This window comes from Meriones unguiculatus, chromosome 1 (assembly GCF_030254825.1).
Source record: "Meriones unguiculatus strain TT.TT164.6M chromosome 1, Bangor_MerUng_6.1, whole genome shotgun sequence".
Taxonomy (NCBI): domain Eukaryota; kingdom Metazoa; phylum Chordata; class Mammalia; order Rodentia; family Muridae; genus Meriones; species Meriones unguiculatus.
Genome location: NC_083349.1, coordinates 38834721 through 39896879, shown reverse-complemented (window position 1 = coordinate 39896879; position 1062159 = coordinate 38834721). Strand labels below are relative to the sequence as shown.

The 1062159-nt window shown below is 40.6% G+C and overlaps 7 protein-coding genes, 4 long non-coding RNA genes and 1 pseudogene across 37 annotated transcripts; 6 read left to right on the top strand and 6 right to left on the bottom strand.

Annotated features, from left to right (window-relative positions):
* The first annotated feature begins 23492 nt into the window (after positions 1-23492).
* On the top strand, positions 23493-95076 carry Smc5 (structural maintenance of chromosomes 5). Of its 3 annotated transcripts, none has more exons than XM_021662211.2 (25): positions 23493-23774; positions 27836-27977; positions 32278-32330; positions 33918-34080; positions 35925-36059; positions 37028-37168; positions 39132-39293; positions 41879-41950; positions 52690-52945; positions 55452-55606; positions 59446-59559; positions 63770-63864; positions 65443-65575; positions 66031-66204; positions 66299-66468; positions 71383-71506; positions 71907-72029; positions 84324-84449; positions 86972-87016; positions 87459-87554; positions 88038-88142; positions 88345-88464; positions 91209-91388; positions 91471-91566; positions 92546-95076. In XM_021662211.2, exons 1-25 carry the CDS (start codon positions 23590-23592, stop codon positions 92687-92689), a joined length of 3309 nt encoding a protein of 1102 aa, XP_021517886.1. In that variant the 5' UTR covers positions 23493-23589; the 3' UTR covers positions 92690-95076. The 3 variants fall into 3 exon arrangements, with proteins under 3 accessions (XP_021517886.1, XP_021517885.1, XP_021517888.1); XM_021662210.2 differs by having other exon boundaries at positions 86972-87019; XM_021662213.2 differs by lacking the exon at positions 86972-87016.
* A 30048-nt stretch (positions 95077-125124) lies between these two features.
* Positions 125125-150672, bottom strand: Klf9 (KLF transcription factor 9). The gene is made up of 2 exons (XM_021662214.2): positions 149243-150672; positions 125125-128565 (listed from the first exon to the last, which is right to left on the bottom strand). Exons 1-2 carry the CDS (start codon positions 149745-149747, stop codon positions 128336-128338), a joined length of 735 nt encoding a protein of 244 aa, XP_021517889.1. The 5' UTR covers positions 149748-150672; the 3' UTR covers positions 125125-128335.
* A 67500-nt stretch (positions 150673-218172) lies between these two features.
* On the top strand, positions 218173-236312 carry LOC132655237 (uncharacterized). 3 transcript variants are annotated; one of them, XR_009592969.1, is made up of 3 exons: positions 218173-218275; positions 231397-231503; positions 236181-236312. It is a non-coding gene; the product is annotated as an uncharacterized LOC132655237 (long non-coding RNA). The 3 variants fall into 3 exon arrangements; XR_009592971.1 differs by having other exon boundaries at positions 234771-236312; XR_009592970.1 differs by lacking the exons at positions 218173-218275; positions 231397-231503 and adding an exon at positions 231515-234920.
* A 50377-nt stretch (positions 236313-286689) lies between these two features.
* Positions 286690-826548, bottom strand: Trpm3 (transient receptor potential cation channel subfamily M member 3). 19 transcript variants are annotated; one of them, XM_060387502.1, is made up of 28 exons: positions 826107-826544; positions 562388-562467; positions 560952-561156; positions 549292-549505; positions 543696-543820; positions 530666-530837; positions 512191-512265; positions 488502-488676; positions 464757-464880; positions 410880-410952; positions 380842-380942; positions 379512-379646; positions 376230-376280; positions 368302-368337; positions 368013-368153; positions 365722-365751; positions 364505-364794; positions 363641-363869; positions 360994-361161; positions 355959-356099; positions 349656-349784; positions 344880-345131; positions 338114-338324; positions 300911-301061; positions 300599-300798; positions 296696-296828; positions 291081-292435; positions 286690-290485 (listed from the first exon to the last, which is right to left on the bottom strand). In XM_060387502.1, the coding sequence occupies exons 1-28, from the start codon at positions 826281-826283 to the stop codon at positions 290463-290465; spliced, it is 5196 nt and encodes a 1731-aa protein (XP_060243485.1). In that variant the 5' UTR covers positions 826284-826544; the 3' UTR covers positions 286690-290462. The 19 variants fall into 19 exon arrangements, with proteins under 19 accessions (XP_060243485.1, XP_060243531.1, XP_060243442.1 ...); XM_060387548.1 differs by having other exon boundaries at positions 292152-292435; XM_060387459.1 differs by having other exon boundaries at positions 286690-292435.
* Positions 377688-450111, top strand: LOC132655241 (uncharacterized). Of its 2 annotated transcripts, none has more exons than XR_009592981.1 (4): positions 377688-377934; positions 378738-378887; positions 380602-380808; positions 449903-450111. It is a non-coding gene; the product is annotated as an uncharacterized LOC132655241 (long non-coding RNA). The 2 variants fall into 2 exon arrangements; XR_009592980.1 differs by lacking the exon at positions 449903-450111 and adding an exon at positions 411005-411432.
* Positions 415656-416210, bottom strand: LOC110565326 (large ribosomal subunit protein eL29-like). Its single transcript, XM_060366273.1, has one exon. The coding sequence runs from the start codon at positions 416208-416210 to the stop codon at positions 415752-415754; it is 459 nt and encodes a 152-aa protein (XP_060222256.1). The 3' UTR covers positions 415656-415751.
* On the top strand, positions 581063-617624 carry LOC132647009 (uncharacterized). 2 transcript variants are annotated; one of them, XR_009585314.1, is made up of 4 exons: positions 581063-581193; positions 595601-595841; positions 597135-597218; positions 614977-617624. It is a non-coding gene; the product is annotated as an uncharacterized LOC132647009 (long non-coding RNA). The 2 variants fall into 2 exon arrangements; XR_009585322.1 differs by lacking the exon at positions 597135-597218.
* On the top strand, positions 826473-882609 carry LOC132655238 (uncharacterized). 3 transcript variants are annotated; one of them, XR_009592972.1, is made up of 4 exons: positions 826478-826587; positions 869709-869865; positions 876507-876602; positions 878808-882609. It is a non-coding gene; the product is annotated as an uncharacterized LOC132655238 (long non-coding RNA). The 3 variants fall into 3 exon arrangements; XR_009592974.1 differs by lacking the exon at positions 869709-869865 and having other exon boundaries at positions 826473-826587; positions 876502-876602; XR_009592973.1 differs by lacking the exon at positions 869709-869865 and having other exon boundaries at positions 826476-826587.
* Positions 882610-936434: 53825 nt separating this feature from the next.
* LOC132646986 (splicing factor YJU2-like) lies at positions 936435-937376 on the bottom strand. Its single transcript, XM_060366222.1, has one exon. It carries the CDS (start codon positions 937374-937376, stop codon positions 936435-936437), a length of 942 nt encoding a protein of 313 aa, XP_060222205.1.
* A 202-nt stretch (positions 937377-937578) lies between these two features.
* Positions 937579-938193, top strand: LOC132656919 (splicing factor YJU2-like; the record flags this gene model as incomplete). The annotated part of the gene is made up of 1 exon (XM_060393014.1): positions 937579-938193. A coding segment is annotated over one exon (615 nt), but the record flags the coding sequence as incomplete, so codon positions are not given.
* A 5016-nt stretch (positions 938194-943209) lies between these two features.
* On the bottom strand, positions 943210-944151 carry LOC110559313 (splicing factor YJU2-like). The gene has a single exon (XM_060366197.1). The coding sequence runs from the start codon at positions 944149-944151 to the stop codon at positions 943210-943212; it is 942 nt and encodes a 313-aa protein (XP_060222180.1).
* A 77689-nt stretch (positions 944152-1021840) lies between these two features.
* On the bottom strand, positions 1021841-1022294 carry LOC110559314 (ubiquitin-conjugating enzyme E2 D3-like; annotated as a pseudogene).
* Between the last annotated feature and the right edge of the window lie 39865 nt (positions 1022295-1062159).

Below are 1062159 nucleotides of genomic sequence, written 5' to 3'. Positions count from 1 at the left end.
TGAGTGACTCACCTTCCTTCATTTGTGCTCCTTTGTGGGTTTCCACTGTTCCATGCTTCACTTCCCTTTCCAAATGGCCCCTGACATGCCTTTTGACTATATTCAGTGTGGATGAAAACGTAGGCAGATGGTAGGCACAGCGGGGTTTCCCCCGGTTTAGAAATGCCCAAGGGGAAGGCACACTAGTTACTAGGTGCTACTTAACAATTTAATCCTCAAATTTAATCCCCAAATCTAGTTTCTGCATTTATACCAATTCTCAGCAGCACCTAAACAGCCAAACTCTTGAAATAGAAACAGCTTTCTACGCAGATTGCCTTCCCTCTTACAATTCACCATCTGCAGGAGAGGTTATTTATGTAGAAAAAGGAGGGATAGCACAGATACGAAGAAAACAGTACCTCTGTTGCAGGGTCTGGCTTATATGGAAGAACAGAGCTCAGAGATGGTTTCTTAAGATAGCTATGCTCTGAGCATCTTACCAAGCACGAAGGTTACAAAGATTAGTGAAGAAAACAAGATGTAAGACAGCCAGCACAATTTCAAGAAATATGATGTAGTCATATACTCAGAGTCCACAGGAAAGTCTGGGGGTGGGATGAGGCTCTGACAGTAGAGATCCATGGTGCAGTATTCCAGAGGCCTGGGTGCTTTCTTGCCTTACTGTTGGGGGGATAAAACATAGGCTCCTTGATGTCTCATCCCCATGTTTCCCCATACAATCAAAACTGGAGAAAATAAGTTTTCATAACTAATATAGTTTCTAATACTACTGGATTTCTGGTATGTGGATCTCAGTAAAGATGTAGCACAGCTGAGAAATTAGGTACCCTTCTCCAGGATTTCAGTTGCTCCATTCAAATTCTGGTTCTGCTGTTAACAAACTATATCTGACAACAAGTCATTTTTACCCTCTGTTTGGTTCCTTTTTCTACTTTGCAAAATGAGATGAAGTAGTTGCTATGAAGAATAACTGAGAATCATAGATGGTAAGACATGGTAACACATGCCTGCTTTCCCAGCACTTGGGAAGCTGAGGGAAGGAGAATCAGAAATTCAAAGTCATCCTTGGTTCTATAAGGAATTTAAGGCCAGCCCATGCTATATAAAACTTGGTCTCAAAACAAAGTAAAGCCAACAAAATACCCAACAACAACAAAATAATAGATACAAGAACTTAGATACATTTAGTTTCTGACACAAAAGTCTTCCCAGTTTAAATGATAAGAAATAAGTAAAAGTCCAGATAAATCTGTTATTTTTGTGTCTCTTTCTGTATAGAGGAAATGTGAGTTTATAGTGCCATCTTAAGGATAAAGCAGCCATATAATCTTGTCGTGTTACAATCTTTTTCTTTAACCAGCAACTAGGCAAGGTCTTCTCTTTGTCCCCACACCAGTCACTGACTGTGGTTCTCCTGAACTGTACATGAATTCCGCAAAAGGCTTACACTAAATTAGATTTCTTTACAGATCCATCTTCTCAAAAAAAAGTCACCTGATTAAATTTCATAAAATATTTTTGGATTAACTAAATGTTCAAGAAAAGCACTTAGTTTAGTACAAATGTGCACATGGGTTCTGAATACCAGAAGAGGTATAAAAGGTACTCTTGGAGGTCTATAATAATCTCATTGTCCTTTTTATGTGGATATTGCTTTTTTAATTATTTATTTATTACTTTATTTATTTATTCACTTTACATCCTGATCATAGGCCCCTCCCTCCTCTCCTCACAGTCCCACCTTCCCTCTCTCTTCTCCCATTCCCCCTCCCCTTTTCCTCAGAAAAGGGGAGCGCCCCCCCCCCACTCCAACCCACTGTGACTCATCAAGTCACATCAGGACTGAGTGAGTCCTCTTCCCCTGTGGTCTGGTGAGGCAGCCCCACTGGTGGGGGTGGCTCAGAAATCAGGCAATAGAGTCTATGTCAGAAACAGCCCCTGCTTCCCTTACTAGGACACCCACACGAAGCCTGAGCCTATGTCTGCCTGGGCCCAGTCTATGCAAGGTCTTTTATTTCTGGCTATTATTGTCCCTAATTTAGTCCATCTTCTAACACTTTACAAATTATTATGCTGCATTGTGAATTGTTGCTTGTTGTAAAATATGAAATGGATTAAAACCCAAGCAAAAGTCTCCTAAAAACAGTTTTTAAATAAGGCAAGAGGGCCAGTTAGATGGCTCATCAGATAAAGATGTTCGCCACTAAGCCTGATGGACTGAGTTTGAGTCCCAAAACCCACCTGGTGGAAGGAGAGAACAACTCCTGAAACGTGTCCTGACATCCACGTGAGTATGCCCATGTGTGCATGTACAGAAAAGCATACACAGTAAATAAATAAATAAATAAATGTACATAAAACATTTTTAGGAAAATATGTCAAGAATAGATGAGGGGTGGAAATGAGGCAGAATAAGGAAAGGAATATCAGAGCTTGTTTTACAATGTGGATATATTGACATCTAAATATGTTGCTTGTTTAAAATGTTAAATTAAAAATGTGGTAAGAAACAAATGCTGGGAGAATGCTGAGATGTTTCAGTAGTTAAGACCACTTGCTATTCTTCCAGAGGACTCGAGTTCTGTTCCCAGGACCCATGTCAAGTGACTCACAACCATATGGAACACCACCTCCAAGGGATCTGATACCGTCTTCTGCCTCCACATACACCTGTATATATGTGTCATATGCATACACAGACAGACACCTGAGAGCCTCTTTGCTGTGGCCTAGTTTTCATTTTACCAGAAAAGGCAATGCAAGCCGCCAAGGGAGAGAGGCAATTAAGAAGTCCTGCCCATCACCCTGAGTGAGGTATCCCAGAAGCAAAAAGACACACACGGTATATACTCACTTTTAAGTGGATACTAGACCTATAATATAGGATAAACATACTAAAATCTGTACACCTACAGAAGAAGGCAGTAAGATGATCAATCCTCACTTAGAAAGACAAATGGGATGGACATTGGAAGTAGGAGAAAACAAGTAACAGGACAGGAGCCTACCACAGAGGGCCTCTGAAAGACGCTACCTAGCAGTGTATCAAAGCAGATGCTGAGATTCATAACTAAACCTTGGGCAGAGTGCAGGGAATCATGTGAAAGAAGAGGGAGTTAGTAAGATCTGGAGAGGACAGGAGCACCACAAGGACCAAATATAGCTGGGCACAGGGGTCTTTTTTGAGACTGATTCTCCAACCAAGGACCATGCATATATATAACCTAGAACCCCTGCTCAGATGTAGCCCATGGTAGCTTAGCATCCAAGTGGGTTCCCTAATAAGGGGAACAGGAACTGTCTCTGACATGAACTCAGTGGCAGGCTCTTTGACCTCCTCTCTCTCCACCCCCCAAGGGAAGAGCAGCCTTACTAGGCCACAGAGAAGGACATTGCAGCCAGTCCTGATGAGACCTGATAAACTAGGATAAGATAGAAGGGGAGGAGGACCTCCCCTATCAGTGGACTTAGAGGGGGCCAGGGAGGAAAAGAAGGGAGGATGGATTGGGAGGGAGGGAGGGAGGGGACTATAGCTGGGATGCAAAGTGAATAAACTGTAATTAATATAAAAAAATAAAAATTAAAAAAGAAGTCCTGCTCATGACAATTACCAATATGGTAAGATATACATAAAGGATCTTGGATTCAAGATGGTGGTGGCCAGAGAGCCACCAAAAGAGCTGAGCATCCACTCTGAGTAGCATGAGAGACCCAGGGAGGCTTTGAGGGGAGACAAGTCTTTGAGCAGAGACAGGAACACCCAGTATCTTTGGAAGCACTTAGAAAAAAAAAAAAAAGGCAGGCCTTATGGGAAGGTGCTTTTAAAAAGTGATCTCATGAATCTCGGTGGGGGGAGGGAATGGGAGAGTGGAGCCACCCACAGTGAAGAAGCAAAACTAGAGAGGCAGTCACTGCTGCTGCAGCTCACATTGCTCTTCCTGCTTGGGAGAGGACAGCTAAGGCCGAGGTGCTGCCTGCATGCCCAGTGGTGCCAGCTGTGTGGAGTTCACGTGAATCCTGCAACAGAATATCTGAGATGAGTCTCAGCCTAGATGAGTCTAGTATTTATGGTGCTTCAGAAACTGAAAACCTTGAGCCAGACCAATGACACACTGCAATAAGTATTTTCATGTAAAGCTCTTTGGGGGAATATATATATATATATATATTATATATAATTATATATATATGTGTGTATATATATATATTTGGGGCTGGTGATATGGCTCAGAAGGAGAAGGTGCTTGCAGCCAATTCTGATGACCTGGATTCAATCCCATAGTAGAATAAGAAAATCAACTTCTGCAATAATAAATGACAACAACTGCTGGCAAGGAAGTGGGGAAAGAGAAGACCGATGTACGGTCTTCTAGTGGAGATTTAAACTGATGACACCTCTATGGAAATAACTGTGGAGGCTTCTCAAAAACATAATGCAGCCCTGCCATAAGATCAAGCCATCCCACTCTTGAGTATACAGCTCAAGGGAGCAAAGTCAGAACTACCTTATCATAAAGACACACACCACACTATTCACAAGAGCCAAGGTATGGGATGGACATTTGTTGTCATTTATTGTCTTTATGACAGCCATTCTGACTAGAGTGACATAGACTCTTCAGGTAGTTTTCATTTTCCTACTGACTAAAGATGTTGAACACTCTCTTAAAATATTTATTGACCATTTTTATTTCTTCTTTGAGAATTATTTGTTCAATATATGCCCATTTCTTGTTTGATGGTTTGGGTTTTCAAGTGTTCTTGTTTTGTTTTGAGTGTTTGACTTTGTTTTGGGTGTTTGAGTTCTTTATCAATTCTAGATAATAACTACCAGTCAGCAGTAGAGTGTAGAAAGCTTTCCTCCCTCTCCGTAAACTATCCCTTGACTCTGCTGATTGTTTCTTTTACAGTGCAGAAAACTTCTTACTGCAGTTCCGTTTATCAGTTCTTGGACTTATTTCCTAGCTAGTAGAGTCCTTTTCAGAAACCCTTGATGATGTTTATATCTTAAAGTGTTTTCCTTAGCAGTTTCAGGATTTTAGGTATTGCCTGAAGTTTTTGCTGCATTTTGAATTGAAGTTTATACACAGTAAGAGGTAGAGATTAGTAGATAGCTAGTTTACTTTGCAGCATTTGTTGAAAAAGCTATCTTTTCTCCAACGTTATGTTTTTTATATATCTTTGTCAAAAACTCGCTGGCTGTAGCTGTGTAGGTTTACTTCCGTTCTATTCCATTGATCACTGGGTCTGTTTTAGTGCTGTGCTATGTTTGTTTTCTTGGCTCTGTAGTACAATTTAAAATCAGGTTCGTTTCACCTCCAGAGCTGCCTTTTTGGTTTAACGTTGTTTTAACTATTTTGGTCTTTTGTGTCTCCACATGAATTTTAGTGCTGCTTGTTGTTGTCGTCTGGTATTTATTTTTTTCTAGTTCTGTGAAAGATCTTGTTGGAATTTTGATGTGGATTGTGTTTAATTTGTAGTTCATTTTTTAGTAATAAACCATTCCACAATATTCTGATAATCTCTGAGGAGTTGAGACTTTTCCATCTTTTAGCATCTTCTTCAAATTTTTCTTCAATGTCTTCAATTGTTTCCTGGGTATTTTATTATTTTTTTAAGCCATTTTGAATGTTTTTCTTTTCCTGATTTCTTTCGTGTGTGTGTGTGTGTGTGTGTGTGTGTGTGTTCTCTATACCATCACTTGTGTGGTTTTTATATCTTGCTACACTTTGTAGAAAGTGTTTAGCAGTCCTAAGGGCTTTCTGAAGAATTCCATCTGGGTAAGTGTACATCACATCATCTGTAAATAGAAATGATTTGAATTCTTCCTTTCTTAGTTATATCCCTTTATTTCTTTCTCTTTTCTTATTGCTCTAGCTAAGACTTGAAGTATTATCATAAATGAGAGTGAAAAAAGTAGAAAAATTTGTTCAGACTTAGCACAAATGTTCTCAGTTCTTTTCCTTTTAATGGATATATGCTTGCTATGGATGAATTTTATTTTATGCTCAGATAGGTTTCTAATATTCCTGTTTTTTTTTCAAGACTTTTACTTTAAGGGTATGTTGAACTTGGTTGATTTTTTTTTCTGTGTATATTTAGATAATTGGATACTTTCTGTCCTTAAGTCTATTTATGTAGAAGACTAACTTACATTTAATGATTTGCAGTTTTTGAACCAATCTTCCATCCCTGGAATTAAATCAACTTGGTCATGGTATATGACTGATTAATTTGTTCTGGAATTTGGTAAATCTTTTAATTTTTGTAGTGATTTTTTTTTCCTTTTTTCTCCCCCTTCCTCTCTTGTTTACTGTTATTCTAGTGTAGTTTATTCTTTCCTGTGACCTGCCTCGTAAATGGACTTTTCTCTTTCTACTGAAAGATACCTTCACTTGTTTTGCCTAGAGCAAGCTTAGTGATCATAAATTCATTTATTATTATGGAAACTTTTTTCCTTCAATTATAATGGATAGCTTTGCTGGTCTTCATGAGTATGTACCTTTCAGATCTTGAACCACATCTGTCCAGGTTCTCCTGTCCTTGAAAGTTTCAGTTGAATAATCTGTTTTTATGATGGTTTGACTTCATGATTCTCTCTGCCACTTTCAATATATTTTCTATGCTTTGAATATTTTGTGTTTAATTATGACATAATAAAGAGAGGTTCTTTTCTGATCTTGGGCTTCCTAAATTCCTTTTGTGTCTTATTAGCAACCTTTCCCATAAATCTTGCAAACTGGCTGCTATGGTTCCTTTTTAAAATGTTTTATTACTTTATTTTAAATGTATAGGTGTTTTGTTTGTATTTATATCTGTGTATGAACAATTAGTTCCCTCAGAGGCCAGAAGAGGGCATTAGTGCCTATGGAACTGGAGTTATAGATAGTTATGTGCCACCATATGGGTGCTGGGAATTGAACTCTGGTCCTCTGGAAGAGCCACGAGTGCTTTTAACCACTCACCTATCTCTCTAGTATCTTCTATGAGTTTTTGGAAATATTTTCTATACCTTTAGAAGGAGGTTTTTTTTATCCTCCTTCTATATACCTATAACTCATAGTCTTTACATAGTGTCACATATATCTTAAAATTCCAATTATTAGTTTATTTTTGCTTTCTTTGATTGTTCAAGTTCCTCTGCCTTCCTCTCCTTGACCATTCTATTGCCAAGATTTTCCACCAAGCTTTTTACTTGACTTATGTTTTTCATTTCCAGGATATGAGATTTAGTTTTCTTCAGTATTTCTTCAGTATTTGTATTCTTCTGGCATTACTTTTCTTATTTCAGTCATCTGTTTTATCTCTGATCATATTTATATTCTTGCAGGTATCTGCCTGAGATTTCACCTATGTAGTTCAAAAAATAATCCTTCACACTAGAAGTTCAAGTGCCTCATATAAGTGCTACATTAATCCAAGTAGGATATTAACTGAGAGGGCAACCACAAGTGTTTGGTATTGTCATTATGCAACTGTCATTGTAGAGAACTAATATCAGCCCTGGGGCCTGAAAAGATGGCTCAGCAGATAAGAGACTTACTGTTCTTCCAGAGAACCTGGGTTAGCTCCCTAGCACCAACATCAGACAGCTCACTACTGCATGTAATTCCATCTCCAAGAAGATTCAGTTTCTCTAGCTTCTTCCAGCACCTGCACTCAAATACACATACCCACACAGAGACACATCATTAAAAATAATAAAAATAAATGTTTTTAGGTTAACAGCTTTAATAAAAATTCAAAATTTATAAAATAAAAATAACAGTGACCCCTTAGACTACAAAAACTATTAGAAAGTAAACAACCAAAGATAATGAGTATACCCATATTTCAGTTAATAAGATTGTGCATGACAGGGAAAATAAGATTGGTAAGAAATAAGTATTAAATTGACTGTGAAAGGGTAAGGTCTGTATGGGTAAGAATTAAGTATTAGATTGCTATTTAATTATAGGATTGGTGAGGATAAGGACTAGGTTAGAGACTGATTTTGAAGAAAGAAAATCAAGAGGGGCAAAGTAGCTAAAAGGGGAAAGCTAAAATATCGTTGGAGCTACGGATTTTAAGAATTGTTATGCTATGGAAGGTTATATAAGAAGAAAAGGAGGAGGGGATAAAGAAAAGAGAAAGCTCTTTTCCATTTCCCACCATTTACCTGCAAATTTCATGATTTCCTTGTTTTTTATTGCTGAGTAGTATTCCATTATATACATGTACCATACTTTCTGTATCCATTCCTCAGTTGGGGGCATCTTCGTTGTTTCCAGCCTCTGGCTATTACAAATAAAGCTGCCACAAACATGGTTGAGTAAATATCCTTATTGTATACTTGAGCCTCTTTTGGATATATGCTTAGAAGTGGTATGGATGGATCTTGAGGAAGAGCTATTCCTAATTGTCTGAGAAAGCACAAGATTGATTTCCAGAGTGGTTGTATAAGTTCATATTCCCACCAGCAGTGGAGGAGGGTTCCCCTTTCTCCACAACCTCTCCAGCATGTGCTGTCATTTGAGTTTTTTAACTTAGCCATTCTGATGGGTGTAAGGTGAAATCTCAGGGCCGTTTGTATTTGCATTTCCCTGATGACTAAGGACGATGAGCATTTCTTTTAAGTGTTTCTCTGCCATTCGATATTCCTCTATCGAGAATTCTCTGTTTAGTTCTGTTTCCCATTTTTTAATTGGATTACTTAATTTGTTGGTTTTTAAATTCTTTAGTTCTTTATATACACTGGATATTAGCCCTCTGAACTGGAAAAGATCATCCTGAGTGAGCTATCCCAGAAGCAAAAAGACACACACAGTATATACTCACTCATATAGACATATATTATAGGATAAACCTACTAAAATCTGTACACCTAAAGAAACTAATCAAGAGGGAGAACTCTGGCTAAAATGCTCAATCCCCATGCAGAAAGGCAAAGAGGATGGACATCAGAGGAAGGAGAAAACAGGGAACAAGTTAGGAGCCTGCCACAGAGGGCCTCTGAAAGGCTCTGCCCTGCAGACTATCAAAGCAGATGCTGAGACTTACTGCCAACCTTTGAGGAGATTGCAGGGAATCTTATGAAAGAAGTAGGAGTTAGTAAGACCTGGAGGGGACAGGAGCTCCACAAGGAGAGCAACAGATCCAAAAAATCTGGGCACATGGGTCTTCCCTGAGACTGATAGCCCAACCAAGTAGCATTCATGGAGATAACCCAGAACCCCTGCACAGATGTAGCCGATTACAGTTCAGTCTCCTAGTGGGTTCCATAGTAATGGGAACAGGGACTGTCACTGACATGAGCTAATTGGCCTGCTCTTCCATCACATCCCCCTGAGGGGGGAGCAGCTTTAGCAGGCCACAGAGGAAGACAATGAAGCCACTCCTGATGAGACCTAACAGACTAGGATCAGAAGGAAAGAAAAGAAGACCTCCCCTACCAATAGACTTGGGGAGGGGCATGCGTGGAGAAGGAGGAGGAAGGGAGTAATTGGGAGGGGAGGACAGAGGGAACTACAGGGGGGATACAAAGTGAGTAAAGTGTAATTAATAAAATTTTTAAAAAAGTAAAAAATAAATAAATAAAAGATACATATATATGACCAGAGGGGGGAAAAAAGAAAAGAGAAAGAAGAACAGAGGTCAGAAAGAGAAGAAGGTATATGAGACGTGATTGGAGAGTAAAGGGTGCCTTCTAATAAACTGGGTAGAGAAAAATACACAAAAATCCTACAGCCTAACTGAGCAACATAAAAACAGAAGCAAAATCATCATAACACATATGTGAGAGTAGAAGATAAATTATAGAAAATGAAAGACAAAAAAATTCTTATGGAATGAATTGCTGTCACAGCTGTGCTAAATTGACAGGTGAAATTCCAAGATAACACTAGTTCTAGTAGATTCCATGTATTGGTGTATGGCTGAGGAAAGGACTGCAGCCATTGATTTCTGGAGCCTCAGTGTTCTGAGGAAAATCTCTTGTTTATAAGTATTTTATTGAGAATTTTTATTTCTATGTTTATCAGAAAACTTGGTTTATACTTTCTCCCCTACTTATACCCTTGTCTGAATTTGGTATCAAGATAATACTGAATTTGGTATCAAGAAAGGAAGGTTCCTTCCTTCCTTTCTTCCTTCCTTCCTTCCTTCCTTCCTTCCTTCCTTCCTTCCTTCCTTCCTTTCTTCCTTTCTTTTTTCTTTCTATTGTGGGATGGGCTTCTTTTTTAATTTATTTATTTTTAAATTAATTACAGTTTATTCATTTTGTATCCCAGCTGTATGTAGCCCTCTTCCTCGTCCCCTCCCAAGCCCAACTTCTTTCGTTCCTCTCCTCCCATGCCACTCCCCAAGTCCACTGATAAGGGAGGTCCTCCTCCTCCTCCTCTTCCTTCTGATCCTAGCCTATCAGGTCTCATCAGGGCTGGCTGCATTGACTTCCTCTGTGGCCTTGTAAGGCGGCTCCCTCCTCAGGGGAAGGTAATCAAAGAGCCAGCCACTGAGTTCATGTCAGAGACAGTCCCTGTTCCTATTACTATCGAACCCACTTGAACACTGACCTGCCATGGGCTACATCTGTGCAGGGGTTCTGGTCCTTGGTTGGAGTATCAGTCTCAGAAAGCACCCCTTTACCCAGATTTTTTTATTCTGTTGCTCTCCTTATGGAACTCCTGTCCCTTCAGGTCTTTCTATCTCCCCCTTCTTTCATACAATTCCCTGCACTCCACCCAAAGTTTGGCTATGAGTCTCAGCATCTGCTTTGATACGCTGCTGGGTAGTCTTTCAGAGGCCCTCTGTGGTAGGCTCCTGTCCTGTTCCCTGTTTTCTCCCTCTCCCTATGTCTGTCCCATTTGCCTTTCTGAGTGAGGTTTGTTCATCGTACCCAGGGTCCTCCTTCTAGCTTACCTTCTTTAGGTATACAGATTATGTTTATCCAATAATATATGTCTAATATCCACTTACAATTGAATATGTACCATGTGTGTCTCTCTGCTTCTTGGATACCTCACTCAGGATAGATCCCACCATTTGCCTGAAAATTTCATGATTTCCTTGTTTTTAATTGCCGAGTAGTATTCCATTGTGTAAATGTACCACAATTTCTGTATCCATTCCTCAGTTGAGGGACATCTGGGTTGTTTCCAGATTCTGGCTATTACGAATTAAGCTGCTATGAACATGGTTGAGCAAATGCCCTCGTTGTATACGTGAACATATTTTGGATATATGCCTAGGAGTGATATAGCTGGATCTTGAGATACCACTATTCCTAATTATCTGAGAAAGCACCAGACTGATTTCCAAAGTGGTTGTACAAGTTCACATTCCCACCAGCAATGGAGGCATGTTTCCCCTTCCTCCACAACCTCTCCAGCATGTGTTTTCACTTGAGTTTTGATCATAGCCATTCTAATGGGTGTAAGGTGAAACCTCAGGGCCATTTGTATTTGCATTTCTCTGATGACTAAGGACATTGAGCATTTCCTTTAAGTGTTTCCCTGCCATTCAATATTTCTCTATTCAGAATTCTCTATTTAGCTCTGTATCCCATTTTTTAATTGTATTACTTGAATCTTTGCTTTGTAACTTCTTGAGTTCTTTATATATCCTGGATTTTAGCCATCTGTCAGATATAGGGTTGGTGAAGATCCTTTCCCAGTCTGTAAGCTGTCATTTTGTTCTGACAACAATGTTTTTTGCTTTACAGAAGGTTTTCAGTTTCATGAGGTCCCATTTATTGATTGTTGCTCTTAGAGCCTGTGCTGTTGGTGTTCTGTTCAGGAAGTTGTCTCCTGTGCCAATGAGTTCAAGGCTCTTCCCCACTTTTTCTTCTAACAGATTTAGTGTGTCTGGTTTTATGTTGAGGTCTTTGATCCACTAGAACTTCAGTTTTGTGCAGAGTGATAAACATGGATCTATTTGCATTTTTCTACATGTAGACATCCAGTTGGACCAGCACCATTTGTTGAAGATGCTGTCTTTTTTCCATTGAATGGTTTTGGCTTCTTCGTCAAAAATCAAGTATGCGTAGGTTGTGGATTTATTTCTTGGTCTTCTATTTGATTCCATTGATCTACCACTCTGTTTCTATGCCAGTATCATGCAGTTTTTAATACTATTGCTCTATAGTACAACTTGAGATCAGGGCTGGAGATACCTCCAGAAGATCTACTGTTGTACAGGATTGTTTTTGCAATTCTGGGCTTTTTGTTTTTCCATATGAAATTAAGAATTGTTCTTTCAAGTTCTATAAAAATTGTGTTAGTATTTTGATGGCAATTGTATTGACTCTGTAGATTGCTTTTGGCAGGATGTCCATTTTTACTATGTTAATCCTACTGATCCATAAGCATGGGAGATCTTTTCATCTTCTGATATCTTCTTGAATTTCTTTCTTCAGAGAATTGAAGTTTTTTCCAAACAGGTCTTTCATTTGCTTGGTTAGAGTTACACCAAGGTACTTTATTGTATTAGTGGCTATTGTGAAGAGTGTAGTTTCCTTAATTTCTTTCTCAGCCCGTTTGTCTTTCGCACACAGGAGGGCTACTGATTTTTTTTTTTTTTTTAGTTAATTTTGTATCCAGCCACTTTGCTGAAGGTGTTTATCAGCTGAAGGAGTTCTTTGGTTGAATATTTGGGGTCACTCATGTATACTATCATATCATCTGCAAATAGTGATACTTTGACTTCTTCCTTTCCAATTTGTATCCCCTTGATCTCCATTAGTTGTCTTATTGTTCTAGCTAGGACTTCAAGTACTATGTTGAAGAGATACAGAGAGAGTGGGCAGCCTCACCTTGTCCTTGATTTCAGAGGGATTGATTTAAGTTTCTCTCCATTTAGTTTAATTTTGGCTATAGGCTTGCTGTAGATTGTCTTTACTATGTTTAGGTATGTGCCATGTATCCCTGATCTCTCCAAGACTTTAAACATGAATGGAATTTGGATTTTGTCAAATGCTTTTCAGCATTTAAGATGATCATGTTGGTTTTTCTCCTTCAGTTTGTTTATATGGTGGATTACATTGCTCGATTTCCATATGTTGAACCATCCTTGCATGCTTGGAATGAAGCCTACTTGGTCATGGTGGTGGTATCTTTTATGTGTTCTTGGATTCGGTTTGCAAGTAATTTTTGTGTCAATGTTCATAAGAGAGATAGATCTGAAATTCTCTTTTTTATTGGGTCTTTGTGTGGTTTAGGTATGAAGGTGACTGTGGCTTCATAGAATGAGTTTGGTAATGTTCTTTCTGTTTCTATTTTGTGGAATAGTTTGAAGAGAATTGGAGTTAGTTTTTCTTTGAAGTTCTGGTAGAATTCCACACTGAAACCATCTGGCCCTGGGCTTTTTTTTGGAAGGGAGACTTTTAATGACTGTTTCTATTTCCTTGGGGGTTACAGGACTATTTAATCTATTTACCTGATCTTGATTTAATTTTGGTAAATGAAATCTATCAAGAAAATTGTCTATTTCATTTAGATTTCCAAATTTTGTGGCATATAGGCTTTTGTAGTAAGATCTAATGATTATTCGGATTTCCTCAGTGTCTGCCATTATGCCTCCCTTTTCATTTCTGATTTTCCTGATTTGGATCATTTCTCTCTGCCTTTTAGTTAGTTTGGCTAAGGGTTTGCCTATCTTGTTGATTTTCTTAAAGAACCAGCTTTTGTTCTCATTGATTCTTTGAATTGTTTTGTTTTCTAATTCATTGATTTCAGCTCTGAGTTAGATTACTCCTCTTGAATGTGTCTGCTTCTTTTTTTTCTATGGCTTTTAGATGTGCCATTAAGTTGCTTGTATGAGATGTCTCAAACTTCTTTCTAGAGGCACTTAGTACTATGAACTTTCCTATTAGCACTGCCTTTATTGTGTCCCATAAGTTTGGGTAGGTTGTGACTTCATTTACAATGAATTTTAGGAAGTCTCTAATTTCTTTTTTTCATTTCTTCCCTGACACAGCTGTCAGTGAGTAGAAAGTTGTTTAGTTTCCATGTGTATGTAAGTTTGTTATTTCTGTTGTCGTTCAGATCTAGTTTTAGGCCATGGTAGTCTGATAGGATTCAAGGGATTATTTTGATCTTCTTGTACCTGTTGAGGCTGTTTTGTGCCCAAATATATGGTCAATTTTTGAGAAGGTTAAATGAGGTGTTACAAAGAAGGTATACTCAATTTTGAGTTCGGGTGAAAAGTTCTGTAGACATCTATTAGGTCCATTTGATTTAGGACCTCTGTAAGTGCCATTATTTCCTTATTTAGCTTCTGTCTAGATGATCTGTCCCTTGGTGAGAGTGGAGTGTTGAAGACTCCTACTATTAAGGCATTGGGATTGATGTGTGATTTCAGCTTTAATAATGTTTCATTTACAGATGCAGGTGCTCTTGTATTTGTGGCATAGATGTTCAGGATTATAATGTCCTCCTGGTGGATTTTTTCTTTGATGAGAATGAAATGTCCCTCCTCATCTTTTTTGATTAATTTTGGTGGAAATTTTATTTTATTGGATATTAAGATTGCTATCCCAACTTGTTTTCTGGGTCCATTTGCTTGAAAAACATTTTTCCAGCCCTTTCTCTGAGGTAGTGTTTATTTTAGTTGCAGAGGTGTGTTTCTTGGATCCAGCATAATGTTGGATCTTTTTCTGAAACCATTCTGTTTGTCTGTGTCTTTTGAGAGTTGACAGATAATAGTGACCAATGAATGTTAGTTCTTTTTATTGTAGAGTTGGTGGTGTTACTGTGTGTCTATTCTTGTTTTAATTTTTTGTTGTTGTTGTTGTGAAGTTATCAATATCCTGTGTTTTCTTGGATGTAGTTGATTTCATTGGATTGGAGTTTTCCTTCCAGTATCTTGTGTAGGGCTGAGTTTCTGTGGAGATATTGTTTAAGTTTAGTTTTGTCACTGAAAATATTCTGTTCTCCATCTATGTTGATTGAAAGCTTTGCTGGGTATAGTAGTCTGGGTTGGTATCTGTGGTCTCTTAGAGTCTGCATGGCATCTGCTCAGGCCCTTCTGGCTTTCATAATTTCTGTTAAGAAGTCTGGTGTGATTTTCATAGGTCTACCTTTATATGTTACTTGGCCTTTTTTCCCTTCCTGCTTTTAATATTTTTGTTGTTATTGTTCTGTTGATTTAGTGTTTTGACTATTATGTGACATGAGTTTCTTTTCTGGTCTAGTCTATTTGGTGTTCTGTAGGCCTCTTATATGTTAATAGACATCTCTTTCTTTAAGTTGGGAAATTTTTCTTCTATGATTTTCTTGAAAATATTTTCTGGACCTTGGAGCCTGGAATCTTCTTTTTTGTTTATTCCTATTATTCTTAGATTTCATCTTTTCATAGCGTCCTTGATTTCTTGGATGTTTTGTGTTTGGAACTTTTCCAATTTTTTTTGAGAGATGTATCAATTTCTTTAATTTTATCTTTAGCACCTGAGATTCTCTCTTCCTTCTCTTGTATTCTGTTGGTGATGCTCATCTTTGTAGTTCCTGATTTTTCTCTAAGTTCTCCAGCTCCAGTGTTTTCTCTGTTTGTGTTTTCTTAATTGATTCTATTCTGTTTTCATGTCTTGCACCATTTCCTTCATCTGTTTAAATGTAGATTCCTGTCTTTCCATGATGGCCTCTATTTTTTTTTTTACTCATTTCCTCTTTATGTACCTCTATTTGTGTGGCTATATTTACCTGTATTACTTGGAGAGTTTTGTTCATTTCCTCTTTATGTGCCTCTTTGTGTGGCTATTTCTTTGATATTTTTGTTCATTACCTCTTTCCGTGCCTCTAATAATTTGATAAACATAGCTTTAAAATCATTTTCCTGTGTTTCTGATAAATTAAAATATCCATTGATTTGGGGGAGTTGCTGGTGAAGCCATGATGTCCTGATTTTTGTTGGATGTGTTTTTACTCCGACCTCTAGCCATCCTCTTATCTGTAACCTTCGCTGTTTGTTTCTGGAGTCTGTACTTCAGACTGGGTCAATCTGTCTCTGGTGTCTGGAATATTCTTTGGGAAGATGAGAGAGGTCTACCAGTTCGAGAGTGGATGTTGGCGTTTCAGCTGTAGCTAAGAGAGGAAGAAGTGTGCCTTGAGGAACAGAGTGCTAGGGAGTTTAGATTCCTGGAAGGGTGGAGTGTAAGTGCAGGAGCGGGTGCTGATGTAGTTTGCAGATGCAATGCGCATGCACAGGTGACCTGACTACCTCAGTGCCTACAGGCCTTCATAATGTCCTCCTGCTATTCAGATCTGCCTGGGATTCAGGAATTTTTGCCTGGATTCCACTGGTAGACTCAAAGAACAGGGGCTTCAATGTTGAGAATGCTGTCCCAAGGATCCCTATGTTGCCCACAGTGGGGGTGTGGGTGGGAGGGATCAGATGTCTGGCTGCTAGCATAGAGGGACCCTGGATCTGGGGCTCTGCACACACTCACACACCCTCACTCACTCACATACCTAATCAGATAGCACAGGGGTTCCCCCTGTTCTCTACTCTCAGATTTGGGCCCGCAGTGGCAAATGAGATTGTAGGAGATCCCTCAGCTCAGTGGTGTCCACTATTTGGTCACTGGGCAGGGAGACCTGTACTTGGGGCAGCCGCCTCTGCTGTCTCAGTCACAGAGCAAGGAGGCTCCTGCTTCGGGCAACTGCCGCCCTGCTGCAGCCGCAGACCTGGGATGCCCATACTGCTATGGCCTCCGCCATCTAGGTCATGGAGCACTGAGGCTTGTGCTTGGGGCAACCACTGCTGCCTCTGCTTAGCAGGGAGGACCATGCTTGGGGTAAGGGGAAGTGCAGGGGAGTTGAATATTTGCCACTCTCAGTCCTGAGAGATGTCCACAGGTGACCAGGATCCAAACTGTCCCAGCTCACAAGTTGTCCCAGCTCACAAGTTGTCCCCTCTCACCCAGGAAGCCTCAGTGTCAATACTCTGGCTTCAACTGACCCTCCACTCACCAATTTTGGAGTTTCAGATCCTGTTCCCCTCAGATATGGTGTGCGCTGGTCACCGCCATCTTGGACTCTCCCAATACTGGTTTCTTATGCTGAGTTTCAAAATGTTCCTTCCATTTATACTGTAGAGTAATTTTAATCCTGCACCTGCAACATATCTGCTCCATCAAGGAATCATATACAAAAACATAGGTCTGTATGATCCTGCTGGAATGCAGACATGCCAGACACCTTTACACCTTTAATCCCTCTGGCTAGAATATAGACATGCCCTTAGCACACACCTTTAACCCCAAACAATGAAGGTAAAGTTAGTTTATAGAAGGAAACACCCATGTTAGAAAGTGATATCGAATTGAGAGGCAGTGCAGTTGGCAGTTCAGATCATCAATGGCTTATTGTCTCAGGAAAGACATTAACACTGTGATCTTAACTCCTAGGATAATGTGTGTGTGTGCACGTGCGCTTTCATTAAAAAATAAGCATTTAAAGACCATCAAATTAATTTTTAAAATTAAATAGAAGCTGGGGTATGAAATATTATATTAAATGACTGCATTTTAATCTGTGTCATTGCAAATTAGTCAAAAAGCTTCTAAAAGTAAAAATGTGAGAGTTATGTAAGGTTGATTTAAAATTGCATAAAATGAATTATGTTTCCCTTCTGGACAGAGATAATAAGTCTAGAGTACTTATAGGAATGACCTTAGTTGTCACATAACTCTACAAATCCTACGTGGCTTCTGCTTCCACCACTTCCACTTAGGTAAGTACCCTTCCTAAATATCCTTTTCACATCTTATAAAAACTAACATTCCTGTTTCCTTATTATATTTAGGTAATTTCAATGCAGTGGAGTTGAGTTTGTGGAGTTCAGAGGTAGTGTTACTGGGACAGTTGTACAGAGACAAGCTGCAAAGAGAGAACAACCTAGACACAAATGAAGACAGAATCAACCAGAGAATGAAAAGGAGCCAAAAGTCTAGAACATATTGCCAAAGTTAGTATGAGGTCAAGCAGAGCAATGCAGTCGGAAGCCTAGAGAAGCCAGTGTGAATCACCTTGGAGGAGTTTTGAGCCAGAACAGCTGAGTTGAACCAGCCAGCTAGAGTACAGAAACAGCTAGAAAGGGTGAGCGTATTCAGCAGTAAGCCTCTGAGATGACAATTATATCTCATGAATAAAAGATACACTTACATTCTACTTTATAAGAAATATTGGTAATAATCTCTTCTTCAAAGGTTTGGTAGAGTGTGGGAGTGTTATTGTCTAATCATGGCCTTTTGTTCATTGGAGGACTCTACTACTACTTCAGTACCATTGCTTTTTATAGATGTGTTTAAGCTGCTTATATCTCTTGCTTTAATTTTAGTAGGCAATATGTGTCTAGGAAGATCTTATAGATCTTCCAGGTATTTTTCAAATATAACTTTACAAAGTACTGCTTAAAGACTATTGGCTATCACTAGTATCTCTTCCAATGCTTTCTTTCATCTTTAAATTATTAGTTTGGGCCTTCCCCCTCTGTATTAATTACATTTCTATTGATGTGGGAAAAAATACCATTAGTTTATTTGGGCTTATGGTTCCAAAAGGTTAAGGACCATGATGGCAGAGAGGAAGCAGTGGGCAGCAGGCATGCTGGCTGGAGTCTTGCATATTGAACAGCAAACACAAAACATGGAAAGCAAACTAGAAACAGCTTTAGTCTTTAAGCTTTCAAAGATTGCCCCCTGTGCCAAATTTGATCCAGGCCACACTTTTGAAGCCTACCCAAATAGAGCTACCAACTGGGGATATGTTCAAATGCCTAACACTATTGGGGACATTTATTATTCAAATTGTCACAACCTCTTTCTTTTGTTGGGAGGATCTTTTAATCTTGTTAATCTTGTCCAAGAATAAATTCTGTGTTAACAGTCATATTTTAGTGTGTGCTTTTTATCCTCCACTCTTTTGTTCATTTCTGCCGTTCTGAACTATTTATTGCTGCCTATTGTTTTGGAGTTGCTTTGGTTTATTGTCTTTCCAAGATTGCAAGGTTATTTTTTTATTTAAAGCACATTTTAATGTAACCTTTTATAGCTATGAACTTTCCTTTTGATCTGCTTTTACTATATTCTGAAGGTTTATTTGTCATTTGAATCTAGAAAATTTTTATTTCATACATGATTTTTTTTTCAATAACCCACTGGTCATTCAAGGGTAAATTGTTCAGTCTCTAAGTATTTGTTTGGTTTCTCTTGCTAGTGTTTTCAACTGTGATATGATAAGATATGAGAAATTGTTTGTATTCATTTGTATTTTGAATATTTACTTTGTATTATAATCTATTTTAGAGTAACCTCAAGGGCTGCTAAAAAGAATTTGCATTCTGTAGCTTTAATGTCTTGTAGATATTACGTCCATTTGATCTATGGTGCAGCTCAACTCTACAGTTTCTTTATTGATTCTTTAGTCTGGGTGATCTACTTTTTGACTAGGGTATCATATAAAAGTCACCCACTATTATTAAATAAGGACTTGTGTTTCTTATTAATTAATTTTACATCTCAAGCACAGCTTCCCCTCCCTCTTCTCCTCCTGTCCCTCTCTCTCACCTCACATCCCTGCCATTCTCCTGTCCTCACTTTCTCCTCAGAGGAGGCTCAGAAAAAAGAAGGCTTACCACGGCTATCAACCCATTTTGGCATATCAGGCTATAGTAGGAATAAGCACATCTTCTATTGTAGCTAGGCAAAGCATCCCAGTTAGTAAAAAGGGACCCAAAGGTGGGCAAAAGCTCCTGCTTCCACTGTTAGGTGTCCTCATGCACCACTGTTTCATATACACTGGGGGACTAGGTTTACTGCATGTATGCTCTCTGGTGGTTCACTCTCTGTGGCCTCCTAATTATCCTGGTTAGTTGGTTCTGTATGTTTTCTTGTGGTATCCTTGACCTCTCAGGCTTCTTTAATCCTTTGTCCTCCTCTTTCATAGAATTCCCCAAGCTCTCCCTAATGTCTGCCTGTGGGTCTCTGGATCTATTTCCATCAGTTGCTGTGTGAAGCCTCTCAGATTACAGTTCTGCTAGGTGTCTGTCTGGAAGTATAGCAGAATATCATTAATAGTATCAGGGGTAGGCTGTCTCTCATGACATGGATCTCAAGCTGGGCCAGTCATTGGATGGTCATTTCCTCAATTTCTGCTTCATCTTTACTCTTGCATAGCTTGTTGGCAGGACAAATTGTAGCTCTAAGGTTTTGTGGCTGGGTTGGTGTCCCAGTCCCTCTACTGGAAGTCTTTTTCTGGTTCTAGAATATGGCTGTTTCAGGCTCCATATCCCCCACTGCTAGCTATAGTCACCCTCATAGATTCGTGGGGGTTTCCATTGTCCTAGGTTTCTAGCTCATTCCAGAGATGTCCCCCCAGACTGATTCTAGTTCTCTCTCCCTCCAACCTCCCTCTACTTAATCCCCCATGCTCCCCTCACCACCCACTCCCCTACCCAGGTCCCTCCCTCTCTTCATGCCTAATGTCTATTCTATTTCCCTGTCTCTGTGAGATTTAAGTGTTCTCTCTTGGGCCTTACTTGCTACTTAGCTTCTTTGGATCAATGACTTGTCGCATGGTTATCCTGTACTTTATGGCTATTATCCACTTATAAGTGAGTACATACCATGTTTATCTTTCTGGGTCTGGATAACCTCAATCAGGATGATCTTTTCTAGTTCCATCCATTTTCTTAGGAATTTCATGATGTCATTGTTTTTAATAGCTGAGTAATTTTTTGAACCATGTAATTTTAGCATTTTTGTTTTTGTTTTTTTTTATCCATTCTTCAGTTGAAGGACATCTAGGTTGTTTCCAGTTTCTGGCCATTACGAATAAAGCTGCTATGAATAGAGTTGAACAAGTTGTTTTATGGTATAGTGAAGCATATTTAGGTATATGCCTAGGAGTGGTATATCTGGGTCTTGGCAGTGGACCTATTTCCAATTTTCTGAGAAACTGCCAAATTGATTTACAAAGTGATTGTACAAGTTTGTACTCCCACCAGCAATGGAGGAATGTTCCCCTTGTTCCACATCCTCTCCAGCATGTGTTGTCACTTGAGCTCTTGATCTTAGCCATTCTGAGGGGTGAAAGGTGGAATCTCATATTTACTTTGATTTGCATTGCCCTGGTAATTAAAGGTGTTGAACATTTCCTTAAGTGATTCTCAGCCATTAGAGATTTCTCTATTGAGAATTCCCTGTTTAGATCTGCACCCTATTTTTTAATTGGGTCATTTGGTTTGTTGATGTCTAGGTTTTTGAGTTCTTTATATATTTTGGATATCAACCTTCAGTTGTATGTAGAGTAGGTGAAGATCTTTTTCCATTCTGCAGGCTGCTGTTTTGTCCTTATGATGATTCCCTTTGCCTTACAGAAGCTTTTCAGTTTCATGAGGTACCTTTTATTAATTGTTGATCTTAGTGCCTGAGATGTTGGTGTGCTGTTTAGAAAGTTGTCTTCTATGCTCCACCTCTTCACCTATGGTTGACTTTATTTAGCTCTTCCATTAAAGGTGCGTGCTAGGGATGAGTCACACCACAAGTATTTGTTTACAGTAAACAGAAAGCTCTAGGATCAAAGGCTGAACCATACCACAATTAAAAATGTTTTTGTTTTTTCTAGTTCACAATCTCAGGGTTTACAATGGGATCAAATATCCTGTAACATACCTCCTACCCTTTCTCTTTAAAATCCTCAAGAGTCTTCCCTAACCTCTCTTCTCTCTGCTTTCCTGGAGAGACAGCCTTGGCAGGGTCTAAAAGGGAATAAACTTTTCCTTTCCCACCACAGACTGGTCATTTCGGTGGTTTCTTAACTGCATCCTCATATACAGTGTCAATCATGACTAGTTGATTAAAATCCATGATGCAGTTGTATTTCTGGATTCATCCAAGTTTGGGGATTTATTTTCACCTTTCAAGTTTAGAGACATAATTTTAATAGCACTCTAAAAGTCTGATCCTGGCATGAAAAGGTAAAGCTGGTCTTAACTCCCACCCTTGCTGCCTATCTTCTATATCCACAGAGTAGATTGCCTCATAAGTAATTATTTCTTCAGATTTGACTCTCTTCTTCCTTCCCCTTCCACTCTTCCTCCTTCTCCTGGATAGAATTTGTGATCCTCCAGGCCAAGTACCCTGAGTACTTACAGCAGGCATATGCCACCATGCTTGACAACCTTTAAGCTCATGAAGCCACCTTTCAACAAGCATATACCAGCTATGTGCAGAAGAACAAACAACATGGTGTCCTGAGTACTGGGTCTTTTCATTTCTTCCTGTCACTTTAACATTTTACAAATTGTTCCTTAATCTACACCCACCCACACACACACACACACAAATCTAGTACCCATGAGAAGTATACACACTTTCTACAACACTTATATTTTCTTTGGTTATAACTTTTAGTGAGCAGATTCCATTTGTATAAGAGGAAGAAGCAGGAGCCTGCAAAAAGGAGAGGTTTTTGTTGTTGTTCTGTTTTGTTGTTTTAGTCTAGCTGTCAAGAAAGGACTCTACAGCAACAAATTCCTAAATGGCCTTCCCACTTCTATATTTGACACCCTTTAATCAATTTTCCATACAGCAAGCAGAATGACTGAAAACTTTACCTAGATCACAGCCCTCTCCTACTTAAAACCATCCAATGGTTTCCCCACCACCTGAACTCCCCATTATCCTATTCTCTGTCTGGCCTTTTGGTTGGGTGAATGGTGTTTATGGACCTTACCATCATCTTTGAAAGGGCTCAGGAGACGATTATGAGCACAGTGTGGTAGAGCCACTCCTATCTTGCTTATTCTGGTTCAAGGATTTCTAGAAACCACTAGGGAGTTTAAGCAGGGGATTAAGGAATTAAGGAACCCCACAGGAAGAGGCCAACTGGTGGCCTGCACTGGAAACCCAGCATTAAGGAAGAAGAAGCAATACCTGCTCAAGACCAGCCTAGACCGTATAGTGAGTGGTAGGCCATCCAGAGTTATAGAGAGTGCGTCTAAAAAAAAGTTGGGGGAAGGATGTGTGTGTGTGTGTGTGTGTGTGTGTGTGTAAGTGTGAGTGGCCAGGTAACCAATAAATAAGTGCAATCTTCCCAAATTTGAGATCTCCAGAGGGCTACTAAGTGCCATGCTTTAAACAACAAGCACAGGGCCAACGGGGTCTTTTGGAGAAGGGGAATTGATTTGAGCACCAGGGAAAGAAACCGCAATGTAGAACCAGAGACTGGTTTGGCCCTGGGTTCCAGGGAGGAACAGTCGCAAACTCGCAGGTGGCCCAAGCACGGGAAGCGAAGGGGCAGGTTTAAAAATAGTAAGTGCAATTGATATATTGCTCTGAAGAAATTCCTGAAACGTACGGAAATTGGTCCTCGAGTCATACATAGCCTCTTGCAGTCGCAACTCTCAGATAAGGATCTTGGGCCTCCTAGGCCACGGTCAGCTGTAGGCGAGGAGGGGCGGAGCCTCGGCTTGGCCGGGGAGAACCGCGCAGGCGCCGTGCGGCCGCGGGGCGGGGTCAGGCGGGGGTCAGTTAGCGCGGGAGCTCGGCGCGGTGGCTCCTGGGCTGCAGCTGGTCGGGAACGGAAGCCGCTGCGGGACTCCGAGGAAGCCGGGATGGCGACTCCAAGCGGGAAGGCTGCCATCCCGAACCCCCAGGCTTCCAAGAGGGCTCTCCCGAGGGATGCGCCCTCCGAGGTCCCAAGCAAGAGAAAGAACTCGAACCCGACGTCGACGCTGCCACGGCCTTCCGAGCCCTTCGTGGAGGGCTCAATCGTCCGCATCGCCATGGAGAACTTCCTGTGAGTGGCTGCAGGCCGTGCCTGGGCGGGAGCTTGCAGGCCCAAGGCCGTGGGGTGTACCCGGCGGTGGGGAACTCCTGCCAGCCTTCCCCTACCTAGGCCTTGGAGACTGGCCGTTTTGGCTACAGTAGACTTGTCGCCTGATCTATTTATTTATTTATTTTTAGTCCACCCGCCAGTGGTTTTGGAAGGCGTCGGATGCGGTCAGTGGGTATACTAAGGGGACAGCTTTCTAGTATAGCTGGACGTTGCGATCTCCGTGGTACTTGTGCACTTCACAAAACTCAGGAGGCAACAGTTACAGCGGACTGGCAGATTTTGAAAGTGTGTACATTTTCCGAGTGGGCAGATGAGACGGTTGGTAATGGTTGTTGATCGGAGGTTAGAGTGTACCAAAGAATCGTGTTCCCAGTTTTTGTACCTCCTTGTAGACTCTTGACCCTTCAAATTCCCCTTCCTGCCCCCACCCCAACTATATGAGTCGATTCTAAGTGTTACCAAAAATATCGTCTGTTTGGCGTCCTAGAGTTATTCTTTCGAGACATTTTTTAAATGTTAGGTTTGAATAAGAGTTACAGAAATGTAGTAACAATTTCATTTTTTTTTCAAGCACTTCTGTAGCAGGGATACATCTGTTTTTATTGACACATCGTTCTGTTTCTTTCGATAGAAGCTCAAAGCTGTTTTGTTTTTGTTTTGTTTTGTTTTGTTTTTGCCCAGATTCTATTAGATTCTATTAGCCAAATTGCTATTTGAATCCAGGTCAGGTAAGGTGAATGTACTCAAGTGAGATATCCGCTGTAACGTATCTGCACAGGGTTTTATGGGAGGCACAAAGGCTGAAAAGGCCAATTTCATCCAGAAATTACCAGAGCTTTGTGAAGAAAATACTAAAATCTGAAAAGAAGATGATTGCCTGAAAGGCAGTTTGTAATGTTTAGTGAGTGATCTAACATAGGATGTAAGAACACTTGTGGATACAGGTTGGAAGCCGTTGGCTCGCCTTGCTGTCACTGTGCTGAGAAACTCTGGCTTCCTCCTGCAGGCAGTAAGAAACTTGGAGGAAAAAGGTACTTGACAAGGTCTGCATCCATTGTAAGGCATGAGAGTAGAGGAGCATGCTAGGTCTTTCCAAGTCTCCCTGTCCTCTAACTGGTCCGGTCTTATTTAAGAGAGAGTAGTGTGGGGAGAATAAATAATGAATGCAGTTGAGCGTCTGTGTCTCGAACTTCCCTGTGGGATATCTAAGAGAAATGTCTTCTAGGTGGGTTTATAAAGAGCTGGAACACACTGGAAAGTGTGACTGAGTCACAGGCTTTCAAGTCATATGTGTAGGTGATTGTTGATGTTGCAGAAGTCATTGAAATTACGCAAAAGGAAATTTAAATTGGAGGAATAAAACGTGTTTATTCTAAGAGTGAGAGAAGATGAGCTCAGATCCAGTTGTGCAGGAAGGTAAGATGAGATTCATGGGAGACTGTTGTCAGAGAAGCGTAGTTAAAATAGTATTAAAGTATCTGCTTCTGTGAACTTGTAATGAGACTGAAGCCTCCTTCATTTAGCAATATGGAAAATGTTGTCCCTTTGATAAAGCAAACTTTGTAGACCAAGGAAGAAGAGAAAGAAAAGCTTGGACAAAAGAGCGAAAAGAAAAAGTAGTTGGGAAATGCAGAGTTGGGTATGTTTTTATTATTTTAATAATAAGACTTTAGATTTGGGGAATATATTTGGGTTTTCTAGAGGAACAGAATTTACAGAATGCATCTATAGCCATGTATAGAAAGGGCATTTATTAGAGGGGGTTACATGCTTTGGTCCAGCTAGTCCAACAATGGCTGTCTACCATAATGCCTCCTAGAATCCAGTATTCAGTCCATGAGGCTGATGTCTCAGCTGCTTTCAGAATCCCAGAGAAATAAGCTCTAATGCCAATGAAGGAATGGACTTGCCAGTGAGAGTGAGAGCAAGCAGGTAAAGAGAACAAGCTTCCTTCTGTGTTGTTTGTGTAGGCTACCAGCAGAGTGTGGCCCAGATTAAAGGTGGATCTTCCCACTTAAAATAGTTAGGAAAAAAATCCCTCATGGTGTATCCAGCTGCTGTCGTTTAATTAATTCCAGATGTAGTCAAGTTAACAATCAAGAATAGCCATTACAGAGTGAGGCCGAGAGACATAACAAGGAAAGAGGGAGGTTTAGAGAATATAAATGGCCTACAACTAGAACAGGAGTGTGCTCTGAGGGAACTAGGACAATTGGAATTGAGAGTAGAGAGAGAGTTCTGAGAGTTCTAGGTAAAGGAAGCACAAATTAGTCAAATATATAAATATATATAGATAGATATCTATATATTGTATATGTATAAGAAATATATAATAGATAAATTTAAATTCTGAACAGGAATAGAAAAAGAAGATAGAGAAAAGTTGAAACAAGAGCTAAGTTACAAAAGATCTCTTCCCCTCTTTTTTAATTGTGCTTGTGTGTGTCTGTGTATATGCCACAATGTGCAAATACCTTTGGAGGCCAGAAGGAAGCATCATGCTCCTTGGAGCTCCAGGTACAGGTGAACTGTCCGTGTTGGTGCTGGAAACCAAACCTGGGGCCTCTGGAAAAGGATGAAGTTCTCATAATGGTGGAACCATCTCTCAGCCTCACCTCTTTTTGTTTTGTTTTGTTTTTTAAATAAGTGATACTGGATTTTGATGTGTATCCCTATAGTTCTTTATCACACATATATTTTTGTTACCACCTGGATTTTTTAAAGTTTTAAGCGTTAAAGATGGTGTGCTTTGCTAAATTATATATTTAACATGTTAGTAGCACTCTGGCATTTATTCTTGCTATCTGAGTATTCTTAGTATCTGAGCACTAAAGACCTAGAGAAGGAACATTATTAAGGATTCCAATAAGGATTTGGAAAGGCAAAGCTAAAGAAATGTCTGAGTCATAGTTTTCTTCGTATCTTGCCAAAACTGCCCCAATAAATAGTGAGAGTTAAACATAGATTAAAAATAGTGAAATGAATCTTAAATGTAGTAGAAAATCAATTAAAGTAGGAGTTCAAAGCTGCATCAGATTTAGAAGCAAATATATAAGACTTATGAGTGCTGATATAAATTAAATATGCTTAGTTCATTTAACTGTGGACTAACTGTTCAGGGCATTAGAGCATACTAGACGCCATGGGGTGTGTGAGGATTACAGATCTCTATGGTTGTACATCCTTCTCTTCTCCCAGAGGAACAGGGATTCTTGGAACATAGCCTGTTAGGGATTCTTGTGATCTAGCAGCATAATACAAGAAGTGAAAGCCCTTTTTTTAATTTTTTAATTAATAATAAAATGAAGCTATTAACTTGATAATTATTTCCTCATTTGAAGAAAAATTGATAGTTTGCCTTAAATATTAAAATATGAGAAGTAACTACTGTTCTAATTTTAGAAAGTGTAATTCTAAGACATTAGGGAAAAAGCCATGGCTTCTTGTATAAATTTGTTTTTAAATTATTTTACAATAATTGAGGTAAAAATAAATGCGGTAGCTTTGATATAGTCTCCCAGAAGATGATAAGTTGTTTTAAACTTTGGTTATTTGTTTGTTGATAAGATTTCATGATGTAGCCCTGATTGGCCCCAAACTCACAGGTTTGTTTTAACCAGGTTTTGAAAACCCTTCCTCCAGGATGCTAGAACTGAAGACTATACTCAGCCCGGTGTGATTTATCAGCAGCTACCATGCATTTTACATATGCATCATTGTGCATATGTATATCCATTGATAGAGGTTTCCCGTTATAAGTTGATAATTAAAATTTAAAGGGCTAAGGATAAAGCTGGGTGATAAAGCACTTACTTTGCATGCAAAAGGCCCAAAGTTGACTCCTCAGTACCTCCTTCCCCTAAAATATATGAATAACATTACATTAATAACATTAGCTGGCTTTTAAATGAATTTTAAAAAGGTTGTGGGCAGTGATGATACAAAGAAACAAAAAGATGCATTTACAAAGAAAAGGTTTTTCTCTTATTTCTATTTAATGATTTTACCTCTTTATAATTCAGAACATATGATATCTGTGAAGTGTCTCCTGGGCCCCATCTGAATATGATTATTGGAGCTAATGGAACAGGGAAGTCAAGCATAGTGTGTGCCATTTGCCTTGGACTAGCAGGCAAACCTGCTTTTATGGGACGTGCAGATAAGGTGAGTCAACATAATTACTTTTTTGTTTGTTTGTTTGTTTGTTTGTTTTGGTTTTTTTCAAGATAGGGTTTCTCTTTGTAGTAGGCCTGGCTGTCCTGGAACTCACTGTATAGTCCAGGCTGGCCTCAAAATCAGAGATCTGCTTGCCTCTGCCTCCCGAGTACTGGGATGAAAGGCATGTACCTCCATTCCTGGCTTACATTAATTACATAATTTAAGAAAATTCAGAACCATTTGTTTTCAGAAACAAGTTGATGTCTATATTTTAGGTTCTTTTTGTTGTTGTTGTTGTCAAGACCCTTGAAATTCTTTTTTTTTCTATAATTTATTTAATTTTATTTTATGTGCATTAGTGTGAAGGTGTCAGATCATCTGGAATTGGTGTTAACAGACAGTTGTGAGTTGCTATGTAGGTGCTGGGATTTGAATCCAGTTCCTTTGGAAGAGCAGGCAGTGCTCTTTTCCACTGAGCCATCTCTCCAGCCCACATTTTAGGTTCTTAAGTGTCCTGAATGTGTTTTCTTTTACCTAGAGCTTCTCGAAGGACATTAATAACCTCAGGAGAAAGTTCATTTAACTGTGGACTGTTCAGGGAGTTAGAGCATACTGCACGCCGGGGTGTGTGTCCATAGATCTCTGTGGTTATACAGTATATTAGACAAAGTAACGATAACAAAGAAAGATCATTCACCAAAAAAGAATTTCCAAATAAGCTTGATTCCTTAATAGGAAATTTGTCAGGACTGTTGGATACCAGGTTTTATAAAACTTTGTTGAATTTCTGTAAATAACAGTGAACAAAATGATGCAGTTAAAGGAGTTAATAGTACTGCCTTTTTTTTTTTTTAATTTCTAAGAGCTTTTGTCTGTGTCTGTGTGGTCTGGAAAAGGCTGTCTCATCCTCTGGAGCTGGAGTTACAGTTGTGATCCATCATCATGGATGCTGGAAACCAAACTCTGCTAGTACCAAGTGCTTTTAACCACTGAGTCATCTCACCAGTCCCAGATATTGTTAATAATAGCAGTACAAATATGTTACGTAGGAGTAAATTAACAAAGATGTAATAATTATATACAAAAATTATAAAACTGTTTTAAGATTTATTTGTTTGTTTTATATACATGAGTGCTCTATCTGAATGTACATCAGATCCCAGATGGTTGTAAGCCACCATGTAGTTGCCAAAAATTGAACTCAGGACCTCTGGAAGAATAGATAATGCTCTTAACCACTGATCCATCTCTCCAGCCCCACGCTTATATTTAAAAGAAAAGTTTGTGGGCAAGTGAGATAATTCAGTAGGTGAAAGCACTTGCTACCAAGCTGACAACTGTGTTCTGTCCCTGAAACCCAGCATTTGGGAGGAGAGAGAGAACTGATACCCACATGGGACATGACAGGTGTTCTCCCTGCAAATAAATATAACAAATAAATAAATAAAGAGTATTTTGTTAAAGCTTAAAATTAATTACTGTGAACATTGCAGAATTAGTCAAGTGATATTACCAACTTTTGAGCTGGTCCCAAATATGTAATGTAGTGCTACAAAACTGAACCAAATACTCTCTGAAATTATAGATTATCATATTCAAAATGCATATTTTAGAAACAAGCTATCCCAGAGACATTTGTGGCTAGAAAAGATATTTTGCTCTGTTAATAAATTAGCCTGTGACCTTGAGCATGGGTCTGGACATCAGACTTTGATTTCCAGGAAAAAGGGATTGAAGTACTTAATTTGCAAAGATCAGCTCAGGTTTTTATGAATATTAATTTGTACTTTGTCAAGTCGTCGTGAGTTCAGTCTCTCTGCACTGGGCTCTTGGATTGTATTCTCAGTTCTGTACAGTTAGGATGGGTTTTGCTGTAGTGGTTTTTACCAGCTTTGTGGATTTTATTTTTTGAAAAACACATTTCTTCTTGTACTGCTTGGAATATTAAGGGAGGCATTGGAATGCAGTGTTTCCTAATACAGATTGTTGGCCTTCTGTATCTAATACTTAAGTGATATCCAAATTGTCAGCAAGAATACTTTAATATATTTTAATATATTGTTAAACAACTATATTATATGTTATATTAAAATTTATATTATATTATGTTATGTTATATTATATTAATTATATTATATAAAGAACAAGAGCTGAAGCATTAAGACACGTGCTGCTCTTCCAGAGGACCTGTGTTCTGTTTCCAGCACCTATACAGTACTGACAATAGTACAGAGCAGTTAAGAGCAATATATAATACAATATATTTTAGTATATTTCTGTTTAAATGTTAGCATAAAAATTTACTATAAGCATAATTTAAGTCATCTGTGTGGGTACTTTATAATAAATACAAACTGCTTTCTCCCCCCCCCCCCCATTTTAATTGTTGCAAGACAGTACACAATTTACTCCTTCAGAGATTCATTTTCTTTTTTTTTTTTTTTTTTTTACGGTTACACTTTTATTGGTAGTTACTGTGAGGGGGAGGCCTCAGCCTATTTAATTAAGGCCCTGTTGCATTTAAAAACACTATTCAAGATTTCCCAGCCATTTGAAGGTTTGAGACAATGCAGGAGTGGCATTCACATCAGAGTTAATGCTGGGAAAACAAACGAAACAGCTAAGAAAGTAGTGTGAGCATTTGCTAGGGTTGAGATGGTGTCTTCTCTCTTCTTATCTTGAGAACCCAACTCTTGGCTGCAGATTTCCTCCTGAGTTATTCTACTCATGGAGATTCATTTTCTTTGTCTGTCAGTAAACAATGTTACGTGACCTTGCCAGCCAAGGCTGAATAACCTGTGTGTGACAGAGTTGTGATTTGAACCTATAGTAAAGACTAAAGATCGTACTCTCAGATTATAAGAACAGGCCCCACTCCCATCTTTCTGATTTATAATTTCATCATCTGTATAATTGGTTTAATGTACACTTAAGGGTTGCCAAGTGAATTTGGAAACTTCTCAGTTATTTGTCTTAGCAACATGTAATAAATGGTAGTTGTTTACGGTTATCACAAATCATTAACATGATTAAAAATTACTGCAAGGCCTTGTTTCTTTTTATATTTTGTGTTATTAATATGTGTGTATGTATGTATTTATGTACCTATGGAGGCTACAAGAGGGTGTCAGATTTCCTCAGAGCTAGATTTACAGATGGTTGTAAAACAGAACACAGATCCTCTGGAGGAGGAGCAAGTGTTCTTAACTCTCCAGCTCTTGTTTTTTATTTATATATTATGTAATGTTTTGATGGTTACTACATTCTGATTCGATTTTTTGTTTTGTTTTTTGAGACAGGGTATGTAGCCTTGGCTGTCCTGGACTTGCTTTGTAGGCCAGGCTGCCCTCAAACTCACAGAGATCCTCCTGCCTCTGCGTGTGCCACTGCACCTCTCCATTTATATTTTATAGTTCTTTAAAAGATAAAGTTTATGATGCTGTACCTACCTTGTGTTGTTGCTGCTTTTTCCTTTTTTTAATGTTTTTGTAAAATTCTTGATAATATCATATAATATATTTGATCATACTCATTTTCCCTTCCCAACTTGATTTGTATTTTGAGCCTGGTTCTCATGTAGCACTGGCTGGCTAGGACTGATATGTCTTTGTGGGTGACCTTGAACTTCTGATATTCCTGGCTCTTGTAAGTGCTAAGGGGTAGAACCATAACATTATTTTAGTATTCATTACTTATGGCGCTTTAACTTCAGATAGAGTTTTTAGTCCTTCAATCTGTTTTATGTTTAAGCTCATAGTCATCAGAACTAGTTCAGATGCTTATTTTACCATGTTAATTATAATTTTATTAATAATTTTTAAACAGTACTTGATGGCAAGTCTGTCTTAGAAATAGGATAGGCAGTATTAGAATGGTTGTTTATAATCTATGCACCTCTTTGGGGTTCTGCAACAGCAGCAGTTGATATAGTGCCTTGTGGTTGTAGTATGGGACTTGTTCTCTGTGGGCTTCTTCCTCTTCTGAAAGTACATATGACATAAGCTCTGGAGCCATATGATCCAGGTTTGAATCCCTTTTCTTCCCTTTACTGCTTTGTAAGCAGCTTTGTTAAGAGTCTTAACTGCCTGGCACTGAAGTGATACATGATGTAACTATTATGATATATGGAGTGCAAGAAGAGAGGAAGGACCTGGCCTATACCTTTTAGAAAGTGGAGGGCATGGGCATTCACGTGGTTGCCAAAAAAAAAATCTTGAGTTGGCAAACAGTAATGACTCTTCTAGATCTCTTATTGTTAACCTGTAAATACTGTTGACACAGCTTACTTATTCTTTTTACACTGTAGGTTGGGTTTTTCGTGAAGAGAGGATGTTCCAAAGGTTTGGTTGAAATCGAACTGTAAGTGTTAAAGCTTCTAAAACTACCCTTTTGGTCTAATTTCTCAGCTTGTAGCTATGCTTTCTTAATGGCTTTGGAAAAGAATATTAATGTCTTATTGTGGCAAATATACTTTTTAATGTGCCTTTTAAAACAAATTTAAAATTCTTTATTTTGAAAAGTTCTCAAGAAATTGTAGTTTAATGGGAGTAATAAGACAAAAGTATACACTAAGAAGTTGTAGTCGGTTCTGATGGTACACTTCATAATTCCAGCACTTGGAGAAGGTAGAGACATGAAAGAAAGGAATTGAATACTATTCTGGAGAATCAGGAGTTGAAGGTCATTCTCCACTAGATACCAAGTTCAAGGCCAGCCTGGACTACTTGGGAATCCTATCTTAAACAAACAAACACACATTCCACAGAGGGAGAGAGAAATCGTAATCTTTCACAATTCAAGTATCTGTTTCCTTTTGCCAGTTCTGAAATACTTGGGTTGGAGTATAGCACAGTGGTAGAGAGTGTACCAGCTATATGTAACGTCTTGGCTTTGATGGCGTGTGGAGAAAATGGGCAACAGAGGGGCAGTGTGAAGCAAGAACTTCTGAAAGCAAAATAGGAGTAAATCCCCTTCTTTCCGAGCCTGTATTTCTTAACGGTCTTCAATAGGCATGTGTCATCGCTCTCTCTGGATTCAGAGTGGAGTACGTGGTGAACAGTACATGAGTCACCCTTTTAGGTAGAGAGTTTCAACTGGGGAAATTTGTATTATGTGGAAGTCAGTTTTCATCCATGCCTTTAATGTACTAATCCATTTTGAATTACAGTCCAAGTATGTGATTGAAGAATACTGTAATGATTAAAGGATAAATAAACTTCGTGTGTTTGAGGATTAGTATTGGCATTTGTTTTAATTTCAACAATGTAGGTGATTTTGAATGTTAACCAAATAGTAAATGACATGGCCAGTTGTAGGATGATAACAAACAAAAAGCCAAGGTTTCCAGCTTGGGAAGTATCCAGATATATCCGGGCACAGGAGTCTTTTCTGAGACTGATTCTCCAACCAAGGACCATATGTGGTTATAACCTAGAATCCCTGCTCAGATGTAGCACATGGCAGCTCAGTATCCAAGTGGGTTTTCTAGTAAGGGGAACAGGGACTGTCTCTGACATGAACTCATTGGCTGGCTCTTTGACCCCCCCTCTCCCTACCCCTCAAGGGAGAAACAGTCTTGCTAGGCCACTGGAAGGACATTGCAGCCAGACCTGATGAGACCTGATAAGCTCAGGTCAGATGGAAGGGGAGGAGGACCTCCCCTATCAGTGGACTTAGAGAAGGGTAGGGAGGAGATGAGGAAGGGAGGGTGGAATTGGGAGGAAATGAGGGAAGGGGCTACAGCTGGGATACAAAGTAAATAAACTAATAGAAAAAAATAAAAATTTAATTAAAAAATAAAATCTTTACATGCACCCTAAAAAAAAGAATATAAATTATAGTACTGTTTCTTAGACTTTGGGTATAAGAAAAGTGATAGAAATGATATTCTTAAATCGGTGTGTGTTTTGAAAATTAAAAAAAGCTCTTCAATTGTTCTTTAATTAGGTTCAGAACTTCTGGAAATCTTATAATCACCCGTGAGATTGATGTGATAAAAAATCAGTCCTTTTGGTTCATCAACAAAAAGCCTGTAACCCAGAAAATAGTGGAAGAACAAGTTGCAGCCTTAAACATCCAAGTGGGCAATCTGTGCCAGTTCCTGCCTCAGGTCTGAGAAGATATAAGGGGATATGGGAAAATTTTGCATTTTCAGCTTTATGCCATAGAAAACATAAATATCATTCAAGAGATACTGTAATGGATTTGTTTCAAAACAGTACTCAATATTTGTCACTTAGGTTATTAATTTTTGGTTAATAAGTATGAAGTTATTACCCTTTACATTGAACATAGCACTCTTAGCACTTATGGGCATTGTGACACATTTCTGTAATAGTATTACTCAGTACGTCAGCCTGGGCTACATAGAGAGTTCCAGGCCTCCTGGACCTCAGGCATTCATATGTTGTGTTAATAATTCAGTTTAGTAAAGTAAAATTACAAAATGTTTTTTAAAAAACATTTTTATGTGTATCTGTGTGGTATGCATATATATTTGAGTGCACGTGTGTACACATATTTTTAGAGGCCAGTGGTTAATATTATATGTCTTTTGCACTCACTGTCAACTTTATTTACTGAGACATTGTCAGAACCAGGATTTCAGCAGTTTGGCAAGAAGATTCCCCATCTGTGCCGGAACAGTGGGATTACAGGCAGGTGGCCATGCTGACTTAGCTTTTCTGTGGTTATTAGACATCCAGATTTTTGTCCTCACCCTTGAAAGCGCTTTATCAGTTAAGCCATGTCCCAAGCCCATAAGAAAGGTACTTTAAGTACAGAGTACTTTCAAACTTTATTTGCAAACTTTGACATTGTTCAAAGAACAACTTATTAAAAATATTTTTATTTTTATTAATTCTTTGAGAACATCATACAATGTGTTTTGATCATATTTCCCCCATTTCTTGCCCTTAACTTCTCTAAAATTCACCTACTTCCACCCCTCCATCTACTCCCAATTTTGTGTCTTTTGTGATTTTTTTTTTCCTTGTAAAAATCTTTGGACTCCAATTTGTGCTGTCCATATACTCTTCAGTGTGGGCCATCTACTTAATTGTGTATCATGGGCCTTACTCTTAAAACTAATTCTCCCTCCCCCAGAAGCCAGCAACTTAACTGTTCATAGCTCCTCAATTGAGGTCAGGGCTCATGAACCACTTCCACTTAGAATGTTAAACTGGCTTGGTTGATCTTGTTCAGGAAGCCATAGGTGCCATGCATTCCTGAGTGTGGTGACCCTGAGGAGCCACTGTTAATGAACAACCTTTTATGGTTGTTTTGTTTTTCAAGACTGTCTGTACACCAGGCTGGCTTTGAACTCAGAAGTCCACCTGCCCCTGCCTCCTGAGTGTTGGGATTAAAGGCATGGACCACCATGCCCAGCTTATTTAATGAAGAACTTTTAATCAGTGCATTTGTATGATACAATGGTTAGAATAAACTTCTTTTACATGTAGATGTGCTTTCTAAAGTCTAGTAATGTTTTTATTTGTCCATTTATAATAAAATATCCTGGTCTGAAGAGATGGCTCAGCTGTTCAAAGCACTTGCTGGTCTTCCAAAGGACCTAAATTTGATTCCCAGCACCTACATGCAACAGTTTACAACTACCTAAACTCTAGCCCTAGTGGGTCTGATGCCTTTTTCCTGATTCCTTGGGCATTGCACTCATATGCACAAACCCACACATACATACACACATACAAAGGTGATATAAAACATTTCTTAGAGATGTTTTTCAACTGTCCTAATAATCTACATTTAAAGTTACTGTCTTTTAAGTTGATTTTAATGTTGCTTAGTGACTACTCTATAGCTTATTTCCTCACAGACATACTGATCTCATTTATATTGCAAAACAGTTTTTAAATGAGACTTATCTTGGCAAATTTAATACATTTTACAATATTTATGAATGATAGTTACTAATACTTAATGTTGGTACTATAGGATAAAGTTGGGGAATTTGCTAAACTCAGCAAAATTGAACTCCTTGAAGCTACTGAGAAGTCAATTGGTCCTCCAGAGATGCACAGATACCACTGTGAACTGAAAAACTTCAGAGAGAAGGAGAAGCAGCTAGAGGTATTTAGAAATAGACAATTCATTTCTGTTGTCATTTAATGATTCTGTGTCTCAAAATGTGCAAGAATGGCCGGGCAGTGGTGGTGCATGCCTTTAGTCCCAGCACTTGGGAGGCAGAGGGAGATGGGTCTCTGAGTTTGAGGCCAGCCTGGTCTACAGAGTGAGTTCCAGCTCTGCCAGGGCTAAACAGAGTCCTTAAGGCCTGAGCACTCATGATACACTAACCCTTAAACTCCTTTACATTTATATGCCATTTTTACAGCTTTTATCAAGACTTCACCTGGGCAAGTAGGGAGGAAATCTAAAAGGAATCTATCATGAGTCATATAGGTGTCTATAAAGCTTCAGTTTGGGAGACTTCAGATTGTAGGTGCTTAGCTGGTAGTAACATCCATGCACATACTTCAGAATCAGTAAATTTCAAAAGTAAACGCTTTCAGCATTAAGTGTTTCAAGTAAAGAATTCTTAGCATGCATTAAGTAAATCGCTTATTTTATCTTTAGGCGAAGCTCCAGGCTTGGAGGTGTTGAAAGGCTTCCTCACAGTTACATGACTAATGTATTTTAGAGCCTTGAACCATAACTTCTCTGCATCAGTGTTACTCTCACCTGATTTTTGTTGATGTTGTTTATAGACAGGATCCTCTGTAGCCCAGGCCAGCCTTTAACTCTTGTATGTAGCTGGGATGACCTCGAACATCTGATTCCCTTGCGTCTACCTACTTTGCACTGAAGTTAGAGCTATGTATCACTAGTCTGATTTTAAGCAGTGCCGGGGATCAAATCCAGAACTTCATGCCTACTAGGCAAGCATTCTCCCTAGCCTCATTTTTACATAGTTCTGAAGAAATCTTACAGAATCCTTTCTTGTAAAATTTTGCTTATATTGTGTTTCATTGTTAAAAGCTTTATCTTTCTTTGTTTTTTTCCCCCCCTTTAAACTAATTGTCAGCAATTACTTATTTTAGACCTCTTGCAAGGAGAAAACTGAATACCTAGAGAAAATGATTCAGAGAAATGAAAGGTACAAACAAGATGTGGAACGATTCTATGAAAGAAAGCGACATTTAGATTTAATTGAGATGCTTGAGGCAAAAAGACCATGGGTGGTAAGTGTTAATTTTCTGAGGTAAAAATAAGTATCTTTAGCTGTCTTAGAGGTTGTTTTTATTGCTGTGATAAACACTGTAGCCAAAAGGAACTTGAGGAGAAGGCTTACTCCAGGTTATAATCGGTCCATTTTGAAGGGATGTCAGGGCAAGAACTCTAGGCAGGAACTAACAGACAGCAACTGAATCAGAGGCCATGAAGGAATACTACTTAATGCTGTGTTTTTCATGTCTTTCTCAGCCTGCTTGCTTATGTCCCCAGAACTTTCTGCCCCAGGGATGACATCAACCACAATGGGCTGGGCCCTGCCACAGCAATCATAATTTTAAAAAACTATATACCAGTCTGATGGAGGCATTTTCTCAATTGAAAATCCTTCTCAGATAATGCCAGCTTGTGTGAAATTGACCAAAAAATCAAAACAAAACAAATACAATGACTTGAGTACTTACAAAGTATGTAGCCTCTCATTTTATATTCACGTTAGATATTATTTTTAAAGTTTTACATTACATGTTATGCATAAGTAGTTTTCTTTTTTTTTTTACTTGATATATGCTAATTACCACATAGCAAATAGTTGACTGAGTCACCAATGTTAATTCTTCTGGTTTTAGTCCTTAACAGTTCTTTGATCTTTCCCCTTTATATTAATGATATAAGGTGTTCGTTCACATTAAAAATTAAATTTTTAGGGTTAGGGCTATCGTTCAGTGTCACTGAAAATATTTTTGTGTGTGCCTAAGAATTTAATTGAGGTATGCTACATGTAGCTGCAGTATCCTAACTGGATTTTCATACTTGGAAATTTTCCTAACTCTGCTGTATTTTTTTCTGTTTTAAAATATGCATATTTATTACCTGTGACCAATTTGAATAAATAGTGTTTTCTTTCTACATTATTTAATGGGTATAAACATTACTTTTTATATGTTTGTTCCATGTTTCTAGTAGAAATAAGTATTAGTTTGAAAATAATGTATGACTATGTATTTTGGCACTCTTACTTTCTCCAGCCAGGTTTTGAAGTTTCATTATTCTTAATTTTTTTTTTTATTTCTATACCTTTTATTGCATTTTTTCCATGTTTAATATTATTTTGTTATTCTCTCTTTTGAAGTCTTAATTCCTTTTTTAAGAGATTGATTTTAATCTTTAATTTTTTTAAGTTTACAATTTGTCTAGTTTTTTTTTACTTTTGCTTTATTTCATTCATATTTTCAAAAGATTTTCTAGTTTTATATGGAAGGTGGGTATGAGGAAGACAGAAGAAGACATTTAGTCTTGTTAAGCTGGAGTGGATTTTGAACTGCCCATGACATGAACTGAGTTTTCTGAGCAGGAAGAACTCTTAACTGCTGAGCCATCACTCCAGCATTCTCTACCCCCACTGACTCTTACAACTATTTCAGCATTCTGTTTTCTTGGTATTCAGCTAATTCCTGTGAAAATGACAGTTGTTTAAAAATGTAGACAGCTTGTGGGAGGTTGTTCTCTCTTTTCACCAGGTGGGTCCCAGGAATTGAACTCATGTCAAGTCATTAGGCTTGTTAGCAGGTGCCTTTGCCTGCTATGCCATCTCTTCGGCCCAGACATTATTTTTTATCATGCTAGTAGCTACAAATTTCTTTTTATTTTACTTTGATCCATGTTCTTTACCTTTCAAAATTAACATCCTTTTGTCTGATTACTTGTTCCTTAATCTTGTCTTTATTGATAAAAGAAACTCCCAGCCGGGCAGTGGTAGCACACGCCTTTAGTCTCAGCACTTGGTAGGCACAGGCAGGTAGATCTCTGTGTTCGAGGACAGCCAGGGCTACACACAGAAACCCTGCCTCGAGGGGAAAGAAAAGGAAGGGAGGGAGGGAGGAAGGAAGGGAAATTTTTTGCTTACACTTTCGCTTTAGGGTGTTACTTTAAATACTTAATGTATTAACTTCTGTTTCTTGGATTATTTTCAAGGAATATGAGAATGTACGTCAGGAATACGAAGGTGTGAAACTAGTTCGTGACCGAGTGAAAGAAGAAGTCAGAAAACTTAAAGAAGGGCAAATTCCTATGACACGACGAATTGAGGAAATTGAAAGGCAGCGTCGTACTTTGGAAGTTCGAATCAAAGAAAAGGTACTTTTGTTGTTCAGTTAAACATAGGAAAAATACTTCTTATGTCTTTGGAAGTATTTTCTAGGGTTTACTTGCAGCTTTTATTCTTCAAGTTCTTTAGGAATCAATTTAGGATTTTCAAGAACTTGTTAAAATTGGAGAGAAATCATTCCAAATGATTATTGCTGGGGATATTGGCTCAGCACTTAGGACTTTGAGGCAAGAACATCATTGTGACTGAGGCTAGCATAGGCTACAGAATGAATGAGTTGTAGCCTCTAGAGAAGGTGTTTGTTTTAGCTACAAACTGATAAATCATATTTCTTAGAAACACTGAAGGTGTGTGTGCATGCGTATATATGTGTGGGTGTATGTTCTTTATCGTTTATAACTTTAAATTGCTTATGGTGTTGATTTTTAGTTTTCCAGGGATACAGAGGGGTCAGAGGTGTTTTAGAGCTTCTGTTGCTGTGATATAACACCACAACCAAAAGAAACTTGAGGCAGAAAGGGTTTCACATCACAGATTACATCCATTACTGAGAGAAGTCAGGGCAGAACCTAGTTGGAGGACCTGAAGCAGAAGCCATGGAGAAGTGCTGCTTACTGGCTGGCTCTGCCTGCTTCTCAAACAACGCAGGGCCTGCCCGATGGGAGCACAGGGCCTGGTCTCCGCGAGCTTGGCCCGCCGACATCAGTCATTAATCAGGAAAGTGTGCTACAGACTTGTCTACAGGTATATGGGTGGAAGCATTTTCTCAGTTGAGGTTCCTCTTCCCAAGTAACTCCAGCTTGTATCAAGTTGGCAAAAAAAAAAAGCCAGCACAAAGGCTATTTTGAAAATGATTAAATGTCTCCTTGTAGAATATGGTATTTTTCTCCTGGCTGTGGGGCACTGTGTTTCAGTGGATACCTAAAACTGAACATAATACCAAACCCTATGTATTTTGAATAGCTTTGTGCAACATGCTTAGGACAAAAATTCCTTAGTGATTCTGGAATTCACAGTTTTTGCATAGTTTACCAGCTGATCATCCATAGTGTGGAAATCCAAACTGAGGGTTTTTGGCCAAAAAGTTTTGAATTTTGAAAGAGTATAGATTCTGCATTTTCAGATTTGGGATAGTCAACCTGTATTTATTTCCCTCTTATGTGGACATACACATATAGTATATGGTTGCATTTTCTTCAAGAAAAAAAATGTGTGTGTATGTATCCCCTTTGGCATGTCTGAATTGCCAGCATGACCCCTTTTTTGCTTTAGGATCATTACTAAGTAAATACGGCTTATCTGAATAAACACAGTGCAGCCCCTTAGCAGTCTACCTGAAAACTGAGAACTGCTGAATAATAAGCCTACTTATGGACATGCTGTATACAGTATTGATGTTAGGGACAGGGCAGTGGGGCAGCTTGAGACTTCATAATGGTAAAAAGTGACACACAAAAACTACAAATAGTTTTTTCCTGGAATTTCATATTTAGCATTTTTGAACTGTAGTTGACTACAGGTAGGCTTGACAATGCAAAACCACTGTAATACAATATAAGCAGATCCAGAATTTTGAATGGCATTTTGGAGATTCAAATAAATGAAGTGAAGCCAGAGTATTAACATCGACTCAAGTACATCTGATGTATATTAGATAACTTAAATAATTGACCATTCAGAATTTTAAAGCAGAAGATTACAGATTCAGGTTTTTTTTGTTTTGTTTTTGTTTTAGCAGGTCTTAACTTATGGTTAAGGATAATTAAGTCTCAAAGCTTCACATATTTAATAGTTGACAGTCATGTTAATAGTAATTGGTGATAAATAAGTTGTAAATTTGTAGTTGCTTTGTGGCACTTGAAGTTACTGTTAAATTACTTCAAATTTTTTATTTTTTTATGGAGTAGAAAACAGTGTCTACAATATATTAAAGAGTCATATATAAAACACTTGTTTTGCTTCTCTGTTTCTAAAAGAAGTCCGTTAAGGCAGTCTCAGAAAAATTCTGAGCCTATGTAGAAATGTACATGGGCTAAGATGTTTTATAAGAGGTGCCTATGGCTTCTGATGGTGGCACATTGTATCAGTCTGTGCATGTATATTTTAAAATTATTAGTCCTCTAAGTCATGTGACAGAAATAGTTAATTGTGTTCACCATTTCTCTTCCTCTCCTTCTTTTCAGCAGAAACCCTTCTAACACTCTGAGGTTTTTTTCCCCTCACATTCCAGAGAGGCCCTGTAATGTTACAGATAGAGACCATTGCCTCTGAGTTTAATTCATGTCTGTATTATAAATGCTCTTGCTGTTGCTTAGAAGTTGTCTGGTCTTATTTTCTTCATATTGTCAAATTGTTTTCATAGTCAGACAAAATACCAGGAAAACACGTAGAAACAAATATTTGCTCATATATTACTATTCTTTTTAGTATTAATAGGAATTACCAATAGGTTTTCTATACCATTAGTAATTTTTGTGGAAATTATGAATTTGATTTGAATGAAAATGTGAGAATGTATTATGGGTTGATTCACATAGTATTGGGGTGGATGGGACCATATAATGTATTCACTTGAGTTTTTAATTAACCTTTCTCCTCTGGTTCAATCTTGCAGGCAATTGATATTAAGGAAGCATCTCAGAAATGCAAACAAAGGCAAGACTGTATTGAGCGGAAGGATAGACATGTAAGATTCCCTACCGAAAGTTGATTACCTTAATTACTTGTTGCAAATGGGGCCAAATGGTTATTGTAATTGTTTGGAAACTATCCACAATCCTCTGTGAGGGAAACTAACTTTGTTAAGTGTGTTAGCTGCACAAAAGATATTGGGGGAATTCCTTGGTTACTTATGTGGCCACATCACAGATGTGCTATGTTTTTTTTTTTTATTTTGGTTTAAAAACTATAATTCTTATTTGCTTTTTTAGTTTTTAATCAGAACAGGGTTTCACTTTGTAGCCCTTACTGTCCTGGAACTCACTCTGTAGACCAGGCTGGCCACAAATTCAGAGAGATCCACCTGCCTCTGCCTCCCATGTCCAGGGATTAAAGGTATGCACCACCACTTCTGGCTTAAAAAGTTGTAATTTTTAGTGTTGTCATTCAGTTAAGACTTTTTTGGAGGTTCTTACCATTTTAATTCCATAGTTAGGATATTTCCTTAGGGAGTAGTAGGCAGTTTGAAGCCGGGGTTTTTGCTGTGCTCCAACTTCTGAAGTACATAACCGAGTTTGTGGGAGTGTAATGGTGGTAGTTTCCCACACCAATCAGAATGTTACTATATTGCTCTAAGGTCACTAAATATAGCCTTGTGACTAGAATGATGCTTTATTTAAGATTACATTTGTTTGTTTATGTGCATGTACCACAGCACATGTGTAGAGGTCAGAAGAAATCTTGGGAGAGTTGATTGTCTCCTACTATATAGATTGTTAAAGTTGTCATCTTTACCCACTGAGCTCTTGGTAGCCCTTGAATTCTGGTTTTCAATCCAGTCTACTAGTCTAGTGTCTTTTGATTTGTGGAATTGATACTATTAGATTCAGTTTTTATTGGAAGATCTATATGTCTTTTTGTTGATTCTGTGTGTTGGGTATTTTCCTTTTTCTTGTTTACCTACATGCTATTCTGTTGTGTCTTATTCTTTTCTGTAGCATTGTGGGTATGTTATCTTTCTCTTTATAGTCTGAAGTGTCATCTCTGAAGCAGTTTACTCATAAATTTCTTTAGCCTTTTGTTCTGGGAAGCCTGTCTTTTTCCTTAAACTATGACAGGTAGTTTAGATGTGGGTTGGCTTATGTTGTCTTTCAGAATTAGAAGTGCATTGTTCCAAACCTCCCAGTTTGTTGGAAAATAATGCCGTTTTCCTAGTTGGCCTTCCACTCTGTGATAGGTGTTTTAGCTTTCAGTACACTTTGATCTGTATAATTAGTGTTTTAATTATAATATGACCAGAAAATGTTGTCTGGTCTTAATCTGTTCTGTGTTCTAAATGGTATTTTATACTTGGATCAGTATCTTTATCTAGATTTGGGAAATTTTCTCTTATGATTTGTTGAAAATGTTTTCTATGCTTTTGGCATGAAATTATTCTTGTACCGTCATGATTTGGTCTTTGTTCAAAATACCCCATAGCTCTTGAATGTTCTGTTTGTACCTTCTGTCTGTTTTAAATTCCTCGATTGTCGGACTGGAGAGATGGCTCAAGAGGTTAAGAGCACTGGCTGTTCTTCCAAAGGTCCTGAGTTTCAATTTCTAGCAACCACATGGTGGCTCACAACCATCTATAATGAGATCTGGTGCCCTCTTCTGGCCTGCAGGCACAACACTATATAAATAATAAATACATTAAAAAAAATTCCTCGATTGTCTGAATGTTCCAGTTTCTTCAACCCTGTGTTCAAGTCTTGATTTCTGTCCTTCCCTTGATCTATTATGTTGGTAAGGGGTTTTGTGAAACTTTTTATTCAACTTTATGAATTTCCTTTTTTTATATTTTTCACATTGATTTATTTGTTTATATGTTTATTTGCTTATTTTCCATATGCGCGCATGTGTATGTATATGTATGCATGTAGGAATGTATGTGTATTATATGCCATGATATGTGTGTAGAGATCGTAGAACAACTTGTAGGAGTCAGTTCATCCTTTATTGGGATCAAATTCACGTCTTCACGATTGCTGGCATGCACTTTTATTTACTGAGCTATCTCACCTTAGAAGAGGATCTTAATAAGAATCTTGGACATGATAAGTCTCTTTCTTGAACTTCATATGTACGTAGTAAAGGATAATCATGAACTTTGGATTCTCCTGTCTGGTGTTGGGATTATAGACATGAACCACTGTTAAAGGAACTTTTATTTTATTCTCCTGGTTCATTTGTTGTCTCAGAGGCTTACTTCCTCCTTCTGCTAACCTAGGCCTGATCCTAGAAGCTTCTAGTCTCCGTACAGTCTAACCTAGGCTTAGAATGCTTTCAGCCTCTGAGGCTTATTGCTTAATTATAAGTCCACCTTTTCGTGTTCTTTCTGAGCTCTAGGCTGGATGGTTCAACTCAGTTGTTCTGGCTCAAACTCTTCTCCCAATTAACTTATTCAGTCTGGCTTTTCGCTCGGCTTTTTAATTGCTCTGCTTGACGTCAAACGAACACCAGTAATCTCTAATCTTCTGGCTCCTTTTCATTCTCTGGCTCATTTGGTCTTCACCTGGGTCTAGCTTGTTCTCTCTCCCAACCTCTCTGTAAAACTCTCCTTGTAAAACTGCCACCCCTCTCTTCTCTGGCTTGGCCCTTAAGTAGTTTCCTTTTCCTCTCTTCTGGTGAGAGTGGGCATACTCTATTCCGTCAAAAGGGTGAATTTTCTTTTTTTCTGTCACTCAGACATGGTGCTTCCTTCTATAAACCAACTTTACCTTCATTATTTGGGACTAAAGGTGTGTAACACCACACCTGGACCTAAGTTTTTCTTTACCTAAAACTTGCTCTATACCAAGCTGGCCTCGAGCTCAGATCTGCTTGCCTCTTGTCTCCTGGATTGAAGGTGTATTTGTATTTCAGCTGGATCACACAGACCTAGAAGGTCTTTGGATATGATCTTTTACCAGAGCAGCCATGTTCTGAATTAAAATTCTTCTACAAAACACCACAATGGGTTTATGTAGTGATTAGGATAGAATACAGGACTTCATGCATGGCAGTCACCGTACCAACTTAGAGCTGCATCCCCTGCCTCCTTCATGTCTTCAGTTTTCAGATTTATCTGGTTCTGTCTGAGGCCCACCCTGAGTCCATCCTGCTCAGAATTCATGAGTTTCTTAGTTCTGCTTAGAACTGGAAAGTTTGGGGCTATTTGTTTCTACAGTATTCTTTTATCTCCTTACCTTCTGAAATACCATATTACATGTTTGATATATCACAGGTCTCTCCAGGTACATTCATTCTTTCTTTCTGTCCTCCTTCCTTCCTTCCTTCCTTCCTTCCTTCCTTCCTTCCTTCCTTCCTTCCTAGTTTGTCTCTCTTTTTCTTTTTTTGTTCTCAAAATGCATAATCTCAGTTGACTTTGTGCAGTTTGCTTATTCTTAGGCTTTTTAGATCTACTTTTGAGTCCTTCTGACAAACCTCATTTTGAATACAACATTTTCAATTCCAGAATTTCTAACTGGCTGATTTTGTATTGTTTGTTTTTTAGTGTTTCCATCTATTGATATTGCCTCTTCAGTAAAACTGTTACTGTTTCTTTTAAATACAATTTTCTTAAGTGTTAAAATATATGTTTTAAATAAAGTCTTTAGTCTTCTCTAAGTCCCATTTGTGGTCTAATTTGAGTATTTTTCTGTTTTTTTTTTTTTTGTTTGTTTTCCTGTGTGAGTGCCTGTGTTTTATTTCATAGACTTTAACCATTTTGGGGTTATTGTCAAAAGTACACAATTTAAATAACAAAATATAGCAAATTTAAAAATCAGTTGTCTTCTTTTCATGAAGGTGAATGTTCTTACTCATTGATAATTAGTGCCTGCTTGTTTGTAATACTAAGGCTTCTTAGTCATCCCAAGCAAATGTTCTACCATTGAGCTATGTCTCCAGCCTTGATAATGATGCTGATGATTGTCTAGTCACTTCTAGTCCAGTCACTTCTAGTCATTTGACTGACTTTTAAGTCAATGTCAGATTAGTTTTCTCACAACTGGACAGACTTCTTTACATGCCTAGAATCATTCTGTGTGCCAGCCATTTGAGAGTGGGTGTGTTGTGCTCTGCCCTCAGCACTGAGTCCAGTAAAATTCTGTTTGTTGATTTCAGTCATTTTAAAAAATAAATGTTGCCTAGATTTTAATAAACTTCCAGTCATTTCACTGCAAATGTGCATATCTGTTCCAGGTTTTACTTCCTGTTTTTATAAACCTTAAGGTAAAGCAGGTGAGAGCTCAGGTATCCTAGGATATGCAGTTCTGTTTATGTAAATGTTACTGTGGGCTCCAGGAGCTTCTGGAGGCCTACTTGAACAGCTCCAGTCCCAGTTTCTAAGACTTTTGCTTTGTTTATGTTTGCTACAAATGTTATTCTTATCCGTCTTCAAGCATCTGTGATAGTCAATAAGTTCTGCTGATTGCTTTTAACAAATGTGTTCAGGAACAAAGTTGTTTTGCACTGGGTAAGCTGTGAGTTAGATTGTGGAAAGACAAGCCTTATGAAACTGTTCTCTAGGAAACTGCCAGACAGGGTGGATAATGACAATTTCTCAAAAATTGCTGAGCTGATTGCTTTCACTATTACTGTGAGTTATTATAAAAATTATGACAGAAGTGGGGAAACAAGATAGGTTTGGGAATTCAGCTTGTTTAGAATTTTACAAGAGATTATCACTTTTACCAACATTCAGCCAGAATTTGGATTGGCTAGTAAACACTTCCCAGTGTGCTGCAAACATTTGATTAAAAAAGTTAATTTTGACAGTTTTTGTCATTATTCATTGATTTTTTTTTTTTTAATAGAGAAGAAGGTTGTAGGGCTTCTTATTTCACTATTCCTGATGAAATCTGAATCTTTTCTATATCTACAGAAAAGTGTTGCTTGGATTTTGATAAGAATTGTGTTAAACCTTGGGGGGAAATTGAAATTTTTAGTTTTGAGTCTTCCTTTCTAGAACACGGTATGTGTCAATTTATTTCGATTTTTTGTTTTTTTCTGTCAGCATTGCCTGTTTTGGGCATACATTTCATCTGTGTTTTGTTAGAGTTAAACCTTAATCTGTCTATTCCCTCTCTTTCTCTCCTTTCCACCTAGATTCTGTAGAGTTTTTAAAAATACTATGTCACATGTAAATAGAGATATCCTTGAGTTTTGGGTTTTGGTTTTTTTTTTTTTCTTTTCTGATTTATTTGTGTTTCCTTTTCTTGCCTTACTGCATTGGTTAGTATTTCTAGCACTGTTGAGTAAAAGTGATGAACATAGATTGTCTCATTTATGATCTTAAAAAGCATTGGATTTCCACCATTAAATATGTATGTTGTGGGCTTTTATACATAGAAATGAACTTTATCAGATTCAGGAAGTTTCTATACAAATTGCTCTCTTTCTGAAAATTTTTATTTTGAATGAAGCTAATTTTATAAAATACCCTTCTATCTCTTTTAATATGTTTGTATTATTTTCTTATTTAGACTACTAATATTTATATTTGTTAGATTTATATTAGTTTTTGGATAGCAAATCAACCTTACTTCCCTAACATGAACTCCACTTGATTGTAGTGTATAAATGTGCATTTTTCTTTTCATTGTGAATAAATTCTGCTTGCTAACATTTTCTTGGTGGATTTTTTTACTCTGTACATGAGGGCTGTGTTCCTCTGTAGTCTTCTTTTTTCACTATGTCTGTTTGGAGGTTTAGATAATAACTAGCTTCTTAATGTGAATTGGGAAGTGACTTTGAAAGAATGTATAAGGGGTTAGTGTTCATTTGGTCCTAGAGGTGTTTTTTTTTTTTTTTAATGTTAATGTATTTATTTATGTGGGAGCTGGGTAGAACACTCATGTGTGAAACAAATTGAAAGGACAGTTTGTGGGAGTCAGTTCTTTCCTCCCTCTATGGATTCCAGGAATCAAGTGAATTCAGGTTATCAGGCATGGTGGCAGGTACTATTACCGACTGAACCATCTTGCAGGCTCTCTAGAAATTTATTTTAGAAGTATTTAAAATTGTGAGGTCAGTTTCATGAACATGGCTTTTAGGTTGTTCAAATAGTATATTCATATTCTTATAAATTTTGGTAATTTGTGTTTAGAAAGCAAATCAGTTTGCTTTATTCAAATTGTCAGATTTATGTATGTATAGTTCTTGTATCCTTCAGTATATAGAAGCTGTAGTGAGATCATGGGTTACTTCATGGGCAAGTTGTGCTTGCTCCAATTTTTCCTCCTGCTTCTCTCTTTATTAAGTGTCTTGCCAGAAGTTTGTTTAATTTCACTGGTTTCCTCCCTCCTCACTTAGTTTTGTGGCTTTTCTTTGCTTTCTTATTTTTCTTTCCTGCTGGTTGTGGTTTTATTTTGCTCTTTTTCAAGATTTTTGAGCTATTTGTGAATACTCTTGGTGCTCTACATTCTTTCCGTAACTGAGCTCTGCCCTACACATTCTATGTTATAGTTTTTATTTTGTTCAGCTTAGTTCTTAAATTCAGTTTATTGGATTTTCTGTTTTTCTTAGGATTATAATTTATTCAATCTATTTGCCATTTAACAAACTTTTAAAATAGTTTGTAGCTTGAGACTGTTAACTAATCTGTATATTCTTGTATATCTTTGCACACATGTGAGTGCTGGCATACATGTGCCACAGTGTACATGTAGAGGTCAGAAACATCGGGAGTCAGCCCTCACCTTTTATCTTCTTTGAGACAAGGTCTCTTTTGTGGTTGGTCATTGTGTATGCTAAGCTAGCTAGCCCATGAAATTTTGAGGGTTCTCATGCCTCTGCCTCTGTAGGAGCACTGGGATTACAGAAATCAGATTTCACATGCAGAATCTGGGCTTCTGAAGTAGTTAGATTTCTATTGCTGTGATAAAGATTGATAAAGACCATGACCAAAAGCAACTTGCAGGATAAAAGGTTTATTTCACTTTATAACTCTCAGTCACAGTACATCACTGAAGCAGGTCAGGGTGCAGGATTCAAGACAAGAACCTGGAGACCGGGACTGAATCAAAACCCATGAGGAACTCTGCTTATTGTCCTGTTCCTCGTGGTTTTCTCAGCTTGCTTTTTTGTAAATCCCAGGAAAGCACTGCCCCCACTGGACTGTGCCCTCCCACATCAATCATTACTTAAGAAAATTACCTCATGTCAATTTTCTCAGCTGAGGTTTTTATTCCCAGATAACTAGTTTGTGTCAGGATGACAAAAACTAATCAGCACAGGATCTGAACTCGGGTCCTCACACCTTTTTACCCTTTGAACCATCTCCCAGCCCTTTATATAACTTCTGTATGGCTATATGCTTTCTTTTCTCTTGGGAAAATCCCTAAAAATGCATTTATCTTAGATTACTTGTTTTCTCAGACATTTGTTATCTTATTGTAATGGTAATTGATAAAAGTTGGCTTGCAATAGTTTGGGATTAGTTCCAAAAGTCTTTCATCATAAATAATTTGAAAAACTTTTCTGAAGTAGTCTTAGATGGGATAGAGTTGTGTATTTATAGGAACTGTTTTTACATTTGCAAGATGAAAACTACGGATGTGGATGTGATGAGTTTAAAGTAAGACAACAGGAAGTAGTACTCTGATTTTAAACTGTTCTCTTAATGGAGTGTGGGGTGAGGACATGAGCTGACAATAGAAAGACTGCAGTAAGACTTGAGATGAGGGGGAATTAGCATAAGAATTCAAACATGTAATGATAAAACTTTTGACTACCGTTTTTGTGATTATAAATTTAAAATGAGACCAATTTTTCAGGATGCCTTACATTCTTTCGGTTGCTTAGGTATAGCAGAAATATAGTCAGAAATAAGCTTATTCGCTTCCAGTGTAGCATGCGTTAGAGGTCAGTGGGGCTCAGCAAGGGAATGAATGAGTGACAGGCTATGGAACTTAGCTGGCTAAAGAAATAAATTAGATGGTGGATTAAGATGATAGTAGTTTCCGGACCCCATGGATTTGAGGAATAGGTAGAGTAGGAAAACCGGGCTGAATATAGTGGAAAGAAGGAAATACTTATCAAAGAATAGGTTTGCAGAACACAGTTTCAGAAACTAGTTTTTGGTGATTTACATTATTTACAATATAAGGAAAATATCTTTGAAGGTAAAGAAGTAAGGAAACACAGAAACCAAAAAGATAGACTTTCTGTGTTTAGGTTGATGTCACATGATCACAGGCTTAAAGAAGACAGTGATTCAGGTGCCAGAACCACCTGAATCAGAGCCATCAGTCTGGAAGTAGTGAGGGAGAACATTGAGTGAGGGAAGTAGTAGTTAATTCACAGCAGGATGATGAGTAGCAAAGTCTGATCCCATAGTATTAAAAGAAACTACAGTAGAGCACAATTAAAGGAGGAAGGAGGGTAATTGCCATGAGAGGACCTTTGCTCTTGGCCCTAACCTAAAACAAATGTTTCTGGCCAGTCATTCCTGGAGAGAGGTTAGAAGAGAAGTATCTTCCAGAAATAACCAAGATTTAGCTAGAATAAGAAAGTACATTCAGAGAGATTGAGCACCACGATGGTAGGATCTAATAAAACCTAGAGATATGAGGTTTAAACATTGCTGTGTGCTCAAGCTCAGTGTCAGTACTAGTCATGGTGGGACTGATGTGATTATTGAGGGCATTGACAGTCTGCTGATTGAGGGTTGCAAATGTGTTACAGTTGAGAAAACGTAGCAAAAAAAATAAGGAGTTTTTGAGATGCGTTTCTGTTTTTTAAGGTCCATATTAAAGACTATCTTTGGCAAACTTTTTTTTTTCCATTCCAGTGTTTTGGGTTTTCTTCTCTCCTTTTTTTAATAGCATATTTCTGGGAGTACAAAATACATTTATGTTCAGTTTCTTGTCTCTTTTGTGGACTTGGACTTTGACTTTTTGATGTACTCAGTGATACCTTGTTCTTATGCTCAGACATGCTCACTATTCTCCTGAATGATCTGGACTTTGTGGGTTTCATGGATGAATACTGTGACTTCTTGTCTATTTCTTTAATTTTTGGTGTGCATGTGTATATGTAAAAATATCTGTTACTTTATGTCTCTGTTTGAGATAGAAGACAGGATTTGGCATATGCTTAATTTCTTTTTTTTTTTTTTTAATATTTTTATTTATTTAACTTTTATTTTATGTGCATTAGTGTGAAGGTGTCAGACCCCTTAGGATTACAGACAGTTGTGAGCTGCCATGTGGGTGCTGGGAATTGAACCCGGGTCCTTTGGAAGAGCAGGCAGCACTCTTAACCACTGAGCCATCTCTCCAGCCCCAATGCTTAATTTCTTTATTACACCAAATTTAAATTTTCAGAAAGAAATTTCTAACAAGAGAGAATAACATGCAGTGCTTCCATAGTAAATTACAAAGCATGATACTGGTGTTAAATTTTTATTTTGCAAGAATAGATTCAGAAGGTAGTGAAAACGCTGTAAGCAAAGCTTACACAATTCCATTTAATACAAATGTTTTATAAATAAGATACAAGTAGGCATTGAAGAAATATAAAGTTTAAAGACATTCTGTTATACATTATTTTTATTCATTCTAAATCTCTTTCTATAAACTTATAATGGCGAAGGGGAAGAAGTAAAGTGACTTAGAAATAAAACTAGTTAACAGTTTATGCAATGTACTACCTTTATCTTTTTTATTCCATTTTGTATTTTGATTTTTCGAGACAGGGTTTCTCTGTGTAGCTGTGGCTGTCCTGGACTTGCTTTGTAGACCAGGCTGGCCTTGGTGAACTCACAGCAGTCTGTCTGCCTCTGCATCCCTGAGTGCTAGGATTTTGCCCAGTGACTATCTTTTTCTGTTTCAGTGCAACATTCTAGTTATGAAAGCAAATTAAATGCAAAAGTATACATTTGTATATATCTTTTTTTTAGACTTTAAAAAATGTTTATGGGTGTTTACCTTCATGTAGGTTGTATACCTTATGTGTTCCTAATGCTCTGACAGACTGGAGGAGGGTGCTGGATCCTCTGAAACTGAAGTTATAGCTGGTTGTGAGCTACCATGTGGGTGCTAGGAATCAAACCCAGGTCCTTTGAAAAAGAGTCCTTTAACCGCTGGACCATTTCGCCAATTCCAGTTCCTCATTTGTGTTATGTCTTAAGGAAAATGGTATTTTTTATAAACTCTGATTTTAATTAAATTCTATTGAGAACAGGTGACCACCTAGTATATCTGAATTTTTTTTAAATAATTTGTTCTGATTATAGAACAAAAAGTTTAAATATAAAGACTAATGATTAAAACTTCATTGTTAGCTTCAGGTATTGGTAGAAAATGGTTTTGTTGAAAGAAAATTGTTTTGGTTTAAAATTAAGAAATTAGAATTAGTATCATTTGTGTGGCACATTCTATGAATGTTTAGGCATCTGACTTTATATATTTTTATTCACCAAACATTTTAATAAGTACAAACCATATGTAAAGTTGCTGTTGATACTTTTGATATACTCAGGCACAAATATAATTACTGATAATCGGCTGGGTCGTAATCTGCTGATATACCTTTAAACAAAGGACTGCTTATAAGGGTGTATGCCTGTGTGCATCCAGAAGGTGTGGTGACTTAGCCTCAGGTCTTCTGTGTGCTAGACAAGTCAGCTTTTCCAATGAGCACCACACCCTCACCCTAGGCAATTTAAAACTATGTTTTTACAAAAACCAAATAGACTAGAAGAAAATAGTTTTGGGTAATAATCTACTTTTACTTTGTTAGATTAAGGAACTTCAGCAGGCCTTAACAGTCAAACAGAATGAAGAGCATGACCGGCAGAAGAGAATAAGTAACACCCGCAAGATGATAGAAGATTTGCAAAATGAGCTCAGGACTGCAGAAAACTGTGAGAACCTTCAGCCTCAAATTGATGCAATCACAAATGATCTGAGGCGAGTTCAAGAGGAAAAGGCATTATGTGAAGGCGAGATCATTGATAAACAGAGAGAAAAGGACATGCTGGAGAAGCAGAAACGGAGTAAGTTTCCTGGGGGCAAAGAATAGTTCATAAAATACAGACTTGCTTATTTCCCCTAATTTTTACCCCCTCCTGATTTCTCTTTGATCTATTTTTTTCTGCTTATCTGAGTGCATACAGGAAGAATAGTACTCCCCTTCCCCCAGGTCTACTCTTTTTTTTTTAATATTGTTTAATTAAATTTTAATTTTTTTACATTAATTACATTTTATTCACTTTGCATCCCAGCTGTATCACCCTCTCTCATTCCTTCCCAATCCCACCTTCCCTCTCTCATCTCCTTCCATGCCCTTCTCCAAGTCCACGGATAGGGGAGGACCTCCTACCCTTCCATCTGATCCTTGCTTATCAGGTCTCATCAGAACTGGCTGCAGTGTCCTCCCTTTGTGTCCTGGCAAGGCTGCTCCTCCCTCAGGGACGGGTGGTCAAAGAGCCAGCCACTGAGTTCATGTCAGAGACAGTTCCTGTTCCCCTTACTAGGGTACCCACTTGGACACTAAGCTGCCATGGACTACATCTGAGCAGGAGTTCTAGGTTACATTCATGTATGGGCCTTCTTTGGAGAATGAGTCTCAGAAAAGACCCCTGTGCCCAGATATTTTGGTTCTGTTGCTCTCCTTGTGGAGCTCCTGTCCTCTCCAGGTCTTACTCCTCCTTCTTTCATATGATTCCCTGCATTCTGCCCAAAGTTTGGCTGTGAGTCTCAGCATCTGCTTTGATACACTGCTAGGTAGAGTCTTTCAGAGGCCCTCTGTGCTAGGCTTCTGTCCTGTTGCCTGTTTTCTCCTACTTCCAATATCCTTCCCCTTTGTCTTTCTGAGTAGGGATTGATCCTCTTACCCCGGGTCCTCCTCCTTGTTTAGCTTCTGTAGGTATAGAGATTTTAGTATGTTTTTCCTATCTTATCGCCCAGACCTACTCTTAACTCTTAGCAGTTTATTGTGACACTCCTGCTTCTATTCATCACATCGTATTTGAGTGTTGCTTAATTAATTTTACATACCTTTGTTTTCTGAGTGTAGATTTTAGCTCAAAATGGCCTCTCTCTCTCTCTCTCTCTCTCTCTCTCTCTCTCTCTGTGTGTGTGTGTGTGTGTGTGTGTCTTACTCTTTGAGGTATGATCTTTGTGTAATCCTGGCTGTTCTGGAACTGGCTCTGTAGAGCAGGCTGGCCTCAAACTTACTGAGATCCACATGCCTCTGCTTCCCCAGTGCTGGGATTACAGGCTGTGCCACCAGTCTCCTTTTTATTGTAATTTTCATATTAGTAATGCTGACACTTGCTGTTGAATAGTTGTCAGTGTTAAATGTACGTTTTGTATGCTTAGGTACAAATACAGTACTCTACCCTTACTTTTTACATTCAAGCCTGTCTTAACTATCTCTGTTTTCTGTTTTCAAAGCTAAAGTTTTATTGAGGACAGTAATTGTACTTTCTTAGCAATTAGGCTTCTAAACTTACTTATAGCTGAGTATAAGTGAGTTACCTTTTATCGATTATATTTTTAAAGGTTTAATTTTCCTTTTTTAGAAAACATCATTTGTTGTAGCATATCTTTAAACTAAAAACAAGTTATTAATTGTATATGTGGGCATACATTTGCTACTAGGGATACATGGAGGTCAGAAGACAATCTTTTTTAATTAGTTTTCTCTTCTTATCACTGTGTGATTTGTGGGTAAAATTGAGTTCATCAGGCTTCCATAACAAGCACTTTCGTCCACTGAGCTATCTCACCAGCCCAGTTTTTCCTTAAATTTGGAAAAAGAAAAACCCAGCTATTTTTTTTTTGTATTGTTTTTTTAATTCTTCATCTTGTGTGTCCTGCTCTTGTCTAACCAGGCTGTTTCCACTGCCTTCTCTATGGTCCTCATCTGAGATTTGTCTCATACCTCTCCTGCACTGAATAAATCTATTCCTGAATTCCATTATTTCCTCCCTACCCCCTTATCTTTATTTTTCTTATGTTTGTAGAAACTTTCTAAGATGATAGTGAAAATTCAATGTTTTTGTATTACTCGAGAACATTTTAAATTTAATATCTGCCTTTCTTGATTTTGTTAATGTTCCACATTAAAGGTAATTACTCTCAAAAGAACAAAAACTCTCATGGCCCTTGCCACTGTCTTCTGATAGAAAAACTGATTTTATCTTTCTGGTTTTTGAGCAAGCTTTCTTTATGTAGCTTTGACTATCTTGGATTTGCTTTGTAGACCAGGCTAGCCTTGAAATCACGGAGAACCACCTGTCTCTGCTTCCATGAGTGCTGGAATTACAGACGTGTGCCACTGAGACCAGCTTGTTTTATCCTTTTTTTTTTCCAGATGACTCTCCTTTTCAATAATTTTTCACACTTTTTATCTTATGTGCTAAGTAATTTTAAAAAGATGTTAAAAGATTTCTCCTTAATGGTAGTTAAAACCTCTAGATTTAAGATATTCTGAATTGTTTACAAGTTAGTATACTAATGTTTTCAGAGAAATAATACATTTCCTTCCTATTTTAGGTGTAAGTGATCATATAATACGTTTTGACAATCTTATGAATCAGAAAGAAGATAAATTGAGACAGAGGTACCGGGATACATATGATGCGGTCTTGTGGCTGAGAAATAACAGAGACAGGTTCAAGCAAAGAGTCTGTGAACCCATAATGCTCACAGTAAGAAATTTTATTCATTTTTGTATCAACTGTTAGTTTTATTATTAAAGTCATTGTAGTTTTTTGTTGTTGTAAGAATTCTTATTCTTGTGAAAACCCTGGTTTTTCATCATTAAATGTGAAATCATTGTAGAGCTGAGTCCTTACATAAGCTTTTTAAAGTGCACTTGAACCGTAATGGTATATAAACCTATGTTTTGTTTTGTTTTGTTTTGTTTTGTTTTGTTTTGTTTTGTTTTTTCCTAGAGAGAGATTTAAACTCAGGGGACTAGAGCGATGGTTCTGTCTATAATGTATTTGCATGCAAACATGAAAACCCTAGTTTAATTACCAAAACTAAGTCAGAGGAGTAGGGGGGAGAAGGTAGAAGTGACATGCCTGTAATGCCGGCACTGAGGAGACAGACAGTAAAATCTCTGTTCAGCTCCAGACAGTCTCTCAAAACCAGATAAATTGGAGTGAGATTGAGGGGAACACCCTATATCAACCTATGGCATCCGCAAGTATGTACACACACAGGCACATACACCCTATTGAAAGAGTGAAGCTAGGAATTTTCTAACCTAGAATTGTGCATAAAATAAGCTTGTTTAACTAGGTTTTAGATTATAGAGTTAGACTAAAAACTGCTTAAGAGGTGGAAACTGATATAAAGAATGTTGATAAGGGATGCTTAATAAGATAAGCAAGAAAATCATCTCTTGTAAAAGAGCATTCTGAGGATTTTGTGAATGAAGCAAGTAATTGGTATTATATAATAAGTGATAGTTTTGATGACTGTGGGTCATCAGGAATAGAAAAGCTGTAGCTATTTAGTGAAGTTTGGTCATAATAATAGAATAATTTATCACATTATCAAGTGATGAGTTTAGCTTTGTAAAGGCATATAAGAGTAAGAACACATTTTTTTTAATAGTGATATACTATATGTAGATACATAAAATTAGAACTTCCCCCAAATAACTAGGACTCTAACTACTTTGTTAAGAATAGTATAGCTTTAACTCTTGTCATATCTTAATATCAGTAAAACTAATATTTGTAATACTCTTTTTTTCATGGTTATATGTGCCTCTAATATCAGTTCTTAAGAGGCTAAGGCAGAAGGAGTGAGAGTTTGATGCTAGCTTCGGCTACAAGTTAAGTTCCATTCTAGCCTGAGTTACATAGTAAAACCCTGTCCTCTAAAACCAAACAGAAACAACAGCAAGGGATATTTTTCTAAAATTAAGAGAATTTATATTGACATTGTTTTGGTCGGATAGGGACTGAAAAAATCATTGCTATAAGTTATAATGCATGTGTAGTTATTTACGCATTTTTTAAACCGACCTCAGTAATAGTTTATAACTTAATCAGATTTGCTGTCTGACTGTGTAACTGTAGCTCATCACCAGGTCACATCGCTAGCAGCAATATATTTACAGTTTTAACTATAGCTGAGTATTTCAGATAAGAATATGTACTCTACCTTCGGGTAATGACATTTCACCTTTTTTCTCCATCTATATCTATATGTAACCCTTCAAGTCTACTTGAAAATGAGCCTACTGTGGCAAGTTAAGAGTATATACATAGAAAGTGTCATATCTTGTCAGTATCCCATTTCCATGATTTGTTTCTAGCGACTCCAATCTAAAATTGGAGAAATATGGGAAAGCTTTATAGACATTATTCTTATTCTCATAGTAATATTTGCAATAACAGTTATCCTTATATTAGCATAATTCATGTGCATAAAGAATTTATAATGATACTGATAGGTGAGATAAATCACTTCTTATTCTCACAGTAGAATACAGTTTAACAATTAAATGCTGTTGTGGGGTTTGGGGTGACAGTTCATTTGGTATAATGCTTACGAAGAACTGAATTTGATCCCCCAAAACCCCTGTGAAAAACCAACCAGTGATGGCGTGCTTATAATCCTAGCACTAGAGAGGTGAACGTGGATGGATCTCTGCTAGCCAGCCTAGTCTCCTTGGTGAGTACAGCTAACAGGAGATCTTGCCTCAAAAAACAAGGTGGATGGCATCTAAGGAACAATGATAATTGTATTCTGACCTCCACTTAGACACATATATGTGAATCTGCACACATGTATACACACAAATACATACTTTAGGACTAATAAGAAATTAATATTTATGACCTGTTAATGAATTATAAAACACATTGACTAGGGTCTATAAAAAGTTTTCATTTAAAAACATGTGAAACAGGAAACTATACTAACCAGACATCTGAAAAGTGGTCTGCTGTACACGCCCTTCTGTATCTTACTGCTTTCTGAAGGTGCAACTGTAAAACTCCTTTAAAAACTTAGACAAGCACTATTGCCACTGAGTACCAGAAAGAAAGGCTACTAAGAAACAGGAAGCTGAAGAATTAATACATTGTATAAATTTTACTTGAGGATATATATTATACCTGGAAGACAAAGATAAATCATTCAGGCTTAGCGTAGCACATATTTACTAGTGACCAAAATGACTATTTGTAAGGTTGCAGAGAACTGAATGGCCATGTAATGAACTGTTTACATAAGATGAGAGCTTTTGGTTCTCAAATGGAAAGATATTTCTAAACACTCCAGAAAAAAACATGAGAACTAAGGCTGATGCTGGCTCATCCATAGCAATTACTATTGTTCATTTTAGAAGTTGAAGTGAGCATCAGATTACGTTTTCCTTCACTTGCACTTTTTACCGTAAAGTAATTGAGGAGGAAAAAATGTGAAATGACAGACACCAGATGTTTATAGAGTGTATGCTTGCATAATCCTGTTTTACAGAGTTTGTTGTCTGTCTGCGTTCCCCTTTTTTTATACTTGATGTTTTCTGGAGAATAGGATTGGACAATGTTTATATAACAAGCCTGCTTTTTTTTAATTTTACCATACTCTTTTTTTTTTTTTTTTTAAGCAGTATTGGAAATTGAATCTAGAACCTATTGTATAGTAGACAAGTGCTCTTTCACTGAGCTGTATCCCGAGACCAGAGCCCTAGTTAAAAATAGCTTCATGATAGAGCATCCTGTATTTCGTCTTGCTCTCCTGTGAAGTCTAGACAGCACTTTCTAGTGTCTGTTAATGAGAACTATTATGGTGTTTTGCTTTTCATTTTGTTTATTTGTCTGTAATAAAGACTTAGTATTCTTGAGACAGTTCTCTGATATTGTGTTAATATCTCCCATAGAACTGGGCCGTTGTGCAGTCTGATTAGTAAATATTTATTAAACATGTTTATAAAAGTTGTGTGTGGTGGTACATGCCTGTTATACCTGTACCTGTGAGGTTGATGATGGAGGTTCATAAGTTTGAGGCAAGCGGCACAAGCCACACAGTAAATTATAGGTAGAATTTCATAGAAGAAAAAACCGGAAAACTTCAAATAAATACATTTATCAACATAAATATATGTAAACCTTTGACTGTGAGGTTCTGATAGCTGATTCGATAACAAGTTTTTTCCATGTGTTTAGTGAAGGTTTTATTATAGTTATTTTATCATCTATTGCCAGGTAGCATAGTAAGTTTCTGTCAAGATAAAGGGGAAAAAAATACTAAGTTTGGAGAAAGATGAGAAATGTTTGTATTTGTAGGCAGCAGTCTCCAACTTTCTAATTAATTTCTCCAAATTAACCAGAAGGAAATCAGAACTATTTTGAAGATAATTTAAAGCTCATTATGTAGCATTGTGTGATTGTTCTGAATAAGAAATGAAATGTTTGTTCATTATCTAGCAGTAAATTTAATCTAATTAGATAAATCGAAGATACCTGTGCATACACTTAATCAGTGGACTTCAGGAAGACTAATGTTTTCTCTTTCTTTTTAGATTAATATGAAAGATAATAAAAATGCAAAATATGTTGAAAATCATATTTCATCAAATGACTTAAGAGCCTTTGTGTTTGAAAGTCAAGAAGATATGGAGATTTTCCTCAGAGAGGCAAGTACTAACCAGTAATACATTCTGATTGACAAAGCACATTCTGATTTTCTTCTTTATGGGTTTGTAATCTCTTTGTGTATATTCTGAAAATATAACACCTTCCTTATTATCAGCATACTTACTTATGTGTTTGTTTTGTTTTAGTTTGGGTTTTTTTAGGGATGGCTTTTTGTTTTGTTTTGTTTTGTTTTGTTTTTGAGAGCACGTTTCTTCCTCACCTAGAACTCACCATTTAGGGCAGGCTGGCAGGCCAGCAAAGTCCAAGAGGTCTGCCTGTCTCCACATCCCAACCCTGGGATCACTGGAGTGTGCCTCCTGTCGTCATCATGCCCCTCCCCATCCCAACGTATGTTTTACATATCTTTTGTTAAATCTTTCCTTTATGGTTATCTTAGCGTTTCTATTGCTATGAAGAGACACCATGACTATGGCAGCTCCTACAAAGGCAAACATTTAATTGGGGCTGGCTTACAGTTCACAGGTTTAGTCCATTATTGTCATTGCAGGAAGCATGGCAGCACACAGGCAGATAAGGTGCTGAAAATATAGCTGAGTGTTCTAAATCTGGATTGGCAGACAGCAGGAAGAGAATGATATTGGGCCTGGCTTAAGCATTTGAATCCCCAAAGCCCACTCCCAGTGATACACTTTCTCCAAAAAGTCTATACCTATTCCAGCAGGCCTTACCTTCTGATGCTACTCCCTAAGCATTCAAATATATGAGCCTATGGGCCCTCCAGTCTTTTTCAGACCAACACATGGTCTTTTGCTATTGAGAATGGATTTCAAAATTCTTTTTGAATTGTTTATACATATGATTCAGTGAGAGGATGTTGTGTTTTGTTGGTTTTTTTAAGTAGTTTCTTCTGTGAACTTAGACAGGCCTTGAACTTCAAAGATCCTCATACTTCAGCCTTTCTCAAGTATTGGAACTACAGGCATGCATCACTGAACCCTTCCAACTTTTGTTTCTAGTATATTTCAAATCTAAGCTCATGAGTGGTTTTATTTTAATTTTTGTTTTTAAAATATACAATATATTTTAATCATTTTAAGATTAAAACATATCTAAAGCTCATACTGTGTATAAGAGAAAGATTGCAATACTCATTTGGGGGGGATCTGGGTTATCTCGATCAGGATAATTGCTTCAAGCTCCATCCATTTGCCTTCAAGTTTCATAATTTTTCTAAACAGTTGAATAATATTCCATTGTATATAAGATACCACAATTTCATTATCCATTCATCAGTTGATACACATGTTGACTTTCAAATTTCTGGCTATTGAAAATATAGAATAACCATGAACTTTATTGAGCAAGTATCTGTAGTAATAGATAGAGCTCAAGAGTATTTTAGCTGGATCTTGCAGTAGATCAATTTTCAGTTTTCTGAGGAACCTTCACACTAATTTCCGTAGTGGCTGTATCAATTTGTACTCCCACTAGTAATGAATTATGTGTTCCTCTTTCCCCACATCTTTGCCAGCATGTGCTGTTGTATCAGTCAGGGTTAGCTAAAGATCAGAACTGGGATGAACATATATGCATATGAAAGGGATTTATTAAAGTGGCTTGTAGTCAAGTAGTTCAGTAGTATCTGTCTCCTGATGGAAAAGCCAAGGACCCAATAGTTGTTCAGTCCATCAGACTAGATGTCTCAGCAATCCCAGTGCTAAAGTCCCAGGAGATCCTTTAATGCTGTCTGTTGGAATACCAAAGAAGTTGGTTCTAACACCAGCAAAGGAAAGGCTCCGGATCTATGTACTTGCCAGTGAGAGTAAGGGCAAGCAGACAGGAAACACTTCTTTCTTCTCTGTCCTTTTATATGGGCTGCCACTAGGCGGTGTGGCCCAGAGTTAGGGCGGCTCTTCTGACCTCAAATGATCCAACCAAGAAAAGTTCCTTTCAGGTATATGCAGGTGCTTGGGGTTTAGTTGCTTCCAAATATAGTCAAGTTGACAACCAAGATTAGCCATCACAGCTGTCATTTGTTTTGTTTTGTTTCTTTTAAACTTGGACATTCTGGCTGGGGTAAAACGAAATAACAGAGTAATGTTAATGTGCATTTCCCAGATGGCTAAGAGTGTTGAACATTTCTTTAAGGGTTTCTAGATTACTTGTCTCATCTTTTGGGAACTCTGCTTAATTTGTGGCTCCTTTTTTTTTTTTTTTTTTAATTGGGTTGTTTTCTTAATGTTTCACTATCACTAGACTATTTCAACCTAACACCTCTCAGTAATCAAATAGAGATTATTATTATTTATTATAGCTCAGGCCTTAGCTTATGCTATTTCCCAACTAGCTCATATAACTTAATTAACCTGTTTATTCTACTCCATGTCTGCCCCTTGGCTGGTTACCTCTCCTTAGTACCAGCACTTGTTTCTTCCTCCATGTCTGGCTGGTGAAGCTCCCACTCCTGATTCTTTCCCACAGTTGCTATCTCTCCGGATTTCCTGTCTATCGTCTCCTGCTTTTCTATAGGCCATTCCATTCTTTATTAAACGAATCAGAAGGTGATAAATGTGTTTGTAAAACATTGAGACATGTCATGCTTCATATAAATAACAATGCTAAAGTCATAAGTTGGACCCTTCTCTACTCTCTGTGGGTAGAGGAATCAGTATTTGAATAATACAAGGATAACCTTTACACAGTGCACAGGGGTTATCCCAACATATGCTAGACATTAACCCTCTTCCATGAGAATCAAATTTTACTTTGTATAAATTTTTTATCTAGTATTTTTATTAATTTGTTTACTGTGGCCACTAAGGTCGGCCATATGTTAATTCAGTATGGTTATCATTTTCTTGAACAAGCTTAAAATTTGTGTATGCTAAATCTAACATTTAGCATTTGTGTTCTGATGAAGTCAGTTTCTCTTGCCTGCTTTTTCTCTTAGCTGTGGTAACATTTAATTTTCATACATACGAATTTTTATTGTTCACTAGAATTATAGTCCATACCCTAGGATCAGTTAACTTCTGAGAAGACTGGATAGCAGCAAACTTTAGACTCAAACTTCAAACTGTTGGCAGCTGAAGTAAGCGCGCGTGTTTGTGTGATGCATGGGAAGCCAGTCAACATCTGGTGTCATGTTCTCCCCATCTACATTAATTTCTACAATAGAGTCTCTTACTTAACATTGAGCTTACTGATTGACTAGGCTAGCAGGGTAATAAGTTCTAGGGATCATCCTGTCTCTATCCTTACCTATTGCTTTGGTTATAGATAGATGCTGCATTTCCCAGCCTTTATGTGGGTTTTAGGTTTATGAACTTATGACAGGTACTTTATAAACTGAGCCATCTCTCTACCCCTTCTGATTTAGTGTGTCCCCCCCCAGCCCCCAAGGCTTCTGATGCTTTCTCATGGTTCACTGGAATATTTCCATGCACGTATAGTTGAAGGACCAGCCAAAGTTGGAACAGGTTTGAGTGTTCTCCGGTTCCTATTTGGCAGCATCCTGCTAAGAATTTACCCTTTCATTTACACAGCCATTCTAGCCACCCCAAATGCCACCCTCTAATTTCTTCAAGCCACAGACTACATCTTCCTACCTAAGTTTTTATTCCTGTACCTCTCCTGCTAAGTTAGCGAATGCTTTCAAGTCACAAGTCACATAAACTCAGATCTTACTTAGTCCCACCCATCCAGTTTGTTTTCCCACTATTCTAAAAATGATTCTTGGAAATTTTGCCTGGAGTTTTATAATCATTATTTGCCAATAGGTAAACCCCATACAAGATAATCTATTAATGAAAGTGTAACTCTGCCATCTATGCCATCTATATATTTTGAAGCCAATTCTGTTTCATCCTGTTTCATCTGAAAATTTAGTACATATTTCTGAAAGAAATGGACTCTTGGATGTGTATAGGGAGGGGCACACACCTGTAATCCCAACCCTTGAGAGGCTGAGGCAGAAGATACAAGTGTGAGGCCAACCTGGGGTACGTAGTGAGTTCTTGTCAGGATAAGTAAGACCTTGTCTAGAGCAGTAAAACTGAAAGCAAAAAAGCCCTTAAAGTAGAAAAGCTCATATTGAATTTAGGGTAGGTAAATGTTAAGGGAGTGGGAGGAGATAATCCTTTGCTTAAATTTCTGTACACCCCAGCGATGCCAGGTGGAATATGGTGACTTTAAAAATAATTTTAATTAAACACATGGTAACTAATACTGTCTTTTTCCTGTGTTCAGGTTCGTGACAATAAGAAATTAAGAGTAAATGCTGTTATTGCTCCCAAGATTTCATATGCAGACAAAGCACCTTCAAGATCTCTGAATGAGTTAAAGTAAGTTGATAGGATTATTAGAAATAATCTGAACACTGAATAATCTTAAGCGACTTTTAATTTTCTTTCACACAATATATTTGTTATAAGCTGTATTGTCTGTCTTAGGAGCTCTGCTGAAGTCTAAAACTGGGAAAAGTTGAAGCTTAGGAATGTGCCAAGTAGCATCATTCATGTTTTATAAAGGTGATGTTTCAAATTAGTGGAACAGTATTGGATTGGTTAAAGAAAGAAGTCTTTTACTAAAGGTAAAAGGGATGTTAGCCTTTGGAAATAGGAAGTATTAAATCATATTCTAAACTAAAAATAATTTCCGTAAAGGGCTAAATGTAGAGAAATTCAACTTTCTACAATTTTATGTAAATATCTGGTTTCTAGATATAACTAGACATTCTTAATATAAAAATAAAAGGAACAGAAAAAGATAGTTCATAAAAAATAGTTTGTAATTGTAAAAGGCTTAAGCTTAACAGCAAGGGGGAAATAGCATAAGTGATTTTAAATTGTAATAATCATTTTCCTCTAACATTGCTAAAGTGTGTGTTAGCTACCTACCTTCCTTCCTTCTATCCTTCCTCCCTCCCTTCCTTCCTTCCTTTGTTTCTTCCCTTTTTTTGTGGGGGGATTGTTTTGAGTCAGGGTCTTACTGTGTACCTCTGTCTTGTAACTTACTATGTAGAACATGCTGGCCTTTAACTTAAAAGAGATCTGCCTGCCTCTGCCTCCCCAGTGCTGAGATTAAAGACATGTTCCACCACCCAGCTTTAATTACTTTTTTATTGCTGTGAAAAAAAAACACCATGACAAAGGCAAGTTGTAAAAGTAAGAGTTTTCATAGGGCCTTGCTCTACAGTTTCAGAGAATTAATAGGGTCCATGATAATGACCTATAATAGAGTCATGGAGGAGAGCATGTCACTGGAATAATTTCTGAGTGTTTACATTGACCCACCTGCATAGGGCACAGAGAGAAACTAGGCCTAGTATGGACTTTGAAACCTCAAAACCCACCCCAGTGACACTTCCTCCAGGACAGCAATTCCTCCTAATCCTTCCTAAACCATTCCACCAAGAGGGGACCAAGTAGTCATAGTCAAACATGAGCCTGTGGAGGCCATTCTCATTCAAACCACCACACTATATGTTTTACTTACTGCTTGTCAACAGGTTGTATGTCTGTTCACATGTGTACACGTGTGTGGAAAACAGTCTGAGGTGGTGTCATTTCTCAAACATGCATCTTCAACCTTTTTTTTTTTTTTTTTTTTTTGGTGTGGTGATGGTGGTGTGGGGGAAGGACAAACTCTCATACTAGCCTGGAATTTGCCAAGTAGGGTAGACTTATGTTGCTTGAGGCCTTAGTGATCCATTGTCTTCGTCTCCCCATTGGGATAATAAGCCAGTGCCACCTTGCCTAGAGTTTTTGTATGGGTTTTGAACCCCAGTCCACTGCACCCACATTTCTTTGTTGTACTTGAAGGCAAACATTTCATCTTCTGGGCCATCTCTTTAGCCAAGTAATCAAGTTTTTAAGGTAGTGTTTGAAAAAGAAAAACCAAATTGTTGCTTTTCTTTTCAGACAGTATGGATTCTTTTCATACTTACGAGAGTTATTTGACGCACCTGATCCTGTGATGAGTTACCTTTGCTGCCAGTATCATATTCATGAAGTTCCCGTGGGAACTGAGAGGACCCGAGAAAGAATTGAACGGGTAAGAAAGTAAACATGTAGACACTCTGTATTTTATCAGTAGCAGTATGACCTAAAACTGTGACTATTAACTATGGTTTTATAACAGATACTAATAATTAATTAAATTAATAAATACTTTTCTTTTTAGAGGAATTGAATAAAGTTAAAACTTAGAATGCTCAGATGCTCTTAGCTGATTCTGCCCTTCTTACAGGTAGTTGGGAGAGATGGTAGAGTGCCATGAAAGTGCAGCCGTTTTTGCTACTTAGTTAGCGTTCTCTTCACTCTCCTCCTTTATGTTGTTTCCAAAACATTTACCTGAGATACATTAACCACATTTTAGAGATGTTGGATGGTTGTATTAAGCCAGGCATAGTGATCTTCTAGAATTCTCCTGGTTTATTTCTTAATTCATTAGTACTTTAAAACTTATGTTTTTATTAGATGTTCATGAATTCTTGCTTTACATTATAGGTAATACAAGAAACTCGATTAAAACAAATTTATACAGCAGAAGAAAAGTATGTGTTAAAAACTTCTTTCTATTCAAATAAAGTTATTTCTAGTAATACATCCCTGAAAGTAGCCCAGTTCCTTACTGTCACTGTGGATCTAGAGCAAAGAAGACACTTAGAAGAGCAGCTAAAGGTTGGTTCTCTTGATATAGTTACTAAAACGTCAACTGGGATTTTAGTACTTTAGAACTTTATAAGTTTTGTTAATAATACTGAATATCCCATAGGAAATTAATAGAAAATTGGAAGCCGTGGAATCAGGATTAGTGACCTTGCGTGATATGAACAGGCATCTTGAGCTCAAAGACAATGATCTAAGGCTGAAGAAGAAGGAGCTTCTTGAAAGAAAAACCAGGAAAAGACAACTGGAACAGAAAATCAGCTCCAAGCTGGGAAGGTATCTTAGAGCTTTGGGTTTTGGGTATCAATGTTGAAATTACAGTTGTGATACAAGGGGCAAAGGGCAGACTGACGTGTTCTCTTTCCAGTCCTTTGACCCACTTAATGCCTGTGAGTATAAGTGTTGAGAATACGGTTAGAAATTGTATTGGTATAGGAAAATGGCAGTTGTAGGTTCTTTCCTAGGGTCTGTGACCTCTCTAGTTGTCAGTAATTGACTAGGCTTATAACACTAGGCATGAAACACCTCTGTAAGGTATTTAAACAGGCCTTAAGTCCAGTTAGACAGCTAATGGTTGCCACAATATAAAAGTGCTACTGGAGGATATTTTGCCGAGCTGGTAAACATGACAGCATAGACTGGGGCTATTTCACAAAGCCCTACCCATAAATAAAGAACTACAAGCAGTCAGTGGCTACTGAGTGAGGGGAATCAATTTTCACTAGGAAAAAGCTTTCTTGTAGGTTATCTAATCTCAATGGTAAGCCCTAAATACATGTACATATGAGAAACACTAAAAGGACTCACAAAGAGAGAGAAAAAAAAGAGAGAGATCATGACTTTGAAAAGGGTAGAACATAGGATAGTTGGAGGCTGGTGAGGAAATGATGTGTACATAGTAGTCATACTAATTAAAAAATTAAGATGAACAGAAATGGGAAAGTTAAAAAATATTTTTTAAAGAAAACAATAAAATACATTAGGAAAATTTTCTTTGTTTTTAAGCTTTTTTAAAGCAAATAGCTTCTTTCCTAGATTTTCTTTTTCAATTTTTAACCTTGTTTATCATTTTCAACCCTTTACTTTAATCTTATCCTCAATCGTTGACAACCACCTAAATTTTACTGTGTGACTATGATGACTCCTTTGTTGGACCTTGTTTAAATTTTTCATATTAATGATTGCAAGAAAATGAATTTTTGTCCATTGCCAGCCCTTTATTCTTATTTCTGCCTGTTTTCACTTTGTGCTTTAGTGGTAATGGCCTGGAGCAATTTTCAGACTCTCCATTCATTTTCAAAAGTTTTGGATGAGTTGGTTGCTTGGTTTTTGCCAGCTTGCCCCTTACACTTCCTAGGACTGCCTTTGATAATTATTCAGAATGGTGTTTTCCTCTCCAGCAGCTCTTCCTGCTGGAATTGTGGTTCTTACTTATTACTGCTTCTGTCTTCTCTATCTCCTCAGAGACACCGTGGTTTAGTGGAAAGACCACAGACTTTTGTGTTGGCTTACTTACCCTACCTCTTAATATCTATAATACTATAATACTACTTAACTTTTCAGACCTTTGTTTCTTAATCTTTACAGTTATTTAAATGATAATTTTAGGACTCTTATATGTCCATTTCTGGGGGCGGGTAGCTTGTTTAGCTCAGGCTGGCTTCACATTTGCTATGAGGCTGAGAATGACCTTAAACTTGTAATTTTCCTGTCTCTGCCTCACAAGTGCTGGGATTATGTACAACCACTCCTGACTAGTGCTGCTAAGGGATTGAATCTCAGCCTTTGTGCTTGTTAGACAGGCACTCATCAACTGAGCTACATTCCCAACCTATTATATTTTTTAATATTAGTTACAGTTTATTAACTTTGTATCCCAACTGTAGCCCACTCCCTCATTCCCTCCCAATCCCACCCTCCCTTCCTCATCTCCTCCCTACCCCTTTCCAAGTCCACAGATAGAGGAGGTCCTCCTCCCCTTCATCTGACCCTAGCTGATCAGGTTTCTTCAGGAGTGGCTACAATGTCCTCCTCTGTGGCCTAGCAAGGCTGCGACTCCTGGGCAGGGGGAGGGGGGTAAAAAGAACCAGCCATTGAATTCATGTCAGAAATAGTCCCTGTTCCCCTTACTAGGGTGCCCATTTGGATACTGAATTACCATGGGCAATCCATACATGGTCCTTGGTTGGAGAGTCAGTCTCATAAAAGACCCCTATGCCCAGATATATTAGATCCTTGTGGAGTTCCTGTCCTCTCCAGGTCATACTAACTCACCTTTCATATGATTCACTGCACTCTTCGGAAGGTTTGGTTATGAGTCTCAGCATCTGCTTTGACACAATGCTAGGTAGAGTCTTTCAGAGGCCCACTGTGGTAAGCTCCTGTCCTGTTACTTGTTTTCTCCTACTTCCAATGTCCATCCCATTTGTCTTTCTAAGAGAGGATTGATCTTCTTGCCCTGGGTCCTCTTTCTTGTTAATCTTCTTTAGGTGTACAGATTTTATTGTTATCCTATCTTATAGGTCTAGTACCCACTTCAAAGTGAGTATATACTGTGTGTGTCTTCCTGCTTTTGGGATACCTCACTAAGGATGATCTTTTCTACTTTCTGCCCTCTACCTACAAATTTCATGATTTCCTTGTTTTTAATTGCTGAGTAGTATTCCATTGTGTAAAAGTACTACAATTTCTGTATCCATTCCTCTGTTGATGGACATCTCGGTTGTTTCCAGGTTCTGGCTATTACGAATAAAACTGCTACAAACATGATTGAGCAAATGTCCTTGTTGTGTACTTGAGCATCTTTTGGATATATGCCTAGGAGTGGTATAGCTGGATCTTGAGGAAGCACCAGATTGATTTCCAAAGTGGTTGTACAAGTTTGCATTCCCACCAGCAATGGAAGAGGGTTCCCCTTTCTCCATAACCTCTCCAGCATGTGTCATTCTTTGAGTTTTTGAACTTAGCCATTCTGATGGGTGTAAGGTGAAATCTCAGAGTCGTTTTGATTTGCATCTCTCCGATGCCTAAGGATGTTGAACATCTCTTTAAGTGTGTCTCTGCCATTCTATATTCCTCTACAGAGAATTCTCTGTTTAGCTCCGTACCCCATTTTTTTAATTGGATTACTTGATTTGTTGCTTTTTAACTTCTTTAGTTCTTCATATATTCTGGATATCAGCCCTCTGTCAGATACAGGGTTGGTGAAGATCCTTTCCCAGGCAGTAGGCTGTCATTTTGTTCTGACAACAGTGTCTTTTGCTTTACAGAAGCTTTTCAGTTTCATGAGGCCCATTTATTGATTGTTGATCTTTGAGCCTGTGCTGTTGGTGTTCTGTTCAGGAAGTTGTCTCTTGTGCCAATGAGTTCAAGGCTCTTCCCCACTTTTTCTTCTAACAGATTTAGTGTATCTGGTTTTATGTTAAGATCTTTGATCCACTAGGACTTCAGTTTTGTGCAGAGTGATAGATATGGATCTATTTTCATTTTTCTGCATGTAGACATCCAGTTGGACCAGCACCATTTGTTGAAGATGCTGTCTTTTTTTCCATTGAATGGCTTTGGCTTCTTTGTAAAAAATCACGTATTCATAGGTGTGTGGGTTTATTTCTGGGTCTTCTGTTTGGTTCTATTGATCCATCTTTCTGTTTCTATGCCAGTACCATGCAGTTTTTATTACTGTTGCTCTGTAGTAGAGCTTGAGTTCAGGGATGGAGATACCTCCAGATGATCTGTTGTTGTACGGGATCATTTTGGAAATTCTGGGGTTTTTGTTTCTCCATATGAAGTTGAGAATTTTTCTTTCAAGGTCTGTAAAGAATTGTCTTGGTGTTTTGATGGGAATTGCATTGAATCTGTAGGTTGCTTTTGGCAGAATGGCCATTTTCACTATGTTAATCCTACCAATCCATAAGCACGGGAGATCTTTCCATCTTCTGATATCTTCTTCAATTTCTTTCTTCAAAGACTTGAAGTTTATTTTTTTACAAACAGATCTTTCACTTGCTTGATTAGAGTCACACCAAGGTATTTTATGTTATTAGTGGCTATTGTGAAGGGTGTTTCCCTGATTTCTTTCTCGGCCCTTTTGTCTTTGGTATACAGGAGGGCTTCTGATTTTTGTGAGTTAATTTTGTACCCAGCCACTTTGCTGAAGGTGTTTATCAGCTGAAGGAGCTCTCTGGTTGAATTTTTGGGGTCGCTCATGTATACTATAGTATACATATACATATAGTATACTATACTATAGTGACACTTTGACCTCTTCCTTTCCAATTTGTATCCCCTTGATCTCCTTTAGTTGTCTTACTGCTTTAGCTAGGACTTCAAGTACTATGTTGAAGAGATATGGAGAGTGGGCCTTGTCCCTGACTTCAGTGGGATTGATTTAAGTTTCTCTCCATTTAGTTTGATGTTGGGTATAAGTTTGCTGTATATTGCCATTATGTATGTATGTATGTATATATACATATATATATATATACACACACATAATGAACCTGTTTTAATAAAATGTAACACATTTTGTTACATTATGTTTATATATTGTATATATACTGTGTTTAGGTATGTGTCTTGTATCCCTGATCTCACCAAGACTTTAAACATGAATGTGTGTTGGATTTTGTCAAATGCTTTTTCAGCATCTAAGGAGATGATCATGTTGTTTTTCTCCTTCAGTTTGTTTATATGGTGGCATTCCCAACCCTGTGTTGATTTTTTTTTTCTGTTTTTTACCTATCGATCAGCTCTACCTGCTTAAGGATTATATTTTATGAACAATGTCAGTATCAGTTTAAATAAAATATATTCTAAGCCAGGTATTATGCTGTGTGTGTGTTTTTCTCCCAAGTTCAGTGGGAGGAAGTTTTCTCATCTGCAATTCGCAGATGAAGAAGCTAAACCTCGAAGGCGTAGCTTATCCAGTTCTCCTTCTTGACGAATAACAAAGGAGAAATTCAAGCTCTCTTTCTGGCTCCATTTTCTACATCAGAGCCGTTACTGTGCTGGTCATGTTGCTGCAGGATATGTATCAATCCTGAGTGATTGCATTTAGAGATGCTTAATCTAGGAGTTAGCTTCTGATTGCTCTTACTATGTAACCCAGAAGACTTCAGGGGACTGAAGGCTTTGGGCTCAGTCCTGTGTTTAGCTCTGATCTCTCCATCCTTATATGTGTCTGCCATATAGTATAAGACTGATGGAACAGGATACTTGTAATCTGGAAGAGGAAGAACGAAAAGCAAGCACCAAAATCAAAGAAATAAATGTTCAGAAAGCAAAACTTGTTACTGAATTAACGGGCCTTGTAAAGGTAAGGGTTTTTTTTTCTTAATTTTTGACTTTTTTTTAAAAATACTTGCTAAATTCTAAAATTTTATTAATTTTGAGGACTTTATGAGATTATCACTTTAAAGTATTTTTCTGTTTTGGTAATATAAGCAAGAGATTTTTTGTGATTAGTTTAGGTTTTAATGCTTACAGAGAATTTTAAAAATTAACTCATTCAGTTATTTTCTTTCAGATGACTTAAATATATAGGAATTACTTTTTTAAAGTAGTTTTATGTGAACTGTTTGAAGATGTTAGTCACAGTAGGAAGATGTTAATTTTTCATGGTTCATAACTTCATTTTGAAAAAAAACTGTTAGTTTCCATAGTTGTAAGACTTAGACAACATAAAAGCCAAATGTTTATGGATTGTTTGCTCCTAGATTTGCACTTCTTTGCATATACAAAAAGTTGATTTGATTCTTCAAAATACTACTGTGATTTCTGAGAAGAACAAGTTAGAAGCAGATTACATGGCATCATCTTCACAGTTGCGTGTCACAGAGGTAAGATACTTTTCTTTTCGTTTTTTTATTTCAGGGTTCAACCTCAAGCCAGTTTGAAAGTATACACCAAATACTATCATTTGCAGTGTACAGTTTTATACTACATAATTTAAAACAAGAGGTCAGCAAGTTAGCTCATTGGGGAAAAACGCTTTCAACATAATAGCTATGACCAGAGTTTAATCTCCAGAACCCAAGAAAAGGTAGAAGGAGAAACCTGACTATGCAGAGTTAGTGTGCCATACCTTTGCCCTCGGACACAATAATAATCGTTATTAATAAAATGTAACACATTTTGTTATTGAGAAAGCAATACTTGAAGTGTGTAAGGGTGGATGGCGTAATCGTGACAGTTTAACCTTACCATTAATATTTCAGTGGTGCTAAAATTGTCCAGGGGAAAGAAAGGGGAAATAACACATAAACTTAATTCTAAAGATGTAGCTTCAAGGTGATGGTAACAGTCATTTTTTATTTTTATATTCGTTTTTATTGTTGCTTAGGTTTTTTTACCTCCAGATTACTTTCTCAAAAATAGAAGAACTCTTAGTATTCTAAACATCCATGAATGACCTATATAGTAACAGACTTATCTTTAAGAAACCCCTATTTATGTCTTAAAGTCGTGTTTGATGTTAACCACATACAGGTAGTACCAAATTGAACAATTTATAAGGAATATCATAGTAGACTGCTTTTTCTTACTACACTGCCTTTAAATGCAAGGATCCTGGGCCTTCTGTACTTTTGATCGTTTTCTACAAACCCTGGTTTTCTATGCCCCTTCATGTTTAGTAATTCACTAGAACAGCTCAGAACTCTTAAACAATACCAATTTTTCATAAGAGACATACAGAGCAAGGTCTGAGAGGGTCCTAACCAGAGTCTCTGTGCCTTTTTCATAAGGAATTGTAGTATATCACTCTCCTAATGATTCTTGGTGCTTAATAGCCAGGAAGCTCCCCCAAGCTGCAGGAGTTCCATTGAGTTTCTATTACATGAGCATGATTGCAGCATTAGTCATGTGGCTGCACCCAGTCTCCAAACCTCCTGTCTAACTTTGGGAAGTTGTGTTCTGATGTCATTTGATTCAAAACTTTCTAACCATATGACTGGTCTTTCTGACATTGCCCTCTAACATCCTGACTTCACCCCTGTTAAAATAAACTCAGGTGTGATCCAGGGAATTCTTGACTAAAAAATAACCTTTTGGCACTCGTTTTCAAAGATTAATCCACCTGAGAACTCCAGAATACACGGGAACAACATAACCCAGAACTTCAAAAATAGCTTGATGTTGCCAAGAACCTCAAAACAAATTGCCAGCGGGTTTTGTTCTCTGAAGAGAGGAGGCCCCATTAACCATGGAAAGCACAGGAGCCCAATATCAAAAGAGCTGAACCTGAGAGAGACTGTCACACACTAGGCAACAGTGTAATAGTACTGGCATTGTCCAGATTTAAGACTCCTTAGAAAAACAAAACTTACTGAAAAGAGAACTATTATACATGTACTGTGTGGTCGCAAGTCTAACATATAGCTAAATTCTCCAAAAAGGTAAGAAAGACAGGAATAAAATACATATATTTGCTGATTATTGTTTAGATATTATTATTGTTATTACATGAGTTGATGCTTTCAGGCAGGAAAATAAGGAGTGTTTCACTATTATTCATCATGAGGAGCCAATAGATATCCTTTCTCCCAAGAAGCTGTAAGGAGGTATAAATATCATGTATTTATACAAAGATCATGATATACAAAGAAAAGGTGTGAAGAGCAGGGGCAGTGGAACTCAAGAGTAGACGTTGTTTACAAATACATGAGCTAAAATTACTGTTGTAAAACACAGGTGGAATTAAGGGCAGGCAGAGGCATGGCTGCAGTCTCAGCACTTGGGAGATTGAGGTAGGAGCATCATTTGAGCATAAGAGTTTGAGGCCAGCGTAGGTAACATGGGCACCGTCTCAGAGACATTGCCAGAACCAATCAGATTATTAAATTTAAGTGTCCATAATATCTTCTTTAAGTAAATTCTAACATCTACAGAATATGAAACATTCACATAAATGAAAGACTTTTTAGAAAGAGCAAACATATCGTGGCTACAGTTATCTTTGTTTGTTTGTTTATTCATTGATTGCAGTTTATTCCTTTTGTATCCCAGCTGTAGTCCCCTCCCTCATCTCCTCCCAGTCCTCTAATAGAGGAGGTCCTCCTCCTCTTCTATCTGACCCTAGCCTATCCCGTGTCTCCTTGGAGCTGGCTGCATCTTCTTCCTCTGTGGCCTGGCAAGGCTTTACTCCCCAGGAAGAGGTGATCAAAGAGCATTGGGCTTCCACTGTTTACAGCCCTGTAGATTTACTAACAGTTATTCACTTACACAGTTGAGTTTATGATCATAAGCTAATTACGTAAATTCAGGAAATCTGTTAAATGAATGGGGAAGTCTTTATCTTATTAGGAAGTTACTGGCATCCTATATATGTTACTAATTGAAAAATACAAGGGGCAATGGACATAGTGCTTCTACTTTGCAGAAAAGAGTCAGGAGTGTGGTAAAGTCCCATGGGGACAGGCCAGCACTGTTCTATTTATTCGCAGGGTAGGAGATGAGCTTAATTGTTTTAGTTGGGGGGATTGAGAGATGGCTCAGAGGATAAGAGTACTAGCTGTTCTTCTAAGGGTCCTGAGTTCAAGTCCCAGCAACTGCATGGTGGCTTATAGCCATCTATAATGAGATCTGGTGTCCTCTCCTGGTATGTATGCACTTGTGCAAACAGAATAATGTATAATAAATAAATCTTTTAAAAAATTAATTTTAGTTGTTAGGATTATTTTTCCTACTTTAGAATAACCTACAGACAAAATTAATTTTTTTCTAAGACAAAAGCAAAATTAAATAAATATTTCTAACTTTGAATTTGCAACACAGCTTTACAGAAAAAAAATAATTACAAAAAAATTATTCTGAACACAAAAATAATTCCAAAGAGAATCTTAACCTGTTTTATGTAATTAAGCTGTTAATATCTGTGATGTTCTTCTTGTAAAAGTGAGAAATAAATGATGCCATTAGGAGTTTTGGCCTAAAAGAAAACAGCTTCAATATAAAATTAAAATGATAATTAATAAAGACTTTGCAATTTTTGAATTGGAAATAACCAGAACAACTTCACCATATATTTTCTATAAATGGGGTTGGGGGTTGGGGGTGTACAGACAGCCCAGCATATTTGTACATGCCTTTAGTGCCCACACTCAGCAGTCTGGGCCAAGAGGGTAAGTTTGAGGACACCTGTACTACCATATAGTTGAAAGAAAAAAAAATCATACACCCCTCCCCCCCCCAAAGCAAACCAAACATTTCCTTATTCCATATGCATGGTTTCTAAGTACTGTTTTGTATTAAAATGGCTTATTGGAGAAAATAGTTAATTCCAAATCTAGAAAACGAAATGAATGTGTAAATAATATGATTGATGATTTTATCATGCATGAAAGCAAAAACACACAATCTCAGATTGGTCTATGAACCTAAATGAAGACTCTTTAAGTGGCCAAAGATTATGGGAGAGGAAGTTGAACATATCAGAATGTCTAAATTGGCAAATTTAAAATGATTCTCTAAAAAATCATATTTAGAAAACATAATTATTTTGAATAATTCTAGAGAATTGATTGTTCATCCCACATTTTGTTTTAAATTGTGGGGTTGGAGTGAGAGAATGTCTTGCTTTTTTTTTTTTCTTGACTGGCCTTAAACTCACTATGTAGACCAGGCTGTTCTCAAACTCATAGAGACTAACCTGGCTGTGTCTCCCACTTGGGGTGACTAAAGGGACTCCCATTATTATTTGTATATGTGCATACATCTCTTGACTATAAGAGGGTGTTGGCTCCCTAGGAGTAGAGTTACAGATTTGTGGTCTTCTGCCAGAACAGTAGATGCTCTTAACTGCTGAGTCCTCTCTCCAGCCCCATCATTGTACATTTCTTATGTGAATTGCTGATTATCAAGGATATAGAAATAAATAGGATCTTTATAGAAGTATTTTAGCTGATAAATGAAGAGATTATAGTATTAGAGATGTGTGTCCTGATGACATGTTACCACTTACAGAATGACTCTGGGAAATAATTACATTTCTATCTGTATAAACCGATATGTAGAAGAGGGTATTGTGATCTAAGAACTATTGGCATTTTGAATTGGGTAATCCTTTCTGTCAGAGACTTACACTATGCCTTAGCAGCATGACTGACAGGTCTACCTAACACTAACATGTGAGCGTGTGTGTGTGCGCACGCGTGCACACACACTAGTAGTGGCAATCAAAATTTCTAAAGAAATTGCTACATACATCCTAGGGAGCAATACTATCACTAATACAGAACCTCCAGTTTACATTTATTGATTCATTGATTGATTGAGGCAGGGTCTCATTGTGTGGGCAAGGCTGACCTCAGACTTACAGAACATGCTGGGATCAACCGGAAACATCGCCAACTGTGGCAAGAACTGGGTTTTGTAGGTGCTCAGTGGGTAAGGTGCTTGCTGTGCAAGCATGAGAATCTGAGTTCATGTCCTCAGCACCCATGTAAAATGTAAAGCAACATGTCTGTAACCCCAGTGTTGAGTGACAGGTGGGCCACCGAATAAACACTGTTGCAGTTTAAAGGATCCCTTACCTGAAGAAGTTTCCCATTTCTGAGATTCAGATTTTGGATGGGATCAAAAGCAAAACACTAGCATTATGTTTCATGTACACATCAAACACATAACCCAAGGATAAGTTGTTACTTGTCTGCTGCAACTGTGTTTTGACTTTGGCTTACCATGGATGAAATAAGGAATTTTCCACTCGTTGTATTACAACTGTTCCTGATTAAGAACTCGGATTTTCAGATGGGGATGCTTCAGCAGTATAATATAGTATAACCAGATTTCATTATTTAAGCATAGATAGGTTGATAGTTAATTTTGTCTACTAAAAAGTCAGTGTAGGCCTAAAGTTTTTCAAATATCAAATTCGATATGAAAATTTCAGGTTAGCATTTAAGAAAAATACTAAATGATTTTCATATTTTCAATTGTGTGTTCCGTCTTCTGTCTAAGGCATAATTAGTATTCAGTTAGATAGGATCTGGGAATTTAGGCATACTCATAATTCCTTCACTGAAAAAAATAAATGCATTAATTTATAGTCTTTGTTTTACTAATGGCATTGTACTTAGAACTGAAATTTAATTGTGTTCATATAGGAAGTAGTTTTCATTTTTTTTTTGAATCTTATTTAATGAGCTGTTAACTAGAACAAAAACATCAATGAATAATTCTTTCTTCCACAAGAGGGCCTTCTAAGAAAAGTTTTTCCTTGTTTCGTATTAAGGTGTTTCTTTCCATACAACATTCATGACAATTCAACTTTCCATAGAAAGGATTCCAGAGATATTTCTTAAGACACATACTTAAAATAAATTTTTTTCTGAACCATTACTTAAAGGTGTTAATAAATTTTGGCATTATTTTGTGTCAAACAGATAAATTATTTCCTATAAATAATGTGGTTTTCAGTGATCAGGCGCTCCTTTCTTTACTACCATGGAGCTTATACTGTCTTTGGCCACTTCCCATTTCTTTTGTTATTTTTGAATAAATTTTTTTTTAGAATTTTACACATGAATGTACTGTGTTTACATCTTTTCTTACTCTATCTTCAACTCCTTTAGTGTTCTCCTAATTCCCTTTCTACTTCTTCACCTCTTTTTTTTATAACTGTATGTTACATATAGAACCACATGTGTGGGAGGCGGTGCAGACAACCTATTGAGTCCATTTAGTGATGTTCTTTTGTACATATATTTAGGACTGACCTCTTGAGATTGGACAGCCTATATGAGGTCTCACCCTTCAGCAGCCAGCCACTCATTGCCTATATTTGTTCAAGTAGGTATGGGGCCTTCAAGGCCCATCCTCTTTGGCGTGCCCACTGATGTGGTCATTATGCAGGTTTTGTATAAGCAACTGATTTTTTGAGATTTTATGGTTATCGTATCCTCACGTCTCAGAATCTTGCAGTAGGTATCCCAATTCCCTGGTTCTAAAAATATTTCCACTGTACCTTCCATGATGTTTCCTAAGCCTTATATATAGAGGTTGTATTATAGACTAATTGGGTCTGTGTGCTCCTGTTTCACTTATTCTCTACATTTTGACAAATTCGAGATCTCTGTAGAAGCCTCTAGCTGCTGCAAAAAGAATCTTCTTTGATGAAGGATAAGAGCTACACTAGAATAGAGTCATAAGTTATGTTGGCTTGGGAAAATGACTAGTTTCTCCTCTGGAGTCTATAACATCTGCAGCTATGGGTAGTTGACTAAGCTTACAGTACCAGCCATGAGTACCCTCATACTGAGCAAGCCGTAAGTCCAGTCAGATGGCTGTTACTATCCCTGGGATCTAAAATGCCGTATTCACACCCTTGTGGTTATCTTGGCCAGCTCATCACTGTGTGCCTCTTGGTTAGCAGCTGGGTAAAACTTTTGAGCACTTCTCTCCCTGGGCAGCATGCATAGCTCCTTCCCACACTATGAGAGCTCCTTCAGAGAGGAAGCTTTTTTTTTTTAATTAATTACACTTTATTCATTTTGTATCCCCCCATAAGCCCCTCCCTCCTCCCCTCCCGATCCCATCCTCCCTCCCCTTTCTGCATGCATGCCACTCCCCAAGTCCACTGATAGGGGAGGTTCTCCTCTCCTTTCTGATCTTAGTCTATCAGTTCACATCAAAGGTGGCTGCATTGTCCTCTACTGTGGCCTGGTAAGGCTGCTCCCCTCTCAGGGGGAGGTGATCAAAGAGCAGGCCAATCAGATTATGTTAGAGACAGTCCTTCTTCACATTACTATGTAACCCACTTGGACACTGAACTGCCATGGGCTACATCTGTACAGGGGTTCTAGGTTATCTCCATGAATAGTCCTTGGTTGGAGTATGAGTCTCTGGGAAGTTCCCTGTGTTCAAATTTTCTTGTTCTGTTGCTCTCCTTGTGGAGACCCTGTCCCAGAGAGGAAGCTTTAAGAATTCTTCCAAGTCCTGTGTCCAGAGTGTATGGTATCTTCATAGTGTCTTACCATAAGTTTTGGGAGGCAGCCAAAGACAACAACAATCACCCATCTTGTATTGAGGATCTTTTGTACATCCCCCTTCTAGGGAGATTCCCTTGCCTGTACTAGGATATTTGTTAGAGATTCTAACCCCTAATGACCCCTGGGAGGAACATTATAACCCCATGTGACATCATTCCACATAAAGTAAACACACAGCTTATATATGTATTAAGTTTATAAAATAATGTTTCACGACAGTTTTTTTAAACATTGGTTTATAAGCCAGGCAGTGCTGGCACATAATCCCAGAACTCAGGAGGCAGAGGCAGGTGAATTTCTGAGTTAAGGCCAGCCTGGTCTACTGAATGAGTTCCAGGACAGCCGGGGCTACACAGAATGGATGAGTGGGTGGGTGAATGGGTGGATGGATGGGTAGATAGATAGATTTGTATGTATGTGAGTGTGTGGGTGTATACATGAATACTATGTTTGTGCCTGGTGCCATCAGAGGGCATGGGATCCCATGGAACTGGTGTTACAAATGCCTGTGAACCTCTGTAAGAACAGCAAATGTTCGTAACCGATGAGACATTTCAAATCTAAGTTTTTAATCTGGGATCCCTAAATAAGAGAGAATGTACAGTGCTTGTCTTTCCAGGTCTGATTTTCCTCAGTTAAGACAGTATCTTCCAGATTCATTCATCATCTACATGTTTCATCTTTCTTCATGGCTGAATAGAATTTGTTATTCATTCACTGATGATTATCTCAGCTGCTTCCAATTTCTAGATATTGTGAATATGTAGGTGGTAAACTGACAAAATATCTCTTTAGTATCAAGTCCTTTGGACATATGCCAAGAAGTGGCATAGCTGGGTCATATGTGGATCTGTTTTTAGCTTAAGATTTCTCTACAATGAATTTCATAATCAGCAATGAGAATTGGTGAGTGAGAGTTCTTCGTTCTCCACATTCTTGTTTTGTTTTGTTTTGTTTTGTTTTGTTTTGTTTGACTCAGGGCTTCTCTGTGAAACAGCTATGGCTGCCCTGGACTCGCTTGGTAGACCAGCCTTAGGCCAGGCTGGCCTCAAACTCAAAGAAATCCACCCACCTCTGCCTCCCAAGTGCTGGGATTAATGGCGTGTGCCACTGCGACTGGCTTTCCCCACATTCTTAACGGAATTTGTTGTCAGTTACTTTCTTGATCTTGACCTTCTAACTGGGCTAAGATGAAATCTCAAATGATTTTAATTTTTATTTATCTGAATGCTTAGGATGTTGAACCCATTTTAAATTTCTTTTCAAAATTCTCTTTTCAGATCCATACCTAGTTTTTCCTTTGCTTACTTTCTTTATGTGGTTTCTGAGTTCTGGATATGTTCTGAATGTTAGGAACCACTGTCTGATTCCTAAGGCTTCACCTGGTCAGTAATTCATCTAGCCATGCTTGATTGGCCTGTAGGAGGGACTGTGGTTGTTTCTAGAGTGATAATTTGCCTTGATTTATTAAAGTGTTTATTTCAATTAGTTTTAAAATTATAATATCTACAAAACGTAAGTTCTGGGATTTTTACTTGGCTTTAGCAAGAAACTTAACGTCTACAATTGGAGTTATTTAGATAAGTTTTTTTATGTAGTATCTATCCTCAGAAGATGAAAAGTCAATGAAATCATTCTAATTCAACTTGACTTTCATCTTTATAATCTCTGTATTAAATGCATTCTTAGTTAGCAGCTCCCTTGTGTATCCACAATTAGTTATAAATACATTTGCATATATACATTTGTGTTCATATGCATAACTATGTGCTTCCTCAAAGAAATGTATAAGTTCAAAATAGTGACAATGAAAGCGTGTTATAAAAGTAAAGAGAAGAAATGAATGGGGGCTTTGTCACAAGGTAATGTCACTAACAAATACATATAGAGAGGCTTTTCTGAGATAATTTTGTTAGACATTCCACCAAACAGAAGGAAACTATCAAGTGAGGTTCTTCCCCTTTTCAGTTTAGAGCTTCAGATAATCAGCTCAGTGATACTTCTTTCCTGTAATATCCTAATAATCCATTTTAGCAAAGTCCAGAGCAACAGGAAACAGGAATAGTGGTTGTTAGGAAGGTTTGGTTTCCCCAGCTGTCCCTTCTTTTACATTGCTTAAGTACAATCATCCTTAGATAGTGAAGGAGGACAACTGGGAATCTTCACTACTGCTTTCATTCCTCTCAGGCTAAAGGAATTTATTCAAGGAGACCATGGTGCTAAAAAGTTAGATAAAGGCTTGCTTTTATTTTGGTTCAATACAGAATATAACCTTTTACTTTTTGTACAGTTATCTTTCTTTCATTTGTTTGTTGTCAGACTTGTAAACATAAGTGACCCAAAGACCTTGTTAATGATAGAGCTCTCCATGTCCCTCAGAGATATTAGCCGAATAAACTTGAGGTATGACTAAGGTATCAAATCCCTCCTTATATGCGGGATTTTTTTTTTATAAGATTAGTTTGATGTTTCATACAAAGAGAGATAAATGGTGTAAAGTTTCTCACTGCCTCTCATCTAAAAAGTAGTACATTTCCTGAGACTGTAATGGGTACTAAACTGACTAATTTGTAGAATAATTGTTTTGATAATAACTTGGTCAAGAAGTGCATTAAGGAGCTTAGGTGCCTTCCTATCACACATGAAACTTGAACGCCTGGTGCTTGTCCACCTCGGTAATGCTAAATATTTATAGCCTTCTGGATTCCTTTCTTCTAGCTAGATACTTACTTACTAAGTGCATCTTTGAGGCTTCTGTGCATATATATTCATAATCATCTATCCTTAAATTTTCCTTTGTAACTAACTGGCTCTTAGTAATTTTTCCCCATTGAAACTGTTCAGTTGTCACAGCTTTTGCTACCACTCTGACCTTTCTCCATTCAATTTCCTACTTAAATACTCTGTCCACACTGCTGCCACTGAAAAGTGTTTATAATAACAAAAGGAACATATGCTGTATAGGGCATGCATAGTACCTTATGATCAGCACTTGTGAGTTAGAAGCAAAAGATGAGTTCAGCACTAGCCTTTATACATAGTAAGTTCGAGGTGAGCCTGGACTGTAGCAAACCCTTTTTCCATGGTAAGGGCTTCTTCCCCCACCTCCTTTGATTTTTATTTATTCAGTTTGTTTGTCTGTCTGTTTTTGTGATTATGTTATAATTACAACATTGTTTCGTTTCCTTCTAAATTATATACTATGACCCTTCCTCACTCTCCTTCAAATTAAAGGCCTTTTTTTATTCAGTTGTTTCTGCATGTATATGTGTATTTGCAAATATAACCTATTGAGTCCATAGAGTGTTACTTGTATGTTTTCAAGAATAATCATTTGGTACTGGAGAACCAAATTTATGTGCTTTTCCCTGGGGAGAGCCACCTTTTCTGCTCCCAGCCTCACTCAGTTTTGTGTGGTTTTTGTGCAGGGCTGAGGCCTCATGGACTTGAACTCATGTTTGGCAGTCATGTTGGTGAGACTTCACAGGCGGAGCTTCTGATATTACTAGGAGACACACCTCACCGCAGAGTGTAGAGGGGTTCTTACAGGCAGACACGGATATGAATTGTGATAGTCTCTGCGTGTGTGTAAATTTGAATGGTTTTTTAATTAGTCTTTTAAAAATAATTTTATCTGGCTGGGTGGCAGTGTTGCGCATTTGTAATCCCGGCATTCAGGAGTCAGAGGTGGGCAGATCTCTTGAGTTTGAGGCCAGCCTGGTCTATAGAGCAAATTTCAGGGCAGTCGAAGCTACAGAGAAACCCTGTCTCAAAAATTAATTAATTAGATTAGATTAGATTGGATTATCATTTTAAATATATGTATTTAGGGGCCGGGGTATATGCACATGAAGTCCAGAGGATCCCCTAGACCTGGAGTTACAGGCATTTGTGAGCCATCTCTTCAGCCCCCTTTCAGCCTATTACTGTATACCATTGTCAGAAAGAAGATACTAGCTGTAGGCATGGGGCTATGCATCTGATACCCCTTACTTGGGAAACAGAAGGATCAGGAGTTCAAGGCCAGTCTTGGCAACATAACAAGTTTGATGTCAGCCTGGACTACATAAGACCCTGCTTTAACAGCACTACCATCACAGAATGGGGGGTGGAGGGAATGGGGCAATGTTGGTAGAAAGTTCTTATGGAATGCATATAATTTACTGTTGTTCATTCAAATGCAGATTTTTCTATTCCACTATCTGGTTTCAATCCAGACATTGCATTGTAAGCATCACCTGTCTCAAGTTTGTGTAAACATGTTACCATTTGTTCTCTGTATTGCCAATAAAAACAACCAGCCAGTGATGAGAGATGGAAAGAATGGGGTGGGACATCCTGGTCCGGAGGGGAGGAGAGAGAAGGAGTGGGAGGAGAGGACCAGGGAAACTTCAGGAGAAATCAACCAGACCTAAGTTATAACTAAAAAGCCAGTATAATGTGGGAAATCTGTGGGAGGAAGCTGCGCAGGCTTGGAGCTTTAGGATGGAGTAATTATTGCCCAGCATTGTGCACTAGGTTAATTAAATAAATCCTAGTCTCTGTGTGGTGATTTGTTATACAGCTGGTTTAGGAATAAACACTGTTTAACTAAAAGATAAATCAGTAAGGGCAAGGAAAGAAAAGTTTGATGAGAAGCACCTGACACACACAAGCCCTCAGCAGTGTTCGCCTTTCTGGTGTGATGACGCTTCTGTGGGGCTGTACATATTCACCTCCCAGTACTTAATACAGATCATAACATTGGCATCTCATAGATCTTACTAATCATAGATCTCATAGATCTGCCAAGTCCATGAATAAATGATAAATAGATAAGACACATTTGAAAAGTTATCAAAACTAATTTTAAAATTTACATTTGGATGCTATATTTTATGTGAAGCCTATGTATGATAATGAAATTAAACATTCAGAAAAAGGTAAACTTTAGAATTCTTGTAAAGAAATAATGGCTCTGATATTTTTAAGTTTAATTTAAAATTTTACCTTTATAATAAAAGGCTAATGCACTTTAATAATAAAAATTCATGGTTCAGATGATATGGTTATCATAGTCAGAATCCAGCAATTTATTAGATATGTGATTGTTTTATACAATAAGTCTCTGATTTGGTAGTAACATTTTGAAATATTTTTTAACAGCAACAGTTCGTTGAATTGGATGACAATAGACTGAGATTGTTACAGAAGTGCAAGGAACTTATGAAGAGAGCTAGGCAAGTATGTAACCTGAGTGCAGACCAAGCCGTTCCCCAAGAATTTCAGACAGTAAGTATAAAAATATATAATGCTGCATTTGACACAGTATTTTTAAGTTTAAGATACCCTACTCTAAGCATAGGAACAGAGCATGAAAACACTAAGTTTTATTTAAAAATACGCCTTTCTCCATTTTTATACTGATTATCATATACATAAAGTAACTTTGGTTAACCTTCAGATTTAGTTGCCAGTCTTTGCTTAGCATTGAAATTCTTAAAATATGGGAAATATCTTAAAATGACAACATAATAAACACTTTTACAATTATAGTCTTTCCCTCTTGACCATCTCTGAGAGGTATAATTGGGAGTATGCGATACTCAAGGAAACTAGTAAGTAATGTGTACTTGACAAACAATAAAAGGCGTCATACTTAGAAAAACAAAGGCAAGTGTTTTTCTAGGTGTTCTGGTGTTTAATCAGGGTTTATCAGTGGCTGGATATTCAGAGCTGATAATCATCTTTCAGTAACATGCTGATACATCAGAATCCAACTAAGCAATGCTCCCTTTCAGTTCACACTCCACCATTCATTCTGTCCCCTGTGTTCTAGGCTTTATCTGACATTGAAGCCATTCCTGCATACTATTCAAAGTAATAGCAAAAGAGTTACAAATGCATTCTTAAATGGTAGTATTTGAATACTTTTTTTAAATCTTAAATATATCAGTTCTCATAGATGATGAAATGTCCACTGAGCATTGAAAGAGACTAGTGTAGATTTAGTTGTCAAATCCTGGGTTTTATTTTATGTTACCAGACACAGAAAACTGGAATGTGGATTTGATTGGGTACAGAATAAGAATGCAACAGAAATTCATACAACTAATTGAGAAGTGTGTTTCTAAAGAAAATTGTAGAATGCATGTAAAATGTTTGGTTTTAATAAAATATTGATGTGGTATCTATATTATAAGTTACAGGGTTTTTTTTTTTGTGTGCTGGACATGGTTAGCAGTTGCCTGTAGCCAGCACTTGGGAGGCGACTGTAGGATGATCCCAAGTTCAGGGTCAACCTGGGCTACATATAGAACTAAACTGTTTCCACCCTGCCTTCCCAGAAGTTATGCTCTTTTGAAAGAATAAAGTAAAAAAATAATACATTTATTGAAATATATTGATTGGCTGCTATGACCAAATATTTATTAGGAGAGACATGTTTTTATCCTCAATGAAACTTTAATCTGGAGGATGGACCAAACAACATCGAAATAAGTAGATAATAAAGTCAGGCTAAGAAAAAATAAAGGTGAAGGGTAAAGTATCAAGGATATCCACTTAGGGATGGTTCCTTTGAGATGTTACTATTTTAGATAAGTCTTAGATGAAGAGAAGAAATCATTCAAGTAGAGGTGTAAAACAAAATATCTGCTCATACAAAGTTGCTGAGGTGCAGATGTATTTGGCAGGTGATAGAATAGAAGGGATCTTGGTGGGATTAAAAATTACATCCCAGCCTGGCGATGTTGACACATGCCTTTAGTCCCAGAACTCAGGAGGCATAGGCAGACAGAATTCTAAGTCCTGTCTAGGACAGCCAGGGCTATACAGAGAAATGCTTGTTTCAAAAACAAAATCAAATTACATTCCAAGCAGAGAGGAAGACATGGGCCAAATTAATATGGCTTTATTAATTACATGAAGTTTGGATTTTTCCCCCCCTTTAGTGTTAGAGATTAGGCAAGTACTCCAGCACAAATCTGTATTCCCGGCTCTGGCCCTTTAAGATAGAATCCACTAGAGGATTTTAAACACGAGAATGATGTTATTAAATTCAGTTTATAGATGAATATTCTTAACTGTTCTATGAAGAATAAGACCTATAAGAAAAGAAGGAAGGAAACCACCTTAAGGGTTATTAATTTGCCCATGGAAGAAATTAATGTAGTGTAGCACAAAGGGATGGGGGAAGAAGGGAACTTTACTTCAGGGGTGGATTTGAGAGATGTAAGAGAGAACTCCCAAATGTTTGCCTGAACAAACTGTGAAGCTGGATGAGAAGTTGATTTGCTTATAGTGCTGGGAAAGGTGGATGAGATTATGTTTTACTATCATAAACTTAGTATGCCTCTTAGTGTCTGGTGAAGATAACAAGTACGTGTTGGAACATAAGCTCACAGCTAAACAGACAAGTCAGAGATGTACATAACGAATACCTGGAGGCCTTCACAGAAATTGGACTGTGTTCCAATGGGTTAAAAAGATACAAATCAAAGTTACCTGATTAACATATATATGTAACACATCAGAACCTTTTTAGGGCTTTAGATTTATTACATACCTTTTACTGTAAGGGCTCCACAGGTTGTACTAGGCAAAAAAGTGTACTGTATACCTCTCCTTGTAGGAAAGTGTCTATCCTAATGAGTCTCTGTGGCTTAGATTCAGAAGATAGTCTTGATGAAATTCTGTCTCAGTAATTGAATTCTAAGGATGCTTTTGTAGGTCTTCATAAGTACAGTATAAAGTTCTAACTTCTTGCTCTCTTTCAATGCCCCACATATTCTGGACCCATTCTACCAATTCAGCAAGTACCCACCATTCCAAATGGACACAACTCCTCACCCCCCATGGTAATCAGTACTCATTCTTTTCTCCAAATTGTTATCTCCTTTTTGCATTGCTTTGTCCCTAGCCACTGCTTCAAGACCCAGAGATAAATTATAGGCCTTTGAACTCTTTTAATTCTCATGTAGCATGAACTGACACTTCATTATTTTTAAATTCCAAAGTCTATGTAATATGTACTGCTTATTTTAGACTCAGCACCAGTACATTGCCTTAAGGTACTGTCCAACATGTATACATTTTGTTTTCTTTTAAAGTGTAAGCTTTTTAAAGGCAAAATGCCCTGTTTAAGATGTAAGCTTTTTAAAGGCAAAATGCCCTTTATATTGCTGTGTGCTAGCATGCTATTAATCAGATAGTAGATACGTAGCAAATTACTTTCTTTTAGCTATTCTGATAAACTTTTCACTATTCCGTTTTTAATGTTACTTTTTTTTCCTCTTATAGGCTTTTCAAGACCTTCCAAACACACTGGATGAAATTGATGCACTGTTAACTGAGGAAAGATCAAGAGCTTCTTGCTTCACAGGACTAAATCCTACAGTATGCTTCTTTTTCTGTTTCTGTCCTTCAGCTCTCACACTGCCACCTTCCCCAGTGCACACTCGCCCATGTGTGTGTGCGCGCGCGCGCGCGCGCGCACACACACACACACACACGCATACACAGTTCTCTCCAGTACTTGCCTCCCACACTGTACTAGAGCTCTGGGTAATAATAAGCTAGACAGCAGGAACAATGCCTTAAATGCCAGATTCTGAATCTATTAGAATTTTAAATAGAGTTTTCCTAAGGAACACAGTGTTCTGTGCCTTTTCTTTATAAAAAGAATAGTTGAGTTAACTTAAAATACAGCAGTGTGTATTATTTTTTTCAAGGATTAAAAAGTAGCACTTTCACTACGTAATAGCATTAATTAATTGCATACAGACAATGCAGTGCAGTTGGCATTTTGAGCTAATAGTTGGTGCAATTTTTTATATAATTTTATCCTTTGATAAGTTTGTCTTAATTTTCTTTGACCAGGTAGTTGAGGAGTACACAAAAAGAGAAGTAGAAATTCAGCAGTTAACTGAAGAACTGAAGGGAAAGAAAGTTGAGCTAGATGAATACAGGGAGAACATTTCACAGGTAATTTTTATTCCTTTCTTACATGTTTGCCATTAATGGGATAAGCATATAAATTATACAAAATAAATTTTGCACTCCTGAGAGAAAAAGTATTTTTATGATCAAATTGACTCTATTATGAAATGTGTTCTGTATAAAGTTTTATATTAAAATGAATAGTACTGCCTTCAGTTTGTGGTTTTGTTTTGTCTCTTATTTGTAGGTGAAAGAAAGGTGGCTAAACCCTTTAAAGGAGCTAGTGGAAAAAATCAATGAGAAATTTAGCCACTTTTTTAGTTCCATGCAGTGTGCTGGTGAAGTTGATCTTCATACAGAAAATGAGGTAAATGCATTTGGGATATATTTTATGGCCAGTAATTTTAATTACATGTAAAGGGTACATGTAAATTTGCTTACTTTAGAATTCTACATGAAATTTTGTTTACTGAAAAATTGTGAAAAGGAAGGAAAAGACCACCTATGGGTTTCCACCATCAGGTTTATGTGGTTTGGGAGTGAGGGTGAGGCTAAGTGGCTGGTGTTTCTATCTCTGCTGGATTGAATGAGTACTGTATAAATCCACTTCTCAACATAAGAGCCATAAGCAAATTAACAGCCACAACTAAAAGATAGTTCATGTCAGTGAGGTTGAGTTTGGTGTGTGTGTGCTCAGTAGTGTTGGTGGTGTTTTCTAATTTTTTGAAGCAGGGTCTCTATAGCCTAGACTGCCCTAGAACTTGTGATATTGTCAAAGATAACATTGAACTCTGCTGATGCTCTTGCCTCTTTCTCCCAACTAAGATTAAAATGCCGTCCACAACTATGTTGTTTCTTTAAGTTTATCACAGATATAGGAAATATGCTAATTTCTTGATCGCTGTTATTTTGGATAGACCAAATTATCCATTGAAATTGTGTAAAAGAAGAGCTGGAAGTAGAGTGAAATGATTGTGTGTGCTCAGCTGCATGAGCCCCTGGGTTCAGTTCCCAGCACTCTAAGCAGGTGAGGGAGGGAAAAAGAACTGACTGGATTTCTGTGAAAATAATTGAGAAAATGGAATAAACGGGGTAGGAGTGTGCGTGACAAAAGGCTGGCAATCTTTTGATCTTAGTTAAAACTTTTTGCACTGAGGTCATTTTTGTATTCTCATTTGCATGTGTCAAAATGTTTCTAAGATGAAATTCGTTTTAAATAAAAGTCATTAGTAAGAATATTTTTATGAGGCAGAAGCAGGTATATCCTTGTGAGTTTGAGGCCAGCCTTGTCTACAATGTGAGTCCAGGACAACCAAGGCTACACAGAGAAACCCTGTCCAAAATAAAAAAAAATAAAAGAATTTTCATATCTTAAAATTTTATATCTTTGAGTTTTAGCAAGTGTGTAAATTTTCATTTTGTTACATTTACAGCACCTTTTTCTCCTTTGAGGAGTTTTGTCTCACAGCTCCCCTCTGCTTCATGTGAAGCACATGTGTGAAATAACACTTCATTAAGTCCTAGGTTTAAGGATAGATCTTTTCATAGCATTTTACCACACAGTTCTTATCTTACTGTAACAATGTACTGTAAGAAATGTATGTACAATGCTTAACTTCCAATATGCTCCCTTTGTGCCAGGCACTAAAGTTTATCTTGTTTAATCTCTTTTTAAGTTCCTACTTCATAGGATAGTTTTTTTAATCTACCCTACTTAAAAAACAAACTGAAAAGTATGATAATTTTACTGAAGGTCACATTGCTATCAAGTGGCAAAGAATCAAACTTTTTATCTAATCCCAGACAGAGTCTACACTCTTAGATAAATTTGATTGCTGGGATCATCAACTGCTCAAAGTAACAACATGATCTTTATCAGGGTTTTGACTGTGTGGAGTATAACTGTGATCCAGTAAGCAAGGCGAGGTCCCTGTCTCAAAACCCCCGTCCTTTACATCTGTCTCCTGCTGCTCCTCCGAACTTGTACTGTTCTTCTCCACAGTTTTCAGTGCACTGCTGTAGAAAAGCTCCTCCTGCCTTTCAGTCTGTTCTTGTGGAGCTTTCCCTTTGTCTCCTTTCTGTTTCACCCTCCTTAGTAGAGGGCCTAGAGCTGATTTCTTTAACCCAAGCCTTCAATAAGATTGAAGGAGATAGGATGAAGCCAAAAAAAAAAAAAAAAAAGAGAGAGAGAGAATGTCAACAACAATGAAGAAATGCAGTTTACAAGTAACCCTTTGGAAGTTAAAACTATTACAAATTATTACAGTTCTGTCACTTGTTTACCTGGGGATTCTGAAGGGGAAGGTGAACAGATTAAAAGTACTATGTGTTAATATTTTTTAAGGCCTACTTGAATCCTTTTGTATTTATGCTTGAGGCGGCTTATGGTTTGTGAAAGGAAGTTCTTGCTTTTGACATTCTTAGAAAGAATGTGGACTTGACTCACCATTGAGGTGGCATCCCGTGAAACTGCCCATTCCACTGACATTCTGAACTGTTTCATCCATAAGTAATTACCACACCTTTTTAATAATTAACTGATGATACCCAAATTAAAATAATAAATAAAGCACTTTTTGTTGCTCTTAGACCTCTGCTATGAATACATACTATATACATATCATTTCAAAGATTGAAAAAAATTATAATATTCATTGATGATTTTTATTGTATTATTGTGATGTTAAAATGATATTTTAAATATATTGGATTAAATATACCATTGAAGTTGATTTTACCTGTGACTGTTGAATTGCCTGTTTCTTGTACTATGTCTCTCTTGATTACACACTATCTTAGACCATTTAACTAGTAATGTTAGATACTTTACTTTTAAGGTAAATCTAAATCTGAATGACCTGGAGTGGCTAAGATAAGTAAATAAACCTTAAGAATGATCTCAGATTTGGCGAAAAGTTATAGAACACCAAATACACTCCTTTTTATATAGTAAAGTTTACATTTGTTTGTATATACACACATGGAGGCACTTGGGGGATAGTAAAATTTTTAAGTAGTACTTTAAGTTGTTTTCTTTTTATGATTGATTTGTTATATCTGATAAATTTTCAAATATTAAATGAAATTTTTTTAACATTTTATGTTTTACAGGAAGATTATGATAAATATGGAATCCGAATTAGAGTAAAATTTCGCAGTAGTACTCAGCTACATGAATTAACTCCTCATCATCAAAGTGGAGGTGAAAGAAGTGTTTCTACCATGTTGTACTTGATGGCACTTCAGGAGCTTAACCGATGTCCATTCAGAGTAGTTGACGAGATTAATCAGGTATAGTGGTTCTTCTTGGGAAACATACTACATCCTCTAATATATACAAATGTGATGATTATTATTATTATTATGGTTTTAGGGTATGGACCCAATCAATGAGCGAAGAGTGTTTGAAATGGTTGTGAACACTGCCTGTAAAGAGAATACATCCCAGTACTTCTTCATCACACCAAAGGTGAGTAATGGGTAGGCTCACAGAAGCCATGTGCAGATTTGGGATGAGATGTAAATATGAGCAGGAATACTCCCCAAAAAAGAAGCTAAAGAGATTATATAGTGCCAGGCGTGCTGATACACACCTATAATACTAGCGCTTGGAGAGGCAGAGGCAGGCAGATCTCTGTGAGTTTGAGGCCAGCCTGATCTACAAATTAGGTCCAGGACAGCCAAAAAAAGGGGGAGGCGGTGGTTATAGTAATGTTTATATTCATAGAAGGGACAAGTTCCAGTGACATACTTAGTCAGAAACATCATCTAAGCAAGCGGGGAAGGAAGCATGTCATTAGACCTCCTACCTGCTTTTGATAGTCATTCTCCTTCTAGAAAAAGTTCCTCCTTTTTTCTAAGAGCCAACTAGGAATGCAAATCCCCAGACTCTAGCCCTCTCTGTCATGTCACACACCGCTTCTGTCTTTATCCCCCACTGCCACTACCCTAGCCCTAACTACCCAATGTTTTGTACTGACAGATAAGCTTTTGTAATAATATAGTTATTTTCATAGAGAATTTTCCATAATCTAGAACTTTTGCAATGGGAAATATTTTTTTTGTTAAATCTAGTGCTGTGTGGGTAAGTTACCAAGTAAATATACTCAGATGTGTTTGCTAATAATCAGACTTTCCTTCTTCAACTAAATATTCCTAAGTATCTCAAACTACAGTCTGTCACAGTGCTTAGCCATCGACGTTTGAGGGGTGTTTTTGATAGAAATGAAAGTGGATACTACTGTATAGTCCTTGTTGACTTGTGAATACAGAGGATTCCCAGGCAGCTGGACTATTCCAGGGCAGTTATTAGGCCAGACTTCAGATAGGCTTATGCAGGGAGCTCTCATAGTCTGGCAAGGTGATGTATTAGTATGTGTCCAAGCCTGGAAAACTGTCTTTCAAAGTATATACTTTAATTATGTGGCAATTTGTTTTTATCGTTACAGCTTCTACAAAATCTTCCTTATTCTGAAAAGATGACAGTATTGTTTGTCTACAATGGTCCTCATATGCTGGAACCAAACCGATGGAATTTAAAGGCTTTTCAAAGGCGACGTCGAAGAATTACCTTCACTCATCCTTCTCAGTGAAAGAAAAGGAAGGGGACTTCAGAGGTTTTTCGTTTTTAAACTGTTTATACGTGTGGCTCAAGTGAATAAAACTTAGCAGATTTATTGAAAGAGAAAGATTGGTTATTTTTGGAAAACTGCTTTTAAAAACAAATAGGTTGATGAAGTGGAGACCACAGTGACTCTCGAACATTTTTAAGTCTTCAGTTTGGGTTGAACTTGGTCGTGAATCCTCTGTGAGAACTAGATTGTTGTGTGTAGTTGTATGCTGCCCCCACAGCTGTGGTGGTGCATCTAACCAGCACTTAGGAAGTGGAGACGGGAAGAACACGAGGTTGGCAGGTCCAGAGTGCTACGGAGTGGGATCGTATGTCCTAACAAAAAAGTTGTTTCCTGTTGCCGAGCAGAGGTATGAAAGCGTGGAGATTTCATTCACATTCTATCGTGCCTGAGTGTTGATTGCAGAACTTTCTTTTAGAGCTTAAAGGCAACACAAAATTAGAAATCCCACTTTAATTCCAGTATTATATTTAGTTTTTAAAAACCAATATGGGAATGTCTATTTAATATATTAGTGGTTTATGGCAAATTCACTTATTTCTTTGTGTTAAAAAGATGGACCTTATTTTCACAGAAAACACGTTTATAGGCATTTAAAGTTTTAGGCAACATGATTCTATAATTTTCTTGGTATTTCAAGAATTGGGGGAAATGCATATAGGGCTTAAAAATGGCAGCAGGACTTTGAGAGGTCACGAGGTAAAGAGGATACAATGGCAGAATGAAATCAGGTGACAGTAGTTCAAAGGATACCATTGTAAAGTTTTATGGCGGGGTTTCTTGTTCTGTTTTGGGTTTTTTGTTTTTGTTTTTTTAATTTGAAGTCAAATATATTTTACATTTTAAATTTCTAAAAGCATTTTTTATAATTTTAGTAAGATTTTTCTTAAGATTTCATATACGAGTTTTTACACTTTGTATTTGAAATTTCTCAGTGCTATGTAACGAGTGATGGCAAAGTATTGATTTGTTTAAAATCATAATATTTTTAGAATTTGTAGGTCCTTCCTTACAGTATTGGTCACACTCAGTATTTTAGAAAATTCTCATTTAAATTCTTTTCTTCCAGCTTGAAAACAAAACTATTTTTTCTGAGCATGCTAATAACAGTGCCAAATAAACTCTGTTCTTTTAAAAACTAAATCCTACAAGAAAATAGAAATGTCTTTGGAGAATGGACTGGAGCATATCTTTGCTGGTACTGACAAAATTATTTTCTTGGCTTGCTAGCCTGAGTAAAGTTCAGGTTTTTTATATTATTGCAATAGCCAATGAGACTTACATTCTTATTGGCTTAAAAATAATGGAACATGAGTTTATGTCATCTCACTTAGACATTTTCTCTTTTAATAGTTGTATTTGTTTTTTAAACTTGTAAGAGAGCTCTCACCTCTTAAACTAAGTCTCATACATGTAGTACAAAGATATTTTTAATAACATTTTTAACAGCATGAACAAGTCAAAAAATTTTTGAAACTTGGAAGCATATTAGTGAAGGGTATTACTAAACATTTGTGTTGTTGCTTGGTTTTCTGATATAATATCTTCACTAATGTGTGCTTGATATAGTTTGGTTTTATCATACCAGTGTAAAAACACAAACAAAACATACTTAAAACTCACAGTAGCAATTCTATTTCAGTTTACATATGTCAAAAATGATTCCATATCATGCTTATAAGCCTTCAGTGAGCAAAATTAATGTTCTGTTTTATATTGAACTTTGGGCTGGGAAGGATAAATTATGTATCATTTATCACTTTAAAAATAGTCAAACATAGTGTGATGTCATGTTTTCTGCAACTGTTGATTTTTTTAATTATATTCAAATTGTAAAAATTCCAAGTAAAAGTTTGATTTGATAAATAAAATATTTAAAACCTGAGGTTGCAAATATTTTTAATGACTAAATCTTTACATTGATTTGCCTAAGGATGGTCTCTGTTAGGTCTCTCATTCAAAAAAAAAAAAGGTTTTGTTTTCTGTAATATTTATTTATTTTATGTGAATAGTTGTTTTGCCTGCATGTATGTCTATATACCACATGTGTGCCTGGGGCTTACTAAGACCAAAAGAGATCATCAGATCCCCTGGGACTGGAGTAAAAGACAGTTGTAAGCTGCTATCCAGGTGTAGGGAATAGAAACTGGGTCCTCTGGAAGAGCGGCCAGTAGTCTTAACACTGAGCCTTCTCTCTCCAGCCCCGAAGCTGCTTTCCAGGAGCCTGGGACATAACCATGTAGCATGTGAGGGGCATCGTCTCCTTCTGATGTGTGTAAATGTAATTGATTAAAGCTATGTTGTAAATGTTACATTGTTGGCAATAAATGCATATTTTTCCATTGGTATAGGTTATTTAAGATGAGAGTTTTTTAATAATTTAAATTTTCTTAAAAAGTCATTTTTAATGAGGGAGGAGGCTACAACTGGGATACAAAGTAAATAACCTGTGATTAATATTAAAAAAATAAAAATTATTTTAAAAAAGAAAGAGAATAGGCAAATAAAATATAGCTAAATAAAATGTAATAAGATTAAAACAAAAAAGTCATTTTTGTTATCAATGTTACAAAAATTTTTTTGATAATGTTTAAGTGTCTGCTATTTATGAGGCAGTGTTTAAAAACCTATTTGTGTTTCAAAAGATAAAAATCAAGTCTTTTGTCCATTTGCAGTGGAATTAGAATCAAATAACACTAAATATAGGAAAAGCTTGAGAGCATCCAAAGAAGCCATGCTAAAAGGCAAGTATAACTTTGCGTTGCGACGGTGACTTCCCTGAGAACATGCGAAATTGCCAGTGTTCTTTCACTGTTTCTTACACTGACTCCTCAGAAGCACACACGCTTTACCACTCGCATAGAAATTACTCAGCTGTTTCTACACCAGCGAGATGAGGACGTCAGACTCAGGCCTGGGAAGGAACCTCGCATCATAGTTGGTACTTTATTGATCTTTACTTCTTTCCTTAGTTTAAATCTTTAGAGCTATGAAGTACTGTTTCTGAATTGAAAGCAAACTTAGCAGAGAGGTTTTTCCGTGTTATTAGTAGTGTGAGTTGGTCACAGGATGCAGGTAGTGATGGGCTTTGCATTATAGACACAAGTATTTTGTATACTGTGTTACTTTCATGAACTTGGAGTGTGAGTGAGATAACCTAACCTATTTAGACTAGTTTGCCTCATTATTTAATAGTCAGCTGTATATTTTAGGAAGGCACAATACTGATAGAATGCATATACTTACATATGCTTGGGAAATTTGATTGTTCACAATTTGAGCTTCTTTTTATTCCTAGTGGAACAATTGAACATGATTCTTTTTCATTTCTATCCTCCTTCCTTTATTAGGACAAGTTACATAGTGTAAATTTTACCATTTTAGAGTATACAGTTCAGTGGCATAAAATACACCTACAGTGTTGTGCAATCATCATCTCTATCCATTACCCATTCACTGTAATCTTAACATGACATATATCTATTCAGACTGGCTTTCCATTTCCCTCTTTAACCCAGCCAGTGGCAAACTCTTCTGTTGTCATTTGTTTAATGTTTAATGTAGCATGCAAAGTAACTGCTTTCATTTTGGCATTTTCATACACACACATACACACATATGGTGATATAAAGCAAGTCACACATATGTGTGTAGGTATATATTGTTGCTATCCATTCTCCTCTCTTGGCTGTTCTTCATCCCCCATTTCCTTCTTTCTCAGTGTCCTTTTCAGCTTTCAAGTCATGGGTTCTCCATTACCATCTTTTCCCCTTCCTCCTTTAAGACCTCATATTCCCCTTCCTAGTTTCATGACCTATATGTCCACTCATAAACATTTATGTTCAGCACATGAGAGGAGACATGAAGTATTTGTCTTTCTGCTTAGTTTGCCTAGTGGGTGGCCTTTAAGGTTTCGAAAGCCCAGGCCAAGCCCAGTGTCTCAGTTCTGGAGTGTCTTGTGTGTCTGTCTCCTTCACTCTCCCACCCAGTCCCCTGGCTGCTGCCTGTGCATCAGGAAGTAAAGATCTAGCTACTATTCCAGCAGCGTACCTGTCGGCTTCCTGCCTTTCGAAAAGTACATTTATTAAGTAGATTGTTGTTTGTTCTTTTCTTCCTGTCTCTGGAAGGAGTTTGTGCTCAACATGATGAATTTCTTCTCATTTCTTTTTTGGTTGTCTTTTCCTCTCATGAAATAAATGTATACCTTATTGTGGTCTTAGGATTGAAACTTTCTTCTTACTCTGTGTATGGTTTCTCCTTCAAGAATTTACTTCAGTGCTGGCTTCCTCGTCTTGAGTTGTCTTAGTTTGTCTTTGTCTTAAAATATCTTTATTTCTCTGTCAATTTTTAAAGGTAACCTTTGCTGAATATCGCTGTCTTGGTTGTTTTACTTTCAGGAGTTGAAGTGTATCCTTCCATGCTTTCTTTTCTCTCAGGGTTGTTGATTACACTGGTGGTGTTCTGATACTTGTCTTTACAGGACAGGTGCATTGGCACATCTTGTAAGCTTTTGATGTTTTCTTGTTTTGTGGTGTTTTAACTTTTTAAAATATTTTATACCTGTTTCATATGTTTGCGTGTAGATGTGTGCATGTTGTGTGTCGGGAGTGCATGTTTGCAGGACTTCACTTATGTGTTTAGGGAGAGAGTGTGTGTGTACATGCCTGTGCAAGTGCGTATGTACTGCAGGCCAGAATTCAGCCTCATGTGTTATTACTCAAGATTCATCCACCTTGTTTTTTGAGATAAGATTTCTTAGTGGGACCTAGAACTCACTGATTAAGCTAGGTCTAGTGGCCAGCCAGACCCAGGAATCTGCTTGTCTCTACCTCTCCCTGGGATTGTGAGCATACCTGGCTTTTTATATAGGTGCTAGGGATCAAACTCAGGTCCTTATGATTGTGTAGCAAACACTTTACTGACTGAGCTATCTTGCCCAACCCTGCTTTGCAGTTTTGACAGCTTGACTTTTATGTCATAAAGACTTTGATATCTGGTCATATGTGTTACTATTTAGGCAGCCTGCTTCTGGGTTGCCTAGTAACCTATGGTGTCATCATGTGTCGCCCTTAAACGCACCTGGTAGGTGCAGTTCGACTGCGCAGGAGCTATAAATGGACGACCCCTGCCTCTCACCTCTCTCTCTTGCACTCTTGTTCTTTCTTTCTCCTACTCTTCCTCCTTCTCTGTCGGGGCACCCGCTCACCTCCCCCCTCTCTCTCTCTCCCTCTCGCTATCTCCAGCCAATAAACCTCTTTCATACAGTATCTGTTGTGCACATCATCATTTCAATATGTATGTGGGGTTTATCTTTGTTTTCTATTGTTCTGACAAAACCCCATGACCAAGGCAACTTATAAATGAAAGCATCTTAATTGGGCTTATGGTTTCAGAGGTCTAGAGTCCATGGGGGCAAAGCAAAAGCATGGCAACAGGAGCATGTGAAAACTCACATCTACAAGCAGGAGATAGAGAGCCCACTAGGTTTCTTTCCCAGTGCCATACTTCCTCTAAGACCACACTTCCCAACCCTTCTCAAACAGTTCCACCACCAACTAGGGAACAATTACTTAAATATGTGAGCCTGTGGGATTAAGTTTCATTAGCCATTGCCTGTTCCCTATAGGCTTGTAGCCATATTATAATCATAATGTAAATGCATCAGTACAACTTCAAAATTCCTTGTAATTTTTTACAGATTCTACACTGTTTAAAAATCAAAGATCTCTTTCGAAACTAAAAACAGTCTTTTACATGTAACCCCTGTGAAATAAAAAAAGCAAATCATATACTTGTAACATACAATTACAAGGAATACATATTATCATTCCAAAGGAAAAGGTTCCAGACATAAGGAGAAAATGCTGGGCCAAAACAAGATGGAAATACAGCAGGGCAAACTCCAAAATTCTATAACTTGTATCTGATGACAAAGGGTTTAGATGCCTTCACCCTTCCAGCCTTGCTGACTGCAGCACACTTACCTCTCCTAGGCTTGTTTCAATCCACGGTATCTCCTCGGCAGACATCCACTCCTCTGTTACCTCTAATATCTCGGAGTCTCCAAAGCAATCTCAGCTTCGCCTTGACAGCTTCACAAAGGTCTCTCAGAACTTACATACAGGGAATCCTACCTCTCCTTTCCCCCCACAGCACAAACACACAGCTAGCCTCAGCCATTCGGCTTAACCTTAGAGGAAATATTCATCAATCCTTTGTGTATCTGAAAGATTCTAAAGTCAGAACCACGTGGACAATGCCACATTCAGCTGCCTGCTTGGGATGGTGCAAGTTTAATGCTTAGCTGGCTGTGGTCTTGCCTCTCTTTACTCCAATGCAGATCAGACTTCTTGCCTCTTACAAGACAAGCTTTGGTACCAACATTAAATTTCCTGATACTTTTTATCTCTTCAAACTGTCTTTTTGTTTTGTTTTGTTTTTTTTGCTACATGTGCTCTTTTTTCATTGTAGACTTGCATCAGAGTGAACACTAATAACCATGTCACAGAGTCAATATTAGGCTGTCCGAAATTGCCTTAGGCAAATTATTAGGACAAAGGCAAAAGATGGCTATATTCATTGCCAGACTATCAAAAGATTTTTTTCTAGCCCAGTTGCTAATAGTTTTCTCCTCTGAAACCTTAAGCTGAGTTCCCCACAGTCTGAATAGCTCACAGCACTATCTTCCAAGCTCCTTCTAGGATGGCCTATTAAGCTTTGTTTATAGCACTCCACTGCTTTTATAGCCCACATTCCTCCAAAAAGAAAAAGAAAGAAAGAAAGAAAGAAACTTGGTCAGATCTGCTGCCGCATTGTCTTAGTTACTTTTCTATGGCTGAAACAGCATGACCAAGACAACTGATAAAAGAAAGTGTTGATTGGTCAGAATGTTAGAGTCTATGATAACAGCAAGGGCACAGTGGCAGAAACAGCTGAGAGGTCACGTCTGGACCCACAAGCAGGAGGCAGAAAGCACACTGGGAATGGCACCAGTCTTTCAAAACCTCAAAGCCCAGGGTACACCTAGTGACACCAGTAACACTCCCCAAACAGTTCCCCCACCTGACAACCAAGTGTTGGGGGGAGGGTGTATTCTTCAAATCACCACAGAATTCTTTTTTTAATTAAATTTTTATGTTTTTATATTAATTACAGCTTATTCACTTTGTATCCCAGCTGTAGCTCCCTCCCTCACTCCCTCCAAATCTTATCCTCCCTCTCTTCATTGACTCCCATTCCCCTCTCCAAGTCCACTGATAGGAGAGGTCCTCCTCCCTTTCCATCTGACCCTAGCTTATCAGGTCTCATCAGAACTGGCTGCACTGTCCTTTACTGTGGCCTGGCAAGGCTGCTTCCCCCACAGGGGCGGGTGGGGTCGGGTCAAAGAGCCCATCACTGAGTTCATGTCAGAGACAGTCCCTGTTCCCCTTACTAGGAAACCCACTTGGATACTGAGCTGCCATGGATTACATCTGAGCAGGGGTTCTAGGTTATATCCATGAATAGTCCTTGGTTGTAGTATCAGGCTCAGAAAAGACCCCTGTGCCCAGATATATTTCACCACAGAATTGTACAGATGACAATTTTTTTCTCTAGATTTAACATGTTTTCTACTAATTCTCATTTTTGTGATGTGGATGTTAATGGTTGTGTGTGCCTGTGTATATATGTGCAGAGGCCATAGATTAACCCCATTTGCAGACCTCTCACTCGCTCCACCGTTTTTTGTTTTGTTTTGTTTTGAGAGGGTCTCAGATCTGGGTAAACTCCAGGGTCTCTTATTCAAAGAGAAGAATAAGTATGTAGGGTAATCTTCCACCATCCCCAAGGAATAACATCACTATATGGCTTACCGTGTTCTCAGAAAAAAAGAAGACTTGGTAGATAGCCCTTTTGTGCCCTTAAACATTAATTCTTTACTTTTTTCCCCTATTAAGTCCCTATATAAAGTAGCACTAGAGCCCTCTACTGTCCTTCTGCCCGGGTTTGTTTTTCTTCAAAGCATTCGTTACCACTTGTATTTTTATTATATTTATGCCTTGGTTTGTTGGTTGTCCTGGTTTGGTTTGTTGTCTTTTCTAGAAGACTATGAAAGTTCTCTGAAGAAAATTACCTTCAGTGTGTTGGTTGCTGCCTCCCTGGAGCCCAAAGCAAAACAAAATGCTTACTGTACAATAAGCACCAATTATGAAGCATAAAGGGATGGTCTTTCTAGCAGGGTGTGGTATTGCCCACCTGTCTTACCTTACCATTCCTTCAAGGACTGAGCATTGTCAAATCTGAGGCTATTTTGAGCTACATAGTGAGTTCTCAGCCAGCCAAAGTTACAGACAAGACCATGTCTCAAAAATGCTCTCTCAGTACTGTTGATTTAACATGGGTCACTTGATTCTTATATATACTCCAGTTTGAGGAATAAAGTTTTATATGCCCATGGTTCCATTGCAGCATCTAGCAGGTGCTGCAAAGCCTATTATGTGATCTATCTAAAACTGAACACTGCTGGAACAGTGCCTGAACTTGGGTATTTACACTGAGCTTTTGGAAAAGAAGAATTAGAACATATCTAAAGGTAACCACAGTGTGTTACAGGAAATTGGAAAGTGTTGATAATGCTTAACAGTGGACAAGAAACTGACAAAAGAGATCTTGATTTGGGGTATGCTGCAATTCTGATTCTTTATCCTTTGTCATGACCTGATTACATTCTGCATGACCAGGTGTAATGATTCACAGGTAGGATTCAGTCTGTCTGTCTGTCTGTCGTGCAATACTGTGAATTAAACATTGGGCCTAGCATGTTTCTGCTACTGAGCTCTTCATTCTATCCCCCATTTTTACTTTTGTTTATTTTTTTGAACAGGGCTTTTCTGTATAGCCCTGGCTGTCTGGGCTTTGTGGGCAGGCTGGCCTGGGGCTCAGAGATCCGCCTTCCTCTGCCACACCAAGTGCTGGGAGCACAGCTGTGTGTTGTGCGCTGCGCCATACCCAGCTTTCTGTTTTTCTGTTTTTTGTTTGTTTAATTGATACAGGATTACACAAGGTTGCGCAGACTGGCCTTGAGCTCTCTCTGTAGCCAAAGAGGGCCTTGAATCTTCAGTCCTCCTGCCTTGTCCTTACAACTAGCATTATGGGCCATCCAGTACCACCAGGCATGGCAAGATAGCAATATGCAAGTGGGTATGATACAGCCAGAAACCCTTAGACCTCTGTATCTGACCATAGGACTTTTGAGCAGCAAGCTTTGAAAGCCACCCCCAGTGATGAAAAGAGAATTGCCCTTGCAATTCTTAAGCCTTGTCCATGAAGAATAGGAGTAGACAGTCTATCTTTTAATACGTATTTTTAATATCTCATTTCTCAGTGAAAACCCTTTTCTCAAATTCATCAAGTTCATTATGAGCCATTAGTTTAATTTAAGAAAAATTGAACACTCTGACCTTTGTGCTAGCAGTGATGATGTTAATTTAATCAGTGAATGGTAGCACTTGTGACAGATACTATTGTAGTCTTAGCATTGTGTTTAGAGCACTTAGGTATGAACCATCAATAGAGCCAACTGACTCTTCTTGTAATTTACCCCAGCATGTAATTTCTGCTTATTCGAGAATAATTAAAGAGAACAGTAAATAAAACAGTGGCTAAAGGCCACTAGCAAAAATCATGTAGGAAGGCAAGTTAGGTTATTGGGGCTCAATAGTGTATGATACAGGGCTGGAGAGACAGCTCTGGGGTTAAGAACACTTGCTGTCCTTGGAGATCTGGGTTCAGTTCTCAGGGCATCCGTGGAGGTTCACACAACCTGTAATTCCAGTTCTAGGGATCCAGTGCTCCTAACCTCTGTAGGCACTTGCATGCATGTGGTGCACATATATCCATCCTTTCAGGCCTACATATACACAGTATAAGATTCAGGATTTCATTTTGGTTTTGGTTTTGGATGTATGGGTGTTGAGTCCAGGGTGACCTCAGACTTTAGTATGTAGCCGGGGTGTTCTTGAACTCCTAATTTCCTTTCTCTCCCAAGTACAGGAAGATTGAATTCAGGAAGAATCCTTTGACCAGGAGAGTTGGTGGACAGTGGGCAGAGTAGATAAGAAAGACAGTGAGAAGAGGAGATTAAGTACACCAAGATGCTTGCTGTATCAAAAATAAAAAGTGGTGGGGCCAAAGTGAATAAACTGTAATTAATAAAAATTAAAAAATAAATTACACAAAAAAGTGGTGGGGAAATGTAAGCGCTGTCTGCGTGTAATATATATAAAATAATCAATTATGGTTTATCATTTGCTTAATGGTCTTTTAACATCTCATTTAATTTTCATAGAGGCTTTGAAGTAGTTTTTTTTCCAGCAAGGCTTAGAAAGATTATATTGACTTGTGTGAAGTTGAAACTGGTAAATGGTAATGAAACCCAGAGAATAACAGTGTCCTGGAAAGAGTAAGGGACTGCAACTCAGGAAGATGGCAAGCTCACAGTGAAAGATACATACATTATTGGTGGCTGTGATATTGATACCTGTCTATTGTAGGCAGCATGATTTGAGTGTCCCTGTCAAGTTGTCAAAGCCTCTTATAGGAAATCATACTGTGTATATTCACTTGTGTATTTCTAGACGTGTAAAAATGCCAAATTTTATATTATTTCAAAGAGCTATAGATCGAGGACTAATTAACTTGTTGCATACATCTACTTAAGAAAATATAGTTGCTAAAAGGGGGGTGCTCTTTATAGCCTGATAATTGGTTATGATTACATATCTGTGATCAAATGTCCACATGGTTAGTAAAAAGAGTGTTTTGATACTGTTTCTCACACACTTAGAACAGGGTTTTCTTCATAGAAACTTAACAGTGGTTGTCTTTGGGAGAAGTAATCAGGTAAAGGAAGAACAGGGAGGAAAATTCAGGTGTGTGTGTGAGAGAGTGTGTGTGTGTTACCTGCATGTGTGTATGTGTTCCGTGTGCATGCCTGGTGCCTATAGATGTCAGAAGAGGGTGTTTGGACCTGCAATTACAGGCAATTGTGCGCTGCCGTATGGTGCTGGGCAGCAAACCCAGGCCCTCTAGGAACATTACACTGCTCTTACCCACTGAGACATTTCTCCAGCCCTATTTTTTATATTTATTTATTTACTTATTTTTAGGCAAGGACTCAGTGTGTTACCCAGACTAGGTTCTCCAACCTCAAATATTTTTTTTAGAGAAGAGCATGATTTTTGGAGCCAGAATTGATTCTCTTGTTTAACTACGGATGTGACCATGGGCTAGGACCTTTGCTCGTGTGAGCACACCTCTGTCACTAAGCTGCATACATCCCTGCTGTAGTTTGGATCTAGAATATACTTAGAGACCCATGTATGAAAGGTATGGTGTCCCTACCTGTAACCCTGTTGGAAAGGAATGGAACTCCAAGGAGGTGGGCCTGGTGGGAGGAAGGTAGGTCACTCAGTGCATACCATTTAGGAGTGTTTTAAGACTCTAGGCTCTTTTTCTTAATGCTTATCAGCCATCCTTAAAAGAAACACTCTTCTCTGCTATGCCTTGCATAAGCGGAAAAGCAACAAATCAACCAGTCATGAAGCGAAACCTCTAAAACTATGAGCCAAGATAAACTTTCTTATAAATTGATTTATCTTAGATATTTGCTGCTGTGGTAGAGAAGCAAGGAAACCTCCAACGCAATTGTGTGTGTGTTTGTATGACTGTATTACAGATAGAACATAGGTAATGTGTACCTGCAAACCCAGCCTTAAGGGGGCTGAAGTAAGTTTGAAGCAACACCAGCCTGAATTACATAGCAATACCTTGTCTCCAAAAAAAGTGGAAGGAAAAAACTTCTTATAAAACCAGCAGTTAATGACACAGTTTCTGTAAAGCTTTTTAATTCTGCCTGCTCTTTTAAAAAGTCTTTTTGGCAGCTGGGTGCATTGACACACACCTCCAGCACTCAGGAGGCAGACCAGGTGGCTCTCTGTGAGTTCGAGGCTAGCATGGTCTACAGAGTGAGTTCTAGGACAGCCAAGGCTACACAGAGAAACCCTGTCTCAAAAAAAAAAAAAAAAACAAAAAACAACAAAACAAACAAAAAAACCAAAATAAAGTCCTTTTGGCTTTAAAGCATTTTAAACTTACTACAAAATTAATAATTAATTATAAGGTACATATAGTGACTTACTCATAAAGAATAAAGCGGAAGTACTTATATGTGTACATATTGTTCAATAAGAATATCCTAATTTTCTGTTCAGTTACAGTAAACATGTCTATTACAGATACACCCTTCCTGGCTAATATATCCACTATGAGGGGGGACGGGAACAACGCTTACTAATTTAAATGCCACAGCAGTGACTTTGTGCTAAAACAAAATAGGTTATCTTACATATGCAGTTCCCTGGTATTTTTTTATTTCGAGTTAGATTATCGTGTGACAGTACATCATCCCACTGATTTCCAGTGACTGTCGGAGATTTTTACTGTGCTTCACTGATTATGAGGACAAATACAAGTTTTACCCAGAACGTTCAGAAAGATATGAGCCATAATTCTTTTTTTGGTCATGTTAAGTTTATCATTGAAAATTTTATAACATAAATATAAAATCAAGTATTTTCTAACAGTGCTTTCACATAAGCTTTAAACCATAATCACTTCTGTCCACAGCCCTGCCCTTTGCATCCTTCCAGGAAAAGAATGATAAGACAGATCATCCCTGTTTACACAAGAACTATCTCTCTTGTTGACATGATTGAAGACCAGCCTGAAAGGTCATGATGTAGTTACCTCAGTTGCAAGCATAACTGAGCACCAGTTGAAAGGACCCATTGGCATAGTGATATAAAAGTCTCAAGCATTGGAGGAGGAATTAGCCCACAGCTGGAGGACTGTGGGCTGCAGAGCTTGTGAAGAGGGGTGGGGGCTGAGTCATGGGACCTAGAGCAAGGTCTCTGCTTATAAAGCTGTCCAGATTGACCTAAACTATTCACACCTGCGATATTAAACCTGAGGGAAAGAGAAAAAATATTTGAAAAAATTTGACTGTACTGAATATATACAGAATTTTTCTTTTCATTCCCCAAGTAGAGATAGATGTGATGGTTAACATTGATTGTCAACATGAATGTATCTAGACTCATCTAGAAGGCAAACTTCTGGGCCCACCTTGTGAGAAGTTATCTGGATTGGTTAATTGAGGTGGGGAGATTCACTTCAACGATAGGTTGAGGCAGGTATTTGATAGTATTTGAGGCAGGTCTCTTCTGTATGTAGTCCTGGCTCTACTGTCCTGGGCCACACTATGTAGACCTGGCTGGCTTCAAACTCCGTCCCTCCTGCCTCTGCCTCCTGAGTACTGGGATTAAAAGCTTGCACCACAATGCCTGGCTTGGAGTTTTAAACTAAAGGAAAGCACTGTCCAGTATTGCTCTTCCCAGTTGAAGCTGCAATGTGACCACCTGCCTCCTGCCCCTGCTGCCATGACTTCACCAGATTGGAATGTGTGCCCGTGAACTATAAGCCAGATAACTCTTTCCTTATGTTGCTTTTGTCAGGAAATCTAATCACAGCCATAAGAAAAGGAACTAATACAGGACAGACTTATTTGGGTCTCGATTTAACAGGAATTTAAGTCCCATCATGGTGGGAAAGCCATGGTACACCATGGTAAGAGAATATTACATGTGCTGATACTCATCACATCCTGAAGCAGAGAAGGCCTGGGCTGTAAGGCTGGCTATAACTCTCAAGGCCTACCACCTATCACTTCCTCTAGCAAGGTTCTGCTTCCCCCACACACACATACACACACAACATTTCTGCAACCTCCCAAAGTAGCTCTGCCAGCTGGCTACCAAAGTGTTCAAACAGATGAGTCTGTGTAGGACATTTCACATCCAAATTATGAAACCCCACTCCTGCTCCCAAAGGCATATTGTACTCAGTCCAACTTTAAAAGCCCCATCACCGCTTTAAAGCCCACTGTCTCTTCTGAGACTCAGGGAATCCTCTTAACTGTGAGCCCTTGTAAAATGAAAAAGCAAACTTAATATCAACACATAATAGCACAACGCGAATTTTTTTTTTTTTAATTAGGGCTTGTTCTGGCCTGTATCATGCAGTCAGTGTTAGAGATAGTCCCATACACCATTGAGAAGAATTTGTATTCCCTACCTTTTGGTGGAAGGCTTTGTAGATACCTGTTAAAAGCCCAATTGGTATGGAATAATTTAGTTCTGAGGTTTCTTCGCTGCTTTTTAATAGAGAAAACCTATTTAGCTAGGAGATAGGAGTGTTGAAAATCTCCCATTATTGACACGTCTGGACCTGTGTGGTCTTTAATACCTTTTAGCATTTGTTTTATGACATTGGGGGCTCTGTGATTCAGTGCATACATATTTATACTAATTATACTCTCTTGGTGACTTGTTTCTGTTAGTGTGTGGTGGCTTTTACTTTTTCTGACTTAACTTGAAACTTACTTTACTGCCATAACTTATTGCTTGAGGCTCCTGCTTGGTAGTTCAGTGTACCACCTTTGCCTCTCAGCTTTTAGGTCACTTTCCTAGGTGGATACAGCGGACAGTGGGTTGTGGTTGTTTTTCTTTGGTTTGGTTTGCTTTTGATTTATTTAAGATTTATTTATTATTAATATTATGTGTGCCTGCGTACCGGAAGACGGCACCAGATCTCACTATAGATGGTTGAGCTCCTGTTTCTTGTGTTGTTTTGTTGTTGTCATTTGTTCAATTGTTGGGGTGTGTTCTTGTTTGCTTTCTATTGCTGTGAAAAATACCATGACCAAAAACAACTTAGGGAGGAAAGGGTTTATTTGGCTTCCATGTCCAGCTCACAGTTGTTGAGGAAAGTCAAAGAGGAACTTAAATAAGTCCAGAGAGGCAGGAATTGTGGAGGAACTCTCCTTACTGACTTCCTCTCCACATGGGGATCAGTTTGCTTTCTAATACCGCTCAGGACCACCTGCACAGAAGTGGCAGCCCACAGTTGGCTGGGCCCTTCCACATCCATTATTGATCAAGAAAATGTGCCACAGACTTGCCTTAGGCCAGTCTGATGGAGATATGTTTTCACTTGAGGTTCCCTTTTCCCACATAACCCTAGCTTGTGTCAAATTAACAGCAACAACAAAAATCTAACCAGCCAGGAGTGTATGCATTCTCTGGTTTGTAAGTTTTCTCCCCGTTTATACTGCTTTTGCTTGTTTTACGTGAACGTTCCTGGTGGGCTCTTCGATGGAATTTATGTTCAGCGATAAGGTGACTGCAGTAACAGCCATGATGGTTTGACAGAAGTCTCAGTGTCAGCTGCAAGGAAATTCTTCTCTGCTCTTGTCTCCTATAAGATTTTGAAACAGAAGTAGCTGGGCCCTGGTTAGGGGGATGTGTATTTTAAGTAATGGGGTAAAAGTGGGTCAAAGAGGCGTTCTGGAAGCATGTGGGTTAGGGGGATCAAAAACACAGTAGAGAGGAGAAAGTGGCTGCCAGGAAAATACAACTTATTTTTTATCTTAAAATACAAAAATGTACATACTAAAAAGAATTAACTTTAAAAATAGCAAAAAATTAAACTGTGTGTGTGTGAGAAAGAGAGAGTGAATGATTGAATGAGTGTATTTAAAGATAAAAATCTAAGCTGGGTGTGGTGGTGCACGCTTGTAATCCCAGCACTCCAGGAGTCAGAGGCAGGTGGATCTCTGTGAGTTTGAGGCCAGCCTGGTCTATGAAGTCCAGGACAGCCAGGGCTATTACACAGAGAAACCCTGTCTCGAAAAAAGTTTTAAAAAATAAATAAATAGATAAATAAATAAACTGAAGTTGATATGTTCAAGAGATTAAAATAAGTATGTTCTCAGTCAGCATTTCTGATTGCAGAAAAGCCAGCTCCCCAGGTTTACTTAGCTCTGGACACTGCAACAAGTTCTGTCACAAACTAAGTTGAGTTTTGCTCTTCCTGCTGTGGCTGGGAAGAATTCGTTATTCCACTTCCACAATCTCCACGTTCTTTGTATCTTGGATCTGTTGTTTTCATCAGCTGTCATTCCCCAATCTGTTTAGATACTTCCTGTGGCTCCAAAACTCTCCTGTCCATGTGTATGCAAGTTTCTCAACTTTGGGGTCCCTTATCCATTCTCAGGCTGTGACAGTGGATTGCAAAAACCTTCACTGAGTGTGGACTGGTTGAGTTTGGCCCCTGCGGTATTGAGATCTCTTGTAATGTGGTTGTTCCTGGGATAGTCAGACCTCTTCTCAGGAGATTCTCTTTGTCTCCTTGATTTTTCAGAGGAAGTGCATGCACTGTTCAGGAGGAACAAGGTAGTTACAGAGTTGCAGCGATGTTTCTCTGGTTGGCTCGTGGTGGGAGAAACCAGCTTGAACCCTAGGATCCTTTACCCCTTGCCTTCATGCTGTTGTCTGTGATCAAAGGCTGCAGGGTACCTGGGATGGCCATGTCAGTGGGTGTCTCTGCATGGCTATTCTGTTTTAGTTTTGACCCACACTCATTCTGTCTCATCAGAGAACACTGGTTAACAAGTGTTGATTCTGTCTTCTATACCTAATATTTTGCTTTTAGTAGCTTTCATTCTTTTGCCAGTTATATGCAAGATTTCCCTTGTTGTTACATTTGATCTTAGTAATGCATAGATTATTTCTGCTTTGTTACTTTTATCTTATTTCTTTTTGTTGTTGTTTGTTTGTTTCTAGACAACAGTTTCTCTGTGTAGCCCTGGGACTCACTGTGTAGTCCAGGCTGTCCTCTAACTCAGGGGTCCACCTACGTCTCCTCCTCAGTGCTAGGATTAAAGGCATGCACCACCACTGCCTGGCATCTGTTGTCATTTCTAATATGGTCTTCATTTCATAATCTCTTTTCTTTAGCTTAAGTTTACTCTTTTTTTTTTTTTTTTTTGGTTGATTGGTTGGTTAGTTGGTTGAGCATTTTCCATTGCTATCATCTCCTTTATTTTCATTCTATAACTTTATAGTTAAGTATTTATACTTACAGTTTTTATAGTATTTATACTTATAGCTAAGTATATGAAATGCTTCTACAGTAATTTTTCTTTCAAACTTCCCCTTTCTGCTGATACTTGATGGTTTCTTTCCTGATTTGGGTTTTTTGGTTGGTTGGTTGGCTGATTGGGGAGAGTTGTTTGTCTTTGTTTAGTATGGGTTCTTTTTCTTTTTTAATATACCTTGACTTAAATTTTTCCATATAATATATTTTTATCCTATTATTTTCTATCCCGAACTCCATCCATATTCTTCCTACCCACACATACACAAATAAATGTAAATTTTAGAGAGTTAATAATTACAAGATAGTAACAGCAGAACGCCAAACCCAGCATGGGCTTGCTCATGGGTTCCGTGTGATGCCTTGCTTGCACACCCACATCATCAATGCTTGAAAGTGAAGAGAGAAATTTGGTGTAACCCAGAGGCAGAATGTTTGTCTGTCTGTCGGTTTGTTTGTTTCTCTTTCTGTCCCTGGCTGTCCTGGAACTCCATCTGTAGACCAGGCTGGCCATGAACTCACAGAGGTCTGCCTGCCTCTATGTCACAAGTGCTGAGATTAAAGGCCTGGCCAGTTTGTCTTTTTTTTTTTTTTTTTTTATGCCAGTTCCTAGAATTGGCATGATTATTTCATTGTAGAATAAGCAAAAAAAAAAGGGGGGGGGCGTCCTCTTGAAAATATCTTTGCAATTCTGAGCAACTCACGTATCGCCTTTACAGATCAAGAAGGACTATTTCAGTGCTGACAGCTCTTTCCTGTTGGGAAAGCAAAGGCTTGTCTAATAATTCTTGACCTATGTAAGCCAGGAGAGCTTGATAGATTGGCTGGTCCTACAGAGGATTTTGTTCCACTTGGTTTTGTCCCTTTTTGTGATATGTAAAAACAAACTTATTTTCTATAAGATTGAATTGAGTTTATATACCTAAGTACCTAAGCTTGAAGTTTTTGGAACTCAAGAGTGTCTCCATGGAGGGACTCTTCTCTACCCTCCAGCCCCCACCTTCACATATAGTCTCCAAATGGGCAACATCTCATAGAGAGCCAATTCAACCATGTAGTACCATATTTATCGAGTTTAATGTAAGATATAGTGTAAGGAGTCCATAGATGCTAGCGTGTCACAAAGGGCAGGTGAGCCACTGAAAGAATGAAGGCTTGCGTGGTCTGAAATTGTGATACACAATTCCCATAGTCATTCTGTGCTAGTCTTTCCCATTCTGGCCCCAGTTCCCAGTGGGTGGGAACTTTTCAGAAGCTAGATGTTAAGGAATTTAAAGCAAGAGTACGATAGCAAATTTGAGACATGAGAAATAACAAATTATTATTTTTTTTTACTGGGCTTTGTATTGTCTGCTAGAAGCATAAAAAATTGTGTGTATAGCCAATGAATAATGACAAATGGTCAATAAAAAGTTGTAAGAGAGGCACTGAGTGACTCTAAAGTGGCACTGTTTGTATAGATATGCCCTTTCTCCTTACTGTGCATTTTTCCCCTTAAGAAGTGTCATAGCCAGAAAAAAACTACCTCTTACAGCACTGCCCATTTGCACAGAGGGCTCCTGTTTTCACCACTATCTTGTTATAAAGTTATCACATCTCTTCTTCACAAGAGCAACCTTCATATTTACATACTCTTTTCAAGAACTTTTCCACAAACTGCATAATTTCCTAATACAATATACAGCAGACAGCCTTTTTTTTTTTTTAACCTCTAGTTTTGTGTACTTTTTATCTTTACATTGGGCCATTGGTTCTGTTCTTCTGTCTCCTGACTGTTGGCTTTTATGTTTGTTTCTAAGATTCATTATTCTTCCTCTCTTCTCCAATGTTATATCCATCAGTGAGTAACAAAGAAAAGCAAATTTGGTATAGCATAGTCTGATACTCTGAAGCCATACTCTGAAGCTTTATTTGCTTGCTCTTCTGGGGCAGAGCCTGTCCTGGACCAGTCATACTAAATCTGTGTTTCTACTTCTGCAGAATGGGTATATTATTGACTTGTGCCTTGTTGAGTTGTTGGAAGGGGGATTAAGTGATTAATGTCCAGTCCACAAAGAGACCAGCTCCCTTCCCACCCTTCTTACCAAGGAGTCTCAAAATCTTTTTACATCTGTTAACCCCAGCATTAGTTGAAGTGCCAGGCCTCACCCTCAGCAAGGCATATGTGTGTGTACACACATGTATCATCACAGCCCCGTTATTCTTGACATTAGACTTGTTTCACATACAGAGGCAGTCTCACTCAGGATCACAGTGAACCCAGCTGCTGTGTGCTTGGAGCCTGAGCCCTAGAGAATTGACGCCCCCTTGGCTTTCTGGAAGACCTCCACATCCTTCTCTTGGATGCCTCACACCCTCTCCTTCTTTTTATAAGATATATTGATCTTATCACTCCATGTTTTCTAAACAAAATATATATGAATAAAAGTTGGATACTTATATTTAAAGCCTGTTAGGAGCAAACCATTTCCTGTGGTTTTTTTTTTTTTTTTTATTACTTTGAGCCACATTCTAGCAGTGACCTTGCCTGTAAATACACTGACTTCTTAGCATCTTTGAAGTTTCTGCCATTTTACTTATTTACATTTTTTTCATTTTTTTAAGTCATATTTACCCCCATTAGCCTCTCTTTCCCTCTCATACTCCCTCATCCCCTTACCTCCTCAGTCTACTTTCATGTCTGTCTGTTTTGTTTTGTTGGTGTTTTTGTTTTGTTATGTTTTTTTTGTTACCCATTGATTGTGGTTAGTTATAGGAACAAGGGTAAAGAGTCATTTACAGGGTCTTGAGCAAATTACCAGCTAATGAAATAGCTCTTCGTCCCAGCAATAGTAGCTGCCTGTAGATCTTCAGGGAGAGGTGGAGCCTTGTGAGTCCTTCACCCTCCAGAAATGTTGGTGCAGATAATCAAGGCCGCCGACAGCTCCAGAGTGCGGTGGACAAGTCATGCCTAGAAGATGGTGCTCCAGAGTGCCACAATGCTTCCTCCTGGCTCTCACCTTCTTCTGGCTTCTGCCCCTGTAATGTTCCTTGAGCTGTGGAGAGGTTATTTATTCTCAGCACTTTGACTCTCTGTGAGATTTCTTGTCATATCAAATCCATCCTTTTCCTTTCCTGCCTTTTTCGCACTTCTTACAGGCTTGCTTTGATTTGTTATGCAGCACTACGTGGGCCAGAAGCTTGATCCCAAGTGTCATGGTATTAACAGGTGATAGAGGTAATCACTGGAGTGTGGCCCTCACAAGGGATGGATGCCAGTCTCTTGGGAGTTCTAGTTCTTCTAGAACTACGTTAATGCTTATGAGAGCTGCTTGCTGTAAGCAGACTGGCCTCTTGGGAGTCTCTGCTGTATCCTCTCGGGAATCTCTATTGCGTCCCTCCTGCTCTGCCCCTTCTCCCCTCTTGCACCAGAAGCTAGTTCAGCCTGGCATTATCTGTTGAGACTTCCAAAACTGGGTTAACCACATATAGCCCTCTCCCCCACTCCTTTCCTTCTTCCCTTTCTTTTGAATGTTTTGAGACAAGTCTCACACTGTGATCTAGGCTTGTCCCAACTTTGTGGCAATCCCCCTGCCTCAGCACAGACACTGAATGAGAAATCTCCCTGAAGATGCCTCACATCCCAGTGCTCACACAAGTTTTGGTCTTTTCAGGAATATGATGTAAATATTTATCTTACTTGAAATTTGAGGTTTTTTTCTTTTTAAATACAACATCAAAGCTCTTTGAATATAAAAAAAAATGTCACCTAAGAGTAAACATCTCTCTGTAAGAAACTAATTAATTCATTAACTTAGCAGGGATTAAGGTGGACACTTTTATGCTTCTTAGTCAAGACATGGTGGTACATGTCTATTGTCCAGAGAGAGGGAGGCAGGAGGAGCAGGTGTTCAGTGTTATCTACTGTGTGGTAAGTTCAAGACCAGCCTGGTTAGCCAGGCACATGTGGTGGGACACGCCTTTAATTCCAGCACTCAGGGAGGCAGAGGCAGGCAGATCTTAGACCCCCCCCAAAAAAAAAAACCAAAACAACAACAAAAACAAAAACAGCCTGGGCTGCATGAGACCGTGCCTCAAAAACGAACACAAAGCTTTTCTGCTTTGCAAATTTCTCTGGAATAAACAGATATCAATTATGTGAATTAATTGTAGAAAATAATGATTTTTAAAAGCAATTGCTCTTAGGCTATGTACTTAAAGACAGAAATTTTTCAAATGATGAAACTATTGCTTAAGCAGCAGAATAAGTCTAAATAATTTATAACTCAGATATATCCAGAGGAACTTAAAAGCCTGGCAGGGGTTCAGATCTGCGGTTCATTCAGATTACTACCTGTCCTCATCTCACACTCACGCCTGGAAAAATGGTTAAAAACTGACTATTGATCAATAAAACATCATGATCCAGTTTGGTCTGTAATAAATTAACTAGAGACCACAGCCTAAAAAAAATCATGAGAGATTTGAAGTAATCGTTTCAGTCCTTTGTTACTTTTACATTTTCTCACCACCTGTAGAAACAGTAAGTGTGTGGTAGAATCCTTGGTTGGGAAGTCACAAAGGCCTAGCTTTAATGAAAGCAGAAACAGGAAGTGGGGGGCCGGAGAGAAGTGTGCTGATGAGGGCTGCCACACAGCGTGAGGATGGAGTCTGACCCCCAGAAGCCACAGAAAAACCCAGGCGTCATGCTGCAGGCCTGTGATCTCATTTCTGGGAAAGTAAACACGGAGGGATCAAAGGGTGCTGTTTAGCCAGGTTCGACTAACTCCCAGAGTGGATGACCTTAAGGGTTGGGTTCTAGTCCCCACACGCACGGAGGTATGCATGTTCCCTCCCATGCACAAACCCAGAAGTCTGGGGCACAGCTGCACAGAGACCTCACGCCACATCTCCAGGCTCATCCCTGGCCTTCAGTATGGTGCCCTTTGCTTCCTCCTGTCAAGGGAGCCAGTTCATGGAGCCAGGAAAGATAACTTTGCAGTTTTGGACTTGACCCATTCACTTAGATAAGGTAGAAAACAGAAACAGTTGTCTTTCCAATTGAGGAGAAGACTAGATGTTTGGGTGTCCGAAAGGAAGGAGTGTAGGCATACAACCCTAACATGAGCCACAGTCTAGAACTAAGAACCTAGTGGAATGAAGAGGGAACAAGTGGCTAGAACTATATAATCCGGCAGCTACTGGAGCCCGAAAGAATGAGTAGCCAAGTGCTTGTTCTGACGTTTTTATTCTTATATTTCAGATCTGTTTTATGTTTATAAGTGTTGCCTACATGTATGTAGGTGGTCCATCATAGGGGCGCTGAGAACCAAACCTGGGTACTCTGCAAGGTCAACAAGTACGTTTAACCACAGGTCCTTCTCTCCAGCCCCAACCCCCAGATACTTTTTAAAAAAATGGATTGCTTTGGGGTTGGAGAAATGGCTTGGTAGTTAGGAGCACTGGCTGTTCTTCCAGGAAATTAGGGTTCAGTTCACAACTGTTGTGAACTGAAGGAGATCCGACAACCTCTCCCAGACATACTTGGAGGGAAAACACCAATGCACATAAAATGAAAATAAATAATTTAAAAATAATAAAATGGATCTGTTGCTGTCCTTATGGAGCTCCTGTCCTCTCCAGGTCTTACTATCTCCCACTTCTTTCATAAGATTCCCTGCACTCTTCCCAAAGTTTGGCCATGAGTCTCAGCATCTACCTTGATACCCTGCACGGCAGCCTTTCAGAGGCCTTCTGTGGTAGGTGCCTGTCCTGTTCCCTGTTTTATCCCTCCTCCGATGTCCATCCTCTTTGCCTTTCTGAATGGGGATTGAACATCTTAGCCAGAGTCCTCCTTCCTGATTAGTTTCCTTAGGTGTACATATTTTAGTATGTTTATCCTGTATTATATGTCTAATATCCACTTATGAGTGAGCATATACCATGTGTGTCTTTCTCCTTCTGGGATACCTCACTCAGGATGATCTTTTCCAGTTCCACCATTTACCTGCAAATTTCATGATTTCCTTGTTTTTTATTGCTGAGTAATATTCCATTGTGTAGATGTACCACAATTTCTGTATCCATTCCTCTACTGAGGGACATATCAGATGTTTCCAACTTCTGGCTATTACAAATAAAGCTGCTACAAAGTCTGGGCACAGGGGTCTTTTCTGAAACTGATACTCCAGCCAAGGACCACTCATGGAGATGGCCTGGAACCCCTGCCATGGTTCCAGGGAGTTCAGTGTCCAAGTGGCTTCCATAGTAATGGGGACAGGGACTTTCTCTGACATGAACTGATTGGCCTGCTCTTTGACCACCTCCCCCTGAGGGGGCAGCAGCCTTACCAGGCCACAGAAGAAGACAATGCAGCCACTCCTGATGGGACCTAATAGACTAGGGTCAGAGGGAAGGGGAGGAGGACATCCCTTATCAGTAGACTGGGAGAGGGACACAGGTGGGGAAGACAGACGGTGGGATTGGGAGGGGAGGAGGGAGGGAGGTACAGGGGGGATACAAAGTGAATAAACTGTAATTAATAAAAATAAAATTAATTAAATAATAAAAATAATAAAATGGATTGCTTTAGTCATTCTACAGTGTTTACTATACCCATTTTAAAGCATCTTGTGTTCTATTTTTTTAGGATGCCCAAAGCTGATTACCTAGGACTAACACAGAAACAGAGAGAGTGTCTGTTTCTATTATGTCTGCATTAAAGAAAACCGCTGCCCGTTGCTGGGTTGAGAGCGGGAGGCTTTGAAACAGTGGGTTGTGCATCAGTGCCAAGCTCAGCTCAGTCGGAGAAATGAGTCATTTCACTTGCAGTGTCCTCAGCTTCCGTGAGAATTCCAGCAAGGTTTAGCTGGAATCTTGGACAGTGGAAACGTGACATCATGAACATTAAGTGCATCCAGGGGCATGAGAACTGCTGGAGAAACTGTAAACAACTTAGCATCCCCTCTCTGGAGAGACCCCTGTCTGTTTTAGAACTGTTCTGGTTTGTCAAATGTGTATTTAATCATGCAAAACATTAGAGAGTATGCCTGGCCTAAGCAAAAGTGTAAGACCTATGGACACACTGAAGAAAGAATCTAGCAGAAATGAGGCTCCAAAACCAAAGAGCCTGAATGGATTGGAAATGGCTGGACTGGGCTGGGGTGCAGTGTAGTGGCAGGGTGCCTTCCTTGTCTGTGTAAGGCCCTGAGTTTGATCCCCAGTTCTGTAAAATGAATAAAGCCTAATTAGCTTTCCTATTGTCTCATTGCTTTAGTGATACATCTTTTGTCTTAGCAAATAGATCCTAAAGGCAAAGTATATTCAGAAAGAAGGGGTTGTGTGGCTAGAGAGATGTTTTGTGGTGAAGCATGCACACGGCTCTTCAAAAGAGACCCAACTCTAATTCCCAGCACCCACATCACTGTCAGGCAGCTCACAATTTGCTTGTAAGGACTCCAACTCCAGGGGATTAAGACCCAATGCCCTCTTGGTTTCCAAGGGCACCAGTACTCTCATGTGAGCATAAATATAATAAAATTAAATTAAATTAAAAAATAAGACTGAAGGAGTGGGGAAGGAGGAAAAAAAGGGAGAGAGAGAAAAGAAATGGGGCCGGAGTCTTGCTGCTTTGGGAAAACAGAAAAGCTGTTAAGACTGGATGGTTCACTGCTAGTAAATGTGCAGCTGGAAGACCCTAAGGTTTTCCCTCGAATTAACAGACAGCAAGCCTGCTTGCTCTCATGCCGGGTAAATGGGATTGTTAAGAGGTAGCCTCGGAAGAAAACCCGCATGATGTCTTCAGAGAAACGTGCACTTTCTGCCTGAGACGGCCTGAGAACATCACTTAGAATAAGCAGATGAGTTTGATGTGGCCTTTTCTCATCAATCAAACATTTAGGGAAGGACCACTTGGGCTTATGCCTTTTATAGCCTGTTCTCTGAGTTAACGGCATTTAATGAGGCTGAGGACTTAACTCTGAGATTACCTGCCTTGCCCACATAAAGCCCTGGGTTCCGTGCCCAGCACTGCACAAATTGGGCACACGTGTGGAATCCCAGCACTCCGGAGGTGGAGGCAGGACATCCTTCCCTACATAGAAAGCTCAAAGTCAACCTGGGACACAGGAATCTCTGACTCAAAAAGGATACCCCACCTACCTACTGAAATGGGGTGAAAATGGTCACATGTCTCAAACACATAGATACCTCCTTAAAGTTAGTATCTTCTAGGATGTTTAAATATCAGGTAACAAGGGGTCAGTGTCCAACAGAAGCATTCTCAGGTACTGCTGACAAATATGCATTTGAATTCACAATAAAAATGAGTTTGAATTTTTTTTTACCTTTTTCTTTTTTTAATTTTAATTTTTATTTCACGTGCACTGGTATTTTGCCTGCATACATGTTTGTTTGAGGGTGTCAGATTCCCTGGAGCAGTAGTTACAGATAGTTGTGAGCTGTCATGTGGGTGATGGAAATTGAACCCGGGTGGTCTGGAAGAGCAGCCATTGCTCTTAACAGCTGAGTCACCTCTCCACCCCCACCCCCTTTTCAACTTCTTATTGGTTCTTTGTTTAGTGTCATGCAACCCAGTTCTACTTATCTCCACACCCCCTCATATCTTCCCATTACTCTTGCAATCGCATTCTCCCCCCACCAAAAAAAAGAAAATGCATAAAAAATATTTAATGGAAGCTGTAGTGTGTCTGTGTCCCACAGTATACTTCTCTGTTGTCATTCTTCATTTGCAAATGTTCATTGCAATGAGTCATTGGTCTGGTTTGAGGCCTCTGGCTTCTGTGACACCCACCATCAATGCTGGATCCTCATGGGCACTCCTCCTGGTTTTGCTGTTGTTGTCCTATGTCATGGAGAGCCTGCTTTGGATCAGCTTTGGATCAGCAGGACCTGCCATTTCATGCATTCCAACAGTTCACAGATAATGTAGATTTGGGGATGGGTTGGCTCACCAGTCCTTTCCATCCCGTGACCTGTCTGGTCCCCCAACCCCAGCCCCGCCCACATCCAGAGCTAGTGCTATTGTACTGCCAAAGAAATGTGGAGGGCACGCTCTTTCAAGTGCTGCAGCCGGAGAATGGTGGGGCTACTTCTGCACAGCCCTTGGAAATCCACGTGGTCCCCAGCGGCTGCCCACACCAGGGATGTCCCCATGATCTCCAGTGGTAATATGAGCCACAGACTTCGACACTGACCTCTGCCACTGCATAGCCACACACCCCAGGCATGGCTCTCAGCAGCAGCCAAGGCTGGGACTTCACCATGGCCTCAGATGGCAGGGCTGGCCACTCCTAACAAGCTATTCCTCTCCATCCTCCTTCACCTCCACAGTTCCATCTCTCTTTATAATGCTCAAACCATTCTCCTTCTCTTTCTCATCTGCTCACCACACACTTGCACATTATTGTGGTTCCCTCTGCACGTGGGCCACACAGCTGGCTGGCCTCTGGGTGACCTCTGCCGTGTGTAGTGTAGTGTGTAGTTGTGGCATGAGGGCTGCTAGGTGTCTGCACCCCACCCGTGTGTCCCATTTTAATTTAAACCACCAAAAATCTAAATAATAATAATAAGAAGAAGAATAAAAAAATACAGAGACTTGGAATGTAGCTGTTGGTAAAATGCTTAGCATGCAGAAAATCCTGGGTTTCATCCTTCAAAACCCTTATAAACTGTGTGTGGTGCAAGCCTGTAATCCCAGCAGTGGAGAGGTAGAGACAGAAGGATCCTAAATTCAAAGTCCTAAGCTATATATCTCTCCTAGTTTGGGGTCAACCTAGCTACCTGGGACCTTGCCTAATAAAAAAGAAAAAGAAAAAAACACCACACTGGGACTAGTTGTACAGGCCTGAAACCAAGAAATTGAGGCAGGGGAATTGTATGTTCAAGCCTAGCCTGGTGTACAGAGGGAATGGAAAGCCAGCCTGAGTAACTCAGTAAGACCTTGGCTCAAAAGGAAGAAGAGCTCTAGGGATAGAGCACAATGATAGAGCACGTGTCTAGCATGCATGAGGTTCTAGGTTTGATCCCCAATACATTCTCTACAAAAGAAGATATAATAGCCAAGAGCTGGGCTTGAGGTTGTAAACTTTTCCTGTAAAGTCGCTGTGGACTCTCTAGTCCCTGTCATAACCACTCACCTGCCTTATATATAAATGCACATGAATAGCTGCATTGCAATAACATTTTATTATGAACACTTCCATTTGAATTGCATCTATTCTTCATGCGCTTGGGATACAATTCTCTTTTATACTTTCAACCATTTAAAGAGATAAAAAACATTCTCAGCTTACTGACAGCACAAAAACTAACCAAGGGCCATAATTTGGCAAACATCAAACCTCCTCTTCCAGGTCGTTCTCATAAACAAAGCTAATGTGAGGACAGTGGACTCAAAAGGATTTTAACTCTTACTTAATCAAGGGCCACGTACACTCTGAGAGAAGAGAGGTGCAGAAGCTGAAACCATCGCACCTTCTTGGTGCAACCCTAGACGCTTACACAGCCTACTTTCCGCAGGCAAGTTAAAGGATATTAGATTTGAACGTGTCTCTTCTTAAGAGGACACAGAGCCTAGGAAAAAAATCATTAGACCCAGCTAAGAACAGGAGATGGGTTAATGTTTGTAAACTTTAAACGTGGCGTCTTGACCTAGGAAGGTTACGGTGGCGGAGGGCGGGAGCAGGAAAGACTGAACTCAGCTCCCGCTCCTGAGAGGAAACACAAGAAGCAAAGCGCTTCACTGCCAAGGTCAAAAGAGGCTACCTGAACTAGAGACTGATGAGACGGCTTAAGAATTCACAGCTCTCCTAGCAGCCAGACACCACCCTGTGTCCAGGTGGGAACCCGTGGGTGAGCTGCCCCTGGTGGGTGGGGCAGGCAGTCCACGAATAAACAGAAGACCTCACTTACGGGCATACAGCAGGTGCTCATATAAAGCAAGGGGCTTGGGCTGCTGTCCTGAGACGATGGTGTTTGATTTCTGGGCATTTCTTTTCTTCCCCCTTTATAGACAAAATCTACATTCTCGCTAGAAGTTTGAGCATAGACCTGGAGACATGACTTGGTAGTAGAGCCCTTAGCTACTATGACAGAGGTCCCGGCCTTTTCCCAGCGCTGGGAAATAATGTTGGGTATGGAGGTTCATGCCCGTAACACCAAGTACTTGTGTGGTGGAGGAAAGAGAATCAGAAGGTCAAGGTCATCTTCAGCTACACAGCAAGGGCTACACAGCAAGACCTTGTCTGTAAAGAAATGAATTCATACTCCTGCCCTGTCAATCCTTCGAAGCTTTATTTTTCTAAACATGGCTCTTAAATTGGGCCTGCGCCGCACGTATTTTTTTTAAATAGTACATATATCGTGAACGTAGGTAATGGTTAATCTTTACTGTCAGCTTGAGTTGGAATCACTTAAACAACCTCTGTCTAAGAGGGCATTTCTAGAGAGGTTTAACTGAAGGGTGAATATTTACCTTGATATGGGTAGCACCATTCGGTGGGCTGGGCCCCCAGACTGAGTAAAAAGGGGAAGGCATTCATCCTCTGGCTCCTCGTACCCCTACCCCCACAGCTAGAGCTGTGTTTGCCACTACACCCCTTCTGCCATGACTCACTATGCCCTGTAACTGTGAGCCAAAAGCAAACCTTTACCGTCTCAGTTAATTGCCTAAGCAAATTATGTTTCCTTATTGCGTAGTACGTAGCTTTGAAAGCATGGAGAATTGTTAAATGCTTATAAAGCCTCACTTTATGTCACTTGTCAGATTCTCCCCGGTATGTACCTGCTCATGCGTCCTTGTGGATTATACACTGAACATATTAATCCTAATGCTTCGTAATGGAGCCCATAATTTTATGAGCTAACTAAAAATAGTTCATTTTAAAATGTTTCTGCTTACTATTAGAATTGAAACGTGGGCCAGTGAGCAGACACATGGTTCGTTGGGAGACAGTGCCATGCCTGGTGGAACAATGCTTTTAAAGAGCACATGCCTTTTTAAAACGTAATTTTTAAAAAGATAGATTTTAAGTCTATTCATGTTTCATCCACCAGAATTTTCTTCCTGGAAAAATCAATGAACTTTTATTAAAGCCTTCAAAATTATTAGCATATTATAACTATAGCTATGTATTCTTCATTCACATTAGGCAGTTTCTTGCCGTTGGTTGTCATTTGGCTTATCACAGTGTAGCTTTGAAGGTCTCTTCAAAGCTCTATTTCTTGGATTTGTATTTAAGTCCCATTTTCCCTGCATCTTTCTTAGTTTTTATTAATTTTATGGCTTCTTGAATTGACTAAATTTTTTCACATTCTTGAAGTATAACAAAGTCTATGAGTATCTTAGTTACTTTTCATTTTATTTAACTTGTTTTTTTAAAGATTGTTTTTTTATTATGTATACAGTGGTCTGCCTACATGTGTGTCTGCATGCCAACAGTGGTCATCAGATCTCATTATAGATGGTTGTGAGTCACCATGTGTTTGCTGAGAATTGAACCTGGGTCTTCTGGAAGAGCAGCCAGTGCTCTTAACCTCTGAGCCATCTCTCCAACCCTCCCCCCACAACACTTTAATTTTTTAATTTAATTTTTTTATTTTATTTTATGTGCATTAGTGTGAAGGTGACAGATCCCTTGGAATTGGTATTACAGACAGTTGAGCTGTCATGTGGATGCTGGGAATTGAACCCAGGTCCTTTGGAAGAGGACACGGCACTCTTAACCACTGAGCCATCTCTCCAGCCCCCTAGTTACTTTTCTATGTACAAACACACAAAACACCATGACCAAGGAGATTTATAGGAAAAAAAAATGTTTAATTTGGTGCTCATAGTTTCTGAGGGTTGTAGTCTGTGACCATCATGGCAGGGAGCTTGGCAGTAGGCAGGAAGACATGGTGCTGGAGCAGCAGCTGAAAGTGTACAAGTTGATCCACAGGCAGGAGGCAGACAGAGAACTGGAAATGGCACGGGCTTTTGAAACCTCAAAGCCACACAGTGACACACTTCCTCCCACAACGCCACACCTCTTCATGCTTCTCAAACAATTCCAGGGGATCAAGTATTCAAATACATGAGCCTATTGGTCCATTCCCATTCAAACCACCACAATGAGACTTTAAAAGTTTCCTTTATTTATGGTATATGTTGAATATTTTTTCCTATTTTTATAGCTTTAAACTTTACACAGTGATTTTTCTTTGACCTTTTTTCTTTCTATCCTACCTTCCTTTTCTCTCTCTCTCTCTCTCTCTCTCTCTCTTTCTCTCTCTTGACAGGTCTCACTGTGTAGCCCATCTGTCTGTTCTGGAACTCATTCTGTAGACCAGGAAGGCCTTGAACTCAGAGGTCTCCCTGCCTGTGTTTTCCAAGTGCTAGGATTAAATGTGTGCGCCACCACTGTGCAGTAAACCTGGAATGTCGTCTTTCACCACTTAGGAGGCTGAGGTGAAGAGACTGCTGAGTGTGAGGCTAACCTGAGCTGTTGTGATTTCCAGGTCAGCATGAGCTATTTTATGAAACACATTCACATTACTTTTTTTTGGGGGGGGGGAGAGGGGAGTATATTTTTATCAATTCTTCCTGCTTTGTTTAGCATTTTGCCATTTATTTTGAAAGGAAGTTATTAGATACCGGTATGTCTTCAGGTAATATATGCTGATATAAAATCATCTCCTCTGTGACCCTGGTTATCTCTACCTTAAATTCTATTGGTTTTATCTGTTTTGAGCTGTATTAGTGACTGAACTCTTTTCTTTGGCCTTTGCTCTTTGTGCTAAGAAAACAAACACACGCACACTCACCCCCACACAAACATGCACATACAGGTATGCATACTTCTGAGTAGGCATACACAAGCATGCACGTGCACAAACACTCAGTTTGGTTTTGCTCAAGTTGAGGACCTCCCTTGTAATAATGAGATTTAAATGACATGTGGATTCTACTTTCTCCCTTTGTCCCTTCTGTGTCCCTTTGTCTTTTTGCTGTGTAGTGATCAAAGCCCTTTTTTTCTTTTTTGCAAAATATGCAAGAATTGACTCCATTTCTTTGTGTCCCTCCTACTTGCTCCTCCCTTTGCCCAACCAGATTTGGGTTCCTGGCATTTGAATGAAATGGCTCTGCCAGGTACCAGTGAACTCAGATTCCTCAGCATGGTGGAGGCTCTTCAGCACTAGCGTTATTTCAATACGCGAACACTATTTCACAGAAAGGATTCTCCCCCCAGCACCCTTACTCTGCTACCCTGAAGTTTTCCGGCTCTTGTTTGCCTTGCTCCCTGAGTCCTTATATAGTTCTCGTTGCCCATGCTGGCCTGAATTTACAGAGATCCTGCCTGGGATTAAAGGTGTGCACCAACACGCCTGGCCCGTCAGTCTTTTGTTTGTTTTCCACTCCTCTCGTACCCTTCAGCTCTAGGCTCTACCAAGTGTTCTGTTTCACAGCCCAGGATGCTCCTCTAGTTAACTTCTTTACTGTCACCTATGACAATCACCACCAACTCTCGTCCAGACCCTCGTCTGAATTCTAGGTACCTCTGACTGTGCTGCAAGCATTCCTACACGAGACTGCAGCGTGCCTTGCCCCTGCCACCACCCGCTTCGTCTCTTCCCCACATCTAGTGTCTGGGTAAATGTCTACCCATTGTTTGGGCAACAAACCTGAGGTCATTATCTGGTTTCTCCTTGCCCTCTCACATCCTGATCCAAATGGTACCTAGACATATTTCTTCCAACTAGCCATGTCTCTCCTCCTCTACTGCTAGTGACTTGACAGCCTCCTTGCTGTCACTCAGCTTCCAGTCCTGCGCCTCTGCTCTCCATACAGCACACCCAGAAAAAGCTTGCTGAAATCCATTTCAGACTTTAACACTCTGCCTTTGGGTCTTAATAAACAGCAGCTATATGATTACACAAATCATTCACACAGCACACACGCGCGCCGCACGCACACACGCACGCACGTACGCATGCGTGTACGCACGCAGTTTGGTGTTATCGGTTTGCCATGACTTTACTGCTTGGCTTTGGAAACCCATTTCTGTGCCCTTAACCAATCACAGGAGGAGCTCGGTCCAGGCCTTTGACATTCTCTGATCTGTCCCTAGCACTTTTGTGAGTTACCACAAAATCTAAATATCCCCCCTCCAACATAATACAGTGGTTTCAAGCGGCTTCCATTCCATGTACCCCACTGAGGTCTGTGAAGGGTATATACACAAATTTGTCCAAATGTGGTGCATGCTGAAAGGCACAGTGCTTGATCACCCCTGCACTTACGGGATTCTGCGAAAATACATTAATAAGGCAACTTCCCTTGGAGGGAAATGTTCCCGTATGGAAGAACATAATGGCTGGAACAATTTAATCTTAATCATTTATTATTTTTATTTGGACAACATATATACATATGTACAAAATACCTACGGTCAGAATCCTCTTTTATAATTTCATTTGATTTACAAAAAACGGGACAGCAAAATAACTTAGGTCACTAATACTGTACAAAAATAAAACTGATTAAACAGTTGTAAAGATCAGTATCTTACAGTGTTACAGACCATTCATCTGCTGTGAAAGAACATCTAACCTACCCAGAGTGATGAGTACTGTGCTAAATCTATCTGCAAACTGACAAACTAACTGGTTTCTGTAATTGTAACTACCAAATATAATTCTCAAAAGAAGCGTGACGTGGAGCTTAAAGCCAGGGTGTCATTCCACAATGGTGAAGGGCTTTCTTCTTCCCTAACCAAGGAGAGGAGAGATCTTAATTCTAAAACTAGTATATTTTCCATGAATGACAACTACTTACAGTATTAGATAAAACGGCTTCTCTTTCTTTTTTAAACACCTGCAATAGTCTTCCAAAAAATTCAGTTTGGTTAAAAAAGTAAACAAAAATTACTATCCTGCATTTGGATTTTTATAAGTTAAATCCATGGTCTTTTTAATATAAAAAGTAATTGTTTCATAGTTTTTAGTGTTCAATGAACTCTAGTAGTCCTATTTGAACCATATCTCCATGTAGTAAATCTAATTAGAATGCTGGTTCCTGTTTTGTGACATGGTAAAACAGGACTTATCACAAAGAATAAAAAGCCTTGAGTTTATACGTTACGTTACTATAACATATAAGAGAATATCAAATGTGTGTCTGTCAACAACCTGAAAAGGCAAGTAGCAACTCTTCCGGGAAGTAAATTGTGCATTTTTTTTTTTTAAAACAAGTTGCTGCATTTATATCCATCTAAGTGTTTGACAAAAGCCACATACAGATTTACTCCTGAAACAATAAAGATTGTCTTTCACTGACTTGACTTGGTTTTCCTTCATTTCTTTCTGTGAGGGAAAGCTGAGTTTATACAAGTTAGCAAGTTGCTAGGCAACGCCAAACTCCTCACTCACTAAAAGGCAGCGCGCAGAGGACCCTATGCATAGCCTTCCCATGAGCTCAGGAAGAAATAGGCAAGCCTAACCTATTTCATATGGAAGAACAGATGTCCTTAAAACTTATTTTGGACACAGAAATTAAAATTTGGTTTAAAATAAGCGTTTCAAAATCTGAAACAGAGGTAGAAAGTGTTCTTTATTTTTCCTGACATGTTTTCTCGTGAGAAAACACTTTCCTTTTTAGCTCATGGACTGCTCCCAGTCCCTAATGTTAAAAGCAGTTCTGATAGAACTACTGATACGACTACATTGGTTAAACAGAAAACACTGTGCTAGCGATGGCTGTTGTGTTGGAAGTCAGAGTCAGCTGTGCCCACTGGAGGAGCACCTGCTGCCGAGATGGAAGTGAGCATGTGCTGGGTGAAATGCGGAGCTTGTTGCAGGTGGGAACCCCGAGTTTACACACCATGTGCAGCACATGGAGAAACTAGGGGGCACCGTAGCTCCCTGTTTTAAATATCAGATAAAATCATCAGAAAGTGGTATTTCTGAAGGAAAAAATGTAAACATTTCCCCATGATCACTGCTGACTCCCCTCAATTGAGGTTTTTTTTTTTGTTTGTTTGTTTTTTAAACTATGAAAACTGAGTTTGCTTTTCTGGCCGTGTAAAAGCCAAAATTAAGTTTTCAGTAAATGGCATAGGATGGGTATAGTGGTTCAGGCCATTGTATAGACACCTGGATACGAGCTAAGTAGTGGTAGAGCTACTGATGCAGACAGTTGGTGACACGACGCTGTTCACCTGTGTTTCTCTGATCTGTGGTCACCAGAGAGGCCTGTTCTGTGGAGTCGCCTCTGAAATCACTGTGGTGTCTTCCCTAGATACTTAACTACTTACAGGGGCAAACTTTTTTTTTTTCGTATTTCAGCTCCCTTTCCTTTGATAAAACTCTTGCACCTCATAGTGGGAGTCTCGTAGGAACACAAGAAAAAGACCAAGACCCCTCCAACACCCCAAATGGGCATGTCCAGGCCTGGTGATGGCTCTACACCCATTTATCAGCTAACGCTGGACAGAGCTGAGTGCCTGCTCTGCGTCTTGGTGCCTCGAGTGTAACGCGATGGCATTATCTGAAAGGATGGGGAAAATTCAAACAGATTCATGACGTGAAAAATCGTTTGCTCATTTTTGTTTCTTTAAAACACTACCCCCCTCCTCCCCCTCCTCCTCAGCATGTTTTAGACCTTCTGCCCTCACATCTCTGCCATGGGTTCTCAGGGAAACGTGTATACTGTAAAAATAAGCAGAATATAACGTGGTGCCAAACACAACGTCGGCTTCTACCCTCAAAAGCGTGTATTTACCGTATTCACCCTTGGTTATTAGAAAATAAAAAAAAAAAAAGTGCAGTTTATGTTCAGATAGTACGATTCATACAAAGCAAGGTTTGAAAGTTCCGGACTTATCGTGACCTCTCGAAGGTCTGTCTTGATTAGTGTAAATTCTGACTCTGCTTATCGATTTGACTGTAAGTAACTTTTTGTTGCTGCTGTTTTCAAGTCTTTAGATGACAGATCATGCTGGAGTGGGTGTGCTCTTGCTTGCATAAAAGACAGCTGTGCTATGGAGGGCTGGTTTTTTTTTTTTTCTTTTTGTTTTCTTTTTTTAAATTTCAAACGTTAACATGATTCAAGAGAGTGGTTCTGCTAAACAAACTGAAGCACACTGGTCGTTACATTAAAAGAGAGGAAAACAATTCTGAGAGTCAGCAAGCATCGAGGATCCAGAGTCACTGTGGGGGGCCAGGGGTCAACTCACCCAGTCAGACGTATGTACACCACTGCGAATCTTCAAACTCCTATCCCCAGTCTTGGCCTTGCCCCCCTCCCCCCCACCCCCCAAAACAAAGGAGAAAATACCAAAAGCATCTGCCTGCCCCTCCGACAGTCAGAGACGGTTCCAAGTTGCCTCTGCGAGGAAACCATATGTTGACTTTGATCTTAGGCTACCATGTGCTTTTTGGAAACAGTACAGGGAGAGTATCAGAATATTGACCAAAGAGCAGTGACCTCCTGGGGTCAGCGCGCCTCTGCTGGGGCGTGTTTTCCATGTGTCCGTCTGTTTCCTGGGAGCTCTGTCCTTCTGGGACCATCTCTGCCTGGCTGCCATGGCAAACACCTCACAAGGGGCTGGCAAGAGCCTTTTTTGATCGCTTGATCATGCTGGGGTGGAACTCGGTGTGACGCCGGGCATGCTTGGTGAGGTGGTCACTCCTCATGAACCTCTTCTCACACAGCGGGCAGCGGAACTGCTTTTCACCAGTGTGGGTCCGGTAGTGGCGGGTCAGCTCATCCGAGCGGGAGAACTTTTTAAGGCAGTCTGGCCACGTGCAGGGAAAGGGCCGTTCACCTAAGAGAAGGGAATCAAGACAGAACACCGTTGAAAGGCATGTCAAAAGCATTCTGAGAGCCATCTGTGAGTGACAATCCCCACGACACAAAGGATAACCCCCTCATTGTGAGTTTTATGGACTCTGCTATATTTCTCAGCTCCCCCAAATTCTCAGTTGAAGTCCTAACCCTGCACACATCACAGAATGTGGCTGTAGAGTTGTCCCCCTATCCATGGGGTCCACTCATATCTGAATTCAACCCATCATGGATGAAAAAATATTTGAAAAGGAAAACATGTGCTGACTTTTTGTATTAGGTATTGTAAGCAATGTAGGCAACGTTCATTCCATGCAAACACTTGAATTTTTTAAAAATCATGACTACATGCACGTGCACACGGCATGTGTGCTTTGACACTCACATGGAGGTCAGAGGACAAGTCTGTGGAGTCAGGCCTCTTCTTCCACATTGACAGGGGCTCTGAGATTGAACTCAGGTCGCCAGACTCCCATGGCAAGGGCTACCTGTTCAACCATCTCACCACCCTATATGCTCACAATTTCTGCTCAGGACTTTCCACCTGACAATCCCGGCATGGAAAGGGGCTTGGTTCCCACACCGAGTCCTTAAAGAGGTAATGGGGATTAACTGAAGCCACTGGGTGGTGGACCTTCATCCCATGACTGGGCGTCCTTGTGAAAGAGGAACAGGGCAGGGGCATGAGACCACAGTAAGAAACGGCCACTATGCTGAGACCTCAGTGAGCATCCAGACTCCAAAAACTACTGTTGACCCAGCTAGAGCTTGTCTGTAGTCCCTCTGGCAGCTCCGGCGAACTAAGCAATGAGGAAATTGCCGAGACTGTCCTAAGCAGTATACACAGTGATCACTCAGAAGGTGGTCTTTCTTCTTCTTCTTCTTCTTCTTCTTCTTCTTCTTCTTCTTCTTCTCCTCTAATTTTACCCTATACAATTGTTGGTTTCATGAGATCTTCAGATCTTGCCAAAGGCCAAGCCCCTTGCTACATTTCCTAGCATTGTAAAGATGAAAGCAGAGGCCCAAGAGGCCACGCTCCCTCCCACAACAGCCATTTCCCTTAGACCTCCCCAGGACTGTAGCTACTTGGCATCTACCAGCAAAAGTCTGGCGACAGGAAGCCACTACCTGGGGAGGCAGCCTGGCAGTGCTTACGGATAAGCTGCACAGACTTCCGTTGCTGTGAATTGTGTGTCCTCCTGCAAAGCCACCTTCCAAGTCAGCTTGACTCGGGACTCAGCTATTACTGCTTACACTAGCCATCTCCTCCCCAGATGACACAAACCCAAAAGCTCCACGTTCCTCCCATTAAATTTGGCACATGTAGGGAATAGGGCTACCCAGCCACTATTCCACACATGGGGGCTATCGTACAGATGAGAAAATGGGAGTCTTGGAGGGTTAGGTTACTTACTGGGGAACATACAATTAAAAGAGCAGAGTCGTGAGCTCACTGTCTGATGTCAAGCCCCGGGATCCTAGCTGCTCTAGTGGGTCTTGAGGCCTTGGCACCCTTTCCACATGGCTCCTAGTTCTGACTGCTCTCCTTGGTTGAAGTCACACCATAATGCTGAGTCCCACTTGGAAGACATAGCATTAAAAGGTACCCATACACACACACACCAAGATGCCAGCAAGGGGGGTGGGATTATGTTATCATCCCAGAAGGACACATCCAGACACAAAAGCTGACTGCTCTGGGTAAGACAAGGAACCCCTCCCCCCAACTGTTCTTGCAAGTACCTGTCATTACCATGCTCTGGGACCACCTGCCTACCCCTTCACACTCTTCCAAGCACAGCCCAAACCAGCTGCGTCAGGTACACACGGGACACACAAAATGTTTCCACAAAATTCTCCAGACATGCCTTTCGTAGGTGTGAAGAGTGACCATTTTCTCACTTCTGTCCCAGGCTTGCTGGAAGCTGGAAAGGCACTGCAGAGGCTGGGAGCTGTCCAGCGGGATGCATCTGAGTCATTGGAAAGTCACCCTCTCTCCCTCCTTCACCTGCACCAATGAGATGCACAAATAATGGAGCCAGGCCAGCTGACTGTCCAGCCCTGGCAGGAATCAATACCTGTGGTGTTCTTTGTTCCATGCAGAGTCCAGATCTAACACTGCACAGCCTACTCATTCTTGGGGGGAACTCAACTGTGCCAAGCAGGGCTACGTGCAAACTTAGGGCTAAATCCTTATAGAGGGAATGTCGGAGCTAGCCACAGGATGAGAGCGGAGAACCAGGAGTGACACTGCACAGAGGGTTCCCGAGGACAGCCAGGAAGAAAAGGCAGCCAGCAAGCTTGCACAGAACAATCCAGCAAAGTCAGGGGCTGAAAAGTATTCCTCCTGCTGAACAAAAAGCATCTCACCCACTTCAACAGGTCTCTGAAATCCAGATGGTAATAACTGTCTATGACTGAGCTTCTTATGGCAAGGGAATATTCTATGTCACTTTTGTATTACTTATTATGCCCAGCATTTAGCGAATGCTCAGTACCAGTGGGGGATGGGCTCCAAGACCCCGACCCCCACATAGATACCATAATTTAAAGACTTCCAAGTCTCTTAAATAAAATTGTATATTTTATATTCTCATATTTCATAAGCTCGTTTTATATACTCTAAATGACCCCTAGGCTACTTATTTAAACAGCTGCTATATTTCATTGTTTAGGAACTAATGACAAGGAAAAAAGTCAATACATGTTTAGTAGAAACACATTTTTCTTGAATATTTTTTTATCTACACTTGATTGAATCAACTGACGTGGAACCCGCAGACACAGGGCCAGGTGTGTCACGGTGTGAGTGTGGTTGCGTGTGTGTGTTTTAACACCACTAATATTGATTAAAACCTTCTCAGAAGTTAGCTCACGGGAGCAGACTTCAAGACTATTCTAGAATTAGGTTGCGGCAGTCCTCTCTAACCCCAAAAATGTATCTGTAGGGAAACGTTTTTCTAAACAATGGAATATTAAAAATGTATTAAGGGAGAATAAAAATCAAGCTGGGCCTGGGATCCTGGAACCCAGGAGACTGAGGCGGAATAATGAGTTCACGGCAGCCTGGGCTACACAGTGTTAACCTTGCCTTTAAAAAATCATACACACATACACATACACACATTATATTATATATAAAAAGTGGGAAAAGATGACAGAATCCATAGAATAAACTGCAAGCAAAAGACAAAACTCTTGTTTTCTTACCCTTGGACCTCTATCCAAGGGTATCTATCTACTCCACGGTGCTCAGGAAAATGGTGAGAAGGCCTAAAATAAAGCTTTTGTCTTCCCAGAGTGAGGTGGCTTGGCAGTGTACCATATGGTCTGGCTTCCGCACTGGCACATGTACTTATTATGTAAGTCAACCGAGTCAGGATTCAGGGAAAAATGGACCCAAGGGCCACTCTGTAGACAGAGCTGCCAAGGAGAAAGGGGGCTTCTCTCATTGACAAGACGGCTTCACCAAAATATCGCAGTGGAAAGTGTCACAAAGGCTGGGTCAGATGAAGGGCACAGAAACACTCTTCGTGTTTACACTCTCATACAGAGCTTTTCAAGGGCACTTAGGGTTCATTTTCATGGGACTCCCTTCCAATCTAATTTATGGCTAGTCACCATTTGTTCCCATTGCTCCTAATCCAGGGGCTGTCGCTAGGGAGCTTCCTCATCCCTGAATGTTTTAGAGAAGAGAGAGAGGCTAGCGTCCAGTCTGTAAGTAGTTAACAAAGCAAGGTGCTGCTGTAAACACCAAGTTTGAATTTTTAAAAAATGTATAGTGTTCTGATTGCATGTATGCCTGTGTGCCAGTAGAGGGCACCAGACCACCATTGATGGTTGTGACCCACCATGTGGTTACTGGGAACTGAACTCAGGACCTCTTAGCCTGAAACCTTTGCACAGAAACCTGCTACTGTTTGCTCCTCTTCACCCCGGTGAGAATGTGCACACGACCTATTATGAGATGCATGATGATATGTGAATGGCAAACACAACGTGTCATTGACAAAATGCTACAAGATTCGCACCTAAGAAGGTGTAAAACAGAAGGCAAGCATGGTGGGCACACCTCTAACCCTGACTCTCAGGAGGCTGAGGCGGGTTTTCTATGAGATATACAAATACCCCATCTCAAAGAAAACAAAACAAAACCGAGAAGGAGGGGGAGACTGGAAAATCATGCAGAGAGGAGCATGAGGCTGAAGGGAACAGAGATCTTACTGAGAGAAGGGAAGACAGGTGGAGGAACTGTGACCTGCCATGTCACAATTCCACTCTGAGAGGAAACTAAGTCAGGCTCACACTTTCAGCACAGCGCAAGGTCAAAGGGCAACGGCCTACCTTCTTCATGGCACTGATGTCAAGGCAAGCATCAGTCAGTGAATCTTCTAACCCGACTGCAGTGTTTTAATGAGAGTTACCATTCTTGTGGGGGAAAAGCAAGATTGTGCTAAAGTTTTGTTTCTGGCCTTCTCTGGAAAACACACCCAGAGGCAATAACACAATAAACCCTGCCTTTCTGGAGCAGAGCTGCTAACAGCCTGAGTTTCTGAATTCTTATTATTTACATCGCACTCCCGCCTCTAGCAGCAGAAGCTAAGCACCTCTTTCTGACAGACTCTCAGAGTAGAAAATAAACTTGACCAAAAAAGCTACTGAACCTGGCACAGCATGAGTAACAGACGTGCTCTGTGGAGACAACCAGGTCTCTAAGAATGCTCCCAGTCAGGAGAGAGGCTGAGCCGTGCCTTCCAGCTATGGTCATGATGGCCAGCATTGTTTCTGAGAAGGAATTTCCTGGCTGCTAGCAAGTCAGTCCTAATGGACTGAATCTCAAATGCTCAGAAGCTCCTGTGTACAAGGCTTGGTCCCCAGCTGATGATGCAAATGAGAGGTGGCTGGTTGGATAGGAAATGGAGCCTCGCAGGAAAGAAAGCTAGGTCGTCTATGGCGCGTCCCTGGAGGGCATATTTGGATCCTGGCCTCTCTTCCCTCCCAGTTTCTCAGCTACCATGAGGTGAACATCCTCCATTATCCCACCCACACTTCAACCATGATGCAATGCCTCACAGGCTCAAAGAAAGAAACCCAGGCAAGAAACCATGGGCTGAAACCAAGGTAAACTTCCTCTTGATAAAAATCCTCTTGAAATTGACATATCTCTGGTATTTTGTCACAGTGATGGAAAGTGAACTAGCACAGTTATGGCAAATGTAGCTGGTTCTTATAGGGAAAGTCCTGAACGGGAGCTGAGACCCTATATGTGAGAAAAGAGAAGAACGCTTGGAAGTACCAAGCCTGCCTGTTAGATCCTCCCATGCAGGATCCCCTGAGTTCTCTGAGTCAAGGCCCACTGAGGTCTGAACCCAGAGTCAGAGAAGCCTTTGCCTTCAATCCTTCCTTCTTTCTCCCTGGCCTTTCTCACTTTCCTTCCTCAGCCAGAGAGGGCTCAAAGGAGGTCCAATTGTAATTGTGCCACATCATGGCTGCAAATCCAGAATCAAATGCTCTCATTGCTTCTGGCCAAGCAAAAAAGGCTTCTGTTTAAGAACAGAGCTCTACAGGTGTCAATCAAGAATCACACAGAAGCTGTGGAACACCTTTAATCCCAGCACTGGAGAAGGCAAGGCAAAGGCAGGAGGAGCACTGTGAGTTCAAGGCCAGCCTGATCTACAGGGTCCAGAACAGCCAAGGCTACACAGAGAAACCCTAACCCTGTCTTAGGGAGGGTTGGAAGGAAGAATCATAGCTTCCTGCAAGTATCTAAAATCAAGCAAGGCTCCTTCTTCAGGAAAAACAGGGCTTTTCTAACAGGAAAAAAAAAAACAAAAACACTAAAAAAGTCTATAGGAAAAAAACGATAATTTGGCATTAGAAAATGTTATTGCTTGTGCACTTACAGATGAATACCTCGAGAGATGCAAAACACTTCATAAAAATTAATATTCATCCCTAATAAAAGCTTTCAGGAAATCAGAAAGATAATTGTTCAGCAAGTTTAAATACAAATCTGAAACCTTCCTCCAGCAAGGTCAGCAGTAAATTAAAAGTCCAAAGCCTTCAGGAACACTTCCCCTGTCATTACATTGGGTCTCTCTCTGTTCAGGAAACTGGGGTGGATGCAGTTAGGTGAGGAAACAAGAGTGACTGTGGTCTGATTTGCAGATGATACACCTGATTGTAAAAAGTCAAGATGAATGGGCGGTTGTAGTAGAATTCCCATAGAAATTACAAGAGCAGTAGCCATGGCTTTGTTATGATCTGGTTGGGACAGACCTAAAAATGAGAGCTCAGGACCTTCACAAATTAACCAGAAGAATCAAAGAAAACACACGGTGTCGGGAATAACACGGCTTGGTGCAAACCCATCCATGACATTCACACACACTCTGTAAGGATTTCTTTTTCTTAAACTTGACGAGTTTCTGAAGTTCATTTGGAAGAATGAGTGTATGTCTGGCTTGCCAGGAAAACTCTGCAGAATGAGTATTTGCAAGGCTATTTATTGAAATGTGTTCTTAAAGCTACAATAATTAAGATTGTGAGCCACCAGCTCAGCAACAGAGCAGAACTGAAAACATACCCAAGAAACTACTGGGACTGAGTTCACGGTAAACCTAAGACGTGTCTGGGATTTTGAAGTGAAGTATTTCAAATCAGTGGCTATATATATACATTTTTTTCATCATTACAGCAATATGAGACAAAAAGTTAAATAAGCAACCCTACTTTACACTCTTTACTTAAATGAATTGTAAGTGGGCTTTCAAGGTATGAACTAAAGAAAATACAGATGAATGTTTTTGAATCATAGTGGGATACAGGAAGCAAAATTTAAGAACTTTTTTTCTCGGTTTTTTATTTTTGAGACAGGATCTCTCTCAGAGTAGTCTAGTCTGGCCTCAAATTCACCATCCCTCTCCTCAGAGTCTGCATGCAATATATATGTATGAAACTTTATACACATCGTAAAACTTTATGAAACTTAAGAACTTGGGCAACAAATTCATGCAATTATAGCATATAATAAATATTAAAAATCTATAATACAATTAGACACTTGCAAATCAAATAGCAGGGAGCTGGCAGGTTGGCCTACAACCAGGAAAAAAAGTGCTTCCTATGCAAGACTAGTCACCTGAGTTTGATCTCTAGAACTCAGTAAAAAAAAAAAAGACAGATACAACAGTGCACATCTGTGCCCCCAGCTTTCCCAGAAAGATGGCAGGAAAGACAAAAGAACCCCTCAGAGGCTGGAGGACCAGCCTGTCCACAGGCATGTAAAAGCATGCAGCATGCAGGAACAATGAAGGACTCTACCCCCAACATGTTGAAAGAAAAAAAACAACTCCTAAAAAATATCCTCTGACCCCCACGCACACACATACCACACACCACACTGAGAAAAGCTGGATAAGGGAGAGATGGTCTTCCCCATGGAAGAACAGAGCCAAACGGTCAACCCTGAAAACATACATACAAGTAACATTATACAGACTGCACATAGTATATACAGTTTACACATGTATATACATGTATATACATAATTTATACAGACACACACACACACACAACTAGTGATAAAAAAAAAAAGAGGTCATGAATTTGAAAAAAATAAGGATATGGGGGTTGAAGGGAGGAAAGGGAAGAAGAATTGTTTTAATTACAACATAATATCAAAAATCTTAATTAATAAATTTAAAAATATTAACAGTAGCCTAATGGCTGGGCATGTAGATCAGTAGCATACACAGCCTGACCTACAAATTGAGTCCAGGGCAGCCAGGACTGTTACACTGAGAAACCCTGTCTCAAAAAAACAAAACAAAACAAAAACACGCCCCACCCCCCCAAAAAAAAATCAAAAGAGGAAATGGAGAAAAGCTGTGGGTGTGTCTCACTTGGTACCTGCTGGCCTAACACGTGAAGCCTAGGGTTTGACCTCCAGAACCACATAAACCAGGCATGGTGGTCCGGGCTTGTCCTTGAAGCTCTTAGGAGATGGAGGCAGGAAGGTCAGAAGTCCAGGCTCACCTTGATAGTGAGATCTAGAGAGCTTGAGGTCAGCAGAAGCAGAAGAGGAGCAGGCACCCCCATTCTCCAGAGCTCTCATGCACAGATTGCGATAAATACATAGATAGAATGCTATCTAATATTTAAGAGATAGGTTTGGTGACACCAGTGCCCCCTAGAAGTTATTTAGCAGGCTAGAACAGGGTGCTTACAAATCCAAAGCCAGTCTGGTTTACAAAGTTCAAGGCCTAACTGAGCTTTGTGAAGACTTTGCTTCAAAAGCCAACAAATGTTTTTGTGTAAATATACAAATTTACTGAAAACACTGATGCATTCCAGCTTAAATTAATCCACAGATTATCAAAGAGTATTCCAAGGCTGGTTGTGGTGGCACAGGCCTATAAATCAGCATTTGTGTAGCTGGGACTCAAGTACGGAGAGTGTAGGCCAGTCTAGGCCACATAGATGGATCCTAGAGTCTAAGGACAGTCTATACTATGAACTCCATGACAACCAGGGTTATGAGACGAGCCCCTGTCTTGAAACCAATGTGCTCTGTGGGAGCAGAGATGTGTACTTTCTATGGAGAAACTAGTGGGTACTCTAGGTGTCTAAGACACAAAAAAAGAGGAAGTCACTGTTTCCTACTCCAACTCATTAGAAAGTGAAAACCTTTCAGGAGATACTTCTGTCTTCTCACTCTTCCCACGCCTCCTCTCTCCTCCTTTTTCCATTTACCACCTAGAAACGGCCCTAACAAGAATAGGCGAGAGAAAAGGCACCCCTCCTCCTGAGTGGTGTTACGCCCCGAATGAGCAGAGCCGTCCAACCACTGCCATCCTAGCTAGGCAGAGGGCCAGCCCAAGAACATGGCCTCAAGCGTGGTGCTGGATGTGGCTGGATCCCACGTGGACCTGCCCACATCCCTGGCTGTCTCTGCCACCTTCCTTCCACCCACCTTCCATCCACCTCCTGCTCTGCAGGAGGCAGGACAAGCAGAGCTGCCTCCATTCTCCAGCGTTCTCACATGCAAGCTCAACATTAGACGGTCTGTGAACTTTCCAGACTGATTCTTTCCTTCTATACACATCGTTTCCGTGAACACTGGACTCCAATATCAAGACAGGACAAGTCTTCCTGCTCACCAGAAGCCATACCCAAAAGATGTTCTGAATGAGCAAGGAGGATGCCTGGCAGCCTCTGAGTGAATAATCCTGTCCCCACAGCTCCCCACCCGCTCCACCTCTCTCCTGCAGCTTTTGCGGTTTCGCTCCTTTTCCATTTGGCTCTGTTGCTTTGATGTGTGCTGTTACTGCCCAGTCTCTGTGGGTATCTGTGGGAAGGAAATCAAGAGGAAGTGGGTGTGTCCCAGGCCATACTTCCCGCCAGCCATTTGGTATCTGCCTGCTACTTGCCGCTTGCAGGACCTTCACACACTCAATAGATCTGTGGGAAACACACAGACCTAGTGATACTGAGGAAAAATGGCAGACAAAACTAGTGGGCCCTCAGGTGCTCAGCAAAGTAGGAACTGTGTCTTGTGGCCTCGTCTCAGAAATTCTAACACTATTTTGGAGCAAAATATAAACCCCAAACAGATTTTTTTTTTTGAACACACGAAAGGTTTGCCTCTTGGTACACTAGAAGGCATTGTTTAGGTCAGCAACAGAATTTAGAGTGGAAAGCTGCTACCATGCAGCTTCTAACTGGTCAGGTTTCGGAAGCAGCCAGCTTAAGGGGCAGATGATTTGTCCAAGGACACTGCACAATGGTGCAGAACCACTGTGTGAGGAAAGAGCCAAGGCTTGAACTGAAAGCCGAGAGAACCTCTCACGGTGTGTGGGGGCGGCGCTGGTGAAGGTCTTCCCGGACCTTCTTTCCATATGCATTGCCTGGGGGGGCTGGGGGAGGGACTGTGTTCATTGTTAAGGAAGTTTATTGGACCCTCCCACCCCACCCCCCAACAGCTTTCAGTTTCTAAGTAACACCTTTTATAAATGTAGTGTACCAAATCAGGAGCTGCAGCGTACATCGCAAATTCCAACAGAGGCAGCTGAGGCAGAGTTCAAGGTCATCCTTGGTAGCCTAATAAATTTAAGACTAGCCTGAGCTACATAAAGCCTTGCCTCAATAAGCAAAACTCTATGCCCCTTAAGCTGGATTTGCCAGCCCTTCCAAGACCTTGGAGTACACGTGACCCCTGACCTCCGACGGCTCTGCTCATTCATCTCTGTGAAAAGTGCAGAAGCAACAGGCCTCAGCAGAGACTACTTGGAATTTTGATCTTTTCCTGGGCACAATGCCAGCCAGCACCTCGGAGGAAGCCCTATGGTCCATAGTGGGCTGGGCTGTTGAGTTATGAGGTATACACAGACCTTTTCTACCCACTTATTTTCTTTTTTCTTTGCTTTGCTTTTTACTTTTTTTTTCTTTTTTTTCTTTTTTTTTCTTTTTTTCCTTTCTGTGTAGTCCTGGCTGTTCTATCCTCCCTTTGTAGATAGACTAGGCTGGCCTCGAACTCACAGAGATCCACCTGCCTCTGAGTGCTGGGATTAAAGGCAGGCACCACCACCACCACTACCACCTGGCTTAACCTACTATGGGCTTGTGAGATCTGAACCGGGTCCACAGAACAGTATCCGCACAGATGCTAAAGGTCTCTAGGGAGCGCCAGATAGACCAGGAAATGCTCGAGAAAGCCTGCCATCGCCCAGCCTCAACAGATCCCAGATGAAGCTTATGGAAGCCCAGGCGAGGCAGGCCCCGCTTGAATGGCACCTGAGGGGCGGCACTGCTGTGGCCAAGTGGGTCATGCCTCTATGTAGACCTGGTTTTCCTCCCTTCCAACTGGATAGGTGCCACTGGAGGATGACAGTGTCCCAGTACGCAGGGCCTCACTCTTCAGCATAGGGTGTTAGTGAAGACGAGGCACATAGCCAGTGGAGACCACCAGGCTGCAGGAAGTCTTGCCGCGTGGGTGACCCTTCGTGATGCCAGAGCAGCAGATGAGCTTGCTATTTCATATCAGATATCACACAGGGAAAGGCAGACCAAGGACCCCAAGTTAGAGTAACTGCTGCTTTGAGTGTCACCCAAGAAAGACAATACAGTTCAATGCATTAATAAGCCATTTCTGTAATTCCAGCAACTAGGGGAGGCTGAGGCAGGGGATCACCTTGAGTTTGAGGCTGGTGTGGGCTAGAGAACATTGCCTTTTAAAAAAATGCACTGATCCTAAATTAGACAAGTGATTAAGAACCCCTACACTGCCAAGACAGAGCTTTCCTCCGGGGAGGGTGTACCTATTAGCTATGTCCACACTACTGGCTAGCTAGGCTGTGCTAGCTAAGGCCTAAAAGTGACAGATGGAACTACACCATCACTTGACCCCAGCTTCCCCTCTGGGGACCCTCCTCACATTGCTGGTATCAGGGCACGGCTAGGGTGACAGTCTTGCCCTACATAGGTCTCCATGAAAAAGCTTGAAACACTCATTCCTGCAGTAGAATGAGCTACAGATTCTGCTGGCGTAGTGTTCATCACTGGAAACTATGAAGGCCTGAGCGCTCCAAACATGAAGCAGCCCCACTGTCATGGCCTCACGGGATCTGGCCTGCTGGCCCAGGCTGACCTTGGATGCTCTCAGAAGTCATCCTTCCGCCTAACCCTTCCCAAGTGATCAGAGTAGAGGCCTGCGCTTCGTCGTGCCCAGCTTCATTCCGCCATTGTCTTTGAAGCTCTAATGCTATAAAGGTACGATGGAATTATGGCAGCCCGGGAATTTAAGTCACGTTGATGTGCTTTGTTTAAGCTCTATTTTCTGTTTCTTCTATTTATTGTGGTGTTTCTGCTGAGTACTGTGCACATTGAAAGGATTTTGGAATCTCAAGAGGAACCACTACATAAATGGCTTGTCTTTACACAGACCTTATTATCAAATAGCGCCTTGGATAATAAATGTTCACCTAGGCGTGATTCCATTTCCTTTCTCCGAGCACTGAAATGGACAGTCTGGGGTGAAGATCGTGTGAAAACAACCCCCTTAAGGTCACACCGTTACAGATAAGCTTGTCCCGTGTGAACCTTTCGTCTTGGTTCCCAGATCATCTTCCTCAGGAGGGCCTATGGGTGTCTGAGTACTTGTAAAACATATGCTGAAATCATCTGTTCTCTGCAAAGTCCTTTCTGCCCATTCACTTATGACCTATCTTTTCTGCTAAGCTCCAGAGAGCAGAGAAAATAAATGCTGCTCTTTGGTGCATGCTGCTTACAAAGCCTAAGAGGACATAGGTGTTCTATTTGCCTTGTCTGGCCTGTATTTCCTCTGTGGGTAAGAAACAGTGCACCTTGCTTCCCCCTGGAACCTGGCCTTCCTCTAAGTCCACGTAGTTCAGGAGCTGAGCCCACACCTTCAGAGGCCACTTTCTGAGCCACCTTCAGAGGCTTGAATTCAATGAGGCCCAGTCCTGCCGAAGTTACTGTTTTCATAAGTGACACACAATTTAAACTCAGCCATGGCTTACAGCCTGGGTCATTTGTCGGAATCATTAGGAATGGGAAGTAGCCTTTCTGTGGGGCTTTGCTGAATTGGCAGGAAGTGAGTCTGGTGTTGCTTGGCAGCCATTTTAGGACCATTCAGAGACAGCCTGCTCATGAATGAAGCCAGAGCCCGCAACAGGGTGGCAAAGCTATACAGGGAAGGGACAATGAATGCCTGCCTCCAGCAACACATGAACCTGGAAGTCAACTTTTTAATTCATTTTTTAAAGTTTTGCTAAGTAGCCTGGGTTGGCCTCTCACTGGTGGCAATCATTTAATGCCTAAGCCTATCAAGTGTTGGGATTATAGGTGTGAGACACCACACCCAGCTTGGAGTGCTGTTTTCTATTAAGCAAGTCCAAGTCTGGACTTACTTGTTTGCAACCTACTTATGGATCAAAACCCCAGACCGTGCCAGGTGCAGTGGCCCTGGTTTATAATCTCAGCACTCTGGAAGCTGAGGCAGCAAGAGCAGGAGTTTGAAGGCAACCTGGATGGCATAGTTTCAGGTTGTCCTGAGATACAAGCCAGACCCTGGTGCAAAAAAGGAAAGGTAAACAAAACAAAAGCAAATTGAAACAATAATGACAAATTAGGCTTTTTCTCCAGTTGGAAGGAAACAGTTCTGGGTGACATTGTTAGAGTTATTTCTGTTGGCTTTCCTAACCAAGTCTCATGAAAACCATCTTTACATCAGAGCTGGGACACAAAGAAGACAGGCCAAGATGCTGGCTTTAAGGCCAAACCCAAAAATGCTGTAAGAATAAACACAGAATCTCTTCTTACTGGGAAAAAGCCCTTCAACAGCCCTCACATACAACTCTCAGACCTAGAAACAGTAGAAATATTCCAGCATAACCTTGGAATAGATTAAGTAGCTAGTAACAAGAAAAATCAGCACATTTCTATCTCATGGGATTGATGTTTAAATGTGACATATGTAAGCCACTTGGCTCTGGCCCTGCCACATACTATATGTTCAATAAGACAGCACTCACAAAGTCACATTAGCCGTCAGCATTTAACACCCTTTCACTTGTAACAGGTGCTCAGTATCATCTAATAACCCTGGGTCCACTGAGAATTTTAAACAAACATTTAAGACTCTCACAGGCTTCTGGGATATATGGACAGAGTATTCATTTTTAACTGTTAACATGTGAAATCTTTTAAATGCCTCATTTGAAAATTGGCCTCATAACTTCATGAATATATAAATTATGGAACTCCATTTTACAGGAGAGAAACCTGAGGTTCAGGGAGATGAAAGCTTTGCCTGAGTCCTTGTGATGAGTGAGTGGGTTTACGAGCAAGCAGAGTATGCTAAATAAAGGTCCACGCTCCCATCATGGTAGCCCGGCCTCCATGTTGATGATAAAGGCTCTTCTGAAAGCCCCTTACTTTCTAGCCCCTCAGAGCGCACTAGTCTGACGGGCCAGGGCCTCTTCACTAACTGCAATCTTAGCAGAGCTGGCTCCCAGAAAGGGCAGATGGCTCCCACCTTTCACCCATTTTTTCTGAGCAACAACGACCCATAATTCTTTTTATTCTAAACTGTCTGGAGAAATGGCTCAGTGGTTAGGGGTACTCACCGCTCCTCCCGAGGACCTTAGTTTGGTTCCCAGCACCCACATCAAGTTGCTCACAGCATCTGTGTGACTCCCTCTCCAAGGAATTGGATACACGTGGCCTCTGTCTGTACCTGTACTCCTGTGCACATAGCCGCAGATACACATGTTCTATCATCGCCAGTTAGCTTTTGGACCTTTGTCCCTGCCTACCCAGTGGCTCCCACTGGTCAGAGACTCCCAGAGGCATTCACCCACCTCCACAAAGAGGGAGGTTCCAAAACCTATCTAAACTTCACTAAAGACAAAACACTGCACTGCCTGCATTTCAAAACCGGGCTATTAATTTCCTATGGTATAAGCTCCCATGGTTTTAACCTACTTAAACACTGTCTTCACTTTTTCAAAGGACATAGTGTGGTCAGTCAGGGATGAATTCCACTCTCCTGTTCATGATCGTGGTCATTCTCAATCTCATTTCAAAAATAACTGCAGGGGCCTGAGGATATAGTGCTTTGGTCTCCTGCCTATCACACAGAAGGTACAGGTTCCATCCCAACTGCAGAAAATACATTCATTCACTCAGAGACCACAGGTCTGGGCTTGGTTGATGAGCCTGGAGACCTTTGGATTCCAGGTCCTGATTCTCACCACAGGCGTTCAGTATACCTGGGAGAAGTTGGTAGCTACAACTGAGAAAAAAAGTGAGCTTGAAGGCACACCTTACTTACAAACGTGTATGTTTAGGTATAAGTGAAAATGAATGTCCAGAAAGACCCCAGAAATGAAAAAACTCTTCCCTTCCTAGCAGGGGACTCCATTCTCCTCAATATTAATGTTAGTCCAAGACTTGCTAAGGAAGCTGCTTGAAGCCAAGACAAGACAAACACTAACTCTTGATCTTAATGTACCAAACCGGTATTAAATTTCCAGGAGCCTTCCAGGAAGGGAGAGCAAGGACACTCCCTGAGCTCTGCCTGGGGCTGCTTCAGGAAGTGGAGTTGGCTGGTAACAAAGGGGCAGAGGCCGGGCCTCTCCACCAAGCCCTTTTACCTGACTAATGCCCCTAAGCAGCATTTTAGGCACAGATTTAAAACAACAATAAAAATAAAACCTTGTTAATCACAGAGTTAAAACCTCAGGATCTCACAGTGGAGGGAGAACTGAGCACTCATAGAAGCTGGAAGCCACAGGCTTTCACATTTTCTAGCAAAAACTGCAGGCACTAGAAGATTCCAGAAGCTCAGAGTCACATGCTAGCGAAGGCAAGAAAGCTTTTGTGTCCAGGCAGTGGGCCTTCAAATCTCCCAAGTTCCTCCAAATGCTTCTGCAGAACAAGCCCATCTCAGAGGGTGGGTGGGCATAGGCTCTTTTATAGACAAAATGATGGATGAGATGACCTTTCAAGGTCATTTCCAACCTTCAAGTTCATTCTTTTTAGACCAAAAAATACTGCCGCCAAGTACTCTGAGTTAGGCCTAGGCCTGTGACTAACTTCCAACAAAAAGTGGGGCGGACTCGGAGCCAGGATTACCCAAGACCACTGCTGGGAGGATCTCTCTTTCCCTTTTTAACATCAGTGAGGTTTTTTTTTCTCTCTCTCTCTCTCTCTCCTCCTTTTTGCCTTTCCTTTTTGCGTGTGTTGCATAGAAACAGAAAGTGCCTTTGTACCAATTACTAGGCATTAATTTACGCTCCTCCGTGGGCGCTGCACTTGCTGAAAAAACACTATGGGAAGGGTGGGAGGGTGATGTGGGGGAGGTTTCTAGCTGTAAGCTTTTCCCCAACCCTGAGAATAGATAAGGCAAGAGAGAGAAAATAAAAACCAGCCTAAGAAACACAACAAGCCTGGGTGGGTTTTTTTTTTTCCAATACCAACAATGCTAATGATCGGAAGGCATCCAGAAACCAAGCTGATGAGTTGGAAACCAGGCTCCAAGCAGAGCTAGCCCTGTGGTTTTAGGGGCTGCTGAAAGAGGGCTCAGAAATAATCTGCCCGCTTTTCCTCTCAATGAGCTTATTAAGGGAAGATCGTTGTCAGCCACTTTCCCAGTATGGCCTAGGATGTTTCTCCCTGGGAAGTTCACTTTGGGAGTTTCCCACAGACACTGCAGAATGACTGCTTCTTGGGATAAGCATCAACAACTGAGAAGGGAATGGAGTCCAAGAGTCCACGCCCCTTCTGTCGTGGCATTGTGTCTGAAGGCAATGGGGTGCTACCATCCAGAGAGCTCTGCTTCCTCTGGTGCCTCCCTCCTCCAACCCTCAGCCCACTCGCACTCCACTGGGAGGGAAACCAGGGAAACAACCACCACGTGCTTTGTAATTGTACCCCATTTGCATTTCATGCTGTGAAGCAGGGATCCTTGCCAGCTTCAGAAGCTCCCAAGGCCACCCTGCTTTTTTCAGTGCTGGGGCAGAGAAATGGTCCAACTCAGAGATGAAGGCGTCCTCACTCCTTCATTCAACTGGTCCTTCTCTTCAAGACTAGGAACAAACAAGAGCCACCAGCGTGGGCCTCCATGTCTAGGGGAGATTCCAACTAACAACCGAAGGCCACTTTGCCCTGGACCTAAGAAAAGAGCACCTTGACTGGAAATCACAAGCAAACCATCAAGAACCTAAGAAACGCAGGAAACCTCCTCCTCTCTCTTTCTCTGTGTAGCCCTGGCTGTCCTAGACTGGATTTGTAGAGCAGACTGGCCTCAAACTCACAGAGATCCAGCCTGCCTCCGCCTCCCAGTGTGCTGGGATTAGAGGCGTGCGCCACCATGCTCATCTTGGAAACCATCTTCTCAATGGGAAGCCAGAAGTGGCCCTGGGCTGGCTTCTGTACTCACTTGAAAGTGGATCTAGACATTCTCACTGGGTAGGTTAACATTATCCCCAAGTGGGAAAAAAAACTTTTTTTTTTTTTTGATAAATGAAAACAATCTTAGGTATGAAGGATGATCCGTGGCCTTCTAAAGGGGTGCAATCCATAAGTAGCTCTATAATCCATTCTCCCTATGTTAAGACACCATAGGGTATACGGGTATTTGTAGAAAAAATATAATCACAAGTCTCCTTAGGGGACATACAATGGGAGAAAGTGGAGAAACAATTCCACAGGCAAGTCCCTCCCTCCCCACTCAGTCGGGTTTAGCTGTAAACACTTTTAGGAAGGATGCAGTTTATGACATACTATCCCATTAGCACTGTGGGAAGCTGCGTGGAAAGAAAAGGGCAAGGAGCACACCTCCTTAACCACCAGGACACTGGCTTCCTTGTACTCCTAAAAAGAGAAAAGAGTGATAAAACGACCAGGTGGCAACAATACAGCCACTAAGGCCTCACAGTCTAGAGCTTGAAGTCACAGTCAGAGCTGGCTCTAGCCCTGATATCCAGACTGCCCTTTTGTTTGGGTGCTAAGAACAGAACCCAGGTCCTTGGGCATGCTAAGCACATCTTTTGCCACTGAGTACCTCTAGTCCCTTTAAGTGACTTCACATCACACTTATTGTTTGAGACCATGTCTCACTATATAACCTTGGCTGGCCGTAGCTTGCTACCTAGACCAGGCTGGCCTCGAACTCCCAGAGATCCATCCACCTGCTAGAATTAAAGGCATGTGCTACCACATCTGGTCATATCACATTTCTAATAACATTAGACTCTTCTTGACCAAACCAGTGACTCCGAAGCTACAGAGAATAGTTAAAGAGCTTTGGGTGCCTGGAAGCTAACTTTTTCACCTGAGCGAGAATTGACCAGGATGGACATTCTGAGGGGAACCAAAGACTCTATTCCGATACTGGAGGAAGGCTTTGCTATGGATGCTCTGCCCTACAGTCTGAGTGCCCAAAGAAAAAGCGTAAAGCTGGTGTACGTGTGTGTCTGTAACCTCAACATTTGGGAAGTGGGGGGAAAGGAGCAGGAGCATCTCAAATTCAAGTTCAGCTTAGCTATATAACAAGACACTGATCTCCAAAAACCAAAAATAAATAAAGGAGGTCCACCCGATACAAAACAGTTCAAACCAATTGTTGCTAGGCAAGAATCCGGGCCCATTATTCGTCAGATCTTCTGATTTTTCCAGAGAAGCTAGAAGTCTGGATTTATGCCAGATTCCTGATTTTTAGATGCTGGTAACTAATGAAATTTTTATAAACTCTGTGCTGTCCACAGCAAACAAATCTGCAAAGCAAATTCTGCAGCAGGAGTCCAGTTTGCAAACCCCAAATCACAAAGACCAGCTGGAAGGTCTCAGGAAAGAGACAGGTAAAACTGGAGCCTAGTTCAGCCTCTTCCACCGTGTCCTTCCTCAGGACATCATGGAAGGAGCTCCACTTTTTAAATAATAATAGTAAAAAAAGATTCTGAAATGATTCAACTTCTAAAGCTGCTTGGCTGTGGAAGCAGAGCTGTACAAGACTCTATAAGGAAGTGAGCAAGCAGGAGGGATTCTCCAGGGAATGTGTGGAGCCGAGCTGAACATGGGGGTGTGGCAGGCATTTCAGCTCTTAGGTTTTCACGGAATGCAGCCGATCCATGGCTGTCTCCAAGCACCTTCTGGATTTAAGAACCAGCTGAAAAAAAGAGAAAACTCAGGAAGCTGCCCCACCCAACCATGATCTAACCTGAAGCTGAGAAGCCAAGTGCCTGAAACTCAACTGAGCGTGTGCCTCCTCACCAGTACACTTTGGGCAATATCTGTGGAGGCTGGCTGGGGTTTTGTTTGTTTGTTTGTCCACACTGGCAGGACTGAGAGTCCTTCCCCCTATCCCCATCCCCCCAAACATAAATAAGACACCTACGATCACCACACCACTAGAGCCAAAAGAACGACTGCAGCATTTAAAACGGGAAGAACATCTATTTCATTTCCTTTTCCACTCTGATCTGTGTGAAAGGTTCTCCTGAAACAGCTGAGCTGACGTGCCTTATGGAGAATTAAAGAGCAGCACGCATGCACGCACACATGAGCAGCCATTTCTATAAAATGCCCGAGAAAAGCACTCAGCCGAAATGGCCCAGAATTTCTGGGTGTCTACTGCTGAGCCACAGAGGCACTGCGGGCCTTTTCACTTGCACCACTGGGCAAGCCCTCCTGAAGGAGAAAATGCCTTTGCTCAAGGTGGCAGTGGGTGTCCATGGGAGCCACTGAACTTTGGGAACATGGCTGACACGGCCAGGCCCGCCCAACAGCTGTGGTGAGTAACACGCTGAGTTAATGTACCACTGTTCACCTCCCAGAGCCCTGCTAAAGGTCACGCCCCCCGCTGAGGGTACAGGCCTAACTGCCTTACAGGTGCAAACTCTCAAAGGTGCTGTTTCATATGGAAACCTAGATGTGAACCCCGGACAGCAAATGGTTTTTCATTATCACTCGGAAATTTAGATTTATTCTGGTGCTGGCAGCCACCTCCAAGAGGTTCGCTTTCCAAAGGAAATAAATCGGAGAGGTGGTTACATAGTCTTAGGCAAGCAGAACCGAAAATTCCAACAAGAATTTGAAACCGATGGCTCAGGATCTCTTCTACAAAATATCAAACCCCTGACGCCAAAAACCTCAACACCTTTGCACACAAAGCCGACAACCTCATAAGCATGATGTCTCAGGATACCTGATAATTAGAGCAGTTACAACCGACCCTTCCCTAGCTGACCAGACAGGGCTCGTCCGTATGTGAAGGCTTTCCAACTTTTCCTGCTTGTGTTTAACTAGAACCACCAGGGCCAGCTGACCCAGGTCCCACTAAGTCCCTAAAGCCCATTCCTCACAGCAAGCGTCCTCACAACCACGATGATGTGTGTTCTTTCGCCTACAGCTAGCCTAAGCGCCCAACATTCATCCCCGAGACCTTGAACTCCAGCAAGGACCACACCTCTCTACTTAGGCTTCAGGCGTGCGACCAAATAAGTCACATGGGAACAGATCAGCACTGAATCACGCTCCTTAGGAAAGCTAACTAGTCAAGAAGTTAACCCACCAACCATCCCCTCATCAGTCTCCCCCTGCAGCCTCAAGCAGTTTTATTTTAAACCTCTCAGGGGACTCTTGGCCAAATTTAAAGCCACCTTGGCAAGCCCTGAAAAGTAGCAGCCATCCAGCTAAACGAGTCCTTAGTCATCCCTGAAAGGATTCACGCCGAGTGAGGCTTCCCCTCCCGTGCCGCGACCCCTCCTCGGCAACCCCACCAGGGAACGGAATAAAAGCTGCGCCATCTAACTGCCCGCCGCCGGCGTCTCCCTTAGGTGGGGCGGCCCCGCAGCGGCGGGGTGCGGAGTCCCGGGGGCGGGGCGGGCAGGGGAGGGGCGGGCCCGCTCCAGGTCGAGCCACTCAAGCCACTCGCTCAGCCCTGCAGTTTGGGGCTCCGGGTGGCTCCCCTAAAGGTTGGGGCCAAGTAAGGAGAGAGTGCGAGAGTTAAACAGCATCTTCTCCAAAACGTTCGCAGCCTCTAGGCCGAGTGCGGTGTCCTGGGCGCCCAGGAACGCTGACCGGACAAAGGTTAGCTAAGCCCGGAGCGGGGAGAGAAAGGCGACGCCGCTAACCTGTATGCACTCTGTAATGGGCTTTAAGATGGGAGGATTTTCCATAGACTTTCCCACAGCCACTGTAGGGGCACTTGTGCCTCTTTTCGGAGGCGTGTTTCCCCTTCGAAGCCACTCCAGAGTGGAGGAGGGAGAGCGGGCTGGGCGCGCTGCCAGAATCCTGTCTCTCCTCCGGGCTGTGGGAAGGACTCGACCCAGATTCGGTGGTCACGTCGCTGTCGGATCCCATATCCTCATCGGGACTCTCCAGACTGTCGCTGCACACCGAGGGGGTCTGGATGGGTCGGTACTTGTTCAGGTCCAACAAGCTCTTGGCGATGGTGACCAGCGTGCAATAATCCTTCCAGGTGTCCCCCGGGTCACCGTGTTCCTTGGTCACCTCGCGCTCAGGGAGTCGCAGCCGCTCGGCGTCCGGAGCGTCCCCATGCTCCGGCACCGCGGCGCGGTTGGAGATGGAAACCAGACACTGGGCAGCCACGAAGTCCATGTAGGCGGCCGCGGACATGGTGCGGGCGACGGCAGCCCGAGCGGTGCGACCAAACTTGACGGTGGCTGCGGAGGTTCGGCTCGCCCTGCCCTGGTCTCGGACGACGAGCGCGGTGCGGCGCGGCCGAGGGGGCGGGGGCGCGGGAGCTTGCGACTCGCGGGAGCGCCGAGGCGACCTCAGCCCCTCATCTTTACGTAACCGGCAGCGCCTCCGCACGCAGCAGCCGCGGCCGGCTCCGCCGCTGTCGCCGCCGCCCTGCCCGGCGCCCCGCGCGATCCCCCGACGGGCGCGCCCTCCTCCTTAGCCGGCTCCTTGGAGAGATGCCACACGTGGCGGTCGCAAGTTTATTCGACTGCAAACCCGTCCGAGTCGCGGGGAGAGGCAAACTGCGAGCCAGGCGCACGCCCTGGACCGCCTCGGCCGCCGGATGGATGCCCCGGGTGATCAGCCGAGCACGCGGACGCCGGGGGCGGGGGCCGAGCGGGGCGCCGCGCCTAGGAGACACTTCTTCCCGCGTCCGCCGACGGACGCCGAGCCCCGGGTCCTGCCGCGCCGCGCCGCTCCGGCATTCTCCGGCTCAGTAACAATTTCGCAGAATCCCATCACGTCACAATCCAGGCCCCCTCCAATTGGCCAGTGGGGAGGGTGATTCAACTCTGTTTACTTTCTCCCCCTGCCAGTCAGAAGGGCCCTTCGGTGGAGAGGTGCGCCTAGAACTACGGCGCGCGGCCAATCCGACCGTTTCGTTCCGCCGCCGCGTGCTGCCCCTCCAGCCCCGAGCGCTGACATTTAAAAGGGAAACGAGTCCGAGCCGGGCGACCGGCGGCTGCGCATCTCCGCGGATGCCTCCCAGACCGCGCGCGCGCCCACGCCTCCCGGCCCACGAGCCAGCTGGCGTGGCTTGGGGACGCATCTCCCCTAGGCAATTACACCCGTCCCTAGGGACGGAACAGAACTTCAGTTTTGGGTTCCCTGCCCTCAAACAGTTAAGTGGCTTCCTGCAAACGCTACAGTCCCAGCAACCAGCCTTCCAATCAAAAGTAAGTTGGTTGATGTCACTGGCATTGGCTCAGCCAATCAGAAGGGCGTTCCGAAAGCCAGCTCTCGACACTTGTAAACCTGCGGAGTTGTAGTGAAGCCGGACAGATCTTTACATATTGTGTTGCTGATGGAAACCCTGAAATAGGCAGATGGGAGGACCAAGCGATTAATAAGTGCAGCGTGAATCTATAATTTTAAACAAACCCTCAATATGGCAGGCCACTTTGTCCAAGGACAAACGCGGATGAGGCAGGATCCATTCGATCTTGTTTGGAATGCAGCGCTTTAAAAGTGTTTAAAAGTTCTCCCCACCACACACACACACACACACACACACACACACACACACACACACACACACACACACTAACTGAGAAATCCATCTAAACATTCACAGCTAGCAAAAGATCTGGCTCAATATTCAGTGGCCCTTGCACAGAAGCGCCACCATCTTGGTATTTTGCTATACCTCAAGGTTCCTACCCTTTGGAATCATTTATTCTCTAAATTAACTGTCTTAACCCATAAACCGCTTAACTTTTAAAAATCCTTTTCTTCTCCGGGACTCCTCCCAATTCCTGCAGGGCACATTTCCTTCTCATTGCTTTACAAAAGTGGAGGACAAGTCTTGTCTATCTTATCAGGTAGATAATGTCGGAACTCAATAGAAACCACCGGGTCCCTGACTCGGCGTTAGAAGAACCACCACCACCCCGGTGAAATATTAACTGTGTTAAACAGATTCTTAAGAACTGGAACCAGCCAGACATCCTTAACAACTGAATCTTGTGGCATTACTTAGTCAACAATTAGTGTGGGTTTGGGAGTCTGATTAACTCAGTGTGCTGCTCCCTGTGATGAATGCTGGAATTGTTTTCCATTTTGATAATTGAGCAAAAAATCTAGGGCCACTATCCTGAGCAGGGGCATACTGTCAGTACTGTTGATTAAAAAAAATCCATCCACTTCTGAGTATGAAAGGCTCTCTGTGAGATATATGTACTTCACAAGATGTTCCCTGACCCCCTACTAGTGATTAACCTTTTAAGGTTTTAGATGCTTCCAGCAGGTTCTTTGCGATCTCAGAAGGACCCTTCCAGTTTGAAGGTTAGGGTGAATTATCTTGACTTTTAAAGTTGTACAGGAAACACACCACACAAGGTCATTTTCTGGGGAACAGAGCATGTAGACAGTAGGTGCTGACCCATAGAGAATTACCAGCACCATCACATCAGTATCCAGCCTCATGAGATCGCCAGAGGACTTCCTCTGTGCCAGGCCCAGGCCCAAAGACCTATGAGCACCCTTAAAACAACCGTGTGAGGTAAGTATAAGAATAGCATAGTATGTAACAGAGAAGCCATCTTGGAAACAACAGAGAAGCCATCTTGGAAATTTTGCATTCTAATAACCTTAATTTCAGGAAAGAATTCACTGGCCCTGATGGTGCACACCTCAAGTCCCAGAACTTAGGAGGCTGAGGCTGAAGGATGGAGCATCTGAGGAGGCCAGCCTGGGGGTAGCCCAGGCTACAGAGTGAGATCCTGTCTCTAGAAAAATAAAAAAAAAAAAAAAGAGGAAGGGAAGAAGAAAAAAAAAAAAAGGGAAGGATTGATTCTGCTCAGATCTTTTCTTTCTAGAATAAAGTCTGTCCCTAGGATACATGATTCTATAGAAGTTTCACCTTTGCCTGTGTCCCTAGGGCACAGCACAGATAACCAGATGATCAAGGCCTACACAGCTTCCCAGACTGGCCTTAGTTGCACTCATGAAGAAGTCTCCACAGGTCTAGGTCTGAGTGGCTACCAAAAACTTTAAGATTCACATCAGCATTATTCTGGGACTGTATCTTTCCTTAGAGATTATGATTCTGAATTTGAAAACAGTAACCTCAGGGTTTTTTTTTTTAAACTTTAAGTTCCCTTCCTACTGCCTTCTTTTTACTGCCCTTTAATTTCACATGGTTTGGACTGCGTTCCCTAACACCCTAGATCCAGTTATGAAGATTCAGATTTCATTCGTTTGAATTTCTCTTACAGATTTGCAAACAATCGCTACTTGATTTAGAGAATCGTTTCAAATTCGGCAATTCTAGCATCTCATGTACCACGCTCCCCTTCCTCGACCATTCTGAGGTGTTTATGTTTTTGCCAAGGAGCTGGGCATGAGGGAATACAGAAATACAAAGGGTTCTGTCTGTCCTTTATTAGGCTACACGTTAAAAATCATACATGTGTCTGATATCACAAAAATGCAATTCTGTATATAAGATTTAGAGATGGCTTTCAAGGAACCAACTGAGCTCACAGCTTTGAAATGGCCAGATTTGCTCAAACTGTAGTCAATGCTTTTGTGTTATCTCAAAGGTTGTCTGCTCGTAGCAAATTCATAATGTCTCTTTTCATTATCAACTTGAGTAATCTATACAACTTTAAAACTGTATCTGTATACGTATATATATGTGTGTGTGTGTGTTGCAAAACAGTTCTCACTAAAGACACCTGCTAGTGTAACTCACCTTTTCTCTTAAGATTGTCTAATTATTTTCAATTTTGTGTGTGTGTGCACAGATGAGTGCACAAGTTCTTGATATCACAAGAACTGATAATTCTTACATCACCATTTTTTTCTTTGTATTTTTCGACAATATTTTCCTTGCTGTGTTGGAATGTACTATAATAGTTCTATGATTGAAACCAGCTTATGCTACTTAGCCAGCATGTGGTTGTCTCAATTACATTTTGGCAAAATATCCCGTTAATATTATGCCACATAAATATAAGGTCAGCTTTCCCAAGTTAGTCTTTATACATTTCTACTACAAATGGCACCCACAAGAGAATTCAGGGATTGTAACTGTGTCTAGTTTATATTGTTTCCCTTTCCACATTCTCCCTAAGCCTCTGCTTTACTATTCAAGTTCTTTTGGCTGTGTATGAGCCTGTGGCCAGAAATGAGCCTTGTGTACAACGCTTCCTAATATAATTATCATTATGTGATCTAGTACAAGGTTGTACCTGAAGGCTATAGGCCTCTTGGGCCTAAAATGAGATCTGTGACCTCACACCACCTCTGAGCCATTTCCATATCTGGATTGATAGGATTAGATTAACTCAGTCCCATAGTCTCTTTCAGACTCTAGGGATGCAGGTGTCTTTAAAAATTCCTGGAGGGTAGGGTGGGCTGTGGAGTGGCACACCTGTAGTCCCAGTACTAAGGAGATAAGAGGAAGGGAGATTATAGGGTACCTGAGACTGTCTCAAACAAAAATGGCGGTGGGATTACTAAAATAAGGTTTGCCTTCTCAGAACACTACCTTATCTGCCTTGAAGGTTTGGGAACCTTAAAGCCCCTATTTAACGAAAATCTTTTCTTTTCAATGTTATTCTTAATAAAAAAAAAAAAAAACAAAAAAAAAAAACAGGGTCTAGCCTAGCTTCCAACTCTAGATTTTTCTCCACCTCCCAAGAGCTAGAGTTAACATACCCTAATCTCACCTCCACCCCCTTCTTACACTGGTAGGAAGTTGCCTGGAAGCTTGGAATCTGTTCTTTTTTCCTACGTAAGCCCCAGTAAGGTATTTCCAGGCTAATACTGCTGACTTCTGGGCCCCTCCCCTGGAGACATATTTAGAATGAGCCCAAAGGAGGGCTTCCCCATCTTGTTGGGTGGGGCCGATCACCTGGCACTTTGTTTTAACACGCAGATGGCCAAATATCGTCCCTGCTCTAGGCCCGAAGTTCAGCCTGAAGTCACATGCTGTAGATACAGGTTTCTGCCGATTCTGGCTTTCCTGTCTTTTCCTGCTGAGAGGCGTGGACCGTGCCTGGACAAAGTTGCCAGCCTCCCGGCGGGAAGGAGCAGGAACAGATGGCCCGCTGGGGGTAGGGGATCACGTGTCAGACCTCACATTGGGCTGGAACCACACCTCTCCCTTTCCGGGCCTGGGCTCCGCAGCTTTAGCAGTTCCACCCAAAGTACATACTGAGCCTTACTGGGGAAAGCTGAAAGCAGAAAGAGGGGAGGTGGTGGGCTTAGGAAGAAGGGGGACTGAAGGGGTGGGCTCTCTTATCTAGTGATGTCCCTGGATTTGAAACACAATCCGATAAAGGCGGATCTGGCGAAAAGACTGTGGCCAGGTTGAGTTAACACCCAGTGTCTGGAGGGGGCGGGGAGCTCCGGCAAGCGCGAAAACTTACACGACGCCCTACTTTACTCTCGCTCTACTAAGCAGCCTGCTGCAAAACTTCAGGCCTCTCCACTGCGGAGCGGAAAGGCCATCCGTTCATGCATATGCAGGAGGATAAGTTTAGCCCGCGGCCCCCTGTGCTCAGAGCAGCCCCGTGTGGCGCTCGGGGGCGGGTGCTGGGCTTCGGCCGCAGAGTGGCGGGGGTTTCAGCCACTTGCGCGCCGAGCGTCTGAGGCTGGCATCGCCCTTTTAAAAAGTCTTCCGCAGGCGGCCGCCGCCGCCGCAGCAGCCGGAGGAGGCAGGTTCATCTGAGGACAGTCCCAGTTCTCAGAAATCCCTTCCCTACTGGAACATCAAGCTCCCTTTGCTGCAGTTGAACAAACTGCCCTAGATTGGGGGGACGAGGAACCCGCCCCAAACTCGTGCAAGAAGCTCCGGGCGCCTGCGCCCACGTGAGCTAACCTTGAAATTAGCCCCCACACCTGAGCTGGAGGTGGAGCGACTGGGGAGGGTTGGTGGCCCCTGGGGCGCTACCACTGGCGCGAACCGCCCTGTTTCGTAACTCTAGCGAGAATTTTTTTTTTTTAATCTCTGGGGTACCAGTGCGAGGTGTGCTGAGAAGGCAGGCCACTTCCCACCCCCACATCCTCAAAGATCAGGAAAACCTGCCCTGCGGTCCCCCTGGGAACACTGCAGAGTAGGGTGTCGCGATGACATCAGCTTCTAAACATAGTCTGCACCGCACCCCAACTCTGGGCTCTGCGAGCGAGGCGCGGGGGTGGGGAGGAGGGGGGGGTGGCTGGTGCTGCTGTCCCCGGGCGGGGCGGGGCGGGCTGGCCGGCCAGGCTGTGCGGGTGGAGATGACTTTGCAGGAATCGTGCTCTGGGCGACTGCAGGCGCGTCTTTCCCGCGATGACCCCGCCACGCGGCTGAAAAACATTAATGTCGTTCCATGTCCCTCCCAACCCACAAAAGCTACGCGCGCGCACCCAGGCAGCCTTTCGACCCGGTGTGCCTTTCAATTATAAGCTAACCCATGCCCAGGTGCCCGGGGTCGGTCCGGTGCTGGCGCCGCTCGACTCTGGTTCTGCCTCGGGGCTAAAGCCTGCGCTGGGGTCGGCGCGGCCCTCTGGGTGAGTCAGAAGGGCTGTGTTTCCTGTGGTTGTTGTGGAACAGTTTGTCCTTTTTACCCCCCCCCCCCACCGGTCTCCACCCCCTTGGTAAATATAGCGCTCACGTTTCATCATCTCTTTGTCCAACGAGCGCCAGACACCCCGGCCCGCGGCCCACGCCGCCTCCCTCCTCCTCCAGGCTCGGTTACCTCGCATAACCCCGCGCACTGGCGGCGGCAGCAGCCGCCCCTCAACCCCGGCGCCTCCTACCTCAGGACACTCATGCCCTCCCTCTTCGCCTCCCCTGCTTCACCAAGTACCCCCCCACCCCGAGATCCTGGTCCCACCCATTCTCTCAGAGGTCCCCAGGATGTTGGGAGGTAGACACCCCGCACCCTGGCCGGTTGCTTGGGTCCTCCACCCCCTCTCGTCGCCAAGTCCCACCATGTCAGGGATGGTGCCAAGTTCCCCTCCCGAGCGAGCGCAGGTGACAGGCGGCTGAGACAGCTCTGATTCACCGACAGTTGCTTGTACTTTGGGGTGGGTGGTTGGCGAACTGTCTTCCTCCCACCGCCTGCCACCCCTACCCCAGTAGAGACGTGGGCTGCAGGGTCGGGAAGACGAGGTGAGTGGATGACAGGCAAAAAAGTGTGTGCTTGTTCTTCACTCTCCCTCCCACTCCTTGTTTCATTTCCACACATCCAGCCGCCCACCGGGACCGGAGGCGGCTGGTGTTCTCTGAACACTGGGAACTGGCTCTCTCCGTGGTCTCCTGTTTACTTCCCTCCTCCTCCTCCCTCCCTCCCCTCGCCCATCACCCCGGCTGCCTCCCTCCTGTCCAGAGCAGCTGGGAAACCTGCCGCAAAACATTGCAGTCATGGGACTTTCCTGCGCCCATGTGCCCTGTTTCTACCCTGTCCTGTCCTGCCCTGTGACCGCTTGGGGCGCGTCTTCGTCCCGGAAAGGAAGGAGCTTGTGGCTCCTAATCCAGCAGAGCGTCGGCTCTCTCCTCCGCTCTCGTCTCCTCTGCCCGCCCCGCCCCCATACCTTCTTGCAAATGCAGGACCTGTCAGCCTTTTTGGCCGGAATACTGGGTCACCCCAATGAGTGGCCACCTGTCTGGGGAGAGACAGTTAAACAGCAGACAGGTCCTAAGAACCCTGCACCCAGGAGAGGCAAGAAAGCTGGCTTCTTTCCCACCACAGACTGTCCTGTTTAACCCAGCTGCCCCAACTTTGCCTAGTGGCTCCCGAAATCTATTCCCAGGGACGAAGCTGGAGAGAGGCAGATCCTTCTCCTTTAAGCCTGCTTCCCTTCAAGGAAGAATTCAGCTTTTCCTTACAGTTAACTGAAGGAACAAAGGGCCCAAGGAGGACAAGAGGCTCCGGCTCTGTATGCTGCCTGCCTGAGGTTCACCCCATTAAAAAAAACAAAAACAAAAACAAAAACAAAACAACCACCTCTTCACCACCCTCTACTCACTGCCATGGTTACCACCGCCCTGTCCTTGAGCAGCACTGGTTGCACAGAGGCAGAAACAAACAAGGGCATTTTAAGTGTTCTTTTAAATATCCAAAACACTGCATTGGCCTTTGGGAAGCAGAGAAATGGAAATAAAAGGTCTGACTGTTTTTCTGCTTCCTTCCGACTCGACTCCAGGACTCTGAATAAATCCTTTACCCTGGGTGGCCTCGTAGCCCCCAATGAGACGATGAAATTCATGAGGCCTCCAGATTCAGAACCTGTTGTCAGCATTAGCCGGGTTCACTAAGCTAGCCTGTCTCTTCCTGCCCCGCGAGCTTTGGACCTTGCCCCTCTGCCTCGCCAGCCCCACCTCGCCTTGCGGATGTCTTCAGCTGACTTTCACTCCCCTTCATGCTCTGAGAGTCCCACACAGTTGACTCACAGCCCTCCACCCCCACACCACCGCTGTCAACGCTGCTAGTGATTCTAGCAGTAGTAGGTGAATGGCCCATCTGAGACTCTAGTCCCTGAAATACGCCGCTGTTATGAGGGTCTTGCAACAGCAGGTACCACTGAAATCTCTGAGCTCCTGTCCTGCCCCCTCCTTCCTGACCAACACTTTCTCTTTTAGTTCATTTGCTCCAGTAACCACATTTGAGCAATTCTTCCACTCGGTTTTGGCCTCCAATCTCCTCTTTCGCTGTTCAGTCTCACCCTTACATCCTGCCTCACCATGACACCACGGTCTGTATGCATGAACCCCCTCACCTGGTTCTTGGGACCTCTTCGCAAAACCCAGTTTCTCTCCAACTCACCATGCTGGACTAAAATAACAAAGCTCACTGTTTGCCACGTTAAATTTATGATCATAAGTCACTAGTGGGCTCTCAACACTGTCCTTTTGAATATCCCCAGGGACTTTCCTTTCCCACACTCTGAAATAAGTGAATTGCACCTCTGTCCTCAGACACCCTCTTTCTTACACACACACACACACACACACACACACACACACACTCTGAGGGGGAAAACAAACAAACCCTGCCGCTTATTTCACTGAGAAAATAAAGGCAATTTGACAAAACCCTTCACCTTCTACCACTGCACCCTCCACGCTCTCTGTCTTTCAGCTCAGGTGCTACCCACACTCCTGTCCCTTGGACACCCATCCATACTTCACACACAGCATCAGGGAGCCTCCCCACTGTCTGTTGCTGAGGGTAGGATATTGTTTAAATGGTCCCAAGGCTTCACAGGTTGAAATTTAATCCCTATTGTGAGACTGTAAAAGAATAGGCCCGGATAGGTAAATTGGTAGAGCGTGAGAGTATCAGTTTATCTGGGAGTCCAGGGTTCATGTCCCTGCCCAGTGTTGCCTTGTGTTTTGTGCTTGCTCTACAAGCAAGATGACAAGAGGTTAGATCCCCAGAAGCCATGTAAATGCTTCTCTACCTACCCCTTCTGCTAAGATCCCAGCAACAAACCAAGCCAGGCTTCTGCCTGGGTTTGCTCTGAGTAACCATGAGTGTTCTGGGTGGGCTTCCTTACAGGGCAGACTGAGTGGATGCTTACTGGGATGTAGAGCCTCTCCCCCTCCAGGAAAGCCTTTACCCAGCAGGGGTGGGGACTTCTCTGCAGCCCTACAGACTGATCTTCCTTCCGCAGGTTTTCTCAGGCCTGTATACTCTGCTGCCTCCCTGAGATCAAGACAGAGTTGCATACAAGAGATGGTAGGGAGTGCTAGATACTCAAATGATGGCCCTCCAGTTCTTCCCATCTCTCCATGTCAGGGTGTAAACAGTCAGCAAGCACAACTATAAGAATCCTTTGGCAAAGGAGTACAGCTAAGCTCCCCAAGAGGAAGGTTGTTTGGCTCAGAGGACAGTCATTGGCATATTCCAGTATCCTTCTCTCTTGCCAGGTGATGTGCCATGCCTTCAGGACTAGCTTTACCTTCCTAGGCCTTGTATCTCCAGAACCATGAGCCAAACTCTAACTTTCTTCATAAAGCAGCCTCCTTATTTTGTTTCAGTAATTGTGGTTTGAGTAGGAATGGCCTTCATAGACTCATGTGTTTGAATGGTTGGCCCGTGGGAGTGGCAACATTAAGAGGTGTGGCCCTACTGAGTAGGTGTGGCCTTGTTGGAGGAAGTGTGCACTTTGGGACAGGACTTTGAGGTCTCATATGCTCAAGCTACACCCAGCGTGGCTTACAGTAACTTTCACTGCCTGTGGATGGATCAAGATGTAGAACTCTCGACTACTTCTCCAGCACCATGTCTGCCTGTGTGCTGCCATGTTTCCCACCAAGCCAATAATGAACTAAACCTCTGAAACTATCAGCCAGCCCCAGTTAAATGTTTTCCTTCCTAAGAGTTGCCAGGGTGCTGGTGTCTCTTCACAGCCACAGAAACCCAAAGACAGTAATCAAAAACAGATGAATAAAACAGCTTTTAACATTTTCATTTTTATTGTGTGAATGTATAATGTGTGTGAATAAATATGGAGTCATGAGCACTTATGGGTGTGTGTGTGTGTGTGTGTGTGTGTGTGAATGATGTCTTTCCTGAGTAGGCTTTAGAGGCAAGTATTTATACCAAAGCCATCTATTAATAACTTCTGAACTTAGCCCCCACTCCTGCTCATCATCAGAGTCATTCATTTTAGCACAAAAATGTGTTCACTTGTAATAAGGTAACTTCATAAAACACACAGACTCTTAAAGCCGATAGAAAGTCTATTTGGCTACCAGGAACTTGCCCAGATTGTGTAGCTACCAGCTTACTGTTCTTGGCTTTTTATGCATACAAATCAGATTGTGGTTGACCCACTTTAATTAGTAAGAATGGTTAACAATAAGCAGAGCTACAGAAGACAAAAGGCAAGGTCAGTACACTTAAGGACTTTCCCAGAACTGAGGACTACTAGGGATTAGGTCATTGTTCTTGTTTTTGGTAAAGTCTTCATGTTGGGCTTTTAGGACAAAATGGTGCCTTGGTACCTCAGACATGGCATCAGTTGTGCTAAGGTCTGGAGTCCTGTAGCTTACTCTCCTGTCTCTATACATGGGTATACATGTGCATGAGTGTTTTTCAAGGACCCCATACTCCTCTGTAAACTTTACTAACTGTTTTTCCCAGACCTTACATGCCCCAGGTTGGTGACACTCATGTCCTGCACTCAACTCCTATTCTCTCTCCATCTGAAACCAGTCATGCTGTCACCTGTGTCACTAGAAATGGACGACTCTTGTTGAGGTCACAAGTGACTTTCATCCTGAAAAATCTCCAGAGGTTATCTCTCTCCATGGACTCCTCCACAGCAAGGAAGACAAGGAGCAGGCAGTGAAGAATCACAAAAAGGGCAGACTCAAGATATTCCAGAAGCCAAAGCAAAGAGAGGCCAGTTCCTCAGCGGTTCCCCTCAACGACCTCCATTTGTCTCCCTTCTTTAAAAGTTTATTTATAAGGCACTGGAGAGATGACTCTGCAGTTAAGAGCACTTGCTACTCTTCCAGAGGATCCTTGAGTCCCAGTACCACATGGTGACTCACAACTGTCTATAAATTTAGTTCCAGGGGATCTAACACCCTCTTCTGGCCTCTGTGACTGCTAATGTGGCACACAGACATATGTGCAGCAAAACACCCATACACATAAGATAAAATTGAAAACAACAACGACGAAAAGGTCAGGCATGCTTTTAATCCTGGCATTCGGGGGCAGAAGCAGGTGGATCTCTTGGAGCTGGAGTCTACATAGTCTAGTCTACATAGCAAGTTACAGGCCAGCCAGGGTTGTATAGTAAGATCAAAGAAAGAAAGAAAGAAAGAAAGAAAGAAAGAAAGAAAGAAAGAAAGAAAGAAAGAAAGAAAGAAAGACAGAAAGAAAGAAAGGAAGAAAGAAAGGAAAGAAAGAGGAAAAAATGGACGTGGTGGTGCATGCCTTTAATCACAGTGCTCAGGGAGACAGATGCAGGTGGATCTCTATGAGTTCGGGGCCAGCCTGGTCTACAAAGTGAGTCCAGCACAGCCAAAGCTACACAGAAAACCCCTGTCTGGAAAAAAGAAAAGGAAAGAAAAAAAGAAAGACAAGAAGGAAGGAAGGTAGGAAGGAAGGAAGGAAGGAAGGAAGGAAGGAAGGAAGGAAGGAAGGAAAGAAGAATTATTGCATGAACATCACAGTGTCTGTGGAGGTAAGAGGACAACTTTTGGTAGTCAGTTCCCTCCTTCCACTTTCTGAATTTCAGGAATCAAACTCAGTTTATCAGGCTTGTGCGGTAAATGCTTTTACACGCTTGGTCATTTCTCTAGCCCTCTTCTAACTCTCTCAGAGCTGAGTGACTCCAGAGGTCTGCCCTCATCTTCCCTACTCATTTGGTGACTTTTATGTGCTTAAGACTTCAGACCTTCTGTGTGGTGGTTCCCATGTTATTTGGTGGCTTGGGTCAAAAGCTGATGTGACAGATGTTTATTTGGAGGGACTCTCACTGTGAGGCTCTGACTGATGTAGAACTCTTGGTAATCTTCCTGTCTCTACCTCTGGTGTGCTGGGATTACATGTGTGCAGCATCATGCCTGGCTATCCCAACTTTATGCCCCACAGAAACTTCTATGAGTCAAGTTCCCCTCACATCTCCACAACCCCACAGCTCTCATCACCTCCTACTGCTGCCACCTTCGTCTCTTGTTGCAGTCACAGCACCGATTCCCAGTGGGTGTCCTCACCTCCACCTGGCCCTGGTTTCTCTTCTCACACAACTCCTAGAGACTCTTTAAAACACAGCAGGTTACAGGACCCACAGAACCCCTGCTGCAGTCTGCGTAGTGGGAACAAGCCCCTACAGGGTAGGGTGTGGACTAGCTTCCTGTACTTTCGGAGCCTCTCTCCACTCCAACCATCTACTCACCTTCTTCTCATGGAAGCTACTCAACTGCTCTCCAGCCTGAGAAAGCTTCACAAAGGTGCATTCCTTTATCCTGGAACCCCCTTCTCCCAGATCCTACGTGGCTCCTCTCTCCCCAAGGCCTCTCCTACTCCTTGTTCTTTTTGGTATCCATTCATTTATTCATTCATTATTTTATTTGTTTAAGACAGGGTCTCAGATTGGCCTCTACGGGGCCAAGGTTAGCCCTGACCTCCTGATTTCCCTTTTCACCTCCCAAATGCTGTGATTATAGAAGTGCAAACAATACCTAGCTTTTCCTTACCCTTTTCAAGCCTCTGCTCAAATGGCCCTTCCAAGAGAAAGCTACCCTGGCCGGTTTATCATTGCAAATGCCGCTGCCTGCTATTGCTCCTGGCTCTGTTTTACATTTTCTTTTCCAAAGAAAACATTTGTTGTCTTTTTTTTTTTTTTTTTGACTCCTTGGCTTTGTTTTCTCGTTTCATATTAATTGTTAATTCTGGGTCTCTCCCTTGCTGAAATACAAGCTATTTTGTTCATTGACATATTCTTCATCCCTACAACAATGCTTGAAAGATAATACATTCTTAGCAAATTTTGCCAAATGCCAAATACAGGATAAAGCCCTGCAACATTTGAACTTTTATATTTTCCCTGCACAACGAAAATATGCACTGTGTGATTTAGACACTCCATGTTTATTGATGGGGAAATTAAGGTCCAACCCAAGGTCACACAGTGGCAAAGCTGGGATTTGCTCCCAGGATCCTGCATCCAGAGAACTTGTTTTTGAGCACTCTGTTATCCTGCCTCTGCCTGTGAATAAGAAAACAAAACAACAGCAACAACAACAACAAAAAAAAACTGTAAACAAGCTCTTTCTGCTGTGGCTGCCATCAGCTGCAGAAACACACAATGGCATTTCCAGATGTCATCTGTATGTGTTGGGGGTCAGGGTGTGTCACAGGGACTACTTCTCCTAATCCAGACACAAATGCTGAAGAAACAGTGGTGCAGAGTGAGGACATGGCTGCATGCTTGTCTTGGCTGGAGTATCTGATCCTCATGAAGATGCTGAGCAGATTTGTGTAAAGACATCTTATTGTAGTGGGAAAAGCTCCTGATCCAAAGGGTCCACTGACTTAGCATGATCATCGCATGTCTCTCTCATCTTTACACTCTATTCTAGCATCAATATCACCTGCTGGTATATTCTCTTCCTCTCTCTCTCTCTCTCTCTCTCTCTCTCTCTTTTTCTCTCTGTCTCTCTCCCTCTACACTCTGCTTCACTGTGTCATTTTCCTCCTGGTCCACTTCTTTACACTGCAGGAAATGCCAGCCAGGGACAGTGGTATAATGTGCCTTCTTGTTTGTGCTCAACATAATAAAGAGGAAGACACTCATGGCTTACTCAAGTCTTTCCTTCAGCTTGACTGAGCTAAATTAAGTTACTTCTATGGACCTGTAATGGAGGCTAGGGGGTACATGCTGAAGATAACCTTGGCTTTCTAGAGATTCAGCAGCTCTTTCTAGAAGGTTTTGGAAAATGTATTTTAAAAAGTTAATGAGTAGCAAAGTGACAAGCCTTTCTTTGGCTGGGAATTGTAAAGCAAGGAAAAATACATTGCCTGGTATACTCAAGACTGTTTTGCTGGCCCGTTGAGAAGCTCTGAAGAGTTAGGTCACATTGGCTCACACCTGTCACCCCAGTAACTGGGAAGTAGAAGCAGGAGGATTGCCAGTTCAAGACTAGCCTGGGCTGTAACCCAAAACTCTTTTTAATTTTTTAAAAAGAAAGAAAGACAAACAGAAGAAAGAGAGAAAGGGAGGAAAGAAAAGAAAAAAGAAACAGGAAGAAAAAAGGAAGAAAGGGGTAGGTAGCAAGGGAAGAGCGTGGGAGAGTGGAAGGGTGGGAGAAAGGGAGGAAGGAATAAAGGAAAGGAGGAAAAGATGGGACACTAGACCTTGTTATGGATTAAATTCTTTAGGATTTAGAAGTAGATTTTCTTTGCTGGGGACTATAGTCACAATGGAGGAGGTGTGGCATTTGGGCTATTGTTGGGAAGGAAGGATGAAACAGGAGCTGGACAGGCAGCTGGTGTTTCCTCTGCAGGGGCCTCTGCCTGCTTTATCCACCCCTCTTATGCTGGTCTTCAGAAAGACTTGAGTCAAAGTTTCTCACTGACTACGGAGTTCACTGTTTTGGCTAGACTTGCCAGTTAGCCCCTAGGATCCCTATGTCTCCTCATCTCCCAACCCCATCCCCCAACACTGGGGTTACAGATACATACCACCACACCAGGTTTACGGCTTTTTACGTGGATGCTGAGGATTTAAACTCAGGTCCTCATACCTATGCAGCCAGTATTCTTCTGTTTGAGCTATTGTCCATCCCCACAGCTGAACTGTGTCTGTTCTGAGCTAGGTCTATTCTGAGCTAAGTTGAACAGGCTGGCTTTGACTTTGCAATATAGCCAGTGCAGACCTTGAACTCTCAACCTTTCTGTCTTCAGCTTTCTGAGTAATTTGAGATCACAACCCCGCCTACCAGGCCTTGCTCCTTTTCAGTTTTAACTCTTTAATTCTTTTTGCTTGTAGTTTTAAAGTGTTATTTATTATTGACATGTATACACGATGGGCACAGTTGGGTGTCAAGGATAGAGTGGAGATCAGCAGGCAAGTGTCTTTATCCACTGGGCCTTCTTGCTGTCCCTTTTTTGAGACAGTTTCCTTATGGCTGGCCTTAGATTGTGACAATCTACCTACTTTACCTTGCCCAGTACTGGTTAAGGTGTACGCAGCAGGCCCTTTTTCTTTTCAGTCTTCCTATGAGAAATTCTATTCCATGAAGCCATTTGTGTGTTCTTTCTGAAGACGTTCAATACACCGAGTAAACAGGCTCTGAAGCCAAGCCAGTTGGCCCTTATCAGTCCGGTTCTACTACACACTGTTTCTTTGAAGTTAGATAAATTATATAATTTCTTTTAGAATGTCATGGTCTGGAAAGGTTGTTATTGTTTATTTTGAGAAAGGGCCTCACATAGTCCAGGTTAGCCTACAATTGGCTAGCTATATACCTGACGATGACCTTGAACTTCATATCTTCCTGCCTCCACCCCGAGTGCTGGGATTCCTGGCATACATCACCACACTGGGTTTATTTTTTTTTTTGTCTATTTTTTTAAAAGACATATTCTCGCTATGTAGCCGAGGCTGGTCTTCTTGGCAGTTCCCCTATTTGAGCATGACTGGGATTGTGGTCATGTGTCACTACATGGCGTTCTTAAAATTTCATTTAAGGGGTTAAAAATGAGGCTGGCTGGTGGTGGCATAGTCCTTCAATCCCAGCACTCAAGAGACAGAGGCAGGTGGGTCTCTGAGAGTTTGAGGCCAGCCTAGTCTATATATGTTCCAGAATAGCCAGGGAAACACTGTCACAAGACAAAAACAAAAACAAAAACAACCAAAAAACCAGCAAACAAACAAACAAACAAACAACAACGTAAAAATAGCACCTCTTCACAGAACTGATGCAAGTACAACATGCTATAAAGGACATTCGGCAGAGAACCTGGAGCTGAGTAAGTGCCTGTGGAATGCTGCTTTTAAGGCTAAAGTCTGGCATTTCCAGATAGCCAACTGAGCCTGGTCTATTATGATGACTTTTTCTCAGCAGGGTGGCATCTCTGAACCTTACAGGAGATGCTCCTCTAAGGAGCCTCACATAGGCCTCAGGGAAGATTTCAGGGGGAACCCTTTCCTGATAAGAAAACCTGCTTAGCAAACATATGGGAATTCCTGGAACTATGCCACCCTATGTAAGGAGATCTTAGTTTTCAGCAATGACCTTCAATTATATTTGGAGATTTTTTTCCCCCACCCATAGGATAATTAAGTAATGTATTCTCCTTCTTGTGATAGGACCATGCTACTACATGTAAATGAGATATTGTAACAGTACATGTAAATCAAGTATCCCTAGTACTTCTAGCCCCAGCGAATGAAACACATTCATTCTCCAAACCCCACATACTGCCCAAGGTTTATAAGTCCCTGATTTCACATGAGATAAATATGCTAGGTGCTGCATGTTATGATACCATCATCTCCCCATCATGACCACGTGAGCGTCCTCATTTATTCTGGGGAAGGGAGGGTTTCCCTCCTTCCTGGAGATTTGCTGCTGAATTCCTGGCGCTTGGATGCCTGGAGCCTCCTGTTGGTGTGCTATGTGCTGCATTCAGTTTCCTCCATTCACTTGCGCGCAAAACTGCCTCAGGAGCCATTGACATGTCCTGACGGGCTTGTGTATCACCAGACCTGCCTCCTGGCTGCTGGGCCTGGGCCTCGCTTACAAGCCCACTAGGCATGGGTTTTGACCCAAATCCCTGCCATTAACACAAGGGTGTAGCCAAAGGGCTGTGACACTTTATCATTATAATTTTCTGGGACTCCTGAATTTCCACTGCCTCTGACACTTACGATTTCATTCTAAAAGAGCTAACTAACTGTAACACTCCTTGGTGTTAGTATTTTGGAACACAATCTGCTCCTGTGTTACCCAGCAACCTATGATGTCATCATGTGTCCGCCAGCCAGGTGGCCACACCTGGAAGGCATGGTTACCTTGCCCCTTAAAGGGCTAACCCCGACACTTGGTCTCTCTCTTACACTCTCTTTCTTTCTCTCTCTTACACCCTCTCTCTCTCTCTGTCTCTTTCTCTTTCTCTCCCTCTCTTGAGGCACCTTTTCCCTTTTCTCTTTCTCTCCCCATGTCCTGCTCCCTCCTCCCTCCTAATAAACTTCTTGCAGAGAATATCGGTTGTCACCAGCCTCATGCTGTTTAATAAATAATAACACTTGGGAAACTCTTTCTGGCCTCTCCCTATAGCGCTCTAGCTGTTCCTGAGAGAGGGGGTCTTTCTGTTCTTCATCTCAAGCTCACAACTGTGTCCCAGACTCCCTCCAAATGGAGAATGGCAAGTACCACCTCGGTGTTTGCTGTAGAAAGAACCTGGAGCTTCTCTGCAAGTAGCTCCTCTGCAACTGATCCCATGAAAGGAGAAAAGCCAGTATTTGGGAGCACAGTTCAAATCCCTTCTTACAATGATCCTTTTCTAGAATGGGAAACAGGGGGACTTATCCACCATCACTACATTCTCTTTGATGAGTCTCTTCCAGTAATATCAACCCCTCCATTTCTGGGCTCCTCAACTTTGGAGAAGGCTCTGGGGCAGAGAGTAATCAGGAATTAGCTGGAAATTTGCACTTCGCAGAAATGTTCCGTATAGCCGAAGTTAGAGGTAGGTCATGTAGAACATAGGAAACGCCCATTGCAAGGGTTCAGTCTTCGTCAGCCATTGTTATTCGATTAGATGACTCACCCCCATACACCTCATGCTGCCTGATAGAGAGGCTCACCTGGGGAGCTTATTAAAATGAAGATTTTGGTTCTGTAGGTTTGGGGTGGGCCAGAGTGCTACATTTTAATGAGCTCCCGTGTGGTGGTAATACTAATAGCAAAGATTTTCCCTAATTGGTGTACATTTATCAAGCACCTCCTCTAAGCTACTGTATTAGTGAGTACAGGCATTTTGTTAGGGAGGCTGAATGTTAGTCTCCTCCAAAAGTCCACATCTGGATCCTTGGCCTTTGAATACATGACCTTATATAACAAAAGGAAGTTTTCAGGTGTGGCTCAGTCGAGGACCTTGGGATGGGACAGTTATGTTAGCTTAACAGAGGAGGCATGGCACAAGCATCTTATGAGAAGGAGGGAGGAGTATGGAGGGATGGTTCTAGCTCTGAAGATGGAGAAAAGAACACAGGCAGCTTCCAGAAAAGCCTGAAAATTAAGGTGATGTTTTCCTCAAGAGCCTCTGAAGGAATGCAGCGCTACAGATAGGATTTAGACTGCTGATTTTCAAAGGTGATGCATTTTGATAATTTTTTTTTAAACCACTCAAGTTGTGGTACATTGTCTCAGTGGCCGCGGGGACTAATATAAATGAGAATAAAGTGAGGCCTAGATCAGTCAGGATAGGATAGGTGACAAAGCTATGGTAACATATAATTCCCTACGCTAGTTGCTTAAATAAAGAATGATTTGTTTGTTGTTCAGAACACATTTAAAACAAAGATTGGATGGTGTGCCTGACAATCCAGGGCCCTGGCTGATGGAGGAGCCACCATATGGAACCCTGAAGGCAGAACTTCCACTCACATTTCATATGTTATCATTTGCCCATAAGGAAGAGAAAGCACGATTCATCCACATGTCCAGAAGGCAGAGAGATGGAAATAGTTGCTGGGCCTATATCTAGTACAGCTGAGTAAGCTCCTGGTATATATTCATCTACATATAAGAACAAAATAAACTATACACTCTGGATAAACTATAAAAATAAATTTTCCGTGTGATACATGTCTGTAATCTCAACACTAAGGCTGAGGCAGGAGCATTACCGGTTCCAGCCTCAAACAAAACAAAACAACTTACATATCTCTCTAAAACAAAACTCTAGGTGAACTAGAAAAACAAGCAAACAAACAAAAACAAGTACCTCAACTGCTCAGGGCCCTGGAGGGCAAGCAGAGCAGGCAAAGGGAGCTGTTTTGGAGAATGGAATGACGATAGAGGCTCACATAGGTAGCGAGAAAAAAGGATGTTGATTAAAGGCACACACCTTCACTTTTAAGTCCAATACATGCTGAAGTCTAAGGTAGCATAGCTGGTGACAGAAGCATTAATCCATTGATTGTGGTGATTAGTCATTGCTATCATGTAGCATATATAATCTACATTTGTTAATCAAATATTTAAAAATTTAAGGATTCAGGGTGTAGCTTTGTGTAGCATGTGAGTGTCTGGACTTTATCTCTAATATCACAGAAATCAATTAAAAATGTAAAAATTAAAAAAGAGGTAACTTCTCGCTTACAACAGCTTCAAGAGTGAGCAAAGATCCTTACGATGGTTATTCCTCAACTTGACCTGAGCTGGGGTCATTTGGGAAGAGGCAATCTCAATGGAAGGAAACGTCTCCATCAGATTGTCCCTGTGAGGAAGTCTGTGGAGCATTTTCTTGACTGAAGACAGATATAGGCGGGCTCAGCCCACTCTGGGCAGTGGAACAACTGGGCAGATGATACAGTGTTCTAAAGGAAAGCAGCCTGAAGGAGGAGCAAGCGGCTAAAGCCCCCTTTCTCTGTGGTCCAGGCTTCCGTTCCTGACGAACTCCGAGGCTCCTGTCCTAAGTCCTAAGTCCCTGCTCTGACTTGCTTCAGTAGTAATGAGTGATCTGGGAGTTGTAAGAAAAAAAAAATAAACCCTTTTCTCCACAAGTTGTTTTTGATTGCAGCAATAGAAAGCAAACAGGAACATTACCAATCTGTGCTATTTAAAGTGGCTAAAATGCAAACAGGGTGTGTGTGTACACAAATGATCTTGTTTTTCCCTCTCTCTTTCTTTCGCTATCCCCCACCCTCCCTGTTTGAGGCAAAGTTTTACTCTGTGGCTTATGCTAACCGTGAACCCACTCCTCCTGCCTCTGCCTCTCAGGTTCTGGGATTACATGTCCAAGGTACCACACCTGGACTTAATGTCTTGAGAGTCAAAGGACAAAGTTTGGGGCTGATGAAAAGCTAGAAGAAATTTCAGATGAGAGAGAGCTAGAGAGGACGAAGTAGGCTATGGTGAGTCATTACTTAAAATGCCCAGAATGGATTTTAAACTCAGAATGTGGAGAGAGAATCACAGCCCCACTACCACCAGAAAAGACAGTCATTGATAGAGGTTGGCCAGATGTTGGATACTGGGCCTCAGGCTTCTAAAGCAGCTATTATTTGTATAAATGAAAAGAAAGAATCTACTTATGATGAGTGGATAAGAAACCCCAGCAAAGAAATAACTCAAATGGAAGTTTTAGAATTTGAAAACATACATAAAGGGCCTGTAAGACCTGGGGTCTCACAGCTCAGGAGTTCAAGATCGCGCTCTTCCCAGAAACTCTCCAAGACCACGACTCAAAAGCAAGAGGTTTATTAACCATTGCGCAATGGGGTCACTCCTGCTGGTCAGCAAAGAGTGGCACCGGGAGACAAAGGCCTTTCGGTTTTCAAAAGAAAAATTTCGGGAAATTTGAAGTTGCAGTCTTGGCAATTTAGGATTGGATGAGGAAGCTATAAAGTAAGATAATTGGTTAGTCTTAGGTGTTCAAGCTTGGCCAGTCCTGCCAAGTGTGGATGCAGCTGCAATTGAAGGTGGGGGTGGTTAGCTTGAAGATTAGGGGCTGCGGACTTTTGGCTGGAGGTCAAAAGCTACTCAGAAGAAGTCTGGGTTTGTTGCTAAGAAACACTATCTCAGAGACAAGGGTCTGCTCCTTCTTTTTGCTAAGTGAAGGTTATTGCTTGCTTGCTTTTTATATCTGTCCTCACAGATAGGGTCACATTCCTCCATTCTCTGGAAAGGTACTAAGAGGCTTTAGCTTAACCTGAACCTAAAACTCAAAACTATAGGCTTTAGAAGACAAACAGGTTACAAAGTTAGTCTAACCCTTTCAGGCTTAGAAATGTGTCTCAGTTGTAGAGTAGTTTGATAGCAGGCACAAGGCTCTGGGCTCAATTCCCAGCACCACATGGAAATAAAGATGGAAAAACAGAAAGGAAGGGAGGGAGGAGAGGAAGAAGAGGGGAAGAGGAATGAAGTTATTGTATAGGCTTAACATCAGATGGTAATGATTAACGGAGAGTCAGTAAACTTGATGATAAATCAATTGGAATTATGCACTCAGAGGAGCAGAGAGAAATAAAAATGCTGAAAGAAAAACTAAACAATACAAAGAGCAAGTCTTGGGGACTTGGTGGACAGCATCAGAAAACCTAACACATGTGCTATGTAGCATAAAAAGAGAGAGGGAGTGAGACAGGTGGTGTATTTGAAGACATATGCCAACCTTTTTACCCACTGTCAACTTCAGGTAAGAAATATTAACACAATGTAATATTGTTTATACATTTTATTACATTTATTTATTCATTTATTCATTGATGGGCACTCGTACTGTGACATTTATATGGAGATCAGAGGACAATTTGGATGAATCAGATCTCTTCTTCAACAATGTGAGCCCCGGATAGAGGACTCAGGCTGTTAGACTTGGCAGCAAATGCCCTTACCCACTGAGCAATCTCTCCAGCCCTATATATTTGTTTTGTTTTGAGACAGGATCTTGCTTTGTACCTTAGGCTGGCCTCCTGCCTTGGCCTTTCAAGTACTTAGATGACAACTGTGTAATAGCACACCTGGCTCAGCACTAGATATTTTCAGAGTGGCAGGAGAGGGAAAGAGAGTGGGAAATCATATAGTTCTTATTACAGTAAGAATATTATTGTTATAATTATTGTTATAATTTTCTGAGGTCCAAAGGACCAAATCTATAATTAGCTAGGCAAGCTCTCTGCCACTAAGCTACATCTACAGTCCATTAATATTCAATTTTATCATTAGTTATTAAGCAATCACTCTGCCTCTCAACTCCATCTTTAACCCTTAGTTATTGCTGTTAATCTCTTATTTTACTGAATTTATGAGTTAATCCTTTTGTAGGTATATACAAACACATACAACATTATATATATATATATGATATATCTATATTATATATATGACTTGGCACTATCTGTGGTTTCAAGCAACTCCTGGGAGTCTTGGAACACATCCCCTGAAGTTAAGAGAAGAATGATATAGTAAGACATACACTGACAGACACGAAAAAAAAAAACCCTCAGTGAAAGTTAAGCAGGATTATTACAAGGAAAATAATAAGTATGCAGATCACAGGCAAACTCTGGAAATGTGAAGATAAATGGAGGATTTTAAAGCTATCGGAAGAGTAACTAACTGCAGGAACAGAATCTGAGTACCACAGATTTCCCATCAGAAGCGACGATGGCATCTTACAGGAGTAAAAAAAAGAAAAAAATCCTGTCAGCCAGAGTTCTGTGTCTACTGTGTCTACTCTTCAGGGATGAAGGCAAAATAAAATACTTCCATGTTAAAGGAAAATGAGAATCTGCCACCAGCAGATCCATATAAGAAGTTTTTGAGGATGGAAAGTGAATTCTGATTATAATGGGGAAAGTTCTTGTTTCATTTGGCTTTTTATTTGTTTCTTTCCATGTTTTTGTTTTTAAGATACAGTCTCACTTTCTAGCCAAGGCTGGCCTGGAACCTGCTGTATAGCTCAGGCTGGGCTAGAACAATTGGCAATCTTCCTAATCTCAGGAGAGCTGGTGGGATCATAGCCATTGTGCCTTGGAGAAATGGGCTCTTTCAGAAATTGTGCACAGCCTTGGCAATGATAAATATGTGAGTACATTCAAATGGCTTTTAAAGCATTTTATTAAGAGGCTGGGTGGTGGTGGTGCACACCTTTAATCACAGCAGTGGGAGGGAAAAGGCAAGCTGATTGGATCTCTGAGTTAGGAGTCAGCCTGCTCTACAAAGCAATTTCTAGGACTGCCAGGGCTACAGAGAGAAACGCTCTGTTGAAAAACAAACAAACAAACAAACAAAAGAAATAATAAATACACATTGAATGTTCAAGTCCAAGATTATAGCCTTATAGGGTTTCTCATAATATAAGTGCACTCTACACAGCAATCTAGTGTGAGGGATAGTGTAAACGCATAACATTACTAGTTTTATTTACTAAGTTTTCTGAGCAGATACATTTGATGCACAGATGGCTGCCATGAAATATTTTCCCAAAGATGTTACAGTATGGTGAAGGAAGATGAAGTTTAGATCAGCACAATTCAGCTCTTTTTTTTCTTGGGAGGCTTCATCCTGGAGATTATACTAATGCTAGGCTGCGAAGGGCCATGAGAAGAGGAGAAAAAGACATCTTGTAAGTGGCCAGCAGCAGGAGGGAGGCTGCAAGAGCAGACAGTGCCACATGCATTGAATGCATGCAGGAGTTAGGCTTCCCTTCTGAGAGTGGTAGGGATTATGAATCTGCCAAAAAGGACCTTGTTTTGGTCCATGTGTTGCTATAGCAAAATGCCACAATTTGGGTGTCTGTTTTGTTTTGTTGTTTGTTTTTTGAGACAGGGTTTCTCTTGCTGTCCTGGAATCACTCTGTAGACCAGGCTGTTCTCCAACTCATAGAGAGTTCAGCCTTTTAACTGGGACTCACCAAGGTCTTGTCTCTTGAATATTATCACATTGATACAATGTGAGAACTTTGAGGACAAGTGGTCTACAGCAGGCCTCATGGGAGAACATTGCTGTGGAAAAAGATGGAGGGTAAACTGAGGCAGACAGAGCCAGGAAGTCAGAAGGAAATTTCAAGGTAATTATAAAAATCTTGATTAAAGATACAAAAGCCTGGAACTGGAGAGATGGATTAGTCGTTAACAGTACTTGCTGCTCTTCCAGAAGGCCCAGGTTCAATTCCCAGCACCTACAAGGCAGCTCACAACTGTCTGTAGCTCCAATTCCAGAAGATCTGACACCTTCACAGACATACATGCAGGCCAAACACTAATGCACATAAAATAAAAATAAATAAATCTGAGAGAAAGGGAGAGAGGGAGAGAGAGGGAAGAGAGGAAGAAAGAGACAGAGAGACAGAAAGACAGAGACAAAGAGAGACAAAAGCCTCAACAGGGCCAGGGCATTGGAACAGGGGTGAGACTGTGGTCAAGAAGCAGCAATAAGGGGCTCAGGAAAGGTGAGAATAGTGAGAAAAATCTATACAAAGCTGAGGCTCCTGATTCAGGCTGTTATCAGCTAAGACAAAGGAAAGGCAATGGGAGGAATGGAGGATACAGCCATAGAAGAGATCGTTGCTTAAAGTGCAGAAGGGAACAAGATGCAAGGGCCAGAGAAGGAGAAGGAAGGCCACATTGTCTTTTGATGTGGAAAGAGGAAACTGAGCCTGTCTAGAAATGGGAGAAGTCTGGAGATGGTGAAGATCAAGAGAGGCTCGGAATTCACTGCAGGTGGTGTTTGCTTTCTCTATCAAACAGGAGGAGGTGGTTAGTGCAGTGTGTGTGTGTGTGTGTGTGTGTGTGTGTGTGTGTCAGAGGCACTAAGATGGCGGCAAGTGTTTGCAGCACTACCTCACTGATGTGCCCTGTGCTCAGGATCTGGCAGGTTCTGTTTACGGAAACAGTGAGTTGGCTCTATGACAGTCATGGGGGCTGGATTCAGAACACCAAAACCAACATCTAGATGTTCAAGTCTCACACGTGAAGTGGCGAAATATTTGCATATGACCTTTGCATGTGACTTTAAATCCCCTATAGATTACTCATAATACCAAATACCATGTAAATCTGTGCAAATAGTCATAAAACTGTATTGTTTAAGGAATTAATAATACAAAAAGTGTGTGTATGTACATAACCCCCAACACATACTTTCTTCTTGATCCATAATCGGATTTGTAGATACAGAGGACTATATCTTTTTTTCAGAGGACTATATCTTTTATTATTATTATTATTATTATTATTTTGTCTTTTGAGACAGGGTTTGTGTGTGTGTGTGTGTGTGTGTGTATAGCCTTGGCTGTCCTGGACTGGCTTTTGTGAATCAGGCTGGCCTCGAACTCACAGAGATCTGCCTGCCTCTGCCTCCCTGAGTTCTTGGATTAAAGGTGTGTGCTACCTTGCCCTGCTCAGGAGACTGTATCTTTAAGCCCGAGAGTTGTTTAGCTGTATCAGCTGTCTTTCTGAGAAAGAAAACTTAAAAATTAATTTAAAGCCAGGTGTGGTGGCTCACGCCTTTAATTCAGCACTCAGGGGAGGCAGAGGCAGTTCCAGGCCAGTCTGGTCTACAAAGCCAGTCCAGGACAGTCAAGAGAAATGTCTCTCAAAACAAAAACAAACAAAACTATTTTGTGTAGTGTGTGTGTATACGGGCACAAATGTGGTATAAGAGGGGTCCTTGGCACTATGAGCGGTGTCGATCCTGGACAGGCAGTCCTTGGTTGTATAAGAAAGCAAGCTGAGCAGGCCAGGAGAAGCAAGACAGCAAGTATTATTCCTCCATGGTCCCTGCTTCTGTTTTGCTTGAGGTCCTTCCCTCAATAATAGACATGCAAGTCAAATTAAATCCTTCCCTCTCCAAGCTGGTCATGGTATTTGACACAGCAACAATAGAAAACAAACTAGGACACTGTTTGCAAAAGAAAGCTTGCTTGTTCTTCAATTAGCATCCAAAGTCATGAGGTCATAATAGCATTTTCATACAAATTTTGTGTTGTACCTCCCCTCCATGCTTCTCCCGAATGCCCCTGCCCTCCCACTCCTGGGCCCTTCCCACTCATCCTTTCTCCTCCTCATCCTGTTCCACTTCTTTCCCGATTGTAGAGGAATTCACAACATGGCTGCCCTGGCAAGAGTTCACATCCAAAGATCTTCTAGGTCTGTGTGATGGAATACTGATACGCCTTTAATCCCAGGAGACAAGAAGCAAGCAGATCTTAGTTCAAGGCCAGCCTGCTATGGAGCAAGTTTCAGGAAAAGAAAAGCTTAAATCCAGGTGTGGTACATGCCTTAAATCCCAGCACTCAGGAGACAGAGGCATGCACATCTCCGAATTCTGTTCAGGCTGTTCGGTTGAGTCAGTGAGTTGATAGGCAATTCAGTAAAGTTGAGTTCATGGCAGCTCAGCTTGTGGAATTCAGAGGCAGTTTACCAGGAGAGGTCAAAGAGAGAACAAACTAGACACAGATGAAGACAGAATGAGCTAGAGAATGAGAAGGAGCCAGAAGATTAGAACAGATTGCTAAAGTTTGAGGTCAAGCAGAGCAGTTCAATGAGAAACTGAAGGAAGCTAGAGTGAGTCAGTTAGCTTGGAGAGGAGCCATAGCAGCTGACGTGAACCATTCAGCCAGAGTTCAGAAAACTAGAAATGAGTTTACAGAGCAGTAAGTCTCCGAGGCTGAAAACATTCTAGGCCTAGGTTAGATTGTACAGAGGCTAGAAGCTTGCAGGACCAAGCTTAGGTTAGCAGATGGAGGCAGTCAGCCTCAGAGACGACAATTAAATCAGGCGAATAAAAGTTACTTTTACACCCATTCCACCCTTAAAACCCTTTTCCCTTCTTGTGTTTACCTTTAATCCTGCTCAAGATATTTGATGTATATCTAAGGCTGTATACATACCCTCCCAAGTGTACAGAGATGGTTACTATTATAATGGTACTATTGCCTTACCTTTGTAACAATAATAAATCTTGAAAGTTACTACATGAAGGTCAATTGCATATTGATCTTTGATATATAGTTTGTCCAGGTTTAGGAGCTGCATTAGAATCCCAATAGAAATGTACATGATCTTATTTAACAAATTCTTTCTTCCTCATGAGGCTACACTGAATATCTTAGAATTTCAAGGACTATCATAAAACAGCAACAACAACAAACCTTTCACACTGGGACAATATACCTCTAAGATGAAAGTCCTGGAAACCCATCTGTTGAGTTAAAGCGAACATACAGTGGTATTGTTTTGAGACAAACTGTATGGAATCCAAATTGGCTTCAAACTGGCAGTCCTCCTGCCTCAGCTTCTGGTGTGCTGGTATTGCTGGCATACCACTATGCACAGAACACAACTGAAATTTTAGTAGGTGTTAAATTGTCTTTCTTATGGTTTGTATAGTTTATATTGTTTTTACATTTTAAGATGCCATTTTCCTTTTTTGGAGGGCATATGAATTGTGCAAACTAATGGTTTCACTGTGATATGCTTTGATCACATTGCTCATCATTGCCCTTCCTATCCCGTCTCCTTTTAAGTTGGTTTCAGTGAGTATATTAAAATTGTGTTTGACTTTTGCTAGCCCGATTGATTAAAAAATATGATGTTTTGGGGGTGCTTTTAGTTGACATCTTTTCACTGTGGGGAGGTTGAGGAATATGTTTGAAAGCTCTTGTTATTTCCTCTTTAATCCATTTCCCATTTTCCTTAGAGCGCATTGACTTTTGCTTTCTAGAGTCTTTCTGTATCATCATAATAGTCCTTTGTGACAGGTATCATACATTTTTTAAAACAAATTTAACTTTGTTTTTTGTATTCTACACAAAAAGAAGTTGTTTTTTCTTTTCTTTTTTTCTTTTTTAATCTTTGTTATAGGCTCTGGAGGCAGCTCAGTGGTTAAGGCACTTGTTGCTCTTGTGGAGGACCCAGGCTTGTTTCTTAGCATGTACATGCTAGTTCAGTCATCTGTAATCCCTTTGTATGAGATCTGACACTGTGTCCCAATCTCTCCAAGCAACAGTCATGCATGTGGCACATAGGCATACATGCAGGCAAAATACCCATACACATAAAATAAACAAAAATAAAATAATTTTTATAAAAAACATTTGTTACAATATTTATATTTACTCGTCTATTGTACTTCTAGATGTTCTTTTGTAATTATAATGCCTTCCGCATGCAGGTGAAAACTTGAGTGATGCTCTTTAGTCCCTTTGACTTCATCCATTTATTTAAAACTTTTTTTTTTTTTGGTATAATGTGTAAGATGTGAACCTTTCTTATTTTTCTCTAGTCTATCTGTGGTTGTTCCCGTGTTTAATTTTACTTTTCTTGTGTATGATTTCATGAGCTCTGAGCTCTGGGTGGGAACAGCAATTTGTTGTTGTTTTGTTTTTGGAGATAAGGTTTCTCTGTGTAGCCTTGGTTGTCCTGGACTCAACTTGTAGACCAAGGCTGGCCTCGAATTCACAGAGATCTGCCTGCCTCTTGCCTTCCTGGGTGCTAGGAACAGCTTTTCTTTTCTGATCTTTTATGTCTGTTTTTTTTTTTTTTGTTGTTGTTGTTGTTATTGCTGTTGTTGTTTTTCTTTCCTTGTTGACTTTGTTATAACTCTAGTAAAATGTTGACTGGTGGAGACACAGTGAGCATTGTAGCTTATTTTCTACCTATCTATAAGCAAACAGGTAAATGTCTGACTGCCTATGTAGGTTTTCCTTGTCTGTCTGTCTATCATCTATCTCATCTATCTATCATCTGTCTATCAGATGGAAAGGTATCCTGGGGCCCAGAAGCCTAGGAACCACACAGCCCTGAGAGGAAGCCTCCTCTGCAGAGGTGGTGTCCTCCCAAGGGAGGATACACCCAGCTGAGCTGAGGGGCTCAGGAACCGCAGCCCCACTCCACTTCTCTTTATTGCTTCTTGGCTTTTTCTGATGCGAGAGTCACACCAGGCAACAAATCTCATAAAAGAGATTTAGTGGAGGGACAAACTTAGGGGTGGCTGCCTCTGCTCCCAGGAGAAGACAGCAGGAAAACAAGCAGGTATTGCATTTGTATAGTTTGTTTGTTTGTTTGTTTGTTTAAGTGGGGTGAAGCTTTCCAGGATGAAGATTTCCAGGGTGTGGACTGGTAGTATTTCAAGCCCTGAGCTTGAGGGAGACTGGTGGATTTTATTGTTTAAGGATTGGTTGGGTTTTTGTGAGTAGTTTGGGGATTAGTGGGTTATTTTGCTAAGGGATTGGGAGCATTATTATCATTATTATTATTATTTTAAGTCAGGGTTTCTTTGTATAGCCTTGGTTGCCCTGGACTTGCTTTGTACACTAGGCTGACCTCAAATTTACAGAGATCTGCCTGCCTCCCTGAGTGATGGGATTACAGGCATATGCCCACCTCGACTTTCAGGATTGGTGGCTTTTTTGTTCAGACTTTTCATCTAAAATTACCATAATTTGGGAAGGATCCTATTTAGGAGCTGGAGATGACCTTCGAGACAGTTACAGAAGTTGGAAATGCCATTAGCACAGTTTGAGAGGTGTGGGGGAGGGGCCTAGCTGCCAGAATTCCTCAGGCAGGGGCTTGGCCACTTTCCTGCCTTGAGGATTTATAAAGTTTACAAACTATGCAAAGCTTACAAACGGTACAAAGTATACAACGTTTTCAAAGGGAGTTCACAGCAGGGAAGGTTTTCTCTGCTGCTGTAGTCAGTATGAATAGCTAACTATCTATCTATCTATCTATCTATCTATCTATCTATCTATCTATCTATCATGTGTATGTGCTTGCTCATGTATATATGAGTTCATTCTCTCCTTCCTCTAGCCAGTGAGTACCAGGGATCAGCCTCAGGTCATCAGGCTTTGTGGCAAGGACCTTGGCTATGTGTTTTCAGAATGTTATCCACAATGTTTTTATCCTTTTTTCCCCCTCCAATCTGCACCATTCTTCAGAATAAGTGTTGCCTAGGAAACCATAAATAGTAAGTATGAGCTTAGCTGTGGTTTTTATAGATGCCCTCTATCAATCATATTGAGAACGTTCTCTCCTATTATTAGCTTGTTGAGAATGTTTGTCATTAATTTTGATAAATGCTTTTCCCCTTATCTCTGGAGCTCATCTTGCTTGACCTGTGTCCTGTCAATGTGTTGTTTATTTATTTATTTGTTTGTTTTCTGAGACAAGGTCTTGCTATATAGTTTAAGTTGGCCTGAAATTTACTATTTGGCCATTTTGATGGTTTGAATAGGAATGGTCTCCATAGACTCATGTGTTTGAATGCTTGGCCCATAGGAAGTGGCACTGTTAGGAGGCATGGCCTTGTTGGAGCAGGTATGAATGGGATTGTTGGAGGAAGTGTGTCACTGTGGCGGGTGGGCCTTGAGATCTCCTATGATCAAGCTATGCCCAGTGTGGCACACAGACTCCTGCTGTGTGCCTTGATCCTGCTGATCAAGATTAAAAAACCTCTCAGCTCCTTCTCCAGCGCCATGTCTGCCTGGATGTTGCCAGCTTCCCACCATGCTGATAATGGACTAAACCTCTACAACTGTAAGCCAGCCCCAATTCAATGTTTTCCTTTATAAGAGTTGCCTTGGTTGTGGTATCTCTTCAGATCAATAGAACCATAACTAAGACAGCCATGTTGTCCTTCAGCTCAACATTTTCTTACACTGGCTCCTGAGTGATGAGATTATAGGTGTGTATTGCTGCATTCAGTGGTCTTGAACTCAAAAAAATCTACCTGTTTTTGCCTTCCAAGTGCTGGGGCTAAAGGTATGTGCCATTATACTCAGCAGTGTTTATTTTTTTTTAAAACTATTAGTTTGTTTGAGGAAGAAAGCCCAACTGTCATTCCCAAGACCTTAGAAATTTAAGAATTGACCTAACTAGGAGAGCAGGGAATGAAGAAACAACAGATGTCCATAGAAAAGGTGGGATGGAGTAGGCTGTGGAGATGCACCAGCAGCAGCCAGGAGACTCGGTTTTGTTGCATACAGCATGGACAAGGAGGAACCAGGTTAGCTTTCCTCAGTAGGCAGTTTCTGTAGGGCAGCAGCCCCAGGCTGCCATCATCCAGGAGGACAAAGCTGTGGCTAATGGCTTCTGCACACACTGGTTATAGCTAAAGGTCCTCTGAGCCTGACTTGGAGAAGGCTTTGCTGTTCTCATGGGTATGAGGTACTGGGGTCCTTGACATGGCTGTGCTCATGTCAACAACACACATCCACTTAGAACTTCATTTATTCTCCACAGGTCATGATTTATTATCCTTCCAATGTATTTATTGATTCCATTTGCCACTTCTTTGTTAATGCATTTTATATTTTGTTCATAAGAGATTGGTCTGTAATTTTCTTTGCTTGTCCTTGCCACATATTGACTTGAAAAAAAAAACCAATTGAATTATATACTTAATTCCCATTCTGGACTTTATGCTATACTTTGTTCCATTGGAATATGTCTTTCCTATCTTACAGCAGCTGCACTGTTGGGTATTGGAAATCAGGTTGTTTCCAGGCTCTGCTATTCCATCAAGGCTCAGGAGACAAGATGCAGCATATCAGTTTTGCTATGTCTCTTCCCATTGCACAATCAGATCCATAGGATGTATCCTTCCAAGCTGAGTAGCTGGGTCAGTGGGGAAACACAATTTTAAGGAGCAAACTGTTTTGTCAGCCATCGTCTCATCAGGAAAATAGAAATGGTACTAATTGCTTTAATCAGGGGACTTAATTTAAGGAATAATTGCTATTGTTGGAAGAGCTGAAGGAGCAAAATGGGAAGGTAAAATAAGCGTGAGGGCAATGACTTCGGGAAACTGCTATTAACCCAGTGACTACAGGGGTGCAGAGGATGTGGTTTTATGAAAGCCCTGAAAGCACTCAGTGTTGTTCCTGTTGAAGACAGTGCCTGCTGCTGGGACCAGTGACAATGTACGCTTCATGGTGTGTGTCATGCTGCATACGGACGTTATGATCAACCATGGACTGCACACATGCCAGGGGCCCAAAGATTATAACAAAGATGAAAATCCTCTCAGGCTTGGCGCCTCTCTAAGCATAAGAACAAGGCTATAGGACAATGACTTTCTCCCTGCAGTGGTTCCAGTGTAAGCACATATACGGGGTGGCAAGTGCTATCAAAGAATACTATGTAGCAGTTGACCATAGAAGTGAATGAGGCTGCTGGTGGTTTTTGTATTATACGGTAGCCTAGTCATTACCATAGAGCCGGCTTTTATTATAAAGATGCTTACTGTTGGGGCTGGAGAGATGGCCCAGCAGGTAATAGCATTTGACTCTCTAAAAGAGGACCGGGTTTGGTTCCCAGCACCACCTGGCACCCATCCATAACTCCAATTCTAGGGGATCTAATGTCCTCTTATGGCCTCTGTGGGTACCAGGCATACACAAAATACACAGACGTACATGCAGGCAAAACATTCATACACACAAAATAATTTTGAAAAAATGTTTACTAGACCTGGCCATGGTAATAATTATAGGCTATGGTCTGTAATCCAAGCACTGTAGAAGGTGGCAGGGATATCATGACTTTAATTTTAGATTGTGTACTGGATACACAGTCAACTTGGATCAAAGGTCTTCTTATCCCAGATTGGGCCCCAGTGACAGCCCAAAGAAATTATTCCACCCCAGTCCTGCTTGGTAAACCATTAGGTTTATCTGACTTACTTATAGGAGCATTGGGACCTCAGTAGCTAGTCACTGAAAAGTCCTACCTAGTGTGGGTGATGACTCCCTATAGCTCTGGAATGGGGGTCCCCTTCAGTTAACCTTCTCCTCTCTACATACTCTAGCACCAAGGCAGAATCACTTCCAGCTGGGAGGGAGGCTGAGGAGTCAGTGAGTAGAATCTCAGGTGAGGGTGATAACCCTCTCCAATCTCTCCTTTTAACAGGGAATGCCGTAGGGTATTTGCTCATGCTGTAAACCCCCAGAGACAGTATACTGGGAAACCCTGTTTCTAGCTGTGGTGTGGCTCAGCCCTAGCACACACCTTTAACCCAAGAGCTTTCTGGAAACAGGATTAAGCAAAGTCAACCATAGGTCAAGAGGTGGAGCAAGCAACCAGTTGACAGGGAGTGAACAAATTAAAAAAAACAGAAACAAAAACATAGTGAGTGAGAGGAAGTCTGGAGAAAAGACAACACAGGAAGTAGAAAGGAGGAACATAGGAACATTCAGTTGAAGGGTTTTTAAGACATCTCGGAGAAGGGACTTTTTCTTCTGGGACATAGATTGAGTAGAAAGGTCAGGTGGGTGCTTTCTCTGACTCTCTGAGCTTGTAAGCTTTCACCCCAGCATCTGGCTGCTGAGCTTAATTGGTAAAATCAAACGTTTGGGATTTTGTTTAAAAACAACAAGGGAATATGAGCAGCTTGTCATATTGAGAAGCTCTTGGGACCAGTCATTGCTGCTGTGAACACACCATTGTCCTCACAAAAATAGTGTTCTACCTCACAGTTATACATACAGGAACTGTATTAACCAAATCAAAAAAACTATTTGCTGTAAACCAGTTTGGTGCAGCAATGGCTTCATAAATTTTGAGTTTACTGTCTCCTGATCATGTAACCGTCTCTTTTGCTTGATTTAACCTTGTTTTTTGTTTTGTTTTGTTGGTTTGTTTGTTCACTATAGCCTTAGGAACAATAGGCTGTGCTATATGTGTGTCCCATATGGTCTACGTATGTAGTAGGCCATACTGTCTAGGTTTATGTCAGAACATTGTATGATGTTTGCACAAAGACAAAAATCAGCTAAAGAGACCTGAGACTCTTTCTCTCTTGAGAAAAACTGCAGAAGTCTGGTTAGAATTCCTGCAGGATGTTGGAACCAGAGTCACCGGCTGTTGCAGCTGTTCAGTCTGTGAAAGGATGATCTGCCGTTGTGGGAAGCTTTCATCGACAGCTGTAGCAGCCGAGAAATAAAATGACTTCTTCCTTTCTGCCCTCTGGTCAGCTCTGTCAGTGACTCCTACCCAATGAGCATAACCAGAAGCAAAGAGCAAAGAAGCCTGTGAAGGGGCTTTGCAGGGTCTAGCTTCCCAAGATGCAGAGAGAACTGCCGGCCCCATGGGCATTCTTGGGCAGTCACCCAGGGCCCCACCTCTACCAGAGCCCTGTGCTTGCCTTCATGTTCCTTTGTCGCTGCCTTGGAATTTTAATTTAATTTAAAAAACAGAGTCTCACACTTTTGTTTTTCACTCACCCTGCAAATTATGTGGCTGGTCTCACAGACCGGAGCACGGAGGGGCATGAATGAAACAGACAGCCGAGAGGAAAATGCCAGAGCTGCCGTATGCCAAATTGCTATCCTCAAAGTTTATAACAACTTGAATGTCTTCGCAATGTAGAGAGTTGCCTGGGAAACCATAAATGCATTTTGGTGCTGATAGACATGTTTCTAAAATTTTCCCCACACTGTGTGTAATAGCTCTGGAAGCAGCGGTGGAGCCGTCAACAAACTGGCTCTTAGGTCTTCAGCTTAGCGATGCGGGTTATAAGGCTTTTTCATGTGTCATTTCCCGGTCTCACTCCTTTAGGAAGAGACTTGGCTGGGAATCTGCCGCTTCTCAGGAAATCCGTACACCGTTGCCTTGCTTTTGTATGTCTGACGGTATTTAAGGTCATCGTATTTATCTGTCAGTGTCCCTCCTTCTCTAGCATAGGGGGTGGTGAACACAGTGGGTCAGACCCTCACTGGCACTTGGAGTCTGTGAAGGCCAGCAGGTGCTAATTCCAGCACATCTCCTGGAAGAAGATGGCCCTTCTTTGGCTCCAAGTTATCCGGCAAGAGCAAGGGAAGGGAAGAAGGCCTTCACAATCTTGGTAGAGTGGGTAAGCTATTGCAGGGCCCAGGGTGTAGTCATCTCAGAGAAGGGAGTGGGGAGGTGGCCAGGAGAGGAAGTAGAGGAAGCTTAGAAGGAAACCTCCAGCCGCCGCTTCAGTTCTTTAAGTAAACCAAGAAACACTCACTATGAGATATGCAACTTTCAGATACAGCGGCCAGTTAATTAAAATGTGCTTCTTCTCATCTCTTTCTTTGAATTAAATCGCAGAGTCTATAGGTAGCTTTCTGTAATTCCTTGTAAAAGAAGACATTCATTTTTTTAATCCCTGCTATCTGCCAGTATGTGTCTGGCTAGAGTTGGGCATGCTAGTTTCAGCTCCTGGATAGAATGGTAAACAGGTCAGGAACAACCCTGGCTTTCTCAGACCTATAGCCTGAAAAGGGAGGAAACTAACCAGGAGCAATATGGCATGATTAGTCTTGTGGCAGGAGAGCAGAAGGGTGCTTGAAGAAAACTTAACACCTTGTTAAAACATCAGGGAGAGACTGGGAGTCCAGCCAAGCAGAAGGGGAAGATGCCAGGAGGGTGGCCATTCCAGGGAAAGGGAGCACCCAGGACAAGGGTTCCTGAGGTGACAGCTTGCTTTGCACGTAAAACCTGAAGGAAATATAGTGTAGAGAGCTAACCGTGGAGCTGAAAAAGCAGCACAGGTTAGCTTGTAAAGGATCTGCTTGCCTGCTACACCCAAACCTTAGGCTGTTCTCTAATACAGCAAGGGAAAAAAAAGGAAAAGCAAAAAGCTGAACTCAGCTCAAGAGAGTTCTTTGAATACCTATGACCTTTCCTTAAGCTCCGTGACTCAGGCAAATGATTCAGGTCTTCAGTCTCAGGAAAGAGACATAAGGTAACCATGGTCATTTGTGCTGTGATCCCAATACTCAGGAAGCTTAGACACAAAAATAGGGAATTCTAAGCCAGACCGGAACATGCCTCAAAAAATGTAGTGAGAGAAGTTTTTAGACAGGCATACAGACATGCCTTCTGAATCAGTTCAGTTTGAGGTCTCTGTGGGTTGATGAAGTGGAGTTGTTTAGTAGATGGGTGTTAATTATTAGCCACGAACCTTAAATTACTTCAGGGAGTTTAGCAAGCTAGTTACTTTGCAGATCTGAAAGGAATCAAGCACAAATTCTTTTGTTTTGCTTCAGGGGATACTGAACATGGCTTGGATCATCTTCCCCATCAAATTCCCACACCCATCTAAAATCCATGGCTCCCCCCAGCTGCAGGGAAAAATCGCCTATCTTTAGCATTTGTCTCATTGCTTTCCTAGATGTCTGTTTCCCCAGTTTAAAAATTAGAGTAGGTTAGCTTATGAGCTTGAGGCAGGATTTGAGCGGAATTCATCTTTAGGTTCCCCATGCTTTATAGGAGTCCCTAAACACAATAGACCCATCTTTACTGAATGGCTTTAATTTGTATCTTAAAATTCATCTGCTGAGTCTGAAGGAAATTAAAACAACTACACATTTTAGGAATAGCTAGTATTTTGTTGCATAAACAAAATATGTAAACAATAAAACCATTTTTTTGTTGTTGTTGTTTTTTTGAGACGGGATTTCTCTGTGTAGTCCTGACTGTTCTGGACTCACACTGTAGCCCAGACTGGCCTAGAATTTGATATATAGATTGGATTGTCCACAAAAATCACATACATCTGCCTGCCTCTGCCATCCAAGTGTTGGGCATGTCAGGCTTTGCAAATAAATTTTAATAATAAATAGCAACTTGAAAGTTGAGGACAGGTTTTTTTTGTATTTTTTTTTGTTTGTTTTAAATAAACTGTAACATTAAAACTTTGTACTTTCCCCCCCTTTCAACTTTTCAACCTTTTGGTGACTTTTATACTCACACTGAACTAAAAATAAAATCAGAGCAGAGGAAAAATACCTCTAGGTCAGCATAAAAGCTAAATATGTGAGTGCTTTGAAATGCATGGAGCTGTGGCTGTAGCTCAATGACACAGTGCTTGCTCTGCACAGACAAGGTTCAGTCCCCACTGCCACCAAACAAGCAGATAAATAAGCCATAATCTCATTACTCAGAGATTATGCATGGCATTTAGAAAATTAAAACAGAAGAGAGGAGGTAGAGGGAGAAAGGAGGACAGTAGAGGGGAGACAAAGAAAGAGTAATATATGGAGGGAGACAGCATGTTTCGTGGAAAAGGAACAAAACACTAGGCTAGGCATGAGAGGGGGTGTGTCTGTAGTCTTAGCTACTCTATAGGCTGATGAAAGATGTCTTGAGCCAAGTGGTTGAAAACCATCCTGTGTGACAAAGGAAGACCTTCCCTCGGTAAAGTTTGTTGCCTCTCAGCCCTTTCATTTGGCATACATGCTCATGACATAAAATGTTTGGTGTTTAATCAAACATGGTTCACAATTTGTATTGTTCCATATAATATATCCAACAGTGAGCTGTTTGTTGAGGAAATTTGTGGTGAGGGTTACTTTGTTGTTCTGTTTTGTTTTTAGATTTTTTCTTATTTTTATTTTATGTGTATGAATGGTTTGCCTGCATGTATGTCTGTGTGTCATGTGCATATGATAACTTGTGGGGGCTAGAAGAGGGTGTCAGACCCCTTGGGACTACAGTTACAAGCAGTTGTGAGCTGCAGTGTGGGTGTTGGGAATGGTCCTCTGGAAGAGCAGCCAGTGCTCCTAACCACTGAACCATCTCTCCAGCCCCAACAGGTGAGATTTTCACTTGAAACTTCAGTGAAGACATATACTTCGTGTTCACTAACTCAGTGAATAGTCAAGCGGAAAGATTACCATGTCAAAATAAACACATGACGGGGGGAAAAGGGGAAAGGAAACTGCAAAATTCAAGGGCTGTTACAGTGAAAAGTTGCCAATGTGTACAAGAAAATATAAAAGAAAGCTGAATGAGGCAAGATGGCTCCGTGGATGGGAGAGTGAACAAATGGATAATTAATAGAGCCTTCTGTCAGTGGGGAACCTTGTTCTATGAGAAAAGACCAAGAGTCAAGGAAGCATGTCATGATGGAAGAGTTGATGGAATACCAAAAGTGAAGGCAACTTCTGAGAATACCGGTATGAGAGCATTCCAGCTGCACTGCCAGGGCTACTGAGCAGATTGGCTCCTCTGAGACCTCATCCTCCTGCTTTGTTAGGAGGAAATCCCCCTGTCTAAGGCTACACATAGTTCTGTCTCTCCATCACTAAGCTCCAGTGCTTTACAAGACAACCTTAATTTTCACAATTCAGTTTCATTATCAGGTCAGGTATGTGTTCAGTTTGGAGACTATGAGGGTCACAGAAGACTCTGAAGGGTATACTTATGGCTTTGTGCAGCTTTTCTAGAGCAACAACAAAAATGTTTGAGGGGAAGACTAAACTCTCATGTTTTCCAGAGTTCCATAATGAGGGGCTCTGAGGCCAACCTCCCTGGTTACAAAGAAGGAAGTCAGAAATTGAAGAGTGTGAGCAAATAACTAGTGAACATTCTTACTCTGTCCCTTTTTGTTGTATTTTACCTCATTCATTCATGATGATTCCTACCTATTGTTTACCATAGTACCTGGGCAATCAGAAGAGTAAACTTCTAAGAGTCTAAAGACTTGACCCAAAGGATAGAATAATTTCTTTAAAGACCCGTGTTAATGTTATAAACTTGTATAAATTTAAGACTGTTGATATATATAGATATACACATTTTATGTAAAAATAATTTTATCTCCCCAAATGATGAATCATTTTGTCACTCCAGGAAGTCTTGCTGAACATGGTATATGTGAATATGGTGGACGTGGTGTCTTTCAAGGTAGTCTCATCTCCATTATTGCCACATTCCCACATACTCATAATTTGAAGCACACGCCTTGACAAATCAGCCCATGGACTTTGTTTTGACATTTTAAGTATGCATCTTCTTGCTATCAGCTCTGAATTTTTTTTTTTTTTTTTTCCAAGAAAGGGATCATTAAGCAATAGGTCACCCTGTGAAGGGTGGTAGCTTGCCACTAGCATTTCCTTTGGCCAGTCACATAATTAGAAACAAAGAATGCCGAATGTTGCAGCCTGCAAACCACAAACTCTAAACAAATATCAAGTGCATCCTTGCCGGTTCCACAGATACTAAATTTTTCCACATAGATCTCTGCATCTCAAGACCTAGGACAAGAATTAGCATAAGATTCCTATCAGGGTTGCACTGTAAGTTATGCCCCAATTACTATCTTTGCTCCAAGGTACCATTGATATACAAAATAAAGAGTGAGAAAATAAAATACAGATAGTCATGCTTAAAAACAGGATAAGCATTTGTCATTCAAAGGTGGAGCAGAAAAACAAGGAGTGAGTAGAACTGAAACAGCTGGCCCTCTGAGCCCAATAATCAGACAAAAATCAGTCAAGAAATAAGCTCTTGCTTGAAACTGAACCTAAAGGACTGCAGGCAAGGCAAGGGATCAAAGTTAGATTCATTGCTTAAAGCCAGGGTCTGGGGAAGCATCATTTCCTCTCTATATCTTTGGAAGGTGGATCAGGAAAAAAAATTAAACTGGCCACTGCCTAGCCATAGGCGGAGAAATAAGGCAGATAAAAGCAGATAAACTCTCTTGGCTAGTATATAAATCAAACTACTTATAGCAATAATGTAGCTGTTATACTAGGATATCTGCCATGAACTGTAAACTATAAAATCTAATTGTAGTTTGGAAGTCCTGCAGGTCTGGGTTGAAGACTGATGACCAGAACATTTTTAGACGAGGAATATTGATGAAAAACTATAAGCTCACATAGGATGTGCTTGAAACCAAAAGTTTGAGGAAAACAAAAACTAACAACAATGAAGAGATTAATCAGAAAACAGCTTAAAATAAGAATATTTAAAATACTCAAAAGGCTGCAATAACTCATACCAATAATTCTAAAACCCAAATGGCTGAGGCAAGAAAATAACTGAAAGTTTGAGACCAGCCTGGGCTACATAGGATCAGATCCTGTTTCAAAACTATAAATTGATTAATTAATTAAAGAGGTACAAGGTCTGCAAGTAAAATAGTGGCATGGCTGTTATAAGTGCAACTGACCACATTTCATTGGATTTAAGGCCCAATCAAATGAAGGGAATTCATATCAGATACTATAAGCCTGGTCAAAAGCTGGAAAAATTATAAGCCGTAATGGGAATGCTCATGTTGTTGCCTTGTTAAATGGACATGCTGTACTAGCCAAATTGCCTTTTAAATTTATACCCATATATTAGCGTTGCCATCAGCTTTGGTTAGAGACCCTGCTTTTTACAGCGGTTGGTGGTTACTTCAAAGTCTTATAATTGGCCAAAATGCTGAGAATGAGTGATTGCTGAATGTTCAGTCCTAAATGGGACATCTATATCACTCCCTCCAAGACTAAGAGAACATCATGGAAGAGGGGCAGAAAGAATGTAAGAGTTGGAAAAAGAGGTAGAATGTTAAGGACTGCTTTTCTCCTGGGCAGCTGTGACTCCCTGCAAAAGACCTGAATGATCAATTGGACCAGTTGACATTCCATCAAATGGGAGAATGGTCTCACACGCCCCACCTTTGCTGGAGATCTTTAGACAGTTAATGGCTGATGGGAGAGGAAGAAACATTTTCTCAGTACACAGCCCATGGTAATTTGCCCATGTAACAGGAACTAGCCCACTCCCCAGGCTCCTACAAGTTACCCCAATGAAGTCACCTGTTTATGAAACAAACAAACTAACAAACAAAAATCAGCCATGAAAGTAGAAGTGGGACTAGTTGAGAAGAGGAAGTATAACATGGAGAATAGGAAGGGAACAAGAGAGGGTAGTGGGAATTGATTATTTTTAAATACATTGTAGATGTATAAAATGATTTCATGAAACCCGTTGTATATGTAATTAACATATACTGATGAAAACCCTGAAAATACCAAAAAGGAGAATGGAAATATTGACTTGATAAAATAAATTATGATATAGAAGAAGACATTAAGTTCTAACAAGTATGAAACTTGCATTAAAATTACTGTATATGGGTAGAGACAGATGCTGGGACTTGCAGCCAAGCATGGGGCGGAGTGCCAGGGGTCCGGTGGAAGTGTTCGGAGAAAGATGGAAGGATCTGGAGAGAACAAGAACCTCACAAGAAGACCAACAGAGACAACTAACCCAATTCCATGGGGGCTTACAGAGACTAAGACATCAACTAACATTCATGGTCTGGACCTAGGCCCCTTGCACGTATGTGGTCGATGGGTTGCTTGGTCTTCATATGGGGCACCTGAAGGGGGGCTTGTTTCTATTGCCTGCTTTTGGATCACTTCCCCCTGGCAGGGCTGCCTTGCCTACCATTATGGGATGAGGATATGTTCAATCCTGCTGTGACGATGTGCTGGGGAAGGTTGATACAGAGAGGCGGAGCTCCCCTTTTCTTGGGGGGAAAGGGAGAGGGGAAGGGGAAACAGGGGAAACAGGAGAAGAGAGGGGGGGCACCCTTAGGATTTAAAGTAAATAACTGAAATAAGAATAAATAAATTAGTAAATTCCTGCATACACCTCATTTATTAGCTATCAAGAAAAATAAAAAATAAATCAACTAAGTGTTACAATGAGAGGGCAATTAAAAATGGTGAGGGAAATCTAAAGAGAATATAATCAGGATGTCAAGGGCAGCAAAGCACCAAATGGGCTGTGAAGAAACTCCATGACACTGATGTGGCCTGATGAGGATGGAGAGAAGGTGTATATTGAACTGGCTCCTGATTATGATGCTTTGAATGTTACTAACAAAATTGGAATCGAAACAAAATTCAGCTGGCTAATTCTAACCACGCCCTTTTTTTTAACCACTAGAAAGAGAGACGAGGGTTGCTGGGGCTGTGGCACTAGTGGTGATAGGGCACTAGCTGCTCTTTCAGAGGATCTGGACGTGACTTCAGCTTGATTCTCAGCACCCACGTGGCAGCCGGCAGTCATTCGTAACTTGAGTTCCTGACGACCTAACGCCCCTTTCTGGCTTCCATAACCACTCTATGAGTGTGTTGCTCAGACATACATATAGGCAACGTTTCCCGACACACACACACATACACACGCATGCAAATCCACAAAAAGCTATACATATAAGATAATAAAATAATTTTAAAGAGGGAGTGATTTCTATTGTACAAACTATTTACAGAACAGCAAGAGGCAGAAAGCAATTCATTTCACTGTCAAGAAAAAAATCCATTGAACACAGTCAGAAATGACATGCTGTTCTGCCACGTTACTGTGAGATGTGAGTCTTAAGTCCAGCACCAAAAATGGAAAAACATTATAGAAAAGTGTGGCTGTTTAGAGGCAGTGATGTTAGGGGCCGCTTCAGAGGCAGGCTACCAACAATCAGAAAAAAAGAGAAAGAGAACAGGATCATTCTAATGGATTGACAGAAAACACTAGTTAGAACTTAAAATACATTTGTGATAAAAGCCAAATTAGGAAGAGAATATTTTTTTATTATTATTACTTTACTTCATTTACATTGGTGTTCTGCCTCCATGTATGTCTGTGTGAGGGTGTCAGATCCCCTAGAACTGGAATTACAGAAAGTTGGAAACTGCTGTGTGGGTGCTGGGGTTTGAACTTGGGTCCTTTTGAAGACCAGCCAGTGCCCTTAACTGCTGAGGAATCCCTCCAGCCCCGAGAAGATATTTTTTATATTAATATACAACTTCCAAGAAATTGTAAGAAGTTTGACATTCAATGATAAAATTCTCAGAAGCTTTCCCTTTAGACAAAAACAAGCTAAATCACTCCTTAATTACATTTGGTCCCAATTATAGAAGTCCTAGTGTCACGGTTACTTTTCTGTCACTGTGATATAACAGCATGAAAGAAAGAATTAATTTTGGCTTATGGTTCTGGAAGAGTAAGAGTTTATCTCAGTGGGGAGGCATGGTAACGAGCAGCAGGCCTGATGTCAGGAACAGGAGGCTGGGAGTTCAGATCTTCAAATGCAAGCACAGAGAAGGAACTGGGGTGAGGCCTTGAAATCTAAAAACCTACCCCCAGAGATTTATTTCTTTCAGCAAAGCTTGACTACCTAAACCTCCCCCAAGAGAATCACCAACTGGAACTGAGTGTTCAAATGCGTGAGTTTATGGGGAACATTCTCGTTGAAGCCACTACACCTAGCCAATGCAATAAGATAAGAAAAAGAAACAAAGATGGAGGACTGAGAAAGAAGAGACAAGTATCATAATTATAGATGACAGTATATTATAAATAAAAAAACCTCAGGCATACAAACAATTTGAAGTGGGCTCAGGGGGTACTTGCTTCCAAGCTTGACAAACTAAGTTCAATTCCCAGGACACTCTTGGTGGAAAGAAAGAACCAGCTCTCTCACGTTGTCCTCAGACGTTACACATATGCCGTGTCAAACATATCGCCTTACATGTACACACAATAAATAAAGAGATAGAATAACTGTCTTGAAACAATTAGAACCAATGATAGCTCAGAATCTTAACAGATATACTTTCAGCAGATTTACGGAAATAAAGCCTTTGCTGTCAACCATTAGCAGTCCATTTTGGAGCCAGGTGTGGTGGAACATGTCTTTATTTCCAGCACTTGAGAAGCCAAAGAAGAGACTTGCTAAGAGTTCTAGGCCAGTCTGGGCCACATCTTGTGTACCAGGCCATTCAGAAATGTATACCAAGACCCTGCGTCAGGAAACACAGATAAAAGTTGTACTGTATTTAAGTTTAAAATAGGTACAAAAATTTCTGGAGGTTTTTTTTTTTTTAATTCAAGAGAAAGATGAAGGAAGAACTGAGCAAAAGAAGACCTAAGCTAATGTCACAGATGGGATGAATTGATATCTTTAAGATGCAAAGTAATTGAAAACAATCTATAATTTAAGCTATTCCAACTAAAATCTGTGAGATAGCTTTCCCAGATTTCCACCTATTATGTGGTTAGGGCTTAGGGTGAGCTACAAAAAAAATTATGAGCAATGATTGGAACATGGAGGTAAAGCAGGAACAATTTTGGGGTTCTGGAGTTCAGTAGTGTATAAGGCTGGGCTCTGCCACAACAAATTCAGTAATAATTGTATCAACTGTGTGGTCCCTCTGTGATGAAGGGTGCTGGCTTGCCCTCAGAATCATACCTGCATTCAATAAATTGGGGTAATGACAAACTGGCATAGGTTTACCCTTGTGAGGTTTTTGATTATTTCATTATTTCTGTTATCTCTCATTCCTCTTCTTTCTTTGTTACTCTTGCTAATTTCATATCTGACACCAGGAATAGTTCAGACTTTACATAAAACACTTTATCATCACAATTATGTAAAATTCTAAATTCTCTAAGAAGCCCTTTGATTTCAACCATTCAAGATAGTGCTATGTGTCTGGTCAATGTCCAATGAGCATCATCCAAAACAGGCATTTCATAGCAATTGACAGACTGGTCCACAAGTTTATTTGGAAGATGAAGAGACCAAGAATCAGCTAATAGAATTTTGAAGAAAAATGAAGCAGAAAAGGAGAGGATGAAGAGTCTTATTGTGACAGATACCAAGACTTAGTCAGCTATTTAGTCAAAGATGGTATAATGCCAGTAGATTATAAAGCAGGAAGACTAATTGAACACAATTAGGTCCAAACAAATGCAGAGATACGATGTGTAAAGAAAGGTGTATTATAAACCAATAGGGAAATTGATGGACCATTCAGTAAATGGGGAGGGGGTAACTGGGTATCTACTAGAAAAAAAGTAATTTATAAAACAAATCTTTTCATATATACAAAACTGTGTTTTTGAAAACCCAAGTTCTAAGTAAGAAAAAGTACTATCTAAAATGAATTATAGGAACATATCACTGAGGATAAAAAAGAATTTATATACAAACCAACAAAATTGCAACTATAAATGAAAACCTGACATACTTGACTAGATTATAAAAAAGAACAAAACTCCTAAATGATGAAAAGACACCAAAACAGGAATTAAAATACAAAGTACACTTTGAGAGAATACTTTTTGTTATATATGATCCACAAAGGCTTGACATCCAGAAGATGTAAAGAACTGCAAAGAACTGAGAAACAATCTACTAACAAACAAGAAAAGAAAGGAAGAAAAATAGGGAATATATATATATATATATATATATAAAAGGCAACTCACAGGGAAAAATAAATATAGGTGCTATTCTAACAAATAATCAGAAATAAAATTAAAGGTGTTAATGCATACCTATCAGATTATTGAGAAACAAAATGTGGATGTGGAGGGTACAAAGGAGGAAAATTTGCACATTGCTTGACTGCTGGCTAGTTTATGTCAACATGGAAGAGGGTAAAAGTCATCAGAGAGGGTTTGGGTGTGGTGGCACACGCTTTTGATCCCAGCACTTGGAAGGCAGAAACAGGCAGATCTCTGAAATTTTAAGGCCAGCCTGGACTACAGCGAGTTTCAGGACAGCCAGGGCTACCCAGGGAAACTCTGTCTGAAAAAACAAAACAAAACAAAAAGTCATCAGAAAGGAGGGAACCTCAATTGAGAAAATGCCTCCGTAAGATCCGGCTGTAGGCAAAACTGTAGTGCAGTTTTTTAAATTACTGATTGGTGGGGGAGGGCTCAAATCACTGTGAGCGCTGCCATCTCTGGGCTGGAGGTCACAGATTCTAGAAAGCAGGCTGAGCAAGCCATCAGGAGCAAGCCAGTAAGCAGCAACCCTCCATGCCATCTTCACCAACTCCTGCCTCCACCTTCCTGCTTTGCTTAGGTTCCTGTCCTGATGTCCTTCAATGATGGGCAGTGGTGAGGAAGTGTAAGCCAAGTAAACCCTTTCCTCTCCAAGTTGCTTTGATTATGGAGTTTCATCACAGTAATAGTAATCCTCACTGAGATAGCTGGTAGGCACACACTGGGAGAGCCATGATATGAATAAGTTGGTACCATCTGTGGAGGCTGAAGGTGTATGTGTTTCTTCACAGGTCATTACATCTTAGAGAAACTTGTCATTGGAGCCTTGAAATGGCAAATAAATAAATAAGTAAATAAATAAAACCAAATGTTTGTCAAAAAAAAAAGGAGGGAAAAATAAATTGAAGGCTTTTCATCTAAGAGAAAAATATAGAAGCATGAAAGAAATGAATTGTAGGGAGAGATGGCTCAGAGGTTAGGAGCACTGACTAATCTTCCCTGAGGCCCTGAGTTCAATTCCCACCAACCACACGGTGGCTCACAACCATCTATAATGAGAACTAATGCCCTTTTCTGGTGTGCAGGTGTACAGGCCAGACAGAACATTGTATACATAATAAAGAAACAAATCTTTAAAAAAAAGAAGAAGAAGAAGAAGAAGAAGAAGAAGAAGAAGAAGAAGAAGAAGAAGAAGAAGAAATGAATTGTATCTACAAGTAGAATAAGGACAAACTAAAATATCAGAATAAAAAATTAAAAAATAAGTTTCATGATATATTATCTTTTAATCAAGTTAGAAAATTAACTACAAATAATGATAGTTACTGATTATGGACACATATATATATGTATCAAAAATTAAAAAAAAAACAACTTAAAGCTAAACACAGATTTCATGGTTGTGGTTACTTCTTAGGAACCCAGAGAAGGGCCCACAAAAGGTTCAAGTGTAGATGTATCATTTAGAATAAAGATCCAAACCTAGATTGGTGCAACGCTTAGATTTAATTAGGGATGTTTCTTTAAATAACGGCTCCTGCAGAAGCTCACATCTGGTCAATATGTAGAGAATTAGTGTCACTGGAATGTTCATCCACCAAAGGGAAATCTGTATCACTGCCCCACTCCCTAAGTCGGGAGGTTATGGACCATTGCAGAAGAGGGGTAGAAAGATTGTAAGAGCCAGAGGTTGGGGAGCAAACAGTGTCTTCAGGTCATGTATGATGGGTGGACTCATGAACTTATGGAGGCTCTGGCTGCCTGAATACTTTCAAGTCAATTAATAGTCTAGTACGGAGAGGAGAGGGGTCCACCTGCCTACTCTCATAGCCGAGGAGCTATTGACATCTGGGGAGAGAGTTATTTTTCTTTAATGGTGTGTCCCCTACCAGGTTGACCACTCCTCAGTTCATGGCCCCACACCCAGGAATATATACAGCACAAATTGGACTTACTGGTTATTTAAAGGAAAAGAAATGATAAAGTTGAAGTGGTGAGGAGGTAGAGATGGGAGAAAGTCTTGGAGGAATGGGAATGAACAGGATCAAAATATATGAAATTCTTTTGTTTGCTAGCTGTCCTAGACTCGCTTTATAGACCAGGCTAGCCCTGACTGACCCGACTTTCTGTTCCGGTGCAGCCCACAGATTGTTTTATTTACTTTCTCATTGCTGTGATAAAATACTCTGACAAAAAGCAACCCAAGAGAGAAAGAGTTTATTTTGACTCACAGTTCCAGAAAGATATATATAGTCCGTCATATCGAGGGAGGCACGGCAGCCAGGGCAAGGAAGCTGGTTTCTCACATTTTGTGTTCCCTCAGGAAGCAGCAAGCAGGAAGTGGAGTCAGGCCATAAAGCCTCGAGATCTGCTCTATTTCTCCTAGACTACTACCTCCTGCAAGTTCCAAACCTTCCTAGACAGCATCACCAGCTGAAAACCAAGTGTTCAAACACATAAGCCTATGGGGGACATTCCACATTTAAGCCACAGTGTAAGCATAAACTTTCTCTCTCTCATTCCACTGCCTCAACGCAGAACAGTCTGGAACTGAAAAGTGTTCTTGCCTTAACCATCTGTACAAAGAAAGTATGTATCTTACAGGCCTTCTTCTCCCCCTTTTTTTTTTTTTTAATTAGTTATTGAGGTAGAGCATATGCCCCATGGTACACATATGGATGTCACAGGACAACTTCTCTTCTTCTCCCATTATGCAGATTCTAGAGATGGCACTCAGGCTGTGAGGTTTGTGCAGGAAGGAGTTTACCCTCTCGGTTCTCTGGCCCACCACTTCTTGTTTTTCCCATTTGCTTCCCTTTAGTTTATGCTCTGGGATTATTGTCCATCCTGTGGGTCTGTTTCTCTCTGTCTCTGGTCTGTTGCCATGCTCCCTTTTCTGCTGTCTCTATCTTTCTTTTGTATTTCTGCCAACTTGTCCGCTCTGTGGTTTGCCACACATTCATGGTTCATGCCTTTGAGGATCAGTGAGAGCATCCCCTCCTGTAGGCTATCAGGAGTCCATAGAGAATTTCTGAGGATTGTGCGGATATAGAGTTTGAAGAACATAGATTGCAAAACAGCCTTAGCATTACAGAATCTGAAATCCCAGATGATGGTAGCTATTTAAATCCCATATATCTTTAGTGGAATATTATTTTAGGCTTGTTTTGTTTTGTTGTTTGAGACAGTGTCTTTCCAGATTGGGTTTAAACTTACTATGTGGAATAGAGTGGCCTCTAGCTTGAGGTTTTCTTGCTCCTACTGTCAGAGGGCAACTGAGTACCATCACCACACCTGGCTTATTTCAGTCACTCTGAAACTTCTGGTCCTATCTATAGCATTCTCACCAAGATCTGGCCTATGGACTCAAAGGATAAAGTCCTTGGAATATTCTTCAGTGTTTTTTTAACCAACTCTTCACTTTCCAGTCCCTGGCACCCAGAGTGTTGGCCATTCAAGGGAATTAGCGCTTTCCCTATGGGAGTCTTCTCCTTATCAGAAAAATCTATGCTGCATTTTGGATTTGGTTGAAACTAAGAGATCCAAGGACATGGGGAGTTCTGGGGAGTTGTGTGTTGGTGTTAGGCTAATTTCAATTAATTATAAATTGAATTAGCTACACTGAAGGAGGCCACTCATCCTGCCCAAGTTCAATAAACAGGGGTTTAAGACTTCAGAGCCCTTGTACTTCACATGACCATGCTGGATGTCAATGGGGATTGTACACTTAAGGGGAAGGACCACGGGTGAACGGGTGAGTTATTTTAGAAAGACAGCTGTATTTTCCCACCACACTTTCATCATTTCAGTGTTTTATGTGTCTCAGTTGCCTAAGATGGGGGGGGGGCAAGCTTTATCATGGTCGCGTTGTGGATGGAGAGATGGGCATTAATTGACTTTCACCTTATAAAGCTGAGTCATTCAGGGTCACAGGTCTCCTTTAACAGCTTATTCTACAGGACAGCAGCACCTTGTGGCCTTTGAGTTAAAGATCTCTGGGTGGTTCTGCTGATGAAGGCAGTCTGCTGGTGACCTTGAATGACTCCACAGTCTTCTGAGTGCTTGCGTTCTTGCTTTAACTCTGAAGAGCAAACCCATACTTCTGGTTATATCCCGCTTGCTTGCTTTCTTTTCTTTTCTTTTTTTTTTTAAAAACTGGCAGTGATGAATCACCAGTGAGTCAGAAACAAGGGATTCCACCTTATGTAGAAGCATAGGATCTCTAGGTTAGAAAGCTGGGGGAGGTAGCTCATGCCTGTGATGCCAGCACTCCGGAGGCTGAGACAGGATGTTTGAGAATTTGCAACTAGTCTGACCTACATATGAGTTAGAGGTCAGCCTGGGCTATATAGTGAGAGGCTGCTTCAAAAGGTCAAAAGAGGGAACCAAGCCAAATAAACAAAATGATGTCTCAAAAGCCAGCTGGCTTACTTTTGCTTCAGAGAGGAATTAGTGAAGGAATTAAAAGAATAGAGATTCTAGAGCCCCACCCTGGACTTATAGGAATGAAAAACACCAAAACAAAAACAGGAGTCTGTGTTTTAAGAGTCCCTTTGTGTGCCCCATGTAGGTCTAGAAGCTATGGCTTAGGTAGAATTGTTACAAGTTCAAGAGAGGGAATGTTCACTGCGGCTGATGAGGGGGTCAGAGGTACATTGTAAATTAATGGGTGATGGACTCAGGAATATAACTTCCTTTAAAGCAGTGAGCAGATGGGAAATGTGCTGTTTCGAAGCCCTGTACCTTGTATTGATCAGTGAGCCTTAAATTGGGAATGGAAGCTAGAAAGAACCCTGAGAAGAGGGGAAGAGGGAAGCTCTGTGTCAACCAGCTGTGTGATTCTGAGCTAGCCATCTCCCCACATCTGGGTCTCAGTTTACTCATCTGTAAGGTGACAAGGTAGACTTTCTTTTTGATACAGGGTCTCACTATATAGCTGTGGCTTGCCTGGAACTCACTGTGTAGCCTGGGCTGGCCTCAAACTCAGAGCTCCTGCCTCTGCTGGGATTAAAGGTGTGTGCCAACAAGCCCAGCACAAGGTAGATTTTATCTCTTGAGTTACATTTATGTAATTTTAATGCAAACATGGTATACTCAGACAGGCTGTTTATTTATTGTTCATTTATTTTGCTTCTTTCTTTCTTTCTTTCTTTCTTTCTTTCTTTCTTTCTCTCTCTCTCCCTCTCTCTCTCTTTCTTTTTTAAATAATGCTTTGTAAAACCTAGTGTTTTTCCTGCTGAATCTGTTTTCAGTCTTAGGCCACCTCCAGAAGCGAGGATCCTATGCCTATTCTCCAAGTCGGTGTAGTTGCCCAGGAAACTCAAACCATCCCACAATGATTCTGTTTTACCTCAGCTTGGAAAAGAGGTCCAGGAGTGAAAAATATCCTCCAAAAAGACAAGGTCCTGGGAAGGGCGTGTAGAAGTCTGGAATGAAAAAGGTTTTGGAAGAAAAGGTAGTTTGGTTTGGTCTGGAGAGAATTAAGTGTCGCACTAGGACGATCCTGCTCGGGGTGAGGGAAATCCTATCTGTTGCTTGCCATTTCCAAAGGTGACCAAGAAAGCTCCAGCCACTGGCAGGGACTAAATGTTTTGCAGTTATTGTGCTCACCTTGCTCCTGGGTCACAGCAGGAAGAGTGTGCAGTGTTTAATGTTACTGGCACCAGCACTTGCTGGTCAGGTCCAAGCCTGGCCAGTGGGAAGAGAGAGAGGGCCTGAAACAGCAGTCCTATGGCCAGGGAAGACCAAGTGCTCAGGTCACTGACAGAGATCCAGCAGACAACAGTCGAAGTAGGAGAGCCCATAGTTCAGAGTCAAGCAATGGGCTTTCATTTATTTTCCTATATCCTTTGGCTGGAGTCAGAGTCAAGGGGTGGAGGAGGGGGGGGCATACTTATCCAGCACCTCTCAATGAGAAGCTAAGCAGACATTAGGAACTCAGAAAAACTCAAGGTTTCAGTTTTTTTTCTTTAATGTTGGTAGTCTAACAGGGCAAGTCTCCCTAAGAATAGACTTGGGAGCAGGGTATGGTAGCACAGGCCTTTAATCCCAGCACTCAGGAGGCAGAGGCTGGTGGATCTCTAGTGAGTTTAAGGCCAGCCTGTTTTACTAAGTGAGCCCCAAGAGAAACCCTATCTGGCCCTTGGGCTGGGGGTGCATATAGACACAACAACAACAACAAAAACAAAACCGAAAACAACAATGCAAAACAAAACAAAAAGAGCTGGAGAGAGAGGACTAGAGTTTGGTTCCCATCACCCATGCCAGACATTTTAAACCATCTATATTCCAGCTCCAGGGGATCTGACATCCTCTTTTGGCCTTCATCAGTACCTTCAAGTAAACACACACACACACACACACACACACACACACACACGTGTTAAAAACAAAACAAAGCCTCAATTCAATATATTCATTCTACTGAGGACAATATAACAAGGAAGAGAGCCTACAACAAGGAAGAAAGACAAAGGAGAGATTCTTTGGAGAAGGCTTAGTTTGGAATTTGAACTAGAATTTGCCAGAAGGAAAAGGGAGTAAGCAAGCATCCTGGGCAGAGGAGATGAAATTAGAAAAGATAAAGAAGTGTGCTGAAGACAAAGACAGTGACTATGCAGTGTATCTGAGAGACAGAAAGCACATGGAACTGTCCCTAGGACTAATGAGAGATGCTCTCCTAACATGGGAAGTTCTAGACCTTGCTGAGGAGTATATGGGTACAGCAGGGTAATAAAAGAGGCTCCTGTGAAGTAGTCACATTCAAAGTTGAGCCTGAAAGTACAGTAGAGGGCACAGGGGCAGAGGGTAAGAACAGAACCGTGGCAAATATTGGGAAATCTGAGAAGGAAAGCCTCAGCAGATATAGCGGGGCCATGTTTTCTATAGGCCAGAAAGGATCTGATGGCTGTCTGAAGGCAGGCGCTACAAGGACTGTTCTTATTTTTCTGGTCTGAGTAAGATCCATGTATCAACACCCCTCACCTGGTTTCTCTTGCTCAGTAGGACTCACCTAGCAAGTTTTCCAAGTCATATGTTATGGTTTGAAGGTGAAATATCTTTCATAAGGTCATGTGTTTTAAATCCCTGGTTACCACCCGGTGGCACTGTGTTGGAATGGTGCTTTTGTACGATGCATAAAGACTGTCCTTGCATATTCAAGGGCAAGATCTGATTACATGGGTTTTGGCTTTGTCATGTTTCTAAAGCATCTCCAGTCTCAATGTTTTGTTCTCCACCACCTTCTGATTGGTTTTAATAAAAAGCTGATGGTCAGTAAGCTGAGGCAAGATTAGGAGGCCCGACTTCCCGGTGGAGAGGGATGTGGTCCCAGGTGGGGACCAGAGAAAGAGAGAGGAATTGCCTTCAGAATACAGACGAATAAGGAAGTGACAGGGTGAGACTAAAATGGCAGGTAATGCCACGTGGTAGGAAATAGGCCAGGCCATTGTTAGAAGAGCTGAGTATCTGCCCAGCTACAGTGTGTGAAGCTTTTAATAAATATAAAGGTCTCCAAGTCATTATTCTAGCAAAGACAGGCATAGAAAGTCCTTACTTTTACAGCACTGTTTTGAGAGGTCCTTATGAATACTTCAGAATAAAATTCTTAGCCAGGCTGTGGTGGTACATGCCTTTAATCTCAGCATGTGGGAGATAGAGGCAGTTGAATCTCATTTGAGGCCAAACTGGTCTACAGAATGAGTTCCAGGACAGCCAAGGTTACACAGAAAAATCCTGTCTTGAACAAACAAACAAACAAGACAAAAGAATAATAGTTTTTAAATTTTCTTTAGGAATTGTACATTATTTAAAGTCTGGCCATCAAGCTTGTAGGAAATAAGTGTGTATATACAATTGTTCAGCATTGCTCATATGCTGAAAAATGAACAAAACAGAATAGAATAGACAGCTCAGGGACCGATCATAAAGCAAACATCCATATAGCAAGCATGAGGAAGGCCTCATGTCCCCTTGCTGGCATTTCTGCCCTGTTCTAATCCTCCCCTAGCCCTACAAGAACAACTATCCAAATGAAAGTATTTTAAAAGTTTTTCAGGACCAAAGAGATGGTTCAATGGGTAAAACTACTTTCTGCCTCATCTAACAAGATAAGTTCAGTCTCCTCTGGGGGAAAGAAAGAACTGACTGGCATGAGTTGTCCTTTGACTCCACTCACAAGTATGTTCCCATGTTCAATCTCTGTGTGTGTGTGTGTCTCCAGCACCCAACAATGTAAATAAGCAAATAAATGTAAAAAAAAAATCTTAAATAATTTAAAAGTGACTATGAAAGAAAAACAAAGCTTGTATTTTCCCCCCTCCCATTTCAGATATATCCTCTCCACTTTCCTAGACCACTTATGCAACTGGGAACCATATTGTATATGGTTCAACATACCCAATAGTTATCTATTTTTCCTTAGGTGTATGTGTAAGTGTGTACCATATTCAGGTACTCTCAGAGGTTAGAGGGCATTAGATTCCTGGAGCTAGAATTACAGCTATGCGCCACCCAACGAAGATTCTGGGAACTGAATTCAGCTCAAGAGCAGCACACACTCTAAACCGCTGAGTCATCTCTCCAGCCCCTCCATGTACACAGCTTAAAACTGTGATGGGACTGTGTGAGTTAAGCCTTGGCCATTCATTAATTAAGCACCTCTGGGTGACTTTCCCTAGCTTACTCTCCATCTTCAGTGAAGCCTTTGTTTTTTATATAAACAGGAAAAAGTCTTCCTGGAACCATTGAAAGGGCAGGCAGAAAGAGGAAAGGCCTCAATTGTTGAGTCTGGTCACTTCAAATTGACTTATGTGAGATCTAGGCATCTTTAACTGGCTTAAAAATCTGTTTGGTGATTCTTCTTTCCGAAGCTACTTCATTTAAATCTGTGGTTAGATTTGCTGGCTTTGGGACCTTCCGATACTTATCGAGGAAGGGAGTTCTGTAGAGAAAAGATTTGTTTAGATGAGTGAATTTATGACACTGATGAGCCACACAGGGGAGGTTGGCTGGCAGATGGAGCAAGGTGTGAGGAAGTCTTTGGAAAGAGCCAGAGCATTGGCAAAAAGGCAGTAGCCACTGGCTTCTGCCCTTCCTGCAGGCGGCTAGGCCTACCCTCCCCAAGTTCACCGTGAGGTTTACGAGGGCCACTGTGTTTGTGCTGCACTTGACATTTCGACAAATTGCTTGGTTGTTGTTTTTATTAGTTTTATTCCAGCTGTTGCTCAGGGGATTTTCTGGCAGCCAGGTCCTCCAGGCCAGCTTGGAATCTCTCATTAACTGACTCAAATCATGAAAAGGAGACATCAAGCCTGCTTTGGTCTCTTTCCTGTTTTGAACTAGATAAATCCCAGGCAAGGCACCATAAGAAAAGCAGTAATGAGGTTCGCACCTCCAGTTCCCAGTGTAGAACTAGCCTGGCCAGGTGTTAAGTGCAGGGGGAAGGTGTGAGCTCAGAGGAACCAGGTCTGAAGAGGAAAGTGACCCTGAGACCACCGTTCCTCCCGGGCCCTATGTGGGAGGAGGCTCCTCAGCAGTTCCACCAGAGCCCTGGAGTTAATAGCTTCTCACTGACCCAAATAAATTCACAGGTATCAGTGACTCCCTGTGTTTTCACTTCACACCAACTCCAGAGATATGGTTAGCTTGAAAGAAGCTTGACCTAAAGTCTCAGTGAGATTTTTTTTCTAGGAAGCTATTGGATTCACTCCACTTTACAGAGAGAACATGAAAGTAACTTGAGGAAATCTAGAAGAAGGCTTCCATCAACAGGGAATAACTGATGTGTTTTACTGTTACGGTAAAGCATGTTTTCATTTTTATTATTAAAAGGCCACAGCAAAGGCAGTATTAGCAGAACAAAGGACTCACTGCCTGCCATTGAGCATTTCTTAGTAGCAAAGTTTTAAAATCAACTGTTGTATCAACTCTTGTATACTTAGTTCCATATTTTTCATACAAGATATCATTGGGCTCAGTCTCTCTGTCTCTGTCTCTCTCCCTCTCTCTCAAAATGGATCTAAATCTAAGTGTAAAGTTATTTAAAAACATGGCTCTAGGCCTTACTCTGCACCCTTCAGACTTTGGGTCTATCCTCTCAGTCTGAAAGGAATTAAGGTAAATAAAATCGGTGTTCTAAAGTCTTATTTGTTTAATAGGGGAACTGAATCATAACTGGAAATCAGAAAACAGCATGTTTGCTAGGTTCAGAAAGACTGTCTTACACCACAGCCTTAGTGTAGGGTGTGGCTGTGGGGGTAATAGAAGATGATGGGGGAGAAGCCGCAAATTAAAGGTTTTTTTGTTTTTATTTTATGTTTGCTCAGGGAAGACAGTGAAAAGGGAGGCAGAAAGACTGTAAGAGCCTAAGGCTGGGCGGATGGGCCAAAACTGTTTTCTGTACAGAATGGGATGGCTGCACTAAGGAACTCGCAGTAGCTGTGGTTGCCAGATCAAGTCAGTCAACACTTCAGCAGGGAAGGGGGAGGTCCCCAGGAGCTGCCCCCTCGACCCAAGGAGTCTTGGAGGAATGGGGTGTGATATAGATACCCTATTTGTAGCTGAGCGCTCCACAGACACTTATTCTCTGAACTTGGTCAGTTGCGAGTTTCTGCAGGAAGGGCAGAAGCCAGTGGCTACTGCCTTTTTGCCAATGCTCTGGCTCTTTCCAAAGACTTCCTCACACCTTGCTCCATCTGCCAGCCAACCTCCCCTGTGTGGCTCATCAGTGTCATAAATTCACTCATCTAAACAAATCTTTTCTCTACAGAACTCCCTTCCTCGATAAGTATCGGAAGGTCCCAAAGCCAGCAAATCTAACCACAGATTTAAATGAAGTAGCTTCGGAAAGAAGAATCACCAAACAGATTTTTAAGCAAAAAGCTTCTTTGATGGAGTCTGAGAGTTGCACCAATCTACAGATTTAGCAATAACGTCACAAATGTTACAGGTGTAGTCAACCAGTTTTTGGTTGGATTTGAGGACCACTCCACTGAATGGAAAGCATGCTCTGTACCGTAAATCTGACCAAGAACCCACCTTTGGTGAGCTCCTAAGCCCAGAGTTCAAACTAATACTATTCTTTTGCTAATGAAAATAACATCGTATGGTCCTCTGAATTTTATACTTGTTTTTAATTTTTAAAATGCTTTTAAATGCTTCTTAGTTAGCATACAAAATAATAGGTCTATTAAGACTTTTTAAAAACTCACTTTTATTTATGTGTGTACATGTCTCTGTAAATGGGGGCCTACAGGAGAAGGTGTTGGATTTTCCAGGGTTGGAATCGAAGTTACAGGCTGTTATGAACCACTTAGTATAGATACTGGGAAGTAAACTGCTGTTCTCCAAAAGAGCACAAAGTTCTCTTTACCATTAAGACATCCAGACCTTATTAAAACATTTTTATAAATATATATCATTGTACTTTGCTCATACTCACTCTCTCCTCCTTTGCTTTCTGATCATCTAGGAGCTAGAAAGATGACTCAGTGGTTAAGAGCACTGGCTGTTCTCCCAGAGGACCCAGGTTTGATAATCCAGCACACATATAGTGGATCACAACCATTTATAACCCCAGTCTCAGAGGTTAGATGTCCTTTTCAGATCTCTTCAGATGTATGGGCACCAGGCACATACATGCAGACAAAATACCCACACACATAAAATCAAAAGTAACAATAAAATTTAAAAAGAGGTGTATGCAAGCCAATTATAAAATAAGCAAACAAAACATGGGACACTTGGGGAGATGAGAATACTGAGTATTTGCTAACATTAAAGAATAATAATTATTGTTATTTTTAACATTATAGTAGTATTGTAGGCACATATGGACCCTGTACCTGCCACAGAACAACAATGAGCCTATCAGGACTCTGATATATATTTGTCACATGAATAGGGAGGGGGAAAAAGCAAAAAACAAACAAATAACAACAAAAACCTAAAAGTTGATACACAGAAAACTGATTCTCAGAAGTATAGTCATTGTGCTAAGCCTGACCATATGGCTCATGGGTCTTGTAATTAGTTTGTAGAAGGAATGTGGATGAGTTTGGCATTGCAGGTGAGTGAAGATCTACTCACCTGCTGTTAGGAAAACATAATGGAGCACTTTGGTGGGCATCTGGAAGACCAGAATGCCAGTGGAGATGCAGATAGGAGATCGCAGAAGAAAAATGCAAGGATTCTATCAAAAGCCAGTCTAAAAGCCATTCACATTAAATTCTGGCCAGGAATCTGCCTACATCCTACCCATGTCCTAGAAACTTGATTCAAAAGAAATGGACTAGCCGTTTGGAGGAAATCTCAAGATAACACAGTGTTCAGGCTGTGTCATCACAGATTTACCCATATGAGCAAAAGAAAAAGAAAGAACTGATAAACGTCCAGGTAGGTGAAGAAAACAGCAAGGGTGCTTTTAGAGTTAAGGGCAAGGCGAAGGCAGAGAAAGTGTCTGTTAGAGAGATAATTGCAATTAAATAGAAGACACACTCGGGGACAATAAGGACAGGCCTTGAGGGCAAGATCCCACCACAGAGAGCTGCTAAGTGTAATTCAAATTCATTTGAAAGGAGAGTTCCTGAAAAGATAGAGCCTTGAGATAGACTGATGGAATGTGTCCACCTAGGTGAGTGATTCCCCAAGTTAATTCCTGAAAGGATACCCAGACCCTAAAGCTGTGGCCCAACGGGTCAAGGTTACAGCTCTACTGACCTGGCTTCATCCATGTGTTGATGATTCTGTAGGGAATGCAGGATTCAAGGATGAGGGGTTCTAGCTATGTGTGGTGATGCACACTCAGGGAAGCAGAGGCAGGTGGATCTCTGTGAGTTGGAGGCCAGCCTGGTCTACAGAGTGAATTCCAGGACAGCCAAAGGTACACACAGAGAAACCTTGTCTCAGAAAACCAGAATAAATAAATAAATAAATAAATGAAATAAGAAAGCAAGCAAGCAGTTTTAGGGGAGCAAGCTAGTAAGCCACATTCCACCATGGCCTCTGGGTTAGCTTTTGCCTCTAGATTCCTGCCCTGTTTGACTCTCTGTCCCGGCTCTCAATGATGGAGTATGATGTGGAAATATAAGCCAAATATACCTTTCCCCTTCACCTTGCTTTTGGTCATTAGTGGGTTGTTTTATTTTTTGTTGTTTTGTTTTGTTTGTTTTTAGAGACATGTTTCTCTGTGTTGCCTTGGCTATCCTGTATTCCCTTTGTAGACCAGGCTGGCCTCAAACTCACAGAGCTCAGCGTGCCTTCTAAGTGCCTGGCAGTCATAGTGTTTTATCACAGCAATAGAAATCTAATTAAGTCAGGTATTATATGTTGGAAGTATAACATGTTTTCTGATTTTATGGGAGCTCCCAGTTAGGAGTCTGTCTTGAGTCTCAGAATAAACTTTGGACTTTTGAGTGGTTGAGACTGTTAAACTATGGGAACCTTTAGATAAGGTCTAAATGCAATAATTATTATAAAGTAGGCGTGGTTCATGGGTCAAATGTTATGGTTTAAAGTGATATGCTGTCTGAGAAGGGGAAATAGAAGAGACATCCTGGATGGCTGGTGGGGAGGGACTGGTGGGGGAGGTGGGTGGGAGTTAGGAACAGGAAGGAATAGGTTGGAGGAGGATGGAGGACAACTGGAATTGGGGGAAGAGCATCTCTGGGATGAGCTAGAACCCTAGGGCAATGGAAATTCTCAGGAATCTATGTAGGTGACCCCAGCTAAGACTCCCAGCAATGGCGGATATGAAGGCTTAACTGGACATCTTTTATAACCAGGCAAGACTTCCAATGGAATTATTGGGACACCAACACAGCCACAAAACCTTCGACCTACAGTTTGTCCTGCCTGCAAAATGTGCAAGGTAAAGATGGAGCAGACATTGAGGGAACGGCCAACCAATGACTGGTCCAGTTTGAGACCCATGCCATGAGAGACAGCCCACCCTTGACCCTGTTAATGGTTTTCTGCTACACTTGTAGACAGAAGGCTACCATGATCACCATCAAAGAGGCTTCACTCAGCTGCTGGTGGAAACATTCTGAGGCCCCTAGCCAGACATTAGATGGAGATTGGGGAATCCTGCAGAAGAGAGCCAGGAGGGATTGTAGGAATCATAGGAATCAAGGACACTACAAGAAAACCTACAGAATCAAGGAACCTGGGCCCATAGGGCCTCACAGAGACTGAACCACCAACCAAAGAGCATGTACGGGAGAAACATAGGCCCTCTGCACATATGTAACAGTTGTGCAGGTTGGTTTTCATGTGGGACTCCTAACAGTGGGAGCAAGGGCTGTCTCTGATTCTTTTGTCTGCCTTTGGGACCTGTTGGTGAATATTAATATTTACTATTGATTTATTTTTTAGTCAAGCAGCGGTTATTCCTAAACCAGCTGTGTAACCAAATCACCACACAGACACTAGGATTTATTTAATTAACCTAGAGCACAATGCTGGGCAATAGTTACTCCATCCTAAACCTCCAAGCCCACATAGTTTCCTACCATTCAGATTTTACCCATTATACTTGCTTTTAATCATATCGTAGGTCCAGTTCATCTCTCCTCATGGTTCCAAGTCCTTCCTGCCAACCTCTGTTCTCCTCCCTTCGCTTCCTTCTCCTGATTCCTTCTCCCCTTCCAGACCAGGATGTCCCACCCTGTTCTCCCCATTTGCACAGCAATGACTGGTTGTTTTCTTGACAACACAGAGAACGAACGGTGGCATGTTTACACGAACTTGAGACAGGTGATGCTGAGAATAATCATCACAATGCAATGTCCAGACTGAAACCATATAGTGGGGTAGAGAAATCAGCATTTGAATGAATAAGCATGTTCCACAAGAATATTTACCAACAGAACCCTTTCCCCCATTGGGCTGCCTTGTCTACGCTCAATAGGAAAAGATGTGCAACTTAATATACCAAGGCTGGTTGATGTTATGGGAAGCCTCCCCTTTTCTGAAAAGAAAAGGAGTAGGAGTGGATGGTGGGAGAAGTGGGGGGTAGGGGAGATAAGACTTGGGAGGAGAAGCGAAAAGAAACTGTGGTCAAGATGTAAAGTTAATTAATTAATTATTTAAAAAGAAAGTGATGTCTTGGAGTGTTGAGCAGATAAAGCATAAATTTATTTATTTGTTTTTGAGACAGCCCTGGAACCTGCTGTGTAGACCAGGCTGACCTCAAACTCACAGTAATCTATCTGCATCTCCTTCCTGAGTAATGGGATTAAAGGCATGTGTCACCACTGCTGGCTCAAAAGTGAACTTGTGATGGTTAATTTTTGTCACTTTGATTAGATTAAGTCACACCTTAATTTGTTGTTTTTTTTTTAATAACTTTTATCTGACTGTTTCGATTGTCGTTTTGGAGGTTTATTGCTTCCTTCTGCCAACCTAGGCCTAGTCCTGGAAGCTTCTAGCTTCCATAAAATCTAACCTAGGCTTAGAATGTCTTCAGCCCCTAAGACTTACTGCTTAATAAGTTCACCCTTTCTTGTTCTTCAAGAGCTCTTAGCTGGCTGGTTCAATTCAGCTGTTTCAGCTCAGACTTCTCTCCCTGCTGACTTACTCGATCAGGTTTCTTTCTCAGTTCCTGAATTGCTCTGCTTGGTCTCAAACTATCTCCAGCAATCTGCTCTAAGCTTGTAGCTCCTTCTAATTCTCTGACTCCGGTGGGTCTTCACCTGTGTCTAACCTTTCTCTGTTTATGAAACAGAGAGGAGGCAGTTTTACTGGGACAGAAATAGAGACAGGTTGAAGAGAGAGAACACATGGCCCATGGCTTCTTCCAGAGCAGAAGGCCCTGCTGAGAGCATCACACAGAAGCCCAAGTAATGCACACTTTCGAAGTGAGTGTTCTTCTTTTCTGCTGTATTCCATTGTTGAGAAGGGAGTCGTTCAATATACCTTGATGATCAACTCATATCCCTTTTTCCAGAACTTTACTTCTATCAGCACAAAAATCTCACATATTGGGACCTCCCTGTAACCAGACTTTTGGCTACTTTATTGGGTTCTTTTTTTTTTTTTTTTTTCCCTTTTGGTTTTTTGAGACAGAATTTCTCTATGTAGCCTTGGCTGTCCTGGACTGGCTTTGTAGACCTGGCTGACCTCGAACTCACAGAGATTCACCTGTCTCTGCATCCCTGAATGTTGGGATTACAGGTATGAGCCATGGTGCCAGGTTTCTATTGGGTTCTTTTTCCTACCTCCCTACACCACCCCTATCCCTTCCAATCCCCCAACATTAGGTAGAAGAGAAAGAAAGTTAGAGGGGAATGGGGGCATCAATATTGTTAGTCTACTTTCTGCTGATTAAGGGCATGGAGTTCCTTGGGGAGAATTAGATCTTTATTTTCAGAGTGTCTCCAACTAGCAACCAACAAACCAACAAACAGCAACAGGAGCAGGAACAGCAGGGGGAGCAGCAGCCACCAACTCTCTTGGGGCTTTGTCATTATATACCCTCTGAAGAGTCCCTAGAATTCCAAAAGTAAACTGTCTTCATCTGGCAAAATCATGTCCCTCATAGAGCATGAGACAAATCATAGTTAGCTGCTGTGAAAAATCAGAAGCAGCCCCATATCTCACACCTGGGATTAAAACAAAAGCTTATTTCCATAACATTTCTGTGTTATGGAAACCAAAAATTCCCACTATCCCTCCCCTCAGGCCTGGGCAGACCAGCTTGATTGGTTGTTCTCAATCCAGTATATCTTCAAAGGGAGGTCCACAAGGATGTAAGAGACGAGGTCACTTGAGATCTCTTACCATAACCACATCTCAATATTCAGTTCTCTTAATTCATTTTTTGTTTGTTTGTTTCTTTATTTGAGAAAGGGTTTCTCAGTGTAGCCCTGGATATCCTGGAACTAGCTATGTACACCAAGCTGGCCTGGAACTCACAAAGATATGTCTGCCTCTGCCTTTTGAATACTGGGATTAAAGGCTTCAGCATAACACCCATCTTTATTTATTTTTTCTTCATTCTTAAAAAGTAAGGCCTTAGGCTATTTGTGGTTTGTCTATTAGAACAGATACTTCAGTTTTATTTTTAATCCATGCATACACATGTATGTACACACATGTTCATAAGTTGAGTGTGGGCACATGTGAGCCATCTTCCAAGCCCAAAGTCTCATTTTTTTGGATATGATGAACCATGTTGAAATTAACTGAATAATATGCAACCCACTTTAGAAATAGAACTTTTTAGGGGAAGAAAGACTAGTGGAATTTATTATATACGTGCATTTTCCTAGCTTGTCATTATTTCAAAGCATGTGTCAATGTTGGTGTATTAGTTTTCTTTGTTCTGATTTCTAGAATTCTTGGCCATAACAAAAGATCTTCCGACAAAGAAAAGCTTAGAACCAGATGGATTCACTGCTGAATTCTGTCAAGTGGTACTGGAAGATTTTCTACTGGCCTTTAATTTGTTCCATAAAATAGAAAGATACAGAACACTGACAATTTCATTCTGTGATGCCAGTATTATCTTGGTACCAAAACCAGGAAAAGATAACAACAACAACAAAAAAACAAAAAACAATTTCTTTGATGAACATAGATGCAGAAATTAGCAGCAAAATACTTAGCACCCAAATTCAGGAACACATTAAGGCTATCCTATATCATGACCAACTGAGCTTCATCCCAGAGACAGAAGGTTGGTTCAACAAATGCAAATCAATATAATACATCATGTAAATAGCTAAAGTACAATGAGCTCCAAAAGAAATACGTAGGAAAAGTATTTCATAAAAGAATTCTTGGCCAGATTTATAATTTAGTTCTCTTTTGAAAAATATTACTGTTGTTGGCTCTAAATACAAAAGTACTACACTTCATTTTATATTTCTTGGATTCTAGAAAAGTAAAGAGAATATAAAAGGGTGATGCCTGAAAACTTTTGCCTACTTCTGTTTTTATCTTTTATGCTTTGTGTTTGACATTACACTGCTTGCATCATAATACACTATTGAATCCTGCTTCTTCCTGTTGCTATTATGAGCATTTCCCATCTTAGTACAATTTGGCTATTGTTGTATTTTATTTATTCCCAAATTCAAGTAATAATTATGTATGAAAGCAACAATGTCTATATAAGTTTCTTCTACTAAAACTAGAAAAAGCAGCCTCAGAACCAGGGAAAATTGGAAGGTGAAGACAAAAGCGAAGTCCTGGGTTCTAGTGGTTGAACATGAGACAGGTGAATCCTGAAGGCAAGGGTAGCAACATAGGGGCTGCAGTCCAGGTGAAGAGTCAACAGTTCTTGCTTTTTCTAACGAATAAAACAGAAGCAGGCAAGATAAAAGAGAGGCCAGCTCAGAGACAATTTTAGTGGTCCAGGTAAGAGATCACAGACCTGGGCAAAGAGAAAACTGGGGGAGCTAAAGAGGGGGGGCTTTAGACTCATGTTGGGATAACATTTTTACCTCGGTGATGGTTTGGATATGGGGCACAAGGGAGAAGGAAAACTGAAGAGTGATTTTTGAAGTGCCTGGGGCCGGTAGTGATGCCATTTCCTGGGGAAGGAAAAATGGCAGAGGCTTTGGGTTTTGGTCATCCGTTGACACGCCTATGTGATTATTTTTCCTGTGCTAGTGAAGTGGGACTGGGGAAGTCGGTCTTGGATTTCACTCCAAGATGACATCTGAAGGGTGTGTGTAACAAGAGAGAGCAGACAAAGGCATTGTAGGCATTTTCTAGGGCATGGTGAGCATCATGCTGGTCTAGAGCTGTAAGCTCAGAGACAGAGAGATGAAGAAGTGAGCAGTTGGTGATTGAGCAGATGCTGAGCCCACAGTGAGGATCAGAGAAAGTAAGATGGCAGGATTGGAGGGTATGTTCTGATCCCCTTGGAAACCACAGGGTACACAGCAAAAGCTTAGTGTGTATTTGTGAATTAGCTGGGTGATTGTTGGGATCTGGGTTAGTCTAAGAAATAAGGGATTGTCACCTTTCTCTAGTACTGTTTCTTGATATGAGCAGTCTTTTTTTTTTTTTTTTCTTTTCCCATTGTGGGTGTGTATGTGCATTTGAATGTGGATGACAGTGACATTGGATCCCCTGAAGCTGAAATGGCTGGCAAGGGGGGCTATAAGGTGCCTGACGTGGGTGCTGGGAACTGAGAGTAGCAGTGCTTTTGCCAGGGCACAATGGCACATGCTTGTCATCCCAGTACTCAGGGAGGCAGAGGCAGGTGGCTCTCTGTGAGTTGCAGGCCAGCTGGGTCCACAGAGCGAGTCTAGGACAGCCAAGGCTACAGAGAGAAACCCTGTCTCAAACAAACAAACAAACAAACAAACAAACAAACAAACAAAACAGTTGTGCTCTTAATGCCTGCCTCTGAGCCATCTCTCCAGTCCCTGTTCTCTAACATTTGATCCTCCTGAATTCACCTACCTAGTGCTTGAATTACAAGGTACGCACTGCCCCACTTGCCTGAGTCATCTTTCAATATTTCCACCCCATTTTCTCCACTTTCTTCCTTCTGGGAGTCAGAACTTGCGAGCTTCTCCAAGTCTAGTTGCTGGTGGAGAATACACAGGTAGTTAGTGAGGACAATTCCTGGAGTCACACTAGGCTCTCGGGAAGCTAGATGGATTGTGAGTTGATCTAGATATTTCATTCATTAGGTTTATTCATTTATTCATTTATCTATTCAACAAAACCTTGCTGTGCACCTACTATGTGCCTATGCTCACTTTCTTTTTTTTTTTTTAAGATTTATTTATTATGTATACAATGTGTGTTTGTACACTTCCACGCCAGAAGAGGACACCTGATTTCATTTTTGATGGTTGTGAGCCACCATGTGATTGCTGGGAATTGAACTCATGATCCCTGGAAGTGCTCTCAACCTCTGAGCCATCTCTCCAGCACCCCCTCCCTTTTTTTAAAAATATGCTCAGGTTCTTGATGTTGTCACATATCAAGATGAATGGATGAGTAAATGTCCAGAAAAGTTTTGCTCATTAAGCTGCTACAAATAGCACCTGAGTCTCTGGACATGAACTTTTTGGCTCTCTGCCCTTCATATACAGTTATATTGAGATAAAAGGAAAGAAAAAAACCTTTATTCTTTTGCCTGCTGTGTTGTTTTAAAATTTTATAAAAATGTACAATGCTCTGAAGAGGCCCAGGCAGAAATAAATCTTTCTGTGGTATCTAAAAATGGACAGCCTCATCTCTCTAGAAGCCATTGAGGGTCAGCAGTCATGCCCCACAAAGGCAGCAGGCACTGTTTCCCTGCTAACACTGTTAAGGCCACTGCAAGTTTTTTTTTTTGTTTTTTTTTTTTTTTTTTTTTTTTTTTTTTTTTTAAGTTTGGTTATACTTAACACCAACCCTTCAGGATCTGTGTATCATGGTTTTCCATGAGAGACGGGAAATTTTGGTGAACTGTGTCAGCCATTTATTTTACTTTCCTATACTCTCCTCCCCACCCTCCCCACTCCAGGCAATGTATACAGTCAGGCTGAGGCAACAGGCTTGCAGGTGGCAATGGTGCCAATCTTTTCCTCTTTAGCATTCAGCAAGTTGGGGGTGGATATTAGTGAGCAGTGCATTAACTGGTATATGTGGTACATAGTAGATGCTCAACCAATTCTTGTTTGACTAATGGATTTTTTTTCCTTCCTTCCTTCCTTCCTTCCTTCCTTCCTTCCTTCTTTCCTTCCTTCCTTTCTTTTTCTTTTGGTTTCTCTGAGACATGGTTTTTATGTGTAGCCTTGGCAATTTTGGACTCGTTTTTGTACAGCAGGCTGGCCTTGAACTCAAAGAGATCCGCCGGTCTCTGCCTCCCAAGTGCTGAAATCAAAGGTGTGTGCCACCATGCCAGGCAACTGATGGATTCTTTTAAACCCCATTAAAGCTGAGATTGTCGTTCAGCACCTGCTATAGGCCTTCTACCTTGTGGGTACCCAATGAAGATTTATGTTGGATGAATGCATGATATTCATCCTCAATATTCCTGGGGAAGGCTGAGCCTGCAAATCCTTCTAGGGTTGACTCCTTTGATCTCTCTAAGGATAAAAAATTATCCCTCCCTTCCCCACTCACACTCAAAAAAGCACAGATCTGAGACAAGATGTGTGTGTTTTCTTACTCATCACACAGGTTGTCCAGCATAGCTCAGTTAGGCGTCCTGTAACACATGTTAGTGCCAATACCCTCTAACTGGAGATAATGACAGATCCCACAGGTTGGGGCTCTTACAAGACAGATTCCCGTACTTTAGATACACTTTGCAAGTAGTAAGTTGCCTCTTATACTTTTGGCAAACTTGAAATTAGGGTTCTTCTCTGGGCTTGATTAATTTGCTAGGGTAGCTCACAGAACTTAGGAAAACATACATACTGGCTTTATATTAATAATATGTCTCTAAGAATAAAGAAAGCTACAAAAAAAAAAAAAGATATGGAGATCTGGAAGGAGGGGCATAAAGCTCCCATGCCTTATATAGGGCGCTGTCAGCCAGGATGCCATCTACACGCCCATCGAAGCCTTTTGTTGAAGGACAGAGTTTATGGAACCTGATTCCTCTACCCTTGTCCTCTCCCTAGAGGTCAGTGGCTAGGGCTGAAAGTTGAGCACATACAACCTGTGTGACACTTTGTTGGACCCTGTGAGAAGCCCAATAATTGGCCAGTCAAACATCCTTCCCAGGTATTTGACCTCTCTGGCAAAGATCTCAGCTGCAGACTCTAGAGAAACTGCTCCAAAGAATGGGACAGGTCAAACGATAGGCTTCTGACAAATGTTCTAGTTTATAGAACAATCTGTTCATGTCATCAAATATTTACCAGGTTGCTTCAGGAAGAGGAGGGACATGCAAGAATTAGGTTGCTTCTCTTACCTTGCCTATTCCAGGGAAGAATGATAAGTATTGATTGGCTGTATTGACACCCATTGCAGTGTTTGCAAAACAGTGAACTGAAACGGGGGCTCAGGCTGGCCATGCTTAGGGAGGCTGTCTGATATTTGCCACAGCTGCAAGTTAGGAAGATGGGACCTGAGGCTCTTCAGTTGTGCTTAATAAATATTTACCCCAGCTATGTGTGTTCTTTATATCCATTTCCTACTCATGGGAACTTTTTCTCTACCTCTTAAGTCAGTCTGATGGCTTGGTCTAATGGAACATAGCAGTTTACAAAGTCAGCTTTGTGTAATATTCCCTTTACTGTCTACTTGGGGGTGTAGGCATGGGGATAATCACATTTGCAATGATCTTTAGGCTGGAAAGAACAGTCCAAATGGACAGCTGTGCTCTGTCCCAGCTGTAGTTGGACATTCTTGAAGGAGAAAGCAAAGCGACTGTAGGACTCTGGTGTACATATGAGGTTACTATTGTTATTATCAATAATTAAAAGTACCCACTGATGCTGGGTGTGGCAGCCTTTGATCCCAGCTTTGGGGAAGTAAGAAGCAAGTGGATCTCTGTGTGTTCAAGGCCAGCCTGGTCTTCATAGTGGGTTCTAGGACAATCAGGGTTACATAAACAGACTCTGTGTCACACACAAGAAGTACTCACTGATAAATGTTAATCCCAACATAGGTATTGTGATTGTAAGGTAGAAAGGAAAGAATATGCAATTTGACTGGTTGTGCCTCTAGTAAAAGGCAGGAGGATTCAAAGGAGATTCCAGAAGTCTTGCTTTTTGGTTGAAAAAAGATCTAAGGAATGAGTTTATAGTGATATCAAGATGGTGGATACACACTGGAGGTGCTGCAAGAGATGGTGTTCAAACACATTTGTATGTTATCATGATAATAATGATTCATTATTTAAATCCAGGGTAAGTGATTTGTTTGATATAGATGGCAGCAATAGTAAATTCACCAGACTGCATCTTCCTTTTTTTTTTTTCAGATAGACTTTCATCATTTTTTTTTTCCAGTTTTTTTGAGACAGTGTTTTTCTGTGAAGCTCTGGCTATCCTGGACTTCACTCTGTAGACCAGGCTGACCTGCAACTCGCCAATATCCACCTGACTCTGCCTCCCCCAAGTGCTGGGATTAAAGTTATGTGCCACCACCATCTGTCTGCTATTAGTATTATTGTTGTTGTTGTTATTATTATTATTACTGTGATGGTGGTGTTGGGAATCTAACCAAGGGCCTAACATATGCCAGGCAGGGATTTCATCACTGAGCTACAGCCCAGTCCCTAGGTCACTTCTCAGTTAAGTTTTCTAGTCAAGAATATCAGCTAACCAATGTCAAGTCTAGGTGTGTTAATAACTAGAACTTCAGCAAGGAGGATCATGGGAAGCTAGTTATAGAGTCCTCCACGCTCATTTTAGCCAGGTGTTTCCCAATTTGAGACTTGTTAATGTGGCAACACCAAGTTGACTTAAGCTCTTTTTGCTCTCTTCACTCACCACTGAGCAAATGGGCCAAAGGTGAATACCCAGTAAGCCATGGAAGAAAGGAGGGACAGGGGTTATTCTTGCCTTGGAAGCCACTGTTTTAACCATTAATGAGCGGTGAGTGGAGGTTATTATTCAGAAGTTCTTTATTCTTTCTTCTCTCAATGCTTTTGGATTTAAGGTTCTAGATCACCAGTTCTTAACTGTGGTTTTTGACCCCTTTTTAGGACATGAATCATCCTTTCACAAGGGTCTTATGTCAGATGTCCTGCATATCAGATATCCTACATAGCCGACATTATGATTCATAGTAGTAGCAAAATTATAGCTATGAGGTAGCAACAAAAATAATTGTATGGTTGAGGGCCACCACAGCTACAGAACTGCAATAAAGAGTGGTAGCCTTAGGAAGGTTGAGAGCTACTACTGCAGATGTATTTTGATGCATTGTCCTTGGTGATATAGACAGCTGAGGTGCCACTGCCTTCAAGAATGTACATGGATAATCCCAGCTATGGAGAAAGTCAAGGCAGGAGGATTGCAAGTTCAAGGTTGGCTAGGGCAATTTACTAGGAGTTCTATCTCAACATAAAGAAAAAATGAAAATAACAATTGGGTTCTCCGGTAGAACATTTACCCTAGTACATGGCAATCGAGGCTTCGGATCCAATCCCCTATATAGCAAAAGAGAGAGAGAAGAAGAGAGAGAGAGAGAGAGAGAGAGAGAGAGAGAGAGAGAGAGAGAGACAAAGATGAAACTTCACAAACATCTTCCTAGGAGACATTAGCATTGCCAGTTGCAGGGATACTGATAGTTCAGGTGAGCAGGTCTAGCCCTCATTGAAAAAGAATTCAGTGGTGCCTGTTTGCCCATGTTATTAGATGTGAATTCAGTGGTGCCTGTTTAGCCAGGGTGTTAGATATAAATTCAGTGGTGATCTGTTTAGCTATAGTGTTAGATGTGAATTCGGTGATGTGCTGTTTGGCCCAGAGTGGTAGGAGGGCCAGGAAGGCTCTTTTTCCCTGCTGCATCCACACAACCTGCCTTGGAGGAGAACTCCGTTGGACTGCTCTTAAATCCTCAGGTTTTCCAGACTATTCCACAGCCTCTTGGAGATCAGCTCGGGAGAATTTGCCTGGAAACACATGCTGGTTGCCTTCTGTGCTAGATACTGACTTTTTGGTATTTCCTGCTGGAAGCGCTGCTTGGGTGGAGATCCCTTTGGAAGCGCCAGGGTTTTCCTGTTTGTGCAGTTGCTTTCCAAGGACCTTAAATAAACTCTGTTGTTATGTCTCCAGAATAGTAACAGCTCCACAGTTTTTTATTAAGCACCTAGTAGGGGCCTGGCATTTTTCTAGGCGCTGAATATCATAGTGACCTCTGTAGCTCCTGCTCTCAAAGGGCTCCCTTGGTGTGCTCCAGGACTGAGATTAGTAAACAGGCATTTGCTTCACCTGCTAAATGCTGTGCAGGACAAAGAACAGAGTTGGGGATGGGAGGAAGGGTGAATGCAACCTCAGAAGTGTCAGGGCTTGAGGATCGGTGCAGAGTGCTGTGAGACACTTGCTGAAGACAACTCGGCTACATGCTAAATACAAGAATGGGGTTTTGTAACAACTTTTCTTGATGGCATGCAAGTAGGATATTCTAGTTCATTTTCAAAAGCCCCTTTGTCCCACAAGCCACTTTGCAACGGCTTAATCACCTGCACAGTTTCCATCTTCACGGCAAGTGAATGCAAAGTAATGAGCTATAAAATAAATTATGACGGCACCAGCGCCACACCCAATAGCTTGCTTGGAGGAAGCTCATATCTGGGTGAGAGGCAAGGAGAGATGGAACAAGGCAAGAAAAGTAAGGTGCTTCTCCCTGCAAGTTAGGTCCTTCATTATTTCATTTGAAATCATTTGGACATATCATATGGACAACAGTTCTTATATAGGCTTATATAGGTGACTAAACATCCCAGTGCCACTTGATAGGAATGACTTGTGTTTTATTTTGTCTTTTCTGACTTGTCAAGACTAACTTCCTGCCAGAATCAAAACTAGACGGCGGTAAAAGGACTTTCTACAAAGGCTTTTGTATGTTTATCTAGTTGGGGTTTCTTATGATTATTCTTGGATACAGTGTGTGTGTGTGTGTGTGTACATGTGTGTGTGTGCTTGTGTATAGGTGCACATGTATGTGTTTGCGAGTGTAGAGATCAGAGGTCAACATCAGCTTGGGCATATTTCCTCAGTGGCCAGCTACCTTGCGTATTGAGAAACGGTCTCTCACTGGGACATGGCATTCATCAGTGAGGCTAGACTGGCTGGCCAGTGAGCCCTAGGGATCTTACCACTATCTTTGCCTCCCTGATGTTGGAATCACTAGTGTCCCCCACCATATCTGGCTTCTTATGTGGGTGCTGGGGGTCTTCATAGCTCAGGCACTCTGCTGCCTGAGCTATTCCCCTAACTAACCCATTGGATTTATTTTTGATTTCTGATCAGGTAACAAAAATACATTGTTGCTCCTTTTCAAAAATGACTTTATTGCCAGGTCTGATGGTGTTCGCCTGTGATTCTGAATTTGGGAGGCTAAAATAAAGAGGGTTACTAGAAGTCTGAGGTCAGCAAGGGTAATAGACTGTGAAACCCTGTTCCCAACAATCACTTTATTAAGTTATAATTTATATACAATCAATTATACTCATTGGAACCATACAGGTCTACGAATCTCAACAACTGTAAATGTAACGACCTCTATAGTAGAGTCTCAAAAGCTGTCATTGCCCCGGCCTTCTTACACCTTCTTTGCAGGTGCCTTATTCCTGGCTGTAAGCACCTACTGTCCTGCTTTCTGCTGCTAAAGATTAATTTTCCCTCATCTAGAAGTTCTACTATATGGCCTCATCTCATGAGCAGGTTTCTTCTTCTTCTTCTTCTTCTTCTTCTTCTTCTTCTTCTTCTTCTTCTTCTTCTTCTTCTTCTTCTTCTTCTTCTTTTCTTCTTCTCCTTCTTCTCCTTCTTCTTCTTCTTCTTCTTCTTCTTCTTCTTCTTCTTCTTCTTCTTCTTCTTCTTCTTCTTCTTCCTTTTCTTCTTCTTCTTCTTTTACTACTACTACTTCTTCTTCTTCAGAATTATATATTTGAGATCACCTTTTTTCTGGTTTGCTTTTCTGTTGCTGTGATAAAACCACTCCTACCAAAAGTAACGTAGGGGAAGAAAGGATTTATTCAGCTTACACTTCCAGGTCACAGTCCAGTGCTAAGGAAAGTCAGGGCAGGGGACTGGAGCAGAAACCACAGAGAAGTGTTGCTCACTGGCTCGCTCACTGGCTCACACTAAGCTAGATTTCTTCTACAGCCTACATCCTCCTGCCTAGAAATGGTGCTATCCACAATGGGCGTGATTCTCCCCCCATTCAATCATCAGTCAAGACAATCTCAGTCAAGACTGAGACCGTTCCTCAGTTCAGATTCCCTCTTCTCAGGTGACTCTAGGTCATGCCAAGTAGACAATAAAAACTAACTAGTACAGTCCTTTTAGGTGCAGTTTATTTGATTTTAATTTAAATCACTGATTTTTCTCAGGTAGCAAGTAATTACTAAATTGCTCAGAAAAACAAGCAGTTGAAGGAGGTCCCTCTGGCTCAAGAATTCTACCATGTTGCCCAGGAAAGGGAGGCCTGATAACTATATCAGGTTAGCACAGATGTAACTTAAGAAAAGAAGAGCATGCACATTCATTTCTGAGCTCTGGGAGCCTGGGAAGACAGGCAGACGAAGCCGCTGTGAGTGAAAGAAGGTATTACAGAGGATGACAGCCCTATTTGCTCAGTTCTGTTATGAGCTCAGCAAAATGCGACAGTTCTGAGAAATATAAATATATATCGCTCTATTTATATGTGTGTTTGTCTCAGGAGACTTGGCAGGGAGTGGTGGGAAGGGTTTCCTGAAGACAGAGTGGGCAGAGCTAACTGGGCAAAGTGAAGCCTGTCCAAGGCCTGTTGAAGACTAGTGATAAACACGTATGGCAGGAAGTAATACTGATTGAACCCTTAAGTACTTTTCCAGGTCCCTTACTTGGCTCCTTACATGCACAGTTTAATTTAACATGCTGTGTAACAGCTGCTTCTTTAGCATCCTTTTGCAGGCTTCCTGTATGTCATGGTCTCTGCAGCTGAGCTCCCTGCAGCCTGCATAGGTGTCTGATGGAGCACAGTCTTCAGGCTACTGCATCAGGCATTCTGCATCGTAGGACAGGAAAAAAAAATGTTTGGGACTTTACCTGTTACAAATGGATCCAGGGAAGCAAATGCTGTCTGCTCCCTGGCAGGGGACTCAACCTATCTTCTGCCAGCCTCTCCGGGAGGCTCTGTTTGATTCTCCACCTTGAATTACCCCTTTCCCTTTCTTGTCCCTCCCTCCAGTTTTTTTATCCAGCTTTCCTTGGGGATATGCCCTGTCCTTTTAAGTTGCCTTCCTGTGTCCTCACCTTAGAATTTGCTTCTGGATAAAACCCTGTTAGCAGAGTCCTTTTACAGAGGAGGAGGACACACACACACACCATTCTAATTCCTGCCCATCTTAGTCTGAGCTGAATTTCTTCGGCTGATTTTTCCTGACCCTTTTCCAGAGCCTAGGTCAAGTGTCTGTCTTATTTTCTCAGAGTCACCCACAGTTTTGTTTCACGGTACAGAGTTTGAAGTGATTCACATGATGCTAACAATAGTGCTCTCCAAACCAGATCGCTGGCTCCAGGATGATGTGATGGCCCATGCCTGCTTTGCCCTTAGCTGTATCTCCAGCAACTTGCCATGACTTCATGAACATAGTACGTGCTCAGGAAATATTTACCAGTTGAACAAATGATTTGAGGTTCCTTCTGTTTCCTCACAGGAGCTCACTCACCTGCAGGGTAGTTTTTAGCCTCTGTAAGAACTGTGCCAGGAATACATTACATGTAGCCCCCACGAGTGACATGAGTCTGTCACCCACTGCCATTCTGCAGGGTGGATAAAGAAGAACCATATTCAGGCCAAGATGATGGAACTGCTCCAAAGGACCAAAGTTTAGTACCAACCATAAAATTGAATCTAGAAGCAGAAGAAATTTAGGGGAAATCTGAACATTTAAATTACATTCTGAACTCACTCACATTCTGAGTTGAGTCTTCGATGTCGCTACTTTCCCACCAAAGGGCACTCACTTAGTCCCACGTTCTCATTGGGAGTCGTTAAGTGTCTATGCAGCCTTCCTGCCATGCTAATTTCCCACTTATAGAAGGTTTACAGACTGCATCTGAAGAGCCTGTGGAGAAGAGTACTTCGGATGTTTGTAAGAATATTGAAATACAGCCTGACCATGAGGCTTCCCAGGAACACCTGCTCTCCACAGGAGGATATTTTTTCTCTGATCAACATGGATGACTCTTCCTACCTGACAGCTACATATAAGTCAAAAAATGTGTTCATAGTCAGCAGCTCTCTGCTCCTGTTCAATGCTGTCTCTGGCAATCTTTCATCTGTCAGGATGCAGGGCCTGAAGGATCTTGGCACATGCAGGCGTTGGGTGCTTAGCAGCAAAGTAAATATTGGCATGCTGTATGGGTGAGGTGGATATAAGTAAGTCATGACATCCTTGGGGGAAGTTTGTCTCTAGCTCTGTCACTTTTTATTTTACTTTTGTTTATTGATGGGCTGATAAGAAATCAATGACTTCGTATATTTTGAGAGAAATCAAAACAAAAGCTCTTTGCAAATGTGAAACTCGGAAGTGTCTGAAGGTTAGTGGCCTGGCTAGTTTTACCTCACATGACACAAGCTAGCTTCGTTTGGGGAGAAGGACTCTCAGTTAAGAAATGCCTCCATTAATTGGTGGTGGTTGATTTTGGAGGGCCCATCCTGTTGTGAGTGGTGCCATTCCTGGGCAGGTGATCCTGGGGTATATAAGAAAGCAGGCTGATGTCAGGTGGTGGTGGCACAGGCCTTTAATCTCAGTGCCCAGGAGGCAGAAGCCCACTGATAATTGAATTTGAGGCCAGCCTGGAAGTTCCAAGACACCCAGGGTGACAGAAAGAAACCCTATCTTAAAAAAAGAGAAAAGAGGAAGAGGAAGAAGAAGAAGAAGAAAAGGAAGAAGAAGAAGAAGAAGAAGAAGAAGAAGAAGAAGAAGAAGAAGAAGAAGAAGAAGAGGAAGAAGAAGAAGAAGAAGAAGAAGAAGAAGAAGAAGAAGAAGAAGAAGAAGAAGAAGAAGAAGAAGAAGAAGAAGAAGAAGAGCAGCACTTCTCCATGGCCCATGGCTTCTGCTTCAGATCCTTACTTCCAAGTTTTTGCCTTGAGTTCCTGCCCTGACTGACCTCATTATGGACTATAAGCTATATATTGAGATAAACCCTTTCCTCCAAAGTTGCTTTGGTTATGGTGTTTATCACAATAATCTTGATAATGAAAGGGATACACCTGTTCCCAGAAATCCTGATTGTTGGTTTGTTAATGAGCTTATCTCTTCTGACTTTAGACTTCATATGCCTGGTCATCAGTATTTGCTTGGAGATGTCAATCAAACCAGTGCCTTTGCATGTGTAGCTCTTAGGGTCTGGGTGTTACAGTCATCCAGTTGTGAGGTGGTTGTTTTCTGGTCTTTCATCCCCTATGTGAAGGGCATCTTTACTAACTTTGTTCTCCTAGGATGAGTCTTTTTTTTTTTTTTTCCTACATGAATTTGAGTGCTAACATCTATTTAACAAAACATGACTGGGTTCTCTAGGGTTCCTGCTCATTCCCTGTTTCCACTTTGAAGACAGAGTCAACACTTCACTGCAAACCACTTGCCCACTTGTGACCTCTTGCCACCTCGGAAAGCATCCCAGCAATGAAGGCTTTGTCGAAATGTTCACAAGGGAGAAAAGTTGAGGGTTTCTACTGAACACCATGAAACCAAACTTAAGCCCCCACTAAAAGAGTCCATTAACACCAAGAGTCCTGGTTCCTCCAAGCATTCCCTAGCTACTGGATGCAGCCTCCTCCTCCCTGAATTTCTCCATTTAGCATTTTAGTCCCCCACCCCTCTTCATTATCTTGCTTTATTGATGTTTTAGTTTGTGTTCACTAAGGTATCTCTCGAGATCAATCCCTTTTAGAAGGGAAAGGCATGCTGTTCAGTGGTGGCACACACCTTTAGTCCCCTGCACTCCAGAAGGGGCAGGCAGGGCCAGCCTGATCTACAGGCAGGGCCATGCAGAAACCTGCTTCAAAAAAAAGACCATCAAGAAATTACACATTTATTCTCTTGCTAGAGACTTGGAGTAAAATATAAGGGCAGAATTTATGCCTTAAGCACTTTTTTAAAAAAATAAAGTTTGATTATATAGCTCTGCGTGAGCTTGTCTGGTACTTGTTATATAGCCCAGGCTGGTCCCAGACTCAAAGCAATTGTCCTTCTTCTGAGTATTGGAATAACACAGTTACCACTACTCCTAGCTTGCATTTGCATTTTCTTGCTTAAGGCTCTTCCACATCCTTTTAGCTTCTGCCTTGGTCAGCAACCATTTCCTCCTGGCTCGAGCACTCTGCTTCCTTCTCCTCCTCCTCCTCTCAAGCCCACAGCACATAGCCTTACATTTCAGCTGCCTGTTCAGGCTGTCTCTCAGACCTAATTTTGGTCATTTATGAGGGTGAGTGGTAGTGGGATACCATCTTTCTTTAAAGATCAGGGCCAGTGCAGCTACTTCTGTAGGATCATTCAGGGTCTCCCCGCTCTCCCAGACTCAGCATTGATTTCACTGGCTCAGGATACTTCAGTGAGTTCTTCAGCATAGACATAATTCATTCTCTGTTGTTCTTCATAAGCCTTAATGCATCTACTCTGGGGGGACTTCATCTTTTGGCTTTGCACTGCTGTGGGATGTGGGCTCTAAGACTTCCGGGTGGGTTATCTGTACTGCCAGACTGTAGTCGTTACTGAGGCTATTCACGTTTTTGTTTTTGTTTTTGTTTTTGTTTTTTTTTTTTTGGTTTTCCTGCATTACTTGGCTTGTGGGGTGGGGGAGGGTGTTGGAGTTCTTTAATCCCTTGCTGTTATATGTGCTTGATTTATTTTGGACATACGTGGGAGCAGGGCTATCATGAGCTTTTCTAGGAAAGAAGCTATTGCAGGAAAAGGGGTTAAGGGGTGGTAACTGCTCCTGTTTTTCTTCTCAAATGATGACCGACTGTGCTTAAAAGATCTGACAATTTACGGTGCTCTTTTAATCCCAGCACCGGGAAGCAGAGGCAGGCAGATCTCTGTGAGTTGGAGACCAGCCTGCCTTGTCTACACAGTGATTCCACTACATCCAGGGCCACACACAGAGAAACCCTGTCTTGAAAACAAACAAACAAACAAATAAAAACAACCAACCAAACAACAACAACAGCAGCAACAAAAAGATCTGGCACCTTTCTGTCAGCCAAGACCCTTGAGTAAAAACCCAAAAGGGACATATAGTAAGATCAGAAAATAAGCAACACTGAATCCATTGGGATTCAAAAGTTGTTTCTGTAGCATCATGGCTACACAGATAGACTAGATGTTCCTCAAGGGCTGTACCTGCAGATAACCCACTCCAGCACCTCATGGGCATTTGGAAAGTTCTGGTGGATGAAGAGCTGGGGTATGATGAGATATGAGGCTGGAGAGTAGAACTTAGTATCAGAACGACAACTTGTGATTTCAGTCTGAATGCCCAAAGGAAACAGATAACACGACTGCAGTAGCATTCTGAGATTCTTGTAGGATCTTCAAGTCTTGGTTTCTTCATCTACGACACCGATACTATCACCACCTACCACACAGGATTCTTGTGCGAATTAAATGAGAGAAGACATTTAAAGCTTTTACCATATAATAAGCAGTCATCAACAGACTTCATGATCTCAGATTTTCCTTCCAACAGATGTGTGTGGGTTGTTGTGGCCTCTTGCTGTCTCCTCAGAGAACTCCTTTCCTTCATGGACTCCCTCTGAGATCTCTATCACTTGTCTCCAAAGTTATTTAGCTCAATTTACCTCTTAGGTCCTGCTTTTATTGCTCTATGCATATACTCTGGCCTTTCTCAGAAATTTCCTCTGGAACAGGCTGTAGCGGGCAGCAGTCCTTGGCAGAAGACTTCCTCTGGAAAGATAGTGTGTTTGAGACAGTTTCTTTGCTGCCAGTATTGTAAACAGGGTCCTTAGAGAGATGGGGAGAGCCGGGTAAGTGAGGAGATGTTATCTCTATAGAAAGAAAAGATTTAGATGTCTCAGTGACTGGTTCCAAGGAAGCCCTACCTGGGCTTTGCCTCTAATGGCCTGGGATCGGCTTCTCTCTTGAACTCTAGGTGACAACCACAGTAGAAGGGAAGTCTATAAAATTATCTTTACTGACTCACCACTTGGGTAGCCATCCGGGACTTGGTGGAGAAGCCTTAAGGTTTGTTATTTGTGGGGGTGCTGGGTGTTAGAAAACTTTGAAATAGGGTCTTGCTACGTAGCTGTGGTGGTTTGAATGAGAAATGCCCCCCCCCCCATAGCCTTAGACATTTGAACACATCAGTCATCTCCAGAGGATGGTGCTCTTTGGTGAGGTTTAGGAGGTGTGGCCTTGAAGGATATATGTCACTGTAGGCAGGCCTTGAGGGTTGAAATATCCATGCCATTTCTAGTTTGATCTCTCTGATGCTGGTGGTTTAAGAGGTGAACTCACATCTTTTTTGCCCTAAGTGCCGTGCTTGCTGCTTGCTTGCTGCTTGCTGTTTGCTGCTTGCTGCTTGCTGCATGCTTCCTCACCAAGAGGGAGCCATACACTCAAATAAACTCTTCTTAGGATAGTCTTGGTCTTGGTCACTTTTTTTTTTTTTTAATTTGTTTGTTATTTCTCACAGTAACAAACAAGTAACTAATACCGTAGCCCTGGCTAGACTGGAAGTCACCATGTAGCCTTGTTTGAATCTCGAACTCGTGATTTTCTTTCCTTAGCCTTGGAAGCGTTGGGAGTACTGGTGTGGGCCACCACCTCCAGAAAGGCTTGTGAGTCTTTATTGGTTTTCTGCCCCAGTGAGTACTTGCTTACAGATGGGCACACTGTCTGTGACTGAGTCCCAGATGCCATCTTCCCCCCACCTCCCTGTGGTGTGGCAGTAGTGTGATATGGTGGTGTGGTCCAGGCCCCAGAGGTGCTTTGCGACTTAACTTCTCCTGTCTCGGAAGTAGCTCTGGTCCTGAAGCGAGAAAGGGTGTTTACATTCTGCAAGTACAATCTTAAGAATGCCTTGTCTCAGGGCAGCTCTGGCTCAGCCCGGCTCCCTGGCACGCCAAGCACCATTTTTGTCTCTGGATTGGGCTGCCTCTGCCATAGAAATCAGTCCTGGACACATGAGAAACTAGGCTGAGCATAACAAGAAGGCCCACTTTAAGGAATCATTTGATTCCTGCCTCGGGGACTGCCTGGATCAGCTACCCCGTGTCTGATGCTTCTCCACGACAAGGCTCAGCTGCCCTGGAGCCTAGAGCCTGCCACAAAGCGTGGCAGCGGGTGAGGCTGTTCAACAGCCACTCACTAAGTCAATAAACTGAAAATATGTGGGTGAGAGAACAGTTTAGAGGACACAGTAGTGGATGTTTTTAACACCTAAGACGCAGCTTTCGCTGACCCACACTTAACATTCATAATAACAACGGTTACTGTTTACTTGATGAGGCACAAAGTCTGAGGAACTTGCCTGATGTCCCAGGGACAGTAAATCAGGATGCAAAGCCACCCTGCACAGAAAACCCTTTGTTCTTCTCCCTGCTGCTCTCTCTTTTTCCTGCAATGGGGCAGGGCCGAGTTACCTTGAAAGGAGGCATGGAGAGGCCCAGCCCACAACCCCTGCTCGGAGGTGTGGTCATTTTGTGTCGCCCCTTCCCTTTGCCACAAGGCATGAATTCAACCGGGAAGATTCCTGGGAGCTGTACTTCAGAACTCCCACCTGAGTTCGGGACCTTGCCACAGCTCCGTCTGTTGCCCTCTCCTCCTAGCCACCCCTCCCGGACATGTGGCCACACAGCGCTCCTCTTCCGTTCCTATCAGTCCTTCTAGTTTAGCGGCCGGGTTTCCATTTTGCTAAGAGAAATCTTGTTTCAGGTACTATTTTATGAACAGGCCCTTGCACAGAATCTGCACAATATACGTTGACTTATTCGCTAAATTCTAGACAAAAGATGAAAAAGCTCTGGATCCAGGAGATGGAAAAGCTGGGGGCGGGTGCAGTGTGGGGCCGGGGTAATGATCTCGACTGTTTCCTTTGCTCTTCTGTCCTCTGTCCCTGCCCCCGCCGCCTCTCAGCGCAGGCGCCGTCTCCGTAACATATTCAGTCTTACCGCTGTCATCCGAGCACAGAAACATCCACACAGACTGAAAAGCTCTGATCGATGCCAAAGCAGAAGTATGCACACAGGGGCCTGTTTCCTTGGAAGTGCTTCGGTTGTGATTAAGCTCCAAAGACAAATATGCTAACAACTCCCTTGACCCGCCAGCGAGAAACAGCAGGACTGAACTGCACAGCACTCCAGAAAGGCATCTCTAGAGCGCACCCGTGTGTCCCCACTTCTGCGGTCACTGTCCGCAGATGGCCACTGAGCCCCGCACGTTCAAACGAGGGGTTGGGCTGGGGGATGGCGGCGGCGGTGCCTGCTGCTGCCGGGCTGCGGCTGAGATCATTCTGTTGATCTTGCTTTACACAGCGCAGCCCGGCACAGGCTGAGTACAGAATGTTCCCTTCTGTGAACCGAGCTTGAACTCTTCCAGCCCACTTTGTTTGAGGAACCACACAGACACAGAGGAAAAAGACAGGGCAGATAACTCCCAAATCATTGAAATCATGGTGTTCTTAGGGATTTGGGCTTAGGCCATTTGCTTTGCGTTGCCTGAAGTGAAGAAAAAAAAAAGATTATTTTATTTTTTGCTTTCCCAGAAGAGTGAACCGTCTATAATGTCCTTCCACTCAGACAGGACTTGGCACCGATTTTGAAAATTAACAATTCTGTCACTGTCTCTCCAATTTCTTTTTCTCCTGTTAGGCGTTTCAGGAAACAACAACGATGAAAGTTGGTTCCCAATAAAGAAGGGACGAGGTCCTTGGTGCTCGTGACTTTTCCCTGGGTTGTCGACCCTGTCACAGTATTATAAACCCTGTCCTCGGACTTGTTTCTATGGCTGGAGGGGTGTATAGGCATGTGTGGGGAAATGCTAGGAAGGCTTTGGGCCGGTGGCCTCTACACAAAATGGCGACGAGGAGAGCTTAGGAAGGTGGCTCGCGCGGTCCTCTGCAGAGCTACCTTCACCCTGACTCAGGGTTGAGTGGGCAGTCTGAGGGTACAAATGGTTTGTGGGCCGTAGGATGATCTCAGCGTGAGACTACTGCGGGTTAGACAGTGAGGTTCAGTGTAGTGGCTTTCCAACTCATTTATCATCATCATAACAGTAACAGTAATAATAACAGTAACTGTGAGGAGATGAGGTTCTGCTACCTAAGCTGTTTAAGCTCCCAGACTCACATAGTCCTCCCATCTCACCCCCATAGGCAGCTGCGATTATAGGAATCATAGCTGCATAGTGGCATTCTAGGCTCCTGCCGCTGATAATAATAATGATAATAGTAGTAATTCTTATTATTTTTATTGTTTATTGAGACAGGGTCTTACTAGGTAGCCCAGGCTAGTCCTTTGTTCTGAGATTCTCCTGCCTCAGCTTCCTGGGTGTGAAGATTACAGGCATGTATCACTGTACATGGCCACAATAATTATTATTTTAAATAGTGGTATATTCCTTTCTTTGCACTTGCATTTACAAAAAAAAAAAAAAAAAAAAAAAAAAAAGGCAATTCACGCAGCTTTGTGTGCCATCTGGGTTTAAATTTTCCTTTTCCTTTGAGAGCTTGTATTATAGTGAGGGAATCACGTCCTAGACTCATTGGTAAAAGGGCCATAGATTTTGTCATATATACTGGCTGAATTATTTTTTATTATCTTGCTGCTGTACCAGTGACACGAATTCTTCTCTTGAATTCAGAGTTCTGTCACCTGCTGGTTTGGGGCTTCTATAGTCTGGCTTTTGTTCGTGGTTGGGAAGGACAGTTTATCATTTTATATATCTACCTACCTACCTACCTACCTACCTACCTACCTACCTACCAATCTGTGTGTGTCTGAATCATCTAGCTGGCTCTTGGTTTGTTTGTTTGTTTTGATACAGGATTTTGTTGTGTAACTTTGGCTGTCCCGGAACTGGATGTGTAGACCAGGCTGGCCGTGGACTCACAGAAATTGACTGGTTGTGCCTCTGGAGTGCTGGGAATAAAGGTGGGTGCTCTACTTATTTATTTACTTATTGACACAAGATTTTACCACATATGTAGCCCAGGCTTGTCTCTGACTTGAGATCCCACTGCTTCAGGCTTGAATTGCTGAGATTACAGGTGTTTGCAATCACACACCACCATCAGGGACAGTTCTCCATGAATATCCTTGCTTCTGAGATGGCTCCAGTTCCAAGAGATTCTCTGATAATATATTTTTTTGAAAAGTCAAATGTCGCAATGCTATCAGAATACTGGCTCAATAGTTTATTTTATAATCTTCTATTGAACACCGGCAATATCTAAATTAGTGACGAGGGTTTAAGAATTGCAAGAGGAGCAAGGCATGTCCACTGTCTTCAAAGACTTTATTGTCCAGTGGGGGAAGCAGAAACACACATGCTATAGAATACGCACTCAAGCACCTATACAGCTGAGGGCACTGACAAACCTTCAGCAGTGATAAACGGTGCTGGTAGAGAATGTCAGGAACCAGCTGAAGGTTCCCATTTGAGCAAGCTGAGGCAAGAGCTCATGATGAAAGGGAGAAATTATGAGAACAGGTGATATTTGTGGAGAAAAGAATTGCATGGATCAATGGATCATCCAGGAAGTGGTAAGTAGCTCTCGTTCTGAATGGTGGTGTGTGTAGAAAGAAGTTTTAAAAAAAGATTTCATATAGATCAGGAATATGCATTTCTCCATCTTGTGCCTTTACTAACTTTTCCTTCTACGTTAGTACCCCGCCCCCACCCCGACTCCCTAACAGTGTTCCAGGCAGTCATGATGAATCAGTTGAGACTGGCACTGGAGGTGACTCATTGTCACTCCTGGCTTGAGTCTGCTTTCTCACGCTTTGTTGTTGTTGTTTTCCTTCTCCTTCTGCCAAGGTCCCATGAGCCTTAGGCTGGCCTTGAACTCCATAAGCAGCTGGAGATGATCTTGAACTCCTAATCACTGTGCTTCCAACTCCCAACAGCTGAGATTGCAGGCATGCAGCACCACATCTGGTTTATGCTTTGCTTCCACTTGAACCCAGGGCTTTATGCCTGCCAGGCATGCACACATAATTCTCTTCCTTCGTTCCTTTCTCCCCCCATGCACTCTCCCCGCCCCCAACAAGATCTCACTGTGTGGCCCTGGCTGGCATGGAACTTGATATGTAGACCAGGTTGGCTTTGTATTCATGGAGGCCCACTTGCTTCAGCTTCCCAGTGCTTGGCTTAAAGGCTTGTGCCACCATACTTGGAATCATCTTATTTGATGGTCTTGAAGAACTTTTGAGTCAATGACATAACTCAGCATGTGGCTTTGTGAGGTAGCCCACGTTTCTGGGAAAGGTGAAAGCCTGAAACAAGACAATGTCAACCATGCAGACCAGGGATGTGTGGGGCACATTGGACCAATCAGGTAATAAGGTAGTTGGCAATGCAGAGCCAGAAAAAAAGACTTGGCTATGGGAAGGTCTTCTCACTAAAGACACTGAGTTAATGTCTGTCAGCCTGGGTGCTGCTTTTTGTTATTTAGGCACATAGTCTCACTTGTAGCCCAGTTTGGCCTCTAGCTTGAAACCTTCTTGCTTCAGGCTCCAGAATGCTGAGTTTACCAGCATTTGCCACCAACCTGGCCAACAAGGAGATTTTGACAAGAATATCCTTACTTCTGAGATGGTTTCTGTTCCAAGAGAGTCTCTATGATAATACTGTTTTTGAAAGGTCACATGTCAGCACACCATCAGCATATTGGGACCAATACAAGGAACACAGGATGAGGACTTTGACCTTTCCTTTTATGAGGAACAGATGATGTACTTAGCTTTACAAAGCAGGCTGAATTGAAGGGGTCCACGGACTTCCCCAGCGGAAACTTCACTTGTGATTTAAAGATATAGACCCGGAGTTAAGAGTTACAGCAACTCAGATATGGCCACATAGAGAAACCAAGAAAGAGTTGAGTCATAAATCCTGGGAGGGGAGCCATGTACAAGAAGGAACAGAAAGGCAATGTTTGACTTTGAGGGGTGCTGGTATTCAATAAACACCCAAGGAAGAGAAGCAAAGAAAGAGTCTATTTCCTCCTTTAAAACGTTTTTATATTTTATTTTATGTATATGTGTGTTTTGTCTGTCTGTATGTTTGTGTACTATATGGAAACCGAACCCTGGACCTCCAGAAGATCAGGAGACAGGGTCTTAACAGCTAAGCCATCTCTCCAGCTTCTTCCTCCTCATTCCTGTAGCTCAAACTGAGTTTGAACTCACTATGTAGCCAAAAATGACCTTGTGCTACTGACTGCTGATCCTTTTGCTTCTCCCTGAGATTACAGGCTTTTTACCACCATACTTGGCAATAATCCAATTTTATCAGTATGGGCTTTCACATTGGTCCTCCATCTTGTCTGATTATTATTATTATTATTATTATTATTATTTTAAATACAGACCAGTGCCTAACTTGGATGGGACCTGTGTCTGAGAAGTCAAGGAAATTGTTTTCTTCTACACATCCATGAAGGTTACACTTGTCAGCCTCGTGTCAGTTGGCCATGAATCAGTGAGAAGTGTTTTATATACATATCCAGGACACATGCACACCAGTACTTGTGTACTGAAAACAAGAGGTTTTGTGAAACAAGAGCTACCTGATTCTTCTGCAATAATGATATTTTCTATTTTATTTCAGTAAACAAAGAAAATGCTAATTGGGTTCCACTAAGTTGCTATCACAACCACTGATGTTTTTCAAAACTGCAGCTTGAAAAAGACTGCATTAAAGGGCTGTTTTCTGACAGTCCACTCTCCCTCTGGTGGTTGGAATTGTTCTGAAGAGACCAGAAGGCTGCAGTGTGAGCTTAACTTGAAGTACAGTGTGGGAGAGTTTATCCCACTGCCTAGATCTCTCTCTAGCGAGGAAGCACTTTTGGCTTTCGGAAGGAATCTGTCTGGACCCAATTAGCAGGGCTGCTAGTGATGCGCCTAGATATAAATGATAGTAATAATACAGGTTGCTCCATATGATAAGGCTCAAGAAATTCTAGGTGTTGGAACAGATGGGATTTTCCAACTGGAGTCACTCGACCTAGAAAGCCTATGCAAACATCTCCAGATCTGAAAAACTCTTAAATCTGCAACACATCTGGTCCTTAGCCTTCCAGGTAAGGCCACTCAACCTGGAGTGGGTATTTATTGAGTCTGGCACATCATATACATTATTAGCACAATCTTTATTAACAAGCTCTAGGGGACAGTTTAATTATTACCTTCTTTTTACAGATGAAAAATACCAAAAGTAGGAGAGAAAACTCACCCATGATTGCTCAACCAGTAAATGCTAAACTCAAAGCCAGTGAGCTGGTCAGGTGGTTTACAGAATGAAGGCACTCAATTGACATTCCTGGGAAGGTGTTTTCAGCAGTCACATGGGTGAGGTGTCTGGACCTTGGTTCACTTGGGACCCCAGCCCATCCCCATCTCTGTGCCTCTCTGCAAGCCTTGGACTTATCCCGTGGAACTCTTCCCAGCTCCTGCCAGGAGAACCTCCTTCAGTTTATAAGTTTCTTGGGTGCAAACAAACATCTGACATGTGTTTAAGAAGAGTAAAAGAAAAAAAAAATACTGGGAATGCACCAGTGAATGGGCCTTTGGGTTGGAAGAGGCTCTCTGACATTATAGCGTCCAGGCCTTGGTCACTTGACAGCTTTCACCTGGCAACAGCTTTCGAATCAATTCCCATCACCATTGTCTGTCCAGCCACACTCAGGGGCTCTTGAGCATCTGTCTTCTGTACAGTTGCTGCTGACACAGCAGCCTTGTTGCGGCTTCCATCCTTCCTCCTCACTTCAGGGCCTTCAGGATTCAGGTTTAGCTCATCAGATCACAGTTGCCCTGCCTCTCCCTTATCTGTCCCACTGTTCTCCTACATGAAGCTCTGCCTGGCCAGTTTTCTCTTCGTGTCTGAATAAGTGGTTCCTGTCTGATCTCAGTTCAGTGCTCATATTGTGTACCCACCTGGAATACATTTCTTCCTTCTCCCTCTCTATCCCTGCCCAATCCTAAAGTCAAAGGTCATGCTTGACCTTCCTGCTATGCTCTCCCAATAAGTCTTTTTTAGTTTCACATCTTTTTATAGATACATTGTCCATTTAGAAACAGTACCAAATGATGTGTTGTTCTAAATGCTTCACGTTTTAGGCCCTCAAATACATCCATCTCTCCTTCCGTTCATTCATTTGAAATGATTTTTTTTTTCAAATTGTCTGTTAAGTTTCAGACACAGGGAATTCAATGAAAAGAAGACTAAGATTTGGTCTTTTATTTTTTAATTAAGTTTAATTTTGTTTTATGTGCATTGGTGTGAGGGTGTCAGAGCCATTGGAACTAGAGTTGCAGACAGTTGTGAGCTGCCATGTGGGTTCTGGGAACTGAACCTGGGTCCTCTGAAAGAACAGCCAGTGCTTTTAGCCGCTGAGCCATCTCTCTAGTCCCAAGATTTGGTCTTATAACTCCAGAATTCACAGAGAACTCTGTGGCAGTTTGAATAATGAACCTTCTGCTACTGTCTTGGGTATTTGAATGCTTGGTGCTCACTTAGTGATGCCGACTGGGGAAGCTTAGGAGGTCTATTATTGGGGGTGGGATTTGAGAGTGCCACTTCTAATCATATTCTCTGCTTCATGCTTGCAGTTCCAGATGTGAGCTCACAGATGCCTGCTCTTGCCACCGTGTCTACCACTTGCTGCCATGTAGCTGCCATGATGGACTCTTATGCCTCTAGAACCAAATAAGCCCAAATTAAACCTTTTCTTCTATAAGTTGTCTAGGCCATAGTGTTTTATAACAGTAATAGAGAAGTAATTAAAATGAGGGCCAACATAGTCAATGAGTAGAAAGCTGTTTTTGACACCTGGTTTCCATTGACCATCTAGGAAAATGCGCCATTACTATTTTTGTTTTCCATGGCACTAGTGATCAACTACAGTGCTTTGGATAGCAAGTGAAATACTGCTGAGCTATATTCCAAGCACTCTTGTTTTCATTTGGAAACCCCTTTCTCTAGGTCTTAGTTCTTGTGTCATGACCAGAGTTGGCTTCTATCTATAAGAGAAATAGCCGGTGAGAAGGCTGTCATTGTCTGGCCACAGCTTCTGGTTGGAAGCTGAGGGTTTAATTGCAACCAGACCAATGGGAAACATCCCTGAGTTCTAGCTAGATCTACCTGTAACTGCTGAGCTGGTAGCTGTAATGGAACTTTCAGGCATGCTCTCCTACCATCAACTACCTGCAGAAGGCTTGTCTGAAGATGGAGCAGCACCAAGCAAATTAGAGTTGAGGAACAGACAGCAATGGATGCTCTGTAATGCCTTTGAAGATTGACATCCAGCCAGTACTGTATCTTGTAGGCCATCAATTCTCTTTGGCTGAGGTCGATTTTGCTGAGCTTCTTTAGCTCATAACTCAAGAATTCTAACTATCAGAGGTCTCCTTCATGATCTACACTGTGCTCACGTTTAACTGCAAGTGAATAATAGCTCAAAGCACGAATGTCTCTGACATCTGCCCTGAAACAGGGCCCCTGATCTAATTGGCCTAGATAGATTTCTCGTCTAGCCCTTGCTGCATTGGAAGTCAAGATTAAAATGAGTCGATGCCTTTCTGTGGTTCTGGGTACTGATGATGTCTGTCTATTCCTGCTTGGAAATCTGTCCACGGTACTTTACCTGGTACTGTCACCCTGAAGTGTTATCAGCAGGACCTGGTTCTTCCCAGCTGGCTGTCTCAGCCTATTGGTACATGACGCTTGCTTCACATCTGAAAGGAGATGGGGTCCTTATATTGGGCATGTTTTATAGTAATAAGCTTATGAGCCTATAGAGGACTTATAAACCACAGTGCTGAGGCCGTGATTAGCTGACAACAGGGAAAGGAAAAGTGTCACCTTCATTTTAATAATGCTTCTGTGTGAGTGATGGCCCCAAGTGTGTGTTTTGTCCTTTGATAAGTTCTTATACATGCATCAGTCCATCAATCATTTTCACATATTTAATACACATCAACTAGAGACCCAAACCTTTTATTAACATTGCATATCTCTAAGCCCATAGTACCTTAATAAATACTTTCAGTGATTAATAAGGCATTGCAGCTTTGAAGTCACTTTGAGACAAAAATCAAACAGAGAAAGAATCCTTGGCTACCAGTATGGGACTCATCTTTACCTCGGATTCAAAAATGGACCAAGTATTTCTCAGCATTTTTTTTTTCCTCTAGCATTTAGTCTTGGATTATTGGAATATTGTCAGTACTAGAAGTCAGAGGCTGGGGAACATTTTAGAAATGCTTTTTATCAAAATAGGGTACACCTTCAGCAAAATCATTGCCACACTTTAAATGACTTCAGGCTGTTCATGTCTTCCTGTGCCTGCAGTTAGTACCTTGTTCAGGCCGCAGACAGAGAGGTATCCTTCCTGCTCAACTCTTTCTGCCTGGGGAATCTTCGGAGAGTTCCATGTCCTTGCTGACCCTTTGTAAGATAATCAGGTATGACCTTAGTAGAGTGACTTTAGCATCCTACTAAATCCTACTAAACAGCATCCTGTGGCTGATGACCTGTTGGGGGTGGACTGACCCTTCCACAGGGGTCACCTAAAGCCATCCTGCATAGCAGATATTTACGATTCATAACAGTAGCAAAATTACAATTATGAAGTAGCAATGAATATAACCTTATGGTTGGGGGTCACCACAACACGAGGAACTACATTAAGGAACTACATCACAGCAGTGGGAAGGCTGAGAACCACTGTGCTAAGCAGAACTATAAGCAGCCCTCCTTAGGGCCCCTCACCTGCATGAAGAGACCACTGGGTAACAGGCCCTCTTCCAGAGGAGGGTGTTGTAATTCCAACCTGTTTGGAATAAGATCTTCTGTTCCTACTGCCTCTCACCAGTAAAGCTTTTTGCCAAATGAATAGTTTCTAATGTTGCTAAAATTTATCATTATTATTATTATTATTATTATTATTATTATTGGAGGGGTTGGACTCGGAGGAGTAGATACACATGGATTTATATGCAGAATCTCTCAGTTTAAAGCACATGGAGTTCAAAGTGAGGGGCACACAATTTTAACTTCTTGGGAAGTAGAATGAGAAGGATTAGGAGTTCAAGGCCAGCCTGGCCTATCTGAGACCTCCCAAAACCATAGAAATGGAAGCATATATGAGCATTAGAGCCATGAACCATGTTTGGTGAGTTCCAAAGCTTGTGGAGAGACTTTCCTTCAGTAAATCTTCCCATGTCTCCATCTTTTCTCACTGTTTTGATGCATGGCTTGTCTTTTTTGGCTGCTTTGTTTTTGAAAACTAGAAACCATGTTAGCCTATTCTGATGGAGTTAAATGCTGGTGGGAGGGTGGGCTAGGAAAACCCTCTAAGCTGGGAATTTTGTGGGCTATGTTTTGTGTTTTTGAGTCTGGCAAAACCTTTACTCACCTGATGGTCCTATGGTCTGTCTTGGGGGATGAAAGTATATGAGATATTCAAATATTGACAAAATTCTTGTACACAGCATCTCTGATAAGGTATAGCAAGGATGCCAAGGCACATGGGAGGCAGGAGGATCCCCAACAGTAGTCTGGTACCAAGACCCAGGCTGGTTCTCACAGAAACTCTCAGAAGCTGCTGGAGTCTGCAGGGCCAGTGGAGATATTTTCTATATGGACTCCCCATTCTTATGACTTTAGGCCCCAAATGGTAGAACAAATACCACAGGAAATGGAGAAGATGCCATTGTTTGGACACCCGTCTCCTTAACAAAGTCCAGAAGTGATAAGGGGAACTGCTGAAACACACAGGATGCTAAATTGATTTATGCTGAAAACTACTGCTCCAGAAGTTTGTTTTCCCACAGTTTCTTGGAAAGAATCCTTAGTTCTTCCCCCTCCACGTTGCACAAGACATTTTATAATGTCCTTTATGATGGGGGATAGAATCCCACGAACAAAACACCAAAGGAAGTCAAAAGGTTACAAGAGCGATTTCTTCAGATTTATGACACCATCGCATCTTGGTTTCTGGAAGTAAATCGAAAACAGAAAAGAGAACTGTATCGAAATCAACAATGTACAGCCCCACCTAACTGGGTGCATTTTGTGGATTTTTTTTTTTAATACAGTTCATCTGTGTCTTGATAGAGCTCATCACCCCTAGAGTGAAGCAAAGTTGGAATGCACAACTGGCCACTGCGTTGTAGTTTCCCTTGGCTTTCCCACTTCATGCTGGGAGTTAATCTAAACGTTCGAGTAGGAGAGGGATGTCAGTGTCTTCAATTCTTCCCTCAAACTACAAACAAGCACACCTGTGATCCCAGCACTTGGAAGCAGAAGCAGGATGATCTCTGTGGCTTTGAGGCCAGCCTGGCTTATAAAGTGAGTCCAGGACAACCACGGCTACACAGAGAAACCCTGTCTCGAAAAACAAAACAAAACAAAAGTTAGAAGGCTGTGTTCAGGTCCCAATGATGATGGTCAAATGGTGGCTATAAGAACACTTTGCTACTTTTTTTTTCCCTATCTACAGAATCCCAGTTTGGACACTTAACTCTCCCAAAAGTGACTTAGATGAGGGTACCTGGACTAGACTCAGTAGTGAGTATATGATCTACCCAGGCCCAATCAGGTAGAAGTGGGGAGAGGGGGGACATGGCCCACATGGGAAGAAGGATTACTTTCTCTTTTTCCACTACCTCAGGAGCTAGCCTTTCAGCATAGGGCTCGGGGTCAGGAGGAGTCAGGTATGCTTCTCATTGTACCCACAATGTTCTCCCAGTGTGTATTAGGGAAGGCTTCACATTGTTATACCCAGTTCGCAAGCCCCCAAAAGATCTACAGGAATTGACTCTGTTGCAAAACACATGAGGGTCTTTTTATTGTAAATTACAAGCTGCAGCTTGGGCCCACAACACCCACCGCCGAAGCGGTGGGAGCTGAGCGCGCTGCGTCCAGGTTAGTTGGGTGATATATAGATTCTGGTCCCTCCCAGCATGCCCAAAGCAGGGGCAATTCCTGCCTGGCAAGCATCTATTGGTCAAAATGCTACATTTTGAATTGATTGGCTATAGGAAGGTCCTCAGACCATAATGACCTGGTGTCCCTCCCTAAGGGGACAGGCCAGCTTCCTAGCAACTGTTATCTCTAGTGGGTGGGGAAAGAATGCAGTAAGGTGGTCCTTCCCCTCAGGGCATTACTGGACTTCTCCACCCACCTACTTCAGGTCTTAATAATAGCTGCTAATTTATCTTTTGGCCTCTCAACATCTGTGCACAGGGAACTTGCCTATCTTCTCCAGGTTGCTGAGTAGAGCTGATTAGCCACATCACAGCACTAGTTGGTTCTGTGACTCTGTCTTTGGCCATGGGAACTTCTGCTTGTCCCTAGTGCTATACATGACATGGCTACCATCAGCAAATGGCTAATGAGGCAGAAGAGGAAGAAACTACTTGCACCAGCCAAGATATTTTAAATGCAAGGGGCTGGTGATGCAATACAAGCTACCTAAGTAATAAAAACATACAGGCACTGGCTATGGCTGTAGGTTATTGGCAAGACATATACTTAGACTGTAACGGGCCTTGAGTTTAGCCTCCAGCACTGGGATGGAAGAGATATGTAAGGAAATAAGAAGTAACTTGGGTATGTGACTCAGTCTAGAGGCTCTAAAGATGTCATCAGGGCCTTGTTTAGTCACTTCTTGGGCTCCCTATCCTCCACATTGCTTTCACACTCACATTTCACCTGAGGGCAATACCTCCAGACATAATCTTTCTCTGTGCTGGAGATCAATAGGAACGAGAGGGTCTCTTCCCATCCTCAGACTCTAAGGCTACACAAGTCTCATGGCCCTTCACTGGCTCTGGTGTAGTCACGTGCTCATTACTGGCCCAGCAGTAGGGCAAGGTAGAATGGCCAGGCAGAGGCTAAAGAACGCAAATGGAGACTGGATACAAGACTTTAAGGAAAAACCTCTGCTCTGTATCCCAGGATGTCCATGGATGAGTGCTAGCTCTCCCTCTCTGTACTTGGGAGTTTCTGTGAGTGTGCAGATTTTTTAACGTATTTGTCTTTTTGTTTCTATTGTGAAAAGAACAGAGAATTTGGCATCAGGAAGCTGAGATCACAGTGGCAGTGCTTAAGGCTCCAGCTCCACACTTACATGGACAAGAATAGATTTGCATAGGAGAACCTGATGTTGCTCTGAGCTTCACAGAGCTTTCCTACTGGAAGTGACCTTTGAAAATGGGAAGGGCTTATCACAAATGGATTGCCACTCTTACTGTGATTACTAATACAGTACCTTTATCTGAATCACTCCCACTCTGTTGCAAGGCTTGTTTTTTGTTTTGAAGACAAGAAGCTTTAAGGTGCCATTAACAACTAGGACAATCTAAGCTGGGCTGCTGGGAGCCTAGATACCATCTTGAGCTCTACTTCTACGTCTTGACAGTGCAATTCCCAGGAAACAATACAATACCTGTGGCAAGAGGATAACATCTTTATGCCATAAAAAACCCACCTTCCCCTGTAGGCATGCTCAGGTATATTGCATGGTGGATTTCTTTTTTACAGTAGACACACCTTTCACAGGAAGGGCCACTGGAGCTGGTGCTATAAAGCTTCCAATATGCAATGCTGTACCCTGTTATCATAACTTTAGGGAGGAATCATGGAGTGAGTTGAGTTCTTACAGCCTTCCTTTCCATTTTTCTGGCAAAATTCATCCTACCCTAAGGAGACATTCATCACTGTCCCCTTTTCTGAGCCTTTTTACTTCAGGCTGCCAAATATAGCAGTGTAGATTCTTTCTAGTTAACTACCCAGCAGGGAGTGATCCTGATTCTGCTGGCCTTTTCCTGTGCTCACCTGCATTGCATTCCAACGAAAGGTGTTGAACCCTTTCTCTTTAGTTGTGTTGATGAGTGCTCTCCCAGAAGGTGGCCTGTCCTTTAAAATACGAAGAACTGGTCGGTTGGCCATAGTTGGCAATGTCAGAGTTCTCTGAAAGGCTGGTGTGTGTGTGTGTGTGTGTGTGTGTGTGTGTGTGTGTGTGTGTGTGTTTATGTTGGGGGTAGGGAGACACATGACAGTGACGTGAACAATGAAGCAGGCTTACCTAGTTTAACCACCCCTATTGCCAGCTATAGGACCTCTGGAAAAAAAAAAGGATTTGAACCAGATGTAACCAGCTCTGAGGATCCAGGGACTGTGTTAACCTGTATGTTGCTAAGGCAGACTGTTTTCCTGTTCTTGAAAGATGCTCTTGCTCTTTGGGGACAGAGGACAATTAGGCAGAGGCAAATGCCATGTTGCTATATTGCCTGTAGCAATTTTCCTCTTTCACTTCTTGGGATCTTTGGGGTCCTTAGAGATGTCTGGCTCTAACAGAAAAATTTTACAACAGTCTTAGCCAGGCTTATCTTGCCATCATGACATCAGGGATGGCTTGGTTGAATCTGGTGTCACTCTAAAGCACAATCTGTTTGTCTCTTTTTCTGTCTCTGTCTCTAGCTCCTTCTTCCTTTCTTTTCCTCCAGGGCCACGTTGAACCCAGAGCTGCCTGTATGGCATATTTTACCTCTGAGTCACATCCCCATCCATCTCTTTTCTTTTTAATTAGTTATTTGTTTTTTGTGGGGTGGTGGTGGTGGTGGTTTGCCTCCATGTTTGTCTGCGTACCGCTTGCATGCAGTTCTCCCAGAGGCCAGAAGAGGGTGTCCGGTTACCTGTAACTGTAGTTACAGATGGTTGTAAGCAGCCATGTGAGTGCTGAGAATTGTACCTGGACCCTCTGGAAAAGCATCCAGTCCTCTTAACGGAAGAGCTATTTCTCCAGTACCCCTCTCTTCTTTATACATGCAAAAAAAAAAAAATAGTTTGCTGCACTGGATGTACATTTCCTGTACGCTATTCTTGCTCTCACTTCCTCCAAGTTAGTTAGCTTTCATGTTGGGTTCCCAATAAGATTTACTCTCTTCTTCCCTCACCTCATATTCTTGGAGCTCACCTAGCAGAAGGCACTAGAAGACCATCTCACTAGACAGCAGTGAGATGGGGCAAAGCTGCTTTGTCTCTTTATAGGGGGGTGAGGGGTGCTGATGGGTGGGTGTGCCGGTCTGTGTCCTCCACAGCCATTTCCAGAAGAGAAGGACTCCTTTTGTTCCCAGAGTGCCCCTTGTCTCCCACCCCTCCGTGCACAGAGAGGCTAGCAAATGCTTCTCACCATCACTAGCCTCAGGTGCCTCATTACCTCCTTGGCTGTCTTAGGCTCATCCATACCCTATGTCATGTCGTCCCCTCATTCAATCCTGTCTACTTCTGTCCTCTGGAGCGTATTTCTTGTCCAACAATATGTGACAGAGCAAGCCTCCTCCTCTGCTCTTCTCAAAGAGTTCCTAGAGTGGGGGCAGGATGTCATCAAGACTGGCACTCAAGGAAATTCCCATGGCCTCTTTACAAGTCATACATATTGCTTCTTTGCCCTCTCCATTCTCCCTGTCTCCAGATGCTGTTCCCCACCTTTTTCCTTCTCCCTTTTCGACAATTCCTTGACACAACTATTATCCTGGTCTACTTTCCTTTGCAACCAGCTCATTTGAAACATCAGTCATAAAAGAAACCTTCCTAAAACACAGCATGAATTCACAGGCACTCTCAACTCAGCAGAGGAAGATACCAAGTCATCTCTGTTTGGACCTCTGGGTGAACTCTCCATTCCTCATCATAATTTGATATCTGGGAGTCAGAACCCCCAGATGCGTTGAAGGCTCACCTGATATCTAGATCACTGTTGGGTCCCATCAGTTCCAGAACCCTGGCTGGAAACAACAGTTAGGGAGAGAAGTCAGGGTATTGCCCAGCTGGGTGTCTGCAGAGTGGTATAAGTAGTTAATTTTTGATAGTTTTGGTCAAAATACATAGAAGAAACAACTGAAAAATTTTGGCTCATAGTTTAGGAGGGCTTGTGTTGATCACTTGGCATCATGGTTCTGTGCCTGCAGTGAGGCAGAACAGCATGGCAGTGGAGCCAGAGAATGGAGAAGAGGAAACTGTTCATCTCATGGAAGATGAGAAGCGGGTGTCAGAGACAAAGACAGAGATAAAGACAAAGAAGGGGAAAGGAAGACAGGGACCAGCTATTACCTTCAAAGGAACTGACAGTGAGCCTATGAAGCCATTTCACATTTCAGCTATTGTTGGGCATTCTTTGGACATTCTTCTGGAGACTGTGGACTCTATGTTCCTACAATAGCTACTGTCCCCTTCTAGACCTACCAATGCCAGTCTTCTCTCCTGCTGTTGGCTCTGGCTGTCATTATGGAAATAGTTCCGTCCTATTTAACTTTTCACCCCTCTGTGATGGTACCACCTTCTTCTTGTTGGTCGTGCCTGGGCCCCAGTTACTGCTTTTGATAAAGACTTGTAGACTTTCCTGTCCTTGGAACCTAGGATATCAAAGCTCTCCTTGCTTTCTCTGCCTTCCAGTTTACTGTAGCTTTGCCTGGTAAGACTACAGATTAAATCCTTTCTGATTTAATACACATCTCTTTTCTACTTAAGGACAGAAACCCAAGGAGGAAAATGGAGTGTGTTCCTTCACTGCCTGCCTGATCTCCCAGTCTTTCTCTTTTGCTAGAGGAGCAGGAGGAGAGAGGAAAGAACACGCCTGTATTTTCTAAGCAGACACTGGAGTGCTGATGGCTTTCTTAACCACTAATATCTGTTGCTCACACTGAGGCTGCATCAAAGCTGCCAGGGGCCAAGAGCTGATCCCTCTAGGATGGGGAGGATGATGCCGGAGTAGCAAGCCACCTGGGATTTGAGTAAATGCTGACAACAGAAGCTTACTCTCTTTAAACTCTGTCCACTGCAGGTCAATAAAGGTTCTGCTCACTCTCACTTGGACTCAAGCTCAAAGGACAGAGTCTGCGTCTGGGGAACTCATTCCCAGAAGACCTTGCAACATCATTATGACCAAATATTGCACTTTCTTGGCTAGGGCTAACTAATAACATGGTCTCACCCACACAGAAGGTAGCACAATCTCACTATGTGCCCAGAATGTGGCCACTTTGTGCTTTGGAAATATTTAGGGATAGTACCAATGATTCAATCATTACTACTGTGTGTATGTATGTGTGTATTGTGATGTGTATGTATTGTGTGTATTGTGATGTGTATGTATTGTGATGTATATGTATATATGTGCATGTATTGTGATGGGAGTGTATCTGTGTATATTGTAATGTGTGTATGTGTGTTTTTGCATTGAGATGTGTATGTGTATTATTGTGTGTATGTATTCTTCAGAGGGTTCGGCCTGCTCTTTTTTTGAGTGAGGTTCTGGATGACCTCTGTCCCGTTCCTTCACATTATTGAAGTCTACTTCCTGCCATCTTGTTATTGAACCTCCTCTCCTTGTAGGCCACCCTTGGATGACAACTAACAACAGCCAAAGCCTAGCCACTTTTTAAACAAGAGCATCTTGGTTAGGGTTTCTATTCTCTGTGATAAAACAGCATTGCCAAAAGCGATTTGATGAGGAAAGGGCTTATTTCAGCTTACAACATTCACAGCATGCTTGATCACTAAGGGAAATCAAGGGAGGACCCTGGAGACATGATCTGGAACAGAGGACATGTAGGAATGCTGCTCAGCCTGCTTTGTTATACACCCTGGGACTACCTGCCCATGGTTGGTGTCACCTACAGTGGACTGGGACCTCTCACCTCAATCATTGAGACAATAGCCCCAGACTTGCCTACAGGCCAATCTTCGTAAGACATTTTCTCAGTCAAGATTCCTCTTCCCAGGGTCAAGTTGATAAAACACACACACACACCACACACACACACACACGAGAAAGGGAACATTTTTGTGGTAAAATATATTTAACATAAGCTTGATCCTTTGGTCATCGAAGAGTGCACTTGAAGGGCACAGTTCAGTTGAATCGTGTGTGTTCACAGTTTTCCAGCTAGCACTACGCTCTAGTTTCTGAACATCCCCCATGGAGCACTGACCCTCCCTCCTGCCCTGCCTCCACTCTCCCTGGCAACCCTTATTCTGTGTTTTCTCTCTCTCCCTGGATCTGCCCATTTTGGATATTTTCTATTGGTAGGATCATATAGTGTGTGGTCTCTTGTGTCTCTGAGCCCAGATTCTGTGTGAATTGTCATTGTGCCCCACAGGCAGCCCACTTGGTGTCATTCTAAAGGATGATAGTGCAGGAACTACCCCCACCCTCACCCCTACAGCCCTTTTCTCCACCTGCTCTTGCTCCTGTGTTGGAGGTTGGTCTGATGCTTGTATTTTGGTGCTAACTACTGGCCCTCAGATCTGGTTACTGCCTGGATACACCCATCCTTGTTGTGTAAACATGACTGAGACGTTATACCTGATTGGTTGATTAAAAAGCATAAAACCTGGGTAGGACAGAATGGGGTAGGCGTGGCTCAGGTTCCTGAGCTTTGGGGAACAGGAGAATCACGAGAAACAGACAGAAGGACCCCCATGATGGGTTAGCATGGAGAAGGAATCAGGAAGAAGGACTCCAATAATGGTGTGGAAAGACCCAGGTGAAGAATACAAGCGTTTATAACATTATGGATGGAAGGTAGCCCAGATATGGATGGTTAAGAGGGATGGCATTGGATGTGGGCTAGAAGGTGGATGGTGAAGCTATTGAGACAGTGTAGGTGAAATATCTGCTCAGCTAAGGTAAATGAGGCAATTATAAAATTTGTAAATGTGTCTTATTGTTTGTAAAACAATGCCACTGCAATAATTATAGGGCTAATAATAAATAACATTATTTAGCCCGATACCATTTTATTAACAACACTCCTGACTTCATTTCTCCCTATTCACAAGCTCAGCATCCTGCTGCCAAAGCAGCAGCAGACTTCCCGCTTTCCCTCTTTCTGTTCTTGAGTTTCCTCAGAGGCCTCACTGGAGTCCCTTCCCTGACTCTGGTGAGTATGGGTCACCAGTGGGTGTGGGAGATGGGGAAAAAGACAGACTGTTGCCAGGGGCCACATTCATAGGAAGGAGACCCTGTACTTCCTTGGGCTAGTGTCTCCAGCTATGAATCCCCCTAAGTTCTTATGTAGCTTAGGTGGTAGCCAGTACAGTGGAACCATAGCTAACAATGTGAGGGTACTGTGAATCTACACCTTCATTCCCTTGGCCTGTGTTCATTGCATTAGAAGTTCTTTTAAAAAGCTGAGAATGACCTGAAGGCCCACCCGCTCTCTGCAGCCCTCATATACTTAACAAAGGAAACCAGCAGAGCCAGGCACAGGAATCTTTGCCAGGCCTGAGGAATGCTCCCCTTTTCCTGATCACTGAGTATGGTGTTAGGAATGTGCAAAAGAAGACTGGAAAGGCTCAGCCATCTCTGGGGATGCCTGCTGGGCTCTTGCTGAGATTGGAGATCTTGAAGAGATGGATATTGAATTGTCTGCTAGGGGTTATTTCAGGATGCCCTAAGTACATTTTGTTGATTCCATGTTTGTGTGGAGGAATGAGAAAAGAGAGCAGCTTGGGGGGATGTGCAAGGCTTGGTGGGGAAAGAAGATGAATTAGAAACACAGACAAAAGGATGAATCAGTGTGTGGGGGCGAGGTTGGGGGGTTAGATTTAGGAACCCCAAACCTTGGCTAGAAAGCGGGTTCTCAAGTGTTTTAAGGGGAGAACCCTGTCGAACAGCCCCACTGCGTCTGTAACTGCATCCTCCCTCCCCCGAGTACATAGCAGGCCAGTCCTTCTGCGCATGCCTGGAGAGGTCCACATCGTCTTCCACGGTAATGTTACTGAGATGGGAGGTGCTGTGTTGGCCTGGCTTTGGCTTTAAGTTGCTGATTAGGCCTTGGGATTATTCCAAGCCCTGGAGGGATGCCCAGAAGGAGAGAGTCACCGCAACATCTGCCGTGGAGGCTGACCTTTCTCACAGAGGCCCAGAGCCACCCTTGTACCAGAAGTTCCCCTGGGCCGTGTGGGAAGAGGACATGTCCCCCTGTTAAGGACTCAATTGGCAGGCTTCTGTTTGGGGATCTTCGGACTTCGGTACTCTAAAAACGAGGACAGAGGCTACAGGCTCAGGCAGCAGGCCGATCCCAACTCCTGTGTTTCTCCACCACCTGTGATCCAGCTGTACTGACCTGGTGTTTCCACTTTCTTTCTGTGTTCTTTCCTGTTGGGGAGCACCTCATCTAGACTTTGCCGGGAGGAGGCTGGATTCAAACATTCTCCCCGAGTCTACCCACAGCTATTGCTCCGACTTTGCTAAAAGCCCTATTCTTTCTTTCTATTCATCTACTTAAAAGCCATCAATGGAATAGGCGCTGGGGACCACTCAGCTCAGAGAGCTCACGTAGCATGAGTGAATTCTATCCCCAGCATTGCAAAACAGAATGAAACAAACCATCTGTGGCTCCTATTGTCTATGGACTAGTTAGTGCAAACACAGCCTCTCCAGAAGGTACAAAATCACAAACTCTCCCTTACTTCTCTGAGGACAGGCTTAGGCACTGGGGAGAAGGGGAGGGCAGTGTGGCAGGGACATCCTTTTTTTGCTGTTTGCTGCACGACGTAGATTCTGTCTCTTGGGTGAACCTGCCTCTGGGTATCTTTTATATATGGAGTTTTCTTTTCTCATCAGGTCCTGTTGTATAAGACTATCGTCTGACCAAATTGCCACATCTTTATCAGCTCAGCTGTGCAGGCTCGGAAAAGATCGTCACAGCTGGGCTTATTGACAGCTGACCTTCCTTCATTTGCACACACTCACACCTTCTAACCAGTCCTATGCAATTCTGCCCTAATAGCAATTGGCCTCTGGGAGGACTAGGGGAGGGGATTCCATCTAGACAGCCACCAGCTTGGTGTAGACCGCCTAGGGTGGTGCTTATAGGCAACCTGCCCTCCTCCCAGTCACCTGTCACCCATTACTCTATAAGTAAGCCTGATACATTGACTGGTTCACACCTCTGTCGCACACTCTCCTCTTTTTTGTTGGGACCTTTGGAGGAAGGGGTTGGTGCTGCTTACGACTTCCCAAGGAAACAATTTTAGTAATTGTCTCTCTAGCAACATCTGCATGAGTGATCACAAAGCATCATGGTCAGTGAAGTAGACTCAAAAGTGGCAGGAGAGCAGATTGTAGTGAGATAATCCCATTTGGGGGATTTAACTAAAGTTCCCCCCTTATTTCTCTTTTATACATAGCTATTACTTGCCTCCTTCCTTTCTTTTCTTTCTCTTCCTTCCTCCCTCCCTCCCTCCCTCTCTCTTCTCCACACTAACCTTTTTCTTTCTGGAGACAAGGTTTCACTGTGTGGTCTAGGGTGACCTTGAACATAGCAATCCTTCCTTTTCCTAACTCCCCAACCTTTTCAGTGCTGGGTCTACAGGACTGTGCCGCCATGCTTGGCTGTTGCTTTGATTATATGGAGAATAAATGACTCAGCAAGAGTTTGAACAGACTTTTGAAATTGCTGACAGAGATGGTAATTTATGTGTGTGTAAGTGTTTGAGTATGTGTGTGAATAAGTTAAGTGTGTGTGTGTGTGTGTGTGTGAAAGAGAATTTTTTAAATAAATTTATTCATTTTACACCCCCTTACCCCCTCTACTCCAGGTTCCACCTTCTCTCTTCTCTCTCTTTTCCTCAGAAAAGGGGAGTCCCCAACTAGCCATCAAGTCACATCAGGACTTACTACATCTTCTCTTATTGAGGCCAGGCAAGGCAGTCTAGCCAGGGAAAGTGAATCAAAAGCAGGCAAATGGGCCTATGTCAGATACGACTCACACTCCCCTTGTTGCTAGGGGACCCTTATGAAGACCAACCTGCCCTTCAGTTACATATGTGTTGTGGGCCTAGGTATAATCCATGCATGCTCTTTGATTGGTGCTTCAGTCTCTGTAAGCCTGCATGGGCCTAGGTTAGTTGACATTGTTGGTCTTCTTGAGAAGTTCTTGTCCCCTCTGGAACTCTCTATCCTCACCCCCCCCCACAAGACTCCCGTAGGCCCACCTAATGCTTGGCTCTGAGTCTCAGCATTTGTTTTTTCCCATAGCTGGGTGGAGCTTCTCTTAGGATAGGCATGCTAGACTCCTGTCAGGGGTCAGCTATCTCCTATGGGGTAGGTCCCAGGTTGGACCAGTCATTGGTTGGTCATTCCCCTTCTCTGCTCCAACTTTATCCCTGCATACCCTGTAGGCAGGGTAGATTTTGGGTCAAATGTTTTGTGTGTAGGTTGGTCTCCCCCTCCCTCCGCTGGGAATCCTGCCTGGCTAGGAGGTAGCCTCTCCAGTCCCCATGTCCCCTGCAGCTAAGAGTCTCAATTAGAGTTACACCCATATCCTCCCAGGAGCCAACTCTGTCTTAGATCTTCATCTCAGAGATGTCCTCCCCCTCATTTCCCTTGGAGAAAGAGAATTTTTAGAAACAGAACTGTGGAGTTTCAAAAGCATGTCTCCTAAGGGAACTCTGGCAGATAGCACTTATCAATAAAGAAAACAATAACAATAAAAACCACAAGAAACACGGAAAAGCTGTCCTAAAGGGAACCTGTAGTACGTTCTTTTGCCTGGCATGTTTCTAGGCCATGTATGGGTGAAGAGTATTGGAGGCCCAGGTGGGTTTCAGAAACTGAGGTAGAGGGACCCAACATTGGTATGAATGAGGAGCAGTGAGACTAGGTGTGAGAAGAGTTGGAAAAACATGGACAAGACCATCACAGAGGTGTTGATGAGATGTTGTCTTGATCCCTTCCCATGACACTAAGGACCTGAGTGAGTCTCCTAGGATCTGTTTTTGTCAGTGAGCAGAAGAGTGGCTGTATTAGATCCTTCTCACTGCTCTGATAAAACAGCCTACAGAAAGAAACTTAAGGGGGGCGGGGTTTACAGTTTGAGGGGAGACAGCCCGTTATAGCAGTGGGAGCATGAGGCTCACATCTGAGCGGATCTACAAGCACACAGAGATGGATGCTGGTGATTCAGCTGGTCTCCACGTGCAAGGACAGTTGCCCACACAGCTTTCTTCTACTGTGTGTGCTATACTTACAAGCTGGAGCTCTTAGTCATTGCCTGGGACGCACACTGAGGGTTTTCTTAGGAAGTATACCATTCATTGCAAGATGCTGTCTGGAATACAGGCCAAAGACCTTGCTACTGTCCATCATGAAGGAGCTGCTGTATTTGGAGAAGACTCAGCACTGAGAATCAGACATGTTGGTGGGGTAGCTCTTGTAGACCTCATAGCTATGACATTAGTATGCATAACCTAGTCATCCCTCTTGTGTTGCTTTAAAGAACAAATAAACACACACACACACACACAAAATCTTCAATCTCTAAAGTAGGGTGACTGAACTAAACAACTCAGTCTTTTTCTTTTTTCTTTTTGGATACACCTGTGTTTTATAGGAACTCTGCCTCCTTTCTTTCTCTTAACTCCCATCTATAATCCCACAGTATAACTTCTTCATAAAACTTGCCCCCCTGTGGTCTGCGAATTTCACTCCTCAAATTCATGACAGAAGAACCTTGAGCCACTGACTCGGTGAAAGTGTTATGTGCTCATGAACTTCTATGAGTTAAAGCCCATGTGAGGCTACAAAGACTGTACTCTCAAAGACCTCCACGTTTTCTACATCACTCATGAGATGCCACGGAGTTCATTTCTTTTTCTCATCACGAGAGCACAGCAAAAGACGTCTATCGATTATCCAGCAGGCTGGCCTTCCCAGACCCGAATCTGCCAGCTCCCTGAACTTGGCCTTCCCAGGCCCTAAGCTCAGAGAAAGGCATTTTTGTTGCTTATGAGCGTGGGAAGTCTATGGCACTAAAACTGCTGTCAAAGGATTAGATTACAACAACTTGAAGATCTTAAGTTTTGATTCAGAAATTGGGCAACATTTCATTCCATAAAACTGAACCAGTGTTGCAATAGCCAGAGCAGAAGTCGTTGGTTTTTCAGACAGAAAAGGATTGACAATTGCAGAAACAGAACCCAAAGTGATGGGTTATTCCAAAGCTATTTTCCTTCTAGGGCAGGAACAGGGAAACTGGACAGTAGCAAAGTAATACTTGGTTAACACTAGGATATTTTAGGTTCCTTCTTTTGTGTGAAGATGAAAGCCCAGGGAATTTTGCTATCATGAAGACAGAGATTATACTGTTTGGGACATTTGGATTCTACCTTTCTAATCCTGATTGCTCACCAGTTCAGATAAAACTTAGTTTTAGCTTGGTTTCATGGGACTTTAACATGAATGATTCCATTTTGATTTTGTCTATTAGGGCTTTAGTGTAGACCTCCTCCTCCTCCTCCTCCTCCTCCTCCTCCTCCTCCTCCTCCTCCTCCTCCTCCTCCTCCTCCTTCTCTATACCTCTCTTTTCTGTTAGATACAGTTAATGTCCTTTAACTTTTAGTGTTTGGCCCTGAATTTTAAACCTAAGTTTTCATTTCATACATGCTAAATATGTATCATCTCACTAAGCTATACTCTTACCCATCCCCAAAGTTGTTCTGTTGGTTCTTCCTTTTTCTCCTTCCTTCTCTTCATTTAGAGGTGTGTGTGTGTGTGTGTTGTGTGTGTGTGTGTAACATGGATGTGTGTGTGGTTTGTGTCATGTGCCTGTGATTTGCTGTGGGGGCGGTATAGTGTGTGTATATGGTATGTGTGTGTGTGGCATGTACATGCTGAAGCTGGTGGAAGACTTTGGAGTTCCTGTTCCATTGCTTCTCAGCCTTACTCCTCCAAGACACAGTCTCAGTGAACTAGCCCCATAGCCAACAGACCCCAGTGATCCTCCTGTCTCCACCCTGACCCCCACCAGTGCTAGGGTCACAGGTGCATGCAGCTCCATCAGCTTTAATGAAGGTGCTGGGCACTCAAGCTCAGATCCTTAACATCCACACAGCAAAGCTTTCTCACCCGGTGAGTTATCTCCCTTAGCCCCTGACGCACACCTCAAATCTCTAAGAGGAAGTACGGATCAACACTCCGTGAATATATGATGGTTGCTGTTAGCTACTCCTATGGACTCTAAGATGTCAGAGTTGATAAGAATTAATATGTTGCTAGTACTCTACAGAGCCCGTGTCTGCCAAATAGGTTTGTCATTCCTTATTACAGTTCTGCAGAATAGATAAGTGTTACATCTCTTAGAGGAAAGAGACGAGCCTCATAGAGCGGAGTTATTTTCTGATGTCCACTCAGGCAGCAGATGGGCAGAGTGGGCTGTAGCTGATTTTACTTTTGAAGTTACCCATTCTCAGTGAGGCTCTTTGCTACTGTGGGGTGTGGATCCGAGAACTTGAAATCAAGCCAGAAGCCAAGTAGAGCCTCTCTCAAAGTGACACTCCCTTCTATATTTAGAGTTTCTTGGAGAGGCACTGTCATCTTGGCCCCCATTTTCCTGGGCAAGAAGCAGGCACCATGGATGGATATACCTGCTACTTGCTACTTGAGGATCTGTCATTGTTTCTTTGCATGATGGAGAAATTATTACTGCCCTTAAATAAACCTTGTCTTTTCTAACAGTGAGAATTATACCCCCCCACCCGGGTTTTCAGGAAATTCAGGTCCAAAATTTCCATCTTGCTTGACTGTGCCATTTCTCCCTCTGTTCTATTACTTTTTTATCACATGCACAAATTTTACCTTTTTTCCCCCCAGATCTGCCCCCTCCCTTCCTCTCTCTGAAACAGGGTCTCATTAAGCATTCTAGGTCAGAAACTATAAGGATCTAACCTCAGCCTCCCCAGTACTACAATTACAGGTAAGGTTTTTTATTTTTATTTTTTTGTTTGTTTGTTTGTTTTGTTTTTCAAGACAGGGTTTCTCTTTGTGTAGCCTTGGCTATCCTGGAACTCTCTCTGTAGACCAGGCTGGCCTCAAATCCAGAGATATGTGTGCTTCTTCCTCTCACGTGCTGGGATTAAAGGCATGCACTAGCACTACCCAGTTCAGATAGTACTTCTTAAAACAACAACAACAACAAAACCCAAACACTGCCACAATGATTCCATCTGGTCTTATTTCCTAATCTTGTTGGAAAATCCATGAATGGATTATAGCTAAAAGTAGTTCTATTTAGGTAGAGTGTAAGGAGCCATTTATAGAAATATGTTATATATTTTTTCATTTCATTTAATTTCTTTTTTTTTCTTTCTTTTTGAGACAGGGTTTCTCTGTGTAGCCTTGGCTGTCTTGGACTCACTTTGTAGACCAGGCTGCCCTCAAAGTAATAGCAATCTGCCTGCCTCTACCTCCCAGAGTGTTGGGGATTACAGTTCTGTGCCACCACTCCTGGCAATTTATTACTTTTTAACTAATTAAATTAAGCCAATATTTATATAGTGTTTTGGGTTTCCAAAGTCCTTGTCTCAGCATGCTCTTCTACAGTTTAGTCAATTGCCCTCTTGGAATACAGGCACAGACATTACTAATTGCTGTTTGCATTGGACTATGATGCGTAAACCCAAACTCCAATATTGTAGGTGACTTAGTTTTAATTTCTTGAGTGGTGAATGGAGGACTTTAGAAATAGATCTGAGTATCACCAGACAGGAGGCACACATGAGTAGGGTGGCAAATCTTTGGCCTCTGATTCTTCCACACCTTTGCCTTCTCTGCCTAGTATATGCATCACATCCAGAAGGTAGCAGGAACAGCCTGAAATTAGTCTATTCTCTCTCTCCTCTCCCTCATTCTCCCCATTATTGCCTTTCTATCTCTATTCCCCTCTCTATCTTCATTCCCTTTCTCTATCATCTCTCTCCATCTTTGTCATCCTCGTCTCCATCATCCCTTTCTCCATCATCCCCATTTTCATCACCATCTCTACCATCTCCATCACCCCCCATCTCCACCATCCCATCTCCATCATCCCATCTCCATCATCCCCATTTCCATCTCTATATCTTACCTCTTTCAGTGGTTCTGGGGATTGAATCCAGAACCTTGCTCATGCCCAGCAAGTGTCTCACTACTGTGCCATGCCCCATGCCACCTAGCCTCTCCTTTCCGGTGGAATCCAGCCAGAGTCAGAGCCCTTAGTACCGTGTCTAGACACACACCCTCCAATGAGAAAATAAAAGATAGTCCAAGACCACCCATTCTGTTTAGAATTTCATCAAGGTACACAATTCTCCAGCTGCATGACTGAATGCTGGATCAGAAACCAAAGATCCCTGAACATGGTGGGTCTTTTGTGGAGCATGTGCCTGGCAATTTTAAAAGCAAATAGGTCAAATGGGGATAATCTTCATTCTCAAGATTCATTTGACTTTGGATGAAACTAATTTTAAATCAGCCATTACTAATGGATACCAAATATAGACCATCCAAAACACCTAGTGCACATATTACAGCTTTACCCAAATCTGATTCCTTTATCTACAGCACTCCTCAGATGATGTTTTAAGTCCTGTCCTCACCTGACACCTTTGGCAGCTTCCAGTGCTGCTTTAGGTTCAAGGTCGTAAGACCAGCCACTGAGGTGGAGTAGTAGGTCCACACAGTTGCTGGGGAAAGAGAAATGCTGCTTTGTTTTTAGCTCTAGAGAATGGCTGGGGCAGCATCCAGCTTGGTGTCTTTGGGTGCACTATAATCTCAGAGTTTTGGGTTAAAAACAAAAAACAAAAAACAAAACCTTCCTTTCTCTGAAGCTTTGCCATTTCTATGCCTTGCAGTAAAAATTAAGAGCAATTAAAATCAATGTCCTGCTCTCTGAATGGTATTGTTTTTCATAGTCTACATCCTTTGATGTCTGGTCACAGATAATACAAGCTGGTCCACTGTCCCTTTCAATCTGAGTCTGCGAGACCACCCAGCTCAGGACTTTTCCTCTAAGGGCTATTTGTTATTTAAGGCTGGAGTCCTATTCTTTTGATCCCTTTCTTTAATAAAGAATAACTAGTGTGTGTGTGTGTGTGTGTGTGTGTGTGTGTGTATGATGTGAGAATGTGTGAATGTGTGTGTATGGATGGTACGTGTGTGTGTGCACGCGCAGAGCCAAGGGGAGGATCTCTCTACCTTATGCCCTGAGACAATATCTCACTGAACCAGTAGCTCACTTTTCTGCTAGATGGGCTGACAGTAAACTTCTAGGACCTGCCTATCTTTGTCAGGCAACATTGGTGTCCCAGGTTTCTGCAGCCATGCCCAGCTTTTACTCAGGTGTTGGGATGGGTCCCCATGTTTGTCCAGCCAGTGTTCTTCTCCACTGAGTCATCTCCTTGGCTTCTCAATCTTTCTCCTTAATTTCATATGAATCAGCTAAAACTGGTCAAAGGATAAAGGACTATTTGGCTGTTGATTTGACAGTCACGTTTTGAGTTGCTCTCACTTTCAAGTATAAGGGATCCTGAGTCTTGCATGATGCAGCCACAAATGGGACTAAATTATGCTAAGCAAAAAATAAATTCTCGTACTGAGAATTTCCCAGGAGTTTTGATATTTTTGACTCTTACTCCCTAAATATGGAAAAGATTGAGACACTGAGAAGCAGGGAGCTATTCTGCCTTTTTTAGACCTTTGAATAAGCTATTTCGCCCTATTCAATGCTATATTAGCAATGTACTAAAACTCCCTCCCTATTGAAAAGTCACTGTTCCCTGAGTGATGAGTTTCTGGAAATGTTCTTTCAGCTTCCATTTTTATATAAGTAGTGAAGCTCTTGAATTATAATTAATATTTTCTAGTGGTCTGAGTGTTATTCATTTATGGAAATGATAGAAATAGATATTTCATTGATTTTCCTCACTATGTAGCTAGCTAGCTGACTTGGAACTTTTGGCCCTCTTGCCTCAGCATAGCAAGAGTTGAGAGTAAAGGCTTGTGCCACCATGCCTGGCTGAAATCCTGTTGTAACCCTCTCCTTAGTCCTCATTTAATGCAGGTTCCTGGTGTTCAAAGTCAACATGGCTGTTGGTGGAAAATACTTACAAACAAAGGTTAGGGAGGGAATTTTGTCCTCCTGTATGGTCAGGAAGGGTGCATCTTAAGAATAATAAGTATTTGTAGATGCAGTCAGGAACTTCAGCTGGTGGCATTTCCTCTAAGGATATGGTGGTAGCAGGAAGCAAGAGGTGATCTGAGCTAGCTGGCTCAGCAGCAATGGAAACAAATGCCTTGTTCAGTGGAGGCACTGCTCACTGGGGCTTCTAGGAATTCGGTAGCTGTGGTATTGAACTAGGCCACTTGGTAATCTTTCAGCCGTTCCACAGCTTCCCTGCGGAGCACATAACGTGTTTCTCTGTCCCTTGTGGTACACACAAAACTGATTGAATCAGATGTTTGGTCAGTCCTGTCCCCTTCCTTGACTTCTCTGTCCCACTCCATCCCTTTTCTCTTTTCTGAGAACTCAGCTCTGGCACTGTGCACAAGGCCCAAAGGTCTTTTCCTTAGGGTTGTGAACAGCCATTGATAATTCATTGTTGAGATCCATTAACTCATTACCAACACACAATGATAATGTTCTAGTTTTACCACTTCAGCTTGACTCTCAAAAATTCAGAAGTGAAGAGAACTTTCTCCTACAAACTATTTGATCATCTTGACACACAGTTGTTTTAGAAAATAAAAACAGATGCTTTCTTCCTTCTGTTCTTTAACTTTTATGATAGTATTCTGTCTTCAGCATTTTACAAGTTAATGGTGGCTGCTTTCTCTTTTGTTTTATGAGATAGGCTCTCATCATGTAGCTGTAGCTAGCCTGGAACTTGTGTCGATCAGGCTGGTTTCAAACTCACAGACATTGGCCTGCGTCTTCAACCTGAGTGCTGGAGTGGTAGGCATGAATTACTGTGCTTGGCTTATACTGGCATTTTGTGCGTGTGTGTTCTCATGTGAACTCACATGCACATGAGGCCAAAGACTGATACCAATGTCTTCTTATGCACTCTACTGGAGACAGAATCTCTCACCTGTACATAGAACACACAGGTTTGGTTAAGCTGGATCCCCAGTTTGCTACAGGAATCACTTGTCTCTGCTTCTTATGCACTAAGATTATAGGGGTGGGCACCCCATCTACCTGGCATTTAGGGGCATGCTGGGGATCTGAACTCTGGTCTTCATGCTTTCACAGCAAGCATTTTACCTACTGAGCCATCTCCCTAGGCCATGTTGGTGTTTTAAACAAACCTCTATAAACATATAAGTAGTGACATCCTACACTCTTGGTCTTTATTGATGACCCAACCATTCCATCTTCAAAGTAACATCTTGGTTGCTTAGATCATCCTCACAAGCTTGTACTACTCTGCTTTTCGGTCTGATAAGATGTGCTATGCTTATTTGTTCATTTTTGGCTTCAGACCTAGAACCAGTTATCTATCCAAGTAGATACACTCCATGTAGTAGAAAACCATCCTTGGATGTCATCACCTGGGTGCCTGAGGGGCTCACTGATCCGGGTTGGTCATTATTTTAGAGCATAGAGCTGGAAGATTTTATCTCCAGTTTTAGGGATTAAACCTGGGGCCTCAGGTTGCTAAGTCTGTTCTCTACACACTACATGCTACCCAGCTACGAACTTGCCATGTACCCTACTATCAAACTACACCTCTAGCCCCTGCATTTTTACTTATATTATTTCTCTCTCTGTTTTCTTTTTCTCAAACTGCAGTCCTCTTTCCTAAGCCTCCTACAAACTAGAATGCCAGGTGTGAGGCATCATACATGACTAATTTATATTAAATAAAGCAGAATGAACATAAATTTATTAGAGAAAAGCTAGAAAAGAACTCCTTGAGTGGGAGAGGCTCCAAGGGAGGAAGACTCCTATTTTACTTTTTTTTTTTTTTAATAAACTTTTTATTGATTCTTTTGAGTTTCACATCATGTACCCCAGATGATGTAGATTTTGGGGTGGACCAACTCAAAGCCCTGTATCTGGGCCTGAGTTGCAGCTGAGCTGGTCAATGTGCCAGCTCTCCCTCATCCTAACCACCAGGGTGAGCTCGCCAGCACTGCTCCAAGTAACTCATGTAATGCTGCCATTGGCAGGAATCAGGATCTTCTCTTCTGCTCTCATCTCCCCATTCTCACATCCACCCTCTTCCCTTGCAAACTCCCCTCCAAAAAGAAAGAAAGAAAGAAAGAAAGAAAGAAAGAAAGAAAGAAAGAAAGAAAAAAAAAAAGAATAGAAAATATCTCATTGTGGAAGCTGTAGTGTGTCATAGTGTGTCCCATATCTTCACTTGCAAATGTTTACTGCAATGAGTCATTGTTCTGGTTTAAGGCCTCTGGTTTCCGTGACACCATCAATCCTCACCGGGACTCTTCCTGGTTATCCTGTTGTTTGCCCTGTGTCATGGAGATCCTGCAGCTTTGGGTTAGCAGGACCGGCCCTTTCACAGGCCTACCAGTTCACAGATGATGCCGATTTTGGGGTGGACCAACTCAAAGCCTTGTATCTGGGCTCGCCCTGCACCACCAGGGCGAGCTCTCCAGCACTGTTCCAGCTAGTTCATCTGATGTTGCTGCTGGGGTCATCTCTCTGCTCTCATGTCCTCAGGCCATCTCCTCCACACCTCCTGAGCCAGTTCCACTGTGCTGCCCAGTCCAGGCACGAGGTCTTCTCTCCCATGTGCTGCAGCTGGAGAGGGGCTGGGCCAGCTCTCCCACTCTCACAACTTTGGGGCTGACTCCCTTGTGCCTTCATGATCAGGGCCAGATCGACTGTGTTGCTCAGGCAAGACACAAGGCCTATTCTCTAGAGTGCTATAGTCAGTGAGGGGAAGGGATAGCGCTCCTGCTCTCATGTCTTCAGGGCCAGCTCTCCCGACTACTGCAGATGGCAAGGGGTGAGGGAGCGGAGGGCATCATCTCAGTGCCAAGGCCACCTTATGGCAGCAGATGAGTGTCTGCCCTCATTCCCTCAGACTGGCTCACTAATGTCCCTGCCACCAGGGCCAGCTCCACTGTGCTGCCCAGGCAAAGCACAGGACCCTCTCCAGAGTGCTGCTGGCAGGTGCCCAGTCCAAGGACTTCCCCATGATCTCTAGTGGTAACATGAGCCATGGACATTGATACCAACCCCTGCAGCTACATAGCCACAGACCCAGACATGGTGGTCCTCACTGGCAGTATGGGCTGGGACTTCACCACAGCCACAGGTGACAGGGCTGGGTACTCACAACAAACTGTTCCTCTCTACATTTGCATCTCCAGTTCCATCTCTCTTCTTAATGCTCAAACTGTTCCATTTCTCTCTATCTCCCATCTGTCCACCACATTGTAGTGGCTCCTGCTTCAGGCAGGCCACAAAGCTGGCAGGCCTCTGGGCAACCTTCTCTGTCAGTACTGCTGCATGGCATGGCATGGCAGCTAGTGCGCATCTAGGTGTCTACAGCCAGCCTGTGTGGCATGGCAGCAGACTGGTCTATGTCTGTCTTTCTCCTCCAGCTCTGCCTTCTGAGGTGGTAAGTGTGGCTCTGTATGTTTATAGCCCACCTGTGTGGTCTCTCAGAGGGCAGGTCTGTGGGCGTCTTCCTATTTTACTTTTTAAAGCTAAAACATATCGCTGGGCATGTTGTCTTATACCTGTAACCCCAGTAACATGGGAATCTGAGGCAGAAGGATTGTTGTAAGTTCAAGGCCAGCCTGGACTATAGAGTAAGAACTCTATCTCAAACGAAAGGAAAACAAAGACATCTCATATATTTAAATGGAAACTTTGAATTTTCAGTGACTTGATTCTATAATATACAAATTACTCCTAAAATAACAAGTCACAACTAGTAATAATCAAGTGCTGTGGAAGTTTGAGTGGCAATGGCCCCCCATTGACTCATGTATTTGAATGCTTGGTCTACAGTTGGTGGAACTCTTTGGGAAGGATTAGGAGATATAATCTTGTTGGAGGAGGTCCATCATTGAGAGCTGGCGTTTAGGTTTCAAAAGGCCACGCTATTCCCAGTTAGTTTTTTTCTCTCTGCCTTACGGTTATGCCCTTAAGATCTGACCTCTCACTTACTTGTCCTAGCTGCCATTTTCTCTGTTGTGGTTGTCATGAGCTCACCCTCTAACACTGTAAGCACCAAATAAACCTTTTCTCCTATAAGTCCCCTGATGGTTACAATGTCTCTTCACAGCAATAAAATTTTTTATCAAATAGGCATGTTTGCAGTTATAGATTGTGATAAAAGTAATGTGGAATAGTTCATCTTTCTATGATTAGGCCACTAACTGGACATTTTGTTTGGTTTATCTCCTGTGTCTTGGTTCTGATTTTTGTTTTTTTGTTTTTTTTTTGTATTAAATTAACGTTGGGGTAGTCATGTAAAATATTAAGTATCTCAATAATTAGATCAATAAAGCAAACCATAGTCAAAGAATTAAGTCATTCCCCTGCTCCCTATTCCTAAATATCCCTCTATCCATAGCTAAGTTTTCAAAAAGTTATGGCTTACTGTTCCATTTAAAAACTTAAGTTTCCATTTCTATCTCTGCCTGTCTTAGAGAGTAGATATATAGCTCCCCTCTCACATCTCTAAAATGATATATTGTATTTTTTTTTTCTTTTCTTAAAACAGACTCTTACTATGTATCTCTATCTGGGCTGGAACTTGCTATGTAGCCCAGGTTGGTCTTAAGCTTGCAGAGGCCTGTCTATCTGTATCTCCTGAGTTCTGGGATAAAAGATGTATGCCATCACACCTGGCCCAATGTTACATTCTCCCCCCTTCTCTCTGTCTTTCTCTCTTTCAGCTGTCCTGGACTTACTTTGTAGCCCAGGCTAGCCTTGAATACACAGAGATCCTCCTGCCATTTCCTCCTGAGTGCTGGGTTTACAGGCCTGCACTACTGCTCCCAGTCAGTGTTACATTCTTATATATGCATATTTTTAGTTGTATGCATGTGCTAGTCAGACCTTAACAATCATTAGGACCATACGACAGGAAAAACCAAGGCACCAGCAGATGAATCAATCTGTTGGCAGAAGTCTCAATTGAATAATCACTTTGAAATGCAGTTTGTCAAAATTTAGATAGGATAAAGCATTTATTTCTTTCAGGACAGGGCCTTGCTATGTAGCCCAGGCTGGTTTTACTCATATTGCCTTGCTGCTTCAGCCTTCTGAATGATGAGATTACAGGTATGTGCCACCGAATGCAGCTGGAGGAATTTTCATTGTTAAAGCTATACAGGACCATGATCGTTGAAAATAGGAAAAAAAAAAAAAACCTTAAAATTTTGTCAAAAGGAGAATAAATAAATTAAAATTTGGTACATTTAAGTGACAGAATATGATGCAATTAAAATGTATGAATTAGGTTAATATATAATAGCATATCTTTTTAAAAGCTGAATTTAAAATAAGAAACAGGGACTAGAACAACTGTAACATATCACTTGTGTAATATAATATGGGTTGTTGGATTGCATACTTGGTAATGACAATATGGAAGCATGAACAGGATGGCTACACAGCATGGGTCTAAGGACTCATATGAAGGGAACAGAATGGCACTTTTTAATTGTTTTTTTTTTTTACCTTTTAAAAAACCTTGCACCCATCTCATCAAGCATGGCTCCTAGAATACACATAACTAGAGAAAAGAGTAAATGAAGAAAGATGAACACACAGACACAGACAATCTGAGATTGGGTGGTTTGAGCTGTTGGATGGAGAAACTGCAACACCCTGGAAACTCAGCACGTTTGTAATGTACAGAGAGGGAAGGCCATTGCATATAGCTGAACAAGGTGGGCTAACCCAGACAGATCAAAGAGGCAAAGTTATTATGTACAGTTGAACAAACAGTAATGTTTAGCTAATCTTGGTAGGAATGGCCTCTGTAAAGGAGCAACAAACATGGGGTTAAAGGGAAAGCTATGGAAGGTTTTGCCACTCACCATGGCTGAGCCATTGGTCACAGACACGGCTGTGTCCATGTTAAACTATTTATATTTGCTCAGGGCTTCACTCCCTCCCTACATGTACTATTTTGTTTTTGAGACTTTCTACCCAAATACTGTACTTACATAATTTCTTCCCTTCCTCTCTCTGCCTAAACTCCTTCTTTGTCCCTCCAACTCCTTTATAATTTCATGACCTCTTCTTTAATTATTATTCTTACACACACACACGAAGATATAAATATTATGTGCTGAGTCCATTTAATATTGCTCATATGTATGTGTTTGTTGTTAACCACTTGTCCTGGAGAAGACTGATTCTCTCGCTTTTGAAAGCCAAATGTTGCCCATAGTGGGGAGTGGGGAGATCTTCCCATCCAGGTTGTGATGTCAACTGGTGTTTCCACTGTGTAGGTCTTGTTGGAGCAAACATACTGTTGAGATTTCATGGGTGCAGCTTCCTATCATATATAGAAGACATTGTACTGAAGCAGGTATCCTGGTTCTGTGGCACTTACAATCCTTCAGTTTCCTCTTCCACAATGTTTGCTGAGTCTTAAGTGCAGGAATTGTGATATAGACGTATCAACATTGGCTGGGTGCTCTATAGTCGTCTGTCCCCTGCGTTTTGACTAGTTGTGGATTTCTATGATCTCTGCCTATTTTTTTTTTTTTTTAAATACGTCTTCGATGAATGAGAAGAGCTACACTTACCTGTAAATGCAAGGAAAGACATTTATAATGCAGTTGGGAATTACACAAGTGTAGAAATGTATCAGGTTCTACTCTATAGTCTATGACTTCATTAGCAACAGGTAGTGGGTACCCGGCATGAATTCCTTCCTATTGAGTGGGCCTTAATCCCAATTAGATGGCTGCTGGTTGCTCCTAAGATGTAAGTGCCACTATTGCACCTTTGAGGACATGGCGTTCTGGTCATTGTTGGGGTTTGTAGTGTTTACAGCCAGGTGGGATTACTGATTCGCTGTTTCTGTTTGCTTCTTGGCAGCTTGCGTAACACCTGTGTTTACTGTGAAAGCAAGTCCTCAGCAGTGAAACCCCCAGGTGAGTTCGGGATCAATTTCTCCAAATCCTGTGTCTGAAGTGTGTGCTGCCTTCAACATCAGGGTCTCCCCTTCAGGTCTTGGGAGGTATCAAGGGCAATGGCAAAAGCCTGTATTGTTTTGGGAGTCTCTTGGACTCCTCTGACTGACAACTTGAAGGGAGGTTCCCCTTGTCTGGTACTGGGGTTTTTATTAGGTAGTCTATGGTTCTTGTGTGGTGAAATGAGAAGTGAGATTTGGGGATATAGGATACAAACTGTGAGCACAGACATGGTTTGTTAAATGTTTGGGAACTTGTGTGTGTGTGTGTGTGTGTGTGTATACATACACATATTCTTTAAATGTGGAAGCATTTAAATATGGGGAGTTTTCACATTTAAAAAAAATGTAGATTTCTGGGTTCTCTTGGAAGTCAGAAGCTTTGGCCAGCCTTTAGCCAGCAGTTGTAGGTGCTGCCCCCTTCAGGTGAGCTGAGTGCTTCTCATGGCCCCTGACTGATGGCTTGATAGTGTGTTTCTTGCTCATTGGTGCCACCAGCCTGACTTGAACGTGCGTGGCCGATGCCCTCCTGAGGGAGGTGGCTAATAAAAAGCTCTGTGTGAACAGCTTTTCCTCCCCAAACATTTCAGTCATGTTTCTCCACCTGGGCTCAAAATGAGTTTTGGAGTGCCTGAGAGTCAGGGCTGCGATGTCCCTGATGTGTTTTTTCTGGTATTTTTAAAATGGGAGTTGGGCTGTATGAGTCAGTTAAAATTACTATTCAAAATTCCTTAGTTCTTGCTGTGTTGGTAGCAAGAATGTGGTGTTGAGGCTTGTTATTGGTCCTATGTAGATCTAGGAGATGGCTGAGGAGGAGATGCAGAGTGTTTAAGAGAGCCAAACTAATTTTCACAATTCTCAATGCAAACCACACTCCATTATTTATAACATCCACAGCAACAATTCCCCAAGAACCAACTCTAATTAAGAATTTCTGCTCATTATCTAGTTTGGAAATAGATCAGGATGAGTCCCGGATCCCATCCATGCCTACAGCATGAAATGTGTGGCTAAGAGGATGAAGACACCAGTCAGTTCACGCCAAAAGGTGAAGAAATAGACCCCCAACGGCAGGTCCAAGTGAGACATTCAACCAGGGGACTCTTGTCTGCAAGGCAACACTTAGGGGGACCCATTTGCTGTCGTGGGCCAAAGGTGATTCAAGTGAGTCAGTGCCAGCTGAAAGTCTCAGACACAACAGCTGCTGCTGAAAGCTGGGGCACAAGTAGGATACATGCTTCCATAGCTGGAATTCTCCACAAGGTAGCTGCATGAATGATGCCAACCAAGGAATGCTAGGCCAGGATATCCCAAGGGATATCCTTCACCATTAAATGTTTGCACAGTTTACTTTCAGTTTTCACTTCCTAATCTCCCCGATACTCCATCAATGGGCATAATTTCTTTCCAGGCACTGTCCCTTAAAAAAGATAACCTCATGTCATTCTCATAAGTGTGTTTGGGAGAAGAGCTGAAAAAAAGCCTTTTGGGACTGGAGGTGTAAATCAGTTGGAAGGGAGCTTCTTTAGCATGCAGATGTCCTAGAATCAACCCCCATCGCCATACAAATCCAGGTGTGGGGGCATGTACCTGTAATCTATATGCTTCAGAGGTAGGTGTGGGAAGACTAAGAGCTTAAGGCCATATTTGGCTACATAGTTATATTGAAGTCAGCCCGGAATGAATAAAACTCTGTGTCAAAAGGAAAAAAAGGAAAATAAAAGGCTTGTTTGTCTGTACCAGGCTCGTTCTTTTTTGCATGTTAGTGCCCAAGGTCAACCAGAATTTGAGCTCTTTTGACCACACACTCATTGATGTATCGTATCAGTAGTGTTCTGAGTATCATCATGTGATACCCTGTGGGGAGAGGCTACTGGAAATTCTTTCAGTGTGTCTGTGAACTTAGAAACGCTCTCAGAGCAAGCCTTTCACTCTCAGTCTCTCGTGACTGTGCAGGGATTTTTTTCCAGAGGCTGCATAACACGTGGCGGAAACAGGCTGCAGAACTAGACATGAGGATCCAGCTGTCTTCTGTTATGCCGAACACCACAGAGGTTTGAGAATACAGAGTACAATGGTATTCTTGCTAATTTTTGTTTGTTTGGTTTTGAGCTCTTTGGGAGTTCTCTATAATCAAAGAGAGAAAAAACAAACAAACAAAACAAAACAAAACAAAACAAAACACCATGGGACCAAATACTGGAAAACCACTGTTTTGTAGCACAGCTAGCAGCTCTCTTAGCCATTCTTATCCAGGTGTGTCCTGAATGTCTTTGTCAATGGCTGGTGTGCTGGCTAGATTGATGTCAACACACTAAAGTCATCTGAGAGGAGGAAACATTGATTAAAAGATGCCTCTATAAAAGTGAGCTGTGGGCCAACCTGTAGAGCATTTTCTTAATTAATAATTGATGAGAAAGAGCCCAGCCCATTGTGGGTGGTGCTAGTCCTTTGCTGGTGATCCTGGGTTATAAGAAAGCAGGCTGAACAAGCCACAAGGAGCAAACCAGAAAGCAGAATCCCTTCATGGCCTCTGCATCAGCAACTGCCTCCGGGTTCCTGTCCTGGACTCCTTTAATGATGGACTATAATGTGAAAGCCAAATACGCTCTTTCCTTTCCAACTTGCTTTTTGGTCGTCATGTTTCATTTAAGCAATAGACACCCTAACTAAGACAAGTTGGTACCGGGAGTTGGGTATTGTTGTGACAGACCTGACCATGTTGTTGTGGAAGGACTTTGGAACTTTGTGTAAGAAAAATTGAGTATTCAATGCTTGGTGAGCTATACTGTGGGAACTTGGAAAATAAGAATGTTGAAGGACATGTAGAAGATGGAAGCCTGGCTTGTGAAATTTCAGAGGGAAGTTTAAGGACTCTAACAGGGCCATTTGTTATTTTAAATTAAGGTTCTGTGGTTCTAGTTAGAGCTGGAGAATCAGCTATGATTAACAAGATAGCAGAACAACTAAAGTGAAACCTTTGATTTTCTGGAATAGTTGTTGGTTGGCTGGAGCTGAGAAGTAAGTAGTGATTAAGAAGGTACCAGCACCACTGGGGTGAAACCTGGGAAATGTTTCCTGAGGTCTGCACACAGAAGCTGTGTTCCAGTGGTGGCCAAAGTTGTACCTCATATGCTGGCAGCTGACTTGGTAGTTTAAGAGTCAGCCAGGTGGTACTGGTTTTGAAGGTATGAAGGGGTCATGGAAAGCAGCTGAGTCTTGGCACTGTGAGAGATCATTGTTAAAGATGCAGCTTTAGCAGCTGTTGAAGGTCCAGGACTGAAAGGGCAATGCAGAGAAATTGATACCATGAAGAAAGGCTATGAGAGGCTATTGGTGAAAATGCAGCCTAGTTGCCACTGAGAAGACCCCAGCATTTTGGAGATGCCAGTGGGACCATCAAGAACAGCAGTGGAGTGGAGCCAGCCTTAGCCTAGAAGACAAGCTGTGTGTATGGTAAAGGATGGAGCTAGAGAAGTGACCCAAGACCGTTGGAGGAGTCTAGAAGATGGTGAGTGAATCTCAGAGATTGAACATTGAGTTATTTATACTGTTGGAGTTAGCTTTTGTTTTGTTCACATTGTGACTGTGTTCCAGTTCTTTCTTTTTCTTTTTTGACATAGGGCTTCTCTGCGTAGACCAGGTTGGCCTTGAATTCACAGATATCCATCTGCCTCCTGCTTCCCAAGTGCTGGATTAAAGGTGTCTTCTTCCTTTTTGAAGTAGCAATGTACTTAATTCATAGGAGCCTGCAATTGACTTACAAAACTTTAAAAACTTTAAAAGACTTTAAAAAAAAAAGGAGAAACTTTCAAGTTTTACAGATAATTTGAATTTTAGAAGAGACTGGGCATTTAAAAAGAAATAATTTTTATTGTTTGAATTTGTAGCACTGTGGGACTTTTTAAGTTTGCAAAATGTTTTATATTGTGATGTCCTTATTAATGTGTGATATTGGGGATGAACAAGAAAGGAAAAGTCGAGGCTTAAAAGTGATGTGTTTGTATGTCAAGTTGTGTTGGCTAGATAGGCATCAACTTGACATACACTACAGTCATCTGAGAGGAAGAAACCTTGACTGAGAAAATTTCTCCGTAAGCTTGAGCTGTAGGTCAGCCTGTAAAGCATTTTCTTAATTAGGGATTGATGGGGAAGGGTCCAGCTCATTGTGGGTGGTGCCATCCCTGGCTGGTGCTCCTGGGTTCTATTAAAGCAGGCCGAGCAAAGCTATCTAGAGCAAGCCAGTAAGCAGCACCCCTCCATGGTCTCTGCCTCACCCCCTACCTCCAAGTTCCTTCAGTGAGTCACTACAATGTGGAACTAGAAGTCAAATAAATCCTTTCCTCTTCGACTTGTTTTTTGGTCATGGTGTTTCACGACAGCAATAAAAACCCTAATTAAGGCAGCTGGTGAAAAAGCACTCAGTGGCGTAGGGGAGTGGGGGTGGGGGGAGATCTTCCAGGGAAGAATGTAGCACCAACAGCCTCCAGCTGAAGGGAGGGCAACAGGAGGAGAATGCAGGAGAGCCTAGGAACAAGACTTTATATCCGCTTTGACCTGTAAATATTATGACGTAGAGGCAAGGGTAAAGATATGGTTTAGAAAAGGATAGCAAAACCACTTAGCAGCTCATGGCCTGGGCAAATCACTCACCCTTCCTGGGCTTGACTTTCCTTGACTGTGAAGTGAGAAGGTTGGAGTAACTCACATTTCAAAGTAACACTGCATTAAATAACAGATATAATTCTTGTAGCAGCACTTAAAGATAAAATGATAGGTAAAACAGCAGTCTGTAAATTCTTAGTCTGAATTAGGCAGATTTAGCTTTGTCTCCTATCATAATGCAACTCTACATGACCGGGGGTTTATTTGCTTATTGAGGGAAGCTCTTATGATGTTCTCAGGCTGGTGTTAAGTTACTGGGCTCAAGTGATCTTTTGAATTATCTTCTTGAGGATTGGCATTACAGGTATATGACACTGCAAGTGGCTCCATCTTTGAAGTTTTATCTTCCCTGTAGTGCTTTGCACATTTTAGGTGGGTGCTCAACCATTAGGCTACATCCACAACCATACTCAAGGTAGGGTGTGTGTGTGTGTGTGTGTGTGAGAGAGAGAGAGAGAGAGAGAGAGAGAGAGAGAGAGAGAGACACTTAATGAAGCATTGGCTGTCCTGGAAGTTGCTATATAGACCAGGCTGGCCTTGAACTCACAGAGATCATCTACCTCAGCCTCTCGGGTGCTAGGATTAATAGCATGCACCACAGTGCTTGGGCTCCTAATGAAATTTGCTATGCTTCCTTAAGTCAGAGTATTGCTTAGGAAGAAAAAGTCATGGCTGACAGGAGAGCTGAGGAGCCCGTGAAAGTCGATGGTTTGATCAGGCTTTTTTTTTTTTAGCTCAAAATCTTTAGAAGTCTAAATTGTTTGGTTCCAAACTGGTACCCTCACAGAACTGAAGGGAGACAGTTTCAGAAGGAGAGTCAAGGGTCATCAGACTTTTTGACTGCAGAAGTGAGTTTACATCTCAATTCTGCCATCTGACACTGTTCCCAAGCAAGAGATAGCATTCCGTTAAAAGGAGACACTAATGTCTACCTCAGAGGGCTGTTGTAGCTATTTAATGAGAAGGCACATGCTGAACTGGCTGGCTCAGACCCAGACTTTAGGAAACACAGGCTATCTTTCCTCTAGTTGAGAAAGTAGACAATCAAAAGACACATGAACAGAGTTGATGAGAGGGAAAGGCGAGGTTCTAGCACTCACAAGCCAAATAGGAGGGAAAGTGGATTGTGATTCTGTAGCCTGAACCTTAAGAGGCCTGGAGAAGCCATTTTGGTAGCCTGTTTCTTCCTGTCTGCCATATGGAATATATCTGCTCCCCCGAGTCTGACTTCCTGGGAGACATGATGAATGAGCTGCAGTCAGGAAAGCTTCGTCCCCCATTTATCTTCTCTTGGCTTGTTCAGAGGAGCCCTTGCTTTCCAACAGGTGAGTTGGTTTAGATGGATTGTGTGTTGTCAAAACAGTAAGTAATGGGATGTTGTGGTCATTCTTTTGTGATGTAGAAGCAGGAAACATTTACACATTTCAAGTTAGATTAACAGCAAGCTCAGGAAATGGACATTTATGGTTCCTGATCCTCCCTTCCCTGCCTGTCATACTTGTTTTTAAATTTCCACCCTAAAGTACCTTATTCGAGTTTTAAAATCTATGTTCTTCGTACAAAGGTACTTGGAGAAAATACACAATACAATTAAGCATTGTTTTGCCTAAATAAATATAGTGGGAAGAGATCTGTGATGATGCTGTTTGATTCTGCCTTTTCAATTACTATGATGAAATACCATAGCCAAGTCAACTTAGAGAAGAAAGAGTTTATTTTTGGTTTACAGTTCCAAAGGGATAAGAGACAGTCACCATTTCAGCAGGGAAGTGTGGAGGCTGGCAGGCATGGCAGCAGGGGCCCCTGAGAGCTTTCACCTTGAAAAGCGATCAGGAAGCAGACAGGGCAAACCACAAATGGCAAGAGCCTTTAAACTCTTAAAGCCTACCTCCAGTGACGTACTTCCTGTGATAAAGCCACACCTCCTTCTAAGCCTGCCAAAAAAGCACCTACTATTGGGGACCAAGTATTCAAATGCCCGAGAACATGGGGGACATCTCATTCAAAGTACCACACGTTCCCTGCTTATTCTATGAAATGAGCTCCATTTGAAGCTTTGGCAGAGAGTTAGAGAACTCAAACCCAAATGTACTTGGAGAGGCAGAGTGGTGGAAAAGCATAGGCTTGCCACTCTAGAGAATTGGGTTAGAATTTGAGTTCTTTTGTGTGTGTGTGTGTGTGTGTGTGTTTAGTTCAGGTGTTCCTTAATCACTCTCCATTTTATATATTGAGGCAGGGTCCCTCACAGAACCTGACATTCACTGTTTTGGTTAGTCTGGCTAGCCAGTTTGTGCTGAGGATCCCTGGTTATTGGGATTATAGGCAGGCTGCCATATCCATCTGGCTTTTATGTCAGTTCAGGAATCTGAACTCTGATCTTTAGATCTTTATGCTTGCAGGGGGCAAATGCTTTACATACTAGGTGAGTGATCACAACACTTTTGAGGCTTCAACTTTTCCTCAAGTTGGAGTTGATAGAAGCTGCCTGGTGAGAACTTCTTGGAATATTAGGTATGATGTATGTATAGTATCTTCCAATTACAGATGCCTAATGAATGCTAGCTCCCATGAGGGCAGTGATGTCTGTGCACAAAATCCAGTGTGCCTGGCTTACTTAGAGCCCTCTCATCCTCTTGAATTGCTTCAGAGTAATGATTTACATTCTGCAGTATGCATGTTTTGAGGAAAATTAACTTTATAACACATATAGACATAAGATTCATAAATAGCTTTATGAAGAAAGTTCTCAGCTATAAAAACACCTGAACCAATATATATCATGTAAACATGAGATCGTTGCAGGAGCCAGATGAGGGAGTGTCTAGGAGGATCCAACAGAGATCAAGTTGAGCTTGTATTTTTCTCTGTGTAGAGGACCAGCAATAATTTTGGAAGGTGGAAACTTCTTGAAAAGGACAGGTGTAGCTGTCACCTACAGAGATACTCTTGGAAAGGCACATTGCCTTAAGGTACAAGCCTGGCTTCTCTTCTCAGGGCTCATGAGCTGCTGTATAAGGCAGGCCATCTCTTCTTCATATTTCAGTAGTAATTTCTAGTTTCTACTTTGAATTTTTCTATTTTTATTGGGAGTAGATTTTTTTTTTTAGAGGAGACTACAAAAAGCCTTAAGCATAAAGGGAAAGTTAAGAATGCATATTCATAAAAGGATACAGCATTTGAAAAGAGGAGCCACAGAGAAGAGAGATACTGACAACTCTTATAGCTGACAGAGGGCTTCTGCCTGAGGATGTGAAAATGTCCCCTAAAAGCCCAGGCATGAGAGAAACAGGCAGTTGAAATGCAGGAGAAATTCAAATGACCAAAAACAATAGACAATATGCTAATTAGCAATCAGAAAAATAAACTAACACACAATGAACCGTCATTATGCATTTTCTACAAAGGCTAACACTAAGTAGACTGACAATAACTGACAACATAGAGCAGAGCAAAATTTCAGACACAGTGGGAGGGGAGATGATTTGGTTACGTATTCTGGAAGTGTATGTAATCCACTAAAATTGAAGCTATGCTTATCAGACTAATCAGAGACTCAAATCAGGAGTGTAGATTCAACAGAATATTCATTACTATTTTTAATAGTCCTGATCTGGAAACAGTCCATATGCCTAAGTAAATAGGAATTTAATTCCATGCTGCCCTGAGCTTCCATGACAATGAGCATACTGTAGTTACTCTGAGCATCATTGGTGCTATTTATATAGGAAGCATTAGCAGAAAAGCTTAGTATTATTCTAATTACCTAAAAGAAAGGCGGTTTTAACTTTAGGTTTTAAAAGATGAACATTTAAGCAGTAAAATCATGAAGGAAGGTGGCAATTATCATAAAAACCACTGTATGCTAGAGCTGTATTGTACAATCGGGACAGCTGATGATGGTGTGAAAATCTACCTTGGTTAACAGTTTAAAATCAGCAATAGGAGGAATGACAGAAACTAACAAAGTCTACACATTTGGGGGCTTCCTACTCCCTAGACGGAGGCATTAAGCATGCCCCGAGAGGCACAGTACTGTTCTAGTTAGTGGACAGAAGAAGATAGTTACTAGGGACTGCTATATTTGTGTCTTTTTAGATGCTGGAAATCATTGGGCTTATTAGCAGAAAGTTTAGGTGTATAGACTTCCTGATATGAGTTATATATCACAATTTTCTGGTTCTTCAAAGAACCATGCACATGCAATAAGACAAGGGAAAAAAAAATATCAGGAAAGGGAGAATCACCAGACCTACTCTGTGTGCTTGCTTGCTCTGTAGCACGAGTCTTTGCTGGGAGAGAAGCTAAGCATTTCTATCAGTGAAGTGCCATTCCCGGGGTGAGCTGAGTGTTGAGAGGGGTCTGTAAACTGGGGAAGATACGGGAAGTGCATGCATACATGAGAGTTTCTGTACTCAGCCTTTTTTGAATACTGCAGCCAGTTCAGGGTACCCAGACAAAAGGGGGAGGATCCCAAGATGGGCCAGACTCTTAGGACTGTTTAGGGGTAGTCTTCAAGAGTGATACTGTGTGATAACAGAAAGCAATGGCAATGACAAGCAGATCTGACCTGCTTATCTCATATAGATGTGAGAGTAAGACTGACCTTTCCGATTGGATAGCTCTGAGAGGGAGTTTTAGAATGACTGACAGGATCAGAAGCTTCTCCATACTAAAATAGTCCTTCTGAATGAAGTTCACTGAGAAATTAGTCATGTGACTCTAAATATCACCTCCAAGTTTTCATATGAATTATAAAGGTAAAATACATCTTTTCATTGTAGAAACCTGGTGGTGGCCACATTAAGCATGTGGCCAAGGGCAGCATCATTTCTAATGGGAACAGTTAACTTGGTGACCTCCTGGGGTGACACCAAAGTGTGGAAGCTATTTGTAAAGTATTCATATTGAACAAACCTACTTTCCACTGTCTTTCCTCTTTCCTTCCTTCCATTATTTCTTTCTTCCTCTTTTTTTTTTTTCTTTGTGGCACTAGGCTTTGAACACAAGGTTTTGTGTATGCTACCCTCGTACTCTGCCACTGCATAATAGCCCCATCCTTATCAAATATGTCAAACCTGAGTGTGATCTAACCTGAGTATGATCTGTATGTCCAACTAGGGGACATGACCGAGACACTGTGAAACAACCATGTAGGTTCGGAATGTGGGACAGTCAATGAGACAGTTGGCCTGCAATATTTGAATACTCAACTTTATGAGAATGAAGTGCGTACTGTGGGGGCAGCTGTGGTCTAAAAGGCTAAAGAGCTGCAACAATCAAATGTGCTGGCTTAGAAAATAAGAAATAATCACAAAAGTGAATGTGGAGACGATTTTGCAATCTGGCTTGGACTCGATGTTAGATGACATCGGGATTGTGTTGTTTCCTTATGTATGACAACACTCCAGCAATCACAGACGAGCACTTGCATCATTTGTGGGGGAGACAGATGTTAAAGTCTACAGAAGTGAAGCATTTTGATTAATGTGGCTTCGGAAAGAAATTTATATAGAGATGGAAGAAGCAAACAACAAAATGTCGACAATTGTTGTAAATATGGAAGGTGTGTAGATGTTTACTTCCTTCTTTCTGTGATTATGTATGTTCAACAATTTCACAATTAGAAATAGAGGAGTTGGAGAGATGGCTCAGAGGCTAAGAGCACTGGATGCTCTTCCAGACAACCTGGGTTTGATTCCTAGTACCCACAGTTCAGTTCACAACTGTGTGTAACTCCAGTTCCAGGGGATCTTACATGCTCTTCTCTATTCCATGAGCGCCATGTGCAAATATGGTACATAGACATACATGCAGGCAAAATAACCATATAATAGAAATAAATAAATAAAAATAGAGGTGCAGGGTGACTTTGAGGAGCCAAAGAATTTCCTGGAAAAGCCAAGAGATGTGAATGTGCATCTGGACCAGCAGCTTGTGATCTGAAAACTAGCACATTAATTCTCTTCACCGAGAACACCCATTGTGATGGAGAGCAATGTGTCAGCCTCGCAGAGCTGTGATAGGCAGGGCTGCTTGCTTTCATATGGGTGGCATTCCTATTAGCAGACAGTCTCTTCAGACAGTGGAGCAGGAGACATATTTCCAGACAATCGCTGGGGGCGGGAGAGGGTGACTAGCAGGCTCCCATTTGCAGGCACAGTCCACCCTTGCAGCCAGTGTTTTCCAGGAGACCTGAAAGGGGCAGAATCTTCCCACTGTCTGTGTCAGGCATGGCTTGACGTGCTTAATTCAGGACCTGACTGTCTCGACTTTGGTGTGTTTGCTTGTGGCTGTGGAGAGCGATGAGCATGTGCCTGCTGCTTGAGATACCACTGCAGACATCCGTCCTCTGTAGCTTTTCTGCAGACAGAGGCTCCTGGTGACTGCTTTCCATCTGGAAGCCTGTGTGGGGTCCTGTTGGGTATTAACCTGGGTTCCCCAGATCCTCCTCCTAGGGGCAGTGGATGATTCTTAGTTATTCTTTGATCCTCTTTAAATAGCTGTACAGACCTTACCTCTCCCTAAACCCCTAAATATTCCCAGCTTTCCACACATCTCAGTAAATGATTATAAAGCAAGAAATGCAGGATTTATGAGCCTAGTGCAACCTGTAAGCCCCTGTAGTGGACAGAGAAATTGAGAGAATGGTTTAGGAAAGAGATCAGACTGGTTTTTGGAATTTTTTGAAGTGTCTATATAACATGATAGAGCTGACCTGCTTTTCGTCCACTGCAGACTGAGCTAATGGCCCAGTAAAATTGGCTGAATAAAATGGAACCACCAGGAGCTTCCATCATTAGCATAGACGCCCAGGGAGCAGAGTTCAGTCTGCTTGAAAGCCTACAACAGGAAACTGAGAAACAGCTCCTCTAGTCTCTAGAAGCCAGTGACACAAGATCCACCAGTTGTCTGTTTTTTGCCTGGGCTAGACATGAACTCTGAGGAAAAGAAATTATTGAGAGTATCTATAGGGTTAGCCATTGTGCCTCATGTCTGTGATCTCAGCACTGAAGAGAAAGCGAGGCAGGACGATTTACTGTAAGGTTGGGGCCAGCCAGAGTTAAAGAGTGAGACCCTTGACTCAAAAACAATGAAAAAGAAAGCAAAAAGAAAAGCAAAAAACAGTAGTGTGTGTGTGTGAACACTCATGTTTGTGTCTGTGTGTGTTAACATACTGCACCCCTCTATCCACTCTTCTTCCTACCTAGCCCAGATACTTCCTGTTTAGCAAAATGTGTCCCTTGGTAGAACTGACACAAGGACAGCAGAGATCAGTTATCTTTGTGAAATAGGGAGAACACGATATGGATTAGGGCATGGCTGTGTTCACGAAATGAGCCAGGTAAGCCAGGTGTGGTGGTGTGCACCTTTAATTCTAGCAGAGGCAGGCAGATCTCTGTGAGTGTGAGGTCAGCCTGGAGGGAATTCCAGGACAACCAGGGCTATGTAGAAACACCCTGTTCCCAAAAAACAAAACAAACCCACCAACCAACCAACCAACCAACCAACCAACCAACCAACCAACCAAACCACCTACCCAACCAAGCAACCAACCAACCAAGCAACCAACCAAATATATATATGCAAGGTAAGACAGACCAGAGTTTTAAAAATAAACTTGAGTTTGAGTGTATGAGGGTGTAAGCACAGATAATCATAATCAAGAACAATGTAATTGAGAGCATGTTGGGAAGGCTCTAAGCCTCCAGGTGCTGTAGTGAAGGACCTGTTCGCTCCCTAGGCTGCCTCTCCTATGAGGTGAGATGGCTGTGGGTCGTGTGGCTTGATGCTCTTAATATATCCAATCTCTCTAGCTTGCTGTCACTGTTCATGAGTACCTGACAACATGGGGGCCTTCCATTGAGACCCCCCCACCCCCATAGCTTTCTCCCATGACCATCTGAGCTTTCAGGACATGCCTGAAATGCCCCCTAGGGAGAGCTGTTGCATTTTTCACATTGTCTGCTGCTGTAAGATTAGAGGCTCAGGGAGAACTTATTCAGACACATCACACAGGGTAGAATACCTTGGTGACCAAAGCATTCTTGGCCTTAGTCCCTACATACATTTCAGCTCAGATCAAACTTCAAGCGAAATTTTATCATGTATTTTTTACTTCAGTCTGTGTCATCTTGTCACTGTTTGGGTCAAGGGCCACCATCATTTATTCGTTTATTCAACTTATCACTTATTTGACTTTGTTTCATAGTTTATTTGCATGCTCACTCATTTATTGGAAAAAAGTGTATTGGCTTACACCGACAATGCACAATTGCACTCTATATTTCTAGGATCACACTTGAGACTTAAGATCTTGGAGTCGTCTTTAGTTTTTTCCATTTTACTGGTTAGTGTCTCCTCTCACTGTTATGTCCACCCAGAAAATTCTTCCGTATGTAGCACATTCTGCAGCCCCTTTATCTCCTTAGTGAATCCTATCTATTTCCCACATTGACTTTTCCTGTCGTTTGCCCTTTTAAGACCTCTTTAGCTCTAGGCTAGATCAGATTTTCTGCACTGGTCTCTTTACTTAATCCACACTGGTGTGTGCTCCAGTTCTGCAGGGTCCCACACTGCTTTCCAGACTCCACAGCATCTTCAGGCTGTTATGACTTTTAAAAAAGCAGGTTATGCCCTCTGTCTGTCTGTCTGTCTGTCTGTCTATTTATTTATTTTGTAGAGGCCTCCCCCTACCTTGACATTCCTCCCATTCTTCACAATTGAGATATTTGAGTTCAAATCTTACTCTTTCTGAGAAACCCTCCCAGTTTCCTCCAACTGGTCTCTGTATCCACTTAAATGTACATATTAAGAACATACTCTACACTCAAGGGAAATTTGTTTATATAGTTTATTTATGGTGCTTAGCAGGGTCTGTTAATGCTGCTCAGTGGGAAATTCGCCAAGGGCCTTCATTCATTCAGTGACAGGCCCTCAGCTGGTTCCTAAGAACATGCCAAGGCTTTCCAAGAACTGGTTGGAGAGGGATGGGAGACAAATAGAGAAATGTAGCAGTAGGATAGAGGATAGAAGGCTGGGAGGCTTAAAGGCTCCTGGTTCGTACCCAGCTGCTGCTTTGAGAAATCATCATGATGTTCTCTTATGGTTCTGAAGACCGTACTTTCAAATATGTCTTAACCTGAAACCAAGATGGCAGCCGGCCTGATTCTTTCTAAGGACTCTTGGGGATGAATCTAGAGCTCATTCATTCCAGCTTCCAGAGGTCTCCTGCATTCCTTGGCTTCAGTCCCTATCCTCCAGTTTACTTCTGTTGTCTCTCACCTGCTGATTCTCACCCTTCTCTTTCCAAGCAGATCTACCTGAATAATCCTGGTCATTTCCCCATCTCAGAATACTTATCCTGGCAAAATAAGCTAATAGCCACAGGTTCTGGGGATCAGGACATGGGAACCTTTGGGAAACTTTGGGAACATTGTTCAGTGGATGACAGAAATATTTACTTTAAGGATACTGATATGATTTTAGAGCCTAAATGTGAGTTTATAGCTCCATTTCAGAAAGAATCCAGAATCTTTTTCGGTTCCTACATCTGCTCCTGCCTTCGTGACTATATTCTTCTCTCTTGTTCTTGGCAGACTGATTCCCTCCGCAGCTTAGCCAACATGCAGGAATGTAACTACTGACAACCCATGGGTAGGAGCTGCACTTTTATTATCCAGCTTGCCCCTTTGTACCATCTCTAGTTCACATTCCCAAGAAAAGAACCAATCAACACTTTTATTACTACCGCTGTTGTTATCAGTATTGTCCTTTGATCTCATGAGGTAACCCTAACCAGCCTTGAACAATCCTCCTGCCTCTCCTTCCTGAGTGCTGGGATCATAGGTGTGCACCATTGCTAGCTGACTGGTACTCCTAGATCATCAGTCTTATCAATCCAATAATGCAGCCAAAGGTATAGCTTTAGCCAGAGGATAGAGATATTCTCCACAGCACAAATACTACCGGAGAGCAGGCATTCGAGGCACAGGCTATTGGGCATGTGCTTGAGCATAGTCTCTACAGAGAGATACTTAGCTCACCAGGAAGTTGAGAGAGACAGTCCTATTTCAGATAGAGGGTAGTGGCACTTAGTATTTGTCACACACTAGTCACTCAAGGGACATTTATTGAGTTGTGAAATTCCTTTCACTTTTGCCTGGAAGGGAGACTTTCCACAGGTGGAGCCTCTCTCCTCTACCAGCTACACTGTCACATTCCACAAGCTGTGTGTAGGATTCTTTAGCCACTTTCTTCCTGTCACAGGATAAAGTCTAGACTCTAGCCTGGCACTGATGGATCACATGATGAATCTTCTCTCTTTTAGCTGGGGCAGAGAACAATAATGCCAACATCACAGAAGTGTAGAAAGAATTGAGTAAATTGAAGGGACCACCGTACTCGACAGTGCCTCTCAGTGGTGAGGCAGTTGTGATTCAGGCACTTGTCTTAAGTTTTTCTCATGGAAGAGACTTGTTTTATCTGGGACTCTAGTCTTGGGACTGCCTGACTCTAGCCTGTCATCTTTATTCCTACTTATTTCTTTAGGTTATGTCAAGGCGAGGGGCTTTGTTCTTTGCTCTTAATTCTAAAGACTTTTTAGTCTTGTTCTACGCAGAGTCTTCAGAGTTGGTTATGTAGTCCAATTTTCTACCCAAATGTGGGAAACCGTCCACACACTGTCTTCCCGGGGGCCATTAGCTTCTACTTGAGCGCTTTGAATGCTGATGAGCCATACTTAGGCTTCTTGTTCCCATTTTTTTTTTCAACAGCTCTAATTAAATAATGAAAACATGCAATTATCTTTTTAGTCATGACTGTCTTGCCTTTTTAATAAAAATTTCAGTTCTTTCACAGGAACAAAGTAGCTGCTCGAAAGGCATTGATTATATTTATGCCTTAAATTATAATTTCGTGACATTAGTAGTTAAACCACTGCTCCCATTTTCTTCTTACTATACCATTTGTTGCAGGAGATGGCTTGCATCCGAAGGCTCTTGCTTGTTGGATGATATCTACAGTGGACTTTGATACAAATGTCATAAAGAAAACCCTCCTGACTGAGGTTGGTGTTTTTTTGTTTTGTCACCCAACTTTGCTCAGGTCACTTTTTTCCCTCTCTCTCTTTCTTTCTGAGGCACAGTCTCTCTGTGTAGCTCTGGCTGTGCAAGAACTGGCTATATGAATCAGGCTGGCTTCGGAATTAGAGTCCCATCTACCTCTGTTTTCAAAGATTAAAAGTGTGTGCTCCTATACCCAGTTTCAGGTCACTTTTGATTCTTCCTACACATTTAAATTTTCCAAAGGGAAAGCTATATTATAAAACTTTTACTACTTTCTGAGGTATCTCTCAAGTCTTTTTGTAACTTATGTGTAAATATATCCATAGCTGTACAGAAATTGAGATCAGACGATGTATTTTCTCTTTATTAATTTTTTATGTGGAAAAAAATTGATTAAACTTGGGAATAAACACAGAGCCTTGTACATCCCAGTCAAAGGCTCTACCATGTATCCAGCATCTATTATAATTATTATTACTATTCTTACCATCATCACTATGGTGGTTTTTATATTTATTTATTGAATTTATTTATTCATATTAGGCGTTACTGTATGGCCCTGGCTCCTAGGAACACCCTATAGACCCAGATAGTCTTGAACTCATAGAGGTTTACCTACTTCTGCCTTCTGAGTGCCGGGACAAACTCATGCGCTCCCATGCCTGGCAACATTAAATAGGTTCTGACAGTTGCCCAAGCTGGCCTCACATTTGTGGTAATCCTTCTGCCTTAGCCTCCCAAGTGCTGGGATTACTGGTATGAGTCATGATACTGGAATTTATTTTTAGTTTTAAAACAGGATCTTACTAAATCACTTAGGTTGACCTCGCACTCACTGTGTAGTTCCTTTAAAGTTTATTAGTTTTTAAAATTGTTTTTATGTATGGTATGTGTGAAAATATGGGCCATTACATGCCTTGGCACCTGTGTGGAGGCATACTTTCAGGGATTGGTTCTCTTCTTTTGCCTGTATATGGGTTCTGGGAATTGAACTGAGTTTGTCACGCTTGTGTGGAAAGTCTACTGAGTCATCTCAATGTCCTGTATTTTATTTATTTATTTATTTATTTTTTTCAAGACAGGGTTTCTGTATGTAGTCTTGGCCGTTTTGGACTCACTTTGTAGACCAGGCTGGCCTCAAACTCATAGAGATTCACTTATCTCTGCCTCCCTGAGTGCTGGGATTACAGACGTGCGATACTGTGCCTGGCTTGTATTGTCTTTTAAAAAGACAATATAATGATGTATTTTCATGTGAAGACATATAAATTTAAAAGTTTTAATAACTGCATAGTTGGAATAACTGATTTAACTTCTTTTTTCTTTTGGTAAACACAAATGTTGTTTTGGATTGATTCTTGAGTTCTGATTCTTCCATCTTAAAAAACATGAGAAAGACCAAGGACCTCTACAAACCTATGCACAAATTTACTCAACATTATAGTTTGATTTTGTTCTTCCCCCAAACCCACATGTGGATATCCTAGCCCTGAGTACTTCAGATGTAACCTTATTAGGGGAAAAAAAAGGTCATTGTAGGTGGAATTAGTTAAGGCTCAGGGTGGTGGTAGTGGTGATGGTTGTGGTGGCAGCTAATTAATAGGCTTTGTATTTTTATTAAAAAGGAGAAACTTCAGGACAATGCATAGGGAAAACATCAGGTGACATGGAGGCAGAGTCCAGGGTGATGCTTGTACAAGCCAAGGAATGCCAGATAGTGCAAGCAAACACCACAAAGAAGGCAAGAGTATGGGGAAAGAGCCTCTCTCAGATCCTTAGCAGGGAACAAACTGATTGGCATCTTTACTTTGAACTCAAAATCTTCAGAAATTTGAGGCAATAAATTTCTATTGTTTAAATTTCTCAGTTTATGTTACTTTGCTAAGAAAGTTCTAGAAAGTATATAACTTAAAAAAGTGAGTACTTCATATTTGAGACAGAGAATATTAGAGCAATATTCTGATTTCAAGTGACATCCTTCCTAGGGTAACTAGGTGCCTGCTAGACTTTATCCCAGCAATATATTGAAAGAGTCTGACCCAGTACAGCCCATGGCTTTAATGAAATGACTTGAGTGGTGTGCTGAACATTTGAGTAAAGGTCAAATAACTAGTTATTTAGAAAGGGAAGAAAATAATCAGTAAAAATTCCAGTTATAAACATGTTGTTATCAAAGACTTTCCTTATATGGTAGACCAGGTTCTCCGACTTTCAGTGAAGTGAGATAACATGAACAAAAAGCAATGGTAATTATCTCTACAGAATTTATTCTTTTTACCTGCATCAGAATCTCACTCCAGGAAGACCCATGCTCCATCTGTCTTTGAGATTTTCTAGGGTACTTTTTTTGAATGTCATGTGTGTTACAGTAGCTATCCAAGTTCAAGAGCATAACAAATAGTTCTTAGGAAATGGTGTCAACCATTCTATTACAAAGGATTTGAGTAGGCATAGACCATTCATCACCAGGAGAACATTTCTTCCCCTGGGTCACAGAGCATTTACACCTCTAAATCTTAGACTTATACTTTTCATGCTTTATTCTTTGGGCAACTAAGTGATAATGATATGATCTCACTTTCATGACAGCTGTAGTTAAAGCCTCACAGGAACAGGGACTCAGCTTACTTTATTCATCTTGGTGTCTTTTGGGCATAGATTTCTTTTCAAGAAAGGACTAACCAGGGTCAAAGTACGCACTTGTAGTTTTAGCTAACTAGAAGGCTGAAGCAGGAGGATTGCTCAAGTCCTGGAGTTTTTTGCTGGTCTTTGTAACAAAGTGAGACCCCATCGGTCTGATCAATTGATTGATTAATTGATCAAATAAATAAATAAATAAATGTGTATATGCTTTTTTTCTTTATATAATTTTAAAAGTTAAAACATTTATAAAGGAAAGGGTTATTATTTGTTCTTCTTAATGGGATCTAAAACCATAGTTGTAAAGCCAATCTAATGAAAAAAATCCAGGATATACTTTAAATGGGATAATGAAGTCATACTTGCTATACATTTTTAGCACAAGGAAAAGCTTTTAATCTTTTTTCCCCAAACAAACTGCTACCCCAAATCTTCTCTATTTAGACATTCTAGACATTGCCTTTTTACATCTTTTAGTACTGAAGTTCCAGTGTGGATGGGGCCCTCCAGGAAATTTCAACAAGTGAAGGAAATAAGAGATGAAAGACAGTAGGGGACTGTGGTGTATTGGAGAGTCTGGACTTCTAGTGAAGTGAAATGGTATACCATGGTTCAGTTGTGTAGAAACATGGTAAGTCTCATATGGCTAGATTTTCATTTTTCTTAGAAGGTACCAGAAATATAGTTAGATGTGATATCTGTCAAATTGAAAGTGTTTAAAAAAAAAAAAAAAAAGCCAACAAATGGACCTATAATATCCGTTATTTGCTGATAAACACACCCATAATTAAAGAGTTTGTGACATCTACTTTTCCAAAATGAGAACTCATGGAGCCTTGGGCGGTGATTTCCTTGGAACCTCCAGGGATTTTAGTCAGAGAATGGTGGAGAGCAGATAGAGACACATAAATGCACAAGGAAGGCTGGGTCATGGTTTAAACTATTTGTATTTGTTTTTTTTATTGCAAAACATTTGTTACAGAAATTCCAGAAAGTTCTTTGCCTGTAGTATCTGCCAACTTCTGCTTCAAATTATATATCTAAACAGACAAGCTCAAAGTGCATTGTGAACCCAGTAAGAGACCTTTAAAAAAGAACAATTCCTCTAGATTTATATATATATATATGTATATATATATATTCATAGTGTCAGTAGATATGCAAACCTCTGTCTATCCATACATGAAAGAAGGAAAAAGATGTATATATATATATATATATATATATATATATTTTTAGTAAACCCAATTTCAAAATCATTGTATTTATAGGAATTCATTTAAAAATGGTATCTGAATAATTCCCCCCATTATAAACTATGGTTAGAGCATTTACAAGTGAGAGTCTAAGTGCTAGATTATGAAATGGCTATCAGGAGAGTTTACTGACTACACTGTCTTACACAGTGGTAGCAGCAATAAAAACTCAGGTCAGATGCTCCAGTGACAGGAAACAGATAGGTCTTTACATGCTACGACATCCTTCCCCTGAGTTTCCCTCACACTGGTCCTGTGTTTGGATCCAGAAAGAAATGCTAATCAACGTGCACGGAAGCCATCCAGGAGTCACCCCTAGTCGGGCAAGCTGCTTCTCTCCACTTGTTCTCGAGTGTGTTTGATGTATTTGCTTACTGTGTGAGAATCATGAACCTGGCCCTGCTTGGCTCCAAATCAGAGGCCCACAAACATGGTCACTGGGAATACTGCTGGCAGACATATGTGTGTGGCTAGCACAGGAGTTGAAAACCCGAATTTGAATATTTCTGTGAGATGTGTATATTCTCATGCCTAACAAATCCTGCTTGCATTGTCTTTCCCAAGCCCATTCCTTTGCGTTCCAGATCTGGGTCTTGGGTTGAGTGTACAATCCCTTCACAGAGAGACAGTCGACTGGTTCTGAGGATGCGTGGGAAGCTAGTGAAGATGTAGAGAGCCTTTCAGGATTCAGACAGGCAATTCAGAATTGGGTGTGACAAGGTCCACACCAGCCACATTAGGAACTTGGGTGGAGGAGGAGAAGTCAAATGGACAATCAGACCTGGGTCAAATTCAGAACACCATGTAGTTGATGTTTGGGGTTACAGTGTGGGGCTCCACAAGGATATGAGGTAATAGGTGAGTCTGTTAGTCTCTCTCACACACACAGGGAAAAAATAAAGAGCTAGCTTTGGACTAAGAAAAAAAGAAAGGGGACAAAAAAAATGCTGTGTCCACAGGCCCAAGACTGATCTCACCCTGTGCCTCACATTCTTCAGCAATCTGCCTCCCCCAGGGCCTTGAGTCGTGGCTGGCATTGAAGGTCTCAGAGTCTATGGGCATCTACATAGATGTCTTTCCTGTCACTTTCCAGTCCCCAACACCATGGGGGGATCACGTGCTGCCAGCAGAAGGTGACCAGTTATTCTTTTGATTAATCTGGATGGTCTGGTCACCTATATCTCCTCTCAAATGACACACAGAAATCAGTACATCTTGATTGTATTAGGAATGATCAGTGCAAGGAGGCCATAAGGGCAAAGGCAATACCTCTGAAATCTGAAAAAGAAATGACAAAGTTGTTCTTTAGTCAGAACCAACTCCTTTATGGACTCTAATCTGAGGGACAGGATGCTTGGCTTGCAGATACAGGACACAGGACAAAACTGGTGGAGAGAAAAGGTTTCCCTGCTCACTTTGGGAGCATTTTGACTGTGCAAATTGGATCCATTCCTTTCTAGATGTTGAATGGCTTCTATCAACTGAAAGGCAACTTCTTTAAAGAACAAACTTTTCAAAGTCATCTGGTGCTTCATCAAACATCACCTCACTCCCACCTCTAGGCCTGGCTCACCCACAGGGTGTGAAGGCCACAGGACAAGAAAGGAGGTCTCATCTATTACCGTGGGATCATTTGTTCACAGTGATCTGTGGGTTTCTGATCAAAGGCCCTGTCACTGTGGACCTTTGACGTTCATCTCTGGTTTAGCAATTTGCACCCAGGACACCCTAAAGAATCCAAGATGTGTCTTTCATGCCCCCACACCTTGACCTTGGGACTCCACAGTGGTGCTGGCTTGCCATCTCTGGGTCCCCAAGCTATTGCAACTTGCAGTTGATACTTTATTTCATATTATTTGTTCAGAGCTTTAAGAAATTGAAAAAGAAAAGGAACCCTCAATTATTTGTTTTCAATTGTTGAAAACTGAAAGTCGTTCCCACTTTAAGAAGCCCAACAGTTTGAGTGAGTTGCTATCTGGATTAAGCACTGAAGCAAGACAGGGCTAAAATGTTAAGTGCCTTTAAAAAGTCAAAAGAAATGCATAAAGCACAGCGTGCAGTGTGCTGACACAAAGTTAAGACTGGGTGTGGAGAAGGATTACTTGAGTCAAGTCACATTGTTATTGTAAAAAATTAGTGAGTTGAATGCAATATATAGGCCAAATATACAGCCATCTAAACATTAGTGTCACTTTATCTAGAACAGACAATGCTACTAAATGAACGTATTTATAAAATACTGTACACTGCTTCCACATGGGATCAGCAGACGTAAACAGACAGCTAATTCAACTGGAGTTTAAAATATTTATATTCATTTGTTAGTCTTTTGCATAACATGCCAGCTTGTCCATCACAGAACCACACCTTGCTCTCACAGCTCGTGGGGCCTGGAGGAGGATACACACATCAGCTTATACAAATATGTTACAGTGGTCTGAGGAATGTGAACAACATAATAAAGACCAGGAACAAAACTGCCCATCACCGGAGGAGGCTGCTAAATAACATGGAAATGGGAGCATAATTAATCCTTGACACATGTGCTTCTTTATTGAATGTTACAGATTTATAAATGATTATAAAGCTGCCCTGTAACGTTCATTAATACAACCACATGCTACAACTATGCTGGGTTAGACACAGGTTACAGATAGGTTTACATGTGTTTTTATAATACATCATTGCCCAACATGTCACATGGCATAGCCTATAGATATAGCATGATGGATAACTGGATAATAGTATCTTTAAAGAAACCAAACAGCCCAAACATCCAGGGAGGTTAGACTGTACAGATGCAGAAAGAGAAAGAAACGTACTATCCAGTGATCTACCATAATCTTATCTATAGTAACCAGATTTTAAAATACATTTGTAACATTCAGAAGAAACACATTTTGTGTTTTCACAAGTACACCCCCCCTTTTTCATTATTCTGGTATATGTATATATACATAGATATTTTTTTTAAAGGGGGAATTATCAAAGTGCTAAATAGTAACTGGTCCTGGAAGCTTCAACTTTAAAGAAACACCCAGTTCTATAAAGTGCCACGTTCTGACTGCCCTCCTTCTGGCTTGCAGAAACACACACTGGCCATGACAATCATCCTCTTGCTTTCTAGCATTCCATTCAAATCTATCAGTTTCTAACTGTAAATATAAAATATGGCAGTCAATCAGGAAACCTTCATGGCCATTTTCAGACAACATCCTTAATTTTCTTTCCCGAAAAGAACAAGCACGCAATTTAGAACAAATCATTATACATCATAGTATGTAAAAATTGGCACCTATGAAGCCAATGATTGAATAAGCTATCTCTTCCTTGAGCCCTCAATGACTTCATTATGTATGGTCTACAATAACAGGCTGAGCAGCTGTTTAATTCACAGAGGCAGGTGATTAAGGTCCCCTCTATCAGGGACATGGTGGAACAAATGAGCTGAACACAAGCTGTCTGCGCAAGGCCACAGAATCCACGCCACACTGGTACGCAGAGAACCCAGAAATGGAAGGAGATGGGACTGAAAATAACACACACGCATGTGCACGGGGAGGAGATGGCTATGACACCTACACAGTTTGTGTCTGAAGTTGTTTATGTTTGGCTTATAGATTTCACACACTTCATCAAAGATGTTAGCACTTAATTTTCATGCAGAACAAAAGCTCAGGACTGTTAAATATTTCCTTCCCTGGGTCATGTTCTTTCTCTCAGGTGATCATAGCAAACAGAAACACTTAGGCTTGTTCTTTCCCTCCCTTGCTACCAAGGAGGTCCCAAACCAGGCCCTGGAGTGCTTGGAACCCTGCTCACATTTGATAGTGTCACATTTGATAGTGTCATCTTGGATTTCGTTATGGATTCCCTCAGAGAGTATCTGCCTTTGAGAATGCTTGCTACTCAAAACCATGAAAATGTTAGGGCATGAGGACCTTTAGCTAACCATATCTAATGTAAGGAGAAGTGAGACCTTGGTTCAAATGCTAGAGCTGAGAGTCCACCTTCCTGAGAACCACAGAGAAGTGTGTAGTGCCTGTTCCAGCTTGACTGATGATGAACACAATCTCTTTTCTCACCAGTTACTGGGGAACAAGAGGCATCATGAGTCCCTTAAAGTTACCTTGAAGCTTCACATGGATGTGAATTTGGGACCTGGGAGGGCTCAGAGTTTCCATCAGGTTCTCACGGGGATTCATGGCTCAAGAAAGCTTAGAGACAAATGATTTGTTTTCAGGTTCAAAGCATGTCTGTTGGGAGGGAGACAACCAATAAGGAAATGTCTCCAGCACAGTTATCAATGAAGAGGTATACCAAGGATGAAAAAGGATTCTTTATGGGTGTGAGCTTGCCACTCTTTTCAGCTGAAAAGATTTTTTTCTTAAAAAAAAAAAAATTTAAAGGCTAGGGGTTTTGTGGTGGATTGGCCTGATTTCACTCAATGACACACACATTGGTGTTTACAGCTACACTGAAAAAAACCAAGCAGTGCCTGGGACCAGGAACATTCAATTATGTTTCTGTATTCTCCCTCCCCCCACTTTTTTCTTTTATCTCTGGGGATAGAACACAGGGCTATAAGGATGCAAGGCAAGTGCTGTGACACTGAGCTCCAGTCTTAGCTTTTTTTTTATTCTTTCTCTCTTTGTTTTCCTTCCTTCCTTCCTTCCTTCCTTCCTTCCTTCCTTCCTTCCTTCCTTCCTTCCTTCCTTCCTTCCTTCCATTTTATTTTTTCTTTTTGCAACAGGGCCTTATGTACTCCAGGTTGGCCTTGAACTTGGTATGTAGCAGAGGCTGACACTGAATTCCTCATCTTCCTCCCTCTTCTTTCCAAGGGCTGGAATCACAGGTGTGTATCACCACTATTCCTGACTCCAAGTCATTTTTTTTTTCTTAAAGACTTTATTATTTTAAAATGTTCAATGAGCCAAATAGGAATCCAAAGTTTTTGTGGTCAAGATTTCTTTATCCCATGTCAAATCCAGGTTCTAATCTAGAAACTTTTGCCTCCATTCTAGACTGTATAATACAAACTGGCTTAGAATCACACCTCTGTTCAGATTGCATTTGGTGGTAATAGGTTTGTGTCAGAGAAACCAGGGTGAAGAAGTTGTCACGACAATGGGTGCTTCCAAACATGGGGAGGCAGAAGATAGGGGGAAGCCATTTTGACAGTTCTTGTTCAATATAAGGGTAGATAAAGATGACAGAGACCTTTTTTTTTGACAATTATAATTCCAACAGTGGGTCCAATAGTGTAATGAACTTTTTCCAGCAAAAGTTCTTGTATATTAAAAAAATAATCTTGGTTATAACCTTCAGGTGACAGGAAGTCAAAGCCTCTTAAGAAATTTCTCTGTATCTGTACATATACTTTATATAAACATGAGTCTGTGTATGTGGATGTATGTGTAAGCAGCATAAACTATAGAATTCTGTAAATGGCATATTCGCTTTCTATTTCGGCCTACTGTATCTTTTTTATAGCTCTGTAAATAAGAAACATATTCATGATCTGACTGCAACTAATGGCTTTGGGTTGATGTCAAGTCCCTAGTTGAGTCTAAGGTCATTATGGTTTTTGAACTTCCTTAAAAAGTACTTTGGAACATTTCCATAAAAAAGATACCAGCCCTTGAAAAACTCTGATTAAATTTATGCTGAGCCCAGATTAGATGGCTAAACTCTAGGTATGAAAATATCCACATATAACCGTGTGTTCAAATACAAAATGGTCATGTGATGAGTGGTGTGGACATTTGGCAGTTACAACTTGAAGGTGTTCGGAGAACATAGTGGAGGCATGCAAATGATGAAGGCCACACAGCAGCATCACGCACTATGGATGGCGAGGCTAGGACAACATCCCACTGGCAACTTAAAGTCAGAGCTTCCCACTTTTTCCTTAAAGTTTCAATATTACAAATTTGATGAGTGAATTCACGGATGACAGGTGAGATACAAAACAACTTAAAAATATAAAATTATCTAATTACATTCATCCTGAGCTTACTTGGCTATACTTGATTGCTCATGGTATATTATAAATCATATGACTTTTGCTTTCAACATCAATTCTTCTTTCATTTTGATTGCAAGGCCAAAAAAAAAAAAAAGGCATTTTCTGTTCCCTTATTTTCTTCTAAAGAGATAAACAGTGTGGCACCAGAAGTGAATATAGAAGAGACAGGTGAACTGTATATATGACTGTTACCTTGTTTTTCTTTATAATGACCAATTACAGAAGTGTTGGCATGAGAAGGATGTGGGACGTTAGGTAGAACTGCTTGCTGCCGGCTTATACTGAATAAAAAGGATGTTCTTCATCAGTCACCAGTGATGGAACCAATGTGAAAAGAAAACAGAATTGAAGTTTAGAATATCTCATCTTGTATGCTGGCTACTTTTATTTCATTTTGCAATTTAGCCCTGTCTGCTCAATTCTTGATAACAGGGCAGAAATCCCAAGATGCCTGCTGGCATGGAGAGTGCTTGAGCCCATTTGCTCCCCAGAGCTCATGGCTTTCTGTGGTGCCTGGCGACACACATTCATTTCCAACCCCTTTCTGTTGTCTTTACCCCTCCCTTCCCAACAAGTGCGAACATGCCTTAACCCCCTGTGTTTGGCACTGGGCCAGATGGCATGCTTGCTTGATCTGTGGCCCAGAGGTTACCTTCAAGTTAATGTCTCCCAAGGCATTGTTTTTGCTCAGCTAAGAATAAAGCAGGTATAACTCGAGGAGGGGGGGACAAGGTGGACATTGGGGAGAATGTTAGTGCTGGGTTCCCAAGCCTCCTGCAACACATGGTAAGATGGTTTAGTTGTGCTTGCTTTCAAAGCTGTGAAAAGCCGATGTTCTAGACAGTCTTCTCATGGATAGACTGTCCCCCCGGCCCTCTGGCTTGGAGGACTTACTTCTCTGGAAGGGATTTCGTAGGCTTGCAGTGTTCCTCTGTCTATCAAGCTTGTCACTGATGGAGAAGCTCTTCCTGGTATGTGCATATGGCACGCTTGGCTCCTCTGCCGAGTAGCTGTTGGCGCGCTCTATCTTGGGAACTGTGATGTTGTTGGATAGGGTTCTGTCTGCGTTTTCAGCCTCCTGAGAGGATACTGGATTGGCAGCTCTCCGGCCTCTAGCCTCATTTTCCTCACTGTCAGAGCTAGGATGGCTCAGCTCCGCTTCTCGCTCAGGGTGGCAGCAAGATAAGTCCTCTACCTTGTCTCCGAGACCTCCATGGAAGGTGGCTCTGTCAGCTATTGCTTGGGGGGCATTGACGCATCTTGTGTCGATACAGTCTGTAATACTTGTGTATTCTGCTGTTTTCACAGGCACCCCAAAGTTGGCGTAGTAACTCCTTGAAGGAGAAAACATAAAGCTATGGGATTTTACAATGGGGGCCTCTTCCAGAAGAAAGGGCGTGGTGGCTAGGTAGCGGCTACTTTTGGAACGCTCAATGGTGTGGTATGTTGGAGGGTCTGTGTCCCAGGGGTTTTGGCATTCTGGGAGGTGGGTATAGTCTGAGGAAAAAGATCTAGTGTCCATAGACGTGATGTCTTCAAAGTCAATGCTCCTGCTTGGAGGTCGGTCTGTAGGTGCAAGTGTTGCATAGGCACTGCTTGAAGGAGCTGTGGAAGGTGCTAGGGCTGAAAAGCTCGGCTCGCCCAGCCCGAGGATGTTCATGGAATTATCCAGAGGGTCTACATCACAGTGGAGCTCATCCATGGCAGAGACATAGATGTCTATGCATGATGATGGTCTTCTCGAGTCAGGAACAATGGCCAAAGTATTTGCAGGGGCTGCAGGAGCTTTGGGTTCTTTTGCTACCGAGTGGGAGCTAGTTGCTCGGTGTAAGCTCAGGGACCTCTCTTTGAAAATGTTTTCCAACTTTTCTATACCACCTTTGTCTTTCACATTGACTGAATAGAAAGAATGGCTTCGCATACGGGGCATTAAGGTTGGAGAAGTTGGGGATATGGTCTCCTCACCTGCAGGGTCTATACTCTCTTGAAGTTTGAAGGTGTTCCCCTCCTGGCTGTTGAAGCTGCTCTGGCGGACGATGTAGGCTGCATCTGTGCAGTCTGAGGAGGTCCTTGAGCGGATCTTGTTAGACTCTGCCCGCTCCAGACCTGTGAGGCGCTCCAGGGCCGTGGCCATGCGCCCAATGAGATCCTCCAGCTGTGCTAGCCGGATGTCCACAGTCTGGAGTGAAGCCTTCATGGAGTGTTCTCTCTCATTAACTTCCTCCAGCCTCATGGACATGTTCTCCACCCTGTAGGAGAAACAAAGAATAAGAGTCACTTGCGTTGGGTTCTTCTGCTGGGAAAGTTAGAGGTTAAGGCTAGAAGATGGCAAAGGAGTTCCAGTTCCCCAAGAGAGAATCAAAAGGGTTACAGGTAAAGGGAAATGCTGAAGGGGAGAGAGGGGTTATGGGTAAGGGGAGGGGCCAAAGGGGAAAGAATGACATTTCTACTGTTATGGAGGATAACCGGATCTGAATACTTTTGTGTGGGAAAACACTTTGGAAATGATACAATCCATTGGTTTTCTTTAGTTTTAGTAGTCACTTTTAAAAGAAGCCTCTCTGTGTTGCAGGCTACACTTTATCTCTCAGTGATACTCCTACCTCAGCCTCCCGAAGAGCTGGGACCACAGGCAAGCTCTACTGTGCCTGCCTTAATTCAGAGGTTTTTAGCTTTCCATCCAGCATATCCCAGGTGCTGATTCCTAATAGTATTTGAGTGCTAGCAGAGCAATAAAGAAAAGAATAGTTATTCTCCTGCTGTTCTTTGTGGAGGCAGTGGATAGAGGGCTGATATCTGAAAGGGATAATGGTGCTGTTTTGGCATGATTACACATGATCACTGGTCCAAGGGCTCAGAAATATCTGTGTGCCATAGCCTGGATGCAAGGCGCCCTCTGTCTATCACCCTCCAGGCCTAGGGTTCCACATTATAGAGAAATGGAGCAAGTAAGAGTCAGAAAGGTTGAGGCTTAATGAGGGAGGTCAGCTGGACATAGACAGGGAATCCAACAAGAATGAGAGGAAGCTGGGATGCAGAAGGACGAAGCTCTTCAAGTACATTAGGAAAGGTCTGATGGGGGCCGTAAGAACAAAACAACACAGACTTTAAAAAATAGAACTAGAGCTGGAAGCCAGCTGCAAAGGGGCTGTAAAAAGGATGCACACACACACACACACACACACACATACACACACAAAAAAAAAAACAAAAAACAAAAACCAAAAACCAAAAACCTCTGGCTGTCCTGAACTTGCTTTATAGACCAGGCTGACCTTGAACTCACAAAGATCTGCCTGCCTCTGCCTCCTGAGTCCTGAGATTAAAGGCATGCCATACCATCCCCAGCTCAAGAACTATTTTTAAACAATTCTCACCACTTCACTGTATTCCTAGGTGGTTGTTAGGTTAAATGTTATTAAAAAAAAATAAAACAGTAAGGGCCAGTGTTAATCAATCTTCATCCATCATTCTGGGTGTGATTAACCATCTAACCACTCAACAGCCTAATGATGAGGGCATAGACCTAACTGCAAGGAGCTTAATGTAGAAGCTAAAATATAAAAAGGACCTACGGTCAATTTTACTTTACGTTTGTTCTATAAGTAGACAGCTTCCTTTACATTTACTTATTTTTTTCCCTTGAAGAGTTTGGGAGCAGTGACATGGCTCACCTGGCAAAGGCCATCAAGCCTGATGATCTGTATTTGACCTCTGGGATGTACATGGTAGAAGAGAGAACCTACACCTGCAAGTTGCCCTTTGACCTCCACATATGCATGGACAGACACAGCCCACCGAGAATTTCCAGTCATGATTGTGGTCACTTAAGTGATGGTCAAATAGCTTAAGCAAGAAACTGCAGACACAGATGATAAGAATTTATGACTCACTAGGAATCCCCAAGGAGAGAGACATATACAGTGAAACAAAGAAAGAAGGTCACTGTGGAAGTCATGATGTTATATGGAAGGAAACCTGTCTTTAGCTTTCTGTCCCTTACATCTCCAGATAGAGAGTGGCTCATTTCAGATTAACTCAGAGGTGATGACAACAGGGTACAGAGAAGAGGAGAGGCGGCGCATGCCCCTGAAAAGGAAATAAGCTCTTAGTGCTTCTGATTTCCAATCTCTGCAGTCGAGTTGTGTAACACAAAGGGAGGGTTATATAATATTCTCTCTGTTGTATGGACTGCGCGCACAGTCAACGGTGAAATGCAACTATCAGCATTTCTGCCAATATCTCTACATATAGACACACCTGTGTGCAGATCTCTGTTCTTAGCTCTCTCTATCTCTGTTAAGAGCCTGTGAATAAAGCAGGGAACACACCTGTCACACCACACTCAGAAAGAGGCAGCCAGTACGGATGCCCTGGTCTCTTGGTGGTTTCCAAATGCATCCTGGGGCATTTCTGTTGTGCTGCGTACCATTCCATTGTTGGAAGATACTAACTTTTTGTTTTCTTAGACAAGCAAAGAACCCAACAATAACCACAGCAAAACTCCTAAAACAAACAGTAGCCACAGAAGCAGAATGAGGCCTGGGTTTGCAGCCTTGGGCTTGCTCAGGAGGCCATTGCTGGTTCTTTCCAGCCAGTCTTCCTACTGTCTATGCACAAGGTGAGCAGGGTTTTTCTCTGTTCTGCATTCCTGGTACCTTCTTACTCATACTCTGAAGAGCCACCTTGGCAGGTCAGGGGAGGGAGGAGCCTTGGTGGGGTTTTCTGACATAGAGGGAGAGAGTCTCATTCCTTCCTGGGCTTTTCCAGAAGGAGTTGTTGATGTGGTCACAGAATATTCATGTGTGCTGACATCTGGCCCTCGTCACCCTAGTTCTTCAGAGAGGCACAGCCTTCTTGGCATCTTACTACGCCTCTCCCTTCTTACATTTCTTGCCTCCAAGGCCTGTGGTTTTTCTGAATTCAAAAAGCATCTCAAAGGCCCATCGACATATGCTGAAGAAATGTGTCTCATCCATGGTAATATTCCTACATGGCACAATTTCCTGGAAGCACATGTCTGCATGTCCATTCATAAACAGCTTTCTAAGGCTTCCAAATATGAGCGCAAGCTTCAGAATTTCAGCTCCTTCCGCTGTTTGCCAGAGAATTACTTTATAGCATATCATAAATCTCTCTATTTTGTAGTGGCAGATGTGTATAAAATCTGTGCACAGCTTTAAACCTTATTAATATTGGCTTGATACCTATGGATACGACCACCCATTGGCATATGTGATTATACCTATGTATATAGCCTGCATTCTTTAAAAAAAAGAGCAAGAGACAAAAACTGCATTTTTGTGATTTCTGCACAGTTAAAAAGGAATCTTTGATGTGGGCACACAAAGTGTTATTTGATGAAAATCAGAAGTGAGTTTCTCAAATCTTTGTAGGCCTACCACACTGACGGCAATCATCAATCTTTTATGTCTTCTATACTGTTTACAGTTTGCTCTTTCTGTCTTTAGGGTATAAACAGTCGAAGTGTGGTTACACCAGTTCTTTGTGGCACCCTCTGAGTGTTCTTATGGATGGTACTTCCAAATGCTGGGTGTGAATATTCCAGCTTGGAGGGATGGTTTTTATTAGTCTATAGTAATGTAAGAGACGCAAGAAAATGTAGGACCATTTGCCTAGACCTAGAGCTGTTAGATATCAAAGATTCTGACCTCTGTGTGTGTGTGTGTGTCTGTTTGTTTGTCTGTCTGTCTCTCTTGCTGTGTGTGTATATGTGTTACCTTTTTTTTTTTTTTTTTGAGGCAGGGTCTTTCTGTGAACCTGGAGCTTGCATTTTTTTTTCTTTTTTAATTCAGCAATCCCCAGCAATCCTACTGTCTCTACCCATGACAAAACCATGGTTACTGGTGCTCAATAGGACATGCCTGCCTTGTGATGTGGGTGCTGCCACTAGAGCCCAGATGCTTATGTCTGTGGAGGAGATTTTTCTTATAGGTCACTTGGCTCTCAAAGCCATTTGATAAGTGATAAAAAAATCTGGGTAGAAATTTTTTTTTGTATTAAGTTCTTTGTTTTTAACCTTGTTTTATTAAAAAAAAAAACAAAAATAATTCTTTGAAAAATTCCAATCATTATTCTCGCTGACTGACAGAACCCTTGCTTATTTAAAAGACATGAAACACTCACATAAGCCAAAGAGGGTGATATGCTTAATGGTCTGTGAACTTGTTGAAGAGACTGAGTTGGGGCTGAGTCTCCCTTCTTTATGTTTAGAGACATTACAGTTTCTTGTCCAAGCCAGATCTGTCCTAGACTCATCCATGTTCAAGGCCAGCTTGGAGCTTTCACTGCCTCCTAGAAAGGCCCAGAATCTCTAAGCCTGGGACTTTGATCAGCTGACTGAACAGGAAATGTTCTGTTCTTTCAGAAGGTCCATGTTTTCTTGGGCAGTAAAGGTAAGTATAACAGGTAAGATGTGAGGACAATTCAGCTGTTACCATGGGCTGTGGCAGAAAGCATCTGTGTGAGGCGGGGCCCAGGGAACACACCTTTCTGACGTCACCCGTATCCTCTCATCATTGGATGAGTTGAAGCGATCATCCTTCTCGCGGAAATATTCTTCTATGCATTGCTCTTCAAAATCGTGCACTTTCTTGAGCTCATCATCAGTTATGAAGAGTTCTGTGGGGGGAGAAAAAGTGGGCAGGGGAGCCATGAGACAGAGCAGGGACCGCAGCGGCATCTGGTCTGTGGCCTAATGATGGTTTTAAAGAAATCCAGGCTGGGGAAAGTCTCCCAGATTCTATTGTGAGTTCCAGACGGAATCCAAATCTAATTAGGCTGCCTGAATCACCAGCTCCTTCCTGAGTTGCAGAGTCATGTGGTCTCTGGAGCCCACCTGGGTATACCTGGCTACTGCAGGAGCCTGGCTTAATTAAGGAATCGGCAGGACAGGAGGAAAGCAAGAGAAAGGAGGCAACTGGGAAGCATGGGTGTTTCTTAAAGGCTCCAAATTTCCAGAGCTGTGTAATGTGACATGCTAATGTTATTGATAATCCCTGTTTAGCCCCATTCTCTTCCTTTCCTCCTCCCTTCCTCTCCCCACTTCAGAGTCAGGAAAGCCAAAGACACTCATTTTTAAGTCACCCCTGAAATTATTAGCAACGACAAGACTCAGTTTTGACCAAGAAAGAAACAAACAAAAAATTGTACTGCAGGGAGGGGTGGTTTGTTGGGAAGAGATTTTGCTTACAATGTGGGGGGAGGGGGGACGGAAGAGAAAGTGAGAAAGACACACTCTTTCTATACTTCCTTTTCTTTTCCTAACTTGAACATAAACAATTGATGATAGGAGGTTCAGCAGCTTTTCTGTGACCTTGAAAACAAATTTACAGAAAAGGAATAGCTGAGCTGGACTAGAAGTCTGGGTCTTTGACCTCAGTGAGCCATGCTGAGTTCTGTACCATCACCTCTCTTTCTGTTATGTAAGAAAAAGAAGCCTCCTTTATTTGTGCTATTGTTCTCCTGGTTTTCTGCTAATAGAGGGGAGGGAACTGTCGCCATCAGCGCTACAGCAACAGAAGTCTGGTGGAACTGTGAGCCTTTGAATGGTTTCGGGAACAGGGTTAGGGCAAGAGAGTTGTTTTGGAAATTTCCCAGATGAGGAAGTCTTTCTCATCCTGGCACCTTGAGATGCCACAAGGATTGGCTCAAGTGTTACGAGGTCTGAGGCTTGGCATCTTGGGGCTTTTTTTTTTTTTTTTTCTTTAGATCACTCTTGCTTGCCCAGAAACATCAGTCAGAACTGCTGGAGGCTGTAAGAACATGACTGTGAAAGCCTCTGAGAATATAGAACACACCGGAAGTCAGGCTGCCCTTCTCAAATATGGCAGGCTCCGGAGGGGAGAGACAGCCATGCCAGGCAGAGATGCCTGAGATGTGGTGTGAAATTACACAGAGCCTTTGAACTTTAGGGTCAAGAGAGAGAGAGAGGTCACATATAGACCCCCTCCCGGATGCCAAAGATTCATGCCTCTCCCTTCTGCTAGGCATGTTTCTAAGATCCAAAGGAGTAGACCCAATAATTACAAGGGCCTCATTAGACTTCTTTGAGATTTCTGAGTGTCTGTGTATGTCTATGTGTGTGTGCGTGTACTTGCCTGCATGTATGTGTGTGCACGCATGTGCTGTGTGTATATGGATGTTTTATACACACTGCTGCTGACTCTGTGCCTAACATTTACATGCATGCTTTGCATTCGGATTCGGGGCCTCATGCTTGTATGAAAGCACTTTACTGACTGAGCCAAATCCCTAGACCTAGCCTGCTTTTTTTTTTTTTAACTCTTAAAAAAAATCTATTACCATGTCAGATTTTACCATATATATCTCTATGTTTAACTGTTTCTGAGGCTCAGCAAGAACTTGGCAATGCTCTGGGATCTTTAATGACAGCAAGAGACCGATGGCGAGAACTTCATTCTTCCCTGATGGGTAGATACATGCTCTTCACTCTTCTCATCCTGCCATGTTTTCAAGATCTTCCCTGTGAAGGATGTCTCTGAGAAGTTTGTCACCTGTTCCTCCTTGCCACTTGTCCAGAGAACTGATGATGGATCAAATACTACTCTGACTGAAAATAAGAAAACAATGTATACAGCTGGGCATGGTGGCACATGCCTTTAATCCCAGCACTTGGGAGGCAGAGGCAGTGAATTACTAGGATGGTGCCAGCCTGGTCTATGTAATGAGTTTCAGGTCATCTAGGGCTACCAAGTGAGACCTTGTCTCAAAAACAAAACACAACAAAACTAAATCATGTAGATGAGGTTGGCAGGGCTTCTCAGTACTCTTAGCCCCATGAAAGGGTCTCTGAAGTAGCAATAGGTCTCTGGACTGCTGTGGTGTGAACACAAAATATCCCCCCTCAGGCTTCTCAGAGGGTGGTGCTCTTTTAGGACATATTAGGTCTGTCTGGGTCATTGTGGATGAGTCTTGAAGGTTTATAGCCTGGCTACACTGCTGATTTAGTTTTTGTTTTGTTTTGTTTTTCTGCTTTTCGATGCCCCAGTGTATGGGTTGCTGCCTGCTCCTCATCTTCTACTGCTATGGAGAGCCATCACTGCCAGGCCGTAACAAGCTGCATCTCACTAAACTATGAAGTAGGAAAAGTATCTCTCCTTTAAGTTTCTGTTGTCAAGCATTTGATCAGAATGGTGATTTAAACAAACAAAACAAACAAACAAACAAAAACAACTCACACAGCCCTCTATCCTGTACTGTATTTCTAGTCATCTTGTACTCCCTAGATAACCAAAGTTTTCTACCACAAACGCTCATGCTTTATTGAAATTGACTTGGAGTCCTGAGTTTCCCATCACTGCAACATTCTTGCAGTGCTGCAATCAGGGCAGCATTCCTTGCCCAGGATTTGACCATGCCGCCCTGATTTGAAGACAAAATATCAGGGTACCCTGTTTGCCCAAGATTGTGTTTCAGAAGGGAATAGTAACAAAATTGCCAGGTTTTTCCAACTGTCTTACTTGAATGTCTAGAAAGAAGTTGGGCATTGCTTAGTCAGGGAGATCACTAAGAGCTTCAGGTTTAGAGAAAAAGCTGACTAAGCAACTCTGGTTTTAAGCCATGGGTGTATTGGTGTCCCACGGACCAAAGGTAAATTCCTGGGCCACCATCCCATAGGCTCTCATTTGTGGATTTAATGTAGATTTAGACTTGACACGTTTGGAAAAAGCGCAGTAGTCTATTAGTCTCTGCATTTCCAGTGGCTCTGGAGAGTTTATGCCCAGGGGGCATTTAGGAGCCTGCAGAAGCCGTTGGTACTTAATGTGCAGAGAAGGATATGTAAGGTCTCCTGCCGTGAGTCACACATTCCTACACAGTGAGGAACTGTCCCAGCCCAATGCCAGCAAAGCTTCCCTTCAGAAACACCAGGCTAGAAGGTGGGCGGTGGGTGGTGGAGAGGCTGTTGTTCTGTGCTTTGAAAACAAGGCTCATTTTCCTCAGAAATCATATAGGAACAGTGCTGAAAGCTTAGAAAACATTTAAGATCTGGAATAGTGATAGTCCCAGAAAAGAGCGTGGGAGAATAAATCTCAGGTCACACTGTTTAAAAATTATATCTAATAGAGCACTTGGTGCATACTAATGTGGGTGATTTACTGTGAGACCCTTGGAAGAAGGGTATGAAGGTGGCCTACTAGCACTGTTGGAGAATGGTTTCTCTCTTGCTAAGAAGTGGCTAAGAATTCTGGCTTCAGCTCCTGCTAAACTGTATCTTCCTTCTATCGTGTATCTCACTCATCAGGCTGGTCCCTGTCCCACCCCCCTAAGTATGCATGAGACAGGAGAACCAAGGAGGGCATGTATCCTTTCTGACAGCCTATGGCAGTTGCTGGGGAACTTCCGGCTGCAGGTGCCGGCTTGCAGCTCACTCAGTCCGTAGTCCCTTTCATCAGGGTCACTCTCGTGCTTCCTCCACCGGCAGCACACGTGCTGGAATATCATCGTCATGTGACTGAAGATGATGAGCGGTGGGGGCAGAACCGGCCTCTCGTGGAAAGTCATGATGAGCTGGTACCTCTGAAATTTCCATACTTGGTTGGATATTGACTTGACCTCAAAAAATGTATTGCTGAAACAGACCAGAGAGTCACATGACAAGCAAGCATTGCTTTTTGAAGTATCAGTTCTCTCCACCTACTGCCCATCCATCCACCTGTATGCCTGAAGAAGTAGCCACTCACTTGAAGACAGCAATAAGGAGGTTGACCAGAAGGATGTTGGCTACCAAGAGGTAGCAGGCCATGATGGCTGGCACAATCCATGCTCCTGTCTTGCAAGGGGGCAGCTGGATTGTCTTGCCATCCTCTCGGGTCTCATTCTGTCCACAGGGAGCTAGAGGAATTGACACAGGTAAGAAATGAGAAACCATAGCCATTTGATTTAAATTAAAAAGGAAAAAAAAAGGATAGCAAGAGACACTTAAATGAGGGGTTTAAATGGAAGAGAAATACAGCCATCTCAAACACCAAAAAGTTTCAAAAAAGCCAACATAAGAAAATGAGAGCTTCATGAATATTCAAAGGGCCACCACTTTTGAGGAGATGCAGTTCTACCTGTGTCCCCAATCTGTCATCAGATTGAAAGAGGTATCTAGAGCCACCTGCCTGGTCCCTCAGTCACTTCGCCCTGGCAGTAGTGAGGGGGCATTTGGTGTTCCTAAAATGCTTGGTGAGGGCTTTTGGAAGAGCCAGGGCCAGAGATCTACCTCCTGGTAAGTTACTTTCAAAATGTGCTGTAGAGGGCTCCAGCGGACAGCTTGGAGCCCGCATGGCAGAGTATTGATTGGACATTAACACAAGGGCAACTGGTAATTGCTGTGAGAAACAAACCCACAGCCTTGGCCAATGATTTGCTATCTCAGTACAGGAGGAACAGTGCAGGGCAGCACCTTGGGAAACAGGGAGAGCTTGCCACTTGCTGTCCCTGATAGATGAGGAGGATGTTGGGGAATGGGATCATAGGGAGGAACCACAGAGCCCGCAACTACTTGTTTATGAAAAAACACACCAACCACACATTTTCATCCCAAAGATGTGCATTTCAGGGCCAAGACATAAAGCCTAACTCTGGAGACTAAATGGCAAAGGCAGGGGTGTTCAGAGAAATGTGGGAGTGGGAAGGAGGGAGGAAGGTGATATGTTGGATTGGGTGAGCAGAAGTAATGTGCTGATGAGGCCAGCTTGGGGATTTCAGGTAATAATGGATGATGCTTTCTAGCCCTGCACAGTGTGGCTTATAGAACCTGTCTTTGTTACTGTTCTACTGCTGTGAAGAGACAGTGACCAAGGCAACTTAAGAAAAGAAAGCTTTTAATTGGGGGCTTGCTACAGTTTCAGAGGGTTAGTCCATAACCATGGCACAGAGCATAGCAACAGGCAGGCAAGTAGGCATAGTGCTGGAGTAGTAGCTGAGAGCTCTTATCTGATTCAAAGGCAGCATGGCAGAGAGAGGAGTTAGACCGGGGCTGGTATGGGCTTTTGAAACCTTAAAGCCCAGCCCCAACTGACACACCTCCTCCAACAAGGCCATACCTTCTCTAAAACGGCCACACCTCCTAATCCTTTCTAAGCAGTTCTACCAACCGGAAACCAAACATTCAATTATATGAGCCTATAGGAGCCATTCTCATTCAAACCACCCGTAGCTTGTAGGTAGGTAGATGTTATTTGTAGGTAGATACTACCAGTAGGTGAGATAGCCTTTCCTTTCCAGCTGTTTTACATTGGCCTTTGAACAGGTTAACTTTATGTCCATTAGCAGTGGGTTAAGAATACCTCAAGAGGCCCCAGCAGCTCCCATAAGCTGCTGCTGAGAAGGTACAGTCTTGGTACTGATATCGACTGGGTAGTACTGACCACCCAAGACAACCTTGTAAGATGGTCTCGGAAAGAAATTCACTGATAGATGAAGCCCCAACTCTGCACTTGGCTCTCCAGGGCTGTCTCTTCTCACTTCTCCCTAAGGGCTCAACCTAGACCAAGTTTCTTATAGTTCCTAGAAGTCCAGTCTCCCTTCTGCTTCCTGATTCTGAGTCACATTGTTTCTGTTGCTTCTGGAAGACCTGTTGATAACTTAGTCCCAATCCCCAGCTTCACCCAGGGTGTATCTCTTCTCTTTCTTGCAGGCCCAACAGTCTGCTCTCTACCCCTCTAGCCGGGAATTGGCTGCTCAAGTCCTTAGGCTCCTAACACTCCTGCTGTTTGTCTTGGGGCTCTCACACTGCTGTCGTTGCCTAATACTTGTCGGTACCATACCTGAGATTCCAATGGGGCATTGTTCAAAGTTACCCTCCTCTTGGCTCAGCACATGCACATAACATGTTTATTTGCATCTCCAAACATCAGAGTTTGTTGACCGAGTAAAGAAATCTCTTGAGCATCTGTGCTAGTCCTGCTAGCTTGGTTCAGTCAGGCAGTATATGTGTTTGGGTAAGCTGAGGAACATTATCTAGAGCAGTGGTCTCAACCTTCCTCATGCTGCGACCCTTTAATACAGTTCCTCATGTTGTGGTGACCCCCAACTATAAAATTATTTCGCTGCTACTTCATAACTGTAATTTTGCTACTATTATGAATCGTAATGTAAATATCTGATATGCAGGATATCTGATATGTGACTCCCAAAGGGGTCATGAACCACAGGCTGAGAATAGCTGATCTCGATTCTAGACCAACAAGTGCAGCATAAACGAGTTAGATGTTCCTTGTGACAGTGATAATAATAATAAAAGTGAATCATTAAGAGGTAGCCTTTACTTTGTAATATCAGCGAAGTCACTCTGAGTGTTACAGGCAGCAGTCAGTGCAAAGCATTGCTCCGTGAGGGCTTCTAATGACACTCTTGTTCTAGGTATTTGTCGGCACCAGAAAGTGCAATAACTCACACACAGAGATGTCAACCACTAATGGAGATGAAGAGGGTGCCTTCCAGACCTGACAAGCAGCAGCTATTAGGAAGGAGGCTAAGTTATTTCAATGTTCCTATGATACCAGCACGTTGCTGGGAAAGTCCCCAGGGATATGCACCAAGCCAGACATGACACGAATGGAGGTTTAGGAGTGTGGGGCTGGATGCTATCTCTGTGTGCCTCCCTTTCTTACTCTTCTCACTTGGGTCCTTTTTCTCCCAATACTTTAGCAGACATGAATTAGTCAGTACCAGTGCTCTATCCAGTGACATGCTGTCATCTCCATCTTTGTCAATGGCAGTTAGCAGAGTCCCTGCAGTAGGCATTTGCAGATTCTAGCTCCCCCATTATCTATTGACCTTTCCTTGGATAAGAACATCCTGCTTTCCCACTGTGGACTCACTTTGCTCCTCCCAACCCCCATTTCCAAAGGGGTGGGGGTGGGGAGTAAGACTGTTAAGTAGAAGGGGCCTGGCTGAGAGGGGCATCAGGAGACTGGAAATGGATGACCAACTAAGACATGCAGGAATCCAGCCTCTCTAGTTACCTGAACCTTACAAGCCTGTTTCTCCAAAGTCAGTTTTAATTGGGTCGTTATCACCTGTAATGAAGTCTCCTGACTGTAGGTCGGAATGGTGGTACATAAATATCATCCCAGCACCAGAGAGGCGGAGATGGCAGGAAGCTTGTGTGTTTGAGCCTCACATATATAGTAAAACCTGAGTGGGAAGTAAAGGCAGAGGGGGACTGCCAGCTGTTATAATTACCTTCCCATCCATAGTCAGTAAAACAAGATGTTCATATTTAGAGCCTTGGAATATCATAGAAAGATTAGAAAGTGGTACCCAGTGAGTGACACAGCATCTGACCCGATGCTGAGGCTAAATCAGTGTCTAGGTTTCAGGAGCCAAAGCAGAGATCCCGCTGCCCTCCTTCCTCAAAGCAGGAAACAACTTAAAGGGTCTATTCTGATAAAGCTGAGCTTCTGTCCAACTGTGGCCTCAGAAACAGACAATATGGATTATTACAAAAACCAATGGGGTAGACACAAGTCTGAAGAACTGGCTAGATACTTAGACATAGCCAGCAAAGAAGTTGAGTTCTAGAACATGGGGCAGGTGTGGGCACAGAAGGGAAATTTGGCTGTACCTATTGCATCTGCGCAGACACGGCCAGATTTGAAGGGATCCCCATGCGTTGTCTATGTGGGTCACATTGACACGTCACTTGGAAGAAACTGGAAGCGCCCAGTCTGCTAATGATGCATTCATAGACAGAAACGGACAATTGGCCTTTGGAACACACACTGAGGGGCTAGGCACAATGGGCCAGAGTAGGTGGGGGATGAAAAATGCTCCTCTCGTACATTGTGCAACAGCGTTCCACTGGTTGGAACTGCCCCCCTCTACTCTCACCAGCCTTTATGGTAACAGAGAGTACTTGCCAAGCATAAATAGGTCCTTGGGTTCAATTCTCAGCCCTGAAATAGGAAGAACCTAATGCGAATTAAAGATTCAACAGAATCTTTCCTAGAACATAAGCTCTGAGCCTGGAGTTTTTGTGTTTCTTGTTCACCAAACTGAAGATCACAGCCTCCTGAGCACTACCTGAAACATGCAGATGCTAAACAGGGAGATGGTGTTACTCTCTGCACGGTGACAGTCTTCATCTGGATACAGTGCCGTGCATTTCTCTACGTGCCACATTGATGCTTACTACTGGGTCAGGCTCTGCGTGTTCTGTTTACTTCCAGGCCTCACCAAGTACTACCATAATCTGCTAGAATAGAACGCTCTCATGATAGAAAAAAAAAAAAAAAAAAAAACAAAAAAAAAAACGGGGAAAAATAGGATTTTTCCTCCCAAAGTCTTTGTCCAGAACAATAGAAGATCTTACTCTATCTGCTGTCGTATAACTCTCCAAAGCAAACCAGTCCTCCCACCCATCCAGTACTCATGACAGACCTTGCTAATTATTCTGGATATTCTTTCCCATTCAGATAAGATGTTACATTGGAATCCCTATCTAGATAAAGCTCTTGACCGTGTGGTCAATGAGCTATAATTAACATAAGGCATGGGACCATTCTTAGCTCTTTGTATCTCCTGTCTTGCTTAAGGCTCCTCCCCCCACCCCCAAGATCACAAGGTTTAGCAGACGTTCGACCTATATTCCAGCTGCTCAGGAACCCAAAGTGCCAGAATCAGACACCCTTCCTATTCTAGGTATTTGTGATGTGTGACATGGACTTCTTCCCATACATCATAGGCCCTGATGACTTAACCCTGCCCTGTGAATTAAAAGGGGCATCTTTAAAAGTGGGCAATTCTTCAGAAAAAAAAATTTAGTAAATTTATTATTATTATTATGATTACTTGTTATTCATAATTTATTCACTTTGTATATGGGCTGTAGCCCCCTTCCTCATCTCATCCCAGTCCCATCCTCCCTCCCTCCTTTCCCCCTATGTTCCTCCCCTAGTTCACTGTTAGAGGAGGACCTCCTCCCCTACTATCTGACCCTAGCCTATCAGGTCTCATCAGGACTGTCTGGATCCTCTTTCTCTGTAGCCTATTAGGGCCACCTCACCAGGGGGAGTTGATCAAAGAGCAGACAACTGAGTTCATGACAGTGACTGCCTCTGCTCCCTTACTAGGTAACCTACATGAAGACTGAGCTGTGAATCAACCAAGGACGTAGACCCCCTGTTCAGATGTAGCCCAAGGGCAGCTCAGCCTTCATTTCTTTTTCTATCTGAGCCCCTCAGAAATGCAGACAGCAGACCTGAAACGAGCATCTATAAAAGGGATGGTCTGTGCTAGCTTTGCTGGCCACTTTACATTGGTCTTTCTCCCAGCGTTGTAAGAAACACAGCTGGTCACAGCAGTATTCAGGAGGTGGAGCAGGATTTGGAGTTCATGGCCAGGCTTGGTTATGTAATGCATCTCGAAAACCAGAAAGAAAAACAAACTAACAAACAAAGAAATATCCTTGCTTTATAGTTGAGGAGTGGAATGATTTTTACAAGGTTACTTGCCTAGCAAAAGATAATGCCACAGTCATTTTTTTGTTTTGAAAACATGCTAAGTTCCTGCTGGATGCAGGAATTGGTCCTGGGGATGTAATTATGAATGCAGAAGAAATGAGTATAACCTCCCTTTGACCTCTGACCTGTGGGTACACTCCACTCTTTCCCATGTGGCCTTGCCAATGTACTCACCCTAATGACCAACAACTGCATGCTTAAATGCAAGGTCTTGAGTGCAAGGTACGATCTTGATAGCACTTTGACATGATAGAGGGTCAGAGAGCTTCAAGACCTTCGTCCATGTCTCAGAAGAATTTGGGAAGAACAATGAAGGATTACTCTACTAGTTTTCCTGAAGAGCTGGAATGCTGTAGACACAGCTCGTGTAGCTGGTCTAAGGGTTAACTCAGAGAACTGCCTTTTGCTCTTTTTCATAGCATTATAGTCTTCTGGATATAACAACTGGAGATGCCCCTCTTTGTACGGCTACCTCTTTCTATAGGCCATAGACTATGTTACACCTAGGTGGAAATTGTCTCTGTGGAAGCATGGGACGTTCTCTATTGCATACATGGAATGACAGTGTCCCATATAGTCTAGGACAGGAGTGACAAAGGTAAGTGTAAACAAGGTCAGAATGAATTCTTTACAAAGGCACCATCAACTAGTTTCTTTTCCTAGTCCCTAACCTGAACTACTAGAGAGGTACTGATCGCTCATGACATGGCACAAAGGCAGCCATTGGAAATTAGCAGCATGAAAGCCTGGAGAGATGGCTCAGCCATTAAAGGCTAGGCTCAGAACCAAAGAAATAAGAAATGCCTGCATCCGTGAACAAAGAGAGTTCGGCTGTTGATTTCCCCCAGAGGTGCCACCTCCACAGATCAGGGAGTCCGTGGTGATTTTAGGGCATGAGAACAGAACATTGGCTAGCATTGAGTCAGATGGTAAGAAAATGACCTTTTCAAAACTCATTCAATCCTCCCTGACTTCATCAGGAAGACACTGTCAGTTTGAGGATAGTGTTTACTTAACTCCCCCTCACTAGCCCCCTCTTTCCAGTAAAGTCGAGACAGACCTAAGTATCCACCAAGAATTTCCTAACAGTATGCTGTTTTCCTTCTGTTTCTTTTATGATTATCTTCTATTTACATCAAATCATAGTCATTTTCAACTTACAGCCATGATTTTTTTTAAAGTAAATTGAGTTTTAAAAAGTGATTCAGTTGAAAAATTACATGGAACAGAATAGAGGTTACAAAACAGAGACTATGGCTGATTAAATGTTGAGAAATACTAAATTAGATGATGTCCAAACTTCATCTGTTCCTAACATTGTATTACTCCATGGTTCCAAGAAAAGCTGTAAGGTCCTTTAGCCTGCTCCACCTGGGTACCAGTGACACAGTCTTAACTCTTTAGGGACCTCCTAGTGTATAGTCATACACTATAAGCATATAAGCTTATATGCTTATAGATATATGGTATATAAGGGTATGCTTATACCTTATATAGGGCATGAGCATAGTTTTAGCTTTGAGATGTTCATAAATCTATTCTAATCTAATGACTTAGAAACCTAGGTATGTGGTGAGTATATTGACAGGTGTTCTGGGTGGCGTTGGGGAGGGAAAAGAGAATTCAATTCTTTCTATCACACCTGTGCTATGTTTTGGATAGTCTACATACAAGTTGTCCTTTATTTGCTGTTTTGGGAGAGAGCTTCAAAAGTCCAACATTGGTAGTTCATTGTTTTGTTTTAGGAATTCCTAGCAGCATAGTTGTGTCCCAGTTTCTTTAGGGAAGGCTGAAGATGCACAGGAGGCTGTTATTCAACCAGTGAGTTAGGGCTTATAGTTAGTTATATATGTGTCTATATATATACATATAGCAGGTTGATTGTCTTAACAGCCCAATTTCCTCCTTTTCTTTTATCCATGCTTCTTTGCCATGTGACTGTGGAATTCCCATTGTATGTGTGGAGTCTGTTTCCTTGTCCTTTGATTCTGAATTTGTTCATATTAGTCACTTTGTTGAATGGGGTATCTGTCAATGCAACCTACCTAGAACTTCAAGAAAGCTCTTGTGTATCTCTGTTTCCACTTTTCTTCCCAAACCATCACCATGAAAGGCATGCTTATACTGGCCAGTCAGAGGCCAAGACACATGCACATGGAACCTCAGCTCCTATACACTTCTATTTTCTGAGTAGCTGCTATTTTGGACCAGCTGATGGTTGATCCCTTGGAAACCAAGGCAACAAACAAACAAAACATTTAGTTAGTGCACAGGCTTAAAAACACACTAAGTGCCATGGGTTAAAGCATGGAGTTTGGGATGCTTTGCTTTCTAGCACAATTGAGTCTATAGATATTTTGTCCTACTCATTGTGGGAAGAGGTAGCCACTTAAAAAGAAGACAAAATCCTTTCTTTACTTTTTCTCTTGTGAGGAAGAGAGATTGAATTTCCTCTCCTTTTACCCCCAGCTGTAGAAAACCAGCAATGTACCTACAACATACCTAGGTTTGGGAATGCTGAATTTCCTCTCCTTTTACCCCCAGCTGTAGAAAACCAGCAATGTACCTACAACATACCTAGGTTTGGGAATGCTGCTTTCTAAGTCATTATATTAGAATAGTGCATTGATTTCTAAATAGCTCAAAGCTAAAACTGTGCAAATAGCAAGAGACTATAAGCCAGGATGGCCCTAAAGAGTTAAAGACTGTGTCACTGCTATTGAGGTGGGGTAGGCTTAAGAAACTTCCACCTCTAATTTAGGTCACAACTGATTGGAACACATCCTATCATTTCCCAGTGACCAATGACTAACCAGACTTGGTCTTCAGAACTTAATCTTCAGTGAAGAGATTTTAGCTAGACAATGGCTGATACTTAATTAAAAAGACAGGTAGAACCAGGCTGTATTATTCCTGTAAGAGTGAAGCAAGATAACTGAAAGGAAGAGAGGAGGAGGAAATGGATGAAAGGGAGAGCCAGGGAGGATGAGACACATGACATGGAGAGAACAGCAGATGCTGACTCTCCAGAACCACTTCCAGTTTCATTATCAGCCCACTCCATGCTGCATTCCAAGTCTCCAAATGCCTCTGGGGGGCAGGGTGTCCACTCTTGGGCTCACACTCTATTGTCCTTTAACTTAGGCTGAGTGGTTTTGTTTTCTGGCAACCAACGGTTTTTCTTTGTGTCGTTAGTGTCTTAGAGAGAAAGTGCTTCAGGTTGGTAGTTTGTCAGAGCAGAAACATTTTCAGAGTGCTTCGAGCTCTGGTTTGTAGGTCCAGAAATGAGATGGGAGAAGGGGTTTTTAGAGGTTGAAAAGATATAAGTAAATATTGCTTATCTCACAGTTCCACTGAGGGCTCACTTTGGCAACACACACACACACACACACACACACACACTCCCTTTTGTTATGTGCCTAAACAAAATAGAATCAGATGAGCATTTTCTTCTGCAAATCAAACCAACAACAGAGAACAAGTGTAACAGTTAGTTTTAATTGTGAACATGATTGGATGGAGAAGTGGCTATAGTAAAGCTCACAATTGGGGATGTCTGTTGAGAGTGCACTTCGAGTGCAGAAGTTCTGACTCAGTGAGTGTATGAATCTCTTATGGTTCATGATGTGATGACATTTGGGGGCTATATTCTGCTCTGGCCCCTTGGAGTATTCTTCCTTTGGTTTCCACCTTTCATGAGGTGAAACAGCTCCCCCCCCCCTCCCATATTCCTCCAACCAGGATGTTCTGCTCAAAAGTATGGGCCAGTGACCATGGGAAGTGATCCCTCTGAAACCGCATACTAAAATAACCTCTTCTTCCATTAAGGTGCTTCTGTTGGGTATTTTGGTCAGAGTCACACAAGAGTAACGAGTATAAGTAAATATCCATGGTTTTCTTGGTGTGTTTCTGGATTTGTGTGTAACTTTTTGAATTTCTGATCATCCTGCCTCTACTTCTCAAGTACTGGGGTTACAACTGTGTGCTACAACACACATTTATATTCCACTGTAATTTTATTTTATTTGAGATAGGGACTTCCCATGTAGCCCTGGCTGGCCTTCAACATACTATGTAGACCAGGCTGGCCTCAGATTCCTCAAGTTATCACTTGACTTCACGCTCTGAGGGCAGGAGATAGTATCTCTCCTATTATAAGTGCAAGAGAAAAGAGTATTCTCTCTGCCTGGCCATGGTGAGCTTCCCCTGAAGGGCTATACAGGCTTAGTTTGCATGCCACATGTGGGGGAAACATGTGTGTTGCTCTGTCTTTAAACTGGGATTGTATGCTTTTTCAGAAACCCATACATCTCCAGTGAGTCTGTGTTCATCAAGACATCTGAAGAGAACTGAGCCAGGACCCTCTTCAAGACGGGCTGTCCTATAGTAAAGAAACAAGTAATAGAACATCAGGGTTGCACGTGCCTGGAGGGCTCAGTGCAGGAGCCAGATGGCCCATCTTTGCCTGGATGCACCTTAGGGGACGTAAGACTATAACAGCACCACAGAAATGATCCATGGCTCCCATGGACTCTCATCAGACTGCGCTTGAGGGCTATCACATTCATGGAAGAAATCAATATGGTCTCTAACATTCAGTGCATGTACATAAGCAAACACGGGTTCCTGCTGACATTATGGACACATTCCCTGGTAAGTGACAATGCAGGAAAGCCACATATCCTCATGGCTCCTACTCCCAGTTCCCACCCTTTGGCATACTTCCCTCTCTGTGTTTCTTACTCCATTTTGGGACTCCAGAAACCAAACTCAGTGCCCTTAGATCTTCACCATTGTTTCTGCTTACCACTAAAGCTGTTCATCTTCCGACTAAAGATACTTCAGCAGTACAGAATGCAGATAGTATGCACTTCCCATTATCTAATTCATGTTTTGCTTTGAACCCAAACAGCTGTTGCAGGCTCAGACGCCAGTGCCCAGCACTTGCTGTGGTGTTGGTAATAGACATCCAAATGTAGGCTGAATATCAACGCCACTATTGTTATAATAAAATAGGTAACAGGAAACCTTTATATACTGGACTAACATTGATATATGTCATTAAAATAAGCATTTTACTCTTCCTAGTTTCATCTGTTAAGATAATAAGCCCAAATGTCTGTTAAGTGCAGTTGTAAGAAAAAGGGAAATGGAGGACATTTTGCTGATTATCCTAGCTGATCTATTCACACCAACTTCCCCATCCTACATTCTAAGTTTTGATAATTATCTGTCACTGGCCTATCTAATTAAATCATTTCTTGAAGTTACTACCTACAACATGCTATCTTGGTTAGGTTCAGGAGGAGACCTCAATCAGCCATTGTCAGCTGTGTATCTTTGGGTCCACTCATAGGTCAGAGCTGCAGTTTCTCCATCTTTAAGCCTGAGGTAATGATGCTATCAATGACATTATTGATAATGATGTTGATACATGCCCGGCTTCCGTGGCCATCCATCTAAAGTATTTATAGAGCTTCTGTAGGAGTCAGGATGGAAATATACCAGTGAATAAAACATCAAAGGCCTTTGTTGTTCTATCATCTACACTGGGGTGTCAATGGTTGTGCTGAGGGCCAGAGGTCAGGGGAGTGTATGAAAAAGGAGCAAGAGCATAATGAATGAGCATGAGTGGTGCATAAGGAGGTGGTTGGTACTGGAGCAGGAAGGCTCCAGAGTGGGTACAGGTGGCCAAGAGACCACACTGGGAGAGCATGATGGAAACAGACTGGTTTTGGATGGGGTTGTTGGCTGAGAGGTGCTGAGGAAAGGCTGCTCCACACAGCAGGCACTGCTTAGCAAAGGCTCTGAGGTGGAAGCCTGCCTGCTGTGTGCTGTGAGCTCAGAAAGGTCCCTGTGCCCAAAGCCATGCTGGGAGAGCAGCTGGAGAAGAGGGGAGAGTGAGGGCAGGGAACATCACGTGGGGCCTTTGGAGAGACCTCAGAGAAACAGGTTCTGAGGTGACAGGCACGGAGACAAAACATTCTGTATTGTAATCCTGGGTTTAATTTAAGTAACTGACTAATTTTCCTTCATCTACTCGTGCTTCTGCCTGATGGTTTTACAGCCCTAGGTAAGCCATCTTTTCAGGATGTTTGTTTTTTTTCTGGTGGTTTCCTATGCCCTTAATGAAATAGTGGGCACCTCTGCAATCAGCAGGGAGCAATGATGGCATTCATGTTTTGGTCCTTTAGAGTCTGCAGTATCACTCATAAAGAGGAAATCTAATGACAGGTGGCAGCTGGGCACGGTGGCAAGTGCCTGTGACCCCAGCAATTTGTAGAAGGGTTTCAAGTTCAAGGGCAGTCTTGGCTAGACACTGAGTTTGAAGGCAGCCTGGGTCACATAGCCAGACACTGTCTCAAAACAAAACCTAAATATCAAATGGAAGACAGGAGCAGGGCTCAGCTCACACAGCTGTCTCTCAGTCCCACCCACACAGCAATCCCCACCTTTTGGCCAAGCAGCAAATGCTGATTTCTAATCTGATTTGAGCAGAAGTAACGTTTACGGATAGATGAAAACCTCACAGCATGAGAGAGAATAAGGTTCTTGTTGATGGCATCCAGGCCCAGGACTAGCTTTTCTCTCTGTAGATATATTCCACTGTGATGCTGCTCAGCGCACACTCTTCAGTGCACCTGCTGTGCCAAAGAACAATAAGCCGAGGTAGAGGCGGACCCTTTCACTCCTTAAGTGCCTTAACCTTTGCTGAAGCAGGAAGACCAATGTGAAGCTGGAGCCAGCGGGAGGCCTGAAAATTCTCTAGCTGGTTTGACTCATCTTATGACATACAGGAGACTTAAATTCCTATTTGACTTCTTCACAAAGATAGGGGTGCTTTAATTTAAAGTATAAAAAGTGAAAGAGACGGCTTACAGGAATTAAGTATTAATATATTCAACTCAGTTGATTACATTTGGTAAGAACACTGGAAAATGAGATAGCTCCATTCTGCCATTGTGGAGTCAGCCCCGCTTATGAAGTGGTAGCATGTGAGAGCTGATGTGCTCTTTAAAACCCTGGCCGACACAGTTTTAACAAGCTTCTGCAGCTCCCCTCTCAACAATACCGGATGAACAGCATTTCCTTTGGCCAAGTTAGTCTGAATAGAACTGTGGGAAAAATCCCAAAACTGAACTACAAGCAGTGTAAAAACTGGCCAGTTTTTAGATTCTGCACAGAAAGGAAACAAGTTGGCCTTTTTGTGCTGCCTTCCTTTGCCTCTTCCTAGGACAAAGGCTGTTTGCTGCGTTCTCATAGAACAGGATTTGGGGAGTGAGAGCTTATACAACTGTTTAGAAAAAGGAGGGTGGTGAATGCTCAGGTTCCGTGCTATATTCTACAAACATATACAATACAAGCACACACAAGAGGAGACTGGAGAGAGACGCAAAGGAAGGAGAGCTAAGATGAGTCACGTTCACTGACAGGATGGAGAGGAACCTCACGTGTGCAAGACTGCAGTTAGAACTCTGTGTAAGACGGGATTCCATGAGAGGTGACATAGAACCAGCGTCCTGTGAAGTGAATGTGGAAACTGTCTGGGCTGTGATGGGACTGTCTGGCTAGCACAGGTGCGAGGCCCATAGACAGTTCTCCAGAACTTTTCAAGAAGCTGGGTTGATACGGGGCTGACCGAATCTGTTTCTGATTCACACACAGAAAGCCCCTGGGATGTTCTAGCAAGTATTTGTGTTTACAGACACCCTGCAGAAGGCCAGGCAGGCTCTAGGTCAGGTACTCTTCCAATCCGTTGCCTCATTTGATCAACACAGCAACTGACACAGTTCTACAAAGGTACCAAGGTCAGATCAGGAAGACAGAGTGGACTAAATCTAGCAAGGAACACATTGGAAGTTCTTACCCATTCACTCAATAAAACAAAAAGTTGAGCTTAATCAATACTAACTAATTACCTGTTTTGTCCCAGGACTTGTCTTGCATATTTTGTAAATTTCAACTAAGAAATAAGAAGAAGCACATGAGGCATTTATGCACTATTATTGTGCCAGTTTTAGGGATGAATAAACTGAGGCAAAGTACCTTGTCCACTGATACACAGCTAAAAGGCCTGAACTCAGACCTAAGGTTCTATCATCTTAACAAACAAACAAAAATGAATCAAACAACACTACCACAACAGAGCCTCAATCTGTAGCCCAGGCTGGCCATGAACTTGACATCCCCTTGCCTCAGTCTCCTTACTGTTGGGATTACACGCATGTGCCATCATGCTAGGCTCTATCGCTTTGACATTTTAGCTCTCACACTGTGCTAGTAAGGAATTTTTTTTTTTTTTTTTTTTTTTTTTTTTGAAGATGGAAGTTTTGCTATGTAGCCCTGACTAACCTGAAACTCACTATGTTGACCAGACTGGCCTTGAACTCAAAAGAATTTACCTGCTTCTGTCTCCCAAGTGCCGGGATTAAAGGTGTGTGCTATTGTGGCTGGTCACCGTGGGATCTCGAGTGTCATTTTAAGGGAGGGTGGGCCGATGTGTTGCTGTCTGCACGTCTAATTTTCTTGTGCTCCATCCTTATCTTGGGTCAGTGGCTGTCAAATAGTGATGTTTGCAAATGATCCTCTTTCCATTTGTAAACTTTTAGGATGAATCCAACTATAATTTTTTTTTCAGCTAGCATACTTACTTTCAGACCATAAATATGTAAAACAATACATTTGACAAATGGAAAGTTGGTCACCAATTATCTAATGAAGGAAACTGAAATGCCAAGTCTTCATTTCCTGTGTTTGTCCAGCAGTTCCTTGAGAAATGGACCAGACTGCTTTTACTCAGCAGGGACATGCTACACAAGTGCAGATTTTGAAGTGTTTTTATCGTGTTAGATAAGGCCATTTCATACACAGACTTGAAGACTCTAAGTAAACCTCTTCAGGTGTTGATCCTGAGAGCTGTCTCCGATTCAGGGGAACAGAGACCTCTTTCTTTCACTGGGTGGTACAGATGGTGCAATGGTAGGCATGCTTCCTGGGCATAGCTGTTTGCAGGCACCTTGACTGACAGCTTTACTCAGCAGGCTGGGTTTGCAGTAGGGACTCAGCTGAGATGAGGTTAAAGACCAGCTACAATAAGGCTTATGTAAGCAATGAACAAAGCACAGATCTTGTTTTGCTATCTGTCATGAAGAACAGTCTATTACTTTATGTTAGTAGGTGATGGAAGGGACCAGCTCCATCCATGGTTGTCATGGATATGCACTGTTCCAACTGCTCCCAGATTATAATAGAACCAGTGATGCTGAGTGTAGGAAAGTCAAACAGTGGGAGTCTATGTATCAGCATCTGAGACGAAGTAAGATGCTCACAATCATGTCGATGGCTTCAGAATCCAGAAAGTGGATTTGCCTGTAGATTTTCCCTACTGCTGGCACTTATGTAAGATCAGATGCACAGAGAAGTATCAGTAAGATCTTCGTTGCTGTGCACTTTCATTTAATTAATTTATATATAGATCATATATAAAATTATACACACGTACACAGCCAGCCTTGTTTAGGCTTGTCTTCTGCCTCCATGAACTGACTCAGAGCATGGACTTGTGAGCAAGGGACACGGAACTTAATTGTTCTATTTTGAGAGTTAAAGAAACACACTGCAGAATCTTTCTGTTCTTGTGTGCGTTTGGTGGTCTGAACTACTTTTGGCTTAAAATTGGAGCTACTTTGGATTCTAGGATTCTGTGTTTGTATAGAACTTGCTATGTAGTCTGTAGCTAAGCTAATTTCAGATGTTGTGTGCATGTCAAAATAATGGAGCTGTACTTAAAAAAAATCTGTAATTCAGAATTTTGGCTCACTTAGATTTACCTGACAGAATTAGTAAATTAGTTTTATGTCACATTATTAAATGATATTTTTTAAATGTGTATTCTCTAGAGAGCAACATTCAGCTAATTTTTCCTCTCACAGAGAGCATCTTGGTATAAATCAAATTAATTGGATATCTGGGCATTATGACACGACCCTTACAGAAAGCAGAGACAACCACAGAATATCCACTGGCTGACCACAAACCATTCAAGAATAGGTAAAAGACAGAAAATTTCAAATGCGGTATTCATTTTCAAGTATTTCCATATTGGAAGCACTATTGTAGTTTTTATAGTCTACCATTCAATTGTTTATAATCTCTTTTGTTTTATTCCATTTTCTTTCAACCCTCTCATGCATTTCCTTGCTCCCTTTTGCTCACGTTATGAGATAAACTTCCCCTTCTGCCAGAATATTATCAGCCACTCTGAGCTGACGAGTAAATGTGTCTCCCTTCTGTGAGCTCCACCAGGCTGAAAGTGGGAAAAACCTCTCCTACCCAGACTGTATATCCATAGAGAAAACTTGTCTCAGTCTGAATCCTGACACACACCGAAACATATAAGGGATAGACAATCCAAGATCCAGGCCCCAGGGAAACCCCATCACTGCCATTTATAAGTTGTCCTGTGGCAGGACACATAAGCTCCCTGGGACTCTTTCCTCAACTGTCTGTGGGTCTTAGCTTTAAGTACAGCGTCTGGCACCTAGCGAATACCCAATAAATAATGGCTTTTCCTATGAGAGGCTTTAGAGCAGTGGTTCTCCACTTTCCTAATGCTGTGACCCTTTAATATAGTTCCTCAACTTGTGGTGACCCCCAACCATAAAACCATTGCTACTTCATAACTGTAATTTTGCTACTGCTATGAACTGTAATGTAAATATCTGATAGCAGGATATCTGATATGTGACCCCTGTGGTGGCTACAAAGCATAGGTTGAGAACCCTTGGTCTAAGAGCAAGGAGACTCTTATCCCAGACGTTGACCCAGCTCTGTCTTTCAGATAGCTGTGTATCTTCGTTAAATTACTGATTAGGCAAATATGAGCCACTGGAATTTTCTGACATAGGTCATTAGTGAGTAATGAAATTAGCCATTTCCCCATTTCCTTGGGTAGACAGTAATATTCTCTGTGCTTCAGCTTCTTAACTCATTAAAAATAGGTTCAATAATCCTATCTCACAGTCTCCTCACGGGGATTAAATGGGTTAGCATCTGTAAGTGTGGGGGCAGTGCTTGCTTGGTCACTAGAGAGTGCTATTATACCTGGTGAGATGGCCCAGTCGGTAAAAACGGTGCTGTCACACCTGATGATCTGAGCTCCAGTCCTGGCATCCACATGGTAGAAGCAGAGAAGCAAATGACAGGAGTCTTTCTCTGAATTCCACATGTGCACCATGACATGTATATGCATGTATGTACGTACATACACATACACACCTTTTCATCATACGGTATGTATGAGTGTGTGGCTGGGAATTGATCCTAGGGCCTCCTGTAAGCTAAGAAAGCACTCTGGCACTGAGTTATATATATTCTCAGCTCTGGAAAGTGATAATGTTATTAATATTAGTGATAACATTTGCTGTTATTTTTGTTGCCCTTAGATATAACTTATACTACTCAACTCACACTTTTATCACGAATCACCTCTGCAAGAGCAACAAGTACTCTTAACTACTGAGACATCTCTCCAGTTCTGTATTTATGTTTTATTTTGTTTTGTTTTCTTTCATGTAGCCAAGACTGGTATCAAACTTACTTTGTAGCTAAGGGTAGCATTGGATGTCTTGTGGCCATCTCCTGAGTGCTGGGATTATCATTTTGGGCCACCATGCCTAGCTTCATACTAGTGATATATATGTATGTATGTATGTATGTATGTATGTATGTACTTAGTGGGCACAGGCTAAGCAAGTACTCTACCCTTGAGATGCATCCTCAGCCCTTCACCAATGATGTTATCTTTACTGAAAATGCACCATTCTACAAAATATAATTTCCATATCAGAATTCTTACATGCTAAAGTGACTGAGAACCCACCTGAAGATAGTAAGTGGATAAATCCTTAAAATAACATCATTCTGGACATCAAACAAGCTTGATTAATTGTTCTTAACCTTGTCAGACCTGACATGTCTCTTTCATAATAACTAGTTCCTAGGGCCTCCTTTATGCTTCTAAAATGAAGTTTCTACATAGTATATTTTACTTGCATACATAACCATGGGTAATCAATATAATACCTTTTTATATAAATGAATAAAAAGAACAAAGTAACAAGCATCTGAACTTATAAACGCTCAGGTGTAAGTATTCTAGAATCTGCTGTGAGGCAGCTGTGCTTCCATCATAGAGAGGATTTCCAGGAATGGGACAGACAGAAATGTACACTGATGTAAGGCCCAAATACAGTGAATGCTTTGTCATGAGAAACTTGATTTTCCATGGTGGCAAACCACCCTAGAGAAAATTCCACAGCAAACAAAATGCCATCTCCCTCAATTTTCATGGTGGTTTCATGACTGGAAAAGAAAATACATGACTACATGACTTATTAAGAACATGCAAAGTATTGTATGAATATATTTAAATGTAAGATGTAGTGAAGTCCAGATAATTATAACCAGGTGTTTCATCCACATGAATATTTTCTGGGATACTAAAAATCTGTAGACAGAAAACAAGGCTTGACTGTTAGGTCTTATCCCTCTAAGGACTGGCAAGAAATAAAACCACACCATGACTTCTAAGACAAAATTTCCCAAATATAGAGGTGATGCCGCCTCAGTCAAGGCCATCAAGGGCAAAGTTGACAGGGAGATACTAGGCTAGGTTCATATGGCCTGCTCATTAGGACAAAGCTGAACTACAAGTCAAGTTTGCCATCTACTAATCTACAGGATTGTTGGGTCATCAGACATCCTGGGAACCTTTGCATCAGTACTATAGTGGAGGTCAAATCATGCAATTCATATCACTCACTCACACATGCACACATACACAGGTTCTCAAGTCATTCTCAAGTCACCAACTCTATCACCCTCATCAATGTCTATATCAACTCCATTCTTAACCAGGACCATTCCTAGGTTTTACGTTGAACAGAGGAATGAGTTCAAATCCCTCTGCTGCTAGAAGAGCTCATGCAACTTAGCCCTTGTCTGCCTTTCCAGTTTTATTTGGACATTTTCTCTTTACCCATTATGCTCCCACCTTGTTGGTCTGTTATCAAGTTCCCAGCAGGACTCACTCTCTTTCCTGCCTCAGGACCTTTGCACAAATAACTTTACCCACCTAGGTTCTTCTCCTGACAGACTTCTGTACATTCTGCATAGTGTGGCTTAGTAGCAAGCCACTTCCTCAGAGAGCCTTCCCTGAGACCCTAATGTATCTCCTTGGTAGCGATTTCATAGCACTCCATTTTTCTTAATCACAGACTTACCACAGCTCAAGCTTATGTTTCTTTCTTTCTTTTTTTTTATCATATATATATATATATGTATATATATATGGATGTTTTGCTGGCATGAGTACCTATGCATGTGTGCTAGATGCCCACAGAGGCCATTAGAGGGTGACAAATCCCCTGGAACAGGACTTACAGACAGTTGTAAGCTACCATGTGGGTGCTGGGAATTGAACCTAGGTCTTCTTGAAGAGCAGCCAGTGTTCTTAACCAGTGAGCCATCTCTCTAGCCCAAGCTTGTGTTTTATCTATGTGTTTCTAGGTTTATTATCTGATACCTCCACTTGGCTGCGAGCCTGAGGAGAAGGAGGCAGTGGCTTCATCAGCTTCATGTATTACCAGCACAGAACACAGAAATACTGGATCCATGAATGGATGAGTAATTGGGTCAGCTGCCCAGAATGACATTCAGACTGTCTGGAAAACAGACACATGGCAGAAAACTATTTTTTTTTTTTTTTTTTTTGTGATGAGTAGCATTATAATGCATTGCTTCTAACTTGTCTTTGAGAGAGAAGCCTGGTATTTGAATCAGCATGTTTTGGCTTACTTGTTTTCAGCTAAGAACACATGGAGTAGAAGCATCTCACTGTTTGGATGAGTCAAGGCTCCCGCATCTGTCTGGAGCTGGCTTCCCTGATGGAAGAAACAGCAGCTTTGCAAAGTTTGGCTTTGTAGGAACCAAGCCTACAAATGCCCCCTTCACCCTTCCAATGTCTTCACCATCATACCATTCCTACATAGCTTGGTCTTTTGTTTTGTTCTTTTCTTAGACTTTTGCCCTTGGGTATATAACGTCACAGCCCCGCACACCACTAGCACTGTTGCTTACTATTGTTTTTCATCAAATGAATACATGTTGACATCAATATAGGTTTTGGTTTAATGAAAAATGGTAATATGCAGCCAGGTGTGGTGGTGCACACCTGTAATCCCAGCACTTGGGGAGGCAGAGGCAGGTGGATCTTTTTGAGTTGGAAGCCAGCCTGCTCTACAAAGTGAGTCCAGGACATCCAAGGCTACACAGAGAAACCCTGTCTTAAAAAAAAAAAAAGCAACAACAAAAATTGGTAATATGCATTGACTTCTTGGTTTGTGAGCTCATCATAGTCACTTGGCAAGAAATGCTCTCATACTTGTCAGCATTGCTGAGAGGGAGACCCAAATACAGTTCACTAACATGCTAAAGGTCTGGTTCTGTCATGTGACTGTCCCTGCCACACCAAAGCAAACTGTTTATAGCCTGGTTATCCACCCACCCTGTACCTGCCATGAATATACACTGCCATGCCTTCCAATGATAAACTTTTCTGTACCGTCTGTCCCCTAAGTGTGTGACATCCAGCGTAGTACTGCTTGCATCCTGGGCCACACTTTACAGTTGCCTCTTCCCAACAGTACCTATCTGCTGCCCACCTCTCTCCCACCGCTGTGAACTGCTTCCTTTGCAAATACTCCATTCTTGTCAGCATTACCAAGACATTCACTTTTTAGTAGTGGATGCTATTTTATATCCTCAGGCAGACAGCTTAGACAGTGCTAATAATAATAATGACAATATATATATATATTCATGTTAGAGTCTCTAAGTCATCCATGATGAAGGTTTCTGAGTATATCTGAAGTGTCACTATTTTGGAGCCATAGCTACCTTCCAGGAAGCCAAAGGATGACCTTTTATCTATGACTGGGGAGGCCACTGGCTTCTGGGAGAATCTCCACCTTCTTGACAGTTGTCATTATGACACTGTACACTTTCAGAATGACTAAAGAGCTGTTGTGATTCTTACATCACCAGTGTTGAGCATGGTACTTAGCAAGTAATTACTAAGCAAATGAATGAATGATAGGACCCAGGACTCTAGGAAGGTTCAGTGCAAAGAGAAGAGGCCTGGAATTAGACAGAATAGCCTTCTGCTATCCAGTAGACAGTGAGAACACAGACTCCAGCTTTAGGCCTAGGCTCCAGTTCAGCCTCTGCTGTGTGCCTTGGCAAATTCTTTATTCTTTTTTGTATCCATCAACCTTACTTAGGATGAGGGAGTTGCAGTATGTCACAGGCTTGTCCTGGTGCCAACTACTGCATTAGGGACTCCACAGATGCTAATTGACTTTCCCTTTCCTTAGTCCTGCCAGAAGAAGCCGACAGAGCCCATGACCCTGCCTTTGTCACACACTTAATAGAGAACACAAAAACGTAGATATTTTGTACAATATAACTTGAGTATAACTGCTGTCCGCTTGGCAAAAGGCGGCCACACTTTTGAAACTTGATAGGGTTTATAATCTTAAATCTGTTGAAAAGAATCCAGTCTTTCAGTGCTTGCCCTGCTAGGTAGAGGCGTCCCCTGCCCTGTGTATTCAATTAGTTACTGCATAATAGAACTGCATGCATCATAGAGCGTTCCTTCTGTAGGTGAACATTATGTTCCTCAGGTGGCACGAGTGACTTTGAAGTACTTGTCAGCAACTGGCCTTCCAGCACAGTGCTGTAACCATTCAGCTCACAGTGGCATTTTACTTCTGAAGCCGTCGTTCAGAATATTAAAAAGGGCATGCGGCAGCCTCCCTTCTTTGCTTCAGGAACTGTGCTTTTGGGAGGCTGAGCCCCCCATGGTCTACTCGGGCAAGTCGCTGGCCTCTGTCTAAGAACTGATTTGCTTTGCAGGCATTGATTAGTAACTATAACACTGAGTCCCTTCGAGTTGCTGTGGTCCTTCCTCTAAGTTTTATCCCACACAGGGCCATGTGTTGACAGAGCTGGGTAATTCCAGCAGGATTTCTGAGGTCATTCTACCACCTTCTCTACCAGCGCATCACGGTGCTTTCTGACCATGCGTGCAAGATGACTGAGGTCTCTCACTAAGTTGGGAAGAGAAACATTAAACTTAACCCTTGCTGGGTAAGGGTGAGTGGCCACATTGTCCCTTGTTGAGGATCAGTGAGCTGGATTTGAAGTTTGGGAAGTTGTTGTTGTCGTCATCATCATTATCATCTTGTCACTATCATCATTTATTTGTCAGTGTTAGGTACTGAACCCACAGCTTTGAACATACTAGAGAGTGTCTTATTATCCCGGAGCCTGGGAGAATTTACTGTGCTCATAAGAAAGCCTCTTTGGGTCTATTTCAGCTTCTTGTGGCTGTCCCAAGACTTTCTTGACCTCTAAGGTTTTGGTGGGATACATGTCTGAGTATTTGTAGGCTGGCAAAGGATGAACTAAGAAAAAAAAAAAAAGCAAAACATGAGGAGGGGGAAGAGAGAAAAGAAAGGAGGGGGTGAGAGATGGAGAGGAGAGGGATAGACAGATGCAAGTATCAGCTACTCTTTCTCCTTGTATACTTCTGTAGGGCCAAAAGAGAGGTGGTACAGTGTGGGAGGGGAACACAGGCTAAACTGGCAATGCTGATCTATGGAAGAACTGGGGGCCTAGGGCTTTGAGCTTCAAGTAATCCTGATTCTTAAAACAGGCATTAGCAATATACTGCAGGCAGCATAAAGATGGTTTTTTGGAGAAAGCGGGCTATCTGCCAAGGTGCTTGGCAAACCTGTCATGTAGGCACAGTCCTTTTACCACCGCCGGGCCTGGGCCCTGCTCCCTGCCCTGCAGTCACACAGTTGCCTCATGCTGCCCTCTGGCTGCTCAAAGCCTGCTTCACCCAGGCTGAGCCATCTGCTGCAGCATTTCCTGTCCTGCTTCCAGCTCTCCTTCTCTGAAAGCTGATTTCAGCTATTTGGGGAGTTAAGATTAAACATGCAAATACTTTACACTAAGGGGAGATGAGTCTGCAGGTTTAAGCTGGTTAGGGGATCCTGGCTCTTTGAAGGGAAGCTTGTTATTCTTTGGTTAGGGGAGATTTGGAACAAAGAGTGTTTTGCCTGCCTTCTCTGATTTCCCTGAAGTGAGCGTGCAAGTATTTTCTAGCCATGGTCTCTCTGTTCTCACTCTCTCTCTCTCCCCCGCTTTCTCTCCTCTCTCTCTTTCTCCCTGTCTTTTTTTTCTCTCTTTCTTTGTCTCTCTCTCTCTCACACACACCCATATTGGGCTTCTCTAAGTTAGAGCTCTCAGAGGCTCCAGAGAAGATGAACTGTGAAAAACTCAAATTTCTTAGCTTGATATGTAATGTGTTTCCTACCAGTCTGTCTCCCTAACTTCTCCATTCATTCCCCTAAGAACTAGTAAAAAAAAAAAATGGACACAGCCTCTGGCCGCAGCTTCTTTGCTAAAAACTCATATGTGGGACTTGCCTGGGGATTAGCTCAGGAGACCTCCTGTCCTTGCTCTTGCCAGCCCCATCTGCTCGCACCTGGCATGCTTTGTCATCTGTCTCTGAGTTTGGACATGGTAGTCCTCTCTTATGAATGGTTCATCTGTCTGATAAAACTTCTAATACCATTCAGAATGCTAACTCTGACTGCCCCGTGCTCTCTAACCCTCTGCTTTGCTGTGGCTCCCCGAGCTACTGCTAAATTAAACTGTACTCCTCTTTCTTTTGAGTGAAGTCCTTATAAGTTACCTCTTTGGAAATAAATCACACCAATTTGTAATGTCCTGCTGATGTGCCAGTCTTCCACTAACTGTCCTCCAGAGGCAATGAAGTAAAGCTTTCCCCTAACTTCTGGCACAGAGCCTGACACGCAGAAGTGTTCCGTGTCATCGAATGGACCCACTCAAGCTGGGGCTAGCAGGATGTTCCCTGCATCCTCTCCTGTAGTAGATGGAGAGATTTATTGTCCACATCAAAGGACCTTGGAAATGTATGTCCAGTGTACTACAGCCCAGATCAAGAAAGAGTGATCCACCAGAACCAAGGATGCCACTAAGACAAAGACTCCAAATTCTATATTTGTCCCGAAACTCCTGGGGTCTTCTTCTAAACAGAACTCATCCCGAACCATGGGCCAGATATTCTAGAGAACAAACATTTGGTCAAAAGCCAAGCAAGTTTCAATTAAACATCCCTTGGTAGATGTGGCCTAAAATCTAACTGCAGGAACTGCAGGAAGCTGTTTGCTTCAGGGAACATTGTCTTCCTTCCTTCCTTCCTTCCTTCCTTCCTTCCTTCCTTCCTTCCCTCCCTCCCTCCCTCCCTCCCTCCCTCCCTCCCTCCCTCCCTCCCTCCTTTCCTCCCACCCTCCACGGGAACTTCAGGACAAACAATTAGTATAGGTGCTTTGCTGGAATTATCTGCTAATTGTTAACCCGTGTGCAGACCAGCATGTTTGTTGGCTGCTGTTAATACAGATCGGCTAAAAATCAAAATGGGTGTCCTTGGCTCAGCTTTCAGGGAGGCTCAACCATCTGCCTTACTGTGTTCGGTCAGAATACTGTGCGTCTGGAAAGGCTGTGGTTACAGGATGTACAGCGATTACCCCCAGTGTGGCATGGCTCAGAGCAAGGGTACTCTGCAGGGCCCGCTCTATCCTGCTGCTGGACTCACACAGCCCTCTCTCTCTTCCTTTCTCAGTGCTCTCACAAAAAAATGGCCTCCCTCCCTCCCTTCTTTTCTTTTTTTCCCCTTCACTTTATAGATGTAGGAACAACAAATCCCTGTGTATATATTAGAATGATGGCTTTTTCAGGGATACATTTCTTGAACTTGGCTATAATTTTCTGAAAAAACATACTTAGGCTAGGTTTCGTGATGCGATCAACTCTTGGATTCTCTCTCACGGTATGTTTCTGCCCTTAACTCTTCACCCCATGTGGACATGTTGCGAGTCCTTGTTCACTCCTGTTAATTTAGCCCCAGTTTACAGATCCTTTATGAGCATCCGGTTCCCTTCCATTTTTATGACCGACCTTCCTGGCCCTCCGGCTTCTCCAGCTCCACGTGTTTGTTCACTGAAATCCTCTTGTTTGTTGGATTATTTAATGCAGTCACCAGCATTGCTTTTCTCTGCGTCTTGCTTCAGGGTGTTTAATCGTGCACTGGAGACTTTCTGAGATGCTATTTTGTGCCAGACACAACTTGAGCTGCTGAAGCTACAACAGTGAACAGGTAGATGTGGTTTTGCTCCCATGGAGTTGGCATACTAAAGGAAGCTTTTTGTTCTAGGGCTGAGCTGTCCAATACGGCACCCACTAGTGATGTACAGCTACTTGAGTTCAAATTCCCACTTAATTGAAATGAGATAAAACAGAAATTCTAGTTCTTCAATCACACTGGCTGCATTTTAAGTACTCAGAAGCCACAGGAGACCAGCAGCCATGGTACCAGATAGCACAGTTCCATCACAAATGGTTCTACTGCAGAGGAGGGTTGTAGAAGAATGTTCTAGAACCACTGTCATCCTGATAATCTATAAAATCCTTGTAGTTATACAGAGAAATGGGTTAGAAAGACGGGGCTATAGATCATAATTCCACACATGCAGTTTCCCTTAGAAGCATAGATTATGCCCAGTATTCGGAAACCTGTACACTTCTTTTTATTGGGAACACAGTTTTAAATTACAAGATGGCTAAATTGGCATGGTGGGATAAAAACGCCGTTTTAAAATTACAAGATGGCTGAATTAATGTGGTGGGTTGAGATTTTGAGATATAGTTGGCTCACTGTTGCCAAAGGCTCTGCATTAACGGCCAAGGAAGGAAAAAAAAAAAAAACAAAAAAAAAAAAACATTGCACCAAATATGTTATTCCCTAAACCAGATGAAATGACTAATTCCTTAGCACATACACTACAGTGTAATGTATTGGATATTTGCAATTTGGAGATGAAATAAAGTATACAGAATGATGACGGTAAGTTAAGCATGACACTGCAGCATTTTATATGAGGGACCTGGCTGGGTTGGCATACGCCTTTAATCCTAGCAGAGACAGGCAGATCTCTGTGAGTTTGAGGCTAGCCTGGTCTACAAAGCTAGCCAAGGATACACAATGAAACCCTAGTTTGAAAAACCAAAAAATTAAGCAAATGGATAAACAAACAAACAAAATAGGGTGATGCTTAGGGAGTCTTATGGAAAAGTAGGAGGAAAGAAAAAAGGACCTGGAGGTGACAGGAACTCCACAAGAAGACCAACAGAGCCAACTAACTATGGCCCAGAGGGGCTTGCTGAGACTGAAGTGTCAACCAAGGACCATGCATGAGCTGGACCTAAGACTTCCTACAAAGATGTAGCAGATGGTCAGCTTAGGCTTCATGTGGGTTCTCTAGTAAGTGAGGTGGTGACTGCATTGAACAAGGACTCAGTTGCCAGCTTTTTGATCACTTCCCCCTGGCAGGACTGCCTTGCCACAGGGAAAGAGGACATGCTCAGTCCTGATGCAGCTTGAGCTGGTGTGGATAATGGAAGGAGCTCTCCTTTTCTGAGGAACAGGTGAGGGAGGAGGAGGAAGGAAAGGTGGTACTGGGAGTGGATGGGGCTACAGCCAAGATGCAAAGTGAATAAAAAAGAAATTAATAAAAAGAAAATAAATAAAAATCATATAAGCAACCTGAACATCTATGGATCTTGGCAGCCACTGGATGAGGTGGGATCCTGAAGATAATCCCCTGTGGATACTGGGACAAGTCCATCACTTTTCCATCCTGTCCTGTGAGCACGTGTCGGCTTTGTTCTCACCATTTCATGGATAGGAAAGTTATCATCCAGAACCTCGACTTAGCCTGTGTGTTTTCCTGGCTGTTCTCTTACAAATTCCCAGAGACCTGAGACTGTAGAGGGGTCACCGAAAAGATGATTTGGGAAGTATATTCAAATGTCCTGGCTGAAGCAGGGCTACAGAACTGTGAGCATTGGGAGCCTGCACACACATGTGAGCATGGGTGAGAATGAATGCCAGTCCACCTGTGTGCTGTGGGACCGAGCTGCATGATCCTGGGAGTTCTGTCACAAGCAGAAGGGCTTCTGGGAAAGAGAATTTCCAGGGACTTTATTCTTTGCAGTGTGGACTAGAAGAACCACACTGACATTCAGCAGGAAGCACTGGTAAATTAGCTCTGTGTCCTGCCCCACCCATCCTAATCCATACTCCATGGGTTCAGGTAACGTCTCCTCCCAGTTTAAAGAGGATAAATTCAAAATAGAAATAAGTGAAACATTTATATAAGGTAAGGTAAACCTACCTAAGGTAAACATTGCCTTTCTAGAAGCATCTGATTTTTGTCTTCTGAAAGCCAGATCCACCCCATAAGTAGTGTGGTTTCCTTCTACACACATAAACCCAGGTAACAACTGATGTTCTCTGCTGGTCCATTTTATTGGAAGCAGTAGAATAACATATTCCTAGGAAGTAAGCACATCTCATGTTTTTGGAGAAAACTTGAGCAGTGAGGAAACTGATTCCATCCTGGAGTCCAACTGACCGCACTAGGAAGGAAACCGATAATACTTACCCAGCTGGTTGGAATCAGTCTGTGTGGCTCATCTGGCCTGCCATCTGTTCTTATAAATAAAGTTTTATTGACACATAATTCATATTCACTGGTTTACTTATTGTCTAGGACCACTTTGGGGATACAATGACAACACTTCACACTATGACAGAAACCATATTGTCCTGAAACAACTAGATGTTGATCTAATCATTTCTGGAAAAATTTTGCTCACACTGGTTTACAAATTCCTTAAAGACAGGACCATGTCTGAATATTTTCTTACTTCCTGTCGAGCCTCGTGGGTACAAAGCAAGAGTTTATGCAAATAAAAGCCTAAGACTGGATAGAGGTGTCTTCTAAGCGTTAAGCCTGACTTCCTGAAGAGATTCCTGGGAGCATCATGCCTTGAGTTACAGATACTGATCTCAGCTATTAAAGAAGGTACAATCATGTTTCTATCAGCCATGATGCTATGGTTTTTCTTTTCTTTTTGGGCCAGGGTCTCACTCCTTCCTCAGTCTCCCCAGCTGCTGGGATTTTATGTCTGTGCCACCACACACAGCTTTATAATGCTAGAACTTGTGTGTGATTCGACCTTCCAAAGTCATGTACAGGAGGCTTGGTATGTTGTGTGGTATTGAGACAGAAAGACTTTTAAGAGCTGAGGTCTGAGTGAAGGTGATTAGGTTATGGCAACATCCCCTAAAGGGATTAGTTGCAGTCATGCAGAGTGGGTTCACTCTCTCAAGAGTGGAGTTTTATAAAACAGGGTGCGCCTGGCTCTTTGCTAGTCTATTATTTCTTGCGTTGCCATGTGATTTCTTCCTCACGCGTTCCCACCATGATGACAGCATTCATCATGAAGCCCTCACCAGAGCCCAGAAGATGCCAGTGTCAAGCTGCTATTTCATGAAGCTGCAGAACTGAGCCCTCCCTCCCTTTCTCTTCCCTTTTTCTTTTCTTTTCCTTTCTTTCTCTTTTAGAGGGATCTTAACAAACTTGTGAGCCTCCTGTTTGAAGCTTCAAGAGCTTCGATAACAGGTGAGATAACCAGGCCTAGCTAAATCTCTTTTATTGTAAAGTGCCTAGTCTTGAGGATTTTGTTATACCGATACAAAGCTAAGAAGTAGGTAACGGGAGAGATGATTGTCACATTGTAAATGTGGGTGGCTGCATCAGCCATCTGCTGTGTATGTAATCCAGGATGCTCATGGTTTCCTACCCTGCTGGAAAGGTTTCTTCAGTATGAATGATGTTGGGTTTTAGCTGAGGAGACTTAGAGTCTGAGGTCCTGTCTCAGGCTGGTTTCTTCCAGAAGCTTCCCCGAGGAAAGCATTCAAATGAAATGACTTCTTTACTAAACAGAATGTACATGGTAGGAGCAGAACAAAGGGGCATAAAGGCCAAAAGAAGGTGGGGACAGGTTAAGCCTGAGCTCACACCTGATCCCACTGGGATCCCCAGAGAGTGTGGGCTGTGCCCCTCATTCAGGAAGGTATTCTGCAGCTTCAAGGCAGGAGTTCGGGGGCTTCAACATGAATCAAAATAACTAAGCTTTTATATTTCCTGCACCTAACAGCTAGAAGCAAGGTTCAGGATTCCCTGGCACACCCAGCTTCTCAGGTCACCTTAGATTCTCTGGGTGATGAAGAGAGTACAAGGATCCCAGGGCAGTTATATGAATGTGGTAGGTGAGCCCAGCCTTAAAGACCACAGAAACACAGGGTTGGGTGCAAAACCTGGAAATAGGAATAAGAGGGACCTGGGCAGTAAACTAATGGTATCTGCCACCTTGCCAACTGGATGCCTATGTTTAGTAATGTGGGGTGAGTTATATGTTAAGTTAATTGTGTATGAGAGTGCATGCATGTGTGCCTGGTGTGTGTGTGTGTGTGTGTGTGTGTGTGTGTGTACATGGGCTCTCATGGTATAGCCCAGGCTGACCTCAAACTCAAACTTCTCCATCCTCCATCTCCTCCATGCTGGCATTACAGGCTTACATTACCATGCCTGACTTATCCTTGCCATTTCTGTGATGTAGATAGTTTATTTTATAGAAGAATCATCCTCTTCCTTTTCTTCACCTTGTTGTTTTTCCTTCAAAAGTAAAATAACTTACCTGGGAATATAAAAATATAGGTTTTTGTTGTTGTTGTCAGGGAATTTGGCTCTATCCACAATAGCCAGGGGATGGAAACAACCAATGTATTTTTCATCTGATGAATGGATAATGATAATGGGGTACATTTACACAATGGAATTTCACTCAGCTGTACAGAAAAATGAAATCACAAAATTTGCAGGCAAATAGATGGAATAGGAAGACATTATACTGGGTGAGGTACCTAAGACTCAGAAAGACAAATGCTGCATGTTGTCTCTTATTTGTAATTTCTAACTTTGAGCCTTTAGATGTGATGGAGTAACTGCATAATTCAGGAAAGGGATGAAGGAGGGTTCTGGGGAAAGAAGGAATTTTGGAGAGAGGAATAGTAGGACACAGGTGCTATGAAGGGAGGAATGGGAAAAACAGGAGTGACATTTACTGGAAAGGGGGGAAGGAAAGGTAATATAGAGAGGAAGGGAGAAGGGAAAATGAAAGAAAATCAAAAGTCTCTCAGAATATGTGATTATTTTTTTTTCTGTCACATATTTAGGGGGACATAAATCTGACATGTTCTTTGTAGAAGGGTATTCCCTTTATTTGTCTCAAGTCTATTACTTTCATACTTCAAAAAAATTCTTAGCCAAAAAACAGACTCAGATTTGGAATCCCAAATTATGGTATGAATCTCTAGGTCCTGATATACTGAGAGGTTCACTTGGGAAACTTGGACACTCTTGGCATATTCTTCCATCTCTCCAGTGTGAAGAGTTCACGCCCCGCTCTATCCTCAAACTGCACACTTTGCATCACTTGGGGTTGTCCTATTCTCCATGCAAGTGTTTCTAGGGTTGGATTCGCAGAGTTTACCTTTCCTAGCCTGCAACCTATTGGAGCTGAGCAAAGTATGGAGAATTGGTGTTCTTTTATAATGACTAATTTTATCTCAAAGCATTCTTAGTAAACTTACCTCACTTACTCGCGTCTGTTCTGTTGACACACACATAACCTGTTTCTGCAGGCCTTTACTGCCAGTTTGGTTTTCATCACTGCTGCTGATTTGGGAGTCTTCTCTTACCCTAATGGGCTCACCCTTTTTAAGATAATTTCTTGTACTTGTTAAAGAGGACAAGAGAAAAATATAACTTGTAAGGAAACATGCTGACTTGTCTCTATTGAAAGGGACAAATACTTCTTAAATTGCTTTTCCCTACCAATAAATTAGCAATTAGGTGACAAAAGAGTCCCCACAGCCAGATGGGAACTCAGTGTTTCTTTTTCAGTTACAGGTTTTGGGGATTTAGTATAGAGAATTATGAGAAAGTTCTGATAATTTAAGATGTTTTGCACCCACAAAAGCTCTTTTTCTTCAGGGCTACCTAGGACTCACTTCGAAGAATCACAGCATTGTGGATAATATATAGACTTTGGAGTCATGCTAACTAGGATGTATGTATAGAAAGCAGTTCTGTTAAAGGTATTATAGTAACCAGCCTTTGAACCCAGGTCTCTGCAAATGGCTGGAGAATTCTTCATCTCAGGGGAGGCTGGAACCATAGCACAGAAATAAAAATTCTTGGCAAAAAGTCACTAGTGAGTTTCTAAAGGAGTCTCGTTCTTTGCCACTGTTGGGGTTCTGTTCTTCACATCTCACTTCTGTCCCTTTTCTCCCTACCTGTGTTCTCTGCTTGTGCTCATCCATCGTGGCTTTCACAGGAAGAGACATTCTTGATTCTAAAATTTGCATTTCCATTTCAGCCCCCTTTAGTTAAATTAATCAGTCTCTATCTATGTATATGTGTGTATGCCTGCCTGTAGGTTATGGGCAGCACATGCATGCAGGTACCTGTGGAGCCAGGAAAGACTGTCATATTCCCTGGAACTGGAGCAATAGGAGTGTGTAGGCTGCCCGATATGGGCGCTGGTGACTGAATTTGGGCCTTCTGCAAGAACAGCAAATGCTAATCATGGAGCCATCTCCTCAGTCCCCTTGTTGTGCAGCAAGGCTTTCCTGGGTACTCACAGGCTCTATAAACTCAATCCAACCCCAGTGGACATGAGCCCTGGGTATATTTCTCCCTCCAAGTTTCTTATCTCAGTAAGTAATTTTTTTATACTTTAGACCAAGCCAGCAATCTCAGGGCAAGCTCCAGTTCCCCCATTTTGAATCCCCACCCTCTTCTTTTATACCCTCTGAACCATGTGATTTTGGCCCAGGTCTTAATGATTTTACCTTTCTCCAGTCTCATGCGCCCCATCTTTCTCATTGCTACTTCATTAGGGATGTTCTTTCATCTCTCACTTCCCATCTCACTCCTTATCCACAATCTCTCTCTCTCCTTTTTCCTCTCCCTCTCCTTCCAAAACCATCTGTCCTGCTTCCTGTCTCCTACCTCTCACTCTACAGTGAGCCATACTGGATCATTTTCTGTGCCTGGAGCTTGCCACTCTAGGTCTCAGTTTGGAAAGCTATTCTTTCTTCACACCCCCTGTTCCCATCTGCCTAGCACACATCTGCTTATATTTCAGGGCTCTGCTCAGCCTGGTTCTTCTCTGCAAGGCCTCATCTGTTACACCATGCTCCTATTATATGTGGAACCAACCGACTTTCTCTGAGTGTCACCTCCATACATCAGCTGTCAATGGCAGTTTGCCCTTCCTGAATTGTAAGCTCCTCGAAGGCAGTACCTCTTCCATATTTGTCTAAAGACTTTGGTTTTTAGCTTATAGGCAGAAAACACACACACACACACACACACACACACACACACACACCCTTTGAGTGAAGAATAGACTCTAAATAGAGTCCAACCTGCAAGCAAATTACAGTGGCTATCATGACAGTGGAATGCATACAGGTCACAGGAGTGGCCTAGCGTAGACAGCTCTGTCCTCTGTAAATCTCAAGCCCAAGTTCGTATTAGTAAATAAGTCATGTGGGTATTCTTTGTAGTGTTAGCTGACTTTTTCAGGGACAGCCCAGCGTTGGCTAGCTTCCTTCGCAGTTTGTGACAACAAAACCTAATGAAACAATTCCCTTTTTCCCCAAAGCTGGCACTGGCCCCAGCTTTTCATTCCCAGAGTACTCTTCCTGGTTGGGCAGCATGCCGGAAGCTCTAGCTGTTAGGCATCAGTGTGCTCTGAAGCCATTAGAGGTCGGTCTGGAATACCAAACAGAAGCCCAGACCCAAGTTCTGAGAACTGGAGTGAAATCACTGAGACACACCCCATTCACCATCCTCTTTGCTCCCAGTGCTCTACGCTTCCCCATGGCAAATATATTTCAGACATTTGAGCTGTTCTACTACCATACCCAAGTCAAGGAACAATTTATTGGAGAAAAGTAATTCAATACAGTACTTGAAGTCGCTATACACATACTCGACCGATGTTTAAGTCAAAGCTGTGGAGACAACCTGGATACCAAAGAGCAGGGGATTATTAGCTAAGAGCAAAATGTTGCATTTAATCAATCAATCAAAAACAAAACACCTTCTCCCCCTCCTTCAGAGTACCTGTTAATTTCAGACAAAAAAGCCCCAGCCAGTAAGAAAAAAAAAAAAAAGACCCATGTACTAAGAAGATTGGATAGTTAATTCAGAGTGAAAATGGCTAAGTAATATTAAGTTGTCATGGTAGAAAGTAAATCCTGGACATTCTGCTTTCACAGTACTATCTAAACTTGTAAAAATACCCAGAGAGGCAGAAAGGAGGACTAAATTTAGACCCGTATTTAATGCATTCAAGAGCATGATTCATTTCTCTCCTGCCTCGGTACAGCCTGGGGAATCTGAATATACACCGGGATGCCCTGTAAGGAAGAAGCCTCATCTAGCAAGAGGCTGGAGCTGTCAGATACCCTGTCTCCTCTGCTAATAAAGGGGTACTTCCAAGCACCCTACCTACCACCCCAGGTTTCTGAGCTGATGAAAAGTCACCCATTTTTAAAATTCCATTCTAGCCTTGACACAGATACTGCTGGGAATTTCTTTACTCTGTTGTTCTGCTCTTTAGGAGGGTTTTACACCCAAACAGTTCTGGGGTCCTGGCTAGCCCCCTGAGGCCATGCTGTACGGGTCACCCTAATGAGACCTCCAGTAGAATGTTGTAATTGGTATTTGTGTGTTTAATAGAGCACAAAGGATGAATTATTGTGTGGCATTGGGTATTGAACCCAGAACTTCCCATGTATGAGGCAAATGCTCTATCACTGGGCTACAGCCACAGGCCAATATTGGAATATTTAATACCCTGCACTCTAAGTCATTCTGGTAGCCATTAGCTGGGGCTTAGCAAAGCAGTATATAACATGAGTATTCAATATCAACTACAGGTTACCTGGAAAAAACAACAGTGAAAAACCCAAACCAAGCAAAGTATCATAAGTAGCATGGATATTGAAGGTCAATTACAGGTTATCTGTAAAACAACAACAACAACAACAACAAAACAACAAACAACAACACAAATCAAAACCAAGCAAAGCAAATCCCAAATATCAACTGACCAACTAACCAGCCAACAACAGCAAATTCAGTTCCCACAAATCCAATCGGCATGAGGTCCAACCTCCAGGCTGCTGCCCCTTCTTCATTTCCATCATCATCTACTTCCAATCACATTCTTGCACTCCTCTGCTTCCAAATCTGAAGCAAAACCCTATCCTCTTTAAGCTGGTCTATCATTTGTGTTAGTCCAATATAGAATAGAAGGAAATGTACTTGTTATTTTGTGATTTTTAAAATATTCTATTTTCTTGTCTTTTTAGTTTTAAGCACATTTGGAAAGTAACCTTGCAAGTATCATCCTACAGTTTTTGGCTTTATAGGTAATTTCTGTCTAATTAACAGGATACTAGATAAAATATATACCAAAATAGCTACTGTTAGGTAATACCGCCTTTCAGAAGAAAGGGCATTATAGTTGCTCTCCATTCTGAGGTGTGACATTGATGTGAATAACCCATTCTGAGGGCCCCATTGCATATTCACATTGATCAGCCCCAGTTAAGAAGGCGATAATTTCCCCCAGCATGAAATGGGTCCAGCAACTTAGAAGTCAAAACCAGAGTTAGCTATGGAGCATGTGCATCAACTTAGGAATGAACCATCTGACGTGTGTGTGAATGAGCAGCACTTGGAAAGGGCCACATGGGGTCCACCCATAGCATGGGCTTGGGAGACCCTGGGCAGGGCCTTGGGTCCAGTTGGACATGAGATCCAGTCAGCCTGAATACATGCTTCACACACCAACCTGGACAAGGCACAGAGAAAAGGCCACACACTGTAGGGCAGCGCCAACAACTTGTACCTTTCTCAAACAGTTTGCTTGGTACTGTTTTCTTGGGCAATTCCGAAGAGCCAAGTGCAAGCAGGCATCCGATCCTCACAGGGACCACCCAGTGCCATAGTACAGGCACTGAGTCATTAATAGGACAGTGATGTCCAGTGACCTTGGCCAGGTGCTATTTGAGATTTGGGGACAACAATCTAAATCCATTTGAGAAAGGACGAATACTCTTTAGCACTCTAGACAGAAAACTGGCTGATTTAGCTTAGAACAGAGTCTGCCATTGCAGCCAACTCCAGAACATCACAGAGGAAGAGGGCGGGGCTTCAGGAAGGTCATATCCATCTAAGGCGAGGTCAGTTTTATTTTGGGGTTTTGGGTCGAGATTTATCCTCACACACATAGAGCACCAGAGATCTAATTCACAGAGCAGGGAATTTGTAAGTCACACAAAACTCTAGTCTGTCTTGCTGGGGTCAGGTGGTAGGTGGTGGGTTAGGGAGATTTCAAGTTCTAAACTATAATCAGCCCTTCTTGTAAAACAGCAAATACTAAATCCTCATGTTCAGCAGATGGTGGTGTTTGTTGCACTAGGCTGGGCTCATAGTACAACATCAATAAATGGCCACTTGTAGAGGGACAGACAGAATCCCATTGGTAAAACACATCCATTATCCCCTTCTCCCTCCCCTTTTCTCCCTCCCCCTTTCTCCCTCTCCCCTTTCTCCCACACTACAGTGTCCAAATGCCCAGGGGGTCTTTGTCTCATTCTAGGGGGGGGGAGGGACAATATGAAAAGGTAAGATAATGTAACAAAGTAGAAAAGCAATTTTCAGTGTGTGTGTGTGTGTGTGTGTGTGGTGGTGTGGTGGATGGGATAGCATGCTTAGTCTCTGAGGAGAATCATCACAGCGAGCTTTTAAAATGTTATTTTGCCCGTAGGGACCATTTGAAAGGATGCTCTCTACAGGAAATTCCCTTTCCTGGGAAACTGCCTTCTGAAGGCTGCACATCGTCAGCCAAAGATATTATAACCAGGGGATGGAACTAAAATTCTTCCTCCATGAGTTGGCTAAGTCTCATGGAACAAATATTTGTTCCAATTAGGTGTTCCAAAAATGTCTTGCTTGCCTCAGATAACATGTTTTGAGAAAGATAATGTATTTGTTCAAAATCCATCACAGAGGGGAAAGTGACAAGTTGCTGTGTTCTGTTGCCAGGATACACACGCTCTTCATAGGCCCACGGACTCCAAGCTCAGGTGTCCTTTGTCCTTGTGTTCCCAGCCCCATCCTATGTGGAGTGCAGAGGGAGAGTGGGACGCTGACTAGACCGCTGCTCCCACTCTTAATAAGCTATGTGGTTATGTGACCCTTAACTGTGTTCATAGTTCAGGGCTCAGATGACTATCTTGTCAGCAAAAAAAAAAAAAAAAAAAAAAAAAAAAAAAAAAGTCTGAAAAATGTTAATTCTATGGTGTTGGAGGGTAGTTATTTCCAGAGCTAAACTCCTCAGGGAAAATGAGAAAGAATTGCTCCTGGGATTCAGCTCCACAGTGAAACATGCCTCTTTCCTGATGCTCTCTTCCCGAGTCATTTCCCAATGTCTGGTTGTACCCTGACATTTGGTCCAAATAAAATCCTGGAACAGACTCCTGGACTATACTATCCTTCAACTCCACACACAAAAGGAGTTGTTTATTGCAGAGACTCTGCATCTAGTAGGCTGACTGTACTGGGGGCTGCTGGCTCTTGGTCCACACTAAGTCATTTTATGATATAGATATGCCTCCACCCCCGGCCCCTGGCATTTGCAGCAAATAACTCAGTCTACGACCTACGGGCATTTTCCATACTTTCTGGTAATGAATTCTGGCTTCATCTGGGTCTCAAAAGCACATAGCTTAAGACAATGAGAAAGGCTGTTGGGGAATAGTTTCTAGTATGAGGAAAATACCATACAGATGTTTGCCCTTAATCTTGAATTCTAATGATGAAATTGAGAATTGTTTATTTGTTCTAAAGTCAAACCCAAGGAATTTATTTTCTAAAGTCTAGCAAGATGAGGACTAGGGTAGGAGTGGGTAGTTTTGACATAATTTATTCCCAGAAATGAAATATGAAAAAACATGGCCTTAAGATTTTGAGTTATACACAAAATTATGTCATTTAAAATGGTCCGTTTTTGTATCAAATTTGGTATACGAGATGTCCATTTGTGCCACAGGAAGGATATACCTGAAGATGCACTTTAGAGCTACTTGGCTAAAATAGTATATTAACCTCTAGTGACTGTTTCCACCAAGAAAGCAAGCTAGGAATCAGTCCTCTATCTTGAGCCATTTATTGAGGACAAACAAATGGACTTGAAAAAGACGTGACTCAATTGAAGTTAAAATACCTGACTTTGGTGTATGAGAATCATAAACTTGCTTACGGTCTATCTGGTCTGCAAACACTTCCCCATAAATCATCCAGTATGGCATGTAGAAGATATTCTTGGCCAGTTTCCAAGATGGCTCCTCATTGGGAAAGAGGATGGCTTGCCTGGCGACTCCAAAGCTCATCAGCACCACCAGCATAATGATGACAAAATACATCATGTCTATCATCTGGAAGGGTGGAGAAGGAGAAATCAAAGAAAAGCCATGTGATTGAGCATGCTGACATTGAAGGGATTCTCCGAGGCCATTTAAGAATGCCAAAGGAGGGAGTTGTGCTGGGCTCAGAAAACAGGTGGACTGCTGCAGCTGATTCATGCTGAATACTGATGTCAGTTACTAATTTTCTTTACAAGTGCACACATAATGGAGCCATTTTTATGGCTGTCTATGAAATATATTTACATTAAGGCACAGGAGTGTCATTCCGCAGAATTCAGCTTCTCCACAGGAATCCAGCACCATTAAAAAAAAAAAAAAAAAACAACTGTTCTTAGAGAAGGCAAGTCTCTGGTTTCTTCCTTTTTAGAAAAATGAGAATTGGGATAGCTGGACTATTTTAAGAACTAGTACAGAGTGGTATATTCCTGCTCTCAGTTCGGAAAGGCTATCATGCCACTGCAAGGCTCAAGAAAATAAGAGCTTATAGATAGACCTAGGAGAGGGCAAATGGGAGGCCATCCCATCCTTGATTCTCGGCCACAGGGCAGGCTCTCACAGAATCATGCACTTTCTATATTCCCCCTGTAGCATATTATTATAAAGGTTATATTCACAGGTCTTTAGAACATGTAGCTTCATGACATGATAAATTTCTTCCTTGGCGTGCTTCTAAACTGCTCCTGATTGAATCCTATCTTAATGTTTCTCCCCTGCCCCTGCCCCCACCCCCATTTTTTTTCTCCATGCCCTTGTTTGTTTCAGTGCTATGTTATTAGAGGTCTGATTTTTTTTACCTGTCACATTGCTTTCTTTTCATCACTGAAGACTGGTGAGTTTGCAATAAGTGATTATTCTAACTGGCTCCAAAACCCACAGCTTTCTTTAAGAGACAGCTCCCACATACAAAGGTGTGTGTGTGTTGTCCAAGCTAAGCTAGTTGTGGGACCTCATCCCATGGCAGCCATACTGAGGCAGGCATGTGACACAAGATGGGGCCACCAGAATATTCAGACCATTTTGTTTCTGTGTTTTAGAGACAGGGATCTTCAAGGTATCTTAGAACTCACACTGTAGATGAGGCAGACCCGGAACTTTATGGTACCCTTGCTTCAGCCTCCAGAGTGCTGAGACTGTAGCCTGCTCTACCATTTATTTGAAATGGAAGTAGAAATAGAAGTTCCCTTTCTTTCTTTGTAATGTTCATTCTTCATAATAATTTAGCCTGTTGGAGGCTGAGTTCTCCTACCAGTGAGTAAAGCAGATATATTAGAAAAAGAGAGCTAGCCCTAGCAATGGTTGGACCCTGTCCTGAGGTAGTCTTTATGGATAGTTCCACCTTGTCCTTTTATAAGTCAGTATATCCTTCCCACACATAAGCTGCAGAGATTGGTTTTCACTCCTTGCAGCAAAGTGTCTGAATCCAAAGACTTCCTCCTCTCACTATTGTAGGATAAGGAGTGCCTATTCGCAGAGAATGGTAGATGCTAGTTACTAGTGATAAGGAAGGTTCCAGATTGCCTTATTATTGTTACTGTTACTGTGCTGGATACAGAACCCAGGGCCTACCTGGTATATTCTAAGTACATGCTGTGCTATGGACCTATTCCCATCTCTAGCTTAAAAGAGAGTATTCCATGGTACTGGTCCAGTCACGTAAACATCATGTTCTTCCTGGGTTCCTTAGGACACAGGGCCCTCAGTGTGTTTTAGATCAGCTAATCAGGTTTCAAGACAGCTTCAAAATACATCTCCCAACATTTGCATGGCCTTGAAGCGAGAGAGTAGTTTCTCCCATTAAGAGGTGGATAGGACAAGACTAGGTGTACTCGTGAGACTAAGGAGCTAGCCATCCAGTAAATACAGAAATCACACCAATTAAATTAAAAATTTCAGCATTAAAAAAAAAGTTGATCCTAATTCCTATCCACAGGGTCAAACAGTAAAAGGAAAAATAAAACCTTCCCAAATGCTGAGCTTTCTCTATTTCAAAGTCTTCACTGTCATACAAATATCAGGATCTGAGCACCATTAATAAGAAGAGAAGCGGGCTCCTTTTGCTTTCAAAGTTAAATTATCCATTGAGTTCAATGTTAAGATTCAGCCCCAGTCTTACGAATACCTTTCAGGATGTTCAACAAAGAACAACATCTATGGTGGTGATGAAGTACTTGCTCTTAGGTGCCAGACAGCCTGGATTTTGATCTTGACTGGTAGCAGAAATAGCTACACCAAAAAAAAAAAAAAAAAAAAAAAAAAAGTTTTCCCTGACCATTAAAAAAGCAAAAGAAAGTTAGGTAAGTGGCCTGGGGCGAGTTGCTTAATCTTGTTGTTAAATGTTGTAAGTGGGATGAAAACAGTCACACGATTACCTTTGACTACATGTGATAGCTATGCTGTAAATTCTCATAAATGCTGGTGTGTTGTTGTTGGAAGGGCAGGATGTGGAGTCACGAGTTTGAACCTTGTCCCTGTCTCTCCCAGAGTCTGTTTAATTGCTGTATGAGAGTTCTAAGATCTATCCCATGGGGCTTAACAGTGAGGACTGAGATGTTTTCCACATGGTACCTGGAACAGTAATGGATAGCTCCTCTCGTGGCTCCTATTCGATGTTACATAAGGGAGTTAGCACAAGGTTTAGAGAGTTCCCTTGAGAAATGAAATAGGAAGGAACAGAGTGAGGATTTCAAGTGATCAGGATTCACAGCGAAGACACAGGACTTCTGTGCTGCCAGGCACTTGAAGCCTAGGTTCCTTCCACAGTGCAAACACAGAAAACCATTTCAGAATGTGCACCTGGCCTTCCTTTGTCTGATCGCCAGACATCAAGGCACATTGGGCTATCCGGGTGCAGAGCGCTAAAGAGGGATCCATTAAAGCTGAGGACTTTGTACATAACACATCTGGGGAGACTCTTCAGCTTCCAGCTTGCAGCCCATCTGGCTCACTGATAAACTCTAAAGGCGTCTTTTATCTACCTTCTGGATCGATGACTCAATTATTGAACTAATTATCTTAAAAGCATCTTGTAAGAACTCAAAGTCCCCACATTTCCTAATTTCCTACTTATTCCTGACTGATAAATGAAGTCATTCATAAGTTAAAAAGTAGAGAAAATGCATCACAGCCCTCCTGCTCATTCTTTAGTAAGGTTTCATTCTAGTCAAAATGGGGTAATTATGCCATTATTAAAATGATAGACATGGAAATTAAGATAATCTCACTGCATTAATGTGTCTTTAGGTGTTTCAAATATTTAAATGCCACCAAGACTTTTAAAAATAATTGACTAGGTTTGGGTCTTTGAATAGTTTATCTTAAAATAAGGTAACCATAAAAAAACCCCTATCATAATAATAATCTCCTGATGCGGTTCTTGACAGAAGACAGTTTCCTGTTTCAAGGGACATTACTTTTGGTAATGTTTGGAGACATCTTTGTTGTCCTAATAATTCTCTGTGTGTGTGTGTGTGTGTATGTGTGTGAGAGAGAGAGAGAAAGAGAGAGAGAAAGAGAGAGAATGAGAATGCTGTGTGAAATATCTTGCAATATACATGACAGGGAGAGATGTTCTTCAACAAAGAACCATGTAGTCCCAACTGGATGTGGTGTTCATGCTTGTAGTCCTAGTACTTAGGAGGCAAAGACAGGAGGATGGTGAAGTCCAGGTCAAATTGGGTTACATAGTGAGATGCTCTTTAAAAAAAAAAAAATTAAAAAAGGAGTGTCAAGGTGGAAAAAAATTGGCCTGATTTTCCAGCTGTTATAGTTTGATATTTTTTCCCTCATTTTACTTGGAAATGCATTTAAAAATCTCATAAAATCCTGTTCTCTCCAGAAAATTTATAAACATGTTTTCCAATGTAAGTGGGTAGCAGGGATCCATGTATCCCTTTCCTCAAGCCTGTTCCACAGAGTTGGCCTTTAGACATGCGAATTTTCACCCAAGCCGGGTGCAGTGGTACATGCCTGTAATCCCAGCACTCTGGGAGGCAGAAGCAGATGTATCTCTGTGAATTTGAGGCCAGCCTGGTCTACAAAGTGAGTCCAGGACAGAAAAGGCTATACAGAGAAACCCTGTCTTGAAAAGCAAATCAAAACAAAACAAACAAAAATAATTTTCACCCAAATCTCAAATCCATTGTTAAATGAAGTCATAAAGGCAGAATAAACAAATGATAGGCATATTTCCACCTTCTCAAACAATATCAAGTTGAGCTGAGTTCAGTTTGGGTAACTTAAGCTCCAGAATCCAACTTTCTGTTCTCTATAATGTGTCTGCTGCTATTTACCCTAAACAGTGTTGGTGTGATAATTCCAAGCTTGTGTCTGAAATGGCTGGTTATAGAGAAGAATAGTGTTTATAAACTTTTCTTTCTTTCTTGTCCTTCAGAAAACAATGTAAACATAACAACAACAGACATAATTTATCAACCAACTGACTAAGAGGCAGCTATTGTTTCAGCACGTGCCATTTCTGATTATCACCACTCTACAAAGCACATTTATTGTTCATTATTGCCTTAGAAGGCAGTGAACTGAATATCAAAGAGTAAAGAAAATTCATTTTTAATTTAAATTTTCTCTTTTTGCATGGATTTGTTGGTGGGTTTTTTTGTTTGTTTTTGTTTTAAATAGGAAGCCATTTTGGTTACTTAAGATACATTTCAGGAGCAACAGAACCAGAAAATTTGAACACAGGGGTATTCCCAGAGACTCATACTCCAACCAAGTACCATGCATGGAGATAACCTAGAACCTCTGCACAGATGTAGCCATGGCAGTTTAGTGTCCAAGCAGGTTCCATAGTAATGGGAAGAGGGACTGCCTCTGACATGAACTGATTGGTCTGCTCTTTGATCACCTCCCCCTGAGGGGGGGAGCAGCCTTACCAGGCCACAGAGGATGACAATGCAGCCACTCCTGATGTGATCTGATATACTAAGATCAGAAGGAAGGAGAAGAGGATCTCCCCTATCAGTGGACTTGGGGAGGGGCATGCGTGAAGAAGGGGGAAGAAGGGTGGGATCAGGAGGGGAGGAGGAAGGAGGGACTTATGGGGGGATACAAACTGAATAAAGCATAATTAATAAAATAAAATTTAAAAAAGATGCATTTCAGTAAAATTCATACACAAATGTTTAATAAATACTGAATTAGCAACGATGACTAAGGTAAAACTTGAAAGACAATAAAAAGGGGCATCTATAATGCCACTTGCTGGTTTCAACAGCTCAGACAGAACTAGAGATTCTTATGAAGTGTTTTTCCAGATAGGGTGGGTATGCTCTGCTTTTCCCATGTCAGGGATATACTTAGAGAAGCAGGCACCAGGCTGTGTTCCCTAGAGTGTCTAGGGAAGGAGCTCATATACTCAGCTCCCTCATCCTCTTGCCACCAGCCTCACACGGTGTTAGTCACCTTAGACCCAGTCTTTATGGGAATTTCCAGAATACAGTCAAGAATGTTGAAACCCTCTTCTATTTGTATGGGATTCTTTCCTTTTCTTTCTTTCTTTCTTTCTTTCTTTCTTTCTTTCTTTCTTTCTTTCTTTCTTTCTTTCTCTCTTTCTCTCTTTCTCTCTTTCTTTCCTTTCTTTCCTTCCTTCCTTCTTCTAGAATTAAAGGAGCAGATGCCATGCTTAGGAACCAGGTTTAGCAGATAGTTTTTCCTAGTATTCACAAAGCTCCTGGACTCAGACTCTACCTCCCTATCTCAGCTCAACTCAAATCCCCCATTGTGGATGGCATAAACACTTTTTAATAGCTTATTTTATCTTCAAGTTTTCTTTCTTTCTTTCTTTCTTTCTTTTTTTTTTTTTTTTTGACAAGCTTTTGCTATGTAGTCCTGGATGGCTTGGAATCTGGCATCCTCAGCTTCCCGAGCATTGGGAATTCTAAGTGATGCAACTACATCCAGCTTAGAATATGGTCCTAAGAACACATCTTTTATGAGTCCTCAACTCTGTTAACATTTTTAGTGTAGACGAAGTTCTCCTCCAAGCCTGGCTACCATGAACACTCTGCGTGAACCTATCCTGACCTGTGATCCATCTGTACTTCATAGCTGTCTCCTTAAAGACCTTTTCACCCTGCATGCAAAGAACTTCCCTTCCTTTCCCCATGTCCCAGCCTCAAGAAACATCTTTGCTCAACTCTTTTTTTTTCCCCCCTTTTTGAGACAGGGTTTCTTTGTGTAGCCTTGGCTGTCCTGGCACTAGCTCTGTAGATAAGGCTGGCCTCAAACTCAGAGACCTACATGCTTCTGGCTCCTGACTCCTGAGTGCTGGGATCAAAGGCGTGAGCAATCAATGCTTAGCTTTAGTTAAAACTCTTAAGCCAGTGCCTGGCACAAAGCAGGTGATATTTCCATATGCTTCAGTTAGTAAATAGGTTGATGATTAAATCTTTAGTTTTTAGGTAGCACTATAGGAAATTAAAAAAAAAAGTGAAACACCTTTGGGGCTATCTTGTGCAGACCCCAACAGCAAATCCAAATGAATCCTATTTCTCTTATCACAGATATTCCTCTGAGAATGTGTAACTTGGAACCAATGGCCTTGCTTACCATTTTCCCAATCATCATTACATATGGGCCCAGGTACTTGTTCACGCCGAAGATGTCTAGTAAACGGATATACCAATATATGATGTTCACACAATAGATGACCCTCCCGTCACTCCTGAAGGGCTGGTCTTGAAGACGAAGGATCATTCCCACCGAGAAGAGAAGGATGGCGATGAGGTCTGTGACGTTCCAGTACTCCTGCAGCCATACTTTCACTTTCTGCAGCAGCTTGCCAGGCTCTGACATCAGGATCTACAAAGCAGCAGAGAGGTCTTAGGTCCTATATATTCAGCTCAGTTGGAAAGTGCTCATTCTGTTAGCTGACATAAGGGGTTATTTAGACCTGTGTCTAGTGAATACCAGTATGCTAGGAATGTACAATTGAGCTAAGCTTAGGTAATCCAGATGTGCATAGTCTAGGAGCAGATGTAAACAATAGGTTTGATCCTTGGGATTGTCTGTCAGTTCTGAGGCACTGCAGGCTTTTGCTATAACATTATATATTCCCAGCATACTGCAGAGTTTCAAAATCTTCATCTCAGTAAACAGCTCCTTAGTTCTGAGTGACATGGGCCACTCCTACAGGATCCCTCCATTCCTCTCAGCATCAGTAAGTCTTACCACCTGCAAGTACAACCCCATTAATGACTTCTCACCACCTCCATGGTTGCCACTGAATTCCAAGTCCCATCAGATCAGGCACGTGGTTGTACCCATCTCCTAATGGCATCCCTGCTGTCATTATGGCCACCAGCCTACCACTATCTGAGCAACACACAGTGAGTACTTTAAAGGCATAAACCATGATGCGGTTGGTGATTACACAGTTGTATGTGTAAGCAAAGACTCATTAAGCCACGTCCTTTCATTACAGGTAAATTATTCCTCATTTCTGACAGAAAGATGGAGAGAAAGAGAAAGGAGAGAGGGGGGGTGGACAAGAAGATCATGGTAAGCACAGCCTCAAACTATCTCATGGCTCCCATTATACGCAGACAAAAAGTCAAATTCCTTACCATGGCCCACTTCACATCATACCTCATTCTCCAAGTTCTACCTGTGGCTGCACTGTCCTGCTCTGAAACATAACGGGTCCAGCCTATACTCAGTATATTTGCGCTTAATTCCTTCCACTGGGCATTTTCTTTCAAGCATTTGATCCTCTTTTTCTTTTTTTTTTTTGGGGGGGGGTAAGGGGCAGGTTCTGTGTATCCCAGGCTGTTCTGGAATCACTTTGTAGACCAGGCTGGCCTTGAAATCACAGAGATATGCCTGCCTCTGTCTCCCTGAGCGCTGAGAGAACAAGTATGTGCTACCTCACCTGACTATGTTTGGCTGCTCTTATCCTTAAACTCTTTATTCAGATGTCCCCTTCCTAGGAAGGGCTCTGTTGACCACTAGCTGCAGTAGTCTCCATGTCTCTAAAACGCAGATACTTGGTCCCCATCACTAAATTCCTACTTCAGCAGGTGTGGGGTTAGGCCAGAGGAATCACTTATATGCTCCCAGGTCATACTGGTGACCACAGAGTGAGACACATTGTTCTACCCATGAGCCGTCCCTGCAACCGGTGCTGTCCTGTAGCCTTTGCACCCTCTGGTTACAGCTTAACTAGGTATAAAATCTGTGCATGTGCTTGGGAGAGGACAAGTAGGGAGGAGGGGTCATGCCTTTAGAGATTTTCTACCCCTTTGTTCACATGTTGCTAAAACTGCTAATGTGTGGAGACACACACACACACACACACACACAGATAGAGAAAGGAAGAAGAAGAAGAAGAAGAAGAAGAAGAAGAAGAAGAAGAAGAAAGAAAGAAAGAAAGAAAGAAAGAAAGAAAGAAAGAAAGAAAGAAAGATGGGACTAAATTAAATGGTTGAGTCCCCCCTCTGCCCTATCACTGCTAAGCTAGCTGTTAGCACAGGCCTGGTATCCTGGGAACTAGTAGACCAGTGGTTCTTAACCATTCTTTAATACAGTGCCTCATGTTGTGGTGAGCCCCAACCTTAAAATTATTTTTGCTGCTACTTCATAATTATAATGTTGCTATGGTTATGAATCATAATACAAACATCTGTATTTTCTGATGGTCTTAGGTGAACCCTGTGAAAGGGTTATTCAGTGCCCAAAGGGGTCTTGACCCATAGGTTGAGGACTACTGCAGTAGAGCATAATGGAGAAGTGGAAAAGGAAGCGGTTTTCAGATAACCTAACTGGTTTCAGACCTAGCTCACTTCTCTAGCTGTGGCATACCAAACAATTGCTCAATCCTGTTTCCCAGACCTGTAAACCAGGGATGGATGTGATCATGGCTGTCACTGATCTCACAGACTTGTGGAAGAACTGTGTGAGGTAATGTCTACTAAGGCTTGCTGTAAACAGTTCCATAGTATTAAGGGATTGCTGTGGCTGGCTCTGGTGACTACGTGCAGAAGTATGTGGTGAAGAGAACGGAAGGGCAGCACATGAAACCACAGCCTCTCTTGTGTTTGCTTGGGAGGCACGGAAGCACGCGAACTTTTCCATGCTTCCAGGATGTCATGTCTGAGTTCCCCAGGGCCTGCGTACCAACCACAAGGAGGCAGGAAGGCTGGCGCTTGTAGGAGTCGTCATCTACTCCATAGTTGAGCCTCTCCTTACAGAGTTCAAGGTAGGGACATGGACCCCCGGCGAGGTGACCCTACCGGTTGCAGAGGAAAAGGTCAGGCGCAAAAATGGCCATAACCTCGCTTCCCACATCTTCCTCAGAGGCAAGTGCTCTTCAGCTGACCCAGTCCTGACCCAGGATCGGAAGCCCCACCCTGCCTGCCACGACACGCAGCTTCGTAAGAAATGGATAGCTGGGCCTGGAGGTTGCTGGCAGCCCGCCCACTTGGCAGCTACTCCAGAACAGTCCGAGGAGTACAGGCTGCTCCCTGTCTTCTTCCAGCCTAGTCCTGGACAGCCTCCAGTCTCCACACTCCAGTCTTTTCCTCCTCTGCTTGTGGTGGGGAAGGAATATGTGGCTGGGTATTAAGTCTCCCGAATGCCAGCTGGCACCGCACAGCGGCAGGGCCCCTAGCAGGAGCAGACTCAGTTCTCAGAGCTACACAAAATCCCAGGCATATTTATTACTGTTTTTCAGTTTACAAGGCCGCTGCACTGCTCAAGAAACGGAAGGCACTATGAATGGCAGAACACAGTGTAGGTAGTCAGATGCAGCAGCACAAGGCATCTTAGTCGCTTAGTGATTTCATCTGGTGTCTGATCAGATGGGACTTGCATACCTCTCCCAAGCTCTGAGGATGGGGAAATGCCCATTAGAATGAAAATAGCACCCAAATAGCCCCAGAGGAAGGTACTGAATTTGATGTGTGTGTGTATTAACTCTCAATGCAATCAAATATTATACATACTGTATCTTTCTTCTTTGGAAAACACTCCAGAGATGAAATTCAGTAGGGAAAAAATCTTTGAATCTGTTTGGGAGGTGAAGGTGGGTTTGTAGGTTTTAGCAGTCCTTCCTGCCCACCCATTATAACACAGAAACCAGGATTGTTCTGAAGTTCCCAGAAAGGCATCGACTTGACAGGATCCTGTCCTACTGAAAAGGCTTTGCCCACTCACTGCAGTTTCAGGGAACAGTCATCACCTTGCAAGCCTGTCTTCCCTGAGGTTTTCTCTGGTGAGGTGGGAGTTTGTGGCGAGCACTGAAAAGGACTGCTGCGCCCCCTTGTGGACTGTTCTTGACCACATAGAGTTTAGAAGCCGCTGGGGTTAGCTTTTCTTTTCTTTAGCCCCCCTCACGCTTTCAAACGGTGCACTGTTGTTGACAAATTTTATCACTCAGGGGTTATTGTTGGTAGGGCACATTCTATGGGTTGAACATATGTAGAATGATACGAATCCATCACTAGAGTAGCACACAAAATATTTTTGTTTCCATAGAAACTCTGAGCTTCAGTTTCCATCTTTCCAATGCCCTATCCCCAGCAACCACCAATTTTCTTAGCATCTACATAGGGTTTTCCAGAACTTCATATAGCTGAAATCATACGGAGTGGATCCTGTTCAGAATTGTTTCTCTTCACAACACACTGCTAAGTTTCCCATAGCCTCCTGTCCGTACTTCAAACATATCACATAGGGGTGACATTTCAGTGGCCCTGTTAGGTTTATATGGAGGTAGGTGAGGCGAGACTATTACATCCTCAACCTAAAATGCCAAAACTGAGTGTCCATCTTCCCTGGTGCTCCCTAGAGGTGGAAGGCTGGAGAACACTCAGCATGTGTGTGAAAGAACTCAGGAAGGAATTAACTCACGAATAAACTGAATAAAGGAACACGTGCAGAGAAGTTGTTTTTCTCTGTCTACCATGTACATTTTGGGCATTGAACACAGGTCATTGGGATTGACGGCAAGCTGTCGGAACACATTTGAAGAGGCGATACTAGATTGGTGGACAATGTCCAAGGAGACCCCAAGTAAAGGGCTGAAATGGGAGTTAGGAATAACAAATTAAAAAAAGTCATCTTCAAAGGGATGAGAAGACGGAAGTGTAAATGATATTGAAGGCCACTGGAGGATGTCTTGGGGCAAAAGGCTTGTGAGCAGAAAATAGATTCAATGGCCCTAGGAAACTTCTCTGGGTTTGACAAAGAAGAAAGCAGCTTCCCTCGGCAGATTTACAGAGCACAGTTTGAGGCTTAATTTGGCCCCCAACCATCCTTCTCGGCTCTCCATCCTCAGATATGAGGAGCCACCATTTCCCTCTTGCTTTCATTTATAAAGTTAGTTACCTCTCTCATCTTCTCTATTCCCAGAGTGAAAATGTAGGAGATGACAATCCATTCCTGAGTGGAAGGCCAGCGCTCCATCTTCACCAGCACGATGTAATTGAAGAGCATCAGGTATCCGATATATGCCAGCTGCAAGGAGATAAAATAATGGTTTCCTAGCTGCAGAGGCCTTGGGAGCTGGGCCCTAGACAAGACCACTGCATGATAGCACAGAGCAAGCTCACTAAGCAGGTCAGGGAGTCCATGACAAATCCACTATAGGGTTTTAAATATCAAAGACCATTTATTGGTTTTCTGTGTGCATTCCAATGGAGGTGTGAGGAGAATTCACGGAAGTTCTTTCTCTCCATCAACCATGTGGGTCCTGAGGATCAAACTCCGATCACTGGGCTTGATGACTATTACCTCTACCTGCTGAGCTATCTCTGCCCCATACATGTTTTTAAAAGACCATAATAGTTAAAATAATTAAATATGCAATGTTTGACCCTTATAGATCTCTCTGGGGCCCTAGTACATTGCTTGTCCTTTGTGTACTATGTATGAATTTGTGTGTCAATCACCATTTTTGTATGTTTGTGTGTGTGTGTGTTTGTTCATGTGTAGATGTGTGTGTGTGTGTTCTGGCTTAGAAAAGAACCTGGCCTCACAGGGCTATTCTTGCTTAGGTACAGACCTGGCTTTCCATTCTAGGGTGACAATTATTTAAAAATATTATTTATTTAAAACAAATTTAAAAATATAAATATTCTCATTTTTTTCCTGAGAGATGCCACATAAATTAATGCTTACCAGAAGGAAAGGAAGACACATGTAGTACTTATAAGTTGGCAAAACTATAGTGTAAGTAGCCTAGATTTAATCTCAAGGGCCCACTTCTGCCCTCTCCTGAGTTTATGTTTCTCTGGTGTTTTTGACCAACAGTGGTCAGCTTCTTAGGGAGTATTTTGCCCATTTTTCACTGTATTGTCATCCTACCCTGGCTGGGTTGGAATATTTGAGTTTGCTTTCTGCTTCTTTGAAACAAGACAAGAAAAAAAATAAAGCCACTTACAGGAAAGCCCGGGGGGTGTGGCCAGCTGTGTACCAGAATGGGCTAATCCTCCTGAGGCCCCAGCATCTGGAGTTTGAACCCTGCTATGAGTGGCTGAAATGGTAGATGTTTTGGGAACACTGCTCAGGGCCCAGGCTTGGAGTCTATCACTGAAAAAATTCAGTGATGTCAATGCGGGAAGAAGAGAATTGGTGGTGCTCTTGCATAAGAAAATTTACCCCAAGGGGAATGGCGGATGAGCAAAACCTTCTGCGGGCAATGCTTCACATTGAGCAAGGCCCTGCCTAGCCTCAGGGGCTGTGAGCAGGAACCCAGAGCGAGCTGATTCCAATTTGCATTCTTTCGGGGTCATGTGGCAAAGAACAGGACAGCATGTGGGCAAGAGGACTGAGGATTTGAGAAGCTGAAGACATTGGGTGACTTTGGGCTATAAAACAACTTAAATGGCAGAAGCCACTGCCTGGCTAGGAAATAAGAGATGTGGGACCAGACATCGTCTTATCTACCTCCCAATGGGCTTCTTCTTTCAATTTTTATAAACTAAATATGTGAATTAAAGGTACCCCGACACCCCCATTACATTGATGACATATGTCCAGGCACAGCTGTGACACAGAATTTCCTTTCTGACCTCTCTCTTTCTCTTTCTCTCTCATCTATCTAACTTTACCCCTCTTTCCCTTTTTTTGGTGTTGGAGGTTGAAGCCAAGACCTGTGCAAGGCAGGCAGACATTCCGCCTCCGAGAGCTGCTTCCCAGCCCTCCCTTCCTCTAAAGGGGGAAGCTGTGACAGAGGTAAACAGCATCACATCTGGAACAATCAGACTGTGACAGAGGGGGAGCGCTGCAGCTGCTGCAGGTTAGTTGAGCTCCTCCTTCGCCAGAGTCATTTGAGTTTTACGCCCCCCACGACTACAGTTACCCTAGTCCATGCCTAGGTTCCCACAGCTCCCTGCTTCAGAATCAGTCAGTGAGTCGTTCTTGAAGAATTGGTTCCAAGTGTGGCTTGGTTCACATAGGTTCAGGTTACAACCAAGAACACATGGACGTCTGCTCTGCACTCCTTGTATACAGAGCTACGAAACACAGAGGCAAGAAGTCAGTGGGTAAAACTGACTAACACACTCTACTCCCCTTTGCCTGGAATTGCTTCTTTCTTCCTGGCCAAGGCCGTCCTTTCATTGAATGAAATTCTATTTCTTCAAGGTGAAGTGAATCTTGTTAAGTGCCCTGTTTGTTTTTTGTTGTTGTTGTTGTTATTTGTTTTAACATTTTTTGAAGTTTAGTGCAAACTATTGCAAGGTATTTTTTTCCTTTTGTCACATGTTGCATGAACATGGGTCTTCAAAACTTTTGCATCTAAGAAACTTAACTAATTTTACTAACAGATTCCATTCTTTGAACTCGGGTCTAGCGCATGTCTAGGAAGTAAGGTAGGCAGAGAAACGTGAGTTTCAGGTCATGCAGGACACCTTGTGTAAGTCAACTGACCTGCTAGGGCCTCTGGGAAAGACCTGTCACTGTAACACACAGTTCACATCATGTCCTCTGAGCTGCGGTGTTTTTGCACCCTGAACTCGAATCTTTTCCAATTCCCAACTGAGAAAGTGTCTCTGCAGAGACAGGGGCTGTGAGCCAATTGGATCTCTGTTTTTTTCAATCCTGGAACTGAAGAGGACCCACCTGTTCCTCTGGGAAGATGAGATGAGGACCAGAGGTCACAGGGGAGTAAGGTAGGGGGCTCCCTTTGGACAGAGTGTCAGAGGATGAAGAAGGGAAACTTCTGGAAATCTGAGAGAGAAATATTCTTACAGAGAACACAGGCCACAGCAAATGCAACCACCAATTTGATGAGTTTTATTGTTAAGCATTTGTTGGGGTCTCAAAAACGTGGCCGTCTCATTTCCACTCATTTCCTTGAGGTCTCGGTTTTGTCAGCATGTGAACACACATTTCTGGAATTGTTTGAACACAAGTGGGAGACTGAGTGTGATGGATTTACTGAGGCTAACCCAGTCAGTTACGAGAGAGAGCTGGCCACCTAACCCCCACTGTCAAAGATGGCTCCTGCGGTGATCTGAATGAGCATGACCCCTGTAAGTTCATATGTTAGAGTGCTTGTTCTCCTCTTAGTGGCTATCTGAGGTTTCAAAAGACTCACATAATTTTGAGTTAGCTTTTTCCGTCTCCTACTTGAAGATGTGAGCTTTCTCTGCTGTTCTGCCATTATGCCTTCACCATTATTATAAACCCTGGCCCTTTGAAACCATAAGCCTAATTAAATGGAAATTAATTAGGACAACTAATAAAATAAGTTCCAAAGCATGCTGCAAATGATGTTTGAAGCAGTGTTTCTGTAATCATCAGAGACACTGGGGTGTTTTGCTAAACAACTTCCCCACTTCTTTCTTATCATGGGCATTAAATAAAATGGGCTAAAGTTCACTACTCTCTGTCCTGAGTCAGGGCTTCTTATCCCTGGCTACTCCTAACAATGACCTGGGAAGCTCTAATGCAGTACCCAGAGGATGACGTTAAAGCCCTGAGAGTGCAGGCCAGGGTGAGCAAGTTTTTAAAGTGTTCCAACAGGTGGACATGACACGAGCCTGTAATCCCAGCCCGTGAGATGCTGAGGCAAAAAGATCAGGAGTTTGAGCAAAACCTGGGTGAGACCCTGGCTTAAACCAAAACCCAAAGTGCAGAGGGTGATTTCAACAATCTTGATATGGAGGTGCCAACGCTGAGAGGCACTGGCCAGGGTACTTGTGATGAAAAAGCATTTGGAGCTGAAAGTTGCCTGAGTTGCGTCAATGGGGACCAAGAGAACTCAGATGATGGGAATGCTGACCACCAGTGAAGAAGGGAAGGCAGGTGATACAGAAGGCTGAGGTCAGTGTTCATCCAAAAGATAGTTAATTCTTTTTGCAGTTCTGTACATCAGTTTCTTTTATGCTTTAGACCAGGAATCTGCTAACATTTGCAAAAGGCCGTAGGATGAATCTTTAAGGTTGTGTAGTTCAAGAGGTATTTATAGTGTTCACAATTAACTTTTTGGTTGTGGCCAGGTGTAGTAAACACTGACATTTAAGTTTCATATTTCACAAACTATTCTTTTTTTTTCCAAGTACCAAACCAAACAACCAAAAACAGGCTGGGGCTGTAGCTCAGCAGTACACACTTGCCTAGCACACTTAAAGCACTGTACTTGATGCACAGCACCACAGAATAGATGAAATAAAAATGCAAAAGTGAGCTTTAGCTTGTGGACCATAAGAGCAGAGTCTTCTTTGTGGCTATAGTTTTCGCATCCCATTTTGGTCGTGACAACTGAATCAGAAGACTGCTGGAAGGAGAGGGGCTGATGCAGGCATAAAATGGAGGTACAGATGTTGTATTGATGAAGCCATTGTCGGCCTCAGGGGGAGATTATTTGGGAAACATCTGGAATCTTGCTCTCACACAGTAGCTGCTCAGTAAGTGATGCCTGTATTGGTGGGTGGACAGATGACTCTGGCATTGATTATCTCTCTGAAATGTGACTAACACTAGTTACTCCCACATTGTGTTTACTGGTCCAGACACTACTGTAAGTATTTTATATACTTCAACACATTAATCTTCAGAAAGTAGGCAGTATTGTCATTCCTATCATATAGAAGGGATGAATGGAATGGGAAAGTAACTTGTTTGGGGTTGCACAGCACAGAGGGACAGGGGTGGCCCTATGTGCAGCCTGTCTCTTTCCAGACTGCATGCAGTCACAGCTCTGATGTTTTCAACAGGGCAATCTTGAGAGAGTGCTGTTAAAAAAAAAAAAAAAAGGAAACTGATTTTTTTAATGTATGTTATTCTAAGGTGGACATTATTTCATAATGTCAATACATTGGAAATTTTATTTTATGAAAATGAATATAAATGTAATATGCGCTTTTCTATTCTCTCAGACACCATGAAGATCATCCTTTAAAGCAGTGGCTTTTAGCCAGCAGTCATTTCTATCTTACAAGTGCCTAGAAACATTTTGGCTGTCATCTTTTAAAGGACAGAGTGTTCTAGTGGTATCTGGTGGGCACAGAGCAGGATGCTGCTGCACGACGAAGAATTATCCTAGCTGAACTACCACCAGTGCTGAGGCTGCAAAGCACTGCTTTAAAGCCAGTGCTAAATATTAACATGCAGGACTGCACAGGAAGCAACTCATATGGTCATCTGAGACCTCTTCTCCCCAAACCTAGATTACCCTGTTGTTGACCTGAATGGCTGCTTTTGGCAGCTGGTTGTGAGGGAGTCTAAAAATAAAGACGCATTGTCCTTTAGTTGGTGTCTCTCCACCAGGCTGGACAGAATCAGAGGGGGTTAGGCCAACAGCTCACTTAAAGCTTCAGCGGTTGGTTCTCAACTGACGGGTCATGACCCCTGAGGGGGTGTCAAATGACCCTTTCACAGAGGGTCACCTCAGATCATGGGAAATATCAGATATTTACATGACAGTTCATATCACTAGCAAGATTACAGTTATGAAGCAGCAACAACAATACTTTTATGGTTGGGGTCACAGCATTAGGAAGGTCGAGAACCGCTGGAAATGTTGAAAAGGAGAAAGGAAACCCAGCCATGTCCATTGCTACTATCTCAGATGCCATTTCAGGGACAGCCCATGGCTCTGCTGGGAGGAAGTGTATGTGGGGTGTGATTTTTGGAGAATGCTTGCCACCCTGGTGGTTTTCTTGCTTTGAGCTGCTTGCAGTTTAATTGTGTCTGAGCAAGAAAATGTGACTGATGTCATTACCAGGTGGGAAACTGTTACTTAAAGACTCTGTCTGTCCCTAGAGGTGCCACATCTGCACTTTGCTTCAACCTGACCCACAAGTGGTCCCCCGAAGCCCAGGATGGTCACCTGTAATGGGCCACTCGGTGCTAGTCCTCATCCGTGTGGCAACAAAAGAGTGTTCTGAAGAAGGGCATTTGTTTTCCTGTTGACCTAAACTCATACACAGCTCACCTGTGTTTCTATTACTCCTCACTCCCTGTCAGCTCCTTTAGCTTCTGCGGCAAGGAGAAAGGCAGCCCGTGGAAGCTGCCCAGCAAAGTCTACGAATGTTGTGTAGCTACTGGAAACACAAGGTCACAGCTTCCATTCCTGCACGCGTGCCACAGAATGCCGCTCAGTGAAGACCACGCAGGTGCCTGAGAGAGGAGCACCCGTTCCTGTGGTTAGTCATTCGGAAAGGGGGTAGGAAAAATGCTTACAGTGTAGAACCAGAACTTCACGATGGGTGCATTGTAGAACTCATAGATTTTTCGGCCCACAGGTATTAGCCGGTGCCTGCTTTGGACTTCTTCTTCATCTTTCTTTCTGGATGACTCCCCGTTGTTTCGCCCCAGCATTGCCTATAGTGGGAGAAAACAGAGACCATCATGGTTAAGCTCTGTAGGCATTTTTCAGAGGGACGCTCATGACACTTGAGAGCTCACAGAACAGAACCCAAGAATGTAAACTGCATGCTCCAGAGATTTAAAGGCATGCCTGTTCTATGTGTGAGTTTGCACTATCTTAGTGTAAGCTGTGTATTTCTTCTGCTGAGGACAGAAGGCTTGGGGGATATTTTTTGAGCTTTTTTTTTATAAGATCCTCTTTTATGGACCCTCTGAATGAGGTAGGCAGGAGGATGTACTTTGAGTTCTGAAACGGGTAATAAGCAGTGTTTGGGAAGGCTAAGCTACAGGAATCTGTTCCTGTTCTGTTAGCTTCTTCCCATACATGTATGAGATGTACTAGATCAGATTCAAATTCTGTCTACGCCTGTGCTAGTGACTCTCCAGTCAGAGGGAAGATTGGTCAGAGCCCATCACATACATATCCAAAGCTCAGGAGTGTTCAAGTAATAAGTCATCTGAAGTGCCTGGAATTTAGCTAGGCTAAATATATCACTACCCATATCAAAGTGCGGGCAATGATCCCTCCATTTTAAACCCTTGAGACTGGAGTTATTGCCCTTATCAGTTTTATAGCAACTCCTGGGCAAAGCGCCTTCCTCTGCAGCCAGGTGGGCTAGGAGAAGGGTTTGAGGCAGGCCTGATCTGAACTGGTCCTTAGCTCCAAGCTGCTGGAGGTCTCCATAAATGTGGATTCCCTTTCTGTACAGCACAAGAGTAGCAGTATGAGTAATGAAGATCAAATATTGCAAGAACAGCAGAATCTGAGAACAGGAAGATATACCCTGTCTGGGCAGCACACAATAGGATGTCGCAGAGAGTCTAATGGTTCCAGCTTCTAGGCTTTGGATGACTCAGATGGGAAAATGAGTTCTGAGTTGAATACTCAGAAGCTGTGCATTCTCAGGCAAGTTGGTTTAGCCCCCTCCCCCCGAGACCTACTTTCTTTAGCCGTAAATTGGGTTATTGTCCTTGGGGCCTATGTACTAATATCTGGCACTTAATAAGATGCTCAGTAACTACTAGACAGTCTTCAACTTAACTGGGACCTTCCTGGATACTCTTGCTTGAAGGGCCCCTCATCTAAAAAGTGTACATGCCATGAGAGTCTATGAAGGGACAAAGTACGGGCTTTAATTCTTCAATATTGTTATTAGACAAAGCTAGTTTTACAGTGTGAGGAAACTGGATTCTTCTTTTGTGTCTTTCTTTTATGTGTGAGTGTGGTAAACTTGTGATGATGTACATATGTGTACACACATGCCTGCAGGGACCAGAGGAGAATATTAAGTGTGCTTCTCTATCACTTTATTCCACTCTGTCCACTCTAGTCTCTTGATACAGGATCTCTCATAGAACCTGGAGTTGGTCTGGTGGACCAGTAAACTCTAGTGAGCCTCCTGTCTCTGTCTTTACCTCCCGGCACTGGGTTTCAGGCACATGCGGTCATAGCTTTTTATGTAGGTCTAGGGTTTGAACTATGGTCCTCAAGCCTTCACAGCACTTTCTCTTACTTGATGAGCTGCTGTATTCCAACCCCACCCCTGCTACATCCTGAGACTCCAAATATATGTGAGACTAGGATAAGACATTCTAACTGCTCAGAACTGACAAGGATTTGGGATAAGACATAGTACTTGGCACATGTGTTTCAAATTAAGAGATTTAATTATAGCAATGATTGCAATTTGCAATGATGTTAAGGACAGAGATAACTGCGCCATGATTTAGTTTTCTGGCTACCTGACACAACACATACAAATATTAGTTACAGTTATTTCAATGGTTTCCTTATAGCCAGTCCATTCAACTGTATGACACACACAAATGACTTATGTTTATCCAGCAGTAATTCTGGAGAGGCGAGCTCTGTTTGTTCCTATATTCTGGTGAGAAAGGTGCCTTGAGCTAATGGGTAGGAAGATTTCACTTTATGGTGATGGTATGTATCTATTTTCATCAGTGAATTGAATCAATAGTCTTAAGGGTTATGCACAGAAGAGTCCTAACAATGCTGGTCACTGGCCTCAAGAGACCCCAACTGTATGAGATATTTGTCCTATAATTTATGTAACAACTACTCTCTTCCTGTTCTGCTTATTTCTACGCCCAATAATTCAATGGAATTTGGGGACACGATAGAATGAAAGTAAAGATAATTTAAGGATTTTCAGATATCCTACGGCGTGGTATCTTGAGGGACAATGGCTTTCCTAGCAAATTTATAGGTAGTCCTGGACCTCTGCACATGCTGGAACTGTCTTAGGCTTAAGTGCAGGCTGGCACACTTACTTGGCTATAAAGGTAAAATAAACGCATTGCACCCTGCTTTTCCCTCTACCACTCACATTTGTTCTGAGTGGGATATACTTGCAAAGTCTTGTCTTTCACAGGCTTACAGTCTTTTATCAGCCCTAGCCTTCCCAGCCTAATTTGCTGATTTTGTTGATTTCTTTTCCCTGTGGTCAAACATTTCCTTTGACCTTGCTTAAAGCAGAATTTAGCAGGGCCATTTATGTAGGCGAGAAACATTAAAAATAGAAAAAAAATACTTTCTAGGAGAAAAAGAGGTTGGAACAGGGTCATACTTATGATCACTCAGTATAGATTTGAGATTCTGCCAGCTGGACACAGGTGTCAAAGTGGAGAAAGAGCCCCTGATGCAAATTAAGCTGCTAAGGATGATGAGCAGGGTACACAGGCTTCATTTTGGAAGCAACCAAGGGTGTCCTGTTCTCAGAAAGGATGCATTCATTTTGCTAGAAGCTCAAACAGCAGCTCCATGAAGGGAATGGGCTTGTCAATGAGCTCCTTTTTCCAGTCCTGTCTAGGGTGAGATGTTTACCAGAGAAGCAACAGGAGAAAGAATTTGCCACAAGGGTGAAAAAAGGCTCTCTTTGAGGACAGGGCTGCCCCACAGAAAGCCTGCAGCCCACAAGTCCCCACCTTCCTCTTCTCTGTGAGCTGTCTGCTCATCTTTGTACTGCCTACTCAAGTTCTCAGTGCTAGGATCTACACCCTGGCAAGCCCGCTGTGCTCTGAGACTAGGGAGACATCTTTGATAGTGGCTTCCTGAAGGATCAAAGGCCCTAAAGCTCTTAGGAGACAAAGGATGCTCCTTTCTCTATACCCAGCCAAAAAGTACCCCTCAGTTTCTGGCTGTCCTCCCAGGATTTGTGCCTGAGAGGGACCATACTTGATCTGGAACAGCTGGCATCCCGTGGAAAGCTCTCTGCTCTGTGGAAAACTAAATCCACTAAGCAGGACCACCTGAGAATAGAAAATAGTTCTCTCTCTCTCTCTCTCTCTCTCTCTCTCTCTCTCTCTCTCTCTCCAGTTAGCGGGTGTTACATACATATAACAATAGCTATTGGAGCACGTATGTCTCAATCCTAATCCCATCTTGCAACTAAGCAGCTGTGTAAATGTGGGCAATTTAAACTCTGAGTCCCTTTCATCTAATCTGTGAGGTAGAACAATGTCTACCCGATGGGCACGATGTGCTCCCATGAGTGAGGGCGGACAGAGTGTGCGTCACTGTTTCAACAGCATAAGCAAGCGTTTATTAGTATTTAGTTGTTAGTCTAAGTAGTCCGCATGCATGTGCCTAAGCAGTTTACTCTTTAAACCATGTAGCCACCTGCAAGCAGACAAGCCTATACTCCCACTCCTGAAGGGATGGAATTGTGTTCAAGTTCACAAAGCAAGTAGGTGAAAGGGCAGGATTCTGACTCCAAAGCACATTCTCTTTACCTCTCTGCTGAAACAGCCAGCAAGAATCCAGCATCAACACTAACCATGATTAAAATATCATTTCTTATCTGAGGAGTTCAGAGGTCAAAATTATGGCATGAAATTCAATGGCTGCTGTTGCTGGGCAGGCCACGGCAGGTGCCTACATAGATTTTTTACAATGATCTGGGAGCTGAAACAAAAATTGGCTTTGCATCTTGTAAGTGAAGGCTCATATCTAGCATCAGATCCCTAGGAAGGGGCTTCTGGAAAGAGGCACTGTGCATACGGAAGATAAACACGTCCCTTGGTGGTCCCAGTGAGGAGACTCATGCAAAGTCTCTTTGTCACCTGAACCAAACCAATTTTCATCTTCTCCTCTTACAGCTCCTTCTGGGTCATCACTCCTTTAGCCAGTGGCAATGAGGGAGGCTGAAGCACTTCAGAACTGTCCTTATAGAGTTGCTGTTTGATGCAGCTCTCCCAAGCTATGAAGCCCTATTTGTCCCTTTAATAGCACAGGCTATTTTTAGCCTTTGGGCACAAGCCAGTGGCAGTCATGTCACTTGGGTGGGGGCTGTGGGAAGTAGTTCTGCGCACAGCTGTCTTGTTCTCTCGGCAGAACAAAGCATCCGTGTTCTATAATTGTACTGGGAAGCTAATAAAAGCTTTCCATACAAACCTCAAAATTCAGTTAGTGCTGGGTTTGTGACTTTGACCCCAACGAATGCTTCCAGCTCAGCAAAACTGGCTGCTCACAGCTCACGGCTTCCCTTTCATTCTTGTGTGTTAAGATTGCCAATCATACCATCATGTTTATAAACAGATGCTTGCCTGGAAAATTGAGGGTGTCTGGCTTTGAATTTCATTGATTTATTTTGCAGTACCATTGCCAGAAGGACTTTACATACAGTTGGGTCCTAGAGCTGAGCTGTCTGTGCACAAAGAGAAAACTTTTATGATATTGTAGTCTCAACACTTCCATGATTAGACCTGGCAGGAAGCTGGAGAAGCCTTATCTACTCTCAAGCATTATTGAACCCTGGCAACATCAATGGATGTCTGGATTGGGGGATTCTCCCAATCCAGGGAGAAAAACTGCATAGTGTTTTCTTACTGTTAGTTCCATGTCCTCCTCATCCTTTTCCTTTGTGGGTTTCTCTGGCTCCTCTGGCTCCTTCTCTTGGAGATGAATTTCTTGGGCCTGAGTCATATAGGGCATGTCGTCTTTGTTCTTGAACTCCAAGCTGAGAATTGAAGGAGGAAGTAGAATTCCCAGAATTACCTAAAGTAATAATAATGATAATAATAATAATCACATTTAAAGGATTAAGATTAGGGTGGTAGCTTAGAATCAGAGAGGCTGGGATGTGGCATAAGTGTGTGTGTTTGTGCACACACACACGTACAGGTGTTGTGTTTACTCTACAGGGATGTGCATATTTGGAAATCCAAACACATAAAGAAGAATTTTTTTGGCCCTTCTAGGAAATACTTATTTTGTTCAAATACTTCTTAACCTATTAATTCTCATTTTCCTGGGGAAAACTGAGGAAAGAAAGATCATCCAAGGTGGAAAAACATAAGAGTTACATTTAGTCATTAGACAGCACTTGGCTTTGTAAAATCATTTCATGTACATGTACTGGGATTTATTTGTGACTGTATCAAGTAGAGTGGCTATGTCAGCTGATGGTCTCTGTAAAGAAATGCTTTCTAAATTGACTTTGAAGGCACGTGTAGAAAAATCATTTTACATACTGTAGAACATTCTGCTGGCATTAGCTAGTGTACAACAGATCCCTCTCCCCAGAGATCTCTGTATTTATCAGGAATAGCCGGTTTTCGTGCACAGAAGCCCCAAGAAGACCAGCATTACATTGCTCTCATGTGTAAACACTGTATGTGAATCTCAGTGTCAGGATGCTCAATTTATAGATCTTTCTCATGGCAGAGCTTTCTCCATTATCCACATGCTCCACCTTCTCTGGATTCTAAAATGGTCCCAGTGTATGAGGCTCCTGAAGATAAGCCTCCTTGAAGACACTGAACCTGAACTGAACCTGAAGGGTCAGTGAGAATGATGCTCTTACTGGGACTACCAGATCTTGAAATACTCCTAGGGACTTCCGTCCAGTCAGGAAAAAAGGGCCAGCAATGATTCTGCACTGTAGGTTTCGTGGAGTACTCAAATGGCATGCTGGCTATCTTTACAGGGTACAAAGCCCTGTTCTTAGAGCTGAGACCTGGCTTGGTCCTCCACCTGAGGCCAGGCTTGGTAACTACTAGCAGCATGACTCTGGAATGTAGCACATGACACACTTCATAGAAACCTTTTTGTGACTTTGGGCTAAGAGCCCCCAAGAAAGGTGGAGTAGGACAGACAGTGCTGGCCCAGTAAGAATGCAGCCAAAGATGGGAGGATGCAAAATTGTGGGATAAGGATGTCTAGAGAGCTTATGCACATTGTGTCCAACATGGTCATGACATCATATTATATACTAGCCATTTCTTAAGAGAGTGTATTTTAGCCAATGTTACCACAAGCAAAAAATAAAAATAAAAAAAAAAAATAAAAAAAAGGTAACTAACGGTAACATGATGAATATGACAATTTACTTAGCTCTGGTAATTATTTCACTGTGTATGCTAAAGCATCGTATTTTTATTATAAATACGTATAATTAAAAACTGGCATAAAACCAAAACATAACAAACACCCTTCCATTCTCTTGATCACTTATATCTATTCCCCCCCCCCTTTAATCCTTTCACTTTAATGTTTACCTGAAAATCATAAAAAAGGATTAGAAGAAGCGAAAATTGGGCTGAGTGTATAATTCAAAGGTAGAAAGCTTGCCTGGCAGGTGTGGAGCCCTGAGATCCTGCTCTAAAACTACAAAGGAGGCAAAAGCTGCCATCCATCTTCCTGTTCTTAAGAACAAGCGCCTCACATGGTCTCTTCAATATTCCAGGAAACTACTACATACACTTGATTACATGCATTCCTCTTGTTTCTCCTTAATTTATACACCTATAGCTACATACACAACATTTTAAAATGGGCTTAGGTTGTTCAAACAGGCCTGTGACTTGTGTTTACTCATTTGAGAATCTATCAGGCACTAGGAATGTAGCTCACTGTCCTATATGAGGTTCTGGGTTTGATTTCCCAATTTCCCAACATTTTTTAAAATGAGTAATGTCTTGATAAACAAATCTATCTCAAATTTAGTTCAGTTAAAAATTTTCAAGGTCATACTATCAGAGCCCATGCCTCTGTGATATGACATAATGCAAGGATAGCCTGGGTGGGACCTGGGTGGGAGGGTATTCAGCCTCACAGGGCAAGAATGGTGGCTTAGGTGAGACTCCTGTGGTAGCATGGCTATGTCAGAGCTTACGATACCCCCTACGGGACTTGTGTACACTCTGCATTTTGCGATGTGAGAGAAGATTCTGTTTGGGTAGAACTCGAGATCTACATTCAAGAGTCCCCATCCAAGGCATGCTCAAGATGGAGGCAAAATAACCAACCAATGACTAGAGTGTATGTAGCTGGCCTTGCTAAATGTGATAGTCCTCAAGTTCAAATTCTTGACCCTAAATGAAAATCACATCTCTAAGGAGAATCTAAGGAACAGTGGTAGGTCAGCACCACCTTCCAACGTAAGACAACCCCCAGACCCACCACAAATCTGACTTGGAAAACTACAACCAACCCTTGGACTCTATGTCAACAGATCGCTTTTGGGCATGCTGACCTTGAGGCCTGAGTTCTTGCGCATGCGGAGCCGTCCCATCCACATGTCTGTAAGCAACATTTGGCTGCACGTGTGTGCAATGAAGTCACGGTGCTTGGCAGCCACAGCCAGCTGCAGGCACGTGGCATTGCTCCAGTTCTTCAGCTCATACGTCAGCAGTTTCATGGCCAGCTGCTCATCCTGCTTGTAGGACTGGTCCAGGAGCTCCACAGCCAGCTGGCCAAAGTCCCTGAAAGACAGTACGCAGGAGACTCTTTCAGGCCAAATTGGAGACTGCCATGAACAAAGATGGGCCCCCCTGTTCAGTTGTAAAAGGTAGCTTGCTGTGTGGAGTAGCTCTCTCATGTAAGGTCTAGTGCGCTCATAAACCCACCCAGCCAACATCCTTTAAGCATTCTCTATGTGCCAGCTACCATGTCTATAACTGAAGATGTAAGTCAAAGCTTGACTACTGAGCTCAAGGCCCCCAAGTCAGGGCATGTGAAGGTAGAGGCAGAATAATCAACCAATTATTAGAGTTTAGTGTGTCTTCTTCAGTATGACAGGCCTCAAGTTCAAATCTAGTTCTTGCCAACCAGGTATGATCAGCCATGTTGCCTAAATTCTCTGAGATGATTTCCTAAGTTGGGTAGGAAATACATGATGATATGACCTGTTGCTTGAGGGCACTCTAGAGGATGAGTGATAATTGGTGTAATCTCTTTGTACCTCCGTGCAGCATTATGAATAATAAGGACAAATTACTCATGCTCACCCTCTGTGTGCTCTAGTGGGGTGGTCTTTTGCCCCCATAAAGTTTTATGAAGACCAGAACTTCTGGCATTTCCTTCTTCCCCCTCCCTCCTCATGTGATGGCTGGCCAACCTGGAGTTGTGGTTCAGCTCCTGGGAAATGTCATCAACCATGTCATTCTCAGAGGCCTCATGAGCCATGGCTTTGCAGAGCTTGCAGGCCACCAGGGCTTTGGCCATGGCCTCCTCTCCATGCTGCCAGAAGAACAGGGCCATCTTCTGCCTCTTCATGAGGACAGCCCACACCATTAACTCATGGAAGGGGAACGGGAAATGGTTAATCTCAGGGTCATCCAGGTCAATGTCCACCTCTTCTTCACGCTTCTTGGTTGTCTTTCTTCCTCTCCTCAAGGGAATATCATCCTGCAATTTTAAAGAAACAAACACAGGCTGAGTTGAAAGTGAATCAGATTAATTCATTACATATTTTATGTATTCCTTCCATTGGCTCAGTCCTAGAATCACACTGAAATGAACCAGACCAGCTATTATCCTAAAGAGACTCACAAGCTCCTTCAGGACTAATTTAAAAATAAGACTTAGTAAATGCATACTCAGCTATCAACATGTCAGTTTATGCTTTACTTAAATACAAAACAAAACAAAACAAAACAGAACAAAAAAAAGCACTTTCTAAGTGGGCACACTGGTGAATACCTAAGATCCCAGCAACACCTTGGAGTCAGAAACAGGAGGGTGGTGGGTTCAAGGCCAGGATGCGCTACATAATGAGAGTCTGTCTCAAAACTTCCGAAAGTATTTTCAAAGGCCATTTTCATTCTTTGTTCATTTCTTCTTCCACAGGTGTGGCTGTCTATACCCCATGGTGGACAGCATCGCCTTGTTTGTTTGTTTATTTATTTATTTATTTTCTGACAAAGCAAGGATAGCCTATGCATGTGTTTTCACATAACAACAATAAACAATGAACCAAAGATGGGAACACAACCGCTCAAGCGCCTGCATCCCTATTAAAAGCATCTGTGACATTCTTTGGATCTGTTGCCATTGTATATATCTATAATTGATTTTGCCTGTGAAGTTTATATACTCAATTTTCAAGTAGGTATTTACAATATGATTTATATATATATTTTCTAACCCAATGCTAACATAAATTCAGTGTGGAATTTTAAGAGCTACTGTGAGCTGCCATCATGGCACTTGGAAAATCTTTATTTCCATATTTTAGAATCATGCACTAAGCCTTACTATTAAAATGAACTCATATATCTTTTAAATATGTGAGAAAGAGAATAATCGACACTAATAATTTGAGCAAACACTAACCTCCATTCCCAGAAGTTTCAAGGCTTTGGGCTGTTTAAAAAAATGTTGTGAACAAAGTTAGATCTTTCTTTCATTGAGGTAAGAAACGAATTCTACTATATTGCAAATAAATAATATAAGAACTCTATTGTACCGTAAAGCATTAATTTTATGTCGCTGAGTAAACACAATAAAAGGAACATGTTTTTAGAATTCTAGGAGAATTGGGGATGTTGTGATTTTTGTGAACCACAGAGAATTAGAAGACTGAAGAGATATAATTGAAGGTTTATCATGACTCTTGTGGACCAAAGTTTCTCTCCCTTTCCTATAACCACCCTGCTTGATTGTCACCTCCAGGATAGCCAGCAGTTGAATGAATATTATGGTCTGAATGTTTTCCTTCCCATCCCCATCAAATGATGAAATTCTAATTGACAAGTGTTGGTATTGCAGTGGGTATTTGGGGGAGAGTGTTATGTCCTTATGGAAGACACCTCCTGAAATAAATTTGTGTCCTTATCAAAAAGACTAGTGGGAGATTGTTTGCTTTTTCCCATGTGAAGACACAGCCAGAAAGTGCCAAATATGAAGCAGAAAACAGGCCCTCTACCTACATTTAGTCTGTTGGTATCTTGTGCTTGAACTTAGAGCTGTGAGAGATACATTGATTTTGTTTAATATGCCCCTTCGTTTATGCTATTTTATTACAGCAGCCTGAGCAGAGAAGACAGATGAGAAATGAAACATTCAACAGATCAAACAAGATATTTCTCAAACCTCTGGAAAACCTCTACTATCTGGAGACTTGGGGTATCATTCAAAATGTTCGTTTAGATGCCTCCTCTAGCTGCCCTCCGGTGCAGCACAGTACAGCAAGAATGTGAGTGCCAGAGCAGGTGTTGATGGTGGCGGAAATGGCTCTGTGGCATGGAGAACATCATCGCACAGCGACACCCTGGCCAGGCTGGGAACGTGTAGAACAGGCACGGCTGAAGGCCACCGAGAAGGCCTCTTGGGAATTACAGAGCTTGCTTTGTAATTAAGAAGGGGAGAACAGAAATCGCAGCCCATTGCCGGGACCTGTGCTCCTAAGTGCAGCACAGCAGTAGGGGTCATTCTGGAAGCTACTGAGGAAGCTAGTAAGAATCGTGAGCTGACAGTTCCTGCAAATTTGATTCGATTATGTAAGTTGAAATAGCTTGAAGCTGGTCTCCCTGCTTTTCTCTTCTGGCCTCTAAAGTGAGCGCAAGTTCAAGTTTTTGTCTTCATTCAAACTTTTTGTCCCCATTTTTGGTTTGCTAACGGCTCCATAAGATACTTTCATTAGTAAAAAACTTCGTTAAAAATAAGTTAGAAGAACGAAAACAAAATTACATGGACTAAAGGGAAAAATCATAAAACCCAAGCACTAAGGAACTCATACACACTTTTTAAAAGAGAGAAAAAAGAATTATTGTGCGGCAGAGACGGAAGCGCTTGGGGTGTTGTTACAGGGTCCCGAGAGCCCTCAGCCCCATTTAGGGAGTACAACCCAAATTATGACTGTAGAAATGACAACACGCCTTTGAGATCCCACCCCATTCAGGAAAGCACCAGTGGCCCAAGGCTGCGGGGACCTCCGCTTGACTGTAACAAAGCTTGGCTGCTGCCATTTGATCCTACTACTAGCTAGGCACAAACGGACCAGCCAAACAACACAACAAACCCAAAACAGCTTCACTTAGGAATGTCCTCAAGATGTCATCATTGGTAAATTGTCATGTCCTAGGCGTGCATAATTACCATCCCATGGGATATTAGAGGAAGCTGTCCCTGCCTGGACCACTTTGGCCAGACTGACCCAATGATGCCTGTGGAGAATTGTGGATTTTTTTTTTTCTGGAATTGAATTGCAGGCATAAAAAGCAAAACAAACAAGCAAACAAACAAAAAACCCAAACCAAACTCCCCAAAACCCAAAAATGGAAGATCATTTTTATTTGAAGGAAAGACGAGCAGAGAGAGTATGGTTATTTAGACGCAACACTTAGACAGGCGTGTTTTTTTTTTTTTTTTTTTTTTGTTTTTTTTTTTTTTTAGGACGACCAAGGTAGGACTGTAATTTCACGGAAAACAATATTTTGGCCAGTATTTTAAAATTCAGTAATGAATTTCGATATTTTGGATGGAAAAAGAGGGGAGGTGAAGGTTCTGTTTTTTCGACTTGTTTCGTTTTTCAACTCGTTTGCCCCTTGGAGTCAGGAGTCCGTTCCTCAACCCTCCCCTCCCTAGTCCTCCCCAAACAGCCTAAGAACATGCTAGAAGCTCACCCTTTTGGGCCCGAAGAGATTGTGGTAGAGGGTCCGGAAGCGCTTGCGCGTGTAGTTGCAGCGGTAAGCCCCGCCCATCAGGTACTCGATCACCAGGCCAATGTCTATGAGGCTGATTCTGTAGTCCGGGGGCAGGTTTCCCTGTTAGGGAGGAAGGGCACAACAAACCCAAAAAAGATGGTGTGGTTTACTAGGAGTTCATTGGCAAGTGTTCGGTAACTATTTTAGAGTAAAAATTATATTGAAAACAGAAACAAGAATGTATTATTATGCTGGTTAATTAATTCACCTTAAAATAGATCCAACCGAAACCTGGATACTCTCGCTTGGAAAGAAGACATAAGTTAAATAAGAAGATGCGGTAATCGCCGGCAATAACAGAAAATCAAATTATTTATTCAAGTCTTCAGCTGGGGAGAAAAAAACACCAGTGTAGCAGAGAGAAACACAGTCTAGGCAAGGCAAGGGCTATCACTCCCAGCGGCTAGACGCAGGCTCCCCTGAGCTCCTGAGCCCTCTCTGTCTCTGACCCAGGCCTGCTTCTTGCAGGCCCTTAGTTTTCTCCCCACTCACAAAAGGAAGACTCCTCTCAGAAAGAGTGTCGCCACCAGGGTGAGGACCACTTAGACCTAAGTCTACCTGAACCCATTACCTCTGTTAGCTGGTCACATGCTCTGCGCTGGCTCTGCCCCTCCTTAAAGAACAGATTGCTAGGACAGGATTTCACAGTGTCAGAATGGAGCTGCAGTCATGTTCCTTGTGCTTAAGGTGTGCGTGTGTGTGTAACAGAAGAAGAAATTTTAACATTGGAATAAAAGCTTTCACAAAATTAAGGTGATTTTGTCACCTTAAGTTTCAAAACAGCTTAGTATTGTTGGGAGAAGGACACAGTACTAGGATGGAAGCCAGGACTTTGTGCATGTTAGGTAAAGTGTTTAATCAATCAACTGATCAATTAATTAATTAACTAATTTTTTTTTGAGACAAGGTTTCGCTGTATAGCCTTGGCTCTCTTCGAAGTAGATCTGTAGACCAGGCTGGCCTGGAATTCACAAGATCCATCTGTCTCTGCCACCAAGGCACGGGCCACCACCGCCTGGCTAGAAAAGCATTTTAACATTGAGGCACATCTCTAGTCAAGGCAGCATTTCTTAAGGACCCAGAAGTAAAGTATGGTGAATCTTTCATCTATCTGTCTGTCTGTCTATCTTTGTCTTTGTTGTTGTTTGTTAGTTTTTTGTTTTTTTTTGTTTTTTTTTTTTTTTTTGAGTGCTCATTCCAAGGGTAGAATACAGGGACTTATTCTTACAGATGGTTCAGAAAAGGACTCCGAGCCCAAGGAAACTGCTCTGTTAAGTCAAGGAAGAAGGAATATACAGTGAATTCCAAAGGACATGGAAGACTGGCAGCTCTTGCTAGCTGGCCTAATTTCAGATGCATGACAGCATCTTCTGCCAGTATCACACACGCTGTGGAGAATTTGGTCACCATGAGGAGGTTTGGGCTGCATCCTGCCTACTTGAGTGCTTGGGCCCAGTGTGCCTCATTACTTCCTCTGTGTGAATTCTGATGCAAGCTTGAGTTTGTGGAGCCTCCTCTCTACTACCGAAGGCTTAGGAGGCAATGGCAGTCTATGTAGGGACCTCCAGAATGTGATGTGAGAGTCTCTGTCGGTAGGAAATTCATTTAATTGGTTAAAGCTGGTTTCAATGTAGCCCTGTCATTAAACTGACAGTTTTAGACTTCCCTGAATATTTCTTTTTATATTTCCCATGCTTTTTATAATGCATAGGATGTGGTTGGGTCTTGGAATTTTTGCTGTTGAAAATATGTATCAGTGAAACTGATGAAATAAATTAATGTGTTTGGCATCTAGCCTGGGACTGGACTTTTCGTGTTTTATATTTTAAGATTTTATTTATTTAAAATGTTGTATCCGTATGTACACCTACATGCCAAAAGACAGCAGTAGGAAGTATAGATGGTTGTAAGCCACCATGTGGTTGCTGGGAATTGAACTCAGGACCTCTGGAAGAACAGTCAGAGCTCTTAACCACTGAGCCATCTCTCCAGCCCCCTTGTGTTATATTCTTAGTAACAGAATTAAGTAGCTACACCCTGGTTGGGATAGCCCCAGTACACCAGAAAACATGGCCTGGACCACATGGGGCATTGCATCTGGAATTCAGTGGCGGTTCTTGCTGTGAAGGCATGGAGGGACAGCTGGTCTGAGCATAGGACTTCGCTGTTGCTCTTCACATCTCCTTGCTGTCCAGCTCTGTCCACTTGGTTCTGCAGGTCCCTTTGCTAGCACTCCAAGTCCAGGTTGGGATCTAAAGTGAGGTGGTTCTTTATTCTGAAATTCGTTAGCTTAGTTGTCCTTCAAGAAAGTGTCTTTGCCTTCTTCTCTCCTTTCTTATGAATGCACTCTTTAATGCTTATGCACATTACTGTGAGAAAATCAGGTGTGAGCATAAGTTTGAATTTTACACATAACACACCAGTAGTGTCTTAAGGCCAATACTGAGTGGTATTGTTTATGAATTTGAAGGGTCTTTAAAATATAAGGACTGTCAGAAAGGTGGTAATGGTAAAACTCAAAGAAATATAAATTTAGCGGCAGATATTTTAAACATATACTTTTCTTCATAAGGGGCAATTATTGATTCATACTTCCAAGGAAGGGGGTATACTTTGCCATGTCAGAAGACATTACCTGACATTAAGTTCGAAACAGAAGAAACTTTTTTTTTTTTAATCTTTTAAGCTTTGGGTTCTATAGGGCTGAGGAAATGGCTTGCATTCTGTTTGAGAGCAAGGGAACAATGCCTGCCTACCAGAAGCCTCTGACTCTTCCTCAGCTCCCTGTTTCGGTGAGCTAATGCAAAGAGATCAAAGTAGATGGAAAGACTGGAGGAGAAGCTGTCAGATGTTCTTGTTTGTAATGTCATGAAGAGGGAACATTTACTTTACTGAGTTTGAAGTCTGCCTACAAGGCTGATGGCATTTGTTTATATCTCCATGTTTCTTGCTAGAAGAATGAAAACCTTTTAGGAAAGGACAAATAGATTTCATAAATAAAACTCAGATGTAATTTTAGGCCTCTTGAGGTAACTGTGTCCTGGGTAGACTCTAAAGGGAATGGCAGCCTTGAGGCTGATGATCTTGACTTGCTGTGGTTTGAACATATCAATGATCTAGCATCTGTATTGCTTATCCTAGGACACAATTGTTGGACAGAAGGGGAGTTTGCAGGTATTTATGTCAATATTAGCTCAACCCTATGTGAGCCTGTATCCTTTTCTGTATCCCACTTTATGCTCTAAAAATCAGGTGGCATGGACCATTGTGACACAGGTCTCACCTGCCTCTGTAAGTCCAACTGTTAACCAGCATCCTTATCTGCTTTTATTATCTACTGCCACCCAGTGGGCAGAGACCCATGTGCAAAGTGTTCAGTGTTGATGTCCCCTGTTGTTTGGTGTGTGGGGCTTGGGGTGGTCAAGGGAAGGACCTGCGTTTTCACCTCACTTGCTCTGAAGAAGACTGAGAGAGTGAGTAGCACCTTGCATGCGCAACAAGTAGAGACGACAGCCTTCTGGAGGAGTCTTCCTTTGCTTTGGATCTTTTCAAATTAGAAGTCAAAAAACGATACCAGAGTCATTCTTATTCTGTCTGCTGTTCCTAGTACTGTCCCACCCTGTGGGTCAGGACTTTGGTAATGGGCAAAACTTCAACAATGATTTCCCATTTCATGCCTTAACAATACAGGGTAGGTCCCAAGACTCAAATGATTTAATAGAGAGGGTTGGGAAGCAGGTTGACAACTTGAAAATGCTGTCTTCATGCTATGAACGATTACTCAAAGGGAAGATTTAAGTCATGCCATGCTTAAAGGTGTCCTAGAGAGCAGTTCAAACTCACAGGTTGCATCTGCTCTTCAGACGAGCTGTCTAGGTGTTAGCTCATGGTATGGCTGTCAGCTCAACTGCTCATAACAAGCCTTGAGAACAAGACTTGGGGGACAGGCTTGGTAAGGGGAAACAATCACTAGGAAGGACTCAGTCTGGGGAGCGCTCAGGGGAAGAAAGGGGTTACCCATGGTTTGGTAGACTAGCAAAGTAAAAAACCAGACAATTGATTATTTTAAGAATAAGAATGCTCCTACAAATTTGCATGAATTTAGCATATGGGCTTATGAAAATCTCCTTTCCTTACCCAAAGTTTCAGAGACCCTTCTTTCCTTCCTTCCTTCCTTCCTTCCTTCCTTCCTTCCTTCCTTCCTTCCTCCTTTCCTTCTTCATTATCTCCCTCCCTCCCTCCCTTCTTCCCTCCCTCCCTGCCTTTCTCTCTCCTTTCCCCTTTCTCTAGTTCTACGACTCTTGACTCTTTCATATTCAGCAAAACTAGGTCTTAGTTCCCATATAAATGAACTTCAAATCATTTTCATTATACCACAGCCTCTGTATAGCACTCAAATCACCCTCCTCTGGTGGTGAAGGATAGCACAGATAATCTAAAGTATTAGTACATTTCATCGAAGAAAGAGAAACTACTGTTTAAAACATCCCGGAGCCACAGATTGAGCAGACAGCTACTAAAACAGCAGGTTATATTTTACAGAAGTGCAGACAGACTTGAGCTGCTAGTTTAATAGGAAAGCATGAGTAGAGTCAATGGATTTATGCATGAAACTGCTTCATAGAATTGGTTCGGTTTATATCAGTTCGAACTTCTGGTGGATGAGGAGTGTAATAGCACTTCTTTATCACATTGCTTCTAGATTGTTTTCTGGATACAAAATCATTTGAGATCTTGAGATTAGCTTGGAAGGATTTCTCCTCATTCTTTTTGTTGGTTCCAAAGAACAGCTGGACTTGTGGATAATCTTCTGGTTGGCTAATCTGGTGGTCTGATTATTATGAAGTGTATCCTTGGGTGTGTGAGCATCATTTGCATTTAATTTAGAGACATCTCACCAAATACTATGTTTAAGGATCACAACTGTGTTTCTAATTCATGAACATGTCTTTGTGTCTGTATGTATGTATATGCACACACATATGTTGTTTAGATTATGACTACTGGTTGAAGCTTCCTACTACATATGTATATATAATATATTATATACACACATATATGTAAGGAAGGAGGCACTTATTATTATATTCTTTAATTTTGAAAATTAAATGTCCTAGAATATTCTCTGCATTTTTAACCTAGATTTTGAATCCCCTGAGTAACTACTTGGCCTAAATTAGAAAAAGTCATAGTCCTATGGGAACATAGAAGAAATTTGTGCCCAGCTGTTAATTTCTCTCCCTTTCCCCTCATTGAGAAACACAAAAGAAAGAGCCTAATTGTTAGCTCGTTTCATCTATGAACATAAACTGTTGACATGTTTGGTTCCTTTGAGGGTGAAAAGGCTAGCTCTCTCTTGGCTTTAATGGCCAGACATTCCCCTCATCAGCGTCTTCATTCTCTGTTTCTACTTTTTCCAGGAGAAGGAACTAAACACAGCCTTTGTCTTTGCCTTTATCTGACTAGCAGCCTCCTCACTGAGCAAAAGGGGAAACTGTTTTCTAGACCAGTTCAGGGCCATTCTGAGTGAGGTTTAAAGTCATTTCCTCTGGTTCCTAAATCAGAGAGTGAATGAACACTAATAGAACTATCTTCTTGCTCTATTATTCCTGTCACTCTTAAAGATCTGTTCCTAACAAATATCCTTTCTCCCATGTTCTCACCATCCTTTCCTTTCTTACCAATCTACACTGTTTTTAAGGTACATTAGCAGCTAAAAAGCTTTAGAAAGGGAAGGAAGTACGCTAAGGATACACTGCATGTCTTCTAATAGGACTTGTGATATGAGCAAACATAAGAGGCACAGACTTTCAGCTAGAGAGCAGTCTTGCAAAGTGGAATTCTATGGAGAAGAGAAGCTAATATGAGCGATCCTGATTATTTAACTCAAGAAACCCTAACTCCCCAAATCCCCTTGAAAATCAGGCAAGACCTAACTGCTGGGAGAGGGAGCAGGTAAAGTAGATGAGGGTCTTGTTCCAAGGCTTGGGCTGCCTGGTGACTGGGACTTGGAATCAAAGCATACACATCTGATCAGAAAGCCTCACATTCTAGCCGGACACAGACTAGTCTGAGGTGAGGAGATGGTATCATACTTATTATTTCAGAAATTCTCAAAATAATTTTTGAACACAGGAATCAAAAGCCTATCAAATAATATGTTGAGGATGTGGGACCCTAATCATCTGAGATTAGTTTCCAGAAAAAATTAAACCAGGATAAAAGGGAGAATGTATGAAAGAAATGGGTTTGTTGAAGGTACGGATACTAGCAGCTCAGAGTGGGCCAGACTGAGGAAAGCTGGGATCTCAGGAAAGTGGTGAGTCGGGGCTGCATAGGATCTGCTTCCCTTGATTTTAAGAGATACAGGCTTTGCTTACAATGTGGGACAATCCTCCATGATAGTTGTATGAAGATGGAAGAAAGGTTTGTAGCAGCAAGAAAACAAAACGAAACAACAAAAAACCAAAACAGTGTTTGTAGGGGAATGTTGATTTTGTTTTTGTTCTTATAGCCTTTACTCATTCTTAACAAAGGTCCAGAAGGTCAAAATAGTCCAATTATAAGCAGCTTTCAGGGCCTCTGACGCTTTGAAGAAAAATATTAAAAGTTTCTTACTAAGGGTCAATTCTAGTCGAGATTTCCTATGAGGCGATAGACTGACTTGCCTGGTACTTTTGTTTCTTGGTTGAGGGCTAGTTCAGCACAGGACTTTCTCTGAGGCCCTGATATATGCAGAAGGAACTTATTTCTTTGTATAAAGCCAGAAACATGCTTGGCAAGGCCAGAAATAACCTAGGTCCAGGTCACTGGGAGAATTGAGGCTTGCAATCCTGGGAAAATACCCTCCTTCTAGTTCTTGAAGGGCTGTGGTGATCAGCCACGGTTGCCGAGTCTGTGGTGCACTTGAAACATCCCGTGTTCCCTTTGGGTAACGTTGCTTGATTAGCTTTTCGCTGACTCTGTCCCACTGTGTGACAGTTCTGTACTGGCTCTGTCTCATTTCCCCCTCCTGAACACTGTGTATAGGTTGTTGTACTTAATAAGCTGGCTAGGCATATAACATAATGTGGGTAAGACCTCGTGATCCTAACTTGCCTAACTGCTTTGTCTCCTGATCCTCATAGTCCTTCCCCCCAGGAACCTGCCACTGAAGAACAACCTGCTGATCAAGGTTTAAGTATGTCCTTGGGTTCTGGCATAGTACCACAGCGTTCCTATACTGTGGGGAAAGTCTACAATTTCTGCTTTGTTCCTTGGAGTTAAAGGTTCTGAAGCCAAGCTACCCTAACAGGGTGGGGGGAAGACCGCTTGGGGCAAAGGAACAAGCATATGCTGAGTTTCAACATAACCTTCCAATGTTCAATTTTAAATGAGAATATTATGCAGCAATAACAAGGAATTGTAATTCTGCCTCAGACAGTCTTTGTGAAGAGTAGATCAATAGGTATATAGAAAGCCTATGTAATGCTGCGTGTCTCATTGCTAGTGAGCCCTGGTCATTGCCTATTTTCCTTGATAAAGGCTGTGTGGTGATGTTAGCCTGTTACAAATCACTGAATATAGTCATTACCTCCTTACCCTTCAGCCTCCTTTATAAACTGAATGACTCGAGTGTACCTATATGTACATGTATATATAAATCAGTTGAATAGATGGGTATAAAACATATTTTGGAAAAATAAAGTGTTGAGAGAGTGGAATGTATAGATGATTTTTCTCAGCTATTCTAACTACACTTCATTTGAAGGTAGATAGGATGTTGTCAGGAGCTAGCAGGAAGGTACATATTGTGGCAAGGTACCATGGAGATTAATTTCCCGAGCAGTAAGGAACAATTGGAAAGATATAGGCAATGGCATAAATCCACGTTGGCATGGGGGAAAGCCTAGAATCTGCTATATAGAAAAGCGTTACATTCAACAAAAGCATCTAAAACCATGGCAACCGGAGGAAGGGCCACAGCAGCATTGTTAGCAGAGGTGTCTGAGCTACAAAGCAGATCACATACACCGCTCTGCCACGAAGGGAGCCAGCAGGGACATGGAGATGGGGCAGCTCATGCATAACAGATACTCTCTATCACAGGAAGCACTCAGGACAGGGCCTCCGACCTGTGGTCTAGAGGATTCTTACCTTTTTGACATCCCTGACCAAGTGGTACAATGTATTTGAGGGCCCATGTCTCTGAAAACGATAAAGAACAATCAAACAGTTTTTGCTAGTCAGGGGCTCCAGGTGGCGAGATAAGAGGGGGCTGGAAGGAAGGGTTCTGGCTGGTGGAGGGCAGCTCTTGTGCTGGGCCTTGTTCTAGCTGCTCAGTTGTATACACCACTTTGAAACCAAGACTGGCTGGGTTTTGGGTCACATGCTCTCCAGGGCAATGTGCTTGAAGGTCTAGGTTCAAATTTTGTAAGGCCGATTGTCAACTAATAGATATATGGGCCAAATGGTGCGGAAAGAACTAATTTTACAGCAGGAGAAAGCAGAGGGGGTTGTCATAGAAATGTCTCAGTTTTCTTCGGTTTTTCCAAGTTGTCATTGAAAACCTGTCTCCAAAAAGCACTGGCCAACTGTCTTTGCAAAAGGCCAGAAAGTAAATAATGAAAGCTTATGGACTATGCCATCTTTACTTAATCTATTTAGCTGTTATTATTGTATGGAAGCAGCTATAGATTATACATAAACAAGTGATCTTGGCCATGTCTCAATAAAATTTTATTTCCTGGTCCCAGAAAATTAAATTCCATATAATATTTTTTTAGGAGAGGGCTTTACTGTTAAACCCCAGCTGGCCTATAAAAAAAAAAATCTTACATCTCTCATCCAGCCTTCTGAGTTTCTGGGATTACATGCAGCTGCTACTATATTTGGCCAGATTTTGTAAATTTGAATATGTCATGGAATTTTGCGTTCCTTTGATAGTTTCAGCCATTACATATAAAAGAGAGTCATCCTTAGCTCCCAGGCTGTACAAGAATCGTGGGCTGCCATTATATTTTGGTGCTGGTTCTCTGACATCCGACTTAAGGAAAAGTCATAAGCTCATTGGGGAAAAAGGTCAGGAAAGGGTATGTATCTATTGAGGCCAAGAATAAAGTAAATGATTTGTTGTTCTGTAAACTTTCAGGCGCGGAGATGCTAAGCAACTTACAGAATACCCAATGAAATTTGAATTTCAGATGCGCAATGATGCCCCATGCGATGCTGGGAATATACAGTCAGCCCTCCACATTCGTGAGGTCCGTGTCTGTGGAGTCCACCAAATGTATCGAAAATATTTTGGGGGAACTGTGTCTGTGTTGGACATGTACAGGTATTTTTCTTATCATCATTCCTTTCTGGCTATTGATTACGTATATGGTGTTTACTTTGCACATGGCACTGTATGTCAGAGCGCAAAGTCTCTGGTTTAGCTACTTCATTATTTAGCTTCATTATTAGCTTCCAGGGAGAGGCTACTTAAAAAAAAATAGGATGATATGTATAGGTTCTATGAAAATTCGATGTCATTTGGATGAGGACTTTGAGCATCTGAAGTTTTTTTTTTCTTTCTTCTGTGTAACTCTTAGGATGAACTCCACAAATAAATGAAGGACAACCCTACCTATGTAACAACCATTGCTCATCTGAAACACAGATTTGTTGGTGTGCTGCAGTTTTTGGCTAAATCTGGCAGCATGATTAGAGGATCTAGAACAGTGATAATGTTCTGGGGCTGGTGTTCCTGGTCCCAAACCTGGGTGTGCATATAGCCACCACAGAGCTCACTGTGATTTGGTGGTCGCCTCTCTAAAATGTGGATCACGATATGACCTCATCTGATAGGTCTACTTGACAAGTAAGTAATGCAATACTTCTTTATAAAGCTATTTAAAAAGTACGTAGCATCCAGTAAGTGCAGATATCATTATTGATGGCATTTACTGTTTCATAATTCTTCTCAACATAGCACTTCAGGTGACTACTACCTGACTAACTGTTGATGGGAATGAGGAAACCTGTTGGCTTAAAGTCCAGGAATAGGATTCTTTCTTTCTTTCTTTCTTTCTAATTTCTCTCTCTCTCTCTCTCTCCCCCCTCTCTTTCTTTCCTAGGCTTTGGAATGAACCTTTCCATGTCCATAAGTCTCTAACTGACATCTAAGTCATGGTTCCCAGGTGTATTTATTCCTTACTGTAAATCTCAGTGTGTTGAGGCAATACAAGTCTGCAGGGAAAACAGAACCCTGGATCCACTCTGCCAGCCGACTTTCCTCCTACAGTGGGGTTGAGATGAAACAGGCTGGTATTATCTACCTCTCGTTGGGAGCAGTCCATAGCTCTATCCCATTGCACCCAGGGTGCAGGGACAGACACTGTGGCCAGTGAGTGGAGAGCCTCTGAGAAGAGGCTTACATTAGGTACTGGGGTCTTTTTATAGTTGTTGTTCAGAGATTTAGGATCTTCAGTAAACTACCTAGCCTCTCTCTGTCTGTGGTTTATACTTTTGTGACTACAAAATTCATGCTACGCTTCATGTTAGTACAGCATTGTGGAGAGGGGCAGTGATTAGGTTACAAAGGTACATTCTTTGTAAGCAGAACTGAGGTCCAGACAGAAGAGGGTTCACACTTTTGTACCTCCAACCTTTCTGCCCTAACAGCGCAGTGTTGGTCCCTTCCAGTGGACACAGGCTGGAAAAAGGAAATGGCTCTCACTAGATAATGAACCTACTGGCACCTTGATCTTGGACTTCCCGCCGCCAGAACTGTGAGAAAGAAATACATGTTCTTCATAAATTACCCAGCCTCAGGTATTCTGTTGTAGCAGCACAAATAGACTAAGACCGCCTCAGTTTTCTCATCTGTGAAATGGTAAAAAACAATATCAGTTCTTTACACTTAGTTGACTTTTTTAGTGAATGCTGCTGCCAAGGATAACCACCACCATGAAATGTTTTTGGATGACTCCAGGGTATTTTATACTATCACGGGGGTAAAAAAAAAAAAGAACTTCCTAGCTCTGAGGATGACACAATGATACAGGATACTTAATCAGCCTCATTTGACGGCTGGTCCTCTGCTAAATTTGTCTTCCCCCCACCACCAAGGCTTACCGAGTACTTGTGTTCTGACAAGAGAGTTGGTTTGTGGTTGTGATAGCGTCTGAGAACAGTGCCCTCTGGTGACCACTACACCTTTTGCCGAAAATGCTGACAACTGAGCAGTTAAAACAAGGGAAGTCTTGGTGACTTGGTGTCTTGTTGTCCAGCCAGGTGTACGGGAGTGCATGTGAGGAATGATACATGCATTACAGGAGAGACAGGAAGAGAATCACAGGCACCGCGGGGGTGGGGGTGGGGGTGGGGCGCAAGGCAGGAGGTGGTAAACAGACAGAAGAGACACAGACACTGAAAGGCATCTTAGCTTGGCCCTACCGTATTGTACAGCTCCTCTAGTCTGGAGATGGTGAGAAAACGGTGCATGCTTACTCCATTCTCTATGAGTAATTTCACAAAATCCACTCTGTCCAGGACTAGGGCGTCCAGCATGGCTTGCTCCAGGGACCCTACCTGTAATTGGAGATATTCAGTTAGTCCGCCCGTATCAGAGAAGTGCTGTTCCTTGGTGCTTTAAACAGCTTAACGATGTCTGCGAACCTCCAGAGACGCCACAGAGAGCCAGCACCCCCACCTCAGGTCTACCCCTGGTCCTGTAGGTCATGTCTTGGGAAACAGAAGTCAAGGCCTGCAGGTCTAGAAGCCGCTTTCTCCCCTGAATCTCTTTCTTGTTCTGGAGGCCCAGGACTCCAGGTTTCCCTCGGGACGGATGCTCTGGCTAGTTCCCTGCAAACGTCTGTAGAGGTAGGGCGGGACCACTCCCTGCCAACATTTTCTTCTTTCTAAGGCTCTGATGAGAGCCCTGGCTGACTCGAGGATAGGAACTCAGGTAAACAGAGCTGAGGGCCCAGTAGGCGGGGACAGGAGTGTAGGTGGGTAGAGGACACCCCCGAGGCAGGCTGGTGCCATGTACTTTAAGAACAACATATTTTCTGGTGGGAGCACTCGCCGAGATTTGTATCCCTTTCACATTTTTTTCATTTCCTTTTAAAATCCAGATTCCTTGACAAGTATGCCCCCAACTAGCAGTCTCTGAACTCTCTGAAGACAGGTGCTCAGTGGTGGCCGGAGCTCCTGGGGATAGAAGGTTCAGAGAGTCTTAACTTCCAAGCAGCTGTGGCGTGCGTACATCACCACATTTCCCAAGCTTTTTTTTTTTTTTTTTCAGCTAAGTGACGGAAAAAAAAAAAAAAAAGCCATGGACAGCTATAAATAGCTGGTTGACCTGTGTTCGGCCACCAGGACCAGACGGTACCTGCTGCACACAGAGGCCTGGCTCTGTCGCAAACCAGCATGCACGTGCCACCTTTTGGTGGCAGCAGCTTCCTGCTGGCCCAAAAGACAACCAGAAGCATACGAATCCTCGCCTTCATTTATTTTAACTTTGTTTTTATCCGTGTCTTTAAAGAGAGAATAAGAAGAGGATTCGCGTCCAAAAATTGCTCAGAGAAGAGCCAGGGAGCATTTGGTGTTGCGCTTATTTACATCTTCCACTAGGTGGCAGCATGTTACCAAACACGAGAGCTGTCTCCCAGGCCACATGCTGTGCCATGCAAAAGGAGATCTCTCCCCTACCACCTTCAAAGACTCCATAAATTCCACGGGCTTCACAAAGGTAAGGACACATGTGTGTACATATATACTCTACCGGCCACTGTTGCCCATAAATAAAGATCTGGCTGCGAGCGATGTCAACTCTGTTCCAGGCTAAAGCTAAGCTCAGTTGGTCTGGTGCAGATGCATTGGCTCCTGTATAAAAGAGGGCAAGAGAAACAGTAGTTAGTCATGCCTCGAAGACTCTGTCCATCACTCGTCTATCAACCCCCTTCCTCAAGAGCAAGCGAAGGAGATGTGCGACTCCATTCCACTACTGACATTTTGAGGGAGGAGCCTTCTTTGCCAGTGTTTTACTGTGCACTGTAGATTAATTAATTTTAAAACAAACCAGGTTCTGAAGAAACTTTGCTGCCTCTGTCGACCTGGGGCTGTCTGCTGAGTGACAAGTTCCTTGAGAGCTTTGGGTTGCGCTCACCTTCACAGGCCCGCTTTGGTGTCCACAGGTTGATGTAAACCCATCAATGTGTAAGCCACATTCTTGGAGTAAATTGATTACTGTTTGAAATAATGCCTGTTAATTTTACTTATGCAGAGAATTTCCCATTAAGAAAACCACTTATCTTCTCAGATAACAACAGGGATTGCAAACTCATGCCAGGGTGACTGAAATATATGGAAATGTATGTTACTAACTCGGAGAAGGAAAAAAAAAAAAGCAAGCAAAGGTTCACTGGAATCCTAGTCAGAAAGTGGCATTTCTTAACTGCTTATTATTTCCCTCTATTAAAAGCCTAAGGTTTTGTTTTAATTGACACAGTAAGTGCATGTTTATGGGTTAATGGTGTGACATTTAGGCACACGCACACTGTGTATACAGAAAGGATTAGAATCACTCGCACGGAGAGCATTTGTATGTGGATGCTGAGAACATTCAATTCCTTCTATTATCAATTTTCAAGAATATAGTCAGTTGTAAACCCCAGTTTTCCTCCAGTGTGACAGCTCAGTCAATGGCATCCCTCTTAACAGGATGTACCCTGGACACATTAAACGCCCCTCTCTACCTATTTCTTTCCTCCCACCACCCATCTCTCTGATGCCGTGAAATCAATGTTTAGTTTCCAAGTCTAAGGGGAACTTTCAGTGTTTGCCTTTCTGTGGTAGATTTTTTTTTTAAATTTGTTTGCTTTTGTACTTAGCTCACTGTCCTCCATTTTCATCTGTGTTGCTGCAAATGGCATGTTCCTCATTCTTTTCTGGCGATTAGTATTGCATTCTGAATAAATACCCTGTATTTTCTTTAGCCATTCATCTGGTGACGGACATCTGAATTGAGTCCATAGCCCGAGTCTTGTGATGGTGCTGACAAGAGTATGGATGCCCCTTTGCTGTACGGATTTCATTTCCCTTTGGCATGTACCTGGTCACAGGATAGCTACGTCACACAGCTATCCCATCTGGTCTTAGTTTTCTGAGGAAACAAACCTCAGTGCTCTTTTCTCTAAACATGCTTTTGTAAGGTTTCTTTATTTTGTTTTATATGTGTGAGTGTTTTGCCTATGTGTATGTATAATACCGTGTGCAGGCCTCCTGACTGTCAGAAGAGGGTGCCAGATCCTTCAGAACTGAAGTTATAGTGCTCTGAACTGCTGGACAATCTTTCATCATCATCCCAGGCCTTTCTTCCTTTCTTCCTTCCTTTCTTTCTTTTTCTTTCTTTCTTTCTTTCTTTCTTTCTTTCTTTCTTTCTTTCTTCCTTCCTTCTTTTTAAAATATAGTTATATAAATTTAATTTTTAGCTTCAGAGAGAGAGAGAGGGAAAAGAAGAGGGAGGGAGAGAAAGAGGGAAGTAAAAGGAGAGGGAGAGAGGGAGAAGAGGGAGCGACTTTACTTTTTAAAAGCTGGTCTGCTGGCTGCTGCTTACACACTGTAATGGTTTAGTCTTTCCCGTCATCAGTTATATGTCACCAATTCATATGCTACCCAAGTCAATAGTAACACAGGCCTGAACAAGAGCCCATGGAGGAAAGAGTGATTGAGGTCAAGGTGAGCTATGGGCTTGAATGTAATTAGGTAAGTGTCAAATAAAAACACGAAGCCAGTGAATTTTGTCTCTTCAAAAATTGAAAATACATCACTCAAGCACCGTCCTGGGTGACAGTTTGGATTGGTACAAGTGATGAACCATCCTGGCTGGCTCAGGACTGTGACAGTTTGAGCATGAAATTCCTTCATTCAGGGAGATGCCTCAGTCCCGAGTAAGACTGGATGGCAGCTCACACTGCCCTTAATTGGCTGTACACTGGAATTTCCTGCAGAAGTTCAATAAATTATAGTCTTGCCTCATGCATCTTTAGAGATCCTGGTTAATCTGGTCCTAGGGACTGCATGTTCTTAGAGCTCCCAGGTGATTTATCTGGGAAGAAATATAGTGTCGATAATATACCCACATTAATCTGCTCACTTTTTACTCATGTATTTTCGCATTCAAACATACTGATTTCATGCCTTCTTACATGGCAGACACTATGCCAGTATGGGTGCCAAGTTAAGAAAGACCAAATCCTTTGTTTTCAGATCTCACAGTCTGGAAAGGAGAAGGCTCTAGTTTAATAGATAAGTCATGTGATTTACCTGCTGAACATGTATTTATGGAATAAGTTTCCAGAAATGATTTGGATATTGTACAGCTAATGGTGATCGTCAAAGCTGCGGTCACCCTCTGAATGGAGGTTACGGTGTCCTATTTATGGTGGGTCAGCACTCAGAAAGCAAGCAAACCAGTACCCAGTGACCTTTCAGAGTGTGTATTTGGGTTATAGAGGACCAGTGCCACTCCCAGTGTATTTGTGGCCTGTATATGTATATAAACGATTATGTCAGCACCGCTCTAGCCTTGCAACCTTGCTTGCTACCATGACAATATTGTGCCAACTAGCTGGAGCAATCCATTGGCAGGCTATCCGAAATAATGAGGGCTGGAACTAATGTCTATGAGTAGCCTTGAAGGCACAAGTATTTGAGTTCTTTGGGCTCTCTGGTTGACTCCGCATGAAATCAGATAGTTAGAAAATGTCTTGAGGAACTGAAGTAGGCATAGATTCCATGTGGGCCCTGACTTGAGCTCAGGTCACCCATCTACTTCCAGGGCTGATGGGTGTGGGGCCTTAGTATTTTTTGAGGAAAGCTTTTGTAAGCATGGATACAGTGTGAGGATGATAGTGACAAGGGGAGTGATAGAGGTATAAGGATGAGTAGGCAGGAGGCACGTAAAGTTATCCAGAAGGAGAAAGGATCAACCACACTGCACTAACGTGGCTACAAATACATAGAAGCATAAAGTCAAAACAGTGGTTATTTTGTCTTTCTGCGTGAGGCTGGTGAGGTTGTAAATGCAGAAGTTATGAGCACGTGGAGTTTTGAGGGACAGTGTGTGTAGGAGATTAGAGATTCAGCTCGCTTCATCTACCGCTGTACTTAAGAGTTCAGAGCAGTGCGTGGTATGTAAAAGGCAAGTCTTCGTCTCTTAGTGTTAAGAGACAGTGCCATAAAGTGGCAGCTTCCAAAGAATCTACATTAATTTTTGACACGCTGGAGGCCTGAAAATCCAAGATCAGACTCCCTGCAGGTTTGGTGTCTGGTGAGGGCCCACCTGTGTCCCCAGAACTGGAATAGTCAAAGAGAAGACACATGAGAGCAGCAGCGCCAGCAACCGAGGCTGCCTAAGAGAACTGCACATGGGCTACTTCAAAGTGAAACGGGAAATTGCCTGATTTAAAAACGACAGAAAAAAAATTATGTGGTAGAGTTGTGAAGATTCACAGGAAGAACAAGCATTTCTTGGTGACGGGGTTCACGAAAGCTTGTGTTACTATAGACATCACAGCTCTGGTGTGTGCCAAGTCTTTCCTCCTTCGCTTTCCTCACCTATTCACACAGGGTTAGCATCATCTTCCATCACAATGGGGATGAGCGTAGTTGAGGAAGATACATTTCTGTACATATGCAGCCTATAGTCTTTGTGCGATGTGATGATGATGATGATGATGGCGTGTGTGTGTGTGTGTGTACGTGTGCGTGTGCCTGTCTTTTTGTGTCTGTCATAGTGGGGGTGCAAATGGAGGCTGGAGGAATAGCCTTGAGTGTCAGTCCCTACTTTCCACCTTGTTTGAGACACGGTCTCTTGTCTTCGGCCAAATACACCAAGCTAGCTGGCCTATGCGTTTCTAGGTTGTTGGAATTGCAGCTGCACATGCTACTTACTACCTCTGGCTTTACATGCATTCAAGGGACCTGAGCTCGAGCCCTCACGCCCGCGCAGCAGGTTCTTTCTCCCTCTAGTTGTCTTCCTAGCCCAGTCAGGTAGTTTTGAGGGCCCACCTCCACATAAGTGCTATTACAGAATACTGTCATAGTTATTCAGCTTTGTTAGTTGTGCATATTAAACTTGACATTGGTATGCATGTATGTTTAGAAAAAGCCTACAATGTATATGGGCTTGGTTCCATCTGCGGTTTCAGGCATGTGCTGGAGTCTGGCAATGCATCCTCATAGATGAAGGGCTGCTACTGTATTCAAAGTTCAACTTTTTTCCCCCCCCAAAAAACATTTTTTTTTTCTTTTACAAAGAATATCATTCTTTTGTTAATGCGTTTTGCTCTTTTGTTATTTTTCCTTAGACTATCTCTGTGTGCGGTCTATGCTAATCCGTTTTTATTATTTATCATTTAATGAGCTGGGTTATAATGGACCCAGGGTAACATTCCAAGCTAGTTATTATTCACAACTGGAAGGCTTTCTCCTAAGCCACGGCAAAACCAAACTCCCTTTTGCAAGCATGGCTTATCCACACAATCCTGCAGGCCGCCCACCTCCTCTATTTCTATGCTCTGAGCTGGGGTCGGGAGGAGCTTGCCACTTCCGCATCACACTAGTTCTTGCACATGCTGCTGCAGACAAAAGTGAGAATTCTGCATCCTGGGTGCTCCTCACATCTAGGAGTAAGATTCTGGGGGATATTCTGGAGGATCACTGCTGTTAGATTTTCCATCATTCTCTGCCCTGTTCTCCATCATGGCTCCTGTACATGGAGATATTTTAGAGTATATTTCTTAGTTTCACCAAAATGTAACTGCTTGTTTTTCCTCCTGCCCTTTGGTCAGTTAATTTTGGTAGCATTGTAGGAGAGGAAGGGAAGGATGATGAGTTTATATGGCCACTTCTGTGTTGGAAATTGGAAGATTATATAGATGAGACAGCTTTTTTTTAAACCAGGGGTCTTCACAGAGTAGCATAGCTCTATCTGAAGGATGAAGATGGATGGGCAGGAAGATGCTTATCCAAAGACAGGGGGTTCATTTGAGAGATTACTGTATTCAACCAAATCAAGAAATCTAAGAGGGGGAGGGGCAACCAAAACTAAGGCTATATTAAAAAAACTACAGGGAAACCTCCTGTTTTTATAAGCCTGTAAAACTATGTACATCTATCCATCCATCCATCCATCCATATATGTGTGTGTGTGTGTGTATACATATCTGAAGGCCTCCCTACAGTTTTTCTTCATTTATTATTTATTTATTTACAGCCTGATCCCAGCCTCCTCCCTCCTCTCTTCCCAGGCCCACCCTCATGTCCCCATACTGTTTCTCCACTCTCCTCTCAGAGAAGGGGCGGTCCTTAAGGGGTACCAACCCATCCAGGCACCTGAAGTCACAGGAGGACTAAACACATCCTCTCCCACGGAAGCCGCTTATGGGAAAGGAACCCAGAGGTAGGCAACAGAATCAGAGACAGCCCCTCCTCCCACTGTTAGGAGACCCACATGATGACTAAGCCGCACATCTGCTATATATGTATAGGGGGCGTAGGTCCAGCCCATGCATGTTCTTTGGTTGATGGCTCAGTCTCTATGAGCCCCCATGGGCCCAGGGTAGTTTACTCTGTAGGTCTTCTTGTGGTGTCCTTGACACCTCCAGCTCTCTCAATCCTTTCTCTCACTCTTCCATAAAACTCCCAGAGCTCAGCCTATTGTTTGGCTATGGGTCTCTGTTTCCATCAGCTGTTAGATGAAACCTGTCAGAAGACCTAGGCCTCTGTATGCAAGCATAGCAGAGTATCATTAATAGTGTCAGAAGTTGGCTCTCTCCAATGGAGTGAGTCTCAATTTGGGCCAGTCATTGGTTTTCAGTCCCCCAGTCCCTGCTCCGTCTTTATCCCTATACTTCTTGCAGGCAACACAAATTTTGAGTTGCAGATTTTATGGGTGAGTTAGTGTCCCCCTCCTTCCACCAGCAGTCCCATTTGGCTATAGGAGGTGGCAACTTCTAAAAATGCAATAAAAAAAAGTGTATGAACAGAGGTATCCTTCGTGAATGGACAATGCTCCTACAAGAAGCCATGGGTTAATGAAAATCTCAGTGCCAGGATACGTCCCTACCACTGTTGGCCAGGGAGGCTCCAGAGGCCCCTGAAGCAACACAGTCTACTGTCATTGCTCCTGATTGCCCACCACAGCTTCATGGTAAGAACCTATTGCTGAAGACGGATAGTGTACACTTGATCACAAGTCACAGAGGAATAAAGCTGGAGGTGAGCTGGAAGCTTCTTCCCTAGTGGACAGCCCTCATAGTGCCAAGTGGTGCTATTTGAGGCTGCCGAAGAGTCATCAACAGTCTAACCCAGCAGTGTATCCTGTGAGCTCCAAGGATGACATGTCAGGCAAGGTGTGTCTTCTAGCATAATAGTGGCAAGACTCTTATACTGATAACCAATTGCTTTTTGATTAGATTTAAGGCCTGCTCCACATGAAGAAATGCATGCTGGCTTCTGTAGATCAAGATGCTATGTAATCAAGATGCTATGGCTGGGGAGGCCCTAGGCCCTAGGTGGAAACCTATTACTACTGTTTTGCTAAATGGCTGTGTTATCAAGCTGCCTTCAAAACCATATTATATTTATACACATGGGTCAGTGTTGTTCCCAGTCTTTATCAAATAAGGTTCTTACTATAGTAGGTGGCAGTTAATGTAGAAACCAATAACTGGTTGAATTACCAACAAAACAAGATGCTTGCATATTTGACCCTAAATAGGATATCTATCCACCCCCCTTTAAGACCCATGGAACATTTAAGAAGAGGAGGATGAAAACTGTGTCAGAGAATGGTGAAATGTCAAGCAAAAGGATATCTTTGTGTCATGAACTCACTACACCTGTGGCTATCTGCAAAGAACAAGCTTGAACCTGTTGACATTTCATCACGAATGGTGGAGGGTCTCATTGGGTCACATACCTTCCCAAAGACTGTTTATGGACAGTTAATAGTTGTTAGGGGAGGGTTGTCATTTTCTTCAGTGGTGTAGCCACTGATATGTTGCCCTTGCTCCAGAAAATAACTTCCCCCAAAACATTTTGGCAAGAAACTAATTCAACACAATGGGCTACAGACGAAAAGAAGACACAAAAGTAAGAGAGGACTTGTTGAGAAGAAGTGATCTAGGGAGAGTGGGAAAACATCAGAGATGGGAGTGAGGAAATGAAAAGGACTAAAATTCATTGTATGAATGCATAAAACTGTCAACCAAAAAAAAAAACCTGACACAGTATTGAGGGGTGAAAATAACCAAAAATTTAGTATATGAATGTATGAAATTTCAAAAAATAATATCTGAAGGCCTAGAGATGCGAAGATGCGAGACAAATAATGGATCCTCTTTGAGAGTGATGACACACAAAAATGTTAGGTGTCTCGTTTGGTATAGACTGTCTTAATATAATCCTACCTGATGAGCTGCGATGGGGATGGGCATGATGTCCTGATGATGTGTCATCCATAATAGCACAACTCTGATATTGAGGATGAAGCACACATTCTCACATAATGTTGAGGAAGACTTTTTTTTTCTTGTTGAGGGCATTGGACCCGTCCTTGCCTTATGTAAAGAATTGTATTTGGATTAAATATGCTTTCTAGCCAGTTGTGGTGGTGAATGCCTTTAATACCAGCCTTTGTGAGGCAGAGGCAGAGGCAGAGGCAGAGGCAGAGGCAGAGGCAGAGGCAGAGGCAGATGGATCTCTGTGGGTTCAAGGCAATCTTGCTCTATATATCAAGATCCAGGATACTCAGGACTACATAGAGCCACTGTCTCATTAACATCTATCTATCTATCTATCTATCTATCTATCTATCTATCTATCTATCTATCTATCTCCTGATTCTATAGCTGGTGCAATCAGATTGATGGAGTTCTCTTTGCATTAAGGAAGCTTCTCTTTGAAGAAGATTGAGATCATTACAGAAAGCCACAACTGATTCAAATGCAGATAAGATAACCACTGACTGTGTGGTACTCAACCCCAGGAGGTACACCTACCGCACAGCTCCTATACCTAAGGCTCAGGGAACAGCCATGGGAGAGGTGGTAGGAAGATTGTAAGAGCCAAAGAAGCAAGAATCTTGTTGTGAGACTGTGTCTTCTAGATATGACAGGGAAGCCACATCCATAAAATTTCAACTCAACACCAACTAACATGTCAATATAGATGGGGGAAAATCACATAGGGCCAAAACCCTAAGTAAAGAGCTTCAAGAAATTAATGACTGCTGAGAGGTGGAGAATTAAAGTCTTCCCAGGGATGAGCCTCTAACTGCTTCTCCAGTACCCAGTGGGCAGTCCTAAAACCATCCACATACAGCCAGGCTATATATATATATATATATGAATTAGAGGCCATGAATTTTGGAATTGGAGAGAACAATGGAAGGGGAAGTGATGTAACTATTTTTTAAAAAGATAATTATATTTATATATTTATTTATTACAATTTATTCACTTTGTATCCTCGCTGCAGCATCCTCCATTGTCTCCTCCTAGTCCCACTTCCTGTCCATCTTCTCCCTCTATGCCCTTTCTCTAGTCCCCTGATAGGGGAGGACTTCCTCTCCTCCTATCTGACTCTAGCTTATCAGGTCTCATCAAGGTTGGCTGCATTATTTTCCTCTGTGGCCTGTCAAGGATGCACCCCCCAGGGAGAGGCGATCAAAAAGATGGCCACTGAGTTCATGTTGGAGACAGCCCTTGTACCCCTTACTAGGGACCCAACCTGGAAACTGAGCAGTCTGTGGGCTTCCTCTGAACAGGGGGTCTAGATCCTCTCTATGCATATTCTCCTTAGTTGGAGTATTGATCTCTGCAGGCGCTGCTGGTCGCAGGTATTTTGGCTCTGTTCTTTAGAGTTCCTGTCTCCTCCAGGTCTTTCTCTCTCCCTCTTCTTCCATAAGGATTCTGGCTCTCTGCCTAAAGTTTGGCTATGAGTCTCAGTATCATCTTTGCTACCTGGTGGGTAGTCTTTCAGAGGTCCTTTGTGGAAGACTCCTGTTCTGTTCCCTGTCTTCTCCTACTTCTGATGTCTATCCTGTTTGCCCTTCTGAACGAGGATTAAGGATCTTCCCTAGTGTCCTCCTTGTTGTTTAGCTTCTTTAGGGCTATAGATTTTAGTATGTTTATCCTATATTATATGGCTAATATCTTCTTATAAGTGAGTATATATAATTTGTGTCTTTCTGAGTCTAGGTTACTTCACTCAGGATGATCTTTTCTAGTTCCCACCATTTGCCTGCAAATTTCATGATTTCCTTGTTTTTAATTGCTGAGTTATATTCAATTGTGTAAATGTACCACAATTTCTGTATTTGTTCCTCAACTGAGGGACATCTAGGTTGTTTCCAGATTCTGAGTATTATGAATAGAGCTGCCATGAACATGGTTGAGCAAATGTCCTTATTGAATGGTGGAGCATCTTTTGGGTAAATGCCTAAGAGCCAGATCTTGAGGTAGCACTATTCCTAATTTTCTGAGGAAGCACCAGATTGTTTTCCAAAGTGGTTTTACTGTATTTTAACTTAAAAAAATGCTTCTTATCGTTTCATCTAGCACCCTTTTAATTTTGTTTATAAATGCAATGCAATAGGGTCTCAATTAACGCAAATCCACCTGTCCTTTATTAAAAGACAACAGATTCCTTAATCTGTGTATATCACTGCGTGGGAGGAAACTAGCTAGAAGGCCCTATCACATAACTTAGGTTGCTAGGATATACCTTCAGTCTTCTCCCCAAGTGGAAATTGCTACTCCGGATCTTCCCTCAAGAATGTGGCTGCTACATGGAGAAAGACTGAATTCAGTGATGGAAACACACACACACACACACACACACACACACACACACACACACAAACACACATGCACACACATGCACACACACAAAGTAGATGGGGTTTGTATGCAATTTATTGTCCTCTATTTTATTGTTCTGAATGATTAACTATCTTCTCTTAGCCAAAAATAACCTTAAGTAAATCTCAGGAGAAGGCTAAAAAGGATCAGGAAAGACCAATTTAGTTTTAGCTGAACAAGTCCCATTTTTATATGTGAGAGTCAAAACAAAGCTCTCTGAAGGAAGATAGGGCAACTTCCTTGGATTATAGGAAATAGGGAAGATAATACCTAATATGTATTTTATGTTTAGCTTGAACCCAGCACAATTTCTGAGAATCCATTGGACAACAACCCTCAGGTGCTGTCTCTCTGCTTTACAGGTGAGAGAATACAGGCAGAGAAACTTGTCCATGATGAAATAGCCAGGGAATGTCAGAACCGAGATTCAAACACAGGCAGCCTGCTTTTGAAGTTGCCCCTACCATCAATTAGTTTTAGAGATAGTGTTTCACTGTGTAGCCCAAACTGGCCTCAAATTTGAGAGCCCCTTGCCTCCTTCTCCCAAGTATAGGGTTATAGCCAGTATTACTACAATGGCTTCCTATTGAAATTCTTTATTTTCCTGCCTGTGCCACTGGGACATGGAACAGAGGAACCATCAGGGATGAGACCTGGATTTCTAGCTAGTTTCATTTACTCAAAAAATCTTTCTGAGCACTAGTCCTCTACCAGCCTTTACTGTAGACACTGGGGAAATAGGATAAACCAAAGTCTCTGGCCTCAATAGAGAGAACCCCCAATATTTACATATAAATTTCTTTATTTTCCTTTGGGTTTTATTAAAGAGTTTCCTGTTTGGATAGAGTCCTTTGAAGGACTACTTAATACACGGAGACACTTTCTGAATTGACTTTAAATGAACCCAGCATTCACATCCTTTGAAACAGAAAATACTGGTTCTAAATTGTTTCCACCCATCCCTGCCAGCCTCGTTCATTTCAGTCATTCTATCTTGATTGCCATCTCTTCCCAATCATCATAAATACAGTCCTCAATTTAAATTATCATGCAGTAAATATGAGTACACACAAACCAGCAATTTAGGTGATATTTTATAAAATGATTCCTTTAAAAGTATTCATCCTTCTCCCTAGATAGGAATTTGCATATAGATATAAAAAGATATAGGTTAAGTGATGTAGTTTATAAGTACATTTTAAGAGATTATTTACTAGGTAAAGTAATTTATACCCTAGTGGGCAAAATGAATCTTCTTTGTATTTTGTTATATATGCTGTTTATTTTTTGTGCCAAATTTCTGTATTAATCAGGGTTTAAATTGTACATTTTCCTCAAATTGAAACTGTTTTGAAAAATAAATCACATTTTCACTTTCTAATTCTTCAGGATACTGATGTAAAATAGGCTTGGATTTGTAAGCAACCTTCTACATGCATTTTGAACCATAGCATTACCTTTCAAATGTCTCCACTATACATTTTTCCTGAGCCTACAGGTCTTTTATGTTTGAGCTTTTAAAATATATTATTTATATTTTATGATCTCTGTACAGTAATTTAAAACTGTTTTAAATTTCTCTGAAGAGTTCACAGAATTAGAAACCCTGCCTTATGTATACTGATGTCCCAAGAATTATACCATTATTTTTGATATTAGAGATGACACTCTGGCCTCTCAGAGAACTGGGATCCTAGTAGGATTGGTACTTCTTGCCTCAGTTTTGGTTCCTGACATATCAGTCAAGTAGCAATTACACTTTTGGGCTGTAACTTCCTTGGCTCAGGGCAATGAGCACTGAGATGATTTATTATTGATGGTGCTTGGAAAAGTGTCTTAGCTCTTCAATACGTACTTCTTTATATATAAAACAAAGCAAATAGTATCTGTCTTAAAACATAGTTTTGAAAATTAAACTGGCTGATAAATGGAAGATGATGATTTGTTAAAGCATTATACCCTATAGGATATAAAAAGCAAGAACCATCTATTTTCTGCACCCAAGAAATGCATCTCACCAGCAAAGACAGACAGTATCTTAGAATGAGGGATGGAAAAAGGTATTCTAGGTAAGTAGTCTTAGGAAACAAACAGTTATTCTAACACTTGAAAAAACCCCAACAGACTTTAAACCAAAGCTAGAAAAAAGATAAAGAGGGGCACTTTATAGAGTAGAGGACAAGAGAGAGAGAGAGAGAGAGAGAGAGAGAGAGAGAGAAGAGAAGACTATATAGTAGAGTATAGTAGATACTATATATATAGTATCTAATATATATAAAGGTATATATATATATATATGTATATATATATATATATATGTATGTATATATATATACCTTGAGCCCAGAGCAAGGAATGAGGCAGGAGTCTCTGAGACAGTGAGTCATCATCAAATCACAATAAGCCACCCCAAAAGACTATTTTAATTATACAGACAGACTTTACCTGCATAAAAAAAAGAAAGGAAAATCAGCTGGGCATGGTGGCACATGCCTATAATCCCAGCACTCTGGGAGGCAGAGGCAGGTGGATCTCTGTGAGTTCAAGGCCAGCCTGGACTACAATGTGAGTCCAGGATAGCAAGGCTACAAAGAACCCCTGTCTCAAAAAGGGGGTGGGGGAGAAATTCCATTTCAGCTCCCTCAAAGCCAAGCATAGGGGATAGAAATACCACTTGAAAAAGCCATCTCAGTGCTTATTGCAACGTGACCACCAGAGTAAATCTCTCCCTACTTTAAGTTTCAGTCTTTATATGTTTACTCTCAAAACAGCTGTACAAAATAGCTGTACAAAAAGAAAAGTTAGCTATGATAATACAAAAGCTTCAGAGACAAGAGACAAAGGAACAGGAAGTGCTTAATTGAGAACCTATGGCACCTAATGAAATTAAGGATCAAGATAGACAGCCCATTGAACCTATGGTGCCACCTCTTAATGAAATTGAGAAAAGGCGACCACCCTCATTGGATTTCCCAGCTCCCCAGGTACAAATGCCAGAAAATAGTGCAAATTTCATAAAATGAACAACTAGTCTAGAATCTTGTTAAAATAAAAGATCTTAAACATTTTAAAGAATTAATAGTAACTTATGTTACTGTCTAATAGTTACATAATAATTAATAATAGTAACTTATGTTACCCTATGTGAGACAGATTTTAAATATTTGGGATATCCAAACAGGATTATTCCCCCAAGACTGAAAAGATTTAGTAGTAGCTATACTGGAAGCTGGTTCTCAATTACAATGGCTGACATGGTGGCGAGAAGAAGCTGAAATCATGGAAAATAGTAATAGGTCTAAAGGTGTTACTATCATGATAGAACAATTGTTAGGTAAAGGTCAATTTACTTATTTAAGAGAGCAGATGCAATTTGATGAGTCTATTAATATACAATGTACTTTAGTAGCTTTAAAAGCCTGGGATAGGATGGAGAAGCAAGAAAAATGTCTATGTCATTTATAAAGATTATGCAAAGCCCCAGAGAGACTTTTACTGACTTCTTACATAGATGATCGATAATATAGAATATCTAATTGGAACATTAACCCAAGTAAATCAAAGTGAAAATTAAATTAAAGACAAATTAAATGTGTGGGACTGGAAGGTCAAATAGGATTAAATACTTACGTGGCAGATATAGTCATGTATCTTCCCCTATGGGGAAGAGATCTATTGCAATAACAGGGGCTCAGGTTAATATTCCTTCAGTCTCAGACAATGGATACCTATTTTAACTGACACTGTATATTGACATCTTATGTAATATGGCTAGATTGTTTCTGTGTTTAAATGGGTGTGAAGCCCAGCTCACTGGCATGGAGCCAGACATAGGATAAAAATGCCTAAATGTCTAGTTTATGTGTAGATTCATAATGATCTAATTGTACCCTGATAAAATTGTACCTTTATTGATTGGCTGAAATTGGTACCTTTATTATTAGCTGAAAGATTAGCTGAAATTATACCTTTAAATTGTACTTTTATTATTAGCTGAAAGACACTGGATTGTAGCAAACATTGCTGAATTAGATCAACCTGTACAGTTTAAAGATGTTTTAACATCAGAATACAAGTCAGGGAATGTGTTACTGATGAGGAAGAGGTTTCGTCTATATTTCCACAGGTGATGAAAGACTATGGATTCCATAAAAATTAATAAAGATCCAGTCTGAGTAAGAGAAGTTTCCACATGAAAGGCATGACTCAAGGATGGAGGAGACACAGACAGCAATACAGATGTCACAGAAAGCTGATGCCCACTACACAGAGACAACTCAACAAACCAGCTGAAGAAGGATTGTTTATCAGAGAGGCAGACTGAATATCTTGATGCTGAAATGGACATTTGCTAAAGGATAGCTGATCAGGACCACAGTTATAAAGGATCATCTCATTAACGAATATCCATGAGGCTATTCAGGCTGTTAAGTTTATGGGATAGGTAACTGTTTCTGTTGTAACAGTTAAACTGTGTATGATTTTTAGCTTAAACAGGAAGGGGAAAATGTAGAGTAGGGTACCATAGAAAGAGAATAGAGAAGACAATACAGTAGAGTAGGGTACACTAGAGAGAAAAAGTAGAGAAAAAATCAAAGAGAGAAAGAGAGAGAAGAGAAGACAATACCATAGAGTCAGGTACAGTAGAGAGAGAGTAGTGAAGACAATACAGTGTTGTAGAGACTTCAGTAGAGAAGACAGTACAGTAGAGTTGAGCCCAGTACAGTACAATTAGTTCAGTACAGTGGAATTGAGTTGATCTGTCAGTTGAGATTGAGTACAGTGGAGTTCATTGAGTGTAGTTCTGTTCATGGAGTTCAGAGGCAGTTTTTCCAAGCAGGACAATTCAGTCAGAAGCCAAGAGCAGCCAGTTTGAATCAGTCAGCTTGGAGAGGAGTTTGAGCCAGAACAGTTGAGATGAACCAGCCAGCCAGAGTTCAGAAAGAACTAGAAAGAGTGAGCTTTTTTAGCAGTGAGCCTCAAAGATGACAAGGGTATCTGGTGAATAAAAGTACATTTACAGCATATCATAACAATTAATGAAAAAATCCATTAAAAGAATATTACTATTTAAACATGTATACAATGGACATAGGCATATCCTAAGAGGGAAATTATGAATAAGATTCTGATTGCTTAGAAAATAAGGCCAGTAATTGACAAATGGGATTTCATAGAATTAAAAGATAGTTAACATAGAAAAAGGAACTGATGATCAAGTGAAAGGTCATCCCACAGAATGGGAGAAAAAAAAAATCTCTGCCAACTATATATACACCTGATAGAAGATCAGTATGTAAGGTATATGAAGAACTCAAAAAACTGAATATCAAAGAAACAATTTCAGAAATGGATCACTGAGAACTGAATAGAGTTCCCAAGGGAGGAAATACAGATGGCTAATCACATTTAAAGTGTTCAACATTAATCACGACATTAATCAACATAATCAATACTAATCACAAGGGAAATATAAATTTAAACCACTCTGAGATTCCGCCACACCCTTCTCGGAATTGCTACCATCTGGCGAACAAATGATAAGAAATGCTGGTGAGGATGTGGGGAAAGAAATCCCTATCCACTATTGGGAGTGTCCATTGGTGCAGTCAGCGTGGAAAACAATGTGGTCTCTTTGCTCTCATTAACACAGCAGCTATGGTTTCCTGCACAGGAGTTGCATAAGACTAATCCACTCAGTTTTCAAGCATGGTTGGGAGAGGGACTCAAGAGATTCTCCTCCTAGCTAAAGAGCAATTGATAAGTACTTTTGGGGAGGAGGAGCTGTTTTTCTTTTTTATCCCTCCTCTACCTGGGTTTTTCTTTTTTTTTTCCCCTTTTTTCTTAAATTTTTCATCAATTACACTTTATTCATTCTGCATCCCCCCATAAGCCCCTCCCTCCTCCCCTCCCAATCCCACCCTCCCTCCTCCCTCTGCTTGCATGCCACTCCCCAAGTTCACTAATAGGGGAGGTTCTCCTCTCCTTTCTGATCTTAGTCTGTCAGTTCACATCAAAAGTGGCTGTATTGTCCTCTACTATGGCCTGGTAAGGCTGCTCCCCCCCAGAGGGAGGTGATCAAAGAGCAGGCCAATCAGATTATGTCAGAGGCAGTCCCTCTTCACATTACTATGTAACCCAATTGGACTCTGAACTGCCCTGGGCTACATCTGTGCAGGGGTTCTGGGTTATCTCCATGAATAGTCCTTGGTTGGAGTATGAGTCTCTTGGAAGTTCCATGTGTTCAAATTTTCTTGTTCTGTTGCTCTCCTTGTGGAGACCCTGTCCTCTCCAGCTCTTACTATTTCCTAGTTCTTACCTAAAATTCCGTTCACCTGCCCAACAGTTGCCCATCCGGCTCAGCATCTGCTTTGATAGTCTGAAGGGCAGAGGCTTTCAGAGGCCCTCTGTGGTAGGTTCCTAGGTTGTTTCCTGTTTTCTTCTTCTTCTGATGTCCATCCTCTTTGCCTTTCCGGATGGGGATTGGACATTTTAGTTAGGGTCCTCTCTCTTGCTTAGTTTCTTTAGATGCACAGGTTTTAGTGGGTTTGTCCTATGTTGTATGTCTATATGAGTGAGTATATACCATGTGTGTCTTTTTGCTTCTGGGACAACTCACTCAGGATGATCCTTTCCAGATACCACCATTTACCTGCAAATTTCATGATTTCCTTATTTTCATTGCTGAGTAATATTCCATTGTGTAGATGTACCACAATTTCTGCATCCATTCTTCAGTTGAGGGGCATCTGGGTTGTTTCCAGCTTCTGGCTATTACAAATAAAGCTGCTACAAACATGGTTGAGCAAATGTCCTTTTTGTGTACTTGAGCCTCTTTTGGATATATGCCCAGTAGTGGTATGGCTGGATCTTGAGGAAGCACTATTCCTAGTTGTCTGAGAAAGCGCCAGATTGATTTCCAGAGTGGTTGTACAAGTTTAAATTCCCACCAGCAGTGGAGAAGGGTTCCCCTTTCTCCACAACCTCTCCAGCATGTGTTGTCACTTGAGTTTTTGATCTTGGCCATTCTCATGGGTGTAAGGTGAAATCTCAGGGTTGTTTTGATTTGCATTTCCCTAATGGCTAGTGAGGTTGAGCATTTCTTTAAGTGCTTCTCTGCCATTCGGTATTCCTCTACAGAGAATCTCTGTTCCCCATTTTTTAAGTGGATTACTTGGTTTGCTGCTTTTCAGCTTCTTTAGTTCTTTATATATACTGGATATGAGTCCTCTGTCAGATAAAGGGTTGGTGAAGATTCTTTCCCAATCTGTAGGTTTTGTTTTGATGACTGTGTCCTTTGCTTTACAGAAGCTTTTCAGTTTCATGAGGTCCCATTTATTGGTTGTTGCTCTTACAGCCTGTGCTGTTGGTGTTCTGTTCAGGAAGTTTTCCCCTGTACCAATGAGTTCTAGGGTATTTCCCACTTTTTTTTTCAAGCCGATTTAATGTGTCTGGTTTTATGTTGAGGTCTTTGATCCACTTGGACTTCAGTTTTGTGCAGGGTGACAAGTATGGATCTATTTTCATTTTTCTACATGTAGACATCCAGTTAGACCAGCACCATTTGTTGAAGATGCTATCTTTTTTCCATTGTATGGTTTTGGCGTCTTTGTCAAAGATCAGGTGTCCATAAGTGTGTGGGTTTATTTCTGGGTCCTCTGTTCGGTTCCATTGATCCACCATTCTGTTTCTATGCCAGCCACATGATAATCTCCCTAGATGCTGAAAAAGCCTTTGACAAAATCCAACATCCATTCATGTTCAAAGTATTGGAGAGATCAGGGATACAAGGCACATATCTAAACATAGTAAAGGCGATATACAGCAAGCCTATAGCCAACATCAAACTGAACGGAGAGAAACTTAAAGCAATCCCACTGAAATCAGGGACAAGACAAGGCTGCCCACTCTCTCCATATCTCTTCAACATAGTGCTGGAAGTCCTTGCTAGAGCAATAAGACAGTTGAAGGAGATCAAGGGGATACAAATTGGAAAGGAAGAAGTCAAATTATCACTATTTGCAGATGATATGATAGTATACGCGAGTGACCCCAAAAACTCTACCAGGGAACTCCTACAGCTGATAAACACCTTCAGCAAAGTGGCAGGATACAAAATTAACTCAAAAAAATCAGTAGCCCTCCTGTATACAAAAGACAAAAGGGCTGAGAAAGAAATTAAGGAAACAACACCCTTCACAATAGCCACAAATGACATAAGGTACCTCGGAGTAACCCTAACCAAGGAAGTCAAAGACTTGTATGAAAAAAATTTCAAATCTCTGAAGAAAGAATTAGAAGAAGATATGAGAAGATGGAAAGATCTCCCATGCTCATGGCTTGGTAGGATTAACATAGTAAAAATGGCCATCTTACCAAAAGCAATCTACAGATTCAATGCAGTGCCCATCAAATTACCAACACAATTCTTTACAGACCTGGAAAGGAAAATTCTCAACTTCATATGGAATAACAAGAAACCCAGAATTGCTAAAACAATCCTCTACAATAAAAGATCTTCCGGAGGTATCTCCATCCCTGATCTTAAGTTGTACTATAGAGCAACAGTTTTAAAAACTGCATGGGTTGTTTTTCTTAAGGGTTCTGGCTGCTGCTAAGTTGTTCATGCTCTCAGGGGTACCCATGTGAAGGCAGGCAGTACTAATTGGACTCTGTGGATTGTTTAAAGAGACAAGGACATGAAGTTAGGAGGGGGAAATGTTGGGGAGATATTGGAAGGTGAGGAGGAGTTTGGGTTGTGTATGGTAAAGATATACTAATATATGAAATTGTCAAATAAAACATTCTAAGAAAGCATTATGCAAAGATTTTTTACTGTCATATGTATTGTTGATAATCACTATTACCAACTTAATAATCATAATTTAATAAACATGCCAGTCGATAATGCTATTGCATCGAGAACATTCCTGGTTGGACCATTATTCCAGTATCTTTTATGGTCAATGTGAATGACTGGCTGCCATAGACTTTCCACAAAATGGTACTGCACAATAAAAGAGAATACTAAGTTCAGAGGGTTCTCAAATTTCATAGGGCTTATGCATGTCAGAATTGCCAGTTTGTATCAGGGGTGAGTCTCTGAGAGTGCATGGGTGTCAATCAAATCTACATTTTGGCTTTCTCTTCAGCTTCTTTTCCTGTGTGAGCTGAAGTTTATCCAGGTTAAGATGAACACCAGAGGAGGCCAAGTTGTTATGGTGCAAGAGTCTGAATGCAGATGGGGATGCTATGGCTAGTTTATAAGATGACATTGTTTTGGGGAATGTAATTTTAAGAAGACTGGGTTGCTCAGGTTATGGACACTGGGAATCCTCCATTTGAGCCACAGCCATCCCTATTTGGAAGGTTTCTCTAGCACCCTCAAGGCTTCCTGGTATAAGAAGACATGCAGCTTTGGTGTTCTCTGGTGATATCTGGTTGCAAGCTCCTGATGGACTGTCATGGCTGGAACCTAGCTTTTGAGGAACTGCAGGTTCCTTCTCTCACTACTGTGTGTTTCTTGGCTTCTCTATCACCTGGCCCTTTTCATTTCCTTATTACTGGGGCCAGGGATGACAAGAGGTAATTAAGCTTTGGTTTGATTTTCCTCTTATTGATTGTTTTTCAGTGGAACGTCTACTCACTTTGAAGAAGTTTTCCTACTTTTCATTTTGATATAACTGAAGTTATATAATAACCTTACAAAGTCAGGTATTTAAATGTGTACTCAGTCTCTTTAGTGATATGTATGCCAAGGATTTTTCGAACAAACAGTGCTTTTATGTCCTTAGTCCCAACAATATATGCAAGTAAAAAGGATGAATGGACTTATAGATGGTTTATGATTAATGATATTGTAAAGCTCTGTGTGTTTCTTTTTCTAAAATTCAGTTAAATGAATATGTTCTTTTTGCTGTACTTTTTCTGCAGCACAAAAAATCCAATCCTTCAACAGCCTCCTACTTGCTAACAGAGAACCATGGAAAAGTATTTCTGTAGTATGTACAACAGAGAAACATATAATTGATATGAGATTGAGAGTAGAATCACAATTTTTATTCTTGGGCCGATTATTTATGATATGTCAAAAAGGAATTTGTTTTTACAGCTGTATGAATACATTTTCTGCTATTACCAGCAAGGTACTATAGAAACCTATGGCCCACGGTTCAGGGATATTTTTCTGGAATTATTGCATTGATTCTGCCCTTTTTTTTCTCTTACTCATTCTGTCTCTTCCTTTGAGTGCAATGGCTTTGTTTTTGCTAAAGTTACACATTACGAAGCTGAACCATTGATTCCTCTAAGAGTTGCTATGAAAATCTCTAGTTCATTGTCTCAGGAAACCATGGTCTCACATCCAATATCCATTTGCTTATTTAGTTCCCTGTCTCCAGCCTCTTTTCAAAACTGTATCTCAGCCTGCTTTTAGCATCTGGTTCTCTATACCAGAAAATCTGTTTTGGCTTCTTTAGAGAATAAGTCTTTTTCTTTTCATTTGCAGAGGGTATTGGGGAGTGGAGGGAAGACATAGCATTCTGGCTACATCTTAAAAAAAGATTTAACAAAAATTTTCATCCCAAGTCTTCCCTTTAAATTTCTGGATGTCCCAAATTCTAAGACTTTTGGGCACCAAAAAGTGTAAATCAGCTTGATGGTAGCTTTGAATTTAGTTGGTTTTTTTTTTTTCAGTCTGCTATTTTTCATTTTTTCCCATCTGTTCTCATCTTCTAGGTATAGAAATGGTTTACCTCATCTAATTGGTTACAACATAGTCACATGGTTCTAAAATTTCTACAAAAGAAACTGAGGTATTTAGCTTCCAAGAATGTGGAAAGTGAATGCTCAGTACAGAACACACAAAATGCAGCTTTTTCACCTACCAAGACCTCACACTCTTGTTTTCGATGCATTAATTAGCAAGTCATGGTAGATCCTTGGCTTAGTGGCCACATTTGTCAGTCTCTCTGTGTTTTGTCATATACTAAGAAAACCGCAGTTGTCATTAATTTTCTAAAGACATAAAAATGGAGGCACTATATAATATCTGTTATAAGATATTATAGAGGATGCAGAGCAAGTGTGAGTGACCTGCAGCATCTAGATTCATGTCCAGATTCTACCAACCTCTGCCCGTGTGACCCTAGCTAAAAGTTTAGTTTCTTTGGGCCCCAGTGTCCCTGATGGCTCTTGCTTTATAGTAATATTATCAAGATTAAGTTAGTTAATCCTCAGAAGTGTGGCAAATTATGTATTAGATACAGTTGTTATATGCTAGTTTTATTGCTACTGATATGGGCAAAGGGAGACAAGAACTAGGCTTGAGGGTTATGTCAACCAGGCTCAAGAACTATGGCCTTCTCTGGGTGCTCACTGCATTTAACTGTGTTATGCCAGAGAGTTGGCTATGCACTCAAGGACAGCTACCTGTGCATTCCTAGAGGCCACGAGTCTAAGAATTTAGTTAGAGTTTTCATTATATCCCACTGTATATGTGAAGGTAGATGGTTTCATGGGCACATCTCCACCAGTTTCAGTTTATTGACTCTGAAAGATACATGTTTTATCAGATCCCCACTCCTTTCCTGGTTCCTGAAAATGCTCTCCCAATTCTAAGAACCTTCCATCATTATGTGTGTAGATCTGACATAACTTCTTCTCATATGCCAAAGCCCTAGTTCCTAAGTTTGATGCACTCAGCAGCCAAGCCATCATCTTCTTCCCTTGGAAAGAGTGCTTTTGCTTCTGTAAGTCTGTTTTGGTAAGAGGCCTCTTGTCTGTCCTTGTGTATTTTGTGATGAGGACAGGAACTTCTGGGACAACCAAGGAAAGTGATATCATCATTATTTTTATTATTAGTACAAACAACACATTTTAAAATTGTGTTGTTGCCAGTCCACATGATCATATAACTGAGACTAGGCAGTGTTTCATTGTTCTCAACTAAGTCAAGAAGGAAAAGGCATGAGTCTTTAGCCTTGCTGGGAAGTCACAGACAGGAGTTCTTCACTAATGGAGAGAGAAGTGGCAGATTTGCAGTGAATTAAACTTCCAGATCTGAGCACCTGAGTTGTGTTCCTGTTTCAAGTCAGAAGCTTTTATGTTGTGGTAGTTTGAATGAGAATGGTCCCCATAGGCTCATATATTTGAATGTGTGATTTGCTGTTGGTGGAACTGTTTGAGAAGGATTAGGAGGCATGGCCTTGTTGGAGGACGTTTGTTACTATGGGTGGCCTTTGAGGTTGAAAAAGCCCATACCATTCTCAGTTATCTCTCTGTGGTTGTTTGAATAGGTATGACCCCCATAGATTCATGTGTTAGAATGCTTGGCTATAGGGAGTGATGGTATTAGAAGGTCAGTAAGGGGTGGCCTTACTGGAGGAGCTGTGGTTTTTGTTAGAGGAAGTATGTCATTGTGGAGGTGGGGTTTTGAAGTTTTAGATGTTCAAGCTTTGCCCAGTGTGATACACACATCCAGCCCCCTCTTTGCTGCCTGTGGATCAAGATGTAGAACTCTCAGCTCCTTCTCCAGCACCATGTTTTCCTGGGTACTGCCATGCTTCCACCATGATAATAATGGCTGAAACCTCTGAAACTGTAAGCAAGCCCCAAATTATATGTTTTCTTTTATAAGAATTGCCTTGGTCATGGTATCTCTTCACAGCAATGGGAACCCTAGTTAAGACACATGCTTTCTCTGCCTCATGCATGTGGATCAGATATGAACTATTAGAGACTGCTCCAGTGCTATGCCTACGACATGCCTCCTGCCATGATGGTCATGTGTTTTACTACCCTCTGGAACCATGATCTCCCTCAATAAACATTTTTTTTTTCTATAAGTTGCCTTGGTCATGGGGTTTCTTCATAGTAATAGGAGAGTAACCAAGACAGACATGTTACAAAGTGAAAGGATGTTTAATTTCTGAGGAAAAAAAGTAACAGGGTCCTCTACATTTAGACCCTGTATTTAGAAATGGCCACATGGTGCTAAAGAAAGAGTAATGGACCTAGGTTTATTCTGGCCCTGATTCTCCTTACTCCTCCAAACACAAGCTGAGGCATAGAGCAGTGGAACCTGGAACAAAGTAGAAACGAGGGAGAAACCATGCTGTTTGGAAGGAGAAGGGTTTATTTCATTCTTAGAGGGAGGCAAGCAATGTGAGCAGGAGTGTGGGCATCTCACACCTGAGAGATGCTGTGGTGCTGGGAAGTCAACATGGAGGGGCCACAGGGAGTCCTGGGTAAAGGACCTGTGAATGTCTACCATGGAGTCACTGTTCAGTTTGACGTTGTTTCCATTATTGACAAGTAAACCTCTTTTCTATTCATGGCTGTTTCTAGGAAACTCTACAGTAAGTTTAATTTTCTTGTTTTAATTTTGAAATTATAAGGGCCAAGTTCTATGTTTTGACTTCTCTGACAAAGCAAAGAAATAACAGGTGAAATTAAGGACTAGAAGGCAGGAGTGAGCAAGAGAGTGGAAACTAGTATTTCAGGAGTTTGCAGCCTCCTGAGGAGTATGTCATATTTGTCATTCAGTAGATCATTGATTTGAGAGGACAGAGTCCTCCCCAATGACCTTTATAGGTAAGGTCACCCTAGATTATACTTGGGCTGTTAACGTGACTTTTGCTAGTTGGCTGATATGAGAAATAACTTCAATTAATAAGTAGTATTTATTGAATTCCTCCTGTTTGTCAGCAACTTTGCTGGATGGAGAGAGAGAGAGAGAGAGAGAGAGAGAGAGAGAGAGAGAGAGAGAACCTGTTTTCAAATGGAAACAACTATGTGTTAAATGTGAACCATGAAGGAAGGCAGTGAGTCAGCCTCAGCGAGCATCCTGAGCAGCCTCCTCAGGTGTCCTTTGCATCAACCACTATAAGAAAGGTGACATGAGGTCAGCAAATGTGTATTTTGTTCTGCCTATTTGGTAGAAATTGTGTAGATATGTATACATGGTATGTGCACACAAATATGGCCACTCATTTTCAGTTTGTCATTTCATTTTGTCTCTACTTCTTTTCTTCCTTTTCTTCCTTTTCCTCTTCCTCCTCCTCCTCCACTTCCTTTTCTTCTTCTTCTTCTTCAACTTCTCTTCTTCTTCTTCTTCTTCTTCTTCTTCTTCTTCTTCTTCTTCTTCTTCTTCTTCTTCTTCTTCTTCTTCCAGACCACCATGTATAAAAGAGATCTTTCCAGGTACTGGGTTAAGGGCTTTGTTCTCATTATCAATTAAGATAGTCATCATGGCAACAAAAGGGTTGCCATTATTATCTCAGCTTCATAGAGGAGGCAACTGGGGCTCAATGAGGTCAAACAATTTTCTAGTCAGGGAAAAAGAATGCTTTGAATGTGGCCACCAGTCTTGCTGTTATAATGTGTTACAGCCTTTGCCTATGTGGCCTCTCTGCAGTAAGTGTCCTATGGAGAGGGTGGGAATGAGGCTAGAGGTGGGAGGAGTAAGGGAAGAACACTTGGGATGCTTTGACCTTTTAGGATCATTTTTTCCCTAAAAAATGAATAGTAGGCTTTGGCCTCAGAGAAAAAAGTTGGTAAAAATATAATTTCCTTCAATATATTTGAAATGATCAAGGACAGACTATTAAAACTGAAGAATGTAACATTGATAATAATAAATACACATAATAAGTAATTAGTAGCATAATTAGCTATATCTGCTGTGACCTTCTGAATATATTTGTATAAATGCTTGAACTCTGGTTAGTATTAATTTGACCTAGTTTCTGGTTTTGTCTGCTGAATGAAACATTATCTTTTGGAACACACCATGAATTGGCAATGAATACATAATATAATCATAGTACATTTATTCTATGATACAGAGTTTTGGATATTTGCATTTGAGGAAGTTTGATACCTTTTGACCCTTAGAACTTCTAAGACAAATGTGGAGATGTGCAGGTTTAAAAAGTCATTTTGGACTTACTTTCTTCACCCTTTTATGTCTACAGAACCTCCATTTCATATCTTGCTCAGACTTGGGGGCTGGCAAGATGGCTCAGTAGGCAAAGGTACATGATGCCAAGCCTGGTGACTTGAGCTCAAACTCTGGGACAGGAGCCTACCACAGAGGGCCTCTGAAAGACTCTACCTAGCAGTGTATCAAAGCAGATACTAAGACTTATAACCAAACCTTTGGCAGAGTACAGGGAATCATATGAAAGAAGGGGAAGTCGATATGACCTGGAAAGACAGAAGCTCCACAAGGACAAAATACATCTGGGCACAGGGGTCTTTTATGAGACTGTTTCTCCAACCAAGGACCATGTATGGATATAACCTAGAACCTCTGCTCGGATGTAGCCCATGGTAGCTCAGTATCCAAGTGGGTACCCTAATAAGGGGAACAATGACTATTTCTGACATGAACTCAATGGCGGGTTCTTTGACCTTCCCCACCCCAGAGGGAGGAGCAGCCCTGCTCGACCACAGAGGAGGACATTGCAGCCAGTCCTGATGATACCTGATAAATCAGGGTCAGATGAAAGGGGAGGAAGTCCTCCCCTATCAGTAGACTTGGAAAGGGACAGGGAGGAGATGAGGGAGGGAGGGCGGGATTGGGAGGGAATGAGAGAGTGAAAGACAGCTGGGATGCAAAGTTAATAAACTATAACTAATATTAAAAAAAATTAAAAAAAGAAATGTGACTTCTAGAAAATTCAAGTCACATGCAAACTGATTTAAAAACAAAAAGAAGAGAACTGACTTCTCAAAATTGTCTCCTGACCTTCACATGTGCCCCCTTCTCCAAATAAATGTCATAAGTCTGGCCATGGATAAGCTTCACCATCTCCCATCTCATAGTTCCAGAATTTCTTTGACTCTCTTGTTGTAGGGATAAATTCAAAGGTAGGTATTTATCAAAATTAAGCAAGTTCCCATTCAGTTTGAAACTTCTCTGTTGTAATTACCAAGAAAGGTGGATGTTTCTGGTTGGCATTTTCCCAGCTGGTTGGGTGTTATCCTGTCACTGATGTTGGTTTCTCTGCCTGACTCATGGATAACCTAGCATCTCAGGGAGCTCAAGGTCAGACCTTGATGACATCCACTGAGCCCTACCTCTCCTTTTGTCTCAATTGTGCTTTTCCTTATGGCCCGGTGACTCTACAAACCCATCCATCTATTTCTGCTTTAGCTGGTTTAAATGGTGTTTCTTTACTTAGGTAATTTCTAATTGTATCAAGAGTTCACTGATTACAGTTAAACAAAGCAGGTTTCAGCTTATACTTATGATACTTTTATATTAGGTGATTATGTGGAGATTCTTTTTTCTCTTATTAAAATGACTTTTTATCTGGTGCCTGCAATGCAGATAGGCCTACTGTATTTGTGGTTTCTCACTGTATGAGTGGTTAGAAGAGGGCACCAAGCCTGTGTTCAGACCATCACTCTCAAGGTGAAGGGAATGTGACATCACTTCTTGTCAAAAGTATCCATGTCACCATTTGAAGTCATCCTAGGCTTCCTGGATGTCAGTAGCATTCTTTCTTCACTGCATTCATTTGAAAATGCTTTATAGGAAAGACATCTATGTAAGATGTGGGAAAATTCACCTCTATTATTCACTTTATTATTTACCTACACACTGCTTTTTTTTTACATTTTTTTAATTTTATTTTTCTCATTAGTTACATTTTGTTAATTCTGTATCCCAGCTGTATCCCTCATTCCCTCCCCAGTCCCACCCTCCCTCCCTCATCTCCTCCCTGCTCCTTTCCAAGTCCACTGATAGGGGAGGACCTCCTCCCCTTTCATATGACTCCGTTTTGTCAGGTATTTTCAGGACTGGCTGCAAAGACCTCCTCTGTGGCCTAACAGTACTGCTCCTCCCTTGTGGGGTGGGGAGGTCAAAGAGCCAGTCATTGAGTTCCTGTTAGAAATAGTCCTTGTTCCCCTCACAATGGGAAACCAATTGATTACTGAGCTATCATGGGTCACATCCAAGCAGAGGTTCTAGGTCCTACACACTGCTTAAGTGTGTATCAGAGGACTGAAATTCACTAATACAATTTCAAATACTAGAAAACTAAATTAAACAGCTCAAAAACAAGGGAAGCAATGGCATATTTTCCCCATGGCCACTTGGTTTCCCATGTGCTTTCCTTCTTTCCCCAGTGGATTTATGGAGCAGTGGTTTATTTCCTGGCCTTCTTCCAGTCTAACTACTGGTTTTCTCAGGAACCCTAAGAATAAAAATTGGACTTTACAAATAACCCTTGTGCATTACATAATTGAAAATTAAATATAACTGTGAAAATTAAGTGTTAAGCTTGTTACTTGCCTTGGCTAAACACATATGAGGAGTATAATAAACTTAAGAATTTAAAATGGATGTAATTATCTATATATGCTTCATCATCAAAGAAGTCAGCCAAAAACATTCTAGATTCCCTTTCCAAATTAAGTAGGTCCGTGTTGGGGAGCATTTAGAAGTCTTTGCAAAATAGAGTTGACACACTATAATCTTTTAATGGCACAAATTCCCGTTAGCATAACTGCTGCATAAATAATGTTCATTACAGTGATTAGAAATGTTACTTTCTTAGAGCAATCAGAATTTTCTTTCATCTCTTTTATAGCAGTACTTTTTAAGCTGCAGGTTTATGACCCATGAAATCAATTTAGTAGGGTAAATCAGCATCCAGGAAAGTAGATTAAAAGAGAAAGTATTCAATTTCATCGCATATTGTCCATTTAAATATTATCCCAGGTAGCTTAATTTTAATTTTTCAAAGTGCAATATGCATAACTATGTGATTATGACATCAACTGTATTTCATTTTGTAAAACATCATCCTAAAAAAGCTGGAAAACAGGAATTCTACAGTATGATAAATGAATGCTATGGCTGACCTGAAGATGGTGCATAATTTCTATTCTCATAAATTGCTAAAGACAAGTGTTTTAATTAAATGGTCATGGTCACTTTGTGATCCCTTCCCTATTTGCTATAAATTTTGCTCATGGGAATTTGTTATTGCTAATGGAATGGGGATATCTTGGATGCATACATGAGCTCTCAGGTTTGGGCTGAACCTTTTGCTAGCTAGCTTCTTGGGCACATGCTGACTGGCTTTCATGCCTCAGTGTTCTTATTTATAAATGAGCCTCACAACGAATTGGCATCTAAGTATTATGCAGAATCTATGAACAAATGCACTAAAATCTCTTCACAGTGTTGGGCACATAGACTTCAATGAACATTGTTTATTGATACTATTCCTTTCCTCATTATCTTTATATTAGAATAGAAAATATTAGAGAGTCTTGTATCGAGTTTTACCTTTGTCTATGATGAAAGAAACCTAAAGCCCAGAGCGTGTCTTGTGATTCAGCCTATGCATGGCCCTCAAGGTCCTTATATTTGTAGTTGCAATGAAATATCTTATAGAAACATTCAACCTGGGATACACCACCCACCAGGAGGAACTGAGATCTCCTGAAATGTGAACAGGAGTCTGGTGAATGCATATGGACACTCAGGGAGTGGGCAGGGAAAACTGTCAATCATGTTTGTCTAAGGGTCTCATGTAGTATGGTGAGAAGTCAGATATGTTAGACCTGAATTGAGACTTAATAATTAGTGTTGCATTGTTTAGCAGGTTATTCCATCCCTTGTAGCTTTTCTTACTCCTCTGGCAAAGGGAGATTAAATCAGTTCCGGCATCAAATAGTTGTTGCCGTGATTAATGTTTACCATATTCATTAAGAGCTTGGCACAGTCCCTGTCACAAATAAGTCCTCAAGAAAATAGCAATAGTGAAAGAAGAGTAATGGACTAGAAACAAAGAATGATGTAACTGGATTATGGAATACCAAATCTATCACTGGATCACTGAGTAATACATTCCTCTTTTCATACAACAAAACCTGAATGCTGCGTGAACTGGGCTTCAGTACAGTGCTTTGAAGGTGAATGAATAAGACAGATTTTCTGTGCTCATCGACTTTATACTCTATGGAGGCCATGGCCAGGCAATGAGAAGCCAGGTGATCAGGGCTGCTGCAGACGATTTTGGGACTAAGAAGGAACACATATGTTTGTAGCTGAGAACCATACTCAAAACCGTTTATGCTTTGTTTGTCTTAAACTTCTAGTCTGATTTTTAGAACAGAACAGGCCGAACTTTCCTCTGTTCATTTTAATTTTTAAAAGTTTTTTCAAGTGTAGTTCGCATATCAAGGCATACTAATGAGAAGATTTAATTTATAGAACCTGAAAGAAACTGGCCTTTACTGGGATATGGCTCCTAGGATGAGGGCAGGTAGTGAAACGTCTATGAAGGACTGGGGCTAGACGGTAGGATTAATATCCACCTTATCAATTAAAATCCAATAACCCAAGTATTACTGTGTCTTCCATGATAAACAGAGAGCTGAACTCTAAGGTAAAGATAATTTATAACAAGGATTATAGACAAAGTTTTATTTCTTTCTGCTTTCCTCTCAATGATATTTGATTTTTAATTTTAATGCATATGCACACATGTAGGTGCGCACGCACACACAGAACTACATTTACACCTATACTCCCATAGATGACTTTGAAGGTGATAATAGTTATTAAACAACTTCAGATAACTTAGATATTTTACATATTACATTAACATCTTTCATCTACATTTTTGTCACTCAGTGGACATGAGTTATATTGTATTCAAAACTTAGAAAATTGAATGACATGCAAAACGTCAGCATTAGAAGGCTTCAATAGTGGTAACAGTGTCTTACAGGGATGGTCACTGGCTCAGTTAACTAGATGCGACACAAAATCATTTGGGGTTATATCCATTACTAGGAGACATAAAGTGTCTGTGCTAATCTCTTAAAAGTACTTTTTGTATTCCATGGACAGGGAAACTTTTACCTTTGAGTAATGCTGTCAGAATAGCTAAATCAATGTCCTGGTGGCCTTCTGATCCCATTCGAAATACTGTGATCTGCAATTTGAGAAAAGGAGATGGTTAACAATGCATTTTTTTTCCTCCACAGAGAAATCAGAATCAATGAAACCACTTCTGAGCAGTGACTGTTTTACTATCTTTGAAGGAGGTTCTTAACCACAGGGCAAGCACACGTGAACATGAGAAGGTTAGACCCTGCAATTCATTAAGAGAGAGATGTGTCAATAGTTTCCAAGTGGGGATCATCTTAGATGACTGCATTGATTGTGGTTATCAAGCAAGACTTTCAGGAGTCACAAAATATGTAAGTTATAACACAGACCATGAGTGGAAAACCCATGAAGATAGCTGGCCACTATGCTATGTAGAAAATGGTCCACTGCCTATGCACATGCCTACGCTCACTCCTTAGCAAGCAATAGACATTTGTGCTGGTTGGTTTTTGTCAACTTGACACAGCCTAGGCATATCTGGGAAGAAGGAATCTTCACTGAGAAAATGCCTCCATAAGATTGTCGTAGGCAAGTCTGTAGGGACTTTTTCTGATTAATGGGTTGATGTTGGAAGGCCCAACCACCATGGGCAGAACCACCCCTGGGCAGGTGGTCCTGGAGTAGATAATAAAGTAAATTTGTGGAACTAGAGAGACAGCTCTGTGATTAAAAGTGCTGGCTGCCTTTCCAGAGGATCCAGCATCCATTCCCAGCACCCACATGGAAGCTTACAACTGTCTGTAACTCTAGTTCTGGGGATCTGACAACCTCTTCTGGCCTCTGCAGGCTTCAGTATGCATGTGTTGCACAGAAATGCATGCATGCAAAACACCCATATTAATAAACTAAAATAACAATAAACAAAAAAGAAAAAGGAACTAGGCCTAGAAAGCCAGGGTGAGCAAGCCAGCACGCCTCTGTGGTCTTTGTTTCAGTTTCTGCCTCCACCTTCTTGCTCTGAGTTCCTGCCTTTCCTGTACTCAGTGATGGGGAATGATCTTGGGGTTGGAACCCGAAATGAACCCTTTTCATGCCAAGTTGCCTTGGTCATGGCATTTTATCATAGCAACAAGAACTTTAACTAAAGATACCTCTCAGGGTTTTGACATTGGGACACGTATCACTGTGCAGCCTTCTCAATGACTTTGAATATCCTTTAGAATAATCTAGCAGCAAATCCAGATGGTAAGAAATAGACAGTAGGCAGTAAAGGGACAGTTTTTCCTTGGCAATGTGGAAACACAGTCTCCGAGGAAGAATAACAGGAAGGAGAGAGAAGAAATATCACTGAGGAAGTAATTCTTCCCTGAGACTTAACTGTTGACAAGAGAAAGAGAAAGAGAGAGCTTGGAGAGTCATTTTAGAGGAGATGTTTTTGCTAACAATTGATGGTGCTACCATGAACTGGCGATTGGGAATAAGTTTTACTTTTATGGCACTACAGAACTCCCCTCATAACCTTAAAATTTGCTGACATTAAAAGAAAACCCCAAGAAATGTTATTTATATGCACTCACTATGACCACCAAAGGTCCATGTTTATGTTTCTGGGAGGAATCCTTTACAGGCAGATAGGAAACACTGGCGTCCATATTGATGTGCAGCACAGGAATTGTTTCTTTTTTGTGCTCTGAGAAGTGAATCTCTTTAGATGCCTTGCCTTTTCACCTTGTAGAATGCTGGCTGCAGAGAGAAAGCTTCCAAGTTTTAAAGGCAAAGACAAGCAGCATCAGCATGTGGCTTGGGCAACATTTTAGGGATAGAATTCAAGTGGAAAAGGAAGAAAGGGCAAAAGGATACATGCCCCAGAAAAAGAGTATGACTTATTAGTGAATAACTCAGAAAAAGTTGCCTCAGCCATACTCCAGCTGGTTGTTGGAGACAACAGAGATTCGTGCTTAAAAATCATTGGCTTCTAGCAGTGATAAACTGAAAGATGGTTTTGGAGCAAAAGTCTGCACGAGGAGCTCAGTGGAGGATTTTTATAACGGAGCAAGGCTTAATCTATTTTAAGGAAACCTCTTCATAAAGAGTCAGGAAATCTTTGCTGAAGAACAGGAAAGATTGCTAACTGATGCATATCCTTAGTTAACTGGCCAGAAAGTACAACACAGAAACTTGCCAGTGTTCACTCAGTAAATTTACAGTTAGTTTGTAATTTCAGTAGAAATCTCAAAAGTGTTTTTGCTTTGATGCTTTGATTCTAATAATCACACGGAATTGTCATAGGATGATTCACCAAACAATAGAATTTAAAAATGGTGTGGTGTTGGCATTGGGAACAATGACCTGCCAACATTCCTGCACACACATGCGCATTTGAAGCTAGGCAAAAGGGGCCCTGAAAGTCAGTGGGAAAGAATTCATTTATTTTCTGTCTCTTCTCCCCTTTCTGTCTCATCTTTTGACTTTCTTTCCTTCCCTTCCCCCATCTTTCTTTCCCTTCCCTCTTTTCTTTAACAAAACAGTGGTCTTATTATGTTGCTTGTCTTAAAGTTACAATCTATGGCCTCAGCTTCCCTGATACCCAGAACTGTGGGTAGGAACTGCCTTGAGCAATAAGTCATGCTGGGACACTGCCTTTCCATTAAAAAAAATCTGAATTCTTTTTCTACCTCACAAATCATACACACACACACACACACACACACACACACACACACACACACACGGATTCAATATGTAAAAGTGTATTAGAACTGATATAAAAATACAGGAGATATCATAATAGGTAGATATTTTTCTTTCTTATGTAATGGAATTCTTAGATTTGTTCCCAAATATCATATAGAAGTACAGATCATATACATGCATACATTTTCTATTACATGTGCTTTAAAAATAGTTTTTTAAAAATATATGTCACATTTTAAAATTTTATTTTTGAGAGTGTATTTTAATTACAACATTTTTCCCTTCCATTTCTTCCTTCCAAGCCATCCCGGATATCTTTACCCTGTCTCCTTCAAATTCCTGGCCTCTTTTTTTTTTCCCACTAATTGTTACTGCAAAGATGTAAATGTATATGCATATATATTCCAAAATATTCTCTCCAAATAAGACCAAGAGCTACACCCATAACATCTCACCAACATGACTGCCCAAACATGACTTAAAAACAGTTATGTTAAAGCTGCTGATCCTCATTGCTATATGCTTTGATTAGGCAATCCTGGTTAATTTTTGTGCCTGGAGTCTACAAAAATACATCCTCATTATGGAATGTGTCACTTCAGTTAGGCATATTTTTGTCTGAATGTGCTACATAATAACTCTCCTTCATGTTCCCCATCTGTGGTTTGATTGATTGTCTTACCTAACCTCTTATGTTGAAACTTAAGGTCAGTGTGATGTGGGGCAGTTCTGCAGTGTTAGGTCTTGGTTTATGATTGCTATAAATTAGTATCCTTATAAGAAAGAACTGCCTCATTCTTTCTACTATGTGAAGACGCAGCAAGAAGGTGCCACTTAGGATCCAGAAAGTGGCCTCTACATCTTTGGCACTTTAATTTTGGACTTCCTAGCACCCAGAACTGTAGGAAGTAAATTTCCATTATCTATAAGATACCTAGATTGTAGTAGACTGGGTGAACTATGACAGAGATCTTCCTAATTAAAAAAAGTCCTGGTTTAGGGGAAGCCTTTTCTATGTGTCAGGAAGAGTGATATGTATGTTCAAATACATTATCTTCAACCCCTCATTTTATGTAATAAAATAAATGTGTGCCTGTACAAAAAGATGAATATATAAAATACACAATCAACAAATCATTGCCATGAGTGTTTGGATGAAATGGAGAATTAAATAAGGCTCAGTTATCATGGCTAGAACTTCTAAATAGCTCTTCAAAACTCACCATAGAGCCATTTAATGAAGCAGAAGATAGCCTTGCCCCCCAAAATGATAAAAGCACATTTCATTGTTGGTGGAATATAGCCGAGCATGGATTTTGGCCCTAGGAATGTGCGACTGTCATAAAGCCTCATGTGGGCAGGGGACACCTGGCACATAAACTTTCATTTTGTCACTAAAGCATTCAGATCCATTGTGTGACTTTGGGGATAGTGTGCACATTCTGGGAGAGAGGAAAGGCCCCAAAGGGTGCTTAACTGTAATGGCGATACTTAATTTCTACAAAGAAAAAGCCACATTAGTCCCCCCAAAGGTTATCTGGTTTGCCACAGTGAGTTACTGTTGCACTCTCCTGTTTTACACGCCCATCTCTTCTGTCTATAAGGTGGGATAATAACAGAGCTTGTCTATTTTCACTTATACAGGAAGTAAACTGTGTAGGATTTTCTGGCAAACAATTCTAAGTTTTGTCACTGGGGTGGAGAGGATGGGCAGCATCATCGATTGTTAAAAGACCAGTTGCCTCAGACATCTTCTACTTGACTAAACAGAGACAAAGTAACTTGGTTCAGGTCACAGGAAAGTTACAAGGAGAACTCTGACAGAAATCCACTAGCAGAAAGAAGAAACAAAGGGAGGGAAGAACACAGCATCACTCCCTGACTCATTTGTACCAGCTTATATCTGGAGGTCAGAGCCTGGGATGACTCTGAGGCGGAGGATGTGAACAGGAAGGCCTTCTCTTTTGTTTTGAGTTTGAGATGTTCTTCCAGAGGCTTGTGTGCTAAAGGCTTGACTCTCTGGCATTTTTAAAAATTTTTTATTTTATATTATTTTTTTTTTTTTTGTGGTGTGCTGGGAACATTTTTTATAGATCTTGCCCCCAGTTTATTTGTAAAAACAGCATAGCATAGGACACTGGTCATCTGTAAATAGTGTATAGGTGGGTGTGTCACACCAGTCCATCTTTACATTGGCAGAAGCCTTTCCTATGGGGCCTTTGGAGGGGCCTGGGCACCTTTGGGAGCCTGAGCCTTGGCTTTAGCTGGAGCTGCAGCCACTGCCTTGGTTTGAACCTTGGGGTTTGGTTGGCAGAGCCTAAGACCCTTGGCCATGTAGCTTTGAATCTGCTTCCCAAGCTTGGGGTGAGCAATGAAAGCCAGATGGTTGAGTTTGTGGTTGGGGTCCTTTGACATCTTGGGCTTAAGGGCAACAAGCTTCACAAGGGCGGTGATGGCCTCTGCTCGTGCACTCATTGCCTTTGCGTTGTTTGCCTGCATCTTCTTCAGGCCTTTCTTGTTGTGCTTCTTGGCAAAGCGCATGTTCCTCAGGAACTTGGTGTTCACCCTCTTAAGTGATCCATGACTTTGTGACCAGGGTTTCTTGATGCCATTTCTGTGCCATTTGCAGGACTGGCTGTGTATGGTATGGTTCTTGGACTTGGCCATGTCTGAATGGTAACCCGCAGATCCCACATCAGCTGGGACTGGAAGACAACATTGGCATTTTGATACAAACACTAACTCTTGTATGACACAGCTGGTTACATTTTCAAAGCATTATGGATACAGTGAGACTAAGCCAGTCTACCAGATACAAAAGAATAAATGTGGAAACTATTTCATGAAAAAAAGTTTTCCTCCAAATTCAGCCTTTTTAATAGACAAAATCATTGCTTTCATATGGAAGGGAAGCTGAGTTTTAAAATTTACTCCCTTCTCTTATTTACTAACCTTACAACCTGGCTGTCAACCAGCTTCCCTGGTTGTCTTCATTTCATTTTGTGTCTTCTTAAAAGACAGAAATTTGGTCACTGAACCTGTCACACCCAAGCCCTACTGATTTTGATTCACTCGGGTGCTTTACTGAGCATCTCTGCCTGGTGCTGCTGAGTCCAGAGGATGAAGCAGTGAAGCAAACAGATAATAGCTGTGCCTTCCCAGAAGTGGCATCATGGTAAGGGGAAATGAGATCATATGTGCAGTATGTGATGCCATGTTGAGAAATCTGTTCCAACATTGCTTCTATCTCCTGGTGCCTCCCTTCTCTCTGTCCCTGCCACCGAAGCCTTTAGCATCTTTAATTTTGTAGTAATTTTTTTCTCCTTGGCCTTTCTCATTCTGATCCTTTCTATCATCCCCTGTTTCTTTCCCATGAGGCTAGCATGCACTTCCGTAGTAATTTTTTTTTTTTTTAGTGGCTTCCATCCATTTATAAAACAGAAATTCAAGCAGGGCATTCAAGGACTCCTAGCATTGTGTTCCTAGCTTGTTCTCCAATACCATGTCTTTCTGACTGCACTCTCATTGTCATGGCTCTTGTTGCCATCTCTATCATTACAGCTGTGACCCAAATGCCAGATGTCCTACTTGTGTGGGACCTGCTCCTTTTTTTGAGACCATGATGTTTTTGGTTTCTCAGATTTTGTCTGTTCAGTTTTGTGGCACCACTAGATAGCCCCTGAGCTCAGTGCAAACATGATGGACTCCCTTTCTCAGCTGGGTTCCCTCCTCTTCCCCTCATCTGAGGCTACCCCAGATATGCTAAGGAGAGTCACATAATCCTCAGGGAACATTACAGGCTGGACCCTCTTTGACCTTTTCAACAAGTACCTGGGCAAGACCCCACCCTATACTAACGAGACCTTAGTTTTCAGCAAATGAACTTTAACTGTATCTGGAGCTGTTGCCTCATCCGTAGGATAATTAAGTACTGTGTTCCCCTTCTTATGATTGGGCTGTACTACTACATGTAAATGAAATATCCCTAGCACCCCTAGCTCCAGCAAATCAAACACATTCACACTCAAATCCTCTCCCACTGCCCAAGGTTTATAAGTCCCTGTTTCACATGAAATAAATGGGCTGCCATCATCTTTTCACCATGGTTGTCTGAGATTCATCATTTATTCTGGGGAAGGATTCCTGAAGAATTCACTGCTAGACCCCTGGGGCTTGGCATCTGGCTAGGCAGCCATAGGTACCTTGGTCACCCCTGAAACCTGCTCGAGCTCGTTGCTTGTCTGCAGAGGTAAACCACTGAGTGCTGATGAGGCAATGGCTGGACCTGCGTTCCAGCCATGAACCGACAAGGCATGTGTGTCCGCCTGCATCCTCTGCTGTTCATACAGCGGCATTACTGAAGGGCTGTAACACTGTGGCATTATCATCGGCTTTGGAAAACCCGAGTTTCCACTTCCTTCTGGTGCTAGCAATGAAACTAAAAAGAGCTAACCATAACACCCTGTGGAAAACCCTTTTCCACAAGCTGGTGAGATCCGGGAGCCTGGTGCTCTGAGTGCTGTAGATGCTCCTGAGAGAAGCGGAACCTGAGACTCCCAGCTTCCACCTGTTTTCCATCGGAGCTGGCAGTGCCTGGACCAGCCTTCCAGAGCAGGATCGTGCATTCCTGGCAGCAGCAGCAGGAAGGTAGAATGACAAGTTCCTTAGTGGATTGCATTTCCTTCACTTCTTCCACTCCACATGAGTCACTTTCAGAAGCTTTTCTATATGCCTAGGAGAAACCCTCCTCTTTTCTTTGTGCTGCTATTATTCTGTAAGGCTTTCTGAGACTCCATTTTCTACCTTTCATCACTCCTATACACCCACTTTTCTTTTTATGAAGCAGAGATTCACTTCCGGGAAGGAGTCCCAGTCCTTGTTCAGTAAACATTTGTTGAGTGGATGAACTATCACCATATGGTTGTGTTTAAAAGACTGACTTAAAGAAAATGAAAAAATTAAAAAGAAGTAGGCTATACCTCACAAGTGTTAATAATCAATTTTAGCACAGCAGTCTACTAGATGCCGTGCTATTGTTGAGAGACTAAACAGGTATTATATGAAGGAGGGTGGGTGTGTTACTTATAATCATTGTGTACTGAGACTTGGTATAAATGAGATATTTTGAAAACCACAGCAGCACAGACTACCCCAAAATATGTTTCACCAAGAGGTCTGACTATTTGGTTCCATATATATTAAACCACACAATACAGGAAAGAACTCAAAGTAAAAATGCACCGAAGGGAAATGTAGCAGAAACATACAGTGACTTAGGGGGCAGCCTAATTCATTTTATTCTTGAGAAATTAATGAGTCTTTTCTCACTGTGAAAATAACAAAAGAGAGGGTATACTGCTGAATTAATCGTGGACGTTCCATTTTCACAATGCAGAAGTCTTGGGTCAAACAGGAAAAAGGCATGCAAGAATATACTGGGGAAATTAAACTGACTCACTTTCAAAGTACTATTTGTCACTTAATTTGTGACATATTTATGTCACAGTGGGCATTGAATCTGTGAAAACAGATATAGATACTGAGCAAAGCTTTTGAGAATGAAAATAACCGTGATATTACACTGAAAACCAGGCATAAGCTGCAAGGACACTTGGAGTCAATCGATCAGAAATAGAAGGGAACATTCCACAGTTGGACCCTGCTGCTAGCTGTTGCAGAGATGACATCTGAGTTTGACAAATGCTTTGTATGTGTCTGAGAAGTTTGCAGAAATGCTACAACTACAAATAGATGATCAGCAAAGGAAAATTTCTGCAATTTCGGAAAAGTCCATCTATAATAATGTTAACTATTAGGTTCAAGGACACTAAAAGGTGACATTACAGTTTTCACAGAAGAAACATTTCTGCCGGGAAGTGGCAGCTTATGCCAGAATTCCAATGTTCAGGAGGCTTAGGTGGGAGAGTTGCCATGAGTTCTAGGCCAACCTGAATTACAAAGAACAAACAAACAAACAAACAAAACAAAACAAAACAAAAAAACAACCAACCAACCAACCAAAAACCCACCATTGTCTCCAAAAATAAGCAGCAACCACCCTACCCCATCCCCCCACAGGACAAATACATATTTCTGAAATGTTCCATGTTCAAATTCTTAATTAAATCTGCAGAGGCTTCAGTAGAAGGGAAGAGTTAAACATAGGAGTTCAATCATCACAATGTGGCGCTGTCTATCTGTCTATCTGTCTACTTGTCTACCTGTCTATCTGTCTGTCTATCTATCTATCTATCTATCTATCTATCTATCTATCCTTATTCATTTATTTATTTATCTATTTGTTTGTTTCTTTGTATAAACCTGGAACTTACTCTGTAGACCAGGCTGGCCTCAAACTCACAGAGATCCCAGTTGGCCTCTCTCTCCAGAGTACTGGGATTAAAGGTGTGTGCCACCACCACCCAGCTTGATTTTTCTTTTCTTTTTTTAGAAATTGTCATAGTTTATTAAAGTCTTTGATCTTTTTTTAATTTTTATTTATTTTTTATTTTTAAATAATTTTATACATTCACTTGTATCCCAGCTGTAGCCCTCCCCCTCTTTCCCTCCCAATCCTTCCCTCCCTCCCTCATTTCCTCCCTGCCCCCTTCAGAGTCCACTGAGAGGGGGTGCCCTCCTCTCCTTCCATCTGGCCCTAGCTTATCAGGTATCTTCAGGATGGTTGCAATGTCCTTATCTGTGGCCTAGCAAGGCTACTCCTCCCTCGGTGGGGAGAGGGGAGGGGAAGCTCAATGAGTCAGACATTGAGCTCATGTTAGAAACAATTCCTGTCCCCCTTACTAGGAAACCCACTTGGATACTGAGCTACTATGGGCTATCATTTTTAATTTTGTTTTTTTTTTAAACCACGGGCCTTGCATATACGAGACAGGTGTTCTACCACCAAGCTACACTCCTAGATCCAGTGCCTTTTAAAGTCCACCAGCGTATCATAACATTTCCCCTGTGAGTCATTAGTATTTGAGATAACTTGAAACAATTGAATATAAATATAATAATGTATATATTAAATATAATTAATATAAAATAAAAATATATGGTCATTAAGATGTGAATGATAAAAAAAAAAAAAAACCATTGACAGGGTACCAGGAAACCTAACTGGCAATTAAAGGCTTTTACACACACAATGCCTTTTTTTTTCTTTCGGGCATTATCAGAGGTCACTTGGTATAGGGCAGAGAAGGATGCACCTTTAGGAACAGAATGCAGGGAACCTGAAGCTTCATGTTTATTTTTCAGCCTTCAAAAAAGATAAAACTTCAAAACTTTTTGATAAGATTGTTAAAGTTGTCACTTTGTCAAAGTTACTAACTCTAGTAAAGGACTTGCCTTTTAATATGCAGGAGGCAAAGAGATCAGAGGAAACTCTAGCATAACTCCACTTAAGAAAACAAAACAGCTTTGGAGACAGAAAAATATTTAAAATTAGAATATCAATGTCAGATTAAATTATCTTTCCATATGAACCATAGCTATCCCTGGGTAGCCACAGGGACTGACCCCAGTACATCCGATAGGGGTCATACTCAGAGGATGCTAGGTCCCCTTGATTCAACAGAAGTGTGGTAGCTAGACCGTACAACCTTCCACACAGTTTATGTCAACGCTGAACACCTTCTGCAATGGGAATGCTTGCACGCAGTGCTTTGATTGTATTGCTCAACGAGTTAGTGTGAGAACGTAAGTCTGTACATGTTCATCACAGATGCAGTTCTTTCTCCAAATTGTTTCAGTCTATGGCTGGTGAGTCTATGGATGACGGGGCCTATGGCTGCTGAAAAGAGGCTGTGATAATTCTCCATGGAATATTTGTGAAAAAGCCTCATATTTTGTGCTGAACTAGTGGAATAAAACGTGCTGCAGAGACAATAATTGGGTGACAGTAATATAATTTCAACATATCCTATAAAACTTTAGTGAACAAATTTGCATATTATTTACGTGATTGCCTGTCTTTGAAAAAGGATGCGTTGTTACGCAGGGGGCTTGTTCATTTATTTTCACCCCTTTGACCTTTGGTGTATAATCTGGCCTAGGTTGTTTTAGTGAAGGATTTTCTAACAGGATGAGTCACGTCTACATCACTGTTCAGATTTGTGTTGCCCCAAGGGACCTGTGGATGAGCAACTTGGCAGTTAATGAAGAGAACTGATAAAGATGGGTATACTTTGTATTCTAATCCCAGATTCCCCTCTTTACTTTTTATTCTGCCATAATTTCAAAACGCTAGCGTTTTCTCTCCAAGAAATGTAGTTCAGAGGCCAGAGGTTGCCCAGTTCTTCCCAGTAGTCTTCTTATAAAGGTACATGCTTGTGGTCCTGTGTGCTTCTTCTCTTTTCCTCTCTTCTCTTCCCCTCTCTTTCTTCTGCTCTCCTCTCCTCCCTTTCATTTCCCTTCCCTCCCTACCCCTTCATACCTTCTTTCCATCCACCTCCTTTCCCACCTTCCCTTCTTTCTCCCCATTCACAAAAGAGAAACAGGAGCATATTTTGAAATATCACTTTTCATGCCACATTTTCAATTAACATTATATTTATGGATTATTGAGAACTCTTCAAGAATATGATTTTTATATTTGCAGGACATTTTATTTAGTTTAGTTCACTTAATCAATGCCCCATCGTCAATCAATTACATTGCTTCTAAATGTTTGCTGTGAATAAAGACAGGATGAAAGTTTGGAGTGTGGATCTTGTTCCATATTTAGCATATGGTCCTCAGAATACAATCCTAGATGTATGGAGCTTTTGCCACAACTTGTGTCTCAGCTAGAGATGAGTCTTAGCATTACACTGGGTTAAAGCTTATGTTGTTTTTGAACCTGATTTGCTGTGATAACATTTTGAAACCATTAACAAATGCCTGTGGGGAGAGCTGCTGGTTCCAAAATGATACTGGAGAGCAGACCCCTGCCTCTGCTGAAAAGAGAGCTGGATCAGAGCTTGTCCCTAGGTCTTCACACTAACAGCCAGCAGGAGGAGCTTCGGTTCTTGTTTCTAATCCAGTTTGACATGCCTGATTTCTTTCAGTTCCCTGAGGTCTACGTAGGGTCTCTAGGCCATTCTGGCTTATATAACTGGGCAGGTGCAAGAGACATCATTGAGTGAACATACTGCATGGGGACCATTTTTATAGTGCATAAGTCATATCACAGTAAGAAAAATTTTAAATATGGGTCAGCAACTCACCTAAGGCTTTCTGAACTCATGATTGCCATGTCACTCATCATTGAGAGCTACCCTAGGATGGCATGTAGGAAGGCAGACGAAACTCAGCTCTTTCTGTGATGAGGGCAAAATGTACGGTGGGGTACACTGTGTAGATCTTGCTTTCTAGGGGGTGGGGACTAGAAGGCAGTCTGCCATCTACTGTCTCCTGTCAGTTCTTTTCCTGATGGCCGATGTTTCCACGTTCACTTATCACATAAATGTGCGATGTGCCTCACTGGATGCTAATGGGACAGATGTGAAGTCACATTTCCAGAAGCTGCTTTGTATATCTCAAGACAGAGAATAAGAAACACAGAACAAAAATAATTGTTATTTATATGTTGTCAGCAGCCAGATGGATGAAAATTTAATTTGACCCAAGGTAGTGTTTTCCATTTCAGAAAAGCGCCTTGCTGGGTTTGTGTGCAGTTCTTCCGTATACGTTTAAAAATAAGCATAAATATCTCACAGGAGCAACACCCAGGACCACAGATGCACTTCTAGACCAACACCATGTGCTTCATATTGAGTTATAACAATTTTATGGCTTTCTTTTGGAGCTGTTCTCCTTTTCTTTACCACAGGACAGAACTATATTTTTCCCCCTAATTTTTCCATTATATTTACCACGACATCACACATTTTTGTAGTAAAAACACTTCTTTGAGACACTGTCACTAGGTGAGAGATATCACAAAGGCACCATGAAGTGCTCTGCACAGAGAAGGTTCTCACTTTCCTCTTTAAGCTAGTCCAGACCCCTGGTAACAGCACTGTTGACAATTTCTAAGTTGGGTAGACCAGATGTCCTTAGTCTGCCTCTCTGGGAATCTGCCTACCTATTACTGGGCCAACTCTGCTTTTCAAAAGTAGGCAGTACAGCCCTGAGCCTGAGCAAGTGATGGAGCTTTGAAACTAAGGATAATAAAAATATAAATTAACATAATTTTTTATATATTTATTCTCTTCTTCCATGACCAATGATAACATTAAAGACAAAATGCCTTGAAGGGATGGCATGGCAGGCAATCTGAGGGCAGTATCTCTGATTTCTGTTAGGCAGGCTTTCCGTAGCATGTCCACTAGACCACTGGAGAGGAGAACTGCTTAAATAATATTCCCCTCAAAGCCTGAAAGATTGTAGTCAGGTAAAAGGCTTGGAAGAAAAAAAAAACCCATCTAAGCCTGACTCTCCACCTTCAGGTTCACAGGTTTTCTCTGTATGTTTAGTTTGGCAAATGTCCAGTGCAGAAGGGCTCCAGGCCTAATGTCCTTATGTCTCAGAATGAAATAAATTTGACTGGTGGTCATTGGGGCTCTCTTTTGCCCTAGAAGCTGTACATCTTCTTTGTTCTCAGAATGGCAGAAAACAAGCATCTGAACACCTTAGTTCAATCTCTTACCTGACACAGTAATTTCCCAACAATATTGGAAAAAGAGATCTTGATTTTTATGGGTGGTACCAACTGAAAATCAGACTCACCCTCTTACGTAGTCTGTTCAGTGGTGCAGAGGACAATTTCAGATTAAGCATCTTCCTTTCTTATGGTGCTGTGTGAAGGCTGTATTATCTTGTTTTCTGCTATAAAAATCTAATTGTTGACGATAGTCCATGAAATCAGCCAAGTGGCACATGACAGCCTCTCTTCCACTCAGGAAAGTCTGTCACTTTTCATCTCGTACTATTCCATCTATGCTCAGGGTCAAGGACTCTGCACTGTGAAGACTGGCATGTCTGGCCCTGGACTAGTCTCTGCTCCTTCCCAGAGCTTAGGTGTATTCTGTCTTGAAGATGAGCAGAGCATAGACTTTGAATTAGATGGGCTGAGGATGGCATGATGCTAGTTAATAGATGCATACCATTAGGCCACCCATAGTCCCTCTCTGAGCTTCAGTTCCTTCCAATATGAATAAAACATGGGTAATATGAGAAAATGGGGTAACTGTTTATGTCAGGATTATTGTATAGTTTGATGTGGGATCAGTTTCTACCATTATTCATGGTTGTACCTAATGGCAATTCCCTTCCTTCTGTTTTCTTTGTATGTTCCCCATGTATCTCTTTCTTCTCTTTGCTGGCATGCCCCATTTAAAAACTCAGCCTGGCTTTCAGCTCTTTGCTTTCTGAGACAGGGTTCAAGCATCACTTCTTGCATGCACATCTTGATGTCTGGCTCTGTGCCTTCTCAGAACAATGTGAAAATTTCCCTGTCCCAGCATAGAGACTCCAATGGTATTACATCAGTACATCAATGATTATTTATTATGCATTGATAGTGTCCCAAACCCTGCATTCATGTCACCATCATGACTTCAGCCACTCTTACAAGTACCTACCACTAGTTACTGTCACTGACCCCATTTCACACTTCACAGCTGATGACTTTGAAGACATGACCTCGAAGGTCATACAGTTGGGAAAGGCTGAGGTACACTGAAGACCATACTCTTATGACATGGCTACAATAAAGCCCCAAACAAAATGACAATGCACTACTTATGATTAATCCGCAAGGCTACAGGCTAAGAGAGTCCAGATTAACTGAAGTTTGATCTCCTCTAAAGTGACGCTCTGAGCATGACACATCCTTACTTGTGTGATTGGGGACACTGGAAGGAACTCTACCTGGGCCCTTGATGAGAAATATTGCAAGGATATGCCCACAGTGTGGCCAGACGTGAAGCCCAAGATCCTGGTTAGCCCTTCCTGAATCCAATTTTTGTGGGTGTGTATGTACTATCTTAAAAGCATAGGCCATAAGAAGCAGTATTTCTATTGTGAGATACAGTAAGAAGCAAGTCTTTTTGGTCTTGTGGATAAGTAGAAGCCCACTGGTGATGAATGTGTGAGGCCAGTTGCCAGGACTTTGTAGAGTGCATATTTGCCCCAAGATAATCCTGAGTTTTGTTTGCTTGAGTTAATATGTTTGAGAGCATTTGTAAATGGAGCTCCACGATTATATCATAGCATGATATTATTGTCTTAAACAAAGGCAAATAACAGAGAGCAAATAAACGAGAAAATCACAAAGGCCAGTTACTGGAATCAAATCCAGCCAGACCCTCCCCTGCCTTGAACTGGTCCTGTGTGCCTGGCTTCCATCCCACGGGCAGAGACTGTCCCTTGTTTATTTACACAATGCTGAGCCTGGAGACACTGTCGTTTTTTCTCTTTATTTTTGCAGGATTTTTTTTCACTTGGCCTCCTCCACAGCTTATTTATTTTTTTCCTCCTAGGGCTACTGGAGAAGAATGAGAAGCAAGCAGGGGCTGGGGTTCTTTTTCACATGACTGAATGGAAACACAAAAGGAAACAAAATGTAGCCCCAGTTGGCTTCCCCGTTGAACCAGCTTAGCAAATTAAAAAGGAAGTTGGTGGGAGAAGGAAGCCTTCACACAAAACTGCATTCTCTGACCTGACAAAGCAAGAGTGTGACTTTGCTCAGTGGTGAAAGGGACCATTAGGCTAGGGCCACATTATCCCGACCTACAGTGAACCTTGTTTTGAAAAGTGTTCCATTCTTTCAAGCTCAGATGGAATTGATTCAAAGAAAGAACAATTCGGTCTATCAGCTTTATTGTTTCTCTGGAAGCCAGAGTGATTCCTCTCCCTTCCTAGTGCCAGTATGAATATACAGCCCTTCATTTTCATCCTCCTAGGGCTGCTTTTACTTTTTATGTCATAAGTAAAAAATTAAGTGGACCTCCCTGACAGTTTGTCTCAAGAACAGTACTTGCCAGTGTGCCTCTCATCAGTAGTGAATATTGTCAATGGTTTTGATACCTCCTTTACACCGAATCCAGAATTTGACCAACACCCAGCATCACCAGGCCCAAGCTACTGCTCTCTCTCCTAGGTTATTGCAGCAGCCCCATTAAGCAGTGTCCTTGCTTGCTTCCCTGCCTTTTCATCAACCTGTTCTCTGCATAACAGCAGAGCTCTGAAGCTGGCAGCCTCTGGGGTTGACTGTTCTGATTCTCATTGGCTGAACCTGCCTTTGAGCAGGTTCACTTGCATTTGAAATCCTCCATTTCCTCGTCTAGAAAATGGGAGTTACTGCCATTCCCATTATTAATCATTTTCTACTGAAAGTCAAAAGAGGTAAGTGCATCGTAAGTTCTTGGCATAGGCTTATTATGTGTAAGCATTATTGATGAATTAAAGGTTAAAAGGGTAAGTTTTGACCCAGTGAAAGGTCTATAGTGATATCTGTAAGAAAACTACATAGACTCCATGTATAGAAACAGCATCCTACTGTGGTGTAGATGAGTAGCAGAACACTTGCCCAGTGTGAGTGATGGCCTGGGTTTGATTCCCAGTACAGAAAGGATAGAACCAAACCGAACCGAACCGAACCGAACTGAACAGAACCAAACCCCAAACTGAACTGAACCAAGCATGAGTCCACAAATTCAAATCTCATTGGCTCCAAAGCTTTCAGACATTACAGAAAGACAAGGGATGGAATACTTAAAGGGCAACAGGGAAATGACATGATTCATTCTCCTTCCTCAGCTGAAGCCCCTCTCAATGAGCAGCTATATAAATCCCCATGTACACAGAAAGGTTTTTAAGTATACTGGCATACATTTACTGGGCAAAATGATGGGTTTCATAAAGACAGTTTCCTTCAGGCATAGCATGTTCTTTAAACATGTTCAGGACCACACACCGTTTCCTTCCTCTGCTCCTCTATTCACCTCCCAGGAGCCAGGTACACTGTTGGCTACCATGGCCTCTTCTCTTGAGGGACTTTAAAACGTGTGGAGAGGAATAAAGACTCACACACTGTAAAGCATTACTCAGCAGCATGCCCACAATAGAGAGATATACCATGAGGCACCTTCGTCACTATCACAAGCATCTTCAAGTGTGTGGACAAACCTGGGTTACTCGACATCTGGACTCAGCCTTGTATATTATTGTATATATTTTAGTGGGATTGAGCCTATGGCCTTACACATGCTGAGAAGCATTCTATCATTAACCTGTATCCTTAGCCAATTCCTGCCCCCCCCCATTTTTTGCTTTGTTTTTCGAGACAATATTTCTCTGTATATCCTCAGCTGTTCTTGAACTCATTCTGTAGATCAGACTGGCCTTGGACTTAGAGATTCATCTGCCTGTGCCTCCAGAGTTAAAGGTGTTGTGTCTCCACCTCTTGGCCATTTTCTGACTTTTGATTATTAAGACAGGATTACCAAGGCCTTGAACTCACTCTGTAGCCCAGGCAGGCATTGGACAAACTTACAATTCCCCTGCCATAGCCTCGAGAGTAGCTGGGACTGCAGACCTGTAGCAGTAGACTTGCTTTGACTTGGCCTTTTGATGCAATCAAAATATGGTTCACTCAGGAGGTTGGCTTCTGACAGTGCAACATGCTACATTATTTTACAGTTAACATTTGTATGGGACTGAAGATTCTCAAATAATGATAAAGGATACCTACATAAACCAGTAGCACAGTGGTCTATCATCATTACCAAATGTGATGTTCCATCTGCTATAATTTCATGCAAGGGGCACACATGATGGGCTTTTATATCAATGTCTCTGAAAACAGAGAGCAATGTTTGCTCTGATGTTTCTGAGGGGAGAGGAATTTCTCACTCCTTTTGTAATGTTGTGGCTTCAGTGTCATCTGCAGCTCGGCACATGCTGGTAACATGCAACTGTATAGTCAGAATTAGGAAACACTGATAAAACCTTGGGGAATTCTAGCTAGAGAGGGAATTGCCTCAGAGGTCTTTATGGGGAAGGCTGAGATGTGATTGGATGGTTGGGAGGAGCTGGAAGGAGAAAGTGTAAGTGAAAATAAGAGAAAAATGAACACTGAAGTCTGAAGGTTCACCTGGCTGGGGCCATGGGTGGAGGAAAGGGCATTTGTGATATAAGGCTGGAAAGGAAGATTTGGACAAGCTGTAGACAATCTTCAGTGTTAAAGCAATTGGGAACACTATGCACTATGCCTTATACCATATGGATACATACACATATACAACTCTGTTAATCCACACATCAGTTTTTAGGCTTGGAGAATAAATTAGTTGCCCAAGATCATCTATGTGATGAAAGATAGACAAGAGTCAAGATCTGGCCTCAAATCTATCTAGCTCACACTAAGATCATTTGCTGAAGACAAAGAGACTCAGAGGCAACTGAAGCATAGAGTGGGGACTGCAGGGAGGACCTGGCTTCAGGATGCCATAGCAAATGGCTGTCATAGAGCAATGTATCCTTGCACAAGAAGAATGTATACTTGCACAAGATTAGTTCTCTGGAGAGCAAAGCTACAGGGGGGCTTCATACTCATCCACTGGTCTATCCTCACTAAAGGAGGTTTGTCTATGCGTACATATAGACACAGCATTTCTGAGACATCCGGGCCATGACAAGCAAGCTGCTTAATGCTGAATGTTGTTCCAGATGCTGCTCTGCTGAGACTTTACTGTGGTTCTCTTGCCCACAGAGAACCTGATGAGAGTTCCTTATGTTCACCACTGGAGTCAAATGCCAGAACTTTCTCTACATCTCTTCATTGCATTGACTGTGTTACATAATGGTACCCATTTTATTTACACACATTAAAGAATGAAGTAATCATTCACATGAAAGCACATTTTATAGTTAACTATGGATTATTTATTAATGTCAAATCAAAAGTTATTTCTCACATGTGGAAATGCATCAGATATTTGGGCATACTACCCATCAGCTGTCTGTCTGTCTGTCTATCTATCTATCTATCTATCTATCTATCTATCTATCTATCTAAAACTACAGTTTTGCATTTTAGAGAGTAAATTAGTTTCCCAAGATTAATTATCTCAACACTATTTTCATTTTAGTTCCACTGAGACTCCATTATCATTTTTTTGAATGATTTTGTGAGTTCTCATTGACTGTCAGGGTGGTGTTGGGTACTGGGGCATGTCTAAATGACCCCAGACTGCTCACATACACATGTAGAGTTCATCACCCCCCACACCCACCCTCGATACTCATGATAGAGCAGGGCTAAAGATAATCAAACCCAGGGGTTCTGCATAGCCACAATAATGCTTTAGCACTGAGCCAAAAACCAAACCCCAAATGCTTTGTACTTTTAAAAATATTTTGTGGTGCTACAGTAAGTACCCAGGGTCTTACACATGCCAGATAATTACTCTGCTGTCAACCCACACCCCTGTCCTATATGTCTGTTGTTTACAGTATCTTGTCTTTAAGGTTTAACAATTGAGGTTTAAAAATCTCAGTTATGTGGCTCTTGTTTCTAAATAAGACAATCAGGGGTGCTGGGCTAAAGCTGAGCAGAGAAGTCATGGTTCTGGTGGCATTTGATACCAGGAGTGTATGTGATCAGTGTGTTGGTTGTCTGATAAAGCCAAAATTTAAATTAATGGTTTTTTTTTCTTTTCTTTTGTTATTTCATGGATCTTATATGTATTCTAGGTAGCTAAGGAAATTATATGCCTTATATAATTATATCCCTTAGATAAATTGCTATACTATTTTCTAACTTTAAGAAAACCTTAAAAATTTTTATGTTTTTGTGTATGTCTATTTGTGTGACTATGTATATGTATGTGACTGTGTATGTGCATATGTCTATGTGCATGTATGTGCAATTATCACACAGGCCAGAAGAGGGCATTAGATTCCCTACAGTTGGAGTTACAGGCAGTTGGGAATGGTCTGACATGGGTTTTGGGAACCGGACTGAATCCTCTACAAGAGCAGCAAGTGCTCTTAGCTGCTGAGCCTTCTCTCCAGGCTCTCTGGCTTTATTTGAGCTCTTTACTGCTAGTATTTATGAGTGAATGAAGGCTTGGACACATCCGGACTCTGAAGGCAAACAACTGTGAAGTGAAGCTGTAACTGTCTGATTAGGTGGGAACAGCCAAGCTCCCAGGGACAGCACTCACGGTCATGCTCCAGCACTCCCTGAAGCACTGTGCCCCATAAATCTCATTCCTCTCAACTGCACTGAGTGTTACCATTCCTATTTCCCTAGTGGAAATAACAGTGACTTAAAAGCACTTATTGAAAGTCAGGGAGGTGGAATTCCCTGCTCTGTAAGCACATAGCTGGAGGCCTCCCAAATCGTGCCAAATGACTTATGGTTTTATGGATTTTAGGCAGAAACAGAAGAGCAGTTTGGTGCTTCAGTGAGGTCAAGCCTGTTCCATATTTGTTATAGATAGCCAGTGCTTCAAAGCACAGAACCTGCTCAGAGAAGGGGTTAGACAGCAGCAGAGCCTGGCTCCTTGTTGGGGAGGCCTGGTGGCTCTCTGGCCATGTTGAGCTGTCGTCCTGCTATTGAAGCGCTTTTCCCCTTTAGATGCTACCATTCTACTCAGCAGGTCTTTGAAAGGAAACCTCCCTAACTATGGGGAGAGAAGATCATGTTGCTGACCCTTCCTTCTTTTGCATAGAATTTTCTCTTAAAGGTGAGAAGATTCATTCTGAATGAAAAAGACAATGAGTGGGTTTATATCAGGAGCAGCAGGCTTGTTAGTTCCCTGAAGAGGAATTAGGTGTCATTTTTATTCACTCTATACAAATGAAAGACCCCCGTCCCCCTTTTATTTCTTATTCCTGGAAATCCATCAGATAACTGGGCAGGGTAAAGAGAACCTTAGTTGAAAAGAAAGACCCAGGGCTACTATGCATCCGTGAACTGCCTCTATGGTTTTGGTAAGAGCAACTCCTGACTGGCTAGATCATCCAAATGTATTTCATCACTGACCTTGAGTTCCTTAATGTTGGGTTTCTTAGTAGAGAATTCCTTGTATGACTGCATAAAAGCTCTATTGTGGACTAGAGCAAGATGCTAAGGAAAGATGAGCTACAAAGAACTGACAAGGTAAATGGCATGCTGTCATGATAAATGGCACGCTGATATGGTAAATGGCATGCAAAGATGTGTATTTGTAGTTAGTAATCACAAGCCAAGAGCTGCAGCAAAGTAAAATTTAATTATTTTCGGTCTATCACTTGGTATTTGTTTCTGGATCCCAGGGAGAGATGTTTCTTCATGTCGAATCTCTCCCTTGCTTGGCCATTGCAACAAAATGCTTGTCAGCTTCAAAGTTATATACAGATAGTTGCATGAGGACTATTTAGGGGCAAGGAATCCCTGTTTCATACAACCTTATATATATTTTTTTTCTGAGTAGATTTCAGCCTACTCTTCTCCTATCTCCTTCATGTCTTCCATTTCTTTTATAAAATTATTAACTAGGAGTCTTAGAGTACCACCAAACAGGTACATGCACAACTCTGCCATCCTGCCCACCATGTGATCCTAAAGGCAGTGGACACACACTTTGAACTACAGATCCGAGCTAATAATATACACTAATATGTAGGATACATATTTTGAAGAATATGCATATATCATGCATATGCACATATATATGAATAATTCCTTTATGATCACTATCATTTATCATCTTACATTTTGTATGTTGAATAGAAATGGTCAGATGCGTTAATAAATTCTTTGATAACTACATTTTAAGGATCCTGTCATTTCTTTGTTTTTACACAGATGAACTGAAGTTAAGTAGCTTAATCAAAGCTTATCTTTTAAAAAAATGTCGTCAGAAGAGCAGTTTGAGCCTCTAAAAGAATTGTAGTTTTTAGATAATGATCAAAATGTGCTTTTTTTTGGACCATGGTTTTTAAAATAAAATATTCTATATTAACAGATAAATGACCCTAAATATATGAGCGGGGAATATTATAAGATCATGTCCTATACAGTGAGCTCCTGAAATTCTGCATGAAAAAGACAATGAGTGGGTTTATATCAAGAGCAGCAGACTTGTTAATTCCCTGAAGAGGAATTAGGTCTCATTTTTATTCATTCTATAGAAATGAAAGACCCCCCCCATTTTTTTTTGTCAGGTAGAATTTAATGACAGTATTACTGTCTCCTTACAGTTCGGAGCTACTCTGAAATATGAGCTGATTCCATACTCCAGCAAACATGCACACCACGCAAAAAGCCTATGGGCTTCAGGCTTGATGGAACCAAGGCGATCTCTAAGGAAACTGGGCCTGGAAGATTTTTTTTCTTTTTAACAAATTTGAATGATAAGTTCTTTGTCAAAATATTATTTACTTTAATAGAGTACATGCTACTTGGTATGGTGATGACATTTGGAGGCCCAGCACTTAGAAGGCTGAGAGGCAGGGGCATGATGAATTCAGTCAAGGCCAACCTGGGCTACATAGGGAGAACTGTCTCAAAAAAAAAAAAAAAAACAAAAAACCTAAACAAATTCCTTTACACTTAAATATCTCATTCTCTTTCTTAAAAAGACACCTAGAAACAGTCCCTGTTCCCCTTATTAGTCCCTGTACCCACTTGGATATTGAGCTACCAACGGCTACATCTGAGCAGAGGTTCTAGGTTACATCCATACATGGTCTTTGTTTGGAGAAACAGTCTCATAAAAGACCCCTGTGCCCAGATATATTTGGTCCTTGTGGAGCTCCTGTCCTCTCCAGGTCATATTAAACCCCCCTCCCTGCACTCTGCTGAAGGTTTGGTTATGAGTCTTAATACTCAATGGCGGCTCTTTGACCTCCCCCCCTCCCTGCTCAAGGGAGGAGCAGCCCTGCTAGGCCACAGAGGAGGACATTGCAGCCAGTCCTGAAGATACCTGATAAACCAGTATCAGATGAAAGGGGAGGATGTTCTCCCCTATCAGTGGACTTGGAAAGGGGCAGGGAGGAGATGAGGGAGGGAGGGTGGGGTTGGGAGGGAAAAAGGGAGTGGGATACAGAAGGGATACAAAGTTAACAAACTGTAACTAATATTAAAAAAATTAAAAAATAAAAAGAGATCTGATGTCCTCTTCTGGCAAGTTGGTGTATATGCAGAAAGAGCACGCTTACATTAAAAATGCAATAATATTTAAAAAAAAAACACCTAGAACTCATCATCTATACTACCAGGGAATATGATCCTCCATCTCCAGCTTTCCTGGAGCTTCCAGGGAGGGAAGACCCAGGGCATTTTCCAGGTTGCTTGAGTTTCAGAGCCTGTCTGTCTGCTAGACTGGTTCAATCCCACAAGAATTCCCAGATGTGACAGGCTGTCAACAGCTTTGCTGGGCATGACAAGTTTCATTTCAGGCAGTTCAGCTTGTAATTTTGAGGGGACTGGCTTCTGTTCTGAGCCCAATCAACTGCAGGTTTCGATTGCTTTTCAAAGTACTGCTTCATTGAACATACTCAGCAGTTACAGTGTGGCCTGGGCCAGCATGGCAAGGGTAGAAAGACCTCAGAAGCCCTTAAATAAAAAGTACATTTTACCAGTTTTTCCAAACAGCCATCATTATATATATAATATACACATATATTATATATAATATACATATTATATATATATATATATATATATATATATATATATATAATTCCCTCTCATAAAAGTCTAAAAGTAATTTGGTGACTGCATTGTAATCATACCTATTTATGGGAGTGACATGACATTGTAACACACATTGTGTAATGATCATATCAGGGTAACCTTGTCTTAATGCTCCAAATATTATATATCAAAACACAGGTTCTGCATCTATTAACCATTACTATTACTCATCATGCATTATAAATCACTATCATTGTGCGATGATATATCACAAAAGCACAGCATATTCTAGATTATTTAGTATGTTCATCTTGTAACTTTAAAGTCAGTCATCTTAATGCTTGTTTTATAGATAGGGTGATACAGGAGAAAGTGAACTAACAGCTATGAAATCACGGGTATGATCCTGCAGGGTCCTTAAGGATCCTGGGCTAATTGCGCTCTGGGGTGAAATGCTCTAGCAGACAGGGAGCTGTGCACGCTCAGCAAAGGCTGCTGCTCTTGTTAAGAGCAGACTTTTGTCACTGGAAATGAAAGGGGTGGATCAACTGGCCCAGCCTACAGTTCCCTTTCCGTGGTGGATGCAGGAGGCTGCATGTTATCTTCTGATCACGTGACTAGCACCATATATAAAGATAGTGTTTAGTACAAAGGAAAGCTTATCTTAAAGTGTTGAAAGACCATAGTGGGCAAAGAAGAGTGTGTTTTGTCTTGCTACATGCAAGTGGGATTTATGGGCTTATTTTTATTATTTTTCTATTCTGCTGATGTGATAAAAAAATGATAATAAGTAGTTAACTCCCCATAAGGGTGGGAAAAGTCGGTCTAGCTCCACATGCTTTGGCATCCAGAAAGTGAGTCCCAGGTCAGCCAGAAGAGTGGCTTCTCTTGTCTAAACCTTCCAGTTCTGTGGCTAGTGGCACTGACTCTCACCATCCTGTAGAGAGGATACCTTTTGGTATTGTGGGGGAGACATGGCTCCATTCTGCCTGCTCCCCAACTGCATGGCTCACCTGAGTCAGAATCAGCAAACACAGCACAGACAGAGAAAACAACAGAGCAGAGCTGGCTCTGGACCCAAGTTCCATCACCTACCATCTTGAGGAAGCCTGTAGAGCACTGGAGCGGATCCAGACTCTCTTTGGTTGCGTTGTCTTGTTTTTAAAATAAAATAAAATAAAATAAAATAAAATAAAATAAAATAAAATAAAACATTAAAAAAAACACAAAAAAGAGTGGCTTGTCAGTTGGTTGTCTGAGCTACCTGAAGGTTCATTCCAATAAGGTAATTCTATGCTGAAAACCTGGGAGAATGTTTGGACAGGCCGAGGACCAGTTATTGTAGTAACTACTGCCACTGTAAATCCTCCATTCCCCTTATATTCTATAGTCTCTTTCTCTCTCTCTCTCAGCTACCTTACTGTGCAGAGTAAATGTCAGTCATCAGGGGTGTAGGCCATATAAAATTAGGCCTAGGGCTAAAGAGTGTATCTGCCCCCCCAAAGATATTTGTCTACATATTTCTTTGCACTTTGGTCCTACACAAGTCCAGGGGCTACATTTCTCATTCTCAAATACATGGAAAAGCATTTTTAAGTAAAACAATTGAAACATGGAGGAATCACAAAGCAGCCAGGAAGATATGGGTTTTCTGTGTTTCCACAGTCCAGTTTCACAGCCAGTTACTTCTGCTCAGTTGTAGTGGATATGAACAGTTTCAAAGGAAGAGACAAAGCTGTGGAGGCATTCCTTAGAGGAGAGTGAGAGGGGATTCACTTTGATGGTTTTAGTCTACTCATCATGGTGCACGCAGTCTAACTTGTGGGTCTTCTCCAATGATCCAAGACCCCTTCAGAAATAGTCATTGCTCTATCAGTCAGCAATGGTAAGGAAGCAGCTTTGCTAGCCAGATCACACTAGAAATCAGGACTTACAAGGAGACACTGCCACAGCTTCACGGAAAGCACATTGATGGGAAATGCACATTCCAGGGGAGGTGGGGCTGGCAGCTCATTAGGGGAGAGCTGAATTCATCACAGCCAGGACAGGCTGTGTCTTCATGTTTCTTTTTGTCATGCAATTACTTCTTATCCTGTGGCCTCTTTACTGGGCTGTGTTCTGGGAACAAAGCTTCTTTGGTAGGCTTTCAGTAAGGTCAAAACCCATGATGCTGGAGAATCAATGCCACTCACCAACTCAGGAAATTGCCCAACTAAGTATGTGGACACTAAATAAATTAAAATTCACTGTATTATATGAAATTCATGAGTGGGAAGGGCAAGGAGGAAGGGTCATCTCTGTATTAGAAGGTTTAACAATGACCCCTATTCAAATGTTTTAGTCACAGGCAATCTTCAGTAGACTCCTAAGCAGCACTCCCACACAAAAGTGGGGGAGGGTTCTGTTAGGCAGATGTGGGGTAGGCATGCTAATCAATCCTAAGAGTTTGGATAGTCTCAATTGGTTCATGGCTTTGCTGTCAGGATGACTCTAAGATTCCTTCATAACTGCCAAGCAGATGCCCTGAAGATAGGGGTTTTGAGATGGAGATAAACATTAGGAAAATTGACCCGGGGACTCCTTACAATCCAGCATATATTCTGGGGAAGGGCATGTGTGAAGAAAGGGGAGAGAGGGTGGGATCGGGAGGGGAGGAGGGAGGGGATTATGGGGGCATACAAAGTGAATAAAGTTTAATTAATAGAAGTTAAAAAAAAAAAAAAAGAAATCCACAGCCACCAGGACTGAATGATATTGATGCATTGGCTTTAAAATTAGTCTAATGTTTTCAGTGGGGGATACTACTCTGAACTTGAATGATTGAGACTTATTTTGTGCATGTGTGTTTCTGTAGATTTCGTGTATGTGTGTGCATGTGTGTATGTGTGGATGTGCATGCACATGTTTGTGGGCTCAGAGATAGAGATTGGATATCTTACTCGGTGGCTTTCTATTTTAGCTTTCTGAGACAGCCTCTCACTGAACTTGCAGCTGACTGGTTCATAGAGAGTAGCTGGCCAGTGAGCCCATGGGAAACTCCTGTCTATATCTTCCTGTGCCATGCTGCTATGGCAGACACCACATAGAACCGGGATTTTTTGCAAGTGCTGGGGATAAAAGCTCAGTTCTTTATACTTGCAGATATGGCAGACATTTTATCCACTGAGCCATCTTCCCAGCTCCTAGAAAAATGTGGCTTCAAAAAAAGTTTGTGAATAGTGTGGAAAGATACAGATTGTTAAATGAAAACTCTCACCATATAAATATCACTACATCACTACAACTATGTTTAAAAAACAAAAAAGAATAGCCTAAGAAATAAAATGTATGAAATATGAAAAAAATAAGCATTGTGGAAGGAAACTCATGCCTGAGGCACTATGAATGATATCACCCCTCCTTTTTTTTTAAACAATGGTAATTCATAACTTTTTTTTATAATCAGCATATTCTCATCAGTAGTTATTACACAGTGAAAGAAATAAAATAAAATCAAAGTTTTATTGAAGCATAACTTTCAAATTCATTAAGAAATGTGAAATTAGTTTCAAACATGAAGGGAGACTCTTACTGTGGAAATGAGTCATTAAATCCTAAAAGGCCGGGTGAACAGGACCTGGCCGCAACGACATACACTCTGTCACACAGCTTTCTTGACAATGGAAGTTCTAGGCTAGAGAGTTAGAGAGGTGTGTGCAGAAAGAGCCAGGCTTTTCACTAAACAAGTCTACATCAGATTCTCATGATCCCTTTAACACTCTTTGTTTTTAGGACAAAATATTTCACCCTTTTAACCTTTAGAGGTGGAAATGACATTAATATCTTTTAAAGGTAATTTTCAGCTAAGATGGGGAAACTTTATCTTTCTCTCTATCTCTATATATTTATCTCCTTATCTTTCTCTCTTTAGATCTACTCTATCTCTCTACATAATGTATGCATATAATTTTCCAATACTTAATATATACCAGATATATACAGTTTTTTTTTTTCAATTACATTTACTTACTTACTTGTAGCTGAGGAAGGCCATGAACTCCTTCAGGCTCCTGCATCCACCTCCCGTAGTGCAGGGGTTAAAAGGGATTGCAGCCATACCCTACTCTCCCTGTTTGTGTCTGTGGCTGTCTCCGCCTCACTATGCTGTTCTTCTTCTTATTCAAACTCTGACATTTCAATGAACTTGAAATACTTAGTGTATACCATGTGCATATGTAATGTATGTATATGAGTGTTAGAGTGTGCATGCCTGTGTTCACCTAAGGAGGCTAGTGCTAGGTGGCTGTCTACTTTTATCATGCACTGTCTTGTTGCCTTGACACTGTACTGGAAGCTCATCATTTCAGCTAGACTAGCTGGCCAGTGAGGTCTTGGGATCAATTTGCATCTTCTACCTAATTCTGGGCTTATTGACACTGGTTATCATACCCAGCTTTTTAATGTGGGTGTTGGGATTTGAACTCAGGTCCTCATGCTTGCTTACCAGACACTCCTACCAAACTGAGATATTTCCCCAGCCGCCACCTGAAATATCCCCCAGGCTTTTATGTTGGGATAAGAAAAGAATGAATCTTTACTGTCTCTTCTTTTTTTTAATTGCTGTAAGTACACCCAGAACTTCAAGTGTAGAATCTGGCATTGTTAATAGCACTAGGTATATCTAGTCTTTAGGCCCTCCTGTTTCTCATTCCTCATACCCTCAGGAAATCACCACTTTACTCTCTGCTTCTCTGAGTTTGACTTTCTTAGATTCTCCAGAGACCCATGCCTTCCAGTACTGGATAGACTAGGTGGCTAAGATCATGGCATATTTTTCTAATGGATGCCATCTCTTAGTCTACTTCTTTCCCAAATTTCTCGATTTTCCTGCCTTTACTGAAATTCCTTAGAAGCCTTTGTCTTCTTGCTGACTCTACTCCTCCCCACCCCCCAACCTCAAGTTCTGTGGGCTGTGCAGACAGAACTTTCTTCCAAAACTATGGAAATTTTACTTATTCAGGTCACCAGTGAGCTCTGTTTTGCTAAATCTGTTGGCAGATTTTAATATTTGCAGTGTGGAATGCATCAGAAAAGAGCACTCCTCTGGAAATTCTTTCTTCACTTGGTTCCAGCACAAACCTTTCTTTGTGTTGTTTTTTCCCCCCACTGGCCTTTTCTCCAGTCTCCTGTGGAGCCTCCCTTCTCTGCAGGGTTTCTAAACATCATGGTGCCCCAGGACTCAGCCTTGGCTCCTATCTCCATCCGCATTCCTTCCTCAGAAGCTCATTCTATTCCATGGTGTAAATACGGCATGCCAATCACACACCTCCCACTCTAATTGTTCTCGAGGAAGGCCAAGTTCATAAATACAGCTGCCTATGGTAACACCACTCAACATGCAATAGAATGCTTAAAACCATCCTTTCCAGAACAAAACCCATCTCTTTTTAAAAATACTCCCCTCACCTAATTCTTTTCATTATCAGGCCAAAAAGTCTTAAAGGAACCACTGGCTCTTCTTCGCTTACTCTTTCTCATCTGGCTTGTCAGACAAGTCCTGTTAGTTCTAGATTTAAGCATGACCTCATAGCCCAACACAACCCCTTTCACCATCTCTCACTCCAGCCTCCATCACTGTCCATTTTCCTGAGATTACATGGGACATTCTCTAATGCTCTCCAGGCATCCACATTTGCCAGGTGCCAAGATGCTTTTCTGAAGACCTAAGCAATATCATGATACTACAGGGTTCAAAATCATTGATTGTATTTCCATCTGACTCAAAGCCCCAAGCTATGCTTGCTTGGGACCTGCACCCTTCCCTCAGGCCGCTACTCCAACAGCATCTATCACAGTAGCCCTTGCTAATTTTCCTTCAGCCACACTAGCCTTCTTACTGACTCTAATGCTATAGGGACCACTTGTACCTTTGTCCCTTCCCTGCCATGCTTCTATCTTCTTGGAATATTTTGTCTCTAGATATTTGACAGTGAGCCCTGTCCCCCATTGTTTTCCAACAGCACAATCACTAGTGGATCCTGAAGGTGAGCATCTCTAGTCTCCCTTCGTATATACTCATCAATTCCACGCTGGATGCATGTGATTAGGAAAAACAGAAAACAGAACCCATGTCAGGAGTTTTGTCCACCTTGTCCTACATCATTGCTATCTACTAATCCTGCTTTTAAGGTCTTTTTTACCATATGTATCACTGTATATTTATCTCAAATCTTTATAGTCTCTTCCTCATTAGAATGTTGGCAGAATGAAAGTACATACCCTGGTGCTAGAATAATTCCTGGCAGACGGTAGACATGCTATGTATGTTTCTGGAGAAACAATTACAACAATGGTTTGGTGAACAGAAGATGGTCACAGGCGACATGCAGGGAACATCCCTTGCCCTGTGTGACTTGGAAGGGCCTCAGCTCTAGGTGGACGGTGAATGGATATTCCAAGCTGAAGCCTATTCCATGGATGCCTTCGCCAATTCCTGAGTGAATTCTGGGCTCCTGCTTAGCGGTTTTTGTTTTTGTTTTTTCAATTTGTCATGAACGATGACTTGGCTTTCAAAAGAGATGCCTTTTCTACTTGGATGTTTTAAGCAGTGAGCTTTGGTTGCATATGTCCATGTTTATTTATATACGGTGTGTGCTGTGCCTGGCATCTGTTTTGTTTCCTGCTCCTCTGCATGCCTGGGCCCAAGGGATTTCTGGGACTATGAAGGCTTGTTATAAGGTGTTTGGAAAATCCTTCTTTCTGAGCTCTCTGGCTTATCCTATTAGGTCTCAGAAAGCTATCAAGTATCCTTAACCTGGCAGACTGATAGAATCAACCCCCATACAAAGAGGCAGGGCAGATGCAATGGGGATGGAGTGCTTCTGGGAGCTGGTGATAGGGAAAGACAGCAAGATCAGGCTCTTTCGTGGCAGATGGTGGAGATCTGGTTAGAAATGGGTTTTAGAGAAGCCTTTTGTTCTAGCCAGAGCTAGAAAATTGGCAGTTAAAGCTGAAAAGTCCTGTTGATCTTGAGAGCTGTGCTGAAGGCCTGGGGCTTTCTCCTCCATCACCCTGCCTTCATTTCTGTCTTTAATGAAGCTTGCAATTTGACCCTTGTGAGGCAAGAAACTGGGGTGGTAGTGGTTGTTATTTGGGCATGCAATTCTTTTTTCAGAGACCTCAAATAGCTCAAGGCATCTTTCTATGATTCAGGGCTCTGGCATGGTCTACTAGTGAGAGAGCCTGAAAATTCAGGTACTGCAGGATTTCCATATTCATGCTATACTTCTTGGACCCTCTTGGTGGAATTTCTGTTTCTAACTTGATCAGAGAAAACTAACATAGGTCTTCTTTAGGACAAAGAAGACTCAAACTTTACCTTTGGCTCTCAAGTCAGCCTGGAGAACAGAACAGTAAGCCCTTACTTTTCCCAGAGAGATGCCCAAGTTTCTCCTCTCTATATCTAGGAGTAGAAGCAGCAGAGATTATATAAATGTATATGTATATACATTTATACACACACACACACACACACATATATATATATATATATATGAAGAGTCTGCTTTCTTGGTTCTTCATTCAACACTAGGGCAGTGTATTTGAACAGAGACTAACATAAACTCTAGAGGGACAAGCAGAGGTCAAGTCATACTTCCTGCTAGCTGAGCAAACTCCAGCACAATTGATGCGCCAATCATGAAAAAGAGAGAAAGAAAAAAAAATGTAGCTAATCATGGCTGTGTGCCTGCCACAGGCTAATGCTATAGCCCACAGGGGTGGGTGAGCAAAATGCACAGGCAGGGTAAGCATATCACGATGGAAGTCAGCATGAGCTGTGAGCTCCAGAGCGGGGAGACATAGGCGTCAGTCCTCACAGCTGACAGCCAAGTGGTGGTAACGGACAGTGGAACTTGCCAGGAAAATTAAGGAAATTCTGAGAAGAAAGTCCAGTGAACGAGGTGAAAAGAGTGAAAGTACTCCTTCCCAGAGAGGAGGCAACACATTTAAATTCCCTTCGAAGAAGACTGTCAAGTAAAGCAGATAAACGAGAGGAACCATGAGGAGAGATGAAGGGAATAGCAACAGCCTCTGGGCAGGCTATTCTTGCCTCCCCCACATTGGGGTGCATCTCTCCCCCCCCATGGGGGTGCAGATAGTTTTGGCATATCGTGAGTTAGGAGCATGTTACATGTTCTCAGCATCAAGACTACCAGTCCTGGGTGTAACCTTGAAATCTGAAGAATGCCTTCCAAGAAACAAGAAACAGCATCAGTGGTGACATCAGGCCGTGTGGCTGAGTGCCCTGCCGTGTTTTCCATGCTTTAATTAGCATGGGAGAGGAAATGATAGCTCAGACTCTAGGTAGACCAGTGGCCTGTAGTTGTAAGTGACTCCTTTAGTTGCTACTCTATCCCCCTCAGCCTTCCACTCCCTCAGATCCCGCTGGATCAAAAACATCTGTACAATTGCACAAGTGCAAATTTCATTTACATTTGGAGAAAGTGGCCATGGAAGAAGGCAAAAGGCCTGGATATACCTACTCTGAAGCAGTAGTTTCTTAACCTTAATCCCATGGCTTTAGTCAATGGTCGTATTACTGGGAAAGCTATAAAAACAAACAAACAAACAAACAAAAAAAAAACAAAAAACAAAAAACAAAACCACCAAAATTAATTGGATTATTTTTGTGGAGCTGAGATTGAACCCAGGACCTTGCACGTGCTAGGTAAGCAACCAACTATTGGGCTACATCCCAGCTTCCCAAAATTAAAGCCGAGAAAGAGTGACTAGAGTTTTATACTCAACATTCATTCCCCCCCCCCCATTAAATGCTTAGAAATCAGAGTTTGGAAATGATTTGAATGTAAGAGTTGACATCAGATGTGTGGAAAGAATTAATTGATGTGCCGTCTTGCCCCCCTGTAGCCTTCCCAGCGGCACCTCTCACCCTTTTGTAACCCTATCTGGAATGATAATCAAGAAGTTCATTTGGGTCAGGATATGTCCTCTGTCGAACGTTCGCAAACGCTGCAGAGGCTAAAAAGCCACCACTCCCTCGTACATAAACGAAACTTAGTAAATACTGGCTGCAGACTTGCAGGGGCAGTAGGGAAGGCGTAGAGTCAGTGTGGCTGCTACTCCAACAGCATCTATCTCACAACAGCATCTATCCCACGGGGGTGGGATCCGTGGAGAAAGAAGATGAGACGTTCTTTTCCTGTATTAAAAGGAACCTGGAAGGGACTTATGGGAGCGTTCCTACAGTGGAGGCTGTGGATGCTACAGATTTTGTTTATTTTTTTAAAGGAGCAACTTTCTGAGGTCAATTGTCACCCAAGGATGGGGTAGCGCTTTTTCCTTCCTTCCTTGTCCATTTGTTGATTTTTTGTTATCAATCTCCACAAAAAGCAAAAAATTTGCCAAAACATTTAGCTTGTTTTATAAGAAGATAGATTTTGTTTTGTTTTGGTACTTTGGTTTTTGAGACAGGGTTTCTCTGTGTAGCCTTGGTTGTCCTGGACTCACTTTATAGACCAGGCTGGCCTTGAACTCACAGAGATCCACCTGCCTCTGCTTCCGAAGTGCTGGGACTACAGTCATGTGTCACCGCACCTGACTTAGATTCTCATTTGTAAGTAGAGCATAGATTCATGGCCGTGGATAAGCTGATGACTTCCTGACAGGCATGATTGATTATTTCACACACAAAAAGATGACTTCTGCAAACAGTGAAAATGAGAAGTGTGAGGTACACACACATGAAAACTTGTCAGAGAAAGTAGTTTGCTCAGTACTTTTACAGACAATGAAGAGCTTGAACACTCTTTAAAAAGATTTTAATTAATTAATCAATGTGTGTATGTGTGTGCACGTGCGTGTTAACAAAAGGCCCAAGATATACCCTAGAACTGGAGTTACAAGCAGTGGTGAGCCACTCGACATGGGTACTATGAACTTCTTTTTAAAAACAAGGCAGTGTGTACTCTAGACCACAGATCTGTCTCTTCAGCCCATTAAAGAACATTTATGGCTTCTGTGATCCTTCTAAGCTGCAGTACGGAGCTCCCTACTTCAGCGGCTCTTGCGCTTCTTTGCAGAGGGTTCACAGAACTCCCTGAAGACTGAATTGTTCAGCAGTCTTAGGCTAGGAATTGGTGTTTTAGTGATTGGAGGGAAGACAGCAGCCTATAAGTAAAGGAAAAGTCCTATTTAGCAACAGCTGGGGGGGGGTAGGGCTGGAGGATGCAGACTGGTGCTTAGACTATGTAAGATCTTTGCAGAGTAGAGAAATCACGTGAATGTAGGAGTTGACCCCGGAAGGAAACATCTGGGAAGTGTTCTCTGATGCCGCATCTTACCACATTGTAGCTTTCCCCACCCACATCTCTCATCTTTCTGTCATTCTACCTAACCCTCAAGTTCCTCTGGATCACTGTGTATCCTCCGTGGAAAGTTTGCAAACAGCACAAGGTTAAAATCCCTGCCACCCCCAGACACAGAATAAACCCAGTAAATATTAACTTATGTCAAGCATGATCCTGAAGTCATGACCCTTCAGTGTCCATCTGTGGAGTGGCAGGGATTACATTATAGGCCTATGTGCCTTCACCAGCCCAGTTTTAGGGTATACTGGAGATCTGTCTGTCATAGGGCTTCTGACAGGCTAGGCCAGCGCTTTACTCTCTGAGCTACTTCCCCAGCACCTGTATTTCGTATATGAATATGACTATTATTCTCCTGTATAATACAACTACAAATGCCAGAAAGTCTGTGTTCTGCCCTGTAGGCCCATCATATGGAGAATCCAAGAAGTTTCCACAGTGCTATAAAACAGGAAGACAGGACACCCCACAGAACTGTTGCCTAACAGAAGACTTAGGAAACTTGGATCCTGAATGTTAATTATGAGATGTCACATTGTGCTTTAGGTCTTTAGGGGACACAGACATGTAAAAGGCTGCCTTTGTCATTGAGTTGCATGCTATCTTGCAACAGGCCAAGTTTGTATCCTAATTCAGTGTACTTTCTGGCCTGTATTCTGTTCAGGTTCATAGTCACATTGTCCCCCAGTCTCGCCATGCTGGGGAAGCTAGTATGCCTTTGAACCAGGCAAAAGCTGATGCCCAGACATGAGGCAAATGCTGTATATAATCCTGTAGAACACAGACAGTCTGTGAAGGGTGGCAGAGGACATTGCATGGGGTGTTGTGGCCTATGGGGCTGTGTAAATCCTATCTGCTGTGATAAACATTCCAGATACTCAGGGGAGACAGAGTAGCATTTAAACTCAGGGGATAGAAGGATGGTTAATTCCTAAAATCTGATACTTTTTGTTGGTTTGGTTATTTTGGGGACTGGATCTCTTGTAGCCCACACTAGCCTCTAAGCCACTGTGTAGACAAGGATGACCTAGAACTTCAGGTTCGGTTTCTACTCCCCAATTACTAGTATAACAAGTGTGCACTAAATTAACTACTTGTTAATTTGAATTACTTTTGTGTTCATGTACACGAGAGGGACAAGCTTGCCTGTGCATGTATGTGGGATGGCAGAGGGCGAAGCTGAGTTTCTTCCTGCATTACTTTCCATTTTGTTTTTAAAGGCTGCACACACACATGCGCACGTGTACATGTGCAAACACACAAGCAACACCACAGTCTCCGCATGTAGTATGTGTGTGTGTGTGTGTGTGTGTGTGTTACAATAATAATTAAAAATGAGTCCATAAACTTGAGAAGGAACAGCACGGACACAAATTAATTACTCCTCAACACAACCCCTACCTTAAGGCTCAAGGAACATCATGCAGGGCCAGGAGACTGTAAAACCAGAGGACTAGGACATCTGCTGGGAGATGGCATTTTCTACATATGACAGGGAAGCTGCGCCTGTGAAGTGTCAACAATATGTCTGCTTCAACAAGACGAGCCCTTTGACACCCCAATGTGAATAAAGGAGCTCTCAGAAGGCCTTATTGCTAGATGAAGAGCTAGCTGCTGAGAGAGGGAGAATCAGCCTTCTCCAGTGCTTGGCCTCCTCATAGACTATCTCATCCCAAGTGGTCAGCCCCAAACACGCACACACATGCATGCGCACACACATACAATCACATGAGCAACACTAAACAAACTCATCATGTAGTATTTATATATGTGTGCATGTTTACAACAGTAATAACTGAAAATGAGGCCATAAGAAAAACCACATGATCATCTCCTTAGATGCCAGAAAAGCATTTGACAAAATCCAACACACATTCAAGTTTTAAGTCTTGGAGAGATCAGGGATACAGGGCGCATACATAAACATAGTAAAGACAATATACACCAAGCTTAATAGCCAACATCAAACTCAATGGAGAGAAACTTAAGTCAATCCCACTGAAATCAGGGGGAAATCAGGTAAGGTTGCCCACTCTCTTTATATCTCTTCAACATAGTTCTTGATGTACTAGCTAAAGCAATAAGACAAATAAAGGGGATCAAGGGGGTACAAATTGGAAAGGTAGAAGTCAAATTATCACTATTTGCAGATGATATGATAGTATACACGAGCGACCCCAAAACTCAACCAGAGAACTCTTTCAGCTAATAAATACCAGCAAAGTGGCTGGATACAAAATTAACTCAAAAAAATCAGTAGCTCTCCTGTATATAAAAGACAAAAGGGCTGAGAAAGAAATTAGGGATATCAATCCCTTCACAATAGCCACTAATAACATAAAATACCTTGGTGTGACTCTTATCAAGCAAGTGAAAGACCTGTTTGAAAAAAAAAATCTTCAAGTCTCTGAAGAAAGAAATTAAAGAAGATATCAGATGATGGAAAGATCTCTCGTGCTCATGGATTGGTAGGAATAACATTATGAAAATGGCCATCCTTCCAAAAGCCATCTACAGAGTCAATGCAATTCCCATCAAGATGCCAATACAATATTTTACAGAACTTGAAAGAACAATTCTCAATTTCATATGGAAAAATGAAAACAAAACAGAATTGCCAAAACAATCCTGTACAACAACAGATCTCCTAGAGGTATCTCCATTCCTGACCTCAAGCTGTACTACTGAGCAATAATAATAAAAACTGCATGGTACTCGCATAGAAACAGAATGGTGGATCAATGGAATTGAATAGAAGACCCAGAAATAAACCCACACAACTACAGATACTTAATTTTTGACAAAGAAGACAAAACCATACAATGGAAAAAAGACAGCATCTTCAACAAATGGCACTGGTCTAACTGGATGTCTACATGTAGAAAAATGCAAATAGATCCACACTTATCACCCTGCACAAAACTAAAGTCCAAGTGGATCAAAGACCTCTACATAAAACCAGACACACTAATCTGTTAGAAGAAAAAGTGGGGAAGAGGCTAGAACTCATTGATACAGGAGACAACTTCCTGAACAGAACACCAACAGCACAGGCTCTAAGAGCAATAATCAATAAATGGGATCTCATGAAACTGAAAAGCTTCTGTAAAGCAAAGGAGACTGTCATAAGAACAAAATGACAGCTTACAGACTGGGAAAGGATCTTCACCAACACTTTATCTGGCAGAGGGCTAATATCCAGAATATATGAAGAACTCAAGAAGTTAAAAAGCAACAAATCAAATAATCCAATTAAAAAATGGGGCACAGAGCTAAACAGAGAATTCTCAATAAAGAAATATCAAATGGCAGAGAAACACTTAAAGAGATGCTCAACATCCTTAGTCATCAGGGAAATACAAATCAAAATGAATCTGAGATTTCACCTACACCCATCAGAATGGCTAAGATCAAAAACTCAACTGACTACACATGCTGGGGAGGATGTGGAGAAAAGGGACCCCTCCTCCACTGCTGGTGGGAATGTAAACTTGACCAATCACTTTGGAAATCAATCTGGTGCTTTCTCAGACAATTAGGAATAGTGCTTCCTCAAGATCCAGCTATACCACTCCTAGGCATATATCCAAAAGATGCTCAAGTATACAACAAGGACATTTGCTCAACCATGTTCATAGCAGCTTTATTCATAATAGCCAGAACCTGGAAACTACCCAGGTGTTCCTCAACTGAGGAATGGATATAGAAATTGTGGTACATTTACACAATGGAATGCTACTCGGCAATTAAAAACAAGGAAATCTGTTCAGGGGTCATAGGTTATCTCCATGCATAGTCCTTGGTTGGAATATCAGTCTCAGGAAAGACCCCTGTGCTCAGATTTTTTGGTTCTGTTGCTCTCCTTGTGGAGTTCCTGTCCTCTCTAGATCTTACTGTTTCCCACTTCTTTCCTAAGATAACCTAAGACCCCTGCACAGATGTTGCTCATGGCAATTCAGTATCCAAGTGGCTTCCATTGCAATAGGAACAGGGACTGTCTCTGACATGAACTGATTGGCCTGCTCTTTAATTACCCCCCCACCCCGAGGGGGAAGCAGCATTACCATGCCACAGAAGAAGACAAAGCAGCCACTCCTGATGAGACCTAATTGACTAGGATCAGAAGGAAGGAAAAGAAGTCCTCCCCTATCAGTGGACCTGGGGAGGGGCATGCATGCAGAGGGTGGAAGAAGAGAGGGATTGGGACAGGAGAAGGGGGAGAACCACATGAGGGATACAAAGTGAATAAAGTGTAAATAAGAAAGAAAGAAAGAAAGAAAGAAAGAAAGAAAGAAAGAAAACAAATCAAAACAAGGAAATCGTGAAACTTTCAGGCAAATGATGGGAACTAGAAAAGATCAACCTGAGTGAGATATCCCAGAAGCAGAAAGACACACATGGTTATATACTCACTTATAAGTGGCTATTAGACATATAAGATAAACATACTAAAATCTGTGCACCTAAAGAAGCTATACAAGAAGGAGGACCCTGGGTAAGAAGATCAATCCTCACTCAGAAAGGCAAATGGGATGGACGTCGGAAGAGGGAGAAAACAAGAAACACAACAGGAACCTACCACAGGGAGCCTCTTAAAGACTCTACCCAGCAGTGTATCATAGCAGATGCTGAGGCTCACAGCCAAACTTTGGGCAGAGTGCATGGAATCTTATGAAAAAAGGGGGAGATAGAAAGACCTGGAGGGGACTGGAGCTCCACAAGGAGAGTAAGAGAACCAAAAAATTCTGAATCCAGGGGTGTTTTCTGAGACTTATGCATGGACCATGCATGGAGATAACCTAGAACCCCTGCACAGAGATAGCCCATGGCAGCTCAGTCTCCTAATGGGTACCCTGGTAAGGGGAACAGAAGCTGTCTCTGACATGAACTCAGTGGCTGGCTCTTCGATCACCTCCCCCTGAGGTGGGTGCAGCCTTACCAGGCCACAGAGTAAGACAATGCAGCCAGTTATAAAGAGACCTGATAAAGTAGGGTCAGATGTAAGGGGGGACCTCCCCTCTCAGTGAACTTGGAGAGGGGTATAGGAGGAGATGAGGGAGGAAGGCTGATATTGGGAGGGAATGAGGAAGAGGGCTACAGCTGGGATGCAAAGTGAATAAACTATAATTAACATAAAAACTAAAAATTATAAAAAAGTAATTAAAAAAGGCATACATTTGAGAAGGAATAGTCAGAAAACAAGAGGAGTTGGAGGACAGAGAACTCACATATGAAATTCTCAGAAAAGTTAAATAAAAAAGACAGGGTCTCTTACTGAACATAGAGTTTGCTGTTCAGGCTTCAGTTGCTGGCCTGTTTATTCAATTCACTATCAATTCAGTTCAATTCACTATCTGCTTGTCTCTATTTCCCAGGACTAGGGTTTCTACTTTGCATGCCTGGTTTTTACGTGGCTGCTCTGGATTTGAGTTTACATGCACAACAGTTCACATGCTGAGCCATCTTTACAGCCCCTGATTCATTCTTGATGTTCTGTTACCTTGAACTACTGAGAGAAACAATGAAGGGAGAGCACTGCAAGGCTATCTGCGTGTGAGCATGCTGCCCAGCTGTCTCTGCCTGTGTTTCAGACCCATGTCATTAACTTCTCCCAGATGTTCTTTTTGAAAAAAATATATTTTTAATCTGTGTATATGTGTGTGCCTACCTTTCTGTATGTGTATCCCAGTGTGCAGTGCCCACAGAGGCCAGAGGAGGGCATCAGATTCCCTGGAGCTGAAATAACATAATTGATGTGGGTGCTGAGAACCAAATCTAGGACTGCTGAGCTGTATTTCCAGCTCCCAGAAATTGTCTTGATTCCTTCCTGGTAACATTCAATCTGAGATATCTGACTAAAGTTCTATTAGACATCTTTGTTCCTTAAAGTTTTTAATGCTTTTTTAGATCCTAAAAATAGACAAATTTCTGAAAAAAAAATTGCTTATTATAATAAAATTTTTTACTTAAAAATTTTATATAATCATATTTTTAAAGGCATAAAATATCATGCATATAGTTAAGTTTTTTAAAGGCTGGGATATGTAAATATATGTAAACAATTATTTCAATTATGTAAAAACTATGCATAATAAAATGCACTAAGATAATGAAGATTTTACTTAAAGTATTCATTTATTTATTCTCTTGATAGATCTTTATATTGTATTTATGTCTATGGTTAAATATATTTCTAATTAGAAAAGCAACATAATTATTATTGTGAATGTTTTAGTTTATGTAAGCCCTAGTCTCATGTTTTAGCTTTGCTGCCCAGCATCTTTAGATGAACCTCAGCATCTCTCATACTGAGGTGACATGTAAAATATTCTAAGTGGTTTCTTTATCTACTATGAGATTCTGGCTGATGGTCAGTCTGTGAGATGCTAGACAGTGAGAATCTGTCAACTGTAGTCATTCTGTATATACTGTAGTCTTCCTAGGCAAAGTTCATTTCTTGGCTTCTGTCTTCATGTACCATTATTGACCAGTATCTTTCTTGAGTTACCATGTTCAATTATTTCCCAGTTTCTTTGAGAGCAGATACCCTTTGCTCTAGGTTTCAAGAATGAAGCAGTCTTTATAGTGAGTACAGAGGCTAGAGGGAGGTGGAACATTACACAGGCATGATATTTTGTCATGAGAATATTGTAAGTTAGAGAGGTGAGATAGTCTTTGGTATTTTAGAAAATTGAAATTGGTTAGACTGATATTCAAGGAACAAGAAGACATAATGGTTTGGAGAAATGTCCCCCATAGTCTTGAATATCTGGACACTTGGTACCATTTGTTTGTACTAGTTGGGGGAGATTTAGGAAGTGTAGTCCTGCTTTAGAAAGTAGAGTGAGAGTTGAAATTAAAAGCTTTACATTATTTGTAGTTGATCTTATCTGTTCTAAGCTTGCCATTAAAGATACGAGCTTTCAGCTTCCAGTTGCTGCCATTATGGCTGCCATATGCTGTCATCTCTCCTTATCATAATGGATTCTTGTCTCCCTGGGACTGTAAGCCAAAAGAAACTCTCTCTTCTGAAAGTTGTGAAGATCATGGTACTTAATCATAGCAATAAAAAAGTAACTAACGCAAGTACTAACACTTGAAGACGTGTCTGGAAAGCAGACAAGGTCTAGATCCTTTGAAGGTCCTGGTTTCAGGGTAAGGAAACATACATAAGGTAAGCTCATACATACCCAGCTACCAGTTTCACTTCTCTACCAACTCTACAGTTGGGCTTTTTCATTCACGCTGATTCCCTTTACAATATTTTAAATTTGAGTTTAAGTTAAATCTACAACTCTTAACTTTATTGTAGTTATTTCATAAACTTATATAATTAAAGACATAAAACAAAGCAAAATATTATTATGTATTTCACCTGAAGTGACCTATGCAACCAGTGGTTAGAAACCTGTCTTTTTGAGAAGCACTTTTGAAGATAAATGGGTGTTTTTGGTTAGTGTAGTAGGTTAGGTTATGAGTTCTTTGAGGAAATCATTCATCAGCCATTCATTGGCTGGTACTGACATCAGCTTGAGACGGTTCCATTGGATCCAGCCTGAGAAAGTGCCCTGGAGTGGGTGCGATGAGATGCCCTCTAAGGGGCAGAGGGGAATTCAGAATGGAGATGAGGTGAAAAGTCTTCAGCTACTACAAATTGTCTTATGTAGTAGTCAGTCAGTGCACTTTTAATGGGAATAAAAAATAATGCCACATGCCTATTTTTTATGTGTAAAGGAATTCATATTTATTATATTACTTTAATTCCCACAGAAAATAGGGTACTCATGTTTACCCACTCTTTCTACTGACTTTTTTAATGACTGTGGATAGAGGAGGCCCTAGACATTAAGATTCTGCATTTAAAAAAAAATCAGCTATGAGTTAGGCCCTTATGACTCTGAGGTGAGGAGATGGAATCAAAGTGACATTTGCCATTCACTCTTGTCCTCTTTCAATCTATTTCTTTGTTCTGACTAGATTAAGAACAGATGCAATTCTGGCTGCGTTGTTCTGCACTTCAAATGACACAGTCCTGCAACATAATTTTGCATCTGTGAAGGGTTATTATGAAATACACACATCACACGAGAACAGGTGTTATTGTTGTCAGTTGCCTTGGCAAGGAATGCTGTAAAGGACATTACCTTCAAGTTCCTTCTTTCTTTCAATGAATATTTTGAGGGCATAAGGATAATTGGGCACCATGCTTACATAATTCTCCAAGGAATTTTTGGCCTGGAACCTGGGTCAGAGGGCATTCAGGAATGCCCTACAGTAGCAAGGGAGGCTTTCCTTTCCAGGAATCTCAAAATTGAAAACATAAAGTGGGTTCTTTAAAATGACTTTAACTTGTTCATACTTGCCGGCTAGATTCTATAACTTGCAAACATTTTGGCTCAAGATTAACTGTCACTAAACAAGGAAATGACACTGGATCTGTTATTCAGTGCCATTAAGTTTTTGTTTCCTTTTGTAAAGTGGTGTTATTAATAGAGACTCCAGTAAAGTTGACTTTGGTACCAAATAAGATTATTTGAAATGCTCTTTGGTAAATATAAAGTGATATATAAACAACCTAGCCGTCAGTTGCAATAAAATATTTTTGAGTGCTTATTGAGTTCTCTGTATATATTAGTTCATTTAATCCCGATATCAAGATTTAGATGTTATTACTTTTCTAGAGGATGAGGCAAGGATTCCCAAATCCCTTGGCCAGCATTGACAGTATTTCAAGGAAATCAAGAGATTTAAAGCAGGCAAACAACTTTCAGCCTGCCTCAACCTTATTCCTAGAACAGCAATATTTCGATTGCCTAAGAGGTTCAGACCTCCAAAAATATATCAGTAATCCCTTGTGAATTGGAAGATAATTTTCTATTTTTTTTAGATTACAAAATTAATTACGTACATGCATGTGTGTCTGGGTGTGGGTATGCGGATTTGAGGTGGAGTTTTATGTGGTTGTGAACCACCCCGTGTAGGTGCTGGCTACTGAACTCAGGTCTTCTGCAAGAGTGTTGTGATTCTCCACCACTGATCTCGCCAGCCCTGGAAGACATTTTCTAAGATGCAATGCCCTTCTGTCCCACAGGCACCAGCAAGTGCTTATATCTTCGCATTGGTGTCTTTCCATCCATCTGGAATACAAGCTTAACTTAAGCCAGCCTCTGTCACCCTTGCCAGTCTCTTGGCCTACACTTCACCTAAATGATACAAGCCACTGGGCAGACTGTTTGAAGCTTTCCCAGCTTCCTTTAAAGGTCCCCTTTAAAGGGTTCAGGTTATTTGCCTGTGCAATTAAACTAATCCACGCCCTGTTCCTTTAAACAGATTGCTAGTTTCTGTGCATCCCCCCCTCTTTTTCTCTCCCCCTCCTCCCCATCTCTCCCCTTCCCTTTCCCTCTCTCCCTTGCTCTTCTCACACACTACATGATGGAGGACTATTTCCAGACATCCTCCTTTTGCCCAGGATTTGTAAGTAAAAAATATCTGAACTAGTTTTCTATTGCAGTGCTGTGTTACATTTGTGCCTTCTGCGCAGAGAAAGATGGGCTGTTCCTGGCATGCTTCTCTCTGGCATGCCAGGTGAGGCGGGGTAGGAAAGTCACAAAGTGTGGTTCCTAGAACCAGACCCAAGTCAGGCTACATCTTCCAGTATGAAAACTTTTCTCACAAGATGGTCCCTGCAAAAGCAGCCAGCAACATCTGTCTGCACAAACTGCTTGTCTTGTGTGGTGGACCCAGCTCAAAGGGCAAACAGCTAGGCCTCCAGCCCTCAGCCAGATGAAAGAAGAATCCTGTGCTAGACCTGCAGCAGATGCCCATCGTCCTTCGTTTCTCTTCAGGACAGGCTGGGTAGCTGCTCTGATATTAGAAATCGGGTTTAGCAAGGGGCTTTCAAAACATCCTCCATCTCACTGAAAGTGTTCGAACTTGAATTGTAAAGATGAAGTTCAGATAAAGTTTACATAGTTCAGGAATAGTTCATTATCTAAGAAAATTCCCGTATCTTCCTGAACATTGTGCTTCATAGAGTACTGGTCTGAAGCTTGATCCTTGACTGGAAACTTGTCGAAGAGATAAAAGGCTCTTCTCATGGCCATCAGAAGCATAAGGAGTGCACCTGGTCATGGGAGTTAAGTAAGACTTGCAGAAGGTCATCGACTTGAGCTGAAAGTTTTTGAACAGGGCTTCAAAGGCCAGCTCAGTGTGAGAGCTTAATCACAGAAAGGGAGTTTTGCCTGGTTTCGGGAGGCCCTATAAACCGACGAACTTGGTAAGATATCATCAGTTGATCATGGAGCTGTAACCAGTTGAGTGGCTGATTGGCCAAAGTGTAGTCGATTAAGTTTTCTTCGCCTGGCATTTGTTAGCCTGCAGATTGTGAGCAGATGTGCTGAAGGGCATTCTCAGAACCTAATGTAGTCTGTGATTTTTTACCTGTTCGGGAGGCCTTGGTTATTTTTCTTTACCCCAGCAGTAGTAAGCTTAATCTAAGAAACTTTCTCTTCCACCACTGTTTGACAGACGATCTGGAGTAGAATTTTAGTGATAGCCTGTCCCAGCATCGGGTAAGCAGGCACAGGCAACCCAAGTCCTCTGTGCTCCTACGTGCTTGGTACACCTGGGACAGTGGGTAAGTACTCTAAAATATTGTGAATTTGTGTGCAGAGTTTTCTGAGTAAATTTGAGCAAAGTGTTGATATAGATGTGTTTGCAAGTCACGACGAACTGGTTTGCGCCCTGTGGGAGATTCCCCAGTTGCCTGGGTCAGAATAAAAGCCAAAGCGTGGATAGCTGGGAAGTGATGGCTGCTCTGAATTTCAAGGAGGCTAGGACTCCGCTGCCTGGAGCCCTGCCGTGATTTTTCTCTTGCCCTCCTCCCAGTGCATACTGGGAGACGTCCCTCTGAAATTGAGACTTTCTTCCCAGTTTCTCTCCCTATTAATAGGACTCAATATGGTAAATATAGGCTAGGCTTCTTTCCTGCCTAGCCTGTGTTTTCTAAACTGATTGATGTCAGAGTAAAACTCCTTAACGGGTAGGTCAAGCCAGACTAGGAAGCGTCTCTCCACGTCTAAGCTGAAGGCTTTAACCATGTGACCCTAGAGATGAGTTTCTGTAGTGTGTTTTCCTCGCTTAGTCCTCTTGAAGCTTTTCTGTACCTTTCTGGTGAATGCACCCCATCCCAACACTTGGAGGGCAGAGGCAGAACTGCAGGGCCAGCGGAACTCTATAGTAAACACTTGCCTTCTCCCAATCACCTCCAATGACACAGCCAAACCATCCCATCATTTGTGTACAGCCATTAGCCTTGTGCACAGTCATCAACACAAATTAAAGTTTTCAAATTGTAGCCACTGAAATCCCAAATTATTTCTGATTCTCTGGTTCTCTAAAAGTAAAGCACAGGTTTTGAAACTCCCATCTATGAAATTTACTCAAGTTCCGAATTGAAACATCCGAGATGCTTAACCCAGTCACTTTCCGTATGCAACAACCCCAAACTCCAGGAGATGCCAGGCCCTCATATGCCACAAGTGACCGGAAGTGCCCATCCCGCAAGGTAAAACGCTCCTACTGAGCACAAACCCCCTTGTTAAAAAGGTCTAAGTTGTGTTTAGTTTTTGATGAGGAAAAGAATGACTTTTCTTATTTGGATGTAAGAAGTGAATAAAGGGTTATAAAAAGTGAATAAACTGTAAAAGGAATTTTATATGTGACCAGGCTGGCTAAAATTAGAAGGGAATTGTACATTCTTTTTTCCCTTAAGAATAAGATGGACTGTTGTGGTACATGCCTTTAAGCCCAGCTCCGAGTACTTGGGAGGCAGAGGCAGGTGGGTCTCTGAGTTTGAGGCCAGCCTGGTCTACAGAGTAAGCTCAGGGCAGCTGGGGCTGTTACACAAGAAACTCTGTCTCAAAAAAAAAATTGAATGTTCACATGAAAAGTATATACAAAATATAAGTTTTATTTATTTTTAAGAATCTATTTTCTGTTAATAGGCAATGGAAGAGTACTAGGTTGTTTGAGCACTGTGCCATTCTGTGGCAGAGTAGAAATTTCTCCTGTGTCTAGGAGTTTTTAACACTTGACTTTACAGATTATAAAATCTGTAATTACAAAACTTTTAAAGTCAAGTAATGTGTAGAGGTATTATTGGATTTGTTGCTGAAATTGTATGAAGCAGGTAAAAGTCTGATCTCTGTGCTGCAGTAAAATTGGTTAGTTAAAAAAAAATGTATGCAGTTGAGTTGATGGCGTGCCTTGTCAATGAGTCATCGCTAACCATGGCCATTCTAAAGCTCTGTCTTTCAGTACTGGTCCAGTTCTTCTCTGAAGAAGGTTTAACTTCCCTCTTTTCTTGTCATCTAGAGGTGACATACATTTCCTGTAACTGTTCTGTTAAGTTGAGGAAGGAGGGAGGATGGAACGTAGTGATGCTAATGGCGGTGACTGGTGTTAACATATCAGTCCCTGGTTATTTTATCTAGGATGGGAAAAAGAAATCAAAGGGAAAATGGTGAAATCTGGGCATATTCTTTGATTGGCTCCCAAAGTGACTCATAGAATAACTGTAATGACAATTAATAACTGAATGCTTCCTAGAAGCCCTGCACTTTGCTAACATTCTTTATGCACACTGACTCTTAACTCTCCCAACATCTAGGGTGAAAGTAGTGATGGTCCCTAGGCATGTTCATATGATGCTGAGGCTCCATGTTAATGATAGTAAGAGCCTCACATGCATTTATTTTTGTAAGCAATAGGTCATGTGTATCATACCTATCTTCATCAGGAGATGGGGCTGCTTGATTGATTTTAATGAAGCCAACAAAGGAAGGATAAAGAGTTCTCCTTCTTTTCCTAAACACAGAGTCTTGTCCTTGAATGACAGCACCATCTTCTGTCCTCATAAAAACAGTTACTTCGCCTGCACTGGATAACGATGGAATTTAAGTATCCAGAGACTCATCTTTAAGGCACAGACTAACAGTCTTCTCTAGTGTCTAGGGGAGATTCATCATCTCCAGAGTCCAGGACTCTTTTGTGAAGCACAGGAAGACACATCTGGACACGTTTTAGCTTTGCATTTGGTTGGGGATATTGGACTTGAAGAGTCCTGAGAGAATCCTTAATCTAGTAAACTGATGTTTGTCTTACTGAGTTTGGAAAAAAATCAAAACATGGTATGGATCAAAAATGGAATATAACAGATTCTAGAACCAGTGAGATGATGGTCTTTCTGTTTTAAACCTGAGATCCTGAGAATCAGTGCAGGGTAAGCCATGGTAGTGATGAGGTCAGAATGGAATCAGGTTTGTCTTCTAGAGCTGGCTTCTAATAGTCACCAGATTAGATGGTTTCCCACAGGTCAAAAGACTAAAACAGATGGCCTGAATCAAATCTAGGTCAGCAACCAAATCTGCAACTCCCCAAGGAGATATGCTCTTGTTGGAGGAGCTTTTAATGAAATATTTGGATTTCAAGCATTATCCCAACACCTGAGGTATTTTTTTATTCAGTAATACAATAAACAAATATTTATTGAGTGTTTGCTATGTATATACTGTGGCACTAAGCACATTTAGGCCTGAGTGAGTGTAGGGAAAATGGAATAATAAATAAAACGTGGATTTGGTTCTTAAGAGCTTATATAGAATGCTTATAAATATATATCTGAATATATGACAATGAAGATGAGAGTTACAGATAAGGGAGTCAAGAGTTAAATGTATTCCAGGTGTGTGTGTATGTGTGTGTGAGAGAGAGAGAGAGAGAGAGAGAGACAGACAGAGAGACAGAGAGAGAGAGAGACGGAGACAGAGACAGAGAAACAGGAAGACAGAGACAGAGAGACAGAGATACACAGATCCAAAGATAGAAGAGGAAAGGAGGGAGGGAGGATCTGCTGTTGAAAATGATAAATGAGAGTGCTCTACATAAGAAAACATATAGAAAACTAGGAAATAAAAACAAGTACGAAGGTCAGTTTGGTTGTCAAGAGGCATTAATAAAGAATGAATGGATTTTCAGAGTGAACTATAGGAAAACACCACCATAGCTTTATGTTAAAATGAGTGACATATTTTCCTCTGTGTGTCAGCAAGGAGGATCTGGCATTATTATAGCAAGAAGCCAGCACAACTCCATCTGTCCATGAAGTTCTGTTAATGACTTGTTCTTCGGTGGCTAAGAAGTTCAGAATGGCTTTAGATTTTGCAGGATTGTTGAAGAGAAAAGACATATAAAACATGCCTGGTACACAAAACCTTAAATACTCTCTACAACCTTAAATACTCTCTACTGGCTATGGCAATTTGCCAACCCATGCAGTGTCCAGGAGGGTTAGAGGATCACCAGACCAGGCTTCCATATAGCAGCAGTAGTCAGAGTGAGCAAGAATGCGTGTGTGATCCAGGGTGAAGAATGCAGAAGATGATAAAACTAGACATGTGCATTCGGACCCATTTTAATGCAGGAGACATCGTAATAGCAAAGAAAAGGAAGAGCATCACCAGTTGATCTTTGGTGAACATCAGCTTATAAAGTAGGGAAGAGGGAGGGAAACAGAGAGTGTATTTAAGAGGAACAAAGAAATTGGAAAAACTGAGAGTCTAAATTGGACTGATAGGAAGGTTTCAGAGGGAAGAGAAAACTGAATGCCAAGAATTTCAAAGAAGTGTCTAAAAAGGAGGCAAAAATGGTGATCTAGTGGCCTTGCTTCCAGGTACTTCATTAGCACATTGTTTTTAATTTTTTGAGAACTTCATACATGAACACCACATTTACATCACTTTTGACCCTCCTTCCTGTCTCTTATTAGTACACTTTCTATTTCTTTCCCTACCCAAGGGAGACTATGATGCTAATGAAGTGTTACAGCTTCAGCTGCTATGAGCAGACTACCGAGCTAGCCCACCAATTGAGCTTATTTGATTGTATATCCATTATGTCCTAGGTTAAAAGTTGATATAGTGTACCCTTCCCCGTCCCCATCCTTCTCTTTTTCATGTTTACTCGTGGGTGTCTCTATGATTGTTGTGCTTTGAATATTTGTCCCTGCCCTTTCATATACTGAATCGGAATCAACAGTGTTTGGTGCTTGGTAGCTTATTTGGTCAAACAGGCTTCATCTTCATGAATGGAATCAGCATCCTCAGAAATGTGGTCTGCAGAAGCTTGCTTGCTTTCATCCTGTGGAGGCTCAGGGAGAAGCCATTGTCTATGAGAATGTCTTTGCCAGATGCCCAGTCTTCTGGTACCTTGCTCAGAAACTTGCCACCTTCCAGAACTTTGGACAATAGACTGTGTTTATAAGCCACTTACTCAGTTGCAGTCCATATTGACCACGATTCGGCAGTGGTCCTTAGATGCTTTTTAGCTGATAAAATTTAAGAAAAATTGGTTCATTTTCATTCCTGTCCAGCGTAACTTTATACACTGGATAAATGCCCCTAATACCATTTCTGTGTTTGATTTAGAACCATTGTTGAAAATGAGAACCTGCTATAAGGAAGTGAGTAGAAAAGCCAAGCTTCTATGTCACAAAGGCTGGGTAAAGCACCACAGACCCTCTCAAGCACTCAGAAAATTACAATATTAAATTAATTTTTATCATAAACTATACTTAAAAGAGATTTTTATTCCCTGACTTAGTTTCAAGTCACCAAGTTTTCAATAAAGTTTTAATATACAATTGAAAGACAAAATAAACCATTGAGGAACTACATTATTCTCAAAACTATAGAATAGGAGTAAGAAATAATAGCGTCACAATTACTATATAATTCTTGAAGCTTTTAACCAAAAGCATGTGATGAAATAGGAGAATTGCATAGTGCTCTGGATTTTGAGATAAGAATACAATTCAGATCCTCCTGTCCTATAACTCCTAATCAAGTAGTACTAAGACATTACCTTGGACAAAGCAATAAATGAGTTTGATGTCATTAGTCTTTTATTTAATTTTTATCTTCCAACAGCAATGTGGAATCTCATTTTGCCTTTATGAGGGAAAGACTAGTGCACAGGTACTTTGTTTGAGAGAAATGTAATGAACAAAATGCATTTCTTCCTGATGTAGACTCAATGGGTCATTATTAAAATCAACCTCACAAGCTCACTCTGCCTCCACTGCTGTCACGTATCTCATTTAAAGCACCTACTCTTTAGAGTAGTAGAGGTTATGCATAGTGAACGGTGTGAGGGACACAATATGAGCTATGATGTGAAATAACTTCCACCATGACCATCTTAGACACAGGCTACAAGGCAACTGTCATCTAGTTCTTGTACTTTTGTGTTAGAATTGTACTAAATAGTTACAAGACATCACAACTGGGCGCTCTCAGTTGCTTATGGTTTGAATAAGTGGGAACGGGAGTAAGAATGGTTTGTTTTGACTAAGGGAACTGGGAATACAGGAAACCTCAGCTACTTGGTGGAAGAGAACGGTGGTAAAGGGAAGTGATCATATGATAACGACATGCCCAGCTGCATCCAGAATAAAAAGCTACATTAGTTTGGACACAGGGAAGCCAGCTGAGTGAGGTGTGTGTGTGTGTGTGTGTGTGTGTGTGTGATGGGCTCCCCAAAGGTGAAGCTAGGAGCAGTGTGTAGAAAACTTAAAGGACGAGAAAAAGGTCTCCTTCCCAAGATAGAGGGAAACAATCCATGTAGAATTGGTGAAGGAAAATGAGAATAGTGGCTACTGGAGTCAGAGAAAGGAGGCAAATACCAGAGACAATGCCAAAAGAATGCCAAGACAGCTTGGCAATGACTGGCTGAGTAGCAGCTTAGGGAGGAAGAAGCAGGAGCTGAGGCTCACAGGATGGCAGAAATGCCAAGAACCAGAGGGCAGGGGGTTGTGGAAGTGTGGAGTCAGGGCATTGTGGAAGTGTAGGGGTGGGAGGTATTGGAGGGAATTATGGAGACTGTTGTTTCTAGACATTCAAAATTTGAAATAACAATGGGAAACGAAGCAAGGCTTCCAAAGCAAGTTTCAATTATGCTTGTGGAGATGGAGGGAGAGAGGTGAAGGCCAGAAATACAGTTCTATGAATAGCATCCAAACAGGTCATTGTTAAAGCCAGCAAGGGGTGTGCATTATCAATAAAAAGGGGAACCATGTTGAAATACTTAAAGGAGGCTCAGCAGGTGAGACTGTCTCATTGACTGAATAAAATGCAGAAGAAGCTTATTTAGGGCAGATAGCGCAGAGCACATGCAAATAGGCCAATACACCGAGCGGTAAAGTATCGAAAGATTGGAAATGAAGAAAAGGTCATAGAAGCTTTCATTTCCAGGAAAGCATGGACTGGGGGAAGCTGATGCACTTGTACTAATACCAGATGAGCTGAAAAGCAAGGCAGAGACACTGTCAGGAATGAACAAGGTTGATGAATCATGGCAGACAATGACTCACTTGGAAACAGAGCCAACTGTAAAATCTTATGAGCCTAGGAACACAATCTCAAAACACATTAAGGAAAAATTTGGCAGAATTTCAAGGAGAAATTGATGTAGTCTCCCATGGTAGAAGATATTAAATTCTCTTTAAAAAAATGACACACAGTAAAATAACAAAACTGTACATGTTATGGCTTCAGTGGGTGAAAGCCATGAGAAAAGAAAGGGAAAGAGGAGAGGAAATGGAAGTTTGAGGACGAGAGGAAACCGGTGCCATTGAAGGATTGGCAAAATGGAAAAAAAAGGTGGTACCTCACTGATGAAGGGTTATTGTTAAAAAAAAGAAAAGAAGCAAGATCACAGAGGAAGTGTGATATGAGGAGATGTTTGGCCCATGCTGGGAGACCATTTTAGAGAGAACTCTCTCCTCTAGTACCAGATACAGAGGAAGAAACATGGATCAGGACATTTTGGTATCCTAGTGCGATGGAGGGAAAACAAGTGGATACATTTATGGGCCTCAATTTCCCTCAAGGGCAGGTCTCTGTTGTGTGAGTCATCAGTGCTCTTGCTGGTCCCATCTAGCAGTGGGCACACATGTAATTTTGACAACACAACTTTAGAATTCACGTGTGAGCATGGGCAAAATAGCTGGCAATCGAGAAGCCTGCTTTCTATGGAGGATATTGTTTTCTTAGAGCATGACAGGTTTTGGATAAGCAGAGGAGAGTTGAATTTCAAGAACTGTGTCAAGCATGTAGACTATAACTCTGTGAGAAAATGACAAGCAGGAATGCCTGACCTACTGCAAACATCAGCACATCCATCTAGGCGTGTTTTCCATCAGGTCACCCTACTCTGAAGCTGACGTTTTACCAAGTAAATACGTATTTCTAGTGATGCTCTTTTCTATGTAAGCTATATGACTGTGGTCAGGAAAAAAAAATGCTGCATTAGCCATAGAACCAGGTGCATTATCTGAATTGCTCAGATTTGCCTTAGAATATTTTATCCCATGGAGCTTTTAAAGGCAACTGAAGGACAGCTGAAGTATTAGATGGATGAGGAATTTCACTTTGCAGTGTATTTTTTTGTTCTGAATGCCATGTGCTACAGCCTGGTAAGTGAGGACTGCTTCACACCAAGACCCTTCTAACTGGCTCTTTGGGCTGTATATGGGTGCCGTATGTCTAAACTAGGCTTTGCCCCAATTTACTCTTCTGACTCTGGAAAAAAAGAGAAAATACTACCTTCTGTTCCCCTCATTTGTAAAGCATTTGGTACTGTCCACACTGAGCCTCAGAAATGGAAATTATTTAAATTAAGTATGACTTTATGAATCCTTAACATTTCTCTCCATATGTGGAAAGATGAGCATTTACTGCTTGCTCAGATATATTTCCTTATCCCAGAGCTGTGAGCGTGTTATGTTTCTTAACTTGCCTAGAAAGCCACTCAGCCTTTTGCTCAGGGTTCATGATGAAATGACAATTATCCAGCAGAATCCTGAAGGACAGTCTCATAAAGCACCCTGTGAAGTCCATCCAGTCTCATTTAGTTTTATAAACTCCAATGGCTCCTAGAATTTTTTGCTAGAATTACCTTTCTAGAAAATTTCAATGCTACTGAAAAGCCCTGTCATGGTAAGCATTCATCATTAGCTTCGGCCTCAGCGTCTATACACTATCAGTACTCAGGAGAAAATCCTTCCATGTCTTGTAGAAGGAACAAACACGGCGGTCTCATGGCCATGGACTCTTAACTGCTTCTTTGGTGCCGTTATATCAGATGGCAGGGTATGCACTTGAGCATACAGATATTCAGGAATTAGAGGTGTCTCCTGTTTCTCTGTTGTCATCTCAAGCCTGGAAACTTCTGGAAGCCTTGACTGAGAGAGTGTGTGGGTATCATCCAAAGCGTGTCTTGCTTATCAAGCTAGTTATTCTATCTAAATGTTTGGGTACCTTCATCACCTGCTCAATTATCCTTTGAGATTAGTTTGTTTCCTGAGCACCTGATGGGAATCTCTCCAGAGTGGGCAATTCACTCTGTCAGTTTGGATGAAAGAATGTTGAATAAGAATATTTCCCACAGTGACTGTCCATCACTGGTTTAATGTCTCATTTCCTTATTACTCATCAAGTGAGTCTTAGATTCCTCAAGGGCAAGCCGAAGGGTACCATTTGTTCTTACTGGGAGAGCTGCAAAGATCACCTGTGTTAACAGACGGGAAGACTTATCTTTCTGCCTGGCATATATTAAAGGCTTCTTAGTGTTCGCTCGTGTTGTTCCTCTTCACCCTGCCAGAGAATCTCTGATTACTTACCATCTGTAAGACACTTTGCACTGAAACGTTTAAGCAGCAGCGAGACAGCAGCACAGGAACTTTATAAGCTGTTCCAGCACTTCTGAGGGTACTCAATCTATTTTCCATTGGTACTACTTAACATCTTAATCTGGATGTTGTGTCACAAAAGGTACAGTGACAAGAAACACCCAGTGACTTTTGACCTACAAGCAAAGTGGAAACCCAGACTCGAGAGAGGATCAACTGAGCATTCCTGGGACAAAACCAGTTTTATATTCTCCTCAGCTCATTTGCTTGTGATAATGTGAAGTATTTGGATAAACTTCAAAGGGAAAAAATGTGGGGAACCCTGCTACATGTACTACACACACTTCATGAAAGTCAACACGAAAAAATCCTCGAGTGCTGGAGCCAGCGGCACTTCAGAAGGGCTGTGAAATGAAGGCATAGGAGGAGAAAGGGGTGTGGGAGCATGATGAGTGCCCTGCCACTCCAGGGGGCTGACATACCAGCTCCTTCTTCTTCATGCATTCCATGAGGATGATGAACAGGTGCTGAGCCTGGGTGCGAGTATACGTGAAGGTCTTCTGTATGGTCACCAAGAGCTGGTCCCTCAAAGATTCATTGATAAGTCTGCAATGAAAACCATGGCCAGTCAGGTCAACACAACTCCTGCTCCGTGTGTGTGTGTAGTTTATCTTAACTTACACATAATTACTCATAGTTAATAGAGTACCATGTGATGTTTCAGTATATAAGGGACTATGGAATAATAAAATCAAAGTATTTACCACATCAATCAGTTTATACATTTACCATATCTTTGTGGTGATGACAGTCAAAACCCTCCATTCTAGCAATTTCAAAATACCCAGCACAGTATTCTCTACCGCAGCCACCCTACACTGCAGTTGGAAATTACAGATCATTAAAGAACTGAGGATTCATTTTGAACCAGAGTGACTTCTTCCTATGTTTTTTATAAACATTAGCTGTTCCATGTCTTAGAACCTCACAGGACGAAATGGGAAGTAGAACTTAGCTATGTGTTGCCATTTCCCCTTTTCATGTTTAGTGCCTACCTCTAATTCTGCATGGATATGCCTTTAATTGCTTATCTGCATCTTGGTAGGAACTTGCTGTAATTGTACCACAATTTTAATGCTATATCATCTTAGACTGTGCCTAAAAAAATGAAGGTGGGTGTCTCATGAGGAGTTATACTCCAGGTTGACATCTGGCCCCCATACACACATCCATGTATACACAGATACATATATGCACAAAACAGGCACCCTACCCCAAGTGGAAATAGAAGTTAGGTTACTACCTTAACAGTTTTTTTTTGTTTGTTTGTTTTGTTTTTTTAGAGACAGGGTTTCTCTAGACAGGATTTCTCTGGGTAGCCTTGGCTGTCCTGGACTCACTTTGTAGATCAGGCTAGCCATGAACTCATAGAGATCCACATGCCTCTACCTCTCCTATTGCTGGGGTTAAAGGGGTATGCCATTATGCTCACCTTAAGAGTTTTAAAGGAATCTTCTAAGGTGGTAACCTATCTGGCTGAGAGGTCATCACTGCTTTGAAGGTTTTACTTTTAATCTAGTGAGCCATAGTCTGATTCCTAGGAAGCAACATTCTCAAAGCATGATGCTATCTACTTTAATAAAAAATAGTTTTTGTACTTCAGAAAGAATAAAAGCCAGGGAGAGTTAGTATCCCCCAATCAGTGCACAATTAGGTCTCAGCTATTAATTTTTATTTATTCTTTATCATACATTCTATAATATTATTATGATGATATTTATTGTATTTGTGAACCTAAAAAACATATTTGGGAAAAATCAATGAGTATTCCAGTGAGAAATACACTTCCATTACACACTCATTTTATAAAACAAGAAACATGCTTTTTCAGACCATGTCCCAAATGCACAGGCTGGGCCTGATGTAGGTGACTGGTTGGTGCCTCTTTCACAGTTCATTGTTTTATGATGTTTGCCTATTTGCTTGCCCCTGTGCTGGGCTCCAACCCAGGGGCTGGCATGGGTGAGCATAGTATCCTTGAGCTGTCTCTTCAGCCCTCAGATTTCCTTACTTGGAAGCCTTCGGTAACAGGGAATTCTGTCCATCATCTCAACAGATACATCTTAAAGTTATTTTAGGTTTAAAGGTTGCATGTTTTAATCCTTGATTTAAAAGGCAAAACTAAAACTTTAAGAGGGAAGGCAGGACACTAGTGAATTGAAGATCAACCTGATCTTATGAGACCTTATTTCAAACCACTCCTAACCTCAATGCTATTGAAAATGAAATCCCTCTTTACCCACCTCTTCTATAAAAAGAGCAAAGCCTAGGGTTTTTTGTTTTGTTTTGTTTTTAATAGCATTTTTGGTTTAAAGGTGGAACTTCACTAACTTCAACATCAATTTTCAGTGTGGCTTTTGTTTGTTCATATGGTTTTTGTTGGTTTTTTGAGACAAGGTCTCACTGTGTAACCTTGACTGGCTTTAGTGTTTAGAACTTGGTGAAACAGGTTGCCTGAATTCATAGAGATCTTACTGCCTCTGCTTCCCTTGTGTTGGGATTAAGGGTGTACACTTCCAGGCCAAGCTCGGAATGGGTTTTACATTACGACCAGGAAGGGGCTGAGGTAGGACCAGTCCTTTAAACATTAAAAATCAAAACAAAAACAAAACCTGAATGAGGATTTCTTTTTATATATTGTCAACATTTCAGAAACTGAATAACACTCACTTATAAAGTGAGATCACTAAACCATAATGTTAAACCAAAATTTAAAACATGAAAATTTTAAAGCTACTAATTTTTTACTCCTCTGACTAGCCTGTTGAGAAAGGCATTTGTCAGTCATCTAATGGCAAGGGATGAAAAATTCTGTTATAGAGCAATAACTGTTTAAAAAAATCAGGAAGATAAGAACTGTTCTCTAGGACAGTGGTAAAATAATATTTTTTGCCTATCATTTGTACATTTTATACTTTGCACATTGCTTTCATTATTGAAATATCAGCAACTTCTAGATAAAATAGAAACAATATTATTTCATTTGATGCTGGCAGGAACCCAGTAGGCAGAAGATTTATTTAATTTCACAAGCATGGATTTTAGCCATATTGAGTGAAAACACTTAAATCCACCATGCAAGTAAGTGCCAGAGCAGAACAGTGCCCACTGCTCTTCCCTGCCACCACGATGCCTCTCTCTGCATCACGTGATTCACACCATTGCCTTTCCTCATCACTATGGCCACTGCAGCAGACAACTGTGAGATATCCCTCCCCAGGAAACCAGGGCAAGAATCTTGAGAATGACTGTATCAGTGGCCTGCTATGTCCCAGATATACAAGGTTCCCATGAGCACAGCAGGTTGCTCACTGTGGTACCCTTATTTTTTTTAAAAAAGCTTAAGTCCAAGGATCCTGGAGGTCCTTCATCTAAGAATAAGCAGGTTGGGTTACCTTGAATTCCCTCCTCCCTCAGGAAGATTAGTGTCAAAGGATTATGCACACTTTGAGAAGGTTCAACTGAGGGTGAGAAAGGACATCATAAATGTTCTCTTAATATTTAGTGATTCTGAATTACTCCATGGCCTTAGTTTCAAGTCATCTTGAAATCATCCATCCATCCATCCATCCATCCATTCATCTACCCATCCACACTCATCCATCATTCACTCATTTACCATCTGCTTGGTGTTTGGGATCGTGGTTCATGTCAGGGGTATATGGATAGATGCAGTAATTCACTCCCAGCCTCGAGTAGAATAGAAAGAAGTGAATTAGGCATTCAGCTATAACTGTCACTGACAGAGAAGTAGAGGAGCTAGTGACAGCTGACCTGGAGAAAACTTCTGAGGACATGGTGTTTTACCTGACATTTGAAGAGGAATGAGCACTAGAAAGGGTTGAAGGTGGTAGAGGTGGGAAAGGATCGATAAAACAGCATGGATAGGCCCGCTTTAGAGAAGGAAAAAAAAAAAGGATAGTATGGCTGCAGCATGGGAACACCGTAGTTTAGATCCAAAATGACCCCCAAATTCTCTCCAATAAAGGCCTAGCCTCAGCATAGCTCTACTGGGGGTGGTTAAATCCCCAAGAAATGGTTGAATGACTGTGTTGTTCCTTGTGAGTTCTGATGTTTGAAAATGTAGTCCCCGGTTGGCAGGTCCTGTTTGGGTAGGCTTAGGAGTTGCTAGATGAAGTATGTCACTGGGGCTGGATTTTGAGGTATCAAAACCAAATGCCATATGCTCTCCCTGTTTCCTGCTTACAGTTTATGATGGGAGCTCTCAGTTTCTGCTCCAGCCGTCATGACTACTGTCTGCAGCCTCTTCTTTGCCATGATGGACTTTTAGCTCTCTGGAATTGTAAGCCTCAAATAACTTCTTTCTTCTATAATTTGCCTCGGTCCTGGTGTTTTATCACGGAAACAGAAAAGTAACTAGTACAGACCTGGTGCTCAACAGAAGGTTTTGAGATGTTGGGAGTATGTTCTCAAAAGGATCCAGACTTGCTTTTCGTGTCCCAGCCAGGAGGTGGATAGCTTTGTTCTGCTCCAAGTTCCTGCTAAGGTCTGTTATCACACTAACAGGCCAATTGTTTATACATTCAAATGTGCAAAATCGTGACCACCTCCCCAAGCCCTCTCTGCTTATTTAAGGTGGGTATTTCAGTTGTTACAGTAGTTAAAAGCTGATGTGGGGAGTACATTAAAAAGTGAGAATAGATGAGGCCAAAGAAAGGGTTAGCTCGGACAAGATCATGGAGCCCTTTGTAGACTATGCAAAAGTTTATTTTTTGACACATGGTCTTACTGTTCTCAGGCTAGCCTCAGATTCACAGTCCTGCTTTCCCATTCAAAGTGCTAGAAACACAGCCCAGCACCACTATGTCTTATGAGCTCTGCGGCTTTGTCCTCGTGGTGGTGAGAAGTATTGCAGCAGGAGCGAGGCCTATTTACATATATGGTGTTGATTAATTCTCCTCAGACTCAAGGCATGAACAGTCATACCCGGTCATATGTCTACTTGACAGGCAACCCAAGCAGGTAGTGTAGAGAGTTCTGCAAAATCAAGAGGGTATAACGTAGCACATGATTAACTACAGAAGGGATTCTTCTGATTATCCACTTGATAGGTTCAATCATTCATCCACAGGTGTTTAATTTTGATAACAACTCAAAATTTGTTCTCTACTGCCAGCCATTGTAATGAAACCTGAATTCCCTGAGGTCATTAACTGTTTGAGAGAGCTGTCTGTCACTTCCATCCAGTCTGCTAGTTTGTGAAAATTAAAGATTAATGTAGATTCACTTAGTTGTGGCTTTTGCCAGTTAGGTGAGCTTAAAGACGCAAAGATTTCTACAGTTTTCAGTCTTGTTTCATAACTGACCGAGGTGGTGGCTTTGGCTAAATCAGTTAGCAAGAAGAACCATACAATGCGAGTAATAGGTTGAGACTATAAAATGGAGAGGTTCATTGATGGTGGAACAGAAAAGATAGAGGAGATAGCTACCACACAGAGAATAGATATGATGGGGGAGCAAAGGTGAATCGGGCCATTTGAAGCATCGGGTTATAATCACTAAACTGCAAGTCTGCTTCAGTGCTTTTTGTCTTTCTGATTACATCAAAAGGAGATTTTTTTTTTTTTTTTTGTCTCTTGCTGTTCAAAGATACCCATTGTTGCCAGTCTCTCCTCTTATCAGAGAAATAATATGCCTTTGGCCAGGGAGGTTTGATGACACTGATTTAAGAACAATCTTATATAACATTTCCTGTACTTATAGCACATTCTCGTTCACCCCACTCTATGATGATAATGGAAGAACAACCTGTGAGCAGGCAGGTAATCTATTTTACAGAGGAAGAAACTGGTCTAAGGTGTTGGAGTGATCTGTGATAAATCACATAGCGCATGACATCAGTGTCTGGGTGGAGTCTGTTCCTTTCACTCTTGACCCACGGTGTCACTTTTCCTGTGTCTTATATCACTTTCACTCAGTTAATTGTGTGTAAGCTCAATTAGTTATTAGTAAAATGCTTTTCCTTTATATATGTGTATGTGTGTGTGTATACTTACAGAGAAAGGCTAGAGACAGAGACAGACAGAGAGACAGAAGAGGAGAGAGAGAAATGTATGCTGAAAGTGTTTGGACTGTCTTAGAGAAGATGAGTTGGGGCTGGTAAGTTAAGACACTGACAGAATTTAGCAGCTTGCAGGTTTTGCTGTTGTTGGACTCTCCTCTGTGTATTTCTCTGTTGAGCTTCTGTCTCCTATTTGCTGCAAAGGTTCACTTTGTTTCCTTGTCTTATTTTTTGGACATACATTTTACTGCTTTTGAGAAGCCAACTTTCTTGAAATTCTTCTTCTTTTGAACATCAATGGATTTAGAGACAACCCCTCGTGATATGTGATATTTCTTTTTATGGCACTAGAGTAGTGATTGAGAACTTCTTGATTTCAAAACATGGATGTAATATTACATGAAACTATATCTTTAGAACTGGGTCTACAGCAGGGTGATCTTATTTATGGAAGTCACTAATTTGTGGCTCCATATATATCAGTGTTATTTTGGGTACACCTCAAATTAGAGGGTTTTGTGACTGAGGCAACTCTCTGCACATTGGCATTTGTGGTTCCATTTAAATGCTGAGTGTATGGTCTGTAGCTTTTTAGATGAGGCACGGAGTAATTTAAAATAGGTCAGTGTTTATCCAGGGCTCAGGGTAGCCAGCAACATGCCCCATACTTTGCAATTAGTGTTCTATTCAAATGCTGAGAATGTAGCCCACGCGTAGAAATACTTCTTCTAGAATAAATTTAATTATCTGCAATATCAGATTTTTGTTCCTAGATTTGAAATTAAAAAAACAAATAAACAAACAAAAAAAACCCAGCATCTAGAATTCACCGAGACTCCAGGAGCTAATCTGAGGTTAATTAACAGCTTTCGAGAACAGTCCTCCCGAGACCCCTGCAGATGCTGTTAGATGCTACACACAATGTGAGGAATTTTACTTATATAAATAAAACTGTGAATACCCACACTTGGTACTGAAAAGATTCCATTTCCAAAGGAATCTCCTGTTTACTAAAGAAACAGAAAATTTGTCATTTATTTGAAGCCAAAGGAAATGTGTAAATGTTACATAAAGGACACTGGAAGTTGTCCTTAAACGAGGTTTTAGAGAATGGTAATCCCCATGATTTCCCCTCTTCCCTTTAATTTTTCTTTGTCCTCCTCTTTTTGGTAAAAGCTACCACTTTCTTTCAAATACCACAAGTGACAGTATGGTGCATTTGTAGAGTCTGGACAGCCTTGACATAGTCTGCAGGCTATGTGAGCTTAAGTGTTACATAGTCCTTATTTATCCCTTTCATATATGTAACACGGAAGTGACACAGTATTTTTTCACAGACATCTGAGTTAAATGAATTCATCCTCATAGAGGGCCTGATGTGTAGCATGCCTCCTGCCAGCATTTGCTGTTATGATATTTTTTTATTGGAAGGGTCATTGGTGGATTCCTTTCTGTTGAGTGGAATGGCCCGTGATGGCAGCTGGTTTTGAATTATACTTTCTCGAGAGAAATAATTCTTCCCACTTGAGAGAGATTAAAGAATAGCAGAGCTTTCTTACTTTTGGAAAATTGTGATATTTAGATTTAGGGGAGCTTTATTAAGGTGGAGCTTTGCAAACACCTCATGAAGATATTTGCATATTCATTCTTCCACTCACATGCACACACACTCACTCACTCACTCACTCACTCACTCACTCACACACACACTCAACCACTCACACTGATTCAAACATCCATACCTATGATGTCTGTTGGTGCCTTGCACTGTTGTTTCCTTCAGTGTTTTTATGTCACACTGGGGTCTGCTGGGAGTGGTATAGCAACAGAAGCACCTGCAGGCTTTAGCAAGCCCTGTTAGAAATGCCAGTGCAGAGAGAGCTGGCTTTCTGAAATACTGTTCCAGTTCACCTCATCCTCCAAGGACCTTGCCTTGGGTCTGTCCTATCCTCCTCCAGTCCATCTTCCGTGGTATTAGCTAAATGGCTCTTTTATAGAGGGACCGTGTTCTAGAACTCTTAAAATTCTGCCATAGCTCCCTAGCCCCTGCCAGGTGTCATCTTAATTTGCATGTTATTTAAGATTATCTGTGGCCTTTTCCCTAATGTAGACTCTTTTCTGCTGCCCTTATAGATTTCCCATCAATACAGAGTCTGCCAAGCCAGCTGGCTTCTTGTATGCCTCTGTGACCTTGAACTTGCTGTATCTACTGTATGGAATGGTCTCTGCTCCTGAAGCCTATTTAAGCCTCAGTTGACACTGCCTCCTGTGTAAAAATCCCTGATTACTACTAACAAGGATTCTCTGGAAGCCCTTGAGATTAAATACTGTACTTGATACTGCGTGGAAATGTTAGTTTGCTTTAGTAATTATGAATTCTTCTTCAAAGCAGTGGCTTCTTCCTCATGTTCTTTCGGTTCTTGCTGAGTGCAGGGCTCCAGGTCTGCTTTAGAGGAGTGTTTGTGGACTTGCAGAGTGAACAACTATCTGCTTCCTTTGTGTGCAGGTTTTCGTTGCTTTGTTTTTGTGTTGGCCTAGACTTCAGGCCTAGTTTGGAAAATTGGAGAAGTGATATGGAGTTTAACCCTCCAACTGTCTGAACTGCTTCTTTTTTAATTCCAATCAGATTCATTTCTAAGACTTAGCCTCAGTTTCTGTCTTTTTTTTTTTTTTTTTTTTAAGTCCTGGGGTATTTGTAAATGAATTGATCAGCCAGATCAGAAGCCTGGATTTGGATCTATTTCTAGATTTTTGTTTTTTAGTTCTACATTTGACTTTTTTTTTTTTTCCCTCCACAGTTTCTATTGGGGGCAGATTGTTTTAGTCTCATATTGATTAGGATAGTTATTCATAAAAATGCTCGGCATCTGAAGAATTCAGCATCTCAGTGATATCAAGGTGATTTTCCTCACACAGAGCTTGGTGGCTTTGGCAACTGCAAGTAATTTTATCACATGAATGTCAACACAATAAAGAAATAAATAAAAATATTAAATAAGTAATATGTAGAAGATACATCAATGTAACTAAAACACTTTGATATAGTGCCTCTCATTGGGATTTATTTTTCTTCTCTCTTATTGAAGACTCTGAGACAGATTATCTATCTCTTTAAGACTTTATCTCTTCATTTGTTCACAAATTGACTCTGTACTTAAGGTTGCTCTTTGTAGCTCCAAAGGTCATGTATGAAAAATACCTGGAACTGCTCCTGACACATAGAAGTTGAATAAGTGGGGGCTTTTGTTTGTTTGTTTATTTGTTTGTTTGAGACAGAGTTTCTTTGTAGACCAGGCTGGCCACAAACTCAGAGATCCGCTTGCCTCTGCCTTCCAAGTGCTGGGATTAAAGGCATGTGCCATCGACGTCCACTAATAAGTGGGTATTTTTAAGTACCTCAGAATCTTTCACACCTTCAGAGAGTCCCAGTAAAACCTTGCTCAGAGCTGAAACAAGGCATGCAAATCAACATATGGTGAAGAGACAGTCTAATATTTCTGTAAATGTTGGATGAAACAAGTCTTTGAATGAGAAGGCAAAGCACCATTGAAAGTCACTTAGCCAGTCAGGCTTTCAATGGCAAAAGCCTAGGATCATATTCATCATGATGACATGAAAATAGGTTGGTGATGAGAAGATCCCCCGAAATAATCTTACGTCATTTCGAAGTCAAACAGGTGGGGATCAAAGTCCATGTGACTGTACCCTTGCTGGTTTTCAGATTTTGAGGCTGCTAACGTCTCTATTTTTCAGAAACAGCCCTACCTGATGATTCTGTTGGAGGGACTTGAACTTGGAATGAAGAAATGATGCACCTTTAATCATTTTATGCATGAAAAAAACTGAGGTCTGTAGAGGTGAAGTGACTTCTTTAAAAGCACATAGCTTATGAGAACCCCCTGGGCTAGGAAGACAAGAGAGTGAGAAGAATCTGGTAATGCATGCTAACCTCCATGTGAAATCACCCAGGTGGTTTTGAAAAGCATGTGATTTGTTTAAATGGCCAGATACAAGTGTTGTCTTCTGTTATGTACATGGGATGTTCTTTAGTCTATGTACAAGAAGATTCAGTAATGTGACTCCAGGAATCCACTGTGTTCCCAGTACAATTTTTTTAATTTTTTATCAGATGTTCTAAGTTCCTTTTAATTAGTTGAAAGACACATACATACCCAACAATTAGAATCTCTAAGAGCAACTCTGTTGCTGTTTTTCAGAAAACTATGGTTTAATAGAAAGTTGATAACAGATTGAATGGAACACAGAGATGGGTTGGCTAGATTGTTTTGTCACTGCAAATCAAATCTAGCTACAAAGTAGCTTCTGTCAATTAAGACAAATAGCAATTCTGATCTTGTTTTAATGACTAGTCTAGAAAATATTGTTCATCTGGGCTATTCCTGAGGGTTCTATCTACTTAGTGAGGCAGGTCCTAGAGAAACTGCTTGTTATGGGGCATGACATATATACACTGGTAGAATAGTGTGCTCTCTGAGAAGTTTCGTCATTGCTACCCATACAGGACCAATTTCCTATTTAACGCTCTCCCCCAGATTCTAAAGTCTGGAGCCACGGAAGGCACAGATATATGTACCGAAGGAAACACAATGAGTGTCATGGTGGGGTTGAGAGTGGCAAGCGAGCAATAAGAACAAGATTCGTGCTCTGTGTTTTACATGTGGCTTTTCATAAGACAGGTTGAGATGGAGCTGGACTCAAAACGTCTTGGCTCCTTCCATGACATGCTCCATTACCCATGTATTTCTGTTCTCTTCTCCTTGTCCTGGAGTGCCAACTTAGTGATGATAGGCAGCTTTTCCACTTTGTCTTTGTGTTGATTCCACAACTCTGTACTGTCCCTCACATGCCACCGTCTAAAATGCTGTTTTTTTTTTTTTTTTAATCTATCTAACTTTGCTACACTCTAAGCCTCGCAAGGGTAGGAAATTCAGTCTTTTTGGCTCTCTTGTGTGTGTTTGTTTTTGCAAGTGTCTGCCATAAGACTTACACTAGAATAGTTATTAAAAATATATTTCTCAAATAATATTGAATAAAATATCAAATAACACTGGAACTCTATCAGAATTCAAGCACTTCCATTTTGATAAAAACCTACTGGAGAAATAAAGAACTGTGGTATCCAGTGTGGTTGTCATTAGCTATGAGAGACCATTTGAGTTTAATTTCGATTTAATTCAATTTCTTAGCTATAACCCAAGTGCTCAGGGCCTGTCTGATGGATGGCATAGAGGCAGATTCTGTCATCTCAGGAAGTTCTGTTGGATAGCTTAGCTCTTGAGGTTAACAGCGTTGCCAAATGCTCCACCTTGGCCTAGGGCTAGTAGCAGGAGCTGAACAGTGCTGGCTTCATGTGTGTCATTACCCCTCCTCCTTTTGCCTGTGGTTATGAGTGTGCCCAGGAGTGAAAGGGAAGCATTCCAAGGACTACAGCAACTACCACATGGTCAGGCAGATTTCCTGCCAAAACTGTAAGTCAAGCAGTATCCTCTGAGCTCGTTCCAAGTAAAACAGGTCGGTGAACACTTCCCATAGCCAGGCTAGGGGGACAACGAGAATTTTATTGTTTTAGGCACTTCATCAAAGTCAGCCTCAGAGCTGGCTTAGGGGCTACATGGAATCCCTAGGGAGGCTAAGCTGTGGACACATCTTCAATGGATATATATCAGATGTTGGCTCAAGAGTTATTCAAAGGAGAAGTTAGCTATTATGTAGGAGAAGGAAGCTGGACGCCTTCTACTTTCTTGTCTGAAATAACTCAGCTCTGGGATGAGCAAAATAAGCCTCCCCGTAATCACTGGGCCATTTCCTAGGATATAATATGGCATGGGTGCTAAGCACATAATTCCAGTTCCAGCACGCCTGGAAAGATCATGGTGCTACTGGGAGGAAGTTAGCAAATGACTTTTTTATCCTACATTTCCTTATTTCTACAATCCCGTAACTATCTCATATTATGAAATAATACATTTGGATCAAGTTCTTACGTGTAGAAGCTTTGCAATGATATATAAGAGATATACACATATTTATGTATAAAATTAACTCCAGTGTGTCAAGCATGTTGTTGGAGATGGGGCAGAAGTGCTGGGGAAAGAGTAATGCTATATCATACCTTTACATAGTTTGTAGGCTTATTTTTTTTCTCACCCTGTATTTTTTCAGGTGGTGGGGAAATGTAACTTTTCTCTATTTTTTGTTACATATTCTACAATGAACTAATTTCTTGCCTAAAAGCTTCCAAAGAACTTATTTTATGTGTATGAGAGTTTTGCCTGCATGTATGTGTGTATACCATGTGTGTTCCTGGTACCAGAGGAGATCAGAAGAGGGCCCTGGAACTGGGGTTGGAGATGTATGTGGGGCACCATGTGGACACTGAGAACTGAAGCTGGTCGCCTGCAAGAGCAGCCAGTGCTCTTAACTGCTGAGCCATCTCTCCAGCCCTAATTCCTACTTAGAGTTGTGTAGTCGACTTGTATCTTATTCCGTTTCCAACTGGCTGCCAGTAGCAAGTTGTTTCTGGTCTTTTGTCATCCATGCCTAATGCTTACAGGAGATTCTCACACAGCCCGGTGATTAAAACCCTGACATGTTTCGGCATGTTGATCAAAAAGCCCCGCTTCCTGTATCCCAGGTGTCTCTGAGGTAACTTGGGTTCTTATTTTTTTTCTCATTGTTTAGATAACTCACTGTATTACTTTTTACTTGTCTGACAGTCTTAAAATTTGAGGGTGCTTCCAAGACTTTCACTTCATTCAGGTTCCAGAGTAGGCATTTGCAGCACAGTGACCATAAGGTCCTCTGTTTGCCCAGATTCATTGTGAATCCATCCGAATTTATCCTTTCATCTGAGCCCCAATGTAGCCTCAAAGTCATTCTCAGTGCATTTTAGGAAGGTGTCACTGGCTGATGTGAGTTGACACTCAAGAGGAAAACAGTTTGTGAGTCCTGTACCAGAAGTGATGAAACCGAAATGCGTCAAATCATGAAAACTAAAGCAATCACACAGGCTTAGAGAAATCCAAATCTTAGACCTGTTCCCAAGACACTGAATCGTGACTACCATTGGCTTATAGGAATTGGTTCCTTTTTTTGTGGGGGGGGGGGGTTGGCGGTGCCTCTCTATGCACTCTGCTAGGGTTGGAGACCTCTAAGTACCAGGATGAATCAGTGCCCTCATGATACTGATGGTGTTTCTGTGATTGGCATCTCATAGGTCTGATTCTTAGTTCTCAAAAAGCTTCAGTCATCTTGCTAGGTTTTTAGAGTCTGCAGGAGCTTTGGCCATGTGGGGGTGCCTGCCATATGTGGAGACAGTGAGGTGCCAATCCCCAAGTGACTGGCAGCTTACTTGAACTTCATTGGGAAGTACAGGAAGCTGGCAGTCCAGAGGCTGTTCTTGACAGCAAGCTGATTACCTGGGACTCCTGGGAATCATCTTTCTCTTTTCCTTGTTGTGGAAACCAGCTGCTTCCCCAGGGGAGGGCACTGGTTCCTTGAAGCTTATTTAAAACCTATAGAAGGTTTTTTTTTTTTTTTTGTGATCAGAAGTTGTCTTACATAAACTATCCCACGAACATATAAGCATGAACATCCACTCAGTAATTCAAGAAAAGCTTTACTAGAACCAAATGGAGGGAGTTTTGTTTGTTTGTTTGTACATGAATCATTGGGTCCTCCTTTCTATGCATTTTTTCCCTCTTCTCTGTCAAAGAGAGCTTTGTAGCAGGTTGTCAGGCTGCATACAGTGTATGAAAATGCTGTTGCCCATGATCAATTTGAAAATTCCATGAGGATTCTGGACAAAATGAGGATTCTGGACAAAATCTAAGAAGAACATTTCAGGCATTTAGTATTAGTGGTGCCATTGGTAGCAAGTTAACCCAACATAGCATCAGCTTTAGGGTCAAATGTCCATTAAGATGCTTCAGAATTACTTTTCCTAAAAAACAGGGGTTAAATTTGAGGTCATTTTTTTCTATGTATTTATTTGTTCACTCATTTGTTTTAGTTGTATGGGTGTTTTGCATGCATAGATGTCTGTGTACCGCTTGTGTGCTTTGTGCCCATGGAGGCCAGAAGAGGGAGTTGGCTCCCTAGAACTTGAGTTATTATTATGAACCACCATGTGGGTGCAAGGAATTGAACCCGGGTCTTTGGGAAGGGCAGCCAGTGCTCTTAAACATTAGCAATCTTGCCTGCTCCATAAGTTTTTTTTTTTTTTTTTTATTAACAGTGGCTCAATATAAAATTTAAAGGTACTTGTGGATTTTAATGCACTTAAATATCTTTTAATGGGCGATTCTATAAAACTGAAGAGGAAAAGTTTTAGAAATAAATTAGATAAAAAGATGCATTTGCCAATCGCTTTGTAAGACAGAGAGGCTCAGGACAGCAGGATCTTATGAGCTTGAGACTAGGTAAGATAGTTGAGCTTAGTTGTAGGGTGATAGAAAGTTCATGAAGTGAGAGGAGGCCCTCTCTTTCTCATCTGTTGGCCATCACCCCATCCGGTATTGAAAGACTCTTTCACATGGGTAACATCAGATATTCACATTATGATAATTTAATGGTTGGGGGTCTGTACAACATAAGGAACTGTATTGAAGGGTCGCAGCATTAGGAAGGCTGAGAACCACTGCTGCCGGCGGAAGCTTAGGCCCTGAGGCAGAGGGCCGGAGCCTACACAATGTAGATTTGATCTATGCGTTACTAGTTTTTTATTATCATTTTAATACATAGCTCCTGGAATTCTGAAGAAGAGCTTTAGAGCTGTGTAGGAGTGCTTTAGTGGTGAAGCCAGGCAGAGAGAGAGAGGTACCGGGGAAGTAGCTCTTAATGCCAGGTCCCCTGACTGACAGCATGACCATCTTCTCCAGTTTTACTAACATGCAAATTTCCACCAGACTTATTGAATGATGGGATATAGGGGTGAAGCATAGTGATATATGTGCTTTGTTGTTGGTTTTTCTCATTTTAAATTATAGAGCACATTTATAAATAAAGTTTGTATATATTTATTACACACATATTTAGTGAATCAAGCTTAGTATACGAACTCACTTTGATGCTATATGAATATTTATGTTTTGTTGTTCATTTTTATTTATTTTTATTTGATGTGTGCTGTTGTTTTGCCTGCATGTGAGTCTTTGTGAGGGTGTCAGATCTTAGAGTTATATAGTTGTGTATGTTGGTTATCTGGAAGAGCAGTCAGTGCTCTTCAGTAGTGAGCCATTTCTCCAGCCCCAAATAAGAATATTTTAAGTCCATTTTCTTATTATTTTTTCAAGTATTTATGCCATTAACCATAGTTCCCATGATGTAAATAGATCTCTTGAATGTACACCCCCTACCTAGCAATTTAAGATGCCATGTGGGTGATTCTGATGTAAGGCAACTTATTTATTAATCACAGGTCTAGGCCTTCCTCTCCAGTTGTAATACAATAAATCCACATTGTGATTGCTTGTAGAGTTCAAGTCTACATGAGACTTAATCGAGAAAGCAGTGAGCGCCTCCAGCCTTGGGGAGGGCTGTGCTACATAGCTGCTCCATGTATCAATCCTCTGCATTTTCTAGAAAAGTGAGCTGAAGATTGTAAGAACTAGAGGTCAGTGAGGAATGGAGTGAAACAGTGTCTACTGGACATGACAGGATGGCCACACTTGTGAACTCATAGCAGCTGCAGTGGCTTGCACAAGACTGTATAAGATCAAGCTGGTTAATAGAATTGGTTAGGAAGGGATTCGTGACCCCTGACCCCCAACTGAGGAGCTATGGAAGCTGCTGGCTTCTGGGATAGATAGAGAGTTTTCCATAAGGTCATGGCTTCTGGTAGGTCAACCATGCTCCAGGGAATGGCCTCAAACCCATGAGTATATGGACAGCATGAATTGGAGTTGAGAAATTATTAAATAAAAAAACATAGACACAAAATTGGGTATGAAAGGAGGTAAGGGTGGATCTGGGAGTAATTAGTGAGGAGGTAGATGAATTTGATCAAGATAAATTGAATGAAAATTTCAAAGAATAAAAATACTTATTCTTAAAAAGTAAAAACCAAGCATATGGCAAGTTGGGACTGTAGTGGTTCTCCCTCATAACTATTAAATCAAAGGTAAATGAGATGGGATAACATCCATACTCATCTAACACTTGTCCTATTGTCTGTAACTTCACCACCGCCCAGAGCATTTCTTCCCCAAATACCATCATTCTTATCTTTTTCAATTTGTCCACCTTTTAAAATTGGCCATATGTCTTCCTTCACTAGTCAGAATATACTAGTGAACCAATTGAAGAGAACCAATCAGAGCAGAGGCAGTGAGTCTAGGAGAAGAAAGCATGAGGGAATATGAATTACAACAAATTATGACACATGTATATGAAAATTCCATGAATTCCAACTCAAAACTTAAAAAATATCAATAATTTTCAAAAGAGGGGAAATGAAGGACATAGATGTTCCTGCCTATGAAAATAAAAGTACTAAGAGCTAAGAGTCCTATAAAATGAGTATTTTAATGATAAAATTGTCTTGTAGGGGAAGATTTTCAAGTTTGATAGATATTCAGGAGCAGGCACAGCTGGGGTAAGAGGTGATTCAGTTGGGTTCTGAAGGCCAAGTGTGGTAGCGGGTGCAGAGTGACTTGAAGAGAGTTTGTACCAGGTACAGAAACCAGGGAAGATACTTTTGAAAACCCTGGATGTATCAGAGAAGATATCTAACCTTCATATAATCTAAATCAGCCTCTTTTTTCCACTGATAAGTTTTTTGTTTTATTTTTTAATTTTAATTTTATTTTTTAATTTTAATTTTATTTTTTTCTTCTTCACAATTTATTCATTATATATCACGATTGAAGCTCCCTTCCTCACCTGCCCCGAGTCCCACCCTCCCTTCCTCTTCCCCCTATCCTCTTTCCCTAGTCCACTGAAAAAAGGAATTTTCCACCATTGCCCTCTGCCCATAGCTTGTTAAGTCTCATCAGGATTGCCTGGATCCCCTCCCTCCGTGGCCTGGCAAGGCCACATCACCAGGGGAAAGTGATCAAAGAACGGTCAACTGAGTTTGTGATAGAGGCAGCCCCTGCTCCCCTCACTCAGAGATCCACATGGCGCCTGAGCTGCCAATTGGCCACATCTGAGCAGCTTCTTAAAGTGGGGTGCAGGAGTTATTGGGATTAAGTGGGGTACATAGGTTACTCTTGTTGGGGTCATCTAGAGTCCTAGTTTTAAACAGCATGTTGAGTTCTGCCTCTGGTTCATTTAAATCAGTATGTAAAGGTGTGTAGCTAATAGACAGCTTTGAAATCTTTCCCAACGGTGATGGGCATTCTGCCTACTGCAGATGACAGTTATCTAAAACAAGTTCTCCCCAATAATGGTTTGGCTGATGGTGTTGGCTTTTCATGTTCAGTGGCACATTTTCCCAGTGAGCCAAGAGGTGAGCAGTTTTAAAGCATATTTAATGTAAGGGAGCTGGCTGGCTAACTTGGATCAATGAAACCTTTCCCCTTTGTGGTATTTTCTTCTCTATACTTGAGATATTTCCCTTAAAATCAATGCTTCATCCTCCTCCATGTTTACACAGTATGGGGAGATTTAACAGCAACCTGTCAGATGAAGGTTTTATTATACTTTGTACTTTCTTAAATAAACAGAGTTATTCTGGTCACAGAGAATGTGGGCATGATGATGAGGTCAGCTATATATCTGTACCTTTATATTCCTTAGAGAAAACTGGCAGTGACATTCTCTCTGTGGTACTGTCTGCCACCTTAAAGCTCAGTAATACTACAGAGAAAACTATTTGTTGTATTTCTTTACACAAGGATTGCATATACACTCATGGAGGAAAATTATGCTTTCATAACCCCCATGGTACCTAAAACAAATGTTAGAAAAAAATACAGTGATTGATTAATTTGAAAAGTCATGATATCAGTCCTCTAAGTTTTCAAGTAAATCATTTGAATGTATATGTGAAGATATAGGCCTTTATAGATAAAGATACAGGTAAAGATATGTAAAGATATAAGCATTTATACATAATCATATGTGAGTAAACATTATGTCAATTATTTAACTAAGTTTTACTACACTTAGTATATTGATTTTACATATAGATATAAGTTAATCTCTCTCTCTCTCTCTCTCTCTCTCTCTCTCTCCCTACTAGCATACCAGCTCAAAATAATTTCTCTTCTTGACCACTTATGGTAGTGCATGTTTGTAATTCCAGCTTGCAGAAGGCTGAAGCAGGAGGACTTAGAGTTCAAGGTCAGCCTCAAAAATAATAACAATAACAAAAAAAAATAGTCTCCTCTACCGGTTTCTTTTAGTTTGTTTATATTGAATCCTTTTTTTGGGGGGGGTTGTTAGGTACAGAGAGCCATCTATTTTTTTCTTCTTCTACCATCTAGACTGACTCTCAGTTTAAACTCAGATTTTGATGGAAAGGGAGAAAAAAGAGTAGCTCGATTATATTGGCATCTAAGGATAATTGACATGCTATAGAACTCTTGTTAGGAATGACCCACTCAGTATTTTATCTTCTGCTGTTTAAGCACTGTGTCCTTAGCAGAGCCATGTAACCTTGTAGTCATGTATTTGAAAACTTATTACCGTGTCTCTGAGAGCCAGGGCTATGTCTTGTTCATCTTCCAACAGTTCTATGCACAGAGTAGGTACTCCATAAATACTGATATTTATAGAAGTAACAGGAAAACCCACTTCTATTTTTTTGTCTTTGATGTTTCTATTTCCTCCAAGAAAAGTAAAAAAAGAAGCAGTTTGATATTTCTTCTAGAAAAGAGATGAGGTGGATTAAATTAACAAAAACTGAAATGGACATGTGAAATCAGCATGGTTGACATCAGTTTCTTTCTTTCTCACTTGACATTCCAATTACATTTGTATCATGCTGGGGTGCAGGTCACTGAGGTCAATTGCTTTCTGCAGAAAGTAATATAGAGAAATGATAGGGCTTTGACATCCTTCAGTGTAAGCTGCATCTCTGGAGCAGCAGGAGTAAACATTTATGATCACCGCACAGAATGACACACCCCAGGGAATACCGACCTCTCCTGGGTTCTAATACGCCCCATTTTCTGATGACTTTCTCTTGTCTAATACGCCCCATTTTCTGATGACTTTCTCTTGTCTTTGGATATATGGTGTGCATTTGGAGACAAAGCAAACTTCCTTCACATCTCTGTGAGAAATTTGCAGTTATAAATTGGAAACCATGCAATGTAGTTTTCCATTTTCATAGCTGGTTGATGTTCTCATGCCTTCATACTAATGAATCAAAAACAAATCTATTTTCAATTTACAAAGTGGCTAGAAGCAAGGAAAACAAAAACAAGCAAACAAACAAATGAATCCATGAAAATTCTTATTAAGTTCTCTCCATAAAGAAAAGTCTCAGGAGAGTTTTTAAATGCACACACATACAAAGCTCATAATCTCTCACAGCTTTCCCATATCATTCAGCCATTTCTCACCCTCCCATCCCATCCCAAACGTACTTCCTCACATTTATCACAGCACTCCCTCCTTGTCCCCTCCCACCCTTCCACACATAGCACACACCACACACATCCCCTCATTCCCCTCACAGCCCTCCCACTGTAGTAACTACCTTTCTCAAAAAGCGTGCGCACACACAGACACACACACACACACACACACACACCACCACCACCACCACCACCACCACCACCACCACACCACATTTTTTTTTCTTCTACTCCCAAGATTAGGATAGTGCTCACATTTTCTTTCTAGTCAGGCCCGAATTAAAATGCCATTAGAACATTATAACGTGAATGGTCCATGCCTCACTGATAACTTTCCAACAGTCATGAAGAAATTATTAACTACTCTTTAAGGCATGTATTTCTTTTTGGCTGCCAGGTGGTTCTGCTTCTTTCCCAGAGTATCTGAAATCTGGTAAATCCAGGTGATAATTTTTGGACAAACCCACTCAAATATAAGTAAGTGTTGGTAATAAAACTGTGATGGATGGGGGCCATGGACTCAGAGCATACATGTATCTAGATGGTGTTCTCATGCTGGCATTGTTCATGAAGGAGCAAGGCCTTATTTCTTTGCAGCCTGAGACTTGAGGCAGACAATTATGAGGCAGAGGCATACCTGGTTTCAACACCAGGAAACTGCACCCTGAAAGGTATTCCAGACACCAGACAATGCTGTCCACCTGCTCAATCAAGCACAAGAGAGCAGGGTCTTTGTATTTAAAATCCTAGGTGATTAAATCTAACACTTCCTGGTAGTATTAATATTTGGGTTTATGGGATCTGGTCATTTGTAATTAAGAAGCTAACTTTGAAAATATTCTAGAGCAATGGAGTTAATTATGGAAAGGACTTACTGATTCATTTTCAACTGTAATAGGTAAACAGAAAACACATTATGACAATAAGGGAAATATGGACTTTGACCATTTCTTTCAGGTACCACATGTCACAGAACAGATAGGGAGAGGAAAAAAAAACAAAATATAAAATTTAATTTGATTCTCAGCACCACATAAAAAAAAAAGCATTTAATTGAGATTGTCTCCCAGTTTATCCAAACCCATTTACACTATGATAGACAGTCTGTCTGTTTCTATCTCAAGCAATCTCATTCACAGAACATAATCAGTTTTGCCAATTATAATTCACTTCCAAAGCGATTCTTTTTCCAATTCATATTCTCTTTCCAATTCATATTATTGGAAAGGAGCTCAACAGCAAGCTAGAAAGGTCACAAAGATGACAATGTAAGGGGAGAAAAGGTCATTTCTGTAAGATTGTAAAATGCAGAGCTCTGTAGTTGAATGGACACTCTCATATAGTTCTTGGGTCTGTATTGTTTAACAACCCACAGTGAAATTAACTTCAAACATTTAAACAAATCTCCAGTTAAACAAGTCAGCAAAAATGTTAATTTAGTCTGAAATAAAAGATTTTTAATTAGGATGTGTATGCTCCCTGAATCTAATTTTATTTGGACAGCGTTGCATTTACTTTTATATGTATTGTTTATACAATGATGTATGTATGTATCTATGTGTATAGTAGAATGCTCAACTCCATTGGGTTCTGAAAATCAAAGAAGAAATCCTTCCTGGTGAATAAAGGCTAGCTGGACCCATGCTTTTCAATTTTTTTTAAATGTAAATAAAAGTACACTGCTACAGAATAATGTTCCTTAGGAATGACTTTAAATTGGATGCACATGTGTGTTATGCCATTTCTTATTGGGTTAAACAGGCACGATGAACCCTGGAACTAATTCAAATGGCACACTTCATTTTATCCTGACTTCATTTTATCGCAGTAAATTTACCACTGTTCTCCTGAGAAAGTAGGTTTTCATCATAGCACTGTGCACAGAATCTCTGTGTTTGATTACGTGTACACATAGAAACAAGACTTCCCTTCAGGTTTCTATTTACTGTAAGCATTGTAAGTATCTCAGAAGAACTTTAAATTTCAAAATCCTCCTGAAACAGATATTTAATTTTTTGCCTCTGTACTAATAATATGAATAATTTTATGTTCTTTAATAAATGGCCATGGTTCACATTTATGTAGATCCTGTGTAGATTGAGATTTTACATACTTAGATTATAAAAGAGTTAGAACTAAGAATTCTAGGTGAAGTTTGAAGTGTATGATTTTTTTTTTCAAGACAGGGTTTCTCTGTGTAACAGCCCTGTCCTGGACTCACTTTGGAGACCAGGCTGGCTTTGAACTCACAGAGATATGCCTGACTGTGCCTCCCAAATGTTGGGATTAAAGGTATGCGCCACCGTGCCTGGCTGTGCATGATCATTTTAATTGCTAATTTAAGGATGGGTGAGGATGGGAAAGATCCACATGAGAAAGGAATCATAAGTTGGACACAAGATTATATATAATGCATTGGTTTTTTTGTATGTTAGGAATATACATGATAATGAAAAAGTAAATATAATTATTGAAAAAAAAAGCAGAGTAACATCTGTGTACCTGTCACAGAACATTTCATAGCAAATTTTGCTAGTAAACCAGATGAAATGTTCATCTGAGTTCATGGACTGTGAGGATTTAAAGGGTTTAATTTCTACTCAATTAGATTAAATTACTTAGTGCCCCTCCCAGTTTTAAAATGCATATCTTCCCTCACATACTCAAACAGAAATAATCAGAGATTATTTAATTTGCCATTGAGCAAACTTTAACTTATAAGAGATTTTAATAGGTTCAAGGCACATGGCCTAAAATAATGATAAATGATATTCACCGGACCCTAACATCATTGGGCATAGTCTCAGATAGCCAGAAACCCTAGAGTATGCCACCCTCACCCCCTTTTTCTTTGGTTTGGTAAGAAGGAAAAGGAAACCTGCATTGCAATGCAAACCTGTACATTCTTTGTAAACACCAGGGAACAACAACCAAGCTAAGTGCTATCTATTTCTGTCTATTTCCAGATAAGAGAAGCACGTTGCTATATTTAAAGAAATGAGGACTATTGCAAAATTTTTTAACAACAACAACAATGAAAAAAAAAAACCCCATTACAGTTATTGAATATCCCTTCGTTAGTCAACATAAAGATCATTGGGCAATTGTCCTCCTTTTACATCCTCAGCAATAAAATGGATCAGTATGTACCCTTAAAGAAGACAACAATGCCGACTTAATTAAGTTTGCCAGTGAGTAAGCTTTAACTTCAATGGGGATCTTTTTATAGCTATCAGATATCTAGGCATAAAATCACTGCCATGGTGCTCAGTGCTAGGATAGAAGCCCTCAGCCTTCTGCTACTCCCCACTTCACACACAGTGATTCCAGTTAAGCACACTGTTTTATTGGCTCAATGGAGGGCCAGTGACGAAGGTGGGGAAGGTAGATGGGGAAGAAAGAGGTGGAAGAGGGGGTAAGTGTCTTCCTCCGAATTAGCTCATCTGTAGTTGCATGTTTATCTGCTCACTAGACTCACTAGATTTGCTCTTGAGCATGGCAACTCCAGGTTTTTCCTTTTCATATCTCAATGTTCTGCACAGTTCATGGTACCCACTGGCTACCTGCTTTATATTTATAAAAGGCCCTAGCTCCTGTGAACTTCTTTGTTGCCCTAACCATGTGCTAGCAAAATTGAGTAAGAAAGTTTTTTGTTGTTGTTGTTGTTGTTTAGGACTTAAATAACATTATATATGTTTGTATGTGTATGTGGTGTGTGTGTGTAGGGCTGACCACTAGGGATTTGCGAACCAATCAGAGGTCTCATCCCTAGGGAAGAAGGATAATCCCTCTCTCAGCAGCCATTGATTTTCTGTAGCTCTTCGTATGGAATCCTCAAAAATAAACAACAAAAATCCCCAAGCCAACATCAACCAAAAGCAAAAGGCTGAGTGATTCTTCCTGTTTGTATTCCTTAAACTCAGTCATACCTCGTTTCGAATTACTTGCATAATCTGCCAGAGTGCTCAGACCTCACTATTCCACTGGAGGAGAGACTTTCTCCCAGGGATGGAGGTGCTTTGGATGTTAAAATGTAGCATTTAAGAGCTGGCAGTCCAAGCAAAATACATAGGGGTTGGGAAGTCAGGGAGGAAATTACAAAGAACCAGAGATGTTTCCAATTATAGAGGTTTTACCTTCTAGGCCAATATAGAAGTACCTCATGAAATAGTCTGCCCAATGTGTTTATAGCAGTTTGGCCACAATGCTGTTTAGACTCATGCCTAGAAGGTACCCTATTACAGCACAGACCCAAATTTTGTCTGCTTCAAAATCTAGTTTCTGCCTCTCCTTCCTTGAGGGATAAAGTGGGAAGGAGATAGGAAGATAAAAGAACATCTTTTGACTTCCTTTTTATCCTCATCTTTATTACCAGCATGGTCTCAATGGGGCATTTATGGATTTCCTACTTTGTAGGGGCGTTGTCCTCTGTTCTTCCTCTCAATCATCCCACCGTAAATATTTAGATAATTGTTCATAGTTGGTTAGAATGTGAGGTATTGGCTGAACTGCAGAGAACATGTTGTGTCACCTTAGCTAAGCTTTAAACACAAGCTTTGTACTTGGACATCTACCATGGGGCCTGGCAATTTACTTACCCGCCTTCTTCTGAATATTTATGTCCAAAAGCTAGGATGTCGGATGCCCGTCCACTCCCATCACAGACCACAACTGGTACAGGAGGGGTATCTCGAAGGTATTCCAAAACAATTGAGATCACGTTGGGTCCTCCTTCCACTATGAGTGCCACCACTGGAACCCCTTGACCAATTCCTGCATTAAAAAAGGAAAAGAAAAGGAAAAAAAGAGAAAAGAACACAAAGCCAGCAAACCAAATAAACAAAAAGAGAAAAAAAAAAGCATAAACTAAAATTACTGAGCACGGGGGAGGTAGTGAGATATGAAGGGATAAAATACTGAGTGACATTTGTAGAAAACTCATTAGTAGAATTACCACCCCCAGAAAGTCCAAATGACCTTTCCTCATCCCCACAACTCACAAAACGAAGAGATTATACCACTTCACACCTGAGAATCTGATTCATGAGGAAGGAAAGTGGCTAACAGAATCATTGGGCCAGTAGTCAAAATATAGGGGGCCATATTTGATTGTAATAGGTGTCTTATCTATCTAATAATTAAGTTTTCTGTGTAAAAATAATGGAACTTAAAATTTTCTAACTCCCTGGTTACCACTGAAGTGTCTAAATTGCTTTTTTCATAAAAACAAAACAAAATAAACCATTAGCGCCAGTAGCAGTTTATTAACTCCCCAGTGGGCTGCATTATAGGTCTATGTGTTCTGACCATAGGTAACTGGCTAAAAGCAGATCTCCGCAACACCAACATCATAAGAGCTCACCTCTTTGGGCAGAAGGGTTTCTGCATGCTACATCCTGCACTATTGAGTAAGGAGTCAGGTGCATGACAGTACCCACTATACATTTGTTGCATTCAGTTAAATCTAGGGGATTCAGAAATATTTCCTAACACATTTAAGCTACTTCTTTCAAGCCACAAAGCACTATCATTTTCATGTAAACCTGTCTGTAATGTTAGCATCTTATGTGTTATTCAATCTAATGCATTAAAGAGAAGCACTAGAAACCGATGTTCATGAAAGAAATGATGAGCACCAGATTCAGTTTATTTTAAGGTGACATATTAAATATCATCCATGTCATTGAGTAACTTACTTCCATTACTTTTGGTATTGTACAGTTTTAAACTGGACAACATAAAAATGAGTTGATTTCATGATGTACATAAAAGGGTTCTTACAAAGGGCATAACTGAAGTTCTGTGCCACCTCTGTAAATGGGAATTTAAACAAAACAAGACCGAAACTTTGGTCGTTTGAGTTCTCTGTCCTTTGAATGCCATTTTATCTTGTACCAGAAAACTGCTTCCCAGTGACAAATAATAGTTTGTTTTTTGTTCGATGGCTAACAGATTTTATTTGACTTCTGTGACTTGTTTTTCTTCTAAAATACGAGTGCACCAATCTCACAGGATCTTATCAACTCTAAGTCACAGAAGATAGATTTTTTCATAGTTTGATTTTAATTTGAAAGGAAGGGTCCCGAATGGTGGTTTACATGACTAGGTGTTCCTTTAAATCTCCATCTAAAATATGGAGAGAAAGGAGAAAATATGGTCAAGGTGGGAGGCTGTGAGTTCTCAATGTGTTCTCTAGGGAGAACTGAGGGAGAGGTGAAGCTTGGGTTCCCACTAGTTCTATAGATGGGGAGGACCTTGGAATTATTCTTCACATCTAAGGAGAGGACAGTGAAACATTCTGTGGTTCTGCTTCCCAACAGCCCTGTCCAACCTGGAACCCAGGATCCTTAGTCTGTTTGGCTGTCTGTGAAGGAAGGACCATCCCAGTGTTGACCATTACGACTATGCAGTAAGCTCTTGAAAGGCATTCAGGAGAGAAAAGACTAACTGGAGACCTTCACACAACACACTTCTGTTAGGCGAGAATTTGCTGCCATGCAAATACCCACTCCATGGGGATTTGTACATTAATGCGCACTGATAAACATGGCCTTTTCTTCGGAGGGTAGACTCATGGTCTGGGGATGTAGCTTAGTGATACTGCACTTGCCCAGAATTCACGTGGCCCTGGGTTCAATCCCCAGATATGGGAAGAAAAATAATTTATGGCAATTTCTAACTTCTCCCTCTTGAGAAAAACTACTGTCAGTGTGACTTCAACCCAAACTCACAGACCAAGTGAACTTTCCTTTAAGATACACTCTGTCTTCTTTGAGGGAGAGGTTCTATACTGGACCTCTAGAGTGTTCCATTGTTTAAAGGTCCAGTGGAAAACACGAAAAAAGCAAAACAAAACAAAACAAAAATGTCAATGTCATAATCTCTAGGCATACAGTAATATGTTCAGGATGGTAAGATTTCCCATATTTGGAATAAAATTGGTAATTGATATGGTTAAGAATTTAATAATCCAACTAAGTTCAGTGCTAAAACAGTGGATGGAGCAAACATCCAATACATCTGTTCTTTAAATTCTTTTTCCTTTGGCAATAAAACATGAAGTTTGTCCCATGCTTAAAAAAATACTTAACACTTAAACACATCTTGAGTTTCTTATGGGTGGCAGAGACCCTTGTTATGCTTTGAAATACTATGCCTAACACAAATAGAATTTGCCAAGATCAGGCAACATTAAGCTTTTTTTTTTTCTGGATACCCACACATGCACATTAGTTTTGAATTGGAGAGAAGAAAAGTATATTAAATACTTAGTGATGAGCTAAAGCTACAAGTGTTAGTCTCAGTCTGCTTGTGGAGCGAGCATCACAGAATACTTCTGTGGATATTGGATGTTGTGAAAGTGAGAAACCCTCCAGAAAAGGGAGTACACATCTGGACAACAGGAACAAAGATGTTTCTACGCAACTTCCTGGCGTCCATGGATCCCTGAAGCTCATCAATGAATTCATACCTAATGGGCCTTGTTTAAACACATTGAAACATTCATGCACTAGTTTTTCATTTTGTGATCCTTACTGATACATGTTCTTAGGTAGGTTTTCAAGCTAAATCTGAGGAAATTATATCCTATTTTATTGCTTTTTTATATTGACTGCACACATCCTTCCCAGGCAAATTCCTTTTCCCATCCCATCCTTTCTTTCTCTCTTTATTTTTTCCACCCACACTTTTTTTCCCTAAACCACATGTTGGGAATAACATATTTAGAAAAAATTCTAGAAAAATTAACAAATTAGAATCTATTGCCCACTAGGACAAAATATCTTTTTACAAGTCAAGCATAATACTTTTTTTTTTAAATTAGTGACACAAATGAAACATTTTGGGAATTTCTTGACTCTGCAGCTAGTATAGATTTCGTCAACTCACAGCCTTCTTATGACTATCAGAAATTAATTTAAGTACCTTTAAAGGTCTTTTTAAAGCTGTGCCTTCATCTGAATGGAGATTCTTGAGGGATTTCTGGGTTATTCTTTTGGTTTAGGAAGAAAGTATCTTAATTCCTTAGTTATTTGCAATTATTTAAACTTTTCTTCTGTACTCGAAGACTTGCTTTAAGCAAGAAGATGTGACATACTAGCCACATACTTCAACTCAAGGAATTTTGGATGTGGGAGCATCATATCCAACAAAAATATGAGATTACAAAATATATTTATCACATGAGTAGAGCTTGGTTCAGTTGACCTGGGCTCTCTAATTATTTTCAGAGCCCTACTTCTCTCTTCATAGGATAACATGTTTGACTTTTGTTGCAGTTTTTTTTTTTTTTTCTGTCTGGTATGCAATTCAGAAAGGGTTCATTACCCTCATGTGGAAATCATCAAAACTGGAGTAAATAAAGGTTTAGTTGGTCATTGCGCAGGAGAGGAAACGCAGGAACAAAAGACTTAAAACTCCAAGTCATTAAAAATTATTTTTGTCATTCTGTGTTTATGGGTAAGTTTGCCCGCTTGCATGTTGGTGTACCAGGTATGTGCCTGGTGCCTGCAGAGGCTAGACGAGGGCATCAGATCCCTTGGAACTGGAGTTGCAAATATTTATGAACTGTCATATGGGTGCTGGGAACCGAACCTGGGTCCCCAGAAAGAGCAGCCAGTGATCTTAACTGCTTAGCCATCCTTCTAGCCCCTGTGTTTTTCTTTTTTCTTTCTTTTGTTTTTAAAATTTCTCATTCCCCTTTCTTCTTTGATCCTCGTCCCCAGACCTCTCATGTGGACCCATAAAACTATAAGTAGTTTAGGTATTTATAAAAGCATTTGGTGCATTATACAAAAAATGCTATATCACTTAGAAGGATTTGTTCACATTAACATTCTGGTTCCATGTCAAGACTGTCATGTAGGATCTAAAGTACTTATGAGTCTAAGGAGTCATTTATTTTCTGTTGAAAGATGGTCTATATTTACACGTGGGTGGGGCCCACAAGATTGATCTTGACCTAAAGTCTCAATGGCCACAGGCCACAAGCTTATGTCATTCATAAAAGGGGTTCCTGCTCCTTGCATGAGATGACTTTCTAAAGATAGTGCCCTGTTCAAGACCAAGTCTGTCACTGGTCAGGGACCAAGCAAAGTCCATGGCAAAAAAAAAGAACACAATTAAGTTTTGGCTTTGTTAGCTCCAGGTATATGTGATTCTTAGTGTTTTAAAAGTTCACATGGAGGAAGAATGTGTTTTAAAATACTGTACAGTATCGGAATTTATCTGTATGCTCTATGTTGCACAGATTTAAGTTTGCATAATTATAATTAAGAAGTTTCACTCATCCACTAACTCAAACAGGCTGGGATTTGTTTCAGCAGTTGAATCTGCTGATAAAAACATGATCACCATCTCTTATTTTTAAATGATATATGAGTGTCCAGCAAACCAAGTAATCCCCTGAATAATTGCAATTTTCAACAGAATCTCCCACACATTTGAGGGGCATTAACAATTACTGTAGTGATGGAACCTAAACAGCGTCATAGCTTATTTTCACATTAGATTCTCAGTACCTGTAACTAGATATGATGTTTCTTCTGTGATCTGCAAAGTGTAAAATAGATGTAAGAAAATTAAACAAAACTATAATCAGAGCCAATGAGGTGGCTCAGTGGGTACATTTGATTTCAGGAACTCACATGTTAGAAGGAGAAAACTGAACTCCAAAAGTTGTATACACACATGCACACACACACACATGTAACTTAAAAAATGTTGATTGCTGGTTTCTAACTAAAACAAAACAAAACAAAACAAAATAAAACAAAAAACCACCAAAAACTATTCTCTTTATCTCTAGGCTTGAGGTATTGCTTATGTTTTCCTGCCATATATAAATAAATATTCAGGTACAATTATGAAAATGTTATATGCAAAGTTGATACTACAGTAAAACTTTTTTTTTTTCAAAGTGAAACACTAGGGATATCTGAGGTACTACAAAGAAAAGTGAGCCCAGAAAATATTGAGGAATGTTGTAAGAAAAATGCATCTTGTTTTAAGGAGTGTCTTCTTTGGTCTTCTATGGAAACAGGGGTATCAGATATTGCCTTAGTTTTTGGAAGTAGTATAGGGAGTCCATTCAAGAGACTATATCAACAACTGTACTGTGTCTGACCTTCCCTGGGAATGTGTCATAAGGTCAAGTATGTTTAGTGAATTGTGATGAAATTCCAAGTTGACAAATGAAAAACTCAATACAGATCAATCCTCTGTTCTGTTATTACAACACAATTTTCTTGAAATAATTCTATACTAAAATTGATGCTTAGGAAAACATTTGGAAGTATATTGCCACACAAACTATTAAGCAGTTAAAATAAAACCACATGTAACAAGATGTTTCATTATTAAATACTAATGGGTTTTTAGTTGGAAGAAAATTCCTTGAGAGATGGCCAGGGTCTGTCTTTGAGTTTGGAACTATGCAGTCTGTGTGTTTAACTTACTTTATGACTGAGTAGGAAGTAAACTGGCATGGACTTTGTCAATGTCCTTTTTTGCCACTCTGAACTATAAGAACCCTTGTGTTGGATTTTCATTTAAAGGAGACCATCCACAGACAACCACTCCATGTTTAAAGTCACAATCAATCCACTGGAATATGTATTTCATAAATTTATCTTGATATGTGACACCTCAGATCTGGCCAGAGATAAGGGCTTGTCAGGATACAAAGATAGAGGACTTGGATTGATGTGTCTTACCAAGACACTGATAAAAACCAAAAACTAACAAAGCATAGCATTTCTTATCTTTTGGACAGAGAACATAAAATCTATAACTATCACAAATTCTGTTTTCTATTTGTTCTACTACTGTTACACTAAGCTATTTGGGGCATTATTTATGCTTCAGATATTTGCATAGGAATTCTATCCTAGCTCCTACGGGGTACCATTCATTTAGATATGGTCTTCTTTGTTTGCTTGTTTTTGTTTTTGTTTTGTTTTGTCTTAGTTTTTGCTTTTGTTTTATTTTGTTTTGACTTTTTTCCAAAGTAGGGTTTTTCTCTATAGCCTTGGATGCCCTCGAGTCAAATTGTAGACCAGGCTGACCCTGAACTCACAGAGATCTGCCTGCCTCTGCCTCCTCGAGTGCTGGGATTACAGACGTGCACCACAGCACCTGGCTAGGTATGGTCTTCTTAACTCTGTTTTTTTTTTTTTTATGTCTAGTAGAGGCCAAAGGATAGATTGCTGGAGAGACTTGATGGGTAAGCTGAAGAGGAAATCTGGTCAGCCAGCTCAAGAAGCTCTGTGTAGGGTCCAAAATGGTCATCGCCTTAATGGAAAACCACTCTGTATATAACACTGCAGGCAGAGGAGGTCTTGCTTGACTTCCTTTAAGACCAGTTGGACACTTGCTCTGCACTAGGCCAAATCTACCACCTTGGTATTCATGTGACTGACGCAAATGACTGGCAAGTGGGCTGCAGGGGCAAGCAGACATGGGACGTGAAGCTTCCATTAATAGTGGCTGTGGTGGATGCAGTCATTATGGAGGAGAGAGATGGTACCGACCAAGTGAGACAGCTAAGGGGAAGGTGGGCATATGATTAAGCAGGCTGCAGGAAGAACAGGCAATAGTGTCTCAACCCTCCCCATAGACATTTCTTTCTCACATTGCTTTCTCTTTCTCCTGTTTCTACTCTATGGTAGAGTATTCACTCACTCACTCATTCATTCATTCATTCATTCATCCATCTATTCATCTTTAACTACTCTGCTACTCTCTTCAGAGTAGTTCGGGGGCATTTCTAAGCATAGAAACCTAACAGGGAATTTATAATTGTACTTGCAAGTTATTTTTGTGAGAGAAATTTATGGTAGAGTTGTGGGATTTTTCTTTGAGGTGGAGTTGTAAAAAGAAAAGCCAAGGTCAATGTTGGGTGTTAAGCTCTTGTCTCTGCTGGTATGAAGTTGGGCTTGTGTTGGAGCCCAATGGAGGATCAGGTGGGAAACCCATGTAATGGTCACAGTTTGCTGATGGACCTCTCTCCCTGAAAGGGGGGAGTCACCCTCGTGCACCTCAAGAATAGTCACCCTCACAATATAGGTGAGAGGGGGTTTTGATCCAATTTCTTTGTAGTAGTTAGTCAAAGAGCACCACGTATGGAAATCTAATCATAAGGGTAGGGTCCCCATACCCTCTGCTGATAGACTTAGTGGTTCTGTAGAGAGTGAGGCCTATATCTATTTATGCTTTATCATATCATGATGTTCCCTGCATAGCAAAGTCTTTCCGGGCTTGGGTCTTGCTTTGATTTCAGTAGCTTTCCTGGGGGGTGGTAATATTGTTTCACCTGCGTTCCATTTTTACTTCATACTCTGCAAGTCTCATTTGACTCACTTGGGGGGGCACTTTTTTAAATGCATTTTTTTTAAATGCCCTCAGGGGACCCTGTCTAGAACTGGATAGAATCTGCCAATTTCTTGTTTGCATTTCCATGATGGACAGTCTTACCCTCTATCCCTCTATCTTGGGCTTCCCATATGTTTCCATTTTCTTTCACTGATGCTCAGTGTGTATGTCTGTTTCTAGTCTATCCCTGCCCTAGCCACCACTTCTAGACATACTGTCAGTATGGCTAGACTTCATGTGGCACACTAGTCCTACTTAATTGTCCTACAAGGTGAGAAGGTAACTTGATGCACATAGATGTACTAAAATATATATTTTGGTATTTTGCACAGTATGCAGCACACAGCATAGGTAGGTCTCTGATTCATGAGATCATTGGGATGGTAAGGGAGTTATTATTTATAAAGCACTTAGAACAGAGCTTGGCACTCAGTAAGAGCTTTCTGGTTAAACAAACGTAAATATAAAGATGCTTATTTCTATTTATTAAGCTTATAAAAGGTTTCTTCTTTAAATCTATAAATGATTCATAGGTAGAAGAAAATGAATACAATTGTATGTTTAAGCCAAACAGATGTCCTGACAATGCAATACTCTAAAACATGCTTCTCTGAAGTTTGGCTAGTCTCCTGTGCAGACCAGCAAAATGCTGAGAAAGCCAAACACATTTATTGTGTGTCCAGATCCCTAAAACCTTCTGGTTTGAGGTAAATGACCTTTTAAATTAGATTAATTTTTTAACTAGTTCTCAAATACTTCTTAGTGTATTAGTTTATTAAATTTTCTGAGTGTTGTGGATTGAAAAAATAAATGTAAATACCAAATAATAAAACCAATAAACCAAATCCAAGTATTTTATATGCTTTCAAACTTAGTTAGCTTTTGACTTAATGGAAAAAGTTACTCCCTTATGGCCTGACAGTTTTGATTTGAAATATTCTGCTATTAATGTTAGGGTCCTCCCAGGTCATACAAGTGGCATTGCTATGAATCTCAATGGGAAGGGACATCTGGTCCCATGGGCTGTAAAGCGGGTATTACTTTCACAGAAGAAAAAAGCTGGCATAATTTTCTTTGGGATCATTGTTTGAAGACTGAATGTTTTAATGTAATTGATCTAAGTTGACAAGAAAATCCATCCAAACAAAGCTATAGTCTTTGTCTCTGCACTGTTCAAAACCCACATTAAAAGGCTGACACCGCCTTCTCAAATGTGGGGTAACCCAAGAAGTTTGAGCTCATTATACTTTAAAATATTTTACCAACACTCTACAAACACTTTACAAATATGCCAGAATCCAAACACACAAATCCACACCAATAGCTGTACTTTGTGGCAAATGAATAAAGAGTACAACAATTAAGGCACCTGGGGGGTTGTGAATCCAAAGACCTGGGCTGTGATGCAGGGGAGAGCTGACCTAGAGAGAGATGGCAAACATGGGGGAGGTGTGACTGCCAACGGTCATCTTCAAATTGTTATTATTATTATTGTTGTTTTGCTTTGCATCTGTTAAGGAAGTTACTTTTAAGAATTCTTCCTTCAACAAATGCTTTTTGATATCCTACCTCTTTCTATGAGAAATTTATCTTTCTGTTTCCAGGAATAAAGATAAGTCTTCTTTAGTTTCTTTCCCTTCACCACTAGGCAAAATTAAGCATTTGCTGTGTTGTTTTATAACTTAAAAAGAAAGTTCCCTCATGACTATAAATTTATCAATCAGCCACAGGAGTCTAAAGACAAAGGCTCTCATAGCCCCTTCTTTGCCTCTTTTGGAATTTTATCTCCTTAGTTATGTATTACGTCCTCTCTTTTTCCCTACCTGGCAGATTTATGTTAGTAATTCAAACATATCACACAATGTTCTCCATTTAGTAGTCAACCACTTAAATTTGGGATACAGAAGATCAGGAAGGCAGAGTGCTAAATGACTCCTCCAGTTCTCTCTTGATGTACAATGACAATGTAAAAATTACATATTATGTAACAGGAGTAATTTTTCCTTAGTTATCTGAGAAATGATCCATTGCCCCCAAATCAGAAATGCAAATGCCTCAAGTCTGTGTTCACTGGTTTTCCTGGGAACTGTTGAAGACCGTTTTGGTAACTTTCAGGCCTTTGTGTAAGTCTTTATGTAACAGCCAGCCATTATTCATCACTATCATCTTTCTTTAAAAATCTAGTGGGTTTTCACCACTTATCGGAAAAGAAAGCTAATGTTTTCTGTATGGTATATAAGGCTCCTCTTCTCCCAGACACAGCTCACATCTGTATCTTCATCTTTCTCAGAGTTCTCTTTTTACAGAGCATCCTCAGGGTCTTCCATATAGGATTATTTTTAAGCTTCTCTTCCACCCTAGACCTCATAGGGGAGTTGCTCTTCTCCAAACTGTCTTCAGGAGGAGGCATTTTAACTAAGCAGTTCTATAGTAGACTTTCTCTATCACTGGTAAATCTGAAAAGAATATCTGAGTTTGGTCAGCCAAGCCTGATACCTTTCCTCCTCCTTGCATGCATGGAATTAGGATGGGGTGGGCTAGGAACTCACAGGTCTTCCAGAGACCCTGCCCAGGAGATGAGTATGAGGTGCAGGGGTACAGTATGGGAGAGGATTCTGATCAACTCTGGGATTCATCCATCATATTTGGCCAATGGCCCTAAAGCCACATTCTTCCACTTTTCCCTATAGGCAATAAAAGTGGTATTTTGGGTTCTGTACCTTTACAACATTTATTTCTTACACTGTTTGGAACTTGGATAAAGAAGAGAGGCACTTTATTTCATACTCCCTATCCTCTGACTCCAATTCATTTGTCCAAATCTGCTTCAAATGTTATCAGTTCTTAAGCTCTACCCAAACCCTCTAGCAGTATTAATTTTCTGTGCCTTTGTGGTCCCATTGTTCATTAAAAAAAAAAAAGTCTTTGGGCACTTACTGCCTTGATTTAATGAAAGTTTTTCCCCTCTAAATTGTAAGCTTCTTTCACAGTGCTTCCCATCACTCATCTTAACATTCTGGCTCTAAACTGCTTCATACTCAGAAGGTAGTTCAAATAAATGCTTGTAACATGAAACAAAATATAAAATGCATAACACTTTGGGACAATGAGAGTTGCAAAAAGATTATAACACCTCAACGCAACTGAGGTATCCTGCTAAAAGTACAGATGACCACCCTTTAGGTGGCCCTGTGCTTTATTATCTCAGATCTCTACTGCTGGCCTTCAGCAGTGGTCAGAGAGCTGCTGAAGGAGCTGGGTGGATGCTCCTCCTCTACCTGCCCATCAGGATTATCCTTGTGGTTGTAATAAAGGGTTGTCTTACACTAAGGAGATCATTTGATTTACCCTTCAACCAGAGCACAATTTGCAAGTAGTGTATGTGTTCTCGCTGATAATCATTTCGGCATAGCAGCTCCAAACTCGAGCAGCTTAATCCTGGGAAAACCATCATGTACATGTTGCTGGCAGTTCTTAAAAGCAGACAGCAATTTGACGTGCTTAAAAGAGACCCTGGGTTTGTTCACTGTTGATCACCCTGTTTCATGGGTTTCTTTTCCTGTTCCTTCTCAACCACAGCTGTTCATTATCAGAGCTCTTCTCCTATCTACGTGAGAGAAGATGACACTCCAGAGAAAGATCCGATGATTAAGCAAAGGAACACAGCAACAGTACACAGGCACCTGTGGTAATCACTTAGTGGAACAATATCAGTTGAAAATTTTTCTCATGGTCTAGCATCACCCTTGGTTATGCCAGAGATAAATCCTGGCCACATCTCTTCTGGAGATGAATGCTGTATCACACTCTTGTTTAAACTCATCCGGTAAAATGAGGAAAAGTTGGGAGACAGTTATAGCCCAGAGGTATGCAGTAGCTTCTCCGAGTCCTTAATCATGGAGTATTTAATTTTATTACCTCCAGGCAATGCTGGAGCTGCTGGTCCAGGGACAGCACTTTGAGAGCCAGTGGCTTAGCTGCAGGGGTAGGTGACAAAACAAAATAACTGACATCTAAAATGTGCCCCACTCAAGCAAATAAAAGTCATGGGGTGAGACTGAAATGCCCATCCACAATCTTTGCAGGCTGAATGGATTCTGCTGAAGGACTCCACTTTGTGATTGTGGCACAGAACAACCCAGTGATATTTTATTAAGAACAACATGTATGTTGTAGTAAATCTTTATTTATAAAAATAGATGAAGTGATGGATTTGGCTCCTGGGCTGCAGTTTGCCCACCGTTGGGTCTAGATAATTCATAGAAGGAAAAAAATCTGATAGCTCTTTTATGTTGAGTGTGCAATAGTAAATGACTGAATTGGAAAAATGGATGAGTAAGCACAGTATTGACACACATCCAGCTGTATCAGTGGCATACTGCATTCTTTGGCAGATGAATTCCTTAGCAATTCAGGCCCTGAAGGCAGCTCCTTGGGACTGTATCGAAATCCCCTCCCCCATCCCAATAGGAATTTCACTGAGAGTGAAAATTTCTCACTTATATCCGCTTTTTTTTTTTTTTTGCTTGTTGGTTTGTTTATAAGTAAAGAATATACTTACTAATGTATTTTTGTTATTTAGGAAAATTTATTTTATTATTTAGGAGAATTATTTGAAGTTCTGATTTAGATTTTGTTTTCCACTCGTTTTTTCCCTCTCCTCATTTCACAAAGAGTCATTCAGGTGCGTTTCTTCCTGTAGCCCAGAGTGAGGTGCCAAGCCTCCGACCCAGAGCAGAGCCCTTAGTTGCCAGTCCAGAGAGGCGTGCACAGCCTCTGGCCCAGAAGGGGACACACACTGCCAGCCCAGATCAGAGCTCAGAGCCTCCAGACCAGAGCAGCGCCCTCAACCGCCATTCTGGACCAGGGTGCACAGCCTTGGGACCAGAGCGGCGCCCCCAGCTGCCATCTCAAACTTGGGCGCACAATCTTCTGGTCCAGAGCGGATCACTCAGCCTCTGGCCCAGAGACTTGCTGGGCGCTCCTCTCACCTTTCCAGACACCTTCCCTACCCCTGTGCCCCATGGTACCAGACTGAGTTTCTCTGTTGGGAGAAAACCCCACAGCTAGGGAATCAGCAGGTTCTTTAAGAGGGCTGTACCTGGAAAACTGTAACAACAGCAGCAGCTCACTAAATACAGAACGAGAAACCCAGCACTGGGGCAGCTGTCTTGAGGACTTATGTGGGTGAGAGGAGAGCCCCCATGACTAACAAAGACAACAGCTACTACTCAGGTCTACACGCCTGAGGTGAGCAGTGTCAATTCCTGAGAAACACTGGCCATACAATGACCATACCCAAAAAGCAGAGGAGGCTTCCTTCAGGAAAAATCATCTTCCTGCCAAAGGGATTCTCCCTACCTCAGGATTCTTGGAAGCACCAGAAACTAACAGCCAACACACCTAAAACAGCCCAATGGGTAGAGGTCAGCGTAAAAGCTCAACCAACAAAAGACAGAGCAATATGGCATCTCCAGAACCCAGCCATCCAGGGGCGAGCAGCTTTGGACACCCCAGCATAATTGAAATTCGAGAAGATGACCTTACATCTATGCTGATGAAGAGGATAGTAGAGGAAACAAATAAAATACATAAAGAATTAGAGGAAGATAAAATCAAACAGAAGTTAAAGACAAGCAGATCATGGCCATCTTGGGAAGAAATATGGGAAGATGCAGCCAAATAGTTTGTGGCCTTCAGAGAAGAAATAATTAAATCTCTAAAAGAAATAAAAGAAACAGAGTTGAAGGAACTAAAAGAAAAACAGGAAAATACAATCAGACAGGTGAAGGAAATAAAACAACTCAAGATCTGAAGATAGAATTGAAAAAATTAAAGAAAACACAAATGGAGGAAATCATGGAGAGGAAGAATTTAGGGAAGAAAACAGGAACTACAGAGGTAAGCATAACCAACAGACTACAAGAGATGGAAGAATCTCAGGTGTAGAAGATACAATGGAAGAAATCGATGTATCCATCAAAGAAAATGTTAAATCCAAAAAATTCCTGACACAGACCATCCAAGAAATCCAAAACAATATGAAAAGACAAAACCTAAGAATAATAGGAATAGAGGAAAAAGAAGATTCCCTGCTTCAAGGCCCAGAAAATATCTTCAACAAAATCATAGAAGAAAATTTCCCTAACTTAAAGGAGAGGCCTATAAGATTACAAGAGGCCTACAGAACACCTAATAAATTAGACCAGAAAATAAAATTCTCTTGCCACATAATAATCAAAACAGTAAGTATACAAAACAAAGAAAAAATACTAAAAGCTGCAAGGGACTGATATACTCAGACCCTAAGAGAACACAGATGTCAGCCCAGGCTACTATACCCTGAAAAACTCTTAGTCCTTATAGACAGAGAAAACAAGATATTCAATGACAAAAACAAATTTCAACAATACCTACACACAAATCCAGCATTACAGAAGACACTGGAAGGGAAAATACAACCCAAGAAAATTAGCTACTTTTAAGAAAACACAGGAAATAATTAACCTTACTACAGTAAAACAAAAAGTAACCAAGCACACAATATTATGACAACAGCCAACACCAAATCAAAGGATCTAATATCCACTGGTCATTAATCTCTCTCAACATCAATGGACTCAACTCTCCAATAAAAAGACACAGATTAACAGAATGGATACGTAAACAAGACCCAACAATATGTTGCATACAAGAAACACACCTAAGTCACAAAGATAGACATTACTTGAGAGTAAAGGGTTGGAAGATGGTTTTCCAAGCAAATGGACCCAAGAAGCAAGCAGGAGTAGCTATTCTAATATCTGATAAAATAGACTTTCAACCAAAATTAATCAAAAGAGATGGGGAAGGACACTTCATACTCACCAAAGGAAAACACCAAGAAGACACCACAATTCTGAAGATATATGCTCCAAACACAAGAGCACCCACATTTGTAAAAGAAACATTAATAAAACTGAAACCACACATAGATCCTCACACATTAATAGTGGGAGACTTCAACACCCCACTTTCAACAAAGGACAGGTCAACAAGCCAGAAGTTAAACAAAGAAACAATGACTCTAACAGAGGTCATGAATCAAATGGACCTAACAGATGTCTACAGAACCTTTCACCCAAACACAAAAGAATTTACCTTCTTCTCAGCACCTCATGGAACCTTCTCCAAATAGACCACATAGTTGGTCACAAAACAAGTCTCAACAGATACAAAAAGATTGAAATAATCCCATGCATCCTATCTGACCACCATGGACTAAAACTGGATCTCAATGACACCAGAAATAACAAAAAGCCTACACACACATGGAAATTAAACAACTTGCTACTCAATGACAGTTGGGTCAGGAAAGAAATAAAGAAAGAAATCAAAGTATTCCTAGAATTCAATGAAAATGAAGGCACAACATATCCAAACTCATGGGACACAATGAAAGCAGTGCTAAGAGGAAAGTTCATAGCACTAAGTGCCTACAAGAAGAAATTCGAAACCTCTCATGCCAGCGACTTAATGGCTCACCTAAAAGCCCTAGAAAAAAATGAAGCAGACACACCAAAAAGGAGTAGATGGCTGGGAATAATCAAACTCAGGGCTGAAATCAATAAATTAGAAACAAATAAAACAATTCAAAGAATCAATGAAACCAAGAGCTGGTTCTTTGAGAAAATCAACAAGCTAGACAAACCCTTAGCCAAACTAAATAAATGGCAAAGAGACACTATCCAAGTCAACAAAATCAGAAATGAAAAGGGGGACATAACAACAGACACTGAGGAAATCCAAACAATCATTAGAACTTACTTCAAAAGTCTATATGCCACAAAATTTGAAAATCTAAATGAAATGAACAATTTTCTTGATCGATTCCACTTACAAAAGCTGAATCAAGACCAGGTAAATAAATTAAATAGTCTTACATCTCCTAAGGAAATAGAAACGGTCATCAAAAGTCTCCATCCAAAAAAAAAAAAAAAAAAAAGCCCAGGACCAGATGGTTTCAGTACAGAATTCTACCAGACTTTCAAAAAAGAGCTAACTCCAATTCTCTTCAAACTATTCCACAAAATAGAAATGGAAGGAACACTACCAAACTCATTCTATGAAGCCACAGTCACCTTGGTACCTAAACCTCACAAAGACCCAACAAAAAAAGAGAATTTCAGGCCAATATCCCTATGAACATTGATGCAAAAATACTCAACAAAATACTTGCAAACTGAATCCAAGAACACATCAAAGATATCATCCACTATTACCAAGTAGGCTTCATCTTAGGTATGCAGGGGTGGTTCAATATACGGAAATCCATCAATATAATCCACCATATTAACAAACTGAAAGAAAAAAACACATGATAATCTCCCTACATGCTGAAAAAGCATTTGACAAAATCCAACATCCATTCATGTTTCAAGTCTTGGAGAGATCAGGGATACAAGGCATATATCTAAACATAGTAAAGGCAATATACAGTAAGCCTATAGCTAACATCAAACTAAACGGAGAGAAACTTAAAGCAATCCCACTGAAGTCAGGGGCAAGGCAAGGCTGCCCACTCTCACCATATCTCTTCAACATAGTTCTGGAAGTCCTTGCTAGAGCAATAAGACAGTTGAAGGAGATCAAGGGGATACAAATTGGAAAGGAAGAAATCAAAGTATCACTATTTGCAGATGATATGATAGGATACCTGAGTGACCCCAAAAATTCTTCCAGGGAACTCGTACAGCTGATTAAACACCTTCAGCAAAGTGGCAGGGTAAAAAATTAATTAAAAAAAATCAGTAGCACTCCTGTATACAAAAGACAAAAGGGCTGAGAAAGAAATTGAGGAAATAACACCCTTCACAGTAGCCACAAAAGACATAAAGTACCTTGGTATAACCCTAACCAAGCAAGTCAAAGACTTGTACGAAAAAAAACTGTAAGTCTCTGAAGAAAGAATTAGAAGAAGATATCAGAAGATGGAAACATCTCCCATGCTCATGGCTTGGCAGGATTAACGTAGTAAAAGTGGCCATCTTACCAAAAGCAATCTACAATTCAATGCAATTCCCATCAAATTATCAACACAATTCTTTACAGACCTGGAAAGAAAAATTCTCAACTTCATATGGAATAACAAACAAGAAACCCAGAATTGCTAAAACAATCCTCTACAATAAAAGATATTCTGGAGGTATCTCCATACCTGATCTCAAGCTGTATTATAGAACAACAGTAATAAAAACTACATGGTACTGTCATAGAAACAGACTGGTGGATCAATGGAACCAAATAGAAGATCCAGAAATAAACCCATAGTCTTATGGACACCTGATCTTTGACAAAGATGCCAAAACCATACAATGGAAAAAAAGGTAGCATCTTCAACAAATGATGCTGGTCTAACTGGATGTCTACATGTAGAAAAATGCAAATAGATCCATACCTATCACCCTGCACAAAACTAAAATCCAAGTGGATCAAAGACCTCAACATAAAACCAGACACATTAAATTGGTTAGAAGAAAAAGTGGGGAAGACTCTAGAACTCATTGGTACAGGAGACAACTTCCTGAACAGAACACCAACAGCACAGGTTCTAAGAGCAACAATCAATTAATTTGTCCTCATGAAACTGAAAAGCTTTTGTAAAGCAAAGGACACTGTCATCAAAACAAAACGACTGCCTACAGATTGGGAAAGAATCTTCACCAACCCTTTATCTGACAGAGGACTCATATCCAGTATATATAAAGAACTAAAGAAGCTGAAAAGCAGCAAACCAATTTATCCAGTTAAAAAATGGGGAACAGAGCTAAACAGAGCATTCTCGATAGAGGAATATCAAATGGCAGAGAAACACTTAAAGAAATGCTCACCGTCATTAGCCATCAGGGAAATGCAAATCAAAATGACCCTGAGATTTTACCTTACACCCATCAGAATGGCCAAGATCAAAACCTCAAATGACAACACATGCTGGAGAGGTTGTGGAGAAAGGGGAACCCTCCTCCACTGCTGGTGGGAATGTAAGCTGGTACAACCACTCTGGAAATCAATCTGGTGCTTTCTCAGACAACAAGGAATAGCGCTTCCTCAAGATCCAGCTATACCACTCCTAGGCATATATCCAAAAGATTCTCAAGTACACAATAAGGACATTTGCTCAACCATGTTTGTAGCAGCTTTATTTGTAATAGCCAGAAGCTGGAAACAACTCAGATGCCCCTCAACTGAAGAATGGATACAGATATTGTGGTACATCTACACAATGGAATATTACTCAGCAATGAAAAACAAGGAAAGTCATGAAATTTGCAGGTAAATGGTGGGATCTGGAAAGGAGCATCCTGAGTGAGCTATCCCAGAAGCAGAAAGACACACGGTATATACTCACTCATATAGACTTATAATATAGGATAAACCTACTAAAATCTGTACATCTAAAGAAACTAATCAAGAGGGAGGACTCTGGCTAAAATGCTCAATCCCCACTCCAAAAAGCAAAGAGGATGGACACCAGAAGAAGAAGAAAACAGGAAACAAGTTAGGAGCTTCCCACAGAGGGCCTCTGAAAGGATCTGCCCTGCAGACTATCAAAGCAGATGTTGAGACTTATGGCCAAACTTTGGGCAGAATGCAGGGAATTTTATGAAAGAAGTGGGAAATAATAGTAAGATCTGGAGAGGACAGGAGGTCCACAAGGAGAGCAACAGAACCAAAAAATTTGAGCACAGGGGTCTTTCCTGAGACTCATATGCAACCAAGTACCATGCATGGAGATAACCTAGAACCCCTGCACAGATGTAGCCCATGGCAGTTCAGTGTCCAAGTGGGTTCCATAGTAATGGAAACAAGGACTGCTTCTGATGTGAACTGATTGGCCTGCTCTTTGGTCACCTCCCCCTGAGGGGGCAGCAGCCTTAGCAGGCCACAGAGGAACACAATGCAGCCACTCCTGAGGAGACCTAACAGACTAGGATCAGAAGGAAGAAAAAGAAACCCTCCCCTACCAGTGGACTTGGGGAGGGGAGTGTGTGGAGAAGGGGGAGGAAGGGAGGGGTTGGGAGGGAAGGAGAGAGGGAACTAGAGGGGGGATACAAAGTAAATAAAGTATAATTAAAAATAAAAAAATGGAAAAAATAAAAGAGCAAACTTGAGTGAGGGAAGTTGAGAGCCCTTTTTCAATTTTCTAAGTTGTCTGTAAGCAGGAGAGAAAGTCGGGGAGTGTGTGGGGGTGCTATAGCTGTGATCCCCCAAATGAATGTATTAAAGTCTCACTCTCCAGGATGTACTAACTGGGATAGGCTGAAGTAAGAAGAAGTAGGGCCTACTAGAGGAGCTCTTTAGATCTTTCCAGGCTTACCATTCAAAGGGATTGTGGGAGCCTCATCTTCCTAGCCATGAAGTGAGTAGTTTGGCTTCATCATGACTCCTACAGTGATAGGAATCCCCTCGTAATGGGGCCCAGCACAACACAGCTAATCACGCAGGGACCGTGCACTCAAAGTTATGTCCAAGGAAAATTTCCTAAGTTGGCTTCCTCAGGTTTGTCGAACGGGGTCTTACTCTATAGCTCAGGATGTCTTCAGACTTGTGATCAACCTCTCTCAGCTTCCCAAGACTTGGAAGTACAGGCAAGCACTACCATGCCCAGCTCAAGTGCTTCTTAGAGTGATAGTAAGCTACAGAGCAAGGGATTGGGGGTAGTGGTGGGGCAGTAATATTTATAGCAAGTTTGAGTTTAACAAATTATATGAAGGGGGTGTTCTAGTTTATTTGAATTAAGGATAATGCAATTATGTGACATTTCCTATGTGTCTAAATTGATAAACAGCAATTCATGCTGTAGCAGTTCTTAGTATTTGACTAATGGGAACTTATAAACTAAGAGGGCAAAACAAATGCTGTTGTGTTTCAACAGGTCAGGATCTGAGGCTGGAAAACAAGGGTGCAGGGAGCTGCTGCCTCGATGTTTCACACAGGCATGCTGTGTTCGGTTTGGGCTTGCTTCACAGCCTCCCCCAGGATTTCATAACAAATCCTAATGTGCAGCACAGACGGCGCACACTTCCTGTGTTCTCCCTCTGGGTGGAAGAAATGTTGCTAATGAGGCAAGGCTCAGCTTGGATTTGTTTGATGACCAGGAAAGCTGACTCTTCAACCCTCACCCTCCCTGTTTTGGCAAAGGCACACCTATTCTTTTTTTTTTTTCTTCCCCACTCTGCTTTCTTCCAGCAGGGATTGCCCACATATGTGGATCCAGAGACGCCAAGGCTTGTTAGCGTCGTGCCTTCCCCTGCTGAGCTTTAGGACTTGAGTGTTTGCCTGCTGGGCTGCGGCATGGAGACCTTTGCCGAGCTTGGAAATCTGGCTTCCAGCGTGGAACAGGGACAGCCTGTTCGGTGAGGGGAAGAATGCTGTTTCATTTCAGCTAGGGGTGCCAAAGGAAAGTGTGTGCTGGTTGGGGGATCTGCTGCTTGCCTATTTGGCCATTATTAAAGCATGAAATCTCTTGTTTTCCTCATTTTTTAATGAGCTAATGAGCTGAGAGTTAAGGTTAAAACTTTTTTTTTAAACAATGACAGTTTCTTTCATGACACCAAGAACCTTATTTCTAGCCATTCTTCAGAACTATATGAATTACATTTTGCTTTTACATTCATTTGTTTCAATAGCTTGAAATGTTCTAAACAACTTTTTGCAGGGATTGAAAAATTATTAGCAAACTTCAAAACGGACTTTGGAGGCCCTGTGATGAATTCTTCAGATGTAACCATCTTAAGCAAATGAGAATGAGAGTCTCAATCCACGTTGCTTTGAGACCCCTAGGGAATGAGATACCATCTTTTCTCTAAATACATCTAACTGTGAGTTGATTATTCTGGCAGAAAAGCACCCACTCAGCACAACTTTTCTCATTTATTTTCTGTTTGCCTGACTTTCTAAAGTTTGCTGCACATGCTACCAAATGAATAGATACTAATCTAGACTGAAAAGGAGACATGGCTAATTATTACTTTGAGTAAGTGGAGAGAAGTCAGTAGATTTTTTTTTTCTGTATAAATAGGAATATTGAAGCTGTGATGGACTTGGATAATGCAATTTTTTTTGTAGATCTTTTAAACATATTAGTTTATTTGGAAATGGTGTAACAATATCACCATGGAATAGGGACACACTCAATTTTCCCAACTGAATATTCTGCACCGCTCATGGTACTCATGGTGATCTTTGCCTATTCATTTTCCCACTCAGTTTTCTTCTTTGAGTCTCTCTATTATATTGTTACATCATTTGTTTGTCCTCTCTAGACTAAGCCCTCGTATTGAACTTCAATGTCAAGCTAGAAACCAAAGCTGAAAATAAGTGTTTCTAGAAAAACTAATTGTTGCCATTTACAACAGTGATCTATCGGGCACCTGCTTGTGTGTGCCAAGGACTGCACTAATGTCTCAGGATGATAAAAACGGTTCAGACACAAGCTCTGCTTTCTACAGCCTCATGGTTTGCGGGTGATAGGCAACTGAGCAGAGACGGGGTACATGATCACTAACGAAGAAGAAGTACTACCATGGAGTTTTAGATAGTAAAGTGGGGATGTGAAACATGCGAAGAATGCAGGGCCATGAGGTTTATGGGGGGGGGTGCAGAGGGAAATATTTGGTTGGAAGGCAGATTCCTAGACTAGAGATTAAAAGACTATTGCCATTAATGATAGGAGAGGCAGAATTCCAGCAGGTATCAACAAGAGATAAAACATACCCAATGAGATAGATTAAATCAAGGAAACTATAAGCATCTTGGAATGAGTGGATCAGAATGTCCATGTGGCATTATGGGGAAAAAGAAACTAGAAAAGAAATGGAAATAATATGGAGGGCGTTTCACATAGCAATGAAACAAGAAAGGAACCAGGTCCTATCAGGAGGGTCCTGTTACCATGAAAATAATCTACTTTAACTGGATGGGCAGCAGAAAATTTTACTGATCTTGAGATCAAAAGTCTCAATTATTTCCCACCTAAATCTTTCTAATCTGCAAAGATTTTTCACCATTCGCCACTCCATGGAGAAGTGCCTAGGAGATCACATTTGAATGCTGGGCTGATCACCTGGTCAGATTTGCTTAAACAAACTGTCCCACCCCTGAACAAGAAATTCCAAAGTGAAAAAGTTCCTTTTCTCAAAAAGACAGGGATCCTAGTTTAATGGGAAAAGGGCCAGATGAGCAAGATGGGCAAACACCAAGAAATCATTTTTCTTAATTTTTTTTCTGTTCTCCAAAGTTTAGACTTCATTGTCTTAATTTCAAAGTAACATTTAATTAATAAGGATGGCTAATGTTTTACCCTCACAACCAACTTGGGCCAAGTCATTTCACCAAACAGAGAGAAGTCAGAGCTGAGATTTTTTTTTTTAAATACAAACCATTCTTTACATTTGTGGTTGTCTGTGTTTCTAATGCTGTGACCCTCTAATGCAGTTGCTCATGTCCTAGTGACCCCCAACCATAAAACTATTTTCATTGATACCTCACAACTGTAACTTTGCTACTGCTATGAATCATAATGTAGATATTTTTGGAGCTAGAAATTTGCCAAAGGGGTCGTGATCCACAGATTGAGAACTGTTGCTTTAGATGGAAGACTCTCTGAGAGGCAGAGGAAAATTTGAATAACACAGGCAGTTGAGAGCATTGGAAAAATGGCATAGTCATCATATTCCCCAGAAACTGCCCGTGACTTTGATATATATATAACTATGTGTAGTCTTGGTCTTTGGTTGAGACCGAAAAAATGCTGTGTGATTGAACTAAGCAGACCAGAGCATCCACAGAAGGCAGCAAGATGTTCTTGATCTAGATGCAACCTGCTCAGAGAAAGCTCAGTTTCCTTTACCAGTTACAGTTTGAACTTGGGGCTGAAAATCTGTGAGAGTCTAATTTACTCACTTCTTGAGTTTCCTGAGCAAAATTCTATCATGTTTAGGGTTGTTACCCCTGCATTGGGAAAGTAATGGGCTCAATGATGGAAATTTTCATGTTATGGTTATCCTAATGCATTTGATGATGGTGCAATGATCAAAAGATGCCAGTGATGACAATTGAACGTCCCTTTGCCTTCCCAGCCTCCTTCATATATTCTCAGGCATAGGATGACAAAGGGAAGTCCACGAGTCACATGAAGGGCTGTAGCCATGGTACACGGTCAGGAGCTCCTCTGCTTGCCTCCATCTGCCCCCTCTTAGCCACCCTCTCCATGTTGTTTCTCCAGCATCTTAGGCACTAGAGACCAGCATTCTCTCCCCCATGAATCCTGTTTGAGGACTCATTCAAAGCAATGCTTAACCAAGGCCTGAACAGAGTGTCCTTAAGCAGGTGCTGAATGAAACAGTGCCCTCAAGCTTTCAAAAGCAGCCAGGTTTTAGGAAGTCCCTTCTTAAGTGAGTCTAATGCTTTGCGTGTGGATGGAAGAGGTAGTAAAAGTTAGGGAATTACATCAGCCCAGGTGTGTACCCAGGTCCCAAGTAGGTAGAAATAAGATTATAGGTACAACCTGTCTGAGATATCATTTTATAACTGTGAAAAAAGCCATGTAATTTCCACCTTGGATGGATTTGTCAAGTATTAAAAGAGATAATATATATGATGATATCTTACATAGTATATGTGGAACTTGAATAAATGCTTCCTTCCTTTTATTCATATCTTAGAATGCTGCTATGATCTCCTAAATGGCATCTTCAGGGTGACAAGCAAAAAGGAATCAGTAAGCTCTGGTGGGGAGGGGTATCTTAGAAGAGATAAGCAGCAGTCAGGAGAGGGAAGTGGTTAGGAATTTTTAAAGGAAATGGTAGCGTCTATGGTTAATTTTCTTGGTTGGGGTTTGAGAGGAAATTCAAGGTTCTTATTAATTATACTTACCAATTGGGTCTAATTGGCAACTACCCCAAAATGAATAAAACAAGCGGGAGTCAAGAGAGAAAAACGGCAGGCATCCTGTCAAAAAACAAAAGCTTTGAAAGTTTCTACAGCCCAATGGCTGGATATACATTTCATTAAAGCAGATGAACCACCCAATTTGTATCAGTCTGTGTGTGTGAGAGACTGTATCTCACGCTGCACATGCAGAGCAGTGCAAAGTATCACACAGACATCTCAAAACCAAACAGGAGCAGATTCAAAGGTTCAACATCCCTTCTACTGGAGGAAGCATATTTTCTTTTCTTTTAGTTTAGGACATGTATGGGGCAGGGCAGGGAGATGAAGGGATTGAGATATATTATATTAAGTTTTTTTCCAGTGCTTAGCATTGGTGAAAGCCAGAAGTGTCGGTTGCCGGTGTATTGGATAGAATGATAATTATGACTCTCAATTCTGTGTCATCCAGGATAGGACAAGAACCAACTTCATACTTTTTTTTTTTTTTTGGACACATATCTTTTATTGTCAAACAATTGGCTAGGTGTGAATGAAAATATTAGCTGGTCACATGATAATCTACTTGATTTGTTACTAGACATGAACAATGCTATCTACTGAAGTTTTTCACTCTGCTCTATTCTCATTCTCTCATGGGCTATCCAGAGGGATGTCTGTATCCTCAGTGCCCTCTCTCTTGAGTCTTTAAGAGTCATCAAAGCATTTCAGTATGTTTGGTTTCCTCCTAAGCTGGCTTCTCTGCCTCCCACCTTGGAAAGACATTCAGTGGTAAGATAATGTCAGAGGAGTCAGTCACTGACCAAGTAAACCAGCTTTTGGTTAGATGGCTCGAACAGTTCCTGCTGTCAAATCTGAGCCAAAGGGAGCAAATCTGCATTTGCCTTCCTGATGCTTTTCCCCAGAACAGCATTTAGTGGAATTGCAGAACCTCACACTAGGACTTATGACCCCCAGATTTTTAGGATTCAGCTAGATTCCTAGAGAAACCCCAGTTAGAGGCAGTTGTTGGATTCAGGGGTTGGGAGGGGCAGCAGGTTGGTGAGAGGCACTGTGCTTGTTTCCATGGGTCATCACTGAGCCATTTCTCAGGTCCACCAGCTGATGGAGAGAGGAGAGAGGAGAGAGGAGAGAGGAGAGAGGAGAGAGGAGAGAGGAGAGAGGAGAGAGGAGAGAGGAGAGAGGAGAGAGGAGAGAGGAGAGAGGAGAGAGGAGAGAGGAGAGAGGAGAGAGGAGAGAGGAGAGAGGAGAGAGGAGAGAGGAGAGAGGAGAGAGGAGAGAGGAGAGAGGAGAGAGGAGAGAGGAGAGAGGAGAGGGAGGAGAAGAAGGTGCGGCATTCCCCTGGAAGCACAGGACATAGGGACACTCCCCTGGGATTCCCTACTGTTCACAAAATAACAATCTAAGAGTAACGTTGGTACATCTCCCAGGTGTCATAATCAGTGTGCTTCCGAGGACACAAATTCAGGCTGCAAGAACACACTGTGTGGGCTGTTCCACAATTGTGTATGGCAGTCAGACCACTGGCTAAATACTATAACCAAAGCTTCGATTGGCAACCATACAACCGCCCTTCAGACAGTTAGCATAAGTACTTGTGGCTGGAACAAAAAGAAATATTGAAATTAAATAAGTCCAGCTTCGATACATCCTTTCTGCAGAGTGAACCTCATGCTGATATTTTAGTTCATTCTTCCCTAGATATATAAAAATCCTCATGAAGGAAAAATCTCAAAGGATGCTGTATAAAGGATACAGGAAAGCGTGATAGCATGGCTAAAAACTGGAACACTAGGCAAAAGGACATTGATTGTGTTCTTGATTGTCTTGCTATTTTCTTAACTACCCCCAGGACACAGTAGAAAAGGTGATACATGAGGAGGAACAGCAGGATAAAGGACTAAATATTTCGTACTGAAACAAGACTGATTCTGCCGTGCTGGTGTATTTTGCTGAGGTACACAGAGAGGAATTTTTTTTTTTTTTTTTGTTTAGATATTTTTTGGTCTCTTCATTCTTTGGGGCCTTGTACCAAATATAGAACGATCCTCAAACTAAGACGGTGACAAGTTGCTGAAGAGGGACTGACAGGCTGTGTGTAGCTTGGGTTCAGGTAGTAGCTCTGTCAATTCAGGTGGAATGTTTGGGTTTTTCCAAGTGGCTTTTCTATACAGAGAATGAAAACGCTTAGCGAAAGGACATCTATGGCTCACCTATAAGTCTGTGCATACACAAATATACCCACACTGTATTATTTATGTTCTGATTCTATATTCTACTTCAGTTTCTCCCTGAGACTCTCTGTTAATAAAAGACACAATGAAGGTGGGCATGGTGGTGCACACCCATAATTCCATCACTCAGGGAGGCAGAGGCAGGCAGATCTCTGTAAGTTCGAGGCTGGCCTGGTCTACAAAGTGAGGCCAGGACAACCAAAGCTACACAGAGAAACCCTGTCTTGAAACTAAAACAAACAAACAAACAAAAAGAAGCAACAAAATATACATGCCTTATGCATTTCGTGTTTATATGTTCTAAAAAACTAACTTGAGCGTATGTTTTCATTTATGTTTGCAGCAAAAAAAATTTCTTTGTGCCTTTTGAGGATAAAAATGAACAGAAATGAAACAAGTTCTGACTACGCCCTGCACTCACTTTCTGCCTATTGAAAGCTTTCACCTACGGGGCATATAAGTGTGCTGCCCTCGTTATACCTGTCAAATCTTGCTTGACAGGCATCCCCATGAATATGCTAACCAGAAATGTATTTGTCTGAATTGCTTCTGTACTTTATATCACAAAGGGCATGGGACACTTGCTGTTCTATAGTGCAGTCCCTGCACACACAGGCAGCCCTTAGAGCAGACCGGTACAAGCGTGGGCTGAGACACAGACTTCCGGGGTCTGCCGCTTAGCAACAGTCTAACCTGCGTTCCCTTCCTTGGCCTCTTTGTGCTTCAGTTTGCTTACTAAGGAGTGGGTGAAGAATGGCTGTTGGTAGGGATTGAATCAGCGATTCCTTGTAAATGATTTAGAATAGCACTCCATGAACACAAGCTTTTGCTGACTTCTTTGAAGACTAAGTTCTTTAGGCACGAAGCTATGTCTTGTTTACTCTGAAGCCTCCACAGTGTTTTATGTAGTATAGGCACTCAAGCAAATGTTTGGAGGAAAAAAAAAAACTCCAAAGAAGCATTGTGATGGGAAAAAGGAATGGTGAAATTGCTGTTTATTTTAAATGACAGATATTTTAAATGACAGGAGGTTTTGTCACATCTTAAAAAGCTGAAGAAATCACTCACACACACACACACACACACACACCTGCATAGGAAACATTATATAACTATAGTGAGCTAAAAGTATATTGGAGACACTTTGCTACAGTGAGCTGCAGTAGTCAACATGACACAGCTGTCGAATGAGCTGTAACTTAATGGGGAGAAAAGGAGCTTGTCTTTGGGGGTGCCCAGGAGTGTGATGAAAGAGAAATGACTAGATATCGGTCTGACATATTCTTCTGTTGGTAGGGACACAGATGTACAGTGTTTCCACTCTCGCCACTACAAGAGAACACCTGGGACTGTGTTTAAGCTGTGTTATAATATGCCAACTCCAAAGAGGGAACATGACTTGTGTTCTGATTTTAACGTTATTAAATCCAAGCATAAAATCTGTCATATTGGCCCCATAATTTTTATATAACCTTCATACGTGAGTTAAGAACATTGCTTGTGTGTCTCTAACCAGCCTTTCATCTCTTAAATTTCCTGACTAGTCTCTTTGTTGATTCTTTACTCTGAAGACAGAACCAAGAATGCATGGACCAGGGAAGAGGTACATTGAATACAATGAGACAGTTTTATATTCACTGCTCAGAAACGATTGGAGTCACCTCAGAGCTGGGATAGGGGAACAAGGAGATGAGAAATAAAGGATACAACAGTTGGATGAACAATATAAAAGTAATGTATAGCACGCAACATGAGAACTATGGTAGACAGTGGCGTGCTGTAATTGGGATTTTTTTGCCAAATGAATAGGTCATGGCTACTCACCATGGGGAGGAGATGAGGAACTATGTGAGATGGATTTACTATAGATATGTCCTATAATTCTATTTTGTACACCTTAAGTATATATAATAAACATTTTAAAACATGGCATGCATATGTGCAGGGAAGGAGACATCAAACTCCTGTGTTACAGGGATGGAGGACTGCTTCTAAAGGCTTATTCACATCTTCTGTGATAAAAATTGCCTCTGTTTACTGTAAAAATCAACACTGGGATGGTTAGTTTTATGTCCATTTAACACATGCTAGGGTCATCTGAAGGAAGGAAACCTCAAATGAGAAAATGCCTCCAGAAGACCCAGCTTAGGGCATATATTTTCTCTTTAATGCGGAAGGCCCCAGCTTTTTGTGGGTGGTACCATCCCTGAGCTGGCTGTTCTGAGATCTACAAGAAAGCACGCTGAGCAAACTATGATGAGGAACCAGTAAGCAGCACTCCTCTATGGGTATGGCATCAGCTTCTGCCTCCAGGTCCCTGCCCGTTTGAGGTTCTGTCCTAACTTCCTTCAAGTGATATGGACACGTAAGCTAAATAAACCCTTTCCTCTCCAAGTTGCTTTGGTCATGGTTTTTCATCATAGTAATAAAAACCCTAACTTACACAAACACCAAGTTGTCTTAACAGAATAAAGTGTATGCATCACTGCCCACCTTTCCTCTCCCACCCGGCTGGCTGTACGTACTATTTATCCAGTAGAAGACTTCGGGATATTGTTTGAGCACATGAGTATAAGATGTCAAAAATGTGATTATGATAAGCAATCAATTACATTAGAGAATAGACTTTGACTTAAAAGACACCTTTAGATAGCTTTACATATGAGCCCAAACAGAACTATTTCATTATCTACAATGATTTAAGTATTCACTCCATGTCTCTCTATGACTTTTAAAATTATTGAGTAATGGTTAGGGTTTTTCCTGTTTCATTACTAAGAGCAATATTATAGGAAATATGTACAAAGTAAATTCCAGGTAGTGAAATTATAGACTCAAAGGGTTTGTACACTTAAAAGGGATGGCAAAGTGTCTGTTGAATAAGTTTTCTGCATTTACACACATAACAAAGGTGTTATCAGTTCATATTTATGTGGAATTTTTGATATCAGATTATCCCGACTTTTGAGATTTGTCAATTTGACTGATAAAATTCTTTCATTGTTGACTGATGTTAAATCCTTATTTTCTTCCCCATGACCTTCCTATGGATATGCTTTGCTCAATTTCCAATAGGGTGTTACACACTTTTCTTTTTGATTTATAAGTACTTTGCATATAATGGAAATTAGCTCTTTGTCATAGTTGTGAATATAGTCTCCATTTGGCTGTCTTTTGAAATTATTATCTTTTCTAATGGGATTTATGAGCATTTGTTTTCTATAGAAACCTGTTTTGAGTGAATGACAAAGTCACAATAGTTTTGATTTTAGTGTTGGTCAAGCATTCCTAATCTGAAAATCAGATAGCCCCATATTTTCAAAATCTATAACACAGGCTCTCAAGCATCTTAGATAAGAAATTCTCAAGCTATTTTACAAAATCATAGTGAGAGAGAACACCCAGCCAGAAGTGAACAACAGGGTATAAGAGAGAAAGCTTGTTTTCAAAGTTCTTGCTGTGGCTTCGTTAAACATATAAGGTGAAAAACACGCCTTGAATTTGTTAAGCTAGAACAGAAACTGCATCTACACTTAGGTTAGACTGAATAATGCAAGTTAAAATCAAAGGGAAATCTAGGTTGAATTGATAATAGCATGTATATTTATCTATAAAACAAGGAACCCAGTAAACTAGTTATGAAGATTAATTATTGTCACAGATTTTTTTATAACTGTCATTAGCAGACGTACCAATACATAAGTGTATTAGTCTTCTGATAGCTTCATCAGCACCCCATACCCCAATGGCTTCATCGTGTATAATCACGATTGCTTCAGGTTAATAATCATTATTGCTTCAGGTTTAGTCAAGTGAAGCAAAGCCAGACTGGATGACTGATGTAAGGTTTTAGCCCACCTTCCCATCCTCTCTTCAGTCCTCTCAAAGATTCCCTCCACTGATGTCAGTGAATGGGCTCCTCTCCTTCCCTAAGATAATCCTCTTTTCCTTCTAACTGTTCTACTGCCTGGACTATATAGCCATGTGTAGGTCACAAGAGGATTGCTTTCTGAAATTCATCTTTGAGTTGCTCCCATCAGGAGTATGATGCTATAAAAACACAGCATCTTCCCTTCTACTTTTATTATCTTGTGATTTTAAAATGTTACTTAATACTGTGTTACAATGCATTTACACATTGAACGGTATACAGGATAAGCATACTACAAGGTATAAACCCAAGGAGGATAAATAACATGGAGGATCCAAGGGATGATGCTTAAATGCCACTCAGAAGGGGAGGTAGAGTAGACAGAGGTAGTGGCTGGAGAGAGGGAACAAGGTAGGAGACGGGGCCCAGAGTGTTAAGAGGGTGGAGATCAGACTGGGGAGATCTAGGGCAAGAGGACAGAAGACCTGTAGAGAAGAGAAAAACTGAGGGTGATCTTATCTCTATGAGAAGCTGGAGTCCTAAGTCAATGTAGGCCCCTGGGAGAATATGAGGGGGACTCAGGCAGAGACTCTGAGTAGCAGACGCCATAGAGACTGAAGAAGACACCCTTTAACTAGACTAGTCTCCTAGCAGAGGGAGGGGAACACCAACCTACCCAAAAAATTGGGCCCCAAATTTACCCTGCCTACAAGATGTGCAGAGATACAGATAGGGCAGACAGAGCAGATAAAGGGAATGCTTAACAGAGCGTGGCCCAACCAAAGACCCACCGTATTGGAGAGTGCCAACCTCTGACACTATGAATGATACTCTGCTAAGTTTGCAGACAGGAGCCTGACAGAGTTGCCCTCTTAGAGGCTCTACTCAGCAGTGCCTCAAAACGTGCTGATACTCACAGTCAAATATTGGGCAATGCTTAGGGAGTCTTGTAGAAAAGTGGGAGGAAAGAGAAAATGGCCTGGAGGTGACAGGAACTCCTCCACGAGAAGACCAACAGAGCCAACTAACCGGGCCCAGAAGGGCTTGCTGAGGCTGAAGCATCAACCAAGGACCATGCATGAACTGGACCTAGGCCCCCTACAAAGATGTAGCAGATGGGCGGCTCAGGCTTCATGTAGGTCCTCTCGTAATAAAGCAGGAACTGCATCAGACATTGACTCACTTCCCAGCTTTTGATCACTTTCCTCTGGCGGGACTGCCTTGCTAGGCCACAGGGGAAGAGGACATGCTCAGTCCTGATATAACCTGATGAGCTGGGGTGGATGGGAAAGGGAGTTCCATTTTCTGAGGAAAAGGAGAAGGGAGAAGGGGAGGGAGGGTGGGTTTGGTGGGGCTACAACAAGGGTATAAAGTGAATAAAACTAAAATTTTTTTTTTCAAAAAATTTGTTGTCATTCAACAAATTAAAGAACAAGAAAAACAACAACAAACTTCCATCTGGCTTCCAATAATTTTCCTGTCCTTCTTACTTGATAGCATTTTAGCCTGCTGCCTGTCTTTTGGATTAAGATTGTATCATATAATTAGTGGCTGACACAAGATGAATATAAAATACAAACCAAAATGGTGTGACTTTCTTGTTGAGCCTCTAAGGTTCGGGTCGCCTGGGCTCAGGGGAGGGGCTTGTTTACAACCCTGAGTTATTCCTTGTTTCTAATTCATTCTGGCCAAAAATACATCAACATAAATGGTGATGCGGAGAAAACCAAAGAAGGATTTTGAGTCCTGAAACCATGATGCTGTCATTACATCTGGATTTGTATTCAGATTGGCATATAAATAAAAATAGTCATCTCCAATCCCATGTATGCCTCTTCGTTTTGGGTCACTGTTACAGCAGAAGGGCCTGGGACCTAAGTAAGACAAATGGTCCCATGAGGTTTGTGATCCTTAGGCCATCCCAATAGGCCATCCTTATTTCAGTTATCAAGATAATTGTTAAAACAAACAAACACATATTTTTCCTTTCTTTGCCAGAAAAATAACTAAAAATTTAACATTAGCAACATCCTGGATAGTTTTAAGTCGACATAAATTAGAGTCACCTGGAAAGAGGGAGCCTTAGCTGAGGAATTGCTTCAATTATATTGGCTTGTGGGCCTGTCTATGAGCATTTTCTTAATTGCTACTTGATTCTGGAGGGCACCACCCATGCCATCACTAGGCAGGGGAGCCTGGGCTGAATAAGAAAAGAAGTTGATATTCTAGGGAGGGTTGATACAGTGCGGGGGGGTCTCCCCTTTTCTGGGGGAAATGGGAGAGGGTAAGAGGGAAGGAGGAGAAGGCAGGGAACTGGGAGGAGTGGAGGGAGGGGGGACCCTTGGGATGTAAAATAAATACACTGAAAAAAAAAAGGAAGGGGGAAAACTAGTAGTTGAGCAAATCAGAGGGAGCAAGGCAGTGACTGCATTCAATGGTTTCTGCCCCGAGTTTCTACCTTGTTTCCCTTCAATGGCGGACAGTAAACTACGAGATGAAACAAACCCTTTCCTTCCCAAGCTCATTTTGGTCAGTGTTTCCTAACAGTAGCAGAAAGCAAAGAATGTGTAAAACATGAGGTAGCAAGATGGTATTTCTGGAACAAAGTGTGTTTGAGTATTTTTTTTCCCCTCCTTCATGTCACGTGTGTCTTTTTGTTCTGTCTCCCTTCCTTAGCACCTTTTAACTTTCTTTTGTTATCATTTTACTTTAAGCTTTACTATCACTTATGCTCATTTATATATTACATGTATATATTACAAACTAGGATCCAAATATGTGAGAAAACATGCAGTATCTTTCTGAGCTTTTAGTACCTTACTTGATAAAATACTTTACAGAGCCACCTATTTTCTGCAAATGTCATTTTTCTTTGCAGGTTAATAAAATTTCACTGTGTGTATATATCAAGTAGCCATTGTCTGTTCACTTGTTGATGGACATCTAGACTCCGGATCTTGCTTCCAGGATTAGGGCAGCAATAAACATGAGTGTACAGATACCTCTGTGGTAAGGTATAGATTCTCTGGGGCATATGCCCAGGGGTGGAATAAACCACATAGATTCACTAGTGAATTTTTAAGAAAGATGTAATACCAATACTTCTCAAAGGTCTCATAGAAGAGATGGGAAGAAACACTACCACATTCCTTTAATGAAGCTGGTCCTGTTTTGATATCAAGGCCAGATAAAGACAAAAAGAAAAAAAAAATTACAGACCAGTCTTCCTGTTGAACATAGATGCAGAAATTGCCAACAAAGATCAAGAGCACTTTTAAGTCCATATATTATGTCCATGTATTATGATCAAGTGGGCTTTATCCCATAGATAGAAGGTTGACTCAACATATGCAAATTAATAAATATAATGGACCATATAAATAAACTTAAGTACAGAAACACACAGTCATCTTGTTGGATGCAGAAAGGCATTTGGCAAAGTTTATCAAGCCTTCATTATAAAAGTCCTAAAGATATTAGGACTAGATTTAGCATAACTTAAAAAATAAAGGCTATAGCCAACATTATACCAAATAGAAAAAAGTGGTAAGAACATTTCTTCTAAAACTGGGAATGAAACAAAGATGTCTACTCTAATCTCTCTTATTCAATGTACTACCTCAAGTCTTACATGGAGAAATAAGACAGAAGACATTAAAATGATAATGCTAGGGAAGGAAGAAGTCAAACTATTCCTATTTGTAGACAACAAAGTTTGCAGTAAAGTTGCAAGATACAAAATCAATGCAAAAAACAAACAAACAAACAAAAAAACCCACCTCACTAGCTCTCATATATATAAACAGTGATCCCAGAGTTCTACCTCACTCACAATAATAAAAAGGGACTAAACTTAACCAAAGCAGTGAAAGATCTCTACATTGAAGACTTCAAGACATTGGAAAAAGGAAACTAAAGAAGATACAGACGAGGGAGAGGCCTTCCACATTTCTTTAATGGCTAGATTAACACAACATAAATAATGCTATATTACAAAATGTAACCTACAGATTTTATGCAGTTTCTGTCAAAATCTCAATTTTGTCCAAAATTTCAAATTCCATCCAAAATTCCAAAATTCTAATTCTTCACAGAATTAGAAAAAAAATCCTAGACATTTGGAGCTTTCACATTTCTTACAGTAATATAACTGGGCAGGTTACTAAATGTCCTTCATATGAAGGTGGTGGCTATTGCGCAGCCCGGAGGCACTTCAGTGCCTGATAAGAGTATTGTGGAAGCCAAAAGGTTCTTTGATTAATGTCAGCATTTCAGGGAGAATTGGCTCCATGGTTTAATAATGGAAAATATGAACATAGACACACACATATATATGAAGTACTGTAGTCTAGGGATGTGAAATATATATGCTACTAGGCTAGATGGGCAATGTAAATTTTTTAGAAAAATTGCCTCGTGTTGCATGCTTCATGAATTACTCATTTGCTCAAGATTTACATTGCTTCCCTGCTCTAACTTCTAGAATAATTCTCAGTAATTTATAGATAAAAATTAGCATTTTTTTGGTATTCACATCTGATATCTATTCTAGGATAACCCTGATTTATTGAAGTGTCTCCTGGGTGATCTCATCTGAGGCGTGAGCTTGCCAGGGTCTCAGAGGTAGAGCAGTTAGTTGGCTTCGGGCCTTTGTCTCATTTCCACGTTAGCTGACAACTGTAGACTGTGGGATTTTCTCTGGACACCAAGGACTGTGACAGGAAAACCCCCAGCCTAAAGCCCTAAAACCACCGAGCCTGAAACATCCAAAGCAGCGGTCTAGCAGCGGTCTAGGAGCGGGCACTGCTGAATTGAAAATTCTGATTTGATTTACATCACAGTCTGGTTCTGCCTGCTAGGCAGGTCAGTGTGTCCCTTCAAATAACAAGTAGCTTTTCTACGGCCATGATGGCAAGAGGTGAACTCAGGTCCATTCCCTGACTCCAAACACATTTCTAATACGGTGATGCCACTGGGCATGTCCAGGAGAGAATAGGCTTCATGCTCAGCACTGGTGATGCTAGAATTTCCTACAAACAGTGATTTTTAGGAAGTATCACAGCTGGCGTCCAACTTGGTGTAATGGATTTTAAGGGCACCAAAGTCCTTCAAAATAGTTGGATATTTTTAACCTCACCATTATCCCTTACGTGCATTCTACATACAAATCCATATTGTATGTTTACTTAAATAGCAAGCACATCCTAAAGGATGCCATTGGTTGGGAAGCGGTCTTACATATCATAGGATGTTAGTGTTCTTGCTCCCCTCCCATGCCATTAATCAAGTACCAGACATTGGGGATACCTCGATATTTCCTCTTTCACTTTTAAGTGTCTCTTAAGGGAGGCTGTGTCACCATGGCTGAGAATTACACAGAATTCATCTTTCAGGGTGATCACTTGAGTATGGTAGCAAAGGAATCAAGATATAAATGATACAGTCATGAGTGTTTACTTCTAATTATAGGAACTTCACTGTCATAAATTTCTTCAAACTGGTGTGTACTCCATAGACACATGCTAACTTCAAATTCAATTTAATTTTAACCAACTGAGCTTTCCTAATCTCTCCTCTCCCCCACCCCTCTCTTTTGGTTTTCAAGATAAGATTTCTCTGTGTAGCCATGGCTGTCCTGGAATTCATTCTGTAGACCAGTCTGGCCTCAAACTCGCAGAGATCCTTCTGCCTCTGCCTCCCAAGTGCTGGGATTAAGAGAGTGCGTCACCACTGCCAGACATCCTAATCTCTTTTTAACCAACTGGCTTTTACAAAGCTTTGACTTACTTCATGGACCAGCGTGTTCATAAGAGTCATCTTAGTGAAAAGGGAAAATGCTCTCCACAAAAACCTGGGATGTATTGTGGCTGCCATTGTGTCAATGAGAGATACACCTCTCTCATGACTGTTAATTTTGTAGTTTGTGCTAATAAGTACAAAACCATAAGTGAGTAGGTGTGTTGCAACATGAACTTTATGAAACGTCCCCTCAGAGGTTTCTAAATTCCAACATAATTTAATCACATTTTAGGAGTTCTACAATCATTTCTACTTCTTGTTTACTTAAAAATAAATGTCAAACTCATTTTAATCTATTCCTTTAGAGAAAAATGCTCTGGGTAGCCGCAGAAGGCAAGGCCACAGTTAAATGTCAGATGTTATTCTGGGGCAAACAGCATTAAATTATCTGTGTAGCAAACTTCAGAAGTGGCAGGAGTGTTGACTGTGAAAACCTCAGTGCACCCAGTGATGCTGCCCTCAACTAAACCTCAAAGCATATGCGTCTGTAGTGGGATATTGTGAGAGGACTGGGTTTAGCCTAATGGAGAGCTCTCATTTAAGCAGGGAGGAAAAGCCAGGGAGTTCTAGCTTCACAAAGATGTCCTAAACGGATGTGCATGGTATAATGATGTGTCCAAGCCGAATGAAATTTCCATTTGGTGAGATCTAAAATAGAAAGTGGGGAGCCACCACCACTTCAATCAAATGGATCCCAAAGACAACTTGAATTTGGTCTCTTCTTACAATGTCCTTTTGGTAAATTATCAGAAGAAAATCTAAGGCTTTAGGACAATCTGTGTCAGTTTGCCTTGGCCCAGGTCCTTATCCCAACGCAGGCAGAATACACATCAGCCCGACTGATGTTCATGATCACTCTTACACAGAGAAGTAGGTTCAGCCTCCAAAGGCAGCCCTCTTGTCTCATCTGTACTGTTGACTCAGGCCCTAGTGACAACTAGATTTTCAACTATTCAGGGAAAATTAGAGATTTCTGGTTATTACTGCAGAGACCAAGAAATTCTATCAATTACCATTTAATAATTAATGCTAATAGCCACTGATGATATATGCCAGGATATAATTTTTAGCCTCCTTTCTCCCTCTGGACCCTCTCTATGACTGAAGGGTGAGATAGATACTTAATTAGCAAAGCCAGGTTGAAACATGGTGAAGAAATTCTGACGAACACCTTGGCTCTGACAAGCTGCAGGGCAGAAGATCAGGGCGGGGACTGGACCTAAGGCAGTGAGGCCATTTAAACATGCACGGTCCGTGTTTTCTACTGACGGGCCGGAAGTGGACCAAAGGTCTGAACTGACACGTCACAATTCTTTTATGTGTTCACTTATTTAATCACAACTGTGTGAACTATCACATCAGGCTCACAGATTCATAAACATTACTAGGAGAAAACCAGCAAATTATTTAAAGTCCTAGGACTATGATAATCTGCCCTCCCACATTTACCTGTCACTGCACTTCACAGCACTTAAAATAAGGCAAAGACTTCTTCTTCTCCCCAAGTAATATTCCTTCCTTCAAACTCTTAAAAGAAAGTTATAGCTTCGGGGAATGCTCTAACCTTCCTAACTGTGAACTGCAATGTCATACATTGTTTTATGATTTTTGGTAAACCGAGGGTAGAATTTGGCATTGGAAAAAATGATCATCCAACTTTTAAGGTAATTTTAATAACAAAATAATATTTTTAAAATACTAGTTATTTATTCCCTGAAAATTTTATGCATGTATGCAATGTATCTTGAGCGTGTCCATGGTGGTAGCTGTGGCCAAATAATGATGGACAAGGAAATGGTGTGGTTTTATCAAAAGTATTTGTCTTTGTGAAGTACATCATTGGCAGCCAACGTAGGTATTCTATGCACTGACGGAAGTATACTAGTAAGGATTTCCATGTCTTCCAACATTAGTCATTTTTCTATGGTGGGGTTTTCAAATGCCTCTCCAGTTGTTTAAAGACGTATGGTAAGAAGTATTAATCAATAGGTGCCTTATTGTACTGCAGCAAACTGGAAAGAGTTCTTTGCTCTGTGTTCGTGTCCTCAAATCTATTGTCATTCTCAACATTAATTTTTTTCTTGCCTTCCCCCCCGCCCCATCAGGGTTTCTCTGTGTAGTCTTGTCTGTCCTGGAACTCTGTCTGTAGCTCAGGCTGGCCTCAAACTCACATAAAACTGCCTGCTTCTGTCTCCCAAGTGCTGGGATTAAAGGCATACACCACCCCCGCATGAGTAACCTTTTTTTATTTATTTTTATTCCAAGAAAGAAGCATGAATTCTTAAAGATTTATAGATCACTATTTATTATGATGCCACCACTCGGTTCTAGCCCATCAGTGGCCAACATAAGATATAAGTATTTTGGTGCTGAGATATTTCTGGGTGGAATTTTATGCTGTCTGGACATCCTTCATCATTATCCAGAGGATGGCAGGTAAGAGGTGCACAGAGGCCTTGAGTTGGTAAAGGCATATAATATGTAGTATGTGCTATTGGTGGTCAGAGTGATGCCCATGCTATCAAAACATACTCTGATTTTGCATGTTTGGAACTTTGTTCTGAAGTGTATCATGAAGACACTTAGATGTGCCTTCTGGAACAGACCATCTATGCTTTAAATCCTGCCTCTGATCAGGCTTTACCTTTCCAGCTTCTTAACCAACACCCTGTCTGCTTGGGGATACTGCAAGATTCTCCTAAATGCATCTCTGGCTTTTTATCTTGCCCATTACCCCAGTCTAATCTCTCCATGTCATTTGGAGTAATTTTTTTAAAGCACAGTGGTGATTGTCTTTAATTTCTTAGATCCAAATTCATTGTAATTAAATGTGAATCTTTGCTAAGCTCTTCATCGAAGGCCCGAAGATTCTGTCCCTGCATGCTACCCAGAATTCTCTTTCCACAGCCATCCTTATCTGTAGTCAGGCCCCTGCTTCAATGACTAAACAGTCCTCCAGACATATACATGTATGTACCCATGGATACCTTCCTTGGCTTTGTTTTTCTTAATAGTACTCATTACTATCAGGTAGTGCATATTCATTTATTTTCCTATTACCATCTTTGTCTTTGACTTAAGCTCAATAAATTATTTCAGGTTTTTTTTTTTTTTGGTCTTAACAATAGTAGGTATTTCCTAAGACTTCAGTAGGTATTTATTTACTAAAGGAATAATTGGCATTGTCCCCAGTTGCTTAAATCAGCAGTTTGAAAAATTGCAGATTTTAAAGCAGGCAATTTCTCATGTCTAAAAGAATTCTCTTTTATAAACAGAGCCCTCAATAATCCCTGACAGCGTTTTTCTGCTGACTGGTAGAGAGGGATTTGGATGGGATAATGTGTGTCAGGGTGTACGTTAATGTACAGACATTCGGTTATGTTACTAATAATTGGCCTGCTGATGAGAAATGGCTCATAGGTCTTCTGAGCAGGATATACTTTGTGTTTAACAAATGTATTCTCCACAAGTTGATGCCATTTGTGTCAGTAAACAGGCTCGTGAGCATGTTACTGCTTTGAACCTGTCTGCCCTGATTGATGAGGCCTTGTATTTCAGTGAGGAGAATGCTGAGTGTGTCCTGATGTCTCTAAGAACCATCATGGGTGTAAGAAATGGTGGGCGGGATTGCTATGGTAGAATATCAAATTTTCAGGCAATTGAGTTCTTTATAATTACCATTTTAAAGCAGGAAATGAAAACATAAGTGGAAGTTTTAGGATGAACTTGTCGAATAAAAATTGTTAAAAGGATGAACCTCTCAGATAAGAAAGTAAAATTTCTGTTTCAAACAGGGGGTGAGATTGCCTTAAAGGTTAATATTCTTAGGCTGACACATGCTATGAGCCGGTCTGCTCTGTGGCCCTTCCCAGTTCTGCCCTGGTGGTTCCTGTGGTTTTATGGGCTGTTTTCCATGCTGCTAAGTGAATGGGAGCTTCTCAGAGAGCATGAGTCACTCCTCACACCTAAGGAACTTGCTGTTTTCTTGCCCTTTGGAATCTGAACACTGTACGAAGTGAAATCTACCTTATAATGTAGGAATCACTCACTCATCTAGTGGCTTCTCATCTCAAGCTTTTATAGACCAGGGGAACCCAGAGACGGTGCCAGGTAAACCTCAGTTGAGTTTAAGGCCAGAACGGTAGGCTGGAGCCTTCCTGCCTGCCTCTTGATCCGATCCTTTTCTCCTTTCCTGAAAGGCCAGTTATACACTGAGCACTTTAAAAATCTTTGGAGAAAGGCATCCTTTGAGGCACACAAATTAACTCATGACATTTATTGCAGCTCCCAGACCTCTCTCTCTCCTTAGCTTCCCTGACTTTTGGGCTTCTCTTATCCACTTCTTGTAACTGCTCTTAGCAGAGTGAGAGCATGTAGGTTTCTGTGATGCCTCAAAGTCCATCCACAAAATAAGCCCCTCAGTACTGGGGTCCATGCTCCTCTATACCACATCTCTTGCTTAGGTTCCCACTTGTGAATATGATCTCAAAATGCTGCCTTCTTTGATAACAAAGCAATGGTCCAGCATCTTCACAAATGAGATGTAATGGGATCCTGAAGAGTTATCACTCCATGACTGCCTCTTGTTGAGTCTCCTCCAGTGTACCTAACCATCTGTCATGTTTGCCCTGCACGCTGGCATAAAGAGGTTGTTCAGGAGCCTTCCTGCCTGCCCCTCACTCTTTCTGTCCTCTTTCCCAGAAGACCAGTGTTATCCTTGGCACTTTAAAAACCTTTGGAGAAAGGCATCCTTTGAGGCATGTGAAGTATATACCAAAAGGTGTCCTCTCTGGAATGAACAAAAGGCACCCTATTGTCTGGGCAGCTGTCAAGCATAAGACTTAACTAACAACCTTGGCTCGTCTAACTCCAGCTTGCATATCCTCTTGCATATCCTCAGCTGGGTACCTAAGTCTTCCAACCACAAATCTAGCCTCTGCTTTATAAATTACTGAATAGCTAGTTTAGGAGCCATCAGGGCCTGCATAGTGATGGGCTTTGCTGGGCTACAAAGCCTTTCTCATTGTCCTGTACTAAATTTGACCTTGAATTATTTCTATTGTCCTTGCTCTCCCGTCTTTCAGTTTCCAGCTCGTTTCTCATTGAACTCTCATATTTAACCCGATAGCAGGAGAAATAAAATAATACTATAGCCTAAAATAACTTAAAGTAATACCAATTATATAACATCTCCCCATTTATTCTCTCAAATATGGAGATGAAGGTAAGTGCTAGTATTTTCAGCAAAGCTGATAATAATGCTTTGTCTTTGCCAGCCTCTGGATCAGTTAGGGTTTTTGTGTTTGTTTTTTTTTAAATTTTTTTATTTTTACTGTACCCCTCTCCACGGGTGCTTCTCTTGGGCAACAGCTGCAAAGATTGAAGAAAAAGAGTTTACTAACGTATGTTAAATTTTAGACTTGAGCCAAATTTACTATTCCAGATTTCACTCGGAATAGGATGAAAGTATGAAGCTGGGCTAAGCAAGCAGCCAAAGGGACAACTAGAGAGGAGGACATAAGAAGGTGAAGTTGAGGCCAGAGAGGCCTGACATCCTAGCTCTGTGAAGAAGGCGGCTATAGCCAAGAACATCCATCTGGGGCAAAGGCAGAGACGAGAGATGGGATTTGGAAAAGTTGAACCACATGGTGCTGAGCTTTTGAAGAGTAGCCAAAGAGAATCTAGTTTTTCTTGAAATTACTGGCTTTGGAATTTAATATTATATGTAAACTTCCATCCATCCATCCATATATATACATCCATTATACATATATGTGTATATATACATATATATTATAAATATATTTACAATCTGAACTTGCAAGTCACTGAAGCCTCACATGTCACTTTGTGAAAACAAAAGAATTTTATTCTGAGGGGACCTTTAGTGGATGATCAGGGAGCATCCTTTCCTTTTACAATCAAATGTTTATATGACAACTTCATTACCGAGCTCACGAGGTTTTTAGAGAAATGATTATGAGCCATCATCAGATATGCATCATGTGGCACACAGAAGAACTTACATCAAAATGCATGCATAGCTGGCAACAGTGAATATGTACATAAATATAGAAGCAGTGGTAGAGTCTGAGCAAAATGCCTGCCTGGGATGCTTTAGTTTAGAAAACATTCAACTCCTTTGAGACCCTTCTGTGCTAAGATCAAAGACTGATTTGTTTTGCTTTTTTTTTAGTCTCAAAAAGGGCTTAATAAATAGCAGCCATTTCTCTGGGGTGCCTTTCTTCTCTGGGGTACTGTGAAAAGAAGCAGGAAAAGTTTGAGAGAAAGCTTATCTGCATTCCTAAAGCCCAGGTGGGGATGCGGTTTGCATGTGTGAAGAAATGAGCTTGAGCCCATTAATTGTGTTAATGGTTCTCATGCTTCCACGTGTGTTCCCTTGGGTAACTCCCTCTCACTCTACCCACTGGCCCAGGAGGAACGATGGCTGGTGCCCACAGCTTTCTTGAGTTTTCACACCACTGCTGCATAGGATGCGTTAATCACTTAGCATTCTTTTCTACGATACACGCTAGCCAAAGGGTGGCTTACTTACTTGTGTTTATCTTCTGGAGTGAAATGTGCTTTTCCAGTTGTCTGCGGAGTTTCACCTCTGCTCCATATTTTCCCGTGGTCCCATTGTCAGCCAGGATGAAGTGGGAATGCATGCTGTTGAGAACGGTGAGCTTGCTCATGGGGTTGGACATGGTCTGGTATGGCCGGACCACCTACAGGCAGCAAGATGAAGACGAAATCAGAAAAGGGAAAACGAGATGTGAGACAGAAGATGAGAGAGATTGGAGGAAGGCAGGGTAGGTCTCTGGTACAGTGAAGTCGACACCCTCTTCCTGGAGTTACTTTGAGGAGATAGAAGATCAATGCTAAAATCCTATTCAAAGGAAGACTATGCTTAAAGACACATTTCTTAACAATTCTGCAGCTTATGCCTTCAGTGTAGTAAAGAGCTATGTGCTGATGACTGAATCAAAATTGGCATTTTGTTACTGAGCCAGACATAGTTTTTAAGGTCAACCAATGTATTTTTTTCTTCCTTTCTTCTGTCATGTCCATGATTTAATAGGTACTATGGAAGTCATTATTCTGAAGAATAGGGGTCAGTTTCAGGAGTTGGGGAAATGGCTGTTTTTTTTTTTTTTTTTTTTTTTTTTTTTTCTGTTCAACCTCACTTAGCCACTGGAAGCTCTGTTATTTAAAATCAACACTCTCCTTTATAGAATTGCTTGAATATAAAATAACGGTCTTATGAGATAAAAACAAATTAGGCCTAAAATTTTTATCTCTGTTGTGTTCTCGCTCTTATTTCTGTTTTAATTTCATAATGAATTGCATTCAGTAAAACAGAGCCAGTTCAACACAGTCTTTGATGATTTTTGCTCATCATATCTATGATGAGCTAGTTGCTTTTTATGTAGAATCTGCATTCCACGTTATAATCCTACCTCACAGGTTATGTTTATTTTGTAGATGGGAATGTAAAAAAGTAAATAGGTGAGTTATCCAAAAATTTAGACAAATAGTCAGAACTTGCATCTAAGCCTGATTCAAAACTCTGAGCTTATTATTCTTTCCATACCATTCAGACCAAATCAGACATACAGTATATTGGCAAACTATTGCTAAAATATCTAGGCCGGAGCTTTCAACTGGAGTTGATGAAAAGAGGCCGTTTAGTTGGTTCCCGGTTGCACAGTCTCAGTTTGGCTGCTCCTGTACGAAATCACTGAAATTGGCAGGACAGAAATAGATGCTACTGGGCTCTTTTTTTTGTGCCTTTGTATAATGCACCCATTAATTATACAGATGAGATGTGCTTAGTCCTTCCAGCATGTAATAACTCATCATACAGTAGTGGAGTAAGATTGAGTTGTGTGTTAAAGGCATTACAGAGTGATTTAGTAAGGGCAGTTTCCAATAGTGAAGAGCTCATGTAAGTCATTTTTTAGACCTTGATCCTAATTCAAAACCCACAGTCCAATGTGCCTGGAAGATGAAATGTACTCAATAAACCAAATGAATAGGCAAACCCGAGGCAGGCAAGCTTTTGTTCAAACCTGGGAAGGCAATGGATGCCTTCTTTTCAGAGTTGTTAGGGAACCGATCTGATTTAAATTTAAAATATGTATATGATCCTGAGCTTTGGAAATGATTTTCAGTCCTGTTATATGTGTTCTAGTTTTTAAATACAGCGTCAATATAATGCCAGCTCAGAGTTTCATTTTAGTTGCTCCTTGTTGATTTTGAAGTCTGATAACCTTGATTATCGCCTCTAATAACCTTATGGGCGGTGGTCAATTGCTGCCTTGTCCAGAATGTGAGTGGGATTTTCCCAGAATGGAGAAGCCTGTATTGCAAGGTCTGTCTTGCATTTCCTAGCACTAGAAGAGTGGGTGGCTTGTGGTTGCAGTTCCCATTTGTTGCCACTCATAGTTGATCATGAAACATTCACCCTGCAAGGGGAATGCACGCTAATAAATGTTAATGCTTTTCTGAAAAGCTGAGCAAAAGACCTTCTCCTTTTTGGAAAGTGCTTCTGCACTGCAAGGTGGGCAAAGGAGGATGCTTTAGCTACTGTGCTGATTTTCGGTTGCACGTCCTGAGGGCGTGGTACCAAGGGGGGTGTGGGAGGGCACAGCAGCTCTTTGAGGGGCAGGAGAGACTGGAGTTTTGGAGATTAAACAATGTATGACAGTGAACCCTAGTCATTCGTGCTGGTTCTTTGTCTATGTCCTCCATCCTTCCTCCAGCCCCACTTTAACTTATGAATCTACTTAAAGACTATTAGTGAAAGCAAAAATTTCAGGTAGGAGGAAAAAGGGATGAAAATGATTCTGAACTCAGCTGAGTACCGCATCAGAAAACAAAAGGCGATTACCCTGTCTACCTGTGACCACCACATCTCTTTCCTCCACTGCTGAATCCTAATCCTGGTGCTCCAGTCTCTAGACGTGTGACAACCCTCTCTTGTGAAATACAGCTCGCCTGTGCTTAGAGGATGTTGTACACCTGCGTCAGCCATGGCAAAACTGTCAGAGTTTGATGTCTTGATTATCCAAATCCTCTTTCTCTTGATCTTATGTAGAGCAAGTTATAGGTTGCTGTCTTTTGGCAGAGAGGTTGTCTGCTGAACAATATAAATCTGAAAGATGAGTAGAATTCCACAGTATTTCTGTCCCCCTTGGAGGAAGCTTTACAGAGTGCTGGAGGATGTCCAGCAACATAAATCAAGGCAAGAATGGCAGTTCTGTCTATGGTTGTTGGACCCGAGTCACTTTGTAAAAAGGAAATGATAAAACTACTGACCTCAGGGGACTGGTTTAGATTACATGTGCAAAGTACCAGGCACAATGCCCAGCTCTTAGCAAGCATTTTAGAACATTAATTTCTTTCCCAGCTCTACTCTGTCTTACCAACTATATGCTTCCAGTTGTAAGCCAGCAAATCAAAACATTATATGGGATAAACCACTCAGTTTTGTCTTACACAAGAGATTTAGATCAATGTAAAGAGAAGGAAAACAATCAACCATCTGTTGGCAAAATATGCAAAGTATGTTTGATTTGTCATACTCCTCCAGGCATCTAAGAAGGTGATGGCTTTGAACTATCTGTTGATTAACTGAAATTTTGGAAACAATTTCCATCTTTCAGAGAAACACATTTTGGTCTAACTGCCTACCAAATCCACTTAATATTCTTCATTACAAACATGCCCACAGTCTTTTTCAATTTGAGTTACTGTCTGCATATATACAAAGATTTACTGATCTTTCTTGTGTATTTTCCAAATTGAACAAACACTACTTTTTAAATAACTGGAATACAATCAAACTTCTCCTTCTGGCAGGTTTTTGAGGCAGCTCTGCCATTTTTATTGCTAAGAGCTCACAGAGGGAGGATGGTTGTCTTTGGAAGTATGTGTTGGTGAGTATGATGGTGATGTTTTCTTGGTACACTGGGTGGCTGTCCATCCTTTTCATGGGGACTTTGGGAGAATGTTAAGTCATAAAGCCCCAGGGCCTTCCCCAGGGTAGGTGTTTCACTTTCTCTCTTACAAAGACAGGAGAGTGAAGGTCACATAGCACTCCTTGGAAGAACTGATAAGGTAGACACCCAAATAATTTTCTGTGTTTCAGTCTTGAGATTATAACTTGAATTGAAGAATGATGAATAGTGTCTGAAAGGCCTTTTAGTCAGTTTTCATGATAAATAAATACATTTATTTAGTAGTGCACTTTAGAACCTTTCTACTCTCTGGCCATTACTGGCCACTGTGCATATAAGTAATGAAATTTTCTTCTTGTCCCTCAAGAGTAAGTGATTATGTACCTTTACTTGCTAATCTATCGCATACCATTTAGTATTGCACTGGGTGTTTGATAGAATTCTGGTCCATGCCTCTATATACCTTACTTTTGAGAGGGAACACCTTTGTGGAGTAGGGATCTTGCAAGGGTTTACACAAGACATTTGCAGGAAACATCTTCATGTATTGGTCATAGACATTTGTAATCTGTGCATGGGCTTAAGTCAGCCATTAACAGGCTGGTCTAAGGTAGCTGCTGGAGTTTTTCTAAGTATTTTCAGGCATGCCATAGACTCATTTGAGAGTATTTATAGGAAAGCAGCATATAGAGACTATAGTTTTGTTTCTATGGCTACTACCTTGTAACCTTGGTCTGGCATCTGAGTTCACTGCCCATTCATCCAAAAATTTCTTGAGGTAATGCAGCCTGTGCTGGCACTATGCTGTCCTTTGGATGGATGATTATATATCAAGATAGTGCCTCCTAATAAATGTTTAAGATATGCTTAGTTTTATTATCTGTAATGTAAGCTGGAAGCTTCCTGCCTCTAATACCCGGGTCTGTATATGCTGTGTTAAAAGCACTCTTCCTAATTCAGTTCAGTGCAGAACAATGACCTAAAATGAGAGTGGGCTACAAAAGCAGAGTCATACCTTTTCTCATGCACTGCCATCTTTTCCTTCTTCTGGTGCTTTCAGCAGTGCAATGGCAATTTGGTCACCTGGGATTCCTTTTCCTAACAGAATTGAGTTTGGCTAAATTAGGTTTCTATGCTATCAATCAGAGGCCCTCTGCAGTTGCAAGTCCATTTCTCAGTGGCTTGTGTATCAACATGCCCTAGGCAAGCAGCAGAGTAGGGAACACGTGGCTTGAAGAGTCATCCTCTAATAGAAACATAGACTTAATTTAGACCAGAAGAACATGAGCATTCATCAAGCACATTGAGCATTCTATTCACAGTGAGGACAAGATCCCATGGAGTAATGTCTTGGGCTTATTTTACCCCGGGGAACCGTAAAGCTCTGAGATGTGAGGTGTCTTGGCCAAATGTATTCCACTAGCCATGTGTAGATCTGATTTCTCTTCATAAGTCACTGCATATTAGGAAAAAACAGAACAAAACAGGGAATGGCCTCATTTTAAATTTATAGAGGATGCTGTGGTTGGCTTTGCCGCTGGCATTTTTGTTAATTCATCATCTGGCTTTGGGATCCTTCAGACATCTGAGCACACTGTTTCTGGTAAAGCCATCTAGAATGGTTATATGGAGGTCAGGAGAGGTACTAGCTGGGATCCAGATGCAGTTGTGAAACAAAAGGATCTGGCATCCCATTCTGCTAGGGAACTGGGGTACTGTTGAGAAGTGGGAATCAACCTTTGTGCCAGAGATAAAGGAGCATGGGTACTGAGAGGATGAGATGAGAAAAAGAAAGGCTTTGCACACCTTCTCAACCAGAGAGGCGTCAGCCAGCAGGCAGCAGTTGGGCATTTCATGTCCAGTCAGTGCAGTTGTTAGGTTTAGGTATAAAGCAAGTGACCCTGAAGCCAGGTGCTACCTCTCTGCTCAGCAGTCCAGTTATCCCAGGGACCCATATTCAAAGAGCGCTCAAATCCCTGAGCTGTGGGATCCACACTGAAAGTCCTAGGTGTATCAATTTCATCTTTTTGCCACACGTTGAGAATGTGTGTATGTCACATGGAGAGTTCCATGGCCTTCATTTTACACTTTACACTTGAATAGACTCACCCCCCCTTTGGCCCATCCTGGGGGGGGGAACTACTCGCAGTGAGAAAAGGTTCTGAAAAGGGGTTCCTTTCTCCAAAATCACCATGGTCTCCATGGAGGTGGCTTTAAACAGCATTCAGAAGTTCTTTGAAACTCTTCTCTTAGTCTAGGTTGGGTGCATTGACTCACTTTTGAGGGATAAAGCAAAGCCTGATAGTGTGTAGCCATGAAAGGAATTTCTACTAGCTTTTTTTCTGTCAGATCATTTACTCTGGAGGAAGCTGGTACCATGTTGGGAAGATAGTTCCACAGCTCTATGAAGAGGTACCTGTGGCCAGGAATGACAAATACCAACAGTCTAGCCAGTGAGCTAGGAAGAGGGCATGGGAGTCTCAGACTACAGTGCAGTACAGCTGCCATGTGACCCTCACCTCAAGAGACCTGTGGCCAGAACTTTCCATGTAAGCCATTCACAAATTCCTCCCCCAGTTACTGAGAAACCAGTGTTGGTTACTTGAGCCGTTAAACGTGCAGGTCATTTTTATGCATCCATAGATAAAACTATCTTCAAGTATTATTGTCTTTCTTTGAGACTTTGAAATATACCTTCTCCTTCTTTTCTGGACTGGTTGGTGTAAATAATTTTATGACTGCTGGCATCCCTGCCTCTAGGCATGGGAGCTGAGCCCTCAGTGTTGCCTGGAATTCCTGCCCTATGCTTTGGATCCATTTTGATGTGTACATGGCCAGGTGGTGACTAGTATCCTTTAGTCTTTTCATATTGCTCACTGGAATTCCTCCCTTTTCTATTTGGAAGATGATCATTTCTTTTCTTGATAGTTCATCAGGGTGACCCTACACATTCTATATTTTCTATATCTCCATGTATAAATTGAGGCTAGTATTAAAATCACATTATTAAGATAAAATACCCCATATGCAATGGTTCAGTTAGTGATTTTTCAACTTTACAATGCTACAAAAAAACAACAACAACAACAACAACAAAAAAAACCAATGCACATACAGTAGAAACTACTAAGTAAGTTTGCTCTTTTTCTGGGTTAGTGATTTTCTATTGTGATGCATTGTAGTGTAAGAAAATCATAGCATCAGGCATGCAAATGAATAGAAAGGTAAGTGATTGGTTTAGTATTCTACACTTCATGGCCAGCACTCTATGAACTATTCAACATTTTACTACAAAATAGGCTCAACTGTAGGCTAATGTCATTATCTTGAGCAGTTCAAAGGTGACTGGCCTAAACTATCATGTCCATTGAATTAGGCATATTAAATGCATTTCAAATGATACTATTCATGACTCACAATGGGATTATGGTACATAACTCCACCATAACTACCACAATCTGTACTCTCAAGAGTAGCTGAGACAAAAACTTCAAAGAACCAGGCACTCAAATCAATGATAGCTGTTATGAGAAGAAACACAGTATTGCTGGCACAGGTAAGGGTACAGGATTGGTGGCACTGGTTGAAATCCCAGCCACATCCTTCACTGGTCATAGGACATCTGGAAGTTGACCTAATGTCTCTGTTTGAAAGAAGTTTTGGAATTTTAGTTGTTCTTTTATGTGCATGGAGTTTGCCTACATAGATGTCTATATACCATGTGTGTGCAGTGCATTGGGGGCTGGAAGAGGGCATCAGATCCCCTGTGACTGGAGCTATAGACAGTTGTTAGCTGCCATGTGAGCGCTGCGATCTAAACCCCAGTCCTCCAGAAGAGCAGCCAGTGCTCTTAGCCACTGACTCATCTTTGTTGACTTAATTATTAAGCTGACTTAATCTTTTAGTGATTAGGTTTACTATCAACAAAAGGCCAACGTGAGTGGTAATTATTTCTGAGCACCCTATGGTGAATTAAATAGTTTTTATGCAATTACCTAGAAATCTGGTGATTCTTAGTAAGCAGTACAAAACTGTTAGTGTACTAACTGATAATGATAAAGTTCCATCCTAAAAACCTTTTAATATTGTGACAGAACCTGCTGAGTGCAGATATTTCCCTCTTCTTCAATTACAGGTGTATAGGTGTTTTCTTTTTCTTTATCTTCTTTTTCCTAAGCTCCGAACTCTTTCACCACCTGATCAATTGCCCTTCTAGGATAATTGTTGCAGAATTATCATCTATCTTTCCTCAAAGAAACTCAAATCCATTTCATCTTTAGGAAGAGCCCCTCACAGTTTGACTCCCATGGATGACCCTGTCTACTTTTCTTATTGCCCAAAGCATCAATACCTATATTGCTTTAATCCCTCACATTATCACTCCAGTAGACTACCCTGTCTCTTCTCACTGTACTCTGAAACATCAGTTCCATCTATGCTGCTTTAGTTCCCCACAATGTCACTCCTGTGGCTGGCCTGATTCTCCTCCGTGCCATTGATGCTGATATGCTTGCCCTTTTGTTGCACCACTAAAGCAGTTTTGACCAATAGTGCAGTGTTGTCTAAGAGTTCCAAGCCCTCACCATTGCAAGTCTTTCAGCAGCACTTTGGCTCCCTCTGCTCTGCCTTTCGAAAGCACAGTCTTCCCCGTGGCCTCCATAACTGTTCAGTTCTGCGTCTCAGCCATTTATACATACCATTGCTGGCTCTTTTTCCTCTGCTTGGCTATTAAATTGTGTGGACTGTCAGGACCTCAGCCTTCTTTTCCTCATGACCCACCTTCCCATGCTGATGCCAACCACCATGGTGGCCTGCTTGCCATCTATCTGAGAAGACTGCCAAACCTAAGCTTGTAGGGGAATGTTTATGCTTCTTCCTTATATACTGAGTAGTTTCCCTGAAATCCTCCTGGAAATATCTCAAAGAAACTGCAAAGTGAACATGCCAAAGTCCAAACTCATTATTAGTTTCACCAAAACTACATTTCTGATGGAAGTGACCATAACTGCCACATTGGCAGTTTTCCCAGACTTGGTGTGGTCCAGGCTCATCAAGCATTGGCTTTATCCTGTATAACAGATACAGGAGGTTTCCTTGCCTCCAACCTTTTCTTCACACATCCTCTGGGTACATCTTATTTAAACCAGTCATAGAAGTCCAGCAAGCCTCATGCTAGGGACACTGTTATCGTTTTTTGAGTTTGTAGTACGAAGTCATATTTGGCTTTTCCTCAAAATAACTGACAAATGTGCTGAATTACTGAATACATCTAATTTAGCAATGATTTTTATTACTGACCTTGATGGTTCTTGGCTTAAAAAGCAAAGATAGCATTAAATGGACACTTTTTTTAAGAATTCCCCACAGCTGCAAAAACTCCAGGAGATAAACTTGTAATTTATTGAGGTACAACATTGAATTGAAAGATAGTTTTGAGGTGAACTGATAGACTAAGATCAGAAAGGAGAGGAGAACCTCCCCTATCAGTGGACTTGGGGAGTGGCATGCATGCAGAAAGGGGAGGGAGGGTGGGATCGGGAGGGGAGGAGGGAGGGGCTTATGGGGGGATACAAAATGAATAAAGTGTAATTAATAAAATAAAAAAAGTAAAAAAAAAAAAGAATATTCTCAAAAAAAAGAAAGATAGTTAGATAGTTAGATAGTAATTAGATATGTCAGAAAAAATCTGCCAAACATAATATCTGTGCTTAAGTTAGCATGAAAACATACCTTTGTTTCTGATTATGAATTTTTAATTTGGTATATATCTGGTTAATCTGGTTTGGCAAAATTTCAGAAAAATTTGAGTCAAATCTTATAATTCTGGCTAAGTTGTTTTCTAAAAGGAAGGAATATAAATTTAAAGTGTGTTAAGTGACAATTAGAATTTGCTAGATGTTCTTTCCTGACTTCACACTGCTGGTAATTTTATAATTATTTATCTAAGCCAAGTTTTTTTTTTCCAAGACAATGAAGAGCTTTAGTTATCTACTGAGTATATTTTCAAGTTTGATTTGTAGGTGTTAAGATATTTAGCAGTATCCCAAATAACAGCCAAAACATTTGAGTATTTTTCAGGTCCCTTGATATGATAAATATACAAGAGTAATTTCTGAAAACAGTTGGATTTTTGGTTCTAGCTCGTGGTTCATTTATTTTAACTCCTGACAAGCTATTTCATTACAAGGAACACTCAGTAAATTACAATTAGTATCATCATCGCTATACTTAGAGAAGTGGCAACAGAGAAACCATTTTCATAATGTACATAGAGATGATAAAATAATAACATGGTATGTTCAAATGTCCTATCAATGCCTTGTGTTCTCATGCAAAGTATTATGTTAAGGTTTAATAAGAGTAAACCAAATTATATTTTCTAGCACTTTTATATTGATTTCATGAACTAAAATTTTATGTCCCATCCTACCCCAATTCTAACATTGACATCCTAACACACAAGGTGCTTGTGTTAGGAGGTGAGGTCTCTAGGAGTTAATTATGTCTTAAAGGTTGAATCCTCAAGTATGGAGTCTACTTGGATTAAATTCCTGTAAAGAGGGACCCCAGAGAGATCCTCAGTGTCTTTCATCAGTTCAGGTCCTAGTGAAAAGGACCCCTATGGCCACAGACCTTGGAATATGATTAGAGATGAAACTGTCATAAAATGGAAAGTGGAGAAAGATTTATCATTCTATTTTCTGTATTTTTTCGTGGAGTCTAGATTCTATCATGTCTAATTCATCTTCATTATGGAACGTTTATTAAGATTTAGGATCTGGGTTGAGTTTTGAGAAACCTGCCTCTGCTACATGCTACTCAGGCTATTCTCAAATTTGAGATTCTCCAGGACCAGACGTGGAGCGCCATGTCTGGCCTTGTCTTTTAGTAAGAACAGCACTTTTATTCTAGTGTAAAACTTGAAAAACAAACACTATGATAACAAAAGAGCCTTCTAAATTTTATGCATACTCCAGCTCATCAGCTTTGGGAGAACAAAGCTGCAGAGTGGTCAAAATTCAATAAACCTTGGTCACAGATTTATTGAAAAACAAGACTACACTTATTTTTTTTTTCAGAGTATTGTGTAACCTGTCATTTTGATTTCCATTGAGAAATTAAAATTTGACTTTTTAAAAATGTAATTGGCTCAGTCTCCAAATGGGCTCCTTAGTAAGGGAAGCAGGGGCTGTCACTGACATGAACTCAGTGGCTGGCTCTTTGATCACCTCCCCCTGACGGGGGAGCAGCCTGATCAGGCCACAGAGGAAGACTATGAAAGACAGTCCTGATGAGACCTGATAGGCTAGGTTCAGATGGAAGGAGAGGAGGTCCTCCACTATCAGTGGACTGGGGAAGGAGAATGGAAGGAGATGAGGGAAGGAGGGCAGGATTGGGAAAAAAATAAAATCACAAAAAAATATAATTGGTTCATGTGAGTTACTTATATTTACTAGTGGTGTTCAGCATGAATTTCTGTATGTGCACATAGCATAGACTGATCAAACCTTTTCAAACATCCATTCTTCCTGATTTCTAGTGAGATATATGTATATATCTATATATATCTATATATAGATACTATATCTATATCTATATCGATATATATATCTGTGTGTGTGTATGTGTGTATGGGTGGTTTTTGAAGCAGGGTTTCTTTGTGTAGCCTTGGCTGTCCTGTACTCCTTTATAGGCCAGGCTGGCCTTGAACTCACAGAGATGCACCTGCCTCTGTATCCCTGAGTGCTGAGACTAAAGGCATGTGGCACCACAGCCCAGCTTCTAAGTTTTTATATCAACACTTTTAAAGCTTCTACATAAAAGACCATGGTGTGCTTGTTTTCCTTTGTCTTGCTTACTTTATCTGATGTTACCAATTCTATTTTATTATAAATGACAAGATTTCTTTCTATATAACCAGGTAATAGTTCATTACATACATATATTATATATATGTGTGTATATAGAGAGCTTATATACACACACACATATATTTCAATCATTTGTTCCTGGGCATCTAGGCTAATTCACTATGTGTTGTAAATAGTGCTGAAGGCTTTGGTATGCTGATTTTCCTTTCTCTGGATATATACCCAGAAATGGAATGGCTAGATCCTCTGGTATAGCTATTTCTGTGTTGAGGAACATCTATATTTTTCTACCTAATGGCTAGAATAATTTATATTTACATCACCAGTATATGAGCTTCATTTCTGCATATCTTTGCCAGAAATTATTTGTTTTATAATACCTATTTTTATTATAGTTGGTATTTACATTTCCTTAATGGCTAATGCTATTCAATGTTTCAATATGTTAAATAAGTAGATTATCTTCTCCTTTATAAAGTTAGATTTAAGGTTTTTGTTGGTTTGTTTGTTTCTATGTATTCTAGCTATTATTACCCCTTTGTCAGACAAGTAATGGCAAATATTTCCTCTTTATTCTGTAGGTTGCCTCTTCATCCTGTTGCTTCTTGGACTGTGGAGACATGAGTTTGATTTTTTTCACAGTTGCTGAAGTTTTGCTTTTGTTTCCTGCCATTACAGGTCCTTTGCAGAAAAACCGCTGCACCTACAGGTGCCTTGAATGGCTTCCTCTTTTTCAAATCTAGTGGCTTTAGAACTTACATTTAAGTCTTTGATCTTTCTGTGTCCATATGTCTCTGTGTCTCTCTTCAATTTCAATAATTTTTTCCTTTCATTGGAAATAGATTCTCTTCTCACATACTATATGCTGATTATAGTTTCTCCTTTCTCAACCAGTCCCCATTTTTCCCCAGCTCTCTTTCCAGCTGGTTCCATTTCAAGTACAGGGTGAGAGATAAGGGTCTAATTTGCATCATTTGGGAACATGAAATCTTTTCAGGACCATTACTACAATGAGCATTTTCTGTGCCTGTTAAGCCCTGGTTACATGTGGATACATGGCATCTCTGTTAGTTTTGTTGGGTCACTTGTCTCTTTCTATGCCAATACCATGCTGTCTATGATACTGCTGCTCCACAGTAGATCTGGAAGTGAGATATTGTGGCATTTCCAGCTCTTATCGCCTGAGGATTCTTTTGGCTATCTGGGGTTTCATATGGACTGTACAATCATTATTTCTAGTTCTCTGAAGAATGCCATTTTAATAGGGATTACATTGAGTGGAAGAGAAATTTAAGGAATATTAATTATTCCAATCTATATCATGAGAATCCTTTATATTTTAATGTCTTCTTAAATATAGTTTATCAGTGTCATAATTATTATTGAGTTTATTCACTCCCTTGATTGTTTATTCCTCAAAATTAGTCTTGGCAGCTATTCATTGCACTGTCCAAAATCCACTGATATCTTGGGCTCAGAGATCAAATGCCAGATTGTGATTTTGTATTTTGCAATACTCATCCTTTAGTGAACATCTAGGCATTTAGGTCACAGTCAGTCTGAGATACTGCTAGCACCCTGGTTGGGAGAATTGACAGGGAGTTTATTTAAATAGAGCCTGGAAAGCAAGCCATCATTTAGTTAACCTTTCATAATACAAGTTTGACTTTGAGAGATGGGCCCAAAAGCATTATCCCATACATACTACAGACGCTAGGGGAAGTCACATAACAGAGCCCTCCCCAGGACTTACGTCTCTTCCAATCAGGTCCTCCTGGTTTTCCACAATCCCCCAGGGGGCAATACCTATGGTACATATCTTCCCTCGAGACTTAGATGCATGGTCCTTTAGGGCATCTCCAACATGACGAATGACACCTAGGAGCAAAGATAGAGGTGTTAACCTTTCTGTCATTCTGCAGGAAATTAACAAATGACTTTAATCTTGGGGGAATGTGTTGGATAAACAATTTTGACATATTTCTATAAAAAAGCCCACAAATTTCAAAGAAACTTCATAGGGGTGCTATAGTGTAGATACATTTGTCAGTCAATAAAACTCAGTGTACTTCTTTAATTTGTATGGAAAAACAAAGAATATCTAGTGTTTATAAAGAATGAAAATGAATAGAGGGCGCTTTTCTTGTAGGCATAGTGATTTATTAGTATCCTGATTCCTTAGAATAAAAAACCCAAAGGTTAATCTCTTCTACAGTCTGTGAGGGAATTAGGGTCACTTCAGTAGTTATTTACCTAAGGTTTTATTAACCTCAATTTCCTCTTCCTGTTTATATCACTTAATGTGGAAAGCCTACTAATATTGCTATCTTACTCAATGGTAAATTTATGCTAAAATGTGTAAGTGCACCTTTAATATCCATCATTCTATTTGTTTCCTCCTTCTATTAATGATTGCCTCATAGTTAAAAGCAAGGAAATTGAGATTACAGCAGTAGGGAACCCGACTTTGACTTTAAGAAAGCATTTAAAGAATATAGCTTCCTTCTTGAGCAACCATTTCTATACAGGACTCAAGATAAATTTTCTAAGAGCTTAGACTTATCGACATTCCCCTGATTCCTCAAAAAGCACATATCAACAGCTCCATCCCTTCAACGAACACTGAGCTAGATGTGATTCTTGCACATACAGCAGCTCATGAGGCTCCAACAGCTGCATGTTTCACTGCCACATTCTCCAGTGATGCATAATCGCATGTGAGACGTGCTCTCTGACAGGAGGTCAGGACAGTCAGTGTGTCAGTCAGCTTGTGGGCCCCCGAGGGACTGGCTAACTCTAAATAAGGCCTCAGAAACCATGCATTAAGCTCGCAGAACACACCAAGCAGTTTCACCATGGGAACATCATGCATGTTTCAATAGCTCAATTGTGAAGTACACATGAGACCAAATAAAACTCTACTTGAGCACTATTCCACAGCGTGCTGTGCTTTGAGCCTGGGGAGATGCCCTTTTCACCTATTAGCTTGTCTACGTATCATCTAAATGAAAATACTGCTGAACACAATTTTCAGTCAAAAAAAGCAACTCCATAAATATTAATGTTAAAATGCAAAACACATCAGGACTGGGTTGAACAAGAAATTTAACTCTACGGTATGCCTCTCTGTCTGCCAGGGTTTTCTCTACCTGCTAACAGCTTTAATACCCATCATTAAAGTCTCATACTCTGAACCTGAGATGAGCTGTTTGGTTTATAGTATTTGGGATGGAAATTCTTTTATTTTTCCTGCCTTTGATTGCATTTCACAAAAGAAGATAAACAACTGCCAATCCAACTTTCTAAATATAGAAAACTGGTTAGAATTTCTTTTGAGCCTCACATTGGGTGGGTCTCTCTAACATCAGGAAAGCAAAAAAAAAAAAAAAAAAAAAAAACCAAAAAAAACCCTAAACAATTATAAGCAAGTGCTTCTATTTAGTGAAGAGGAAAACGTGGAGCCTGAAATCTGACTAGTCACTAAGATGACTCTTTACAGGATCAACAGTAAGAGCTGACTGAGCAGGTTGGTCAAAGATGTTGCCGGCTGATGGTCTGGGCTGGGATTTTATAACACAAACACTGGGTATGGACCATTTACACAGTCCACTGCCAAAACACACTGACTGCACACAAATTCTAGCTATGTAGGAGATTTTTCAGTTTTTGTGTCTCTCAAACATCATCCAAAACAAAACTCAATTACTAGGGTACTTTTGTTGTTGTTTTGGGACAGGCCTCTCTGTCTCTGTCTGTCTTTGTCTGTCTCGGTCTCGGTCTCTCTCTTTCTCTTGCCCTGGCTGTCCTGGAACTCGCTATAATAGACCAGACTGGCTTCAGACTCACAGAGCTCTACCTACCTATGTCTGCTGAGTTCTGGCATTGAGAGCATGTACCACCGTACCTGGTACTGGTATACTGGTACTGGTATACCTTTAAAAGAAATTTTTGGCAAAGGATAACAAAGTTTATTCCATCATATACTAATCATGTTCTGCAGATAAGAACCTAATTGCAGGTGCTTATTAGAAGTGATTTGAGAAACTTGTATGGCAGGCAGAAAAGGTATCTGGAGTCCATGGAGGTTGGGAATTAATCATCTTTTGAGATAGAATGTTTTAAGCGACATTTAACAGCTTAAACTCTTGGATCTGGAGAGATGCTCAGTGTTTAGCAGCATGCGCTGCTCTTGCAGAGGATCTGAGTTTGGTTTCTAGTACCCATGTTGGGCAGTTCATAACTGCCTGTAACTCCACGTCCAAGCAGGATCCAATGGTTCTGGCTTCTGAGAGCACTACACTCATACGGACAAACACACTCTCAGATCAACATACATACATACAATTAAAAATAAAGTATTTTCAATTAGCATGTAATAATCTAGACGTGGCCTTATAATTCATACCCCGGATGGAAATGGCATTTTAAAAACAAACTAGGGCAGCCAGATGTGGTGTCACATGTCTGTAATCCCAGAAGCAGGGGAGGCCAAGGCAGGCAGATCTCTGTGAGTTTGAGGCCAGGCTGGTCTACAAAGTGAGTCCAGGACAGCCAAGTCTACAAAGAGAAACCCTGCTTGAAAAAAATCAAAAGAATAAAACAACTAGGGCTGGGGAGATGCCCAGTGGATGAAGCACCTGTCATGCGAGTGAGAGGACCTGAATTTGAATCACCAGAACCTATGTAAAAGGCAGGCACAGTGGTAACATGATCATCTGTAGCATGTCTACGGTGATGAGTGTCAGAGAAGGGAGAGTCCCTGGAGGATTACAGGTGAGCTAGCCTGGTATACACCCAGTGAACAACAGAGAAATCCTGCCTCACTAAGGTGAAAAGCAGGGGCTAACACCTGAAGTTGTCTGACTATGTTTAATAGTCGTGCCATGTATTAGTGATGGCATATGCAGTATTACACTTTTACACACACACACACACACACACACACACACACACACACACAATTCAGTACCAAGCTTGAAACTACTTAACTAACAAAGGCAGACATTCCAATTTAAAGCAAAAAGTTATCTTTGAAAAGTCAGTGGATACTTACGATAATTGGACCTACTGAAAACATCCTGTGAATTTCTATAAGTCATGTATACAAATTCTGCAGTCCATTAAATACTAGAATGGTTCTTCATTCTCAAATTCATATGGAATAACAAGAACCCCAGAATTGCTAAAAAAAATAAATCTTCTACAATAAAAGATCTTCTGGAGGTATCGCCATCCCTGATCTCAAGCTGTACTATAGAGCAACAGTAATAAAAACTGCGTGGTACTGGCACAGAAACAGAATGGTGGATGAATGGAATTGGATAGAAGACCCAGAAATAAACCCACATACTTATGGACACCTGGTTTTTTACAAAGATGCCAAAACCATACAATGGAAAAAAAATAGCATCTTCAACAAATGGTGCTTGTCTATCCGGATGGTTACATGTAGGAAAATGCAAATAGATAAATATTTATCACCCTGCACAAAACTAAAGTCCAAGTGGATCAAAGACCTCAATATAAAGCCAGACACATTAACTAAACCTGTTAGAAGAAAAAGTGGGGAAGAGCCTTGATCTCATTGGCACAGGAGACAACTTCCTGAATAGAACACCAACAGCACAGGCTCTAAGAGCAACAATCAATAAATGGGACCTCATGAAACTGAAAAGCTTCTGTAAAGCAAAGGACACTGTTGTCAGATTGGGAAAGGAGCTTCACCAACCCTATATCTGACAGAGGACTAATATCCAATATATATAAAGAACTCAAGAAGTTAAACAACAACAAATCAAGTAATCCAATTAACAAATGTTTACAGAGCTAAACAGAGAATTCTCAATAGAGGAATATTGAATGGCAGAGAAACACTTAAAGAAATATTCAACGTCCTTAGTCATCAGGAAAATGCAAATCAAAAAGACTCTGAGATTTCACCTTATACCCATCAGAATGGCTAAGATGAGTAACACAAGTGACAGCACATGCTGGAGAGGTTGTGGAGAAAGGGGAACCCTCCTCCACTGCTGGTGGGGATGTAAACTTACACAGCCACTTTGGAATCAATCTGGCGCTATCTCAGACAATTAGGAATAGCACTTCCTCAAGATCAGCTATACCACTCCTAGGCATATATCCAAAAGAGGCTCAAGTATATAACAAGGACAACTGCTCAACCATGTTTGTAGCAGCTTTATTTGTAATAGCCAGAAGCTGGAAACAGCCCAGATGCCCCTCAGTTGAGGAATGGATACAGAAATTGTGGTACATCTACACAATGGAATATTATTCAGTGATAAAAACAAGGAAATCATGAAATTTGCAGGTAAATGGTGGGAACTGGAAAAGATCATCCTGAGTGAGGTATCCCAGAAGCAAAAAGACACACATGGTACATACTCAATTATAAGTGTATATTAGACATATAATATAGGATAAACATGCTAAAATCTGTACACCTAAAGAAGCTAATCAGGAAGGACTCTGGCTAAGATGTTCAATCCCCATTCAGAAATGCAAAGAGGATGGACATTGGAGGAGGGAGAAAACAGGGAACAGGACAGGAGCCTACCACAAAGGGCCTCTGAAAGGCTTTACTGATAGAGGTATCCAAGCAGAGGCTGAGACTCATAGCCAAACTTTGGGCAGAGTGCAGAGAATATTATGAAATAAGTGGGAGATCATAAGACCTGGAGAGGACAGGAGCTCCACAAGGACAGCAACATATCCAAAAAGTCTGGGCACAGGGGTCTTTTCTGAAACGGATACTCCAGCCAAGGACCACTCATGGAGATGGTCTGGAACCCCTGCACAGAGGTAGCCTATGGCAGTTCAGTGTCCAAGTGGCCTCCATAGTAATGGGGACAGGGACTGTCTATGACATGAACCGAATGGCCTGCTCTTTGATCTCCTCCCCCTAAGGGGGAGCACCCTTACCAGTCCACAGAAGAAGACAATTCAGCCACTCCTGATGAGACCTGGTAGACTAGGATCAGAGGGAAGGGGAGGAGGACCTCCCTTTCCAGTGGACTGGGAGAAGGACATGGGTGGGGAAGAGGGAGAGTGGAATTGGGAGGGGAGGAGGAAGGGAGGTACAGGGGGGATACAAAGTGAATAAACTGTAATTAATAAAAATAAACATAATTTAAAAAAGAAAAACATCTCTATATTTTTCACTTAGCAAAGGAAGGATGAAAAGCAGTTAACAGAGGAGGGATGAGCAAGAGGGTGGATGTATATGAACAGAGATGAGGTGGAAAAAAATGGATATTTTCAATTTAAGGAAAAATTATTCTAGACACAAACAACAGTGTAGCAACTGCATTTTTCCATCCCAGTCCGATTACCTGTGTTGACCCCTCCAGTGAAGATCCACGCTCCAGTTGTCATGGCGGCTTTGATGAGCCCTTTCCCGAAGACTTGCTTGAGCTTAGGCTGGAGTTCAAAGTTCTGCAGCCCTCCATGCACAGAGATGAGAAGTTTGGGAAGCTCCAGTTGCCATTCCTTGGTCATCAGGTGTAGCAAGAGATCAGGTTTCGTATCAAACGATACTCGGACATACTAGAACAAAGATGAACAATTAAGGAGATGGGCAGGGCTGCCTGCGGATTGTTTGTCTTTTGTGGCAGTTTCTTTTACCAAAAGAGGCCTCAGTTGACAAAGGGATTCCATTTTTTAAAGGTTTTATCCAAATTCTGAGTTATTGACAATTTGAAATTATTCGATTTTTATAAAATGTCCTTTAAACACAATTTTCCTGGTAAGCTCTTCACCTAAAACAAATCATGTTGATATTTTACCATTGTTTATATTTATTGAACAACTGAAATATTCCTAATATTTTCAACATGACCAATCGCTTTAAATAAACTAGATGTAGATACGACTATATCTTCGTCTTATTGTGATCGTGTTGTGTTTTTGAGGTTCCAAAAGACTCTAAAATTCTACATAATACAAAGAAAAATTTAAAGTCAGTCAATAGCAGGTTATATTTAACTATAAATGTATCTCAAAGAGCCTATTATCTACCTACCTTCCTATCTACATAACATCTATCTATCTATCTATCTATCTATGATCTATATCTATTAATTATCAATCAATCAATCAATCAACCAATCACCTATCTCTCCTTATTTAAGTTTTGTGAGACACTGTGTACCTATGGCTGGCCTGGAACATGTTATTCAGATTGGACTGACTACAGACTCACAGTGATCCTCCTGGTTCTGCCTTCTCAGTGCTGAGATTAGAGGTGTGTGGCACCACATCTGGCTCAAATGTTTTATTTTTAAAAGATAAGTGACATAAGGTATGCCAGCTATTCTATAATTGAAGATGAAAATTTATAGCTGGAATCAAGGTTTATCTAGATTCAACAGGAATTTCTATATATAAAAAGTATATATTACAAATGACATAAATACAATGATATATATATATATATAACATATATATAATGGTCATATATATATAAAACCATACACACAGACACAAAGCTTTTAGTTCAACTACATAGTTGATATACTAGGCAGTGACAAAAAATCTTCTGAAATATACTGTTAACCTGGCATGAAATGCAGGGATATTCAATTTCTAAAGAAAGTCTGCTTGGGGAAGCAGAGGAGGGTGAGATCTGAGAGGCTCTCTGAAATCCTGCAGCCCCTGAACATCTGACCTGATGACTTTCTGCAGTATGGGGGGGGGGTCCTTGGGGAGCCCCACAGAAAGCTGGCATACATCAAAGTGCTTAAATATGAAATGTTAGGGAAAAAACCCTAAGGAACTATATAAAGGAAGGCTGCAGGGACACTTGCTCACCTCAACCGTGGAAGGCTAAGAGAGGCTCTGGGTAGACTGCAGAAAGAATCCCATTTGATTATTTCTAAACACAAGCATATCCCTGCAGAGGCTTGCCACCAGCACTCTCAGTGTGAGTACTGAGACCTAGAAGGTGGGATGTTAATGTCAATTATTTTGGTTGAGCCATGATTCCAGTTAAGTGGCAGAAGCAAACACAGACTGTCTGTGAAGGAATGCGTAATAAAGCCAGGTTGAAAATAATTCCTGCTGAAACACAGAGCTGAGCCAGACCCTCTAAGACAGTGTGATGGTCATAGACTACAAACCAGACATGTTTAGCATCTTTTCTATGGATATCAAAACAAGGAAGAAGAAGAAACTGTAAGGAATGACCATGGACATTTGAAAACCTAGAACAGAACTTTCAGAAAGTTAAATGTAATGCTGTAAATGAAAATTCACATGAAAAAGGACATATTGACAGTAGCTCTTAAAAATTTAGTCACATTCAGCTCTTGGTTTGATCCTAAGGCACACACATAAAAAGGGTGTGATGGTACATGCCTGTAATCACAGCATTTGAGAGGTGGAGGCAGAAGTTTGGGGAATCCAGAACTATATTAGATGCTGTCTCAAAAAATATTGAAAATAACAAGAACAAAAATCTTAGCTCGGTCCTTGAGATGGTTCAGCGAGTAAAGGTACCTTTTTGATTCCAAGCCTGAGGACCTGAGTTCAGTCCCTGGGACCACATGGTAAAAGGAGACTATCAACTCCCATAAGTTTTCTCTGACCTCTGTCTGCCCACTATGGCCCACACAAAAGTGTTCACACATATATACATACAATAAAAATCAATTAAAATTATAAAAAATATTGTCGAGAGAGAAGGAATTGATTAACGAGGTTTCTGTAATCAGCACTTGTAAGGTAGAGGCAGGGACATCAGGTGTTTAAAGGCTAGCCTTGGATCCATGGTGAATATGAGGATAGCCTGGACTTTGTGAAATCCTGTCTCAAACCTCCCCCCCCCCCAAATTATTCACTACCTTTGGGCATGAATTCCATTCAAGTCTATTCTTTGTGTGCGTGTGTCGTGTAGGTATGTACGTATTCATTTGTGTAAGCACAAGCGCATGCAACGGTGGACCATAAGTCAATTTCGAGTGGATGCCTCAATCCGCATCCTTTCATTTCTTTTATACACGCATTAAATTATTTCGTGTACATGTGGATGCATGTGTGCACATGTGTGTCACACTGCAGGTGTGGAGGTTAGAGGACAGCCTGAAGGATACAGATTCTCTTCTCCCACCATGTGGATCTCAGGTGCTTCGTTCAGGTCACCAGGCTTGCTGCCAAGTGCTGTATCACTGAGTCATTTTGCCAGCCCATCTGTCAAGATCTCTCTCAAGAGCTCTCTTGGAGCTCACTGTTTTGGCTAACCTGATTGGCTGGTAAACCCAAGACATCCCCATGTCTCTACCTTTCCAGTGCTAGCATTAGTGGTGCGGGCTATTCCAGGCTTTTTCTGCGGGTGCTATTGAACGTGGGTTTTCATATTTGTGTGGTAAGCTCTCTACCAATTCAAACAACTCCCCAAGCTCTGTAGTTCCATTGTTTGGGGGTTAGTACCAACGCCCACATGTATATTGATTGACTCATACTATTTTACAGTCAACTTTTAAATAGTACTCTAAAATGATGACAAAAGCACAGCATGAGAAATACATAACCAGTAAAATAGTTAGCAAGTGTTATCTGTGGCATATGACTGTATATTCTCTGCGTTTTGAAAACAGGCCTGGTAGTGTAACATAACCGCACACATAACCAATGTGCTGCCTTTTGATATTTATACTTCACTCATGCCCCTCAGTGGTAGGAATCTTTGAGTCCCATTGTGCATGCCTGAGTACAGCATCATACATATGGTTTGCTGCTGGCTGAAAGGTCACTCTGTGGGGCCTGGCTTCTGCATTCCAGGTACATGTATGCTAATTGCTTTCTTTACATGTTCTATCTCATATTCTGCTTTGACATTTGCAAAGGAGACAGAAAGCACCCATAATGTTTCCAAGTCCACACTGCTAGAATGGGGGTCATGAGAGGCTTTGTAATCTAGCTTTGACTTTATAGCTTTCCCTTGATCTCAAAGATACAGCTTCCTCTTACTCCTTCTCCTTTTCCTTTATGTAAACCAACTGTTCTCCAAGTTCTAAGGAGGCATTTCTCAAAATGATGTTTTCACTCAGGCCCGGTCTTTGCTCCTTCCACTGCAGTGTTAGCAGTGTATTCCCTTAAAGGATGTAAGTCTAGTCAAAAATGCAGGTTCTGATTCAGTAGGTCTGGGGTGGGGCTTGCACATCTTCATTTATAGCAGCCTCCTGAGGTCCACAAATTTAAAAACAAAGAGGACCTAATGTGTGTATGGTTTGAATGTGTTCTTAAATTTTTATGTTGAAAATGTCATCTTCAGTGCAAGCAGTTTATAACAATAATAAAGAAAAATAAAAAGATAAGTCTATGCTTTATGCATTTCTCATTTTCAGCTACTCAGTTACAGCAGCACAAGGAAGGACTAAAGTGATGTGTCTGTTACTTAGCTTGGAGCCAATTGGAAGTAAAATACACTTAAATTTTATATGCAAAACAAAGAGATGATGGGGAAGAAAGGCCATGGTAAATGAGAAAGTACACAATAATTGGTGAGCTGTCCAAGGCAGCTCCACTAGTTCATATACAAAGAAACATAAGATTCTGCAGAGACCACACCTAACTACCATGTGTATCAGATGAAAATCACAATGACTTTTAACTATGTCTATCATCTATGACTTACTGTGCCCTTCTCTTGCAAAATAAAAGGCAAGTATTTAAGTAAATCAGCGAGCTACGTTTTTATCATTTTGGTTATTTGTTTAGAAAATTGAATAAATGATTTGGGAGGTAAAATTGTTATTAAAATCATGGGTTAATATAATTTTAAGATTGTGTAGAGATTTCAATTAAACAGAGATTTTAAAATGTTATTTTCCAAATATGTAGAAATCAAACCTGCTGAATCAGCTGCTCAACGCACAGATAATTTTGCCCAGAGCAATTAATCGATTCATATTAAATTGTTAATGTGATTTGAAATTAGGAGCTATTTGGGTTGTCATGATAAGAAATTAATTTTTTTAATTCTGGGGCGGGGATGGGCACATGCAATGGGGTATGTATGGAGGCGAGAGAGCAACTTGTTAGAGTCAGTTTTTTCCTTTTACCATGTAAGGCCCAGGAATTGAACTCAGGTCATCAGCCTTGGCTGCAAGTGCCTTTACTCACTGAGCTATCCCTGCAGTCTATGATAAGCAGTATTGATGTCTATTATGTGTCTATTGATCGCTAAGGGATCCTATTGCAAATAACAAGAAATCTCCCTAGGATGCTTTTCAAACGTGGTCATGTAGGTATTGCTCTTGCTTGGTGCTCTGTCTAGAAGTTTCCAGCTCACTCCATTATCAGATGCTAGCAATATTGGTCATTTGAACAACGTGAGTATTTGTCTTGTTAAGTAAGACCAATCCTGACCACTGAACAGGATACAATAAGGATTAAACTGTGGAAGGTATAATTGTAATCATCAAGAGTCTCCAGTAAGGGCAAAGTGGGGCAAATACTACTCACATTCAATGTAGACGTAGCGTGCTTGTGTATAGCTAATCTAAGTTACATGCTTTTCAAAACTGTCTTTATTTTCCACTCTACTTTGGTGGGATATGGGAGACTTGTTCCTCCCATTACTCCAGGCCTTGATTAAGAAAGAAGCTGAGATTAAGAAAGGAATGCTTCCCTGTAATCTCCTGTCCCTTTTTCTTCATGCTGTTAACTTTCCTGTCTGACATTACTAGCTTATATATGACAAGTGGATGACTTTCGCAATGTTCTGTCTAAGACAGAGGCTAGATTTAGTTGAAATGGTATAATTTTATATCTTCTTAAGCATTGTGGAAGTCAACAAATCCAATATTATTTTCATCTGAAGATACACTTTAATTTCCAGACAGCAAGCTAGAAATTACATTTTGTGCAACTCAGATAGGAAACGAGAGCTTTTCCTTCATTTGAATGGAAAGGGCTCTGGTAACAAAATCTCTAGGGGTTCAGCTGTGCCTAGTCTTGGGGTTCTTTTACTGGGCAGGTGATCTTACTGCTGAATTGGCTATTACTGTATAATTGTTTTAAATGCTTATGTTCACTTATTAAGGCTATGAAGCTCACAAGTTGTCACCAGCCATAGGGAATTGCCAGGCATCATTCTTTCCCTTCCATCATATCTACGAGGCCAACGGCTGGAGGGTGAGGATGCAGCCATCACTACTTAGAGCAGATGGAGGCTGTTTCCTCAAAGAAACAGACAAGCAAAATCCTTAACTGTCTACTGAGCCTCATAGAGCATTTGGTTCCACTAATTCATCAGTCACCTCTTTAGCTCCAGGTTTTTCCATGCATGTAACTTTGCCCAGCTGTTTTACTGAAAATGAAAATGGGCTGCAGAGCAATAAATCTGGCTACACTCTCAGAAATGTTCGATGACAGATCCTCTCCTTTCACTGCAAAGCCATCGTTAATTCTTACAAAGCACCACTTGGTACTTCAGCAGTGTCTGTTCTGCTGCAGGGCCCTACCATTGTGAAATCTGTTGGAACAGTCTTGGCAACGCCTTTTCTTTCAAGCTCATAGTGGGAAATATATCACATTCTCTTCCTTGCTGAGAAGAAATGTGGCAAGCATCATTTTATTTCCTAATTTTTGTAGCCACATATTAAAGGGTACTTGAAATTAAAGCTGCTTCCAGGTACCGTATGTCACATCAGAGATAATTCTGCTGATAGCAGCCTTCTAAGCCCACAGAACCTTTGCTTTCCATCTAGAGCTGAATCCTTATGGTGGCTCAGCACACATAAAAATCTCACTAGAAAAAAAAAATATTTGGAATGGCATGCGATGCATTCAAACAAATTCATTCAAATTTCTACTTTTATGGCCCACAAAACGCTAGGAAGTAAAAGTGTCATTGTTTTTCGGTTTCCCAGTGTTAGATGTCAGGCATTTATTGAGTTCATGTTGATAATGGGAAACTCAATAGTGAGAAATAATATACAATGCCACTAAGCACATACAGGGGTCATGGGGGATAGTTTATGGACTTACTGTCAGAATTATTTAGCACAGCGTTTTCTAGAAGCAAGGAAGTGGGGTGGTTTTCTGGAAGAGATTCAGTTTCTCCTGCCTTATAGACCTATAATTAGAATGGAAAAGATCAACCATAGATTCTGCCTTAATTCTTAATTTCAGAGGGACATCTGATCGTGCTGCCAGCTCAGAAGTCTTCAGACCACAGGGCGCAAACTGGAAATCAATGACAGGGTTTCTCCCCAGCTCCGTCAGGTGGGAGGAAGCTTTGTGTCAGCTGCAGTGCAGTGATGGGCTGTTCATGTGAGTGAAGAGGAAATCATTTAGTCATTTCCTGTTTGTGTGTGTCAGTCAAGGATTCCCAGACCAAATTTGCATTTCATTTTTAATCTCAGCTTCTTTCTTGGTCAACTGCGGACCTAAAGGCCTGTAATAGGAAGAGGACCAGGTTTCCCACACCTCACCAAACTAGAGTGGGGGAAAAAAAAGATAATTTTGCATTCTGCAAATCTGAGACAATGTTTCAACCTCAAATTCAATCCAAGAGCACATGGTTACCAATGCCAAGCTAACACGGGCAACATCCGTACTATGTGGTCGCCTCTCCCAAAGCTCAGTGAACAAGGCTTTCACCTTTGTGGGCTCAATAGTTAGAGGATTCAGAGTGAAACAGAGGCTAGAGCTAATTGTAAATTATATAAAAACTGTTCTAAGGGACTTCACATGATCTAATAAGCAGAGTAAATAGCAGAGGAGAGGCGGAGGAGAATTATGTGGCTGGCTTGAAAGGTTTAACTTCATGGCCTTAATTAGGTTTAGTCTTACCTGGCCCACAAGCCAGCTCAGCATTAATTAGAAGAGATGATTTGTAAACAAGTGAGTCTATGTAGTCTGCTCACTTTGTAAATCATGTGGGAGCCCTCAGTAGACAAAGAGCCTCCAAGAAACCTCACTATGTCTGCTGACAAGGTCATCTTGCCGTGGTGCTCAGGCAGTGTGTAAATTATGAGATGGCTCTATGAGCTATCTGTCCCTCAGAGAGTCCAGGATGGTTTCAGGCTTGTTATCTGATAGGATGAATTTTGGAAATGGGAAGGAAGTTAGGCTCCTTTTCTCACTTTCCTTCCTATGTCATAGTTTCTCTCTGCAAAGTGGTGATTTTCCTTGGACGGGTTAATCTTGGACGCCAAGTTCTGAATACCATAAAGCACGTGAAAGAACCTGGCAAATGATTCTAATAATCTAGAATGTAATTTTACAAAGACTTCTCCCCACTAGAGGCTTTCAAGCTTAATTAACCTCATTAAATATTAGTGATTTAAATATTCTGCTACAAAATTATAAAACCCTTATAAAAAACAGTAGAAGCACAATTGTAATTAGCTTCTTTTCAATTACCTCCATATAATTTCCAAATACAACAGTGACTGTCATCTGTTCTAGGCACACATGACAAAGAAAATAGAGAATGGAAAGGGGGTTAGTTGTTAGGAGGCTGGGTTCAAGAACTTCCTCTGGACCCAGACCCCCTGTTCGGATGTAGCCAATAGGCAGCTCAGTCTCCAGGTAGGCCCTTTAGTGAGGGAAGTATGGGTTGTCTCTGACATAGACTCCGTTGCCTCCTCTTTGATCACTTCCCCCTGGATTGAGCTTGCCAGGCCGCAGAGGAAGATGATGAGACTTGATAGACTGGGGTCAGATGGTAGGGAGGAGGTTGCCCCCTTTCTGTGGATTAGGGAAAGAGGGTGGGAGCAAAAGAGGGAGGGGGCTACAATTGGGATATAAAGTGAATAAATTATGAAAAATAAAACATAAAAGAACTTCCTCTTTTGGGGGGCATCACTTCACTCATCTATAACATAGGTTGAGGCGATGGAGATTAATTTTTCCAAGACTTGTTGCACAGTGAAATAACTGTGGAATTTATATATCCAAAGATCTTTGGATATCCCATATTCTCTCCAAGGCTAATGAATGAGACTCTAGATGTGAATCTTAGATACGGCCATTTGCAATGGCCTTCCCTGTTATTTTGTGGCCCAAGTCAAGAACCACTAATTATGATCCCTCAAGTGTCTTTCATGCTTAAGGGTCTGTGATATCCTTCTGTCCCCTCATATGTGGTAAGACAGAGAGATACCTAGGTATGACTCTCAAGTAACTGGAGGCATTTTTGTAATGAGTCTGCTCTCCCTGCTCTTTGCCTCACTATGTACAGTCCACCTTGGCATTTGGAAACTGCTAGAGCTGTATCCTGCTCTGCCTTTAAGGAAAAAGTTAATGTTATATCTTAGCTTAAATTTTTTTTTCAAATAAAAGTCAGTTTGCCCCTAGAGTGTTTTGATGACTTTGCTAAAAACCACTTCAAGGACTTCTTTCAGAAGTGAGGGCCCAAAGGCACATTAAGTTTACTGGCCTGTCTAACTGCAATTTTGGAGAATAATTAACCATACAGTACTCTCATGAAGTCTGGCTTCTTTGACAGGCAGTGGGTGCCAAGTCCTTCTGTCCAAACTGCACGCTGGTTTGCTTAAGAGGTTGAGAAGCAAGGGAGGCTTGGGTTGGCAAGCATCCATTCCCCTGCCTCATAAAATGAGGCCTCTGGCCTGACAGCACCACTTCTTTGTTTAGACAGGAGAAGCAGAGTAACTCCAGGGCAAGCTTTCAAAGTGCACAAGATGCTCGTTTGTATCTGAATGAATGCTGGGGATTTCCAGTCACTAAATACCCAGTAGTGATGAAGAGAAAAACTGGTCTTCATTAGGCTAATTAGAGTTGGACAGAAAGAAAGGGTCGCCCTTAGAGTGATTGCCCTGAGACCACCTGGGGCCACTCTAACCTCAGGGTCAACGTCATAGTGTATGGACAACAGTCACCAGTGCTCAGAAGGGTAGTTGATTAGGGTCCACTTCCCTGAGTTCTTGACATTTGAGGACTGGAATGTAGCCCAGTTTTATGCACTTGCTGAACATGTATGAGGTTGTGGGTTTGAATAGAGCTCTGAAAAAAACTTACTGAATATCTGTGGAGAAAGTGAAATCTGAGGGGATTGCAGAATACTTGGTTGCTCATTATGATCTTAACCATTATTCATTAAAGACATTGCTGAAGTATTTTGCTGAACTCTTTGAAGGGCACATGCTAAAAAACACATTTTGAGTTCTGCTCTCCAGGTTTCTAGGGGGTCTCCAGAATTCACCAGAAGTTTTCAGGGGATGAAAAGGATTTCCTATAGAAGAAAGTTATACAACAGAAGTGCTGTGCTCATTCTAACATCACCCACAGCCGCTGCTTAGTGACAGAAATGGACAAGGACTAAGGTGGGAAGGATCCCAGGTAATATGACCTATTCTGATTTGCTGAAATGAGTGACTACAGGGGACAGAGGGTGGACATCAGCTCACAAACCTCCAGGTAGCTTTCCTGGTGGCGACTCCCACTCATGTGAACTTCACAGAACAGACTGTGGGCACATGAAGTCTTATGCCTCTAGGGAAATACTCTAATGGATCTTCAGGCTTCCAGGAAGTACAAGAAGCTATTTCTCTGACCCATTGGTATCATCTTCATACACACTTGGAGTACTAGCTATATATCAGGTATCTTTTATCCTCATAAACATCATAAGAGGAAATGGTGGAACACTTGAGGCTCCTGTAAATGAAATGGCTTAACAGTCAGACATTGAGAGTTTATCTTCCTTGTGACTCCAATAGCATACATCAGTTTTGACTGATTACACAGTTCCCTCAGAGAAAAACTCTCAGTAGCATTAGCATCAGGCGCCATGCAAAGCTCTTAACACACAGAGGTGCCATTAATTCCTGAGACAGTCTTCTGAAGTAGAAGTTACTACCCCATTTTATACCCGAGGAAACTAAGGCTTAAATTAACAATCAGACAACCAGAAAGTGACAACACCAGGCTATGAATAAAATGCCAGTGGATTCCTATTCCAAGGTCAGCAAATAAGCTACAGAGTTTGACCTTTCAGAATTATATACAAGTATTGACTGAAAATGTAAATTAAAGCATATGAACTAATAGGTGCATATGTGAAAGGAGCATCCTTTAAAGGATGAGTCAAGTGTTTTCTCCATTTCTTTTAGAGCCTAGAGGAAATGGGAATATTAATAATGCTAGCTAAATTAGTTTACACCTACTGACATGTCCAGCAGTGTGTTCTTATCTTACACCTAATTACCTAACTCTTCCAACAAGCTTGCTGAAATATAAAACTTCCACAATTTACAGAACACATGGCATACATTTTATTCTTTGAAAAGTCTGTGAGTCACCTCAAGAGTAGTCTATGGGAACTATAGTTTAGACATGACAAAAATTCTATATATTTCTCAATTCATTGCTAAAGGTGTTTTCATTTCCAATTGGGAATATTACTAATCAAGCTGCTTGGAGAAAGGGTACCTGATATGGATTACAAGATCTTTGTCAAGACCTGGAAAGAAACAGATGAGGAAATTTTGCTAATAATACAAAATGGACACCTAAAGGAAACATTCTTTTTCTTTCCAGAGCTGGACGTAGAGGGTTTAGAAAAAGGCCAAGTAAATGAGACGTAGAAAATAGTATCGCAAACTATAAGTATAGAAAATAAGTCAGGGTCAGAAAGACAAGTATCAACTTTTCTCTCATATGTGAAGGCCAGACAGCAGTGGATCTGAGTGGTTGAAAGAAGGTGATAAAGGTCTTGGGGAGGTGAATAAAGAAGTGATGGGTTTACTCCATGTCTGTGTATTTACATATGGAAACAACATTGAACCACAAGGTCATATACATTGTTACATATTAATGAGAATAAAAATCAGCTTATCATCAGATCTCATGCTAATGATTTAAAGAGTCCTGGGAGAGGCTTTACACCACCACCACTTTATAGACACTCTCCTAGAAAATGGCAGAGGCCAGGCTAGACTGAAACCTACAGCCCAGGCTCTCAGATGTTCCCTTGCAGGGTGTGAAAGTGTGTCTGAGAACAAGTGACTGGCTTTATTATTACCATGGCTTTGTTGGAATGGCCGCCTCCTTGGAACTCAATGGTCCCAAAAGCATCTGTTGGGCTGAGCTGAGTGTGTTTGCTGATAGACCACTTCTCAGACTGGATGTCATTTCTGGAGAGGCGACTCTCATTTTTCTCATTCTGGAGCACAGAGATGCTAGGAGTGAGTCCAACATGCTGGCCTATTAGGCGTCCACAGCAACACCTATAAGATGAGAGGTTAAAGTGAACCCCTTGCATCAGTCACTACTGGAATACAAACTCAGGCAGCCCATTATAGAATCCCACAGACCATGCTGTCCCAGTCCAGTGGCAAGTGAAATCCAGAATGCAGTCTTATCTGAAAAATGGTGGATGGAGGCACCTAATTTTCTTCTCTCTCCACCACCCAGGTTATCTCTATCAACAATTACCTGTTCTCCTCCTCCCATGTCTTTCAGTACTTAACATATTGTTTGGGACAGGGCAATTATTAATGAAAGTTTTCTAGATGTTGCCACTTTTAACTGCTTCCACCTACCAAATAATTCGTGGAAGATGTTAAACAGCTTGGAGGGGAGAATCTTAACATGCACATTTAAATGAGGAATCTCACTTACATAGGAGTCACAACCCAACATGTCTCCTGACTGATATTTGCTGTCAAATATTCAATTCTGAGAATAAAAACCTCTAGGTTTGTCTTTGAAAAAGAAATGAAAAAGAAAAAGGAAACTTAAAATTTGTTCTATCTGTCATCAAAATGTCCTTTCTGTGTTGTAATGACCACTATCACAATTATTAGTAATGGCAGTTATATACACAGCAACCATTTTCTTAAACACTAACAATTTAGAATACACTGATGACAAAAAAATAGCAGTGCTGAAGGTTAAGTAATGTATCTAGTCTATGGCTGTAAAATCTGTATTTTAAGACATCTTTTAAAATTGCCCATTTAAAAAGGCATTTCCAGATGATGACGTACTATTTTTATCTTCCAGATTTATGTCCTGCTGATTTTCAGCAGGGTAACTACAGTACCAAGATCATGCAGAGGGATCTGAAGTTCTGAACCCTAATGGATCTGCTGGGAGTCTTTAATTTAAGCCTGTCCCTTTACTATAGCAGGGCATGTTGGTACAAATGAGGCAGTGAAACAAAATATTTAGGTGGGAAAACAAGTATGAGTAGCAAAAATATGGTGTACAGCAATCCGTTCTTTCTGTGATGGTGTATCTTTTACTCTGTGTACAGATGTGTAGCTGATGAATTAATGGCAACCATGGCATATTAAGCATTGCAATACACACACACACACATACACACACACATATTTGGTTCAAAGATATATTTAAATTGACAGTGGTTCCCTTGCAGTGGGTAGTAATTACTATTTTATTCTATCCCCATAATTATTACTTCACATTCTTAAACTATGAAAGCAGCAGGATTACCTATGGGGGTCTTTGGTGCTGGGTATGATGTGAACACATTCTCTTTTATAAAATGCTCTTTCAATCCAGGATTTCTGAGCCTAAAAGAGAGAGAGAGAGAGAGAAAAAAAAAAGATGAACATAAAGTTTGAATATCTTTGGCCAGGCAGCAACATCATGATTACATACATCCCGTACTGCTATATCAAAAGTGGATTCCACACTGCTGGATTCCTCTAACCAGACAGCCTGCTGATTGGGTTAACATTATAAAATTAAGAAGTAAATAAAATAGGCTGAAAAAGTGTTAATAAGAGGGCTGTAGAAATGTTCATTATTGTTTCTAAAGGACAAAAACACAAAGCTATTCATAGAGAAGATGAATTTGAAGGGACAGAACGTGACATTTACAATCTTACATGAAAACAAGATTCAAAAATCAGCGGAAATGCAATTGGTTCAGCATCAGGTTTTCATGGCCGGAGCTTCCATTATATTTTCCTTACAGAAGGAAAGGAAGACAGCAGAAGGAATGGATAACTCAAAATGCCTGCTATGTCAAGGGAATCCATGTTTATGAGAGAGGAGAACAGAGAGGGATTAAAAGAAATGTGAAGATGAGGAGGATGAATGCAAGCAGGGTCCCAGCACTCCCCGGTCATTCTTGGAAAGGGAATGTGCACATTTCCCATTTACATTCTCCACACATACAAAAAAAATATGGCTTCTTAGAAAAGGCATTGTTGAGATCATCCAAACCCTGCCGTCAAGATGTGGTCCTAGATGGACAAAGGGTATTCCATCAAACTGAAGGACCTTCTCTCCCTAAGCAGTGTCTATCCTGTATGTACAAGCTATGGACTGTAGACCACATTACCCCACAGCTATGAATGAAGGCCCACACATTTGTAAATGAAAACATTTCACAATACCAAAAGCCTGGAGACCTCAAGCCCCTGCCTTCAAAAGCATTTGAAACAAAAGAGAAGTCTGTATTAAACCCGCTAAGCCTCTCTGATGATTTCGTTCCTGAGTATTTAAGATGGAAGATACTGCACCATCTCACTGTCACCCCTAGTTTTATATTCTTAAAATATGCTGGCCCAAGGCACAACTGAGTTGTTCACTTGATCTGTGTAAATCACTGGTGGGAAATGTTAGCAGCTCCTGCTTGCCAGATATAATTAGTCCTGATACCCTGGATACTCAGTGCTATCCAGGCCTCGTGAGTTCTGGTGCACACTTATTCCTTTGATCTCACACAGTGAAGGTCTATTTATGCACGTGACATCCACAGCAATAGTTCTTTAATACTTATGATAATGCATATTTTATACACGGCTACACAGAGGATGGTTGCGCAGCATCAAGGCTCTGTATTCTGTTTCAGTAATGATCACAATCAGGTCACTTAATTTTTGTTTTCCCTACATTGTCTTTGTTTAAAGGAGTAACCTACACTGCCTCAAAGGTCTCCAGGTCCAGGCGAACCTCTGTATGCTCATGCGCACAGAAGGCATTTATAATTTTGTTTGCAACTGGACATGAAAAAGAGAAAATCTATTCTCAAAGAGTTTCCTTCTCAGACCAGTAGGAAAAGCCACTGGCTCATTCTTTGCAACAGAAATGAGCTTGGCAGCAAAGATAACTAGTCTTTATCTTTGTAGAAAGCCTGTAAATTAAACTATTCATAGCCTGTGGTGCTGAAACACTGAATACTTTTGTTGATGTTATCTCTTGGCAGAAAGAGGCAAGACGTTCCTCACTGGACATTTGAAACCCACTTTCCCTACACCTTGGGGAGCAGCAAACAAAGAATGTACTTTTGTATCCCATCCTGGCTAGCCTTCAAAAGAACCTTTGGAGAGGGGGTGAGGGACATATGCCTGTTTCCGTGAGTGCTGGTTCATCTTCCAGGAGAGTGAGCTGAGGTAGCAGCCTGTGTGGGATGCACACAGCCGAGAAAGGAACACGAGTGGGACTCTGTTAGACTCAGGCAGAGAGGATTCTTTTATCCTCAGATTTGTCCTGTCTGTATTCTGGGTATAACAATAGTGCTTGGCACAATTGGGTTGTTGTTGTTTGGGGAGTACCATGAATGACTTCACAGAAAGAGACCCATCTTGGCTTGTTTGTTTGCTGACTGAGACAGGTTCTCAGTCTGTCAACCTGGCTAACCTGGTAATCATTCTGAAGTCTAGCTGGCCTTGAATTTGCAGCCGTCACTATCCAGAGCCTCCCATGTACTGAGAGGGAGATGTGTACCAGCATGCCAGACTTCTGAGCTGATTCTGATACTATAAATTCAAAGGAAAATAATCTGAGGCTCCTATAAAATATTTGTAGCAATGGCCACCATTGTGTTTGGATCACAGAACACTGGACTGGCCACTAATGAGATATGAAGAAACGTTACTTGCCTCATGTATAGGCATCTAGATCCTAAGTTACTATGGAGCTTTTGTGATAATCAGACCAAGTAATTCATTTTACACACCTAGCACATAGTAGGAGCTCAGCAAGGACTCATAATGGTGAACACGAGTTGAGGGTCCATTATGTGCAGGACCATTACTACATTTATTTTATCAATGAAGAAATGGAGCTAGAGTGATACAGCAAGTGAGTTCCTAAGCCACAGTTTGATTTTGAATAGCTTACATTGTTTTGCCAAAGGAGAAAGTACTGGTTCTGAATGTCCTTTATGTGTGCAGTGCCAACTGAGATGCCCGGGACTATTTCTGTGTTTGGACCATACTGGACTCCTAGTGTCATGCGGGAAACCGGTTCAAATTTGTTCCTTCCCCTTCTTCCTAGCCGGTCCAGGCCTCAGGCATAGAGGTGGGGGGCAACGGGGGTAGGTGAATGCTCTGAAAACTGTTCTTCCTCTGCCCTTGGGGTAATGGATGGGGACCCACTTTACGAAGACTACAATGTATAAGGCCGAAGTTAAAGAAGGGGAGGGGGTGTTATTATTTCTGCCGCAGCAAAGAAATGGAATCACAACAGGACTTTAAATTTGAGAATACAGAGGTCCATGCCAGATGAATCAAACTCTTTAAGGACACTGTTATTATTAGTTTCAATGTGGGAGGTCCTGCAAACTTCAGTGAGACAGCATGTAGAAAAAAAATTATTACATATGGGTTTTCTGTTTGTTTGTTAGTCTTTCTGTGGAAGGTGATTTGACTTGTGTGCAGTCCAGTAACTTAATTACATTCTCAAAGAAGAAAAGCAGCCTCTTTGTGAGTGAATGGATGGGAATCTACTTCTGTTCCTTAGAATTAGCAGATTGATCAGTTCCCTTGCCAAGGCACTATTGGGAGGGAAAGAGAGGTGAGATCTTCCCATTATTTATAATAAACTTCTACTCTCTTTATTTACGAGACAAGTACATTTCATCATAGAAAGAATGTGTGCATAACAGATGACTTAGGAATTCTCCAAAATATACATAATTGACTCTGCTATGTTGTGGGATTGGTTTTATTGTGCTTTTATTTATGTTGTTACTGTGGACAGATACTCGATTTAAAAAGTTGTTGTTTTTTTTTTCCCTTTGGAAAGGGCATATTTTGATGTACAACCGTGATTTAACATGTTGCCTAAATGAATCTCCTTTTTCTTTTGTTTAAGAGCTTTGAAATACTCTGCATGAAGCTTTAGACTTTGCTCCAATACCCAACTAAGTTAGTGCAGAATGATTATCCTCATTGTTAGAAAGCATGAAATAAATCTGACATGCATTTCCTGCTGACCTTTTAATTCTCCTCTGATGCAAAACTTCACTCGGTAGTTTGTCTGATTCACTTTGTTTTTTAATTATGCCACAGAAGTCTCGGCCTCCTTGGGAAGGTGGGTCCTGTCGGCCCTCAACAAATCACTTCTGTATATTCTTTTCTGGAGGTAGAATGGTCAAGTAACCATGCTAACTTTATTAGGGGCTATTTCTTTCTTGTTTTTATGCACTATCAGCCATGTGCAATGTGTAATAGGGAAACGTTTTCAAGGCTAATAATTAAAGGACATCTTTTCAAAACAGAAACAAGGGCATCTGCATTTTGAAGTATAATGGTTGCCACAAGGTATAAAAGCAAGAACTAGTTTTGAAAATTAAACATGTAATCAATAAAACATTAAGATGAAAGAAAGCAAAACACACCCATAAAATATTGTCTTATACAAAAGAAACATTAAGTCATTTCATTTAAACAAGCTTCACTCTCTTTTACCCACTCTTTGCTACTGACATTAAAGAGCCGACAACTTTGCTCTGTCTACCTTTACCTCCTTCTAATTACAGACTTCAGCTTTTCTCTAGGAGGGAACAATTGCAATACAAATTTAGCAGCACAGTAACCCGGACAGTTAATCCCAAGATTAAAAAGAAAGTATATGAACTTTCCTGAAACCAATTATGAGGAACACCTCTCTTTACTGCCCACCCTCAGAGTTTCCAGTTTCAAGAGGCCACCCAGTCTTCCCAAGAACAAAATACCAAAATATACATTCATTTCCCCCTCTGTTTGCTCTCTACACTCTCTGTGTGTTTCTTTAGTCTTCCTCCAAGTCCTCACCTCCAACACGGACAGGTCAAACAAGAGAAAAGTTAGCTGAAATTGTTTACCTGCGCACTGACTCTGGCTGGTAGCAAGGCAGTCACCCTGCACAGCTCCTGTCGTTTTCATTTTGCTCTGACTGGGGCTGGCCATCCCGTTAATAATGCTCGGATGACCGCCCACTGGAAAAAAAGTCACTTGCCAGGCTCTTCCCCCAAGAGACATTTCAAGTAAGCAATGAACTTGGGCAGATTGGCCCCTTGGAATGTACTCGTGCTCCAGGATTAGCCTCGCTAAGAATCCCATGGACGTTCCCTTACAGTCTTCACACACTGCTTGATTTGAACACCTAATCTGAAGCCAGAAGAAAAACAAATCCCCGGGGAGATCGGGTTTAACCAGCACAAGTCCTAACTGCTCCCCACCCCACCCCCACCTTCTCCTTTTCCATTTTCTGAAGGAAAGAAAAAAAGCTTGCAAGAGTGTGATAAGGTGCTCCGAGTTCTGAAAGTTCAGCTTTGGAAAACAAATCTCTCCAAAGAAACAGTGTATTAATGCTCGCAGTAGTTTGAACATACAAGAGGCATTGTTCAGCCCACCACACAGAATGGAGTGATAGTATTTCTTTAAAAAGAAACTGCTGAAAACCTCAGTGTTTCAAAGGAACCCTTTGGTCCCCGAACAGGAGTCTAAGCCGAACACAGCTAGGTTTGGCCAAGGACCTTCCACAACTAGATGTCAACAAAACTTGTCTGAAATCATACTTCTCACCCACAGCCTTTCCCTTGCCCAGCTCAAAGGCACAAGAGATCTGCATTCGCTGTGTTGAAAAGTGATGAGCTGAGTGCTCCATGGCTGTAGGTGCAGATGGAACATGAAGAAACAAAACTGCTCAGTCAGCTATATGTCTCCACTCAGAGACTTGCTGGTGTGCAGTCACGTAGAAGGTGTGACTTCAGCGATCACCCAAGACAGAATGTTTTTGATGATAGTTATTAACTATATGAGCTAATACACTGGAGAAGAAAGAAGTTCCAATTTCAGTAATGCGAACAGACTCTTAAGAAGTGAATGTCTGAGCATTGTATCTCTTTCCGAGGGTGACAATCAACAGAGAGGTGGCACCCTTCAGCAGTAAATAATCAGTGGGAGTGGTGGGGCTTTCATTTCCATTTTCCCATTATTTTGTTACAGAGTGACTAGCATGTGTCATGGGTACAGTTAAAATGGCAATGGTGACCAAGTGACTTATCTTACACCTGGGTTAGCTCCTGAGCCAGCCATCTTCACAGTCTCTACTCCTTGCAAAAATGATTCCCACATTTGCAGGTCTTTCACTTAACCGTAGTCTCCTGAGAGACAATAAACAATCATCTACCTAGTGGCTTTCAATGGATGAAACATGGTAAAATAAAAAAAAAAAATTACACCATGCTTTAGCATGAAACACAAGAAGGAAGGCAGTCAGTTCAGTGGGCAAAGTGTGAGAAGTGTGGCGTTCAGAGTTTGAGTCCCCAGAACCCATCTAAGTCTGGATCTCTTGGCGTTCATATGGTAATCCAGTACTTCTATGAAACACGTGAAAGAAATAGGACAATCCTCAGACACTCCTTGGCCAGTTAGTCTGGGATTTGCAGCAACGGCCCACAAAGAGATCTGGTCTTAAACTATGTGGAAAGGTAGGGACTAACCTGAGGCTGTTCTCTGACCAACACACATGCATAGTGGCCTGTATGTGTTCTCTGGTCTCTCTCCATCCTTTCACAGTTTTTTTTTTTAATATAAAATGGACAAATGTCCTTTACCCATATTCAGGAATTAGCCACAGCCTTAATGCTCTGGTGATACCCTTAAGCATTCATTGTACTTGACTCATCAGGATTGTTCTTAAAGCATTGTTGAGATTGTAGAACTGGAAACTATATCCACTGACACAGGACTAAATCAATTATGGTTTATGCCATTTGATGAGCACAGTAAAGTTACAGGGAGAAACATACAGCACACTTGTGTGTTGCTATGTAAAAAAAAATTAGGTCACAGAAAACATAGGAAGAAAAAAATGGCAAATTTTAGATAGACAGATGATAGGCAACAATGCTAGTTTTCATTTTATTCCATTTGCTTTTCAGTTTTTTCTTGTCATTGTACGAGTTCTGTCTTATGCCCCAGGAGGGTATGGGAAGTGTGCTCAGAGGAGTATTACTTAGAAAGAAGATCATAAAGAGTGAGGAGGGCTCCATAGGAGGGAGAGTCTGGAAAAGAAAAGTTTTTGAAGAATTTTGGGGGGGAGCATTGTTTTGTTTTTTTAAAATGTGTTGGGTGAAATTTCTGGAGAGACACAAAGAGAGCAAAGAGCAGTGAGAAGAAGGAAAAGGGACGTGGAAGGGAAAAGAGAGTGGAAGAGCTAAGTGGGCAGACAAGTACTTTGAAAGACATACTAAGATGACAGTATAGCAATAGTCAGCTATGATACAAAATTGATTGGTTTTCAGTAATCTCTCCAGTGTAGAAAGGCTTACCAATTCACCTCTTTCAACACCCCTTTTCGGGAAGTCTCTCATTTTCTTACCATAAATCATGGGTTCAATTAAACAGTCTTTTATCATATATTTACCATGCATTTATTTGTATTCGTTCTAGTCTTATTTCATTTGTTTGGTTTTGCTTGATTTTATTTTCTAAAGAAAAATAAATATTCAATAGAAAATTGAATTGTCTGAATTGTATTGTCTTTCATGAAATTCATACCAGAGATGAAAATATTGCTACCGAGCCCTGGGCCTTTTGTGGGAGCTGATACAGTAAGATCCAGGTGAAAGCAGAGCTTTCACAGGACATACAGAGGACCCTTTGACTGAGGAGGGTAATTAGCTCCAAAGAGAGCTGAAGCTCAGAGCTACTTTGCATATGGACCTTTTTATACCTAGAGCATCATCATCCAAGATGCAGCTCCCAGATGGGTCTATTACCAGGCTGCTTCAGATGAAGTTTTTAAGACAACTTGAAGTCTAAGAATGGAAGACCACATGCACATAGTTATGGTTATTCCTCACTTCTGCTTTTATGCCAATGCAGAATGCCTTATTCTCCAAAATTGTCATTAATGAAACATTACATTTGAAAAGACTATACTAAAAAGGTTTTGTCGTCACCCAATTCTTTAAAAGGCCAAGCTAGATTTACTATTAAATCTAGAAATTTACTATTAAATATAGAAACTAGATTTTAACATGTAAAATGCATACTGCACTGCCTTAAGTACCTGCAAAGACTCTGTTCTTTGATGCTTATATTTGGAAGCAATGACAAAGAGTGTGATACAGATTACGGGTCAACAAACATTCTCAGTAAAGGTCCAGATAATACATACTTAAGGATATTAGGGGAACAGTAAATCCCTGCTTTAATACTCAACTGCTTGGCTGCCATGAGGCATAAAGTAACCACAGACATGATTATGATCAGCATACTTTATTTCGACGAAGAGCATAGTGGCCTGCAACTACTGTGTACTGGCCAACCTTTGGAACAGAAAAACAACAATAAAACCGAGACTATGCAGGAGGGTGTCAGGGGAGGTGGTGGTGGACCTCTAGGCTTTATGGCACCATTCCTCACTTGTCTCTGCTCTTCTTCCAGCATGACAGGCAACTTCTCTTCAGTCACCTTTGCTTGTCTTGCTTTTTCTTGTGATAGGTCCACCCTTAGGTATCTCACTCCCTAGAGTCCCTGGACATCCTAGCCAAAGCAACACTGTGTCATTCTATCGAGTTATGACTCCTCTGTCTTCTTATATATCTCCTACTAGGAAATAAGTTTCCAAGGGCAGTAATTTCAGTCTGTTACCACCATCAGCATAGCACTTGGAATTGTGGCACTGGGGAGGCATACAGAAAACATTCCCTTTACTGAAGACTACAATCTTCCCTTACCCATGGATGCCATCAGGTAGACTTGATTTGAGGGCTAACTAGATAGGCATTTATGCTGGCTTTATAGCAATGCAGTAATGTACAAGCAAGGGATATACCTGATATCTAAAAATATTATCATCTAGGGGTTAATTGTTTTTCTTATTTGGAAGTGTAATAAATAAATAAATAAATAAATAAATGATGAATACATCCCAAGTATTTATCCAAGCTCAGTGGTGCAGGCCCATAATCCCAGCCACTCCAGAGGCTGAGGCAAGGATAACTTATGTTCAAGGTTTACCTGAGCAACCGTGTAAGTTCACAAATAGCCTTGGCAACTCTAAATAAAAGTGCTGGGGGTAGAAGCCATGGGTAGAGTACTCGTCTAGAATGCATAAAACACTAGACTCAACCCCCAGTGCTACAAAAAAAGACAAAAACAATGTAGAGATGAATCATGATGTTATCACAGAAGCGACTGCAGTTTAGGAAACACAGACAGTCCCACTTAAATGCCCTATAAACCTTAAACTCCTTGTTTTTATTCCAATACATGAAAATAAATGTGTTTGTGGTTTTCACCATCTGAGTTGTCATTGACTATAAACAACGCCAGAGGACAAGGCAAGGCTAACACTTCTGGGTCACAGTGCCACCAGCATGTTCCCCCACAGCAACTGGTCACACTGCCCCCTATCAATGTTATACAGTCAGAGATATATTTTATCTTCTTATCTTGAAAACATTCAGTAAGTCACATTTTCCAGTTACAAATGAGTCTCATCTCTTATCAGCAGTCATGCTGTGAGAATTCCATTTAAATATGCTCAGAGTTTGCATCTACAATCGTTTCTACTTCAAAATTATCCCATAACCATGAAGGATCAACCACAAGCTTGAATATAGTTTCCATACTTAAACATTTTCCTGTTTCTATACTTGAACATTTATATGCTACACTAAGGAACTCACTGCCTCTGTTAACCCAAAAACATGGCAGCAGTGTTCCCTATGAAACTGGTTCACATCCTGAAAGGTGACAGAATAAACTTCACCCCAAGAGAGAGAAGAATGAAAGACAAGGTTCTGATCAAAAAGCCTTATGAGACTGAAGCTTGGCATCTGCCTCAAGGGCCAGGAACTTAAAAATGATGGATCACTGTTAGGAAACAGTATCACTGTGATAATGTCAGTATACTCTTGTGATGGGGGAGGTGCTCTGCATTCAGAGAAGCTGTGCCAGTCATTTTGTCATTAAAGGCAGAGACAGAGCAGTGCAAAGCTATCCTTTAAGTGCTCAGTTCTTTATAGTAGCTCATTTTTGCCATTTTGATTTTGTTAGGAGGGGTTTCCCCCTCCCTCTGATTCCCTGCCATTGTACTGAGTCATAAAATTAGAACATTTTATATTAGTTAGAAATGTTGATAGGCTTTATGTGACAAGCCACATTCAGTTCAGAGGCCGATTTTAATTTTGTTTAACTCTTTTGTCCTGGAGGAAAGAAGATACTAAGAAAAGCAGAGAATGAGAGTAGATGAATCACCACAGCCCAATCTCTGGAGACTTGTCTTAGTGGGACCAACTCCCAGGGAAATTTCAATCTCTGTCTGTCTTTCTGGTATAAATTTTGTTTTACCGCAGTCCTCACTACTTTCAAGTACTCTGGACTCAAGCTTAAAGTAAAATTTTTTATTTAAAAAGTAGAGGATAATTTGGCCATAGGATTTTATTTCTGAAATCTCAATTTTCTGTATCCATTTAAAGTGCTAAGATAGAGTCTGGTGAAGGTATGACTTATCAGGAGTCTTGGGATATGAATCCTGGCCTTGACTTGTTGATAAGCAGGTGCTTGACCTTGGAGGAGAGTGGAATGCTCTTGGAGACCTTCAAAGTCAGTTACAGGTCTTGAGGCTGAGAATTCTAGGACACAGAGACCCACACCTTTGCTGTTAGGCCCTCATTAATGTGTACAAAGATGGTAGAGAGGCTTTTTTTGAAAAGCAGAGATTTTCAAAATCTTTCCACAATCATGGAATTGTTATTCTTTTCATAACCAAGCAATGAAAACATTGCAGAATGCAAGGTCTGGGGTCTATTCAGCACAAAGTACATAAGAAGATTTGAATTAATAAATAATCTGCAAAAGAATTCTCAACAGGCTCCAGTCATTCTGAAAAATGTCTCTGGCTGAGCTATTCAGCACATATGTAAAACTGTAATTCAGTTTCAGTGAGATTCCAAAGTTATTAAGACGTTGTTATGATTAAATGATAACTTGGCAATTTTTATTCTGCCTTTGAGAGATTTTCTAAGACTAGAACATTACCCTCTTTCCTTACCAAATAACAAAACAAAACTCAATTTTGCCATTCTCGTCATAATAGGGAAAACTTTTTCAAGATTTATAGTTTTTCCCCTTCAAGTCTAATGATTAAGACTACTTGAAGTGGAGGATAACAGTAACCCCATTTGTGTCTTTGGAAGCAACACACACACACGGGCACAGCAATGTCAATGTAATATTCCTATCCTCCTTTGGGAAATGGAAAATATTTAGATTTTTAAGTTAATGCAGGGTAAACATATCTCTCTCTGCTAGTCATCACTCTCTGTCAAGTTGCTTAGTTGTTAGGGAGAAAATAAAGCCATTCACATGGACTCAGGCTTTGAGGAAGTGCCAGTGCGACACTTTTCGTGTTGTTGAAGGTTACCAAGCCTACCTCCAAAACACTATTACCACCCTCCCTAAGCACCCACTGTCAGAGTCTGTATCTTACTGATTATGTGTTTCTTTATTTGCTAATATAACTCTTCTTTGGATAGATTCTTATCTACATATTTAGCCTTCTCCATAGATTCTTACCTACATATTTAGCCTTCTCTAAATATATTTTTCATTTGATGCACAAGAAAATGAAGATGAATTCAACTGTATGCACAAAGAATCTTAGAAGGTAGCACAAAAATATAGATCTAATCTCATATGCAGGTCCTACTTCTAATATTTTTATGTAACTAGGGGAGTGTGTCTGGGTATAGGCTAAAAATTAGAGAGGGGATCAACCATGAGAAGGAAAAAGAGGAGCCAAAGATGGGGAAGGAGGAATAAAGCAGAAGAAAGCAGAAAGGAGGCCATTGGAAGCGTGGAGGAATAAAAGGAAGGCAAGAGAGATTGGGAGGGAGAAAGAAAGGAAAATTTTCAAAATTAACTTTTGTTTGAAAATGGGACAATGAAACCTACTCACATATTTGCAAATTAAATGCTTTAAAGAGGAAAATATAAACAGAGGCTCAGCTGAGAAGACCTAATTTTATTAATACGTGTAGTAAAGCTAGTGCTACCTGGAACTTGGCCTTGAGTCAGTGCCTAGAGAATTTAAAAATGGCCAGTCAGTGCTGGACTTGCTTATCTTTTAAAATTGTTTTGCTGATTTATTCATTTTATTTTATGTGTACGAATGTGTTGCCTGCATGTATGTGTGTGAACCATGTGCATATCTGGCACCCACAGAGGTCAGAAGGGATTGTCAGATTTCCTGGAACTGAAGTTACGGATGGTTGTAAGCCACCAAATCGATTGGTGGGAATACAAACCAGATCCTCTTTAAGAACTTAAAGCACAGCTCATAACTGCTGAGTCACCTCTCCAGCTCCAACTCACATTAAGTTTAAAGTACTCCATATATACACGCACCACACACACACACACACACACAGAGAGAGAGAGAGAGAGAGAGAGAGAGAGAGAGAGAGAGAGAGAAAGAGAGAAAAAGAGAGAGAGAGAGAGAAAGAGAGAAAGAGAGAGAGAGAGAGAGAGAGAGAGAGCCCAAAATTAACTTGTGAGCCCCAGGAACCAGGTAACTTCCTGGAGTGCTCAGAACTGTAGTTCTTAGGAAAAAACAAAGCCTCATGGGAAAGTACAATGGCCTATAGGTTTGGTTTATCCTCATAAGCCCTGGTAACATCCTAGGCCATTCCACCTAGGATATTTTAGCGAATGATCCTAATTAAAGTCTATCTCTTTGCCAGTATTTAATATTTAATAAATGCTTGCTTTAAATTTGGCCCAAAACGGTGCAGCTGTTTTTTTTTCTGGTGAATTGCAGTATTAACATATAGAGGCCCCAGCGAGATTACTCCATGCCAAATTTGCTCTTTACTGCAGATGAGAGGTGAGCTACTACAGATTCCTGAGGGGAAAGGAACATGCAGAGAAAAAAGAGCAAGCATTTCTATTATTTAAGTAGCTTCTGGTTATGGGGTACCCTACCTAGGATGAAGAAGGCCAGATGCAAGCTCCCCAAAATCCCTTTTCTGGGGTATGAGAAGGCCTCCCATAACCCACAGTTTCTTTCAACAGAATTCCAAAGCCTAGACACCATCCAGGGTATTCCATGAATTTGGGAGCCTAAGCTGAGGCTTTGAATAGGCCCAACATGGATTTGAGGAGCCAGGAAAGACTCAGAATGGCCCTGCCTTTGATGGGTTCCTAGCATCTGGATTGTATATATTCTAACTTGAGGCTGTATCATAGTCAAAATGGGGCTTCAGGTCCCCCCCAACTCCTGCCTGCACCTGCCTGTCTAGTTGGAGGGAAAACAGGGTCAATAAAATCCACATTGTAGATCACCAAGTATGGCCTTGAGGCCATGGGGCTTCCAAATGCAATGCAATGCTTGGGGTTCAATGGGAAACTTTGTGAAGCCCAAGGACCCACATGGAAGCCAGCAGGCAGACTCTTGGAAGCCAGGTGCTGCTGTTCTGCCCTGCCCCAACCTGTGTCGAGATGGCAGCAGTGCTGAGCTGCAGAATTTGTGGTGGCACCACTGTACAGCTGCAGCTCCAGCTCCAACATACGGATGAACCTGTGACTTCTCTACTCCTTCAGTAAAAAGTCACAGAAGTCACAAGACTTGGATACCTGCCACAGTTCAAACTGAATCCAGGTAAGTACAATTGCTTGTTCCTAAAAATGGGATTTCCCCTGGTCTTGGTATTCCCCACCTTCTCCCAATTACTTGGAAATTCTAACTTTTGTCTCTAGTTCTATTTGTCTCAGTAGATTTCACTTGGCTGACAGACTCCATCCAGGGATCACCTTTGGAATGCCAACTGCTGAGTTTTGGACTTGCTGAAAGCTGGCATAAAGCAGTCCAGCTTATATGATTTCTCTCTGTCTTTCAGCGGGATCAGTTAATCAGATTCTTCTGTTAAATGTCCCGTTGCACAGTCTTTGACTAGCTTTTTAGCCTTCCTGGGCCCTAATAGCAACGTCCTCCTCTCAGCTGCCAGTAGTTACAGAAGAGCATATATCAAGAATGGAGAAGAGAATAGCCCACCTAATAGGCTGAACTGATAAGTCAAAAGGACAAATGGTTACTTATAATGCCAATTGACATACCAAAACATGGACCCAGATTTGTCAACTGGTAGTTTCATTAACTAAAACACTTCTACAATGATGGGACACTTACCTGCTTTATGCAGAACCAAAAAATGTTATATGCCTTTTATGAAATTATTATATTATATACAAATCATTAGGGATTATAATATGGCTGTACTCAAAAACATTGCAGAAAAAAAAAAAGGGGGGACCTGAGATAAAATAAATGACCGATGCCCTGCCCATTTTCAGGCTACATCTTCTTCTTTTTTTTTCCAGGCTACTTCTAAATAGTAACTCTAATGGTTATTAGATCCAAAAAAAAAAAAAAAAAAAAAAAAATCCATCAGAGGGTCAAAGATTGGACCCAATTTGCAACTCTGACAGGGAACGTAATGCCCAAAATTAACCTGTAAACCCAGGAATGAGGTAACTTCTTGGAATGCTGGAAATTGTAGTACTTGGGAAATCACAAAGCCTCATGGGAAAGTAAAGTGGTCTGTTAGTTTGTCCTTTTTGGCCCTGCAAAACGTGGCTCAAGGCCATTCCAGCTGAGAAATCCAGGGGACTAGTTCTGACCAAAGTCTATCTTTTGGTCAATATTTAATACTTAATAAAGCTTGCTTTAAATTTGGCCTGAAATGGTGGAGTTGGTTTTTCTGGGGAATCACAGGATTAACAACACACATTCACAAATATCAACAAAATACATCAACTGTCTAACTGTATAAAGCTTTCTTTAGTCTTTTTTTTTTTTTTTAGTTTATGAGGCAAAACTTTAAAAAGTATTTGTTTCCATTTTTAAATTCATGCTGTTTTGATCAATGTCTCATTTTGTGACGAAAGATCATTTAAATTTCCTCAATTCTGTCATTTATACCTGCTGAGAGAGAGAAAAACCTGTTTTCTCCAATGTAGTGACACTGGCTATATCAACCACTCTAGTACAGGGCTCACGTAATTATCAATACATATTGGACTCCACAGTTTTTTTGTGTGTGCTTTTATCTGTTCACAGTTTGCTGGGTTTTTGTTTTATTTTGTTTTGTTGTTGCTTCTTGGAGGTAGGTGGCTTTATTTTGTTTTTGTTTTTTTGTTGTATTGGGGTTTTTTTTTGTATTTTGAGAAGGAATTTAAGGTTTGGTATATAGGGAGGGGGAGAAGATCTAGAAGGTCTTGAAGGAGGAAAAGAACATGATCAAAACATTCAAATTTAAAAACTGTTTTGAATAGTAAGAAATATAACAAAAAGCATGAAAAAGAAAAATTCATGAATATAATGACTGCACTAGAATAAAAAAAAAAAACTTCCTCTATTGTAAACCAGTAGTTTTATAGAACATCATAACATGATCATGCACTTGGTTAAATTGCTACAGAGGCTCCAAGATGTTTATTCTCAACCTTCGTGCTCTGGTCATTCACAAGTGGCTTAAGGAATAGCATCTGATCATGGACCACTAGACAGATCTGTGTGCACTAGAGTGTCTGACTCCAGCCACTTCAGCAGTATTGGGGAACTTGTTAGGGATGTGGATGCCTACACCGCACAGACCTACTAGATAGTACTAAGGTAATGCAATTCTCAGGTGAGCGTTTCACATTGAATTTGGAAAAACAGTGTTCTGGGGGGAAAACCAAGTACAGTAAGGACCCATTAAATACCAGCAGCAGTAATGAACAGTTTCATTGCTCTCGGAACAGGAATTCAGTGGTCTAATTATTGTCAAGTGTTTACTAACTTGAACGGTCTCACAAGCCTGTGAAGCAAGTGTTTAAATTAGACTTATTTTGTAGGTGTGGACATTGAGGCAGCAGAATAAGTGGTTGAATGACACAGATGGCTGTGAGGGGGCCTCAGGAAGGGATGTTAGTGTTGCCTGGCCTGGTCCCATGAGAGGAGCTTTCAGTACAGTGTGGATGTTGCATTTCATTGAAAAATACATTATTTCTAAATTCCACAACTAAAGGAATAGAGCTTTAATTACCTGCTCTTAACCTCTTAACCTTGTAGATGTATTTAAATTTTCTTCTTCCCTTTTTCTTCTATAGTCTGTAATGGAAGATGTTTGCTTCCAAGTACTTTCTCCTTTTCCCTCACAGTATGCCTCTGTTATGACAGTCTTGTTTACATACCTTTATTATTATGCTAGTCTTTAGCTCTAGGCTCAGGACTTACCTACCTTTTAGCTGTGTGTGTGTGTGTGTGTGTGTGTGTGTGTGTGTGTGTGTTGATAGGTTGCTGTCCTGAAACCACTAGTCTAGCCTCAAATCTGTGATAATCATCCTGTTCAACCTCCCAAGTGCTGGAATTTCAGGCGTGAGCCAGAATCTCCTATCTCATACTGTCTATTTACCTTTTAATTCTCTTTTGCTGCTTTTAAGTGTGTGGCACCTGGTCAAAATCCAATAATCCTTTTTATTTTAAGTAATGAATAACATTACAGGTACCTAGAAAAAAAATCATTCAACCATGGAAGGGGTATTCTGTAAGATGCTCATTAACAGACCAATTTATTGTTGCATTTTCCTAGCATTCTGCACAGATAGACCTGTCAGGCCTTAAAATACCAGGCAAAATGTAACTGTCAGTCTTAAAGCATTGCCACTCTGTTGAAAATTGGTTACAATGAATCACATGTGTGCTTACACACTAGTGATTTATTTTCTGTTGGTATTTGGCAGACATTTAACAAGTTTTGTGTTTTCCAATTCTACAATATAGGTAACATGCTGAAAATCACTAGAGGGAATATATAATTTCCTTTTGTTTCTTTTGTTGGCATTATATATTGGTTAGTTCTCTTGAAGAATAATGGGTCCTTGCACTCACATGAACATATCCACACATACTTAGTACTTAAAATGAAACAAAAATTTTAAAAGAATAATGGATCCATGAAATCATCATTGGATGTCTTCAAGTGAATAATTCATGGCCTAAGAAGAAAGTTATCTTCAGAAGGCTCTAGACTACCAAATGCTATTTGGAGAGGGTATAGAATTCTTTTCTTTCTTATTCTAACACAACCACTTGATAAGTAGTATAATCGCTTGTTACTTATGTCTCCTCAGATTGAATCATATCACATTTTAAATTTCTTCCTGATGTGTGTGTATGTCTAGGTGTGTGTGTGTGCATGTGTGTGTGTGTATGTGTGGGTGTGTTGAACTTATGTGTACAGGTAGGGATGGTGCATGTACATTTATGCACTTATGAGAGCACAAGTTGATAGGAGATGTTTGTCACCTTCCACCTTATTTGGTAAGACAGTTTCTCATTGAATCTGGAGATATGGTTAAATCGGCTGACGGTGAACCCCATAGCATTCTCCTGTCTTTGCATTCCCCAAACTAGGGTTTTGGGCATGTGCTCTTCAGTGTGAGTGCTGGGGACTGAAATCAGATCTTCATGCTTGTATGGCAAGCACTTACCAACCGTGTGATAATCGCATCCCCCTTTCCCTTTATTGAAATAATTAACACAGGCTGGTGCAGACTATCTGAAGATTAACTTTCATAGTCTAAAGATTAATAAAATGGAAAACAGATTTTTATCTCTTAGGTGTTTTTTAAATGATGGTCTTTAAATTAGCACCATTTTAAAATTTTTCTCTATGTTGGCATCCTTTTCAGCAGAATGCTATATTAAAATTCTCTTTGTTTTATAAATAAAACAAACAAATAATTGATGGTCTTTATTAGCTTTTGTCTTACCCAAATAGAAATTTCTGTATATCTATGCTAAAAGGGCTAAGCCAACAGAATCCTAAGTAAGTAGATGTTAGTTGATATTCACCTATCATATGGGTATCTGTGCAGTGTGGATAGGTTTACATGATTAATTTACTCTGCAAGTTTAAGGATACAATCTTGAAATGCTTTGTTCAGCTGAATGTCAGGACTCATCTTTTATGGTCTTAGATGCACACACCTGACCCTTCTCTGTACTGTTATCGCATCAGACCTGACTGATGCAGCCCTTGTGTCACTGTCACTGGGGGTTTAGCTTTTGTACAAGCTGTGAATACAAATGACCTGGGGAAAATACATTGAATCCCAGTGCTGCTTAGTTAGCGATACTGACCTTGGAATCTTGTTTCTCCTGGAGTATGTGGAAAAGACACTGTGGCCTACCTGTGCTCCCAGCTATGACTGGTGACAACTGTTTTATTATCCACGTCTCCATTTGCAAAGAGAGAGTATGGTCTACATTTTGTTACCTCACAAGCGACATTGGCTGAAACTGATAAACATGATGACAACCTGAACAACTTGAGTGTCATGTGAAGACTTGTTAGTACAGGCCTGTGGGCTGACTGATGTGTTCTCTTGGGTGTTGTTTTCGTAATTATAGGTGGCTGCATTTTAGCAGTTTTAATTACATTCTTACTCGACTTACACCAAAATGTTAATTTCTTTGGATTAAATAAGTTTTATATGAATTAATTTGACTCTCCTCCTTCTTAATAAAAAAAAAAACTATTAGGAATTTCATTAGATTTTAGTAACATGGAATTTGATCACACAGAGCTTTCTGGGGCTCAGCCTCAGCAGGCTGGGGTGCTAGGCAGGCTGATTACAACTTAAGCATTGTTTCAATGTGATCTTGCGAAGGATTTCATTTTCTGCAGATTAGTGCATTTATTAAGCTGTTGATAATTGAAGCCTCTTAGGTTTGGTAAGTACCATCCGGTGAGGTAGATTAGTGGGGTTTAATTTGTTGTCCTCAAATAGTAAATGAAGACTTAGCAGAATAATTACATCTCCTCTGTGAGCTAATAAAGATGACATTGCAATGGCACTTCTGGCGACTCTGCATTTATTTGGTTCCCTTTAAGACATTGCATTTGGGGGTTCCCGTTATCTCTAAAGAGAAGCCCTAACCTTATCGCCCATAAATGATAAGACCTAGAGAGAAACTGAAGATGTAGTCATGTAAGGTGTGACCTTCAAGGATCAGAGGTAAGATTAAAAAGTACTGGAGTAGAACTGATAATAAATACACAATGTTCTTCTTTCTTCTACATTTATTTGTTCTTTTGTTCTTTAGTATATGCCCTTCTTTATGATTGTTTCATGCTTCATGTTTGTATAAGAATGAATCTGAAGCCTAAATATCAAGGCCTGACATAATACCTGTTTCACAGATAAACATTCTAAAACATTTATACGTAGGTGATCATTACGCACCTAAATCCAACATATATAGTATTCATAGTACCCACTGTACTTTCTCCTCCAGGGGTACTAATTATTGCTCATAAGAACACTACCACTGTCCTCTTAATGCCTTTTCCAAGAACATATCATGTCTTGAATGCCTGCTGTTTGGATAGACTGGAAATGGAACTTCTAAAGTTCATGTTAGTTTATACTAATGCTATACTGTACTAAGTCAGACTACCATCAAAAGTGTAGGTGTGTAGGCTAGTGCACCAGAAGAGGGAGATGGTTTAGACTCTGTCCATGGGCTATGCAGGGACCTTATATTTTTACAATATCAAGTTAATCCCACTCTTGTGCCCACCTGCTTAATATTGCTGATCATAAAAGTCAAACTTGAACAAGTACGAAGAGTTTTCCATGAAATATTCTACCAAGTGACTTTACAAGGATGCATGACTACAGGTCATGACAATAATTCCAAGTAATTTCACAATATAAAGAACAAAGAGCAATGAAGGCTTACTTGTTCATTTTCTTAAGTAGATGCTATTTCAATCCTGAGTTCATTTCCTGAGAAAGAATCTCATGCTCATCTGCTCACCACAACATAATAATGATAGCAAATAAATAGACCTCAACGTGATGTACATGCAAGGACATCAAGGCCAGGAGTTGTATACAAGTATTAAAAGAAATGTTCTTTCTGCAGATCATAGCCGATGCCTCTCTGTACTTGTGGCCATTTTCAGTGTGGTAACATATTCAAATTTACCACACTGTCATGACTGAATAGAAAATTATTCAATTTGATAGTAAAAAGAAAGAAAAAAATCACCAGGCTGGCTATTACCTTGGATTTACGCGCTACCCCTAGAGATAAGCTAAGCTGACAAATCATAGTCTATTTTCTCAAGTCTCACCTTAGAAACATAAAGAAAACAAGCCAGCAAGCATAGCACGAGGTAGAAAAAGTTCCAAATGCAACGCAGTATTTATGTATTAGCAGAGATGAAGTGAGTAGTCTAAGAATTAACAGAGTACCCTACAGACATATGCAATTAGAAGTGTGAGAGAAAACTTGGATGGCCTTAGAGACAGAGATAGAAGAAGGTGGATCCTACCCTCTTGCTCTACTCAATTTCTGGGTGCCAGTGATCATCTGTCTCCTGCAGTAACCTGAGTTGCTGCAATAATAAATCCAGGAAAAGTAATAGTGAAGTTCTATGAGAAAAACAAAACAAAACAAAACAAAAACCTAAGAATACTTCTTCATAGTCCATAGGTACAGTTCCTTTGAGAGTATCTCATTTGACCCATTTGGCCTTTATAGAGGAAGAAGATGACATGACACCCAGAGAAGACATTTGACACACTCAAGGTCATAGCATTAAGCACCTAGCAAAGCCAGCGCTGGGAAGCTTGGAAGCCAGCACATTTAACATTGAAGCTGATGCACTGCGGTCACATCACAGCCACTCCTTGATGTGGAAGACGGGCTCTGCTGGCCTCTAGGACTCAGCGTTCTTATTTCTAGAGAGAGACTGAGTGTAGGAAACGTATGAGCCTGTAATTCTCTATTCTCTGAGGTACACCCAGGGCACCATTCTAGGAAGCCTTGGCTCTTAGCCATGGCTGCCCTTTTAGCTGGGAGGACCCTTGAGCCTCGGGTATTCTAAGGCTCCACTCAATGCAGTTCATCCAAGTGAATTTGACCTTCCTCATTTGTGTAGGTGTTTTCTAGGCTGACATTTAAAACATAGCATAGAAATCTCAAGTCACATGAGAACATGTATTTTCATTGATTTATCCCCCCCCCTTCGCCCTTTGTCATCAAGAATGAAGAACTTCCGGGAATTTGTGTTAGAATGTTGTTTGTAACCTCTTGTTATTCAGTGTCCAAATACAGACTCCTCTGCTTTTTTTTTTTTTTTAACAACTTATTTTGTATGATCTTTCAGTATCAAGGGCCAGTGTTCCTTTTAACTTGATTCACACTCAGAAGGAGCTCTGTAACCCACTGGTGTTTCCTTTTGGTGGAAAAAGTGTAGAAACCTTCACCAGCTTGCAAAGCAAATGCCAGATTACTCTCTGGGATGCAGTGACCTGGTGAAAGCATGCAGAACTGAATTAACCATTCATCTGAAAATGTGCTGACCTTGCACGGGGCAGTGTGTGTGTGTGTGTGTGTGTGTGTGTGTGTGTGTGTGTGAACTGGGATGGCCCCAGTATTGGGTAATGTGTGCCTGTAGCATGTGTTCAACTTGTTTCTTACGGACTCCTAAGTAGCTGCCCCAGTTTTTAGGTGAGAAGGAGGGAAAACTGGTTTTACCGCAGCTCTTCACATGTTTGTTTGTATTGTTGCACCAAGAGTAGGAGGGCATGTATATTTATCATTTAAGTGATTAAAGCTTTATAATGGCCACGACTGAGATAATTATTAACATCCTAGTATATTAGAAAACAGATGTGGGACCAACTTATAGCAGAAAGAAAGCCATGCCAAAATCATCTCAGGAGTTTGTGACAAACTCGTTATAGTCTGAGTCTGTGGATGAGCATGTCTCCAGGGCTTTAACCTCCCCCCCCCATTTCATTGTAAATATCTTTCTTTCTTACAGTAATATATCCTGATTATAGTTTCTCCTCCCTCTACTCCTTCCAGTTGCTCCCCTCTCCTCCTCCCATCACATCCACTCCCTTTCTGTCTCTTACAGGCTTCTAAAGAATAATAATAAAACAAAGTCTAATAAGATACAACAAAAACTAACACATAGCAGTTAGAGAAGACAAATGAACAGAAGGAGATTAGCCCAAGGAGAGGCAGGAAAAGAATCAGAGACCCGCTTGCTCACACACTCAGGAATTTCATAGAAACACCTAACGGGAAGCCTTAATACGTACATAGTGGACTTGGTGCAGACCCATGTAGGCCCTGTGCATGCTATCTAGTGAGTTAGTTCATCTGAGCTTTGATCATGTTGATTTAGAGGGCCTTGATTGTGTGTGTGTGTGTGTGTGTGTGTGTGTGTGTATGTCCTCCATCCCCTCTGGCCCTTATACTTTTTCTGTTTCCTCTTCTCCCGGGTCTCCTAAGTCCTGAGACAAGGGATTTGATGGAGACATACCATTTAGGTCTGAGTGTCCACTCCCTACATAGTTTCACTCCCTACATATGTTTCACTCCCTACATAGTGTCTGGCTGTGGGTTTCTGTATTTGTTCCCATCTGTCTCAGGAAGAAGATTCTCTGAGGATGACTGAGCAAGGCCCTGATCTGTGAGTAGAGCAGAATGTCATTAGGAGTAATTTTACTGCTGCTTTTATTTTTAAATAGTAATATTAGGTTTAACTTCTTAAAGAGGATGACAGATGATTCCCTAAATGCATAGAGCAGAACTTTTCCTTCTTCATTAGCATTTCTCCCAGTGGGCCAGCTTTCAAACTAGATTACTGCTGTTTGCTGACACCTTCTGATTTTGCTTCTGGTCCTCCTCATCACACACTGGCACTTGAGCTACAGTTTTTAAGATGCCTCTTTGCCTCCAGTGTCTACTCATTCAGTCCTCCATAGTACTATGAGGATGATCTTCTTCAAGTAGTTCTTCAGCTCTGGTATGACTCTCACAGTACTGTCAACCATTGTGGATGGCTGTCTTGTGTCTGTAGAGTGTTTAGTAGTACCTACAGTCCTTGTGAGAACAACTAAAATTGTGTCCAGGCATTGCTAAATTGGGGCAAAATTGTTCTAAAATGTAAAACACCTGGGGTAAATGGATTAACCCATTCTTTAAGTGTTTAAACAGTTGTCCCCAGGTATCCTACCACCCAAGTCGTCCGTTTCCAAGGCTGTACTCTCTGGCTTGTCTTCTCGTAAGCTTCTCTCTGATTCTCACTTTTCATCAAGGTCCTGAACCAACAGTGTTCACACTTCTGTACCCTTTCTTCTCCCTCTCCTCAGGCCCAAATCAACACCCTCCCATCCATATTTTTTTTTCCTAGAAAAATTTGACTTCTGCCAAGTTTAGCTCAAAAGCCACTTTTCTAAAAGTTTCCCTGTAATCTGTTCTAATTATCCTTACTCCACTGTTTACAGCACACGTTAACTTTTGCATCTATCAGGAGATTCTTTATTCAGTTTATTTTTATAGCCATTTCACCATCAGTTCTTTCTTCCTGGATCTCGAAGTCTACACCCTTATTTCTGTCCAAGGCTCTGGCACAAAGAGCCAACACAAATTCCCCTTAATAGTATCAGTATAGATGATATGATATTATTCATAAGTAATCCTAGAAATTCCACCTGGAAACTCCTACAGTCAACAAACACTTTCAGCAAAGCATCTGGTTACAAAATTTTAACTTAGAAAAATCAGTAACCCTCCTATATACAAATGACAGACTGAGACAGAAATCATGGAAGCACACCTTTTACAATAGCCTCAAATAATATAAAATATCCTGAGGTAATGCTAAACAAGTGATTGAAAGACTTGTATGATAAAAACTCTACAATACTGAAAAAAATTGAAGAAGATATCAGAAGAAGGGAAGATCTCCTATGCTCATGATTCAGGATTGAGATTGTAAAAATGGCCATTCTACCAAAAGCCATGAACAGATTTAATATAATCACAAACCAATTCATGACAAATCTGAAAAGGAAAATTTTCAGCTTCTTATAGAAACAATGACGACCACAACAAAAAAATCCCTGGATAGCTAATAAAATCCTGAATAATAAAAGAATTGCACCAAGTATCACTACCCTTGACTTCAAATTGTACTACAGAGCAATATTAATAAAAACAGCTTGGTATTGGCACAAAAACAGACATGTCGGCCAATGGATCCAAACTGAACACCAAAGGTAAGGAAGAGAAGGCCCGAGTTATAATAAAATTAGATACAATAGAAGACATTTTAACAGACAACAGTGAAATTCCAAAAGTTATAAAGACATGCCTTCAAACACCATATTTTCCTTAATTGGAAAGTCTAAAAGATATAGATGAATTTCTAAATTTCTATGACTTACCAAATTCAAACTATTATTAAATAAATAAACAAATTCACAACTACCAATGGGATCAAAACAGGAATAAAAAGTGTCCCAAATAAAAAATAGCCCAGGACTCGGTAGATTCACTGCAGACTTCTATCAGACCTTCAAATCAGAACTAACATTGATACTACAGAAATTATTCCATAACCTAGACAATAAAGATCTTGTTGCTAGAGCAATAATATAAGAAAGCTTCTAAACTAGTGGTTCTTAACCTGTGGGTCATGACACCTTAGGTGCTGAATGACCCCATTTTCAGGGATCACCTAAAATCACTGGTAAACACAGATATCTACGTTACAATTCACAGCAGTAGAAAATTACAGTTATGGTGTAGCAATAAAAATAATTTAATAGTTCGTGGTCACCAAAACATGAGGAACTGTATTAAAGGAATACAACATTAGGAAGGTTGAAAACTACTGCTGTAAACTCTTCATATAGCCTGTATTACTCTGATTCTCAAATTAGATAGAAACACAATAACAAAAAAGGAAATTATAGACTGATCTTCTGAATGAACATAGATGCAAAATTCTTAATAAAATGCTGGCAAAGCAAATTCAAGGCCATACCAAAAAAAGATGATTCATCATGACTAAGTTAGCTTTATTCTAAGGATGTGCAGATGGTTCAAATACATAAATTAATGTTATAACTTAGAAAAATAGACTTGAATTCAATCTCACATGATCATCTAAGAAAAGAGCTTTGACAAAATCCAACATACCTTCATAATAAAAGTCATAGAAGGCTAGGGATGGAGAGAATATTTCTTGACATAATAAAGGCTACATATTACAAACCTATAGCTAACATTATGCTGAATAGAGAAAAACTCAAATATTCCCACTAAGATCATGAAGAGGACAAGGGTGTCCATTATTTCCATTTTATTCAATATAGTGTTTGAGGTCTTGGCTAGAAAAATAAGAGAAGAGAAGGAAATAAAAGGGTTACAAATAGAAAAACATCAAAGTATTCCTCTTTGTAGATGATATTATTTTATACATGAGAGCCTAAAGACTCCACAAAAAAAACCCTTAGAGCTGATAAGCATACTCCATAAGAGAAAAGATACAAAATTAACATATTAAAAGTAGCTCTCCTATATACTGACAGGCACATGAAAAAAATCAGGAAATCAATTCCATTTACAATAGATACAAATTCCAAAATATTTAGGAATATACTTAATAAAGGAAATGGAAGAATTCTACAATGAAAACTTTAAGATACCTGAGAAAGGAAATAAGTGTGACACTAGAAGATGGGAAGACATTCAATACTCATGAATTGGAAGAATCAATATTGTGAAACTGGCTACCCTACCAAAAGCAATTTACAGTCAATACAATTCCAATCAAATTTCCAGTTCCATTCATTGCAATTACGAAAAATACAATCTTAAAATTTATATGAAGGCAAGAAAGACAAAGGATAGCCAAAGCCTGAACAAAATGCCAAAGTCAGCAGGTTTCACCACAGCTGAATTCAAGTTATTCTTCAAAGCTATAGTAATGAAAACTGCATGGTACCAACATAAGAGCAAACATAGATCAGTAGACAAGAATAGGGGGCCTAGATAGAAGTCCACGAAACTTTATGACAAAGATGCCAAAATATATATATTGAAGAAAGACCTGCATCTTCAATAAATGATACAGGGAAGCAGTGTATCAACATTCAGAAGAATGGAACTGGATCCTTATCTCTCAATTATTTTTGTTGCTACTTTATAACTGCAATTTTGCTACTTGCATAAAACTTACCCTCAAAGGGATCAATGACATCCACTTAAGATGTCTAAAACTACAGAGGGAAAAGAGAGTAAATCTCAAGATATAGGGACAAATAGGGACATTCTAAGTAGAATTTAGAAAACATAGGAAAAATCAGCAAGTGGACTCTCATAAAACTGAAAACCTCTGTCCAGCAAAGGAAACTATTAATAAAGACACGGCCCACAGAATGGGCCTTTGCCATCTATACATCTGACAGAGTATTAGTGTCTTAAACATACAAATTATTCTAAAAAGAAAACAAACAATTCACCAAAAAATTGAACTACAAAACTAAAGAGAGTTCACAAAAGAAGAAATAGAAATGGCCAGTAGACATTTTTTAAAGTGTCCAACTTCTTTAGTCACTAGGGAGATGCAGTTTAAAATTACTTTAGATTCTACCTCAATTAGAATGGTCATGTGTAGGCTGTAGAGAAAGCCCTGAGCGAGTGAATTCCTGAGCAAGTGTGTATGGCCAACTTGGGCACAGCGAAGACAAGTCTCCAGTCTGTGTGAATTTACCTACGTTTCCCCCCATATGACATAGTCTCGAAATTAGCAAGGTCTTCTTCTCCTGGTCCAAGTAGCAGTGTTTACGGATGATTGATCAGTGTGAATGGACTCACAGCTGCATCTTCTTCCTCTGGAATGTTTATAGCCTGAGACTGCTTGCCTATGGGGGGACCTCCAACCAAGACTACCTAACAGTTCTCCCTGTGTTATGTGTAGCAACCATGCTGGGATTCCAGGTTGTTTGCAGTAGCTGGCAGTACTCCATCAGCATATGCACAGCCCATCCAAACCCCTCCACAGATGCAGTTGCATACACATAATTTAAAACAAATCCCCCAAATGTTTAAGGTATCCTGCACCTGAAAGTTAACACATAGTAGTTGCAAGATATAGAGAAAGCAAGGTGGAAATGAATTGTAAATGTTCTCCTGTCTAGACTTCAAAGTGCCAGAAGGTGAGATATAGCCTGTAATTTGATATACAGAGGGACAAGAGGCGTTTATGGTATTACTCAGCTGTGAACCCTCTGAACCAGAATTCAGAGCCTGCTGGGCAAGATGTGCACACCAATAGTGGCATGGCCCTTGGGCCATCAAGCACACACTCGCTGGATTTGAGGCCTGCTCTATTCAAGGAAACCCATGCCTGGTACTATAAGCCCATAGACACAGAAATGAACTTAGTTTCCTCACTAAATTGGCATAGCATCAAACTGCCTTCTAAATAGCTGTGTTTATAGCTATTGGAAAAATCCTACTGTCATTTTCAGGCAGAGAAGACTTTTTGCCACTAATTGTGGTGAGTTCGGATGCTCACAGATGCCTGAGAATTGAAGAATGAGTGGTGGCTGAGAGCTCATCTCCAGACCAGACATTCACTCCACCCCCTCTAAGGCTCTCTAAGGAGAACCGCTAAAGTGGGGTTGTAGTATATAAGACTGTGTGTGCATGAGAGGGAGCGGGGCCTGACTCACTGACAGAACCTACAGGAAGGAACTGTTTCAGAAGCCGTAAAAGAGTGATCCTGACTGGCTTGCACATTACGGATTATTTGGTTTGCTTCAGGACCACCTGACACACCATTCACAGCACCATCCACAGGAGGCTGAACCCTCCCACACTGATCATTAATCAAGAAAATGCTCTGCAGACTTGCCTCTAGGCCATTCTAATGGAGGCATTTTCTCAATTGAGCTTCCCTCTTTCCAGATGACTCAAGTTTGTGTCAAATTGTGACACAAAGCTTACTACCATGGGGTGTTATATGGCATTTTTGAGTACAAATAAAATTAACTTGTAGTGAAATGTATTCATCCTCTGTCTTAATGGTTTCTATTGATGGCAGAGGAAATTGCCTAAGGACAGAAATTCTTATATTCATTAAAAACACATGACTGTACTTTGCTTTTGAATGGCAATGTTTGTTTACTCTCTTAGCTTCTCATCGAATTTCAGGGTTTCACAGCTGCCCTGACACTTGCTTGGTGTCTCTGAGACTAGTGCAGGCGTTGGATCCCCTGAACACAGCCTTGTGTGTGGAATTAAGTATTAAATATTAACATTAAATGTCAGTAGATATTAAATGTATTTAATATTGTTACTTGTTATAGGTTGAATTGTTTCTCTAAATTCACACCTGAGTGCTTTGGCCTGTGACTCAAATGTGACTGTATATGCAAAAGGGCATATAGATGTAATCTAGTTACAAAGAAGTCAGTGAGAAAGAACCAGGAGAAGATGACTACTGCCTTTATCCAGAGACACATGGACTGAGACACACACCCAGCAGAGTCAGCTGTAAGAGGAAGACAAAAAGCAACCATTGGTAGTGAGTGAGCAAAGCTTCCTTGAGAGTTCTCAGGAATGATGCCTATCAACACTTAGATTTGACCTTCTACCGAGGCAACATACTTATTTGGGCCACACACACACAAATATGTCTAAACATAAGGCTACTTTCTCCAATTTCAGAGCTTTTGGAAAGCCCAGGTGATGAAAATCAAGTAGGTAGGGTTTTATCCTTGCTGCTGTTGTAATGTTTTCTGGTGAATTGCAGTAAAAGTAGGCTTCCTGTTTACTGGAATGAGAGGAGGTTGCTAGCAGCAGTCTATGTGTTTCATGAGAGTAGTTAGGCTTTTCATTTATGCTTTGTGGAGAATGTGTCTGTCCATATAAATCCTGTGTTCTCTGAGGATGAGAGTAACTGAGGATTTCAATATTTCCTCATCAAATATCAACATCAACTATCTTCTTTAACTGAAGAGAATTGTTTACTCTGTTTCGATTATTTATGGACACATGTATTCTTCTATGTTTGAAGACTTTAATTTGGGCAGAGGCAGAGCTATTGTAGAGTCCATAATGTGCTCTATCTCTGCCCATAACCGTTAGTCATATTATGAAAAATAATGTCAACAGTTGTGTAACTGCGGTATGCCAAGTGTGAATGCTCTAATTGGTCAACTGGACCAGAATGATGAGGTGCTCTTTTTTTTTTCCAAACCAATGTCACTGCTAATCTATTACAACAGTAATGAAGAGCCAAGCAGCCCAGTTCCCACGGATATCTTCAAAGCTCTACAGACTGCCACTTGAACCATTCTTTAATTGCATCTGGCACGGATTGTAGCATGCTCCATAGAACTAAGGAGGCATATTAACTGGATTTGGCTATCCCCAGGTCACTGTAAGCATGCACCTGCAACTGACTGTGCATTCAGGATTTGCTGTGTCCTACCATAACTTCTCAGCACATAGGAGGCAATGGAAAATGCAATTTTTTATGAACTATATTTACAATTTTCTTGTTTGATTACAAGGAGACAGGAGCATCTTTGGTTCTTATTTTTTAGGTGTATGTGTTTTATTCATAGAATTTCCTAGATAATAAGGTAAAATTAGAAATTATTTGATATTGTATGTCTTCTAAGGTTTTTTTTCAGGAGTGTTTATGTTTATTTATTGTAGATTTAACTTGTTAATATTTTTTGTTACTAACAGGTACATGTTTTGCTTTCAACATTTACATATTACCTTACTTCCATTGTTAATATATACTGAGTTCCACCCTCCCCCCATTTTAGTGGTGGGAGACCTGTTTCACACCCTCTTCTTGAGCCAGTAAAAATTCAATGTTGCCACCTGTATACCTTAGCTCAGTAGAGGCACAAACTCATATTGGATGCTCTTTTTAAAAAGAAGCAACCATTTTGCTTCCGAGTCTCACAAAGCCAGGGAGTGTAACATCCTTTTTGCTAACCTTTGCCTACTTCAGGTATGTAATCATGCCCATTCTAGAATAAGAAGGGCTCTGAAGTCTATTAGCACTTCTGATCAAACATGGACTGTTAAATGTTTATGGTTTTCCTGTTTCATTTCAAATATTTTCATACATTGACAATAAAACAGCAAAATCCAACAAAAAAATGTAAGCCTCAAGGACAGGATTACAGGAAAGAAGGTCTGAATGCATGAGGGATGTCTGCATGCTTTTTAGAAGCTTTGCGGTGAAGGGATGGGGGCGGTGGCAGAGCTGACTGGAGAATTTGGAAAGCTGGGTACTGGACAGAAAAGCATTGGCCAGGGCAAAACAAGCTGACCAGCTGACTCCTACACTGAGCTGCCACCAGCTAGGAACAGAGGCACCAGATAGTTTTGAAGGCTGAGAAATTGATGGAGCTGTAGTGCTAAACTCATATTGGATGCTCTTTTTAAAAAGAAGCAATCATTTTTCTTCTCAGTCTCGCAAAGCCAGGGAACTGGCCCGCTTGCACTTCTGGAGAAGACTAGGAGTTTATTCCTTTGAAAAGCTGACATTTATATCAGAGCCGCAAGGCATGGCTGAAAGAAAGGATGGGGCATGAGAATGAAACAAACAGTGAAGGGCTGGGAACTAAGTGGCGATCCTCCAGGATCCTCTCTCTGGGCTGTTTGGCCATGGCCAGTTGGGCTAAATATCTTCCCCATGATTCCTTGGTTTCCTCCCTTTCCCACCTGGAAGACCTGTTCACACAGGCACTGGATGGTTTACTCTGGAAATATTACAAAGCACCAAACAATGACCCAATTTTCTTGAATTTGGAGACCTCCTAACCACATGTTGCATATTCATGGGAAAGATCACCTGGTAATAAATACTACGTGAGAACAAAGACTTAATGATCTGCATCTTAGTATCTCATTAAGAATAAGAAAAGGTTCTTTTATGAATGATTGAAGTCAACAGAAATCAGCAGTAAACGGTACACAAAAGGGAGGGGGCAATATTGCCAGAAGACTCTGAAGGCTAAAGAACTAGGAAAGGATGATGAGAGGCTGTGACAACAAAGGACATCTCCAGAAGGAGGAGGAGTGCTAGGAATTGAAATGATAGGGCAAGAAAAAAAAAATAAAAGAAAGGAGGGAAAGAAAGGAGGAGGGAGAGAGGGAGAAAGGGAGGGAGGAAAGAGGGAAGGGTTGGAGAGAGGGATGGAGGGAAGCTAAAGCTAACAGAAGTAGTACCAGATGACAAGATGACAAGATCACTATAAAATATAAGAAGGAAAAATACAAATATATATATATATTTGTGTTTGTATATATATATTTGTATGGTTATGAATGGTTTGCTCTGTTTCGATTATTTATGGACACATGTATTCTTCTATGTTTGAAGACTTTAATTTGGGCAGAGGCAGAGCTATTGTAGAGTCCATAATGTGCTCTATCTCTGCCCATAACCGTTAGTCACATTATGAAAAATAATGTCAACAGTTGTGTAACTGCGGTATGCCAAGTGTGAATGCTCTAATTTTTATATATATATATATAAAGGAATCAAAGTAGTGAGGGTTTGGGGCTAGAAAGGGAAGGAAAGAATGAAACTTTGGTATCTGGGCTCAATACATGGGTTGTTGATAGTAGTGGTCCTGCCTGGTATGCATGAGGCCCTACATTTGATCCCTAGCATAGAAAAAAAAAATAAAGCAAAAAAAAAAAAAAAAAAAAAAAAAAAAAAACGATTCAAGGAGAAAATAGTTCCAAGATTGAAGAACATAAATTTTCAAGTTGGAGAACTGAACTGAACAAGAGCTTATTTCTATGGGTGAAGTAGACTTATGAGAAAGTATAAAATGGTATGATTTCCAAGGAAATACAGAAAAATTTCCAAGCTCTAGATTGGGAAATGGTTTCATAAGTAAAACTAAGAGTAGTGATATGTAGAATGCAAGGGAACTATCATGAAACCATGATAACTATCATGAAACCATGAGTAAGTTTTTGTTGTTGTTGGTAGTTGGTTTTTTGTTTGTTTGTTTTTGTTTGTTTGTTTGTTTTTGTGTTTTTGAGACAGGGATTCTCTGTGTATCATTGGTTGTCCTGGTCTCGCTGTGTTGACCAGGCTGGTCTTGAACTCACAGAGATCTGCCTTCCTCTGCCTCCAGCTAAGCAATTTTTTAAACAAATATGAAAAAGGACATATTTTAAAATGTAACTGCATTTTCACCCTTTCCTAGGGAGCTACTGGAAAATATATCCCATAAATGTCTAAGAGAGGACTAGGCAGCAGCCAGAGTGGAGGGGATTTGCACGAAGGCAGAAAAGCAGGCAGAGGTGGCAACTGTCTTCCAGCAGCTGTTCTACACTGGGGCAGAGAGCCAACTGGGACAGGGCCAAGGACTTTTTCAAGAAGATGTGGAAAGTGTGGAAGTATGGAGAAACATCAACACTAAAGACAACAACAAAAACTAATGCACATATAACCTGAAATATTCCTTAGAAAAGACATTTAATAGTATCATAGTTGGGCTTATCAGTGAACAAAAGTTACAAATAAATGTGGCACAAAAGACAGTTTTCTTAATCTATATTGGGAGTAAGGGGAGAGGGGAGCCTGCTGGAGAAGAAAAATTCTAAATTCTTGAAAATACTGGCATGTGAAACCTTTTTAAAGCTAAGATTTTCAAGCTGCTAGATAGAAACACAGTGCCATAAAAATATGGCAGAAGAAAGTTGGCAAAAAACAAATATGGAGTGAGGAAGCATAGAGTAGAGACTGCTTTGAGTCAAAGGCCTTTGTGTACTAGTAAGCTTTCGTGGTTCTATAATAAAACTATTTAGCATAGCCTTAAACCATTAGGCATCTTCCCATTTCCTTCTGGGCGGGTATATAAGATGAATGCCTATCACTTACTGTGGGCCACTGGGTTAGGTATCATTTCATCCAATCTTAATGAGAACTGTAGGAGGCAAGACAATTTTGTCTTCACATACCAGACAGAGAATTCTGGCTCAGAGTGCTAAAATATTGCCCAAGATGACAAAGATAGAGGGACAAATGAGAAGCAAGATCTGAGGCTTTTATTCTCAGAATGAATTGCCCACACTCTTTCTATATGTCTGTCTTGAAATTCTAAAAAGGCCATATGTGCAGATTAATTATTCATAGGTTATAAATATAGTTTTGTAGCCACAAGGGCTCTCACCCTATCAAAAATGGGATGAATTAACAGTATCCAACAACCTCTAGTGAAAGAAACCTTTATTATGGGAAGGATACCACATTATACCTTTAAATTGGTAAAAATGCACAGAAATAAGGTAATTCTCCTAGATTGACACCTCTTGTGCTTTATATTAACAGGGTCATATTCTGAATTTTGAGGTCATGTAGGAAGAGTTTCTAGAGAACAGTTTAAGATGGCTATGGGTTGAGGGTGGGGGTAGGCAGTAGAACTTCACATTCTTTAACCAAATCTTTAAAGAATGACCATAGTTCAAGTCAATTAAATTTTGGTTATTGAACTCTTTTAAAAAAAAATTTGGAGACTGAAACAAAATCCTCCATTAATACTGTTGCTTCATCAGTTTGCAGGTTTGTGTTTACTTACTAACCTCTAGCCCATTAAGAAGAAGGAGGAGGTGAAGAAAGAAAGAAAGAAAAAAAGAAAGAAAGAAGGGAGGAAGGAACAAAGAAAGAAACAAAGAAAGAAAGAAATTGTTTAAAGAATGCTGCCTGCAAGCATTTACAAGAGTCTCTCATGTTTTGGAAGGCTGAGACCACTTTTAAGAAACTATACCTGCATGTGTCTAAAGGTTTCTAATTAAAGTAGGTATTCTGATTCTAAATAAACCTGGATCTGAGAGGTAAGAGTGGTGATTGCCATGCTGGCCATAGTTTACAGTAGAATAGAAATCACTCGAAGGAAGACAAATACTATAGACTATACAAATACTATATACATATTCTGGTAGATTCTTATCTTCATATAAAGTGTCTAGGAAGGGTGTACAATTTCTATATGATCAAACATGCATGGGAACAAAATTGGGAAAACTCTTATTGCTTATGTAAAATTGTTAGACGCTACAACATGAAAAGGTATTGTGAGAGATCGCCTGCCTTCTTCTATCTGTCCTCCTTTCCCTCCCTCCCTCCCTCCCTCCCTCCCTCCCTCCCTCCCTCCCTCCCTCCCTCCCTCCCTCCCTCCTTCCTTCTTTCCTTTTCTTTTTTAGCAGTGTGGGAGAATGAGACAGGGGATTTATCTATACACAGTAGGCAAGTACTTAACCACAAAGCTACACTTCTTCAGCCGAAGATGGTATTTTAAATGGGCACAAAACACTGTGATCTACAATATAGTCTGAAAAAGCTGACAAAGATCTGTTTCTTAACAGAGAATCTCTTAAATTGGACAACCACATAATAACTGGGCGCAAATGCTGTTTAAGTTAGTAATAGTGCATTTGCTCATGAAATCATCCCCATAGCTTTTTCAGTTATTTGAAGTACATACCCGTGTTGGCAAGTTAACTTGGTGAACTCCTGCGGATAACACTATGGCCTTTGGTCAAAGAACTGGCCTTGTCACAAGGAACTTTGTCAGTTCATTCAAATACCTTGAGCTGAAGTTTTCTCATCCATAGAAATACAGTCTTCTCTGTTTCATAGGGCTTTTGGTAGGTATAAGCAAATGAAGACTATTAATGAGTATGGAATAAGTATTTTTATTAATGAGAAATAGTATTGAAATATAAATAATGAAGCTATTACTTGAGATTAAAAATAGTATAATCTGAACATCAAAATGTTTCATTTGTAACCCTCAAATGTATGGTATATCACCTTAACTTAGAGTAGCATCTTGATTACTTTGTGGTTGAAAGCACAACCTGCAGGCCAAGAAAGGTCATGCCCTGTTCTGCTAGAAACAGAACACAGTAACTCATGGAAAATGACATTTCTTTGGAGGAAAAATACCCTCACCCAAATCCCACACGTGGGCAGATTAAAGGACTAATAGTAATTAAAGATTGACATTGAGTGAATAAGATTAATATTAGAGAAGGATTACATCAAAAAAGATTTACATCAAAGGATCCTTTCTTTTTCCTCCTGTAGAAAGCCTAGCACACTGAAAGAGGTCTTATGCAAAATATCCTAAAGCCTCTCAGTGCTTTCAAAGAAGCTGAAAAATATGAAGAGGTAAGCACAAATGGATTCTACTGGAAAATGTTAGAACTCTTAATATGCTTAAGGATTTAGCCCACAGAAATGAATCAACCCTGTATTGGAATGTGAATTGAGTTATGAATATCCAGGAATTTGGGAATTCCGTTTGAAATCTGGGGATATTATGGGGGAAATTATTGGCAGAGAGCAGAGAGCATGGACAGCATGAAATGGTGCCATAAGCCATCTTATCACGCTGATGAGAGCCAGTCAGAGAGGTACCTAAACAAAGGCCCTCTTGTGTGACATGTTCAGATGAAGTGGATATGTCTACAGAATGAATATGTAGACTGTTTCATTAACAGTAAGAAATATTTTCAGTGTGGTTGTTCAACTGCAAGCTAGGAGCAGAACGAAGCTGAGGATCCCACAGAAGTGTGTTCTGGGATACAGGGTGAATGGATCCCTGGGTCAGGGAGATTGGAGAATATCATGTTGACTGCTCTCATATTCTGTATTCAGCAAAGATATTCATAAGACAGGTTTTTATTAATGAAGACCTGTGCCTTAAGTACAAAGGCCAAAGATAATGCTATCATTTCTCTTTCGTTTCTTTACCCAGTAAATGGCCTTTCATTGCCGACAGTTTCAGCCAAGGACTGGCCTCATTTTAGTACTTGGGTGGTTAATACTAAGAAAGTCTTCTATAAAAGCGTGGAGTACAAGGATGTGTGTACTTCAGAATGTATTTTTAAAAAACAATCAAAAAGCATAACATCCAACCTTCTCATGGTTCAGATCCATGTCTGGCTGTTGTATAAAATCATCATAATAGCACTTGAGAAATTGCTATCATAAATCAGCAGGATTCTGGCAATCCTACTTCTTCTAACAGTGTACTGGAGAACTATCTTCAAAAAGCTTCCATCTAATGCTATGCTGATTACAATAGGATCCAATGTGAGCTTACACTCTGAGGTTAACTCATGAATATGAAAGGAGGAAGAGAGAACAATTTCAATAGTCAGACAACATTTGTTAGCATGCGACTGTACTGGGTACCCCAAAGAATGACATGAGTTCCTTCTAGCTGCAGTGAGCATCAAATGAGAACATACAAGAGAGCATTCTTCCAAGCATGAAGTGCAAACTCAAGTGTGACAGTTCTGTATGTCAGCACATGCAGACCTATCTTTGAAGGTACCCAAAGTTGCATTCTGTGTTCTTCAGAGTTCTCAGGTATACAGGGATTTGTATTTTATATTTCATTTTAACGAGAACTTAAAAATGCCTAAATCTGTCTATAATTGGAGAGGACTAACTAGATCGATCCTATAGCCACAACTTGTGAAACATATAAAGGCAACTGTATGGCTCATGTTTTGGTCACCAGATGATGATGCTATTAGGGGAGGTTTCTAGAAAGAGTCAGGCTAGCTGGACAAATGGCTATCAGGAAGCATGCCTTTGAAGGTCATACCTGACTCCTCACTCTCTGCTTCCTTTGCCGCACACCCACACTAACCATAACTGTGATGTTCTGCTTAGGCAACTATTAACAAAACCCTCTGAACCTGTGATCTGAAATATATCTTTCTCTCTCTCTCTCTCTCTCTCTTTTCCTGAGGGATTTAGACACAGAGATGCTAAGACTAACACAAGCACTGTAACTGCCTAGGCTTTTACAAATGAAACAATATTATTGATATAGTCAAGGAATCCCTTATTTTCTTTCATGTCTGATATTACAATTATCTACTACAGGAAACCAATCACAGGTGACTTGTGTCAATTTTCATATCCTAAGATGAATAGAAAAGTCCCTGCATTTATGAGCAAATGGATTTTTTTCCATAGTTACCTGCTATATTTTATAAAAACATTAGCATTTTCAACGAATCTGGCAGACTATAAAATATTTTAGATAAAATTGCACTGAGGATGTATTTTACTGGGAGAGAATGACCATAGAATTAAAATGAACTGAGTTATAAAAATAGACCTCACTTAAATCCTCTATAGAAGCCAAAAATACAGAGGATGTCTCATTAGGAATATACCTGGAAGTCAACAAATTTAACTAGAGAGACCCAGCTATTAGAGAACTCTAAATTAGGAAGCAGGGGGCAGGGCACAGTAACTGGGGGTGGTTCCAGTGAAATTTCATCAGAGAGGGAAAGTAGCCTCTTTTGTAAAATCCTCCTCTAGTCAAATAGCCCAGATAGACAAACAAACAAAAGTGATCTACAATATCCCTAATTGATAATTGATCACACAGACACATGGAGAATAATAATATAGGGGTTGGAAAATAGTTACATAGGAGGAATAAGTTTTCTTCTCATAAAAATATTTACAGTTTGTTCACTTTGTATCCCAACTGTAGCCTCCCTCTCTAATCTCCTCCCATACCCCTCCCCAAGTACACAGATAGGGGAGGTCCTTCTCTGACCCTAGCCTATCAGGTCTCATGAGGACTAGCTGCACTGTCTTCCTCTGTGGCCTGGTAAGGATGCTCTACCCTAAGGGGGAGGTGATCAAAGAGCCAGCCACTGAGTTCATGGAGACAGTCCCTGTTCCCATTACTAGGGAACCCACTTGGACACTGGGATGTCATGGGATACATCTGAGCAGGAGTTCTAGGTTATCTCCATGCATGGTTCTTGGTTGGAGTATCAATCTCAGAAAAGACCCCTGGGCCCAGAGATTTTGGTTCTGTTGCTCTCCTTGTGGAGCTCCTGTCCTCTCCAGGTCTTTCCCCTCTTTCATAAGATTCCCTGCACTCTGCCCAAAGTTTGGCTATGAGCCTCAGCATCTGCTTTGATACCCTGCTGGGTAGAGTCTTTCAGAGGCCCTCTGTGGTAAGCTCCTGTCCTCTTCTCCCTCTTCCGATATCTGTCCCATTTGCCTTTCTGAGTGAGGATTTATTATCTTACCCAGGGTCCTCCTTATTGCTTAGCTCTTTAGGTGTACAAATTATAGTATGTTTATTCTATATTCTATCTATCTATCTATCTATCTATCTATCTATCTATCTGTATATATATATTTATATACATATATATATATATATGTCTAATATCCATGTGTGTCTTTCTGCTTCTGGGATACCTCACTCAGGATGATCTTTTCTAGATCCCACCATTTGCCTGCAAATTTTATGATTTCCTTGTTTGTTTGTTTTTTTAATAATTTATTTTATTTTATGGGCATCAGTGTGAAGGTGTCAGATCCCTTAGAACTGGAGTTATAGACAGTTGTGAGCTGTCATGTGGGTGCTGGGAATCGAACCTGGGTCCTTTGGAAGAATAGCCAGTGTTCTTAACCAGTAAGCCATCTCTCCAGCCCCCGATTTCCTTGTTTTTAAGTGCCAAGTAGTTAGTATTCCATTGTGTAAATGCACCACAATTTCTGTATCCATTCCTCAGTTGACAGACATCTGGGTTGTTTCCAGATTTTGGCTATTACACTGCTATGAACATGGTTGAGCAAATGTCCTTGTTTTATACTTGAGCATATTTTGGATATATGCCTAGAAGTGCATCTTGAGGTAGCACTATTCCTAATTTTCTGAGAAAGTGCCAGATTGATTTCCCAAGTGGTTGTACAAGTTTACTTTCTCCCCAGCATTGGAGGAGGGTTCCCCTTTCTCCACAACCTCTCCAGAATGTGTTGTCACTTGAGTTTTTGATCTTAGCCATTCTGATGGGTGTAAGGTGAAATCTCAGGGCCATTTTGATTTGCATTTCCCTGATGACTGAGCACATTGAACATGTCTTTAAGTGTTACTCTGCCATTTGATATTCCTCCTCTATGGAGAATTCTGTTTACCTTTGTACCTCATTTTTTAAATTGGATTACTTGATTTGTTGCTTTTTAACTTCTTGAGTTTTTTATATATTCTGGATATTAGCCCTCTGTCAGATATAAGGTTGGCGAAGATCCTTTCCCGAGGAGTAAGTTTTAATGTTCTACAGCAAAGTGACTATTATACATTGCACTTTATTATGTAGTTTATAATCAACTAGATGTGTTCAAAAGTTCCCACACAAAGAAGAGATACTGAAAGACAAGGAAATGCTAATTACAACTCAGAGATGTCCATGCTCAGTATCAAATGAAACAAAAAATAATGTTTAATCAGAACAGAAGGTCACTGGGCATTAAGGTATTTTAGCATTTAATTATAGTATTTAATAATTTAATAATATTTTTCTTCATTATATTACCCCTTTCAGTTGGATTAGGCAGAAAATTTTCTCTGTTGAGATCTTCAAACATGCACATAATGTATTTTTATTAAATCCATACTCCTTTCTCTTCCCTTCAATTCTCTCCTATCCCCTTACCACTTTTACCTTCCAACCACATGCATTCTTTTCTTAAAAAACAAAATCCATGTAGCTCACTTAGTGTTGCCTGTATGTTCATGGTATGGACTGAATTCCAAAAGAAAAGTTGATCTCCCTCCCATCATTTGCCACCAATAGCTTCTCAATTAAGGGTGGACTTCTTAAACCCCTTCCCTTTTCATGTTGGGCCTTTTTTTTTCTGGCTTGACCTTGTCCTGTTCATGTTTGTGCAATATCCTCTGTAAGTTTATGTTTGCAGCAACTCTAGCATGTCCAGCAAATAATGTTTTTCTTCTTTCAGCCTCCTATTCTACAATTATCCCTATCCCTTGAGAGGAGGAAGTGGATATGCTATACATGCCATGTGATACAAATGCCATATTTAGAGCCAAGCACTTTATACTCTCTTATTCTCTGCATATTGGCCAGTTGTGGGTCCTATATTAATCACTGACTACAGCAAAATAAAAATTCTCTGGTTACAGTTGAGAGATGTACTAATCTATGAATATACAGATAAGAACTTAGGGTAGTTTAATATTTTGTTCATTTAGAGCAAAATTATAATATTAGGTTTTTCTCTAGGGCCTACATGATCTAACTGGTCATGGGATTTGGTCCCAGTTAATGGTACCATGCGTGAGTTCTGTCTTTGGAACAGACTTTACATCTAAGCTGAAAGCATTTGGTTACTCCCATAACCATAGAGCCACTACTCCACGAATATATTTTTAACCAGGCCAGCCATTGGTGTAGTTCATTAGATTCATAGGTAGGTAAGAGTACTGATAACAATTAAGAGTGATGAGTTTGCTATAAAGTAATGCCAAAACCAGGAGATTTATGCCTAATAAGAAGGAATTTCTGTAGTTTAATAAGTTTTCTATTTGTCATTGTGGCATAAAGTGCTTGTCTACTGGACACCAAGCAGAGTTTGTAAGATTTTTTTTTTTTTTTTTTTTTTAGAAATCTTTTTGATAGGTAAAAAAAAAAAAAAACTCCAAAAACCTGAAGATCACAAAAGATAGTGTGTAGGGATTAGAGCTGAACCCTCACTTCCTAGCAATCACACTGAAGATTTTTTGCTTTTAAATTAGATTGGACAGTATTCAAAACTTCACAAAATCTAGGCTGAATTTTGTAGAAAAAAAATGTTTTCCCAAAGGACCATTCTTATAAAAATGATAAGAAGTCTATAGTTAAATGTCCCCAACTGGGAGAGGAAAATTATTTCATTTAATAGAGAGCAGAAACACAGTATGTTAATGGCTTGAAAGATTAAAGAAACAATGGTTTCTAAATTATGCCAGTAGCAAAGGAGAAAATTTTCTTTACTGCTGTGTATCAACTCACTGGCCCTTAAGGACATTTGTAGTTGAAGTTGTGGGCAGATGGGCAAATTACACCAAGCCTAAAGTTGTCTTTTAGGTCACAGATAATCACCAGTTTAAGGCAAAACAAAGCATATTCACTTCCTTCCCTGGATCTTGATTTGTTCTGAGGATTTTCTGCTTGAATAAGATCCCTGACAAGTGCTTTGTACTGAATGACTCTGGGATTAGTCTTCAGGTATTTACGTACCTAAATCATTAGCCAGCAGCCTACAAACCTAAAAGTCCAAGTGTTAAAAAACAACAACAAACAAACAAAAACCACTTTTTTGTTTTGGGTTTTTTTTTATTTTTTGTTTTTGTTTTGCTACTTCTAGTTTGAAAGGCATCTGAAGACACAACAAACTCTGATAAACCAGGAAATGAGGTAGGCTTTCTGATTTGAACCACTTTGGGCATAAAGGGAGCTCAAATGGCAACCTTTGGGAGGGAAACATTCCCAGCCAGCAAGTATATTGCTTATATTAAACTTGATCTGCAGTGATAATGGGACTATACCACAGTAAGAGGAATGGAAGTCAGGACCAGAGTTTGTGTTATGTATTCGGAGAACCTGAGACTTATGGGAGGGAGAAAGATACAGGATAGCTGGGTTGTTGGAGCCAGAACCTAAAGCAACAGGGCAAACCAAAACTTCACAGGAAAAGATATTCTTTTTGTCAAGGGACAAACCCAGCAGCACATAGATATGACCTTAAAGATGATTTGCCGTTCCTAGAGGAAGTCCTACTGTTTATTTTATTAAGATGGGTTTCTTTCTGTTGCTGTTTTATTGTGGGAAAAATTGATTATGTCCTCTGGCTATATCCATTTCCTGCGAGATTTTGTCTGACTTTCCTATGGTGTTCTGAACCATTTTTCGTTATTTTCTTATTCTTCTCTGACTGTGTCCATCCGCGCTTCCTCACATGAGTGCAGAACCATTGGTCACCCCCAAAGCTGTCCATATCGGCTCTGGTCCATTGGCTTTTCCTCTGCTCTGTCTGTGGCCTCAGCTGTTCCTTTGGTCTCTTCTAGCTTCTTATGATCTTCTGCCTTGTAAGACTCAACTGAATAAACGGTATCACCTATAAAGCCTTTTCCACCTTGCTCCTCAGGCTCTTTGCTCACTGCTTTGTGCTGCAAGATGCTTAGATCACAGGGATGAGTTTGCCTTTAGACACCTGCCTATTTGCATTCTGTGTCTTCTAGATCATGAACTCGTTTGGATTAGGGACACTCACTGATTTGTTCATGCATGCACAGTGTACAAAATGTATACCTAGCACCGTGTTTACAAAGGCGATATTCTAAAGTTTCATGAATGAATAAATGAGTCAATGGACAAATCAGTGAGCCGACAGTGAGACAAACACACCTGATGAAATGGGAGTTAGGTATGTTACTGGATCGCTATGTCCTGAAGTTCCACAAAGATGCTAAGAATAATTCCTTGCATATACTTTCCTTGCTTGGGCAGAATAGTTAAGATAATATCAGGCTTGTAAGGGCACTTACAGTAAGTTTGTAGCAAAAGAAATTAAGTTCCAAGTTTAGGGATCATAGCTTTGATCACAGAGATGTGATCAAACTTATTAAAAGTCAAGGAATAAATCTTTAGAAAATCAATTGAAAGAGGCATAAACAGAAGTCCTACTTTTAAAGAGTTTTTTTTTTTCAGAAATTAAGCATTTAAAGAAAAAGAAAAAATAGTAATGGGATTGGGAATGGACGTACAACTAGTAATAGAAGCAGAAAATGTATCAGAGCATTGATGACCAAACATCTCTTCAGGAAGCATGCCCTGTAATATATAGCACCTAGCCAGGAAGTATCAGTGCATCCTTTAGAACAAATTGCATTGCCTGCTATTATGAGCAGTTCATTCACTGGGGTCAACCTTTATTGTCCTTTTCACTTTTCTCCTGGATGATGACACTACACACCTGTTGGGAGGGCAGGGATTATATTTTGCCTTAAATAATGGTGATAGTCTGATCTAGTCCTTGGTTTCTGGTTCACAGCACTGCCAGAGGGCCAAGAAGGCCAGTGCGTATGAAGATGAGCTTGGCCTCCCCTGGGCAGGTCCTCACAATGCTTTCAAAAGAGAAGTATTTTCCAGCTGGGTTGAGACAGTATGAAACGCATGACCTTGAGGTTCTGAAAAGGCTTCTAAAACTATTTTCTATCATTTGCCCAGTAGGATATAGAGGGTGAGTTTTTACATTTGTCTTCAACCTAAACCACAAGTTGGTTCGCTTTAGTACTCCCCTTCTATCTCATGCTATTTATATATTGTCTTGTTCTAGGAGGAACCACTTAGCCCCAAAAGAAAACAGATGAAAAGGAAAGAAGAGTTAGCCTCACATGTCACCAGGAATTAGCTATCACTGCTCATAGGACAGGCCTACTGAGTATGTTTGTGATAATGCAAATCCGAGCCAAACACTATATTGATCATTTAACTCCCTGAGCACTGGATATTATAGATTAACGGCTCTTTTTAATTATTTTCAGGAGAAATAGTCTGTGATAATAACATCTACTAACTTTACATTGCATTTGATACCATATGCGACAACTTACAGAGACAACTTAGAGTTTATGAAGATATGCCACTTTTACATGTAGTTGCTACACCATTTATTTAATTCAAGGGACCTAGTAGGATCCAAGTCACTTCCTGTAATGAATCCCCATGAAGATGGAAGGACAGTGACCTATATATAGTAGTAAGTTCTGGACTCTCATATCTGGCCCAATGCTACACTGTGGATGAGTAATCTTATTAAGATAGAACATTCAATTTTTTCTTTGCTTGATTTTTCTTTTGAGATAGGGGTCTCACTATGTAGCCCTGGCTGGCCTAGAACTCATTATGTAGACCAGGCTGCTGGTCTCAAATCCACGAGGACCAGCCTTCCTTTTTTCCTTAAAAGATTAGATTAGCGGTGTATGCCACCAAGCCCAACCACTAACTTTCGCTTTCAAGTAGGGTAATTTAAATGCAGGGAGAGAAGTGGTAGGAGAGGGAAGAGAAGGGATTAGGGGAAGGCATTACTAAAACCAACGATGTTTGAAAAGGGCATATGGAGAACTATTGTTTTATAAGCCGTGATTTTATAATCACACTCACACATAGAGACACATACACACATGGTTGTGGACACCTCAGAAGTTATAGTTGCCAAAGCCCACACCAACAGAAAAATACAGACTATTACTATTGCTCTTGATTTTCCATCAGAACTTGATGGTAAAATCCTACTGCTAAAGACACTGAACACTTTGGTCACAGAATATGGAAAAATCAACTTGGTACTGACCTGGAAACATCCTCCCTGCGTACCAGCTTTCATAGTACTTGAAGGTACTGTGTATGCTTCTGGGGGAAAAGTCATCAACAGTTTTAACCAGCTGTAAATCATGTAAGCTACAATAATGACTGGTGTGGCCCTAGGTACCATAGCACGGGTATTATGGGGTAACTAACAGCTTTCTGGTTGGATTTAGAACCCACAGGAAAAAAAAAAACAACAAAACCTGGCACCATAAATATGGCCAAAACCCCACTTCTGGGGAGCTCATAGGATCTAAGCCTGAACCTACTATTATTAGTTTACTAAATGAGCACAGTATCGAGGTGCCTTTTACATCTGTACCTCTACACCCATAGATAAGTGCAGTTGTCTGACTTCATCGAAGCTTTTCTGGTGCAGGGTATGGGCCACAAATGGGACATCTATATCATTCCCACTTCCCAGAGGAGCAGGAACCATTGTAGAGTGTGAGGCTAAAATACTTCAAGAGCCGGAGGTCAGAGAGGACAGTGTCTTCAGGACATGACAGGACCATTGCACTCAGGAACTCACAGCAGTTTTGGTTGACTCCACAATATTAAAGCAGTAAACAGTCAGTTTGAAGAGGGGAGGGAATCATGAGCTCACCATCCCCAGCTGAGAAGCTATTGACAGCTGTTGCCTTCTAGAAGGAGAAACAGGAACTTAAGGGAGTGGACACTAGTATGCTGGCTTCCAAAGCCCCAGTGGATGGCCCCACCCCCTCAAGTATATGCGCAGCCCAAATGGGATCCAGTGGCTTATTTAAAAAAGAAAGAAAGGAAAGGAAGAAAGAAAGAAAGAAACAGGAAGTGGGGTCATGTTGAGACGATTTGAGGAAGAGCTAATAGCCAGAACATACAAAGAACTCAAGAAATGAAACACCAACAAACCAAATAAACCCATTAAAAAATAAAATACAGAGCTAAACAGAGGATTCTCAACAGAGGAATGGTGGTAGAAGCACTTAAAGAAATTCCGTAAGTCCTGAGTCATCAGGGAAATGCAAATCAATATGACTCTCAGATTCCATCTTACACCTGTCAGAAGGGCTAAGATCAAAAACGCAAGTGACAACAGATGCTGGCAAGGATGTGGAGAAAGGGGAACCCCTCTCCATTGCTGGGGAGAGTGCAAACTTGTACAACCACTTGGGAAACAATCAGGTGCTTCCTTAGGAAACTGAGAATAGGCATACCTCAGGACCCAGCTATATCACTCCTGGGCATCCACCTGAAAGATGCCCCACCATACAACAAGGACATTTGTTCAACCACGTTAATAGCAGCTTTATTCATAATAGCCAGAAACTAAAAACAACCTATATGTCCCTCAACTAAAATGGATAAAGAAACTGTGGTACATTAACACAATAGAATAGTACTCAGCCATTAAAAACAAGGAAATCATGAAATTTGCAGGCAAATGGATGGAATTAGAAAAGATAGTACTAAGTGGGGTAACAAAGACCCAGAAAGACACACATGGTATATACTCACTTATAAGCAGATTTTAGTCATCTAGTACAGGATAGACTTATTAAAATGCACAGACCCCAAGAAGATAGGTCAGATGGATATCTTAGGCTTCATGTCAGTGCACTAGTAAGGGGAGTGGGTGATATCTCTGACATAGACTATGTTGCCTTTTGATCACTTTCCCCTGATGAGACTTTCCTACCAGGCCACAGGGGAGGAACATGAACTCAGTCCTCATGTGAATAAATGAGCTGGGGTGTCTGGGTAGGGGCGTTCCCTACTCTGATGAATAGGGGAGAGGGGATGCAGGAGGCACTGTAGGACTGGGGGTAGAGAAGGGTGGGTCCTATGACCAAGATGTAAATTGAATTAATTAATCAAGAAATGATAAAAAAAGAAACTAGTTGATGAAGGGAGACAAATAACCATCAGGGAAGTTGTTAATAATTATAAATTTGAAAAGTTAAAACATTGGGAGCAGTAATACTTGACGGCACCTGATGATGCAAATAGAGAGAAGGAGTTGCCTGCTTCCAGCTGATTAATTTCCAGAATTTAATAACTGTGTAATGATTCAGAGGATGATATGCCATTTGAGAGATTATATAGCACATATGTGCGAGTGTTTTGCAGTGTGGACACAGGTGGGGTTCATCACTGTCACACCTCTAGGAAATGACACATGGTGACATGGTGTGCTTACTGCATGCCTGAGTCACACAGAAGAAGCTCTGTGCACAGACATTCTTTTTTTTTTTTTGGTGGCTGGGGAAAGGGTCACACAGAATGTGAAGGTCAACACTGAATATCTCCTCGGCAAGGCACAGTGATATGCATGTGATTTTGCTGCTTCCAACCCATCTAGATGATAAAGAGGCAAACTCATCACATAGAAAGTGAGGTTGGACAAGATCTGAGATGTCCAAGGTACACATGAGCAGAAGGTCATGTTCCAGCATGGCTTTTTTTGTATGCACTTTTGCCTAGCCATACTCCACACTCAGCAAAACAGTGGTTACAGTTGTCATCTCTGAACTCAAATGCTGGGAGTCCTCATTTCCTCTTGTCAGGTTGTGTGCAGCAAATGCTAGCACCGATCAAGAGCTGCTTAGGAGGTGCTACTCTGAAAGAACGTATTTTCCTCTTGGGGAGCCTTAAAGTGTGGGGTGTAGGGCTTGGATTTTGTCTAGGAAATAAACTCGTTGTAGTTGTGTGATTTTTGTTGTCATCCATCACCTGTGATTTGACTAAGAATCATGTCAACTGCTTTTAGTGTTTCTTCTTAAGATACTATGGTGAGCAAAATATAGGATATTTGTTTTGAGGGCCTATTCTGTCCTGACTATGGTAACAGGTGCCTGGGATCCTGGATGGGTAAGTCACCACTCCTGGTGTTATCTAATTCACCCTGTGTGGAGGTGGAGGGTGAATGAGCTGTAACTTGATCTTAGCATCAGAAAAAAAAAAAAAAAGTTGTTGGCTGGTATCTCAATAAACCTCAGATGGTACCAGAAGTTCACAGCACTGAAGCCTATGGCATACCATTCGTAGCTCCTTCTATCCCTCATCTCTAGATTATAGCCTGGTAAAGTGTCTGCCACTAGTATTCAGAATACCAATACAAGGCACTGTGTGTTTTCCTGGAATTGTAGAAGAGAAAACAAAATGGACAAGGGATGTAAAGATGTTATCCACTTAGCTGGCAAGAGAAAAATCACAGCGGAACTCTTTCCCAGGAAGGAATTCAGAAACCAAATCCAGCACAAAGGAAAGATGAGCCAGGCTGGTTGGTAGCTCACCATCATTTCCTGTGTTGAAACATTAACATTTTCAAATATAATAGGCTCTTTTTTTTTCCAGGCCACTAAGCACAGACAATGTGCTCAGGAACTGCACAAAGCTGGCCCGGCAGCAGGGCATTGCACTTGAAACAAAGATCTAGATTTTTCTTCCTGTTCAAAGAGAGCTGGGACATGAAGACACAGGCAGATGACTGGCATGTTTGGTTGTGAGGATTAGCCGGGTTGTGTGGAATGCCACGCTGGCACCCTGAGCTTGCATTCTGTACCTTTTCATGCCGCTGTCTTAAAAGGAATGTCCCCTTTGCTGTTACAAGTGTTTTGGGAATACTTATTAAAATAAGAGAAGTTGCGGTAAAAAGAAAGGGATTGCAGTTAGGATTCAGCACATTTTCTAACAAGGAACTGAAATATAAGTAGCTTGCCTTTCTCATGAGGTCACTTACCCTAGAGACTATGCAAAAGCAAAATTCTGAACAAAAACACTGAAGAGTGATCATGGTCTACTATGTTAAAGGCATCAAGAGCCGGGCTTCTTTGTTCTGTTATGGTTTGGGTCATATTACTGCACCTAGCACATTTCTCCCACGTAAGTCCATACTAAGTAGATGTAGTCAGACATGGCTTTGGTGGGCATGCCTTGCAGATAGCCAAGCAAACAAAGAAGGAAATGTTGTTTTCCCTGAAATGTAGAATTGGATAAAGATTTAAATTATCACCACCTGGAGAAGACAGGAGTTCCACAAGGACCAAATATATCTGGGCTCAGGGATCTTTTATGAGACTGTTTCTCCAAACAAGGACCATGTATGGATGCAACCTAGAGCCCCTGCTCAGACGTAGCCCTTGGTAGCTCAGTATCCAAGTGAGTACCCTAATAAGGGGAACAGGGACTGTTTCTGACATGAACTCGATGGTGGGGTTCTTTGACCTCCCTGCTCCCCCCAGGGAAGAGCAGCCCTGCTAGGCCACAGAGGAGGACTTTGCAGCTAGTCCTGAAGACACCTGATAAATCAGTATCAGATGTAAAGGAAAGAGAGGTTCTCCCTTATCAGTGGACTTGGAAAGGGGCAGGGAGGAGATGAGGGTGGGAAGGTGGGATTGGGAGGGAAAAAGGGAGTGGAATACAGCAGGGATACAAAGTTAACAAACTGTAACTAATATTAAAAAATAAAAATTAAAGAAAAGATTTAAATCATCAGAGGTTTTGTTATATTTTTAAATTAAAAAAATATAAGGATACCTCATTTTCTCTCAGAAATCAAACACTCCTAAAACAACCTAAAAAAAAAAAAACATCATACTTACTGACTGCCTTATAAGGAAAAACAGAATCTTGAGAAGTTAACTTATTTTTAATCAACAAAGTAGCAGCCAGGTGCTTATTGTAGGCCCTTCTTCTGATTAGCCTTCAGTTTCCACATGTGCATTGATAGGATTCCATAACTTAAACACAGAAACAGCTCCAGAAAGTATTTGAGGAAGATCAGGGATTAAAAACAAGGGTCTTGGAAGAAGACAGGAAATGTGCAGTCCCTTCAGGAAGCAGAGCTTGCTTAGTCCCCTGGGACGCTTGTAAATAGCCAAAACACACTGATGGGCCGGGAGTAGCCTGGCTGTGGCTTCACCCAATTCTTTTTTTTTTTTTCATTCTTTTGTGATAGTCAATTTTTATTTTAATGTTTTTGTTAACAGTAATACATAGAATAGTTTTACCATTCTATTTTTTATACATGTGTCTAATATATTCTGATAGTATTCTTTATTCTTTTTTAATTTATTTTTTATTACAATTTATTCACTTTATAACCCTGCTGTGGTCTCCTCCCTTTCCCCCCCCCAATCCTGCCCTCCCTCCCTCTTCTCCTCCTCCCATGTCCCTCCCCAATTCCACTGATAGGGGAGGTCCTCCTCCCCTTCTATCTGACCCTAGCCTATCAGGCCTCATCAGGACTGGCTGCATTGTCTTCCTCTGTGGCCTGACAAGGTTGCCCCTCTCCCCAAAGAGAAAGATGATCAGAGAGCCAGCCACTGAGTTCATGTCAGAGACAGCCCCTGTTCCCCTTACTAGGAGAGCGACAGAACCAGGGGTCTTTTCATGTAATTCTTGATGGTGCCAGGGAGACCCCAGGGACGGGCTAAACTGGATTTAGCATAGTCTGAGAAGGCAAGGTAGTCATTTGGAACATTTTCTTTCCAAAAAGAGTAGCATAAACTTTTAGTAACTTGAAAACATTTTTAGAGAGCCATTAACAACCTGTCCTTTCACTGAACAGTATTTAATTATTTTGATTTATTTATTTTATGTTTATATATTACTACTTTGTCTGCAAGTATGTCTATGCACCATGTGGGTTCAGTGTCACAGAAGTCAGAAGAGGGCATTGGATCCCTTGGAATTGGGTTAATGATTGCTCTAAGCCACAATTTGAGTGCTGGGAACTGAACCTGGGACCTCTGGAAGAGCAGCAAGTATTCGTAACCACTGAGCCATCTATCCAGCCTCTAGTGTTTTGCTTTTCATATTCTCTAATCTGAAAGATGCCTTTCTCATATCCCGTTTCTATTCCAGAATGTAAAGTGGCCTTATGCTGAGAATGTCCTCACAGTGATCTCAATCTCCCCCCAGACACCTCACTCATGGTGTGGTTTAGAGAAGCGGGCAGGCAAAACCTTATCTGCTTTGGCAGGCGTCACGATAACCTGGTGAGATGCCTGGTGACCTGAATTGCCACTTCCAGAGCATCAATATGAATTTGACAATTAGTCATGGCTCCCACCAGTCAATCATTAATTATCTGTTCCATCACCTGAATGTCTACGCTCATTAGTGGATCATGTCCTAGGACAGTATATCCTGACTCTACATCTTCCAGTGCACTGTTTCTGCAAGGTTCTACAAAGGGTTGTGAAGTTAAGCAAGTTTACCGACCGCTGCCTTTTAGAGATGCCAACGGGCATCACCATATTAAATGACATGTGCATGCCATTAGAAAAAGCCCTTTAATTTTGTTTACGCCAATTCTCCTCAAACTTACCTAATTAAAAGTCCCTCAACCCTTTGTTTAAAGACGAGAAACAACAGTAAATTCTTACAGGAAACACTGAAGAACCTAACGGTAGAATTTTCACTAAGTATCATAAACTGAGGTGTCTACTAAGTTTCTCTGAGGAGTATATATACCATGGTCTAGACAGTTTTTCTAGCCACAAAAAGAAGCAACAGTACCTCCAAATATCTGGAAAGTATGAACTTACCAAAGAACTTTTGTCACATAAAGTATGCCCACCCCCAAGAATGATGAAAATAAAGACTGAATCATGCTCTTTTGTGGGGACAGGATTCTGAAGGGGAGGTCTTCTCTTATTTGATAATCCTGACTTCTGTGGTCACAAATCAACAAATGAGTACAGGTGACACTAAAGCCAGATGAAACCAGGACTCTGCTCTTTCTAGACAATTCAGTTCTTTACTTCTGCTCAACATTTTTTCTCCTGTGATAATATTTAGAGGACAATTGTTTGTGAGCCACCAAATACCTTATACAAAGGATCTTAATGCAGTAGGTAGGAATTTTTAAGTTTCTACCAGGCACAGAAAAGAGACAAGGAAGAATGAAAGAAGACGGTGCAACATAAGGTTGGGACATAGGGTTCATTTTCTGACAAGCTTATGAGAGGAGCAAGTGGAAAGATCTAGACTAATTCTTCCCTCAATCTGGGATAGAGAGACAGGATTAAGGTCAAAAGTGAAGAGGGTCACATACTCCAGGGTGGGTAAATTGGTGCCACCCATCTGTTAGATTATAGGGAGGTAAACATTATAAGGGTCTCTGGAAGCTTGGAGAAGGCTCTTTCAGAAAGTCCATGCAGTAACACTGAGATGGGGATTGTAGATCTTACCAAAGTAAAAATGGATTCTCTTTTACATGTGTACATACATGTGCATTTGTAAATGTTCACGTGTGCATGTGCCCATGGTTACACATGTGTATGTACTCCCGGAAACACAGGTCATCCTCTGGAAGGCCGTGCCCCTTTCTAGAGACATGGTTTCTCGTTAGTTTGGGGCTCACTAATAGGCTACACTGGCTACGCCTTCTCAGCACTAGGATTACACCTCTATACCAGGATTCTATGAGAATCTCCTATTCGTTCTGTGGATGGAACACAGGTTCATGCTTACATGGCTGGCATTTTACCTACTGCGCCATCCCCAAGCCCTGTCATGGACATTTGAGATTCTATTCCTTATGTTACAACTTGCTGCAAACAGAGTGGTTGTATTTAAACAACACAGTTGATCTTTGACTCATAGATTTCTGTCTGTTTTGAATTTTCCTGCATGATATGATATACTCCTGACCTCAAATCAGTACTGTTGTTGCCCTTCCGGGCTTTTTCTGGCACCTGCATTAAACAAAAAGTTCCCATCATCCCTCAAGTGCTCCTGGTGGAGTAGGAGGGAGGCCAGGCTCTGCCTGCCTCCTTTATTTACATACTACAAATGCTCATGCTCTATTTGGCACCAAGTTTTTCACATTATCGTGGTTTTCATTGCTTATTTGCTGTGAAATCCTTCTCTAAGCATAATGCTGAAGTGCTACATAGTGTCCCTTAGCTCAAGATATCTGTGCCATGCAGTAGGATTAGGTAAGCCTTGCTCAGACACAAATTCTAGTGCTGTGTTAATGAGTGAGTAAAGTATATTAAATAAGGTGTCTTTGCCAGGCATGGTGGGACACAGGTACTCACTCACAGGGCTTCGGAGGAGAATCATACACTTGAGGTCAGTAAGGACCATCTAGTGAGATCTTGTCTTAAAATCCCTCCAAGATTGAGTAAACAAATGATCCAATTTGTAAAACAATTTCTCTTTAAAGGGAGGTGGCTGTGGTTCAGTGCTATGTTTCAGCTGTATGTGTGACAAGCAGTTTTAAAAGGTGGTTGGCAGAAACCTCCCAGAACCCAGTCATATTTTTAAAAAAATTTATTTTTTTAATTGTATGTACATTGGTGTTTTGCCTGCATGTATGTCTGTATGAGGGGTCGGATCCCTGGAACAGGAGTTACAGACAGTTAAATGGGTGCTGGGAATTGAATCCAGGTCCTCTGGAAGAGCAGCCAGTGCTCTTACCCACTGAGCCATCTCTCCAACCCTCCCTAATCATATATTAAACTATAGAATATAAATAGAGCAGAGGATGCCTCACTACACAGAATGGCAGAGTAGTTGGTGTCAGACCAATCTGGCACCAACAACTAGAAAACTGTATGTAAATGTTTGATGATGTTGATCTGTAAAGTCAGCATGAATGTGTGGGTCCAAAATAGCACAGAGGAGAAAGCCATCAAGTTAGCAAAGTGGTACTGAGAGGAACAAGAGAAGGCCAAAGCAGAGGAAGCTTGAACTAGACACATGGAGCTAATCCTGTGAAACTTTCATCTCCCCAGACTGATCTGCTGAAAGTGTATGGAATGCAGAGAGCTGAAGCTTGGAAGCTTGAAGAACAGCAAATGAAGTGTTTACCCTGAACCAGTGCACACATGCAAAAGCTGGAGGTCCTTAAGACAGTCTCTGCACAACAACAGAAAGACAGAAGCAATGGAATACAGAAACAAGGATTAGACCCACATGGCACTTCCCAGCAGCAGGAATAGGATAAATGGCACCCCATGCCCTGACTGTGGAGTCAGAGACAAAACAACATCATCTCCCACCAGCCGGGGAAACCCAGAGATGGGTGTGGATGCGAATGGGGAACAGAAAACAAGCTCTCCAGAAGACAACATATCTCTGAGGCACACAAAGACTTCTTAGGTACAACACAAGAGCACAAGCTAAATAAGACAAACTGTGCTATACTTACAATGTATATGTCTTTTCATTTGAAAACTCAGGGGAAATAAAGTAGAATTCTCTGGCTAGGTACCCTGGTTCCATACAAAATGCAAGAGCCACCAAACTCAGAAGAGAGCACTTGCTGAAGGCTCACAATGTAGGACTGAGGTATGCGGAACACAGCGGGATGGATTTTATTTCATTGACTGTTATTTTCTTTTTCCTTCCCTTCATGGCTATTTTTGGTCTCTTTAGCAAGGTCCTGTTCTAGGATCATTTTATCACTACTAGTGTTCCCCCTGAGGCTTCATTTGGATGGATGTTTCTCTATGTTGCTGTTTCTTTTGCTGGCTAAGAACATATAAAGTCAGGCATCATTTTAAGAAGGCAAGCACAACAGTGGCCGATGGGCATTGTATGTCATAGACTAGCCATGAATGATGCTGAATACATTTGTATATGACAGTGTCATGTCCTGATGTCAAAAACACCTCTGGAACAGTGGTGATACCAACATGAACCTCTATTTCTCTTCTCTAGTCCATTTCCATATACACAAACACCTATAAGCTGCTTCCAACTGGAACCCCCAAAAGGACCTTTAATTTGAAGTGTCTGAATGAACTCATGAGAGTCTAGCAGAACCAGCCTCTGTTTTGTCTGTTAGTTGACCATTGCTACTATCAGTTCAGCAGATTCAATCAGAGACATGGATGTCTGTTCCTCCATTCCCACTCTGCATCTGAAGACCACCTAATTCTTGGGAGTCTGGTTTGTAGTGATGCTCTGCACTTGTTTTTCTTTTGTCCTCATGGTCAGAGCATCTCTTTCAGTGGCCCCTTCACCTTTCCCAGCTGTGCTACTATATCACCAACATCAAAAAGTTCATCATAGTCAAAGTAGCTGATCCTGCCATTGTCTCAATTGTGGCTGATGTGGAAAACAGTTGTGGCTAGGATAAGTAAGAATGAAGGGAAGGAGAAAAAAGAGAAGGAGTGAGGAAGACTCAAAGAAGATGATTAAATATTTAGAAGGAGTAATATTCTCTTCTCTGAGAATGATTGTAGTGAATTTTCCATAATTCTCAGTAATATTTTATCCAAAGGCATGAAGTAAGGATGTCAGCTACAAGTTAAACTCTTTAAGTATTAAAACTATAAAATAGAACATATTTGTGAACCATATATTATGCTGGGGAAAATCATTTTGCCACTTGGTGAAAAAGTAAGTAGCCCTCCTAAGATGTGAGGACCTGAGGGCTAGATCAGGTGAGGAATCTCTGATTTGCCACCCAAAGCAAGTCAGAACGTCTTAATCCAGCTTATGCCCCAACGAGAGAGCAAGGAGACAGAATAAATGGGGCCAGGGCACTCCACAGGGTGGACATGAAAACATTTTCCGTGTAATTAATTCCAGAATCCACACCGTGTTTACAAAACACTGCTCAGTAAAAGGAGTGGCCAGTGGGAAGATTATGGGAAGGTGCTGCAAGAAATGATAGAAAGAAGAGAGTTAATGATCACTGGTCACTAACTCTATTGTAGGTGTGGTTCACGGTGGCTTACACTCTGCTCCCTGCCACCCTCGTTCTGTATCCCAGTTCTTATGGTGTCATTAAGATACATTTGACATCTTAAGAACTATATTCTCCTGAAATGCATAATAAGAAGAGGACGAACACAAGTGATCTCTACACATATATGTGCTTTCCTTTCATCACTAAGCTTTCTTATCTGTAATCTCCTCTCCAGACCAACTACAGGTTCACCAAGTACCCAATCTATTGAAAGGATTTCTGTAAAATACTATCAAATTCCACAACTCATAAATACAGAGTATGGCTTCCGTGTGCCCTCTCTTACAGTACCATTGTTAAACCCAATTCTATCCCAAATGAAATTGATTTCTTTTTTTTTTCTTCTTGATTTCAAATCTGATTAAGCCATCTTTCAAAATATCTAATTTTGTCTTCCAGGATGCTTCTCCTCCAGCATCATTCAGTGGTATGAACTCCGAGTTCCACCTATGAGCACAGGGATACCAATAGTTTTGTTTGATTTGCCCTGAAATAAATTGCTATTATATTCTTACAGCCATTGCGGGTCAAAAAACTGACTGCAGTACAGAATCGAGTGACCTCTCCACACTCCACTGACCAGGGTTATTGGCCCCAGGCTTCCTGCTTTTCATATCACCACAAGTGAGAGTGCTCTAGAGAGGGACACGAAGCAGAAAGCAAAGGTCAACAGGTTCACATATACTTTTTAACAAACAAATCCAAAAGCAGTAGGGAAACTAGCTGCTGCTAAAGTCTCAAGACTCAAGTCTAAAGTCTCAAGATGTATACTTTGAGTATACATGTTATACTTTGACTATAACATGAATGGTTACATCTACAAGACTTGATTGATTGAATGAATCACTGTTTTCAAGAACTAGCTAGTCAAAAGAAAAAAATATGTCTGGCACTACCAATGTAATACATCAAGCTGTGATGTATAAGTAAGTGGAATGGGTTCTTTTACCCTTAAATATAATTTACCAAGTCGTCTGAGTTATGTATAGCAATTGATTACAACCACTCCCTAAGAACTTCGAGTATAAAATAACAATTTATGTATCAAAGTCTTGACAACATAAAAATTGTCAAGCTGCAGGTTCTTGATTTCTTCTATATAGTGGCCACAGATCATACCTAAGTACTGTGTCACTGGTATGTTCTATTGATTATGGCAATATTTGGGCAAAGAGTAGAGTGATGGAAGTACAAGAACTGCTCCCTGACTTATGAAGATGGAGCACAGCCCTTAGTAATGCCTAAAAAATACCATTATCTTATTCACTGCAGACACAATGGGGAAGTCGACATCAAAATAAACTTCCCATACTAGTGGATGCTGAGGCAGAATAAATGTGCGTGTGAGAGTGTGTTTTATGCACAAACATCACGGATTACACAATAGTTACAAGTGCATAAATGTAGGCTCTTGAATGTCTGTAATAGTGGCTTAAAGTATTTCCTTGGAGCATTCATCTATTAGGACTTTCAGAAAATGAAGCTGCATAGACATCAAACTTTAATGTTTGGTGGTTGTGAAGCAAGGTGCACCTATGCTCAAGATAGGCGACTTGCTCTTGCTTGGAAATCCTCACACAATGGTGCCAGGATGTCTCTGAGTAATGTATCCAGGAAGTGTTGTAGACATGGCTGAACCTGTGATTCTCCTGTCCTGTGTAGAGTTCTTCCTTTCCTATCCATCTATGGCCGAATAGAACAAGTATTGTTAGAGGGAAAGAATACCACCACTGAGTGGGTTTCATTCCACAAAAGGAAAGATGGCTCAACATAGTCAAAGCAATAACCAATATATCATACTCATGGGCTCAAGGACAGAAACCACATGAGCATCTCAATTGATTCAGGAGAAGCACTTGACAAAGACCAACATCCATTGTTGTAAAAGCACTGAAAACCTTAGAATAAAGGGAGCATATCTCGACATAGAGGGCCATACATGATATGCCAGTAACTAACTGGCTTATCAAAGGGGCAAAATGGAAGCATTGACAGTGAAGGCAGGAATGAGAATGGGCCCTCCACTCTCATTCAATACAGTCCTTGAAGACTTATCTAGACCAAAAAGACAATAAGAAAAACAAAAGTGATACAAGCAAAAGGAAGAAGGTAAGTTATCTCCATTTTCAGATGACATCAGTCTATCCTTAAAAATCACTAAAGGCTCCACTCAAAACACTTAGACCTAATTCATAGTCTCAGCAAAGTGTCAGAAGACAAAACAACACTTCAGTAGCTTTTCCGTGCACCTGTAAAACATACTAAGAAGGAAATAAGGAAAATAATCACATTCAAAATATCTTAAAATTTTTTAGGAATAAACTCAGCTAAGGAAGGAAAAGTCCCTTACAAGTAAAATTTAAAGACACTAGGAAAGGCTTGCTGGACCTGGTGGCCCATGCCCATAGTCCCAGTCCTTACGCTTGGAGGCAGGAGGAGTAAGGGGCTAAAGATTAGTCTCAGCCACCTGGGCCACATGAGATACTTTTCTCAAACAAACAGTGTCCCAAAAACCAAAGAAAAAAGGCATACATCTCTATCTAAAGAAAAATATTGAAGACATTTGAAGATAGGAAGATCCTTCATGTCTATGGGTTTACAGAATTAATATTGTAGAAATGGATATATTAAAAAAGTATTCTACAGATTCAACACAATGCCTATCAAGTTCCGATCCCATGCTTTCCCAAAACAGTAAAAACAAACCTAAAATTCACATGGAATAACAAGAGACCTTGAACAGACAAAGAAGTCCTGATAGGGAAGAACCATGCTGATCAATATCATAATACCTGACCTCAAGTTACACAAAAGAGTCACAGTAACAAACATTGCATGATCCTAGTACAAAACCAGATGAATGGAATATAATAGAGGACCACACAGTGTCACCAATGGTATTTTTTGACAAAGATGCTAAACATACACATTGGAGAAAAAAATTGCATCTTCAAAAATATGGTGCTGTTAAAACTGGATAGTCACATATAACAGATGAAACTAAATGCCTATGTCCCATCTGTCCAAAATCTATTTAAAATGAATCAAATATCTTAATATAAGATCTGAAACTCTAGGACTGTTAGAGGGAAATATAGGGAAAGACTTCAAGGTATAGACACAGTAAAAGACTTTCTAAAAGATAGCAGCTCTCCATAATAATACCAAGAATTAATAAACAGGATGGCATGAAATTCAATAGCTTCTGAACAGCAAAAGAAATCATTGACTGAAGAGACAACCAATATAATTGGAGAAAAGGTGCTATTTATATCTGACAGAAGATCAATATCTAGAATATCTAAAAAATAAAAACAAAACCTCCAAACCAAATCAACCAAAAAAAAAAAAAAAAACCCACCAGAAACACAAACAATCCAATCAACAAATGGACCAATGAAATGAAAACCAGTACTCATAAAAATGAAATTAAAATGTCCAATAAATATATGATGGCATGCTCTTCATTCTCAATCATCAGGGAAATACAAATAAAAACTCAGAGATCACATCGCATCCAAGTCAGAACGGCATTCATTAAGAAACACAAACGCTGGCCAAGACGGGGTGGCAGTGACCCATCTGCTAAGCGGGTGGGAACCTCAACTGGCCCAGCCACTCTGGAAATCAATATGGAGGTTCCCCAAACAACCAAAATTAGAACTAGCATTTGGCCAATCTTTACCACTCCTAGCTGTATGTACACCTGAAGAGCTCCAAGTTAGCATGCCAGAGACATGCTTACACACACATTTACCAGAGCATTGTTCACAGCAACCAAATTATTAGCCTAGGCATCCAATGGTAGGACAATGGTTAGAAAACCCCCCACCCAAGGGAGGCGCAGCCCTGCTAGGCCACAGAGGAGGACTTTGCAGCCAGTCCTGAAGATACCTGATAAGCTAGGGTCAGATGAAAGGGGAGGAGACCTCCCCTATCAGTGGACTTGGAAAGGGGTAGGGAGAAGATGAGGGAGGGAGGGTGGGATTGGAAGGGAATGAGGGAGCAGGATACAGCTGGGATACAGATTTAATAAACTATAACTAATATTAAAAAAATAAAAATTTAATTAAAAAAGAAAAGTGTGTGTATGTGTGTATGTGTGTGTGTGTGTGTGTGTTCATTTGTAAAGAAGAATAAAATTATGAATTTTGTAGAAAATAGATGTGGTCCAGCATCATCATAGTAAAGTAAAATAATGCAGACTCAGATGATACATGCTTTCTCTCATTTGTGGAGTGTAGATTATCTATAGATGCATAAACATATACACATACACATGATAGAAAAGCAGGAGGGAAAATAGGGGAGCAGAGATACTTGGAAAAGTGGGAAAGGGGGAAAAGAGGAAGGAAGGAATACAGGAGGGGATTTGGTTACAATCCATGATATAATTAAGGGAAATTGTTTTCATAAACCCCACCATATTGTATAATCCATATATACCAATACAATTCTAAAACAAATTTAAAAATAAAAAAGAGCAGTGCAGTAACAGATCTAGGCCCCTAGCCAACAGAAGAGAGCCTCGGCTTGGGCAATCTGTAGATACAGAGTAAAGCCAGTCAGAGCTCTGAGGAGAGAGGAGCACCTTCTGGCAAAAGAGGATATGAAGCTGGTGCGTTCAGAGCTGAAATAACATCTGTCCTAAGTTCCTACATGAAAATAATGGCGAGGGATATGTAGTGCCTGATGGTAGGCTAAAGGGAAAGACACTGTACCTGTTTCTCATATTTTTTTTCTCATATATTTGTTGGTTTGCCCCAGGTGATGCAAAGATTTTCCTCAATATGTTTAAAACTGAGGCAGAGCTTCAGGCACACCCCATCAGGGCTCCATTCCTTTGCCTTCCCATCGCAGGTGCTCACAGTGGAGGCTTCAGTACCTCTTCCTCAGCTGTGGACACCCAGTGGAAGGCGTCTGTCTGTCTGCATCTTTTCTTTCCAACAGTCTGCATTCCACCTTGCTCAGGAATTTTCCCTACCACACAAAATCATCAGACTGAGTGAAAAATCCTCCAAGGGCCCCTCATTTGCTGAGAAAGATGCTTCACGCTGCTAAGCGTGGATATCAATTCCCTGTCCCCTGTGTGACCTCTCTTTTTCCAGTCTGGCCATTCATTTCCCTTCATCAGGCACTTGAAGCTGTAGTTAGACTGCCCTGTTCCATAAACAGGTCCCATACCAGCAAGCGACTTTCTCACAGGGAATGTTCTTTTTCCGCAGGAAGGAAGAGCCTCCTCCCACCTAATTCTCGATCTCTTAATACCTGCTTAGCAGCATTCATGTGTGTGCAAGTGCACACATGCATGAGTGTATAGAAGATGGATGTCAACCTTGGGGCCATCCACATTCATTGGTTTTTGGACAAAGCTGGTTTTGCAGGTTCTGACCTAACACAGCCCCTCATGCCTGTGCAGGAAGCACCTTATTGACTGTGCTATCACTCCAGCCCTACTTGGTAGTTTCTTGAAAGCTAAACATAATTTTTTTTTATCACTTTCCTAAGCTACAAACCAACCTACTTTCCCCTGTACTCCTGTGATATTTTTGTTCACTCCCTTATTTTTATTTTCTATTTCCCTTTGTTGTGTCTGTCCACGACTAATACCGATTTGTGAAGGTAGAGCTTGGTGATTGTTTATCATTCAAGCAATGCAGGTATCTGTAAATGGCATCAAGAGTGCACAGCCGCAGCATTATGGCTTCTTAATCAGACCAGTTAACATGCCAGTGTGAACAAGGGACATTTCACAAGACTCCACCCCTAGATGAAAGCTAAAGGCATTAAAAATATGCTGAAAGAGGAAGAACATCTTTCCATACAGATGAACACCCCATGGTTATCCAATACCACAAAGTTAGCCTTAAAAAATATACAAACAAGCAACACTAAACAGACTCAGTAGGTTCCATTTATAGATTTATTTGCATGTTAAATAATAAAAGGCCATGATTTCCATAGGGAGTGGGGAGTGAATGGGAGTGCTTGGAAGGAGGAAAGAGGGGGTGATGTAATTATATTTTATAATTTAATACAAAAGAAGCAAAGAACATGATTCCATCTCCATCAACAATGTTTCACGATGGCTGCTGAGAGAGAGAGAATCAATTTCTTTCCAGATAAGATCATTGTTAGATACAGGTACATATGTTAACAGTAAATGGACTCAGCGAGTATACAGGCGTGTATACAGAGAAATTAAAGTAAAAATAGATCATAAATTTGAGAGAGAATGGGGGCACAGGAGGAGAAGAAGGGGTGGGGATGATGTCAATACAATACTCATATATGAAATTCTCAAAAAAATAAATTTTAAAAAGAGAATGATCAATTCAGCTTTTGCTGAATTGGCCTTCAGGAATATAGTTGTCTCTTTGTTATCTGGGCCTGCAAGTCTAAGGAAGGCCCAGGTAAAGGGAACTGACATATTGCCAAGATACTGATTGCACAGAACCAATGGCCATTGTTCAGAAATGTCACATATATCAAGAAGGATAAAAACCACTATCTTTTCTTATTACTTTACTTCTAATACTTTCTATACAACAGGAATTCATTCATTTATTGTAATCAAAAACCCTCTCCTTACTAATTTGACTGCAAGCATCTCAAAAGCAAAGATTACACTTTGTATCTGGCCCTCTTACAAAAATGCCTGCATTCCTTGTACACAGTTGCTGCTCAAAATTTTAATTTGATTACCTGATAGGATAAGCACTTTAAACAAGTCTCTGAGTTGTTTTTTTAATTGTGGTGATAAAAATAATAGAGAGAATGTGATATGCTAATAAAAATAAAAACAAATAACAGAAGTGACAAAGCATTTTGAAAGGTCAATTACTGCTACACTGTCAGTTTCCCCAACCAAACATAGCGTGAACTCTAACATGCAGCTGAGACAATTGATTCCAGCTGGTATGTCCTTATAACCTATTATTCCCCAAATACAATTAAATACTGCATTAGAAAAAAACATCCTTGAAGATATTTGAGAAAAAGATCATGAAATATATGTGAATAGTTATACTTCTAATCTCTATGTTGCTTCATAAGTAAAAGGAAATAAGACTCAGAAATTCAAAATGCTTAATTTTTTGAAGGAGGGAATACCATACATAAAGTCATTATAAAAAAGACAGTTTACTGCTTTTATTTCATCCTAAACTGATAAAATCTTGTGGACTCAAATTGGCGGCCATTTTCTAGCAGAATATTAATAAAACATGTACATTCTTAATTAGATCCTCCTCAGTATGTCCAGCTAAGTGTTGACAAGGAAACATGACATTTTCTACAGAGTATACATCTCCTTTTTCCTCTAAAGTCTTCTAGCTATGAGTTGCATTTTCAGAGTCCTGAAAATGTCTTACATCGTCCTACACTGGTACCCTGCTAAGTAGATTCATTCATGTCCTGCTCATTCCCTCTTCCTTCTTCATCTATTTTATTTTTCATCAAGCAAATGATGGCTCTTCTGGCCCCAGATTTTCTGGTCTCCCCCCTTTCTTTGGTCTTTTCCATTTAACCACAGTCTTTATTTTAGTCCTGTTTTCTACAGTGCAGTTTACCCAACTTTTATCATCTTCTCTGTTTTGTACAGTCTTTAACATTAAAGGTTTGCCAGATATTAGAACACAGAACCTTTTGCCTCCATTTTGCTAAGATGCAAAGACTGACCTATAAATAACTGCTGACTCCCCTCATATCACAGGGTGTAATGCTAACTCATGCATGCAGGACTCACAAAGAGGAGAGCTCTAAACTGCTCTGATGCTGTCAGCATTAGCCGGGTCTCCCACAGCTTTGAATGGCTCTAGAGATGGAATATTTGTGGAATGCTGAGGTGATGTGACAGTTCTCCACTGGGAAAAGAAGCTTGATTCTTTTATCATAAGTGACGTAGCCTCGTGGACCTCTAATTGGCCCACTGAGGACACTGTGACATGCCTGTCAAAAAGAAGTCTGCAGAAAAGATCTGCATTTTCACTAGCAGGAGAAAGGTTCATGTCAGTCTGTCTATCTGTCTCTTTCTTGTTTCTTTTGCTTCATCTGATAAATCCAGCTGCTGCACTGGGATTTTCTGTGCAGAGTGAAACACAGGGCAAAGAATGGACAGCATGTGTTCACAGCAGACACTCCAAACCAGAATCCTGCCAGACCACTGGATGAGCCCAGAATAGGTTCATTTTCTAGTAGTTCTTCAAAATGACTTGGCAGCCCTAGGCAATATCTGAACTACAGTCTTTTGAGAGATGTAGAGAAAGAGGATACAGTTCAGCCACATAGACTACTAAACTGCAAAACAAACAAACACATCTACCCTTCGGCCATAAATGTTTGGGGGCATGTATGATAGTCATAGATGACAAATGTGCCTGGGAAATAACTCTAGATTGTGCAAATGGCTTCTGGCCTGAGGTTGTCTTAAAGGGGATATTGTCAAAGAGAAGTGATGGTGCCAGCTTTCATTGGGCACCACTGGAGAGACAAGGTCTCACAGGAGTCTTACCTGGGCAGCCAGAGAGGAGAGATACTGACTGAATCAAAGGGAGAGGTAGATTAGAATCTCTGAAAAAAAAAGCAGTAAACGTGTCCTACATGCAGAAGTCTGTAAAGTCTGCATGCGGAGCCTTGAGTCCATGATGTCAAATTATAACCTCACCAGTTTAACTTTCTGGCCATTGGCCTGAAACTTGGACAGAGTCGCCCAGGGATCAGAGAGACAGACTGGGCAGGAAATCTAGGCTCATCCCATCCTTTTCTGTTGTGTGTTTCTAGTGGGTCTGGATCTCATGATAGGAAATATCCCTTCTGAACAAGTTTATAGCTCTCACACCTGAATTGTTTGGTGATTTTCCCTGGAATTGTTTGATGACTTTCTTAATGAGAGTGGACATAGGCTGGTTTATTATCTTCAAATGACCAGAGAAAACACAGATCTTGTTAGGACACCTTGCCCCTGGTAGGTGCTGGCAAACTCTGAAAGGCAGTTTGAAGTAGGGGTCTCAACCTGAGTGGCTGACATCCAGGCCTGGACATTCTTGGTGCAGAACTGGAACGGAGTATGCATTAGTAACATTCCTGGGGTTTTGACACTAGCTATTACTACCAACCCCAACGACAATAACCCAAAATATCTCCAGACTTTGCCAAGTGTTATCTAGGGAGAACAGAGTATTGTCCTTAATGGAAGATGGACAATTCAAAGAAACATAATAGGCTCCTGTCTTGTTTCTTGTTTTCACCTCCTTCTGATGTCTACCCTGTTTGGCTTTTTGAATGAGGATTGAGCATCTTACTCAGGGTCCTCCTTCTTACTTAGCTTCCTTAGGTGTACAGATTTTAATATGATTATCCTATATTATATGTCTGGTATCCACTTATAAGTGAGTATAGGCCATTTGTGTCTCTCTGCTTCTGGGTGAAAACAAAAAACAAGACAGGAGCCTACCAGAGGGGGCCTGTGAAAGACTTTACCCAGCAGGGTATTTAAGTGGATGCTGAGACTCAAAGCTAAACTTTGGGCAGAGTGCAGGGAATCTTATGAAAGAAGGGGGAAATAAAAAGACCTGGAAGGGCTTGGAACAACAGAACCAAAAAATCTGAGCCCAGGGGTCTTTTCTGAGACTGATACTCCAACCAAGGACCATACATGGAGATAACCTAGAACAGATGTAGCTCATAGCAGCGCACTCTCCAAATGGGTTCCCTAGTAAGGAGAACAGGGGCTGTCCCTGACATGAACTCAGTGGCTGGTCTTTGATCACCTCCCCAGGAAGAGGGGCGGTTAACCTTACCAGGCCACAGAGGAAGACAATGCAGACAGTCCTGATGAAACTTGATAGGCTATGGTCAGAGGGAGGAGGCCCTCCCCTATCAGTGAACTGGGAAAGGGGCATGGGAGGAGATGAGGGAGGGAGGGAGAGAGGGTGGGATTGGGAGGGGATGAGGGTTGGGGCTAGAGCTGGGATACAAAGTAAAGAAACTAATAAATTAAAAAAAGAATAAAAGAAAAAAAGAAACATAATAAAACAAAAATGCCATTTTCTGCCTGTGCTGAGACTTTACTAAGTCCTACTAATAAAGGAACATACAAATCAAGTGGAGACAGTGGAAAGTTGCAATCCGTGGCTCTTTGTCTAAAAAAAAACTTTGGGGAAGTAGAATCTGACACTGCAACAAAACAAAACAAAAACACCATACTCCTTTAAGAGATAACTGTGCACAAATAGAAAAGACTATTTCAACCAGTGATAAGTTATTTTGCCTGCCTACGGACAATTGAGTAGACATCATAGGTTGTTTGACTTTGTTGCAATTTCTTGATTATGAATTTGAATCAACATATATTGATGAAAAAGAAGCCTAGAAATTCTGAAGGAAAATGTGTCTTAAAATAGCAATGAGTTTTCACAGCACCTCCTGCCTTTCTTTCATGGCCTCACTCCTCCAATGATGTAGGCTTTGTCTTAAGAAGACTTTGGAAGAGGCAGAGACTAAAAGTCATGGAACTCACATGAGAATAACAGCAGCCATGACTGGGTACCTGCTTCCTAGCCTCCGCCTATGGCTAATTGATGCTCATTTAATATTTTTTCTAATAACAAATTAGTGTTACTTGTAGGAAATTATGGAGCATATAGAAGGTGTCAAAGGTAAATAATGCTATACACCCTCTCCAAGGAGTAATGAGAACAGAGTCTTTTTCAGTGCGAAATGGACAAGAAGTTATGCTCTAACTACAAAAAGAAAAGATTATAGGTTCCTAAGGACCCTAGCATGAAAAGTTCTGCCCCACCCAAAGTTTGGCTATGAGTCTCAGTATCTCCTTCCATACCCTGATGGGTAGAATCTTTCAGAGTCCCCCTGTGGAACTCTGAAAGAACTCCTGTCATTTTCCTTATCTTCTACTTGCGATGTCTATCCTGTTTGCCCTTCTAAATGAGGTTTCAGCCCTTTCCCTGGGGTCCTCCTTGTTGTTTAGCTTCTTTGGGTATACAGATTTTAGTATGTTTATCCTATATTGTATTGATAATATCTACTCATAAGTGAGTATATACCATGAGTGTCTTTCTGCTTCTGGGTTACCTCACTCAGGATGATCTTTTCTAGTTCTCACCATTTGCCTGTAAATTTCATGTTTTCCCTGTTTTTAATTGCTGAGTAGTATTCAATTGTGTAAATGTACCACAATTTCTGCATCTATTCTTTAGTTGAGGGATATCTAGTTTGTTTCTAGATTCTGGCAATTATGAATAACATTGCTATGAACATGAGCAAATGTCCATGTTGTATGGCTTAGCATCTTTCAGATATATGCCCAGGAGTGGTATAGCTGGATCTTGAGGTAGCACTATTCCTAATTTTCTGAGAAAGCACCAGAAAACCTTACAGAAAAAGGAGGAGATAGAAAGACTTGGAGGGGACAGGAACTCCACAAGGAGACCAACACAGCCAAAAATCCTGGGCCCAGGAGGGGCCTGCAGAGACCGATACTCCAACCAAGGACCATGCATGGAGTTTCCAAGTGGAAATTATGCTCAGTGACCATGCTCAGTTTCCGAGTGGGTTCCCTAGTAAGGGGGGCAGGGGCTGTCTCTGACATGAATTCAGTGGCTGGCTCTTTGATCACTTTCCCCTGGGGGTGCAGTCTTGCCAGGCCACAGAGGAAAATGATGCAGGGAACTCTGATGCAACTAGATAGGCTAGGGCTGGATAGAAAGGGAAATGATTCTATCATATCAGTGGACTAGGGAAGGCGTATAGGGGAAGAAGAGGGAGGGTGGGTATGACTGGGAGGAGATGGAGGGGGCTATGGCCAGGATAAAAAGTGAATAAATTGTAATAAATAAATAAATAAATAAATAAATATAATGAACTATTAAAAAGCTCTGTCCTATCTGTATACAGGCGTGTATCTCATGTGGGTTTTCCTTCCCACATATCAGAGCCACATCCTAAAGACTTCCACTACACAAGACACTGGAAACTAGCAAGATACCCCCAAAAGGTCTGCATTGATTCCTGTAATCAACATAATAATCATGGTGCTTAGGAACACACAGACAAGGATAGAGCTGAAGTCTTTGCCTTTATTTGCCTCTTTTAAACCAATGAGGGTAATTTTCACCCCTGGATGTTTGGCAGGGTCTGGAGACATTCTGGGTTGTCACATCTGTGTGAAGAGATGACCGTGGTACTTAGTGCGTAGATATAGAGGATGAGTCTAGATATGCTCAGATGCACAGCACAGCCCCACAGACACAGCAGGGAGTCGCGGAGCCCCAGGTGCTCACAGGTCACCACTGTGAACGGTTCAGTATTCCTTTTCCTTGTTTGATGCCTCAGCCCATCTTAGTTATATGATGACTATTTTTTCACATCATTATTCTTTAAAATGTGACACTTGATGTAGGATGAGCATCTAGCCCATGATTTAATGTTCCTCACGGATGGTTACCAGCTCCATTTTCTCAGCACCATAAATAACAGGGGGATGAACATTCCTGATCATCAACCTGTTTCCATGTCTCAAATAATTGTCTTTGGGTGGCTTCCTAGAACTACAATTATTGATTCAAATGAAATTAGTTCCTTCTCTTTTTACTCTGTAACATTTCCCATGGCATCGCTCTGGCAGCATTGTTGAGTACCCCTGAGGCATGCTCTCTGCTCCTGTGTACCTTGCTGAGACGGAGGTTGAGATGCTGTGATCAGCATTGCCTCTAAGAGCCTGTGTGTGATCTAGAGGCTTTGACTTGTTGACTCCCAGCTGACAGGTGTGAGGCAGCAAATTCAGGCACGATGTCCATCTAACAAACACACATATCATGACCCCTTAGTCAACAAAGTGATTTCTTCAAGGCATATGGCTGTGAAGATAGAGGAAGCACAGGGATTGCTAAATTTCTCTGTTCTGTGAGCTGAACCACATTGCCTCATTGTCACTAAAATGTCCTCTCTGCCAATGCTTGATGCAAACACAGATGTATGCATACACTAGTTAAGAGTTTGGGACCCCAGATTTACCAAACATATTTCCCTACCTGCCCCTTTCCAGCAGATGGTGCTGTTTTCCTAATGTTTAAAGTTACTACAGTGCATACTATAACTTTTGATTGATTGTGCAGAGCTGCTCAAGGGTATTTAATGAAGTTTACTTTGCACTTTGCTATTATTGAAATTGCTCACAGGCCCCAAATCGAATCTGAAAATGAGATGGCATACCTCAAACATAAAACCAGGCTGCTCAAAATTGATGAAAACAATGTGTTTTAAAAGTACCGAGGGCAAGCAAAAGATAAATCACCTCCCCACAGCAATGATGGATTAAAATTAACTTATTTCCTAGCGACACAGAAGAAAATGGTTTGGGGACACAGTGAAACTCCCAAGATGAACAGGGTCAGTTATAAATGATTGGGAGTCGTGGTAGAGTTTCCATATTGCTTTTATGGTAGATGCCTACGCTGAGGGTTCCTAGGACATGAATTAAATGGCTGCATGTCAGAAGTTACTCATTTTCCTAAATAATTTGCCTTTCAGATAGAAGAAGAGGTATAAGATCTCCTTTTGGCCAGCAGGAGCAGAGAGAAATTCTTACTGCCAACATGGCTTACAAGTCCTCTTTAACACAATTGGGACTCAGAAGAACTCTTTTTTCTTCATTGAGAAAGTGCCTACAATGAGGAAACTAGGCCAGTCTAACCTTCCTGAGAACAGTGTCAGTCTGGGTGAAGATTCAATTTCAATAAGGTACCTTGTCTTCCATTCATAACCAGAGAAGAAAAAGGTCCTCTTAGAAAACAGAAAAAACAAAGCCAGGCAAAGAGAAAATAGACCACCCTTAAAATTCAGCCCACCATCTGCACATCCCAAATACCAGTCACCAATCCACAGAGAATATCCATCCAAGTTTCAGAAGATCAAACACAATGCACAGGCTACTGGCAGTCAGTGGAGTCGCCAAGGAGATGAACTATAGCAATTTCTACTCCAAATTTGTAATTTAAAATGTGAACTGTTAATATGTTAGTGAGAGAAATGAACATATATTATAAATTATGTGAGTGAGTCATGCCCCAAAACGAAGTGAGACAAAACAGCCTTTCTAAAATACTTCTTGACCAAACCAATTGTGGGCTATTTTTATATTACCTGGTAATGATAATGTGTGAACCCTTTTTATTTTACACAACTATGTGTGATTGTATATAGACTCCTTTAAAAATTACAAAAGGCAGAGTCTCTGCCATGAGAGTACTGGGCATTTGAATACAGGCAGGGTGAGAAGAGGGGCTGAACTTCTCTGAGATCTAATGACATCTCATTAACAAGCCAGAACTTATATATGCTTGAAAGAAATATGAAGTCATTTTTTTTTTCTTATCCTACACTCCAGTTTAGGCCATCAATGCTAGAACCCAACAAATAGAACCATTTGTAACAGTAGGTTCTGCGTTTAGATATCTAACTTGTTTATCTTCACATCAGCTCCATTTAATGGATTCAGTTGTTTTGCTCTTTGAAATGTATCACATCTGGAACCAACTTTGTTCCTGGAGATGCATTTTTGAAACTAAATTTTTAAAGCTATTTGAGATCATAAATATTCGCATTGCAAAATACATCAGTAAATCTTACAGTCAGAGAAAACCTATGTTGGCAGTTCTTCCCTTGTCAGGTACTGGGTTCAGTCACAAAATTTTCAGCTTAAAGGTGAAAATGCACTATATCTAAGGAAACTCCATTTCCAGTCATGTGGAAACAGATGTGAGAAATCCCCAAGACCGTCAGAGTCGTATTTGCCAGGGTCTTATCCCATAGTTTATTATCAGTATAGTGAAATGCTTTCCCATTTATCATCACTTTGTATCTGAATTCACTGCACTCTAGTTCTCTTTTCAGGGGAAGCTGAGGGAACTAGAGAAAAGTTATTTTATGTGTAAGCTTGAGAGAGTGCATCTCCCTACATTTTGGAGATAATCAGATTCACTTTCTTTCATATGATCATACTCTGTACATAGGAGATAAAAATACATTAATCCATGGATAAGACACGGTCAAATGTTAGTTGAGTGACATGCACAAATGCTAGTCACAAAGCTGCTGTTAGACCAATGGGTTAAAGCTATAGGGAAGCCTAAGAAACAGTAAAGGAATGTCAATGTCACCTGCAAAAAATTTAAGTCATTCTCACCTTCTAGGTCAACTCCATTAATTAGAGCAGTACCCTAAGTTTTCTCATGGAGTGAAAGTGGAAAGTAAGAACATTCTACACACTTTCTTGGATGGCCTGTTTCCATCAATTCTTTGGAGGCCTCTGTTATTTTCAAGTTCTTTTTGAATGTTGTTCTGTATTCTGTAAGTATGTCTGTTAGGCCTTGGCACTGTGTGGGGTGCCCTATTTCCTACAAAGGGGAGAGCTGGCAAAGTCACTGCCACCTGTCCTGCCAGCTATGTGATTTATGGGAAAACTATGGCACAGGCATAATCAACTTGGATTTCTTTTCCATTTGGCATTACCATTTCTTCCCAGCTCAGGCTGTTTCCTCCTGCCCATGTTCCATTCCCATAGGGCTTTCTTACATTTCCCCAGTGAAGAGTTTCTAACGTCACTTACAGGTGATATATATATATGTATATCATTAGGAGTGCTCGGGTACAGAAGCTAGTAGTTTGTAGACTGATTCACATCGTTCAGGCTATCTGGATATTTAGGTAGTTTAGAAAGGGAGCGAACACCAGCCTGGACTTGGGTTGCAGTGTTATCTCTGGGTATGTATCTAGGTAGGGGACACAGGTAGAACCTTCTCCCTTTTCCAAAGTCACACAGAAAATAGTGTCAGGACACGTGGAAACTGAAACTCTGTGACATTAACAACACTTCTCGGCTTGCGTGGCCTGTCTTTATTTTACTCTGACCAGAAGCTGAGCATTTTGATCGAATTCTTAAAACAAACAAACAAAAAACCCAACCCATAACAAACTGCAGATAGCATGAAGGCACAGAAACATGTTCTTAGGGAGATGTGGGGAAGGAAGCAGGTGCATTCGTAGGAGGGGTGGTGATCAGGCTCTCTCATGAGAGGCTGTCTGGTGTTCTGTGCTCTTCATGTCTGAGAACTTGCCCTGACATTCAGTCCCCTCCTGTAGAAACAACTTTGAATGTGTTCCTGGCGCTTGCATCCAGATTGTTTCTAAGAAAAGCCTTGGCTTCTGTTCTGATACAGAGTGACATTTGATGTGAGATGAGAATGGTTAGGGTTTCCAACCGACCAGCCAACCATAGCTTCCTCCATGGTCCAGGCAAGGCCCAGTACACAGTGAGGATAAAGTGGAGTCTATACACTCATGGCTCATGTTCTTTCGAGCCACCCAATGAGTGCTGGAAAAGAGCTCTTGGTTTACCTAGTAGCTGATTTCCAACATTCTTTTAGCACTACTTTCACTCCCCATTATCTAGAAAAGGCACAATCTAAGACTCCAGGTAAAAGCCAGAAACTCTGGCTAGACCCATGCCCTGAGTATTTATAGCTTTTTCCTGTATGTATATTCCTGTTACAAAGAATAATTTATAACAGGTATAGTAAGATATTAACTAAAGTAAAGTAGGCTATGATAACATATTCTAATAATAAAAGTTAGTTAAAGCTTATGAATATTTATTTCTGGAATCTCATATTTAATCTCTTCAGATTAGAGTTGCCAGAAGGTATGTGAACCATAGAAAACAAAGTCACGGGTCTGAGAACTACTACATGATTCTTCCACATAGCTATTTAGGTCTTTGAAGCCAAAGCCAGTTGATAAACACTGCTTTCTAAATAGCCCATTTCTTAATAACCCAGTATGAAATCACAAGTTCTACTGGGTCCTTGTTGAGTCTCTTCATGTCTGATATAGGCAATGGAAACACCAATCCTTAACACCGGCATTGGATAATGGCTCCCCAGGCTCACTGTCTACAAGCTACAATCTTGCCATGAACTTCTGGAAGAAATTGGACACATTTCAGTGCCCCCTTTTTCTTCCTTTTCCTTCCTTCCTTCCTTCCTTCCTTCCTTCCTTCCTTCCTTCCTTCCTTCCTTCCTTCCTTTCCTTTCCTTTCCTTTTATTGTTTCTTTTAAAGTACATTTTGCTGTCCATTCTCCTCACCAGCTTCTCCATGAATTAATAAGTAGGCATCAAAAGTCTGTCCTTGAGAAGAACAGGAAATTAGGGACTTGTATGTACCAACCACTACACAGGATTCAACATGGTTGTTTCTCCATGAAAATGGTTATTTCTCTACCTTTTGTGAGGTAGATATTTGTTTGTTCCTACTTTTCCAATGATCATCTAGGATTCACAGAATAATCAAAGGGATGCATAAATTCTTTAAGTGGCAAATGGAGGAGGAAGTAAACAAGGTCATGGGGTGTCCTATATTTTTTCTTTTCTATATCCTTCTGCTTAGGATTTGGGATAAAATGGAGAGATTCTCAAGCGTGGAAGGCATGAGTGGAAGGAAGAAGCAGTTTCACATTGAAATAAGTCACATTTGTGTATTTCCCAGCACAGTGCCTTATACTGAGAGAAGGGAGTAAATGGTGACTGTTCATTATAGTGTTCAAAAGTTCAAGAAATTCTCTTTCTTTTCACTCCATGCAGATTTCATAAAAACCTGTGTGAGCAACTGTTAGGATTCAGCAGTGCATTAAAAATTGTTTGCCCAGGGGGATTTTCAAACTTCCTTTCATCATCTTCATTATCTCTTTTCTCATAATTGACATTTTTATTAAAAATATACCATCACTTGGAGATATAGCTCAGTGGTAGAATGCTCTCCTAGTATCTGTGAGGTCCTAGATTCAACTCCATAGACACACTGCCAATACCCACCAAAACCAAGCGTGTATATTTTTAAATCTCTTCCATCTTATTTTATTTATTCATTCACTTACATTTCTTGCTGTGTTAGGAGTTAATAAACCTAGGACACTGTGTATTAGGCAAGTATTTTACCATGGAGTTAAACCCTAATTGCTATTTTACACATCTAAATCACAGCATTAACATGACAGCATTTTAATATTAAAGCCTACAAAAATAAAACACTCTTTCTGTTGAAGTCAGAGATGAGTACTACACAGCCTCCTTAAGATTATATTAGGGGGTGTTATAACATAAAGTGTTGGGTCCTCTAGCAGTACTGGATGTCCTAGAACATGATGGCATGGCTGTGTGCTTACTAAGTGGTCTGTACTCAAAGATCTCTGCTCTCAAGTTATCTGCTCAGACACTTTTCAGTAAAGGCAAAGGCTCTCTAAGCTACCTATTTAACATAGGACAAAGCTTTTCCAAAGAGTTTTCTTGAGATGTGGGGCTTGAAAAACCAGGAAAAGCAGAGTAACAGAAAGTAGTTGAGGGGAAAAATATAAAGTATATATATGTTCCTGTTTATTAAATGTGCCAGTCAGGAGTGAAAATGCAGGTGAGTTCAAACACGGGGCGGGGGTGTGTGTGGTCAACACAGATAACACTGGCATCTTATAAGCTCTACATTACTTAGAAGAACAAAATATTTTCTTATCCCAGGTCATTTTTTTTGTTTTGTTTTGAAAATATGTGGATGCCCCAACCCCTATTTCCTTCTCTCTCCCAGCACTCTCGGCCCCATCTCCACTCTTCTTTCACTTGATCCTCCCTCCCCCCGTTCCCCTCTCCACTCCCTCTCTATCACCCAGATCCCTCTCTCCCTCTACTTCTGATGTCTATTTTATTTCCCCTTCTTACTGGAATTCAAGCATCCTCCCTTGAGCTCTCTATGTTTCATAGCTTCTTTGGGTCTGTGGGTTGTAGCTTGGTTATTCTGTACAATATGGCTAATATCCACTTATGAGTGAGTACGTACCATCTGGGTCTGAGTTACCTTACTCAGGATGATATTTTCTAGTTCCATTCATTTGCCTGCAAATTTCATGATGTCTTTGTTTTTAATAGCTAAGTAGTATTCCATTGTGTAAATGTACCACAGTTTATTTATCCATTCTTTGATCTGGGTTGTTTTCAGTTTCTGGCTACCATGAATAAAGCTTTTCTGGGACAAGCTGGAGACCTGGGATGGGAGAAGCTCCTGGGAAGATATGGGGGTGACCCTAGCTGAGACTTCTAGCAGCAGGGAAGACTGAGACTGAAGTAGCCACATCTTATAGCCAGGTAGGACTTCCAGTGGAGGCAGGGGCACATTAAACCACCCGCAAAACCTTTGGCCCAAAATTTGTCCTGCCTGTAAGATGTGAAGAGATCAAAGATGGAACAGAGATTGAGGGAATGACCAGCTAATGACTGGCTCAACTTGAGACCCACCCCATCTAAGAGACCCAGCCCATGATACTATCAATGATACTCTGCTCTGCTTGCAGACAGGAGCCGGGCATAACTGACACCTGAGAGGGTTCATCTGACAGATAATGGAAACAGATGCGGAGAGCCACAGCCAAACACTAGGTGGAACTGAGGGAGTCTTGTGGAAGAGATAGAGGGGTCAAGGACACCAGAAGAAGAGCTATGTAGCCAACCAACCTGGGCCCATGGATGCTCATAGAAATGGAACCACCAACCAAAGAACATGCATGGACTGGTCCTAGGCTCCCTACACATATGAAGCTGAGGGCACTTGGGGGCTTCTTAGTTCCAAAGTGGGTCCCCTAACACTTGGAGCAGGGGATCTGTCTGACTTGGACTCTATTTCCTCCCTTTGGACCCTGTTTCCCTAGCAGGACTCCTTTATATTGCCCCATTGAAAGAGGAGGCACTTACTCCTGAGGCAACTTGACATGGGGTTGGGGGGATATAAGGGAAGAGGATAGGACTGGAAGGAGAGGAATGAGTGGGGTTGTACCTGTGAACAAATAAATAAATTAATAATGAAAAGAAAAGTTATGAACTTCCCTATAATTTAAATAACTTCTTGACTTATTTAAGAGTCACAGTAATCGATGACATTTTGAGTAGTTCTTAGACAAGTTAGCTTCTCATGGTCCATAGGTTTCTAGCATTGGACCTTATAGTAAGTAGGGATGGCCCTTGTAGTAAGTGCATTTACATGTAGCAGCCTGAAGTTTTTAGGAATAAATTGAAATGTACAATCTGCATTTGGAGAAAACACAAAAGTAAATGTGAAAACCTGTTTTCTGGATGTGTTTGCAATAATCAAAATATGCAAAGGGAATATACTTTTAACAACAGTGTACTCAGAATGCATTTCAAGAAAAATATCTTCACAATTAAGACATCCAAATCACTTCAGAAATGTGAGCTCTGTGTGGCTTAAACTTGTTAGAACAAAATCCAGAAAATAAAACTGATCTGTAGACAGAGATGAAGACCCACAAGTCTCCAAAAAAAGGGGCACTAGAGTTATGTTTGAAGAAAATATTTCACGTGAAAAGAGGCAGTATTGAGCACCATCTCATACTTTCCTGCACCATATTATTTTATAGCATAGAAGAATGATGAGAAAAAGTTGTAAAAATGAACTTCCTAGAGAAATGGCCTTTTCTCTAAATGACAAACTTTTTAATATTTCACTCATGCTTTTTGTATTAGTATAAAACTTTAAGGTCAAAGTTTCACAATAAATCTCAATGTTTGCCTACCACAGATGCATAAAGACTCCACTCAGCGGGGGATTGAAGGAGATGCTGAGACTCAAAGTCAAACTTTGGGCAGAACACAAATAGTCCCGCAGAAGAGTGGGGGGATAGAAGGATCTGGAGAGGACAGGAGCTCCATAAGAAGACCAGCAGAGCCAACATGTCTGGGCCTAGGGGAGGGGGCCTCTGGACACTGATGGAAAAACCAAGGACCATGCATGCACAGGATCTTGGCTCCTTCAGATGTAGCCCATAGGCAGCTCAGTCTCTTTGCGGGCCACCTATTAAGGGGAACAGGGACTATCTCTGACAGGAACTGTTGTCTGTTTTTCAATTACTTCCCCCTGGCAAGTAGGCCTTGCCAGAATACAGAGGAAGAAGATGCAAGAAGTCTTGAAGAAACTTGACACTCTGGGGTCAGTTGGTAAGGGAGGAGGGTTCCCCCTTTTTGAGGACTAGGGGGAAAGAGGGAGGGAGAGTGGGACTTGGAGGAGATGAGGAAGAAGGTTATAATTGGGATGTAAAGTGATTAAATTAATATATATATATGTGTGTATGAATAATAAGTGTGTGCGTGAAAGTTCTATTTCTAATCTCAGTACTGGGGAATCAGGTAACCACTTTCTTTCTTCCAAGTACTAACCAGGCTTGACCCTCCTTAGGTTCTATGATCAGATGAGATTGGTGAATTCATGGTGCTATGGCCATAGATTTCTCTGGCTTTATTAAAACACTGATACCAATAGTGTTTCTCCTGGTTGTTCTAAAATGCATGTTTAGGGCACTTTGTAAGAGTTTCATCATTATTGGAATCTATGGAGTTATCAGTATGTGCTGAGTCTCAGGCAGACTCAAGAATAACAAGAAAGGGGACAGCTGTTAAGTCCCACTGGGCATTTAAGATTGTAATGGAAGGAGAATGGGAGAATTTTACAGAAAAAAAATTACTACCTGGGGATTCCTGGATTAGGTCTGTGTGAAAGAGAGGAACCCAAGGTTGCAGCCATTGGTTGCCTAAACTCCCTACCCATCTTATCATTACATGAGGGTTAACTCTCTTGCACTGTCTTTTTTGTTTTTTGTTTTTTTTGGGGGACCAACTGTGAGGGATGTAAAGTGAAAGATTACAAGGAAGAGGTTGTGTATACATGTTATAATTCCTTATAGCCAACCTGCTTTTCATCTTGCTCTTCTGAAGTTTTTGTTGAGCATTTTTGTGCTCTAGACTTGTTGTAGTCACCAGAAATACTTCATATTTTCTGACCATGTGGAGGTTACAGATTCACAATGGAGACAGATAGATACACATGCATACCCTTGGATGTGTAATCAAACGTCTGGATAAAAATGTTCTAAGTAAAGGAAAGAAGGTTTCAGAAAGTTCGCACAAGGTATATTGACCTAGACTGACTCAGGATTTCAACAGGGGATTGTGAAGAGAAGAAACAAAAATATCAATAGATCAGTCATAAAGCCTGTACAACCCAACCCCTGAGCTTGAAAACTAACCAATCCTTGGGTTCACCCTAACCTGAAGACTCGAAATTTCACTAATCCACACCCTGCAAACTCCACCCCCAAGAAACCTCCTTTGTAAAGCATGCCTCCTGCTTGGTTCTTTGTTGCTTCCTACCTGAGCAGATGCAGGCACTGTTGTGTCTTTCCAGTAAATATTTTGTATGTGGGTTTTTCGTGCAGTGTGACTTTGTGGTTTTCCTTGGCTCTCGATTGCCAGGATACTTTTCTCTACAGAGTTACATCACTTGTGTTGAAGAAACCTTACTCCTCAGAGCTGAAAACACTTAGAGTTAACAGGCCTGTGTCTTCTTGTGTGGCTTTATTATTTTCTTTTAACTTTGATATACAAATTTTGTAATTAGCCTGGGAGAAATTTAAGTGGCCTCAGGTTACATTTTAATATCTTTAGTGATACAACCCAGAGAACTGGTTTCCATAGAAAATGTTGTATTGAGAAGGAGGGTAAAAATGGGATCACAGCTCAAGAAAATACCTCTTCTCTGATAAATGCTGCCCAGTCTGATGGTGCCCCAGGAGAGCTTTACATCTGGCCTCCAAGCTATGGAACCTGAGAGTGAGAACTTCACTGCCCCTGAGTAAAGAGGAAAGCCAGCATAGCTGCATATTTATTCAAACCTAGAGAGCATGAGCAGATGTCAGCAGAGAAAACACAGAGGCTTGGTAGGCTGCTAGACTTCTGATCCCACTTCTCCCTGGAGCAAGCTCCTGTATTTGCTTACCATGAAATGTGAATGAAATTTGAGCTCTCACTCTGTAAGTAGAGATAGAGATAGAGATAGAGGTAGAGGTAGAGGTAGAGGTAGAGGTAGAGGTAGAGGTAGAGGTAGAGGTAGAGGTAGAGATAGAGATAGAGATAGAGATAGAGATAGAGATAGAGATAGAGATAGAGATAGAGATAGAGATAGAGATAGAGATAGAGATAGAGATGATAGAGAAAGAGATGGCTCCCTTGATTGATTTTGTGGTGTTGTAGCAGAATATCTAAGCAAGTTAGGTTATAGGGAACAAAGACTCCTTTCCTATGATTCTGGAGGCTGGGAAGTCCTAAGTCAAGAGGTTGTCTGTAAGGACTTTCATAACAAACCATCTGTGCTCTAAGACACAAGGAATACACATAAGAAGAGAGGGAAAAGATAGAGTTCACATCAGGAGGCCCTCCCACAATCACTAGCCCACTATTGCAGTAGTGGAATTAACCTCTTCACAAAGGTAGAAGCTTATGACTTCGCCACCTCCTGAAGGTCCTTCCTGTCCATACTTCTGACTGGGGTTCAATTATCTGACATAGTAACACTGGTTGACACATTCAGATCACAGTGAGAATGAAGACAATTCTTTGAGAGTTCTTTATCTTCAGACCCAAGTTGATCCTCAGCTTCGTTGTCCATCCCCTCACTGACTTCCTTTGAAACATCTCAGTAATCTCTTCCCTTCTTTGAGCCTTGATTACAATGATGCTGCTTCTTCCTCCATGTTGTAGAAAAATTTCCTTTAAGAGTGAGACATTTTAACTGGCGGGAAACTCCTCTAGTAAGAAGGGAAACAACTCAAGATAGCTTCCAGCAGTCCCTGATACTGACCAGATTCACTAGGCCCCTCATTGGCAGAGTAAGCAATAAAAGCTGAGCATCCCTCTCAGACTGACCAGCAAACATGGTTCTCAAATAGGAGCTGAGAAGACCCAGACAAGCTGATCTGCAAAGACTCTGAGACCAGACCTACGGTCACAAAGAAACCATGTGAGTTACCCGGAAGAAGAAATCAACTGTGATTCCTGGAAGAACTTTAGACCAACTGAGGCACCTGGGAAAGGACAGTCTCCAGCTTGCGCTGCCTGCAGGCTATGCACTCTCTGTCATGATCCCAGCTTGATAAGCTGTCACCTGTGCTGGGAAGAGCCCAGGTGATGCACTGCACCTGTCTTTGAGTCATTTCTGCTCTAGTAAGTAACCCCTCACCCATATTCCTGTAAATAACCCAATAAAACCCCTTGTCTCGCTGTTGTAGGATTTTGGTGGTGTTTGTACTTGGGTGTGCCTTAGCTTCCCTCTCTGGTGTGGGTAAATGTGTGTGTTACTTCTCTTCAAGAAAAGTTTTGTCATACAACAGTCTCCCACCCAACTGTCATGCCCACGATAGTGGAAATGGCCTATTCTGTGAGGACTCGCCCAGTGCCCTAGGCTGTTTGTCTCTTCCGTAGGCTAATACTACTTCCAGGCTTTTGAATATATTTCCATTGTAATACTTTCTGGATTGGATTTAATTAGATTGTTAATTACTTTTCCTCCCTCATCAGATTTTAAGCATCTAAGCAGCAAAGGACCCGATACACATTTGGCACCACATCAGCAATGCTCTTGGTGCTAGTGTCATGTTGTTTAATAAATGCTGAAGTAAAGAATGGATGCTGGGAATATTCTACAGGACAAGGCTGAATGCAAAATTACCTAGTGTGTTTGTCTCTCAGATAGGAGAAGTACAGGAAGCTGGCTACATATCATGAATTACCTACAAATATACCCCCACCCCAGCCCATAAATACTGAACCTGCATGACATTATCTATTTCCTTGTTTGTTCACTCATTGATGTTTGTCCTATGTCTCTGTCTGGGTCGCCAGGCAACAAGAACCCTGACAAAAATAGCTGTATCTAATAATATGTCTGATTCCCAGAATAGCTACATATTTAAATATGTGTTCTGGTTAGAGTATAAGCAGAATCTTATTTGTGTTCAAAATACTAAAAACAAAAAGAGAAGCTCACACAGAAGTCTTGATGGGGGTAGTAGAAAATGTAGTATGAAAGCAGAGAGGGTGAATACTGAAGGTTAAAGGTTTAAACAAGAAGGCTGGGAATGGGAAGAGGTGATGGGAGATGGTTGGTTAATCAAAACCCAATATATGTATATACATATATATGACTCGTGGACACCTACTTCTTTAAAAGCTAAAACGTATCTTTGAAAAATTCAAATTTTAAAAAAGGAGTTTGGACAGAGGTACCCTGTATGAGTGAACAATGCTTCAACCAGAAGTCATGGCTTATTAAATGAAAATCTTGGTGCCAAGCATGGGGTTCCTCCCTAAGTCAGGGAGGTCCCAAGCACTATCAAAACAGCACGGGTTATTGCTATTGCTCTTGGTTGCTCACCATAACTAGGTGGTAAGAGCCTATTGTTGAAGACAAAACACATTTGGTTTGCAGGACATAGATAAATTAAGCTGGGGCTGACCTAGAAACTTCTTTCTGGATGGCTAGATTTCATTGTGCCAAAAAAAAAAAAAAAAACAAAAAAAAAAACAAACAAACAAAAAAAAAAAAACCACAAAAAAAACCCAAAAAACAAAAAACAACATGGGCTGCTGGGGAAGAAAACTCACCATGTACTTATCTAATGGTATATCCTGCATGCTACAATAATAATTTGTTAGTCAATATGTGCCTATTGGTATTATAGTGGTATTGCAGTTTTAGGTGTAACCAACTGCTTTTTTATTTGATCTTGGGCCTGCTCCACAAGTGAAAATTCATGCCTAATATCTTCATCTAAAGCTCATGTCTCTGAAGGCCATAGGCCCTAGGAAAGAACCTGCTGGTGTATGTTGCTAAGTGAGCATGCTGTCAAGCTGCCTTCTAAATACTTATGCTTATACTTATAGATTAATACTGCTCTCGACTTGATCAGAGAAGCTTGTAATGTAGAGACTCACGACTGTTGAGTGCTCAGTTCTAAACAGAACGTGTCTATCTACCACTACTTGAAAGGCTCAGGGAACACAGCTGAGAGGCAGCGGAAAGAGCCAGAGGATGGGGAAGAGTGCTGTGAAATGCAGTCTTCTGCACACCACATAGTCATTGCTCTTATGAACTCATAACAGCTATGCTACATGCAAAAGGCCAAACCAGTGAACACTCCAATATGCATGAGATACAGTTCTAACCTGAGCTGAAAAAAACATTGGCTTTTGTGTGTTGGGGGTAATAATTTTTCTTTGGGCATGTGGCTATTGGTAGTTTTCCCATGCTCCAGGGGATGGCCCCACATTCATGGGCATACAGGCAGCATTAACTGGGCTCAGTGGTTATAAAAAGAAGATAGGGAGAGGGAGAGCAGATAAAAGTGGCACAGGGAATCTGGGGCAAACGAGGGGGCATTTGGCTTGGATATGATAAAGATATGTTGTATATACATCTGAAATTGTCAAAGAATATTTTTTTTAATTTTCAAAAAGAATGTCCTTTGCTCTGCTGTTCATTCAGTCAATGACCACATGACTACTATATGGGCATTTTCTACTGTTCCATAAAGCTTCAAGGCTTAGGAAAAGAAGGATGTGTGACCTAGTTCCCAAAAGAACAAAAGGCCTGTAACTGTACACCTCTTCCTTCAACATAGTGCTTTCTGATAAAGCCAAAGAGCTCTTTCATTTATCTCAGAAACAGGATTCACATAGGCAACAAAATGCAGCATGGATAGCTTTCCTGGGGGGTGGGGAGGGCGTTACTGCTCCCTGGAAAAAACTTCCTAACTTAGAGGTTTAGCCTTCAAGACTTTTAAGTTGCCTGACGTAGATGTACCATAAGTTCAGTAAAAGAGGTAATATGAAAGAGTAAAGAAATAATGAAGTGCGCCAGTCCTTTAATGTAAATAACAGCTACTACTTTGTCTAAGAGATTTAAACAAACAAACAAACAAACAAACAAACAAACAAACAAACTTTCACTTAGTTGCACTCATTAAGCTTCCTGTGAAGACCCAGAAGTCATAGAAGTTTTCCTAAGGCAGGAGAAATTTCCATCATCTTTAGAAACATTGGCTAAGGATGAGGTTTTGCGCTCTAACTCTCTTGAAAGAACGTCCCAGTATTAACCCTTGGGACCAGGCAAGGGTATTCAAGATGAATTGGTGGGAATGGCAAACCTCAGTTGGCAAGACAGTGACATATTCAGCGACTACACATATTAGCAGGGGAACAGTGATGGATACCAGTCTGCTGGTTGTTTGGATGAGACTCAGGGTGAACTGACAGCTATGTTTTCACCTGTGCGGTACTCTGGTGACTTTCATTTTAAATCAGGCTGTTCTATGCCCTGTGTTGTCATGACCACAGATTCCATATTACAACTTACTGTAATTGACTCTCTTCTCAACGAAACTGTCCCTGTGGTCATATTTGGACCAGAATTCTTTGTTGGAGCTGACTTCAAGCATTGGCATAGGAGAGGGAATTCAATGACATTTCTCTGTTATTACTCATCTCTGCTAAGATCTTCCAGATCTGAGCTATCTGGACCACACAAAGAACACATGGCTTTTCACTACTTTTTAATCTCCACTATCAGAAAAACCTGTGGAAGCTAGCTCAGCCTGCTCCTTAAATGCTTCACTTCTGATTTACACTCACATAGTGGAAAATGTGTCTAGAAGCAGTCCCACTGTGTTGATGGGCATGGTTTGTTCTACATGTTGGCACAACTTGAGTACAAGGTGAGGTGTGGGAAGACAGCACCTTTTCACGACTGCATTGCAAAGTACATGGTTAAAATAGTATGTGTTCAAGTATGTATATAGTTGAAGTGAAATTGTACAATTTGGATTGATAATGCTCTCCCCAAGAACCATAGACTAGCTAACAAAAAGCCTAGTATCAGGCATAAGAAACCTTTTCAACGTGGTGTTCAGAGGAGTTAGAGATGCCCCCAAATATGGGCTTTCATTGTTGTCCTTAGTTGCCTCCCAGAAGCTGAGCATAAGCCCCATTGGTGGAAACACCACATAGCTCAGAGGAATCGAACTGGATCTGGCCCAAAGGAACCCCCCACCATACTGACTGAAAGGGTTATGTAAGCTGCCAAGAGAAGAAAGCATTCAGTAGTCTTACCAAACTCTAATGACCATGAACCATAACAATGATCAGCATGGAAAGGTATCTCCAAAGACAAAAAAGAGGTATTTCTATCTTGGCAGTAATAAACAGCTGTCTAAGTGGGGTTAAGACTTGCTGAACTGGAGGGAATTCATGGCTGGTACCGAAAACCTAGCCAATCACTTGTGACTAGCAACAGTTAATCAAAATACTGGTAATGATTGAATCTGGAGTGCCCAGCGCCAACTGATACATCTTCAGCAAAGTACATCTAAAGCTCAGGAAGACTGTAAGAATGAGAGGACCCAAAAGTCTGCTGTGAGATTGTTTCTTCCAGATGAGACAGAGACGCTTCCTCTGTGAAATTTCAATAATCAGATGCCTATACAAGACCCAAACAATGACAATATCAGTTGACATGCCAATGTGGATGAGAAAAATTTCACAGGGCCCCACCCTAACATGAAGAGCTAAAGGCAGTTAAAACCTGCTGAGAAAGGCAGAAATAGTTGTCTTCAAAGATGAGCACTCTAAATTTAAATAGTTTTCCAATATCAAGTTGTTGGCTCTAAAAAATGCAAACAAAAACACTAAATAAACTCAGCAGATTATATTTGTATATTTATTTGCATATTAAAGAATAAGAAGGCATGAATTCCATAGGGAGTGTGTAGTGAACAGGAGGGGTTGGAAGAAAGAAAGGGAGGGGAAAATGAGGTAGTTATATTTTATAATTAATAGAAAAGAAACAAAGAACATGATATTATCAGTAAGGCTTAATAATAAATAGAAATTATTAAAGTCGAAAAAGAAATAAAGAAACTATACTAACATAGGTGGAGACTGTTCTGTAATTCATATTAGCTGAGGCTACCGGTTTCTTTTTTTTATTAATTTTTTATTTTTTTATATTAATCACAAGTTATTTACTTTGTATCCTGGCTGTAGCCCCCTTCCTCATTCTCTCCCAATCCCACCCTCCCTCCCTCATCTCCTCCCTGCCCCTTTCCAAGTCCACTGCTAGGGGAGGTCTTCCTCCCCTTCCATCTGACCCTAGTTTATCAGGTATCTTCAGGACTGGCTACCATGTCCTCCCCTGTAGCCTAGCTAGGCTGTTCCTCCCACGGGGGCAGGGTGGGAGTGTGTGTATAAAAGAGTCAGTCATTGAGTTCATGTCAGAAATAGTCCTTGTTCCCCTTACTAGGGTACCCACTTGGATACTGAGCTACCATGGGCTACTTCAGAGCAGGGGTTCTAGGCTATATCCTAATATGCTACCGATGTTTCTGTCTAAAACTGTGGAAGCATGTATATTGTCAGTACTACAGTTATTCTTTGCCAGCTTTATTTAGCATTCACACTTAATTTCCTCCTAATATTCTTGTTAAATATTCTACTTCTGGCTTCTGAATTCTCATCTTCACTCTAAATATTTCTTTCCCCTGTCTTTCAAATAATTTCTAGGCTTTTCATTTCTCCTTTCTCTTCTCCAAGTAGAATTTCTTTCATTAAAAGTAGGGAGGATGGGATCGGGAGGGGAGGAGGGAGGGGCTTATGGGGGGGATACAAAATGAATAAAGTGTAATTAATAAAATAAAATAAAAAAGAAAAAAATTAAAACAAATTTGCATACTAAAAAAAAGTACTAGATTGACTCCCCACCCCCAAAAAAGTGGTTAGAAAGGGGCAGATAAGAACAATTTCCACTCTTCCAGAGGATTGGAGCTCAGTTCCCACTACCTACATGGTGCCTCACAGCCATCTGTAACCCCACAGATACCAGACATACATGTGGTACACATACATACATGTATCCAAACATTCAGATACATAAAAAATAATTTTTAAAGTGATTAGAGAGGGAGGTCTCAGAAACATGTGATAAATGTGGAAGTAGATTTAAGCTCTAGTCTGTATGTTAGCTTCCATTCAGAGCAGGGCTTTAATTACCATCTTTGGACAAATCTTTAATCTAATATTAACCAATGAGATTTATTTATGACTCTAAATTTAACATTTTGAGGGTCTAAATGATATGAGGTTTCACTGAAAGTACCAAATATGATGTTTTTGCATAATGAACATCATTTTTGCTAATAAATTTTTGCCTGGTTATTTCAAACAATAATGTCCACAGCAACTTAGGAAATATTTTTTTTTCAGGAGCATCAGAGAAATATATTTATAGTTGCTAATCTTTTAAGATGTCCCTCAACCAAATTGTGGTACATTCACCACTCAGCTATTAAAAACAAGGAAATCATGAAGTCTGCAGGCAAATGGATGGAACTAGAAAAGATCGTCCTGAGTGAGGTAACCCAGAACCAGAAAGACACGCATGGTTTATACTCACTTATAAGTGTACACTAGCCATATAATACAGGATAACCATCCTAAAATCCACAGACCTAAAGAAGCTAAATAACAAGGAGGACCCTAGGGAGGATGCTTAACTCTCTTTCAAAGGTCAAACAGAATAGGCAACAGAAGCAGTTGAAGAGAGGGAACAGGACAGGAACCTAACATAGATGTCCTATGAAAGACTCCACCCAGCAGGAGATTGAAGCAGATACTGAGCCTCACAGCCAAACTTTGGGCAGAGCACAGGGAGTTTTATAAAAGAGTGGAGGGATAGAAGGATTAGGAGGAGACAGGAGCTCCATAAGAAGATGAATAAAACCAACAAATCTGGGCCCAGGGTGTCCTCCAGAGAATGATGCACCAACCACGAACTATGCATGGAGATAACCTAGACTCCCTGCTCAGATGTAGCCAATAGGCAGCTCAGTCTCCAAGTGGGTTCCCTAGTAAGGGGAACAGGAGCTGTCTCTGACAGGACTGTTGTCTGCTCCTTGACCACTTCCCCCTGGCAAGGTTGTCTTGGCAGGCCACAGGGGAAGAGGGTGCAGGCAGTCCTGAGAGACTTGATGGGCTGGGGTCAGATGGTAGGAGAGGAGGACTCCCCCTTTGTGTGGGGATAGTGGGGAAGAGAAACAGAGGGAGGGTGGGACTGGGAGGAGATGAGGGAGAGGGCTACAACTGGGATTTAAAGTGAATACATTAAAAAAGAAATTACAAAAATATAAATTAAACTTACTAACAAGTAGTATATATGTCTTTAACCCTTTGTGAGAGAACCTCACCAGAAAAGTAACTTTGAAACATGGCTGTCTGAAAATGAAGGTCTTATTGGGCTGATCAATGGATGTGTACAGGGTAGACACTGAAACACCTCTTTCTAAGCACCTGGGCAGGAAATTATAGCCTTGGAATCCATGAATACTGATATTTCCAAGCATGTCCAGCAGAAACCAGCATACAACGTTTTTATTCTCAGGCCTAAACGCTGGCATTTGGAGTGTATATGTGTGCACATCCACACACCCACAAGGTAGGCTTATTCTCTAAAGAAGGGTCTCACTATATAGCACAGGCTGGTCTAGAACCCTCAATCCTCCTGGCCCTGTTGCTTAAGTGCTGGGATTTCTGGCATGTGCCACCTATGCCTTGCTCTACTTCATATTTTGCAATGGTAACTTTTGAGCCTAGTACATGCATACCAGTGCTGTGTAGCTTCCTTTTTTTGTGATCAAGTTTTTCATGCTTCGGGCTTCTGAACCTTTCTAGGCCTTCTTTGTGGGCTCTGCATGATCAAAATGTTTTTTAAGTGGTGTTGCTTGCATTCAGCTCTCTTTTCATCATGAAATGTTATTGTCAATATTATTTACTTCTTCCCCTCCCAACTTGACTGAGCAGCTATAATTCCACTTTTAGATCTTCATCTGTAATTTACATTGCATAAAGCAATAGCCTATACAAGGAATAGTTGTCTAAACTAGTTGAAATATAAGAAATTCTCAGTTGACATTCTCCTTTTGTGAAAAGGTGGGGCATAGCAGATGGTGGCCCTTAGTTTCAAGCAACCATGGAAAGAGAAGAGGGTACTAGAGGGGGATGGGGATGACCAAAAATTAGATTTGTTTCCTTTACAGTTTTGATTAAGGTTGTTACTCAGAATGCTCACCAATGGTATTGTCCTTCCAAAGAGAGCAAGAACACATATCTGCTAAGGTGGGTCATTACCTGACAGTCCCTAAAAAGTCCTTCACACATGCCAGTAATTCTTACTCGCCTCCGCTTCACTCCTATGTGTTAACTATTCAGAAGAATTGATGGCTTCGCTCTGAATTCAACAGGAGTGCAAATACTAGTCATTTTAATGCCTTTCCACAATGCAGGCTCTGCATAGCAGCAGTGAGCTTTACCTTAATTATTCGAGGCACAGTTTCCTGAGATAAATCAACAAATCCCTAATTGGCCTATAGTGATCCAATGTATCCATAGGGTTGGTTTTGCAAGGAAAAGACTCAAAAGAGGCACCTCCTAAGAAAAATGCAATTAAAATTTATATTGGAAGCTAGACCAGGAAATCTACAGGCGAGACAGCTCAATCTTTTAAACGCAGAGCGGAATTATGAAATGATTGCTATGGCCTTTCCCAGGCCACTTTGTTCAGGTTCCTCTTGCCCCAGGGAAGTCTCTTCTCTTCAGCATTCTCATCTATTGATGAAATTAATTAATCCCGCTAATGACATAAGCTGTTGCTCTCTGAAATGGGAAGCTGACAAGGAAATAGAGGTGCCTCTGGGGTTCCGCCTGATGAGTCAACTCTCCATAATTACAGGAAATACATTCTAGGAGACGTTAAGGAGTAGTGTCGGGGATGCTAGTCTCCATGTCTGAAGCAAACAATTCTGTCTTTCATGTGGGTGGCTCCAACCATGAAGTTATGATCTTGAGGCTCCTACAGCTCATGTTTCTTACAGCACTTTCTGAGGAATAGCCAGCATTTATGCACCAGCTTCCATTCAAATATCAAAACTTGTATTGAGTTATTTAAGACTAGCTACAACTTTGAAAAGTAGATACAGTTTTAATTTCCAATTAGAACATGGGGAAACGCAGACATACAAAGGTGTAAGAAAATACCGAACAGATTTAATAAATGGTGAAGTGTCAAAATGGGATCAGAGCTTATGTTCATCAAGGTTATGCTACTTCTAGGTTTCTTTTAGAACTTGTTAGTATCAGAGACTGAATGACTGGATGCTAACAGGTTGGAGACAAAAGAACGGGTTAGTCTTGAGCCCTTGCTCTTAGTGATCCATCAATGCAAGTGTTTTTTTTTTTTTTTTTTTTTTTTTTTTTTTTTTTTTTTTTTTTTTTTTTTTAGTATCTCCTAGGTTGTAGTGCTTTGCCTTTCAATGTGGGTTGTAGTGTATGGTGGGGAAACAGAAAAAGGGAGGTAATCCAAGAAATGCTTGTCAAATGAGGCTTTGGTGTTGAAGCAAAAGGGCAAGAAAGCATCAATGAGGTGTTTGTGGGAAGAGATAGAAGAATGCATTGTCTAGAGGGAATGCCTGAGCTAACAGCTCCAGGACAGGAGGGGCTGGGGCATATTTAATATGTGAAGTAGTGAGTGTTTGTCTTAATGAGGGTCAGCATTGGCCCCTTTCAGCTGAAGTAATTAGTTAACATTTGTCTTTAAAATGATGGCTGTGCTGTCCTTCTAGTTCATCCACAAAAAGTACAAGATTGAAATTTGAAAACTACAGCATGCTGTGGGAATTTTATGGGCATCAGTATGGTGTCTGCCCTGGGCCAGGATAGGGAGCTGGCAGATTCTTTTGGCATATTAAGTGATGTTGAAAGGAAAGGGATATTAAAGGCCCCAAAACTGTCAGCTTTTAAAGTACACAGCAGAGGACCCAGGGGGCTGGACTGTACCAAATGAGCATCTGGCTCCAGTTTTCTTCAGCTGAATTTCATGTGCCTCCTGAAAACTTACAGCACTGTCTGGAAAAAAGATGAGTGCTATTTGGCTTCCCAATTCAGCAAATAGTTTCCACCCCCAAATCTGCTACTTGATAAAAAAAAAAAAAAAAAAGTATGTTTCAAAAAGAATCAGCCAGAAGCCCTTCAATTCCTTCAATTTTGATTTCAACCTGTAGGCTTTTTCCTTTAAAATATTATTACATGCTCTTTCATTTTTTAGATGGAATTTGATTTTTATCTGACACAATTGATCATACTGTTCAGATTAGCAGAAACTAACGGAGCAATTGGCTACACATCAACTGAGGCATTTTCCAGAAACTTTATTTGTTTGTTTGTTTTTGTTTTGCTCTTTTTTGTAGAAGCCATCTTTTTCTCCAGATAACCACCCATGTTAGAGCTGACTTTGGGACCCTCAAACCTTCTGATCTTTGGATGTACACAAATGCATACACAGTGATGACTTAACAGTTAGAGCAGAGCAAGGCACCCGAGGCAAAGGAGAGACAGGCATATATATCTGGCTCAAAATGCAGGGAGTCCAAAAGTTCAGGGGAGAAAAAAAGAAGACAGAATGAATGATTGAGATAACAACTTGTAAGCCAGCCTTCATGCTACTGCAGATTGTACTAACTTTCTACAAATCAACTCTGGCTCACAGACAACCAAGGCATGATGGGAAATATCACTGCCGTGGGCTCTTGTGAAAGGAGTTATGCTTGTTCCTTCCACCTTTCTGAGCAGTGGAAATCAGTCCTTTACGGATATGTGTATTCTTTCCCTGGCTAACTATCCATGCTAGCATGGCACAACAAGTTCAGAAATAGCAACATTTAGGGCCTTACAGGTTTGAGTCCTGCCTTCAGTGTTTATTAACACAATACTTACCATCAAATCAATAATCTTGGGTGATCATCTAGAAAACAAGTGGTTTTAATGAATGGCTTTCAGTGTTTTGTGGAAGTTAATGAAGACCATAAAGGAGAGAGTCATTAAGGAAGAATGAAACCTGGCCTTAATAGTTTTTGTTTGTTTGTTTGTTTGTGTGTTTTTTTTTTAACTCCTACACTAATTTGCCATCCACTGCTTTGGGGGAATTAAGGAAAAATAGAGGTAACAAGCACCCGGCCATCCATCACTTTTGCCTGAGATCCTGTGGTGAAAGAGAATTGGGCATCTCACACCAAAACTCCTACATGAATACCATAACTAACTTGATACTTGGCTCAGTGATTTAACTCTTGTAACCCATGGCGTACTCACTTATTGAACAGAGAATGCCATGGGTCTCTAGATTCCATGGATTTAATGGATCAACAGAGGCTACTGACAAGTATTGGTTAAAGCTGATTCTTTTTCTTATCTATAATCTTCTAGATATAAAACTGCTGTGAGTTTGACTTCACAAAACCTGTCTAATGGTTTTTCTAACATTGCATACCTCTTGAACACAGGTATTGAATATATGGCTGTCATTATCATGGAAGTATACTGTGACCAAAAAAAAAACAAACAAACAAACAAACAAACAAAAAAACCACAAACCAATATTTCAATTTTATTAGATACAAGTGTATACCATTCAATTGAAATGTAACATTTTGCTTCTCTGCTCTCACTTTTAAGCCCTCTATTCTACTTGTTACACTCATTAAATAACTTGGGTTGACTTTCCTAAAAGGTCAAGGAAATTCTTTGTTCTGAGGCTGAAAGTAGTTATTACTTACCGTGAAGATCCACATAGTTTATGACAAATAGCCTTGCTAACTACAAACACAGACCACAGGGGCTATACCTGGTTTCTAGGATTAGCCCTTTACTTTATTAACCTTTCCTACATATATATATTTATGTATACAATCTACATAGAAGATTTTATATGGTTCTCCAAGTCTTCAAATTAGCTGATCCTAAGCATAATTTTATATGTGTCAGTTATTATGAAAATGATTTTAAAATGACCCCTTCTAATGAGATGCAATACAAGTAACAGAATCTCATTCAGTCTGGCCTCTGCTCTAGCTGGCTGTTCAAGGAAGGAAGTCACTGGAGGGCTGGAGGTGGATGAACAGAAGCCAGAGAAAAACAAAGGAGCAGCAGCCTTAATGGCCACCCTGCTGGAGGAATCTTGTTGCCAGCAAGCAAGTGGGAAGCGACTAGCTTAGAAATCAGCCTTGGAGCAAGGCCTGAGTTTCCTGTGTGTGCCCTTGTTTTATTTTCTGGTTTCTACATGAGCTCAACTCTTTTGGACCACAGAGCTCACCTCCCTCTCCCTTTCTACACCTCCCACTTCCTTTTGGTTTTCTTCCTTCTATTGCTGTCCCCCTTTCCCCCTCTGGTCTTTCTTTTTCTTCCATAATGAAGCAATGAATGAAAAATTAGTCTCACAGTAAAGACCTCTTCTCATCAGATGGTCCTTCTTGCTTATGGAGAAAGGGTGGATTGTAATATCATTTGACACTATCTCAGACACCTCCATACTGACAGCTTACACCAGCAAGTGGCAGTTTATTTAGTGACACTCAGTACAAAAATAGATAACTTCACAATTTTCTTCCGTCTTCCAATATTCCTTGATGAGATGGCAACAAAGACAACATCAGCAGTATAAATACAAAAGTTTCACATGATTCTGCATATTTTACAAGGAAATGTTTTGCCTATTTATGCAGCAAGCTTATATTTTCCCATGATACAGTGGCACCTTATTTTGCTTACAGAGAAAACCCACATCACAGCCTCAGTAAAACGAGATGAGTGATCAGAATCAATATAAGTTGGCCCATAATTTATATTAACAATTAGGAACCAACAGAAGCAAGTGCTGTCATCCATTGGACCACATTTAATTAATTGCCCCTTGCATTCATAGGCAACATGTCTACAAAGTTCTCAGGTGGGGGAGATCCCAGTCATAGGAAAATTTCCTGAGTATTGCAGGTGATCTAATGTGAAGCCATTGTGGTGAAGCTCTGTTCATTCAGAATGAAAGGCCTAGAACAGAGGTTCTCAACCCCTGGGACCTTGACCCCTTTGGGGGTTGAACAACCCTTTCACAGATATTTACACTACTATTCATGACAATAGCAAAATTACAGTTACAAAGTAGCCACAAAAATAATTTTATGGTTGGGGTCCCCACAACATAGGAAACAGTATTAAAGGGTCACAGCATTAGGAAGGCTGATAACCTAGAAAATCTGACCCCAAGCTCCTCGGGACAGAACAGAGCTCTTATCCATTACCTGCCAGTCATGCCACTTTGCTCCTCATTCTGATGACTTGTTTCAAAATGTTTACTACAGGATGAAATTATCTTCATATGCTTTGTGATATTGGTGCATATGGCCCATCCTTTCTAAGAATCCAACTCCCACAGAGCCCAGAACATTAGTGAGTTCAGCAAAGTTCGTCTTTTACAAATGAATTTAATAAATGAATTCAGACCTGTTAAGCATCAATTTTCCCATCTGCTAACTGAGCAAACTCATGCAACAACATACCTTTGTAGAATGCTGAGCTGACTGAAGAAAATTACATTCACATAAAACAATGGGTAATATGAAATCTTAAGAAATGTTAAAATGTTATTCCAGACACTGCAAGACATTATGCTATTCCAAATGTTTCCTGGCTTGAAGTTTCCAACTTTACCTCCCTCATCTAATTTTAGCTGACTGTTGTTAAGTTGTAAATTGCTTGCCTTGTTGGAGCAACATTAAGTAGAAAAGTTCTTGTCACTTAGCAACCTAAAATGTTGAGCAAGTTAATTTGGAAGTAATTTTGAAACGGAGGGAAGTTCTGAGCGGGGCAGATGGGGAGAGCCAGTTGCTAGGGAGAGGGGCGGAGGAAGGAAGGAGAGGGGAAAATGCAGGAGGGTGTGGAGAACACTGGTCTCAAGGGCACATGTGAATGACAAACTGAGCCTGAGCTAGGGTGACCAGTATCGGACTTAGTCAGAAGGGACACTAGACCCACAGTTAATCAACATTAGTTTAGTTGCTTATGGGGCCAAACTGATGCCAGCTTTTATATCACTTGATCTTTATGGCATCTTTTTTTCCCCCTAGGGACTGAATACAGAGACTTGAACATACAAGCAAGTGCCCCTTGCTTGCATGGGTATTTGAATTATACATGCCCAGTCACTTTCCTTTTCTTTTTTCTTTAGAGATAGAGTCTTAGCATATTGCCCAGGCTGGCCTTGGACTTGGGATTTTACTGCCTCAGCTTCCAAGTAGCTAGGATTACAGTTGTGAGACACTAGGCATACACACACACACACACACACACACACGCACACACACGCACTCACAGAGAACACGACACAGAGAGACAGAGAGTGCAGTAGAGTGGTAAAAGGACTGAGCCAGAAACCATGGAGGTGGATTACATCTCTGTTTATCAATTCCGCCTCTGGAAATTTTAACAAAGAGCATGAATACTTAGAAATCACTCAGGAACCAGGCAAAGTGTGTGATGTATAATTGTAGATAAGCATATATACAGTTAAAAGTTGGAGACACAGGGTCTTTCAAAGCTTTAAAAAAATTTATCTTGGTCATTTTTCACACAGCAAACATACTCATATACTGGCGCCCAGATCATGAAATAGAGTATTACTAGGCTCCTAAATCTCATCTTATTTTGTTTTCTCAGTCTTGTGACAGAAACAAGGTAGGAGGGACCGACTGTGGCTTGCGGGTAGAGAGGGTGTAAATCCATCATGGTAGAGCAGCCCTGAAGATGTTGTCTAATGGACAACTCCATATGAAGTTGCCCAGCACATACCCCTCAAAGCCAACAGCCACCAGAGACCCACTTCCTCCACCTAGTCCCCAATTTCTAAACATTCTACCGTCTCTCAAAATGATGCCTCCTACTGGGGCTCAAATGCTTGAACCCATGAGCCTTCCTTCAGGTTGCACTTCATATTTAAAAACAACACCTGTCTTCCTCCGTCTTTCATCCTACTATGACTCTAATGCAAAACAGTCTTGCTGATTTTTTTTTTTCACCAGTAGAAAAGCAATCAAGCAATATGGAGCCCTTTCTGCCTGCATTTAACATTATAGTCTGTGAGAATAACTTAAGGAGTGATTCTCTCATCTGGATAGTCTTCTGTTTGCAAAAGTATGACAATAGGTCGATCCATTCCATAGTTGGTGGTCATCTCAATAGGCCCTGGGTTGAAAATAGCAGTAGGAGAAACACTTTCAACACCAAGTGGTGAATGTGTGCGCATGTTTTATTAGGTGTGTTTTTCTAAGTAGCAGTTATACATCATGAAGCATGAATCTAATGAGCTTTAGAATATACTGTGAGAATTCTACTTTGATTTTTTTTCATTGTAGGTAGTGTAGGGAAGGGGCACAAGAAAGAGTTTCATTGTGTTTCTTCTTCAGTTTCCTCAGTGACTAATGAAAAATGAGCACCAATACTGTAAAATGACACCAAGATATAAACTTAATTTTTTTTTTTTTTTGGATGATGAGAGCCTGTTTTATCTGAATACTTTTTTTTTTTAAATAACTGCATTCACTTAAACTAAAGCATTACTGAAAAATGCGATTCCTGGCTTTGAAATTAAGGGCTTTCACCATTTTTTTTTTTTAAATTTGTATTCACTTTGTATTTCTTTTGAAATGTGGAGAGTTATCCTCTGGTAATAGAAGAGAGATAGGGGGTCTGCCACAAAACAACTTTCCTTTTCCTTTTGTTGCTCTTCAAAGTGGAATTAAAACATTATCTCAGCTCAGCAGGCAGCTCAGAGCTCAGAGAAGGAGGGGGACACAGTGAGGGGAGATGACCTACTTCTGGAAGCTCCTAGACACCAGTTTTGGTGATTGTGAGATGCTTTCAAGAACCAGAGAGGTGTGTTGGGAGGGAGAAGGCTGAGCTTATGCATAAGCATGACAGCAGGAAAAGCCCCTGGGTGCTTCATAGAGGAATTTGGGATTGTAGCTTTCAGTTTGAAGTTTCACTGTCTACTGTTAGCATATGTGCAGGTAACCTAAGTTCCCTGTCCTTTCTCTGAATCTGAGGGAAAACAAGTAGTGAAAACTATTTTCAGGTATAGAATGTAAAAACATTGAATGTTCTGGCTTGTTTTTACATTTGCAAGGATGCCCAAGTACCAGTCCACTTTGTCCTCAGTGTCACACCAGAATTGGCATCAATCAGGATGCAGCTCCCCATTTTGTTTTCACACACAAAAGCCACTCTGCCTTTGCCTTTCAGAAACAACACTGAACTCCTCTTCCTTTTCATAAGATGGCTCCCTGTTAATATATCACACACACATATACAAACATGCATCTATAATATGCATACATACACACACAGTTTACATTCAAATCACACAGAATCCTGCTTTCCTGTATTTGAAAGAAGTGTCTTCCTTCATGACTCCTTCAGATTATATTATTTGCATTGCTGTGGATGGGGGAAGGTACATGTTGAGTCATTCATGTCTGTTATAACATCGCTAGAAACAAAGCGGACCTGACTGCCTCCTGCTGCATGTGGGTCCCGCCTTCCTATGTCCCTCCTGTCTTTCACGCTCCATGACACACTGACCTTGACAGTGAGCCCTTTGATGACCTTATGTTTTCATTTATCTCTGAAACACTGCTGCCATAGCCCACAGAGTGGGCTGTAGGTTAAAGATTAATGCATCTCCCGAGAATTGAAGAAACTATCTTCAAAGTCATGACTTAGGTCATAAAAAATTATATTAAACAAACATCACCCTCAGGAACTGAGAGGCAGCAAATATAATTTCTGCTGTCGCAGCAGGTGCCATGCTAGCCACTGTGCATGCTGGTGGAACCTTTGGCACTGTTGACCCAAGAAGTGAGTGCCACAAACTCACATCAAGACACTGGATCCAGAATCACTCCCAATAACACATTTTTCTGAACTACTGACGACCATTTGCCTGATTACCGAAAATATTTGCTAATTTTTTATTATATGTGCATGCTGTATGTGTGTGTAGTATACATGTGTACATGCAGACTATGTCAGATGTCTTTTTTCTATCATTCTTCACCTTATAGGTTGAAACAGTTTCTCACTGAAGCCTGGAACTCACTAATTGTCTAGACTGGCTGGCCAGCAAGCCCCAGATATTTTACTGTGTCTGATCCCCGTCCTGGGAACCCAGACAAACACCATCAAGCCCAACTCTTTACATGGGTGCTAGAAATGTGAAATCAGGTCCCCACGCTTGTATGGTGACAAGCTATTTGTGCACTGAGTCATCTTGCTGGGCCAAGGCACTCTTGTTTTCACTCCCAAGCTTTCATTTTAGATCCTGCTTACAGGCAGGCCTGTTGTTTTGATGATTATGGCAGTTTTCTTAGCTGGTGATATTAGGGAGTGAAATTCAAAGCCTTCAGCTGAAATCCTCATGACATCTTCATGATTCAGCAATCATGCCTAACACTATTTGTTCATTCAATTAGCATTTAAATACCTAGGATTACAGGCTGGGCATGGAAATAAGCCCTAGGCAACCTGTGTTGTACCAACAGTCATGCCATGTGTTGTCACAGAACTCACAGGACCCTGGGAGGTTGGAGATTGTGATACAGACCATCCGACGCATGGTTGAGAGTATTAATGGTGTTAAACACTGATTCTGGAACAAAACCAAGAAGGATTAAGTTGGGGTTTAAATGGGGGTCCTGCCATTTTGTGACCGTGTGGCTTTGGGCAAGGCATATAACTTCTCTGTGATTTAATTTTCTATAAAATGAAGATAACAACAACCTAATCCAGGTTGTTTTGATGCTTATGAGCCAATACATGTAAAGATGCTCACAAAGGTCTTTTACGTTGTGTCGCTGTTGTCATAATTTGTACTGACAAAGAGCTTCTGCATGTTGTGCAAGAAGTAGCTTGTACAGCTATCTCCTGAACTGCCCTTTAAAATAATTTTGCATTAAAATTCAAGAATATAGTAGGGATATTAAATGGTGGCTATCTCAACACAATCTTAATTTTCTTTATTTCTATATATAATTTGTGTTGCATGTTTATAATTAACCTCCATTACTTTTAATCAGATTAATAAGACAAATGCATTTTCATAAAAACCCACTTTATAGTATACATCCCTCGTTGCCAAAGTCCTCCTGGACAGGAGTTTCTGAAACCTCTGAGAAAAGGGACAGTCAATTAATTCTTTCTTGACTTTTTTGGCTTCACTCTCTCTAATGTGCTAAGCATAAGAATAGGCACTGGGGAGACAATGAAAAATACACTGGGAAGTCTCCCTTTAAAGAGTTTGCAATACAATGGAATAAGTAGATAAGCTAAGAGATACAAAGTTCTTTGGGGGCTAAGGATAATCCAGTGTGTTTGAAAGCTTCCATGGAAAAGGTGACTCCAATGATTTTAAAATACGGGTTGCGTTAGAAGGAGCAGGTGTAGGACAGGGCTGGGCCTGGTCCACAGAGCCAGAAGGCTTTCTGGTAAGGGGAGACCAGGTGACTTTTGGGTGGCTGTGACTGTAGGTGAAGGGAGGAAGTGAGATTGGCAAAATTGGCAAGGGGCAAGATCCTGGGAGAACACCCCTCCTTGCCAGGTAGTTTGAACATAATATTAAAGGTGCTGACTGGGGGACTAGTGAAGGCTTTTAAAGACATAAAGTACATTGGGGATCAGATATGTAGTCATGTGAGAGTTTGACAAGAATGACACAGGGCTCAGGAATAAAGTTACATCCTTTCTTTAATGGTGGCATCCATGCCCTTCCTTCATGATCTAGGAGACACGGTCAGCTGTATCTGCTTTCCTTCCTTAGGCTTAAGCAATGGGGCAAACTGACTCTGTTAGAATTCCCACAGAATCGGAAGCTCTCTGAATGCTAACTTGGCAATGGGATAATGTGAATGCAGTTTGCCTTGGCATGACTGATGGGATGCTTGTATCTTGTTTACTAAAGACCCAGAAGAAAATGATCCAAAGGCTCTCAGTAAAATCTTTCAAGGTTTCTATAGCACTGGAATTCTAGCAAAACCATATATTAAACATATTTAAACCATGTAAACATATATTAAGCCATGTAGAAAGTAAGTGGCAAAGTGGTTCTTGTTCTAAGCAACACACAGGAAAGATTCATCTACAGCAGGTTGTGGCCTTAAGGTACCTGTTAGAGAAACCACCACTGGCTCTTAGAGAGCATACAGGCTAGTGTGAGGCCATTGCTCACACATCAATGGTGCAATTGTCTTCCACTTGATTCACTCGAAGTGGATGGAGCAACCTCCATAATATTTTCACGGGATCAGGGGACATAAATTATGTGTTCTTAAGTGTATCACAGAAGGAAATGGGAGGCAGTCAAATACACAGTCAAGGCTACCAAGCACTTCAGGGAGTGCATGAGAAACAGCTGGAAAACAGATCTCTATTGTTTGAGAAATTAGGCTCTTTGAACCAAGATGCTAGAATGACATTCACTCTGTGTTTAATGGGAGGACAAGTGCTGAGGCAAATAGAATTCACTAAAATGGGGCTAAGAGGAGAAAGCGATATCATTACCTATAAGTACCTGAAAGGGCCTGTTAGACCTCATCTGGTTTCTCCAGTCTGCATCAGGGTGCTCTCTTATAGCACATATATTTGATAATTCATATTTGATAATTCTTAAAATCTATTTTTCAATTTTCAGCCTTCAAGGCTTTCTGGTCTCTTATAAGAAAACATGAGGATGTCATCGACTCAGCTGAAGATTATGAGAAACAATTGCTACTGGCAGATTTATCACTTCAGAATGCACTCTTAGTAGATGTATTAATAAGCAATTACTCTTGGATGGATGGATGGATAGAAATATCAGGAAATAATGATGAACCTCATGAATATTTCTTCAGTTCAGTGTGAATCTGATATACCACAATCTGCAAACCATGTGTAAAGGTAATTTTAAAGAGTCAATAGTGATGACATTCTATTAATACTACAAGTAATCACATTGTCAGTTAAAGTAGTTAAGCAACTGTCATCACCACAAACAAGCTATGGCTTGTCCATCTGCATTTGAGTTCACTAGAAATACTGAATTAAAGTTGGACAGAGATTTTGCATTGAACCCCAAGGCTAACTCTGTGCCATATTTGGTACTGTGGGGCAGACTGATACACAGACAAAATTGGCTTAGGGATGACTAAGGCAATGGTGTTCCCTGGGGTGCCTAATCCGGGCAGCCTGGATCAAATCTCCAGAAAACAAATGCAATATCCTGGAACGAGAACTACAATTCTAAACCACGAGAGAAAGCAGATGCACTCCCGCCTCGTTTTCTTTTACATAAAAAATGCTTAAAATTCCAGTTTGTATAGAATTAAAAACCAGCTTTAGATAATGTCTCATGACAAGAGTCTTGAAACATTTTTTTAAATTTTGATTCTTGCTTTGCAAAATTAAGATTAAAATAAACGACAATAAAAGTCCTTCAGCCCAAATGTAGATACCCCAAAGTAGCTTAACAGTGATGAAGGTATGCCACCCAAGTAGAGGCTCAGACAGTCGCAGTCTGACATAGGGCTTTTAAATAACACTCTTCTGAGCTTCTGCTTTTACTCTGAGTGTCGCTTTCCAGGTAGAATGATTTCACTCGGGAGGTCTTACTAGAGCTGGGTAAAGTCCCATCCACTGCAACAAACGATATTCAATTTCATCTTATCCCTTTTGTATTGTAAAACTGGAACTTTATGACATTGTAAATTATCAGCTGGTTTTTCTGACTATAAAGGGTGAAAACACAGAACAGTATTTTGGTCTATTTGATAATTTTATGTTTTTTTTTTTAAGAATTAATGAGCATGTCCATAGGAAATAGTGACTGCTTGAATATTGTATTTACTTTCACTCTTTCAGTACATCAAGATTCCTGTATATTTTAGAGTATAATAAAATACAGATGTGAGTTGTTTGGGTTTTTTTTGTTTTGTTTTTTTAAAGAAAAGTACAATTCTAGCTATGAATGAGCCCACATTTTTGGCCTTGATGACTTAATGCTAATCCTTTTCATTTTTTGATGAGTCCATGACACTAATGGAAGCACATTTTCTTTTGGTGGAATTTTTTATTATTCACTTTACAGCTTGGATCCATAGACTGGGGTGGGTTTGATACCATGATGGCAATTATGTTGATTTCTTAAATGGTGCCTAATATGTGACTTTTGATGTAGAATTATATTATAGCTCTTAATGGCTGTTTTGGCCAGGACATAGAAGACCTTTGCTAGTAAGATGCCACTGAAATTAAATAAACATGTTCTATGTAAACAGAAGTCTATTGATATTGGGATAAAAAGAATATAGAAAATGTACAATTCTCTAATTCCTTCCAGACATGATGATTTGTTTTGAACCCCTCTGATGGGCATCAGGAATTTGGGGGTTCACAAGATGCAGTTGATTTTTAAAGTAGTTTAAAGGCCTTTCTTTAGGGAGTATAATGAAAATCCATCTGGGTAGTCATTGATAATGATAAGAAGCCAGGAAGGAATTGACAGCTGGGCTCATGCATTCCATATCTAACAAGAAGAAGCCTTGAAGGTGGAATGAGAAAAGCTTAGGAAGTGTTTGAGAAGGTGTCTCTCATTTGTGAGTGGGAACCAGCTGCTGAAAGGTATACTAAAACAAGGTAAGACATGGTGGACTAGATCCAGAATGTAAGGGAGAGCCACTGGAGAGACATTTAAGCACAGATGTGACAAAATTTATCTTGAGTCATTAGCAAATCAAAAAAAGCATTAAAAGTATTTCTCTGCCACCATGCCAGGTGCTGAGGGAAAGAGGACTCCTCTGTTGACATTATTAACATAGTCATGGTCTATTAACTAGCTGTTCCCTTATTAGAGAGGCATATTAGCTTATGTTGGACAGATGTCTCCAGCACTGAGAGTCAATACACCTCATGCATAATGGACAGAGCTTGTGTGACTTAAGTTAATGACAAGATCTGCAACATCTTCTGAGACTTTCCTTGACCCATGGAAAAGGTGTCCTGAGAAAATTCTGGGTAATGGTCATCCAGTTTTAAAGTACTTTTGTTTTTCAGGGTCACCTAGCTACTTGAGTCTCCGAGGATAAGGCTGGTAAGTGTCGGGATTTATGATTGAACCACTGTATTCACAAACATACTTTTGAATTGAAACCTAGCTCAGCATGAGTCAGCCTGTCCTAGAGAAGAATACAACAGGTATTCTTCTCTGATTCTCCAACAAAAAGACATTTTTCTCTGATTCTCCAACAAAAAGAAAATACACCAGTTAAAGTAAGGACTCAATATCATTTCTATAAAATAAATGGCCTGCCAGTAAATTTAAAATATTTATTATAAACACACATTCTCTTTTTAGAAGCCAGAAAATATACTCTTTGAGAACCTTGCTTATATGTTATAATGCCTAGAGACTATTTGGTGGCCATAAGATCTCATTACTCAAGTCTAGGTTGGATTGTTTAGAATTTGGTTAATAACCTATGGAGCTGGGCCATAAGGTGCCCACAGGATTTCAAAGGAAACTAATATAAACATAATCCCCAAACTCTAGTGCAAAATGCGCCACTGAGCTAGAAGGGGCCTTATGTAGAACCTGCATGCATGTGTGCTGTGCATATGCAGTGCCTTCAGAGGCCAGAAGAGGGCATTGGGACCTCTGGAACTGGAATTACAGACTGTTGTGAACATGGGTGCAGAGGCTCCTCTGGAAGAGCAGCCAGTGTGCATAACCACTGAGCCATGTCTCCAGCTCCAGGACTAGCTCTGCGGAATTGCATTGTGAAAGAAAGACAGATGCAAACTAGCTTCTGAGAATGAACAGGACAGCTCTACTCTATTCCCATGGAGCCAAGCACTGTACAATAGCAAACACCTGGGGTCAGATTTGAGCCTCTTGCATGTTATAAACAGCCATGTTTTTACTATGCAAACTTTTCTGCTCTTACAGAAACATAATAGTTTAATTATAAGAAAAATAATGACTTTTGATATTTCTCTGCAATAATTGCTCGGCATATAATGTATCCAGTTAGTACATTTTTTGTTTGGATTGGATAGTGTCAGGTGAATGTGCACATCTCTCATTAACATTCACATTTGCATTCATCTTCAATAAATAAAATTACATATCTATCAAAATTATTTTAGAATGAATTTTCTCATGACTGATTACCAGGAAATGTTTGCTTTGCACACCTATTTTACATTCCTCCAGACTTAGGGTCCTATAAAAGTTTCTCAGGCGAAAAGTGTCACAAATTTAGTAAACTTGGAAAGCTTACTAAATCCTGCACTAACCCAGTGGTCAGTAAAAGGCTTCCCACAAATCCATTAGGGAGCATTGTTTTTGGCCAGGATTGGATGGAATGTGCAGGGATGTACGGAAGGAACAAGGGACTTCCAGCCTTCCTCACTGCAGCCCTCCAAGCTGCAGCACCATAATGTTATCTTGTCTCCAATACTGATTCTTTTACACTATTAACAGCATCTGTTTGGGGTGGGGTATCTCATGTGGTATTTTAATATTTGCTTTGAAAAGCTCTTATTAAATTTATGATTCAACTCCTACACAGTGGAATCTTAGAATAGTAACTGGGTGATACACAACAACACAGGAATGCTCTAGTTATATATCTGAAAACTTCTTTAAAAAATGACGCTTGGTTTATATCTTTAGTCTGTCTGTGCCCATGAGAGCAAGAGCATGGAATAGAAAATAATTCTGTGCCAGCTTGTCTTCTGTTGAGTTTGCATTACCTCTCATCCTTGGGGAGAAGCCTGTGCTCCCCACTTCCTGGGGTCCCTTGCCAGCTATGCTCCAATATGAATTATGCCCAAGGCAGCACTTGTGGAGGTTCTGGAAAGCAGATCCAGCAGCAGCCAGGGACCGTTGACAGATTCTTGATGAGGCTTTCCCAGGCGTTCCTGGGGAGCACCATGAGTCATTGTTTTTTTAGGTTGCTATAGGCAATTAGAATTTGCAGCCACAGCTTTTCTGCATCTTGTGTTCCCAGAGTTCCTGAAGACTGGAAACCCTGTTCTCTTGCACCTGATCTTTTGCAGCCCTCTCAGAAGTTGCATCAGTCTTTGTCACAGTTGTTTCTGCAGACTAGGTGGTGCGTCTTCCTCCCTTAATTACTCCTCTCTGCAAATGCCAATACGGACTGGAAATCTGCTTACTAATTTCCTAGGTGCTTCTCAATTAAATCATGGTCTTTGCTGTTCAACATCTTTAGCTAAACTGAAAATAAGTAACAATCTTACTACTTTTTTCCCCCTTCTAGAAAACACTTCTCTGCTATGGGTCACAGTAAGTCCTACAGGTCTGCAGTTTGGAGCTGTTTCTATGTTGAGTCTAGAATGGCCGAGGGCTATTCTTTGATCTTATTTAGTTCCTTTGTCTCATTTAATATTCTTCATCATTTTTATATTTCATGTTCCTACATTTACGCATTTTTCTCTATCCCTCATTTCTGTATATTAATAATATTGGTAAAACAGCATGTCTCTAGCTCTTAATAGCTGATACAGATATATGTGTATATATACACATATATATGTATGTATATGTATATATACATGTGTGTGTGCTGTACAAATCTGCTTTACGCGATCTTTACAACAATTTAGAGATACCAATGAAATGGAATAGTTTCTACTTCACACACTTGAGAAACTTGAGACACAGGTTACATTTTTTGAAACCATTCAGGAAGTTAGAGCAGGTGTTAAAATTACAATTTAAAAAGAATTATCACTGATAAAATCCTTCCAGCTGATGAACGAAGTTGGCAACTGGCAGGACTTGGTTTTCCTGAGATGGGAAAGAATCTAACAGCATAAGCTCTGTGTATCTAGGTTGTCATCCTTCTTCCTGGCAAGGAAAGTCCTGTCAATGCTTCCCTTTCCACTCTTCAGCTGACCGCAGCAAGCTCAGTGGTGGCTGGGGGATGACTGGGGCAGCTTAGCTATCCCCTGGCACCTGATATGCTTGGTATACTAGGCAAGTAGAACAGAGATGAGGATGACAAGAGGCCATTACTGCTGACAACCTTTCAGCAGCCAACAATAATTAGTAGTCTAGTTCCTAGCAAGTGCCTAATCAAATAAGACGACCTCCAACCATGCCAATTGATCTGTCTGGCAATGTCACTTGAAGGGCACCCAGCTGAGAATCCCAAGGACGTATGCCTTTATTTGTTCAAGGATAAGCTTTTCCAAATAAAGATAAAGACATTAGGTCTGCAGTGACAGACTGCAAGCTATACTTATCATATGCACGAATGAATATAGAACTCAGTTCTAAGTAGTTATCTCCTGAAAAAAAAAATGATGCAAAAAAAAGGAGCACCAGATTTCTACCAGAATAAATAAAAATTTTCCAACTAAAAAAGCAATAGATTCTATTAATCAATTCAACATTTTCACTCAAAGATAGTGCTTTTAAATATAAGAGGATGAGGAAAAACATGTACCTGCAAAAGTCAGCCAATTAAATAAAATAGTTGTGGCCAATCTTAAAGGTAGTGATGTCATAAGTGACAAAAAAAGAGGTGAGTGTGTGTGTGTGTGTGTGTGCGTGCATGCGTGAGTGTAAATGAGTGAGTGTGTATGTCTCTCTGTGTGTCTGTGTCTGTCTGTGTGTATCAGAACATTCTAAATGAATAATTCTTTAATGGCCCCACTTGTGAATTAAACAAATTGAATTTTTAAAAAATTAATGATTTTTCACTAGACTATGCACTGCTGCTATGACAACAGCCAGTTAAATGTAGAACCTGTGGCTTGTGAGGTTATTTCTTTTCACTGGGCAGGATATAGGCCCCAATACACTAAGTTAGTTTGTGAGCATTCATTACAGGTTAGCCATGGGTCCAGGTCTCATTCACAAGGAGAGAAACTTTTTGGGTCAAAAGGATTGAATTTGAATATCAGACTCCAGATTTGCCACTAGAAAGTTGTAGGGTAATGTATCAGGTGCTATTTTGCAAATCATGTTATCTGCTTACAAATTTCATAGCTTTTAGAAAATATCAAATTGGATAGTAGTTTCATTATTTAGTATTCTACATGGCTCACAGATGCTTAATGAATAAACATTCCCTCCAGTATTTTTTTTTTTTTTTTTTTTTTTTTTTTTTTTTTTTTTTTGGTTTATTTGCCATGTGAGTATCTTCTTTTTTTTTTTCAATGCAGTTTATTCAGGAACCTTGAACAAACATCTGACCCTGGGGAAAGCCAGCCCACAGCTTAAATAGCCTCTGGGTAGCCAACCCCATCGTGCTACGTGGGCAAAGCAGATAGGTCCACATGCATGGAAGCAAGCCAGATCCACAGCCTTAGCCAAATGTGGAATTGTTCGTGACAGAGAGCACTCACCATCGGGAAGGTGGAAGGCGGAAACCAGCTCCATCTTTAAGGTGTGGCATTACACAGCTCTCTACAGTTCCCCCTTTTTGTTTTAGACACATCAGGCAAGAGTAGAGGTCTGATCTCTGATATTAGAAATAAATTGGGACTTTGTACTGATGTTCATTTAGGTGTCATCCACCCCAAGAGCATCAGACCCGTCTGATACCTTTTTCTCAGAGGCGGGACCTGGGGCATCAACCCGCATGCAATCAGACATGCTCTTCTCTGGGTCCAAAGCGACTGACCCTGAGTGCAGTGCTTAGCCTCGCATCCTGAGCGTAACAAAACCTCATCATCATCAGAACTTTGTCGAAGCCCTCACACCCAGTGGTTACCCTCTGTCTCTGCCTCTGTTTTTCATACTCTAGAGAGTATCCAAGTAGATGGCTTGGGATTGGGGAGAGGTTTATTATTATTATTATTATTATTATTATTATTTATTAACATCTGGAATAGCACTTGTGGCAAGTGCAATCAGAGACCTGCCCTTGCAACGTTCAGAGGGCACAGAAAGGAATTCAGAGTGACTTGAAGTCACTGCCATAGTTTTGATCTCAGCCTCGCACTGGTACAGAACCTGTAAGAGGTGGGCCTAATGGAGGACTGTAGCTCACTGGGAGGTGTCCTCGGAGAAGATTGCTGGGCTCTGGTGGTTTTCTCTTCCATTTAACCTTTCCACATGAGGTGAACAGGTCACTATGCCAAGGACATCATCATCCAAGATGCGCGACCCAACCTGAAATTTTAATTATTAAGTCCTACAGAAATTGGGATTGTAACGGACCGTGAACAGATACCTTTGGAGCAATGAGCCAGAATAAATCTTTTCTTTGAGTTAATTATCTCGGGCATTTTGTTATAGTATCAGAAACCCAACAGTTACTTTCACATTGGTGTTTCTCCCTAATTAGTCCAGTGCCCACTATGTCATGTCAGTGACCTGAAGGCAGGGTAATTCTCTTCTCCCTCCTCTGCCCCACACCCCAAGCATGGAAAACAAGTTTTAAAAAGTAGGTTTTTATTGATGGTGTGATTTTTTTTTTAGGTTTGCCCTACATGAGTAAGAAACTCTTTAATGTACATGAATTCATTCACTGAAGGCCATCTTGATAATAACAGTTAATTCTCAGCAAGAACAAGTAGGCCCAGCTACCTTATCTACTGCATAGTAATTGCTTGTTTAGGTGTGTGTGTTTTTCAAGCTAACATGCCCCTAATCCCCAGTACCCTGAGCCTCAGTGAGTACTTATGATTTTCTCCAGCTGCAATTAAGTGATGGTAGCAACAGGGAAATCTTTTCTTGTCCCTTCTGATCCTCCCTCATTTTGAAGTGTGACTTCTGAGTGAGAGCAACATGATCTTAGATGAAGGAAATAAAAAGCATCACTTTTTCTTTTAGAGAAAGAGTTGAGTAAGAAGAGTGGCATGTTTGCTTGGCTGCAAAGGAACAGTCTCCTTAAAAAAGCAATCCTCTGCCAAGTTTTTGGCTTCTGTTTGTTGTTGTTTTAAAGGTAAACACAAATTAAGAGAGAAAATAGCAAGTCTTTAAAAGCACAGCTGAGTGTTTCTGTTTTCCTTCCTAGGCTTCTGGGCTTGTTTCTGTGGATCTTATTTACCACTGAACATCACAACTGTTCAACGCCACCAAAATAACTTTGCTGTAGCATTCAGCCTTGGATGGGAAAAGAGTTTTTAACTTCATAATGTCCATCTTTTTTAGGCGCCATTGTAATTCCTTCAAGTTGAATGCCAGTGTTATAATTTTCTCTTCTGTTTATGAAAAGATGGTTTTGTACTCTGAAAATTTCCTGTTATCAAGTCTTAGAGGGACTAAGGTTTTGCTATCTGGTAGCATCTTAGTGGCTTTATCCTAGCTACGTAGCTCTGCTGACAATGGGACCTCCAAATGTGTTAATAACCATTTCAGCACATTACCGTCTAGACTCCATGAATTTGTTCTGCCAGAGACAAGTTGAGCTCCTGCCTGTACGTTAGTGATAGCTCCCCTCACCACCTCTGAGTCCACTGCAAATCTGCTAATTCACTGGATTCTTGTATTTCATACCTGTGTGGTTCCAAAGCTAAAACTAATTCCAACCAATTAAATTTATGAATCAAAACTCACAGTGTATGACAACTCATTTTAACTTCTTGGCAATGTGACATAGAAAGGAAAATACCAGAGAGGAATTAACACAGTGTCCCAGCTCTGCTGTAAATACCATTAATCACGTCACTTCTGGGAGCCCCCATTTCATGGTCTCAGTGATCCACAGTACATTCTTGCTGGGACATTTTGCAGCTTGCAGAACGTCTCACTGCAGACAACTTTTTAAAAATTAAAACTTTCTCCTGTGATTAGAAAACCCTTTGGGAAGCTGGGAAGATTCTTTGGAGATACAGCATATAGCTACCTTAATATTTCATATTTGGACGCATCTAAGAAAGTTAGAAAACACTCAGATATAAGAAAGTTTCAAAATTTACCCACGTGCTCAGAATAGTCAGGACCTGTTATTGTCTGGTATCTTATGCTAGGTGAGCATCTATTGAGGACAAACTGGCTGCACTCACAGTCACGGCTATGGGGAATATGGGGCTGCTTTCAGGGATATATTCCTGTTCTGCCTTGCATTGTATGCTTTGCTCTTGTTTCTCCCCAGATCAAAACACCCAGAGGATTTGTGCTGTGCTGGTCAGGTTTCAAAGCATACCACTTAAGGGCCTTCTTAGCATGATGGAAATAATGTTCTCACCAACACCCACATCCTCTTAGTCCCTAGAGCCTAAGACTCTGATTTCCTCCTTGGCAAAAGGAAGGCTTTTGACAAAGCTAATCTTGAGATAAGGGGTTACTGTGATCTTCAAAATTCTGACAGAGGAAGGAAGAGGGCATCTCTCAGAGCGGAGATAGGATGATGAAAGCAGAGTGTGGATTGATGCACTCTGAAGATGGAAGGTGAAGCATCTGTCCAACAAAAGTCTCCAGGAGCTGTGAATACCAGGTACAGATTCCAACCTAGTCTTCCAGGAAGCTTGTCCTTCCAGCAACACCTTCATTTTAAAAAATTTATATTATTATTGTTGTTGTTATTTATAATTTATTCAATTTGTATCTCAGTAGTAGCCTCCTCCCTCATCTCCTCCTGGTCCTGCCCTTTCCCTCTTCCCCCCTTCATTTTAACCAATAAACCTTGTTTTAGACTTCTGAGCAATAGAAAGTAGTGTAATAAATGTGTGTCTGAAGCAACCATGCTTGTATTGATTTCCTACAGCCGTAGTGGGAAGCCAGCCCACATTACTCCCTGTCTCTCATTTCCTGAAACACTGAGGTAAGCTGTGCTTTGTCAGCAAGCATGCTGTACAGCCTATCAGCAGCTGGATGCAGTGCCTGATTCCCCTCTACATCTCAGGGAATCCTTATAAGACTACCTCAAAGGCTCTTTGCTTGGAAATAGTATTAATAAACAGCATTCCTGCTATTACTGTGAAGTAATGGCTAACTTTATGGGAATCTATTGTTTTCACTTCTTCCTCAAATTAACTTCTCCAGAGCTTATGTCATAATGATTCCTTATTTTATCTGTGCTTCCTAACATGATTTCACACACAAATGACACTAAATGGGCATTTATCTGTCTGCTATTTGTAAACTGAGACACATGAATTAATGGTGTAAAAGCATTTGCTCTATGCTAGCCATTCTCAACAACTTCCTAGGATTAACAGTGGAAGACTCTTTTTTCGAAGCAGCATCCTAAAATGACTGCATATGGCTGTGATGAGTAGTGGAAAGCAAAAATATAGGTAAAAATATTATAAAGACAATCAGAAGAATCCTAGAGGCACATTCTCAAAACAAGACAAAACAAAACACCCCACTATGCGTTAGTATAACTGAAACAACATAAAAATGGATTTAGCCTTTAAATTGTAGTGCTTTTAATGAGACATTTATGTGGCCTGTGACCTCCAAGTTCTGTTCAGGCACTCAGGACATTTCCCAATAAAGTGAGAGGAGAGACAGTGATAGATGTTTCCATTATTTTTAAAACCAAGAACCTTTTCCACATTGAACTGAAATTAAAGATAACAACCTCTCCTAAAAGACTCCAGGGACATCTTTTAGTACCTGTCTGAATAGAGGGTTGTAAGCCACCAGGAAACACACGGACATTCATATACACACAGGCACTTGCACGAGTGTGCATGCGCACACATACACACATACAATAAAATGAATGTGATTTTTTAAAAAGCCAGGCTCTTAATAAACTGCTAAGGTTGTCCAATCCCCCTTCTTTGTGATTAGATATTTCAAGTCTCTCTGGCCGTTGTCCTGGAGAGAATATGGATACCTACCCCACACTTCAGTTGGACCACTGAAAAGATCTAATGCATTCGAAGTTATCAGTGGAATTCCTGGCACACCAAATCCTCCCGAAAGATAAGTTGTAATTACTGTCATCTCTGAAGCTCATTTTAGGTTAGTTATATAACCTTCTGGAGCACAAACCAACTGAACCTGCTTAAAGATAAACAGAGGAGCAGCTACTCCAGAGGAAGAAAGGGCATGGAGAAGAGAATTACCCTGCAGGATTAAGGCTACTGTTTAAGACAGTAGGCCTTGAGGCAAGATAAGGTGTATCAAATGTTGTGACATAATTTGTATCCTCATCACTAGCACTGTGTGTGCGCGTCCCTGCTACCTGTGGGAATACCACGAGGGGGGATAAAGCCTTCATCTTTTCCAAGTGGATGGAAGCTAAGTGCCTTTCTTATGATACATCTCCAGCATCATTATCATAAACAACCACCAGATGAGGAAGGAAATATTTATTCTAGGATTATGAATGAATGCTTACAGAAAGAGGGTTGTCATGTTAGAAGTCAAGGGTGGGCAAGCAATTGAGGGGGTCCAAGTGGACCTTGTGGGAGGTTGGCACCGATCCATGTCTTGTCCTGCATGGTGGTGGCACAGATCTGTTTCCCTGATAACACACTGACCTACACATTGACATTTGTGCATTTTTGTAAGCTTACCATATTCACACTAACATGTTTACATTAAAAAAAGGCTTAGAAGGGTCAAAAATGTATCCATATTCTCACTGAAAACCTCTAGCAAAGTATGGATTCGCACCTGCGTTATTGACTTTCCACCATAATCAAGGCAATTTATGTGACTCAGAGTATATCTGAGCTTATGGTTCCAGAATGATAAGAATGCCTCATGGGGGGGAAGCATGGAAGCAAGTGGCAGGCATGGTGGCAGGCCAAGGTGCTGAGGGCTCACATCCTCTATCACAGGAAGGAACAGAAGAAATGAACTGGATCTAGGCTTTTATTCTCAAAGCCTGCTGCCAGGGACATGCTTCCTGCAGCAAGGCTGTACCACCCAAAAATCCCCCAACCAGAGCCACCTATTGGTGACTGAATGTTCAAATACCTGAGACTATGGGGGAATATTTCTAATTCAAAACACCACAATTCTCCAACTAGGCATTGAACTGTAGAACCTTCCCAAAGACATGTGCTTCTAGAGCAGATGACCAAAGACTGAGTGTTCTGAGTCACAAGAAGCTCCATCTATCAGACTCCTGCATGGAGTCAGTACAAGTGTTTTATAGCAAGACTTTAACCTTTTTCCTGTTTTTTTTTTCTCCTTGTATTGAAAATAAATTCTTTTCTCATACAATATATCTTGATTATGGTTTCCCCACCACCTACTCCTCCCAGTTCCTCCTCATGTCCACCTCCCTCCAGATTGACTGCCTTTCTGTCTCTCATTAGAGAAAACCTAAGAGATAACAACCAAACATGACAAAACAAAATATAGTAAGATAAATCAAAAACTATCATATTGAAATCGGACAAGTCATCTCAATTTGAAAGTAAAGAGCAGGTACAAGCTTCAGATATTCAGTGGTTCTCACACTCAGGAGTCATATAGAAATACTGAGCTAAAAGCTATAATACACATGCAGAGCACCAGGTGCACATCCCTGTCAGCCCTGTGACTTCCGATTATGTAAGTTCATATGTGTCTTAGCTGATTCAGAGGGCCTTGTTCTGGAATCCTTTTTTTTCCAATTGGCTCTTATTGTCTTTCTGCTTCCTCTTCCATGGGATTCCCTGAGTCCTGATGAGTGGCGTTTGATGGCGACCTCCCGTTTTGACTCTCTCTCCTCATAATCTTTGATGCATCTGTTTCTATCTGCCGCCAGTGGAAGCTTCTAAGATGATTATTTAATAAAGCACTGATCTCTGGTCTCTTGGCTAGCCAGTCTCTGGTCCTTGGCCACCCAAGAAGTGTTGGGTATGCATTCTATCTCATGGAGTAGGCCTTAAGTCAAATCAGACACTGTTTGGCTATTCCTACACATTCTATGCCACCATTACCCTAGCATATTGTGCAGGCAGAATAAATTGTAAGTCAAAGATTTTTTGGCTGTATTGGTGCTTATATTTCCCTTTTGGAGTACCTTCCTGCACTAATATCCTTTCATAATAAAAGTCCTGGAGAGATTAGGAATATAAGGGCCATAACTAAATATAATAAAGGCAGTTTACAGCAAGCATTTAGCCAGCATCAACTTAAGTGGAGAAAAATCCAAAGCAATTCCATTAAAATTAGAAACAGACAATGCTATCTACTCTCCCCATATTTATTCAATACAGTTCTTGAAGACTTAGAGCAATAGGACAGCTAAAGGAGATTAAGGGGATACAAATTGAAAAGGAGAAATTAAAATATAGTTATTTGCAAATGATATGATAGTATGTACAAAGGAGCCTAAAAACTCCTACCAAGCAGTTTCTACAGCTGATAAACATTCTCAGCAAAATATATGGATACAAGATTAACTCAGAAAAATCTGTAATCCCTCCTACATGCAAGTGATGGACTAAGGAAGAAATAATAATAATAAAAAATACTGTTCAGATATAGCCCATGGCAGCTCAGTATCCAATTAGATTCCCTAGTAAGGGGAACAGGGACCATCTCTTACATGAACTCAGGAGCTGGCTCTTTGATCACCTTCCCCTGAGTGGGGATCAGCCTTGCCAGACCACAGAGGAAGACAGTGCAGCCAGTCCTGATGAGACCTGATAGGCTAGGGTCAGATGGAAGGGGAGGAGGACTTCCCCTATTAGTGGACTTGGAGAGGGGCATGGGAGGAGATGAGGGAGGGAAAGTAGGATTGGGAGGGAATGAAGGAGGGGGCTACAGCTGGGATACAAAGTGAATAAACTATAATTAATATAAAAATAAAAATTAAAAAAGAAAAACAACACATTTCACAATAGCCTCAAATATTATAAAATATCTTTGGGTAACTCTAACCAAGCAAGTGAAAGACTTCTATGATAAAAACTTCAAGTCACTAAAGGAAGAAATTGAAAGAGTATCAGAAGATGGAAAGATCTCCCATGCTCATAGATCAGTAGGATTAACATAGTAAAAATGCCCATCTTACCAAAAGCAATATACAGATTCAGTTCAATTCCCACCAAACCTCCAACACAATTCCTCTCAGTCCTTGTAGGGACAATTTTCAACTTCATAGGAAACAAACAAACAAAAAAACAAACAAACAGAAAAACAAAGGACAGCTAAAATAATTCTGAACAATAAAAGAGCTTCTGGATGTTTCATCATTCCTGCTTTCAAGTTGTACTACAGAACTATAGTAATAGACACAGTCTGGCATGGGCATAAAATCAAACATAATGATCAATGACATCTAATTAAGGACCCAGACATAAATCTACACACCTAAGAACACCTGATTTATATATATATATATATATATATGCCAGAAATACACTGAAAAAAAAAAGCATCTTCAACAAATGGTGTTAGTCAATCTGGGTATCTGCATGGAGAAAAATGCAAATATATCCATGCTTATAATCCTGTATAAATCTCAAGTTCAAGTGGATCAAAGACCTCAACATAAAACTTGATACACTGAACCTGATAGAAGAAAAAGTGGTGAATAGCCTTGAATACATGGGAACAGAGAAGATTTTCTGAACAGAACACCATTAGCACCAACATCAACAATTAATAAATGGACTCTCCCTCTTCTGATGTCGGTCCTGTTTACCTTTCTGAATGAGGATTGAGCATTTTACCCAGGGTCCTCCTTCTTGCTTAGTTTCTTTAGGTGTGCCAATTTTAGTGTGTTTATCCTATATTATATGTCTACTTATAATATCTACTTATAAGTGAGTTTATACCATGTGTGTCTTTCTGCTTCTGGGTTACCTCACTCAGGACGATCTTTTCCATTTGATGGCAAATTTCAAATTTCATGATTTCCTTATTTTTAATTGCTGAGTAGTATTCAGAAAAGTGAGAAAACAGGGGGCAGGACAGGAGCTGACAACGGAGGGCCTCTGAAAGACTCTACCCAGCAGGATATCGAAGCAGATGCTGAGACTCATCACCAAACTTTGGGCAGAGTGCCGGGAATCTTATGAAAGAAGAAGATAGGAAAACCTGGAGAGGACAGAAACTCCACAAGGAGACCAACAGAACCAAAATATCTGGGCCCAGGGGTCTTTGCTGGACCAGTCATGGGGACAACCTAGAACCCCTGCACAGATGTAGTCCATGGCAGCTCAGCCTGCAAATGGGTTTCCTAGTAAGGGGAATAAGGACTGTCTCTGACATAAACACAGTGGCTGACTCTTTGATCACCTCCTGCTGAGGTGGGGGCAGCCTTACCAGACCACAGAGGAAGACAATGCAGCCACTCCTGATAAGACCTGATAGGCTAGGGTAAGGTGGAAGGGGAGGAAGACATTCCCTATCAGTGGACTGGGCATGGGAGGAGAAGAGGGAGGAAAGGCACAATTGGAAGGGGATGAGGGAGGGAGCTACAGCTGGAATACAAAGTAAATAAATTGTAACAAATAAAAAAATAAGAAGGAAAAAGTAAATGGAACCTCATGAAACTCAAAAGCTTCTATAAGGCAAAGGACATTATCATTTGGACAAAACAGCAGTTTACTAAATGGCAAAAGTTTTTACTAAGTCTACATCTAACAGAGGACTAAGACTTTAAAAATTTAAGTCACAAAAATCAATTATGACATAAAAAATCTGAACACATTGCATTTCCTGGAAATACTGGTTTTCTCTGGTAGTGTCTTCAAGGGAGAAAAATTTGTAATCTCATATTTACTTCTCTGCATGCTTTTTTCCTTAAAAAGTTGATAGAAATCAACTTAAACAATGACTTCTTAGAGAAAAGGTAAAACATCTCTCCATTTATTATCACCTTTTTGCAGTGGACCTTGGGATTTGTTGTCATTGTTTTTATTTGTATAAGTAACCCCAGTTATGAATAGATATGTTTTTTTCTATGCTTTTTCTTGGGTCATAGGCATCAGGATGTCAGAGATTAAGCTCCTGGTTTTTCAGCATACACTGGGTGAAACACATAGCAACACCCAAAGATGAGGAAAGGAATGAATGCTTATATTTGAGTGAACTGAGTTAAGAAATAAGAACAAGAATAAAGAGAGGTTAAAAACAAGATGTGTTAATAGATGACAGAGGCATGTTCCTCAAGTGAAGGCAGCAGTCTTACTCTTTCTTCTGACTTTCCCTCGAGGTTCCTCCTTGTGTTCTTTTCCCAGATGACCAGTCTACAGAGCAAACTTTCCCTGAGCAGAACTAATTCTTGGCCTGTGCATGGGGCTGGGAACAATCTAGAGCCCTTCTGGTTGAGGAACTCTCAGGCAAATTTCTAGTTGTCGTCCAAGTAGATCTGAGCTATCATAAATAACAAGTTGGAATTACAGCCTTAGGTAGGACTTCTGTCTTTGACTAATTTTCATAAATCATAATTTGTGTTTGAGTAATGGATAGTGCAACTACCCACAGGGTTTCAGATAAATCATCTTTTGCTTAAGTGTCTAGTTTGCTTTCAGCCAATCATGAGGATTCTACAAATCACAACTTTTCTGACTCGTTTCTGTTATATGAACCAATAAAAATTTATAGCAACCTATGTGTCTCTGCCTCATTGTAATTCTCTTTGAGTAATATATAATGAGCTTCACGTCTCATTTGTATTCTTCCCTTTTGGTACAGCAAGTCCGTGACAGCACGCCTCTGCATCTGTTGTTCCTGATGCCATTGCTCTCTAACCCCTCATGTTCCTATAGTGAAGCCCTCACTTCTTCCAAGACTGATATACTATAGCACCTGGCACTTTCTATAGGCTTTAAATTCAGTTAGAAGTGGCTGAGTATTTTTAGAAACATTTTTAGATTAATGTGTGTATTAGTATATATACAAATGCACATTGCCTGTGCGTGCATGCAGAGGACAGAAGAGGGTGTTCTGTGTTTTCTTCTGTTATTTTCCTGTCAGACAGCGGTTTCTTCCTGAACCTAGTCTAGAAGCCAGCAGGCTCTAGTGATCCTCCTATCCTTCTGTCTTTGGAGCTACAGTTACCAGTATTTTTAAGAAAGTCTAGCTTATCACTGAGGTGCTGGCATCTGAACTCCAGTCCTCATGCTTGAAGAGCAATGGGTCTCACCACAGAATTGTCTCACCAGCCCCTTGTTGGCCATTTTCCTCTTACCTTACTGCATGTCCACTGATGCAGCCATCATCCACGTAAGAACCAAGGAAAACAGCTTCCTTACCCTTTAGCTGAATAACACTGAGCCTTACTTTAAAACATAATAGTAATCAACAATGAAAAAGCATGCTAAGATTCATTAAAATATTGCATTTCATCACAATTATGAATTGTGATTGTGAATACAAATTTATAGACCTCAATACAGCTGGAAACTGTTGCAAGAACAACCAAGAAGTCACACAGAGAAGGAAAAAAAAAGATTCATTAGTTTTTTAAGTTTTTATAGTATAAAAAGATAAATGAGAAATTTAAATGGAAATCTGTGTCTCAGTTTGGAAGATGTAAGCTTAGTATGTTTTGATTAAATGAGAATTTTGTAGTTATGAACTTGTGATGGACTCACAGAAACTGAAGTGCAAAGAAGAGGACTGGTTTCCCCTAAGAGCTGGAACTTGAGGTTCTGCTACCTTTTCTTTTTAAGATGTGGCTTTTTCACAAGCCTCCTAATCCTATTCAGCTCTGGAAAGTGTGTGGCATAATCCCAGTTCCATAGAGATGCTTCCAGAACCCCAGTTCCTGGAGGACAATCAGTACTGAGTGAGGAGCTCTAAAAACAGAAAAATCTATCCAGGCTAGAGGAGGGCAGTCAAAGATTTTGTGAAAGAGGGAACTTTTGACCCACATTTGAGAGGGCTTCATTTGAATGGCAAGATACAGATTTCAAATGTGCTTTTGTTTTCAGTTTTTTAGAAAACCCAAGTAGAAAATGCCCATGGGTGAAAAAAAACAGCTAAAGTTAGATACACTTTTTGATCCAAAGAAATTCTTCTAAGTTTATTTGTGAACTTTAAAAGCTGCCTAAAATAGAGTGAATCATCCCTCTGCTCTATGCAACAGCATTCTCATGGGTGCCCATGTTTTCCTATTGTGCTCATGGGGCCAATGAGATGTTAATACTCAAGAAAGGAGTTCTGTGAGCCAACTCTCAGGAGCCTCCCTCCAGAGTTAAAGGAGGTTGAACAGTTTCTTTTACACCTTCTTAGCATCATTGTGAGCATGTATTGGAAGACAAGGATATATGTAGAGGTTTTGCTAATGTATTTTGCCACAGAAACCTTCTCTTTAATGTGTCCAGAGTCTAACGGTCATTATGAGACATGTGGACAAGATTGACACGCCTGGTGTGGTGTGAGTTCCATGGAGAGCCAGCTGGTGTTATCACCCCACCTTAGACATGAGAACAACTGTGAGTGTCCAACAAGCCTTTAGAGCCACACTCAAACCTCTCAATCCTATGGTATCTATGTAACCTAGGTAGGCATTTAACCCCCTGCCTCAGCCTCACTAGAATATGAGATTACAAACCTATGCCCCCAATTCAGCTTCAATGGAATTTTCTAAGCTATCCCAGCTCTGGGTACATGCTTAGATTTTGATAATGATAAGATTTACCTTGCAACCAGATTGTCATGACTACCCTTTTTCCTCTTTGCACTAGAGAAGTCTATAGGAACCAGTCATACATACTACCTAACTGCTAGCCCCATAAAACCAGTTGAATGCAATCAATTTTGAGTTCAAAATAGGAATTCAATATGCCAATGTTAATTGGTCAAGAGCTTATTTATTTATAGAATGCAAAAGCACCTAAAGATTACTGTGAGTTTAGAATTGTCTCCACGATAGGCAAGGTTGTGTGCTGGATTTTTACTATATTTGCACAGTGAATCAATGCTAAAGAATCCCAGAAGCAGAAAGACACACACAGTATATACTCATTTATAAGTGGATAGTAGACCTATAATATAGGATAAACATACTAAAATCTGTACCCCTAAAGGAGCTATACAAGAAGGAGGACCTTAGGTAAGATGCTCAATCATCACTTAGAAAGATAAATGGGATGGACATTGGAAGAAGGAAAAAACAAGAAAAAGGACAGAAGCCTATCACAGAGGGCCACTGAAAGACTCTACCTAGCAGTGTATCAAAGCCGATGCTGGGACTCATAACCAAACGTTGGGCAGAGTGCAGGGAATCTTATGAAAGAAGGGGGAGTTAGTAGGACCTGGAGAGGACAGGAGCTCCACAAGGAGAACAACAGAACCAAAATATCTGGGCACAGACGTCTTTTCTGAGACTGATACTCCAACCAAGGTCTATTCATGGATATAACCTAGAACCCCTGCAGAGATGTAGCCCATGGAAGCTTGGTATCCAAGTGGGTTTCCCTAGTAAGGGGAACAGGGGCTGTCTCTGACATGAACTCAGTTGCTGGCTCTTTGACCACACTCCCTCCACCTTGCAGGAGGAGCAGCCTTGCCAGGCCACAGAGTCAGATATTGTAGCCAATCCTGATGAGAAGACCTAAGCTAGGGTCAGATGGAAGGAGAGGAGGACCTCCCCTATCAGTGGACTGGGGGAGGGGCACAGGATAAGAAGAGGGAGGGAGGGTGGAATTGGGAGGGTATGAGGAGGGGGCTACAGCTGAGATACAAAGCAAATAAAATGTAATTAATGTAAAAAATTTTAATTAAGAAAGAATCTCCATTGTGTTCTGGTCAGGGAAATTCCTTCTTTCCTTCATTAGTTCTTTCCTGCCCCCTCCCTCTCTCTTTTCCCTTCCTCCCTCCCCTTTTCTCTCCACCCCTCCATCCCTCAATTCCTCCATCACTTCCTTCCTCCCTCCCTCCCTCCCTCCCTCATTCAGCTAGTATGACTTTCCTTTTATATTTGGCCCTGGAATCCTGACTTCTGTTAGTTTCTACCATCCTTGATTCAAGGTCTATTTATAGAGGGCAAGCTGCACACTGGGTTGCTCCATGTCACTAACTCAGAAGTAGTCTTGACCATCTGTGTAGCAAATACTAAGTACGGTTATGAACTCTCATGTTTGCTTCAGAGCAAAGGGGGAGAAAATTAATGCTGTATTAAGTACATGCTTTTGTCAGGGACAACAAATCCTTCCTGTGTATTGTCTAATTTCATATTGATAACAATAATGTAAAGTAGCCACTGTCCTTTTGTTGTCTAGATAAGGAAATGATGTTTCAAAAGCTTAAGATCCCAGGCTTTTCAGTGGTCTGGGCGAAATCATCAGTTTTCACATTGATGACTGTGTTGAAATCTCCCACTTCCCTGAAATTTTTCCATTAGCCTCCGTGTGTCACAGTTTTCTCATTTATAGACAACATGGGTAGTTCTACATGTCTGTAGCGTTTCTATAAATGCTAAATAGCTCTACAGTATTAGAAGAAATTAAATGAATAAAATTTCTTACACTGGATATAAAGTGAATAGCAATTATTACAGCTGCTGCTGTTAGTATCCCGGATCATCCAGCTAGCATAGGGAACATTCAGCATTTGAAACTCTGTCTATGGGCTTTGCACTGTACACCAAGATCAGCACCCATCCAGGTGCTGTGAGCAGAAGCTTGAGCAAGGGCAAAAACAGACTGAGCAGGGTATTTCCACACAACCTGGGTGAACTAGCAAACTCTGCTAGTCTCATCTTCTTTGGTGATGATGGAGATGTTAGAATCTCCATAGGAACAGTAACCTTCAGAGTCTTAAATGATGCCGAGCAGAGTCATGCTGAGAGGAGACTCGTAAAGCCCAGTGTTCTGGATCCAAATCCTGAGCACTTTCCTGAGCATGAGTTTGGCCAGAATCTCCATTAGAGTACTATGAAAACAAAGGCAAATTAAGACTAATTCATCTCCAGATCTTACTGTTTCCCACTTCTTTCCTAAGATTCCCTGCACTCTGCCTAAAGGTTGTCATAAGTCTCAGTATCTGCATTGATAGTCTGCAGGGCAGAGCCTTTCGGAGTCCCTCTGTGTCAGACTCCTGACTTGTTCCCTCTTTTCTCCTTCTTCTGATGTCCAGCCTCTTTGCCTTTCTGGATAGGAATTGAGCATTTTAGCAAGAGTCCTCCCTCTTGATTAGTTTCTTTAGGTGAACAGATTTTAGTAGGTTTATCTTATATTATATGTCTATATGAGTGAGTATATACCCTGTGAGTCTTTCTGGTTCTGGGATAGCTCACTCAGGATGATCTTTTCCAGATCCCACCATTTACCTGCAAATTTCATGATTTCCTTGTTTTTTTATTGCTGAGTAATATTCCATTGTGTAGACATACCACATTTTCTGTATCCATTCCTCCACTGAGGGGCATCTGGGCTGTTTCCAGCTCCTGGCTATTACAAATAAGGCTGCTACAAACATGGTTGAGCAAATGTCCTTATTGTGTACTCCACAAGGAGAGCAACAGAACCAAAAATGTGAGCACAGGGGTCTTTCCTGAGACTGATACTCCAAACAAGGACTATGCATGGAGATAACCTAAGACCCCTGCACAGAGCCCATGGCAGTTCAGTATCCAAGTGGGTTCCATTGTAATAGGAACAGGGACTGTCTCTGACATGAACTGATTGGCCTGCTCTTTAAGTACCTCCCCCAAGGGAGAAGCAACATTACCAGGCCACAGAAGAAGAAAATGCAGCCATTCCTGATGAGACCTAATTGACTAGGATCAGAAGGAAGGAAAAGAAGACCTCCCTTATCAGTGGACTTGGGGAGGGGCATGCATGCAGAGGGTGGAGAAAGGGAGGGATTGGGATGGGTGGGGGAGGGAACCACAGGGGAGATACAAAGTGAATAAAGTGTAATTAATAAAGAATGAAAAAAAAAGATTAATTCATCAATGAAATCTGCTAGTGACTATTCTTAGGAGGGAGCTGGTGCTAGTAAAGGCACTTCTGGGGGCAGGGTAGCTGTTTTCTGAGCACTGAGTTGGTCTCTTTTTCTTGCCTACTCCTCTCTCCAGTCATTTTTCTCTGAGTTTTACATTACTTTCACAAACTGCATTTACAAGGCATTTTTCTCTCAACCACATCCCTAGTAAACTGAAAAGCTGAAGCTGGATGAAAACTGGAGGGAATGAGGCCGGCGTGACTGTTTCTAGGCAGCAAGTCTTATCTGTGTGACACATCCCTGACAGGATATAATGCTCCAGCTGGAAAGATTTCCACTTGGGACTCACGTCTGCCCTCATTCTCAATCCACGTGCCAGCGGATCTCAGCAAGAACATCTGGAGAGTGCCTTTTACTACAGATTTTGTGCATGAAAGATATAATTCTGCAATACGACATTCCAGCTTGTACAACAGAAAAGTCAAAACTGAAAATTGAATTTTTTCCTACCTCATTTAGCAGATAAACTAGACCTAAACTCATAGAAATTTATTCCAATTTAAAAAATAAAAATCCAGCTTCTTGTCATATACATTTGAGGAAGAATTCAGGGGTGTTTTGCTGTCTCAGAATCTGCAAGGGCCTGTTATCACTTTTGTAAAAACTGAAAAATACTTGTTCAACATAGTTCTAAAGTATTGTGCACCTGTGTGCTCATGAATCCTAGGTTTTTAGAATTTAAAAGCTGAGTTCTTCCCCTTCCTTTGCATTGTCTCTTTGCACATGTGTACCCCAAAGAAACATTCTGTGACCCCTCTGCTGGGAGAACGTTGAAGGAACTGAAGGCAATTATCACAAATTGTGCTTGTCCCCCTTCTGTCTTCTGTTTACTCCTTCCGTGACTCTTACTATTTTGCTACTTAGGCTGTGAGGACCAGTCCCTCCCCACCATTCTATCAGCATTTTTATTTACAATAGTAATGTTAAAAATGGTACTAGACTTCCTTGGGTTGGGAATACATCCCTGAGAAGAAGAGCATAAGCGATGCTGAGTGGGAGATGTTCAGTAACTCAAACAAAGTTTGGACACAAGCTTGGGTAAATCCATTGAATATTTGTTATTATGGAAGTCAGATGGCATTTTAAAACAGATTGCTTTTTACGGGTGATCCTTTGTAAAATTAAAAATCTGTTGGAAAGCAATTCTGTGGCTTTAAGGATGTTTAGAAACTTTAACTCAGTGATTCTCAACCTTGCCTAAATATACAGACATTTAAAAACTCTTAAAGGCTAGGGTGTCTTAGATCAGGTTTTGAAAGGGTAGGACCCCAGTGAAAGAGTGATAATTGCTACTGTAAACTGTGATCTCTAAATTAGGTGTGTGTGTATGTGTCTGTGTGTGTGTTAGCAACCATGGATATACTTGCTTTCTTGAGTATCAGTGTGAGAACATAAAGAGCTTATACAGATGTAAAAGCTTGAGGTAGAAGTGACTAAAATTGTCAGTGCCAGGACAGCAAGAGGGCTCAGGAGGTAAAGACGATTGCTCCACAGGACTGGTAATCTGAGTTCAATCCCCCAAGCCCATGTAAAGGTGGAAGGAGAGAACTGACACCACAAAGTTCTCATCTGACCCCCATATGAACACCAAAGCATGCATATCTTGCCCTGACACTGCCCTCCCCAACACTAAGATAAAATGTTTTAAAAATATGTCAGGACCATAGCATGTAAAAAACTTGGATCAAAGACCTTAATAACTTCCTGAATAAAACTAAAGCAGAAAAAGTTTAAAAGCTTCATTAAAAAAAAAAAAAAAAAGGAGGACTTTTGTGCAAAGAATGCCCTAAAACAATGGGAAAGGGGCCCAGGAAGATCATGGGGGAGGGGACAAGTATGGTCACAGAATGCATATAAAGAGGAACAAGAGAGCCTAATTGGTCAGACAACAGTAGGAGAGATATATGTAACCACATTCAGAGCCTTTCTAAACAGCTGGTGGACGGGATGTGAGACATTCCAAAAGCAAAGAATGGGTAGATATTTTGATACCTTGAGTCAAGCATTACACACTGCATACATAAATTGAAGCAAACAAGCACTCCACAAATCTCTATAGCATATCAATTACAGATTAAAAATGTACTTGAAAAACAGTGGAAACACACTGATAGGATGAAGATGTCTGCTTTCTAATCAAGCATTCATAAAGAACTCGTATGTGCAATAACCAAAGAATTCTTAGAACTCACTAATTAAAAGACAACTGATTTGAAAAATAGAAAAGGAATTTGAGCAGGCATTTCTCTAAAAGATCTACAAATTAGCTGTAAGCACTGAAGAATGTGTTCAGTAACACCAGGGAAGGAGACTAGAAGCCACAACGAATTCCCATTTCACACCCACCAGGATGGTTATAAAGCAAACGCAAGGCAGTAACAATTGATGGTGGAGGTATGGAGAAGTTGGAACCCTAAGCCATGGTTGGCGGAAATGAAAAGTAGTGCTTCTGAGAGGAGTTTGTCAGTCTCCGAATGCTTAGCAGTTATCACAAGTCCTGGGCTTTCCCTTCCTGGGGTAGACAACCCAGAGGAATCAACATCCAAACAGATGCAGCTTGGCCCATCATTCAGAATGAAAGATAGAAATCGGCCTCATGGTTCCCAGCTGCTGTAATATACATCACGGTGGAATATTTTTCAACTACTGAAAGCAATACAGCTGTGATGATGCATTACAACACAGATGCAGCTTTTACACATGTTAAAATCATGTGACAGAGAACACACGAAAAGGCCCATTGAGTATGAAGTATGGGTGTAAAGTGTTTTGAAAAGACACATTTACAAGGGGCTTGGAGGAGACCCAGTGGCTAGTGATGGCTCATTACTGGGGGTTTGTTAGGGGAGATAAAATGCTCTGAGATTATACAGTGATGGGCACAACTCTAGGAGAACTCTAAAATCAACTCACATGTCTATGCACTTTTAAAAGATAAACTTCATGCCATGTGAGTGAGGTCTCGACTAAGCTGCTATTTTTTTTTAAACAGTGGTAATATGGGGACTTTTATTTTTTAAGATCCTGAAGGTAAATAAGGATTTAACTCAGTATAGATCTTTCCCCCTCTCTTGGCCCAAGGGGCAAAAAACCCTAGAGATGCTCCCTATCTGGATTATAATAGTTTTACGGTTTTACACAGTAAATTTCTTCAGCTGGGTACCGAGCTTGACCAACTCTAGGGAGAAGCTGGGCTGTGTAAGGCCTGACTTCTAATCATAGCACTAACAGGTTGGGGCCAGTTGATATTAGCAGGCTCTCTTTTTTCTCAATCTTTATCACATGGTGCCTGCTTTGGCTGAATTAGCACAGATTGGAGAAGGACTCACACATCCACAACTGCATTTCATTTCTAGGGAGAGGGACTCAAACACATGCACTCCCACTCAGATAGTTCTTTTCTTAGTTACATGGGATTCATTTCAAAGGAGCTGGTCATTCTCAAACTGAGATTCCTCACCAATGGACAGATACTATTATAAAGGAGTTGATGCCTAAAAGGACAGTCTTCACAACCATTTAAATGTGTTCTTTGTGAAATGTATCACATGCAGTGTGTATGTACTACATGAGTAAAAAGAAGTGATGTTTAACACATGGACCATACACAAACCAAAGATGTCAGAGACTAGGCCTAAACAGGAAGTCACTTATTATGGTTTGTAGAAAAACCTTTGGTTTTGGGTAGCATGGCAAATACAGTATTTATATGCAGTAAACTTTAACTGATAGAATAATTTTCAGATAAAAGTGAGAAAAGTTTGTGGTTGTTTTTAAACAAAGAAAAGACATGGAATTTGGGAAAGGTTCAGTAAATTCCACAAGGACAAATTCATAAAAAATTGATTTCAATTAGAGAAGAACTAAATAAAGAATATCAGATTCTTCAGGATGTTAAAAACAACCTCAGAAGGAGTGCTTGAAACCAGTGCTGTGACATCAGTATAGGTTAAGCATAGGAAAATTAAAAAAAAAATCAAAATATTCCAAAATTGTGCTACTACAAGCAGAAAGCCCTACCCTTGACATCAGGGGACAGGTCTCATTCCCAATACGGGGCATGCCAGAAATATTGTGTGGAGTCTTTTCACACTGCCAGGGTATATGAGACATAAGTGAATTTCATGCAAATTCTTGGGAGTATCCCAAAGTATCCCAAGGTGTCTCAAAGTCTCTGCAAATATCCCCAAATCTGAAAAGACAAATCAAATCAAAACAAAACAAAACCTAGAATCTAGAATTCTTCTAGTCTCAAACATTTCAGCTTAATGGAAACCCAAGTTATACTAGGTTAATTTGATAACCTCAAAAGGTTTCATTAAAAGTGAGCAGTAGGAGATCTTTAAGGGTTCTTTTGTCCTTTTCACAGACCCATGGCAAAACTACATAGCCAACGGAGTTTGATATTAGCAAGGAGTCACGGAGACCTTGGGATTCTTGAAAGGTCAAGGAACTTTTAAAGCTACAACTATCTCTAGCAAATAAAATCTTTTGAACCTCCACCATTGTGAAGGCCTCCATGATTTTAAGTCAGACTGTATTGCGCACGCTACCTAATGTACTTGAAATCAGAGAATGGGAATATGTGTGCAAACACATGGCTGCTATGAGACCTTTACTTAAATAATTTACCCAACATGCCAAGCATCCTAAGTAGGACTCATATTTAAATTTCCCATTCTCCCATCTCTCCTCTTCCAATCCCAATTTCAATCTCAATTCCCAGTTTAAGACAGAATTCATGGGCGATTTCACTTAATTGCCTGTGGTGGCTAGCCAGCTAAACCCCAAGGTTCCCCTAGAGTTTCGATTCCTCGTTCATTAATTACCAATATGGATCTCCCTCTAACTCCCAAGATTTATTTTTAGAAAGCACCTTTATAAAAGGAACAAACATTTAAGCAGTATTTGTGACTACAAACTCAGAGGCCTTTTCTTATATGTTGGGTAATATACTACTCTATCAATCAGAACTGTTTTCCTCACTTCTGACATAAAATGTGTAGGCTTATTCCCACACCACCCAATTTTCCATTTCTCCACACACACCGTGTGGGTGTCCTAATTCAATCCTGACACTAACTGCCTCCAGTTTGTAGGGATGTCATAGTTTAAACATTCTGTCCTACAAGACTGCACCCATTTTAGATGTCAGACAGAAGTCTAGAACAGCTGCAATTCTGAATTACCAATTGGATATGGAATTGAGGGTTCTACAGTCCTTTCCCCAAGTTCAAAAATATGTACAGCATCTCACAGGGTCCATAAAAACATTCTACTTCTATTCCTGGCTCCTTGTAAAGGATGTAGCTCAGGAGCAGCCAAATGACAGAGATTTGGAGGGCAGGGGTTTCCATGTTGTTTCTGTAATATCACCCAATCAGAAGCTCTCTAAACTGCATCACAGAGGGTTTGTATAAAAGCTCTATTATGCAAACATAATTGATCAATTCACCAGCCTCTGGTGGTTAACTTACACTGCAGACCCCTTCACCTCTACAGAGGTCTGATTTGTACCTGAAAATTTTAATCTCCTAATGAAGCCTGGTCTTTCCAGTGACTGGATCCAAACCTGAAGTCAGTTAGGGACCTAGCAGTCAAGACACCCCAGTCAGCCAGGAAATTCCTAGTTTTAGAAGCTCAGTCAGGAAAGACTTAGACAAGGACCAAGTAGGCACTTTTTTATTACCATATTCAGTGCAGTGATGACTGACAGCACTGCATATGCAAATGACAAGCTGTTTTGATGCTTCCCAGAACCTCTGTCTACTTCCATTCTTATGCCTTGTGACCAAATTAAACCTGGCCAGTAAAGTGTCAAAAAAAAAAAAAAAAGTTGCCCCAACATGGTTTTCCTTCAACACTGTATGATGCCCAGAAAAATCCCATAAGGGATCCCCTTCTCAAAACCTGCATTCTTTTTCTTCCAGCAATAATAATTATTCAGCTCATCTACAACAGAGATATTCTGAGGACCTGAGAGACTCCAGACACTGAAGATTCTTTATGCTACTTTCTCTTCACCATCTCTGAAACACTGTGTCCAGGAGAAATATGCTGGATTTCCTGTTATGGGGCAAAGACATTGCACTTGGTGCTAATGTGCCATCTATGTAGTTGAAACCTTTCATAAAGCATACATGGTGCAAGACGGAGATGCATTAGCTCGGGTTGGGACATCCTGAGTTTCTATGAAGAGCCTCATGAGTCTAATAGCCACAGGGTCACTGGTGCCCTGGCAGCCTCAAAACAAAACACCAAGGTTGGATGCCATCCACATAGCACAGAGAGATGAACACATTTGAAGTGTGGCACTGAAACCTTCTCTACCAACACCAGACAGAAACATGAAAAATCATATCATTTTTTTCCTCCAAGGAAATAAAGAAAACCAAAAGCTTGGGTCTCCTTGCCCCTGTGGGATATCTTGGCATTAGTTATCTCTAGGGAATAACTTTTCTCTAATGGAGAATGTCCACCAAGCACAATGACTCTTAGGTTAAACCATGTGCTACTTCAGCACCAGTGTTAGGTCAGTCTACAGAGTCTCCTGTGTGGCAAAATGATGCAGCTTCTCAGCCCTGTGCCTTTTGACTAGTTCTTCCTGTTTCCTGTTATTCCTCTGCCTCCGCCGCTTCAGTGTTCATTCATATCCACATGCTTGAAGAGGGAAAGCAGCCAGTCCTTTCTATTTATTCATTTATTAAATAAGCACTAACTGCCTGGATATGTATATCGCATTTTGAATACAAGATGAAGATGTGCAATGAAACTCTCAATTTTACAGTAATCTCACTGCATTCTCAGCTATCCCTACAAAACATATAATTTTGAGTATAATCATAGCCTTTCATCTGAAGAATTATGCCAGGCAGGTATCTATGGGCATCTCAGTGGGCTGGTGAAGTAGAGATGGCAGAATGTGCTGGCGTGTGACTCTCATCTTCCTCATCTTTCAAGATAGTTTCTACTCCAGAGTCAGAGTCTTTTTCTCCCACCTCTCACTGTACTGAACCCTTGACTTCTCTCTGGAAACTGTTCTTATCATCTGCCTTATCTGTAATTTTCCCTTTCCTTGGCCCAAAACATTTCTGCGGTCTTTGACCCTTCCCTTTGTTTTCCACCTCACATCCATACTTGGAAATCCTTCCAAAGTGAATTTGATTTGATTACTATTTCCAATCTCTCTTATACCCCTGGCTCAAATGGGCTTCACTTGACCAAACAATAATGATAATTTCCTGTGAGGTCTCGATATTATTCTTTAACAAAGTCTAAGACAATCAGTTTAAAGTATAAGTTAGGTCATGCCACACCACTCCTTTGCCAAGCGTGGGGTCCTCAGAAGACGTTTACCTGCCCAGCTTCACCCTGATCCCTTACCTGTCCTTCCCTCCCTCTCTTTGGTGGCCCCAAACAGGCCATGCATGTTCTGATCTAAAGACCTTGTGTGAGCTGTTCTTGTGCTAATGTCCTGGCCTAGAATGTTCTTCCCTGTAGGTCTTCATGGCTAATTGTGCTTCTCCCTTTCAGGGTTTATTCAAGTCACCTCTCCATGAAATCTATTCTGACCACCTGTCTCAAGGGGCAGCTTTCACCTTTTCAATCCCCATCATTTTGTTCTTCTATCTTTCACGAGAACATTTATTACATTCTTACATATTGTACAATTTATTTCTTACACCTTTTGTTTACTATGTAGTGATTCTATTATATCACCAACTAGTTCTTGCTAATGAGTTGTGCTCTGAAGTGAAAGGTGACATTTCCAGGTATACAATTTAATATCTGATATCCAATACCCTACCAGGATGCTCCTACTTTCCATAAAGCTGGGACAGACAAAGCAAGGCCCAACTGTTATGAGCCTCAGCATGACCACTGTGGTGCTTAGAAGATGGAGACAGAAAACCTGGCCTCATACAGCACAAGGATTTCAGACTTTTCTCAGCTACTACACACAACAGATATCTGAGACTGTGCCAGAAATCTACTGGTATGAAAATAAAACAATATATTTTCATGCTCTACATAAATCCCGCCACACAAAGCCAACAACTGAAGACTGTTAAGCAGGTGGCTGTGGGTGGAAGGAGGCTATCAGGTTGGTTGCCAGGTATCAGAATGCTGATTAAGCCTACCCCCAACATTTCCTTTTCCCACTGGTGAAGAAAGCATTCCAGGTTAGTTTTGGGGGGTCATCCCAACAATCAGTGATCAGCCCTGTGGTTCAGACTTTCAATGGACTACCAGCTTCCAGCTTTATCCCCAATATGTAGACCTGGGGAGTCCTGTCTGCCACCTGTAATGATTGTGATGACAATGAAATAACAGCCCCACCCTAAGAACCACTGCATTTAACAACTACAGAAATGTCATCTTTTTTTAAGTCAAGAGACATTTTAGAAATGTATCTCATGTTTTCAAAAGAATATAAAACTAGCCACTATGGAAACAAAAGAAAACTTTTCATCGGGGATTTTGATTCAGGTCATAACATACCCCCGCTTGCTCAGGAGACTTCTAGAGTATTCCAGTTTTCCTGGCCTGTGTCAATCACATCACTTCTTTATTTCTCACAGATACCCAGGGTTAGATCATAAATTATGTGGCCATTCTACTCAACTTGTTTACTGTTCTTATTTACACATGAGAAATGCGTATGCAATTCTTTAAGGCTTAGGGCCTCAGAAGTCTTAATCCTAACCAGCTGGCTTCCCTGGGACAGAAAAAGCCTGGGGAGTGGGTTAGGAGGACCCAGCTCTGCCTACTGACCTTGAATCTTCCTCTCTTTCCATGAGGACTAGTGGGGCATAAGCAGTAGGAGGGCTGGAAATGGGGGTCACAGAAGTTGAGGCTAGATTCCTCTAACTGACCAGAAGTCTGCATAAGGTAGGAACTACCTTATGTACCTCACTGTACAAAGAGCAGTTCAAGAAAGTTTCTCAGGGTGAGGGTTTAAAATGTCAAAAAACACTGATGGTAAGAGAACGGGAAGCCTCGTCTCAGGCTTCTGCAGTGGGAAGAGAAACAGAACTCCACTCTGCAGTGGGAAGAGAAACAGAACTAATGTTTTTGCCTATTTGGCCACCAGCAGCTCGTTTTCCCAGCCGGCTCAGATCCAGTGCATGCATTTTATCCTTCTCACTAACGTTTTCTGAGGCCCGTGTTGCTAGGTTAGGATATCTAATGGTTACAGAGAGTAAGTATGTAGGATATTCCAGTTCCTCCTGCCTGGGGAAGCTCCACAAGGGAACTCCTCTCTCTCTAAAGCAGGGAGAAAGGGCTCCCTGATGTCAGCTATGGAATATGGGCCCTCCCCTTGTGACAGCTTTTGGTTCCTTCCAGGCTTTTCATGTCGTTTAACACACGGATATTGATGAAGGTGAGAAGAACGCCAGTTCTCCAGCCAGGATGTCATCACTGTCTGGATCTTAACAACACAAGTAATGTCACCTGCAGCCATTTCCCCCTCTGCTTAATATCGAAAACAGCTGGCTAAGCTTTTAAAATGTGGCCAAGTGGGCATTCTCTTTCAACTCTAAGTTACTAGATATCTTGACTTTAGTTTTTCTCCAAGATCCTAGTTTCAGGAACACAGAAGTTTAGGGAGCAGCAAAAAGAAACACGGGGAGCTAGGCTGCTTGCATAAAGTGTAAAAGGCAGACGTTTGTCACCCCCAAAGCAGAAGAGTAGGCAGAATTTACTCATACTCATTAAATATTTTCTTTACAGAAATTCTGCTCTTTGGGCTACGTAAAATACCTAAACTGACAGTGCTCTCCTCCTGGGTGGCCTAAATTCAACCTGAACTCTGTTGCTGCTGTCAATGGCACCCACACAATCTGTCACAGAATGCTCAGGCTGCCATAGGGAAATGTAGGAGCAAACTTTCAACAACACAAATGCATATATATCCTTACAGTTCTGAAGGATAATTCCAAGATCAAATCCTGGCACTCTGCCGAGGGCTTTTTCCATGGCTTGCAGATGGCAACCTTCAGTATCTTCTGGGGCGGGGTTAAGGGCAAAGGGGTAGAGGAACGGGTGGGAGGAGCCTGTTTCCACCTTTTTACAGGCTATATAGGCTTATCAGATTAGTGCTCTGCCCTCATGACGTCATTAGTGTTAATCTCTTTCTGAAAACATGTCAGATGGTCAACCTGTTAGCGGGAAATCCGCCGAATGAGTTTTGAAGGACCACAGCTCCCTCCCCCAGCATGTGCACACTCAGGGCACGCACGCCAAGCCAGGAGCTGGTAGGGTACTGAAGGATGTGGTTATGAAACAGTTACACGAGGAGAAATCTTTCTGTTCAGGTCAGGCCTCTCCGGGTGTGCATCAGGAGTGGAGAGGGCAGCGAGAGGAAGGGGTCAGTCGTGCCTCCTTTAATTTACCAGGAGGGCCCCTAGGATTTGCCAAGCCCTTCGCAGGGCAGAAGGAAAGATTCGGGTGATAATGGAGAGAGCAAAGGCAGACGTTTGGGAATTGGCAGCATGAAAGATCAATGAAAGGGGAGGTCTGGGACAGTTTCTAAACTTCCCCGTGCTTTTCTAAAGTGGTTTTTAATGTGTTTTCCTTTGTGTTCCTGACACGGGAAGCTAATGGAAGCTGGCTGTTCAGCCATTTTCCTGACTTTCTCCTTCCTGCTCATTGTCCCCTGCCCCCATTGGGTTCTAAGGCTCTCATTTTGTTCCAGCCTTGCTCAACTCATCATGTTCAGCTGCAATTCCAGCTGCTTTCCCGCACCAGGCTTACATGATCAGCGGCCCTCCTCCACCTGACTGTAGAATGTCCCCCAGCTGCTTACCTTGTACATCAGTCTGGAGAGGAGACAATAAAGCATTGCACTGAACTCCTGTTTAAAAGTAGGAACCCCAGCGTTGTGTGCTTGGTGTGATGTGTTTGTTTATTTATTGCCTAAATTTCTAGGTTAGATGTCATTTTCCACAGGGATACAGACATTAATAGGTGCTCCCCTCGACCTCTCTCATCCTTTCAGGCTTTAATATGCAGAGTGATTGTATTAATTTTAAGGAATCTACAACAACAATTGCAGTACACATATGTGCAGAGGCGTGCAGATATACATGCATGCCTTTACAGGTACTCTTGGTGACTGTGTAGCTCAAGAGTCACATCAAAGCATGTCACTCCAAAGCAGCATAACCTCCGATGAGCCGAAAGTCTGTGCGTGTTCCTGCTAAGTACCGTGTGCACATCTGCTAAGTGGATGGTTTTCTGCAGAGCTTCATGGGTTTTACTTCTGCACACTGTAGCACCTAATAGCTTAGAACTGCAGAGTAAAGGAATCATTAGAGCGCTCCTTGATTTAGGCCCCTGTCTCCAGAAAGTCTCCTAATAAATTATGAATATGATGTCTGAGAGTACATGATTAAACCATTAGCAAAATTGTTTTATTGCCTTTACTGACAAGGAGATAGACGTGTCATCTTGGGGAAGGTGGTGTCAGGAAATGTCTAAGCCAGTGGAGCTAAAAGGAAGACAGTTGCAAAATGTACCGAGATACTCTTGAAGCTCATTTCTGCTGACATAACAATGCTGCCCAAGGTTTGGGGTTGTAACCCTCACTACCTAATCAGGACATCTCTATCCAATCATTCAGTTTCTCTACAGCTTTATTTTCAGACTATAATGTGGGAAGATGATATGAACAATACGGGTGGCATGGTTCAAACATGGTGAGGACATGTCCCCTGGATTCATCTGTTAGCAGCTTGGTCTCCTGGATGGTGTTTTAAGAGGTGATGGAACTGTTGGGAAGTGATGAAACTGATGAGGACGGTGAGAAGTGATTGAATCATAAGGATGCCATCAGAAGATAGTGCTCAGGAGACCCTCTTTTTTATTTTTATTATTTATTTATTTACTTAGAGAGGATTGTTACAGGTAAAGCAAAATGGACCCTTTCTTTTACTCTGGCTTTCTATTTTACTACATCATTTCTCTCTTCCATAAGTACTCTCACTATGATGCCATCCATCATGATGTGGCATAGCCAAGGGATTTCTTGACAGAGACTATGCCATTTTGGCTTTCAACTTTCAAAACTGTAGACTAAGACTGGTGTTGCTGGTATATGCTTTCAAGCCCAGCACTCAAGAGGCAGAGGCAGGCAGATTGAGTTCGAGCTAGCCTGGTCTACTGAGGGAGAATTCCAGGACAGCTAATAATACACAGAAAAACCCCTATCTCAACAAACAAATAAAAAACCTTGTAAATAAAACAAACCTATTTTCTTTATGAGCAACTCCAGCCTTAAGTATTTCACTATAGCAAGAGAAAAGAAATGAAAAAGTTGTCAAACATTAGGCACACAGTCTGGATCATTTTAAGTACTCAATTAATACTAGTAATTAATATCATGCATGGATTAGCATCTTTTATCCTATCATATTTTGAAGATTACATTTCTAAGACATCAAAAAAAGCAAGAAAAATAACATAGATATACCCTTATTATTTCTGTTTATTACCATGGTAACCCCTCACAGAACATCAGTTAGAAAATGATGGATCAATGTTCAGCAACAAAACTTCTTGATATGTTTTATAGATATGTTTTATATCAGGGCACTATTTGTCCAATAGAGTAGCCTCTCTCCTCATATGTCTAGGATGACTGATAAGCTGGGGTTTTATTTTATTTACTACTAATTTACATTAAATACAGGCATTAGAACATACATATCTAATGTTTTCAAAACATTCTTGAGTAGAATGGTATCATGTTCGTGTTAAATTGAAATGCATGAATGAAGGAAAATTGGCACAACAATGATGATGCCGCCATAGCAACAACATAAATAAAACAAGTAAATAATGCTAAAACACATAATGGCACCTAAACTCAAGCCAGATACAAGTAAGATGGAATTTATCCTTTTATCTGGTTGTCCAAGATAATTGTAGATTTGTATAAATTTTGTGCTTTCTGGTAAATTTTGGACCTGGAGTCCCAGCACTTGCAGCTTCTACATGATCTGTTTGTTGCAGACTGAAATATGCAGAACAGAGAAGTTCTGCCTTACTTTCCCACTTCTTATGCCCATGTACCTCAAGGCTCTTTAAAATTTCTAAAAATGTCACAAATTGTCATACACACTTCTGAAAGTCCATATTGATGCGAGGACCTTCCACATCCTGGGAAAGCGCTCCCCCACTGAACTTTGGCTGCAGTTTTCTTAAATTGTGAGACTTGTCTAGTCTGGCCTTTACCTCACTCTGTAGCCCAGCCTGGCCTAAAATTAAAAACCCTCTTGCCTCAAGCTGCAGAGTAGTTGGAGGCCTGGATAGCAGGTCAAGTCCTCAATATACTTGTCAGTGAGAAGGGATTGCTTTAGTGCTATAGAAATTATCTTTAAATGACTACGTTTGATAATGTTGTTTTAAATTTGAACAGCAGAAACTAGGATATATACTATAACAATTGTCACTAAGACATCAGAATACACACATTTAATATGTATACAGTTCAGTTTGGTTAAGTACATGCCTATCAGTAATTACTGTAAACTGTGACAATTCTGCCGAAAAGATCAGAGAAGTCATTTTGCTGAGTCTCTACTGAGAAGGTAGTTACATGATATAGTATACCATGTTATTAATATCCTAATCTGAAATCTGGAACTTTCTATCAAGAAGTACTTTTTATAAACTAATAAAACAAACATTAACCACATGCTAGGACTTAGCATGTCTTTGTAGTTTTTACTTTTCTAATACTATATTATTCATATATTTAAAATTATATTAAATTTTTATTTCATAGTCAATGAATAAATCATGCATATTATCCAAATGATTTGAAAACATTCCAGCTACGCTATAAAACAGTTGGTTCCAAATGTAGAACCTGGGGCTAGCTTTCTTCCTATAAATTTGTTGTCATTCCATGAACAAATGGGAGAAATTACATAAAATTTCATCTTGTCTTCTGCAATTGTGTTTTAAAAAATGTTTTGTTATTAAAACATCTTTTCATAATGTAATTGGACTTGTATTAGCCATAGAGGTTCTTTGGTATGTGTGGTATGTGCTGAGACAAAGCATGCCTTCCTTTAATGACGATGCTAGGGTTACGACCATCTGAGTCAGAGTATCAGCCAGGAGGGCTCTTCAAGGCCTGTTGTTTCCAAGCTGGGTGATCTAAGATGCTTCACTTAAAAGTCCTTCAGCCTCTACTGCCTCACATGTGAAATGGAAGTGCTAGTAGATTCAGAAGCATGAGAGTAGCTCAATGGGTCCTGGCCTAACATGGGAAGGAGCCTTCATTCCTTCTTCATCCCTGCCCCTGCCTATGCTGCCTCCCCACGAAAACAAACAAAGAAACAAACAAAAAAACAGCATAAAAGAAAACTAGTCAGAGCCAGGAACATGGCTCAGTGGTTAAAAGCACTGGATTCTTGTTACTCTTTTTTTTTTTTTTAATTGCTATGATAAGACACCAAGACCAGTAAAACTAAAAAAAAAAAAAAAAAAAAAAAAGTGTTTACTGGTTTAATAGTCTCTGTCAGTAAGAATCCGTGACCATAATGGTAGAGAGTCTGGTGTCAGGCAGCTAACATGGCTTGGGAGCAGTAGCTGGGATCTTACATCTTTAGATATAACCCTGAGGCAGAGAGTGAGGTACCAGGAATGACATGAGTCTTTTAAAGTGATCTTCATGTTTTAGCCTGACATACTTCATTCAGCAAGGTCACACTTCTTGATCTTTCCTAAATAGTCCCATCAACTGGGGTCCATTTATTCAAATATATGAGCCTATGGGAATTATTTTTATCCAAACCATCAAAGATCTCGAGTCTGAGTACTAAGTTCTATTCCAAAAACCCATACAAAAGTCTCACATCTGGGGCTGGAGAGATGTCTCAGTGGTTAAGAGCACTGTCTGCTCTTCCAAAGGACCTGTGTTCAATTCCTAGCACCCACATGGCATCTCACAACTGTCTGTCCTGCCAATTCCAAGGGATCTGACACCTTCACACTCATGCTCATAAAATAAAATTAAATAAATTATTTAAAAAAGTCTCACATCTGTAATTACAGCACTCCTAAGGTGAAAATTGAGTCAGAGACAGGAATGGGCCAAATGCTCTTAAGCCGGCCGTCAGGAGAAACAAGAGCGATCCTCACTCAAAAAGGTAGAAGGCAAAAATTAACTTCCAAAAGTTGTCCCCTGACCTCCACACACACATATAGAAGAATTCTAACTGGGACACGTGCTGTACACTTTTAATGGAAGAATGGAAGCACTTGGGAGGCAGAAGCAGGCAGGTCTCTGAGTTTGAGGCCAGTCTGGTCTACAGAGTTGAGTACCAGGGCTACACAGAAAAGCCCCGTCTCAAAAAAACCAAACCAACCAACCAAACAAACAAACAAACAAAAAAAAAACCTCAAGAAAGAAAGATCTAAAAAAACTAATCAATATGGGGTTTCTGACACCAACTACCCATGAGTAGGAACTCAGTCCTCTAGAATCCCTCTTTTCTTGAATCTGTTAGCAGAGTTTTTATTGTATTCGTTGTACATGAATATTTTGGTAGGCAGACTCCAAAGTCTGTTAAACAGAAATCTAGGCGGTTTGGTCTGTGGAGGAACTTTTATTATGAAGTCCCTTTTGTTGCCCATCAGAAAGCAAGATGAACATAGTGAACTGATTTAATCACATAAGATCGTTAAGAGCATCTTTACTTGCTGGTGGTTTAAGAGGAAGTAAGGTGTACTCAGGCAAGCATGGAAAGAAGCCATCATATCTTTGTAAATTGCCTCAGGATGTCATGTGAAAAGAGCCTCAGAGAGACTTCTTGGTCTGAGCTAAGTGTCTAGTGAACAGCATGCAAGACAAAGTTACTTGTGATGGAATGAATGAGAATGGCCCCATGGACTCATCTATTCGAATATGCAGTTGCTAGTTGGTGGACCATTTAGGGAAGGATTAAGGGGTGTGGCCTTGTTAGAGTAGGTATGTCACTGGTGAGTGGGCTTTGAGGTTTCAAAAGACCATGCCAGGCCCAGTCTCCCTCTCTCTCTCTAACTCTCTCTGTCTCTGTCTTTGTCTTGCTGTCTCTCTTTTGCTCTCCTCTCTTTGTTTCTCTCTGCCAGCTGCCTGTGGATCAGGATGTAGATCAGCTATTGTTTCAGTACCATGCCTGTCTGCTTCCCACCAGAATGATCATGGACTAACCCTCTAAAAGTGTAAGCAAGTCCTTAATTAAATGCTTTCCTCTGTAAGAGTTGCCTTGGTTAGCCAGACATGCATGGTGGCACTTGCCTTTAATTGCAGCACTCAGGAGGCACAGGCAAGCAGATCTCTGAGTTCGAGGCCAGGATGGTCTCCATAGAGAGTTCTAGAACAGCCAGAGAGACTTTGTCTCAAAAAAACCAAAAAAACAAAAAATCAAATAAATACATAAGTATCTCTTCACAGCAATAGAGTAATAACTAAGACCAAAAAGAAATGAAATTGGTAACAACCTAAAATAATGCAGAATGTAATATTTTCATACTTGAACCTCTAACTTGATCCCCTAGAAGAAGTAGCTAATCCATTCCTTGATTTGCTTTCCTTTTTCTTTGTATTATAGAGCGAACCTGGGGGCCTTATATCTCCTAGAAAGTTGCTCTGCCTCTTATAGCTTTGGAAAGTCTGGACAGAACCTAGTCATACAAGGTTTCTGACCTACCAAACTTCAAGGCAGTTAGTTGACTTTATTTTAAATGTCTAAATTCCTAAATTCATGGTACTTTGATCCATGTTGATAGGACATAACTGCTGTGTATGTGCTGGAACCACATGTTTATGTTTTTAAAGGTAACATTACTTGGAAAAGAAATCCCTTGATTTTTCACAGACTACCTAAGCTTCTATCTATAACATAAATAAGAAGTGACAGTTTTTATCTTCCAAGGGGCAAATGGAAGGAGGATCAGCATTTCTACTCTCTCAACACATCACGGAGGACTACAGAAATGCACAGCTCTCTCACTCCATCTCTTCCAGTTTGTTATAAATGCCCTATAGTGCAACAACCTCCCTTCCCCTTGCCACGGGCTTAGCTGGAATTCTAGAAGTGACAGCGAATGAAACTTCAACGTGGTCAAGAGCAATCCCCAAAGGTTTGCAACTGTGAAGAGCTTTCTTTCTTGTTGCAGCTGCCAGTTTTCCTTTCCTTAGCTCTGCTATGTGGTTTTGAGGACAGGGGTAGCCACTCTGTCCTTTCTGTTCTTGACGTGGAGCTCTAATCTTTATACGTCGCTCAAGCTAAATCCCATGTGGCTGAGACTTTTTAGTCATTTATTTATTTATTTTTTTACTAATTACTTGGACTAGAAGGTAGAAGTGAGCCAGGTTATACCTTCCAAGTCTTCTAGGTAAAAACAAACTATGTCTTGCGGCTTCATGAAAGTCACATCTAATAAAAACACAATGGCCTGTTTATAACCAAAGTAACTATTGACAGATGCCTTTCTTTGCAGGAGAAGCCATGTGCATTTTCCATGTTGATAGAAATAATAAAACCTAACTTTTGTTCATGTCCAGCCCCACCTGGGCATTTTGTGTGTCCTAATTTGCTCAATTGTAAGTGTCTTTCTCTAGGAGAGGCACTATAATGTCCAACCTCATGTGTTTTGTGCAGTGACTGAGTGACAGAGTATTCAAATAACTGGCCCTAAACATGTAGCTAATAAGTGGAGAGGTTCACATCTCAGAAATTGTAATCTCCAGGTTGTGTACTTACTGCTTTTGCTGCTCTGAGATGAGACACACAATTTCTCTCAGCTAATGCATACTGTTCAGCAGAAGATGTAGGGCCCTTCTGTCACAACGTATTACCTCTGCTCAGAGAGGCGAATACACAAGTGGGGAAAACCAAAACACCTATAGCCAGAAATCTACTCAAAATATTACATTCTCCAAACATTCCCCCTTTTCTCACCACAGCTATTAGTAATAAAAGTGAGAAATATGCGAGCATATTTTAAAACTTCTGCCTGAAGGCTAGAAAATTCAGTGAGGCCTCATAAAATAGACAGCACAGTTTAGGAGTTTGTAACAAGCCAGAAGCTTCCGGTTGAACTTGGGAGATAAATGGGGCTTGGAAGGTGATGCCCTGGAACCTTGTTCCTTTATAACACATTCCTTCATCCTAAGTCCCCATTCTCCAGCTGCTAGGGTTTTAATGGGACAGGGAAACCTCTCTTGGTCCTGGGCTTTGTGTTATACTCCATGATAGCATGAATTTAAAAACTGTATATACACAAAGGTGCGCATGATTAAAATATACAACAGGGTTGTTTTATTTTCTTTTCTTCTCCATAGGGAAACAGATTGTAGAATCATTCAATTTTTTTTCATCACAATGTTCTAAACGGGTTTTGAAAACAACCAGCATTGCTCTCGTGCTGATGATAGATTGTGTTTTGGAGGTTTGCACATCTGAAGCTCTACCAACCAAACTCTGTCTTATATAGAGTGTGTACCCATTGTAGAGGATTATAGGTGGATCCATGCTAAAGTATGACTACTTTCAGGGTCTATTTTGAAGATAAATACATGCTTCATTGGATTTAAATTAAGAGCTCAATACAAGGTTCTTCATCTGTTACCTAATTATGGTGATAGCTAACAGCTTTCTCTGTCTTTAGCCCCACAACATCCAGCTTCATTCTCTCCCACCCACAAAGTTCATTTTGCATACTTCCCACAGAGGCTCTTAATTTAGATCCATTGTGTAGTCCCAAAAATGTAGATGAATTTTTTATATTTACGTTTACTCATTTTTAACTGAAACTTACTATTTTCTTCTATCACAAGTAGAGACTAATTTTAGTATTATATGCAATTATTTTGCCCTAGCTACCAAACAAAATCACAGATGTTTCTCTGTCTCATTACAATGCTAGCAAAAATCCTCAAATGTCATTTGTGCCCATCACTAGCCCAAATTATGGTAGTGATTAGATTTAGTGGTTGCTATTAGATTTAATTTTTAATGAGTTAGTAAATAAGAACAGGTTTATTTTCAGGTTTTGACAACTATTTCTAAGTAATTATTTTCCTTTGAGATCTTACCTAATTTTGTTTCATCCTAGGAAAGACACCCACAGGCTTTCAAGATTGCTAAAGATACCTATGATACAAACACTCAAATTAGAAGCCTTGCTCTAGAAGGGGTTTTTGAAAATGAAGTATACAATAGCACTTTCTAATAGATGGTTTGACATTGGTGGATGTTATCCATTCCTCTCTAGTACCATACAGCCACTGCTATTCAGGCATGGCTATGGAACACTTGACATGTGACTAACATGACAGAGGAAGTAAAATTTTCACTGAATTTAATTCAGTTAGCTGTAATAGTTGGCATGTTGGCAGTGAGTACCATATATAAGTGCAGTCCTGGAAGCTGTGTGGTAAACATAACCAAGAGAATAAATGGCTAACTAAGATAACAAATAATAACAAAGAAAACACCAGATAGTTTGAGCCATCGTGTAGTTGCTGGGAATTGAACTCAGGACCTTTAAGGAAGAGCATCCAGGGCTCTTAACCTCTGAGCCATCTCTCCAGCCCCAGATAGTTTGGAAAAGGAAAACCTATTACTGAAAATGCCAATGCACTCATGTGGACAGAGCCTTCATGGGTCAGGAAATATTCCTTGAAGTGATGACATTTGAGCTGAGACCTAATGGTTAAGAACCGTCCTGCGGCAGGAAGAAATGAAGGAAGCCATTTTTAGGCAGAAGGATGAGGAACACAAACAAACATCTAAGAGCATTTGTTGTGTGCTGGATGTACGAGGCTGTGAAGGCTGGAGAGCAGGAGGAGAGGCCTGCAGGAGGGCAGGAAGCCAGGGGAGTGCTGGGGCCAGACTACCATTACTCAGTCAACTAACATAAAAATTTTGAACTTTTGTTTTGTTTTGTTTTAAATCCAGGTATAGTGAATGCCACTAGAGGGCTTTTACATAAGACAGCTTTATTTTACCAATATTTCCTAAAACTCTATGGGTAGTGATTTGAATGTTAGGAGGCACAGCTTACAGAAGGCATCAGAGGAACCAGAATTATTATACAATCAGGCATTTTTTTTTTCTCAAGGGAAGAAAATGACCGATGCTTGGTCTGTTCACCTGGAAGGCTGGAATGGTTGTTGTCTAATAACCTGGTGATTTTTTTTTGTTGTTGTTATCTATGCAACCATACTTCACCTGACTCCCCCCAAAATCCTGCTGATTGTGGAGGCCCTAATCCTGAGCTTTGTCTCTCAGTGAAGAGAACCCATCTGTGTGAAAGAGATCCCATGTACTTTACATCCTTTACATCAACAGAATCCCTCCTTATTTTATTACAAATCCTTCCTCCCTAGGCCCTTATGCTGAGCTCTGTTTATCAGTCAGTACATTGATCTTTACATTCTTACTGTAAAGATCAGAGGTGCTTTGGTACTTTGCAAGGGAGTTTCAGCTGCCACCTTGCAGCTTTGTTGTGATACCTGTCACAAGGCAACTTTTTCCCAAAGTCTTACTCCATCTAAATGTGTAAGGAGAAAACAAACAAACAAACAAACAGCAACAACAAATAAAAACACAAGGTCAGACTCTGAAAGTTTTTGACCCAGCATCTGCTAAAATGTGCTGACCTGAGTCTCATTCTTCACCTCACGTGGATAATTTCCCTTCTGGCATGACACTTGCAATGATTCCAACATCGAATAATGGATTGTAGGATGGAGGCTGGGGCCCCACTGGAATAATTATAGGAGTACGGGTGTGAGCTGGATGGAAATTTGGTATTATGCTTATAGCGATAGTAATGGCTAGAATCTATAGATATTCTAGAGGTAAACAGAGCAACATCTTCTAAAGGACTGATGGGAATGGGAAGAAAGTCAGGAATAAACATTTGATGAGTAGAGCCACTGACCAAGATAATATTGGGATAGGCAAGATGAGGGTGAAAAATTGAGAGTTCAGTTTTAGATATCCAAATGGAGATACAAGCCTAGCATAGTGAACAGAGATGAGGATGAAGAATTAGAATCTGAGAGTTGCAGCAGAGTTGGCCTTACAAGATAATGGGTGGAGGTCATCTGTGACCAGCATAGGCAGGTGGAGCAGGGACTCCAGAGGAGTGGTGGACATGACCAGAATCTAAGTAGGCTGCTTGTCCCCTGCAGATAACATTCCTCCTCTACTTCATGCAACATGTGCAAATGCCGAGAACTCAGCCGCTGGGAACCCAGCACCCTGAGTATACTGACTGTGACAACACAGGCAGGTGGAGCCAGAAAGGGAGAAAACCAAAAGCTATTAACTACTACCAGGTCTACCCCACCCCACCCCCCCAAAAAAAAATAAAAAGCAAAACAGCCAGAAGACCGATCAGAGCATTTGTTCAACATTGAAAAAAATAAAAATACAAGCAGACCCAAGTTAAAATCCTGAGACCAATATTAGCTTTTGACTCTCGGACAAGGTAAGGCTTAAGCCTATAATGCATAAAGCCCAATACCTTTTGCAGACTACACACTCAAAGCACACCAGGTATTAACAAAAAAAGATTGTGCTCAGTGCTCAGTTGCAATGCCGTAGGCTTAGGTGGTGTACCTGGGTGTGTACAAGAAGAAAGCCTGGGGTCATGTATAGCATTGGCATCTGGCTTGAGACCGATTTGAGTTGGGCTCTCTTCCTTACTTTTACCTGTGCATCTCCAAAGATTGTCACAAATGATTTCATTTGTGATTCACAATGATTCCATTGACTTTCTAAAAACCAAGTACAGGACTCTCCTGCTTCCTGAATCTGTCATCTGCTCTCTGGCAGATAAACGCAGTTGTCTATCAGCTTCCAAGGACACTTTTCCTCTTCGTTGTTTTCCCCTTTCCTTTTGCACCCTGATAAGAAAACATGCTATCTACTAGAAATGATACATCTGAGGAATCTTAAAGAGGCTGTTATTTCCTGAGGAACACATCTCCCTTTTGTTAAACAAATATTATGTATTTGAGCTACCCAAATAGAAGAATTATTCCCCAAGACTGGAAACGTTTTTTAACAGCTGTGCTAGAAGCTGGTCAGCAGTTACAATGGTTAACATGGTAGAGAGAAGAAGCTATGAATATAGAACAAGGGGAATAAATACTGTTAAAGATCAATTATTGGTGAAGGGCAGTATTCTGCCCTATAAGAACAAATTTGGTTTGATGATATCATTATAGATCAATATCGCATGGTGGCTTTAAGAGCTTGGGATAAGGCTGAGGAGCCTGGGAAAAGATCCTAATTTATTAAGGTAATACAAGGCTCTGGAGAAGCCTTCACAGACTTCTTGCAGAGATTGGTTTTAGCTGTAAACGAAGCCTTACCAGATCCTGATGGCAAACTGGTGTTGATAGAGACCTTGGTGTTTGAGAATGCAAATATCAAATGTAAGAGAATAATTAGGCCATTAAAGGCAAGAACAACACCAGTGGACGAATGAATAAGAGACACAACTGATATTGGCTCTCACAAGCTTTATGCCAATATCATAGGACAAGCCAGCAGTCTCAGAAAACAAAATATCCAGTGTTTCAGTTGCCACAAATCTGGTCATTTGCAAAGAAATTGTAAGGCTTAGAAATCAAAATGGCAGACGCATTAACTCCGAAGACCAAGGTGCTTTCAGTTGTAGACGGAAACAAACAGTTTCTGGAAACTATGGAATGCCCAGGCTTCCTCTGGTTTGTAGATACTGTGGTAAAGAGTGGCACAAGACTAATGAGCACACGTCCAAGAGGGACACACAGGGAAACAAACTGGAAAAAAACTGAGGGGCCTGCCAGCTCAAGTCCCTGGAGCAGAAAATACCAGCCTTTGGTCAACCAGGAGGTAACAAGCAGGCAGAGAAACCACAACTAAGTATTTCTGATCTCCTGCATGCTACTAAAGGCAGTGTGGCTTTATATTTGGCCACAGATAAACCCCTTGTCCTAGCCCCCTAAACTAAAAAGTTACAAAATAACCACTAATGTTTATGGTCCTTTTCCTTCAGGGATACTAGCGATGAGTTTGGGAAGAAAGGGATTAACTTCTCAAGGATTTACACTGCATCCAGGTATTATAGATGGGGATCGCAAGGAGGAAATTAAAATTATGGCATATGTAGAAAGAAAGAGATGCAAATTAACACAGAGGCTAGAGTAGTTCAGCTGTTACTGTTGCATACCTACATTAAGGGCAAAGCTGATCCAGTAGAAAGAACAGGAAGACTTGAGAATACTGGAAAAATGTGTGTTCTGGCAAATAGTAGTTAACAGTCAGAGAGCCAAATTAAATTGCAAGTGAATGGTGTTGAAAAGAAGGTTTAGTGACTATCATTTCCCCAAAATCCTGGAATCTAGAATGAACACTTCAGGTTTATAGACAGTCTATGGGAACTGGTAAGTTCAAATAAGACAAAATCTAAGATGGGTTAAATGTGTGGGACCAGAAGGTCACACAGAGAAGTGAGACCCCTTATGGTTGACATACCCATAAATTTATAGGGAACGGATCTTTACAACAATGGGGCGCTCGGAAGAAGAAGGTGGCGGCTTCTGCTTGCTGTTGTTGCAGTTTGATGAGGAAGAAGTTAGAGAGATCCTGACAATGAAGGTTGGACTCACCCCAAGCAACCCAATGCTCCTAATCATCAGGCAGCAGTCTAAAAAAAGCTCTACATCCCCTCACCCCTCTAACCTTCTTTCTTACCTACCTAGTGTTGGGTGGTTGGGGTGGAGGAGGGTAGTAGATAACAAACCCAAATAAAATAGATTAAAAAAAATTTGCCTACAGCAGTCCACCATAGCCCCTTCAGAAAACTCCTCTAGCTTACTCAGCATGCAGGGGTAAAGCATTGCTGTTTCCAGCACCCTGCCATTAAACACGTACATTAGCTGAAGTCCTGCTGAGTCGGCTTTCTCTGCACACTCTATGTAATAAACCTCCGGCCACTTTGCATGGACGAAAAAAAAAAGAAACTGTAGACAATTTATTTATCCCAGCTGATCGATAGGAAACCTGGAGCCCTTCCAGCAAAAGTGTCTCTAAACCTCCCTTTGTCTCCTGGAGTGTGTATTCTCTGTCTCTGTTTAGTATGTGCACAGGTGATTCATGGGCCCAAGGGGGATACTTCAGATGAGCAATAACCAAGGCACAAAAGCACTTTCTAGAAATCGGAGTACACAGGCTTAAATAACACATATACTCCTCCCTCTTTTTCTCTGCCTCGCTCCCTCCCTCTTTTCTTTCCTATTTCCTTCCTTCATTCTTTCTCTATCATTTTATTGCCTCATACTTGATTGATAATTAGCCTAGATGTCTCTGTGGTATATTCCATAACACACAGATGCTATTTTGTTTAAAGTCAGCATTTCCTAAGGTTAGATGCTCCTTCTTTCTGAACTGTCTCACCAGGTTCATTTATTCAGAAGCACCTTAAAATGAACAGTTAAGGTTTATCTAGGCCAGATGAGAAGTAGAAGAGAGATGGTTCATTCTTTCCTTTTACTCCTACCTGCCCTAAAAGAGTGTATGTTACATGATTACTCACTCCAATTATAAAAATCTCATCATATTGAACTCCAAACTGAAAGATACTGGATCTATTTGTTTCTCTTCATTGGTATATATTCAATGTAAGAGTGGTAGGTGTTAAGAGACATTTTAATGCAAATCTATCAGGTTCTTGGCCATATTTACCATCGCTGTCCTCTTTCTCTCCCCTTCCATTATTCTAATCAATCTGTGTAGACACCTTCCTTCTACCTTCATACCCTATATACACTTATGATTTTATAATATCTTCATAAAGTCTAGGATCCACAAATATGAGGAAAACACACATGATTTCATTCTTTTTGGTTGAATAAAATTGTTTCGTGACTAAGCACCGCTGATTTCTAAATCCATTTTTCTGTTGACAGACACCTAGGCTGATTTAATGATGCAGCTGTTGTCAACAGTGATGGAATTAGCGTGGTTGTGCGAGGATCACTGCGGTGTGCTGACTTTGAGCCTTTGGGGCTGTATAACCAGGAGAAGTACACAGCTTGCTGGATTTTTGTTTTTCCATTTGTCACCCATGCACATCTTGTGCCATTGTTACAATTACAAAAACTATCTGGTCAGACATTTTGACCTTTTTTCTTCATTAGGCTGTGACAGAATTTAACGAAGAGTGAGATGTTGCCTGCCTGGCTCTTCACAACGCCACCATCACAGCCATTTGTTTTAATTAGCTATGTCAGAGGTGCCCAGCATCTTTCCAGATTTGTGGGAAAGATGATGAATGGACATAGCATGCCACGATCTTAAAAAGTGATTGCTCAAAAAGCAAAGCCCTGTAAAACCTAGCAGTGGTCTTCCCTAGACACACAGATGCACACGCCTGCATAGTCACTGAACTTTTGGCTCAAGTTCAGTGGGCTATCATATTTGGCATCCTAACTTTGGTCCCTAATTGCCACCATTTCTGGTCACCTTTCTCTCTCTAATTCCCTGGATCCATTAGGTCTGTGTGTCGTTTTACTGTAATGCAGTTGCATTTTTCAAATTGGCTTAGGCTTGTTTTCCCCAGTGAATGGAGAACTGCTTAAAGGCAATTACTGCTTCTTATTTACTTCTGTAATCACAGAATCTAGAGTTTTACTCATCGAAGGCTCAGCACTATTGCATTAATGAAAGGCCCTTCTGAACCTTTCAGGCCCATGTAATTGTGAGTGGCTGATGATTTTCCCTCCCCAGAAAAACCAAGAACATATTAAGATTTCTGCAAAGTTAGAATTCTGCACATTTTTTAAGGGATGAAGAACTTTGATCTACAGACATTTACTAACCTTGATCAGTCCACTTGAGAGCTAAGACATAGGTGATGTAATAAATGGGCCCAATTTTGCAGCTGGAGGTCCCAAGTTAGCTGATAAAGTGTTTCATGTGTGTCTTTGTTTGTTTGTTTTAAGATTTATTTATTATGTGTACAGTGCCTGCCCTCTAGAAGAGGGCACCAGATCCCATTATAATGGTTGTGAATTGAACTCAGGACCTTTGAAAGAGCAGCCAGTACTCTTAACCTTTGAGTCATCTCTCCAGTCCTCATGTGTGTCTTTTAGTGATACCAAAAGATCTGCTCTTTCTACGATTAAGGCTCTAAAAACTCTAAAGTCAAACAAAACATTGAGGTGCATTCGTTGATTTCTGATGAAATAAACAAACAAGGAAGCTAGATATATGGCTCCCACTTACATCCACATGCATGGATGTGGTTACTCAGGTTACATCCAAGATCAACAGGGAATCCCTGGCTGAAACATACTGCTAACTAAGTCTCTATGAATGCTTCTTTTTGGGTCAGCTCACAGAATATTTTCTGTTTTAATAGTTTATTTGTTTTCTTCCACATCTTAAACATTTTTAACCTTTATTTTCAGGTGTATGTATATATTTATGTATGTGTGCGTGTATGAATGTATATGTACCACACAGGTGTCTAATGCCAGTGGAGGTCAGAACAGGGCATCCAATTGCCTAGGACTAGAATTATGGATGATTGTGAGCCACCATGAGGATACTGGGCAACTGAATCTGGGTCCTCTGGAGGAAAAGACAGTGATCTTTACATCTGAGCCACCTTTCTCGCCCTGTTATCTTTTTATTTTGACAGTAGCTTCAACTCACATTGAACAACTGTTGTTGTTAACAACTGTTAACAACTGTTGAGTTGTTAACTCCCTAGCTCATTCGTTCCCAGAGCTTTAATGTTTACCATCTAGAATTTCAACTTTACTGGCAACGTTACTGGCAAAAGTTTACTCTGATGCTCTTTAGTTCTCAGAGGTAGATGTGAGGGCTCAAGAGAAGTTTAGAAGGTTTGTTGTAGTGAGAATTTTGGCTTCTTTAAAAACACAGAAATGTTACATGAATACTTTTTTGTTTTAATCCCAGGTGTGGGATATGGAGCTGCTTCAGATGGTCCACAGCAGCTAACTATGATTTGTTTTGTGCTTTGGCAGTGGTGTGTTTTTGCCAGCTGAAGATAGTTTATGTTTGAAATTCTGGGGACTCTTCAGAAGTTATATAAATGTCAGAGCTCCAAGAGGTGTTGCAGTAGCTGTTTTCCCTGCCCCTGCTGTCATTGGTTGCCGCTTGCCGCTTGCCGCTTGCCGCTTGCCGCTTGCCGCTTGCCGCTTGCCGCTTGCCGCTTGCCGCTTGCCGCTTGCCGCTTGCCGCTTGCCGCTTGCCGCTTGCCGCTTGCCGCTTGGTAAAGATCAAATTTGCTCCAAGGAACTCAATGCCCCTAGTCAGCAGGAAGTAGTCTAGCAATATTGACGTTCTCTTTCCCCGCCAACCTTTTTCATCTCCTACCTAGTGCTGGGGAATTGGAGGGGATAGGTGTGGTATAGGCCAGTAGGAAAAAAAGAACCCCAGAAAGTAGCCAAAAGTCCGTCTACAGTTTGTCATTCTTTTTCACAAGCAACAAACTCCAAATCATATACAAATATCCCTTTAGTAGGGAAGTTTGACCCCTGCTTCTTCTCTGGGTAGTATAGGGGCTTCTCTGCCTGGCCAAAGTCAACATATTTCCTTTACTGAGCTATGGGCCTTTACAGGAATGGTATGCTGGGAATGGTTTGGTGCTGATATCTTTGGATGCCTGATAGACAATATTTCTTGCCAGTTAAAAAACTCAAAATTAACTCTAGACTTCAACAATTCCTTTTCTTTCTCCTATATAGCCCATGATATCTTCTTATATACCATTAAGCAGTCTTAAGGCTTTCTTTAGTTTCATCTAACTTTTCAAAATATGATCTCTTCAACATTCTTTATTGGGCCTTTTTCAAGCTTTGAGGGACTCTACTAAGTTGGAGAAGAATTCACAAGCCTTTTGTCCTTCCCCATTAGAACAGAGACTGGCTTTCTTAGCAGAGCACTAACTGACGTCTAAAGCCACGTGGCTCACATTGTAGTTCATTTAATAGATTCCCAACTGATTTCTAAAAATGTTTCACCATCTTTATTTATTTATTTATTTCTTGGGGAACCTAATAAAGCAACAAATGTCACAATAGCATGTCTCTATCTTCCAGCTCACCCAGTGACACAAAATACCTTGCCCATATGTCTTCAAGCCTGTTCCTATTGTTCTTGGGTTATAAAACCATTCCATTTTCAATCATATTTTCTATCTGTATACTCTGTACACTTTGCTCTGATGGTGTCGCTTAGCTTCTCATACCTGGCATACTCCTTCTCCCTTTTCTTAAAAGATGTATTTACTTCTTTTATGCATATAAGTGCTTTCTCTACGTGTGCATATGTATGCCACCAAAGGGTGTGCAATCTCATTATAGATGGTTGGTGAGCCACCAAGTAGTTGCTAGGAACTGAACTCAGGCCCTTTGGAAGAGCAGCCAGTGCTCTTAACTGCTAGGCCATCTCTCCAGCCCTGATATACCCTCTTTTACGAGAGGTTATTTGTATCACTTTCCTACTGTTTAATGATTTTTATTTCCAGAGAAATTCTAGATTCATGCAAAGCTGAGAAGATGCAGAGATTTTTCCATACATTCCCTATCCTTAGACACAGAGGGCCTATTCTGTTAGCTGCAGGTTTCACTACAGTGAACACTTGTGACATCTGTGACTCTATAATCACTCAGCGTCATCACACAGTCCATACTTTTCCCTAGTGTTGCTGTTAGTATTTGCAGTTTTTACATGGGTCATGTAGAAAGACATACTAGCCACCACAGCTTATCATGACCTTCACTTGACCTAAAAATTCTCTGCTCTGCCTTTTTCCTTCCTTTCACTACCTCCCAGTTTCTTTCTTCCGTGGCCTCTGACCGTATTCCTATATGGATACATTACTTAGCATTGGACTTCAGACTCTAGCACTCTGAAGCATACATATTCCTATTATAGCTTAGAGGCTTTGGACCTGATCGTTTTACTTTTATTTTGCATTGCTTTTCTTTCCTTCCTAGCCTGTCCCTGACCGTCTACTCAGTATGCTCCCCATTTCCATACTCGCCATGGTTTGTTATCATACCCTTGTCTATACAAGGGACAACAGTAGTGGTGGGAAAACAGATTTACCAGGCATGGTCTAGCAAAGCCCCTTTTTCAGTGATAGTCACTACCTCCCTGAGGTTTCTGGTCTTGTTCAAGCTCACTTCAAGATGAATTTTCCATTTGTCTTCAATTCTAGCTTCCTTTCTGGGACAGGTTTCACGAAGATAAAGATAGTCAGGCCAGATGAGAAAGAGAAACCACCTGCCCCCCCCCAACACCACCCAGCGGAATTTTACTAGAGAGCAACAATTACAAAGGCGGAGACCTGGTAATTGGCTGTCCATCACGCCTAAAGTAGATTGCAGGTGTGCTGTCCCTTGAATTAATTGCTCCAAGCTGTTGAATAATATTTGGACACCAACTTTTTTTTTTTTCCTAAATTCCCTAGGCAATAGCTTGTTTCAGATTTTAGCATCCTGAGACTTTAGTAGGACAGGGCACTTATTCTTTCTTCTGAAAATGATCAGAAATGACAGGCAGTAGTAATATTGCCCTGGGTGAATCTATGCTTCTTAAATACAAAAAGTAGAGTTCAGTAGGTAACCAGAGGGAAAGTTAAAGACTGGAAACCCCGTGTGATTATCTCTCCAATAACGATGCTTCTTGAGAACACTTGGCTGCCACAAGTCATATCATGGGTTTAGTGTGCTTTAATTGCCAGTTATTTTCAGCGTGGTGGCATTTTAAGGTTTTTGTTCCCTAACAGAAGATCGGATAAATACAGCAATTGACTCATGTGTTGATCCAGGGCTATTTTTACCCTTCAACACCTTCCATTGTCATCCCAGAAGAAGGTGCAGCAGTTTCTGGGCAGCTCTCCACAGACATCTCATGTATCTGCGTGGGGAGCATTGCCTTGGCTCTCAGAAACATGTGGACCTCTTTGCAGGAAGCCTCAGCAAGAGTCAGTGTGGGGAGGAAAAAACTGCAGCCATTTTCAAAGTGAGAGCCCTCTGCAAAGGCAGAGGGCCTGCCAAGACCTTTTCATGTACCGAAAGTCTTGTGTTTCAGATCTCATTTATCCCAAGAGAGATGTCAGGAATGGCCCCTGCAGAGAGGGGTGACCCAAATTGTGACTTCCTTCAAGCCAGGGAGCCCCTCCAGGACAAACAGGAAGCAATCACTCAGCATAATGTATTCCTACTGGGAACAAGTAAACAGTCCACTGTTCAGTTCAAAGCAATGAATCCAAGCCCCATAAGTTGGTTTTGGCTCAATGTGACCCTAAAATCAAGTCAAACGGAATGAGTTTATTAATTCAGAGCCTGGAGATTTGGTTTGGGTGAATATTCAGGTTCAAGTGTTGAATTCTACTTCGGTTTAGTCATTGTTTTTTTTTTTTTTTTTTTTTTCCGTAGCTTTTTTGAAGGACTGGTAGGGATTGGAAAGAAAATGCCAATGTGGGTTTCGGATCCATTCCCAGGTACAAAAGTAATCCCCCAACATATGGTTTCAAGCAAAAGATAGGTTTTAAAGTATATACGCATGGAAGAATGAAATTTTTCTTATTCTCATTGGGATCTAGAGGAATTCAATTTTTTTTTCTCTTTAATTTATTTGCCTCTCCTTTGGCTGTTAGCACCCAAACGTGTCTAGTCTGATTACCTTTGGAACCAATTAAATGGGGCTTGCTATTTAAATAACCATCACCCGCAGATACAGAGGGAGCAGCTCCTGGCTTTGAATTCATTAAGATATTTAGATGCTTCATAGGGGTTACTAGATGCCAACAGCAGAATGTGTGTCTGCTTTCCAGTCTAGAGGGTAGCCTCACTCTGAGAAGTGAGATGTGGTAGTTTTGCTAGTTTTCATTAGTGGTTACAGAATAAGCAAATGCTCATAAATCAAGATAACTGGCTCTATCTTCCAACCCATCATTCTTTCTGGGCCTATAGAAGGAATGGATAATATGGTGCACTGGCTTCTATAAGGTCATTGGCAGCTGGAGAACAGCCAGATGCCCCTCCTTATTGCAAAGACTTCAAGAAATTCAGAATATAAGGGGGGGGGGATGTTTTCAAATATAAAGGGCTAGATTTTCTTAGCTCTACCTAATTGCTTTGCATTGGAACAGGCATCATGTTGGTGTAGAAGAACTAGTGTTCTGTGTAAGTGGATGCAACACCACGTTCCTGAGATGGATGCCTGAGAGGATTCTGGTTATTGCTACTTTCAGAATCCAAAGCTACTTTCAGAACTCTGTAATCTTGGGACAAGGCTAGAGTCTAGGCTGGGCTAAGTGATGCGGACTGGGAACTCTAGGAGCTACTCAGAAGTAAGCCCCATGTCTGCACTGTGTCTGTAGCCAAATCAGTAATTATGCACCTTCTGATTGAGTATAGGAATGCTGGGTAATTAACAAATAGAGAGGTAAAGAAAGAAACATACCCTTGGGTTCTTACATGTATTTATTCCTACCTAGGGTATCAAAAAAAAAAAAAAAGTGAGGTTGGGTGGTTCATGGATTTGAATACAGCCTGGGCTACACTGTGACACTCTGTCTCCAAAAAAAAAAAAAAAAAAAAAAAAAACAAAAAACAAAAAAAACAAACAAAAAAAAAAACCTAAAAATAAATAATGGATGCACCCTGCTCACATGTGCTAAGATAGAATGTTTGCTTGTTTGTTTGTTTGTTTATAAACAAAGCTTGCCATATAGTCCAGTCTGTCCTCAAACATACAACCCTCCTGCCTCCACCTCTCAAGCCTCAACCGTCACATCTGGTTCCTGAGCTTACTTCTAAACACCCTAGAGCCACACATCCCCCTTAACGGACAGCAGCCAGGATCAGCACAGTCCTTGTCACAAACAAAACACTTTATTCCGCAGCCTTTCCTTAGAAATAGTTTAGGCTTGAAAAATAAACCATTCGGAAGTTGAAGCCAAAGTCAGAGAATAAGCTCTTTCTTTCTTTCTTTCTTTCTTTCTTTCTTTCTTTCTTTCTTTCTTTCTTTCTTTCTCTTTCTTTCTTTCGTGTTCACATCAATATTTTCTATCTATCCATCTATCCATCTATCTATCTATCTATCTATCTATCTATCTATCTATCTATCTATCTATCTATCTATTGTTACATTTTATTAACTCTGTATCCCAGCTGTATCCCCCTTCCTCATTCCCTCCCAAACCCTCCCTTATCTCCTCCTTTCCCCTTTCCAAGTCCACTAATTGGGGAGGACTTCAGATGAAGCCCAAGGTAGCTCAGTAACCATTTGCTTTCCCATAGTAAGGGGAACAGGGACTATTTCTGACAGGAACTCAATGGCAGGTTTTTGACCTCTCCACCCCCCAAGGGAGGAGCAGTCAGGCTAGGCCACAGAGGAGGACTTTGCAGCCAGTCCTGAAGATACCTGATAAGCTAGGGTCAGATGAGAATAAGCTTTCTAATTGAAGGAAGGCAGGATGATGGTGGTGGTGGTGGATCACCAATGTCCAGGCAGCTGAATTACTTTCTAGTGAAGGATGGAGATTGAAACACATGTTAAATCATATGTGTGTCCATAGCAATTTGAAATTTAGTCACTTTAGTTTTGTTTCTGTTGCTTAATTGGCCAAGGGAGGTGTATGTGAATGGTGGAAGGGGTTAAGGTGGGGGTGGGGCTGAGGTGGTTTCTACAAATCTAAGGAACTAAGAGAATAGACTAGGTGCAGCCCCCGGCAGGTACTGGGTTTTGGGTGCCCCCTTGTGGCTAATACGGTAATACAGGGGGAAGATAGGCGCGGAGCACTCTGGGATCTGAAGAGTGTAGACTTAGTCTCTGGTCTTGCTTTATGCTGTGCATCATTCTGAGCATTCTGTCCTTCAGCAATACTGCACTTCTTCCCGTCCCCAAAATACCACGCCCCCTTCTTTTGTCTGTTTTTGCTTACATCCTTCCACATGTTCGTAAAATATTCTTTCATTCACTACCTGCATCTAGTTATTACTTCATCCATTAGTATTTCCTTTGATCTTTTCTCTGCATGGGAGAATGTCATGGTTCCATGTGCTAGACCACGGTTGTGTGCTCAATGCAGAAAATATCATCGAGAGATATACTTCTCTTGTCTGAATTAGAGACCTTAGTCTTAGGGTTTGAACCCTGAAGTGGAATGCAGTCTCTAGAAAGCCATTTAACAAGAGTGACATTCCTTTGTAATGAGAGCTCTCAGAAGAAAAGAGAAATGTTTCGACTGCACAACATAATTATCCCACACTAACATCACTAAACTTCATCCAGAACACTAATAACGTTTTCCCTTGACTTTTTCTTCCTCCACTATAAGTCTATTCTCTGAACTGAGCTAGGTTCTTCTGTCTCCTTGCACAAATTCATTGTAAGAGATGAGTAATACATGCTTATTCAGTTACAATGACTAATGCACTTCTTTAAAAAGTCATTATTAAAATGTGAATCCCAGTCCTAAAGTATAACAAATGTGTCCTCCCTGGACATTCCCTTTGTCTCCCAACGTTTTATTTGGATAATTTAAATCTGCAAAATAACTGAATCAAGGACAAAGTGAGCACCTGAGTGCCTTCTGGCAGGCCTTCTTCTTACAACTAGCCCTTATTCTCCTGAATTTTGTGAGTATTAGCTGTAGATATCATAGTACTTTATATCCACAGTACCTCTTAAAAATAAAACATTTTCCTATACATCATAAACCTCACACAAAGAGAAACGTAATGTTTGTTGTGGTTGATGTGGATCTACTAAGTATTCAAATGTTAATTGCTTGCTCCCCACCCCCATCCCGAAATCTTCATAGTTCTACAAGCAAATACTCATATCCAAAATGATATTTGTGATTCTTGCCTCCCAAACTATCCCTGATTGGCTAAAAAAAAAAGTTGCCTACATTCTGGACCGCGCAGGAGAGAGGTAGATGGAGCTAAGGTTTATGGGCTTGGAGTCTCAGAGTACCATGAAGAGGAGAGAGAAAGGAGAAGAGAGGAGCAGGCCACCATGGCTTAGAAGCATGAACTAGAAGCATGTAGCGGGGAGGAGCTTGCTCAGAGAATTGGCATGATGGAGAGAAGCAGCCCAAATGGAAAACAAGTGCAAATATTTATGAGGATTTTGGCTGGGAAATAGAGAAGATAGCATAGGGGGTTAGTATCTGCCCAGCCCCAGTGTTTTAAGGTATATCAAAAATCTGACAGGTGTCTGTTACTTTTTATTTCTATAATAGCAGGTAAAAAATAACTATTGTATTAATAATCCTATGACTAACCATTAATTGTTAGCAGTCATTCAACAATGTCAGCTGTAGTCAAGTTTTCAAAAAATGATTTTAATCATTCTTCTTGCTGTTTGATCCAGTACACAATCAAATATCGTAGTGGCCTTGGTTTGCAAATGGTTCAGTCTCTTTAGGTGAGCCCACTGAGTTTGCTTTTTCTGCTTTTCTCATCTTCATTACCCAGCCACTTTTGAGCTGTCCTGTCATTGACTATTCTTTAGCTGAGTTGTTCGGTTTGGGCAGATTTAGTTTAAACATCTTGATTTTCTCAAACTGTCTTTTCCCCACTTAGCAGGATGTTTTAGGGATTGCTCCATAGAAGATCAAGGGTGTTTTCTCTTTCTTTTTATGTCTCTGCTTCCTTATACCTTACTGTATGAAATTTATGGTGTTATTCCTCTGTGAATAGACACTGGCCTGTTTCCAGAATTTGCTATGAATAATGGCATAAAGTGTGTGTGTGTGTGTGTGTGTGTGTGTGTGACCATGTAGTTCTGGCTGGTAGTCTGAAACTTGCTATATAGAGCAGGCTGGCTTTTGACTCAGACAAATCTACCTACCTCTGCCTCCAAGGTACTGGGATTAAAGGTGCATGCCACTACTGCTGGCCCATAAGAAAATTTGCATCTATAATATTTGGTACTTATTAAGATGTAAATTTCTAGAATTTAGAATAATAAATTGACATGTAAATGATTATGGATTTTAATTAGACATGGATAATTGCATTCCATGGGATTTCCCATCAGCAATGTAGGAGAATGACAAAGTCTTTGGTCTTTCAATTTCCCCACCCCTTCTCTGTTTATCTTCTCCCCCCTCTCTTTCCCTTCTCCTGAGTTAGAGAAGGTATATCTAAGTGAGAAGAGGAGTCATGTTGAGAAAGGATTCATTAATTCCTCTTTTGTATTAAGCCAACCAACTCTGAGTATCTAAATTTTATTAAATGCTTTTTCCTCCTATGGAGATAACATGATTTTTCTCCTTAGATAAATTGCTATGGCAAATTTACTGGTGATTTAATATTTTTATACCATCCTTTAAAAAATTTAAAGTAGATTTTTCTTCATTATATATCTTTCTTAATGTCTACTGTATTTTTATCAGTGAAGTTTATATTTATTTCCCATCTGAGACCAGGCTGCCCTTCCTTTCTGTGGCACCTATAACATTTAGATTTATTTTATACTTGCTTCAAAAGGATACTTTCAATGCTGCTTTTCTGATTTCTGAGAATATTAAACAATTTAACTTTATTTTGGGTGATGAAGGCATGGATGTTTGGGTAGAATTTACTTTGTACTTTGACAACTAAATGTGCTTTATACAAATTTGTCTGTTTACATTTTCTATCTCTTAAGGCCAAATTTACTGAATTGTCTTTACTTGGGAAATTGCTTATTTCAGTTAAATTTTCCAATTTATTTGCTCAGTGTAGGGCAAAGGGCTTTAAATGATTTTTAAATTTCCTTTGTTTTACATTTCCTTGTTGTCATTTTATTATTATTATTATTATTATTATTTTTATCAGTTACATTTTATTAACTCTGTACCCCAGCCATGTCCCGATCCCTCATTCCCTCCCAGTCCCTCCCTCCCTCCCTCATCTCCACCGTGCCATTTTTTTTTTAGTCTATCAATTCACAACTTTCCTAGGTATTCACACTTTATCTCCCTTCAATTATCTTTTGTAATATTTTTCATATTTGATAAAAAATTTAAGAATAAGCATTTTCTCTCCCCCTACTTTTTTCTTTTAATTCTTCTGAATTTTACTGCACGAATGCCTGCTTTTGTGGCTATTACTTTCTGTCTTCTTTCATTTGTCTTAGTTTTTTTCTCTTCGGGATTTCTTTAGTACCTGAATTCTACATTGACTGATAACATTATGTGATCCTGACTTCCTAAAACTTAAAATTAAACAACCGAGGGGCAGGAAGTAAACAGAGTCTTGTTATGATATACTGATGGCCTTGAAACTGTAATCCTACTCCCACTCCTGAGTACTGAGGGTTACAGATATGTATCATCATGCCTGTATCCATTGATTAATTTCTTTCTTTCAAGACTCAGGTGTATTTCACACATGCAGCATTGATTTGGGTTTTGCATCATGAGCTATTCTTAAAATTGTTTTATTTCTTGTAAATTAGGCTTAATCCACTTACATTTGCTTATACGAATAGCATGTTTTGCTTCAGTCCAATCACACACACACACACACACACACACACACATATACTGATACATTTGTTATGAATACTATGTTTTCCAATGTTTCTTCATAACAAAATCCTATTGGAAATAATTCATAATTTAAATGAAACCACTCTAGCCCACTGAGTGCTTTTTTGCTTAGCCTATTTTTATTAGGAAAGCTTTGGTTTGCCAACTGAAAACACAGAAGTAATATAGAACTCCTTTAAATGAATATTTCTTATTTTTGTTTCTTTATCAAAATTTTTCTTACTTTTTGGGGTTTAAGAAAAAAAATCATTTATTTATTTATTTACTTATTTATTTATTTAAGGCTAGTTCTCCTTCGAAGCACATCTATGAATAGAATGCTGTTTGAAATGTGATAGACTCAAGCTGCCCAGAACCCTACTTCAGTTGGTGTCCTTAGTCTGATTGTTCTGTCAACTGCTCAGGCAATACCAGAACCTGAGAATCTTTCTTTTGTTTTGCCAGGCACTCAGGAGGGCATCCCCATGTCTAACAGCTGTGGATAGTCCTGCTGTGGAGTATTGGATAATAAATCATGAATACAGTCAACGTTGTAGCAGGGGATTGGGATAGTTGTGCACATTCCTAGTCATGAAATCTGAAGGCAAGAGAGGGCTCATACCAGGTGGGAATCAGCCATTGCCTTGAGTTATATGGGTACACAAGAAATTGTGTGAACATTTAAATAATAGTTGTAAACTGCTATGGAAAATAAGGAAGAAACTCTGGTTTTGATGCCACTTGAAGAGTGCCTTCTTTATCATCAACTTTGAACTTTACCATTAAAGCCTCTCACACTTCTTTTGTATTTTCAATTGATAATCCAAAGCTTTTCCTGCAAACGCAAACTCAGCAGAAAGAAAAAAAAATCAATGATCCAGTTACATTTAATTTCATTCTTTTTTTTAAATTTTTCATCAATTACACTTTATTCATTCTGCATCCCCCCATAAGTCCCTCCCTCCTCCCCTCCCAATCCCACCCTCCCTCCTCCCTCTGCTTGCATGCCACTCCCCAAGTCCACTAATAGGGGAGGTTCTCCTCTCCTTTCTGATCTTAGTCTGTCAGTTCACATCAAAAGTGGCTGCATTGTCCTCTACTATGGCCTGGTAAGGCTGCTCTCCCCCAGAGGGAGGTGATCAAAGAGCAGGCCAATCAGATTATGTCAGAGGCAGTCCCTCTTCACATTACTATGTAACCCAATTGGACTCTGAACTGCCCTGGGCTACATCTGTGCAGGGGTTCTGGGTTATCTCCATGAATAGTCCTTGGTTGGAGTATGAGTCTCTGGGAAGTTCCCTGTGTTCAAATTTTCTTGTTCTGTTGCTCTCCTTGTGGAGACCCTGTCCTCTCCAGCTCTTACTATTTCCCAGTTCTTACCTAAAATTCCATTCACTCTGCCCAACAGTTGCCCATCTGGAAGAAGTCAAATTATCACTATTTGCAGATGATATGATAGTATACCTGAGTGACCCCCAAAACTCTACCAGGGAACTCCTACAGCTGATAAACACCTTCAGCAAAGTGGCCGGATACAAAATTAACTCAAAAAAATCAGTAGCCCTCCTGTATACAAAAGACAAAAGGGCTGAGAAAGAAATTAGGGAAACAACACCCTTCACAATAGCCACATATGACATAAGGTACCTTGGAGTAACCCTAACCAAGGAAGTCAAAGACTTGTATGAAAAAACTTTCAAATCTCTGAAGAAAGAATTAGAAGAAGATATGAGAAGATGGAAAGATCTCCCATGCTCATGGCTTGGCAAGATTAACATAGTAAAAATGGCCATCTTACCAAAAGCAATCTACAGATTCAATGCAATGCCCATCAAATTACCAACACAATTATTTACAGACCTGGAAAGAAAAATTCTCAACTTCATCTGGAATAACAAGAAACCCAGAATTGCTAAAACAATCCTCTACAATAAAAGATCTTCCGGAAGTATCTCCATCCCTGATCTTAAGTTGTACTATAGAGCAACAGTTTTAAAAACTGCATGGTACTGGCATAGAAACAGAATGGTGGATCAATGGAACCGAACAGAGGACCCAGAAATAAACCCACACACTTATGGACACCTGATCTTTGACAATTTCATTCTTGAAAAGCTGTGAAGAGATTTTTTATTTGAATGAGTAGCCACGTTTCGCTGAGAGCAGGTGTCGGTTGTGTAAGGCCGTTTCTTAGATGGAGTTTCCTTTAGCCTGACAATAGTTAGTTACGAGGAAGTCAAAGACATTCTGAGGCTATTTCCCCAATGAGTCTGTGTGCACAGGTGTGTACACACATATGTATCTTAAATGTGCAGGTGAGTGGCTCTAAGTCACTGTTGCGCAGCAGCCATCGTCAATATCCGTCTCACAAACAGTCTTTATCTTTTCCAAACAAGAATACCACGAACATATGTAACAATAAGTCCTATTTTTCCTGCCACCATGCTCATTGTCAACACCTGACAATCACCGTTCTACTTCCAGTGTCTGTGAATTTAATTACACTGAGTGCCTCCTATCAGTGGAACCACTCAGCACCTGTCTGTATATGCTTATTTTGCTAGTGTGTCTCCAAGACCTACACATGTTGAAACATGTATCAGCCTTTCTGTTCTTTTTAAGACCACATGATATCCCATTGTATATGTGTACATATTTTTAATGTTTGTTCTGCTGGACAGGGACATTTGGGTTGCTGCCATTTGGAGGCTGTTGTGAATAATATTGCAATGGACAAAAGTGTACAAATAGCTCTTCTTGTTTTCACTTCTTTTGAGTGAGGAACAAGAAGTAGGATTGGTGGGTTGATTACTCTCTATGAAAACTGTAGTAATTCTCATTTTTAAGAAGCTTGCATTCTTTCTCTGCAGTGGCCGTACCTTTCAGTAATTACATCCACAATATGCACGAGCTCCCATTTCTCTACAGAATCACTACACTTAATTTCTGATTTTTGTCCTTGTATTTCCATTACAGCAGTAGGTTATACTTACAAGGTTCACATATCTGACCATACATTGTACCCTCTATGCTGTATTGTGTCATCTGCTCACATCAATAATTTCACATTCACAATGCATATAAGGCTGTGTGACTTTCTCCTTTCTAGTTTGGCTTTCCTGGGTTATTTTACCTTCTTAGTTAAACTGCTTATAATAGAACATAAGAAAGGAGAGAAAAGTACTAACCAGACTTGATGGAAGATACTTGATCCTTAAGATCCCAGCACTTAGTACGATGAGACAGGAGGATTACCATGAATTTGAGATGAGCCTGTGTTACACACTGAATTCCAGTTCAGGTAACAGTAACAGAAACAGTAATAATAAAAATAGAAAAAGGGACAGAGGTTAAAGAGAAGATAAAAAAATATGATAAAATATTTAACCAAATGTATAAGTATTTATACAAAATACATGTGGGTTAGTGCTGGAGGAATGGCTTACTGGTTAAGAGCACTTGTTGCCCTGCAGAGGACTCAAATCCCATTCCCAGCACCCACATGGTGGCTCATAGCCTTCTTAACTTCAGTTCCAGGAACTCTGGCACACTCCTTTGGCTTCCACAGGTACCAGGTATGCACATGGTGCACAAACATACACACAGCAAAACACTCACATGCAGGAAATGAATACGTCTTTTAAAAAAAAAGTCTTAAAATATAAATGGACAAAAATAAAAGTCCAAGATTGCCAAGCTGGGTCACAAAAGAAGGAAGCCAAAACAAACACACAAACAAAACAAAACCCTATCAAATACTTGAGTAAAAGCTAAAATTATAAAAAGCATATGGTCAATACAAAGAAATTAGTGATAGAGAATATATGTCACAAAAAACATAAAACAAAGAAAGATGCTTTTATCATATAAAAAGCTTTAACAATTACAGATAAAATTGCTTCTTTTTCCTTTTAAAATTTATTATTTTTATTAATTAGAGTTTATTCACTTTGTATCCCCCTAGTAGCTCCCTCCCTGCTCCTCTCCCAATCCCATCCTCCCTTCCTCCTCCCTACCCATACCCCTCCCCCAGTCCACTGATGGGGAGCTCCTCCTCCCCTTCTCTCTGAACCTAGTCTATCAGGTCTCATCAGGAGTAGCTGCATTGTCTTCCTCTGTGGCCTGGTAAGGCTGCTCCCCTCACACAGAGAGGTGATCAAAGAGCAGGCCAATCAGTTCATGTCAGAGAAAGTCCCTGTCCCCATTACTATGGAACCCACTTGGACACTGAAATGCCATGGGCTACCTCTGTGCAGGGGTTTCAGGCCATCTCCATGAGTGGTCCTTGGCTGGAGTGACAGTCTCAGAAAAGACCCCTGTGGCCAGAATTTTTGGATCTGTTGCTCTCCTTCTGGAGCTCCTATCCTCTCCAGATCTCACTATCTCCCATCTTCTTTCATAAGATTTACTGCACTCTGTCCAAAGTTTGGCTATGAGTCTCAGCATCTGCTTCAATACCCCATAGGGTAGAGCCTTACAGAGGCTCTCTGTGGTAGGCTCCTGTCCTGTTCCCTATTTTCTCCCTCTTCTGATGTCCATCCTCCTTGCCTCTCTGAATGAAGATTGAGGAAAAATTGTTTCTTAATGATAAAAGGCCATACTGAATAAGACAACTTCTGTGCATGCTGATATCAGATAAAAAGTTTTAACAATTACAAATAAAAATTATTTCTTAGTGATAAAAGGCCATACTGAATAAGACAATGTATGTGCATGCATTATATTTAAGTATAAGAGCTTAAAATTCACAGTGTGAATATTGATGAATCCTGTAAATGATACATATAATAATAGATATAATAGCAAAAATTTTAATGCTTTGTTTTTAAAAAATAATAGATTAAATAGGAAAAATATCACCAAAGATATAGAAAATAAATAATCAAATTGATTCAACTGCTAAGTCTGGAAACCCATTCTCAACCAATGTTGAATGTATATTCTTTTCAAGCACAAGAAAATAAAAAAATGCCAACATGTTTTAAATGTGGACTATGGAGAAAGTCTAAAGAAATTTCATACAATGAATTAATGCAGAATATTATTTTACTGATCAACTACCCACTGGTTTAATAATAATAGAAAGATAACAACAAAAAGATATGGTTGAGACAGATTGATGGAGCTAAAGACCTGACTCCATTCCCTGGCCCTCAGTTCCTCCTGCATCCCTAAAAGCCTACTGCCACCCCAGATGGCCAGTAGACCCCTATTCCCCATTCCCTTGTCTGCTGTGCCTCCTTGGGCAAACCCAGCAGTGGTGAGCTTGGCCCTGTCCTCTGTGCACTCCATTTCCTGGCCCATAGCTCCACCTGCATTCCCAGAGGCCTGCTGTCTTCAGGGACTGCCAGATGAGAACCCTCTCTGCCAATTCTTCACCTGCTGGGTCCCCTGAGGAAAACCTAGCAGTGGTGAGCTCTTCCTTGTCCCCCATGTGCTCTAATTCTCAGCACACAGCTCTGCCTGCATTTCTGGACGCCTGCTGCCAGCACGGACCACCAGGTGAGATGCCCCATCCAAACCCTTGCCTGCTGGTCCCCCGAAGTACTCCCAACAGCAGTAAGACACACCTGCTCCCCTGTGCCCCATTTTTTGACCCACAACTCTGCCTGAATTACTGGAGGCCTGCCAACACCAGGGACAACCAGATGGCTAAAGGCCAGCATAAGAACATAATCAGCAAAGAACTAGGGCAACATGGCACCACCAGAACTCAGTTCTCTTACTCCAACAAGCCCTGGGTAGCCTAACACAACCTAAGCACAAGAAAATGAACTGAAATCCAATCTTATAAAGATGACAGAGGCCTTTAAAAAGAAAATTAATAAACCCCTTAAAGACATATAGGAAAACACAGTCAAACAGGTGAAGAAAATGCATAAAACTGTTCAAGTCATGAAAATGGAAATAGAAGCAATAAAGGAAACACAAACTGAGGGACTCCTGGAGATGGAAAATCTATATAAGCAAAAACTATAGAAGCAAGCATAACAAACAATGCAAGAGACAGAAAAGAGAATCTCAGTCATAGAAGATACCATAAATAAAATTGATACATCGGTCAAAGAAGATATTAAATCTAAAAGGTTTCTAAGAAACATCTAGGAAAAATTGGAAACTATGAAAAGAACAAACCTAAGAATAATAAGAATAGAAGGAGAAGATTTCCAGCTCAAAGGCCCAGATATAGGAGTAAATTTTCCTAACCTAAAGAAAGAAGTGCCTCCTCCCCTTGATGGGGAGCAGCCTTACCAGGCCATAGAAGATGACAATGCAGCCACTCCTGATGAGATCTGATAGACTAGGATCAGAAGGAAGGAGAGGAGGAAGACCTCCCCTATCAGCGGACTTGGGGAGGGACATGTGTGGATAAGGGGAGGGAAGGTGGGGTTAGGAGGGGAGGAGGGAGAGGCTTATGGGGGGGTACAAAGTGAATAAATTGTAATTAACAAAAATTAAAATTTTAAAAAAGAAAGAGGTGCCTATAAATGTACAAAAGCTTACACAACACCAAACAGATTGCACCAAAAAAGAAAGTATCACCATCACCTAATAATCAAAACACTAAATGTACAGAACAAAGAGATATTATTAAAAGCTGCAAGGTAAAAAGTCCAAGAAACATATAAAGGCAGATCTATTTGAATTACACCAGATTTTTCAACAGAGACTTTAAAAGGCAGTAGGGCCTGGGCAAATGTCCTGCAGTCTCTACGACACCACAGGTGCCAGCCCAGACTACTATACCCAGGAAAACTTTCTATCACCATAGGTGAAGAAAACAAGAAATTCCATAACAAAACCAAGTTTAAACAATATCTATCCACAAATCTAGTTCTACAGATGATACTAGAGGAAAAATTCCAACACAAGGAGGTTAATTACACCCAAGAAAACACAGGAAATAAATCATTTCACACCAGCAAAACCAAAAGAAGAGAAACACACACACACACACACACACACACAAACACACACACACACTACCACCAACACCATCAAAATAATAGGATTAACAATCATTGGTCATTAATATCTCTCAACATCAATGGATTGAATGGCCCAATAGAAAGAATGGATGTGAAAACAGGATCCATCATTCTGCTGTACACAAGAAACACACCTTAGCAACAAAGATAGACATTACCTCAGAGTAAAGGGCTAGAATAAGATTTTCCAAGCCAATGGACCCAAGAAGCAAGCTGGAATAGCCATTATAATATGTAACAAAACAGGCTTTTAACCAAAATTAATCAAAAGAGATGGTGAACACTTTATACTCATCAAATGAAAAACCCACCAATATGACATCTCAATCCTGAACATCTATGCCCTGAATGCAAAGGCACCCACATTTGTAAAAGAAACATTACTAAACCTTAAATCACATGTTGAATCACACTTGTTAGTAGTCGAAGACTTCAACACTCAACTCTCAACAATGGACAGATCATGAGACAGAAACTAAACAGAGAAATAATTAAACTAACAGATGGCATTAATCAAATGGACCCAACAGATATTTACAGAACAGTTAACCCAAACAAACACAAGAAAATGTACCTTCTTCTTAGCACCTCAAAGAACATTTTCCAAAACTGACCATATACTTGGTCACATAGCAAATCTCAACAGATACAAGAAAACTGAAATAACCCTTTGTATGTTATCAGACCATGGATTAAAGCTGGACTTAAAGAACAACAAAAACAACAGAAAGCCTACAAACTCCTGGAAACTATACAACTCTTTACTCATTGACCAGTGGGTCAAGGAAGAAATAAAGAAAGAAATTAAAGACTTTCTAGAATTCAAGGAAAACTAATGCAAACATACCCAAACTTATGGGACACAATGAAAGAGGTGCTGAGAGGAAAGTTCATAGCACTAAGTCTCTTCAGAAAGAACTTGGAGACATCTCATAGTAGCAACTTAATGACACACCTGATAGCTCTAGAACAGACAGAAGAAAACACACCCAAGAGGAGCAGATGGCAGGAAATAATTAAACTTGGGGCTGAAATCAATAAATTAGAAATTAAAAGAACAATACAAAGAGTTATTGATACCAAGAGTTGGCTCTTTGAGAAAAATCAACAAGAAAGACAAACCCTTAGCCAAACTAACTAAAAGGCAGAGAGACAGTATCCAAAATAAAAAAATCAGAAATGAAAAGGAGACATAACAACAGATACTGAGAAAATCCAAAGAATCAGTAGGTCTTTCTTTAAAAACCTGTATACAACAAAATTGGAAAATGTAAATGAAATGGATGATTTTCTTGATAGATACCACTTACCAAAGTTAAATTAATATCAGTTAAACAATTAAAGAAACCTATAAACCATAAGGAAATAGAAGTAGTCGTTAAAAATCTCCCAATCATAAAAAGCCCAGGACCAGGTGATTTTAGCACAGAATTCTACCAGACCTTCAAAGAAGAGATAATACCATACTCCTCAAACTATTGCACAAAATAGAAACAGAAAGAACATGGCCAAACTCATTCTATAAGGCCACAGTCACCCTGAATCATAAACCACAACAAAACACAACAAAGAAATAAAATTTCAGACCAATTTTTATTATGAACATTGGTGTAAAAGTACTCAAAAAAATAATCACAAACTGAATCCAAGGACACATCAAATAAATCCAACATGATTAAGTAGGCTCCATCCCAGAGATTCAGGGATGGTTCAACCTATGAAAATCTGTCAATATAATTGCACATGTAAACAAATTAAAAGAAAAAAAATAATCATGATCATTTTATTAGATGTAGAAAAATCTTTTGACAAAATCCATCACTTTATCATGAAGATAAAAGTCTTTGTTGGAGAGATCAGTGATATAAGGTGCATACCAAAACACAATAAAGGCGATATACAGCAAGCCATTAGCCACCATCAAATTAAATGGAGAGAAACTCACGGCGATTCCACTAAAATCAGGGACAGGACCAAGGCTGAACATTCCCTCCATATCTATTCAGCATAGTACCTGAAGTTTTGCTAGAGAAGTAAGACAACTAAAGGAGAACAAAGGAATACAAATTGGAAAGAAAGAAGTCAAAACATCAATTTTTACAGCTGATATGATAGTATACATAAGTGACCCCGAAAATTCTAGAAGAGAATTCCTATAGCTGATAAACACCTTCAGCAAAGTGGCTAAACACACAATTAACTAAAACAATAAAATCAGTGGCCCTCCTTTATACACATGATGGACTGGTTTAAGAAGAAATTAGGGAAACAATACCCTTTACAATAGCAACAAATAATATAAAATATCTTGGTGTAACTCTAACCAAGCAAGTGAAAGACCTGTGTGACAAAAAGTTCAAGTCTTTGAAAAAAGAAATTGAAAAAGATTGCGGAAAATGGAAAGATCTCCCATGTTCTTGGATGGGTAGGATTAACATAGTTAAAATGGCCATTTTACCAAAAGCAATCTACAGATTCAATGCAATTTCCACCAAAATTCCAACACAATTCCTTACAGACCTTGAAAGAGAAATTCTCAACTTTATATGGAAAAACAAAAAAACCCAGAATAGCCCCAAATTCTTGTACAAAGAAAAGAACTTCTCAAGGTATTACCATCTCTGATCTCAGGCTATATACTACAGAGCAGTAGGAATAAAAACCACATGGTACTGGCATAAAAACTGTCAGGTTGATCAATGGCATTCACTCAAAGACCCAGAAGTAAACCCACACACCCTATGGACACTTGATTTTTGATGAAGAAGCCAAAATTATACAATGGAACAAAGCATCTTCAACGAATGGTGCTGGTCTAACTGGATGTCTGCAAGTAGAAGTGTGCAAATAGATCCATATCTATCACTCTGCACAAAATGTAAGTTCAAGTGGATCAAAGACCTCAACATAAAATCGGATATGCTAAATCTATTTGAAAAGAAAGTGGGAAATAGCTTTGAACTCATTGGCACAGGAGACAACTTCCTGAACAGATCACCAACAGCTCAGGCACTAAGATCAACAATTAATAATGGGGCCTTATGAAACTGAAAAGCTTCTGTAAGGCTTTCTGTAAGGACACTGTCAGTAGGAAAAAAAAGCAGCCTACAGAATGGGAAAAGAACTTCATCTACCCTACATCCAACAGAGGGCTGATATCCCTCAACAGAAGAATGGATATAGAAATATGGTACATTTACACAATGGACTATTACTCATTATTAAAAAAAACAATGATAATGAAATTTGCAAGCTAATGGATGGAATTAGAAAAGACCATCCTGAGTGAGACCCAGAAAGACAAACATGGTATGAACTCTCTCATAAGTGGATTTTAGCCATAACATACAGAAAAACCATGCTACAATCCACAGACTCAAAGAGCTAAGTAACAAGTATGGGCCAAGGGAGGATGGTTTAATCTCACTGAGAAGTGGAAATAAAATAGACATCTGGGGTAGATGGAGGGAGCTGAGTGAGAGGGGGTGAGGGAGGGGAACAAGAGAGATCAAATGTGGAGAGGATAGTGGGAAAGAGAATCAGAATCAGTGTATGTGTAGGGGAGGGTAATCTCTGGGGCAGGCTAGAAATCTAGGACAACGGAAACCTCCAGGAATCTATGAGGGTGACCCTAGCTAACTAAGACTCCTAGCAATAGGGGAGATAGATCATGAAATGGTCACCTCCCGTAACCAGGAAAGACATCCAATCTATAAGAGGTTTAGGGCTATAGAGGGATTAGGAAGTGAGGGGATGGCCAAGCAATGACTGGTCCAACTTGAATCCCATGCTATGAGAAAGAGCTCACCCCGATGTGATTAATGAATAACATTCTGCAATAACATACTTGCAGGCTGGAGGCTAGCATAATGGTCATCTGAGTGGCTTCACGCAGCAGCTGATGAAAACAGATGCAGAGACCCACAGCCAAACATTAGGTGTATCTCAGGGAATCTTATGGAAGAGGGGGAGAAAAATTTAAAAGAGCTAGAGAGGTCAAAGACATCACAAGAAAATCTCTACAGAATCAAATAACCTGGGCTCATAAGGGTCCACAGAGACTGAACCACAAACCAAAGAGCATCCACGGGATGGACCTAGCCCCTGACATCCCGCAGATGTACAGCAAAGGTCTTCATGTGGGACCTTTAACAGCAGGATCAGGGCTGTCTGATTCTGTTCCCTGTCTCTGGATCTTTTTAATTGGACAGCCTTGTTTAGCCTCAGTAGAAGAAGAGGTGCCCAGTCTTACTACAACTCCACATGCCAAGGCAAGTTGATATCCATCCATGGAAGGTATCCTCTTCTCTGAAGAAAGAGGGAGGTGGCACGGGGGAGGGGAGGGGAGGGGAGAGGGAGAGACTGGGAAGAGAGGAGGGAGGGGAAGTTCCAAATGGGACGTAAAGTAAATAAATAATTAATGAAAAAAGTAGCTCAAGACCTTATCTTTTGTAGCAGAAAGTAAATATGTATTATAAAATTGATGAGCCAAGATATAGAAATCTGTGCATATTATTGAGAGACAAAGAGGCAGCAAGTGACTAGACTGAAGCACAAACACCACGGTATCAGAGTGGGTGATGATGCTGAGAGGCAGAGGATGCTGTGTGGTAGAGGATGCTGCTTTTTTTCTCTTTCTTTTCTCATGTGCTGTGTGTGCATACCCATTTGTGTGCAGGTACCCATGTGCATATAGGCAGAGGTTAGAGGAAGACATCAGGTATCTTCCTCTATCAATTTGCACTTCAGTATCTGAGACAGGGTTTCTCATTGAACCTGGAGCTCACCTATCATCTAGACTGGCCAGGCAGGAAGCAGCCAGGATCTTCCCGTGTCTGCATCCCAGTGCTGGGAATACAGACATGTACTGCCTCACCATGCTTACCATGCTTGGGATATGAACCCAGGTCCTTACACTTTCACAAGAGAAGAAGCATCCTACTCACTGAGCCATCTCCATGGCCCAATTATCTTGCAGTTCTTTTAAAGTAAAAACCAAGAGGTCAGAAAACGCATAGATTCAAAAGGAGCTAAGGTAAAACTTAAAGAGGACAGTGAGAATAGCTGACTGTCAGCTCTCAACATGCAGCCTCATTGACCGAGGGGGCTTAGAATGAAGGTCCACACTTACTCCACAGCCCAGGTTAGCCACAAACCTGGAATCTTCCTGCTTTAATCCTCCAAGTCCTGAGATTGAAGCGTTGTATCACAACATTTGGATGCCAATGATTTTTTTTTTCTAAAGGTACAAATGAAACCCATTGGAGGAATCATGATAGTCTTTAAATCCAATGCCACGATGATGACGGGTTATCCGTTTATAAACAAAATAAATAAATAAGAGAATGTCACCCTATGTCTCATCCTCCATGCAAAATGCCAATGCCAACAGATCACAGACTAACATAAAACATGAAACTATGATAAGTTGATGACAAAAATTATTGTCATTTGTGGCTAAGGAAAGAATTTCTGGTCCTTTCAGCAGCAGCAACAACAAAAGTTGAGGCATAAAATGGAAACAAAATTATTATTTAACACTTGTTAGAACGACTTTTTTTTTAAGGTGAAAAATCCTAATAATATGAAAAGCAAGCTACAGACAGCAAAAATATATCTGAGCCGCTTGTCTGTCAAAGAAACATTGCTTAAACAACATAAAGAACACAGCCTTAATGCTCTAAAAAAATCTATTTAGAAAATCAGCATGAGACACAGAGACTTTCACTAAAGAGTAAACAGAGATGGAGAATAGCCATAAAACGGTGCTCAGCAGTGTTAGCCACCAAAAAGGAAAAAAAAAATTCAAGTTTAATCACAGAAAGCTGTCTAGGACTAAGATCAAAAGTAGTCATAAAACATAATGCCGGCAAAGACGGGGAAAGAAACTTAGGTCTGCTGATGACATCAGATGACAACCACTCTGAAAAATCACTTAGTAGTTTTTCACTGAATTAAACATCAACTAACATGTAACCTAGCCAATGATGTCCTTGCATGCTTTCCTAGAGAAGTAAAAATCTTACATTCTCATGCAACCTGTGTGTGAATGCGCATAGGGACATTATTTCTAGTTGGGCCAAAGTGGAAACGACGCAAGAGTTCTTCAGTCTGTGACTTGTCATGCTATGGAATACTACTCAACAATGAAGAGAACAATAAAAATGGGCTTTTGACACATGCAATAACCTTGAAGTCTCCCCTGGTCTTATTTCCAGGGAATAGTGCCATGTACAAAAGCTAATCCGAAAAGTTGTGTTCTTTATATTTAACACTTTCAAAGGAAAGCCTTTGAGAAACAGCCAAGAACTTTATGAATTGTCCAAGGTTAGGGACAGAGGAGGGGACAAGGAGGAAAGAGAGGCTATAGCTGTAAAGTGGAATGCAAGGGATTCTTATGGGAATGAATCTTCCAGCAAATAGCTGTGATGCAGAAACACGAACACACGTGCGGCACCGTATAGAACCAATAGGAGGATGTCACCCTATGTATCACCCGCTGTGCAAAATGCTAATGCAACAGATCACAGACTTTAACATAAAACATGAAGCTGTGATAAGTTTATAACAAAAGTCATTGTCATTTGGGGCTAAGGAAACCACAGCACAGCTGTAACCAGGGAGGTCTGGACATTGTACAATGACAGGAACCCGGTCTTAGATGTACTGCGGTTTTCCAAAATGTTACCATCTAGGGGAAGCCATTTCAAGCACACTGCACACATCTTTACCATTTCTTGCCACTGGCTCAAAATAGAGTTGTAATTAATTAATTAGGCACAAAATTTCCTTATATATTCAAAGAAAGATTATGTATGCAAACATATTAAGACAGAGCTGCCAAATACCAAGAACTGAGTAATTATCAAGTTCTAGAAAGAAAATAGTTGACTCGGTGGCATCTGGAGAGTAGTGAGAGTGCTTGGTAAGATGAACTGGGGGCTTCATCAAGGGAGACACAAGCTTCTGCCCTGGCAGGGATGGCAAATACAGAGAAGCCACAACAGGGTTTCTCCTAAAGAGACTATATCCTAACTTATAAAAATATACAGTATATTATAACTATTACAAGTATAAATTCTGAAACCAACTTCCTGGGACTCAACATCTGTCACCAGAAGGATGAAACTATTCTGTCCTTAGACTTCTTCCTTAAGGGTAAATCACACTTAGAACAGAGCCTGGCATTCAGTCAGTGTTAGCAAACTGCATTAGCTCATAACAGAACATTTGCCATTGTTAATTTTTTTTCCTTATCAGTTGTTGCCTTTTGGTGCTTAATTGTCAGATTTCATTCCACTGTGCCTGAAAGAAGTGTGTATCTCTGATGTCTCAAACCCATAACAGACACACAGGACTCCAGAGCCAAGTACTACATGGTGGCTGCCTGCCCATCTGTCACACAAGTGAAGACAGGCTCATCTCTTTCACCAGACTCTGTCCCCCTTTTCTGGATGTGACTCTTAACATCTTGTTTTCTGAAGTTAGCAAGAGGTAGCAGTCACTTCAGTTCCTTCCTTCACTCTCTCACCACCAAGAACGTTTCTCCTTCTTCTGAGAAGACACTCATTCTCCAAAGATTAGCTGAACTCATTTTCTGCCCCAGTGCATTATCGTTTGTCTTGTTTTGCATCCTTGGCTCATGAAGATTGTCAGATGATTGGTCTAGACTGATGTTGTGGATTCTAGATTCCCTACAAACTAGCTTGTTCAGCTTGTCAGGGTTCCATGTAAATAGCCCTGCAGCCTGCAGATAATAGCTGAGAAAATAAACCTATGAGGAAGCCTCTCTTGGCAAAATATATATATATATATATATATATATATATATATATATATATATACAATTCATAAAAAAGAAATAAACATTCTTAAATTTATGAGGATGCGACATACAAGATTAATTTTCTAATGAACCATAGATAATATGATTTCTCCTAGGGGGAAAAATATCACATTTTGGCTGGGCTAGCAAACTTCGTCTTTAATAAGGACAAGTATTGATTACATTGACCAACTGGCAAACATAATATATGAAAGCAGAAGCCAAAGCTATGTGGTAGGAACATCAGAACCAACATCAAACTATTTTTCTGTGAATGCCACTAAAGTATTGCTGTTGCAGGAAGTGGTGGCCCAATCTGCCGGTATCTTTAGCATTTTAGAAACTTTGCTTACCATTTCTCTTTCCCCAGTAAATTCCCTTACCAGGCTGCCATCCATACACTAAACTGCTTACCCCACTTTTCTGTTAATGCAGACAAATATCACCTATGAAGGTAAATTTCAGAGATCACCTATGTACATATGGTCATGACTAACATTTCTTAAACCAATAAATATTTCATAATGTGGTTTGAATGTGAATGGCCCCGTTGGCTCCTGTATTTAAATAGTTGGTCTCCCAGTGGGATGAGCTATTTGAGGAGATAAGGGAGGTGTGACCTTGATAAAGGAAGTATGTCACTGGAGGTGGGCTTTGAAAGCCTTAGGCCATACCCTACTTCTCTCCACTCTGAGTTTATGGTTGAGACGTAAGCTAAAGGTAGGATGCCTGTTTTCTGTTTCCTGCTGCCTTCTTCCATGCTGCCATGCTGTCCCTGACATTATGGACTTTAACCTCCTGCAAAACTAAGTGAAAACAAACTCATTGTTCTGAAAGTTACTTTGGTCCTGGTGTGTTACCCCAGCAACAGAAAATAATTAGTACACACAGCTTAATTAATAGATCCCTCTCCATCATGTTTAGGTTCTTTAGAATCACAAAGGCCTGTGGCTCATTGAGGTTTCACCCTTTTAAATCGAATGTGAATCTTTTCTCAGACCACTGTGATAACTGCTCCTACTTGTCCATTTTTTTTTTTTTTTTGAAATACAGGACAGAATCAGAAACATATGTTTGCATAGCTAGACAATGAGTGAGCATGCAATCAGAATAAGATTTTCATTGGTATTTCTCTGGGTCTTTTCTTGTGGCTTGTCATGTTTGCAGAGATGGGAGTAGGAGTCAAGAAGGACGGTTTCTTGCTTTAAATCCCTGTACTTCAGGCAATAGCCACCAGTAATCTTTGGAGCCCAAAGAGCTTATTTCTAGAATTTCTTTTGTGAAATAATTTCTTTACCTTATGAAGTATACCTGCCATGTCTTACAAGATATATACAAAATAATTCAGACTAACTCGACAACTCACTCACTGGATGAGTTCTATGGTTACCATTTAAAGTGGAGTACAGAAATTATTGGACAGATTATTTCTAAAGTATCAAGAAAGATTGTTCTGCATGGCACATCTATCAAATGAATATTATGTAATGTTTGAGATAATGTATATAAGGTATTTAATGATAAGGCCACTTTGGTACATTTTGAATTAAACAGTTGATTTAAAACTCTCTGCTGAGCTCTGCATGCCATCTTCCCATTTTATGTACCTTAGAAAAATAGCAGGGGAATATATCAAATAGCAGGTAGTTATTTCTGAGTGATAAATAAGTCTATTATCTATATAAAGGAAAAACAGGTTGAATTCGGTGTGGTTTAAATGATCCTGTTTTAAGCAATGCACCAAAGAAAAATCATCTAAGCACTGAATTGGCTCTTATGTTCATTTAGCTCTACTACTAGAACGATTTTAATATTTATAGCTATGATTACTATCTATTGGTACGTTATTCTAATCTTGGGGCACTAAATTAAATTGATGGATGATGTTTTTATTCTAAAAATAAAATTTTGATCATATGCATAAAAATAAACTGTATCCATTTGCCAAGAAAATCAATTACAGTGAAATACAGAAATGTCAGTAAGAATAAAACATTCAAGGCTCTAGTCATCATATTATATATGTAGCATATGTCAACTTATTGTCATAATTTCATAATAAAGATTAATGTAAATGGTAGTTTATGATATCCGTAACAACTATAAAGTAATACAAGAATAATTAGTGATAAGGTCACAGATATTACTAACACTTTTTCTTTCTTTCTTTTATTACTATTGATCACTTTGTATCCCAACTGTAGCCCCCTTCCCTCATCCCCTCCAATCCTGCCCTCCCTCCCTCTTCTCCGCCCATGCCCCTCTCCCAGTCCACTGATAGGGGAGGTCCTCCTATATTGTCTGCACATGTAATTAAATTGCTGTGGCAAAACACCCTGGCAAGAGAAACTTAAAGAAAGAAAGTGTTTATTGCGCTCACAAACCCAGGTTACAGTCTATCATTCTGGGGAAGTTAAGACAGTAGGAAGTTGACTCGTCACATTACAACCATAGACAAGAGCAGAGAGCAGTAACTTCATAATGTGTGCATGCCCACGTGCCGGCGGCCTGCTCCTTCTTCTGCCCAGGGTCTAGCTTACAGTGTTTCCCACTTCAGTTAACAAACCATGAACCTTAAAGACAGGCTCCTAGGCCAACCCAAGTTAGACAAACTATCACTGAGACTTTTTTCTTGGGCGACTCTATGTTGTGTCAAGTTGACAATAACTAATTATCAATATTTCAAGAAGCTTCTTAATTTTAGATACATGTTTGTAAAAAATATGCATATTTTCTTTATATATTCATGTTTCTCAGCACAAAATACTTATATCAAAGGAGAACAAAATGTATACCAAAACATAACAGAATAAATAAAGAAGAATTATCCAGGGTATTTTTAATATACACAGATTTATAATGATACACACATACACTCGTGTACTTGCATACATACACATGTATATACACATATGTTCAGTATAGAGTAAAATCCGTGATTTGAAAGATGGCCAAAACATAAAATGGTGATAAATTAGAAATTAGGGAATATTTCCTCCATGAAAGGTTCACTATTCATTCTATGTTCAAATTCTCTGTGACAACAGAATAAAGAGAAATATACGAATTAAGCTTAAACGGTCTCAGCTTATGAACAAAGCAAAAGTCAACAGATATTTTACTGCACGTAAGAGTGAGAGCATCCTTAAGGCAATATAGAGTCTTCATGAGTCATGGTATGTAGTGCTGTGTCATAAAGACCATCAGTAACAGACTTTATTAAGTCATTCAGATCTTTATACACAAATGGATTCAAATACCTGCATCACAGATGTTGATGGTAACAACATCTCTGTTTTCAGACAGAGAGCTATAATTAAAAAAAAGAGCATTTAGTATAAAAAATGAATTAGAAAAAAATATATAGCTCTGTGGGGGATGCTACTATTTGAGTCATGCACTAAATTATATACTGATCCTTTAGCTATAGCAGCTACTCTTGTTGAAATAAGGAATTTATATGGAGGCAAGAGAGAAAAATCACATTCTCTTCCTATGACGTATATCTACCAATGAAGTATAGGCTCTTCAGCATAAATAAACTATATTAAACATATTCATTGTAGTTACATCAGGGTCAGAGGATATATTTAACTTCTTACTTTCATTTTTCTAAGGTTTATTCAGTAAAGATGTTTTATTTTTATAGTTAAGGAAATTGTTTAAATTCTTCTTAAGCTATTTTGCAATTGTTTTGCCATTAGCTGTGTCAGCATATTCCTTGGTAGGGAGAAATTATAGCTTTCTGTTGTGACAGAATCCTAAATTTTAATGAAACTCAAAGATGATTAAAATGACACCCAATTCTTCCTCAACTAATCAGGCTGAATGACATTTTAAGAACATAAGACATTATTTGGTATAGACAAAATGATTTATTTTGAAATTTAGAGTAGTAACTCCCAGTGGAAATAATGAGTAATTACATTGATTTGTAATAACATGCTCATGATTCAACACAGAACATGCAGTCAATGCTAACTGGCATTTTACCTGGGATGCAAAAGTTGGGGTTAAAACTGTTTCTTCTAGAGCTTTTCATTTCAACATATTGTACTTATTATGCTAATATTTGAAAAAATCACATCGGTACAAGGTGTTCATTAGACACCAATGCAATTATCTGATTCAAATGTTGGACTACTAAACTCATGATATTTGGGGATTTATTTTATCATCTCTGCATATTTTAGTCTTTTCTCGATTACATCTTTTACTCCTACTGTTCTTTGCCTTGCACTATGGAACTAATATTCTACAAACATTAAAAGCCTGAAAATTTATCCCCAAATAAGTAGCAATAATTATCATTTTATATATGAAAAGATTATTCTTTCAACTCACACACACACACACACACAGAATGCCAAACAATCTATGAGGTGTGAGAAATTCAAACATGAGTAAGTCCGGTATGACCTCAGCTATTAGAATTTAAAACCGGATTTCAGTAGCAAAAATGAATAGAAGCTGAGCATGGTGGCCCTTGTCTGTAATCTCAGCACTAGAGGAGGCAGAGGCAGCTGGATCTCTGTGAGTTTGAGGCCAGCCTGGTCTATAAAGAGAGTTCAGGACATCTGAGGCTTGTTACAGAAAGAAACCTGGTCTCTAAAAAAAAAAAAAAAAAAAAAAAAAACAAACAAAGGAGGGAGGAGGGGGAGGGAAGAGGAGGGGGAGAATTTTGTCCGACTTGGTTTGAGTTTGAATATTCCTCCTACCACTTACTTGTTTTAAACATTTTCAGATACGCTTTGCAGAATATTGGTAATATGTTCATCATGTTGCTCTAAGGATTGGATTCAACACAGATGAAATATCTAGTATAGTGATCGTCACATAGTATTTAAGAAAGGCAGGTAACTGGCATAAATAAGATACTAGAGAAAGAATACATATTGTTATTGGCTGTATTTGTTTCTCATAGTATTTTAATAATGTGAAATATTCTGTGCTAATTCATGTTCTAATAGTGCTATGGAATTTGTATATTTTGAGATCATGGGAGGTTGTTATACTTTTTGCATATGTAATTTTCTCAATTGCTTACTCCAGGCTAGAAACTATGGACTTATTCCATCACAAATGTATCACCTCGGTGACTCTTTTCTGAAATATATTTCCTAAACTGTAAGTTGACTAACACTGAAATTTTATCACTTCTCTTCTTATTGATCTAGAGGGAACATATGGGAAGCCATCATCTATGCGTTTACAACTGTCACAAATTATCATAAATTTAGAAATACCAGATTGTAAGTTCAATATACTATTGAAAACAGTTTGAATATTGAAGAACTGAAAAAAAGAAACAGAATAAGAGAAAGAAGGGGCAAGATAGCAGAAACAGAGAGCAAGAAGAGAACAGTCATTTTAATCTACAGATGTGAGATAACATTCTCTTAGATAGAAAGAATATTAACATGCGCGTGATCAAGACAACTGCACCCTAGAGGATGAAAAACCAGACTTCTCATGTCTGGTTCACATCTACTGAAAATGTATGCAGCCATTTACTTGGTACATCCACATACACCCCTCAGCTTTGAGTTTATTTATGAACTTACCTTAGCCCAGCTATCAGAAGAGCTTGTATTGCCTCCATGAATTCATTTCCCCGCACCAATGTTGAGCAGTCCCCAACCACCAAGAAACCCAACCTTGTCTCACCTCTGTGCATACTTACATGCACATACACACACACACACACAGAGAGGCACATACACACAAATTAAAATAAAAATCTTAAATCTGTTTTAGAGTTCTCATTGATGAGTCTTACTTTTATTTTAGAATTTTGGCCACCACCAGATTTTGAGATAATAAGTATTTCACTTAAAAAAGAATTCTAAGTTGTGTCATCATTAAGTTTGCATTGCAAGATTCCATCAAGATCAAATGTACACCCCAGCTTTTAATTGGCGGCAGTAAGTACTTAATTGGATGGTTGTAAATATATTTGTTTAGAAGAATACAATTTCAGAAGAGTCAGTTTATTGGTTGTCATTGTGTCATTTGTGTAGTATATGATGATGCATGCTGCCAATGAAGTATTCATGAACTCCAAATTCAGAATTTGCAAAAAAGAGTAACTTTATTTGCTGTCAAGTACACATTATATACTTGCATAAAATGTTGCCTTTCTTCTTAAATTATATTATTTCCCATATTCCATTTATATAGTCATGATATTTCCATATACTTTGAGGAATAGGCTGTGCTTTAACTTAGAGCCAATTATTGATTATACGCATAGTCAAACAATGAGATCCTATTTCCTTCTGACTCTTGGCATCCATCTCCCTATTGTGGCCTCCAAGTGTTTTAGGCATGAAGAAACAGTAAATAAAGGGAGAGTTACAAGTCCATTGGGAGGACTAGGGAGATGGTTTAGTAAGAGCACTTCTTGTACAAGCATGGAGACTTGAGACCTCCAGCACCTACACAAAAAGTCAGGCATGGCTGAACATACCTGTACCATACCTGTATGCACTGGCAGGGGGGTAGGGACTGAGATATATAGATCTGAAGAGCTTGCTAGCCAGTTAGACTAGTCAAAACAGTGAATTCAGTGAGAGACACTGACTTAAAGGAGTGAGACAGGAAGTGAGCAAGAGTATTTTTTGCACATGTGTGCATGAATATGTGGTCCATCTCGACATGTACACACCAGGCATTCCACATATTTATGTAGCACTCATATATATGTACTACATATATGTTCATATTCATACACACACACAAAGCAAGGAAAAAGTAAAGAGCTATCGAAAAATCAAGCAAGCAGACCTGTGTATTAAGACGCAAGCTTGCTGAGAGCAAGGCCCTGGGGGAGAAACAAACTAACGTGTAAGTCAGAACCCAGAGGGGCCCTTTCTGGTTGTCATGATGACCATTCTTCAGCCCTGCTTGGAGAAGTAGAGATCAAAGCAGCTGAGAGTTCCTATGTGAAGTTTGGTTAGTGCTCACATTTTCAATCAAATGTTTCCACAAACTGAGGCCTGTCCAGGAAGAGGAGAGCTTCACACCTCTGGTGAGCTGACTGAACTAGGGGACCATGAAAGGTGAGTATTTCAATCTTACAAGTTGAGATTTGGCGTCACCTGTGTGTATTCTCACAGGCTCCATCTTGTGAAATGTTCAGAGGTAAAGGTGTACGAGGGTGGGATGTGCAGGGGTGACTAGAGCTGCCTCACCTGAGTGTGAGAGCGCGAGAGCTGATGGCGCTCATTTTTCCAAGCCGTGCACTGAGGAACTACAACTCGGTATTTTGCGGCGATCTCTGACTGGCTATTTATGTCGTAGAATCTGTCCAAACAAGCGTTTTTACTAACTGTATTCTTCAGGGAGCTTTTGGGTGATACAGCATTCACCCGCACATCACACAGCGTGTGCATGTGCGCATGAGAGCAAACCTTCTAGAAAGTTAATTTCTGGGAAATTCATCAGAAATAACATTAAGCTGTGCTTCAATGAAACCCACAACTGAGCTACAAGATTTTGCTATGAAAAACTTTCTCAATGCTGTTTCGGTAAGTTTAAATTTTTTTATTTTCACTGTAGCGGGTCCTAGCAGTAAACTAATCCCAGGTGTTAGTAATTCCAGCCCTCAGCAGGGCTGTTTCTTGGTTAAAGTCAATCATATGTATTAAAGAAGTTTTCTTCCTTGAGTCCATTTTGTTGTTGTTTTGTTTTGTGTTTGATTGCTACAACCCTGTTGACAATCATTCAGTTATCTGCATCCATCAAGGAGTCAGTAACTTATGGAGCTCAGGTTTTTCAGAAAAAAGAAACAAAAGACTCACCAAACACACTGGCATGATTTGGATTGTGCTGGTGCCCTTGGAAACACATGTTGAAATCTGATTGCTATGTACCCCTGTTTTAGAACAGTTACAGGAGGGATAGACTGGATTCATTACCATAGACAGAGATCTGTAAGGCCAGAACACATCCATTGCCTTTCCCTTTCTGCATGCAAGCAGTCCCCCCTTCACCCTGCACCATTGCATCATGTCCTCTTAGGTGCTGCCACTTGCCCTTGTACTTTCAGCTACATGAATGGTGAACAAAATTTTTTTCTCTTAAGCTACCCAGTCTCGGGCCTTCTGTTATGGCAACAGAAACAGAGAAAGAAGCAACAAAATCACCGAAATCTTGGCATTCCTCCTAGAAAAGTCTTCTGGTAAATAACTTCCAAACCCAGAAAGTACTTTTACAGGCTCAGCATATCTCATGAACAGCCACAGGGAGCCACAAATGTGGTGATTCAACTGTTGTATAAACACCTATTGTCAACATTCCTCTTGCAGGGCTGGAGAGATAGCACAGTGGTCCAGGGCTCATACTGCTGTGGCAGCAGACCCGAGCTCAGTGCCCACAGTCTACATCAGCCAGCTTAAATCCACCTGTAACTCTTGATGTGCTTCATATAGCGCCCCCTTTTGGAATCCATGGGCATATGCACTCACCTGCTAGCTCACATACCTACACATAGACAGATATAACTAGAAATAAAAAATAAAATCTTAAAATTTCCTTTCCACATAAAATTCTAAAATTCTTTTGGAGATTTGTTATAAATAGAGCTTCTAAAAAAAAAAAGCCAAAGCCAACAGTCACTATCATTGCTCAGTTTCCTGTTTATAAATATAAACCAAACTCTATTAAACAGAGATAGGCAGAGGCTTCTGTACAAAAGCATTCCAACTGAATACATTACATATTATGCACCAGTGTAAGCAACGTGTAGTGTTATAGTCCCAGAATTCGAGGTTTGTGATTTGATGCTGGTCTATGATGTGGAAAAATTCCCTCAGTGTTTGTCAGGTACAAAACAATTATTTTTAACCAACTCTAACTTTGTGACTTAAAAATGAGAAATTTCGGGACAAAGTTCTGAGATCCCCATCTTCTTAGCTTTAAATAATTCCCCCTTTGCTACACTGCATTTTCACATATGTGTACATTAATTTCTTAACCCTCAGTTGATTAGAAGAGTCGGCTAAATACAATATCTTCTTCTGTAGCGGAACCAGCATCCTGAAGCATGACTGTAATTACTTCTTACTAAGATGACAGAAGGCAATTTCAGAGCCTGTTTTACCTAATTAGGATGCATGAGCATAGGCCGCCAGGTCACACTGCCTGTAAATTACACCTCCTCAATGTTTTTGAGAAAGATTTGCTGTCTCTGCAACCTTGAGATGTGTTTAGAAAGGCCATACTATCTAAATGCCCCCAAATACTACTTATAAGTGGAAATATCATTGACATAGTCTTCAGATTTATTTACTAACTTGCTGGGGATTAAGTAAAATGATAAAAGAAAACCTATTGGTTGGCACACTATTTTCCAAGAACTAGGTGAAAGTCTTTTTACAGTATATTCTGTGTAAGCACTTGGAAGGAGAAGCCTTTGGCATCAGGTCCAAGTTTAGAGAAGCTTTTAAAGAAGGCTATGTTTGCATCTGAATAAAGTAAAGGAGCTTCCTACCATAAGGATGAAACGTTCAAGTCAAAGCTGTGCAAAATGGCAGCATGGGGATTTGGAGAACCCCTCCTGGTCCTGTGCACTTCACAGGGTGGCTGAAGGGGAGTTGTAGAATCAAGAGACATGTGTATTTAAGTATGAGACAAACACATTGGCTGAGACAACACAAACTTGTGGCTTTGAAATTATTTAGCGTTTGAGACAGCTCTCTGCAACATGGCTGGAGGATTTATTAAGCACTTAATGATAACAGGAAGCTATGGCGAAGGTAAAAGGAGAAATGAAACATAGCTGTCACACTCAAGTAGTGCACTAATATAAATGGCAAAAAAGTCCTAGATAACAGCATACAAATATACAATATACAAAGGTGTTCTTGTGAAGAACATGTTATATTGTGATAAAGTCTGCAATTGTCTCTTTAGGCTACTAACTGATCACCTAGTGTCAGTGCAATTGTTCTATGACTATTTCTAACTTGGGACGTGGGAGAGTTTTAACATTTGCCTGTTAGGTATGTAATGCTACCTTACTATAACCAAATAGACATTACCACTGAAACCTGAGAGTGAGTCTGAGAGCTAAGGACATTGCACATGGGGATTTTTGAATATATAACACAAATCTAGTACACTGGACTTGAAAAAAAAAACTGGGTATACTCTAAGATGTGCCTCAAATTCAATGAGTTTACACAAGTATATGTAAATATTTGCTGTGTGTGCATATAATTTTTGGATTAGGCAAGCTTATGCAAATGTGTGTGAGAGAGTATGTGTGTACGTGTGTGTGTGCATGTGCAATCTTATACACATCACATGCACAGAGGAGTCTATGATCAATCTATCGCCTATCCACTCAACATAACTCTTCCAAAATGGAGGACATTTTGTTCATTTCAGCCCTCACACAGCGCAGCTGACACTGGTCAGCTCCATCTCTTGGCTAACATACTTCAGAGCACGGGTGTGATGCCACAGACATACAGAAAGGCCTCTCATCAGAAAACATCACACCCATCAGTAATGTGCAAGAGCCCAAGATCTGTGGGATGAAAGCTAGGTTGCCATCTACTCTCAGTCCTATAAAGCATGGATGCCACAAGAGAATGATAATCAAGGAAAATAAAAGAAAGGCAACATCAATCCCATGGAAAATGGCACTCAGTGCATGCAAGTAAGTGGCACAGCCTATTCATTCTTGCTACTAAAGCTTTTATCCTCTTCTTCTTCTTCAGTCAAAATGGAGTGCTTACTGATTACAAAGGAACAGAGGTCTAAGAATTGATTTTAATGATCCTACTGAATTTTCAAGTCTTAGACAGCTTAGTGAGATAAAAGCTCAAGTGCCAGAGTGTAAAGTGTTTTCAAACAGATTTGCATTGTTCGAGTCCACGGGTTGTTTTGTACTTTAGGGAGTTGGAACACCGGTAGAGAAGAGCATATTAGGCTTTTGAGAACACTTACCGCTAACAGTTATAGATCTGGAGAATGAGACAGCATGAAGAGATCAGGAATGTGTCTTGCTGCAAGTTCAAACTTTTATTTTACTGATTGGGAAATAGGGGTCCAGGATGGGAAACAATCCATTGGTGACAAAGAATAGGAGGGAATTCAAAAGCTAATACCTGAATGTGTTTCTGCTGGCCTTAGGTCTTGTGATTCTCCATGACTGCTTGCTTATTGAATGATCTAGCTGAAAACATTTTGCATCTTCCACTCTTTCCTATTGCCTTCCTCCCCCACAATAAGTCTCCTTGCTTCCTTCTGTTGCTGTTACTCGTGTACTTTAGCAGTCATTTCCTGAGCATCAGCTGGAAGGATGGTGTTAGGGCTGCAGCATTCAGACGGGTCCTTGGACCTGTGGACTCACACAGTCTAGCAGGGCAAATGGACACAGCAGGGGCAGAAGTGTGTCCAAAGAAGTCATATTAACACCAAGGCCTGAAAGGTGAGTAAGAGATGGCCTACCACACACAGTGGCAAGTAACAGTTCCAGGAACAAAAGCAGCATCTCCTAACATGCTTGTGGGTAGTTTGAATGAGGACTGGCCCCCACATGCTAATGTATTTGAAGTTATTGTTTCCAGTTGGTGGAGTTTTTTTTAGGAAGGATTAAGAGGCATGGCTCTTTTGAAGGAGGTGTGCACTACGAATGGGCTTTCAGGGTTTGAAAGTTCATGCCAGGCCGGGTTTTCCCTCTCCCTGTCTCTCTCTCTGTTGTGTGCTTGTGGGTCAGGTGTAAGCTCTCAGCTACTGCTCCAGTACTATGCCGCACACTGGCAGCCATGCTTCCCACTATGATGACTGTGGACTAACCCTCTGAAACCGTAAGAAAGCTCCCAGTCAAATGATTTATTTCCTAAATTGCCTTGGTCATGGTGTCCCTTCGCAGCAATAGAGAAGTAACAAGGATAGAGGCAGAGTAGGTGACTGCTCCATCAGTTCTTAGACAAAGAAAGCTTTCAAGGAGGCGTCAGCAGAGATGACACACCTGAAAACAGCAACGTTATGATTTGACTTTTGTCTCTGAGGACAAAACTCCTGACCTTGGCTCTGAATTCTAAATCACTAAAACACTTTACTTTTGAACTTTAAGGAAATAATCCAGAAAAAAACATCTTTCTGATTCTTTGTAAAAACAGAGAAAAAGGCATCACATGTCCATGCTGAGAGCCAGTCTCTCTCTCTGACCACGTGTGTCAGTGCCCTCACCCCCTCTTGCTTGAACCCTCTTGAAAGCTGGGGCTCAATGGGGATATGGGTTGAGGACTCTGAAATTAGATACAGCGTGGACTTTGAGCCTGACTGGAATCTTCTGGTGCTTCATTCTGGAGCAAATATTTCAGTCTAAGTTTGGTTTCCTCCTGTACCAGATCAACATTCAAAACTGCCCCAGAATGTTGCACAGAGCGCAGCTGATGAGCCCCACAGAGTGGCTGGAGTGAAGCCACTCACAGGCAGGGAGTAAATGGGTGAAAATGTGTAGGACATTTAAAAAGTGGACATTCCAAGCATCAGTGGATACTGCAGCCATGGATTTGTAGAAAAAGAGAAGAAATTCATAGTATATACTCTCAACCTAGGTACCGCCAAGAATGAAAAAAAAAAAAAAAAACCCTGTACATTTTCAAGATAACATATTGAGTTGAAACCACACGTGGCCATACACAAAAATAAAATAAATAAAAAGAGGCTAATTAACCCCTCAGGTCATAGATGTGGTCAGCTCATCCAAAGCTATGCCAGCCAACGAAGATAAACACAGACAGATTCCAGCTCTCAGCAGGCATGAGCAGAGTTCTCAAAGTCATTGGAAACAAGATGGAAAGTGCTTCATTCCTCAGGGTGTCGGTTCTTCTGCAACTAGGGATAATACCTCCCTGGGAGGCTCTGGATCAAAGGGAGACACAGAGACACAGAAATAGGAAGATATTTCTTTATTAACCTAGGTCATGGCAGTAACAGTAGTGGTAGTTTTTTTCTGCGTCTGTGGTATAACAAGTGTTCTTGTAGATTTTTTTTTTTTATAAAGAGCTCTAGAAACAGAACAAAATGAATTTATTTTTCTTATAGTAACATTCATTTGAAAATGTACATTCAGGATTCATTGTGGTGTAGCATATCTGAGATTTTGCTGGCACATAAAATGTATATGAAATAGTCCTAATCTATTTGTCTTCTGTTGTTTGTCTTTCTGTCTATAAAGCTATGAAAATTCAATATGATTATTTTTATATATTTTAAATCCTTTACTTGCTATCTGTATATCTGCCTACCTGTCTGTGACAATACACAATGATTCTATAAGAATATGGTTGTTTTTACTCTTAAGTGTTCACACTTGGTTTTGCCATTCTCTATGACAATGTTATAGAAATATGATTTATTTTTTTATATATCTTTATACCTAGACAATGAAGCCAGTCCTGATGAGACCTGATAGCTAGGGTCAGATGAAAGGAGAGGAGGACCACCCCCATCAGTGGACTTGGAGAGGAGCATGGGAGGAGATGAGGGAGGAAGGCTGGGATTGAGAGGGAATGAGGGATGGGGCCACGGCTGGGATGCAAAGTGAATAAACTGTAATTAATAAAAAAATATAAAAATTAAAAAGGTTTCTTTTTTTTCATTCATAGAATACTTCATTTCTTATAGTATATGTCTGAGGGAAAGAGGACATGCTCAGTCCTTGATGAACTAGGGTTGTGGGGGAAGGAGGGTGTCACCTTTTTTTCTGAGGAAAAGGGAAGCAAGGGGGGAGGGAAGGTGGGACTGAGAGGCAAAGAGGGATGGGCTACAACCAGGATGTAAAGTGAATAATGAATTAATAAAAAAAGAAAAGAAAAAAACAATATATGTCTGAAATTATACTGCTTTGAGAATTTGATTATAATGGTGATAATCAAATGTGATGTATGGGACTGGAGATATGGCTCAGTGGCTTAGGACATGTACTACACAGCCTCCTCACGCATTTCTGGGCTCCTGAGTAGGCGACCCAACCCAGAACTCTAGTTATAGCTCGCAGAATCGGTCCCCTGCCCCTGCCTGCTTAGCAGCCACCTCACCCACTAGGTAGATGTGAGGCCACGTGAAGTCTGGACCCATCGTCTGGACTAAAACTGTGTATAGGACCTCTCAGGACAGGTCTACTGCCCTGCCTGTCAGCCATCCCACGTACTGATAGGCTCCAGGACCATTTGGAACCCAACCCTAGTTAGATCCAGACCCCTGTCCCCCATTTGCATGCCTAGCAGCCACCCTATGTATCACACTGACCCGAGACTTCACAGACTCCAAACTCACACTCACGGTGTGAGCTGGTACTCGAGGAGGCAACTTCCCGATCTGGTCCACGAACGCACCTGAATATTAGCTAATCCATCCATTACCACCCACCAGACCCAAAACTCTCCTAGAGATCTCCAGATCTGCTTACCTACCTATCAGCCAGCCTACCCACGGTAATTATCTGGGACTACAAGAAGCCTCACCTAGAACCCCACAGTGCCCTCAAGACTGAAAACAACACATCTGCAAACTGAGAAGTTGAAGTAACAGAAACCAAAGATCCAAACTCCTACCCAATAGAGCCACAAACAAATATTCATGCTAACACCACAAACAACTGAATAATAGCTAAGGACAGCATGTCTAGAAACCCATCTCCAAAACACAAGCAACGCAAACATACAGAAACCAGTACCTCCATGGTAATATTCCCTAAGAAAAGCAACATAGCTGATGAACAAGACAAAGACTTTAAAAATAGCAATTATAAACATGTTCAAGGAACTGAAAGAGGATAGGAATTTAAATGCCTGACTGAAGACTGCAAAAACACAATGAAAAAGAAGCGGTAATTTAAAATCTTCAAGTGGGGGCTGAAGAGATGGTTCAGCATTTCAGAACTCTTTCTGCTCTCACAAAGAACTCAAATTCAATTCCCAGCAATCACATGGTGGCTTACAACTGCCTGTAACTCCAATTTCAGGGGATCCAACACCCTTTTCTAGCCACATCAGGCACCTACAATTATGTGATGCATGTATTTATATTTAGGCACATATACATATAAAATGAAATGAATTAAAAGTATCTTTTAAAAATACCCTAACTGACTTTCAGGGATAAATATGGAGCAGAGATTGAGGGAATGGCCAAGCAATGACTGGCCCAACCTGAGACTTACCCCATAGAAGAAGGCCAATCCCTGACACTATTAATGATGCTCTGCTATGCTTACAGAGAGGAGTTTAGCATGACTGTCCTCTGAGGGGCTCTATCCTGCAGCAGACCAAAACAGATGCTGAGACCCACAGCCAAACATTAGGCAGAGCATGCTGAGTCTTGTGGAGGAGGAGAGGGGGAAGAATAGAAGGTCCTGGAAGGGATAAGAACTCCTAAAGAAGACCAACAGGGTCAACTAACTAGACCAATAGGGGTTTACAGAGACTGAAGCACCAACCAAAGAACATGCATGGACTGGACATAGGCCTACAACATATATGTAACTGATGGACAGGTTGGTCTCATGTGGGTCCCCGGGCAAGTGGAGCAGGGGTCATATCTGACATGGACTCTGCTGCCTGCTTTTGGATCACTTTTCCCTAGCTGGGCTGCTTTATCTGGCCTCTATGGAAGAGGATGTGCTTAGTCCTGATGCTACTAGATGTGCTGGGGTTAGTTTGTAACTAGGAGAACTCCCCTTTTCTGAGGAAAATGGGAGGCAAGGAGAGGAGAAAGAGGGTGGAACAGTGGGACCAAAAGGAAAGGAGGGAAGGGGCTGTGACTGGGATGTAAAATGAATACATTTAATAAAATAAAAACAATTTAAATATCCTAACTAAAAGAAGCTGAGGACTAGATGGATTTGGTAAAGAATTCTACCAGAAATTCAAAGAAATAGCAGCAATATTACTCAAAATATTTTATGAAATAAAAAAATGAAAGAAAAGTTGCAATTTCTTTTTATAAAGCCAGTATATACCATAATACGCAAACCAAAGTCTCAACAAATTTATACACCAATATTTCTGATGAACACAGATACAGAATACTTCCAAAGCAGACTCAGGAATACATCAAAAACGATTGTCTACCATGATCACACTGGTTTTATCAGAGACGCAGGGATAGTGCAGCATACATAAATAGACAAACATATTCTACTGTGTAAATAGACAAAAGGACACTATCATCTCACTAGATGCAGAAAATGTATTTGAGAAATTTCAACATTCCTTAATGATAACTGTCCTGGAGAGACTGAGAGATATGGGAACACAACTCAATATAATAAAGGTAATTTACAACAAATCTACAAGCAACATCATTCTAAATGGAGGGAAACTTAAAACATGTCCAGTAAGATAAGAAACAAGGCAAGGATGTCCACTTTCTTTATTCCCTCCTATTCAATATACTGTTTGAAGTCTTAGCTAGAGCAATAGAAATATTTTTGAACATTAAAGGGCTATTAATAAGAAATAAAAAGTCAGAATATTCTTATTATCAGATGATATGATTATATGTATAGAAGACCCAAAAGATGTCACCAGAAAACCTCTATGTCTGATAAAGTGCATTAAGCAAAGTAGCAGGATAGAAAATTAAGCCACAAAAATCAGTAGTTTTGCCATACACAACTGAGAAACATACTGAGAAAGAAATCAGGCAAACAATTCCATTCACAATAGCCTCAAAACTCTTAGAATAAATGTAATCAATCCAGTGAAATACTTGCATAATAAAAATTAAGACACTAAAATGTCAATTTTAGTGAATTAATAAAGAATATTAATGATGATACCAAAAGATGGAAAGGTCTTCTATGTTCATGAATTGCTAGGATTAATATTGTTAAATTGGCCATCCTATCAAAGGCTATTGACAGAGTTTAAGCAATTCTCAGCACAATTACAACAGCACAAATCTTCACAGAACTTGAAAAAAAATCTTAAATTGTATAAGGAAACACACAAAAAACAAGGTTAGCTAAAACAATCCTGAACATTACAAGAACTGGTGAAGGTATCACCAAATCTGATTTCAAGCTGTACTATAGAAGTAATGTAATAAAAACAATGTGATGCAGGCATAAAATAGACATACATTGAAAAACGGAAGATAATTGAGACAGTGGACAATTTCACACATCTATGGACATTTGATTTTTGGCAAAGTCCAATAAAATAACACACTGGAGAAAAGGCAGCATCTTCAACGATGGTGTTAGGTACACTGGACGGCTACATGTAGAAGAAAGAAAGTAAAACTATGTCTCACTATTCACAAAATTCAAGTCCAAATGGATGAAGGGGATCAGCATAAGGCCTGATATCTTGAATCTGGTAGAGAAGAAACTACAGATCACACTTGAACTTGCAGGTAGAAAAAGGACTTCATAAGCATGACTCTCCTAGCACAGTCATGAAGACCAACAACTGATAGGAGCTAAAATGCTCCCAGAAAGCAAAAGGAATCATCACTCAAGTAAAGAGGAATGGGGAAAATAGTTTTGAGCTCTCCATCTGACAAAGGGTTAATATCTAGAATACACAAAGTTCTAAAATAAGTAAATAACAGACAAAAATAACCCAATTATAAAATGGGGCATGAACTAAACAGAAAGAAAAGATGAAACCCAAATGACTGAGAAACATTTTTTTTTTTTAATGTTCAACATCCTTAGCCATCAGGGGAATGCAAATTAAAGCTACCTTGAGATTTCATCTTATCAAAATCAGCATAGCCAAGATCAAAACAGCAAACGACAGTGAGATGCTGCCAAGGATGAAGTAAAGGGGAATAGTTATTCACTACTGCTGGAGTGAAAACTGGCACACCCAGTATAAAAATCAGTGTGGAGATTCCTGAGAACTGCTAAAACTAGGTCTATCATAAAATCAAGCTATTCAGCTCTTGATAATGTACCCACAGGACTATTTTTATACTACTACTTAAATTAAATTAAAGTAAATTTATCTTTCTTAAAATCAAAGTATAAAGATTAAACTATAAAAAGATATTTATCATTGTTAGTTGCTGCTCTATTCGAAATACCCAGGAAATGAAAACAGCTTAGATATCCATCAGCTAAAGAATGGATAATGAAAGTGTTGTGTATTTACATTATGGAATATTATTCGGCCATTAAGAATAGTGAAACCATTAAATTTGCAGGTAAATGCATAGAACTGGAAGCAATCATCCCAAATGAGGTAACTCAGAAACAGAAAGACAAACATCGCATGTTTTCTCTCATATGGGGCTGATAGATCTTAAGTTTTATATATATGCCTTTCATTTGGAAGAGCCAGGGAGTTTAGGTAAGTAGTAAAGGCCAGATAGAAGAAGAGAGTTTTACAATGAAGAAGAAATTAAGTATAGTGTTAGAAAGATGTAGAAAAACTGGATATGAAGAATTAAATGGTGTGGGAGAAGGGGAGCCAGAGTAGAGCACAGAATGTGGGAAGGGATGAATAACACTGAAGGCTTTTGAGCTTCCTGTGTGTGTATGTTATGTATATCACATACATGGGTGTACTACATTATAAACCATATAAATGCACTACCAGAGGAGAAAAGTAATCATCAGTTTCATCTAACTATAAACCATGTAAACTGTGATAATGGACTTTCTGGCAAGACTTGTTCACTGTAAAAAAAAAATGGCAACAAAAAAAATTGGCTATCAGAATAACCTAAAAAATTACATTTAATGCTTACTTCACAAGGTACAACCATTACTTGACACAGTCAGTGAAGCCAAGAAGCTGTGATTAGATAGGTCATGGCCCTAGTAGAGAGCACACTTCTATTATTCTGCTAAATAGCATTAAAACAATTCCTAATGATTTGTTGTTATACCCATAAAAATCAGTGGATCACACACACCCTCATCAGAGAAGCTTATTCTTGCACAAAATGGTAGTTAACACAAAGACATACAACTGACAACATGCAGAGAATATGAAAACTTGGCATCCTCAGCCTTAAATGGGAAATCTATATCCCACCTGGCTCCTTAAGGTTCAGAAATCCATAAGTAAAAGTGGTCAGAAAGATTGAAAGTGACAGAATTGGAGACAGTGTTTCCCGGATACCACAGGGTAGTTGCACATAAGAACTCACAGTGTTTGAGACAGCATGCAAAAGACCTGTACAAGCTTAAGCCAGACAAAAATCTCAAAATGGAGGGGAGAAGATGAACACTCGGTTCTACTCCTAGCTGAGGAGTTATTGGTATTTGATTGTTGCTAGGAAAAAGAAAGTATTTTTATTTGTTTGTTTGTTTTGCTAATGATATGAGAACTGGTACATTGATCATAATCCAGGGCAGACCTCATGGACAGAAGTAGGTGGCCAACAAAAATTGGGCTTGGTGTGTTTAAAAAGGAGAGAGGAAGAGAGTAAGGGAGAAGGAGAAGAAAAGAGAGAGAGGGAGAGGGGAGATACAAAGTTGTTAGAATAAGGTGAGTGGTTCAGGGAGGAGACAAAAGAGGGGGATGATTATGATCATATGTATTGTATGAAATGCTCTAAGAATTAATAAAACCGTTGCTATTTTTAGAGTGAATGTACTACCCTTTCAGAAGAACTAAGTTGAGTTCTCAGAACCTTGTTTGGGAGGCTCACAACTGCCTACAACTCCAGCTCCGAAAGAATCCAATGTCTCTGGGCTCCATGGGTACTTGTGCTCACGTGCATGCGCCCACTCCCATACACATAATTAAATATCATGATAAATCTCTAAAACATGACTGAACCTTTTGCCTCGTCCAATGCATCTCATAAGATTTTTTTTAAGTCCATGTCTTAATATAATTTTTAAATAAGGGGAAAAGTGAGAAACCCGCCCCCCCCATACTGAGAAGAAAAATTCTGTGGCTCTTTGCAACCCGAGTTTCAAGGGCTCAAATGGGCTTTCAACAGAACATTAATCATGCTGTAGCTTTGGTAAAGGTGAGAAGCAAAATGCATTATGACTTGGAGCAGGTTGGACCCTTGCTGGCCAGAGCTGAAATATTTATTAAAATTGACTGGCAAAAAACCAAACCAACCAGCCAAATAAATAAATAAATTAAAAAGTTCACTGTGAGGCACATAATATCCCTGTTTAAACACCAGTGACAAAGCCTTCTCTGCAGAGCAGCTTGAAATGCATAACTGCTCCCAAGCCTGATGCCGCCATCTCCGCCTTCTCAGCCATGCTATCCCCACAACACTGTCACAGCTGCTTTTAGAGATATTTTCTCATGCTGTATATGAATCAGTTTGCTTTCAGGGTGGCACTATATAAAGTAGAGCGATTCAGCAGGGTAGTAGCTCCCTGGCTGCCTTCATTCTAACAATGCCTTGGACTTGGAATTAGAGAAGCCTCAGTTTGGCAGTCATCATGGTTACAAACAGTTTAGAAAGCACCACCAGGGAATGCCAAAACAACAGCCATAAACTTTGATTACTAAGAGGAATGCACATCGTAGGAAAATGGAGCAGAGAGGAATAGGTGAAGCAGGTGTCATCTCAATCCGGTGATGATCACCAACATGTGCAACAATGAATTGTCCTCAGGGTCGCCAGATATGTCCTAAAAAGTGCACAAGCCACAACCTGGATGTAATCACAAGGAGGCATAAGACAAACTGTATGCTGAGAGAGTTGCCAAAAAAAGTGTACCCTGCTCTTGAAATGCATTAGGAAATGATGAGGAAAGACTGAATTACTCCCCAGAATGCAAGAGATGGAAGAATATGGGCTTGGTGGTACCAATCTGTAGTCCCAGGACTGAGGGTGCTGAGGCAGGAAAATAGAGATTTTTGAGAGCAGCCTGGGCTTCAGAGACAACAAATAACAACAACAACAGTACAAAGATAATAAAGACAGGTAAGTGGGTGGATGGATGGATAGTTACTAAAGAAATTTGTAATGGAGACAACTTGAGATAGAACATTTTTTCACCATTTAAGGGGAAACTTAATTTGGGAAAACTGGCAAAATCTGACCAAGGTGTGCAACAGAGAATAGCCCCTTGTTTGAGGACACACATTATAGGTTTTAAAATGAGTATATTATGTCTGCGATTTATTCTTGCTAGTACAGAAGGAAGTTATGCCTGTGAAGAGGAAAAGAGTGATGGCAGGGAGAACAAAAGGAGGGGGAGGAGAGGGTTGAAAGAATTTTGAGAGATGGAAACAGAAAATGAAATTGGGGAAGTTGGTGTTCCAGCTGAAGAGTCTTTTCTGAGACTAATACTCCAACCAAGGATTATTCATGGAGATAACTTAGAACCTCTGCACAGATGTAGCCCATGGCAGCTCACTTTCCAAGTGGGTTTCCTAGTAATGGGAACAGGGACTGTCTCTGACATGAACTCGGTGTTCTGCTTTTAAACAAAAATTAATTTCTTCAGCACACTATAGTTTCTTTCTGAAATTATGCTGTGTATTTGGGTTTGGAAATAAATCCCCTATTGGAGTTATCCTGCCTATCAGAGACCATGAAAGGAAAAACAAACTCACTCCCGATACACATATGTTCACCTCCCCCTCTACCATCAGCTGTTACTGCTCCTGAGCTCAACAGGAAGGCATTGACTCAGCTCAGAGACAGGAATGGGTTCAGGTACTGGGCATTCACAAAGGCCTAGCTGCTGATCTTACATCAGATGATGACCTACTGCTACCAACTTTCATAACCATCCTTCAGGCAATCCACTTACTCAGTTTCTGCTCCTTTGTTTCCAGTCTTCATATCTCCACTGCTCTGTCTGTATCATCTAGCCAATACTTAGCCAATATGATTCCTTTTATATTTATAACAGAATACTTTCTTTTAGGATGTCATTTTCCTGCTTTTTAAATTTGAATTCTTATTTATTCCCTGATAATTTCACACATGTGTATCTTGATAATGTCCACCTACCTTTCCTCCCTCCAGCTACCTTCAGGACCCTCATCACCTTTCCCTACCAGCTTCGTGTTCTCTTTTCAATACGTATTTATTAATTCTGTGAGTCCAACTAGTGCTATCCATATGCACATAGACATGACATGCAGTCATCACTGGGGCATGAGGAACCCACGAGTGGCAACCCTCCTGAAGAAAAGTGAGACTTGTATTCCTCCACCAGCCATCAACTGCCTACAGTTCCTCAGTTAGGGGTGGAACCTTGGGAACCTGCCCCCTCCAAGCTCCAGGAAACTTTAACTGGCTGGATCCTGTTCAGGTCTGTAGAGGTAACCATTGCTTCCATGGGTTCATGAGCTCAATAGTCACGCCATCATCTTCATGTTTCTCTCTGTCTAAACGAAATAGCTGATAACAATAATGCTAGAAGGGATTTGTGGTAGAGATGTAGCTCAGAAGGTAGAATGCTTGCCTAGCAGCACAAAGCCCCAGGTTCCATCCTTAGCGCTGTGTAAAACTAGGTCTGGTGGCCCATACCTATAATCCCTAGTCATTAGGATATTGAGGAAGGGATCAGAAGCCAATGTTACCCTTGGCTATAGAGTGAGTTTGAGGACAGCCTGGACCTCACGAGACTCTATTAAAAAAAAAAAAAGAAAGAAAGAAAGAAAATACTGAGTATCAACTCTCATATGATGAATTATTTTGGGTTATAACATGCACGTATGCATAAACAAATGCAAAATCTGATCTTTTCATTTTCTCTGTGCGAAATTTATGAATCCCATTTTTAGAGCTTGTCAAGCTGAGGATAAAAAGGTTAACTGTCTCGCTGTGTCCTTTTCCTACCTAATTTCTAAAATATGTACCTTAAAATGTTAAAGTTCTTATTTGCAAAACATGTAAGGGGGCAATGGTCAAGTGAGCTTGAGACAGGGTGTATTCAATGACCTCTGTCAATTATCTTCACCTCCACCATGCAATCCAGGTCTCGTTCTTCAGTGTTCGTATGTGGCAGGCACACTCTCCACTTAACTAACATACAGCTCAGCATCCTGTCTGGAACAGTGTAATGTCTTGCCATATAAATACCATCCAAATAATGTTCAAATAGTTGGTTTTATGAGTAGGATGGGCTATGTATTTTATTTAATTCTTTCCCATGTTAAGTACCCAGTAGGTTGTTAAGATGTGCCCCTGGTAACTGGCAAGGGCAGCCTATACCATCTCTTTTCTTCCCAAGTGTCCCTTAGTAGTTCCTGATTTTTACTCCTCTGATTTCTTTACATTTTATGTGTAAACTAAGTGACCTTTGGATGTCCTTAAGCAGTCTTCTAACGATCAGGAGCTTCAGCCTCCTGACAGCCTTTGATTACATTTGGGTAACTTCTCATTCTCTTTTTCACCCAGGTAAGAGCAGAATCCCCAAAGGTTTTGAACAAGAAAGGAAACACTCAATTTAAATAAGCTTTACATACCTGGCAGTTGGGGGGAAAAGAATGGAAGTGCTATAAAACAGTTCATCAGGAAGCACCATGCTGTGTTAAATTATAGGTAATAAAGTCATAGTGTCATGAAGAAAGCCACTACACAGACTAGGAAATGACTTTTCTAAGCTGTGAGAGTCACATTCATTTCTATTTCCTGGGATTACCCGAGGGGCATGACTGCATTTGGCTGACAGTAAGCGCACACTGCCTGCCAGGTCCTCACAGCTCTATGAAAAGCACCGAAACTTGAGTATCTTTGCAAAACAGATACTGAACACCTAAACACATAAACTGAAAAAGGCACACATGGCTGAATTCTTTGGGTTTAAATGAAGTCTGGCTTACTCACCCCTCACAGACAGCATCAAGCAATGCTGCAGCCTAACTTTGATGTTGGGGAAAGTTTGTCACCCAGATGACATAAGGTAAAATTAGGGGATTCTTGGAAGATCAGGGCAGAGAGAGGAGCTCTGAAAAGTTGGTATCATTTAAGGTTACAATCAAGAGGTCGTGGCTACTGAGTAAGTAGAAGGAAGAGGAGTATGTGTATCCTTAGTTTACAAACATAAGCTACACTGGGTTTATGGGAAGGAAAGCTAAGTCTTCAAAACCATGACAACCTCCCATCTTCTCTGCATAGGCAATTATTTTTGATCCGATCTCTGTTTGCTGTATAGGTGTGCTGGTCACTCACTCTTCTATTCTGTGGCAACTATTACAATCTTCTAATGATCCTAGTAGGAAGTACTATTACATTCAGATGTATTTTGCTTTTAGTTGTTGCCTATGCTCTCTCAATTCCACAGCCAATGGGCATATTTTCTTGCCTCACAATATAAAGATCTACAGAGTCAGAAATGTGGGGAAAGAGCATAGAACTGGTGGGTGAATTGTATTTTCAGACAGCTCGCCAGGATATGACTGGCATCAGCGCTTGGGCCATGCTAACTTCCTGAAGCCACATTCTCAAAGATTCAAACCTGACACATTGTCCCCCAGACCTAATTACTTGACCCCTCCAGTGTCCTTGTCCCATCCAGCGGTTTTAAAATACTCCAATTCTCAGCTGCCATCTTGCAATATCTCTGTAGCTCATTCACCGATGCCTTTTCTTCGTCTCATTATCTGGAATTTTCCACCATCAAATCTCATCTCTGTTTCCTTTGTACTTTCTCCCATTGACATCAAACATTTTCTACAACCCCAACCTCACTGAAAATATTTTTTAGATTGATTTATCTTATTTTATGTGTATAAGTGTTTTGTGTGCAGGAATGCCTGCACCACAAAGAGGTCAGAAGAGAAAATCATGTCCCCTGGGACTGGAGTTGCTGATGGCTGTAAACTATCCTATATGAACACTGAGACTCGATCTCAGGTCCTCTGGAAGAGCTGCAGGTGTTCATAACTGCTAAGGCCACTTTTCAGTCTCAGTCCTCAAATTTGGAATCACAGGCGGTTCAAAACCAAGCCTCACTCTTAATCTCCAGGTTTCCATTATCTGTGTGGAAATGCCACCACTGCATTCCATGACCTCTTATAAGAGATACAAATTCTCAAGCACCAAGTCCCCACTCAAAGCATCTTCATATATATATATATATATATATATATATATATGTGTGTGTGTGTGTGTGTGTGTCACCAGACTCTCAGACACGAAATCTCAAAGACTCAGACTCATCTTGATTGTTTTATTCTCTTCAGTATATATATATATATATATATATATATATATATATATACAGTATATATACTCTCCACTATGTGTGTGTGTATGTGTGTGTGTGTGTGTATGCTCAATGTCTAATCACCTTTCAATTTAGTTTTAGCTAATGATTGTTTCTCAGTTAATCTTCTAAATGTATTCTCCTGGAGTTTTGTTGTATTAAGAAGAGTCTACAGGTTTTTTTTAGTACCTATTACTTTCCGCAATAGAAAACCTGTATCTAAACCTGCTTCCCATTAAATAGCATCTTTTATGTGAGTCCAACCTGCTGCCTTGATTCAGGGTTAGCTGACATGATTCCTGCTATATTCTATCCAAGACAGGAGGCACTGTGATAAAATGTCTGCAGACTTTCTTATAGATCCTACAACAATTTCATTTTTCAGTGCTTTTATTCAATATGGAATGCCACCCCAGCTCTCTTCCATGTCCCGCTCTTAAGCTGCCTTCGTAAGATATTATTTTTGCCCTATCCTACCTTTATAACTTTATCATGGCCCTTTATTGTGCTCATTATTATAATAAGTCACAGATAAAGTTATTATAATAATGAGTGCAATGACTTCCCTTCTTGGCTAACCTGTAAAGTTGTTGAAGACAGACACCAAGTCTATCAGTAAAGTTTTCTTACTTATATTTTCCTCCCCTCACTTTTTTTTTTACATCTCAGTTGTGTAACGCTGGTTCACCTGGTACTAACTATATAGACTAAGATGGCATCAAACTCAGAGATCTGCTTACATCTGCCTCCTAAGTGCTACAATAAAATGTTTGTACCACCATCCCCAGGCCCAAAGTTTCATTTTTACCTAAGTACCTAGGATACAGTCTTTTGTGTTATGCTTAATAAATATTTGTGTTGAATAAACATATCTGCCTGTAGGATGCTTATTAGATGGCTGGTGGATCACGTAAGAGAAGCACTCAGTGAGAGGATGGGGGAAGGACAAATAGAACATGAAGAATATAGACCTCAAGAAACAAACACCAGAGTTTTCTTTCTTAATTTTAATTTTTTGTATTAATTACAGTTTATTCACTTCGTATCCCAGCTGTAGCCCCCTTCCTCATTCCCTCCCTCATCTCCTCCCATGCCCCTCTCCAAGTCCACTGACCCTAGCCTATCAGGTCTCATCGGGACTGGCTGCATTGTCTTCCTCTGTGGCCTGGTAAGGCTGCTCTCCTATCAGGGGAGGTGATCAAAGAGCCAGCCACTGAGTTCATGTCAGAGACAGTCCTTGCTCTCCTTACTGAGGATCCCACTTGTATACTGAGTTGCCATGGGCTACATCTGTGCAGGGGTTCTAGGTTATCATGCATGGTCCTTGGTTAGAATATCAGTCTCAGAAACCAGAGTTTTCTTAAATAAAATACTGAAGTAGTATTTCTTAGATAGAAACCTGAAATAATGTTTAATTTGTTTTAATTGTCAAGTTCTAAGTACAGGCTAACAGACACCTACAGAAGAACATACGTCTGGATTTATCTGACTTCTGTGTCACATTATTTCTAAAACAACAACAACAACAAACCCAGAAATCCCCCTCTCCCCTCAAAGGAAACAAACAAACAAACAAACAAACAACAAGAACTGCCAGCTCAAACAATCTAAATAATTTGGGAAAAATCTGTCAACTAAAAACAAAGAGTATTATTTACTGCCCCATGTCCCAGTAAATAGACAGCTAATCAGAAAAGGGATGCCATATGTGACCATCTTTCTTGCCAACTTGGAACTAAAATTCACCATGTGTGAGCAGAGATCACTGGGTTCTAATTATGTACAGGTGTAAAAAGTCTATATAATTAGTTGTGAATTTTCCATTTTTTTTCATAACATCCTAATATTTCTACTTTTCTTTTAACACTCAAAACTCCTAGCCTGAATTGATCAGCAAGAACAAAACATTATTTTTTTCTTCTAAAATTCTTACACATTATTTTATTTGAATATCCTAGAGTCAGGATCCATCATTAATAATTTGAGAATGCCACCAATGGGACTGAAAAAAATTCAGTCAGTAGGTTGCTTTTGTGTAGGTGACGAAACTTTATGGATTAAGTTATGTTGCTAAGCCTCAATCTATGCTGTTCTCTACATGAAAGAAACATATGGCCATTTTTATTATTTTTTTCAAATAGTATTGGAATAAGACACACTCTGTCCTATGGGTTATTCAGATGCAAGGAGTCAATCCTTTTGATCCAACCTTTAGTTAAAACTAAAAAATATTCCTGTATATTGATTTTAAATATTGAATATGCATGGCCCCTTAGCATACAAGTATAAGCATGTCTCAATGAATGTTTATGTTTTACCACTGATGTATCTTAATATAAACTATATTCTGATTCATATACAATTGTCCCAGAAAGTAACAATATTCAAGATGCGAGCATAAAGAGATTGTTCTCCCAGGAAAAACAAACGTATGTTGAATACTGTCTTTTGCTCTCTTTTCATCAAGTCACTGAAACACCAGTGTCCCATAGGTCATCTGGCACACAGCAGGTATTTTATCACCATTGTTGAGTGAATGGGTCCATATTTTCTGCTCTGGTTACAGCTATATTTTCAGCCCTTTACAGATTTAGATATTCAGTTGCCTGCCTCACTTACTCAATAGCTGTTCTCACCTAACTCAGCCAGTTGTTAGACCCTCCTTTGGTTACAAGTTGCCTCAAATCCTAGCCTCTGGGAGCTCTTAATAACAACACGCAAAGTGTCTGACCCAGCATCCCTACCAGGCATGTCAGTGTCCTGTGTGCTTACAGCAGCCACCTTTCAGTTTCCATTTACTAAGTCAGGAGAAATTCTACAGGTTTGTTTCCTCTCTAGGCACATTATCACACTGGTCAGGGGTAGACTTTTGTCTTGCTCACTCCATTTCTTTTTGTGATTTGAATTATTTTGCTTACTATGTACATTAGAATTTGAGACATACCCTTGGGAAGAAAGTAAAAACTGCAGACAGTCATACTCATGCCTCAAAAGGGTAGGGATCAGAATACAGGGTCCAAATTTTGAGCGTGCTTCAGAAAAGCAAAACCTCACTTGATGTGAGAGGGATGCCAAGATGGATTTCGGTGAGGTACTAAATTGCTCAGAACGGAAATCATTCATTCCTAATGGAGAAGAGGCACAGTTTTCATCAGGGCCCTGAGCTATGGCTGCATTCTTGTCTGCCTTAGCCATTAAGAGATGAAAGCAGATGGAAATTCCTCATTCCCTTCTCAGTCACATCCTTAAGTGCTGTCTTATAAGGCAGTGTGAACAGAGATATTCCAATTTCAGAGGAGTGAAGAAGAAGAGTCCTTTATCTGGGCAGCCTGAGGCTACTGGACTGCTTTAGCACATATCCTCTGTGCCATCATTTTTTACACCGTCCTTGCTCAGGTGTGTCAGGGATTATGAGTAGCCTCACTTCACTTATATTAGAGCCACTCAGGCTCTGTCACACAAGGCTATTCTGACATGCCTTGGTTCTCCTCCAGATTCACTACTCTGTCTCTTACCCAGAAATGGCTGCATCCATCAAAACTCTTCTAGTCCTATTCAGATAACTGAATACTCATCTTTCAGGGTATAGTATAGGGAAAGGTCTCCAGTATGTATGGTACAGATGCATACATTCCCAAATACCTACTATATACTAACATAACTTACAGTCTACTGCCAAGAAGTATTATTTTCTAAATGTGTACCTAAGCCTATCTACAGTATATCTGAGCTGTAACTGACCCAAAAATGCCCTTCCTATGGTCTAGCATTCATGGTACCAGAAAATACTGTGCAAGCTGCCTAGGGAGGAAAGCAGTTACACAGTCCTCCCCAGGTATGACACCTATGAACCCTGACAAGTACCAACATGGCAAGATATGCACAAAGGAGCAATAAATGACATCCACATACTGGTGAAGAGCAACAGCTGTCTCATTGGATGTGAAGAGCATGCAACAAGAGAGAAATCTTGCCTGATACAAGAATCCTAGTCAGCTTACTGGGGCTAGCAAGGTCACAAACCTTAGAAAACAATCTACTCTAGTCATTTTGCTAAACCAGCAGAATTACTCACTATATTCTAAATCCTATTTGTCTACCCACAGATAAGTGTTGCTACCACCCCTCATCAAAGTTGCCTTTCTACAGCAATGGAGATCATCACAAGAGACCCCAACTGGACACAATGCAGAGGTGAAAAGACTGTAGAGAACCCAAACACAATGGGTGCATTTACCATACAGCTCCTGCACCTGTGACTCGAGCAACATGAGGGAGCACCCAGAAAGAGGAACATAAAAGTTGGACCTCTGAAAAGCTCTGCCCTGCAGACTATCAATGCAGATGCTGAGACTTGTGGGCAACCTTTGGGCAGAGTGCAGGGAATCTTATGAAAGTAGTGGGAAACAGTAAGATCTGGAGAGGACAGGAACTCCACAAGGAGAGCAACAGAACCAAAAAATCTGAGCACAGGGGTCTTTCCTGAGACTGATACTCCTACCAAGGACCATGCATGGAGATAACCTAAGACCCCTGCACAGATGTAGCCCATGGCAGTTCAGTATCCAAGTGGGTTCCATTGTAATAGGAACAGGGACTGTCTCTGACATGAACTGATTGGCCTGCTCTTTAATTACCTACCCCTGAGGGGGAAGCAGCATTACCAGGCCACAGAAGAAGACAATGCAGCCACTCCTGATGAGACCTAATTGACTAGGATCAGAAGAAAGGAAAAGAAGTCCTCCCCTATCAGTGGACTTGGGGAGGGGTGTGCATGCAGAGGGTGGAGGAAGGGAGGGATTAGGACAGGAGGAGGGAGGGAATCACAGGGGGGATACAAAGTGAATAAAGTGTAATTAATAAAGAATTAAAGAAAAACAAAAAAAATTCAAAAAAAATTGTAAGAGCCAGAATACAAGGATGTCTACTGAGAAACAGTCTCACCCAAGAATGGCTGCATAAACAAGAACAGAGCAGTGTCAATGTTAGTGGACATGTTAATGTGGAAGGGGGAAAGTTGGGGTGGTCCCAATCATGAAAAAAAAATCTATAGACAACTAATGACTGCTGGGAGAAGGAGAATTAGCCTCTCTCAGGGATGGGCCCCTTATTGGATGTCCAATGTAGATAATTGGCCTTGAATTCATACACACAAACAAAAATAGACTCAGCAAGTTGTATGTAGGTTTGCACATATGTATGTGTGCATGTGTGTATGTATATGTGTACGTGTATATATATATATATATGCACACAAATACATGTAAAAATAGTCAGAGACTATCAATGTAAGGGTGGAGGGCAGGAAGGATTCTAGGTAAGGTAACTGGGAGGGAATAGAACTGGAGGGAGAGAGTAATACAATTCTCTCTCAATTAAAAACAATAAAAATTAAAAATCTGTTTTAACTATTCTCTTGCCACAATAAGTTTTTTCTTTGAACAAAAATTATACTGTAAAAATCTATTATACTGATGAGCTTGAACTCTGAGTCCTCACTGGTTTAAATGTATGCAATCTGTTTTTGAACATTTATTTCAGTATGTGTTTATGTTCAGAATGTGTTTAAGTACTTAACACTTTACCAGATCCATTATCAAATTAATTAAAGCCCATTTGTTATCTAATTGTGATGATTCCAAAATAATTCCCCTCTATCTTAAAGAAAAGGCTGATGGAGTTCACAGAGGGAGCCTGTATCCAAAGACGCCAGGTGGCTAGGGATGGAGCTGACACATAGACACATGGATTCTGCACCGGGGTCAGTGGGACCCCACGCAGAATACTGCTTCATCTCTATAAAGGACTATCCTGCTCCATGCTGTGCTGTGTGAAAGATGTATCTCCATCTTTTCTTATTTCATATTCCTAAAGAAACTGGGTATGATACCACACACCTAACGTAGCAACACTGGGGAGCTTGAAGCAGGAGGAAAGTTTTAGGTCAGCATGGGCTATATAGAAAAAAAAAACATCTAAAACAAAACACCCAAGAACAAAGTGTGCCCTGATATTAAAGACAATATATCCTGTCAATGGTTCTCTTTTCTGCCATCATGGATTGCTACTAAATACAGTTGTGTTGTTCATATGAGACTCATCTAGGAAATCTGAAGGAAATTATCAATTAATTTTATACCAATTAGTATGTGAATCTGGCATAAACTGAAACCTATTTCTTTACTCCATCTTAAATTTCTTCATCAAATATATTCTTCATATGGGAATAACTAAGTCAGAAGGAAAAAGAAGCCTAGGAAAGGGAGTGAAAGAGTAAATACAGCATGATGTTATCTTGGTGTTTGATTCTGTATTCCTGCAGAAGGGATAGGGAACACTGTCATTTCATGTTAAGGAGGCCACTGTGCACAATATTGAGCCAGGGGAGCCTGACACTTGGGTAAGTTAAAGAATCTTACCTCGGTTATACTGTTAGTAAAATGTCAGATAAAAGATTCCCATCCCGGTGTTTTTTCAGATGCAGGTAAAAACAGAGCTGTAGTACAGGGATAGAGCTGACTAAGCTAAATGAGGCAAAGGTAAGATTGTTTTCTGACTATTTATCTGTCCCAGAGTAGATGTGCATTGAAGCCTGATTGAGTTCTAGGACTTACTGGATGGAACAAAACCCAACAAATGGTTTTATATTAATACACACAAAGGATAGAGAGTAGGCTTTGGTTTGGGAACAAGTTCTTTTTAGCTAGTAGAATTCTAAGTTATTATGTTGAGAAAGTATTCCAAGAGCTTAACCAAGTTGGCAATAAATAGCATGTTTCACAAATTCAGAAATGAAAAGGGGGACATAACAGCAGACACCAAGGAAATCCAAAGAATTGTTAGGTTTTACTGCAAAAACCTGTATTCCACAAAATTGGGAAATATAAAGGAAATAGATGATATCCTTAATAGATACCTATTACCAAAATTAAATATAGACCAGGCAAACAATTTGAATAAGCCTATACCCACTAAGGAAATAGAAGCATTCATTAAAAATCTTCCAATGCCCCCCCCCGGGCCAATTGGTTTTATCACAGAATTCTACCAGATTTTCAAAGCAGAACTAATACTAAATCCTACTCAAATTATTCCACAAAACAGAAACAGATGGAACACTACCAAATTCATTTTATGAGGCCACAGTCACCCTGTTACCTAAACCACACAGAGACTCAACCAAGAAAGTGAACTTCAGACCAATCTTCCTCATGACCATTGATGTGAAAATATTCAATAAAACACTTGCAAACTGAATCCAAGAACACCTAAAACCATCATCCACCATGATCAAGTAGACTTTATCCCAGAGATGCAGGCATGATTCAGCTTACAAAAATCTATCAATGTAAGCCATCATATAAACAAACTGAAGGAAAAGAAAACATTTGGTTATCTCATTAGATGCTGAAAAAGTATGTGGCAAAATTCAACATCCCTTTATGATAAAAGTCTTGGAGAGATCAGGGACACAAGCCACATACCTAAACACAATAAAGGCAGTATACAGCAAGCCTATAGCCAACATCAAATTAAATGGAAAGAAACCTCAAGCAATTCTATTAACATCAGGGACATATCTATTCAATATAGTACTAGAAGTTCTAGCCGGAGCAATAAGAACACTGAAGGAGATCAAAGGGATAGAAATTGGAAAGGAAGGAGTCAAAGTATCACTATTTGCAGATGATATAAAAAAAGTAACATGCTTGATTAGCTATGTTTGTACAGGTTATAGGAAACTAAAATAGTGGCATGAATGTTTCAGGTTTTGTCATCCTTGCTTTAGCTACTAAAATGAGAAAATACTTAACAATAGCTTTCACAACAAAAGTTCCGAGGCTTTCTTTCTTGCTTCTGTTCATTAGCTGAACCCAAAATCACCCAACATACCTAGTGGTGTGCAGCAGTGGTCAAGGTCCCAATGGTAACTGTCTACAAGATGAAAGCAAAGCACACCCCACTTTCAACACGGAAGATGGACTTCCCACAAGTTAAAGGATAAAGATCCTTGACAAATAATTACTCTTCTGCTAAAGTAGCCATTACAAGCCAGCTCTTCTCAGCAAAATCTTATATTACCACAGAAAACACAGCAACAAAAGCACTTTTACAGCTGTCCCAGGAGGCTCTCAGCAGCTCTGGCTATCGTAAGAAACTGAGCAAATTAATATATGTCCTTTTCAAAGCCATTCTGTGAGGAGAAAAACAAAACCAAACAAAAAAACACAAATGTTATCTCTCAGGGCTAAGTCGATGTTTAGAATCTCACAGTCCATTTGCTGGGTCTTTAGGATCAGGTGTTGCATCTACCTCCTGAGGAAATGGCAAGCCTCACTGGCCCTCAGAAGACCATGGGAGGTTGTACTGCCCTCATCAACTTACCGGACTCACTATCCTCATCTTTCTGCTGTAGTCAACTTTACTTTCCAATATATTTTTAAAAGTTCATCTATGGTATTACAACTTCAAGGGGATTTTAAATGGACAGTGTCCAATACAAGAAAGGATTTATTGTTTTATGTACAAATTAGTGTTCCTAAGAAGTTAAAAATCTTTTCAATATACCACCAGACCTGCAAAAGCCAGGTGTGTGTGTGTGTGTGTGTGTGTGTGTGTGTGTGTGTGCATGTGTGCATGCATGTATATAACAACAAGAACTTGGGGGAGAGAAAGAATTTGACCAAAATATATTTATATATAAAAATTGTTAGAAATAATAAAAATAAAATATATATTAAAAAATAAATAAAGGCCAGGAAGTCAAGAGAGAGCAGGAGGCCAGTACATGGGAAGGGTTGAGGGTTAAAAAGAGGGAAGAAGAAATTATGTAATTCTATTTTAATTTCAAAAAATAAAAAATTATAAAAGGAGCATTAAACTAACTTGACTGAAGGAAGAATTTGGACTAGTAAAATGAAAGAATAATATGTTCTACAAAGCATTCATGAGCATGGGATTACACACAGGCTATACTGTGCTGCCTTTATTTAATCACTTTTGTAGTACTCAAAGGAAATAAAATTCTAGTAATGTTAGACTTTCTAACAAAGTTGACCATTTTATTCTGATCCTCAAGATACAGCACACAGATGAGGACAATTAGATGATGATTGTTGTTTACAGTAACTGGATTGTTCTTGGTTAATTTGCCTTTGTCGTGCACTGAGTAATGGACAGCAAAATTCATCTGTGAAAGTTCTAGTGGCAACACCACAGAATGTAACCATTAACAGCCAGATGTTTCTCACAGAGATCCAGTACTTGAGAGACTCAGTCTCTGAGAACAGGAATGTTTCTTTCCCAGTCTTGGAATTTTCAGCCCAAGGTCAAGTGGACTCATTCCTTATGCCTCTGATGGGTGTGTCAGATGGCAGTGACAGACAGACAGCATGGTGGAATAATCTGGCTCAACTCATAAACAGAAAAGAGTAGAGGAAAAAGCTAGTGTCCCATAGTTGAGGGCACATCCCTAGAGACCCGAGGCTCTTCCACAAATGCCCATGCCCTAAAGGTCCAGGGTACTTTCTTTCTTTTTTTTTTTTTTTCCAATGCAGTTTATTCAGGAACATTGAACAATCCTCGGACCCCGGGGAAAGCCAGCCCACAGCTTAAATAGCCTCTGGGTAGCCAACCCAGGCGTGCCACGGGGGCAATGCAGATAGGTCCACATACATGGAAGCAAGCCAGATCCTCAGCCTTAGCCAAATGTGGAATTGTTCATGACAGAGAGCACTCACCATCGGGAAGGTGGAAGGCAGAAACCAGCTCCATCTTTAAGGCATAGCATTCCGCAGCTCTCTACAGTTCCCCCTTTTTGTTTTAGACGCATCAGGCAAGAGTAGAGGTCTGATCTCTGATATTAGAAATAAATTGGGACTTTGTACAGATGTTCATTTAGGTGTCATCCACCCAAAGAGCATCAGACCCGTCCGATACCTTTTTCTCAGAGGCGGGACCTGGGGCATCAACCCGCATGCAATCAGACATGCTCTTCTCTGGGTCCAAAGCGGCTGACCCTGAGTGCAGCGCTTAGCCTCGCATCCTGAGCGTATCATTTTAGCTTTTTATGGTATCCAACCATGCTTGGGGAGAATGTCCTGTTTCAATGGCTGTAAAGGCCTGAATGATCATGGCTGCATCAGGGTACTTTCAAATGGTCTACCACAGAGAAGAATTAAAGGCTCATGGATCCTTGTGGAATGTTCAACAATCAGACTATTGAAGATTCTATTTGGAGACAAGGTTGCATAGGAGCAAACAAATTAAAAGTAGGTCTTCAGGGTAGGCCCTAATCTAATACAACTGGTATCCTTATGAGAGGAAACTGAAGCACACACTGGCACAGGGAGAAGACTTTGTAAGGGCAGATGGAGAAAACAACCATTTACAAGCCATGAAGAAAGACTTCAGAAGAAACCAAGGCTACTAACATCTTGATTTCAGAATTCTGGCTTCCAGACAGTGAGAAAATGAATCTGCAGTTTAGGCTACCTATGTGTGCTACTTTCTTGTGGCATTTTTAGCACCCTAATCAATGTAGCATGTATGGGTGCATCTATGTTCCTGGCTTGACTCCTGAGGTGTATCTGTGTGTACTAAGTTGACAGAAGAGTGAAAGTCAAAGCCCTGGGGTGCCAGGTTAGTGGTAGGGCATAGATATTCTCTTCATATTAAGATGCAGTCTCTAGAGTTGTTTTCATTTTGTAATATCTTCATATACCATAAAGAATCTGTCCACAACACTGTGGACACAGTTTCCCATGCCCTTCCCAGTGCTGCTTCTCCAGTGTTCCTATGAACCCTTTCCTTTCCTTTCCTTTCCTTTCCTTTCCTTTCCTTTCCTTTCCTTTCCTTTCCTTTCCTTTCCTTTCCTTTCCTTTCCTTTCCTTTCCTTTCCTTTCCTTTCCTTTCCTTTCCTTCCTTCCTTTCCCTTTCCTTCCTTTCCCCTTCCTTCCTTCCTTCCTTCCTTCCTTCCTCCCTCCCTCCCTCCCTCCCTCCCTCCCTCCTTCCCTCCTTTCTTTCTTTCTTTCTTTCTTTCTTTCTTTCTTTCTTTCTTTCTTTCTTTCTTTCTTTCTACACAGGCTTTCTCTATATAGCCTTGGCTGTCCTGGAACTCACTCTGTAGACCAGGCTGGTCTTGAACTCACAGAGATCCCAAGTGCTGGGATTAAAGGTGTGCATTGCCGCCGCCACCTGCCTCTTTTCTGCATCTTTAACTGAAATACTCAAAACACTTTCTGAATCAGTGAGTCTACTTTGTAAAGGGTCTCTCCTGGCTGACCTCGGTCATGGCGGTTTTTACTCTGCTTCTGTAGGTAAAGGTGGTCTCGGGTACTTAAGAGCTAGCTCTAAGCAAGGCTAGCTAGAATGCTGTTAGATTGCATTGATTCACTATTGTGAATTTTAGTAGAGTTTTCTGTTCTTATGTCTTATGGGTTTCTATCGTTTGTGTTTGTTCATTCTTAGCACGTTTCATTCTCTTTGAACACTAAGAGAAATAATTTTTATGTGGGAAGTGCCCCAAATATGCTTGGAACTTTGTATTATCAGCTGTAGGCTCAAACATGGCTATCCTAAAGGTTATGGAACATAGGCCATATACATTACTATTTTCACAGGTAAGAAATGTGTTATTTTAAGAGATCCCAGTCGGGCTGAAAATTTAACCAATTTGATTTAGAACTCAGCATTTTCTAGTGGTCATGTGCTTTTACATTTTAGTCAAATTCATGTCACTGTTCCTACCTTTACCCTATTCTATATACTATTTACTTAATATTTCTTTTTATACAACTCAAAACTTCACATTTGTATCATTTTAAATACTATGCAATTTTACACTTGATGTAACAATTATACTGTAAATGTGTAAGCATCTTGACAGGAGCAAAGGTATTTTGAGGCAAGACACTGACTCTCTTGCAGCTATCATACTATTGAAATAAATATTCTGAAGGAATTGGGATTTACACAGAAATCTCATGTTGGGAGAAGGAAGAGGCTGAAGCCTGGTGTCAGTCAGAAAAGATTGCTTATATTCTAGGAGGAAAGTTACACAGTTCTGGCAGTTTGTTCAACCACCTTGCAGGACAGATTGGAGCAGAGACAATGATGGGTTGGTACTAGGCAGGACCATCCCTTGACCAAAAACTGCTTAGTTATGCATACCGCTTACAGGCTATTTAACTCTAAACTTCATGTCAAGACCCTAAAAATGGACTTGGAGGCCATGAGGCTTTTTCATTCATTCCAACGTGACCACATTAAATCTTCTTTTTCTGCCTTCCCCTATTAACTTGTGACTTAGCCAAACAAATATGTGTGGCTGAGCCTAGCTTGTTGGGGCTGTCAGGGCCCAGGTTTTGACTATAAAAACTCGAGTATTAAATGTACAGCATTAAAATAAACATACTGTATCACATGTTACAATAATATGTATTAAAATAAATAACCATACCCACCAAACATAAAAATAACCATTCCAGAATCAGAAGACATTACCTTGTGTCCCTGGTGGCCTGGACATTGTATTCTGAGACACCCTAGTCAGAGGTAGTACCACTTCAGAAACAGAACGAGCCAGGGCGTCACCTAACTCAGCAAACTTTGATGTTGTCCCGGATGGTGCTAGATACATGGTCAAGGCAGTTATGCAGCCACCTGGCACTCACAGTCTACAGCTATGACTGATGAGTGTTTCAGGCTTTGACGATTTTTTGAGACGGCACAATCCATTTTCTTGTTTTTTCCTGCTGAGTCCTCAGCTGTTCAGAACCTCTTGATATTAATGAAATTAGGAAATAAGCTAATGACAGAGCTGACATGACTGCACAGATGAGGAGAGCTGTCCACACAGCATAATGGAATGGCTGCAGTTCTTGGAGAGGTCAGCCTCTTGACAGGCACAGTGGACAGATTTTAGAAATGGAGATCAGGACTCAGCTGGTCTACCTGGGGAATTCTGTGCCAGTTTTTTTTTTTTTTTTAATCTCTTTTTCTGCTCATCTTTTGGATTGGGGAAATAATTACATTTCTATATTTCTATGACACAGTTTTCAAAATCCAATAGCTGCCCATAAGGCTGTAAACAACCTTCAGGAGACATAGTATCACGGTTTTGTTAACTTCAGTTTGGCAGTGGTTCTCATCATCCTTAAAAATCCCTGTGTAGCAAACTGCTGTACAACTTAACATGTAAACAAATAGAAACCTAATGTAGGAGTAAATCAGAGAGCTCAGTGTTCAGTCAACCAGAGATGCAGGCAACTTAGCATACCAGGCCCAAATCAGGCACATGCTTAGCTCTCACCAGTTAGGTGATGTCTATGTTTTGATTGTGTGCTCGGCCTGTAAATGTCAACTGCTCACACTCTGGCCTATTTCTTTACATGTCCTTATGAACAAATCTGGGGTATAAGTTGTGGGTGGCAACTGGAAACTAGTGGGAAAAAAAAAGGCTGGAGGAGACAGAAAATGCTGTGTTAAAGGCTACAACAAAGAAAGCCAAACACAGGCTTTCCTTCTTTTTAAAATTTTTTTTATGAAAAAAATTATTTATTACAATTTATTCACTTCGTATCCTGGCTGTAACTCCACCCCTCATCTCATTCTGGTCCCACCCTCCCTTCTTCTTCCCTACCTATGTCTCCTCCCCTACTATCTGATCCTAGCCTATCAGATCTCATCAGGACTGTGTGATCCTCTTTCTCTGTGGCCTAGCAGAGGGCCTCTAAAAGACTCCATCCATCAGGGTATCAAAGCAGATGCTGAGACTCATAGTCAAACTTTGGGCAGAGTGCAAAGAATCTTATGGAAAAGGGGGGAAATAGACCTAGAGGGGACAGGAGCTCCACAAGGAGACCAACAGAGCCAAAAATTCTGGGCCCTGTCCTCTCCAGATTTTACTGTTTCCCACTTCTTTCATAAGATTCCATGCACTCTGCCCAAAGATTGGCCATAAGTCTCAGCATCTGCATTGATAGTCTGCAGGGCAGAGTCTCCACAAGGAGAGCAACAGAGCCAAAAATTCTGGGCCCAGGGGGTCCCGCAGAGACTGATGAATCAACCAAGGACTGTGCATGGAGAGAACCTAGACCCCCTGCTGAGATGTAGCCCATGGGCTGCTCAGTCTCCAAGTGGTTTCCCTAGTAAAGGGATCAGGGGCTGTCTCTGGCATGAACTCGGCTGCCTACTCCCCTTGGTGAGCATTTCCTTTTTTGCTTCCTTTTCAGCTTCTTCTTCTTCTTCTTCTTCTTCTTCTTCTTCTTCTTCTTCTTCTTCTTCTTCTTCTTCTTCTTCTTCTTCTTCTTTTTTCCTTTTCAGCTTCTTGATGAAGCCTCATCTCCCAGCTTGGAATTTCCCTTATTTCCAGGCATGCTCCACCAGTTCCTCTAGCAGGTCCCAGAAGACTTGTTTGCTTGTGCAAACAAGCCAGTGTGGTCTAGATGTGCCTATACAGTTAATAAAAAACTCAGGTTACCTTCATAATAAATTAACTTCAAGATCAGAGGAGCTATGCCTCCCAGTGCTGGATTGTCCTTGGAGCAAGTGTTTTATATTTAGTTTTGACCACAGTAGTTTAAAAGTACTGCATGTAACATAATGTTAAGTTGACACACTAAATTGACTATTGTAAGAAGATACTATGTAGATTTTATTCACTTCAATAATCAATTAACCTTTAAGTTTATCCTCTATAGTGTGAGTAGGCTTCAGCCAATCAAGTAAGGGCCCCAAAAGCAAAAATTGAGGTTACCTGGGAGGAAGAAATGCTGCTTCAACTGCATCTCCTGTTTGATTTTGTAACCTATTCTATAAATTATGGTCCTGCCAGTCTTCATTAGAGTCAGTGCCTTACATTTCTCTACAAATGCATGTGTATGTGTACACACTATGGAAATTTACAGGAGTGGTTTTGACTGTCGAAGCACCTGAACACACTGTGCAAATGCAGTGTGCATGCAGGAAGACAGCCAAGATTACAAGGAGTCTGAAAACCAGGGGGATCCCTAATCTGTAGCAGATGTGACAATTAGCTGGAGGTGATATTTAACCAGGATGAATAGGAAGAGTGAAATCTAAGTGTGACTTCATAGCAGTCTTCATTCATTTGAAGGTTTAAATGTGAACGAATCAAACTTATTTTTGTTACTCAAGAAAATAGAAGAGTGCTCTAAAGGTAGAAGTTACACTGGGCAGATCAGGGATCATTGCAAACTAAGGGAGGGCCAATGACGAGCACTGAGTTGACTTCTGCTTAAAACACCAAACTCATAGGCATGCTCAGCAGTTTGCACATTTTATTATTCAACTCTGTCTTTCCAATCCCTGAGATGGGCTTTTGCATCCTTACTTACAAAGAGCAACAAGGCTCAGGAACATTTGATAGCTGGTCCAACATAATTCATGAAGTCATAGTACTAGGCATCAAGACGAGAACTGACTCTTCAGGTTCCCTTTAGTTCTTAGGATAGAGAGCAAGCCCACGCGGCAAAGATTTGCATTCCTATAACAGTAAAATTCAAAATCCAAGCACGATCCACCATTTTACACATTTGCTCGTTACCATAGTTTTCCCAGGTATATCTTTCTTTTTCAATCTTCAGTCTAACAGAAAAAAAAAGGCATCTGGACGTGGCAAGCCTTATATCTGGACGTGGCAAGCCTTATTTGTCAAAAGATTCAAAGTATAAATTAAATATTCTCTTAAACAAATACTGGTTGACTGAAGACACTTATTACCTTGGAACATAGGTATAGACAGGATGGATATGATCCTTGTCTCACAAAGAAACTTATTTCACAGCTATGAAAACAAATACTAAATTGTAATGTATCCATTCAGAGACAAATTGTCATCAATGCAGAGGAAAAGAATAGAGTTCTGGTAGTGTATTATGTAAGTCCTTATCTGTTCTAGATTGGAAAAGGTATCTTTCAGGAAGTGACTGTGGGGTGAAGAATAAATGATGGTTAGCAGAGACAGGGTACAAGATGGCTCTGAAGCTGTAAGACCTGGAATCCTAGAAGAACTGATCTGTAGCCAGTGTGGATGCCTTATGAAGAAAAGCAGCAGAGGCTCAGGGGCATGGGATGAAGGTGAAGAGGGAGATCCAGGCCACTTCCTGCAGGGCAATGGAGAATGTGTAATCTTTGAAAGTGAATGAATAAGAGATGAATATAACTCGGAGGCTTAGACAGCTCAACTGTAAATTTGCAGATAAAAATCACTCCTGGATCTTGGGTTACGTGTGGAAAGGGTATACATAGTAGACGTAAGACGGTTGTTTTCAGAAAGTTTCTGTTTGCAAGGCTGGCACATGACTGGTATCAGAAAACCCAAACACTTGTGGGTCCCCACAATTTCTAGAATAAGTAAGAGTGTGTGAACTGTGAAATGATATGGTTTACATTGAATACATGCCTGTCTTCCAAGAGTCTGGAATTTTAAGGCAGCAGGCAGAGAGTGGCTATAGGAGCACTCCCCAGGGGAAAAAATCATAAGGTATGAGCCTTTGAGATATTCCCTGGCAATATTTTACAAAAGATGTCTGTCATCTATTGCAGGAGGGAACTTCATTGCATGAAACTCTTAGGGGATTCTGATGGTTTCCTTGAGTGTAACCTAATGTGATGTTTTTCTTTGCCCATTTTACTTTATGTCCTTTCTCTCTAATGAATCTGAGCCATGAACATGACTGTATGAACTAGTTAGCCCTAAAAATAAAAGACTCAATTTTATGGGACCAGCCTTGGAGACTCTTGGCACAGGAAACATGGCTCTTTTGATCTAGAAGCCCACAGAAACCATAAAATTCAAGCTTTCTGCTTGATCATAGAAGGGCTTGGAGGCAGGGCTGGAATAGCCCTCTGCACCTGGAAAATTGAGCCTTTGCATTTGCTTTACTACTGGAAGGTCTGGAAGTATCCTCCCTGATCCACAGCTGGGTAATCAAAATTTAAAGACATTCACCAACTTCCAATGAAGACTCATAATAAATATTAAACAGCCACCTGCAATCCCCAGTGCCACTGCCCTAGATTTTCCTGGAACGTGTCATGTTACCTTTGGGAGCTCAGCAAGTCCATGTCTTAGCTCTCTGCAGGTCTAACCTCACTGCCCTTATTGGAATGCAGGACGCACCAGTGAGTGCAACAAAGGTGTACTTCAGGGCATTTCAATTTTATGTCTTTATATTAAGTTAGCCAATCTTACGTTTTAATTTCTTTTTTTTTTTTTTAGGGATATAATTTAGAATAGAAGACCAAGAAAACCAAATCATACCTTTGCATTTTGTTCTGTTGATTGCAAAAACTACCAATAGAAACATACCATAAATCTACCCCAAAACACATTTCACAAAATATAGCAGATTTCACTTCATCCAGTAGACCAATGCTTAGAGTCATTGACTCTGTTTACTGTATAACTTTTCTTTCTCTGGGTGGATGCGGAATGTACCAAGTCTCCCATTTGTAGTCTTCATCATAATTGTAATGAACCGCTTAATAGAATCACCACTGCTTTGTTGCTATTCTCTTAGCTTTTCAATACTTGAAATACTTGAAGGCTGAGATTGTGTCTCAAGTGCCTGTGGTAGGTCACAGAACATTGTACTTATTTAAAAGATGTAATGAATATAATGTGCTAGGTAGAACTTAAGCCATGCAAACTAGAGGGTAATGTCTAGCCATTGTTGCTCATACACAGCTTCTTAAATTGGGTATCATGACCTCACAGGAGGTTGTGTGATTAAATTACGGGAGGTGTCATAAAAAATTTGGCAATAGTAAGAGGTTTCTGAACACGCAGTGACCAAAAATTAATAAAATAACAAATGTATAATGAATCAAGAGGTTTTTCTGGCCACATCCACCAGTGTCATGTGGCTCAAGGTGCCCTTGTTTTTTGACAACCCAACATGCATACTTCACACTGTGCATATCATCACACCAAGTAGTACAAAGAAACTGACTAAAAAACCTGGCTCCTATTAGAAAAAACTGTTTCTTATGAATGTTAGTGTTTTTATTCACATGCAACACTGTTTATTCTTAGAGAAAACAAGAAAGCCTTAAAAAAACAGTTTCCTGTCATACTATAGTATAAAACCAGTATATATTTGTATTGAGCTATGTTGAAACTTTTGATTTTTAAAGTTATTCGAGAGGTTAATGGTTAATGGAGGAGTGACCAAATGTACTGTGTACACATATGTATGGTGATGTTACAGTGAGACCCATTTTCTGTACAATTATATCCTAGTGAAAGTATAAAAAGTTTCTATTTGACACGATGACTTAATTCTGATAGAAATTATAAAGTAAAATTTGATTAACGGTTAAGACATAATTTCCAAAAATTTTTGAAGTGTACCTCTACTATGTAATACCCTTTGTTTATGGGAAGCAGATTTTCAGCATCAGTGGTTACAAACTCAAACCATCAGTGAACTCTGAAAAATGTTGAAGATGCAAACATTCAGTCAGGACATGATGATTTAATTATTTCCATAAAAGTAAATCAACACATCTATTCTATTACTTACTATACAAATACTTTCATAGTTGTATACTTATTTTTATGTACTTATATATCCCAGTCACATAAAATTTTCCCAGGCAGAAAGAGGTCACAAGTAGAAAAGTTAACATGCCCCATTTTTTTTCTTTGTTTGTTTTTTTATCACATTGTGCCAGAATGAGGTGACAGGGCTTATAAGTAAATGGAATATCAGAGGCTTCTTGATAAGTTTTTTTTTTTAATGACAATTGTTCAAGTCTCTATGCTACATAATGGACTATATGCTATTGCACTGAATATAACTGAAGAAGTAACAGTGAGTTATCTCCAGGCTAACAGATGAAGAAAACATCTCCAAGTAGGATTGTGAAGTACAGATGACTTCTCATGTTAGATTAGAGGGAAAGGCTTCTAATCTACATAAAGTTCTTCCAGCATTGTGAAAGGCTATGCAATCACTTTCTTTCCATATTGAGATCATTATGCATACAAACACAAAATTGCTTCTCTTTCAATATCACCTTAATGAGTGAATGAATGAACAGAGGATGGAATTAGAGCTAGGATACTCTCTGTGCTGTTACTGATTGGCAACTAACAACTAGCTAGGCAATACACCCAAATCCCAATTCTAGACTTTTATGACTCAGTAACTCATCCCACATTCTAAATAATAGGATGCTAATGTGCTCTCAGTCTTTTAAAGGGCATGTCGTTAAGGTAAGTGACTTCATTAAGGAAACATTGACTATGTCTATCAAGCCCATAGCCAAATGCTACTTATGTAAACCCATTTATACAATCACCTCTCTTATCTAGAGCCATTCTAGAATGCAAGAAGTAATCAAAGTGTGTATCACATCTTCTGTCCTGGAACTTGTGATTTTTATGTACTTAACACAGTTCTTCACAGAGCCCAAGTAGTACACATTGCTGGTCAGCTCCAAAGAGCCCACAGTAGAAGTAGAGAGACAAACTGTGCATGTGTGCCTGGAGAGATGAACGTCCTCAGGAGTAATTGATACCATTGAGAAGTAGGAGAGTAAGAAAACAGATTAAGCAATTCAACAAATGTAACCACGTAAGGTAAGCCAGCACCAAATGCTGAGACTTACATGGAATGGACAACTACTGTCTCCATGTTGGTACTTCCCAAATAAGCACTTCTGTATAAAACTTATACATGGCCACCCAGAGCACTTCCTCCCCCCTCCCCACTAGAAAGAAAGTCAACATATACTCAGAACAGTTCATATATCCATGTTTAAAGTTAGAGAGAAGACCCTTCAACACATTACAGTTACAGAAAGCAGTCTGAAAACTTGACTGACGCAAGATACATTACAATCTGGTGACAGTGATATCTAAACAAGATTCAAGATCTTTATTATTAAAATATTGAAAAATTCCCATGAGAGAATCTGACACTTGAGAAGTGCCAGGTTTCTTAAGGAGCTGATGTATGATCTCATTTTTCTTTCTACTAAAAGATAAACTTCTTAGACAAGGATCCCTTTCTGGCTTTCTAAGAAACTGTCAGACTTGGCTTCAGACTTGACATTGTAACAAACTGTGACACAGCTTTTCCTAGGTATAAACAATTGACCCTAAAACATTTTGTAAATGGGGTCTTGGCAGATGGAGCTAGTATCTTTAAGCCATGGAATATCATTTTTCTGACAGTTTTAAAACAGAAGGGCCTTTTCCAGACTTCTGTGGAGAACAGGGTTACAGTTATGCGTCTGTCCAATAACCGATGAGGAGTTTTGACATATCAAGTCACACATGAAAAATCATTGTAGCTCCAAAGGTGGCTGAATACTAAATTAAACTTAAAAATCAAATCAAAACAAAACAAAAACAGAACTAAGATTCTGAAACAAGGACTGATATCTTTTCTCCAGACTGCCTTTCCTATATAGTCTCTCTCAAAAGTTCCTCCTGGGCAGGCCTTTCATGCACCAATTTCTCTTTTCAGTTATTCTCACCAAAATATCCTTTCTTTGTTGATGTTTCTACACCTGAGTCAACATTTATCACCCATTCATTCAGAATCCACATAATTTTCAAGTTCTGTATGTTACTGTTTGGAGGGAACCTGTTTCTTTCTTTTAATGTAGGAAGCTTATATGTCAATACCATATTTAAACCCATGAGAGAGCATGAAGGTATTTCTATGAGCCCTTGACATCCTCCAGTCATGAAAGCACTCGGAAGACAGACAAGAGGACTGCAGAGGTCTGACCCCTGGCAGCAAAATATTAGTAGAGGTCAAGGATTCTTAAATAGTTTGAATCAGTGAACTTACAGAATTTTTCCAATAAGTATTTTTAAAATAATACAAAAATACTTCCAATAAGGTATATGAAAAAAAAAAGAAACTGTCACAATGGGAAAAATGTACTTTCTTTTTGCTTAAAAAACAATAGATGTACTTTACAGAAAACTCAGAGACAGAAAAGCTCCAAGAAAAATTAGGACTCAGATGTGCCTACAGTTGGCATTTTGACATACACATACCTATTCTCTTCTCACTGAAAACCTCCAGTTCCTTTTTCTCCACTGGGGTCTCATGCTTCAGTATCCAAGTTATCAGAGTAGATGTCGTTCTCCACACCATTCCACGAGTATGTGATAGACAAAAGCTTTGACTGTCATTCTCCTAGCTGACCTCATCATCAGTTCAGAGAAAATAAATGGCAGCATACCATGAAGAAGAGCATGGATTATGGAGCTAGATTGGGGGTCTGAATTTTGCTAAACAAATGAGCCTCCTGGCACATTATTTTTCTCATAGCCAAAATAGGAATGGTGATAAAATTGTAACAACTATAATGCCTTATGATATGATTATGAGAATCAGATGGGCTATTGTATAAAATACTTAGAATAGTGTCAGCATGAACTAAGCACACACTCGATACTTCCAGTTATGCTTTTCCTAGGTAACATTAATGTAATTTTATTTTCAAAGATCTATCCAGGATAGGACCAGATATTCAGATCCTCTTGTTCAGACCCAATCTCTGCATCTAATCATGTGTGACCTGAGTATTTCACTGGATCATTGTTTAGCTCACATCATCAGTAAAATGAGGGTGCTCTGTTCATGGTTACTAATCATTGTAGATCAGAAACTTTTCTAACACAGTAATTTTCTCCTGATCTCAAGGCTTCTAACCCTTGGAATCCTTCTAAGTACTTCAAGTTAATAATCCCCTATATGCTATGTCCCTGGTGGTTCCTCAGTATAAAACTTTCTAGGCTGTTCAACTCCATGGAAATGGTCCCATGTTAATGATTCCTGACCTGACTACGGTAGAAACAACAGAAGGGTGAGGGGGTGTTCAGGAAACAACTCTTCCTCATGGAAGATTTCCCTGTTTTCCATCTTACTGAACTTCCTAATTAAATTTCTTTCACATACTTTCAACTCTTGATGTACTCAGAATAGGGAATCTAACAGCACTTATTTATATGCTAATTTGCTACAGATAATTGTACTCTTTTTTCAATCCCAAAGGAACAAGAGATGTTCAGTCTCATGCTTTGTTGCATCTACTGGAGTCTGAGGCATTCTATGCAAAGTCAGGGTGCAAAGAGCCCTGGAAAACGAGCCTGGTCCAGAGTGCCACACGGAACTAGCTGGTAATGGGATCAACAATGCTGCTGACTACCCACCATGATGCCTACATATGACGTCTACACATGTGATAAGTAGTCTCTATCAACAGCTGGGTGTCGTAGAGTGTGGTCCAAACATCATTGTCCTTAGATTATACATGTATAAACACAAAACAGAATTTTCCTGTTTTACCCACTGCAGTTGCATTTGGGTGACATGTAATAGTAACTCTTTTTGTTACTCATTTCAACCATTCTGATGAGAACTTACGAGGTTTGAGCCAGAAATCTGCATTTTCACTAGAATCAAACTATTTTCTTTTTTCTTGAGTTTGGAGTCTCTAGCATAGAGAAATTTATTCATGTGGTGAAGTATATTTTATTAAAGACAATTCAGTACTGAAGAGCTTACCATCATTTCTATCCTAATGCTGTAGCATGAGGTGACATAATAGGCCGTGGAAGATGGACAATGCTGTATCATCTCAGAGCTTTTGTTTTCTTTGGAAATTTGGAATAATAATGCCTGTTCAGGGGTGGTAATCCAGAATTAAAGAATGCCCACTTCATTGGCAAAATAAACTCTACTCACACAATAGAAAAAATATCTATTTGTATTTTTCTACATGTAGACATCCAATTAGACCAGCACCATTTGTTGAAGATGCTATCTTTTTTCCATTGTATGGTTTCGGCTTCTTTGTAAAAAGTTAAGTATCTGTAGGTGTGTGGGTTTATTTCTGGATCTTCTATTCGATTCCATTGATTCACCAGTCTGTTTCTATGCCAGTACCATGCAGTTTTTATGACTTTTGCAATAGCTCAGCTTGAGATAAGGGATGGAGATACCTCTAGAAGATCTGTTATTGTATAGAATTGTTTTAGCAATTCTGTTTTTGTTTTGTGTTTCCACATGAAATTGAGAATTGTTCTTTCAAGTTCTATAAAGAATTGTGATGGTATTTTGATGGGAATTGTATTGAATCCATAGATTGCTTTTTGTAGGATGGGCATTTTCACTATGTTAATCCTATCAATCCATGAGCATGGGAGAGTTTTCCATCTTCTTCAATTTCTTTCTTCAGAGACTTTGAAATTTTTTCACACACTCTTTTACCTGCTTGGTTAGAGTCATTCCAAGGTACTTTATGTTATTTGTAGCTATTGTGAAGGGTGTTGTTTCCCTAATTTCTTTCTCAGCCCATTTGTCAATTGTATACAGGAGGGCTTCTGATTTTTTTGAGTTAATTCTGTATAAGGTGTTTATAGCTGAAGATGTTTATAGCTGAAAGAGTTCTCTGGTAGAATTTTTGGGGTCACTCATGTATGCTAGATATATACTCACTTATAAGTGAATATTAGACGTATAATTTTGGATAAACATACTAAAATCTATTGTCCTAAAGAAGCTAAACAACAAGGAGGACCCTAGGGACAATGCTCAATCCTCATTCAGAAGGGCAAACAGGATAGATATTGGAAGTGAGAGAAGACAGGAAACAGGACAGGAGACTGCCAGAGAGGAACTTTAAAAGACTATTGAACGGGGTATCAAAGCAGATGATGAGACTCATTGCCAAACTTTGGGCACAGTACAGGGAACCTTATGGAAGAAGGGGGAGATAGAAAGACCTGGAGCACACAGGAGCTCCACAAGGAGACCAACAGAGCCAAAAAACTCTGGGCCCAGGGGGTCCTGCAGAGACTGATACTCTAACCAAGGACCATGCATAGAGAGAGTCTAGACCCCCTGCTCAGATGAAGCCCATAGGCTGCTCAGTCTCCAAGTGAGTTTCCTAGTAAGGGGATCAGGGGCTGTCTCTGACATGAACTCAGTGGCTGGCTCTTTGATCACCTCCTCCTGGGAAGTGCAGCCTTTCCAGGTCACAGAGTAGGACAATGCAGCCAGTCTTGATGAGACCTGATAAGTTAGGGTCAGATAGAAGGGGAGGAGGACCTCCCCTATCAGTGGACTAGGAGAGGGGCATAGGGGAAAAAGAGGGAGGGAGGGTGGGACTGAGAGGAGATGAGGGAGGGGGCTATAGCCAGCATACTAAGTGAATAAATTGTAATAAATAAATAATAAATATGTGAATAAATTATAAAAAGAAAGAAAGAAAGAAGTTAAAAATACCTAATTCTATAAAATTATGAGAAGGCTGCTTATATACTCATATAAAAACATCTCTGAGACCTGAGCAAAACAAAATACTCATCAGCATATATTTTCACTATATATAACCTTTTATATGAGAAAAATAAGGAAATGAGAATATATTTGCATTTTATTTATATATAGATAGGGAAATTAAAAGTGCTTATTACTGGCAGCCTTATTGTAAACACAGAAATAAGTAGGGCTTGTCTGATAAAATTAAATCAAAACTCCAAGACAGCTTTAGGCCTTTTTCCTAGTACCAATCTACTTGGAGCAAGAAAAAATTGTATTTAAAGGCAGCCATCTAATAATTTCACTTGCTAAGCTCTCATTCTTCTGCTTAGTTTGGAATTTAATGAGTGCTGACCATGAAATTATTATATTTCACTCTAACAGTTGCCAACACTCTTATCACTCGAATCAGCTTGCAAATCCGGGGGGAGCTATCTGGATGAAGTGTTATTATCAAAATGTATCAGTAATTTGTTTCTGAAATGGGAGGAGGAAATGTCTTACATCAGCAGAAATCGAAATTGGAGAAGGCTGCAGCCCGCTGGGGACCGTATCTTTGCAGCGGGGTTTCTGTATCAATTGTTGAGGGCTTTGCAGCTCCATGCCATCATGAATGTTGCATGGTGCTGCAACACAGGCAGCTAGGCAGGTCCCGTGCTGATTGAAACAGAAAGGACTTCTGGGGAGCAGAGTAACATGCCTTCCCCTTTAACATGCTTTTAAAGCTTGGCTCTGGCTTACGGAGCAAAACTTGTGCAATTTTTGTAAGCTTTGTTTCTGAAATTCTCTTGGGCTAGACTTTTTTTTTTTTATCAGATGCAATAAAAAAAATCAGAACAAGATCATGGCAAACTATTTTGGAAGGACAGTGTTTAAAACTGAGTTACATAATATTTAGAGTCAGTGAATATTGATGCAAATAATAATGTATCTACTTTCTTTTTTTAATTTATGATACTTAAAGAGGATAGAAAGAAATATTCAACAGTTGATATTTTCTTTTCAGAACAATGATGGCCTTTTTTTCTTTTCCCATTTTTGAGACAAGGTTTCATGTAATCCAAGTTGACTTTGAACTTACTATGCAGTGAGAAAACAGGCCTTCACATGCTGATTCTCTTGTCTCCACTTTCCTAATGCTGACATGCACCATCACGTCAAGTTTATATGATCCTGGCAATTGAACCTAGGGTTTCATGCATGTTAGCAAGTACTCCACTAACAGCTATGTCACCAGCTCTTGATGACTTTTTAACACAAGCGTAAGTCACTTCTGCATTATTGGTCTCTCTCAGTATAGATGTGACACTCTTGGCCTTGGGCGAAGCTCTGGAGACTTCCCTTCCTCAACTCCTGGGCTTATAATATTCAGACTGCTGTATATGTGAAGACCATAACTGTTGCTCCAAATGCTTGTATTCTGTTCCAAAAGTGATATCACCTATGTGGATAATTTTCCAGAGGCAAAAAATACTCAGTGAGTGAGGTTTGCCCTTACTATAGAGACTATTGAAATCTAATTATCTTTGATATGAGACAGTATTAGGAAACTCAGGGTATCAATTAGCTTTTAAAGAGTGAGTCAGAAACTGCTGGTTGTCTCTGATGTGTGAGGCAGTTGGGCCAATGAGATGTGAGTAGCTTTAAGGTACTACTTTTGAGTCATTTGCTTGCCTTAGACTTCCAAGAAGACATCTTGTAAAAGATGAAAAAATGCCAGCAAGTTAAAGAATGATGCTGGTGAAAGAAATAAACCTCTCTTGTTTGAACATCCATACTTTGGCATGTCTTCATTACAAATGCAGACTTTTTGTCTTAACTAAATAAAGATAGCTTTATCGAAGAGAGTCTTCTTAGAGTATAACTGTGTTGAGCAAGAATAGTCACAGTTCCAAGAATATAGGACAGAAGACCATTAGAAAGTTAAAGCCATGGAACTACAATGATAAAATGGATATTAGACGTAGCCATAATAACCATAAACGGTAGAACTTGTGAAATTTACAAGGAGATTTCAACCCAGACTCCACACCCATTTATAGAGATTCCTAGTTGAGCAAGATCAAACTAGTGCATTATAGTTCCCTCTTTTCCCACAGACTCTGTAATAGTCTTTAGAGAATCAGAATAGGAAGATACTAGGCTCCTTCCTCATAGACACCAACTCAGCACACACAAATAGGGTGTTAGGAGAGACACAATGTGAACCTTGGGGTAGTAAAGTTCACAACCTGTCTATGACATGAAGATGATGGCATTAAGAACTTTTAGAACAGAACCTGGTTGGTACAAAGAGAAAGGAATCAACCATTGTCAGGTGTAGCTATCACTCATCTTTTTCTTTGTGGAGAGAGCACAAGCAACTTGGTGACTATTAAGCAGAAAATAAGCAGTAAGAGGAAGTGTAGGACACAGGATTAGACTTATTTGGAACTGGATATTAGATTGTCTATTTGGTTTGTAAGATTAGAAGGCCTAGGGTCCATAAGAAAAATCTGCAGAGAGTATCTATTTTGGGATGAAGTGAATGCCTATCTTGTTTTATATTGCAAAAACATGAATATGTTAGATCTGCTGTGAAACACTTTTGTTAAAGGCAACTTTTACACTTTGCCACTTGCTAAAGGGGCCAATATCAGGACTACCCTTTGCTTATGCAGCCTACTCACGGCAATTGTTGAAAGAGTAAAAGGACCCTGCCATTATTTCTACAATGTATTTTGTCATGTATTCACCCATTTGTATTTCTTTCTGAGTAAATTCCTCCTCCGTCTGTTCACCTCTTCAGTATTTAATACATTACTGAGCACCTAGTCCATGCTAGACACCTTTTAAAGTACGTCATCTACATAGACAATTTCAATTCCATGATCGCTTTAAGAGGCAGGTGCTAGAAACCTTATACAAGAAGAGGGAGATAGAAAGACCTGGAAGGGGACAAGAGCTCCACAAGGATACCAACAGAGCTAGATAACCTTGGCTTAGGGGAGCCTGCAGAGACCGATACTTCAACCAAGGACCTTGCATGAAGAGGACCAAGGCCCCCTGTTCAGAGGAAGCCCATAGGTTGCTCATTTTTCAAATGGATTCCCTAGTAAGGGGTACAGGGGCTGTCTCTGATGTGAATTTCTCTTTAATCACCTTCCTCTGGGGGGGGGTGTAGCCTTGCCAGGACACAGCGGAAGATGATGCACCCAGTCCTGATGAGACCTGATAAGCTCAGGTCAGATATCAGTGGAGTGGGGGAGGGGCACAGGGGGAGAAGAGGGAGGGAGGGGTTGGGAGGAAATGAGGGAGGGTACTGCAGGAGGAATACAAAGTGAATAAATTGTAATAAATAAATATATAAATGTAAAAATAAAAGAATTAAAAATAAATAAAAGAGTCAGGTGCCACTGTAGATGAGGAAATGGAACAATCAGTACATTCAGCTGTTGCTGGCCAGGAGCACGCAGGCCCTGAGTGGTCAAACCAAGATGTGGACCCTGGCAGCCGAGAGCCTGCATAAGAACTCAACGTGATTTTTGGAAACTGAACTCCTATACAGTATCCTGCCCAGAAACTTGAAGAAAAGTATCTATTACTAAAAATAAAAAATAAAAATAAAAACTAAAATGAGGAGCTAAGCAATAAGGAAGTGAATGAAGGTGGGGCTTAGTTAAAAATAAAGGCTTAATGTATGATTCTACCTTCGAGCCAAAACCTTACTGTTGAACTTGGCCATTGAGGCAAATGTAGGAAATGGAATATGTGGCACCATTCTCCCTACACACTAAATGATCTATGACTGACATTCAAAGAGAAACATACTACGCCCTTCTCAGCCCTTCAATGATTTCCAAGTTCTGGGCTTGAGAAGGACAAAAGTCCCTTCTGTGATTAGTTCTTGACACTATCTAATTGCTTTAATTTTCCTGGCCAGAATGTAGCTTCTACTGCAGCTCATCTTCCAAAGTGCCCGCTGATATTTTGTCCACTAAGCTTTCAAAGGAAGCCGTAATATCTTTCCCCTTTTCACTTCACATATTATCAGGGAACAATAAACCAATTTGGTTAGAAAATTTCATTTCTTCTGTTGCATAATAATGTATCTGAGAGCCTCACTTTTCAAACTTCGGGCTGAAATATGGCATGCATTCTATAAAGGAAGAATTAAGTATTTAATAAAAAAAATCCAGAAAAATATTATGAAAGATAAAGCTGAAAAAGAAATGCTGAATTTCACAGCACAGCAGAGTTTAGGATTATTTTGATTTTATTTCCCTGGATAGAAATTTAAGAAGTTGGAAAGACACTAATATAACAAAAAGAATATGATTCAATCATGTAAATCATTCTAATTTAAACTTTCACTGCTGGACCATCTTTCATCTGTGTAAAGAATATGTTTGATCCTATTACACTGAGGCTTTTAGAGGATAGTAAATACTTTCTGAAGTTGCCGCCTGCTGTGAGGCCGGTGGCGACTCTTAACTACAAAATTCAATGGTCTGCACTCCACTCTATCATTGTTACTTACTGAACAGGTGAGCTTTACTTGGACAGTTCATTCAGATCTTGTCTAAAGAGTGAGCAATGTTTTGTTTTGTTTTCTCTGCATTGGAGGGAAGCAGAGAGGGCTGCAATTCTAGCAGTGTTTGCTACTCAGAGTGGAATGTGAATAAGTCAGTCTCTAGGGAGATCATTTCCTAAGATAATCATTTGCTCTTATTCACGTAAAACTCCTGTTTCAAAGAAGAAACGGTTGTGGCTTTTGTTCCCTTCATTAGATTTTGGGGGAGTCACGAGTCTGGGGATGTCTTAGCCTCCTCGTGTTAGTGGTGAACACCAGCAGTGGGCTCAACGTCAGAAATCATGCATCTTCTAGCAAATTCCTCAATGTCTTCCACCTTGCTTGCCTCATATCTGGGAGGACAAGGGAATTCTTTCTGCCAGGGTAGAGGATGCCAGAGGATGATACCTATAAATCCTTAAGAGAATGCAGTCATAGCTGTATTCCACAGAGTAAATCCCCAGTGTTGTTGGCATTATTTAAAGAGGGAACATCAGTTTCTAGATTCTGCTTCCAACATCTCAAGCTAAATCTCTTATGTTGGAGTCTTGCAATCTGAATTTCTATTTTCCTCACCACAATGCCCTGGTCTTCTAAAGACTAGCCAAAGGACTAGGCAAACTCAGGTTCTCCAGGTCAGTTTAAGTATCATCACTTGACCATACTCCTCACACATCACACAAGGCCAACTCAGGTCACCTTTATTTCACAGAGAAATTCACACTCGATTTGAACTCAAAATCTCTTTTCTTTAACTCTTCCCTTTCCACCTTAGGAAAGTCTCTCACTCTAATCCATTTTTTTAAATGAATCACACACATACACACCACAGAAGGACACTGAAAGGACTAACATGCAAAAATACTAGAGAGATATTGACTCCTGAAGCCTCTTGGAAGAAAAAGCCCACAACACCCATATTGGCTCTCCATTATCCTCTGTCTTGTCATCTCTAACTGAACGTGTTGATTGTAACCTACTCAATTAAATGTGCTGTTTCTGCTTTATTACCCTTTCTTGCCATCCTGCTGCTATCTCCTTTAACAGATGCCGTTTTCCTGCAGGCAATACACTTTTATGTAATATCTTAGGAACAATTAATGGAGATGCTTGTGTGGAGAGAGGTACTCTCAGCTCCAAATGGCTTAGCCAGTGTTTAGGATTCACCCTGTTACTAAACTGGAAAGAGCTTACATGCCATTTTTGTCCTTACCTCCACATAAATCAAGTATTATATCCGAGGGACAAAAAGGTAGTATAAACATTATCTCCTCTGCAATGTCACTGCAGCTAATAGATCTTCCCACCTGGACTTTATTGTGGTCAGCCACAATTTACTGTACATTGTCAACTACTAGTAAGAATGGGAGGTTACAATAGAGGTAAAACTCTTAAGAAGTAGGATTTAAAAATTGTTGGTGATGAAATGTTATAAGCTTGATCATGGAATGTTTCCTCTGTCTTTAGAAATTTTGTTGTGTTCTGTGTTACATCTTCAATGGGTGTTAAAATAACTTTAGAAATCAGTAGGCCAGAAGAGTTTTAAAGAGTTTAACCTTACACCCATTCATATAGATATATCATAAAATGTTATTTAAAAAGCATCTGCAAAATCAAGAGGGTCATCAAATGTACCTTCTGCTAATTACCTTGCTTCTTTTCAATACTATGACAGTGTTTCTATAGAGAGTACCTAACGGGGAGATGTATTACTGAGAGAATGAACCTAGCATTTCAGTTGAGCTCATTGCCAGTGTCATTTCAATTTAAAGCATGATAGATACAGAAGAAATCCAGAAAAAATACCTAAGCTCTCACAAAGTAAATAGACACCAAGACTGTCATCTTTTTGTTTTGTTTTGTTTTCTTTTCTCCTGGCATCCTACGGAACTCAAGGCTGCTTTCTTACTAAGTCTGGATGCAAGATCAGAATCTTTTTCAAGGGATTCACTGCCAGCTGAGGCGACAGAGAACCATTTTCCCTAGTGGACCTAAACTGTGTGCCTGAGACCTGCCTTGAATTTCCGAGGAGGCAGAGGTAGAAAGCTACCACGAAGGGCTCAGTGTCTGCTTGCTCAAGGTGAGAGGAAAGAGAAGGAAATGTGGTGCTGGATCTATCAGAAGTGGTAGCTGGAGCTTGGCAAACCAGCAGAGCAACACACGGGATGAAGAGAGCTCATGGGGAGGGATCCGACAGCTGTTCGGTCTGAGAGCACAGGCAAACTGTGGTATAGGGTAAAAGGAAGGGTTTAAGGGTGCCATTTCTCACTGATCCTTCTGATCGGGTTCTGTTCCCAGGAACTTGAGCCAGTCTCCGAAAGGGAGGGTGCTGTGTAATAAAAACCAGGCCACACGAGAATGGTATCTCTGGAGGGTGCGACTTCACGTAAGTCAATACCAGCCTGGAAGCTCCTTTCTGTTTGGTAAAGTGCTTGAGTGAGAAGGGGCGATTTCTAAAGTCCCATTCAGCCTCTCTATCCAGAACTGTACCTTTCGAGATAAGCTGAAAGCAAATAGTTCCCTATTAAAAATGCATGCGAGTCTTCCCAATGGAACGCAGAGCCGGTTATGCAAGTGGCTTCCATCGGCTCCCACTTGCTTGCTGAGGAGTCAACAATGTTTGTCAGTGAACCCACTGTAAAGTGGCATGTGTCCTCGTGGTTTTCGGGTGTCTTGGATATTTGGAACATCCTAGCATGACTTTCTACATCCCATAGGTTGCCCCTGGTGGTCTCTGCCCACCACTGGTCAGTTCCCAACGACAGAAAGGAGACATTATGTCCTCTAGGAGGCCTAATCTCATTGAAGCAAAATAATGCCAAAGGGAGCTAACATTCTAGTGGCGGGAACTTGGGAGAAGCTGCAGCTGTGCTTCCCAGCAGCTCTTCAAATCCTCAGCCAAACCAAACCATCATGGGCAAACAAACAAAAAACCCCAAAACCAAAACCAACCAACCAAACAAACAAACAAAACAACAACAACAACAAAAAAAAAACCAAAAAACAAAACCCCAACAACCCCAGCTTCCTGGGAGTGCTACCAGTCTAGCTACCTAGACCCTCCTCCCGACAAGGGAAGGTCTTCTCTTGAATTCTGATGGTCTAAAGTGCTAGCTTGACACCGTAATTTTATTTTGAATGTATGTTCTGTGAATGGCGAACGATAGGACAGTGATGTAAATGTCAGGGATGTGGATCCAGGCTCAGTGGCAGGCCCATCTCCCATTACCTACTAGGGATTCTTTGTCAGCCTAATTCAACCCCATCTAGACCCTGCACTCTCTCAAACTCTCTCTTTAATCTAGAGAGTAGCCCCACGCTCAAAAGCACCATATTGGTTAGAAAGTTTTCAAGAGAAAGACTTATGCAAAGGAAAGTAAAACACTTTTCCTTCTTTCTTGGAAAGGGGCTAGTGAATTTTGTACTAAACCTGGCAAATTACATAGCTGATTATGTATGTGCACAGTAAGCGTGGGAAACCCAAAGTCCGTTTCTCCGCTGGGATTGCTGATGGTAATCCCTCAGAATCCACATATACCCCTAACCCAGAGAAACGAAAGCAGAGAATAGAAACCCTGGGCCTTCTAAGGTAGGGCTTCCCCTCCCAGCACTGACCTAGTCAAGTCCAACAACATCCTCGCCCAACTCAGCTTTCAGCTAAATAAATCATTATCAAATTCATTTGGTCTGCTTTAAAGGGGATAGAAAGGATTTCTAGCCATAATGCATTAAGAAGTTTTCTGGAAGGCTCTGGAGGACAGTCAACTCATGAAGCATTGTGTGGAAGTAACTAGAGAGAGGCACTTCCATCATGGATTGCCTGCACCCCGGCCCAAGCTCTTCACTCACTGGCTAACAATGGCTAAGTGGACCTTCTGTCTTTGAAACTTATATAGGATGAATAGCCAAGAATTAAATAATTAGGACTGTGCCCAGAAAAAAAAATCTTAATATTGGGTGCAAGGGTTAAAGAAAAGGAATATTGAGATACAGGGTAATGGAGAAAACGTTTTTAAGATGTCAAAGCAAGAGGTCTTCACTGAAAAATCTTACGCTGTTAGCATTTTCGAGCAAAGCGACTTGGAACTGAGTTCTGGTAGACTACATAGATGAAAGTGCCTAGGTCATTGCCTGAAGATTGACACACGTGTAGGCACACAGGGTAGCGTTTAGAATACGAGACATGCTTTAGCTGCATGCCTACAGTGCTGCTTCTGAAATGATGACCACTGGTTTTTGCCAGTCTCAGTCTTGTCCCAGTAGTGGGCAGTTCTGGTTCAAGAGTGTGCCAACTACATCTACCTCCTTCCTTAGCTGCGCAGACTCAGACTTAATGACTTAGGGTGATTCCAAATAAGATAAAAGCCACATCTGCCTACTCACCCATGCTTTAATTTTCCCTACCACAGCCTTCTGTCCTTGCACAGACATAACCATTTCAACTGATGTTTGAAAACTATCTGGGAAAGAATGTTGAAAAGGTGCACTTGCCTGTCCATGTTTCCACGTAACAGTAAGTTCTTTAAAAAACAAACAAACAAAACAACAAAAACAAAACAAAAAACCCAAAACACCAGTTTAGTTAAGTCACATCCTGCCAACTATTTCTCACCAAAGTCTTAAATATTATGGGAATCTATTGAATGAAGTATAATGACAATTTGTTTTCCTTACATCTCATTTTGTATTCCAGAGTGAAATTTTAATTCCTAAGACTGTTTGAGTAGATGGGCAAATGGTGGGTGTTGAAAGTAAAATCTGGGAAGCCAGTGTAATGCCCCCTCCTTCCTTGACACTCATAGAATGTTAACATCTTAACAGCGCTATCTGACTTCACTGGCCTGGACTTTCTTCTCAAATAACACGTATGAATGTGAAGGGTAAAGAAAGGATGCACATCAGATAGGTTGGAGATGTGTTCTAATTTTGTTCTAGGTGAATAGGGGGAATCTGTGTCTGATGTTAGGAACATCAGTCACAGATGCTATTGATTGCTATAGTTCACAAGAACTGGCATCTATCACCCTAGCAGGTGAGAACTTGGACAAGCCACAGCTCTGCTTTCTACCAGCTTTTATGTATAGGGAAGGAAGTATCCTCTAAAGTAGGAACTGGATATCTCATGAAAGCCTTCAAGCTCTAATGCGCTGTGATCCTATTGATAGGGGATTAAATGATCTCATGTGGCCTGATCTCCTGTCAAATCAAGAAAGAGGGAACAGAATGCTACTGTGGTTGACGTGATCTTTGTCAAAGAAAATAAATCAAAAGGTTAATAATATATCCAATGACATTGGCCTTTTTAGGAAGAGTGCTTCTTGGTGGTTGAAGCAAAAGGGATAATGGAAATAAAACATGCCATAGAATTGCACTTCTTTTGTAAGAGATTGGGGAATAGAAAGCTAGAATCAAACAGGCAAAACATAAGAGAGCACATGTTAGAAGACATGGTGATTTACTATGGAGATTTCAACCTTATCCCAAAGAGTGAAGCCTTAAAACCTTCTGTGTGTGCCAAGAAACACTTCTTATTTATACAAGACTGTAAGACAGGCAATTCATTTCACAGAGTACATCTAGTGCTCAGAGAGATATGAACCTGAATCCTGAGAGAATCAAGGTAAAAATATAGCATTGAAGCACTGACTGATCCTGTGAGATGGAAATAATTTCCTAAGATGTAACAAGCCTTAGTTTGATAATTACCATTTATTAAGTGCATTACATACATTAGGAACTCCATCAGGTAGCTGTCCCTATCATCTCATAGAATGCTTACCACAGCACAGTGGGGAAATTTGATATTTAGGATTATATTCAGAAGGGCAGGCAAGCTGGCTAAGATTATAGGTGTAAATGGGGAGTTTGAACCCGAGTTTGACCGACTGATCCAAAGCCCCTCCCCTCTTCTACCTTATGCTGTCTCTCTGTGTTTTGTCGGGTGTGTCAATCTTAAAGGATTCTTATTCTGAAACAGGAAACTCCAGGAGCCTGACAACACACTGAGATTTTCTAGATGGATGAGGAAATATGATGTATAGGGATGAACTGAGTCCTTATTATAATAACCATTTCTCTTTTTTGTTATTTAACTTGTGTGTGTGTGTGTGTGTGTGTGTGTGTGTGTGTGTATTTGAGTGCAGGTACCTATGTAGGTCAGAAATGGAGCTGGAGTTACAGGCAATTCTAAACCTCCAATGTAGGTGCTGGGAACTGAACTAGTATCCTCTGCAAGAATGTTATAGATTTTTAACCCCTGAGCCATCTCTCCAGCCCCTTAATGATTATTCCTTTACATAGTGCTTGTTGTTGTGACTAATAGGTCTATACACCGAAGGACAGGTAATTTTAACCATGCAGTATATAAGTTCAAATAGCATTACTGCTTCTTCTGTCTTGGTAAATACACATGTATAAACAAATATATACATATACTGTGAAATAAAACATGCAATTTTAACTTCCATCTAAGAAGCGGTAAAAATTAAAATCTCCAAAGTCACTAGGACAAAACGTTGGATTAATAATTAGAGTTATGCAAGTATTGAAATCCTCACGTGAGATGACTTGGTAGGGACGCAGTCTATGGGAGAAACATCTGAATGCTAGGCCTATCTTTTTTTTTTTTTTTGCCTTAATCTCAAATAATTTTTACAACTCCAGTGTCTGAGAAATTAAAACCAGATCCTCACCTTTCACCAGGAACTTTGAATGCAAATCTTCCTGCCACGGCTATGGCTTGGGTCTGGAAAGCCTGTAAAGGCTCATGTGCTAAATACTTGTTCTTCTGCTTGGCACAATTGAGAGACAGGTAGGAGGAACCTCTGAAACGTCTAACCTCATGTGTGTACATGTGTGTGAGATGTGTGTGTGTGTGTGGGGGTTAAGTCACTGCAGGTGTTTGTTCCCTTAGAGGGGATTGTGGGCCATAGGTCTCTTTCTCTCTTTGCTTCTAACTTCCATAAGTTGAATGAACTGTTCTGCCACGTACTCCTGTCACCACAGCTCCAAGAGCAACAAGCCAACCAAACATGGTCTGAAATACCCATGAACTGTGAGACCACACGAAGTTCCCTATTTTAAAATTCTCTTCAGTTATTTGTTACAGTCACAGAAAGCTGCCACAATAGACTTACCTTATATCCCATGACTATTCATCTACCCAGCCAGGCCAACTAAGCTGGCTGCTTCCATCCCTAGGCCCAGGTTATAATTTATTCTCAGAAGTGTTCCTCTCTTTCCTCCTCACACGATTTATTTCTAAGGCTGTATATACTTCATAGCCTAATGCAGGTGCCAGTTCCTAGGAAAAAGCTTTCATATCCCACCAGAAATGAATGTTTGCTTTTCTCTTCCCCTACTGTTCTTCATTCACAATATTGAGAATGTATACTTCTCAGCATGGCTTTTATTAAAAAAAAGTTATTTCCATTTATAACTGTTCAGACTTGTATTTTGGAGGTGTCTTTGTTGAACACAGCAGTAAGATTGCCTAGTGGTGCCTCAATGTATTTGTATCCCACTGCTTGACTAGGTGTGTTCTTTAGTATTGTAAAATACACTTGGCTTAATATGCTTTTGAGGAGTGAGGGAGAGAAGGAGGTAGGTGAAGAACACTCAACAGTGAGCCAGTGCATGCTAGTGTGAGCTCATTTCCTTCTTTCAATGGGCAAAGTACATTTTAAACACAGGCTACTGCACATTTGGGCCAATTCTGCTGGGAATAAAGACGAACAAAACACTTAGAATAAATGACTTTAGCATGAGTACATGGTATAATTATAGTGTGAAAATTACAGTCTCTGCAAATCCAAAGCAAACAAGTATTAGAGGCGCAAATATTTAAGAAGTTTTGAAGAATATAGCCATGATGTTCTCTGACTTCCAGTGTTGACACAAAGAGACTGAGCCTATAACAGTCCATCTGCCTTGCCCCTTGTGTTACCACTGGTGCTTTAGTTGGGTTCTATTGTGTCCATTGTGCTTGAGCTGATCTGGGTACCAGAAACATAACCAAGACAAACCCTCTACACTTTAATGAACTCTCATTCATAATGAGCATCAGCCACACACGTCAGGTTACAGCAATTCCAGAGCCAACTGTGGAAGGAAAGGCGCTTGAGACAAGCTCTGTGGAAAAGGAGTGTCTAAGGACCCAAATGGCACAGAGGGCAGAACACTTAATTATACCTGAAGAGAAAGAATGGATTTCAAGATGGAAGAAATTCAAGCTCACTATGAGTGGAACTTCTCCAGATGGCAGAGGGGGACTTCAGTCTATGAAGTGAGAACAGTACAAAGACAAACAACAGCCTTAATCAGCTCAATGTATCTTCAAACCCTGTATAGTATGTTCCTAGAAGTTGATATAAATATTTTGGATAGGCAACATAATGTATAGCTAATATTTTAATATGGTTCATTATGCAAACTCAACTGTGGCTGTTTGGATACCAAAATACTTTCAAATAACAAACATTTCTTGCTCTAGCTCTAGACTTGTTGACCTCACTTGATTTTATAAACTGGAAAATTGCCTGTATGAACCACGCAGTAGACTGGAAGTTCTAAGCAGAAGCAGTATAGTTGAAAAGGAATAATGACGTTCCTCCACTCTCACCCACCTCAAGGTGGCATAATTACTATGTGGGTGTAAGTAAAGCCATTCCCAGAGCTGAAACCCTCACCCAGTATGCCTCTTTGAGACTCTTCATGCATCTCCAACTTTGCAAGTTACTCCTAGGACTGTGGGCTGTTGCGAGAGCCAAGAGAGCCATCCACTTTAATAAAGATATCCCAGTGCAGGAACCACAGAAATTTTGGAGTCAGCGATCTGGGGGTTACTAGAAGGACATGCTTAGCAGACATCAGTGATGAAGGGAGTCAAGGAAGGAATTATGAAGCAAATTGCTTTTCATGTTTGAGGGACAGGTTGAAGAGGAAGTAGAAATGTCCTATGGGCAGGAGAAATTGCAGATAGAGACAGTTGCTAGGAAGATTTTGCTTAACTGTAGCCTATCTCCCCGAAACACCTAACAACCATTCTTCATGGAATAAATGTAATCCCCTTTCTACGAGAAATTTCTTACACTTAGGTAAAGTCTGGTGTCCCTTTTCTTTGATGAGGTTCTTTTCATCCAAGTTTCAGATCCAGAACCTTATCCTTGCTATTTCTCACCCTGTGCCTTCGTTTTATCAAGGGCTCCCCTAAGACGGCTACTCTACTTTTCTGATTTGCCTTGACCTATATAGAAGCAGTGGGATAGCTGCTTTTCTTATTTTGAATTATGTCTATTAATGGAGGAGCCTAACAGCAAAGGGTAAGTCATTGACTCTCAAACTTGTCCCTTGGACTTAAACTTTTGTTCAAGCTTAAGTATTCATTCACACTATTACCTTAGACAATTTGTTGAGCTTTTCAGTGCCTCAGTATCAAGTGAGGTTAATGGCTCACAAGATCACCTTGGACATTGGAGTAGTGTTGTGTGGTGGCTAATCTGAGTTGTCACCTTGACATATCTGGGAACTTCAATTGGGCAATTATTTCATCAGATCAGCCTATGGGCATGTCTGTGAGAGTGTTTTCTTGATTGCTAATTGATGTGGGCAGGTTCATTCCTCTGTAGGTGGTGCGGAACCAATCTTTTTACTCTGATTCAATAAAGAACAACTTAAAATATCAAAACTTGAGAACATAATGTCTACCATTTTCTTACAGATGGAATAATTCATTCTTGAAAATGTTGGCGATTTTCACTAAGAAAGTTGTAGTGATAGTTTCTGGATAGGTAAGGAAAGTTTCTCATTTTAGTCTCTGTGGTTTGTTTTCTTTTAGTTGTTTCCATGCTCAATGTTCCTCTCACAGTTTTTGGTAACTGAACTCAAAGATTCTGAGAAACCATCCCATTCTCAGCCTCACTCTCCACTGCTTAGCTAGAAAATCCACCCAAGTTAGGGCTGGAATACATAAAGCAAACTTCAGCCCATTGGAGCTTTTCCTATGACTCCTATGGATAAGAATTTGCCATAAACATGTGACAAAAGACTTAAAATACAATGTTATAGATCCAGAGTTGTTGTAGGCTTCTTCAACAGCGGGAGGAGATCCTGATGGAGAATCCATATGACCAGAGGAAGAATAATAACAAGGATCAAACAATATACTGTCTCCCTGAAGCGAGGCAGCATCTGGGTTCCAGCTATAGGAACCAATAAACATGTGTGCTTTAATTTGGTTGAAATTGAATTTACTAGCTTTTTTGATGATCCCTGTCATGTGAATTGCTAAAGACAGTGAGGATACTTGCCTAGAAAAGGCCGGTCTCCAAGTGTATTATTGTATTCAAAGGCCATGAAAGCAGACAGTCTATTCTGTAAAAGGTAAGAACAGATAAGAGTAATAAAGAGGCCTGGTGTGGTGGCACACACCTGTAATTCCAGCACTCAGGGAGGCAGAAGCATGCAGATCTCTGTGAGTTCAAGGCCAGCCTAGTCAGTGAGTCCATGACAGCCAAGGCTACACAGAGAAACCCTGTCTTAAGAATGAACCAACCAACAAACAAAAAGAGTGAGAAAGCATTTTGTATAGATGCCTCAAATTTAAAACAGCAGAATCACCTTGGATTTCTGCTATGGGAACATGTTCATTTACACACATTTATATCTCTATAGCATCTATGTGTCAGCATCAATTGATTCTCAGTTATATCCGTCTATGGATAAAAATACGGTCACATCAGTTTAGTGTTCCTCATTCTGACGGATAATGCATCTATCTTTAGGATAATGCCTCACTCGGTTACAGACTTCTTGTCTAAAGTCTGACACAGTCACTCAATAAATGCTAAAACAAAACAAATTATGAAAAAAATCTTTTGGTACATTAATTTCTGTTCTCAAACAGGAATCTATGTCTTTGGGCTAAATAGTCTACATAAGAAAAGAATGACGACGGTAGCATAATGTAGCTGGGGAAGCCAACCCCTAGACTTCATTTACATAGATTAACTGGAGGGTTGAGTGATGTCCTTTAGAGCTAGCAGTACATTGAGCAATCAAGACACCTTTTCTAAACTATAAAAAATAAAACAACTCTAATTATCTGAAAATTAAATATGATTTCTCACAATTTTGTTTTTCTAAAAGCAACAAGACTGAATCATTCAATTTACCAAGTACATTTCCAACTTTCCTTCTTAATAAATTATAAATTACAAAGCATACTCAATTTGAAATTTCAGTACATTATTATAGACAGGTATCTTAGAACTACTGATCCAAGAATAACAAAGACAAATTAGGTATTTAATATTACAATTGTGATTCTAATTTTCTGAATACTTATGACCAGTATAGCATTCATTTGATTTAGGGAAATTAATATCATTTTACTCTTTGATAATAATTATTATTATAGTGTAGACTTTTTTATTAAACATTACGGGATATTTCTATCTACAGTAACTATAGGCATTCATTTGTTTAGATATTTTTGGTCAGTTACATTTGCAGATTGCAGTGCTAGGCACTCAGGATGTGAGACTGAATGGGATAGACATAGTTTGTTCATTTACAGAGATTGTTTCTGACAGATATTTAGAACTAAAAGAAATTGATTCTTCGTCTTCTGAAAATCCTTTCATTCGCTTGACTATTTCTCTATGTCTTTTCCATTTCCATGTGCTGTGCTGTTTCATAGAATCCACATTATTCCACAAGACAAAAGAGCTCGGCAAGAGGAATATAGTAGAGGAAAGGAGGGGTTATGGCACAGAGAAGAGCAAATCTGGGTCTACAATCCAGCAGCAATGACATACACAGCAAATTAAGCTTACGTTTCTTGTAGGCTTCAGAAAGGACAACCTTAACAGGGCTGATGGCAGAGTTGAATCTATTAAACACTTGAAAAGTGTTCAGTGCAGTAGGCACAGAGCAACCACTCTGTGGCCCATTAGGTAGCGTTATAAATGGGTACCAAAAAAATCAAATTGTGTGGTGTTAAGGGGAAAACTCCATTCTCATAATAAAATCCTGACGGTCTTGTGAGTAAGTAAGTGTTGCTCTCACTGCTCATAGCTTGGTTATCTACTCTGAGGGCTCAGGAAGGAAAGGGACAGGGACTCCAGGCTCCAGCAAGATCTTAAGTCAACTCATTGTGCTGCATCCAAAACAACCTCCCTCTATTCAGATGAGGACCATATCGTCCACACAGATGACTATCTACCAAATGGACTGTAATCCAAGCCCTGGGAAAGTCCTGGGCTTTTGCCTAGAGTAAGGCTCAAAGGGCACAACACTAGATCCTTCTTTGCTTCTTAGACTTCTGGGTTTCTGATTACATTTGGCAATTAGAATATATGTTAACAAAACCCCTTTTGTTTTCACCAAACAAAGATCCACTTAAGTGAATGAAAAGGAGGTTTACTAACTCTATTGTCATATGTAAGAGATGAAACTATTGTCTATTTTTTTTTCAATGAAAAAAATTGGGTTTGAGAGCAAGGTGAGGGCTCAGAGAGATTCTTCTTTCTAAGGTCTTGAACAGTTTACATGCAATCTTCAATGCTAACTTATATAGCAGAAAAACACAATTTCCTCTTCCAAGGCAAGAGAATTTGAGAATTTTTCATGTCGGTGTATTATCTTTTTATAGCCACCAGAGAAGGCCTTTTCTACTGCTCACCCAGATAAGTTACCAGAGATATGGAGTTGATATGGGAGATTTTCATCAGGGCAATTTCTCATGGCATTACAATCTCTTCTTTGTGATCACAGAGATCAATGATAAAAAAAATAAAATGTATTTTTTTCTGGAAAAATATGCTTTTCTCCAGTTAAGAATTAAAGATAAGTATTTATTCAAGTAAGATAATTTTTCAAGATTTTCTCTCCTGCTTTTAGAGGACCATATTTAAGTTTGAGTGGAACTAATGTTTCAAAATAAGTTTATTTACTTTCATCTAAATATATAATAGCGATCAGAAAGAAATGTAAGTTTAAAAGCATGTTGCAAATGCTGCTTCTCTGCAGAATAAAACAGCACACACGTGTACCCCCTTTCCTACTACTTGTCTAACTACTGAAACTATTTTCTCACATTGGAAGAAAATGGCAATTATATCAGTTCTCACATTTTTCATTGAAAGCCACTGGATGTAGGTAAAAGTGGACCTACAGCTAATTGTCTTTTCTAGTTTCAGCTTTCTCAAAATGGTTGCTGTCTGCCTCTCTCTCTCTCTCTTTCTCTCTCTCTCTCTCTGTATGTGTGTGTGTATCTGTGTGTGTTAAGTCCAAAAACACATAATTGCTACTAAAAGTGTAAAACCCTAATCCAAGCTTCATGACTTCAGAATGGCCGTCCTAGCTGTGTATAAATTCAGTAAGATGCATAGAGTTTGGGACTGGGTAAGTGTTCATGTTAACAGCTACATTAATCTAGATGCTCGGTGTTTTATTGGTGAGTTCATTACAAGAAAGTGATTATAAAAAGGAAGAAAGAAAGCATGCCCCTGGAACCCGGGGGGGAACTGAAGAGCCTGTGTTGAACTGTTTTTCAGTGCGTCTAGAGATTGAATAGCCTCTCCCACAGACGGTTGAGAACCTATATGATACATTTGGACATACATTGGACACATGAATGCACACACACAAATAAAATGGTAAAGGTGATTCAGGAACTTCTCATCATACTAGGGGTTTTCTTTATCTAGAAGGGTTACAGTCATTTCCACAGAAAAACCCTCCTCTATAATTGAACATAAGCTTCCAGATCTGCTGGAGTCCACTGAATTTATATTTCTGCAATTTTTGAAAGAAGAGAGAGGCTACTGGGCATTTCAAAAGAAATACGAATTGAGAATTCAATGATCAGCTTTTGCCTCTCTCCCAGCTCAGAGCACATCAGTCATTTCATGGTCCCTTTCACTATTCTGGCCTTAAATAGCTATTTCATCAGAGAAGAAGGTGAGGGGAGAACCAGATCCTCTGACCTATTTGGCCATAGCCCAGGAAACACTTGCAGTTTCCTGTGTCCTTCCTGATTCTGGCAGGTTTGTTGTGATTTTATGGTTTGTTGTCAAAGAGTCTGGAGGGTAGAATGCTTTAGAACATTTGTCCCTTTTTATAAAAAACACTGCATGCATTTTGAAATAAAAAAAAAATGGAAGAAAACTCAGAAAATGTATGAGAAGACACTCTTCATAACCCTAAAGTGTATTGTTAATACTTTAGGTTCTCTGGGCATGTCACACATGAAGCTTGCCAACATTGAATGTAAAGACATACACATATGTACACATAGTACAAAGAGTCATATGTTAATGAAGTGTTTATTTATAATTAATATAATGCAATTCTAAAGCACACACACATATTTTGTTTACACTTTCTTCTAAACTTCTCCAACCTTGGAATGAACCACTGAGAACTTTGCAATGCCACTGACTTTCTCTGAGAACTAAACATATTCCCCACTGGAAGAAAGTAAGCCACATCCAGTCGTTCAACTTAGAGTCCCTGACTGTGAGGATCTGAAAATAGAAGAAGTGGAAGTTCTAAGAAGCCATAAAGAACACTCCAGAAGGGAATCATGGCTGACAAAATAACCAATCAATGGTTTTGAAGCGTATTTCCAACAGATAAAATGTTTTCAACTTCATCTCGTCCAAAAGACATGGTTCCTTGGATTTAAAAAGCTGCCAAATATCACAGACGCGAATTAGAAGTGGAGACATGTGGCAATGGCAGGGTAGTTCTGTTAAGAAAGCTCTTTAAGCCATCTAGGATTCCCAAAAACATCTTGCCATAGAGGAAGTGGAAGGTTGTAAATTAAATCCTTGCCGAATACCTAGAATATATATATTTTTACGTCCTTTTGGTAAGGTAATATAATAGAGCAGAGATGACTCTACAGTCAACACCAAGATCTGTATAATATTCTTACTTTTATTTACCTATTTACTATTGGACCCGTTCTACAAATTGAACCCTAAATCAAACTGTAATGAAGTAAAATGAAAGGCAACTGAAAATAAGCCATAGACATCAACAATTCACAGTTGGAACCCAGTGGCATCCTGACATTAATATGTGTAGGGTATGGGAACTGAAGAAATTTGCTTTGCATTATCAGCTAGGCAGAGACCCTTATTGAGAGACAAAGGAACAGGCAAGCCACGCAGTCAAACTGAGTTCCATGGTTTAAAAGCAACTACTTCCGAATACTCTTCAGTCACTGTTTATGCTGCTGGTCAGTAATGGACATAAGCAGTGGTGAGAGATTGCTGATAACGCTTGCCAACTTTGAGTGTAAATATACACACTTAAGTGTATGTGTTAATGTTTGTACAGTATTTATTACATCCAAGCTTTATTAACATGCAGTCTTTCAAAATCACTAACTTGTCTATGTTCAGAATGAGGGGGAAAAATGGGAACAGATGTCTAATTACATTTTTTCCAGGTTTAAAATTCTATTTAATCCCTACTTCTCAGACCACACTGGCTGAGAAATTGTTTTTAATTATGGAACAGTTCTCTAAAGGTAGGATCTGTGGATACATGTAGATGTATACTTATATGCATAATCAAGATTGCAATTTACACATATGTATTTATGCTCATGTACACAATCTAAACCATTGCCCTATTTGGTTGTATACACATACATGCATGGGTACACACAGACACAGGTGGGTACATGTAGACGAATATGTGTACATAACCTATATATCAATAGACATACAATCAAGAGACAGTCCAACACCTCTAGACAATAAGAAGTAAAGTGTTCTAGAAGCCCGGCCTCATTCCTTCACTCTTAGGAAGTTTTGGTTTCTGAAGGCAGAAGTCAAGTTTAAAATCCAGCTCAGTCGTACAGTTTCCTGAGTCTGGTTGACTAAGAGTTCCCTACTCTAAGTAGTCTTATTATCTTGACTATCAACAAGAAGAATATTGTTCCCTGTCATTTCTTATAAATTTAGAGTAAGGATTAAATAAAATAATATAAATGTATAATATACAATTGACAATCATCTCTTCAATGGCAACCGAAATTATGTTAGTTGATTACTAATGTTTTGAATTTCCTTTCCTTCCTCGCCTATATCCTTGTAACTTTATCTGGTCATTTCTCTTAGAACATAAAGTATTATTCCTTACCCAAGAACAAACTAAGCAAACATTTGCTGCATTTCCACCACATGAAAATCTCTTGGCTTTGGCATAATAAATATTCACTGAATGTTAATTAACTGCTATTTGACACTGAGTCCATGAAGGTGAACTTCGAGTCATCACACAATTGTCTCAGAAATCTTCCGTTTAGCCTAAGTTACATTTTGTATCCTAGCATGTTATATAACTCCTTCTTTCTTCTTACTAATTGTACATGAATTTTAAATTTCCTTTTACCTACTTGCTTTCTTCTATGCATGTAAAACCTAAATGTGCCTCTCTCCTGGACATGCATCTATTCGGAGCATACCTGCTAAGTTCATCTCTTCTGCTCACCCTCTTAAAACAGTATACTCACTGACTCTTTTTCCTGTTGTTTCAATTAATGAGGCCTCTAGTTCCTCTAGTACTATGAAACGAACCATAGATAAGACATCACCCTTGCTCTTTGGATGAGTTGCTAGGTGCTTTTCATTTTATCCTCATGTGGCTCCCATATTCTTCCTCAGTCAATCACCCTTGACCATGCAAATGGCTCATCTTGTCTTGATCATCATTTTATTTTCCTTTCTCTAAAGATGTTGACATGAAAGTAATAATTCAGAATAATTATAAAGATTATATTGACTGGAGACAAAGCTGAATTTCATTTGAATGTATGACTGAAGACAGATATAAAAGCAAAGCACAGAATGTAGTTGGGTGGGGTAGGTAATTCCCAAGGAATCAGATTCATACTCAGTCAAGGAACCCTAAACATTGGCACATGGTTACATTGTAAAGGATGAATCTCCCCCAAATAGCTCTTCTATAATGTGCCAGAAATTACTACTAAGTTCTTCAAGGTAACAAACACCCCTGCACCACTTTTTTCAAGGAAGAGAACATAGTCAAAGGGCTCTTTGTAGGCCTTTTGACCTACTTTCAGGACTAGTTTAATATTCAAAGAGCAAATGTGTCCTCTTCACTTTAGAAAGCTTGATGTTTAAAGACAATTTAGGTCATTGGCTCCTGTGACAGCATTTCCCCAGTGAGGAAGCTGCATTTAAGCCTCATGTCTTGTATTATTGATAACCAAACTGGTAAAGGCCCGAGACAGCCAACAGCTTTCTCTCAGGCCAGTTCAGAAGAAGCAATTAAATCCAAACACTCTTCCAGTCTCCCTTTTAAGGGAATCTATCTGTGCTCTGGGCACCAAATCTGTGGAAATGGAGAGTCAGCATGGATTTTTCTTTTCAAATGTATCTCACGCTTTTATTCCAAAGCAATGATATTACAGACACATTAAGTTTTGGTTAGCAGCATAATTATTTTTCTTGTGGTAGAAAATGGATTTTTTTTTGACAAAGCAAACAAAGCCATTCTTTATGCTTCTAACTCCCCTGAGTTAAGCAAGGGAGGGAGCCATGTGCCCTCTACTTACCATTGTTTCTCCGCATGTCTAACTCCTCTTGAGATTCTGAGAGCTGGGGCTGAGGTTCCTTTATTACTGTCTACCGTACATGCCTAGTCCAGACTGTGCCACATGTGATCTCGGGAAATATTTGTTGAAACTATTTCCCCCAAAGAACATTTCAGAGTGTTTGAAGAGTACAAAGTCTAAACTACTGAGCAATGCACACAAAGCCGTCTTTCCTCCCAGCTTCTGCCACAATACTGGTTTTCCCATCCCGCCACTTCCTTGGCTATGGGAGCATCTGGAAGCCACCCAGTGGGCCACCCACTGGCACCATAATACCTCTGTACAAATCGTTTTTTCTCTACCTAGAATGGGCTTCCCCACCTCCCACCCCCATATTTTAAGTTTTGTACAAATCAGGCCTTGGGTGTATCTTGGTCTCTTGCTAACTTAGACTGTAGAAGACAGTGCCTTAAATGTCTACAAATGCAGAAAGAACAATAGAGTCTATATGATGGCACATGTTTGTAATCCCAGAACTGGGGGATCAGAGGCAGGAAGAAGATGAGTTTGAGGCCAGACTGGTCTGCATAATAAAACTGTTCTGAAAAACAAAACTAAGAATAAAAAAGTTCTGGCCTCAGTGGGAGAGGAAGTGTTTAGTCCTGCTGCAACTTGATGTAAAAGGGTGGGTTGGTAGCCAGGGTGGGGTGGGCCTCCTCTTCTCTGAGGAGAAGTGGGAAAAATGGGGGGAGGAGGTGTGAGGGTGGGAATGGGAGAAAAGGAGGGAATGGCCTGCAAGTAGACTGTAAAGTGATTAATAAATAAATATAATAAAGAAAAAAGAAAGAAGAGGTTTGTCTAACCCCTAGGCTGTCCCTTAATGGGAACTTTTTTTTTTTTTCTCAAGGAAAGCTAGTTGTTTCACACACTGCTGTCTTGTAACATCTGGTATCTTGGTATGTTTTCCTATTTTTGTTATTAGAAGCTTCATGATAAATTATCTCTTTTATTTCTACAATTAGTTTTTAAGTCCTAGACATTAGAGATTATTTTATTTTTCATCCTCATTTTACTAATGAGTAGCATGGGCCTTGGAACATAGGAGATACTCAGAAGTATTCTAGTGTTGAAGCCAGCATGTATGTTGCTTTTGCCTGATAAATCAATGAACTAGACTTCTCATGTTGGTAACTCCTCATCTGTGGGTTCCACTATCTGTGGAAATATTCTGGAAAAATAATGGTGTCATTCCTGATTAAACGGAGAATGCTTTTCTCGCAGTGATTCTATTGCCAATGTGGAATGGCAAGGATTCACACAGCGCTTACCAAGCATCAGGTATTTTGATAACCCAGAGGCAAATAGAGTGTATGGAAGGGGTCGGGTCGGTAGCCAATGTGACATGCTTTTATAAAAGTGGCTTTACAGCCATACATTTTCCCATTTCAACAGCCTTGAAACCAACCCTTCATAGAATATGAGGATGACATCACCATTTTTTTTCCTTCTAGCATTTATATTTAATGGAAATTATAGTCACGATTTTAGAAGTTTAATCAGAGAATCGATTTTTAGTTTTAAGCAAAAACATCACATCAAATCCCTTTTGGCACAAGAAGAAAGTGAATAAAATGGGTAACAAGCATGGCCACTCTTAAACACCCACCTCTAAGTTCCAGTTGAATCTTTTCAAATACTACTTTTATTTTTCTCCACTGACTCATGATTATAGCCAAAGTAGATGCCCCTGATATATTTTTATAATAATAGTGTTTTTATAGTAGTTCTTTTATAAAATTAACACTACTATTTTTTTTTAAATGAAATTGGAACTGTAGAACAAAGTGATGGTGTCTTCTCTCCCATTAGCTTAGCATCCTATGAAAATCAGGCTTTCACTTGGCCAAGGCCAGAACATAGTTAGCTGTTTAAGAAGCCTGTCAAATAAGCACTATGACTTCAGAAGCCAGTGCTGAGAAAACAATGATCAAATACTGACATAGTGATTGGTGATATTTGTAATTTATTTATAGTAGGCTTTAAAACAGAGGCCTGAACCAATCACAAAATCCTTCCAAGTACAGTGATATAAAACAAATATGGAAGGAGAAAAGGACATAATAAGTCTTCAGAATCATAGTCTGACCGTAACAGCTTAAGGAAGTAGATGTAATGAGGATGAGGAGAGACAGCATGCTCCTGGAGATGAAGCCAACATCAATTATTTTACTAGTATTTATTTGCAGTATTCAGCATAGTATGTCAAACACAGAACATACCTGATAAAGTCATTGTTAGGTATAACTCTGACTATTAATTTTAATGACATACTGTGCTTTCTGTATCAGTATTATTATTTCTGTATTACTTTTCTTGTTGTGTGACAACACACCTGTAGAAAGCAAAGTAAGTAACAGAAGAAGGGTTTGCTTTGGCTTACAGATCATGGCAGGAAAGCCATGGTGGCTGGCGTATGACATGCCCTTCATGTCCATAAACCCGGTGCCACAGAGATAATTCTGTCAAACTGTGCTGCCAGCATGAGATGTTGTCTGGATTCCTTGGCTCACAGTTGCAAGAGCCTCCTTGCATCTTCTGGGTTGACCCTGAAGAAACACTTCCCCAGATGTTTATTTTTAATCAGGGAGTTCTTGTTGCGGTGATATTCTAAATTTGGAGTCTGTTTTCAAATGATTTTGCATTTGCAAAAGTTGGAGCCTTGAAGTGGGGTATGGAAAAGCAAGTTTTTAATCTCAAAGCTAAAGGAACAGAGGGAGGTGAACTGCTATAAACTGGAGGCCAGCCTGGTCTACATAGTAAGTTCCAGGCCAGCCAATGCCACATAATGAGTCCCTGCCTCAAATAAGCAAGGAAATACAATAGAAAAGTTGGAGCCTGTGATTAGGAGATCCTTGCCCTCAATGCATCTCTCTACTGTCCCAGAGAAAAGCGTTAGGTTTCTCTTTCACAATTTCAGGTGCTTTGCCTACACCTAGCTTGTCCTCGAGTGTTGCTGACACCATTCTCATGGTTCAGTTTTCAAAATTTTTGGCATTATTTGCTGTACTTACTCTTCCTCTTGTAGACCTGGGTAACAGCAATGAGCAGCAGCCATGCCACCATCTGAATGTTATGCTCTAAGTAAGTCCATAGTCTTTAAGTTGAGCCTCACTCAAGTTCTTAGGGCACAGCCAGATTCTTTTCCAGACTGTCATAAGAATAGCATCTATTCCAATTCTCAACTTAGCTCTCAGGCTCTCCTCTGAAGATATGAGCCAGCACCCCCCCCCCCCCCCCCCGCATGTCCACACTTCTCTTGATATTCTGATCTTTCAAGCTCTTTTCAAGATGGTCTACCGCTAGAGAGTTCCCCTTAGACAGTTCTAAAGCTTCTCTAACCCCTGTCCTGAAGTCCTGTACATTCCTCCTGAACCACACGCTCAAATTTATCACACAAACAGTCACTGTTTGGCACTTATTTTCTGTACTACTTTTCTCACCGTTATCACAAAATACCTGATGAAAGTAACTTTAAGAAGGGTTTATTTGGACTCACAGTCTGGCAGATAGTCTAGCATAGTGGGGAAGTCAGCAGGCCCTATTGTCCCCACATTCAGGAAGTACAGATGAGTGTTGATATTGTGTACGCTCATTCGTTTGTGTTCATCCAAGACCCTGGCCCATGGAATGGTGTTGCCTCCATTTAGGATGGGTCTTCTCATCTCATTTAAATCACTCTAAAAATGCCCCAAACAGTTGCCAGATATGCATTTCCTAGATGATGATAGATCTGTCAAGTAGACAAGGAGGATTAACCTCCACATGCTCTTTCTAAAATGTGAACCCTTTCCATCAAGACCCACTCCATGAATGTTTCTTCCACTAAAGACAGTCAGACTCATTTGGTTACTCTTTATGGGTAAGCCTGCCCTCTCACTCAGGTACAGACAACATTTTGTAATGTTTCTTGGTGATACATTCAGGTTTCCTTAAGAGAAGCAACTAATATCCCTTTCTTTATAATTTGTAACATTATTTCAGAACAGCAAAATTATATACCTACCTTCATGTGTGCCAGCTGCTAGTCCCAGAACTTCATGAGTCCTCCTGTGTTTCTCCCAATCACAGTGCCAAGTAGTTAATATTCTTACTATCCTTACGTCATTTGAACCTCTCTTAGTCTCACACTCCTTATTTGAAAACTGATATAGTAAAGCTTTATTACTGGAGATCAAATAAGATGTATATTATGTGTTTTGGTGTTTAGTCACAGTGATAAGTGTTAACTTCTCCTTTCCTCAGCCAAACCCATAAAGTTTTCTAGCTGTTGCTACTTTTAAAAATGAATATGTGAAGCTCACTGGATTAGCCATTAGCAAACGACAAATGATAATCACTAAGAGATGTGATGGCATGGAACTGATAGATAAATACATATATAAACATATATATATATATATATGAGTGTATAACAATCACATTACAAGAATATAAAATATTATTATCATTGTGGAAGAACTTGGCTGTTGTATTTACTAATGTCAGACATTTGTACCCTATAAACACAATTACATCTCTAGAGAGACACCAAGACAAATGAGTGCAGATGTCCACAGTATGCCCACAGCAACTTCCATTATGGGACCCGCAAAGAGAAATAACCCAAATGCCCATTTAAAGAAAAATGAGAGATTAGTTATGGTATATTCATACCACTTAGAATGAGAAACAAAAAAAAAGTGAAAAAAAAACATATCCACTGGAGGAAGGCAGATGCAAAATACATTTGGAATGTTTCGACTTAATACAATTCCAAAGACAGCAAATCTGACACAGAGGGGGTCTGGGAAAGCAGATCCATGTGATAACAAGGCTCCAGAACAGTCACGGAAGGAGCTCTGGAAAACAGTACACTAGATTCTCAAATTCTAGTAGAGGTGCCTGTGAGACACAAGGACACTTGAAAAACTAAAAAAACAAAACAAAACAAAAACAGGAGGTTTTTGACTGGAGGAGGGAAACTGGAGCAAAGGAGCAGGTTTAGGTCTGCATACTCAGTGTTCTGAGAAAGTGGGGGAGAGCCTGGTAATCTCTTGGGACTGGCTCTTTCGTGTACTGCATTGAGCTCTGGGTTACAAGGGGTGAGCTCTACTTGTCTGAACCTGGGCCCTGGTATGCTCAAAAAAGAGGAGTGATGCCTTCGGGTGACAAAGCCAGATAGAGGTAAGTATCTCTGGAATACGGGTATATAAAGGCTATTCCTGACCAAGCCATTGTTATTTAGAAGAATTAGCTGTCCCCGAGAGAGGCGAGAGGCGGCAGATGCTACAAGAGAGAAATACTTTCAGGTGTCAGCACCAAATAACACACAGTGCTTAAAAAGTGTATGCATCTATACCCATAACCCCCTCACACACAGGAATGTTAGAAGTCTTGCAGTGGTTACCCTGGACCCTCAGCGCTGACGCCGGAGGCTGTCATAACTGGGAAAGGCACCACTGCAAATTAATGTACTTTGGCAAGAGTGGTCACATAATGACTGCAGCTATAAAAATTACTGAGTTCATGATAAACATTCATAAATAATGCATGATGTAAGTTATGTCTTGTGTCAGGAAAGTTTCCATGAGGCTCCAGTGTCATCTTCATCAGGTTACCTGTTGGAGGTATTCATGGGATACTGGAGTTTTCCACCCAGAGAATCAGTTCAGACCTCAGGAACCCCAAGGTATGGAATAGACCTGCTCACTGAGGGTACACCTCCTTTCTTGCTCTGTGACCAAAACTAGGCATGCCCACTTTTTCCCTTTGTCTTACATTATAGAGTTTTCCAGAGAGGGAAAAAAAAGGTTTTCTTGCCACAACACTTGCTTACTATAATTCTCCGAAGGCCATTATCATCCTGGACAAGGCATTTCAGAATGCATAAAATACAATGAGACACTTCTTCATGGAGCAGTTTGGCAAAGTTGTTTGGATGTGGAAAATGAGTTTGCCAGGAGCACAAGAATAAACTTAAAAAAAAAAAAAGGAGGAAAAGACAAAAAGAAAGAACAGTGAAGCATCCCTCCCACAGCGAAAACCCTCTCAAGAGCATCCTGCTGGTACTAAGCAGTTCCCACATTAAATGACTAATGAATTTGGGTTCGCCCCTGCACTGGCACAGCTGGGGGAAAGCGGTGCTCTCTACAAAGCGTTGAGGCAGAGGGTGAGGAGGTGGCAGCCTTGCGCTTCAACTGAGCAGCCTAAACGAGGCAGTCTGCTGGGTGAGTACGAGCTGTACAGCCCAGCTAATTCACACCCCACACCCTCCTCAGAAGCAGCCCGCAGCTTCCGGGGCTCCCTTTCCGCTACGCAGCCCCTGTACCCTCTACCTGTCTGCTCCCTTCCTGCTTCCCTTCCCGTGAGGCACACTGTCCTACACAATACTTCCTGTCTTTTTACATTTCACTCTGTTATCCACAGTGTCCTTTCTACCCTGTTTTCCCACCTCTGTCATTTTCCACCCAGCGTTGCCTTACCTGAAAAAGCCTGCCTACCTTTCTCGGCTGTGTTTGGTGTCTGCATCTGAACTCCCCAATACAAAAAAATGTACCGTCCTCGACGTCCTTCTCTGTCTCCCTAATGCCATCATTAGCTTTTCTTGATCAAAGGATTAGTGCTTTTCATCTGAGAACTTCTAATACAATCATAATTTCTGACACAACACAGGAGATTATTGTAGGATAAACAATTTAGAAAGAATACAAAAATGAATGGGGAGCAAAGCCAGTTTCGTGTACTTTGTGTTGATGTGTGAATTACTTAATGCATGAAAACACAAACAATACGTACATTGAATATTAAATTTGCAAAAACTATGGGCTTTCAGAACGCTGTCCGTAAAACCAGGTCAGTTCTGATTAAAATATTAATAATCTACTGTATACTGAACAACTTCTTGCATGATAATTCTATATGAATTCATATGTCACAAAATCTCTGTACTCAGCTCCTGTCACATGACTTATAAACAGTGTGCTGTTGTGCTTTTTATTTTTTCAAGATACAAATTTGCGATGGTTAAGTTTTAGTCAGCTTGGAAATACTGATCACAGTGAGATGATTCCAGAGGAGTCACAGAATGGCCAGATGAAAGGAATGAAACTCTAAGATCGCTTAGAATGTGGTGACCCAGCAAATGTTATTGGCCTGTAGAGGATGAGAAAAAGTTAGGCTCCAAAGGCAAGAATAGAGATGCACTATGAAAATCAGAAATGGAGGCTTATGGGTCCCCGAACAAACAAGGTACATATGTCTGTGGTTAGCCTACGCTTTCATTTGAGTTATTGGTTGTGCTAAAAAGCTTATTTTTTGGAAGAAATGTTTCATTTACATTTAGCATGAGTAGTTAACAATGACCTATATGGTGGTTTCTATGTGTCAGCCTATCTGGGCCATGCTGCCCAGGTTTTTAGATTTGGTCAAACATTCCGGATATTTCCCTGAGGGTGCTTTTGGGTGTGGTTTTTACACTTAAATCATGACCCTTTACTTAACACATATCACACTAAATAATGTGAAGTTTGGGGGTCAGATGTCAAAAGGGGGCCAACCTTTTCCCAGAAAGGAGAATCTTTTTGCAGCATGAGCTCTTCCTGGTTTCACAGCAGCTCTAGCTTGACCTGTCTTGGATCTCCAACTCTAGTTTGACCTCTCTTGAATTTACAGCTTCCTGAAACCTGAAACCCTGCAGGTTTCAGACTTGCTAAGCCTCCGAGAGAAAAGGAAGCAATATTTGAAAAGGAATACGTGAAAATGAGGTGCTCTCCTTGCCCATCCTCTGTGCTCCTGTAGACACATGCATATCCATGTAGACATGCATATGCATACATGCGCTCATCATATTCGTATGCTTCTCTGGGGAACACTAACACAGAACATGGAGACTAAAAGTCTCCTGCACACAAATAGCATGGATTCTGCAAGTGCAGATTACACGAAAGACATCTTTAATTTTGTTCATTTCCATTGTACCATTTATATTTTATGAGGTTGAAAGGAAGATAATTTATATTTACTGAATACTGATTATAGTCTATACTAACACTAAGTGTATTGTCTTTATAATTATTCAATCTATCATTTTAATTTATAAAAAGGGAGGCTTGGAATTTTTGCGTCTTGCCCATGATCATTTTTGAGAACATGCTTTTAAAAGTCCCCAGATAATCTCTGTGTTTCTATTACAGGTTCATGAAAGAAGTCTTGTATGCAAGCTAGATCTTAAAGGAAGAGAGTCAGAGGGGTTAGAGGTAAGATGTAGAAGGGCACAGGGCATCAGAAAGCCCTCTAACATGAGGCTTAACTTACCTAACTCATAGCATTTTCACCTAAAAAACAGAGTGACTGGGCCTACTATAGTTGTTCATGAGACCATGCCCAATAGGAGGTGAAGTACATTGCACATTATATAAAGCAAAATACCCTGCAAGCCGAAAAGGACTGTTCAAATGCTGAACTGCTAACATTTCACTTTCAGTCCTTAGACATTTTGATATAATCTCTGAGTGATGACATCTATAGAAGAACTGAAAGTATATATTTCAAAGAGAAACGACAAGTATTTTGTCCATCGTGAAACAGTTATTCCACAACCAACTGATCTCAAGAAGCATAAACCACGGCAATGAACAAACGCTCCTTTAAGAATGGGGGCATGCTATGATATTCCCATCATCCCTCTGTAATTAAAACACAATAGCGCAGGGGTTTTGTTTAGCTTTAACCTGTGCAGATCTTGCGCATGCTGTCACTCCCTGTGAGTTCATGTGTGCATCAGTGCTGCTGCTATGTGGAGGACACTGCTTCATTGGAGTCGTCTGTCACGTCTACCTTTTACCATCTTCCTGACTCTGCTCCTGTACAGGTCATGTGCCTCACAGTCACTTTCTGCACATGGTCCAGTCATTGGTCCCTGTGTAAAGGGGAAGTGGACACAAAGTCCTACCCCAGGCAAGGCGCTGTTTGCAACTGATATCTCTTGGGAAAGGAACAATGAGGTTTCTCCACTGGAGTGTCACTGGTATAAACCCACATTCCATGCAGGCCCCATGCCCAGCAGGCCAACACAAAACAAACCTCAAGGCTGTGTGTGGAGGGAGTAGGAAGAGGAAATGGCTTTTTGCTTCACTTTGGCATTTTCTGTTTTATTAGGTTTGGTTTGTTTTGTTTGAATTTCTTTTGATAGAGAGAAATGAGGTTGGATAGGAAGGTGTAGGGGGGATTTGGGAAGAGGTAGGGGGAGGGAAAACATGATCAAAGTATATTGTATAAAAGTTAATTAAAAAAAGAAACATCCAGTTAAAAAATGTTACCTTATGTCACAAATGACAAACTATGTCCTTCAGGCTTTGTCCCTCTTACCTTCTATCTACCACTGGTAAGCTAAAAATACTTCACTTTTGCATTTAAAATTGTTATAAATAATGAGAATAAGAGCAATATTGGGTGACATTTGAAATTATATAAATTTAAATTTCTGTGCTCATGGATGCTTTACTGGGATGCAAGTCCACTCCTTTGTTATATACCCTCTTATGGCTGATATTGGGCCACAGTATAATAAATAGGGTTGTTTGTCACCATGCAGAGAGGGTCGCCTCCAAAGCAGCTGCAAAAGAGACTATCTGACCCACAAAGCCTAAAATATTTATGAACTGGCTTTTTATAGAAAAAAAAATTTTTTAACTCGCCCTGCTCTAACCCAAACCTCTCTCATTACACGTGATAAAACTGAGATACCAAAAGTAAAACTGTTCTTGACAACTCATCTTGAGTTTTAGTTGACTGCTCTAACACAGTTTAGTGCGGTTTACTGTCCATTTGATCGTGCTGAAGTTAATGACCAAGACTTAGCTCTAGTTATAGTGATCTTTAAATTAAATTAGATAGCCTTTTATGTAACTCCCTAATCAATCTCATACCCTTGCTCAAATGAGTGAATGCCATGCTATCGAGTTGGTACAGAATGTCTTTACCTACACATTGAAATGAACTTTGTGTTGCATTTTTCTTAATAGTTCTAAGTAGATGTTATTATAGAACAAAGCAATGATACAATTTAAATATTTTACTTGATACATCAATCAAACTGACACATATGTTCTGCTTTTAATTTGCAAAGCAACACTACGGAATGTTTACTTTCACAGAATCTGGCCAAATTTACTTTTTTTTTTTAAAAAAAAAAAAAACAAGAGGTGGTTAACAATAAAATGAGAAAATAATTTTATTCCATCTACATTTGTTGAATAGTAATTGACCAGTTAATTTTCCCAATGTAAGCCGAACTTCAGACTTCTCTAAAACAGGAAAGTACATCTAAAGTTAGAGCACCCCCTTCCCAAACCTAGGAATTATCTCTTGAGAGTCTAGAAAAAGTGAACGATCCAACCAAGACTTGAAATACCTGTCTTCAAAAAGGCGCTTTTGGAGAAGTTATTGTTAACTTAGGATGATGTTTCTAACAAAGCATGGAGACTGTTTTGATTGGCATAGTGAAGACTCTGCTTTGTATACAGTGTGTGGAAACCGAAGACACTGTTACAGGTCTTGCAGAGGTCTGAAAGCTCAGGACATCAGTAGTACTGAGGTCGAAAGGAAGTGCTTGGAACATTCAACACTGCAAATGTAACTGCCAGATCCTACATGGTCCAGCCATCATTCAGGCCACTACAGGCAAACACTTGTTAGCTGACAGCTCACTCTTTGTAACATTTTCATTCATCAAGAAGACAGACAGAGGTAATCCCACAGATAGTTACATACCTTTTATCTAGCCACATATGCTATTGACTTTCACCAACAACAGTGGATTATATTTTAAGAATTTTAATTTCTTCCACATGGTAGTCTATTTTTTTCTTTATTGGAACCTGATAACTAAGATTTCCACTTGCCATTGATATATAATAATCAATGTAGTGAAATAGCCCAATGTAATCAGAAAAGTAAGTCCCAAATCATGTGTACATTTAAATACTCACATATTTCAATAGGAAAGTGCCTATGTCATTGTCTCTAGATATTAGCCAAATGCTCAGTTGAAAGTAAATCAGGAAAGGTCACAACAGGATTAACACTATCCTTCTAATATTACTTTCTTTAGTTCACAGCTTAACCCAGCCAAGAACATTATTAAAGAAAAAACATTCTATTATCTACTAAATGAAGGACTGCGTTCACTCTAACACAATCAACAAAGGAGGTAATTGTCATTTTTCACTTTTATTTCAGTAAATATTGTGAAAACAGGCAACTGGTCTGAACTACTTATACTTAGTGTCTTCTTGAGTTCATAGTCATTTTGTTCTATTTTTACGAATTACTGGACTGCTTTCAGTACTGGACTGGTTTACTCATTCAGTTATTTAATCGTCCAATGTGGGCAACACATGAAGTAAATAACCCCAAGTTCAAATTTTTCTTTACTTGTCCAAAAATACCAAGGCACTGTAGTGCCATTTGGTCTTCTAAATGGCACCATCGCATGCTTGAATCCAGCACATGACTTAATTTCTTCCAACTGTCACCTACTCAAGCACAACTCATTTCATACCTACTATGTCCCAGGTTCTTTACTAAATGCCCCTTATACCAAAGTGAATGAAGTAGGATTCCTGCCTTCCAGATGATCTTCAGTATCAAGGTTGGGTGGAGAGAGGGCAGAGTGATTGATTTTATAAACATGCAAAAGAGGAGAAACCCATCTTGATTCTCGGGAAATATAAAAAAAACTCATCTGATTCACCTAAGTTGAGCATTGGAAGAATGGACAGAAATTGTTGAGGAGAAGGTGTGGTTCAATTTTCCAGGTATAGCAATCACATGTGCAGAAAGACCAACTATGAAGAATTCTACAATTAGAACAACATATGAAAGGCAGAGAAGTAACAGAGGCTAGATGATGCAAGACCTTACTTAATGGGTCAAGAAGTTCAGATTGTGTCCTACCAGACCCAGAGTCCCCATCAAAGAACAGCAGACACAGCCAGCCTCAGCTCACTTGCATCTTAAAAGGGCCATTCTGGGGGTGGGAGGGGAAGAAGGAATGCTTTTAGGTGGACAAGACTGGAGACAGTTATAGTATTTTGGGCCCCAAGAAACAAAGAGGCCAAATTTGGGAACTAGGAATAGATAGAAGGGGGTGGATTAGAGACAGGAGAAAATCTGGCAGGACTAATTGTCAGATTATGTAAGGCTAAAATGAAGTAACGCAAAAAGGTATCAACCTAGGATTTTTAGTTGGGGTGATCTGATGAATGAGTGACTCTAGCAAGCAGAAGGAAATCCAACGAAAAGAAGACTTGGGAGTTCAGCAAGGGCTAGGAATAGGCAAAAGTCAGACAACGTTCTTACGTTAATGTTTCCCTGTCATCCTCCACGAATGTGCATAGTATCTTAAGTGAAGAATGAGATACTGCCATCTCTTTCAGCCCAGGATGCTACTAATGGATTATACCTCTCTGGCATGTAAATCAGGTGTCCTGCATGATCCCTTAAAAAACAAGTGTAATAATAGTTCGTCGGTGCTCTGTAAGCACGAGAAATTACAAGGTGTGAATGAAGGACGAGCCTACATAGATGTATAGAAAGATGGTAAGAACTCTGGTTTTAATGATAAAATCAGATACGGAGGTGCAGTCCTGCCAGAGGCATAATTTAATGAGCCAATATCTCTGCACTGACATGTCATGCTTTAAAAGGGAAGAGCTTCAAATTTTATTATGCATACAATTGCTGGCGAAATGTAGATTCTCAAGGTCCTCCCAGCATTGCAATCTGGGTAGAATATTCAGAACTGGGTCTATGACAGACAGTCTTGGACCTCATTGAGAAATACCCCTTCAAGAGTTCTCTTTTTCTCATTCTCTCTCATTCCCTGCTTACTCTGTCTTTGTGACTTTCTCTCCTTCCCCTACTTTTCTTTCTTACTGCCTTAACCCATCCAGCCTCTATTTACCTATAGTGTAATTACATTTACATTAAATCTTAAAAATATTTATTATAGGAAAAGAAATACAATAGATCAATACTGTCTCCGAACTACAATTCCTAGGTATATGTCTCTGGAAATGAAGTAAAGCAGAGCCAAAAGGAGGAGCAGAATTCCCAAATGCTCTTAAATACAAATGAATGTGTTATAAAATGTAAAAGTCCTTTTCAAATGACCAAAATCAAATCATGTTCTCAGGAAAAAAAAAATAGACAGTTTTGCTTAGCTCTACTATCCCATAGTATAATATTTAATACAAGGCATCACTTAAAAATTCCATATGTGGATTTAATTTTAAATCTGATTCAAACAGAAGTACTGAATGTTATCTTCTGCCCCATGCCTGTCTAGAATCACTGGGTGCTTTGGTGACTATGGTATGGATCTGGTAGGTTGCTGGTGCCTCTTGCATTGTGGGCATCAGTTATGGCTGCCATTCTGGGGTGCTATCAAATACCATTGCAATCTAAAGGGCACATAGAATGCCCATCAGTCTTCAAATCCTATGGGGAATGTAACAGTCTTAATTACTAAGACTGTTTTGGGGAGCTCTGCACATAACTTTATCTCAAATAAATTCAAGAAGACATAAAATAGATCTTCTTTTATCCCATGACTTAGCCATACGAAAGAAAAAAAAAAGGAGACGTGATCATATAAATAAGCAGAAAACTAAAGAAATGAGGACAAACATCTCTTCAGATTACAATGCTACATTATCTTCAACCCAAAGCAGGGCAGCTGAACTCAATTTATTTCTCTCTGTGCATGAACTTTCATGATTAAATTTTGAAAACCTGTGAACTGTTTACTTCAAACCCTTTGCTTCCACTGTTGTCTAACACAAAATCTGTTCAGCCCAGATGCCAGCACCAGCTAGGCCATTGAATTAAGCTTCCCTCCAGCTCTGCTTCTCTCAATGTGGGGCCCATTCTTATAAGAGCTGTGGGCAACAGGCTCACTGGGAGAGCTAGTTAAAATGCAGATGACTGAGCCCAGAACTAGGTAAACTGCAAATTCTGGAACTTTGTCTACTTACTGAATCAATAACTCTGAGACTGGAAAGCCTGCTCTCCATGGTTCACTAGATGATGGTTAGTCTTAAGATTTCATGTATCATTTACCATTGAGTCATTATTCTGATTATTTAATACACATTTATTGAATACGTAGGATTAAAACACTTATTTATGTCAGTTAATGGAAAAGAAAGGATATAATCTTGCTGTCTAGAGTTCTGGGGCCAGCTGAGGTTATAACAGCCAGGAGAGGGTAGGCCTGGAAGCCACACTGAAGAGGCAGGAAGTCACCACAAAAGGCAGACACAGAGTTTGGCAGGAACACTGCTGTGACCCCATGCTTCCCTGAGTGAGGAGGCTCTGGACTTGGACATCCAGCCATTTCCTCCCTCATCCCCATTACCACACATTTTCATTCTTTTATCCACAATAGAGGAGACAGAGGTATCCAGAGCAATAAGAAGGTTTCTTCTGGCCTCAGAAGAAATTCCCCTCAGGCTGTTTGGGAACATTTCACAAAAAGCCAAGTCACATGGCATAGGGTGCAACATGAGTAGGGGCCACATTCTGAATTGCGTCACAGTCCTCAGAGCTTTCAGGGGGGCCACATTTCCCCCTTTCTATCATTTCTTTCTTAATTGTTTCTTAAAGGAATCAGAGTTTGATGTTCCATGAGATGAAAAGACAAAGGTTTCTTTATGTGCAGCATTAAAATTCTGCTTAACAACATACTTTCTTTTCCTGAAAACAATTATTTTTTTTATCCACAGCAAGCTCCCTGAGCCTTCTCACAATAACTTCATCATGTATAGACAGAATGAACAGGGATGCGTTTCATTGCTGGCTTGGCGTTAACTGCTGCTCACTACTTTGCTTCATTTGTGACCTTTCCTCACTAAGCAACAATCTGGAGTTTGCTCTTAGTCTACCTTTCATAGAAAATTCTGAATCTTTTATGAAAGTGGAAGACCTTTGGAGGTCCTTAAAAATACAAACTGAATGTTGGGAGTCATGACTCATGCCTGCAGTCCTAGCACGTGGAAGGTTAATATAGGAAGATTGTCCTATGTTTGAGGCCAGTCTCAGAGTAAGACTTCTTCTTAGAAGCATACAAATAAAAATAAATACTGAAGCGAATCTCCACATAACTGTTTGTTGAGAACTTGAGGGCACTAAGGAGAAGCTCTTGTCTGGAAGGACCATCACTGACAATAAACAACGTCTTGCTTTGCTTCAGGAACAGTATGATGAGCATGGCATAACTGTATAAGGAAATACAGAGCATAAAACTTCAGCCCTGATCTCATAGCTAACCACTGCTCTATCAAGTAGTTCCCTTTAGCTATCCAGGTAACGTTCATTAATTTTAAGATGTAAAATTCAGAAAGGAAATAAAAATAAAACAGGTGCTGTCTGAAGTCCAAAAGACAGGGCTGCAATGAGGGGACATTAATTGGTGAAATGATACATGGTTCAACAAGATTGGTAACATCACATTAAAGTCTAGTAACATAGACACGACACTACTATAAGTGAGTATCATTTACTTGAACGTTTTCTGTTACTAGGGCTTAAAGAGGAGCATATTGATGACTCTGTCTCTGACAAATTAAAGTCAGCAGGTGGCACATCTTTCTAGCTCACTAAAAAGACCACAAAGCAGGTTTGCCCTTTGTTCTTGGAACTTTTGTTCCTAGGTCCTGGGATGTCCATACAATCAGATACCAAAGACGGAAACTCAAAGATAATTCAAGGTTCTTCTTTTAGACACAAATAATCAATATAAGAAGCCCCTATACAATTTACTTTTATTTCTTTGGTCTTATCCCACGTTCTTAGATATTATCCAGGTCTCTAATCTCACTTCCCACTTAATTCATTGCCCACTTAACCACATCTCACTGAGTCAAGACCCTGCAGCCAGAGTAAGTGTACACTATGGGATCTGGCACTCACCTCACTGTAGACCTTACCCCATCTGGATTGGACTAATGGTTAAACTCTTTTTTTTTTTTTTAGAAGACAAGATCCTCCGTGCTTTGGATCTCTCTATTTATTATTTCCTTTCTTTTTCTTCCCCGCTAAAATGTCCAGTTCTTTAAGCCCAGATATAGTGTGTTTTTCCATTCCCAGGGAGCATGCAGGCCTCACAATAGGGAGTCCCCATAGGATCTCTTCAAGACTGAAACCCTTCCATGTAGCAGAGAGATTAGAGATTATGGAGCCTCAAGGTCACAGTGTTTGTTAGAAAGGCAATGGAAATTAAACACAGTGAAACTACCTTTCCCAAATAATTTATTATATATATATATACATATATATATATATATACATATAGAATGTATAGAGAGTATATATATAAGATTTAAGTCAGGTGTAATAGTGTGTGTCTTTCATCCCAGCACTTAGGAGGGAGGCTGAAGTAAGTGGATTTCTGTGACATAGGACTTATAGGATGACAGCCTGTTTGACATAGGACAGCTCCCAAGACAACCAGGGCTACACAGAGTGACCCTGTCTCAAAAGGTCAAAGAAAAAAAATGATTTTTTTAAAATTTTATCTCCGTGTGTGTGTGTGTGTGTGTGTGTGTGTGTGTGTGTGTGTGTGTGTGTGTGTGTGTGTGTGTGTGTGTGTGTGTGTGTTCTATTTATGGAAGCTTATATAGGCCAAAAAAAGGCATTGGATCCCCTGGATCTAGAGTTAAAGGCAGCTGTAAATCTCCCAATAAGAGTGTGAGGAATCAAACCCTGGTCCTCTGGCATAGCAGCAAGGCAAGTGCACTTAAATCACTGATCCCTTCCTTTATTCCATTTTTGACACTGCTCAGTCAAATAACATTGCTAAATATAAAGTGTCCAGTCTTTAGAGTTATACTGATTATGCTGTTCATTAATGAATAGACATAGATGTCTTTATTCAAAGCATGTTACATAGTTCTTTCTTTTGCTCCAATGCAACCCATTATCCAGAAAGCCTTCTCTTCAAAAAGCCTGCCAAGACTTCACTTCTAAGAAAACTCTTTGCCCTAAAAATAATCTTGAAACTCAACACAAGTTACCAAAATAAAATCTCCTAAATAAAACAATGGCAGAGACAGACCTGATAATGAATATGAAATATGCTAAGAACATTCTGTCACTGAAACCAAATTCACTTTTGTGTGTGTGATTAATGGTAGGATGAGGTCTTGAGCCACATAAGAATGAAGTAAACTACAGTAGAGGAGAAGTGGCCTGGAAAGGGTCCCATCTGCAAGGCATCCATTTCAAAGCAGGCTCTGTCTTTTGGCTATCATCACCCTGGGCCTGTCCAGACATTCATTTCCAAGTGTTATTTCCAAATGAAGCTCCAAATTCAGAGTGAGAGTCAGTTGGCATGTTCAAAATTTGCTTTGGGGTGGACAAATCAACAAATGAAATGTTTTCAGAAGGAATAATAGGTCCATTCCAACACTTGCAGGGATTAATTCATGTGTCAGGGCTGTCTTCTCCCTCTGATTCCTTCACAACACATTTCTACCAGGACATGGGAAATATATTTATGTAAATATATATATTTGTATATTATATTATATATTAAGCCATTTCTAACTGTGCATACAGTACCAAAGTAAATTAGCAAAAAAAAAAAAAAAAAGTAAACAAAAGTACTCTACCAGGGCATGGTGCCACACATCTTTAATCCCTGTACTCAGGAGGCAGAGACAGGTGGATCTCTGTGAGTTCAAGGACAGCCTGGTTTACAAAACTAGTGCAGGAAATCCAGGGTTATTATACAGAGAAACCCGTCTCAAAAAAGAAAAACAACAACCACAAAAATTACTCTGTACACTTTCAAGGGAAAAAAAAATGAGAATGGAAATTAGCTTGAACCTACGCTGCCAGCATTGGTGAGAGATCTGCATTGAGTAAAATCTAATGAGGCCATGATGCCCCACACTGCCTTTACTGACAAATCTCAGAGCATCAGAGAGGGCAAAGCATATCAGGACAGTTGAAAGATGAACAAAAATTACCTGTTGAGTGGGTGAACTGGCTTTGTTAGTTAAGGATTTCAATAACTCTAGATCCAGAAAACCCATCCAAAAATTAATATGGTGGTGGTAGAGTGGGGGAAGGAGAAGGTAGTCAAGGGTGAAAGGATGACAAAGTTGAAAGCAAGCAATGAGCTGGAAGAAAAACCATTATTAAGTAATTAATGTTTAGTCTGAGACAATAAGAATATTTACCAAAGGTGAAAATTATTACTTATGGGCTTCCAGTTTTTACTTGTAAGATGAAGCAGTGAAGAAAGCATAGGTACTACTAAGCAGAGCAAAAATGGGGCAATGATAGCCCAGAGGGGGAAACACACACTGTTGTGTTCACCTGGATGATACATTTGCTCATATTCAAAGGCATCTGGATGGTCCGGTGGTGAGTGTAGCTGCCTTCCAAAAGAAGTTGATACTTTCTGCCTAAATATGGCTAAAAAGGATTTGGCATCAGTTTATTTTTCCTTGTAAGATTTTGAAATGTGCTTACTATCTCAAGTCTCATGGAGTAGCCACACTCTCAAGCACACAGATGTCATTTTAGAGAGGAAGTTCTCTAATAAAATACCTCCCTCTTTCAGATACTGCAATCAGCAAAAGGAGGCTCACTAATGCCCTTTATTAGATGAAGTGTTATCAAGCCCCACATTAGTAAATGGAATAAATGGAAGGGTGCAGCTGGATGACAATGCAAGCATTGGTCTCCTGCTATAGGGTGTATGTGTGCTCATATGTGTTTGTGTGTGTGTTCAAGTTAAAAGATGGCAGAGCTCTTCTAAAAATAACAGCTCTATCTCAAATACAAACTTCTATCCTGTCTTTGTGAGGAGTATATTAATAACAGTTTCTATTTTAAAAATGAGCACTGATTAATAATACATTGAGTATTCATTAATAATATATACATATATCTGTTAAGACGAGTTAAAAAGCAAAACTTTGGGTTCAAGCCAGTGAATGGCATTAACTGAAAAGGTAGTTTTTATTGCACATGGGATCACAGAACTTGACTTTCTTAGTCACAGTTAATTTGTCAAAACATTTTTTCTTAGTCTTGATTGACTACAAAATCTGGAGGGAAACTCACATTCATTTGTTAATTCTCTGGCCTCATTCTTTTTCATGCCCTATTACACATGTTACTCCAATACAGAAAAAGCACGTATAAGTTTAGAAATCTCTCCCACTGCCTATGCCCCTAAATGCCCTCCCTTCCAAATATTCCTTGGGAAGCAAGTCATTGCCATGACAACCATAAGATGAGGTTTGAAGGGCACTTGGGTGCACACTGTAAAAGTTAATACCAGTTTGTGTTTAACAAGGTCAGGGAATCACAGACAATGGCTCATACTTGGTAATGAGACACCATTTAGCTATTTAGAATCATCTGTCCACATCAAACCTAACCAGAATATCACCTCAAAAAAAATTTTTTTTTCAGAGTGATTTATGCAGGGCTAATCCATCATTTCTCTACTGTAGCCAACTCCCTCTATGGTCACTAGTAATTAAATCAAAAGATCATATGTAATAGAAAAAAGGAGAATTAAGGACTTGCCTTGCCTGACAAACTTTAATGTGAAACCTTCAGCTATGCTTCTCCCTGCCCTCTGCTCCACAAAGGGTTAGCACGTTCTAAGCAATACTAGTATGCCTTCACACCTTGTGTCCTTCCTGTCAGGCAGGTGATGAAGGTAGATTCCTAAGGAGTTGTGAGGACCTTTTCAGTATCTTTCATACATCTGCTTCCAGAAACAGGAGCACTGTGGACACAACTAGCAACTGCAGCTCAGGTGTAGTAGAAATCTTTTGTGTAACTCAGAGCTAGAGACGGCTTCCTTCAATGTATGCGAAACAATACTTTTCTCACACCGACTCCGGTCTAGAAACCGAGAGACAGGAATTATCATGCCTTTAAAAAGTCCATGTGGGATAAGGTTCATTCTTTCTTTGTCTCTACCTGACTGACCACCTGGCCAGGAAGCTTTTAAAATAAGAAGGAGAATCCTTTGTTCTCTCAGGTTCCATTTAAGGGAAAGTGGGTCGAAGGGCTTCCCCAGGGAAAGAAAATGAGCTCTGGAGCCAAATGCAGGAGGGGAAGAGATTTCATGCCCACTATTATTCTCATCCTCCCAAATAAGAGAATTAATTGTTTGGCGGGCTAATGGTTAAGAAAGGTGGGGGTGCACGCAGGTAGCCCCATCCCTGAGACCATATCTAATTCCCTAGTGTGGCTCGGGCCATCCTGCAGGCTGGGTGGGGGTGGGGTGGGGTAGGGGTGTTGGGAACTCCCTCCAGCCATGGGTAACACAGCCCGGACTGCATGCATTCTCACGCCCCAGAACTGAAGTCCCAGCCCAAGTGCGAAGTTGGGCGTATAGACCTGAAAAGCAGAGTAAGCGCCATTCAAAGCAGCAAGTTACAGTACCTTGAGAAGTCTGACAGATGGGAGAAAGGCTGCGTGGCATAGCTTCCGGATGGTCCAATTTAGGGGTCGAGAAGCATCAGTCTGATTCATGACCCCTTCCAAATTCCACCGGGAAGACAAGAAATTGCAAATCTGGGCAGTGCCTAAAAAACAAACGGTCCCCCACGGCCCTGGCATCCCATGGTCATCTCCACACCTGCAAATTCCATTAGGGCAGAGGCTTCCTGGAACTTGGGAGTCTAGTCAAGTGGCGTTCCCTGAGCCCCTGAACCTTCTTAAGAAAGCCACCTCCCCTCTCCCTGCAGCCGTGCTCAGGCATACCAAATGTGGCCGAATGGAGGCACACTGCCTGCTGCTTCGGGGAGGGGATGCTTGATTTCGAAGGAGAGGGACAGCCTGCACAAAACAGCCTGTGGTCGAGTCAGAGGAGCCTGCTCCAGAATGCGCGCTCCCTCTCCTGCACTCCTCCCAGCAAACGCAGGTCAGGCGTTGGGGGGGAACCTGGGCCATTTGCTTTGCTCTCTCTTTTTTTTTTCTTTTTTTTTCTTTTTGAGGGGGGGCCATTGGGAGGGGGGAGTCAGGAGGAGAGCAAAAAAAAAGCAAAATGAAGCCAAAAGGAGAACTTGTACTTTCTTGCACAAAGCATCTTTGAGGGGCTGGAAACTGGCGCAGGGGGAGGGGCTAGGGCACCAGGAGGGAGAAGGGATGCCTCAGAATGATAAGATAAATGCTTCCTTTTTTATTTGTGTGACATAATAAATTGAGAGCTATCGTAAAATGGATCTATAGTAAAAAGGAGATTCCTGCTGGGTTCTGAGGTCTTTTATTAACTGTGACTGACAAGTCTTCACTCTGATCCAAGCCGGGTGGAGAGAGATGATAGATGGTCAGAGGCTGAGTCAAACTCGCGCGCACCCACGCGCGCGCGCGCGCGAATACACACACTCACACACTGGGAACTATTCCTGTCATAGAAAGCTGTGCGGGAAAAAAAAAAAATACATTTGTGGCTTACCTTTTTAGTAATAGTAGTTTCTAAATTGGGGGATATCCCTGAAAGATAGAGCTTCTCTGAGACAAAGTTTAACCCTTAAAGTGCCGTGTGGGTTACTGCCCACAAAAGATGGTTTCCTCAAGTGAGTATTTCCCCTCTTCACATTAATTTTCTAAGCAGGCTTTAAGAAAGTGTAGCTGCATTGGACTACACAATTTTTTAAGCTCCCATGGTGAAAGAGACTAAAAAGGAACTTTTCCATTTCTAAGTGAAATTAGCTAATTTCACTTAGAGAGAGAATGGAATCTCAGGAGGGCTGGGAGGGTTGATATGCCACACCCCTTACTTGGACCACCCACTCTCTCCAGGCATCAAACTTCAGCGGTAATACTGACTGAAGAATCTGTCCTGGAGAATCCCCACACCCTCGCCCTTCAAGCCTTCCCAGGGTACTTAAAATTTCCACCTATTTTCTTCTGAGTGACTGTAGAGATTTTCCATTTTTAATTAACCAGAAGAAATGGGTAACAACCCCGCCCCTTCCCATTCCAATGCCTACTGGGAGAAAATCCAGGGTACTTAGAACAGATGTGAGACAAGGCTGCATTTTAGGATCAAGAACAAAGAATGTAACAAACGCCTGGCATTTGTGTCACTGCACCGTTTCCTGAAGTGCTCCAGAGTCAGAGACTCAGAGTATTACAGAACCACTGATTTGAACATAAAAATGCATGCATCAGATTAATTTCTATTAAAGCAGTATTAACTTAAGAGAACTCACAGGGTTCATTTTTCTGTCATCATCCTATTTCCACCACAGGAAGAAGGACATTTCAACACGTTAACAGCTGGGGTGTAGATATGTAAGGCACGGTGTTGGACACTTTACACCGCGTAAATTCATACTAATGCCGGTGCTCCAAAGAAGATGCTATGGTCATATCCCTATTTCACAGATTAAGCAAGTGAAGTCCAGAGAAATTAATCATGTCTAGTACAGATAGCAAAACTGGAACCTGAATTAGAGTCATTTTACTGAGCTGTAAAGATACACTTTCTGTTCTGTTTCTTTCATAATTTGAGATGACAATAAAACTTCTATCTCTATTTTTCTGGTCCTATAATCTGACGTAAGAATTGCAAACAAAACAAAATAAGATGGAATGAGAGCTTAGTATGTTTCCCACATGTGGCATGTCACTGAGGTTTGTTTTATCCCCTAAGTCCTAAAAATTAGGTTTCAGAGGCCACAGTGAAATCCTCACCCCGGCCTTGCACAATTTTCTTATCTCCTCTGTGCACTGGAGTCTTTTATCTCGGAGATGGAGGGAACCATACAACAACTACAGATTCAGGTGTGAAACCAAATGAGTTCCGAGCAGCAGCGAGGAATGGAATGCAGTGCTTGGCATATATCCCAGGCCCCTCCCTCCATGATTCACCTTCTAGGTAGCTTGTTCCTGTCCAACACTGGGAATCCACTGACGTTTCTCATCACGGGTACTTTCTGTGTGTTTGCAGTACCAGGGGATGAGATCAAGCAAGACAAATTAAAGCTGGATGCTTTCTCTGAGTTATGAAGTCTAATAAATGAAGTAGGCTGCAAAAGCAGGGAGGCTTTCCCCGGGCTCTTCTTACAGAATGGTAGTCAACAGATGGCAAAATATTGCCTTGAGCATGCCCACCAGGGTCCAGCATTTCTTGGCTACTAAAGACCCTTTAGTGGTTTCTTTAATTGTGAGAAGTCAGCTGCTGGGGAAGGCAAGAATATTACAGTTGCCTCCTCTTGCCTCTCACCGTTCTGAAGTATTAAGAACACCACGAAAATGAAGGCATCCTTCTAAAACCACAGCCTTTGATCCTCTTAGCTCCTTTAATTTTTAAGACTAACTCTGGTCAGAAACATAGTTAGGGGTTGTGGAAATGAGGAAGCAGGAGGTGTCACTTCCTCTCTAGTGGTAATTAGAAGGATGAATACAAAACCTTCAGGGAGTGGATTTAGAGGCTACACAGCAGAGATAAAGATCAAAAGGATGAGTGGTTTAAGGAGGCAACCTCCCATCACTGGAGTAATTTGTGCCAGGATTATTTGCTGTCAAATATCTAAAGAGGGGGTTTTCAGGACCCTCCTTCTCATTCAGAAGAATTTTTTTTTTATTCACAATGAATGAGTTCTGCCATGTTTTAATAGAGGCCCCTAAGAGCGGAAAACAAAACAAAAAATACAGAAAGTAGCCTTGTCAAGGCAGATTGTGTCTCACACATCCACAATGCTCACTTTAAAAGTTATTATTGTGAGTGTTTACGAATCTTAATGATCAGATTACTTCTTAGTACTCCTAAAAATAGCAAACTAGGTGTGTTAAATTTCTGTGTTCTAAAGTGTGTCTTTGAACATATTTTCATTCTCTTTTATACTATGTAAGCCCTCTTCCCATTGCTCAGTCTCTGTGCAGTTACTAAGACATAACAATAGATTATATTTTATCCTTCAAGACCATGTTACCTTGTCAGGAAACCCAAGACAGTTTGATAGAACGTTGTATCATACTCAGCCTTCTTGATAGCTCTCTAATATAGAGAAACTAATTTTGAAACTGAAGGACACAAGGAAATGAATGGTGAACAGGTAGATCAGAATGTTTGAAGCCCTCCTCCTCAAATGCTTTAGATGAACCACATTATCCTAGTTCTATCGCTGTGATAAACACCATGACCAAAAGCAACTCAGGAAGGAAAGGGTTTATTTGGTTTACAGGTTATAGTCCTTCATGAATGGAAACTAAGTCAGGAAGTCAAGGCAGTAACCTGGAGGCAGGACCTGAAGCAGAGGCCCAGAGGAGCTCTGCTTATTGGCTTGCTCAACCTGCTTTCTTATACAGTTCAGAACCATCTGCTCAGGGTAGCACTACATACAGTGAGCTAGGGATTACTGCATAAGAAAATGCCATACAGGCATGCCCAAAGGCCAATGTAATGGAGGTAATTCCTCAACTGAAGTTCTCTCTTTCTAGGTACCCAGTTTGTATTAATGTGACAAAAAAAAAAAAAAATCAGCACACACACTGTGGTGGTTTGAATAAGAATGACCTCCACAGGCTCATATGTTTGAGTATTGGCCCCCATTTAAGTGAAATGTTTGGGAAAGATTAGAAGGTGTGTCCTTAATGGAAGAACTATGTCACTGGCATGGACTTTGAGGTTTCTCTCTCTGCCTTAACATTTGTGGACATGATGCAAAAAGCTCTCAGCTACTGCTCCAGCACCATGCCTGCCTGCCATGTTAGTCATGGACTCTAACCAATCTTCTGAAACTATAACACCAACAAAATATTCTATAACTAGCATTAGTCATGGTGTGTCTTTTCAGCAAGAGAAAAGTAACTAAGACAGAAGTTGTTACTAACAAGGAGTAACTGGCCTGATCATGCTGTTTTTGCAAGAATGTGGAAGACTTTGGGACTTTGGGTTAGGAAAGCATTTGAGTGTTACAGGCAGGGCTTAATGGGCAGTCCTAGGAGGTGCTTGGAAGATAATAAACTCTTCCTCTATAAGTTGCCTTGGTTATGGTATATCTTCACAGCAAAAGAAAGCAAGAAGACACACATCCAGACAAAAATGTTCTGAAGTAATTTTTTTTTTAATTTTACCATTGGTATCATTGAACATATGAGCATTAGTTGGATGTGTATTTCAGGAGCTTTTCTTTGAGTATGGTCTGCAAAGGGCTGATGATATTCCAACATTCAGGAGAAGTATGGAAACCAAACAGTGTTACCTCTGTATGTATCTTCCTCCACCTCAAACTTCTGTAGTAGTAGTAGAACATTCTCCTTCCTTATACTGGTCATAACTCATAGCTGTCTCTTTTCTTTTTAAAAGTACATTTTTATTTATGTGAATGTGTTTGTGTAAGTATAATCTCTCTCTCTCTCTCTCTCTCTCTCTCTCTCTCTCTGTGTGTGTGTGTGTGTGTGTCTGTGTGTGTGTGCTTATAGAGGCCATAAGACAATTTTGGAGCTCCTGGAGATGGTGATTATCAGCTGCCTAATGTGGGTGCTGGAAACTTACTTGGGTCCTCTGGAAGAGCAGCAAGCGCTGTTAGCTGCTGCTGAGCCATTTTTCTAGGATTCAGTTCATAGCTTTCTTGTTTTCTGCTAGCTCAATAGTTTTGTCAAAAAGATCATTTGTGTTGAGAACATTATGGTAATTTACATTTTTGTCTGAAAACCATGTGTTTTTGTCAATGTTTCTTTTCTTTTGTAACTGTACTCAGAGCTATAGAAATTTTAGGATTTCTCTAATTTTTTTAAATAATATCCTTTAAAATATGAAATCTCATCATAGACTCTATTGATCTATAACACTGTTATTAATTATTTCCAAATATGTTGTTCTTCAACTAGATTAAATAATTTTCCCCTTTGGGATTCTTTTATAGATAATAGATTCTGAAATAGATTAAACTATATTAAAATAAATTAATCATCTTAAAAACTAGCCTAAGTAGCATTTGTTTCATATAAAACCAAAAATATCTCAATGAGATATTTTTATACAACTCTACTTTTCCTCCAGCACTGGGTTGTTTTCCTGCCTGCTCCCCATCCTCCACATAAATGCCTCCAGTAACATGGACTGGTGAGTCTTTGAGGCACATCATTGCATGGTTGGGCAGCTTCAACTGACAGGAGTTCTTCTTAAGGCTGTGGTGAAATGTACCTCTTCATGACTTCTAAGTCAAGTTGTCTTTCCAAGACCAGTACCCAAATGCCATTCTGGACTGCACTCAAACAGACCTATGTAGCTTTCGGTCTCTCTACAGTAGACCATTCTGCTTCCCACCATGGCATGTTGTAGGACATCCTTTTCAGGGCTGTAAGAATGAAGCCTCTTTGGAGATGCATTAAATACTGTGTTGTGGGGGTACTTAAAATAAAGTAATGTTTTAATCCTCTTAAATCCTTTCAAATATTTTCTACAAAGGCCTTTTAGGGAGGTTTGAAAGAAAGTCACTTACAATTTAGCCTCTTCTGAAATTGTCACCAGCAAGACTATGCAACGATGACTTTAAATAGCAGCCCACATACACAGAAAACTGACATTCTATACACACAGAGGAAAGGAGGGAGGGAGGAAGAGAGGGGGATGAAGGGATGAAGGATGGAGGGAGAGAGGGGATGGATGGATGAAGGGAGGGATGGAGGGAAGGAGAAGAGGAAGGAGGGAAAGAAGGAAGAAGAGAGAAAGGATGAACTTAAACTTGAATTGATAACTATAGATTCATCTTGCAGGGAATGTAGGTTGCACTGGGCTAATGGGAATCCCATGTTGGTAGGAGGAAAGCAGCCTTTTACGTGTCGTCATTTGATAATTCTGACACCAGACTTAGTTTGTCTGCCTTTTATTCACTACATGGACCTGAATCAGCTGCATCTGCCATCAAAGCTTTAGTTTCTCCATCCAGAAGCAGGGTCCACTATACTGTCCATATTTGGGGAAAATATAGAGGCAATGAAAACTTCATGTGACTACAATTATTGTTAACATTCTTAATATGAGATACCATGTTCAGTGGCTGTGATGGTAGTTCACCCCAGTGGTTAAGGGCAAGAACCAGGTACCAAGTGGCCTGGATTTAAAGCCCAATTTTACCGTTAATAAGACAATCTGGGATTGTCACTTAATCTTCTTAATCTTATGGCACTTTGATGTCTTATCAGCAAACTGGGAATAATAATGCTAATTTGGATTAAAAGAATATCATTTAACTAGATATTAATAGGTGCAGAGGCCACAGAAGAGGCCTGTTACCACGGTTCAAAATTATTAGTACTTTGTGATTACCCTATCTGAAGTAACAGGCGCTGTCCAGCCCATTGCTGCTGCTCTAAAGAAGCAAAGTAACATCAAAGGAGGAAATCACGTTTGGGTCATAGATGGGGAATATTCCCAAGTGTTCACAACGCATGCTAAAGAAGAATCAAAGGAAAAATATCTTAAATGTGTATTCATGTAGAAGGAGCCACTTCGGTGAACCAGAGGATAAACACCCTCACACCTGACTTCCCTGACCCCTGAATAAAATATAAAACTAATATATGAAAATGCATCACTTTGGAGAATTAAAAATATAAAAACAGCTCATAGTTCACTAAGAACAGAAACCACACCTGCTAAGTGGAACATATAAACCATGCCCCCTCCTCCCAAGACTCAGGGATCATTGTAGAAGAGAATGTGGACAGAGTATAAGAGCCTGAGGCAATGGGGGACTACAAGGAAGCAGTGGTTTTTGGACATGTCAAGGCTCTGCACATATGACCTTAGAACAGCGGTGACAGCATGCCTAAGACCTGTGCAAACCCAAGCCAAAACAAATCCCATCAGCGAGAGGAGAGTTGGGCGTGAAGTCCTACCCCTAATGGGGAAGCTATTGGCAACTAGAAGCTGCTGAGAGAAGATGAGTCCGTCCTCTCTAACAGTAAGACCCCGGTAAGTTCACCATGCTCTAATAGCAGGCCACATAAACAAGAATATTTGGGCAGCACACATTGGTCTGCATGGGTCAACACACACATGTGTGCGTGCACACACACACACACAAACACACAAACACACAAAATTGAGTGGGTAGGAAAGGGGAATTGATCTGTTGATCCGTGAAGAGCTAAAGAAGAAAGGTAAATAAGATCAAAACACCTTACGTGAAATTCTCAAATAACCAATTAAAATATTGTTTAAAAATCATACTCAGACACATAAAATGTACAGCAAATTTCAAAGGCCGGGAGCTAACATACACCCACATTTAGCTTTGAAATCCTATTACTTTCATTCACAACGGGGATGAGTTTTTGCAAGGATTTGAAAATTTTAATGAGTCCACGGAGCCTTGTTAAAAGAGTAAGAATCTGAGATGTTCATTTTTAACTACTTCATGGTCACAGTTCCCTGATAACTGTTATGATTCTATTTGGCACCTCAACTGTCTTCTCTCTTCTAAGCTTAGACATGTGCAACACAGGTGTATACAAACAGTTACATCTCTGTGTATAGAACACCTCAGACAAATTTGGTGTGAAATTAATCAGCTTTACCAAGTTGGTAATAAACCCACGAGTTAATACCTGTGGGTTCGGGAGACTTAAGCAGTCAATCTCCAATTCTTGCCTAAAGAAATTGTATCTGTTGAAGAGAATCTCAGAAAGTCACTGGTAATAGTGTGGCTTAAGAAAGGTGTAGGCCAGGGGATACCCAAACATGCACATGTTCAAGCTCAAACATTACATATATCCCCACAAATGTGCTGTGGTTCTCACCAATGAGAGCACAGAGGTTGCTCCAGCTGCGCATTGTGAATCTTGTACATCCGATGCTGATGACCAGCCACACATTAGAACATACGGTCTGCTCACCTGGGAATCAGAGACATACTGCGAGCTGGAAAATCCTCAAGGTGGTGGCATGGCTTAGGAGAGGAACTTCATGATAAAAGCTAATAAAAATGCTACTTATTGTACTTGCTATTTACTTTCCTAATTCTTCCAGAAGTGGTTTCATTGTATTTATTCTGTTACCTTATTTTCAACATCAGTGAGTCTTCTTCATAGTAGCCCAGGAATTAGATGCTTTTGGTTGGTTGGCCAGTGTTGGCTTTGGTTTTTATGGTGTTCCTTTTGTGAATGCATGGATTTTTGAAGCCAGGGTGAATGGGATTTGAAATCCTGTTAAGTTACCTGGCAATTAATATAATTTTATGAGTCTCAATCTTTAAAACAGATAGGGCTGATTACAACAATGCCAACATGATTGACAACTTGTTGCATATTAACTGCACAGAGCATGATGTACCGAGAACACAGTTTATGTCTCCTAACACACTCAGGACATTTGTACCATTGTCTTAATATTATGAACAAAAGAACAGTCTCTCAAGTTGATAATCCTTCAGGATATCTTCTGATGCATGGTAGCCTTAAATCTAGGTCCATCTGATTCTATTATCTATACTTTTACCTATTACAAGATACTGATGGTAGTTTTAAAGGAAAAGGATGCAGTAAAGTTCTTCCAACTTTCCATAAAGAAACCAGCATTAGAGATATTTAACCTGAACTGAGACAGAGCAATCCTGGAGCATTCACCCAGTGCTGGGCAGCACAGCCAGGCCATGAGTCATTCAATGGCTCTGGCTTCTGTTTTCACCATTGAATCTTACCCCCTTTCCACATTGGTACTTCCAGTAGGTGGAACTCCACAGTGAGATGAAGACTGTCCATACCCATTTTGGCATGCCCAATATTTATTTAACAGCTCTCTTTTGACATGGAATTTATGAAATGGAAAAGAATGCTCCTTCAGGGTTTATATGGCAGGTTCAGTTTTTCCTACACATATAAAATTGTTTAATTATTGTTAATATGCACTTTTAATTCCCATATACATTTTTTTAGATGAGGAAACCAATGTTTAACTTAAAATTTGAAGATGTACACAAGTTTGTCCAGCAAGTTTCAGGGCCAAGGTGAGGTCTGCCATTTTAGATACTTAAAACAACAGGTGGCTTCAGCTACACAATGATGCACTTGGGCCAAAACTATATGGCTATGACAGCCAATAAAAATCCAAGATATCTATGCAATCATTTAAACATAGTTTTGATAATTTTTCAAGCTTACTTGATTGTTATATGAGGCACTATAAGAGAAAAAGAGGGATAATGTTTCTGGCAGGGGGAAGAATTTATCTAATAGTTGTTTTGGTAAATAATAGGAATGAAACTTTTACATTAAGATTCATGGAAAATAGTAGAAAAGGAGGCAGAAAGACTGCAAGAGCCAGAGGAAAGGATCAGGACGCCTGCTGCCAGATACTGTGTTCTAAACATGACAAGAAAGTTGTACCCATGACATCTCAACAACATGGTTGCTTAAACAGGACCTACGTAATGACAACAGCTGACATACACTGTGGACCCAGGGGCATTTTATAAGGTCCTATCGTTAGATAAAGAGCTACAGTAAATCAATAGCTCCTGAGAGAAGGAAAATAAATCTAATTCAGAAGAAAAATAGTCCAGTACAAGTGGTCAAACCTAAACAATACACATATAGGCTAATGCTAAATGGACTCAGCAGGAATATAAATATAATTCATAAATATACACACACATATGTTTATATGAAATCTTAAATTTGAGTGGGAGTCAGAGAAGGACATTGGAGGAGTGGGGAAGAGAGAGAGGCAAGAGTAGAAGTGATATAAATGCAGTACTCATATAGGAAATTCTGAACAATAAATACAAAATAAAAAGTAGGTAAAAATTATAATGTAGATGCTTCTTCTCTTGCTCCTTATTTAAGTGATATGCAAATACACGGACAGTTACAGATCAAGTGAAAGAAGGGTGAATTTCATTTTATAAAACTATTCAAGTTTTAAAAAGATCAAGTCAAGTCACCCTTCATGAGTGAACCCATCCTGTCCTCTCTCCTGCCCTCTCTATGGGGTTGAGAGACGACCTGCTGCCCACCTTGGTTTTCAGTATCATGACTCACTGATTCTACTCCTCTTTTCAGCCTTAACTCTGGACCGTTTTCTCCACTCATCATACTTCTTTAAGCTTCAAGTTTTCTTATCACAAGATTGTTGTGTGTGTTCCCCACTCTGCCAGTCCCTTCACAAGGCTGAGAGCTGAGCTTGAGGATAATCTTTGAGAATCCTTCCAGCTCATCCCTAGCAGTTCCTCAGCACCTAGCACATCTCCCTCCTTGAATCCTTTTCTACCTTTTATAATTTATAACTGTTTAAATGGGTGATAAACTCCCTTTTGGTCCCCACCTCCTATCTGAATGTCTACTAGATCACAGTGTACCAGATCACAGCAGAGTTTCTGGAACATGTTGTGAAATCAATCCAAGTCTGTTGGCTACAGAATGAACAAGGAAGAATACGTGGACCGAGGCCCCCTACACATATGAGGCAGATGTGAGGCTTGGTTAACATGTGGGTGGGTCTCTGACAATGGCAGTAGGAGCTGTCTCTGACTCTGCTGCCTGCGCTTGGATACCTTTTCCTTAGCTGGGCTGCCTTGTCAGGACTCAGGGGAAGAGGATGTGCTTAGTCTTGCTGTAGATGCCAGGGTTGGTTGGTACCCACTGGGGGTTCCCTTTCTCTGAGAAGAAGAAGAGGGGAGGAACAAAGGGAGGGCAAGAAGGTGGGACTGGGAAAAGAGGAGGGAGGGGGCCAGCATCAGGCTGTAAAGTGACTAAATAAATAAGTAAATGAAAAAGAAAAGAATAAGTGGACTAGGCGTATTTATTATAACCATTTCTTCCAGGTCATTTAGGAAAGTCTCATGTTGCATAGTGTTTATTAACAGACTGAAATTTTCTTCAGGCTCTTTTGGCTTCTTTCCATCCTAACCTCATAGTTCTTAAAAGTCAAAGAACTGCCACTAAAAATTAATGAAAGCAAAGCCCTACAGGCTCTTACGTCAACTACGGAACAAGCTCTAAGCACAGAGGTTCTTGGTAAAGAGAAGCAAAATGAGCAACAGGGAAATGTAGGCATAAGCAACGATCTGAAATAACTCCTGCGTAAGAACCCAGTTACCACTACTCATAGCCTAACCATGTCAGACACCCCTTGTGAAGACAGTAACAGCTTAACTCTCTTTTTGAATGCGAGCCCGTACTTTTTATAAATATAAATCTCTATTCAAAAGTGTAAGCAGGGGATTAGGGAAGGGGCATAGAGGGAGAAGAGGGAGGGTGGGTGAGACTGGGAGGAGATGAGGGAGGGGGCTACAGATGGGATACGAACTGGGTAAACTGTAATCAATCAATCAATCAATCAATCAATAAATAAATAAATAGTTTGCTATAAAAAAAAAAGTGTAAGCATAGTCACCTACATACCAGCAGTAGCAACCAGATAGATTCACAGTAAATAATAATGATAATGGTAATAATACTCTAATATTGGTTCCTCACAATCATATATTTCTTCCCCACAATTATGCTGACATGTTGGTAAGAAAGTTGAAACTACTAACTTTGTTTTACAGATGAACAGGCAGGCACATTGAGCATGGCTTGATTTTCCCCAGCCTCCATGTCCCTTGTTCCTTTCACTAGGCTGTGTGACCTCTTCATAACAAGGCTGGTTCTTAGAGTGAACCATATACAAGTCTTCTTTCAGAATATAGTCTTCAGAAAAAAAAAATTAATGGTCTACATAGTTGCATGGATAAATCTCGAAATCATGAAGTTCTAGAAAAGATGAACCAAGAGTTACGGAAAAGAGAATCATGGTTTGGTTGCCAGCAATTGTTGAAGGGAAGGATCAACTAAAAGGCCATAATGACTCTCCTGAGAGTAATGGAAACATTCTATTTCAGTTCAGCGGGAGATACTTAACTTCTGACATTGCTAGAGTTCAGCAAATGGCACATTAAAGTTGATGAATTTTTGCACATAATAAGCTAGATAAAATATTTTCCCTCTTATATAATAAACATTTTATTGTTGAAAATAAAAAGACATTTAACCACTGAAACTACAGTTTACATATGTAATGGTCCCAGAAGTCCATGTTTTAAAGGTTATTAGGGTGCCCTTGTTAAGAAGTGATGAGACTGTTTGGGGGTGGGCACTATTTCAAGTCTTTGGTCCCTGAGGACATTTCTTGAGGAGAAAACCTAGAATGTAATTCTCTCCTCTCTCTTTTGACACAGTCATGCGGCGAATGGCTTCGCTCGGCCACGAGCCTCCACCATAACATTCTGCCAAAGCAGATAACATTAACCAGTCAAGAACTAAAGCCCCCAAACCTGTAAGCCACAATAAAGTTAATTACCTTAGGTTTCTGTGATAGTAGCAAACAGATGGCTATCGAACTTACAATTCCTGATGTGTTTTTTTTAAATATTTAATCTACTATTTTAGATATAATAATTCATGCACATCTGACTATGATTGTATCATTAATAGGTCAACTTTTCAATATTACAAAAACATTAAATGTTTTCTTTTGACTCAGTCATGTTTCTCAGTATATAATAATCAGCTTGTTTCCATTTTAATGTTATAAATACTTCTGTAATAGATGAATGATATACATATGTGTGTACATTTTAATTTTATTTTAAAGACATAATTTAAGGAAGGGAATTTTGTATTTATAAATTATAAATATTTTTTTCCAGACTTTTGATAGATATTGCCATACTGCCATCCAGGAATGTACCATTTCACATGCCTTTTAGCAATAAGCAGTAAATACTTAGTAAATTATTAATTAAACTTGGAATCAAAGTAATTTTACTTCTGGCCAAGTTGATAACAGAAGAATAAAAAATATGTAATTCTAGTTTGTAACTTAAAAGGCTCCATTTTCCCTGTGGCCATTTGAAATTCTACCAAGTGATTTTTTTTTTTTTTTTAGTGTTTAGTTTTTCTCATTATTTTTTGAAAGTCATTTTTATATTAAGAATACCATTCCTTGTCATATTAGTTGCTAATAGTTTTCTATTCATCTTTCAATTTTTATATGGAAAGCAAAATTTGACATTTATATACTTGGCCTATTCTTTGAAGAACTGTCCTTTCAACTCAAGTTCAAATGAAAGCTTGAGTATCTGGGTGTTTTCTTTTTAATCTCTCTCATTTGATTTCAAATACCAGTAAGATTTTCTTACTTGTACTTGACCATACCAGAACCCACATTTTTCTTCTTTATTACAGGCTTACCAAAACACTGATGTAATTTTTTTGATTTTTAAAATTTAAAATTCTGAATACAAAGATTTTCTGTTCAATGCTATAATCTGTGATCTATCCTAAAAACTTCTATTGCTTCATAATGCCAGATGTTATTAAAAGCCCTTTTCTCATCCAAAACACCATTTCTATAAATGAAAGCATCCGCAGGCTTTAAAATACTTCCATCTCAGTCTAGATGAGTCCAATCCAGTATCATTCTGTGTGGCAGTGATCACTACCACAAAATTGACCGTCAACAGTGAGTGAGTGACATGCCGTTGCTGAATAAAGCTAACTTAAATTTGTGAGTTCTCCAGAATCTCAGCCACTGGAGACTTTGAGGACCAGTGCCAACACTGAGTCCTGTGGATGGGAAGCCAGAAAAAAAGGAGAAGTTAGTCTCTAGAGATGTCAATTTGGCACAAAACCAGATGGGGATATATCAGTTTGAGAACTCACTCACAACAGGAAAAAAAAGAGAGAGAGAGAGACAAAAGGCTTACAGATAAAGAACTCAAGAGTAATTCTCACAAATACAACCTTATAAGAAAAAAATAACTACCCAAATCCAAAATTTCTGGATCATCAATTATGTTAACTCTCAACATACTTGAAAATTATATTAGTACTTCTTCAACCACTCACTTAGAACTAAAATTTATTTGGATCTTAAAGCATAAAATTCCCACATATAGTGTTTTCTGTTGTTACCTTGATGGTAAAATGGTTACATATTCTTGGTTGCCCTTGAGCTTCATAGTTCCCTTTATTTTATACAAATTCTTCTGTGTGTTAGTTTAAATTTTGTGGATGGAGACTGGGGAGTATAGGAAACAGAAATCATACAGATACAATTGACTAGCATAGAACACTATGAAAACCAAAAAACCAAGGTACTTTCTGTTATTTGTGGCTATTGTAAAGGGTGTTGTTTCTCTAATTTCTTCCTCAGCCCATTTGTCTTTTGTATACAGGAGGGCTTCTGATTTTTTTTAGTTTATTTTGTATCCAGCTGCTTTGCTGAAGGTATTTATCAGCTGACTCTGGTGGAATTTTGGGGTTCATTCATGTATACTATCATATCATCTGTAAATAGAGATACTTTGACTACTTTCTTTCCAATTTTTATCCCCTTGATCTTCTTTAGTTGTCTTATTGCTGTAGCTAGAACTTCAAGTACTATGTTGAAGAGATATGGAGAGGGTGGGCAAGCCTTGTCTTGTCCCTGATTTTAGTTGGATTGATTGAGACATTTGACCAACTATGTTCATAATACCCAGAATCTGGAAACAACCTACATGTACCTCAATTGAGGAATGGATACAGAAATTGTGGTACATGTACACAATGGAATACTACTCAGAAATTAAAAACAAGGAAATCATGAAATTTGCAGGAAAATTGATGGAACTAGAAAAGATCATCCTGAGTGAGGTAACCCAGAAGCAGAAAAACACACATGCTATATCCTCACAAGTGGAAATCAGTCATATAATATAGGATAAACATACTAAAATCTATAGTTCTAAAGAAGCTAAACAACAAGGAGGACCCTAGGGAAGATGTTTAATCATCATTCAGAAGGGCAAACAATATAGACATTGGAAGCAGGAGAAGACAGGGAACAGGACAGGAGACTACCACAGAGGGCCTCTGAAAGAATCTACCCAGCAGGATATCAAGGCAGATGGGTATGATTCATATCTAAACTTTGGGCAGAGTTCAGGGAATCTTATGAAAGAAGGGGGAGATAGAAAGACCTGGAGGGGACAGATGCTCCACAAGGAGAACAACAGAACTAGAAAATCTGGGCTCAGGGGTCTTTCCTGAGACTGGAACTCCAACCAAGGACCATGCATGCATATAACCTAGAACCTCTGCTCAGATGTAGCTCATGGCAGCTCAGTCTCCAATTGGGTTCCCTAATAAGGGGAATATGGGCTGTCTCTGACATGAATGCAGTGGCTGGCTCTTTGATCACATCTCCCCTGAGAGGGGGGCAGTCTTCCCAGGCTACAGAGGAAAAGGATGCAGCCAGTCCTGATGAGACCTGATAGGCTAGGGTTAGATAGTAGGGGAGGAGGACCTCCCTTATGAGTGAACTAGGGGAGGGACATAGTGGAAGAGGAGGAAGGGAGGGTGGGACTGGGAGGAGATGAGGGAGGGGGCTACAGTCAGGATACAAAGTGAATAAATCATAATAAATAATAAATCAATTAAAATACTTCAAAAGAAAGAAAGAAAATCATGGTAGCTGAATTCTTGCCACTATCCCAATGACCAGCAGGGGAGACATGGAGCTGTTTCTGTCTGCTCCTCAGGGACTTGGGATAAGGTCATAAAACTAAGTGTGGTGTTGATGTTTTGTTGAGTTCTTAACAAAGTTAACATCTCTTTAAAACACTTATGACCAATTCCATAGGTAGTTCTATCTGTTTCCAATTTGACACTAATAAAACATTTTCATCATTACTTTTTTTTTTAAAGTAAAAAGTGACTATTGTCAGATACTTAGTACAGAATCTATAAAACAAGACAGCCCTGAGGTGCTCATTCACCCAGAACATTGCCAAATCACGGGCATAAGAGGAGAGTTCTATATTGCTGTCAGAGTTTACACTGTGAGACATCTCGACTAAATGTATCTGATCATACGCATATTTTCAGGGAAAAGGAAAACACTAGCAAATTATGATATTTTTTTATTCTCTCAGCAGAGCAAAATGCCAATGCTACTCATTGTTAGTACAAATAAAATTGGTTGAGGAACAACAGGAGTATCAAGGTATAAGACTTTATTTGTCATTCTTACAGCATGACCATATGTTTAATATTTTATCAAATTTCTGAAGATACCATTTAAATGATTAAATTTGCATTGACCATTCCCGATGGATAAATGTGTTAATATAACTGACTTCTCAGTGTTTGCTATGTGTCCAGGATGGAGCTAAAATTATCATATAGAGATTAATGCACAATGACCATAAGGATGAAACATCAAAGTAATCCAACTGAGGGAACAGGAAATTCACACATCATACAAAATCAAAACCTGGAGAAGACCTTAGCTGCCTAGAGAGGAGAGCACACAATCTTTAGCTAGTGACTGAAGAAGGTTTAATACCTTAAACCTTACTTTGGAAAAGGACTGCACAATGTGTAGGACACATGATGGTGAGGCTCAACTTGCACTTTGTTGCTCAAAGTCTCTAAGCCTTGATACCAAACAGAACTCTCCATCTGTTGAATTAAAATGCAACACATGAACTAGTCACCTACTGGAGAAAGTAGACATGACTAATGCCATATGATTAGAACTCAGATTTTCAGTATTTTCATTTATTATTTACTGTTTACTTTCCAGGAAACTCTTTTCAGGCTATACCTTAATCTCCTGACAAGGAATTCTAACATGCTTAATGTTCTGATCATATTCTATGTTATTGTAGTGTATCCACAAAGATTCAACTACTTATTTTTTTTTCTATTTTTAACTTCATTGTCATGCCAAAACACTCCAGACAAAATAAATTTAGGGAAGTAAAAGGTTTATTGGCTTATACTTCCAGGTTATAGTTCATCACTGAGAGAAGCAAGGGCAGGGGAACTCAAGGCAGGAATTTAGAACCGAAACCATGGATTAATGCTACTTGCTGGCTCACTCATGGACACTTGGTCAGCTAGCTTTTTTATACAACCCAGGACCACCTGCCTGGGGATGTTATCAAATGCAGTGGGCCAGCCAGTACCTCCCAAATCAACTAATAATCAAGATAATTCCCATACAGATGTACCCATAGGTCATGCTGACTCTAGGCCAGTGGTTATCTACCTGTATGTTGCAACACCTTTGGAAACCCTTTATCTTCAAACTATTTGCATTACAATTCATAACAGTAACAAAATTATAGTTATGAAGTAGTAACAAAAATAAGTTTATGGTGTGAGGTCACCACAATTTGAGGAACTGTGTTAAAGGGTTGGAGCATTAGGAAGGTTGAGAACCACTGCTCTAGGCTAAATCATATTGACGAGCAGTTAACTAAGACATCATTTGGACCAGGGAGCACATTGCTTCTCTCAGATGTAATCTCTCATCCAGTGTATACAGAGATGCACTGAGACCTGGGAGGACAGGCGTCTCAGCTAAGTGACATGAGATTTCAAAGCCAATTCTTGAGGCTTCAAAATACAGCAAAATTAGAGAATTGTGAGATGCTAGAATAGGCCTGAGAAAGTCAATGAAGTAAAAGGATCTAGAGACATGTTGAATCCAGGATTGTTCTATATGGCAAAGTAAACAGAACTGGGTGATCATGATGCCAAATAGAGTGCGTCAGAGTCTGGGTTAAGGTGCCACTGAGGTTTTAAAGTACTGGGAGAGGACTTAATTTTTTTTTATTTTTTTTACTTTAATTTTTATTTTATTTTAAAGACATAATTTAAGGAAAGGAATTTTGTATTTATAAAATACAAAATCATAATCAGGAATGCGATGGAAAAATAACCTCAGTGATCTGGGTAAAGCTAATGAACAGAGCTCTTGCCTAGCAACACCAAAACCCCAAATTCTATCCAAAGATAACAAGAAAAACAGAAATGCTTTTAGAAACAAATTGGAACTGGCAAGGTTGCAAGGAGTAGAACAAGCCTTATCAACTGAAAAATATAAACATGAGATCTTCAGTGTTCACTCACTGAAAAGCTTTTCTGTGACCCACAGACTGAGGGTGGGATTTCCCCAGTAGAGTTGTGGATCCTCATCATGTAGAATGCAAAGGAGTTAATTTTTTGATGTGGCTTTTCCATAAAGATAATTTTTACAAGAGGATTGAAACTCACACAAAAGAGACAAAGAAGAAAAGGATGCTATTACAGAGAAATCAGGGTTAAATATAGCCGCTTCCTGACCTTTTACAGGTGGAAGCTGCTCCTTTTGATGGAGTTTCTCTTGTAGAGAGAAGATCAAATAAAAGTCAGGTGGTCTAATAAGGATCAAGTGAACAGATTGCCTTAAGGACTTAAATAAATATTCAAGACAAGTATAACAGTAACATGGAGAAATGAGTTCTGATAACAGAGTTTTGAGGACCCATTACAAGGCTTATAGACAATGTATCTAGCAATTATGTCAGACTTGACTCTGCTAAACCAGCTAAAGCAATTACAATTGTCACAATCTGTTTCCTTGGATAAAAGGAAGTCGTTCTCTTATTTCTCTTTAATTTTCCAAATTCCAGACATGACATTGAAATTAAATCCTCTCACCAGTTTCTCATTTTGATATGTCACTGAAGGACTTACATGAAAATGACTCAAAATTCTGCAAAGTGTCCGAAAAAAAAATAAGCTTCAAGCTTGGATGACAAGTTTTCAGTATTCTTTTAGAAACTAATATTTTACCCTGTTTAAAAAGTTTTAAATGTGTGTTGCAGGAACTTCTACAACTAAAAATAGAAAATAATTCTTTGTAGAGAGAAAGTATTAGGAGCCAGGAAAATAATGAAGCCTAGCCATAGTCCTCTCCCAGGCCTGCATACCTGGCCTCCTGGACTCCCTTCTTCTACTCCCTCCACTCTGCCCCATCTCACCCCACCCCTGTTTAGGTTCAAATGGGCTCCTGTCCACTTAAGAAAAAAAGCTGGCACTTTCCCTCTCCCAAGTAGAGGTGATCATTGGAACATTCCATGGTTACTGTACAGAATATAAAGATACTAATTTGCTTTGGGCTGTTAGATAAAAATCCTGTCCTTCCGTGGACTGTTTGGTTATGTATGAGTGTCTAATGGGGAAATTAATCTACCTCTTCCATATTTTTAAACAAAACTTTGAGAGGTGGTTGGTTAATTTTAACATACTGGGTCCAATAACTGAGTTTTATTTTTATTTTTTTTGTTCATATTAGTAGTTTGCCTGCACAGGTGCCAATGCACCATGTGAATGTCTACTGCTTGCAGAGGCCAGCAAAGGACATCCTGTAAATCCTAAAACTTGAGCTAAACCTCATTTGTGAGCTGCGGGAGGTGCACTGGGAACTGAGCACAGATCCTCTGAAACAGAAGCCAGTGCTATTAAACACTGAGCCACTTCTTGTAGCCTCCAACAACTGAGGTCTATGCTTCAAACAGGTAAACTGCATTGTACATGGCTTACATTTTGAGGTGAGTGCTTTAAAAATTAACAAATAATATTCACTGTTTGGTGGGTTTGACTTTAGTCCTCCTTCCCAACATTGCACTCGGCAGTAAAAGCAGGAATTATATCTGGCCTCCTTGGGGAGTTGTGTTTTGTTTTGTCTCTAATTGGTCCTTTGCACCCCCAGAATATTGATGCCGTACGTTTCAAATAACCATGTACATTTCTGATTGCTCTCATATATATAAATAGATTTTAAAAATTCTTTGGTTTTTCTACTTACAAGTGGCTCAAGGCTAGTGATACTGCAAGTTTTGCTGGCTTATACACCATGCATAACCAGGCGCTGTGATTAAGCACATTTTAAAAGAGGCCTCGGGGGGCAGAAGAATTGTAAGATCTGGAGAAGTGGACGTCTGTGGTGAGACTGCCTTCCAGCTATGACAGGGAAGCTACATTCATGAAATCTCAACAACATGGCTGCCTAAATAAGACCCAGATGGTTTCAACAACTGGAACAGTGTAAATGGTGAAGAACTCACCGTGCAGCCCCACCCTAAATGATTCCTGAATCGCTTGCTTATCTGACAGCAGGTGGTCAGCCCTGGAAACAGACACACCCTGGGCAACACTGAATGGTCTCAGCAGGTGATGTTTACATTCTGATTTACTTATATGTATATGTAACAACAATGATTAAAAGATACGGGTCCATAAATTTGGGAGAGAAAGGAGGTGAGACATGGGAGGGTTGAAGGAAGGGCAGGAAGAGAAAAATGATGCGCTTATATACTTTGCAAAAATCCAGTTGTTCCCACACTGCTGAGTCTTCTTTCTTTTCCAGAGTTACCGTTCCATTTCTTGAAAATGAACCATCAAGGTGGTTGTAAATTTCTGTATTTGCTCTTCTATTTTGCTTGGCTTCACGTCCACATCCTATGGTCTCAATAAGTCTTTCTTTATAATATATTTTGATTGGAAGCAAACAACAACAAGGAGACCCTTTGATTGTATAGAATATTGGACTTGGTTGTAGATTTTCTGCTCTCTAAAGGGTCCTTTCATTTTTATTTTGTTTTATTTTATTTTATTTACTTCTTTGATTGTCTTGCTTGATTCCTTACTATCTTATCTTCTCCATATGTTCTTCTTCCTCACCATGATTCATGCTCTAATGGAAGTAAGCAGCGTCCTTGAAGATTTAATTGATGGAAAGGATATATTAGATGATGAAATATCCTGTTAGTTAGAGGTACATTGAAATGGGTGAGTTACGAGGTATCATCTCAAGAGGTTTTCTTGAAAATTTCATAACTTATGAAGCTCTAAGGAAAAAAAAAACCCCAACTCTTGAGGCTTTATTAAAAATAGTTGAAATAAATCCTCACTCATTTTAATTGATATTTTAGGAAAAACACTGTAATATTTTTCAGTTCTCCAACCAGGGACAAACTATTTTCCATATTTGAAAGTTTGTAAAAAACACAGTGGGAGTGGAGATAACAGAAACACTTAAAGGGTGAGCAATAACAGTAACATATGAAATTATAAATCATTTGTAAACATGTGTTAGTTAGAAAGAACTGGTCTGCTATCCCATAGGAAACATTAACTTATATTAGAATGATTTTCTTTACTGTAGCCTAGAGCAATGATTCATAAAAGTAGCAATTAAGTACTTTTGCTGTACCAAGCATGGTACTAGCAACAATATGCTCTGTCCAACAGCGGCATATACTTAGACTGGCTATTCAACTGCCATCTCATCTTCTTTTGTTATTTCTGTTGTCAAAGAGGCTTTATTTAATAGCTAGTTCTTGCAGAGTTTCTTATAGCTCGTTCTAGTCAATAAGTGGAAAGAAATGTGATGGCAGAGGGGAGAGTCCTTAAAAAAGAAGGTCCCCAAGTACTTGTGGACCTTGCTATGCCCAGTAGTGAAATTTGTCAATAAATGCAACTTTATGAAATGAATTGTGGGTGAGATTAACCCATTTCCCTCAAAGTTGCACCACTTCGAAGTGGCAGAGAAACATTTGGACCCAGACACCATGCATCTGCTGTTTTAGTCCCTACAGGCAACACTTTTTTTTCCTAAAGGAAATGTCATGAGGTTTGAAAACCTTATCTCCATTTCCTTCCTCATCATCCTAATTTGTTCCAATCCTATCCTTTCTCATCACTTTCCTTCCCTCAATGTAACATCCTGACATCTCTTTTCTTTCTCCTTCCTCTCATCACTCCTCCTCTTCTTTAAATACAGAGCATCTATTATGCCAGGCATTACAGATGCCATTGTTAGACCACAAGACTAACAGATGCAGACAGTTCAGTCACAGAAATTCAGAAAATATCTATATCAAAAGACTGCATACATGCACTACAGCAAAAGGAACAGTAGCATACATGTGAGAAGGCTGTGGTTTTAGAGAAAGAATAAAGCAGTTGGTTGGGCTTGAGGGAACTCTGGAGTTTCCCAAAATGGTTATTTAGAATGGAAACTATCATAATCAAATCAAACTAGTCTTTATGTTCAAATGGATGACCTCTGGATGACCTTGACATCTAGTTTATTTGTCATATGTTCATTCGTGTTAAAAATATGGAAAAAAAGATTATGTATATCATGTTTTTCTAAATTTTTTATTCCTACGAGCATTCAGATCCAGACCACTGAACCAGATGTATCTGACAGGTAAAATTAAAAATCCCTCAACAAACTGAGTGAGCTAGGCTGTTGTCACACTCTTCAGTTTTTGATTCTTTATCTGATAATTTAGTTAGCTAGATCAAGGCATTAAAACCGAATTCAGGAACTGTAAAAATGGCTTAGCAGCCAAGAGTGCTTGCTGTATGATAATGAGTACCAAAGTTGGGATCCCAGCACCCATGTGTCGAGCCAGGAATCCCACGTATGCCAGTAACTCCAGCTCTTCAGGACCTTATGTCCTCTTCTGGCTTCCATACTTATACTCAGATGTGCAGATGTACTCATACACAGACAGCTGCATGCATGTAAATAAATTAAATACATCTTTAAAACTGAATTTATAGCAGTCACCAATGTGCTAGGCTTTAGAGAGATCTTTATGGGTCCAATATAGCTGGCTGTGGAGCTGCTGTCCTCACAATGCTTAAAAATATTAAGAGGATATGAAGCAAAGTCAAAAATGCTGAATGTATATGAACGATGAATTTTGGTAGTTATGAACAAAGCCTAACTCAAGATGATTGTTAGACAGCAGAACTTTAGTATTTAAGGCCAGGATGAACGTGACTCTTTTGTCTGCTTACTCTAAGTGTGTCCTTTTGCTCACAATTTCAAAGAATAAGCTAAGAAAACTCTTAGCCCCTGATTAGGGGCTTTTCAAACTGGAATACCCTGAGCTAGTGGTATTATATTTACAAGACTGGGATGTCTAAATCTGAAAGAAAATAAAACACCATTAAAAGCAGGTCTCAGAGCCCCCAAAAGAATAGAATTACCACTACTTATAATAGATTTTTTTATTATATTTCGTAGATAGGCTAAACTGTTTCCAGATGCAGCATGCACTCAGAGCTCTGTCACAAGGTCTCAATCACTTTAATATCAGCTTTTGATTTCTAATGAAATGAACTTGCTTCTTCCTTATGACCAGCTTCAATATTCTGTTTCTGTACTTGATACATTTTTTACCATTTCTGAAATTTCATTCATTTGGTCTATAATATATGCAGAAAAATATTTAAAAGCCTTTAAAATTAAACTGAGTTTTATCAAAATGGTAGTGTTTGAATTTTAACCTTCATGTTATGTAAAAATTTGTGAAATGTTGAGTATAATCAAAGGCATAGACTTAAAATAAAGAAAGCAGAGCACTTTTCTACTGCCTCTCTTCATGACTGTGGAGTAGGCTTCAATCTTTCTGGATCCCTGATATCCTACTGCTCAAGTGCATGGCTTTTGCTAGATGCCATCCCCAAACCCTCCTGTGCAGGATGACCAGTTTTTCTGCAATTTTATTTCTTAAGTTTTATTCTCCCCAGACAAACCTTAAAGCAAGGGTTTGCACAGCAGTAGCACTTGGTGGTTCTTTCAGGAAAAACAGAAAGAAACTGATGGCTTCAGACCGGAAAAGAGAAAGAGGCAAAGGAACGTGTTATGACGGTGCCACCATAGTGGCCTTGGAGTTCTTAGTGATGGGACATGGCTGCTTCCCAGCGTCATCCTCTCGCTGCCAGGCAGGTGGGGATTTCAGTGTCAAAACCAAGCAGTAACTGGTTGTGAACTGCTGTGATGAGATCAACGGGTGGCTATGTGGCAGTTATATGACCATGCTCCATATTAGCCCAAAGGCACATCCTCTGGGCATCTTGCTCTTGATGTCTGGGCTCTGTGACAGCATTCCCATACAGTACTAACAGCAGCATACACCATCTCCCACCTAACTCTAAATTCTTTCCAGCTCTAGTCTGCAATCCACCTACATCTGTTTGACTGATGCTGTTGAATAAGCTTGTGGTTCTTTTGGTGAAACTCAAATAAAAGCTGGCTTTTATTTTTCTAAAGAAATAGCATGTAGAAATTACTGATGTGTTTATGCCAAATATCTATCTTTGTCTGTGACTCTTAAACTATTTAGACATCTAAAATAGTAGAGTAGCTGATGCTGTCATTTTAATGTTACTATCAAATTCATGACAGAAAAAAACTTGGTGAACCATGATGTTTAAAAATTCATTTACCCATAGCAGCTCTAACAGGAATATTATTAGATGCTCAAGTTCTATAAAGTTCTGTATGTCATGGCATTCTTCTCCATGACCTTTATGTTTTCATTCATATGTATAAAAACAAATGCATATATCTTTCTGTATGTTTACACACTTCCAATACATTTCTTTATTTCTTGTGATACATTTTAACAAACCAATCTCCCATGTTATATAGTCCCTAGTTTATGGCCAAACTAGTTAATAAAAAAGACCAGTGAGAGAGTTCCAAATTACTCAAGGATTGTGATGCTAAACCGCTATTATAAACCTTTGATATTGTGGGCACAGTAACACCATGCTCTGTCCAAAATGTTACTTTAAAAAGACCTGTTCCATCACTATAATTTTGTATTACTAAATCTTGACCTACTAAAAAAAAAAAAAATCCCTTTCCAACTCCTTTCGTCCAACCCTTTGCTCATGAACATCCTGACTTGGGTTTGGCTCTGTACAACCACCATTTCTTTCTCTTCTCTTTGCTTCTTAATGATCGGTAACTCTTGGCTTCTAGTCTGTTGCTAATAATGGGTGCACTGCTCTTAAAATAGACTGAATACCATCAGTCTTGGGGAGGGGGTTTAGGGGGAGCTAAGATTTTACTTTAGTCTTTGATTGGGCCAATTATCATCCTATGAGCTCCCTCGTGGATTGCCCTAACTTTAACACATTATAATGAGCATCGTTTTCAGGTTATATATAAACCTCATTTGACATTACTGCAGAAAGGAGGACTAGCATAAGTCAACCCAGACTGCTGATCAGTCATTTTGACATAAAGTTTAAACTGTGCCCTTTGGCAAAAAAAAAAAAAAAAAAAAAAAAAAAAGTAAGTGAAGAAAAGAAAAAATTAGCTTCAATATGCTTAATAATCCCACTGGGGGTGAGAAGAAAAACTATAATTGTTTATGCTCAAGCTATACTACTATACTACATCCTAAAAATAAATAGTAAGTTTTTAAAATAATTTGATGAAATTCTGTATGCATGTATCCATGGTAACCCAGGTTTATATTTTTGAGCTACAAACACTTGTGCCATGAGAAATATGTAAATCACATGAACAGATATAGTAAGATAGAATTATGTTACCATAAATATCTGTTGGGTAATAGTTCAAAAAAACTTGACAGCAGATCATAAATTAGAAAGTGTGTTGAGTACTATTTTTAGAAAAACTAGAAAAATTGTTTGTTGATACAATTGTAATGAAGAAAGAGCAGTGTCAAGAGTCACATGCCCTCTTCTCTATAGTAAGGTTAAAAAGAATGTGAAAGTAAGAGAAAAATACATGTGCCTCAAACACCAAATGGAACTCTGCCAGGAAGTCAAAGAGGAGAACTTCCCTTAGAGCTTAGACACTAGCAAATATTTTGGGTCAAAGAAGAATGGAAAAGCTCTAATATGGGCATTCCACCAAAGGCTGCTGCTTGCCTTGCCTTTTTCACAACTTTCTTTAAGTGGGAGGCTCTGAGGCTGTATTCTAGAAAGCTCTTAGAAAGCACTAAATACCATAGTGTTGTGTTGCTTATACTGAGAAACTCTGAAGTCCTAATTAACTGTTCTGCACTTCTGGTTTGCATTGCTGGGATAACTGGACTCTGGAGGAAAGAAAAATCCGTGTTCCAAGACAGGACAATGCAACCATTTACAATGTCTCTTTTCTCATGTAGTATTCTACTTTTATTTCTGGTAGTATTTGAAATTTTTTTTAATGCATAGTTGAAAGTGAGAGGAGGTGGGGAGGGTAATAGATGGTGATCATGTCTGGCGAGACAGGGGGAGAATGGGAAAGAAGAGGAGGACCAGGAGAGAGAATGGAAATAGGTGGGGGAGCATCCCTGGGACAGAGGAGGCCCCCAGGAGTCTATAGCTGAGATTTGTAACAGTAGGGCATAGGGAACCTGAACTTGCCACCTCCTGTTGCCAGACAGAACTTCCAGTGGAGGAGGGACATAACCCACCCATAAAAACCATTGACCCATAATTTGTCCTGCCTATAAGGAATGTAGGGATAAAGATGGAGCAGAGACTGAGGAAATGGCAAACCAATAAATAAAAACTTTTAAAAAAGAAAAGGAGAAATGCCTAGTGATTTGTTCTATGAATGTAACTTGGATATATAATATTTTTTTCAGGCATATATTTGCTATTCTGTCAATTCTGTTCTCACAGACAAAATGAAATAACAAACAACAATTTTTATATTGTATTTGTGGAATAGAGGAAATGTTAGTAAGCAATGCTTGATCTTCTAGGTTCCTCTATGGACACCTTTCATTTTAAATGTATCTACACAATGTTGCCGTGGGAGAAACCCAGCTTTGATAGGCTTGTAGGTGAAGAGAACAATGGAACTTCCTGTACTGTCTCTTGCTGTCTGGGCAGAGGACCCATATGGCCATATGCGTTTTTGCAGCTGGTCCTGTACTACTCACAGTAAATAAAACACCACAGGAGACTCTTCATGAAGCAATTTGTTCCCATCTGCTTGCCACTAGCCTTTGAGCATGTTATTCTAATATTAATATTTTCTGCCATGGTTATCCAAAAAATAAATTTCCCTTCTTTCCATTACACCATCTGTGACTATATAGTGGCTTCCTCTGAGAGTTCAAATGTATTCTAACATGCACCTTCAGGTACAAAGTAGCCACACCTTGCTTCATACTTCTGGAAAGAATTGCTCTGCCCTAACACGTCACTCCCCATAGTTTTCAGATACTTCCCACAATCTGAAAAGTTTGAGTTCCAATTGTTGGGGTGTAGAGATTTTTTTTTTTTTTTTATTCAGCTGGGTTTCTCTGGGCTTCACAGTTTCCACCTCACACTGCTGGGTTGACTACCATCTCACTTTCAGTTGTATGTGCTAGGTATCCATCAAGCCATGCTCAACAAGCTGGCTTATACTGTTAGCACACATTCCTTTCATAGCAGCACAAATAACCCTATAAGGTTATTGCTAGCTATAATGTGGGAATGACGCAAACCAATGAACAGATCTGGGAACCCTGGCCAACTGTTCATAAAAGAACGTGTCCTTTCCTTCCCAGTCCTCTCCGAGACCTGTGTTCTTAAAATTATGAGATGTATGGCCATGAGTAAGTTGATCCTTCAAAGTTATCTAACAACCTAACTCTGTGAATCAGGATAAGGGAAGGGCCCACCCCCTCCCCTGACTGTCCCTTCCCCGCCCATGGAGATCAGTTCATTTTCCAGAAAATTCAGTTTCTCAGCAAGAACTAGGGGGGAAAGTTAAGGGCTGTGCAAACCCTCTTGCTTGAGCCTGTTGCTTGCTTACAGAAGACCCAATTTCAATTATTTCTTCTAAAGCATTTTTTTAATTAACTGGATATGTAGGCTTTCTCAAATATTTTGCTAAGTAACCAGGAGACTGGAAGCCTGACCAGTTTCAGAGACCCTGTGGTAACAACCATACTCAATTCCTCAGCCTTTTGAAAAAAAAAAAAGTACGTTCTTTCCTAAAGATCTTAACGGCTTGAAGCCTTTCATAATTAATTAACTTGTCCTCATTGAACAAATATTTCTTCAAATACTACCTCATGCAAATCACTGCCTCTAATCACCACATAGGAAATTTAGGTAAACTTATTTCCTGCCTTACAGGAGTTCAGGATTTATTATAAATAATAATTAAGAAAATAATGAGCATATGTGCATAATTATTATGATATACTCTGCCAGGGACCTTTCTAAGTTTGTTACTCACACGACCTCATTTAGACAAGCCGAGAATCATTTATATCATTCCTGTTTTATAGCTCCTATTAATAGTTTGTCTAAAGTCACACAGTCAATAAAGCCGGGGGCTATTTGATGCCTAAAGATCCCAGGTTTATAAACACTTCACAAATGCATGTAAAATAAGAGCTAATTTGATTCATTCTTGAACTGAGTAAGAATCCATTGGAAGGGAAAAAAAAGGTAGAGAGAGGGATATGACAGAGGCGTGGCCTTCTGGCTGTGTACACAGCAGGCCACTGCCTTATGAAAAAATGATGTTAGATATTTATCCAGTTCCAATATCAGTAACGGCCAAACACGTCACTCCCCATAGTTTTCAGATACTTCCCACAATCTGAAAAGTTTGAGTTCCAATTGTTGGGGTGTAGAGATTTTTTTTTTTTATTCAGCTGGGTTTCTCTAGTTAACAATACTTAGCAAATCTTGAATTTAAGAAAAGGAATAAAAACATACAACATACTTTGAGCTATATCTTTGAAGATGGGAAATCTTAGAAGCTACTATGAGGTTTTCTAGTATCTGGAAGAGCATGGGTTAATTTGTTCCTGCTTTAAAATAGCTGTGTGTTAAAAATAGACCTTGGCACCTTCGAAACAGAAATTCCATGTGTGTACTACATAAAATACATCTGAACTATAGTATAGGAAACTATTTTTTTAATATTTATGGAAAAATATATATTCTAGCCACTAAATACTTCCTGCTTCCCCTCCTCCATCACAGTATTAAAGCAGGAACTTGCTAAGAAAATATTCATGGAAACCAAACTCAACTCCTCCTCAGGAAGCTCAGCTGAGCAGTTTCCTGAGGTCCCGCCCTGTGCAGATTAGGCCTGAACTCTCAAGGGCTGTAGGCTGGGCCCTGAAGCATCCTTTAAACCATCTCTGGTAGAATGGAAATCAGGTTATGATAGCGTGTGGAATTCAGCCTATATGAAGTGCTCTATTCACAAAACAGACTGAATAAATAATTTCCTCTGTTGTCAGCTGAAGATAGCACACAGGAAATGCTGTCTGCAGGCAGAGGCGGCTTCACAGTTCCCACCTCACACTGCTGGGTTGACTACCATCTCACTTTCTAGGGTTCTAGAAATAGCCACCTTTTCTTCTCTCTCTTGACAAAAATGATACGAATCAATAGACACCTCACTGAGGAACCTAAAGCCTTTGATAAGAAATCTAGCCAGCATACTTCATTGTGGCACAGGCTCCTCGAACATTTGGCACACATTCTCTTCATAGTAGCACACGCTCCTTACGGTAGCACACAACCCTTTTATGGTAGTACACACTTTCTCTCTTGTGTGCTAGTACACACTCCCTCTCAAACAGTGAAAAACTCAGTGGCAGATGTCTGGGATTCACTCACGATATTCTGGGCTCCAAAGGACTTGAGCATTCGGACTTCCCTGGCTTTCCCATCCACAACACATACCGATTGTGTCCCAGGCTTAGGCTGCCTCTGGCCTCTCCAAACTGCTGAGGTCTTCTACTGTCGCTGGGCTATACTTTCACAGCCTCTCCTGTGCTCTCTTTAGGGATTTAGAGCCTGCCATGTGGAAATACCTTTTTTCGTTACCTCCTCAATCTTCGGATTTCCACTGCAACTAAGGATAAACCATATCCAGTGGCCTCTCATAGTGTGTTACCAAACTCCAGAGTTACTCCATGACCCCTTTAAATCCCATAGCTCTCATGCTGCCCACACCACCACCAACCAGTGAGAGATTCTTACATGTTACCAAGTTGGGCTACCAGGTTAAGATGCAGTTTTGACCCACTTCTGGACAACAGTTCCATGTTGACCCTGAGGGAAAACTTCCCAGAAGACTGTGCCTCAATAAGACTCGTCTCTTCTTAATCACTGCTGTTGATCTCTCAGCCCCAGCCAAATAGCTCCATTGTCCCAGTAAGGCAAAGATTTCATATTAGTGATTCTGGTCTCTTGTCACACAGTAAGTTCTTTAGTCCCAGCTGACCAGAAAGCACACATTTATTAAAAATTCAAAATACCATTCAATAGTCTTCATAGAATTTCTGAGAGACTCTTGAACATCTCTCCAAAACTTACAAGCCTGGATTCTATCATGTGCAGTGATTTCAACATGCATGTCTTCCAGATTCCCACAGAACAGCCCATCAAGCTCTAAGCATTCAATGCCTTTTCTATCTAAAGTTCCAAAGTCCTTCCACAGTTCTCAAAATTACATGGCCAGATCTGTCACAGTATTATTTCACAGTCTGGTCCCAATTTTTATGTTAGTTTGTTTTCTCTTACTGTGATAGAACATTATGACCAAAAGCAAATTGGAGAGGGAAAGGTTTATTTCATTTTACAGCTTATAATCCATCATGAAGGGAATTCAGGGCAGGAACCAAAAGCAGCTGCCATGGAAGAACCCTGCTTACTGCCTTATTCCTCAGCTTCATATTCACCTACCTTTCTGTCACCTCCCAGGACCACCTTCCTGGGATGATACTATCCACATGTTCTAGATTCTTCCACATCAATCATCAATCGATCAAATGCCCCCACAGGTTTGCCTACAGGTTAATCTGATGTCAAGTTTCCAAGAAAACCAGCCAACACATGGCTAAAGATCTAAACATTTGGTATACAGACGTGAAGGGTTTTTTTCTCTTCTTATACTTCCAGTGGAAGAGTCAATTGATACAAGTGCTAGGAATGGCAATTTGGGTATCAATACTAACAACAAAATAATGTATTGATTTAAGGACTTAGCAAATTTCGTACTAGAAATTTAATATACTGTGTTGCTTACCATAAGTCAAGCAACACATTAATGGTGATAGTCTTTGTATTATTGTTTATGACATTAGAAATATAGAAAACAATCTTGGGCACCTGTAGGATGTTAACCACATTGTACAAATTCTAATGAAGGGACATTATGAAGTCACAGAGAAGAGTTCGGGGATTCCGGGTTTATGACTACAGACTGAGCTCTGAGTGAAGAAAGAATATTTAGTTTTTCTATTTTGGCAAAGGCATTTGCTGAGCTCTTGTTCTAGGAATCTGTGATTCTTCACCATCTCCCATCAACAAGTGAAAAATGCACAGTACGCAAAGCATGATGCACCTGTCTTTCCTTCTCAGAATACACAGAGGAACTGCAGCTTGTTTTCCCAGAAATCTTTGTCGTAGCTGATTTCATGATAATGAGGACTTCAGAAATCCAAAAACATGTCATAAACAGAGGTTACATGTCCTTTGTCACATATAAAGCTGTGGACTTCTTGTTGGTTAGAATTCTAGCACCTCCAACCTGCTCTGAAATGAACTAAAAGGGGAACGGGTCTGAGATTTACTGCCTAGTAACTAGATTTTTTTTTCCAAGTCAAGTTCACTGCTAAAATCCAATTCACTATGGACATTATATGTCATGTGTCCTCAATAAGGGCACAGAGTGTTGCCTCTGAAGATGCAATGACTCGAAAAACTTCTGCAGAATTATTACCTGTGAATAAATCAGTCACCAAAATGCATCTGATTTAAAGAAATCTCTCTAGGAGTGAAAATACAGTTTGGATTTAAAAGCTCTATATTTCATTTAACTGGATCATTAACATTCAGTGAAAACAACATAAACACGTGAGAATTTCATTTTTATTTATGAATTTGAGCCCGTTAATGTTTCAAAACACTGGCATACAGAGAAGAGATCCAGTGGGAGGTAAGTAAACACAGTTTGTCTTCATATTGATCTACTCACCACAGTGAAGCTAGCTTTATCACTGCCCAAGAAAGTTGAGCCATTAGGGGCATTAAAGAGGGCATTAGCCCACTGTATTACTTCTTTGCTTCAGAACACTGGTTAGAGTAACTTACAATAACTGTGCATTCATCTTTACAGGTAAACAGGACCCTTTCCTACTTAAGCATTGAGCTCTACAGAAGGAGAAAACAACAGGATTTACTTGGCTGAAAGTCTTAACTGGCAAGATGGCTGGTGACCTGACAAATAAAGTCAACATAACACTCAGTTTAGGGAACAAAAAGGAGCCCCAGCAGCCAACAGCCACAAATGATACAGCCAGAGTAGCTGCCACACGCAAGTCCACTTACTTTATAACCCTTGTGTGCTGACATTGCCAGTGGGCTGTGGTAAGCACAGACCCACTGAGCTCGTGGAGAACAATGCCATGAGCAATGCCCAGTACCTCGGCAATGCCCATGCCGAGGTATGAGATATCGGGAACAGTGTTTGACACATGAAATGCCTTATCTTAATTACTCTTTCCTGATAGTTGGGTGCTAAGCTGATCCAGTTGTGCCAGTAAGTGCCACATTAGTTTTCAGGGCAACATTAAAATGTTATCTTATCAACGTCTACACTTCCTTAATGTTGATGGCTTGGTATACACCCCTGCTCTCTCTCCACCCTGGCTTCTATCTCTAAATAATTTTACAGCTGAGACACATCAGAGTCAGGGAAACCCTGTCTCTTGATCTAGGTGCCAGCCTCCTGGCCATGGAGTAAGGCTTGCCCTTAAGGACCTTTCCCCGAAAATCTGTGCTTTAAAAGCTGATTTCCAGTGGGACATTAAATTCTATATCCACAATATGTGAGCCATCATGTATGGTTGGTCCTTCATTCTCCCCTGTAACATAGCAAGCTGTCTTGGCCATAGATTTAAGGCATTTCCTTGGAAAGCTTTTAAGTGTTTGACAATTTGAAGCACCACTCTGAAGCCAGGCTCCTGTTAAAACACCAGAGAACCAGAGGAAGGTTCCTCGCCTCTTTGTCCCGTTAGAGTGATGTTTTAAGGAGTTTCTATGGCAAAGTTCTAATGTCATACAACAAAAATGTAGTTTAGGATCTCAGAGTTAACAATATAAAGTGATTTCATTTGGATTTATGCAGAAAGACTTTAGTTTTTAACTGCTCCTTCAAAGAAGCTCTCATGCTTTAAATCATTGACTTTGTCACATTTTCCACTTACGACATCTGTACCCACTTATTATATTTAAAGTAGGGATTTGTAAAGACAATGTAAAGATACTTTTAGAACAAGCACTAGAGCCATCCACAGGCAGGGAGGCAAAACATAACTGTACTGAAAATCCCAATTGGAGTCAAAGGCCTAGACTCAGTTGTACTTTCTGGCTCAGCCTCCTCCTATTTGAAATGAAATGGCTGCATTAATTGATCTGCAACATTTTCTCTTTTAAAGACAACGTGGCTCTTGCTGTTTTGCAGGTTGGCAAACTTCATCTGGCAGCAGATCAAAATATGTATTGATGGAATAAAATCCAACTGGCCTCCTCTTCCAGCAGAATTTAATGAAGACCTTTCATGGCCCTCAATAAACACAGAGACAGTGCTACTCCAAAAGCAAGATCTCCTTGTAATTATTCTAGGGGTTTGTTCCAGTCTCCATTTTTTAAAAAATCTGTCATTCTGAATAGGTAGACAAGGACTCCTCTTATGAAATATTTTCATCACCTCTGACTGTCCAACTTCCCATCTCTACAAAAGAAATTTTTATGGATCAAATTTATTTTATCCAAATAAAAGAAGGCCAAGGACAGCTGTTTGCAGAGCTGCTAGAATGAAAACCCAACTGGAGGGAGGGAAACATTGGTCAAATTTAAAAGCATTTTAAGCAAATTGAAAAGCATCTGAGGCCAAGCAGAGCTTCGCTTAGACTTTTACTTGAGAGTTTAATGTTTGTAAATGCTTTGTCTTATAATAATTTCCCAGTCCAAGCACATTACTAATGAAAGTAAGGGAAATGCCCAGAGTCTATCCCATGAACATCCATGATCTACAAGACAATGCTTGTCCTAAACATGCATCTGTACCAGTTTCAGAGGACTTAAAAAAAATAACCCACACCAGAATCCTGTCACTTATGTAGAACTTCCCCAGGGAGGGCTGATGCCCAACAACTGTTGAAGACTCCCCCTCCATTCTCCTGGTTCCACTGGACAGAGTATGTATTGGCTGACCTTGCAATAGTCCTAGTGTAAGAGTCTGAGAAGAGCATGAGGGTTGAGAGTGAGTTCAGAGTCAGGGATCTGTCCTGTTGATTGCGTATACAATTAGTTCTATCGATCTCTATTCTTTTACATAAAAACTAGCAAATACCAGTGGTAACTTGGATGCATAGTCTTGTCACTGAATCAGTTACCTGACATATGATCTTAATTACCATTCTGTTATCAACAGCTAAGTGAAAAGCCAGACCTTCATCTACAGAAAAATAAAACTAATATTTTGCCGACCCCACCCCATGTTTGTGTGTGTGTGTGTGTGTGTGTGTGTGTGTGTGTGTGTATTTGTTTGTGTGTGTCTGTGGTGGATATTGAGTGTATTCTGGCCACTGACCACCTACCTTCCCAGCCATTTCAGCTTAACTTTTTATCTTTTAAGTAAGAATTTATCGCTACCAAACTGCAGCAAATATAACTTCACATACTGAATTATGAGTATGATAAAGTGTTATGTTATGAGTAAGATAAAGTATGTTTGGATTCTCAGTTATTCACAACGGCACTTTGAAAAACTTGCTATAAGTATTTTTAAGACTTTTAAGAGAGTTGCAGACACATTTTTAATATGAAACAGAACAATGTTTATCCTCTCAAAAACTTTCAAATTCTAGTAGAATGTTCAGTGTCATTGTGTTTTTGAAGTAGGTTAGAAAAGAAAAGCTTGAGCACTCAATGCAGGAATGGGCATCCGTATGAGGACAACTTGAAAACATCTTTAGCCTGCAGCCGGATCATGGCCGCTTCCGTGGAGGTTGGGTCTAGGAATAGTCTAGCAATATCAAAACTCAGAATCATTGCCACAAAGCAAATGCTATCAAATACTTAAACATTTCCCTTCTGCCTTCACTCCCCAAGAATAAATGAGTGACGCCTTGCCTGACTGTAATCATCTACACTGACACTCTCTGACTTTTAAAAATTCTGTGTTAATTTCCCAAACATTAGTTTGAAACGAATAACAGTAGATTATCAACCCAAAAGCCTAACACCTACACAATGCTGAGGGAACATTTTGGTTTGCTGAGCTAACAAATGTTACAGTTCTGAAGGCAAGGAATATTTTTACTAAATAAACACCAAAGTCTCACAACTTAAAAAGAATGAGAAGCAAATTACCCCAAATGTGTCTATACTGCTGTCTAGACACCTCTCAAAGTATGATTTTATTTGGAAAATTCCGAAGGCTATAGCCCTCAGTTCGAAAGGATGATTGTCCCTAACACTTTTAATCCTGTAGCCACCTAAAAATACACTTACCATTGTTTTTACAACTCTCATCTCTTTCACAAGAGTGGGGGGAGAGTAAATGAATGATACTCTTAACTAATCTAATTAATTATAAATATAACATCAACTAGGTCCTCAATCCAGAGCTTTGTATTCTACATACATACAGATAGACACTGAAAACCCTGATTAAAATTCAGTCATTCAGCACACCACTAGCCACAAGTGCTTTGCTAACTCAATGCTGCTTTTGCATATTTCAAGGAAATAAAGATTACGGTTTTGATGACTACTTGAATGCAAACAGTGCTAAGTAACAACAACAAACCATTGAACAAATGACATGCTATTTTTAGTTATTCTTTGGTAGTAGGTACTCGGGAACATGTAAGTTAGGAAGAAAAGACTCAAGCTGAAGAGCACACAGACAGACTGTTGGAATTGAAATAATTAAATGATGCAAAAGCTAAGGGGACAGATTGTCAAAAAAAAATGTCTGTATTTGACAGTACAGAATGCTTGCCTGGGTGAAATGAGGTGAGTGCCACTTCCTATTCAAGATCGCTAATGTGCATTTCTTATTGAAAACCTAATTATAACATCAAACACTACGATAGTTCATGCAGTCTTAAAGTCGTGACATATCTCTTACTATTAATTCAAGATACAGAAGTGTTTTCTGAGTGTAAAAAAAAAATTCAGCTGACAAAACTGAAGTCTGGTGCAGTCCAAGAGACACCCTTATTTAATTTTCTCTGCAAGGCAGACACAACTATCTTCATGTTATAAAGTAGGACTAATGGCTTCAGACTGAAAGTAATGTCACCAAGTTTATGTCATTTGGAAGGAGCAAGGCTAAGACACAAATTTGGACTTTAAATTCCATACCACCTGAATTAGTCTAGGATATCCTATATGACAAATCAAGCACCTAGCAGGACCAACTTGGTAATCATGTGTTCCTTTTACCGAACTCTAGATACATACTTCCAAAACATATTAAAAAAAGTCAGAATCATGAAATTTGAAGGTAAATGGTGGGAACTGGAAAGGATCTTCCTGAGTGAGCTGTCCCAGAAGCAGAAAGACACACATGGTATATACTCACTCATATAGACATAATATAGGTTAAACCTACTAAAATTTGTACACCTAAAGAAACTAATCAAGAGGGAGGACTCTGACTAAAATGCTCAATCCCCATCCTGAATGACAAAGAGGATGGACATCAGAAGAAGAAGAAAACAGGAAACAAGTTAGGAACCTGCCACAGAGGGCCTCTGAAAGGCTCTGCCCTGCAGACTATCAAAGCAGATGCCGAGACTTATGGCCAACTGTTGGGCAGAGTGCATGGAATCATATGAAAGAAGTGGGAAATAGTAAGGTCTGGAGAGGACAGGAACTCCACAAGGAGAGCAACAGAACCAGAAAATTTGAACACAGGGGTCTTCACAGAGACTCATACTCCACCCAAGTACCATGCATGGAGATAACCTAGAACCCCTGCACAGATGTAGCCCATAGCAGTTCAGTGTCCAAGTGGTTCCATAGTAATGGGAAGAGGGACTGCCTCTGACATATTCTGATTGGTCTGCTCTTTGATCACCCCCCCTGAGGGGGGAGCAGCCTTACTAGGCGACAGAAGATGACAAAGCAGCCACTCCTGATGAGATCTTATAGACTAAGATCAGAAGGAAGGAGAGGAGAACCTCCCCTATCAGTGGACTTGGGGAGGGACATGCGTGAAGAAGGGGGAGGGAAGGTGAGATTAGGAGGGGAGGAGGGAGGGATTTATGGGGGGATACAAAGTGAATAAAGTGTAACTAATAAAAGTTACAAAAAATAAAAAAGTCAGAGGATTTAACTGAGTCAAAAATCACTTAACTGATGCTACAGTTACACACTGAATAAACAGTATCACTTGAACAGAATTGTTTAACCTCTGTCGGCTGAGAGTAGACTTGTGAGACTCTTCTACAAAATTAGAATAGAGCTCTCTTCTAGAGCCTATAATGGTAAATGTTTTGTCAACTTAAGTAAAGCCTCTGCAAAGAGTTAAAATAATGTGTGAGCATGGCTGGTAAGATACTTGCAGCATCTGATTTTGTGGACTTATTGATGCAGATGACCATACACCATGTGGGCAGGCATTGCTCAGATCAGTTAGGGGTTGCGCAGAACAAAAAAAGGAGGAAGAAGAACCTCGAATGCCACCTGACTTCATGAACTGACTGCTCTGGTCATGACCAAAGCACTCGTCATGGCCAAGCCTCAGCAGCAGGCTGGAATCTATACTAGGAGACTAGATCTACACCCAGTCTTTGACTTAATGATGAGCAGATCGAAAAGATGTCTTTGCCTCTAATACTCTAGGTCAATACTTTGTATGTATATATGTATATGAATATATACATAAAGTGTGTGTGTGTGTGTGTGTACAACCAAAAAAGAGCTATTTTCTAGGATGAGAGAAACTGTAATGAATACAGTGCAGGGCATAGGAAGTCACTAATATACCCAGAATATACAAACATACTTTTCTATAGATTTCTAGTATACAAAAAAGTATGTGGAAAGTCACAGCTAATCTCTGTGTTAATTAGAATAGGAAATGTAAAAGTTAGCATGTTAATTTTGTATAGATAGAATACACATCTGTGTTTTAAGTTATATAGAAAACTTATGAACATATTCTTTTATCTATCAAAGAAGGCATATATATGCCTTTTTTTTTCCCCCTCTGACAAATTTCCTTTGAATATCTTTGGGGTAAAGATTATTCCCTGTAAAGAACAACTCACACCTGCCTTGTCTAATGCAACATAGGCATGATTCAACAGGGAACATTTAGCAACTTGAAAGATTGCTTCCTTACTTTTTGAAGCTTATTAAAGTCATCTCCATTCCAGAGATTTATGAGGTTGAATAAAATTTTGAAATATTATAGAGACCATCTGTTGGCATATATGTAGATGAATCACCTCACCCTTTGCAGGGAAAGCTAAACAGAACATTGACTGCACATTTTCTATTTTGTAGCAAAGCACAGAGCTGGTGAGAATTTGGAGGAGGTATCCACAGAGGAAGCAAGAAAGTCTATCATTTCCATTCTCAGTCCTGCCACACACTGTTTCTCCCTGCATAGATTCTATTGTTTTCCCACACACTTGGCCAGTTAAGCTCATGTGTGTGCCATGCCTGGACACAGAAACCATATTCTGGCTTTTAACTCATTTGCTGGAGCATTCTACCTCAAGATAGCTAAATAGCTTTTGCCTTCATCATGTCAAGTCTGTTCAAACAACACTTTTCCAATGAATGATGTTTGGTCTGCTTGTATACAGTCCACAGGAAACTTGTAATTTTTCTTACCAGTTTTCTGATCAAGCACTTTGTCATATTCTAAAATCATTTGTAATTTTTCCATTATGGTACTGTTTACCATTTTTCTCTCTTTTTCTTTGCACATAGGAAGTGACAAGTACATGCTGAATATTGAATTTAGAACAATTTATTTCATGGAAGATTTTTTAGTTTGCTCCATATCAGCCATCTTTACCTTAAAACAAGAACATTATTTATCTTTGCTTTTTTTTTTTTTTTTTTTTTTGTTTTGTTTTTTGTTAGTGCTGGGAATCAAACCTGAGGATTCACATATATTTATTTGGCAAGTGTTCAACGACAGATTTACAACCATAGTCCACTATGTGTTTTTGATCACAATGTAAAATGGTGTCTTTTCCTGTTGTGCTGGCTAGCTTTATGTCAGCTTGACACAAAGTAGAGTCACTGGAGAAGATGGAGCTCAGTTGAAAAAGTGAGTTCATAAGGTTGGGCTGTAGGGCATTTTCTTAATTAGCAATTGGTGTGAAAGAGTCCAGTCCATTGTGGGTGGTGCTATCCTTTGGCTGGTGGTCCTGGGTTTTACAAGAAAGTAGGCTGAGCAAACAAGGAGAAGCAAACCTGTAAGCAGCACTCCAACAGGGCCTCTATAGCAGCTTCTGCCTTTATGTTCTGTCCTTACTTCTGTTGATGATGTAAAAGAGTAAGCCAAACAAACCCTCTCCTCCACAAATTGCTTTGGTCATGGTATTTCATCACAGCCATAGTAATCCTAACTAAAACACCTGCCTTCTACTTATCTAAATGCAGCCTGTCTTCAAAGCCTGTTCAAATTTATCTTTTCAGGCCCTCTCAGATTATCACTTTCAAATTTTCTTTCTTCTTTTCCATCACAGTTGCACCTCAGTATATCAAGAATTAATGTGTCTTTCTCAAGCTAACTATGAAGGTATAGCCTGTTAAAAAGCAAGTTTAGGCATAATCAAGCCTTATATACAGTGTACAAGAGGTATTTTACCCAACAATAGTCAATGTAAATAAATAGCCCTATCAAAAGAAGTGTCTAGTTGCTATGTCACTGATCTCAAAAACTACTTTGAATATCAAGAATCCCTTTTTAGTATTTGCAAAACTACATCATACTTCTCTATCAAACAAATTATATTTATATCTGTCATTATTTACCTTGTAAATATTCTCTCATTAGTTTTCATAGATCATGTTTCCTGAGACAAAGTCTTGGTAGTTTTCATGAACACATGCCCTTATCTACCTCAGCTGCCTTCGGTTTGCTGTCAATATTCTAACTCCACTTCTCTTCAAACTATTCCACAAGATAGAAACAGAAGGAACACTGCCAAACTCATTCTTATGAAGCCACAGTCACATTGGTACCTAAACCTCACAAAGACACAACAAAGAAAGAGAATTTCATGCCAATCTCCTTTATGAACATTGATGCAAAAATACTCAACAAAATATTTGCAAACCGAATACAAGATCACATCAAAGATATCATCTACTATGAACAAGTAGGCTTCATCCCAGGTATGCAGGGGTGGTTCAATATACGGAAATCCATCAATGTGATCCACCATATTAACAAACTGAAAGAAGAAAAAAACACACGATAATCTCCTTAGATTCTGAAAAAGCATCTGACAAAATCCAACATCTATTCATGTTTAAAGTCTTGGAGAGATCAGGGATACAAGGCACATATCTAAACATAGTAAAGGCAATATACAGCAAGCCTATAGCCAACATCAAACTAAACGGAGAGAAACTTAAAGAAATCCCACTGAAATCAGGGACAAGACAAGGCTGCCCACTCTCTCCATATCTCTTCAACATAGCTCTGGAAGTCCTTGCTAGAGCAATAAGACAGTTGAAGGAGATCAAGGGGATACAAATTGGAAAGGAAGAAGTCAAATTATCACTATTTGCAGATGATATGATAGTATACCTGAGTGACTCCAAAAATTCTACCAGGGAACTCCTACAGCTGATAAACACTTTTAGCAAAGTGGCTGGATACAAAACTAACTAAAAAAAATCAGTAGCCCTCCTGTATACAAAAGACAAAAGGGCTGAGAAAGAAATTAGGGAAACAACACCCTTCACAATAGCCATAAAAGATAAAAATACCTTGGTGTAACCATAACCAAGCAAGTCAAAGAATTGTATGAAAAAAAATTTCAAGTCTCTGAAGAAAGAATTAGAAGAAGATATCAGAGATGGAAAGATCTCCCACGCTCATGGCTTGGCAGGATTAACATAGTAAAAATGGCCATCTTACCAAAAACAATCTACAGATTCAATGCAATTCCCATCAAATTACCAACACAATTCTTTACAGACCTGGAAAGAAAAATTCTCAACTTCATATGGAATAACAAGAACCTCAGAATTGCTAAAACAATCCTCTACAATAAAAGATCTTCTGGAGGTATCTCCATCTCTGATCTTAAGCTGTACTATAGAGCAACAGTAATAAAAAATGCATGGTACTGGCATAGAAAGAGAATGGTGGATCAATGGAACTGAACAGAGGACCCAGAAATAAACCCACACATTTATGGACACCTGATCTTTGACAAAGATGCCAAAACCATACAATGAAAAAAAGATAGCATCTTCAACAAATGGTGCTGGTCTAACTGGATGTCTACATGTAGAAAAATGCAAATAGATCCATTCTTACCACTCTGTACAAAACTAAAGTCCAAGTGGATCAAAGACCTCAACATAAAACCAGACACATTAAATTGGTTAGAAGAAAAAGTGGGGAAGACCCTAGAACTCATTGGTACAGGAGACAACTTCCTGAAAAAACACCAACAGCACAGGCTCTAAGACCAACAATCAATAAATGGGACCTCATGAAACTGAAAAGCTTCTGTAAAGCAAAGGACACCATCATCAAAACAAAACAACTGCCTGCAGATTGGGAAAGAATCTTCACCAACCCTTTTTCTGATAGAGGGCTAATATCTAGTATATACAAAGAACTAAAGAAGCTGAAAAGCAGCAAACCAAGTAATCCAATTAAAAAATGGGGAACAGAGCTAAACAGAGAAGTCTCTGTAGAGGAATATAGAATGGCAGAGAAACATTTAAAGAAATGCTCAACCTCATTAGCCATCAGGGAAATGCAAATCAAAACGACCCTGAGATTTCACCTTACACCCATCAGAATGGCCAAGATGAAAAACTTGAGTGAAAACACATGCTGGAGAGTCTGTGGAGAAAGGGGAACCCTCCTTCACTGCTGGTGGGAATGTAAACTGGTACAACCACTCTGGAAATCAATCTGGCACTTTCTCAGACAACTAGGAATAGTGCTTCCTCAAGATCCAGCCAAACCACTTCTAGACATATATCCAAAAGAGGCTCAAGTACACAAAAAGGACATTTGCTCAACCATGTTTGTAGCAGCTTTATTTGTAATAGCCCAAAGCTGGAAACAGCCCAGATGCCCCTCAACTGAAGAATGGATGCAGAAATTGTGGTACATCTACACAATGGAGTATTACTCAGCAGTGAAAAATAAGGAAGTCATGAAATTTGCAGGTAAATGGTGGGACCCCGAAATAATCATCCTGAGTGAGCTGTCCCAGAAGCAGAAAGATGCACACGGTATATACTCACTCATATAGACATTTAATATAGGATAAACCTACTAAAATCTGTACATCTAAAGAAACTAATCAAGAGAGAGGACTCTGATTAAAGTGCTCAATCCCCATCTCGAAAGGCAAAGAGGAAAGCCATCAGAAGAAAAAGAAAACAGGAAACAAGCTAGAAACCCACCACAGAGGGCCTCTGAAAGACTCTGCCCTGCAGACTATCAAAGCAGATGCTGAGACTTATGGCCAACTGTTGGGCAGAGTGCATGGAATTTTATGTAAGAAGTGGGAAATAGTAAGATCTGGAGAGGACAGGAACTCCACAAGGAGAGAAACAGAACCAGAAATTTGAACACAGTGGTCTTTCGAGAGACTCATACTCCAACCAAGTACCATGCATGGAGATAACCTAGAACCCCTGCACAGATGTAGTTTAGTGTCCAAGTTGGTTCCATAGTAATGGGAAGAGGGACTGCCTCTGACATATTCTGATTGGCCTGCTCTTTAATCACCCCCTGATGGGGGAGCAGCCTTACCAGGCCACAGAAGATGACAATGCAGCCTCTCCTGATGAGATCTGATAGACTAAGATCAGAAGGAAGGAAAGAGGGACCTTCCCTCTCAGTGGACTTGGGGAGGGACATTCGTGAAGAAGGAGGAGGGAAGGTGAGATTAGGACGGAAGGCAGGAGGAGCTTATGGGGGGATACAAAGTGAATAAAGTGTAATTAATAAAAATAAAAAATATTCTAACACACCTTTCACTAGGTGACATCCAAACTTAACTCAGGAATCTAAGCCCCATGGCCTAAGGGCTAAGGGAATGTATTGTATGGACTTAAAATACACTAAGCATTCAGTCAGCATTGGTGAGTGCAGGTACGCATTTTGTTGAGAGGGAACTTTGGTCAGACTCAAAGGGTCGAAAATCCCAAGGAGATGAAGAAGCACTAACTTGATCTTCTGCTCAGGTCTCTGAAGATGTTCTCTGAAGATGTGAAAAATATTATTAGAGCCTCGATGGGATGGATTGAAACCCCTCTAAAGGTGGTGTGACTAAAAAAGAAGTTTCAATACAGACTCAAGAAATAGAACCTGCAGAGCATCTGTCAGCATGTGAACGAGGAGGTGAGTTACAGGAACCTGTAGTAGTGGAAACTCTAGAGACTGGTTATTTCAGGAAAAAGCTTAGACTTTAGAAAGATTCTAAAGACAGATTTGTTGGAGTTTGGTCTGATGCGTGTTACTGGCCCTTAAGATCTGGCTACACCTATCTTTGTTTTGAAAACCTGCCGAAGACACATCTGATTAGTTGATTAAACAGCCTATACTTTGGCAGGGCAGAATGGGATAGGCAAGGCTGAGGTTCTCAGACTTTGGAGCACAGAGAGGGTCATGGGAAAGAGAAGGACAGGAAGAGAAAAAGAAGGAGAATATCAGAATGCATTAGCATGAAGAAGTAACCATGTGGGTCAAGAAAAAGGACTCCAATAATGGCGTGAAAAGGCCCAGATGAAGAATATAAGAAAGTACCATGGGAATATGTATGGAAGGTAGACCAGATGAGGAGGATTAAGGTGGATAGCATTGGGTGGGGGCTAGGAGATGTATGGTGAGGATATTGAGACAGTGTAGTGAAATATCTGCCTGGCCTACGGTAATTAAGTCAATTAAAATCTAACAGGTGTCTATGTCTTATTATTTGTGATAGCGGGTTAAATAATGCCGCAATGATTAGCTTAAGGCTAATGATAAACATTATATGGCCCAACACTGGTCTTATTTTATATTTACAACAGCACAGATTATTCCAAGAGAAGATTCTCACTTAAAACCTTGTGCAAGCGTCAGTCAAATCTAAGTTTACTCTATTCTCATTATTGAGTTTCTTCAGATGACAAAGGACCTTTTAAAGTGATTTAATTAAAAAGAAAGTCACTGAATGGAAGATTAGAAAAAGATTAGTTCTCATAAAATATCACACTTGTGATTTCATGTCCCATATCTACCATACAACAGTAATTGACATTCACAAAAACCATGGGGACATGGCATTAGCTCGCTGTGAGGAAAGCCAAACCACACAGAACAGTTTCTGTCCTCTGTGCTGAATTGTTTTCTTATCTAACAGTGGGGATACACCATCCACATATTATTAGCTGATATATATAATTACCAAGAATGCAGAAAACTGGAAAATGAAATGAGTGGACTGCATCAAGAGTTTTTTTGAACTTTTAATTGAGAAATTTGGCTAGAACATTAATCTTCTTCCTATATTTCACTTGTTCACTTGCACATTAACTATTATTCACCAATCATCCACTGATAAGCCATGGTGTATGGGGTTTGGTTCTCAGGAGATAATAAATAGGGTTTAGACTTGACTGTCAACAGTGAAAAAAAAAAAAACCAGATTGTTCTAGAAGTGTATTTTAGGGACTAATGTGCGGATTTATGATTACAAGATATTACAGGAACAAAAAGAGGAAGCAATATGATTGGCTAGAGTACAAAGGAGGTATCCCACGGGAGGGGATGCTTCACTCACACCTCACAGAACAGGTGCAGAGGCTTGGGACCATTCCTCTGAATAGTTCATGTGTAAAATGTGACTGTTGGAGTCATCAATGCAGGTCAGCAAATGAGGGAATAAAACAGAGAAGCAGTGGCAAAGTTACAAGCATCCTACATTTATGCTAAAGAAATAACTAAAAGGAGAAGAAAAGTAAAAACAACTTTACTTCCCTATGGTGACATTAGAAACACGAATTGGATGCTTACTGAGGACCACAGTCTACAGGTCAGTCTGATGGGAGTTGAGGCCGCAAAGGAAGGAACACCCAGGAGCAGTTACAGACTTAATGTAGGAAGATGCAGGGCTGTGATGGAGCAGAAGAAACACACATGAGGAGAAGACAGAGAAGAAGACAGAGGAAAACTAGAGAAGAGAAAGAAAGAAGAGGGGGAGGGAGACAGAGAAGTTGCACTTAGAACCATTTACCATTTTAAGGACTAAGGGATGCATGACAGTTCCTGACACTGAACTGACCTGAACAAGTGGAAGGCAGGGGTCTAAGGCAGCTTCAGGACCAGGCAAACAACACTTCTCACAATAGTCTCAAATAATATAGAATTTCTTGAAGAAATTCTAACCAAGCAAATGAAAGACTTGAATGATAAAAAATTTTATGCCTTTGAAGAAAAAAATTGAAGAGAAAGATTTCCCATGGATCAGTGGGTTTAGCAGAGCAAAAATGAACATCTTACCAAAAGCCATCTCCAGATTCAATGCAATGCCATCAAAATACCAACACAATTCTTTACAGGCCTTAAAGGAAAACTCTCAACTTCATGTGAAAGAACAGAAACAGAGGGTAGCTAGCACAATCCTGTACAAGAAAAGGCCTGCTGGAGTTATCACCACCCCTGACTTCAAGTTGTACAACAAAGCTATTATAATAAAAGCTGCATGGTATTGGCATAAAAACAGACATGCTGATCAAAGCAATCAAATTGAAGACCGGGATATAAATCCACTCATTTACAGACACCTGCTTTTTGTTAAAGAAATCAGAGAAAAACACTGGAGGGGGGGAGAAGACAGCATCTTCCACAAATGGTGCTGGTAAAACTGGATTGTGAATATAGAAGAGTGCAAATACACCCATATTCATCACCCTGCACAAAACTCAAGTTCAAGCAAATCAAAGACCTCAACATAAAACTGGATACACTCAATGTGATAGAAGAAAAATGTAGTCACTATAGAAATCAATGTGATAGAAGAAAAGCAGTCACTATAGAAGTCAATATGATAGTTCCTCGGAAAGTTAAGAATTGACTCAGCTATATCACCTGTGGGCATATACCCAAAGGACACTCCATTATACCACAAGAACATTGCACAACTATGTATGTTGCAGTTTTAGTCATAATAGTCAGAAACTGTAAACAACCTAGATGTCTCTCAACAGAATGAATAAAGAAAATGTGGCACATTTACACAATGGTGTATTACTCAGTTGTTACAAAAAATACATCATGAACTTTGCAGGCAATTAGATAGAAGAAGAACAACAACAATAGAAAAACAATTATCTGAGGTAAATCAGACCCAGAAAGACAAATATGGAATGTGTTCACTTATAGGGGGACATTAGTCATTAAATAAATAATAACTAAGCTATAAGCCATAGGCTCAGAGAGGTTAGGTAAATGCATTCTAAGGGAAATGCATGGATAACTCCAGGAAAGGGAAATAGAATAGATTTTGTAGGTGGACTGTAGGCAGGTAGGAATGGGAGCGGGTGTGATCAGGTGGTCGGGGAGGTGGGATGGAGAGAGAGAGAGAGAGAGAGTACAGGAATAGACAGCTGGAATTGGGATCACTTGTATGGGTAGGGGGAGAATGTGGAAACTTAGTGCAGTCAAAACTTCCCAAAATCTATGAGGATGACTCCTTGAGGACCCTCAGTAACGGAGGATACAGAGTTTCAAATGGACCTCTCTTGTAGCCAGGCAAGGCTTTCATTTGGTTGAGATGTTGGCAGAGGGGTTTCCATGGAGATTGCCAAATAACCTTGGCTGATACTAGGACAGAGGATTGCTCTCCATAAACTGACAGTGGGTCGAGGACAACAGCCACACAGCTCTTTGAATGTGCAGAGCTCAAGCTGTTGCTTTCAGACCTATGTTCTAGCTTTGTGTGTGTGTGTGGCTGGGGTTGGGGGGGGTACTTTGTAGGCTATCAAAAGAGTAATGTGGACACCAAGCCAGCCATAAAACCTTTAACCAACAATTTGTCATGCCTGGAAGATGAGCTGGGGTAATGGTGGTGTAGAACTTGTGAGAGAGGCCAAAGTCTGATTTAACTTGAGTCCACCTGAAAAGAGGGAGCCCATGCCCAACATTGATTGGATGGCCAGGAACCAGAGATTGGAGAGCCCAAAGACTTAGGGTAGAACCAAACATGACTGGTCTAAACAAAACAAAACAATGAAATAACTCCTAATGATATTCTGCTATGCGCATAGATTGGTTTCTTGTCCAGTAGTCATCAGAAAGGCTTCCTCTGGCAGCAAGTGGGAGGTACAGAGAACCACAGCCAGACATTATGTAGAAAACCTAAACTGGAGGTCTCTGTTGGGTCCCTCCTGTTGGAGTTTCAGGAATTCCACAGAAGAGGGTGTGGAAAGAGTGTAGGAGTTAGAAAGGATGGAAGACACTAGGAAAACATGGCCCAATGAATCCACTAAGCAGAGTGCACATGGGCTCACAGAGACTGGAATGGTAAGCATGGAGTCGGAATGGGGATGCATCAGGTTCTCTGCGATTATGTTGTGGCTGCTAACTTGAAGTTTCTGTGGTCCTCCTGAATGCGAGTGTGTCTCTGACTGTTTGCCTGCTCTTGAGATTCTTTTCTTCCCCTTTGTCCAGCTGCAGTGTGCGGGCTTTTGCCTTCTCTGGTTGCACTGTCTTGTGTCATATTTGGTTGTTGTCTCTTGGAAGCCTGATCTTGTTGATGGAAGGGGGAGGGGGAGGGAATCTGGAGGAGAGAGGATGTAAGGGGGAGCTGGGAAGTGGAGAAGGGGAAACTGTGTTAGGATGTATTGTTTGAAAGAAAAATATATTTTCAATAAAAGAATAAAATGTGAAAACATAATTGTATCATTAACTGCTTTATACTGTTTGAGCTATAACACCACCACCCATTAAGCAGAATATATGAGCACCATTAGTAAAGAGGATTCTTTGCTTACCCCAGAATCTACTTATCCTGAACTGCACTGGTGAGCAAAGGAGATTTTCATGAATATTTGTAGTGTAATTGGAAAAATGGCTTTATGTCTCACTCCACATATTGTAAATATACATTTGATGCATTGCTTTGCCTCCGTTTCCTCTAGCAAGCTTCCTCCTGGGCTTCATAGTCTCTGTTCTTACCCATTTCTTCCTCCTTCCCCTGTCTCCTGACTCCCACCTTCAGGCTCTCTAAATCTCACATACTTAGTGAGGTGATATACAAAGAAATCTATGAATCCCAAACACCCATTTTTCTGGAGAGATCATAGTGACGGTTTTATTTTTTCCTTGAGAGAACTGTAAGGACAGCAGAAACAAAGAATGCAAGTGGCACTGTATGCACAAACAAAAACATGGTAGACCTACTTTATGATGTTTATGTGTGGTAAAAATTAATTCTAGTTTGTTCCTTTAAACACAGTTCCAGTGTTCTTGTATTTGGCAGTAGAAAGCTCTGTTGGAGCGTATTAATGGGGACACCAATGTTCCTTCTGAGTAGTCTTCTGAAAGCCACGAAGAAGAGATCCCTACACACAAGCAAAGTAGCTTTGGAGGTCCTCAAAACTGTTCAAATTTTTGATTTGGGGGTGGAGTATATTCATCTAAGGCGAGAATGATGCTGAAATGGCCATCGGCTGGATTTAGTCAACTCTTCATTTGTCTTCAGATTTATTACCTAGGAAAACCAATTTATTTCCAAAATTAACTTCTTACTTGTGAGCTTTTACTTACAGAAGGACAAAGAATTTTGATTAGCAAATAATTGACGTGGTCCAGACATTGCTTTGCCTTTTAAATTGCTAAAAATAAAACCATTCCATATTCACTGCACTCAGAGATAAACCAAATCACAAAGATAATCATCTGTAGTACAGTGATTTTTCTGAGAAGGAAAAATACCTCAAAATCTTGGTGATCACTGTACTGCACTGGATTATATTTGTGTCAAGCCAAAAGGGTCTGTTTTTATTAGGGATTATGCTCTTCCTCCCCCAAATTAAAATATATATGGAAATTAAAATACACCAAGAAGGTATGACAGAGAGAAAAATTTAGAAGAGATGTAACTTGTTAAGTTTTAGACAAACTGGAATGCAAACAATCATATCAAAACTAAATTGCAACATCCAGTAAAGCTTCTGAAAATGGAGATTTGGTTTTGGAGTCACGGTTGTGGGAAGGTTTGTTTGGGGGAATCATGAGGATACCCTTAATGAGTGAACTTGAGGAATGCTAAGCAAGGAAACAAGTAAAATCAACAGGACAAATTCAGAGCACTCATATTAACAATGTAAGGGTAAGAGACAGGCAGCATGGAAGGGGAGGAAGAAGAGACAAGAAGTGTTGATTCAAGTGCATTGAAGCCAGAAGAGTCTAGGAACCTAGGAAGAAGCTTCTGTGTTGATTCAGCCATAAGCTGTGATCCATAAATGCCCATGGTGTAGCAGAAGTGACAGAGCTATGAGTGAAAGCAAAGGGAGAGAGAGAGGGAGAGAGAGAATGAGCAAACAGTTGATTGTTCTATTTTCAGAGAGTAGGAGCAAGCCTTGCTGAAGAGTAAGTGGGGTGAGCTGGGAAGCAGAGATTGGTCTATTAAGAAAGGCTGAGTGACTAAGAGTCTTTGCACAGGAATATGGAAGGGCAGTGGACAGAATTATTTTTGGAGACAAGAGGCATAGGGAGAAGACTGTGAGGAAAGAAATTATAAGCAGAGTTGCATAAACAAAGATATGGAAAACTTCCCTCCAGATTGCAGCCATCTTGTAATACCATTGGGAATGAAGAAAGGCAGGATGGAGACAGAAGAAAAAGCAAGTCCTAGTGGCCTCTGCAGAAGTGAGCTTAAAGTTGCGCAAAGGGAGCATGGATGATGCTTCTTCAATGGCCGAACTAAATGTGTGTGGCTCTGTGATAGTCTTATCTAATTCTATGTTTTGTTTTGTTTTGTTTCCCAACAAGTATAGCAGCTGAAGAGCCAAGAGAAAAAGAATCTGAGCCAATGTAGGCCCAAGTGTTCCAGTGCATGGAAGAGACTCCAAAGCTGGCCAGGAGACAGAACTGTAAGAGAGAATATAAAGAAACACTAATAGTACAGAAACATGAGGCAAAAGCAGGGCAGCATGTGACGGGCCAGGCTGAAAAGCAGCAATGCTGGAGTGATGGCAGTGGAAGTATGGCAGGCAGTAAAGGCCTGAGGGGAGAGTCCCAAAAGTAAAGTAATGACTGTTGACAGTGTCTGGTGTATCTGCTGCTGGTGAGCAACTATCCCTTCAGCAAAGGCAGAACCAGAGATGAAAAAAGATGATTGGTTTTCAACATGCATCTTGAAATCACCCAGTGGTACAATATATAGATGTGGCATTGAAAACCACAAGCACTGGGGCAGAAACACTGGAATTCTTTCAGGGCAATGGCTGATTTTATGTCATGACATGGAAAATAGTTCTTGAGTGCAATGAATACCCAAGCTTTCCCATGACAGGGCCATATATCATTCATGCTTTGGATCAAACCATTTTGTTCTACATTTTAATACTCAACTCAAGAAGACCTAACTAATATTCTGAATATCATAACATATTCACAACCAGGTCCTAAACTTTCCTTGTTTTGTTGTTATTGTTGCTGTTGTTCAGATTGTTATCTTCTGTTTCCTTTGGTTCCTTTAGAATCAAAGTACTCTGGACAAGATCACAGTCCCCAGCAATGTCACACAGATGTAGCTTACAAAGACTTCTATCAGATTTTTGTTTCTGTTTATATTACTTCCATTAGGCTATGAGGAGGCAAAATGTATATAATACATACGGAATATTGTTAAGGCACAAAAAGAAAGAACCAAAGGAAGCAGAGAGAGAAAGAGAAGGGAGGTATGAAGGGAGAGAGAAAAGGAAGAAAGGAAAGAAAAAGAGATAACTTCCCATGACCCGTCTCTTGCTGAGAGAAGCTGTTTCATATGTTAACCTGAGATATAATCTTAAGCTTGAGGCAAATACATTTTTCAGCTTGATAGGGCTTGGGATTTAGTATCTTTTAGATAAGTTTTGTATCACACAGTTGTCTGGCAGAGAGACTTTAATAAACCTACAATCCTTTGTCATGGTGAGCACAGCATAGCAAAGTTGAATTTATAGTATATATTCATATTTATAGTAACAAGATATGCTTTAAAGAGACTTTCATATGCAAATTTGTGCTTCATAAGTTAAGTTTAGTAGAAAGAAGCACGGCATAGCACGAGGGTATATAAATTCACTATACACACACACACACATATATAGTTTTGTTTCAGGAAGTGTAAATGTAGTAAAATACTTCTCACAGTAGTTTAATACAACACCTTCCACATAGAATAGGTCATCTACCCAAGAATTTTTAAGTGAAACATGAAGTAAAAGCACAATATAATCACTTTCCTTCCCTGAGATGTGAAACTATTTAATTTTCATGTTCAAATTAATCATCATTTATTGTAATCCAGTGAAACTTCCATCTAAACAGATTTTAAAGACTTTGTCAACAAATCTTTGATGGGAATCTGACATTTGCAAAGCATTACTATGAAAATGCAATGCAATTTCCACTGTGGAGAAATATATTTTCTTTAGTGCATAATCTTTATGGTGTTGGCAATTAAAAAATTCGAATTTCAACAATGATCACCGAGGGTGAGTCCTATCAGGATGTGAATCACTTGAAGAGAAAAATAGTAACTGTGTAAGATTCATTCCATTTCTAAGAATATTTTCCAAGTGAATAAAAGGTACAGATAGTCCACAGTGACATCCATTTCACAGTCATGAGCTTCTTGTCATTCTGGTCAGCTGTTGGGAACAGTGGCTCCTTGCTTGCTGACAGGCACAGATGCCCCTCCTACATCAGAAGAGTTCATTCTGTGAATTCGGGTAATTAACCTATTTTATCCCTCCCGTGCTTTTGGTGTTTGGCCTGCATGTATATCTGATTCATTCAAACCAGGTACCTTCAGAGAGCAGAAGAAAGTATCTAACCCTCTGGGACGGAGTTACAGATGTTTGTGAGCTACTATGAGGGTGCTGGGAGCTAAACCCCAGAAGAGCAGCCATCTTAACTGCTGACTCATTTTTTCCAGCCCTCCAAATTAACTTTCATTTAAATTTTAAAACATTTTGAAATATAGTTTTAAAGTGTCTTAATTAAAATTTCATGGATCAGAGCAAACTCAATTTAAAAAAAAAAAAAATCAGAAGACGCTGCATCCTGATTTTGTTTTCTTCTTATTCCAGAACTTTCTGGTGCCTTTGAGGAAAGTGACAGAGGAGATGCCAAAGTCACAAAGTACCCGACCCAGCAAACGTGCGTGTATAGGGGCCGCCATGTGAAACATTCAGCGGAAGCCATGATCTGACAGAACATGAATTCACTGACCCCTGAAGGAACCAGGGAGAGCTGAAAGACTGGCTATCCATGATCTGGAAAGATATCTGCAGCAGCCACCGTCCTCTGCTAATCCTGCAGACCAGCGTCCTCACCTCCTCTGAGGGGATTCCCCACTCCACCCGCCCTTAGGCTCTTGTCTGTGCTTTGCTTTAGTGGGCGCCAAAGTGCAATTTCATGTCTTGCACAAATGGAAGATTGACTATTTGTTGTTGAACTGAAATAGCTTACATGATTCTGAACAAAACAACTTTTAAAAATTAAAGCCTACAGAGCAAAATGAAACTACAAATCAGAATGGCCATGGGGACAGACACTCAGAAGAGTGGCCTGCATGGGATTTTTGTTGTTGTTTTCTTTTTTGTTTTGTTTTCTGAAAAGACAGGGTGCTGACCTTGCCAGGGGCTGCGGGATTCGCCAGGGCCTAGACGCAATTTAGTTCCATATGAGTCAAACAATGTATTAGAACTTTTTTGGGGAATTTTCCATTTGAGAAATATTTTTTTTTCTATAAATAGTCCATGAAACAAAATTTCAAAATCATAATGAGACTTCTCTAATCAAATCTGTCTCCTAAAATCAGAATTCATTTTGGCAGCTCTCTTGACAACAGCAGCACAATCTGCCACCTGGCCCTGATGTGCCTGGGACTCTGTGCATCCCTGTAGGGAACAGCTTAGCTAAGCCGCCATTTTGGAAATGGTCCCCCTTTCATCAGAGTATAACAGATTTTTACATTACACAAGGAAAGAGGAGAAATCATATAGCTTTCTTAGAGACAGATGCCCTCTCCAATGTATTCCAAATTCAGTTCATCTGAAAATATATTTAACCTGCTTATAATTCCATAGGGCATTGGGTCATAACCGGAACCCTTCTGAAGAAAGAGGACTACACTTTGTGAAGCTATATACTTGAAAGAAATGTCAGTGTAATGGCTTCATTCTTTTTGAGACTCCATTACAAGGTACTCCAAGGCCAAGTTTCTGGACATCTCTGGAAATGTCTTATTGGCTATCAGAGCAAGCAAGCAGTGTAGGCATGCCTATTGCTGGTTCTGTAGGAAGGAGCTATGAGGAGGTTTGGGTTATCCTAGACCAACTATGTTGTCAGAGAAATTCTCAGTATTCAAGAAAAGACTACATAGCAAGGTGTTTCAGTCCTATAGAAACTGAGATCTGGGATGTTCTGAGACTAGTTGAATATTTAAATCAAGACATTACACTTAATGAAAGCCTATTGGATTTTCAAAACAAGGTCCCTGACTTCCCTTAAACTTCTCCCACATTAGATATTATAGTCGCTGAATACAAATATTATTTAAGGTTGGCTCAGTGCTGTGAGAACTATGTTGCTGGAACAAACAGATCATGAGAGCTCTAGAATGTTTATTTTCCTCGTGATGATTTAGATCAGATTTAGATCAGGGTTGACAGGACTGCCTTTATTTGGGGATACAGATACTTAAGAAGATTTCATTTCTATCATAGTTAATGCAGTTTTTTTCTTAATGCTTCCACTTTATAAAGTGAGAAAAATCTGTTTTCTTCCTGAGAACAAAGGTGTCATGTCCATCCCTCACCCTCCAGACACCCCAGGTTCTTTTAAGTTGTGCGTCAAATCATCATAGCTCCCTGCAACAAGCCCTATTTAAAAAAAAAGGATTTGCGTGTTTTCGATTTATTTTTGAGGTTATAATATAATGACATCATTTTCCTCCTCCATTTTCTCTTTTCAAATTCTCCTTGTTCTTTTTTCAAATTTATGGTTTCTTTTCTCACTAATCTCTGTTACGTGCATTTATGTCTATGTAAATATATAGGTATTGATAAACATAACCTAGTCTGTAAAATGCAACATGTATGTATGCTTTCAGGCCTGACTCTTTGGTAGGTGTGCTCCTCCCTGGGGAAGACTCTTTCTCTCACTGTCAACATTCCTTAGTTGTCTGTAGTTCTTTGTGTAGAGTTGAGGCCTCCTGGTCTTTCCCTCACTCCCCTTCGGTATATCCTTTACTGTCATCCATGTTAAACTAATGTTTAAGCAGTCATGTTGGTGAGACTTCACGGGTGTAGCTCCTGACATTATTAGAAGACAGAGCCTTAGAGAAAACTCCCTGATCCTCTCTCTAGCTCTTACACTATTTCCTCTTCCACAATATTCCCTGAGACTTAGGTGAAGGAGTGCTTTGGAGATGTAAACGTTGGGACGAGGCTCCACAGTTCTCCATTTTGAGTGGTTGTGGTTTTCATTTCCAAAATATTTATTTATTATTATTATTGTTATTATTATTATTTACAACCTATTCACTTGTATCCCAGTTGTAGCCCCCTCCCTCATCCCTCCCAATCCCACCCTCTTTTCTGCTCCCTCCCCTCCCCCTCTCCCCTAGTCCACTGATAAGGGAAGTCCTCCTTCCCTACTGGCTGACCCTAGCCTATCAGGTCCCATCGGGACTGCCTGGCTCCTCTTTCTCTGTGGGCTGGCTAGGTTGCCCCACCAGGAAGAAGTGATCAAGGAGCAGGCAACAGAGTTCCTGTCAAAGACTGTCTCTTCTCCTCTCACTAGGGAACCCACATGGAGTCTGAGCTGTCTAAAGGCTACATCTGAGGAGAGGGTCTAGGTCCTCTCTATGTATGGTTTTTGGCTGCTACATCAGTCTCTGCAGTCCCCCCTGGGCCCTCCTTTTTTTTTTTTTTTTTCTTTGTTGGTCTCCTTGTATGGATCCTGTTCCCTCTGGTCCTTTTATATCCCCCTTCTTCCATGAGACTCCCTGTGCTCTGTCCAAAGTTTGGCTATGAGTCTGTGCATATGCTTCAATCCCCTGTTGGTTGGAGTCTTTCAGAGGACATCTGTGGTAGGCTCCAGTCATTTCCTAACTTCTACTGCTTCCAGTGTCTATCCTGTTTTCCTTCTGAATGAGAATTAAGAATCTTCCCTAGAATCCTTCTTGTCATTTAGCTTCTTTAGATCTGTAGATTTTAGTATGTTTATCCTATATAATATGACTGATATACACTTACAAATGAGTATACACCATGTATGTCTTTCTGCTTCTGTGATACCTCACTCAGGATGATTTTTTTCTAGTTCCATCATCCATTTGCCTGCAAAGTTCATTATTTCCTTGTTTTTAATGGTTGAGTAGTATTCCAGTGTGTAAATGTACCACAATTTCTGTATCTATTCTTCAGGTGAGGGGCATCTAGGTTGTTTCCAGATTCTGGCAATTACAAATAAAACTGCTATGAACATAGTAGAGCAAATGTCCTCATTGTATGGTTGAACATCTTTTGTATCTATGCTTAGCTATGGTATTTTGAGGTAGCACTTTTCTCAGTTTTCTAAGAAATACTTAGAAATATTTGTTATTAAAAAGAGTAATAGAGTAGGAAGTCATGACTTTGGATTGGGGAGGGATTCGTTCTTTAAACCCTTAGGAGGTCAACTTAGTCTATTCAGATAAAGTAGCAAACAGGAAACAGGAAACTTGTGGCTGAAATCCCAGCTATTTTATAACAGAGTCTCCCCAGATCTTTTAAGACAGAGTCTCACTATTGTAGCCATGGCTGGCCTGAAACACACTATGTAGACCAAGCAAGCCTTGAATTTACAAAGATCTGCCTCTCCTCCAAGAACTGAGATTAAAGATCTTTGCCACCATGACTGGTGTTTATTTTTCTTTGTGGTTACATGCATGCATGTTTGTGTAGATATGAGCAGGTGAGTGTTTGCTCTCTCAGAAGCTATAAAATGATCCCCTGGAACTGAACTTACCAGGAGTTGTGATCTTCTGCCATGGATGCTGAGAACCAATTTGGGTCCTCTGCAAGAGCAGTGCATGCTCCCAACAGAAGAGTGATTACGCCAGCACCCCAGTTAGCATCAAAAACATGTGAAGCATTTTGCAATAACTAACTTACAATGTTCCCTTTGAGGTACAATTATCACACCTCCATAACCAAGGTGTCCTTGGAACTTACAATGAAATCAGTTTATCAATGTCCTTCAGCAATGGAGAAGTCATTTTTCACATCTCTCATAGTTACTGTCTATTATCTTGCTCACATTGGGGCTATTAGAATGAAGCTAGGTGAAGCAGACCCACATTTGTTTGGAAAGTGACCCAGGTAACAGTCATTTCAGTCAGAATAAGGGTATCTTCTCAGTGTTCTCTGGACTATCAGCACAAAATCATCTGGTGTGCTGGTGAACACACCTATTGCATAAGCACTCCATCAATGGTGGATTGGGTCATCTGAGACTCCCCATGATAACAGGCTACTAATGTATTACCAGGTCTACCAGAGGATGGACACCAAGGCCTCCATATCAATCTTGTCCTAAACTCTTTTGTCCGTCACATAGATGTTTAACCTGATTTCTAGTAAGATAATACTTAATATTTAATCACACACAAGCATAGAAAATAGAACATTATTAGAGTGTTGTTCATGCCTGTGTCTCTCTGTGTATGTATGCCTTGTGTGTGTGCATGTCTGTGTGTGCATGTGTGTCTGTCTTTCTTTTCCTCTGTGTGAGAGAGAGAGAGAGATGAGAAAGAGAGAGAGAGAAGTACTGCTGATCCACCAGTCAGCATTATAAAAGTACAGATCCTATACTGTAACCTTCCCTTTTCACACAGTAATGTGAGAAATAAGTAAGGCCCTCTAGGGTTTATGCCTCTCAGAAGAACTTGGTGACTTGAAATCCTTGTCCATATGACCAACTGAAGTAATCTCATCTTACTCCATTTAATGTGCCAGACAGGTCTGCTGATACATTATTTTCTGAAAATATCTCTTCCCCTTAATGAGAATGAACTTTTTACAGACAGTGTAGCCAGGTTAATAATGTACCTTGAGATCATCTGAGATTATGATGTACTTAATTCTGCTATTCTGTATAAGGTTAATCTTCCTTTAAGACAGCAACCTGTGGGTCATGACCCCTTTAGTAAACCCCCATCTCCAAAAATATCTACATTGTGATTCATAACAGTAGTAAAATTACAGTTATGAAGTAGCAATGAAAAATAATTTATGGTTGGGGGTCACCATAACATTAGAAACTGTATTAAAGGGTCACAGCATTAGAAAAGTTGAGAACCACTGTTTTAAGAGAACAATATAACCAACGTCACCAGGCCTTGGGTTTGCTATGCCACCAGCCTTTCGAAGCTGAGCTAAGTGTATTGTCACTTTAACTTAAACCGTATGCTTTTCCATGCCAAGAGTAATATATGCGCATGTTTGTGTTGTGGCAATCATTTGCTGAAAGCAGCCTTAAACAAAACAAGTGCCCCATAAATATTGGAAACAGCCTATGACTATGGACTGATAATGATTGTCGGCTGTTTTGAATATCACTCTGGGTCAATTGGGGTCTGAAAAGTAACTTCTTCCCTTGCAAAACTCTGCTAAAGATTTCTGTAGTGAATGTATTTGTCCATCTCTATACTGTGCACCTAATATGTTCTCTGCTGGGCAATAAATACAGAACAAAGACCCTCTGTGACACTCACTCTTCATGCAACAGGCTCAAACACAGAATAGACATAAACACAACATACAAGAAAGAGGAACAGAGAGATAACACACATACAACAGACAGAAAACAGACAGGGCACTAGCCATAAACTACAGACAGATGGAAGAGACAGAAAGAAGCGGTGAATTCAAATTTGGTCTCATTCTTGATTAAACAATCCAACATGAAGTTTCTGCCTTCGTTCCTTAATGCCATACTGACATATTTTAATGCCCTCTCTAACTAACATAGGTAGGAGCTACAGAAGAAAATGGTTTTAACTTCATGTCTGTGTATTAAAAACCCATAAAGAAGCCAATTTGACCTAAAATGCTGCTTATTTGGCAGATTTTAATTTTATTTCATTAACTCCAGCATAAACCATAAAACAGCATAATGGCTTAATGATGCTAGTGAAAACATTTATTGAAAAATTTTAAAGCACGTCAGTTAATAGACTGATTTAATTCATCTTATCTGCCACATGGTATAAAAAGGTCAGTAAGTAATTCAGTAGTCATCAGAACATGTCAGACAAGGCAGGGCATTGTGAGGGGGCTGGGCCAAACACAAACGGCTTTAATAAACTTTTCCGTAGCCAACACATAGGTAAGACTTAAACATCTATGGTGCAGAGCCCCAGTCCATTACCGTGGACAATAAACTCCATGATCAAGGCCATGGCATCTGCCCCTCACTGTAGCCACGCATAATGGGTGTGGATTTTGGTGACTGTAAAGCCAAAATAAACATGATCAAGATATGGAAAGTAGAGAAATAGGTAATAAATGCAACAGGCAATGACATCTTAGTTATTTCACAAACAATGCCCATATTAGGGGAGTCTAAACATACACATATAGAAAAGCATCTTAGAGGTAGGCAAATTTCTGAGCACACTCAGTTTACGATCATAACGCAAGAGTGAAAGGAGGTAGGCATGCGGGGACCTTGTGAGCTCAAGGTCATGTAATCTGTGTTTGAAAGGTTAGCTCCATAGACAGGCTGCCTCCGGGCATGCTCACCTAGTGTCATAGGTTTGACTGAAAACAAAGGAAAGAATGTTTTGAAGTTGCATTAACCTAGGACTTTGCCTCTGAGGACGACTGCCTGGTACAGTGGCGACATCTCCGCTTCCACCTGTTCACCCCATGCTGGGTTCTCTACAGATTCTCAAAGTTGAAAAACAAGAAGGAAATCTCCCGCTTAAACCAGATATTTTTCTTGGAAGCTCTCCTCAGTTGAGATGCCAGAGGCATATCTCCCCCAAGCTATCCAGCCCTTTTGAAACTATTTTTTCTCTTCTGTGCTTTAATTTCCTGCCTTATTATAATTATTGGCTCCTTGTCCTGAAAACCACCATGACAACAGTCCTAGGCAGGCACACTTACCTTGAATACCTTGTGCTAGTGTTACATGCCAGCTTGTTCTTTTCCAGGGTTTGTTCATTAATTTCATGCTAATTCTGCAGTTTGCGTTTCAGGTACTTCAATTTGACCATTTTCACCTTCAAATACACAGTTTGGAATATCTTAATGCAGCAAGGAACATTGAATGCACTAGTGACAGGAATAATACGGGCGACGTGATTTTCTTACTGTCCTTCCTTGAGTATGCATGACTATCCCAGCTTAAACTACAGGTGCACTGCAGAAATAATAATAAAAAAAGGAATAATAATACATTTCCCATATGAGAACGCAGATTACAGAACAGAGGAGGAAACATAATTAGTCCCTGTTAGCCTCACTCAGATGCCTACCGTATACACGGGAGCTATTCCCATAAGATACCACCGGACAATCGCGATCAACAGCTCTGCAGCTTCACCATCTCATCTGTTCTACCCTCATCAGGCTATGTCCAATCCTACACCTGTCTGGCTGCAGTGCAAACAGGGCAACCAACTTTCAACATAAATTTCCAGACAGAGCTGTTGGGAATACACGTCCAGATGTCATCCGTGTGCAGGCGGCAGAGAAGCCAAGACCTCTCACAAGGACATAGAGCTTTTGTGACACACTGTCACATGGACATGCACCAAAGGGTAAGCAAGATCAAGGTATTCATCAAAGAGAGAAGTGGGGTTTATGCTCAACAAAAGCCTCAGGTCTCCACGGCTGGCCAGAGGAGTTAACTTGTTTCTCTAAAATAAGTTAATCTCAGTGTGACCACTGTCTAAACACCAGCCACACTATCATGAGAGTGACCAGGTGTTGTCTTCTCTTTGATCACTTTCCCAATCATCTTCAATATTATCCAGACCCTGAAAAACAAAACAGCCCTTGGTTTCACGCACAACTATTTTCTACAATGACATTCTCAGGGCAGATTCTAAGTCTGTACAGAGCACAAAGGTAATCTTCTGGCTATCAAGTTTCCACTCAGAGCTAGCCTTGGGCCACACTATGGACCAGGCAAGGTTCTCAAGACCAGGGTCAGTTGCCATCTTTCTGTCCTACTGTCTCCTTCCCTCTCCTGACATTCACTCCAGTCTCTGATCCATTAATACCTGCTTCCAGGGATGGCCTGAAAATTGCGTTTGCATGGTCACTCACAGGGATCTAGGTGATCCAAAAGAATTTGTGTCTGGACACATTTGCAATTGAGAACAAAATATGTTTAATTTTTTAAAAGCAAACTGAGAAATAGTTTACAAATACACATACATCCGTCAGAGACATGGATGACCCAAGATTTGAGAGTATGAAAGCACATTGATGGGTAAGCCAACTGAACGCTCAGAGAAACTTTGACCTGTCAAAGAGTAAACTCTTAAGTGAACTGAAGGGAATACTTGAGGATAGCTCAGCTGTCTGGGGGAAGTCAGGAACTCTAATGGAAAGTCTGTTTGTAACTGATGCACGAAATGAAAAGAGGAGACATTAGGGGAAAGAAAAAGTCAACTCAGAGCAACTCTGAGTATAAAGCTAGCGTATGTAAAACAGCCATTTACTCCCACAGCTGAAAAGAATAATCAGCCCTTAATCTAAAGTCAACGTATTAAACTTTCGGAAATCTACAAACCTCTAAATGGTGTTCTCATTCGGGGGTGGGGGCAAAAGCTCAAGTGAAGCAAGCTAGAATCAAAAGCCCAGGGAGCTTTTTCTGGAAGTGGGCAAGCCCTATGTGTCCTTCCGGTCTGTTTGGTTGAGGTTAAGGATAAGCAGAGTTGGTAACACAGGTTCAGCTGCTCTTCTTATTCAGAGACTAATCATGCCAAATGACACGAGGCAACTGCTGTGGCTGTAGCGTCTGCTGCCCTGTTGCATTCACAGAGGTGACATGGGAGACTTCATGTTGTTACGCATCCACTCCCTTGTACCAGGCTCCAGGCTATGTGTTTTATGTGTGACTTTGCTATAGTAAACACGGCTACTGGATCCTAGCTTACATACTTAAAAACTCAGGAAATGGGTTCACCATAGAATGCTAATGACCCTTTAACTTGATGTCTACAAATATCAAGAGCGACCAGCAAAGAATGGTGCTATGCGTGTAAATCAGCATACTCTCATACTCACAAGGCTAGCTTCCTAAGGCTGTCTTGTGTGACTGTGAGCTGGGTGCGAGAAATACATGGTCTCCTAGTCTGGAGGATAAGAGTCCAAAGTAAAGCTGAGCAGAGCCAGCCTCCCTGGGGCACATGTGGGAATCCTTGCCACCTCCTCACAGCTCAGGATGTTTGCTGATCATTTTGTTACTCCTTGCTTTACAACTGTGAGAATGTCATCAATGCCTTCAGCAGCACTTTTGCATTCCTGCTGTGTATCTTAACGGGGCTGTCATTGTTCATGCTATGAGACCAGGAGCCCACTGTAGCTCAGTAATACCTCATCTTAGCTAAACATATTTACAGTGACTATTTTAAAATAAGAGCACATTCTAAGGCCAATGGCTATGCCTTAAGCATGTCTCACTTTGGGCAAAAGGATGTGTCTATGACCTAAATACATCTCATACATCAGCCCATGTGGGAAGACCAGTTTTTGACATAAATAAAGATTTATTTATTTACCTTTTGTGTGAATGTAGTATACAAGTGCGTGCAGCTGTATGGAGCACACAGTAGTGGGGAGGCCAGAAGAGGAGATCAGGTGTCCTGCTCTATCACTCGCCACCTCTTTTCCCTGCCACACAATCTTTCATTGAACATACAGCTCACCATGTGTGGTAGGTTGGTAGGCCAACACACTCCCAGGAGTCTCCTGTCCCTCCCCCACCACACTTGGGTTACAGGTATAACAGGGCCATGTCAAGCTTTTACATGGGTGGTAGCCATTCAAACCCAGATCCTCATGCTTGCAAACTGAGCATTCTCGACCACTGAGCCATTCCCCCAGCCCCTGGTAAAAATCATTCTTAAATGTTTTAGTTCTAGTTTATTTAATATAATAAGAACATTTTTGAGATTAATAAACCAACATAAAGTACTTGCAAACTTCAATATAAAAGTGAAAGTAAGCATATTATAAAACCCACTGAATCTTTTTAATCTTATGCCCATTCTGCTCTTGTAACACATGGTAAATCCTGTATTTACCTTAATGTTCTGTCCCCACGGTATTTAGCTTATGAATTAGAAGGAACCTGATTAATGTCTAAAACGGAGCCACCACTGTTGAAGAAAATGCAAAAATGAATCTTGTAGATATGAGGTGAGCTAAGACTGAGGTTAAATATAAAATGTTAGGGTTTTAGGAAAGTATGATCCTCTTAACTAGAAACATTGGAAACCATACAGTAGATGTTATTACAGATATATTGAAAGTTATTAATGTTTATATTTTAAGAAAGAATAGGCGAGAATACATATTTCTCACCTATATTGGTGTCTAACTTATATTATGACATGAAAATGAGCTACCAAAGATCTCTCTCATTGTCTGTCAGTATATTTAGGAGCAAATCTGAGAAAGCTATGCAGTTTTAAAGAAGATCTTAAAAGCATATTTTTCCACTATTAGTTAAAAATTCTTCTTGTGAATAGTTTCATTTAAAGCATAATACTTTATCCCATGAGCATGTACAACCCTAGGCCAGGTCTAATTAACCAGAGTATAATTTATAATTACTCACAGCTTTGAATGCCTTTGGGTATCTGTAACAGTGCTACCATGCCTGGCTCATCTCTTTTTCAGTAGATGAAATAAAGTTAAAATTTACTTCAATCTACATCCAATTAGCCTCTCATTGTTTAACCTATATTAGAACAGAGATGTGCCATAAATTTTTTTTCCTTCTATATAGGTTACATGTAGATTAAAGTTTTTTCTTTCCTCTAGGAACTTCTTAGTTGTAGTGGCAATAAAAGGGAGCCCCTGACTTATTCCATGGCATCCCTCTGAATGCTCAGCATCCTAAGCAAATGCCCACAGCATTCGAGTATCAGAGCATCAGAGGAGGGAAGTGCTGCCATACCTCTCCTTACCAGGTATATAAACTCTGTACCTCTGACTCTAAGGGGGCTTTGTAGAAACTGGAGTGGAAAGTCTGGACAACCAAATCTCAAAATCATAGTATCATCTAACAATAAAACTGTAACAAAGTCAAGTGATTTGTTTATTTTATAAATAAAAGTGATAGTTTTGTGAAATTTAAACAATATAGAAGAATGTTAGTCAAATTTAAAATCCCTCTTCCTATTACCCAAAGCCAACAATTCCTAATGTTATTTCTTCAGTCTCCAAAGATGTGCAATCGTATTACAGGCACATAGCTTTCACAACACAGAGGGAAATATGCTCTTCACATTCTCTTCTGATAACCTTCTCTCCATATCCATCTCCTTCCACTTCAAAATGGAGAGATGGAAGGATGGGTGCATCCCACGGTCACAAAGGAGCTACAACATATCCAATCATGTGCTACATCACAGTAGATAAAGAGAGTCTGATTCCATGTTTTCTATGAAAGAAATGCAATAAAGTCCTTTACCTTTCCCGTGGACACCATGCAAGTCTGACTGCGAACAGGAGTCACAATAGGAGGCAGATTAATATTGGGCACATTTTATCTTGTGAGAAATAGCCAAATACTCCCTTAAAGATGGGATAGCACTGTGGGAGTTATAATCTCTACCCACCCAGGAATCATCAAACACACTAATCTCTTCCATTTTGACCTGAAAAAGTCAAAGTTTGTAGCTGAAACTAATACAGATGCAATAGAGGTAATATCTATGGGGTGACAATGTTCTGTCTGTATCGGTGAGTATCATATAAGGACAGCATGCAAGGATTTTTTTCTTATGTTCAATCTACTGGATGGTGTTTGATATTATCATATTGGATTTTTAGAGAATAATGTAGTGAATAATAAAGTATGGGGATCTCTTAGGCTCCTAGAAGACTATGAGTAGCCTAGCAACCAAGGAAAGAATTTATGTGTTTTTTCCTGGATGTATAACTGCCCCATGGCAGAGCTCATATGATTGCTTCCTAGACAAGCTTCATTCACCATGGCCAGGGAGCCAGGATGTCTGGGTTACTGGTCATTCACCCTATGACAGCCAGCTAGTAATTCTTCCTATCTTAACTTTGCCTTTTTTTCCTGTAAAATAGAGATAAATAATAACGGTTTCTTATTATTGCAATAAAGATCAAACAAGATGGCATAATGACATAGTAAGTGCTGTTTCTGACCTGCAGTAAATGTGTTGCATTGTTTTTTTTTTTAATTACTGTGTTTGTGAGTATGTTCTTGTGAGCAAAGTACCTATTTTATTAATTTGAGAAGGAAAGAGACTGTGAGCATCCCCAATCCTTGAACAGACACAATTTCCAGGACTGTTTTAAATCAACCCAGGGATCAAGATAAGTTTAAAGTCTGTCAGTAGCACCAGGATCTCCAGTTCAGAAATTGAGGATAAAGGATGTTCAGTCCCTGAACACCCTTGCTTCTAAAAGTCTTTTTAACTCTAGTTGTCTCAGAGGTCTGAAGATTCTGCCCAAATCATCTACTCATTTTGTCATGTGTGTGTTAGAATCACAACTTCGTTTGCTTACCCAGCAGGGTGTTCAGCTGCCAATATCAGACAGAGAATGGCAGGCTCTTCTGCATGCGTGTTATTTTGTATAGAAATACCAAGTCCAAATTGTACTCCATTTATTTGATGCACGATGAAGCCCACTTCCTTTCCCTTACCTCCATTAACATTTCAGCTTTAGTGTATGCTAGGGTTGATCAAATAAAATGTGCTTTCAAATGAGAAATAGATGCCAAATTTCTCAAATTTTATCACAGCCCCAGAAGTAGAATAATCCTATTTTATAGTGGAGGATCAAAATGTATCAGTTTATGTTAAATATGTTGCTGTGGCCATATTGATAAACTGTGATTAAAGTGTAGTTGGTCTTTGGTCTACCTGAATGTATGTTGCTTAAAACAAAATTGTCTATAAGTCAAACCCTCACTGCAAATGCATATACACATACATGCGTCCTCAAGCACTTATCTTGTATGGATGGGTTGCTGGATATGCAAATTCCTTAGATGGAAAAATAATATTATTTGCACTCTGGAATTCTTGCTTCTGTGGTTTAATTGAGTGATTCCTGCTCCCATGCTTTGCTCACCCTGTCCCTTCATGTTTTCCTGATAGCTAGCCCCATTCATAGTCTATGTGTAGGCAAGCTCTTCCTTGTGCCTGGAAATTCTTCACTCTTTCCAACCCAACGTCTTACTACTCACTCTTCAAGGACCACATCTTCTTCTCCCACAACTCTCTATATGTCAGTTATTAGAATATACATCTTAGCTGCATACTTTCCCATTCATGGAGATTCTGATGCATGCATTCACTCTTTTATCTCCAGAAAAGACACAAGCAGGCAACAAGTGCTATTTCCTTCACACATAGCATTCATCTATAAACTCATCTGCAGCCCACTTTAACAAAAGAAGATATGAAAAATCAGCAGAGGATTGATTTATTTCCTTGACTGATTTTGATGTCATTAAAAAAAATACAGTTTGGTTTCCAGTTCAATTTCCCTGGTAGCCCTTAAAGATGTAAGAACTAGAAAGAAAAGCTTTGCTTCTTGTCCCCATCTTCCTACTAAAAATATTTGGATTGAAGTTTCTTGTGTAGAACTGTTGCAGGCCAATGCCATTTCAGTTACCTAATGAAAAAGAGACCACAGTAGTCCTAAGGTCTCCATTCAAGTTGGCCTTGTGAGTATTTACCAAGCCAAACAAAGCCGGTAAGTGCATCCTGTCCCCGAGGGATTTATACAAACAAATCAGTAATGAGCCTTGAAGTTCCTATGGAAAGTTTTATGCCATCACTGATTAGAGTTCTTTCATTCATACCAAGTGTCCTAAGGAATTTTGACACAGAGACTTGGTATCAATTACCTCAGAAAATGATTATCTTCAACACTGAGTAGTCACAAAATATACAAGCATCCCAGTGGCAAGCCCTGTCTATAACAGAGGGTGGGCAGCAGAATGAGGTGTTGGGTAAGGGAGATATTTAGTGGGGAAAAGGAAACATAAATGGTCAAGGTTATCAGCATGCAGAGATACTGTGCTTCACTTTCTATGCAGGAAGCTCGGGAACCAAGCTTCAGGAGCCACAGCTGTCTCATGTGTCTTCCCAGTCTACAGTGGCTCTCATCACAGCACTCACAGGAACCCACAAGGACTCTCTGTACCCAGTAGGATATTTCCCAACTCTAACCTAGTGTCAGGACCATTTACAGATAATGTCCTAAACATGCTGGGAAGATGCTATTCTGCTAAATGGTAGCAATACTTGTTTTCTGAGTATATTTGTTCAGCTGTATTTCCTATGGGCAACTTATAAAAAAAAGCAGCAAGGAGTCATTTCATCTAGACTTAAAGATGAGAAAACTTCAGTGAATAGAATGTAACTTTTCTGATGTCACACCCTTCAAAATAACAATGTGAGCACTGAGCCCAAGCACTCTCCTAAACCTACAGTGAGGGTAGATGGGCCCTGATCTCCAGCTTCAATTCAGCCAGTTCGTTGATGGTCAGTATAGAATAGACCTTTCATGAATTTGTATTTCATAGACAGTAAAGTATACTTTGGAACTTAAGGAGGGCAGTGTCTTGTGTATTTGGGTTTAATCAGAAAAGGTATTTGTTATTGAACAAGTAGTGGAAGGTGCTTTCTGTTAAACAGTACATTTAATGTCCTACTCATCTAAATCTAAATTTTAGGAGAGGGTTGGAAGCATGAAGTTTTGCTATCTGGAGGCAATTCTTCAACTTTAAGATACTGATAGATGGATAGAAACTTCTTAAACAGATTTGTAACAAAGAACTGCATGTATTATAAATTCTTTTTTATTTTAATTGGGAATCAAATTTTTGTATATATGATATTCTGATATGTTTACAATTTGGAATGATTAAAACAGCCCATCACCTAACATACTCAATCATTTTATGGTAAACACAATAAAATTTATTTTAAAACAATTTTTAGGTATGCATTGCATTTTTATTTATGATAGCCATCATTCTCTGCAATTAATTACTGAAGCTTTCTTCTCTTACATGAAATTCAGTACACTTGGATCAACATTTCCCTTTTCTCTGTTAAAGTTTCCCTTCTCTTTGAACCATCACCTCACACCCCTCCTCCTTCCCCATTCCATTCTCTTGATAACGTGCATGAGATCTCACTGTATTGCCTTCATGTGCCTGGCTTATTCCACCCAACACATAGGTATGCCCACCTCTCAACCTATTCTAAAGTCTTCTGCCTCCTTTATTCCCTGAAATGTCACTGGAAGCCTCCACGGATTCTAGGTGGTAATGCTTTCACCTTTCAGTTCCTTTGACTCTCCTCCTCCTTGTACATTCAAATACTTCTCAAGCTTAATTTCTTTAGCTGATTCAACTCCCCAAATCAATCTCACATATCCTCCTCCTTTGTACTAGTACTTCCTACAATTTCTGTTACCTTCCAAGTTAATTCAGAGGGCAGCTATGATGCTAATTACCGTCCTTGTAATGTCAACCTTTAAAACTTTATTCATCTGCAAGGGTGAAATTTAAATTACCTATTAAATCAGCCAACATAGTATCTGTCCATCACCGCAGAGTGTAAATTCAAGATAAAAACAAAATCAGCCCTTTTGGACCTTACACATTTTTTTGTTGTTGTTGCTTTGTTTTTCTCTCTCGACTTCCCTCGGCCATTATAGGGCACTGGAGTCATTCTAGAAAGAAATGTCAATGCAGAAAGGTGGTGTGGGTTATGAAAAATATTCTAGTAAGTGGTTTGGCATTGAGGAGTCGTTTGCTACAGCTTACACCCGGATCCTGATGGTTGTGTTTTTCCAGCAGTCCCTGGAGCCCCAGTGCATGAGTACTAGATCAATGCATAATTCATCACATTTAGGTGAATTTAATATGAACAAATACACACACACATATATATATGTAAGCTTTAAAACAGCAGTAGTCGTTTCACAAGCACCAGTGATACTAAAATGATTTTCTATCTTTGAGAGGGAACCCACTGCCTATGATTTCATTTGTTATAATGTGAGTAGCTTACATCAGAATTTCCTTTAACACCCATGACCCATGCCCTCTTTAACACCTGTGCAACTTCATCTATAGGTGACATTCAATTCATCCATGGTGACCAATAAAGTCTGCTCACTGTAATAGACAAGTATTCACGAAGCCCTGTTTCTCTGCTTGCTAGTTACTTCATTTCTTAGTATAGCCCTATTGATGATGCCTAATTAATAGAATTTGGCAAAAGAATATTTCCACTTGATAGTCCAGTTGACCCCAAAATTCTTCACATATAATGTCATCATCTGGAGTGAATAAGATTCAAGTGAGCTTTGATATGGGCTTATGATGTGGAACCAGAGATTTAGAGCACAGGTCTGGAAATTACTCCCTGGACCAAAGCCATCTGACCAGTTCACTATTCTCATTGAACTCTGACACCAGTGAGAAACTCATTTTCAAAGCACTGGTTTGTCTGCCCCAGTAGCAGGGTTTACCTGAGTGAATACATGTGCATTAGAAATTATTTTGTCTATATACAATTGATTCCACTACATGCTAAAATGATACTCTACACTCTACTATCATTTGAAAAAATACAACTTTAATTTTGATTAGAAGTTGAGTACGCCCTACATAAATGCTTGGAACCAGAAATATGTGAGATTTTGAAATGTTTTCATACACATATCACAAGAATGAGACCAAAGTCAAACCACAAAAACTTGTCACAGAGATGTCCCCACATTCAGTTCCTCTCTTCTCTGCAGGGCTTCTGTCCTCTCACCCTTGCTTTCCTCAGGTCTGATCTCCACCTTCTTAACTCTGTGCCCCCTGTCCTACCTTGCTTCCTCTCTTCAGCCATCACCTCTGTCCATTCTATCTCCCATTCCGAGTGAGATTTATGCATCCTCACTTGGATCATCCTTATTCTTTTCTTTGGGTCTGTATACCTATCTTGTACTATATAGCTAAAATGTATTTATTAAGGAATATATACCATGTGTGTCTTTGGGGGTTTGGGTTACCTCACTCAGAATATCTTTTCTAGTTCCATCCATTTGCCTGCAAATTTCAAGATTTCTTTGTTTTTATAGCTAAGTAGTATTCCACTGTGTAAATGTGCCACCGTTTTTTGTTTGTTTGTTTGTTTGTTTTGTTTTTGTTTTTTAATCTATTCTTCAGTTGAGGGGCATCTAGGTTGTTTCCAGATTCTGGATATTATGAATAAAGCTGCTATGAACATAGTCGAGCAAGTGTCCTTGCTGTATGGCAGAGTGTCTTTTGGGTATATACCCAGGAGAGTTATAGCTGGGTCTTGAGGTAAAGTCATTCCCAATTTTCTAAGAAAGTGCACATCTCTGTGACAAGCTGGAGACCTGAGTCAGGATAGGCTCTTGGGAGGAAATGAGACTCCTAGTAACAGAGGCCATAGTGACTGAAGAGAACATCCTCTAACTAGACTAGTCTCCTAATAAAGGGTGGGGAACACCAACCCACCCACATAAACTTCGACCCAAAATTTACCCTGCCTGTGAGATGTGCAGGGATAAAGATAGAGCAGAGATTGAGGCAATGCCCAACTGATGCCTGGCCAAACAAAAAAAAAAACCTACTGTCAGAGAGTGTCAATCCCTGATATTGTGAATGATACTCTGCTAAGCTTGCAGACAGGAGCCAGCCAGAGATGTCCTCTGAGAGGCTCTACCCAACAGTGCCTCAAACAGACTCAGACCCAAACACTTGTCGATGGGTAGGGAGTCTTGGGGAATAGTGGGAGGAAAGGAAACAGGACCCAGAAGTGACAGAAGCCCCACAATAAAAACAAGAGTCAAATAACCAGGGCCCAGAGGGGTTTGCGGAGATTGAAGCATCAACCAAGGACCACGCCCACTACGAAGATATAGCAGATGGGAAGCTTAGGCTTCAAGTGGGTAGGTACTCTAGTAAGGGAAGTGAGGATGCATGGGACAGGGATTCACTTGTTAGCTTTTAGATAACTTTCCCCTGGCGGGACTGCCTTGACAGGCCACAGGGGAAGAGGACACATTCAGTCCTGGTGCAACTTGATGAGCTGGGGTGGATGGGAAAGGGAGCTCCTCTTTTTTTGAGGAAAAGGGAAGGGAGAGAGGGTAAGACTGGGAGAGGAAGAGAGAAGGGGGCTACAGGCATGTAAAATGAGTAAAATAAATAAATGAGAAAAAGATTAAAAGGAAAAAAAAACCACAAAACTTATTTGCTTTTCAATTATAATTCAAGCATATAGCCTAGTGGTAAATTTTTACAGTATTTTAGTTGAGCTGAATTTTGATTGTGACCTGTCACACAATATCAAGCATGGGGTTTATGATACTGTGTGTGGTAGTCGCAATTTTTAGACTTTGGATCTTTTCACATTTCAGATTTTCACATTTGACCTGTCACTTTAGTAGTACAGCTGGATTTCAAAAGGGATCATATGTCACCAAAATACACACAAGAGCAAAAACAGTAAGAAAAAAAATGCCCTCAAGTATTTTTTAAAGTAAGTAACTCACTAAGAAGTTTGACATTTACACAACATAAACCTTGACATCACATGTATGATTCCATTTTATTACGAAGAAATAACTCAGATAGGCAACACCGTTTGAAAAACACACCACAAACTACTGTTGTGTTCTTATTTGCTCAGTTTAAGACACTTCTATGATTTCCTGACCATTTGGTGTCTTTCTCTCTTTAAATACTCTATTTCCTGTAATTCTGAAGTAACAGTTCTGAAGTTTGTGTCTGTTCATGTTTGATTGTCTTGACTCAACCAAGAGACGAGTCTTTGTGCATGCCTAGAAGTGATTACCCGGATTACGTTAATGGAGGTGGAAAAACCTCCATGTTCTGAATGGCACCACTCCATGGCCTGAATCTGGACTTAATACAAAGGAGAAACCAGATGAGCATAAGCATCGATTGATCTTTGCTTGCTGAGTGCATATACAATGCATCCAGTGCCTCAAATTCTTTGAATCTGAATTCCTGACTCTATACACCATCCTCCATCCTTAAAGTGTGAGTCAAAATAAGCCGTTCCTTCCTTCCTTAAATTGCTATGGTCAGCTGTTTTGTCACAGAGGTGAGGCAAGAAAAGAATACAAACCCCAAATGAATCTTTTTTGTTTGTTTGTTGACTCTCCTGTACATACATACTCTATTTTTGCATCTCTGCTGAATGATCTGCAGAATGCTTGCTATGTTGGTAGCATAAAAACAGAGTACTCATTATTTAGAGCCAGGGTGGAAATCAGTGCCCTGTAGGCTGGCACCCAGAAGCATCAGGTTTGGCCAGCATCTATGAGAAACCGAATCTGCTGCCCTGATTCTTGCTGATGACACACAGTCTCGGAGGGAGAGCTGTATTCAAAACCACAAGCAGCTTGGGAGTAGGACATGTAGGGAGAATTTTGGAATTTGGGTTTCTTTTTCTTTTTTTTTTTTTTTTCAATGCAGTTTATTCAGGAACATTGAACAATCCTCGGACCCCGGGGAAAGCCAGCCCACAGCTTAAATAGCCTCTGGGTAGCCAACCCAGGCGTGCCACGGGGGCAATGCAGATAGGTCCACATATATGGAAGCAAGCCAGATCCTCGGCCTTAGCCAAATGTGGAGTTGTTCGTGACAGAGAGCACTCACCATCGGGAAGGTGGAAGGCGGAAACCAGCTCCATCTTTAAGGCATAGCATTCCGCAGCTCTCTACAGTTCTCCCTTTTTGTTTTAGACGCATCAGTCAAGAGTAGAGGTCTGATCTCTGATATTAGAAATAAATTGGGACTTTGTACAGATGTTCATTTAGGTGTCATCCACCCAAAGAGCATCAGACCCGTCCGATACCTTTTTCTCAGAGGCGGGACCTGGGGCATCAACCCGCATGCAATCAGACATGCTCTTCTCTGGGTCCAAAGCGGCTGACCCTGAGTGCAGTGCTTAGCCTCGCATCCTGAGCGTATCATTTTAGCTTTTTATGGTATCCAACCATGCTTGGGGAGAATGTCCTGCTTCAATGGCTATAAAGGCCTGAATGATCATGGCTGCATCACACTGTTGTGAGACTCTAATCTTGCATATATACCACAGGCAAACCAAGGAGACCAACACCAGAAGGCCTGCTAACACTCCCATGCCCGCCCATTCCTTCAGATGATTCATGGCTGCAGCAATCCATGTTGATAATCCTGTGGCTAGTCCTGCGTCCACTCCGGTAGAATTTACTGTGACAATGGCCACTCTCAGCTGCTCCATCGTGAACTGACAGACTAAGATCAGAAAGGAGAGGAGAACCTCCCCTATTAGTGGACTTGGGGAGTGGCATGCAAGCAGAGGGAGGAGGGAGGGTGGGATTGGGATGGGAGGAGGGAGGGGCTTATGGGGGGATGCAGAATGAATAAAGTGTAATTGATGAAAAATTTAAGAAAAAAGGGAAAAAAGTAATTTAAGAACCTTAAATGACTTTCAAAATTGGAGGAAAACATGGAGTTAGTCAATGGGCATGGAGCACGTCTCGCCCCTGGGGGCAATGGTCTCCTGAACCTACTCAGACCTCGGACACCACCACTGCTAGTTCTAGAACTGACGCAGGATGATCCAACGAGGGGTTAAGGCTTCTCATAATATTCCCTATAAGCCCACACCTGTTTGTCTATATCCCCCATTTTTATTCATTATTAGCCAGATAGAGCCAAGTAATTGTGGTAATGATACTTGCTTTTTTGCCCAATGCTGGAATGCTAGTAAAGTTAGGTATGCCCTGGTTACTCGCATGCCTCACTGGGTGCCTATGCCCATTGATGCCCCTCACGCTATGACTCTCTTCAGACAGAAAAGGGATCTTGGAACTACAGCCGCCATTGTTACTACCATCTCATTGACGGCTGTTGGAGCTACCACCAGGGCATTAGCCATGAGTCATACTGGGCAGACTGCTCAAACCCTGAATAATCATTTAGCCAATGTAGCTCATGCCTTAGTTGTACATAAAGGAATTAATGCTCAACTAAAAGGAAGCTTGATGGGGTTCAATCAGAGGATTGACCTCTTGCAGGAGCAAATTGATACCCTATGGCAAATCGCTCAACCTGGCTGTCAATGAAAGTATGCTGGACTTTGTGTCACTAGCATACAACATGAGAATTTTTCCTGCGCTGCAAATCTGTCTAAACAATTGTCGAGCTATATTTTAGGTAATTGGACTGGGGAATTTGGGTTTCTTAAAAAATAAAAAAATATTATAATATGTAATATGTTTTTGTTTTAATCTTAGGTGTGGGGATATGAGGTTACTTCATGGCAGCTGGCTATGATTTGTCTCCTGCTATGGCAGAGACATGGTTTTGCCAGCTGCAGAAAGATCCTGCAATTTTGTGACCTTTGGAATCCTGAAGAATTTTCAGAAGGTATATAAATGCTAGGGCCCCCACGAGGAATAGTGGGTATTTGGTGGGTTGTTGGTTTCTGTTGGTGGCTGTGGGTTGCTCACAGTGGCTATGGGTTGCTGATGGTCATGGTTTGTTAAGAATCATGCACAAAGAAGAAAGAAGAAGAAGAAATTAGATATCCTGACAGTGAAGATCAAACATTCTCCAAGGAAATCAATGCCCCTAATCAACAGGAAGTAGTCTAACAATAACATTGACCTATTTCTGACCCCGATTTTATTCAGGGATCACTTTCCTTTCCTCTCTATTCTTTTTTTTTTCTTTTATATCTAGTATTAGGGGGTTAAAAAGGTGGGGAAAGGATTATAAGGGTGGAAGAAAGAAGAACCCACAAAGTAGCAAAACTACAACCTACAAAGACAGATCTGTTGTAAATATGACCTTTACTGTTCACAATGTCACTTACAATATTGTAACCTTTCTGTGTTTCTCCCTTATCCAAAGATCTGGAAAATTATCCCAATCACGGAAACACTCTGCCTTGTTCATAACACGGATGAGCAGACATACATCATACCTCTGCTTTAAACGTGTTTTGGTTATTATCTCGTCAATACATATTGAAGCCCCATCAGAGGATGTAAAATTGAGTAATGATGTTTAAAAGGCAGCATTATCTTAAAGACATAATAATGTCAGTACTGAAACCACAGCTCAACTGTTGAATGGCTGTGTGACATTGGAAACATTACTTGATCTATCTGTGTCTTAGTTTTCTTATGTATAGACTTCCTGAGTGGCTATGGGGATTTGTGACTTAACATATGCATCATATTTTAGATGGTGTCTAGTACAGCATAAGGGCTTTGTAAACTGATGGCTGCCATCCCTCTTACACATCAACTCCAGTTAAGTACCGTCTATAGCACTATAATTGCTAATAGCCCTGGTTAACAGGTTTGAGTGTAAAAACAGTTTTAAAAGGAATTGCTTCCATGAAAGCTAGTACTGTTTTCTACTTTTACTCACAAAGCTCCAAAAAACAGCTGTGTATTCAGGCCTGGGCATATTTAAGATGTTCTCTGATGTTCCAGCTTTATGAGATTATAAATTTTTAAAAGACCTTGATTGAGTTTTATGGTTGTATATTTTGTCAGTGCCGGTGCCAAGGTGTGCTGTTTGCAATTCGTGGGGTAAAAGTAATGTGGAAGAATGGAGCTTTGTGAGAGGGTAAAGCATGAGTAACAGCGTCCATCCTATGTTTGTTGGCCAAACACTCTTCAAATCAAATTACACTTAATACTATGTAAAGTAGTAACAGATTGGGAGTTTCTTGGGGATGTGGGCAAAATAAGGGTTAAACTAATTGTGTTTAGATTATGAAGCCTATGCTGATACATTTTGAACTGTTCAGTGTATCAGCTCAAAAGTAATTACTCAACCTTCCCTAATTCATGTCTTGCACAGTGGCAAAGGTCCACACAAATTAGTAATGTCTCTCACCTAAGATTGTCATCAGAATGCATAAATTGAACTGTCTGCTGATAGTTGTCATGAGAAATGACACAAATTGCTATGCTTGTAAGCTATCAGTATAAATAAAAGTGTGAACAAGTCACCTCGGGGACAAAAACAAATAAGTTGAAGCCTTGGTTTTTATTGCAAAAACACTCAGGAATTTGGATGCAGAATGGGGTAAAGAGAAGGGCTAGCAATTATAAGAAACATAAATGTGGAAAGTGCTTTGCGGAAGGAAAATGATTTCTAATGTAGCAAAAGGTTTTCTGTGTTATTGCAGGGATTCAGTTATGAACCAGAGGCTAGCTCAGGAAGCATTTTGAAATGTCCTCTTCTACTGCACGTGAGCTGAGCATATAAATGATGTAAGGAGACTGAAGAGGAAGTTCCTAGCTTCAAATAAAGAGCTAATGTTGTAAATCAAGAGCTTCCTAAGAGTGCTACCTACCAGAAATCTGGGATTATGAAAGATAACTTTGAAACTTTATTTAACAAATAACTACTGTCTACAAAAATTCATTTCTACTTGCGAAGATGATTAAAACAATATAAAAGCACATACCTATTGACAACAATATAAAACACAATATAAAACAATATAAAAGCACATACCTATTGACAAGCTATTGACAACTCTATATCTGACTACTGGAATAAATAACATAGCTTGTGTACTTTTATTTATTTTAAAACTTTTTTCCTTAATATTTAATTTTCAGATTAGATTGCATCTTGGATTTGAGCCTGTTGAGAATTTCTTATACTGACTTTTGTTCATATTCATCTCCTCCTAACTGCTCTCAGATCCACCTGCCTCTCTACTCACTCAACTCCATGTCAGCCTCCTCTTTTTAAAGCCATCAAGTCCAATTTGGATTGCTCAAATTCTGTTGGGTGTGGGGCTTACACACACAAGAACTGTAGCGTTAACAACCTACCAGAGATAGAAAATAAGAACATTAGTACCAGGAATAGATTAATTCTTTTTGAGTTCTTGGCAAGTAGGCTTTCATAGATTCCTAAACAATGCAGGCTATTGTCATTGTTCTTGGTTATTCTTCAGAAGTTGAAGATAAGACCATATTGCTGAAGACATTACAAACCTAAGTTATAAAACATGGTGAAATCAAGCTGGTATGACCTTGAAGCTTTGCTTCTACTGGCTAGCTTCCATAATTCTGGAAGGTTCTATGCATGCTACTAGAGGATAATAGTAGTCTTTATCCATACTCAGTTGTGAATTATATGAGTTACAATGATTGTCCTGGCAAGATACCCACTAATGCAAGGTGGCACAAATGTTAAGAGAGCAACCGACCAGTTTCTGCTTCGATTTAAAATCTGCTCCATGAGATGAATCCCATACCTGGCACCATTATTGGGAATGAAGACCCAGAGCTAGATAGACCATAACTTTGAGTAAGAGATTACTGCTATTATTCAGTTAAATGAACATAGTGTTATAATGGCTTCAAATGATTTATTGCTATACCCATAGATATTAGTGTATATCTCAGCTTCTCAACAGAGAGAGATCATCTCTCAGCCTCATCAGAAAAACTTTTTGCAGTCAATGGAGCCTAACAGAGAGACTCACAATTGGTCAATTTATTGATATTGCTAGGAAGGGGGAGAGTCAGAGAGAAGAGAGAAGTCAGACAGAAGGAAGGTCAGAGAGAAAGGGAAAGGCAGTTTTCTTAAAGGCTTAAACACAACTTCTTAAAAATTAAAGTTATGTCTCGCTGTAATTGGGGTGATATTTAAAATTCTTATTTAATGTACTTAGCTCTACAAAGTTAGGACTATACAAATGTTATTATCATTTTACAACAAGGTGATAGGTAAGACCACAGCCACAATTAAAGCCTATATTGAGTCTTTGATAGGAAGCCTTACTAAATTAATTGGCCATCATCTTTTAGCCTTTATAATAAAAGGTAAAGAGATATGTGTGAGATGCACTAAATAATCTTTTAATGCCTATTGCATACCAGTTGGTAAATTACTCACCAGAGTATATTGCAAAGTTGGCACTTCGCAATGTAGTGCTAGGATTTTTCTAAACATTAATGGATAGTATAATCACAGAAATTCTGTTATACCACTATTATTCAAAAGCAAGTGGTTTTGTAGTATTTTAACTTTTTAATATCATGTAAAACTTGTTGGTCATTTAAATACTTTCATTGGGTCTCCACTGTAATTTAAAAATCAATATAAAAGAATGAGGAGCATACATATTTTCATCAGTGCCCCAATACAACTCAAATTGACTTTTCTTTCTTCTTTAAGTGCTCCAAAATTAAGCCATTCTTTTCTGTGGGAGTTGTTTCCATATCTCCAAGCAGTTGTCTTTTAGTTCTACTCGTGGTGGAGGGAAAAGAGGGCATCAGTGAGTCAAGAGGCAACAAGTATCCATTCTATAGTCTTCTATCAGTAGCTTTGGAACAGAAAGGGGAAGAGATTTGGAGTTCTGACACAAAACAAGACAGGCAGAACACTGCTGGTATTTAAACCAATTACTTTACCTGCCATGTCTGCCTAATCAATAGCTGACATTTGTCTCAGGTAGAACAGACCATGACCATAGATAAGTGTGAAATGATGCTGCTAGGACAGGTGAAGTCATAAGAATACAACACATGGCAGTCTGCAAACTTTAATTGAAGCAATACAGTCACAGAAAATTCAGTAACTTGTGTATAAAAACATTTTCAAAAACAGGATTGAAATATTATGCCTTGACTTTAATCCTTTGTGGAAAGGCCACTAACAGAATCACAGGAGAATATTTTTAAAAGAAGAAAAAATATAATGAGGTGAAGCAATAAAAATAGGGGTGATGGTGTATGACTATAATCCTAGAACTTAGAAAGCAGAGGCAAAATGATGAAGAATCCAAACCTGTCTGAGCTGCATAATAAGATGCTTGAAAGAAAAAGAGGGAGCAAGAGGGGGACGAATAGGAAGATGAGAGAAGAAAGGAAGATAAACTACACAACAGATCTCCCTATTTTTAGTTTCTACATCTACAAGTTCAACAAATTTTGGATTAAAAATATTTGAAAAGTCATAAAAGCTGCCACTGTACTGGATGTATGCAGTCGTATGTATCCACTAAGTAGAGTGTAAGCTAATTATATCATATTTAATATTAGGTAGGACTAACAACTTAGACACAAATTAACAGGAAGATGGACATTGATTATACTCAAATACTACATCATTTTTGAAATACTGAAGGAAAACTAGTTTAAAACACTCTACATAGGCTTAATCTGTTCTAAATAAATTTTGCCTATGATATCCGTAATTACTTGTGTCAACAGTTTTAAGAAAACAAAATAACCTACTTTGCCCTTGGAAGTCAATAGAAATAAAATTCTTGCTTGTGTTAATGTTATCAACACTTAGACAAAGAAAGTAATATAAAATTTCCTAAAGTATTGCATTTCAAGTACATTATACCACAGGAGTCATCCACAGGACCAAAAAGTATCTCTTCATATTTTTTATGATACCTGCTCAAGTATGCACTGTAATTTCCTCTTCTGGTATCTCATTTTCAAGATAACAAGTGAGATGTTCAAGGGTTTAGAAATACAAATGTAACTGTATATAATTTGAATTTTTTATTACTCAGCTTAGAAATGACAGTAAACCTAAAATGCCTCCAGTTGTTATCATAATGACACATTAATTGCGACCAATTAAACTACTTATTTGGGAAGAATGTGAGTGAACAGAGCAGTCCCGGACTACCCAGAGACAATGAAAATCACGAAGGCTCAGTCCTTTTAGTTATTCATGTGTGGTAGCTAGAAACTGAGGTTAGAGTGGGAAGAACCAATAAATCCTGCCCTGTTCCTATTCTGCACCATAATTGTCAAACTGCTTTGCTGTTTCACAAATGACCTTGGGATGTCCAGTAATCACCAGGAAGTGAATGTGCATTGTAAATGGTATGTCTCCTGTCTTAAATCCGAGACAAGGAAAACAATTCCACAATTGTTGTGAGCTAAAACATATAAGGAAAGAAACTTTCGCAAACATGGAGAAAGACAGTTATTTTCTCCTTTAACTTGAATATCAAATCAACTGACCCAAAGGTTATTATTCTTTTATTGTTAGCAGTAGAACCTTGTCTCATTCTGCTCTGGCTGCTATAAAGAATACCACAGACTCAATAGGCTGAACAACAAAAACAGTCTATTGTGTACTATTTTGGGGAAATGGAAAGCCCAAGGTCAAGTTGCTGGGCATTCAATTTCTGGTCAGAACTGTGTTCCTAGCTTATATATGCCATCTTCTTGCTGTGTCTTCCCATGGTGGAGAGAGTTTGGTGTCTCTGCCTCTCATATGAGCTTCAGCCCATGCAGATTTCAGCTTCTCCCTGTTACCTCACTTTCCCTTTGTCACCTCCTCACAGGCCCTGTCTCCAAACTCAGTGTCACTGGGAATTAGGGTTTGAAAATGTAAATTTTAAGGAAAAAACATCAAACCTCTCTGTTCATGATGAACAACCAGACGGGTATTACAAACGTGGTAACGTGCTGGATGTGGTGGCATACAACTTTAAGCCTAACATTTGGGAAGTAGAGAAAGGTATGTATCTCTGTGTGTTTGAAGCCAGGCGGGTGTACATAGTGATTCCCAAGGGTAGGAATAGATAGTGAGACCTTTTTATTGTTATTTTTTTCATACATCATGACCACAGTTTCCCCTCCGTCCACTCCTCCCAGAACTCCCCCCACCCACCCACCCACACTTCCCTCAGATCCATTCTTCCTCTGTTTCCTTTCAAAAAAAAAAAAACAACTGGCCTCCCAGGGATATCAATCAAATATAGCACAGCATAGAAATAAAATTCTTGCTTGTGTTAATGTTATCAATACTTAGACAAAGAAAGTAATATAAAATTTCCTAAAGTATTACATTTCAAGTACATTATACCACAGGAGTCATCCACAGGACCAAAAAGTATCTCTTTATATTTTTTATGATACCTGCTCACTGTATGAGCAGGTATCATAATACAGTGAGACTAGGTATAAGCCCTAGTCGTATCAGGACTGGACGAGGCAACCCAGTAGGAGGAAAGGGTCCCAAGAGCAGATGAAAGAGTCAGAGACAACCCTACTTCCACTGTTAAGAGTCCCTAAAAAACACCAAGCTAGCAATCATATATGCAGATAACCTATTACAGACCCACCCACCTATGGCTGCTTCAGTCTCTGTGAACCCACATGTGCCCTGCTGTGTCGACTCTGTGGGCTGTGTTCTCCTGGTGTTCTTATACCCTCTAGCTCATAAAATTTTTGTCCCCCCCAAAAAAAAAAGAAAGAAAAGAAAGGAAGGAAGAGAGGGAAGGAAGTAGGAAAAAAGGGAGAGAGGAGTAAACTCAAGCTAATTGTAGTTTTTGTAGATCTCAGGACTCTCACTGTCACTAACTCCTATCCATAAATGACTCTAAATGGCACGTAATTGCCTCTTCTGTTCTGGAAGGTAGGGGTCATCTTTTCTTCATGTCTGGTTCTCTCCATGTTGTTGTCCTTTCTAATGAAAAGGTAGTGTCTTCTTAATGAACCATATGAGGGATATAACAACTGTAAAGGTTCGGATGCCTCAACATTAATTTCTTCAGGTTGCAATAACAAAATATTACAACAAACTAGGTAGATGAAAAATTTAGTAGAAAGTTGGGGTAGGACCTTGCTGAAATGCCTGAAATCCTGGGTTTAATACCCAGCGTAGAAAAAAAGAAAAGCAAATTTATCCTCTCCTAGTTTAAGAGGTGAAAGGAATCTTGAGATCAAGCTGTCTCTAGAGCTGGTTCCTCTTGGGAGTTTCAGAGAGAAGACCTCTCATAGCTTCTACCACTTAATGGACAATCTTTGGAATCCTTTGGCTCATAAAGAATCACTCTGCTCCTTGCTTTAGTAGTCATAAGTTTTTCTGCTCCTATGAGTCTATGTATCCAAGTATACTCTTATTACACAGGGATAATTTATGTTGGGTTAAGGGGCAATCATGTTCTAGTATGGAATTATTGATGCAACAGCGACATATACAAAGATGGTATTTTCAAAATTGGTCACATTTATAAGACTGAGTAGCTCAACAGGCATGAACAGGTTTGAAGGCCATTGAAGAATGACCTCTCCCTCATAATCTTCTTTGAACACCCCATACAATCTATTTTCCTGGTAACCAAAGAAAGGAAAACTTCACAATTGCTCCCCCTTAAGATTTAGAATATCTTGGAAAATGGGAAGGCCAAAGGGCTTTACTAGAGCTCACTAAGGTAAATCTACTTCCTCCTGTTTAAAAGAATGAGATCTGAGTTCTCCCTTTGGCACTGGGGGAGACAAAACATCCTCAACTGCCCTAAACATAGTTTTTTTCTCCAATCCAACTAGAATTGTCAGCCACGTAGCCATCAATTGGGCGAAACTGGCACTTCTGAAGATTGGCAAAGGAAATAGGAAATTAAATGGATGACCATTCCATTAATGTGATAATGTGCTTAGACACAGCAGAAGCCCCTCCCTCCATGTAACTGTTCACAGAGCTTTAACTCTAATCCTGCCTCCTTTCTAACTTAAAAGTCTAACTTTGTGTCTTCAGATAGCAGCCGACACCTCAGACATGCTTGCCTGGACTCTCCAGGTTTCCTTACCGTTTTTCTGAATACCCTTCTCCCAGATCCCACACAACAGCCTGCATGCATGTCTTCATTGCTGAGTCTGCGCACCTCCTTAGACTCTCACATTCAAAGGGTGTGGCTTTCTCTTTTCATCACCACCACACCCCTTTTTCCCAGAAGCTACTGAGATTTATAGTTTTCTTGCTGTGTTTTCTTAGACACCAATAAAATGGCCCTTCAGCTTCCTTTTGAGTCAGTTTAAATTTTTTTTTAACCAATGGGACTAAGAACCCTTGAAAGGGACCCCCAATTTCCTGGTATCAGTTAGGTAGTTGGGTTAAGACTTCCACCTAATCATATCTTTTTAGAAAACACAGTTCAAACCCTAACACATGTTTATATAAAAAATACTTTGCTAACCTTTTGTAAACTGTAGATCCTGAATTGTGTTGGTTTCTAGAAGCCCCAGAAGTTGCAGGTGGAAGACATAGTTGGGAAATTGAAAAAATGGATCTCAAGTCTCCTTTCACATGGTTCAGCTTGGAAACTAAATCCATCTGTTTCTGATAGTACATGTCTCTGCCTCACTAAGCATCCGAATTAGTTTTCTGTTTGAATGAATGCATCTGATCTTGAGACTCAGTGTAGGATCAGTGTTTCCTTGAGTTTACTATAGATGAGCACTATATATTGAGAAAAAGCATTTGATGAAAAATACCGAGTCAAGTAACAACAGGCAATGTCTTTGCCTCAGAGACTCTCGGAGCATTTCCCCCCTCAATGACTATAATAAGAAGAACATGGCTGCCACAGAAGATTGGACCATTTAGAGGTGCAGATTTCTGAGGGCAGCATGTGAGAAAAGCTCCTTTTAGAAAAAAAAATACACTTTCAAAGATAAGCCTTGATGGATTTCACAGTAGTTCTCAACCTGTGGGTCACAACCCCTTTAGGGGTTACATGTCAGGTATCCCATAATCAGTTATTTATATTGTGATTCATAATAATAGCAAAATTACAGTTATATGGTGGCAATGAAATAATTTTCTGCTTGGGGAGTCACCATAACATAAGGAAGTGTCTTAAAGGTGCCGCAGCATTAGCAAGTTGAGAACCACTGCTTCAGGGGATGTGCAAATGCAAGTGGAGTGGTGGTAATGACCAGCAAAGGTATTTCCTGAGAGGAAAATGTCCAGAGCAGAACTATTTCCATATTAACATGTGTTAGGTGCTTTCCCTTGTGACAGAGATGTTATAATCTGCTAGCCAGGGTCACAGTTAGCTTTAGCACAATGCACTCACATTTAACTTTTTGTTTCCCATGTATGCATTTAGTTTCCCATGCATGCATTCTGGGAGGTGGAGAACATGGGAAAAAGGGAAAGATAAAAAATAAACCAAGAAACCCAGTCTTCAAAGAAACAATATACTTATTTCTAGTCAGATAAGTAAACCCAGTGTGGGTGTCATAGTTGAATACAGAGACTTGTGCCTACAACATCTTGTCTGTTAGCGAGTGTTCTCTAAATTTCAAGGCAAAAAAATCATTTTACTTGAGAAACGAGACACTTTTTTTTTAAAAAAAAAAACTGTTTCAAAATGTCTAAGTTTAAGGTTGTGGAAATGCACAATTATGTCACATTCTTTGTTAGAGAAAATGTCTCCCTCTCATTTGACTTTCATAAACAAAGTCTATAGCTAGCTGCCAGCATTCGCAGAATGAGGAGACTGAGGGGAAGAAAGGAGTATGTTTAAAAAGAGCAGCAGCTGGGGGAAAGTATTCAAACCATAGCTTCATGCTTCAACTGTGGGCACAATGTTAAGGCAGGAAAATAGTCCTGCTGTTCTTTAAAGTTTAAAATGGAATTAACATATAGGCTAGCATTGTCAGTCCTGGGTAGCTGTACCCTGGAGTGATGGTCGTGCATGCCCATGCAAAAACATGCATGCCAAAGTTGATGGCCAACTAATTCTAATAGCCACAGAGAAACAAGCTGCATGTCCTCAATCACTCTAGACACTGAAAGCATCAAGCTGTCCACGTTTTTTTCCCATGATGGCTCCTTTCACTATACTCCAAATTCACTATATGTCACTTCCCTTTGAAATATTTGTGAGCTTCTTCTTATTGCTTGGATACAGTCCCTCCTATAGAATACAACACACTATAGAATCTCCCTTACAGATATTACATTGAGGTATCATGCACTCAGCCTATCAGCCACAGGAGCCCACAAGCCCTTTAATTCCATATGCCCTCAGATTCCATACCTCTGTTCTGTTGAGTCCTGTGCCTGAAATTTCTGTGTCTCCATCTTATTCAGTGGAAACTCACCATATTCAAGGTCAAATGAAATTGCCCTCCCTCTTGGACACATTTCCAGGTAAATTCTATTATTCTATACTCAGAAACCATTATGATTCTATGTTTTGTTGCTTTTCCCACTTTGCTTTGCTTTGCTATAAAGCTTTGCTATAAGCTTTGAAGCTTATAGCAGTCTACCCTCTACCAACAAAAAGACAAGCTCAAAAGCATAGTGTCTATGAGGATGGGGAAAACGACCTATGGTCATTTAACAAAAACCCTCAATCAAAAATAGCGATTTACAAATGTGTAACAGGATTAATATCCTTGAACAATATTGCCATTCTTCCTCAAAACCAGCTTGATTTTTCTAGCTTACTTTTAACATATGTCAATACAACGTTGCCTGTGGCTTGCAGATGGAGCAGAGGAGCACTCAAGCACATGCAGATGAGCCAACAGCAAAAGCAAAGTCACATGTGAGAGCAAGTGTCAGTGTAAAACTGGTATCATCGCTTACAGCTGCATGGGAGGAATATGACAAGACCGGTTAGACTTGGGTGCTGTGCTTTACTGAGTAATGCTCATACTTAGACATTAGATTCAACATTGGTGGAAGCATAGGGAGTCTTGTGGAAAAGTGGGGTAGGGGGAAGCATAGAAGGACCTGGAGGTGACAGGAGCTCCACAAGAAAAGCAACAGAGCAAATTAACCAGGGCCCCAAAAGGGTTTGCAAAGATTGGGGCACCCACCCAAGGACTATGCATGGACTGGACCTAGGCCCCCTACACAATTCTAGCTGATAGGCAGCTAGGGCTACATGTGGGTTCCCTAGTAAGGAGAGTGGGGGCTGCTTCTGACATGGACTCTATTACCTGCTTTTTTATCACTTTTCCCCTGGTGGGACTGCCTTGCCAGACCACAGGAGAAGAGGATGTGCTCTGTCCTGATATGACTTGACAAACTGAGGTGGGGGACTAGGGGAGGAGAATGGGGAAAGAAGTAGGGAGGGTGGGACCAATAGGAGAGGAGGAAGGGGGCTACAATCAGGATATAAAGTGAATAAATAAATTATTAATTTTAAAAAGTTTAAGTTCCATCTTCATGAGGTTATAGACCCTCCTAAGAACCCCTTTTCTTGTAATTTAATACTTTGACCTGGTGTGAAAGGAACTTAATTCAACTGGCATTGAATTTCTTAAATTCATGTTTGGGTAACTATCAATGAACACAACATTATTTGTACCATCCTTGGGAATCCAGAGTACTATGCTACTAAATCAAGTGGGAAATCTAGGAGACAGATTTATCTATGTGTGAAATAAAATAGAGTAACACCCCTAGAGAACTCAGTCTTACTTTGGGGAGGAACCAGAGTTATTCTTTGCTTAGAATTTTAATTGCCTACGTCTCTTGCTCACACTGTCTTAAGGGGTGTTCTATGATGGCCTTTCTTTGGTTTTTAATGCTAGAATGAACACTGTAGTATAGAACAGAGAAGGGAGCAGAAATTACTGGGTCTCGAGGACACTCAGGGGTTCTTGGAAAGCAGGGGAATGTCTTCCTAGTGGGCTCACAGCAAGAGACAGAGAAACATACCACAGCCAAGAATGGAGCCTTAGTCTATAGCCTGGATTTTACACAGCTTTATGATAAATGGTCCTGCTGTGAACGCTAAGTACTTGATGGTACACCTTCACTGTAGCCACGGTTGAAATTGCTGTCAGAATTTTTCTCCCAACTAAGGAGGTCTAGAAATTACATTGTTTGTTCAAAAACAGATGTGAGTTTATTAAAATCAAGAGCATTAATTCAAACAATTAAATTGTAAATAGGTTTCTAACTAATAGGAATACTAATCATTCTCTCTTAATTTGTGCATACATTAGAATGAATTAATCTCATAGATACCTGCCAAGCAGATAAAATGGATTCAGCAATTGTTATGCTTATTTTTCACTCATATTTTCCTACTTGCTTGTGAGGGGGAAAGAATCAAAAAATAATAAGTCACATTCACTTTGCACTTGCCTCAAGGACCAATATGATGATTGAACTTGAGCTTACATAACACAATTAAAGTATAGCTATTTTCTTTGGTAGGGTGCCATTCATCTTAATTCTGGGCCTCTGTGTTCAGGGAATATGTTCACATACATTTCAAGCAAACTTACTAGGAGAGACAGGTAGCTAATATATACTTAGAGTTCACTAGAAGGTGAACCAAACAGAGGAGTCAGTTGCTTTGAACTCTAGAGTACACGAGATTTGCAGCTAGATCATCTTCCATGTGAATGCCTTTACAAAACGGGAGGATTTCTATCTTCACTCTCTATCTCAGCAGTACTGGGTACACACTCGGTGCTCAATTCATCTTTGCACTACCACATTAAATTGTAAAACCTGCTTATTGGCACCATGCTATGAGAGAACAGATACTTTTCATGAATTAATTATTTAAATTTTAACTTAATTTTTTTTTATAATTTACTCACTTTACCTCCCGATTTGTACTTCCTTCCTTTCAAAAATATTCATGAAAATACAGAATGGAAACATTACAGCAGAAACCTGCAAATCCATCTTTGTCCATGCATGTCTAGTGGCCCTGCTTCGAGCATTCTCTATCCTGTGGGAGCTAGACTGTGTCCCAAGGATCATGGTCATGTTTAGTAAAGACACACTATACAACAGAGATTGTCACACTTCTACAGACCTGGAAGTGTGTGGCTTCATAAGATGACTCAACCATGCCATCTGAGCGTTTCGCAGGTCGAGGCGGGAGCATTGCTACAAGTTTGAGGCCTTCCTGGGTTACACAGGGAGTTTCTAGGGTGTAGACTTAGACCTCTGTCTGTGTCAGACGTGAGAAGCAATGAACCAAGGGATATTTGGAGACTGATCTCTATGGCAAGTAAAAATACTAAGAATGAGGGTCATATTAGGTACTTCTCAAGTTCCTTATGAAACCAGAATTTGTGTTCTTGGGTTATAAGATACGCACAATAAAACTGTACTGATTGATTCATGTCATTTGGTAAAATGCTCAGCTAAAGATAAGTAGAAAATTCTTTTGACATCTAAATTTACAGTGTGTTTCAGTTTGGACTGAAATCTAATTCTTTCAGTTAAATCCTCTTCCTCCCAAGTAGATCAAGGCTCCATAAAAGCAACACACTATCCTATAGCACACTGTGCTTTGATTGCTAGGCATATATTAATTCACTTAATCATAATAATATAATCAATACAACGTGTAGACTGATCCATTTTGGAACAATTTTCATTTTCTGTAGTAAGGCAAGTTACAGTACACTTAAATAACTACCCTAAAGACCACACAGCTAATAAACACTAATGCCAGGATTTGACCTTAGACCCTAACTCCTAAACTCCTGTTGTATCTGTTAAGCTATATTCTAGAGCTATTTATCATATGCAAAATCTACCAAAGACTTGATTGTAACTTCCTATCGTCCATCATTCACCTACTTGACACATTTATTGTATGTATATCTGCTAGGTATATACAAGAGGCCATGCTTAAAGTTAGGGATACAAAGATTAATACAAGTAAGACTCTAACATACTAGCAAAAGTAGATTCAAACCCCAATAAATGCTACATAATTGATTCAAAATTCAATGGGAGCAAAAAACCGTGGCCAACTCAGTTGTTTGTCAAGCAACAACATATTTCTCACAGTGAATAGTAATTTATCTAAGTCTGAAAGGAAATGGTGGTTTCATGGTTATATTGTCATTGTGCTCAAATTTTCCACTGAGAAAAAAAAAACTGCATTTCAGTTCTTCTGACATGGATCTATTTTAAAAAGCCAACATTTTAGAAATGCTACCGATGAGGGGAAAAAAAAAAAACCTTTGATTTCTCGATTTTTTGCTCTATATGGTATGCATGTAACCACAGATTTGCCACCTGATAGTGAAAGTCGGTGTGCCACTGATTTCTGGGACAGTATAGATATTGCTAATGTTCTTCATGGACAGTGACTAGAATTTTCAGTGACCTCTGTGCTGTTTAAACATCATGAATTTTAAATTCCTTGATATGTATACGTTTTCTTATTGCTGTGATGAAGTACTTGGCTGAAGCTAAAGGGAGGCAAGAGTCATATGGCTCATGATTTCAGAGAGCATGGAGTGGACAGAGGAACAAAGCCATTCATAGCATTATGGTCAAGATGTAAAGAAAAGGATAGCTGTTGCTTTTTCAGGCCCCCTTCTTTGTTCTGCTCAGGAGCCCATCCTCTGAAATGGTTCTATCCACATTCAGCTTGGAATATATTCGCTCATTTAATTCCACAGGGGCATAGCTAATGATGGGCTACACCCTTTTTCTTTGTGATTCTAAATTTGGTTGAGTTGACAAAGGAAGCTAAGCACAGTATTTGGTACTAGCCAGTAATTCCAAATCAAGGGAGGCTGAAACTAAAGCATTTCAGTGAGTTTGAGGTAGGTTTGGCTACATGGTATGTAAATCACCAGCCTGGGCTCTATGGTGAGACCCTGTGGCAAAACAAAACAAAACAAAAACAATAAAAAAAAATTTTAAAAACTAGACAGGGAAGATTTACTATCATAGGGTAGAAGTAATCAGCCCCATCACTTGTAAAATATTTATGCCACTAACAGGAAAAGGCAGATATTGTGCCTAAAACCAATAAAATTGTCCTGAATTCAGAAAGGGAAAAAAAATGTTTGTATTTACTGCTAATTTGAGGAAAGTATATACTGTGCCATCTTATACACATAATTGTCCAAGATTTTTTGTCACATCATATTAATTTTTTTGCTTTATTAATATTATTATTATTTATTATAAGTTATTCCCTTTGTATCCTGGCTGTGGCCCTCTTCCTCATCCCCTCCCAATCTGACCCTCTCTCCCTTTTCTCCCCCTAAGCCCCTCCCCTAGTCTACTAATAGGGGAGATATTTCTCCCCTTCTACTTGACCCTTGCCTATCAGGTCTCATCAGGACTGGTTGCATTGTCTTTCTCTGTGGCCTGGCAAGGCTGTACTGCCCCCCTACCCCTCCACCAGGGGAAAGTGATCAGAGAGCCTATCACTGAGTTCATGCCAGAGAAAGCCCCTGCTCCCCTTATTAGGGAACTCACTTGGATACTTAGTCTATGGGATACATCTGAGCCAGAGTGTTAGATCCTCTCCATGCATTGTCCTTTGTTGGGGTATCAGTCTCTGAAGGGGCCCCCAAGGCTCAGGTTTTGTTTTTTTTCTGGCTCTGTTGGTCTCCTTTTGGAGCTCCTATCCCCTCCAGGTCTTTCTATTTCCCCCTTCTTTCATAAGATTACCTGTACTGTGCCCAAATTTTAGCTATGAGTCTCAGTCTCTGCTTCAATACCTCGATCAGTAAAGCCTTTCAGAAGCCATATGTGGTAGGCTCCTGTCCTGTTCCCTGTATTCTCCTGCTAACAATGTCTGTTGCATTTGTCATTCTGTATGAGGATTGAGCATCTTCCCTAGGGTCTTCCTTGCTGTTTAGCTTCTTAAGGAGTAGAGAGGTTAGTATGCTTATTCTATAATATATGGCTAATATCCATCTATGACTGAGTATATACCATGTATGTCTTTCTGCTTCTGGGTTACCTCACTCAAGATTATATTTTCCAGTTCCCACTATTTCCCTGCAAATTTCATGATTTCCTTGTTTTGATTACTGAGTAGTATTCCATTGTGTAACTGTACCACAATTTCTGTATCTATTCCTCCATTGAAGAACATCTAGATTGTTTCCAGCTTCTAGCTATTACAAATAGAACTGCTAAACAATACAATGGAAAAAAGATAGCATATTGAAAAAATGGTGCTGGTATAATTGGATGTCTACATGCAGAAAAATGGAAAATGATCCATATTTATCACCCTGCACAAAACTAAAGTCTAAGTGAATCAAAGACCTCAATATAAAATGAGACACACTAAACATGTTAGAAGAAAAAGTGGGGAAGAGCCTAGAACTCACTGGCACAGGAGACAACTTCATGAACAGAACACCAACAACACAGGCTCTAAGATCAACAGTCAATAAATGGCACCTCTTGAAACTGAAAACCTTCTGTAAAGCAAAGGACACTGTTGTCAGAACAAAATGCCAGGCTACAAATTGGGAAGGGGTCTTCACCAACCCTATATCTGGCAGAGAGCTAATATCCAGAATATATGAAAAATTTAAGAAGTTAAACACCAACAAACCAAATAATCCAATTAAAAAATGGGATACAGAGCTCTACAGAGAATTCTCAATAGAGGACTATTGAATGGCAGAGAAACACTTAAAGAAATGTTCAACGTCCTTTGTCATTAGGGAAATACAAATCCAAACAACCTTGAGATTTCACCTTACTCTCATCAGAATGGCTAAGATCAAAAACTCAAGTGACAATACATGCTGAAGAGAATGTGGAGAAAAGGGAATCCTTTTCCATTGCTGGTGGGAATGTAAACTTGTGCAACCACTTTGGAAATCAATCTGGCGCTTTCTCAGAAAACTGGGACTAGTGTTACCTCAATACGCAGCTATACCACTCCTAGGCATATATCCAAAATATGCTCAACTATACAACAAGGGCATTTGTTCAACCAAGATATTTTTCTACAAAAGTACTCAAATATCTTCTAAGAGTAACAGAAACAAGCTTACATGCCAATTTAGCATTAAGTCTTTATTCTAGGGACCAGTAGGATCTAGAACCCTTGGCATGATCACATTGTCCCACACAGATTAAAGGAAAGCCACAAAGGCTATGAAGAACACATAGCACTTACAGTGCAAATCAAAGGTCAAACCTTTGAGGAACCCTCAACCAAAAACCAAAGTGACCTGCTAAATGGCTTCAAAGCTCTGCACGTACTCAAAGCTACATTTCTCTAGGATTAATTTTACTATAATGTTTGTGTCCTTTTTCTCTACTGTCCCTCATGTGCAAGGCTTCCATTGTCAACTTGATCAAACATTTCTAACTCATTATATCATTGTAAAATAGATTTAGTGATACTTTGCTTATTCTAAAGAATGCATAAGAAGTATGCATGCCTGAGGCAAGGTTTACACATAAGAGCTATCCCACCCTCCAAGAAATGATAGCAAACTTACTTCCTTGCCCTTCCCTCATCCATGCCCTTCAGTATTCTACCAAAACTTGTTTTGTCTTCAGTTCATTTTCTGAATTATCACACAAAGCCCTAGAATTCCTGTGATTTCTTCATACAGCACTTCTTTGTTTTAACCTTGTATCAGCTACAATAATTCCTCATTTTCATTACTTTCTCAGGAGGTTGTCATTTTTGTATGCCTGTATTCCAAGACAGTTTTAAGATAAGAAGACAAGCCAGGAAGAACATCCATATAGAAGGAGACAGAAGGGAAGAGGAGACATTAAAAATAGAATGATGGGGTTTAAGAAGATAAAATATTAAATGTTTTCTCATGCATGGAGGTTTGGAGTTAAATATACATATGCAGCTGCACATATGTGTACATATACATGAATAACATGAAAGCAGGGGGCTGGGAGAATGACAAGGACTTGTAAAGGGGAGAAAGGACAACAGAGATTAGTGAAAGATGTAAAAATGAGCAAAATATATTTTTTGCATATGACATGTATGTGAAAGTATGATGAAACCAAGTGTTTTCATGTCCACTAATATTAATATAATTTAATTTAAAAAATAGATGAAAATAACATTCTTGGAATGCCCAGTAGATGCCTTCTGGTGCTTGTGGGTTACAATGACTCCAGTAGAGACAGGCAGACGTCAGAGAATGGCTGAAGTTTTATCTCTGACTGCTGTAGGTTCCACATCCAGGGTCCATAAGCTATGACTTTGACCAGAATCTTCACGTCCTATATATTTTGGACTGCTCTCAGAGCTACATCCTTCCACTATAGTTCATCAATGACACAGCCAAAAGAAATTTATTATCTAGCCACTTACTGGAAAAGTTGATGCATTGCAGCAGGGCTGTGCAAAATAATGATTTAGTGTGATTTAAAATTTTAATGCTATATAAAATATGTTACATAAATTTGCCCAATGAAAAATTTTCTAATAGTATGTTTTAAAAATCATAATTGTGTTTTATTATTTATTGGAATTATGTGTTGTAAGAACTATAAGTTTAATTATGACATTTACACACTCGTATGTCCTGTACTTTTATCACATTCACTCTTCTCTTCCCCTCCCCTGCTCATGTCATCCTGACTCCCACCCCCCACTCTTCACAAACAAAAAATATATATGTTGTGTTGGTTAGCTTGTCAAATTGCCAAAAGTCAAGGTTATCTGGGAAAAGGGAATTTCAGCTGAGAAAAGGCCTCCATCATATTGGCCCATAGCCAATCTGTGGCATATTTTCTTGATAAATGATTGATGTGGAGAGGCAGCCCAGTGTTGATGATGCCACCATGGGGAAGGTGGCTCTAGGTGCTGATCAAAGCATAGAGAACAACCCAGTAAGTAGCAGTCCTTCCTGGTTTCTGTCTCAGTTCCTGCCTTCAGGTTCCTGCTTGAGTTCTTGCTTTGGTTTCCTTCAGTGGTGGACTATGATATGGATGTCTTAAATCAAATAAACCCATTTTTCTACTAGTTTGCTTTCTATTGTTGTGAGGAAGCACTTTTTAGTCACAGTGATTCTTCACAACAGCAGAAAGCAAACTAGTACATACATGATTTTCATTCTAGATTTGATTTAATGTTTTATTTAATCCAATGTATGTAAACATATGAAAATTATTGTCTTTAGGTCCTTATTTTCAGTTCTGGTCATGGGGGTTGAGGATGTATTTTGCCTTTGTGAGTCTGAATCCACCAAAGCCATGAAGCTCAACTTCCACGTGTGTCTGCAGCTGGGAGGTAGCCTGGAGCTTATCAGTGGCATGACAAGGGGAGAAATGACAATGGCACCAGGTCTTGGGTGGATCAATGCTCTAAATATAAGCAGATGACTTCTGGGGAACTCATGAGGGGCTTAGTAAGTTTAGAGGCTACATGAGACAAATTGGGGAATAACGAACTCTATCCAAAGCAAAAGGACTAGAGTATGACAGAGGAAGATGGATGAAACAAAATAGTAGCCTAAAAGATGAATCTTCCCAGAGTTATATCAAAGTATGTATACTAATGTACTTAAAGTTTTATAAATTAAATGTTGGGCTTCCCACCACTTAGATTTTGGGTAATATATACTTTTAACAACCATTAGTTCCTGAAAGGCTAGATTTATGTTTAATTCATCTTATTTGATCAAGGTTCCCACCAGGGAGTCACAGCCTGTAGAAGAAGAAGAAGATATGTTACTAGAAGCTGAAATTTAGCAGTATACTGTCAATAAAAGGATAATGAATGACTGAATGAATAATTCATTAAAGAGATAGTAATAAACCTCTTTTTCTTTTTGGTGGCTACAAACATTTCAATCTCTCTAGGCTGCTTGATATTTATTAAAGACTGGGGTCTGGAAGTGAAAGGAATGAGGTCCCAGTGACAAACATCATGTATCATCTGTCAACTGAACATGTGACCCTTCATGCTCTTGGTAGTTTGTGTTGGGTGAAGGGAAGCAGAGATATGATCTCTCAGTGCTTCTGACCCCAAGTTATCCACAAAAACTAGTGATAAAAGAGACAGACAACTTTAATAAGCAAATATGCAAAGTCTTTTGATCCCGCTCTCCATCACAACCATTTCCGCACTCAGAACATGGTTCAGACTGTCATGAATTTATATCATTAGGACCCTGATCTGCACACTTTCTAAGAGCACTGTGGTTCTAATTTGGGTATGAACTAAAGACTAAGGCTTCCCAGACCGCTGTTCAATGCTTCCTAAGCCCCAGGTCTCAAAGCACACATTCCTACTATAGCCTGTGGGTTAACTCTTCCCCATATATTAAAGGCAAACTTCAATTGCTCATATCACAGGGAAGAAGAATTTGGGACAACAAAGAAAGAAAATAGTATTCTAAAATTTTACTAGGCTTTAGAGCCACAGCTTTACTGGTGTGAACCAGCTAACATCTCCCACAGAGATAGAGAGAATAGGGTTTTCATATGATATGTATTTCTGCACACATTGTGAAATACTGAACGACAGCTCCCCACCCTCAAGGTGCACACACTCTGTGCCCAGATCCTGTATGTTACCCCAGCTTCCCACTCATGAGGGTCCACACTCTGTGCCCAGAGCCTGTATGTTATCCCACAGAGCGAAAGACACTTTGTAGATGTGATTCAGTTAAGGCTCTTGAGATGGGGAGATTATCTGGGATTATCTGGGTGACCTAGCGTAATCCTGAGAGTCCTTATGAGAGGGAAGGAGGAGGGTTGGGGTCAGAAAAAGGAAATTTAATAGGAGAAGCACAGGGTAAAAGACACAGAAAGAAACAATGAGATGCTATATTTCTGGTGAGGAACCAAAAAACACAGGTGGCCTCTTTATTCTAGAAAATGACAGTACAGATTGTCCCCTAGAGCAGTCACATAAATGTAGCTCTCTTGATCCACTTTAGGAGATTTGACCCAGGAATGTAGAAAAACACTTTGTGCTCTATTGTGCCTCTTAGTTGGTAACCATTTATTATAGTAATAATAGTAAATTTAAAATGTATGCATCATAATGACACACATCTACCCCCAGATATACCAGACAGACTTAAAAATCAAGTTGTTTACATTTTGTATTCACATTACGTCTTTTCACATATGAATACAAAGGACTCCAAAAGGCACAAGTTTCTCTTGGATCTGTCAAAGATGCCTGCTCACTCAGAAGGCAGAGTTCAAGTGGATACTAAGACAAGTGTGTAGAATCCAAGGTAGAGGATATGGAATCTGGAGGGATCCAAGTTCCAGTCAAGCAATAGACAAGCAGCAGAACCATTCGTAGTTGTAAAATGTTGGGACATTAACAACTTGCCAAGGTCGTTATACTGAGTAGTACGCGATTGAACCAGAAGTCAAACTGAAGTTAGTAGGATTATCTTTCCCCAATGAGTTTACTGCAAGAGCCTGCATGTATTTTCTTTACTCCATCCACTCCTTGATGGATAAGGAACTTAGAAGTCTGATCCAGTGTGAAGTATGCTTCCTCCACCATCTTCCCTTCTTCCTTCCTGTTCTACACTTAACTTTAAATATCTGCTTCATCTTAGCCAGAGTCCTCCTTCCTGATTAACTTCCTTAGGTGTACATATTTTAGTATGTTTATCCTATTTCGTATGTCTAGTATCCACTTATGAGTGAGTATATTCCCTGTGTGTCTTTCTTCTTCTTGGATACCTCACTCAGGATGATCTTTTCCAATTCCCACCATTTACCTGCAAATTTCATGATTTCCTTGTTTTTTATTGCTGAGTAATATGCTATTGTGTAGATGTACCGCAATTTCTATATCCATTCCTCAACTGAGGGGCATCTGGGCTGTTTCCAACTTCTGGCTATTACAAATAAAGCTGCTACAAACATGGTTGAGCAGATGTCCCTGTTGTATATTTGAGCACCTTTTGGATATATGGCTAGCAGTGGTATTGCTAGATTTTGAGGAAGCGCTATTCCGAAGTGTCTGAGAAAGCTCAAACCCCATTCAGAAAGGCTAAGAGGATGGACATCGGAGGAAGGAGAAAGCAGGTAACAGGACAGGAGCCTACCACAGAAGGCTTCTGAAAGGCTCTACCCTGGAGGATATCAAGGCAGATGTTGAGACCCATAGCCAAACTTTGGGCAGAGTACAGGGAATCTTAGGAAAGAAGTGGGAGATCGTAAGATCTGGAGAGAACAGGAGCTCCACAAGGTCAGCGACAGATCCTAAAAGTCTGGGCACAGGGTTCTTTTTGGAAACTGATACTCCAGCCAAAGACCACTCACGGAGATGGCCTGGAATTCCCACACGGAGTTAATCTTATGGCAGTTCAGTATCCAAGTGGCCTCCATAGTAATCACCTCCCCCGATGGGAAGCAGCCTTACCAGGCCACAGAGGAAGACACAGCAGCCAGTCCTGATCAGACCTGATAGACTAGGATCAGAGGGAAGGGAAGAGGACCTCCCTTATCAGTGGACTGGGGGAAGGGTATGGGTAAGGAAGAGGGAGGGAGGGTAGAATTGGGAGGGGAGGAGGGAGGAAGGAAGAGAGGGGATTCAAAGTGAATAAACTGTAATTAATAAAAATTAAAAAAAATAAAAATAAAAAAGATAAAAAATCTACTTCGTATGCCTATGCTGTGATGAGCTAACTCTGTCGCCCCCTTGTCACATTTATCAGCTGGGCTACCACATACATGGTTTTCCTTCCATGAGCAGGCTCATATTTATTGTCTTTGCTCCCTGCCCCCTTTACCCCAAAATGACATACTCCAAGCTCCAGACTCTACAAATAAATATAAAATGTCACATGTATCTAGGAAAATACTTTATACGCTCTTCATTTTACACTCCTGCTTCACTAGGCAATAATGTGTATTGTCCTTATCTAAATAGCATAAGATAAGAGATAATGCCTTTTTCAAATAAAGGAAATTTTATATCCTTTAAAAATTTTATTTTCACAAAAAGACCATCAGAGTCAACTAATCTGGGTCCAGAGAGGCATAAGAGACTGAAGCACCAACCAAGGATCATGCATGGACTGGACTAAGACTTATATACATATATAGCCAATAGACAGCTTAGTCCTCCTGTAAGGAGGGCAGGGGCTGTCTCTGACAGGAACTCAGTAGCTAGCTCTTTGATCACTTCCCCCTGAGGGGGGAGCAGCCATACCAGGCAACAGAAGAAGACACTGCAACCAGTTCTGATGACACCTGATAAGCTAAGGTCAGAGGGAAGGGGAGGAGGACCTCCCCTACCAGTGGACTTAGGGAAGGGTATGGGAGGAGATGAGAGAGGGAGGGTGGGGTTTGGAGGGGACAAGGGAGGGGGCTAGGATACAAAGTGAATAAACTGTAATTAATAAAAAATAAATTAATAAAAAGAAAATAAATCTACTTATGATATGTGGAAATTTTATTTTCAACTGACACATAAAATATATACAGATAGTATATTGTGTATTATTTTGATGCATACATATATGTCACATATCTAAATCAGGTTAAACCTGTTACCTTAAACATTTATAACTTTATGGTAAAACTTACAATAAATAAAAACCTTTATTCAGCTTTTTGAAATGTCGTATTGCCACCTGTAGTCACATTCTGTGAAGCAGAACACCGGGCCTCTTACCCTGACTGTTACTTTTCACCCATTGACCAGCTATCTCCATCCCTTGTGTGCATCCAATAAGATTCAGAAGAATGGCCAAGTTATGCCAAAGACTGACCTTCACTCTTCAAAAAGAACAGTGACCTCACTTCTGGCCAAAAGCACCCCCCTTTTTCTCTAGGAACAATTTGACAATTAAAGTTTCAGTATCAAACATTCATCTCCTAGTAAACAGCAGTATTAATTATATGTAGATACTGTCAGCTGTTCAGTTCTTGATACAGGTAGTTTATGCAAAATTAAAAGGCATACTAGGATGAGAAGGACTCATGTTCTAATTTTCAAAGGCATCATCTACATCAAAAACAAAAGCCACCAATTGCATACATCCTTCCATGGGGACGAGCTTTGATCATTTTAGAAAGTTATACAAAGTCTAGGAAACTGTAGAGAACTGCCATCTTCCAAATTAAATTGAACACGGAAGTTGATATGAAAAAAAAATGTGCTTTAAATCACGGTTAAATGAATTGTAGGTGTTGTTATTACCATCAAAAATTCTTACAGAGTTTGGAAGAAGCCAAATTTTCAAAGACCCTCTAGACAAAAATGCAGCTGGGCCTTTAAAATGTCACCCCAGGCTCCAGATTTCTCTGCAGGGGAGCTCAAGTTTTTCCCTTTAATTCGGTCTGAATGAAATCCCGCTGACCCACTTTCAGATTCACCAGGAAGAAGGTAGCTACATTGCTGCCGTCCTTTTTCTCTTTAATTTTTATATCACTAACTGTTGCTACGAAACCAACTGCCCCCCAGACTAAGTGGCTTATGGCAACAATATATACTTATTGTCCAACAATTCCTATAGGTCAGAAACGCTGTGCAGCGTGAATGGGCGGGGTCTCGCTCAAGATGTGTGCTGAGGCTGCAGCCAGGGTCCTGCAGAGCCTTTAGAGGTCACTAGCATGCCCAGCTGGCAAGGTCTGAGTTCTTTATAACATTCCAACCTCTCCAGGAGGCTGCAGCGTCCTTACAATGGGGCAGCTGGCTTTCCTCGGAGGCGGTGAGCAATGACAAAACAAGGCAATGCCACAGCGTTTTATGTGACTCAGCCTTGGCGGTTGCCTCATTTTCAATCAGTTACAGAGAGGAATACAATTCAGCGCCTGTGAGGGAACTGCATAAGGGCTGGGACAACAAGAGGCAGGAACAAGATGCTCTCACGTTGGTCTGGAAGATTCTACCACACTGGAAGATTCTAAGTACTCAGGTATATTCTGCCCTGGCTGCCAGGACAAAACACCAAAGACAGGGGAAGGGCTTAGACAACAGAACCTCCACTCCTACCCCCACCCTACACAGTCCATGGTTCTGAAAGCCACAGGTTCAAGAGCAACTAATACTGGCAGCATTAGTTTCTTCTGAAGCCTCTCCTTGGCTGGCAGGGTTTTTTCCCTTCTTGCCTTCACCAGGTATTTCTTCTTTTCCTGTCTGGGTCTTAACCTCCTTGCTGTGAGAAAACCTGATGCATTGGATTGGGGCTTCCCTCAATGTCATCTTAGCTTTCTTTGTCTTTGAGGATCTCATCTTCTATACAGCTATGCTCTGAGACACTAAAAGCAGGTATTCAGCATGTGATTTTGAAAGATACGTGCATATCAGCCTATTTTCCTCACAGTAGATGTCTTCTCATCCCGGGAATTGTAAAACCAAATCTTTAGACTCCTACTTGGATTAAACATCTCCTCCCACCCCGCCACACACACACACACACACACACACACACACAAATACTAATCTGAATTGGGCCTAATAGTGCACAGCTGTAATCTCAGCATTTGGAAAGTGGAGGCAGGAGGATTGGTCCAAGGCTAGCCCCAGCTACATAAGGAGTTTGAGGCCAGACTGAGCTACAGGAAACCTTGCCTCAAAAATCAAGATAACAAAAGAAATAAGTCAAACTAAACAAAAATAAAACATGCAAACCCTAATAGTAAACAAACAACCACTTCAAAGCTATCTATATAGATGGTGGAGGTTTCAGGGAAAGTTCTGGCAAATACTTCAACCTCCTTAGCACAACTATGGTTTTCTCTATGTGATTCTGACCCGTGTGTGAAGTCCAGTCTAATTCCACACCATGCTGCCTGCCCCACCCCATTCCCACCTGAGCCTGCTTCTTGCTCCTTCATGTTGCAGGCTTGCCCTCAAGCAAGACTTAGGACTTGGCCCTTCTCTTTGTAGATAATTTGATGTACTACTGCAAGACTAACTCATTCTCTGACTCTGAACTCTCTTCCAGTCACCTTTCATCAAAGACCTTCTATTCATAACTCTATTACAAACTTCCTCCTCCTCTACCCAGTCATTCTTTGAGCCTTAACTGTTGTTTTTCACTGTAGAGTCTAAGGTATGATTTGAGTCCTAAATTACATTATGAGATCCATTATTTGTTCTTTGCAGTATATACCATAGTGCCACAATGTATATACATACATATATAACCTATGTATGTATTTTGAATAAATGAACAAATGATTACCAATTAGGTTAGCTTGTACAGCCTGACTGACAGATGGGACAGAGAAATGGGAGCAAGTGTGGAGTCTACACTTCATGATTTATATTTCCAGAGATTCTGATCACTAATAGGATGAGTTTGTTGCTCTGATGATCTAATTTCAGTAAATTACTTTAATTACATTGGAAATTACCGGTAAGTATTTGTTTTCCTTAGATACGGGATGCTGAGATTCAGATATTCCATCTGCAATGTTTAATGGTGAAACACACAAAAGGCGGGAGAACGGATAAGCTCCCCAGAAGTTCTCAATACTGAAAAATTCAGGTTTCCAGAGTTGCAAAGGACTCTGTTGAGGCACACTGGGCCCCCATGAAGGCAAAACATAATCTTTATGAGACAGTACATAACCAGGATTGAGTTTACTACATGCTTCAGGACTTCCTTATGTGTTGAAAATGTATCCTCATTTTGCCAGAAAAGCATATTGTCTGCCTGTGATATAAAAGAGATTCTAGTAGTGACTATAAAGAATAAATATCCCAGCAACTTTCTATGGTGTACAGTATAGTAAGTCGACAGATATAACTTCCAAAAACGCTTCTAATGACACACAGATTATCTGCCCCTAATCTCAGCTCCTAATCACATTGATTACTTTGTGTTTGGATGTGCCTCCTGGCTGAGAGTTGGACCACCTGATTTTTGGAGTTGGATACATACAACCATCTCCATGAGTAGACTGTGGTAAAACAACTAAATGTTCTAGGTATCAGCTTCCTTTTTCATAGTGAGGTGAGATGGTTCAGTTTGTTCTGTTTCTTACAACCACAAAAGCATATCATGTACCTCTCTTCTTCACCCCTTTCTACCTTAGATTTACAGAAGAAAATAAAAATTGGTATATAAATAACATTTTGTAATAGCTATATTCACTTAATAAGATGTTAAAGAATGTTGGCTTCTGATTCCTATGTCCTAGATTGCTTTCTTGATCTTTGGAGATTCTCCTGGGGATGAATCCCATTCTCATACTCCAAGTCAGATCAGGGTGATATATATTTATGAGTGTAGGGGACACACAAGTGCAGATTTAGATGCAGTTGGGGATATTGTCCAACCTGGGAAAATTAGTTTTACTTCTTCTAAAGAATGACAACTGATAATATTAGGATAGGTAAATGCTGAAGTGAGCTGAATAAGAAATGGGCCTGTTTCATCTGTGGTTCTGAGACTTTCCCATCTATCACTGGCCTGTGATATGCTTCTTATGCTCTTGGATGAAAGGTTCTTTCCTTTTTCTGAAATGAAGAGAGGATAGTATGAAAGTAGGTTTTGGGTAGGCTCAGTATGACCCAAGCAACTTCCCAGATCATATCTCTTAAAAATACTTCTGATTAGTATAATAGTCTTCTGTTTTACAGCTATTTTCTTTCAGAAACCAGTTCTTTTCTTTAGGGTAGAAACATGTGGCTAATAGTAAGGAGTGCATATTTTATATTTGTGTTTACTAGAGAGTGTGGAAGACAAATTCCAAATTATAAGTATAGGTGTTTCTGATGAGTCTTAATTTTTTTTTCAATTTGGCATCATTTTAATGTAAAAATTAACACCTCCCCAAGCAAAAGACATGAAACAAACAAAAGGTGACTGCCAGATATTTCTCCTTTGTATTTACATCTCTCTCCAGATAGGAGGGGTAGGCTATACCTATCAAAGTACTAAATGCTCACTGCAATAAACAATTCGCTGAAATTCCCCCCATTTTGAAAAGCAACTCCTTCACAGTCTCCACCGTGCATCTCAGTGCATTTCTATGACACAATAAGCAACCCTAGCACTGACTTGACGCTCAGCAAGCTTGCTTTCAGTCTGTCTCACATGTTGGGATCAGTAAGCAGGCACTTCTACAGGCAGCCCCCAAGGGACCTGACAGACCAGTTATCAGGCATTTGTGAAGACACCCAGACCACCTGCTGACCACCTGGAACTACCTGCGCATGCCCTGGGTCACCCTAATAGGAGAACTAGAGCCCTCCCCTCTCATTCTTACTCTTTCTCTCTTTTTCTCTTTCTCTTTGCAACCCCCCTCCCCTAATAAACCTCCCACGTGGAACCGATCTCGTGGTGTGATTTGTGAACCCGCGTGTAACCTCCACAGGCGCACAGGCGCACGTTTCTCTACATTCCTATGTTTCCTAACATTGGTGCATTTTGGCCTGGATAGGTCACCTCCAGTGAGTTCACCGAGCGCACCGGGGCTTCTGGAGACCTATTTTTTTCCAAATCCTCCCGAGATCTCCACTTTCTTGCTCCCAGTTTGCTACAGAGGCATCCAACACCGGCTACATTAGTAAGTTTCCCTTTTGGTCAGCATATCCCTATTGCTAGACCCCATCTCTACTAGGGCTCAGTTTCCCCTGGGAGAACTTTCTACACGCGGTTTCTCTACCTACTCTTGCAGAAAGCCCTGGCTAGGCAAAACCCTGTTCTCTCGGCTGTGCCACGGGGCACCGTGTCTCGGTCCCTGGCCAAAACCTGACGAGATATTGGACCAGACCGGACCAGTCTCTCTAGAGACTAGCCTTCTTCTGGGACACCATTAAAGGCCACATCTCTCTCGCCTCCCGATGGGTAACAGCCATACGACGCCATCTATTCCCTCAGCTTCTCCACTAGAATGTCTTCTAAAAAATTTTAGGATTTTGAGTTTACAACCCCAGTTAAAAACTTCCAAACTCATACACCTCTGTAATAAAACCTGGCCTACATACTCTTAGGTAAGGATCTAAATTGGCCAATTAGCGGCACGTTAAATTTTATGGGATCTTTTATGGGATCCCATAAAAGATTATTTTATGGGATCTTCTTAACCATTATCAGCAAACTGGTAAAGAAAAGGAGGTTCCTTATACTAAAGCTTTCTTCTTCTCTCTAAAACTCCTCTCTGTTCCTCCTGTTCTCCTACTAAACTCCTTCTAACCATAAAACTAAATCTAAGGAGTTCTGCCTTTGACCCAGCGGATAAAGTCCCACCTCGCCACCGCCAACTCACGCCTCCTGCCCGGGTGAACTGCCGCCCACCAAGCCCGGCTAGGCCACAGGTGGTTGGGCCCGGGTCTTCACCAAGGTAAACAGCCTGAGTCGTGCCAGTCCCTGCGGCCGACAGCGCTCTGAGACACGGAGACACACAGCGCCGGAATCGACTTTTCAAAACTTGGTAGGGAGTTTTGCAAAATTTAAAATTCCCGCGAAAATCCCTGGGCGCAGCCATCTTGGCTTTGGGAAGAAATGGGCGGGACCTTGGTTTCATCAGAGGCTTCCACGTGGCTGGCGCCATCTTTAATTCGGGCAAAGAGGTCCCGCCTCCCATGTGCCTTTCTCCAGTGCGATCCCTCCGCCCCTTTCCCGATCGGCTTCTATTTAAAAGCTCTCTTCCTGATTTCTATACTCAGCTCTTATATTTTCAAATGCTTTATAAAATCTTTATAATTTTCTCATTGGGTTTACATTTATAAGTCTTAACCATAATTAACTGTTTATCTTGTCTTTTAGGCCAACAATAAGCCTCATTTCAAATTGGTATGGATTTTTATAAAAATTCAAGGTTTCATTTTATTATCCTGCTTCAAAATAAATTTTATATAATAATAAAATTTCAAAGTTACAAATATCTGTTCAAATTAAGTTGGTTTAAAATATAAGACTATTAAATTACTTTATACTGTTCTGCTTAGGGGTTCATTGTTACATACAAACTGTTTATCAATATTTTAAATTAAGATCTATTAATTTTAGACATATTTTTCTATGTTAAAACTGAGTCAATTTGCTACATCTCTACTATCAAAGGTTAAAATATACTTGGTTAATTTTAAATCTGGTTTATATGGTTCTGCTAAATTGTTGGTCCTAAACTTATAATTCAAGGATTCGCTGTGATCTTTATTTAGGTCTCAGTTAACATTCAATCTTCTAAATAGTGCTAAGTGCAAAGCCTTTGCTGTTCAATTTTAATGCAAGTGGTAGGAACAGCAAGATTTGCTAGCCTCTCTATAAACTATATCTGATTAAAAGGTTTGCTTTAATTTTAGTTCAAAAAGAGCAGATTTAAAGTTATGCTAACAACTGCAGTTGGTTAAGATGTTGAGCTATACCTAGTGTCTTTCTTTAGGTATTTTTTAAGGTTAAGCCTAGGATGGGTAACTAAAGTTGCCTTTATAAATCTACTTAAAATATGGTCTAGATAGCATTCTGTTCTATAGGACACAGTTTAGAGTAGATAATAAAGATAAACAAAGAGTAACTCAGATATGCTGGCCCTCAAGCTTGTCAGAGATCTGATGAATATGGCATTTTAACTGTGAAAGCTTATTATGAAGTCCTGGCAGTAGCTGCCCAAGGTCTCCAAGAAGATTTGGGCACAACGCCAGATGACTTTGACTCTGGATTGTGGTATGCTAACCACTGGGCAATACTGCCTCAACTGGCCCACTGCTAGGGCCCAGCCTAAACTGTGGACAAAACTGTGGACACCTGGAGAGTCAATGTTTCACATTGCTAAGGGTGAGGTGAGGCCATTCTCTCGTTTCTTTCTCCACAGAAACAGTCTCATCTTCTGTGCCTAGCTGGACCACCTCTGCCCATGATGTTATGAGACCACAGGAGCCAGGGACACTGCCTAGGTGATGGACTAACTAGTCATCTCTGTCATTTTGATTGGCACATGAATTGTTATATGTATTTAGCTCATAACTTATCCTTCTCAGGTCTCTGATCACTTTGACGGCTATGCTAAGCTAATGGTAGCTTTGCAGCTAGAGAGAAGACAATTGGATCCACTGTTAGCTCATTGATCAGTTCATTAGCTAGAACTACTGGGTACTAGATCTCTTATTAAAAAAAAAAAAAAAAAAAAAAAAAAAAAACAGGCCTAAATAAAACTTTTTACTATCCCTTTAGCTAAAGGACCATAAATGTTCATAGCGGTTTCAACTATGTCTCATGGTAAATAACTAAAGGTCCCTCTCAAAAAACATATTTGAGAGATGTCTTAAGGTTAATAAATACAAGTCATACATTTTGAGAGTCTAAAAATGTGTCTTAAGGTTGTTAATACAATTTATAAATATTTGAGGGTTCTAAAACATGTTTTAAGGTTGGTAAATGCAAGTTATAAAGATTACAAGGTCTAAGGTGATTTAAAGTATCTTAAATAGGTAAAAAGGCTTAATATTTCTTCCTGTTGTTATGCTACTGTTGTATTGACTGTCCAGAGTTTTGACCTTTATCAATAGGACTCTAATTTATTAATCTAACTCTAATACAAAAACATTCCACTATACCACTATTCCACTATTATGGTCCTAATTAGGCTCAAGATTGTAAGCCTCCATAATATCTCTGCTTATACTGAGGTTAAAATCAAGTAAATTTCCCTTTTACTTCATAAAAGGCCTTTGCCTTTTCAGAGTTCACCTTAAAAAGTATGCTGTTAACACATATGTACACACATATGTCTGTCTACTGCCTTTTTCTCATTGCACAGTACAATTGTGATACTAACATGTCTAAAGTTTTATCTCCTTCTTAAACCTTAAAAGTAATTCTTATAAGCTGCAAAAAGGCCACCTAAATCTACCTCTCAGGACAACTAGATTACAGATAAGTACTGCACTTATTGCCTATCTCAAAAGGTGGGATTCCTCCCCTTTCCCTGGTTTTGGGACTTCCTTTCCTGGCATTTTAAAATAAATGAATTAATTAATGTGTGTGTGTGTGTGTGTGTGTGTGTGTGCGCGCGCGCGCGCACGCACTAAGCATGTCTGTGCAGATCAGAAAACAACTCTTGGGAGTTATGTCTTTCCCACTCTCTGGGATCTGGGATTCTGGGACTCAATTCAGGAGGAAGGAACTGCATACATCACCTCTGCTCACCAAGCCATCATTTCATTAATTTTATAAGAGTGCCTGGATATTGAAAAATAATCATTTCTTGTGCCTTAATGAAAATATTAAATTCTGAAAAAAGAATTTTTTCTTTTTTGGCTTAGCAGTAGTAGAGAGAGCTCTTACTCCGGGTTTTGCCTTTGTTTGGTTTCAGATCATCCCGAAATAAAATTTTGTATTAAACACACATGCACACAGACAAAGCGACAAAAAGAAGGAGGGAAAGGAAGGGAGAGGGAGAGAGAAGGGAGAGGGAGAGAAAAAGGGATATCAACTTTCACTCCTCCAATGGGGCCATAATTCATACAAATTAATTTGTTGTGAAAACCCCACTTTCTTCCAATGTTTTAAAATTGTTGGGTTCAAAGAAAAATTCTGAAAGCCTTTTGATATTGAGAGGTTTGGCAGCAGTTTTTCGTATCCTGTTAAATGTGAGAGGGGTGAATACCAAACTGCTATTTACTGCATGCAACCACTGGCTAGATTGGTGAGTTCACTCCATTTTCTCAGTATACACGCCTCTCTTGGTAGGGAAAGCTTGATCACAGAGCTCTGGCAACTTCCCACTATCTTTTGAGATGGAGGCACCCCCCCCCAGCTGTAGTCTTAATTGTCTAGGTTTGACCCTCTATGCTGACTTTCATTTTCAGCCACACTCTCCCTTGGGTAGTACACCCCCTCTATGGGTTCCTTCCCCCCCTCGCTCGTGCACACCCTCGCTCGATCATGGGAAGGTCCCCCCTCACATCTGGTTCCTCTACTTCTCTGCCCCCAATGGGAGATGCCCAGATGCCCATCCCTCCAGACAGGCTGGAGAATTTCAGGTTTCTACACTTAGTGCCAGGTGGCACTAGGGCCTCTAAGTTTACATGCTTCTGTAACCAAACCTCACCTTGATGACAAGTCGAAAACAAAGCCTTCTTTAAATATTGCCAGTGACTGGGTAAATAAAAGTCCCTCCAGGTAGACAGAGGTTCCCATGTACAAGCCTCATCGACCCAAACCTTTCAATGTATACCTACAGGATTTTCTCTATACTCAACTTTATCTTTTGCCTATATATGTGTTTCAGTGTCCTGCCAGACACAGATGTTTCCTATAGCCACAACAGCACCAAAGCAGCTACAGGTGTTCAGCTCTGACCTCACAGACTTCCAACAAGCTGGACCTGCACGTTCCCTCCCAGCCATGGGTGTTCTCACAGACCTGGGAAAGCATCAAAGCAGCCTATTCTTCCTGGGCTTGGCCAACATTTCAGCCTTTTGATCTCCCTACAGCACCCCCAGTGTCAGCAGGAAGTAGCCAGAAGAGAAGCTACGCCCGTTATTCACTTGTTGTTAACAAAAGGCTGAAGTGGTGTGCTTCAGGACCAGGACAAGCGGCTCCAGGTTCTCCCAGTGTTCCCCAGTCCCTACCCGCTGCCTTGCATGGCTGGCAACTCTCTGTTGACAACCCTCTACCCTAAATTTTCCAGAGCAGAGACTTCTCTTATTCTTAACCTTGCAACCTGACCATTTTGTTGCTATAACTCCTCTCTCTCTCAACCTCTTGCATGACAACCAAGAGCTGCTTCCAATGAGCCTAAATTTATATAGCTTAACTTACCTTATAAAAGGCAGCCCAAGCTCCCTATTTTTAATTATAGAAAAAGGGAGGAATGTTGGGATCAGTAAGCAGGCACTTCTACAGGCAGCCCCAAGGGACCTGACAGACCAGTTATCAGGCATTTGTGAAGACACCCAGACCACCTGCTGACCACCTGGAACTACCTGTGCATGCCCTGGGTCACCCTATAAGAGAACTGGAGCCCTCCCCCTCTCATTCTTTCTCTGTTTTTTTTCTCTCTCTTTGCAACCCCCCCTCCCCTAATAAACCTCCCACGTCGAACCGATCTCATGATCTCGTGGTGTGATTTGTGAACCCGCGTGTAACTTCCACAGGCACACGTTTCTCTACATTCTTAGGTTTCCTAACATCACACGTATCACAAACAATGCCTGGCAAAGATGAAGCCCAAGTTTTCAGGGATTGAGTCCACCATCCTCCTCTGCATGCTTCATCATTCTCCCACTAAGTCAAATCACAACTTTCTCTCCGTCTTGCCCAGGCTGCCATGTCCTCCCACTTTACTTTATGGTGCTCTTGTTTAGTTGTGGCTGTCTCCTCAGACTTCACTTCTCAGGTCCCTTAATGTAGAAAAATCAGCCAACCAACCAAACAAAAACAACTCCCTTATTCCTATTACTAAGGATGAAATGCCATTACTGTATTCTCTAGGATTAAATATTCTCAATACAAGGTGGATACAATGGTGTATTTTTTTGCAAGGACCATTTATTTGTTAAAGAGACCTTATAAACCCAACATATTTCTTAGTGGTAGGAATTTAAAAAATGAGACCATGGGAAGGTGACCAAGAAAATGGAAGAATGTTTCAGGGGTAAGGATGCATCACCAACATAGTATCTTTAAATTGCCTTACACAACCATCTTCCTTTTGGCTGAGCAATTTGGGAGTTCCTCTCTTTCAAGTGCACTTCAAGAGTATTGATGTTATTTTTGAATAACACCTTAAGGCATTACAGCCCTTGTTCTAAGAATGAATATTTTCATCGACAAAATCTTCTGCCAACCGAACCTGTGGCCAGTAAAACACAATGCAATGGGATTCCAAAGATCTTGTACTGAACTATGGAGAGTGTCCCGAGATGGCGTTTTTGTCCTCCTTCTCTTGAAAATGTAAAAGAAAAAAAAAAAAATAACAGCAACAACAACAAAAAAAATCGCCCAATATGGAATATTAATATTTACCATTTTACACAGTGAAATTATCTTTAATCCATTTTTTATTGACTGTACTTCCCACAGCATAAGAACAGAACAGCTTTGCTAACATAATTATCGATAGGCTTTGCAAAGTTTTCCACAGATAAACACCTGAAAGCAATAGCTCTTCCAATTTTAACTTTGAGGACACGTTTAAATGCTTGCGAATATTGCAGATTTCATTACAGTTCCGTATTCTACAAGAACTTATACAGCCACATTGTTCCATAAATTTGCAATTTACATGCGACAAGGGAAAGGCTGGGGGGTAAGGCCCAGTCTGTAAGGTCTCTGCTGCTACACAAGCCTAAGGAGTTTGGATCCACTGTCCCCACACAGGAAGCCTGCCATGATGCTGCACTCCTCCAATCCCAAGGATGTAAGGAGTCTTTTGCACTCACTGGCTATCTGGTCTAGCCTAATCAGTGAGCTCTAGGTTCTCTGAGAGGTCTTGTTTCAGAGAATAAAAGTGAGATTACAAAGGAAGCATATGACATCAAGCTCTGGTCCCCACACAGATACACAAAGTTCTAAGATGAATATATTTAAAATGTTAGAAAATTTTTGAAACAAGACTGTTGGCCCTGATTAAGGCCTGCTGCATCTACCTGAGCCTGGCTCGAGTTTGGAGACCTGTCTTTAGCTTCCCATTTAAGAGCGGCCACTTCCGGGCAAAAGTGACTCAGCACATCCGCCTAAAAATTAACCCTGCCTGGTAACTGTTAGGTGGAGTTTTGTGGCTGGCCCACCTCTCCTTTTGCCACTTAACCTCGCCCTCTAGGTCATCTTACCTCACTTCCTTAATTCTGCCCTTTGACTCAAACCTATAAAAGGGGCTGCTTAATTCAAGTTCCTGCTTCGACAGATCTGCCTGCTCCATGACTTATTCCCTGAGGCATCAGGGGAGGTTTGGGCCAGTAATACTTGCCATCCTGCTCAGCCATGAAAGGAGTCCAGCTGGACTGGCCACTTTCCTCTAAGCTTCACCTCGTGGTTACCGACCCAGCAGACTGGTGTCCAAAGTGGGGCTCAGCTGTCACTGTCCTCACTGTCTCCATATGCACCCAGCTGGCTCAGGGAGGAGGCACCAGGTGTCTGTGGTGTGGGGTCAGATGCCTTCCTGCTCTCCGGGGCACCCACGGCCGGCACCTGGACTTGCTCTGAGTCCCCGTTGGCTTCCATCTTCACCTTCTTTGGCACAACCATGGCAGCCAGCTGTGCCCTACTGCCTAGGCCCTCTGCCTTCCTTTTGGCCTTTGGAAACTCGTCGAGGATGGCCTTGAGGTTGAGTCTTGCAGCTGCCAATGGTCGGGAAGGTGGAGCCTCGTCCTCTGAGTCAGAATCCTCTAAAAGCCTACAGTGGCGAGCCTCCTCCAGCAAGGCAGCAGTCTCACGCTCATCCTCCTCCTGCTGATGCTGTCTCTGCTGCTCCTGTGACAGGCGGTGCTGCAACAGCATGGCCTCGAAGTCCACATGGGCCTGCCGCTGGTTCAGGTCCTTCAGCTCCTGCAGGTTTTCCAGCACCTCCATCTCCAGCTTTGCGTCCTTGGTGCGGTTTTCTAGCACCTTCATGGGGTTGTTGAGCTCTTCATCCTCACGCTCCTTCTGCACCCGCCTCTCCTCCTCCTCCAGAAGCTTCTCGGCCTGGAAGTTGCGTGTGGCCCCATGCTCCACGGTGTAGTCAGTGTTCTCTGGGTCTGTCTTGAAGGTGATCTCGGCCAAGCAGCGCGTGCACTTGATGTAGAAGCGGAAGATGGGCAGGCCCAGGTACGCCTCGTTCTGGACAGTTTCCTTGCGCGCGTTGAACTTTTTCCCCCTGTAGATGTATTCGCCACATGTCTTACACCTCATGTTGAAGGGGGCCATCAGCCGCACCACATACTGCCGGTCCTTGGGTAGCTTGAGTTTGGGGATCTTCGATGGGTCAAAGTCAGGTGGGTAGTATTTGTTTAAAACTTTCCGCTCAGACATCTTTTCGCTTCCTGCTCCTCCAACAAGCGAACAAGCAGTCCTCTTTGCGTCTCCTGGTGTTTCTCAGGCCAGGTGCCGCGTAAGGGGGAAACGTTGGGCCTGATAAAGCCTGCTGCAGCTACCTGAGCCTGACTCCAGTCTGGAGATCTGTCCTTAGCTTCCAATTTAAAAAGCAGGCGCCACTTCCGGGCAAAAATGATTCATTCAGCGTATCCGCCTTAAGGAGGAGAGGTGGGTGCAGAAGGAGCGTGAGGATGAAGAGCTCAACAACCCCATGAAGGTGCTAGAAAACCGCACCAAGGACGCAAAGCTGGAGATGGAGGTGCTGGAAAACCTGCAGGAGCTGAAGGACCTGAACCAGCGGCAGGCCCATGTGGACTTCGAGGCCATGCTGTTGCAGCACCGCCTGTCACAGGAGCAGCAGAGACAGCATCAGCAGGAGGAGGATGAGTGTGAGACTGCTGCCTTGCTGGAAGAGGCTAGCCACTGTAGGCTTTTAGAGGATTCTGACTCAGAGGACGAGGCTCCACCTTCCCGACCATTGGCAGCTGCAAGACTCAAACTCAAGGCCATCCTCGACGAGGTTCCAAAGGCCAAAAGGAAGGCAGAAGGCCTAGGCAGCAGGGCACAGCTGGCTGCCATGGTTGTGCCAAAGAAGGTGAAGATGGAAGCCAACGGGGACTCAGAGCAAGTCCAGGTGCCAGCCGTGGGTGCCCCGGAGAGCAGGAAGGCATCTGACCCCACACCACAGACACCTGGTGTCTCTTCCCTGAGCCAGCTGGGTGCATATGGAGACAGCGAGGACAGTGACAGCTGAGCCCCACTTTGGACATCAGTCTGCAGGGTGGGTACCCAGCAGGTAGAGCTGAGAGGAGGGCGGCCAGTCCAGCTGGATGCCCTCCGTGGCTGAGCAGCATGGTGATTGTAGACCGCCTGAACCTCCCTAGTGTGAGGATCCTGCTCAACAGAAGGAAGCTGACAGGCCAACCGGTCTGAGGGTGAGTGTACCCCTCTTAAATATGGGGCAATTCTCTTCAACTCAGAAATCCAACCCAGGTTTGGGATCCCTACAAATTTTGCTTAAAAGTAGGGGTTTCAATCTGCTTGATACTCAAGCCCTTCAAGTATAGAAGTATGTTGTAAAGGTTGCTTCATGGCTGCCTGACAAGGGCGCCCTGTTTGGGATGCCTGGGACTGAGTAGAAACTCCTGTCAACAGAGCACAGGTCTGGAATGGGGATATCCCCGCTTTGGTAGTCATTCCCCTGGTCACAGTCCTTAAGGGCTGCTTCCCTCTGAGACTGCCCAAAGAACATAAGGATAAGGGTAAGAGACAGGAAAGTGGACTGGAGGAGTTGGCCCCCCCAAAAAAGGAAGGTGCCAGGGCTAAAATCAGCATTAAGCCAGATGATGAGCCCCCTCCCTGGAGACAGAATATATATCCTTCTGTAGATCCATTTGAGAATGCCCCCTGGCCAGCCCTTTCTCCTCTGGCTGTGCCAGTGAAACAGGGTTCGCTTACTAACCCCTTCACTGGCCCCTCTTCGCCCTCTCCATATTCGGAGACCCGTGGAACTTTTCCGGGTCACCACAGCTCCTGGGGCAGCTGGTCCCCTCCCCTCCCCCAAGGCTGGGTGCCGTGGGGGCTCTAGACCTCAAGGAACTGCCTAAGGCAGTGGCGGAGGATGGGCCCAATTCACATTGGGCTGAGACCATCCTTGAGGGGCTGGCAAGTCAGTCGTGCACTACAGGAAACTGGATGGATCTTACCAAGGCTGTCCTTTCGGGGCTGGCCTTCCTTAAACGGTTGGCTTTCTACAAGGAGGAATGCAGGGTCCAGGGGGAACGCAATCAAGGCGCTAACCCCCAGGTGCCTAAAACTTACGGAATGCTTTCAGGCACAGCTGACCAATATTCCACAGGCTTCCAGCAGGCTGCTCTTTCAGCCCCTTATCAGGAGTAGCTTAGAGCAGCAGGCTTGGCAGCCTGGAGGAAGCTAGATGAGGGGCCTATAAAATGCCCTGTTTCAGGAATTACACAAAAAGCCTCAGAGGACCTCCCTGTCTTCATAGACCAGATAGATAAAAGTCTGAGGAGAAAGTTCCCCCCCGGGGAGCTTCACGATAAGTTTAAGTGGCTAGTGTGGGATGGCATGAATTCAGATCACAAGCTGGCCTGTGCAGGGATGTGTAATAATGGGGATGGGTAAGTGGATTGCTGCCACTGAAGATGTAGGAACCACCTCTTTTCAGGCCAGGGCAATGGCTACTGCCATGTAAACAGCCCGCCAGGAGGAAATGACTGCTTTTAGTCAATGCCCTTCAGCAGGTCACTAGGACTCAGGGGCAGACATGCTTTGGTTGAGGACAGGATGGTCATTTTAAACGAGAATGCTCCAACAGGTCTCAAAATGCTCCTGGTGCCAGCACAACAGGCACCTTAATGCCCCTGTCCCAAATGCAAAAAGGGTTTTTACTGGGCCACAGGGGACAGCTTTCAGGTACTACCTCATTCTGATAATAGAAGCATTGATGTTGGGGGTATCCACCCCTCCCTTTATCATTCCAACTCTACCCTGGAGAAATCCCTTCTTAGCCCCCCCCCAATGGTGTTCCTTTGTGGGGCAGGAATGGCCTTTCCATAAAAGACCTCCAAGATCAGACTTCCTGGCAGAGCTAGTTCAAAATAGAAAGGTTTTGGACCTACTAACTGCTGAAATGGTGGCATTTGCTTGTTTTTGCAGGAAAAAAAAATGCTGCTTCTATTCCAACAATTCAGGCATTGTCAGAGATTAAATCTTCCAAGAAGACTTGGAGAGATGACGCCAAGAACATCAAGAAAACCTCCTGTGGGCTGGCTTTCATGGTCTTCTGCCCTATATTCTTCCCCTACTTGGACCTTTCTCCTACTTTCCCTTGGGCCATGCATTCTTAACAAGATCGTTAAGTTTATCCAGCAGAGGTTAGAGGCAATTAAGCTACATCAAGTAGATCATCGGTTAGCTATTCAGGAATCCAACTCCACCTAGGCCCAGGCATCCTAGGAAAGACCCTCCTCTGCCCTCCATTTGACCAATGACGGGTAAGACCCCAGATGTGCTGGGGCGACCTAAGGCAGGTCCTGGAGGAGCTCCTGACAAGCTGGCTACATGGTACTCAATGACGGGTAAGATCTCCATGTGGGGGACAACCTAAGACAGGGGCCATGTCCGCTGTGAAATAAAGGGGGAAATGTTGGGCCTGATAAGGCCTGCTGCATCTACCTGAGCCTGGCTCGAGTCTGGAGACCTGTCTTTAGCTTCCTATTTAAGAGGCGCCACTTCCGGGCAAAAGTGATTCAGCATATAAGCCTTAAAATTAACCCTGCCTGTTAACTGTGACGTGCAGTTTTGTTGCTGGCCCACCTCTCCTTGTACCACTTAACCTCGCCCTCTATGTCATCTTACCTCACTTCCTTAATCCTGCCCCTTGACTCAAACCTATAAAAGGGGCTGCTTAATTTAATAAATCAAGTTCCTGCTTGAACAGATCTCCTGGCTCGGTGTTTTATTCCCTGGGGCATCCGGGGAGGTTCGGGCCATGGACACTCACCGTCTGCTCAGCCACGGAGGGTGTCCAGCTGGACTGGCCACCCTTCTCTCAGCTCTACCTGCTGGGTATTGACCCAGCACAAGACAAGAGTTCCTTATCAAAAGTTATGAGTCAACAGATGACTTGAGTTGGAACTGACCTTGAAACTTCTTTCCTATGATCCAGCTTCCATGATACCAGAAAATGCTATGCCAGCTGGCAAGAGAGGGGAGAAATTAAATAGTCATACCTAGATGCAACACCTATGGAGTGTGACCATTACTGGCGTGACATATCCATGAAGGTGCAAAATAAGTGGCACTCACATGTTGGTGGTAAATGACAGCTGTCAAGTTGGACTTAAGGCCCAGTTAATGGAACAAAAATTATGCACGACACTAGAAGCCTCTCCTGGCTTACTGGGGCTAGTGAGGTCATGAACTACTATCTACTACTAGCACTTCTAGAACACCATAACTGATTACTACACTCTAAATCCCATCCTTATACCACACATTAAAGAAATGGGAACAGAAACACTATTTAAGAGCCAAGAGGAACTTGTCTGCAAGACAGTCTTTCCTAGAAATGGCTGCATAAACAAGACAAGAATACTGACATTATTAATGGCCATGCTAAGAAGAAAGGGGGATAAATTATAAGAAAAAAAACTATAGGCAATTAATAAGGGATAGGAGAAGAATTAACCTGTGCCAGGGATGAGCTCCCATTTTGATTGTCCAATGCAAAGTGCTTAGGTCTGAGAGCATGTACACACAAACATCAAAAATGCACTCCTTTGTATGCTTGTGTATATATACACATACATAATAAATATCAATGTTAACATAAAACTTGTGCTTTAAACTAATCTCTATTATGATCCGTCTCATAATTTGGTATTTTCAAAGATGGCTTTTGCCACCAGTTGTGGTGATGCATGTCTTTAACTCCAACATTTGGGAGACAGAGGCAGGTGAATCTTTGAGTTTAAATCCAGTCTGGTCTACATAGTGAGTTCCAGACTAGCCATGACTATATAGTAATATTGCATCTCAAAAACAGAATGGTTTTGCCCATTCAGATTTTTGTCAAATTTAAGAAGGTCTTTTATTATATTTATAAAATAAAATTAATTAGAACAGCCTGTAGAATTTATTCACAACATTTCTACATAATAGTTTATTTGCTTGAAAGTTTTCGTTATTTTGTCAAGGATTAACTGAAGAGACCCTTAAGGCCTCTAAATATGGCTCTGAGGGGGTAATTTCATGCATCTTAGAATGCATTAAAGAAATGTGAAGATTTGCTCCCCATAGAACAGGCTGAGCCTTAGGTCTACCACTTTCCCACATTTTTTTCTAGGTTCTTTACTGATATTGTATTTTATAAATTCCAAAATAATTTTATACTTCATCACCAAATCAGTATTTAGACTTTGGGGGTAATTTTATTGTTAGAATCTTTGAAATGACTATTAGTAGAAGAGAGACTGACTAGAGCAAAGCTTTCTAAATTTTCCTCTTGTGACCCCTTTTTATCTGGGAACATTTGAGGCCCAGGTGTACAGGGATATAATTAGGAATACAGATAAAATGTTTTAATTTATACATCATTTAATTATATATCCTATTATAATATATATTACACGTTTCTATAAAATACATTAACTAGACAAAACATACATATGAAAATGCAGTTTCAAACTTCTCATCATATTTGAAAGAAGCACGGTTAGACCTTTATAATGCAGCCTGCAATGGAAATATCTAGGCACAAGGCACTCTCTCCAGTGGCTGAATCTTCTTCCAAATCGGATTAGAAAAAAAAGAAAAACAAAAGGTGGTGCCACGCAATATTTTCTGGTTCTGATAATTTTAATTATTCTGGACACTTGGGAAAATAAACTCATGTTTTAACCGAATATAAAGCTATCTTGTTGCTTTATCTGTAGATAAATAATCCCGCAAATATCCACATTAAGTTCATTACTCTTAGTAATCACATGATTATTTTATTCAATAATATACAGAATTTCTTACTGAACAAACCCAAGATATTCACAAGAAGTTGCAGAAAAGTTCATACAATTAATGAAGGCTGTGCTTTATAAGTTCAAAACCATTGTCTTCTATACATAAAGTACAAATAGCCATGCATTTAAATCCTCCTGCCTCTGCCTCCTTCAGCAAATCCTACCAGCCCGTGTCACCAGAGCTGGCAAGAAGCATACTAGCCTCCCCTTCAGGGAATCAAACCTGGGGCTCAGCTGTCACTGTCCTCGCTGTCTCCATATGCACCCAGCTGGCTCAGGGAGGAGGCACCAGGTGTCTGTGGTGTGGGGTCAGATGCCTTCCTGCTCTCCGGGGCACCCACGGCCGGCACCTGGACTTGCTCTGAGTCCCCGTTGGCTTCCATCTTCACCTTCTTTAGCACAACCATGGACGCCAGCTGTGCCCTGCTGCCTAAGCCTTCTGCCTTCCTTTTGGCCTTTGGAACCTTGTCGAGGATGGCCTTGGGGTTGAGTCTTGCAGCTGCCAATGGTCGGGAAGGTGGAGCCTCGTCCTCTGAGTCAGAATCCTCTAAAAGCCTACAGTGGCGAGCCTCCTCCAGCAAGGCAGCAGTCTCACGCTCATCCTCCTCCTGCTGATGCTGTCTCTGCTGCTCCTGTGACAGGCGGTGCTGCAACAGCATGGCCTCGAAGTCCACATGGGCCTGCCGCTGGTTCAGGTCCTTCAGCTCCTGCAGGTTTTCCAGCACCTCCATCTCCAGCTTTGCGTCCTTGGTGCGGTTTTCTAGCACCTTCATGGGGTTGTTGAGCTCTTCATCCTCACGCTCCTTCTGCACCCGCCTCTCCTCCTCCTCCAGAAGCTTCTCGGCCTGGAAGTTGCGTGTGGCCCCATGCTCCATGGTATAGTCAGTGTTCTCTGGGTCTGTCTTGAAGGTGATCTCGGCCAAGCAGCGCGTGCACTTGATGTAGAAGCGGAAGATGGGCAGGCCCAGGTACGCCTCGTTCTGGACAGTTTCCTTGCGCGCGTTGAACTTTTTCCCCCTGTAGATGTATTCGCCACATGTCTTACACCTCATGTTGAAGGGGGCCATCAGCCGCACCACATACTGCCGGTCCTTGGGTAGCTTGAGTTTGGGGATCTTCGATGGGTCAAAGTCAGGTGGGTAGTATTTGTTTAAAACTTTCCGCTCAGACATCTTTTCGCTTCCTGCTCCTCCAACAAGCGAACAAGCAGTCCTCTTTGCGTCTCCTGGTGTTTCTCAGGCCAGGTGCCGCGTAAGGGTAAGGGGGAAATGTTAGGCCTGTAAAGCCTGCTGCAGCTACCTGAGCCTGACTCCAGTCTGGAGATCTGTCCTTAGCTTCCAATTTAAAAGGCAGGCGCCACTTCCGGGCAAAAATGATTCATTCAGCGTATCCGCCTTAGTGACTCAGCATATCCGCCTTAAAATCAACCCTGCCTGGTAGCTGTGACGTGGAGTTTTGTGGCTGGCCCACCTCTCCTTTTACCACTTAACCCCGCCCTCTCTGTCATCTTACCTCACTTCCTTAAACCTGCCCCTTGACTCAAACCTATAAAAGGGGCTGCTTAATTCAATTAACCAAGTTCCTGCTTTGACAGATCTCCTTGCTTGGTGTTTTATTGCCTGGGGCATCTGAGGAGGTTTAGGCTGTCAACACTCGCCATCCTGCACAGCCAAGGAGGGGGTCCAGCTGGACTGACCACCACCCTCTCAGGTCTATCTGCCGGGTATTGACCCGGCACAAGAGTTCCTTATCAAAAGTTGTGATTCAACAGACGGCTTGGTGCCAGCAACTCATTCAGATCACAACACTACAACGTGATCTATAGATGTATGGATCAGATTCACACTGAGTAATAATACCAGAAAAAAATATTTTAAATATTTTTTAAATATATAATATTTATATTTTATATAATATTTTAAATATATAATATTTTAAATTATTTTTAAATATAATAATACCAGAAAAATATTTAAAATAGTTTTAAAAATATTTAAAATATTTTTAAAATTTTAAGATATTTTTTTCATAACTTAGTTACTTGTGTGCCCATAAGAGCGGGAAACTTAGGGGCTGTAGAGATGGCTCAGAGGTTAAGAGCGGGAAACTTTGTATGTACAGGAACACACTGCAATTCGTAACAGTTCGTCTGGGATTAAGCTGAGGTGCAGTGTTCTTCATTGCAGTGATGTTCACTATGCTGGTGGGCACAGAGAGAGTGACTCGTGTTGTTGCTTTTAAAAGGAGATTTCAAGACAAAAACATGCCCTACAATGCCTATGTGGCAGGAGAATCATTGCCTCTTGACAATTTCAAATATCGTAAGTGCAGCAGAGAGATGTAGAAAGCAGCATTTTAGACACAAGTTATGGCTTATGTTCATGAGCATAAGCTACTAGGATATGCACAAAGATCCATATGACCACGTATAAAATATCCCAAGGAAACGAAGACATGGTTCATTTAGATCACTACACTTCATTTAGATCACTTTCTACACTTTAAACTTTGTACTCCATGGCATTACAGTGTAAAGTGGACATAATTTGTGTTCAGAACCAAGGCTTTAGTGAAATCAGGTGATAATCTGCTGCCTCTTGAAGCAACAAGATGCACTGGACATTTGATCATGAATCACTTCTTGATTACTAGGCCTTTGGATAGCTTTTATTGTGACCAGATTTTTGATGACCCCCACATCAGTTACGGCTTGTGGCCCACATTTTGGCAAGCTTACTGGAGGCATTGCCTCCCAGCTCCTGGAGATTAGGACTCACAAACTATTCACTTTTCTATAGTGAATAGCTATAGAAACACCCTTTGGAATACCCTTTACTAGAATGAGTAGTAGATACATGCTTGAATCAGTGAAGGGGAAAAAAAAAAAACATCCTAGCCATGACTCTGAGCCAACATCAGTACCTTACGACTTTACTCAGCTCTCCGAGTCATTATTGTCTCTGGTACAGATAGTTTATAAAAGTGTCAACATCTTAATGCTTGCATTAAATACCCCCCAATATGTAACAACCATGAATATACCTCCCCTCCTTTGAAATAAATATGGGAGTTTAAAGTGACCCTTTCTTCTTTTGAAGACTTTGGCAAAATAAATAAGTAAATAAATAAGAGGAGGCAGAGTGGGATTGTATAAGCAGGGATAAGTACTGAATTTCCTGGGCCAAACCATAAGGGTGTGTAATCTCATCATCTGAGGATGGGTGTGCTGAAAGAAGTCCACACAGTGGAATGCCACTCCTCCCAGGGGCAGGATTTTAACTGAAATCTTATGTCTCTTAGCAGGGCACTAAATTCTCTATGCTGAAATTTATTATGATGTAGATCCTATTTTCATTGTTTGTCAAATCATTAGGCCTTTTATGAACCTTGGGTACTCTATATATGTTTGCAAACATTAAAAGCTTTTAAGATGCTCCCAGTTAACTTTCAGTTTTTCTAAGAACAGCGAAACCAGGAAATTGCCTCCAAAATATTGCTTCTTTACACAGATATAAGTTGATAATGCATTAAATATTTCAACCAAATTCAACAGCTTGCAGCATGACACTCCACAGCTCTCTTGTTTCACGGCTTTCAATGTGAAATCTCCTCTAGTGTTCATACCACCAAATATACAATGTTTCTCCCTGTTGTGCCTGGTAGCTACTTTCAGAATGGTCTGGTACCTGTTCTTAACAATATCTAGTCAAAACCTCAGTCACTTCAGCCAATAAAATAAGCCCAGCTGAAAATTTTATCCAGCTGATAATTTTTATGTGGGAATTCTGGGATATGACATATTGAGGCTTCATTATCTCACTGGTTGTAAATGTCAGGAACTCTAAGCTGCTTTTGGGGAAAAAAAAATAGGAAGAGGCAGCAATCGAAGCATCCTGAGAGATACACGCAGACCTGTCTTACATTTAAACATTTAAGAGAAAGATTAGTTTGGACTGTGTGGACCTGTATTTTTAAGGGTTCCAGGGAAAACACAGTGCCCATGATTTAATCTGGGGTACTTGCTTCATCAGACATCTCACAGTGCTTGCTATGCAGTCATGTTCGCTATGCCGGTGGGCACAGAGAGTCAGTGTGACTCGTGTGTTGCTTATAAAAGGAGAATTCAAGACTAAAACATACCCTACAATTCCTTTGTGACAACTAGGAGAGTCATTGACCCTTAACAATTTTAAATATCGTTAGTGCAGCAGAGAGATGTAGAGAGCAGCATTTTAGGCACATTATGGATTATGTTCACAAGTGTAAGGTGCTAGGATATGCACAAAGCTCAGCTGTGACCACATACGAAATTTCCCAAGGAATCGAAGACACACTTCATTTAGATCACTAATGCCACTGGCAAACTGGCAAACATATCTAGGGCTACTTCCAGGTCTAGGGGCAGAGTCTATAAAGTGGCCAGCCAACTTAGGAAATACCTACACTCCCACAGCCAAACAAACTGGATAAACTCAGTAGTACTATGAAAACTTGTCATTATCAGATTAAACGGAGAGAAGGACCTATTAATTTAGGCTTGTCTTTTGTCAACAAAATGAAGTGCCAGTGAAGGATCATAAATTTTGAAACAAGAATGTTGTGTATGTTGGCTTTCTGGAAACTGACTCATGCAGTATTCAGTTCAAAAGCTGTCAAGGAAAGATAAGCCCTACTGCTACTATTGCTAGTTTGTTTGGTTTTTTTTTTTTTTTTTAGAATAGTATGTTGCTTTTATAATTGTTAATTCTGCTCTGGCTACTGTGACCTTTGTGGGCTGAGTTATATTTTACATTCCATTATACATTTCAAAGATACTGTGAAGATCACTATAAAACATTAGCTGTTTGGATCACAGGTAGTTCCATCTCTGCAAATGTCTTGGAGCTCCTATCATAGACACGGTGCTTTGCCAAGTGCTTAGGGCAGGGAATAGGGAAGGTGGGTGTATCTAATGGAGAAAATGAAAGTGACCCACTGGACTCTGTGGGAAGCAAAGCGATTGAAGTAGTGTGGGCACCGTAAGAAGTATAATTTAGCTGTGTAGAGCATGCTTGGTTGCTTCTGACTTGTGTGTTAGGAGAAGGCCGGCGGCACTACTGAGCATTGTGGAAGATGAGCTCAGCAACTCAGCGTGATGGGGAGAACAGCCCAGGCTGTGGGAATGAAATGAGCAGAGATGTATCAACCACAGCAGTGTCAGGGCATCTATTTGTCACAGCCTCAGAAGATGAAAGACTGTTCCAGTCTTATGAAGGGTTCTTTTGGCCAGACTAGGAAGTGTGAGTGAGAAGTAAAGACAAGTGAAGGTTATTCCCAACCAGCAGTCTCCGTGGCACCTGGTGGATGTTCCTGGGGAACATAATCCTGGCTGTTTAAAATCACAGATAGGGCAAATATGCAGGAAGCAAGAAAAGCTTGCAAGCGTGTTGGCTTCATGCTCGTCGGTAATAGATGAAATGGGAAGAATGGAAAAAAGAGGGACTATGAAGAGGTTAAAGGTACAAGAATGAGCCTTTGTTTGATTAGGAGCCTCCTGGGGAATGGCCAAGAAGGATTTAAAAGCACAGAGCCTGGGTAACTGGAAGGGGTGTGACTGAAAAGGCTCAGGAAAGAATGACAAGAACATATCAGCACATCAAAGCATATACAGAATGGAGTGGCTGTGGCAAGAGATTACCAGAAAAATCTCCCAGTGCAGGAGATTTCTAACCGTGAAGTGGAGTTAAAACAGTTTAGCCACATTCACGAAGACTGGCTTTTATTTGTTCCATGAGTCAGAAGCTGAAATTAGCAGTAGACAAAGCAGATATAAGCATGAGTGAGATTTTGAACAATGCTTTAAGACATTAAATTACTTAATGGTACTTAGATGGAGGTTTGGGAGAGTGATTACTGGAAAATGTAGATTATTTGGTTGTCTGAAATTCCTCACAGTGATCAACGATGGGAAGAAAAGCAGTTTCTGTAACACAAGTTCTGTCACTGTCAGGAATGTTTACTGTGTGCTCAGGAGGCAAAGGCAGGCAGATCTCTGTGAGCTCAGAGCCAGCCTGGTCTACAGAGCTAATTCCAGGACAGCTAAGGCTACATAGAGAAAAGAGTTCTTTGTCTTCAAAATCAAAGAACAAACAAACAAACAAGAATGTTTCTTGACTGCCCCTGGTGGTTAGACTTGTTTTGTTTTCTTTTATTATTATTAATAATTACAATTGTAGCCCCCTCCCACATCTCTCCTTTTCCCTCCTCCCATGTCTTTCCCCTAGTCCACTGATAGGGGAGGTCACCCTACCCTATCAGGTCTTATCAGGACTGTCAGGATCCTTTCTCTCTGTGGCTACCTCACCAAGGGGAGGTGAACAAAGGGGGAGGTGAACAAACAGCAGGTGGTTAGATTTTTATTTTTAATTTCTAAAATATTTATATTTATGAAAGAAATTAGAAAGAAGAGCACATTTGCCCAATCTGTGAACACTGGTCACCTTTCAAATTAAAACATTATTACATTTTTATTTAATAATTCTTTGTACATATAAAAATAATTTTTAAAAAAATCAATAAAATTTTGTGGAAGAAAAGTTTAATGCCTGTGCATGTGTGACATGGTGTAGTGGGGGTGGGGTGTGCCGTGGCATGACTCTTGGAAGTTGGATCTCTCTTTCTACCCAGTGGGTATCAGGATTTGAACTCAGACTGCCATGCTTGATAGAAGGGCTTTTATCTACTAAACAATCTTAGGGCCAAAACTCTGGATTTTTTGAATGGAGAAAAGGCAGTGAAATGGGAGGTCTGTCATTGGAGCATTGAACACACAGTCAGCAGCAGTCCTTAAGGTATGGCCCTTTCATGTGCTTGGCACAAGGGCTTAAGTTTGGAACTAAATGGAAATGAAAGGAAAAGCAAACAATGGCCTTAACGAATAACAACAAGAACTGAATTGTCCTCTACTTAATAGCCATTTATATCAATAACTGGTTTCACAGAATTTACTGACATTTGCCTACAATTGTATCAACCTACTTTCAGGGTACGAATAATAATAGGATTTATTTTGCTGTCTTAAAATTGGCCTCCATAAATTCCAACAGTTCTAATTTATCTCCTTAATAGAGAAGATTTAGCTGTGAGACACTTTAATTAATGCTCTCTCTACACTTGGTAGTTAGTCACTCCCATTTTAGCCTCTTCAGGTTTCACGGGCACCACGTAATTTTAGTGTACTGAAAAGCAAATATAGGTTCCTAAAAGGTTACCTCTCGGGATATTTAATAAAAGTAAAAAATAGCAAAACAGAAACCTTATTTTAAATGCCAGACTGTTGAAAAGCTGGATTCAGGGAACAGAGTCTACTGAGCTTTGAGAATCTAGACTGACTTCAGTGAGAAATACCAGCAGCTAGGAGAGGGGTGGGATAATTCCTGACACAATCCATAGCAGCTGGCAGTTTAAGGCACAGGGTGTTAAGCGTCAAAGACATGCTGAAATGTCTAGCCTCTGTGTCCTGGAGGGCTAGGGTGACAAAATTTGCAGAATCAGCAGAAAAGGTGTCAAAGACAAAAGGTAGCAGTTAACGTCAAAAAGTAGGGACTGTATTCAGCCTCCAAAATAGGAAAGGAGGAGGGGAGACTGAAGAGAAGATCATTTGATGGGATTCATAGCGACTGAACCAATTATCATAGAGGGAAGAGAGAGCACCTGAAGGACTATAGTTGGCTCTAAAATGTCCCTGAAGGCCTGTCTCTATGGGTTGTTCTCCACTTGGTGGCACTACGGGGAGATGGAGGAATGTTTAGGAGATAGGGTCTAGTGGAAAGAAGGTAGGCCACTGAGGATATGCCCTGAAAGAAGATATTTGAATCACAATCCCACTCTCCTCTCCCTCTTCCAAATGTGCGTCCTTGGTACCATGAAGTAACTGCCATCCTCTGTCCTATGATTCCTATCTTGAGATGCTGCTTCATAGACACAATCCAACCTAACCAGTTGGTCATCGACTGAAACCTCTAAAGCACGGGACCAAAACACACTTTTCCTCCATTTAACTTAGTTGTCTCAAGTACCTTATTACTGTAGCGGAATATGGCCTCATATGGTGCACAGAAACCAATCACTCTCTGCTGCTAGACTTTGCTGGTGTCTTGGGATCATCGCTCAACATTTATGAACTATGCTTCAAAAGCTCAGAAATTGAAATATCTACATGCTACCAAATGATTCATTTTATTAGCTAAATGAAAGCCATAAAGGAGACAAATAGTAAGATATTTTCTTGGGACACAAAGCAGACCCAGCCTTCTCTGGGCTGACAGTATAATCTCAAAGTTGGGTGGACCATTGTACTCTGAGACTACCGAAACTGTTGAGGTGCAAAGCGTGTTCTCATTCCTCTGGCAACTGAATTTGTTCACATTCTCCCATACCACCAATAACTGTGAGCACAGTGAAGCAGCAGCAGAGGCTGCTTGTCAGACCCAAACCCATTTACACTCCGTACATGTTTTCCGTTGGGAAATTCTTCCCTTCACTAAGTGACTTAGCGATAAGCTTCAGAGTTCAAGCTCCGATGGAAATCAAATTACCCTGCCACCGAGTGACCCAGAAATGAGTATCCAAGCAACGCTTGCCAAAGGAACCTGAGGGTGCTGCCTTCTAGGGCCTTTGGGTGGAGTTAGACAGTCTCTTATTCTTTTGGACACTCTAGCATCTAAGCATGACTGCTACACACACAAAATGATCTAGTGACCACGAGAGCACAGAACGGACAGATCAGAAGGTTGAAGAGAAAGTCAGAATGGTTATCCCTTAGGCTGTGTGCTAACTAACCCATGACCATCTCATGTTGCCTCATTCCTTTGCACTTTAATTTAGCTGAACATCTGTTTCCTTATGCTGCTGTTTGTTGCTAGTCCTATCTTACCTGGTTTAAGGGGTCAACAAGGGGGAGGGGCATATCAAGCCTGCATTTCCAGTTAGTCACAACTTAGTCATATGTTGTCGTCTTGACTTTCCCATTCAGCCTCAACACTCGCGGAGAGCCTTGTTGTGTTAGTCATGTGTTATGTCCAATTACTGCTATATACTTACACAGCCTGCTGGGGCTGTGAGCCTCGCAAGCATTGACATTTTGGAAGGACTCTCAAGACTTTAAGCACACGCTTTGTGTGTTTTGAAAGCAGAAGCTTTGAAGAAAGAAGGCCTTTGCAGAAAATACAAAGAAAACACACTTGAGGATCCACAGAAAAAAAGAAAAAATTCATGCAGGGATGGATAAGGGAGGGACTCCCAGGTACCCGTGCCCCAGCTAAGTAGCTATCTGCTGGGAGGGGAAGAGTCATTTTCCTTTGGGAGTGTGGCCACCGGTAGGGTTCCCATGCTACAGTGGATAACTTCATACTCATCTACATACAGGCAGTGCTGATTCAATTCCAAGCTATAGAAATGACAGACGAAAGGGTCATGAAACTGAGAGGAAGGTTAGGGTGGGCCTGAAGAACTTTGGGGGCACAGTGGATGTGATCAATATACAATGTATACAATGAAATTAAAAGCACCATATCGAAACTCTTTTTTTCCTCATAGGGAAGTAGATGTAGCTCTGAACAGATCATCTCTAATGGGCTTTAAGTCCTCTATGATTTTCTGTTCCACAGAAGGCGCTAAAAGCAGTGCTTCCTGTGGAATAAATTCTTGGACTTGAAAAGCTCTCAGAAGTTGCCTGCTCCCCTGGCTGAGTGTTCCCAGGATAACTCACCAGTAGCACTTTCTGTACACTCTGAAAGAAAACTACCTATAGGTACAACTACTTAAACCTTTGTTTTTCAGGTGCCCGTCCTAACATTAAGCTAATGAGGATACCAATAAATGCAGAAGAAAAGTTACAAGTCTCTTAAGAAATAGAGACATAATTCTAAAACACTGATTTGCCTGTGTTATTCCAATCATTCCAAATTATCAATTCTTTGGAGAATTAATGTGGTTGTATATGTATTCCTTTAGAATTTTTAAAAATCAGAGGAGGTTTACATAAACAATGAAAGTATAAACAGTCATATGTTTTACTATAGGAAATACAGTTTGATAGTTCCTATGTGAAATTATATGTAATCTAACAACATGATTTTACTATAAAAACTGACTATGAAGCCTTAAAACAAAGACATCACACATATCTGCCACAATAAATATTTTTATTGATATGTATGTATACAATCTTCTCATGATTTTAAAGCCTTCTAACAGCCTTTCATTTCCTTTTTAAAAATATTATTATTATTTTATTATTATCATTATTATTTTACAATTTATTCATTTTGTATCCCAGTTATAGCCCCATCTTTCATCTCCTCCAGGGCCCATCTCCTCTTGGGCCCTCACTCCCTCCCTCTTTCCCTCCTCCCCTAGTCCACTGAAAAAAGAAAGTCCTCCTCTCCTACCATCTGACTCTAGCCTATCAAGTCTCATCAGTACTGCCTGGATCCTCTTCCTCTGTAGCCTGGTAAGGCCACCCCACAAGGGAAAAGTGCTTAATTCTCATTCAGAAGGGCAAACAGGATAGACACCAGAAGAGCTGGAAGAGAGGGAACAGGACTGGATTCTACCACAGACCAGACACCCTCTGAAAGACTCCACCTAGCAGGGGATCTAAGCTTATGCAGAGACTCACAGCCAAACTTTGGGCAAAGCACAAGGAGTCTTATGGAAGAAGGGAATAGAAGGAAGGAACAAGAGCTCCACAAGGAGACCAAAAAAGCCAACAAATCTGGGCCTGGGGTACTGCAGAGACTGATGCATCAACCAAGGAGCATGCATGGAGAGGACCTAGGCTCAGTCTCCAAGTGGGATTCTTATTAAGGGGAGCAGGAGCACTCTCTGGCTTTTCTTTTTTTTTTAAACTTTTATTAATTACATTTTATTCATTTTGTATCCCCCCATAAACCCTTCCCTCCTCCCCTACTAATCCCACCTTCCCTTCCCCTTCTTCACACATGCCCCTCCCCAAGTCTACTTATAGGTGAGGTCTTCCTCTCCTTCCTTCTGATCTTAGTCTATCAGATCTCATCAGGAGTGGCTACATTGTCATCTTCTGTGGCCTGGTAAGGCTGCTCCCCCCTCTGGGGGAGGTGATCAAAGAACAGGGAAATCAGTTTATGTCAGAGGCAGTCTTTCTTCCCATTACTATGGAACCAACTTGGACACTGAATTGCCATGGGCTACATCTGTTCAGGGGTTCTAGGTTATCTCCATGCATGGTACTTGGTTGGAGTATGAGTCTCTCGAAAGACCACTGTCTTCAAATTTTTTGGTTCTGTTGCTCTCATTGTGGAGTTCCTGTCCTCTCCAGATTTTACTATTTCCCACTTCTTTCATAAGATTCCATGCACTCAGCCCAACAGTTGGCCATAAGTCTCAGCATCTGCATTGATAGTCTGCAGGGCAGACCCTTTCAGAGGCCCTCTGTGGCAGGTTCCTAACTTGTTTCCTGTTTTCTTCTTCTTCTGATGTCCATCCTCTTTGCCTTTCAGGATCAGAATTGAGCATTTTAGTCAGAGTAAATGAAGATTTTTCTTCTGGTTAAAATGTATAGCTTAATTAGAATGAAACAAAACAAAACAAACAAACAAACAAACAAACAAACAAACAAAAACATGATTAAATCCCTTCAATGAACTGGACCAAATATCATCTCCTTAGAAAACATTACTCATAACTGGAATTGTTTTCAGGGGCACTTTGAGACAGAGACAACAGCAGAACAGAAAAAAATGCAGACAGGATCCTAGAAGGAAAGAGGAAGTCACTGTGCTCTTGAAAACAATGTAGCGATGCCATCAAGTGGCTGAAGAAAGAATTACACAAGTGAGGAGGTGTTTTCTTGGACACTGCCATCTGGTGGCTACAATGGGGAATTATTTTAGACTACAATGTTAGTGAATTATTTGCTCCATGTGTTCATTAATTTAAGGCCTCCATTAATTTAAAATCCCCATTGCTCTTAAGAGAGTAAAAAGTACTAACAAAATTTATAATAAAACTTAAAGTACTGACAGAATCATAGGACATATTAATGATGCAATATTAGTCACAGTCTATAGGAAAGAAACATCTTGAAATTCATTTCATCTAGTTTAAGAAATGTAGCCCATGGCAGCTCAGTATCCAAGTGGGTTCCATTGTAATAGGAACAGGAACTGCCTCTGACATGAACTGATTGGCCTGCTCTTTAATTACCTCCCCCTGAAGGGGATGCAACATTACTAGGCCACAGAGGAAGACAATGCAGCCACTCCTGATGAGACCTAATTGACTAGGATCAGAAGGAGGGAAAAGAAGACCTCCCCTATCAGTGGGCTTGGGGAGGGGCATGCATGCAGAGGGTGGAGAAAGGGAGGGATTGGGATGGGAAGAGGGAGGGAACCACAGGGGGGGGATACAAAGTGAATAAAGTGTAATTAATAAAGAATAAATTTAAAAAATGAAAAAAATTAAATCATTTGGTAATTTTTTAACCTAATAAAATGAAAAACTGTATTTAACCTTATACTATATATTTTAAATAAAATCACCAAATATTTACTTTTTCTTTCCACATTTATTAGCAGTCTAATGTTTTTTGTTATTTTTAACCAAAACCAGAGTTTATCAATCATCTAACAGTATATCTCACTTACTCCCAACTTCAAAAATGTTTCTGGAGCCACTTGTTGAATTGAGTATTGGTCTGGGGCTTTGTCAGACCGTAACTATCAGAATGGATTTAGTCCTTGTCATTGAGTTCATGTCACTGGCTGGATGTCTGCATGGAGAAGACATGTGTAGGGAGCCAGTAAAGCCCTGAGTGAATGTGAATGTGTATTCTCTGACATGGGGCCAACAATGTCAAGGACATTGTCCTCAGTCCCGTGGTAGTGGCAAAACCTTCCCAGGTGAAGTTCGGAGGCATGGCAAAGCCTTTCTCTGCCTCAAGTGTGAGTGTTTGACAGTGTGTGTGGGAAATGTCCACCTCAGCTTTCTCTCCTGGGTGTTTACGGCCTGAGCACAGCTCTCACACTGATGGCTCCTACTGAAATTGGCCGAGCCTGCCTGTGTTTGGTTGTATGCAGTCATGCTGCCTCTCTGCTCAGCTGAATATAATAAAAACAGTGAACTTCCAGAGTGCTGGGACTTCTCCATCAGAGAGCCCAGTGCACTGGTGTCAGCTTTTCTCTGTCTGGGTGTCTCATTTCTCCATTCCTTTATCACCTCAGTTAGGTCAGCCCCTGAAGCCACAATGGCCACAGCAGATCTGCATTTATTATCTTACACAAAAACTGACTCCAGATGGTTGCAGACCTAAGTGTGAAACCAGAAACACTAAAACTGATAGAAGGAAACATAGTCAGTACCCCACATGACACAGGAAGGAAAGGACTTTCTCCATTTGCACATGAATTAAGGCCAGCAACTGAGGAGTGGGGCCTCATCAAACTAAAACTTCTGAACAGCTAAAGAAACAATTGCATAGAGAGGAAGCCCACAGCATGGGAGAGGATCTTTGCCAACTGTACATGTGAAAGAAAATACACATAGAATATATAAAGAACTCAAAAAGCAAAGAATCCAACAGCAGCAACAACAAACAAGTTGCCCATCCATAAAATGGATGTGGGACCTGAGACTCCATTGTATCCTAGCAGAATGGCCAAGATCAACAGAACAACTGACCATAAATGCTTGAGGGAGTGGAGGGAAAGGGAACCCTCATTCACTGGTATGGGATTGCAAACTGGCATAGCCACTATGTAAACCAGTGCGGAGAACCCTCAAAAAGCTAAAAATAAAACTATTGATCCAGCTATACCACTCTTTGGTATATGCCCAAAGGACTTGACATTCTGCAGATACTTGCTGATCCATGTTCATTTATATTCTCTGGAGCCAGGAAATGCAAAGAACTTTACTGTCCTTCAACCAACAAATGGCTGATGAAAATCAGTAAATATACGCTATGGAATAGTAGCCAGCTGTAAAGAATAATGAAATTGTGAAATTTGCAGGTAAATTGATGGCGCTAGGAACGATCATATTAAATGAGGTAACCCAGACCCAGAAAGACAAATGTCATATTTCCTCTCTTATCTGCAGTTCCTAGCCCCCAAATCTTCAGAGTTGAGTATATAACTTGGAGCACTCGCAGAAACCAGGAAAGTAAAAAGCATTAATGGGTGAGGGAAGAGGAGAAATAGAGAAGGGAATTGCAGGGTACAAATGTTTTGAAGAGGGAAATGGGAAAAACAGGAAGTCTTAGGGAGAGAAATACAGCAAAAGCACAGAGGACGGTAAAATAACAATGATTGAAAAAGCCAAAGGGAATCATATTATTACATAGCTACCTAAAATTACTTATAATACATGTCTCTGTGTGAGAATTTTTGGTTTCTTTAAAAACGTGGGAATGTTGTGTGAATATATGTTTGTTTTAATCCCAAGTGTGGGATATGGCCTGCTTCAGATTGTTCCCGGAAGCTGACTATGATTTGTCTCATGCTTCTGCAAGAGCATGGTTTGCCAGCTGCAGATAGTTGATGTTTGGAATTCTAGGGACTCGTCAGAGGGCAGATAAATACCAGAACCCTGAGAGGAGGGTCAGCCATTGCTTCCCCCGCTGCGGCCGCTTCTGCTCCTGTTGCTGGTTGCTGGTTATTTCTGCTGTTGCTGTGTAACCTTTGCTGGATTGCTGGTTGAGGTATCCTGATAATGATGACCAAATTTGCCCCAGTGAATTTGACATCCCTAATCAGCAGGAAGTAGTCTAATGATTTTGATGTCTGCTTCCCCCTCTAACCTTCTTTCTCTCCTATCTAGTGTTGGGGGATTGGGAGGGATAGGGGCGGCGGTTTAGGGAGGTAAGAAAAATAACCAACTAAACAGCCAAAAAAACACAGCTACATGCCTGTGTATGGATATATAGCTTAAATAAAATTTTTCTAACGGTGCTGATAATGCTCGCTGAAAGAGCCATCAATTACTTAATATTTGAGAAGGCCTCTTTTGGGTTGTTGGGTTGTCCAAGAGATTTTTCCAAATTTAGGCTATTGCTGTTGCCCTTCATTGCCTTCCAGAGGCTGAAAGTAAGACCCAGTTGCTGAAGACACTTTGGATACACTATACAGAGAATTCAAACTGGTTCTGACCTGAAAATCTCTTACCCAAGGTTTAACTTTAATGGAAACAGAAAGAGCCATGCAAACTTTCAAGGGACAGAAGTAACCAGTAGTCTGACCCAGTTATGCTGCCCATGAACTAAAAGCAACAGCCTTGGGTGATATCCCTTTGAGAGAGATGGTGACATTCATAGCTTTGTAATAATCAACACTTTCTAATTGGAGTTGAGTCCGGCTCAATGAGAGGGTAACCACACCCAGTACCAGAAACCTAGCCAACGACCCAGAGTGACGAAAATCACGGCTCTTGGAGGAGGTGCTTCCACCACCACTTTTACAAAATGGTATAATTCTTAACTGTATTCTATATATTTATCCTTATACCCATACATAAGCATTACCCTCCATGAAAGAACTGTCTCATTGCAACAGACAGAGACTGTTTCAGAAAACCACAACAGATCAAAATGCAGAGAACAAGTGATTGTGTGTGCAGTGCTTAGTCCCAACTGATACATCTAGAACACAACTCTTACACCTAAGCCGCAGTGATCATAGCAAAAGAGAGGCAGAAAGATTGTAGAGTGTCTGGAATTTTGCTCTGAGATTGATTCTGATATCTCCTGGAAACGTCAAATAAACTACACCCATGAAGTCTTATCAACATGGCTGCCTAAACAAGACCTGAACAAGGACAACAGAAATAGATGTGCTAATATGAATGGGAAAATCTCATATGGCCCTAATCCTCTGCAAAGAATGACAGGCAACGAAGGTATTCTGAGAATATGAGAAATAGTTTTCCTCAGGGAAGAAGTCCCAAATTGGTTATCCAACTTTCATATCCTGAAAGCATATGTATACAAATAACTTTATATGGACTGAGCAGGTCATATTTATGAATTTAGGCATACATAAACACACCATTACAGACATACAGACATACATGCACATGAACACACACGTAGAAGGAGAAAAGAGAAGAGGGAAGATGATAAAATATTTCAATTAAAAATGCATCAACCAAAGACCATGCGTAGAGAGGACCTAGACTCCCTGCTCAAATGTAGCTGATTGCAGCTCCATGTGGATCTCTGAGTGAGGGGATCAGGGGCTGCCTCTATCATGAACTCAGTTGACTGCTCAATGATCACTTGCTCCTGAAGATGCAGCCTTGCCAGGCCATGGAGGAAGAGGATCCAGGCTGTCCTGATGAGACTTAACAAGCTATGGGCACATAGAAATAGTGGGGAACTCCCCCTTTCAGTGGGGAAGGGTAAAAGGGAAGAGAGAGGGGGAGTGGAACTGGGGGATTTGAGGGAGGGGGCTTCAATTGGGATATATAATGAATAAATTGTGAAGAAAAAAAGAACAAAATAAGAAAGAATTAAAATAAAGAATTCCTACTCTTGAGAATGCTCTGAAGTGAATGAGATTATAACAGGGACCATTTTAAGAAAAGTGATATATAAGCTTTGATAGGAAACAGGAGAAGCTGCTAGGAGATAGAAGGGCAAGAACCAGAGACAATGGGAGAGAAGGCTGCTTAAATAAAACTACTGACATGAGAAAAAAAAGCTAAGTAACTGGTTGACATGGAAAGAGGCAATGAGGGCAGAGAGTGAGGCAGGAGCAGATCATCGCAGCACCTTAAGGGATGAGGACAGGAGCCTGAATCCAAACTAAAGGCAAAGGGATAGTTTATCAGAGTAACGTTTGAGTTGCTTCCTTAACAATTGATAAAATAGCTGTTTGGAGGTTAAATAAAGAGATGGATAGATGGACACCAAAGAGGGGGGTTAAATGTACTCAGAAAAGATTTCTTCTTGCTATTTTCAGAAGGGGGAAAACGTTCTTTGTAACCATCTACCAAAGGCATAGACCAGCTTCTGCAGGGAAAGTTTTTGTTGTTGTTGTTGTTTTATAACTTTTTTCTGATACCCTGGTTTCCATACATTTCCTTTGTTTCTACTATACTGATAACCTAAGGTTGATTTGATTTCTTCCTATTTTGAAATGATGATGATTTGCTAAAGTGAACTCCCTAATCAACATAAATTCTCACATCAGTTCTAAATAAAGCTGAACAACTTTCCATAAAATGTGCAACTTGTACAAGCAGGATTTTCAGTAACTCAGGTTCACAACCCCTTTGCATCAATAGGGCTAGGAGGAGCCAAAAGTCCCAGAGTAGATGGATATGACACAGGCAAAATATTCTGGAGAATAATGCAGAATCCATTATTCAGCTTCTTCCAGCTCTGCATTCTGAATTTGACTGTACATCCTCCAGACTGCCAAAGCACCACAGAAGTGACCTTTATAAAATTGCAATCACATCCCATAGTATAATGACTTAATTCATGCAGCTGCTTTCTTTATTAAAATTGAGCCTGAGGGGACAGTTTCTTACACATTCCAGCCTCTCTCATATCCAATTCACTATAAGGTTTTCAAGTTATATATATATATATATATATATATATATATCAGCTGTGGTTTTCAGAGTGGTGGTGCATGCCTACAATACTGGAAGTAAGGAGGCAGAAAGGAGAAAGCTTCAAGGTCTAGGCCAACCTGCACTATAAAAAGCTCTAAAAAACAAAACAAAACAAAACATGCTTGCTGACAGGGATGCATTTTTGTTTTATAGTAAGAAATGGCATTGGCTGGTGAGATGCCCACCTTTTGCCACCAAGCCTGATGACCTGAGCTCATTCCCTAAGATTCACATGGTAGAAGAAAAGAATTGAATCTCTCAAGTTGTCCTCTGACCTCTACATGCCTACCATGATGAGTCCTACCCCATAGACAGACAGACAGACAGATAGATAGATAATAAATGTAAACATTTATTAAGAAAACACAAACTATGTTATATCAGCAATTCTCAACCAAGAGCAATGTTGCTGTCCTACAGGCACTAGAAATAAGTGGAAATTTTGTGTGTATCTCTCTGTCTCTGACTCTGTGCCTCCCATTCACGTTCTGTGTGTGTTTGAGTGTCTGTGTGTGTCTGTGTTTCTGTGTATCACTGTCACTTAATTGTTAGGGACTAGAAATGCTTTCAGTTACCTTGTAGAACACAAGAACCACTCAACACATCATTCGATAGCCAAAACAGTGTTTACTGTGCTAGTGTCAGGCATATGAATTTGGGTTCTAGCTTTATTTGTGGCTTGCAAATATTTAAAATGAAATTGTTGTACTCAAATTTGTCTTCTAGAACTACTTTAGGACAGCAATTTGGAAAACATTATGAAAGAGACTTTTAAAAACAAAATAGGACCACCAGCCTCACACTGGGTATATATTGAAAGTGAAGCCCAAACAACAAGAGGTGGTTTGCCAGGGGCCATGGACCAAGGGTGTTTTTTTTTTATTCTGATCAAAGCATACATTTCCGTTAAACAGTAAGTGGAGAATATATACTGGATAAAAGGCTGAGTATGTTAACACAGTGTTCTGACTATTTGAAATGTTTAATCTCCAATTATGGGAGGAATATTTCCTGCATTAAAAATAAAAAATAAGGGATTTTATGCTTTCTCACTAAAAAGCAATGAGGTGATGCATAGGTTAATTTTTTGAGGTAGCCATTCCACGAGGCTACATCATCACGGTAAAGATTGCCCCTTTCATTTAATAATTTAAAATGTAATTATTCAAAAGGAAACTAACTTGGCTTTGTCTAAAGTATAATTTATCAAAAACACCTTTTAAGAAGTACATGAAATTTGCAAAGGATTTAACATCCTGTCTAGTAAATATTTAATTTGTAAAAACTTTATATGTGCATGATAAGATCCCTCAACAAAAATGAATCAAAAAGCTGAGAGGAGTCAAGACACACTCTCCCCTCCCTATCTCCCCTGAATAAGAATGGTTGAAGACCACCTTCACCAATTTCAGAGTTAGCTTTTATTTCAGAAAATCTGTGCAGTTTTTTAGACCCTACCGTACTTGTTCCTACACAGCCTTACCAGGTTCAAGTAAGCCAAAAGGTGTGTTGGGTCTAAGTCATTGTATTGGTCATCAGTTTGCTGCTACCCAAGATGTCAGAAATCTGGCAGAATCCCACAGAGTGGCCCTCTGCATACTGTTCCATCTGATCTCACATGTCTAACTGTCTAGCTGCTTGAATTTCCAAAAAGTGAAGGGAGTATTTTGATTTGTTTCTGATTTCCAAGCCTTCCCTCATACGATTCTTACATGTCCTTTTAGCTGTCCTTCTAAACAGGGGTCAAAATACATCTTTTTTCCAACCTATAAAATGTCAATCTCTGGTCATGGTGAGCCTGAACAAGTATTTTCTCCTGTGATCCATTCATTATTTTAGGTGTAAAACTGGCTCTATTTGACCATTTTAACTGTAAGTATGTTATAAGATCACAAATCTGAAAAAAATCTGTGAATTTCCTTTCTCCTGGAGTAGAGCCAGCCCTTCCTCTGGTTTCTTATAGACAGCTGTTGCCACAATTATCTTGTTTTCAAAAACGAATGATCTACAGCCAACCAAGAGTGAGGGGTTAAATAAAAAGGGAAAAAAAAATTCCCTATTTACTACATTCCCTCTGATCTCCTTCCAAGATTCGAGACACAACATATGCCACGGGGATTTCAGACCCTCTGAAGGCTGTTCCCTTTTTACTTTCAGAGGTATGGTGACCATGAAAGTAGAAGAGAGAGAGAGGTAAACAACCTCGTATTAGAAATGCCCAGGATCTGGCTTGAGGACATGGCATCAGGAGGCAGCGGGGCTGAGATTCAGATTCAGGATCTACAGACGACAGTTTTATTTCCATGGTTGAAGTTCCCAAGCATTTGCGAACTCACTGCAGTGCTGACTTCCCATAGAGAGGCTCCTTTGGCTTGTTTTCTACACTATTCCTTTCCTGACTCGACATAAACCATACAGCAAGCACTGGGCACAGAGCAGTAAAGAGCACTGACAAGAAGAATTGGGTTAGAGCAATGTGATAAATGCTTGAAACAATGCATAGGAGCAATGATGCGCATTGATTTTGTGATCTCTGAGGTTTCAGTCCATTATTGGCTGGTTTCACTGCTTTGCCCCAAAACAACTAGGAACATCACGGCAGTAGGAACACATAGCATTCATAGTAGCCATAGAACAGAGAAACACAGAGGGAGACATTAAGGATGAGACAATCTTTTCTTAGTCACATGCCCAGAGTCCTTCCTTCCATAGGCTCCTATTGGTGTCATTTTATTATGAACTTATCAATGGGTTGGTCCATTGATGAGGACAAAGCTCTATGATGTAGCTGCTCTCAACAACTGGGTCTACCAACTAGGGATCAACACAAGAACCCCTTAGGAAGAACATGTCATAACCAAATTATAAGGCCCAATCTAGTACATAAGGTGAGATACATAAAAATGGTTTTAATAAAAGGTGAGTGCTAGGAATAGTCAAAGGAAAGGTTAGTCTGATTGGTGCATATGGAAAAGTCTTACAAAAGAAGGGTTATTTGAAGTCACAACAGTGGAATAAGAAGTTCACCACATGGGTTGTGGAGAAATTCATGCAAGTATTAAGAGACATACTATGACCTGAGGTCTCCATATAACTTCCCAGGCCTCAAACAAAAGAAGTGAGCAGCAACCACGAATCATACAGACAAGTCAAGACAACTCTCAGGCATGTAAGAAACTTGTGCTGTCTCACACATGCATTTGAGTCTTAAGTCTATGGAGACATGAATGAACTGGTATTTGATAAAATGTACTCTAAAGAATACCAGCAATCCTTGTTATCTTCAAAAAACAATGCAAAGTTGCTCAATAAGATGCAGAAAAAAAGAATGTAATATAGTATCACTTTGATATCCATAATGTATAACTCATTATTATTATTATTTACAATTAATTTACTTTGTATCTAGGTTGTAGCCCCCTCCCTCATCTCCTTCTGGCCCCACCCTTCCTCCCTTTTTTTTCCCCATTCCCCAACCCTAGTCCACTGATAGAGGAAGTCCTTCTCCCCTACCATATAACCCTAGCTGATCAAGTCTCACCAGGACTGCCTGGATCCTCTTCCTCTGAGGCCAAAGGGGAGGTGATCAAAGAGCTGGCAATTGAGTTCATGTCACAGATAGCTCCTGCTTCCCTTACTAGGGAACCCACATGGAGACTGAGCTGCCTTTAGGCTACATCTGAGCAGGGATTCTAGATCCTCTCCAGGCATGATCCTTGGTTGATACATCAGTCTCTAAAGGCCCCCTCCCCGGGCCCAGGTTTTGTATTGTTTTTGGTTTTTTTTGGCTTTGTTGGTTTCTCTGTGGAGCTCTTGTCCCTTCCAGGACTTTCTATCTCCCCCTTATTACATAATACTCCCTGCGCTTTGCCCAAAGTTTGGCTATGAGTCTCTGAATCTGCTTTGATCCCCTGCTGGATGGAGTCTTTCAGAGGACATCTATGGTAGGCAACAATCCTGTTCCCTCTCTTCTGCCACTTCTGGTGTCTCTCCTGTTTGTTTTCTGAATGAGAATTGAGCATCCTCCCTAAGGTCCTCCTTGTTGTTTAGCTTTTTTAGATCTGTAGATTTTAGTATGTTTATCCTATATTATATGGCTAATATCTGCTCATTGGTGTGCATATACCATGAACGTCTTCTTGGTTCTGGATTGCCTCACTCAGGATGATCTTTTCCAGATCCATCCCTTTGTTTGCAAATTTTATGATTTCCTTGTTTTTATAGCTGAATAATATTCCATTGTGCAGATGTACCACAATTTCTTTATTCATTCTTCAGTTGAAGGACAGCTGGCATGGACCTAACAAACATCTACAGAATGTTTCACCCAAACACAAAAGAACATATTTTCTTCTCAGCACCTCAAGAAACCTTCTCCAAAGCTGATCGCACAGTAGGTCACAGAGCAAGCCTCAACAGATAAAAGGAAACTGAAATAACCTCTTGTATCCTAGAAGACCATGATGGACTAAAGCTTGACCTCAACAACAACAGGAACAACAGAAAGCCCACACATTGACAGCTGGTGTCAGGGAAGAATTAAAGAAAGAAATTAAAGACTTCCTAAAATTCAATGAAAATGAAGGCACAACATACTCAAACTTGTGGGACACAATGAAAGCAGTGCTAAGAGGAAAGTTCATACCATTTCATATTGTATCTTCATAAATATATTAGAGACATTGCATACAAGCAATTTAACACCACACCTAAACACCCTAGGAAAAAAAGAAGCAGACATACCCAAGCAGAGTAGATGGCTGGAAGTGATCAAACTCAGGGCTGAAATCAATATATTAAAAATAAAGAGAGCAATTCAAAGAATCAATGAAACCAAAAGCTTGTTCTTTGAAAAAAATCAACAAGATAGACAAACTGTTAGCCAAACTAACTAAAAGGCAGAGAAACATTATCCAAATCAAAATCAGAAATGAAAAGGAGGACAGAGAAACACACATTGAGGAAATCCAAACAATCATTAGGTCTTATTTCAAAAGCTATACGCCATAAAATTTGAAAATCTTAATGAAAGGGACAATTTTCTTAAGAGATCCAGCCTCTTAAGTTTTTGAGATTTTTTGTAATACAGTTTTGTAAACTAAAGGCCCCATGTTGTATGGCAGTCTTCCATCTCCTTCTCTTCTTCTTCTTCTTGTTCTTCTTCTTTTTTCTTACTTGAAGTTTTATGTCAATTGTTGGTAACTTTGCAGTTCCCACTACCTCCAGTCTACGGCAGTCATTATTCCATCCTTAAATCTGAGTACTTTAGCTACTCTCATATGTGTGGCAACGTGGAGTGCTTATCTCTGGCTTTACTTAACACTATAGTCAGTGTTTCTATTGATGGATACAATTTTAATCCTTTGAATGCTACATTTTTCTATTGGAAAATAATATCCTTGTTATTTCCACCCCTGATTCTTACAATCCTCTTACAAATAGTTTCTTGATCCTTAGGTGGATAAAGGTTGGGGAGTTAAAGACATCTCATCTAAGACTGAGTGTTCCAAGATTTCTCCTTTTCTGCATATTGTCCAGTTGTGGGTTGATACACATTACAATTTCATAGACTGTAGTAGTATGCATAGGACCTGCACAGGTCCAAGCCAGATAGGGTCTCCTCACTGAGATGAGAACTGGACATTAGCATCCAACTCTAACCAAAAAGCCATCACTAATGGACAACCACTTGCAGAAGAAAACCTGATTTTCTCTAATGGAGTCTCACTGGGTGTGTAAACCTCACATAAGGGCAGTCCCATGGCCAGTTAGATGGCTAACAGAAAACAAACGCAGTGGTATTTTTGTAGATTTTTCTATCTTGTATTGTTTTGTTTGTGCATCTAAAACATTTTTACTGGCCTTGCTTGTATATTATATTTTCTATCTTTACGTTTCTATAGTGTGTGTGAGTGGGTATGTTTATCTCTGTGTGTGATTTTTCTGCTTTTTCTATTATTAATTATTATTATTATTATTGTCATTGTTTATTTTTCTGTTGATTTTCCAAAGATAAATGGTAAGAAGGTATGAAGTCAGATGGGTGCAGAGGATCCAGGAAGAGATGAGAAAGGGGAAACCATGATCAGAATATACTGTATAAAAAAAGCTATTTTCAATAAATTTAAAAAAAAAATTTAAAGTGAAGACACATTTTATTTTTCTGTTTTTTATTGAAATTTACTTTTTAAGAATTTATTCACTTTACATCTTGATTGTAACCCCCTCCCTTGTCTCCTTCCATTACCACCCTCCATCCCTCCCTCTTTCTCCTCCCCTTCCCCTATTTCACAGAAAGGAGAAGACCTCCTCCCTTACTGTCTGACCCTAGCCTATCAAATCTCTTTAGGATTGCCTGCATCCTTTTCCTCTGTGGCCTGGGAAGTCCCTCCCTCTGGAGGGAAGTGACCAAAGAGCAGACAACAGAGTCCATTTCAGAGACAGCCCCTGCTCCCCTTACTAGGGAACCCACATGGAGACTGAGCTGCCTATCGGCTACATTTGAACATGGGGTTTGGTCCTCTCCATGCATGGTCTGTGGTTGGTGCATCAGTCTCTGTAGGACCCCCTGGGCCCAAATTGTTAGCTCTGTGGGTCTTCTTGAAGACACTTAATTTTTTAATCCAGAAATATGCTGGGCTTCTGAGTATCATTTTGTTAATATTCTCAGCAGTGATAAATGATGGCAACATTCATAATTACACGAATACAACAAACCTGCAGTTATGGCTTCTAGAGTACCCAAGAATGGCAAAGATTTCCAGGCACCTCTGTTTCTCAGACTCTGTGAGCAGCCACCTTGACGTTGTCCCTGTTCTTTGAAGCTGTTAGCAGTTCTGATGAGCAGATGACAGGGTAAAACTTGCTGAGAAACTGAGCTACTAATGTAAAAATGGCTTTGGCTTATTGACTTCATGGGATAAGTTATATTGAGCCTATGATGTGTGTGAGCTGGAGGAGTGACTAATTAATCAAGCAATGCTGGTACCTGAAGTAAATGCTCTAAAGGAGGTCTCAGTGTCCTCTCATGAGCATATGGGAATCAGTAGCAGATCTGTTTCCAGGAGGCAGAGACAGCCTCTCAGTGAAAGTGATAACTGCACTGATCTTTGAAAGAAAGATAGCAATTCACAAGAGTTTTGGCTGGAGGCTGTTACAGGTAAATCACAAAGGAGTGACATGAGGAAAACATGTACTATAACTAATGGTGGACCAAGAGCATAGGGTAGGAAAGATGGCAAACAACCCAAGATAAAGATTCGGACTTATAATCAGGTGCTGCCTCTATCATGAACTCAGTTGACTACTCTCTGATCACTCGCCCCTGATGATGCATCTTTACCGGGCCACAAGAAAGAGGATTCAAGCAGTCCTGATGAGACTTAACAAGCTATGGGCACATGACAATAGTGGAGAACTCCCACTTTCAGTGGACTAGGGGAAAGGAACGGGGGGGGGGGAGGGTGGGACTGGGGAAGTTGACAGAGAGGGCTTCCATTGGGATATATAATGAATACATTGTGAAGAAAAAATAAAAAAAAAACATTCCAGAAAAAAAGAAATACATTGCATAAAAGCAATTTAAATAAAAAACTATGCAACATTAGATTTCTATCCAGAGAGCTGATTCTTGATATTCAGGGCTTGGAAACGTATTTCTGCTTTTAAGTAAAAAAAAAAAAAAAAAAAAAATGTTGATTAACTAGAGAAGAGATTAAAAAAGAAAACTATTAGACATGGAGAAGAGGGTAACTTTATGTACATGATCTTTTTGCAAACAGCGATCATGAATATTATAGTCTGTTATAATCTGTCACCATTTGACTATGTCAGAAGCATGGCAGGGAGACATATTCAGTTTAAAAGGAAAATGAAAGCGTTCTTCTTCAAGTCAGTTAAGTATGACCTCTATCTCAACACCTACACAGAGCAACAGAGCAGAATAATCTCATTTGAAATAAAAGTTTTCAAAGAGAAAGACTCATCATTTATCTGTGACCTGGGAGAGGCAGATAAGGGGCTAGACGAACAGTCATACTCTTTGATGTCTAAAGTACATCTTTTACAAGTTAATTTCTGCTTTCTAACATCATGAAAAAGAGTCAGAGAAACCAGTAGGGACATAGTTGTGTTTGAAAAACAGGGAGAGTGCAGGAATGCATGAGTAAGAACATATCACAGCCCTTGAAAGCTTTACATCCCTAAGGAGCTGCTCGCCTGGAATTCCCATTGGACTTTGGTTCTTACGGGAGTTTAACAGTAGAGCTGCTTGTATTATGATGGCAGAACAAGAACTGGAGATGTTAACACTTCATTTGTGTTAGCATTTAAATTCATGACTAACTTTGATACCACTCAATAGACTAGACTCAGTCTCTATATATCTCCCATTGTATCTGAGATTGCATAGCGTAACTGTGGAGGGTAAAACTCAAGAGTCTGAATCACACTCATTATCTCTAGTTTTGTAATCCGATGGGTCCAGTCTAGTCTTTGTTCAGAATTACACTTCTGTTTAAATGTTGTTGTGCAGTGTATGTCTCTTTTTCTACTTAAAACTTACTTCCATCCTTTCAGAATATATTACAGACCTTTATAAATCCTATAATCTGATCCTTGATCCCTAGTGTCATCCCATATAACTTTCACACCTATAGCAGCAAATGTTGGGCACATTCCTTCATGGCACCAAGCTTCCCTATTCATGGAGTCCTACTGAATGCTGTTTCTCTTAACTGCAATATCCTTCCCCAGTAGGTGTCCACTTAACAAGTTCCTTATAAGTCTACCCCAAACTCAGCTCTTCCCCACTATGTTAAGCATCAAGCAAGGTGGCTCCTGAGGATGCTCTCTTCCTGGTATGCACATCCTGTATCAATTCCCATTATCCACCATCAGTACCAATCTGTGTGACCAGGAGAATATGGCATGAATGTGACCTCCAAGGCTAGAACAGGAAACACCTGCTGCTCTGTCAGTGCTCTCATGGATCTTTTGACTAGGAGGATTCTGTCAACTTGTTTCTGTGGCTCTAACAAAATGCTTCATGAGGGAAGGATTGGCACCCTAATGCTAAAAGTCAATAGAAGTAAGCCTTCTTGGGAGCAAAGCCTCCAGTCCTGTGTGGAGAGCTGTGGGATGCAGCTACACACAAAGCCAGCCTGAGAGACAGGCCCAGAAGCTCAATATTGAACTCACAGGGTGATACTGGAAGACATTCAGGAAAGGTGTGCCTGCCTTTCGTTTCCAAGTTTATAGTTTAGCTGGATAGTCCCGGATGCTGCAGGTGACCCAGAAGCCTCACGCACTTGGATGCAAATAGCCTCTTGCTAAAGCAACACACCTGCAGCCAAGCTTGACAAGCTGAGTTGGATCACTAGGCCTCACACTGTGGTGTGGAGAGTTGGCTGCTTTGTTATGTTTTCACCTGGGGAAGTAGTTTTTAAAAAGAAGTTAGGCATTTCCACACCTTTTTTCTTTTTGTATTGATGTGACTTGCTTTTGCTTTGCCTATAGTGAACCCTGGCATAAACCCGCACTGCTTCATTCAGACTGACAGCCCCCTCAAGCCGATCCTGTGAGTAATGTGATTTGTCTTCACTCCCCACTCAGGTACTGTTCGACTCTGCCGGTGGGCTCTGGCAGTCCTGCCAAGCTTTTACACACTAGCAATTTCATCAGACCTTGAGACAGCTACACAGCCAAGTCATTTCTAAGTTCTTGCCTGGCAAACACAAAACAAGGAAAAAAAAAAAAAGAACCCTTATAGAATATTGTTTTTCAATCTGCTGATTTGAGGAACAATTCTTACATAGCACGAGCAACTATTGTGTCTTTTTATGATGGACCTCCTAGCACATATTCTAATAAGTTCTACACTTTAAGTAATCATCCATTTTATTTTCTTTCATACACGTATGCAGAGCCTGCCACCTTGAGTTTACTGGGTTTGTTATTTAGTGTCTCTCTCTAGTGAAGCTTAAAATCCATGAGGACCACAATTTTGTCTGCCTCTTTCATCAAGACTTATGCTAAGACCTGTATTCTCTAGACCCGATAATCAATGAGGGTCCATTTAAAAAATAAAGTAGCACTCTGAAATTTATATTTCACTTGCTTCTTCATGATTCCTAGGAAGTCTCTAAGTTAAGTTCCTATCACCAGTTCTCTGTTGTTCAGCCTAGCTCAGATTCAACACAAGACAGAGGAGACAACTGTGCCCAGGCAGGCAGGGAAGCCAAATCTCCCAACTATGCACTGAAGCCAGGACAGAGATGTTTTTGAGAGATTATCATTATTTATAAAGGGTTCAGGGAGAGAACAGAGTCTAGTAGAAGTGCACAGGGTGTAACAAAGATGACATTTAAAAAACAAGAAGACATTGGGTAAAATGTTAGAGGATAAGAGCCAAGGAGGTGAGGTAACCCTCATAAAGTGAAGACATGGAGAGGTCCAAACTGATTTTCACAAGATGAAAGGGTAATTCAAACATTAAAGACACAGTGTTTTATATATATATAAAATATATTTAAAAATATTTAAAATATATTTTTAAATCACCACAGAAATTTGTGCCTGAGCTGTGCAGAACTGTTTTAAATACCTCATTCAGGGAAAACCATTCTGGGGCTAGCCATGAATTTTTAGTAAAACATGTGTCTGACCATCCAAGCTAGGAACGGGGCTTCTGACTTTATAAGCATAAAATAGGCATCGGATGTATGTACAATTTCATGACCCCAACTGGAGGCAGAAGATCAGCACACAGTATATATATCTTCTGTGTCTACAGCTTATCCTTCCGTGTGCTTTTCTTCGAGTTACTGGGGGAAACTGAGTCCAACTCTAGGCTTCTTTCCAGAAAGCCTTTTCAGCTTCTCTGCTTTGGGTCTTGCCATTTCAAATATAAAGGCACAGATGCTTAATGTCTTTTAATCACAGTTCCCAAAAATGAGAATTAAACATATGTCTACCTGTCCTCACCCACCTGACACAATCCTGCATGGTGTGACTTTCCAGTTATGTTGCCTGGAAAAATACTGCACTCAAGAATATTATAACATAACATAACATAACATAACATAACATAACATAACATAACATAAAATAAAAATGAAACATTCAGGATGCTGAAGTTGGATGAATGCATTTGTTTAGATGTAGTCTTATGCTGTTGTCCAGGCTAGCCAGGCTAACTTCTAAACTGAAAACTGTCCTGCTTCAAATAGCTTAATGAAGGGTCATAGCTATAGGCCACTATGTTTGATTTCCCATTTACATTTTTTCTCTTTTTTAAGATAGTAATTTATTTGAGGTCAGAGAAGTTTTGTTTGTTTTGTTTTGTTATGTGTTTTTTGCTTTTGAGACAGGGTTTCTCTGTGCAGCCTTATCTGTCCTGCACTTACTTTGTGGAGCATCCTGGCCTCAAAATCACAGAGATCATCCTGCCTCTGCTTCCCCAAGTGCTGGGATTACAGGCAGGCACTTGCATGCCCAGCTGAGTTCAGATATTTTTAAAACAGAAACTGGTTGTATTTTTTTAAAGCTATAATTCTTGAAGACATTCTTGGGGTAAAAATTCGACTGTCTGTATTAAAAAGTCCCTGATGGTTTGCAATTCAGCAATGTGAAAAATATAGACTCTTGGGGAAAGCGGCATTTGTATCCCTAATTATAGGAAGAAGCTGGTTATCTCAGGCAGGTGAAACATCTTTTAAAAAAGAAGAAAATCCAAATTTATTAACTTTATGTGGGAGTTAGTCTCTATGCAAGTAAATATCTTGGGAGCTACAGACTTGTGTGAACATGTCAATTGCACAGTTTTCAACAGCCAAATAATGGCATAAGTCCTAATGGGCAAATATGAAAACAGTGGTTTGCTCTTTTCTCACTCCAGCACTCAAAACACACTTTGACAAAACTTCTCTACAAACTGCTAAGCCTGCTTCCATTCCAAGGTATTACTATTGCGTTCATAGTATCACAGACGGAAAGTGTTTCATATTTCTGAACTTTCCATGTTTGAGGAACTTTTTCACTATGAACACAACTTGGCAACAGTTCACTGACCAGAGAAGTACAGAAACTCTGGTGACAAGAAAAGATATGTGTACTTCTGATGAGTTTTACTAAACCCTCTTCTGGAGTAGAGGACTGTCTAGCTAGAGATAAACCAACCAACAAACAATAAATAAAATAAATAAATCTCCAAAATAAATGAGCTACAGCATCCTTCCACTAGGGGAAGCAAACACACCTCTGTGGAATTCTTCCTGGGTGGAGAAACTTCATGCCTAGCAGGTCAGACACAGAGATGTACAGCTGATGTTCACCTGATGAACAGCTATAGAAGCTGTCCCCTTGACTCAAAAGACACGAAAGAAAGGGTGCTGTGGTGAGAAATGATAAGGATCTATTTACTTTCAATCACTGGGGATCGAAGCCAGGCCTTCTGAAGAACTGTTTATCTTCATTCATCCCCACTTGCTCTGCCAGCTGGAGTTTGAGGGGTAATTGATAAACAGAGAGAATACTGTTTAATGCCAAGTGTGAGAGTTTTGCTTAAAAGGCTTCTTGGCAAATGAGCCCTGTAAGTGGACTTGAAGCATAGGGAGAGAGCCTTCTCCTCAAGCAGTGACTGGCAACTGAAACATCAAGAAAACAGAAATAGCTTATGTAGAAACTGACATATAGGTAAAACATTAAAATAATTATTTTTATCTAAAAAAGGTAGACTTTAGGCTGGAGGGATGGGTCAGTTTATAAAGTAGCAGCCTTGAATTCAATCCCCAGGACTCATGTAAAAGTATGTGTTTATAATTCCATAGATGGCAAGATGTGACAGGGAGACAAAGAGATCCATAGAGCCCCTACCAGCGAGTCTGACTACTTCATGAATTTACCAAGCCATGAGAGACCTGCATCACACAAAAGGTAGAAGATTAAAGAATGATACTCAAGTTGTCCTCTGACTTCCACATGGATGTGAACTCATGTATGCACATAAACACAGGCTCTCACACACAAAGGCAAAACATTTAAAATGTAAGTATTAACATAAGGGGAGTGAAAAATGTCTATTTCTCATTATATGGCACAAACCTTAAATAAGCCAGTATGTACTGTTGTTGCACTACAGAAATACCAGGTATGGATACAGTCATATATTATGTATTAGCACATTGAAAAATACAGTCATTTATTATTGGTTCACTTGGTAAGCAGTGAAGGGTCATAAGAGGCACAAATAATGAAAAGTTTGAAGTTAGCAGTGTACCTTAGAGTAGGATCACACATTTGTGCACAATACATACTGTAGAGCTACATGAGTAGGAAGCACACCAGTTGTTCCTGTATTTAGTTCAACAGTTTTATATGAGAATGTATTTAGAGTTTATAATCATCCATGTGTAAAATAAAATTCAAATGTATTATTACAATTAGAACAAGAAACCAGCATCCCCCCATGCTTAAGGATGTCATTTTACTGTAAATATCAATTCTCCAATGAGTTTCCCAGGCTCTGACTCCTCATGCTTAGATAAAAACCAACATTTGACATGTCTTCTTAACTGGACACACATCCTGCTCCATGGATGCAGTTCTTCAGCAATGGTTATGACAGCAAAGCTCTAAGGATTGTGTCGTGGTGCTAATGAGAAACATTGCTGATGTTAGCAGAAAGAGGGGCTGCCTCTGTTCTCTGTTCTTTTACTGAGAACTCTTGTCTGATGGATTTTACTCTATTTCATCCCTTGGTGCAGGGAGACAGACCTGGCATTCACTGTATATACGGAAGTCATAGTTGCAGTCAATGATGCAGCTATACTTCTCCAACAGAAGTCAGCAAAAGAGGCTTCATGAGATTTGGAAACCAGATTAAATTCACTGCTAATCTCCTTCCCAGGGTGCTGATGAAGGAAGCTGTGGCCATGATGATATAAGACTCTTAGGGCTGAACATTCATCTCTACAGAGGATGTCCAATTTTGGACCCTATTTGATTCTTGTACTTAGAATAAAGCTAAGGTGATACTGCCCTAAACATGCCCCACCCCCACTCTAGGTACCACAAACTGTATTTTCCAAATGACTTTGATCTTCCCAATGACAACATTACAACCCCTTAATAGAGTTCTAAATGTTCTTCTCCATGACTATCCTGAATAATTCTATGTCTTCAAAATCCAGTTCTCAGCTCTTCGAAGGCTGTCATGCTTCTTGTTACTACAGAGTTTTTTTGTATGTGTGTGTATGACCATACATACCCATCATTTCAATGGACAGAATCCAGTGTTCATTTTTCATCATCTGTTACCAACGGCTTTGTATACATTCACTTGTCGCCCTGATGGCTCCGCTTTCCAGGTTGCTGCAGGGGAATAGCCGACTTCTTTTGACACTGGTGTGCTGGACAGAGGCAGTCTTTGAATTATATGTCTTAGGTTGGACTTTTCAGGTCTCCAGGTAGATTTGAGCGTATTAACTGGACAGTGAGCTCTTTGTGCTTGTTCTCACATGTCAAAACCTTTGACTTTGCTGTGGAACCGAGAAGCTCTGCCGAACATACTCGGAACTCATCAGGAGGGACATGGCTATGCAACAGCACAGACCTCTTACCTTCCCATCATGCACACATACCTAACAAAGCACATCAGTGCTCCTGTGCACTCAAAGGCACCATCTCTTCCTCCAAGAAAGTCTTCAAAGATGGGTTCACCTATTAGCCGCTTGGTTGCCTTCAAACACAGGGAACTTCCACAGAGATCTTTGGTCAAACCATCTGCTGAGAGTACAAAATTCTCACCTGATATCAACAATGTTTCAGAAACCAGAACAACTGCCAAGTGTTTGACTATGCTGGTGAAAAGCACAGGAACTTCAGCCTACCAGCTTAAACAGATTGTCTTATTTCTTCATAATGGAAAACACTATTTTAAGCAGTTATCATGCTTCTGGAGAAACGTGATCCTTTGTCCTTCTATGTACGATGGGAGCCTCTCTATCGGGTACTCTCCTGGAAAGCTCAGCCTGGTCCAGCCAAGCATGAAACCCGACGTGAAGCGCAGGGTCAAAGGAGCTCAGGCTCTGAAACCTGAACTGGTTGGCAAGGAAGACCCACCTGAGCTAGTCAGTGGCTGCTTTGTGAGCAGCTGGTAAAGGAGGCTTGCTCAGAGCTCTGAAACTGAGAGGGGCAGAGGCAGGAGCCCTGTTTTGTCTAGGCAGACAAAAATGCCTGCTTTGGGAACAGCTGGCTGCTTGCTCTAACAGTTGCAGTGATAGGCTAAGCACAGGTGAATGGCAGAAGCTCACTGCAGCCAGCAATGTGTTGCTGCCTGGACAGCAGCCAAGACCCAGGGGTCCAGTGATGAATTTTCCTGGGAGGAGGAGAGCCTGTCTTTCCCATAATAAATGATGATTCTTAGCCGGTCATGGTGAAATGGATGACGCTGGACCATTTATTTCATGTAAAACAGGGACTTATAAACCTTGGGCAATGGGAGGGGTTGTGAGGGTGAATGTGTTTGATTCACTAGGGCTAGGGGCACCAAGGATACTTAATTCCATGTAACAATGCAGCCCTATCACAAGAGTACTTAATTATCTTAGGGGCAGGGGAGGAACTCCAGTTATGGTCAGAGATCAACAGTTGAAAGACAAGACATCTCATTAGGTGTTTCCAGGAATCCCCAGGTCCACACTGATGGGATTTCTTATCAGGAAAGGGTTGGGCTTGTAATCTCCCTGAGGGCTAAATGACACTCCTTAGAGGATCTGGAGTTCCCCAGATTAGGTGGAGAGGGAACCCAGCAGAGAAAGGGAGTCCATCATATTGTACAGAGCATAGAGGCTACCTGGAAATGCCAGACTTGGACCTTAACAGCAGGGTCCCATAATCCTTAGCATGGCATCCTTTGTTTCACCTCCAATAATTTACTTCAGTTATTATAAGCTTTGACCTAGTTAAGGCTCAGAAGGGTGACACTTCCTGATTTTCACTGTTGAAATAGTGGTAATACTTCCTTTACTTAGAAAGGCAGAGATGGCTGTTTCTACTAGTTCCATTTTAAAATATATAAAGGCTGAATAAGAAAGAATAAGATAATCTTCACTGTGATAAAATTCTGTTCTGTGTTAGTTTTTTTGTTTTGTTTTGTTTTGGATTTGGTAAGTAAGGTGTAGATAAAAATAATATTACAAGGCACAGGATAGTGAAGTTTATACATCTGAAACTGAGATTTAAGAGCTACAGAATAGCTACATGAACAGGTCAAGTGAAGAACGCCATCTTAAGTAGAAAAACACACAGAGTACGATGTGACAACAATCACAGAATGCTGCTGGTGGCATTGACTGCAACAAAAATATACACTAGACTCAGAAAATAAGCCAGTCTCCTCGGAGAAGCATTTCATCACCATGTAACCCACACAACTCAGTGAAGTCCAGCATCCCCCTCCACTGGGACTTTAGAGAGGTGCTAATTCAAAGACAAAGGATTATTTTTCAAAAAGGAAGAGAAACAAACAAGAAGAAAAGCAAAGGGAAAGAGGCTGACTTGTAAATGGCAGGTTAGCAACTTAATGTAGTCTCGTCCATTTTCCTCCGATATCCCCATTGTTTCCACCTGTGCTGGTACAAGAAGTTACGCTGTGTGCATCTTTTAGCACTAAGCAAAGAAATAACAGCAGTGTACAGTAAGAAGGTAATGCTGGCCATATCTGAGCAGAAGTGATTTGGAGATGTTTGGTCACATACAATCAAACCCAGGTATAATATGTATAGGTTATTTTACCCCGGAATAACAAAATTCAAACTATGTATCAGGTAACACACATAAAGAATCATTACAAATGAATGAATAGTCAGCAATTATAAGTAGAAATGATCTCCTTCATGCAATTGTGACAGAAGAAATGCAGATCTTTTTTATTTCGTAAATTTCTTTCTTAGTGTTCATATGCATGTTCGAGCACGTGTGTATGCATATACACACACTTATACCCATATGGCAGTTTATAATTATTACTTTTCTTTCAGCTAAAAATATCAGATAATACCCTATTGTGAGAATGCAAATGAGTGATTCAGTTTCTTTAAAAGATTGGTCATCAGTCTAACATTTCTTGGACCTAGATATTAAGTTCAAAATGCATATCCACACACAACAACCTCCTCCAGGGAATGTATCAATGCGTGCAGTGACAGGTGCATGCTATGAAATAAGTCTCAATATAGGGAGACTTACACAGCAGAGCAAAGGTGGCTGAGTTATAGAGTTTCTTCAAGGCAAGAGGGGATGTAGTTATAAATATTTGTCCATCTGGTACTTCAGGGGGAAAAAAGATTTTTAAAAGAACTAAATTTGGGTAAGAAAACTTTTTCATCAAGATAATAAAATTGAAAACTTTTCTCAAGCACATGTGCTGGTGTTAACTTAGAAGCTAAGCAATAAAAGTAGAGTGTGGTGTGAAGAGGGGGAGCAGCCTGCACTCCACAGCATCAGAGAAAGAGTGAAAGAACAGGAGGGTGTCCATGCTGGATACAGGCTAGAAGATGTTTCTGTATCACCTGGTCAGGGAAAGAAACCTACAGAGCTACAGCCAAATCTTTGGAAAAGGTGTATTAAACACGTGCTGGAAACAATAGTCTTAATGTATAGTGCTAGGGAAACTGGAAAGCCACTTGTAAAAGAAGGAAAGATCACCCACACTGCATGAAATCAATTAAAATCAATGAAAAGTCTTAATACCTCAAACTTGGAGCTTGCTGGAGGAAAATATAGGCAAAACACTATAAGATCAAGGTATAGGCATAGTGTTTCTGAAAAGGACTTCAATAGTATAAATATGAATGTGTTAAAATAAAAACATTTCTCATACAGCAAAGGAAATGATCAGGAAAGTGAAAAGATCCTCCATAATAAGGGAGAAAAATCTTTGTCAACTGCCCATCCAGGGGGATAACTGTCTAGAATATATCAAGAACTCCAAAAAAATTTAAGAAAAACAAATCAATACCCTAAAAATAAATTATTCAATAGATAAATGAGCTAGTGAACTGAATGAGATAATTCTCAAAAGAATAACTGTAAATAGCCAAAAAGTGTCTAATATTCTTAGCCATTAAGAAAATTCACATTAAAATTGCTTTGAGATTACACTTCACCCTAGTCAGTTTGACTATTACTAAGACAATAAATGACAGTAAGATTGTGGGGAGACAGAATCTATGACAGACAGAATCTATGACAGCCAGTGGGAATGGAAAGTGGCACAGCCATTGAGGAGATCATAATGGAGCTTCATAAAAATATAACTACCTTGTGATTCAGATTTTCCATGTATATAGTTGAGATTTTCTAAGCCATCTAAGGGATACTGATCATCAGTGTTTGTTGTTGCCTCAGACAAACTGCCATGAAATGGAAGCAGCCTGGATATCTATCCACAGATGGCACAATGGAATTTTACTACACCGTAATGAGGAATGAAACCATGCAGGAAAATGAATGAAACTAGAGGACATGCTATTAAAGAAAATAAGCCAGATTCAGATATTACACATGTGTATTATATATACACATACTATACATGTAGAATATAAAAAACAGAAAGGGTACTGTGAGAGAGGAGGAAGAGTCTAAAGCAGGGAAATAAGAGGGTAGTGGGATATATGTGATTTTTAAAACAGAAGGGGAGGATTATTTGAGAAGAGGATCTGCAAAGGGGAAGGAAAGCAGGAGAAATGGATACATTAGGTTGAGTTATTGACTGAGAAGATTACATGGAGATCCCTAAACAGCCAAGGCTGAGGCTAACATAGAAGATCACTCTCTGAAATCTAACAGTGGATCCCCATTGCCAAGGACAATTTCTACACAGCTCATTGAAAATAAAGAGGTTGAGTTGGTATGGGCGTGGAGCAGTACTCTTTAGGCTACCAAAAAAGCTACCTGGACACCAACCCAGCCACAAACCCTCCACCTACAATCTATCATTCCATTCCTGCAAGATGTGCTGGGATCAATGGTGCTGCAGAACGAGTGGGAATGACAAACCAGTGATTGGTTTAACTTGAGGCCCATGCACAAGAGAGAGCAATTCAGTCAGAAGCTGAGAGAAGCCAGTTGAATCAGTCAGCTCAGACCGGAGTTTGAGCCAGAACAACTGAGTTGAAGCAGCCAGCCAGAATTCAGAAAAAGCTAGAAATGGTGAGTTTATTAATCAGTATGCCTCCAAGAGGACAATTACATCTGTTGAACAAAAGCTACATTTCTATAAACTGAAATGGAAGCACGGGCTTACATGTGTCTCTACCAGGTCCTCTGTATATATGTACGGCTGTTAGTTTGATGTTCTTGTGGGACTCCTAAGAGTGGGAGTGGTTGTATCTCTGGCTCTTTTGCCTGCTCTTGAAAATATTTTCCTCCTATTGGGTTTCCTTGTTCAGCCCTGATATAAGGATGTTTACTTTGTGTTATTGTATCTTGTTCTGCCATGTTTGGCTATCACCTGTTAGAGCCCTGCTCTTTTCTGAAGTATGAATAGAGGAAGAGCAGGCCTGGAGGGAGAGGGAATGTGGTAGGAGCTAGGAGGAATGGAAGAGGAGGAAATTTGTGGTTGGGATATACTGAATGATAGGAGAATCCATTTTCAAATAAAAATAAAAAATGTCACAATAAAACTCATGTGGGATGGAACTCATGAGGATGGAACTCAGGTCCTCAGACTTGACAGCAAGTGCCTTTACCACAGAGCCATCTTGCCAGCCTTTTCTTCATCTTCTGACTCTTCTTTCACCCAAAATTTCTTCTTTACACTTTCAACTATTTCTATGCATCTCTATATTGCAGCAAGTTGTGTCTAACATAAAGTTTCTCATCTCCACAGTCTCAGTACTAAGTACATTCAACCTGCTGTTCAGTCTCTTGAAGACCTTCACTTTTGCAAGAGTGAAACTTCAAACCTATAACATAGCCAGCTCCTCATTTCGTCTCTGAGGCCCCTTTTCATTTATGTTTCTATGAATTTGACTATTCTAAAAACTTCAATGAGTGGAACCATGAAGTCCTTGTCATTCTCTGATGGACTTGTTTCATTTTTCATAATGGCTTCCTCATGGCAGCACATGTTCAAATTTTCTCCCTTTCACAGGCTAAATATTATTCCCCTGTACATTTATACAGTATTTTCTTCATCCATAGATCTGTTGCTAGAGAGTTGAGTTGCTTTCTTCTCTCAGCTACTGTGAAAATGCTAATGCAAATACTGATGTGGAGAGCTGTCAGAAATCACACCCTCGATTGACTTTAATTTCCTACTTCTCCCTTCTGTCACTCTTCAGGATCTTAAGATTCTGCATTGCGTTCTGCACTCTCTAATACACTGATACCTATAGAATTCAGACATTGTCTTCTGATGTGTTGATTTTATTTTGTGTTTGCATTCCTTTTCCTGGATGTACTAACCCCACACAGGCTTAATCACCAGTGGACTTTCTAGGGACTGGAACTGATCGGGAGAGAATGTACCATAGAGCCAGATTTCTGGTGGTAAGCCCTAGTCTGGTGCTTCCTAGTCAAATAACCCTGAACAATTTATTCAACCTCTATGGTCTTCATTTTTTTTTTTTTTCATCTATTATTCTAACAGCCTCAGTGGCCTACCGTAATGGAAAAAAAAAAAAGCATAGAAATGTGTTATGATGCTCTGCTGGCAAGTCCCTGACAAATCTCAATAGCAGACTGAGGAGTGGCTATAGCTCAGACCTTAAGAAAAAACAGACAATACTGATGAAACTAAAATTTTTCTCTATAAAGACATTAATTCACGTTAGTAGCCCTACTAACTTTAGTTCTTTATTCAGTTCAGCTGAAGTGTATCTATTAACTCTGCTCTATTGGTCTGAAGAAAGTGAGCTCAGATCAAAACTAGAGCCATCCACTGATGGGGAGACTGGTCCAGGTACCTCATGCATCCTCCATTCACCTCTCAGAACTGAGCCGAATAAAAGTCTTCACAGCTCAAGGTTCTGCTAAGCAGTGAGACTGCAGAATTCTGATGACATGGAAGACAGAACTAAGCGTTCTCAGGATCTTGTCTAGCAGATATCTACTGAAACAGGGCTTGTCTTTACATCATCATTTGGAAGTTTATCTAGTAGAGAAACTTATTTTCACACACACACTCACATATGTAACATCCACTGACCATAACATCACTAAACTTACTTCTTTAGTTCAGAATAAAGTGGTAAATTGGTGATTTGCTTTATTTCAAAAACTTAACTTTTAATACATTCGTGTCTATCAACAGTTTTTAACTTCAATATTGAATTAACTTGTTTGTTGAGCAGATGATGGAATCTACCTTTCTGATCTTAGGCTTCGAGTTTAATACAAATGTTTCTAACTATGAGTTTCACCTGTCTTTACAGTTAATGCCCACATTTCTAAACAGAGCTGAAGATACTGTTCTTAAAACACTGTCCTCAAGCAAGTGATGGTCATTTTTGTTATTAGGATTTTACAGGTTAAAGGGCTGACAAGATGGCTCAGAGGTTGACGGCAACTGCAGCCAAACCTGGGGACCTCAGTTCCATCCTCAAGACCCACAGAGTGGAAGGAAAGAACTGGAATGAACAAGGAGGAACTCACACCCAGAGAGTGCACATTTGCATACACACAATAAATAACAAAATTCAATAAAATTTAAAAAATATCGTATGTGTTAAATGGTGCATGCATCTAAGAAATACAAGAGGATATCCTCCTCTGGAAAATGATGCAAAAGGCAGATTAACTTTTAATTAGGAAAAAAGAATTGAGAACCACATGAACTTTGTATTTACTTACAGCGTATGTTAAAATTTTGTTCAAAATATCTTTCATTGTTAAAATTTTGAAATTTCCTAAAATTTTAACACCCTTTCCTTAATGCCAATTTATTTTAAATCGGTAATAAGCAGAAGCACATTTCCCAAGATTCATGAGGTACAGAAGATACGGAGGAACCCAGTTACAGTTCGACACATCACGTGTTTGTAAAATGGATGTAAATAGGTACTTTGCGTTGTGTGTTTTAAATGCCCGCCCTCCCTTTCACAAGCTTCACGCACCAGTTCTGTGTGGGAAGGCATTGTTTGTTAGATACAATCCCAGACTTGCATTCTTAGAATGGGTCACAAGAGGGCGGCAGATGCATTACATAAAGAGATGTTGCGCCTCTTTTTTTCCTTTCTATTTCCTTTTGTATACTCAGGAGCAGCAGACAGTATTGCTCTCAGCTGAAAAGCTGCCGCAGGGAGACTGATAGAGAAGAAATGTCTTGCACTGCTGTGTGGTCGCCGATCCTTTTACTTGGCAAACTCGAGAGCGAAGCAAGGCTCAGCTTGTTCCTGTTTAACAACCTCGAATGAAAGGCCATTTCATCCCAGAGCTGTTAAGTCCAGATCGAATAATGCCTAAGCTGTTTGGTCCAAGCCATCTCAAGTGCTCCAGCACCGGGCTAGGCTTTCTTCGCTGATGATAAGTAACAGTTCCACTGTTCTCTCCCCACACAGGACTTGGTCCTGCTGATTCTCCTAGCCCGCTTTCCCAGCTGGACTTTCCAAATCAACTGTCACCAGGCTGGCTTGACAATCACTCTGCGGGTGAAAATTAACCCATTTGCTTCATAAATTTCATACAGTGCCTTACACATTCTACAAAAGCAAAATAATGCCACAGCGAAAATTATACACAGCCACACTACGACTTTCCTCTAAATCCTTTCTCATGCCAGCGATCCACCCCTAGGTATCCATGAACCACAAGATCGAGGCCCGAACACCGATGCCTGAGCAAATCTGACAGTTTGGCAGACGCTAATGTCCTTCCCTTGGTCCGTGGTGGAGGGAGGAGAGGTCTGGGAGCCCATGCAACTGTGTAAGGTATCACCAGACCATCTGAGGAGACTGTCCTTACAGTTTTCTAATCGACTTGTTGCTAGTAAGCAATAGTAATTCAAATTAAGCAAAACCAAGGGAGGGCGTGTAATTTATTCAAAGCTGCAATCTGTTTGTTGCAAGCAGCCAGGATCGTGCTGTGATCTGCCCTTCATGTGCAAAGCTCGGCTTGCACAGTCCATCTCCCATCCTGGGGGAGAGTCTCTGCCCTGAGACTCTAGACTATTAGCACACTTTTTCTTCACCACATTCCTAACTGACATAGGAATTTCTACCCAAAGGAGTTTCGATGAGAATGAAAGACCAAACTAAAGAAGCAGTATTTTCTAAGATCAGTAGCCGAGGCTCAAACTACAGCCTTCAGAGGGAAGGGAGGAAATGTAACAGAGGCCTTGTGTGAAGAATTCCATCCAGCGCTACTTGGAATGGGCTTACTGAGAGAATATATTAGAGAACCTGCCTGCTGCCCACCATTCAGACTTGATCTAGTCCGGCTCTTCGACCCCCTCTATGAACGGTAGTCATACAGCCTGCTTCCTGCTTTCCAGATTGACAGCCTTTCCCCTGCCTGGGTTGCTCTTCTCACACTCCCACAGGTTTTCCTATGTTTAATTCAAAACTCAAATGTCACCTGTTTCAGCTTCCCCTAGACACCATTTCCAGTCTGTGGGTGTACTCATTTCAGTTGCCATCCATCTCTGAGCCAAGGCAAATTCCTCAGCACTGGGCTCTTATCTCCTACTCACTAATGTGCCCCCAGAGCCCAGCAACTTTTCTTTCTGTAGTTGTCTTTTTTTATCAAGTGCTCAGTAAATAATTGATTTCTGACTGACTGCCTGAAATTATTCTCAAAAACTTACTTATAGTACATAATTAGGATAAGAAATCCACAATTAAGTTCTGATCCTTCCAGGATTAGCTAACTAATCTGAGAAATGTGGAGTGTGAGAGAAACAATAGGTGACTGTATTGTACAAGTGTCAAAAACAGGCAGAAAGTTGTGGTCTGGAAAGATCAACATCTAGCCTTTCTCCCTGCTAGAAGTTTATGAACACACTCAGCGAGCCTTCTCGGCTGCCTGGCTAGTGTCCATCTGTGAATCATGTATACTCCCAACACACAAAATCTGAATTACCTTGGGGCAGGAAAAGGACAAAATCCTTAATCCAAGGTACAAAAAAAAATGTGTGCAGCATTGAAACACACAGGTGCTGTATTAACATTTAGCTATGCATGGAGATAACCTAAGACCACTGCGCAGATGTAGCCCATGGCAGTTCAGTATCCAAGTGGGTTCCATTGTGATAGGAACAGGGACTGTCTCTGACATGAACTGATTGGCCTGCTCTTTAATTACCTACCCCTGAGGGGGGAAGCAGTATTACCAGGCCACAGAAGAGGACAAGGCAGCCACTCCTGATGAGACCTAATTGACTAGGATCAGAAGGAAGGACAAGAAGTCCTCCCCTATCAGTGGACTTTGGGAGAGGCATGCATGCAGAGGGTGGAGGAAGAGAGGGATTGGGACAGGAGGAGGGAAGGAACCACAGGGGGGATACAAAGTGAGTAAAGTGTAATTAATAAAGAAAAATAAAATAAAAATATAAAAAAAAGAAAAAAAAACATTTAGCAACATCAGAAAAGAATAAGCTTTGTGGTAGGGGAGAGAGAAGGGCCTTCTAAAGGCAGCTGGTGGACTTCAGTGCCCACCAAAGGTCGAGACTTCAGAGCCTTACACAGAAAAGAAGACCTTGCTTGTTACTGCCTTGCATGGGCCATAGACTGTGTCAGCTGAGTAAATTCTTTATCTCCCACAGTACCAACAGGAGGCCAACTTTTATAATCACAGTTAGTCCATTGCTCAGCTGCTCATTCGTTGCCTCATTCATCAATCAATCAATGTGGTACACACAATGCGCCCCTCCACAGGAGTATACACATTTTATATGTACACATATATTAGTATATTTATTAAAGCTGAGGTTTGAACTCTGGAATAAACCGCCATACAAAAGAACAGTTCAGAGAAGTCTAAGATGAGTCTCCAAGACACTTACGGATACTTGTGGATACAGAAAAGTACTCATGGCTCCTAGCCAAATTCCTAGAAGACAACAGCTCTACTTGGACTCATTTCATGATGAACTTTATTTTAGAAGCTGTCAAAGCTGGCTATTCTTTGTTAGATATAGAAATTTCTTAACACCTGTTGATTCCTTAATAAAAAAAAAATCCTGTTTCTCAATTTAAACACCTGATACTTTATTCAAATTACTACATCCAAACAAGAGAAGTACCTTGAGGAGAGATGAATGTATGGTACCCCGAGCCTCAGAAAAACAGAGAGGATCAGTAGAAAATGCACACTAGAGGGCCAGTTCTGTAAAAATGACAGATATCTAGCACCCATAATTACATTTAAAAAGGACAAGATGATCCCAAGAGTGTGTCAAAGCAAAACAACAAGACAACAAGAAATTAACTACAAGGTCCTGGGGGAAAGAGATGTGGAGAAAAGACAATAATACCACTGGGGATAAAACATAAGGAAGACCAGACCTCTATGCATACATTTACTAGACTTGATATACAAGAAAATGTGTGTGCCCTCCAAGAGAGAGCAGAGGAAATTATCCTGAATGCACCACTAAGATGAAGGCAAGGCAAAGTGGAAGTGAAGCCAAGAGGGTGGGGCACAGAATGAAAGGGTACACATGGCTATATTCAAAACCCACAGAAGACACAGAAGGCAAAATGGGACGGAGGCAATTTTAGAAAACGCAATGAATTTGCATCTCTTAGAAACACAAAGCACAGTGTCATACACTTTAGACGTTCAAGATGAGCTGAGAGAAAAGAGTAACTCACACATAAATATATTTCAGTGAAACTCCTCAGCTCCAAAAGCAAAGAAAAATACCTTAGATGGCCGTTTAAACAATGGAGAACTGAGAGAGAACTGTACTGAGTGCCATTTTACCTGTGATAGTTGAGATTCACATTTGGAATAACTACAAATTGCATTGCGTGTCCACGAGACTAAGGGTGAAGAAAAGTCGTCTTCAGACTAGCAGATTCAGAGAGTTCACAAGTGAGAGGCTCTGTGAAGAGTTTTCCAAAGGAGTCTTTGTTATAAAAATGCCATAAATGTCATAAAACAACCTCTAAATGGATATATGATATTCAGAAAGTAGAGCTCACTGAACAGTAGGTAAAGGTGCTTGCTACGTCTACCTGATATCAGATCTGAGTTTGATTCTTGGAATGGATAGTGGAAGAGATAACAAAAAAAGTCAATTCCTAAATACATATAAACACATAAATACACACACAAACACACACAGAGATACACACTCAATAAATAAAATGCATTTATAAAGATTCAAGAAATGGTCATAAAATTTACAAATGTATGAGTGACTACATAGCAAAACAATGTAATATATAAATAAGGAATTAAAGTAATCTGGAAGATTTAGGAAATTTGTGGAGATCAGGATGCAGTCACTGAAGCTGAATTATTCCAAAACCCTTATACTGTTTGCGAGGAGATAAAATATTGATGAGACTTTGCCTAGTTAAATATGCATATAAAGCTGCATATTATCTGAAAGATTTGGTTTAGTGTGCTTATATCCTAATGTCATAGAGGAAAAGTATAAAATAATGAAAAAGGAAAACTGAAAATACACATGATAGAATCCAAACATACATCAGTAATAATCAGAGCAAATGAACTAAAGTTCATAAAACATAGAGCAGCAGATTTGACTTCAAAAATATAAAACAGAAACAGGTACTACTTACAAAGACAATGATTTAAAAGAAAAATATAGCATTATATAAAATGCATGGGAGACCATTGCTTTGGACAATAGGACCCAGCAACCAACATGACAGGACCAGTCATAGGAGAACCAAGAGCTCAGAATGAAACCTTAAGGTAAGAGAACTCTCTAACACACCAGCTTTTCCAAAATCAGGAAATCTATAGCAAGTAATGTTCTTACTGAGCCTTCTGAGCCACCATTAAAAAATCCTCTCTGTGTCATCTCTTAGTTTTTTTTTCAATTTATCCACTTTATATCTCAATTGTAGCCCCCTCCCTCATCTCCTTCCAGTACCACCTTCCCTCCCTCCCTCTTTTCCCCATCCCTTCCCCTTGTCCACTGAAAGGGGCATTCTCCTCCTTAGCCATCTGACCCTACCTTATCAATTCTCATCAGGACTGCATGGATCCTCTGCTTCTATGGCCTGGCAAGACTGCATAGCCAGGGGAAAGTGATCAAAGAGCAGGTAATCAAGTTCATTACAGGGGCAGCCCCTGTTGCCCCTACTCGGGAACCCACATGGAAAATGAGTTTCCTATTGGCTACATCTGAGCAGGGGTCTAGGTCCTCTCCATGCATGGTCCTTGGTTGGTGCATCACTTTCTGTAGTGCTTCCTGAGCTTAGATTCATTAGCTTTGTTGGTCTCCTTATGGTGTTCCTGTCTCCTCTGTGTCCTGTCCCCCCTTCTTTCATAAGACTCCTGCACTCTGCCCAAAGCTTGGCTGTGAGTTTCAGCCAAACTTTGATCCCCTCTTGGATGGACCCTTTTAGAGGAGCTCTACAGTAGGCTGCCATCCTGCTCCCTCTCTTCCACCACATCTATCCTGCTTGCCATTCTGAATGAGATTTAAGCATCCTCCCTAGGGAATATGAAGTAGGCAATTTTGGAAGGGCTGGAGGGAGGAAAGTGACTCAATTATATGTTAATTAAAGACATAAGTAAATAAACAGACAAAAAGTGAATCGGTTAAATCTTTTCAAAGAAAATTTCGTATGTGTAGGCAGCATTTATAAGCAAGTTCTTAGATTCCATTAGGAATCAACAGCTTTAAAAGCATCACCAGGTCCAGGGAATAGAGAGGGAAGAAACTTTCTAAATCACATGATAACTTCTGCAGTAACACCAAGCAGATACTAGGAAAGAATAAAAGCAATATAGTCCTAACCATAGAATAACTGACTAATTATTTATGAATGTGTATGATATATAACTAATTCCACATTAATTTGATACTTTCAGCTAAACTACCAAATACAGCAATGCCTCTAAATAAATATACATCTGACAACAGTGTTTCTGATAAGAATGTAAAATTGTTTGAATATTAGAAACCAAAGTGATACTTATTACATGTAAAGTTCAAAGGGAAAAATTTATATTTATTTCATTTGTTAATTTAAAATGTTCTATGAAATTCTTCATTTCATAATAAAATTGGTTTGAAAACTAGAAATCAAAGACAAGTTTTTAATATTATACATGTAAGCAGGAAAGATATAATCAGGAAAACTTAACTGGCAAACTCCATATTGAACGGTGAAATGTTTAAATCATTCCCTTTGAAATTACACACGCACACACACAGAGCCCACTGTTATATAATGCCTTTGATGTCTGAGTCAGTTCACTAAAAAAGATTTTAAAAATTATGAATGTCTTAGAAATAAATAAAACTTATATTTCATGGATAGCTTTCTTATCTGCATAAAATTTAAACATTTTAAAGTTACTATAGGCTAGGATCACAGAGTAGGGGATAAGAAGCACCCCCCCATCAGCGGACTAGGGGAGTTGCATAGGGGCAGAAGAGGGAGAGAGAGTGGGACTGGGAGATAAGGGGGCGGGGCTACAGTCAGGATACAAAGTGAATAAATTGTAATAAATAATAAATCCATAAAAAGAAAAGAAAAATAACAAAAAGTAAAGTTACTGAAAAATTTCAAAGTGCACAGCCTTCTGAGAGAAGAAATTTGAGATGTATTTTTAAATTACATCCTTTACAAGGAGGGGGCATCTAGGAAAAACTTTAAGATGTGCACATCTATGCAGCAAGAAAACTCATTTGGCAGGCCCTCCTGGAACACTAGGGGAGTGAAGAGAAATACCGTGCCTAGAAATGAAACAATATTGCAGATAGCAGTCCTCTACCTAAATTCATCCATTATTTTCAGTACAATTCTAGTAAAATCTTAGAAGGATGTTTCACAGAACTCCATAGGATGGTTCCAAATTTTCTCATGTAGAAGTGATCGAAGCAATTGCTCTACAAGTTACTAATGTTACAGCAATTTGTTTTGTTTTGTTTGACACAGGGTTCCTCTGTGTAGCCTTGACTGTGCTGGACTCACTTTGTAGACCAGGCTGGCCTTGAACTCACAGAGATCTGCCTGCCTGTGCCTCCCAGTGTGCTGTCATTACAGGAGTGTGCCACCACGTTTGGCTACATTAAAGCAAATTTAAAGCTATGATATGGCCTCATGATTTGGCAATTACTACAATAAAATGAGAGAATCTACGAAGAGACATGTATCTATAGAAACACTGTATGTCAGAATTAATTTCACACATCTTCTGGAAATGGGTACATTTTTAAAATAAATTCCCTAGAATAATTGAAATCGAAGTAGAAAATAATACAGACCAAATTCTTTCCTTAGAATGCACATGACACTTTATTCTAAGACTTCAATAAGAAGAGTAAGACTGATTGAGAAAAAAAAAATGGTTGAGAATCTCTTAACGATGGCAAAAGCATTTAGGACCACATTAGATACAAGAAGGTAACAAAAGCCCAGTGCCAGGAATGGCTTTCATTTTTTTAAATATAATTTTAAATACTTTTTCATTCACTTTACATGCATGTTGTAGCCCCATACCTCCTCCCCTCCCCTTTTGCTTAGAAAAGGGGAGCTCCCTTTCCCATCCACCCCAGCTCATCAAGTTGCATCAGGACTGAGCATGTCCTCTTCTCCTGTGGCCTGGCAAAGCAGTCCAGCCAGGGGAAAGTGATCAAAAAGTGGGCCAATGCAGTCCCCACTTCCCTTAGTAGAGGACCCACATGAGGCCTAAGCTGCCCATCTGCTACCTCTTTGTAGGAGGCCTAGGTCCAGTTTGTGTGTGGTCTTTGGTTGATGCTTCAGTCTCAGTAAGCCCCTCTGGGCCCTGGTTAGTTGGCTCTGTTGTTTTTCTTGTGTAGCTCCTGCCACTTCCAGGTCCTTTTCTCTTTTCTCCTACTTTTCCACAAGATGCACTATGCATCACCCAAAGTTTGCCTGTGACTCTCAGCATCTGTTTTGAGGAAATCCATGAACACATCAAATACATCATCCACCACAATCAAGTAGGCTTGATCCCAGAGATGCAGGGAAGATTCAATATACAAAAGTCCATCAACATAATCCACCAATCCTATATTCAACAAAGGGCTGATATCCAAAATATATAATGAACTTAAGAAATCAAACACCAGTAAACAAAATAACTTAATTAAGAAATGGGGTACAGAACTAAACAGAGTTCTCTATAGAGGAATCTTGAATGGCTGAAAAGCACTTGAAGGAAATGTTCAATTTCCTTCCCCACCAGGGAAATGCAAATCAAAATGACTTTCAGATTCCATCGCTTGCTGGTCAGAATGGCTAAGATCAAAATTTCAAGCATGTTTCCTCTTTTAAAATTGTTGGCCAATAAGGAAGGTCTTATTGGTCCCTAAATATTAGAGGCTATTAACATTTCTTCTAATCATTCTTCAGAACTTGACGATAGGCCACTACTGATGAAGGCACTATACATTTGGGTCATTAAACCTGGAGAGATCAAGCTGGTGCCCACCTGGTCCATCATTCCTTCTGGCTAGCTTTCATAGTGCTGCAGGCTGCCAGAGGAGAACAGTAATACACAATCATACCCAGATGTGAACCATGGCACCTGCAAGTTGTCCACCTGCAGTCCAGTGACTGGACAGGCAAGACAACAATGTCATAAATGACTAAGCAACTACTTTCTGATTGGTGTTAAAGCCTGGTCCACAATATGAAGCCCATACCTGTCACTATTATTAAGGCCAACAACCTATAGCCAAGGTCATAGGCCCTATGAGATAACTCACTTCTATTATTATTCTGTTGAATAGACATGGTATTAAATTGATTCATGATGAGTTATCATTCTGCCCATGGGTTCATTAGTACATCTCTCAACCTTCATCTATTTGCAGTAGATTATGATGATGAACATGGCTCATCATCAAAGTGAGAGAATAAGAGACTGCAGAATTTCCAGGCCTAGATGGAGTATCTATGTCATACCCTCTCCTTCCAAGGCTCAAATATCATTGTGGAGGAGTAGGAAGAAAGACGATAAAAGCCAGAGGCATGGATAACCACAGTGTTTTCTAGACATATCAGGGCAGTTGCACATATGAACTCACATCAGTTGTACTAGTATGCACAAGCTCAAGCCAGACAACCCCAGCATGGAAAATGAGGTAGATGTGAAGTCCCACACTTAGCTAAGGAGCTGCTTTCAATTGATGGTTGGTGGGGGAGGGAGAGTCTTCTTTACTGGTATGGGCCATCATGCTCAAGTGAAAGACCACACATACAAGAGTAAATGGGAAGCACAAATTAGATTTGGTGGGAGTGAGAAAAAAAAATGGAGTGAGACAGACAGACACAAAAAGAGGAAGAGTATACAACGTTGGGTAGAGTGGATAGTTAAGAGGTGGGTCTGGGGACCTGGGAGGACTTGGAGAAGAGGATAAATATAAAAATACCTCAAAGAACTAGTTTTTAAAGTCACAAAAGGTACCACTTTTAAAACCTGTTGGCAATAAATAGAACTATATCCAAAATTGAAACTTTTCATTTGCCACTGTAAATTCAGAAATGGGAAGAAAATATTTGCCATACTCGTGACACTCAAAAATGCATGTAGACTGCACAGTAAGAAACCCTGTACATCAAGAAGTCACAGCGTAACCACCCAAGAGGAAATAAAATGAACAAACATTTCCCCAAAGAGGAAACTGGAAGGTGAATCAACAGATGAAAGACCTTTATAAGGAAGGAAACGCGGACGGAAACCTCAAGCAGGAATCATCACCCCTGCCAGAACGGCAAGATTTTTAAGGGCCGACAATCTTCCTGACACGAGCAAGGAGATTTAAAGTGCCATGAATTTTCATGTACCACTGAAGGGGAAGATAATTTGATATAACTTTAGAAAACAAATTGGTGTCACAGACTAGAACTGAATAGGAAAATACTTTATGGCCAACTGATACCGACTGATGGGGGTACACCTTGGAAAAACTCTTCCAGGAAACATGAGGAGGTGTCCACAGCAACGTCATTTATAAGAGAAAAATCAGTTGGGCAGCTCACATACTCACCAGCTAGGCGGAGAATTAAATTGTGACTCACTCACACAGGGTGATTGCCTGCCTGACTCAGTTATTTTCATCAGTATGACTGCGGCTCAAACATATAAACGAAAAAAAAAAGAAAAATCAGGGGACAATGCACATTTATAAAAAATGGACAGAAGTAGGGAGGAATAGTTACATAATTTAAGGATACAAAGGAAGCAGAATGACTGCTACCAAACAGGCCTGCATTCAGTTATCCAGGTAGGGTGGAAGTATACAGGGAATGCCAAAGGTACTTTCATGTTCCATTTTCGTTTGATGTTGAAATGGAAATGCTCGCTTTATTGTTATTCTTTACACACACATTGGTTATACACGCCTTTGTGCATGTACTACTTCTCATAACGGTCTTCATTACACGCACTTGTAATGAAGAGGTTCTCAAACAGTAAGGGTCCCAGAATCTTGCTAATTCTCTATGCAGATACCGTAAAAATGAGCACAACGGGAGAGAAAGCTATTCGGTCAAGCTGAGGCTGGTAAATACTTCCAGAATTTGTGAAGAAAAGAATTAAGTGAAATTGGGGATTTGAAGAAGAAAGAGTAAAACAGCATAGAATGAAAACTCACTCTGGACTCTGAGTAGACCAAGAGGAACAGGTGAGTAGCTAGAAAAAACTCTCTTCAAAGGGTTCATTCTTCAATGGGAGAGGAAGGCATTCCATCATGGGTGTGAAGTCTGTGTGGTTGCACTCTTTAGAGTGGGTGATAGGAGCTAAGGAGATGGCTTGGCGTGTAAAGTGCTTGCTGCACAAGCCTGAGGACCTGAGTAAGCCCATACAGCAGTACACATCTGTGGAAGTGTGTGCCCTACGCTGTGGAAGGCATGTGAGGGCAGACGCATGGAGCTCATTGCCAGCTAGCATCGCTAAACTGGTGAGTCCCAGGTTCACTGAGGACCTCCACACATGTGCACATAAAATAATTATAATTTATCAACTATGAACATGTATTTGGTTATGTAAAAAGTGAACAGTTGCCATTTTCTTGCACAGAGGTTTCATGATGGACTTAGAGGTTCTCTTTTGACCAAAGGACCTAAGATCCTGGCTTTGCTTCTTCATCTCCTCTGGAATTCAGGAGATTTCCTTAAGTCTCTTTTTCCTGGACTCTTGAGACATTAGAACAGGAAAATGATCGAGGAAATGGTATAAATGTTTAAGGAATATTAAGCACAGACACTCAGCAGCCCTTGTGTTAAGGGCTAAGCCTGGCTGCTTTATACAGTTCCAGTATTAATCTTTTTATACTTGGTGAGATGGGTACTAACCTTGCATCCAGCTGCTAAGCAACTGTTTATTATAAAAAAGGAAATAAAAGCTGTTAATATAGAAGCCTGTGAACCAGAGTGGCGAGGACCCCACCTCTTACAGCTTTATGTTCTGTTAGAAATTTTGAAAAGTTGGTAGCTAAAGAAATAAGTAATTCAGGTAGAGTGTAGGAGGCCACAGCTATCTAGGATGCTGGAAGGCATCGGCATTTGATAAAGTCCAGAACAAAGCAAAGGAAGAGGGAAGCGAGCTTGTGGAGGTCGGGCGAAGAATGCTGCCAGCTGGGGAGTGATGATGGCCAAGGTTGGAGCAAGCTCTGTGCATATGGCCCAGTTGACTGACAGGCCACTAGTGAAGGGAATGAGATGAGGAAAGACTTTAAAGGCTATTTGCTCACTATTTATTCTTCCTTGGCTCCATTTGTGCACATGAATTTTAGTCATTTTCACCCCATTTACCCCTCTCATCCCCTGATTTTCTATTCTGAAACCTCTTCCAAGCACTCTCCTGCTTTCATACAGAGTTAATCAGGGTTCCTTGCATGAGAATGGGTGGGAGGTTCCTGACTGAAGTGTAGGAAACTTTGGCTATGGTGAAAGGAGACATGCTGCCAGGCCTGCCTTAGGCAGACAACCACAGCTGCTGTGAGTTCACGAGGGCAACAGCTATGCCATGCCCAGAAATGTCTTTTTGCTGCACATCTTCCCATCTACTGCCCTTCTTCTGCAATGTTTCCTGACCCTTCGAGGGGACCCAGGTAATAAAGTTCTCTCATGTAGGGCTAAACTCTAGAGGAGACTTTGAAGGTCATGATTAAATATTCAGACATTTTTTACTAATGTACTGAAGACCCTGCCACAATATCTGGTATGTTTCAATTAGCACTCTAACTGATAATGATAAAAGAACCATGGGACACCAGACAACATTCAGGGATTATTGTAGGATACCAGAGAAGAAATGGTGGAGATCTCTCCCTAGGATGGCCATGACAAAAAATATCTTCTTTTTTAAATTAATATTCTTTTTTAAAATTTTATTTATTTATTTTTGATTATTACAATTTATTCACTTTGAATCCCAGCTATAGCCCCCCCCATCAGTCCCTCCCAGTCCCACACTCCCTTCTTCTTCTCCCCCATGCCCCTCCCTCAGTCCACTGATAGGGGAGGTTCTCCTCCCCTTCCATCTGACCCTAGCCTATCCGGTCTCATCAGGACTGGCTGCATTGTCTTCCTCTGTGGCCTGGCAAGGCTGCACTCCTCCCAGGGGTAGGTGATCATAGAGGCAGCCACTGAGTTCATGTCAGAGACAGTCGCTGTTCCCCTTACTAGGAAACCCAAATGGAGACTGAGCTGCCATGGGCTACATCTGAGTAAGGTGTCTAGGTTATCTCCATGCATGGTTCTTGGTGGGAGTATCCAACAGGGACATTTGCCTAAACATGTTCATAGCAGCTTTGTTTGTATTGGCCAGAATCTGGAAACAACCCAGATGTCCCTCAGTGGAGAATGGATGCAGAAATTGTGGTGCATTTACACAATGGAATACGGGGGGGGGTATGAAATTTGCAGGCAAATGGTGGTAACTGGAGAAGGTTATCCTGAGTAAGGTGACCCAGAGGCAGAAAGACACACATGTATATAGACTCACTTTTAAGTTGATGTTGGTCATATAATATAGGATAAACTTACTAAAATCTATACTCCTAAGGAGGCTAAACAAGAGGGAGGACCCTAGGGAAGTTGCCCAGTCCTCACTCAGAAACCAAATGGGATAGACAGCAGAAGCAGAGAAAACAGGAAACAGGACAGGAGCCTACCACAGGGGCCTCTGAAGGACTCTACCCAGCAGTGTGTTAAGGCAGATAATGAGACTCACAGCCAAACTTTGAGCTGAGTGCAGAAAATCTTATGAAAGAAAGGGATGATAGAAAGACCTGGAGGGGGCATGAGCTCCATAAAGAGACCAACAGAACCAAAAAAATCTGGGCTCAGGGGTCTTTGCAAAGACTGCTACTGCAACCAAGGCAATAAATATCTTAAGAGAGCTGGTTTGCTCCACATTTTAGATGTAGACAATACAGAATTTAGTAACTGGGTATCTAAGATTTCATTCTAACACTTGTAATAGGGAACAACATTGTCAAGGAGAGACTTAATGAGATAAAATTTTGAATAACACATGAAAAAACAATTTCTATTTCTTTCTCAATATCTTCAGGAAGAGTCAGCAGCTGCCTTGAGCAATCATAGCATTTGTATAACACTGTAAAGACAATAGTGAAAGTGCTGAGCCCTTTACCCTAGAATGGGCTTGGCTCACTTATTTGATTATAGAAAAAAAAATATTGAGGTTTTTTTTTTTTACTGTACACTGAGTTTCACGACTAAAGGAGAGAAGCAGAGTCTGTATCCAGGCAGCCTGACTCCATATTCCTCATTCTTGCTCACAGTGCTCTGTTCCCTTGGCACACCTGGAAAGTAACTGTCTCTCATGTGTGGTAAAAGATGAATGGAAAGGCTTTGCACTCTGAAGCTCATCTCCAGATCGTCTAGATTCTTACATTCCTCTTTGGAAATGAACAAGGCATGAGACTGCACAGTCAAAACACAGGGATACTGAGTCTGAGGCACAGGCAGTCTGTCTGAAGTTAGTTAACTGTCTTCAGAAGCAAAGCACAATTCTTTTGGTAAACTGAGGCAGATGGCCTAAGTGTTATTATTTAAATCGTTGGTGGTGGGGATCATGTTCTTTTGCGCACAGATGTTCTCACTGTGGAGCTCAGTCCTTGAATACTGTTCTTCTGCCTCCACCTCCTGAGTGCTGACATCATGGCCATATGCCAACACACTCAGCCCAAATGTGGTTCTCACTACAGAAAATCGAGACTCTTTACTGCAATAATGCACATTAGCAATGTCTAAGGGAGTACAGGATACTTTATATTCTATTTGATATGGAAATATATAGGGTGTACTTCTTTCTTCTTTGTTCTCATACCACTACCACGATGAAGCATATCCCATAGACATACCTGCATGAGTCTACCACACTCTCAATACACACACAAGGAAGTTGACATGGCACGGTAAGTGACTTATTTAAGCTCCAGGGATAGAATTGAGTATGTGGTCCTACTGATTGTAAAGTCTGATCTTGCATATTATGAAATAAAAAAGGACTTTAATAATAATCTGATAGTGACTGGAAAGATGGCTCAGCCGTTAAGAGCACTATCTCCTCTTCCAGAGGATCCAAGTTCAATTCCCAGCACTAACATGGTGGCTCACAACATCTGTAACTCCAATCCTAGATGGTACTCCTCTTCTGGCCTCTGCAGGGACAGCATGCATGTGGTGCATAGACAAAAACAGCCATATTCATAAAATATAGTGAAATTAAAAACTAACAGTCTGCTCATCAATTTCCTTCTAGAGTCAAGGATATAAGAGATGGTGGCATAAAATTAATTTAGCAATACAGAACTTAGCAATCTGTATATACATCAATAGAGAACTTTGATGTATAGCAATCTCATACACTATAGAGGATCTTAGACTCCTTTTTATCAGGTCGCCTTCTTTCAATAGTATTAATTTAGATCCAGACAGGTGCTCCGCTATAGCTTGGACATGGCCCAAGCAAACTGCAGGTAGCAACACATGAAAGACCTTCCCATGTGACCTCTATAATCCCTCTGCAGCTCTTTCCTGCTCAGCACGGGCCTCCTTCAGAGAAACTGCGTCACTAGACAAATGTGCTCTCACCTGCAGAATAAATATGAGAGTCTTTGTGGAGCCTTTTGTCTTAAGGGAAGAAAAGGAAAGAATCAAAAAGAATGTAGGAATAAGAATGAATTCAGCCAATCAGAATCCCACTTTCCTAGTTTAAACAAGCAACTGAATGGTTGATTCCTCCTATTTCTACAAAGGTAATATCAAAAAGATCTTTGCCCAGAAAAAAAAAAAAGTATAAAAACTGCATAGCTGAATTTGACTTGCTAATAGTCTTTTTGAACTCTGAATATATTTTTCTAGTCAAGCCTAGAAATTTCTGGTACTGTACTGAATGACGGAAGCCAGTGGTTTTTCCTGAAGAATAGAGAAACAGCTGATGTGATGGGAAGCAAGAAGTACGATTTTGAATACTTTCTTTGTCCTAACAACCCAAACTACATGAAACAAGGCAAATGATCCAGCTGTGCCACCTTGTGGATACTTTGAAGGAGTTTAAGTCAAAATAACTGCAATCCACGCTTACGGCAGCACTGTTCATTAGACAATAAGACATATCAGACTAGGTGCCCGATACCAGATGAATGGGTACAGAAAATGTGGTAGAGGTACATAATGGCACTTAATTAAGCCATCAAAAGAACAAAATTGTCTCATTTGGACGAAAATGGGGAAAATGAAGGTAATGTTCAATGAAATAACCCAAACCAAGAAAGACATGTGTCACATGTCTCATGTGTGAAATTTGGGTTTAAAGATATATGACATGCAAGTTAAAAGGGGGAATATTTGTGATGAGGAAGAGCAGCACAAGAAAGGGCAACTAGGGTGAACATGAGCAAAAGAGATGATGTGCATGTACCAAAAGTTGTGATGAAACCCATGATTTTGTAAATCCTTAAACACCGAAAGAAAACAAAACAAAGACAAAAGTACCAAAAGCAAACAAACAGAAACCACAAAATAAAGAGAAAAAAAAAAAACTTGTAGGATTCTGCACTATTGAAGTTCTCAAATGCCGAGTACATGGAGTTTTGACGGAGCTAATGATAATCTTAAGATGAAAGAAACTCATGTGCTTTAGGTAATTGCCTACAGTTGCTGTGTGTCTGGCCTGGTATGCACTTATCTTCTCCCTGTAACAACCTGGCATTCTCCAAACTGATCAGGACAGAAAAACAAGTACTTCTTGTCTGAACAGTATAGCTCCTTTATCTAACAGAATCTGACTCAGGAAATGCTGTACATAAGTTTTTGCCACAGAGCATGCACTCTGTCCTATAGTCCATAAAAATCACAAATTTTTCTTGTAGCTTTCTGAGCCCCAGTGCTTTATACCCAGTGAAATGCCATCAGCATTCTTCTTAAATACATCATCAGAGGCACAGAGCACACTCAAACTTAGTACCTGTTCCAAATCATTAATCCATATAAATTGAAGGAAAACATATTTAAGCCTTAAAAAGCCACATCACTGACCCCTGGATATATGCTGCTGGGCATTGTCCATGTCCCTTTAGTTAAAAACCAGCAGATTCCTGTTTGTTTACCTTCATTTTAAAGCCTATGTGCCTTACATTGCAGCAGCTATGGAAACCTGGCTTTGTAAGACATGGCAGTGAAAGGAATATACCCACCCTCAGGTTGGAACTAGATCACCTGGAGCCAGTTCCTAGTGCTGGGTGAACAGAAACTGCAGTCTTCTTTACATCAACATTTGAAACGTATTCCTGGATGCTCTCTGAGGTCTGAACATTTGACAAGGTCTATGGACCACCACTCTAGTGAACAAGAATTCATGGAAAGACTGACATAGCCAGACATATCATCTGAAAAGAAAGTTCAGGCAGCCACCATGGTTTAGGCTCTCTGGGAGGAAATTTAGATGGTAAATGTCTGTGAAGCTCTTGAAAGCAATGTGCTTAATTAGATTATTATATAGTAGGAGAATTTTACTTTCAAAGTTATTCAGATACACCATCATAGTATAAACACAGGTGAGGGGTAGGAGAGGCAGAGAGAAGAAAATGGAGAATGTGTAATGTGGTTATTCATTGTGCTTTCATAGTATCACCTCTACAGAGATATGTCTTGTTATACAATGCAGCTAAAAAGGTGGAAGGGAAGGTTGGAATGGATGAAAGTCACAATGGAAAGTGATTTGATAAATGTACTATATGATGTAAGATGTTTATTGTGGAAGAAATTTGATTAGCGGAAATAGTTTTAACTATCTTAACTCTATAAGAACTTAGAGCTGGGAAATCGGTAGTTAGACCTTTGTCCTGCGAGCAACACAACTGGACGACCCACCCAAGCCACACTGAGTGGCATTGTGAGTGGGCCTAGCTGGCAGGAAGCAGGGGCAGGAGCCAGACACATTTAAAACAGTAAGTTCTGCCTTAAGCAAGAAACTGGGGGAGGAAGAATTATAGGAGCCAGATGGCCAAAGACACCACAAGAAAACTTTCAGAATCAACTAACCTGGGCACATAGGGGCTCAGAGACTGAATGGCCAACCAGGAAACAGGCATGGGACTAACCTAGGCTCTCTGCACATATGTAATAGTAGTGTAATCTTGTCATCATGTGGGACTCCTAACAGAGTTAGCAGAGGCTAGTTCTGATTGTATTGCCAACCTTTGGGACCCTTTCCCCTTACTGGGCTGCCTTGTCTAGCCTCAATAGGAGAAAATGCTCCTAGTATTACTACAACTTGATATGCCAAAGCTGGTTGTTATCTATGGGAGTTCTTACCTTTTCTGAAGAGAAAGGGAGGAAGAGTAGATGGTGGGGAGGGCTGAGAGGAGAAGAAAGAGGGCAAACTGCAGTTGGGATGTAAATAAATAACTTAATTGAAATAAAATAAGAAAAGAAACCCCATCTCAATATGTAAGGTGGAGAGCAATCCTTGAAGACATTCAGTGTCAAATTCAAGCCTCCACACACATATTCTGCACGCACACATACACAAACACACACATACAAACTAAAAACAAAACAAAATAAATAAAAAGTAAAATGAATAGAAGGAAAAAAGAAAGAAAAAACTCAAAAAGTTACAGGGAAGAAAGAAAAATAAGAGGTTTTTGGGAAGGAGAGAGAATGAAAGGATGGGGAAAGTATTTTAAAGTCAGAGAAATTATTCTGTGTTGTCGCCTGTGCTACTATTTACCTGTCATGAGAAATGTGCCCCATCAGTTCTTAAAACATCAGTCACCTCCCATGTGTAAAGTTGTTGGGATTGGCAAACATTTTATCATATGTTGTTTTCCATTGATGACAAATATTATATATCTTTCCTTAAAATCACCTCAAATGTATTTATAAATACAAGAACTGAAAACTCATAAGAAAATATGACTATTAAATAACAAGATCCAAATAAGGAAAAGAAGGTTCTCTGAGCTAAAACAAACATGTCTGAGTACAAGGAATGGGGAGAGTGGACGGGAGAGTCCAGGTGGAAAGTACAGTGACAATTCAGAGCCTCTTCATAATGGGTCCTGTGTACAAACGGGAAGCAGTTCCTAACTCAAAATTATTACTTGGTTGTTGGAGTTTAAAAGACTACAATGCCCATTGGCACTGTTTTTCATTTCACCTCTTCCTTCCTTCCTTCTTTCCTTCCTTCCTTCCTTCCTTCCTTCCTTCCTTCCTTCCTTCCTTCCTTTCTTTCTTTCTTTCTTTCTTTCTTTCTTTCTTTCTTTCTTTCTTTCTTTCTTTTTCATTTGGCTGTTTAAGATTAGGTTTCTCTGTGTAACACTAACTGCCCTAGAACTTGCTCTGTAGACCAGGATGGTATTGATATCAGAGATCTGCCTGCCTCTGCCTCCCAAGATCTGGGATTGTCTTGCTCATTTCATGATTGTTAAACACCCAGAGGCCCCCATAATGTGGAAATATTAATCATAAAATAACTAAAGAAACAGTGACTTCCACATTAACTTTATACAAGCTTAAGTGTATTCTTCCTGAAAGCCAGAATATCTTTTTGAAGTTCATGTAGGTATTAGCTGGACTAAGTAGCTTTATTATGGAAATCTATGATTGAGATGTCTGCCTACTAATGGGCTAGTAAATTATTATTTGGGTCATTCTTTCTATTCAGTTATAAACCAGATGCATTTCTTAGCATGTGGTAGATCTCTCAATGAGTGCTTCCCAAGAACTGTCTTTCTAGACAAGGACCATGCATGGGCTTGAACTAGGACTCCTACACATATGTACTGGATGGGTAGCTTGTTCTTCATGTGGGTCCCTTAGAAAGAAGAGCAGGGCTGTCTCTAACTTGGACTCTGTTGCCTACTCTTCAATCACTTCTCCCTGGTGGGGCTGCCTCACCAGGCCACAGGGGAAGGAAATGTACTCAGTCCTGAGGTACTGATTTGATGTGCTGAAGTGGGTTGGTAGGGGGACTCCCCTTATCTGAAGAGTAGGGGAAGAGGGATAGGGGAAGACAGAGGGGGGATAGGACCAGAAAAAAGAGGAGTGAAGGCTACAATTGGGATGTAAAGCCAATGAATAAATAAATAGATAGATACATAAATAAATAGAAAAAATTAATTGATCACAGAAGTTGAACAATAAGCTAACAGCTAAAGTCAAGAGAGAGAGAGAGAGAGAGAGAGAGAGAGAGAGAGAGAGAGAAAGAGACCAACACTTAACCACTTCTTTTCATATCCAACTAGTTTCAGTTCAGCATAGTCCTGCCTGAGAGGCAAACATGGGCCTTCACTGATATATTTCTAGGGTTAACATTGGTTTAAAGTTTAAATAAGATTTTAAACCACTAATTTTCTCATATCCCCCAGTTGAGGTTCCTTAAGTCTTTATAATGCAACTCACTCATTGGAAAAACTGGCCAGGGTTTCCAGAGTCTACCATCAATTCCTAGATGGTCCTCTTAGCAGGTCCTTTTGACTTTTGAAGAGAAACTAAAGAAGCCAAAGCCAGTGACAGAATTTGGCAAGATATGATTTAACATTTAAGACAATAACTGCTACGTTCTGACTGTGTTCTCAGGACCACACTGGAACTTCAACCAAGTCTTCAGTAGAACTTTGAAAATCAAATGAATGTAAGGAATGACGTTCATCAACATAATTTACGTGAATGTGTATAGGGCGCATACCTCACAGCTAACAGATGCTAGATTTGTGCAACCAAACTGAATCTGTTTTATGGTGTTTGCATTCCATAGCACCCTGTGAATGATCCTCCAGCACCTCCTGTGGCCACACCATTTCTAAATAGAAAAGGCAAGAGAATGTATGCCCAGGGGGAAGCTAGTCTCTGGACAGCATGTATCCAAGTATTTTAAATTTAATGTTGACTTCTGATTAGATGAAAATCCATACTGATCCCAAGTATGGATTCAACGGTATTCACACTCACATGGTTATCTCTAGATCTGAACACACATATTGAGTCAGTACACAAGAAGAATCAGACTAAATTTTTAATTTTCATGCTTTGTTCATCTTTAATTTCTGAACAATAATGCAGAATTCTACCCAAAAGCACCAGTGAGTGGGATGTTGGAGGACCTCAAAGAGACTATTAGTGAAGTTTCACTCTATAGCTAGAGTGAGAATAGAAATTCAATCTTTTTATTTATACAGTAGTTATCAGGAGTGGACCCTAATGCACTGCAGGTTCATTATGATGATTCTTCACTCCCAGTAATTACTGGCTCTGACTGAGCCCAAGTATGGATTCAATGGTATTCACAATCACATGGTTATTTCTAGATTTGAACACACATATTGAGTCAGTACGCAAGGAGAACGAGAAGAATCAGACTAAATTTTTAATTTTCATGTTTTATGGCAAATTCTCTTATAAAACATGTTCTTAACTAATCAATAAGTTTCTGAAACCACATCAAATCACATTATTCACATGTCATTGCTGCTTCTCTGATGTTAAGATTATGCAATGACAAGTTGAGTTTTCTATTTGTCAGTTAAGTTATAAAGGAGAAAACAAATTTTAATTCTGATTTGATTATATACCAGTGTCATCATTGTAAAGTGCTCTCTTGTAAGAAATGTCCACTTAAAGGGACTAAACAAAACATCTCACACACATGAGCATCTACTCAGAGTCTGGATTCAGTGCTTCATAAACATCAATTCCATTTATTTTTCTGTAGAAGCATGGATTTATCCTCCAGGGATTTTCATGATATTTAGAAAATCTGATCAGTTATTCCCCCTACCAATTGTGCAGTGAATGAAGTAGCTTTTCTATATATGTCCTCTCTTTATTCTGAGCAGTGAGAGATAATTGCCATAACTTTGGGAATAATGGAAGGAACTCTAAATGTCTACATAAAACAAAAACATGTACAATTTAATGTCATAAATCAACTCCTACACTGTACATTTCAAATTACTTTCTCGATAACTGTAGTTTCAAAATTCTGTACAGTTGGAAAAATCACCTACATTTATTTTAATCACAGACTATCATTACAGATACTCTCAGGTATATATTGGCCCATAAGAATTTATCAATAAAGATTAGAAAATACTTTGTATAGCCTCATTACCTTCTGTTTTATGATCAGATTCAAAAGCCAATAGACTATTTGATTATGGGGTACTACTTTACTTAACTGATACAAAAGTCCCACACCACCAAGAATACAATAGGGAACAATGCTTGACCAAACCATTGGTAAGCACATAAGCTTATGGAATTCTGAAATACTGTATGCTGTAACCTCATTTCCATAATTCTTCATCATCCTTGGTTGATCTCCAGAAGTTTATCTAATGTTGGTTTAGGAGAAAAGAAGAATCCAGAAGAGAAAAATAAAGTCATATTTTACTTTGAATTCCAAAATGGCCTCAATATTGCCTCAAGAGACAGCAGCTTTTATTGGTGGGATCTGGGGTTTTTTGAGTGTGTGGATGTAGAAGATCCAATAGATCAAGGTAGGAAAACTCAGCATAAATGAGACTGACATCAAGAGTAGATTGTGGAGTAGTGATGGAGGGAAGGAAGAGAAGAAAATGGAAATAAAGAAGGGATCTGTTTGTACACTACGATATAAACTAAAGGAATCGGAATGCAAAAGTCAAGAATTCATAAAGAAACAGTTTTTGTGTCACCAAGAGACCTGGGATGAGGCAAAGGACCAAGCAGAAACTGTATACTACAGCTTGATTGAAAAGAGACTAAAAGGTAGAGGGTCTTCCCTAGCTCACACGGGGACGCTCCGGGTAGAAAGCTGGCTGGCTTCAGGGAAACGGAAACAGATCATCACACACTCCACAGCACTCATTTTTGATCCCCATGCTCAGGGCTAAGTCATCTACAATCTTGCCTACAGCGTCTGGAGGAGTCCTGAGGAGATCTCACACCCTGTCCTCCCCCCTTAGTGTGTGTAAGCTTTCCTTACTTTCCCAGAAAAGTGCAGAAAATTACTCTAGAGCCATTGACTAAGAAAAAAAAAAAAAGGCCCAGATTGTTCAAAGAGAATAATGGTCTGCTTAGAAAGATGTGCTTATTTTCCCTTACCAACAACGGAAACGGGAGCGCATGACCGTGCCGAGTTTAATAATAGAAAATAGAGTTGCCTTTCTGAATATTTACCACCTATGGCATAAATGTTAAGTGGTTCTAGTGTTTTTCTAGATGCAGTCTCTTGTGCCATGGTGGAATAAAGACGTGGAAATGCCCTGTAAGAGTGTAAGAACTGAGATCTAGAGATAGGGCAGCCAGCAGAGAGAGAGAGAGAGAGAGAGAGAGAGAGAGAGAGAGAGAGAGAGAGAGAGAAGAGGCAGGCTCAACTGTGAGTGTTTCCAGATGAGTCACTGCTATTAAAGTTTTAGCTCATCAGTAAGAAGAGGTGGGCTCCTGAGAGGGAGCGGAAGGCAAAGAAGGGGCCCTGTGGCATAGACTGGCAAAATGAAACCTAATTATCCAGCTTGTTGCACTAGCTTATTAAAATGCAAAGATACAGAAAACACAATTCTATTATCAGAACCTCAAGAGAAAAGGTAGACTATATTGTGTTATCTCTAATAGGTTTTTAACAGAAACACTGAATGAAAGTAAACTATACTTTATGTTTATTATATTGAGATAATGAAAAAAAACTGGGGGTGGATAAGGCTGGGGAGACTTTTGAGATTATGCCATGGAAACAGGAGGACCTGAGTTCCAGTCCCTATCACCTAGGCATGACAGTGCACAGTGATAGCCCCAGCACTGGGGAAGTCGACACAGGCGGATCTCTGGAGCTTCTAAGGAAGGCCTGACTAAATCAGCGAGCTTCAGGAACCTGAGAAGCCCTGGCTCAAAAGAAAAACAAGAAGTGATAGAGAAATATATGTGACACTGAACTCTGACCTCCATAGGCACAGATACGTGTGCAAAATGCACCTGCACACACAAATGCAGACACACGCTAACACACACACACAAAATAAAGGTCAGGGAGACAGCTTAGTATGTAAGTGACTGGGCATGTGTGTATGAAAATCCCCCGAACACTCACAGAGCTGGATGTGTATCTGGAAGCCCAGTGTTCCTATGGTGCGTGGGAGGCAGAACAAGAGAATGCCCAGAAGCTCACAGACCGACCCAACAGTGAACAACCAGAAGGAGTTAAGTTCCAATTTAAATTAAACCCAAATGAACTCCTCCCAAGAGTCCAAATCTCACATGGTGCCTTACAGACACACGTGTTCCTGTGTAAATATAAACTATAGTACTAAAACTAGGTTAGTAATTATATCTGCAGAGAATTTGCTTTCTACAGCAAGGATCTGGTAGGTAGCACTCTCTCTGAAAGTGCGCTCGAATACTTCAGAACAGGAGTCTCAGCCTGTGCCTCGTGTGTTGAAGGAGCCAAGTTAAAGCTGTTGACAGCCAGTTTTAGTTTGGGTATGGAGCTTCAGCGAATATCTCATTTTTTTTCCCCCAGAGCCTCCTTTTCAAGCCTGGGAGTTCAGGGCTTCTTAGACACCCTCACCAACACTGAACATAGTTCCCACTTATTGCACAGGAAGCTCCCAAAATGAAGACCTGGCCTCCCTATAACTGCAATTGTTCCTTTTATGTTTCTCAGAGCCAGAGGATTATTCTCTCCTTTTGCAAATCGGAACAATGAGGCTGGGAATGATCCAGTGATCTAGCTAGTTGTCAGAACTAAGCTATGAGTGCAACCATCCACCATGCTTCATCTGTATGTTCACCAGCGGAATGCATTTGTCATAACTACATGGACATTTGTTGCAATCTAAAATTTATTATCCACATCTGTTTTTAAATGTTGGTTGCAATCAATATGACTCGGAAGCAGAGGGAGACCAATATGCAAGGCTTGAAAATGATCATTAGAAGTCCTAACAAAAATAACCTCTCCAGGAATGACATGCCTTGGAAAGTGACTGATTTTATCAGACCAGGAGGGTAACACAGTAAAACACTTGTGCATACTTGATTTCTGATGCCATGGCTGGTAGATTTTTCTCGAATCTAAGAGTCTTGTAAATAAAATGTCATAAAAATAGTTAGACGGAGCCCTGTGAAGGTAATGAATGTAGTTAAAAATAGCTAAGCTGATAAATTTTGAAACAAAAATTCTAATTTTGTTTAGACAAAATTGAATTGTCAGATAGTAAAATGGGCCCCAGGGTAACTTGAAGCATGGTTTCCAAAATCATCTTAGCCTGTAAGAAAACATTCACAGAGGATTTAAGGATGAGATTTTAGCCTGATAACTAATTTGGGCATTAATAAGTCACTAACAGCAGAACTCAGAAAGTGGTAACCTCCATCCAGTGAGACAATGCTGCTTGCAGCTCACATCTGCATTACTGAAAGCAATGGCCTTGGAAGAATGGCGGCAGCAATGACATCAGCTCCGCCATAACATAACATCTTAAAAATTCAGTGCCCCCTCCCAAACCTGCTCAATTATAAATCCTACACCTTGGGCCAGTATTCCACATCCCACTAAACCCTGTAGGTGGGCCTCTTGCAAATTTGAAAGCCAATAATTGCGATGTGTGTGTGTGGGGGGGTGCTGGATAAAACATAACAATACCAGATTCTATCCTGGGAATAGCAGGTACAATGAATCAGGCGGCATCAGGCATCTACTCTCCCCCACCCCCACCAGAAGTTGCCTAGGAGACGCTATTGTTTCAGCCACAGTTGAAACAATGTTCTATCAATGTTGTAAAAAGTACTAACACGCACATAGTATCCTCCCTGGGTGGGAGGGGCCAACACATAAAATAATCTGGCTGAACTGAGCACTCTAATGCTTTTCTTCTCCAAGAACTCTGACCCCAGAGAGTTCAATTACTGGGCCCATTCTATCCTGACAAATGGAGCTGTGCTGGCTAACATCATAACAAGAAAATCATAAATAGCTTCCAGGATGACCTTCACTGACCCAACTGTCTTAGCAAACATCACCTCCACAGTTTTTAAAATGAACTATGACCTCAGATTCTATAAAGACACATTCTCAAAATTAACTGCATGTCAGTGCTCCTAGAGAAATTTAAACATATTAATGCTTGGGTCTCTACCCCAGAGGTTTTCTTTTAACCAGGCTGTGTCATGGCCCAGATATATATATATATATATATATATATATATATATATATATATATATATATTTTTTTTTTTTTTTTTTCAGCATCCAAAGTTGGTGCTAATGCATATGCAGGGCTGGGGATAATTTACCTGAAGGAAATGGAAGATGGGAGTTCTTCCAGCAGCTTTAGAAGTTGTAGGGAGCTTACATTATCTCTCCCTAAGCAATCTACTGCTGTATAAGATCAGCTGATGGGGGTTTAGCTTTCAATTCTAGCTGCAAAAGAGAAAATGAAAATGGTGTCCTACACACACACACACACACACACACACACACACACACTTCCGCATTCTACAATTCAAGTTGACAGTCAGACTCTCCTGAAGTCTGCCTGTGAGGCTCAAGGGCACACATACTGTTTTATTTGTGTAGTATCTCAAGCAGAAATGCAGAGGGTGCAAGGCTTTGCCACTTAGTAACTATCCCCACAGCTTATGTGGCTGATTACAGGTTAGCAAATAGGGACTCAGTATCTAAGCTACTAAGATACTACATAATACTGAGACTAAATTCTGGACTGAACACGCAATCTGTAAAGATCTGATTACTTTATATATATAAAATACGACTGAATCAGCCTTTCTTTTTCACACAGAGCTTTGAGGGAGTGAGGATGAATGACTTGAATCTTCTCCATAGTGTCCATTTATAGCCAGGATCTCCAGAGAAATGAGCCCTGGAGTAAAAGACATCCTTGCATTTTTTTTTTTAAATCTCATTCTACTGTCTCCTATTTTTAGTAGGTTCTAGATACAGGCAGTACAGAAAGCTCCACTGGTGAGCTTGATTTGAAGGTTTTTTTTGTTTTTGTTTTTGTTTTTTTACATTAAAAACAATAAAATAAATGGAGAAAAGAGATTTTGAATTATCCCACACTAACATCCACAGTTTAATGTCTCTTTTCAAATAAAATTTTCAAAAATCCTTGAAATACCCATTCAAGGCTATCTCCATATTGCTTTTTGTACATGGCTGGTATTGTCTGTAAATGTTCTTTTGACATTACTATGAAACATAATTCTATGTATCACTCAATGATTAGATTGCTCCCAATTCTTTGCTACAATAAATGCTTTGCGGAGCATATTATCACTGAAACTGATTATATTTACTTTACTTCTATTTAGCTTCCATCTTTTTTGTTTTTTTAATTTTTATTTTTATATTAATTACATTTTTTTTTTTACTTTACATCCAGCTGTAGCTCCCTACCTCATCCCCTCCCAATTCCACCATCCTTCCCTCATCTCCTCCCATTCCCCTCTCCAAGTCCAATGATAGAGGAGTCCTCCTCCCCTTCCATCTGACCCTAGCCTATCAGGTCTCATCAGGACTGGCTGCATTGTCCTCCTTTGTGGCCTGGTAAGGCTGTTTCCCCCTCAGGGGGAGGAGGTCAAAGAGCCAGCTACTGAGTTCTTGTCAGAGACAGCCCCTGTTCCCCTTACTAGGGAACCCACTTGGATACTGAGGTGCCACGGGCTACATCTGTGCAGGGGATCTAGGTTATCTCCATGCATGGTCCTTGGTTAGGTTACATCTTAATATGCAATATAGAATGGAGTACAGCATCCAGTGCAGGGGACCTGGTTAGCTTCAAACGGAACAACATGCAGGGAGGACCTCAGGCACCTGGCTTCCCAGGAACGTGCTTGGTGTGTTCATTTTCTCCTAATTTCATCCCCCTTTTCTCTTCTCTTTCCTGTGTTTCCTAACACAAAATGTACCTCCAACTTTTTTTATTTGAATTTTTACTTAAAGACCCTAGAGTCAAAATTTTTCGTATTTTTCTAATTCCTTCAGGTGCTTTCTGTTTCAGATCTTTAAAATCTAAACGCTGACAAGCACTTGATCATATTTTATTTTTATTTTTTACATTCGTTCTGTAAGCTTTGAAAATTACGGTAGCAAGTTATACAAAATGTGCATCTAACTTAATTTGTCCCCAAATGATTAACTGTTAACTTTTTTATTGTCCCTCCCCCACTTTGTTTTCTCTATTTTTAAGTGGGAAAGACTGTGTGCTGTAACTGTATTTATTCTGTGGCTATCTATTATTTTAACCATACATCTTTTTTGTAAAAGCTTTATTCTGAAGATCTACTTTGAATGCATGGACTTATTTAGAAGCTTAACTTTTCATACTAGCAGTACGTTTTGATTTTTATTATTTCAGTTAAAGTTGGTAAGAAACAGGCATATATGCTACGATAAAATTAGTACTTCTATTGTAATTTCATCTCATTTTCCCTAGTAGAGAATTTACTTTATTTGTTTTTAAAAATTATCGTGCAGCTATCGATTTTGCTGCAGCACTCTGTGTGTGTGTGTGTGTGTGTGTGTGCATTTATGTGTGCAGTGATGCACTGAGACCATGCATGTGCTGCAGAGGCCAAAATAGGACATGGAGTGTCCTGTCCTATCACTCCGTGCTTCATTCTTCAAGACAGTGTCCCTCACTGACTCTGAACTTGACATGCGGGCTAAGCTGGTTGACCAGCGATGTGCCTGTCCATGTTCTCCCTGTACTGGGGTTACAGACTTGCACAGCCACACCTGCCTTATTTCATGTGGGATCTGGGGATTTGAACTCAGATCTTCACACTTGTGCAGCAAGCACTTTTTCCTACTAAAGTATCTTCCCAGCTCTTCTTATCTTAAAAACTGATCATGTCTGAACATGATCAGTTCATGGCCTAACACTTCACATAGACATACATGCAGGCAAAACACCAATGCACACAAAATAAAATTTTTAAAAAAGTCAATCCTACGATTTCCAGTCTTTGGGGGGAAATGCACATGTGTGAGAATTGATGTCTGGGGTAGACATCTGGACTCCATATTACATGCACAGATGCATGCATTCACATACATGGAAACACACATACACACCCAAGCTCTTCTCCCACACAGATAGTTAAAAGTAGCAGCAGCTCCATCATAGTATCGAATTCTCCAGGTTTCCGCCTTCCACCTTCCCGATGGTGAGTGCTCTCTGTCACGAACAATTCCACATTTGGCTAAGGCTGAGGATCTGGCTTGCTTCCATGTATGTGGACCTATCTGCATTGCCCACATGGCACGCCTGAGTTGGCTACCCAGAGGCTATTTAAGCTGTGGGCTGGCTTTCCCCAGGGTCCAAGGATTGTTCAAGGTTTCTGAGTAAACTGCATTGAAAAAAAAAAAAAAAGTAGCAGCAGCAGCTAGAACCTGGCTTGTTTGTGTATAATGCCATTGCCTAAGCATAGGGTTATTTGAGCATGGATCCAGGAGAACTGAGGAGAAGGTTCGTAGGGGTGTTTACACGTCTAACTTAATCATCGGTTTGTGACTACTGTGTTTATCTGGTCTTATTAGCAATTCCAGCAGAACCTACTTGTCATAACTATTCAAGGATCTGCTATTACTTCATTATAGAGTCCATCCTAGGGGAGGTACTTACCACCCTTAAATTAAAGGAACTAATCATTTTCTTTATGAAGTACCAGTGGAGGTTAGGATGGACTTGTTCTGGCTCCAAATGAGAGTTATTTTACACCTCAGCAAACAAAGTAATGGGTTGTTTTAGTATAAGTAGCACTGCTGTGCTCTATAATTGAAGCTCAGAGTTGCATGTGAAATCAAAGCAGTACTCTCCATAAAAAGAAATAAAAGTTCTTGGTGCTCCCACTAAAGGCTGATGCCCAATCAGAGCATGGGAGCAGCAAGCTGATTCTGATATGCAGAGATCTGTCCTGGCAGTAAATCATGTACCTCCCAGGATCACTCTCCAAGGATGCCTGAGAACATATCCTGCCAACATCAAGGGACATCATGTCATAGAGTGAGTGAGTTTTTAATAGGCTGTCAGAGTCTTCCATTTGGTGGTACCTGTTTATGTCTCTTTAATATTGGCAGGTGTCATTATATGTTCCAAAGGCTCTTCAGAGCCACCCAAAGAATCAGGTCATATGTGATATATACAGCCATCACCAATTAAATTTACATTTAATCTTTTAATGTGTGTTGAATAAATATAGATTCTCCAGATGTTTTACTTTTTACCAAAAAATTCCCAAACAAACAAACAAAAAAACAAAAACAAAAATAAAAAAACCCATTTCCTTGTAGTTATACAATGTGCTGTGATTGTGGTAAATTTTCCTTTTGCTTCATCAGCATTAATACAAATAAATCCAATGTCTCGTACAAGCTTGTCTTATACTCAGAAGAGATTTATTACTGCAAGTAAAATGAACAAGTAAAAATGTTACAGTAGAAAAAATCGTTGGCATTAAAAAGATCAATGCTAGGGGGCTGGAGAGATGGCTCAGTGGTTAAGAACATTCACTGTTCTTCCAGAGGACCTGGGTTCAATTTCCAGTACCATATGGCAGCTCTGTAACTGTCTGTAACTCCAGTTTCAGAGGGCCTAACACTTCACATAGACATACATGCAGGCAAAACACCAATGCACACAAAATAAAATTTTTAAAAAAGTCAATCCTACGATTTCCAGTCTTTGGGGGGAAATGACAGCAGGTAGGTGAGGCATTAGATATATGGGGAATACAGCTGCAGCTTGGTGGCTGTGCCTTCTGTTGGCCAGATGCCACTGTGTGGGGAGAGTTCCTCTTGATTATTGTGAAGTTGTTTCTGCTGTAGCAAAAATGAAGGCCTCAGGGCATTTGCCCACACATATGTGCTGAGCAAGGGTCTCTGTTCTCTTTACAATGACCTGAAGTCACAAATGTTACTTGCAGTGTGGTTTTGACAGGACTTCCCTTTTGTGGGGACATGGGATTTGGTTCACCATGATTTGAGATGGAAAAGGGTCATTTTATAATATATCACATGCCTTAAATACTCATAATTTTTTTTTAATTTGGCAACCCCAAATCTACTAAGCTCTCCCCACCTTGGGGCAGATCATGCTCATCTCTTCTCAGTGTTTGCTTTGCTTAGCCTTGTTGAATAAACTTTTGCTTAAATCATAGATGCCTATTGACTGAATTATTTCTTTTTAGAAGAATAGTGCCAAGAGAGACCCCTAAAAATACACTATCCCTACCACAGCTGCCACTACCACCACCACCATCACCACCACCATCATCACTACTATCTCAGCCTGCATCACCATTACCAACACCACCAATCCCACCACTGCCACCACCACCACCATCACCACTGCCATCACCACCACCATCACCACTGCTACCACCACCACCAAACCCACTACTGTTGCCACCACCACTACCATTGCCATCACCATCATCTCTACTTTCATCACCACCACCACCATTACCACCATCTCCACCTCCATCACCATCACCATCACCACCGCCACCACCGCCACTACCACCAATGACAGCGATTAAAGATAATGCTTAGTTATTTAGTAGATATATGGAAAGTACTTAAGTCACATGTCACCCCAAATAAGTAGGGTGTTGGCAAGATCCACCACAATTTGAATTCCTAATGCTGGCTCCTTAGCTATTTTTCTGTACTTACAATTTTGGTGTAATTCTGAAATAATGGGCTTATGAACAATACATTGCACTTACTAAACATTTTGGAGGAACACATAACTTGAATACCAAGTTCATTGTTTTCATTTTCTCAGAATTACAGCCTGCCTGGAGCCAATATGCTGACATGTTAATTTGTAACTGAAAGGCACACACATTCATTTTCATCAAAAACACCATGAAAAATCGTGGTAGACTTGACAAAGATGACAGCAGGGAGAAAAGATTCCCCCAGCGTGATATCTGCCTTTTAACTTTCTGATGGTGATTTGTGGACTAAAAGTTGAATAAAAGATTTAAATCATCATTCAGACCATGAACAATAACTTCTTAACAGAAAACAAACCTTTAAGAATTTGTTTTTCATAAAAGAAACAGGCATGGGATGTTAAGAGGGGTGCAATAATACTGAACTATTAAGATTTGTAAGCCATCCAATAAATTGATGTATAATTACAAGGTCTGTCATAGGTACATACAACCTGCGTGCATGGCAAACTCTGAACTTGAATGAGATAAGAATCAATGCAAAATGTTAGAATTCAATGTAAGCTGCCATGCCATTATAGTTAGATTTTTCCTAACACAGTAGGTTTCTTTTAACAGAAGCAAGTCATAACAAAACATGAAACTAGTCTTAAGTTTACTGTAATATTTGAATCCGAAACCATACTCTATGACGTTTTAAACTAACAATGCAATACATTAATCAGCATAGAGAAAGGCATGGGGGTCTTGAAGAAGAGACTTAGGCTACATGTCTGATCATCATAACAGAAATTCCCCTGAAGAGACAAAGGGTAAAATATCCTGAAAGAAGTACCTGTTAAAATTCAATTCCCATTGCTCTGATTTCACAGCCTCCAAGATTGTTTCCTATTTATGCAATCTGGTCACCAGGGTACATCTATTTACTCAAAGGGAGAGTCTTACAGTTCGCTGACACAGCTCCGATATGAAATGCAACTTATACAAAGGGTTAAGAAGTGGGCAAGATGGAGGAAGTTGTGTTTGGTGACTTGGCTACCGTGAATCTGTCTTGGACGACATGTCACCTCCAGCTGACTAGAGAGTCTTTCATATTTCAGGATACCTTATTCTCAAAAGTCTCACCAAAATAAAGCCACCAATTTATGCTCAAACTGAAACAGCATTTTTCTTTGTTTAGCCACAAAACAGAAGATACTAAGACAACAAAAAAGAATGAAAGAAACATAATAATGATAATTTGATATTTAGCTGATAATTTCTTAATCTGTTCCTTAACTGAGTTTTCTTTTTTTTAACAGAATTACAAAAAAAATATTGGGGAGATTATTCTTCTCTAATAACCTAGTCCAGGAATATTTCTTCATTTCTCTTTATCACAAAATTATGCAGGAATGACCTTAAAGAAACATAATACTACAATCTAATATTATCCTAAGAATATATTGAATATTATCTTCATAGAAATATGTGGTTTAAAACCTTATACATCTGGCCAGTAAAATAGACGATTATTATTCAATAGATGAAACAAAAAACAAAAGACTAGGGTGGGGTGTGGGAGAGAGGGGAAAAATCTAGAGACAGAATAACACTATTCCCAAAGCTGAACTCAAAATTCATAGTCCTAAATGTAAAAGACAAAACTGCAGGACTTCCAGAAAGGACCTGTAGAGAAACTCTACACTGCCCCAGACATGAATTTTCAGACAGAATTCCAAAGGCACTAAACATGAAAGACATAACTGGTCAGCTGGCTTTGATTAAAGCCGAAATATTCTCTGTGAAGCGTGCAGTCAAGAAAATGAGAAGATAAGCTTGGATAAAAATATATGCAAACCAAATACCCGTATGGGTTGGTTACACAAAACAGACAAAAAAAACCAAACAAACAAAAAAAAAAACAAAAAAAAACTCTCAACTGAAAAATAAATGAATAGTCAAGTTTCCAGGGGAGATGTCCCAGTGAGAAATGCACATACAACAAGATGCTCCACATCAGATACCAGGAGGAGCAGAAGCTACAAAACTGAGCTCTCCTTCATTTTTATTACAACGGCACAAGCTCCAACCATGACACCATGCCCTAACAAGAATATGAAGCCAGGGGACCCCTCACTCACTGGATGCAGGGACACAAAACTAACAGCCACCTCAGAAGATAGCCTGGCACCCTCCCCTCCACATCTGTCCCTTTTCCTTTCCTTTACAGTGCAGACAATTGTTCTACCTCTGAGCTGCATGCGTATCTGGCAGTTGCTTCCAGAACTGAAGAAGCCCTTACCACACCACCTAAGGGCTGTGCTTCTTGGTTGACAGTTCACCCTGACTCCCTTCTCAACTGGATCGGGCAACACCTGAGAGATGAACAAAGTAAGCTTCAGGTGTGTTGGTGATATGTTTCCTGGAGGCTATTAGTTCAAGGGTTTTCTGATATAATTTCAGTGGCTTCTTCTGTGGATGAATTCAGAGTTTGAAATGACCACTGGGATATGGTGGAAACAGGAAATACTAGGATGGGGGTTCTGGTGGGGAAAACTACCTAGCTAGTTTTGGATGTCTTGGATGGATATATCTTGTTCTGGCATTTCTCTATCTCTGTTCAACTTCTTGGTGGCTCAGAGTTGATGTCCACCGCTCCACCATACCTTCCAGTTTTGGAATCTGTGGGTAAAGGAAATCTTTCCTCCCTGAAGTTGCTTGTTTATTTGTCACAGTGGACAAAAGCTCACAAGAGCAATGACACTGACACAAATCACCTGAAAAACTGTGCCCACACAAAACCCCGCACACAGGTAATTGCAGCAACGTTTTCAAGCTGCCGGAACTAGCATTGTCACCTTCTTTGCCGACTTAGAAGTACCCGATGTGCTGTGTTCTTAGGAGGATGGATGGGTAAGGACAGGGGTGCCTCCAGACAGTGGCTATCATTCAGTGCTGATAGGTGACTTATCAAGATGCAAAATGACTCAAAGGAAAGTAAACATATTGTAAATAAAGAGTAACCAGTCTGACGAATCTACACTCTGCATGGTTGCAACTCTATCACATGCTGACAAGTCAAACCTATGCAGATAACGTGTTTTATCTCAGCCGGAATGCCTGAAAGTGAAACAAACAAACAAAACACTGAAGATGGGGAAGAGAGCATCAGTTGCTAAGGATGGAGAAGGGTAGAGCGCAGGTGATTTTGTATGCTGATGAAATGCTCCCCACCTTCCTAGCACCGTGGCTGATAAATGTCATGACTCATCTTTCAAAATTCATAACAGGCCCAATCCTCAAAGCAGTTCCTCCTGTAAACTTCAGCTTTGGTGTGATAATGATGTGTCGATCAATGTGGTCTTGTCAGTTGTTCCCAGTATAACCCTCTGGAAGAGAATGCTGACGTTTAGAGCGGCTGTCCAATTTAGATGTGCATGGGAAAATGGAGAGTCTCGGAATTTTCTGCTTAATAACACTAAATCTAAACATCCTCTGAAAAAGAGCTATTAGAAAGTCAATAATACAAACCAAAAAGTTAGATTTTCCAGGAGCTTATGAAACCTAAATCATTGCTCACTGATGTGGATACCCAAACTTCATGCTTTAAAAGATTTTAACAGTAGCCGGTAGTTCATAGATGATTCCTAAGTTTTGTATGACTGATTTTCAGGGAAAGTTAATCTTACTTTAAAAAAAAAATTATAAAAAGACAGCAAATGTATTAACATGCACTGATGTTTCATATATGATGCTTCATGATCACGTATTTGAGGCCACAGGTAAACCATGCCATATTTTAATGTGTAAAAAAGATGTCTTTTATTGACTCCTGCTGCCCTTTAATTTATCCTGATTCATCTCAAAGCACTTTTGTTTCTTAAGTTTACAAATATTTTCCCTTTGTCAATATGATGCTTGAGGCTGTGGCCAATATCTGAGTTTGTAAAGGTTCAATCTCAGAAGAAAGGAACAGAATTCATTTAACTAGCAACAATGATTGCCTCTGGCCAAAGAGTGAGTTTTCTTCTTGTTCCCTTGGAAGTACTTGTAAATTCTTCTACTTTCCCAAATCTATTTATTTGTTTTGCTAATTGTAAACCTGGGATAAGAGAATTAATCAGTAATAAGATTAACCCATCAAAGACTTAATATCTTAGCTGTGTATAGATTCTTCCTGGATTTCTGTAATTACAAATACGTCATGTTCCTAACTTTTGATCTTGTTTTTAAGCATTATTGTGATATTTACTCATTATTATTATTATAAATTACAAATGTCTGTAACATTATAAATTTTAAAAGCACCCTATTGAAGGCTGAGGGTGTCGCCTCAGATGTCAGTTACTTGAACCATTTCCCCATGGATGGAAGCTGCTTGTAATGTAGTGTATTTCTACAGTGATATTTTAGAGGGGATATATTTTTCATAGTAATATTAGCCTGCACTTGAAGTGCTCCTGACAGGGAGTTTTCAAAATCATTTTATATTGGCTATAAAGATAACTCATGTGTAACTATAACAAATACACTATGGATACTATTGTCATAAGGCTGTTTATCAAATAAAAAACTGACACAGCTCTGCACTTACCATTTTATTAAATACATTTTCTACTGATTCCAACCTTCATTCCTTACCAAATAAGAGCTTTTTCCTGCTTCATCATCCTGTTCGAATAACTCCTTTTGTTGGCTAGTTTCTTCCCTGGTCCACATTATTTAAGAGGTTATTTTAAAATAAGGACAAATATATTTCAGCTCACATCTACTCCCCAAATGCTTTGTGAGTCTAAGAAATTGAGGGGAAGCTGCGTGCAGGCTGAAGTGACAGGCACAGTTTGAACCCGAGTACGACTGTCAAGTACAACTGCCAAGTACAAGGATACTGCCCACAGCACATGCCACATGCTGGCATTCCCAGAGGAGATTCTAACTCTGGAGTGAAGTTAACAGACTAGACACCCTAATGACCAGGCCCCTGGGAGAGCTAAAACAGATTCAGCAGCTCAAGGTATTTCTGATTTGTAGATCTGAGCTGCTTTGTGATGTCCTAGAAACATGTCAAGGTCAAGGTTTTAAGAGACTCTGCCTCCTTGATCTCCTCAACTGACAGTTCAATTTGAGGATAAGCAAACAAACAAAACAGAGAAGGGAAAGGCTCCAGGGTTCAGCTAGTCAGTGGGAGCTGATGGGGAAGATAAAGCTATGCAGTCAAGCCTGAAAGAGTTCATCCTGTACCACCCACTGTGCGCCTGCCACAGGTGAGCTGGAGTGGGCAGCCATTGCCTTTCCTGGTCGCGCATTTCACCCTCTCTTCATTCTTTCCTGTCTTTCAGCTGAGAGTCAAGGAAGTACGTACTCAAACACCCTAAAGGAACTGCACAGATCAACACAGTATTAATCTACACTCATCTGTGCACTAACTTTGAGAAGGAGACCAATCGTCTCTGCTCTACAGACAGCCCAGACATTTACAACATGTAAGACCAAGTGTTACATTACAGAGAATAGTGATGGGGAGACTTACATTCTTGGCACTTGTGGGTTTACAGGATTTCCCCTGACATTCCCAGCTGTCTTCCTGGGTCCAGACCTTAGCTCAGCCAGCCGTGACTGATTTTATGGTTTGAGCTGTACACTTTCAAACTGTAATTAATTTTAAGACCATGGACTCCAGAAATACTTGTAGCTGGCTGTTAAATTAAAATGAGTATTAATCTTACCCAGATAATTTATTAAACTCAATTTCACTAAGGAAAATAAAGTTTAAAGAGACCGTGTAGGATATTAAAGGCATTTAATTAGAACAAAGGAGATATGACACACATTTTTTTTATATTTCTAAAGCAAAATCTGCCTTCTCATCACATTTTTTTTTGCAAACTGAACTTTAATGTGCTTCTTTACAAACTAAATCTAAATCTTGCCCTTGATTTGATGTACATATATCATAAATTTATTTGTCCAAGTCAAAAACATTTCCCCCGAAAGGCAGTCTCCATAAGATATATGCTATTTACTGTTATTTTCTCATGGATCTTGGATAGACTTTAGGCAAGAATCTCTGGGTTTACAAACCACCAACTTTGTTGTTGTTGTTGTCATAATTTTCAGTTGTATCACTCTAATACTGTAAAATGTCAAATACCTAATGATGGGATGCCCTTTGCTATCCCAACTGAGAAACTGATGTCAGGTGAGAGAACTGTTTGATTTAATGACTGAGTGAACAAAAAAGAGAGCTCTGTATGCAAAGTGGTATAGGCTGTGATTTTTTTAAAACCTGTTTTTTGGGGGGTTCCTTACATCTCTTTCTCCTTTCTTCACCCCTATCTCTTGCAGCACCCCAACAACAGGTAGGAGAGAAAGAAAGTTAGTGGGGAGAGGAGGCATAGTTTTTTTTAGCTACTTCCTGCTGGTTAGGGTCCTTGGGTTTCTAAATGTCTTTACCTCCCTTCCACACCCCCAACCCTATGTAGGAGAGAAAGGTTAGTAGGGATGGGGGATGTAGCCCTCTTTAAACATAGTTCCTTGGGGGCAATCCCACTTTTCATTGTCAGAATAACCAGCAGTCCAGTAATACAGCAATCTAGCAATCCACCAATCCGGTAATCCAGCAATCTGCCAATTCAGCAATCCAGCAATCTGGCAATCCGGCAATCCAACAATCAAGCAGTAGCAAAAGAAGCAACAAAGACCACCAGCAGCATGAATCAGCAGTAGCTTCCTTAAAGTATTCACATTTCTCTCTAGGAGCATCTCAAAGAGAAGCAATGCCAAGTGAAGTGAAGTGAAGCAAGTGACCTCTGTCTTTCTGTGGGTTCCTATTTATACCCTCTTACAGTCTACACATAGATATTTTTCAGCTGGCAGAACCTGCTCCCGCACGAGGAAGTTCCCAGCTGACAAAGATCACATGCCCTCTCATGAGTCTGTTTTCAGTGTTGGATAAAGCATTTCCACACCCCACACTTGGGACAAAAAAATGAAACAAGCAAACAAATAAACACATTTACATGACACAACTCAGTTTTTAAAGAAACCAAAACTTTCACTACAAAGCGGGGTCATGGGTAATTTAAAGGTGTTGCCCTCACACCTACTGTTCTTTCTCTCTGTTGATGGTATCCTTCTCTAGTTGACCCTTTCTGAAAAGCACACCAGTAGACATCTTTCCAAAAGAAACCTCTCTCTGTGTCCTTTTCTCACTCCCTGAAAGCTCTAGTATCTTACTCATATGGTACTTAGAACAATGGCTTTCTCCCCATCAGGACTTGTGAATACATGTCTCTACCATGCAAGTAGGTGTCTCCGTATGGGTGAAATAGCTTTGCAGTTGCATCCATACTCCTCACATGGGTTTATTAAAGAATCCTGAGTCTAGGGAGAGCTAGAGAGGTTACAGAAAGATGTAACATTGCTGTGAAGATGGAGGAAGGAGGGCAGGGATATGAGCCTGACCCTGTCTCTCAGAAAGAACTTGTGTGCTGCCACTTTTAGCCCAGAGGGACCCACACTAGACCTCAGAACTACAGAAATCTACTATATTTTCATTGTTTACATCCCCAAGATGGTGGGAATTAATTAAAACAAGAGAAAGCTGATATAAATTCATGTGAAGGAAATGAAATTGTGCATGCCAATTGTCATTTGTCAGAGGTCATTCACAACTCTACAGTATCACTTTTAATCCTCTTCCATTAAGAGAGTTTATAGGCACTGACTTTTCAGTCTTTGGTATGGAGGGCTACAGACAGTATCTAAGCCACAGTCATTATGTTACCTTCTGGGTTTTGTTATTCTGTGTCGCCCTCTCTCGAGAAAGCAGGAAGGGTGTACTCTAACCAGACTATTATATGACCTCATGACCTCATGGTGATATACAAATGGTGAGATCAAAGGCTATGTGTGAAAAAAAAGTTATTCATTATTTTTAACAGTAATTTAAAGTTTATTCCAACTATAATACAGCTCTGACTTTAAGGTAGTGTCATGTGGCACACTTCTGAGTCCATACCCGAGATATTTTGTTGTGCCTATCTGTGTCTGTTTTTAGGTTTGTGCAATCTCTGGCATTGGAGGGTCATCTGGGTTTCGGTCACATAGTAGTGAATAAATGGATGAAAGAATTTTAGAAATAGTTAAAGCAGGAGACACTGTGATCTGAGAATATCAAGACAAATGCTGCCATGACTGTTAATATTTGGATGATAAATTCTTGTAAATATAGTCTTAGGTGGTCTGAAGAGGTGGTCTGTAGGAAAACGAATTGTCAGAAAGAATATACCACCTTGATGTCATTAGGTCCCATAATTGTGGCTTGTCAGGGAAGCATATCCAACTGGACCTGTGGAACACTGGGCTAGAAGGCCACAGGCCAAACCACGAGGTTCCCTTATTAATATGTTTCAGCTGCACAGTTTGTGTTTTTCAATGCCAATGTGTATTCAAAGGTCCAGCCAAAAATCTTGATTATCTTGGTGTCGAGGAAAGATTGTCACTTCTTTTCATAGGAGCTCTGCCAGACACAGCTCTCTGCCACAGACAGCAATCTTACTAAGCTGATCAGAGGTCAGACTGGAAGGGTGGGTCCTGGGCTGAGGGTGATTATTTCTAATGGAAAGGGAATTGTGACTATTTGTGCCAGAATGGCAACAGTGCTTTGTTAAGTAAAAATAAAGAAACAAATAAGCAAGCTGATACATAAAAGCAATGTTTGTATTTTCTACAAAGTCATAATAAATTGCCCAAAATATAAAAAAATAAAAACACTGTTTTTTTTTCTGTTTATATTTTAAACTACTGTGTTCGTCCTTTGTCCTAATAAATGGCTTTTTTTCATTTGTGATAGACTCAGAATTTGTCAAAAGCAGTATTAACTTTTTTCTTTCTTTCTTTTTTTCCTTTTTTCTTTTCTTTTTTTTTTTTTTTTTTTTGGCCCACTGTTGGCTGAATGCTTCAGATACAGACAACAAATTGTCATTTGCATAAATTCTAGAAAAGTTGCAGTTACACAGTAGTGGGCTTTGGCTTTTAAAGTGAACTGGGAGACAAGGGGTGGCCAGATGGCTTAGCAGGTAAAAGTCCAAGCCTTGTGACTTGAGTTCAACCCAGCAGAGCCCATGTGAAGGTAGAAGGACAGAAGGGACTGCACAAAGTTGTCCTCATAACTGCTCATGTGCACACAAATGCACCCCCAGACACAAACACTTAATGAAAAACAAAGTAAATGGACCACTGTAAGTAGGGTTTCTTTTTAACGCAGTTTGTAGCAATTCAGATGAGAATTTAGTCACTATCAAAACCCATGTCATTAGAAATGCAACCAGAGCCATGCTTGGTAGAATGCACCTATAATCCCAGCCCTCTAGAAGGAGGAACATGAGTTCAAGGTTAGGTTGGGTTACATAATGAGTTCCAGGCCAGCCTGTGCTATATAATAAAATCCTGTCTCAGAAATAAAATCAAAAAAGAAGAAAAGACAGCTAAAAAAAGAAACTGTTACGTGTGAGACAGTGTCATACGGCCCTCCCCTCATATATAATCATGTTCCGTGAATGCCTCACTATTTTTAACAACTAAAATTGTATTTTCTTTAAAACTAAAAATCTGATGTTTCATATTAGGACAGAATTTCCAGAATTACATACTACTTACATACATACTTGAATTTAATTACATACATACTTGAATGTAATTAAATTGTGTGTAATTACATACATACTTGAATTTAATTTATGTCCTCAGTAGAGGACACTGAATGGCAAATATTGTGCTTTGTTTACTTGTTCTCTCAACAAGCATGGTTGGTCTTTAGCTAGTAAGTGTGTTAGCATTACAGGGAACCCTTGTCAGGTTCTGGGTGGTCGGGGACCTCTCTGACAAAGCCAGCTGCTGAACACTGATCACCGGGTACCCCCTAACCAGCTGTCTCTGATGCTTGCTTCACAAGTGGCCTCCAGAGATCCTTTGCCTTTGGTCCCCTCACCTCTAAAACAGATATTGAAAGCTGAAGGGGAATTTTTTTTTTTGAGTCACAACCTTTTAAAATTCTGTTGAAATAAAATTAAAATAAGATTTTATATTACATTTTCAATGTAATTAGTTTTTATACTCAAAAACTAGTACCATAATCCAGATCCTTTGCCCACTAAAGTTCCCTTGTGCCCTCTCTTATAGACAACCATTCCTAACCCTGCTCCCAACTCCCCAGCTCAAAGCAACCATGGGAATACTGTCTGTTCCTACAGCTAACTGAATATTTCTAAAATATTATATAAATACAGTCACATAGATTGTGCTCTTTTTGACTGTCTTCCTTCTGTTAAAACCATCAGTTTGAAATCCATCTATTTTGCTGCACTTGCTAATTGTTGTGTTATTTCTTAGAGTTTTAAAAGCTAAATTTAAAAATTCATCTAAGGACCCATGTAGGAAAACAAATGTTCTTAATTCCCAGAAATCTCTACAGCCAGATAGTCTGTGTTTTTATTCCTCCAGGTTTCCCAGAGAAGCAGAATCAACAGGACTCAAGCAGACACATAGGAATTGATTCTGTATGCAGGAGTGGCTGAAGTGACGGTTGGGACATAAAAGTCCCCTGATGAGCTGTCCAGAAAGCCAGTGCTTCTGTTTCAATTCAACCCAAAAGTCCCCATGCTCAGTGGAGCCAAGAACTAGATCAAAGTGAAAGGAGCAAGGACCAGAGGCATCTGCATCCAAGGACAGTAGAAAATGGATGTCCCAACTCAAGAACGAGTTTACCCTGACTCTGCTTTTTTGTCCTTGTCAGGCCCTAAAGAGACTGAATGATATTGGTTCATAACTCTTAGGCATTCTCTCCCTCTGTCCAACACTAGCATTTTGTAGAGGTCTTCACAGATACACTCAGAAGTCACATTTACTATCTTTTCTAAGTATGCCTTACAAGATAATATTAAATCAATATTAGTATTTTCAAACAGCTTGCCTCGGTCCCAGCAATCTCATTGCCTTGGTGACAGGCAGGCAGATCTTAGACATGAGTAGAGCAGGACAATTACTGCATCATATAGGAAAGACAGTTTGAGAGGGGAAAAAATAATTTTAGTTTTTAAAATGCCTGAAGAGTAGAAATTACAAAATTCTAATATGAGACAATGTTAGATCTTTGTTGTTTTAAGGACTAGGCCAGTGTAATTTAGCTCATGACTTTATCCACTTCATAAAAAAAAAAAAAAAAAAAAAAAAGGTTCTGATAAAGGTTCAGAAAGGAGTAGAATTGATTAAGAAGCAATGACCTTCGGGTCACAATCCTAGAACATGTATTTTTCTAAAATATGAAAGACAGAGAATGATTTCTAGATCTTTGCTCCTTAAAATTATACTGTTGCAACATATTAACAATTTCTAATTAAAAAGAAACATGTGTGCACGCGCACACACACACACACACACACTATTTTGGAGAGTGATCGCTTTCTAAATGTCTGATAATATCTTCTTGGCTCTGTTTCTCTGTGGAAGCCTGAGAAGTAATAGCAAGAATGTCTGGTTATAGAGATGCCTGTAAATTAATTCCTGTGAATCATTGCTTATCAAAGGATCTCCTGAAAGGAACTAATGTGGAAGTAAAGTACCAATGCTGGTCAGAGACAAGACAAGAGAGTAAAAGCCCCATCACTGTCCTTGTCCTTTCGTTGTACCTGCCTTGTAGACTCTATCCAATACCCTCCATCTCTATAGCATTAGCTCGCTTCATCCAGTGTGCAAATGCCAATGTCAGTCTGTCTTTCTGTCTCTTTCTTTGTTCTTTCCATATATACTTATCTTCTCCCAATCCCCAAAATGAGTATTCAGCCTCACTCGCATACATGAACTTAATCATAATCCACCTCTTCCTATCAGTGAATATGCACAAACTTTCACCTACTTGAAAACTCATTTGGAAGATTCTAGCTCATTTTTAAAAAGATATGCTGAAAGGATGCTTTCCATCTAACACCCACACAAAATCCTTTCCCACATTTCCCTCTTCTAGTCAACAATCCATCTCCTGACCTTTACATAGAGGGTCATTCTTGACAGCTATATTTTCTTATCTTCAGTCCTTTCTATACCCAAGCTATGAACATTTATTGTCTTAATCTGTAATCTTAATCAGGTTACTTCTCCCTGCAATTCTGTCTAGGACAGAGTTAAGAAGCTGTGATGTGGCCTAACAGTAACCCTTTATTTATGCTTCTTACCTATGACTCCTCCATGCTTTTTGTCACATGAATGTCCCTAGAAATGGTTAATACAACAGACATCTTTGATTTTTTGTGATGATTAGAAGGAATAGGGCATACAATTTTCTTTAATAGGATTTGATATTCCATCACATGCTTAGTAAGCTCTCAAATCTCTGAAGACTTTAAATTATTAAAAATCGACCATTCATTTGAATATAAAACATGTTGGGAATCCAGAAGTATGTCATGGTTATGTTACTTGGATGCTGGCTTGAAGAATTAGCAGATAATTCACTGATAGACAAATCTCTCAAATGGCCCATCTAGATGATGATAACATAAAATACCAGGAAAAAAAGTGCTCATAAGAGACATCATGAAATACTCTTAAGTGAAAACTCATTAAACACTTTCATATGTAGCTTACAATCTCACCTGGTGTTTTATGCCAAATATGTCAACAGGAGTGATATTGCTTGGGTAACAGCTAAGTTAGATTGTGCAAGGCTGAACTATATGAGTGGGGCCCAGGTTGTGATGAAAATATTAAATCCTGTTTCATGAGTAACACTGTAGAAGTAAGAATGGGTCAGTGGGCTTTTTTCGATTTATATCCTATGGTGTCAATAGTGACCATTATAAATAAGCCATACAGGATAAAAAAAATTAATCCAGAACATCACAAAAAAAGAACATTGTGTGATAAAATAATGGTTTTGGTAGGATACACTGAACATTTAAACCATCCTCTCTCAGACTGTATTTGCATACTAAAAGTTAACTTCTGTTTTTTTTGTTTTGTTTTGTTTGTTTGTTTTGTTTTTTTCTTTAATGCAAACCACAAAGTTAATGCACTGGGTAGATTAAAAAGTAGTTCAGGTAATAATTAGTTAAAGGTAAGGGATCAGCTATAGAGTATGTTTGCTCACAAAAGATCAGCCACTTTCACCTTTTTGCAATATTTCTAAGTCATTTTTGCCCTTTGTAATAAAAAAGGTGATACACTGTAAATGTCAAGATCTGCTGATATATTAAATAGTTCAACATTTGGGAAGTTAAAACAGCTCCATTCTTTCTCCAGCACAGTTCACATTCATTTGGCCTGGTTTTGTTTTCTAATAACTTAGAGCCAGTGGTTTCTGTTCATCAAGCCTTCTTTCTGGTCAACAGCATGATTGGGGTGAGAGCCTTTAAACTAAGTCAGATTGGATTTTTAAAGGAACCAGCTCTAACTTAAAAGTATCACTTGCTAAATGTGTCCAATCTCTCGGAATCAGTAGTCCTACTCTAGTCTCACTTTCTTGCTCTCATATGCTCTGCAATCCAATGAAGGCATTGTCATCTACTTTATTTTCAGATGAGAATATTTATCTGAATGTTAGGCACATTTGCCAGTGAGTAGAAGTTGTACTATAGAGATATAGTGATTGCAAGTACCTTTCCCAGCTGACACCATCCCCATCCACCAATACAATAAATGTGATTGTCTTAAGAATTTAAACCAAAACCACAAGATTATACTCAGGTGGGTATTAGAGACAAAAAAAAAAAAAAAAAGGCTCCATCGTAGTATCGAATTCTCCAGTCCAATTACCTAAAATATAGCTAGACAACTGTTTAGACAGATTTGCAGCACAGGAAAAATTCTCATGTTGTATGCTAGTGACACAAAGTCCAGCATACTTTCATTGACAGCCCGGTTGAGCCATTTGCCATAGGGTATCAATTTGCTCCTGCACGAGGTCAATCCTCTGATTGAACACCATCAAGCCTCCTTTTAGTTGAGCATTAATTTCTTTTTGTACATCTAAGGCATGAGCTACATTGGCTAAAAGATTATTCAGGGTCTGAGCAGTCTGCACAGTATGACTCATGGCTAATGCCATCCAGGTCCCGCCTCTGAGAAAAAGGTATCAGACGGGTCTGATGCTCTTTGGGTGGATGACACCTAAATGAACATCGGTACAAAGTCCCAATTTATTTCTAATATCAGAGATCAGACCTCTACTCTTGCCTGATGCGTCTAAAACAAAAAGGGGGAACTGTAGAGAGCTGCGTAATGCTGCGCCTTAAAGATGGAGCTGGTTTCCGCCTTCCACCTTCCCGATGGTGAGTGCTCTCTGTCACGAACAATTCCACATTTGGCTAAGGCTGAGGATCTGGCTTGCTTCCATGTATGTGGACCTATCTGCATTGCCCACGTGGCACGCTGGGGTTGGCTACCCAGAGGCTATTTAAGCTGTGGGCTGGCTTTCCCCAGGGTCTGATGATTGTTCAAGGTTCCTGAATAAACTGCATTGAAAAAAAAAAAAGGCTACTTTAGAGTCTGAGAAACTGAGAAAAGCTGTAGCTAAATCACAACCAATAGGCATTGGGCAAGGACATGAAATGAATCTGATACATCAAAGTCAGAGAGAGAGAGAGAGAGATAACATGAAGGAAAGCAAGGGTTTTAAAAGAGGAGGATAAAGGAAGGGAGGAAAGAAGACAGAGGATAGAGTCAGGGGAGGAGAGGAGAAGAGAGAAGAGAAGAGGGGGTGAAAGAAAGGAAGGTAGAAAGGAAGAGAGAGAAAGACAGAAGGGAAGTACAGGAAAAAGGAAAGAGGCAAAGGGCTAAGAGAGGAAAGAACAAATAGACTTTGTTCTTGAAGAGTCCCAGGTCTGACTGAACTTTGCTTCTTGAACTTGTAAGCAATTGAAGGCTCACTCGAAATCTCCTTGGCTTATGCTAGTCCAGATGAGCAAAGTCATGCCAACACCACAGCAGAGAGCTCACTCGAGCACAGTGCTTATGGTCAGGTGGAAATAGTGAGCGTATACTCATTTGGAGACAGAATGGGCTCACCTGCATTAAGTCTTAATTTACAGAAACATTCGTTGTGGTTATGCATGTATATGCACTATTATTATAATTAATCAGAAAAAAATTTCAAAAATTATTTAAATAAAAACAGCTTTAAAAATAATCAGACTGTTGAATAAAACAGATGGCTAGGTAACTGTGAAACAGAACCAAACTCTATGTGCAGCAGAAGCGAAACTCTGTTTGAGCCAGTGTTTAACGTTAAGCAAGAGTATTACTAGGCGTGAACTTTGGGGCCTCAGAATCTCAAGCCAGTTCTTTGCCTGCTACCTGCTGATGCAGAGGTAGAACTCACAGCTCCTTCTCCAGCACCGTGTCTACAGGCTTGCTGCCATGACAATAATGGCGGGAAACTGTAAGCCAACTCTAATTAAGTGTATGCCTTTATAAGAGTTGCCATAGTCATGGTGTCGCTTCATAACAATAAAAACCCACACTAAGACACAGGGGAGATAGGAGCCAGCTGGATCATTGCTAGGTCCAGAAGAACTCTTGGCATCTAAACTTCAGTGCCTTGGTGATGAAAAAGTCAGCTCTCAGGCCTTCCTCTGACCCATGAGAGACACAAGGCTAGTAACACCTTACTTATTCCTGCTGAGTATGCACAGATAATAGTCCAACTGTCTAGATGACATTAAGATACTATTTCTATGTGAAACTGCATGAAATGATCTATCATGTGTGCTATTTGCATGGCCTCACTTCTAGAAACTCTTCCCAGTTGTAAATCCAGACTAGTAGACAGGCTACACCTTATGCTAGTTGGAAGGGTTGCTATTTGGAGACTGTTGAATCTCCGTTCTCTTTGAGCCACGGCAACTGCCTTTTTGGGACCTAAGACTTAGTGTCTTGGTTTCTATTAAAAAGATACTAGGGATTTTATATCAGGTTAAGATCTTGTTCAGATATTATGACAACCAAGAACACATCACAGAAATGCCCGTGGAGAACAATAGCCATGTAGCCAGTGCCTTTGTGCTAGCTAATATCTGTGTCTAGCAAACATTATCCTGGAGTAGAATGATCATCTGTGCCCTACACTTTGTCTTCCAGATAAGTCTAGTCACAGAGAAGAGTTAGTGGTCTTCCAGGGATCCACAATGGGGTTATATGTGTAACATGCCACATAGGCCTTTGAGATCAAAGACACTAAATACATGTGATTATCACTGTGAAGAATGGAGCAATGCAACACAAATCATCTCCATTTTCAACCTCCCGAATACACAGGAAGTGCTGGTATTTTTGGAAAGGTAATCCACCAGTTTTCAACTCTGAACATCACGGACAAAACTCATCCAGGCAGTCCTGGATGAGACCTGATAGGTTACAGTCAGATAGCAGGGGAGGAAGATTTTCCCTATCAGTAGACTAGAGGAGGGGAATGGAGGGGGCTATAACTGGGATACAAATGACTAAATTGTAATAATAATAATAAAAGAAAAAAACTCATGCTATTCCTGGGTACCCTCTGCACTTTTTATTTCCATAGAGTGACTTCCTTTCAGAAGGCAGCTTTGCTTCAGAAGCAATTTGTGCCTCCTAACATCTTCCTGAGAGCCTCTATCGACGTTTTAAAGACTGTTGTGATGTATTAATTATTACACCTTGCCTATTTTCAAAAGGGAGTAGGAGGAATGGCATCAAGAGTGTTATCTATGAACGGCACTTGAAATAATGTCACCCAGTGGGAGTGATAGTGTGTTAATGGCCTCCCTTAAAGCTGAGATGGGTACTGAGCGGCTCTGATGGGCTGGATTCATCTGGGAGATAGACTGACCCTGGTCCTCAGGAAAAGACAGAATGATGACAGATAACATTGATTAAAGAAACAGGAGGTAAGCTTTCAGAGGGAACAAAAAGATGTTACTGTGCAGAATGAAGACACCAAAGGTTCTCCAAGCTACTTTGAGGAACCCAGAGCTCCTCTTTAGCATTTGCCGCATCTCAGGAAACTCACCTTACCCAGGCTGATCATCATGTATCCTCCTATGATCCTTTGAGTTTCCTCCTCATTCTCTCCTCATCTTCCCCCTTATCTTCAAGGCAGTTCATGAAAATTTAGTTAGTTTTAGAGGCTAGCGTGTGAGTGAAGCATGGTTTCTGAAACTCTGCCTTAAGGAGGCAAATGTTTGAGCTAATTAACTAACATCCAAAATCTCCAGGCCACCGATCACTGTTACTAAGTGACTGTCATAGCTTGCCATGAAAGCAGACTCCAATTCATCGGCAGGTATTATTGGAGCCAACTATGACTGACTAGTTAAAGTCATTTAAAATTACATGAAAAATTAAAAAGTAAAGATGAGCCAAGTATCCACGTACAAGCAATTCACATTAAGTTTTTGCTCAACACTCCTTTGCAAAGCACTGTTATAGATTTTAAAAGTATTAAAATTATTACTAACAAATATAATCAGCACACAAAAGTGCCCCTCCCTCTTTTTTAAAAGTATGTCTTGATTCTGAAGAAACACCTTGATGGACAGAGTCTAGAATTCTGAGTTCCATTCCACGATCTGTCCCTAGCCCTTCATACAAATCACTTTGTGGCTTTTGGCACACTTCCACAGCCTACTTGATTTTAGCAATAAATGTACAAGCACTATAATTTATAAGAAATACATTTTCATGGTGACATGTACCATGTTGCTTTCGAAACACAAATGGTTATTCAACTGATTTGTTCTTTTTATTCCCCCTTGTGTTGCATTGTAGGTCTAACTTTTTTTTAAAGTGATACCTTCAACGCTATTGCAGAACGGAATGTGTTTGTAGACCTGTGACTCAGAGGCCAAAGCCTTCCACACATATACTGACAAACTTAATATCAGTGAAGTATAAAAAGAAAGACTGACCAAAAACTCAACTGTGTTTTTAAGCAGGAAACTTGACTTCTGAACCTTGTTTTCTCTTTCTGTGAAGGAAAGGTGATGTCAGAACTCTTGCAATCATAAAATGAATGGGGCTAAGCAACACCACCAACAAAAATATCCCCCGATACTACAATAGTTCCCATGATCCTCTGTTTCAACTACCCGTGGCTGAATTGTTAGTTTGAGAGAAAGTAAGACCACATTTATCTGATTTTTATTATGATTAATGAAATCATGCTATTTTGTCAATGTTTGTTAATGCTTTATAGTGTCAGATATATAAACTTTTCCATAAACTATGTGTGTTTGGGAAAAACAGAGTATTAAGGTTCTCATTACCTGTCAGAGTTACTATAATCATCACTCAGAACAAATACTCAAGAAGAAGTAGCTTAGGAGAAGGACCATTTATTTTGCTTTACAGTTTGAGAAGCTACAATCCGTCACAGCAGGGGACACAGGGATACAGGAGTGGTTTGTCACTATGGCAACAGGAGGATCAAGTGAACGGTTAACACAATATCATCAAGACAGGAAAAGATAGCTAAAGGGGGAGCAGAAGCCCGGCTTTAAACCTGAAGTCCTGCCCCTCAGTGGCCTGCTTCTTTAAGTTAGGCTTACCTCCTCCAAAGTCCCCAAGCATTTCCGCTACGTAGACATTGGATATTCCAACACATGAGCCTTGGGAGACACTTCAAATCAACTACCTGGAGGCTGTGGAATACAACCAGTTTACAGTGACACTTGGAGAACGAAAGTGAACTGGATTGGTCAGCTTTTCAGCACGCAAACACAGAGAATAGCAACAACCCCAGAGCATCAATGTGGTTCTCTTTAATTACCAACCATCTCTATGGCTCACTCTCATGTTGTGTTTATTTTGTCTCTGAAATTATCACCTAGAGAGAAGTGATTAGATTTTGTAATTGTCTGTGATTTGCAGGATGTCTAATATAATACCAAGTGTTTAGCAGATACAAAAGCAAGACAGTATTAATTATCCAATGATTCCTTGATATTTCAATTCATCAAAAAGAATTGAGCATGGGGTATCTCAAAGCCATAGAGATGAGCCAAGCTAAGCCTTCAGGGTTCAGCAACAGTATCAAAAGGGTCACTTAAGGACCACTACTTTATATAGCTTACAATTAGGTCAAGTGGGGATAGCTGAGAAGATGGGTGAAAACTATTGTCATGTGTAAGTAAAACAATTTTCACTGGTGAAGATGAGTCAAAACATGCCTTAATTCCCTGCATCAACTCTCAAAACTCTTCATTCTATAGGGGTCTTCTGTAATTGCTCCTGAGTTCTTTCTTCCAAAAAAGGAGTGCATAGTCCCACAATTTGGGGGTACTGTTTTCCTATTACGGAATGAAAACATGTGTTTAGGGTTCCAAAATTCTATTAAGGTAGCGTTCTGCTATTTACTTGCTATGTAAAGAGTATCCAGTAACACAAGCCTGCATAGACCGCCACAGATACAAAAATAGAAATTTCCTTAGAAGTAACATCTTCTGTTTTGAAGAAATTGTGGGATGTAACTTGACAGATCAGAAAATACAAGAGAGGAAAATTGGGCCAAATTTAGCAAGACAATGGAAAAAGGCAACACACTAGAAATCTCAGTCTGCTACCAGCTGGATCCTGTTCCCAACACAGCACCCAAAACCATCCTCTGCAAGCCTGAGCCTGCTGCCTCTGTGTAGGTAGTTCATGTCTGTCAGACCATACATGGGAACAGCTCACTCATTGCCCTGGAGTCCGAACTTACAGAAAAATAACTTGAAATGTATGGTTACATAGATTAGTCAGTTTCAAGAACACACAGAAATGCAGTTAGGTTAACAAAAGTCTTGTTCTTTGGAGACCTGCTTTAGTGAGAGAAAAACATTTGTATAATCATTGTCTAGATGTGCTCATAAGCAGCAATGCTAAAATTCAAATTCTTTCTTTTTAATTTTATATTAGTTTATTTACTTTACATCCAGAGGGTGTAAAATTCAAATTTTTATGCTGGTTATCTGCATGAAATGAAGGAAAATTAGTGTGTTCACCAGATGCAGCCCTCTACTAGTTACTATGCTGTAACGATGGCCACTGTATCTCTGAATGTGAGAATTTATGGCTTCCAGTACTTTTCTAATATCAAGGAATTGGATTCTTGGCATGCTATAAAAGAAAGAACAAAGAAGAGCTTTCTGATTTCTCCTTCTTGGAGAATCAAAGACAAAAAAATAGGCATCTTGAAAACGATAGGTCTGTGTCTGGAAGGGCACAGGTGAGACAGAGGTCTAGAGGGAAGAAGAGTCACATAAACTGCCCAATTACAGATGGTTCCAAGAGTCAAAAAGGTGATGTCACTGTGAAGCTGGGCAGGTTGTACACAGGGCACTAATGGTCACGTCCCTCACATTGGTAGCGTTTGTGAGTAATGCTCCTAGAAGGAGTACAAGGCATAGCCTACAGGCATCTTTTTCTGGAAAAGAAAGTTGAAATTGTAATGCGAAGCGGCAATAGTGAAAACCATGAGGGTATCAGATGACCAAGGGGAGGATGGAGACAGATCCTGGGAGGATTACTCGAGTGTAACACCTTGATCCTGATCAGAAGGAAGCACCACTCTGCTGTAGAAGAACTTCACATAGCGTGTGGTACAGCAGGAACTACCATTGTTGACCTGGCCTAAGTCTGTCTTCGGTAGTCCTAGAACAGTGGTCCTCAATCTGTAGGCCACTACCCCTTGACAGTTAAATGGCCTTTTTCTGGCAGTCACCTAAGCCCATCAGAAAACACAGATATTTATGATGTGATTCAGAATAGCAGAAAAATTACAGTTATGAAGTAGCAACAAAAATGATTGTATGGTTGGGGTTACCAAAACATGAGGGCCTCAGCATTAGGAAGGTTGTTTTTTTTCTTTCTTTTTTTTTCATTTTTACATTTTTATTTAGTTTATTTTATTTGGTTTTTTTTTCTTATTAGTTATATTTTGTTAATTCTGTATCCCAGCTGTATCCCACTCCCTCATTCCCTCCCAATCCCACCCTCCCTCCCTCATCTCCTCCCTGCCCCTTTCCAAGTCCACTGATAGGGGAGGACCTCCTCCCCTTTCATCTGACCCTGTTTTCTCAGGTATCTTCAGGATTGGCTGCAAAGTCCTCCTCTGTGGCCTAACAGGACAGCTCCTCCCTTGGAGTTGGGGAGGTCAAAGAGCCAGCCCTTGAGTTCCTGTTAGAAATAGTCCTTGTTCTCCTTACTATGGGAAACCAACTGGTTACTGGGCTACCACAGGCTACATCCGAGCAGAAGTTCTAGGTTACATCCATACATGGACCTTAGTTGAGTGTCAGTCTCAGAAAAGACCCTGTGCCCAGATATATTTGGTTCTTGTGGAGCTCCTATCGTTTCCATATCATACTAACTCCCCTTCTTTCATATGATTCCCTGTACTCTGCTGAAGGTTTGGTTATGAGTTTTAGTATCTACTTTGAAACACTGCTAGGTAGAGTCTTTCAGATGCCTTCTGCGGTAGACTTTTGTCATACATTCAATGCACATCCCATTTGTCTTTCTAAATGAGGAACCACAGTCCTCAAAGAACATCTTGGGACTCAAGAAAAGATTTAAAATAGTTTTAAAACAATCAAAATAAATAGATATTTGCACACGTCATCACACATTCAGATTAGTTATAAAATGAATGTTGTGTAGCATAGCATGTTCATGAGATACCAAAAAATCCTCGTGATTGAAAATGCTGGTCAAATAACATACTGTATCTTCCTAGCCAATAAACTCCGTGTTACAAACATCAAGTTACATGTTCTGATCTCAGATAGTTAACTCGATAACTTCAGAGTCTTATAGCTCCTGGGAGAACAGAGAAATAAGCCCTTACTCTAATTGGTTTTTCTTCAATTTTGTGGGTGAAAGGTTAGGAACAATGAAACTTTTACTTGAGATGTTTTTGTTAACATCTATTTAACCCAAAAGAGAACAATCTAAATATTTTTCAGTGTTTACTCATGTCACAAACCCTATTTCCCAGTGAACTCATACACAGGAGGTAATGAGCTAAAATTGATAGCTTATTAGTATAAAAAACCCCATAGTTTTCAAAGTTAGTGTTTGCATAAGTTGTCTATAAAGATAAATTCTGAACTATGAGATTTGAAAGCTTGTTCTTTTCTAGTGATAGACAGAAAGGGCAGAGATACAGAGGAAGGGTGGGAAGGAGAGGGAAGAATGCAAGAGAGGGAAAGGGAGGAAGAGAGGGAGGGGAAATTATAAGCAGGATATACCATATGAGAAAATAATCAATTTTTAATTTAAAAAATTTAGTCATACCTGCTTTACTGTTAGTTTCTTGCATCATGTTAAACAACCATGTATAAGTTTACAATTCTTTAAAAGTCCAGTGCAGTGCTTTCAAGCTTTTAATTAACAACCCACTTAGAAGAACTTCAAATACTTTTGACAAGTAGCTTCGCACAGAGAACTAAGCTGTTGCTGCCTAAATATGACAATGTTTCTGCAATATGGTTAGTAAATTATCTTTAATTGGTATTTTTATTGAGAAATTTATTTAATCAAATCTGAATCAAGATTTGGAGACATCTAAAGAACTCTGTCCAAATGGCATTGATTAAACACAAGTTTGTACTATAAATCGTACCCATTTGAGATCCATAGGGCAAAGAAAGCGGGAATTTGGAACTTTGAATCAAATATTTCTACTGACTCAAGTGGCGTTAAACAGGAATTGAAAACTCAGCTATACATAGAACACTAGCAGAGAACATACTCCTTCTAAGGAGACTGGGTAAGGTTGGGTTGGAAAGAAAACATTCATGACCTTCTCATAGGGACCCTGTCAGAATTCAGGGCTAACAAGTGTCTGTGCTTTGAAAAGACAGCAGCAGTTGAGTATTCTAGCTTGTAACCTGCTCCCAATAGCATCTACCCAGTAACTTCCTTACTTCCACCTTCGTGCAGTGCATGCAGATAAGAAGGTTTGCGATTGGCATGGAACTGCCACGTGCAATGAAGAGCAGTTAACCTACATGTTCTGAGAAATGGAACTTTAACCTACATGTTCTGAGAAATGGAACTTTCCCACAGTCTTAGGCATGGGTAGATGACTCCCTACTTAGGAAAGCTTGGGGTAATTTCCAGACTTGAATTGGCAAACTAGGGAAACACCAGGAGTGATGGCCAAAGGCCCCTTATAAACACATAGGATGAGAAAAAATAGTCCTCTTAAAGGCTTGGAGCAAAGTTCTTTATTCCTCTGGTCATAATGCATCAGTCACAAAATTTTGGCATATTGAGAGATAATAAGAAGTTTGTATTCCAAATATAAAAACTGGTAAAAAAAACAATAACAAAAACAAAAATTAAAATAACAAACTATAACTAATTGGGCAAATCACTGAAGAATGTGAAACAATCAAAGCTCTTACATTAAACCTGTTTCCCATCTTTCTTGTGTGTTTCTAGGGAATGAGAATACACAAAGAGGACAGAAAAATATGAGAAATTATTTTGCTTTTGAAATTTCAAAGGCTACACAACAGATAATATACATGAATGGCAAACTGCTAGGGAAAATTGGCTGATTCGGAATATGACACACTGAAACATTTTAGGACAAAAGGTTTCTATAAATTTGTCACCAAATTACCCAGCATCATCTGCTCTATTGCGGATGATGGTGAGCCCTGCCTTATACCCTCCACTTGTCACTTCCGTGGGAATAAATCCCAAATAGCCATTTCCATGCTTCACTACATCCCTAAACTCTAATCCTTTATCTCAAATTGTATTTTCTCTTTACTATAAAATTTCTTACTCAACAACCATTCTTTTCTCCCCAGATTGCCTCATCTTTTGCTTTTTCCCATGTGGTTACCAGATCTGATCAGATAACCTTTAATTTTATTTCTTCGATTCTCTTAAATATTAGTTCTTCTGTTTTTCTACAAGCATGAGCTTTAAGCCTGACAACCAAATACTATGTTGGTTTCATCATCTTTTTTTCCTTTCAGCTATTTATTTCAGTTCCTCATTTAGCTTTTACAGGCTAATATTGAGGTCCTTAAAATATCACTAAATAAAATATCAATTTCTGGTGGTGACCTATGATAGAATTTAGGCCCATATTTAAGAATTCATTCACTGCTGAAATGTTAACTGACATATGGAATGAAGCCGACTTGGGGTTACTAAGGAGATCATTAATTACCAAAAGCCTGTGCATAACAATTATAATCCAAGTTTAATAAGAATGCATCAGTTGGGGGAGGGGGCTACAGCTGGGATACAAAGTGAATAAACTGTAATAAATAAAAATATTTTTTAACAATCTAATTTTGAACAACTTACGTTACAGGAGAAGCCACAATAGCATGTAAAGGTACAGAATATCAGTAAATAATTAAAATAAAATTAAGTTTAAAAGAAAAAGAATGCATCGGTACATCTGCAGACTTGAGACTTCATCATCACTCAGTGAGGACATTAAGTCATCTTTCCTGCTGGACAAAATTCTTTTATTTGGAAAGACTGATTATTAGACATACCACAAACCCAGATCTTTCCCTGATCCTCTGGATAGAAACTAGGGAAATTAAATTATTTTAGGTTATATTTTATTTCAATATATCTAAAGACCAATTATACTCAGCCAGCATTCAGGGCACAATGCCTCATAGATTGTGTAGTCATCTTTAATGTTAAGAGCTAGTAGTTAAATTCTCATATACTGAGTACTCTCAAAATAGCACCCGCCTTTGTAATCTCCCTATTATGTGACTCACACTGAACGCTTTATACCTTGATGGTGCTACAGTTGAAAGAATCGCTGCAACTCTCCTAAGGAACACTGTTGAGGATAATCGCCAAAATTAATTTTGTCATTACCATCAGAAATAAAATCCTAAATAAGAATTAAACCCTAAATAAGTTTGCCTCCTTTTCTCTGAGACCAATGAACTGGGTCATCGAGAGCACAAGCAAAAGTAGTCTCTTACAGATTTGCTGTATGTATTTCAAACATTCAAATTAGCTTTATGAATGTAAGGACTATCTTACAGGTGAGGTTTCCTATCAAGTAGGATGCAACACAGAGAATCCATCTCAGGGTTTCTATACTAAGTGTCTTCCACACGTTTAGAAACGAAAAAAGACTGTGCTTGATTGCATGTAGCTCTGTAGATAGCACAGGTAGAGCAGGCACGCTCTCCCATATCAGAACAGTCATCGTAGGAGGCAGAGGGACTGGCCAAGCCAGCACCTCCCAATCAGTTCATTCAATACAGGCAGATCATTCAGTCACCAACACTCTCCAAAACCACCAGCTTTGGAAAACATTCCACTCACATTCATCTTGGTTCTTGCCTTCTGGATTCAAGTAATGGCAGAGTCATTTGAGTCACAGTAAACATCCCACCGTAACTATAAATGTTCAAGGACAACACTCAACATCTGTTTGGAGGTTGGAAAATGTAAAATGATTGACAGTAACAGGAAGGGGAAAGCCTTCATCTGCTGAAGAAGACCCACAGGTGTATGGCATATTTTGTTAAGAAACCATGCACTCTTTCTGATGAAAGGTTTGAACTCAAAAGAAAGTCAGACAGGCAGAGCAATAGTAATTAAAACTGCATGGTACTGGCATAAAAAGACTGGTTGATCAACGGAATAAAATTGAAGACCCAGAAATAAAGCCACATAGCTACGGACACTTGCTTTTTGGCAAAGGAGCTAAAATCATACAATGGAAAAAAAGGCAGCATCTCCAACATATGGTGCCTACATGTAGAAAATATAAATAGATCTATATTTATCTCCTGGCAAAAAACCAAAAATCCTAGGGGATCAAAGATCTCAATGTAACACCAGATACACTAAATTTATTAGAATAGAAAGTGTGGGAGAGCCTCAAACTTATTGGCATAGGGGACAACTTCTGAACAGAACACCAACAGCTCAGACTCAAGATCAACAATTAATAAATAGGACCTCTTTAAGTGTCAATAGAACAAAATGTCAGTCTGCAGATTGGAAAAAAATCTTCACCAATCCTATATCTGACAAAGGGCTAATATCAAAATATATAATGAACTCAAGAAATCAAACATCAATAAATAAACAATCCAATTAAAAATGAGGCACAGAACTAAACAGAGAAATTTTAACAGAGGAATCTGAAATGGCTAAGAAGCACTTAAGAAAATGCTCAGCTTTCTTAGTAATGAGGGAAATGAAAATCAAAACAACTCTGAGATTACATCTCACACTGGTCAGAACGGCTAAGATCCAAATCTCAAGTAACAGCACATGCTAGCCTGTGTGTGATGAAAGTGGAACACTTCTCCACTGCTGGCGAGAGTGCAGACTTGTGTATTTGCTATGGAAATCAGTCTGGTGCTTTCTCAGAAAACTGGGAAATAATTTTACCTCAATACACAGCTATACCTTTCCTAAAAGGGTATACACCTAAAAGACACTCCACTATGAAACAAGGATACTTGTTCAGCTATGTTTATAGCAGCTTTATTCGTAACAGCCAGAATATGGAAACAACACAGATGTCCCTCAACAAAGGAATGAATAATCTGTGTCATATTTACACAATGGGATACTGCTTAACTACTAAAAACAAAGAAATCATGAAATTTTCAGGCAAATGGTTGGAACTAGAAAAGATCATCCTGAGTGAGAGAACTTAGACCCAGAAAGGCACACATGGTATGTACTCATTTGTAAGCGGATTTTAGCCATATAGTACAAAATAAGCATATTAGCAGGCACAGACCCTAAGAAGATAAATAACAAGAAGGATCCAAGGGAGGAAGCATCAATCTCCCTTGGAAGGGGAGATAGAAGGGGCAAAGAGACAAAAGAGAGGTAACAAAGTAGGAGAGGGGGCGTAGAGAATTAAGAGGTGAAGATCAGATCTGGGGAGAGCGAGGAGGAGAGGACAGAAGGCCTGTAGGGAAAAGAGAAATGAAGGGAGGGGTTATCTGTGACAAGCTGAACACCTAAGTCAGGATAGGCCCCTGGGAGGATATGGGGGGAGTCAAAGATTGACTCCTAGTAGCAGAGGCCATAGAGACTGTAAGAAGACACCTTCTAATGCAACTATCCTTCTAGTAGAAGGAGGGGAACTCCAACCCACCCACAAAAACTTCAATCCCAAATTTACCCTGCCTACAAAATTTTCAGGGATAAAGATAGAACAGGTAGAGCAGAGATTGAGGGAATGCCCAACCAAAGACCTTCCTTATGGGAGAGTGCAAACCCCTGACACTGTCAACAATACTTTGCTAAGCAGATAAAAGCCTGACAGAGTTGTCCTCTGAGAGACTCTACCCAGAAGATCAAAACAGATGGTGAGACTCACAGCCAAACATTGGACAATGTTTAGGGAGTCTTGTGAAAAAGTGAGAGAAAAGAGAAAAGGACCTGGAGGCGAAAGGAACTCCACAATAAGACCAAAATGGACACCTAACCAGGGCCCAGAGGGGCTTGCTGACACTGAAGCATCAACCAAGGATGGTGCATGAACTGTAATTAGACTCCTTACAAAGATGTAGCAGATGGATAGCTTAGGCTTCATGTGGGTCCTCTAGTAAGAGAAGTGAGGACTGCATTGGACAGGGACTCACTTGCTAGTTTTTGATCACATCCTGTTGGTGGACTGCCTTACCAGTCCACAGGGGAAGAGGAAATGCTCAGTCCAGAGGCGAGCTGGGCTGGGTGGGAAAGGGAGCTGCCCTTTTCTGAGTAATAGGGGAAGGGAGAGGGGGGGAGGAAAGGAAGGCGGGACTGACAGGGGAGGGGGGGGATGGGACTATAACCAGGATGTAAAGTGAATAAAATATATATATAAATTAAAAAAAAATAGAAAGTGAAGGCTCAGGTTCAAATCTCTGGTGTCTGGAAATACACCAGTCTAGGATGAAACTCCCCAGGAAGAGATATACAAATAGCACAGCCCCAAAATCTGAATAAAAATTGTTCTCAAAATGTATTACTCATTATTGTCATATTAAGACTACTAGTAAGTGAGAAAGAGAGGGACAGAGACAGAGATATAAAGATAGACAAAAGAATAATGAAAAAATCCAGCAGTTTTCTTTGAAATCAGAGGGTGTGGTAAATTCCTCGTTCTTGAAAACTGAAAGCATTGGCTGTGATGATGAAATAATTCTTGGATAGGAGCAAAACTGGAAGCCAAGCTTCCAGAAGATCAAAATGATTGGGTAGTAACATGAATATCTGCTAAATAGCATTTAACAGCCTTATGTGAGAAAATAAAATCCAAATTCTCTTCATGGTAATTCAGTATCCAACCTTAATAAAGAGTCCTGAAAATGAGACTCACAGCCCAGAGTAATAACAGAGTAAAAAATTGAAAAAAAATCATAATTTATGACAAATCTTAAATAAACTATAAGTAAAAAGGATACATGAGTAATGATGATTTCAGGAGACAGACAAAAACATAGATGACTAACGAAAATCTAAAAGTGCTAATAGCACAGTCTCTGAAATATAACACTCAAATAGATGTAAAAACGCTTTTACAAGAGTCAATACCCACTTCTAATAACCCTTAATAGGAATAGGTAGATATAGACTGACTGACAGACAGACAGACAGACACACCACTTCATTCATTCATAGAAGAAAAGCATTGATAGTCTTATTAAAAGCAAGAAAAAGGCAGGTAAGCTTAATATACTTTAAATGTTGACACTAACATTAAAGGTGTGAATCAATGCTATTAGACATAAAAAAAGAAGAAATAAAAGTATGTTTGTAGATGACATGAGCTTATATCCGAAAATATCTGAAGAATCAATGATAAACTCTGCAGGTAGTGAAAGTATTAGTTAATTTTCAAGCCACATATACCTAAATAGGTATTCTTTATTTAATAAATAATTTATAAGGATAGTATGTAGGAGAAAACTTGATTAAAAATATATTCAGAAATTAATATATATAGTTAATTTACAATCACTCATGGTATGAAATAATTTCTTATTTTAAAAACTTTAAGAGAGGTAATTGAAGAGGAGTAGCACAAATTAAAAATATTTTTGTTATTGTTTTTAAAGTCTTAAATATTGAAATCTTAGATTTCTCAAAATTAATTACTGGTTTAATATGATAACCATAAAACAAATCTCTTTTCCAGGGTTTGGGATTTAGCTCAGTGGTAGAGCCCTTGCCTAGCAAACACAAGGCCCTGGGGTTTGGTCCTTAGCAATGGAGAAAAAAAAAATCTCTTTTCCAAAGCTAGATGAACAGACAACTATATTCAAATGATAAAATAATTATATATGGATAACTCAACAAGCAGTAAGAAGGGTTCTAGGGAAAATACAGCACTCTGTGGTATTGAAATATGGTACAGTGCCTCCTTTAACTTAAAGCAGTGTGGGTGTGGATATGTGACTACACAGATGAAGCAGAACAAGGAGCCCCAAAATAGAGCCAACAACTTCTGGGAATGTAGCATATGATCAAGGTGACACCTCAAATCACCAGGGCAAAGATATACTCTTAAGTACTGTTTGAATAATTGTTCAGCCATCTGGAAAATTGTAATAATAGATCTATTCTTCATACAATGTACTAGAATAAACTCAAAGTGCATGAAAAATGAATTTAAAAATGAGACGATTCAAATAGGAGAGGGGGAAAAATGAGTAAAGCATTCTGTAATCCATGTATAAGGTACTGCTTTCCAAATGTGATAAAAATGCATATTTAAGCATATTACCATAACTATGATGTCACTCTAAATATGCACCGACAGATTAATGAATAAAGAAAATGCAGTATATATGCACAATAAAAGAGAAAATTATCGGTTATAACACTGTAAGTGCACATAAGGTTTTTTATATGACAAAATTCATTAATAAGAAAATTAAAAGACAACCTGTAGACTAAGAGCAAAAAGTTACAAATCTTATCTTCTATGGCCAGTGTGGAAGCAGTTTGGTAGTTTCTCAGAACCCTAGAAAACAATGCAGCAACCTTTGACTTCACCTCAAAATGACAATGTGTGTTCACAAATGTAGGCAAATTAATATTCTAATGCCAGCCAAACCGTGGTAGATCCATATGGTGAAATAATATTCAAAATGCAATAACTTTTGGTTCATATAGTAACAAAGGCAAATTGATCATCTGTCACAATAACACATAATCAAAACATTAAAATAAAACTTAAAAAAAGACAGGTAACTTTGAAAATAGTGTTTTGGCTAAACACAGTAGAGCTGAGGAGGGAAAGAATCCCACATTTAAAAAAATCCTTCAGTTGATAAATTTCTCCCTCTTAAGCATTTGTTCTAGCATTTCTGAAACTATATGTATGCTAGGTAGTATGCAAGTACATTGTAGGTTAAAGGAAGCCATGCCTAACACCAACTGAGAAAGAAGTTCCCTGAAAAGGCATAACAAAAGCTAGAATAAACCTAGAGGTTATCCACTGGGCCAAAGACTATCATATACATGTGGACTACTATACACACATGTATGACTAATAAAACATGAGTGTGAGGCATGGATTCATACACATACCTAAACATTTTACCCCCATTGACAGTAACTGAAATCGGTGACAACACAGGGTCTGACCTCCCTTACCAAGCAGACCTTTCACTGAAGGAAAAGAAAAGCTCTGGATTAGAGAAACACATCCATGATAATACATAGAAACAAGAAATGAGTATAGCAACACTGTAGGTGTAGTTGCTGAGGGCAAGAATCACAAAATTACACTACAGGCTGGTAGAGTAGAAACAGAACATTTGCATAAGTCTCTATGCATCTTCCACCAAACATTTCGTATTTGTAATCAAGCAAACAGTAACTTTAAAAAAGCCTATCAGACATGACCCTAACTAACCGATTAAAATTATAATTAAAAATAATATGACATTATCACCACGCCCCACTTTTGTGAGCCTGAAGAGAGCACTTCATTGTCATGGTAGTTTCAGTTCCTAGAACATATCCAACAAGTATCATGCTTCAGGTTGCAGAAATGAGGAAAGATGCGGAAAGATGTGACTCTGCCAAAGGTTGAAGAAGAGGGGACACTAACCAAATGCAGAGTATGATCCCAACTTGGAACCCAGAAAAGAAAACAGATTCTAGTGAGAAAAAAGAGCAAAATTTGGATAAAACACTGTTTTCAGTTCAGGATGTATCAATGCTAATTTTTTTTGGTTAACATCTGAAATATGCATAAAAATAACTATGTGGAAAGTAAGAAAAAAAGGTCTACGGGAACATTTTACTTTGATCTATAGGAATAGTCTACTTTTTTGTTTTTTGTTTTTTGGGGTTTTTTTTCTTTATTAATTACACTTTACTCACTTTGTATGCCCCCCCTTGGTTCACTTCCTCCTTCTGTTCCAATCCCTCCCTTCCTCCACCCTCTGCATGCCTGCCCCTCCCCAAGTCCACTGATAGGGGAGGACTTCTTTTCCTTCCTTCTGATCCTAGTCAATTAGGTCTCATCAGGAGTGGCTGCCTTGTCCTCTTCTGTGGCCTGGTAATGCTGCTCCCCCCTCAGGGGGAGGTAATTAAAGAACAAGCCAATCAGTTCATGTCAGAGACAGTCCCTGTTCCTATTACAATGGAACCCACTTGGATACTGAACTGCCATGGGCTACATCTGTGCAGGGGTCTTAGGTTATCTCCATGCATAGTCCTTGGTTGGAATAGCAGTCTCAGGAAAGACCCCTGTGCTCACATTTTTTTGGTTCTGTTGCTCTCCTTATGGAGTTCCTGTCCTCTCCAGATCTTACTGTTTCCCACTTCTTTCCTAAGTTCCCTGCACTCTGCCCAAAGGTTGCCCATAAGTCTCAGCATCTACATTGATAGTCTGCAGGGCAGAGCTTTTCAGAGGTCCTCTGTGTCAGGCTCCTGACTTGTTCCCTCTTTTCTCCTTCTTCTGATGTCCAGCCTCTTTGCCTTTCTGGGTAGGAATTGAGCATTTTAGCAAGAGTCCTCCTTCTTGATTCGTTTCTTTAGGTGTACAGATTTTAGTAGGTTTATCCTATATTATATGTCTATATGAGTGAGTATATACCATGTGCATCCCTCTGCTGCTGAGATAGCTCACTCAGGATGATCTTTTCCAGATCCCACCATTTACCTGCAAATTTCATGATTTCCTTGTTTTTTATTGCTGAGTAATATTCCATTGTGTATTTAAGTAATCCAATTAAAAAATGGGGTACAGCGCTAAACAGAGAATTCTCTGTAGAGGAATATAGAATGGCAGAGAAACACTTAAAGAAATGCTCAACCTCATTAGCCATCAGGGAAATGCAAATCAAAACAACCATAAGATTTCACCTTACACCCATCAGAATGGCTAAGATCAAAAACTCAAGAGACAACACAGGCTGGAGAGGTTGTGGAGAAATGGGAATCCTCCTCCACTGCTGGTGGGAATGTAAACTTGTACAACCACTCTGGAAATCAATTTGGTGCTTTCTCAGACAACTAGGAATAGCGCTTCCTCAAGATCCAGCTATACCACTCCTAGGCATATCCAAAAGATTCTCAAGTACACAGTAAGGAGATTTGCTCAACCATGTTTGTAGCAGCCTTATTTGTAATAGCCAGAAGCTGGAAACAGCCCAGATGCCCCTCAGTGGAGGAATGGATGCACAAATTGTGGTATATCTACACAATAGTCTACTTTTGTATCTCTTTTTTATTAAAAAAAAACACCGTAAAACAAGTGAAAATACACACTGAAATTTGAGGAAAAACTTCATAAGGTACTCATATGTCAATATTTAATATGAATATTAATGGGAGGGAGGCACAGAAGACTCTTATGAGGTTGGTATGAAATGCATTACCCCTTTAAAATAAATTCAGAATAAATTTTATAAAGATAAAAGATTAGTATAAATTTGTATTCAGCCTCCACCCACTAAAGAAAATCATTCAATTATGACTACCCTTGTAGCAATGAGTACACTCAATATTCAGAAGTCTTCTCAAAACATTTACCTTTAGAATGAACCAAGGACTCAGGGACCTTGGAAGGAATGGATGAGCACAGCACAGATAGGTAAAGTGTAAGATGAAACAGTTTTAAAAGAAAGAAATATGTGTCCTGAAAGGCTACATACTAAGCATATCTGAGACATTCCAAAGGTCAAATAAAAGAAGCCAATTTATTATAAACCATGTAATAAACAGCAACCTATTGCCCCATGCTAACAAGACAGACAATAGATGGCAGGTGGAAATGGTAAATTGATAAACAGTATGAGGAGACTTCTAAAATGTAACAACCAACAAACATGGTAAAGTAGGAAATCTACCGCTTTTAAACCATCATTAAAAAATTAATGGTGTAAGAAATGTCAATAAATATTAAATCTAGCATGGAAAAGTTGTTGAAAATGGGATATTTGATTGGCCTTATAATTTTTTCACAAGTTACCAAAAATTGCAACATTTCTACAACATCGGAGAAATACGAAAGTCAATGTGTAAAACCTTGAGAAGAAAACAGTTGTATTGTATCACTGGACTGACAGACTTCTTAAATCGGATTCAAAACACACTAGCTTATAATTTAACACTACACATTATCGAATTTGTATTATCTATCAGAAGACTGAAATGCAGAACGGGGAGCCAGATGCAATAAATATTTTAACAATGGATTTAACCAGGATATATAAAACATTCCTATGGTTCAAAAATGAGGGAAAACATCCAATTCAATTTTAAAAGTGGCAAAAGATTTGAGTAGATAAATCACAAGAGAAGTGTTTAATTTTTAGTAGCAAAACAAATATGATTGAGGTTATTCATCAGAGTGGACTAGAAAATTAAAACCACAAGTTATATCACATACTTCCATGAAAAGACAGAGAGTTGGCAAGGGTGTGAAGCAACTAGAATGCTTAGCACAATTTTCTTAAAATGTTTATTAGAAGACTTAGGAGCTAAAAATTGCTCAGTGGAGAAAGATACTTTCCACCAAGCATAGTGACCTGATTTTGATCCCCTAGTCCCATAGGATAGGAAAGAAGCAACATCTACAGTTGTCCTATGCTTTTCACATACATATCTTGACACACACACACACACACACACACACACACACACACACATTTTCCTGGGTGAGAATGGTTAGAGTGTATTTTTTTCCATCACTTGAAAAAGGTCTTTTTCCACTGAAGTCTCTTAAGTTTGTTCGTTTATTTATCTATTAATTGATTTATTTTTGCTAGTTGACTAGTTGAGTTAACTTTGTTGAAATACACTACTATTAAGGCATGGGAGAGAACTGTTGACTTTTAAAATGCTTGAATGTTTTTAAGGTACTTACCTTGAGTCAATAACTTAAAATTTTGCTCAGTGGCCAAAAAAAAAAAAGATTTAATATTTATTGACATTTCTTACACCTTTAAGGAACCATGTGGAACTGGCAAAAAGACTCCAATGGTAAAAAAAATAAAAAAATAAAAAAGACTCCAATGATGTTGTGGAAGGGCCCAGATAAAGAATAAAAGCAAGTACCATGAGATTATGGATGAAAGGTAGTCCAGAGGAGGGTAGTTAAGGCAGATGGCATTGGATGGGGGCTGGGAGATGGATAGTGAGGACATTGAGCCAGCCAGCGTAGGTGAAATATCTGCCTCATGGTTTTTCTGCTTCAGAATTCTGTTGTTTTCCTATGTTATAGGTAGTTGTTACTGCCCTAAGCAATTTCTCCTACTTATAATTCATTTCATTCTCTAAATCTCCAAAGAAAAGCATCACCTTTGCCATGTGCACAGACAAAGACACTGTGTTGAGAATTCTGCAGTTCTAAGGTAGCCTCTCAGATCCTCAGCGGATCAGCTGGCATTTCTGAAAATGATTGCTGGGAGGATGATCAGGGTACATTATTTCTGGAATGACCACTGGATATGCTTTTATAAAGTGCTTTAAATAAAGCAATTAGAGAATAGTTAAGTCAGCCAAGGTGCGAAATCAAAAGCAGCTAACATATCTTATGCTGAAATCCCACTTTCTGGAAAAGAAGGAGTAGTACACACTTAGGAGAAGTACACCATTTCTTAGCAGTCTGCTCCAACAATTCTTCACATTAGAAAGACAGCCAGTTGCAAATGTAGAAAGACATCTCACGCCAATGTTAGGGTGGCTCTAAAATCACCTTCCTACTGTCCAAGGATCAAATTTCACACCAGTATTTTGACTGAGAAAAATTATAAAGCTCTTTTCAATGATCAAAATCTTGAATTCTACCAAAGGCTCAATAGGTATAGAGGTTGTGTGGTAGACAAATGTGGAACATCTACTCCAAACAGGACTCAAATACACATTTTTAGAGGCTTCACCAATGTTGAGCAACCAAGATTCAGCAATTTATGATCCAGAAAAAATCAGGAGCGAAATTATACTACGGGGGTTTCAGCCTAGCATTTAGTAAATAAAACTTTCCTTTAGCAGAGACTACCTAACTTCACACAGCACTGTAACATTTTACTTTGTAAATTTTCCCCAAACAAAAGACTACTAACATATATTAAAAGTCAGTTCTTTCATAGCTTCTTTTAAACCTATCAGTACAATCAGGTACTTAACTGTTCTTTCTTTGAACCCATGTGAATGTGTCCTGTTCAGTGGAATCTTTCCGCCTGACAGTTCTCGCACCACTAGGTAACCAAGGCCTCTTAAATCCCCAAGAGGAAACACTGCATGTTTCTACCCCTTCGTCTGTCTCTTACAGGACAGAGGAAAGCAACAGCATGGACACCAATGCTTCATCATCACACCCCAGGCATTACATTGCAGCACACACGTGGACTTCAAAGTCAACTTGCATGAAACCAAAGGATTCGCATTTACTAACACGAGAATGATCCATTCTCATCAATAAATGGCAACGTTTTAAACTGTCTACATACGATTTGGAAAAACCATATGGAAAGACTGTCATGAGATATATCCACAAATAAGCCATAAAAATTGCTTAAATGATGATATGTGAAAAGTCACAATTTACACCATTCCGCTTCTGTTCAATGCATTCTGTGCCAAACATTGGCCACTTCTGGTACCAGGACTGTGGGGAATTATAAAGAAATTAGTCTTTCAAAAGTTCTTCTTCAGTGACACCAGTACTAAGGTCAGGTTCCTGTTCCCCAGGCCCAGTGGCACTGCTGATGCTAATGATCTAAACAAATCTGTCATCTTACCATCCCCTGAATGAAACTGGGTGACTGCTACTTCTCATAAGTGAAGTTACAATCGTGTCTGTGGCTTTGAGGTCACAGTCTTAGTTGCACAGCATGAATGACATTCACAGTCCTCACAATTCCTCACTCACCTGAAAGCTTTTCAAGCTGACTTTGTCCAGTGTCTTTTCACTGATTTTTAAATTCTATTTTTTCCTAGTTCAATTTATTTTGTTTATTTTGGATTCTCTCATCTTCTTTCCATGAATTCGGCAACTCTGTCATCTAACTTGAAGTAATTCAGAAGTGATTTCCAAATTTAATAAGCATTATCTGTAGTCAGAAGGAAATATGCCTCTCCTACTAAAGGACATTCAAGACATCAATGGTAATGCATATGGAATGCACTGGGGAATGGATATTTAATCTGATGATGAGGCTACAATAATTATGATCCCTATGCTCACAAAGGAGGTATCTCTAAGCACCGCGGAAGAAAGGCAGAAACCACAGAAAACAAACGCCTTGTTTTAATTCAGAATTCAGGGCTGAAAAGGCCAAGACTATGACATGATGTGATTGCATGACCTTTCCTTACAAGAAGCTATCCTTTTAAAGAAGAACCTGCTGAGCAGACGTGAAACTGCTAATGTGAAGACATTTGTTCCCATAGCTAACAACCAATGTGTTTGGTCTCTTTAATAAACCCAGTAGAGTTAGGGTACACAGGTTTATACAACATAACATGAGCTTCAGAGTTAATCCTGAGAATTAATCACTTGCTCTCCATTTCAAAAAGAGCTAGTAGTTCAGGTTGGTAGTGCTCAAGTTTTAACAGAATTCATATGAGTAAATTTAGGAGGTCTGTCTATCTATCCATCTGTCTGTCTGTCTGTCTTCTATCTATCTGTCATCTATGTCTCTTTCTTTTAGCATATTATCTTCCTTTAATCAACTTTCTGAGTAAAATAGATCTATAACAACAATCATAAAAAAATGAACGAACCATGCATGGAGATAACCCTGCTCAGTTGTAGCCCATGGCAGCTCAGTCTCCAAGTGGATTTCCTAGCAAAGGGAACAGGGGCTGTCTCTGACATGAACTTAGTGGCTGGCTCTTTGATCACCTCTCCTCTGAAGCAGGGGCAGCCTTACCAGGCCACAGAGGAAGACAATGCAGACAGTCCTGAAGAGACCTGATAGGCTAGGGTCAAATGGAAGCAAAGGAGGTCCTCCCCTATCAGTGGACTGGGGAAGGGGCATGGGAGGAGAAGAGGGAAGGAGGGTGAAGTTGGGAGGGGACAAGGGAGGGGCTACAGTGAATAAATTATAAGAAATTAAAAACATTTAATAAAAACAGTCTCAGCATCCACTTCAATACCCTGATAGAGTCTTTAAGAGACCCTCTGTGGTAGACTCCTGTCCTGTTCCCTGTCTTCTACTTCTGATGTTTATTCTGTTTGTCCTTCTGAATAAGGATTTAGCTTCTTCCCTAGGGTGCTCTTTTGTCATTTAGCTTCTTTCAGACTATAGATTTTAGTATGTTTGTTCTATATTATATGTCTAATATTCACTTATAAGTGAGTATATACCACGCATGTCTTTCTGCTTCTGTGTTACCTCACTCAGGATGATCTTCTCTAGTTCCATTTTCCTGCAAATTTCATGATCTCCTTGTTTTCAATAGCTGAGTAGTCTCCCATTGTGTAAATGTTCCACAATTTCTGTGGTTTTTCAACCTGTGGGTACTGACTTTTACGGGTTGAATTACCCTTTCACAGTGGTTACATATCAGATATCCTGCATATCAGATATTTACATTTTAATTCCTAATAGAAAAATTACAGTTATGAAGTAGTAATAAAAAATAATTTTATGACTGAGGTCACCACAACATGAGGAGCTATATTAAAGGGTCTTAGCATCAAGAAGATTGAGAACTGGCATAGAGCTATCACTGAGACAAGTGAAAAGGATGGTTCCCTCCTTTTATTCCTTGTAGGGTTATTCTCTGACTTTAAAAATCTCTGATATGCTACCCTAACAATTAACTTATGTAACTGATGCAACGTACTTTAGTGATGGCATTGAAATGCTGGGCTACCAAGTCATGCCTGGATCATGTGTGCATTGCCACCGCTGGCTGAGTGACTATCAGAGACCATAAGAATTCAGCATTACCTCAGAATATATCCTCTTTTAAGGAAGGTGCTAGATCCTTATCAGCATACTGTAGCATCTCCTCCAACACACAAGCCTTGAGTAATCTGGGTCCTCCAGACTACTCTTAGCACAGCTAGCCTCTAACAATCTCCATGCCCAAATACACACAGCATCAGAAGCTCTTGGACATCATCATCTTCTAGATTGAGTCACATTTTTCCAGGGCTCTCCTAACATTTCGATGGTCTTCCAATCTGATGGTCTTCAGAATCACTTGCCTCCTGAGGAGTCTTCATGACTCAACACCAGTCAAAACCCAGGGTTCACAAGCCTAATATCTTCCCCAGTTTGCTAACTGTATAAATATCCAGAACTGTACCCCACAAGCATAAATTAGAATATCAAGCATTGCTTAAGCAGTCAGATGAACATTTACCCTGAGTTTGACAAACACTAAAACAAAGGTGAGATATTTCATTTAATTTTACAGATGAATATCTAAGGTTAGTGACAAAGCTTGGCCTTCTGTCCAACTCCTGTCTGCATTTCATTGTCTCTAATATCAAACTTCTGACTTCTCTGAGGTCTAGGCTGTTCCCCATGTACACTGTCTATAACTGTCCTTTTATTTCCACATGCTTTACCCTCTCCACATGTGGAACATCAAGTCACTTTTAGCTGACATTTGAGACAATGTCAGGCAAGGTCCCACAAACAATATCCCTGACTCCCAAACACTCAACCACATACATTTATGTAAAGGTCTGCCATTTTGACATGAGGATTCTGTAAAAGCAGTAAGCCCTCTTAAAGGCTGAGGCTTCTCCCTAGCACTTCCAAAACAGAAGAATTTTGGGTAGCAATTTTATTTCAAATAATATGGAAGAATTAGCCAAACATACAGGTTGCCAATTTTTAATTCAGCTTTATTTTCTCTCATCACAGCAATCAAATGATATCCTCAGTACTGTATGATAAATAAATAGAAAGCCAGCCCTGCTCTCAAAATATATTACCCTATTCATGTATAAAACATCCTGTCACAATCAGCTCTAGGAGGACACTTGTAACCCAGGCAAAAAGTTGGGTAAACTTGGTTTGTATGTTGGCTCCTGAGAGCACAAACTTCTGTCTTAATATTGCCACGGGCAATAGAAATAAATTGGTGCTTCAAATTATTAAGAGCATCAAAATTTTTAAAGCTTTTTTCCAATAGCATCTCTGCTATTATGATATTATTAGTATGTCAGACTAAGTAGTTTATAGCTATCATTTCTGGTGCCCTCATTTACTGAGATCTAATCTTTCTTAACCCCCAAGAAAATTCAAAAAATATATGTAACACTTTTTAAACTTCAGAAAGAATACAGAACTCACTGGCATCTTTTACCATCTCTATGTCTCTGCCTTTTAATCCTCTGGCCCAACTTCCCCTCAGGGATTCTGCTGGTTGAATTTTGTTTCCCAAAATAATATGAGCAACTTCCACCAAAGGGTCATTGCAGCTATTAGAAGAATTACAGTCAACTATGGTGGCCAACCCTGTAAGTACAACACTTGGGAGGCTTATGGAGGAAGACAGTCATTCATCAAAGGCTGATCTGAGAAACATAGAGAGTTCCAAGTCAGACAGACCTAACTAAGGTAGTCTACCTACAAAAAAAAAAAAAGGTAAAAATAAGATTACAAAAACAACAGCAACAACAACAACAACAAAAAGATTACATAAACCTAAACAATGACAATTAAGGAGGGTATTAATCTTCTAAAAAGTGACAATTTGGACACTGTCCCCTGAAAAGAACAGCATGTACAGACAGAGGCACAAATTGAAATGGAGACAAGGACACCACTGCTTATCAGAAAACACCAGAAACGAGGTTCAAGGTGAGGAACAAATGTTCACTCAGGCTTAAGAGGAACTTAATCTACCAATACCTAGATGTCAGATGTCCAGCAAACATCTGTGAAATGCCTATTTCTCTTGTTTTATGTTTCCTAGTTTATGGCCATTGACCATGGTGGCCCTAGGGAACTGATGTGACCTCCTTCTAAGGTAGTCTATTGGAGCCAACTGATTATTGCCTCCTCCACCCCAAAACTGAGTGCATACATTATCTGTAAGCAAAAGCAATTAGTTGAACATAAGGAACCCTCTAAAATCCCCTTCCCTCTGACTGGGCTCTTTACCATTCTGCAATGGGCACACATGTATATGTGAGCTAAAACAAAGTCTTGTCATTACAAGCCACTGATAGGCGCTTTTACATTGTCTTTAAATCAGACCATATAGCTATCTTAATCCTAAAAAAGGATAAGACATGCCTAAAAAAAGCATAAAATATTTTAATAGAAAACTAAAACTTACATCAACATCCACATTAAATGACCTGTTGAATTTAGAAAGCCCTCAACCCAGGAAACCCAGTTGGTGGCTGATGACTGATTAGGTTTGCCTTCACCATGTTCTCTTTCTTGAAGAAAGTCCCTGAACATGACATTTCAGGCAATGACTAAACTAACCTTTGAGCTGCTGGAAGAAGCTGCATAGATTGTGGCCTATGCTTTTGACTGAACCATTATTTCAAATGCTGAGTTAGAGAAGTGGGCAGGAGGATGAGCTAAAATTGCTATCATGGCTCCCTCTTGCCTCTATGGATTTGATACTTCACCTGCCCAGCTATCACTTTTCACAACCATAAAATATGAGCAATACTTGCACCAGGTTGCTGTAAAAATTAAAACGGATAATCTGTGTGAACTCTTGGTTTAGTGTTTGGCACATGGGACATTCTTAGTCAACACCGGTGGTTATTCATACGAAAAACGTAGACATGACTTAGTAGCACACACATGAAAAGAGACTCACACACCGTTGCTGTATCTCATGTATATTTGGTTCTAAACCTTTCTTCCTGCTTTCTGGATCACAGCCCTGAGCCTCAAAGAGGTGAGAAAGAGGTGGGGCATACACAATTGAGGAAGTGGAAACACGGAAAATCTCTCGGAGCATCTCTCAGGAAAACAATGAGGTTGATGGCTTAAGAGATCCGAGAAGGACAAAATAGAGAGCAAAAACAGAGGATGTGCTTAGATAGAGCCACATCATTTCATGGCCACTATCACAATGGGGTAAAATCATTTCTGAAAAGGAGCATGCTACACAGTGACTTCATCCCTGACTTACTAATGAACTTTTCATGCTTTAGTTTTTATTGCGACATCAACACTTCCCGTGTTGCCTGTTATTTCTTTTGTTTTGTTTTGTTTTGTTTTTCTTTTTTTTTTTATTTTATTTTTCTTTTCAGTTACATTTTGTTAACTCTGTGTCCCTGCTGTATCCTGCTCCCTCATTCCCTCCCCAACCCCACACTCCCTCCCTGGTCTCCTCCCTGCCCCTTTCCAAGTCCACTGATAGGGAAGGACCTTCTCCCCTTTCATCTGACCCTGTTTTATCAGGTGTCTTCAGGGCTGGCTGTAGAGTCCTCCTCTGTGACCTAACAGGACTGCACCTCCCCTAGGGGGGTGGGGGGAGAATCAAGGAGTCTGACCTTGAGATCCTGTTAGAAATAGTCCTTGTTCCCCTTTCTTTGGAAAACTACTTGGTTACTGAGCTACCACGGGCCACATCTGAGCAGAAGTTCTAGGTTATATCCATAGACTGGGTAAGATGATCAATCCTCATTTAGAAAAACAAATGGGATGTGCATTGAAGGTATGACAGGAATCTACCGCAAAAGGCATCTGAAAGACTCTACCTAGCAGTGTTTCAAAGTAGACACTAAGACTCATAACCAAACCCTCAGCAGAGTGCAGGGAATCATATAAAAAAAAGGGGAGTTATTATGATATGGAAAGGATAGGAGCTCTACAAGGACCAAATATATCCGGGCACAGGGTCTTTTCTGAGTCTGCCTGTTATTTCTATAGAGGCAAGAGGTATTATGTGGAAAGACACAACTTCCTGTTATTTCTCATCAGACCATGTGGTAAAGGTCTCTAGAAAGCTCACTCACACTCTACAAAGCCCCGTATTTCAAACAAGGGGATGTGTAACTTCACAGGGAATCCGCCCTTGAGAAGTTCTAAATTCAGCCAAATTCCAGAACAAGCAGACACATGGTATCGTAAAAATAAATAAATAGATAAAAGGACCTCCACAGCAACCCTCTTACTTGCATACTAAGAGGAATCCTTAGTCCCCTCTCATTTGGATGAATTTGCATCTGCTATCTTCTCTCTGGTCTAGCATCTCATTAACAGCAGTGTGCATCTGGCAGATCTTTTTTTTTTTTTTTTCAGGGACTGAGAACACTGTCTGCAGTCAGGTCACATGCCAAAATGAGTTGGCCCTCCCTGCACAAGTCACAGTCCCACTCATGGGGACTGTGCTGAAGCAGGCTCCATTGTTTCACATTTACATGATTCTCTTATCTTTATCCCTCCTTTTCTCTTTCTTAATGATTATACCAAAAACCCTAGATCCAAATAACTGCTCAGCTCACAGTATTCACATAAATCTGTCATAAAGGACAATGACTCCAAAAGAAATTGCAAAGTAATATGGAAGATAATATTCTACTTTGCAAACAAATTTGTGTCTGTTGAAATGGGCTGAATTACTCACCCAATGTTTCTGTCTCTGGCCTTAATGGAATTGTGGCCTTTGGGAATAGGAAAAGTGAAGAAATAACTGGGTAATATAGAAGTAATATCTTTTGCCATAATTTAAAAGAATGCAGTGTTTCCCCAACAGAACCTCTGTGCCGACCAGAAGACAGCAGTCATCTTTATCTTCGGCAAATTTGATCAGCATAAATTCAAATCTCACTCTGGGCATAATAGCCTAAAAGTTTATTAACCGCCATAATAGCAGCTTTCTTTTTTTAAAAAACATTATCTTTCTCAAACATGTTTTTGCTGTTGTCAATTTCCTTTTTTTTTTTTTACTTTTTTTTCCAATAATGCACTCATTGGTAGATTTTTTAATAAGGCAAAGGTTATAGTCTCAATTGCCACATTGTTGTATTCACACAACATCAGTCTCAAAATCACAGATGTAGAGTCTGTCTTAGATAGGGTTTCTATTGCTGCAACAAACACCAGGACCAGAAAGTAAGTTACGGAGGAAAGGGTTTATTTGGCTTCCACTTTGATATTGCTATTCATCATTGAAGGAAGTCAGAACAGGAACTCAAACAGACCTGGAACCTGGATGTAGGGGCTGATGCAAAGGCCATAGAAAGATGATGCCTACTGCCTTGCTCATCATGGCTTTCTCAGCCTGCTCTTATTCAGAAAGGCAAAGAGAATGGACATCAGAAGAGGGAGAAAATAGGGAACAAGACAGGAGCCTACCACGGAGGGCCTCTCTGAAAGGCTCTACCCTGCAGTGTATCAAGGCAGATGCTGAGACTTATGGTCAACTGTTGGGCAGAATGCAGGGAATCTTATGAAAGAAGTGGGAGATAGTTAGACCTGGAGAGGACAGGAGCTCCACAAAGAGAGCAACAGATCCAAAACATCTGTGTGCAAGGATCTTTTCTGAGACTGATACTCCAGCCAAGGACCACTCATGGAGATGGCCTAGAACCCCTGCACAGATGTAGCCCATGGCAGTTCAGTGTCCAAGTGGGTTCCATAGTAATGGGGACAGGGACTGTCTCTGACATGAACTGATGGGCCCACTCTTTGATCACCTCTCCCTGAGGGGGAAGCAGCCTTACCAGGCCACAGAGGAAGACAATGCAGCCACTTATGATGAGATCTGATAGACTAGGATCAGAGGGAAGGGAAGAGAACCTCTCTTATCAGTGGACTGGGGAAAGGGTATAGGTGAGGAAGAGAGAGGAAGGGTAGGATTGAGAGGGGAGAAGGGAGGGGGCTATAGGGGGTTACAAAATGAATAAACTGTAACTAATAAAATAATTTTTTTAAAATGAATAAAAACCATAAAAACAAACAAACAAAAAAGTAAACATCAACCCACCCATAAAACCTTTGACCTACAATCTGTCCTGTCTGCATAATATGGTAGGTCAATGGTGATGCAGAACTTGTAGGAAGAGCCAAGCAATGTCTTACTTGGTTTAAGGCCTACTCCATAAGATGGAACCCTTATCTGGCACTACTGGGCAACTAAGAACCCGAGACTAGACAGCCCAAAGACCTAATGTAAAAACCACACACTACTATTCTAAAAATGAAAGTATCAGTGAAATAACTCCTATTGATATTCTGGTATACTCATCAATCACTGCCTTATTCAATCATCATCAAAAAAGCTTCCTTCATCAGCAGATGGGAACAGATGTAGAGACCCAGAACTAGACATTACATGGAGAGAAAGACTAATGGGATGTATCCATCAAATCCCTCTCTTCAGAGCTCAGGGTACCCTAAAGAAGAGGAGGCAGAAAGAGTGTAAGAGCCAGAGAGGATGGAGGACACCAGGAGAACAAGGCCCTCTGAATCAACTAAACAGGGTACATATGAACTCACAGATGCCAGTAGAAAGTACAGGGCCTAAACAGACTGGACCAGGTACTTTGTGTGTGTATGTATGTATTTATATATAAAATACATATATAAAAATACATACACATACATATACATATATATTATAGATGTAGATATATATGCCATATATATAATATATAATATGGCCAATATATATTTATATATATACAACATACTTGTATATAAATATGCTTAGTAATTTTATGGGACACGTGAGTGTGAGGATGAATGGGTCTCTGATTCTTTTGTCTGCTCTTGGAACTCTTTCTCCTGTTGGGTTTGTGTGTCCAACTTCAGTATGATGGTTTTGCTTTATTATCTTTATTAAAACAACAACAACAAAAGAATTCCAAGTCTTCTTGTCACAAAGAAAGGATAGAAGACTGATGTTGTCGATATGCTAGTTACTCTGACATAATCATTACAACCTTGATACAACATATTTCCAAAATTCAGACCTACCATATACATGTGAATAATTATGTGTCCATTAGAAATAAATAATTTTAACTTAAGGAAGAGCTACTTGTAGGAAAAAAAAAACATTTTTGAACAGAAGTCACTGAAATATGGCTATGACTCATCATTTTAAATGCATCTCAGACTGACCTAATATATCTCAAGTTAAATCTATATTAAATTAAACCAACATAATATAAGCCCACATAAAACTGAAGACTCATTATGAGTCAGTGCTCTGATTCCCCTAAAATACAAACAAACTTACATCCATTCCATGATTTTTTTTTAACCTAATGGCTAGTGGTAAATATTATGATTAGTCTCCCATAGCTCGTATTGTATTCACTTTTTAAAATTTTATCCTTGGGCTCATGCTTCCAGGATCTTAAGATGCCACTCAAGCTGCACAGTAAGCAGAATGCTCTGTTATGCTCCAAACGCAAGCTGCTGAGAGAGCTGCACAGGGCATGTGTCCTGAGTCTCAAGAAACGCTGCCAAAATGACTTCCGAGTAAAGCTCTTGCATCCATCCAGCATCACCTCCTCTTCCTTCACAAACAAGCACTTGAAATGTGCTCCTGGCATCCTTTCAGAGTTCTTCGAGGTAGTTTATACACATTAATTCCTCCTTAGAAGTCTGCTGCTCGGGGCCGCGGAGAACTGATTTTATATCCCTTTAACACTCATGAATAATAGTTCTCTCTAAGAAGGGGTTTATGCTTACGAAAGGAGGAGCCTCTCATAGAAGCAAGCTGCCTCCAGGCGCTGCCTGTTTCACCTTTGGAAGTCAGACACCCTTGGCATAGTCTCTAAGGAAAGCGCAAGAACAGCTCTGTTTCTAAAAGCAGCCTTGGGATTTCCACATTGTTGGTTTCTCACTGCATCAGTCCTGTTGTGTGAACGGAACCCACATACCTTGCATTCCAATGCGCTCAATTAAAAATATGATTGTGCCGAGGTCCTGTCCATGCATCGTCCCTGATTGGAGTATCAGTCTCTGCAGGACCTCCTGGGCCCTGGTTTTTTGGTTCTGTTGCTCTCCTTGTGGAGTTCCTATCCCCTCCAGGTCTTTCTATCTCCTTCTTCTTCCATAACGTTTCCAGCACTCGCCCAAAGTTTGGCTATGAGTCTCAGTGTCTCCTTTGATAACCTGGTTGGCAGAGTCTTTCAGGGGTCTTTTGTGGAAGGCTCCTGTCCTGTTGCTTGTCTTCTCCTATTTCCGATACCTATCCTGTTTGCCCTTCTGAGTGAGGTTTCAGCCTCTTCCCTATGGTCCTCCTTGTTGTTTATCTTCTTTAGGTGTACAGATTTTAGTATGTTTATCCTATCTTATAGGTCTAGTATCTACTTATAAGTAAGTATATACCATATGTGTCTTTCTGCTTCTGGGTTACCTCACTCAGGATGATCTTTTCTAGTTCCCACCATTTGCCTGCAAATTTCATGATTTCCTTGTTTTTAATTGCTGAGCAGTATTCCATTATGTAAATGTACCACAATTTCTGTATCCATTCCTCCGTTGAGGAACATCTGGATTGTTTCCAGATTCTGGATATTACAAATAAAGTTGCTATGAACATAGTTGAGCAAATGTCCTTACTGAATGTCCTTATTGGTGGGGTGTCTTTTGGGTATATGCCCAGAGTGGTATAGCTGGATCTTGAGATAACACTATTCCTAATTTTCTGAGAAAGTGACAGATTAGTTTCCGAAGTGGCTGTACAAGGTTACATTCCCAACAGCAAGGGAGGAGGGTTTCCTCTTTCTTCACAACCTTTCCAGCATGCCTCATCCCTTAAGTTTTTTATTTTCGCCATTCTGATGGGTGTGAGGTGAAATCTCAGGGTGGTTTTAATTTGCATTTCCTGAATGACTAAGGATGTTGAGCATTTCTTTAAGTGTTTCTCTGCCATTCAATATTCCTCTGATGAGAATTCTCTGTTTAGCTCTGTGCCATAAGCAGCTCAGATTTCAAGTGGGTTCCCTAGTTAGGGGGGGCAGGGGCTATCTCTGACATAAACTCAGTGGCTGGCTCTTTGATCACCTCCACCTGGGGGTATAGAATTGATAGGCCACAAAGGAAGATGATGCAGCCAGCTTTGATGAAATCTGATAGGCTAGGGTCTGATAGAAGAGGAGGAGGTCCTCCCCTATCAGGGAACTAGGGAAAGGGCATAGGGGGCGAAGTGGGAGAGAGCTGCAGTGGAGATATAAAGTAAATAAATTATAATTAATTAATTAATTAATTAAAAATATGATTGTGCAAATTTTATTCTGGTCTCTAGTTTTCCATATCCTATAAAGGTTTTTACTTTTTAAGTAACATTATTGCCTGCATGTGTGTGGTTAAAAAAAAGAAAAGATCATCATTCTCAACTTAGTTTGGTATTGCCTTGTTTCAGGGCACATCAACTATACACAGCTCAGGAGACAACCTCCAAGAACAAAGCTGCCCCCATGTTGGCACTAGCCACTTTCTGTCACACACACCCAAGAGATCAACATCAAAGCTCTTTTATATACATACATACATATATATATATATATATATATATATATATATATATACGAATGACTGGCTGAAAAACAAAAACGATCCTCTAGTGTCCATGTAAGGGTCTCTGGAAATGGTTACCATATGCTGTTCAGATCTGGTTTGTCCTGTGTGGTTTCACTGGAATAACAAAGCCAAGAGCTTCAACAGGAAGTCAAGAACTGAGGTGGAACATAAAATTGTGGTTATACCGCAGGCTCTGCTGTTTGATTTGGAAACAGCGTCATGCTGTGCCATGGTTCATGAAGCCATTCCACCTGGGTTCAAATGCTGAATGTCACATCTTACCCATGTGTCCTTTGACTTCAGAGACCTT

Bases quoted from the DNA above. Each gene is read 5' to 3' on its own strand.
- LOC110565326 (XM_060366273.1), bottom strand. From the start codon at position 416,210: ATGGCCAAGTCCAAGAACCATACCATACACAGCCAGTCCTGCAAATGG.
- Trpm3 (XM_060387459.1), bottom strand. From the start codon at position 826,283: ATGCCAGGGCCGTGGGGGACCGTTTGTTTTTTAGGCACTGCCCAGATT. The intron at 464,881-488,501 runs GTAAGTAAATTG...TTTTCATTGCAG, and splicing joins AAATATTCAGAAGAAGGCGG to ACTTATCAATGAATCTTTGA. The intron at 376,281-379,511 runs GTAGGGCCAAGC...TATCGTTTTCAG, and splicing joins TAGAGGAGCTGTACAATACG to AGACATGGGCCCTCAAATAC.
- Smc5 (XM_021662210.2), top strand. From the start codon at position 23,590: ATGGCGACTCCAAGCGGGAAGGCTGCCATCCCGAACCCCCAGGCTTCC. The intron at 72,030-84,323 runs GTAAGATACTTT...ATTTTTTAACAG, and splicing joins CACAGTTGCGTGTCACAGAG to CAACAGTTCGTTGAATTGGA. The intron at 91,567-92,545 runs GTGAGTAATGGG...TTATCGTTACAG, and splicing joins ACTTCTTCATCACACCAAAG to CTTCTACAAAATCTTCCTTA.
- LOC110559313 (XM_060366197.1), bottom strand. From the start codon at position 944,151: ATGTCTGAGCGGAAAGTTTTAAACAAATACTACCCACCTGACTTTGAC.
- Klf9 (XM_021662214.2), bottom strand. From the start codon at position 149,747: ATGTCCGCGGCCGCCTACATGGACTTCGTGGCTGCCCAGTGTCTGGTT. The intron at 128,566-149,242 runs GTTAGCGGCGTC...CCCTTCTCTTAG, and splicing joins CCATTACAGAGTGCATACAG to GTGAACGGCCCTTTCCCTGC.
- LOC132646986 (XM_060366222.1), bottom strand. From the start codon at position 937,376: ATGTCTGAGCGGAAAGTTTTAAACAAATACTACCCACCTGACTTTGAC.